The sequence below is a fragment of the Misgurnus anguillicaudatus genome, chromosome 15 (assembly GCF_027580225.2).
Source record: "Misgurnus anguillicaudatus chromosome 15, ASM2758022v2, whole genome shotgun sequence".
In the NCBI taxonomy this organism is placed as follows: domain Eukaryota; kingdom Metazoa; phylum Chordata; class Actinopteri; order Cypriniformes; family Cobitidae; genus Misgurnus; species Misgurnus anguillicaudatus.
Window position 1 is genome coordinate 19055679 of NC_073351.2, and position 1153433 is coordinate 20209111.

Sequence of the window (1153433 nt, forward strand, 5' to 3'; positions counted from 1 at the left end):
GGCATCATTCCATCCACAGGTAGCTGCTAACGTTTTGAAAGTGATGGCGTAGTCAGTAACAGACGATCCTCGTTGTAGTAATCGAACTAGTTCAGCGGCTGCCATGTCACCTTGGAGAGAACGGTCGAAAAGTCTCATCATCTCTACTTTGAGAGCCTCAAACGAAGTCGTGCACGGGGCCTTGACCTCCCATACAGCCATTCCCCAGTCTCTCGCTCTTCCGGTGAGCAGCGTGAGGACAAACGCTACTTGTGACATAGAAGCAAATCTCCGTGGCTGGAGAGCGAAGACCAAGGAACACTGCTGTAAGAAGGCCCGGCAGGTGTTGGGATCGCCGTCATAGGTGGGTGGTGTGGCAGTGTGTGGTTCTCGGTCGGTGCTCGGTGAAACATCGCTGGGCACAGGAAGCGGAGGCTCTCCACCGGGTTGCATAAGCTGCAGACGATCGCTTAGCTCAGAGAGCCGGTTGGAGAGAGCTAGAAAGTCCCGTGAAGCAGCAGCTAAAAGTGAAGAGTGTTGGTCGATAACAGCGCCCTGTTGATTCAACGTGGACTGCAAAACATCCATTCCGTCACTACTCGCAGACTCCATGTTGACGCGCTCGTACTGTTAGGAAATACCCAGAGTCAGAGTCTCAATGCAAGTATAGTTTTAATAGAGTAGAAGAAAACACTTGGATGTAGACAGGGAAATATAATCCACTATGAAAGTCACAGTTGTCTCAGCCGTCCGTGAAACACACCGAGCCACACAATAATCCTCCTCGCAGACACAGAGTCACAGTAAATGACTGGCGTAGGCTTGAAGGCAAAGCATCCAGTCCAAAAAGTAGGAGACAAACACAATCGGGAACCATATAGCAGAAACCCGAACACAGGATAAGGATCCCGAATATAGAGACCGTAATCCAACACAGGCAGGCTGAACCTATGGCGAGAGCAGAAAGGAGATGTTAACCTATGCGTGGCAGAAACACTTGGACGGGCGGCGAGACAGAGATCTAACAACGAGCGCGTGACGGAAAACAAAACAGAAAGGTATAAATAGACAAGAGGGAACAAGACACAGCTGGACACAAATCAGAGAAATAGAGGGAGGAGCCAGTGCGCACGTGAGGATCCTTCACCACAGAGGTAACACAAACAAACACAACACCCACACAACCGATCACCCAGAAGGCGTGACAGGACCCCCCCCCCCCCAGGACCGGCACCGGACGGTCCCGGAGGAGGCTCACCTTGTCGCCGACGAAGATCCTCAATCAGACCAGGGTCCAATATCCCTCGAGCCGGAACCCAACACCTCTCCTCCGGACCATAGCCCTCCCAGTCCACTAAATACTGATGACCTCTGCCCCTGCGACGCACATCTAACAATCTCCTAACCGTATAGGCAGGAGCACCATCCACTAGACGGGGAGCGGGGGGTTTAGGGGCAGATGCAGAGGGATTAAGGTGGGAAAAAAAACTGGTTTAACCCTGGATACATGAAAAACAGGGTGCACCCGACCAAGAATAGGTGGTAACTTAAGCTTAACCGTTACCGGACTAACGACCTTAACAATACTGTATGGCCCAATGAAACGGGGAGCCAGCTTGCGAGAGGGCTCCCGGAGAGACAAATCCTTGGTGGAAAGCCATACCTTCTGACCGCACACATAACGAGGGGCGGGTCGCCGGTATCGATCAGCCGCAGCCTTGGTTCGTCTGGCGTTCTGTAATAAAAGAGTTCTAGCTCGCTTCCAAGTGCGTCTGCACCTGCGGACGAAAGCTAGAGCAGACGGAACCGCTGCATCGGGTTCTTGTGATGGAAAAAGGGGAGGTTGAAACCCAATCGATAATTCAAAAGGGGATAAATTAGTAGATGCGATGGGGAGGGAATTATGTGAATACTCGACCCAGGGAAGCTGTTGGCACCATGAATTCGGATAACGTGACGACAGACAGCGGAGCGTTCGACCGAGATCCTGATTAGCCCGTTCACATTGTCCGTTGGTCTGTGGGTGATAGCCTGAAGACAAACTGGCAGTGGCGCCTATCTGTCTGCAGAACTCCTGCCAAAAACGAGAGATGAACTGAGGACCCCTATCTGAGACCACGTCAGTTGGAAGACCATGCAACCGAAAAACGTGTTTGATCAGAATCTGAGCCATCTCCTTGGCAGAAGGGAGTTTAGGTAAGGGAATAAAATGAACCGCTTTAGAGAAGCGATCCACCACAGTCAGAACAACAGTGTTACCTTCAGAAGCCGGTAAGCCAGTGACAAAATCAAGGGCTATATGAGACCAGGGGCGGGAGGGAATTGGTAAGGGCTTAAGTAGACCATGAGGGGGTTGATTAGCCGCCTTATTACAGGCGCAGACTGAACAGGCTAATACAAACTGTCTGACGTCCGTAGTCATCGACGACCACCAAAAACGCTGGCGGATGGCAGCCAGTGTTCTCCGAATACCCGGATGGCCGACAAACCTAGACTCATGACCCCACCAGATGACATCGGAACGTAACAGCTCAGGAACCCATAGACGACCCGTTGGGCACCCCTCCGGAACTTCCCCCCCTCGGCCGGCCTCTCTCACCCGCTGCTCGATTCCCCAAATGAGGGCACCGACCACTCACCCCTCTGGGAGAATGGTTTCGGTCCGCTCAACCTCAGAACCATCGAACAGACGGGAGAGAGCATCAGGTTTAACATTCTTGGAGCCAGGCCGGTACGAGAGGGTGAAGTTAAAACGGTCAAAGAAAAGAGCCCAACGAGCCTGTCTAGATGTTAACCTTCTGGCCGAACGGATGTACTCTAAATTCTTGTGATCCGTCCAGACCAGAAAGGGCTCCGAGGCTCCCTCCAACCAGTGACGCCACTCACCTAAAGCAAGTCTAACCGCCAACAGCTCCCGATTACCTATGTCGTTATTTCGTTCTGCTGGGTTCAACCGGTGAGAGAAAAAAGCGCACGGGTGCACCTTACCGTCAACAACAGATCGCTGAGACAAAACGGCGCCTATGCCGACATCAGAAGCATCCACTTCCACAATAAATTGGTTAGCCGGATCAGGAATAGCGAGGACCGGAGCAGAGATAAAACTGGTCTTTAAAGCATCAAAGGCTTCCTGAGCCTCGCTATTCCAACAGAAACAGATCTTAGGGGAAGTGAGAGCGGAAAGAGGTTTAGCGATCTGACCAAAATTTCTGATGAAACGCCGGTAAAAATTGGCGAATCCCAGAAATCGCTGAAGCTCTTTACGGGTGTCGGGCACTGGCCATTCGGCGACCGCTTTGACTTTGGCGGGATCGGAACGAATCTCTCCCTCGGCAATGACAAAACCCAGAAACGAAACCGACTCCTTGTGGAACTCGCACTTCTCCGCCTTAACATAAAGCTGATTCTCTAAAAGCCGTTGTAAAACCTGGCGAACATGCTGGGTGTGAATCTGCATGGAGGGAGAAAAGATGAGAATGTCATCGAGATACACAAAGACAAATCTGTTAATCATGTCTCCCAGCACTTCATTGACCATGGTTTGGAAGACAGCTGGGGCGTTACAAAGACCGAATGGTAAAACGCAATATTCCCAGTGACCAGTAGGGGTGTTAAAGGCTGTCTTCCACTCATCGCCCTCCTTAATACGAACCAAGTGATAAGCGTTGCGGAGATCTAACTTGGTAAATACACAAGCTCCCTGTAATAACTCGAAAGCTGAAGACATTAAAGGCAAGGGGTATTTATTCTTAACAGTAATGTCATTCAACCCTCTGTAATCAATGCATGGACGAAGAGACCCGTCTTTCTTTTTCACAAAGAAAAATCCAGCACCTGCTGGAGACGAGGAGCGGCGGATGAGCCCGGCACTAAGCGCATCATTAATGTATTTGTCCATAGCCTCTCTTTCTGGACAGGTAAGGGAAAAAATACGACCCTTAGGCGGAAAAGTACCTGAGAGGAGTTTGATCTCACAATCATACGACCGGTGAGGAGGTAGAGAGGTAGCCCGAGCTTTACTGAACACCTGGAACAGATCAGAATACTCCGTCGGGACCCCCGAGAGATCGGCAGCAGGGATCTGAAACGTAGAACAAACAGAAGACAAAGGAGCAGGACCGAGACATGACACATGACAAAAAGAACTCCAAGACAAGACAATACCATTCTGCCAATCAACGTGAGGATTGTGTTTTACCAACCAATCATGCCCTAAAATAATGGGCGATTGGGATGCATGAAGTAAAAAGAATTCGATTACCTCACAATGATTGCCAGAAACATAAAGACTCACAGGGGGTGTGCGATGAGAGATCACTGCCATATGCTGCCCTTTTAATGTCCAAGCGGATAAAGGAGAATCTAAAGGGATAGCAGGGATACCAAAAGATTCAGCCAGACCAGCATCTAGAAAACTTGCCTCCGCACCGGAATCCAATAATGCCTGTGAACGGAAATCGGACTGATTAAATTTTAACATAACAGGAAGAACTGTGCGGCTAGAGGGAGAATTAGAGGAGAAAACGCCCACCGATACTCCCGAATCTACCGGCGGGCGCTTCCTTTTACCGGACATGATGCGGCCAGATGCCCCGCTTTACCACAGTATAAACATAGTCCATTCGTCAGACGACGCTGTCTCTCGCTGTTGGTGAGGCGCAGCCTGCCTAGCTGCATAGGTTCCTCTGGCTCAGGTGCAGACACGGGTAAAAGGACCTCAGGTGAAGAAATAGCCTGACGAAACGACCGGCGGAGATTACGCTGACGATGGCGGGTCTCAATTCTCAACGCCAGGTCGATCGCGGCTTCCAATGACGCAGGGGGATCCCGTGCAGCGACTTCATCTTGGATGTTATGATCGAGACCCTCAAGAAACTGGACTCGAAGAGAGGCATCATTCCATCCACAGGTAGCTGCTAACGTTTTGAAAGTGATGGCGTAGTCAGTAACAGACGATCCTCGTTGTAGTAATCGAACTAGTTCAGCGGCTGCCATGTCACCTTGGAGAGAACGGTCGAAAAGTCTCATCATCTCTACTTTGAGAGCCTCAAACGAAGTCGTGCACGGGGCCTTGACCTCCCATACAGCCATTCCCCAGTCTCTCGCTCTTCCGGTGAGCAGCGTGAGGACAAACGCTACTTGTGACATAGAAGCAAATCTCCGTGGCTGGAGAGCGAAGACCAAGGAACACTGCTGTAAGAAGGCCCGGCAGGTGTTGGGATCGCCGTCATAGGTGGGTGGTGTGGCAGTGTGTGGTTCTCGGTCGGTGCTCGGTGAAACATCGCTGGGCACAGGAAGCGGAGGCTCTCCACCGGGTTGCATAAGCTGCAGACGATCGCTTAGCTCAGAGAGCCGGTTGGAGAGAGCTAGAAAGTCCCGTGAAGCAGCAGCTAAAAGTGAAGAGTGTCGGTCGATAACAGCGCCCTGTTGATTCAACGTGGACTGCAAAACATCCATTCCGTCACTACTCGCAGACTCCATGTTGACGCGCTCGTACTGTTAGGAAATACCCAGAGTCAGAGTCTCAATGCAAGTATAGTTTTAATAGAGTAGAAGAAAACACTTGGATGTAGACAGGGAAATATAATCCACTATGAAAGTCACAGTTGTCTCAGCCGTCCGTGAAACACACCGAGCCACACAATAATCCTCCTCGCAGACACAGAGTCACAGTAAATGACTGGCGTACGCTTGAAGGCAAAGCATCCAGTCCAAAAAGTAGGAGACAAACACAATCGGGAACCATATAGCAGAAACCCGAACACAGGATAAGGATCCCGAATATAGAGACCGTAATCCAACACAGGCAGGCTGAACCTATGGCGAGAGCAGAAAGGAGATGTTAACCTATGCGTGGCAGAAACACTTGGACGGGCGGCGAGACAGAGATCTAACAACGAGCGCGTGACGGAAAACAAAACAGAAAGGTATAAATAGACAAGAGGGAACAAGACACAGCTGGACACAAATCAGAGAAATAGAGGGAGGAGCCAGTGCGCACGTGAGGATCCTTCACCACAGAGGTAACACAAACAAACACAACACCCACACAACCGATCACCCAGAAGGCGTGACAATTCTAGTTTAATTTGTCCCACCGGATTCCCTGAAAGCTTTATAGACATAAGATGATGTAAATGCTGGCTTGCATCTCCAAATGACTGACAGAGAAGGTTTAAATAATGTGGCTCGTCTATTGCATTTTTATTTCTCGTAAAGTCCACAAACAAGGCCCGGCTTGACAAGTGCTGTCAGACAGTTGCGAACAGGTACGGTCACCTCATTTTCCCTGCTGTCTCACTAGTGCCCGCATATGTCAAAGTGCCACAATCAGTTTGGTTTATTTTGGACACCATTACTTGCTATGTGGAGACAAAGGGACACAGATGTGGCATTTCATGTAGCCTGTCCCAGATCTTATGGTTGATTTCCACATGACAGACTTTATATATGCAAAACATAGAGGGGAGAGAGGAAATGAGAGCTGATGAGATAGTTTTAGCAGGCGTATCTTCAATGAAAACATGCTTCTGTGAACAATTGCTGCACCGTTAAAGAAAACACAACAGCAATAAAACTGGCATTTCATTTAATGAGCGATTGCTTCTGCTGAGAATTAAAAGGGACTGGTCACAATCTGTCTTCTGCCAAGCCCACCTGTGTCACAAGACTTTTATAGCAGAGCAATGAATGTTATACTTAATCACATCCATAGGGACAGATTCATCGACTGGTGGCTCATACATGCATCATGCTGTCAGATGCAGTCAGACTCCACGCTTGCTCTCTCTTTCTCTCGCTCTCTCTCTCTCTCTCTCTCTCTCTCTCTCTCTCTCTCTCTCTCTCTCTCTCTCTCTCTCTCTCTCTCTCTCTCTGTCTCTCTCATGGACAATGGCAGCCCATTATGACCCCATACTGGAGGTGATTTAGTAACAGACCATTGCAAATATAATATTCTCACTCTATCCTTACTACATAAATTATAAGGTGAAATAATAAAGTATTAAAAATCAAGGGAATGTAATTTTTTATTCCGTTTTTATTTTGGATTTTGGATTGCATGTAAACACCTAAATAGCTTATTTACCTTAGAAATTATGTGTTTATTTTTTACACATTTTACACATAACATTATACACTCACCTAAAGGATTATTAGGAACACCACACTAATACTGTGTTTGACCCCCTTTTGCATTCAGAACTGCCTTAATTCTACATGGCATTAATTCAACAAGGTGCTGAAAGCATTCTTTAGAAATGTTGGCCCATATTGGGCACGAAGCTCCCATTCCACCACATCCCAAAGATGCTCTATTGGGTTGAGATCTGGTGACTGCGGGGGCCATTTTGTGAACTCATTGTCATGTTCAAGAAACCAATTTGAAATGATTCAAGCTTTGTGACATGGTGCATTATCCTGCTGAAAGTAGCCATCAGAGGATAGGTACATGGTGGTCATAAAAGGATGGAAATGGTCAGAAACAATGCTCAGGTAGGCCGTGGCATTTAAATGATGCCCAATTGGCACTAAGGGGCCTAAAGTGTGCCAAGAAAACATCCCCAATACAATTTCACCACCACCAACAGACTGCACAGTGGTAACAAGGCATGATGAATCCATGTTCTCATTCTGTTTACACCAAATTATGACTCTACCATCTGAATGTCTCAACAGAAATCGAGACTTTTCAGACCAGGCAACATTTTTCCAGTCTTCAACTGTCCAATTTTGGTGAGCTTGTGCAAATTGTAGCCTGTTTTTCCTATTTGGTGGGGTCTTCTGCTGTTGTAGTCCATCTGCCTCAAGGTTGTGCGCGTTGTGGCTTCACAAATGCTTTGCTGCATACCTCGGTTGTAACGAGTGCTTATTTCAGTCAAAGTTCTCTTCTATCAGCTTGAATCAGTCGGCCCATTCTCCTCTGACCTCTAGCATCAACAAGGCATTTTCGCCCACAGGACTGCCGCATACTGGATCTTTTTCCCTTTTCACACCATTCTTTGTAAAGCCTAGAAATTGTTGTGCGTGAAAATACCAGTAACTGACCAGATTGTGAAATACTCAGACCGGCCCATCTGGCACCAACAACCATGCCACGCTCAAAATTGCTTAAATCACCTTTCTTTCCCATTCTGACATTCAGTTTGGAGTTCAGGAGATTGTCTTGACCAGGACCACACCCCTAAATGCATTGAAGCAACTGCCATGTGATTGGTTGATTAGATAATTGCATTAATGAGAAATTGAAGAGGTGTTCCTAATAATCCTTTAGGTGAGTGTATGTTGATTTTGTGTTAAAATAAATAAAAGTGACAATACAAGTTGTGTTAAAAATAACACAAAATGTATTTTTCAATAATAACACAAAGATGTGTCTGTTTTAAGACAATGTGTGTCGTCCCAAAACTAACACTGATTGTGTTGTTTTTAACAAATCCATCTTACTAACATTTTGCAGATTCTGCAAGGGGTATGTAAACGTATAAGCTGTTGATATATAATAAAGACTGTTCAAAACCATTAATTTGTACACACATTTTCTACCATGCTGATTTTAACGGCACACACAGGATTTCTTGCTGGCCAGAAGGCCCTTGCCACATCCTCCTATTGTCAGACACCAGGTGCTTAAATCTCTTAAATATAAACAACTTTTTCGGACCTGCAGTTTTAATATGGTTGTAATGGAAAAGCAGATCTCATAAGTCCATAAAATAAGCCCCTCTCAGCTGTGTTGTTTTAAGCTTTGCTCATAAAAAATACCACAAGGGCTCTCATTCGATTGGCCATCACACTGACCTATCACTGGGAGGCTACATTTACCTGGTTGATGCTTGGGTGGCTTTAGTTTACAGTTTCAATAATCTGTCCGGTTATCTAACAAACAACAAATTTCAGAATGATCAGGAAAGCAATGTGGTGGTTATTTCGTTTATTAATGTAATTACACAGAGGTGTGCATAACAAACTAATAATTTGATTAACTTTTGATATTGGCAGCCTCTCAGTTATTCTCAATAAAGTAAAGTAAAATATTTAAGTATGTAATTTTCAAATCTTCCCAAATATTTGTTTTAGCTTCTATCTCGAAAGAGTTTGACACTTAAAGATGTATGAGAAAAGAAAACTGAAACTTCTGGAGTTTGGAATATCCAGTAAGACTCTTGATTCTTGTACTTACAATTTTCAGGTTTAACACTGCAACCCCAGCCAAAAAAGACACATGAGAAGTGACTTTGTGATTCAGGAGACATCTGTGTTTGGGAAAAGATTTAAAGAGCCACGTGAGTCTGCTGTTGTTAACATTATGTCAATGGAAAATAAATCAGACCTTTAAATTCCTGTGATTTTTAGGGCCTATGAAGGACATCCAAATATAGAAATAAACTTACAAGATTTCTTTTCTTGAATCACATTCACATTCCTTTCTTTCATTTAGTTTGATAGTGACCCACTTTGATTTATTTGAAAGTACGCTGTGCTGTTTAAAAAAAATACCATTATGATATTGCGTTTAGGTTATTTGCTGTTTATTTAATAATTTAGTAAAGCTCTTGTGTGCACTAAATGGAAGAATGAATTTAATTAGGTAAGAAAACAAATCTGAAGGTAGTTAGATTTGAAAAGGGTATATATCTTTGTTTCTACAGTATGTCCATAGAGGCATCTGTCCGGAGTTGCTTACTGAGCATTATATTTGGCTGACATAATTGGATCCACTCTTCCAACCTCATTGTACATAAAGTATGCCCTTGGGCCTTTTCCTGTTCTCCTTCCTCCAGCCTTTTGAGTTTGTTCAAGGAAATCATTAACACACACATCTATCTAGACACAGAAACCTGAACCTGTCCAACAGTAAGTCACACATTTACTTTAACTCAAATTAATTGACATCAGCCAGATGTACCCTAAAATGTAACTTATTACCTTGCGAATAATAGTTTAATAATATTTATGTGTTTAAAACAACATGATCTTACGGAAAGTCGTGTTTTAGACGGTTTCAGCAAGTAACAACATAAACAAGTGGCTGTCGTGGTCCGCTCGTAACTTCCGGTAAACTCTGCTAAGAATAAATAACAACAAAGTTCTTTAAACGTAGTTTATTTATATAACAAACAACACATAGATTACCTAGGAAACCAAAACATTTGTTAGGCATTTGTTCAAGAGATCAGTTTAGCAACTAGTCAGACCATTAAAAAAACTAAACCAGAAGTAAAGTTCGGATCCAGACGTGTATCGCGTCCGATGAAACCGTCTATAGTCACAAAACATTTGATTAATTTATTTGTGTCCATGGCACGAAATTCTACTTTTTTTGTGTCAGTGGCACGACTTTCTTTTTCATGTCATTTTATGTAGTTTTCTCTTTTTTTCCTATTTTGAAATCATTGTCGCTTGGGTTTGGGGTTAGATTTGGGGTTTGGGTGGATGTACTTTTATGTATTGGTTTCTACATGTTTTTCTTTCGCTTTTAAAACTATTCTCACCTGGAGTTGGGGTTAGAGTTTGGGTTTGGGTTAGGATGTCTAAAATGTAACAGAAAGTGATTCTAACCCCAACCCCAAGCCACAATGGTAAGAAAATAGGAAAAAAACAATGAGAAAACAATAAATAAAATTACACGAAAAGAAAGTCATGCCACGGACATGAAAAACTAGAAATTCGTGTGAGTGACACTAAAAAGACATTTGTGCTGAAGGCAGGAAAAAGCAGAATTTTGGGCAATGGACACGATTAAATTAATAAAAAAAATTGTGACTATAACATGACTTTCCGAGAGATCAGTCTGGTTTAAAAATGCATATTATGTTGTATAGTGCTTAAAGGAATTGAACGCAATTGTTAGTGGAGGCGTGTCAATGATAAAAACATTGAACTGCAGTAAAAAAGCACTTGAAATGATAAAAAAGAAGACCTCCACCTGTACTATAAAGTTTATAGATTGAAACACACAAAAATATAATTCATCTCTTTGTACATTTAGCAATTAATTCAATAATAACATATTTATTGTATGAATCATTGATCTGGGGGTCATCACTAAGCTCATCGATGAGCTAACCAATTAGCTAGTCACTGAGGTCATCAAAATTTACTGTTTAGGTCTTTAGTAAGATCACAGATGAGTTCAAAGGTTGAGGCCTATCAATGAGGTCACAGATAATTTTATCAAAGTGCAGTCTGTTACCACTGACCTCAACAATTACTTCACTGATGATGTCATTCATGTGCTTTCTTATGGTGCTTATACATTTCCAAAGTACACATGCTTTTTATACAAATTTACAGCCGAACCAGTTTTGCAGATGTGCTCTATTTTCTTTTTCCTTTCTTGACACATTTATAAAACCTTTTATATAAATCCGATAATTCTGCCAAATGCACAAATGTATGTAAATGTATATATTTGCATGCTATCCCCTATAACATATGCCCCTGGGCAACAATGACAAATAGTGTTGTTTAGTTTTGTTTTGCTTTTACACTACATAACTATCCAAAAGATAAAGCCTATTTCGTAAAGGCATAGTAATATATTACTTGTACTGCAGTATGCATGCTGCGCATTGTATGCAAATTCTCTGTATATGCATAGAATACCAAAAAGACAAACTACATGAATCAAGAATAATATTGGATTGTGTATCTTTCTTGACATTTCCTCCACCAGCTAGACCAACAATAACCAGTAAAATACCAGTGAAGACATTTATTAAGCAGATCTTTTCAACAGAGAATATAAGTAGCCAGACAAACTTGGCTTGCTGATGATTAATATCAATGACTTGTTTCCTTGCAGTAATGAGCATCGTCTAAGAACTGACACATCTGTAAGCACTAATACCCACAGAGGGATCTCAACAGTAGTGACACGTACATCACTTGACATACTGCAGCTGCTCCCTATACTGAAATCCCAGCGTGCCTTGCCTGCCTGTCTCCTGCTATGACAGGCAAGCAGTAAGAGGACACATATGTTTTCTTGGCATTGTTAAAAATATACAACAACAACACTGTTCCGAACAAGTGAATCCAGAAAGACATCTTCACATGAATAAGAGCATCTTCATTACAGAGCCACATCGTGAAGAGTGACTGGAAAGGAGTCAGATATGGGACAAGAAGAGACAGTGAACAGCAATGTGGAGACTGTGTTCCTCATTTCAGATCTATGCCAATGAATATCATTAGCAGACAGTGCTGCTCTAATCAGTCTCCAAGAATATCCTCCACAAGCCCTGCGCCAAGCATGCTCGGAGCATCGTGCCCCCTCCTCGCCCTCACCCATTCCCTGTCTTTCTTCATTTTCATTTAGACTCTGCCAGCACTAATGCATACATTTTGAATTCCTTTTATTAAGAGACTTGATTAAATCTCGCAGGGAAAGTGGATGTTTTGCATGCAGGATGTTGCTTTTGATACTGATGGTAGAGTCTTAACCTTTGTCTGGGTTTTTTCTTTTATGACGTCAGTATCGCAGGCACACTCGCAGATTAGTCACATTAATGCACGCTCATTTCAAAACTTACAATTATGCTAATTGTTGGCAAAACATTAGTGAGAGTCAAGAGAATTTTTTAAGCTAAATTTTATGGCAGCACATCTTTGTGCTGGCTCAAGGGCACAAAGGGGTGTAAATAATCACCTTTTGAAGAGTCGCGAAATTAACATCTTCAATAATTATCATTAGTCATCAAGACAAATGAGAAGATATAGCATGAATTAGGAGATGATGAAATGTCGAGGGGGAAAAGCGAAGCCCAACTGGCTTAAAAAATACGTGGCTGGAAATAATGGAATGGAAGCTATTGTTTGAATGATGAATGCTGTCTTCACATTTCAAAAGAAAGCAAAGTACCCCATTGACATTTAGCATTGGCACTGCTATTGTTGGCCATTCCAGCTAAAATAATAAGTGAAAGGCCACAGTGCCCTCAGACTGTTAATCATAAGAATGCCAAAAAGTGAAGAAAATGCTGTCATGGCAATAATCAGAGACAAATTATGACAGACAGCTGCAAATGCAAAAGCAGCTAAACACCACCTCTGTCAAAAATGAGAAAAATGACATCTTGTTTAAAGTGCACCTATTTCATTGCTAAAAAAAACGTATTTGGTATAATGCAATGTGTTTGCGTAGTTAATGGTTAAAAACACATTATTTTCCACAATTTTGTAGCTACAGATTTCCCTGTCTTCCTGAAATGCATGAATTACGTTGTGATTGGCCTGAATACCTCTGACATCAGCTGGAAATGTGACGCTTACCATGTTTGAAAGATTCGGTCACAATGCAATGCTAACAGAAGTTAACTTATAGGCTGTGAGTCCAAGCGGGAGAAATTATGATAATGTCAGTCTTGTCTACATCACCAATCCCAGGAAGTAAACTGTTGCCTATAATCCGTGTGTTTGTTGTAGTCCAAGAAAAGAGATTTACGTTGGAGACGATAACCCGTGTCATCATTTACTTTGGGGTATGTACCTTTTGCATACTGTTAACTTGTACTAATACGAACTTACACACCATAGAAAATGTACAAAAGTGAATCGGACCATTGGTGCTCTTTAAAGGAAAACACCACCGTTTTTCTATATATTACTACATTCTTACCTCAACTTAGATGAATTAATACATACCCATCTTTTTTCAATGCATGCACTTTTAATCTTTGTACAGAGCTTCTTGAATGTGTTAGCATTTAGCCTAGCCCCATTCTTTCCTATGGCTCCAAACACAAGTTTTATTTTGTGCCACCATACTTGTGTAACTACTCATGTAACATTTAAACAGGAAAAACATGTAAGTGTTCGGTGGCTTCCAAATTCATCCCTCTTTGGAGCCATAGGAATGAATGAGGCTAGGCTAAATGCTAACACATTCACGAGGCGTTGCACAAAGATTTAAAGTGCATGTATTAAAAAAGATAGGTATGTATTAAGTTGTCTAAGTTGAAGTAAGAACATAGTAAAATATTGAAAAACGGTTGTGTTTTTCTTTAAGAATAATAACATTTAAGATTGGTGAAGGTATTATAGAGCAGAAATACATCATTTATATCTATTTCTTTTTTATTTTATATTATTTCTGCCTAGTTTTTTTATTGTTTTACATTCCATCTCTTAAGTAGGCCAATGCATTACATTACAGACTTTGGATGGTGAAATATTATTGCATTGCTAGTGTGTACTGTGAACTAATGATAGCAAAACTGCCAAACGGGAGCATGCACAATAAGCATACATTAGATAGCAAATGAGCCTGCTGTGAATAAAGAATAAGATGGAATCTGCTTAGCAGCATAGGGAGATAAAAACATTTCAAATCACTTCCACGCAACCACCGAAATGATTTCATCACAACAAATACTTTCATAAAAAGCTTCGAATTTTGCTTATTTGGCCCCAAAACCAGAAAGTTATGAATGCCAAGTATGCCTAAAGTCATTTAATAATTCGCACTTCTGCATGAAAATTGATGAGAGCGAGAATCGGCATTGTATAATTAAATTATATTATTAAATGTTAAAACATTTCTCTGCATCCCCGATCAGATCCGATCATTATCATTAGATAATGAGCTTGGTTACAGGTTGAATAAGCATCTCAGTAGATTCCCAGCTCTCTCTCTCTCTCAGACACACAAACCAGCTTCTTTTCTCTCCCACACATCCATCAAAATGAGTCCAGCCAAAATGAGACAGGCAGAGGAAAGTCATAAAAACAAGTTAAAAGGAGTGAACACCTAAATAGGCAGAAGAAATTACCACAATCATATTTTGTTAAAAGGTGTAGTGCATTGGACAGATTACACACACAAGTGATAATGTGCAGGTATGGAAAAGTAATGCTAATCACGTTATCTGCTACATAGAGTATGAGCTGTCATGTTGTTGAACTGTGATAAATTAGCAGCAGAGACTCTGCATTCACATTCAAACCACAGAGGTACTGTAAAAACACCTGATTCAACATATTCTTTTCACCTATTTTACAGAAGAAATATACATGCTTTCAGACTAACCTGCAAAGTCAGCTCAAAATTGTGGAGGCACTAAAATCCCAGAGAGCTTTAGAGAAGATAAATACATTGTCTATCTTAATACAGCCTACAGTATACAAATATGCCTACAGTATGAAGTTTGAAGGGCCCTGGATAGTCAAATACTATCACTATTAAGATTATTGTGGTTACTTAGAGAGGACAGCAGCTCCTTCACGGGATGGAGGCCATCTCTCTTTAACAGGTCCACTGACCAACCAGAATCAAGTATTTTAGTGGTCTTTGTAATATGAACCCATTAAAACTGGTTGCATTATGCAATGCCTGTAAAGTAAGTGTCTCTTGAAATAAAGTAGGCAAATGTTTTTATAATACACTATAATATAATAAATGTTTTATATATAAATTCAAGTTCAAGGAGTTTAAGTTCAAGGATCTACAGAACATGTTATTGTTGGCCAACATACAAGGTCACTTGCACAGATTTGACCTTGTATCACTTTGTCGGCTCAGGCATAAACACTCCATAAAATCTCGACATGTGAGTCAGAATGACAGGGAGCGTTCGGCTAAAAACAGGAAGTCCAGCAAGGGCGTTTTAGCAGGATGAGGAAGAGGCCCTCAGGTGCAGGTGACTTCTGTGCTCTGGATGAGTAAAAATCTTTTCAGGAAGAGACTGAGGAAAACGGCACAGAATGAGGATGCAGCACATTACGCTTTGAAGAGCCATCGTTCATATTTTATCAAATTAATTATGGTGCTTCATGATGCCATAGAAAAATAATTTCTGACTAAATGGTTCCATAAACAACCTTTAACATCTAAGATTTGATTCAAAAAGGGGTCTTTATAGTTAAACAGATTCTTTAGATTATAAAAATGCATGAAAGAAATTGGTCTTTAATAAGTAAAAGAACTGTCATTGCTGTGAAGAACCTTTAGAGCACCTTTATTTTTAAGAGTGTATCTTTATTTGTCATGGCCTATACTGTACGTGTTTGGTAACCAATAACTGATGGTAAAAAGACTGAAATTTGAAATGCAATGCAAGCTTACAAAATGAACAGGCAAAAAATATTTGAAGAAAAAGCAAACAGCAGCATTTACATAATTTATTGGATATGTGTGAAGCTGAATTTGGGTCATGGATTTAGATCATGTGCAAAGCAAACCACCATCAGTTTGCATTGAGACTATTAATATAACTACAGACATAGATTTTCTGGCATTGGTTCTGAGGTCACATGTCCTCTGTGACAGACAGAAGAGCTGTTTCTTCTTGTCTTTCATCAGTACCACAGAGGTTCACAAGAAGCAGTGGAGAGATTTTGCTGGTTGTCCCAAACCTCATACCCTGCTATTAAATCAGTCCACTGAAATTCAAATGAGATTGAAGAGTGACCTCTTCTGGGGATCTAATAAAATATCACTAGCCACAGATAACGTTAATCATGTATAACTCTTTAATCATTAATATATCATAGATGCAATTATGTATTCTTTATATTGTTTGCAATTATTTGTATATTTTTGCGAACTAGAAGTGGGGCTGGAAGTCGGAGGTGACTCAAAAGTTTAAAATGTAAAGGATTTCTATCCTTTATCCACCAATAGACTAAAAAACCACTATGCAAATTCCATACATAAATATGGTGAGGTTTTTATTAATCTGTAGTTTAAAAATAGAACCCCCATTTTAATGAGTGGACAGAAAAATAATAAAAAGTAAAACTTGCTGTTGTATTTGATCTGAAAAAGCGTGTAAACCATCAGCAGGAACCACTGTGAGCCAATAGCGCCCCCTTCTGATTACAGCCTTTATCGGTACACTGGGATAAAAAACATTAAACAATATGAGTAAATTTATCTAATTTATTCATTTATAAATTATCTAGCCTCTTAAGTTCCTATTCGGATGTGTCATGTGCAAGTAATAGAGAGAAACATTCAAATATTAAATATATATAACTTACAGTGGCAAGAAAAAGTATGTGAACTCCTAGGAACATTGTGTTTGTCAATTGTTGTGACCTAGATGAGGATCAGATCACATTTTATGACAAATCACTGTAGAAACCCAGTTCATTTCTAGGGGTTCACATACTTTTTCTTGCCACTGTAGAATAGATGCTATTTCTAAACGGAGAATCCCTTACGAAAATTAACCATGGTTTTATTGTGGTAAAAGTGTAGTAACCATGTTTTTTTGGTGAATTGATTACTATCAGCAAAACCATGGTTTTACTACACTAACCATGGTTTAACTATGGTTTTTGAAAACCATGGTTGTCAAAACCTTGGTTATTTTGTGGTTACCATGGTTTTATTACAGTAACCATGTTTTTTTTTGTTTTAACTGTAGTAAAACCATGGTTAATTTTTGTAAGGGATGGCCCACTCCATTCGAAGGGCAGACTGAGATCCCTTGAAGTGAGCTCTTTCAAGGGTATAAAGAAAGGAGATTTATGGGCTTGGTCCAAATACATACCTTTGCGATCTTGGCCACTTGAGTGCGCGTGCACACGACAGAAAGTACTGTTAAGCCCAAGGTGGGCCGCCCACATGAAGTGCACACGACTTCCCCATGCCCACCCAAAAATGAAAATTCTGTTATCATTTACTCACTTTCATGTTGTTACAAACCTGTATAAATTTCTTTGTTCTGATGACCACAAAGGAAGATATTTTAAGGAGTGTTTGAAACCAAACGGATCATGATTGACATCCATGGAAAAAAGAATACTATGGAAGTAAATTACTAAAAGGAAGTAAAGGGGGCTCGTGATTGGTTTGTTTTTAAATAGGGATGCAACGATATGTGGCGATATACAATAATAATACCTGGGCGATAACTATTCTGAATCGCACAACCGATATTATGCACAGCGAACTTATTGTAACGGCTTTTAATCAGTAAGTTCTTATCGATCTGAAATCACTGTTAGTTTCAGTTGTTTATAACATGCATTTAAAAAAGCAACACTCGTCAAACAAAATCATTATACAGTTTTTATTATCTTGAAAATACCAATAAAAAGGTTTGAAGTAGTGATGGTCGTTTTCGAAGCACTGCTTCATGAGGCTTCGAAACATTTACGAATCTTTTGTTTCGAATCAGTGGTTCAGAGCTTGTTTCAAACTGGCCCAAGTCACGTGATTTTAGCAAACGAGGCTTCATTACGTCATAACTGTTTCGAAACGTTTCGAAAATCCGATGGTTCACCACTAGGGGGAGTTGATCACATGACCAGTGTCTAATATGTTTCGGTGAACTCGGGTCAGTTTTATTATAAAAGTTCATAAAACATTTATCCTTCTGACTATTAACACTGCCATTTTGTCTATTTATTGTTTATAGACAGATTTAATGACAAAAATGTGCATAATTAAAAGGGTAGTTAGATTTAATGATTTGTTTGCCCTAAATAAAACTAAAAACACATAATACACTTTTAACTATGTCTTAATTAAGTTAAATAATTTTTTTTAACATATTTTAATAAGAATCTTGCTATTATTTTGTAAAAAAAGTGTAAAATGTTTGGCCATATCTGCTTTACACTATTTTGACCAGCAGGGATCGCCAGCGTGTGTGGTGTTTCGAACTGCTTCGAAAAACTGAATCAATTTTCGAAGCAATTGGTTCAATTGATTCGAAGCTTCGAAAAGCTTCGTTTCTCCCATCACTAGTTTGAAGAACAGCAATATAAATATATCCTTTAACCATTTCCTGGAGCTGGTTCTTCTTCTGCAGCGCATGAGTTTCTGCAGGAGAGCGCCCCCTGGCTTTTGGATGTAGCGGCATTTTACCGTAATTCACTGTGAAGCATAGCAAGCATCATCGGCCGATTTATCTGTGCACCTCTAGTTTCAAATATTTATTTCGATTGACTTCAATAGTAGGAAATAAAGGATACTATGGAAGTGAATATATGATGATAGATTCAGAATAAAATGAATAAAGATGTAACCCATTCAGAGACAAAAAAAATACACTTTGAAAACTATAAAATGTGAAAGTTCGATTTAATCAAAAGCATAACTATTGCATAGACATGTGTTATAGTACTTGAGGAGCCACTGAAACCCACATGAACATGGCTTCTCTGTTAAAGCAACACTATGTAGTTTTTTACCTTTAAATAATGTCTCTAAAATTATTTCAGTGATTGATAGAACAACTTTTAACTGGACAAATTGTACTGTTGCTGCAACCTGAGCAGCCTCCTAGCTGCTACAAGCACACTCTGAAAGTGGCGGTGAAGGGTAGGAAACACAGCCCCGCCCCTCCCCCTGTCTGCAGAAGAGTGTCTGATACCAGGCACTGTTGCGCTTTTCAACCACATGGGGGAGCTGTAGGTAATTTTTACATGGAAACTACATAGTGTTGCTTTAAATAGAAAATATTGAAAATACAAAAGACCCTTCAATTTTCCAAAAATACACATTTATCCCAATGTTGGTATGTTGTTTGTCTAATGAAAACATCTGCTTTCTATTATATAAAGACAGTAAAGACCACCATATTTTTAAAACAGACAACCCTTTTAACCAAATTACTTCTAGTGTTTCTTCATACTCATACAGACAGTTGCCAACATCTGTTATTTGCTTCAACCTCGAAATAAAACTATTGATACAGCATTAATAATACAGCCAAAAATATTCATCAGAAATGCCAGAGAACAACTGACGGTTTACAAAATTAGGTTTACATCAAGCTTGGCATAAAATTTTCAAATCCTAAAAATATTTTTTTAAAGAATCAACAATAATGGGCCCAGCTTTGGTTTATGTTAAGTTAAAAAAAAACAGGATTTATAATCAGTGAGCTTTACATCTACTGCCTGTTATAACCATACAGTAATTTAACAGCTGTTGTACCCACACTAGCACATCACAAGAAATTGCGGGATATGGACCCAACCTAAATCCACAAGCGCACCCTGATCCACAGAGAGATGCTGGCCGACAAACACGTAAACCACAAGAAACACTACACCACGGTACAGTCTTCTGGTCTGCCCTTTTATTTCTCGACCGCAGCCGTCTTTAACCTCGCCACACCTGACTCCACCCTGAGTGACCCAACCCCTGCTAATAACATCAACCCAAACCCTTTAAAGAGAAAGAGCTTTAGTCTATACACAGAAAAGCCATCATCATCTTCATCATCAAGAAAGAACCAACCTCATTGAAACATACTTAACATAAACTTGAAAGTATAAAACTGTCATTTCCGTTAACATACAAATAAAAGATAAGTGAAAAAAGTGTTGATTTTCCGATGACCTTTACTTAATAAAAATGTCCATATGCATCAAACTCTACTTACTAAAGTGCTCACAAAGTAATAACTAATAAACACAACAGCATAGAAATCTAAAAACACAGTCAAGCTACCTGCATGTAGATCATTAAAGTACTGTACAAGATCTAAATATCTTTTCTTTGAAAAAAATGAACATATATTGTCACCATGAAACATTTCTCATAATTAAGGTGACATATTTATTTTAATATTTTAAAGGGTTAATAGATAATAAAGTAACGGTGTGTGTGTGTGTGTGTATACTGTAAATTACAGTACGGTACTACACACACATAAACAGGTGGTGAAATGTTTTCTGGTTTGTTCCAGTTGCTTTGCTGGTGTGGAGTGATTGTAACACTGGTGTGTTCTCATGTGTATGAGTGAGTCACTGTGGAGGGGTTGCTCTCAGTATTTAGGTACTTTGGAGTAATCCTCCTGTTGAACGGTCTTGCAAAGGCACATGGACAGGATCATCCCTAAAAGCTGAAGTAAGCAAAACAGAATATGATTATAATCTCTCTCTCGGTAGAAATGTGTTAACTAGTACTAGTACTGGTAAAAGGAGATGTTGATATACTGTTTATACTGTTAATTTTGTTGATACTGTGGTAGATATAATATACAAGGACTGATTCATGTTACTAACACTTTCACAAATAATAATTTAATGTATTTAGTAAGAGATAATGTATAGGCAGCAGGTTGTTATCAGAGAAATAAACCCTGACAGTGTGATTAATAGGACCCAACGCAAAGTAGATGGTCTTGTATACCTCTGAAGGGGCTTCTTTCATGACAACAACCGTCGTCCTGTACATCATTATCCTGCTTATTACAAGATAATGTCATATATGGTATTAAAAGACATATTTATACTTCCAGACATTGTTCCCACTAAATTATGATATATTTATTACTGACCATCTAAATCTCCTTATTCTGTGAAATTTTGGTCATACTGCCCACCCCTTCCAGCGTGTGAAAGAATGTATTTACATTGTAAAGTTTGTCGATTTACCTCAATCACTGCTATTCCAACACAGACTCCTAGAATAACTCCATAGTTCCTTAGGAGCCAGTCTTCCACATTGGATACACAGCCCTGGGTGCATGGAATAGGGAAAATTAATAAAGCTAAATTAAAAAGAAAAGTGAAAAATTATCTGTGACTGAAAATGATCCTGAACAGACAGAGCTCTCCAAAGATAATGTAATATGAGACAATCAGAACTAGCCAAACTTGGGGAAAGAAAATGAAAGTATGAAAAACAGTCAGTGGTCCCATTTACTGGAACTGTGATTGGGTTTACACTTACAGGAAATGTTTTAGAGTTTGAATACTTAAACAATGGGACACTATGAGTATAGCTACTGTATAAAGAGTACTGTGCAAAAGTCTTAGGGCACCATTCTACCATTAGATTTGTTGTTTTTGCAATTGTATAGTGATCATATATAAATTTTTCTCAGTCTCTTTATTAGAATACAACCAGAAAATACAGGAAATGTGTATGTAGTATTAAAAACAGTATAAAACTATAAGCTGAAGTGTCAAGTATTTAGGATAAACTCCCCTTTCACTTGAGCAATAGCAGGCAGCTGCAGGATCTATTAAACCTAAATGAAATTAAATCCTAATTTCTAATTCTAATCGAATGACTTCAGGACTTCAGTCTCCTTAAAAACCCTCAAGATGTGTTTCGTGACAAGAGAGGTCACACTAAATACTGACTGATGCCTAAAGAAGACATTTAGTTCTGAAAATATATATATTTTTTAATTTTGTATACATGAAGAGTTTCGTTGCAAAACGAGATAACCACCGTTTTTTTTAATTGTTCAGAAATAGTGTTTTTTGGTTGTGCATTCCAATTAATTTCAATTCAACTGCAGTTGGTTTGTTTTGATTTAAAGCTTCATAACTTAAAAAATACAGCTAAGTAGCACCATAAAACAAAATAATAACATGATAACATAATAATTAACATGTTTTGAAAAAAATGTTAAAAAATGGATTTATCTCGTTTTGCTACGAAACTCTTCACATATTTCCTGAATTTTCTGTTTGTATCTTACAAAAAAGAATGAAAAATAAATATGGATGGACATTAAAACTACGCTAAAACAACAAAGCTGGTAATGGTGGCCTAAGACTTTTGCACAGTACTGTACATTAAAAATAATGAGTAGTTAGTAATACAGCATTACTATAGACATCATAATTACTGCATATAAAAATATACAGACATCCTTTACTGTAATTTACTGTAGTATGGCTTTTGAGCAGAGGCACCAGGTGGTGCCAGAGTCGAATCATTCATTTATACATGTGCCAAATGCTAGCAAATGGCAAAGAATAAAAAACAAATAAGATACTTGTATTGTACAATACTACCTAAGGGACAAATCACCCAAAAATGTAAATTCTGTAATCTTTTACTTCCCCTCAAGTTGTTACAAACCTCTATTAAGTAATTTTTTCTGTTGAATACAAAGGAAGATATTTTGAGCAATCAACAGTTTTTGAGCACCACTGACTTCCATTGTATTTTCATTCCTACCATGGAAGTGAATGGTGCTCTTGTTTCCTGCTTGATTACAAATATCTTCTATTGTGTTCAGCTGAACAAAAAATATATGCAGGTTTGTCACAACTTCAGGGGGACTAACTGATGACAGAATTTTCATTTTTTGAAGAAGGGAAGTGCATAACGTCATTGTTAGTGGCAAAGAAGCATGTGTTGCTTACCTGAGTGTAGACAGGCCATTCTTTGACCAAACTCTCACACAGGCCATTTTCCTTAATCTCTATACCACTGATGGATTCATTTCTACATGAGCAGGGATACAGAGTCTGAGAATTGTTCTTTATCGACATGTTCTCTGTCCAGTTAGATGGTCCAGTCCAACCACAGCACTTCATCTGTCAGAGTGAGTGAGAGGAGAAACATATAAATAGAAAATAAAAATATAAATATACTGTATATAAAAAATCTTTCACTTGAATTAAAAGCTATATTATATTTTTATTTTTTTGTCATCCCTGAAAAGCTTTTTATCCAAGCAACAGATACAGTAAGACAAAAGGAATGATGGGAAATGTCATAGGAGAAAGGAAATCTTAGACAATAGCTGAAGGAAAACTTCACAGCACTTCATCGTTCTTTGGAGGTAATCCCAGGCATGCTCTGATGTTTTGTTATGGCCAGAGTAGTTCACCAGAATTTTGTTTACAATAGTGGACATCTCCTGTTTCAGCTAAAATTAGTCAGACAGAAACAAAAAAGAGTTTAGTTACGTACCATTTAAACTGAATAATACCCATTGTACCCATGTAGTATTTTAAAGGAACACTCCATTTTTAAAAAAATATGCTAATTTTTCAGCTCTTCTAGAGTGAAACATTTGATTTTTACTGTTTTGGAATCCATTCAGCTGATCTCCGGGTCTGTCGGTACCACTTTTAGCATAGCTTAGCATAATCCATTGAATCTGATTAGACCATTAGCATCACGCTAAAAAATAACCAACAAGTTTTTCAGATTTAAAACTTGACTCTTCTGTAGTTACATTGTGTACTAAGACCGACGGAAAATTAAAAGTTGCGATTTTCTTGGCAGATATGTTTAAAAACTATACTCTCATTTTGGCGTAATAATCAAGAACTTTGCTGCCGTAACATGGCTGCAGGAGGCGCATTTTATATATCACAGCGCCTGAAAATAGCCCCCTTGGTAACTTTCAATAGCAGGTACTATTTTCGGGCACTGCGTAATATCACTGCGCCTCCTGCAGCCATGTTACGGCAGCAAAGTCCTTGATTATAACGCCAGAATGAGAGTATCTATATCTGCCTAGAAAATCGCAACTTTTAATTTTTCGTCAGTCTTAGTACACAATGTTACTACAGAAGAGTCAAGTTTTAAATCTGAAAAACTTGTTGGTTATTTTTTAGCACAATGCTAATGGTCTAATCAGATTCAATGGATTATGCTAAACTATGCTAAAAGTGGTACCGACAGACCCGGAGATCAGCTGAATGGATTTCAAAATGGTAAAAATCAAATGTTTAACTCTAGGGGAGCTGGGAAATTAGCATATTGTGTCCATTTAATAAGTGAAGTGAAATTGACATCATTATCTGGTGTCGACTATGAAAGTATTTCCATACACAAAATGTGACTTCTGCATTTAATCAATTCCAGTGAATAGTGAACACACACACACACACAGGCGACTTTCGCGTTACATGCCCGTCTCTCTAACAATTAGGCCACAACTGTTAGGCCACGAGAGTGACAAATATCAACATTATAATATTTTTCTTAATACTCAAAGAAAACAAAACATTATGTTTAGATCCTGATATATAAGTGACTAAACTGGCACACAAATCTTTGCTAATCCTAATGTTATCAATTAAAACTTTGCAGATGTGTCTTAGCGTGTGTGTGCAAGAAGTATAGTGGAACAGAATGCTATGAGTGGGCTACAACTGTGATAAACCCACCAAAGAGACTGCCAATGTGCTTATACAGATATAGTGTTATGAACCTCGCCCTGTTCTAGGAAAAGCATTCACCATGCCCTCTGGTAAATTATAAGTAGAAAACCAAGCATGCCCTGGCATAGACTCCAATTACTTGTTCTCCACAACTGGTCCTACAGGTAGTATATTCACTGGATTAAGCATACATCTATACAAACACTACAAATAATACAGAGACAAAAAAGCCAAACACAGCAGGCTAAGATGAAAGCCAAGCGTGTGCACGTTAGGCTGAGGTCAGGCTCTGTGGTACTTATCTAAAAAAGATTTAAAGAAAGGCTGATGAAGCACAAGTTAGTTACACTCCTGCATTAGATGGCGTATACAGTATATCCTCCCTAACACAAAATAAAAACTTTATGGTTGTTTTACATCCTCAAATCAGTTTAGTGTAAAACATTTGTGCATTTCAAACCTTGTTTCTGAAGAGGGCTCTGTTTTTAAGCTCAATATGAGCAAAGGAGGAGCTAAAACCCCCACATCAAACATGCTACCTGTTTTTTTTCTTCTTTAAAATGGAAACATCCTGTCATGCTGCGCACTCAAAATTCCACCTATCGGGTGAACGTTATGCAACAGAAAGTGAAAAAGTCCCACTTCTCATTTAGATGAAATCATTCAGAAAGTCTACATTAGTGTTTCTGCCTTATGTAGTTGTGCAGGTTTAAATCCCTGTTTCTACAGCCCGTTGCCACCTGCTAACTTTAACACATTTCCTGTAGTATAATTTTATGTCAGGTCAAAGAAAAGAAGTACAGAGAAGAGTTCACACCTTTTTAAAAAGTGTTGTTTACTTGTTGCAGGCTGATGCACGCAACATCACGTATAGCTGAATTCAGAAACATCATAGCATCAAACAGCCAAAACATGCAACTATTTATATCTCTGCTGGGTCAAAAAAACTGTATATGTTGGCCTACTTAGTAATATGTGAAGTCATTTTCTGTTGTTTCTGTGAAAATATAACCTTGATATCTTTAATATTTACTGAGTAAGGTTGTGCAAAAATCAGAAATTATAGTGAAATTAATGGTTGAGATATAATTTTTATGCTCGTCTTAATATAACGCTTTACTATAATCTCTGTACACTTTCATCAAAGGTACGGTAACCTACCAGGTCTCGCTGGAAGTAGATGAGAACAGCAGCTGTCACCTGGGCGACGAGGATGAGGAGGAGGCAGGTAAAGTACTGAGAAAATGAGACAGAAACATCAAATGGTTCATAAGAATTGCAATGAAATACGAGATATAAATTTTAAGGTAAAACTTTAATCAAGAATTCAATAGTTCAATAACTGTTCATGCAATCTTTTGTCTTTTTGAGAAAAGACGACCAAGTGCATAACAAGAATGGCAGTTGTACTTAATTTTCAAAATGGGTCAAACTGGGTTTAACAAAGCCATTCGCTGACCATTAATCTTATCCAGTGATCTAATTGGGACTAATATCACCCCCAGTTCTTTCAAAGATGCCCCCCTAAATCTCCATGGCTTAACTCTGTCACTCCAGCTCAGTAAATCCAGCAGCGTTAACCTCAGAGAGCCGTTTTAAACAAACTCTTTATCATGCTAATGTGGAAGGGTTTTATGAACCTCTCTGTGCAGACGTTCAGTGCATAAATAACTCGAGTTGTGAAAGAAATCACTACAGTGTAGTGTGAACCTCTTTGTGTTTATGCTTTATAGAAATGTAAAATCAACTGTTAAAAAAAATAACACTAAAAGTTGACACAATACTACAGCGTAACAGTTTTTACGGTATGTTGTTTACACTGAAAATGTCAAATTTGCATATTACCTCAGAATGTTATTTACCACAGACTAATCGGCTGCGAGGATATTCAGCGATAGTAAAATGAATTATTCACTACTAGACCAGAAACACTTTAAGATGTAACAGTTAGTTAGAAATGATTTAAAGGTGCAGCGTGTACATTTTAGAGGCATCTAGTGGTGAGGTTGTGAATTGCAACCAACGGCTCAGTCCACTGCTCACCCCTCGCTTTTAAAACACATAGAGAAGCCACTGGACAAACGTATCATCATCGGAGACAACTTAGTAAAAAATAGTTTGTCCGTTAAGGGCTTCTGTAGAAACATTGTGGCCCAAAATGGCGACTTAGATGTAAGAGGACCCTCGGTGTATATAGATAAAAACGTCTCATTCTAAGGTAATAAACACATAACGATTCATCATGGAAGGTCTTTATACACCCTTGATAATATAGTTTTATATATTATTTTGCATTTCTGTCAAAAGATCCTTCTAGAAAATAACACACTGCACCTTTAAACAATATTATGAGCACAATAGCAGTGAATTCACACACACATATAATATCTAAATCATTTTATTTGATTATTTCACTCAGAGGAAGAAGATATGCTGCTATGCATCAGGTATTTCCTGTGTAGACAGCTGTTTTGTTTGCGTGTAGTGATTAAAGCTACCTCTTCTATGGTGATTTGAACTTTTGAATGGCTGCAACTACGTCACAACATCGAGCAGTTTTACGTAATTGAGGATAAACAAATTGCTTGTTACAGGAATTTTTTTTATAAATACATGATGTAACATTTGACGAAACCCTCCAAGATGACTCACCAGTCCAAGCAGACAGCGGATCTCATAAACGGCACCGATGCAGCCCAAAAATCCCATAAGCATTGAGAGTGAGCCAATGCCAATTAAGATGTAGGAGCCAACTTTTAGTGTGGTGGAGGATTCCTCTGCACAGAAAAAACAAACACAATGGTCACACTTAGTTCTGTAGAAAAAAACTTGCTAAGATTGAATCAAGGTGGTGATACAGTATTTCTCCAATGCAGATACTTGCATAGATTTATATTTATTCAATTAATAGATGCTTTTATGCAAAACACAATACAAATGAAGAATTATAGAGCATTTCGCATTAAGAACCAACAAAAGTATAGAAGCTAGGGAGGAAGTAAACAACATTTTAAATAATGTTAACAAAGTTTACTCAAGTTCCAGCTCTCTTATGCAATAAAAATGGGCGTGGCTACTGACAGCAGCAGGCACAAAAGAGAAGTGCATTTAGGGGTGTGTTAGAGCAGGAGTTCCCAAACTTTTAATTTTGCGACCCACTTAAATAGGTATAATCTATCCTAGAACCCACCAACATGTTTTTAAATAAAAATATGAGGAAAACGCAAGTTTTGTATATGTTTTAAGGTGGTCCTTATTTTTCAACTTTTGGTAGTTCATGCTCTTACCCCACGAATATGTTTGATTAATAATAAATTGGACCCATTTTTTTTATATTAATTAATATTTAGAGGTGGCTCAAGACCTTTGAAGTTTAACGCATTATGCTTATTATGTGCTAGCATGTATAATTGTTTAAAAATATATTTATGGCAGCAATGGACTTATTTGACCATGCTCCATGCAATTAAAACTCCTGTTTTAGTTGTGATATATCTTTCAAAGCAAGAAAGCTTCAATGTGAATGAAGCACATAGACAATATACACTGAGACAATGGCTGAAGCAACACGAAGCAAGTCCGCTATATGGTTACTCGGATCAGAAGAGACTGAAATAACTAAAACAAAGTTACCCTCCAAGAAGCAAGTTTTATGTGTGTTTTTAAATGGCAAATGTGATTTTGGAAATATTCAAAGGCTTTGAGCAACCTCTAGATATTGTAGGAACAATGCAAAATAGTTTTTTTGATATCCTAAAACATTTAGGGGGTGAGAGTTGAACATTAAAAAAAATGAATCCATTTTAAGGACCACCCTAATATGTAAGTTTAATTGCAATATCAAAACCTATGGTATGTCATATTAAAATCATTGCCAGTCATTCATTTGACTGAACTTTTTGTTTTTGTATCATTCACCGCAACAGCCAAACCACTTTGCGCGACCCACCTTATCCCACTGTGAAACTCATCCCACTCGACCCACAGTTGGAAAACCCCTGACGTAGAGGAAAGGGGTGGGCACATATCAGATTAATACTATTCTGTTCATTTATTTTTTTTCTTGCACCTATATGTGTCCATCCTGCTTTAGGGTATGAAACCTGCAGATGAGTGTACAGGAAACACCGTGTGAAACTCACAAACTGAAACTTGTAAAAAAACTCTCATTCTTTGGTATTGGTGGCAAAATAATCCAAATCTTATTCACTTCCTTCTTTCGAGACTGTATAGGTTTTAAAACAAAATTGAAAATACATTTGTTTTCTTTAGCTTTTAGTATGTGACACCAACTACTTTATTTGCTATTTTTGCTTTTAGGTTTTTTATTATTAGTTGCAATTCTTAGATAAGTATTTGTACTGTATGTTCTTTTAGTATGCATTTTTATTTTTTAGTATTATTGTGTATTTGTTTTTTAATTAAGTTTCAATGTTCACTTTGCTAAACCAATTCAATGGTTTAGCAAAGGTTGGATCTACCAAGGGTGGCCACGTGGCATTCAAAGATTCATTGGCATGGCAATTTTGAAGAAATGTATTTCACTTCAAGCGTTATGGAACAGAAAATTACAACTGTGAAACTAAAACCATAACGGTTTGATCAGGACTTTAACTACTGTACATACACATCAGTATTTAAAGACACAAACTAGTATTAAATAAAGTGACTTGAAGTAGGAATATAAACATATATAAACTCGCTCTGTATGTGCGCTATCTAAGGCCTGTTTCACACATACGCGATGCATATTTTTACATGCTCGTGTTAACAAGAGCAATCACCCTGCATATATGCAGTCTGTCCAGTCCATTGCAGGATGCGTTGCAGTCGTCTTACGATTTTTTCCACACCGAGTCAATTTTTGCAGTACTGAAAGCACACAGCATGAGCTGAATTAAAGTAATAGCGCATATTTCATGGTCAAAATGATCACGTATTGACATGAAATCAGTAAATTCCACTGTTTTCACAAAAATCCCAGGATAACACAAAAAAGCAGTAACAACATAAACGAAAGGCTTTCGTGGAACATGTGGAACTTCCGGTAAACTCTGCTAAGAATAAGTAACAACAAGTCCTTTTAGAGTAGTTTATTTCTGATAACAAGCTAAATAAACTACAAGTAGATTACCTTAGTTCATATTTCATAGCTAAAGCAAATAAAAAACATCACTGAGCTAACCTTGCTATGTAAATGTGTACTATAATGTATACAATGTTAACTACAAACCGGCTGCCAAACCTATTGGTGATTCATGATCGCCGTCTCCCCCTGTCTTTAGAAAACCAAAACATTTGTTATTTTTGACAAGGTATTTGTTCCAGAGTTCATTTTAGCCACTAGTCATTTTAGCCACTAGCCAATAAACAAACCAAAACCAGAAGTAAAGTTCCGACCAGAAGCGTAACCGCAACAACGCACGTGCGTCCAATGAAACCATCTGTAATAAAATCATGGTTAATATTCTTAAGGAAGAAACTATTTCAAATTATATCTAAAGTACACTACACAGTATGCTATAGTGTTTACAAAGAGGCAGAAAGTGTCAATCGGATGATCATCTTTTAATCTGATACACAGAAAACTGCACAACGGGTGCGTGACAGATCCGAAACAGGCGTAGAAAACTCAAGCTGCTCTTCATTGCTGTATTTTTGTACAACTTCTTACGATAAAAAAATGAAGCATAAGCACATTCAAAACCACAGGCCACAAGTCTTCTACAACCACGTGGCTTTCTATAACCACAATCTATAACACATTCATTTCACTAGAATATGCTCCAGCTCATAGATTTACCTTTTGTGAACTTTTAAGCTTCAAGTAACTTATAACTGGCTTTTGGATAAATCAAACATGTAGATATGTACACGCTCTGACTGTACAAAACATTTTGCAATAACAAATATAAAATGCTCAGCACATTTGTTCTGTATATGTCTATCTGTTCATTTAAGCGAGAATTCTTGTTCATTTTTTTCTAAACATACCCTTTCCGCCGTGTGCAAGACATCTGTGTGAGGTTTTACTGCCTCAGCATGAGTTTGCTTGCAGTTGCCGCAACATTCACTACACCCCTGTTCAGCTGCAGACATTCATGAGTCTCAACAACCCCCGGTTTCCACACACACACAAAAAAAACTCTTCAATGAACCAATCCCTTTACTAAACTATTGGCCAAAAGCATTTAAATAGCTTGCAACCTTTTCAGCACTGCTGTATTTAAGGCAAACATAAAAAAAAAATTCCCATTTGAAAGCTCGTATTATATAACCAAACACTGACTCATGCCACAACACGTATATCTGGCAACGCTACAAACTCCATCACACAAACCAACATATACAGAGGAAGTAAGCTCTTTACGTGAAAGAATAGGAGTGAGATCACAACAAGCAGGGCTATTACAAGATTCCCAAGACTCCTCGTCATAGTAACACAGTTGTGTGGAACTGTACGAAAATAGCAAAAACACGAAGGAATAAAAGACAACAGCGAACAGACCACAGAGTACTACAAACAGTATGGAGGAGACCTCCACAGGATCCTTACAGGACTACTGGAAGCTTAAAGTTTAGGGTCCCGAGTATGAGAAGGATATCCTAAAATATTCCCTGCTATCTACAGAGGAACAGTTGAATCAGAAAAAAACAATAAACCGCCCTGTTGAAGATAAAAGAGACTCCAGTGCTATGATAAGCACTGAAGACATTTTTTGAGCTGGTCAGCTTTACAGGGAGGACTACAGATGGAAAGTAGCTTTCTGCTAAATCTGGTGCAGCCATCTTTTTAATGTAACTGCAGCTGCACATTGTCCTGAATAAACAAACTCAAACTTAAACATAAAAGTTTCCGTGCAGCAATTTGTTTAACCAAGCTTGTGCTATGTATAGCCATTTCTAAACCCTCATGATTCTGGCTAAGGGAAATGACTTGGTCTTTTTACTGTCTATTTTTGAACACTGGATTTCAATTCTTAAAAAATGATTTGTTCAGTAAAATTGTCAAAAAAAGAACTGCGGAGGCTAGCAAACTCTTCCCGACAGCACGTTTACAAGAATGTTAGCTTAAAATGGAATTGATGCGTAACCATTCGGATGCATGCAAAATAAATCAGGATGATCTATGCTAGTTTTCCGTTCTCGCTTCCATGTTCCACTCTCATTCAGAGTTGACCTTCAACGTAAGACCAAATTTTTTGCTCTGCATGCAATTCCCCTAAAATGCCCCTGTCAGGCCACGAAAAGTTAAAACTTTGCTTATTTAATTTTTGTTCCATATTTTAAAGACCTTCTGTCTTTGTTTTAGGAAAGTTCCTGTCCGATAAATGATGGTTTGCTTACCATCTGTGTTAGTGCATACGTGTGCTTAAACACACAGAGTTCGGTGTAGGAGGGGTGGGTAGCGGAAAACTGGGTTAATGTCAAAAAACTCCCCATATATACCAAATTCACAAATAGCAGCTGGTTTTACTGCACATTCCCATGTAAACCAAATAAACAGACCAGCCTGAACGCAAGTCATAACCATTATAAAATACTGCTCTGTGATTGAACTAAATTATTTTAAAGAGACATACAGGCAGAATGCATTAAAAATGCAGTCCGTCAATGTGCTCACAGCGAGTATTTTGAGACCGACAGATCTATTTGTGTGACTCTTGAATTGTTCTGTTTAAATAAAAGCTTACAGGAGTGGCTTAAATACTGTCTGTATAAAAGTCAAGCCCCTGTGCGATTCTCAAGCCATGAATAACGTCTGCAACCATAGTGACAGGAACAAAATGAAAGTCAAAACAAGTCGTATAACAATTGACCCAGCGTTATTTAAAATTGAGGTAAGAGCTCATCTGTCTAATTGAACAAACCAATAGAAGCTTTTAATGTTTATTTGCAACAGTGCAGTATTTAAATTAAACACAGACTATAAAACCCAAGGGAGCATCCTTGTTAGAAACCAGTGATTAGCTCTTAAAACCTTTTTTACAGTATGACACAATTTATAAATCCGACTCTGGAGAACCCCACACGAGGTTCTTAAACCAATAAAGTCATGCCTTTCCTATGATCTTTCCCATCATTTTAAGTACTTGATGAGAAATGCATGTTGTGTAGCAACATGGTTTAATGAAAAAAAGATCACGGTCTCGATTCAAACACAATATAACGATTCGTCTATCTATTAAACTTTCAACAGAAATCAAACAGGAACATTAAAATATGCGTGGGTGCTGTCGCAGAGTCAGAGAAAGCCGTCATCATGTAAAGGGGGATTTTTAAACAGTGGGTTGCAAAGACAATTGTTTATTGGTTCACACATTTAAACAACGCCTTAAAAAGCGCGGATAAGGCTTGTGTTTATTGTGCTTTACTTTCACAGACGCGCAAGTGGCGTGTTTAAAGCATGGATGAAGCTCATGTTGACGCGTTCATTGTGCTTTTGCTTTCAGGGATGCACAAGTGGTGCGGATGAAGCCTGCGTTGAGGCATTCATTGTGCATTAATGCGCAAGAGGTGCATTCATACTGGACGCGTGTATCGCGGCTGTCTGTATACTGAAAATACAAGTAGTTCGCTTTATTTGCAAACTGCGTTAAAATTATCAACCAAGGAAGCTTCTTTAAAGGCACACCATGGAACTTTTTGGCCACTAGGGGGTGCTAGGCAGCGCCGCAGCACTGTCACAAAGGAAAAGAAGACAACTCTTTAGGTCACAAAGTGTGCCTTCCAGCATGTCATGTGTCATATAATATAATTTCATGGGTTTTATTTTCATCAAACGCCAAAAAAATCACGTAGCTCACGTTAACAAGCCAGTTGTAACGGTGGTCGCTTGGTTAAAGTTTATATAAAAAATATTGCCCTAAAGGGGAATCGAACCCGGTTTACCCGTGTCGTAGGTCCATGACGCTACCATGGCACCACAATGTCACGTGATATAAGTCTCTCTCTAAACTCTCCAAGTAGCCTCCAGTAAAATTCATGTAAAAAATAGTGTTCGGGCCCCAGACAGGACTTATATACAAGCATTATAACATTACTTACTAGTACAAAAGCTTAACGGCCAAGTCAGCATCGGTCAGAAACCCCTCTTCCTTCTTTAGTTCACGCCAGCGAGCAAACGTTGGCCCAATATAATTGATCCTCATCCTTCTTTTTATTATGTCACTCTCCCCTTTTCTCTTTCTGGTCTCCTCCGACAAAACCTTGGGTTTCTTTTTCTAAGTTGCTGCTTCGGCCATGACAAAAACAAATAGTTGTGCTCTCAAGTCCGAAATTGAGGAAGTGGAGAAAGTGACGTATGTCGTAAAGCAGATTTTTGTAGTTTTTTGTTTTATGCTTAGGTTACTACCCGAAACCCCAAGTTTAAAAGTACCAGTAAAAGCGATACAGACCCGTCAGGCTATGGTGGACATGTCATTCAACCTATTTTAAGTCGATGTACCATCACAAGCGTCTTGAAAATATATGAAGGTTGAAAAACTACAAAGTGTCACTTTAAAATGCTTTGTTTTAAGGAATTAAATGCAAATAAAAACTTGAGATAGGTTATACATGTCTAGGTGGGTCAGAACTTCTACTAAATTATGTTATTGTGTTAAGTTGGCATTCAGAATCGTGGGAGAATCGTAATCTTTACTTTTTCCCAGAATCGTGCAGCCCTAACAATCTTCTGAATTAATAGTTTTATACTGTAAAACTTATCAGTGTACACGCATCTTCAAAAAGTTTACTTATGTTGTCACTCTGATTTGGGAGCAAGTTCTACTCTATATATAACCTCTTACAATATGCACCTTAAAATAAATCACATGATATAAATGTGATTGAAATATTAATAAAGCAGAGCAGAATGACATGCAGTAAACAAAAGCTACACAGTGAAAATAAGTGGAAATCACAGCACTAGATAGATGACAGAGAGATAGATGACTCTGTTAACAATGACTGCAGTAGTGTAAAATACATTTACTATAACACAAACCATCCTAGAGACAGAAAACATGAACCAAGAGACAGGATATTATGTTACTGTTTCAGTACTTACGCAAAACCGTGATGAAACTCTGGTTATCCAGCAAGACCCATAGTCCAAAGCCCATGATTACCGCTCCAAAAATCTATACGACAAAAAACAGACATGTACAAACACAAGGTCATTTTGATTGTTTGTTTTGTCTCCTGCTTTCCTCTCCCTTATCTTTGTTTACCCCTGTGGTAACGCACGGCCAATCTTACTACGAAATGGATAAAGGATAACAACACTGGAGATATCAAACATACCATAGATAGTTGCTTAAGAGAGAGATAGACAAAGATAAGGAGAAGGAGAAAAATATCACAGAGAACTTTAAGAGTTATCAGGAAGTTCCTGGTCCAAAGTTCAGAACTAATGGGTCCAAGGTGTCCAGAAAGGGTTAGTTTCTCCGTATATTAGTCTGGCGTCCGTTAAGTGCACAAATGAGGATTGTTACCTTTGGCACTATAGAGAGAGCAGTAGTAAAACATCAGGCTACTGTGCAATTAAAGGGTGCAGACTTCAAAAGGAACAATATGGAGACCAGAGACACACATCATTTTCATTAACCTTTGACTTTTACAGGACAAGGGGAACTGATGTTTGACAGAAAGAGAGAGAGAGAGAGAGAGAGAGAGAGAGAGAGAGAGAGAGAGAGAGAGAGAGAGAGAGAGAGCAATAAAAGTAAAGCTTTTCTTTCGCAGTCATAACAACTTGGCTTTAGTTGTATTAGGGCATTTAAAGAGATTTTACAAACATACCTTACAAAAAACATAACTGGTGTGTATCTTGAGACATAATAATTGTACATAAATATTTTATTTATAAATATGTGAGCTGTTTTTAGTTAAGACAGCTTAAACTTGCAGTTGAGTCTGGGACTAGACTTAAGCCCTGTTTGGGAAACCAACCCATAATGTTTATGTTTGGTGGTCCCAGCGATATAAAAACTGAAATCGAAAATATATAAACAGTGGGATTTCATTTCTTGCATTGTCACATCAGCTGAGCTCTCACTAGCAAATCTCCCTTGAAAGTATATACTATCACAAAGTAGACATAAAGACCGGTTTTAGTGCAATAACAGGAAATCAGATTGGCTAATGAGTTTGATAGCAATAAACCCACAGAGTTGTGGAATAAAGGTGTATGAGTGTGAACACTTACAAAGAACAGGAGGTTGAACAAGAACAGGAAGTACTTGGTGGCTGTAACGCATCCTTTCCCCATGACTGCTCTGTAAAAAAAAAGTGAAATAAAACTATTAAAAGACTAAGGAAGGAGACAATTCAGACATTTGGACTTGATTTAAAGATAATTAGTTTTGCCTTAAATATATGCTGCTATATATATACACATTTAAAACTATTTTGTATATAAAATATATAAAATAGTTTTAAATTGTTCAATGCGATGAAAGATTGTATACATTTAAAAAATATTTTATTTTCTGTACATAACTTTTTGAGCCTACTAATTAGTTTCACTTTCCTTATTTCCTATAGAAGAGCTGGACAATCACTCTATTCCACCCACATATACTGTACCTAATGTGTAACATTTATTATATTAAAAATAAATAAAATTAGTTTGTGAATAAATTAGTTTCCAGATGTGTTTATAGTCTCAGATTACACCAATGCAACCACACATATTTTTAAGGCTTTTGAACAATCTGGCTAGCCTGGGTGCCAGCCGATCTTAGCCCCGCCCACAAGATTTTGAAAACGGGAAGATCGGTCTGGGGTTTCTGCGTTGAGGAGCTACTATGCTAGACCCAATGCTGGTCGAACCAATCAAATTGTCAGGGCGGGCTTTATACGATAATGGACAGATAATCAACAGTAACGTAATGAACCACATCACCAAAGAGCGCGTGTGTTGAATGGCTGCCGCTGTAGAGTTCAGATGTGTGGATTCTGACATTGAGTCTGTTCTAAAAGATATCGACAGAGCATTGATTTTAAAAGAGGAACAGAGAAACGCGAGCAGGGCATTTGTTGATGTTTTTGCCGTCCTTCCTAACGAATTCGGCAAAAGTTGGTCGCAACTGAAATGGGTAACGTTATCACGGCGATGCAACTCGGCGTGCACGACGAGATGGATATAATTAGCGGTCGTTGCCAGCTTCTTTTCGGAAGCCCGGAATCGTGGTTGCTGAATAAGTGGAGGGACATGTTAGGCTCCAATATTTTCAAGCCAACGTAATGGGTATCGTCGTGGATGAAGTTCACCTGACGTACAAATGGTAAGAGATAGTCTGACTGTATGACTTAGTAAACACTTCATGTTGTGATATAAACGAAATGTTGTAAACATAGTAGGTGTTAATGTACATTCGCAAACTCAGACTTGGTATAATCACAATGTTAGTGTCATTGTAGCGAAATAACTAGCAGTTCGGTCAGGCTGCAAAGACGTAATTTCAGCATACGTCACACACTCCGTTGCTCTGATTGGTCGTATGTCTATCCAATTGAGTGCAGAGGCATTTTTCGGTTGAGACACGCCTCATAATTATAGCTCAATGGAGCGGTATCAGACTCAAATTCTGACTAGAATTGAGTATGACAACGTCAGGCTACAATCTGGCCACAATTATGGTTAAAATATTTATGGCATCTTGTTTGCATCAATGCAGCTTCATCATAAAAATGTGCTGCTTAAAGCAAATGAAGAGCTCAGATGCAAAACCCTCTAAGTGCATCTGACATGTTTCCTTGGAAATGAGCATTTTTTATTATATACTCTTGATGGATTTTGCCAACAAAACGGGGATTACGCTGAGACGGGGATTACGCAGATTTGAAATCCAACATCCCCTTTGCAAAACACCACCTCCTGCCCGAAGCCCCATAGTACAATGATTGCATGTTGCCCTACTACATACAGTACAATAGACAAAAGCTGTTCTATCAGCATAATACAAAATGAGCATCTGAACACGTACTGTATAAGCAAGCTCTACATTGCTGATGTTGCATTGACTTTAACAAAAAAGATATCCAGCATTCACTGTATAAAAAATAAGTTCCTCCAATTAACATTCTTCATGAGGATAAAATGCCCTTTGAAAAGTACTAGTCACGCTCATTGATATGACACAACAGCTCAGCTTAGTAGGTAACGAACAAAGTTTTTTTTCCCAATATAAAACAGAGATAAAACACAATAACTAGTACAGTATGCAGAGTATAAACAAAGAACAAACTGCATACAGTGACCCACCCTAAAAGACATCACTGTAAAGGCAACATAAAACATGAAATAATATCTAAATGTCCCTGCATTAAATACCACAATATCAAACCAAGTAACATTAATTTATAGATTCATCTTTTGTGCATTTATTATTTCATCATGCTTTCAGTTTATACTATTTATAGCATATCTTCTGTCTCTTTATTTGGACATTTTTTATATTTTTGCAAATTTCTTTGAACATTCCTACATCAATCATAATGCCACTTGCACTGTATATCAGTGGCAGCTCGAGACTGCTTATCCGAGGGTACGCTAAATCAAAATAAGTGTTCGGAGTGTCATGTGTGTTCCTTGCGTTTTCAAAATATGTGTTTTTGCGTCATGTGAACCATGTGCATCACGTGTTTTGTCCAAACAAGTGCCTGCTGCACACGCATCAAAACCATTCATGATAAAAGAGACGCTCACGTTCACAAAACACACGTAAGACACTCACTTAACAGTAAACTTGGATTACGCATGAGATTATGCGAGTATCTGGCAACGCGAGCGTCTCTTTTACCATAAACCCTTTAGACGCGTCTGCGGCAGGCACTTATTTTGACAAGACGCGATGCATACAGAATCTCTCGACGCGCAGTACACACATTTTGAAAAAGGAACCACACACACAACGGACTACATACATGTTGTGACGAACTTCGCACCGACCGCCCTTGAAAAAAGAAGTCACCTGCTATATATGTATGCTGTATATTCTCTACTATACTGTCATACAGGTATCTGCAACTTGAACTGTATAGTAATTTGCAATAAACTAGACTAGCTTCTCTACCTTACAACCATTTACTCCACAAAATAGTCTTTGTTGTACACTACTACACACATACATGTATATTCAGATAATATTGCTATTTTGACCTCTGGTTAGAATGTAAACTGTATTCTAGTTCATATGATAAACTACACTAAACTAGGTTATTCTGCTGGGACGCATGTGTAAACATGAAAGGTATTCACTAAAATTACAAACTGGTTAAACTGTTAAAATGTTAAGTAAGCTTTGATAAAAGCAATGCAATGACAAACTTTTTAAAGACATGAGTGTGCAACTTTTAAAGCCTCTCTGCATACGGATGTACAGTTGTTCAGACACTTGGGCAGTAAAAAGAGGTGCTTTAAATGAGAGAGACAGGAAATTACAGGGAGAGAGGGGGAGGACTGGGATGTGTGCGCGACACAAGCCGGAACTGAACATCTACTGTATGTGGGAATCACTACTCCTTATGTCTGAACTAGCACGTGCATAAGGGAGGTTCAGGGAAATTATTAATGCTGTCCTCAGGGAAAGGAGGTGGAAGTAAATAGACTAGCACCCTTCATTAACTACTCATTAAATTAAATACATTAAATATATACTGTACTGTCCTGGGTGGGTTCCAAGAGTAAACCACTAAAAAGTTCAAGCATAGCCAAGTATAACTTCTCGAGTTCGTTCGCAATTTAGACTGATCCCAAAGCAAGTCCCAAATTACTAGTCATGCTAGTACTAATTCCCCACACTGGGTCACAGAAAATGCCATAACCTTATGATTTACCCCAGCCGACATCTTTTATACTCAAAGGGAGCTAAGGCCATTCCTATGGTAACCATAATTGAATGCTCTACTTAAGGGAGAAACAGTCTCACGCCCCAGTTACCCATGAGTATACCCCTTGCACCCCTCCACTGAGAAGAAGGTCAAGCCAAGTCTTCATCAACCGCATCACAAGTACTGCAATCATGGGGGGAGGGGGTGCAATTATCAACCATCAGACAAATCTTCTGAGCGTTATAATGCTATATTTGTCAACAAGGGGAAAGCCTGTATTAGGGAAAAAGTATATTTTTACAGTATTCAAGCCCACTTTGGCAATTTCTATTACGACACTTCTAATCTTACGGTGTGTTTAAGATGAATCACTTGATCAGGGAAAACACCACAAGCAACTTTTGCCTGACCTGAGATCATCTCCCTATGCATGTGATCTGCCTTTCGCTATGCTAATACTAGTTAGCTTTAGAATATACAATTTCACTTTATATGTTTACTGGTATGTAACAAGAGGTGTTATTCCTACACGGAAATCAGGAATAAAATCTTTTACAAACACCACCAAGCCTAAATCCCCTGATGAAAAGTCAAAAGTAAACTAAGTTCCTGCTCTGTCTTGGCAACATAGCTTTTAAAAACAGTGTTATCCCATTATTATCTGGTTTGTAGAGTTTTCCAGCTAGGAAAATCAAAGTGAAAGAGAGAGAGGACATCTGTATCCTGGCCCTCCAGTCAGAGACACGTCCTGGGAGGTCTGGCAGCCCTTAACCTTTTAGGGACCTGAAGAAGCACCCATCACCACTCAACCCAAACAAAATCTTGGAACCATTTCCGCATCTGTGCATTCGTTGCAAACTTCCACAGTACTCGCCTCAGAACAGTGAGAAATAAACAAAGTGAACATTTGCAAAAGCATAACAGGATTTCTTTACCAAGTAGGACACGCTGCCAGATCAACATTCTTTTACTGTTCCAGGAATAACATTCCTATTAACCAATAGCCCCAACCATACGTATAAAACCAGAGATCGATTACTGGTTGATAATAAATGTTCTTCTATGTCTAGGCTACCTCTAAAATGAAAAGATAAAATTATCTTGACCAACTCGTGGGTCACAGTGCGCTAAGGTGGTATTCACGAAGTCACATGGCTATTGTGGATAATGACACAAAATTAGCATATGTTGTGTTTTGGTGCTGGTATGCTGGTGTGACCACCAGCTAAACCAGCATAGACCAGCATAATTCCCATGCTGTTTTTTTCAGCAAGGAAATTGCCAACAGTTTTGATATTGGCCTACATTGCATTCATACAATATTTGGTTGGGTCTTATGTTGAATTATACCTGTCAGATGGGTCCATGAATAAAACCTCCATCTAAACAAGAAACAGTTAGTAGTTGGGAGTGAAGAATGCCTGTCATTTCCACACAACTGATTAACCTAAACTTTTGTCCTATTGATTTTCAGAATAATGACCTAGAAATCCATTTTTAAAAGTTCCCTGTTATTTACAGTGTTTATGAACGTAAGGGAACTGAAAAAGCAACGAACCTTGGTTCCACAACATGCGACCAGTAACTACTTAACACTTTTGTTTATATTATCCTGTTGCTTACCACAGGAGCCTTCTTGTTTTGTCTTTAAATATGCTTCCCCAGTCTAGTCTAAACATTAAACTCCATCAGTTCCAAGCGAGTCTCAACTTAAAACCGAAAGAGAATCTGAGGGTGAATTCATGAAATGACTTAAAGTGCGCGTGAATGATGATGTTCCGTGCGAGTATTCACGAGAACGCATTGAAAAGCATACAGTGCCACATCATCGAGCATTTATACAAAGAACAAAACAAAATATACACCGCAAAGCTTAAATACCACAAAATTAGTTTCATTTATGATGAAAACTCAGTTGTGGTAAGTTACAAAGTCCACTAAGGACCATAAATACATATTCAATTAGTCATTTTTCCACCACGTCAGGACGGTTCTAACTTAAAAGTCACTAACTTGTTGCCGTATTGTAAACTTGAATACAAGAAAAAGTTACCTCTTCTTTTGTGTAAAGTCGCAAAGAAATTCCGTTGAACAGCTGTCAGCAACGTTAGTTCATGTGACTACAGAGTACTCTGAACAAAAAGCAGTGAGGCTCACGACGATCGACAGCATGGGAAACCCCTCTGTTAACCCTTTCACCACCCTATTGAAATGAGCGGAGGGTTAATGGTTACCACAGTGCTTCCAAGTAAACATGCAAGAGCAACCTTTAGGTTGTGAGTTACTATATCATAATAATGTCCACAGACTTATACTGGAAAAACATTTATGTTTATTTATGTCAGATTGTTGTATTCACTTGTGTTGGATTTTGAATTCAAATCAACGTTGGATCCTGATGACGGATCAACGTTGGATTTTCTCGTCAAACCCAATGTTGGGCAGATGTCAAGGTGATTTAAGGTATTATTGTTATTATTGTAAACTAATGAAATGAATAGGGGCTAAAACACGTAAGAGGACCAGGATCTATAATTTTGCTATTTTTTATATGACTGAAGTGGCTACTGGACCACAGATTGTACTGCAGTGACAGTAGCTGAAGCAATTGTGTTTAATAATACGAATAAGGGGTTAATTAAAAGATGTGTTTAGTAAAGTAATTATAGGCAATAAAACAGAAAGGTTGAGTCAATTTGTCACGTGTGTTACTTCTGAGCCTGTTGACAACAACAGCATGACTCAAACAACAGGTTCAAACAACTGTGCCCAAACATGAAGACGGTTTATGTGTTAAGCAGTGAGTTCAGATTCAGTCAGAAAAACACCATATTAATATTACAATTCTGGATTTTACCTAGACGTTGGAAGCATTCATCAACCAATGTTAAAATTATGCTGTTCCAACGCAAAATAATAAGTAACGGTAATACTTAATTGACAGTGCTGCCCTCCTCAGGCCAACAGTCGAAAAAACAACTAGTAAGTTGGTTTTACTGAGAAATAACATCCAAAACGTGCTTTAGGAATACACATTAAACGAAAAAACAATAAAAATATTTGTACATTTGTTTAATAAACGTATACAATTTAGTATCAAGCAAAGTATAACAATTTGAAATGACACGACAGTTACACTGTCACTAATGTATGTTTAGTAACTTACACTCGTGCAATTGACCTCATTAATATAAATATGTTGTATATGTTTTATATGTTATTTGCCCAATCGGTGTTAAGGATTTCATTAATATGCAAATGAGAACGTTAAGGGTTAACAAATGTACACTGTGATATAACCTGAAATCCCAATATTATTATTTATTATTAACCCTGGGAAATACTAATTAAAATATATAATATATAATAATAATTAATTATGAACTATTACTAATGATTGTTAGTTTATCATAATTAGTTTTCTTTTCTTTAAGGTCCTGAACATTGTTAAGTTTCTATACAAAAAGCTAAAACAATTATTCAAACTATCTGAACCATAATGACATCTTATTTACACATCAACAATAAAAAACCATGAATGACCAGCTGTGATAAATCTTGTACATCATCTTTATTCCAAAAAGATAACAACGCAGGTCCATAACAATAACATATCTCCATAAAATATTTACAAAGACATTTAAAAAGTACAATAACATCCCTTCAGTAACTTTTTATACTGTGTATCATTTGCAGACAGCTGAAGACATTATCTAACCGGATTGTTATTTCTAATTGCATGGCATGATGGCAAGAATTCTCAGGAGGAGATGTGAATACTCGTTGAGTCATGTTTGGCATTTGCAATCAAGTTCATTAGCTGGGCATGAGTTTAGTTTTTAATAAGAGGTTCTGAAAAGATCAGTACACGAAGTTACAAACATACAAACAAAATGTATTTATTAACTACTACTTAGGATACATTTCTGATATAACATTTCCTATTTATAGATTGGAAAGATTTGCAAATATGGATGGTTGTTTGTGATGAAATTAGTACAAGCAAAGAATGAATGTGTTTACATAAAGACAGAAAATCAGTGGTTCACCAAGTGCTCTTGTAAAAGAAACGTCCCTAAGCCTTAAGAAGGTAAGTCCATTAAACTTTCCATTACCTATTTTTTTAACCCATTCGTTGCAGAGTTCTCAACAACAAAACTGACACTTCACAAGACCTACCAACAATGAATAACCAACAAGTATCATGGTAGCCTTTAAAAATAGACATGTGTTTTTGCTAAATGTATTGCTTTCATTTACCATGTCAAGATACAGTATGAGCGTCATGCTTGCAGTGAGAATAAAGCTAGAAAAAACTTGAGTCGTGTTATTTCAAATCCCATTTATGTTTGCGTGGAAGGTTATCAACTATTGTGCTAATGGAAACTTTTAAAAAGCATACCATAAACACAAAACAGCAGACATATACACTGTACACTTTCATTTGTGCCCATCATCAGACCGTACACAACTCTAGTAACAGGTAGACGAGATAATTTCATTATTCTGCTGCACAAATCTTTTCCTGACTACACACCTCGGACAATAAATGTGCAAGTCATACCACAAACCCAAGTTAAAAAAACAAAACGAATTTTACTTATGCCAAGACTTTGGACTGGCCAATAAATAAGCAACTGGAAAAACAGTTCTCTTGATTTATCCAGACAAAGTACAAACAACTGGCAGTGTGCTGACATGGAAAATGTGTGAAGTTTACAATATTAAGGCAATATTAGGGAACTGTGAGGGGAAATACTGCTACATTGCTTGTTAAAATTAGTATGACCATATGCTTTTGTGCTACACAACCATGTTTTGTGGCATTACTCAAAGAGAAAGGAGTTGTGGAGTTATAAAGTATTTACCTAAAATGTTAACTGTTTGATAAGTTTCTAAAATAGTGAACCTGGAGGGCATCTATATAAAAACTAACTAACTGTACAAACTAACCCTTTGTGTCTGTCATCAATAAAGTATACATATTTGAGATGTAACCACTGCTATACGGGAACTTGTATTAACTCAAAAGCAGCGAGACTGTAGCTATACAGCAGGTATTGTTTTTCGTTTCAGTGTTAAAGCAATCTACAATAATACAGATTTGCCCACAACTCTGTTTTGATACTGTAGTAAAGGCAGGAGGCAATGTATTAACTACTTAAATACTGAATGATTTTGTTTTTCAAACACATTCTAGTGTTTACTAGCCACACACGTCACATGTCTAGGAGCTAGACGTCATTGGCGTTATTAAAAAATAATGTTTTATTGATACCATAACTACAGACAATTACACCAACGTTCCAAGCTCGGCTACAGTGTGCAATACTTTATACAACAAACGCTGAATGAAGAGACCTACAGTACACTGTGACTGCACAATGCAGAACGAAAAATGAAATTCAATTGAGCATAAAAATAAAAAATGGGGTTTTGGCATTGTCCTTGTCGTAAGGCTCAACGCCAGGTCAACAGGTTGATGTCGTGTTAACTGTGTCACTGTTCAAAGCTTCTGATGAAAACTCCATCCCGGCCGTCCATCACTTCCATTCCCTAAGCACCAGGAGTCTCGTACTGGTGTGTGCGACACTCTCAGATTTTCTTCTGCCGGCGTCCCAGATGGTAATAATAGGACAGCGTGATAATGAGGAAGAATATGCGACTGAGGAGGAGGAGGATAGCAGCATTTGGCAGGGAGCCGAGTTCCACCAGAGTGATGGTGGTGACTGTAACATAGAGAAGTGTACACATGCATATATAAGACTAACATTTCATGCTATATTTATAAAAATAAAAAAATTAAGACTACATTCTAGAAAAAGCCGTTTTATTTTTAACACCGTTAAGTCAAAAAGGTACGAACCCAACCTGCTAGGTTGAAATGTAACCTATGCTGAGGTTTTTTCAACCCAAAATACTGGGTTGTTTTTGCCCATTGTTGGGTCAAAATGGTTTGTCCTCTTTTGACCCAAAGATAGGTTGAAAATTACCCAGCATTCGAGTAGTAGTTAGTTATTGGAATAAAATCCTGGTTGTTATGAGAGTAATTGCATATAGCATTGGTAGTAATATAGATACATGAAACAGAATATACATTAATATATCAGAATATATTGTTGTTGTAGTGAAAACTAAAAATGGTTTTACACATGAAAATAAAATATATTGAATTAAATTTAGATGAATTAAATTCAATTAAATTTTAGTAAATGGTATTTTTGTATTTTTATTTTTTTACTTGCTTGACATATTAATATTGTCAGTTGGCATCAGGAAAAAGTCATTATGTAACAGTTAAATGTATCACTGCCTGGTCACAACCACTGGGGGGCAGTATTGCCATGAGCATACGTAGAGCCATGAAGATTTAGGGTGCATCTCAATTCTTATTTATGCATCCTCGTTTCCTTTCCTTGCTTTCTCTCCGAGGACGGAGGAGACGAATTATAAAGTGACATCCTCTTTCTTTACTCTCTGTATTACGTTTATTGTCTAAAATAAAGTTAAATACATACTTGGAGTTCATATCCTTACTTACATTAAAATAAAGACATTCTTAAAAGTGCTGTAAAATAATATCTTTATCTATACCACTGATGATTTATAAAGATCGGTGGTTTAAACATAAATATTAAATATACCATCTGAAACGAGTCTACATTTAAAATAATTTAAAGGGGCCATGGCACAAGACTTTTTTAAGATGTCAAATAAATCTGTGGTGTCCCCAGAGCAAATATGTGAAGTTTTAGCTAAAAATACAATATAAATAATTTATTAGAGAATGTTAAAATTGCCACTTTGTTGGTGTTTGCAAAAATGTGCCGTTTTGGGTGTGTCCTTTAAAATGCAAATGAGCTGATGAAATTCAAACACTGATCACAATGATGGTGGTTTGCTGCAATTAAAACACAATTGTGCTTTTCTCTGCAGTAAATGGCAGTGCTGTGGTTGGATAGTGCAGATTAAGGGGTGGTATTTTTATAATAAGAGCTCCTTATGACATCATAAGGAGAGCCAAATTTCAACTACCTATTTTTTTCACATGCTTGCAAAGAATGGTTTACCAAAACTAAGTTATTGGGTTGATCTTTTTCACATTTTCTAGGTTGATAGAAGCACTGGGGACCCAATTATAGCACTTAAACATGCAAAAAGTTAGATTTTCATGCCATGGCCCCTTTTATGATTATAGCAAGATTTATTGGTGTTTAATGATGTGACAATGCTTATGACTCCTCAGAAAGCCTTCTAACTCCTCGTTCCTCACCTTCTCGTGGTGCAATTAAAGAATTGAGATGTCTTACAAGATGCAGAGCTCGATCAGTTTCTGGGTCGTAGGATGTAGGAGACGAGGAAGCATATTGAGAAGCACCCTTAGTATGCATAAGACAGATGCAGATTTACATCTCTTTAATACAAACCTAAAAACTGGATGGCAAAGTAGCAGGCCTCGCTGAGTAATGTCCACTGAATGATAACCTTCTCAACAGTATACAAGCCATTCCACATGATCAGAGACAGACCTGCCAAAACAGAGCAAATAAGAAAAAATAAAGAGTTTGTTAGAAGAAAGCAATGTAACTTTTAATGTCAAGCATAAATAAGGATACACACACACACAACCTATAAAGATGAAATTAGCATTACAAAGATGGGATGTGCTTGCACACGCCAATGCTCGTCTACAACAGCAGTGTCTCATGATTATTCATAAGACTGCTTGACCTTATCCTATGAGAAGGAGTTGTCTCATAATTATGAATTACCATGTGACCTTTTGCCAAGCAAACACTTCAAACAGTGAGATGACACCATGCTAAAATATACTGAGAGTTTCGTTCTACGTGTTTGCAAAATATGTTTAAAAACCAAGTGTAAAACCTACAGACGTCCCAACTCCGGTCCTCGGGCCCCCCCTTCCAGAATGTTTTAGATGTCAGCTTATATGAAACACCTAATTCGACTCATCAGGCTCCTTCCAGAAAGTGTCAGTTTCTCAACTGGAAGGCTGTATCCTGCATACGGCTTGCAGACGTCATCAAGCCTGGTTTATTTAAGTTAACTGAGCATTACATTCGCAATTCATGAGCATATTACAATGTACGAGTAACAAAAAACAGTTAACTTTATAATTGTTAATATTCTGAAATAAAACAGTCTTTAAGACAAATGCAAAATATAAATGCAACCTCTGGAGCCTTCCGATTAAGACACGACGTGTGTTAAACGTTTTCTTAATTAACACACTCAGGGCGACAAGACGAGGGCCCTCCATTCATAAAAAATTATTTTGTCATTGCACAAATCTCATCGACGCGATCAGCAGGCATTGCTCGCTGCATGCGCAGGGACCTTATTGATTAAAATGGGTATCGCAAAGACGGTAGGTGAAAAAACCCACAGGGATTTAATAACAGGATAAATTCCCCACACAACAATCTACAGAAAAATGAGAATAAATACAAAACACTAGTATGAATAAAGTCATAAAACATTACAAAATATGAACAGAGTGGGCTAATTTGCATAATGTTGCATAATATGTTGCACTTAATTAATACTTCTACACTTAAATATATACATTTTCATTTTTGTCTGTTTTAATTCAACTTGTCAAATTGCATTGCTATGATTTTTTTTTCACCAGTGTGGCCCATTTTCATGGTTTTACATAGGGCCCCATAACCCCAAGGGCCAGCCCGAACACACTAACAAGCTGATGAACTGAATCGGGTGTTTTAAAACGTTCTAGGAGAAGGGGCCTGAGGACTGGAGTTGGGAACCACAAAAATGTTTGAATTTTTAAATATGTGGAGCAATGCGGCGCTACGCTTGTCACCCATTGTGTGACCCCCTTAGTGCATTTACGTATATTTTCCAATTTATAGTAATGTATTGTAAGGTCCCGAAATAGTCAATAAATATCTGTCCAATTATCTGTGAGAAAAGAACTAACAGAATACAGGGTTCCCCACACTTTAACCTCAAATATAAGGACGTTTCAAGGACTTTCCAGGTCCAATACCCTCAAATTCAAGGACTAAATATGGGGACACATTTTAAGTGAGAGCAAGTTTACATCGTGTTACCTTTTAAGATATATTGTTACAGTTCCCTTTTAAGGGACCTCGCGCTGTGTCACTGCGGTGACACTTTGGGAACACCTCCAGGGGTAAGTGCGTCTGAATGTGTATATCAAATTCAACCAATGATGAGGCTTAACGACAAAGACAGGGTGATGCGGGAGCCAGGAAGTTTATTACTATCTAAAATATTGCCAAAGACGGCGTTACAGGGATGCAGGAAGTATGGCAAGGGAGACATATCCTTCTCAGGGAACAACAGTTACGTTTTCATGTGTCAAACACAACTATGCAAAAAGCATTTTGGTATGAATCAACATTCGCATACAGAAGAAATAAGCATTTAAAGCGAACAGTTTAGCACGTGTGCTTAAAAAGTCTAGAATTTTTATAATATTATCCTACACCACAAAGGGAATAATATGGATTTTTTCCCCAAAAAACTTCTTGCATAAAATAGATTCAAGCACTTTCAATGACCTGTATCTTTGTATGTATATTTTCAAAAACTTCCCAGGGCCTTGAATTTTTTCACCCAGATTCGCAAACTTTCAAGGATTCAGGGTCAATTTCACTGGGGGCCAGATATATAAAATCCTTCCAGTTTACAGTCACAGTAACTCACCTAAATGAAGTACCCAACACCTGTATGCTGACAGACAATGGGTATTAAATAAGCAATTATAGCAATATGTTTTGAATGCAGGTTGACCGAAATTTTATCAGGCGGGTAAAAAGCTAAATAATTGTCTAGCTCATTTGTGTAAATTCATTGTCTGCTGTTAACTGCAGCAGGCCAGAGGGAGTCAAATTTAATGTGCAATTAAATGAGCAGTGAAGAGCGTACAGTCCCTCAGGGATATTTCCTTTACACAACACAATGGCTGACTGACCATTTACTGTAGTTGCTTGACATACGCAAAAAAGCACATCCGAATGAGACTTTGTTGTGTGGAAGGGAATAAAACCATTCAGGGTGTGTTTTACAGCCCAACAACACAGAAGATGTGCTGACCACATGAGTACCGTTAACTTGCGATCATTAAAGGATTATTCCATTTTCTTCAAAAATAAATCCAGATAATTTACTCACCACCATGTCATCCAAAATGTTGATGTCTTTCTTTGTTCAGTCGAGAAGAAATTATGTTTTTTGAGGAAAACATTGCAGGATTTTTCTCATTTTAATGGACTTTAATAGAGCCCAACATTTAATACTTATCTCAACACTTAACAGTTTTTAGGACTATACAGTTTCAAAGGACTATAAACGATCCCAAACGAGGCATAAGGGTCTTATCTAGCGAAACTATTGTCATTTTTGACAAGAAAAATAAATAATAAACCACAACCTTATGGTCGTGATGGGCCAGCGTGACCCCACGCAATACGTCATGACGTCAAGAGGTCACAGAGGACGAACGCAAAACTTCGCCCCAGTGTTTACAAGTGTTGAGAAAGAGGACCGTTCCGACGTTGTTGTATGTCAACTGATACTAATTAATGTCTTTATGTCAGTTTATTGTTTACAATGGTCCGCAAATGTGCGTGTAACACGTGACCTCCCTACGTCACTACGCATTTATGTTAGGTCGCGCTGGACCGGACCTAGACGAAAAGTTGTGGTTTAAAAGAGCATATTTTTTATTTTCCTTGTCTAAAATGTCAATCGTTTCGCTAGATAAGAACCTAATGCCTCGTTTGGGATCGTTTATAGACCTTCGAAACTCCGTTGAAAAAAACTGTTAAGTGTTGAGTTAAGCACCAAATGTTGAGCTCCATCAAAGTCCATTAAAATGAGAAAAATCATCAAAAAACATAATTTCTTCTCGACTGAACAAAGAAATACATCAACATTTTGGATGACATGGTGGTGAGTAAATTATCAGGATTTTTCTTTTAAGAAAATGGAATATTCCTATAACTTTTGCCACACTGTTAAAAGTGAAGACGTACTGGAATAAAACATCATTATTTTTGATAAATTAATAATTTATAAGAACTTACTGAGAATGGCCCCTCCATACAGACGTATAGAAACACTGGTGTCTGTTTGCTCTTGATCGAATACAACTTCATACAGCTGGTTAGGAAAGATTAATGCCTTTAAAACACACACAAAACACATCATAGTTAATGATTAATAATCTAGTTATGATTTAGCTAATAAATACACTAAACAAGCCAATGTGGTGAAACGGGAGCTTCGTGCCCTGGAGGTGCATCCCACAAATCTCCATCAACTGCAAGATGCTATCCTAACAATATGGGCCAACATTTCTGAAAAAAAACTTTTAGCACCTTATTGAATCAATGCCACATAGAATTAAGGCAGTTTTGAAGGTGAAAGGGGGTCAGAGACAGTATTAGTATGGTGTTCCTAATAATCCTTTAGGTGAGTTTATTTTAATTATCTTTAATCATGCTAACTTTGTTTCGTTTTCTTATTGTTAATTCAGTCATAAATATGTCTAATGAGACATATTCAGACTGCTAGTGCCATACTTGCTCATTCTTATCTGATTCAGGATCAGACTTTGACTAAAACAGCTATATTCAATTGCCATTATTTGCCATACAGTTATTCAAGCATCTTCACATTACAATTGGGGACACTGACACTTATTTCTGATGCAAATATGTCAGCCAATAATAACAGTCAGTGGAACTAGGGTTGCCAAGTTTGCGGATTTTATTAAATTTGCTGTCAATCTTAAAGAGCACCAATTATCCGATTCACGAGTATACATTTCCTTTGGTGTGTATTAGTAGATGTAAAGATGATGCGAGTTATTGTCTCCAACGTAAATCTCTTTTCTTGGACTACAAAAAAAACACGGATTGTGGGCAAAAGTTTACTTCCTGGGATGATGTAGTAAAGACTGACATTATCATAATTTCTCACTTTGTCTCACAGCCTGTAAGTTAACACCTGTTAACATTGAATTATGACCGAATCTTACAAACATGGTAAGGAGTGTCACATTTCCAGCTGACGTCAGAGGTATTCAGACCAATCACAACGTACAGATTAGCTGGCCAATCAGGGCACTTTTCAAATAGATGAGTTTTGTACATAAATCAGTGGCTATGTTTACATGCACAAAATTTTGTCAACCCGACTGTATTGAATACGACTAAGGGTTACGACGATAGAGTTTACATGCACCCTATACACTGCAATCTGATTAAAATGTTTGTTTACATGTACATTATATAGAATTCGAACCGAACGTCTGCGCAAGCGCACAGCCAGGGTTGCCAGATTTGCGTATCATAAACATCCGAATGGACATTCAAAACGAGCCCAAACGCATCCCAATGACTATTCAAAGCCCAAATATCAATATTTAATGAACGGAATCCTTTCATTTTTAACCCGCAGAAAAAACAACTGGTGGAAACAGTTTAAACAGTAGACAAATGTAAACTCAAAAAAAGCAAAGGGCTTGGCAACCTTACGCTGCGCACAGCATCTCTCATCGCGTTCACGCTTTATCTGGAAAAATGTCAAAACTGAGTTGCAGAAAGTTGTTCTTATAAGTTTTCAGCTATAGGTAATGAAAACACACTTTTCAAAAAGCACAACGCTATTTTATTGCTTTAAGTAGTCTAATATTTTAAATGTGAAGAGTTTTGTTGCAAAACGAGATAAATACGTTTTTAATAATTTTGTCAAAACATGTTTATTATTATGTTATCATGTTATTATCTTGTTTTATGGTGCTACTTAGCTGTATTTTTTAAGTTATGAAGGTTTAAATCAAAACAAACCAACTGCAGTTGAATTGATATCAATTGTAATGCACAACCACAAAACAATATATCTGAACAATTAAAAAAATGGAATTATCTCGTTTTGCAACGAAACTCTTCATGTACACAAAAACGCTGCAGAATGTACATCACGTGTACAACGCGTGACCCCATAACGTTACCGTAATAATGCTTGTTGCTATTGCATGTTTCGGTGATGAGAATCATGTGATGTAAGCGGTAATTACAAGATGTGAACTTGAGCACAAATGTTCTGCGCATGTGCAAAAGGTATTTTTGCATCCGATTGAGAAAATACTACGATTCACGCGTTTACATGCATACTGATCGGATCAAAGATCGGAGTACACCCCCCCCCTTCAATACGATCCAAATTTTCATCCGATTGTCCCCAGTAGTATTGATTAAGGTGTTTACATGAAGGCTTTTCATTACGATTACAAACGGATTATTTGGTTGCATGTAAATGTACCTAAACGGTTTCAGGAAGAGAGAAAATCTGGAGCTACAAAAATGTACGGTATGTGGAAACATTGTAATTAACCAAATACACAAAATAACAGCAATAAAGTAGGTGCTCTTTAAGACATGATCACCATATTTAGGAAATCAGATCAGAAATCAGTTTTATAATTACTTACATACAGTGCTTTTTAAAAAACATACTAGTGTAATGCATAAAAGCGAATGTAAAATATGTATTTTAGGTATGGGAGTGGCATATTTTGAGTTTTGGCATTTGGCCTTCGGTCCTTGTGCTATTTTTGGGCCATTTATTTGGGCTGGTTTTCAAATGGCCATTGGGCTGGATTTTTTACGCAAACCTGGCAACTCTGTAGTCAACGTTTACATTGTAGCAAAATCAACACAAAACCTACAATTTTAAATCCAAGATCAAGATCTAAATCTAAGATATAGAACTCACCATAAGTGCCATGACTGTGAAAACCACAGCAGAAAACAAAATCCATAACCTTTAAAAGGAAAAAAAACATCACAGTGAATAGGACAGACAGCTTACTTTGACTGTACATTATCTATTCTAAAACACCAGTAGCACTTCAGCAAAAAAACTTACACATACTGTACTGTGCTACAGTTGAGTAGTGTAAAATACACACCATCATTTAAAGACTGTACACTTTACAACGTGCAACGAATGTAGGCATGCATGCCAAGAGATTTTTCTTGCATTAGCTTGTTTGCTTTGGTGTACATCAGATGTACAGGAACAAACAAAGCTAAAACTTGACTTTCAGAAGAGGCACACAACATCAGAGGCTGAATATATACTAGTATGTATTATCGAGCTGAATGGGATAAACTATGGCTTTAATTAAAGGACTGTTGTTTTCGTTCTTGGTGACTCAAGGCACAATCTACTGAAATAAATGAGGTGTGCTAAAGAAAACTCCCCGAGCACTACGGACGGTGCAGAAAACATATGAAACAGCACGGGGATTTGCTATTACCTCAGTCCAACAGGCTCCCGAACTGCAAACTTGATCTCATTCCCCAGCATCTGACTGATCTGAGAGCAGTAAAGAGGTCAAGTGAGGAGAGAAGGTAAAAGAGAGAAATAGAGGAATAAATAAAACAGCTACTTGTCAGAAAAATACAAATATGTTCACTTGATTCATGAACTGTCTTTTCCAACAGATACTAAGACTTGTATTCCTCATTCTGCATTGATTTCTGATCCATTATACACAACTGCATCAGTCTAAAAGCATGGTGAATTAACAGCACATGGCATGTTATTCACAGTTGTGTAGCATGAATCATAAAGACATCTTTAATTAAAGTGAAGAAACCTGCCATCAATCCTGACATCCAGGGGCCACAGGTAGATTGGTGGATTAATAACACACTATATTTAGCATGAAATCCAATTTCATAGCAAATTAACAAGCACAGGCACCCACACCGAATCTCTGATGATTTCCACAGATTTACAAATATTCAGGTTTATGGCTGTCATTCAATGTAGCAACCTACCCGCGCTTCATAGCTGAAAACACAAAAGCGGCTGCACTACAAGGAAATCAAAGTGTTGGCAGAAACCTTTATTGTTGAAGCACTTTATTTAGAAGGTGAGAACATTCTATCATTAGCAGCTTATCACAGATTCCCATATGGCGGCTTGAAACCATTTAAATAAATAACAAGAGCAGCAAATTGGTTTCTGGAGAAAGATGTACTGCTGCACAAAAAGTGTAAAAAGCTTGTGAGACAGTAGAAAAATCTATATGTGTATACATTAAAATAATACATGGATAAATGGAAAAACTGTAAAAGTGTTATTATTTTGTGCTGTAGCTGTACAATGTTGTTGTGTGATAGGGCTGCGTAATGTTTAATCGCAAGATCTTCCACTTAGAAATCATGGAGGGATCTGAAAGTGTCACCGTAGGTGCATGTCCACCGCGAAAGACACAATCCAAAAAAATCCAGAAATCACAATGCATAATTTTTAAACTATTTTTTGTATGATACAGCTGCCAATAAGTATTTGAACACCTGTCTATCAGCTAGAATTCTGACCCTCAAAGACCTGTTAGTCTGCCTTTAAAATGTCCACCTCCACTCCATTTATTATCCTAAATTAGATGCACCTGTTTGTGGTTGTTAGCTGCATAAAGACACCTGTCCACCCCATACAATCAGTAAGAATCCAACTACTAACATGGCCAAGACCAAAGAGCTGTCCAAAGACACTACAGACCAAATTGTACACCTCCACAAGGCTAGAAAGGGCTACAGGAAATTGCCAAACAGCTTGGTGAAAAAAGGTCCACTGTTGGAGCAATCATTAGAAAATGGAAGAAGCTAATGACTGTCAATATCCCTCGGACTGGGGCTCCATGCAAGATCTCACCTCGTGGGGTCTCAATGATCCTAAGATAGGTGAGAAATCAGCTCAGATCTACACGGGAGGCGCTGGTCAATGACCTGAAAAGAGCTGGGACCACCGTTTCCCCTGCTTAAACCAGCACATGTCCAGGCCCGTCTTAAGTTTGCTAATGACCATTTGGATGATCCAGATAAGTCATGGGAGAAAGTCATGTGGTCAAATGAGACCAAAATATAACTTTTTGGTCATAATTCTACTAAACGTGTTTGGAGGAAGAAGAATGATGAGTATCATCCCAAGAAAACTATCCCTACTGTGAAGCATGGGGGTGGTAGCATCATGCTTTTCTGCACATGGGACAGGGCGACTGCACTGTATTAAGGAGAGGATGACCGGGGCCATGTATTGCGAGATTTGGGGAACAACCTCCTTACCTCAGTTAGAGCATTGAAGATGAGTCAAGGCTGGTGCTGCGTCCGAAATCGCCTCCTACCATACTATACAGTATGCAAAAAGCACTACTTTGCCTACCATATAGTATGGAAGTAGGCGTTTTGGACGCAGCGTGGGTCTTCCAACATGACAATGACCCGAAGCACACAGCCAGGATAACCAAGGAGTGGCTCTGTAAGACGCATATCAAGGTTCTGCCGTGGCCTAGCCAGTCTCCAGACCTAAACCCAATAGAGAATGTTTGGAGGGAGCTCAAACTCTGAGTTTCTCAGCGAATGGGCAGAAACCTGACTGATCTAGAGAAGATATATGTGAAGGAGTGGGCCAAAATCCTTTCTGCAGTGTGTGCACACCTGGTGAAAAACTACAGGAAACGTTTGACCTCTGTAATTGCAAACAAAAGCTACTGTACCAAATATTAACATTGACTTTCTCAGGTGTTCAAGTACTTATATGCAGGTGCATCATACAAATAAATAGTTAAAAAATCATACATTGTGATTTCTGGATTTTTTTTAGATTATGTCTGTCACAGTGGACATGCACCTATGATGACACTTTCAGACCCCTCCATGATTTCTAAGTGATGGAACTTACAAAATTTTTATATATATATATATATATATATATTATACACAGTACACAAACATATATGATGTAATCAAAACTTTTATTCTGCAAACGATTAATCGCGATTAATCATTATGCAGCCCTACTGTGTGAGTACAGTTTTTCATGAAACAATAATTATAAGGATTGATTTTCACATTTAAATGATGTCTGCATGTGTTCTGAACGTTCCGATGCATGCTGGGATTAGAATTAGTAGATTAGCACTTGGGTGAAATTGCACAATCGATCGCTCTTCTGCAAACCTGTTCGAGGAAGAGCTTTTTCATTTAAGTCACATTGATTGATGACATCATGAAGCTCTTCAAGCAGTGACAGATATCAGGTGCTACTGTATAGCTTAGTGGTAGAGCATCGCATTAGTAGCACAAAAGGTCATGAGTTTGAATCCAGGGAACACACATACTGATTAAAAAGAAAAGAATATACTGCAAAGTCACTTTGTATAAAAGCGTCTACCAAATGCGTAAATGGATATGGGCAGGATTATGTGTCGTTTATTTTATTGGCTGCTCACTTAATGCCAAAATACTACTTATTGTGATGGACTAGCTCAATATAAAGACAGTAGTGTACTGTACCAGGCGATAAGTAAATTCATCTACATTATGTGTCTTTCTTTAAGACCGCAGGATACAAACGTGAGCGCTCAGTGGGTGAACAGAAAAATGAGCGACACAATGGAAGCGAGAGCTGGGAAATTTGCTTGGAGGGTTAAAGAAAGAACACACTATGAGGGTCCCTGTAGATCGCGGCACAGTGGATACAGCACGTACTCACATGCTAATGAGTCAAAAATTAAATTTAGAAACTGTCAGGATACAAAAATGCTTGGTAAAAACCAAACTCATGACACAGTATACACGCAGATCCTAACTTCCACCATGACCAATAAACAGCTTTTATATAGTAAACAAAAATAAGAGGGTTGTTTTTTGTTGTGTAATGCCTGATACAGTACTGCTGCCTTGAGCTGTCACCAAGCACACAGAAAATTACGAACAACAAAACCCTGATGCCAAAAGATGCCAAACCCTGAGAGACTGTTTTTTACGTTAAGGAAATGACACAAAATACAAAGATGTCACGGTGGGAAGACACACACAAAGAATAATTTTATGGTTGGGAGAGCGATGAGTGGTGAAGGTGGAGAAAATAGCATTTCTGAGGGAGACAAAAAGACTGTCAAAAATAGCAAGATGGGTACACAATGACACACAATAAAGCTTAAGCTTCTCTCTGTGAGGTGACAGTGCTGCCCAATGAGGCAGAGGACTCTGAGAGTTTTAGGATTTTGAACATTTTTAAAAAAGATCATAGACCCACATGAAGAAGAAATATTAAAGATACTGCATAATTTCTAGGACACCAATCAAATTTGAAATCATGTCATTCTTTAGCTTTAACTCTATTAAAGGTGCAATGTGTAACTTTTAGATGGATCTCTTAAAAGAGATGGAATATAATATAGGCTACATAACTATATTATCAGTGGTGTATCACATGGAAGTTACCATTTTGCACTATAGAACGCATTTCGTCCATACGCTGTCTCAGACGACGACATAGTTAGTCCTAAGTTAGCAAACGTAGCTTTTCATTGCATTTCGAAATTGAGGTCAGTTGCATTCTCACCGCAAGATGCCGCTAAAAACACACTTCTTCACTTCAATCATGCTTGGAAAACATGGATCATCGGTCAAAGCTATGTTAAAGGAATATTCCATTTTCTTAAAATAAAAATCCAGATAATTTACTCACCACCATGTTATCCAAAATGTTGATGTCTTTCTTTGTTCAGTCGAGAAGAGGTTGTGTTTTTTGGGGAAAACATCGCAGGATTTTTCTCATTTTAATGGACTTTAATAGACACCAGCAGTTAACGCTTAACTCAACACTTAACAGTTTTCTTCAACGGAGCTTCAAAGGAACACAAACAATCCCAAACAGGGCACAAGGGTCCTATCTAGCGAAAAGATTGTCACCTTTGACAAAAAAAACAAAAAATATGCTCTTTTAAACCACAACTTTTCGTCCAGGTCCGGTCCAGCGCGACCTAACGTAAATGCGTAGTGACGTAGAGAGGTCACGTGTCACATATATAAAATGCACATTTGCAGACCATTGTAAACAATAAACTGACACAAATACATTAATCAGTATCAGTTGACATACAACAACGTAGGAACGGTCCTCTTTCAACACACTTGTAAACACTGGGGCGGAGTTTCGCGTTCGTCCTCTGTGACCTCTTTACGTCATGACGTATTGCGTGGGGTCACGCTGGCGCATCACGACCGGATCTAGACGAGAAGTTGCTGTTTAAAATGCACACTTGTCATTTTTCCTGTCAAAAATGACAATCACCTCGCCAGAAAAGATCCCCATGCCTCGGTTGGGATCGTTTATAGTACTTTGAAACTCCGTTGAAAAAAACTTTTAAGTGTTGAGTTAAGTATTAAACGTTGGCCTCCACTAAAGTCCATCAAAATGAGAAAAATCCTGCAATGCTCCCCTCAAAAAACATAACTTCCTCTCGACCGAACAAAGAAAGACATCAACACCCCGGACGACATGGTGGTGAGTAAATTAAATTAAAATATTGAATATTCCTTTAAGAATGCATTATATTACTATTCGGAACCATTTCGGACCCCAAAAAGAATTCAGACAGGATAGTCTGTATGCATTTTATTATTTATTAAAATGCATGGTTTAAAATTGCCTTTAAAATAGGTCAATCCTACAGGTTAATAAAAATGGTAAGGTTAATTTAAAACTATTTGCAAGCTAGAAAATCCTTTTATTTTTATTTTTATAAATGCTTACATGATGTTAAGGGTCGTTCACATCATGGATAACGATAATTTTAGTTTTTAAAACCGTTTTTATTAAATTTGTATTATATTAAAGAGATAACAGAGTTAAAACCACAACTATAACAATAAAGACACAAGGAACAATATCGTTGGGATCACTTTGAGCAATTTTTATCTAAGTAATGAACAATAAACCATTAACAGTCAATCAAATCTATTGGAATTTAAATTGCTTGCATATTTAAAATGACAGACGACACTGCGGAGATGCTCTTTGCTGAGGTCCATAACATAAAATTATCTTGGGTATCCAGTGCTGTTGCAGTGAAATTGACTATGTAATGTTTTATTTTACTACATTGACTATGCCAATAGATTATAGATTACACAAGTGCACTATTTAGATACGCAAAACACAGTGTGCTGAGGATATCTGCTGGTTATAGCAGCTTTTAAATGCAACAAGAACAGAATTCTCAAACAATTGCATAATTTTTAATCAAAGGATATTTAAAATATTATTAATGCCATTTAAGGTAAATTATTTGCGCCAGTACTGCTGGATGCAAGCGAATTAAAGTTATCGTTATCTTCTGGTGGTGTGGATGCTTTTATTGCTATTTTTATAGTTAACGTTATGGTTATCGTTAAAGTGTGAACGGCCCTTTACGCTGAGCTCATGTACACTCACCTAAAGGATTATTTGGAACACCTGTTTAATTTCTCATTAATGAAAATATCTAATCAACCAATCACATGGCAGTTGCTTCAATGCATTTAGGGGTGTGGTCCTGGTCAAGACAATCTCCTGAACTCCAAACTGAATGTCAGAATGGGAAAGAAAGGTGATTTAAGCACTTTTGTGCATGGCATGGTTGTTGATGCCAGACGGTCTGGTCTGAGTATTTCACAATCTGCTCAGTTACTGGGATTTTCACACACAACCATTTCTAGGGTTTACAAAGAATGGGGTGAAAAGGGAAAAACATCCAGTATGTGGCAGTCCTGTGGGCGAAAATGCCTTGTTGATGCTAGATGTCAGAGGAGAATGGGCTGACTGATTCAAGCTGATAGAAGAGCAACTTTGACTGAAATAACCACTCGTTACAACCGAGGTATGCAGCAAAGCATTTATAAAGCCACAACACATACAACCTTGAGGCGCATGGGCTACAACAGCAGAAGACCTCACCGGGTACCACTCCTCTCCACTACAAATAGGAAAAAGGGGCTACAATTTGCACGAGCTCACCAAAATTGGACAGTTGAAGACTGGAAAAATGTTGCCTGGTCTGATGAGTCTCAATTTCTGTTGAGACATTCAGAGTAGAGTCAGAATTTGGCGTAAACAGAATGAGAACATGGATCCATCATGCCTTGTTTACACTGTGCAGGCTGGTGGTGATGGTGTAATGATGTGGGGGATGTTTTTTTGACACACTTTAGGCCCTTTAGTGCCAATTAGGCATCGTTTAAATGCCACGGCCTACCTGAGCATTGTTTCTAACCATGTCCATCCCTTTATGATCACCATGTACACATCCTCTGATGGCTACTTCCAGCAGGATAATGCACCATGTCACAAAGCTCGAATCATTTCAAATTGGTTTCTTGAACATGACAATGAGTTCACTGTACTAAAATGGCCCCCACAGTCATCAGATCTCAACCCAATAGAGCATCTTTGGGATGTGGTGGAACGGGAGCTTCGTGCCCTGGATGTGCATCCCACAAATCTCCATCCACTGCAAGATGCTATCCTATTAATATGGGCCAACATTTCTAAAGAATGCTTTCAGCATGTTGTTGAATTAATGCCACGTAGAATTAAGGCAGTTCTGAAGGCGAAAGGGGGTCAAACACAGTATTAGTATGGTGTTCCTAATAATCCTTTTGGTGAGTGTAATATGATACTTTAATTTACTGACTACTTTTAAAACAGAACAAAATTATTAATAAAAGCCAACTGCAGGTCAGAGCCTGAACTCGGGTGATAAAAGTCAGGCAGAGCAGAGAAAGATAATTTATAAGAGCTATTACCAAAGCCCAGTTTGATGTAAAGAAGATGATATGTAAACAAAAACTGTGCTTTTGAGAATATCTTACATTGAAATGATGAAATGAAATGGAAAGATCAACCGGGTAATGACCCCACCTTTTCATCTTATCCTCCATCTCTTTATACCACTGCCAAATAATTGCGGATGCAAATTACAACCAAGTCCCCTTGAGTCATGTTCACTAATGTAGATAACAGACATACAAGTAAAAAGTACAGACTAGATTCAAAGTGTTTTCAAGATGGTTTCAATAACTAGTTCAATTCAGAAATTAAACCCAAAAATGAGGATCATACATTTAGCTCCTTTAGCTAAAATTACACAAAGAAAAGTTTCAGATTGGTTACGGATAAAGGATAGTTCACAAAAGTTTTAATTTTAGTTTCTTTAAACCCATACAATCTTCCCTCTCGAAAACCAAAATTTCAAAGCTGAGGTGGAAGATACAGTATATTAAAAATTTTAATATAAAAAATAACAGTATAAAAATGTCACTTTTGTAAAAACAATTCTGTGTTTGTGTCATTTTTGTTACTACCATCTTTAAATATTTAACAATATTTTTTATTTTGGCCCAATAATGTTATTTTAATGCTTTGCCTAAAGCACCATAACCTTTTAAGTGCCACACTCAGATTTCTTATTAATATCTCTGTATGCAATTTTTGATGCGTCATATAGCTCTGGGAAATAAATGACATTCAAATCAATCACTCCGCTATGAGCTCAGTAAAATGTCCTGTATGATTGGTTAATAATCTGTTTAATGATTGGTTAAAGTCTACACGGCTGCCCCTGCCACTCACAAAGAGATAAAAATAAATTTTTTTAGTGGCACTGTGCCCGTGAAAGCGGCTGGAATTTAAATGCGCAAGCACCACGTGTGACCGCCTCCGCGCCGCCTGTGAAACCACCGTGTTTTGTCGCTTTCCGCATGTCTCCTATTGCAGATGAACTAGACACTCACGACTGCCACGTCCCGTGTGAAAGGCCCATAATTTTATGAATAAAATATGCAGCATTTACATTCTTTAAACTTGTCCTATCTCATTTCATAATTACAAATAACAGTTATGCGGGTAATAATACTGTATGCATGCGATCTGACATTTGCATCTGTGTGAACAAGCGGGTTTGTCCTCTGGCTGCTGTGACATTACTGAATCATGCATCTGTGTAATCATTCTGGCATTCATGTTTTTCACAGGAACAGACCCTTCTCCAGGAAGCAGACCTGAATCATAAGCATGAGACACATTTAGCAAGAATCATAATTCAGAAATATGCGACACAGGCCAGTGAACAGAAGCAGAGGAAGGCCAAGAACAGGAAGAAATAAACAATGCTGTTTTGGAGAGAATGATCCGGCCTGCGTGACCACACATCCCTTCATCCTATATCCAGGACTGGCATATGCGTAATAGCAATAAAGCTTGCAAAGCAGGAAAGCGAAATATTGGACAAAACCCTTAACCTGTCACGGTAATGTTGTGACTCATCCTGTCTGAGTTGCTAAAGAAACCCCTGAAAATGAATATTCATGTACTTCAATGTTTTTGTATTCAGGCTTGCATGTGAGGTCAAAACTTGTATGCTGTTCATTTTTTTGTGAAACACTTGGCACCAGAAACCTTAAAAGAACCATTTCATTTTTATAGTCTTTAAAACTGTTTGTGCAAAAGAAATTTACTGCTGATGTTTTAAGGTTCTTTATGGAACCGTCCAACAAAGAACTTTTTGGAATGTTTATTTAAACATTGTTTTTCTAAGGGCGTTTTCACATCTGTAATTCGGTTCATTTGGTCCGGACCAAAAGCAAAAAATTATACATTGTAACTTTTTTAGCAGATTTGGTTCCATTTCACACCACACTGATTGCTCTGATCCGCACCAATTGAAACAAACCAAAATTCTGTCATGTGATAAGATCAACATCACTCATTGGCCACATGTATTTAAATGTATTTCCTAAACGGCTTCACGATTGATCAGAATCAACGTGCGGTAAATTCCAACGGAACCCCCGGAAGTAAACAAAAGAAGGATAATACAGCAGACACCATGGACAGACGGCTGCGCACTGTAATTATGTATCCGTGGTTGTTATACATAGTTTGTATACAGCACTCTAGACAAACTGTACATTTTCAGAATGAATCGCGGATGCGGCTTGAAAACAACGGTTTAATGCACTACAAACGCCGAAGACAAAAAATTTCCGAGGCTCCGCCCGCACCTCCTCGCAACTCCAGGTATGTCCGCGATTTTTCATGGTGCTAATATTGCTAATAGAAACGGTCAACAAACACTTCCTCATCCGATAATGCACTGCGCAGTTGACTACGGCAGCTGGTTTAGTCCAAAATGCGCAGTACTTTTGCAGTTAGGTCGGTTCGATCTCGGATCGTGTTCTCACCACAAACGAACCGCTCTAGAGTTCGATTGAAAGCGTGCACTTGTTTGGTCCGCTCCAGAGTTCGATTGCTGCATTCTCACCTGCCCAAATGAACTGCACCAACTGAGCAATCGAACTCTGGTACAATTCAATCAAACTAAACAAGGCAGGTGTGAAAACCCCCTCACTTTGTCTTCTATAGAAAAATAACATCATACAAGTTTGGAACACCATGAGGGTAAGTAGGTCTATTTTTATAAAGAAATTTGCATAAATTGCTCTTATAAATCATGAAGCTCCATCAGTCAGCCAATTCACTGTGCTTATTTAGTGTAATTTGACAGAAATAAAACTGCTGAATAAAAGAATAATAGTGAATAGTGATTGCTACATAAACACTGTAAACAGTACTGTGCAGAAGACTTAGGGGCCAGTCACACCAAAAGCGCTTTACACGCTTGCAAACGCAAGGCGCGACGCACTGCCTTTTTTAAAAAAAGAGCAGTGCGGCGCGGCTTTTCATATTGCTAAGCAACCACCGAGTCAGCTGTCTTGTCAATCAAATATTGAAGTGTGAGCGCTCTTTTGCTGTTAACTGTCATATTAGCAGAAAGTTTAAAAAGAGAACGTTTGCTCTGACCTTGTTTGAGGGTGAGAGGTGCACAAACACGCAGGAGAGAGTGAGCGAGTGGAGTCCGGTTCTTCAAAGCAACTGTAAACTTCCCTCACCACAACGTAAGGCCCGCCTCTCCCCTCATTCGATTGGACAATGGAAGACGCGAATGACGTCAGGCGCTTCTCCGTTCTCAGCGCTCCTTCAAAAACGCGTGCGCGGCAGGCGGCAGAAAACCGCGCCCTGCCAATAGAATATCATTTAAAAAAGGCGCCTGCAACTGCCATAAACGCTTTTGGTGTGACTGGCCCCTTAGGCCACCATGCAAGAATTAGATTAGTTGTTTTTGCATAATCGTATACAAAATAAAAGTTATTTTTGCATAATATATGTGTGTACTGTGTGTAATTTTTGGGTATATTTAACCACACACACATACATATATATATATTCATGTCATAAAAATTATTTATATATTATATATAAAAATATAAATAAATAAATATACACATGTAAATGTTTCTTAAATACATACATGAATGTACTAATATACATAATAATTACACACAGCACACACTCAAATATTATGCCAAAAATCACTTTTCTTTTCTATGCGATTAATCGTGATTAATCTTTTCCCAGCCCTAGTATATTGTATTAAATACTGCATAAAAATGTAAACCGATGTGTCAAGTTTTTAGGGTAAACTCCCCTTCCACTTGAGCAATAGAGGAAACTGTAGGATCTCTTTTTACTTCATTCTGCTCAAAAATTTTCAAAATGTGTTTAGTGCCAAGACAGGCCACACTAAACACTGACAATGCCCAAAGAAGGCATTTAGTCCTGAAAATTATTATTTTTTTATTTTTGTTAATTATTTTATATTTCCTGTATTTTCTGTTTGTATCTTAATAAAATAGATTGAAAAATAAATATGGATGAACATTAAAAGTCTGGTGGTGTTGGCCTAAGACTTTTGCACAGTACTGTATATTTACAGCTTTTAAGATAGGAAAAAGAGGAAGTCTATGTCAAGGCCTCTAACATAGCTCTGTGTAACCCTAACATCTCCATCACAAATCAAGTCCCTTCAGTTACTAAACAGGAAACTCAAAACTTTTGGACACAACAACAGCCGTTTCACCAAGACACACTTGCTTTCCTGTGGGTGTGCAGCTGAAGAGTGAAAAGTGACATTAAAGGGATACTTCACCGATTTAGCATTCAGCTTTGTATCTGTAGAAACCCGGCAGTATTACTGAATGACCATGTTTCCCTCCCTCATTTCCCTCTGAGAGGAGAGATATCTGCATTTTGGTTCTGCAAAAAAGTCCTCCAATGATGTAATATGACGATTTTTGCATCATCGGAGGACTTTTTTGCAGAACCAAAATGCAGATATCTCTCCTCTCAGGGGGAAATGATGGAGGGAAACATGGTCATTCAGTAATACTGCCGGGTTTCTACAGATACAAAGCTGAATGCTAAATCGGTGAAGTATCCCTTTAAGTGCTTTCCTCATTTATTTCTGCTTGCATAAGACTCTGTCTTTGTCTCTAACAACCCAGAGCAGCAATTTTTAGTCACTTGTGGCAAGAACAAACAGCCTCAGATAAGCACAAATACATGTTTCACATATTTGATTTAATGCACTGTAAATATTAGAAACAAGAGAGACAAAAAAGCCTCTAAGGCATTGAAAGAAAAGACAGAAAACAGCATGAGGAGCTCAGACGCAGAGCCGCTAAACACAACATCCGTCCTAAATGAGATTATGATATTAACCAAATACTTTCTACATGTATTATGCGTTCATCAAAAGGCCTCAGGCCTTTTAGAAATGCCAGTTTGTTGGCAAAATCTGATAAAAATGCTAATTTACAAGAAAACATGTCAGACACACCAAGTAGGTTTTGCATCTGAGCTTTTCATATAGCAAGTAAACCTTATAAAACAGTGTTGCAAAAAATGTCATACAGGTGCAACATCAGTGGCGGCTCGTGACTGCTTTTCCGAGGATGCGCTAATTCAAAATAAGTGTTCGGATTGTCACGTGTGTGGTTCCCTTTTCCAAAATACGTGTCATGCATGTGGAGAGATCCTGCGTGCGCCACGTGTTCTGCCAAAACAAGTGCCCGCTGGAGACGAGTCAAAACCGTTTATGATAAAAGAGACACTCACGTCTCCCAAATACACGCAAGACACTCCCTTAACTGTAAACTCTGATTACGCATGAGATTGTGCGAGTATTTGGCACACGCGAGCGTCTCCTTTCAAGTTCAAGGCATCAGGCACCTACTTTGGCATGACACGCGACGCACACACAATCCCCCAAAGCGCAGAACACACACTTTGAAATGACAAACCACACACATGACAAGCTACATACATGTTGTGACGAACTTCGCATCATGCGCTTCAAAAAAAAGAAGATCTCTAACATCTCTAACTCAAAATTTTTTATTATCTCAGCCTTTTGCTCAAAATGTTTTTTTAAAAAGAAACCTACCCATATTTGAGAGGTAATAAAATGAGAACAAATTAATTTAGGATGAAACTTTTTTATTTGAAAGCAAATGGGCTGTTTTTATATTTGATATATTGTATGTTTCTATATTTAATGAAAAAAAATTCTGGAATGCATTATACCAGTGGGTCCCAAACTTTTTCAGCGTGCGGCCCCCCTTGTGTACGATGCATTCCTTCGCGGCCCCCCAAAGAAAAAGCTAAAGCTCAACATTTTAGTAATAAAAACATTAAATTATACAAAAAGTAAAGCTTTTGGTTATTAGCCTTAGTTTTTAGGTTTAATTACACGGAATTTATGATAAATTAATGTATTTTATATATGTCATAAAACTGGGGCCCCCCTGGCACCATCTCACGGCCCCCAGTTTGAAAACCACTGCATTATACTTTTGTAACTTTTTCCTCTGGCGGGGAAAGAGTTAACTCAAAATGACAACATGCATGAACTGCATGCGAATGCTGGCTAATGTGTGTAAATTACTATGCAAGTCAAAGAGAACTTTGAATTTACAATAAAGCACAACATAAAAACTGATCTTTGATCTGTGCACCTCTCCATCATCGTCCTCTCCACCAACGCCCAGGATCTTGCGTGTCTTGAGGCGACTTATAAGATCAGTCTGACTGTGTTTCTTCATCAGAGGTGGATGAGGTTTAGCAGCCATTCCAACTATCTAGAAAAGACAGGACTTTTGCCACTAGTAATGAGCATGTTGGTCATTTTGTTGTACATAGTGGATAAATAAGACATACAATATGAATATGCAAAAGTAAATTTTAAAATAGGCTCTATAACTAAAATATCAGGAGCACACAAAAGATAATATGGTTTTGTATGAGGTTTTGTGATTATGTAAAGACTCCCTGGTTAGCTCTTGTTAAAAAAGATTACCATGATTAGGCACCATTATTTTCATCACAGGTGGCTCTCTCAGCACTACAACACATTACTGCACCTTTGATGTTACATACTAGTTGTAATGCACTGATGTCTCTTTTGCCATGCATTGCATGGTGTTGTCATACTTGAGAGCTTTATATCTTGCAAATATGAGCTTATTTTTATATTTGTTATATAATTCCTCTCTCATTCCATCTTAAAAAGGGACCCTTCTAAAGAGGCTGGGTGATAATAAACCCTTGCTGGCTTTAAATCGTCGTCTTACTTGAAAGAGAACATTTTAATATTAGTCCCAGACAAGGCCAAGGACAGTATCTTCTGTCATGCCCTGCTTGGTCTGCATGAACATGAGACCCCAGTCTAATGAAAGTCCCAGTTACCTCTGAATACAAAAGGACATAGTTATTGTCTTACAGTGCATGTACCTGCTTTGATGTGCCAGACAGCAGAAGTACAAACAGCAGGTGCTCCCTCAGCAGAGGGAGAGAGGAGTTTGGTGTCAACAATCAATGAGGAAGAGGATGACGAGCGTCTGACGGTACAGCACGCCTTATTGTGGAGGAGCTGAAAGGGCAAAAACAGGTATGTGACTACAGTAGGCATTAATGTATTCAAAAGCAAAGATATAAAAAGTAACCACGTTATGAATAATGTCATTAGATGGTTAGATTTTTAAAAATGAAAGTTAAGGAAATTCGATTATGAATAAATGCATGAAATAATGAATAAATTCACAGACTTCATTTGGTGCCAGCTCATCTCATCATTAAAAAAATGATGAAATGGATCTACCAAAACCAAGAGATTAAACTTTATCTTTAGTACTTTTTAAGATTTTTTCGGGATTCGCTTCGCTCTGATCTGCTGCTACAAGTGAGCAGTTCTGTATTATACACTTATGTTCCCAAAGCAACACCAGCTTAATGATGGGCTCTTCATATCTGAATCACAGATTTACATACCAAGAAAGAGCAAGAAAATGATCACATGTGGTGACTTAACACTCAGAAAGCTTGTGACATCAAGTGTCACACAATTGAACTGGCGCCAATACTGGTAAACAATACGGGCTCACAACATACAGTCCATAGTCTGGGTGTGACTTTATCATTACATGTAAGTGGGAGGCAAAGGTCATCCTTTATTCAACATACTTTAAAATCACATAAAACCATCAAATCATCACCTTTCAATAGTGAGGTTTCAATTCGTTTTTGACATGAGACTGCTGCTGGTGTGATGCTGATGCAGTTGCCTAGCAACCCCACAGATTGCGCATTTGGTACCCTATCTCATTACTGAAAGCATATATTCTGTGATGAGGCTCTGTACAATTGACGGCTCACCTCATTGTTACCCTTCTGGTGGTCAAATCACATCTTTGATGCAAGTTAAAGATTTTGCAATCATGCCTCCCGAGCAGCCAGCTTTTTATGCAACTGCTCCTCTCCATGTGATGGCATTTTAAATGTGGTAATACAGAATTTTGGGGATCATGTTGTACGAAATAAATAAGCAAAGCATGAATACGACATCATTTTTTTATTATACAAATCTCAGCAGAGAGCAGACACCACAGCGTTACAAGCCTGCGCTTCCACGAAGACATCTAAAGACTTCAGATTTTAGCCTGAGGTGGTGTATCGAGGAGGAATTTTTAAAACAGCAAGACGTTATGCAGTAAAACCAGACCTGAATGCGCTTATGTGAAGGAATCATAGAAAGAAGCTAAAGGACCACAAACATTCCTATAAAAAAGTACAGTGGGGTAGGGATGTCAACCATGCACAAGCTCCTAATGCATTTTTAATGTGGCAAAATCAGAAATGATTCTGTAGTGGTAGCGTGTTTTTCATTAAATAATCTGTATTGCACATTTTCTCATTATAAATTAATGACAAATTGTATTAGAACTGTCAGTACGCCATTATTATCAGCATTAATAGGTGCACTGATGTTACATACAGTATAATTGCTTGCATGAGTCACACGGTCTTGCAATAACAGTACTGGCAATCATGTGTATAATGAATAAGTCTATTAAAATAAAAATTGTGCCTTCCTGCACACAGACAGACATGTAAACATCTTGGGTGGGAATCACAAAGCTGACATAATCATTTGGCTGGCGATTTATTGTCATAGAAATTATTTGGATTAACTTAATTGTCTATTTGGTACATATTGACAATGACTTGTCTAATAATACTTTAAATATTAGGTCTAACATATTTAGAAATAATGATATTAGACATTTTTATAGAGGAATCAATCCAAATGCCAAGTCAATATTCATTACACTGCATATACATTTTGCATTTGGCAGACAATTTTATCCAAAGAAAATTAAAGTGCATTCAATATTTTAAAAAATTTGTTTGGTTTGTGTGTTCCCTGAGAATCAAACCCAAGACACTTTGTGCTGCCAATGCCAACCAGTTGAGCTAAAATAACAGAATTAAACAGATTAAAGTGTTTACCTGTTGGAGAGCTTTCAAATGTCAACACAAGCTATTCTGTCTTTGGATTTGCATTGAATCATAATCCTTCTTAAGAGAATTCATTAAAACTTATCTGACTTTATAAGCACATAAACACACTAATGTTGAAGCTCAGTGGTCTGAAAAAAATACCAATGACATCATCGCCTTACCAAAGTGTGATCTAAATGTGTTTTGTATTTCTAAATGTGACAGATAAAACTGAAACAAAGCACAGAGTTTTTTTGCCCTAAAAGCATATGCCATGCTCGTGCCACTGATGTGTTCGGGTGATTCTCACGAAACCATTGAAACACCACGGCACTAATGATTTTAGCTTTAAAATGTGTAATATAGTAACATTAAAAAGCATCAGAATTAACACAATACTGTGTTCTACCTTGCACAATGTGTAATTTCAACATAAGAATTTATAATTGTAAATTTTATCTAATTTTCTGCTGAAATTCTCATTACCGCAATGTGTCCGGCTGTGTTTGAACATGCGTTATGTTGTAATTTAATCAAATTAACACAAAAAATTAAGAAAAAAAATAAATGGATGTTTTGCTAGACTACTTTAGATGACAGAAAAAATATTTACTGAATATTCATGTATAATAATAATGAAGAAAAATTAGGAAAATGATGTGTCCATGCCTGATGTTCTCATCCTCCGCAACACTTTTTGATAACAGTTTAAGCACACATACAGAATTTAATAAAGTTTGATTTTGAGTGACCAAGCACATGGACCAGTTACTTCAAGATGGCTACCAGGTAAGATCATTTTTTACAGTTAATTTGAAATATTGTCTTGTCAGAATGCTTACACGACATTTTGATTATCATTACCGGAACAGATGCTTATTAAATGTTAATTTAATTAATAGAAGCATAAATCTTTGATTTTAAATGCATGTGCAGAATCTCCAAATTATGTTCTTTCAGGTTTGTCATGTCATTTTGAAAATATGTCAGTGTTGATGTTTTCTGACTGTTGCGGTAATGAGATTTTTTAAGACTAATTCTTTAAATTATGTTACAAAAAGTGTTAAATGATAAGTAAAGGTTTTTAAATTAATGTTCCCATTTACTCCAAACTTTGTTTTTCAATGTCTGGTGGGAAAAAAATAAATTTAAGCAATTTTTACATTTTCATGCTTGACATTTTTAAAACCAAGTTTTCGTGAGAATCACCCGTTCAGTCTTGCAAATGCATCTCTCTCATGGCTTGATGAGCTTGTCTTCTCCATTAACTTTTATGTTAAAATTACAAGCCGACTGAGGAGATCTAAATATTTCTAACTATTATCAGTCAGGATGTCAGTCATGACAAGAAGACTTATGGTAATGCCATCAAAGTTTACTCTTTGTATAAAACTTTTTTGTTACCTTTGTTATCATGCTAGTCTTGTTGTGCTTGACAGAAAAATGAGCAGATGATTTCACCCAAGACTGGTTCACACAAGCTGCTTGAAATAAGCTCTCTGCCAGACTGATCTCACATAAAGTCGTGTTATAGTCACCCAAAATTTGATCAATTTATTTGTGTCCATGGCATGAAATTTAGCTTTTTTACGTGCCTTGAGCATGAATGTCTTTTTCGTGACACTCTATTTTTTCTATAAATACTTTATCGTAAGCATTGCATTTATATATTGTTGTTTTATAGTTTTTTTTCTATTTTCTTACCATTGTCGCTTGGGGTTGGGGTTAGAATCACTTTCTGCTACATTTTTAGACATCCTAACCCAAACCCCAAATTTAACCCCAAATCCAGGTGAGAATAGTATTAAAAGTGGAAGAAAAACATGTAGAAACCAAAACATCCGAAACCAAATCTAACCCCAACCCCAAGTGACAATGATTTAAAAATACGGGGAAAAAAAGGACAAAACAATACATAAAATGACACGGACACGAGAAACTATTTATAGAAATTTGTGCCACGAATGTGTCACAAAAAAGACATTTGTGCTCAAGGCACATAAAAAAGCTGATTAATAAATTGATCAAATTTTGGATATAACACAACTTTCCATGAGATCATGTTGTCTCTGCTTATATTCCCAAGCAGTACATAAAGTTTACCTTTTTTAAAAACTGTACAGTCACTTACAAGAGCAGCCCATTTTTACTTCAGATCTGTGTGAGTAGCGCTCTTCTTTAAGACAGAAATAAAGCTTTGCCAGGTTGTAAGTGCAACCACGAGCAGCATGTGCTGTTGATCCAGATTTTTATAATTAAGAACATAAATCATTGTCGCCATTTAACACCGCAACACTATTGTCACTGGTTTCAACCATAACCATTCTTACAACAATACCAACAGGAAAAGGTGGACAGATCACTATCAAATTACATCCTATCTACTCTCAGCTACTGCTGCCATAATTTTACTCTCTCCTCTAAGCACTCTTAGAAAAAGACAAAAGAGTGGCAGGGCTAAAACTAAGGAACCGACCTCTTATTAAAGGGATAGTTCAGCCAAAGATGGAATTAAATTACCCAATGATTTACTCACCCTTAAGCCATCCTCAATGTATAGTGTCTTTTTCAAGCCAAACACAATCTGAACTGTATTAGAAAATAGAGTTATACTGTATTAGAAAATGTCCTGGCTGTTCCAAGCTTTATAATGGTAGTAAATGGCACATCTGATTGAAGCCCAAAAAAGAAGGCCCTCAGAAGACCTTTATTAACCCACTGGAGCCGTCTGGATTACTTCTGTGAAGGATGGATGAACTTTTTCAGCCTTTAAATCAGAAGCACCATTTTCTACCATTATAAAGCTTGGAACAGCCAGGACATTTTCTTATTTAATTCCGACTGTGTTCGTCTGAAAAGATAATCATATGCATCAAGGATGGCTTATTTTAAACCAAAAGACAGAAACTCAAGGATTCTACTGATGCTTATTATTATTATGTTTGCCCTGTTTTAAATGTACTAGGGGTGGCACGGTTCATAAAAAAAATCCGAACCGTTCGGTTCGCTTGTCTCGGTTCGGAGCGCGTGTGTGTCGTACGGTTCAACGGTTCATGGCATGCGCAATGTATGTAGCCTCGTGCCTTGTATGTGACCTCAGATAGCGTGTTCCCCTTTCGCGAACAGCGCGAAAGAAGAGGTGACTGGTGTGGAGAGTGAGTGCTGCCGGTCATGTTACGTGTATAAATGGCAAGAGGGAGAGAAAAAAAAGTCTGCCCGCAGCTGGAGGATGCGCCAGCGTCGTATAAGTTTGGTGTGTGGAAACATTTTTTATTTCATGTTACCTATGATGACAGCGGAAATAAAACAATAGATAAAACTGCAGTCTATGGGTTGAATGTGTTCGAACAGCCACACGCGACAGCCTTCTCTCCGACCATTTATCTAATCTGAGGTAATGAACACTCTTTTACGTATTTTCATATTCAGCGCTATTTTTAGCCTTTCGTTGATAAAATGAAAGCGGCTGATTTCCGCGTAGTTTCATTTTGCTAGCGTGTGAAAGTTGCGCGATCTTATTTCATAAACTGCCCCTTAAAGTAATCAGGACAGAAGTGGTCAAAAGTGGACAAAAGAGACGGATTTAAATATTACAGGTGTAAACGTTATGTTTCTCTCTCGTCCACATATACTCTGCATTATTTAAGCAGCCTCTCAGTGATAAATCTTAAAGCTACACTGAAGTTGGCATTTTGATAAATGCAAGTTATCTTTGTGTGCTAAAAATGCACACAAAGTTCATGTAGATGGCAATACACATTCTCTTTTTTGCCAAATAAATGAAAAGCATGTTGAAATCATCAATGTCTTCCCTCTCGGTGTGTCAAAATCTCGGCTGGCTTTCCTCAGGGATGTTCCCAATAATGTGCTTAAAGTCAAATTCAGTTTGTGCATGATTACATGATATAACTTTTTTTAATACTGTATCCTAAATTATGGATAATTAATACATTAATAAGATAATACATTTCTGGAGTGTTAAAAAAAATAACAACAAGAACCGTACTGAACCGAGAACCGTGACCATAGAACCGTGATACGAACCGAACCGAGGGTTTTGTGAACCGTGCCACCCCTAAAATGTACAGCACTTTAGTACAACTTTGTTGCTTTTAGTGTGCTTTAGAAATAAAAATTACTTGACTTGACCTGATTATCAGTTTTATAAACACAAAGGCAACGTGAAAAATGTGTTTCTCATCAAATAACAGTACAGGAAGTTGTAATGTAGTGAACTGGGTAGGGTTGCACCAGTCGTTCGTAAGTTCTTACTTAAACTGGGTCGTAAAGTCCTAACTAGAGGCTTAGTAAATTCTAGATTGTTTATAACTAACTCTTTTCTTAATTCGTTTGCACCATTTGTTCTTTAGGCAGACTGAGGTAGTAGGTCGTAAGCTCTGCGTAAAGTATTGCGTTGTCGCATAAAATGACGTCTATTTTTTTTTATCCAATCACAAGCCTTTTAATGGGTAAACAGGAAATAGTCTGAACAGTACGTATATTCAAACTCATTCTTGTCTCGCCTAAACTGAAAGTTAAAAGCAAACTTTATCTAACTCAAAACATTACACTTTTAAGTGAAAATATCTATCCCACACATGGAGGAGAAAATAAACAGGAAGAAATTTTAAATCTTATTTTAATTGATGGATACACAGAAAATTAAACAGCTCTTGAAAACTCGTTGACGAGCTTGCGGCTCTTCATAATTTATACGAGCTCATCGATGTAATATAATCCGTCTGACATCTTATTCCAAGCGTTATTCTTGGACAGGGGCTTCCGTAAATATTTAGCTACAACCTATTGTTACGTTTAAACTAAGTTTAATGGTGCAACGCAAAAACATTTAGTAGTACGTAAGTTGTAATTTAGTGCCCATTTACGTTGTAACTAGGCTATGTTGTAACTTACGCACAGCTGGTGCAACCGGCCCCAGGTGCTTCACAGAATTTGATGTTGTACCTGAAGAGCTCCTTGTATGGCTACTACTACACAACCTAAATGTCTAAGCGAAGCAAGAAACTTTCCATACATTGCTCTACTAAATTCTGTTAGGAGGGCCACTTGATAAAATGTAAATAAACTTGGTTAAACATGTGGATTGAAATAAATAAGCTGCTGATCTTGCAAAATGACATGAAACATGCAAAGGGTGTTTTTTTTTATCTGCAACTGAGCAAGTGACATAACACAGCACTGCCTTAAAGGGATAGTTCGGCCAAAAATGGTATTAAACCCATGATTTACTCACCCCCAAGCTGTCCGAGTTGCATGTCATCGTTTTTCAGACAAACACATTTTCGGATATTTTAAAAAATGTTTTAGATCTTTCAGTTAATTAAATGTGAAGTTACGGGGTCCACGACCTTCAAGTCCAAAAAAAGTGCGTCCATCCTTCACAAAATAAATTCAAACTGCTCCATGATGATAAACAAAGGTCTTCTGAGGGTAATACGCGCCGTGTTGTTGTAGAAATATCCATATTTAAAACTTTATAAACGAAAATAAATACCTTCCGGTAGCGCCGCCATCTTAGTCGCATCCGCATTCAAGATCAGAGCTTTACGCAACTTACGGAGGTTACACTGTTGCTGCTCTGTGCTCCCGCCCTCCACATTTTATAATGCGTCACTAAGAAAAGTGCGTACCCTACGCTAATACTCTCTCCTGAATACAGGAGAGTCTAAGATGGCGGCGCTACCGGTGAGTAAATCATGTGTTTAATATAATTTTGGGCCGAACTATCCCTTTAATAAATCGATCTAGACTGCAAGAGTAAGCAATGCTGGAATGACACTCACATGTTTGGCTTTCGCTTACATTAGCTTGATTATACTGTATGCATTACTTTATAGATTACAACGTACCTCTATCACATACAATACTATAGCTGATTCAGGAGTGAGGTCACTTTAGGTCACTTTTTATGATTGTCTCTCACATAGTACCTACCCAACTTTATAAGAGTTCCTCTTAACTTATTTCTTGATGTACTTGTCAATTCTGTAGGAAACTATCTTCCACAACCAATGAATATGAACAGATTACTTATAGTTGACCCTGTCATTACTGCACATTAAGAAAAATTATTTAAACGTAAAAAAATGACCTCCTATAGACCTGCGCAATTATGGCTAAAATACGTACTTTTATCTTATGGCAGAATGTTCCTGCAGCTCAATTATTAGAGCATTGCATTAGCAGTACAAAGGACCCACTCATCCAAGTCGCTCTGGATAAAAGCATCTGCCACATGCATAAATGTAATGACAGATATTTTAAAGAGGTTTCAGTAAAATGCACAAATGTAAATTAAATAGAGCAGCACACATTTGCTACGTGGACATCCTTATTTTTCGTTACAGTCCATCTACCTGCACGGCATACTGCAGGATGGGCCTGATGGGATTTTCTGTTTGATGAAGTTTCCTGCACTTCTGTCTAATTACACCATTTCATGGTCCATCACAAGAGCTTACTGTGATTGACAAGCCAAAAAAGTGGAACGTGCCTGTTGATGTACCCAGATGAGATGCTTGCTCCCTCGCTTTACCAAAGCACCACATCTATTTACATAGAAACACAACTGAGAGACTAACAAGAATACAAAATTCAATACTGGAAACCGAATGCATAATATGAATTTTCTATTCTTGTTCCAAACAGGTCAGGTACTTTATTATTTAGTGCCTGTTTTTAAATTAAAATGAAACTTTGTTGCATCCAGGTGTCCAGTGAATGCTTTTAATAGTCCTTTCTTTAAAAAAGGCTTTGTTTTTCAGTGATGCTGATTGGCCTGTTGAATGTTTCTTGCGTCCTGTTTTTGCCTGGTTTTAACACAACTGCTCAGTTGGGACAGATTGCCATTTACAGCTGCTATTACAATGCATCTCAAGTGACTCCATCTACTGCCACTTGTGACTGGATTTTATTTAGGGCAGGACTTTAATGTTGTGTCTTTATTTAATACATCAGTTTATTACTGTAGAGTCAGAAAGCCATTTTGCAAAATAAACCCCATTCATTTTGGACTTTCGATTATGGATCATTTTTGGAAATGCCAGTCTCAACTTTACATATTTCTTATTCATAAGAAACCAAAACAATTTAAAATAAATCAGCTCACAGGCTTATGCAAGACCTGTTGACTGGCTGTCAGAGCTGCTAGATTTTTTAGGATAATTTTTTTATTCTTTATTTTACCAGGAAAAATCATATTGAGACTATAGTCTCTTTTTCAAATGATCCATGAACTGACATTACATTTCCACTTTGGCTGATGAAAAATAAGGAAAGCTTTGGTTTAATCGACAGGCCAGCGAATGTAGTACGAACCAGGGTACGTCCAGCCACAATCTGCACCCAGATGTAATAAAGTGACAGGCAATCAGCTTGTGCCTTAAAATGTGCAGCTTCACGGGAGATTTTTCCGATCTTCGTAAACATTATTCAGGTTGCTGCCAGAATAACACTGTGACATTTGAAATATTATCAGATAATTGATATATTGCAGTCAGAACATGCAATACAGCATTCAATTCAAGACACAAACTATGCCTGTCGCTCCACAGACAATAACACTCTACTCCTAGAACGGGAGGTTGGACATGAGGATGCATAACATATTGGGGAAAAGCATGAGACTGCGCAAACACAAAAGAAATCAGTTTGAATGGGTACAGTTTTTTAAAGATATCTTTACCTTTGAATGAAAAACATCACAGTGCTAATACTACACTTAATAGCAGACAATCAAAATCTAACAAAAACTGTTTGGGAGTTTATTGTGTGAAGTTTTGTGACAGGATCTATATGTGGCTATAGTGGCAGAGGATTGACGGGGAATAAATTTAAAAGGTTATCTGAACGTTTTAGCACGCTAAAGCACAGCTCGGCATGCTAAAAGCCTCTCAGAAGTTACAGCAATTAAAAAATAAATCAAAAACTTTGTTACACAATTTCTTTACATACAGCCACAGAAAAAATTAAGATACCATTACAAGATGTTTTCAGTTTTTCTAAATTTACTAGGTGTGTTTAAGTAAAATTAAACAAACAACTATCCGTTGTAAGACTTCCGTTTCAATAGCCAGCCGGTAGAAAACAGTGTAGTGGGAGCACGCATAAAACATTATTTAAACAGTTAATATTTACTACACTTGCCATGTATGAACCAGTTCGAGGATGAAATTAAAGGCGCTCTAAGCGAATTGAAGCGTTTTAGACCATAAAACATTTTTTGTTACATACCGGAAACATCTCCTCACTATCTGCTTGCTGCCTGTCTGCTGATCAAACTTTAAAAAAACGCGATCTCTGTAGACAGCCCAGGCATCACAAACGGCAATATCAACAAGTGGCCAAACCTAGCATCACAAAACAAAACAAAGTATTCCAGCCAATAAACGACAAAAAGGATTTTGGGTTGTGGGTGGGCGCGTTTATGAAAGCACGGAAGGTAGGGGGAGGGGGAGGAGTTAGCTCCGCTCCGTCTGTTTGAAAACAGTTTTAAACGTCAACAATAACTAACGTCTCGCAGATTCGCTTAGAGAGCCTTTATGAAGTGGCTTGATATATAAAGATATATTCAATCATTTCGTGTTGTTGATCAGAGGTGATGGGTCTTCAATGCGCAAATATAAAAGCACAGAGACATACCAGTATCTTTACAATGGGAAAGTCAGTCGAGTGTTTGTACATGGAATTTACCAAGACTTAAATGGCAATTTTTAATGGACTTGTTTATGGCGACACGCAGAGCTTCTCACAGTCCGACACAGTCAGCAGTATCATTCAACACATTGTAAGTTATTTGAACAAACCATAATAAACATATTAAACTACTCCATGTATTGGTTATTGTTTTCGTTTTATGAAAATATTATTACATTACTTCTTACGCAGGTGGAGACATGAGCTTATGAAATTATTTGCTTACTTTTTAAAGTATTTGCTTTTTCATTGAAAACACAAAAAGTACGCTCAAACACATTACGAACTATTAAACATTAAAGGTATAGCGGAAGATTTTCCCGAATTATTTAAAAGAACCGTTAAACGCGTGCAAAAAGTTGCTGTCGGCATGTTTACCGTGTCTGTGCGGTTCGTGACTCATGCCAGGGCTAGCATCGCTAATCATAGCTTACATCAACTTTTACTAGCAGTGATTTTAAATGGATTTCTCCAAATAGCATGACAAAATGTAACTTTCCAGTAGAAACTTCGCATGGGAAGCCCAACCTGTCCTTTTAGCTCACGCCAGTGTGTGAAATAGTCTCCCATAAACACTCTGGTCTTGTTTCTTTCTTTATAGTCCTTTCTCTACTCTGGTCTTGTTTCTTTCTTTATAGTCCTTTCTCTTCTTGTCATACAATTCGTAGACACTTTTTCTCTTGCGACCCTCAGACATTTTGAAAAAAAAGCACAGTGAGAACGCGAGCTTCAATGAATGGTTGAAACCGTAGCACAACACACATACACGTGAAAGTGCGCATGTGCAGCAAGCGAACCTAGAGGCGAGCACGTACGACGGTTATACGTCAACATATAATCAGAATGATTGACATCTGGGATGACCAATAGTCTTGATGATCCACCCGGAAAACGGAAATCTTCCGCTATACCTTTAACTAAGCAGATTATGTTGCATATATTCTGTACTGTAATCGCATTTCTGTAATAATATATAGTAGCAGAATAAATAAATCTGTTAAATCAGCATATTTTTACCAGCATAATATTAGCTGTTTTTAAACAATTATTGTATTTATTGTTTACTGGTAGTTTCTATGAAATGTTTTACTAAATGGATTTGTAAAAACAGATCATGAGTGCATGTGTGCCACATACACATTCAGCTCTTGTGCATGGGGTTAAAACAAATGTTTTGTAGAGATTTACAGCGTTTGTATTAGCTATTATGGCAACCCCTAACTGCAGAAATTATGTCGGTCTTCTTGGATTTCATAATAAACATTAAACAGCCAGTCAAAATGGCACACTTGTGTCCTTCGTAATAGACTACCATTAGCTTTAGTGGCTCACCAGAAGTCATAAACAATAAAGCTCAAAGATGGCGGTGCCCACATTTACGTCAAGAAACAACACTTTGCCACATTAAAAAATAATGTTTTTATTTGCGTTTATTTACGGATGACTAAAACCAGACAAACTAACAAAATATAACAAGTTCCCATAAATAAACAAGTTCAAATAAATTTTTCAACAACACAATGGCAGTGTATTTTTTACGTATTTTAGGAATAGTTCAAAAATAAATATTTGATGAAATAACCAGGGGCGGCCGGTGACTTCTTTTTTGAGGGCGCACAATGCGAAGCTCGTCACAACATGTATTTAAACCGCCATGTGTGTGGCTCATCATGTCAAAATATGTGAACCATGTGTTCATCTGTCTTGTCAAAATAAGTGCCTGCTGCACACCGGTCTAAACAGTTTATGATAAAAGTGATGCTCTCGTTTGCCAGATACTCGCTTTATCTCATGTGTAAATGGAGTTTACTGTTAAGTGAACATCATCTCTTTTACTTTTATCATTAACCATTTCGACGTATATGCAGCAGGCACGTATTTTGACAAGACACATGGTTCACACGATGCAACAAACACACATTTTGAAATTTTGAGCAATACACATGACAATGCAAACACATGGACCCTCCGTGGAAGAGAAGTCACCAGCCACCACTGGAAATAACCCTAATCTTTCATGTGTCCTACTGTATTGTGGTCTCAGTCTTTAATATTACAGTTGGGTGACTGTATTGCCACTCCTTAGTTTGCTTTTGTTGGAATTTGTTGCTTTTGGTTGGAACAGACACTGACTGAAAAAATCACAATACATGAAATAATGATTGAAGGCAAAACTGGAGTGGTCTCTTATTTTTTCCATGACTGTACAGTATAGTCAACTTAAAAAGGCCAAAACATTGGCCAAATAACCCAATACACATTTGTTCACATTTGCATTCGCCTGTACTTCGTACGTATTTGTTTACAGCTGCTCTCACCCATATTCTGTACATCCCTCCATTCATGTCTTTCATTTGTTTATATTTAAGTTTTTGCATGTATATGCTTGTGTGTGTATGTGTGTGTGTGTGTGTGTGTGTGTGTGTGTGTGTGTGTGTGTGTGTGTGTGTGTGTGTGTGTGTGTGTGTGTGTGTGTGTGTGTGTGTGTGTGTGTGTGTGTGTGTGTGTGTGTGTGTGTGTGTGTGTGTGTGTGCGTGCGTGCGTGTGAAACAGTAATACTTTCAATAATAGTAACCACATAATTTTACATGCTGCAATGCATTCTGGAATCTTAACTGGGAAATAATTGCTTAATTTACATTTTTTGACATACACAGCATGTTGCTAACAAAGAATATTTTGTTGACTGGACTGAGAACTATATTTCTACAATGTTGTTCAAGTTAACTTATTTGTTGGAGGAACTTTTTAAAGTTGTGTTTTAAGTTTTTTATGCTATTTGTGGTTACTTACTACGTTTTTGGTATAGTGACACCAATGTCAAATCTGTAGTAAAATCATGGTTAATTTTGACTTTTTAACTACCAAGACAAAAATGATATTAAAATAATAAACATCTAGGAGCCTTTGTTAAGTTTTTGGGGGGCCTCACACATCTAACGCTTGGGGCACTTTGATATAGTTAAACTGATGAACCTCACTAATTGCCTAATCACCTGGCAGACTAGTCAACCATTCTGACTCATCCCTTACATTGATGCAAACCAAAAAATGCATCCCTCCTACTTAATTGGCCTTTATACAACAAACACAGACACCAGTGTGATTCATACCACTGCGGGCAGGAAACAACCCTCTATCTTTACTGAAGAGAGCCATCAAGACATCTTTAACCAATGAACTCCCACGCGTCGGGCCACAGTTTAAACAAACAGGGATTCATGAGATTAAAGGATCACACTTATTGATGTTTTATATATATATGAGATGGTTCTGTTCTCCAAGTAAGCACAGTCAAGAGATGAATTTTGCACAGGAGCATTCATGTCTTTCGGCTCCAAGCATGCAGATACAGATGGTCTTGAAATCTAAACATTTGCAGAGAGATGATTCTGTTTAGTTTGGAAATGGATGTAGTGCCATAGTAAGAATAGCCTGTCGTAAACCATTTCACCCTTTGCCAAGCAAAGGATGGCATGCACATAGATACACATGCACGGAGGGATCGTCTCTTTAGAGTCGTATAGAAGAAGTTGGCCCCCTGAGTCGCAGCAGCTTGCTGACAGCTCATTAAGCCTCTGTTCATTCTAATGTGATGAAAGTGTGAAAAAAAGGCACTCGAAACATCTTGTCCATCTCAGCAGACGTCTGATCTTTCAAGCGTTGTAATTCTTCTGCTGAAGTTAACAACATATGACACCAGATGCTTGCACTGCTGAAAAACAGACATTCCTATCGCAATAGCAAGATGTTGATCATTGGCCACACATCTCGACATTGCCAACATGGCCATTACAATACATTAGACTTTTATGCTCTAGGGCACAACAGTCTGCAAGATCAACAGCAGTTCTCCAGGTAACTGCTCAGGTTTTGAGCAAAATCTTATTTTTGTCCTTGCACAGTAATAAGTGGTAAGAGGTAAGAGCATTTGGAGGCTTCAAAATTGAGTATATGGAAATGCTAGGTGGAAAATGCTGTAGGATATGCTGTAGCTACAAAGTGTATTAAATCTACACTGTAAGTTCGCAAATAAACAACTGTGTAAATATTGTATATGTATCTGTGTTTGTATATTTTAAGTAAGTATGTGCAGTGCACATCATAGATGCATGTTAGTTATGTTTTTTACTATAAATCTGTTGAATTATGTGTGTTTCATGTCTTAACTAGGTTGTCAAAAAAATGATAATTTCGCTGCACAAAAGGCTGTCAAGTGCATCTCGGAGAATAGCGCAGACGCGCTTCACGCCGCGAGCGGGCACGAGCACCACACGGCATAAATGAAAGACGTGCTCCGTCACTGTCTGTAGGATAGCAAGTTGATAAAACGCATGTCCGTGAGAACTGTAAGTGGACTTATGTTTTGGGTTTATTTAAGCTTGTTATTGTATTAGTCTATAGTTCTTGCAAATTTAAAGTAGGTTAGCTGATTTTGTTGTTTGAGCAACCTGCTAGCTAGGTTGCACGTGCCTGTTGATTCAATATAATTGAGCGCTCTTGCTCACGTTATTTATGTGCATTATTTACATGCTACAGTAGATACACTCCTTTAAGATAATGTAATTAACTTAATAGTGGGAAATAATCAGTTTTTACAATCTTCGCGCTATCTATCATCGTTCGCCAGACGTTCTACAACATCTGCTTCAGTTTGTGTTTATTAACCCTTTAGTTTCACTTCATCAGGCAGCTATTTTCGTTAGCGGTATCTGATAAAAACATTTAATTCATTAATAATCTGGTATGTGTTCATTTTCGTCATAGTTTCTTCAAAATTAAGTTTTATTTGTGTTTTTTATAAAAATATTATCTTTTCATCCCCGCCGCTTTGATTGCTACGGCCCCAACCTCCCGCCCTACCACCTTAATTAACACATTTTCTATGGGAAACCCTGTGTCTATTGTAAAAAAAAGTTTGCAACACTTTTGATATGTACTCTGTTCTGAAACTGACATTGATAAAAGTTGAAATTATATAGACATGGCATCTTAAAGCGCAGTGCTCATGTATGAGATGATGCAGAAGACCGTGAGTGCAACGGTCAAATACGTCCATCTAGTGCGTGTTTACATAAAACAATGTAAAGTAGCAGGAATTGTTTATACTTATAAAATGGTGGGAGGCATGTGATGACAGTGAAACAGCACAATGATTGACAGGATGATCAAAAAGAGCATAAGAATGTTTGTTAATAAAAGTTCGATTTAGTTTAGTATAACCGAGTCTGTCATTGTACCATTTTATTGCTGTTGTGTTTTAATTCAAAATAATAATGAACCACAATGTTTTCAAGTAAACATTTTCATTCATTTTAAAATAAGGGGAGTTTTTTGTTTTTTGATAAACTGTGAACCTGCCAGAATTTTTAATCAAACCACCCAGCAGTACCACCACCCAGCCAGAACCAACATTCCTGCCCCTTGCTGTCACTCCATCTGGATGCTAAGCACCTTTTGTAGTTGACAAAAGGATTCGATACAGCATTGTGTGTTTGTGCTGCTGGAGGATAACTGATAATCAGGGGGCTCAAACATCTATAGGTCCTAAAGCATGGCTACAAGTCATCTTCTTCAATGTTAGATAAGACTCAATGCCTCCACAATGCCCCTGTGTTAGCTGCTGCTGTTAGGGGGATATCTCAGCATGGTTATGGCACATGTCCAAGCTTTGGCCACAGTTGCCTTATTACAAGGCGGAGCCTCATTATTCTCCAAAATCAGCATCCATGTATTTTTAATGATGGGGTATTTCATGTTCCACTGTTCCTTGAAGCCTCTACTAAACATCAGGGGATGGATAATAGGTGCCAATCAAGGGCTCTTTCTAATGCCCTGTGTGAATTATAGAGTAAAGCCAGTGCATTTATCCATGTTTTTATCCTTTCCCTGTAAGAACTTTGAAAAACACAGAAGTCCACCTTTAAAATAATGTATTTTACAACTTGTGACATTAATGGAGCAGGAAGGCAGGAGACTAAAAATAGCATCGCACTTAGAGAATAGAGCTACTAAGAATGTTAAATCTGGTAAGTATGTCTTAGGAGTTGTTCACACTCAAAATCAGCTAGATGCAATGCGGCTTAAAAGAGCACAGGTCTTGAAAAAACATTCACTTACTGAAAAAAACACCAAAAAGATCAAAGACATCAGCAATAAACAAGACTATGACATCAAATTAGGTGTCTAGACAATAATGTATTTCAAGCTTTCAAACTTTCAAACATTTGATAAAAATGTTATGCAAAAAGTGGCTGATGGTTGCACAAAACATGGCAAAAAGAAGCGATACACTTCAGTGATCTCGTATGGTTCGCAGTTCAACCATCACTAATAGTGTTATTTCTAACAGCAGTATTCACCATCAATGACATTTGGTCTCCTGTAGCAGCTGTGAACAATTTCAGGCTACTTGAACACGGGGATATTAACAGAGCTGTACTTTTAGGGTAACAAACACTATTCATCCTAACTTCCTAAGTGTTACACAATTCACAGTATTTAGTTTCAGGTATTAATCACCTTGACTAATCCATCAATGTCACTGACAAACAAGAAGAAAACTAAAGAAAAGGTGCTAGGTTTTTAATTTTGAGTTGTAGATTTGATAACCATTATCTTACATCTTATTACTTTATCAAGCACTGCATTGCATTCACTGTGAAAAAGCTTTAATTTCCTTTTTCATGAGAAAGTAGTGTAGTGAAAGCTTAACTGTTGCAATAAGTGTTCCTGTAGTTCAACTGGTAAAGAATTGCATTAGCAGCACACAGATCATGAGTTCAACCACAGGAAAAACATGTTTATTGATTTTATTTTATTTTTAACACCACATTAGAACCAATGGCTATTTTCATGGCAAACACACAACACCATCATACAAACAAAAAACCCACAAAGAAAAATCATTAGATACAATTAATGAAAAATGTATAAGTTCTTTATCACTTAAAAGAGAGTCAAGATCCTGCCAGGAGAAGTACTTAAAAAAATTCTCGGAATAAAATGTTCCCTTAAGGCCAGTTCACACTGGTCAGACAACTACCAACTTCAACAGACACCCACATTCTAAAGTCTCATTTACTTTGATCCAACAACTTCCAACAGGGGTTTCACACTGGTCAGACAGACTCCAAAAGACGCGTCTGTTGGAGTCTGTCTGACCAGTGTGAAGTGGCCTTAATATCATATAAAGCAGGACATTCCAACATAATGTTTTATAGTCAATTAAATTTCACAAAACTCCTAAACTGGTGGTTCTTTACCTTTTAATAAATATATTGTATAAACACCAGAAAAAAACAAATAAGTTATGGACTAAAATAAATGCACTGTAAGTTGCTTTGAATAAAAGCATCTCCCTAATGCATGAAAGTAAAATGTAAATGTAATGAAACTGCCACACTGAAATCAATGCATTAACGACATTGGCCCTCTCATAGACCTTGCAAATGGCAATAATATCACTAACAGCCTCATCTTTGTTTGACCGATCATCACTACTAAATCCATCTTTTTAAATAAGAGAACCAACACTTCAGCTGTGATGTCACACCCCTGTAGCTTTTATGAGTCATGTCTTTAAATGTTATGGTGGGCAAAGCTTCACAGAGAACTTCACAGAAACATAAAGGCAATCATCAGCAGAAACTATTAAAAAAAAGATCTGGTGGTTTAAAGATCTGGTGGTGGTTTCATTTTTTACTCATTTATGACAAGTCACTTGATTGGTGAAGAGCAACAGGCAACACTATCATGACCACAACTTTCTAAACTGATGGCATTCATTCGAGCACGCGGTTTTAAACCCCTGCGCTCCTAACAACCTCTCTAGTGCAAGGAAATGTCAAGGCTGCTCATAATACAAGCACATGTGTAAGGAAGAGTCAGAATCATGCGCATTATAAGTTCAGGTGCTAGAAGGAGTCTATGCCGTGCACATTCAAGTACGAGCAAGAGTCTTAGGGCGCACTCACATTATCCAAACCAAACCAAACCATGCCCCAGCGAGATTGTCACCCCTCCCTTCTCCCCCATGGTGCATGCACTCACACTGTACTTTTTATCGATCCGAGTCCGGGCGCGCTCTCGTCATTAAGATGCGTTTGTTTTGATAAAAGCAGGAAGTAAAGCTCTCTCTTAACACTGGAAACCACCGTAATGATAAGTCTGTGTTTTTTATTCTGAGTCGTTTGGTGCGCGATTACAGACAGCCCTCTCACATGTCATCATATTGCTTAGTTGATCCGTCACGTGTGCAGCTCGGACATTCACGTAACCCCGCTGCATGCATCAAACGGTTTTTATGTAGGCAGATGCAGGTGAGTGGTCACGCAACTGACGTCTTCACCTTTTGAATCGCGCTCAGGCGAGAAGGAATCTGCGCGCGTTAAAAACTCTCTCTTGCGCAAAGTGAAGCCCACAAACCCTCTCATGCGAGGAAAAGCACGCAATGTGCATGTTAATGTGAAACTATAATGATAATAATAATAACCATTGCCAACTATAGTCATAAAGGCTTGCTATTGCCAATATGTCTGACTATCGTCGATACACGATACTATTGGCTATCGGCACAACCCTAGTTACAACTGTGTATACATTTTTTGTTTTGATGAACACAAAGGAAGATATTTTGAGGAATGTTTGTAACCAATCCAATCATGAGCCCAATTCACTTAGTAGGAAAAAATAATACTTTGGAAGTGAATGGGGCCCATGAACGTTTGTTTAAATTCTTCACAAAATATCTTCCTTCGTTTTTATCTATAAGAACAAAGAAATTTATACAGGTTTGTAACAACATGAGAGTAAGAATATAATAAGAGAATTTTTATTTTTGGGTGAACTATCCCTTTAAGGCTAGGGTTAGCAAGAAAGCATACCTCAACTAGTAAAGCATGGTGCTAGCTTGCCAAGGTCTTGTGTTTGATTTCCAGGAAACACACAAACTGATAAAATAGACAATGACCACACTGTAAGTTGTTTAAAAAAAGCATCTGGCAAATGCACAAATCTTGTAAATCTTACAGCAGCTTAGTGAAATAAAGAAATGATTAAGTACAAATGATTTTGAGAGTCATATTCTTTATTCTTATGACATAATCGACAACCTGCTGCATGTCTGGATTTAAAAAAGCTTAAATAAATGGAGATGGATGCTGGAAGTACAGTACACTGAACATGTTCCAGAAGTTGAAAACATTTCCCATAAAAATATTTCCCTTGACAATGTTTTTGCACCCCAACCCTGAGTTCTATACCAGTAGCAATCTTCTGTTGTTCAGTAATAAACAACATTTCAAAATCTATTTGTCTCTCTTTCTCTCTCTCTAACACACACACACACACACACACACACACACACACACACACACACAAACACAGCAAGAAGGTGAAAAGAAGTGTTTTCACAGTTGTTTGGAGAAGCAACCACAAAGGATTTGTTTGGTGTATAAACATGATAAAAGAATTGAAAAAAGAAAGAAAACTGTGTAAACCTGTATATATAATTTATCGGAAGAATTATTATTCCAGACTCACACAGTCTCTTGTGAATTAGCAACAAGACAGTCAAGGAAAAACAAAAAGGCTTTAAGTAAAAGCGCTCTTGTATAACCTCTCAGTATATCCTGCCATTCACTTTCCAAAAATGTCAATTGCCCCCATTATCTGTCATTGCATCATTTACCTAAACTGACCAGGGGTCTCATTTATAAAGCATGCACGCAAAGGTTGTAATCTATAAAAAACAAACTTGACGAGAGAATGGGCTTGCAGGGTGGGATCTAAGGATGATTCATGTACGCACACTTGCAGGTCATCTGTGATTAATAAAAGGTTTATAAAGATTTATATTAATTTAACACAAAAGAAACCACAGTCACTGACTGATAAACATGTTCAGCAATAAAAATGTTTATCAGTCAGTGAGTGCGGTTCCTTTCATCCTGTTCTTCTCTTCTGGTTTAGCTTTTGTCCTTTTGTTTCTATCATTGCAGAACGGCTTCAATTAAATCCAGATCTATAAATGAGAATTTCTCCTGTATCTGATTAAATCACTGCATCCTGCCACAGATATGCTTTTTATATTAAATTAAATTGAAAGAAGTGAACTTTGCCAAATAGCATTATGGTGCTGTAATTTGTTCAATAGAAAATCCATACAAAATATTTTCCTGCTAATGTCAGTAGGCACAAAATCTAACACTTAAGTACTTTCTTAAAATTCTTTAAGAAAAGAGCTTTTTGGTCACCTTGTGCTGAAAAAGGATTAAGCAGCAAAGAATAACATCTGAGAATAAACGTTTACCACCTTATGAAACAGCTTTATAAATAGGATTTTTTTTAGAAGATTTGCAGTCACTAATGTTACAAATTACAACTTTCTCACCTTTACATGTCAGTCTGTTGATAGAGTATATAATCAATCAAAGATCTAGTCTGAAGGGTTATTCAGCTGGATATAAATCTATATTATGTAACCAAGAAAAAATATTTTGCATAAATTTACATCCAAATATATGGTTTTATTTTGTTTCAAAAATATTTGGATATGTTACACCAAGAAGAAAAAATGCAAGGCTGTGCATTCGACCATGCACATACGGTCGCGTACACATAAAACAACTATACTCCAGGCTTAAGTGTGAAAGACAGGATCATTTAAGCGCATTATTCTGCACCCATTATGCACATAAGTGCTATGCCACTCTGCAATGATGCCTTTTTTGCAATAGTTTTGCGGAAAATTTATAAATATCAAGGAAAATATATTTCATCATACATGTGTTTGCAGTGACTGAATGTGATGCACCATTTTGTAAAATTGCACAAAAGATTTTATGGTGCTTTCTGGAAATTTGGTCATTAAGAACTATCAACTTGGAAAGAACTGCTAAACAATTTTTATGTTATTCTTAGTTAAAAATGTAAATTTTTGCATCCACTGAAAAACATGTATTGACATGAGAGTGACTAAAACAGTATTTTTAATTTTTTGGGTTACCTAAATTTACAAAATGTACTCAATTTAACTCTTTCCCCGCCCTTGACGAGTTATTTGGTCAATTAAGAGAAAGAAATCTGCATAAAAAAGTGTCTCTGAAGAATTTTCATGTTAATCTGCAATACCGCAATTTACCCAATTTATGAAAAAACTAAAGCCGAAACGTTATTTACTCATTTTAAACTCTGTTTATGTTTTGATAATCTTTCTGAATCTGATCTCTAACAAAATGACTTCACAAAAAGCAATTATTTCAGCTTTTTGTTAAAAAAAATATTTTTTTAAGACAAATACCCACATTTAAGAGTTTATAAGCAGTGAAAAAATATAGTTAGGATGAAATGTTTTTTTCCCGTTTTGTTTAAAAGCAGAGGGTCTGTTCTTTCATTTGATATATTTGTATGTTTATATATTTTTAGAAGAAAATTTTCCTGCAAGGCATTTTGTGAAACTTTTGTGAAAATCACAAAAAATGCTGGCGGGAAACTTTTCAAAAAATGGCTGGCGGCGAATGAGTTAACACACATTCGGCACATCTGCAAGCATTGGCACGTCAAACAACACGTAAAGGAGTCCGCCTCTATCTGGTTTGTGATGACATTGCTGCTAAATCTGTTATGTGCAACCGACTGAGAACACCTGATTAGTTGGAGTTAATGGACAATGTCTGGCCTTGAATTTAAATAAATAAGTAACTGAAAAATAAAAGACAGGAAACTCCACCCACCAATTCCAGGACACAATTTTAACCAAATTTGAAATAACGAGCTGCAAACGGTGAATTAAGGCAACTGAATCATGCAGAAAACAAACAAGCTGTGCAAGAGCAGGAAACTGCTTACATTCCTCACTACACATAGGGGAAGAAACAGGAAACTGCGGCACGCAGAACTGTCAACTACCTGAACGTGCAACAGACAGTAAGATATGACGACTGGACAAATTTGGAAATTTATGTATGAGTGAAGAGACGAACATTTCTGACCTACAATAATCATGCAAATCTATTCTCAAAGATTTATTGTTACAGATGTTGCAATTAAATTTCCATAATTTATACAATTTTTAAAAGTTTACTTTATCTGTTTGGTTACAAATGATGCTTTTCAGTACATGTTTCACATTAGCAGATGGGTTAAAATCCCATTCCCATCTCTCTTTACCCATAAGCTTATGAACAGATGAGTGGAGAGCACTGGAGTGACCAGAAGAGATGAAGAAAAATGCAACACCCATTACACATACCAGTACATCTAATTTTAAAGCTTTTTCTGTATTTCTATCTCTAACATAACCACATCCTCAAAACTGCCATGCATGTGAAATGCATTCATAAACCTCCATTGAAGCGCACAGAGCACCATACAACAAATCTGAAAGAGATCTGTGTTCACACTGCCAATGAAACGTGACAGCGGCGTTTCATACACACATACTGTACAATGTTCTACTGTGAACATACATTTGGTGCTTCGAAGCGTTAGTTGCATCAAAACACTGCATCCCTTTGAAACACCACTTTTCCTTCAGGCTTGGAAACCTCTCTTAATGCTTCTATTATACAATCTTGACTATAAATAGCAGCATTCATGAGGAAGACATATACCAAACCCTTATACCAAGTTATGAATTTTGGGGATATTTTAAAGTTTCGCTCAAAAGACCAAATAATGAAATTCTAAACTTCAAACTACTGCTCACACTAAACACAATATGCCTGATTGGTTCAGTCAGTATGGTACCGGCACCCGCAGAGTAAATAAAAAATCTCACTGGATTTCCACTGATTTTGAATGTCTCTTGTTAAAGAGCACCTATTTTCCGATTCACGTTTTTTACATTTCCTTTGGTGTGTAAGTTTGTATTAGTACATGTTAACAATTGCAAAAGGTAAAAACCCCAAAGTAAAGATGACGCTAATCTAGGACTACAACAAACACACGGATTGTAGGCAACAGTTTACTTCCTGGGATTGGTGATGTAGAAGACCGACATTATCATAATTCCTCCCGCTTGGACTCACAGCCTGTAAGTTAACTCCTGATAGCATTGCATTGTGACCAAATCTTTCAAACATGGTAAGGAGCGTCACATTTCCGGCTGATGTCAAAGGTATTCATGCAAATCACAACGTACAGATTAGCTGGCCAATCAGGTACACAGAGCTTTCAAATCCATGCGTTTCAGGAAAAGAGTGAAATCTGGAGCTATAAAAATGTAGGTTATGTGGAAAATAATGTGTTTTTAACCATAAACCACCAAACACATTGTATTAAATACACAAAATAACGTTGTTTTAGCAATGAAATAGGTGCACTTTAACATACTTCGATATGTCCACCAGCACCTTTTTGTTCATTAGTTTATCTCATTCAAATTGTATTGTATGAGTTGAGTGTGAGTTTGGTAGTCCCAACTATCTTGATCATAAACCACAGTTAAATCTATTTTGGAAATTTTGCTTATTTTTCTCCTTAATCAGTGCAGATTCTGCTTGGTCCCACTAACTGGCTCCCTTAAGCTAATCATTAACAGAAATTCTTGATCCCAATTATACTGTTCTCAATGGGTCCTATTTCAACTTGTGTAACATTACAAAGACCTGCTTTAGTTACAAAGCTTAAAGTCCATACCAAAATAAAAAAGATAACCTATTAAACAGAAAACAGTCAGATCTACAAAATGGCTTTTTGGAACTACAACATGCTTCTTATGTATGTTGTGACATCACAATTTTGCTCATTTAAATAATTCCCTTTGATACACAAAAAAAGAGTGTCCTGTTTAAGTTGTTTTAGTAATGTGAGGGTTTAATTCCACACTGATTATAAACACCCCTTGTTCAGCCTTCCTATTTTGCTTCTGTATAGGACCTGGACATTGTGAAGGTTGATTTATATATCTGCAGAGCACCTAACCCATAGCCTCTCTACGCTGTAGGCTACATGTCAGCTTTAATTTATACTTCTATGTCATTGTTCACGCAGACATGCAATTACTCATGCAAATCGTTACTAGACAGTGTCCACGGAGAGGCTACAGAATCAAGGCAAAGCCAAAAGGCAGCAGCTTGTTCTTGGCATAGGTTAGGGTCTATGTGTAGGCTATGGCATATACTCGACGCAGAAGTTTTTGGACTTAAGATGAGAGGATGTTTTTAGCTGTGGGCTCACTGTAAATCTCTGTTCTGTTCATCGACTGTAGTTCTGTTGATGTAGTTTCAGCCACATCTGCTCTTTAATGAGATAACTAACACTGCATTTCACCTAATAATCCCTAATTTTGCATGAAAATCAGCCCTTCTCTGATTTGTTAGTACAGAACGTTTCAATCAAAGAATCACAGTATCATCTTGCTAATTGGCCACTGTTTGTCATCTCAGATACCAACACTAAAAATTACCATATCTAAGGCAGAGTACCCTTAAAAACCTCCACTAATATGATTACTTCTACAAAATAAAGGGGCTTCTTTTTAATAAGGGTCATGTGTTGCATAAACATGTTCAGAATCATTACCTACTGCACAGTATTTTCTTTCTTTCTGTCTACAGTAGGATAACAAAAGTTACACGGTTAAGGATCTTAATGTAGTTAATAAATAACAGAGCAAGAGTTAGTTTTCTATAAAAACACCACCAGGCTTATTATGCATCTTAAAAAAATTGTTTACCAAAAAGGAAAATGTTCATATCTACTCATTCCAAACCTGTTGATGCTATTTGTTTTGGTGAATCACAAAACCAAAAAATAATTTTGTAGCTCATGCCATAAAATGACATCTTCATAGTGACTAGGGGTGTAGGCCTATTACAGAAAGTTTCTTAGGTCTTAACTTAAATATTAGGTAAAATTATGATTTTTCACAAATGTGTGCTACAGAAGTAAATCTGAAGTTCATTTAAAGGGGTGGTTCAATGGCATTTCATGCATTCTGACTTATAAACACAGTTTGTAGAGTTGTTTCCTTATGCTAAACGTAGGCAAAGTGTCAAAAAAGCAGTTGGACATGTTACAGAGTATTTCTGTGCTGAATGCACTTCGCCAGGATTCGTACAAGTTTCGAAAAGCTTTTTTTTCGATTACGGGTCCAGCTGACGTTTCAGGGGTTTCTATACGCATCACTTCTTTTTATGGGCACTTCCCCCGGAAAACCCCACCCACCCGTCAATCAGCGGGAGACGCTACAACTTGCACACATCACATCACGCGACACAGCTTTGTTTAATTTCAAAACTCAACAATGGCATGAATGAAGAACTGTGTTTTTGGATGTAAGGAGAAGTCAGCCTTATGGAAACAATGGATATAGTTTATTATCCGGGGTAGCAGCGGAGTTTTGCGTACGTGTTTGATGCGCTGGATTTCATTGTAAAGTCCCAACCGGGTCATGAGTTGCATGCGGTAAGTAAGACTTTTGTCTTATGTTTAAAATAGGCGCGTGCATATTATATAAATGATACAAACATGTAGTGAATCATAAGTTAAACAGTGTTGTATAAAGTGTTGCATGACATGTACTCGCTCCTCCCGCGGTAGTAACTCCTCCTTCTTCATTTTTTTTGTACGTTGTGGGAAAGATTCGGTAAAGCTAATCTTTCTTTTATGAATCTGATTAAACTAAAGACTTTTCGGAGATATAACGAATTTTATACTACTCTATAGGTACTCCAGATTAACATCAGAAATGCAGTAACAGCGTGTGTTATGTGAGCTTTAAGATTTTCATCATCTCTCACCAAATCTTAACTCATCTCATCATGTGCAGCTATTAACTTTCAGGTATGTTATCAAGCAACCAACATTGCAAGAGCTCCTGCTATGGATATATTTCAATGGAGCAGAAAAGGAATTTTAAATTCATTGTAATCTCATGGGAGTCCTTGTGTTTTTATTATTGTTTTATTGAATGCACTACACATCATCTGTGAGTTACATCACATAATTCTTCCTAATGCCGAGTTCAGACTGTATGATTTTCAAACTAGTCGGGTCACCTGTGGTTTCACACTGCGTGATTATCAGGGGAAGCGTTTAGTCGCTGCTGTTTCACACTGCATGATGGATTGGCGACAGGGGTTTTCATACTGCATGACTTTATCGTAAGAAGAATCGCCGATAACTTTTTCCCGGTCCGCAAACTACGTCTCACAACCAAACACACCGGAGAAGTGACGCGAAGGAAACAGCGCGAGGTCACGCGTGCAAGACCGGAGTTCTCACGTGAGACTGGGATTATTATTAAAAATAGTCACCCGCAAGAAGTTTACCATACACATTGCATGTGCGCTCATTTGCAGCAGAAAGAAGAAGAAATAAAAATTATGAATGAGGAAATGTTTGGAGAGACTCCTCCCCGAACTTCCAGCTGTCCTGTATGTTGCTCTCTCATTGGATGTAGGTCATCGCCGATGTTATTGTCAGTCAAAACACATTTCACACGGAATGATTTTGAATCGCCGACCGGTCCAGATATTTAGCATGCCAAATATCTCACGGGTGTCGGCGACTCGTCGGCGATCCTCTCAGAACGCGTCTTTTATAATTCACACTGTGTGATTGTCACTCGCGTGCACGAGCATCGATTTGCCTGTGATTTCGGCCATTTGTCGGCGATTTCTCAAAACCTGTCGGCGAGTCAAAATCAGGGCTAAAATCGTGCAGTCTGAACTCGGCATAAGGTGGCTAAGTGCCAGGATACTACAATTTAACATTTGAAAGAGAGACAAAATTGAAGTGGAGTCAAGTGTTTACTGTTTTCATCATGATCCCATCAAGTGTTTACGGATAAGGAAACTTTACTGTTTTTTAATAATGAGGGATGACAGAGATTAAAAGTTTGCTTGACTAGCGAGACACATTCAATTCAGAATTGAGTGATTTTGTGATGGTAAAAATATTTTAAATTGTCTTTAACCCCAAAACAAACTGTGCTGTTTTTCATTGCGTTGTTAAAAATATCATGCCATTCTCCAGCAGGGCTCTCATAATGTGACTGTAACAGTTGGCTTTTATTTAAGTTTTGAGTTAGGACTCCTGTGGGGTTATCCTATAAAAGTTAAGAAAGTTTTTGTGATTTTTTTGTCAAGTTGCTTCTGTAATATCCCTTTCCTATCTTTAGTTAAGATAAGACTGCCCTTAGAAAATGTTAGGTCCTAACTGAAATTACCATGCTTATCAGACAGATAAGATATTAAAGATGTAATCTTACTGTAATACAAAATTTGCGAATCAATAAAAAGATTCACAAATTTCTGCCTTAGCTTCCACAAAATATAACAACATAAGAACCATGTCATTTTGGCCACCCAAAAAATAATGTGTATTTTTATTTAATTAATTTCTATAACATTTATGACGTTGCGCATCATAAACATAACATTTCAACTATTTAAAATAATTTCTTGACTAACATCTGCATACCACAGATGATGCTGATAGAGTTTATCTTGTTTTTTTTACCTGCAATCTTCTCTTAACCTCAGATGTTGGATTTGTGTCATGACAAACAAATGCAGTGTGTGTAAAGAAAGTACAAGTCAGAACAACTCAAATCAAACCATGGTAATGAATTAACTCTCAGAGACGGCACCCAGTGTAATCTGATAAGGCCAAGCACAAGCCTCTAGGGTTTAGATGGGTTTGGCAGACACTTTTTGCCTATTTAGAAATATTTAGCTGTAAATGTGAGACACAATCTTGTCTTATCGGTTTAAACATTTCAGCACATGGACTAAAAATGAAAGCGATTGTTTTCTATCAGCCCTATAACAACGCAATCTCTAAAGGGGCTGGACTGCCTAGGCGTAGTAATCCAATCTGTGAGAAATCCAGGGGAGGACATCTGTTCATTTTGCGGCACAGCGGTGCCCTGCTGACATAACTGTACTGAAGGAAATGAAACTAAAACCTACCTCTGAAAGTCTAAATACTAAGAAAACTGCATCCTTCTCTCACAATCTCCTATTTAAGTGACAGATTCTGTCAAAAAATGGTGGCAATACAGCTGCTCTCAAGTATAAATAGACTCCAGTGTTTGGGCTTTATTTGTCAGCCTACAATATTTTCTCGCTATATAATACACCCAGTATTTACTCTCCCTGATGTCATTCAAAACCTGTATGACTTTTTTACAACAAGGTGTTTTTTTTTACAAACAGCATCAGCATCTATGCTTTATCATCATTTTAAGGCTTGACAGTCCTAGTTGTAATTCACTGTCATTTTATGAAAATAATATATTTTTAAAATATTTTTCTAAATTCACACCTGTGTCCTAAGACTAAATAAATGACAGAAATTTTAACACTTTCATTGAGATCACGGCCACCAAGACAAAATATGGGACACTGGAGTCCATGTGGGATTGGTTATTGTGTCCGAATGTAAAGTTAAATGTGGATCATGACCATTGAAGCTTTTTAAACATTTTTAATAACACGTTTAAAAAATCATGTACAGTAAAAAACATCAGAGCCTCATAGTATTGTGACTGCTTTTTCTTTACACATCTTAACCTGATAAAACAGGGAACATAAGTGATGCTGTCAACTAATCATGTGGTAGTGAGGTTGCATGTATCCTGTATGGCCTGTGTCACATTCATATGAGACTTTATCAACAAAAAAAACAAATGAAAACCATAAATGCCAAAGACATTAAAAAAATTAATTATGAATGAATGGATTCTTGGAGGGCAAGAGTGCAAAGTATTGTGCCAATAACAATGGCTCGTATCACATTTTAAAGCCCGTTCAGCACACAGAGATAAAGTATCTCGCCTGCACAATCTATAGCTGAAAGAAACATAAGGCATTTGAGACTAAACAACTCTTGAGAAGCTCAAGTATCCTGAGTGTTTTTCCAATCTAGAGCTGAACGCTGAGCTAAACTCAAGTGTTAAGAAATGCTGCACTTCTGTTAAGATACCATTTTAAACTTTAACCTAATTCTTGGGCTACATTATATAAAACATAAAAATGTAACATAAATATTTTTGTCAATTTCTATCCATCCATGGGATTTTTAACCCATGAACTTACTGTTTTCAGTGCTATGCTCTGCTAGTTGAGCTACTGAAAGCATCATGAAACAAATGCAACAAAGCGTAACTAAACCCCTGGTCAGAACCTGACTCCACCCACTGGCAATATTTGAAAAAATGCAAGAAAAGTGGGCAGATCCCAACGGAGATAGAGGGGACGAACTAAGTGTGTGGTGAGATCGTAACAAGGGCGTGGTGATCTTGAACCTGCTTACGTCACGAGTCATTTTTTGGACCCAACATCCAATAGGAAAATTCAATTGCAGTAGCCACCGTTCCACCTGAAGAGGGCAGCACTCAGACGTTTTTACACTATATATTGTAGTATTGAAACACTTTATATCCAAATGTCAAAAAACTTGCTAAAATCCATGAACAGCACTAATAAAGCCCCATTCTTACAGATCATTAATTTAAAAAAGTTGGTTTAGTTACGTTTAAAAGGGTCATGAAACTCTCCTCTTTTAGTTCCAGTGTACCTCACTATTGTATAAAAAAAGCAACCTAAATGGGTGTGGGTGCTGTGAAAAGAAGGGCGAGGAGTAGGTGTGGCATGTGAGAAATAGAGGGGACAAGCAACTTTCATACCGTCAGTCACCTCTATAAATATCATAGTGTTACAAATATTAAAATGTATTCAGAACAGTAACAGCTCTATTACAGAAAGAATTAAACTGGATATAATGAATATTTAATTAAAATAAGTCAAATATTACAGTTAAAATATGGCGGGGACCGAATTTGAATGAAAAATCCTCATGACGCATACTTGCAAAAAGCAAACTGCCTTCATGAGAAAGATCAAAGTCAACCTTGATGGCCAATCAACCGCCAGCAATCAGTTTCATAAATGGAACTCGCAACCCTGCATTTCACTTTTGCTTTGGAAGCTGACCTTCCAAATATGGTAATGCGCACCATATTTCTGTTTATACGTTTTCAGCCAATCACAACACAACCCAGACAACATTGCGGGCAAATCCTGCAACTTATACCACGAACACTGGTATACTATACATCTAATTTTGCCCTTCATGACAACTGTGAGGGGGTAATCCGTTTAAATTATATTAAGCCTTAAAGTTCAGCATAATTAAGGGCGTGGCCACTTGAGGGGCAAGTGAACTGCCACTGCTGTCACTAGAGTTGAGCTAGGTGGGCGTAGTTTCACAACCAGCCACCTCAGCGTTACCCACATCCCACTTCTTTTCCCATTTTCGGATATCCACAAGTGATGCAGGATGACGTGCGCCCAAATGGCAACAGCAGGCAACGCCTACTAGTGGCTTCAAAAAAGCTCTTCACAAACCTATGGGTGATGTCACAGACACTAAATCCATATTTTCTACAGTCTATGGTTGGGATCCACTAGTGGGTCGCACAGTGATACTGCCAAACCCCATAAAGCACATATCAGTGGATGGGTTAGACTTTTAATTGCCCATTTTTATTTTCAATCATGAACTTACAGAATTAGATAAGTTAGAATGCGCATCTCTTTATATATAAGGAGAACAGATAACTACATAGAGAGCGTAATGTGCGTCTTTTTACATGTTCAGCACCACACTAAAAGCATATCAAGACTGTTGCAGACTGTTGTCAAATTTTGCATCTACCTTGGGCAGACAACTTCTTGTGGAAGTTTTAATTTCATTCTGGAGGCTCCTCTGTCACACTGGAGTGTTTTCAACATCATGCAGTGCATGAAAATAACGCATTACATTAAAGTAACACGACACTGTTTCAAGACCAGTGCTCTTGCAGAACTTTCACATAATTTCCCGATTGGTCTCTGCTGCACCGCATAAAGTCAATCACTTATGCACAGTTTCCACCAATCCCCTGAATGCACACCTATTTTCTCCCTTTGATTTTTATTTCATGAGCGTAAACAGATTGAACAATCATTTAAAAATGACGTACGGCTGCAGGCGTCACTGTCTGGGATGTTTCTAGGCTAGTTTTGAATGTCCTTTGCGCTGGATTTGTTACGCTGATCTGGCAACCCTGCCAGACTCCACCTGTAGCCTGTGTGTGCTGTCATGAATAACTATGAGATATTACGTGCAAGCGGTACTCCAGTACAGCGCCAAGTCACTGTGACGTTGATATAAGGTAGATTTTAAAACTTCAGATGACGAAAATAGCGCAAACAATCTCAAAATTACCTAGTTATCTCCTACTGTTAAAATTAACGGATGCTAACATTGTCTTCTATTATGTGTAACAAAACCACCTCTTTTAACATCTCAGGAAATGTTGTTTAGTATTTTATGACCCTTTAAGTTTGTTCCGTGTGAACGTCTGAAAATATGGTGACATCACAGTTTTACAAAACAGTGCTTGACAAATTAACCCAGAGATAAAAAATAAGACAGGAGAGAAAACAGGTCACCATCTGCTGGGTTTACCCAGAGTGCCGTGATGCGTGCTTATTGGGACTACCACTAGAGCTGTTTGCCTCTTTACAGTAAATTCATCACTCACTGCTAATGTTATAAAACTAAAAGAAGCATATTGATAAGAATTACAATCGTTACAGGTCACCTTACTGCACTGAAACCCATGTCTTTTTTAAAGGAGAAAATTCATAAAACTATGCAATTACATGTCAGACTGAGCTTCCACATGTATTGTACACATACAGTAAGTGTCGCAAAAGTGCTTAAGATTATAGATCTTCACTGAGACAGGGTTATTCTGGTAAAACTGGTGGGACCAGCTTGAGATCAGTGCCTACATCAGCAGTTAACGAATCATAGCAGTCTACAGTGCGGGTTACTGAAGTGAAGCTGTTCTATGACAAATCACACAGAAACAAATGGGACTTTGGGAATTGCTCCGAAGAAGCAAACACAAACGTGGGCATATGACAGTATATTAAGACGCAAATTGTTCAGACATTAGCAAAATAATACCTCACACCTGCTCTTGGGTTTCATTGCATAATATAAGCAACAATTACTCTCTGACATTAAACAATACATAAACACACCAGACTGGGAGCAGATACTACCAGGAAGAGCATTACAGCAAAACCACAAATAGTTACATGAAAAATATAATTACAAGCAAAGCATCAAATGTTGCTTCCCTGAAAATAGGTTCATTTAATGCCTACAGGTTTATTCCAGAATGAAAATGCCATGAGTCACGAGTTTATAATTCAGCCCATGCTTTGATAAAAATCGGTTTGTGGAAGAAAGTGTTATAAAAACATCTCCAGAGGCATTTCAAACAAGTAACAGACTTTTAACACTCGGCTACAGATAACTTAGTAACGTTATCAATCTCAGCATTTTTGTCCAATATTCCTCAACAGATCTCCACGTATCATATACGAAGGGAAAAGAAAGAAATAATGACCATAACTTAAAATGATTAATCTGTAAAAAGGGTGGGGATCTGAATCAAACAATTTCGTAACCCAAGGCTGCAAAATAGTAGATAATCTGAGCTATACTTACAACAATAGAAAGCAAGCAGAAACTATAAAGTGACGGACTAGTTATTTTTTTTAAATACCCAGGAACTTGTGAAGCTCATAAGGCTGACAAACGGCACAAATGTGTCTCAGTTAGTGTTTATTACACAATACAAGTCTTGCTTATTATACATCGTACAAGGAAGTTGCCTTGAAACAAATATTATTACCTCAACACTGTCCGTTTTGTGAAGTAGTAAACTACTGCGCGGTCGAGCGCGTGCATACCTTCAGTATACTTTGATTAAAAAACCCGCTTACAGTACTTCATACAACACATGTTGAATATTGAGAATGGTCCGGTTTTATACTTATTGAAATTAAGTCATTCCTAAGAAACTAAACCAGTTTTTCCTACCAATGTTGCTCTGTCAAGCCTTGCATGAGAGTCAGTCAGTAACTGTTACTCGTGTGTATAACTATTTCACATGGAAAGGTGTATCGACTGCACAAACCAACATTTAACAAAAATGAAAAATGTCTTTCTTACCACTTTAGTAGAAAGAAGACTCTGTGTTTTTCCCTCTCTGGTGCGGGATTTGTGGTAAGCGGTCCGATTAATCTGCTGATAAATTTACATTGCAGTGCTCTTTGGATTTGCAAACAACCACACTCCGACGGATCTATAAATTTACCGTAATGTACGACATGCACAATATCTGCGCAACCCGCTCTACCGTAATCGCCTACGTAGAGAGGGGATATCCAATAATATACACTGAAATAATACAATATTCTCAGAGTTTGATGAAAAACATTATAATAGTCTAATGCTATGTGAATAAATTGTTTTACAAAGAGGAACTAAATCTTTAAACAGCTAGATTAATAGACACCTCCATAGTTAAAGGTGAAATTCAGGGTTTTCCAAACAAAAACATCTTTTTTGACTCATACAAAAAAATTATTCTTCTCAGTCATTAGTAGTACTGCCTATGAGAAAAAGTACTGTAGTATACTTTACTATTTACTTTAGTAAAAATTCCTGATTACAGTGTTTTTAACATAATCATGCAATGTTATGGTGTTTGTTATCACAGAAACATTATCCTCTGCCTGTATTTATTATTGTTTTGGAATGCATAACAATAATAAGATGTTTCTGTGTTGTAATCTTCAGCCAATAGGTGTGTAGCTAAAAATTGTGTTACTTTGTGCACTTGTGCGGGGTCAAGTTTGAAGGGTGTGTTGTCAGTATTGAAAATCCTACTGCACCTTTATGCTGTAAATGTATATTTGCCAATATTTGGCCAATCTGAGCGTTTTGCCTTTATCAATAACAGAACTAAAGATTGATAGTAAACAACTAAAAGTTAATTTAAAAAATCAAGGATGTTTGTGTACCCTTGAAGGGCACTAGGGGTAGAGGACACCACTAAATGGGTTGTCTCAGATAAAGAAAAAATGGCGAAAGTGTTTCAGATGGCTATATTATGGGACAGTTGCACATGTCATGGAAAAGGACAGTTTAGCTAAGGATATGGATTACTGGTGATAATGTTGTAAATAGGTTCCAGTTTCTTGCATAGAGTGGATGTTTCATAAATACAGATCAATGATTTTTATGACATCGTTCTACAATTTAGCTTCTTATCAGATCTTATCCCAGACTGCAAGGTAAACCAAACATCATTAGCTATTTTACGAAGAATTAACTACTCAGTATGTTTCACTTCATGAGGTATTTAAAACCCAGCAACCTAAACTACCCTAAATATATTTTTAATGATATAGTCCTTTGCATGTAAATTTAGGTAAGCTTTTTTGTATGGCAAGGAAGTAAATGTGTTTTTTCTGTATACATCTCTAAGCGAACTGATGGTTTGCCCTGGTTAGAGGTGATGACATTAATAATCTTCACCCACACACAGTTTATGTAAACAACCAGTTCTCGTCTAACCAAAAGAGCACAGGAGATATAACAAGCCAGGAAAACATCAAACCTTTGTGCACCTGATAATCTTAAAATAACTCACTCTGTCATTTGCTAAAGATGTGCATGCTATTTGTGATCAAACAAATATACACTTAGTAATCACTTCAGCTGCTGCGTCTGTAGTAAGAAATTCTTCTGCAAAAGAGTAAAAGCATGTTCATAATTGGATGTATAGTCTGGACATGAAACTAACCTACATAGAAAAATCTCTGGAGACGCCAACCCACACAGTCTTTTCAAACTGAAATGTCTTGCCAACATAATGTTTAATATTTCAACGTCGGTATACAAGGAAAAAAGAAACACCGCTTTTCTTGTCCTCATTTTCTCAGTAAGAGATATACTTGAACTAACATTGCTAAATAGTATATAAGCATGTCTATTTTTATTGCAAGAATTTGTTTAAAAAAAAAATGATATAAGAAAATACAAATATGTTTTGTTTTTTAAAAAGAATTTATTATAAGACATCATATTATGAAGTGACAGTACATTTAGTGACAGTAGCACATTTTTGAAAATCGGTTGACCTTTCATATTTGACTGTTGACCAGGCATAAAGGTTTTCTGCTCAGTATTGAAAAAAATGTAATCAAAATGCCAAAAGTCATGTTTGTCCTGTGAAAAACTGTTTTTCTGTATCAAACGGTTTAACTGCATGACAGAATCTGACACAATCTTTCTCTGGTCTGATCCATATGAACCATGGGAATAGGATTCCTTATCTGTATATCATCTTTATAGAAAGAGTGCTGTAAAAAATACATTTCTGAAACCAATGGAAGGCTCATGGCTATTATATTTACATAGGTAGCTATTGTTCAATATTGTGAAAATGTTTCACAATTTCATCAATCTGTGCATGATGGATCCATGTTCTCATTCTATTTACTCCAAATTCTGACTCTACCATCTGAATGTCTCAACAGAAATCGAGACTCATCAGACCAGGCAACATTTTTCCAGTCTTCAACTGTCTAATTTTGGTGAGCTCGTGCAAATTGTAGCCTCTTTTTCCTATTTGTAGTGGAGATGAGTGGTATCCGGTGGGTTCTTCTGCTGTTGTAGCCCATCCGCCTCAAGGTTGTGCGTGTTGTGGCTTCATAAATGCTTTGCTGCATACCTCGATTATAACAAGTGGCTATTTCAGTCAAACTTGCTCTCATATCAGCTTGAATCAGTCGGCCCATTCTCCTCTGACCTCTAGCATCAACAAGGCATTTTCGCCGACAGGACTGCCGCATACTGGATGTTTTTCCTTTTCACACCATTCTTTGTAAACCCTATGGTTGTGCGTGAAAATCCCAGTAACTGAGCAGATTGTGAAATACTCCGACTGGCCCGTCTGGCACCAACAACCATGCCACACTCATAATTGCTTAAATAACCTTGCTTTCTGACATTCAATTTGGAGTTTAGGAGATTGTCTTGACCAGGACCACACCCCTAAATGCACTGAAGCAACTGCCATGTGATTGGTTGATTAGATAATTGTATTAATAAGAAATTGAGCAGGTGTTCCTAATAATCCTTTAGGTGAGTGTATATTAATTAAATATGATTTAGTCTGATGTCTAATATCAATTTCAAAGCTATCGATTTCAGATTGTTTGAGTTGGGGCCTATATCAGATTGCCAGAATATCTTATTAGTAACTTACAGTACACTTGAAAAATAAAAAATGTCAAATCAACAAATATTTTTATGTTACTTTAAAGGGGACAAATCATGAAATCTGACTTTTTTCATGTTAAAGTGGTATAATTGGGTTCCCAGTGCTTCTGTCAACGTAGAAAATGTAAAACATATCAACACAGTAACTTAGCTTTGGTAAACCATTCTCTCCAAGCAAGTGAAAAAATAGGCCATTGAAATTTAGCTCCCCTTGTGATGTCAGAAGGGAATAATACCACCCCTTAATCTGCACTATCCAACCACGGCACTGCCATTTAAATCAGCTAATTTGCATTTTAAAGGACACACCCAAAAACAGCACATTTTTGCTCACACCTACAAATTGTCAATTTGAACATAGTATAATAAATTATCTATATAATATTTTGAGCTAGAACTTCACATTATGTACTCTGCGGACACCAAAGATTTATTTGACATCATAAAGAAGTCTTGTGAAATGTCCTTTGTAACTTAAAAAAAATTAAACAATTTCAACTTGATTTGATAAGTTATGTCAATTTTTTAAGTTAAGTTGTTTTAACTTCATGCTGCATTTCTTTTTTACAGTGCAGGAATGTATCATACATTTTTCAGAAAGCACATGTTTCAGGTTGTTTGCAAAAAAGGCATTTTTGGAAGGATATCTATCAATAGATTCACTGAATGAAATCTTTGAAAAGAGAACACATTTTAAATGAGTCGATACCAAGTGTTGATACTGCAGACATATGACAAATAAAGTCTCAGTGAAAATAAACAAGACTCATTACTCATGCAACACCCTCTAATCTCCGGCTCTGTATAAAGAGACTTTTATAAATGTCAGACGCGGGCTTTTGAGAACCAGAGCACATGAATATGAATGCATTCACGCAACCTTTTGTCACATCTGATCTGCTGTGTAGCTGTAGATTTTCTTTTCATGAGTTTTGCAATTGCACTGATAAAATCTGGTGCATCTTCTTGAAGAGTATTATTACTATTATTCACCCATGAACTGCCACAGTGTCACTGAAACATGATATATCAAATGAGAACTTGCATTATTTTCAACCTAACATTTGGGTCAAAAAGGAGGGAAATCAGCAATAGGGTTAAATTAACCCATCAAATATTTATATTTGATAAAACATAGCATTTTGGTTTGAAACAACCCAGTTAAATTAGAACCCAACTTGGGTTCGTCCCTTTTTGGGTTTCTCTCAGATTCAGTGTTATAGCTGAATTTTGCCATTGTAGGAAAGAGTTAAAGGGGCCATGGCACAAGACTTTTTTAAGATGTCAAATAAATCTTTGGTGTCCCCAGAGCACATATGTGAAGTTTTAGCTCAAAATACCATATAAATAATTTATTATAGCATGTTAAAATTGACACTTTGTAGGTGTGAGCAAAAATGCCGTTTTGGGTGTGTCCTTTAAAATGCAAATGAGCTGATGAAATTCAAACACTGATAACAATGATGCTGGTTTGTTGCAATTAAAACCCAATTGTGCTTTTCTCTGCACTAAATTGCAGTGCTGTGGTTGGATAGTGCAGATTAAGGGGCGGTATTATTATAATAAGAGCTCCTTATGACATCATAAGGAGAGCCACATTTCAACTACCTATTTTTTCATGTGCTTGTAGAGAATGGTTAACCAAAACTAAGTTACTGGGTTGATCTTTTTCACATTTTCTAGGTTGATAGAAGCACTGGGGACCCAATCATAGCACTAAAAAATGGAAAAAGTCAAATTTTCATGCCATGGCCCCTTTAAAATAAAAAGTTTAGTCATTTATTAATGAAGCTCAGTAGTTCAGTAATTCCTGGGTATGATTTAGGACAAAATAAGGTTACAGCTTCTTGAACAGATATTTGTACTATATACTGTATGTTTTATAAAAAAATGTACATTGCTGAGATAATTTAAGCCTTTAGCTCATACCAAGAAGGTTTGAGTGGCTACAGTACACTTTGGCATTGAGGTGTGCACAAAAGAAAGGTGTAAAGACTCAACAGTGCTAATAAAATGATTAAGAGAAGACAGCAAGGACATTTTACCTACACACGTATGGATTACCCATAGACCTGAGCACGGACATGCCAGTTAAATCTATCAGAACATGTCAAGACACTGCTCTGTTCATTTTGTTTCTCTGTTATCAAGCACAGAATTGATTAAAGTGGCGTAGGTGTTCCTTCATATTGACTTAGCCAGACAGGGCCAGTAAGTTCCCTGTGAAGCCCAGTGGCGAATTCATCTTTCCGGTCAAACGAAACCACTTATTTGTTATCATTAATTTAAGCATTTTTGACACTACTGCAGATTTAAAGGAGCCTTTACTGTGACAGAAATGATGATTGAATTGTGTAGAAAAAACTTCAAATAGACACTCTCAGAGCATTAGTAGTTCAAAGCTAAAAAAGAAAAAGCTCTCAGGCTTTTTGGACTAGATAAAATGAATCGACATCAAACGTTGCCAATGAAAATGATTGAACACAGGCATGTGGCAATAAATCAGTGCTTAAGCCATAAGAGTCCAGTTACTTTCACCTTCTTGAATATGTACAGGCATTTAAATACTAGATGCAAGAGCATCTTTTTGTTATGCAACAAAATAACAAATCAAGGGGTATTTATTTGAAAGAAATATATAAGCAAAACAAAAAGAAGTTTGAGATTTTGTTGATAAGGTGTTCATTATACTGAACAACATAGTTTTTCTATAACAAATGTAATAAGCTGCACCTATGGTGTGGACAAAACATACCTTGATACCAGCAGGCTTTAAGCTTTTGCCAAAAATGAAATATAAGCTTTGAGAAAATCTCTAGCATCATTTATTTGCATGTAATGTAATAAAATTCATCATTTAAATTAAACGCCATACCTTTTGGGACACTGTGTGTTTGCGCTAGTGTTTGGATGTTTATGGTTTAAGGTTAAATTAAAGGCCCCCGTAGGGTAAATATCCCGGACGAGCCCCCATTTGTCACAACTGTCACATAAGTTGTAACGATGAAAAAAACATGTGCTGCTTTTTAACTCAATTAAAAGATTTATTTCAACAGGTAAATGTTAGCCAACCAAAGGTAACAAAAAGAAAAATGGTCCATTAAAAAGAGAAGGAGAGAATGAACACTGAGTGAGACAGTCTTAAATGCTGTCTTAAAATCATTACTCCGCAACAGGTGCAACTTATCACCAACCACCATACGCATACCATCACTAATCATCTGAAGCATACATAAAACATACAACCTACACAAGGGTCATAACACTTATATGTAAGGAATAATTGACAGCAGGCCGCTGAATTATAAGAAAATAATGCACACCCAAGGTCGCTGAGTACCGTTACACCGCGGTTGTGCATTATTTTCAAATAATTCAATTATTCCTCTTATACCACGGTTACCATAAACTTGCTCTGGTACCTATTTTTAGAACATTTGACAGGTTAGGTGTGGGGGGTTTACAGAAAAAGAATCAACACCCTTGAAACATTTCTCAACCAATCAGAATACAGCATTCAACAGGTCCATTGTACCGAAGCGGAGGGTCTTGTATCACACTGAAGGGGCTTATTTACCTGATAACTACCGGCTGCCTCTACATTATCCCGCTTGTTACACGGCTACTTGCCACATAAGAAAAAAAATGGACATGAATATGAATTTGAAACATTTTATTGGCATATTTGTTTTAAATTAACATTTTTATCCTTCCGCGAAACTTTGCACAGATGCATAAAATGATCGTAATACCTTATTAAGATCCTCTGCTTCATACTTGTCTGTCTCCATTTTTTCTCTTTTAGCCAGTCTTTGAGAAGTTTTAATGCCCATTCTGTATTTTTGTGTGTGTTGGCTTCATAGCTGTCATGCTCTATTTTGTCAAGTTCAGTCTCAGTAAGCTCTCTGTGTCTTGTCGTTGTTCTTATCCACTGTTTAAATGTTTTGTTTTTTCCGTACATGTTAAAATGAATGTCAAAATTTTCCATTCTTAATTGTGGTTGTCCAGTGTTTGTCACAAGATGGCGCCAAACAGTAATCTTTGTTGGCACGGAGGGATTTAAAACATACAAGTAGCACCAGCTATGCGTTATTACTTTGGAGCGGTTATTATTTGAAAAGAACGAACCTGCAAACGTCTCAACTGGCCAATCAGAATCAAGCATTCCAGAGAGCCGTGTAATAAATATTGATAATGTAATTTCTTTTAAAAAAATTGAGGGTTTTACATCTGAGCTCTTCAATTCCCAAAGTGAGATTTTAACTCTTTCTGTATAGGCCTACTGCAGCAAACCTAGATATTATATACTCAACATCTGTGTTATTTAGAAATGAAGGTGTCTAATAAAAATGTAACGGGACCCCATGTTGTTACCTGTTTAAAGACATAAATAATAACACTCACATTACCCTTGGCTGCCTCTCTGAAACTGTTTTTACATCTTAACACCCAGGTCACAAACCTGTTCAGCCAAAGAAAGGCCAGGATTTTACTGAAAAACTTTAACACATGGCATTTTTATTGAAGGAAAAATCTTTTTTATCAAGATCTGAAGGTAAAAAAAACTGGTAAAAGGTAACGCAAAAGGTTGGACGTGTCAGTGCACAGCAGGGGTGAGTGAATGCCATTGTCCAGCATTACAGTCCTGTCCATCAAGTTCTCAGACAATGGGAGAACTAAAGAAACCCACATTCATTTCTACCAGATTCTCTTTATTGTCACAAAGGTGTTTTGCATATTACAAATGACTTGAGCTGAAAGATCAATTTATCCGTGGCTTTGCATTTAGATTAGTTCCTATTGACGTGTACACAAGTTCAGGCTTGAATATTGCAAACGATTGCCTGTTGAGATCAGTTCCTGGATTTTATACAGAGAAGGCAAAATTAATGACCACAAAAGAAGGCAAAACACTTTTATTTAAAGGGAAGATTCATGAAGATTCAGATATCAGACTATCTACAGTATAGGCTACATGTTTAACAGAAGAAAGTACTGTGGGTTTACTGTAAATCAATGTGAGGGTAAATAAATAATGTCTGTCAGAACTATCCCTTTGAAACCTCAAGAAAATAATTTACATTGAAGCATTCAGACTCAACCCCCAACCAAAAGATATTTTAGCATGACCCCGCTATCTCAGTCCCCGTTTCAAACGCTGTCAGTCTTCACACAATGGTGAAGTCTGGTTTAACTGTTCTCGTAAATTACGGCTGAGATTAAAGCTTCAATTACAGGGCAATTAAATCAGTAGGTAGTGTGATCTGTGGTGACAAATTGTGTTTAGCCTTTGGGTTTTTGTCTAGCAGGTGGCTTCAATGAGGAGAGTTGTCAGCTCTAATGAGAAACGTGAAATGGATGGGAGGTTTATAGGAAATCATCAGCCACAGTGATGCTGCACATGGCAGCAGGAGCGCAGGGGTTTGTAGTTAGCCCCAGGCTTTTTTGCAATGCACAAAGCATTGAGATGTGTGGGAGGAATGCGAGTGCGGCTTTAAACTTGAGACGAGAGAAAAAATGAGGACAGTTTTGAAAAAAAAGGAAGCATGGATGAATGAGAGAAATTTTTTAATGTTTTTTAATGTCTTGTCAATGATGCTAAAATTAAGGCAGCCTCTGATGCCAGTTACAGTCAATGAAAATGTGAATAAGAAAGATATGTTTGGAAGAAAACAGATAAGAGTTTTAAGGCTAACAAAGGGAGAAGATTAAGAGTTGGAGGCTAAAATGAAACAGATGGAGAGGTAAACACAGACGACAGTTTGATGTTTTTAGTGACATCACAGAGCAGCATTAAACCCTTACAACACAAGTATAAACAGAAAGATTATAATGAGGGAAGTTGGTTTTATTTCTATATAAACAAATGGGAGAAATTGAATATGGCACATATTGTTAGTTACAATTACAGAAATAACACAAATACAAATTATAAAACAAATATAAAACAAAAATACATTTTTATAGGTATTTTTATTTGAGCTAAAATAGATCAAGTAAACTTTGAAACCTGTTGTCTTAGTTGATGTTACTTATTTTATGAAAGGGGAGAACCGGGGCAAAGTACGCGGGGGGAACGAAAGTAACAAAGCAATTTTCTCAGAGCCCTGACTACATTTGCATTCGAAACTATGACAGCATCTTTAGCACGCAACCCTTGACAGAGCTGACAAATATCACGTTATTTCTTTTTTCGTTTTGTGCGTGTATGTCCAGAAAGCTGTTTCATTTTAAGTAAATTCCTAAAGCTATCATTTTTTTCTAGTAACGCATTTTGTTTCTCATTTCATGTGTTACAGTATCAATCTACAGGTTATTTAGTGCTCTAACACAGAGTTTTTCAAAATAAAAGTAAATTGTGTTTAAACGTCAGGATTTCCTGTCGGGACAAAAGTAACACTTGTCAATCTGCTCAGTTACTGGGATTTTCACGCACAACAATTTCTAGGGTTTACAAAGAATGGGGTGAAAAGGGAAAAACATTCAGTATGCGGCAGTCCTGTGGGCGAAAATGCCTTGTTGATGCTAGAGGTCAGAGGAGAATGGGCTGATAGAAGCTGATAGAAGAGCAACTTTGAAATAACCACTCGTTACAACCGAGGTATGCAGCAAAGCATTTGTGAAGCCACAACACGCACAACCTTGAGGCGGATTGGCTACAACAGCAGAAGACCCCACCGAGTACCACTCATCTCCACTACAAATAGGAAAAAGATGCTACAATTTGCACAAGCTCACCAAAATTGGACAGTTGAATACTGGAAAAATGTTGCCTGGTCTGATGAGTCTTGCTTTCTGTTGAGACATTCAGATGGTAGAGTCAGGATTTGGCATGAAGGGAATGAGAACATGGATCCATCATGCCTTGTTACCACTGTGCAGGCTGGTGGTGGTGGTGTTATGGTGTGGGGAATGTTTTCTTGGCACACTTTAGGCCCATTAGTGCCACTTGGGCATTGTTTAAATGCCACGGCCTACCTGAGCATTGTTTCTGACCATGTCCATCCCTTAATGACCACCATATCTGATGGCTACTTCCAGCAGGATAATGCACCATATCACAAAGCGAATCATTTCAAATTGGTTTCTTGAACATGACAATGAGTTCACTGTACTAAAATGGCCCCCACAGTCACCAGATCTCAACCCAATAGAGCTTCTTTGGGATGTGGTGGAACGGGAACTTTGTGCCCTGGATGTGCATCCCTCAAATCTCCATCAACTGCAAGATGCTATCCTATCAATATGGGCCAACATTTCTAAAGTATGCTTTCAGCACCTTGTTGAATCAATACCACATAGAATTAAAGCAGTTCTGAAGGTGAAAGGGGGTCAAACACAGTATTAGTATGGTGTTCCTAATAATCCTTTAGGTGAGTGTATGTTTGCAGTTACATATTAACAAGGTCATAGTCATGAATATTTACTAAAAACAAGTGTAACACAAAAATCTATATTGTTCTGTCATGTTACTTTCATCCTAGCTGACCTGACCGGGTCAAAAGATCATAGCAAAATATATCTCAGTCTAAAACATTATCTTTAAGAAATAAAAATTTTCTGCAAGGGCCCTCCCCTTAACAATGAAAGCGAATGGTGACTGAGACTGACAGGTCTTACATGGCAGCCCGACTTCTGCTTTTGATTTCCAGAAGTAAGAAAGTCATTACTGTGAACTTTTCCTTTCACTCAACAATAAACATAAATGCTATGCTTGTTTTTATTGTAATAATGTTGACAACTGATTATACTTATTAACTACTGACAGTGTCGTTCCTTTCATGTTTAGTAAACTTGAAAGAAGAAGTTCGAGGCAAGTAGTATTAACTCAACAGATCTTTTGTCACCAGCAATCAGAAATTCATTTTTGAATGCAAAAGTTCAGCCAGAACGATGTCAGACACTATGACTATCTGATTCATATTCAAGTCAGAATAGTAGAATGGATAAAATAAGTGTCACTTCAAAATAATTCCATTAACTTCAGAAATAAAACAAACTTTTGATAAGTTACGCTGATTAAAATCTGGAAAAAAAATCGTACAATTTGTCTAATTAGAATTTTTTTTGCAATTTGCAGAAGACCTCTGGTGCTGTTTACAAACAATTAAGAGTAAATTACCGTATAAAAGCACAGCTGTGTCGGATTGCAGAAAATCAGTCCCATGACCGGAGTAAATGAAGGGGAAAGTTAAACGAAGCAATACTGTGTGACACAGGCAGGTAAGAGCTTCATTCGAGTGGTCATTTGTGTCAGTCTGTTCTTTTATTTATAAGACAGGTGAGCTGTGGGGCAGCATGATCAAGATATGATTAAATTAATATATATATAAGCTACTGTACATTCTGGTGTCATATTATGTGACATCAATTACAAGAAATTTTATATCCTGCCTGGCCGAGCTGCATTGATTAAATCTCTTTAAGCGGTAAAAGTGTGACATGAGAAATGCACTGTTGTTGATGTTCAACTCAGATTAAAGGTCAAAACTTCTCTAAAACTGGAAGTGTACTAGTAATTCTGTCTTTATTGACTTCTTTATTTGTGCAGTTTCTCCTCCTAATGCCTAATGTGACTTTACAAATGTGATGGCGTCATTCATTGAAGATAAAGATGCCAAAGGAAACTAGCCAGAAGCAGAAAATCCTACAGAGAAGACAACATACAGTACAAGTCTTTGATAGAGTCAAATCCCCATTTGCCTCAGTAAAAGTTAAATGTCACTAATAAGCTACAAGCCCTCTCAATGCTCTTTTGTCTCTGGGGTGGATGATGACCATATGACCCACCACGACAGTCACGACTGCTGAATATTCTCCAATGACACAAGATATACGTAATCAAGCTAGATGGTCATGGATAACTTTTCAAGAGTCATTGATTTATATGGTGGCCTAGTAGATGAAACTTGTGATATGTTTATACAAGATCTATAAAGGCAGGTTTAGAACCAAGACAGATCGATAATGCAAACATTGCAGTAACATCATTAAAGTGACTGGTAATAGAGATGGACTCACAGGAGACACACACACATGTTTTGAGAAGTAATTTATAATAAACCTAATACACCATGTACAGAAGTATTTAAACAGTTTCAATATGTGTGTGCAAACATTTAAAAAAGCTTAACATTTAAAATGATTGCATTAATATTTAACAAAAAAATTACAAATTGTGTTAAGGGAAAGCTATACAAAATCTTTAATTTGGTCAGGTAGCCTCTTATGGAACGGCTGAAATTCCACAAGGGGGCGTATTTGTTCCTCAGACGTTGCACAATAAACGTGACATCCGAATACATTCATTATAAATCGTGAATGAAAAGTGAGATTCGAACGAATGTCCGTTAGTGAACTAAATGTATACACTATTTATATTGTAATTCGGTCAGAAACGTCAAGATTGTGAGATGAACAAATCGTTTTGGATTAAAAGGCTTAGATATTCCATTTCCTTGGACTTTTGGGGATTTATGAACAATTTGTTTTGGACAATTTCACCGAAGCGGATAAAGAGAAGATTTTGAAGGTAAGTAAATATCCTAAATCGGCGCCGCTCGGTTCAGGTAACTAACAACTAGATTACAGTTTTATGAATGCTAAAAATCATATTATGCTTTGTGTGCGCTTAATGGAATCCCGAAAGTCTAAGATTTACAACGATGTGCCGCATGACCGTATGTTTTGAAGATTTAATGCTTCAAAGTTACAATGACGTAATGCAGCCTCACGTGCCAGGGAGGGGGTGTACCGTGTACAGTGTTCCTTATCAGGTTAAAAGGGCCAAGCACTCTAAAAATCATGTTTTTTTAAATAGTTGGGTAAAATATTGAGAAGCCCAACTAAATTAACTAAACTGGGTTAAATTAACCTAAATGTCCATGTTCAACGCAACCGTCAAAACAGATTTGTTTATATTTAACACTGTCAGAAAAATATGTATCCCAGCTGCCATTGGGGCAGTACCATTCAAAAAGTAAAACTGGTACCAAAGAGAGGTTATTAGTACCTCAAAGATACATACTGCATTAGTATCTGAAAGGTACAAAATGTATATTTGTACCTAACGGTACATATTAGGACCTTTTTAACATATTTTGACCATTTTCTCTAACAGTGTACCCAACCATGAGTTGAAACAACCATAATTTTTTAAGATTGTACAATTCTGTGTGCCTCACATACTAATATTCTAAAAATGTCTTGGTTATTTTTGATCCATAATAGGTAAATATTGGACAGAACACACCGCTGGGTTAAAATTGACCCAATGCTGCGTTGTTTTAACCCAACTGCTGGGTTATTATTATACCCCATGGTTGCATAACAACAACCCAACATTGGGTAATTTTTAACACGGCATGTGTTCTGTCCAATATTTACCCATTATGGATAAAAAATAACCCAGACATTTAGAGTGAAGTAGCCAGTCCTGTATCTGATATGTATGGAAATTTCATTTGAGCAGCTAAATGATTTTGGGAAATATTGTAACTAAAGACAAATTTGTAGTCTTACAGAGAAATGTCTGAGATCTCACAGAATGACAGCTTAATTAAACAACTGACATAATCTGTCAAATCTGTTAATAAAGATCATCTGAATAGGAATAACAGTAGTTTAGCCAATTTTCTATGTCAACTGTGTGTGTGAATTCCCTCAAGTGAATAATATTTCTGCTTAAATGAATTTGCCTCCGAAGGGACCTGCGGTTATGTCATGCATTTTTCATATCAAAACCTCCCAAATGCCATTGGTGCAGCACTGTAGCTGAAATATATATACAATGTGTTCCAAGTGTCAGTCACATCAGGGACCGTGTCAAAAGTCTCTTCCTTTGAGACAGTGATATATGTACATTAGCCAGCTGGCCGTGTCCCCTGTCCCTGTCCATCTGCTGAAAAGGATGAAACTGACATTCTCATGAGAGAAATGTTAATAAGTGGAAAAAAATCTAACTCAAATCACAAGGCAGTGCTTCCAGTGTAATGGAGTGTCATATTCAGGAACGTGGAGCAACAGTCAAAGGCGCTGTTACCAGGGGAACCATCCATAGATAGTATGGAAATTAGACATTCGTACAACTAATGACTTTCTTGTGGTTCTTATTATAGAGTGAAAATCTAATTATAGACAGATTGTGTGAAGTGTATTATTATATCATTAACTGTATCATTAACATTATGTTCTCAGCCCTCACAAAAGGCAGTGAGTGGATTTATCGCATGTATTAGTTTCATCCAAGTCAGCTGTTTTGGACTATATAAACTCATACTGAGTCAGAGAAACGATGCGAGCGGTCAGTGTTTGGTAAGCAGCTGGAAAGCAGCTCAGATTATTCTGTCAGTGACAGTAAAGCGTCAAAGCGGCTTTGCACCTGTTCTTCAGGCTGTAGTGCACACGCAGCTGGGAGCAAAGTGACCCCTGATGAAACGGCTGCTCCGCTCAAGACAGAGCTTGGATCAGGAGTTAGGTTTGTTGCCATGGCAGTGCACCTAGTTTGCCGGTTTGGCTGAGACGATCTACCGAAAATGTGGAGGTGGGTAATATGGACATCTGTTGTATGGAAAGCAACTTCAGTGAAACGTGAAATAGGGTGTTGCACAAAATATGCTGTGAACATGCCTGGGTCACTTTTTTTTAGGATTAGCATCTTTTTACATTAAGATTTTTTTTGCATCTTGGTGATTATCGCTTGGTTGTTTCCTTATCTTTGTAAGTCGCTTTAGATAAAAGCGTCTGCTTAATGCCTAAATGTAAATGATCAGAATCACTATTGAGATTGATGTTTTTCTGATTGATGTCAGAAAAAAATGTACACATTTCAAACTGGTACCTTGGTATCCAAAGAGTGCATACTAGTACCTCAAAGGTAAATAAAGAGTTATTTTCAACCAGCGTTGGGTCAAAAATAGACATACCCCACCCTTGTCCTTTCAACCCAAAAGCTGGGTTATTTTAACCCATTGTTGGGTCAAATATAACATTATCTGGGCTTATTTACCTCATTGACTGGGTTTGTCCCTGTTTGACCCATCGCAGAGTTGCAGCATTTTCTCACAAAATACGTGAAATAGTCATGCATTATTTTGCTTAGTTTTTTGTGGCATTGTCACGTATTTCCACCATTTTACGTGCCCACGCATTTCTTTTCCATGTCAGTTTCACGTATTACAATTTTAAACAATTGTCGCTTCGGTTTGGTGTTAGAACAACTTTCTGTTACATCAAATGGCATCCTTACCCAAACCCAACTCTAACCCTAACGTCAGCTGACAATGGTTTAAAAAGCATACGAAAAATAGTTTAAACCAATACATAAAGTGACCTAACGCAGACAGCAAATCTAACCCCAAACCGAAGCAACAATTGTAAGATAATAGGAAATACAGTTGAGTAACCAATACGTGAAACTGACACGGAAAAGAAATGTGTGGCTTGGGCACGTAAAATGGTGGAAATACGTGACAATGCCACAAAAACTGAGCAAATAATGCGTGACTATTTCACAGAAATTTGTGAGATCAGGAAAAAATGCGTGGCATGGGCACATAAAATGGTGGAAATATGTGACAATGCCTCAAAAAACTGAGCAAAATAATGCGTGACTATTTTACAGAAATTTGTGAGATCAGGAAAGAAATGCGTGACATGGGCACGTAAAATGGTAGAAATACTTGAAAATGCCACGATAAACTGAGCAACTAATGCGTGACTATTTTACGGAAATTTGTGAGATCAGGAAAGAAATGTGCGGCATGGGCACAGAAAATGGTGGAAATACATGACAATGCCATGAAAAACTGAGCAAAATAATGCGTGACTATTTTAGGAAAATTTGTGAGATCAGGAAAGAAATGCGTGGCACGGCCACGTTAAATGGTGGAAATACATGACAATGCCACGAAAAACTGAGCAAAATAATGCGTGACTATTTTATGAAAATTTGTGAGATCAGGAAAGAAATGCATGGCACGGCCACGTAAAATGGTGGAAATACATGACAATGCCACGAAAAACTGATCAAAATAATGTGTGACTATTTCACGGAAATTTGTAAAATCAGGAAAGAAATGTGTGGCATGGGCACATAAAATGATGGAAATACATGACAATGCCACGAAAAACTGAGCAAAATAATGCGTGACTATTTCACGGAAATTTGTGAGATCAGGAAAGAAATGTGTGGCATGGGCACGTAAAATGGTAGAAATACTTGAAAATGCCACGATAAACTGAGCAACTAATGCGTGACTATTTTACGGAAATTTGTGAGATCAGGTTACATATCTGTACCTAACATTTTAGGACCTTTTCAAAGGTACTGGGCCAGAAATAAAATTTTGGATATTTTGTTTTCTGACAGTAAAAAGCCTCATATACCAAAATTGTTTTAAAAAAAGATTAATGGTCCTAAAATAGATTATATTTCTCTAATGTAAAATATAATTGCTGCTTTAGATTTTTAAAATGTGACCTGAGATTTTTACATTATAGTTTTTATTATAAGTTATTTACTAATATCGGTAATATCAGTACTCTGAAAATGTTATTATTTCAGTATCTCAACTGTGAGGTTTTATTTACTTAAATTGGTTTTCTTGTGTATACTGGTAAATCTGCATAGATCTGAAATGTAATTTAGTGTGTGATGGCACAGAAGCAGTTCTTGGAAGATGACTCATTATTATCTTACACCTGATCCTCCCACTAGTGTCTCTTATAGAATAAATAAAAATGAAAAGGCTTATTACTATTTACAAAACATAAAAAACTTTACGTAAAAACATCTCAATGTGACAAATGAATTAGATGGTTTGCTTTATGACAACAGTATTATGAAAAAATATAATCAGTTATGCATCATCTATGAACCAAAAAGGAAAAAAGAATAAAAATAATCATATAAGGCTAAAACATCTGAATTTAAAAACAAAAACAAATGATGGATTGATCATTTTATTATTTTTATTTTAAATTAAAAATCATCAAGAGCATTCAACAATGGACTATTTCATATTAAGCAACACTGCCATCTAGTGTTAAAATTAAATATTCTGTGCACAGAAATAAAAAAACTTGCACAGCTGGAAACCTAAAGCAGCTACAGTGAATGAATAAACATTTAATATTTCAAAAACACATTAAAAGGAATGCTGTATAATGGACAGAATGAAACACATTACTGGCATACAAAATGCTTGTTTAAAATTGAATCAAAAATTATCTTTAAAAATCTATGTATTGCTTTGCTTTATGTGTAGTCTGTTGTAACTTAATGAATTCCTAATGAATAATATTTATAATTGCCGCATTTTTATTTAATTGTAATTGCAAACTGTGCAATTGCATATATTTACTCAATATAAAAATACCAAAAAATAATTTAGCAAATTTTTAAATGAGTCTATAAAAAATTGGTCAGTTTTACCTAAAAAATATTGTTTAAATGCTGTGCAAGGTAGTTTTGACAACTTTAATCTTACAAATAAAAATAAAGTTTAAAAACACTTAGATATGTTCATTTTTTTATAGCAAATCATTCAGAAATACAGGCCAAAACATAACTGCTTGCTTGTAACACCTGAGTTCAGCAGTCACGATTATTGGAATGACGAGAAGGTTGTGTTAATTCTAAGCTTCTAGTTTGTAGTGGGCTTGATAAATACATCACAGATGCTAAGCTGAGTTTTAGAAACTGCCAGTGCCGGATACAGCGGCTCGGTGAACGTATGTTCGAAACTGTACAGTAAAGACAGAGTTCCTTCCTCTGCCACGCTATAAAAAGACAATCGACCTTCATTAAAATCCAGCAGCACGCCTACCTTCCAGAGTCCAGTGGCACACACAGGCGAAGCCACTTTATCATGCAAGGCTTCTACTTTCCCCTTCTCATAAATCAAACACCAGGAATTGGGGTAGAAGCCGATGCGACAGGCATCTTTTTGGCCCTTTCTGCCTATATTTGCATCACAGACTCCCACCTTCCAACGGCCATCATCCAGAGAAACCTCCACCTCCCAGTAGTAGCAGCCTGCGTCTAGAGCATGAGAAGCTAAAATCTGTGGGAAAATATTGAAGCGACTATCCAGCTCAGTGTAGTCCTGCTGGGTCTCTGTAAACTGCACCGTCCTGTTGTCATCAGAAAGCAGCAGCTTTGGATGGGCAGTGCCAGGATCCAGAGTTGGGCTTATGCCATACTGCAGACAATAAAATACAGATCTAAGGTTTACATAAAGTTTATGTTGGACAATCAAAGTTCAATTTAATGTTTTTCTCTTGTTGGGCAGCACATGTGACCTTATCTTTGAAAACCCAGCTAGAATCTGTTTTCTACAAATCAAATCTTCCTGCATAAGAAACTTTCTGTCAAAATATATTCTTGATATCTATAATATTGACTGATTATGATCATGCCAGAGACTAAAACAAAGTCCCTTTAGGGAAGTCGCGTCACTAAGAGGTCATGTATACAACACCTCCGGGCAGCTATTTCAGTCATGCAAGACTAAAGTCCTATCAACTTTTTTCTTATGCTCAAAGTGCACTATAAACCAATTTTTTCGAATCGTTCTGTCGTTTCAGCTACTGCACACAGGTTGACAAACATCTCACGGGTACTCCGTAGTTGCTTGGTTTTCAAAGCTTAACACGCCTAATTGCTACTCAAAACTAGTCCTATCACGTTTCGAGGGGGGTTCTCCGGTATAAATTGTGTTTCGTGAATAAAATGTACATTGTTGGTGGGGTTAATAGGTTAAAATGTGCATTACCGGGGCTAAATATTCCATTATTGTGGTCGCTTCAAACCGTGCACATCAAAAACAGCCTGCGGCAACAATATAAAATAGCTCAATTCAATGGGAAATCGCAGACTTGGCAACCCTGAAAGCCTCTTATTATTAGATGATGAGACAATAGCTTGAATTTTTCGCAGACAGGGTCACATATGAGCAATGACAATAAAAATGACAAAATCCTCTCATAGTCCCAACAATGTAATAAATCTTTAAAATATTTGAACGCTTTATAAATGTTTCTTTATCCAATATTAAACCAAGCAAATAACTCACACTGCAGTCTGTAAGGGTCTCGGTGAGGCATTGTAATGAGCACAGTATCTAGTCTCCGCTCAGTCCAGTCTTGAAGACAGTCCAGTCGATCTTGATTAAGCTCTTGAGGAGGCTCAAGGTTCTGCACGGGGTCAGACAATTCACTCAGTCTGGAAAGCAAATTATAATCAATCACATGAATAACGGACATTAATGAAATTACTGAGCATAATTATCCAATTGACTAAATAACTGAAGTGTTTTACTTACTTTCCTGCTATCTTGCTGTATTCCTAAAATAAACAAGAACAATTGCATTACATATACAATGGTACTAAAATAAATTAAAACCCAGCTAAATAATTGTTTTGTGATTTACTGTTTTCTACAGAAAATCATCCTACATAATGCTCATAACATTGTGAAAATATAACATTGATATGTTTAATATTGACTTAGTAGGGCCATGTGAAAAATTAAAATTAAGTGAAATCAGGGATTGAAATCTAACTTTATTTAGACTTTAACATGGATTTCACAGTAAGGATCTTATATAATATACAATGGGATCCAAAATCTGACCCTATTATAATTTGGTATAAAACTTGGATCTGGTATCATAATCCGGGAAAAACTGAAAAAAAAATGAAAACATTAACCAATCAGCCAATCAGATCGGCGATGCGAATGACGTGATATGGGCGGCGCGTTTGCCGCGAAAACATACGCTATTCGCCTCAAACGCGTCTTTGTCTTCGTCCAAGTTGAAAATATTCAACTCAAGCCAAAAATTCGTATGACACAAAGTTAAATCCTGCGAGTAATCTAGAGCGAGTAATGCTACGTACACACCAAACGCGGGGCATCGCGTTACTCGCTCTAGATTACTCGCGGGATTTAATTTTGTGTCATGCGAATTTTTCGCTCGGGTTGAATATTTTCAACTTGGGCAAAGACTCGTTTGAGGCTAATAGCGCATGTTTTCACGGCAAACGCGCCGCCCATATCGCATCATTCGCATCGCCCCACGCGAGGATGCGTCTGATCGCGTCTTTGCATTTGGTTTGTACGTTTGCGTTTGATGTGTACATAGCATAACGGAAAAGTTGCCTCTTGAAAAGTTGAGAAATGTTCAACTTCTGCCGCGAGCAACGGCAGTGGCGCGGAGCCAACGGATCCACAATTCAAGTGCTCTTCCACTATACAATATATGCTAACCTATGATGCTAACACATTTACGAGGCGCCGCACAAGGTTAAGTGCACACGTTGAAAAAAGATAGGTATGTATTAATTTGTCTAAGTTGAGGTAAAAACATAAAAAAATATTGAAAAGACAGTGTTTTCATTTAAGCAAATTTCAAAACAAAAGTATTTGAACATATAATACGTTCCAAGAGCATTTGGTCAATGTCATTATTATCTAATTTTTGCTGTCGTCTAGCGGCTTTTGCATCTGAGCTCTTCATGTTACACATTTACACACACGCAATTTCTCTGCTCTTTGTTTACCATGATAAAAGCCTGGTCTTGGTATTGTGACATCCCTTGTTCACCAGACATTGCATGTAGTGTTTTTAATATGCTTTGGCTAGACGTCAGGGCGCTCTGCAAAGAGTCCAGCTGCCTTTCAATGTTCCCCAGCACTCTGCTCTCCTCTTTGGACACACAGAGTAACGCCTGCTCCTCCTCATGCTTAAGTGCCTCCTGAATTGCCCCATACTGCTGCAATACAACTGCCCGTACTTCTTCAAGACCTGTCTACAAGAATCAAAAACAGGGATAAAAAACATCTATATACAGTATGAGACTGAAGATGAAGTGACAAAATGTGGACATTTTGTCAAACCAATTTTACTTCTGTAATCTTAAATGCATTTCTGATGTCCAACAAGAAAGAACATTTTTTTAAATGGCTTAACATAGTAACACCAGTGCATGTAAAATATATATATCTATATATATATTAGGGATGCACCGAATCCAGGATTCGGATTCGGATTCGGCCGAATACTGGGCTTTTTGACGGGGTTCGGATTCGGCCGAATCCTAGATTTTTTTTCCACCGAACCGAACCCTAGGCTTGCGCTACGCTGGTCGACGTCACGCGGCCGTTGATTACACACATCGGGTGCTGACGTGGAGATTAGCTTTTTCTTTCGGTGAGCCTTAGGAGCTGGACACACCAAAACCTTTAAACACGGCTGAAAACGCCTTGAGGACGCCAAATGCCAGCTGTTTTTCAGCCGAGCGCTTGGTAGGTGTGATGCTTCAGCTGTGAGCCGGTTGGTTTCTGTGGTAATGTCCCGCCCCTCCTCCACTGTAATTGGACGGCCCTGTGAAGACTGTGACATTGACGAGCGGAGCTTCTCACTCAAAGTTGAATATGGTTTTCAGCGCGGAGCTGCTTTCTTATTGGAAAAACGAGCGTGTCGCAACGCATCGCTTTCATTATGCATAGGCTTATGGTAATTGTCAAAATAGTTTTTCCAACTTGTCATCCTGGCATAATGTACAGTTAAAATTAAATAAAATGAAAAATACACTGCTGTGGACGTTGTTTACCTCATTAATGTGCCTTACTGTGTTAATGGAATAAAGATGCAAGTAGGATTCGGTATTCGGGTTCGGATTCGGCCGAATCTTAAACGGTGGATTCGGCCGAACCTAAAAAATCTGGATTCGGTGCATCCCTAATATATATATATATATATATATATATATATATATTCGGTAACACTTTACTTGAAGAGGTGTCATAAGACTGACATGACACCTTCATAATCATGACATGACACGTGTCATGAACATGAAGGAGATTTTATGACAAATGTTATTAAGTGTCATTCATTTAATTATGTCATTTTTAATGCAAAGATGACATTGCTTGAGATGTCTTTGTTATGACAACTTGACATTAACCAATACTGTCAGGATCCTGTCGGAATCATGTCTTATATTATATCTAGTCTTTGTGACAGGGTCCTGGCAGTACCTGTTTTAGAGCCCTGCACGGGCCGGAAATCTAGGCCCTGACCCGGCCCTGGCCCGAGACGCTTAGGCCCTAGCCCGGCCCTTGTCCGACAGCTTATCAGAATTCTCAGCCCGAGTCCGACCCGAGTCCGAACTTTTTAATTCTCCCCATTAGGAATCTGTGTCCGCATCACTGCATTGCGTGTGTTTGTGAGTAGACGTCTGTGCTGTCTGCTGTGAGGTTTTTATGAGAGAAACACAAACTTTTTAATAGCCTATTTAATATGTAAACTTGAATTTGAAATAAAACTTACTGCGGAGAAGTTAATGAGATCTCTCTTGCTACGTGACGCGACAATTATTTATTATTTAAAATCCGTTTACAAGATAAATATATAAACATTGTGTTGTTAAACTGATGAAATTATCTTGCTATACGCTACATTCATTATGAGAAGCTTTTTCTTTTTACTCTTACACTGTAGACAGTAATATATGTAATTTATATAAAACTCTATGGTCGTGACAGCACATTATCCATTATCTGTTGGTTCATGTTGGTCTAGTTTAATTTAGGGTAATCCTTTAATAAAATGTATAATATAGTTATAAAATATTTTATTGTTTTGTAATATTCACAGCGCACATTCTCTCGGATCGTTTTAAAACATTTTAAATCATTCTGCAAAATTCCGCATAGATTTTGCAAAAGAAATCCGCAGAAATAGCAAAAAATAACTCCTTACACAGATTGTACAGCTGTACTCTTGCAGCAATTAAAGCAGTTCAGTTTTGTTTTAAATGGCAAAATAGTTATATTTCTTTTTTTATTAACATTTTAGAGCATTTTTTGTTTGTTAAAGTTTTTTATTATAAGCGGTTAGCAGCCGACAGCAAGTTGACGACATGTTTGATGAATTGAGCCTCTCAAATCAACACTTCACTTGCCTATAATAACAACTATATAAAATATATATTTTCAGCATATCACAATGTTAGTTTAAACGTTTATTATAAACACACTATATTTTTAAAAAGCGAAGGCAGGTTGCTCTGCTGCGCGCAGTTGCAACGGGTGCAGAAATAAAAAAATAAAAAGGGCTATATAAAACGAAACGAAATAAACATGAAACAGAATAAACATGAATGTTGCCTTATCTAACAACTTCGCAATGCATATACATTTTTTTTTAAATGTAAGGACTTACCATCCAACAGTTAAACTAAGAAAAAAAGTCGATCCATACACAAACAAGAAATAAAGACACAGCCTTCTTACACGAAATGAAAACAGGGAGAAGTCTTTAATAGATTATGTCTTGGATGCTGTCTGCATAGATTATGTACAGTATCCAAGGTTTTAATCTAGTACTCCATTTATAATTTTTCCTGGTGCGCTGAAGGTCCTGCTGTTATACGCAACAGCTGCATTGTAAATGTGTGGCTGTGCGTAGCGGACTCATGCGATAGGTTAAACGTCTTCCTATGTTTGTTTTGCAATCATCAATGTTTGTCAAAAGTTTCTTTTAATTAAATTGAAAAATATAAAACAAAATTAAATGGAGAAGCCTAAATAAGCCTGAGGTCTGGCCCACGTATCAGCTGTGATGTTAAAATTGGTCCGAAACCCGACCAGAGGGGGGTAAAAAGGTCAGGCCCCGTCGGGCTTGGGCTGAAATGCAGGGCTCTGACCTGTTTTATGTGGGAAATGCGTGGTTTTAGTATTGATTTATTCTGACCACGCATTTCCTGGGTCTCGTCACTTTTTATCCGCTCCCTTACTTGTCATTGATTTCAGCTGTGTCCCTCATTAGTTGTCCCTATTTATTGTCCTTGTGTTTGATGTTCTGTGCACGTTCGTCTCGTCGTATTCCTGTGTCATTCATCTGTAAGTATTGAGAGTTATTTAGTCTAGTCTGTTATATGTTGTGAAAAGTTTATTTTAGGATATATGTTAAGTTTAGTGTCAGTTTAGTGTTGCGTTTACCCTGTCTTTTTTTGCCCCCTCGTGGGTTTTTGTTTTACCCTGTTTGTTAATAAATTCCTTATTTTTTGTCACGTCTGCATTTGGGTTCGTTCCTTGTTTATTCCTCACAAATACATCATAACTTGTCATGACAACTTGACATTACCAAGACAAAATTATCACTTTTTACCAGTGATACAAATTGAATTTGTCATTTAAATGTCATTAAGTGTTAATACTCTGTCATAAAGTTTTATAACGGCATTATGAATATTTTTCTTGACCTCAACTACAGTGGTACAAATATAATTTGTCATTGAAATGTCATTTAGTGTTAATACTATGTTTTAAACTTTTTTTAAGATACAATTATATTTTATTGTATTTGGAAACCAAATCACCTTAAATTAAAACAATAATGGATTAAGCCATGCAGCGGTGGGTCCAGATCACTGGAAAAACAGTTAATTACATTAAATTAATGAAATGTTTTGTTAGCTTTTTCTTTTATGTCAGAAAATTTCAGAAACCTTTGTGTGAGGAAAAACAAGTTCTGTTAGTTGTCAGTTTTTTATGTATTGTGCACATACATAAAGTTAAGTATAATATTTTGACGTGTCTGTTGCACTTTGTTAAGGTATTTAAAATTATTTGACGTAATATTAACACTTATTGACATTTTAATTACAAGTTCAATTTGTACCACTGTAGTTGAGGTCAAGAAAAATATTTATAATGCTGTTATAAAACTATTTGACAGAGTATTAACACTTTATGACATTTAAATGACAGTTTAATGTAATGTTAACCCACAAAGCTAGGTAGTATCCTAAGTTTGATAATTATTGTGCTATGTCATGTTTATGACAAATTTATGACAGTTATGATGTATTGGTTTATGTCAAGTTGTCATAACAAAGAAATGTCTAACAATGTCATCTTTGCATTAAAAATTACATTAACAAATGACACCGTCACTTAATTAAAGTTGTCATAAATGTGCATAAAATCTCCTTCATGTTCATGACACGAATCATGTCATGGTTATGAAGGTGTCATGGCAATCCCATGAACACCCCTTCAAGCAAAGTGTTACCATATAGGGTATATTCTTTTACAAAAAAAAAACAAATTTAGTAATTATAATAAAAGTTTTTGTACTTACCTGGACAGTGTGTTTCTTCTCATTGATCTCAGAGACTTTTTCCTGAATGGACTTTTCTGTTTCCTGTATTTTATTCATTTCTTCATTTAGTAAGCCCTAAAACAGGAAACAAAGCACACTATTCAAATAAGTAAAAATACTTCCCTACTTGACTAATGTTTACAAAATGTACACACAGAACAGAACAAACCACCAATTCAAAAGAGCTTTATGCCTTAATGTCTGTAACTCTCTTTAGTCCTCACTTACCCTAAGCTCTTGCTCTGCCTCTCGGATGCTGATGCACTCGTGTCCCTTGTGTCCTCCAACCAGTGAACACACAGTACACACACATACCCTACACGATCTACAGTAAATTCGGTTCATCTCCTGATGTTCTTGGCATCTCCAGAGAGATACGTCCTCCACAGCATTCACGAGCGGGTGGTTCTGGAACACCGGTTTTTCCAAGTGTGCGCGCAGATGCTCAGAGCACATGGAGGCTCCACACACCAGGCAGGTCTTTACTGCCACCTTCTGATCTGAACTAGGACAGTAATGACAGGGCACAGAGCCGCTCCTGGAGACTCTTTCTCTTGATCTATCTGACAGATTGATGGCCGGATTCTCATCACTTTTAGACGGTGCCTGCTCTCCAGAGACTTTAGTGGGGGTGTCTCTTACACTTGCCGGTTCTTGTGAAGTTTTGGTGCCCTTCTTGGGTGTCCTTTCATCATTACAGGAAGCCACAACAGGCTGGTCCGGCCTAACTGAAGTAGTGTTCCTCTCTGGAGATGATTCTACATGAGAAGGTGCGATCTCATTCGTTTCAGGAGGCGTGCACTGTGTCGATGTGTCACTCATAGAGGTTTTTCTATGAACCGCTGTTAAAGACTGGCTTCCACATGCACGCTCGTCTGCCGTGGCCTTTTTTTTACGTGGCGCTCTTGTGTCATCATCAGAGTCCACGACATTGATCACGTCACCAGAGGCAGTAGACTTAATGCTATTAGATGGTGCTGAACCCAGTCTGTATCCTTCATCATACTTCCCAGGAAAGGCTGAACTGGATTTCCTCTTCCCAAGCAATGTCTTAGGGGAGTATCGGGCAGATATGTTCCTTCCAACTGTCCAATCTACATAACAACATTGCATTCATTAATGCAACATCAACAGTTTAAGTGGTGTGTTCAGATCATGCAGAGCTGTACAAAACAATCAGTGTATGACTTTAAAGTACTCCCAGGTGAAAGCATAGCGCATTTAAATACACTGTAAGTACACTTAGTATTTTCATGCACTCATTTTGCACTTAATATACAAAAGTATATACAAATAGTAATTCTAAAGATAAACTACTTAATTGTGCTATTTTAAAAACAGCATTTATTTCGGTACACTAAAAATCAATTTAAAGGAAAACACCATTGTGTTTCAACACTTTACTATGTTCTTACCTCAACTTAGACGAATTAATACATACCTATCTTTTTTCAAAAGTGCATTTAGACTAGCCCCATTCATTCCTATGGCTCCAAGCAGGGATGAATTTAGAAGTCACCAAACACTTCCATGTTTTCCCTATTTAAAGACTGTTACATGAGTAGTTACACGAGTAAGTATGGTGGCACAAAATAAAACTTTTGTTTGGAGCCGTAAGAATGAATGGGGCTAGGCTAAATGCTAACACATTAAAAGTGCACGCATTGAAAAAAGATAGGTATGTATTAATTCATCTAAGTTGAGGTAAAAACATAGTAAAATATTAAAAAACTGTGGTGTTTTTCTTTAAGTATTATTGTTTTTAGTATGCTTTTTTCAAGTGCACTCAAGTACACTATAGTAGAACTATACTTTGAATAAGTATATTTGTAGTGTTTAACTTTTACACTTTTATATAGCACAAAAATAACAATGTACAACAAATGTACTTGCTGGTAGGTATGTTATTAGTGCTTTATTTTTACCTGGGCTGAAAATACAGAAAATACACTGTGACTGCACTGTAGCTTTAAGAGTGCAGACACTACAGCACACTGTAGTTTTAAGAGTAGGCTACAGAAAATATGTACTGTCGCTATTAGCCTACATTAAAAATACAACTGTAATTAATAATAACTGTAGTAAAATACCTACAAACTACAGTGTAACATACTTTAATATTTAAATTTGTAATATTTACTACATTTTATCAATTTACTACAGAATACTGTAGTATATACATTAAATGGGAATGGAATATACAAGTATACTACAATATTTTTCATGTGGGGGACTCTCGCGGTACTTTGATGTCATACACGCGCAGCGCCGCGTGTGGTCAAACACGCCTACTACATCATGAAGCTTTAGCTAACATATGAAATTTGATTTTATTCAGGAAACATACTTGTGTTGGGGTTTGCTGTAGAAGTCGAGGCTCCGTCCGTATAGTCGGGTAGCTGTTTGTATTCGTACCTACACTCAGGGCAATAATAAGGTCCAGCACGAGAAACGCTCCAAATCTCACTTATACAGCCCTGACAGAAACTGTGCTTGCAGGTCAGCGTTACCTGATTCCGACAGTCCTCATGACACAATGGACATTTCTGTGGTTTTTCATTACTCGCCCCCATCTTTAAACTTGAATTTATACTGTAAAGAGCGCGCGATCGAAGAAACGAAAGCAACCTTGGAGAGTAGGCGGGGCTTAAGCTTTTGAATCACGCAAACACAATATTTACTCCTCTCTTAAAGCGACAACGCACAATATTTTCCAAAGCTTCACTACATGACTATTTCTATCTGTAGGTTAAAAACCCGCCTTTGTTTTGTTTATATATGGCCAAGAACATAACGTGGAATAACTACACCTGCACAATTCATAGATGATATCTTCGTTCAAGTTATAGAAAAGACATTTAAATTTTTATTTTAACATATGTGCATTTAAATGTTTTGTAATATAATAAACACATGTTCATGTTTAGTAAAATGAATTATTCCAATTCTAAGTCATGCATAGGTTATTGAAAGTCTTTTTTTCTTGTTATGGGCAAATAAGGACAGGTTACGTCAAGGACGAGTTTGGTCATCATATTACGTTGACATTACGTAACTTGGCTAGCTGGGTCTCTCTCTCTCTCTCTCTCTCTCTCTCTCTCTCTCTCTCTCTCTCTCTCTCTCTCTCTCCCCAAATATTGTTTTCTATAATAATAATAATAATAATAAGCACAGCATAACCTTAGGCACCTTTGACTGAAACTCAGTGGGTAAAAAATTGTTTAATATATTTTTATTAGTTTCATGTGGGTTTAAATCACAAAGAAAACATGTTGCAATAACATCAATATTACAACTAAGCATAATTATTGTGCACCCAGGAAACAATGATCCCAAATTTACTTTGCTGCACAGATTCATGTAACGCATTTATTTGAAAACATTGTATTGATTTCCTCCACAAAACTATCACTTGCAACATTATGTCGTTTATTTTTTTGGTACAACTGTTGGTTCAAGGTAAAGGCAAGTGTTTAAAGGCACTTTTGCTACGACAAAGCAGCACATTATGGACACATTATGGTCATAAAAATGTAACTGAACTGATACTGAATCAGACAAAAAACTATTAAATAATCATAAAACAATACAGCATGAAAGCAAAATCAATCACATTGTGGTTAACCATTTCAATGGCTCCTCAAATCACCACAACAAAGATTTTGTTGCTCTAAAACACTGATTATCGCTCACTATTTGGACACCTGAACCAGAAAAGTAGGAGTGAGTCCAGAAGTAAAATGGTCTTTTGCCCATGGCAAAATCAGAGTAGCCCTCGTCACTTAGTATGCAGGAGCGTTGCGAATCGCACAGCAGAGCACCATGGTGAAAATCATCTCAAAAATCTGGACACAACAGAGAGGAATTGACAAAAATTACAAACACATTGAAAAGTTCAAAAGAGCGTTGGGTTGTTTATAGTACAAGTCTGTGTTCAGTGCATGTGCATGTCTTTCTCACCATAATGACAGCGATCACAAGGGCAGCCAAGCCAATCACATGCAGCTTCTCAGAAAACAGCTCCCTTAGCTTAATGTGGCAACTCTGTAGTGCACAACATCAACATATTAGTGCATACATCACACAATACTATCAAAATGATACCACCTATTTCACCATATAGATTTGTGAAAGATAAAATGAATGAATTGATAGCAGATAAAAATCTAGTTATAATTTTGAATTGTAACTTCAAATGTAGTGTACCAATGTCTACATTTAAACTAAACAGCAGATACCTGAGAGATGAGTGGATCAACTGGGGTGATCTTGGGACACAGAGAAGCTTTGACAGTTGTGAAAAGTTCATTATCATCTCCTTTACCACAGCACTCAAGCTAAGAGAGAAAAAGACAGAGAGAGATGAATAGGTTGAGTTATAGCCCACGCAGTTTTACTGAAAGAATTGATTTAGCCAACTCAAGTTGTTTGTGAAAGACCTCCAGAACTTGGCCAGCTGCCTGTCTGGATGTCGTATCCACTGGATCCACAGCTCTCATGTACGCAGCATCATAGAAGTTAATGAGCTCGGTAGAAATCTAGATGGAGAAAGAATATAGGCTACTTTATTCTTTGGTGACAACTATAATGAGCTTAAATATGACAACATTACTCATTTTTGTGACATTTGAAGGTCTAATAAAAAGAAACATATGAATTAAGCAAATAATGTTTTATTTGTTTTGTCCAAAAATGTTTTGTGTAGGTTAAGTTAATAATATACTTATACTGTAAACAACAGAAGCCTAATGTACTGTATGACTCTGTTTAGATAGCTAATGTAAATGTGAGCATAGACTTACCGTATCCTTGTTTATAAAGCCCCATATCCCCGCTGCCACCTCACAGGCAAAGAGCATTGCTAAACATGTGAAAAACTGATGAAGAATCAGAAAAAAAAGAAACAATTATGTGAAAGAGAAGGAATAGAGTAATAATTCATTCATTCATTAAATAATTCATTGGTGACAATTATTATATAAATTAGTGGTTTCAATTCTTTATTACTACATTTATAATAATATGTTAACTGGTCTTTAGGCCAGGTTTTTAGGTGATTCATACATTTCAGAAAATCATGTATAAAGCAGTAGCATGAATAGCTGAAGTTGATTGATACAAACCGTTCCTAAGAGACACTGAGATTCTTGAATAGCACCATAACAACCGAGGAACCCCACAAACATCATTACTGCTCCAATCGCTATGAGAACATACACACCTGGAAGTACAAATATATATTTAGTTTAATCAAAATCAGATATTTTTTACCAATTCATTATTTGTTTTTCCACAAGCCTGCTGCATCAGGTTACAGTGATTTGTGTTTCGTAAAAGGTTTATGCAACATAATGCCACTAGATGGCATAAATTTACTAATCTGTGGATTAAGCAGTACTCTTTTATATAAAACTGCAGTGAGATATAAATATATATGTTATATAAAAATTGGTAAACAATGAGTTAATGCATTAACAATGCAACAATGCTAACATGAAATAACAATGCACAATACTACAGCATTTATTAATCTAGTTCATGATAATTTATTTACTAATAAATTTATACTATAAAGCACAGGTCTTTAACATTTTCCAGGCTAGGGAACCCCTTAATGAATAGAGAAGAGGAGCAGGGACCCCCAGGACATGTATCAAATTAGGACTGTATTTATTATTATTTATAATCAGTGTTGGCGTTACTTAGTTACTTCTCATGAAAAGTAATGCTTACGTTACTTTTAAGTTACTTTTTGCGTTACTTTTTCTTATTGGCTGAGGCTTGATCTCTTTCAGGCTTTGCAGGTACACTCTAAAAATGTCTGGGCCACCTTTGACCCATAATGGGCAAATATCGGACAGAACACATGCTGGGTTAAAAATGACTCCGTGCTGGGTTAAAAATGCCCCAATGTTGGGTTGTTGTTATGCAACCATAGGGTATAATAACCCAGCAGTTGGGTTAAAATAACCCAGCATTGAGTCAATTTTTAACACAGCACATCTTCTGTCCAATATTTACCCATCATGGGTCAAAAATAACCCAGCCATTCCCAGAGTGTATTTTTTATGACAGAGAAGTTCTGCATTCAGAAATTGAATATTTCCGTCACAAAAATGTAATGAATAATTCACCACAGGCCGTTAAATTGTTAATAAAATAATGCACACCCAACACCGCGGGTGTGCATTATTTTCTTATAATTCAAAGGACCAGAGTCAATTATTCCTCTTATACCACAGTTACCACAAACATCGCTCTGGTGCCCATTTTTAAGACATTTACCCCTGGAACGTACGTTTCTAAGCCAATCAGAATTAAGCAGTTAACAGGCCCCTGGTATAAGTTCAGTTTAATTCAGTACATTACTTTTTTTAATCAAATTAATTAAACTGAAAAATAACCCGCATTACTTTTTTTAAAAAAGTAACTAAAATATTAATGTGCACATTTATAAAGAAATGCGTTACTTTACTCCTTACTTCAGAAAAGTAATATTATTATGTAATGCAGGTGCGTTTCCCCCAACACTGTTTATAATACATACTTTGTTATTATGGTGACGTTAGAGATTTTTAATAACATATTAATTTATCCAAAAACATTTTATTGTGCGTATGTTATGCTTTTCATTTAAAGTTTATTTTTTGTTATTAGCATATTAATCAATTTTTGTTTGATGCCTACTTTCATTTGTCCAAAAATGTTATTTTGCATTCAAACTTTATTTGGAGGACCCCTGTAATACCACCAAGGACCTCCAAAGGGTCCCCGGACCTCCTGTTGAAGACCCATGTTATAAAGCAGTGTAACTATTAAGCACTGTGAACTATCATGAATAACTGTATTGACATAAATTAATGCATGCTGAAAAATTATATTGTTCAATGTTTTTTAGTAATGCATTCACATGCAATAATGCACACCTGGGGTGTAACAGCACGACGCTGCACCTTGGGTGTGCATTATTTTCTTATAATTCAATGGCCTGTTGTCAACCATTCCTTACGTGTTACCTGGAAATCTAATACATAAATCTTATTATGTTCTACAAGCCCATAAATTCACAAAATAGAATAACCTTTACATGTACAAATGTTGTTGTTGTTGTTGTTGTTGACACTGACAGTAACTTTTGTTAGGCAATCAAAACTAATTTGCCTTATCATATCAGAATTTATGACAACAGCTTCAAACACTGCAAGAAAGAAAGATAGAAGGAAAGAGAGATAAATTCCCACATCCTGTAAGTTGTTAAGTGCTTCACGATCTAGACTGTAAATAGCAAAGAAGGAAGATCTTATATAAACAACACATTCCAAAGACTCCTATTGTGTTTCAAAAGAAACCACAGGATTTTTACAAATCCCTGTAGACATATTTAGTAATGATTTAGTGATCATAAATAAAACCTCATATACAACCATGCAAGAACACCCTATATAGCAAAAACATATTAAATTGTTAAAAAATACAATGATGTGGATTGTTGTAACAGTATCAACGCCCTTCAGAAAAATATTATTATGCTCTACCGTATGTAGCATCTATAGCCTACTTAGAAAAAAAAGTTTATGATGTATTTTCTAGGTGGTAAGATACATATGGTACTAACCTTTAAAATTATAACTTTTGTTTGAGATTAAAATAAAACCTCATGCTCAGAAGAAACATTTTAAGCAAGCATATGTGCTTGTAATCTCTAAATACTCTCCATCACTGCAGAACAAGCTCCACGTGCTACAGCAAACATATATTTACAGATTTTCTTATCCTACATTACTTGAAAACATTCTTGCTCTGTGACCTATAATGATTTACTCCACTGTTTTAAGAGGGCGGCAGGGCTTAAACATATTTTTAGGCTTGTTTAAAAGCACTTGAGCGAGGCCAGCCGCTGCTCATTCTAATTAGTGGTGCATCGGGCACATGGCAGGGTTTCTTCAATTACATGTTCAATAGAAGTCCAAAGACGCTGGAGGAATACTCAGCATCTCTCTACTTGTTCTGGGTGGGCCAGACCGACATCACAAACCCCTTTAATCAGAAAAAGAAGCTGCTGCTATAAAAAGGGCAGGCAGGGCTATAGTACAGTCTCTTATACGTATACTTAGGTGGAAAGGGGCCAATGGTCTCTGAAAAGATTAATGGGCGCTAACTGAATGCTGCTGCCCACAACATGCTTACCCGCTGTGCTGCTGAACTCTGTGTGTACATGTGGTCAGTGTGCATATGTGTGTGTGAAGCATGAATATGTTCAAACATGGGTGGAGTATGAACACACCCTGGGCCTGTGGTATAACTTAGTATTTTCCTAGTCCTTTTAAAACACGATGTGGGTGTGTGTCCAGAATCACAGAAAGCTGAGGGATGAAAAGTTATTATAGTAGAAATCACATGCATTTACAGTATACGATTGGTAACATAAATAATGACAAACAGGATTAAACCGCTCATGCAATGATATTGCTGTCGTCTTTTGTAAACGCACACACACACATGTTGACTATTGACCCTGTCATGGTCCAGCCTAGTCCCAGTTTCCTGTTTCTGTCTTTTGAGGAGTCTGTTTGTCCGTGATGCCCCTCTATTTCAGGAGTCATTGTTTCTCAAAGCTCATAGTGAATGCACAAGCTTCCCAGTCAGGCATTTTACTAAACTACTTTAGCAACAGTATAAATGAAGACATATTTTAGATACATTACAATTATTATTTGAAAAAAATATATTTTAAAGCCATACATTTTTGAACATTTATCAGGGACTCGAAGGGACTCAAAAATGACTTTTTTTTTTTACAAATACTATATTTGTCATTGTATTGCTCCAATGCTGTAATGGTTTATGATAATGATATTTTTTGGCAGCATAACCACATTGTAAAAAATGTCCGTAGAAATTACAGTATTACTGGGTATTACTGGCAACTTCCTGCCAGTAACTTACTGTAGATTTTACATTTATATTATTTACTGGCAACCGTTTGTTCAAAGTTAAATGAACATGAAACATGTCTTTATCTACTACAGTAAGTTACTGGCAACCAGCTGCATAATTACAGCTATTTTTTACAGTGATAAAGTTGTTTGTTCAACTTAAAAACGTAAGATACCTGGTTGCCTTACAATTTGGAGTTCATTTAGCTTAAAAACATTAGTTGACAAAAAAATTTATAAAAATTTGTGTCAACTAATATTTTGAAGTTAAATTACGTCAATATTTTAAGGCTACACTGTAAAAAAAATTCCGTATAAATTACAATGTTATTGCAGCTGGGTTGCCGGTAATTTACCGTAGATTTACATTTATGTTATTTACTGGCAAGAGTTTGTTCAAAGTTCAATAAATTTTAAATATTAACAAGTCTTTATCTTTACAGAATAAAACTATACAATAACAGCCTCATGCAAAGCATTCTGGGAACCAGAAATCATCATCAACCTTTTTCTTTTTTTGCTTTAGATTTTGTTTCCCAGAATGTTTTGCCTGATGCAGTTTTTTTAGTTTTACTCTGCAAAGACAAAGACCTGTAAATGTTTAATGTTCATTTAACTTTGAACAAAATGTTGCCAGTAAATAACATACATTCAAATCTACGGTAAGTTACCGGCAACCCAGCTGCAATTTCTACGGAATTTTTTTACAGTGACATGTATATTACTTTTTAAGTTGAAACAACTTTTTTACAGTGATATGCATGCTGTGTGTTTCAGTTTCACCGTATGTGTTATGATCTATGTGTTGTGAGCAAAAACAACCTACACTGTAAAAAAATTCCGTAGAAATTACAATGTTATTGCAGCTGGGTTGCCGGTAATTTACCGTAGATTTAAATTTATGTTATTTACTGGCAAGAGTTTGTTCAAAGTTGGATAAATTTTGAATATTGACGGGTCTTTGTCTTTACAGAATAGAACTATACAATGGCAGCCTCATGCAAAGCATTCTGGGAACCAGAAATCATCATCAACCTTGTTCGTTTTTTTGCTTCAGATTTTGTTTCCCAGAATGTTTTGCTTGATGCCGTCCTTTTACGTTTGACTCTGTAAAGACAAAGACCTGCAAATGTCCAATGTTCATTTAACCTTGAACAAAATGTTGCCAGCAAAAAACATAAATTCCAATCCACGGCAAGTTACCGGCAACCCAGCTGCAATTTCTACGGAATTTTTTTACAGTGAAAAAAGTTAAATTATTAAAAATTAAGTCCCGATAAATCTGAAACATGCCAGCCCAGACAAAATATGTTTCTGGTATCGAATTATGTGCAGCTAGTGTAAATGAAAAAGCTGCAAGCTGCTCATGATGTTGCCATAGGATATAATTTACAATGTCAGGCAAAAAATTACATTTAAGATGGGAATGAATGGGCACAGATCATTTTCCGAGGGTTATGATAGTAAAGTGGCTAGTTTAAATAACAAGGTTGGGCAATTAAACCTAGACATAGTAGTTAAGTTTTGAACCCATTTCAGTGCTAAAATCTGTTGGTGGCATTTTTAAAAGAAAGCCTAAATTTACAATTGAACTTAATTTTTAACTTTTCTGATTAAAGTCTTAGTGGTAGTCACTTACTGATATAAAAGGTCCCTGGAGCTTGTGTCCCTTCAAGCTGGAGAATCAGAAGGTTGCTGGTTTGACTGTCATGGCGAAGCCAAAGAGCTACACCCAGAATCACACCACCAGCCAACTTAAAAAAAACACAGTGAGAGAGAAAACATGTCTTTAATGTTTACACTATTTAACAAAAGGACTCACCATTAATAAATCCTTTAACAGTTTGAACTGAAAATCACATTTCTTAGTTTCAGATGTCTCTGCCAACAGTGTTTGTTTCAAGTCATCTCCGGCGGTCAGAGGTCATTTCTTCCTGCGTTCAGGAAACGCAGATTTCTGACAGGTTTAGCTATTCACGCACGAAAGTCTGTGATGACTACTTAACTACATTCTGAAACTCCAGTCATGGAACAGGACACAACAGATTCAGTCAGAAAAATGTGGAAGTCACACAAATATATATTTGTGTATTGGATTCAGCTTGTAAAGCACAATTACAGGAAACAATACATATCTCAGGAGACTTGGATTGGCCGCTTATGAAAACATAATTTTTAAGTTAAAGGTCTTGAATGAAAACAAGAAGAAGATAGAGAGATATTTCTTGAGATTAGGTTTCCAGTTGGGGTACATAAACATTATTTAAATCCCACAAATAATGTTGTTTCATGCTCTTTTAGCTGACAAATTCATCAAAATTCCTTCATGGTATTTTTTCTATTTGATGTCATTGTTTAGTTTTTATTAGGGCTGTTTTGCCCAGATACATTTTATACAATGACAGCAATATAACTATAGATATTCTAAGTAATATTTTTGTACTCTACTTAGTAAAGCATAAAAATAAGAAATATACATTTCATTGTGCCTTTAATCTAGAAAAGTCACAGCTCCCCTCCCTGTGAGTATAGGGCAGTTTTGGCCTCCTCTATATGCTGGACGTGTTGACGTATCACAACAATGGGCCAAAGATTATGACCTGTCCAAATATTCACATTTGCAGCCTTTGCCTTTTGTCTGATGAAAATCAGTTGCAAACAGTTTTCAACATATTACACAAAATCTCTGTACTCTGCAACAGTAAAATTAACAATCAAAATCTACTGGAAGGTTTTCTGTGACATCTCTTGTTGGATACCACTCAGATACAGTATTCTGTATATTTTATTGGCACTGAGCTTTGGCATTTTTAAGACTTGGGACATTCTTGCTGACTTGCCTCTTGTCATGTGCATGCACTCTCAAGTGGCTAACATGTGTGGATATTTAGACCAGCACTATGATGTGACTATATGGTGCAAAATGTAACAGGCAACTGTCATTGTCAGCAGTTGAGTAAAGAGTTGCTAAACTATATGTACTTAAATTAAATAAATTTACTTGAATACTTTACACCACAGGTTTGTTATTATCAGACTAAATGTCAAACAGACATTTAATAGAGTAACACTATTTTTGTTTGTAATTAACGGCAGAATTTGTTATGGTCTGAATCTGTTGTCGCAGCTGCAAGCAACAGAAGAACAGCTTTGTCCCCAGCAAGGTCTTTTGTGAGTATAAACACATTTTTTGATCATATATCAAAAACTATTTTTTTCTAAAAGAACATTTCAGTAATCCTTTCTTATTCTCACAAGTTATTTCCCTCTGTTCTTTTACAGTGTATGCATGTCCCTAAGACACATAATTATAGACAGTGTAAAAATAATGCAAAACCACAGCAAGTCATCACTCAGGAGGCTCTGGAGCCTGAGGCACACATTTTGTTCTGGAAATACATACATGAGAAAAACTATATGTAATAGAATATAATGTATTATATATGAAAACCAGTTTCTATATTGTTTGACAAGACATCTGTTTGTTTCAGTAAATAGCCTGTGTTTTAAGTATATTTACATTACATAAAACAGTGTGGAAAAAATCTTTGATAAAAGATGTGAAAGCATGTCTTAAGATGGGATGCATGCTTACACAATGTTAAAAGCCGTCAAGTAGGCCTATTACCAAGAGCTATTTTGACTTTATCTAACCCATACATATTTTTGTATAACCTGATGTATTCAGGTTGATTCAGTGATGTTAAATACTTTTTCATCAACCATTATTGTTGCCACAACAACTTCAGGTTTTAATCAGTGAAGAGTATAAAAATGACTCTAGGGACAGTATAAAAAAAGTATAAATGAATTAATGCGATATAACAGCGATAAGGATCAAATATATTCACCTTAGAAGAGAAAAATCTTGATCAGACTGATAAATATTTGAATTCAGTAAAACCAGTGACCCATATGCGTTTCATGCATTACATTTTATTCAGGCATAATTAGGCCTATTACTTATGTTATATAGTGTTGGTTTAACTTTCTTCAAATATACAGGAAAAAACAGTTTACAATATTTGAATGCAGTACGGTGTTATGCATAACACCATAAATAGTATTATTATTAAAAGTTGTATTAATAAGATAATCAACTGCAAGTAGGCTATTAATATAAATTAACGCTGTAGTACAATTAACAATTTAAATAAAATTGAAAAAACATCCATTATTTATTTTAAATTATTTTAACTTGATAACTCACCCAAAAAATGAAGTTCAAGAAAAAAAGCATATATTTAATGCACTGAGAGCAGCCGGTAATAGCCATGGCTTGATTTCCTGCTGTTTACAGACGTTAAATGTACCCTGAAAAAATGTAGATGTAGTATGAAGAGCGAGTCCCAGAAACAGAGAGACAGATATTAGGATATGCGCGTGCAGTCCGGATGTCTTCTGAATAGACCGTGAAACTGAGAGACTGCCCACAAGCTCCTATGTCTATTTAAACTCACTGGAACAGAGGGAATGTGTCATTCCAAGCTCTGCCCATTGCTCATGTACATTATAAAAACTTTGTTTTGATTAATTACACGACAAGACTTAATACTGGTTATTTCATGCGAAGCCTACGTATTTATTTTATTACATAATTATTTAAAACATAATTATTGATTACATTTACGAATTAAAATTATATATGACAAAAGTGGTTTGTAAATAAAATATTTTAAGTGGAAAGAAACAACGGTATCTTGACTATCATATCACAACAGGCGCATCCGACTTTCGATTGCTTATGACATCAAACTACCGTGAGAACGATACGAATCGACCAGCTTTCGAATTGCTCTCGCGATACTTCAATGCCACAGTCTGCTCGGTCTGCGCAGCGAACATTTCTTTTTGTCTTGACCTGCAGTTGGAACTACAACTCCCATGACGCGTGGAGCGGAACTGAGCGTCATGATAGTCAGTGAGTTAGCTGCCAGACAAACGCTTGTGCAGCCAGTTGCTAGCTATGTTTATTTGACCACGGTAGTTTAAAATCTTTAAAATGAGTTCTTCAAAAGAAACTTGTAAAGGGACAAAACGACCTGCATCTCCAGACGAAGTAAGTGGTTTCCATCTTTGTGCATATTTTAATAAATTAAAATGATCTCGGGTGCAACAACAGTGTTAGCATACTGTTAGCAACGTACTGTTTTTAACTGTTAGTGTGCTATTATAACATACTAATTTCATAGTTTACTCGGGTATAGTATGCTTTTACTCGGGCATTGACCCTAACTAAGGTAAATAACTTAGATAACGTAATATATAGTTTAAAACAATAGCGGTTTTTCACTGCATTGACAGATAAACATGAATTTATGAGAATGTATAAATGATCAATTAAATACATTCATGCAACACGGATGACTCTATTGAATCTGTTGTCGATGCAGACAGGATCATCACAATGGGAAACAGCAGATTTGGGGACAGATGAAAGAAAGCAAAAGTTTTTGAGGCTGATGGGAGCAGGAAAGGTAAATTATGAACTCCATTAGTTCATTACTTTTTGTTTTTTGGGGTTTCCTACAATAATGGAAACTTGGAAATATATATAATGTGAATTTTAAATTAGTGAATATATAAATATGTTTCTAGTTATGCTATAATAAAAAAAAAGTCAATGTAGATGTTTTATATACTGTATGCTTCTTCAGTAATCACAGGTCATTGAATCAGTTCATTTGCATTGGTATGTGAAAAATACCCTGGTATTAAATAATACACTGTAATTAAATGAAAATACAGATTGAACTTGAAATAGTCTTGCTTAAAAGTGTTTTCATATGTCAACAGAAAGAGCACACTGGACGCCTTGTTATTGGGGATCACAAATCAACATCCCATTTGCGTAGTGGTGAGTACACATAACAGTATGTAGCAGCAGTGATCTGTACAGCAGATGTAAAGGGCTGCTGCCAATTTTGAATGCTCTACAGGTCACCAAGCAATGGTGACTTCCCATTGTACTTAAAGGGACACTTAAAAATCTCTTGTTGCATAGGGAGTGCCGCAAGATGACATCCTGTAGTAGAATACACATCCTTTTCCCTAGAAACTGCTAAAAGAAAATATAGTTTCTAACTTTTTGTTAAAAAAACTATTCTTTTAAAGGGGAAGTTCACCCCAAAATGATAATTTTCTCATAAATCACTTACCCCTGTTTCGTTTTAAACCACCAAGTGCTCTGTTTTTCTTTAGAACACATTTTTTAATATTTTTTAATGAAAACTGGGAGGTTTTGTCTGTCCCATTAACTTCAGTTAGTTTCACAATTTTTTCCCCAGGAAAAAAATTAAAGACATCGCCAAAATGTCCATGTTCCATCAGTCATACAATAATATTTGTTCTCATTCTTGGTTGTTCAGTGCGTGTTCACGAGCAGACTACAACACATGCTGTGTTCACAAATTCACACTGATTTTTTTCATCAAAAATGTGTTCTGAAGACAAGAGGACTTGGTGGTTTAGAACGACACAAGGATAAGTGATTTATGATAAAATTATCATTTTAGGGTGAACTATCCCATTAATGCAGTTTATGTCTGTAAATGATAGAACAATTACTTTTAACACTTTATTTTGATATGCATTAACCCCTTAAACACTAAAGAAAATATTTCATTTCTATGCTAACATATACTTACTTTTTATTTAATGACTGGTTTTCTCTAGGGGTGGAGAATCGAGAGATTAGTGATGCACTTGAGCACCAATATCAGCAGGGTCTGGATGGAAAGCTATCAGGGAGGAACAGAAGACACTGTGGCCTTGGGTTCAGTGAGGTACATTGAGTGGGATTGCACTGATTTTTTATCTGATATCAAAAGCCCAAATGTGGCCCTTGGACCACAGAACAAGTCATAAGGGTATTTTTTTTAAATCTGAAGCTGAAAAATAAGCTTTTCATTGATGTATAATAGGATAGACCCTTTTACAGCCCACGTGATCAAATAGCCTGCGGGCGCATTTTGGCAACGGAAGGTTCTATAGGGCAGTATTTGACCGAGATAAAACTATTTGAAAATCTGGAATCTGAGTGTGCAAGAAATCAAAATATTGAGAAAAAAGAAATTTTTGATGTATTTACGGTAGGAAATTTACAAAATTTCTTCATGGAACTTGATCTTTACTTAATATCTTAATGATTTTTATCATTAAAAGATCGATCATTTTCCCTCATACAATGTATTTTTGGCTATTGCCACAAATATACCCTGGTGACTTATTTTGTGGTCCAGGGTCACATTTGGAGTTTGCATCGGGTCAGATTTGAAATTCTTGGAGACTTGCAATCAAAATTACTCTAAAGCAGCTTTGCCTACAACTATGAAATATAAAGCAGTGGCAGCAGGTGACGTCTCTTTTAGCCTGTCATGGGTGTGGCTCGTCAACGTCATTTTAAAATATTTGTTTGGCGCATCATGTAAACTTGTGTGCATCATGCATCATGTCAAAATACATGTCTGCTGCAGACACTTTCAAAGGGTTTGTGATTGAGGAGACTCATGTTTGCCAGATACTTGCATAATTTAGTGCGTAATCAGAGTTTACTGTTAAGGGAGTGTCTTGCGAGTATTTTGTGAACGTGAGCATCTATTTTATCACAAACTCGTTCGACCCGTGTGGAGCAGGCACATATTTTGACATGACGAGCAACATGCGTGACACTCCGAACACATATTTTGAATTTGCTCCCCTCGGAAGAGAAGTCACAGGCCGCCACTGATATGAAGTGAAAGGGACTTAATGGCCAATGTATGGTAACCCATATGGTACATTGGAGTAATTGGTAACTTAAAAACACACTAGTCATTTTCTGATGATCTTGGGAATCAAACTGTTACCTTTGGGTTATGAGCCCAGCTCTCTAAGCACTAGGGCTAGGCCATGACTGCCCCAATATAACTGATGATGAACACAATCTTAGAAATAAGAGCATATAAAAACTCCATATGTTTGCTTGTATCCGCTGTTGATTTGTTGTAAACAACTTCTATTCCAGCAGGACTCGGATGAAGATGTAATTGTGCATCGAAACGTTAGTCATTGTTGTGCACCTTTATTAAAATATTTTTATACAGACATCTGTGCTGCATCGGCGATTCTTTTTCGTCTAACTTCTATTCCTCTTGCAGCCTGACCCACCTGCTGAAAGACAGAGCAGTGCTGTGCCAGAAGGGACAGCCAGTTCAGAAAAAGCCCCTGAGCAACCATCAGAGGAACACAAGGATAAGAAAAGCCATTCACCTCAGACTGAGCCCAAAACACAGGAACAAGAGCAGGATCAGAAGAAAAACTCAGAGGAAGACAAGAAAAAGACTTTTAAAATGTCATTTGTAAAAGCCACATAAATGGGTTGGAGACATGTTTACAATGTTTATAATTTGCTGTATTCTCTTGACCTCCTAAAATTTTGAACTTCAGTTAGAGAGCTGCAATTCAATGTGAGTGACAGGGCATTTTTATTTGCTTTGATTTTTAAAAAAAATTGTCATCATTGTCTGTACCATTTTTTATGGCCTTATTGGGTCACACAGAAACTGTTTTCTACCCAAATCATAACACCTTATAATCTGTCTTGATCTACTTTGCCAGTATGATTTGAAATGCAGTACATGAGGGTGCGCAGATGACATCACGTTTGGGTGAGCGCTTCAGCAGTACAGATTAGGAATGATCAAAATGTCTGGCAAGAAATTTTTCACACTAAAAACGTCAACTGTGTGTATTAAAGTTCAGTGAAATATTTATCAATAAAGAGTAAAATGTTTGACATTATAAAACTTTTACTTTATTAATTTAAGTGCATAAAAAAACACAAGACAATATGATACAATACAGAGTAGCAAAAAACAGTGTACTTGAAAACCTTTATAATGTAAGTTACTTTTATTAAAGGACATTCGATGCTTTGATGAGTAATACCTCGTAATACAACAACAGTATCCCTGAATTTACACTTTTAAAGCTGTATGTACCTGCTGTATGTTATGGAGTAACACCAGGATGATGGAGTAAAGGTGCTTCATTTAAATAAGTTTATAATAGATGCAAACACTGCAAACGATTAAGTACCTTATATCAAGATTACATGATTAATAGAAATGTATAGAAAAAATATCATTGTGAAACTGATAACATAGTTGGTGCACCAGTTAATAAAAACATATTTTACAAAAAATATTTTATCTTAAATATAAAATGTTTTATTTAAAGAATAAATGTCAATTATAAATATTTGGTAGAAAAATCAATCTTCTCTTCTATCATATGATAGCATCTCAACTGTTTTGATTCTCAGACATGGCTTTGGCTGTAAAAAAAATAAAAAAATCACGTGAGAAATACATTTCACAGGACAACGCAAGAGATGTTAAAAGTGGAGGCTCGTGACTGCTCTTCCGAGGGGTGCAAATACAAAATTGCTCGTGTTTTCAACATATGTGGTTTTTTGAGTCATGTCCATCACATGTTTTGTCAAAATAAGTTTACACGCATCAAAACTGTTTATGATAAAAGAGATTCGCACGTTCACAAAATACATGCAAGACACTTCCTTAAAGGTGCAGCGTGTAGTTTTTAGAAAGATCTTTTGACAGAAATGCAAAATAATATACAAAACTATATCATCAGGGGTGTATAAAGACCTTTCATAATGAACTGTTATGTGTTTATTACCTTAAAATGAGATGTTTTTATCTACATACACGAGGGTCCCCTTACATGGAAGTCGCCATTTTGTGCCGCCATGTTTCTACCGAAGCCCAAACTTTTTTACTAAGTTGTCTCCAATGATGACACGTTTGTCCGGTGGCGCTACCGTAGCTTCTCTATGTGTTTCAAAAGCGAGAGGTCAGCAGTGGACTGAGTCGTTGGTTGCAATTCGCAACCTCACCACTAGATGCCACTAAAATGTACACACTGTACCTTTAAAGCAACACTAAAGAGTTTTTTTTAAAAGAACGTTTCCAAAAAAGTTTCAGTGGTTCATCCACTCACGTCACTTTCACATTCGCTTTGCAGCCCTCTATCGGCCAAAACCGCACTAAAGAAGTTTTCAACCGTCGGGTCGCGGTCCTGTTGTTCGAGTGAAAACTACAAAAACTTGCTTTACGGCAGACCTACAATCCAATCAGAGCCGGCTTTGCTGCAGTAGGTTAAATTATGTACGACAGTGGTAATGGACAATTCCGCTTCCAACCTGTAGGGGGAGCAAAGAGCAAAAACTCTTTAGTGTTGCTTTAACACTAAACTTTGATAACTCATGAGATTTTGCAAGTATCTGGCAAATGCGAGCGTCTCTTTTATCATAAACTCTTTAGATGCGTCTGCAGCAGGCACTTGTTTTGACAGGACACGTGATGCACACAGGATCTTTCGACGCGCAGAACACATATTTTGAAATTACGAACCACACGCATGACGGGCTACATACATGTTGTGACGAACTTCGCATCGTGCGCCCTCGGAAAAAAGAAGTCACTGGCCGCCACTGATGTTATATATTTTCATTCATTGTTTAATATCTTTGCTATGGTGTCTTATTTTCTCACCTGTGACTTGTTTCCTTTTAATTGAAGCCTCCAAGGCCAGAGCCCGAGGTACACTCATGATCCTCTTCTGCTGTTGAAGCACATCATCCAGATCACTGAAATCTACCTGCTCCACATCTGCAGACTGTGACATTGACTCACTTAAATGGGAAGAAAGAAACAGAAGTCTGACTATCTGTATAGTAAATCTACAGTATGTACATCTGATGATTTCTTATTACTACCTCGACCTAGCCAGAAGACTTTTAATCTTTGCTACGTTTCGAGAACGAGCCTCCTTCTCCTCCTGACTCAGGTCTTCATCTAACTCCATGTCCAGGAGTCGCTTTGGGATGGGTACCTTCTGTGGTGTAGAGAGCTAAATTGGGGTAGGGGTCAGAGTTCAGTCAATCAGGTAGTTTTTTAAAGGAGTTTAAAAGCATAAGCACTTAAAGGCAGGGTGTGTGATTTTTGAAAAACACTTTGGACTACCAAAAGACACTTTTAGCCAATCGGTTGCCGACATTGTTGCCTGGGTTGCATATGTGTGGGGCGGGTGTTATCAAAAGAAAGTCCAGATTCTATTGGGGTAGGGGCTTGTTTATTTAGGTGATATGCCTAAATGTAAAGGATTTCTGGAAGGTACCTCTCGGATAATGTCAAACTCGAGGTCCACAGACTGCATGTCTTGTTCTTCTAGTGGTCTGGCTTGAACCGTCAGCCATTCATCTGACACAGGCCGCTGTTTCTGTTCCCCCCGCACTGTATGTCTCGGTCGCTGAAAATAAATTTGTTTCTCCCAGCCCTACTAGGGCAAAAAGAAACAATATGCAAGAATTTAGTCAACACATTCCTCAAGATATGAGCCTGAATCTTGGATTTTTTTAGCATTTATGTTACAGATGTGTATATAAAGTGAAGCTAAATAAAAAAAGAACAATAATAATACAAAACGGTGAGCTGGTTTGAATATTTCCTTTGAAACAGTAAAAAAAATTACATTAAAAATTATTTTACTGTATTAGTAAAATATTATATATTATTTTAATATTAATTCGTTTCGCCTGCACTTTATGGACCAAACAAATGGTGGTGAAGAAAAAAGAAAGGTTACTCTAACAGGACAGATAATGTAATTACATACATTAGGTAAATGTACATTATTACAGATAACCAAACCCATCACCAAATCACAACATGCTGGCTTGCAGGAAATTTGTAGTTCAGAAGTATTCATGCATTAACAGCTTTCAAAAGTATTTGTGAAGCCTTCAACTTTTAACAAACAAAATCATGCAAAACCATTTATTCACTCCCCACTCACAGACACAAACTCATTGGAAACAGCATATAACCCACAGAGTCATTTTATTTGTGCCTTTAGTGCAAACTCAGCATTAGAAAACGAAGAGAGTATGAGGTGACTTCAAAATTTGTATTGATGTACAATATATTATTTTTATATTACAGTTGTTCCACTTTTATCACAGTTTCTAGTAAATAATTACTTTAAATGATTAATAAAGTTTCTTCTCGTCAATGTATACAAATCATTTGACTGTACTCTCACTGTAATGACAAAAGGTTAACAGTGATGAAGATGCCGGTGATGATGAAGAGCTCATGCATTGGCTTGATGTGGTGGAGTTAGTAACTGATAACTCTAGTACAAAACATTGCACACCACTCATCATTAGCAGCTATTAGACAAATAATAAAACTTGATCATGATTTATAAAGGTGATGAATGAGGAGTTAGTTTGATTTTTTAAATGAAAAAATGGTTCATAGTTGTCCCATGAATCAAATAATGGCGTGACTGTCCATCACATAAAGCTGTTCTAATACTTTCATCCAGCTGTGAACTATTGCATTTGTTTTCACTTTAACTAAGTGCTTGATTGGAAACAATTTACTTCCTGGAAAAATGTATCGGACTCCCAACATTGATATTATAAATAAATAGATATGAAATCTAGCAAGTGAATGAATGATTAGAGTTAGTGGGCATCATAAATCCTTTTAAAAGACAAAGATGATTTATGGTTGATGAAAGCTAAAATATCAGTAAGCTCACTGTAAAAAAAGTTGTTTAAACTTAAAAAGTATGTTGGTTGGCTTAAAATTTTAAGTTAATTCAACTTAAAAATATTGACAACAACTTTTTTGAGTTAACTTATATTTTTTCAAGCTGTAATAACTCAAAAAGGCAATGTGCCCATGTGAAAAAGTAGTACACTTCCATAGTGTACGTATAAAGTGCTCCACTTTCCAACACCAATTTTGTACTTAATATACAAAAAAATAATCCCTAGCACTTCTCAAGATGTTCCCGAGATCATCCAAATGTACTTCACTGTGCTATCCCGAGACACCATAAATATGAACCAAAATGTGCTAAAAATATATTTAAAAAATTTATTTAGGTACCACCTGTAGTAAACTTGAACTCATCTTTATATGAAAATATTAAAAGTGTTAACTAAATACATTTTTTAATACAGAGATAGTATGTTAAAAGTGCATTTTAGTTTGTATTCATGGTGTCCCACAATAGCACAGTGAAGTACACCTAGACAATCCCAAGAACATCCCAAAAAGCACCAAAGATGAACCCCTTGTATATTAAGTACAAAATCAGTGTGCAAAAACAAAGCACTTTAAGCACACTATAAAAGTGCACCACCCCTTCACCTGGGTGGTCAGTGATGCGGGGGTTGATCCAAAATGAGTGTGTGCCTCCGGTTACCCACAGTCATCCAAAAATATTTTTAATGATATTCGGGTCACGGTGGATCGGGTCGTTTGAAATAAAGATGCCAATTAACTATTTTAAACAATTACTTAAAAAACATGCAGGCCAGAAAGCAAATATTTTTTTATTTTATATAAAAAATTATATATATTTTTTTTTCGGTCCGAGATGCAGGCGGGTTAGTTGAAAACGTTGGTCGTGTGAAGGTTGTTTATACATTGACTGGTGCATCACTGAATGGGGCAACTTACTTTTTTTAAGTTGAACCAACAAATCTTTTTACAGTGTTTACCCTGATTTTTGTAAAATAAGTTGTGGTAATGCATTGTTACTTGGGCCAAATCCTTTAGTGTTCATATTTATTCTGACCACCTGATTAAACAGCAATAATAATTGCTAGTAAGTGATCCTTGAATGTTATTTCAACCATTAGCAAATCAAAACCTAAATAGCAATAACTACAAAAGCTGTTTTGAATAATTGCAGTTACATTTGATTGTATAAATGAGAGCAAGTTTTCACGGCCGGTCAAAAATACTTTACCACACTTTATATAATAGTTAAGATTTGAATGGTAATTGATTTCAGTCTCAGAGTATTTCAGGTATAGCAGATGGTCTGATATAGATACACGGGTTAAAATGAAGAGGCACTTTGATTTGATGTGACTATAGGACATGATGATTCAGAATAATTGCACACAAAATACCTTCATACCCAGTTAAAGGTGCTGTAAGCAATTTTATTTATTAAATGCCACATTGAAAATCTTCCTATTAACTTACAGATATCAGTGAAATATCACAGCTATCTGTGACAGCACTGTCTGTAAACAGCAAAAAAATGACTTATGACCTTTGCCTGTCAATCATTTTGCATGTTTACATTGCATCCCATATCCAGTGTATGGATAGCAGAGAGCATCTGCTTTATCGTTTATCTGTGGAGTGTGTGTGCATGTCTTTTGAGTGAGGCTAAGTCTCACTTACAGCACCTTTAATTACCAACAATAATTAATATATTGTTAATATAGAGGCAACAGGGTTATTTCTTCCCACCATATAATGTTCATACAAAATATAGCTTTACAAATGATTAGAAAATATATTCAGATTATTAAATAAATAATTTAGTAAATGAACATTTGAGAAAACGTAAAAACAATGTCTTTCGAGATCGGAAAGGCAGTCAGGGAAAGTATTATCCTTCTCTTTACGAACTTCAATGCATTCACAAATCTGCAGATGAAGCCACGAGTCCACCGCAGGAGACTGTAATCACACCACGTGTTTATTCACGGCTTCAAAGCAGACATACTGGCCAAACGCTGCACTTGCAGCGTAGCCCCGCCCACCCGTGGCCCATTACTGTAAAGCTGTGCTTTATTCGTAGGGTAAAGGGTGTGTTAGCAAGTTAGCGCTCTGTGTCTCGTGGCCTTACGGGGGAGGGGCATAGCGAGGGTCCCTGTGTTTATTGGTTAGGGAGTAACGTACTGATCCTGGGTCAGAGTTGACTGGGCGACCGGAGGTGCGGGAGCCAACGGATTGTCGCTCCCCCTGACTCAAGTTACGTTTGCGGTCGCGCACTAAAGCTCTCTGGTGCCTCTTCATCCTCTCCAGCTGCTCCTCCACACTCATCCTCGCTCTTATCTGTGGCAGGTGATCAGGCTGAGATTCTCCTGAACACAGACGCTCCAAGGCACTCTTTGGTCTTTCCTGGATAGCAAAGAAAAAGAGGGAAAGGGGAATAATGCTTTTTAGGATTGATGAATACATACTGTATGGTTAAAGGTATAGTTCACCTAAAGATGAAAATTCTGTCATCATTTACTTACTCTCATGTTGTTACATACCTGTATACATTTCTTTGTTCTGATTAACAGAAAGGAAGATATTTTGAGGAATGTTTGTAACCAAATCGATCAGAAGCCCCATTCACTTCCATAGTAAGAAAAAAGAATATTATGGAAGTGAATGGAGCTTCTGATCAGAGAAACAATTATCAGACAGGTATGCACAAATGTTTGATTGAATATTTTTAATTATATGTAAATGTTTGTGTAGTTAATTTTTGACCTGTGTATTCATTTGACTGTGGCATGATAAAGTAAGACTTATTTCTGGTGTCCTGATTCCTGTAGGATTGTGTCAATATAATTTTTTTTACATTGTGCTCACCATTGTGTGTAATGCTGAATCTCCTCTCCTTACTGAAGAGGTCAGGCCGCTATACTGATTTATCCTGGAGGAGGAGCCTGACAGACCTTAGTGATCACAAAAACTTTAGGATTAAAGGTGTTGTACGTTACACAGATTAAAAATGGCAACTTAAAAAACATAAAAGATTGTGACTCTGAGATAGGGATACACTGGCATATAGGCATATAATGGGTAATAATAATAATAATAGTTATTAAGTAAAAAGCTAAATTATTGGTATCTGTCAGTATCGCTAGATGTCATTAAAAGTAATTGAATATTGTATTTGCGCAAAAAATGATGATTAATCGTATACAAAATAAAAGTTTATGTTTGCATAATATATGTCTGTGTCCTGTGTGTATGTATATATAAAATCACACACACACGCATATATAAATGTAAGAATAATGTCAAATGATTAATCGCATACAAAATAAAAGTTTATGTTTGCATAATATATGTGTGTAATTATTATGTATTTACACATACACACAAATTCATGTATGTATTAAATAAACATTTACATCTGTATACATATTATTTTATATTTCTATATAATATATATTATATATAAATAAGAAAATGGATATATAAAAAAATTCTTACATTTATACATGCATGTGTGTGATTTTAAAAATTTGCTTTATTGTTTGCAGCTTATTATTGCATGGATCATACAAGACTTGTTTAACATAAATTACCTTCTCCGACATAATGATCATATTAATGATCAGTGTCTTCTCTACCTAGATTGACTAGAGACAGATTGTGGAACAGAAGATTATGTGTGTCACTAATTAAATTAAACAACCAATCACAGGTGCGAGGACACCAATCATGGTCCCGCCCCCACAGTCCCAAAGTCATCTTGATCGAGCAAGTGCGTGTTGTGCAGCTGTGAGCGCATAGAGAGAGTCGAGAGAGCGCTCATCCCAGCCTTTGCTCGCGTGACTGCGTTTGTGCGCTCTCGCAAGGACGTTTTTTTGCACGGAAATAGTGTTCTGCACCCTCGCGAAGATGCTTTTCCGCACGTGATTAGTGTTCTGCGCTCGGATTGCGCAAGTTTTGTGTCTGAATTAACGGCATATAAATCTCATTTTAATACCTCCGTGAAAAAACTCAAGACTTTGACGTGAAATTCAATTCCTTTTAAGGTCTTAATCTGGGAAAATGAATTTGAATACCTTTTTAATACTTTTAAGACTCAGCAGGTACCTTGACACAGGACACAGACATATATTATGCAAACACAAACTTGTATTTTGTATACGATGAATCGCGATTAATCGTTTGACAGCCCACATTTTTTATTTATTTCTATATAATATATTCAGGTCTTGAGTCTGCGCAGTAGCGATTTCGGGATCAGTCCTGCGCAGTAGTGAGCAGGAAGTAAAGCTGCGAAATCAAGACCCCGCCCTTGCAGAATGCGCTTATCACAGCTGTCAATCATGGCGTCACACCACCTTTTAATAGCATTAAATAACTAACTAAAAACAAACTTATTTTAAAAACGAACACTTGAATTTACATCAGCGTGATAAAAACTATAGTAAATGACAGAAAAAAGATAACTGAAGTGTAATTAACTTGTTTAGTTGGTCCCATTGAATAACATTTGGGAGGCGAGTTTATGACCTATACTAGGACCAGTCACTGGGGGCGATCAAGACGTTTGGCTTCACTTTTCAGGGCTTATGCGGCACGCTTGATTTGTATATACATAATAATTACACACAGGACACACACATATATTATGCAAACATCAACTTTTATTTTGTATGCGATTAATCGCAATTAATCGTTTGACAGCCCTAATTTTTATTGGTGCATCCCTACTTTGAGATAGCCTAAAGATCAAAAATGTGTAGCAATAAAGCTGTCACTTTTATTGGTTAAAATGATGGGTCTTACCTCTTCTTTGAAGAGTCAGGTAGCCTGGGTCCACCTGATCTGATCCGTGAACAATCCCAGGCAGCTCTGGTTCACTTAGGTAGGATCTCAGCTCCACCTTAAGTGTAAACATTTTAGTTAAATTTTAGCTAAATAAAACAACAACATTTACATCTTAAATAGAAAAACATCAAACATCCATAACCAGAAAACCAATCAGAGCAACATTTTGAAGGTGAAATAAATCGTCTAGCCTGTAATGCTATACTGCAGCTTAAATCTTATGCAAACTCCTTTGAAACTACATCCATTATACATGCACTATTATTTTGGAAGAACTGCATGCCAATCTTTTCTATACATAAAAATAAACTTAACCGCAGTAAAACCAGACTTGAGCTGTGCGAGGTAAAATTACCCTGCAATCTCCGTTCATGTAGTTGCTTTCTCTGTCACGTTTCCTCTCATCAGACTGACGCTTGAGACCACGTACAGAAGTGTGTCTGATGACTGATGTTTCTTTAGGAAGGGGAGGGACAACAGGGGGTGTGTCCTCATCATAGAGGAGGGGCAAAGGTGGTCTGGGTGGGGCATAGTCTTCTTCCTGAAATCCAATATTATGCACATATAGCTAATTAGTTACATTTATTTAAAGGGATACTCCATTTTGTTTTTAAATATGCTCATTTTCCAGCTCCCCTAGAGTTAAATATTTGATTCTTACTGTTTTAGAATTCATTCAGCTGATCTCCGGGTCTGGTGGTATCACTTTTAGCATAGCTTAGCATAATCCATTGAATCTGATTAGACCATTAGCATCGCGCCAAAAAAATATCCAAAGAGTTTCGATACTTTAGCATCGCGCCCAAAAAAATATCCAAAGAGTTTCGATACTTTTCCTATTTAAAACTTGACTCTTTTGTAGTTACATCGTGTACTTAAAATGGTCCCCTTAGTACCTTTCAATAGCAGGGGACTATTTTCTGGCGCTGCGTAATATCATTGCGCATCCTGCAGCAAAGTCCTTGATAATTACGCCAGAATGAGAGTATAGTTCCTAGCCATATCTGCCTAGAAAGTCTTAGTACACAATGTAACTACAGAAGAGTCAAGTTTTAAATACAAAAATATCGAAACTCTTTGGTTATTTTTTTAAACGCGATGCTAATGGTCTAATCAGATTCAATGGATTATGCTAAGCTATACTAAAAGTGGTAGCGCCAGACCCGGAGATCAGCTGAATGGATTCCAAAATGGTAAAAACTAATGTTTAACTCTAGGGGAGCTGGATAATGAGGCTATTTTCAAAAAAAAGTGGAGTGTCCCTTTCATTTTTTTTATTGATAAGAAACCACATACCCATTTTGGCACAGGATGCTGCAGGGTAGCTTCATGGTCTGGAGGCAGTGATAATGGACTGGAGGCAAGACTTCGTTGGGGTGACCGTACCTCAGCCGCTGCCGGGGTAATGCACCGAAAAGGCACTGTTGAATCTGTTACTGAAGGCACAAGTTTTCTCTCTGGACACACACAATATAAAGTATATTAAGTTCCCCAAGTGTGTTTACTGTATCTATCATGGATGTAAAAGGTGATGGAACCAAAATTACAAAAATTAAACAGTAGTATCATGTATAACTATAATATAGCTCACCATTACCTGGGTTTTTCACTGAGTCTATAGTGATTTTGAAGGTTTCTTTGGTGGAACTGAGTCCAGTCATCACATCCTCTATCCTCCAGAGCTCTCTCCTCAACTGATTCTTCTCCTGAGCAACAAACAAAGTCAGTCAGTCAGTCCAAAAGTCGGGGCCTGGGACCAGGGGGATGCAAGAGTTCACAGGGGTGGCGCGAGATTCAATAAGCTTTGAGCTCAAATAAAGATGCATAAAACCGTTTAGGACTGTTTAGGTTCCTTTCAAACCTACATTAAAAGTGTCCACATTAAAATATCATTACTGCAGTAAAAGAGTTTATTTTGATCATGGTGCCACGTTCCCTAGATCATTTTGAAGCCTGCAATTAATTTTCATTCGCGATATGATATCACAGAGTTGAACGTCTTCACGTATTGACATTATTTGCGAGGTACATTTGCAAATGATTCATAAAGTCATACATCTGCAATTCTTTGATTGATTGTGTTTTAAAAGTACTGTACGCTCAAACTCAAACGACAGCAATGTGATTGATCGCTGAAGCGCTGGTAGAGAGAGAGAGAGAAACAGAGAAAAAGAGCGAGCGCGGCCCTGTACAAAAGTGGAAATGATCAATGTTATTTGAAGTCGGCTCTTAAAGGACAAAATACCGGATTAAGTTATTACGTCGCTATTATATTATTATATTATTCTTGCCCGGTGGCAACTCGTCAACGACCCGGTACTGGGTCGCGACCCGGTGGTTGGGGACCTCTGGCTTACAATATATGCTTACAGTGCCATGCCAAGATTAAGTAATTAAATATTCTCTTATGTAAAATAATTATTTTAATTTTGCTCACTCAATCTCAACATGCTTGTCAACCTAACGTTAAAATCAAAAGAAAAGATGGATGTAGAGGGTTTTAGGGGGCTCAGTTTGTCATACATGTACACAGGAAAAAAGGTTGGGAACCACTGTTCTACAGTATGCACGCAATATTTCTATGTAGCTCTCTTATTGTATACACCACAGCTAAGCAAACAGATGTTGGGGGAACTGAAAGAAAAGCAAGGGGGTTTGTGAAGGTATTAAGAGAAAATAAAGTGAGACCTGAGGTGAAGGACAAACATTCATCTGAGACTGCAGAACGTTCCTCAGCTGTTCCACGGACTGCTCCAGTCTGCAGTACTCCTCCCATGATCTCTCCATCTCCTGCAACACACACAAATGAAAGCTTTTTACACCAGTAAAACACCCCCTGTCAATATATGTTACCTTATTAAAGCTGAAATTGATCAATTCTGCAACACATTTCCCCCCAAACTGACCTACAACTGCCAAATTGTCAGCAAACAGATAGTACTGTCCCTTACTCATGCTATTGGTTGAATGTTGTTGAAAAAAAATAAGCAAATTTTGATAAAGCCACGTGTTTGTAACTTTGTAGGGAATAAACTTATATTTGTGTCAGCTGAAATAGGAAAAAGTATTTTTATATTAAAAGGACATTCAACTTTTTTTTTTAAATATACAAATTTTTCAGCTCTCCTAGAGTTAAACATTTGATTTTTACTGTTTTGGAGTCCATTCAGCTGATCTCCGGGTCTGGCGGTACCACTTTTAGCATAGCTTAGCATAATCCATTGAATCTGATTAGACCATTAGCATCGTGCTAAAAAATAACCAACGAGTTTGGATATTTTTCCTATTTAAAACTTGACTCTTCTGTAGTTACATCGTGTACTAAGACCAATGAAAAATTAAAAGTTGTGATTTTCTAGGCAGATATGGCTAGGAACTATACTCTCATTCTGGCGTAATAATCAAGGACTTTGCTGCTGTAATAATGATATTACACAGCAGCCGAAAATAGTCCCCTTAGTAACTTTTAATGGCAGGGGACTATTTTCGGGCAGCGCATAATATCACTACGCCTGCTGCAGCCATGTTAATATTTTATCGGTCTTAATACACAATGTAACTAGAGAAGAGTCAAGTTTTATTTGGTTATTTATTAGTGTGATGCTAATGGTCTAATCAGATTCAATGGATTATGCTAAGCTATGCTAAAAGTGGTAGCACCAGACCCGGAGATCGACTGGATGGATTCCAAGATGGTGAAATCAAATGTTAAACTCTAAAGGAGCTGGAGAATGAGCATATTCTAAAAAAAAATGGAGTGTCCCTTTAACATACATGCTGAAATGTCTAATGCAGACACTTTAATATATTGTACAGTAACAATAGTACAATAAGATGCTACACAGCCTAAACCTTCATTAAAGTATACCACACAACTACACAACACTCACTGTGGCCACTCTGGACATGTCTGCTCGAATGTGGACCAGATCCTCCTGAAGAAGGCGCTGTTGGTAGGCAATCTTCTCAGCGTGAGCCGGTTGGTCCTGGTACTTCTCCATCTGCTGGTGAGACATATCCAGAACAGACTCCAGCTTATCCTGGCAGGACAAAATGAAAACCGTGATTGTTATACACTGCAACAAAACTTAAGCAAAAACTATACATCTACAGTAACCTCTACCTCACCTTATCTTCCTTCAATCCACTGAGTCTGATCTCAAGCTCTTGCAAAACTTTGTCCTGTTCACACAGTCGACTCAGTGTCACCTGCAGTGGGACACAAATCATTGTTTGATCCGATTTAGGTTCGCCTAAATAAAACTTGTAGTATATTATGTGGATTATAAGGATTTTCTCCTCCATACTTACGTCCACGTCACTTTCTGCCACCTTTACAGGTTTGGTCGGTCGCCCTTTCAGAGTTTCACTTCCACTCACCTGTGGACCGATTCACAGAAAGACCCTGTGAGTCAGTGCTTTACAGACACAAACACATTCATTCAATACCACTGAAGCAAGACCAACACTGTATAATGAAGACTGAAAGTCACAGCGAGAAGCTTTTGAGACGATATTCTTTATATAAGAGCTGAAGCTTTATGGTAAGATGGATTCTCACAATCTTCATGCCAACAAAACATGAATGCAATGTCTAAAATAAAGCTTTTACAGAAAATGCTGCATGGTGAACTCATAAAAGAAGCCCAAGCTCATATAATCTGATAATACATTCCACTTATATAACTATAAGTTTCAATGCTGGACTATAGTTAAAACTACTTTACAAAATAAGTAGTTTGGATCTTGGCAGGCTACAGGATAGGTTCACCAACCTTGGAAATGGACTCCTCAGCGGATCATTCAAAGGTAAATTCGACTACTACAACACGAGCATCATGCACTCTAAAAATGCTGGGTTGTTTTCAACCCAGTCTTGGGTCAAAAAGTGACAACCCTGCCCTTTGGGTTAAATTAACCTATATAACAACCCATTGGGCCGGGATTGTCCCTTTTTGGACCCAATGCTGTGTTGAAAATAACTCAGCCTCTCTCGAGAACATATACATTCATTTGCACACATATAAAGTACACTGATGACATAAAGGAAAAGATATGTATAGGACAGATTACGAGATGCTATATTAGCGAAAGAGAAATCATCTGCCTAAATGAGGCCTATTTTATGTCTGTCCAATCCTGAACTGGCAATTAATAACCTGACCCCACCTACCCATAGTACAACATATCACTCACAAAGGACAGGGGGGATAAACGTGCAGGTGCCAGGCTTGTGCCAACATAAAGCTACTGCATGTGCACCATGTTAAGCAATGGAAATGCAGACTCTGGATGCCGATAGTGCTTACGTTCCAGAGCGATCTCAACCCGCCCGCAGAGCAGGTTTGTAACACACCGTGAACCATGAGGATCAAAGGCTCTAAACTTTTCATCTGTGGCAAACGGAGATAGAAAATTTCAGGAAGAGCGCCTTCCCACAACCTCTGGCTATGGATTATTATCATTATAATAATAATAATTATCATTGATATCATTCTAGACTACACAGCTGCCCAAATTAAAAACTATTTTATATCACATACTAATTTTTTTATCACCCGAGTGAGGTTCCTGTGCTGATTTATTGTGTTAGTACAAGAGGTACAGAAGAAAGTAAAAGAGTACATATAGCGAAATAGAAAAGAGAGGTCCCACCTTCAGATCTAAATATTCAAGGTCCTTCTTCAAATGCATGTATGTATCATCTGCCTGTAAGAAAAAAGAGAATAATTACAATTACATGACAAAACTTTAGCTTGCATTTACATATGGCAGAACAACGACAGTGCTTTCTATACATTTTAAAAGTAACAAAATGTATAGAATCAAACCCTTTGCTGTTAAAGGATTAGTCAATTTTCGTAAAACAAATCCAGATAATTTCCTCACCACCATTTCATCCACAATGTTGATGTCTTTCTTTGTTCAGTCGAGAAGAAATTATGTTTTTTTAAGGAAAACATTCCAAGACTTTTCCCATTTTAATGGACTTTAATGGACCCCAACACTTAACATTTTAATGCAGTTTAATATTGCAGTTTCAAAGGACTCTAAATGATCCCAAACGAGGCATCTAGCAAAACGATTGTCATTTTTGGCAAGAAAAATAAAAAATATGCACTTTTTAATCCACAACTTCTCTTCTTCCTCCGGCTGTGTGATGAGGCAGCGCAAGTTACCTCACGTAATTGCGTAATTATGTCGAAAGGTCACGTGTTACATATATGAAACGCACATTTGCTGACCATTTTATAGAATTAACTGACACAAAGACATTAATTAGTATCATTTGACATTCAAAAATGTGAGAACGGTCCTCTTTCTCCACACTTGTAAACACTAGGGTGTAGTTTCGATACGTCATCCGTGACCTTTTGATGACGTATTACATGAGGTTGCGCTGGCGCATCACAGGACCAGAGGAAGACGAGAAGTGCATATTTTTTATTTTTCTTGCCAAAAATGACAATCGTTTTGCTAGATAAGACCCTTATGCCTCGTTTAAGATCGTTTAGAGTCCTTTAAAACTGCAATTTTAAACTGCATTAAAACTGTTAAGTATTGGGGTCCATTAAAGTCCATTAAAATGAGAAAAATCCCGGAACGTCCTCCTCAAAAAAACACAACCTCTTCTCGACTGAACAAAGAAAGACACCAACATCCCGGATGACATGGTGGTGAGCAAATTATCTGGATTTTTTTTTAAGAAAATGGGCTAACCCTTTAACGCAATGCTCGACTGAGCAACAAGAACACACACTTTTACAGTATACTGTACAACCAAAAAAGCAAATATTTTTGTGTGCGTAGTAGTGTCATTTGCAAATCTTTAACATTCACTGACTCTGTCGGTGTCATATATTTACACAGACTCCAAACTCACATCTATTTCACGCATGCACACTTTCAAACCTTTTAGCAATAGTGCATACACATGTAGTATGCAAAAAGGCTCAGACCATTTAGATAAAATACAAGCCAACGGTAAGACAGCCAGATAAAGCTCTTAGCATGACACGCCATGCTACAGTATGATACAGATAAGCATCATGTAAAAAGCCACAGAAGCCACAGAGAGCTTGGCAGCAGCAGAGCCAGACTACAGGTGCTAGCCGGGCAGGACGAGTCCTGACCTTCACCCGAGACAACTGCTGGAGGTGGGTCAGCGCATCATTGCGCACACCTGCCATCATGGCCTGGTGTCTCCGTAACCGGATGAGGAGAAGGGTGAGCTCCTCAGGCTGGAGCACAGGTTTGATCAGGATAGAGAAACAGTTATGGGATTATTTACTGTGTGAGAAGTATGATTGGCTCCACAAATAGAGGAGGATCATTCTGATTGATCAATGTGAACAAACAATATAACCAATAGATAAATATATACTGGAAGGTCATCGGTTTATAGTGTGTTATCCTTGTTATGGCGCTCATAAATATCCACATATACTTGTACAGTGATTTTTGCCTTTACTTTTTATTCAGGTAAAATATCTAAATATGAATTAAATAATATAAATATACTTAAGAAGAAAAAATGAATATAAGATATAATTTTAAGTTAATTTTCCCTGTCTTTTGGCATCATTTAACTTCCGTTCACTGTATTAAGTCATTTTTGTGTGGTGCCAAAAAATGACACAGTAAATAAACTAAATTAGGTAAAAGTTTTCTTGTTCATAAGACTGACATGACACCTTCATAACCATGACATGACACGTGTCACGAGATTTTATGCACATTTATGACAACTGTCATTAAGTGTCATTGGTTCAATTATGTCATTTTTAATGCAAAGATGACATTGTTTGAAATGTATTTGTTATGACAACTTGACATAAACCAATACAACATAACTTGTTATAAATCTGGCGCTCTAAGCGAATCTGTGTGACGTCACTTCTTGTTGACGTTCGAAATGCTGTCAAACAAAACGGAGTATAGCTAACTCCTCCCCCTACCTTCCATGCTTTCTGAACGAGTCATGAACTCGCCCAACCCCCACTCCCAAATCCTTCTTGTCGTTTATTGGCTGGAACACGTTGTTATGTTTCGTGGTGGTAGGTTTGACCACTGTGTTTTTTTTTCAGTTTGCGAAGCCTGGGCTGTCTACATAGACCGCGTTTTTTTAACAGTGTGTTCAGAGGACAGGCAGCTAGCAGATAGTGAGAAGATGTTTACTGTATGAAACAAAAAATGTTTTATGGTGAATTCGCTTAGAACACCTTTAATGCTACGTACACACCAAATGCGGGGCATCGCGTTACTGGCTCTATTACTCGCGGGATTTAACTTTGTGTCATGCAAATTTTTCGCTCGAGTTGAATATTTTCAACTTGGGCGGAGATGCGTTTGAGGCGAATAGCACGTTTCGTAGCAAACGGGCCACCCATATCACTGCTGATCCCATCTTTGCATTGACTTTGTATGTAATCTACTCGCGCAAATTGTTGAACTTGCGTCTGGTGTAAACCCACAGTAGAAAGAAACTACCTAGCTTTATGGGTTAACATTACATTAAACTGTCATTACGTGTTAATGCTCTGTCAAATAGTTTTTAACAGCATAATAAATACTTTTCTTGACCTCAACTACAGTAGTACAAATTGAACTTGTCATTTAAATATCATTAAGTGTTAATACTATGTCAAATATTTTTCAATACCTTAACAAAATGCAACAGACTATATAAGATTATACTTAACTTTATGTATGTGCACAATAAACTGCCAACTAACAGAACTTGTTCTTCCTCACACAGAGGGATCTGAAAATTTTAATAAATTTAAATTAATTAATTTAATCTATTTAACTGTTTTACAGCTATATTGACCCAACGATGCATGACTTAAAACCCATTATTGTCCTGTTTTCATTTAATTTTCGGTGAATCGGTCTACAAATGAAATAAAATATAATTTTATAAATTTTTATTATTATTATTATTATTGGATAATTGATTGTATATCATAAACACATGGAGGAAACATTAAAAAACATTATAAACTGAAGAATATTCATGACACTGTAACAAAACTATATGACAGAGTATTAACACTTAATGACATTTTAATGACAAATTCAATTTGCATCACTGGTAAAAACTGGTCAGTTATGTTGTCTTGGTAGTGTCAAGTTGTCATGACAAGTTATGATGTATGGGTTAATGTCAAGTTCTCATAACAAAGACATCTCAAACAATGTCATCTTTGCATAAAAAATGACATAATTGAACAAATGACACTTAATGACAGTTGTCATAAATGTGCATAAAATCTCGTTCATGTTCATGGCACGTGTCATGTCAAGATTATGAAGGTGTCATGTCAGTCTTATGAACACCCCTTCAAGTAAAGTGAAAGAAACCAATGAAAGAAAAAACATTTGACTTAACTTAAAATATTTTTAATTAACAACAAAAGAGCCAGTGTAAAATAAATGTCTTACTGTTTTTCCATGAAGGCTGGGCGCACTGACTGTGTGTGTGATGTAGCCAGATGGCGGCACGGTGCGTCTTTCGATTGTGGCTGACTACAGAATCATAAATGCAGAGAGTTAAATGCATATTTCACTACATAACTGGTAACTTCACTTTGTTTTCCACTTTGTTACACACTTACATTAAATTGTCTTTTACATTAAGAAATTTAAAATATACCAGCTAGACAAACCTTCACAGTATTACAAAACATCATTTTTGCAGCATTATGTAGAATGTCCCATTCAACAGGCTTTTGCTTGACACTGACAGTCTACCTAGTCTGTTGTTCAGGTGCAAATCTGTGAGGTGCTGGTGAATTATTATTATTTTTTGCTGTTTTGTCTCTTGCTGACTTATAAGATCGTGATCTGTGAGGCGGGTTTGATGGTGGCACTTCCACAGTGGGCCTGTCCTCCAGAGGTTTGACCGTAACGCGCTCCGCTGGTGTGTGAGGTCTGCGGGGAGACAGTAGCCTAGGCCCGGGTGGGCCAGGAGGAGGGATATCTGCCAGGGTGGGAGGCACAGAGACGGAGCGAGAGATGTCCGAACTGACCCTGTTGGAGGACACGGCGGTGGAGTAGTCTGGAGCCGGAGTGTATATGGGAGCGGTGGGGCTGCCGTGGCGAAACTGCTGCCGCTGTTGCCACTCATAGAGCTGCCACACCGTGTTTTCATTCGTCCTGGGCCGCTGCGAGTACCCGTGGGTCTGCTGGTAGTGGTTTAGCCGGTCGTGGGAATACTTGTATTCGCTGGGCACCTGCCGTTGGGTGACGGGGGGGCTTTGCAGTGGGTTCTTGGGTAAAGACTGGTACTTGTCTATTGTGCCATACTTTGGATGAATTGAAGGTGTTTGACGTGGGATTGTGCCGTCGGTAACGACCAACCTGTTATGAACACAAGTGATATGAATCATTATTAGAAAATGTTTATGATCTTTTTATGTTCAGCATGAAACCACAACCAAGCCAGTTTACTATTAAAAAAATATATATATATTTATAATATATTAATTTAAATAAAAAGTTGCCCTAATTAAATACCATAATTTATTTAAAAAATGTCATATTAGGGAATTTAAATGAATTGAAAATGTACAGAAGTTTTATTTTCATGCTTCAATTATTTAGATGTTTTCTGTGTTATGTAGGTATTTGACCACTAGGGGGATGTGTCCTACATCTGCTCACAATATCTCACATTTGTCTGATACTCTCTCTGGCATGTGTAAATACAGTAGATGTGTATTTTTATATTTTCGCCAGGATTCTGTACAAACTCACCCACGGCGCTCATCTTTCTGGACCTGGACCCAGTTTTCCACCTTCTCCAGAGCGCTCCTCCTCTGTACCTTGACTGGAGTTTGAGAAGGTGGCGTGGGTCCTCTCTGATACCCAGCCGTGCCGTTCTGTTCGAAGGGTGTGCCGTTTCTCATTACGACCGGTGGGGTTGAGACGGCCCTGGATGGTGCCCGAGAAGGAACCTGGGACGTTGGGGGTAAAATCTCCACTTCCACTACCCTGCTTACTGGAGACTTACCCCTCACCTGCTCCATCTCTCTTGGGCCAACCTGGCTCTCCACCTCTCCCACAAATGCCTCTGGCTTCCTCTCCGGTGGTCTGTCATTCTGGATGATCTCAGGTTCAGGGATCACGTAGCTGTTGATGTGATTGGTTTGAGGAACAGCCTGCTGCCTGAGTTTCTCGCCCACTCGGTCTGGATGATCCAACACCTCTCTGTGTGGCAAATGGATTGCAGGTTATTAGATGCCATTATCGCACCGTCACGTCTTTTAGATTAACATCATTCAGTCTGAACCATACAGTGAACCAAATTGTCTATACATAAAGCAGTCTAATAATAAATTGATCTGTTCAGAGCCTCACCCAATTTACATTTGGAGGAAATAACATCACTGGAGGCTTGGCTATCCCTTTACATTTGGACTAATAATAATGACAGCTGTCTGAACTAAAAGAAATTGAATGTGTATATTTAGACAGGCACAATTTCTTTTCCCCAGCCATAAAAAACAAATTAATTCGAGATATTTTCTCTGAAAATAAGGAAATGTGTGCTTTGTATTGGAATAGTTATGATCTTACTGACCTCTTCACTGTATTTGTCTTCATCAGAGCAGCCTGATTCATGGCCCTGACCCAGGTGTTCATGTCCTCCTGCGTGTCTGCGCTAAAGTAGTACGTCCTCATCCCAGTGTGCTCCGCCTGCGAGCCAATCACAGAGCTTTGTTTGTAAATGTACGAGCGCATCCCTGTGTGAGTAGCCTGCAAAAGAGAAACACGCCATTAAAGCTGAATCAGCGTGTTGGCCACGTGAGCATCTGAGACTGCTGCAGGATCATCAGAGGTGTAAAGAAACAGATGAACCAATCAGAGGTAGGGAATCAAGATGATCAAGAGGCAAATGCGGATCAAGCCAACAGACACGTGATGATTGTATGATTCATGCAATAATTACCAGAAACACATACTGACAGCACAACACTTATCATATAAAGCTATGGGGACAACATAATGAATCACCACAGAATAAAGATAATGGTGAAAGGTCAAAAGATTATTACAGTGAGTGCCACACACAAAAAAATAAAAACAAATCATGGGTTTGAATATGCTCACATACAGAGCACAACAAAAAAATACCTTACCAAGTGCATTTAGATATTTTCAAGTCTTAAAAAACATACAAGACCTCAGATGCAAAAGCCGCTAAACGTCATTTCCGTCAAAAACAAGATATTGACCGAATTCTCTTGGCACATATATGTTCACCAATTACCTTCGCTTGAAATCCGCTAAACCCTATGCTAAACCCTACGTAGATTTTTCAGCAAAGTCCTCTAAGTGCAGGAAAGGTAAATTGGATGAATGATGGTGCGCAAAATGACCGTGTTTCACATTTAAACTTGGGTCCCTTGTGAGTACTTGGACCTGAATACAACCCACAAGTGGCAGTCACATGAATCACAGCACCCCCTAATGTGTGGTTCAGTTTCTTTATTTTTATATTGCAATGTTTCTTGCATCTTTATGATTTTGCAACCGTTTACTGTCTTTGGCCAAAAAAGATTGCATGCACTTAGAGGGTTCTGCAACGAAAGACATAAAAGTGACATAAGTCGCACGGGTGTATTTGTAGAAAAAGCCAAAAATACATTACATGGGCTAAAATGATAAATTTTTCTTTTATGTTCCATGAAGATATTTTGTAAATTTTCTACCGTAAAAATATCCAAACGTCACGATCAAACTTGGCCAGAAACTCGCATGCAAACCTTTCTTTGTCCTATTCGTGTCGGGTTCATGTAAAAGTCATGCGATCGCATGTTATAATGCCTAATCAGCCAAAGTCCGCATATTTTTGCGGGGGCTGCATTTTTTCAAATAGGCCGCACTTTCGTTGCATAAATTGCAGATTTCCATGCACAAAATATGCAGGGCTTGCATGATTTCATAATCCTAGCACTTTCTGTGATGCCTGCATATCATAGGAAGTAATACGAAATTACTGTTTACATTAAGGTAGTAGCCTAGTGAGAACAAGGTTTTGGGAGAATCACTTTTTTCTCTTTTTCATCCAACCGCGATTTTTTCATCCAACCGCAATTTCATCGCACAAAATTGCATAAATATCCAGAATATTCCATTACATTTTTTAAGAAAACCTGCTGAAAGATCAAATATTTTTGCCCACATCACAAAAAAACTGAATTTTTCTGGAAGAACTGAAACGCTTACTGTGGGTTCACACCAGCCGCGTTTGAGGCGTCAAATTTGTGTCTACCGCGTCTAGTTTGCTGCTTGAACATTTTGAGGTCACTCGCTTCATTCACGCCTGAAAGCCGCGCGTGAAATTCTAGTCATTGAGACATTCACGCGGAAATTCGCCTCATGGGAGGGGCTTCTTCGACTCTGCTCGCTTCATGTAATCACGTCAATACTAGAGCAAGCTCCTGATTGGTTAACGCAGTGGGTTTTTCCACCGAAGTTCAAATTTTTCAAATTGCGCATTTTCTGTGGAAACGTACAACTTCTGCCATTCGCGCAAACTAGACACACGAATGAGGCGGAATAGCGTCTACCGCGCAGCACTAAACGGCTCATTTGCGCCTCGAAACCCCCAGACGTGCGTCAACGCGTCTTCACATTGACTTAACATTGAAATAACTCGCGCTTGACCCCTCTCCGTGGCTAGTGTGAACGCAGCATTACAACTTCACCTTTTCATCAGTCCACAAGGTCATTTCAGCGGTAAGCCAGTAGAGAGCGCTAGAACAAACCTTTTTGTTTATAATATGTGTTGCTAGGACTTCATTTGGATTATGATCTTTACATGCATTTTTCAAACTATTTTGATTTTTTTCACAATCAAACTCCAGATTTTTACATTGTTGTATCTCGGCCAAATATTGTCCTATCCTAACAAACCATATATTGAAAATGAGCTTATTTATTTTTTTATTTCCAAAAACTGACCCTTAAGACCGGTTTTGTGGTCCGGGTCACATTTGTGAAATAAGTCATTTCAATTACTGACTAATAACCTTTTCATTGCCAATAAAGTGAAACTACTGAACCTAAACATAAGCGCTTAAAAAATCCTCATTTACAAAAAAATTTCAGACAAACTTCTTGCATCTGATCCCCTCATATATTACATTCTTTGATATCTGTGCATTAAGTACTGCCTTGCAAACTAAATTTGGCAATTGTTTAGGGTAAAATCATCCTAAGGTCCTATTTTCCGTTTTTTATTCAGAAATCAACTTCAGTTTAATTAACAAGAAGAAAAATCACAGGCAGACTGCCATACAATGGAGGAGCACGAACGCTGTTGTAATTACCATTAAACTGAACCCCTAATTTCCTCATTAAAAATAGATCCAGAGGCAGCAACTACTGCTGTGTTCAATTCCACAAAACATCACAAATAGGCACTTAACAGTTCAGTAAAGACATCCTAACTCCCATTTTCACCGATACACTTCATCTCTGTGTTGATGTGAGCAAAAAGCAAGTAGACGTGTGCGTTTAGATGACTGGATCATTAAAGGGAAACGGCAAGGTGCTAAGCTGTGCCTGTGTTTTAATGGTCCACTGTGGGAAAGCTCTGCCGTAGAACCATAATACTCAAACAGATGGCTGATCGGTTTGAATCAGACAGGGGGCCTGGATCACTGCTGGTGACTATGTTATATACTGTATTTAGAAAAACAACCACTGAAGAAACCACTATTAATTCTTAATTTGTGTGAATTATAAATAAAAAACAAAGTGAGTAAATGTGTTAATATGTTTGTGGGTTGTTTTAACCCATGTTTGGGTAAAAAAAGACAAACACAACCATTGGGTTATAAATAAACATATGCGGAGTTGTTTCAACCCAAACGCTGGCTGGGGTATTTAAATCAATGGTTAAGTAACAACAAATAGCACAGGTTAATTTTTATACTGTCTAATATTTACCTAAACTTGGGCTAAACAACTCACATTTTTTTAGAGTGTAACAAAATATTCTTATAAGAAATACAATGAGATATTACCAAAACTTGCATCATCATAACCATCATAATTTGCCATTTAATACAAATTTACACAAAAATAATGTTAGTTTTAAACTAAAAAATAATTAATAGTAAGACTTAAATGATAAATGTGGAATTTAAATTCTCTATAATTTTAATACATAGTTAAGATCTTATCAGTATGATTCATAGAGAAAAAAACTTTATGAGTATGCACACAAAAACACAGCTGTGTATACACAAACACACATGTGAACACACACAAGAGGGAAAACAATAAAGAGTGCTAACAATAGCATGTGGTATACTTCCTCATCGGCAGCATGCTGAACTATTTAAGATGCTTTCAGATTAACCAACCCTTTTATTAATATGATGTCTTTCATGATCCATTATAAGTGTGCAGTGCCTGGTAAAGGGCTTTTATTTAAGAGGTTATGTGGGCTGAAATGAACAACCACAAAACCAAGGGCATCAAATCTCTATCCGCAAACTGTGCTCACTCAAATGTGCACTATAAATTATGATCATATTTGGAGTTTGTACTTTATTAAAGGGACAGTTCACCCAAAATGAAACCTCATCCTTATGGTGTTCCAAACCCATACTTTATAACTTTGGTCAATCACCACACAACACATCAACACAAAAAGACACAAAAAGAGCAAACACTGAGTGAAGTTACACACTTTCCAAATAGAGTTTTAAATACACATGCCAGAAGTTGTTGTAGAGAAACTATTTCAAAAAGTATACCTATTTAAGGGTGACGATGAATATGTGTCTCAGAGCCATTTTGGACATCTCAGTCACTCATCACAGGTGGGATGACCACAAATGGGAACAGAAGAAGGACATAGTTCAGCAATTATTGGACCCCTGAGTTAATACAAGCACTGGGAATATGTCAGTATAATTTAAGAACTGTCAGCACCATCAAGATAAGAGGGTGATGGAAACATATAGCAGATTCTGAGAAGCAGGAACAGCACAGATCAACACGCCAGACCGTTAAACAGACTGCAATACAAGACAAAGCATGAATGTCCACAGTTAAAAGCCAGAACAGAAAGATATAGAGCTGCTAGCTCAGTGGCATTTGGAAAACCAGTCTGAGTCTTTTTCCCCTCCGTAGCGATATCTAGCGGATCAGTAACAAAGTCTCTGGCTCTTGGCTGCATCTCCCAACCAGCATGTTGAGTGAGCTTGCTGGCCGAGCAGAATTTACTGCGGTAAGCCTTCTCTGTGATAGGGGATTAGTACAGATTACAAAGTCTTGGCTGCCCATCTGATTCCCTTAGACACAAAAAATCTACCTAAAATCTACATTACAAAGTTAACATTCCTTCATGTGCAAAACTTTACAGCAAACTACTAGTGTTAAGGAGGTTGCACGTGTAAAATTCGAACATTGAAATTGGTAGTCGCTCCTGAATGTCGCTCATAATTTGCATAAAGTTAAACATTTCTCAACTTTGTCATGCGACTAGACACGCCCATCCAGCCGTCAACGGTCACTGTCGCTCGTATTGCCGGATGTCGCCAAGCTTTCATTGAAATCAATGAGATTGCGTCGCTCTGCTACTGCTAGTCGCTTATAATGTGAATGTACCTTAAGCTCACGCTATTAACTCATTCCCCGCCAGCCCTTTTTAAAAAAGTTCCCAGCCAGCACTTTTTATGATTTTTACAACAGTTTAACAAAATGCCTTCCAGGAAAATTTTCTTTGATAAATATATAAACATACAAATATATCAAATGAAAGAACAGACCTTCTGCTTTCAAACAAACAAAACGGGGGAAAAGTTTCATCCTATCTTCATTCGTTCTCTTTTTATAACCTCTTAAATATAGGTAGGTTAATTTCTTCAAAAATACCTAATTTGAGCGAAAGGCTGACATTTTTGCATTTTTCTAAAGGAATTTTTTTGGAGATCAGATTCAGAATGATTATCAAAACAAATATGGAATTTAAAATTGAATAAATTCGTTTTTGCATCATTTTTTTTATACATTGAGTAAGAGCGCCATCTAGTGGATAATAGCGGAATTACAGATTACCATAAAAATTCATCAGGAAAGCATCATTGGCAGGGAAGCGTTTTCTCTAAACTCTTTCCCTGCCAGCGTTTTTAAAAAAAGTTGCCAGCCAGCACCAACATTTTTCATGATTTTCACAAAAGTTTAATACCTTCCAGAAAATGTTCTTCTTTAAATATATGAAAGAAAACATCCTCTGCTTTAAAAAAAAAAGTTTATCTCGTCAATGGCGGCGAAAGAGTTAATTGACGAAATAAGTCGTCAATGACGGGGAAAAAGTTAAATGTGCACATCCGGTGTGCGATACCTGCGAGCTCTCCTACAAGCGACGTAGTGCTTTTCATCCAGTGTGCGACCCCCTTTACTCTCTAAATTTTCAAAACAGCTACCCTGGGTAACATGTGACATCATGAGTCAATTAAGGCTATGCAAAAAAAGGAAAAAGTGCTACAAAGTGCTTAAATAATTGTACAAGTTTAATAACCATAAAAAAATCTAAACTAGACTTTTGTGGCTTTTAGTCTATTCCAGTTAAAAGCTTTCTCTATTTAGAAGATACTTGTATTTAAAATGTGCTTTTACTTCTGGAAGTTGCTGCAGTACAAATAAATTTGAATTGAAAATGTTTTTCTTTTTATACATCCAGTATTATTTTAGTATAGACAATTATATTTGTTATACTTGAAAATATATAAATGTGATACATATTTTAGGTAAGGGGTCCCTCTCAAAAGACTTGTCATATTTGGGGGTCCTTATCATAATAAAGTTTGAAACCCCCTGCTCTAAAGAATAGGAATGTCACTTCCTGTAACACCATATGCAACTCCATCCTGTCTCAAGATAAACATCATGGGTAAGTCAAAAACCATTAACATATTTTTGAACAACTAAAATAAATATCATCTTTCACTAAGAATAAAACAGACCGGGTATGTAATTTTGCTGGCCTTAGGCTTTGTACACAAAGACTCTGTGTCATGAACCTCATGAGGTGAACAATGCACTGCAAGCTGCAGGCAGTGAAGCCACATAAACTACTGCTTAGGTCATCCGCTACAAAAACTATATAGTTTGAGTTTTGTTTCTGTATAAATTCCTAGCCAAAGTAAATTGTAAACAGTATAAAAATAATGAGAGTCTATTTTAAATTCTCTAAATGATCTGGCCGGCCTGCAGCAAAAGCTTGAAGCCATGCAAGACAACATGCATGCATAATCAGGCATTACACAAAGGCCGAACAAAGAAAAACAAACATGAAAAAATAAATAGCACAGCAGACAAAAGAGTATAAGAGGCATAAGAACATGGATTGGAAAACTGCTAGGAAAGTCAGATGAATATTGCAGGCTATTGTTGTTAAATGAGAGCAAGCACTGTTGTTTAAAAAAATATTCAGTAAATTAGTTAATGATCAATGGAGGTTAACATGTAACCTGTATTAAAATTCTTTTAATGAGAACAGTGAGGATCTTTTTACAATGACGAAAAAGAAACACTATCATCCTGTTAAAGAATTAAATAACAATATATGTTTCTCAGATCTCAAATTGTCCTGGGGACAAATATAAATGTGCCTTTACAGAATATGGATACGTATTTATCCTAACTTATACATACTTATAGATACGTAAATAAAGTATGTACTTCCAACAAACATCATTAGAGATGATTAAATATTTTAAACGTGGTCTGGAATGGTTTCTTTCATTTTTTCAAAAGCATGCTGCCAGCGGTGATAAACTGAGGTCTTACCTTAAAGGCATATTTGCGGCTAATGTGATCTTCAGGTCCCACAGGAGAGATGGTGTAACTGGGCAGTGGGATGCTACCAAGCACCGACTCTTCACGGCTGTCTTTGTAGTAAAAAACACCCGATTGAGCTGTTAAGTCTGGTTTAAAAGCTTGCAATTCTCTTGTTGTCTTCCTCTCTCCTTTTCTTCCTTCCTGTCATGCAGTACTGTGTGACCCGTGTTTCTCACACCATTATAATAACATCCACACAATTCACACAATCAAGTTTAGACGTGCTTCATCCTGACCGTTTCTTTCTGGTAGACGCTGCTTGTGACTTAAGTGTCTGTGAAAGTGAGAGAGTGTTTATTTGCGGGTATGTCTCCAACACAGATTGTGTGTTGGGTTGATAAGTGATAAGGGTGGCTGAATTAGGACGTAATGGGTTAAAAATACTTTAAGGTCGTTTGAAGGTGAGATTCCAGAGGGTGGAGGGCATGTCAGAGGTACGGAAAAGCAGACTGGCTGAAGAATGAAGATAATATCCACATGGGCGAATAAGCAAAACACATTAACGCAAAGAGAGACAAAAGAACACATTTGCAAAAGAGACGACACCCTGGTTGACTGTTAAAGTCAGAAATATAGATGGAGACCGCCTGCAACAAAAGCCTGCCGAGTGTTAAATAATAGTTCATGAAAAAGTACCTAAAAATCTCATGTATTTACTGATCTTCTTTCCAACCTGTATATTTATCTACAGGACACAAACATTTTGGGCACTACAGTATGAAAAATCACGTCAAGTGCCATGCAATGACTCTTTAACAATATAAACTGCTGTGTTCCTATGAAAAAAATAATGGGTCGGTTCAACTGATGTGAATAATGACAGAATTTTGTTATTTTTAAAATTTTAATAACTTAAAATTTTTATACTGGTGTGAATGACTTAATTGATGCAACTCTTTCTTCATTTAATCTAAGGGGGCATGTACACCACAGCGTTTAAAGGACAAGTTCGGTATTTTACACTTAAAGCCCTGCTCTCAGATTGTTTATGATGAAATAGAACGGTTTTGACTGAAATTTCGACATATGCGGCTGGTCCGAGAATTTTCGGGTGTTTCTTGTATCACCTCCCACCTCTATAATGGCTGTATAGGTGCACTGGAACAATCCTTCCTAAAATGCATTAAACTTTCGTTGAAACTCACCGAGTGGTCAGGGGTGTTCACTGATATGCTCACACAAAATCGCTGCAAAAGACGCATTCCAACAGGTTTTATGGTAGTTTTTGTCCAACTCCATTGACTTGTATTAGATGTGCTGTGAGGTACGGTATTACTCTGCGCCGGGAACATTGTTTGTAGTCTTGCAATTGGCAAATGCGGATTATCGCCACCAACTGGGCTGGAGTGTCTATTATTCAAGCTCTCAACGGAAGAATATACGGGTGTGAGGCGTTTGGAAAAATAGGTCCACAAGTTTACAACGAATGCTAAAACAGCTGTTGCAAAGCATCTTTTGCAGCGATTTTTGTGTGAGCATATCAGTGACCACTCGGTGAGTTTCACATCTTTGTAAACGAAAGTTTAATGCATTTTAGGAAGGATTGTTCCAGTGCACCTATTCAGCCATTGCAGAGGTGGGAGGTGAAACAACAAACACCCGAAAATTCTCGGGCCAGCCTGATATGTAATTGGTATTTGTCCCACCCTTCCTCCACCATGATTGGACAGCTGTGTAAAAAGTGACATTGATGAGCGTTTCATCCAAAGATGAAGATTTTTCACCTATTTCAAAATACGTTAAGCGCAGAAAAAACCCGCCAGCTGCTGGCATTTTTAAATAGCACAGCACTTCCATTGAAAACTAGGGACGCTCCGATCGATAGGCCGATAATGGCATTAAATGACTCGATCGGTACTCGCTAAATTTGCCAATCTCATGAACCGATCTTTCTGTTTACTTTTGTCATCATAGAGATCCTGAATGCGGCTGCATTACAGATAATTTTTACGTAGTGCGAGCATTTTTATAACCCGTTGCTCATGTGTGACGTGCAGATTTGAACTTCTCTCTCTGCCTTTACAGAGATATGTGTATTTTCTCTGAGGATGCGCTCCGGTCAACAGCGCGACGTGTCTTCACATCCCCATTAAAAAGCATATACAACACATATCTATCGCGGTCAATTGCATCCTCATGCCGAAAGTTTATTATTTGCATGTGTTTTAAAGTTTTGACAGTTTAAACTTTTATTTTCCTCACAGCTGCTCTTGTCTGCGTACACCGGCTGTGCACATGAACAGAACGATCTTGCTCACGTCTTAAAGCTACAGTAACCCAATTCATCTCTTAATAAAATCACTCTCTGCTTTTGACTAAAGAACTGTTGTACTTTATACGAATGTGTGTATATTCATACAGTAAAGACTGTGAAGTGTTATATTTTCAGTACTTTTAAGAGACATAAACCTTTTTAAAGAGATATTAAATATCTCTTTGGAGAATAAATATTTGTTGTGCTTATTTATTTGATTCTCTATTAACACAATAATATACCTAATCATAAAGTAATATAACAAAGGCAACATATGTGCTATTACTTTATCTAGAAAAAATGTTACAGTCATCAAAGAGCTTGCATATCAGCTTTAAAAAAATCGGAATCGGTATCGTCCGATAACGAAGATAACAAATCGGTACTCGGTATCGACTGCAAAAATCCTGATCGGACCATCCCTATTGGAAACAATTGATAACATACACCAGCCTTAGACATAAACCTTCCTACTGTAAGTTTGGGAACCATGGCAGCTTTAAATATCCAAGGACCATCCAAGAGGTGGCCATGTGGCTGACACATAAAGCAACCAATCACGTTTCGCTTTGGAACGCATCATATTTAGGCTTAAAGATTTGGCCACAATAACAGACCAGTGTGCAACCATCATTCACAAACGTCTCTACAGTTTATAACTTTAAAAGTGTATACATTTTTTCAAAAAAGCATATTGTAACATTTCAATGTAAACATGAAAGCTTTCTTTTTCGATCAGATGGCTTTGTGCTTTTGTTTCTGGGTGGACCGTAAAAGGTCGTAACACACATCTCCCGGAAATCCTGAGTAATTCAACCAATCGACAACTTCGACATCTGCTGAAGTGTTTCCAAATAATTGCTCCATATGCATCAGACGTACAGCCAACGGTTCGTGGGCGTGACGTCTGAGCCTAAGGTTAAACTAGTCTCAACTCTCATTGTAAATGATTGATTTTCAGTCCCTTTATCACTTCACATAAATGTCAGCAAGAACACATTTTGCTGTGTTGAAAAGTAAAAGTCTGTGTATCTGTGATTCTGCTTTATATTCAGTACAAAATCTCACCTTTGTAGTAGAAGAGGCAATAATCTGCCAGAACGAACCATTTCCTCTTCCACAGCCGCATCCCTGAGCTGTCCTGAAAGTACAAAGCAACACATATACTTACACACAGCTGAATTCAACTGATGAGAAAACACACAGCACTTCAAAGAGACTTCAAACCGGCAATTCACAGCACCTCTTCCTGAGGCAACAGCTTCACTTCCAGATACACCAAAGACTTTGATCAAAGTTTATTTGAGTTTATCCATCACTCAAGTTTTTATTATGCTATGTATGTGTACATTTGTGCCTGTATAAGTGATCGGTGTGCCTTAAGACATTTTCTTAGTATTAGGTGTTTTGGGTGAAATTTTAAAAAATTTGGTTCCCTGTTGTCTTGGTGAAGGACGTCACCACTCCACATGAAAATACTATCTTCTTGTCCAATTAAATAAATTAAATATGAGCTCTATGAATCAATAAATAAAGTTTACTGAAATAGTTCCCTCACCTGCTTGTAGAGCCATCCACGTACCACCGCAGGAACACTGGGATTCCTTTTTATGGCATTGTCCCGTTTGCCAAAGCTATGGACCTTGCCACTGGACCTCGATCCCTGTCAGATAAAGACACAAACCTAAATTGACCAGGAGGAATTGAGAGCTCATTCATCACCTATTACTCCAGAGACCATCTGCCAGAAGTGCTCAGCTGATCTCACACACCATCGCTGGCATTCACTGGGCATAGCGACGTAAGCTACATGCTTCCTGCATCTCGCACATGCCACTACATTAATAAACCTCATAAATCATCACTGCACACCATAGCTGCCAGCTAAGAGATACAAGCACAACTGGCAAAAGTCTTTCATCTGGAATAGCCCAAATGCAAGCGGAGCCGACACAGGCATGGTTCCTACTGATGCATTTCTCTGTGTCTCTTCAATCAAACCATTGGCTGTCAGCTACGAGTTCTTGAGTTTATTTCACTCACGCAATGTTATCATGCAAAACACTGAAGTAAAGGTAGGTGTCCCGCTGGCGAGACAGTGACATTTAGCACAATATCATTTTTTGAGACACACTCTTTTCATAAATGAATCAGTTAGTCTCCCTACATAATTTATTTTATAAATCACTGTTGAAAAGTCTCTATTCTAGAGGCTTAGACCTTTCCACCGATATATAGTTTGTAGTGATAGATTAAAATTTACATCAACAATATTGAAGTAAACTCAGGTGTCTCTTATGCGGTACGGCGCGCGGTGCTTCACAGTTTAACCATTGACTTCCATAGTAGGAAAAGAAATATTATAAAATATTGTGATAAATGATGAAGAAGATATTTTAATATATCTTGATATTGATGGTACCCATTGAATTCTATCCTATTTGTTTTTCCTACTATGGAAGTCAATGGTTACAATCAGCTGTGTGCTTACCATCATTTATCAAAATATCTTCTTTTGTGTTCATCAGAAAAAAAGAAATTCATACAAATTTAACATGAGATTGAGAAAAAGATTTTTTTGTGAACTGTCCCTTTAAAAACTGTACATAAAATACTAAAGTCTCACTAGGTCTGTCACGGTTAAGATATTTGGCTGACGGTTGATGGTTTAATAAATTATGACAATTAATGGCCGAATTGACTTTGCCGATTATGACGATTAATTGTCTGTTTTATTGCTTTGACATTTAATTCTCATACATTTTTTGCTTGTTTTTCACACAAGTATATCTTTCAAAAACTGAAAATTTTTCATAAAAAATAAACACAAAGTCCAAAAAATAACTGAAAATAAAAAATAAACTGACTATACCAGAACAAGCCTTAAATAGTAGCCAATCATACTATTAGTACACATGTATTGAATGGCTTTGCAATGTATTACGTTGCACTGTCAGTTAGGGAGCGCCATCTGATACTGTCTTGTTTATACAGGCGCTGCAGCTCCCCCTTGTGCTTTTTAGAGAGATGTGCAATTATTGCGGTGATCTGAAATCATCGCGGTGAGGTCAAACAATCGTAATAAGACGATTATTTAATCATTGTGACAGCCCTAAGTCCAACACAAATATTCTCAAATGTTTTAAAATATCTTTGTTTTGTGAATTTTTTGTTTAAAAACTATCATGTAAGTACTGTCAGTGGTTCAGTGCTCAAAATAGACTATAAAGTGTTAAATACCTACTTCTGTCTATTTTGGATATGGGTTTGCACAGGCATGAGGCAGAGTAAATAACGATTAAAAACACAAATGCAATTTTTATGTGAGCTACTAAATAACTTTAAACGTCTCAAAAATGTGATGTGCATCACACCAAACAATACATCCTCACACATTATACACACACTGGCTGCACCCAATCACTCACAAGACAGTTCATCTGTGGCTGTTCACTCTGTGTTTATGTCACCAGCACAGGGGACTTGTCGCTTCAACCCACAAGAATAAACACTCTAATTAGCAGAACAAATGTTATCCATGCATGAGAAATATTCTGCGTCAAGAGTCTTTTCAAGCTAACTTGCCTGTCGCTTTCGGTATATAGAAACAGGTTCTGTCTTCTGCTTAGTCTCTTGTATGACTGCAGATAATACACATCTGACTGAAATCCAATTAATACAGATTGTGTGTCATATATAACTTCATGCTAGGAACTATTTTTACATTACATTTACATTTAGGCAGTTACATTTATGTTTTTGACAGATGCTTTTATCCAAAGCAACTTACAGTGCAAATTAAAGGAAGGTTTTACGAGGTACATTTTATCAGTATGTGTTTTCCAGTATGTGTATGGGAATCAAACCAATGCCCTGTAACACCACTAACACAATGATCTAACTATTGAGCTGCAAGAACATATTTTATTACTAATATATTTGATTATTATTGAGTAATGCTGGGTACACACCAAAAGATAATCGGGCTGATTTTGGGCCGATTTCCCCCCTTTTCGACAATCCTAGCTATGTCCCGATTATCTTGATGGTTCTACAGATGATCTTATAAGATTTTCCCTTGGTGTGAGGGGTGTTAAGAGTGTCCAAACCTGATCGGAAGAACATCGGCGGTTCCTGATGAGTGGGGGGGAACTCAGAGGACAAACGATACGAAAAAATATCCAATCAGAAAGCGAGATTATGTAAGATCCTGCTGTCTTCACAACTTCACCCAAACCCTTTTTTTCCCATTGAATTTTTTTGTAAAAATCATTCCAAACATTAACATAAAAATTTCTTCCTGCATATCGTCCGCCATGCTTATTCTGAAGTCTCGCAAGATTTCGCCTGTGTTCACAGTCGAGACTCTGATTGAAAATCTGTTAGTGTGTGGGAGGCTGTCTTTGACACATAATGGCACACCACACACTATAGGAGCAAAACAGATAAATCTAGGATTTTTATCCTCATGTTTGTGGTCACATTTTGAAAATCTTATAAGATATAAAAAATCTTTTGGTGTGTACCCAGCATAAGGAGAAGAAACAATGTGTCTGCTAAGGTCTGATCGCAGAAGTTGCGGTTGTTAAAACAATCTCTGGAGGAGAAACAGGTGCAAGAGGTCAGATGAACTTTCTTTATTTGCTGCATGGATTCCCCCCTTAAAATAAAAGTGCTTCACAATGTCATTTGTGGTATTATAAAATCTAAAAATGGCTTTACCAAAAACTTTTAACGGTTATTCCCAAAAACCCACCCATAAAGGCACTATGTGCTGATCTCAGAGCAGATTGTTTTCTATACACTGACCTTTGAACCTGAAGTGGTGTCAACAGTGGAGGAAGTGACATTGGTGGAGGCCTCACTGATGATGCTGGAGGGCCGCGTTGTTGTCTCCGGCTGCTTCAGCATGCGTCTATCTGTCCTGCAGAAAGCATGAGAAAAGTTCTGGTTATGTCTATTTGAAAAAGCACCTGTCCTGAAAATGGTTCTCAAAGTGAGACCTAAATGATCATATGATCATATTTTATAAATGTAACCAAAGAACTGGGCCATGACCATCATAGTCAGCGCACTGGAAAAACCCATACCTGCATTTTCAATAACAAAACTTTTTGTAAAAAAAAACATTACAATGATGTATCCATTTACAAGGTTATTCATAAACTGTTACTACATGAAGAGTTGGTGTCAGTCTCAATGGTTTATTCAGTAGCTTTTTTACTACAGAATCTCACATTAAAGGGGTAGTTCAATGGTATTTCATGCATTCTGACTTATTAACACGGTTATAGAGTTGTTTCCTCATGCTAAACGTAGGCAAAGTGTCAAAAAAGCAGTTGGGAGTGTTACAGAGTATTGCAGAGAATGCAGTTCGCCAAGGTTCGTACAAGTTTCGGAAAGGTTTTTCGATTACGATTATGTATCACATCTTTTTATGGGCACTTCCCCCAGAAAACCCCGCCCACACGTCAATCAGCGGGAGATGCTAGGACTTGCAAACATCACATCACGCAACAGCTTTGTTTAACTTCAAAACTCAACAAATGGCACGAAAGAAAAAGTGTGTTTTTGGATGTAAGGAGAAGAAAATCAGCCTTATGGAAACAATGGATATAGTTTATTATCCGGGGTAGCAGCAGAGTTTTGCGTGTGTGTTTGATGCGCTGGATTTCATTGAAAAGTCTCAACCGGGTCATGAGTTGCATGCGGTAAATAAGTTGTTGGAAAAGGAGTGTGCATAATATATAAATGACACGAACATGTAGTGAATCATAAGTTAAACAGTATTGTATAGTGTTGCATGACTCGTACTCACTCCTCCCAGGGTAGTAACTCCTCCTTCTTCATTTTTTCGTACGTTATCGGAAAGATTCAGTAAAGCTAAACTTTCTTTTATAAATCTGATTAAACTAAAGACTCTTCGAAGATATAAAGGATGTAATACTACTCTATAGGTACTCCAGATTAACATCAGAAATGCAGAAACAGCGTGTGTTATGTGAGCTTTAATATAAAAGTCTTTCTTTAGAGTTGAACACTAGCATATTGTACGTTATATTTTTATACTAAAATACTAAAAAATACGCATGTGACATCCATAAAACACATTCCTTCTGTGCTTTCATTTTAGAACTTTGACATGAAGTTGACATTTGCATTTGGCAGGCACTTTTATTCAAAGGAATTCAAGGTATACATTTTAATGAGTATGTTTGTCCCTTGGGTTCGAACCATTACCTTTGGCACTGCGAATGCTGAACCACTGAGCTATATAGGACATGTCACCCTTAGAAACATTTAACATGGTGTCCTACAATAAACTGTGGTAACTTGAAAAAAATCTATGGAGGTAACTAGAAAAGAGATTCTAATAACATTAGACATACCCCATATTATTTTAATTATCATGATGCCTTGCAGTGTATTAAGGACTGTTAAGAGGTTTTCAATGTGTTTATAATGTAGTTAATGTAAGTATGTTTAATGGCTATAGACAGTATATGAAATGAAGCCCCCGCAGCCGTGACATCCAATCAGATTTTCTAAAATTGCAACACACCAATAATGTGCTCTGTCCATCACTAATTCACAATAGAGATGCGCACCTGTTTCTAATCTCAAAGGCTCAATTCAAAAAGCTTTCAGTAAATTAGTTTTGCTATGGTGTGTCAAATACAATTTCCTATAACAAGACAGTTAATTATCTGTCTCTCAAGTGTTAACTGGTACAAATGTCAAAATAAATCCCTACAGCAGTTAATACAAGCATTAAAAAAACATACATCAACATTGTTTACATATTCTCATATTAATAATTAATAAACACACACACACACACACACACACACACACACACACCCACACACACACACACACACACACACACACACACACACACACACACACACACACATTCTGGTTTCCATGTTTTGTGGGGACATTCCATAGACGTAATGCATTTTATACCACACAAAATGTATATTCTATTCCCCTTACCTACCCCAATCCCTAATCCCAACCATCACAGAAACCCTTCTACTACTTCACATTCTCAATAAACATAATTCTGTTTGATTTATAAGCATGTTTCCTCATGGGGACATCAAAATGTCCCCACAACGTGATAATTACCAGGTACACACACACACACACACACACACACACACACACACACACACACACACACACACACACACATAAACAAACACGCATGCATGCATACATACATAAATGCATAAAATAAATAAATGCATAAATAAATACATTTGAAATATGATAATATATATACATATATAAAATAAATAAATAAATTATATATATATATATATATATATATATATATATATATATATATATATATATATATATATTAATAATGCAATAATAAATCAGTGTCTTAATCATCTTTAGTGTCTTAATACCTTTAAAACACATGTTTCCTCAACTGATGTAATGATAAAAGTCACTTCCCAGAAGAATCCATCTTTAATGCCTACAACTATTTTAAGTGAATGAGCAATACTTTTATATCCTAAAATGAGAAATTATTAAATATTCCCTGTGAAAGTGATATGTCCAAGCTATCAAAACTACAAAAAACATAAACTTTTGGCAAACTAGGACAGAACCACAGCAATAAAGTTTGGCCTCTTCAGTTTATGAGGAACCACAGAGATTTTCCCTTTCAAGTTTCATTAAAACCATCAGAGCCGATTGAATTTCCTCCAGTTCCTTTATCTTAGCCAGTGAAGTAAATCTGTACTTTTCTCCTATTTCCTTTAATGGGAAAAGACTGCAAACTAAAAACTGCTCATGCATTATTTTTGAAGCATCCGCATGACTTAAACCAATAAAACATCTCTTCTCAATTTCATCTGGCATAATTACAAAGGAAACTGGTTTCATGGACTGCAATCTTTGGTAATCACAATCTACTGGCCACAAAACAATGAAGGCCGGGCTCCAAAAGCACTGTTGGCCACCATCACACCCTGACCTTAAGCTCTCTGATGTACGTCAGAACACATGACAAAAGAATGATAACATTTCCTCTTGTGGCACAAAAGATTTACCATCTTTCCTGCCACCTAAATACGTTAAAGCCCTACACCATAAAAATGCTACTATAACCCAAACCGCTTTCATAAACCATTTATGACATACGATGTTCAAAGGTTCAGCAGATTTATCTTATGTAACAGTCCACAGGGAGATAGCAGAGGAAACCTCACAGCTAGCTAGTAATGAAACAGATGGCCAGACATACAAAAAAACAACATACAAACAAAAACTGACAGACAGTGTATTCAAAGTAACAAGCTATGTGTAGGCTATGCATATCATTACAGCCATGAAGAATCTGTAGGCAGTGAGTGCTGAAACCTCTCATTCATAGTTCATGGTGTGTATGAGAAAATTTAAGAAGTTAAGCAAAATTTCGGAAAGCACCAATTGTCATCACACTCTGTATAATGTACAGCAGTGTGGATATTATATAAAGACTACAGCTCATAGCTCTTTCCAGCAGATGCAGAGCTTTAGAAACATTAAGAGCCAGTGACACATCACCTGTGTCTCTCATACAGCTTCATTCACCCACACAGCTTTTAATCACATGCATCCATTAGGCCTCCTGCTCGCTGACTGATGCTAATAGAGGTTCAGCATTTGTGATATACGTGTTAATACAAGCTGCATTTATACAGATCAAAGTTAGATGAAAACAGCATGCAGCTGCTGAAATGGTGGTCTAATGTAAAAGAGACAGCATGGACAAGTACATATGTGTTTAAAGCTCACATATAACACACACCAATCTAATGTTAAAGGAATAGTCTACTCATTTTCAATATTAAAATATATTACCTTAACTAAGAATTGTTGATACGTCCCTCTATCATCTGTGTGCGTGCACGTAAGCGCTGGAGCGTGCTGCGACGCTTCGATAGCATTTAGCTTAGCCCCATTCATTCAATGTTACCAATCAGAGATAAAGTTAGAAGTGAACAAACACATCAACGTTTTTCCTATTTAAGATGAGTAGTTATACGAGCAAGTTTGGTGGAACAAAATAAAACGTAGCGCTTTTCTAAGCGGATTTAAAGAGGAACTATATTTTATGGCGTAATAGCACTTTTGGGAGTACTTCGACTCGGCGCAGTAACACCCTCCCTCTCCCATTATGAGAGTGAGAAGGGAACAGACTTTTCAGGCGAGTCAAAGTACTCCCAAAAGTGCTATTATTTACGCCATAAAATATAGTTCCTCTTTTAGATCCGCTTAGAAAAGCGCTACGTTTTATTTTGTACCACCAAACTTGCTCGTATAACTACTCGTCTTAAATAGGAAAAACGTTGATGTTTGGTCACTTCTAACTTTATCTCTAAATGGTACCATTGAATGAATGGGGCTAAGCTAAATGCTATCAAAGCGTCGCACCGCGCTCCAGCGCTTACGTGCACGCACACAGATGATAGAGGGATGTATCAACAATTCTTAATTAAGGTAATAACATATTTTAATATTGAAAATGAGTAGACTATTCCTTTAAGATAGAAGAATATGTGGCCGTAGTGTTATGTAACAATATTGCTATTCATTAACATGATAGATACCCAATATTATTACCCGTCTTTCTTAAATTAATGATAATTAGCGACAAAATTTTGTAAGAAATGCAAATAAAACTTTCGCTCTATTTCAACAACTTGCTTTAAAGTAACATGTTTTAGTTATAAACCAACCAGTTACTCAATTTAACTTTCTTCAGTCACATGAGTTAAAGTCTGAATATTAACTATTTCCCCGACGAGATAACTAGTCAATTAAGAGAAAACGCTTTCATGCCAATCACGAGAATTTCCAGCTTTCCGCAATACCGCTATTGTCCACCAGGATAATATACAACCCGCAACTTAAAAAAAACCCGGAAGTAACGCCTCACGTGAAAGAGAAAGAACTCCGTGTATGTTTTAAAGATCGCTCTGAATCTGATCTCTGTTTAAAAATGGAATTATCTTTTTGCTCAAAATTTGGTGTTTTTGAATGAAGTTAGGACTAATTAATTAATGAAGGTAGGATGAAAAATTTTTTTTGTTTGAAAGCAGAGGGTCTGTTCTTTCATTTGATATATTGTTTGTTTAAATATTAAAAGAAGAAAAATTTCTGGAAGGCATTAAACTTTTGTGAAAATCATGAAAAATGCTGTCGCTTGCTGGCAACTTTTTTTTTAAACGCAGGCGGGGAAAGAGTTAAAATAGTATTATTTTTGGTTTATGAAATACTAACATTCAGTTAATTACTATCAACACATCAACCTGTTGATGATGCTTGAAACTTTCTTTACACACAGCGCAATTTGACACATTTTCTACACCCTTTAAATGACAAGAATAATCAGCAGATTATTGGCCGATATATTAGCACATCTCTAATATATATAGATATAGATATATATATAACATAGATTCCTACGGTATGAAACGCTCCAGCAATACAACTCTGGTCTTGTAATCATCTAGCATGGCAATAACTTTCCAAAGCGTTGCAAATCATGTACTCTGTTCTGCTCACATGTTTGAAAAAACAGACAGCTGTGATATAAATTAAAACTTGACATGGCCATAAGGGAATCTGTTATAAGGGTAAGACTATTGAGAAATGCCAGTGGAGACATAGGATACTAAAGTCAGCTGGGCCCTTGCTGCTCTGCACCCGCCAATATATATATCAGTCAATGTCAGCAGTCTCAAACTACTGTACTGTATGAAGTCAGAGCTCTTTCTGCAAATAAACCTGGCAGCCTATACAATTCTATGTAAATATTAATGCTACTCTTATATTTAGTAAATACTGCTTACTAGTGGTAAACCAAGTGTGATCTAGAGCAAATAAGATCTTCACAAATTTAAATGAACAATTAATTTATACAATATTTACTTTATACAAAATTCAAAATAAAATATTTAGCTCTGCACCATCAATGGACCCAGCTTTTAATTGACTTTGAAACTGTAACTATACGGTAATAACATTTTCTTATAAGACAATATGCCAAAACAAAGAGATGTGGTCTGTGACAGACAATAATAAAGACATACAAGACAAACATTACTCCAAGAAAAGGAGAAAGAAAATACTTACTGGTCCTGAAGGCTGAATTCAGTGTTTTCAGAGGAGATCTGGCCTGTTACTGGATGCCTGAATGTAGTTGTCCTTTGATTATGGCTGCAGATTAGACAAAAAAGCATCACATTAGCTTCATGATTATGCTTGATATGATATTACGCTTACCCTGCAGCCACTGGCACAAACACATTTAATGCAGACACAAGCACGTCTTAATTTTTTAAGACTTAAATGGATTGTGCAGGGCTATATTAGATATGCCGAATCAATCACAGACATACATACTACAACCAGGTTGTTTTCACATTTAAAAGACAATGTCCCACAATTCATTAATTACTTCAATGCAAAGAGACATCTACCATTCAGTTCAATTTCACAGGATAGCACAGCGTATTCCCAACATGCCTATTTTTAAAAACTCTTAATCCAGTAACACTAGCATATCCTCTGATGAATATGTGGGGACACAAAATGAAGAAGTGCATCAGCTGACATCTAAAGCTACATTTCTTCTCAAAAAAGAGCTGTTTTTTACAACTTATATTGACCTCCAAGTAAAACACTCCCTATCTGAGCAGGAATGCTTTGAAGCCACACTGCACCATTTCAACAACAGAAGACACTGGTGTGCATCAACAGTGAAAACATGTGAACCCAACATGCTTTTATATCCTCCACTGAGACAGCGGGAGGTAGAGGTGAGGTCAGAGCACATTGTTTCCTACACTGCTAAAGACCGTAATTCACTGTCAAGATGCCACGCAGGTTGCAGCTGCTACATGGGATATGTGGTTGCTTGTGACAGAGCTCCTCCTTCAAAATATTAGATGACAGGCAGTTGTAAGTGAAGAATCTGTGTGAACAAACAAGGTGTGAATCCTTGACCGCCACTGCACCTGCTCAGTCATGTGATCAGTGTAGAAACATTGTTTTTATGTCAGTCAAACGGTCTCTCCTATCTGAAAGTGGGCGGTTTTTGGTTGCAATGAGGAACAGACTTTATGCGTGTTTCTGCTTATCTTGAGTACCTATAGGGTCGTATTACATTCTTCATATATCCAAAGAGTCTTCAGCTTTATCAGATTTATTAAAGATAGATCAGCTTTACCATTCTTCCGAATAAGGCCGAGCTCCTGGAGGTGCACGGCGGGTGGAGCAGGTCACAAGAAATCAACACACAAAACATTATGCCACTAACTCTGGATAACTTATGATTCACTACATGTTCATGTCGTTTACATTATATGCACTTAAGCACTGATTGCCAACACTTGATGCAGTTTTACTTACCGCATGTGCCTAATGATGACCCGGTTGGGTCGGCTCCATTTCAACAAAATCAGCATTAAACAAACACACTTGCACAACTCCGCTGCTACCCCGAATAAACAAAATATTTCCATTGTTTCCATAACGCTGGGTTCTTTGGGAAGCTGAAAAAGCTTAAATTTCACTCACAAACAACAAAACACTTCTGTGGTGACGTTGATTTCGTATCAGGTTGGTGTGTGTGCATGTTGATGTACCCATATAAGGACTTCCACTGTACTTCCTGCACTGAAATTGTCCATAAAAAATAAAGCAATTTGTTACGTGTGAATCTTTTATGTAAAAAAAAAATTTCCGAAACTTATACGAACCCTGGCGAAGTGCATTTGGCACAGAAACCTCAACTGCTTTTTTAAATGTTTGCCTATGTTTACTTAGCCAGGACGGCAGCCGGACTTAGCCCCGGCCACAACATTTCAGGTCGGGAAGTTCGGTCTGGTGTCGCTCCGTTGTGGCGCAACTATGCTCGACACAAAGCTGGTCGAACCAATCAAATTGTCAGGGAGGGCTTTATATGATGATGGACAGATGATCAACAGTAACGTAATCAACCACGTCACCAAAGAGCCGTTTACAACAAAGATGGCTGCCGCCGAAGAATTGGGATGTGAAGATTCTGCCATTGACTCTGTTCTAGAAGATATCGACTGCACACTGATTTTAAAAGAGGAACAGCGAAACACGGTCAAGGCATTTGTTGACCGGAAATATGTTTTGCCGTCCCTCTTACGGGATTCGGCGAAAGTTTAATTTGTCAGCTGGATCTGATGGTCGATAAGAAGATGGGACACAATGAAAACACAGTGGTCATTGTTTTTTCTCCTTTGGTCGCACTCATGGAGAACCAAGTGAAAAAACAACGTGGATATAACTAACAGTCATTGCCAGCTCCTTTACGGAAGCCCGTGGATCTAACTTACAAATGGTAAGAGATAGTTAATAACTCACAATGTCGTGACATGAATGAAATCTTGTAAACATAGTAGGTGTCGACGTACGTTCGCTAACTCAGACTTAGTACAATCATAATGTTAGTTTCATTGTAGCGAAATAACTAGCAGATCAAGTCAGGCTGCAAAAGGATAGATGCCATTTCAACATACGTCACATACTCGGTTGCTCTGATTGGTTGTAGGTCTATCCAATTGAGTGCAGAGGCATTTTGTGTACTAGTTCGGTTGAAACACACCCCATTATCACAGCCCAATGGAGCGGTATCAGGTATCAATTTTGAGTATGACAATGTCAGGCTAATGTTTAGCATGAGGAATCCAACTCTTAAACAGTGTTAATAAGTCAGAATGCATGAAATAGCTTGAAACCCCCAATTTAAAGAGAAAAAAACGAAATGTTTCACTTGTCTCTGTTCACTGATTCTCTTAATTGGAATTTAAGTGAAGTGGCCATAACAATCCACTTTTCATTAGTCTTCAGCAAACCTTGTACACGGTATAAGCGAAAGTCAAGAGAACAAACTATACATAGAAATGGATTTGTTGTTGAAGATTGTACGGCTCCAAAGTGAGGCTGTGGATGTCAGATAACTGCATAAATGTGTCTGGAGAAAGATTGTTTAAAAGCTCCAATCCCTCAATAGCTCAACCTACAAAGTGAAGCAATTTTCATCATACTGCCAGACACAAGACGTGTTTGGAAGCAATTAAATGAATAGCCTCAAAATATGTATTTGTTCAATGGGTGCGAGGGCCAAAGGTGACGTTTATTTAAAGATGCTGCGTTTAAACACCAGCAGCAATAAAGCTTTCTGTTTAAGAGCTCTCATTTGGGCAAGGTCATTGACATCACTCAAATTGAGCGGGAGAGAAATAGGGGGAGAGAGAGAGAGAGAAAGTGATGAAATTTACAGAACACAAATACAAAATTTTGCTACAAGTCCCCTGATTATACTGAGAACAATGAATCACTGGATAATCAGTTGAAAATCCCACACAATGCTGCAGGGTCAGCATAAAATTTACTCCCATACAGAGCCCAAATCCTTTCTTATGACAAGTTATGAGCCATTTCACATCTCAGCTTATCATGTTTCAGCCCATGAAATGACTGACTTATTTTGTAGGGTTTCACACGCTCTAAAAATGCTGCATTATTTTCAATCCAGCATTGGACCAAAAAGGACCGAACCCAACCTTAGTAGAGCTGCACGATTCTGTATAAAATGAGAATCACGATTCTTTTGCTTAAAATAAAGATCACGATTCTCTCACGATTCTCAAGAACTTTGTTAATTTCAAAGATGTACAAGTTACAACCCCTGAACATTAGGTTAACATTAGTTTTTACAGGTGCAAAGAATTCTGCGTCTGAAAGTTTCAGATAGGTGTAGATAATATTTAATGGTAATTGTAGAGTGATTATGTATTCATTTTATTTAAAGGAAAACAAAAAAATATACATTTTAAGTAGCCGTAATAAAAAACAAATAAGTTTTGGTGCAAATAGCTGCCCCATGGATTGACATTAACTTTATGGTAATGAGCTATGACGCGGTTCGGCAGCAACCAATCGGAAGGCGAAAACGTTCGGTGGCAACCAATTGGAAGGCGGGAAAAAAGCATATAATGCATTTGAGCGTCAGAGCATCCACTGAACTTTGCCTATAGCCGTCGTTTGCAGGGCAGCCAGCCAGAGCGTTTTTATGACGCTCTCGCCGGCGGCGTGAACGTCCATCGGGTGAATAAATCTACATCCCGCTTAATCTTCACGCCCACTAGAACACTTGGGCCAAATACAGGAAAACTTCATGTAAATAGTCCAGTGGTCAAGTACAAAGACAGCAAGTGTGGTTATTTGGATGCAGCCAATGCTTCCCCTTGCTAAATACCCTTTCGGAAGGGATAAGATCCGGAATAAGATCCTCTTTTTGGTACTAAAACAACGTCAAGGTTCTTGTCAGGCGTACCTGCGCATTGCTCTGCCTCACTCATTCTCTTTTGTTTCTGTTTCTTTCTGTCTATCTTCTTGGCCAAAGCATCCGCTGCACTGGTGGAGCAAACACGAGCACATCTGGCTTGCGCCAATAATAAATGAGACGTCATATCGGCCACTGTGATTGTATGTTGTCGCGAAAACAAAAAAGTGTGACCCCCCAGTGGTTCGCCAAAAGATTACCTAAACTAGGTGTTTATTCAATCATCACTTATTTAAGTAGATTTTTCATATTAAGCTGCAACTCATTTCACATTTACTTTTTCAAATGAAATTAAATTCATATAACAATTTCTGAACATAGCATTGCATTTCTGTTTAAAAAAATAGTTATTAGTGCATATTAAACTTAAATTTAGCTTACCCTTCCTATTTTGTTGTTTTTTGGGGGCGTGTTAGAGTGGGATTCTGTTAGGTGGTCCTCAGAAAAAAATTGGAAGATAAAGTGGTCCTAAGGCTGAAAAAGTTTGAGAAACACTGTTCTAGGGTAATATAACCCCAGGGCTGGTTTTGTCCATTTTTTGACCCAATGCTGGGTTGAAAATAAACCAAACAGAGTGTGTACAAAGCAAATACATATTAGGCATGGGTCGGTTACAGGTTTCAAGGTATACCAAGGTTTTAAAGAGTTAAGGTTTCAAGACCACTAAAATTTTCTGTAATACTGTTTCCAAGGTATGAGCTGTTTTTGTACAAAATTTATTAAACCATTAAGTCATTAAGTAACTTAATTGATGTTTACATGTAAAATAAATATATATTTTTGAAAGAATATTAAAAGTTTATTTTTATCTGGCAATCATGTAATATGTTGCCAAAAAATAAAATGTAATTGTGTCCATTTTGAAAATCACACATTTTAGTGTTGTAATAGCAATGCAGCAACACCGTGAAACCGTGTTATTTTTGCTTAAGCTTATCATACCGTCAAAATCTCATACCAGCCCATGCCTAATACATATTATCAAATATTATCTGATGCAGTTATGCTGAATTCATAAAACATGCCATGCAGACATTATACAACACAACATGAGTTAAACTTGCCATATTCAACAACTTTCCGATTTGTTTAACACACTAGTTTTGTTTGTATCCAATCTGCAGATTTTCAGCCAAAGTCAATACAATAAATATAGAGTACGTATATTTCATCCAAAATACATATATCTGCATGAATACATTGATGCAGGAGTCCTTTATGAAAGTTAAAAACCAAGCAATTTACTGCAAAATCCACAATTGTATCTAAACCTATAGCTTCATTTTTTCATATTGCACACCAAACAATACTATCTAGTGAAGTTACCCACACAAATAAGCTTTGTTAAAACTAAACCTACAATACTCAGAAACACATTACAGTCCGGATTAAAATTTAACTAAACCCACACGATGAACTTTAGACTACTTGAGCACTGTACAAAACAGGAAATCTCTCCTTCAGAAAACACTTCAGTAAGGCTTGTTTACAAGTAACAAAATAGCAGCCAGACCCCTATTACACCAATGAAATGCATTTCCACAATGATGAACATGACCTGGTGTCCACTTACAATTGATAAGAGTCTTTCTCATGCAATGCAGTGTTGTAGAGTAGCAGCAGGTCTCGTCACAGGTTAGGCTTTAAAGCCCTGCGATCTGCCTTTGCTGCTGGGCTCTGGACTGTCTGTCTGTCTCGTATGGTTGGGAGGGTGAATGCCAGCCGTGTAGCGGTGTCTTGTGTCAGTGTCCGGCCAGAGAGAGAGGAAGGAACGAGCGGGAGATCTTACATGATACTGTAAGTATTGCCTAGCAGGTCTCTAACAGTAAAAGTCTTAAGGCAATGACCGGCCCCTTTTGCATGTGTTAATAATCAATCAGCCATTCATGCCAGCATGCAACCAAATAACACACGCAGCACAAGTGCCATACAGGGTTTCTCTTTGTAATAAAAGAATAAAGATGTTGTCTTGTTATTCTACTCATATTTGTCTTCTAGGAATAGTCTGACCTTGACAGGCTTGTCAAAATGTTGAGGCTTTTAAGCTGTCAGAACAAACATGGCTGCATAAAAAACAGCAGCCTGTAAGCATACTGAAAGCTCATTGCAGCACTGCAGTCGTGTTGTAATGGCGTTTCATTTAGACAGAAATTCTGCATAAAATATAGAAATTACAGGGTTTTATGCATTAGGCCCCAGAACATTCATCAAAATTATTATATAAAGAGAGCTCAGATGCAAAAGCCACTAAACCTCACCTCCATCAAAAATGACATAATGATATTAACCGAATGCTCTCGGCACATATTATATACGTTTATCAAATACTTTCGCTTTATCCGTTTCAGACATACTGGTTTGTTGTCCTCAAACTGCACAGAAGTTTAATGTAACATCACATTTAAACTTGGTTCCCTTGTGAGTACTTGGACCTGAATACAACACAAATGTGGCAGCCACATGCATCACAGCTCCCCCTAAGTAGTTCAGTTTCTCCATTTTAACATTTTGAATTGTGACTTTCATCATTTGTAATGTTTATAGTTTTCTTTAGTGATTTTGTAACTGTTACTATGAATTGTGCAAAAAAAATTGGATTTTTATGTGCAAAGAAGTGGAGGTTTCACCCAAAAAGCTTGCATGCACTTAAGAGGGTTTTGCCATGAACGACTGTCAGATTTGTGACTCTACGCAATAGCCAATAAAACATTGTATGTGTCAAAATTATAGATTTTTTATGCCAAAAATCATTAGGATAAGTAAAGATTATGTTACATGAAGATATTTTGTAAGTTTCCTATCGTAATATATAAAAATGTATTTATCATTAGTAATATGTGATGCTAAGGACTTCTTTTGGAAACTTTAAAGGTGATTTTTTCAATATTTAGATTTTCCCCATTAGATTCCAGATTTTCAAATAGTTGTATCTCGGTCAAACATTGTCCTCAAGCCATGTAATGGACAGCTTATTTATTCACCTTTCAGATATTGTATACATATTGACCTTATATAAATAGAGCCTTAATACTGCTTTTGTGCTCCAGGGTCACATTTGTACCAATAAAATGACAAAGTGACATTTGTGAAAAAAGGCATGACCAATTCCTTTTTCATTGCCATTAAAGTAAAATTATTGAATTCGCCTTTCAAAGCCTACAGCAAACGGCTGGTTTGGACTACAGCCCTCTACTTCCTGCTTTAATGACGTCAGTAGAACAGTTTTAGCTAAGCTAACGTCAAGCTAAGCTCCTATCGAATAACAACACACTAAACAAGCTACACAATCAGAACTCATTACGTATTTCTAAAGGAGGCACTTCATTGAACAAGAAAGACATCAGCCTTTTTTAGGATAATGAAAACAGTGGCATACAGATAAGTAAATTGTGTGAAAAATGCCATGTTTTTTATACATGAAACATGAACCCATGTTATATTGCGCACTGTAAACACAATCAAAGCTTCAACAACACAGAAAGAACGGGACCTTTAAAATAAAATTTGTGGATGGCCACAAATAAATTCTAATAGAAATATTTGTCTAGGGGTATCAGATATTATTACAAATGAAAACAACACTAGATACAAGAGGCTGTGGAATGAATTGCTGAGATGCAGCCAAACTTTGTCCCTTGAGTCCTGGCAGCAATGTAATAAGAATAGATTGTGGATCCTAATGAAAATGTAGCCGAGCCCCAATTGCATCTCTAAAAATAAGTGGCTGTTCGGGTAGCTAAATTAAAGTATGCCAAGCTGTGCCATCTCTCTCTCTCTCTCTCTCTCTCTCTCTCTCTCACACACACAAATACACAAACTCTTTCCCCCTCCTAATATTAACTTATGCATAAGTAACATTTGTACATTTGATCAACAAAATTCAACATCTGAGGAATCTTTTTGCATTGTTGTGAAAAGAGAGTGTCTGTTAATAAAGTCTAAAACAGCAATCTGTACCTTGTTAGTTTGCCTAGACTGTTCATCACATCCATAAATCATCCAGTGCCTGCTGTTGTACAATCATGCCAAATGTTTAAGTCGCTCAAGAGAAAATATCCACTGACGGATTATTTATCAAATCCATCATCAGAGAGTTAATGAAAATTTTGCTGTCACCACAGCTCATACAATAACCACAGAGTTAGAAGAGCCTTTGTAAAATACAGCTATAACTGTCTTTGACGCAACCAGGCGACATGCGGCAGGTCATAATATACTAGAATATATTTTATATTCAGGAAAGGCGATGAAGAAGATGAAAATAGCTGCATTAAATCTGAAGTAGCTATTAGGCAAATCTGAAGATGTCCCTGCTGTTTAATTTTCCTCATCCATCTCAGGCTGTTTTGCTCCTTACCAAAACTCTTGGAGTTCAAAGTGTCTAAGCAGAACTTCGAGAACTAAAAATATAAAGCTAATTTCAGTTAATGCATGACATACTCTCAGAAAAAAAGCACTTTACTAGTGCCTGATGGTTTTACTTAAGAGTATGTTAGATGACTGACACAATCTCAAACTTTAAAATGGCTGCTTATCAGATAGACAACAACTCTTGAGAGACATGGAAAAGCCACTTCAACCATCATGCCAATAACCTGACTCTATCTCAATCTCTAAGATAACAGCCAATCTGTTAAGCACTCTTTGGCATCATATAAACTCAAGACCAAATATTAGCAAGCAACAACATCTCATAAAAATGACTGATTTTACATGACCGGAGATTCTGCATGGGCTGACCCAAAGCCCTTAATCTCAATTACAGGCTGTTTACTGTCCATCAGTTGAGATCAGGCCCAACAACAAGCCCTTGTCACAAAATGAGCTCACAGACAGATAAATATAGATGGCAACTTGATGTAATCCATCATGCAGCTAAGAGAATTTTGGCAGCCTGAGATGAGTCTTTGAGGGCTGCTTATCTCCAAAATGGATTGTGACAGCCAAGAGCCGAAGCAAAACGCAGGAGGGATTGGACAGAAGATGAAGCAGGCATGGAAAACACAGCTGGATTAAAATGTGACTTTCACATGCTGTTACTTATACCATCAGTACTGGTCTCATTTCATTAGTGTAAAATAACCACAGATACACAAATTTGGGATTAGAAAAGTACAACAAGCCATAGAAAATGCTTTGAATCTTATGCTACCCAAAGTGTGATATATTATAGCTATAACTAACAGTGAAGTGAGACATACTCACCGAAAGGATTATTAGGAACACCTGTTCAATTTCTCATTGATGCAATTATCTAATTAACCAATCACATGGCAGTTGCTTCAATGCATATAGGGGTGTGGTCCTGGTCAAGACAATCTCCTGAACTCCAAACTAAATGTCTGAATGGGAAATAAAGGTGATTTAAGCAATTTTAAGCGTAGCAGATGGGCCGGAGTGAGTAGTTCACAATCTGCTCAGTTACTGGGATTTTCACGCACAACCATTTCTAGGGTTTACAAAGAATGGTTTGAAAAGGGAAAAACATCCAGTCTGCGGCAGTCCTGTGGGCAAAAATGCCTTGTTGAGGTCAGAGGAGAATGAGCCAACTGATTCAAGCTGATAGAAGAGCAACTTTGACTGAAATAACCACTCGTTACAACCGAGGTATGCAGCAAAGCATTTGTGAAGCCACAACACGCACAACCTTAAGGCGGATGGGCTACAATAGCAGAAGACCCAACCGGGTACCACTCATCTCCACTACAAATAGGAAAAAGATGCTACAATTTGCACAAGCTCACCAAAATTGGACAGTTGAAGACTGAAAAAATGTTCCCTGGTCTAATGAGTCTCGATTTCTGTTGAAACATTCAGAGTAGAGTCAGAATTTGGCATGCCATTAACCGAATGAGAACATGGATCCATCATGCCTTGTTACCACTGTGCAGGCTGGTGGTGGTGGTGTAATGGTGTGGGGGATGTTTTCTTGGCACACTTTAGGCCCCTTAGTGCCAATTGGGCATCATTTAAATGCCACGGCCATTCCTGAGCATTGTTTCTGACCATGTCCATCCCTTTATGACCACCATGTACCCATCATCTGATGGCTACTTCCAGCATAATAATGCACCATGTTACAAAGCTTGAATCATTTCAAATTGGTTTCTTGAACATCACAATGAGTTAACTGTACTAAAATGGCCCCCACAGTCACCAGATCTCAACCCAATAGAGCATTATTGGGATGTGGTGGAACGGGAGCTTCATGCACTAGATGTGCATCCCACAAATCTCCATCAACTGCAAGATGCTTTCCTATCAATATGGCCCAACATTTCTAAAGAATGCTTTCAGCACCTTGTTGAAACAATGCCACGTAGAATTAAGGCAGTTCTGAAGGCGAAAGGGGGTCAAACACGGTATTAGTATGGTTTTTCTAATAATCCTTAAGCCCGGGATACACTGCACAATTTTTGGCTGTCCCAGACGAAAGATTGCCATTGTGAAACAATATATTATTTTAGTCTGAAGGGTTTTAGCACAATAACGATAGCAAAAAATAGAAGAATTAGGGTTTAAATGCCTTTTCAATTAACTTTCTATCCTGCAGATATGCATAACATCTGTGTTACTGTTGTGATTCACAAGCCTTCATTACCTCAGAAAACCATAAAAAATAAGGCAATTCAAAAGCTCAGACGTCTGGGGAAAACAGATTAACCAACAAGTCATCTCACTGAACTGAGCAACTTTGTCAGAACATTCAGGAGCTGAATATTGCATCTTTTGAGAAATCCTGTAATCTGAATAGAGGCTTAACAGACACATAGCATCTTTTCCAAGCTGTTCTGCATATTTGCAAAGGTTTTAATCATTAAAAGCTTGTTATACTGTACAGCAGATCTGTTTCTTTTTCTGAACATCCACAAAACAGATTGTTACCATTACCTTGTGCAAATATACATAATCTGCAATGTACTCCAGTACAAGTGTGAATATATTTGGCTTTGGGTGTAAGCAGAAACGATGAAGGAAAGCCTTGTCACATTTTTGGGTGGGAATATCCCTTTCTGCCTCTCACTGTAATCATTATCAAATTTCTACAAGTCTGACAGGTCATGGGAGCATTGAACTGTGAGAGAAGAGCGGTTGAGTGTAAACAGAACCGCTTTCATACTACTCAAATCACATGCAAAGCAACTTACAAATGCTGTACTAATGTTGTCCAACCGGATAAACCGCACAGACATGTTTCACCACAGTGGACGTTATCAAATAAAATAAAAACATTGGCCAGTCAAAACATGCCACATTTAAATATACGCAAACAAATGAAATTTGAAACGGAGCGCAAAGATTTTCTGTGAATATTAACTTATCAGCAATTTAAATCTATGCCTTCCTTACATACTATAAAGCTATTACTTGGATTCAGTCTAATTGTTGCCATTTTATGGTCATCATTCACTTTAACTGCATGGAAAAGCAGTGTAAAAATTATTTTGTTGTAGACATGTGTTCTACAATTAAAAAAAAATTATATGAGTTTAAAATAAAACTAGGATGAGAAAATATTGACCAAATTCAAATTTTTGGATGAATTGTAACTTTAATGTTGCTTATAAGATAGAGTCTAGTAATACTAGTAGTCCAAAAACAACAGGTGTATAGTGAGTGTGACTACATCAGTATATGTGGTTTCTATTTGTTCCTGTATTATTAAAGGGGCACTTTTTTGAAAATATGCTCATTTTCCAGTTCCCCTAAAATTAAACATTTGATTTTTACTGTTTTGGAATCTATTCAGCTGATCTCCGGGTCTGACGCTATCACTTTTAGCATAGCTTAGCACAATCCATTGAATCTGATTAGACTATTAGCATCGCGCTAAAAAATAACCAAAGAGTTTGGAAATTTTTCCTATTTAAAACTTGACTCTTCTCTAGTTACATCGTGTACTAAGACCGACAGAAAATTAAAAGTTGCGATTTTCTAGGCGATATGGCTAGGAACTATACACTCATTCAAGCGTAATAATCAAGGACTTTCCTGCCGTTACAGCAGGCGTAGTGATATTAAGCAGTGCCTGAAAATAGTCCCCTCCTATTGAAAGTAACCAAGGGGACTATTTTCGGACAGTGCATCATATCACTATGCTATTTTTTAACGCAATGCTTATGATCTAATCAGATTCAATGGATTATGCTAAGCTATGCTAGCATAATCCTGGAGATCGGCTGAATGGATTCCAAAACATAAAAAATCAAATGTTTAACTCTAGGGGAGCTGGAAATGAACATATTTTCAAAAAAGTGGAGTGTCCCTTGAAATTAAAATCACTGCTAACAATGTGAGATTAAATAACATTTTCAATGTACCTTTCAAAACCATCAAGCATGAATTATGTAAAACTAAACCATCCTAATGTTCGTTTTTATAATACTTTAGATGCCACAAATTGCATTTAAATTATCCATCACAGTAACATCTGTGACATTTCATCACATTTGCATTCAATCATTAAGCAGACTCTTTTATCCGTGACTTAAAAATGAAGAAAACATTCTGGAATATGACATTGTGCACCTGTTTGATTTTCCAGAGTTTACAGAAAAACAGAATCATCAAAGTCTTTATGTGTGTATTCCAATAACAAGCAAAACCAAGTTTAAAACCAATTAACATTTATCTCAGCCAAGCAGTTGCTAGTTGTGACTACACAATTGTTAAAAACCCAATAAGTAGAAGGCATGAACTGAGCAAAACATACCACATCCACATCAAGTTCTTTTGCTGTGTCTTTTCACATTCCTCAGGGCTTTATTGATGCTGCCAGTTGCAAAAACTGATATATGGTGTCTGAAGGAAAAGCAGAGGCGGAAGTCCATCGAGGCCAAACGTGGATCTTGGCTTAAAATAGCCTCCAGCTGCCTGATAGCCGGCAACGTGTCTTTTCCTCTCTGTTAGAGATGTTGTTTTGTCATAGAGAAGGACATGACATGGCTCGGTGTGCCTCTGTCATGGTGCACAGGAGGTAAAAGAAGCAGGAAACAGGTAATATGGCTCTTTGATCCAAACCTTCCATCTGACCATTTGTTCTGTCCATTGTTCGCTCTTCATTCAATATGATGCTTGTACAGTATGAGTCACCACACTTATGCCTACACACTGTACAGAAGCACACACACTGGCAGGCAAAGGAAAGGAAAGACAGGTATGTTAACCTAAAGAGGTAATGTAACTTTACAATAAGATGGGATTTGTTAAAGTTTGTGTAAAGTCATTATACTTGTTAGAAATGCATTGCTAAAACAAATTACAAAGACTGTGAACTTTGTAGTACTGAATTGTGAAGTTAGACTGTTAAACAGCTTTTCACTATTTTTGAGTTCAGGATTTATTGGGCGTGTCTAAAATCATGGCTTTGATGAGACACTGGAGCCACAGCCCATGGTCCCGTCCCTAACACAACTGGGTCCATTCAGGTTGTAGCAGTAATAAGGTTAACTTTAAGAAGGATCGTCTTATAATATAATATACATACATTATATATATATAACTATATTATCAGTGGTGTATAAAGACCTTACATAATAAACTGTATTGTTTTTATTACATTAGAATAAGCTGTTTGTATCTACATACACTGCAGATCCACTTACATGGAAGTCGCCATCATGTTTTACAGTAGCCCTAAACATACAAACTGCTCTACAGAGCACATTTCATCCCTATGTTGTCTTATGGGGCATATACATCAAACGCGAGTTCAACAATTTGCGCAAGTAGATTACATAAAAAGTCAATGCAAAGACGCGATCAGATGTGTCCTCGCGCGGGGCGATGCGAATGACGCAATATGGGTGGCGTGTTTGCCGCGAAAACATGCGCTATTCGCCTCAAACGCATCTTCACCCAAGTTAAAAATATTGAACTTAAGCAAAAAATTAACATGACACGAAGTTAAATCCACGAGTAATCTAGAGCGAGTAACGCGATGCCCCGCGTTTGGTGTGTACGTAGCATTAGACGATTACATGTTTGTCCTGTGGCAGCTACCATATGCGTTTTGAAATTGGGGGGTGAGCTGTTGGTTGCAATTCGCTATCTCACCACTAGATGCCACTACACCATCTTTAAGAGACTCTCGCAACGTCCTCGCATCATAGTTTGGTGGCTATTTGATTTCATATGCGATTTGACACCATTCACCCACCCAGGTTATATTAATCGTCTTGCATTTCCCCATAATGTCTCTTAAAGGCAGAGTGCACGATTTCTGAAAAACGCTTTTGGAGAAAAGAAGTCATGCCGACAACCAAAACACAGTTTTAGCAGTAAGGTGCGTGTCTACTAAACGACATTGTTGCCTGGGTTGCATATGTGTGGGCCAGGTCTATCATCCGAAAGTCCAGATTCTGTTGGGGTGGGGGCGTTTGTTTAGGTTATGTCAAATGTCAACATTGGCTTTCAGAGATCATGGACCCTGCCTTTAAATGACTGAAATAGAAGCAAACTGGCGAACAGGTATTACAGCAATCCAGTCGGTTACTCAGTTTGTTTCAACGCACATGCGAGCTAACACCACGTCACATGATATTGCTCAGGTCCTACTCACAACATATAAATAAATCCACACAAACTTTAGGAATTTTAAAATAAGGCCTGCACTTAACACAAATTGAAACTCATAGGTCTGGTTGAATGGGGGTTCGGAATTTAATACCTCGTCAGATGACATTTATTACTTTATTAAACTTTTTAATGCCTTTAATTTTGGCTAATTTAATTTACTACCTTTAAGACATTTTACAACCCCACGGACACCCTGGAAAGATGGCAGCTTTTCAGAGAGTGGGCGTGGTTACAGAGCAGATAGCGGACGCGCCCCCTGAGTTTAAGAGAAGAGAATCCTGCATGTTTTTCCTAATTCTGTTTTTATGATAACTTAAACTATTTACCTGGTTTTTTATTATTCATATTTGGCTAATTGGTTAATAACATGTTTTTTTTGTGGTGTGACAAACTAAGAACAAATTTAATATACACAGACCTTACATGAACTTTAACGGTAGTTATTGCATTAGCTAACATGAACTGACAATGAAAAACACGGCATTTATTACTCATGTTAATTTCATCATGCATTAATACATTTTTAAATCAAGTTGTAACTGTTAACTTTACCTAATGCACAATGAACTAACATGAACAATTGCCATTAACTACCAAAATTAATATATGCTGAAACTGAACTATATTGCTCATTGTTAGTTCATCATGTTAGCTAATGCATTTACTAATATAAACAAATACAACCTTATTGTAAGGTCGTTACTGAATGTTTTTGTGTACTTGGTGACTCACAAAAATAAAAGTTCAGGCTAAGCTGAGAACGAAGGTCATTTTTTAGCATTTGTTGGGAAAATAATGATGTCATAGGTCAAAATGAAAAGACAATCCGCAAGGTATAAATAAGTTGTGTATTTTAATAAGAGAAACACTATTCTTGTTATTTGTATGCAAAATAGCAGGTTGATTACATTACCAGTTCTGTTCATTTACATTTCAGTAAAAGCAAAATTGGACTGGACAGCTAACAAACAAGATCATCAGTTTATAATAATGACAATAATGAAATTATCCAAGCGCTGTGCAGTTGATTTAGACATGTATTGCTCTGATTTTCCATTTTCCAACCATAAAAGATATCTCATTATTACCTAAAAAAAAACAACTCAGTCAGATTTAAGGTATCTGCGCAGGTTTCAGTCCAAAACACGTTATTTAGCCTATACGTGCTTGTAAAATAAGAATTATTCAGCTAATTAAATCAAACCCTTCTGAAGTATTAAACTGAAATGTGTCAGACTCAACACCACAGGTAACAGAAAGCTTTTATAATTAAAAAATAGACGAAAAACAAGTACTATCAGACTGCCTGTTCCTGCCTACAAATCAGAAATGAAATCCCACACAAATCTAACCAGATCCAGTAAATCCCATGGGATTTTTGTGGCATTTAACTCAGAGTCATTTCCACTACAGTCTCCAATAACTAAATAATACTATCATATTGCATTTGCCATGGTATTTTTTACCTTCTGGAACCATGTAAATTATCATGAAAATGCAGAAAAATTGCAAAACATTGTGCCAAAAACAAAAGAAACAAACCACATAAAAACAAAAACATCTAAAAAATGTAGCTTCCCCAACGGATGCCTCAAGTCATTTTCCACCAACGTTTGTGAAGCGCCAGCACATAATATTTCAGAGATAGTTTGTTTGTTTGTATGGGGTTATGGAATCCACTATTAAAAATAAAGGTGCTTCACGATGCCATAGAAGAACCTTTACTGCCTAAATGGTTCTTTAAAGCAGCGGTTCTCAATCTTTTTGGGTGTGAAGACCCCCGTTTATGGTGTATCCCTTCATGCCCCCAACCAAAAAGATTTGCGGACCATTTTAAACAATAAACTGACACAAAGACATTAATTAGTATCATTCAACATACAACAATGTTGGAACGGTCCTCTTTCTTCACACTTGTAAACACTGGGGCATAGTTTTGCATACGTCATCCGTAACCTCGTGACGTGATGACGTATTACGTGAGGTTGCGTTGACGCGTCACAGGACCGGAGGAAGACGAGAAGTTGTGGTTTAAAATTGCAATTTTTTATTTTCTTGCCAAAAATGACAATCGATTCACTAGATAAGACCCTTATGCCTCATTTGAGATCATTTAGAGTCCTTTGAAACTGCAATTTTAAACTGCATTAAAACTGTTAAGTATTGGGGTCCATTAAAGTCCAATAAAATGAAAACAATCCTGGAATGTTTTGCTCAAAAAACATTATTTCTTCTCGACTGAACAAAGAAAGACGTCAACATTTTGAATAACATGGTGGTAAGTAAATTATCTGGATTTTTTTAAGAAAATTGACTAATCCTTTAAGGTGAAAAAGGGTTCTAAAATGTATGAAGAAAATGGTTCTTTAAAGAACCTTTGAATAAATGGTTCTTTGAGGAACCAAACAAGGCTCTTCTATGGCATCGCTGTGAACCTTTATTTTTAAAAGTGTATTTATCAAGATAAAGCAACATTATTCTCAAATATTCAAACTTTGGAATGTTTGCCACCCACCGTGACCACGACATCTGAAATTATTCAAGACACTTACAACAATGTCTCCCCCTCCCCTCATGTTTTCATGCAAATCCACTGCCCTTCTCACAGTAAGAATCACTTGTTTGCTACACAAGTAAACAGAGTCTGTTTATATCATCTGTTGGAAATCACATTTGTAGCTTTGCGATTAAAGTAGGTGTCTAGTATGTGGAAGAAATACAAATATATTGTATAAGCACACGAACCCAAACACTTGGTGCAGATTCACACAACACACATATTTTCACAGAAATGCAAAGCTCACAGTAGTGTTATTTTTAGACCTCTCTCATCCTACAAAGACAGATGATGCTAATTTCATTATTCTGCATAGCTTAATTCACATTAGTGTCAATCTTCAATCATTCAGAAACATTTAAAGAGGAAATGAACTGCTACTAGCCACGATTCATTTTGTATACTGTCATAGATTTGATCATAAAGCTAAGAAAGACAGTAACTATCCTAATCTCCTACTCAAAAAGCAAGATATTCCTCAGGAGCGATGAGAGACTTTCATAAAGGGCTGCTATGAATTAATAAAGGCCTCACAGACCAATGCACACACACGCTGTGTGACAGGCAGGGCATGTAAGCAAAAAGCAGACTGCAGCCCGAGTCCCTCGCTGAATGGCGACATTTAAATGTCAGACGGGCGGTTTAGAGAAAGGCGTGAGAGATTTAGAAAATGATGTCAGATGTTGTTGAAATTAGAGTCACAGACTTTAAGAGTTACAGAGAATTTTAAGATGTCACCTCTGTTGCTCGACACTATAAAACTAAAAAAACATCATCAATTTGGTCCATTTATGGCAAAACGTCCACCTCTTTGGCATGAATGGGTTCAGGGAGCATATACTTAACCACCACTGGAAGATGCCATAACTATGTTTATTAAAGACTATTCAAGGTTAGCCATGTACTTTACATACACTAACAGATATTTTTCTCTTGATAATATAAACACAAGAGGTATAGATACTTTTTGACATACTGTAGTAAATCAAACATACCTCGTGTGGTTCACTCCCAAGCAGCTCTCAAAACAGTAGCTCCACATTTTTTTAAACAGCTGTAATATGTATTGTCCTATCACAGATTTTTTTTCCTGTTTATTGGTTAAATATCCACTCATCATAGAGAGGGAGACAGGAATGAGGAAGCTTGAAGCTTGGACAAAAATCACACATCTGGATCATCTGTCTGATCCTCTCAATCTTCTGACATCACTGGATAAATCAAGTCGTGTCAGTACATAAATTAAAAGCCAGGATTCAGATCTCAGATGAGTGTAGGACTTTTTTTAGCCCTCTTTTGGGGTAGTGAACTGTCAGTGTGGCGTCTCTGGGACCCGTACTGGATCGTGATTGGTTAGTGCCAGCCACGAGTAGCAGATGGGCTTTTTTGTAAATGGCACAGATAATAAAATGCAGTAAGTCTGTCACAGAGCCAAAGGCTTTTATTATGAAAAGCTGCATTTATAATGTTAAACTGCATGTACTGAAGAGATTACCTCTGAGTACAGCTGCCTGATGAAAACCAAAGAGAAATTTCCAACTTCACTTAATTGATTATTGAGTGATTGATTGTCATTGATGATTTTTTTTCACATATCGTGCGAGCTGAGAAACAGATAATATTGATCTATGGGGTCTGGGTTTGTCTGGTTAGGCCCAGCTGGTCCCTACATGACAGCAAGGTCACAGCAATACCAAGTTTATCTATACTAGAAAAAATGCTTAAAGATTACTGGCTGTTAAGAACAGATGCAGGTTTGCTTGGTTTAAGTTGAAATTAACTCTGACCATTAGTTAAGTTTTGGTTTTTGCATGCAAGGGTTTCCCAATCATTATCATCATTAAATTTGTGTAAAAAACTACCAACTGTTAAAACATTGCTTTTCTTTTAGTCATGTCTAATCTTGCTAAGCCATTAAGACATGCTCGACAACTCACGTCCCTACATTTGTGCCTACTCATGAAAAAACATTATGGGGTGGTTTCCCGGACATTGTTTAGATTGATCCAGGACAAGGACCATATGGCGCTTTTCCATTGCATAGTACCCCACGGTGTGGTTTGGGTCAGGTCGAGTCAGCTCCCCTTACTTTGGCTCGGTTAGCTTTTCCATCGAGTTTCGTAACACTTCGGAGTGGGAGGGATTATAGGCGTGTCGTTATATTTGCGCTGCCTACTGCTGTGACATCATACAAGTGAGAGCATTGCTGTACATTCCCATACATTCATTTATTTCTCAGTCTGCCACAAAATCAAAATTGACCACCATAAATAGATGTTTGCACATTGTGTTTATCACTACCTCTGCATCACATGACAGTTTTTGTACAAACACCGGTGGTGTCGTCAGTCAACGCACTCCGCTGAGCCTCAAAGTTGCATACACATATACTGCGCATTGCGAATGTGCTGCAAGTCTGGAAAAAACTGGTATGTGTTCCTGGTCTCAACATGTGGATGCTTTTCATCACTAAAAGGGAGTTTGGGGACATATAGCAGAGCACAGATGACAACATGTTTGTTCGAGACAACCCAAGCTAGCATGAAGGTAAAGCAAATTTTAACATTATAGCGAAGACGCTGGTAGTGACGATTCTCTCAGACTAATCAGTGATCTTTTCGCATAACGTTTGGTACACCAAGGTGGTACTAAAAAAAGTATTGGGTACTACGTACTGCACCTAATGGAAAAGCTCCTAAAAGTAAGCTGACCCGACCCAAACTAAACCAAACCAAAACGTGGGGTACTATGCAATGGAAGCGCCATTAGTTATCTTAGGACATTTAAAGGAACAGTATGTAAGAAATTTTTATCAATTAATCATAAAATGGCCCTTATGTGTCATTAGACATTAAGAAATTATTTTCATTTCAATACTTATATAACTGACAACAGTGGTCCGGCAAGGATATTGTCATTTAAAAAGTGGAGTTGCAGCCCTCAACTGATGTTTATGTTGTCATCTTGTGTATTAGCCACCAGTTGTGTGATTGCAGTACCAGTTTTAGCCACAAGTTTTCTGATTGCAATATCAGTTTTGGCCACAATCCTACATACTGTTCCTTTAAGTAGTTTTTACAAACATACCTTAAAAAACACAATAAAGGTGTGTACAATGGCACTGATATATGATAATATATGTCATTGCAAGATGTTTTTAAATTAAAGGCTCTCTAAGCGAATCTGCGAGACGTTAGTTATTGTTGATGTTTGAAACTGTTTTCAAACAGACGGAGCGTAGCTAACTCCTCCCCCTCCCCCTCCCTTCCGTGCTTTCATGAACGTGCCCAACCCCCACCCCCAAATCCTTTTTGTTGTTTATTGGCTGGAATACTTTGTTTTGTGATGCTAGGTTTGGCCACTTGTTGATATTGCCGTTTGTGAAGCCTGGGCTGTCTACAGAGATCACGTTTTTTTTACAGTTTGATCAGCGGACAGGCAGCAAGCAGATAGTGAGGAGATGTTTCCGGTATGTAACAAAAAATGTTTTATGGTCTAAAACGCTTCAATTCGCTTAGAGCACCTTTAAAGCAGCTCAAACATGCATTTCAGTCTGGGACTAGGATAAGCCATTTCCAGGAAAACCACCCCATGCCAAAATACTGTAAACCCTGACAGTGTAATCAGGGTCTTACTGTGGGTTTACACCAAACGCGAAGCGTGCAATCGCATCGCGTTTCTCGCTTTAGATTACTTGCGGGATTTAACTTCGTGTCATGCAAATTTTTCGCTCGAGTTGAATATTTTCAACTTGGGCGAAGAAGCGTTTGAGGCGAATGGCGCATGTTTTCACGGCAAACGTGACGCCCATATCGCATCATTCACATCGGCCCACGCGAAGACGCATCTGATCGTGTCTTTGCACTGACTTTGTATGTAATCTACTCGCGCAAATCGTTGAACTCGCATCTGGTGTAAACCCACAGTTATGTCTCAGATACTTATCTGCAATAATGACCTGTTAACTATACATTGTCCATCTTACATCGCCACTTAAAAAATGCACTGTATAATAAATAATGCAAACTACAATTGTTCACATCACAGAGGCCTTCCTCCTAAGCTTAGCTGACCCTGACAAAAATCTACTTTAAAGATAATGTGGAAGAGCATTGCATTAGCAGAGCAAAAGGTAAAAGGTAATTGGTTCGATCCCAGGGAACAAACATGATGATAAAATGTATGCCTTGTAATGCACTGTAAGTTGCTTTAGGATAAAAGTGTCTGCCAAATGCGTAAATGATTGAAAATGAATGTTTCTAAGTGTTAAGTTTATTTGTGTTTTCCTGCATGGACCTGCAATACATAACTGTAACCTCAATAGTAGAACATCAGCCTAAACGCTAGCATACAGCATTTGCTAGCATATAGCGCTAACTCAGCAGTCACAATTTTGTTTTTAGCATTGTAACAACACTGCAATTTATTTAATATATAAATTAGGGCATACATCACGACTGTAATGTCACAGTCTGTGTTATGTTGAGATTGGCCTGTTTTACAGGGGTCTTTTGCATGCACAAAGTTTACATAAGAAAGAAGAAACAATAGTGTTTGAGGCTCACGATATGTCAAGTAAATGCAGTTTCTATACAGCACCTTTAAATAAACTTAATGCATGTGTGTTTGTTTAGCCACCATCTGTCACGAAACCAAAGTGATAACATGAAGAAAGGTTTTAAAAGCACCATCTCTTGCTTCATTGTCATTTGACAGTTAAACAGTAATTGTGAAACAGGCCTGCTTGTACATGCATTTGGAAGCTGAGTAAGAACCTAAAAACTAGTTATTTTCTACACCTAAATGTACTGTAATTACATCTAGGTGGGTAAGCAAAATGTAAACACACGGGCAGGTAGAAGCCACAGTTGTGTGTTATTAAGGGAGAAGCTCACAATCATGGGTTCGGTATAATTATCACATTGCAGCAATAAAACAAAATAGGTTGCACTAAAGCAACCCCTGCTCTCTCCCTCGAAGCACACTGAAATAAAAATGAACTTGTGGCAAAGACTAGCCTTTGAATCATTACAAATCTGAGCCAAAAGCATGCACGAGTATATAAATAGCCTAGTAATACAATAACAATCTGTTAAAAGACTTCTAAAGAAGAGTCAACGTATTAGCAAAAGCATTTGGCTCTAAGATTGGAATGTTGCTGCTGGTATTCAAAGAATACAAAACCTTCAATCCAGACGACTTTGAAATATGGGAGTTACACTGGAAGGTTGTAATGTATTATACACAGAGAGCAAAATGGGGTCAAAAATGTAGTAGTATTTATGACACCTATTTGGTGACATGTGTTAAGTTCCAGCGAACTCACTCATCTTGCCAGTTCAACAGGACCTGTTGGATTTCCACGCTGTCACAACACCCATCCTGTGGTTAATTCGCTCACGTCGCAAAATAATCCCTGTCACAGATGCACGTGGTCTAGTATTATACAACAAAACCCATGCCAAACTGTTTCAGTGTCAATGGCCAAACAGAACCCCCTGCCAGTAATCTGTGAACATTCAGTATTACAGGAAGATGAATTGCGAACATTAACATAATTAAAAAAACAGCATATTAATACTTTATCGTCCCCAAAACGCTCTAGCATGGTTTTATAACAGACCCACCCACCTGTAGGGTACATGATAAAAGGGGTGAGCAGGCTGAGACTGGTAGTAGTTTGAGTACCCAGATTGACTCCACATGGTTTCCTGTTTTATCCAGACAGCTCCAGGTAATGAACTTACAATTAAACAACTGGATGACTGACACTTAATGAAAGTCCCGTTCTGTTGCTTTCATTTTCTCAAAGAGACGAGGTAGTAACAAGTACTTGGAACGAAGCGAGGAGAAGAATCGCGCCTGAGACTAATGCAATAGTTCCTGTTTGCTAAATCTCGTCCATCACTCAGCACATAGTAAAGCAGTAGAGAGGTTTCAAGGCTTCGTGTCCATCAAACCGCAAAACAGGTACGACAGGACGGCTCGGACAACATGGTGATTTTAAGGTTGTCTGTATGAGTCTTCTATCTGCGATGCTCCTGTTTTCCCACCGGCTCACACAGTAACCAGCCTGCGCACATACACACCAGTCCTCTGCTGTGACGTATTACTGCATACACTTGCAGAGAGGAAGGGAGGGGTGGGGAGACTGAACCTGATTTTCTAAATCTCTGCATGCCTCTCTCACAGGCAGGATGTGCTGTGTTGATGGGTAAGGAAACAGACTGGGCACAGGATGGAAAATGTATATTGTGCGAGAGAGAGCGAGAGCGAGAGAGAGAGAGAGAGAGAGAGAGAGAAGAGAAAAGAAAGAATTTCAATAACTATTTAATAAAGGCTATAGGTGCTTGTGTATCTTCTCAGGAAAATCATAATCATCCCAATCCTAAAGGAAAGTCGCAAGCAGTTATGCTGGTTAAAATAATCTGTTTAGTCGTTCTTGTGGCTCAACTGGTACAGTATTGTGTTAGCAGCTCAAAAGATTGTTGGTTCAAATTCCAGGGAACACGAATACTGATTCACTGTGAGTCACTTCGGATAAAAGCATCTGAGAAATGCATAAATATAAATAAATGTTTGATGCAAACACTGATGTGTCTCTCAATGCTTATAATATCCCACAATTCTGTGTGTGTGTGTGTGTTTCGGCATTCGAGCAATTAATAAAAATGTTGTAAATCATAAGAAATTTGCATTGTTACTTATGGTCCTAATTTGACAGGACAATATGTGCCTGTTTAAAACCAGGATGTTTACAGGAGGTCCATGCAGAAACACTGTTTGTTAAACCATTAACTGAAGGAAATACTATACGGCAGCTTCCTTTGTTCAGAAGACACTGAATTAGTCTAGTAACAACATTAGAGAAGCATAAACATAGCAAGGCTCTTTATTATTATGTAATGTAATTTTGTTAATTCTGCCAGAAATCCTGAAGCATAGCTAACACATAACTTTGTAATGCTGCGTTCACACCAGCCGCGGTATAGGCGTCAAGCGCGAGTGATTTCAATGTTAAGTCAATGTGAAGACAATGTGTCTGGAGATCTCGCGGCGCAAATAAGGCGTTTAGCGCTGTGCGGTAGATGCGATGCCGCCTCATTCGCACGTCTAGTTCGAATTGAGCGTTGCAACTTCGGCAGAAAAAAGCACCGCGTTAACCAATCAGGAGCTTGCTCTAGTAGTGACGTGATTATGCAGAAGCCCCTACCATAACGCAAATTTTCGCATGAATGTCTCGCTGACTAGAATTTCACCCGTGACTTTCACGCGCAAATGAAGCGAGTAAACTCAAAATGTTCAAGCGGCAAACTAGACGCGGTAGAGGCGAATTTGATGCCTCAAACGCGGCTGGTGTGAACCCACGGTAATCGTCCTAAAACAAAGCCAACGTCAAAGGCCTTCACTAAAGCCTGGCAGTCAAGCTGTTTTTTAAAGAACACCTATTAGATTGCTAAAATCAACGTTAATGTATTTGGTATAGTACAATGTGTTTGCATGGTTTATGGTTCAGAAAACACATTATTTTCCACATACCGTACATTACTGTTGCTCCATTAATCCCTGCCTTACTGAAACGCATTGATTTTGTACAAAGCTCATCATCCTAAAAAAGTCCTCCAATTAACCAGACATTGTGATTTTGCATATACTAACACACAATTACACAACATAGGAAATGTAAAATCGTGAATCGGATAATTGGTGCTCTTTAAGATTTTACATTTAGAAAAAGAAAAGCATTCATCGATCAAAGACTGTTTCACTGCATCAGCGAACAACATACTATACGAGAGGCATTATAGATTTCTTTCAGTCATTTTAAATGTCCATGCTGGCATTATGAAAAGCTTTTATTTTAGTCTACTCTGGGGTTGAATTTATGTAAAAAAATGCTACGGCTACAGTTACTCACAATGTAGAGATTAAAACATGATGAATACTGCAAAAGGGTATTGCAGTCTGTCCCAGATACGCTTGAAATGTTTTCGGTCAGCACAAAGAAGCATTAACATAATGGTAATCATTTCTGTGTCTTTTATGGCCAAGTCATGGCCAAAGATTTCAGCTTAAAGGGATAGTTCACCTAAAAATGAAAAGTCTGGCATCATTTACGCGTTTTACGTTTTAAGTTGTTCCAAACCTGAATAAATTACTACTCTAATGAACAATGAAAAATGTAAGCAAAACTAATCAGGGGCACCATTCACTTCCACAGTGTTTTTTCCCTACTATGAAGCTCAATGGTGCCCCAGATCTTCCTTATTACACCCATTCTTCGTCTTTGTGTTCAGCAAAACAAATTTATACTTGAGTTAATGACAGTATTACATTTTTTTTGTAAAACATATTCCTTTAAATGGTTAAATCACCATCTCTGGAACACAAATTAAGATATTTTGCAGAATGTCTACCTTGCTCCTCTCTATAATGTTGACAGGCTGTCAATATAAACAGAAGTGAATTTGATTTCAATTTAAATCACACCAGTTTTTGACAAATGAGCAGTGACAAGACCTGCTGCATGTTTAACAATCTTTCCTCGTAGGTAGATTGACTCACCTCAATCAAATTTAGTCAATAGCCAAGTTATTACTTTAAGCTAAATGCTCACTGCATAATGCAATTTTAGCACATTAAATGCCTGCTTACACTGAATTGGAAAGTTTAAGTGAAAAGGTTACCGAAATGTTTAGTAAATGTGTCTATATCACAGCTATTATGAAAGCAGTGCACAGGTAAACCAAAGATGCAGCCCTGTGCATGCAGCCCTGCTTGAATTTGAATTGTGTGGTCTTGGCAATGTTATCAGCTGAAGTGTGTGATTAGTGACGTGAATGCAGCTTATCTGCAGCACACACACGCTCAAAGTCAGAGGGAAATCTCTCCTGATGTGTAAGGATTTGGCCTATAAATGTTACCACCTGCTTTCTTCTCTGGGTTTTAGGACAGAAAGCCACAGAACAACAGTGACCTTGTATTCACTATACTGGTAACAAGGCTTGCAAGAGATTATTACTTAAACACAGCTATAACAAGAAATCAAATGTAAAAGTTCTAATGTATTATTTATCACTGCCTCTGTTTGGAGAGAGTATCTACGATCCAGATATACAGTCGTACCTTGTTTCACATCTCAGCAGGTTCACAGATTTTACTATTTGTATACATCCCAATATAATATACAGCTTGCAGGTCTCAGCCACACTATTGCAAAATAATAACTTCCATAAATAATACAAGAGCTATAATGCAATTCAAGCTCTGCTGACAGAGCAGGGAAAGCTCTTACAATTGCTACTAATATACTGATGTTGAATAACCAATATATGTATAATTAATGACTCGTTTAAGCCAGATTTATTGCCCGATTATAATTAAACGCTAATGTACAGAGGCCATTAAATGACGGTGTATTTCTAAAAATTTGCAAAGTAAACTTTTTGAATAAAAATGCTTTGTCTCTTTTGGAAAATACAGATGACTCATCTTGCACTTATGGGAATACACCATCATTTTTCTTCAATTAAATTCCCTTTGGAATGACAGTGGCCTCATCCCAAAACCTTTAACATGTTAAAACTGTGCTTCGCTTGACTGCATGGCACATCTGGATACAGTATATGTGACCCTGTCTTTGAAATCCAGACTAAATTCTCATAATCCAATCAAAATGTCCTTTCAATCACTGATTTTACATCTATTTCAATCTTTGACATGACCTTACTCAGTCAATATTAAATATATCAAGGTTATATTTTCACAGAATGTTCTTTACATTACGTACAATGACTGTATGTAGAAAACCTTAAATCACAATTTAGTGATTTAAAGCAACACTATGTAGTTTTTTACCTTTAAATAATGTCTCTAAAATTATTTTAGTGACAGAACAACTTTTAACTGGACAAACTGTACTGTTGCTGCAACCTGAGCAGCCTCCTAGCTGCTACAAGCACACTCTGAAAGTGGCGGTGGAGGGTAGGAAACACAGCCCCGCCCCTCCCCCTTCCTGCAGAAGAATGTCTGATACCAGGCACTGTTGCGCTTTTCAACCACATGGGGAAGCTGTAAGTAATTTTTACATGGAAACTACATAGTGTTGCTTTAAGTGGTTTTCACAGTCTGGGGGCTCTACCTTACACCCGGCGCAACGCGCGACACAAGTGTCTTTTGCAAATTTCAACCTGGGGCAATGATCATTTACACATTTAGTGCCACGAAGTTTAAATAGCAAATGCATTTGCGCCTAATTTTGCGCCCATGGGCATTCTGGTCTGAAAAGGAGGTGTGTTCAGGCGCATTGTTGGCGTGTTGCTATTTTGAGGCAACTAAAATAAACTACGCCATTGACCAACTATAACCTGGTCTAAAGTCAATGTCACAATATTGTTTTTGTTATTTAAAGAGCGTGTTAGTAATATGCGCCTATAAACGGGACTACAACGCGGGTTTGCTTATCACACACATTGATGCGCAGCAGCACAAAAACACTTTTAAATATGAAAGATTAAAGGATTGAAATGTAAAATATTATTATTGGGTCTCTAAATGACGACCGATTATGAGACGTTAAAAGGCGTAAAGAGCTGCTTCACCTGTAGCCTGGAAATAAATGCTTTGCTTTAAACAAATGCATCTATTTTGAAATGTTTTTTAAAAGCTAGATTTATTGTATATGATGACTCTGTACCTGTAAATATGATGAGATGAGAAACATTTTAAGTAATGCTTTTTAGAAAACCCATGGCGCTGTCCGAGTGCTGAAATGGCTCTTCGCACGTTTGTAAACTCTTTATCTCTTGGTTTTTACAAATAAAGTATTTTTAGAGTACAAACCTTTGCTTGCATATTGTATTGTAAATAATTTTTTGCGATGATTATGTAGGATATCAATACATTTACAGCAATTAAAAGCCTGCTATTTTTACTTCTTTGACTGAAAGAAAACGGCTTTTAAAGGTTTTAATCTAAAAAATAACAATTTCAATAAAAATTAAAACATCAAAAAAATTTTACATTATTCTTAAACTGGTGGTCTTCCTCCGCTTAGTTTTTCAGTTTACAAATTCCGCTTTCTAAATAGGGATTAGGCATGGTGCAACTGGCTTTTAAAGGACATGAGAGCTGAAACTCCCATTGGTTTATTGCACATTACGCCCAAAACACACCCATTATTCATTAGGAGAATAGGAACAACCCTTTTAGGCCGTGTGCTAGGTGTAATGGCGTATAAACTAATTTTCCCGTCGTTAAATTAGCAAAAGTGGAATCGAACATGCCCGTTTAGACCGTGCGCTGTGCGCATTAGACAATGCACTTAGATCGTTAAGATAGGGCCCTAAGTTACTCATGTCTGATTGTTTTGCTCTTTTTCATATGATCAGTTACTGTACTTCTGCTATGATCACAAAATTCTGTAATAAAGCACCACGTTCACTACGCCAGACAAACACCACTGACTTTTGTGAATGATGGAATCATCTACAATAAACCTTTTCTACATTATTCACATCAAAACGAGTCATGTTTACATTGATGACAATGACTCAATTTAAATACACGTGCACTTTATCATCAGCACACAGGTTAAACTGGAATGCAGGTGGTTAGAGGATAAAATGCAAGGTTTTGTGCTAAAAAAGAAATGCTCTTTAGCAATCCACCACTGTATGATGAAAGATTAATCTAACAAAATGAAAGCTTGCTTGAAATAATACTTTCATTTACTTGAATACTTCCATGATTCCATCAGTGTGTATGCGTCTGCAAATGAGTTTTACATAATGACCATGAAAAATGCAAAGTGATAGACACCAAAAGTCTAGACTTTTTAAGCTGAAAGTATTAAACCAGTCAATAGCAATCCCTCATTCAACTTTTCTATTATCTTTAACACACAGTAATAGAGGGGTTAGGTCAAAACTTCAAAGGATCTATTTTAGCTAAATGTGGGTGGATCAAGCTTTTCATTTTGCAGGCTTGGGACGTCACTAGCAAGCATAAATTTTAAAGGTGTTTGTGGGAAAGTGTGCCTATACAGAGTTTGTAAATTTAAAGATTTTCTGCAGAGGGCACCGCACATCTGCTTCCTATTACTTTAACTAAATCATGTTAGGACACACTAGGCGTTTGAGCTGTTGATTAAAGTGACAAAAGTGCAAACAAAACAGAAAGCAGGTCTAGACATGATGAATTTTCCTGAAGTGTAGATTATACACAATTGCAAATGGTATGGTATGGGACATACTGCTATAACTGTAACAGTCAGAGACACATGAACAAATGAGACACTGTATCTTTAAATAATGAGCAGGGTGCCAAGCTGCAGCATAAAATATCCCTTCTAACAGCAGAATAAAGACACATGCATTATGCACAAGAATCCACCTGATAAACCAGCAGATCACACCAATAAGCAACAAAATAAAACCACCAAAAAACATGCCCTGAGTAAAGGTACCTGTCTATCCTGAAGATTGCCCTGTCCGTCCTCGGCCAGGCAAACTTGTGTCTAACCAGAATTGTTTCCTGACCCGAGTCCCGTTCACAAACACAGCAGTTCCCCATTCTGAGAGTCACAGAATTACCGACCTGGTGCCGTATCCTGTCTCACCTCCACACTAACTCTCCCCTTCTAAGCCTGCCAGGGGCAGGATACTCGATCTGATGCCGCACTCAGATGCCAATGCTAATGTTTGCTGTGAGGGCACCGGGGGTTCAGAGAGCCAACGCCTCCAGCATGCCTTTAGCTGGCCGCCTCATCTGCCTCTCAATTTGTCCTTTGTCCCTCCAGCAAATGCTGTCCTGCAGGACCCGCAGTGATATGTATCAGTATGAAATAGTGTGCATGCTGTGAGAGAGACTGCAACAAAGCACTGTCTTGTGATAGGGTAGTTTAGGCACTTCAGGTGTGCCATGTTTGCTGGGCGGTAGAGATGAGATTTTACAGTTTATGCTGGTAACCATGTCCATTTGGCTGATTAAGAAAGGTCTAAATTTCTGACAAATATGATTTGGATATGGATTTAGTTAACTTAAAGGATTAGTCTATTTTCTTTAAAAAATTCCAGATAATTTACTCACCACCATGTCATCCAAAATGTTGATGTCTTTCTTTGTCCAGTCGAGAAGAAATTATGTTTTTTGAGGAAAACATTCCAAGATTTTTCTCATTTTAATGGACTTTAATGGACCCCAACACTTAACAGTTTTAATGCAGTTTAAAATTGCAGTTTTAAAGGACTCTAAACAATCTCAAACGAGGCAAAACGATTGTCATTTTTGGCAAGAAAAATAAAAAATAGGCACTTTTAAACCACAACTTCTCGTCTTCCTCCGGTCCTGTAACGCGCCAGCGCGACCTCCTGTTATACGTCATGACGTCAAGAGGTCACGGATGACGTATCACAACTACGCCCCAGTGTTTACAATATTAGGATATATCAGGTAGACAGTTTATCAGGATATACAGTAGTAGTTTGAGGGTAAAGGATTTAACAAACATCAAATGTTGCAGGTTCACAAGGCCTAAAACTCAGACGTCATAGATGTAATAAAGAAGAAAAAACCTGAAGGCTCTTTTATATAACACACTTTGTCCTTACTGATGTAAACACAACTCAAGTGTAACAGTAAAGGCAGGGTCTGCGATTGTCCTTTGTGGATTTCTCCCACTCAAAGCCTGCAAGGCACATTAATATGTAATGGTGCTGAATAAAGCTCACTGCTATCTTTATCATAAAGAGATTCATTAATGTGAACCACACTGAGCTGCTTGGCTCATGCTGGCCTCTGGGCTGATGGTTTCCAAGCTCTCTTTATGACTGATTTATTTATTTGCTATAAACCCTGGAGTCAAAGCTCACAAACAATTTGGGAAAAAGTTACAAACCAGGCATATGTGGAGAGCATCATGTACTACATACATATGGGATATTATTATCCATTTACATCAAAGTTGTAGAAGTTGGTGACATTTGAGCAGTGATATCCATAACATAATTAAAATGACAGGACACCTTTTGAAATCCATGCTTGAAATGTAATTCCAATGTGTGTAAATCTAAAAAGCCAATTAAACTAGATTAAGAGCAAGTAAATTCAAAAAAGCAATATTCTCCCCCTGCTGTCTGCCAGTTGTAATCATTTTTTGCATAGAGAGATGACCAGACAGAGTGCAGATAATGATCAAAAAATAAAGGAGGCCTTTGTTTTTTTACAAAACATTTCCCACAGATAAACTTTTAAAAAGCATCAGCATAAAACGACACCAACTGGGTCAACCAAGAAAAAAGTATATAATGCAAGTTGAGCAGTTAACTTTGTTAAGGCTCAGAAATAATAATACTGTAAGATAACAATAAACAAATACAGCGAAAAATGCACTGTACACAAGGGGGCCGCATGCTGAAAAAGTTTGGGAACCACTGCACTATGCTTTCTAATACAATCTTTGTAAAGTGTTTAAATTATTGCAACTATATCTTTGACATTTACATTTATGCATTAGGCAGATCCTTTTTTCCAAAGTAACATACAGTGCATTACAAAATATAAATTTTTATCAGTATGCGTGTTTCCTGGTTCAAAACCATGACCTTTTGTGCTGCTAACACTTGTATTAGAAAAATATGTCTTTTCCTCTCTATGCTTCTGTATTTATATTTTTAAACTGTCTATTGTTATACTAAATTCGTTGGATTATAGTGTACATTTCAACTGACCGTCACATTCAGAGGAAGATGCTTTGTGAACTTGAACTGCTTACATTCCCACTTTGAAGCTGCCACTTGCCGATCATCTGATTCTGACTTGAGAGCTTTCAGTTGCTAAGTTACCAATGTTCAATAAAACTGTAAGAGTTTCATCCAAAACACTCATATACATTCCAATAAAGCTTGTCCTTTACAATGACTTTTATGTAAAGAACAAAAATTAAATGAAAAATGTGAGTCAGTCTCACATAATCATAAACATACAGTATAAACACCATCTCTTCAATAGCATAAGTAGCCCCTTCACTGCATTTCTAATTTCCCCCCACTCATTTTAGTTTAACATTCACATGTAATAAATTCAGTCACTGTAACATCCTGGTTTTTGTCCACATCCATAGCAAATTAAAGTCTGAACATCTAGCAAACACACATCAATCAGATTAGTAGAATTGGCAAGCAATTCAGTAAACACCACTGATCAAACTAATTCAATATGTTTTCAAGTCATTTGTGAGTCAGAAAATGCAATATTCTGACAGATCAGAAAGGCAATAATAAAAAGCATTCAACCGCAGACGCCTCTTTCAAAGACACCCTAAGCTATACACAAAATATACGCAGACTGTCAGTCGTTCTCTCTGTGCATTACAGTCACAGCAAATCTCACAATCTTTATTTAAAACTCAAGTGGTGATCTTGAAATGGTCATGTGAAATACCTCATCATGATCACTCACCCGAAAAAGGGACCTGTGTGCTTGCTGTGCAGGTACAGCAGTAAGTTAAGGGTCTTAATAGGGGATGTAAATCCAATGCTGTAGAGCAAGGCAGGTGGTCACAGGTTAAGTGTCAGTCACACAATATCACACTGTAACTAGATCTCTATACACATTTGGGAAACCGGTTCTCCCAAGGAGAAATACAATAATGGATTTATGACAAGGCAGAATACCCATCAGTTGTGCTCCATCAAGCCCTGCCAGCGTTCCTCTATTTTCATGGCCCATCTCTTGGCCACACACTCCTATTAGAGGCTAATTGGTGAGCAGGCGGATCTTTAATCACATCCCTTTTCCAGGGATCACTGCTCATCATTTTTTTGGCATCTCCTTTCTTTAGATCAGGGAATGAAAGGGACAGGGCACAATAATTGCAATGTAGGTGGATCATTAGTCACAACACACAAGCAAAGTCAGAGGCGGTATTGTTGTTTGAAGTGGGCGTTCCAGCTGCTGGATGCTTTAATGGTATTGGTGGGCTGCATAACTAGCCATAGATTTTGGGTATGGCATTTTGGGGACAGTGTGAATTTATGGTTAGAGAGGCTGCCGACCGGCAGGTAGTGACTAAGGTGCCTCTAAGCAGGCACCTTCGTCCAGTTGTTACCTGGGTGCCCAATGCCCCGGGTGGGTGTGTGTTCATGAGTCATCATGACTTCAGGTGCGTGTGTTCATTACACAGAAGTTATATTTTGAGTACCATACAGTACAGTACATGAGATATATGATACAGAACAGATAAATAGCTTACCATAACATTTCCTCTCTTTCTTGTCTACACTTCACTGCAGTAACTCACTGGAGAATATGTTTACTCAAACATTTTTACTCTCTCTGGTAGTTAACACATCCCATCGCGGCTCATTGCCTTGAAGTACTCAACTTTGTCACATTGCATACTGTCATTTGTGTAACAGACCTCTGACGTCATCCGGAAATTTGACGCTCCTTTCCATGTTTGAAAGATTTGCTCACAATGCAATGCTAACAGGAGTTAATTTACAGGTTGTAAGTCCGAAGCGGGAGGAATTATGATCATGTCGATCTTCTCTACATCACCAATCCCAGGAAGTAAACTGTTGCCTACAATCCGTGTGTTTGTTGTAGTCCAAGAAAAGATATTTACGTTGGAGACGATAATTCGCCCCATCGTTTACTTTGGGGTTTGTACCTTTTGCATATTGTTACAGTTTTTCTCAGTCGCTTTGGTGCATTTCTCACATCACTATTTACATTTGCACAACAATTAATGCAGTTTTCAAAACAATTAGTACAAACTGCAAAACCTAGTTGATAACCTGCAAAAGTGTGTCACTTGCTCAAAATAGATAATTCATTCCTCAAAAGCAAGTTTTCATGTCAATGAAAGTGTCAGTGTCTTCAAAATAAAAAGTACTGACACCATTGTTTTTGAACAAGATAGTCAAATGGCTTAGTCATGTTTTCATTATGACAGTTTACTTTATAAATGTTTTCCAATGCAAAAAAGTCACATCTTGGTGACACTACCTGAAAATGTTCAATGCAGCACTATATACTATTTGCACAGCTATTTGAAAAATACAGTAAAGTTACACATTACTGTATTTAGTGAGGTAACTGAGTACAAGACACTGAATACTGTATGTATGTTTGCCATTTTTACTGCATATGCTCTTTGCAATTCTAATTTGTTCATAGCATTGTGCAAAAAAAATACACCCTTATTTACAACAAACATAAACTCACTTTGGCTGTGCACAACTGTAAACAATATTGCAGTACAGATTGAAACTGAACATACAACATACATAGTACTTTTATCATTCTTGCACATCCAGACATTCCTCTCATTCTGCCCACACACAGTAATAAAAAAAATATTTTAGAAGACATTTTCGGGGGAAAAAAAGATTTAAAAAATGATTTTGACAACTAGTTCAACATATTTATATGTAATGACTCAAGCAATGAAATGAGGACTTTTAGTTTTATATGGAATGACTATTCAGCATTCACAAGTATAAGTTAATTTTGACTGAAATGACATGATAATGCAAATGATAATGTTATTAAACAGCAGAGAATTGAATGAGAAACTGCTACTATGATGTGAACAAATGACAGATTTTTAATCTCAATGGGTTTTTTTCTCCTGGTTAAATAAAGGATAATAAAATAATAATAATAAAAAATGACTAAATGTTGTGGAGGTTTGAACTAACTGTTGTGCAAACGTAAATAGTGATGTGAGAAATGCACCAAAGCGACTGAGAAAAACTGTAATATGTACTAATACACTTACACACCAAAGGAAATGTAAAACCGTGAATTGGACCATTGGTGCTCTTTAAACAAATATGTACACTAAACTTTTTTCCTCAAAAAATAATGAATGTGCCTTAGGAATAGCACTATATAAATAAACTGAATGTAGCTGAAATAGCTATTCTGTTCCTTAAATGTGCTGTTTTTTTTCTCTACAACAAATTCAAATGCTTATACGTTATACTTTCTATATGCTTAGGACAAATTTGTTTTTTTTAAACTACTGTATCGCATGCTGTACTCTAAAGTGCTCAAACTTGTATAAAATGCCACCGAATGGATGACAGCATTTGTGTCAATATTTTTGCCTTAAACTTAAAGCACTTGCATGAATCTATATTAGACTCGTTTCATTTTAACTAAATACATTTAGATGGTATAAAAAGCTTAAATATATGGGCACAACCATAATTCCCCTTACATTTAGTCAACAGGTGTTCCAGTAGGAAGTCACTGCATATCTTTATTTAAACAGGCTCCACCCATGCAGGATCCTCAGACATATTGTTACATGACACTGTATGATGTATTTTGGATTTGTCAGCAAATATATTACAGTCACACGGACAAAAGTGTAATCTTTCACTCTTTAAAAATCCACAAAAGACCCACGGTCAACATCACAGTACTGATTGCAAATACTGTAGCCTATATCGAAGCTATGCAATGATCCAATTATGATACAATCATGATCAATGATACAATAAAGAATCCATACAGTGTTTTTAACTAGGGGCTGAAACAGTCAATGTGATACAGTAAAGGCAAGTTCAACTCAGGTGTGTGCACCTGTTGTTCCATAGACTTTGTACTTCAATACTTCTCTCCCAAAGTATACAGGGAAATAAAACCTTTGATGTTCCTGAAAACAACTCTTAACACTTGTAAATCTTTCCTGAGCAGAGACTAACAGCAATATTAAGCTCTTGTAACAGCAATGTCGTACACCTGTAATTCACCTGCAGCACTAAGAGGTAAAGAGTTGCTATAAACCCCCGCACAAATAATTCATCTGACTGGTATGTATATGGTATAAAACACATTAACTTACTCAATAAAGAAACACATTCCTTCTTTTGTAAATCCTTCCTCCCATCCTTTGGGGAGATCTAGGAGACAGGAAAAATAGCAGGTTTACAAAACTTTAACTGTTCCGTTTTGCTTCATGCATAAGCAAACGAAAAACACTTTAATGCGGAAATAATGCTAGCTACATAAAGCACATAAGGTTATAGACTTACCCGACCGGATCATATGTCCAGAATTGACAGGTTCACCGGTTCGGGGATGAAGCCAAGTAGTGGTGCTCGTGTCATCGCTGGAAGGAAAACAAACCACCTGTTAGCGATGCAAACAGCTGGGAAAGCCTCAAACACATTCTTAACATTTCAATAATAAACACGTATCCTCACTCAATGAAAAACACCCTGCCGTCTTTGCAAATCCCATAAGACCAGTTCTCAGGTAAAGTGTCCCGCCGAAGCGGAGCCGCCATTATTCCCGTGTAAAGTCCCGTCTACCTCATGATCCTCCTCGCTGTCCTCTCCTTCTCTCTCACCGATCGGGCACAAGGCGATTAAAGGGGAGGGCTAACTTTCTATTATATTTGTCTTTTAGTAAGTAAGCTTAGCCGACAAAAATATATAAATTACATAAAAACTACCTAAAACGATTATTACGGGTAACACGCTTGAGATATTATTTAATCATGATTATTATTGTTAGAAATTAAGAAAGGCAAACTATAATACAATTCCTATATAACTTGTATTTTAAACCTTAAAATAATAAAATATAAAAGTAGGCACAGTATTTGCTACAATTTATCAATTCACTAGTGATAAATACAGACTAAACTTGAAAATTATGTAAAGTACAACAATGCCTTCATAAGTGAGATCTTTGAACTCTACTTGTGGTGTGACAGGCAGTGCATATTTTTAAATAATTTCAACTACACTACACTGTATTGAATATAATTTGTACTTTATATATTTATACCTAAAACGCTTGGTTGATTTAACAGTCGTCTTATACTGACATCTAGCGGCGTAAATTTAGCATCACTCAACAGCAAATGTTTCAAAACATACTGGCAAAAATTAAATAATACAAAACGTTTCCCGTGCATCCACACAGAAAAATGTTAGTCTTAATGTCAGGTCTAAACTCAAACAGTAAACTCACTTTCAAACTTACCTTGTACTGTACTGTCAGCTGTACTGTAAGCATAGTGCTCACTTTCTGCTTCTCTATGGACCAGTTTTGCCTGTAATTCTGAAGAAATCCTGAAGAGGCTGACTGACACCTTGGGTGTGCATAAAACCCTGATAAAACATAACAACCTTTCTAAACAGGTACATAAAACTGAAAAAATGCATGTTTGAGCTGCTTTAATTGAAGAATACATTGTCCTGTTTCATTTTAACATATTTCGTTGACATTGATGCACACTTGCACTTTTGTAACGTAGGTTTGTAAAAACTTCTTAAATGACCGAATATTAGGCTAATAAGGCCTATTCTTGGACCAATACCCTGTCCGCAAACCACCCCATAATCTAACAGAGCCCTGTGCTAATTTAACACCATCGTACTAAACCGTGGTCTGGCACACTATAAATTCTAGTTCATAAAATTATCTGTTCTCTTTCAATGGCTCACCGTGATCTTTCACGTGAACTGCCACGTAAAAGAGCCTAAGGTTAGTCTACGTGTGTGTTTTTACCTTCGCTCAGTATTTATCATATCTCCCATTGTCATTAAAGTATATCTGTTGGTTTTAATTGTTTAAAGTAATTAGCAATTTTTAAAAAAAAAATGAACGTCCCCTCAACTTCGACTTCTTGTGGCACTGCGCAGACAGTTCGATATTACATCAAAGTACCGCGAGAGTTCTCGGTCTCTCAACGTATACTCTCGCGGTATTTTATATCATACGCCGATCTGTCTGCACATCGCTGCATTAAGTCGAATGCCGACATTGTCGGGGTCGTGTGAATGCAGTGGCCCCATTTAAATCATATTTCATCGGTATTAATACAATTTAAAACATTTAAAGTAAACAGTATAGGGTACAAAATAGATTCAATAGCGTTGCTTCTGGTAACTGTTACACACATCTTACAAGTGTTGAAAGATGACTTGATTAAAATCAATGATTTCACGTGAATTCTGACGTGCAATGGTATGTGTGCAATGCTGGTAAAATTAATTTCTGAAGAATGCATGTTACTCATCACTAAAAAACAATTGCATGTTCATTCCCCAAACCTTTTCTAATTCTAGCAGCTTTTTATATTTAAACACAATCAACCACACGTGTAAAATGGTTATATGGTGATAATGACTATATTCCAAAGAGACAAAAGCATAGACGTTTCCCTCTGAAACATGAGGCGTGTCTGACTACCTGTTCTGCCTTTTCTGTCTCAGATACAGTGGCTGCTGACTGCTGTATTGCATCAGGCAGTGTGTGCTTTGTAATTGTGACTCCAGAGATCCTCCATCTCAAGCTTTGGACTCTCCAGGATGAGTAATAGAGGCTGGGGCCATGCTGCCTGCCCTCCCACAACACACCAACCGCTGCTGCAATCATATGCAATCCTCTCATTGCCAAATAGCGCTGTGCTTTGTTGCCTAGAGACCAGGGTCACCTGGGTGAAAGCACCTTAGGAGAGGAAGACACCTAGCAGCGCCACATGCGACTACCACCATGCATCCTGCTAACAACCTCACCCTCATACTGCTCTCAGATCTGTTGCTTTCTGACCCTGTAGGAACAGATGGAGAGGATAAAAGAGCATTGAGTTATCATGTTACTCTTTTGTGACTACCAGTGAAAGGACAGGTTTATCCAGCGTCACAAATGTCTACTATTACACCGTTTCTTAACATGAGCAGATAGGATGTTTGCATAGAAAAGCATCATTAAAGAAGCAAGACTTTGGAGTACATTGATGAAATATTGCGTAAACGATTGCTTGTCTTTGCACCATGCAAGTTTGTGTTGCCGCTGATGTGTCGAGGGGAGATGCTAATTGATTTCTTCTCATGGGGGAGAGTTTCATCACGCTTTGTTTTTAACCCCTCTCTTACAAGGGCTGCACATAGCAGTCTCACAGGAGTTCTCTTGCACTATGTGAGGCAAGAGTCAGTTTCACAGCCGAAGACACAATGAACTAATAAGACTACCAAAATAAACAAGCCAGGACACAGTGTTTAAGGGAAGAACTGTACATTCAACAAAGTGTGAAGTTCAGAGTTGAAAGTGACAATCTGAAGAACAACAACCAAGTGAACAGTTAGGACAAATTAAGCAAATATCTAAATAATAAATATCTATAAAAATGTAAACATTGCAGTAAATTGTAACCTGGGGTCTTGCTCTTGTGCATTTTCTTCAACTTATATAATTAATAAAATAAAATAAACTTTCTACTTCACACAACTTCAAGAAAATTAAAACAACAACACGCATGCCTACGATTTTAACATTGTGTTAAAAATAAATATTTGTCATCACATCAGTTACATTGCAAGGTCTGTAAGGCATAGCAAAAGCATGTTTAACTTTCAGTTGTCGGAACGAATGTGTCGGGACACAGCAATGAGGTAAAACTGTCATTATAAATCAATATAACAGTCTAAAGGCTGCCCTGGAAACTATAGTATCAACGCTTACAATCAAGAAGGTTAAGAGTTTGTAGTTTAGTTTATCTGTATACTGTCCTTACAGGCCCAAAGCTTTTCCCTGTGTGACGTACTAAAACAGTAGCCAATGGCCTTCTCAGTCTCATTGATTCTTTTTCTGAAGCGGTCTCTGTCCCGGGCAAGCTCCTCCCACCGTCCCTTTCGAGATGCCTGAAGAGCAAAGGTCCAAGCTCGCATCTTGTGAACTTGAACAATTGGAGAAAATTTCACCTGGAAAATTTAAAAGACAACATTAGCATCCAAACATATGACTAGGACATACTGAGATTATTTTGCCCAAATTGTTATTCACCTTCTTTAAAGTAGGACCTTTCTTCTGACCATCTGCCCGACCAACATTCCTTCTCCATGGCACCACAGATAATGTCTCACTAGATGATTTGTGGCAGCAATGGCGAGAAACTTTTCTTTGTAGTAAAGGCGGCTTTGAGTGTCTTGAAGGTTTTTTAAATGTCTTATTTTGTGTGTTGGTTGAATCACTGTGCTTAGAAAGTACTGATGAGCTCTGAAGAGGGGCTCTGAAATTCAACGGGTGATACGGGTCATCATTCTGAGAGAGGGACTTCCATAAGGCCTCTTCTTCATCTTCAGATGCCTGCTTGGAAGAGTCTGAGCCGGTGGACACGGTGGAATTTGAGGGAGTGGGACTTTCAACCTTTTGAACTTGTTTTGAAATCACTTCCGCTTTGCTTTTGTTAGTTACCACGCTGGACATGCATGCGGTAAAGTGCATCGGGTGATATGGATCTGTAGACTTGGTCAGAAGTTCCCAGAGTCTGTCGTTATCTTCTTTCTCCCCCTCCAAACAGGAACTGTCTGTGCTGCCCCAGCTGAACTCGCTGTCTGAGAGATGACTTACAGGCTGAGGTTGACACGGACCTTGAACGTCCTCTGCGGATGAACCACATGACTCCTTATCCACGGATGGCTTCTCGTGCTTTACAATCTCCTTTGAGGAAAATCCTGACACGCATGCAGTAAAAGTAAGAGGGCATGAGCTCTCTCCACATTTCCTTTCTGAACTTCCCAATACGCCCCAGTCATATCCATGTTTCCACACGGAGTGATCTCCAATATAGAGATCCTCATTGTCGGTGAGACACTCGGTTGCATGGGACACAAAGTCGTCCACCAAAGAGCAGCAGAGTTCCTCGTTGACCAGACTTGACAGAACGGCTCTGGAGTGGGAGCTCACGTCAAAGGGGTCCCCCCCAAATTTTGCACCTCCAACGATGTTTTTGTTGTTTTCAAACAAAGAAGAAAGCAGGAAACTGTCGGAGGGGTCTCCTGAGCCACTTGTCATGTGCTGAATGTGTTGCCCCGTCTCGTCTGTAATTCTCAGATGGACTTCAAATCTGAACATCTGGAAGACTGGGGAACATACAAAATTATTTTACTGGTGTACATTTACATTCGTGCATTTGGCAGATGCTTTTATTCAAACCGACTGACAGTGTATTGTTACATTGTGTTCCCTGTGAATGAAACCTAGCATTGGTAACGTAATGCTCTATTAATGATACTGGTATGATACATTTATCTTTATTTACATTTTATTTTATTCATTTGGATTATTTTCTTAATATTTAACACTTATATATGTTTTATAGTAAAACGTGTGCTTGTGTTATTCCTTGTTTGCTAAATTATCAGTATTAATACGCATACATAGTGCAATACACAAAATCGTTTACATTTAACGCAACTATTAAAAACAAATCTATATAATACTGCAACAATTAACCCTGGTTTTACTGTAGTAAAAGTATTTTATTTATTTTTTAATATCGTGGTTCCTGCAGTAAGTTAATAGTAAATTGATGGTTAATATGGTTTAATTTCAAATAATATAATTAAATCGTTCGTAAGAGAAAGTCTGCTCATTTAATAATACGAATCAAATATCTCGATAAAGCAGATGAAATACATTTCACTGATCTTCCCAATAGTATAAATAATGACTTAATAATTTACCGGCCATGAAACTACAGCAGATGATCTGGAGCAGCAGTCGTAGATTTTCCCACAGCACACACAGTATGTGTTTGGTCCAGGGAAGCAGCATCATCCCGCTGTCCCCGAACCTCCTCAGCGCGGTCCTCTCCATCTTCAACCAATAAACCGTCACCTGTTCTGATACTCGTCCCTCGGTCTGTTTTCTTTATAGTAATTTCTCAGCTGATGTTTGAAGTTTGGAAACCACATCTTTCCAAATTTGCGAGAGTTAACTCCGAGCGAAAGCTGTTAAGGTCCACATGATCACCCGTTAACTACACCCTCGAAATGAAAGTGTGACTGTGAGACACGGACTTAAACTTATAAACGCACTACTACAACAAACCTGCAGCGAATTGCGACCTTTCATTGGATTGCACATGTGTCACTCAGACTAACCCCGCCTCTTAAGTACACTAGCCACGCCTAGACGATGACGTTGCCGTGACGCATTGTTTATTTTCCCAAGTGAAATGTCATGATGAAGCAACAGGTTTAAATTACATCTGCTACCCCAAAATGAAAAATGAGCTTATTTTCTGGTGGAAAAATAGTAAACAAAACGCACTAAATCTTCATGTATTTGTAAGATGGTCTCGCAACCGTCTGCTACCAAAAACCAAAACGTATAATCTATTCGTGCAAAAATTTAAGACATGTTTACAAAACTCTAGTTTTAGTAAAGTTTGTTGTTTTTCTTCTATTTAAATTAAATATTAATTTATTATTATTGCCTAGTACAGCACCAGTTAAAGAATATTATTTTTTTAATTACAGTCTATGGGGCAGTTTCTCGGACAGGTCTTAAAGGATAGTTCACTTTAAAATGAAAATTCTGTCATCATTTACTCATCCTCATGTATGAATTTCTTTATTTCTGATGAACAAAGAAGATATTTTGAGAAATGATGGTAAACACACAGCAGATGACCACTGACTTCCATAGTAGGAAAAATATTATTTATTTTGGAAGTATTGTGATCAATGATGAGGAAAATATTTTGATAAATGCTGGTTAGCACACAGTTGACAGTACCCATTAAATTCCATCATATTTATTATTCCTACTATGGAAGTCAATGGTCACTATCTGCTGTGTGCTTACCATCATTTCTCAAAATATCTTCTTTTGTGTTCATCAGAAAAAAGAAATTCATACAGGTTTAAAAACACGAGGACGAGTAAATGATGACAGAATTTTAATTTCATATTCCCTTTAACCTATAGTCCCAAACTAAAATGCTTGTTTGAGCTGCCTTACTTTAATAACATCTTGCCCTGACATATTTCTTAACATATATAGCAGTGTCATTTTTGGTCTCAAGATGCACACCAGTAGTTTTTTGTAAGGAATGTTTGTAAAAACTACTTAAATGTCTTATAATAACAAAGGCCTTGTCCTGAATTAATCTAAACCCAGTCCTTCCTTTAAAGCTGAAGTAGTGGAAGATTTACTTGAAAATATGAAAATATTCATATTTGGAAATTGGAAAATATGATTAGTGAAAGTGCATGATAAAAAATAAAGCAAGGACAAAGAATATTATTTTTCAAAAGATAAAAGATTTGCAATCACTACCCCCAGCTGAGTGTAAAAGCCCTGTTGGGAGATAAATTAGCCTGTGAATTATGGTCTCTATCAAAGTAAGGATTTTTGTCTTGTGAAATACCAGATCATGCATCAGATTGCAATCGATTACATGTTAATTATTCATCATGTGCATCCATGTTACTCAAAATGTCACCTGTAACTAAGCTTATTGCATCATGCTACTGACACTCCTTTTTAATCTCACACTGCTTTACTACCAGAATAAACACAGACTACACAGAAGACAAATTTTAGCAGTAGCGTCACATGGAGTTTATACCATGGGTCTAAACGGGGGTCCACAGCCCATAAGGGTATACATAATATTGCTGTATGACAATATGTTTGTTTATATTTACATTTATAACAGTTCCACAACTTCCACTCATTAGTTCTGACTGGGCAATAGTTGTGCTTTACTCTGCTTTACATTGTGCCTTTACAATATAGCACCCTGTCGTACCTAACAGCTTACTTGAATATATTTGACCCTTGTGGGTTGTTCCAATTCACTACCCTTTCGGGTTGTTCGTGTACAAAAAAAGGCCACTAAATTAAACGGCTGTAAAATAAATCTGTTAATCAACCTCAGTACTGAACAAAATTACCAAATATTTACAAAAAACTTTCATGATTTTAACTCTTTAATTGCCAAGCTCATAAGTGGTGTCATTGATTTGGGGGGGACCCACAAATTGTCCGATTTTCAATATAAAAAGTGATTGTGGAATGGATTCTTTAAATCTTTTTCACAATCTTGGGCATGTCAAAGATTGGTAAAAAATCATGCATATAATCATGCATTATTGATTGTGGGTTGTTTTTCCTTTTGCTATGGTAAAATTTGTAATTTTTGCTGTTGATCACCATGTGGCACTATTCACCCTTAAGTAGACCTGTGCAAAAATCAGAACTTGATTTCTGGCTTGTACATTTTTACAGCTGTTTAATTAAGTAGCTTTTTTGTACACGAACAACCCGAAAGGGTAGTAAATTTGTGCACGGTATATTGTTGAGTATTTGAAAATTTTTCCCAAAATATGTGTAAATATAAGATTTGTCACTAAAAATCATTCCATTTGCTTAAACACAGAGAAAGTTGTGGCCAAATTAAGACACAAAAAAATCAAAAATGGCCTCAACATTTAGTATCAAGGGGGTCCCTGGTCCATGCCTCTCTCATCTAAGGTGTCCTTACCCCCAAAAACGTTGAAGACCCCTGGTGTTCACAATTTACAAGTCTCTAAACAAAACAAAAAAAGTAAAAAAAAAACAAGAAAAAAGTATAGCTTGAATCCACTGTAAATTGGTTTGTCTGAAAGCACCTGCTCTATGAATTACACCCAAAAAAAATTGCAAAAATATTGTGGGAATAGTAAAACAAAATCCAGTGCCGAATCAGATATATTTTTAGCAGGAATCTCCCCAGAGACAAGGCAAATGTGTGTACTGGCCACCTTTACTGCTTTCTCACAGCAACAGCCATTTTAAAGAGGTGGTGCAGATCCTATAATAGATCTGGGGTCAGGCCTTAAAACTTTAGGATGCACAGAATTGTACTGCTAGCTATGAAGTGCACATTATGAGTGTCCTCAAGTATCACAGTTACACCTCTGTAGTAATAAATTGATCACAACGAGGGTCAATGTGGTCACATGGTATTCAAATAAAAAATAGAGATAAAATTGTGACCATCAATTTGGTAGGGGGTCCGTACTTTTTGTCTGACACTGTTCCTTCACATATCAGGATGACAATTTAAGCCATTAGGAAGTTGGTAAATTATTAAAGATGAAACTATTATAGATAAATCGCACAAGGAAAACACTTATAACTTTTCACTTATTAAAATACATTTCAGGCTTCATAACCACTAGCATTAGTGTTTGTTTCTTGTTAGTTTTCTGCCCCCTACTGGTTGATGTGTGTCCAACTGACAAAACATGTTAATCTAATGTAAGAGATGTTAAAAAGAAACAGCAGATGGTCAAAAACATTTAATTTGCCTTAGGTGAGAGAGAGAAATCATTGATTTGGTCAAGTTAGAGGTAACCAATAATAAATAACTGGCCATGTTAATATTCATTCAATATGTATTTCTTAACAGTCATAAAGGCAAATCTCTATTTGCGGAGTGAGTGATGACAATCTGACATCATTTTAAAAATGCCTCCAGGTGAACTCATAGATTAACATGCAGCTGAGCTCTACCAGTAGATTTAGCCACAGGTGCAATCCCTTCTTAACAGGGTTCATTATACAAATCTCAAATTCAGAGTCCCCTGATGCTAAGACCGTCATTAGAAGTGACATCACAACATTTGACAATTTTGTACAAAGCATGTTTTTTTAGTCATTTACACCACAAACGTACAGACTAGCCAAAGTGAAAGTAGCATGTGAAGTGTGCCATTGTTTCCTACAGAGGAGTGGTCTCGTGTTGATTCAGTTCATTTGGCACATTATAAAAACCACAGTGAAATCTGCTGTGCTTACTAGATACCTCGAAATCTTACAGGCTATGTTTTATATATGCTTATGTAGAAAAGGAAGGTGTAAAAATCAGCCATTTTAAAAATACAGGTCGATCTCTCTATATATATTTATATAATAATATATAATCTCTTCTTTAAGTGAGCCGTTTTGGTCCTCTTATGTTCCAAATGTACATAACACAAATGCAGATTTCTTCTTCACATACAAAGTTAAGAAGATTGCTTCTTTCAGCAAACAGTAACCTTGTTTAGTGTCATAAGAGAGAAAGGAGCTTGGATCTGAGTGGTCCTGTAAGGGCACTTGTTCTAGTCACATCACCCTTCGTGGAAGACTGGTAGGGAATGGTGGTTGTTGGATCTAGAAGTAGGGCACCGTGGTGAGCTTATACCATTTGACAGTCTCTCTGCTCAGGTCAAAGTCCTTAATGCTAAGGGTGATGCCACCCAAAAAGCAGTTCTCTCGCAGAGACTCGGCACTGAGCACGCTCAGTTGAAGTTCTCTTTGTTTCAAGGTTTCCTTACTGTAGCCACTGTACACCAGCTGCAAAGAGTGATTTAGAGATTATTACAAGACATCACTTTAAATATAATATTAAGATAAATAAATCAAATCGGAATATTCAATTGGATTAACATTTTTAATCAATTATTAAAATTCATCATGTTTGGTTCAATTGGGTTTAGAGACCACACTTACCATTTCATTAAACGTGGGGTTTCTAGTCTTCCTAGCAATCTTTGTCTTGCGTTTGGAAGTTTTGTGAGGGTCTGGGAGGAGGTATGTTTTTACGTAAGGGTTTGGATCTGCTCCATCATTTGATATCTGTGGTTTTGAAATGACAGGTGAGATTTCAGAGTTAGTTGGATGTTTCTTCGTAATAAACCAACAATAGGATCACTTTAAACAGCTTATTTTTATATCGTATCAGGTCTTTAATGTGCATGACCATGATAAAGAGTGTGCTGTTTCTATAGGACACTGAGAGTTTCACTTCACCCTCCACTCGGCCATTGGTGGGACTCACTGGGGTCATCTCTGGAAAACAGACATACATTATTTACAAAGAAATAATGGGAATTATACAGTGTCCAATCCTCATGTCGCATAAAAAATAAATGTGACTACACACTTGTGGTGCAAAAGAAAGATGTAAAACTTTAAATGTAAAACTATATTTTAAGGGATAAGTTTACTCACCACCATGACATCCAAAATGTTGATGTCTCTTTTGTTCAGTCGAGAAGAAATTATGTTTTTTGAGGAAAACATTCCAGGATTTTTCTCATTTTAATGGACTTTAATGGACCCCAACACTTAACAGTTTTAATGCAGTTTAAAATTGCAGTTTCAAAGGACTCTAAACGATCTCAAACAAGGCATAAGTGTCTTATCTAGCCAAATGATTGTCATTTTTGACAATAAAAATATGCACCTTTAAACCACAACTTCTCGACCTCCTCCGGTCGTGTGACGCGCCAGCGCGACCCCACGCAATACGCCATCATGTCAAGAGGTCACGGATGACGTATGCGAAACTACGCCCCAGTGTTTACAAGTGTGGAGAACAGGACCGCTTAGACGTTGTATATGGAATGATACTAATTAATGTATTTGTGTCAGTTTATTGTTTAAAATGGTCCGCAAATTTGCATTTCATATATGTAACACGTGATCTTTCGACATCATTACGCAATTACGTGAGGTCGCGCTGGCTCGTCACACAGCCTGAGGAAGAGGGGAAGTGTGTGGTTTAAAAGTTGCATATTTTAATTTTTCTTGCCAAAAATGACAATTGTTTTGCTAGATAAGCCTCTTATGCCTCTTTTGGGATCATTTAGAGTCCTTTGAAACTGCAATTTTAAACTGCATTAAAACTTTTAGGTGTTGGGGTGCATTAAAATGAGAAAATCCTGGAATGTTTTCTTTCAAAAAACATAATTTCTTCTCGAGTGAACAAAGAAAGACATCAACATTTTGGATGACATGGTGGTGAGTAAATTATCTGGATTTTTTTTAAGAAAGTGGACTAATCCTTTAACATGTACAGTCTAAAGTCACACTGTACAATGTAACTAAAAGTACATTTAAATCCCCCAAAATTACACCCTTTACATAAAGGAAGTATGTAGAAACTATACACTAACAAATCATTTACACATTTGGTAGGCACTTTTATCAAAAGTGATTTCAATACAGGGACGATGCATAATACATACATTTATCAGTATATGTGTCATTTGGAATCAAACAAATGACCTTTGTGTTGCTAATGTAATGCCCTACATACTGAGCTACAGGAACACCACAAAAACTTTGCAAAAAGAATCAATCTGATGACATGCCTGGAATTTTGAATCCGTCAATCCCTTCCGACTTGTCATCTCTTGCAATAGGGTGGAAAAACGTGTAGATAAGATCACACTAAAAAAACAACAACAACAACATATCAACTCAATGACCTATGCCAAAGTCAAACTATTTTTGTCTTTCTTTTGATTGGCAAGTAACAATGACAGTTTATGTGTGCTGAAATAAATGTTAAATTCTCTCCATGTCCACCTGAGCGACCTCTGTTGAACTCCTCATCAGATTGTGTACATAGCTGCTTAATTCCACCTTCCTTTTGGATGCTACTTCCTTGATGTGTGTGCGACCCAAGACCATTTTACTGGGAAATCTATAAACAGGCATAAAAGTTATTAAGGAACAACTCTAAAGTAGAAACTGCAGTATTTTACACATCACATGTTAAAAGTAGACAGATGTACCCTGGTAGTTTCCACAGAGGGAAGAGAATGGACAGCTTGTTGTGCAGTTCCTGAAACTCATCAAAGGTGCGGAAGACAAACTGTGGTTCACTTTGACCTTCTCTTAGGAGCCGAATTACATACGTCTGTTCAAAAAAAGATGAAGTAATATCAAATTAAATTCTTTTTTTTATAAAAAGATGGTTAAAAATATTCACAAAACATACAGTACTTTCACAGATTATTTAAGAATCATGATGAATATTTTGGTCATTACACATCTACACAGTTAAAGCTGCAACCGTAACATTTTTGGTGAAAAAAACATAAAACAAAAATCAGTTATTAGGTGATTAGTTAACAAGTATATAAAAGCAGTCACCTCACCCTACAACAATGGTTAGCTTTAAAGACATATAATTTGAGTACATTGTTATGGGTAATGTCACTTTGACTTTATATAATAACTACAATTTACTTGCAATTTATGTTTCAAACTATGGCAACACTTTTTATAAAGGGGGCACTCCAGCTCCCCTAGAGTTAAACATTTGATTTTTACCGTTTAGGAATCCATCCAGCAGATCTCCGGGTCTGTCTGTACCACTTTTAGCAGAGCTTAGCATAATCCATTGAATCGGATTAGACCATTAGCATCGCGCTAAAAAATAACCATAGGGTTTCGATATTTTTCCTATTTAAAACTTGAAAACTTTTTTGCCATACCATGGCGGCGGCAGGCCCAATGATATTACGCAGTGCCCGAAAATAGTCCCCTGCTATTGAAAGTTACCAAGAGGACTATTTTCAGGTAATGCGACGGCTGCAGCCATGGTACGGCAGCAAAGTCCTTGATTATTACGCCGGAATGAGAGTATACAGTTCTTAACCATATCGGCCTAGAAAATAGCAAATTAAAATTTTCCATCAGTCTTAGTAGTACATGATGTAACTACAGAAGAGTAAAATTTGAAATAGGAAAAATATAGAATCTTTGGTTATTTTTTAGCGTGATGCTAATGGTCTAATCAGATTCAATGGATTATGCTAAGCTATGCTAAAAGTGGTACCGCCAGACCCGAAGATCAGCTGAATAGTTTCCAAAACGGTAAAAATCAAATGTTTAACTCTAGGGGAGCTGGAAAAAGAGCATATTTTCAAAAAAAGTGGAGTGTCCCTTTAGTTTCAGATTGCAGCTTTAATAGACGCTAATAAACTAATAAGTGCTTTGTGTCTTACATAATGCTTGTCAGGGTTGTATCTCTTTTGATATGAAAATATGGAGGCATCTTGGATTCGGCCGTCCTGCTTTAAGGTGTATGTGCGGGGTGCAAAGGACAAGATGGGCTCGTCATTGGAGGGAAGGCCAGAGAAACGCATCTGGGCCAAATTATGTATGAAGAAATTGAACTTTGTGGCCACACTGCCCAGGCTGGATTCAATCAACCTATATAACAAAACGTAAAAGAAACAGATAATAAAAAAAAATCAAACGAATCTGTATAGAATCTGTACTAGGAAAAAAACGTACCTGGTGAAGAAAATGGTTGCCTCTGCATCTGTGGTCTGAGGTTGAAGAGCATCATAAACATATTTAAGATCTTGTACTCCAGTCAACTCGGGTAAACCTGACTGTGTCATCTGTGTTAAAACACAGTTACAATAAACAGTAAGTCCATTAAATGCTGAGAAACAAATAAACATCTTTCAAGGAATTAGTTTGTAAGATAGCTTATCAGTAAACATTTACACAACAAGACTTGTGTGTTGACACAACCTTTTCATTATGTCTGCATTACCAGAGACAGCAGGTTGAGGAAAAGGTTGGAGTGTTTGCGAATCAGGTTGTAAGCTTGTGAGCAAAGGTCAACAAAGAGCTGGAAGCGGCTTGTGGGTCTCTCGCCTCCATTGATGACGTAAGCCATATCAGAGGTTAAGACAAATGGTGCGCGGTCCCTGTGGAGGGAAAAGCATTGAGATCTGATTAATATAACAAATTTTACTTATGATGCCACCTGGGCAACATGGAGTAATTCGTTACTTGCCTTTTGAAACTCCCGATCATTTGTGCGTGACCCAGGAACTTGCCAAAGTCTATGTGAAACATGTGGCCAGTGGAGCGCAACATGATGTTGTCATTGTGGCGGTCACAAATGCCCAGGATATAGGTGGCAACACAGCATCCTGCACAGGTATAGATGAAATTCTCTGAAGCCTAACAATATGGATAAAAAAAATAAAACGGTTAATAAATGATAAGGAGGTCTGGCTAAAAGCAACCATGGATCATTAAATGCACCTTCTCATATTCATCCTCTGCAGGGTTGTACTTGCGTAGCCACTCGGCCAAAGGTTTGTCTTTGAAGGAACCGGTCACTCCATACTCCACTTGAATCTTTCTAAGCGTTTCTGAAGACGGCACTAATTCCACCATTCCTGTAAAAGGAAACACAACTTTATTACTATGATGCTCACAATATAAGCAGAAAATAGGTTTAAAGGATTAGCCCATTTCTTAAAAAAAATCCAGATAATTTACTCACCATCATGTCATCCAAAATTTTGATGTCTTTCTTTGTATAGTCGAGAAGAAATGTTTTTTGAGGAAAACATTCCAAGATTTTTCTAATTTTAATGGACTTTAATGGACCCCAATACCTAACAGTTTTAATGCAGTTTAAAACTGCAGTTTTAAAGGACTCTAAATGATCTCAAACGAGGCATAAGGGTCTTATCTAGCGAAACGATTGTCATTTTTGTCAAGAAAAATAAAAAATATGCACTTTTAAACCACAACTTCTCGTCTTCCTCCGGTCTTGTGACGCACCAGCGCGACCTCACATAATACTTCACCACGTCAAGAGGTCACGGATGACGTATGCGAAACTACGCCCCAGTGTTTACAAGTGTGGAGAAAGAGGACGTTCCGATGTTGTAGAATGATACTAATGAATGTCTTTGTGTCAGTTTATATTTTAAAATGGTCTGCAAATGTGCGTTTCATATATGTAACACGTGACATTTCGGTGTCATTACGCAATTACGTGAGGTCGCGCCACACAACCGGAGGAAGTCGAGAAGTTGTGTTTTAAAAGTGCATATTTTTATTTTTCTTGGCAAAACTGACAATCGTTTTGCTAGATAAGACCCTTATGCCTCGTTTGGGATCATTTAGACTTCTTTGAAACTGCAATTTTAAACTGCATTAAAACCGTTAAGTGTTGGGGTCCATTAAAGTCCATTAAAATGAGAAAAATCCTGGAATGTTTTCCTAAAAAACATAATTTTTTCTCGACTGAACAAAGAAAGACATCAACATTTTGGATGACATGGTGGTGAGTAAATTGTCTGGATTTTTTTATAAAATTGACTAATCCTTTAATCTATATTTATGGCAAATTTTAAAGAAAGACAATTGTTAAAACAACAACTAAAAGTCAAAGTGAAGTACATTCCTAACCCATTTTACTTTTGTAATACGTTTTTCTGAGAATATTCAACCATAAATGTTCTTTGAAAAAAATTTTATGATCAGTTTTATTTTATGTTAACCTTAACTTAAATATAAGATGTTCATATATATATAATATATATATATATATATATATATAATTTATATATATAAATTTCATAAATTTTAACAAGAATGATATTAACCAAATGCTCTTGGCACGACACGTATTAAATATCATAATACTTTTGAATAAAATTTGCTTAATCCCTGCTTCAGGTCATTCAGAAATACTGGTTTGTTGGCATAATTCAATAAGAGTTCATAATTCAATAAATGCGCATTTACATGGAAACATGTCAGACGCACCTTGTATGTTTATATACTGTATAAGTGCACCATTCCTTTGTCTTTACCAGTGGAGATGCATTTGAAGTTCACAATGCGCAGGTCCAATCCCTCTTGCAGCCAGATCCGATCCATAATCCGGATCATCTGCAGAGCCAGCATGTCCTGTCTCAAGTCCTCTCCAACCTATAGGATACATAAGATATATTTAAAAAAATAACACAATATTTCTTAATACTGTGCCACAGCAAAGCAATATACTGTAAGTACTTTGACTGATTCGGCCACCAGAGGGCGTGCTCACGATGAAGTTCAAGTTAAAGTGCAGTTTTGTGTGGCCTACTTCTTGTAAAAACTTTATGTTCCTTTTGAAGGTATGATTCCACCATAGTAATTTGTATAACAGGACAGCTTAGGTGTAATTGATAGCCCCATAACTACTGAACTAAATATACTAAAATAATATAAAACGATAAACAAACCATGCTGGCCCTTACATTAGCACTTAAGTGGTTTTATACCTTAAACATGACATTAATCTCATCTCCCAGTGGGTCTGCATTCACCAGTGCGATCTTTAGAGGTACAGCGTTGGAATTGAAGAAGGAACAAGCCTGGTTTTAAAGGGAAAACAAAAGCAACAGCATGTTACGAAAACAGCATATCTTTAGCGTTTCTGCAAGGTTTTCTGTCTCGACATCGCAACAAAGAAGGGCTTTGAATGGAATAGCACCAACTAAAGGAGAAAGATGCTGCTTAGGTCGTGCTGACTGTGCACATCTCCACATCTCAAACAGGAAGAAGGGAAGCGAGCACCGGCGATAAGGAAGTAAACCACATGTGAAATGAATTGGAACCAAATCTGGCAGTCTTTACATGAGAGCCGAAGGAACATTTTTAATCTGAGGCCTCTAGAGAATTCCATTAAAACTGATTGGCATCATGAAAATCATTTAACAAGATCAACGTTAGAATTTAACAATATTATTAACTAGGAACTGCTACAGCAATGTAACATTTTAACTTGTGTCTTCATAAACGGGGTCACCTGACAAGTTTTGTGTTAGGATACATTGAACATTTTATTTATAGGGTAACATGCTTATATTCAATTTACTTTCATAAGGTGACATAATTGTGAAACATAGTATTGTAAGAGAACAAAAACGTAGGGCAGAACTTGATTTTATCTATGGGGAACTGAAAAGTAGATGTGGGTAAACACTCACCTTTATATTAAGTTCTTTTGCCACAAGGCTGGGACTAATAGGCAGTCGACAGTTGTTTTTCTGGAAGAATGACTGCACCCTCTCTAGACCCTCCAGCAGCACCACCTATAAACATTAAACGTTCAGATGATTCTCAAACCGAGAGAAACTATTCGAGGTCTTTCAGCATTCTTTGCACTGTTTAGTTAAGAAAGAAACAGATAACCTGATCAAACGTGCCAACCGTTTGTGCAGATGGGCGATATAATGAATTTGAGGGTTCATCCAAATATCATGAATACTCCGTCACAGGCTGCTTTATTTTTGGGGAAAATACTTTTTGTATTTTTGCAAGGATTAAATAAAAGCATTTGTCCTCAAAACCACTAAAAAAATATTCGTTGAAAACTGTTTTACTGTGTTTATTCATGCTATGAACACCATTATTAAATTAGATTTTTGGAACAATTGTGACCCTGTCTGTTAAATTCAGGCTAAAGTCTGCTAACCTATTTATGAGATTAGGAGCATCAAAGTTTGATTTTAGTCAGTTTTATTTATTTCACTTCAATCTTTGGCATGGCCTTACTCAGTCAATTTTAACCCTTAAACATGCAAGAGTGGAAAATGTTGAGCAAAAAATCATTTCATGACATTTTTTGTTTCATCTTGACTTATGTAAAAGATATTCATTGGAATTTTTAAAATATTTGATACAGGGTTCCCACTCTTTTCTTGAAAATATTTTCCAGGACGTTTCCAGGACATTTTCAGCTGCTACAGTGTGAGTCAAGTTATCACAACTAAGGCTGGGTAGTAGTGATAGTATCATATCATCATTGCTGATATCAGTTTAAAAATCCAAACTCTCACAGTCAAGCTGTATTCGCAATCAGTCACTAACGTTAGAAAATATGAACTATTATCGGACTTCTAAATTAATTGCATCTGCTCGCACCAAGGCACATTACGCATCTGGTATAGCATAAACTGATGAGTTATGTGTTTTTGACTCTAAATTATTTCGATTTATCCTATCTTTGTAACTGTTTTGTCAATTATATTGCTGAAATGGATAGACCTTTTGTAAAGCTAAATGTGTTTAAATGCAAAATCCATTTAGCCTACTGGTGTATGAAATGGATCTGAAGTATATCATATATCCCAAGCTTTGGAGAAGCTTTGCTATTTTCTACAATTGTACCTTTTATTTTGTACATTTAACCAGATTGCTTAAAATGTTTATTCATCTCAGTCTGTCTCTCTTGTACTTTCTCAACAAAATATTTTATGTTCAATAAATCACCAAAACAATTTCCTTTACTTTATCTGTTTACTGTTTACTTACAGTTGACTTAGTGCATCTGACACCTGCATTCTTCAAGTAAAAATGAAAATCACTGCAAAAATAAATCAAAACTATAACTATCAAACTCAAATCCTATACTGCGGTGCAAAAAGGTCAATATAAAACAAAGCAATGTCACTTTATTTTTAAGAAATTCTCAATGATAAAATAAATGAATGGGAAACTGAAATCACATTATTTTGAAATGTTTTAACTAATCTAGGACTGTCCCTAACAATTATTTTGCTAATTGATAATGAAGTAATTTGATATTTTTGGTAATAAAATAATAACCTTTAACATTACATAATAATGACAATGCAATAATAATTCGTCCAAATAAAGTATCAAAACTAGTAAACACATTTATATAGCCTAAAAAAACAGAATTATGTACTATAACAAATGCCTACAGGGGGCGGTAAATTACCCACTTCAGTTACTTTAATTTTAAATGGATGCTTTTAGCCAAACAACGTTTAAATCCATTTAAATCTTAAATATTAGTCCAATTCTTTACAGTAGAAATGATACAGTCACTGTTATTATTGAGCAAGATTTAAAAAGCAAACGCAGTAAAAGACAGAATATAATGCATTTAATTTATGACGTATGCAGTCTACAAATGCAACCTCTGGATGCAGCATTTTGTATAAGAAACGGCCAGCATTTGACCTCCCCGAGAAATCTTGTGACATAATTAATTTTGCGATACATATTTAATCGCACGAGATCTCGTCACACCCCTATATTTTATGTATTATACTTACTGTACACAACACATTATTTTTTCACTTAGACTTCGACTCGAATGCTTTCACAGTGAATCCTTACGTGTAACGGTTCACATTTACCAAAAGCTGGCAGGTACACACACACCTACACACACACACACACACACACACACACGTACACACACGTACACACACGTACACACACACACACGTACACACATGTACACACACACATTACCTTTTTAAGCCCAACTGCAGCAAATGGGGAACGGGGTACAGAGAGTGAGGCAGAGCAGTGCCATTGAGTGCTGAGGCAGAGGGGAGGAGGAGAGGGACGGGAATGTAACGTTGTAGGTTCAGTAGACTTGTTATTCTCTGCTTTTCTACAATGATTAGCTGAAACTGCTTCACCACGCTGCTGAATCGTGTTGTCAGACAGGAGTACCGCACGTGCATATTTGCCACAGAACTCACATGTCCGTAGTTTAGAGGGGCAAGTCCTACCAGCGTACTATGTCGTCAAATTGCGCACTTGCTACGCAAACGCGTACATTGGCAGGTTTGTGTCACGTGGGGCGGTGTGCTGGCTACATGCGGAAATGAAAGCAGACAAGCGCTCCAGCCCAATATTACACGTTAAAGGCAGGTCAAAACAGACATTCATGCATAACATTTTTAACCCGTTTGCATTCATCCTACCAGGAGGGAAAATAATTTTCCAGGACAACGCAAGCGTTTCCAGGACATTTGACGTTTCCCCCCATTTTTTATGTGTTTTCCAGTACTGGAAAATTGGTCTTTCATTTTCCAGGTTTTCCAGGTTTTCCAGGACGCGTGGGAACCCTGTTGATATATTCAGGATTTTATGAGTTGTATCTCCCAGGATACATTGCCCTATTAAGGTATAAAAAAAGGATTAAGTCATCAAAATTTATTTTTTATTTCCAGCAAAAATTGTGTGATTCTGACTTCCTCTCTTGCTCTAAAACATGCCATACATATTTTTTCATCCATTTTAAACAGTGTAAGCAACAGGTTTACTAGTAATATTGCATGTAAATAACACAACTAAATGTAAGTAGGTCTAACTAAGAATGAGCAGTTTTTGCATGTCTTCATTGGCTTCGTTGGTGCTTTTTCTGCTCCATCTGCAAAAAAATATATTTTTAGATAATAATAGTTTGGTAAATTATTCAAGAATTGATTAATTTTGCATACTACCTGAACTACCCCTCAATGTAAACTATATGTGTCTATATGTGTTTCATGCAGAGGCCTCTTATTGGCTGCAATTTAGAGGAATGCATGCCTGGCATTTGAAAAATTACCTAAATTTCTTGGTTCTAATACACCACTGGACTGTCACAAAAAATTTCATATTCATCACTTTTCTCAAAATCTATAACTCATATTCCCTATCATTCCTTATACCATAAAATTAGCTGTTGTGAAGCCGCGAAAGAAAATATCCAGTTAAAAATGCTAAGATGCAGTCACCTAAATATACGAATATCATTTTTACCTGCAAATTTGATCATTTTTTACACTTTTTTTTAACTCAAAATACAAAGATAGGCAATATTGTGGTTAATCCCTTTTTTATACCCTAATCAGGCAATGTATCTCAGGGGATACGTATATTTCAAAATGTGCTAAATAACAATATAAACAACATATAACCGAATTTTCTTCTTTAGCACCTTAAGACAATGTTCACAATTAATATTAGCAGTATTAATTTTTTTAAAGAAGAAAAGTAATATTAATATTCATTTGCTTACTACAAAATCTGACTGTCCTGCAAAACCGGTGGCCATGTTGGATTTAGGTCAGGCTGACCAATCGATAAAAAAAAACTTGAAGCAAATAATGTTACCCACATATTCAAGACAGACCAAGGTTTGATAAGTGATGTAAGGATTTGATTGAAAGATCTTTTTTATGCCCCAAACAAGACACTGAAGAGAGCGTATCCCGTGGTGCACATTGCCTGTTTAAGGGTTAAATATATCAAAGTTATTTATGTTCCTTACATTTCATAAATCATAAAAAATGATGGATTTTGACAGACTTGGCCACAATTTTGAAACTTTTCATTTTTTCCCTCTTAAAAGAATTAAAGTTTGGCTACATTTCACACAAAACCAGTTGAGGACGTTTATCTGTGTGATCCATAAGAAAATTAAGGTGAACATCCAGCATTTGGCACAGATCAAGACAATAGATAAGATGAGAACAATTTAAATTAATTTGATACAAATAATGTGTTATGATTTTTTATTTTCTCAAATCCAGTTCTCAAAACCCCACCTTCCATAACATTTTAATTATCATCCAATATAAAAACAGCAAATTCAATTGATCAGCCCTCTTCCATAAAAGGCTTGCTCCACATCATTCGGCGCAATGCAGAATAATCAGTGCGTGACATCGCAGTACCACAAAAGCTATTTGAAAACTTCCTCACTTTCTAATAGCTCTTGCACGACCGTAATGTCACACGCCATCTGCGCAGTGCCACTAAAGTCAAACAAACCTGTTTTCCTAACTAATACACTGCTGATGAGTTGAATATAGACCATTTCAAATGATGTAAACAACACTGGTCCAGAAGCACTTCCTGTTCAGTTTTTTAACACTAGATAAACGTTGGGATAAAATACAACCAGCAGAACATATAGAACTGAGCCAAAAAGTTAAAAAAACATCTTAAAGATAATGATATATGTGTGAAATCACAAACTGAAACAGGAAGTGTTTCTGGACCAGTGTTGTTTACATCTTTTGAAATGGTCTATAGGGAGATGAGGACTGGAGTTGAAAAAACTGTTTAGAAGAACCTCTATATGTCCCGCCTTCCAATTTATAACAAGGAGACTTTGACTGGATTTAATTAAAGTGGGAATGTGCTTTTCCTGTTTAAAACAGGAATAGGGTAAAAATGACTGAAATGGAGTGCTCTTATGCTGCGTTTACACCAACCACGTTTCGGGCGTCAAAATCGCGTCTACCGCGCCTAGTTTGCCGCTTGAACAGTTTGAATGCATTCGCACGTATAGAGCGAAGTAGACGTTCGGAAACAGCAAGCATTTGACGCGCGTCAGAGGCAAACTCCGCTTCTTGTGGGAGGGGCAAGTGCTATGCGGTTGTCTGTTTGCAAGATGGCTGATGTCGATTGTGCATTTATCGAGAAAGTTACCGGTTTGTATTTGGTCACCTTACTATAGGGGGAAAATAAATGGCACGTGACTCAAAAGTGAAATGTGTATTACAACTTACCAGGTTGCCCAATGTCCCCACTGACACTCTTCCAAGCGAGGTCCATTTTATTTCCATCTCCGCTATAGAAATAAGAACTTGTGTGGTATAGCTCCGGGTGACTGCTTACGGACAATATCAAGCGTTGGTTGAATGAGTGACTCCGGGCGGGGCTGCCACCACAGCAGCAAGCAGGCTCCTGATTGGTTAACGCGGTTCAAATGTTTCAAACTCGGGCGTCAGCCGCAAATTTGCGTGAACCGCAAAACTAGACGTGTGAATGAGGTGGAAACGTGTCTTCCTTGCAGCGCCAAACGCCTCATCCACGCCGCGGGACCTCCAGATGAGCGTTAACGCATCTTCACATTGACTTAACATTGAAATCACTCGCGCTTCACGCCTCTACCGCGGTTGGTGTAAACGCAGCATTATGGCAGCCAGGCTTACCTGTCGGGTAGAGCTGCTCGCCTGTCTCACTTTTTCAGCCAGGGCACCCAGAAGCTGCACAAGCTTGGTCTGCTTTTCAAGTTCAGCTCTCAGCCCAGCCCCGCAAAGACACAGCAGCACACCCAGGATACGGTCGTAACGCTGACCAAACGCTGGGTCCTGTACAGCATCCCTCAGCAGCCTGAATCCAAACACACCAAAAACATCTAAATATTACATTCACACAAACGCTTATGTTAAACAGAATATTAATATGAGTAATGTTTAATTAAAAGATACTAGAACATTACGTAAAACTTCCTTTAGGTTACTTTTAAATAATCCTTGCTCGTACTATTAAAGGTGCAGTGTGTAATATATAGAAGGATATCTTGACAGAAATGCAATATAATATACAAAACTACCTTATTATGGGTTTATAAAGACCTATTTATAATGAATCGTTATGTTTTTATTACCTTAGAATGTTTTATCTACATTCCCCTTACGTGGAAGTCGCCATTTTGTGCCACGACATTTCTACAGAAGCCCTGAACTGACAAACTTTTTTGTCTCTGACGATGGTGGCTTCTGGAGCTTCTCTATGCGTTTCAAAAGCGAGGGGTGAGCAGTGGGCTGAGCCATTGGTTGCAATTTGCAACCTCACCACTAGATGCCGCTACGATTTACACACTGCACCTTTAATCCTACTCTTAGATATTCCTAACACCAAAATGATGAATCATAAGAGGGAAACTCAAATTTAGTAGATTCTTGCTGTTTTCCAGGTCAAAAGCGGTTAAGAAACCTAAGGTTTTTGGAGCAATACATGTTTACATTAAAAGTGGACCACCTGGGAAATAACATATGCAATAAAAAATAAAATGGATAACTTTACCAGTAGAGATAATGTGCAATGTTAATATTTCCCAGAGCTCGTGACAACAGAAACATAACCAAGGCACTGTTGAGACGACTTTCGAACTTCACCGCCTACAGAAACAGAAATCGGTAATGCTACATGTTAAACAAACTTGGTGATCTACAGCTCAGCAGAAACAGCAACAGAAAACAAAGGCAACATGTTTACTGAATAAACAACAAGTGTATACAGGTGTATGTGCACACCTGCACCAGCTGAGGAAGATAGTCAGCCAACTCATCGTCACTGCTGCTCTCGATCCAGCTCACAGCGACCTTTCTCACTTCTGTGTCAGCAAACCTGAGGTTAAAAAGAGGGCTTTTTACACAACACTGTTTTCATCTAAAACTTACAACTTGTATGCATTTTGCTCATTCATTTACATGACAGCTGTCTTTCGGAGGCCTGCAAATGCAAACTTTTTAAAGGGGCAATAAGTAGGATTTACCCCCATCTAGTGGTGAAATTGTATTTTGCATTCAAACGAACAGTGCTTTCTAGCGCCTCCCCTTTCCAAATGAGTGTTGCAACTATGGAAGCCGTTATGTAATCGCTGATCTCCAGCTGGTTCACGTGTTCTGAATAAAAACTCCTTGTGGAAACGCGTTGCTAGGCAAGTGCTTTTTAACAATATTAATGCTATTATAGTTTATGGCGGAACGATATGGATGCCTCCTTGGACTTACCCGTTCAATGTAAGTAAAAAGGAGAAATTCTAAGCTTACAAAGAAAAGTCAGATCACTGGCAGAGATCATATGACACCGACAAGGACATATTTATGAATAAAGACATTGATTTTGATTAATAAAGCACTTAAAATCCTACTTATTGCCCCTTTAAAATGGATTTGCAAGTTTTTGAAAATGCTATCATCTGCATGCAAACTATAAAAAATGTGTTAATTTGTGAAAAGGGTGATGTCATGTGCATGCATATTATTTGTGTACACACATTGTGGGACATTGACAGCCTACCAGCCTGGCATGGATAATACAGTACTTTTAGTAATTTTCATGGATCTGGGTGAATGGGGATCATTTGGAAAACATTGTGGCCTTTATGCAAAACATTTTGAATATAAAGAGGAACCCTTTTTCATTTTAAGCACACTGTTGTTGTGTAAATCTCTTCTTAGGACCACTATTTCAGTGATACAGTTATGTTAGGGATAGAGCGAAAGACAGAAGATATATATATATATATATATATATATATATATATATATATATATATATATATATATATATATATAAAAATCAGATGAAAGACATAATCAAGATACATACTTTGATTCAAGGAGCTCCAGGGCTGAAACAGGAGACAGAGGGGGCCAGTTATGGAGAAGCGAGTGGATCTCTCCCATACTGCCCCAGTCCCAGCTGGGTGCACTGGCCAAGATTTTGGGTAGGCTATATTCATAGTCTCGGCAATGATACCTCTGGTCCCACAGCAGCTGCTTGTCTGCTCGTGTCAGCCTGGTGAAAAGCATGCTGGGTCATTTTAAAAGTAGACCTAAAAGTAGAGCTGCACACGCTCTAACAGGATAACCTACAACCTATAAAATAAAGAGTTATTTCTAATCCACAGGAAATAAGTCACACCTCTTAAACGTGTCTGCAAATGTGCAGTCACGCTGGGAGCTCTGCAGCTGTTGGCACTTGGTGGGCATTCAGAGATACTTGTATATACACACAGATGAATGTGGAAAGCTGCCCACAGTCCGAGCGTTGTTTGGCTGTCGTAAAGCTGACTGAGCTGTCTGTTAGAGATGCATCTTAAGCAAACATACTAAACAAGGCCCAACAACGGACTGCTTTTCAGCTCGAAATTCAATGGCGAGTTATTCTGTATCTACCATCAGGCATGCAGTTCAAGTCAGATTATACAGAAAGCGTCAGTTTGCTAGCTTTACAAACAGTCATCGGAAAAGAATTCATATCAGATTGAATAGCTCTCTATGGCTTCATGCACACAGTAAGTTTTTGACAACTGAAGATGTGACTAAAGTACAGGTGTCCACATTCAATTCTAAACTATTTCTGGCACCTTCCACTTTCATTTTATAGAGTATCCAATAAAAAAATCTTCTGGATCTGTCCAGTTTACTTTTTATTTACTTAAACCAAAGCCTGAAACCTAAGCTTACCTAAAACTTTAAAACTATTCTTTTGCAAGCACTGGTATTTCCTTCGGGAAGTACATGTCTAGATTAATCAATAAGCTTTTTAATCCAAACGTACCCGAAAGCAGATGCTATTCCACATAGCTTCTCTATCTCTCTCCGATCTCCTGGATCTAGTGACTCTAGAGACTGTGGATCTGGGCAGCCATTCTCCTGAGGACCAACATAAAGCACGTCCACTGCTGGACTCGGGAAGTCAACCTGTGGGTGGCAAGATAAACAGTTTAAAATCAATATATGGTAATGAGGTGCAATTGACTATGCGTTTGTACAGGTTACACAGCGGAGTAAAAGAAACCAAAGCTTTGTAAATGGACATGGATGGAGAGAATGAAAATAAGACAGCTAATGAAAAAACAAATGAAGAACCTGCAGTATGATCCTCTCTGTAAGATTCTTCACTTTGCCTGCAGCTCCGGGCTGAAGGTTTTGAGGTGATGTCCACAAACTCAGCAGCACTGTGCCTCTTGACAGAACCCTGAAAAACACCAATATCAGAAACTCTGTCATTACGCTAAACATATATTACACAAATATAAGTGAAATATATATATCGTCGCTGTCCGATGAAAATCACGTATGTTCATTTTGCCGATTTTGAGATTTTTCAACAGATTGAATGTCCAGGTTCATTTCCGTATACAGTATGCGTCACATACCTAAATGGCCAATGAAAACTTGTGAAATCATGTTATCTGATTTTCACGTATACCCATTTGGTGTCAAAGCTGTCAATCACGCCGCATATCTTCCGCCTGTGAAGCATCTCGCCGGTCTCGTAAAGTTTCATCGAAGCTCAGCACTGGATATAGCCGAATAAACATGACAATGACTTTCCTTCATTGAGGTAAACGTTTCCCCCATAAGCCAGACGATCATCTAGGAGTGACTTAATTACGGTAGGACTGTACAAACAAAGTATCTGTCTAGCATAGTGTGATTTATGCTGGGGATGTCCCCACCACTTTTTGAAAGCATTTGGTTAAAATGTTCTGAAAAATCAAGCGATGCTTAAGACTGGTTTTGTGGTCTATTGTCACATATGTTGCGTTGTATGCTTATGGTGTGTTTTCTTGTACATATGTAATGAAATTCATTGTAATCATTGACTAAAAGCGCTGCTGGTATGGTGCTTTGGCATTGTTCGGTTGAGCTGGTGTTGCAGGGACTGTTACATGTGTGCAGTCGACAATGTTGAGGGTTTTATGCTGAGTATTTTCTTGTTGTTGACTAGCCTACGCTATGCCCATTTTTGATGCGCCGTTATTCAATATTTTTCCTGTCCTGCAGTAATGTTTTTATCTGATCTTTTGTCCCCACCACTTTTCAACACAAACTGACGCCCCTGTTGTGTAGCATTACCATGTCAGTGTATTGATTCATTGTCCCTTCATAGTTTGCAAGATACATTTAGTAAATGTATAATTAATATTAAATAAAGTAAGCGTTTTTAACTAAGACGTGGGCTATTTAATGAACTGAGCGTATTCATCTGTCAATACGAAACGCGACTTGGCCATTCTAATTAATGATCGGAAGAACGCGTATCGATCAAAGTTACTGTAAAATATGCACGCATGTCCATTTAAACTCAATTTTGGTTAAATGTGGATTATATCATGACACTGGCAAGAATATGGTTACATGTAAATATGCCGTACCAAGTATGACAACGCTACATTCAACTGCTTTTGATATACAGTGTTTTTTTCACTTTCTGAAAAGTAACCGTTTTGGACATACGTGAGTTTCATCGGGCAGCGACGATATATATATATGAAAGTTACAACTTCTCCCAACTCTAACGTTGGGTTCACACCAGCCGCGTTTGAGGCGTCAAATTCGCGTCTACCGCGTCTAGTTTGCAGCTTGAACATTTTGCGTTTGCTTGCTTCATTCGTGCGTGAAATTCTAGTCATTGAGACATTCACGCAGAAACTTGTGTCATGGGAGGGACTTCTGCAACTTCGCTCGCTTCCTTTAATCACGTCACTACTAGAGCAAGCTCCGGATTGGTTAACGTGGCGCTTTTTTTCGCCAAAGTTCTAATTTTTCAACTCCTGGGGCATTTACCCTCTCATATGTTGTTACAAACCTGTATACATTTCTTTGTTTTGATGAAAACAAAGGAATATATTTTAAGAAGCCCCATTGACTTCTATAGTATTCTTTTCCTACTATAGAAGTTGTGGGGCCTCTGATCGGTTTAGTTACAAACATTCCTTAAAATGTCTTCCTTTGTTTTCATCATAAAGACATTTATACAGGTTTGTAACAACATGAGAATCAGTAAATGATTCATTTTTGGGAAAACTGTCTCTTTGTTTCTTTTCTTTTAAACACCATACCAGCTTCTAAGGCTTCTAAGATGTTTAAAATGTATTTCCTCTAAAAATCTTAAAACCATGTTTGGATTCACTTGATTAAAAACCTTTTTAAAAGTATCAACAGAGAAAAAAAGGTTTGAACTGTCCCTTTAAACAAAAAGGTAAATAAGCACAACAATTACTTGTCAACAATGACAAAGCCACACATTAATCTATTCTGCCATTATGGGCGTTGCACAGAAATAAAAAATGTGTGACTCAGAACTTTTGCATTAAACTTATCATATTTATGTGATGACAGCACATTGTTTTGAATATGCATTATACTGCCTAAGCAGGCATGATGTGAAAAGCAGTTTATTTTATATATTTTAAGAAAAATTTTTAGAGCTACTAAGAGCTACACAGCAGACGTTGATGATGGGCTAAGCCCGAAACGTTTGTCTGTATTTCTGCATCTTTGGCCATTGGATTATTTCGGCATAGAATAAATATTTGACATTATTTTGATGACCGTGTGCGGACTAATTTTTGGAGTTACGCACCGGTGTTACCACTTTATTGGACAAGAGGCGCGGACGCAATCACTTCACACGTGTTATTTTGTGACTGGTTGAGAAATGTTCCATGGGTGTTGATTATTTTTTGTAAACCACACACCTAACTTGTCAAATGTCCCAAAATAGGCACCAGAGCAATGCCCGCGGCAACCGCGGTATAAGGGGAACAATTGACTCCGGGTCCTTTGAATTATGTAAGGGATAATTGACGACGGGCCATTGAATTATAAGAAAATAATGCACACCCACGGTGCAATGCACCGCTTTACACCGCAGGTGTGCATTATTTTCAAATAATTCAAAGGACCGGAGTCAATTATTCCTCTTATACCACGGTTACCACAAACATTGCTCTGGTGCCTATTTTTAAGACATTTGACAAGTTAGGTGTGCGGTTATCAGAAGTTAATGCATACTCACGGAACATTTCTCAGCCAATGAGAATACAGCATTCAACAGACCCGTGGTATAATTGAAAATAATGCACACCCGCGGTGTAAAGGCAATTACCACTTTGGGTGTGCATTATTTTCGAACAATTCAACAGCCCGTCGTCAATTATTCCTTACTCAAAGGTTGGCAAATGTGAGGTAACGTTTTATGCCTTACCGCCTGAAATCAAACAGAGGCATGGACACTTTTCCCAAAAACTCCGGACCCTTTCGTTGCTTGTTGACATCTGGTGAGTTGTTGGCGTTCTGGTTGGGGACCCCATAGAGAGAAAGACTCAACATGGCTTCCAGTGGTAACAGAGCCACCGAAATAGGGAAGTTTATCCTACACAGACAAAGGAAGTTGTCACCATAAGAATAGCCTGAGTCTGCTGTAATTTCCCTTTAATTCTAAAAATTCCACACATTTAGGTGCTAGCGCACTTACAATTCGTCCCATTTGATGTGGTAGAAGAAACTCTTGTATGTTCCTACTTTTTTGGACTGGACAGGCTTGAAGAGGTTCTTGCCGTTGTGTGTCGGGGCACACATCAGGTAGTATTTTTCAAAACTGGAAAACAGGAAAGATCAATTACACTATGGCACGTACAGTACAGAAAGGAAACCCAGGCCTGTTAGGTTTACACTGATCTGATGCCTACAATGTAAATTAACCAAAACGGTGTGTACACTATTAATATTAAAAAGTGTTTAAAATTGATGGGTGCACGGTAACCGCAATTTTTTAATGTGGTTACTCAAGTACTTTGCACAAATGTTTAGCCTTCTTTTGGTTTCTGTACCCTCATTTGAAATGTCAACATAGATGTGGCTCTCATACAATGGTTCTGCAACAAGTCATAGGCAACCAAAGTTCAGATATTTTTAGATATTTGATTTCTTTTGTTGTGCTTTGTGCAAGTATATCATACAGTAATACTATAATGGCGCTTTTCCATTGCATAACCCCCCACGGTTTGGTTTGGGTCAGCTTAATTTTGGGGGGCTTTCCCACTAGGTGCAGTACGTAGTACCCAATACTTTTTTAGTACCACCTGGGTTGGGGTTCCAAGGGAGCCAAGTTGATACCAAAACGTGACGCGAAAACACTGTAGATCACTGATTGGTCTGAGAGATTGTCACTACCAGTCTCATTGCTATAATGTAAAAGATAAGCTTTACCTTCATGCTAGCTTGCCCTGTCACGAGTAAACCTGTTGTCATTTGTGCTCTGCTATAAGTTCCCGAACTCCCTTTTAGCAATAAAAAACATCCACAGGTTGAGAATCAGGAACACCATAACAGTTTTTTTCCAGACTTGCAGTTTGTGACCGTGGGGGTACTACTATGCAATAGAAAAGCGCCATAAATATGCCTTAAAGGTCCCATATTATGCAAAATCCACTTTGACAAGGTGTTTGGACATAAATGTGTGTTGGCAGTGTGTGTGAGCACGACCACCCTAAAATGAAAAAAAAAAAAATCCACCCACTCCTCCTTTTCAAATCGCCAATAAACCAAAGCAGTCTCATTAGACATGCTGTTTTGATTCTCTTGTTAATGTGATGTCACACTGATAAAGCCCTGCCTACAGCCATTGACTGACTAGTTAATTTTCCCCAAAAGCTTTTCTGTATTTGTAAAAGCATTAATGCAGCTAAAGATATTATTGTCCCAGACTGTATTCACAGGAATCTGATCTATTTTTTTAAACTGAAAGCCGTAGCTCATTTAGCACTTTTGTTGCCGCCCAAATAGGGGCATTTTGGACATGCTATAACAAATGGGGTATTCCGAGCGGAAACCTCACAGACACATTCTAGACACACCTAAAACCTATATAACATCTTGTAAAAATAGGCATAAAATATTTTCTCGCAACCCTGCTCTGTATACCTACTATATACAGCTCAGTAGGGAAGTCACAGTCAAGTCTAATTCAGTCACAGCACATAAGTGCTGCTGTTAAGTGGTGATAAATACAGGCAGAGATAAAGGGTGGAACACTGTTGTCCAATCAGCAAAAGCTTAAAAAGATTAGCTTCGACATCAACAATCTAGCATTCACCTAAGCTTGATAATGAATGTGCACATCAACATCATGATCCAACATCATCAACTTTAACAACAGATTTTATTTTTCTATCCAAGCAATGACTTATATGACTAACAGCACTGTGGCCATTCAGAGTGGGCTAAAACATCACATAACCACGCACAATAGAGCAGACGTGTTTATATAAGTAATTAAAGATATGTATGTTGATTGCTTAAAAAATTACTTTAATTATCAAGCAGAAAATACCAGCAAAACAAATAAAGCATTCTTGGCATTGAGCCATTATAGCCATTACAGTGCTTATTTAAAATGTAAGAATCCATTATTCCATAACAGGAAGGGTAAATGGATTTCATATAAACACAGAATCTCAAGGTATGTTGTTTGCATTATTTAAACTATAATAATAGTTAAGACTTGCTTCAGAAAGCTTATCTCACCTGCTGACCCAGGCTGCAGGAATGCCATGCACAGCAAACAGGGTGAACTGTAGGTGCTCTGTGGTGCCAGACGCCTCTCTGCTGTCCCTCTCACCCTCCATGTTCTCTTCCATAGTGCAAGTGGGGGTAATCGGGCAGAAAGAGCGCAGGTAGAGCTTAGCGAGGTCATATATAGCGTCTGTGAGCGCTGCTAAACTCTCCTCCACTGGGCTTGCATAACCTGAGGGGTCACAGGATGCAGAATAAAGCATATGTGAAGACACAGACAAAAGAGTTAAAGGACAAGTTCGGTATTTTACACATAAAGCCCTGTTTTCAGATTGTTTATGATGAAATAAAGACGGTTTTGACTGAAATTTGGACATATGATGCTGGCATTAGAATTTTCGGGTGTTTGTTGTATCAGCCCCCACCTCTACAATGGCTGTATAAGTGCACTGGAACAATGCTTCCTAAAATGCATTAAACTTTAGTTTACATAGACGTGAAACTCACCGAGTGGTCAGGGGTGTGATATGCTCACACAAAAATCGCTGCAAAAGACGCATTCCAAGAGGTTTTATCGTAGTTTTTGTCCAACTCCATTGACTTGTATTAGATGTGCTGTGAGGTACGGTATTACTCCGCGGCGGGAACTTTGTTTGTATTCTTGCAAATGGCAAAGGCGGATTATCGCCACCAACTGGGCTGGAGTGTCTATTATTCAAGCTCTCAACAGAAGAATATACGGGTGTGAGGCGTTTGGAGAAATAGGTCCACACGTTTACAACGAATGGTAGAAGCATCTTTTGCAGCGATTTTTGTGTGAGCATATCAGTGAACACCTCTGACCACTCGGTGAGTTTCACGTCTTTGTAAACGAAAGTTTAATGCATTTAGGAAGGATTGTTCCAGTGCACCCATACAGCCATTGTAGAGGTGTGGGCTGATACAACAGAAAATGAAAATTCTCGAGCCAGCATCATATGTCCAAATTTCAGTCAAAACCGTTCTATTTCATCATAAACAATCTGAAAACAGGGCTTTAAGTGTAAAATACCGAACTTGTCCTTTAAATACCATTTTAATTGTTATTTGTGTCAATTTATTTGATTGCTTTAGCAATTAAGCAATATTTACTTACCATTAGCTGAAGATGTAGAAGCAGATCCTGCGGCACCAGCCTGTCAGTATAAACAGGATTTTTGATCACATATGCAAACAGACATAAAAACGCAACTAGAAATTGCTTTGTTTTACACTGAAAGATCTCTGACCTCTGGAGAACGTGTTCGAGGGAGATTTACAGAGCGCTTGAGTCTCTTGATGGCATCAGTGATGGCCGGTGTCTCGATTTCACCCAAAGCACAGCATAGACTTTTAACAGACTGAACCACAAGGTCCACTGTTTTATACTGTGTGCTCTAACAAGACAGAAAAACAGTAAGTGAGACATTAAACATTGAAATTACTGCAGCAAAAATATATTTCTTCGTTTTCACACAGTACCTCACTCTGAAGGCAGATATTGACTTGCTTATGATAGGCCTCAATGTATTCAGCAAGTCCCTCTCTAAAGAACAAAAAACGTTCAAAGGAATGAGAAAAATCAACCAGCACAATCAGCTACAGGCTCGTGCCTTTCTTGGCCTTTAGTAAGACGGAAGATAAGCACATTCCTACCTCGTGATTGTCTCTTTAAACGGCCTCTCCACCAGGCCGAGATATTTCTCCACGTCTATAGGGGAGGCATCGTCTTCTCCCTGTTAGCGCACACACATACAGAGCATTTCTAATTACTATTCTTATAGACAAATACTACTTTTATAATTCCTTTACAATGTCAAGTTGTAATAAATGAAAGGTTATTTATTCATTTAGCTCTTTACTCTTACCGTTCTTGCTAAATCTCTTCTCATTGTACTAAGGAAAAGGAGCTGAAGTTTGATCTCCGTCTCCCACTTTCTGCAGTTCTGCACATACTCGTGGCTGCCCAAACTGTGTTTATTCTGTGGGATAATGTTAAAGATCATTATTTTAATTTTTTTGTCTCCAAATGACTCTGAATACATATAGAACAGGCATGTGATTGGCCAAGGACAAAAAAATAAGGAAGGAACCCGACACCAGAACCCCCCAATAAAATACAAATCAAGAAATTACAAGCATATAAAAACAAATAAAGTAAGGTCTAACAGTAGTGTTAAATATAATTAATCTTTTTAAAGTTACAGAAGTGATTTTCCTTTTTTTTCTTCCCTTAAGCATCTCTTATAAGAGGAATTGCCCCTTTAAGACCGGATAAGCACGGATCCATACAGAAAATTAAAAGTTGCGATTTTCTACCAAAATCAGATGTGCCACATCTGATTTTGGTAGAAAATCGCAACTTTTAATTTTCTGTCGCTCTTAGTACACGATGTAACTACAGAAGAGTCAAGTTTTAAATAGGAAAATTATTGAAACTCTTTGGTTATTTTTTAGCACGATGCTAATGGTCTAATCAGATTCAACGAATAATGCTAAGCTATTCTAAAAACGGTGCCGCCAGACCCGGAGATCAACTGAATGGATTCCAAAACGGTAAAAATCAAATGTTTAACTCTAGGGGAGCTGGAAAATGAGCATATTTTCAAAAAAAGTGAAGTGTCCCCTTAAAGGAATAGTCTTCTCATTTTCAATATTAAACTATGTTATTACCTTAACTTAGAATTGTTGATACATCCCTCTATCATCTGTGTGCGTGCACGTAAGTGCTGGAGCTTGGTGGTACAAAATAAAACGTAGCGCTTTTCTAAGCGGATTTAAAAGAGGAACTATATTGTATGGCGTAATAGCACTTTTGGGAGTACTTCGACTCGCCTGAAAAGTCCGCTCCCCTTCTCCCTCTCATAATGGGAGAGGGAGGGTGTTACTGCGCCGAGTCGAAGTACTCACAAAAGTGCTATTACGCCATAAAATGTAGCTCCTCTTTTAAATCCGCGTAGAAAAGCGCTACGTTTTATTTTGTACCACCAAACTTGCTCGTATAACTACTCGTCTTAAATAGGAAAAACGTTGATGTGTTTGGTCACTTCTAACTTTATCTCTGATTGGTACCATTGAATGAATGAGGCTAAGCTAAATGCTATCGAAGCGTCGCAGCGCGCTCCAGCGCTTACGTGCACGCACACAGATGATAGAGGGATGTATCAACTCTTCTTAGTTAAGGTAATAACATAGTTTAATATTGAAAATGAGTAGACTATTCCTTTAACTTCTCTTAATTTTATTTCAATAACAGCACTTCAAAGGTATGCAAATGTGTTGTGGCACTGAATATAAAAAATATTTTCAAAATCTTTTGTGGTTAGTGGAACTGTAGAAAATTATGTAAATGCACACAAAAACAAATTATTTATGCAAAAATCTAAACTTTAAGTTTCTAAAGTTTAAATGCGCTATCATGAGGATAAGAAAGATTCCTGTTTTTAAAAGATACGAACAAGACAAAAAATGTTCCAGAAAGCAAAACAAAAACAACCGAAAAATAATTTGACACTGTACTCTGCAACCCATTCCAGTGAATCCAGGAGAAGTGTTCTGGGTGACTATGTGTGTTGGACATCCAGAGGAGTCTCATTTATAATAATTTCTTGTATCAACTTGCCACGGTCAAACAAGGACAAGAGAGTCAGCAAAAAAACAGACACCAAGGAACAAAAACAACACAAAGAGAAATGAAAAGCTTTAAAGCTGTGGAACATTGCTGTAATACAGTGAACTCAGAATACAAAAAACCCCACAGTAACTAAGGGAGGATGCAATGCATTAAAGAAACTCAATTCTTCCTAAAGCTCAGGAGGAATTTTCTGTGCCCCATTCCCTCTGTTCCTTATTAGGACAAGCAATCCCTCCCTCGACAATGTTTGTTTTGCTCTTTCAATAGTGTGGGTGAAAAGAAAACTTTTTCAGACACTATTTAAGTAAAATGGTCCCCTTCAGAGGACCTGTTTATAAAATAATATTGCATGACGCACAAAACGTAAGACTTACTTCTGTAGAACCTCGTCCTGCCCGCAGACCTTGAGAACATAGCTGCTGATGTCCACCTGGTTCAGGTCATCATGGACCCAACACAAAGCCTGCATAATAAGCAGGTCTACTGGAGAACTCACTAGAAATACAGAGAAAATGTGAAGGATAAGAAATGTACCTTAACCTTGAAAATTCTCTTTATTAAAGATATCAAGGTTATAAATTTTTTACCAACGTTCTTTACGTTATGTGAGATGATTTTATGTAAAACACAGTAAATCACTTTAAAGTGACAAAATTAGGGTTTTCACAAGTAGGGTGATATATATTGATACTTTAAGTTGAAAAAAGTGTGGCATGTACATGAATCTAAGAAAATGACAGCAAGTACGTGTTTTGAGTTTTTCAACTTTAAAATATTTAACACAAATCAAAATCCAGTGCCTATGTGTAAACATACAAAACCAGGCCTCATTTAAGTTCATGTAAGGCATTTCCGGCAGACGGTAATTTATTCCATATTGCACAGTAAACGGCAACTTATAGTCCAGGGACACAACAGCCCAAAACATTTGGGAGAAATTAGAGGGCATTCAAGCAAGATGCATTTCAAACAGCTATACGCTGTAAGCATTTTAATGTAACATCCACAACACATCTAGCAAATATGTAGTGCACAACACACATAACCAACAGGTGACCAAATAATGCAAATGTGTACAAATTCACACTCCAAAGTTTGCATGTTAAGTGTCTGCTGTTCTCTTTCTAATTTGAATGATTAATTACTTTGAGCAATACTTACTTAACATTTTGTCTACACACTGGGTACTTCTTAATTTCTGTACTAAATAAATATTTTCCTCTGATTTAATTCAGTTCACTTAGGTGGAGAAAAACTATGTCAAAAGATGGCAAAATGGATTTGGCATGAGATGAGCAACTCTCTAGATCTGAGCAAAAATAAAACCTGACACCATATTGTTCATGCTCATGCCGTGCTGATGCAAAACAGGCCCTACACCCCTTCATGGAATGATCCTCTTTAAAGATCCAAGATGAGAGCTGAATTACAGCCAATCAGCAATGCCTGGGCTCTTCAGTAAAACTGGAGCTGAATTTAGGATGAGGACCATTGAGAGACCACACACGGATACGTTGAAGCGATACACATCTAGATCCGAACTTTACTTCCGGTTTTGTTTTTTTTAATGGTCTGACTAGTTGCTAAACTTGAACAAATGCCTAGTTGAAAATAACAAATGTTTTGGTTTCCCAGGTAATCTATGTGTTGTTTTTTTGCTTGTTATATAAATAAACTACGTTTAAAGAATTTTGTTGTTATTTATTCCTAGCGGAGTTTACCGGAAGTTACGTGCAGACCACGACACCCTCTTGTTTATGTTGTTACTGCTAAAACCGTCTATAGCGCGTCATGAATGTGTTAGCATTTAGCTTAGCCCCATTTATTCCTTAGGATCCAAACAGGGATGAATTTAGAACCCACCAAACACTTCCATGTTTTTCCTATTTAAAGACTGTTACATGAGTAGTTACACAAGTAAGCATGGTGGCACAAAATAAAATGTGGTGATTTTTAAGCGGATAAAAAATGAGAACTAAATTGTATTGTGGAAGAGCACATAGCTTGAAGCACTTTGACCTCGGTGCGTGCAGTTATAATCATTACTCCTGTTTACTCCCCCTCTCGCTCAAACTTCTGTCAATATTACTGTACCCGAGTCGAAGTGCTGCAAACTAAGTGATCTTCCGCCATACAATATAGTTCTCATTTCTTACGTTTCATTTTGTGCCACCATACTTACTTGTGTAATTACTCATGTAACAGTCTTTAAATAGGGAAAACATGGAAGTGTTTGGTGGCTTATAAATTCATCCCTGTTTAGATCCTAAGGAATTAATAGGGCTAGGCTAAATGCTAACACATTCACAACACGTTGTACAAAGCTTAAGTGCACACATTGAAAAAAGATAGGTATGTATGGATTCGTCTAAGTTGAGGTAAGAACATAGTAAAATATTTTAAAAAAGTGATGTTTTCCTTTAAATTTTTGTATGCACCCACATTTGGAGAGGAGAAATCCTGGGAGAAAAAGGAGAAGGCTGGGATCAGAAAACTTGAGACTTATTCTGAGTTTATCCTGGCAAAGCCATAAAACACAACACGTTCAAAACCCCAATCGCCTTTCAGCTTCATTTGCCTTCTCTTTCATCCCAAGTATGTCTGGAATTCCTAACATTACACAGCTAAGCATTTCTCTCCACTTAAACAAACCCCAAAAACCTCTTGTTTTCCTGTATGAAGTTCTCTTTTTCTATGATGTGTGCACACCAGAAGCGAATTTAATAATTTGTGTATATATTATAAAGCTTATTGTCATGTCTGGTCTGACACATCCGGCTGTATCAAAAAAAAAATAAAGAGACCATTATTGTAGCTGTGGGGACCATACAATTTATGACACAACTTCTTACACTATGTTTTTATTCACGCAAGTAAAGCAAAAAACAAGTAATCTATAGCGACTGTGACAACATTTTTGCTTTGCTTTTGGTACAACTGGCATGTACAGCCTAATCTGAAAGCAAACTGACAATCATTGTGGACTACTGAGTGTGCCATACAGAGGTAAGGGTAATAAAATTCAACCTTTTCTTTGCCCCCGTCTTTGCTTGGGAACTGGGTCAGCAGTTTTAAAAAAAAAAAATAAGCAAGAACAGAATGAACTTGAGGAAAAGCTAGAGGTTGCAACCACCCAGTTAGTTATAACTGAGCCATTCCTCAAACATACTGGTTGTCTGTGAGGCAAATTCAAGGCCCGATGGAAACAGTGTCTCTTTCTCCCTTTCAGACCAAAGTCTATGCTGGACTTATTCAGAACAAAAAGAGCTATGGGGCTTAGGCAACAAGAACACCGAAAAATTCTTCAACACAAAAGGCCAGTCTTGATTTCCTGCCAGGAATGAGGTAGCCAAAGTCTCTGCACACAAAAACAAAGCACTGAAGTCTTCAGAACACAGCCACTTTACGGGAAACTGAGCCAGGGTCACTACAACTCAATGAAAAGCCTTTAACATGCTGCACCACGGAGAGGTTACCCAGTTAAAAGCATGCAAGCGACATTCAGTCTAACGAATTAAAAACAACTGCGATGGGAGCATCAATCTGCAGTGCAGACACCACAACAGTTATGTATAGAGATAATGCATAACAGCGGCCAAAAAATCTGTCTGGTGTTTGGTCATGACTTCCTCATTTGTAAGGAGATGCTTCAGAGCTGCTTAAAAATACATGATTCAGAGTCGGAGATTAAAGTGGTCACCCTGAATGTACGATGACTTATACATGTTTTTTTATTTTAAACTAGTAGTTTGAAAGTAAAATTTGGTACAGCAAGCTCAGAAATGAACATTTCAGGATTATCATCTCGTGTCTCTGTGGCATAGCATCAGCAGTGCAAAGGTCATGGGTTCGGTTCCAAGGTTTTAAATAAAATTGACGAATACATAAATGTAAACGTATACAATTCATAATAAAGTTTAAAGGATTATTATGACCAAATTATCAAGAACTCACATCACAAGTGAAAGTTACAGGCTGTTGAGAATCAGAAGTCTCAATGGACACTTTCACACTGCCCCCATTGTCGCCTCCTGCATCTCTTTGACTGATCACAGGGCTGAGAACATAGCCAGGATTGGTAGAGAGGTCATCATGAGGAAACTTTGACTTTAGCCTGCAAACAGTAAGGAAAAAATGTGTGTGAATGCTCAACCTAACATAAAAATGTATGATGTACTACAAAACTGAATTGAAGATCTTTAATTTCTCTTTTATGTGCTCCCTGTGAGCGTTGATAAAAACATTGGATAAGCTTTCACTGTTTCCTTTTATATCATGCATTTTAAAATTTTAATCTAATTTTAGCTTTGTTGGACAGAAATCCACATCAGTCTTGCTCCCCTATAAAATCTTACATGATTTTGACTCAGGACTTTCTAATGCTGCGTTCACACCAAACGCGAATAAAGTGTCTACCGCGTCTAGTGTGCCGCTTGAACATTTTGAATGCATTCGCACGTCTAGAGCGAAGTAGACGCGGATAAAAAGCAAGCATTTGAAGCTAAATTGACATGCGTACGAGGCGAAATCTGCTTCTTGTGGGAGGAGTAAGGAGTGACTCTGGGCAGGGCTGCCGCCACAAGTTAAATTTTTTTTTAAACTGGACGTGCACATTTTTAGTGGGGTTAATTTTTACGCATTGTTACAACAAACCCCTCAGCACTTACGATATGAAAACCGCTAACGTTAGCGTAATTCTTGCCGTTTTTTTAAAAAGGCTACACACGAATGATTGCTGGCTGCCAACAAAATAAATGTGTCTGTCTTATCAAAAATTGTGTGTCAAACTTATTTTTGTTCATATCTTTAATATTGTTTGAATAAGGTCACGTCAAAGACTGAAATCATAATGAAATGAATGGCTAAAATCAGACTTTGATGCTCAGAATTTGATTTTAAAACTGTAGTATGGTTATTACAGACTCGGTCACATATAAAAAATGTTTTGTCATAATTGTGCTGCTTTTTCTAACATATTTAGACATTTGTATCCATTTATAATTGAACTATTGTTAGAAAGGGCTGGATGAATGAATACAGTGTGGATACCTGTCTATTATAGTCTATTATATCCACTTCAAGTATATAAACAAAATATTATTGAAATATCTGCATGCAAACTTAATTTTTAGCAAGTGCTACAACTAACCCCCTGCCTGCTACAATTAACCCCACCTATGGGGTAAGTTGTAACGTTTGCACTTCTGTCACGTTTGGTGTAATTGTCCAAGAATGGTAAGTACTAGAAACAAACTTCAAATGTTCATTTGTAGCAGAGATGTGTGTGTTGCTTGTGTAAAAAAAATATAATTAAATCAAACTCAAATATTTTTTGAATGATTGAGCCAAAACCAAAAAGCGTTAGGTTGTGTCCCGCTCTCCCCTATATATTGCTTTAAACAGTTAAAAATTCCTTCCAAACACAAGCACGACTTAAACATGAAAATTATAACTCACTTTGAAATGTCTTCACAAAACGCTACGACCTCCAGGTTCTGGGCTTCCTTTCCCTTTAAGACAGAGTACTTTGAGAGTACATTTGCACTTCCCTTATTGACCTGTAAAAGACAGACATGAAGCCGTGGTTATATTTATGAGCAATCCATAGGAAATCACTTGTTAGACCAGCTTCGTAAATAGCTAGTATTATGTAGTGATCTTAAATTTTAGTGACAGATGACAGCAACATCCCAATACAAATCTGGGACCAGACAATGTGTTTTTGATTGATTGAGTATATGTGCAGAATGCCTGGAATGCTAAAAAGACTTCCTGTAGGACAGAATTGGGTCAACAAGGCACATCAACATGGAAAATAACAAAAATATTAGTTGAGTAATGGATTTCATATGGTATGAACTGAATAGGAAATATCTGCTTTGTTCAAGTGCACACTTGCTGTAGCCTATAAAAACAATCCTAATAGTAACATAAGATAAGGGCGTATCTGTCATTGCCAAAGTGATATATTTTTCTCAGCATGGTCTGTGGTGAGACCATCTGCCTCCAACACATACTAAATTAAAATTATTTAATTATCAAAAACAGAGAACAGGATTTTGCAATTTAACTGCATGCTACAATTTTAAAGATAGCTGCACATAACAAAGCCAACCACAGTGTTAATGTGGACAAACATGGCAGATCACATGTTTTATTACAGGAAAGACATACAAGCATTGAATGAGATATTTATCTGTTTACTAGGCCAGAGCTGTAGGCCTAACTTCAAGAAAAATGAGATGCCTTGTTGTGACACGCATTCACAAATTATTCATCCCCTTTTGCTTAGAGCTACAATTTTACTGTTCTGGCTGCCCTATTTGCAAACTCTCCCAGTCTAAACAGACCTTTTCCTCAGGTTCAAAGTTTGAGGGAACTGCCAAGAAGTGAGAGGATGAAGGAAGTTGGCACACACAAAGCTCAGTATGAGCATGAACTGAAGTAAAATTCCACGGTCATAACATTTGCCTTCAATAGAAATGATGGTGAATGCAACTTCCTCTCTATTATCTTTGCTAAGAATGCTGATTTGACTTCACTATATATTTTTGACTTTGATTACCACTGAATAAATATGACTGAACTTCCGTCAGATGGTTGAACAATTACAGACACTACTGATGATGACAGACTGCTTGCCAGTAAACAGTGAGTCATCTGTTTACAAATAGAATGACTAATTGTTACATTAAATAAACAGTTAGCATAAAATAAAGTTAATGGTTCACAATTCACATGCAAAGGATGTAATGATAAATTGTTTGATTTGCTTGCTATGCTTCTCAATGAATTCTGGTGAAATGCAGCTACATCCAAAAGCCAGAGGGCGCTCTTATGCAGTAACTCAACATGTGCCAAAGAAGAAGTACCTTGTCGTGATTTATCGGCCAAAGCTCTAAAATGCTGCCTTTGGAGGTAGCATTCCAAGGCATGAAGTAGGGATGTCAATTTATGCAATTTCCCATATTCAATGATCGTTTAAATTAACGATCAATCAACAGAATAATCGTTAACTGTAATTGTGCAATAAGCCTTTACTGCAGTGGCATATACTGTATAGCCAATGACATAAAAGTGTGCGCCAGCTTCCTCGCGTGAATTAAAATATGTTTGGTCTAAATAACATGCTAGTGGGATTGTAAAATGAGTCAATGTAGTTGGTGTTTTGATAAAATCATCAATTTAAACTTATCTCGTCATGAAATATAATGACTAATGCTGCGTTTACACCAACCGCGTTTGAGGTGTCAAAATCGCGTCTTCCGCGCCTAGTTTGCCCGCTTGAACAGTTTGAATGCATTTGCAAAAAAGCAAGCATTTGACGCGCATCAGAGGCGAAATCCGCTTCTTGTGGGAGGGGCAAATGCTATGCAGTTGTCTGTTTGCAAGATGGCTAATGTTGTGCATTTATCAAGAGAGTTACCGGTTTGTATTTGGTCACCTTACTATAGGGGGAAAATAAACGGCGCGGGATGATAAACATCACGTGACTCAAAAGTTAAGTGTATTTACAACTTACCAGGTTGCCCAATGTTCTCAATGACGCTCTTCCAAGCAAGGTCCTTTTTTACTCCGGTCTCTATAGACATAAGAACTTGTGTCGTATAGCTCCGGGTGACTGCTCACGGACAATATTAAGCGTTCCTTCATGTTGAATGAGTGACTCCGGCGGGGCTCCTGATTGGTTAACGCGGTGCGTAAATCCGCCAAAGTTTAAATATTTCAACTCGGGCGTCACCGGCAAATTCGCTTCAAATGCAAAATGCACAAAAACACAAAAAGCAAATGCCTCATTCGTGCCGTGAGACCTCCAGATGTGCATCAACACGTCTTCACATTGACTTAACATTGGAATCACTCGTGCTTGACGCCTCTACCGCAGCTGGTGTAAACACAGCATAATAGACACAGTGTATACTCCGCCTCACTCTGCAACAGTCGCATGAAAGTCCATGCGTCCATGACAAAATAATAGTTTCATTATCATCAAGTGTTATTTTTCTAGTTATTCACCTTGCTTTCCGAGTCGTTGATATTTATATGCAAGAAGCACACAAAGGGCACTTTTCCCGTCATCACCTCAGCTTAGAACTGCACCATACTTTCAGCAAAGATTCTTATATTATGGAGATGTAGGGCTGGGCGATATATATCGGGGTATTCTCGTGCGTGTTTCATCAGTAAAGCCGGTTCATTGATTAGAAGTAAATCGCCCTAAACTGTTTTCAGATGGAGCGACATTTACTACACAGAGCCGTAGTTTGCTGAAAACACCCATGAGAATACCCCGATATATATCGCCCAGCCCTATGGAGATAGCAACCTTCCTTTAGAAAACACCCAACAGCCAACTTTGCTTGTGTGTAGCGCCTCAGCCACTCAATAATGATCAGTGATATATGTTGCGGCCGTTCAGAGTGTAACGACAGTTTACAGTTACAGTTTACATTTTACAGTTCCTTTTCAGAATTTAAAACTACATTTTAATCTGTTTATTAAAAACGGCTTCTGGTCTCCTTCCCTGTGTATAGCAGCGTTAACAGTGTTGCTATGCTAATCTTGCAAGCTTCACTAGAGAGGGTCTTTGCTTACCGTATTTGAATTTTCTGTATCGGACCCTATCAGATCCTCTGCGGATGCCATTTCGTTACGTTGGCTGCCAGCTTTGTCTCGCATGACGTCAAAAAGCCCAGGTGTGTGTTTGGTATAGAGTATCGTTGTGATCATGGCTAGTTTAACACACATGGCGGCGCACACACATGTGTGATCTTGCTTATTCGACAATCGTTAAGTTTTATCGATTTATTTCTTATCGACAATTAATCGAAGATTGATTAATTGGTAACATCCCTAGCATAAAGGCATCAAGGCATGTCCAAATCCAATGGTAGGTTCACTTCCTGTCTCCTGAAATACCTTCAATTATCCTGTCCCACAATTCCATGCGTGGGTGTGCACGGAGAATTTGATTGGTTGAGATCGGGAAAAAAAGGTGGCCAAGGAAGAGGGTGGAGGACAAATTTAGTGTAAATAAAGTTATATTTTCACTCTATACACCTTTTAATTGCATTTCTAGCGAGAAATAGTATTGTAGTTTTCTAATATGGGATTAGTTATCACAAAGGCGCTCTCTGTTTGTATTTTAAACAGAATTCCATTTTGCTGCCTTCTAAAGCTGCATTCAGACTAGCAGTGACTAGCAATAGCAGAGCGATGCGATCTCATTCATTTCAAAGGAAGCTCGGCGACATCCAGCGATACGTATGACAGTAACCATTGGTGACCGTAGGAGGCGTCAAAGTTGAGAAAAGTTTACTTTATGCAAATTACTTTCTGGAGCGACTACCAATTAGAGATCGACCGATACTCATTTTTTTAAACCGATGCCAATAACAAATATTTGGATGCTTATGTGCCCGATAACCGATATGCTGAACCGATTTTTATTTACTGTTATACTTCTGTTTTTGACATAATAATTACTACAACACTACTGAACTGAACAAACCCTTATAATAATAATCATCAGCACAATCACTCCCTCTTTGCATACAAAGTAATAAATAGAGGGGTCTGAAAGAGTGAAGAATAATATTAATTTAATGAATAATGTAGAAACTATATTCCCAATACATGGACCATTCCAAACACCCCTATCATTTCGTCAGAAATGGACTGATCCAAAGGTCGCGCTGCGGTTGGGAGCGGGAGAGAGAGAAAAGTATAGCGGAGTTGGCTGCTTGTTATACATAGTTTATAGAGTAAAACAGGTGGATTAAGTGCCTTTTTTGGAATAATATGGTTGTTTTGACCAGCAACATGTAGCCTTCAGCAGTAAAACAAGTAGTTAGCAAAGAGGTTTTACAAATAATATCACTGACTGGAATACTTCATTCAGGAAAGTAACAAACAAAACGGCTTATACATCACTGAATTTCTTAACTGGTAATGTTATTTGATGTCAGAATAATTAATATTTTGTTGTTATAGCTTATGAAATGTCTGTTGACAGCGCTGTTATCTATGCATTTACTCACGCATTAACTGTATCAAACTGTGACCGCTTGCGGAGGTAATAAATAATTAATTAATATCCACAGACATTTATATAGATATTTTAGCAAAATAATGTTTATCTGGTAAATTTTAATATAACTTAGGGTAAATCTTGTTAAAAGCTTCAGCCTTCAACCCCGGTAAGTGAATTGCACGTGATTTTGTGAGTTCGTCTCTATTCTTGGACAAACTGCATACATTGCTTTTAATAAATCAACTTATTTAACATAACATACATTAATGCACAAATAAGATGTGTTATAAATGCCTCAGATGCAAAGTAAGTATACTCGAAGTCCTTTTAATGAAGTCGCGTCACTCCGCCTTCATATTTGCAGTGCACGCTGCTGCTGCTGTGAGCTCCTCTCCTCAGATGCGTCCAGCGCGCAATTCTCAATTCTCTCGTTTATCGGTCAATCCGATATCACAAACCCGATGTCCGATCATCGGAAAATGCTCAAATATCGGGGAAAAAATCGGAAAACAGATATATCGGTCGATCTCTACTACCAATGAGAGCAAAGCAGTGAAGTTCACGTCACGGAAATATGGATTGCGGTAAAAACTTATCATTAGCTCTCTTCATTGATTCATTTTCTCTTCATTGATGAGATAACTCGTCAATTGTGGGGGCAGAGTTAAAATCGATCAGATGAAGGTATCTCAGGAGAAAGGAAGTAAAACAAACACTGGATTCGGACATACAGTCCCTTGATGTCTTCCTGCCTTGGAAGGCAGCCTCCGAAAGCAGCATTTTATAGCCTTTGGACAGAGGCATTATTTTGTTTTTATATTTGTTTATCATCAAGTTTTAGGGTTAGGAAAATGTAAATAATAATAATAGTAATAATAGCTACAATAATATTACACTACATTATTCTATTGCTTAAATTTATATGTATACTCGACCTATGTACACATCACTATATTGAAATATCTACAAAAATATTTTCTCCTTTATTCTTTACATGTATATGCATCTTACTCTGTCATGTTTGTATGTGCAGTGGTACATACTCTCAAAACCAAGCAAGCACCTTTCATGATGTGTTTGTAACTTGAACCAAAAGAATCGAGTAATGGCAACATTGAGCCTCTTACACTGAGCCTGTTAATGCACACAACAACAAACAGATCTTTTGGGTTGTGTGTGATGATAGGGCTAAAGTATGCAGTGATAACAGTATCTGATGCTGTCTGTGAGGTAAAGTAACTGTAACTGTACACCAAAGCCCAAGCTCAGATTAGTTTTCCTGCTCTTTCACACACTCTGTGCACTCCGAAAGAGGGTTGCTATGGAAACGGTGAGCTGTGGCCCTGCTCTAGGCATGTCAGGGGAGAACCCATGGGGAAAAGACAGCTAGCTGGGACTTGTCTCAGCTAATGGGACCAGCAGCAGTCTTCACTACACAAACCCACACAAAGAAAAGAGGCATGTAGTACAAAATACTACGCCAACTTGAACCAGAATTTTGCATGATGCAAAAATATTTTTTGCCAGTGAATATTTATATTATGAGACTTTAGCCTTGATTTTCACAGGTTCACATATGGCGATATTCCCTTTCCTTAAACGTGTACACAGTCCACATCCTAAAGGGAAATAACATTAGACTGAAACTTCTGACTCTTCTTTAGCGACAGCTTTCCCACTGTATGGTCATAAATAATTCAAAATCTATGGGAAATGTGTGACAACAGTCAATTGTCCTGGTCAGAAATGAGCATAATAAAACGGGAAGTGGGATTTCTGGGAAATAAAGCACGCATTACCCACACCCCCATAAGGAATCAAAGTCTCATGCAGTACTTTCAGGAAGTCATTCTTTATTTTGGCAATCAATGTGGTTACTCAGGAAAGACCAAAGATAAAACAAGGATCTAAATAAAAGATTGGTAAAGAAAGCAAGCGCCATTTGAGCTTGGCCAAAATTTTATAAGATCCAACTAAGAAAAATTCAAGATGGAATGACCACAATTTAAAATGGAGCAATGGAGTTCAACGCAGCGACTTGGTATTAGTTTCTAAAACCTTTTACAATACTGGCACAGATTTTTATAAGCTACCTTCTTTCATATTAAAACACTGCTGTATTCTTACTTAAGTGCTTAACAAATATATTAAAGTTAGCATGTTGGTATTTCTAGCACATAACATGAATATCCAGGTCTAAATGTTATATACTTTGAGCAAATTTGAAAAATAAATCTTTCATTTAGATTTTTTTATATCTAGAGCCTTTAAAGCAGGAGTGGGGAACCCTGGGTCCTGGAGGGCCACTGTCCTACAGAGTTTAGTTCCAACCTTAATCAAACACACCTGATTTCATTTCCAAGTAATCATGAAGACTTTAATTTGATTTTTCAGGTGTGTTTAATTAGGGTTGGAACTAAACTCTGCAGGACAGTGGCCCTCCAGGACCAGGGTTCCCCACCCCTGCTTTAAAGGAATAGTCTACTCATTTTCAATATTAAAATATGTTATTACCTTAACTAAGAATTGTTGATACATCCCTCTATCATCTGTGTGCGTGCACGTAAGCGCTGGAGCTGCAGTACTTCGACTCGCCTGAAAAGTCCGGTCCCCTTCTCCCTCTCATAATGGGAGAATGAGGGTGTTACTGCGCCGAGTCGAAGTACTCCCAAAAGTGCTATTACGCCATAAAATGTAGCTCCTCTTTTAAATCCGCTTAGAAAAGCACTACGTTTTATTTTGTACCACCAAACTTGCTCGTATAACTACTCGTCTTAAATAGGAAAAACGTTGATGTGTTTGGTCACTTCTAACTTTATCTCTAAATGGTACCATTGAATGAATGGGGCTAAGCTAAATGCTATCGAAGCGTCGCAGCGCGCTCCAGCGCTTACGTGCACGCACACAGATGATAGAGGGATGTATCAACAATTCTTAGTTAAGGTAATAACATATTTTAATATTGAAAATGAGTAGACTATTCCTTTAATATGCAGTTAAGTTTTGCAGTTACACATGCAGACCTATTAAGCTCGATTTATAGTCGTGCGTATGTTCTACGCCGTAGCTACGGCGTAAGCTATCCGTAGCTCTGCGTAGCCTGACGCGCACCTCGCAAAAATTTTAACAGCGCGTCAGATCAACGCGGACCGCAAGCGCTGTGATTGGTCCACCAGAACCGCTCCCATCAGGTAAAAAAACTCATCATAGGTAATTCCGTTTGTGACGGTGAAAACAAAGATAAGCCAAGTTGAGGAGTGATTTAACTAAAACTGCATCAAAAGTCGCTGTTTATTTACTTCCATCATTGCTGTCTTCTCAAATCATACACAACAAGTTGCTGTTTCTTCTTCGTTTGTGGGTTAACTTGCCAAGCTTCTTCTTCTTTGATGGTTGCCCTGCTACTGTGGTTACACGCGTGGTTACTGCCTACCAGCGGTCTGCGCATGTGTTTGCACGTCGACGCGGACGACGACGCAAAAGTATTAATGAAAACCGACGCCGTCGCGGCTACGCACATCTATAATGAGCCCTTTACATTGCTAAAAACAACGTTATTTTGTGGTTTTTGATAAATAAAAAACACATTATTTTCCACATACCATACATTATTGTTGCTCCATTAATCCCTAACTTCCTCAAACGCACTGATTTTATACAAAGCTCATCGTTTTGAAAAGCACTGTGTTCTCCTAGACGTTGTGATTGGCCTTAATACCTCTAACGTCAGCCGGAAATGTGACCCTCCTTACTATGTTTTGAAGATTAGCTCACAATGCAATGCTGGCAGGAGTTAATATGGTCTTTACTACCTTATCAATACGAGCCAAATCTGATTCAGTCGAATGCACAGCCTTGCAAAGCATAGTTATTTGACATTGCAACAAATGCATTGCGACAAATTGCAAATACATCTTGTTTAAAATATGGACTATACTTTGACCTTAACTGTCTTGTCAATTACTTTTAAATTTTTTAAATTTTTTGCAATGGTGCTGTTATCTGCATGCTGTGCTTTAATTGTCTGCACGGTTAAAGCCAATAACGTACTGTGGGCTTTCCCAACAATGCAGAAGAGAATCTGATAACCGCTTCTGCAATCAATACTGAAGTATATTAAACACACAGGGCTGCCAACATGTTATGGGTCAGCAGAAAGGAAGTTTCTCTCCTACCTGTTTGCCTGGGATGCGAGACGTTGAGGTTGCAGGTATGTTGACGGAATGGCTTCTAGTTACGGCCGACCCTATTGATGCTCTTCTGGGCTGAGATGCTAAATTATCCTTGCCCTTCACCTGCGCTGGAGGACTGCTACTATCCATAACCTCAGGTTCATCCTGAAGAACTGCATCCCATGGGTCCTTTGCTGTGCCAGACTCCTCCAAGACAGGACTGCCTGATGCATTGGGTGTCTCGTCTATCTCCACCTTGCGCTTGTTGAGAGGGTCCAAGTCCAACCAGTCAAATCGACTGAAGTTGGGAGTTTCTAAGGGCTGAGGCACAGGCTCCAGGGACTTGGCAGTTTCCGAGTCAACATCCATGCTGGAAGACCTGCCATTCTTCAAGTATTCAGAAGTGCTGGCAATCTTGTCAAACAGCTTGGCCATCTCTGGGGTGACGGCCGGCTGCGAGTAAACCAAAGCAGCAGGTGGCTGGATGGGTGTAAAGGAGAGGAAGGGGCTTGTATGGGCAGGGAGACTAATAAAGGGAGAAATAGCTGGACTAAAACCATTCTGGAAAGAGCATGGAGGCTTCGGGAAGGGAACAGAGGGAAAAATGGAAGTCTGTGCGTGTGTTGGGGTAGGTAGGGCAGAGTTAGGTGTCCAGTGGAATGGAGCAGAATTTAATGCATGTCCTCCAGGATACGATGCACTGAGATTGCAACCTAGCAGAGAAGAAGGTCTTGTCACTTTGTTTACGCCAAAACTGTCATCCAGAAGCAGCTTTTCCAGCTCCTCCTTGGTCATCTTCTCTAAATCGATGTCCCCAAACTTGTCTTTTTCTTTGTTTTTTTGTGTTTCGGATTCAGGGAAGAAAATTAGGTCTTTCTCTTGCCGGCTAGTGGATGTTTGCGCAGTGGGATTGGAAAGGGGATTAGCGGAAGGCGTTGAGGCTTGAAGTGTGTGCCTTTTCTCACGCTGAAGTTTAGCTAAGGCCTCAGCCTCCATTCGCAAAGCCTCCTCCTTTCCCACAATCCCTTTGGGCCGTACCATCCCCGGGGAGGCCGGCCTGTCAACCTTGAACCCATTGCCACTAGATATGTGGGCCATGGTGTCAGCTTTGCCTTGCAATGTACATGGGGAGATGGGTACAGCTAGGTTCCGACCAATTCTTTACAGGGTCCTGTGAAATGAAATTGAGAAAATATTACATTTGTGTTTCAGTGACTGGATGATGTCATATAGCATTTTTAAAGTGTTATGCATTCACAGGGAATTATAATGTACTTGTAGTTCGACTAAGCAAATAAAGACAAACTAAAGATAAACTGCACTAGGGCTGTCACGATTATGACATTTGGCTAACAATTAATAATTGCCTAATAAACTGTGCCGATTATGAAGATTAATTCCAAGTTTTAGGACTTTGACGATTAATTGACTGTTTATTGCTTTAACATGTCATTTTCATGCATTACATAACACATATTTAAAACTAATCATTTAATGAATATATCTTTCAAAAACTGAAAATTCTTTAAAAGAAATAAACACAATAAAGTGTCTGAAAAATAACTGAAAATAAAAATGCTATACCAGAACAGGCCTTAAATAATACTAGGGTCATATTAGTAGTACTGGACCATAGTGTTGGGCGATATGCCCTATTTTCAGATCGTCCTATCGTCAGCCTGTGAGATCGGCGATACACGATATTATCGGGGGGCGGGGCAGTAGTTTACTCATTTTTTTATATGTTAATTTTTTACTCATTATAACAAGTCACTTGATGGGTGGACAAAAAAAAACAAGAGCAACACCGTCATGACCGCAACCTTCTTAAACCTGATGCCATTAATGCGAGCGCATCATTAAAACCCTATCATGATTACTTAATAACTGTAAAAACATGCATCTGCGCACGCACACACACGTGCGCGCACATACAAACAATTCAATGCATTGGTTTAGTGCTGTTGCAGAAGACTGCACGTGTCAAGCAGTGGTGCTCTCATGTGGTGCCTTTTTAAACGCATCGGTCCAGCGGAACGCGATCATATTTTAAACACAATCATATATTAAACACGAGGGACGTGTTGCTACAACTCCTTGAAATGCATATCATAAACAGGATAAATACCTAGTGATCTGACTTCGGACAGAGCGCAGCTTTCTGCACGTACGCGAGAGTGAGAGAGAGGCGCTAATATGCAGAGGGTCATATTTTAAACAAAAAGTAAAGTTTGCCGCAGCTCGCATAAAAAGCATTAAACTGAATAAATACATAAGGATTACTACTTTAGTTTATGTTTAGACTTCGGACAGATGCGAGAGCGCGTGCAGGTGAGACAGAGAGAAGCGCAGCTGCTCATGACGCGGCGCGCTGGATTTAGTGGTAGAAGGAGACCAAGACGCGCGCATTAAAGGGATACTTCACCGATTTAGCATTCAGCTTTGTATCTGTAGAAACCCGGCAGTATTACTGAATGACCATGTTTCCCTCCCTCATTTCCCCCTGAGAGGAGAGATATTTGCATTTTGGTTCTGCAAAAAAGTCCTCCGATGATGTAATATGACGATTTTTGCATCATCGGAGGACTTTTTTGCAGAACCAAAATGCAGATATCTCTCCTCTCAGGGGGAAATGATGGAGGGAAACATGGTCATTCAGTAATACTGCCGGGTTTCTACAGATACAAAGCTGAATGCTAAATCGGTGAAGTATCCCTTTAAGTGCAGGTACGTGCAAGAAGGAATTCTCTCTTTACAAGCTCTCCGCGTAAAGTGAAGCCCACAAACCCTCATGTGAGGAAAAGCATGCATTGTGGGTGTTAATATAAAACTATGATGATGATAATAATAATAATAACCATTCGCCAACTATCGTCATGACCTATCGCCATGAAAGCCTGCCATTGGCGATATGTCTGAAGATCGTCGATACACGATAATATCGTCTATCGGCACAACCCTACTGGACCACATGTCTGTAGTGGCTGCAAAAAAATCAATTCCTTACAGTTTCTTAAGAATAGCATCCTTCACTTCCCTAAATTTGAAATTGCTGTTTTAGAAATGTATGTTTTCCTGTCAGTTCATACTGCTTATCAAAGTTTGGCAGCTGTTTTTTACTACTGTATTGAATGGCTTTGCAATGTATTGCATTACACTTTCAGTTAAATAGCGCCATCAGACACTGTCTCGTTTATACAGGCTCTGCAGCTCCCCCTTGTGTTTTTTAAAGAGATGTGCAATCATTGCAGTGATCTGAAATCATCGCGATGAGGTCAAACAATTGCGATAAGACAATTATTTAATCATTGTGACAGCCCTAAACTGCACAAGGCATCACATATGATATAACACCCGTTACAAGTTATATGTCAACTAGACTGATGTAGTGAATACAAGAAATCTTTATAGATTGTGAATCGAATAAATCAAACAAACACAGCAGAGATGAGCGGCCAGAGAGGGTGTGTCCAACTCCGAACTTAACGGGTGAATGGCAAGTGGTTACAAACACATACCAGACATTTCCCTCTTTCTTGCAGAGCAAAGACATGCCAGCTTGCAAATCAAACAGCACCAAACTGAACACAGAATTGACAGAATTGGGCTTGAGTTTCTCATTCAACACCTGAGTAACTACGTGCTAAAAATGCACAAATTAGACCTGGGCTGAGAGTTACGATGGTGAAATGTGTCAACTGTAGTAAGGCTCCCCAAAAACGGAACATCCCTCTCCAGGTCTCGCCAGTCTCTCTGCTATTTGCATCTACAGTACCCAAATCTTTTATTATATATAACTTTATATATATTTGCAAACCATAGCGATATGCATACTTCAATATGCACATTTGCGATATTTTGATACATCTTGTAGCCCTAATTGGTAGTGATGTCAACATGTATGCACCTCTGATTAGTACTTTACAACAGATTTAAAAGTGCCTGATAAGTACATAAGTTGGCAATGCGATTGTAGGTAATGCAATTTAATTTAGTAAGAAACGAATACCAGATTTTCCCAAGGGTAGTACCCTACACTGGCCATCAATACTTCACTGAGGCCACTGTGTACTGTACAGTGAGGAATTTAGCATGCAAGTCAGAGAGGCTGATCTCCTTATTGTTCAAAGAAGAGACTGTGTGCATCTCTTATCAGTAAGACAAACAGCCGAGCTATTGCAACCATTTCAAACTGTGCAAAGAAGAGATGAAGCTAGATGAAGCATTTACAAAGGTTTAGACAAAGTCAGAGAGATATGAAGGCTCTGCACTCTCTGGTTTACCAAATTTTTGCAGCAAAAACTCTCGTGAGAGTTCACTACCCACCCCTTAAGGTTAATGCATCACTGCACCGTTCTATCAAAGACAAAACATTAGATCTCTGTACTTGAAAACCCCCAAAATCAATGCTTTTTAAAACTACTCGCTTTCATAAAGGAAGTCAGCAAAAATGTTCATGTCCTCCTCACTGTAAAACAATTTATCAGGTTCCTCTACTGCGGTTCAAAGTACAGACATCAGTCTTAAGACAGAAATGACTAACTAGATCATGCACATGGTTTTAACGGTGCATTAGTTAAAAAAACGTTGAAGTAAATTTGAAAGTGTTTAAACATGACATAAAGCGTCTTATGCAAAAATATCTCTGGGGACCTGCATCTGAGGGCTCTTATCTGTAAACACACATACAGTACATCTCTAAAACCAGAAATGGACTTCAAAACAAGACTCTGAAAGACAACAAGTTTGGTGTTTGATGCTTTGCTAAGGCCCTGGGAAACAAGTCCAGAGATGATAAATATTTCCTAAGACAAGACAGTGAGAATATTTATAGATGAGGGAATGAATTATAGATGACACAATACAGGCACTTATAATGTGTGTAACTTGTCATTACACATGTCCTGTTTACATAACATAGCTTATTTAGATTGAAAACAATTGCAGGATAGAAAAAATAAGTTACACATGCTTTTCTAGACAAGCTAGCATACCCAAGCACATGATTCACACATATTACTATGGTGACATCACAAAACCATTACGTAAAACCAGGGTCTGACTTTTAAGAGGCAAAATGTACCGAATCAGCACATTTACACTATCCATTTTCTTGGCAAAAAAGACATGACAAAACCTGCTTTGTCAGTCAGTTAACACAATAACACTGGTAAAAAGTAGCACAGAAACATTAAAATACTATTAATGACTATTATACATTACTTATAAATGTATTTGCCTTGTCAAACCGTGTTTGAGCTGAAGGAACATTAAAACTGCCATGTCTATATGGCTATAGCTTCTTGCATAAACTCATCTTCTTTAGTGTTTAGAAAAACATATACATTATAATAACATTAAGTTAGTTACTTTTGCCTATAAGTTACAGTCTACAAAAACAGTCTATACTTTGCAGCATAACCCCTGAGATCAATCACTAAGCACTTATACGTATTTACACTAATAGGTTATGTAAATAATTCAACGTTTCTTTAAATCATGCTATCAAAAGGGAAAACGAAACGTTTGTAACTCAATAATCAAAGTACACCGAGTACGCAAAGTGTGCGACCTACATCTAAAAGATTCAAAGCAGCCTCGTAACTATAACAACAAACCGCTGGATTGCTATTAAATACAGCTAATAATATTAACCGCAATGTCAACACAGTAAATCATCTGTCATAAACATTATAAACAACCCTCAAACTTTGTATAAACGTATCAGGAGAATATATATGAATATCTCTGGTTGAAAGTTGTTTCCGAAACTTTTTCTCAATGTCTGTCCAGTGTTCCGGGAAATCGGCAGACTGAACGCGCCAACAAAAGTAAAAACACAAGCAAAAGAAAAACAAACAGGTAAGATATTCAGACAAACACGGCAGAGTAAAGTTCCGGCGGCTGACGAGTAAATATAACATGCAAACTAAGAGTTTGTGTGAATAAAGGACGATTCCCACCTTCAGACTCGCGGATCTCTGACGCTGCTGGACATTCTGCTCCAGGCAGCTGGAAAATTTGCTCGTGTAGTCGTAGACACAAACGTCAGTTCCTGCTGAAAATCAGAAAGCAAAGATCATAGAGAAACAGCGACATCTGCTGCCCAAAAACGGAGTTAATTGAAACGCAAATCATGCTGCGTATTTAACTTTTAATAATTCTATGTATATGATATCAACAATGAATTATGTATTCGTTAAAATTATCAATTCTTGATATCAGGAAACGTTTTTACGTGACAATGATGTCATCACTTGCACAAAATATGCAGTCTTGATTTAAATAATTGTGGTCGAAATGTAAAACCCACTTTATTTTCACTAGTTAAATGTCAAATGGATCTGCCATTCAAATTCAGTTACAGATATCATTAATTCATATATTGCTAGACGAAACATTTCAGTAATTCACTTTTCTTAATAGGGATTACTAGTGCAGATGTCTATTCGTGATAACAATTACTTCAAAATACTTGGTACATTTGAGATATTGACACTAAATTTATTGTGATGCCATTTACTATAGGAAAATGTATTTTGATTAATTAAAAATTATTATTTTTTACAAGACCGAATTTAAGATCCAATCAGAATTTTAATAAACCCTGCACCAGACCAGCAGGTGGCGCTAATTAAAGTCGCATGAAACGGCACAAGACAGCAGAGATGACTTTCTACGCAGAGTGCGCACCATGGCAACAAGCTCAGCTAAAAACTTTACTAAACAACCTTGTAAAAGTAAGTGACTTGCTTGTAAACATATATAACTTGTTGCACACACACAAGAAAGATAAGTTTGTTAGCTTTAACGTGAATTTGCATGTATTTACGTTTAAATTTCTCTTAAAACACATCGCATCGGAGTTAACAATGTATGTTCTTTCTGAAGGGTGCGATCCTTTAAATTCTGATGTGTTGTATTTTGTACATTTAAAGATATCTTGATATTGTGCATAGACTATCACAAGAGGACGTCACCAGCTATTGTCTTATTAATAATAATGGGGCTTGATCTGTGCTTGTGTTTTTCAGGTGTAATGAAACTCTCAATTCTGTTTTTGCTGTTGGCGTGTTGTACATCAGGAGCTATTGGGAACCAGTTTGTCCAAGAAGATCATTTAGTCAAACATAATCATCATGAGCATAATGCAAATGCCTTTCTTGGTTCAAAGGTATCTTCTTCTTTATGCATGATTAATCTTTAAAGTTATGCAGATTGCCAACAACCTGTCTGTGTTTAACAGGATAAAGATGAAATACAGAAACTCAGTCCATCTGAGCAGCGGAAGAGACTGTTGGAGATAGTGAAGAAAATTGACACAGACTCTGATAAATATCTTTCAGCAGGTCAGTTGTGGAAATAAAGACACATACTTCTGCGTGATCATGAATTTGTGTGCAAAGTTTACCAAACTTATCTGTTGCTTCTTCAGAGGAAATCACATTATGGATACAGAGGGTGTACAGAAGGTATGCGCTGGATGATGCCGAAGAACGTTTCTCTGAATTTGACTCCAACAATGATGGGCAGGTGTCGTGGGATGAATACAACATGGTTATGCACGGTCATACTGTGACGGTGGATGAAGATTCTGTTCTTGAAGACCCAGAGGAAGAATCACTCCGATTTGTACGTTGTCGAAGCATGCAGGATATACAATGACAGTTTGTATTGTGAAATGACCAAGTTGAGTCTTTTGTGACTGTTTGTAAATGTTATTTTGTCTATCCACAGCTCCATGGAAAGGAAAAAAGACGTTTTGACTTTGCTGATATGGATAGCTCAGCTGGCCTGAATTTAACAGAGTTCTTAGCATTTACTCATCCATCTGAGGTGGACCACATGGCTGTAAGTACCGTTTAAAACAAAATCAATAATCGTTATTATCAATGACTGTTTACTACTTAAAGATTATGTGCTTTGCGGTTGCATATTCTTTTTAGGATTTTGCCATTGAAGATGTGCTTAGTGAATATGACTTGGATAAAGATGGATTTATCAGCTTAAGGGAATTCATCGGAGATCTCAGAGCAAATGGTATGACTTGTGATTTATCTATGTTATACATATAATTCACTTTGCATCTTCTCCATTTAAATATTTAACTATTTTATGTATTAGAAATGTTGTCTGCACTTGTTTAAATTCAAAACTAGAGCCTAAACAAAACAGATTGTAAAATAAAAAATAAAATAATAATCAAAAAGTTATTTTCCATAACTTTTTAGTTTCTCTTGAGTAACTGGGTAAACAGGTTTAAATAGTTTAGACTGACAAATAAAATCAACCTAATTATATTTGGATAAATTGAAAAAATAGAATTGAAAAGATATTTACTTCTTGACTCGTGTGTATAAAAGAAAAAAATTGTAATATATTTGACATGTTTTATGATTGGGTGGGACATTTTCTGGTTCCAGGGTTTCATGCAAATATATATATATATTTATAGCATTTCTAACATTATTTTACGTTACAGAGACATACTGAACTTAATAATAAGCCTTTGAAATATAAATTAAGCGCTCAGCCGCCAGATTTAAATAATTTATGATTTAATTTATTATGTATTACATCAGTTACAATGTACAGCTTACGCTCTATTCAAATGGAATTTTACCTGGTGACCTCTAGTCATTTTAAGTCGCTTTAATTGCAGAGGTTGTCTGTGACCTTAATTTCATGCAAATCGGCCATTTCTGTAATTTTTAAAGTAAAGATTCCCCTGTGTGCCCAACCATATTTCGCCGAACGGCGAGGTCCTGTGATCATTTAAATACTGCGTGAAACGGCACTGCCATTTAGTGCAGAGAGAGAAAAAAATATTGCACAGTTAAGTTTCAATTTCAACAAACCACCATCATGGCAATCAGTGCCACTGTAAGCCCATACAGGTTGATTGAACTTAAAAAAATTATGGAAAAACGTTGCCCTAAAAAAGTTAATTTTGCCTGGTTGAAATAACAATTAATTTTAAATTTAATGTACTTAATGTTTTAATTTCTTTCAATATTCCTGCACTCTTTACCTGGATTAGTTGATATTGAAATTTGTGAGGAAACCCGTTGCATATAACTTTAGTTTTTTATAACTTTATATTACTTTTGATGTTATAAATGGTATTATAACACAAAATGAATGACTGACTTTAAGTCAATCATTGAATAAACGTGATTCTCCACAGAAACACGCGCAAAACTGTGTTTTTGACATACATTGTCAGTACTGTAGAGAGAAATACAATAGAATGTTCTGAAAAGGGTTCATGTATGGAAACACTGATCCCCTGAACGGTGACTTCACAAAATTATCATTTACAACAAAACAACATCAATAATATAAGAGCTTGAACCTTTATGACATTTTATTAAAAAATATTTGAGTAGAGAAAGTTCTTATCAGTTTTTATTCTGTGAAAAAGCAGAAAATAATCAAAATATTCAGGCGCAAAGGATTATGGGCACTCCTCACAACATGAACCAACAATCTTAAGTTCATTTTACTTGAATGTTTTAGTTTAATGGATTTGTAAGCTTAAAAGTTATATCAACTAAACTTTTTAAGCTTTGGCTTCAAAACAGAAAATATTAAGTGATGTTTACTTGATTGTTTAAGTTAAGACAATGTCTGGGTTAACAGATCAGCTCATTTGCATTTTAAGAGACACACCCAGTGCTTTAAGTTGCCCAAAAGAGGTGCCGGTACTTTGTTATTATTATTATTTTATTATTTATAAAGAACAACAACTATATTGAAGAGGTTTTATATACAGCAGTCAACAGACGACCTTGTAAAAAATAATAAATCATTTTATTAGTTTGTGGATTTGCTTAAGCTAGAAACAGCTACTAAACATAAATAAAATGTGCAAAAGGTAGGTATGTGAGTAAAATTTGCAACATGTTTAAATGCTAAAACTAGCTTGAAAAAAGCTTTAAAATGACACCAAGACCATGTCTATGGGTTCAAGAATAACAAAATACTGGCCATTTGAAACTCGAAAGTCATCACTTTATTTTGTCCCATTGTTTTCCATTTTGCGGGTGGTAATACTTCTGTGCGCGTCGTTCAAATTAATTGAAATTTCATTCACTTGTAGTTTAGCAATTAAACTAAATGGGGCGGTTTCCCGGACCAGGATTAGCTTAATCCAGGACTAGGCCTTAGTTTAATTAGGAAATATAACTAATATTTTAACATATGTAAGTGTAAGTTGTTTTCAGTTTGGAGAGCTCTTAAAAGTGTTTAAGTCTAGGACTAGTCTAATCCCTGTCCGAGAAACCACCCCAATGTGTATTACAATTTCGAGAATGTTTTTACTCCGCACATTGCCTGAGGAATATACATACGCACTCTACGGACACCAAAGACTTATTTTACATTTAAAAAAAAATCATAATATGACCCCTTTAAGATCAGGATGAGCCATCACAGTGGGAAGCTGAGGAAACGGTGCGCTTTAAAGATCTGTATGACCAGGATAGAGACGGCAAACTGAACAGGGATGAACAGCTCCGCTGGGTTGCTCCAAACAGCTACGGTTCTGCGCGCGAAGAGGTGAGTCAATGAATGCCGGCACAGAATTAGCATTAATAATTACTTTTAATTATATTTAACACTTGATAAACCTTGAAATCAAATCTAAATGTTTTATTTTCTTAAATGTTATACAGGCTATTCATCTTATCAAGGAAATGGACCAAGATGGTGATGATAGGCTCTCCGTGGCTGAGATATTGAAAAATCAAGACACTTTTATGCACAGTGAAGTCACGGATTATGGACGACAGCTCCATGTGCCACACGATGAACTCTAATACTTAATAATAACTAGAACATTTTACACCATTTCTACATCGGACATGTGCTGTGCAACAGTTGTCGCATCCAGTTTAGTGTTATACATGATCTAATCTTTACTTGAGTTTTTATATATTATTTTTTATTAGATATTGTTTCTGTTTTAGTTCAATAACATTGTAAAAAGACACTGATAGACTTCTGACCTTTCTGACCTTTTTATATTATTTCAACTAAGCTTTATAAGCTTTTCCTCTTTGCCCTGGTTATTAAAATCCCAGTAATCTTTATTGCTGATTAGAATCAAATATAGTGAAATTATTGTGTCTGTCTCTATCACAAATGATCTAATACTTGTTGCGTATTTAAAAAAACAACTAAACTTTACTTTAAGGCTGCTTAGATGTGTAGTACTTTGCAAGCTGAAAGTATCTTGAAAATAAAAAAAATGCCCACCGCGTCAGATGTGTCACCCTATCTAGTATTCAAATGGGAGCAAATGCGAGCCTATTATCTGTGAGGCAGTGCTGTCTGTGGTCACTGACATCATAGCTTCCTTATCTGAGTCAAACCTGAGCACCACAAGAGTGCCGTGCAATTTTCTTGCGTAAGCCATCGTCCTTTTTTCTTTCATTTATCTTAGTTCCTTTGTAGCTTGTTGTGCTCTCCGTGTGTCTATAACGAATCTTCCGCTGTAAATAGTTTTCGGAATGACACCATTACTGTTTAAAGATGCATTTTGGGTAAGTGAACAAACACATTTAGCTTCTTAGGGAGATAAGCACATTGCTTTTTTATTTGGGCTTGCATGATTGATGGTAAAAATATTGCTGATGATGATCGAGAAGTTCACTTATTTAAAGAGTTTATATCTTGTGCTTTTTGATTGCAAAAATAATGCAGATATCTTGGTTCATTTTTGTTACAAGTTGAATTGTTGAACTTAGAAGTTACAATCAAGTTGCAGTGTCCTAAACAACAGTCATACAAATAGATATATCTGCAATCATTGAATGTGTTTTTCGTTTAAATGTAGGTTTAGGTTTGTACTGACAATAGAGAATGAAAATGGACATGCTTATCTTGAAGATATCAACGTGATGAAATGTTAAAGGGTTTCTAAAACTAACTGTAATATTTGTCATTGGCTCTTTTTGAGTTCCTTACTCAAGAATGTTTAAAAAGTCTAGTGATATATATATGGGTGCATTTATGTATTGTATCACAAAGGACATTTATACAACTATCAATGGGCTTCCTGTTGAGTGGGTGGCCATGTACTCAATATGTAACTTACTTTTTTTGCTTTGATCTGGGTGTTCATGAATCTACAAAGAAACCTTGTAGTGTAAAAATGTCCTGCCTTCATTTTTTGTGTTTATTCAGCTCAGATTTACAAGTTATATCAACTTAGTATTATTTATCTTGACTAAAGATGTCAACTTTATTTTATAAGTTGCAACAACTCATCTCTTGTCAAGATAAATAATAGTAAGTTGATATGACTTGTAAAACAGATTTGATTAAACAAAAAATTAAAGGCAGCAAATTATTTTACCATCTTTGCTCTTTTTTGTTTATTTCTTAAAAACCTAATAGCATTAATGCTAAAAGTAAAGCCTAGAATTTCCCAGGCTTTTGGAATTAAGCTCATGCAAATGTGCATGGAAAAGCTAAGGTGTAAATTTCCTGCATGGGGTTAAAAATTATTCTGAATAAAGTAAACCACAGCATGTTTCCGTAAGGCCAGAACTAACTTCTGTTTTGGTTACACTGTAACCAAGCTCGACCAAACAGTGTGTTTTGTAAAATTAACAATGTGAAGATGCTTTTATTATATATATATATTTATATATACTACTCTTGCTTTCAGGGCCCAGATTTTACCAGTAACATCGGATATGAAGCTCTTATCCAGAGACTATGCGATGGGCGACGAGCGTGCAAAGACATGGAGGAGCTCCTAAAAATGAGGTATCAATAGAAAATCAGCTGTTTAGTAGTGCTATTTAACTAGACTTGTAATGATGTACTTTTTTTTCTCATAGAGCGATGGCAGAGGATCGATATGGCAAAGAATTAATAACTATAGCACGCAAGGCAGGGGGTCAAAGTGAAATTGGGTAAGCAGATATGTCAAAGTGCATTGTGTGTTTGTTGGCATTGTGCTTTTTAATATTTACATTCAAGTCATTTAGATTTACATGCATTTCTTTTGTTCTCCAGCACTTTGAGGGCATCTTTCGACCAACTAAAAACTCGTAGGTGACACCTCTAATAAATAAAACCTTGACTATGCATCCGCTACATTTTGTGACATCACTAATGTCTATGCTATTTTCTCACCTAGAAATGGAAAACGTCGGAAATTTGCACATTCAGCTCTCGGGGATGTTACGAGAGGAGGTGAAACGTATGGAGCAATTCAGAGAGCGACAAAAGGAGCAAAGAAAGAAGGTGGTGTTTTATGTGTTCCTTTACTAAACGTGTGTAGATCGATTAACTGACAGCATTTCACACCCACAAACATACACGTCTCTCATGTAGGCTACTGTAGCCTATGGTGCTTTTAATAATTCCTGCAGTATACGCTTGCGAGTTTGTGGTCAGCGAATGCTGACGCACACATACACTGAAAGCCATATAGACTGTTTTTTTATAACTCTCATTGTTATATAGCTTCACATGCGAAAGGAAACATTGTGATGATTTCTTTGAAATGTTGTCTCGCAACAGTTTGAGGCGGTCATGGAAAAGGTTCAGAAGATCAAGGTGTCTTTATATAAGAAAACCATGGAGGTGAGTGCTGCATTGTCATCTTCTGGTACTGTACAGTATGTATCCTGTATTTGCCTAACAGAGACTGAAAGTAAAATATCAGGAAGAGGAAGGGTGAAAGAAGTGATTTAAATCATGCATGCATTAATCTCATAGCAACTAACCTGCAGCGTGGGCTGGGTCTAAATTTTGTAACTGTCACCCTCAGGAAATATCACTTCTATACCCGTTGCCAAACTTTCTTTCTATCTTGCACTTGTGAACATTTACACATTTTCAAGTGTCTTTCAAACTTCGCTTTCTCTCTTCCTCATATATTTGCAATTTCCTGAAAACAATCCGTGCTAATTCGTCTAACAGAGAATGATTTCAGTTTTATTAAGTGCATTAACACAAACTGAAAATGCTTAGATAACAGTGCATCTTGACAATGTTTTTGTCCTTCAGGAGACAATGGACAAAGGATAAATCATAAATTTAGCAAGGATAGGAGTAAAATCAAGTAAGTTAGGGGAACGTGGCAAATTTAGATTTTACTGGGCAAATATGACACTATAGGTGGTGGTTTTACAAAGTGGTTAAAGAAGTGAATGTTTAAACCTCAAAAGACTGAACCTGAATGCTTTAAGTAGGGCATATTGCCGGAAATGTACCAGTTTTAGACTGTATGTGTGAGCTCAAACACATAAGTGCTGTGCTTCACCAGTTAAGACACTCTGCAGGAAGCTAGTTATGAAGTGCATCTGAATCTGAATAAGTATATTTTATGAAAGCAAAGTGGAGGGAGTGCTTCGTTCAAATTACAGGTGAATAAATTCGATCCTGATTTCATTTTAGTTGACTTCAGTTGGTGTGTTGTGCACATTCGGTGAATCATAAACAATGTTTTAATGACTTAATCCAGGAAGAGGAATTATAAGTAGGAAGGAGGAAATGACCACAAACATTACAAAAACCAAAAAAGTACCGAACTAAAGGAACTTCCGTCTGTCTTTATAATTCTTTAACTCTGTAAAGCCCATGATGTCTAAGCATTTAAACCATCTGGTCAGGTGTCCATAGATTGTGAGGAATTGGAGCATGGCTGTGAAGGGAACATTTGAATTCTGCAGTATAATCAATTAGGACTTTTGTTATTAAAGGGACACTCCACTTTTTTTTTGAAAATATGCTAATTTTTCAGCTCTCCTAGAGTTAAACATTTGATTTTTACCGTTTTGGAATCCATTCAGCTGATCTCCGGGTCTGGTGCTAGCACTTTTAGCAAAGCTAGGCACAATCTATTGAATCTGACCAGACCACTAGCACGCGCTAAAAAACAACCAATGAGTTTCAATTTTTTCCCTTTTTAAAACTTGACTATTCTGTAGTTACATCGTGTACTAAGACTGATTGAAAATCAGTCGTATAATCAGAGACTTTGCTGATGTAACATGGCTGCAGCAGGCGTAGTGATATTACGCACTGCCTGAAAATAGTCCCCTTGGTTCTTTCAATGGCAGGGACTAATGTCCCTTTAATAATTTGGTGATCAAAATGGGATTAGGCCTACTACACTCTCAGAAAAAAGGTACAAATGTTGTCACTGAGGTGGTACCTTTTCAAAAAGTACACTTTTGTAATTATAAGGTGCACACTGGTACATCATAGCAGGGTTTCCCGCAGCACTTTGCAGTTCGGGTGGCCCACCTAAGCTGTGAAACCTTACCGCCTTAACTAGGTAGTCCAAAAAAAAAATTTGCTGCACAAAAGGTCGTCAAGTGCATTTCGGAGAATAGCACGGACCCGCTTCACACCACAAGCCGGCACCCCCACACAGCCAAAATGACAGAAAGACGTGCGCCTCCGTCACGGTGTGGAGGATAGCCAGTTGATAAAATTGTGTCCGTGAGAACTGTAAGTGTATGTTTTGGGTTTATTTAAGCCTGTTATTGTATTAGTCTATAGTTCTTGCAAACTTAAAGTAAGTTAGCTGGAGATTTTTGTTGTTTGAGCAACCTGCTAGCTAGGTTTCACGTGCCTGTTGATTAGATATAATTGTTGAGCGCTCTTGCTCACGTTATTTATGTGCATTATTTACATGCTACAGTAGTTACACTCCTTTAAGATTATTTAATTAATAGTGGGAAATATCAGTTTTTACAATCTTCGTGCTATCTATCATCGTTCGCCAGACGTTCCACAACATCTGCTTTCGTTTGTGTTTATTAACCCTTTAGTTTCACTTCATCACGCAGCTATTCCTGTTAGAGCTATCTGTTAAAAACATTTAATTCATTCATAATCTAGTATGTGTTCATTTTCTGTCACAGTTTCTTCAAAATTAAATTTTATGAGTGTTTTTAATAAAAATATTTTCATTTTCATCATGACGCTTACGCCCACACCCCCGGACCTGAATCACCTTAACTAACAAATTTTCTGCGGGAAACCCTGCATAGGTACACATTGGTACCAGTACCTCATAGGTACCATCTGTACCAAAATGGTACATATTAGGACGTTTTTAAAAGGTACCGTCCCAGTGACAACCTTTGTACATTGTTTCTGAAAGTGTAGAAACTAAGTAATGTTTGTGTAGCTGAGGTCATGAAAAGAGAGGTGTCAATGTGTAATAAATAACCCATCACACAAGCACTGGTATAGGGGTGAGGTTTAGAGACCAAATGCTATTTATGACCTGTTTATAAAGTAGATGAGAGTAGTAAGGTGAATTTTGATATTTGTAGATATAACGGTTAACACCCAAATAAACAATACCAATATAATGACACTAAAAATAAAGATAATGTAATAATAATTGAAAAACCAATAAAATGCCACTAATGCAGCCAAACATTTTGACTTCTGTTTTAATAGCGTGCAGGAAAATGAAGTGTCAGCATATTCCTAAATGCCTTTTAAGGCATTTTCTGTGTGTACACTCTTAGAACGAATGTGTTAAAAACAACATATAAGTGTTGATTCTGGGACACTAAATGCGTTGTCCATAATGTGTTAAAAGCTCAACGCACAAAGATGTGTAAAAAATGAACACATCCTTTCTAAGAGTGTAAATGTATATACTGCATATATTGTCCAGTCTTAAAATGAAGTTCAACTTCAGGTCCTCTATAGCAGTGGTGGAAAGTTGATGTACTTATCTGATGAAAGAGTCCATCTAAAGGTGTTAGTTTTAAAATAGCTTAGTGTCAGATACAAAATCTGCAGGAAGTAACATTCAGCTGCTGCAGCTCGCTTTTCGTGTCCATTCCCCTTTCTAACCATACAGAAGCAGTTAAAACAGAAGTTATTGTTGCATTTAAGTGCTTCTGTTTCTAAGGATAAATAAAGAGTTCAGATGCAAAACCCTTTAAGTGCGTCTGACATGTTTTCTTGAGCATTTATTATCAGGCTCTTATTGTTTAGGTTCAGTATTTTCACTTTAATAGCAATGAAAAGCTTATTAATCAGTAGGCTAATTGAAATGCCTTATTTTCACAAATGTCACTTTAGTCATCATTACATTGGTGTTTAACAAATTTGACTCTTTGCTGCAAAACCACATGCAAGCTTTTTGGCAAAAGCCTCCACTTCCACTAAAAAGCCACTTCTTTAAACAAAGCGTAGGCTAGTAAACAGTTGCAAAATCACTAAAGATGCAACTAGAAACTAGAATTGTAATGAAAATAGGAATATGAACTCACATGGCGCTGTGATCCATGTGACTGCCACATTCGGGTTGTATTCAGGTCCAATAGACAGTCACAGAATAGACATATCATCATCTGAGACAATGTAGTGACAAACGCGCTCTGTAGAGCAGTTTGTCCGTTTAGGGCTACTGTAGAAACATGGCGGTGCAAAATGGCGGCTTACATGTAGGGCGACCCGCTGTGTTTGTAGACAAAAACGGCTCATTCTAAGGTAATTAAAACAATACAGTTAATTATATAAGGTCTCTTTATACACCCCTTCAAACTTAGTTATCTATATTATATTTTATTGCTGTCAAAAGATCCTTCTAAAATTTACACACTGCACCTTTAAACTCAACTACAGTATTGTTCAAAATAATAGCAGTACAATGTGACTAACCAGAATAATCAAGGTTTTTAGTATATTATTTATTGCTACGTGGCAAACAAGTTACCAGTAGGTTCAGTAGATTCTCAGAAAACAAATAAGACCCAGCATTCATGATATGCACGCTCTTGGGGCTGTGCAATTGGGCAATTGGTTGAATTAGTTGAGAGGGGTGTGTTCAAAAAAATAGCAGTGTGGCATTCAATCACTGAGGTCATCAATTTTGTGAAGAAACAGGTGTGAATCAGGTGGACCCTATTTAAGGATGAAGCCAACACTTGTTGAACATGCATTTGAAAGCTGAGGAAAATGGGTCGTTCAAGACATTGTTCAGAAGAACAGCGTACTTTGATTAAAAAGTTGATTGGAGAGGGGAAAACCTATAAAGAGGTGCAAAAAATGATAGGCTGTTCAGCTAAAAAGTCCCTCTGTTAAAAAAAGGCATGTGCAGAAGAGGTTACAATTTGCCAAAGAACACATCAACTGGCCTAAAGAGAAATGGAGGAACATTTTGTGGACTGATGAGAGTAAAATTGTTCTTTTTGGGTCCAAGGGCCACAGGCAGTTTGTGAGACGACCCCCAAACTCTGAATTCAAGCCACAGAACACAGTGAAGACAGTGAAGCATGGAGGTGCAAGCATCATGATATGGGCATGTTTCTCCTACTATGGTGTTGGGCCTATTTATCGCATACCAGGGATCATGGATCAGTTTGCATATGTTAAAATACTTGAAGAGGTCATGTTGCCCTATGCTGAAGAGGACATGCCCTTGAAATGGTTGTTTCAACAAGACAATGACCCAAAACACACTAGTAAACGGGCAAAGTCTACAACAAAATTAATGTTATGGAGTGGCCAGCCCAATCTCCAGACCTTAATCCAATTGAGAACTTGTGGGGTGATATCAAAAATGCTGTTTCTGAAGCAAAACCAAGAAATGTGAATGAATTGTGGAATGTTGTTAAAGAATCATGGAGTGGAATAACAGCTGAGAGGTGCCACAAGTTGGTTGACTCAATGCCACACAGATGTCAAGCAGTTTTAAAAAACTGTGGTCATACAACTAAATATTAGTTTAGTGATTCACAGGATTGCTAAATCCCAGAAAAAAAAATGTTTGTACAAAATAGTTTTGAGTTTGTACAGTCAAAGGTAGACACTGCTATTTTTTTAACACACCCCTTTCAACTAATTGCCCAATTGCACAGCCTTAAGAGCGTGCATATCATGAATGCTGGGTCTTGTTTGTTTTCTGAGAATCTACTGAACCTACTGGTAACTTGTTTGCCACGTAGCAATAAAAAATATACTAAAAACCTTGATTATTCTGGTTAGTCACATTGTACTGCTATTATTTTGAACAATACTGTACATGTCATGATTAGTCGCGACTAATGGTTTGCAGAATAAAAGTTTTTGTTTACATAATATATGTGTGTGTACTGTGTATAATAATTATGTTTATATAAATACACACACATACATGTACAATTTTAACAAAAAAATTTTTTATATATATAATATAGATTATATATAAATATAAACATACACATGCAAATGTTTCTTAATTAAATACATCCGTGTGTGTGTGTGTGCGTGCGTGCATGTGCGTGCGTGCGTGTGTGTGTGTGTGTGTGTGTGTGTGTATTTATACATAATTATTATACACAGTTCACTCACATATATCATGTAAACAAAAATTTTAATTCTCCAAATGATTTGTCTCAACTAATCGTGAGGCTGCACTAGTCTAGAACTAGGCCTAAGCCTTGTCTGTGAAACTGGGGAAGAATGCTTAAAGTAAGATTAAAATGGTTAGAAAGTCTGTATATTTATCATTATTAATCCATAAAGAACGTATTCATCGTTTTTGTGTCTTTGGGGAAAGAGTTGTGTATGAGTAAAATTTTTTTAATGTAGTAATGTAATATTTCTTTTTGTGGTAATCATATGATATCAGAGTTGAAAAATGAGTGAGTTTTACTGTTACATTGGTTAAATCTGAGCTATAGGTTTCCTGTAGTCAGGTCAACAGTATCGATTCGCACGTCTGAAAAACATTTTAGTTTCACAAAAGGGTTTTCTGTGGTGAAAAGGTTTTTCAGATTATAAAAAGGTTTTTTAAAGGGATAGTTCACTTTAAAATGAAAATTATGTCATCATTTACTCATCCTCATGTTGTTCTAAACCTGTATGAACTTCTTTTTTCTGATGAACACAGAAGAAGATATTTTGAGAAATGATGTTAAACACACAGCAGATATTGACCATTGACTTCCATAGTAGGAGTAAAAAATATGATAGAATTTAATGGGTACTGATAACTGTGTGCTTACCATCATTTATCAAAATATTTTCTTCAGCGTTTATCACAATACTTCCAAAATATTTTTTTCCTACTATGGAAGTCAATAATCAATATCTGCTGTGTGTTTACCATCATTTCTCTTTTGTATTCATCTTAAAAATAAATGCATACAGGTTTAGAACAACATGAGGATGAGTAAATGATGTCAAAATTATCATTTTAAAGTGAACTATCCCTTTAAAGAATCTTAGACTGAAAGTTTCTTTGAGGAACAAAAATGGTTCTTTATGGCATCGCTGTACAGCACCTTTTTTTTTTTTAAGCGCAGGTAAACAGTGTCTAACCTTGTACACATTCTCTTAGTCTAAAAGGACGTATGAACAGAGATGCAAAGAGGCTGATGAGGCTGAACTGACTGCTGAAAAGCTCAACAATACTTCAACCGTCACACCTAAACAATGTGAAAAGGTAAATTAGATTATATTCTCTATGTATATATTTTTTTAAACATTGATATAAAATTTGACAGCATGACTATTTGTCTAAGTAAAACATAGTTTGATCATGAAATAATGATCAAACTTGTTTTTTTTTTATTACTATGTTTTTATGAGTTTTTGTGTTTATATTTTTCATTAACTTTTGTTCCCTGTGCCTTAACAGACACAAAACAAAGCAAAACAGTGTAGAGAGGCAGCCACAGATGCGGGTGAGGGAATTTTTTTTTTAATTTCACACTATGCAGGCCCTGCTACAAGACTTGCGTGAATGAATTGTCACAACGGAAACTGCCAGTATACAGTAAAGCCTATTCAAGGTTTCCTGCAACATTTAAAAACTTTCACAGTTACAAAAAACATGATAAAAATTGAAAGTTGGGCTGCACGCTTATGAAAAAAAATCATTTATTTACCTTTATATTGTAATTGCGATTATTATTGATTATTAATAGTTTTGAAATGTTTTATAACTTTTTGTTAAGCCGCTGCATTGTAAATTCTAAACATTCAAAACTAAATAATATAGTGTAAATAACAAATAATTATGGGAGTTATGTTGTTAGTAAAAAATTCAAAACGAATGGCTGAAGAACACATCAGCTTTTCAATTTTACAATATCTGATTCACACTGTCTTTGGTGCCCAAACATACTGCCGAAACACACAGAAATGAGCACAAATGGACAGCTGTAATTGAGGCTTTTGACAATTCTCTAATTGTTTTACCCGTAACTGTAATACTGATTAGTTTTTCGATTGATTGTGCAGCCCTATATGAAAGTATAAAACTGGGGTAAAGTTATTTACAGAAAATTTTATTCTTATCCACCTGTTTCTTGACATAAATGTGGGCACCGACATCCTTGCGCTTTAAGGTTTATGACTTCCGGTGAGCCACTAAAACATATGGTAGGACACAAGTGTGCCGTTTTGACTGGCTGTTTAATGTTTATTATGAAATCCAGGAAGACCGACATAATTTGTGCAGTTAGGCGTTGCCATAATAGCTAATACAAATGCAGTAAATCTCTACAAAACATTTGTTTTAACCATAATCCATGCACCAGAACTGAATGTGTGGCGCACATGCACTCATGATCTGTATTTACAAATCCATCCAGTAAAACATTTAATAGAAACTGCCAGTGAACAATAAATACAATAATTGTTTAAAAACAACTAATATTATGCTGATAAAAATATGCTGATTTATTTATTCTGCTACTATATATTATTGCAAAAATGCGATTACAGTAAAGAATACATACGACATAATCTGCTTAGTTAATGTTTATTATAGTTTGTTTGTAATGTGTTTGCGCTTACTTTTGTTATGTTTTAAAGGAAAAGCAAATAGTGTAATGTAATAATATTTTCATAAAACAAAAACAATACTCAATACATGTAGTAGTTTAATATGTTTATTATGATTTGTTCAAAAACCTTACAATGTGTTAAATGAGAAAGATACTGCTGAATGTGTTGGACCGCGTGAAGTTCGCCATAAACAAGTCCATTAAAAATTGCAGTTTAAAAAAAAACTCACACCAGAGGGATAGTTGTGACATTTTAAACCATCGCCTGAAAAGGTTAAAAACACGAAGTCTTGGTAAATTCCATGTACAAACACTCGACTGACTTTCCCATTGTTAACATACTGTTATGACTTTGTGCTTTTATATTTGCGCATTGATGACCCGTCACCTCCGATCAACAACACGAAATGATTGAATATATCGTCATATATCAAGCTACTTCTTAATTTCATCCTCACACTGGTCCATACATGGCAGGTGTAGTAAATATTAACTGTTTTAATCATGTTTTATGCGTGCTCCCACTACACTGTTTTCTACCGGCTGGATATTGAAGCGGAAGTCTCGCACCGGAAAGGAAATAAATCATATCACTTACTTCCGCGTTCGAGAAAAAGGTGGATAGACGAGGTTTTTTTCAATTTCAAGGAAGGATCTTCCTCGGAAGCCAGTCGAAGGACTGTTCCAATGTCGAGGATCCTCGGAATTTCAACCAAGGACTGAGTCCTTCCTTCGAGAAATATCCCATATATAGGAAATGATGCAAATGTGTAGCCTTCGCGCTCTGAAATCACCCACAATCCTATGTGCGCAGCGCTGAAAGCACAACTTTTCAATGACGTAATGAAGCAATGACGTGCACTTGCTACCCTGCGTTCCAGTTCATTTTTTATGACCTTCCCTTGCTAACTTCCCTCAGTCTCGTTCACTCGGATGTACGTCATTGCTTAGGTTGTACGAGTGCCCACTACTCCTGAAACACTTGAAGTAGGTTCAAATGGATCGCCCTAAGCCCTTGATCACATGGAAAGTGGAGACCGCCCCCTCCATGTGCAAAGCGCGAGTTGCTGAAGTGACGTCACAATCGTGATGCATTGTGGGATATGGAGCTGCCTGAAGTGTACATATAAATCAGACTCGATGAACTATATGAACTATCCCTCAGTCAAAATCGAGGGAGCGAGGGTCTGTCCATACAAACTTCCCTCGTCCACTTGACAAAGTGGAACGCACTTTAAAATGGCGACAGGGATTCCCCGGAGGGGAAGTGTTTAGGGAAGTTTGCGAGTGCGTGTCTAAAACTGGAGTGGAACGCACCCCAAGCCTGTTCCATTTACGTGTTTTCCGAATGCTAAAGAGGAGCCTCGTCTAGCCTCTGAAGGAAGTGACTTGTAAGGACCAGTCCTGCCAAGGAAGTAGTGCTGTGTTCAAAATATCGATACGACGATACATCGTCATGGACGCCTGATGATGCGCGCATCGATACAGCATCTTCCGTATCGATTCAGATGCACTTTTTAAAGTAACGTGACCAATCGCTGCGGATGCGTGATCCATATGGAATGGACGCATGTGTCCCGCGGAGTATGTAGAGTTAAAGGTAGCGGGGTACCTTTCACTTTACGTGTCTGTCTCGCTGGCGCATGTGCCTGCGGGGCGCGTTCTCTCTCTCTCTCTCTCTCTCTCTCTCTCTCTCTCTCTCTCTCTCTCTCTCTCTCTCTCTCTTCCTCTCTCTCTCTCTCTCTCTCTTTCTCTCTCTCTCTCTCTCTCTCTCTCGCTCTCTCTCGCGCGTATTTAAAATCAATGAGTTCAGTATGAAAGCGCAGATATCTTAGCCTATACTTATTAGTCGCTCTCTTATAAAACAGTAGGTACTAACGCATTAGAGAAGAAACACGACAAAGATTTGCATGTGAAAAGTGTACATCTAGAGAAGAGATACAGAGCTACTTCAAACTACAGCTGACACAGTAATAATCTGATTTCTATTAAATAAAATTAAGTCTGACTGCATGTTTACACATATATTCATAGATATAGAATAATGAAATGAGAGACAAATATAATGCCTAGAGTAAGACACTTTTTCTTTGTAAAACTGTTTTAAAAAAAACATAAGTATTAACTCTGAGATTTTAAGAGTTTCTATGAGTTACCCCAAAAGCTAATAAATGAATGGCAAAAAGACAAGACTGCTTATTCAATGTACATTAAACAATAATAGTAATAATGTTACTCAATTCTGAACAAAAATGTAATTCAAAATAGTCTTGTATCGTGATGCGCATCGTATCGGGGCCCTTGTATCGGGATACGTATCGTATCGGGAAATTGTTGGCGATACACAGCCCTACAAGGAAGTATCCTTGACATTGAAAAACAGCGACGGTTTTATCGGACGCACGTGCACTCACGTGATTGCGGTCTGGTCAGAACTTTGCTTCCGGTTTTTGTATGTTTAATGGTCTGACTAGTTGCTAAATTGAACTCTTAAACACATACCTCATCGAAAATAACAAATGTTTTGGTTTCTTATGTAATCTACGTGTTGTTTATTTTGTTTGTTATATAAATAAACTACTTTAAAAGGACTTTGTTGTTATTTATTCTTAAAAAAGTTTACCGGAAGTTACGTGATGACCACAAAAGCCGCTTGTTCATGTTCGCTGCATCCGAAAACTACCCACATGAGGCAATGACTTCAGTGGCATAAAAGCAGGTCATAGAAACGCTTTCAGACAAACTTCAAAGGCAGCGTGTTTGAAATATAAACAGAGAGCGCCTTTGCGATAACTAATCACATATTTGAAAACTACAATACAAATTTTCGCATAGGATATACTTGTGTATCCTCGCTCATGACTCCTCAGAAAGCCTCCTAACTCCTCATTCCTTGCCTCCTCATGGTGCAATTAAAGAATTGATGTCCTACAAGATTGCGGAACTCGATCGGTTTTCGGGTCATAGGACGTAGGAGCGAGGAGACGATGAAGCATATTGAGAAGCACCCATGGTCTGACGACTAGTTGCTAAATTAAACTCACGAACAAATACCTCGTCGAAAATAACAAATGTTTTGGTTTCCTAGGTAATCTACGTGTTGTTTATTTTATTAAGAAAACTTAAAAATTACACACTGCACTTTCAATTAATATAAGGATCTTTTGACAGAAATGCAAAATAATATACAAAACTATTATCAGGAGTGTATAAAGACATTTTTATAATGACCCGTTATGTTTTTATTACCTTAGAATGAGACGTTTTTATCTACATACACCGATGGTCCCTTACGTGGAAGTCGCCATTTTGTGCCGCCATGTTTCTACAGAAGCCCTTAACGGACAAACTTTTTTCACTAAGTTGTCTCCGTTGATGACATGTTTTTCTGGTGGCGGCTACCGTAGCTTCTCTATGCGTTTCAAAAGCGAGGGGTGAGCAGTGGACTGAGCCGTTGGTTGCAATTCGCAGCCTCACCACTAGATGCCACTAAAATTTACACACTGTACCTTTAAATGTGACATCTTGCCGTAATTTAACATTTATAAATAATATATTCCTAAAAAGCTTCAATTAAAAACTGAAAAGTTTGAAAGCAGGTGTTTAAGCAATTATACAAAACCACCAGTAAAGAAATTAAAACTTTCTACATAAAACAATGTCAATTAACAATTTTTTCTTAGTTTAGGTTCATAATACCTGTTGTTTTATTAAAAATTTCCTATGCTGGAAAGCTATGACATTTGTGTTTATTCCTTCTTCACAGAGAGGCAGTACCTGTCAAACATAGAGCAGCTGGATAAGATTCGGCAGGAATGGGAAACGACACATGAGTGCACGTGTGAGGTAAACACACTCATACATATTAACTCGGTATACTGCATAACTGTTTGATATTTTCCATAAAGGCTGTTTTTGCTGAGTTCATATTCAAATGAACTTCCCCTTTCTTTTTTCTCTTTTACCCACAATGCACCACAAACCACAACTACTAAAATAAGCAGTCAAATGTGCTTTGTTTTGGCTTATACTGATAGTAAACAGATACACACAATATTAAAGGAATAGTTTACTCAAAAATGAAAATGTTGTATATTACTCAACCTGATGTTGTTGTAAACCTGTATGAGTTTCTTTATAAAGACAAAAATATTTTGATAGTTGATGGTAAGCACACAGCTGACGGTGGCCATTGACTTCTATAGTAGGAAACACAAATGCAATGGGTGTGCTTACCATCAATTATTAAAAATATTTTTTTGTGTTTAAAAAAACGCATTTATCATTTAAAGGCTTTATTTAAATGTACTTTACATTTATACATTTTATACACTTAGATTGCATTTAAACAATATATTTTTTTATCAGTATGTGTGTTTCTTGTGATCAAACCCAGGACTTTTGCATTGCTACAAAATGCTCTACCACTTTTTAGAGCAACACTATTGTTACAAGGTTCAAATCTACCTTATAGGTCTTCAATTTATAGTTTGCATGCTGTCCATAGGCATGAGGATTTTGAGATTTTTTGTGATTTCTTCAGGTCTTCCAGCAGCAGGAAGACGATCGCATAAACATTCTGAGAAATGCTATTTGGGTCCATTGTAATCACTTCTCCATGCAATGTGTCAAAGATGATGAGTGTTAGTGTGTTTCATTATGGTAATACTAAGAAGTTCTGTTTTTCAAGGATTACTACATTTATTAATTATTAGTCATGAACATATTAAGGGTAATGTCTGTAACAGGGTCTGTTAATGGGATAATGTCTGTATTAGAGTTTTAGTACCAGCTATTCAGAAATATGTTTTTCACTTAAAATACAATAAAAAAATAATTGCAGTAAAGGGCACATGTTATGCCCATCTTAAAATACAGATCATTTTTTTAGTATGTCCAAAAATCCCCTTGAATGCAAATGAGCTCACTTACCAACAGACAGTGAGCGCTTTCGGCTAAAAATAAATCTGATTCCTGTGTACACAGTCAATGGCATATTTAGTGCATTACAACATGCTTACAAACATAAAAATACAAAATAACCAGTCAGTCAGTGGCCGTGGGCGGCCTTTATTAGTGTGATGTCACATTAACAACAGAATAAAAAAGCATGTCTAAAGAGACTGCTTTGGTTTAATGGGGATTAAATAAGAAGATAATGGTTGATTTTTTTGTAATTGTAGTGTTGTTGTGTAAACACACGTCCAAACACCTTAAAAGTGCATAATTTTTGCATAATATGTGCTTTTAAGACCACAATTGTAGTGTCTTGTAGTCCAATTGCACTTTTTTTTAATAAACTAATACTTTCATGCAGTGTTATGAGGAAGTGAGGACAACTTTAGAATTGTGTGACATCCCAGCAGATATAAACAGTTTCGTCAACATGAAAAGCACAGGCACCACTCCTCCAGGTAAAGGTTTATCATTTTTTGTTCTTATATTATTTTTCATCTGTAAAAATACTCAATTTAGTATTCTTGCATGGTTAATTCAAACAGAACCTATCACAAACCATCGTACATATCACAATACCATTTTCCTCTTCTAGTGTACAATATTACTTATGTGTTGTGTAAGGCTAATTTTTTGTGCAATATATTTCTGCACTAACTGTACTATTATGCCACTTCTCGTGGATATGCTGTGATCAGTACTTAAGTGTTTTGTTGGCACAGTAATGGTGTTTTTGTTTTGTAACAATCATGTTGTGTAATAGCGCTGCTGTGTAGTGCATGTATGTGCAAATTTGCACTGTATAAATGTATGCAATAAAGCTTTCTATTCTATATGATATGATCAAAGTGATGTGGCCCTGTTCGCTTAGAAATCTCTTAACTGTGTCTGCAGCGCCCATTGCATTTCAGAACTACTATGATAAAGAATCATCAGGGGACAGCAATGGCACGGCACGCTTTGGAGGAGGCGTTATAAAGAGGTATGTTTCCATATGCAGGGTCTGTAGGTTAATGTGCAAGACTATGCTCTGCATTTTCCATACAGGCAGTAAACAATGGAGACATGTAGGAAGCAGAGTACTATATATAGAATATGGGTAAAATGGATGACAAATGGTGGTTCACCGCTAGCAGACGAGTCACACTTTAAAAGATTTTGTAATGTGATATACAGGTTTCTGTTGTTGTTATCTATTAAAACCCCTAGTGCGCCAACACAACCCTTGCAAGAACAAGAACACAGAATTTTATAAAATAAAAAAGAAGGTAAATTAAAATAGAGGAGGGATTGGGTGAGATGATTGACAGGACTGGTGGATTATGCTCATTTCATTGAAATGTAGGTATTGTGATTAATTAACACTGACAAAACTATTAAAAAGTGTAGATATCGAAGTTAGAAATAATAGTTTGCTGCATTTAGAGTTGATACATGTATCATCGTCTTTAATTATTCAAAAGAATCTGTTTAAATTTGTTTTTAACATGTTTTTTAATAGGTTTTCCCATCTCTTGCAATGCAACACTGCGATTGGTTTAAAGAATAATACAGTTGATGCTCCGCCACTGCCACCTACTGGTTCGTGTTACAATATCATATTGTCTTAACCTAAATTTCTCATAGGTAATACGTAAAAACATCACATATATATTTGATAATATAACCTGTATCTAAGTTTATTAAAATAAATGTCATTGCATGGTAGATTCCTCATAGTTTTTTATGGTAGATGGTTTATGTTACCGTATTTACCGGCAGATGGCACTGTAGCTCACTTTATAATTTAATTGTCTAGAATAGATCTAATATCACTCGTTTACTCTTCGTCATGTTTTATTTTTCAGCTGAAGGCTCAGATGGGGTGTATGCCTCAATTCCTGGATTTAAACCAGAAACTCCAAACAATGTTCCCTTTCAGAGTGAAAAATACCAGGCTCTGTATGACTATGTTGCTCAGGTAAGACGGTCTTATGGAAAATAGAGTAGGGATGACGTATTACCCGGAAGTTAGCGAGACACCCATTTATTTTCCCCATAGACTTTTGGAGTATCGCAAAAATAAGCTCTGTGTTTAACAAAAGATAAAGACACTTGCACGTTTTGTCCAACTAGTTAATATTCACAGATGAATACAAATTTTAGCAATTGTGAAGTGTAATGCGTTTACTAGAAATATAAAAAGCCAAATTTTTACTACAAAATTTATAAAAATTGTGTTTATTTGTGAAGACTAACTTGTTGAACAAAACGTGTAAGTTTCATAAACATTTGTTAAACACAGAGCTTATTTTTTGCAATAATCCAAAAGTCTATGGGAAAAATAAATGGCCTTTTTTAGTGAGGGTGCAGAGTCTCGCTGACTTCCGGATTAGCCTACAAAAATTACGTCATTCCTGTGTATATAATTGTGACATGACATGTTTTGTACTTTTTGTGGTGAACATACAGAAAAAAAATTAATTTGTTTTGGAGTCCTTATTAAAAAAATTGGTTAGATTTGTGCTCTTTTCTTCGAGTTCATATTTTGCTCAGCTTTTAAATTTGTTTTGAAAATATTTTATTAGTTTTTTTCTTACATGTCATTACACAAGGAATATTATCTGGGTAATTTGTTACTTTTGTTGGCAAAGTTTAGTATACATAAATGTAAATATGTTGATTATAAACCATTATTCCAAATTTTGCTATAAGTTAAGCAATACCTAAAATCTTTTGATAATCTGATAATCAAGAAAGCTGTTAAATGTATGTAAGCATTTCCATGTTTTTATTTATTTTCCCCTGGCTAATGTAAAAAAAAATTGAATATCGTCACCTTCCTAAAATAATTGTCTAAGTCATTTTTTCAGGTTTCTCAGAAAACACAAATAAATGGAACTAATTTCAGAGGTTGAGTAGATTTGTGTTCTTCTTGATTCAGCTGCCATTTAGAAAAGCTTGTAAAATTGCTTGTAAAAAAGTCTCAATTGCATAAGCAAAATAAAACAGCCTAAGTCATGCTCTTGATTTAGGCCATTATACAAAAAAATTAAAACATTATAATGACTTGGGCAATTATTTTAGAAAGGTGACTAATGATTGATTCCATAAAGAAGATATACATAAAGTACAGTATTTAGAAAAATTATAAAATATAAACCAATAACATTTGCAAGACAATTTGTCAAAGTCCATATCAGGATTCAGTTTCAGTTTGGAAGTGGCAGTACCCCAAAGCAGAAAAATGTTGGCATCCGGTTTGGACTGTCCTGTAAGTCATTAAGGGTTAACTCTTGTGTTTGCAGGGTGTTGATGAGTTCTCCATCTCTGTGGGTGAGGTGCTGCTTGTGGTGGAGCAGGGAGGAGACGGCTGGTGGACGGTGGAGAGGGACGGACAGACTGGACTGGTGCCAGGGTCCTATTTGGTAAAGATATGAATCCAGAGCTGGAGAGCACACTGGACAGTGTCTCGCTGTATTTAAATGCCAGTTAATAGCAAAGTAATTAAAGGAGCTGTGTGTAACATTGACCTCTAGAGGCTAAATGTTATATTGCAGTTTCGTGGAACTGGTGATGGAAGGCTCAAGTTTATTTGCTAAATATTACGTTTGCAATGTTCTTGTTGATTGCAAATTACAAAAGTGCTTGTGTGTATAGAGGTTGCGTCCACCGGTGGTTGCATTTATGGGCCATTGCGCTCTCATTTAAGTAATGTAATGGCAACCGAGCTGTCGAAATACAGTGGGTAAATTGGCAGTGGCAGGATCACACAAAACCAAAACCAAAATTTGATCAGTAAGTTTTATTTCAAAAAGACAATAACTGGTCACACTGATTTTCAGAGTAACATATCTTGCATGTTACCTTAAAGGTGTAGCGGAGGATTTTCTTGAATTTTAGAAAAGAACTGCCTTCTCCACATTTTTAAAAAATGCAATTGCGCAACACTCCTGATTGACAACTAGGAGGACCGATAGTCTTGATGATCCACCCGGAAAAGGAAAACCCTCCGCAATACCTTTAATATCTACAAATATATTATAGTAATTTTTTGATTTAGTAGAGTTTTATACACAGCTCCTTTAAGGATGCAAGTGGGGGATTTTTGTTTGCTGATCAGCATTTGCAGTACACTCTTAAAAATATATAAATAAAAGGTAAGAAATGGTTATTTTAAATGAATGGTTCCCCTATGGCACTGCTGTGAAGAGCCTTTCTGCTTCTTTATTTTTAAGAGTGTATTTTCTTTTTACGCCATTTTTGGTGTAATAATGGGATTAATTTATTGTTTTATTGAAATGTTATTTATTGTGAATAAAAACATGTATACTAGACAATGATCTAGCCATTAGAATTATGATTTTAGTTTCTACAAAAGAGGATTTATGCACATACTGTACATACTGTATACTTACAAAACTCAGGACTATGTCTCTATTTGATGACTTTATGGTCAGCTAGGATTTTATACTAGAATGTATCTAAGTTTATAATGTTGTAATTAATCAATATGGTGGCATAATTTGCACAATAAAGTGGTGCAATGATGGTTCTTTCATAGCCACGGCCACATGTTTATTACACAGATTTTCCCATTTATTGTAACATACAAAAGTTATGTTATTCACAGAAGACTCATGGGTTTGAATCAACATGAGCATTTTCACATGTGATGATGTTTGGATTGGTTTAAATGCTATGTACAGTACTTTCCATATTGCAAAGACACCGTGCGGCATTGAAAACCAGTTTGCTGAGTGTATCCATGTAACAAAAGTAATGAAGAGAGCCTGGCAAAAGCATTTTAAAATTTAAACAGTCTTACCTTCTTTGTTTTAGCCTCAAGTTTCGTAAGTGGCTAAGAATTGTTTTTTGTTTTTTTAGGTATTTGTTAAAGAGTTACAGCAAACTTTAAACACAATGTGTCATTGTACATATATTATTCTGTTATATATTTGAGACAATTTTACACAAAATTAATACGTCATCATTGTTGTCACAATAGAGTGGGGAATCTGTATATGCAAGAATATAAATACTGTGTTGACAGTTAAACACAATTTTCAATGTTTCAGTTGTGTGCAACACAAATAAAAACTCATTCATAGCGAACAATGCAGTGCTGTGCATATACCTCTACTAAGTTAACTATGCTGATTAACCAAATCCATTTGGAGGAATATTTTGTCAGTAAAATAAAATGAGTAAAAAAATGTATGTCCTCATAAGCCAATAGTGTATGAGCAGTACTCAGTAAACCAACACCATGTTTGTTCCTGTATCAGGTTAAAGAGTCACATTTCTCATGTTTCTAAGAGTTCGTGTTTCTGATCTGTCAGATTCGGGTTAGTTATAGTGAGTAAAGTATTGATAGATTGGAAACCCTTTGTGACAAATACAAAACATTTTCAACAGAACAATACTATAATAATACCCTGCTATTAAAGCACCAAAGTATTGTTTATCTACGTGCCATAAAGAGATGAAGGTATGTTATTTAGCATTACTAAAACGGCAAGCAGATGGGAAACATCCCCCCATCCTGGGAAAAGACTGAACTTTGACCCTTTTCGACAATATAAAGAAGGCATCTGACTCAAGAAAGGCCCCAGACAAAGTATCATTGAACACCCGTTACGTGTCTGAATGCTTTGTGCACTACGTAACCCGGTATGTGGGTATATCAATGCTCTGCTATGCCGTTATATTATCGAACAAACAATCTGATGGAAATGCAAGTTCAAAATGTGTATGTTAAAAACTACGAATGATACTGAATGAGTTTAATGAAACAATTCAACAGGTGTCAACTTATGAAACATTTATTTTAAGATCAAAACTTGCTTACATCATTGTTCGTCCCCCAACTATTTACAGTCATTTAAAATAATACATGGTTGACCCTGTTCTACATACTTGCGTATTTTCCAAACTAACTTCTACATGTAACTACAATAGTAATCGTCACACTGTAAGCTATGAAAAAAGGTGGAAATAAAGATAAGAAGTCAGTAAATGGTGGGTAGTGCATGTAGAGTTTCCCCCAGAGCATCTTTACATAAAGTCCACTTTAGCTGCGCAACTCATTGCAAAAGCAATATTCCAGATCTGTCTTTCAAAACCATTGCCATTGTCCCTGAGCAGCAGACTGGTGATGGGTGATCAGAGACAGCGGTACCACAATTCGTTTTTAAACACATCCATCAAACCCAACCATTTACCAGTCTTGGTATTTGTAACATAACTAAACCATACACATAGTGCAAACTAATAAATGAGGAAAGAAAATACATTCCACATATTATTCCATACAATAACGGCATTCGAGCCGAAACGTTCATTCTCGCAACTCCATATAACAGAGACAAAGAAGAGAATATGTAAAAAAAAAGTCTTAAAGTCTTCTCATTGGGATTAACAACTGGTCGGTGGCCATTTTGCAGTTATGCCCAACGCCTTTGAGAAAAAAAAAGGTTACATTTAAAAGCAATCGTTTTCAATAGAGTACATAAATAAACAGGATGCATTTCGCTTCACCCATCACCAGTGCATTGTGGGAGCAAACCCTGTGTATAAGATGTGAGAAATAGATTTGGGTGTATCCAGTGTGCCACCTCACACCGACAGAACCCTGAGCCCAATGTGTGTGTGTGCATGTGCGTGCATGTCTGTGTGTGCATGAAAAAGGTTTATCTTGTAAATTTATTCATGCATACATCCCTCCTGTGATGAGAAGCTCATACGCTGGGTCCCGGCTTCTACGGCACAACACCACGCAGGCGCACAACATCCCCAGCATCTAGAAAATAAAATACAAAGTTAAACATTTTATTTTCATGGTCTGCACCATAATTCCACTTTTATTCCTTAAAGGGACACTCCGCTTTTTTAAAAAATATGCCAATTTTCCAGCTCCCCTAGAGTTAAACATTTGATTCTTTTCGTTTTGGATTCTGATCTCCGGGTCTGGTGGTACCACATTTAGCATAGCTTAGCACAATCCATTGAATCTGATTAGACCATTAGCATTGTGCCTAATAATATAACCAAATTGTTTTGATATTTTTCCTATTTAAAACTCGACTCTTCTGTAGTTACATTGTGTGCTAGGACTGGGGAAAATTAAAAGTTGCGATTTTCTAGGCAGGTATGGCTAGGAACTATACTCTCATTCTGGTGTAATAATCAAGGACTTTGCTGCCGTAACATGGCTGCAGTAGGCGCAATGATATTATGTAGTGTCCGAAAATAGTCCCCTGCTATTAAAAAGATACTAAGGGGACTATTGGCGCAATTATATTATGTAGTGTCCGAAAATAGTCCCCTGCTATTAAAAAGATACTAAGGGGACTATTTTCGGCTGCTGCGTAATATCATTGCGCCTCCTGCAGCCATGTTACAGCAGCAAAGTCCTTGATTATTACGCCAGAATGAGAGTATAGTTCCTAACCATATCTGCCTAGAAAATCACAACTTTTAATTTTCTGTCTGTCTCAGTACACGATGTAACTACAGAAGGAAATAGGAAAAATATCAAAACTCTTTGGTTACTTTTTTTTAGGCGTGATGTTAATGGTCTAATCAGATTCAATGGATTATGCTAAGCTATGCTAAAAGTGGTACTGCCAGACCCGGAGATCAGCTGAATGGATTCCCAAACGGTAAGAATCAAATGTTTAACTCTAGGGGAGCTGGAAAATGAGCATATTTTTAAAAAAGTGGAATGTCACTTTAATAATTGATCAAGACCTCCATAAATGATAAGACAAAGGCATCACTGCCCTGCCATTAGCACAGAATAAGGCAGTGGTCACATGCATCTAGAATTACTGCAATTGATGTTACTAAAACTGCCAGGTTCTGCAGCTGTAACACTGACTCTTGTTTTAGTAGCTGTACTGTTGATTTACAGTCTGTCCATCTTCATGACTAACAATACTAAATATACAACATAGAATACAGTAAGCATCTGAATTGCAGCAAACGTAAGAGCGGCCCAGATGACGTACATCATGATCTCTTTAAGTTTCTTCACAACCAGAGCCTCGCATCCCTAAGTATTCAACACAAGATGTTGATGCTACACTAAAATCTGTTTAGTAAATATATGCAGGCTTTTGTTTTAGTGGCTTAAAGTCACTCACCTCAGGGTAGAGATCTCCAGGGCGGGAGAGAGAGCCGGTGCAGTTGCTCACGTTCGGTTTGCAGCAACTCTGTGGCACGCTGTTATTTCGTGACTCCTTAAACCAGCGTGTGTTCTTCCAGTCGGAGTAGTTGGCGATCCCACAGCAATGGAGCTTTAACGTAGAAAAAATTAAGGTGATTTTATTGGGTTTGGGAATGAACTCTATTTTGTATTTTAAAAACTGGAACTAAATTATTTTGTAGTAGTTTTCTGAAACATTGTTATCCAGATTCAGAGTGCTGTAACAAAACGGGGGTGGCATGCAAATGAACCAGTATAACTACTCCAGTCTCACCTGTCTCTGCACATAGTCAATCGCACGGCTGGGAGCATCTGTATTAGTGCCATTGTATTCGTTATACACTTTCTGGATGGACTGATTGACCTCATTTTCCACCTAGAAACAAAACCACTGTAAATCATTTGTCCCTTTTATATACTGCAGGAGGGGATTTGCATGACTGTAATACGCCATAGACAACACTGCTATACAAACAGTACAGTCTAATTCCAATACAAACCAGGTATTACATTACAAATTGGATGCTTTGTTCAAACTTTGGACATACAAAGTGATAGTGGCTTTCATATAAAACAACAGATGCAGGCACTCCTCATCCAGTAAATATTGACCTTCTTTAGACTCACCTTCGCTCTGTAAATATAGCCAAGTACCACCACAACCACCTCGGTGACGAACACCAACATAAGGATGGCGACAAACTTTATGGAGAGAAATACAGGAAACACAAGATTAGAAACAACTAGTGATAAATTATCATTAAAATTTAACTAGGAATGCACCGATATATCAGCCTATAATCAGTACTGGCAGATTACAGCAATTTTTCTTACAATGAAAACTCATGTTATTATTATTTTAAATGTATTTTTTATTATTATTTTTAAGAGAATTGCAATTTGAATGATCTGCACTACAAAGATTTTTGTATCGGTGCATCTCTACATTTACTATTGCCAAAGTTGTTCAATGATAGACCTAAACACTATGTTATAGTGCTGTGTATATGGCAATTGGGTAACTGAATGGTTTACTAACCGTGGCCAGACCGCAGCGGCTTTCTCGAATGGTGGCACAGCAACCAATTAGGCCAATGATAAACAAGAGCGCGCCAACAGCGATAATAACAACGGCTGGAATCAGTGTGTACACATCCTCGAAGAAATGATCATAGTCATCATACGTGATGAACACATAGGCTCCGACATAGCACAGGATACCAGCAGCCGCCTAAAAGTAGAAAACATACAGGGATTGTGATTCAAATAATTATATGTAGGGAGAAATTTTTGTTATATACATTGAATAGAGATATGATCCTAATTCAGTTATAGATCTTACAGGTACTCGATTATCTTAATGATTTACTGCAGTCTGGACAAGAAAATTTAGGCTTTTGAAAAAAGACATAAGGGTTGCAAAGGGGTGAAAAGGTAAATTTCTGGAAACTTTCCTTTGGGACATAATCTGGGGAATTTTGGAAAATTTCAAATTGGAACCTTAACAGGATTTTACGGCAATTATTTGGAAATTTTAGGAAATTTATATAAACTACATTATATATAAACATAATAAGGACTCCCTGGAAGAAGATAATTATTTTAATCTCAATAGGACCTTCCTGGAAAAATAAAGGTTAAATAAAAAAATAAAAAATAAATAAGTAAACATTTTGTTTGGTCAACAAAGCAGACATGGATGCAAGGTTATACAAATTTTAAAGAATCCTGATACTTGCGCTCATCAAGCCGTGGATTTATTTGATCAAAATACTTCAGAAATCATTGCAATATTAATGATTTCTGAAGGATTTTTGATCAAATAAATGCAGGCTTGATGACTATAAGAGATGTTTTCTTAGTCAGTGTATTTGTTTTTACAATGGTATAATGTTGTTGCACACTAGCTGACACACAGCACAAGGAAGTTTTAAAGGGGACATTTCACAAGACTTTTTTAAGATGTAAAATAAATCTTTGGTGTCCCCAGAGTACGTATGTGACGTTCTAGCTCAAAATATCATATTGATAATTTATTATAGCATGTTAAAATTGCCACTTTGTAGGTGTAAGCAAAAATGTGCTGTTTTTGGCTGTGTCCTTTAAAATGCAAATGAGCCGATCTCTGCACTAAATGGCAGTGCCATGGTTGGATAGTGCAGATTAAGGGGCGGTATTATCCCCTTCTAACATCACAAGCGGAGCAAATTTTCAAGGATCTATTTTTTCACATGCTTGCAGAGAATGGTTTACCAAAACTAAGTTACCGGGTTGTTATTTTTCACATTTTCTAGGTTGATAGAAGTACTGGGGACCCAAAGTCAAAGTTTCATGATAAGTCCCCTTTAAACAAATTTATATCATTTATGTGATTGTCAATACATGCAAAGATGGACATTTGACATTATTTTGTGTGCAGAATCAAGAAGTTATCTGTGCCGTGCATTTTATGGAAAAATGCAGGAGGTGTGGCATCAATGGCCCCTCAGTAAGCAGTGTGCATGTGGATGAGGAATGTGCAAGAAATTCAACTAGAAATTCAACTGAAATTGCATAAAATCTTGTTGTTTTAAACAAAATTATGCTCCAATATTTTTTAAACTACATTTAAGTGTATTACTCCCATTAATTCCCATATATTCCTGTTAATTCCCATATATTCCCGTTAAATCCCATGGAAAATTTCCGAAATGTTGCAACCCTAAAAATGCTCATTCTTAAAGTTTTCCAAAGATACTGGAATGTTGAATGACAAGAAAACCAACACTAAAGCAAAAAGAATTGCGTAGATAAGCATCAGACTATGCAACAAAAAAAAAACAATGTGTCTGTTTTGGTTCCCCCTTTACTTTGTGAATATAGTAAAGTTGTCAGGCTGTGACAGGAAGAGGGGATTTAATCAAGCAGTGTGATCTCTAAATAAAGAATAAGACAGAAGAGTCATACTATCTTTATTTGACACAAGACTTTAAACTTCACTCACACTCAGATTAAAGGGATTAAGACAAGCAATGCAAGCTGATAGGAGGGAGAGTGCTTCTAGAAATTCCAGGGCTCACATTTAAGTATTACAAATGCCCTATTCTGAATAAACGTATGTCAAACAAACATCACATACAATGATTTTTTAAAAGCAGTGGCTTATAATTGATCTAAATCACTTTATTAACTAAAAAAAAAGATTAAGAAAGAACATGTTCCCACATTAAACATACTGTAGTATACTTTAAAATGTATTGTAAACTACTGTAGACTGCAATACAATTCCTGGATCCTACAGTGTTTTTAAACGTTACCATAGTAAATAATTAATTATTTATATATTAACACACACACACACAAATAACTTTATTATATATGAATTAATAATAAAGTATACTGCAATATTTACTTCAGTTTTCATTTCACTATAAAAACACTACAGAACAGTATAGTTTACTTAAGTAAAATGTAGTAATTACTGTTATATACTAAAGTACACTACATTTACCAGTTTACAGTTTGCTATTGTAAATACTAAAAGTATACTACAATGTTATTGGGGTTCGCGCCCATAGGACAAAACAAGAAAGACGAAAGGCCACCTTACAAACAGCAAAAGATAAAGTTAAAGCAAATTTATATATTGAATGCTGTCACTGTTTTTATACGATCAACTTAATCTCACTAAGACTGGAATGTAAACAAACGTCGAGGCAAACCGGGTTTTCAATGCAGCAACATAAAAACAACAGCAAATAAAGCAAAGTCTGCACACATTTAACTATTTAAAAAATGCATAGCGATGTTTAAGGGTTGTGCAGCTGCTCGACACCTGACTGTGTCTATCCATATGACAACACTGACGCACTCTCAAATAAAGCATCGAGGACTTCAAACTTACCCAAAAAATCAGGTTGAGAAACACTAGGACGGTCTTGGATGATGTAATCCCACACTGACCCATTATTGAAAGATGGAATAAATCCGTTTTTGTTGTACAGAAAGGCTGCGGATTATAAAATGGCTGTCCGTTTCCTGACTGCCATATCACTGCTGCTGCTACTGCGTGTGTGTGTGCGCGAGTCCGCGAGAGTCTGATCCTGGAACAGCGCCACCACAGCGCTCAGCTGACTTTATACTCATTGGCTGTGACTCAAACTATGCAGAACTGCGCAGGCCGATCGATGTATGACACCAGAGTATCGCGAGATCGATTCGCAAATACTCCAGCGTTTAGTAGACTACTCATTTATTGTTACGTTCTTATTTACTAGTTAGAAACTATCTTGCTCCTTTAAAGGTGTGCTTTAATTCGTTTATAGGTTTGCTTTAAATTACCAACATTAATGCTTTATTTAATTTAATTTAATTTTCTTTCCACTTTTGTCATATACGCTCATATCTATATATTACATTTAATTTAAATTCAGTACAAGTTTTAATAAAACATCTATTAGTGTTTTTATTAGGGTCTTTATAGAGAACTGTGTAATCAGAATAGTTTCTTTACTGACATCTAGTGTCTAAAGAAATGGATTGCATCTACACTATTCAATATGATCAATAGTTTAATAATTTGGTTTAATAACATCAAGTGTCAATCTTCATCTGTCCCTTGAAATAAACAACGAGGTGAAATTATTGACACACTGATACACATACATGTGTAAATATTTAAATAGATGCATTTACAAAAAACATAAATCATTATTAAAGAAAAAAACTTGCACTTAACTGCAAATGCACACAACTGCTAAACCTCTTCCTGTTGCAGGTACCCTCTGTACAGGGTTGTGGTTTCATCACTTTTCACACTGGTTTACCATGCTTGGTTTGGTTTCGTTCTAACACAAAAAAGCAAAATGTACCCTGATTTAATTATTTTAAACTCCATACATACAGGAAAAATAAAACTCATGTTCATTACTTATGTTTAACAAAACTAAAATCCGTATGAAATCCAAACAGTTTGTCCCAGTGGCTAAAATGTGGAGCGAAGTTAGTATTAGGCTTTTGGTGGTGTACATCATGCTTGCTCGGACCTCCATAAACACCAAAAGGAATCAGGCGTGATGTGGACCAGGGAAAATCATATCCACAGTGGTCCTCCACAGATACATACACATGGACCACCATGAATGCCCAGGTGGTGAGAAGGTGACATCTCAGCAAAACAGGGTTGAGTGTGGTCCAAAAACCCACTGTAACCAGCTCCCACCCTCCAAGGCACTGTGTGGCCAAAGCAAAGGGAGCAGAGTAAATGTGGTGAATGGCATGGAAAGTGGCATACAGCCACTGTATCCTGTGATGCAAAATGTGCCATATAAAGTACTGAAAGTCAAAAAGGAGAAGGTTTCCGGCCACCCCAACTGCAAGTTCTAGTAATGTAGGTGCTTGTTCGGGCAGAGGTATGGGAGGTCTCCACAACCACTGAGCTACTGCTGCAGGAAACACCAGAAGTAAATGATTATAAAGGGTAACTCCACTGCAGTGTAGGAGCATTGCGGGTGTGGCCATCTTGCCAGGCTGGATCTTGTACTGGTAAATAGCTGGCCAATTATCTCCCATAACGTCGCATACTAGGTAGGGCAGACAAAGAACAAAGTATGATGCTACAGTCAGAATCACAGGAAAGAGAGGAGATCGAAGCGTGTCAAAGTGGTTGAGTCGCAGGTAATCCCACACAGGCTGTAAAAACGAATCACTTTTCTGGTAACTCTCCCAAAATGTCACAAACATTTGCATTAGAGTCATTATTAATATATTAGTCCACTATTTTACTTTCATGAAAACAAATGAGACCTTAAGAGAATCAGAATAGTTGAGCTCTCTGAATGTTCCTCTGTCCTGGATGATGTGACTCGGGTATCTGGTATATCTAATGACACACTGAAATATTTATACCTTCATCCTCTTGTAAATTGTCAATTATTTAAGTGTTTAAGAAATGTTGTGAACCATATATTTCTCTTTCATTCATATACTAGGCATTAAAATGTCTTTAAAAGACATGTCTTATATGAGTATGTGGCCTTTCAGTACTTGAACTTGAACTCTCTTATGTCATTCTACTCCATAACGCAAGAGGGCATCTACTCCAAAAGTATGAAGACGTGGCATTATACTTTTTTAAACTAATCAACGAATTTATTTTTAAATTCGATACTTATTATAAAAATCTCGCTGTGTATTTATTTAAGAATAACTAATACAAACATGTGCGTCTTAAGGAAGCGATTCCGAGCCTGCGTTGTGGCTAGAAGAGATACAGCTAGGGCCAAAATCTCGTGAAATCTCGCCGGATGAGCGCTTTTATTTATGCTAAACATCTCGCGAGATATTCCATAACTGTATGCCCTCTATCCAGAACCGAACTTGTGTGATCATGTGGTTCCTGTTACTTTCCTCCGCGCTTTAATTTTAAAAACCTCACTTTACAAAGGTTGCTGAAGTAAATCTCAATTTGTTTGTCATGTTTAAATCATTTAAATGGATACATTTAAAAGATTACATATTCTAACAGATTTTTGATCCAAATTTGATCAAAACATATTTTTTATTTTAGAGCCAGCCAAGCGCCCCCTGGAGGAAGCTTTTATTTAGAAAGCTCATATGTTTATGCTAACGTCAGGAATCGCAGTGACAATCAGCTATAACTATTTAGGCATTGGGTGGTTTTTATTGACAGCTCGTGTCCGATTTAATGGAGTCAGAAAGTGCAGGTGTGGTGCAGGTTAGTGGCGAACATCTAAATTTCATTGATATTAAAGAAAGACAACAAGCAAGTAATTTGTTAATAGCATACATAACATATCAATGCGATCTGTTGATCTCACTTGAAGAAAACACCAGTAATGTAAACCATACAGTTAGCATAATTTTTAAAATACGTAAGTTAATGAAGTTTTTTTTTACATTATACAGTAAAAAACACTTCCTGATCACAGTGTTTGGCACGCGTGTGTTCATTGACATTGAGTTCAACGTTCACTAGTGATGCTATGCAAATATAAAAGATTTAAGTTATCTGCGTGTTAACAAGCAAACTAGTGTCTCTTTAATAGACAGGTTCATGGACTTTTAAGTTGTCTTTTGGCTAAATTTGTTATACCCAATACCTATGTTTTCCTTTAAAGAAAACACAGCTTGCTTGTCATGCTTTTCAATATATATATATATATATATTTCATCACACATTAAAAACTACATGTTTCACCTAGATTTCGGGAACAACAGTGTCAAGTGCCAAACACTCCCATAATCTTTTTTTTTTTTTAAGTCTTCGGAGGTGAGCCATCCTGAAGATGAACCAGCCCCTTCATCCTTATCAACTGAAACCGAACCAGACAGCACAAGCCGTCATGAGGAGATCAACAATACAGACACTGTACAGAAGGCTGAACCGGTGCGAAAACTCTGCCGTTTTTACTCTCAAGGCAGACGGTGCTATTACGGTAAAAAGTGCCACTTTCTTCATCAGAGAGTTGCATCTGCCACCCCAGCTGTGAATAAAGCAGAGAGCAGCACAGATCCAAAGAAAGATCACAGAGAGAAGGTCGAAAATGCAGAAGGTCAGCCATCAGAATCAAGTGAAAGCAGTCAATCGGGTAAAGAGAAGCAGTCGAACCCAACCAGCCGCAAAACCGCTCCCGTGAAACGAGAAAGAGCCAGGAGACCCTGCAGCTACTTCATGTCTGGATTTTGTGCAATGGAAGACCGTTGTCGCTTTTGGCACCCGGAGCAGCTTCCACCCGTAGAGGACCAGCCTCCAGAGAAACCCAGAGAGAAGAGCAACTTCAGGCCCCCTGCTCCACGACCAGCTCAAGAACAAGCCAAACTGGCTGATCTCACCGAGGAGGTCTGCAAGCAGCTGAGAGCCACTGAGATCGCACAACTAATAAAGAGATTTCCAAAAGACAACCTTATAGTGCAGGAGCGAGAAGATGGAAAGCTGACCTACTACAGAGTGACGGTCCAAGCTACAGACCCTGACTGGGTAAGACTTATTGACTAGACTTTAGCCTAGAATAGGTTAAAGGAAAACACCACCGTTTTTTAATGTTTTACTATGTTCGTTCGTACCTAAACTTAGACAATACATTAATACATACCTTTTTTTTCCAATGCGTGGTGTCCTGGTCAGGACAACCTCATGAACTCCAAAATAAATGTCAGAATGGGAAAGAAAGGTGATTTAAGCAATTTTGAGTGTGGCATGGTTATTAGTGCCATACAGGTCTACAATCTGCTCAGTTACTGGGATTTTCACGCACAACCATTTCTAGGGTTTACAAAGAAGGATGTGAAAATGGAAAAACATCCAGTATGCGGCAGTCCTGCGGGCAATGTCTTGTTGATGCTAGAGGTCAGAGATTCAAGCTGATAGAAGAGCAACTTTGACTGAAATAACCACTCGTTACAACCAAGGTATGCAGCAAAGCATTTGTGAAGCCACAACACGCACAACCTTGAGGCGGATGGGCTACCTCAGCAGAAGACCCCACCGGGTACCACTCATCTCCTCCACAAATAGGAAAAAGAGGCTACAATTTGCACAAGCTCACCAAAATTGGACAGTTGAAGACTGGAAAAATGTTGCCTGGTCTGATGCGTCTCGATTTCTGAGAGATTCAGATGGTAGAGTCAGAATTTGGTGTTAAACAGAATGATGTTCCATCATGTCTTGTTACCACTGTGCAGGCTGGTGTTGGTGGTGTAATGGTGTGGGGGATGTTTTCTTGGCACACTTTAGGCCCCTTAGTGCCAATTGGGCATCGTTTAAATGGCATGGTCTACATGAGCATTGTTTCTGACCATGTCCATCCCTTTATGGCCACCATGTAACCATCCTCTGATGGCTAATTCCAGCAGGATAATGCACCATGTCACAAAGCTTGAATCATTTCAAATTGGTTTCTTGAACATGACAATGGGTTCACTGTACTAAAATAACCCCCACAGTCACCAGATCTCAACCCAATAGAGCATCTTTGGGATGTGGTGGAACGGGAGCTTCGTGCCCTGGATGTGCATCCCACAAATCTCCATCAACTGCAAGATGCTATTCTATCAATTTGGCCAACATTTCTAAAGAATGCTTTCAGCACCTTGTTGAATCAATGCCACGTAGAATTAAGGCAGGTCTGAAGGCGAAAGGGGGTCAAACACAGTATTAGTATGGTGTGTTCCTAATAATCCTTTAGGTGAGTGTATACCGTATGGCAGAAGAGCACTTATTTTGCAGCACTTTGACCTCGGTCACAGTATTATTTACAGAAGTTTGAACAAAAGGGGGAGTAGTCAGGAGTGATGATGTTACTGCGCCGAGGTCGAAGTGCTGCAAACGAAGTGCTCTTCTGCCATAGGGAAAACAGGGAAGTGTTTGGTGGCTTCTAAATTCATCCCTGTTTGGATCCTAAGGAATGAATGGGGCTAGGCTAAATGCTAACAAATTCATGACGTGCTGTACAAAGATTAAGTGCACGCATTGAAAAAAGATAGGTATGTATTAATTTGTCTAAGTTGAGGTAAGAACGTAGTAAAATATAAAAAAAGGTGGTGTTTTCCTTTAAGCAGTGTAGTAAGTACTATAAGCAGGTGTGCTGGATACACTTATGGTAGTATTATACACTGACAATGTCTGTTGTTTTGTAGCCTTTTGACCAAAATCAAATCGAAATCATGGTCAGCTTTCCCGAGGATTACCCTCAAGAGGTATGCATGCTTTAAACAATACTCAAGTTTAATGTTAATACATGCGTCACATGACTTAAAGATAATGAAATGTATAGGTGTTCACTCTGGATGTTCCAGTGGACCAGGACTTGCCAGAGCTCATGGGCAGGTCAGAAAAACCTGGTTTTTGGTTCTGTCAACTCGAATATAGCATACAGATATAAACTAGAGGGAATGACTATATTGTATGTTGTGTTTGCAGACATGTACAGAAGGTCTCAGAGGAATGGCTGAAGGCCAAACATGCCACTAACCAGCTGATGGGCAGAGTTGAGTTGCTCTTCAGGCCTTACCTGCGCTGGTTGGATCGTAGCATGGAGAAACTCTTCACTGATGGAGCCAGACAGGTGAGTCTCTCTTATAAGCACTATGTAAAAGTGCTTATCCAGTTAAACTCTTAATATAAATCCCTATCAAATCTCTGTTTGCAGTTAAAGAAAGACATTGACTTAGAGAGAGCCGGAATACAATTTGTTCCCTATGAGCAACTCAAGGTCACAGTTTTTAAGAACCAAGGTAAAAACTCAAACACTCCTGAGCGTATAGTATCACTTGGTGTGGCTTCGGAAGAAGAGGAGGTGGAGGAGCAGCAGCAGGATGAAGGTGTTGTAGAGGAGGAAGAGGAGGAGGAAGAGGAGACTGCTCCTGGTACTGAAGGGGAGGGAGGTGACCGGCAGGTGGAGAACATAAAAACAAGAGACCGACGGAGTGGCACTGAGATCAAACTGCTGGGCTTGAGATTGGGAGAACAGACAGCCACTGTGGCGGCCAAACAGATCTCAGTGACCCTACAGTGCAGTCGGTAAATTTTAGTCCTGTTTTCGAAGCAAACTGAAATAATTGTAGATGTTTCTTTAGATGGTACAGATGGTAACTTTTTGGTTCACCCCTGTTCACAGGCCTTTGATTTTTCAAGCATAGTGTACTTCATGTGTCCCTTCTTGTACTGTAGGTGTAAAGTAAGCTCTGACCTGACCCTGAATGGCCGTCTGCCCTGTACGGCTCATTGTGTGAAATGCGAAGCAGGGATCAGAGCTGCTTTCAGACCCAGTATGCTGCACCACTACAGTGATGTTTTGGGCTACCTGGACCTTAAAGCAGCTGTGGCTGTGGATCTGATACTGCAGGAGTCTGAGTTCAGTGTCGGTTGCCTTAACTGCGACAAAGAGGACACAATTAAGGTCTGAGATAATATTCACATGATACGTTAATTTTAAAGGTGCAGTGTGTAAATTTTAGTGGTATCTAGTGGTGAGGTTGCGAATTGCAACCAACGGCTTAGTCCACTGCTCTTATTCTCGCCATGAATATAGCTTTTGAAGCTGGTATGGATTTAAAAAAGAAAGAAAGAAAGAAACAAGTCCTCTGCTCACCCCTCGCTTTTGAAACACATGGAGAACCTACTGTAGCCGCCACCGGATAAACATGTAATTGTCGGAGACAACTTAGTAAAAAAATTTGTCCATTAAGGTATTCTGTAGGATAATGGCGGCACAAAATGGCGACTTCCATGTAAGGGGACCCTCGGTGTATGTAGATAAAAAGGTCTCGTTCTAAGGTAATAAACACATAACGGTTCATTATGAAAAGTCTTTATACACCCCTGATAATATAGTTTTGTATATTATTTTGCATTTCTGTCAAGAGATTCTTCTAAAAATTACACACTGCACCTTTAAGTCTGTGAATGTCTGTATTGTCTGTATCTACTCATAAAGAGTAAAATTACAATATGATTTTGTCAGAGCATATGTTTATTGAGTAATACTGTATGTGTTTTTAATATCAATTGAATATTGACACTACTTTAAATATTTTAAAAGAATAGTTCACCCGAAAATGAAATCTATCATCTACTTAAAAAGTTTGAGGTTTAACATCCCTGGTCTTTCATTTCCGTTATATCTGTTATTTTTTTCTGTGTAATCGAAAGCATTTAATAATATTGTAATTTACTTTCTCTTCTTCTTTTCCTGTTTTTCTCTAGAATCTGACCTATGGGCAAAACAGGGAACACAACTGTCAACATTGTCACACAAAACTCAGCCTTTTTGTGGATGCTGTACGCTTTCAGTTCATTCAGCCACAGCCCAGAAATCTGACAGGTCTGACTTTGGTGCTATACTCTCATATACCCTGTACCTTTAGTATTTACAGTACGGCTATTTTTTCCCTTGGATATACATTCTGGGCTACAAGTATTGTTACAATCATTTTTTTATTTGATTTAAAGGTGCAGATACTCAATACACACGCCGATTTAGAGACCCTGCGGTTCAGCAAGGGAAACCTTTACCTGATAAAGGTGCCTGCAAGCATTTCAAACAAAGTCACCGATGGCTAAGGTAACAGACAGTAACCTTTTCAATTCAATTTAATTTTATTTATCTAGCGCTTTTCACAAATATGTATATATTTATGGGATGTAAACAGATAAGGAGATTAAACGGGTTCCGTCGATGGTCATTGGTCAGACATCGGCTGGGCATCACGTTGAAGGACAGCCAGTAGATCAGTGGTGTGTTGACATCCATGGCAGTCGGAACTGGGTCTGTTTGTCTTCATGTCCTCGGGTTCGAGGACGAGATAGGGAGAGAAAACTAAATCCTATTAGTGTAGGGGCCGTTCGCATGTAATGCAAGTGTCATACAGTTTTGTATTTTAATATATACTTGGTTCCAGACAGGCTAGCTATTGCGGCATTAGTATATTACCCAGATGAGTTATGTGAATGCTTTGTTCCGTACAGGCTAATTATTGTGAGATAAGTACATTAACCAGACAAATTACGTGAATGCTTTGTTAAAGAAAAAAGTCTAAAGTTTAGATTTAAAGTGATCGAGTGAGAATTATCATAGACGTATAGCATCTGAGGCTTGAATTTGTGTCTTTAGTCTTAAAGGCTTTGTGTATGTAATAATGTATTTTTCCCGACAGATTCCCGTGCTGTGGTCGGGCTTACCCATGTGATGCATGCCATGATGAGGATCAGGACCATCTAATGGAGCTGGCCACTAGAATGATCTGTGGCTATTGTGCTAAAGAACAGGTCAACTGCTTAAACCTATTTGGAGTATTAATAGCATTTAAATTATCACAATTTAAATAGTGAAATAAGTTAATGTAGCTCAACTGTTAGAGCATTGTGTTTGCAACACAGAGGTCATGGGTTCACATCTCGGTGATCATACACACACATACTGATAAAATTTAGCTTGAATGAACCTTAAGGGGCTGTTTCCTAGAGAGGGGTTTAGATTAATCCAGGACTAGGCCTTAGTTAAATTAGTCGTTTTTACAAACGTACCAAACAAAAACAACAATATATAAAGAAATATTGCTGTGCATCGTGAAACAAAACAATGGCAGTGATATACATAAAATTTGTAAGGGCAACAAGTTTTTAAATTAAGCTAGCTCAAACATGCATTTTAGTCTTGGACTAGGATAAGCCCTGTCAGGGAAACCGCCCCTAAATTGCTTTAAATGTAAAGTATGTATAATGTGTTAATACCTAATTTTAACATACAAAACAAGATATATTTTTATGCATATAATTTACTGTACATAATACTGAAACATAACTTTTAAGTTCTTGCTTTGTTTTGTCTCTCCAGCCTTATGGCAACGGTAAGCCATGTGTTGGTTGTGGTGGTATGATGACCAGAACAACTTTTACAAGCCACTGGGAAGGTGGACAGGGCTGTAGGAGCAAGGTTAAGATGAGCAGGTATATTGCCTTTTTTTTCTTGTGTCACCACTAATTCAGCTGATTTGCCTTTATTTGACGGTTATAAACATCCCATTGGCTACTGACTTATGTTGCAACATCACCCTTGATTTACAAGTGGTGTAATTTGTGACACTGTCTGTAAAATCCAGACTAAAGTCTTAAACTAATTATGAAATTAGCAGCTTCAAAGTTGTCATGGCCATTAAAACAACAAAAATATATTATAATATATTTAATATATATTATATATTATATATTAAATAATATTATATATTATAGTGTGCTAATTGCTGTAAATGATAGTTTTTAAAATACAGTACTTATATTTTTCATTTATAATATTGAAATTAATGATTTCATATGGAAACATTTTAATTTTTTGACTTGGTCATACTCAGTAAATTATTATTTTTCATGTTCTTTATATTCTGTAGGATGATTTTATGTTAAAAAAACTCACAGACTGAGTCATATACAATCTTTCAACATAATCACATGTGCATTTAAACTTTGAACTGTTCTTTTCAACCCTCAATCCTAGAATATAGGATTTATTTTATTGCCATTTTTGCACTTAGAAACTAGTGACCTGTTGCCTATACAATGTGATTTTACTTGCACTTTGATCTCAACATGAATATTTTCTGTTCTCTTATTTTCTATACAGGAATGACAAGCACAAATACACCAACACGTGTAAAACGGTGTCGAAGAAGACAACTAATGAGAAAAAATAACCAAAGACAGAGAAAGCAGAAGATCTTATTTTTAACCAATCAGATTATTCATAAACAGGTCTCCAATCATGTTACATTACATCACAAAGATTGATGAAATTCAGAGATTTTGGGTTAGATGACTTTACCACAATCATTTAGTGTAAAAGGAATAATAAATAAAATATATTTACATAACATTTAAAACTGGTACTCATGTTTATACAGCTCTACAATCAGTTTTTTGTTTGATAGTAGAAATAAAAGTATATATCTACATGAGTTATATTATGAGTTTTGGATTGCTTACATAGAGGGTTTTTTTATGTTCTTAAAAACATTTCTGAACCTCCACTGTTTAGATTCATGTTATTTGTTACTAGAAATCTCTCCATCATAAGTTTGAATCTCTATAAAGTCTTTGTCAACCTTGGCCTACGTTATACAAATATTTTTTGTCGTTTTGTAAACTAAATCAGTTGTCAGAGTGTATTGTATTTTACAACAATAATTAACAGTTGTGAATAACACAAACTAACACTCAAAATACACTAGTGATATGGAAAACATACCTGACTACTTACTAGTCAACACATACTGTCTGGAAAGTTATACAATATATTATTGTACATTAACTGTAGGGGAGAGTGGGGTAAAGTGAGACATTTTTACATTTGATCCCCTGTAAGCGAACTAAATGATATATCAGTCAAATCTACACATTTCCCATTAATTCAGGATGTTTCCTAGCAATGAAAATTACCAGAATGTATTCAGGACGAAGGGCAGTGGAAATATGATTGTTTTTAAAAATGTGGTCTTGTGTCTCACTTTACCCCAGCTAAACTGAGACAGACCAGAAAAATCAAGGGGGTAAAGTGAACCAGCTCGGGGTAAACTGATCCACTTACTTTTTCCACTCTAAAACTACCATAACAACACATATTGTAACAGATAGAATCCTGACAGCTAGCTTGACAACCACACATTCTAGAACTAATGTTGGACTAGTAACAGAATCAAGGGGATTGGTCAATTAAGCACATTATTTTTCTAAACACTTGAAAGTACAGTAACTCTGAACGAAATCAAATACAACATAATTTAATTCATTTTTTTTATTAACATTCAAATGACAGATAAAACCAGTTAGATTAGAACGCAGTCTGAGGGTCAGAACAAAAGACAATTTTGGTCATTATCACAAGCCACTCAGTATCAGTCTGGTGCTGTCTAGTATATCATGTGTAGCTTAGGCTACCTGCTATGGCTTTTGTACTGTAAAGACGCCTGTTTCATCCACATTGTAAATCATGTGTGGAGGGAATCTATGCCTGTTAAAGATGAGAGGCAAGAGAAGAACCTTATCAGAATCAAAACCAAATCTTACCAGTAAAGCCTCCATAAAACATTAGCATCTAAAGAATTAATGCTGTGACCTGTCCATCAATACAGCCAGATTGTCAAAGAACCAAAGAACTCCCTGACTGTAGGGATGTTGCCTCTGGAGTTCGGACAGAGAGATGGCGACGTGCTAGGAAGCTGCCAAACCAATCTTCACCTAGAGTAGACAATTCATTATTAGCAATAAGATTTAGCTTTGTGGCAAGATCAGTTGGCCTTAGTTAACCTACAGAATCATGTGATCTCTTGCACACCCTATAGCCTACCTGCACATTGTGTCTTTGTCCAATTGGCAGGGACAGGGATATTATTTTTCTCTGCGTACTCAAATGCCAGTTGACGGCACTTAACTGGAGGAAGGCCATGGAACTGTTCAGCTAGTTGTTTCAAGTGTTTGGCAAGCTCCTCATCAATCTCATCTGTGAATATTCTATTTGCCTCAGCTACTGCACCCCAGGCTACTGATTTTACTTCCTCTTTCTGTTTTTTTCTTAATAAATCTTAGGAGGCTTGACTTATCTATATTTCTATCCCTTGCAGCTGCTCTTAGGGACTTCTTTCCTTCCTTGACCTCAGCAGCTGCCCTCTCCATCTCTTCAAGAGGTGTTTTCCCCCAGGTTGTCTTTCTGGTGTATTGCCTTGGCATGATGGTTTTTCTGCAATGTTTATGACATTAAAAATAAAACATATTTAATATTATTATTAAAACATGTTTTAGACTAAACTGAAATTGTGCCTCATGTCTCACTTTACCCCACCACCACATTTTAGAAAAAATATCTCTCCTAGGCATTCAGGCTAATCTTCAGCTAGCATCTTCACAAGGTTTTATATGTTGGTAATTCATCAACATGTGTGATATACATTTTCCTACCTGAATCAATTTGCTTTGGCACAACAGTTGATTAAGTTGACAGCAAGAAAATTTACTTTTACAAGCAAATAAAATGTTTTTGTGAACAAAAAACATGCTTACCATGGCAGCATATGGTCCTCTCCCTCATGGCAAAGAGGAATTTTGAGGGGCTTAAAAAATAATGGTCACGTGACCACAAATGTGTTCCGTTGCCTAGATACAGAGGGTGTCTCACATTACCCGATGTCTCACTTTACCCCACTCTCCCCTACTACTGCAAAGCATGTAAGATAGACCAGTGGTTCCCAAATTTTTTCAGTGTGCGGCCCCATTTGTGTATGGCAGGGGCGTAGCCACGAGGGGGCCTGGGTGGTTGCCCCCACATTTTAGGATAGGACCCCCCAAAAATAAAATTCTGGCTACGCCCCTACGGTGCATTCCTTCGCGGCCCCCCCAAAGAAAATTTATGACAAAAAATAGTTCTAAAACTTCACATTTTAATTAAACAAAACATTAAATTATACAAAGTAGTGCTGCCTTATTGTTTTTTAGGTTTAATTTCACAGAATTCATGATAAATGAATGTATTTTATAAAAATGTTATAAAACTGGGGGCCCCCCTGGCACCGTCTCGCCGCCCCCCTGGGGGCCCCGGACCCCAGTTTGAGAACCACTGAGATAGACAACTCAGTTGCCAAAGGTGATGGGTATTTATTTTGTTATTTACACAAAACTTGAATTAATTGAATAGCTTTTGGTTTAATAGGTTTAAGTACTCCCGTCTTTAAAGTAGTTAAAAATTGGGTACAAAAACTTTTGTTGGATATAATTCAACAAAACATAGGTTCAATTGTGGGTTTACACCAGATGCAAGTTCAACAATTTGCGATGCCAAGACGCGATCAGACGCGTCCTCGCGTGGGGCGATGCGAATGACGCGATATTCGCCTCAAACGCGTCTTCGCCCAAATTGAAAATATTCAATTCGAGCGAAAAATTTGCAGGACACGAAGTTAAATCGCGCGAGTAATCTAGAGCGAGTATGCGATTGCACGCTTTGCGTTTGGTGTAAACCGATTAGGGATAAAGTGTGGAAAAAGTACAATATTATATAGATATTACAGCAATCTAAAAGTACGGCTGTGTCAACCAGAATGTGGAACATCAGTAGTTTTTCTGGATCACATCAATAGGCTTGTTCGACTTCTTTCGGCACCGCAAGAACCGACAGCCGGATGACGTCAAAGTTCCGCGAGAGCAATTTGAAAGCAGACTTCTCCGTGTGATTTCGCGAATCCCTCTCGCGGTACTTTGACATCATCTGGCTGTCAATTCTTGCGGTTATTTTTAACATTTATAAGCCTGTGAAAACCACATCGGCTATAACAATTCAACATAACTTGCTCTGGATTTCTTGAACACAGACGTCATACTTTTGTAAAGTTGACATGTCTTCCATAAAATTACAATTTCATTTAATTCATCCATTGGTATCAAAGGTGTTTTGATGTAAATGAATATTGCTTTTTTGCCAGAAGGTGGCAGCACATAACAATCCATTAGTCACATTAGTTTCAGAAGTGGTATTTTGCAGCTTTTAAATATATAAGCTTCCTCTGTTCATGAATATTATAGTATTTAATAACTACTCACTTATAGGCTGGAACACGTTTGCCTATGTATCAAATACTAGGTATTTTGCTATACCCTTAAAACTTAATAAGACGTAAAAAAGCTGTATTTGTAAACTGTTTTTTCATAATAAAGTAGAACATTTTACTAAAAGTGTTTATTTTGTGACGATCATTAGTTTAGTGTGAATTAGGCTACATATAAGAAGAGACAAAAACCTAAACCTATTGAAATTGTGAGATATTTTACCTTGGATCACAACTCATACATACTTTAATTTCCCTGTACAGGAATGTACTTTAAAATCAGATAGGAAACATTTATTTAATATAAAAGTATTGTATATTTCAAGAACAAGAGTATTATGTGTGATGGTATGTGTGTACCATTATCACGTTGCGGCGACCAAATTTCCCTACAAAGATAGGAACATCAGTATTTTCCTGACCTTGTGGGGACATTGTGGGCCCCATGAGGAAACAAGCTTATAAATCAAACAGAATGTTTATTGAACATCTAAGGTAGCAGAAAGTTTTCTGTGATGGTTGGGGTAAGGGTTTAGGGAAGGGAAACCAGAATGTGTGTGTGTGTGTGTTTCTCATGGAAAACATGGATAAGAGGGATAAAAATCGACATGAGTTTGTAAAGCTGTTCCTGATTTCCCCATTCAGCAGAGCGTGAGAGGTCATTCAAGAAAAAGTACACAATCTTTACACACCATATTTACCACATTAAAATGTTGCACATAAACAGTTGGACCGATTTCCTGCAGTGATTCACTGAAAGAAGCGTCAATAAGACACTGAGATCATCCCTGAGGCATAAACAAGAAGCACTATAAAGTCAGTGTCTAAATGAGTTTAATGCATTATTTCATTCGCAGGCATGCATCTGGAGTGAGAAAACATCTGTAGGAATATGATGCAGCTTTATTCAAACCTTGCAGTCGGTTCGAATACCACAATTCATGTGGTCTACTAAAACATTTAATACGTTTTTGTTTTTATCTCTTTTTAAATAGGTTCTTAACAACTACCGTGTCCCAGTACGAATAAAGCATTTGGTATTTTTGAGCATAATAGGATTGGGCCAGTAAGTCAAGCAGTTAAACCTTTCAAAGCATGTTTGTATCTTTAGGAAAATGTGTTGTATTATGTATGGGCCTAGTGGTTAGCACATGTGAAATGATGCTTAAATGGATGACTGAGTTCAATTCTGACTTCAAGTCAATTCTGGACATCATGTCTCTTCAACTGCATGGGCTATACTGAATTGTATTTCGTGTATTTTGGATAATCCTTGGATATAAAATTCATACTACAGCACAATTATGAACTCACATGCATTGAAAGATTTCACATTTTATTGCACTTAAAACATAAACATTGTTAAAAAGCAACTTGAAAACAATAAATATGTCATTAACTACAATTAAAAAGTACATTTAGTGCATACTCTTATTGAGATATTGCACAAACATATTGGCAATCTGTCCAATGTTCTCCGTTGGATGCATCTTGGTGTAACTGATGAACTGACGTCTGAGTTTCCTTAGCTCCACCATGTTAAGACTTCTCGTGAGTTCGATGTATTAAAAAGGTTAAGGAAATTAAGCGGTTGCATATTGTGAATTGTATTACCACATCCAATAAACCAGTTTTCAAATGATCAGCAGGAGCACATTTCTAATACTGCAGTTTAAATTAATTCTAAGAATCTTCCCTTTGAATGCTATATTATTTCAAAAGGCCATCTGTACTGGCCCCTGGTTACCTTTACTGTCAACAAATTGCAAATGCATTAAAACGAAATAGCATTCTTTGATGTCTGTGTATTCATTGCATGCACATAGGTTCAATCAGTCTTCAATTAGCATTAAACAGATTCACTTTTTCTCAACTTACATTTCATCAGAGGTTATTAAAATTCAAGACTTGATCTAGCAATCTTTTTTTAAAGATCTGCTATACAGAGGAACGATTAGGAAATATATGAGAATATCAAAGTGCTCTGATGGTTGGTGGCTGAAAGCAAGACATGAATACTTTTTCACCCCAGGACCAAAGCTAAGAAATACTAAACAAACAAAAGTTCAGTGCACAAACTAAATTTGTTGAGTAAAGGATATCTTTTCTGTAGCTCCAGGAATAGATATAAGATCCCCAGGCACGCTGGTCTTTTGTGAGTCAAGAACAGCCTACAAAATAAAATAGCCCTTATATACAATTCATATTTACAAATATTACAATAACATGTTGTAAAATAAAGCTTATAAGTATAAATACATCTGCATACATTCAAATTTCATATGGAGATTTTCACATAAAAATTGTACCATTAAGACGTCTTGTGTAACTTTGTCCAGCTCATACAGAAAATTGGTGGATGAGAGTGGTTGCTGTATCACATAACAACAGAAAATCAAGGTTTTGCTAGAATGATCAAAACTAATGCATTACGCAAGTATGCAAGTAGTGTTCTTACACTCTGTGTCGACTGATTAGGCGGTGGTGCTTTTTTTCTGAAAAGCGCATCACAGATGGTTTCAAATGGAAGTGTGTCCTCTTTCTGAATAGTAAAGAGTGGACTATCCCATCTGTTCCTTGAATCAGGGGCTTCAAATCTCAGTATAAGTGCGTCAAGACTATTATTTAAAAAAACAGAAATTATAATTATTGATAGTAAATTAAGCAATAATAAAAGCTTGAAAAATGCTATTAATATTAATAAATAAATTAAATAATCATACGTACAGTTCCTGACTGTACTGAGCATCAGCATCTCTCTCTTTATTCCATTCTGAGCTCATTTCAGCTGATGTTAAACAGTAAACCTGTTGAAAATTGAAGAATTAACTATGAGTACTGTTTTATTAAACAATGGGCAGAAGTTTTAAAGGTGTACAAGAGGAGTTTTAAAAGTTTACATACCAAGCAATAAGGTGTCTGTGTATGTTTGATTAGACAAAAGAGCTCATATCTGTAACCTAGAAATGAAAGGCAATTATTCCTTAATGTTATGCGAGACTTAAATGTTAAAGTGCCTTATGTAACACCAGCTGTTCAGACCAAGATCTACTATTTTACTTGTCTTCATCAGTGCCAGCAAAGCTGCAATCTGCATGCCAGTCCATATAACACAGTAATGGGTTTAACTCTTCAGTTCAATGCATTGTTTCATAGGATCAAAATAAAAAAAATTTAATAATTTTTTAAAAATGCATTTAAAAACAAAGTCCTATACATGTTTATTCTAACACCGCATTCATCATTTCAATTTACCTTTAATGTAATTCAAGGAGTCAAGAATCACAATGTCATCTTTACTGACTTTCCTGTATTCAAAAACAAAAGTGCATAAGGAAATGATTTACATCTGCTCAAAGCAGATTTTGGATTCAAATGTAATTTTAGGTAACATCTTTCTGGCATAAGTCCACACAGAGAATGTATAAGTATGTCTATTTAAGAGATAAATAACATCTCACCTCTCAACTTCAGCTCGCAGTTCTCCTCTCAAATTCTTCTCTTTCTGTGAGTCTGCAGTTAAACAGTAAATGTGATTCAACAATATCACACAAGACAGAGTTCTGTTAGACTATTTTACGCATAGGGATAATATTACATAGCTATTTATATTTGGTTCTTTTTTAGTATAGCTTTTGATAGAGCATGTGTGCCATATTGTTTCAAACTTTGACAGTGTTTATTAGATGGCCCTGGGTCAGTGACAAAAACTTTGGCAAGATGAGAAATTCAAAAATCATTTGAAAAAACTTGTTTTAAAAGCATGCATCAGGTTTATTTGTATTTATGTTGATTTTATGCAATAAAAAATACATTTGCACAATTTTTGTGAAAGTTAAGACTGAATGGACATGAAAATTTCAAATGGTGTAACCACCAATTGCGTCAAAGAATGAGAAATATTAAATATTTAATCCACTTTGGTGGCATGTAATCATAATCATAAAAAAATTAAATATCATTTTATTAGTTAATTCTAAATGTACATTTTTATGCGTTTTTGTAATATTTGTCCTGACATATGCTGAAAACAGCTCTGTTTTCTAAATAATCTTTGACAAATGATGTACAAATGCATGTAGAAAAAAATCATATTACACTAAACTAGATGATTATAATTTATTCTACATTTTTAATGACTCTATTTATATTCTCATTTAAAAAATACTAGTTACACCAATTGACACAATGACATTTTCACCACATTGACATTTTTGCAATTATCCCTCAAATATTCTGTCAAAATGATATAAAATCAGAAATGTTAGAGTTGGTCCTCAAAAAAGAAAATGTATGCAAGTAATCTGCAAATTTATTTAGAAATTTAATTGAACCATATGGACACAAAATAATTAACGTCCCTAACATCTACACATATGGTAGCAAATGGTGAGCATTACTTTTAACATGAACTCCCATATTAAAAATACTGTACTATATTTCAGAATATTCATTATAGCAAACTGTAGTTATATTGCCTGGATACTATAGTGTTTTTGTACCTTAGCATATTAAATATTAAGTATACAGCAGTATTAACTAGTTTATGAATTTATTTTAGTAAACTGTATTGCTACAGTTTATTAATTTATTATTTAGCTGTAGTAAAATGCATAGATACTAACTATAGCGTATTTGTACATTAGCATATTAAATGTAAAGTATACTATAGTATTCGTTTATCAATTAGTAAACTACAGTCAAATTCCCAGTTACTTTATTGTTTTTTTAACCTTAGTAAGTAAATATAAAGATTTATCATAATATAAAACATATTCAGTTTATCATAATCACTGCTGTAGAGAATACTATAGTATTACCAAAGTGTAGCAATTACTATTACATAATACAGTACACTACAATTTACTATATTAAATATATATAATCGTATGTCATTTTACCTGCATATACAGAGTTCTTATCAATTCCTTGAGCTTCATCTCCGACAATATGAACCTTTCTCCCTGTGTTTTGCGTAAAGTAATCTTTCAGTTCATGTGCTCGTCGGGTTTTACCACTGCACGGATAACCACAAAACACAACTAAAGGCATTTTAAAGCAAACTTTTTGATAATTTGAAGAGACTCATGTTTTTCTAAACTTATCCATGTTTTTTCTTCTTCGTGTGGATGTTGTTTTCAGGCCTGTAGTGCATTGCTGCCCTCTACATGTCTGTGATAAAACACCACACAGCTGCATACAGTATACCTACTGGTCATATGTAATAAATTAATTTAGTTCAGTTTAATAACGAAATAAACTCATTACCGTCTAATGTTGCTTAACACAGAAGCTTGTGTGTTTAGCATCTTACTCATCACTCTGTCAAATATTAACCTCGGGTCTCTAAAACACCGCAATTACGCAATTTGGTAATTATTTGTTACCAATCCCGCCAAAGCCAAATGTGTATTTATATTAAAGCAAGTTTGTTTAAAAGCCTGGTGTTTTTAACCTTTTGCACTTAAACATGTACTTTTTGAATTTGATATATTATGGAAATTTGAATATTTACCAATGCAAGCATTTTTCTTATCTCAGTGTTCATACGACACATAAAAATACTGTAGTAAACTTAAGTATTTACTGTAGTGTAGTAGCCTATATTATTGTAACTAGCCTACACTGTATTAATGCATACTTTGTATTATTAACAATAGTGAATTGATCAACTGTAATAAGTACATTATGCCCATACTTTAATTTTTACTATGATAAAATTAAAAAACACAATAGTACCTAGTAATTTTACTAGCATTTATTATAGTAAATACTTTTACTACAGTATATTTCATGTAGGGAGCTAGGTTAAGCTATTTTAGTTAGATAACTTTGCATCTTTTGACATCAATACAAGAAATAATAATAAGACTTTTTTTGCTGTTTCAAATTTATTTTCTTAAAATACATTTTTAATAGTCTTCATCCATCCATCCATTCAGTTAATATGCAGTAGTCACAGCTGTTTATTAATTTAGTTTTCACTTTTACAAAATACATACATATTTATATACTTATCGGGCATAAATAAGAAACACAAACAATTGCCTTAAATAAGACTTGTGTATACAGATTTTGTAAACAATTGTCACATTCATATTTTATGTAGGCTAGCCAACATTTCTTTCTTTAGTGTAGTTTTTGAAAAGCTTCATCAAGAAGTCTGTGTCCTGAAATAAAAGATAAACATGTAAGAGTAAATTAAGATATATTTAAATCTCTTTCTTAGATATGTACATTTTGTTTACAGATTCTGTGCATAGTTTGAATCACCTGGCTATGAAGACCTTGTGTCCCTTTTGGATCCTGAAGTTCAGCCTGAAGAGCGACTTTCAGCACCTCCTGACTGATCAGTTCCCTCAAATCTTCCGTTTCTGAACTTACTGCCTGCTCAACATTAAACCTCTTAGATCCTAAGTTGTCTAGTAACTGGCTGTTTGAAATGCTCTTCTTGCCCATGAAATGACCTAAAACATAAAATAATTTGTTAAGTTTCAAAGAAAGTTTTTTTTTTTAATGAAAAAATACTGTAGTAAACAGTAGTACACTGTCGTATATCATAGTTTACTCTACTCTACTATTGTGTAATGTTAAATTAATAAACTGTATAAATAGGCTACTGTAGTAAACTTTAATATTTATGATAGCAAAAACAACTAGGAATGCTACAATTTACTACTACACATTTTTGTATGTCGGCCGAAAACACAAATTAATTGTTATTTGAAGGATACGTGCAAGTAGTTTATTTACTATAATAATATACAATCAAATATAAAGCACATACCTGTAGCCCAGAGATTCCCTCGTGGATGGACTTTAATTTTGGAAACTTTATTTCGCAACTCGGTTAAATCGAGACTAACTGATGTACTTATGGATATGTTGAAGAGCATTATGAAGACAAATAATAAACTATATTTGCACTGTCCATTTTCGCTTTTTAAAGCCATATTCTCCTCAGTTCAGATTCAGCTCGTGCCAGCTTTCTTTCACTGTATCTTTGCGGTCTGGTTTTATACGAGCCAAGGGGGCTGGGGTGGCACGCAGCTCTGAGCTCATAGATGTTGTCATTAAAAGCACGCAAGGACAGTAAATGGGTAGTCTTGATCTTTAAACGAGACAGTTTAATACACACTGACATAACCTCAAATTAAAGGTTCACACTGCACCATTTGGTTTATTTCCACATTTGCATTGCTTTTAACCCGGGGGAAAATAGGCTCACTTATTATGAAAAACACTAATGTGTTTGCTGTGGTTAAATGCATGTCGATAAAATAAATAAAATGGAAATGCAATGCAAGTGTAGTCGCTTTGTGAATGTACAAACCACTTACAAATTCTCTATGTAATGTGGATAAAACACATGGAAAGCAAAACAACAAGACTTAAGGCTTCATATCTTATACACCCCAAATAATGTGATTTGATATTTGGCTCAGCATTTTTATTTCATACAAAATATTGAGGTTTAAGAAAGTATTTATCATACAATGCAAATACATCTGTGGGTAAAGCCAGATCAAATTAAAACTGAATTTTGTAAGACATGGAAAATTAGCAAATATAAATGCTTTCAGTAGTTTTATGTACCTCATGTTTGCGTGTTTTATCAAGCAGAGAAAATAATTACTTTGACTTAGAGCAAGTGCATGATTTTTACACAAACAAATAACATCATAAAAACTGGTCATTAGAGAATGATATAGATGCTGTTGCATGATTTGACTGACACCATTGCTCTTGAGCATCTTCATTCTCGATGTACCAAAACAAACAGCCCAAGCAAACACAGTACAGCATACTGTCAGGGAAGAATAAAAACACATTAAAGTAACATACAACTTTTATCAGTTAAACATGAATTCATCTTGACATCAGTACATTGCATACCTTAAATTTGGGGTAGTCATTCATTAAAATTGTGACTATTCCGATGTAAGGCACGAACCTGCCACAGAGAAAGAGTGATCAGAAAGACATGCATATTTTCACACAGTTTAACTTATTTACTAATTTGGTTAACAGCTATTTTATTACTTACCCTCTTGCTCTACCCACTACATCTTTCTTCTCCAGCCAGTGCTGCCCTTGTTTGTAAAGCCCTCTATCATCCACAGCATTATTGTCACCTTTTGTCAAAAACTTGATGTCGCCATTTTCTCTGAAATCAGCATGCATTAAAGATATTGAGAATGAACAAAGGCATCAGTATGACTAGACAATCATAAGAAAGTACTACTTAACTTACTAATATAGCTTAGTACATGCTGCTCCTGCCCTGGCTCCTGACAAATTTAAAATTCTTAATGCCGGGAATTAGACTGGAATCATTATGTTTTTACAGAACAAAGTACAATAGATTTTTTTAACCAAAAACTTAATACCCTTATATTACTATTCGTCTATTCATCTGAATCCTTCTCGAAAATCCTTCTTGATGAAAATATTTCAAAAGCATGTCTCTCAAGTAGTCTTACTTACTTCTCATGAATTTTTAGGACTCTGTGTACGATGGGAATTTCTCTTCCTTCAATTCTAAACACAACAATTTCTCCCACTCTGATCGGATCTTCAACACGATTTGTGAGGAAGAGGAGATCACCTCTGTAAAATGCAGGTTCCATACTTCCACTAAAGAAATAAATGAATGACATTTAAAAATATTAATGGTTTCTAATTAAAACAGGCGATGGCTCTACAACAATCCAAAACAATGCATGCAAGAAAAATCCATACCAAGTCTTGGATCTGAAAGTGATAAGCAGACCTTACCTGAGAACAACAACAATTGGGCTCTCACTTCCAGTTACAACCATCAAGCCTTTCCAGATCATCAAGGCTGAAGATACAATCATCCCAAAATTCAGCACTTGATAGTAAAGCTGAAAAACAGAAAAATATTGGATAAGGTCAACAAGCTTTAGTTTGCAATATTTCTCTTAATCTCACTCATGAAAATATAGACTGCTTATTAAATAAATGACCGATGCAGATTTAAGATCTGCAATGCTGTATTGAATCATCAAAAAAAAAAAAAAAAAATTTAATATTAAATTTAACGGTAAAGCTGCTTTCTAAATTGAACTGTATGAAAATAGCGGCTGACTTGAAAAGCCTATTTTCGGGTTGCATCTTCAACTACAAAATATATAACGGCACCTTATGATAAGCAACTTAAACAACATTATGCATGTAAAACCATTAGTACAGAGCAGTAATAAATATGTAAGAACGTTAAACCAGCTGTCAGTCATTCAGGCTGACGTGTAGTAACAGAAAGCAATGGCAAAGAAGGAAGCATCAAGCTAGCTGAATAAATACATACCTGACGCTTATTCATTCGTCGAACATCATCGAGGAAATCTAATGATAACATATTGTGCAACAACAGCAAGTTATATATATAAGAATTTCAAAAAATGTATTTTTTGTGACGCTCCGCAACCACTTCTGCTGGTTAGCGGATACGCGGCAATTTTTTTCCGGTTATGTCACTTCCGGTTGAAAGAAGCAGTAGTGAAACGCGACATGAAAACTGTAGTTTCAAATAATTTCGTTGTTAATTTTAAGAAAATGTTTGAATCTCATAAACTAATAAAAAATGTTTTGGACATATGTCCACTTTTTGTTTACGTTAGCTGTGGTCGAATGCAGTTTTATATAAATACAAGTGTAAACACTTTGTGAATTAAATAAATGTGTCTACTTAGTTGTGTTAATATATATTTTTAATTAACTTATTTAATAATATATTATTTAATTTTCATATAAATTAAACAAACGAGCTGCTTAATTAAATGATTGTGTAAATATATACCTCTATGTAAGGTGTAAATAAAACAAATGAAAGCAAAAGAACTATAGCCTTAATTATGCTCCATAACTTACCCAAAATAATACAATTTAAAATTTGACACAACATTTTATTTCATACAAAATTTTGACGTTTAAGAAAGAGAACATCTGTCTGTAAAGTCACATCAAGCAAAACCTGCATTTTGTAAACATGGAAAATTAACAAATATAAAAAGTTGTGTGTACTTTCAAGTTTACACTGTTATCAGAGACAATTATCTTTTGACCTTCTTTTAAGAGCAAGTGCTCTTAACACTCCCATACACATAAACAAACAATGTAAAAACTAGATAAATGCATCCATGGTTTGACTGACACAATTGTTGTTGAGCGTCTTCTTCATTCTCTATGTACCAAAACAAACAGCCCAAGCATACACAGTACAGCATACTGTCAGGGAAAAAGAAAAAAAATACATTTTGTTTTAAAACTTATATAAAGTAAAAATAAGTACCAACACTGATTTCAGTACATTGCAAACCATTAATTGGGGGTAGTCATTCATCAAAATCGTGACAATTCCAATGTAAGGCACAAACCTGGAATAGAGGAAAAGCGATATGAGAAATCCCACAAATGACATGAAGTTCTCCATATCTGTTCACTTAACTGTTTTACTGATTAACTGATCATGTGATGCATTTTCTTACCCTCTTGTTCTGCCCACCACATCTTTCTTTTCCAGCCAGTGCTGCCCCTGCTTGTAAAGGCCTCTGTCATCCACTTGATTATTGTCACCTTTTGTCAAGAACTTGATGTCCCCATTTTCTCTATAAGAAACAACAGGGTCTAGGTTATTAGAATGAACATAGACATAAAAGAGTACAACCTGAATTTAGCAATAAAGCTTAGTACATGCTGCTCCTGTCCCAATAATTTAAATTCCTAATGCAGTATATTTTTGAATCTTTTTTAGGTACATGAGATTTTGCCTTGATAAAAATATTTGAAAAACATGTCTCACCAACACCGAACCTGTGATCTTATACTTTTAATCTTGTTTTTAAAGGCCAGCAAAGTAAGAATTTCATTGTGCAGAAAATTGTGCATAATATGACAATAAAAGCCTTCAATCTTATAAGTGTTCTTACTTCTCATGAATTTTTAGGACTCTGTGTACGATGGGAATTTCTCTTCCTTCAATCCTGAACACAACAATTTCACCCACTCTGATCGGATCTTCAACGCGATTTGTGAGGAAGAGGAGATCGCCTCTGTAAAATGCAGGTTCCATACTTCCACTAAAAAAGATATTGACATGAAAAGATTTTTGGTTAACACTTTCAATTGTGCATGATGGGGAATCAATGCAAAAAATATGTGCAAAGTCTCAAATCTGAAAGTGATGAACAGACTCTGTTACAGGTTGCCTTACCTGAGAACAACCACAATTGGGCTCTCACTTCCAGTTCCAACCATTAAACCTTTCCAGATCATCAAGGCTGAAGATACAATCATCCCAAAATTCAGCACTTGATAGTAAAGCTGAAAAACACGAGAATCTTGCTCAATTTCAACAAGCTTTTGTTTAATGTCTGCCCCATGTTTAATGTTTTCTATTATGCTTTCACGAAATGTATATAATAATGCTAATAAAAACAATGATTGATGTAACGGGTTCAGTTAAGGCACTGTACTTACAGCAATTCAAAAAGCATTATATTTTTTAAATAATAGTAATAAATGGGTAAAAACATCAACCATCTTACAACCATTCAAGCTGACGTGTAGTATCAGAAAGCAACGCAAATGAAGCATCTAGTTAAATAAATACATACCTGGCGCTTATTCATTCGCCGAACATCGTCGAGGAAATCTAATGATAACATCTTGAACCTACAGTAAATTATTCACAACAACAGCTTATCACAACATTGCAAAAATCGTGATTTTATTGCAAAGTTCTGCCACCACTACCGGTTTGCATACACGCGGCAAGACTTCCGGTACGCTACTTCCGGTTGGAAACGATTGTAGTTTCAAACCGAAAGAAATACTAGTTTTAAACAAACTTGCTATCAAGAACATTACACAAATATTGACATACAACGAAAACACAAAATATCACCCAGTTAAAAGAAATTTCTTAGACATTTGACATAAAAGTTTAATTTGAAACATTAACAAACATAATAGTGACAGAAACAATAGTAATCTTTGTATTTGACGTTTTTCGAAGGCCTCCAAAACATCAAACTTCTCATAATATACTGTAAGTTTGAGTTTCGGGTGTCTTTCTTTAATCTGAGAATATGTAAATATGTTATCAAGTTTTTTCTCCATATAAGCATTTACAAAAGTGCTAATTTTGATTGTAAGAATGGCTCATTGAGTATAAATGTAATTGAAACTAGTCCTCTAATGGAATGAATATGAAAATATATTTTCTCTGAGTGCAGATACCTGGGTTTATACCTTTAAGAATAAATGTAATCTCCATAGTAGCAATACTGTTACAGATGTTTAGCTTCATAATACAAGCACACTAGCTAACAAACAGTCAAATATTTATCATTAGGCATGCCCTTCCTTCAAGACAAGCATAACACAAGCACCACCAAAAACTGACCATCAAAAGTACTAAATTCATCAGCATTTTCCCCTGTTGACATATTTGGTAACCCTGAAAACAGCCAAAGTATTACAAAACTTTCCAACATATGGCTAGATTATGAAACATACATGTCATGATAGATTTGTTGACATACATTTGTTCTGTAGATAAACAATGTAACACCCTGACACGATGCTTTTGAAATTATATGAAAATAAATTATGATTAACCACATACATAAGATAGACATACACATCAAAGTAATACACAATAAAAAGTGACGATTAATTGCATGTATCCAACAGTTTTATGTTAATGCAATGAAATTCTGAATATAAGTCTGTTTATAATATTTTTATGAGATATAATATTTCACTGTAAGGCAACATGTTTGCTGTACCAAATTTATTAGCTGCATATTCAGCTAAAAGGCATGTTTGCCCATCATTGTTTGCAATCACGTTGATTAGCAGCTTTCCATGTAAAGTGTTCTGTTTTTCAGGTCTTTTCTTTCTTTGTTTCTGATGTCTGTGTGTTGCTGTAAGCACGGTCTATGGACTCAAGGGTCACAGACTTACTGTGGTCTCCCTCTGTGGACAGGAGAGTTAATTTTGGCAAAAGAGGTACAAGTTTTCTTCCACCTCTCAAGTCAGTTGAGTTTAGTCCTTTTCGATTTGCTACCTCATTTTTAGAGTCCTGCTGCTCCTCTTGTTCTTTGACCTTATGCACAATGAAGAGATGCCTGCTGAGCGCTTGCTGAGATGTGAAACAAAGGCCGCAATACCGGCACTGGGGCGTGTCACTGTCGGTTCTGTGTTGAGGTATGTGCTCCTGAAACTGCGCTTGGTCTTCTGAGGTAAAGCCACATTTGGCACAGCGATAAAGTGGCTTAAGACGCTTGGCAGGAGAACAATATGATGTTCCTTCTTTTGCTGTCTTTCCATTGGCTTCCTCTGCTCTTCTTTTCAGCCTCTGAAACAGGAACATGAAGCTCCATTTTGACATTCAAAAATATAGCTCTGTCAGGGAAATTCCTCATACCTCTTAAACATTACTTGATATGTAATAAAATCAGAACAGTGCTGAATAAGAAAAAAATCTTGTGCATGGAATATTTATAAGAAAATATTTTAACATAAAAGCTTTAAGAAGTTTCCAGTGTAGATTCACTCATTAAGCCAATCAGTATTTTGTAACCAAAAGTATTTTGTGATTACCTCGCTTGTAGTTTTTCCCACCTCCTGAGATGCCAACTTTGCCATCTGGCTGAAATCTGGATTCTTGATTCCATGCATCAAGCTGATGTGATTCTTCAGCATAGAGTGTTTAGTAAAGGTTATGTTCTCATTTGTGCAGTACCTTTAAGAAATGTACAAAACAAAGTCAGACAAAACAAAAAAAATGATAAAGAAGGCTAAGAAACGTTAAATCTGCCACATGTTTAGTGACGTCTTGGCTTTACCAGCATGTATAAACTTTCTTTTTTCCATCATGGTCACTGCGAACGTGTCGTCTAAGACTCAAGGGTGAATTGAAGGATCTTTCACACAGTCGACATGGATGTTTCTTTACAGACTGCACAACAAAGTCATTTTTTAGAAAATAAACTAGAGCAATACAAAAATATAGTAAACAAGAAAACCAGCCAAACCAGTGAAAAGGTTTAAACACATATTTAAGCCACATGAAACACAAGTCTAAGGATTACACTACAGCTGGAGCTCACCCTTCCATGGCTGGTCTTCATATGACTGATGTAGGCCTCTCTGTCAGCGACCCACAGTAGACATTGTGCACAGGTCCAACCAGCGTTCTTCACACTATGTCCACTATTTGACCTCCGTGCAGCAGAGCTGTCTCTTACTTTAATGCAGGCCTCATTAGCAGGTTTGGTGGACCTTGGTTGAAGGTTTTGTGATGACACTGTATCACAGAAAGATGTTGTCTCTGTTTGGCTTTTCTCTGCTTCACCTTTGAGAACTTTAACATGAACACCCTGTACATAAGAAAAACAACTTATTTATTTAATAGCAACACATGTGACAACATTAGCTAATGGCGCTTTTCCATTGCATAGTACCCCACGGTTTAGTTTAGTTTGGGTCGGGTCAGCTCACCTCACCTCACTTTGGCGTGGTTAGCTTTTCCATCGAGTTTGGTATTACTTCGCAGGGGGAGGGATTATAAGCGTGTCGTTATATTTGAGAGCGTCCTGTACATTCCCATTTATTTATTTATCAGTCCGCCATAAAATTAAAATTGGCCACCACAAATAGATGTTTGCACATCGTGTTTATCACTAACGTAACCTCTATCTCTCATGACAGTTTCGGTTTAAACACCCGTGGCGTCAGTGGTTGATGCACTCCGCTGAGCCTCACTGAAGTTGCATTTAAGCATATAATGCTGATGTGCTCGTCGCGAATGTTCCGCCACAAACTGCAACATCAACCTGTCCTGTGGATGTTTTTCATCGCTAAAACGGAGTTTGGGAACTTATAGCAGAGCACGGATGACAACATGTTTGCTCGAGAAGCTAGCACTAAAGGTAAAGCTAATATTTTACATTATAGCGATGACGCTGTAGAGACGATTCTCTCAGACCAATCAGTGATCTACGGTGTATTCGCGTCACGTTTGGTATCAGCTCAGATCGCTTGGAACCCCAACCGAGGTGATACTAAAAAAAGTATTGGGTACTACATACTGCACCCAATGGAAAAGCTCCCAAAAGTAAGTGGATTACTATGGAATGGAAAAGCGCCATAAGTGACTTAAAGGTGGGGTGCATGATCTCTGAAAGCCAATGTTGACATTTGAAATCACCTAAACAAACATGCCCCTACCCCAATAAATTGGGATCCTTCTTTTGATAGACCTGCCCCACACATACGCAATCCAGGCAACGATGTCGGTTAGTAGACATCCCCCTTACTGCTGATTGGTTACAAGTATGTTTTGGTACTCGGCCCGGCTCCCTCTTCCAAAGCGTTTTTCAAAAATTGTGCACCCCCCTTTAAAGGGATAGTTCACCCAAAAATGAACATTTTCTTATTATTTTATCATCCTCATGTTGATGAAGATTAAACAGAATAACAGAATTAAAACACAACAGAAGATACACAATACAAAAAACTATCTTTAAGCAGGTTTGCACTACCGTATTTTTCTGACAATAAGCCGTGTTATTTTCATAACTTGGCTGGTGCTGTGTCTTATAGTCAGGTGTGCCTTGTAAGTCAGTATGAATAAATTTTGACATATATGAACCAAGAGACAACATTACCGTCTACAGCCGCAAGAGTCCGCTATATGCTGCTCCTGTATTTATGTAATTCAATGGATTCAGTGATGTGGAATGACGAAAAATGCGAACTTCAAGCTAGTTGGCTTGTTCGGTTAATTTAGCCTATTCAACCTTCCAGGTAAGTTCTGTATGCTATGGTTTATCGTTTAAATAACTGATATTATTACTTTAACGTACACGCATCTATTCAGCCTGCTGTTCTGTGCTATTGTTTAGTTGAATAACTTGCCTTTCCAGATTAAATGTCTGTTCTTTGGCTTGGATTTTGTGAAATAATTTTCTAAATAAACGCGACGTATACTCCACTGCGACTTATATATGTTATGACGTCTTAATGACGCATTTTTGAAGGATGCGGCTTATACTCCGTTGCGGCTTATAGTCGGGAAAATACGGTACAAAATCATATTTTTCAGAACACATCATATTTAGGCAATTTTGTGTTCCTTGCTTATTTATTGTATTTACCTGGCTGTGCACCACCTTTAAAGTTTTTACATTTTGGCTCATTGGAAATTATTATTACTGAGTGGATTACTTTGGTCAGGATTACTTTATCATTAAAATTCTTTCAATAACTTCTGTGAACTGACTAAACAAACTACCTAATTATCATAACCTATCTATTGTCTAGCAAAACTTTGTTAGGGTTGAATTTTTTTGCCAAGACTTGCCGAACAACCTGTCATTTGCACACCACCCCAACTGACAAATCGAAAAACTGACAGATGAATTTCAACTATGCCTAACTGTCCCCCTCAGCAATGTGCAATCAAAGCAGGTGTTCCATATAACTGCACAGAACACGATGAACTACAAATTTCGGGAGCGACTACCAATGAGAGCGAAGCAGTGAAGTTCACATCACCTGTCTCTCGTCAGTTACTGCAGTGGATGGTACTCATTTGTTTAAGACAACCTGAATTAGAAACGCCTCCTAATTAAAGAGATGAGCAACACACAGCGAGAAAGCCGCTGGTGGTTTGAAAGGAGCATAATGGCAATAAAAAAAAGATACAAACCTTGAAATGTTGCGCCAGAAGTATCTTCTCTGGGAAAAATGATGTGCACTTTGGACACTTGAACACAGAAATACGATGATGGCAATGTTGATACAACAGCTGTTTTCTCTTAAAGACTGTTTCACAGGAACACTTGCAGATCACCCTGCACAGGAAACACCAGGAACAACTTTTTAAGACAGGTCTAAGATCACCTACACTGACTGAATTTAAAGAGAGAAAAAGAGAGGCACTTACTGATGGTCAGGTTCACTGCCACCATGCTTGCTTTTCACGTGTGCCAGACAGCCATCAGAAGATTTGAAGGCTACAGGACAGATGGTACATTTATAGAAGACCTGACAATGTTTGTCCTCAATGTGACTCTTCAAGAGGGACAGTGACATGAAAAGCATTTCACAATGCAGACACCTGCAAGAAATTGCATTTAGGTGATAAACAACACAAAAGATATTTTTATAAGTTTATTCTGGGCTTGACACTAAGCATTGTTATGTGGTTGTCCTTCAGACAAGTAAATTTGTCATTTACTTAAAGGCGGAGTGCATGATTTTTAAAAAGCACTTTGGAAAACGGAGTTGGGTCGACTACCAAACTTGTAGCCAACCTGCAGTAAGGAGCATGTCTATTACAGTGGCGGCCGATGACTTCTTTTATCGAGGACGCTCGATGCGAAGTTCGTCACAACATGTATGTAGCCCATCATGTGTGTGGTTCGTAATTTCAAAATATGTGCATCACGTGTCTTGTCAAAATAAGTGCCTGCTGCAGACGCATCTAAAGGGTTTATGAAAAAAAAGATGCTTGTGTTTGCCATATACTCGGATAATCTCATGCATAATCAGGGTTTACTGTTAAGGGAGTGTCTTGCGTGTATTTTGTGAACGTTAGCGTCTCTTTTGTCATAAATGGTTTTGACGTGTGTGCAGCGGGCACTTGTTTTGGCAGGACACGTGATGCACATGGTTCACATGATACAACAAACACATATTTTGAAAACACGAGCAACACACTTGACACTCCGAACACATATTTTTAATTTGCGTACCTCGGAAGAGCAGTCATCAGCCGCCACTGGTCTACTAACCGACATTGTTGCCTTGGTTGCATATGTGTGGGGTGGGTCTATCAAAAGAAGGTCCAGATTCTATTGGGCTAGGGGCATGTTTGTTATGTGATTTCAAATGTCAACATTGGCTTTCAGAGATCATGCACCCCGTCTTTAGGTATAATCAGGCTTAAATGAAGGGTCGGAGGCGAAGCGACTGAAGCCATGGGGGTTTGTGGTGGTCAGTTTTTGGGCATTTTTAAGTTACTTTTATATTCGTGCAAGTAAAATTCTTTCTCACTTGCCTATCTTAAACATGTCCTTGTCTCTGACAAGCGTTAATGTCAAGCCATGTTATTGCTATGGAGGTCAAAGTTGAAGTTACTTACGAGTACCCGATTTTGCGGGCATAGTGAAGACAATTCTCCTTTACATGCTTTTGGATATCCACAGAACGACTGAGTGCCCCACACTCAGGGCAGCAATAAGGGGATTTATGTGTGTGAATGCGCTGATGAGCCATGTAGCTGCATTTGTTTGGTAGCAGCATTGAGCAAACCTTGCACATCTGCATTAGAAGTGAAAAAAGAAGTGAAAAGCACAAAACAAACTGTTGTAAAGAATTTATAAATAAATAAAACACAAAATAATAGTTTACTCACCAGACCTTCAGAATCCACTGATATTCTTTGATAGTGTCCTGCAAGTGAAGTCGTGTCTGACATTTGTTTATTGCAATCCAGGCATTTGAACCCATGTCTAATAACTCTGTCAGAATAAAGAGGCAAGACCACTTGGTTTTTGGATGATTCTGTTCTCTTGTTCTCACAAGGTATCTGATTCTTCGACTGCATAGGCTTGGTGGGCGCCAACATCTGCTCAACATCAATGGGCTTCATAAACAACTGAGTGCACTGCATCACCATGCCTTTGTTCTTGTGATCTCGAGCATGTGCCAGAAGAGCACATTTGTTAAAAAACACCAATGTTTTAGAGCAGTGGGTACATGCTACTTCAATATGCACGCTCCTCCGACTATAATGGTAAGCGAGACTCTTTTCCAGCCCAAAGGCGTCTCCACATTCTAGGCAGCAATAGCCTTGTGGTGGAAGCTTGATATTGCTGCCCGGTGGTGGACTCAGGTCAGGAACGTATGTTGGCACGGGGTTCGAATAATTCAATAGTCTGTTTAAAGTTCCAGCTGCAGTATTCGGGGTAACAGCCCGTGCGTTTGGGGAGACTTTTTTGACTTGGTGCACTAAGGGTACAGAACTGCAAACCGCTGAAGATGATAACCGAGAGCGGTCTTGTCTGTTGCTGGAAGATCTTGCTGTAACTGAAGCAGCCACACTGTGAGGGACTAGATTTAGGTTAGCTAAGTGTAATGCTTTTGGAAGGTAATTTGTATTAGCCAAAGAACCCATCTGAGCAGCATTGGCCTTCCTCTGCTTATTCCCTCCTTGTGTTGTTTTTAATACATGATCATTATTTTGGGATTGAGGTTTCTTTGCGCTCCTTACCGGTTTGCTACCCAATAAAGCCGTCTTTGAGGCCTCCTGCTTTCCATCTTCAAAAATGACCTCAGAAATGATTTCATTTGAACGATACACAGGCAATGTTTTAGAGAAGGCATCTTCAACTGAGGACTGAGATATTGGAGATGATCCAAAAGGTGACTGGAAATCTTCAGTTTCAGAGTCCGGTAATATGCTTGTGACAGTACGTTTGATTTCTCCAGATGAGGTTTTGATTGTCTTTATTCTGACTCTTGGTATTGCCGGAGGTGAGCCGGTAGCAACAGCTGGAGACGCTTTACCGCTGCTATCACTGCATATGCTCATGGGGCTGTCAGGCTGTCTTGCGAAACGTTTCACCACCTCGAGAGGACTCCTGGGGCTCCTTGGTGATATGGGTATTTTTGGACTAAATTTTATTGGATCTTTTGAGGTTACTGAATTACTTTGCTCACTTGGATCCCTTTTAGCATTTAGGGATGCTAATGCATCTAAACAAGAAGACAACCTAGAGGTATAAGCTTTGACACACGTGCGAGAAGAAGAAATGTTTGTCTCGGGGGTTGGACACGCATTTGTTCCAAAATCTTCAGTGTTGTCTTTCTTAGGGACTGAATCAAAACATGTTTCTATTTTATCTTTATCATCTTTAAAACTCTCTCTGAAAGAGGAGTCATCATTATTCTTGACATCATCCATATTTTTAGAACCAAGATGTCTTTCATGGGACTTGTACGTCTGAATGCAAGCTTGTAATTTTCCATGACTGTCTAACATAGGAAAAGCTGAAGATGTAAACAGTGAATCATTTGGGAAGTATGGAGATTTTGGATGGTCAGCAATTCCATTGCTCTGAACATCTTCAGACTCTGGACTAGATATGGGGCTAAACTGAGGAACTGCCCTTAACATAGTGGGATTTTTTTCAGGGCTCTTTTCCGAGAAACGTTCTGGACAGTTTCCATTGACAGAAGCTGTATCCAGCTTTGGATAACTGATGGGATGAGTCTCAATATGATGCGCCTCTAGTGAGCCTGCAGAAGATTTGAACCCATTTTGCAAAAGGTGTCCCAAATGTGAGCCCTCTTTCTCCACAAGATGTTCATAAGAGTCTTGGCGGCTGGTGTTTTTTACTATAACACTGACAGCAGGGGCATCTGTTGTGGGGTGAGGGATCAAAGCTGTGGCATCCATACACATGTCCGAGTGCTTTAGATGTCCCTCTCCCTCATCATGATGCTCCTGTATGGCCTCTTTGACACCCAAACTGGTCGCATCAGGGATGTCAAAGGCGGCCAAAAGATCATCAAAATCAGGGGTCTTCATATCACCCATGTTTGAGGACTTTAAAAACCTATAAAATACAAAATATATAATTATATACAGATAAGGTACATGCCTTTTTTATTAATGCATGCAATAACAGCTGAATGCAAAACAAAGACTTATATTTACCATTTGATTCCTGGTTAATTCATCTCCGCAGTTGTTGGGTGTTAAGAGTCTCCATCAGTATCTTTACCTGTACCATACTGACACTTGTAGGACCTTCCATATTAAGTTACCAGTCCACCAACTCAAACACTTTGTGGTATGTTTAAGAAAACTTTAGCACCTTTCCTTTTAGCATTTTACCATAACTGTCTCTGACACAATTTCAAATTACTTTTAGCAAGTCAAGTCTAGTTAGCTAGCTTGTCAATCACATACAATGATTTTATAAACCTGTACAGAGAATAGTATTTAAACCATAGCATATATGTTACTGTCATTACTTAAATAAGTCATGCAATTGCAGAGAAGTTAGCCTTTCGAGCGAGGTTGTACGAAGCTAGCATTAGCTTATATGCTAACTAAGAAAACAAACCTTCGACAAGCTAATAATCCCTTTGAAACATTCTTCACAGTTAAATTCGTCCCGTTTCACTCCGTAACACATAATATGACATTTCTGTCATGTGTTCAGTTATAAAAATGGGCGCGAGAGTTTTCATGAAACAAGCAAAGCAGCCCGTACTGACAGAAGCTTTAGCTGTGCTGTCGGGTGCGCGCTTGACTAGCAGCTTGCATGCCAGTTTTGTAAATAACGCAAGCCTGTCCTATTCGTACAACAGTACAGACATCAACAGCCAAACACGCTTTTTAAAACAACTTTTAAAAGGCATGCAAATGGTTGCTCAAGTAAGCGTCCAGTCTTTTTTGAGTTGTGAGGTTTATAAAGTGAGTTGTTTACAGTTGTCCGATGTCTGTGCTAGCTAACAGCTCTCTCTCCTTCCTGTGTGTGAACGAACGAGGACCCCGCTCAAAGCCTCAAGGAGGATGTGTCAAATTCTACCGAGCTGCCTAACTAGACAGCAGTTTTGGAGACTTCGACTCGAACGTTGTTCTATTTACAAAGGCGAATTTGATAGGCTATTAAAAAATTGAGAATCTAAACCTTTATATAAAACGAATAGAATTACAAAAAATGATACACTTTGTTCAAAGGATGACTGCAGGCCAGGGATGAAATGTTGCACTCTAAATACAACTCAAATTTCAAAGAAGTGTGTACTTTAAAGTAATTTTTTTTTTTACGATCAAGTGATTCTCTTCGCGATTAATTTTAAAATATATTTTAGTCTGGTCATTTTTTGTTTTTATACCTTAAACCAGTGGTTCTCAATCTTTGTCCGCGTGCGGCCCCTCTTGTGTATGGTGCATTCCTTTGCGGCCCCCAAAGAAAATTTATGACAAAAAACTGTTCTAAAATGTAACATTTTAATTAAAGAAAACATATTAAATTATACAAAGTAGTGCTGTTGGTTAGTAGCTTTATTATTATTTTTTTTTAATTACACAGAATTCATGATAAATTAATGTATTTTATCAAATGTCACAAAACTGGGGCCCCCCTGGCACCATTCTTCAGCCCCCAGTTTGAGAACCACTGCCTTAAACAAGCAGAAAACATAAATTATGTTTACACTAATAGTGTAATTTATGTTGTTATATGCAAAGTGGTTGAATGCTTCATTCTGATTGGTTGACAGACAGACATTCGTGTGCGTATTTTTCAGTAGGCTAAAAGAAAAAATCACTATGCCAAGTTTTTAAACATCAATTGTAGGCCTATTCTTTATTCGCTGACAGTGTCTTTTAAAAACAGAACTAACATTGTTATTCTAATCATACTAGTTCATGTAATACCATGTACAGTAGTATAATTACGTTTTTCATTTTCTTTACATTTTGCAAATGGGGGGAAGCATAAATGAGTAAACTTGCAGTATGGTGCACACATTTATTCTAACAGGGAAATTATTTAATAGATTTTGAGGAATTTTATATGGTATTTATAAATACTTGAATATGAATCCAGTATTCAGGATTACCAGGGTTGGGAAGTCACGGGATTACGTATTCAGGAGTCAAAAAACTAGTAACTGTAATCCGTTACAGTTACGTTAAAAAACATAGTAATCAGATTACAGTTACATTTTGTAAAAAATGGGAATACTTTCAGGATTACAAAGATTTACACTGATTTTTACTACAGTAATGTGACCAGATTTTTTAAATAAAAAAATCTTCAAAAAGTCTTTTTGACCTTGAAGGAATCCAAAAGTAGATTACACTACTTTTATATTTTGGTGCTTGGATTAAGTTATTGAATGCTATTTTTACAAAGTAATATGTAACTGTAATCGAATACATTTAAAAACTAACCCTCCCAAATCTGCGGATTACTTTATTAGATATAAAACTGAACTGAGCCATAGACTTTGAGAGGGTGGAAATCTTTGTATCTAGAAAACAGATAGCTGTCTGAAGAAACAGCCCAGATAAAGTCCCGAGGGTTAATGTCCTGATAATATGAAGAGTTTCGTTGCAAAACGAGATAAATTCATTTTTTAAACATTTTTGACAAAACATGTTTATTAATAATAATAATAATAAAAATAATAATAATCTTTTATTAAGGACACTCTCTCTTGGTCCATAAAAACAACAACAACAACAAATATACACACATAGACACATACAGTTACACTTACTCATGTACATATAAACTAAAACGCCAATTATTTAAATTAGTAAATTAAATTATTATTATGTTATCATGTTATTATTTTGTTTTATGGTGCTACTTAGCTGTATTTTTTAAGTTATGAAGGTTTAAATCAATACAAACCAACTGCAGTTGCATTGAAATTAATTGGAATGCACAACCAAAAAACGAGATTTCTCAACAATTAAAAAAACGGTGGTTATCTCGTTTTGCAACGAAACTCTACATATGTAAATGTGTATTTATGATGTCATTACTAGAATTGTCATGCCTCATTCCTGTTATGAAATTCAATACTACAGCTAAATATATAGGGTTAAATTAACAACCAGTCTCTACATACTTATTGCACAATTAGTTTCAGGTTCAAGGAATGACAGTGATCATATGTTTGTTTGTTTTTTTACTATATTTGTGTTTTGTATATGAAAGACGTAGACGCTTCTTCCAAAGTTTTCTTTATTATTTATTCTTTATTGATATTAATAAGTAAACTCTTGGGGTAGTCAGAATTATTGGACAGAATAGTCATTCAATCCATGGTTCAGCATTTGTTTTCCTTGACAATTCCATGTGTAATCTTCTCTCTAAGCATTCTTGCATTCATGTGAAATAAAAGCCTTAAATTAAAGTGAAGCAGCACTGTTCTGCTGCATTAATTCTAATTTTCTCCTTTCTGTTTTTCTGTGTTTCTGATCTTGTGACACATGAAATGTAAATGGACACTGTGTCTACATGTGTTATTTTTATACTCGCCTTATATAATCTGCTAAATGTGTTTATCAGTTTTATTCTCTAATATCAGTCTGCAAATCCTTTCAATTTATGTTAATATTGATTATTATTCATTTAAATTTATTTAAATTATACTGTTTCTCTTTGCACAAGGTTAATGCAATCATTAATATTACCATTTATAGAAATAGTTTTGAAGTGACAATTGAATGAATGCATTCTGACCTGCGTTCTCATGTCTCCAGGGCTCCAAGATGTTGGGAGTATATCAGTCAGATATTTGAGCTGTAGATGGCAGGAGCGGAAAACATTAGGGGTCAAAGGTGGAAACTTTTGACATTTTTTTAAATCACATTTTCTCACCACGAGAGGTAATCTGGAAGAATCATAAAGCACAGAGGAACAGAAATGGTTTTACAAATCAATTATAATCTCTCTAATTTATGCTGAGGACCGACAAGACTTGGATGATGTCACTGAATCACGAGCATGGCCACTTGCTTCAACAAAGCACATAAAATGCCTTCATCATATTTTTTTTACGTTTTTTTGTACACATCAGAACTGAAATAAAATGCAGTGATGCACACTGAAGTCTATTTAGATGCCAGAATGTGTCATCTTCTTTTACCTAAAAGGAATTAAGTCCCATTTAATTTTACGAGGAGAGGCAGTCATTAATTCAACAGATTGCAATGCCTAATGATTGTATTAAGTTTTGTCATTTGTGTTCTGTAAACGTCACAAGCCTTCTGTGAAACCACATGAATGCATTATTATTGTGAGAAAAAAAAATCTCTGCAATAGCAACAAAATCTCCATTTTCAAAATTAATATCCTATAATAATTTTCTTAATGAAATTTCTCTTCTGCTATAAGCAGTGATGCCTGAAAATACCCTATAGCATCAAAACACTGTTTTATAAGCCACATCTTTACCAGTAAGAAACATGCTGTACGTACTCCATTTTTTTTATTACTAGGCTATAGGCCTTCTCTAAAGTGTGCAACACTGACATCTTGTGCCCAAATTGTGTGAAAGTTAAAGTTTCATAAGAGAGCAATACCAACAGCTCATTTTTTCATCTTATAAACTCACATATTACAGAAGGCTATGCATGCATCACAACAGTGTTTTTTCTACTTTGTGTCTTTCTATCTCTGCTCTTCTGCAAATTGGGAGGAGCTTTATTGTAATAAATGATAAAAAGATGCTGTTTCATGACAACTATGTGTAGTCAGCAGTGACTAGTGATCTGAAAGCAACGTGGAGGTGCCTTATAAACACTTTAGTGTGTAGTTAATTAATGATAAGATTTCCAACTGGGCAGAGTAGGTTATATATCCCAAGCTCAAGGTTCAAGAGCCAACAGTTGTGACGGAGAAATCAGAATGAGTGAGTCTTTTGTTTATCTCTCCATTCTTTCTAGATTTATTTAACAGGTGTATGAACAGGTGATTTATTGCAAGGTTTGCGTAAGAGCTGTGTTAGTTTTGTTTTTATATTTAATGAATAATGTTTGCTTGCACGAAATGTGAATTTGGACGTGAATAGAATTCTTATGCATGTATTGAGGTATTGTTAAATCAAGGTCCATTGAAGCTGCATGGGGAAAATATTTAAACTGATACTCTGCTTACAGCGAACAAAGAGGATTTACAGTTGACAACTGTCTCATGTGCGAATGAAGAAGGATTAGATAATCCAGCATTTGTGAAGGTAGACTTACTGGTTATTTGTTCTTTCAAGAAACTATTGTGCAAGTTCAATATCTACATTTCTTTGATCCTCAGGACGATAAATCATCAAATGACAGTGACAGTGATAAAGAAGAGTCAGAAAAGGATTCAAAATCATGCTTAAGGTGTGGTTATAAATTGAATCTTTCAGTGTTAGCTCACACATATGATTCATTGTCACAATATTGGGGGTTGCCTAAACATTATTTTAAAGGAGACATTTCACAAAACCTTTTTTAGATGTCAAATAAATTTTTTAAGAAGTTTTAACTGAAAATACCACACAGATAATTTATTATAGCATGTTAAAATTGCCATTTTGTAGATGTGAGCAAAAATCTTGGTTTTGGGTGTGTCCTTTTAAATGCAAATGAGTTGATCTCTGCACTATGGCAGTGTGGTGGTTGGATAGTGCAGATTAATGGGAGGTATTATCCCCTTCTGACATCACAGGGGGAGCCAAATTTCAATTACCTGAATTTTTACTGGGTTGTACATTTTCTAAGTTGATAGAATCACTGGGGACCCAATTTTAGATTTTTTGAGACCCAAAAAAGATTTTTCTTGTTTAAATTTCATATGTGTGGTGAGGTTGCAGTGAATAAGACACACGCCTTTGGTGTGAGAGACCTGGGTTCGAATCCACTGTGACACATTATTGTGACCCTGAGCAAGAGACTTAACCCCTAGTTGCTCCAGAGGCGTGCGACCTCTGACATATATAGCAATTGTAAGTCGCTTTGGATAAAAGTGTCAGCTAAATGAATAAATGTAAATGTAAAAAGTCAGATATGTCCCATTTAAACTTACATAATATCATGTCATTTCAAAATAATTGTCATTACACACCCTCAGGGGAAAAAAGGTACAAAAGTTGTCACTGGGGTGGTACCTTTCAAAAGGTGCATCTTGGTACCTAAATATCTGTATCAAAATGGTACCTATTTGGAGCTTTTTTGAAGATACTGTCCCAGTGACGAGTTTTGTACCTTTTTTCTGAGATCTAAAATAGGCAGTTGAGTTAAATTCACCCAGAAAACATGTTTATAATTACATGTTTATACAGTAAAACCCAGCATTTTGAGTTGAAACAACCCAGCACAGGTTAAGTTACAACCCAACAGGTTGTGTTGTCCTTTTTGGTTCAGCCAGCACTCGGTTGAAAGACCCCCAGCATTTTTTGGAGTGCAGTGCCAGATATGATAATCTTTATAAGTAAATACAGACTAAGAAAAATCTAGATTATATCCACCTCATTCTGTTTACATGTGCAAGATAAGCAGTCAGAATGATAAAAGCTAAATAGCAAAGCAAAGAAATATGCAGGACTTGAAATTCACTACAATTAAGTAAGTAGTGCACACAGATTGTTTTGATTTAAATGAGCAATAAAAAAAACCTTCTCAAAAAAGCATTTTGCACTACATATGTACTTTCCTTGTTCACCACAGAAAAGCTTGCATACCCATCACAGCCACAGAGACCTTCTTCAAGGCTCACTCCAAAATAATCAAATACATCGCTCTGGCAATATTTGCTGCAGGTAACACAGTTTCATCTACAATTTCCATGTTATAATTGTTTTGGAATATAAAATGCTAATGTATTACCACTCAATGTTTTTGTGTTTCATATTGCAGGTTATGTGGCATACTTCATTGCTGCCTGTATTTTGAATTTCCAGAGGGCAATTGCTTTGGTTGTCCTCACTTGTTTTGGGGTGCTCGTCATTGTGTCCGAAGTAGTGCATAAGTATAAGGGTGACAGCATAAGGAGATTCTTTAAGCCGGCTCAAAGGTGGTTTAAATCTAACATGAGATGGATAAAATGGTAAGTCTACTTTGTAGTTTTGAGTACACATATGCAATATGTGCAGGTCATTTTAAAGGTGATTGCAAGAACTGTCTCTGTGTGTTGTAGGGTGTTTGTAGTAATTGTGCTGGGATTGCTGGTGGCGTGGTTGGTGGTCGACACACGAAAGCGTCCAGAACAGCTCATCTCTTTTGGAGGTGTCTGCCTCTTTGTTATTGTCATATTTCTGTTCTCTGCACACAGAACTGCGGTGAGTGATAAACACGTTCACACGCGTAGTTGAATATGGATTACTTTACTCACACTCTCCAACTTGCTTTATTGAACTTGCTTATCATGGAATGCCTTTTTTTAGACTTTGGATTTCCTGCAAACCTTATCTGAGTGTTGAGATTACACCTATAATTTCCCACCAATATAACAAAAACAATTTTGATCTTTTGACAATGTACAATGTTTTTGTATCTAATGTGTTGTTTGTGTTGAATTATGATAGGTGCGATGGAGGACGGTCTTTTGGGGACTTGGTTTACAGTTTGCCATCGGCCTGTTTGTCATAAGAACAGAACCAGGTCTCATAGCCTTCGAATGGCTCGGACAGCAAGTTCAGGTATCAATGTTTGTTATACTGTCTTGCACAAACATAATTAATGGCTTTAATATACTTTTAATGAAGTTAATAAGTTATAGGCTGCAGTAACGTATTTAGACAAAACAACAATGGATGATTTACAGTATTTGAAGAGAAGCCAGGGTTACTGTGCTTCATTTATAAGAACTCATAAAGCAGTATCAAATGGGAGTTTTTAATATTAAGTCAGAATGATAAAAATGCATTTAACCCTATGTGCCAACTAATGCATGTTCTCTTCATCTTTGTTTTCCAGACATTTTTGAACTACACAAAAGCAGGCTCATCATTTGTGTTTGGAAACCTGATTGAAAACATCTTTGCGTTCCAGGTCAGTAATGACGAGCATTTGACATGAAATGCATCAATGGGAATATTTTGAAATGTTATTATATAATTATGCTATTGTTATAATTAGGTATTTATATTATTATTGTTGATCATTATACCCACAGGCTCTTCCTATAGTTGTGTTCTTCAGCAGTGTAATGTCTGTTCTGTACTACTTGGGTGTGATGCAGTGGGTTATTATGAAGGTAAGTGTATTACTCCCGTCTTATGCTCACTGAACCTATAGATTTAAAGGAACAGTATGTAGGATTGTGGCCAAAACTGGTATTGCAATCACAAAAATTGTGGCTAAAACTGGTACTGCAATCACACAACTGGTGGCCAATACACAAAATGACAACATAAACATCAGTTGAGGGCTGCAACTCCACTTTTTAAATGACAATATCCTGGCCAGACCACTGTTGTCAGTGATATAAGTATTTGAAATGAAAATGATTTCTTAATGTCTAGTGACATATCAGCGCCATTTTATGATTGATTAATATAAATTTCTTACACACTGTTCCTTTAAACTTTGTTCTTCGTTTGATATTAACAATGTATCATTGTAAAAATAGATATCCTGGGTTATGCAAGTCACGATGGGAACGTCCCCTACAGAGACTCTCAGTGTGGCAGGAAATATATTTGTTGGACAGGTAATATCCTTTGTTTTTGTCATTTAAATGACATGTAAGAAAAACACATTTTTATTAGCTAACTGTATAAGGGAAGTATTCTAACCTTAGTCATAAATAAAATTTCCAAAAACTTTACTTGATGGAACATATTATCTGCCAATTACACAATTTTGGAAAATGCATTGTTGACTAATATTTTATAAGTAGCTGTTCAGTCGTAATATAATTTATACAACCCAGATGACTCAGTTATCATTTGGTTAAACTTAAAAAAAAGTAAATTACCAGATTGCCTTAAAATTTTTAGGTTAATTCAGTTGACTTTTTTGTTCAAATCTTATATTTTTTACAGTGTAGAGAGTTTTGGAATTTTGAGTAAAATAAGGTCTGTGCTTAACATTGCTTTCCTGTTCTGTTTTATAACAAAATACAACTTTGAAGTGTTTATGGTTGTGTCAAATATGGACATTTTCTAAGTTAATTTAAACCAGCAGCTGGGTTTGTACATGTTTGAAACCATCCAGCATTGTGTAGCAAGTTGCTACATAAGAACTAATGTGTTAACTGACAGACATGAAGTGAATGGACCTTATTTCATCTTTTAAGCAAACACCTCTATTCAAAACACCCTTTAAAGGGACACTCCATTTTTTTTAAAAATATGCTCATTTTCCAGCTCCCCTGGAGGTAAACATTTGATTTTTACCTTTTTGGAATCCATTCAGCTGATCTCCGGGTCTGGTGCTAGCACTTTTAGCATAGCTTAGCACAATCCATTGAATCACACTAGACCACCAGCATAGCGCTAAAAATAACCAAAGAGTTTCAATATTTTTCCTATTTAAAACTCTTCTGTAGTTACATTGTGTACTAAGACCGACGGAAAATTAAAAATTGTGATTTTCTAGGCAGATATGGCTAAGAACTATACTCTCATTCTGGCGTAATAATCAAGGACTTTGCTGCTGTAATACAGCTGCAGGAGGCGCAATGATATTACGCAGCAGCTGAAAATAGTCCCCTTAGTAACTTTCAATGGCAGGGGACTATTTTCGGGCACTGCGTATCACTACGCCTGCTGCAGCGATGTTACAGCAGCAAAGTCCTTGATTATTACACCAGAATGAGAGTATAGTTCCTAGCCATATCTACCTAGAAAATCGCAACTTTTAATTTTCTGTCAGCCTCAGTACACGATGAAACTACAGAAGAGTCAAGTTTTAAATAGGAAATTTTTTAAGCGGATAAAAAATGAGAACTATATTGTATGTCGGAAGAGCACTTGGTTTGCAGCACTTCGACCTCAGCGCAGTAACATAATCACTCCTGACTACTCCCCCTCTCGATCAAACTTCTATCAATATTACTGCGCCTGAGGTGGAAGTGCTGCAAACTTCTGCCATACAATATAGTTCTCATTTTTTATTCGCTTAAAAATTCACTACATTTTATTTTGTGCCACCATACTTACTCATGTAACTACTCATGTAACAGTCTTTAAATAGGGAAAACATGGAAGTGTTTGGTGTTTGGCTTTATCCCTGTTTGGATCCTTAGGAATAAATGGAGCTAGGCTAATTGCTAACACATTCACGACACGTAGGGTGGCCATTCGTGCCGAACATGTTTTCGGGTTCGTTCTCCGGAAGTCGCGTTGGTCGACCGCATACGTCATCAAGGTTTAATATTTCGGGTTTAATTTCAGAAAAGCAACCGTTACATTTCAAGGTAAGAATGAAACTACAATGATTGTATGTCTTAAACAAAATAAATCGAACCCGAGAATCGGAGAACGAACACGAAAACATGTTCGGGACGTGTAAGGCGGAACTGGCACGAATGGCCACCCTAACGACATGCTGTACAAAGGTTAAGTGCAGGCATTGTAAAAAGAGGTATTCATTTGTCTAAGTAAGATGAAGAACATAGTAAGATATTGAAAAACGGTGGTGTTTTCCTTTAAGCAGGGAACCATGGCTGGTTAAATATGCTCTTTATATCTAATATGATTGATTTTGCTGTGTTCCAGACAGAGGCACCCCTCCTAATTCGTCCTTATTTGAAAGACATGACTAAATCAGAGATTCATGCTGTCATGACTGGAGGATTTGCCACCATCGCTGGGAGCGTTATGGGTGCTTTCATCTCATTTGGGGTAGAAGAACTTTTCTCCACATCCAATGAATGTCTGTGTTTACAGTAAGTCACTGATCTTCTCTACACAGATTGATGCCTCAGCTTTGATCTCAGCATCTGTAATGGCGGCCCCATGTGCCTTATCCATCTCCAAACTGTCTTACCCTGAAACTGAGAAGAGCAAGTTCACTTCTAAGAGTCAGATTAAAGTTGATGGCGGGTGGGTCCTCTCTCAAATAAGAACATAAACACATTTAGGTTTGTTAATACCGCATGTAACTGTTTGTCACATGGTGTTTGTTTGTGCTCAGTGGTGAGCAGAACGTCTTAGAAGCTGTCAGTGGTGGAGCATCTGCATCTATAGGACTTGTGGCCAACATCGCTGCTAACCTGATTGCTTTCCTCGCTATTTTGGACTTTATCAATGCAGCTCTCAGCTGGTTAGGAGGAATGGTTGGATACCCTGAAGTTACTTTTCAGGTGTGTAAAAATAGATTGAATACATTGCATATTGAAAAGTGAAGCATTTTAAGAGAATTATTTCTGATCCCTCAGTTGATCTGCTCTTACGTCTTTATGCCTGTGGCCTTTATGATGGGGATTCCATACGATGAATCATTTATTGTGGCTGAACTTATTGGTATCAAACTCTTCCTCAATGAGTTCGTAGCCTATGAGAAGCTGTCAGAGCTCAAAATGAACAGACTTAATGGCAGTTTGCTAAATGGTCCAGACAGAAATTGGATTTCAGTAAGTATTTTGTAATATCAGTGTATTTTTATGAAATTATATGCAGACTGTTCTAATCAGTCAAATGCATGAACTAAAGTTAGCTTTTTTGTCACCAAAACTCCTTGCAGGTTCGATCAGAAATCATCTCCACTTATGCTTTGTGTGGCTTTGCTAACTTTAGTTCTCTTGGCATTGTTATTGGAGGCTTGTGTGAGTATCTAAACTAGTAACTGTTTAATGAATATTACATCTGCCTTCCCTGTCCAAGGCGTGCCAAATGATTTTCGTGCTAGGAATGCCTAACTTATGACTCTTCTTATCTCATTTCTTTAGTAATATACTGTTATCACACATAATTTATTGATACGATTTTCAATTATTTTAATTCCACAGCCTCTATTTGTCCACCAAGAAAGGGTGATATATCTGCTATAGTGCTTAGGGCCCTGTTTACAGGCACATGTGTTTCACTGATCAATGCCTGTATTGCTGGTAAGCAGTTTTTATTTTTACAAACCACAAAAATAATGACTTAAATCAACTCAGATTTACAAATAATTTCAACTTATTATTATTTATCTTGACCAGAGATGAGTTGTTATAACTATATTGTTGAAATATGTCAACTTAAAGGAACAGTATGTAAGAAATGTATATCAATTAATCATAAAATGGCCCTGATATGTCACCAGACATTTAGAAATCATTTTCATTTCAAATACTTATATCACTGACAACAGTGGTCTGGCCAGGATATTGTCATTTAAAAAGTGGAGTTGCAGCCCTCAACTGATGTTTATGTTGTCATTTTGTGTATTGGCCACCAGTTGTGTGATTGCAGTACCAGTTTTAGCCACAAGTTTTGTGATTGCAATACCAGTTTTGGCCACAATCCTACATACTGTTCCTTTAATTTTTATAAAAGTTGTAGCAACTCATCTCTTATCAAAATAAATAATAGTAAGTTAAAATGACTTGTAAATCTGAATTGATTAAAAAAATTATAATTAAGGCAGACAAGATTTTTTACAGTTTATACTGAAAAAAACAACAACGTCTGGACATCGGTTGCACATGATTTAATACGTTTTTTTTAAATGAAGTTAACATTAATTAAAATTTATTTCATTTTAAGAAAACTTGATTTAATCATGTTGAACTGGTGTACATAATTAAATTACATATATCCAAAAAATTTTTAAGAAAAATTCAATCATTTGCCCCCAGATATTTTTTACAGTGATATATAAATACATTCTTAAGTAGAATTAATGTTTCTGGATTGCTGTAAATACATTTGCAATTAAACAGTTTCATGACTTTGGTTATCACCTGTAGGTATACTTTTTGTCCCTCCATTGGACTGTGTGGGTGTGTTTCAGAATTCAGTCTTCAATAGCACTGTCCCCGACATTAAAACTTGTTGTTATGATCTTTTTAAAAGGTACGTACAAGGAATATTGTTGCATTGCAGTAATTGACAATCTAACCACTTAAAATGGCAAAAAATAAATATGTACATATAATCTGAATGCATCTTTGTTTTTCAGTGCTGAAAACATCACTGGATCAATTTCCTTTGAAGGCTCCTGGGTTCAAATAAAAAACGCTACGATGTACTTCACCAACTGTTGTGGTCTCTTCAGTGAACCTGTTTGCATGTAGGTTGACTTAAAGGTATCACTGCAACAGTGGCAAACTTTATGTAATATTATTTATTAAGTTGGGACTGTTTTTGAGTGGATATATGTATGTATATACTGTACTTGATTTTTTTTGATCATTTATCTATTCATGTGCAATTTCATAATATAAATAACATGTATTATAGAACGAAAGCCTGTGCAAGTAAAATGTGTATTTTATTTAATGTACTTTTTGTGACACTCAATTTTGTTGTTTTTAAATGATAATTTATATAATTATCATCTAATTACACAATTGTAAGATTTAATGATGGTTATCTTGACAAAATGCCAGCATTTTAGAAGGCTGTAAATGTTGGCATCTTTTACATTTTATTTTATTTGACTTTAATGAGACATAAATAAATTGTCCTAATGTGTTTAAAACAGATTCATTTTTTCGAGTTAGAATAGATATGAAACAATAAATGTAACCCTCATAAGTCTCATAATATCTAATTGTGAGATAAGTGAGCATCAAAATTAGATTTCAATCACTGATTTTACTTTAATTTCAATCTTTGACATTACCTTACTCAGTCAATATTAAAGATATCAAGGTTATATTTTCACAGAATGTCCTTTACATTATCCAGGATTATTTTATATAGAAAACAGTAAAACACAAAAATGACTTTAGCTGGGTTTCACAAGCAGTTTCACAAATTAATCAGTGGTTTTCAAACTGGGGGCCGCGAGATTGTGCCAGCCCCCCCCCCCAATTTTATGAAATACATTAATTTATCATGAATTCTGTGTAATTAAACCTAAAAAAATAAGGCTACTAACCAAAAGCACTACCTTTTTGTATAATTTAATGTTTTTTTTTTTATTATTAAAATGTTGAGTTTTAGAACAGTTTTTTGTCACAAATTTTCTTTGGGGGGCCGTGAAGGAATGCACCGTACACAAGGGGGGCCGCACACTGAAAAAGTTTGGGAACCACTGAATTAAATTATTAAAATGTCAAAGAAGGTTCTACTGCTTTTGCTATTTACATGTTTATTTTACAAAACCAAAAGCCACAACACAACAAAAATAGCTAAAACAGTACTTACAAGTACTTTAAAAATATCACAGTGTGCCCCAACCTTATCAATATGAGCCACTATCATTATTGACCATTATCTGTGCTAACCCTTCACATGAAATACATCTAATAAACTACATTCAGACATTTTATCATCATTTTTTGCAATCACCATAAGCAATAGCCACTAAAATTATCATTTCGTGTTGAAATGGGGTAAAGGTTTAGGCAGTCAGCATTTATTGACTTTTGCGATATTTCGTCAAAACCAAAAAGAAAGACTTCTTTGTCATTTTCCTCGGTAAACACTGTAAGCATTAAAAGTTTACAAATATATATAAGTTTTAAATATATGTGAGCCTATATGTAAATGTGCAGGATTATAAAGATTGATGACACGTGAGGTCTGTGGGGTCAGTAAATGACTTTACTGTGACCATAAAGCTCAATTATCCTTCAAAACAAATCTGTATTGCTCATAGGTTAGTCTGTGTATAAATAACCAAGTGTGGTGAAGCCGGTGTTACAGACTGTAAAGCATGGACTGTCACACAGCAAATGTATAGCCCAACCCATAAAAGCAGAAAATAAAAGTGTATCAGTGATAGCTACTAAAAAAGCAGCATTTCAGCACAGCCGAGACATCACGGATGTTTGAGGAATCCTTAAAGAGTCCATCCTCCTCAGTCATATAAATCTGACATTGAAGCATTGAAATAAACCATAACAAAGTTCCAGAGTCTTTCTGAAATCACTCATCTATTCGTCCATCTGTAGACACAGTCCTGGTTTTAAGTTGTTTCCCCAGCGATGGTCTTGAAGGGGATCATCTCAATTCAGCTCTTAAAAGTAAAATGATGGTCTCTAGAGGTATTTGTGGTGAATATTCACAGTAATTTCCAAACACCTCTATTCACCTCTTTACTCTCCATATATAGTCTTTCCTTCTTCTAGCCTTCAGCTGTTGCATTTTATAGTCACTATGTGCAAAGACTATGATCATAATTCTCAGTCATAGCTTTTCAAGCCAGTCTGAATCACAAGGGATCTCTTTTGTTCTGTACAACATTAGCTACCGATAATAGTATAGTATAGGCTCCACACTAAAAATATGCCCTAGCTTGCTTCCCTCCCTCTCTCTACCTCATCTTGACAGGTTTTGGGACCTCTACTGCTTTGTGTTTGACAGCGGGTGAGCTCTCCCCTGATTCACCTGTCTTTTTAGCCACTTTCGGGCTAGAGTTGCCTTTCCTGGTGGACTGCGGGCTATTATTTCCTTTCTTCTGTAGCTGGGGACTAGATGAGCCTGACCCGCCTCTTCGGGCCAGTAGAGGGCTCCTGGAGGTCTTTATTTTAGGTTGCTGTAAAGAGTCTGTGGGCTTCAGGGGTCTAAGACCCAGCAAACCACAGTAGTAGTTACACTGATGCTGAGTAATGAACTGCTCCATTATCTTTGGAGATGCCTTATCTGTGAGTCCTTGATACCTGCAGCATAGATGGCAATGTTAGTATCCACAAAACAAATGATGGGGAGATAAAAATGAGCATCTTATTATGTATACCAACCCTTTAGACTTTGTAGCAATTGCGATACTTGTGATCTTCGCATCGACACCTAAAATATATATAAGAGTTTATTATTTATTTCATTATACTTACATTACCAAAGTGATTTATTAGTTAATAAGCATATATTTATTTACCTTCAAGTCGGGTAACAAGGAGGTTTCCATTGGTCCATTGATGGATCCAGTGCTGGAAAGTGCAGCACTTCTGCTCCACCTCAGAGGTGCCTCTAGTGATCAATCTATCAGTGCCGTCCATTAAACAGTATTTCAAATATTCGCCTTTCAAATCAGCCTCCACTGTAGCGTATGGGATTGTGTTGGCTGGCCGATACATTAGATGAAGGGGGATCACTCTGTGTTGAGTCAGGGAGCAAAGATGACTGGAATTAGTCACATCATTATGACACGGTCTCATATTTGGAATAATAATCAAGCATAATATCAGACCACTGATCTATATGACTGGATTGCGCATAGAATGCTAATGTAAAAGTGAGAAGTGAAGAGTTGAAGAGAGGGCGTCAAATGTTAGTTTATTTATTGTATATACACTCATCTAAAGGATTATTAGGAAAACCTGTTCAATTTCTCATTAATGCAATTATCTAATCAACCAATCACATTGCAGTTGCTTCAATGCATTTAGGGGTGTGGTCCTGGTCAAGACAATCTCCTGAACTCCAAACTGAATGTCAGAATGGGAAAGAAAGTTGATTTAAGCAATTTTGAGAGTGGCATGGTTGTTGGTGCCAGACGGCCCGGTCTGAGTATTTCACAATCTGGGATTTTGACGCACAAACATTTCTAGGGTTTACAAAGAATGGTGTGAAAAGGAAAAAACAGCCAGTATGCGGCAGTCCTGTGGGAGAAAATGCCTTGTTGATGCTAGAGGTCAGAGGAAAATGGGCAGACTGATTCAAGCTGATAGAAGAGCAACTTTGACTGAAATAACCACTCGTTACAACCGAGGTATGCAGCAAAGCATTTGTGAAGCCACAACACGCACAACCTTGTGGCGGATGGGCTACAACAGCAGAAGACCCCACCGGGTACCACTCATCTCCACTACAAATAGGAAAGAGAGGCTACAATTTGCATGAGCTCACCAAAATTGGACAGTTGAAGACTGGAAAAATGTTGCCTGGTCTAATGAGTCTCAATTTCTGTTGAGACATTCAGTAGAGTCAGAATTTGGCGTAAACAGAATGAGAACATGGATCCATCATGCCTTGTTACCACTGTGCAGGCTGGTGGTGGTGGTCCCCTAGTTGCCAATTGGGCATTGTTTAAATGCCACGGCCTATCTAATCATTGTTTCTGACCATGTCCATCCCTTTATGACCACCATGTACCCATCCTCTGATGGCTACTTCCAGCAGGATAATTCACCATGTCCCAAAGCTTGAATCATTTCAAATTGGTTTCTTGAACATGACAATGAGTTCACTGTACTAAAATTGCCCCCAGTCACCAGATCTCGCACGTTTGTCATAATAATACATTTGCTACGTTCTGTCCGCTGATTTGATATGTTTGTTATTGTAATGAAATTGAATGTATAGTAACTCACTGTTAAAAATGTAAAATGCATCACTTTAAATAAATAACTATGTACATGCTTAGAACAACTGTGTTGTAATAATGTACAGGGACACATTTAAAGTACTGTTTTATCGTTAAAATCTGATAACGTCATGCACAATCCAGTCATTCATGTAGATCATCGTATCTGACCTATAATAACATCTATATGTAAAAGACGATACTCATGATTTAAGTTTATTTCGTGACTTACTCTAATGCGAAACCAAAGTTCTCGATCACTCGGGCCTCTGCAGCAAAGATTTTGCAGTATTCCCGAACAGTATTCTGGATTTTACATTCCTGGGGATTAAGAAAACAATGATTTGAAATCAATGTTATCATTTATGCAGACCAGGTTATATGGATTCTTTTCTATGTGGCAAAAATTGATAATTTACACTGCCAAGCAAAAAAGGAACAAAAAACACTATATAAGTATTGTAAGGTAGTCAATATGAGCTGTATAATGATGTATCCATACAGTACAGTATTACAGTATAAATCACTATTCATTTAACTTGCATGAAAAACTGAAGTTTAGACATTCTGCTTAACTTTTTTTCACTTGTTTCATGAAAGAAAGAAAATAATATTAATTGAGAAGATTACAGTATTACATTTTTTTGTGGTGAAAACATTCAGTTCTATTGTTAATAGAGATGCTTGCGTATAATGTACAATGTAATGCGGTGAGACTCCAACCTGTTTTGTGATCTCTAGATTTTTCTCAGCCAGGTTGCTCTCTTCCTTCGCCCCATATGCAATTGGATTTTTTACTTTAGTGATGCATGTGCTGCCTGATTCAAAGACAGGGTTCAAACCATAGATGGCCTTAACCCTGCAGGTCTTGTGTACACATCCCTCTCCAATTTGGACCTCCTCTGTCATAATGCGTCCGAAAAGTTTCTCGCCCCAGTAACCTGAGTCTGCAAGGCCTTTGGTGAACATCATTGGTGTCATCTCAATCTCTTCTCCCACTGATAATATAGCACATAGAAAAATCAACTTAAGGCAAATAAGACTTGATGTGTAATTTGAAGGAATAACCGCACTTGTTTTACCTTCTAAATCATCCCTTAAGAAAAATTCTGCCAGTACTGCCAAAGGAAAAACAGTAAATGTAAAGTCAATAAAAACTCAGCTGAACAAATTTTAATTTATTTTAATTTACAGATTTTTTGGGTTAATCAACAGATTGATTTTGATTTACTGTCAGCACTGAGCAGGTAATCAGTGACGTCTGTCCCGTATTCATTCTTGATTGAGCAGCCATACACTCCACAGTCTCTGCTGGACACCTGGACTAAAGCCAATGCCACTGGACTCTCATCTCCAGCACTACAGAAATATTAACATAAGCATGCTTAAGGAACAGTTCACCTTAAAATGAATGCACGAGAAAGAAAAAGGGCCAGTTCATCTATACTTGGATGTTTAAAAAGAGAACTTCTGTTAAAGGTACCTTGACTATGAAGACATGCTTTAATACTTTATATTTGCCTTCTACTACTAAAATCCATTGACAGAAACTGATAAAATATTTTTATTACTTAAAAAAACCCAACATGTAATACTTGTTTTAACCTATGGAGGCCGCCATTATGTTTCGTGCATAGCGCATTCTGGGTTGATGCTGTGTAGTCGTCAAATATTATTTAGGGTGACCATACATGCCATTCTTAAAGGACAAGTTCTGTATTTTACACTTAAAGCCCCGCTCTCAGACCGTTTATGATGAAATAGAACGGCCCCTACCGAAATTTCAACATATGCAGCTGCCCTGAGAATGTTCGGGTGTTTGTTGTTTCACCTTCCACCTCTACAATGGATGTATAGGTGCACAGGAGCAATCCTTCCTAAAATGCATTAAACTTTTGTTTACAAAGACGTGAAACCCACAGAGTGGCCAGGGGTGTCCACTGACATGCTGACACAAAAATCGCTGCAAAAGATGCTCTCCAACAGGTGTTTTAGCATTCGTTGTAAACTTGTGGACCTATTTTTCCAAACGCCTCACACCCGTATATTCTTCCGCTAAGAGCTTGAATAATAGACACTCCAGCCCAGTTGGTGGCGCTAATCTGCCTTTGCCAACTGCAAGAATACAAGCAAGGTTCCCGGCGCACAGCACATCTAATACAAGTCAATGGAGTTGGACAAAAACTACGATAAAACCTGTTGGAAAGCATCTTTTGCAGCGATCTTTGTGTGAGCATACCAGTGAACACCCCCGACCACTCGGTGAGTTCCACGTCCTGCAAACGAAAGTTCAATGCATTCTAGGAAGGACCGTTTCAGTGCACACACGCAGCATTGTAGAGGTGGGAGGTGACACAACAAACACCCGAAAACTCCCGGGCCAGCATCATATGTCCAAATTTCAGTCAAAACCGTTCTATTTCATCTTAAACAATCTGAAAACAGGGCTTTACGTGTAAAATACTGAACTTGTCCTTTAAAGTGCACCTATTTCATTGCAAACAACGTCATTTTGTGTATTTGGTACTACAATGTGTTTGCATGGGCTATGGTTAAAAATACATTATTTTCCACAAACAGTACATTTTTGTAGCTCCAGATTTAACCCTCTTCCTAAACGCACCAATTTGAAAAGCACTGTGTCCCTCATTGGCCAGCTAATCTGTACGTTGTGATTGGCCTGAATACCTATGACGTCAGCGAAAATCTGACGCTCCTTAACATGTTTGAAAGATTTGCGGACAATGCAATGCTAACAGGAATTAACTTACAGGCTGTGAGTCCGAAGCGGGAGGAATTATGATAATGTCGGTCTTGTCTAGTCACCAATTCCAGGAAGTAAACTGTTGCCTACAATATGTGTGTTCGGTGAAGTCCAAGAAAAGAGATTTACGTTGGAGACGATAACTCGCGTCATAGTTTACTTTGGGGTTTGTACCTTTTATATATCGTTAACATGTACTAATACACACTCACACACAAAAGGAAATTTAAAATCGTGAATCGGACAATAGGTGTTCTTTAATGTTCTTGTATTTTAATGACACGCAGATGACAAGATCACATAACGCCACCTACTGTATGTGAGCATATAACTCTTCACATAATTTGGTGGCCTCCGAGTGAAAAGATTTTTTCAAAGTTTATTAAAATGACATTTGTACTGTTTTATAGCCAATCCCAGCGGCAATCTATTACCCCACAGCTTTGTGAGAGTCCTAAATGTAGTGGTATTAAAAATTTGTTGAGTTTTCGCAAGTGGGCGTGGTTTCAGAAACGAAAGCGGACACGCCCCCTGCGTTTCAAAGCAGTTAATACTGGTTATTTTTTCCAGATTTTGATAACTTATTTTATTTACTTTGCGGATTTGTTATCATTCATTTAGCTGGGTGGTTAATAACAAACTCAGAACATATTTAATATCACGTTAATTTAAATGTACTTGTATACCACCACATGAGGGCAGTGTTTTATAGAAACTGGCACAGATGACGCATCTGGGGGTGTATGTGTGTGTGAGTACAGCATCACTGTGCTGATACAGCACTGTGAGAAACAAATTTAGATTTTAATATGCCGTGATGGCGAAATGGAGCAGTGTTGGGTTACTGAGTCTGTGTCTGGTTAGGTTAGAAGCCCCACACCACAGTCACAGCTGTGGAGTTCATGGTCAAATGAGAATTGTGAATGACAAGACTGCATGATGCAGCTTACAATATAGCTTTTCAATGTTTACTGCATTTAACTTTTTCATAGATAGCTTATCTGCTGGTTATCTTAGTAACATCTTAGTTTTTTGTATTCTATTCAGTGTGTACATGTAGATGAAGTTGGTGCTAAGTAACTTACCGCCTTTCCACCTCCACAATCTCCTCTTCATCTCTGTACCACTTGATGGTGGAGTCGCTGAGAACGTTAAAAAACTGGCACCACAGCTTCAAGTGGCCCGAGGCATCTGAGAAGGTCTCTCCCCTAATCTTTCGGATAACCTGAGGAGCTAAATGGAAAAGAGGTCGGGACAACTTGACAGGGACAACAAGGTACAGTAAAAATTGTTCTCTAATGTTTACTATTCCTTCAACAAACATTCCTTACAGCTGATATCAGAACAGTGGGGATGTCTAGAAGATAACTTGTTGGAGAAGAATAAAAATGCTTAAAAAATGAGAGAAACAGCCAACAATATATCCCAATGAACTGTATGATGCATTGGTATAGTGGCTGATGGGATGCAACCGAGAGGCAACCACCCGATCTCTCTTATGAAGTCAATACAGACGTGATTTAAACTGCAATTCATCGACTGGCCGCTAGAGGCTGGCTCCAAAAGGGAGTCAATTCCCATAGACCTCCATGTTAAAATGGTCGACTTTACAGTAGAAAATAATATGTTTACAGCCTGGTACAAAGATAGTTTTTTGGTCTGTATAGCTAAGTTTGCTAAGTTTTTTTGTAACTCATCTGTTTAAATTATATTAAGCCTTAAAGTTCTCCATAATTAAGGGCCTTTGCCCTTTGGCCATTTGAGTGATGGTTGAACAGCCACTGCTGTCACTAGAGTCGAGTGAGGCGGGCGTGGTTTCAGCAACCAGTCACCTCAGCTTCACCCACGTCCCTCCTTTTTACCCATTTTCGGATATCCACGAGTGATGCGCGGTGACGCGCGACCAAGATGGCGACGGCAGGTACCGCGTACTTTAAGCTTCAAAAACAATCTTCAGAAACCTATGTATGACGGCAAGTCCAAATCCAATGTTGGGTTTACTTCCTGACTGCTGAGATACCTCCATCGTCCTGTCCCACAATTCTATGCGTGTGTGCATGGGGAATGTTATTGGTCGAGCCTGGTCGAGTTCGATAAAATAAAATGGCGGCCGAGAAAGCGTCTGGAGCACAAATTTAGTGTAAATAAATGTATATTTTCACTTTTTACACCATTTAATTGCATTTCGAGCGAGAAATTAGTATTGTAGTTTTCAAATATGTGATTAGTTATCACAAAGGCGCTCTATGTTAACATTTCAAACACGCTGCCTATGAAGTGTGTCCGAAAGCGTTTCTCTGAGCTGCTTTCATGTAGTCATTGCCTCATGAGGCGTCAAGGCAACAAGTCAGCTGCCTAAGTTTTTGAACACAGCCATTGAATTATGGTTAAATGCTGCTACATCCGAAAGCCAGAGGGCACTCTTGTGCAGAAACTCAATATGCGCCGCAGAAGAAGTACCATTTACACACGCATCTCCAGGAAATGCCTATTAGCATATTTATATGGCTGTTCTTCAAATCTTTTCAGGTATTTTTATGATAATAAAGAATATATAATAAGTATATTTAACATGCATTTAAATGCATGTTATAAATGACTCAAACTCACAGTGATTTTAGAATGATAAGGACTTCCTACTGATCAAAGAGTCGTAGAACATGAAAGAGCTGTGCATAATATCGCCTTTATGATTCAGAATCGATATCAGACACATGCAATCGTGCTCAAAACTATTCATACCCCTTGTAAATATGACCAAAGAAGGCTGCGAAAACAAATCTGCATCGTTAACACGCCCGATCCTTTATTAAAAAAATCTACAAAAATCGAACCTTTCATTGGAGAATAATACTTCCAAATGTGGGAAAATCTCATCATGAGAGAAAAAATTTTCTCCAATACACACTGCTCACAACCAATCAAACCCTTCCATTCAACACCCCTGTGCAACCTCCCTCTCCCAAGAGAACAGCCCCGAGTCCCCACCCACAATGCCCGATGAGCCCGGAGAACACCCGACAGGAGATCAGAGACCATTCCCCCATGCAGAACCCCTCCAGATCCCCCAGACTCCAGCCCCATGTTGGTGCTGCTTCTTGTGCTCAGTGACTCACCCCTGTGTTAGTTTTGATGTTTGTTTTGGATCATTGCCCTGAAGGAAGATCCAACCATGGCCCACCACACGATTTCCAACAGGGACAGTCAGGCCCCGATTCCCCATCTGTTGGTACTTCACAGAATCCACGATGTCATGCATCCGACCAAGATGTCCAGGACCTCCAACAGAAAAACAGGCCCACAACACCAAAGACACAGCGGCACGTTTCATTGTACACATGGGGTACTTTTTACCCCTGTGTGCATCAAACTAATGTTGAGTGTTTTTTTATGTTTTATTGTCAGTGCACACAGGGTTAAAATGTACCCCATGTGTTCAATGAAATATACTGCTGTATCTTTAATGTCGTTTTTTTCCTATTTTTCTGCTGGAGGTCCTGGACATCCCGACCAGACACATGAAATCATGGACTCCACGAAACACCAACAGACAAAAAATCAAATCCTGACCGTCCCTGTCAGAAACCACACAATGGGGCACGGCTGGATCCTCCCTCAGGGCAACGATCCAAAACTAACACAAAAATGAGTCACCGAGCACAAAACTAAGCTTCTGCCATGACCATCCCAGTCCCCTGACCTGAACCCTAAAGAAAATGAGTGGGATGAACTGAAGAGAAGAAGCACCAACATGTAGCTGGAATCCGAAGGATCCGGAGAGGCCCCGCACGAAGAAATGGTCTCCAAACTCCCGCCAGGTGCTCTCCAAACCCATCAGGCACCACAGGCGAAGACCCAGAGCTGCCCCCCCGGGAAAAGGAGGCCGCAAAAAGCACTGAATCAAAGGGCATGATCAATTGTGATCAGTGTGCACAAGAGAAAAACATTTCATAATGAGATTTCCCCCCACTTTCAAAATGATTATTCTCCAAATAAAGGTCGGATTTCTGTAGATCTTTAAAATAAAAGATCAAAAGCATCAACAATGCAGATTTATTTTCACAGCCGCCTTTGGTCATATTTACAAAGGGTATGAATAATTTTGAGCACGACCGCATATTAGCGTGTTGCGATTTATCATTACATAAATCCTAGATGCTGACTGAGTAACTAGCTGATATTACAGAGTTCAAGATGATCTACTGGTTATCTGCATTAGGTCCTTGTTTTGAAAAAAATCTTTTGAAAATCTTCGGACAACCTTTCCAGACAGCAGATGACTCCAGGCCGAATCTGCAACGGAGCTGCTGACTTCGGCGTGGATCCAGTGCAGATTCGGCCCGGAGTCGTGAATAATGGTCAACAGACACGAGGGCTACTATCAATGCATGAAAACCGTCAACTAATTCATTCAAACCAAAAATGTGTTACCTTTGAAAGGGTCCAGCTTCTCCTTTTCTGCTGGTTTGCTCTCTGTCTTTGCACTGTCTGCCACCTCTGTGCTCTCCTCCTTTGGTTTTGGCACCTCCAGCGTGGCCTTGCGCCGGGCCGTCAATGGTGAGCGTTTTTCTGGCGGTGTTTGCTGTCCACTCTGAAGTTGCAGGAAAGCTGCCCTACGTGCCTGACTGGGTGACATATACGAGCTGTCTTTCTTACCCTGTGTGTCAGATCCTTCATCCTCAGACTTGGTTTTGGCGAGGTAGATTTTGCGGCGAGCACCAGACGCGAGCTCCTCTGGCGTGGCAGAAGGGATTAGGGTAAGACTGTCACGTCGTTTCATTTTGGGGCTGCTCTCACAGGAAAGAGTGGACGTGGGTGTGCTCCCCCCACTCTCCTCCCCTTTTTTCTCACTTCCATCCACCGATGCAGCTGACACGGACCCCTGATTCTCCAAATTTGGGTTATTCTTTGCCATAAGTCTACGCAAACTGGCGGGACTAAGTGGAGGGAGAGTAGGTCCCACGGGGGTTGGAACTCCAAGTTTCTCAACTGAAGATTTGTCTCTCTGAAGCCTGTCAGCTTCAGGTTCTACTCTTGTCTCTTTTGGTAAAGGAATTTTGTCAGTGTCTTGACTAGTAATACTATTTTTTGTAGATATGTCAAGACTCAGTTGAGTCCTAAGCTGCTCTTTTGGCTTCTCAGAAGCAGCGACAGTGACCTGATCAGTTTCACTCTTTGAATCTTCTTTCCTTTTTAAACTGTTATCAGTGTTTGTGACAGAAATGGGAGGAATTGCATGTGGTTGATCTTTTGAGATTACTATGCCAGGAAGTGAGGGCTGGCTGAACGTTTGCACTTGTTGAGTAGTGGTTGCATTATCATCAGCACATGCTATGTTAATAATAGGGATACTGTTGTCATCCTCTCTGCCCCTCCCATTGCTGATACTTCCTTGTGTTTCTCCACTTCTCGCTCTTGTATCTAGATTATGTGGTTTAACTTCCTGTGCTCGCTCCCCTGAAGGTGCTGACAGAATGTGCCTAGTCACGCCTGAAGTCTCTGGAATAACTAAAGCATTGTTTGGGGCCGATTCGCTTGATGTCCTTGTTGCTTCATCTGCTGGTCTCTCAATTTCTCGAAATATCTGTGCAACCTCCTGTGTTATTGGTTGCATGACTCGCTCAGGCTCCAATTTCAAAATATCATGTCTAGGTATATGAGTAGGTTCTTCCCGTTTGACCCTCTCTGGCAGTGTGACCTTGATTTCTGGGATGAGGGGCGTGGCTCTTTTCTTTGCCACATTTTTGATAACGGTTTCCCTCGTATCAGGGAGTATTATTATTGGTTGGGTAGCCGATTGGTCCTTCTCTGCCAAACGTCTCTCGGCTTGCGCTTTAGTGAGGATTTTTGGAGATCTGTTTACTTGATATGGCCTTGGTTGAATTTCCATGACCTCAATCGCAGCCCGTCTTACATTTTTGGAAATCTCAACCTCTGGAATCACAATGGATGCTGCTGGTTCTGAAACAACATTTTTACTGATCTTGACCTTATCCATTTTTCGTTTGCTGGAATCATCTCTCTGTTCTTCGGAGCTAACATTCACTTTCTTATCATTCCTGGTATCATTCCTCACCTTCTCACTGGTTTTGTCCAACTTATCTTCATCCCTTTTATTTTGTTTTTCTCCAACACTTGTATCCTGACCTGGCATATTTTTATCCTTCTTATCTTCCTCTCTATTATAGTCATTCGCTGAAGCAGAATCAACTCCAACTTCTTTATTCTCAGTGAGACTAACATCTGGTGCTGCTACAGATTTTTCATCAGGTTTTAAATCAATTTTTATTGCACTCTCAGATGAAAAAGAGACAGAATCACCCTTTTGATCTTGTAGCAATGCTGTATTTTGAACCTTCTTATCATTTTTTATATCACTCACTACATCTACAGTAGAGATTGGTGTGTTTATTACAGAAGAAATATTCACTTCATTTTCTTTTGCAGTAAAAGATTTCCCTACTGTTGCACCATCAATCTCTTTATTTATTTCTGTCAGTACACTTCCCTCTTGCGCTTTAACAACACGTTCTTCTTCCATATGGGGAATCTCTTTCTCATTAAATTTTAAGTCACACTTTTTGCTCTCTTCGGCCATTGGTTCAGCAGACTGGGACTCGTTGTGCATTGTAAGGGGGACAGAATCGACAACACGTTCTTCTTCAATATGGGGAATTTCTTTTTCATTTAATTTTAAGTCACACTTTTTGCTCTCTTCGGCCATTGGTTCAGCAGACTGGGACTCGTTGTGCATTGTAAGGGGGACAGAATCGACAACACGTTCTTCATCAATATGGGGAATCTCTTTCTCATTTAATTTTAAGTCACACTTTTTGCTCTCTTCTGCCATTGGTTCAGCAGACTGGGACTCAGTGTGCACTGTAAGGGGGGCAGAATCGACAAGCTGTGAAAGCTGAGACTCTGGCTGGCTCTCACAACACTGCATGCTTTCCAGGTCTGCCATGTTGAGGTCTGTCAAGGGGGCAGCTGTGCCTCCCTGATCCCCTAAAATATGCATTTCCTCAGCACCCTGCATGACCTCATCAACAGGATACGTAGATTTCAACTCTTTAGTCTCACACATAGGATTTGCCAAGTTTAATGAGCCAGGAACTTCATAGCTGATGGGTTTGGTAAGGTCATCTGTAGCCTTGAGACATAAACAAATGCTTGTTAAAATAGGTTACATAATGTATGGGCCTTAAAATAATACAGTACCATACAGTAAAATGCAAATGTATAGGCTCTGCGCCATGTGAAATAAATTAGACTCATCAGCTGCAGTGTTGGGGGTAACGCATTACAAGTAACGTGCATTATGTAATAATATTACTTTTCTGAAGTAACGAGTAAAGTAACGCATTACTTTTTAAATGTACACATTAATATTTGAGCTACTTTTTCAAAAAAGTAATGCAAGTTACTTTTTAAGTTTAATTAATTCGATAAAAAGATATATGTACTGAATTAAACTAAACGTAGTCACATTATGCACTCTATGCGTACTGTGTGGGAACAGTTTGAGTCAGAAACTGAGATGGCAGGCCAGAGCTCAACATTTTTGTGATGAAATATGCAATTTCTGAATGCAGAACTTTTCAGTCATAAAAACCCTGCAAGGACTGAAAGAGATCAAGCCTCAGCCAAGAAAAAGTAACGCAAAAGTAACGCAAAAGTAACTAAAAAGTAAAGTAAGCATTACTTTCCATGAAAAGTAACTAAGTAACACAATTAGTTACTTTTTTTGGGAGTAACTTAATATTGTAATGCATTACTTTTAAAAGAAACTTTCCCCAACACTGATCACCTGTACATTAAGGTACATCATAATTTTTAATTTTTTTAAAAGTACTAATACATTTTTTATGACTAAAACTTGTTAAAGGTATAGTTCAATGAAAAAGGAATTTCTGTCATTTATTTAAGGGGTAAAAATGTTTTGCCCTTACTTGAAGTCATTTCAACTTTAATGTTTTTGTTTTGACTAGTGATGAGTTGCTGTTAATTATAAAATGAAGTTTAGGGCTGTAACGATTAATCGTGCAAATGTGTGTTTTCTCAATTAATGAATTTGAATGAATTACGGTGAAATCCCGGCATATCCGAACGCCAGGGGGCGCTCTCATGCAGAAACTCCCTTTGTGCCACAGAAGAAGTAGAATTACAAACGCTATTCCAGGAAATGTCTGCAGGAATATTTATATTGCTGTTCTTCAAATTGTTTCAGGTATTTTCATGATAATGAAGAATATTTTGAATGATTTTGTTTTACGAATGTTGCTTTTTTAAATGCACGTTATAAACGACTCCGACTCATATGATTTTAGATTGATAAGGACTTCCTACTGACCAAATGCCATAGTACACGCACAAGCTGCGCACGAAACAAAAAATCGCAGCCTTGCGATTCAGAATCGATTTCAGACAGGCATTTTAATGGGACATGCGATTTAATCGTTACATCCCTAATGAAGTTGAATTAGTTGTACTTTCAAGCTTTTATAAACCTGTATAAATATCTTTGTTCTGCTGAACACAAATTAAAGGGGCCACGGCATGAAAATCTGACTTTTTTCATGTTTTAGTGCTATAATTGGGTTCCCAGTGCTTCTATCAACCTAGAAAATGTGAAAAAGATCAACCCAGTAACTTAGTTTTGGTAAACCTTTCTCTGCAAGCATGTGAAAAATTAGGTCATTGAAATTTGGCTCCCCTTGTGATGTCATGAGGAGATCTTATTATAATACCACCCCTTTTTCTGCACTATCCAACCATAGCACAGCCATTTATTGCAGAGAGAAATTTAAAAAAATGGTTCACAGCACAATTGAGTTTGAATTGCGATCAGTGTTTGCACTTCATCTGCTCATTTGCATAAAGGACACGCCCAAAACGCCACATTTTTGCTCACACCTACAAAGTGTCAATTTTAACATGTTATAATAAATTATCTATATGGTATTTTGAGCTAAAACTTCACATGTGTACTCTGGGAACACCGAAGATTTATTTGACATCTTAAAAAAGTCTTGTGACATGGCCCCTTTAAGATATTTTCAAACAGATCTGGGGCACCATTCACTTTCTTATTTTTCCTACTACTGTCATTGGTGACATAATGATGATTTTAATTACCTGCAAACTAAAAAAGAAAGTGTATATGCTTTTAGAACGGCTGTTTATAAAACAACATACTGTAAAGAGTACAACCTTGTGTAACTTTCTAAGTAAGAGGAAAAACAACGTTATATTTATGACCTGTCACAACACGTCTGCATGACTAGTGTTATTTGATACGACCAATACCATAAAACCACAATAATAATCTGTCAAAAAATGCATTTCATTTTGATACACATTCATCATATTGATAATCATTTTTAAAATCTCACTGACATTTATTACAGTGCATTCAAGGTACACATTTCATAAGTATGTGTGTTCTCTGCGAATCAAACTCACAACCTTTGCACTGCTAAAGTTGTGTAGCTACAGGAACTTTTAATATAAAGCAATACAATTCCAGCATTGAACAATTTTTTACTGCACTCACTGTAAATTAAATCACATATTCAATTGTGACATACAGTAAAGTGTCTTGCCATTTATGCAAGTTAAATGAGAAGTTCCTCTGTTGTGATTCAACACAGAGTTCAGATGAAATGAGGGTTCCTCTAACAGAAATACCACAACACACAGTTAACATTAACTTCCCACGAGACGTTAAGTTGCACTTCCACTTTACATTGAAAAAACAGCTGAATGTGTGGTGTTCCACGCGTCACCTGCATGCAACCGCACTGTATAGACACATGAATGAATTAAAGGGGAATACCATAAATACAAAGCTTCATCATGCTGACTAAAAATCAGGATTTCATAATTAGCAGTTAGCCGTGTCAGGTTCAAAAGGGTGATGAAATCGCAACATGCCTTCCTGACCACCTCATTTCTGTCTAATCTTGAGCTGCGGCAAAACCATGTGAGAGCTAACAGAAGTCCTGCCAAGTGCACATTCGTACCAAGACACAAACTTAACCGCTATAGTTTTAGCACAGGTTGACCTTAAGAATAATCGGAGAGTTTAGGAGTGTTAATGGTTTATAATTTAAACAAAACCTAAGAAAGCTTATGCCAAAATGAACAACTACACTGGAAAAACGTACAAAAAAACCTATAAGCACTTGAGTCAACTCGACAAACAGGAACTGAAGTTCACCCAACGTGAAAGATTACATTAAAAGCACAAGTCTGAATAAATGTTTACCTAATGAATAACAGAACAAAATGTTTTTGTTGGCGGAACAAAAATAGGCCTATTATATTATATATACACACATACTTAAAGGAGACCAAAACACTCAAGTAACTGCAAGTAACAAGCATTTTCTTGTGTAGTGATGCTAATTTTCTTTTTCTCATGGTGACAATGTCATTCATTAAAAAAATAACAGATAACTAACAAAGACAGCAACAGCAACAACATCATCATCATCTTTTTTAATAATATTAACCACCTAGTTAAACATGAGGCAATGCATGCTGCAAACTTTCAAACTCTTGTTTAATTTTGAATTGTTTAGATTACTCAATTGAGCAAACTTTTTTGAGACATTTTGGATGAAAAATTAAGTATCAAAGTCCAGTCAACAAAATAAAACATGTTGAGGCAGGCCAATTTTATTTAGTATAAATTGACTACTAAAAACGTTATTATTCTTGTTCCGGAGAACATTTGTAATTTGAATTTTTTTACAGTTTAGATACTGTATCTTGGTAAATTATTAGGTATATTAAGCACACAAAGATAAGTTTCATGTGCTCTGGCATAATGCATACGAGTTGGCCAGCGAGCTCTCTTTGTATGGTATGGCTTCCCTGAGCACAGATTAGAAACAGGTTATTTTAAGATTCAGAGAACCAAAGAATCCAGATAATGTAAAGAGGTTTTGTCTCAGTGTATAAACATTAGATATGTTTACCTATTGACCAATGAATACTTCTTACATATATAACATTTAAAAAATGTGAAATGTGTTGTAAATGCAATATCATCTTGATAATAAAAATACAAAGGTAGATAAACCTAACCAACTTCACGTCTTAAAAACTTAAACTACACTTTTGAAACTACACTGGCATGATCATTTTTTGGTTTAAATTTATGTGTCATAGTCCATTAATATACATTTGAGAAATAGAGGACTAAAAAACAACTTAACGTTTTTTATGCTGTGCTGTTTGTAAATCGTCCTCCGTCTGTGTGCGCACTCGCTTAAGTGCACTCAGTAGTGCACACATGTGGAGACGCGTTTCAGCAAAACAAAAAAAGCAAGCGAGCATAAAATCTTTCTGTTCTTGACAGGGCACATACAAACAAAATGATCTCTACAGTACTCTTTTTCCAAAAAAACATTTATTTATGTCTTAGGTTTATGTATAGATTAGGCAGAAACCAGGTCTGTGCTTCTCTTAAAGAGACAGTAACCCAATTAACCTACTTAAGTCTTTGTCATTAATGTTAATGAAACAATCCCTTTTGTAGCTCTAAAAAATAATAATTGTATTTAATTCATACAATAAAGACAGTGTTATGATTCATTTGATTTGATTTCTGAACCTAATGCTAATTTTAGACCTTACTTGTGCAACTTTGTTATTTTTATAAATGTTTGTAATTTCTTTATTTTTTTTATTAAAAAATGTGGTGGGAGGGGGGCCCCCAAACAAATTCTGCTTAGGGCCCCTAAGAGGCTCGGGCCGGCACTGTTCACATCAACCTATTGCTGTTGTTTTTGAGTATTGCTGACGCACTGAAACCCATTCTCTCTTTTCTAGATAAGCAAAAATCCAGACTGTGTGACCCACATGTTTGATGATTTAGATAAGGCAGAGCACAAATTTACTTTTTAGAATGAGCTGTGATGGTTTAACTCAAGCAGTGTGGGGCAAAAAAACTTTATAATTGAAAAGTTTAGGCTATTTTACACATCAAATTGTGAATTTAACTAAATATATGTATTAATCTGCATCGTAAAAAATTATTTGCTGCCTTCAAATTTTTAGTTGAATCAACTCAGAACAGGCTTGTGCACAATTCAGAATTGAATTGAGAATGACTCCTGAATTCCAGGAAATTCTTGAATTTGAACTGAATTTGAATTAATGTCAAAAAAGGGATCTAGAATAACAATTCGAATTTGAATTAAAGGAAGCAGAATTGCAATTCAATAGAAATTCAAAGAAATTCATATACATATTATACAGTAAATGAAGTGTTAAAAAGAAGCTTTCAGTATATGTCAGATATGATTGCATTACATATTCTATAAAACATATTAGTTTGAACTACTTGTGCAGATTAAATAAACAGGAAATGTTTTCCCCAATTAATGTTAAAAACTCTAGTCACATAACAAATAATTAAGTTTGATTTTTTTGTAATTGTAATTTTGCGGCACACGATGGAACATGACTTCATTTCCCAGAATGCTTTACTTAAGTATTTAAAAGTAACTTTCCTAACACTGAATGTATGTGAGATTCTTTCTGTTGTGTGACTGTGGAATTCCACTTCCTGTCATTCCAATTCAAATTCAGCTTCCTGTCGGAGTCAATTCAATTAAAATTCCAATTCATGAACTGAATTATGAGAGGGAGAAGGGGAGCTGACTTTTCAGGCGAGTCGAAGTACTCCCAAAAGTGCTATTACGCCATAAAATATAGTTCCTCTTTTAAATCCACTTAGAAAAGCGCTACGTTCTATTTTGTACCACCAAACTTGCTTGTATAACTACTCGTCTTAAAAAGGAAAAACGTTGATGTGTTTGGTCACTTCTAACTTTATCTCTGATTGGTACCATTGAATGAATGGGGCTAAGCTAAATGCTATCGAAGCGTCGCAGTGCGCTCCAGCGCTTACGTGCACGCACACAGATGATAGAGGGATGTATCAACTCTTCTTAGTTAAGGTAATAACATAGTTTAATATTGAAAATGAGTAGACTATTCCTTTAAATCTGATTTATTTCAACTAAAAAATTTAAGACAGCAAATACTGTTTTACAGTGCAGGTAATCACTAATTGAATAAAGCATTTGTGACATTGAACGTGTTAACTCGTCTGTACATAATAAATTGCTCTTTGGAATTGTTTGTTTGCTTTAATGCCATGCCAACTTCACTGACTTTTCTAGCAAAAAAATCCATGTAAAAAACTAAAACACCTAAAAACCTAAATATAACGCTTAGCTAAAAAACATTTTATACACTCTAAGAAAGGATGTGTTAATTTTAACACATTGTTTTGTGTTAAACTATTTAACACATTATGTGTTATTCTAACACATTGTGTGTCATTTCGTGTAGAATGTGAGCTTAAATAAATGAAATGGACAACACAAGATGTGTTAAAACAACACAAAGTGTGTTATTCCAAAATTAACACAGAGATGTGTTAAGTTAAGGACAACACACTAGATGTGTTGTCCTTAACTAGACACAAGATGTGTTAATTTAACACATTCATTTTAAGAGTGTAGGTATAAGCAAAATATAAAACTGACTAGAAATTATAAAATTCTAGTCATTTTATCAACTTGTAAAAAAACTAAGAAATAAAAAATTCATTTTAACTTGCTTACTCAAATTGCAAATATATTTTGTAATAAAAAGTAAAATCATACTTCAAAACAATGTGGTCTATGATCTCAATGACGCAACCCTTTAATGCTAACAATGAAGGACATGAAACATGATTATCTCAAAGCTGCCCACTGTGTTCTCTTAAGTATAGTTCGTTTCATCATCTTGGTTACAGACTGGTGTCATTAAACCCAAGTCTTGTCACACAAATGTACTCTCTATAAATAGCTCCCACATGCTGTGTTACTAGTAAGAAGAGGAAGTTCTGCTTTACAGACAGCTAAAAATCAACAGGTCGTGAAGTGCCATGAACTCACCCCGATCACTGGCGAATGGGAAATCTGGGGGACTTCCTTTAGATTTTTTTTCTCCTCAGTTTTCCTTGGCATCTCTTGTTTCTCCAAAGAAAGCGTAGTATCAATGCTCTCGAGATGTCTTTCATGGCTCTGAGATGTATTTTCAGGTTTGTGTGCATTGGATTCAGAAGTATGTTTAAATGAACTAGAGTTTATGGTCTTTTTTGAGGTTGCTGGATCTTGTGTTTGCTGTGGAGGTTTTAAATTGACACGGTGAGATGGTTCCTTCACCAGCTTTGGTACATCCTGCTCAGAGGCCACACTGGGTACCAAAGTTTTAGTCTCTGGTTCTTGTGTAGTGATGCTAATTTCTTTTTCCACACTCGCTCCACTAGTTTTTCGTGTGGCTTCGGCTGTTTCAGTAGACTTCTTACTTTTGCCAAAGAATATGTCCTTTAAGGAGTGCAAGACCGAGGTTATTGCTGACTTGTGTTGATGATCTGGCTCTTTATTCAGTGCTGCCTTGGCTGCGGATATGGACACAGCTTTTTGTTCCTGCTCAATTTGCTTAATTCGCTCTCTTTCTCTCTCGCGCTCCTTACGGGACTCTACTTCTTTCGATCGCTCTCTTTCCTCTTCTTTTAATCTTTCTCGTTTTTTCTCCAACTCTCTCTCTTGTTCCTTTTGAAGAGCACTGACGTCCACCTCCATGATCTCCTCCGGCTGATGTTGCTCATCAGACTGCGACTGCACAGACTCGGCTAAGTATTTCGCTAAACTCTTTCCTTCATAACCATCTTGTTTTCTGATGTTCTCAGCATTCTGAATGATATCAGGCTCATTAAATCCATTGGCAATTCTCATTTTCTTTTCCCCTAGCTTTTCTTTGGCAGACTGCTGTACGGTGATGACTTCTTCTGCATCACATATATGGTTACGTTTCTCATCACCATTCTCCGTTGACAGCTCTGTGGTTCCTACAGAAGCTTGGACTGTTATATCTTCAGACTTATCATCTATGATTGAAGGTTGCTCTTCAGCGTTTATCTCTTGCGAGGGTACGTTCTCCTCTCCGTGGGTTACAGAAGCGCTCAAGGGTTCATTTTCAGCAGGGGACCTACGCTTCCTCATTAAGCGTTCCTGGTTGCTCACATTCAGCTGCTCCTTCTGGATGTTCTCCTTTCCCCGGAGTCGACTCTCTTCCAGCTCGCGCCGCTTTTTCTCCGCCTTCTGTTTCAGCTTGGCAAAGAACCTTTGGTGGATCATGTACTCGCTCATGGTGCCCACCTCCAGCACCCCAGAACAGGAGACGATGCCTTTGCTGTTCCTCGCTGAGGCCTGATAAATAGCTGCATCTTCCTCTGTACAACTAAGAAAGGAGACAAAAGTACAGTAGATAACTGCTAAAACTGTTTATTGTAATTTAAATGTATGCAGTAAGCACAGATACATTTCGGATTTTAGAAAGAAACTTGTAAATGTACAATTGTAGATGTGGAGTGTGTGATTTTTTCCATTGCGAAATATTTCATATTTGGGAAGACCACAGTATCGATCTAATTCCATGTCATCTTTGTACCAGGTCAGCTCAGGAGCCGGATAACCTGTACGGGAAGCGCATGGTTTAAAAAAATACTGAAATATGATTCGAAAAGTTGGTCTTCATTATAAACAGCTACGGTTGTACATCACCATTAGATTTTATACACCATACACAAAACTATTAAACAAATGTTTAGTAACAATAAAATGAATATTTATCTGCTTTTGCTGCGTGTCTGGTTACTCCACACATAATCATAAGAAAAAATAATATTTTAGTAACTTACCTGTGACCACACAACTAAATTTGACATTGCAGGTTTCTGACACTGCCTTGGATTTTATGGTGGTCTCAAAACATGGCTGTGTCTCCTCAGTCAACTGGGCCATGACGGTACATAATGTACTCCTAGGAAGGGAAATAGAAAAGTGTGAACTTCAGTGCAGAACATAAATCAATAAAAGCAATCAAGTTTATTAGAGGAAAAGATTAATAAATCAGTCAAGAGAGATACAGTATGTAAATATACACTACAGATAAGACTGGAAGGAAGGGCTGCAAAGTTAATTAAAGGATATTATTTCTCAGGTTGATATCATATAAAGGTTTGCTTTCCAAAATTTCTAGGGTAAAATATCTGGTGGTTATTTGGGAGGGTGCAGGGGGATGGGTTGATGAGAGAGAGTAAACACAACATTCTTATCAAACTGCAGTCAAATGCAAGTGGATAGGATTTTTTCTGAGGAAAAAACAGGAAAAAGGGAAATAGAAATTGTTATTTAAAGTTTAGTTAGTTTAGGATTGACCTTTTGGGAAGCTTTTATTACCTCGACGGCCTGTAGTTTGAATACCTGTAAGTTGAAAAGCTATTTAGAAAGAGGCAAATAAATGAAGACTCAGAAAATCAGAACATAATTTGGGGACAAGAGCCAAGAAAGTTTTGGAGCATATCGAGTAATAAGCTATATGTTATTGACCAATGGTGAGGATGGTGTGGTTTCTTTTGGCATAAAAGTAATTGCACAAACACAACATGACCAATGTGATAACCACAGTTTCGGTGCATATTTCAGTGAAAACCATACAAAAGTATAAAAATAAGCCTTCAAGGTGTTATGTGATTTATACTGATCATGAAGTCATGCTAAGTTTCCTTAATAACATGTACAAGCAAATACTGCATGTGACCCTGTGTGTGAAATCCAGGCTCAAGTCTCAATGTAATTTTGAGATTTGGACCATTAAAGTTTCATTTCAACAATTTATTTCATTTATCGTAAGATAGATTTCGTAGGATTGTTAGAAAACAGTAAATCACAAAAAATGACTTTCGCAGACTGGTTCACATATGAGATAAATCATAGTATAAGTTCATTACTTTCTAAGGACTTCAATCAATGTATTTATTTTATGGGTATTACTTTTTTATTTATTTATTTCTATTGAATTTGTGCATAAAACAAGCAAAAAATCTGCCAATAGGGTAAGATTTTTTTTAATTAAGCACTTGAAAAAAAATTTTCTTACGCCATTAGCAGATTTTTTTTATTATACATTTTTATTTTTGCTGAAAGTTGTAACAAATTCAAGAGAACATACTACAACTTTGAATGGTGTATCGAAAACAACAATCATTTGAAATAACTAGAAATAGTTTAAGATTTCAAAAATATGATACTTTTTTATTTATAAACAGAATTACCAGGTTTTCTAAAGATCGAAAGACAGTATAGATATTAGGCAATATCCAAATTGAGAACATAAACGATTATTAATCAAAACTAAAGCTTAATCAAACTACACAAATGGTTTATACCTGTTTTCAGGCCTGACATTGGAAAGGTAATTGCGACCGTCAGACCACCCGCTTGATGCTGGCACATCCTCCCCATTTTGGCTGCCCAATCTCCCATTTGCTGAGAAAGAGCGAGTCATTGGCCTTCTGGATGTCATTGTCCAAAAAAAGTAAGTTCAACAGTCCAAAAAACCCCCAAACTCTCTAAGTGGGGTTTCTGTAGAATAAAATAAGGGTCTGGCTCTGAACTTTTAGAACCAAAATGAAGAGCTCCACTTCGATACTGACTGGGGAGCTACCGAAAGGAAAAAGACAAATTAATTCAATTCCAAAGAAAAAATGCAAACATTTGAAAATATGAATAACTAGTATAGCTAACTAGTAAAATGTGAAATCGTATTTGCAAAAATGACAAAACATTTAGAGAGATCTGTTTTGGAAATACTAGTCTCAACAAGCAGACCATTTGAACAGGGAGGTTATAAATAGGATCTGCTGTTTGTTACTTTAACTTGGGTCACACACAGTTACTTCTCTTCGATTTCCAACCAATAGATATTTGAATTTTAACACTGAATTACTTGACAAAAATATATTACAGAAAAACAATGAGCAAACTCACCATTCGTATGCCTTTTGCCTGTTCTTTTGAGCCTGCTGTCCCACTACCACTAGATCTGTCAATCACAGCAGAGCATGTGTTGCCAGCAGGGCCCTATTTATAGCAGGCCCACAAATAGGCGCAAGAGCACATCACATTTTCCGAAACTAGCCATTGCTCTGAAGCCACTTGTAAGCAGTGTCCGAGAAAAAAAACAGGATTAACTTTCAATCACTGATCACACGGCTAATTAGTCCTTATCTGTTGTAATTATCTGATCATACTCCCTAGAGATATGTAAACACACAGAATATGAAGTCAAATAGTTCCAGTCTAGTGCAAAAACAGTGATGGCCCTTGTTGACAGATCTCTAGCCAAACTTAAAGCATGGCCCAGGTTTGTTTAGGACAGCCCACTCTGTGTCAGTGGTGGTTGAACCATATGGCCTGAACAGCCTCCCCACAAGTCAACATTTTTTCCCACCACCAGTCACATGTCATTGCATCATTTTCCAATCATAAAAGGGCTCAGATTTCATGATGTGAAGACACCACAACATGTCATTCAAACAGAGCATGTTCACAAATAATAACAACAATAATTTATGCATTATTTATTACGCTCTTATCTTATTGTTTATATAGAACACTATTTTAAAGTTAACCATTTAAAAATAACATGAAATCACAGTTTAATTATTTATATTCTTAATTTTATTACTAAAAAAGTAAGATGATTAGCTATAAGTCAAACCAATGCTAGTGGTTGCCCCTAAACCAAAGAAATACTTCATATAGCATTAACCAAATAAAACCAATATTGCTATATGGTGCAGTTAAGGTAAGGTCCAATCTTCACCTCCCCTACTGTGTCCAAAAGCTGAAAATGCTGCTTTTTGAGGATGCATTCCAAGGTGAGATGTACCCTTTATTGCTTTTGATATCCCACAATCCACCACCCCTTAACAAAATTAACCATGGTTTTATTGTGGTAAAAGTGTAGTAACCATGGGTTTTTTTTTGTGTAATCATTACTATCAGCAAAACCATGGTTTTACTACACTAATGGTTTTTGAAAACCATGGTTGTCAAAACAATGGTTATTTTGTGGTTAAATGTAGTAAAACCATGGTTAATTTTCGTAAGGGACGGCATGTTAAATGGATAGTTCACCCAAAACTTTGTTTTTATTTACTCACACTGTCGTTTGATACCCCAATGTCTTTCTTTGTTCTTTAGAACCCAAACACAGATTTTTTTAAGTTTACTGGTTATTATGGGAGTGGATGGTGACCGACTCTTTAAGCATCAAAGGGACCCAAAAGTGTTAACCAAATAACTCTGCTCAACTCGTGCTGTATGGCTACTGTACTTTTTTAAGCGTACTGAAACAGCAGGGTTTGGTAAAAAAACAAACTAACATAATCCATTATTTGAAAGCCTTGATCTGTGCCTGAAAAATTGTTTAGATGATACTATTAAATAACGTGCAACAACTGAAACAACAGCGACGTCCACAACATGAATGTATGGAGTACATGTCTTCAGGACACTTAAAGTTATTTAGTAGTTATTTATTTAAAGGATTAGTCCATTTTCTTAAAAAAATCCAGATAATTTACTCACCACCATGTCATCCAAAATGTTGATGTCTTTCTTTGTTCATTTGAGAAGAAATTATGTTTTATGAGGAAAACATTCCAGGATTTTTCTCATTTTAATGGACTTTAATGGACCCCAACACGTAACAATTTCCATGCTGTTTAAAATTGCAGTTTCAACGCAGCTTCAAAGGACTCTAAACGATCCCAAACGAGACATAATAGTCTTCTTATCTAGCAAAATGATTGTCATTTTTGGCAAAAAAATAAAAAATATGCACTTTACCACAACTTCTCTTCTTCCTCCGGCGGTGTGACGAGCCAGCGCGACCTCACGTAATTGCGTAATGACGTCGTAAGGTCACGTGTAACATATATGAAACGCACATTTGCGGACCATTTTAAACAATAAACTGACACAAAGACATTAATTAGTATCATTCCACATACTACAACGTCGTCGGAATGGTCCTCTTTCTCCACACTTGTAAACACTGGGGCGTAGTTTCGCATAGATCATCTGTGACCTCTTGACGTGATGACGTATTACGTGAGGTCGCACTGGGGCGTCACAGGACCGGAGGAAGACGAGAAGTTGTGGTTTAAAAGTTCATATTTTTTATTTTTCTTGCAAAAAATTACAATCGTTTTGTTAGATAACACCCTTTTGCCTCGTTTGGGATCGTTAAGAGTCCTTTTAAACTACAATTTCAAACTGCATTAAAACTGTTAAAAGTATTGGGGTCCATTAAAGTCCATTAAAATTACAAGAGTCCTTAAAAGCATAATTTCTTCTGGACTGAACAAAGAAAGACATCAACATTTTGGATGACACGGTGGTCAGTAAATTATCTGGATTGGTTAAGAAAATGGAATAATCCTTTAACACTACTGAGTTGATTTGAAGCTTGAAGGGTATTCTGGTTAGGCTGCTATGGGAGTGGATGGTGACCTCAGTCACAATCCACTCCTATAGTGACCAGAAAACCCAAAATGCATTTTGGTTCTGAAGAACAAAGAAAGACATTAGAGTTCGACATGATATGAGAATTTTTTTTGTGAACTATCCCTTTAAGAGTTCGTGAGTTGTTTACATGGGATTTTGACAAAAAGTGTTTGGCAACATTAAAAATTTAGGCGGCCATTAATTAAATGGCTACAAAAGTATGAATATAGATTTAGTTATTTGACACAAAGGATATCAGAAGAAAATGTCAGTAAATAGTCATTAGTCAGTAAACAGAAATCTGGTCTACGAATCTGTTTTACGTTGTTTAAAAGTTTGAAGCATAAACCTAAGCACAAATTTGATCTCTTGGCGGCGCTATATGTTTACAACTGTTGCGTGACGTGGGTTAAAGTTTGTTTCCTTCAGTGGATTATATTATGGGCTGCGCTGGCTGGACTTCCAGTCTGAAAAATAATAGAAAGAGGAACAAGACTCACAGAGACGATAACAAGTGCATACGCACCTTCTTTCAGCTTTGTTTTGTTAATTATTATCTAGGATACCTGCTGCTGCCAAGCAAGCAGATGTACAGGGCGCCGATACACAGAGCACAGTGGTAGTGGGAGGGTCAGACTGTTATTCTTACGGGAAACATTCATTTTTTTGCCTCGCTAAATCGCTGCACGCTGAATTTCTAAACGACGGCACAGTTGACGTTCATTGCTTGTTGGCAGAAGAGGTTCTGAGAGGAAATGTGACACTTTTTCGTCAGCTGGCATACATCTAACAACCACAATGAGAGGACAGGTGAGTGTAAACATCTACTGTAGGCTATATTACATACATTGCGAAAGAACGACGCGTCAAACTTTTGAAGAAAATGCCGTCTTTGCGTCAAGATGGATTTAAAGTTTCAAGGTGAATGACAATAACAGAAGAAACAGTGTATGGAAATTAATATTTTGCGCATAGATTTGTTAACTTATTAAAGCTTGAACTTTGAAGTAAAACTTTGTTAAAAAATAAATGGTATGTTGTTAAACATTGTAAACGTAGTGTCAGTGCTGTATTCAATTATATTACATGAAATTACAATTACTGTGATACTTTTACATTAAAAACCATAAAGATAGTTGTCTACAAATGTTTAAAGGGATAGTTCGCCAAAAATGAAAATTCTCTCATCCTTTACTCACTCTCATGTTGTTACAAATCTGTATAAATGTCTGTGTTCTGATGAGCAGAAAGGAAGATATTTTGAGAAATGTTTGTAACCAAACCGATCATGAGCCCCATTCACTTCCATGGTAGGAAAAAATAATTCCATGGAAGTGAGTGGTTTGGTTAAAAAAATTCACAAAATATCTTCCTTTGTGTTCATCCGTCAACTATACCTTTAAGGATGTTTAATTGATGGGAAAAGTCTAGTTGGTTTGTGAATGTCAGGCCACAGGTCACACTTCTGTTTTCTTTCATATACAGGTGTTAAGATTTTGAAATGACTGCCTTAAAAAGCAGCACTATTGTGGTCTACGTCCTACTACACTAAAAAGTGGCAACAGTGATGAAATCTGGTATGTGCTATGCTTTTAAACATTTCTTTTCAACCACCTTAAACCAATTTTGAAAACTATATCCTCCAAACTGAAATTCTAAAATCATATTTTTGCTGTAATAGTTATGCTAAGCCAGTGAATACAATAAAACAACAATGGCATACACAACGTGATGCATATATATATATATATATATATATATATATATATATATATATATATATATATATATATATATATATATATATATATATATATATTTAAGCAATATTGCTCGAGTAGGAGTGTGATATAGCTACGGCCTCGTGCCTCTGGCCTAATCACAGCCGTGATGATATAGAGCTATATCACACGACTCCGAGAGCGATATTGCTTTTATACAACAGTTCGACGGCACACGTTTGAAAAAACTAAAACTAGAAAACAACAACGGAGTAATTTTAAAAGCCTCTTTGTTTGAGAACTACTTCTTCCGCCACCGATTTGAGGGCGGCCAGAATGACAGGTAACACTTTCGGCTGCTTTGAATCTCATATTAACTCAATGGACGGATTCGCTGTTTTTAAATATTACAATTTCTTGGTCACAAAGTGTAGTTTTAAGATTAGTTCAGTCGAGAATATATATGTATTATATTTAAATCTACAGTCGATTAGTAAAGATTGCGCCTGTTTGAATGTTTGCTTAGTGAGATTCGGTACGTATGAGAACCAAAGCATGAGCAGACGTCAGTGTTCACTCGCCCCGCTGACCACCGCCCTCTCTGGGCTACATCTCTGACAGGGATTCCCTGGCTCTCATGTTGGCCTTGTTTGTTTATGATCGTCAAAAATGAGATCAAATCCCCAGTATTTGGTGTCATGATGAAACTATTACTTGTTTTCTTATTCATATTTAGTGTCTTTTGTGTTGTTATTGTTTTGGCGCGAGGTAAAAGTTAATAAAACTATGCTTCTATAATGTTACTATCGGTTTACCATTTCATCTTAACGCGATACGAGCACTCGGTTATTATTAGACTTCATTCTTGTCAGTACTATATAAAACTGTTTTTTATAAGTGTCAGAGAGATGTTTTTGCATGCTGCTTATAAATATACCAGTGGCGATATCTCATAACATGTTTTAATAGTCACGTCGCGATTAAATAAATGATCAATGTCCACATTTAAAAGCTGCGGTGCTTACCTGCAGTTCCACAGTGTTTTCGCGTTCTGATAAGAGATATAGCTCCAGAAAAAAAAAAGAGTGTTTATATTCCTCTTTCCAAGTGTTAATCGTCCACACGATGTGACAAGACATTACTCCCATTAACTTTAACGTAACATCCAAGAGCGCTGATCTTTGACGGAATAATAACTTCCGATTGGGGATTCACAGACTGATTTATGAGCTAGTGAACTAATGAGACACATGGAGAGTGTTTAAAAACAGGGCGTCTGTGTTTTTCCATTCAGAGATGAGCCTGTTTAGGACCTCCATTCACTAGGTGGCGGAATGATACGAAAGGTGAAGCGGTTACTGTGCCGTTGGCAGTACAATATCGCATAGCTCTTAGCCAATCACATTCGAGAACCAGAAATAACTGTTGTATAAATATGTGTATATATAATATATATATACACATATTTATATATATATATAAAATTTTAGAATATTTCATACATTATTTAATTTTTTTTTATAAAAGGGAGTGTTATTTAGAACTCTTTCAACTTTTTTACCCATTATAGGCTATAGGCTACTGTATAAAGTTATGATTTCTTGTCTTTTTGGGCAGAAGACATTATTATTCTGAAGCAGCCAACGTCTGTGTGTGTACCACCAAACCATGAGGTGACTTTAAGTGTTAAAGCAAAAGGCAAAGGTCCTTTGAATTATCAGTGGTTTGATGAAAAACAGAGAGAGGTGTGTACAGTTCATCTCTTTATATTGCAAAAATAGATACCACAACGTTATACCGACAATCTGCTTTATTTCTTCAGATGATGGGTGGTACAGGACCCGAGCTTACCGTCTCTCTCCAAAGTCGTGGGCAATTTGTTTGCAGAGTAAATGACCTGAACTGCAATTGTCAGTTTACAGAATGGGTAATCGTGGACATCCAGGCTGTACCAGGTACTTTCCAAAAATAAGCGTCTTAACCACAAATGGTGCCAAGTGTACAGCCACAACAAGCAAGCTGACTTTTTAACACCACTCAATCTCAGCAAGTCAAAAGATACAGTATAGAGGGTATGCACGTGACGTCACCTTCGGCGAAAGTGACTGCGGTTACGCCCACTGAGTGGCAAAAGACACAGGGGCAGAATTAGTGTACAGTGTGAAATCAGTGGAAACACAGTGAAAACGCGTCTAAATTGAAAAAAGCTGTTGTGAGAGAGACTGTAGTAACAGATTAACAAGAATTCGGAGCTATCGTTTTACAGACTGCCAAAAAACAACGAAAGGAGAAGTAAATAGATCGTTCATGCCAACGTCCACAGATAGGGTGGCCATTCGTGCCAGTTCCGCCGGACACGTCCTGAACATGTTTTCGGGTTCGTTCTTCGGAAGTCGTGTTGCTCGGCCGCATACGTCATCACATTTCAGTTAAAATACATTAGAAAATTAAGATTTATTTCTTTTAAGACATACAATCATTGTAGTTTCATTCTTACCTTGAAATGTAACGGTTGCTTTTCTGAAATTAAACCCGAAATATTAAACCTTGATGACGTTATGCAGTCGACCAACGCGACTTCCGGAGAACGAACCCGAAAACATGTTCGGGATGTGTCCGGCGGAAATGGCATGAATGGCCACCCTATCCACAGACCACGGGTGGGTTGACAAGTTGCTAGTGTCACTATCAAGCAGAGGTTTTACTTTCTACTTAAAAGTACTTTTTCAAGTATTTGTATCTTATTCGTGTTTTTCTTTGGAAAACATACATTTCAAAGCATATTATCAAGATTTTTACTCTATTACATTTCATAAATACAAGTTTTTTTTTTATTTAAGTACATTAACATACTTTTACTCAAGTCAAATTTCACAATTTTAATGTAATTAGGTATTAAATAAATTTTAATATGCAATATTAAAAAATAAACAGTATGATTCTATGCTTTAGAATGTAGTAAAGTAAAATTTTTCCCAATACAAACTAGGGATGCTCCGATCGATCGGCTGCAAATCGGTATCGGCCGATAACGGCATTAAATGACTCGATCGGTCCCCGTTAAATTTGCCGATCTCGTGAACCGATCTTTCTGTTTACTTTTCTCATCATATGGCTCCTCAATGCCATATTAGATAGTGGCATTTCCTCGCTACGATAGTCAGACATATAGGTCTACAGCCGATCGCGCTAGCCTTCATAACTATAGATGGCATGTTTGCCATTATAGTTTTAAATAATTATGCTATTCTTATCATTACCAACGCGCATTTCATTCTGCCCGGACACCTTCTTGCACCTGAATAATGTAATGCGCGTGGCTGTGAGATGCACTTGAGATTTAGTTATTCGCGCAGTGAGTGAGTTGGAAGGACCGTTCCATGGCATGCTAGAAATATCAGAGCACCTGGGCATGACGCGCTTAAAGTAATGGGTTCATGTTTAAGAAGGTTGCAGCTGTGACAGTATTTGTGTGCATTTAATTGAAAATTTTCGGTAGACACCAAGTACTGAACCTTAGTAATTAAATAATTTTCTGACACGCGCACATAATAAACCCCTATATATGTTTAATCCCTCCCCCTTGCGCGGAAAGCTGTTTTTTCTCTAGAAGCCCTGAACACAGGATTGAAGACAGTAAATTATGATTAACAATGACTTTTGTGTATAGTTCATATCATACAGAATATGACTTCTGTAACTTTCACCAGCAAAATAAATAAATAATGAAAAAATAAAAAAGTGCGGTGATGACGATGATGACCTCAGCACCGCGGTAGTCATCTAATTACTGCGGTGATGCGGTGACGCGGTTATCGTCACAGCCCTAGTCAAAAGTTTATTATTTGCATGCGTTTTAAAGTTTTGAGCGTTTAAACTTTAATTTTCCTCACATCTGCTCTCGTCTGCATACACCCGCCGCGCGCACACACAGCAGCCTGTCATCAGTGCACGTGATCTCTGTCAAGTCTTAAAGCTGCAGTAACCTAATTCATCTCTCAATAAAATCACTCTCTGCTTTTCACTAAAGAACTGTTGTACTTCATAGGAATGCGTGTATATTTAATTCATACAGTAAAGACTGTGAAGTGTTTTATTTTCATTAGTTTTTACAGACATACGCCTTTTTAAAGCCATATTAAATTTCTCTTTGCAGAAGAAATATTTGTTGTGCTAATTCATTTGATTCTCTATTAAAACAATAATATACCTAATTACTGCAAGTAATATAACAAAGGCAACATCTGTGGTATTACTTTATCTAGAAAAAATGTTAAAAGTTACAGTCATCAAAGAGCTTGCATATCAGCTTGAAAAATCGGTATCGGCATTGTTATCGGCCGATCACGAAGACAACAAATCGATGATCGGTATCGGCCTGCAAAAATCCTGATCGGAGCATCCCTAATACAAACACCCTAATAAAGCACGGATGCTTGGAAAATTTAACAAATGTAACTAAGTATTGTGAACCTCTGCTATCAAGTCCAACTAAATTCAATTTAAGCTGATAATAGTCCGTTTTACTAGCATTTTCGCAGCAGTCGTAAACCAGCCATTTTGTTGAACGTTTGCTTGGTCACGTGGAAAAGTGACGTCAATGCATACCCTCTATAGATACTGTACTGTACATAGGATTTTGGACCAATGAGGGTTCTCCATGGGTGTGGTTTAAAATACAATAATGCATCATACTAACACTGACATTATGTGATTGATGAAATATTTTGTGAGCTTTGGCTAAGATGTGACTCTTGTGCATATTAGGTGTTTCACACATGTGGAGGGGGGAACCCCATATAGGCATTCACCCCGAAAGTCAGACAGTAAAAGAAGGGGAGGCATTCATTCTTAAATGCAGAGCTATAGGCAAGCCTATGCCTACCTACCAGTGGTACAGGAACGGACTACTTCTGCCTAAACAGACCACACAAAAACTCAGGGTATGCCTACAATATACAATGAGCATGTATATTTGTTGTTGTGTCATCATTCTTTGGCTTCAGGTTGTGCATATATTGCTGATTAATGATACCACGGGGCTGCTGAATGCTTTATTCTGAGAAATGTTCCACGAGTATGCATTATTTTTCTATAAGAGCACACCTGACCTGTCAAATGTTTAAAAATAATCACCAGAGCAATGTTTTTGGTAACCGTGCTATAAGCTGAATAATTGACTCCGGTCCTTTGAATTATTTTAAAATAATGCACACCCGTGTTACCACCTTAAGTTTGCTTTATTTGCTAATAGTTCAACAGCCCGTCGTCAATTATTCCTTACATATTAAACTTTTGGAATTTACATAAGTAAACTTACTATAATCATAATCTGATAAATCTTACTTTTATAGATAAAAAATGCCAGTGCAGATAATGCTGGTTCATATCTCTGTGCCGTGTCAAATAGTTTGGATGAGAGATGGTCTGAGGCAGCTGAAATTGAAATTGGTAAGACCATAATTGCATCATGTTGTAAGATTTCTGTTAAAAATATAAAAGAAGTAGTAGAAAACATAAGAAATGCAAACTTTAATCTTTGGATCTATGCAGTGAATACTTACCGTACATACACTCTCAGAAATAAAGATTGTCACAGGGATGGTACCTTTTACGAATGTCCTAATACGTACCATTTACAGTGAGGAAAATAAGTATTTGAACACCCTGCTACTTTGCAAGTTCCCCCACCTAGAAATCATGGAGGGGTCTGAAATTGTCATCGTAGGTACATGTCCACTGTGAGAAACATAATCTACAGTAACAAAAAAATCCAGAAATCACAATATATGATCCCTTTAAACCATTAATCTGCATGATACAGCTGCAAAAAAAGTACCCGAACACCTGTCTATCAGCTAGAATTCTGACCCTCAAAGACCTGTTAGTCTGCCTTTAAAATGTCCACCTCCACTCCATTTATTATCCTAAATTAGATGCACCTGTTTAAAGTCGTTAGCTGCATAAAGACACCTGTCCACCACATACAATCAGTAAGAATCCTACTACTAACATGGCCAAGACCAAAGAGCTGTCCAAAGGCACTAGAGACAAAATTGTACACCTCCACAAGGCTGGAAAGGGCTACAGGGAAACTGCCAAGAAGCTTGGTGCAAAAAGGTCCACTCTTGGAGCAATCATTAGAAAATGGAAGAAGCTAAACATGCCTGTCAATCTCCCTCGGACTGGGGCTCCATGCAAGATCTCACCTCGTGGGGTCTCAATGATCCTAAGAAAGGTGAGAAATCAGCCCAGAACTACATGGGAGGAGCTGGTCAATGACCTGAAAAGAGCTGCGACCACTGTTTCCAAGGCTTCCAAGGTAACCTCATGGTCATGGTTTGAAATCATGCATGGCACGGAAGGTTTCCCTGCTAAAACCAGCACATGTCCAGGCCCGTCTTAAGTTTGCCAATGACCATTTGGATGATCCACAGGAGTCATGGAAGAAAGTCATGTAGTCAGATGAGACCAAAATAGAACTTTTTAGTCATAATTCCACTAAAAGTGTTTGGAGGAAGAAGAATGATGAGTATCATCCCAAAAACACCAACCCTAGTGTGAAGCATGGGGGTGGTAGCATCATGCTTTGGGGGTGTTTTTCTGCACATGGGACAGAGCGACTGCACTGTATCAAGGAGAGGATGACCGGGGCCATGTATTGTGAGATTTTGGGGAACAACCTCCTTCCCTCAGTTAGAGGATTGAAGATGGGTCAAGGCTGAGTCTTCCAACATGACAATGACCCGAAACACACAGCCAGATAATCAAGGAGTGGCTCCGTAAGAAGTGTATCAAGGTTCTGGCGTGGCCTAGCCAGTCTCCAGTTCTAAACCCAATAGAGAATCTATGGAGGGAGCTCAAACTCTGAGTTTCTCAGCGAATGGGCAGAAACCTGACTGATCTAGAGAAGATCTGTGTGGAAGAGTGGGCCAAAATCCCTCCTGCAGTGTGTGCAAACCGGGTGAAAAACTACAGGAAACGTTTGACCTCTGTAATTGCAAACAAAGGCTACTGTACAAAATATTAACATTGATTTTCTCAGATGTTCAAATACTTATTTGCAGCTATATAAATAGTTAAAAAAAGCATACATTGTGATTTCTGGATTTTTTTTAGATTATGTCTCTCACAGTGGACATGCACCTACGATGACAATTTCAGACCCCTCCATGATTTCTAAGTGGAAGAACTTGCAAAATAGCAGGGTGTTCAAATACTTATTTTCCTCACTGTAGGTACAAATATGTACCTTTGAGGTACCAGTATGCACCTTTTAAAAAGTGTAATAAACCACTCCAGTGACAACTTTTGTACCTTCTTGTACTTTTTGTCTGAGAGTGTATGAGTTCTACTTCAGCTTAAATTTGTAGGTGCTTTCCCCAAATGAGTTCAGAACAATCAGGAACTGAATTTAGAGTATCCGAGAGCCTTAGTTACATGAGAGCAAAACTTAAGTTGCACTGAAACTATTCGTTTCCATGAGTTTCCTTTTTTCACATGGAACACAGAGTTTTTATCTATTGTGAAATCAATAATTTATGGATTAATGCCATAAGAAAAAAGAAGTAGTTGTGCTCTAATTATTTACCTTTCACACACTAAATTGTTTTTTTGTTTTCCCCACAGCACCTCCAGATGAACCATCAACACCCACACTAATTGGTAGGATTTTTTCAGGGTTTTCTTATCAGATGCTAAAATAGCTTCTGTACTTACCTAGGTTTTACAAAATACACCCACCTTCTTTCCTTACAAAGCATCTTTCACACACCGTTATGGAAAACTTGGAAGTTGTATCAAGTATCATGACATAGACTAGCAATGGAATTTCATTACTTAAAATATGTGCCAGCTTTTTCACAGTATAACAGTGCATCTTTGTTATTAATCTTCTTTTACTCAGCGACTGACAAAGTGGCACTATTGATCGGCAACCTTAACTACAACCACCATCCTGGTCTGATGGCCCCCACTATGGACGTCCATAAACTAGCCAATCTTCTACAACAGTTAGGCTTCAGAGTGGTTTCTCTGCTAGATCTCACCCTTCAGGAAATGCAGGTTGCTATTGAGAAGTTCTTGCAGCTCTTGGGTCGAGGCGTTTATGGTGAGTCACGTGCTGTGAGTTGGTGGGGAGCCTTTAGGAAATGCGTGCTGTTTTTCACATGACTGTTTCAAGTTTTAAACTATTTAATGTAATAGAGGAAGTAAGTTTTACACTCAGTTTCAGATCGTTGGAATGTGTCGTGAGGGCTTTGCTTTAAGTTTTTCTGTTAGTGGGTAGTACGCACATGAACTCTGTATACTGTCAAAAACGGACTTATCAGTGTTGCTCTGTAAATATAACTGGACCTAAGTGTCAGTGTCACGTCGGAGGAACTTCCGTCTGAGTAGGAAAAAGGCTTTTTCCGGTGATACAGTATAAATGTATATCATGCGTCAAAAAACCACAGTGCTTAAAACCAAAAGACTTTCTTCAGAATTGCAGTGTGCGCAGATGCTATTTTTAGCTACAGAAACGTGCTGTTTTAACCATTTAGATTTAAACAGGATGCTTCTGAGTTGGACTGTTGTACAGTACTATTTGTAAAGAATAAATGTTGTAAGCTGTCTCACAATGACTGAGTTGTTGTGACATACATTAGAAAATGTGAAATTGAAAGTGTTTAGCCATTAGTCAGCTCTGCATGTCTTTATATTACTACGTGTCCCTTCGCAATTAAGCCACTTTTTGATTTTTTATGTGAAACGCATATAAAGTAATATAACAAAGATACAAAAAGTATTTTTTTTAACAGTGGTTAATCACTACATCAAAATATTAAACATAATACATACGTTGCATTGTCCTGTGGTGTTGACCTGCCTCCTTTAGTAAACAATAAGCTTAATGGATTGGTTCACTTTCATAACAACATTTACTGATAATTTACTTGTCATCCAAAATGTGAGGAACAAAAAAAATTCTGTATACTGTGGACTTCAATGGACTCCAATGGTTTGACGGTCCATATTGCAGTTTGAGGTTAATAGGCCCAAAAATGAGGTTTTTGTAAGACTAGTGCCTTTTCTAAGTGCCAGTCAGCCCCAAAATAAAAGTATTTTGTTTACATGCATACACGTTCGTTCTTATTATTATTAATCCTTATGTTAGCTTATAAAATGCAGTTTCTACACCAGGAAATAAAACGTCACACAAAGATCATTGGATTCGTTATCTAATTGGCTACACGTTCTGTCTATCATTATTTTCCATGAAGTCATTGGAGGAACGAGCGAGTCAGATGACGTCACAATATTTGACAGCGCTGTTTGGATATTATGTATTTTACTCCCGCCTACTTTTAGAAACAAAGTTTGATCGCGGGTTTATGTGTTTAGTGGAACCTAAAGTGTAATCTCATATACAGTGTTACGACACAAATAGACCACAGATTGTATATTACATTCTATTACAAGATGTTCATACGAAATCTGATGTAAACAACAGACTATATATCTATATTTCATGGATTATACGCATTTGTGGACAAAAATGGTCATTGGATGTATTCTTTTAGACGGTTCATTAGACAATGGGTTATTCACACATCTGAAACAGACTGGATTCGACTTGCGATCGTTATATCAACACAGAAGTAAGAAGTCCCGTTTATATTTTGCATGTTGTCATCTGGACTTCTGTCACAAATTACTACATTTATGGTGCTAGAGCATCTGTATCTCAAAACAGAGACCATACACTGATGCTAAACCCGTAGACCTTTTAAACGATGTAAAGTAATGTTAATATTATTAATGTTTGTAGACAGTAGGCTATATAGATATTGTTAGCAGCGTTAAAAAAACTGCCGTCATCCCACACACGAAGGTTAAGCAACTGAAAAATTTGCATGTCAAAACCTCTGCCAGTGTCCCAAATGGGTCCAACCCATTTTTTATTTTATTTTTTTGGTGAAAATGATGATCGTTTAGCTATATAATACTCTTATGCCTTGGCTGGGATGGGATCGTTTACAGACCCTTAATGTTTAATGTATTGAGGCAGCAATTTGGACCTTTAAATCATTGGGGTCCATTAAATTGCATCAAATCACTTTAATGGGCCCCAACAATTTAAAGGTCCAAATTGCAGTTTCAATATGGAGATAAACCTGGTTTACCTAAAACCTAAAAAAAACCTAATTTCTTTTCAACGGAACAAAGAAAGACATAGGCCTATACATCTTGGATGACATGGGGCTGAGTAAATTTTCAGAAAATTTTGTTATGAAAGTGACCTAGTCCTTTAACTCTAAAAAACGCTGTATTATTAACAAACCCAACCCACTGGGTTGTTATTTAACCTATGCTGGGTTGTTTTAACTCAAAATACTGGATTGTTTTTACCTTTGGTTGGGTCAAATATAAACATTTTCTAGGTTAATAAAACCCAGTGTCTGGATTTGTCCCTTAAATTACATATATAATATTTATATAATTACAAAAACTATATAAAAGTATATAATTACAAACAAAATTCTGCTAGCTCAGTTGTAGTTGTAAGGGTTGTAGCTGTAAATTTCTTTGTATTATATTAATGGCAGTGATGCACAAGAAGATAAGGAACTGTAAGAGTTAACCAACACTCATAATAGAAGAGAGACAAAGTATAGAGGAGCATAACTGTGTTACTCTTAATGTAAACTTAAAATACTTACTCTTTCAGCTGTTTTTTACTATGCTGGCCATGGTTACGAGCACTCGGGCAGAAATTACCTGGTGGCGATTGATGCTCCTCGACCCTACAAAGCAGAAAACTGTGTGTGCGTACAGAGAGTGATGCACAGTATGCAGGAGAGACAAGCCCAGCTGAATGTTATTCTTCTGGACACCTGTAGGAAATGGTAGGTCTGAAGCAACACAATAAAACCTCATTCACACAACACTTTGATCCCACAAAAATTTGGCATAGAGCCAATTTTAACACAAACACATCCCGGAAATGTTCTGGGATTGCTCCCGTAAAGGGGGCCTAGTAACATTGCCGTAACATTTACGGAAAGCGTTGTTTGTGCACAAAAACAGAAACAATGCCGTAAGGGGCGTTCTGTAATGTGGACACGCGTCATTGCAACAAGAAATATCATTCAGCTCTTTAAAATGGGGGTTTTAAATGCACATTAACAATCACAATGAGAAATGTCTGCAAACTGCAACAAAAAGGCTTGCATATGGTTTCTCGGGAGAGTATCATTGTCAGTAGAAAATCATTGGCAGTGTAAAAGAACTAAAAATCAAACGATCCCGGACAAATCCCAGACCATTTTCTGCGTATTTTCCATAATGTCTGCAATTTTTTTGCAAAAAAATTACAAAGTCTTAAATGCTAGATTGCATTTAAGATTGCTAAGGTCATAGGCTTGATCATCATCAAAAGCACGTACTGATAAATTGGAAGCTTGGATGCACTGTAACTTGCTTTGTGAAAAAGTGTGTCCCAAATACATAAATGTTAATAGATTTAAGATGATTTCCAGGAGAATAATCTAAATGATTTTGTCTCTGTTAGGTATGAACAGAAAGGCCCTGCATCTCAAATAAAGCCATCGGCTCCTCTGGGCAACACAGTGTATGGATATGCCACGTGAGTAATGAGATATACTGTAGATAACACCTCTTTGAAATCCTAATTGAAACATCTAAAGAAAATGGCTTTTAACAGGAGTGAAGATGCAGAAGCGTTTGAAGTCCAGGATGGTGGCAAGAGCACGGGAATCTTCACCAAGTATCTGAACAAACATATTTTGGAGCCACAGAGGGTGACCCATGTCTTGGAGCTGGTCTCTGAGGGTAAGCACTACAACCGTCTTTTAACACTGCTTTATTGGTACTCTGTCAAAGTGGTGCACATCCAAGGTTAGTAGACCTGTGGGACATTTGTATTTGTAGTTGTAACGGAAAATCCTTTGATATAATTCAGGTATGTGAGATGCTGCAAATAAATAGTTTTACTTTCCTTTCAAAATCCATGCCCAATGTGGATCAAGTGGACTTCTTTAGTCCAATGGGGATTACACTCTGTCTAAAAACAATCATGTTATGGACCTTCTGTTTAAGTAAACTCTTTTTGAGAAGTTAAAAATATCAGAAAATAATTTATTGCATCATTGAGTTCTGCAAGTACAGCAAATGTCCATGGTTCTTTCCCAAAGATTCCTCGATCACAAAAGTGCATTCCATTTTGTTTTTCAATCAGAAATTTGGTACTTTATATAAGGCAATAGTGTCTGTTTCTTTGGCATTTCTAAACTTTCATTTAATGTTGTTTACAGAACAGATTCACAGAACAGTCACAATTTAACCCGTTGACTGGTGTTCCGTGAGCAGGAAACCTACGTTTACTTCAATATTTTCATGTAAATGTTAGTCTTTCACGACAAACTATATATTGTTGGAAAGGTCTAAGAATGTAGTTTTCATATTTCAAAAGCTTTTAGCAGTAATAATAATGCAGTAACTGTAATTTATTCATTTGTGACAAGAGTATGCACCAAACCTCACAGCAAACCAACAGAAACCTCAGTTTTATTTTTTATTTAATGTATTAAAAATTATAATATATTGCATTTTTATTGCAAAGAAATGTAAACTGCTATAAAAATATTTTCACCTGCAGACACTTCTGTAAAAAACATTAAAGTGTCTTCTTTAAAACAAGACCAAAATTAGGCTTCTACACCAGTGTGCATTACCTTATTGACAAAAGGCAAAACTACTTTATTACTGTTTCATAATCCTACATTGCATTAAAGGAATATTCCATTTTCTGAAAAGAAAAATCCAGATAATTTACTCACCACCATGTCATCCAAAATGTTGATGTCTTTCTTTGTTCAGTCGAGAGGAAGTTGTGTTTTTTGGGGAGGGCATTGCGGGATTTTTCTCATTTTGGTGGACTTTGATGGACACCAGCAATTGACGCTTGACTCGGCACGTGGCAGTTTTTTTCAGCGGAGTTTCAGAGGACTATAAACGATCCCAAACGAGGCATAAGGGTCTTATCTAGCGAAATGATTGGCATTTTTGACAATAAAAAAAAATATGCTCTTTTAGATCACAACTTTTCGTCTAGGTCCGGTCTAGCGCGACCTAACGTAAATGCGTAGTGACGTAGGGAGGTCACGTGTTACATATATAAAACACACATTTGCGGACCATTTTAAACAATAAACTGACACAAAGACATTAATTAGTATCAGTTGACATACAACAACGTAGGAACTGTCCTCTTTCAACACACTTGTAAACACTGGGGCGGAGTTTCGCGTTCATCTTCTTGACGTCATGACGTATTGCATGGTGGCACCTGGCGCATCACGACCAGATCTAGACGAGAAGTTGTGCTTTAAAAGTGTATATTTGTTATTTTTCTTGTCAAAAATGACAATCGTTTTGCTAGATAAGACACTTATGCCTCGTTTGGGATCGTTTGTGGTCCTTTGAAGCTCCGTTGAAAAAAACTGTTACATGTTGAGTTAAGTGTTAATTGTTGGTGTCTATTAAAGTCCATTAAAATGAGAAAAATCCTGCAATGTTTTCCTCAAAAAACATAATTTCTTCTCGACTGAACAAAGAAAGACATCAACATTTTGGATGACATGGTGGTGAGTAAATTATCTGGATTTTTCTTTTAAGAAAATTGAATATTCCTTTAAAGTACAACCTACATGTATATATCTAAGATATAACAAGATATTCGCATGTTTTATCATCTGTCAAAGCATGTAGTGAGATGTAGTAAACAAGGTCATAGTGTCCTTCAATGCTTTTAAATATTAACTGGTTTATACTTGTAGCACTTGTTAGAGCAACTACTGTTCCCAGCGACTATCTTCTTTCCTCGATCCATAAACTCCTCCATGGCACGATGTGAACATGGATTTTATATTTTAATGGTTGATATAATCCCTACATTTCTTCCAGCAGATCTGTTGTCTGTTTGGTAACAGCATTTAGCTTTTTATATCGTAGCTACTAAAGCATTTGACCTCATTCTCTGGCTAATTTAAGAGCCTTTGACCCAAAGATGCACATTCTCACTTATATAACTTCCCACTTTTATGATGAATTTGCTGAGAGATGTTGCTCAACTCATTTGTTTTTTGTCTAAAATACAGATCTGGGAAAGGATCCATTGGTTCGTGGCAGGCAGGTTGTTGAAATCAAGCACACTCTGACAGAGCCACGGGCGTTGACCGATCCCGTTCAAACATCGGGACATACAATGGAGCTCCGCCAGAGAGACGCTTGTTGGAAACAGGCTAATGGTAAACATACTTTAACTAATTATATATGTCATAAGTATGTCTTTTCTATTGTCCGACTATATTTATTGTGTAAATTGTGTCACTCTTGCTTTGTGCAAAAATTAAGGGCTTGTAAAGGGCCAGTTTACTTTTTCATAATCATTTACTACCCTCATGGTGACCCCTATAATTACACAGCCAGGTTTTGCACAGTACATTAACTGTCTCTATTAGCATAATCATTTGACATTTATTTGTTTACAAAGTACAAAGTAGTTTTTATCATGAAGTGACTTAGTCTTTTAGATTCTATATTTGAGCTCAATACTGATGGAGCTGATGTTTGAAAGCATTTAAGGAAGTAAAAGATAAACTCACTAAAGCTTTTATAGTCAGTATTGGCACTTAAAAGTCATCCATTACCAGCAACTTACTCACAGTTTTAAATTGTAACATACATTTTTTGCTTATATGGGTTAAACTGTGATTCATGACTAATGGAAAAAGCAGTGCTAAAGGATCATTCATAAACCACATCTCTGTATTTAAAGGAAGTAGACATCCTTCCAAAAAGGGTGTAGGGGGAATAACCACCAGTGAGCTGACTAATTTTATTTTTAATTTTAAACCGTGACATTTTCCTTTTTCATATTACAACTACTAGAATCTGTCATTTAAGTGTGAAAATCCCATTAACATGATTTGAGCAAGTAAATATCCACCTTATTTATGACGTAAATGTGGGTGCAGTCATCTTTGAGCTCTTTCATGTCAAATTTCCCGTGAGCCACTAAAGCTAATGGTAGTCATAGTGCGAGTGACACGAGTTTATGCTCATAAAGAAATCTAGAAAGACCAGAATAATTTAGGGGTTGCCATAACTGCTGGTACAAATGCAGTAAATCTCTATAAAACACTTCATCCATGTACCAGAGCTGAATGTGGATGTGGTGCACGCGCACCCATGATCTGTATTCACATATCCATCTAGTAAAACTTTTCATAGAAACCGCCAGTAAACAATAAATACAATAATTGTCCAGAAACAACTAATATTATGCTGATAAAATATGCTGATTTAGCCGGCTTATTTATTCTGCTACTAAGTATTATTACAAAAAAAATTCATTTAAAAAAACAACACTGAATATGTAATTGTTTAAAGCAACACCAAAGAGGTTTTTTTACCTTAAAATAACGTTTCCAAAAAAGTTTCAGTCGTTTATCCCCTTGAAACAGGGTGAACGGCATTTTCACATTCGCTTTGCAGCCCTCTATCGGCCAAAACCGCACTAAAGAAGTTTCCAACCGTTGGGTCGCGGTCCTGTAGTTCGAGTGAAAACTACAAAAACTTGCTTTAAACCAGACGTACAATCCAATCAGAGCCAGCTATGCTGCAGTATTTACGATAGTGGTAATGGACAATTCTGCTTCTAACCTGAAGGGGGAGCAAAGAGCAAAAACTCTTTAGTGTTGCTTTAATATGTTTATTATGGTTTGTTCAAATAACTTACAATGTGTTAAATAAGAAAGATGCTTCTGACTGTCGGACTGCGTGATAAGCTTAACGTGCCCCCACAGAAACTGATATAATTATATAATTGAATATATAATTAAATATTGAATATATCTACTTATATCAGGCCACTTTTTCATTTCATCCTTCCACTGGGTTATACATGGCAGGTGTAGTAAATAACTGTTTTAATCATGTTTTGTGCATGCTTTCACAACGACATTGATTTCTAATGGCCGTCTATTAAAATGGAAGTCTCGCACAAAAAAAGTAAATACGTCACTTCTGCGTTCGGAAAATAAGGTGGATAGGACTATCTGGGAAAAAGAAATGCAGGAAACATCTATAAATTTCTTCACCTATAAACTTAAGTGCATAGATTATATAGTAACACTTTAAATTATGGTTGTATTAGTTAAAATTAGTAAATGCATTAACTAACATAAACATACATTTTCAGCATGTATTAATTCTGGTTAATGTTAGTTAATGTCAATACAGTTATTCATGTTAGTTCATGGTGCATTAATTGATGCTAATAGTTACAATTCTTGATATTATAAATGTATTAGTAAATGCTGAAATTAACACTAACTAAGATTAATATATGCAGTAGAAGTATTGTTTATTTTTAGTGCTGAGCAGAGATTAATCGCGATTATTCGCTTGCAAATTAAAAGTAAATTTTTGCATAAAATATGTGTGTGTGCTGTGTCTAATTATTATGTATATTTAAACACTCACACATACATATAGTAATTTCAGAATTTTTTTATTTATATATAATTTTTTTAAAATGAATATGTAATATAGAATATATAAATAAATAAACAAACAAATAAATAAATATATATATATATATATATATATATATATATATATATATATATATATATATATATATATATATATATATATATATATATATATATATATATATATATATATATATATATATATACAATGATGTATGTGTATTTATACATACATAATAATTACACACAGCACACGCATGTATATTATGCTAAAAATCACTTTTATTTTGTATGCGATTAATCGCGATTAATCTTTGCCCAGCACTATTTATTTTTAGTTCATTCTTTTTCTAAATGGACACTTACTGTAATTTTTAATTCGTAACAATGTCTTAACCTAGCAGCACTATGTCAGTTATCTTCCGCAACATTAGATTGCATGTTATCAAGCTTGTACTAATACTTAATTAGTGCCCAATCTCCATACCCGTAAGATCAGTTAAGTGTGTTAAACCAGAAATTGCGCTATTTAACAATGTCACAACAAGAATTAAAAGCTTTTACATTGCTCTGTTTTTTACCGTACTTATGTGTTTGGTTATATATTTTTTCAGTTCTTCCTGCCCGGAAGTTTCTGAACTTTCAGGAAGGTGGTGTTCAAGTGGAGCTCAGTTTCTGTGCCTTGTTCTCAAACGTACTCGTTGTGTTCGGCACAGTGAGAAACACCGGTGCCGTGGCCCAGCCGTGCACTCTTCAACTTGAAAGTGAACCAGTAAGTCAATGCTCCTCTTTGATGACATACTTGCACAAAGTAGATATAAGAGTCTAAGTATCAAAGCCAAATAAGAGAAGATTGTTTTTTTTATAGTGTTTATGTAGGTATTAGGATTATGATTAAGATAGTGGTAGGTTTAGACACACAACAATTCAGTGTACTAAAAATTTGCATGGGCATGTAATCTCAGTGTAATGTGATAACATGCACATGATTTCTTAATATTCTATGTATTTTCTTCCCAATCATTTATTTCTTTTTTACTTAATACCTAAAACACTAAAGATCATTAGATTTTTGTTTAACTGCATTTTTATTACAAGAAGAACAAGAAGTATAGAAAAAGTGAAGGAAAACTATGACTGTACTGACCTCTAGGGGTAAAAAAGTTTTATGTTCAATTTCCATAGGTTTCATTACAGGGATAGCTCACCCAAAAATGAAAATTCTGTCATCATTTACTCACTCTCAATTACTCAATTGAAAGCTAGATATTTTGAGGAATGTTTATAACCAAAGTGATCAGAAGCCCAGTTCCTCAAAATTCTTCCTCTGTGTTTATCAGAACAAAGAAATGTATACAACATGAGAGTGAGTAAATGATGACAGAATTTTCATTTTTGGGTGAACTGTCCCTTTAACTGGAAGTTATTACAGTATTATACCTCTGTGTTTAGGTGATGCAGGACATTTTGTCATCTTGTGGCAGATTAGATGAAATGGATTCTCTGCTTATGTGCAGTGGAAAAACTCCTGACTGCACCCTCAGGTTATGTTGCCTTCAGAGGCTTCAGGTAGGCCTACATCTATAGTTTCTCCTCATTGAAATGTGAAACGCATTTAAAAGCATGATGTGAATATTTATGCAAGTCAAGTAGCAAGATGAAAGTGCACAATTTCTGATTGTCAGAAATGATGTTTGGGGACTTATAAACAAAACTGCATTACAAAAACTTCTGAAACTTTCCAGGGATCACTGGTGATCAAGGTGCGCCTGCAATACAGCAATAAAGAAACTAAACAACAGCTGACTGAAATCAAAGAGTTAGACATAGGCAGGCCACTCATTGCCTCCTGCAAGCTTAACCAGATGGGGCTAGCCGACAGGAGACAAGAAGGTCGTGTCCATACTTTGGGCCACATGTCTAACATCAGAAGGATGCATCATCCAAACCATCCTCGACCCTACACACGCAAGGCAGAGAATAAGTTATCAAGCAATGAACCAGAGGAGAATGATGAAAATGACTCTAGCGACTTCACTATGTGATGTACCGGTACCTTGCCTTTATAAACATGTAATACAGTACGGCATTGTGTTGATGCAACAATGGATTTTTTCTGACATTAACTGTTTTCTTTTTGCTTATTAATTACAAATTTGTGTGTGTGTGTGTGTGTGTGTGTGTGTGTGTGTGTGTGTGTGTGTGAGAGAGCATTGAAAGGAAGAAGTTCTCATGAAAATATATATTTATATTAATTAATTGTAAATCAAATCAAGTTTAAAATTCATACAGATATAACCAATAAAGCGCTACTACTGGATTTTGCCTGTGTGGGTTATTAATTTAATTCTCTGTCCCGGGTCCAAAATGTCTTATTTTGACTTAATATAAAATATTCTTTTAATTTTTAATGGTCTGTCATGGACCCAGTACCACATATGAGATACTGTTTGAAAGCTTAGAGTACTCTACTTTCTGCAGATTTTTTGATTTAATATTCACATATTTCATATTTTTCAAGTATGACAAACATGGGTAAGTCTTATAGCAAATGAAAGCTCTCATTCTCAGGAATAAGTATTTTTGTTCTATTATCATCACATGTCCAACAATCGTCGAATGAATAATGAGGTAAAAAATTGTCTTTTGTAAACATATGTGAAATATGAGTGTGAACTGCCTCAGATAGCCACAAATGTTACACCATCTTTTATTTTAGGTCCTACTCTGAAAAATGAGTCCATTCACAGCATTTTCTTTGGTTGTGTGCATGAATAATCCTTTGCTATTTATTATATGTGCATAACAAAAAATTAATATTTATATGAAAAATGTATTTTCACACCCTTCAGTAAAATGAGAATAACTTTTGAATGCGACATGCTAAAGAGTTCATTCTTTTTTTGGGTGTTTACTGTCTGCTGCTGCTAACAACCAGAACTGCTAGAACCAGAGTTATTCACTTTCAAAGACAGTGTTTACAACAAAAAGAAAATTTGGTGTTTCATCATATGAAAAACAACATAAATAACAAAATTTGTCACAAACAGCAGCTGTTTATGTAACTTCAAAGGGTTTTTCTGCAAAATGATATAAAGATAATGCATTTATTCCACTGTATGTGGTTATGAGGACACTTCAAATGTTTTTAGGCAGAAATTGTATACAAAAAGGGTATTATTCCTCCCTTCAGTTGGAGTAAAATAACTTTTCCATACATTATGATAGAGAAAAAATTCCTTTTTCCTCTGTAAGCTGGAATCAAACAAAACTGTTTGCAGGTAGCTGGAGCACCCAGGTCCAGAGTTATACACTTTCAAATAAAATGTTTAGGAAAAAAACATCAAAAAGCACCTTTTTATTTTTTTGTTTATTAGAGGACTGACAACACATACAACCATGTTTAGCACTTTTTCAACAGTGTTTAATGTAATTTCAAAGAGTTTCCTGTAAAATTATACTTTTGTATGTAAACCTCTGCATGTGGGTATGGGAAGCTTTTGAAATTGGGTAGGCCAAATCCTGGCGAAAATCCCCAAAATAGCTTCAGGGTGTTAGAAGTTAAAAATAAAGTTAAAGAAGCACCGAAAAGTATTTTGCAAACAACCTACATTGCAAATATACAGTTATACAGTTGTTATTTTAATAGTTATACAATAATTATATTCTGGCAACACTGTCCCTTAAAGCCAATACATTGTCTAAAATGTAATTATTAATTTAAGTAGCACGAAACTATATAAAGCAATAATGTAGAATCATTTTAAATGAGCTGTAGTTAACTATAGTAAATTGTAGTATAGTATTTACTACATTTTGTTATAATATATCTTTTGTATTTTGTAGCATTAACTATACTGAATTTATAAGCTGTAGTAAATGTAGTATTATTTTATTACCATGTTAAGGTTTAAAAACAGAAAAGTATCAGGAATTTTACTACAGTTTACTATAACATATACTATAGTGTACTGCATTATTTTATGTGGGTTGGTATCTAAGTTCTGATTTCTTTTAATAATATCCCATATTATTTCCGAACAAAAATCCTTTGTCCACTGGCAGCATCCTTGTCTTTCATTGTCCATTTCAAACGCGTCCCTATTTGGAAAGCGTTACCATTGGTTGGCGAGCGTGTCAATCAGCTACAGTGAGCCCGCCCACTTGCTCAAATATCAAACGGTGAATGGTCAACAGTCGGTCTGCAACTGTCTACTCGTAACCACAGCGACTTCATCTGGACCTGGATGCTTGCTGGAGAAACCTGTTCTTAATCTAAAATACTTAAAGCGCGGGATAAAAATGTCCTCGGCTGGGGTTGACATGTTTCAGCTGGGCGACCGGAGAGTTTGGTCGATGTGACATTGCTTGAGTTGTTTTTGTTCTGGTCCCGGACGCAGACCGGCGGTCGCGCGCTGAGAAGATGTTGAGTCGGCTGATGAGTGCCAGCGTCAGAAACCTGGAGAGAGAGTACTTGTGTACCGTCAGACTGCTGGATGATACCGAGTACACCTGCACCATTCAGGTCAGTTTCACCTGATGAGAAGCATCGATCAGCCACACGCGTGCCGCAGACCTTTTGTTGCGGGCTCGTGTGTGCGTGCGCGCGCAGTGGGTTTAATAGCAGGTGCCGAGAGCATCCCCCAAAACCAAATGCATCTGTGGTGCAATTGTCGTGCGATTATGTCTGTTATAGAATGGAGTAGGATTAAATTGAGTGTTTTTGCGTACGGTGTGCTTGTTTTGTGCTCGTGACTATTGTTGATGTGTTGCGTGCCTTGAGGTGTAAGGTGTAAGCAACGCAACGTTAACCCAGAAGTGCCATATATAAATATTGTGAGCACCTTACCATGCTAATTTATGTGCAAAATCAAGTATTGTACAAGTTATAGTTTCATAATCCGTGTTTGATTTGGACATTTTTTGGAGTTCCAGCCATGTCTGACAACAACAGGATCAGAGTGGGAAAGGAAATTGTAACTTTTTGCGTATGTGATCACTCAGAATATGGACTGGGTAAATACTAGACATCAGAAAAGCTCAATCAAGATTACAGGACCGACTTTAAAGAATCAATTTGTTTCAAGCACATGTTCCATTTACAGTTAATTGTAATATTATTGGAAATGCTCCAGATCCATGAAAGTGTTATATGGATTTTGGCATGATGTCAACATAACTCATCCATTAATAATGCACAGTTTACTCTCCAAAGCTGCCCCTCGGGCCCTTGTATATCAAGCAGTTTAGTTGGTAGAGTAGCATAGACCACTGGGTTTAGCAGCACACAGTCTGTACAGAAGAGCATGAAATCCTGTCTGTTGTTCACTGATGAACAGTGGGTTACATCATAAAGACTGAGGCGAGTGCAACTTTTTTCACAAAAAAGTTTTGCTAGATTTTTCCTTGCTGACATTTATTTAATTTACCTGACCTATTGTGCTCTTAAGAAACTGGTTGTTGTCAAAGCTGTCTTTACTAATCTTGTAGACATTACTTTTATCACCACACAGCAATAGGATACAAAAAGAAGATATAGGCATAATTAACAGAAACACATAATTTGTTATAATAGGAGAAATTGGTTACACCTGTGTGCAGGTTGCAGTGTTTTTCATTTGTCTTTGTTTCATGTCTAGCATGAAATAAAATGGGAGACCGCAGATCGCTTTCCATTACAGTCAGTTTGAGAGCATCCCGTTTCTCAGCCTTCAGAAGTCTGTGAGGACGTCGGCTCTTGGATGACACATGCACACTCCCTCAGGGCTTTTACAGTGTTTCAACACATCAAAACAATCATTGTGTGTTAGAGAGGAAAACCCAAGGCATTTTCAAGAGCCATTCGAGGGAACTTAAAACAGCCTTTATGACAAATGCATGCTTGTTTTATTGCCGCAGTTCCGCTTCGTGTTGACTTGTCGATGTTTAAAGCCTTGATAGGATAGTTTGTGCTTTATTTTTTTGTAAAAAGGAAAAAGTAAGGAAATACACTGGACAGTCCTGGAGCAAAAATGTGGAGTAAACTCCTGAGTCCTGGCCAAAATGTTTTTTATTTGTGCCTCAAGACATCTACTTTGCCTGTATTAAAATATCTTAAAACATCCCTATAAGACGTTGAAAAAATGATTAATTTTCCCTTATTTTAAGGGAGTCACTTTGGATAAAAGCATTTGCTAAGCTAATATTGCATTATGAAAGATACAGCACATTTTGGGGTACAGCACAATTGAATAATTTTTGCTCTCTGGAAGAAGGTAAAAAATGAAAACCACATTTTAACTGTTAAAGGGATAGTTCACCCAAAAATGAAAATAATGTCATTAATGACTCACCCTCATTTCGTTCCAAACTCGGAGGACCTCCGTTCGTCTTAGGAACACAGTTTTTAAGATGTTTTATATTAAGTCCGAGAGCTTGTTGACCCTTCATTGAAAATCTACATACGGTATACTGTCCATGTCCAGAAAGGTAATAAAAACATCATCAAAGTAGTCCATGTGACATCAGTGGGTCAGTTAGAATGTGTTGAAGCATTGAAAATACATTTCGCGTCTGTTGTGAGGTGCATGTGCGGGACTGGAGTCACGTGACTGCAGTGATGCGGATGACGTACAATACAGCTGACGTGTTATCAGGTGCACCCCAGCTGTTTTTTTTTTGTGCGCACAGGCTTCGTTTACAGTCTGAGGGAGACGCATGCTGTAAGTTTGAAAAAAAACTTTGCAAACATGTTTAAGGATAACACATCATCCGCGTCACTGCAGTCATGTGACTTTAGTCTCGCGCATGCGCTTCACAACAGACGCGGAAGAGAAGACAATGCTAAATAAAGTCGTAATGTTTGATATTTTCGGACCAAAAATGATTTTTGATGCTTCAACACATTCTAACTGACCCACTGATGTCACATGGACTACTCTGAAAATGTTTTATTACCTTTCTGGACATGGACAGTATACCGTACATAGATTTTCAATGATATGTCAACAAGCACTCTGACTAAATTAAAAACATTTTAAACTGTGTTGCCAAAGATGAACAGAGGTCTTAAGTGTTTGGAAGGACATGAGGGTGAATTATTAAGGACATTATTTTCTATCCCTTTAACAGTACTAAAATAATTTTTATATAGTTTTTTATTATTACTTTATATTATTACAAACATTTTTAAAGTGTTTACTTTTATCACTTGACTGCTTTTTTTGGCCATTTTTGCCTTTAATTAACACTGTGTTGAGGAGGGGACAGGAGGGGACAGGAAAGAACAGGGAGGAGAGAGAGGGGTATGGGATCGTCAAATGACCACGAGCGGGGAATCAAACTCGGGTCGCCGAAAGTGCGAAAGCCGCCCATTTGCTTCGACTTATCATTTGACTGGTTAATAAACCCTACAAAAGTACTTTAAATTACAAAAATAATTAATAGTAAAAATAACCATTATCCTGTGGTATCTTTGAGATGAATTTGAGAATGCTAGATGTACTTTTACACAGGCTGTGCATGCCTTTAGAGCGTGCCAGGCAGGGAGGTGAGCAGCAGGGTTGATATGGAGCTGGAGTCAGTCCAGTGTAACCAGCAGCAGGTGTGCCGTGTGCAGCAGCGCCGTGTTGTTTGGCACACAGTGACGTAATGGAGGAGAGGCTGTGACAGAGCACCTTGCCAGCTTTTCTTTCTTTCCGTGCTAGGATGTGGCCAGGGGAACAATCCACCCTCACTAGCTCGATGAGGAGGGGGTTGAGAGTGCACAGTCATTGTTTAACGTCTTTTTTGTCCTCCGCTGGTCCATGCTGGTTGCAGGCCTGCCAACTTACCTTCTGGGTTCCAGGACGCCTAGTCTGGGGACGGAACTGATGAAAAGAGGAACTAGGTCACCCTTTTATTCTCTTCCACATTCTTTCCTGCTTTACCCCAAATATCTCGTTCCCACTATGCTGAGATTCAGTGCCTACAGGAAGTGCTTTCATCTCCGGCAGATAGTTTGCTTGAAAGCTCTCCAGTGCGGATCTGGTTGGAAGTAGTGCATCAGCTTTGTATTTTTCTTTTGAGGATGGATGGAAATGCACAGTTTGTGTATTAGGCAGGGTTGTAATAATCTCAATACGATTTGGATACATTGGTCACCATATGACTGTGTTGTAATTATATTTTTGTATATTTTCAATCAAATCTCTGATGATGCAATCCTTAAACAATTTCTTATTATTTTCATTGGACTACAGTAAGTGCTAAACATCATTGTAAAGCCATATTGTATGATTTTATTAAATATATGAAGCCTAGATAGTTGTGAAATTACAAATTTGCTGACTAGAGACTTTGTAGTTGTAAGTGGTTTATTTATATCACACCTTCTGTTTTATTGGAGTGGAGTCATTAAACATTGAATTAAACAGCGATAGCACATCTTTTATTATTTGTATTTGAAACTTTTTACCTGAAAAGTTTGCAGTGGCAACTAGTTTTCTAGAGGTTGTGCTTCCATGAATTATGTATCATCTCTATATCAGCGAGAAAAGAGTAAGCGCTCATCATAAGACACTCTTGCGGAGGCAGTACGAATTTTACTGAGCCCACAGCACTTTGCATCCATCGCTGTTGTTCTTGGTGATTGCAAGCAATTTGCAATCCTCTCACATCTCCAGGTCACAGATAAAAAACGCACAGACAAGCACGGCTAGTCTCCTATTAGCAGTGGGATCATGAGCAGCAAGTTTGCGTGTATGTGTGAGGTATGTGTACCTCAGGGGTACATATTGGTGCCAACGAGTGCATATTAGTACCTTAGTGGTACATATTAGTGCCAACAAGCGCATATTAGTACCTCAGAGGAGGTACATATTGGTGCCAACGAGTGCATATTAGTCCCTCAGAGGTACAGATTTGTGTCAATGAGCGCATATTAGTACCTCAGAGGTATTGGTGCCAATGAGTGCATATTAGTACCTCAAAGGTACATATTGGTGCTAACGAGTGGATGTTAGTACCTCAGAGGTACATATTGGTTCCAACGAGTGTGTATTAGTACCTCAGAGGTACAGATTGCTGTCAACGAGTGCATATTAGTACTTCAGAGATATTGGTGCCAACCACTGCATATTAGTACCTCAGAGGTACATATTGCTGTCAACGAGTGCATATTAGTACTTCAGAGATATTGGTGCCAACCACTGCATATTAGTACCTCAGAGGTACATATTGGTGCCAACGAGTGCATATTAGTACCTCAAAGGTACATATTGGTGCCAACGAGTGCATATTAGTACCTCAGAGGTATTGGTGCCAACGAGTGCATATTAGTACCTTAGAGGTACATAATGGTGACAACGAGTGCATATTAGTACCTCAGAGCAGAGGTATTGGTGCCAACGAGTGCATATTAGTACCTCAGAGGTACATACTGGTGCCAACGAGTGCATATTAGTACCTCAGAGGTACATACTGGTGCCAACGAGTGCATATTAGTACCTCAGAGGTATTGGTGCCAACCACTGCATATTAGTACCTCAGAGGCATTGGTGCCAACGAGTGCATATTAGTACCTCCGAGGTACATATTTGTGCCAACGAGTGCATATTAGTACCTCAGAGGTATTGGTGCCTGCCAACCACTGCATATTAGTACCTCAGAGGTATTGGTGCCAACGAGTGCATATTAGTACCTCAGAGGTACATACTGGTGCCAATGAGTGCATATTAGTACCTCAGAGGTACAGATTGCTGTCAACAAGTGCATATTAGTACTTCAGAGGTATTGGTGCCAACCACTGCATATTAGTACCTCAGAGGTACATATTGGTGCCAACGAGTGCATATTAGTACCTCAGAGGTACATATTGGTGCCAACGAGTGCATATTAGTACCTCCGAGGTACATATTTGTGCCAACGAGTGCATATTAATACCTCTGAGGTACATATTGGTGCCAACGAGTGCATATTAGTACCTCAGAGGTACATATTGGTGCCAACGAGTGCATATTAGTACCTCAGAGGTACATATTGGTGCCAATGAGTGCATATTAGTACCTCAGAGGTACAGATTGCTGTCAACAAGTGCATATTAGTACCTCAGAGGTATTGGTGCCAACGAGTGCATATTAGTACCTCAGAGGTACATATTGGTGCCAACGAGTGCATATTAGTACCTCAGAGGTACAGATTGCTGTCAACGAGTGCATATTAGTACCTCAGAGGTATTGGTGCCAACCACTGCATATTAGTACCTCAGAGGTACATATTGGTGCCAACGAGTGCATATTAGTACCTCAGAGGTACATATTGGTGCCAACGAGTGCATATTAGTACCTCAGAGGTACATATTGGTGCCAACGAGTGCATATTAGTACCTCAGAGGTACATATTGGTGCCAACGAGCGCATATTAGTACCTCAGAGGTATTGGTGCCTGCCAACCACTGCATATTAGTACCTCAGAGGTATTGGTGCCAACGACTGCATATTAGTACCTCAGAGGTATTGGTGCCAACGAGTGCATATTAGTACCTCCGAGGTATTGGTGCCAACGACTGCATATTAGTACCTCAGAGGTATTGGTGCCAACGACTGCATATTAGTACCTCCGAGGTACATATTGGTGCCAACGAGTGCATATTAGTACCTCAGAGGTATTGGTGCCAACGAGTGCATATTAGTACCTCCGAGGTATTGGTGCCAACAACTGCATATTAGTACCTCAGAGGTATTGGTGCCAACGACTGCATATTAGTACCTCCGAGGTACATATTGGTGCCAACGAGCGCATATTAGTTCCTCAGAGGTATTGGTGCCAACCACTGCATATTAGTACCTCAGAGGTATTGGTGCCAATGAGTGCATATTAGTACCTCAGAGGTATTGGTGCCAACGAGCGCATATTAGTACCTCAATGGTACATACTGGTGCCAACGAGTGCATATTCATACCTCAGAGGTATTGGTGCCAACGAGTGCATATTAGTACCCCAGAGGTACATATTGGTGCCAACAAGTGCATATTATTACCTTAGTGGTACATATTAGAGAAAGAATCGGTACACACACCACATACATGCAATTGTGTTGTCTAGTCACGAACACAAAATTTGTTATAAAGCATGTGCTTTCCTTGTTATTTGATTAGACTTTGTTAAATATGGTACCCAAGTTCTTTCAAGCAATGGTCTTGTTTTAATTAAATTATTTAATTGATTTAAATAGTTAATATAAAATGTAAATGCATAATTGAAACTAAATTCCCTTTATGAATTCTGTTAGGAACCAATAACTGCAAACAGCCTCTAGTAAAAAAAATCTCTTTGTATTTTTTTCACGAAACGTTGCATTTCATCATAATGCTGTAGTCACAGTTTTATAAAAAGAGTCGTTTTAGTGCATTGCAGTGATTTTATCATAGTTAGGGGCTGTTCAAATAAGCCTCTCATGGCTTATTGGTTTAACAGACACTCAGCAAGGGCAACCCATCAACTGTAACAGGCAATTTCATAGAGGTAAAACATGATCGTAAAAACAAATCTGCGGCCTTGGATTGGTCCCTTGTGTACTTTAGATGATTCGTAATCGTAAGACCTGATGTGATGTCTGATAACAAAGCTTTCTGATGTTATGTTTTTATGAGGACATGTTGGCACCTCTGCTTATTGTTTCTTCTGTAGTAAAGCCCAGAACTCTAATTAGCCCTAATTGCAAATGCACTCAACCATGATGCAATGTCGTGTGGTGAGAAAAATGCTCTTGAGATGCATTTCTGCATTCAAGATGAATTGTGCGCTGGAAAGCTTGCTGTGCTCTTCTATGCATTTTACTCAAGCGCCATTAGAAAGGCACCATATCTGATATCAAAATTTGAATAGAATTGTACAGTAATTCATTCAGTTTACATATTATTAAACCCACAAATTGTATCTGCCTCTTGCAATATAAGCACAGGCGTCTTTATCAGAAATCTGTGCTTCTCTTTTGCTTCCAAGCAGCAACTGCTGATGATTGCGTTTCTAAAATAGGTTCGAGCCCTGATTTACTGTGACTGGTTTTCTCTCTGGCTTGCTCCTTCATGTCAGAAATCATCTTATGAGGGGATGATGAATGAAATTAATGGCTCTATAATCTCTTGGTGGCTTAAAAAAAAACAGCACTTGTGAGTATGTGTGCGTTGGGTGGTTTAATGATTTGAGCCTGATGTGTCTAAAGCATGTATATATTTTCGTGCGTGTAGGAGTTTGAAGAGGGCTTGAGTCAAGAAATCTTACTTGTTAATAATCCCTGGCCCTTTAAGGAGCTTTATTTTCAACGACTTTTCAAGTGGGATGTGTCTTTCTCTTTATGACTTTCTGCTTATCAGGCACAGCAGCTAAACTCTTATGTTAAATATTGGAACGATGCCTCCTTATAATAACATTGGTACTTGCAGAAAAAAGCTGAACTTGATAATCCTTAAAGATGTCCAAACCCTCTGAACCCTCAAACAGCTGTCGTGGGTAAAGTGGAGATTGAAAAGCTTGCTGTCGTATTCATTTTTATAAGGTCTATATAATATTATTTTTCACAGGCCTCACACATGACTAAGAAATTAAGTTTAGTTGCAAATATTTAACAGGACTTTTTTCAATGTCATAAATGTATGCAAATGTTTGGCATTAAAGGTTTATATTTTATCAAAAACATCTGTGTAAAACCTAATGATCCATGTTATCCCAGCTAACTTGCACAGTTTATATCAGCTTGTTCATTCAATTTGTTAATCGGTGGTGGTGATATACAATTCTTCATAAAAAATGTATTAATATTGAAATGCAAGAATTTTTACCATTTGTCTCAGACTTTTACATTTTCTGTTGTGATAGCCTGCAGTAAGCGTTGCACTGAAGTTGATTCGACAGCAAAGGGATGAATGCTCTTAAGCCTCTTATACACGATATTAGGGTTCCTAACGGTTACTAATGTGACTCCCCAGCAATGGGGCTGAAGCGTTAGCTAATAGTGTGGACATCCCTCTGCACACACTGGAACAATAGACAAATGGTCCGGCTTACACCGCAAATAGATGAAATTTTCTTGTTCTCACATTGACCTTTCTCAACAGTGGCTTGAAATGGAAACCTCCCAGTATAATGTGGATGAAAGTGGCAGTTCGTCTTATAGAAGCCTTCTCCCTAAAGCACCTGACCTCATTCTAATTTTCCCACGCTAGCGTGTTTTTGTGTTTAAGCTCTTATCAAGGCAGTATTGAATGCTTCTGATGTCCTTTTCCAATTCTTTATTTTCATGTTGTTCCTGTTTAAAAGGAATGCGTCTAGGTTACACTCTACTGGAATTTCTGTAATTTAATGCTGGTGATTTCATTGGTCGTCGTTTTCTTTTGGCGAATACTCGACTTGTTTCATTGGCTGGTCCTGAGAGCAGACCATGTGGTCTTTTATTGTATTGGCTAAAGTCTTCCTTTGGGTGCTTCTTTGGAAACTCTGATTTCATGTCAGGTCTTTGTGAAGTGGCTCTCTTTTTCAGCATGCGGGTCTAATGCTTCAGTCTGAACTTCATTAGCCACCAACCATCAATGTTTGTGTACTGGCTAACACTAGAGTATTTTGTGATAGTGTATACTAATCTCTGCTGAAATGCGGTGTAGCTTCTTAATAAATTGATTTGGTTTCTGGTAGGGATGGGACGGTATGAAAATTTCACATCATGATTATAGTGACCAAAGTTATTACGGTTATCAATATTATCATGGTTTTGTTAAAATGAGATGGAAATTTTCAAAAAGAAATGTTAGCTTAGCGTAAGCGTAGCGTACGTTCTACCAGGAAACTCGAATGGCACGTCATTCATTCACAAGGCGCAATCAATCACCCCTGATACTGAGAGCCTTGTATTCACCTGTCTTTGCATTCGCATATACTGATGCCAGCATTTACAACCCACCCTCCCTACCACCATCACCAGGTCGGTTCTGTCCATACTCGAGGGAGATTAGATTCTGGCCTGTCTTCATCTTCAGACAGGAACCGCAAGAATCTGCGACCCCCAGATTCGAACTATGGTCGGGGCCTACGCCAAAGAACTATACTGTGTTACATTCCAGCCTTGGTTGCTAACTACTGTTAAATAAACTCATATCAATTCTTAACCTATCTTCAAGTCTTTCTGGTAGAACTGATACACACACTGAAATAATTTTTTAAAGTTTTATTTTTGAAAATCAGTTTTTAATATTTCATGTTTCTGAAATTATTTCTGTGGTAAAAAATAAATAAGTCCGTCTTATAAGTCTAATACAATACATTATCTCTTAAATGCCTTTTTGTGCAAAAAACTATGTTGCACGTGCTGCATTAAACTGATTCTGGCTGGACAGGATTTACCGCAAGTTTTCAAAATCACGATAATCAAACACTGTTGTAATGATAATTACATTTTAAACGATGATACTAACCATCAGGACATTTTATCGTGGTTAATCGTAAAACCGGTAATCGTCCCATCCCTAGTTTCTGGTAGCCATCACATGATTATGGCATAAAAGCGTAAATAAAATGTTACCAATCTTTTGTATTACATTATTGATAATAAAAATAGTTCCAAATGAAAGCTGTCATATTCACACCATCCCAAATGTAGGCAATATGACTTATTTTCTCTAGAAAGGAAATTCTTCAAAAAATGTGATATTAATCCACTAAAATAATTTTGATTTTTTTTTTGATGGATGTGTCTGGCTATTTATTCATGCTTGCTTTATATAAGAAAGTAACATGACAGCATTTTAATATAAATGTGTCATAAATTCAAAACCTTTATATTTGGGTGAACTATTCTTCTGTTAGAGGAAGTGTTTAGCCCAAAATGAAAAATTATTTGTTTCATGTTGTTGTGGAAAACACCACTGTTTTTCAATGTTTTACCTCAACTTAGAGGAATAAATACATACCTATCTTTTTTCAATGCGTGCATTTTAATCTTTGTACAGCGCCCCCTGAATGTTTTAGCATTCAGCCAAGCCCCATTCATTCCTATGGCTCCAAACAGATGAAATTAGAAACCACCAAACACTTTCATGTTTTCCCTTTTAAAGACTGTTACATGAGTACTTACATGAATAAGTATGGTGGCACAAAATAAAACTTTTGTTTGGAGCCATAGGAATGAATGGGGCTATGCTAAATGCCATCACATCCAAGAAGCTCTGTACAAAGATTAAAAGTGCACACATTGGAAAAAAATAGGTATAGTTCATCTAAGTTAAGGTAAGAAGAAAAACTGTGGTTTTCCTTTAAAAGCCTGAATTTTATTTTTTTTACAGAAACACAGCTTTTTTTTATTCAGTTTATAGTGAAGTGTTTGCCCAAAATGTAAAGTTTTCCCACATTTAAAATAAATAAAAGTTTTTAAGTTTTAAAATGTAAAAATAAAACTTATTGAAATAGTGTTTATTTTTGGACGAACTGTTCCTTTAGGAGACAGATTAGAGAGACAGTCTGTTCTAGCACTGTAGCCCTGCTGCATTTGCTGCTTTCCAGGTACAGCATTGCGTTGTCATCATTGTACATCATTGTCTGGGATGAACACGCACTGCATATGTTTTAAGGACTGGGATTTTCTTTTCAAGTCCCTCAGTTAACTACACTGCATGATGTTCGTACATTTGTGTGTTTGCGTGTGGCGTTTGTTTGCGAGAACGGTTGATGTCACAGTGTGTGCTCCGGATCATTCCACACTGTTGCTGTGTTGAAGGTATTAAAGATTAAAATGTGTGCTAGGCATTAATGTTTCATTGAAGAGCGATCTGACTGCTGCATGGCTGATGTTTACCCTTGTCGTATTGCAGCGGTGATGCTATTGGCTGGCGTAGAGAACATGTTGGATTAAATCGGAGAGAGTGAGCGAGAGAGCGAGAAATAGTGTGCGGGAGGACAGAACACAGATATATTAATGTTCATTTGTGTAACGTGTGTATACTGATATTTGTCACAGTGTCACCTTCACTAATAATTGATCACAATGCTGTATACTGTAAATCTAGTTTGTACTTATAAACAAAGAGGTTACGTTTAGTGATCATAGATGGTCATAGATGGATCTGAAATGTTTAACACAATTACAAAATAAAAGCACACTTTTTATTATAGCCCATTTATTATTCCCATAGACTTTTGTTTAACAAAAGTTAAAGACACATATTTTGTCCAACAAGTTAGTCTTCACAAATGTTTTGAATTTTGAAGTGTAAATGCGTTTACTAGAAATATAAAAAGCTACATTTTGTCTTCAAAAGTCATAAATGTATTATTCATTCGTGAAACGTGTAAGTGTCATAAACTTTTGTTAAACTCAGAGCTTATTATTTACGATAATCTAAAAGTTTATAGGAAAAATTAATTGGCTTTTTACGAGGGAACCAGTATCCCACTAACTTCCGGGTTAGCCTACAAAAACATGTCATACCTGTGGCACTCAAACTTTTTCAGCGTGCGGCCCCCTTTGTGTATGGTGCATTCCTTCGCTGCCCCCCCAAAGAAAATTTATGACAAAAAACAGTTCTAAAACTTCACATTTTAATTAAACAAAACATTAAATTATACAAAGTAGTGCTGCCCTATTTTTTTTAGGTTTAATTTCACAGAATTCATGATAAATTAATGTATCTTATAAAATGTTATAAAACTGGGGCCCCCCTGGCACCATCTCGCGGCCCCCCTGGGGTCCCGGACCCCAGTTTGAGAACCACTGCTATAGGGAAGGGTGTGTTTTAGGGTTGTTAAATGTAACCTAGCACTGTTAAAGTATTGATAACGTTTGCATTGAGCTTGCATTGTGTTGTGCAAGCAGTGTGTGTGTGTGTGTGAGAGAAATCTGTATGAATACTTGATACGTTTCTATTTGCATTATATACTGAAAAGGAATAGGATTAATTTAAAAAATTTTGTTTTTATTAAATGTGTAAATTAAACAAGGATCACATTCTTTAGGAATCAGCATTTTATGATTCTTAAATGAATGAATATTGAATAAGGTGATGTTCAAATATAAAACATGGAGTGTAAAGAGCATAAATACACAACTACACCATGTTGCTCACTAGAAGAAAATGCTCGTCTTTTTAATAAAGCTGGTTGACCACAGAGGCTGGTTAAGTTGTAGCTATGAAGCCTGTTAGGGACCAGCATCCAAAAAACAACATATGCTGTGAGGGTGAATTTTCTCAACAGGGTACATCAAGAAAATCCATAAGAGCTAATATTAAGTGCATTATAGAAAACTTGAGGTGGCATTTATAGCACATATATAGAGATGATAGACTAATAACAGGGAAGAATAGAAGAACATTTCTCTCAGTGATCATTTTTTCAGCTCAGCTATAGCTGAAATGGAAATAGCCTCTTAAAATGCAAGTTAAACAATTTGACACGGTTTGTTGGCCATATTCATGCACCTCAAATGTCTTAACAAGGTGCTTGGAGACCCGGAGGGGCATTTCAAAGGGGACGTGAGGGGAAAATTAGCTGGAGCAGATTGGGCGTGCAAAAAGCAGGGTGAGCAGAACTGGCCTTTTAAGTCTTGAAAGGTAGATGATTATCTGCAGTCGCTCTGCTGAAGTAGCACACACACCGTCAGATACTCATCTTTGAGATGCCTGCTTCAGATGTTGACTGGAGGCTGTTGTGACGCAGTAAGACCTAAATAAAACTGAGGCTAGTGCCTGACTACTAATGCCAGCAGATTTGAAATCGGTCAAGATTTAACTTTATAATGAGGGGCCTAATAACTGCCTTATTGAAGGGCATGGGAACATCCCCTAATTCTAAAGATGAGTAGATGATATTGAGCAGTGGTTCTGATACGGCAGGAAAAACCTTTTTCAGTAGTTTTGTGGGAAAACGACAGAGAAGTACTTGTCTCTCTTTTTGTCTTCTCTACTACTCCTCTAATTTCAGTGTATTTCCTCCCTGTGCCCGTCTTTTTGTCTCTGTCTTAGATGTCCGTGTCCGTCTCTGCAGACATTCCTCATAGTGATTTGCCCTCTGTTGCAGTGGCTCTCTCATTTATCTCATTTTCTTTGCCTTTGCCTCTAACAATCCTTTTACTCTCCAGCTTTTTTAAAGAACTATCTCAGCAGTATAGAAGAGAAAACCCATTAAACATAAAAGCTTTTTAGGGCTGGTTGAAGCCTCTTTTTTCTTGGTGTGCAAAAGGCTGGGTATTGGCAAGGGCCTCAGGCGGAGGAGGTCATTTGACGCACACAGAGAAATTTGATGTAAAAAAAATATATATAGTTTGGAGCCATAGGATGGGGCTAGGCTAAATGCTAAGACATTCACAACGCGCTGTACAAAGATTAAAAGTGCATGCATTGGAAAAAGATAGGTATGTATTAATTCATCTAAGTTGAGGTAAGAACATAGTAAAATATTGAAAAACGCTGGTGTTTTCCTTTAAATGATTCACACAATGCTATTTATTAATGTTTGCGTGTTTAATATGTCTGATATTTGCACCGTTTTTTAACGCGTTAAATTATTTTGCGCTTGAAATGGCTGCAGTTTTTGCTAAAAGAAGAGGCATCACATCAGAGAGCGCGTGATACAATGCAAATATTTTTTTAAACAAAGAGTGAGTTTACATGCACAGAAAAAGCGGATAACTATCAAAAATCTGGTTATTATAAAAAATGTTTTCATGCGTTTACATGCAAATCAATAAACCGGCTATGCAGACAACTGCGTTTACATGGGACTTGGACATTTGGCAGGTTTCTCGCAGTTAGTGACGTCATCGCCTATAGTACATAATAGTCGATCAAAAAGTTGACGGCATATCTGTCTTAAGCTATATTGTTTTATCTCTTTTCGTGTCTCCAGAACCTGTAAATGAAGAGTTTGGTTCCAAAACGCGATAAACACCATTTTTGAAAAAAATGAGTTACTGCCCAAATCAGTATTATATCAGGTCAGTAGTTAAAAGTAAATTCTTAATTTTACGCAAAATCCAATACCCGCCGTGATGTTCTGTCATCTTTTCTCCCTTTTTTCCCAAAATGCGACAAACGCCACTCCTCCTTTTTTACAGAACGCAATAAATCCATTCCTGAAATTACAGCCCACCAGTCACGCAATGTAAACAAACATGGCGGCGCGCTGAGTACACGGAGTCCTAGTTTTCCTCATCTACTTTGTACTGCGTGATCAACAAACAAAACAAAATAATACTTTAATTGCATTGCTAAACCTGTGATGGTTTTCTGTGACGGGAAAGAAACGTAAGCCATCAACATCTAATAATATCCGCGAGAGGCACTCGGTTGCTTGTTCTCCCGACAGCATCAAGCTTCTCATGCTAAAACATTGACCCCAGAGGATCTTATGAAAACTTTACATTATTTTACTCAAAGTCAACGAAAATCGAGCAGGACCAAAACATTTTACAGCTGATCGCTGTGAAAATGTAAAGAGACGACGTCAACTATAACCGCAGCAATGTGTTCTTAATATAACAAAGTAAGTGTTTTGGTTAATGCCATTAATGTTTATTTTTTAATCATTGTATACCACTAGTCAACTAAATAAATATAAAATGGTAAAGATGAATGCACATTTATACATTGATTTAATAGATTTATAGCATTTTGAAATAAAAAACTGTCATGGATTTATTGCATTTTGTGGAAAAAATAATTCGTTTTTATAATAAATCTTTGAAAGTCAAGTTATGGATTTGAATTTTTTATGTTTTAATAAGCTAAAGATGCTATGTGAAAGTTTGTAACAGAAAATAGTGGTTTTCATCTTGTCACTTTCTTGGTATAGAAAACACGTTTTTACCGAAATTTGTCAAAATGGATTTATTGCGTTTTGGAACCAAACTCTTCAAATATAACATCAGTTTTTATTTTTGCAGTTTCTCTGCCAACTGCTTTAGTAGAGCAGAGACTTTTATGCGTTACTTTGCACTTACTTCCGGGTCTGACGTTTATCTTTCACACGTGGAGACATGCGCACATGGACAAAACCGTGAGAAAGCCGGTTAAGGTGTTTACATGCCACGCGATTTTACACGTTTACATGACCCCATGTGTTATCAGTTTATTAAGCGTAATCGGCGTAAGAAGTAACATTGTAACATTTTATTTGGAATGCCAGAGGAACATATAATTCAAAAATATTGTTTGCCAAGCCATGTTATTTTTTATTTGCTGAAGTAAATAAAAAAGGAATCACTAGGAGAAGTCACACAATACCAGGTGTTTCAAAACTTCTTGTAAGCTTTAATTTTTTTCCTCCAGTTCTTTTCAGTGTACTATGGCTTCGTTCGCTGGGTACACACCCTGAATTTTCCTCTGCGATATCTGTGGTACTGAACTCAAGTGCGGATCACCCACCCTAGCTCTGCTTATTTATGACCCTGAACTAATTTGCGCTGCTTTTAATAAATTGCATTGGTGATAATGGAAATCAGCTGTTGTGCCTGATTTAATTTGCGGCTTTTTAGTAAATTATCTGCAAATATTTACACTCCCATCTGAGTTATTTTGGAATTGCGCTGTCACGCTAATTTCCCCTATTTAGTATATCTGGACCTAGATCTCTAACAATGTCTGTCTGTCTTGTTTTTTTCAGTAATATACATATAGATGTATTTTGTATTTTTTAATGTATTTTTTATTTTATTCTATAAAAGACCCAAATTTTTATTTTTATACATTTAAAAATTCTTTAAATTAATTTTTTATTGTTAGTACTGTAGCATTTGCTGTCTTGCCAAAATTTATGTTAAAAAAGATCTCTTGCTAAATATTGGGCATTGCTGACAGACTACACTTTTGCAGAGTTGGCCAATTCTATTTATTATTTTAAAGAGTAAAGATTTTTGCTTAAATATTCTTGATCATGCTGACACTTGTTTGTGTTTAGAGGTGATGTGTCCTTAGGTGTTCTTCTGTACTCTTGTGAAATATGGTGTTTCAGGTGAGGGGAAATACGCTGAGACATCAAGGTGAATAGACAGTCATAAATATCCATTTTGTTCTCATTTATAGTGTGGGTCAGCGGATGTACCCAGCCTTTGTGATTAGTCTAGCTAAATTTCATCCATGGGGAATTTTGTATACGTATCTGCTGTCAGGAACAATACATGACATTTTTTTTAATATTCTTTTCTTTTCCTGTCTCCCTCCCTCTCTCTCCATCTTCCATTACGGATGTTTACCAATGCATCATTGTGGTAAGGGTGCTGTGTCCCCTGCAGGGTTTAGAGAAAAAGTGCAGTAAAAAGCCCATTCTCGAAATGAGAGAGAAAGAGTAATTGCAGATGCAGAATGGAGGGCTTCTCCTGTCTGAGTGAGGATATCACATTTGTTCTCTCGGCAAAGGATGTTTTTCTATACTTTCATCTTTTATTATTCGAAAGGATTGAGAAAGGTCTGTTTCTCAGGTGTATCTGAACAGAGTTACAGTATAGTAGGAATGATAAGAGGGATTTACATTAAAATATTTTATGAGCCAACTGCATGACGTATACCAAATAATTTCAGGAATTACTGGTGAATTAATTAAAAGCAAACTGTTATTTGAATTTTGATTAAATTAAAATGCAACAAGGGTAGAGAAGAAAAAATGTAGAATATACAGAAAATATATAATTTTGATGCATTAGGAGTAGACATAAATGGACATTTTACAGTTAGTTACTTGCAGCAGCTGTAATTATAGTTATGCATTTGATAGTTTATTAGATTTATATGCTGCACTAATGAGAGGTTATGTGTTTATCCCTCCAGACTCGAAATAACAGAGTTGAGAAAAATACATATGTACGCAATGCATGTTGTTGTGGGTGTTTATATGTGGGAGAGAGCAAAATTAGTGTTTTTTTTAATATAATATTATGCATAAATTGTTCTACTACCTCGCTTATATCACAAAAAATTGGAGCCCTGTGAAATCTCACCTTTCACTGACACCCTAAGTCATTTGTCAGGCGAGCATGTAGTCTCTGGACCAAGTGGCTCATGCTGGTTCTCAATAACATACCTTGCTTATTGGAGTCAAGAACCCAAGTTCGAACAGCCTTGCCATTTAAAACAGGGTTTGGGAGAACTGATCTATTGTTAATGTAATTTAGATGGCTCCTCCTGTCTAAGTTGGTGGTACTTGAGCAGCTAAACCCACCATACAGTATCCTTTTGCTGCAGTTTATGGTCTGGCTTTATGAACCATTAAGCCCTGTTGAACCTTTATCCACTTTCCTTTTCTTTCAGTTCCTCTGTTTTTTGTTAAAGGACAAGTTGGGTATTTTACACTTAAAGCCCTTTTTTCAGATTGTTTATGATGAAATAGAACAGTTTTGACTGAAATTTGGACATATGATGCTGGCCCGGGAGTTTTCGAGTGTTTGTTGTGTCAGCCCCCACCTCTACAATAGCTGCATAGGTGCACTGGAACAATCCTTCCTAAAATGCATTAAACTTTCGTTTACAAAGACGTTTTGATTGGCAAAGGTGGATTATCGCCACCAACTGGGCTGGATTGTCTATTATTCAAGCTCTCAACGGAAGAATGTACGGGTGTGAGGCGTTTGTAAAAATAGGTCCACAAGTTTACAACAAATGCTAAAACACCTGTTGGAGGGCATCTTTTGCAGCGATTTTTGTGTGAGCATATCAGTGAACACCCCTGACCACTCAGTGAGTTTCACGTCTTTGTAAACGAAAGTTTAATGCATTTTAGGAAGGATTGTTCCAGTGCACCTATGCAGCCATTGTAGAGGTGGGAGGTGATACAACAAACACCCGAAAATTCTCGGGCCAGCATCATATGTGTAAATTTCAGTCAAAATCGTTCTATTTCATCATAAACAATCTGAAAACAGGGCTTTAAGTGCAAAATACCGAACTTATCCTTTAATAGTGAAATAGAAGTGGATCACAAGCGGCTGCATGGTTGTCCTGAACAGCACAGAGAAAGGAATTAAAGTGCTTCTGTAATAAAGCAAAATGGCCTTATTGCATTTTTTCGTAGTTAATTTCATCCGCTGCACTGCCTTTTCTAATGATGATGAGATAATGTGAGAACGCACACTAAGCTCTCACTGTGGGCACTGTTTGTACAAAAGACCCTAAACAAATAAACTGCTTTAACATACAGCAAGAAGATTTGCATGCTAAGCAGTGCTTTAGAGAAATTTAAATGAAGTTTCAAATAAACCGAGCAGAATGAAAAGCAGAGTTGTGATAAATAGAAAAAATACAGCTCACTCAGTTTTTTTCCAGTTTTGCTGTGTATAATGTTATATACTGCATACTTTATATACTAAGATGGAGAGGTTTGTATTGCAGTGGATTTGTTGTGAAAATGTCAGATGTGTAATGCTATTTATTTATGGGTCCCTTGTGTGGGGTCCAGGGTCTATGATGCTGTAAAATTCCGCCAAAAAAGAATTTATTTTTTCTAAAAAATTCATAAGCTCATCATTTTGTTGTCTCATGTTTAGCCATTTTTGGCTGACATATACTTTATTATAGAGCTTGGAATATTAGGTAATGTCATCATCTGTTTTCAGAGGAAATTAAAGACCGTGTTATATTAATTTAGGCTCTGTTTCAATCACATATAGTGCAGTGGGGTGCAAAACATCCAAGAGCACATTTAAAATCTGGAAGTTTTTCATGTAAACCTACATTTTAAAAACAACCGGGTTATTTTCAACCCAGCGATGGGTGAAGAAGGGACAAACACAGGCGTTGGGTTTAATTAACCCCAAAATGTTTAGGTTTGACCCAAGAATAGGTTAAAACAACCCATCATTTTGGGTTTTAGCCCAGCATAGGTTAAATTACAATTATACTTTTTTATAGTGTAGAAACAAATCAAAGTTTAGGATTTAATAAAGATATAATGTAATGGACTCTAAAAAAATTCAGGGTTGTTTTTAACCCAGCATGTTTGCATTGGGTTTACTTTGCAGCACAAAAGATTGTGGATTAAATTCCCAGGACACAAACATAATAAAATGGATGCCTTGTAATGCAGTGTAAGTGGCTTTGGATAAAAGCATCTGCATTTAAATTTAAATGTAATGTAAATGTAACCCATCATTGAATCAAAGTGGGAGAAACCCAACCATTGAGTTAAAGGCGGCCCTTACTGCTTGGCTACAAGTGTATTTTGGTACTCGGCCTGACTCCCTTTTCCAAAGCGTTTCGCAAAAATTGTGCAAGCCGCCTTTAAACTATCTTTAAAAGATGTTCATATTTGACCCAACTATGGGTAGAAAATAACCCAGCATTTTTTACAATGTATTTTAGGTCAGTAATCACATGTAAGCAGGCAGTGACCATGTTAAATAATTTGTCACTGTCATTTCTTTGCATCCATTGAAGCATAGAAGATGATCTCTGGAACATGTTCAAATCACACTGGGATAACATGGATCATCGAGTTTGTGTGGAGTTCATGCCAGACTGAGTGCGTGATGTTACTCAAGCCATGGGAGACATACTGTACCAAATATGTAGATGTTCATCATCTACATTTTTACTCAAATTGTAATGTTGAATATATCATTTAAAAAGAAAATGCGTTACACAAATTTGACGCTGGGAGAACGAAAGGGACATGTTTTTATATTGAACAATTTAATTGTGTTAATGTATCTTTTGGGCTCTATGGCAGGCAGGGTGGACAGATAATTACTCGACATGTTTAATCTGAGTGATTTCTTAAGTTATTTACGCCTGCCGGCTGTGTACGAACATTGCTTTGTTCCGCTATTTTGTATGGAAGTCTATGAGAAGTCTAGTTTGTTTCCCCCAAAAAGGGGCGGTGAAGAAACTTACAGTCAAGTTCCCGGATGTGCCGCTAGTCCGTATAACTTGTGTGAACAAATCGGATTACAACAAATACACAAAATATCATTCTTTTGAAGGTCCCATTTAGGGATGCACGATATATCGGCCGACATATCGTTATCGGCCGATAACTGCTTATTTTTAATATTATCGGTTATCGGTCTGATAGCAAAATTAGGCAGATAAATGAAAGCCGATAAATGATGGAATATTTTGGTTTGTTGAACCACTTCACTTGCTCATTGCTGGCCCTGTGGAATTTTTATTGGTGCTTTCGGTGACATAGCACGAAGATGACACGTGTTGCAGGCTTAAGAAGAGTATGCTAGGCTAGCGCAAAGACAAGATGTCCGTGGTCTGGGAGTTTTTTATTGTGAAAATAATATAATATGAATATTTATCGGCCTATATATATATATCGGTTATCGGCCCCCAAATATAAAGAGTTATCGGTTATCGTTATCGGCCAAAATGTCCATATCGGTGCATCCCTAGTCCCGTTCTTTCTCTGATTTTAAAGCTTTGATTGTGTTTACACTGCGCAATATAACGTGTTCATTTTTCATGTGTAAAAAAACATGGTATTTTTCACATAATTTACTTATCTGTATACCTCTGGCAGTGAACGTTGAGCATTATCATTTTACAGCTATTATTTATGCTATTATAACAACATTACACACTTACTAGGGTTTAAAAACTGGGATCAGGAAGAACGTGACCTCTATAGGAACGTTCACCGGTTGTCTCAGATTTTGGACCTTACTTTCCTCTATACAGTTTAAAGTCAGTGTCTTGGTGGTAGTAAGATAAAACTTAAAGATACTGTATCCTGTGATCCTTAGATGACAGGCTGTTGTCAAGCACAGCTGCTTAGTTAGACATACAGTAGTTTCACATACACTGTACATCTATTGTGCGATCTCATAAAATGCTCATTCTGGCATCTATCCGGTTGTTTTAAAAAATCCTTGTGCATCTCCCTGCTTTATTTTGCCTGAAAGCCTTCTGTGCTTCCCTTGAAACCCGCAGCAGGTTTTCATTAAAGTGGCGTCCTGTTGAGAGAGCTATGATGCTTCATCTCTCTTATTACTCCCAGGCTTGCTGATATACAGTACGGTGAATGAATCCACTAAAGCATCTGTTTTAAAATAGCAGTGCATGTAAGATGTGCATTAAACGTGCACTAATTTTCCTACTAATGATAAATTATTTGCTTTTCAGAAAAGATATTAAGCGTTACCTAAACATTGTATTGAACGAATATATCCAGGATAATTTTATATAAAAATCAATAAATTACAAAAATAACTTTTTTTGCTGCGTTTTCATTGAATGGGTCACATTTAGGGATGGCCCGGTATAAGATTCTGGCGCTATGATAACCTTTAACAAAAATATCATTGTTGCCATTGCAACACTTAAATGTGTCATTTTCAGATGCCGGGTAAAAATAAAGCCTTTAAATTGTAATATGCTTTAAAAATATATTAGGGATGCACGATATATCGGCCGACATATCGTTATCGGCCGATAACTGCTTATTTTTAATATTATCGGTTATCCGTCTGATAGCAAAATTAGGCTGATAAATGAAAGCCGATAAATGATGGATTATTTTGGTTTGTTGAACCACTTCACTTGCTCATTGCTGGCCATGTGGAGTATTGATTGGTGCTTTCTGTGACATAGCACGAAGATGACACGTGTTGCGGGCTTAAGAAGAGTATGCTAGTCTAGCGCAAAGACAAGATGTCCGCGGCCTGGGAGTTTTTCATTGTGAAAACAATATGAATATTTATCGGCCTATATATATCGTTATCGGCCCCCAAATATAAAGAGTTATCGGTTATCGGTCAAAATTTCCATATCGGTGCATCCCTAAAAAATATATAATATTTTAATAATGCATATTAAATGTAAACATCAAATCAATTACATCACTTTATGATGTATTGAATTTTGTATAAACACAGCTCATACCTTGGATACGATTTCACAAAACATTTTAGTGGTTTTGTAACCTTTACTTTTTAAAACCTCGGTATACCCTAAAACCGGTAACTGGGCCATGCCTAGTCACATTCTGTCTAGTTGGAAAACCTAAACACAAAGAAACAATGTTTTTGCTTTGTGTGTGTGTGTGTGCGCGTGTGTGTTTAGCAGCCATATGGCTGTAGAATGGCAGTCTGCAGGGGATTCTTTCAACAATGGCTAAAATGCTCTCACCCTGGCATGGCACTCTCAATATTGTTCACTTGGGCTGTAGCAGAGAACCGCTGGGAAGAATAAAAGTCTGCTTTCACAGCCAGCCAGACCTCCGAACTCTCCTGCCCTTCATTTAGTTAAAAAAAGATGGACAACCTCAGGCGTTTTGTTCAAGCTTCATAAGAGTTGTAGACCCATTTAGGGGGATGAGAAGTTCTGATAGCAGAAACTAAATTGTCAAGATTGGTTAACAAAGCACCGTTACCTCTTGCAATGACTATCATAAACATGTTTACACATTGAAAACAATGGACTTTTCAAACGGCTAGTAATTTATTATTATATAGTATATTTTTTACCAATGTTTTTATGTTTGATTAAACAGATCATGATGGTTTACCAGGGCTTGTGAGTTTTTTTTGTTCCACCAGCCATTCACCCGTCTTATGATCATTTTGTCAGATCAAAATAGTTATGTGGTTCAATAGGTAAAGATGGCAGATTCAAATAATTCTAGGCTTGCTATTAGCTTGTATACTGCAGTACTCAGCAAAAACCCAGAGGAAAAACTTAATACGCTTAAAAAGCAGTGGCCATCTTGTTTCTGTACCTCTTACAAAATATTTCATTTAGAAAATAATTCAACCTTTATTTTACTTCAAATTGCCCGCTGGGCATGAGTCACAGACTGCAGGTATTTCATTTCAGCCGGTTAGACGATAACATCTCTGTGTGGTTTTCAGCAATCACCAGTCTTCCTATTCCTAACGTGGAGGCGAGCGATACGGAGCACATTAAGTTTCCCACATGGGGAGCAGCATGCCAGACAAGCTCTTTCCCTTCCAGATAGCGTTAAACAGCGTTCCACAAGGTGGTGCTAAATTGAAATTCAATAACCGTAGATCATTCTTTTCAGTACTGGGGTCGATACCTATTGTTAATTTGATTTCAGGCCCTAATACCGGTTGTGACTGCCGTGGTCTATTTTTAGGCTGCTGCTGCAAATGTTTCCCACAATGCAGGTGTAGAGCGTGAAGGTGCATCAGCATTTTTTCAGACTTCTCTTTCTTATCTCTATGTGTTTCCACTCACTGGCTTATTTGAAAAGTTTATTCCCCTACGTTTAAATTATTACAACATCCGCTGTAATCATTTTAAACTTCATACGGTCGCTTCCAATTGTTAATATTTTTAATCTTAAAAATGCCAAGAGTGGCTTATGTCACAGTATTTTACCTCTCACATATGATTGTCATATTTCTCTTGTCACCCTCCAGTACATTGCTCTGAGCAACTGCTCTTTTGGTCTATTTTTGGAGGCTACGCTCTTGTTTTTGGTCTGGATGCCTGAGGGCAAGACAGACAGGTGAGGTGGAGCCCGCCTATTGTTTTTTGACAAATTCTGCAAGAGAGTGTGGCAGGGATCCAGTTAAAACTAGAGAAAGAGGGAACAAAAAGAGTTGGAGTCACCTTTCTCTCTCTCTTATCACTGAATCAATCGCTTAATTGATGGAAGACTAACACAGACTGATCTGTACTTTTCCACTGTTTTTATTAACCATCTCAAAGAACCTTATCAAATAATGGGTGAGATTGGTAAAAACCCAGCTAAAGTATTTTTTATTTATATACTGTTTTCTATATGAAAAATCATCCTACATAATGTAAATTACATTCTGTGAAAATTAGGGGTGTCAAAAGATTAATCGCGATCAGGGTTTCCCACAGAAAATGTGTTAGTTAAGGTGGTAGGGTTCCGGGGGCGTGGCAATCAAAGGGGTGGGGCGTATGCGCCATGATGAAAATTAAAATATTTTTATTTAAACAGTCAAATAAAACTTAATTTTGAAAAAACTATGACAGAAATTATTATTAACGAATTAAATGTTTTTACCTCTAACGGGAATAGCTGCGTGATGAAAGTAAAACTAAAGGGGTTAATAAACACAAACGTCTGGCGAATGATGATAGATAGCGCAAACATGGTAAAAACTGATTATTTTCCACTATTAATTAACTACTGTAGCATGTAAATAATGCACATAAATAATGTGTATTGACGTCATTAAAGCAGGAAGTAAAGGGCTGTAGTCCAAACCGGTCGTTCGCTGTAGGCTTTGAAAGGGTAATTCTTTTAAAGAAAATATATCGCCTGGCAGTGAACTTGAGCTTTATCATTTTGCAGGTATTATTTATGATCTAACAGCAACATTACACACTAACTAAAGTTTGAAAAACGGGATCAGGAAGAACATGAACTTTAATACGGCACGACATGAAGCAGAGTGCTGTTACACAGCGGGTGTGCATTATTTTCAAATAATTCAAAGGACCGGAGTCACTTACTTACTTATATTGCAGTGCAAAAACCATCTAGATCACTGCTGTACACTCAGCTTCTCGATATATCACAACACTTTACTCAGAAAATATAAGCCATGCATGTCTTACTGGGTTGTGCTGTTCCACTTCATTGTACTACACTTTTCTCCTTGACCACCGTTTACCTCACTGGCTCCCGGGGGCTTTACCCATAGAGTGCTCTTTTACTCTAGGCATTAGATGTCTTTTATTATTAATGAGCATATCGTACAGTGGAGTTTATACGCTGATCCACATGGCACTGAAAACGGTCCACATGGCCACTGTCAACAGATTATTAAGCATGTCCTTCTCCACCTTCAGCTGACCAGGGGTCAGGTAAAATAACCATTTTACGACTTCTTAATGATGCCATACCCATCTTGGGGATTGATGAACCAGTTTTATTAAGGACTTTTGTAAAGGTTGTTAGTCAGCGCAATAGATTATGTAATATAAGCTTTGGAATATAAGAAAATCAATCAAAAAAATCAGTATGCAATTATTGTGTAGGTCTCAAATTCAATTTCTGGATGGCCACAATTTTGCTCCAACCCTAATGACCTTCTGAAGGGTTTGCTAAAGCGACACAGACCTATGTGTCAAATGCACATATCAACAACAATATCATATATGTCATAACAGAAAATATTTGCGTTCTAGATTTATCTCTACAATAACCCCTAAAGCTGTAATTGCCCACTGAATAATGTAAAGGAGCGTTCCAAGTCGATTAGGAGCTACCCAGCAGCAATACCTGTCTGTTAACCTGCAAACGTGAGTGATGGTGAAGTGGTGTAATATGATTTCCTGGGCTGTTTGTGGCTGAGGACTGTTGATATGGACTGTTTTTTCACAGAAAGAGAGCAAGAGAGAAGTGCCTTAAAGTAGAAATGTGGTAATGTGGATGGGGGTGCAATGCATTAGATAGAACATTAACTTTCTTTTTTGCAGTCAGCCATATTTTGATGTAAATGTGGCATTAATTGACTCTTTAACAGCCACATGAATACATATCCATTATTCATCTAGTGTTTTCCTTTGGTAATGAATCCAACTGATGCATTTGAACAAACATGCGTCTTTTTTGAAAGTACAGATCCTGTATTATACAGTATCATTGGTCTTGTCTTCCCAACATATACTGAACTCTATCAGGTTACAATGTTTTATACTGTGCTGCTTTGATTTTTAATTCTGTGCTGCATGCTCAAATCATGATAATACTGCAAAACGGTTCAGATGCCACATTTTGTTCCCCCAAGGCCTGCGACATAAGCTTACCTAAATCTTTAAAGGATTAGTCAATTTTCTAAAAAAAATCCAGATAATTTACTCACCACCATGTCATTCAAAATGTTGACGTCTTTCTTTGTCCAGTCGAGAAGAAATTATGTTTTTTGAGGAAAACATTTCAGGATTTTTCTCATTTTAATGGACTTTAATGGACCCCAATACTTAACAGTTTTAATGCAGTTTAAAATTGCATTTTGGATGACATGGTGGTGAGTAAATTATCTGGATTTTTTTTAAGAAAATGGACTAATCCTTTAATATTAAAATATCAGAAGATGCAGATCCCACGCTTCTGAATGTTTTACACTGGCCACAATGCAACACAAACATTTGCAGGATAAAAAAGCAAACGGTCTAAATAAAAATAAATAAGTAATTTTTGAATAGTTCAATGTTATAAGCAACATAAATGAACATATAACAAAATAGCTCCTGCTTTCAATGCATTACAGTGATGAGAACCAATACAGTAGCAAATTGGGTTTATAATACCAATTTAGACTTGAAATATCGATCGTCCTTGGACTTTAGCATCAATACCAGTTATTATTTAGCTCAGTGGTTCCCAAACTATTTCAGCGTGCGGCCCCCCTGTGTACAGTGCATTTTTTCGCGGCCCCCCGAAAGAAGATTTATGACAAAAACTGTTTTAAAATGTAATATTTTAATTAAACAAAACATGTAAAATTATACCTATAGTAGTGCTGTTGGTTAGTTGGCTTATTGTTTTTTAGGTTTAATTACACAGAATTCATGATAAATGAATGTATTTTATAAAATGTCATAAAACTGGGGCCCCACTGGCACCATCTCGCGGCCCCCCTGGGGGCCCCGGCCCCCAGTTTGAAAACCACTGATTTAGCTAACAGAATGAATGATCAAGTATCTAATAAATCTACTGCAAGTGAACAAAAGCTTTGTTAAACTCTTTAATTCAACAAGGTCACGGCAGGTTACTGCTTTTGCTGCCTATGGGAGTGAGCTGAAAAGAAATAAACAAAACTGAGCTGAAGGCTGTTGTGAGCATTACCGGGATGCTGATAGCCGCAGAACGTAGACTTGCAGTTACCTGCAGATCCTTGTACACGTATTTGTGAAGCTAGTCTTTCATTTTGTCTCTACAGCATAGTGTTAGTTTATCTGTGTTTGTCAATGTCACCTCTGACCCAGCTCTGTTTTGTATCTTCTTCATGATGACTAAACCCTGTTATATCGGCTGTTAAGGTGTGATGTAAATAAAGCAGAGGAGGAGGATTTTTGTGTGGATCTCTCGTCTCTTATTTGCTTTCTAATTTCACAGCTGTGCCTGCAGACTTAAAATCCATTTATCGTTTTTTTGTATATGGGTCAGGTCAATGACGTAATGTTAATAATTTTGTGTCTGTATGGATAATTTAAATGTAAAATGGTTAAAATTTCAAAATAAATTTGCAGATTACTTGCAAACATTCTCTTTTTTGAGGACCAAGTCTAAAATTTCTGGTTTATTTCATTTTGGAAGAATATTTGGGGGATAATTGCAAAAATGTCAGTGTGGTGTAACCGGTCTGTGTCAATTGGTGTAACTAGTAGGGGAGAGCGGGGTAAGCTGTCACACGGGTAAGTTGTCACACTGTTAATCACTCCAACACTAGAGGCTCTATCTCAAAAATCAAATAGCCACTTTATGTGACTTCTTCTTCTATAGTCAACTTCCTGTTCACATGTGGTCAAGATCACTGTAATCTGAGGTAGCACAATTTTCTTATTTTTCTGCTTAAAAAGTAAAAAAAAATCACTTTACATTTTATGCAATACAACTGTGTTAGGTGTGAATGTTTAAAATGATTATTTTGCACAAAATAGAGGAGACCGTAAAGTGTCTTTTGATACTTTAGCTAAAGTGATATGATGAGCTAAACTTGAGATTTAGACAACATTAGCACACAAGTAAGTATGGGGCAAGTTGTCTCAATGACTTTGGGGCAAGTCGTCACATCTGACAACTTGCCCCTGTACAAACAAACACATCGAACATGCTCAGAAAACATGATATAGAAAAGAATAAGCCTCAATCTAGCAAAAAGCTGTTTCAAAAGAAAGGGAAGCAGAAATCTGGACCTATGAAAAACAAGGCAGCTAAAAGAAGAAAAATCATGCAAGAGTCATCATCAGATGATGAAGAGTGCTTCTGCCTCGTCTGTGTAGAGCCATTTTCAAAGAGTCGTCCAAAGGAGACCTGGGTAAAATGTGTAAAATGCAACAATTGGGCCCATGATGCTTGCACCTCAGGCCAGGCAATTTATGTGTGTCAGAATTGTGATTCTGGAGATGAGTCCTATTAGTCATACAGGGCATCTGTTTTGTTCAGAGGTTAAACATGTTAAGTTAAGCAAGTTATCTGCAGCGTTCCATTCAGTTATCTGGTTTTATGTGAAAGCCATAGAACATTTGAACCAAAGTTCAAAGTAAAGTGGTCTTGCCACTTAATTGAAATGTGCATTATTTGGATTGAAATAATTGTTTTTCCAGATTCTCCAGGCACGGATGTTTATATTTCCAGTTTGGTTTGAGTTTAAAAATTAAAATCAATATTCATAAAAAATATGGATTAAAATATAATCATCTAGTTTAGTGTAATATGATTTTTTTCATAATCATTTGTCAAAGATTATTTAGAAAAAGAGCTGTTTTAAGCATATGTCAGGACAAATATTACAAAACACATTAAAATTTACTTTTAGAAATAGCTATTTTTTTCTTTTTTGATGATTGTGCTTACATGCCATCAAGGTGGATCAAATATTTAATATTTCTCATTCTTTGGTGCAATTGGCGGTTACAACATTTGACATTTTCAGGTCCATTCAGTCTTAACATTTATAAAAATGGTGCAAATGTAATTTTTTATTGCATAAAATTAACATAAATACTGTGCATTGAAATAAACCTGATGCATGCTTTTAAAACAAGTAAAAAATGAATTTCTCATCTTGCTAAACCGTTTTTGTCACTGACCCATATGTCATTGTCCTCTGAAAAACTAGCTTTTCTGTTCTTCTCCATGCATTTTCTGCATATTATTTCATTCTGACTTAGTCTCGCCCAGCACAGATTTTATGCTTAATAGTTTGGTACATGAATCAGACAGTAAGACTGGAAAAGATGCAAATCCAGTGTTTCTTAATGTTGATTTTCTTAGTAAATGTTCTTTCTGTATTTGACAGTCAGTTAACTAAATGATATGGGGATATAAGTTAGTTGGCCATAATGTTTGTTTGTGTGTGTTCCTGCAGCTCAGTGTTCCTGTACTGTCCCTGTATTACCAGATCATAGGTTTGAATCTCAGGAAACACACATACTGGTAAAAGCTTGAATGCACTTTAAGTTGCATCGTAAATGTAGATTTTTTGGAAAGATTATTAAACATTGCTATTGAGGAATTGGATTTTACTGGTGTATGCGTCATTGTGTACTCCGTTTTACTGCATCCTACACACATACTAAACATACCAACCTGAAATTGATTTAGATTGACCTGACATTATTTTTTTCTGTCTTGGTATTTCTATGATTCTGGCTACACAGTCTCCATGGCAACACAGCTCATCATCATCATCACCCAGCTGTGCAGCGTCATGCAAACTCTCAACCCCTCGCTGTTTCACTGGTGCTCCAATGCGGTGTGATGTTCCTCTTCATTTCATCTGACTCTGCCTTATTCAATAAGGGCAAAGACATACATAGAAACCGCTTTCGTTGTAAAATGACTAAATGGTTCATAGATTTGTTGGGTTCCTGCTGTACTAACTGTGAATTTCATGAAAGCCGCTCTCATAATGAGACATTTATCAGATTACAGTGTGGTGTGGGCAGGTGTGAAGTAATCAAAGCGTTCAGGCTCCCAAATAGTCAGTACTTTTGTCAGCTCCCACAGCGCCATGTGAAATAAAATAGACGTTTTCACTTTTTGAATCTCTAAACTAACATATGTTTCGCCGACGCATATTAATTTTTATTCTATTTGTTTATGAGGGACTCTTATGACCTTCTGTCATATACTGTAAGTACAAAAAACATATTGAGTCCCTGAGCGTTGCTCTTTTAATAATTTATATGAATTAAAGGTCTTCAACATCATCATTCAGTGTCTTTGGTCTTAATGAGTCACATGCAGAGAGGAGAGATTACACTGTAGATTACAGTTATGGTATATGCTCTCTTAAGAATATCTAAGTGGTCATTAGTCATATACTGTATATAGGCTTACATCCAGACATTTCTTACATGCTGAAAAAGCTACATTTTCTCTCTGTTAAGGTCTGTGAGCGTTATCACTTATTCATGGCCAGTAGCTATGGCCACAGGGTTGCACATTTGTCTGCATTTGTCACAATTTTATTAGTGTGACTTTATAGAGACACTCTACATTTTTTAACTCTTTCCCCACCAGCGTTTTTTAATAAAGTTGTCAGCCAGCTCCAGTATTTTTCATGATTTTCACAAAAGTTTAATGCCTTCCAGAAAATGTTCTTCTTAAAATATATAAACATAAAATATGAAAGAACAGACCCTCTGCTTTCAAACAAATAAAAACATTTTATCCTATCTTCATTACATGGAAGAGGCTGCAAAAACGCGCTATTTGTGCATAGTGGGACACTTGAAAATTTTGGGGTGGTTTCCCAGACAGGGATTAGCTTAAACCAGGACTAGGCCTTAGTTTAATTAGGAAATATAACTAGTTTTAACAGACATGCCTTACTAAATACATTACCTGTGTGAATTTTAAGGCAAAACAAAGGGCAATGATGTATTTTAAGAAATGTCAGTGCAACTTGTTTTCAGTTTGGACAGCTCTTACATTTATTTTAGTCTAGGACTAGTCTAATCCCTGTCCGGGAAACCACCCCTTTGCGTTTACTCGCTTCACGTGAAATTCTAGTCATTCAAGACATTCAAGTGTAAATTAGCGTCATGGGAGGGGCTTATATAGGTTAAATTGAGTAAACTTACCAGATTATCCGACCTCCTCACTTTTCCAAATAAGATCCTTTTAATTCCTCTAGTATGAAGATGTCTCGTGTAGTGATGATGATTGTCCTTCATTGTTGTTTTGTTTTGCTCACTTCCTGTAATCACGTCACTGCTAGAGCAAGCTCCTTATAATGCGATTAACGCGGCACGAAAATCCGCCAAAGTTCAAAATTTTCAACTCAACGCACAATTCATGCAAAACGCGTCATCCGTGTCATGCCTTCCGTGCCATCCGAGCATTCTGCGCAACGTCATTCACGTGTACCGCGCCGCAGGATGCCTATTCGCGTCTTTGCATTTGCATGAGAGTATAGTTCCTAGCCATAGCGGCCTAGAACAGTGGTTTTCCAGAGGGGCCGCGAGATGGTGCCAGGGGGGCCCCAGTTTTATGACATTTTATAAAATACATTCATTTATGATGAATTCTGGTGTAATTAAACCTAAAAAATAATAAGCCAACTAACCATCAGCACCACTAGGTATAATTTTATATGTTTTGTTTAATTAAAATATTACATTTTAAACAGCTTTTGTCATAAATTTTCTTTCGGGGGCCGCAAAAAATGCACTGTACACAATGGGGGCCGCACACTGAAAAAGTTTGGGAACCACTGGCCTAGAAAATTGCAACTTTTCATTTAACGTCGGTCTTAGTACACGATGTGACTACAGAAGAGTCAAATTTTCTATAGGAAAAATATCAAAACGCTTTGGCCATCCCTAGCGCAATGCCAATGGTCCAATTCAATGGATTATGCCAAGCCACGCCAAAAGTGGTAGCGCCAGACCCCGAGATCAGCTGAATGGATTCCAAAACAGTAAAAATCAAATGTTTAACTTTTGTTTAACAAATGAATGGGAGCTGGAAAATAAGCCTATTTTCAAAAAAAGTGGAGTGTCCCGTTAATATAACTGTTCTTGTCCAATAAAAAAAGTTCCAGTAATTCTGTGATCAGTTAGTTCAGACCTCTTTCTTTTCCATCTGTAACTAAATGTCAACAAAAGCTGTACTATCCATTGTGTTTCCGTACACTGTTTGGTTTAAAATAAACAGTGCACAACTCAACATTTAGATATAAACCATAGATGCATTTAACCTAGTTTGACTCATACCCTGGGAGAAAGCTTTGTCTTGATCAGATGTTTTATCACTGTCACCAAGCTGGTACCAGGTTCTCCTTCTTGTAGACTGCTATGCCATGGTCTTTGTGCATGTGTGAGAGTTGTGTTTATATATGATTGTGTGCGTTTGAACATTTAATATGTTAACTGGAATATTCCTTTTGATTGTGTTGGGCCCTTTGGCTTTCCCCAGAACTCATTTGACATCATGACATGTTTGGTTCCACTGCGTTGGTTGATGTCTTTATTTTCAACATGTACTGTATTGCACTGACACATCATTGCCTGGGAAATGGCATTGTTGTTTTTTTTGTTTCATTTAGTTTCTCTAAGAACAGAAATAATCGTCTGTCTCGGTTTATGATGGTACCCACCGGCAAAAATTATTCATAAAACCCCTGATCTTTATCCACCCTAGAGCAGAGATTACGATGCAAGTGTTTATCAATTAAGGTCCTAATAGGAATGTTAAATGGAAGCATAATTTGGTTGAATATAATCAGATTTTTTAGCTGTAAGTATTTTTGCTTTATCTGCAAGGCACATAAAGGCCCCACAGGCTCTGATTGGCTAAAAGGAGGCAGCGTCAAGCTCTCATTGAATGACCTGCCTGTCATTTTTTTCTTGTTGCTATGCTTTCTTAGGGAATGCGGGCAGTGCAGAGGACCAGTGTGGTCACTTCTTTATCACCTTGAGGTGGCCTTGCTGCTTGATTTGGCTTCTTACGTTGATGTCATCTGTCATTTGCCATTTATGCTTGTGTCATGATGACTTTACACTAGACTGCAGGAGGACATTGGGGAGACTAAAGGAAATGAAAAGGAGACTGGAGAACTTATAGGGACTGAATGACAGAGTCCCAAAGCCCGGGAGAGACCGACCCACCCTCCTAAATCTGTTTCCTGCACAGAAGCTAAAACAGCATCAGTCGTGTCAGCACGCAAGGCTGCTTGCGGCAGGGAAAGGTATGAAGATTAAATATTTAGAAATTGACAGAGTAATCAGGCTGACTTGGGTTTTATGTCTCACCTCATCCGATCTTGATTTCCTGACTTTTTATTATTCCTCACTTTACGTCTTTCCATCTGTGATGGAGATTTGCAGGATACGCTTCACAGGTCTGACAGGAAGAGTTGTTGTTGTTTGGATTGTGACAGCTGTTCCTTACATTCCCTACTGATTTATTACTGTCCAGTCAAGCGGAGGAAATTATGACAAATACGTTATCTCACGAAAAAAAGTTATCTCAATATGTTGTAGCCGACAGTACTTTCCGGGCCTCTAGCGATATATAAAATGAATGATTGCTTTCACACAGATTTCCCACAGAGACGATTTGAAGTTCTTTTAAGGGACACAATTTGTATAACATCTTTTCATTGCATCTTATATTTTAGCGTTTATTCACTACAAAGACTGTCTGTTCTTGTCATAAACGCTTGTACACAAACCATCGTTTTATAGCGCTCACACCACAACGTGGATATCATCCAGATATTGTATCCTTAACATGACAGAAAGACCCTAGAGTTGTCATTTACGCCTCAGCGTAAACACTCTTCCTCTCCAGTGCTGCTCCGACTGGACTGAGCTTGTTTAACAGGAACCAAAAACTGTGACAGGAATGAGAAAGAGTCGGGAACAGTCCAGGGATTTACAGAGTGTCAGCCAGACCATTCAAATGGTCTTGTTTCCACGGCACTCAAAGGCATCAGTCACTTTCTGTACCTTTCGCAGGCCTGGCTATTAATAGAATGGATTGTGGAAGAGGGTCTCAGGGCTCCACAGAAGCCCATGTTGGCCTGTGGTGTGCAGCGATAAGGGCTTTTGAATGAATGTTTTCACCATAAATAATTGCTTTTTATTGTAAGCTTGTATCTGATGTGGTGTAAGGAAATTAATCATTGCTCTTTTTCTTTAAACCGGATAATTTACATGTAGATCATGTAGAAGGAACTCTGCAGCAGGTACCTTGCATGCTAATGGGATTCAGATGAATTCAAACTAGACATTTCCTGGATAAGTGCTTGCAAGGCAGAAGAAAACTAGTTTTACATTTTAGGAAGTCTTATGTTTTAGTTTTGTCGATGCCAGAGCTGCTTTGCTGTTATTATGACACTACAACTGACAACTGCGATTTTGCATTTAAAAGATATATAATAGCCGTCCATACACATCCCAGATGAGACTAAAACAAAAACTTGGTCAGACAGTGACAATTTAAAGGGATAGTTCACCCAGAAATGAAAATAATGTCATTAATGACTAACCCTTATTTCGTTCCAAACTCGGAAGACCTCCACTCCCTGGAGACTGAAGTCACGGGACTGCAGTGACGCGGCTGACGTATGATGCGGCTGACGTGTTATCTTGTGCCCCCCCTGAGCTTCGTTTACAGTCTGATGGAGATGCATGCTATACGTTTGAGAAAAAAAAACTTCGCAAACATGTCTGAGGATAACACATCAGCTTGCGTCAATGCAACTTCAGTCTGTTCACAACAGAACCGGAAGAGAAGACAATGCTGAATAAAGTCATAATTTTTGTTATTTTTGGACCAAAATGTATTTTCGATGCTTCAACACATTCTAACTGACCCACTGACGTCACAGATGACTACTTCGATGTTGTTGTTATTAGGGAGGAACCGGGGCAAAAGTAACACGGGACGAAAGTAACAAAGCATTTTTCTCCAAGCCGATTTGCATCCCAAACTATGACGGCATCTTAGGCACACAACCCCTGACAGAGCTGACAAATATTGCGTTATTTACTCACAGTTTTCCGCGTTTAGATCCAGAAAGGTGTTTTCAACCATGATAAGTAAATTCCTCAAGCGGTCATTTTGTTCTTATATCGTGTTGTGTTTCTGGTTTTATGTGTTAAAGCACTGATCAATCTACAGGTTATTTAGTGACCTAACACATCCTGAAGTTTGACCTCTCTGAGTTTTTCAAAATAAAAGTCAATCGGGTTTAAATGTGAGGAGATCCTCTCGGGTCGAAATGTGGGGTCAAAAGTAACAATTCACTACTTATGTTTAAAGTGAAATTATACTGAAGTCGTTTTACATTTTTACAAAATTCCACCTGGTATTGATAGGGCATCAACTTGTGAGTTATTGACCACAGCAAAAATATATCTCTGTCTAAAATATTATCTTTTAAAATTAAGTTTTTCTGAAAAATGGTACTTTCGCTCATGCTCTCCCCATCTAATGTTTTTTTAGTGCTATTAAGCACAATTTTTTAAGATTGTGCTGGAAACGTTTGAATATTTGGCGTTGACTGAGTTTGAATATTTGGCGTTGTGTATTGTATGCATTTGTGAGGCTGCCCCACAGCACGCTGTCTTGCAGTGTTGCCAGGTCCTTGTCTTTTTTGTACTTGCATACCGTTTGGTGCTTAACTGTTTATGGCTTTTGGATCATGAAGTGATAAAGTTTTTGGTGTTATTAAAGTGTGAAAGTGCCGGTCCCAATATTTTGATCTTTGATGTAAAGCTTTTGGATTTATTTCGTTTTATTGTTGGATTTTTCTTGTTTGTTGTTTTTTCTGTGCAAGATCTGTCAACACTTATAAGCAAACGCTTGTGCCTCTGTCATTTTCTGCACTGCACATACAAAAGACTTTCTCCCCTCTCTAGCCATTTTTTTTTCAGAAGAGAGACCTGTTGTGTCCATCATACACATTTAAACACTTTATTAACTGCTAGTTGTTCATTTTGGTTATGTACACACTATGCAGAGTTTCTGTAAATTCGGTTGTCACTACCTGCATTTTGCGGGAGTTAATTTGCGGTCCTGTAAATTACTGAAGTGTACAGAACAGGATTAAGCATTAAAAGGTGAAGTGACATCCAAATTAATATGCAGTGTGTACGGGACATATATCCCATTACAGGCATTGCCATGTCTGAGAAAATAAAAATAGGTTGCACATCATCAAATACAAGTACATTTAACAAATACATACATATCCTGTGTAAGACATTTTATGCATGCATAAAACATCTCTCATAATGAAGAAAAATATATAATCTATATAATAGTTGTATATACACATAACTGTTAATTCCAGTTATATGTTAGCTATATAAAAAGGTTTTCATTCTGTTCATGCACTAGTCACATTTCAGCCATTTCTGATGCATGCTGCTATAAAATGTAATAAATTAGTACAACATAAAATATTTGTCCCTACTGTACCTTCTAGAATGATATTTTAAAGATGGCACGCTATGACTCAATCTTAGATTTAATTAATAATGTGCACTCAAAAACAAACAAGCGGATTGAATGGGGATTTTTGAGTGCAGTGATTGATGTTATACGGTTAGTTGCAAGGACGTAGAGATTTTGCAGGTGTGTGTGGAATGCTAAACAATGCGTGAGCTAATGAAATGATTGTATTTAAGTGTGTGCACGTGTTAGGGGTGGGATTCAGCAGGGACCTGAAGTGCTATTTTTATATTAAATCAATATCTGGGTCACAATACAAAAATATTGTGTTTTTTATGTTTAGTGTGTAGTTGAATATTTAAAACTATGTTTTCCTCATAACAACTGTGAATGGAGTCTGTGTTAATGTAATGCTATAAATTGATTTTAACATAATTAAACTTCTTGCAATAACTCATTATTCACCTCTCTAGTCACTTAGAGAAACAAAAAGAAAATCTAAAAGTTGGACTGGATCAAAGAAAAAGAAACATGTAAATAAGTTGCTTCAAGCACCATAAGAAATTTCGGTAGCACTTTATTTTACAGTACGTGTACTTACCTTGTACATATATAATAAATAAGTTGTACTTACCGACAAATGTGTGGTATTTACTTTTAGGTATCTACATGGTAATTAACTGGTATCATTACTGTACTTACCAGTTGTACATACTTGGTAGTTATTATGTAACTCTAGATAAGTACTGGATAATAACAGATACATACTTATAGTGTAGGTATACTGTAACTAACGAGAAACATTACTGTACTTACAAATACATTTACAATTTAAGTATTTAGTATTTACAGGCAAGTTAAGGTTAATGACAGGTATTTATAGTGTACATATATGATAACTAATATCAAACACTTCTGTACTGTGTGTACTAGTGAATGTACCCAATAGTTAATGCGTTTGACAGTCAATGGTTGGGTTTGCCTCACAGTGACATGTATATGATGCTACATTTTAGGTGGTAGGTCCTATGCAATAACTGTGTAAAAAGCAACACTTTATTTTACAGTCCTGTTTCCATGCAGTTGCCATGGACGTACTAGTGAATGTACCGAGTAGTTAATGCGTATGACAGTCAATGGTTGGGTTTGCCTCACAGTGACATGTATATGTTGCTACATCTTAGGTGGTAGGTCATATGTAATAACAGTGTAAAAAGCAACACTTTATTTTACAGTCCTGTTTCCATGCAGTTACCATGGACGTACTAGTGAATGTACCCACTAGTTAATGCATACGGTTATTTAATGCTTGGTTTAAACGACAAAGATACTGAGTCTGAGTACCTAAATGGCACATCAGTAATGTTTGTTCTTAGTTATCATTTACGTATGGTATAAGTATAACTTACACTTGCCTGCAGGTACCACACACTTATCGTGTATATACAATTTGTAAGTACAGTAGTGTTTGATATTAGTTATCATATATGCACACTATAAATACCTGTCATTTACCCTAACTTGCCTGTAAATACTAAATACTTATATTGTACATTTATATAAGTACAGTAATGTTTCTCATTAGTTACAGTATACCTACACTATAGGTATGTATATGTTATTATTACCCAGTACTTACCTAGAGTTACATAATAACTACCAAGTATGTACTACTGGTAGTACAGTAATGATACCAATTAATTACCATGTAGATACCTAAAAGTAAGTACCACACATTTGTCGGTAAGTACAACTTATTTACCATATATGTACAAGGTAAGTACACATACTGTAAAATAAAGTGCAACCGAAATTTCTTAGGCTAAGACGAAATGGATGAGTGTAAGTGCTGATTTGCCAGATTTTGAGCTATAAATAAAGGATGAAAGTTCTTAAAGGAAGCCAGAGGTGATGAATCAATGCATTACGTAAGTGGGGGGGTGTAGATTTAAGTATGTACTGAACGCAGGATTATTTAGCATTTTACTTCTTTATACAATATTGAGCGAGAAATAATGTGGATAGGATTTGATATTATCTATTTATTTAAAGTTACACAGTAACAAGTTAGAATTATTTTGTTCTACCTGCAAGGCTTTTATTATACTAGCAAGTTGTTTCAGAGATGGAGAAAGTTATTATTTTAGATGACAAATGCTTTTTCATTAAAATAATGTGTGCACTGATGAATCATGCACAATAAAACCAAAGAATATTTATTGAGAAAGAAAATAAGGTCAATTTTGTGCGCATTTGATTTTGTTGTAGAATAAATGCTGCTTTATTCGTTTTGAAAAAGGTTTAAAGAGTATCAGTGGTGAATAAATGATTATGGGGTTATGAAAATACTTTTCTGAAAGGATTCAGAGATTCAGGCTAGATAGATCAGGACCTGACGGTGAACCTGAGTACATTGAGTCAGCAGTATCTGTCCTCCTCCGTGCCCCTGCATCAATTCTCACACATTTTCACTGCATCCTATGTAAAGAGTAGTCTCACTACCACTACCATAGATAAAGTCATTATGTTATATCAGTATTTTTAAAACACCATCTGCTGTCAGTCACATTGATCTTTATTGTTTGACCTCACTTATCTGCAATCAGTATATTTCGTCATCTGCTCTGTACTGTATATAAACCTCTTCTGCTCATTTTCCCCATAAGGGTGGATTAGGCCAATTTAAGTTTGAGGTCAAACATGTTGTTGTCACCCAGATTATGCTTTAGTCTTGCTTATGCCCTTGCCACAGAAGCAAACCATTTTAATGATGGGAAATTTCTTTCTCATGGGAACTGGTTTCATCATCTTTGCTCTCCTGAGGAGACTGTTGTTCCAGAAATAAATTAAAAAGCTCAGAGATTCATTTTCAGAAAGAAAGACCTTAACAAAGACCTATTTTACTGACCTTTCAGTTCTATTTTAAGGGTTTTAATAAGTTATTAGGTTTTATATCAGATATCATTTTGAATTACAGGCAGGAGTTAAGCAGCAGTTTCTAGAAGCTGATTATTCCTCATGACAGGATCAGAGCTAAAATCCTTCAGTCATCATTACAACCCTTATCAGGCATTTCACTGTCCATAATGGGTCTAATCCAGCTCTGTTAAACTTATTAAACCAAGCTTTTGTCTTCCGTCCTCTGATTACTTGCATAAGCTGTAGCCTATTTACTGTATGTGTGAATATCTGTATTACAGTGCAGTGGTGGCCGGTGACTTCTTTTCTCGAGGGCGCTCGATGCGACGTTCGTCACAACATGTATGTAGCCAATCATGTGTGTGTTTCGTCATTTCAAAATAAGTGTTCTGCGCGTCGAGTGATCCTGTCTTGTCAAAATTAGTGCCTGCTGCAGACGCGTCTAAAGGGTTTATGATTAAAAAGGCAATTTAAAATCAGTTATTTGTGTTTCAGTTGGAACTGAATACTGCAAAATACTGAGTGTAGATTTCTGTAAAAAATACTTTATATTTTTGAATAATTGGGTTGCAATCGCGATGAGATGATTATTTAATCATTGAGACAGTAGGGCTGTCACAATGATTAAATAATCATCTTATCGCGATAGTTTGACCTCATCGCAATGATTTCAGATCACTGCAATGATTGCACATCTCTTTAAAAAGCATAAGGGGGAGCTGCAGCGCCTGTATTAACAAGACGTTGGCCCTCCCAAATCGCGCACTTCATGTGGACTTCCGGTTTCATGGGCTTAAAGGGGTGGTTCAATGGTATTTCAAACATTCTGACTTATTAACACAGTTATAGAGTTGTTTCCTCGTGCTAAACGTAGGCAAAGTGTCAAAAAAAGCAGTTGAGCGTGTTATAGAGTATTTCTGTGCCGAATGCACTTCGACAGAGTTCGTACAAGTTTCAGAAAGTTTTTTTCGAATACAGTTCCAGCTGACGTTTCAGGGGTTTTCTATACGTATCACTTCTTTATATGGGAACTTCCCCTGGAAAACCCCGCCCACCCGCCAATCAGCGGGAGATGCTAGAACTTGCAAACATCATATCACGCGACACAGCTTTGTTTTATTTCAAAACTCAACAGTGGCATGGAAGAAGTGTGTTTTTGGATGTAAAGAGAAGAAAGCCAGCTTATGGAAACAATGGATATAGTTTATTATCCGGGGTAGCAGCGGAGTTCTGCGTGTGTGTTTGATGCGCTGGATTTTCCCAAAACGGTCATGAGTTGCATGCGGTATTATGTTTAAAATAGGCGCGTGTATATTATATAAATGACAGGAACATGTAGTGAATCATAAGTTAAACAGTGTTGTATAGTGTTGCATGACATGTACTCGCTCCTCCCGTGATAGTAACTCCTCCTTCTTCATTTTTTTTTACGTTATCGGAAAGATTCAGTAAAGCTAATCTTTCTTTTATAAATCTGATTAAGCTAAAGACTCTTCGGAGATATGAAGGATGTAATACTGCTCTATAGGTACTCCAGATTAACATCAGAAATGCAGAAACAGCGTGTGTTACATGAGCTTTAAATTTAGTGGCGCACTTTATCATCCCAGAAGTCCTTGCGAAAGAGCAATCAAGACCAATCAGATGATGGAAGGGAGGAGTTCTCACTGATGGGCAACTTCTCTTCCTATTTCCGTCGTGATGCTTAAGTCTGTCCCAAAATACGACTTCGGTGTGCCCTCTTGGACTAGCGTCATGGGTCCCTAAGGTCAGATTCTGAGGAGGTCCACAAGTCCAGAGTGTGCCATTTGGGACAGGACCAGTATAAGATGGTGCTCCTTAACTGATACATTGCAAAGCCATTCAATACAGTGGAAAAACAGCATTTAAAGAAATGCTGCAAAACTTTCATAAGCGGTATAAACTGCCAGGTAAAACATACATTTCCAAAACAGCAATTCCAAATTTAGGGAAGTGAAGGATGTTATTTTTAAGGATCTGTAAGGAATTGATTTTTTTGCAGCCACATATATGTTTGGCTACAATTTAAGGCCTGTTCTTGTATAGTCCATTTATTTTGATTGCATTCTTATTTTTAGTTATTTTTCAGTCACTTTATTGTGTTGTTATTGTTTTTTCATAATCGTGACAGCCCTACATGCAGGAAGCTTAATTGAGAACAGCATATAATATATCTCACAGCATATAATACTGTATATAGTAAACACTGTAAATAATGCCCTTGAGATACAGTATCTAACTTTAACTGGCACTAAAAATAGCCACTAATAAAATCTGAAGCAAATTTCTTGCTGATATAGAGTTTCAGAAAAAAACTGTAATGTTATTCTCAGTGTATTGTGAAGAAAAGTAACTATAAAGGAAATGCAGTCATGCTGTAAAGAAGAATCGGCATCCCAGGCAGGTTACCAATTCCTACAAGAAATCATTAAAATAGCCTGTCACTGATTTAACAAATAGATCAGTGGTGGGCATCCCTATCACGGACGATTTTTAAAGTTCTATCTTAACTTAATGGGTTTTCCAAAGACACATTTTAGTAAGTGACCTATTAAACAGAGATAGACATGAGAATGTTATTCATGGATTAGATTAAATAAAGAAAAAACGAAAGAAAGAAAGAAAGAAAGAAAGAAAGAAAGAAAGAAAGAAAGAAAGAAAGAAAGAAAGAAAGAAAGATTAAGGTTATGTAGGATCAAATAATTTTTTTTTACAAGTGAGGTTTAAATTGCAGGGATAACTGCTGTCTAAGCATGTCATGCCACATGGGGGAAAGTATGAAATGATTTTGTTGACAATGTCATCTTTTGGCAACCCGTATTAGCTTACCGTTTTTGTTGGGTATTGCAGAAATTCATTTTATGTCAATTTCTAACATGACTCTCGACGCTAAGGCATTAAAAAGAATAATTTGTTTCAAAAAAGGAATCAAGTTTTTATGAAAACCTTCCAGGTTTTTCAGTAGCTGTAAGCACTACTGTACTGTAACTCTGGCAGGCCTGTGATCAGACTCAGGCTGATATCTTCACTTCTGACATTGTATGCTAAACTGATCAGACTAGTGATTCGGGGAGAACTAATGTTATATAACAGATGACAAATCATGTTGCGTTTTCACTGGGCCACCCTGTCACTTATAATTTAATGACTCTATACACTGTCACATGACTGTTTATGAAGATAGGCTACTATTATAGAGGACACTGGAGGAGAGAGGAACAAAAGAAGCTTAATCTTTTCGTATGTGACAAATAAGATTAAATCCTAAAGACATTTTTAAGCTCGCTAATGCATGTGAAGCTTCTCTCAAAGGAAATACTTTGCACCAAAAGGGCACCTCTATTTAAAATCCTCTAAAAGCTTTATTGTTGCTTTGATACCATGACCAATAAGACCTATAAGCTTTATATGTTAGTATGACCACATTCCAATGCATGATATTACGTTCGGATTGTTGCTTACCTGTAAATCACACTGTTATTGTATTTTCATTTTTCTACTGCCTGGGCACTGTAGCTCTCTCACTGTGTTTCATCTAATTAGACTGGGAGGCGGTTTGTTGTGTGGTTGTGTGTTGACAGACACAGCTCTAATATCCTTTACACACATGCTTCTCTGCCCCTATGAGTGGAAACAGCCCACTAATCAAATGCTTGGCCAAATTAACCACATAGAAACTGTGTTTGCTCCCTCTTTTAGACTTGCCTCTTCCTCAGACGTTCTTGAAATCGTTTTGGAGTCTTCCACTTATTCCTTTATTAGCGCACTAGAAAAAATTGTGAAATAATGGAACATAGCTGTCGCTGGGGCAGTACTCTTTAAAAAAATCCATTTACGTACAGATATGTATACATTTGGTTCCAATATGTAATTTTGAGGTACTAATATGTACTCTTCGGTATCAATATTCAATCAAAATTTATTTATTTAGTGCTTTTTACAATTGTTTAATTGTTCAAAGCAGCTTTACATTAAAGGGGGTCGCACGCCGTTCTAAAAAAAACAAACACATTGCTTTCTATGAGTATATGCACACCGGCGTTGACAGGTGGCGCCTGTCCGTGCCGCCCAGCTACGACTCAAGAAGTTGCTCAAATCCCTGTCGCGCCAAATAGCACCACTCACATAGTTTACCATAAAATAACATCATATTTGTCCCAAATCATTAACGATTAACATTGGCTGCTAACGTATATTTTGCTTTTTGAAGTAGAAGCTATCTGACGAAGCTCGCCCTATTTAATGTGCACTTCCCGTTTACGATACCTCCGAGTTGTCCTAGACGCAACTCGACGCGGCGCTGAGCTGCGATTCGGTGTCCGACCCCCTTTGCTCTTTCCCCGCCATTGAAGAGTTATCTCAACAATTAACAGAAAACATTTCCCTGCCAATGACGCTTCCCTGACGAGTTTTTATGGTAATCTTTAATTCCGCTCTTTAATTCCAAAAAGCTGAAATACTTACATTTTGTGAAGAACTTTTGTTAAAGATCAAATTCAGAACGATGATCAAAACAACGTAGTTTACAATGTTGTAGAATAAGCTGATGCATCAGTTTTTTATAAATTTGGTAAGAGCGCCACCTAGTGGATAATAGAGGAATTAAAGTAATTGTAAAAAACTCGTCAGGGAAGCGTCATTGCCAGGGAAATGTTTTCTCTTAATTGTCGAGATAACTCGTCAATGGCGCGGAAAGAGTTAATATTATATCTGCGATTGATGCCCAGTGGCGCTTGTGACTGTTCATCCGAGGGGCGCACATTAAAAATAAGTGTTTGGAGTGTCATGTGTGTTGTTTGTGTTTTCAAAATATATGTTTGTTGCGTGATGTGAACCATGTGCATCATGTGTTTTGTTAAAATAAGTAGGGCCCTATAAAATCCGTTTTATTATTTCCCAAATTCCGTTTTATTTTTTCCCAAATTCCGTTTTCTCCGTTTTAATTTTTGCAAATTCCGTTTTATCCGTTTTAATTTTTGGCAATTATATTTTTTACCCTTTACTTTTATTTTAGTCATAAAAAGAGTGTGCCTTTAATGTTAATGATTAAAATGTAAATGATTTGGGGGAAAAACTGGATAACAGGATTACTTAATGACTATAAAAGATGCATTTACACACGCACATACACACGCACGCGCGCGCGCACACACAACTCAATTCAATGCATTGTTTTTTAGTGTTGTTGCAGGAGGCTACAACAAGGTGTCAACGCAGTGGTGCCTTCAAAAGTGCCTTAAACACATCAATCCAGCAGAACGCGATCCATATTTTATACACAATCGCTTGAAATGCATATTACAAACATACACAGGATAGTGATCTGACTTAGGACAACATGAGCACGCAGCTCATTGCACGTGTGAGCGAAAGAGAGACAGAGAGCGGCGCCATCATGCAGATGATTATATTTTAAATGCGAGGGATAGTTAGTTTGCCTCAGCTCGCTTGAAATGCATAAAACTGAACAAATACATGAGGATTTGTGTTCGCACTTCGGACAGATGCGTGAGCGCATGACCGTGAGAGGTACGAGTGAGACAGACATGGATGAGAGAGTGCATGCATCTTTGCGCTCACCGTGAACAGAGTGTTGACTAAACTTCCAAAATAACAGTTGTCCGGTCACATAAAAGTCATGTTAGACCTGCTCGGAACTAAGTGCTTAGCATCGAATTTCTTATTTTTTTCGCTGACGAAAGCAGAGTCGTGGAGAGCCGCTTCGCCATGGTTTCAGTGTTTTGGAGGAGGTCTGTATGGGGAGCCAATTCTGCCATGTTCATAAATAAATAAATACATAAATAAATATACAAGGAAATGTAAAAAAACAAAAATACAGAAATAAATAAAGAAATATATATACATTGAAATGTAAAAACACAAAAATAATTGAGTATTTATACCTGTATTTCTTTATTTATGTATAATTGTATTTTTTCACACTATTATTTATTTATTTATTCATTTATTTATACATTTATTTATTTTTACTTTTGTTTATTTTCGCATTTATTTATGTATGGATGTGTTTATGTCTGCACGTATTTGTTTATGCATTTGTGTGTTTCTATATATATTTATTTCCACATTTATTTGTTTGTACATTTGTTTGTTTCTTCTTTTCTTCGTCTGTATGCTAATGAGGGGGGCGTGTTTTACCTCAGACTTAGCAATCGATCTCTGAGTGCCAGTGCTGAAGCTTTGAGGCCACAGTGACACCTGGTGGTGTGAAAAGCGAACAAAGTTGCACATGGAGTGAATGACTTGGAGATGTGCAATATCCAAAACCTTATTTCAAGTTTTAAATCATTTTGTGTCACCATAACTGTGTATATATAGGGTCACTATACATAGCATACGTACTGTACTCAGGACATGGCCGTAAATCGCCATCCGGTCGTGATTTCTAAAATGTCTTGGCACACATAATATCAAAATGCACGTTTTCAACATATCTGATGACAGACCCTTGTAAGTGGACACTTTAATATGGAAACGCGTGAAATTATGCACTATTAATAACATTTAATGTAAATGCCCTGGAGCATACTGTCCACTTACAAGGGTCTGTCATCAGATATGTTGATAACGTGCATTTTGATATTTATGTGTGCCAAGACATTTTAGAAATCACAACCGGATGGCGATTTACGGCCATGTACTGAGTACAGTATGTATGCTATGTATAGTGACCCTATATATACACACAGTTATGGTGACACAAAATGATTTAAAACTTGAAATAAGGTTTTGGATATTGCACATCTCCAAGTCATTCACTCCATGTGCAACTTTGTTCGCTTTTCACACCACCAGGTGTCACTGTGGCCTCAAAGCTTCAGCACTGGCACTCAGAGATCGATTGCTAAGTCTGAGGTAAAACACGCCCCCCTCATTAGCATACAGACGAAGAAAAGAAGAAATAAATAAATGTATAAATAAATAAATGTGGAAATAAATATATATAGAAATATATAAATGTATAAATAAATACGTGTAGACATAAATACATTTATACATAAATAAATGTGAAAATAAATAAAAGTAAAAATAAATAAATGTATAAATAAATGAATAAATAAATAAATAATAGTGTGAAAAAATACAATTATACATAAATAAAGAAATACAGGTATAAATGCTCATTTATTTTTGTTTTTTTACATTTCCATGTATATATATTTCTTTATTTATTTCTGTGTTTTTGTTTTTTTACATTTCCTTGTATATTTATTTATGTATTTATTTATTTATGAATATGGCAGAATTGGCTCCCCATAGTCTGAAACGACGGGAGGGGGCGTGTCGCCCAGATTTACTTCCCCCGGTCTGCATTTCCCTCAAACATACGTTCGTCTCCCACACAAAAACATAATTTTATTCAAAATATGTAAAATTCCGCAAAATTCCGCGTTAATACTAGATTCCGTGTTAATTAGCCAATTCCGCGATTCCGTCCGCGATTCCGTGATCGCGGAAATTATAGGGCCCTAAATAAGTGCCTGCTGCACACGCGTCAAAACAGTTTATGATAAAAGAGACGTTTACAAAATACACGCAAGACACTCCCTTAACAGTAAACTCTGATTACGCATGAGATTACGCGAGTATCTGGCAAACACAAGCGTCTCTTTTATCATAAACCCTTTAGACGGATCTACATTAGGCACTTATTTTGACAAGACACGTGATGCACACAGGATCACTCGACATGCAGAACACATATTTTGAAATTACGAACCACACACATGATGGGATACATACATGTTGTGACGATCTTCGCATCGTGCACCCTCGAAAAAAGAAGTCATCGGCCGCCACTGTTGGTGCCTGTTATGTTAACATGTTGAACAAAAGATATGTGAACGTAGTTTTACAGTACATACTTTAAGACAATATTTATATCTATGTCATTTATGTTAAGACCTTTAAGAATTTTATTAGACCTTTTTAAACTGAGACGTTATGCATCAAACGCACAATCATCATCTCTGTCTTCATTCTTTGCCTGTTAGTGGAAGAAAGATAAAGTGGATGTTGCATTAATGCCCTCTTTAGACTTGATAGGCACATCCTATTAATGTTCTGTCAGGATAGATGGCTTTTTCTGGATGAGCTCTGCGCTGTAGAGATGTGCTTATCCTCAGAGCGGATAAACAGCGGTGGATGGGATGTGTGCCTCTAGCAAGGCCTTAATCCAAGACACAGTGTGCAGTATCTGACCCACACAAAATGCTGTTTCTCTCCCTCTTTTTCGTTAAATGGGTTGAAACTTCAATTTTAAACTGCATTTAAACTGTAAACTGTTGAGGTCCAATAAAGTCTATTAAATTGAGAAAAATCCTGGAATGTTTTCCTCAAGAAACTTAATTTCTTCTCGACTGAACAAAGAAGGACATCGACATTTTGGATGACATGGGGGTGAGTAAATTATCAGGATGTCTTTCTTTGTCCAATCAAAAAGAAATTAAATTTTTGAGGAAAACATTCCAGGATTTTTCTCAAAATAATGGACTTTATTTAACCTTAACAGTTCACAGTTTTAATGCAGTTTAAAATTGCAGTTTCAACACAGCTATTCTGTTTGTTGGATGACTAGTCAACGTAACCATTGTGATTAGAGGTCAACCGTTTAATCGGATATGCAGATTAATTGGCACGATAACTAACTATCGTTTATCGTTCGAAATTCAGACCGATAGTTTTTTTTCCGATTGCGTTTGTTGCATAGCAACAGGGAAGACAGCGGAGAAGCGCTGCTACTGCTCTGCATTATAAAGTAGTAGAGCGGCATCTACTGGTGAAATTAAAATTAACACCGTTAACGCCTCATGCTGATTGTTTTGACACGTGATATGATCCTACGTACTGCAGGGATCAGGAATACATCACACGTGGATGTAAAACCAAGTAAAATGGTACAGTATGTCATATGATATTTTACAAATTATATACCTGTATAAGTAAGAAATAGATTAGGCTGCGCTTACACTTGGCATTAACATGCAACCTGTATCCGGATGTTGTCCAGTCATCACAATCATGACTGGAGGCACCATCTATTGTTTTGGTGCAGTGCCCCCTAGTGGTCAAGTCATTTGAAGCTATATCTCAACATTGCTTAATCATATGTATATCAAATGTGGTGGGTGTCATCATAATCATGACCAGAGGCACCATCTATTGTTTTGATGCAGTGCCCCTAGTGGTTAAGTCATTTGAGGCTATATCTCAACATTGCTTAATCATATGTATATCAAATTTGGTGGGTGTCTTCACAATCATGACCCGAGGCACCATCTATTGTTTCGGTGCAGCGCCACCTAGTGGTCTCAAGATTTGAAAAATTGCTATTTTAGCCTTAATCTACTGAAAACTTAGATCTAAAATCATGACAGTCATTACTAATACTTCATTCCTTTTTGGCTTGACCCCGGCATCGCTGCTTTGCAGCTACATTTTTATTATAAACTTTTTAAGGTTGCATGGTAGCATAATTTTTTTTACTATATTTTAGAGTAACTAAACCCTAAACCAACTTTTTTTTAGTTAATGATCTGTAAGAATTGGGCTTTATTAGTTCATTAGTACATTAGTTCATTTAGTAACTTTTTTGACATTTGGGTATAAAGTGTACTACAATATATGGTGTAAAAACGTCTGAGTGCTGCCCTCTTCAGGTTGAAGGGTGGCTACTGCAGTTGAATTTTCCTGTTGGATATTGCGGTACCGCTTAATGTAAGTGGTACGATCCTACGTAAGCAGGTTCAAGCTCACCACACCCTTGTTACGATCTCACCACACACTTGGTACGAGCTCAGTTCGTACCCTCTATCTCCGTTGGGGTCTGCCAACTTTTCTTGCATTTTTCAAATATTGCCAGTGGGTGGAGTCAGGCTCTGACCAGGGGTTTAGTTACACTTTTTTTGTTATGATTGTTGTGTTTGAATTTAGTAAATGGGCAAAACAATCTGTTAATTTATCGGCTATCGACAGTTAGTGCCCACCTTAGTTAACGTTATCAGCAAAAGCCAATATCGCTCGACCTCTATTTGCGACCCATCGATAAAACAAAAAAAGAGCCACAGTCTAATTTCAATTAACCAACCATATTAATAAATTGCACAACCAGGCTTGTTTTGATCACATAAAAAAAAAAATAATAATGACACTTGTCATACTTGTCATAGTGACAGCATGGCAAGCTGTTTTTATACAGCGTTCATTTGCTTGCAGCGCTAAGCACAGTCAGTTTGATTCAAATCCTTGCAGGCTTATCTTTCACTGCTTGTCAAACCAGTTCTATTCTTACACCATTGGCAGTGAAGTGAACACCAGTATGCATGCTGGGCTACATTGATATTTGATTTTTGCATTTAAGAAAAGAGAACTAATCTTTTTTTGTGAAATTTATCCACAGTTGTCAAATAAAAAAATTCCAAGGATATAAGTGTTTAGGGGTCAAAAAAAGAAAAAAAAAACATGTATATGTTAGTTTTGAACATTAATCTTGATTACTTAGGATGTCTTTTTATGTTATTATTGTTTTGTTTGACCAATACATTTCTAAATGCTTTATTCTCGTCCAATGAACCAAATTCAAATGTGATGCATTAAGGAATCGTCCCTCCCTTAGGCCAGTCCATTCTGAATGTTTTGTGTTAAATGAGATGCGTGGATATCGCAGGCTGGCAAATGAACCATCTGTATTATAAATAATTGGAAGTATTCTTTCGTGAGCATTTATGCATGCTGCTCTAATGCTCGATTGTGTCTTCAACAGAGATGATATACTTGCATAATAAAGCAACTCAAGTTGCCACTGCAGTCGTGTTCGATTGCATTGCATGCCATTGGTGTTGTGAGACTTAGTATTTGGATTGTCTAGTTGACATTTTCACAGAATGTGAAAACATTTGATCACAAAATAAAGACTTGAGCTGGGTTTTTGCACATATTATAAATTAAATAAGCATTTGTTGTTGAAATTTATCACCTCGGTCTATTTGGCATAAAGATTCATCCCACATGAGACTTACATGCTCCTCTGTGTCTATAGAAGCTGTTGGGCAGCTGATGTCTGTGAGGGTATATTTTGCGTTTTTGTCTCACTTACTATGCAGTGCATTTGTTTGAGTCTTAGTTACGCTGTGGCTTTGTAAGTACATTTTTGCTCCATAATAAAGTGTAACCAAATGCCCTCAGAGCAAAATGCAGGACACACAATGGCAGAATAATGAAGATTAGCATACTGACAATGTGTAATGCGAGGTGTCTGCTTGCAGCCGATGCGTCAGTGCAAGCTCACACTGTCAAACTCTCGGGCGATGATTCAGTGAAAGGATCACCCTCGAAAGCTAATGTTTATTATAACAGCGGATTATGTCAGTCATTTTTCTTCAGTTATCTTTATACATTTCCAACTCCTACCAGAGAGACGGTTGTTCTCAGGCTTACTTATTGATTCAATTTAAAGAAATATACCCCATGCAGTTGATTTAATAGCTATTGACTTCAGTTACGGTCAACATCATATTTGGTTTCATAGCTTAAATGAAACAAGGCCGTGAAGGATGGACATAGCCTGCTTAATGGATTGTGTTGTTATGGTGTTGAATGTTCAGACAATTGAATACCTCAAGTTTACCAATAAATTGGAAATCGGTGCAAACCATTCAATTTCCCAGACAGGGTTTAAGCCTAGTCCCAGACTAAAGTATTTGTTTAAAGGATTAGTCCATTCCTTTAAAAAAAATCCAGATAATTTACTCACTACCATGTCATCCAAACTGTTGATGTCTTTCTTTTTCCAGTCGAGAAGAAATTATGTTTTTTGAGGAAAACATTCCGGGATTTTTCTCATTTTAATGGACTTTAATGGACCCCAACACTTAACAGTTTTAATGCAGTTTAAAATTGCAGTTTCAACGGAGTTTCAAAGAACTCTAAATGATCCCAAATGAGGCATAAGGGTCTTATCTAACTAAACGATTGTCATTTTTGGCAAGAAAAATAAAAAATATGCACTTTTAAACCACAACTTTTCGTCTTCCTCTGGTCCTGTGACGCGCCAGCGCGACCTCACGTAATTGCGTAATGATGTGGAAAGGTCACGTGTTACATATATGAAACACACATTTGCGGACCATTTTAAACAATAACTGACACAAAGACATAAATTAGTTTCATTCCACATACAACAACATCGAAACAGTCTTCTTTTTCCACACTTGTAAACACTGTGGCATGGTTTCGCATACGTCATCCGTGATCCTTTTGACGTGATGACGTATTACGTGAGGTCGCGCTAGCACGTCACAGGACCGGAGGAAGACAAGAAGTTGTGTTTTTTTTATTTCTATTGCCTAAAATGACAATAGTTTTGCTAGATAAGACCCTTATGCCTCGTTTGGGATCGTTTAGAGTCCTTCGAAACTGCAATTTTAAACTGCATTAAAACTGTTTAGTATTGGGGTCCATTAAAGTCCAAAAAATTGACTAATCCTGTAAGGTGTCTTAACTCAAAACAGCTTGCACAGACATATCTTAAAATATATCAGTGCCATAGTTGCACCAGCAATGTTTTTGTAAGGTATGTTTATAAAAAAAATACTTAAATATCCTAATATAACTAAGGCCTAATAGTCCTGGCTTAATCTAATCCTGGGAAACCGCCCCTGTTTGTTTGTTAAAAACCGTTGGGTTAAAATGAATTTAAAAGTATGCAGTTGCGCCCCTTCACTGGAGAGACCCTTTCTCTTTTCTGCCCCCTTGACTGTGGCCTCATTGATTTGTAATATATGCAGACATCCACTGTGCCTGATTGTCCTTGTTTCATCCCAGCTTGTATTTGCATAATTGCCACTCACGAGGAGCAGATAACATGATAACCTTCTCGTGTGAGTGCATGCTCACATCCAGCCTCTTTCTCCTGCGCTCTTCCCCTCTGTCATGTATTGTGCACTTAGACCGCATTGCTGTGTTTATCTGTACAGTCATACTGGCTTTTGCACATTACAATTCCTTACTCAGTTTGTTCAAAAAAATCTATTTTGGTGACACTTATTCAAACATGTTGCAAATGGTGATGCTGAAAGGCAACCAAAGGCCATTTCAATAAAACACAAAAATAGATGCGATTTCAGACTTATAGTAGCGAATAGTTTTCACTCAAAGAGAAAAAAAGTACTCAAATCACCACAAATGTTGAAGGTCATTTTTTTTTGCATATATAGAGGAATCAAGGTTTTTGTCTTAAAAAAAAATTTCTTAAAAAAAAAACATCTGGATAATTTACTCACCACCATGTCATCCAAAATGTTGATGTCTTTCTTTCTTCAGTCAAGAAGAAATTATGTTTTTTGAGGAAAACGTACCAGGATTTTTCTAATTTTAATGGACTTTAATGGACCCCAATACTTAACAGTGCTGTTTAATATTGCAGTTTCAATACAGCTTCAAAGGACTAAATGATCCCAAATGAGGCATAAGGGTCTTATCTAGTGAAATGATTGTCATTTTTGGAAAGAAAAATAAAAAATATGCACTTTTGGACCGCGGCTTCTCTTCTTCCTCCGGCTGTGTGGCGCGTCGGCGCGACCTCACGTGATTGTGTAGTGATGTCGAAAGGCCACGTGTTACATAAATGAAACACACATTTGTGGACCATTTTAAACAATAAACTGACACAAAGACATTAATTAGTAACATTCAACATACAGCAACGTCGTAACGGTCCTTTTTCTCCACACTTGTAAACACTGGGGCGTAGTTTCGATACACCATCCGTGACCTCTTGACGTGATGATGTATTACGTGAGGTCGCGCTAACGCGTCGCAAGACCAGAGGAAGACGAGAAGTTGTGGGTTAAAATTGCATACTTTAATTGCCAAAAATGACAATCGTTTCGCTAGATAAGACCCTTATGCCTCATTTGAGATTGTTTAGAGTCCTTTGAAACTGCAATTTTAAACTGCATTAAGTATTGGGGTCCATTAAAATCCATTAAAATTAGAAAAATCCTGGAACGTTTTCCTCAAAAACATAATTTCTTCTCGACTGAACCAAGAAAGACATTAACATTTTGAATGACATGGTGGTGAGTAAAATATCTGGATTTTTTTTTTAAAGAAAATTGACTAATCCTTTAAGAATTATTCATAAGTGGTCACTTCATTGAAAATGTTATTTTCTTTATTACAGCAGCCAGGTTTTATTGTAGCTATGAGATTGTATTTTCTCAGATGTAGCTTAAATGTATTCAGTCTTTATTGTGTTTTAATATGGAGTGAAAAAACGTAAGAGGAAAAGATAATAGAGCCTGCACACTAAGCAATTGAGTTGGCGGAGTCAATTCAATCTGACAGTTCAGTCGGAGTAGTGATTACCACAGGCTAACATAACCACATCTTAAAATGTTCTTTTTTAAAGAAAATGTGACTGATGTAAAACTAAGCACCACATTTCTCTGTTGTTCTTGGTTGATATGGTACTGCAATAGATGGTTGCTAAGGTATTTTAAGTAGTTACTAAGAGGTTACATAGAAGCTTAAGTTATGTATTAAGCAAAGTCTATGATATTCTGATCCCTGGATATGGCTCAGGATTATGGAATGATTTCACCTGTTTCATTATTTTGTAATTGTAGATTACAGTATGCAATAAAACTGTATCCATACAAACAGTACAGGATAAGTTATGTGCTAATTCAAAGCCCTGTGCTGAAGTATGAGAAATTATATTATGAAAGTTTACCAAGCACTACTAATGAGGTTTGACTGACATTTGGCTTTAAACATTGATCATCTTTGCATCTTATTGCCTTCTTATTTGCATGACGGCAGATTTATAAGGAAGATCAAGGAGTAATTTTCTGCATTCTGGCATCTATGGATTTATTTTCTTGCTGCAGAGACAACATCATGATTTTTCATTTTTAAAATGTAGAACAAAGTGGTGTTGGAATCACTGTCATTTAAAATCTCTCACAGCTTTGATCAGACTTCACTGCTTTTTCAATATGATGTATATGTAAGACAGTGTGATAGAATATGAATGTGATGGACATAAAATCAACTACATAGAAAAGATACAAAGACTGCATGTTTTTGTTTGCATGCAGAGCTACATTTGTAAGGGGGGTAAATGAAACCGTCATTCAGAGTTACTTAACAAAGTCTTAATGTGGTCTCCTTATGAACTGAGGGCAAAGCCAGAGGCTAGAAGTGATGACACAATCTCATTTTCTGTGCATTTTGATGAACAGCTTCAGCCAAGCATGATGGACTTGAGATAGAACCGTGTGTATTACCAGCCTGGTCTCACTGTTAATAGTTTACTTTTTTGTATGTTTAAATAGAAGCGTACAATATAGATTTATTTGCAACATTTAATCATAGCATTATTACGTTTTTACAGCTACAAAATGTAAAACATTTACAAATGGTTTATACTATTGATTGCTGTATAATTTCCCTTTAACCATTTTATCGATAATGTTACCACCATACCACAAACCTAATCCTAAACCCAAACCCATTTTAGACAAAAACAATTTACAAAAAAAATTCTAGTAACAATATAACATTTAAAAGATATTTTAAGCAGCTAATACAGTTTAGGGATACTAAACCTACCCAGTCCCCTGCTATTAAAAGTAACCAAGGGGACTATTTTCGGGCAGTGGGTGGTGTCACTGCGCCTGCTGCAGCCATGTTACATCAGCAAAGTCACTGATTATTACACCTGAATGAGAGTATAGTTCCTAGCCATATCTGCCTAGAAAATCACAACTTTTAGTTTTCTGTCAGTCTTAGTACACGATGTAACTACATAAGAGTCAAGTTTTAAATAGGAAAAAATATTGAAACTCTTTGGTTATTTTTAAACGCGCGATGCTAATGGTCTAATCAGAGTCAATGGATTGTGCTAAGCTATGCTAAAAGTGCTACCGCCAGACCCAGAGATCAGCTGAATGGATTCCAAAACTGTAAGAATCAAATGTTTAAATCTAGGTGAGCTGGAAAATAAGCATATTTGTCCCTTTAAAATGTATGAGTAGGAACTTGTTATTATGTAAATAATTAACATATTATTCCTGCCAGTGTATGTCAATATTACACAATTGTGTATAAAAAACTTAACCGGTACAAATCAATGTACCTGTGGTACAACTACACTTTACGTTAAAATACACACGTGTTTTATGAGATCACGTTGGTATTACTGTATCGCTTTGGTGTTAGTCTGTTTAATAAAAGAGGAAAGGTGGCTTATGCACAGGTTGCTTTTCCACATACCAGCTGAGAATGTCTTGTATTCACTAACGCTTATACAAACTGTATTATGGCTGTACGCACTGTGAGTTACATGAGCATCGGTGTGGAGGGAGGGGTCCGATGGGGCCGTACATACAGAGAAATCGTCTTTATTGTAGTTTTATCATAAACTCTCAACTGTTGTTTTTTTGCATGCTCTATAGACTTGTGTTAGCCTCTGGCTGTGTGTGTGTGTGTGTGTATGTGTTAGATCAATCCAGTAAGCGTGGGCACTCATAATGGAAGCTGTCGCTGTGTGATGGATGGCAAGTCATGTCACCAGTCTCTGTTGCCTGCTGTGGCCCAAGCAGGAGACTCACTCTTCCTTCTGCATAATTAAGAGCAATTGAGCAGCTATGGCTATTTTAATACCCTTTTCCTGCCATGCAGACCCAGCCATGATGAATTGCAATATTTCACAAGAATCTCATATTCATTCTTATGCCTTGGGTAAGAAAGACATAAAATATAAGATGTAGAAATATAAAAGCAATACATGCCTAGCTGTTGCTGCATCACTTATAATCATGCAGTATTTAATCATGCTGTGTACTCGGACGACCATTATGTATTATATAGTTTATTCTCATGTATGAATGCAATTCTGATACTTTTTGTGTCTGTTTGTTTGTCTGTCTGTATTTGTCTGTCTGATCCTCCGTATCTTTGCAAATGTGCGTACAATAAGGTGCACTCTTCCCACACATCATAACCTTCCCAAGGCTTTATAACACCCACTGAAACATCCTCATTTACTTTCTGCATGAACACTCTTGAGGAATTTTCTGCTTTTGTGTTCAACGCAAGAAAGAAACTCAAGCTGGTTTGTAACCTTTAAATAAAATATGTAGTATATTTAGTGGGGTGATGCACGGTGGATAAAGATTTGGGCTTGTGACTGAATGATTACCAGGGTCAACCCACCAGCCATTAACATTGTGCCCTTGAGCAAGGCATTTAACCCTAAGATCATTCCTGCAGTGAGTGCACAATATGAGGTTTACTACTGTATGAGAGAAATCAAATGGAGAGGCTTTAAAACTGAGGTACCTAAAAAGAAGTCAACCATAAATACATAAGTAGCACCACATCATTATAAATGTCTAATGAAGGTCAGTGTGTGTTGGCGATGGCAGTATTTTTTTAAGCGAGTGGGCAGGGTGGTCTGATTTCTGTGTGCACTGTGAAGTCTCTTCACCTCAACATTTCTCCTCACCTTCTGGGCTTTACTCGATGTTAATGAACAAATAAAAACCCTTATTTAACCCTTAGCACTTTGCTAAGGGGTGGTGCTGGGTGTCACTTAGACTTTGTTGTATGTTATCACTTAAAATGATGTTATGGGGAATGCAGACTGACTGCGATTGCTGACAAAGCTCGGGGGTAATTGTCCTTAAAGCTACAGTATGTAATTTCTGTAATGCTAGCATCACCAAACAGTACTAAAATGTGCTCAAAAAACATGATGTTTTTGAGCACATTTTAGTTCTGTTTGGTGACATAAGGGTGTAAAATACCACTGTGCTGCTCTACCGTACCCCTGCCATTGTGTTTCCCAGCCATTGGGGAGATCACTTACCACTAGTGAATTCAGCCATAAAAAAGCTGAGAGTTATCTGGCCCTTGAGACTTGCTCCCTGTGCCGTCAGGCTTAAGAGGAGTTGTACCATACTGTGTGTCAGAGCTATAATGGCGGTCCACAATCTACCCCATAAATGATTTACAGAGTCATGGAAAACAGGCTTTCATAGGCCTTAATTCCATTTCACTGGACTTGTTTGCTGAAATTTGTCTTGAATGAAGACAAATATGCGGCATCTGTTTTAAAGAAATATCTGGTGACAAGAATGCAACATGTGTCTGGCTTGTAATATACTTTAACAGGTTTGGAGACATTCATTGTTTTAGAATTGATGCCATACATTACAGTATTATATGTATCAGGTGCATCAATAAAGCCATACAGAGTTCACCTTTCAATGTCACAAATATCATCTAATATCACATTGCATCGAAATACACCAAACAGGTGTCTAGTTAATCACTGTTTAAAGCTTGTGATATAACAGTTAAGGGTTTATTACAGTTAAGTCTGCTCTATTAAGAGTGACAAAATGATATTTTGTTATCAGTCAACTCTGGAAATTGTGCAGTACTTGTACTTTTGGACTTAAGTGCAGCCTTTGATATGGTGGACCATCATATTTTGTTAAAAAGATTACACTATGAGGTTGGTATCTGTGGTGCGGCCTTAGACTGAGTCCAAATAGGACCATATCTGTACAAATTGGAGAATTTTCATCATCCTCAGCACCAATTACTTGTGGGGTGCCTCAGGGTTCGATTCTGGGTCCAGTTTTATTTTCACTTAATATGCTTCCACTGCATCTACTCTATGAACGTTATAAGATCTCTAATCACATCTATGCAGATGATACTCAGCTCTATTTACCACTAGACTTGGGTGGTGATTCTGTTTGTTCCCTGTTAGCATGTTTAAAGGACATAAAAGGATGGATGGATGAAAATTTTCTTCATTTAAATGAAAACAAGACAGAGGTTTTCTTGTTTGGCTTTAAGTTACAGATTGAAAATCACAGTAAAACTTTGAGTCCCCTTCAGTCAAAACATCACTCATATGTTAAAAATCTAGGGGTCATTTTTGACTCTGATTTGAAGTTTGTCAAACAAATAAACTCTTCTATATTGTAGGTAATTTTTAAATGCTATAAGCTGTGGTGTTATGATGTATACATGACTGCGATTTGTTCTGTTTTTACCTTATTTTAATTGCTTGTTTTGCTTGTGAAGCACTTTGGTCAACGTTCGTGTTGTGTAAAGATGCTATATAAATAAACCTTGACCTTGACCTTTATTTAATATCTCTGATATTTCAGTTCTGGCCCTGGATCCACCTGTCTTGTTATTGGTGCTGTATATCTAAATCTTACTTTCTTGCATTTCTAGATTTGTCCATTTTCCCTTCCTTTCTTCTCTCATCCCGTGTGTTTTACTGGCCTAGCTTGAGTACGCTTAGTCTTACCTGCTGTGTTATGCTTTTGCACCATGACACAGTCTTCTCTGCTTTAAGGAGTTGTAGCACTTTGTGAAATGAGAGTCCTCTGTCAATGCTGTTTAGCACATCTTGAATAGTTACCAGCTTTTGACATTACATTCAGCTACCATCAGAATCAAGAGTTTAAACCAGTCCCAGTTGTAAGCCTTATAGAGCAGTGACAAATCAAAGTTAGTGTATTGGACTCTACATTTCTAATGTTTGTGTAACTTCATTTGCATGGAGTCTGTTTTTTCTGATGGTGCGGTGCTGTGTGGACACTCGGATGTGAACAGATGGCTTTCTGGCGGTCTATTACAGAGCTGTGATCAATGCATTTGAGGAACTGGAGTGTTGCTGAACAGAAGCTTGAGATCTCACCAGAGCTTTGGCTTTGCCACTCAAGTCACTTTGTGCTTTTCTCAGCACTAATGAAGGAGGTGCATTCCTTATCACAAACTATTACTGTGTAAGAGCAACAACATCAGCTCTGGAGATTTGGAATTAACTGCTTTTTGCTCTGTCAAAAAGCAGAATTGTACCTTTTCACTCACCGGGGTAGTACCCTCAAAGGTTTGTTTTTGTACCTTTATGGGTATACAACACATTGAAATGTTGTTGCTTTTGGGGTACAGTAGGCTAACTTTGGATGCAAAACTGGGAATATGACCTTCTTTCAATCTCTCTCAACGTACAACATAGGACCATCGATGAAGAGCCACGATCACAGAAATCACGACGGTTGTTTCACGATGGCAATCTTTTGTCTGAGACAAATAATAATTGTGCAGTGTATCCTGGGCTTAAGATATATCATCTTTAAAAAAATGGTTCATCTTTTTACAAAGATCTACAGGTTTGCATTGATGCTATGACATATGTCATACATTATACAACAGTTCTTTCTGGTTCTCGAATCTGATTGGCTAAGAGCTATGCGATATTGTGCTAATATCGGCACTGTAACCGCTTCACCTTTCGTATTATTCCGCCACCTAGTGAATGGAGGTCCTAAGCAGGCTCATCTCTGAATGGAAAAACACAGACGCGCTGTTTTGAATCACTCTCCGTGTATCTCATTAGTTTACTAGCTCATAAATCAGTCTGTGAATCCCCAATCGGAAGTTATTATTGGATGTTACGTTAAAGTTAATGGGAGAAATGTCTTGTCACATCGTGTGGAAGATTAACACTTGGAAAGAGGAATATAAACACTCGTTTTTTTCTGGAGCTATATCTCATCAGAACGCGAAAACACCGTGGAACTGCAGGTAAGCACCGCAGCTTTTAAATGTGGACATTGATCATTTACTTTATCGTGACGTGACCATTAAAACATGTTATGAGATATCGCCACTGGTATAACGTTATTTATAAGCAGCATGCAAAAACATCTCTCTGACACTTATAAAAACCCGTTTTATATAGTACTGACAAGAACAAAGTTTAATAATAATAATCGAGTGCTCGTATCACGTTAAGAATAAATGAGAAAGCAATAGTAGCGTTATACAAGTATAGTTTTATTAACTTTTACCTCGCGCCAAAACAATAACAACACAAAAGACACTAAATATGAATTAAAAAACAAGTAATAGTTTGATCACGACACCAAATACTGCTGATTTGATATCATTTTGACGATCATAAACAAACAAGGCCAACATGAGAGCCAGGGTATCTCTTCAGAGATGTAGCCCAGAGAGGGCGGTGGTCAGCGGGGGAGTGAACACTGACGTCCGCTCATGCTTTGGTTCTCATTCGTACCGAATCTCACTAAGCAAACGTTCAAACAGGCGCTATCTTTACTAATCGACTGCAGATTTAAATATAATACATATACATTCTCGACTGAACTAATCTTAAAACTACACTTTGTGACCAAGAAACGGTAATATAAAGTAACGGCTTTTCCGTCCATTGAGTTGTTATGAGCTTCAAAGCAGCCGAAAGTGTTACCTGTCATTCTGGCCGCCCTCAAATCCGTGGCGGAAGAAGTAGTTCTCAAACAAAGAGGCTTTTAAAATAACTCCGTTGTTGTTTTCTAGTTTTCGTTTTTCAAACGTGTGCCGTCGAACTGTTGTATAAAAGCAATATCGCTCTCGGAGTCGTGTGATATAGCTCTATATCATCACGGCTGTGATTGCCTCCGGCACTCGGCCTGCGGCCTCGTGCCTCTGGCCTAATCACAGCCGTGATGATATAGAGCTATATCACACTCCTACTCGAGCGATATTGCTTAAATATTCTGATATGAGGTACTCTTGCCCTTTTACCTGCCTCTTCTGAAATGCAGCAGTGTTTCCTTATCGATTTATTAGTAAAACCAGTACACTCCTTGTGAGTTACCTTAATTTTATTAGTTTTAGATACTTTTGGGGCCAATGTAGATAACACACATGCATGCGGACTGTTTTCTCTGCATTTGTGCACTTAAGTACATTTTGGGCCTTAGTTACTGTGCCTGTATGAGCTTAAATTAGCATGTATCATGCTGGTATAGTACCCTAGAGAGCTTAAGATCAATACATGCTGGCTGGTTGATATATTTGCTGAACTACAGATAATCCTTTTTCATGCACTGTACATTTTTATTAGGTAACTACCTAAGCAGATATACTGTCTGTCTGTCTGTCTGTTTTTCTTTCTGTCTATCTGTCAGTTTTTTCTTTCTTTCTGTCTGTCTGTTTTTCCTTCTTTCTTAATTTTTTCTGTATATCTGTCTGTTTTCTTTCTTTCTTTGTTTCTGTCTGTCTGTCTGTCTGTCAGTTTTTTCTTTCTTTCTGTCTGTCTGTTTTTCTTTCTTTCTTCATTTTGTCTGTCTAACTGTCTGTTTTTTTTTCTTTCTTTCTTTCTTTCTTTCTTTCTTTCTTTCTTTCTTTCTTTCTTTCTTTCCGTCTGTCTGTCTGTCTGTCTGTCTGTTTTCCTTCTTTCTTTCTTTCTGTCTGTTTTTCTTTCTTTCTTTCTGTCCATCTGTTTTTCTTTTTTCGGTCTGTCTGTTTTTCTTTCTTTCTTTCTTTCTTTTTGTCTGTCTGTCTGTCTGTCTGTTTTTCTTTCTTTCTATCTTTCTAACTGTTTGTTTTTCTTTCTTTCTGTCTGTTTGTCTTTTCTGTCAGTCTGTCTGTCTTTTTTTTCTTTTTTCGTTCATGTATCTTCTAAAGTTTTGCTCAAGGCTGTGAGACTAGACATTGTTCTTAAAGGGCACCTATTGTCCGATTCACGTTTTTACAGTTTTTCTGAATTGCTAAAACACATTTTTTGAAACCATCACTCATTTTCTCAAAACCATAAACACAAATCCCAATTTTAAACAAAATTCACAGAACCCCTGACTCTTCTAGCAAAATCAAGCAATTCCTTCAAAACCATTTCACTTGTATTCAAAATCAAACTATGCTTTCAAATCATACACACATAAGTCTATAATATAAAACACTACAAGCATCCATTAGACACTACCTTAAAAAATGGAAAACACAGCATCCAGGAGATCTGCTTGCGGAGAAGTGCATGTTTGTTGTGCATGGCAACACACTTGACAAATGCTGTTAAAGATCTGTATTGCTGTAGTCACAAGTTTAGTTCAGTGAATATAGTAAATACTTTACTGTAAGTACTGCAAGTAATAGTACGTTTTCAATATTACTGTAAGCAGCACTTGTATTCTGTAAAAAGTCAGCAATTCAACTGCAAATTTTGTCAATTGCATCGTCTCTGGTGTCCTGTTCTTCATCATACTCTTCATCTGCGTCTCAGACTGTTTCCAATCCACACAATTAGTAAAAATACCATTAGATAAAAGTGTGTAGAATTTTGAGTTGTTGTGTTCACTCGATGATAACGGTGTTGTAGTTGTGTTCAACTTTTGCCTGCCTGTGTTTAGCATTTATAAAACAAGTTCATTGCAGCGTGAAATGTGTGTTTTAGTGAGAAGTTTGTGTTTAGTGTTTTGCGAAAAGAGTGCATGATTTGACAAATGGGTTTAGGCCACTATGAATTTGGTTCAGAGATTGGGGTTTAGTGTTTTAGCAATTCATAAAAACTGTAAATGTCCTTTGGTGTGTAAGTGTGTATTAGTACAAAAGGTACAAACCCCAAAGTAAACGATGACACGAGTTATCGTCTCCAACGTAAATCTCTTTTCTAAGACTACAACAAACACACAGATGGTAGGCAACAGTTTACTTCCTGGGATTGGTGATGTAGACAAGACCGACATTATCATAATTCCCCCCGCTTCTGACTCGCAGCCTGTAAGTTTACTCCTGTTAGCATTGCATTGTGACCGAATCTTTTAAACATGGTAAGGAGTGTCATATTTCCAGCTGACGTCAGAGGTATTCAAACCAATCACAATGTACAATTTAGCTGGCCAATCAGAGACACAGAGCTTTTCAAATCCGTGCGTTTCAGGAAGAGAGTGAAATCTAGAGCTACAAAAATGTACAGTATGTGGAAAATAATGTGTTTTTAGTCATAAACCATGTGAACACATTGTATTATACCAAATACACAAAATAACCTTGATTTTTAGCAATGAAATAGGGGCTCTTTAAGTCTTATACATTAAACACTGTTATTATTTGCTTCCAAAACAGCTCGTAAACTAATGGGACTCCAAATAACAAAAATCCTTTGGACCAGAGCCATGGCTTTTTCTAGAATTTACAGGCACATATATACAGATTTTCTATTAGTACTTTTGCAGAAGCACAGAAACTATTTAAAAGATTAATCTGGCCTGCTGACCAATGAAAAGAAATAGACAAACTGAAATGCAGTGATATATATCTTGCTAGACTGCTAGTGACCCACATTTACTTTTTTATGTTGTAAAAACATTAATCAATGTGTAACTTTTATTTAGTATAGTTTACAGTAGTTGTTTTAACTATAATTGAATATGCTTAACAGTGACAGCTCGTGACTGCTCTTCCGAAGGGCGCAAATTCAAAATAAGTGTCATGTGTGTTGCTCGCGTTTTCAAAATATGTGTTTGTTGCGTCATGTGAACCATGTGCATCACGTGCTGCACACGCGTCAAAACTGTTTATGATAAAAGAGACGCCCACGTTCACAAAATACACGCAAGACACTCCCTTAACAGTAAACTCTGATTATGCATGAGATTGAATGAATATCTTTCAAACGCGAGCAACTTTTTTTATACGCGTCTGCCGCAGGCACTTATTTTACAAACATAGGCACATATGCACATAGGTTCACTTGTCGGGCCGAACACATATTTTGAAATTATATATTAATATTATTCATTAGTTAAACTTAAAGATATTAAACGAATACACATGATATTTCCAAACTGTTCCATGGTGAATACTTGCTACATGCTGTAATATCAACTAAAGCGTACTGTTCAATACAGTCTTCTCATTATATAAGATTAATGATTTTACTTTTCTGTTATCTCTGGCTAAGTGGCTGTTCACCCTTGTAAAAAATGAGCATTGTCCAGCAGTCTCAGTTAAATGATGAATAGATGTGTACCTCCATCTCCACTGTGTATAAAGATGCGCTTGAATAGATGTCTCTGTGTATCCTCTGTTAAATGCATGTGGGGGAAAGTGTCATTATTTGAAAATCGTTTTTATGTAGCTTTGGTATCTTACTCCAGAGATGCTATAAGTAAAAGTGAAGCATAAATCTATCAAAAGCATGGAGAATGACTAATGTGTATACTCCGCACATTCAGTTTAAAAACTATAGTATGTTACAGGACTGAGTGAAGTGATGTGGTGTGCTAGTTTGTGTTTTTGCCTGTTTTAGCCCTGCTCTAGTAAGCAAGCATGTCATCATAAATTACAGCCTTCGGTTTGGAACCTGCTTGGAAGTGACAGGGGTTCGTGCTCTCCCATAATCCCCTGGGCCTTTGTCTGACTACTGACAAGCATTTCCCCCTGAGCTGTGTGAATATTACAGCCCACATTTTGCCTCAGACTCAACCCCAGAGTCTTCTGTCATGACCACCTATATAGCTGCTGTAATGGCAGAGATAGGCTGACCATAGCCTGACATATATAGAAGCAAATGGTGTAGGTTGCAACTTTTCTGGTCTATAAACGTTTCTTTAAAAGGTCTTACGGTGACCTGACCTTCTCGCAAATAGGGGCAACCTATTTCTTTTGTTTCAGCCCCTTTGGCAGCTTTACTGGCAAAGTCACCCGTGTGAAGGTTGTGTGTTATACAGTACAACTATCAGCCGTCTCTAAACGCCCACAGAATGTTCTGTTTGGCATCAGCCAGACGCATGCGCTCATGGTCCACTGCCCTCCATCTGCTTGGCAACCCAAATTAGACTGCTAAAAGTTTTGACGCTGAATGATATTCTTGATTGTTATGCAGAGAACTTGAGATGATTGGTTTTTATAAGTACAGAATACAATATCAGTCTCTCTGAGTGTTTTTCATTCTAGTAGGTCTATGTGTAAATGTGTGTGAGAGCAGGGGAGAATTTAGTGATTTGGGGGCCCAAGGCGAATCCATTTAATGGGGCCCCAACTTATGCCTCCTTTACATAAAGTTACCGTTTCAGCCCCCAATGAGGTTGATATATACTGTATATATATATATATATATATATATATATATATATATATATATATAATATATATATATATATATAGATGGATGGATGGATGGATGGATGGATTAACCTTACTGCAGTACCCCATTGTAAAAAAAATGGGTATAACATTCGCAATATTTTAAATAAAAAACACATACTATTCAAATGAACATAATATGACGAGACGAACATACCAGAATCCAAAATAAAAAGAAAATTCCCACAAAGAAACACCATTATTACTGTTAGTTCAAATGGAGGGATTTTTTAATTTAGACAGATGAAACTGTTGGATTTTGTGCTTGACCTTTGTGACTTTTCTGCACGTAATGGCCTGGAAAGCTCAATTTGGCAGCATGTGTTGTCTGTCTGCTGGATGACCTCATTAAGTGAACACTTTTATGAATGAGAAGTATAGTATGACTGATTGAGATGTACAGTATGCATCCTCCTGACTGGTGCAGAAGTTACAGAGAAAGAAAAGGTTCACCTTTCTTTTTGATTTATTGAACAAAATATACATTTAGTCAAGCTTCCGTATGTAATATGTGTGCTTAAGCTTTATTATTAAAGCGTGAGACGGTTGAAAGACTTAAAATCTCTGAAACAAAAATACAAACTTAAAGAATTGTGATGATATTGTTTCTCTTTTTGTGGAGGGAAATGGATTATAAATGCAAATGAATGTGATAAAAGAGGTGGGCTGAGAGAGAAAAGTGACTTTTGCAGGTTTATAGAATCTCATTTCTTCTTCTCAGTCATTTTTTTCTTATTACAAAGAAGTGTATTAAACTGTTGAAGAACAGTTTGGATTAGTAAGCTTGTACCTGCAGCTTGGTCTTGGCAAATACATGTTAAAGGGGACATCACAAGACTGTTTAAGATGTCAAATAAATCTTTGGTGTCCGCAGAGTACGTAGGTCAAGTTTTAGCTCAAAATTTCATATAGATAATTTATTATAGCATGTTTAAATTGCCACTTTGTAGGTGTGAGCAAAAACGTGCCATTATGGTGTGTTCTTTAACATGCAAATGAGCTGATCTCTGCACTTAATGGCAGTGCCGTGGTTGGATAGTGCAGATTAAGGGGTGGTATTATCCCCTTCTGACATCACAACAGGAGCCAAATTTCAATGACCTATTTTTTACATGCTTGCAGAGAATGGTTTAACAAAACTAAGTTACTGGGTTGATCTTATTCACATTTTCTAGGTTGTATAGAAGCACTGGGTACCCAATTATAGCATTTAAACATGGAAAAAGTCAGATTTTCATGATACGTCCCATTTAAATCAACCATAAAGTATATACTCCAGGTCATGGGTGATGCTAATATGATTTCTGATCTGTCACATTGAGATTCTGTTTCCTGATTCCTCTCATCTTAACATGCATGATTCCTTTGAGATAAAAAAATCTTCACCTATATTAATTTTTTTATTATTTCTTTCAGAGGGATGCCAAAGGCCAGTATCTGTTTGACCTTATATGCCACCATCTAAACCTGCTGGAGAAGGACTATTTTGGCATTAGATACGTGGATCCAGATAAGCAACGGGTGAGTGTCAAACCATCCAAGAACACCAATTCATCATCTTTATTGTATATCCACAGCTGTTTTTATTAGGAAAATATATCCCACATCTGTAAGCACACTGACTTTCATTTCTTAAAGTGCATTGATTGTTATGCTTAATATACAGGTATAAAGAATTCACACATGTTGTAGGTGGGCTGTACTTGTACTAGATGGCCAGGGTCAATCTGAAGTAATCACAGATTGTCAAAAAGAAAGACAGAGGGTTTGAAAAATGAAATGAACCTTCTAGAAGGACAGCTCTGTAAATCATATGAGTAAATCATGTAAGGGCAGAGATGTTTGACCTTGGCTGTGACATGCTGTGAACCAGTAAAATGGGAGCCAAACGTTGTGCTTACGTGGATCTTTTTTTTAAGAAAAATAAAATATTGTCATTGTAATTCAGCTACTTATTGTTACAATTGCTCTATACTGTGAGGAAATTATAAATCAGGAAAATAAATGTAAAGATTGCAATATCACCACTATGCATGCAATATTTGTGAATTGTACCCTACTGTTTAATGGGACATTTATTGTATTTTTTGGTTGATAGCAGGTCACAAAATATGGTTATAAATGGTCACTGTCTTTGTTTATAGAAATAGGTCACCCAAAAATGAAATGTTTTTTTAAGACTCACCATATGTGGCCGATAATTTTATCACTTAAATCTAATCTTTGATCATCATAATAGCACACAGTAGCCTATGTAAAAGTTTTCCTGTGAAAGTATTTTTACATGCATGCTTTAAAACTGCGTGAATTTAATTCCCTCATTTAGTTTACATGGATCTATAAATATGCAAATTAGCCCCCAACCTCTACTCAACCACACAGCTTGGACCATATAATTGAATATGCAAATTAGCCCCCGCCTCCATTCATTCGTACGCATAAATAGATGCTAATTTCCGTTGTTTCAGACACAAAATGGCCAAGTTTCACAATGCAGAGGTGATCTGCGTGTTTGCAGCACTCACTGTTTTTAGTGCTGATGTTAGCAGGTTAGACTATTACACATTGCACGTGAGTTCAGCACTTGTGAGTTCAAATGTGATGGGTTATGTGTGTGTGTGTGTGACGTAGCAAATCAGGGTGATTTTAAACAGTGGGAATGAGATGTCTATGAAAAACTCAAATGCGCATAGTAATGCGCATCTTGTCAGTAAAGCATGTTCCTTGATTAGTAGTAAATCACCATCACATGCTTTCAGATGGAGCGGCATTTACTACACAAAGCGTACGTAGTTCACTGACAAGCTTGGCCATACCGCAGTCGATACGTCCACAATAATTATTACAAAATTTGCTCATGGTTTGTCCAAAAGCATGATAAAAACACCACATAGACCTTTAAACAACAATAAAAACTTGATTTTTACCACAGTGGGACTTTAAACATGTATCCCTTTTAAATACTGGAAAATACAGATTCTTTCTAGAATTGTACATCTGTGCTGGTCTATGTCAGTTAACTGCTAAGCTGACAGAACAGAGGCTTTTACACACATACTTCTGACTTACGTCATGTCTGTCTTTTTCATTGACCTCCTTTGGGAGCCTCTCGCGTTGAGTGACATAAATAATAATGAGGGCATCTAAAGATGCTAGCCTGTGTTGACGACATCCTGGGACAAACCAGCCCACAATTCCCTTCAGATTATTCTTAGTTGGCAAAATATACCACGGATTAGGGTGGATAGGGAAATATTGACCAAAAACTTTCAGATCAATACAGTGTGAAACTGAATCCAATTTAAGAGTTCTCCAGACATTAGCATCATGACCAAATATTTATCTTTCACAAATTCAATTGTTTAGCTTGGCTTATTTGTCTGATCTGTGATCACACACAAAAGAGGTGATAAAATCTTGCTGTGCCGCTGATGATGCTAGCGTTTAGCTCCTGAGATACTGTATGAAATGATTAATACATCCATCCTTCCCCCATCTCACACAGATATTGAAATCTCTGTATCTACCCACACTAGCCACCTGCTTCGGTTTAATTATGTGTTAGATGAAAAATAGATGTAATATGTGTGTGTACATGTGCTTAGTCAATGTGAATGTGCTTGTGTGTATGAATGTGGTCTTAGCACTGAAAATATCTCACTTCTTGTTTTAGCACTGGCTGGAGTTCACCAAATCAATTGCTAAGCAAATGAAATGTAAGTATCAGATCTTATTTTATAGTATGCTGATTGCCATAATGGAGTAATTACATACATCATCACTATGAGAACTGTTGTGAAGCAGAATCATCATTTGATATAAACATAGGGCTCTATTTTAACGATCTAAGCGCATTGTCTAAAGCGCACAGCGCAACGTCTAAATGGCCGTGTCTGATGCCACTTTTGCTAATTTATCGACAGGAAAAATGGTTTGTGCGCCGAGCACACGGTCGAAAAGGGTTGGTGCTATTTTTTTAATGATTAATGGGAGTATTTTGGGGCGTAACGTGCAATAAACCAATGAGAGTCTCAGCTCTCATCCCCTTTAAAAGCCTGTTGCGCTGGCGCTATGTCTAATCCCTATTTAGATGACAGACTTTGTAAACTGAAAAACTAAGCGGAGGAAGAAGATCATCAGTTTAAGATTAATGTTAAATAATTGTGTTGTTTTTCATTTGTATTGAAATTGTAATTTTTTCATTAAAACCTTTAAAACCGTTTTCTTTCAGTCATGGAAGTAAAAAGCAGGCTTTTAATTGCTTTAAATGTATGGCTATCCAATATCATCAAAAAATATTTTACAAGTATGTAAAAAAAGGTTTGCACTCTAAAATACTTTATTTGTTACAAACAGGAGATAAATAATTTACAAATGGCTCTCCGCACGTTTCAGCACTTGGACAGCGTCACACGTTTTTTTTTTAAGCATACTTAATGTTTCTCATCTCACAATATCCACAGGTACAGAGTCATCATATACAATAAATCCGTTAGGTAGCATTTAAAAACATTTAAAAATAGATGCATTTGTTTAAAGCAAAGCATTTATTTACTTACCAGGCTACAGGTGAAGCAGCTCTTTGCGCCTTCTAACGTCTCATAATTAGTCCTCATTTATGTCCAAGAGACTTAATAATAATCTTTTACATTCAATGCTTTAATCTTTCATATTAAAAAAGTTTTTGTGCTGCTGCGCAGTCATGTGTGTGATAAGCAACCCTGCGTTGTCGTCCCGTTTATAGGCGCATATTACTAATGCGCTCTTTAAATAACAAAAAAAACATATTGCGCCATTGATTTTAAACTTTAGACCAGGTTTTTGTTGGTCAATGGAGTAGTCTATGTTAGTTGCCTCAAAATAGCAACGCGCCAACAATGCACCTGAACACACCTCGTTTTCAGACCAGAATGCCCATGGTCGCCAAAGGGGGCGCAAATGCATTTGCTATTTAAACAATGCGGCGCTAAACGTGAAAATTAAAATTGGCAAAGTGTAAACTAGCAAAAAACACTTGCGTCGCGCATTGCGCTGCATTGCGCCAGGTGTAAGATAGAGCCCATAGGGTTCCTATAGCTCATAGCGCAAATGTCACGGGTTCGATCATTTCTGCATTTGGCATATTCATCAATATGTGTGTTCCCTGCGAATCGAACCGATGACTTTTTGAACTGCTAATGCCATGCGTTTCCCATGCAGGGACGATTCCCAGGGAACACAAACTTGAAAGTGTCTGACAAATACAGTAAAGTGAATTGTAAAGTTGTATTTGACATACAGTGTAGTAAATATCTTGCTTTAAAAGTTAAATGTTGATCTCATCTCACAGCACAGCCTCCATTCACAATGTGTCTACGGGTGAAGTTTTATCCACCAGACCCTGCTGCTCTTAAAGAGGAGATCACCAGGTATGAACTGACACTGTGAAGGGACTTTAGTCACATCATAACATCTTGATAAAACGGCGCTGGCTCAGAAATATTTAATGTGCAAAAGAGAAACTCTGTCATTATTTCTTCACCCTCATGTCATTCAAACCCCATATCATAGCATAACTTATATTTCAAATGTTATTTTATAGGACATACAGTACAGGAGAAGGAATTTTGCCCTATGTTGAGTCTAATATATCAGTCACTATGAACTGCCATTGATATATAAAACATTGCCACACAACACATAAGTATTGAAAAATTGTCTGAGTAAACCTTACACTTGATAAAGTGTTGTAAACAAAGTGGCAACAGGTCATTAGCAGCATTTGATAAATAGCCAAGTTTGCACTTGCTGTTGGCTCTTTGAGAAACTGCACTGCTTACATAGACCAAAATCTGACATAAATAAAGCAGTTCACCATTATTGTAAAAATCTTGTGCTTTAAACAACAACAGACTTTCTCCCCAAAGGCAATAAAATGTCCACTAGACTGCGTCTTTATAATTAAACAAACTGAGTGCTCTTACATGAGTATGCAGCACTGAAAGCAGTACGCTGTTTGTTTGATTTTCCAGCACTTCGAAGTTACGTGCATGCAAGTCTTCCCGAGTTAGCTCACCAAAGTTAAAAGGATCACTTTAAATATATGCAAGTGCCTTATCCATTCTCTCCTGTTCTTTTGGTGTACGATTAAAAAAAAACATCCCTCTCTATGCTTTTGTGCTGAGGGAAGATATATGGTCAATGACTTCTAACAGATTCCTGTAAATGATAGATGATTAGCCCCTAGCTACCAAAGTCTTGGCTGGCAAAGTAGTGCTTTTCTTTCATCCGCTTTGATGCAGACTGCAACGAGGTCACCCAGAAACTCGCAATCTCTGGGTTTTGAAAACCGATCTTAAATGCCCTTATAATATGATCGGCTTTAATAACCTGATGAAGGGCCAACTTCAGTGATGTCGTGTGCATGTGTTTGTTGTGTTTGAGCATGATGCACGAGTGGTTTGCAAGTCTGGTTTTTCAGCTGTAGATTGATGTGTGTTTACTGTACTGAGAAATGAAACGCTTGTGGGCAACACAAAGTAATAAATAATGGTGAGAGGAGTGAGATTATAAGGAGAGGAGAAGGGGGGGAGAGAAACAAGTATGAACACAGAAGAGAGAGTGAGAGAGAGAGAGAGAGAGAGAGAGAGAGAGAATTGGCAGAAAGGAAGACTAATGAGGGATTTACAGGAAGATGTTACTGTAAGTAAAGGAATTATTAGAAAGAAGTGAACATCATTGAGCAGATACGGAATATGCCTCTCATCTCATTTATTGCTGTACGATTTTAAAAGATTTTCTTTTAAAATCCATTTTGACAAATTTTGGTAAAAACGTGTTTTCTATACCAAGAAAGTGACAAGATGAAAACCATTGTTTTCTGTTACAAACTTCCACATAGCATCTTTAGGTTATAAAAACTTAAAAAATTCAAATCCATAACTTGATTTTCAAAGATTTATTATAAAAACTGATTATTTTTTCCACAAAATGCAATAAATCCATGACAAGTTTTTATTCAAAATGCTATAAATCTATTGAATCAATAGCCTATATAAATGTGCATTCCTCTTTGCCATGTTATATTCATTTAGTTGACTAGTTGTACACACTAATTAATAATATATAAACATTAATGTCATTAATCAAAACACTTACTTTGTCATAGTAAGAACACTGTCATTAGTGCGGTTATACTTGACGTCGTCGCATAACGTTTTTCACAGCGATCAGCTGTAAAATGTTTTGGTCCGGCTCGATTTTCGTTGACTTTTGGTAAAATTATGGAAAGTTTTTCATAAGATCCCCTGGGGTCAATGTGTTATCATGACATAAACTTGATGCTGTCGGCTCGGGCAAACAAGCACCCGTCTCCCGAGTGCCTCTTGCGTAAATTATTAGATATTGATGGCTTACGTTTCTTTCCCATCACAGAAAACCATCACAGGTGTAACATTGCTATTAAAGTATTATTTTGTTTTTGTTTATTTGTTGATCACGAAGTACAAAGTAGATGAGAAAAACTAGGATTCCGTGTACTCAACGCGCCACCATTGTTTGTTTACATTGCGTGAATGGTGCGCTGTAATCAGTGGAGTGGATTTATTGCGTTCTGTGGAAAAGGGGGAGTGGCGTTTATTGCATTTTGGGAAAAAAGGGAGAAAAGATTTTGCGCAAAGGATTTTGCGTAAAATTAAGAATTTACTTTTTAATACTGACCTGATATAATACTGATTCTGGCAGTAACTCATTTTTTTCAAAAATGGCGTTTATTGTGTTTTGGAACCAAACTCTTATATATATATATAACGGTTAGTTCCAATCCTAGATTCTGATTGGTCAATAGGGGTGCTTTAATTCACGATAAAACACGGCTATGACCGCTTCACCCAACGGTTCTGTTCATCACTGCGCCCACGTCACAACTGTGAAGCCACCGCACCGCCATGTTGGTATACCCAAACAATCTATTAAATCAATGGACGCGATCAGATTTTAATGATAAAACATCACTTTACTAGTCTTCGTTTTTATATCTGAAGTATCCCTGTACATTATTACAACACAAACGTCCTAAGCATGAACATAGTTATTTACTGAAAGTTGTACATTTTAGATTTTAATCAGTTATTATAGACCAGTTCAAATGATGTAAACAACACTGGTCCAGAAACACTTCCTGTTACAGTTTGTGACAGTTATATTTTATTTCACATATATTATTATCTTTAAGCTGTTTGTTTAACTTCAGTTAATTCAGGTTTATATGGTCTGTTGGTTTATTTTATTCCAACGTTTATCTAGTGTTAAAAAACGGAAACAGGAAGTGCTTCTGGACCAGTGTTGTTTACATCTTTTGAAATGGTCTATACATTCATCTTCATTACAGTATCAGATCAGCAGACAGACCGCAGCATATTTAGTATTAATGACAAATGTGCTCATTCTGAAATCTAAATTAATAATCATACTTTGTACCGTATTTGCATGCAATAATTTGCTGGTTTTATGTTATTTAAACTTACAAGTTACCTAAACTTATTTAGAGAAATAACGCTGACCGTGTAGCTGAATGTCAAAAAAACTTTATTTATACCCGTGTCATTAACAGAACCCAGCAGACACACTCACCTTAACGGTTTTTTATAAATCCATTTTCCTGCCCGATTAAAGCATAAACATTGCAAATAACACCAGAATTAACAGTTAATTTACGTACACATATCCTAAAAATAATCTTGCGTGACTGATACGCTGTAAAGCGGGTGAATTTAAAACATGATTTTGAATGGAAGTCAATGACGCGGTCTGCCGGTTGGGTATACCAAGATGGCGGCACGAACTCTGCGCTGTTACGTTAAGTGTTCTACGCGCAATCCAATCATTTATATAGATCAGTGATTCGAACACATTCTTGTTCATGGTCAGGGACTATTTTTTCTAGCGGAAGGAATGCTTTTTATTGATTTAACTTCATGAAAGTTGCAATATTATTATTTTTTACTTTAATATTGTGTGGTAATCGTTTTATAAAAGCAAAAAGGTACTTGAGGCAAGTGCTGTATCGTGAATAAGTAACGGCTGAAGGCCTTCAGCCGTTACTTATTCAAGATACAGCACAGCCTCTCGTACCTTATTGCTTATATATATATATATATATATATATATATATATATATATATATATATATATATATATATATATATATATATATATATATACTGTATATACACACATAAAAAACATGTTTTTAAAATTTGTTAAATGTATGTGTGTGTTTATTTATACATAAACATTGCACACAATACACACTCAAATATATTATGCAATCACAAACTTTTATTTTGAATGCGATTAATCACGATTAATCTTTTGACAGCCCTAATTTAAACTCAATGTTTCCATTAGCTGCTCCTGCACTGATATATATATATATATATATATATATATATATATATATATATATATATATATATATATATATATATATATATATATATATATATAATGTGTTTCCATAAATGGCAAGTACAAGGAAACTGATATCTAGGCCAGAAATTGACTGGTGGCTCCAAATATAGCCATTTTGGTACTGTCACCCAGAGAATTCATGGAACATAATTGCATTTTTAGCTTTTATGACCTCTTAAGTGAAACGCTATTAGCTGTAGCTGAGCTGGCCTACTTTGAAAAGTTAAAAAGACAAGCGTGTCATTCTTTACACCTGAGACATCTGTTGCGCTGAAGGTGAGAGGAACCAACTAGATGAGTACCAGATGAGACACATTGCTCAGGGACCAGATTTATGATTTTTGAATAAATGTGAGATTGTTGATGGTGTAGATCTTTTTAAATGTCAGCAATCATGTGAGTAAATTCATATATGAATCACTTAATAAGTAATAGGACATAGTAAATAAGGCTTTTTTGCTTTATGTTCTGGTTGCAGGTATCTTGTCTTCCTGCAGATCAAGAGAGATCTGTACCACGGTCGTCTCCTCTGTAAAACATCTGATGCAGCCATGTTGGCGGCGTACATCTTACAAGGTAAAGCAGAAGGCCAGGTGCACTCTGGATCTCCACACACCTGGTTAAGATCAAAGCCATGGCTACCTATTGCAAATGTGTTTGTTTCTGTGACGTATGTACAAGCAGATCATACATACAGTATGTATACTATCACATACTGTAGTGTATACCACATAATGAACTGTATATTAAACCGTTTTAATTCAATTTAATTAAGCAACCGATTATTTAGCTAAATTAGTTACTGCTTGTGTCACAAAGCAGTGTCCAGATGAAGGGAAAATGCAGGCTAAAATACACTGTAATGTTTTTGACAGGTTAATCAGGGAAATTTTCATGTGGACACTTTTGAAATCAAGTTTCATCATATCACTACACTAAGAAAAGTAAAATAGCCCTGTGGGTACCACAAGCAAAAACAGAAGCAAATGGCATAATGCATAATACACATTCTGTACATCCATGTCTATAAGATCCACAGCGACAACACTACCAATTAGGACCCTGCCTCATTGCTTCATCTCAGAAAGGTGCATTTAAACATCTTAGCATAGCCATACATGATTAAAACCACCTTTTTAACTCAACATGAGGGTGAGATGATTAATATTAATATATCTGCTATTTTGTTAAGATTGGAGACTTTGTATGGTTGCATGATGATGATTTCTAATTGCTTCATAGCTGAGATTGGAGACTATGACCCAGGAAAGCATCCAGAAGGTTACAGCTCCAAGTTCCAGTTCTTCCCAAAGCACTCCGAGAAGCTGGAGAGAAGGATTGCTGAGATTCACAAAACTGAGTTAATGTACGTGGACTCTTCTTTATGTGTGTCTTGAGAATCATGAAAATCATGCCGCATCACACACTACAGGGTATTATTAAGGTTATTGTGTCAGAGCAAATGGTTCACGTCACCTCATGGGTATTTTTGATGTTTATATCACTAGTTAGTACACTACCGGGATAATTATTTCTCCTCAGCTCTCCTCAGCAACGATTATGATGTTTTCACCGAGGGGCAACCTTCCAATCTATCTGATGAAGCCAATACGGAAGTGATTTAAACTGCAATTTATCGACTGACCGCTAGAGACTGGCTCCAAAAGGGAGTAAATTCCCATAGACCTCCATGTTAAAATAGCCAACTTTACAGTAGAAAATAGTATGTTTACAGCCTGATACAAAAAGTGTTTTATAGCTAATTTTACCCTTCATGACAACTGTGAGGAGTGAATTTTTTTGTAACTCATCTGTTCTGCATAATTAAGGGCGTGGCCACTTGAGTAACGGTTGAACAGCCACTGCTGTCACTAGAGTCGAGCTAGGTGGGCATGGTTTCAGCAACCAGCCACCTCAGCTTCACCCACGTCTCACCTCTTTACCCATTTTCGGATATCCACGAGTGATGCACTGTGACGCGCGGCCAAGATGGCGACGGCAGACACCGCCTAGTTTAAAGGATAATTCCGGTATTTAACACTTACAGTCTCATCTCTGGTCTGCCTTGGATGAACTACAGTGATGGACACCGAAATCTCGACAATTGGTCGTGTCCTGAGTCCTTGACTCGTCTAGAAGCGTCTCCCGACTGCTCCAGAATGGAAGTCAAGGGTCATGCACAAACATGTCATTAAAACAACACTTAACGTTCATTTTCAAAACTGTGCTACTCACCGAGTGGTTTGTGGTGTTCGTTGATGTTTAAAAACAAGTAGTGTAGCGAAATACAGTTTCTGTCGTGTTTTATTTGGCATTATGCAAAATTCCATTGACTTCTCTTGGAAGACTCATTGCTCGCTAATATATCACTCCGCCGCCGGGAAACGGAAAAGGGTCTGTTTACATGTGGTTGTAGTTTTTTCGCTCGTTTCTCTCAGAAGAAATTTTTCCCATATTTGATGGTTCAGTGACCAGCCTTAGGTTTGAAGTTGAGCTCGATTATGACTGTCTATACGCTAGACACCGAGTTCCGTTCAGCGTCCTTGTACGGCAAAGTGATTGTCGCCATCAAGTGGTCGGGAGTGTGCTAACGCTTCAGACTCAAATATAGAGCGGAAGTATATACGCGGTTGTGAGGTATCTGAAAAAATTGTTCCACTATATCAAATAATACGGATTGAAATCATACATTATATTTTTGTTTTTAAGCATCAACGAACACCACAAACCACTTGATGAGTAGCACAGTTTTAAAAATAAACGTTAAGTGTTGTTTTAATGACATGTTTGTGCATGGCCCTTGACTTCCATTCTGAAGCAGTCAAGAGACGCTTCTAAATAATTCACAAAGTCAAGACACGACCCATCGTCAAAATTTCAGTGTCCATCACTGTAGTTCATCCAAAACAAACCAGAAATGAGACTCAAAGTGTTAAATACCGGAATTATCCTATAAGCTTCAAAAACGTTCTTTAGAAACCTATGGGTGACGTCACGGACACTTCGTCCATCTTTTTTTACAGTCTATGGTTTTCACCGACGTGTTATTCAGGTAGTTGTGTTGTTTCCACATTTCCACAAGCATTTTCTCCATCTCCACTGTCTGCCGAACCCGTACAGCAGCTTGTTTCGCAGTTGCAATTCAAAGGGTCTGTCATTCACCTCCATCTCTTATTGCAGTGGCTATTTTAAAAATACTGTTGTTATCATCCCGATTAAATGTCTTAAGTATAAAACATGTTTGATATGATCAGGGTATCCCCGATTTGCTTGCAAGCACATCGTGTGGTGTAAGATTTGATCTGAAATTTCACACATTACATTAAAATCTGAGCCAAACATCGGAACCGATTAAGGTCCAGGACCCATTTCTCGGGAGGAAAAAATTGGTGTAAATTTGGGCCCATAGTCTCGTAGTGCGAGCCCGGCTTAAGCAGGTAGCTTCTTTAAGAAACATTAAAACTTTCTAAGCTTAAAGTAAGTTTGTGTAGCACTTCTCATATTATTGTCTCCCTAAAATGAATCGTTTTTTTTTTTACTTTAAGTCATAGTACAGTAGCATGTACCATAAAACTACTGTACCTTCAAAGCTAGCATACATAACCTAACAAAATGGACATGAACAATGGTCGATGGACTGCTGCATTTGTCAGTTGACTACACATTTAGACTTGTTGTTAAGTTGACCTTCTGGTAGGCCCGTTCTTTGAGGTGGTAAAAAGCTGCTATTGTTCTTGTCCTTTTTTTAATACACACGCCTCAATGCACATTTGCACTTTGCAAGGTTATTACTGTAAATAATGGCTTTCTGCACCATAGGTTCTGCCACTTTACTACGGCACAGTCTAAGGTCAGCAGTGTGCCAGCCGTTCACTCTGCATCCATACGCAAGCATGACCAATTAACTCTCTGGACTTAGTAATGGATTCACTGAACAGTCTGTTGGACATAAGCTTGAATTATTTGCTTGTAGTTATTGGATCTGTAGACCATTCACATATAGGCTGTATTGCACACTGACTGCATCCTGCGAAGTAAGCTGGTTGACTGTTGTGTTTTACTGGTACACATTGAGTGACACTTTCACTCAAGATCCCAAAAACCTTGATCCACCATACAAGAAGAGTATGACGGCTGCTGCCCTCTGGTGGTTTTATCTTTTCAATGGCAAGAGCTGCGACCCATCCAGTTTATTATGGGAAGTATTTTTGGAATGTAGGCTGCCAGTTTTGATCTTTTAAAATGTTCCTGTAAGTCAATGCTGTAATCTGAGAGCCATCACTTTCTCTTGGCTTTTCTTCTGTGATTTGTGTTGAAATACGAGACGGGCAGTCGTGTTTCATCAAAGTCCTGAATGTTGAATAGTCAGATTTGAATAAAACATGAATGAGGAAGAGGTTTCCCGGTGACAGTACTTGAACTGTCTGGCCAGTTTGCCTTTATATTTTTGCTTAGTTACCACTAATTATTGCGGCCTAAGTGAGGAGTGTTAAAAGTAGATTTGTACAAAATCATTATTACCGTTCACAATCTTTTTTTGGGCAGATGCTTTCTACAAAAGGTTTTTACTTTTCCTACTGTAGATACATGCTCAAAGTACAAAACCTGAAGAATGCACTTTTTTATAAGTATCTGGGTCAATGACGTGACATTAATTATTTTGTGTCCATATGGATAAATTAAATGTAAAAGGGTTAACATTTCAAAATAAATTAGCAGATTACTTGCATACATTCTTTTTTTTTGAGGACCAAGTTAAACATTTCTGATTTTATTTAATTTTGAAAGAATATTTGGGGGATAATTGCAAAAATGTCAATGTGGTGTAACCGGTCTGTGTCAATTGGTGTGACTAGTATTTTTTTCAAATTAAAATATAAATATAGATATAAAAAAATTTGGAATAAAATAATCTAGTTATATGTAATGTTTTTTTTTACATACATTTTTACATCATTTGTCAAAGTTTATTTAGAAAACAGAGCTGTTTTCAGCACAGGTCAGGACAAATATTACAAAAGCGCATTAAAATTGACATGTAGAAATAACTAATAAAATGTTTTAAAAATATCTAGATATTAAATTTTTTTATGATTACGCTTACATGCCATCAAGGTGGATAAAAGATTTAATATTTCTCATTCTTTGGCGGAATTGGCGGTTACACCATGTGACATTTTCAGGTCCATTCAGTCTTAACTTTCATAAAAAAATGTATTGCATAAAATTAACATGCACCGAATTATGCATTGAATTATGCATGCTTTTAAAACAAGAAAAAAATAGAATTTTTCATCTTGCAAAATCGTTTTTGTCACTAACCCATCTATTATAAATGGTAGAAATAATTCATCACTACAGAGAGTTTGTGTTTTTTAGTGTGTAAAATTGGTTGTTGTTCAGCCTGTGATTTTGTTTGTTTTTATTATTTTGCAGAGGTCAAACGCCAGAAACAGCTGAACTGAAGTTTCTGCAAAAAGCGCAAATGCTTGAAACATATGGCGTGGATCCTCATCCGTGCAAGGTTAGACAGCTCGATCCAAAACATTTACAGCTCCCATCCAGACACTAGTCTACTCTGTACTGCATTTCTTTTTTAAACAGATTACCCTTTCCATAACCCCAAACTGTTCACAACACACCACCAAACAAAATATTACTGTACTACTTTACTGTCAATTTAAAATATCATCTCCACAGTAAAAGATTTCAATTCACTCCCTCTCTGTTTGTGAAAATAAACCTAACAATAAAACTGAAAGCTGTACTGTTGTGTTCAATAGATAATAGCCATACTCGAAATAAAGGTGACGTGGCGCTTCTTTCATTATTTTTCACAGGATGTGTCTGGGAATCCGGCTTTTCTTGCATTTACTCCGTTCGGTTTTGTCGTGCTTCAGGGGAACAAGAGAGTTCATTTTCTCAAATGGAATGAGTGAGTGTTACTCACCTCTTACCATATTTATAGTTCACTTCTTGACGTCTTAGTGGTCAGACTTAACCACAGAGACGTGTATGCACGCATGCTTTGAGAAACTAAAAATAATGAGTCATTCGTGCCTAGAGACGAGCACTAAGTACACAAGTCACAGCTGGTTTTTTATATTGTTTGATATGTTCTCGGCCAAAAGGTCCTGGCCATCTGCTGCTGTTGGAGCAGACAGGTGTCCAATTATTCCTCAGTAGCTCTCTATCCAGTGGGTATCTTTAAAGTAATCTGGCCGCAACAAGTCTGTGAAGGCTGTACATGGAAAGAGAATAGCGAGAATAGCGTAAAATATACAACAATGCTGTCTATTCTGTCGTCTCAGAGAGGCTTGGGTTTTCTTGTATGTTTGAGTATATATACAGTAGAGCATATTGGGATAGTTGGGTAAGATGTGCCACTTTCCATTTATAATAAGTAGTCAAGGAGCTGGATAAAACTAATAAAGCAAATACAATTTGAGCAATGTAGATTTCAGGGAAAAATATGAGATATGAAAATATGATAAATGGGATAAAATCTGCGTATTTATTTATTTATTTAGAAAAGGGACAGTGTACATTAATTAACATTCGTATATGTAAATGTACCCACATTTATAAGAGAAAGTAGTGCAGAGTCTCTAATGGTTTTCCTAAATATTTAATTAGCTAAAATATGCGATGTTGTGTGAATCTTTCTCTTTATACAGGAATGAGGTGACCAAACTGAAGTTTGAAGGAAAGACATTTCATGTATATGCAAATCAGAAGGAGGTGAGCTCATTAATTATGCAGTCACTGATCAAGCAGAATTACCGTATTTTCTGGACTATAAGTTGCTCAAGTCAAAAATGCGTTTTGAAGAGGAAAAAACATATATAAGTTACACTGGACTATACGTCGCGTTTATTTAGAAAATTATTTCATAAAATCCAAGGCCAACAACAGACTATAAGGGCCCTTTTTTAACGATCTAAGCGCATTGTCTAAAGCGCACGGTCTAAACGGGCATGTAGAATTCCGCTTTTGCTAATTTAACGACGGAAAAAATGGTTTCTGCGCCGAGTGCATGGTCGAAAATGGTTGTTCCTTTTCTCATAATGAGTAATGGGTGTGTTTTGGGCGTACCGTGCAATAAACCAATGAGAATCTTATCTCTCATCCCCTCTAAAAGCCAGTTGCACTGGTGCTATGTCTAATCCCTATTTAGATGACGGAATTTGTAAACTGAAAAACTAAGCGGAGGAAGAAGAGCACCAGTTTAAGAATAATATTAAAAAAATTGCGTCGTTTTCATTTTTATTTAAATGTTTATTTTTGGATTAAAACCTTTAAAAGACGTTTTCTTTCAGTCATAGAAGTAAAAATAGCAGGCTTTTAATTGCTGTAAATGCATTGATATCCTACATAATCCTTGTAATCTCATTAAATAATTAGCAAATATGCAAAAAAAAGGTTTGTACTCTAAAAATACTTTATTTGTAACAAACAAGAGATAAAGAATTTACAAACGTGCGGAGAGCCGTTTCAGCACTTGGACAGCACTGTGAGTGTTTTAAAAAGCATTACTTAACAACGTTTCTCATCTCATCATAATCACAGGTACAGAGTCATCATATACAATAAATCCGTGGGGTGGCATTTAAAAAAAACATTTAAAAAATAAATGCATTTGTTTAAAGCAAAGCATTTATTTACTTACCAGGCTACAGGTGAAGAAGCAGCTCTTTACGCATTCTAACGTCTCATAATCGGTCCTCGTTTATGTCCAGGAGACTCAATAATAATCTTTTACATTTTAATCCTTTAATTTGTCATATTTAAATGTTTTTGTGCTGCTGCGCATCCACGTGTGTTAAGCAAACCCGTGTTGTCATCCCGTTTATAGGTGCATATTACTAACGTGCTCATTAAATAACAAAAAACATTATTGCGGCATTGACTTTAGATTTTAGATCAGGTTTTAGTTGGTCAATGGCGTAGTCTATTTAAGTTGCCTCAAAATAGCAACGCGCCAACAATGCGCCTAAACACACCTCGTTTTCAGACCAGAGCTCCTATGGGCGCAAAATTGGGCGCAAAAGCATTTGCTATTTTAACAACATGGCGCTAAACGTGAAAATGATAATTGTGTCAGGTTAAACTAGCAAAAGACACTTGCATCACGCATTGCGCTACATTGCGCCGGGTGTATGATAGAGCCCTGAATCTGCAAAGGCAAGTTATTAAACTAAACAATAGCACAGAACAGCAGGCTGAATAGGTGTCCGTACATGTTAACGTAACATTACCATTTATTCACCGAACACTATAGCATACAGAAAATACCCGAGAGGCTGAATAGGCTAAATTAACACTACACAAGTCAAATCAAGTTCAAAAAGGTCCCGAAGTCATTCCACATCACTGAATCCATTGAATTACATCAATACACGAGCAGCATAGAGCGGACTCTTGCGGCTGTAGACGGTAATGGTTTCTCTTGGTTCATATAAAATAATTTTGACTATAAGTCGCACCTGACTTAAAGTCGCAGAACCAGCCAAACTATGAAAAAAGTGTGACTTATAGTCCGGAAAATACGGTACAATATACAACTTATGATAACCCACAAACTTTAATAATTCCTTGCAAAGCCTTTAATGATTAATGCCGTGTCATGACTTTTGTATTGAAATCGCATGCATAGGACAAAAAGATTATTTTGACATACTTCGCACCGACCCCAGAGGCCTGCAAGCACCTTTGGAAATGCGGAGTGGAAAATCAAGCCTTTTACAAGTGAGTGCTAATACACGCACCCTTTCTTCACAATAATGCCTGCAGACTACAGAAAGATTTTCTTGCACGGACAACTACTGAAAGGTCAATTGCACAATTTGCCTTTTTGGCACTTTCTGTGATTTTCTTTCCCCAAACATGATATTTGAGACTGATAGGAAAGAGTCTTCCAATAGTAGAGCCTTGTGTCAGAGATGACCTTTACTGCGTGAGCAATGACAGGAGGGAGCGCTCCAGAGGGATGCCCATGGCCGTTTCAGTCATGTGCGTGTCCTTGTCCGCTCGAGTGTTTAAAAACCTGCAGCCCAATGCAAACTGTAATGTCACAGATGAGCAGGACTGCTTTCTAAAAAGATCGGCGAGTTTCACAGCACTGTGCAGCCTCTTTTGTTTTGTGATAAATGACTTTGGCTGATCAAGGTGACGTCTTTGGAAGTCAACGTAAAGTGTGGGAAAGCTCTATTGATGTGAACAGGATGATGTAATCACGGATTTGGCAAGGCCTTCGCAGACTAAATCTACGTTGTATTCCAAGTCTGATTTCATTTCTCTGGGGAAATGAGTAATATGTAGCTGTAGTTAAAGTCCTCCAGCTAGTGGAGTTAGTGGTGGGTAAGAGAGATGATAATTGAAAAGTGGGTTTTGTGTTTCACATAAAAGCGGTGTATAAAAGGACATCACACCCAGAGATGAAAAGCCTAAATAAAATGATCTCCAGAGGCCACCAAGCTGTGCCTGTCTTTAGTAGGGTTTGATAGAAAGAGTATATCAGCTTTAGAAACAAAACATATAATATCTTTAAATAGTATTTTACAGCATGAGAACACAATATGGTTCAACCAAATGTGGTTTATGCGTCAAATAGCTATGTGAATATTCTCATTTTTAGATTATCCAGTAAGTAATACTTTAGAAAAGAAAGTTATCTCATATTACTCATACTGCCTGTACTAATTTGTATTTAAAAGGATAGTTCATCAAAAAAAAAAAAAAGTGTCAATATGTACTCACCCTCATGTTGAGTTTCTTTATTCGGTTGAACGCAAAGATATTTTACAAAATGATAGTAAGCACACAGTTGACAGTATCCATTTACTTCCTTAATATTTGTTTTATCTACTATGGAAGTGCTAGATGGATGCAAAATTCAATGCCCTGGGAAGATTTTGAAAATATAAATACATAGATACAGGTCATTGAAAGTGCTTGAATCTTTTTTATGCAAGAAGTTTTCGGAAAAAAAAAATCCAGATTATTCCCTGTGTAGTGTAGGATAATAGCATAAAAATTCTGAAAAGACTGTTTAGGCACACGTGCTAAACTTTAAATGCTTATATCTTCTGTATGCGAATGTTGATTCATACCAAAATGCTTTTTTGCATAGTTGTGTTTGACAGACGAAAACATCTCGGGTTACGTATGTAACTGTTGTTCACTGAGAAGGGAACGAGGCGCTGTAACGCCGTCTTTGGCAATATTTCAGATAGTGATATACTTTCTGGCTCCTGCGTCACCCTGTCTTTGTCGTTAAGCCTCACCATTGGTTGAATTTGATATACACATTCAGACGCATTTACCCCTGGAGGCGTCCCCAAAGTGTCACCGCAGTGACGCAGCGCGAGTTCCCTCGAAAGGGAACTGTAACAATGTATCTTAAAAGGTAACACAATGTAAGTTGCTCTCACTTGAAATTTGTCCCCACATTTAGTCCTTGAATTTGAGGGTATTGGACCTGGAAAGTCCTTGAAAAGTCCTTGAATTTGAAGTTAACTAAGGTGTGGGAACCCTGTGTAAGCGTTTATCAAATGCATAAATGTAAATGGTATATACATTTAACCTTAACATGAAATGTAGATTTATTGTTTGGATACAGTAAAATAACCTTGAAACGTTTTATATGTTTAAAAGCAGACGTGTCATCCAGCATCCATACCATAGATATTAAGATTAGTGAGTTTCATTTGCCTACAAATGTATGTCACATTCTGAAGTTCTTGAGGACTAAATTGTTTGTTTTTTGCTCTCCTTAGGCTGGAGAAGTCAAGCCAGGTCCGTACGGTATCCAGCAGCAACCTGTTTTTCAAGGGGAGTCGTTTCCGCTACAGGTAAGTTAGACGGACAGTTATTGCGCAGGTTACAGCAGATGGACTTTTACAGCCTCAGGGCTCTCAGACCCCCTGCTCCAAAGCAACCTACTTACTTCACGGTCACACAAGAGGTGACCGCTTTAGAGCCAATGCACCAAAACCTGTTGTACAGTGTCTGTTTATGTAGCTCTTCTCACAGGCAAGCATTTACTTAATAATGGCAATTGTAACAGATGAATGGAGCCATCAGGGCAATTAAACAAACAGCGTGATCATTTATTATAGTGGGCTCACACACTTAAACCCTTAATTAGGAAATTGATAACAGTTATTTTCTCACCGCTGCACATGAGACAGACAGGACTCCACGGAGTCCGTTAGGGGAGAGCTTAATTTGGTTTAAAGGGAAGTGGTTTAGTCACAGACTAAGAGACATTGATTGAGTTAAGAGAAGGACCTCAAGAAGGTTAATCTAATTCTTCAGCTCATGGACTCTTAACAGCAGTGGTCAACATCAGTCATTGTTTCAGTGACGGCAAAACAGAAATGCCAGAGGATTTAGGCACTTGTTATAGAGGGTATGCACATGACATCACCGTCGGCGAGAGGGACTGCAGTTACGCCCACTGAGTGGCAAAAGACAGAGCGGCAGCATTTAAGTACAGCGTGACATCGGCGAAAACGCAGCTAAATGAGAAACAGCTGTTGTGCGATAGACTGTACTAACAGATTAACAAGAATTCAAAGCTATTGTCTTAAACAGACTGCCAAAAAACACTGAAAGGAGAAGTAAATAGATCGTTCATGCCAACGTCCACAGACCACAGGTGGGTTGATAAGTTGCTCGGGTCACTATCAAGCAGATGTTTTACTTTCTACTTAAAAGTATTTTTTCAAGTATTTGTATTTTATCCATGTTTTTCTTAGGAAAAAAATATACAATCCAAAGCATATTATCATAATTTTTACTCTATTACATTTCATAAATGCAAGTTTTTGTTTTACATTGAATATTTACTCAAGTAAAAGTACACAATTTTAATGTAATTAGGTATTAAATACATTTTATTATGCAATATAAAAGAATACAGTATGATTCTATGCTTTAAATGTAGTGAAGTAAAAGTTTCCCCAATACAAACACCCAAATAAAGCACAGATGCTTGGAAAATGTAACTAAGTATTGTCCACCTCTGCTATCAAGTCCAACTAAATTCAATTTAAGCTGATAATAATCATTTTGTTGCACGTTTTGCCCCTCAACCGAGCGAGCTCTGTTCACGTGGGAAACTGACGTCAATGCATACCCTCTATTACACTGGAATGCTTGATTCTGATTGGCCAGTTGCCACATTTGCAAGCTTGTTATTTCCAATTATTACACAGCTCTCTAAAGTGCTAGAGTCTGATTGGCATTCCAATGGTTGTTCTTTTCAGATAACTATGCTTCAAACTAATAACACATGGTATGCTGCAAATCATTTTGATAGGTTCAGTTTAACATTACACAAAAATTTAATATAAATATACATTTTAATAACATATATGACATTATATATAAATCAAATAGCGTGTTCGTGACATTTCAACATCTTACAGTATCTTTAAGGGGACATATCATGAAAATCTGACTTTTAAGTGTTATAATTGGTTCCCCAGTGCTTGTATCACCTTAGAAAATGTGAAAAAAACAACCCAGTAACCTAGTTTTGGTAAACCATTCTCTGCAAGCATGTGAAAAAATAGGTCATTGAAATGTTGCTCCCCTTGTGATGTCAGAAGGGGATAATACCGCCCCCTAATCTGCACTATCCAACCACGGCACTGCCATTTAGTGCAGAGATCAGCTCATTTGTATTTTAAAGGACACACCGACAAACAGCCAAATTTGCTTGCACCTACAAAGTGGCAATTTTAACATGCTATAATAAATGATCTATATGATATTTTAAGATAAAACTTTACATATCTACTCTGGGGACACCAAAGATTTATTTGACATCTTAAAAAAGTTTTGTGAAATGTCCACTTTAAAACGTAAATTAACGTGTTTTCCCCGCAGAAGGTCTGCATTCGTTAAAAGTGAGCTAATAAAATATTTTAAATCAATATTTAATGTTCCTTTTCATACTTATGAGGTAAATAGCCGTGTAATAAGCAGGATAATGTCACACCTTCAGTGTAATACACTGACCTGAGCACACCGTCGGGGTTTATTTCTGCGGCTGACTATATAAAAGCAAATCAACCAAACTTTGTTTTTGTAGATTGTAAATTTTTCCCTTTTCATTTCAGTGGAAGAGTTGCCAAAGAGGTAATGGAGCAGAGTGCAAAAATCAAACGGGAACCTCCAGAAATACACAGGTACACGAGTAAAGTATAATTGCTTAATTGCTTATAGTCACGTGTCTCTGTTTTGTATGCCTGCTTGCGGTACTTTTAGGACGTACTGTAACGTGATCAGTCGGGGTGCTGTTACAGTTATGTATGTGTATGTGGTCACAGGGCCGGCATGGTGCCCAGCAGAAGCTGTCCATCCATCACTCACGGGCCGCGGCTGAGCAGTGTACCGCGCACTCGCCGGAGAGCCGTGCACATATCCATCATGGAAGGTGAGAGTCCGGTTCAACCCATTAAGCAGAGTTCAGCTCTACACACTGACACCAATGAAATACAGCAACCTTAAAACCATAACAATGTCAAAGCACTAAACAGTTTAAACTGTAATGTCATCAAAAATATTGTGGCAAATACCCAACCTTTAATATTTTTTGCTGACTTTTGTTTTGTACACACGCACATACTGATCGTAGGCAGTCGTTTGATTTTGGTCTGGTCGTCAGTTAGGGAAATGGGGGTACAGGTGTCCCTGTCAGTCAGACAGACCACTCTATTTCTGTGCCAGCTCTGTACAGTCAGTAATCTATACTGTCCTGTGCCAAGAGGTTGTGCCACCTTGTGCCCACCCATTCTGGGTAACTGTTGTCCCTTTCTTTTTTACTTTATTTTTCTTCTGCTGTGGTTAGCTTTAAGAGTAGCATCATAATGGTCACTATTAAAGTGATAGTTTACATTTCTGTTGAAGTCTTGACGTGTATGAAGTTACAATAATTGAGAATTGCTTTAAAGGATGCATAAAAATATCATAAAAGGCTAATTTCCATGTGACTTGTATGCTGTACTATTGAAGCCATATGGTAGCTTTGTGGCATAAATGTATTCACTGTGACCTTTAGGATCTCTCCTGTTGTGTTTGAGTAGATAAAACCTCTATAACTTATAATCTCTAGATGAGCACACTGGACCATCCATGTTAAACTCAACCATCCTACATGTGCTGACTGTGTTTCTTGAAGGAGTATTAATACCCTCCTCTGAAAATAGACAAGGCCTTCTTCTCCATTTAAGTCATTGGCTGAGGGAGGGGGAAGGACCACACCAGCCTGGCTGAGGCTTAGGCGAAGGGTTTGTCACCGCTTTGCCTACCTATTCTTCGGGGTGTGCTTGCAGTTACCTTTGCTAGCACAGCCAAGCCTTTACCCAGCAGCCCATGGTGGAAATAGGGCACGGGTAACAGGGACTGTTATTGCTATTTGTTTTTCTTAAGAGCTACACCAAACGTTTGCTTGTCGGATTCAAGAATGGTGAAGTGTCTAATTCGCATCAGCACGCGGGTGAACGTTCACCTGCGCATGATCAACCACTGTTATCGGGATGTAAAGATTCGGGTGCTGAGTTTGGGGCCTCGAATGCTGGGTAAGGCCCTTGGGGTGTTGCCCCTCTACCCGGCCCTGACCGGGCAGCAGGAACAGCTACGGGCATCACCAATGCCCATGACTTCATCTCATTATCCCCGGGCCAGCACACCTTTAGGTAAAGTCTAATGTATGTTTGTCTGGTTTGTTTGTGTGTTACATACTTGATAGAGCTCAAGCAGTTTATATATATATCACAGACGATTGATGTTGATAAAATGATGAACAGTGGCATGAATGTACATGTGGGAGGTTTTAAAGAGCTGTAAAGTTTGTCTTATATGGTGGGTTTGAATAGAAAGAGATGATGAAATCACTTCTGTTACTGTTGTTTATTCTCATACAAAGTTGGGTTACTATAATAGAATTTATTTATAGTTGATTTATTACAGGGAATTGCGACGTTTGTACATTATTGGAAGTTTTCTCCAGTGCAGTGATGTGCATTATATGTAGTCTGCTTCTATCAGTTACACATACAATTGTAAATGTCAATATTGTTAACTATTTAAAGTCTCGGTTGTAATATGAACCTTCAGGCTGATGGCTTCTTAAAGGCTTTCTAAAGTCAGGGCTTCAAATCAATGTGATGACTTCAGAGATGCTCTGCATATATGTCTATATTAAAAGAATCTCAGGAAAGTCTTTTCATTTGCACTTATCACAAATAAATGCACATTATTAAATTGAAGGCTACAGAAGGGTTTCTAAAGATCTTACTTACATAGTTTTATTAAAAAAAATGCTAAATTTCTGACCAGAAATTTGTCTGACCAGCTGCTATACAAATATCTGATGGTCTTTGAGTAAGGTATGGGCACCCAAATCTTTGAGAATCCTTCTGTAACCTTCAATTTTATGATGTCCTCTAATATTTATATGAAATGCCTGATACACTAAATATAGTGTTCACATCAGTGGCAGCTTGTGACTGCTCATCCGAGGGGCACAAATTCAAAATATGTGTTTGAAGTGTCATGTGTGTTGCTTATGTGTTTTCAAAATATGTGTTGGTTGCGTCATGTTAACCAGCGAGCGTCTCTTATATCATAAACCCTTTAGATGCGTCTGCAGTAGGCACTTATTTTGACAAGACACATGATGCACACAGGTTCAATCGACGCACAGAACACATATTTTGAAATTACGAACCACACACATGACGGGCTACATACATGTTGTGACGAACTTCACGTCATGTGCCCTCGAAAAAGTCACCGGCCGCCACTGGTTCACATTAGGGCTCACATACTTTAACCTGATTCTACTCCAATAATTTAAAATCATCATAAAATTAAAATTAATCACTTTTTTCAAGGAATATTCTGGTATTTTTTATAAATTATTTATCTGTGAGCTTCATTATTTTTAAAAAATCCATCTGTCCTCATAATCTTTAATCAAAAATGCTAATATCCACTCCTAATCTTTACTTACTGTCACAAGGAATGGCGCGAGGGCGGGGCCTGTGAAAAGATCGTAGTGATAGCAATTAGCAACATGACCCAATTTACAACAATCCAATCAGTTCTCGTTGGACAAAATCAAGTCCAATACCCTTTTTTGATTTCCTAAGCCTTTTTACTCATATATACGGGAAAATAAGACTACTTATCGCTATTTCAGTTGCATGACGACTTTAAACTGTGCTTTCAGTTTTGTCAATTACAAGTACTTTGTGTGTTCCGGAAACCGATTGTGCATATCTATTAATTAGGGCTGTCAAAATAACGCGTTAATTTCGATTAATTAATCTGAGAAAAAAATAAAGTGTAAAAAAACGCTGATTAATCCATTACGTATTGACCTTTGAACCTGGAAACGTTCTTGCCACCATTCGAATGTAAAATTAAGACGAGAATGCGCTGGCTGTGACTGGATCATTGATTGGAACATTTACTTATAAAACCGGCCTGATGGAAGTGATGATAAAAATAAAGTTGTCTGCAATGTCTGCAGCAAGGAATTTGCATATCACCGGAGTTCATCCACTCTAAAGTACCACATCAATGCAAAGCATCCAAGAGTTAACGTTAATAGACCTAGAACGTCCCGTAATACCAAAGGTAAAGGGGATGATTTTTTAATTTAAGGTTTATGTTCCATTGCACAAAAAGCCCTGCAATTGATATTGCACTGTTAAACTTTTGGTAAATAATCTTTTTCTGAAGCACTTTTGAATGTATTTCCTTAACATATTACTGTAGTACAGTGAAAATACTGTAATAATAAAAGAGTTTTTGAACTTGTCACTAATGTTGATTATTCATTAATTCATTTAAATGGAATTTTTAATACTTTAACAGCAAAAAGTATGTATGTAATTAATTAGATTAAAAATTTTAATCGATTGACAGCCCTACTATTAAAGGAATAGTCTACTCATTTTCAATATTAAAATATGTTATTACCTTAACTAAGAAGTGTTGATACATCCCTCTATCATCTGTGTGCGTGCACGTAAGCGCTGGAGCGCGCTGCGACGCTTCGATAGCATTTAGCTTAGCACCATTCATTCAATGGTACCATTTAGAGATAAAGTTAAAAGTGACCAAACACATCAACGTTTTTCTTATTTAAGACGAGTAGTTATACGAGCAAGTTTGGTGGTACAAAATAAAATGTAGTGCTTTTCTAAGCGGATTTAAAAGAGGAACTACATTGTATGGCATAATAGCACTTATGGGAGTACTTCGACTCGGCGCAGTAACACCCTCCCTCTCCCATTATGAAAGGAAGAAGGGGAGCGGACTTTTCAGGCGAGTCGAAGTACTCCCAAAAGTGCTATTACGCCATAAAATATAGTTCCTCTTTTAAATCCACTTAGAAAAGCGCTACGTTTTATTTTGTACCACCAAACTTGCTCGTATAACTACTCGTCTTAAATAGGAAAAACGTTGATGTGTTTGGTCACTTCTAACTTTATCTCTAAATGGTACCATTGAATGAATGGGGCTAAGCTAAATGCTATCGAAGCGTCGCAGCGCGCTCCAGCGCTTACGTGCACGCACACAGATGATAGAGGGATGTATCAACAATTCTTAGTTAAGGTAATAACATATTTTAATATTGAAAATGAGTAGACTATTCCTTTAATATAAGTTTTTTGAAAAACAACAGATTTTTATGCATTATTAGTGATGAGATAAAATGTACAAAGTGTTTGTGATCTTTTTCAATCACAACTTGGGTTGCATAATTTCTTTATTCCCACATAAATGCTTCTGCTTTCCATACTAGGGTGGGTGGTACCTTTTTCAAAACATACACTATTGTACCTATAGGGTATACTATAATGCCAAAAGTTTTGGGACACCCCTCCAAAATTGAAAAAATCTGTCCAAATCATTGAATGCAGGTTTTCCAATCACTTCCAGTGAAAGGAACTCTTAATGCTTCATCATACCAAGACATTTTGGACAATTTCATGCTTTTAACTTTGTAGGAACAGTTTGGGATGGCCCCTTCCTGTTCCAACATGACTGTGCACCAGTGCACAAAGCAAGGATGAGCGAGTTTGGTGTGAAGGAACTTGACTGGCCTGCACAATAGAGTCCAATAGAAGATCTTTGGGATGAATTAGGGCGGAGACTACAAGCGAGGCCTTCTCATCCAACATCGGTGCCGGACCTTACAAATGTGCTTTTAGAAGAATGATCAAAACTTCTCCTAAACCTTGTAGAAAGTCTTCCAAGAAGAGTTGAAGCTGTTATGGCTGCAAATGGTGGGCCAACTCCATATTAAACCCTGTCGATTAAGACTAGGATGTCATTCAGGTTCATGTGCATATAAAGGCAGGTGTCCCAAAACTTTTGGCAATATACAGTAGTGTACATACTGTATTAGTACCTTGAAAGTACACGCTGGTACCTTAGAGGTGCATACTGATATCTCAAAGGTACATATCTATACCGAAATGGTAAATTTTTGTACCTTTTTAAAAGGTACCATAGCAGTGACAGAACGAGGTATAACTTTTGTACCCTTTTTCTGAAAGTATAGTTTTGTGCATCTAGGCAGAATTGCTTTCATGTCATCTTTTGATATTTTTTCTTCAGAAGGGTGTTTAAGATTGTGAATGAAAAGCCTTTGGTTAAGCAGAAAAATGTCACACTGTGGAAAAATGTTCTTCACTTTAGAAAAGAGATGTAACATGTCTACAATGACATGCTCAAGAATCTAATACTCAGCAAAAGCTCATTCATTTCTCTGCTGAGCTGACTTTGGCAAGAATTGTACACCTGTTTTATTTCCAGCTTTTACTGTACATTGTGGCCTCATACTGTGGTGATAATCTTAACATGATGATTTATCAGCTGTTGGCACCTATAGATTAATCAAAGTATGCCTATAGATGGTTTCATTAGAGACACGCACACTGTCACGGTTACCCGCCTGATTGTGTTTACAATGTGCAATATAACATGTGTTCATGTTTCACGTGTAAAAAACACATTATCACACAATTTACTTATCTCTATGCCGCTGTTTTGACTGTCCTAAAAACAGGCAGATGTCTTCCTTGTTCTATGAAGTCCCTCCTTCAGAAATACATATCGAGTTCTGATTGTGTAGTTTGTTTAGTGTGTTGTGATTCGACAGAAGCTTAGTTTAGCAGAGCCGTTTGAGCTTAGCTGGCAACTGACAAATTACTGTGGGTGAAGTTTAGTCAAAAACTTTTATATTGACATCATTAAACCAGGAAGTAGAGGGTTGTAGTCCAAACCGGCCATTCACTGTAGGCTTTGAAAGGAGAATTCTGTTAAGAAAATATATCGCCTGACAGTGAACTTTGAGCTTTATCATTTCACAGGTATTATTTATGCTTTAACTTTCTGTTTGTGTTTGTTTATCCGAATTGACTTTGGAAACAAATACCTTGTTGAAAATAAAATGGTTTTGAATACCTAAAGAGGAGGGGAGAGGCGAGCATCGATGGCCGCTGTGCGAAGGGAGGTTTGGCAGACAGGCAATAATTCAAGGATCTTTTAGCTAACATTGTATACATTAAATATCATATTATATACATAAATTATCAGTAACATTACCTCTGTGTAGTAGTTGACACGCTTCAGATATGATTTGATTTTGTTATTGATTTTTGCGGAAGTCTAAATTGAAACTTTTGAACTGAAGTTATTAGAATTTAGGTATTATTGTTAGGATTAAATCTAACAATTCAAAGAATTCCTTGGTTACCTTTGATATTTCTTTTATAGATTTTCTTGTTATAAACTTTGCAAGATTTTTTTGTTGTGTACAGGATAATGGTTTCTACAAAATAAAAGTGTGTAATTATTATGTATATATAAATACACATTTATGTATGTATTTAAAAACAATTACTTGTGAACATATATTTATTTATTTATATATCATTTAAAAAATATATATATTTTAAATATATATTTTTTTTTCTCTTAAATTTATACCAGTATATATGTGTATTTATTTATATACATAAAAATTACACATAGTACACACACACATTACCGAGCCCGTAAACACATATACTATGCAAATACAAACTTTAATTTATTTTATTGTGATTATTGTTTGACAGCTGCATGTGTACAACTAATGTATCGTGTGCTAATTGTTAAAACACCTCAGCAAGTTGTCTCTGCCTGTTAATGTGTGTGATTCCCATTGCTTAAGTGAGGAGATCTGGAGAGGCTTTCTATCACAATATACAGTAAAGTGTTTATCAGAGCAAATAAGCAGCTGGGGTTGTGTGTGTGTGTATAACTAATATATTTTCACCAATTCAGGCACATTAGAACATCAGTAAGTGTCCGCAGTGTGTGCTAACAACCAGCCTATAATAGTAAAAATGTGCTTACTCCTTTTTTAGTTATTTACATAATTGCGAATAATAGTGTGGTAATTGCAATGTGAAACTTCCAAATGATAAAAACATACTAAAATGAACTTTTCTGTATTGCTTAAATTGCTCTTATTTTACTCTAGCTTATTCTCTTCCCAACGTCTAGGTTTGGAATCGCTGCGGGACAGTGCCCACTCCACTCCCGTGCGCTCTGTGTCTCACGGCGACTCCTTCATGCCACGTTCTCGTAGCCAGATGACGGACGATAGGACGGCAGTCATCTCCGATGACACCTACAGTCCCTCCCACAGCGTCCTGCCCACACCGGTGGCGGAGCACAGCCTGGAGCTGTCCGGCTCGCGGCAGATCAACGGCGCCCCTTGCAGCATAGAGGAGGAGAAAGAGTCTGAGGCGGGAACGCCCAGTGTGGGCGACGTGGCCGAGTTTGGCGCGGACAGTAGGGCGACGGGCCCGACGCAGAGCACGGGTGGGGAGGCCGTGCTCAGCGAGGCGGAACAGGTGAATAAGTTTGTATTAAGTGTACTCCGTCTGCTCCTTGTGACTATTGGACTCCTCTTTGTCTTGCTCCTCCTCCTCATCATCCTCACAGAGTCTGACCTTGATATTGCATTTTTACGTGATATCCGTCAGACCCCCGAGTTCGAGCAGTTCCATTATGAATACTTTTGTCCCCTCAGACGGTGGTTTGCCTGCAAGCTCCGCTGGGTGGGTGGGCTGCTCGTTAACAAGTGAAAGTGAGGCACTTATGCTCGTAAAGCCTCCCTTGTTGGGGTGGAGACGACACTAAACACGTGGAGAGAGAAAGACGGAGGGCATCAACCTGTCGCATGAATCCAGCTTTATTCATGATACTACTGCGGATGTGGAGCACCAGGCCACAACATCTGTTCTTCTCCACTTGAGGTTTATTCTGCCCTGCCCTCATCCTTTTTACGTTTTTTTTACAAAGACAGAATTTTTAGTTTTTTCTTTTTTTTTGAATTTCAGGTCATTTAAGGTATTTATTTTTACAAAAAAAAATTAAAAACAAAACATTAAATTTAATTGAACTGACTGAATTATATGGTTCCTTAAATAGGGAATTGTTACTTTTTATTTATTAAAAAAAAATGCATTAAGATTAATAACATTTAAAAGAATGTGGTGCATAAGTTTGGCGTGTTGGCACAGTATGGTAGGGTTGGAAATGTGGTAATCCAAATGGTTTTCTGAGAGATTATGCATAATTCATATCTTTCAGTCATTTAACTCATAGAGATTTTCTAAAGGCTGCTATAATTTACCACGATGATGATCAGATGCAGATGGTTAAAAGTCATGTAAGATTTGCGAGTATTGAGGAAAGACTGGAAAAAGGTCAAATAAAATTTCTGATTTCTGTATCGGTGACTCGATTTTTAGGGTGTCACACATTTTAGGATTATAATTGTGTTTAGGTGGTAGAATTGTAAAGTAGAAATTGTTTCTTCTATTGGGTACCAAACGATTAATTGGTATAAAGTGTTTTGTTATGTGATCCACTATATTGTCAGTATCTGTTAAAGCATCTAGCACCCTTAGATCCAGTCTAGCTAGATGTGCAATACTGTAAGGTTAGACTTTTTGAAGAATGCTGTAAGTACATCACTTTCTTATTTTCCTCCCAGAGGACGTGCATTTGCTTTATTTTTGTCTTTCTAAAAAGAAAGATGTCCCATTGTATAAAAGAAATATTTTTTTTATTCCACATCAGCCTTGTTCTTAAGTTTGTACTTTGTGGATATCATGCTACAGTATGATTATTCTTAATAACAATAACAATGCTGTACTTTTTGTACAAAGTAGTTAGTTTCCTAATATATCGACAGTTTTTCCATGTATATTTTAACAGAACTGAAATGTTATTTTGTTATTGAAAATTAAATTATACCTTTTTTAGCTCTGTGTTTCAGATGAGGTCTAGAATTTATGGTGTTTCTGATAAGAGAGAGAGACACACAAGAAAGATTTCTTATCCAGATCCACAAACCATTTCCAGTTGTCAATGTAACCAGCAACAAGATAAACCATACTGACTTAAAATGTTCCTGTATATTGGTAAAGGCCCTGCATACAATATTAATTGATTCATACACAGTTCAACTAAAAGACTGTGTTTGTGTGTGTATGGTCATATGTCTACAATTGATGTTCATGGCAATATGTAATAAAGGCTAAAATAAGTCTTTAGCACACTATGGGGAGGTGTCCCAGACAGGGCTTAAGTTAGTCCCAGACTTAAATGCCAGTCTTAACTGAAAACAGCTTGCACTGACATATACATGATTACCATTGTTTTGTCTTAAGATGCACACCAGTGCTGCTTTTTGTAAGGTATGTTTGTAAAACAACCTCAATGGTTAAAAATAACTAACTAGACCTAATCCTGGGGCCTCATTTATAAAAAGCTGTGTAGAAACCATCCTACATTTGATCTTTACGATCAAAATGCATATGTGTGATTCATAAACCGAACTTACGCACAGAAAATGCGCGTACCCCTTTCTTTCAAGTGTGAAATGTATAAATCGCAAATGATCCTGCAGCTGAGCAGTTTCAGACCTTCACCTTGAAACAATATCTAATTAATGTCATAGACATATAAAGGAGCGCTGGTCAATGTTTAAACTCAATTTCGAGCAGCAAGAATGGCTTATTTGCCAAAAACCTGCACCAATCGGACAAGCAAAAGTGCATACGTCTGCTCAGACCCTGACGTGGCGCTAAGCACTCTTCCATGTCAAATACAGTTTTAGGGTTCCCACACCTTAGTTAACTTCAAATTCAAGGACTTTCAAGGTCCAATACCCTCAAATTCAAGGAGTAAATGTGGGGACACATTTCAAGTTAGAGCAAGGTTAAATCGTGTTACCTTTTAAGATACATTGTTACAGTTCCCTTTCGAGGGAACTCACGCTGCGTCACTGCGGTGACACTTTGGGGACGCTTCCAGGGGTAATTGTGTCTGAATGTGTATATCAAATTCAACCAATGGTGAGGCTTAACGACAACGACAGGGTGACGCGGGAGCCAGGAAGTATATCGTTATCTGAAATATTGCCAAAGACGGCGTAACAGGGACGCAGGAAGTATGGCAATGGAGACGCAGCGCCTCGTTCCCTTCTCAGGGAACAACAGTTAACATATATAACCCGAGACGTTTTCATGTGTCAAACAAAACATGCGTATGCACACTTTACGATCAATTCTGTGCATATGCATGCTTTATAAACGAGGCCCCTGGATTAATCTTACCCTACCCTGGAAACTAACCCTGCCCCATGTCCTAATAAATCTAAGTAATAAGTCTTTTTATTTGAAGACAGACATGTTTTTTTTTTCATTGGCATGTCAGGTACACAGGGAACTTATTTTTATTTTTAATACGAATCTGACATCTGAAATGCTATTGATGCAGTTTTGTGTATGGAAATGATGAAGTGAAAGCAAAATTTATAGTCTTAATTTTGTGTGCATTGATAAATAAGAGCAGGACAAGAAACACTGCAGATTTTGAAAGAATAATGTTATTGATCTTTCATTGGTTCTCGCACAAAATAAACTACAATAACCACTCCTGACTGGTTGTGGCATCTCACACAGCTTAGTTATTTTAAATATACAATACATGCCTCTGTTCACCAGTCGCAGTATGCTGTCGTGTAAGCATGAAGCGGCAGTCACTTCAGCACAGTCTCTATGGTGCTATAGTGCCTAAAAGATTAACCAGATTAAGAGATGTGATTTAACAAAAGGTTGTGTTTAGCCCCAATAACACTATTAACCGTCCAGGTAGGCTAATGTGTTTGATCAGAAGAAGTTTGCAGTCGGTCATGCTCCTTTATAACAATTTCATACAGTATAACTGCTGTCTTCCACCAACTAGAGGAGCTGAGGGGAAACCTGTTTCAGTTACAACAAACAGGAGATGCATGAAACACATGGAAAACCTGGGTCAAGTGTAGTGCAAAAGACAGCCATTTGAGTTATGCATGTCTCTCACCATGAGAAATATCCATGCATGCTTAACATCTCTGATGTGCCAAATTATTAAAGCATTTGGATGACACAAGTTCATTATCGGCTGTGTTGCTCTGATGGCCACTTGCATGGCATTCAGGATGGACATCATTGATTCAAAGAATAAAAAAACAGACTTAATAGGAATGAAAACTTGCTTTAATAAGCAATGCCAGTAAAGGTTTTGCATATGTAAGATGAGATTAGATTTTACTCATTGACAGCATTATGTAGCCTCAGTGGTCAGTCCTGCATGGCAGCACCATTCTTAAAGCAATAACCTGTTAAATGATTTAATCATGTGAATTAATGTTTTTATTTATTTATTTATTCTTCATGGTTTTTGTGCTGTTGTGTAAGAAGTCAAATGACTTAATGAGCTAGGAATGAATACTTTCATTCAAGTTAAATGTTTGTTACATTTCATGTCGTTCGATTCCTTGCACACAGTTTCCAAGTGAGGATCTGCAGGCAAGTCCATGCTTTTACATTAAGGGTGATCAGTGCTACATCTGTCCTTGTGTTTCACTTTCTACACTTGACAGTTTACTTGTACTAAACGCAGTGGTTTGGTTTGATGCACCGGCCCTTTAAAGGACAATTGTCAGCTGTAATGGGTTGTGCTATTTAACAAGGTCTCTGTGACCTTTGTACAAAAGTATTTATGTTTCATTAGTGCTAAAGAGACATTTAGCGTAACAGGACCTGCAACACCTGCCACCTTTCAGTTGCCAAGCAGACTATCAGGAGGAATAAACAGCATATTGGCTTAAACAGTAATACCACCATCAGGTGATCCAGCTTAAATATGGACCGGTTAAAGATGATGGTTTTAATGTTTAATATTTGGTTAACAGCTGTTAGGTGATGTTCTTCACGATTTATAGCTGTATCATGACAAATTGTATTGCCTACAGATGGTAGACACAGGTTGAAATGCAGGCTGTGATAGCATTTCAAAATTTTTTTTTTACATTTTTAGTGACTTATCATTGGAATAAATTGCTTTTCAATTCTTTAGTTATTTGGTGGTTTATCTAATAATGCACCCATATTCACTATGGCACTGAGACCGAAAGTCAATACAGATCAGTGGTGGCAACATGCTTTATTTACTGTACTGTGCTGCTGTAACTTGCTAGCTCTCACAGTTCCTTTAACAGCTATGCATATCTGTTTATGTATAGATATGTCCGTTAGCGTGTTTTCCTTGTAATCTCAATCTTTTCTGTTTTATATATTAATCATTAATATATAAATATTCAGTTATATCAAGTATATGTGCCAAATGCAGTTTTTGTTAAATCAGATTCATTCCAAAAATTTGTACTGTAGGAAACCTTCCATGCAAAGTGGTTTAAGAAATTGTTTCACTGATAGTCCCTTGTAACCGGTGCCATGGAAATATTCAAACTTGAAATAAACTTTCAAAAACGTTTACGATATCTTGTGATTTATAGCAGCATGAGTGCAACATTGTGTTTTTCAAGATCAGTGTTAAACTGACAATTTCATTTTTTTTCCCAGTAAAATAGGGCATCTCGGTTTTACTGTAGAATGGATTTTTTTATACGCTTATACATAAATCCTACAAATCCACATAAAATAAAGAGATTGCAAAAAGGACTTATTTGTATAGTTGAATGCAACAGTTGTTTTGAAATATGATTCACCCACTCTCTTTATGTTGTATATATCAAATAAACTCAAGGTCAGTCTGTTACAAATATAAACCATACAACAGTATATTTATTTAAAAAAAAACCTGTTTAAAATGTACAAGTAGTAGTACATATTTACAAAATCAAAATATTGTGACACTTCATATAGCTTACTATAAATGAGAGAATGTTGGTTTTAGGAATGGGCGCGCAGCACTTTGTGGGGTGGGCAAAGCCATGAAACCAGGCCTCTTTCCTGCTTGAGCCGACGGAGGTGGCCTGCTGGAGCCCCTGCCTGCACTGCGACTCCCACCTCTGTATCCGCCTCGCGATGAAGACCAGTTATTGCCGTATCCACTACATCAAGGGTAAAAAACAAAATTATCTGTCAGTCACACTGCTAACACTAAAATTTCAGCAAAGACAAATCCACTGACCCTTTAGAGGAGGAATTCTGGTTAGTAGCTTTCCTCCTTTTAGGTTTTCTGGAGTAAGACCCTTGCTTTCTTTTCTGTCCTCGTCCAGAGGACTTTCTGAAGTACGATGATGTGCTGTCGCCCGTTGCGTCATCATCATCATCTTCATCATCGTTCTGATGGCCTCGGGTTGTGTCGATCCATCCAGAGCTCTCAGACTTTTCCTCAGCTGCATAGAAATGTGAGAACATTATGTTCCTTCCTTCAAATCCTTCAATCAGGGTTCCCACATCTTAGTTAACTTCAAATACAAGGACCTTTCAAGGACTTTCCAGGCAGGGCTCAACATAAAGGACTGCCTGGTGGCCCGGGGGAAGCGTGAGAGACGTTCGGGCCAGTAAAAAGTATTTTCACTTGCCCGATCGGGCCAGTGCATCACCCTCAGTCACTAAAATATGTTTAAAATAAAATACTGCTGCGTCACTGCGGTGACACTTTGGGGACGCTCCCAGGGGTAATTGCGTCTGAATGTGTATATCAAATTCAACCAATGGTGAGGCCTAACGACAACGACAGGGTGACGCGAGAGCCAGGAAGTATATCGCTATCTGAAATATTGCCAAAGACGGCGTTACAGGGACGCAGGAAGTATGGCAAGGGAGACGCAGTGTCTCATTCCCTTCTAAGGGAACAACAGTTACATACGTAACCAGAGACGTTTCCGTGTGTCAAACACAATTATGAAAAAATGCATTTTGGTATGAATCAACATTCGCATACAGAAGATATAAGCATTTAAAGCGAACAGTTTAGCACGTGTGCTTAAAAAGTCTAGAATTTTTATGATATTATCCTACACTACACAGGGAATAATATGGATTTTTTCCAGAAAACTTCTTGCATAAAATACATTCCAGCACTTTCCTGTATCTATGTATGAATATTTTCAAAAACTTCCCAGGGCCTTGAATTTTTCCCCCCAGATTCACAAACTTTCAAGGATTTCAAGGACTTGTGGCAACTCTGTTCATTTCAATATCTTACGAGGCTGCTGTTGTTAGCTATAGTTGATAAATTATCTATTCTTTTGCACGAAGTTTACAGTATTTTTACAGGCAGAGCTAGCCAAATCAAACAAAAAGTGTCCCATGTTTGGTCAGTTGTAACATCAGATTAAGTTCTTTGTATTTGTACCTTATATACGATTATAATTACATCACATACTTCAAAGACATTTGTAAGCCTAAAGTTTGTATATGTGTTGCTTTTGCATGTATGATTAAATTAAATCACATTTAATTTCTGTGCCCAAGTGCCTAGTGTTGTTTAAACCAGGTTTAGGAAGTTCCTTGATTCAACAAAACCATCCATAGCAACATATTATGCGCCATCTTAAGTACTACATTCATACAAAGATAATGGATAAACCCTTACCAGGCAGTTGCCACTCCGAGTATTTCTGTAGCAGTTCAATAAACTCAGCTCCATATTTCTCCAGTTTATCTTCAGTCACGCCATCGATCTGCAGAAGAACCTCTGGATCAGCTGAGAGCGTCTCTGCACACAAACACATCACAATTTACTCAACACCGAGCACACAGGGCTCTGCTGAAGAAAAGCAATTAAATGCTTGAGCCTAATGAAGTGTTTCTTCCAAGTAATGCATTATGTAAACTGCTCGGGGGATATAAATGATAGATTGGTAACTGCTGTTAAATCGGTTTGTTTGGGAAACTAACTAACAACTAACTGCTTAAAAGCACTGCTTGAAAAAAATTTAGAAAACATAAAAATCTAATGCAGCCTAACAAAAAGTGAATCTGCTCGTTCACATCCAATTTAGCTAAGTAGCATCATGAAAAAGTAATTAAAAAGTGATATACCTGTTCATTTATATCAAATAAAATGACAATCAGAATTGTTTTATGACTAACCTGCAATCTTTTTCAGCGTGGCTGTGGAGAAAATGTTGTAGTAATGGATGCCGAAGACTTTGCCGAGTCTCTTGCACAGATCATTGAGTTCCTCCAGACACTTCTTCACCATCTCTTCTCTCTTAGAGACGCTCTCAATCACAGAAGCTTTGTGCTTTCTGATGCTGGAAGCACTCTCCGTCTCAATGAATTCAACCTGTAAAGGGGAATGCGTATTAATACTGACAAACATTTACTTACAAAGCAAATAGTAAAGATAGTATTACTGATAGACCCTAATATTGCAGTGGCCGATCTTTTTCAATCAGCCAGGAAACTTAAATTTGTTGTCTGTAATGAAAAGACACTCCGATATAAAGCCAAAGTTTGACAGACAGTAAATGACCAATCTTTATTTACTTTTTATCATGAAGTTATATCGTTACACAACACTACTCTTGTGTGCAGCAAAGTCTTATTCGAACAGTATCGCAAGATGGGGATAATTGTGTCTTGTAAATCTAAAGTACTTTAAAAGTGTATATTTATTAATATTATGCATAAATGTGTATTTAGTTTAATAAATGTTTTGTTTGTCTCTCATTTACTGTAATTACATTCGTGTTATATCAGGCCTCATATTGGCATCGGCCATAAAAAAGTCACCCACTAGATAGTATTTCAAAATCATACAACAGTTCAACATGAAATCAAACTTAAAGTCAATACTTGCATATCAGGAGCAATATTTAACAACCATGTTAGACTTTAACCTTTATATCAGGGAGCAATATTTGGAAATTTCTGTGGCTTTTTGAATTATTTCCAGATACACTCACCTAAAGGATTATTAGGAACACTATACTAATACTGTGTTTGACCCCCTTTCGCCTTCAGAACTGCCTTAATTCTGCATGGTATTGATTCAACAAGGTGCTGAAAGCATTCTTTAGAAATGTTGGCCCATATTGATAGGATAGCATCTTGCAGTTCATGGAGATTTGTGGGATGCACATCCAGGGCACAAAGCTCCCGTTCCACCACATCCCAAAGATGCTCTATTGGGTTGAGATCTGGTGACTGTGAGGGGCATTTTAGTACAGTGAACTCATTGTCATGTTCAAGAAACCAATTTAAAATGATTCGAGCTTTGTGACATGGTGCATTATCCTGCTGGAAGTAACCGTCAGAGGATGGGTACATGGTGGTCATAAAGGGATGGACATGGTCAGAAACAATGCTCAGGTAGGCCGTGGCATTTAAACGATGCCCAATTGGCAATAAGGGGCCTAAAGTGTGCCAAGAAAACATCCCCCACCCCATTACACCACCACCACCACCAGCCTGCACAGTGGTAACAAGGCATGATGGATCCATGTTCTCATTCTGTTTACACCAAATTCTGACTCTAGCATCTGAATGTCTCAACAGAAATCAAGACTCATCAGACCAGGCAACATTTTTCCTGTCTTCAACGGTCCAATTTTGGTGAGCTCGTGCAAATTGTAGCCTCTTTTTCCTATTTGTAGTGGAGATGAGTGGTACCCGTGGGGGCTTCTGCTGTTGTAGCCCATCCGTCTCAAGGTTGTGCGTGTTGTGGCTTCACAAATGCTTTGCTGCATACCTCAGTTGTAACGAGTGGTTATTTCAGTCAAAGTTGCTCTTCTATCAGCTTGAATCAGTCGGCCCATTCTCATCTGACCTCTAGCATCAACAAGGCTTTTTCGCCCACAGGACTGCCGCATAGTGGATGTTTTTCCCTTTTCCCTTCTTTGTAAACCCTAGAAATGTTTGCGTGAAAATCCCAGTAACTGAGCAGATTGTGAAATACTCAGACCAGCCCGTGTGGCACCAACGACCATTCCACGCTCAAAATGGCTTAAATTACCTTTCTTTTCCATTCTGACATTCAGTGTGGAGTCCAGGACCACACCCCTTAATGCATTGAAGCAACTGCCATGTGATTGGTTGATTAGATAATTGCATTAATGAGAAATTGAACCGGTGTTCCTAAAAAAACCTTTAGGTGAGTGTATATTAAGGTATTATGAAATATAGGCCTAATAAATGTTAAATAAATTGTATAATAACATAAAAAAATGACTTTCAAACTGTTAACTGAAATTGTTACCCCACACTCTAAATATTCAATATTATGCTGTGTTCTAAAAATCACTGTTCTCACCTGCATACTGCCACTCAGCACATTCATGGCTTTTTGCCCTGCCGATATATAGGCCACTGCTTGGCCGTTCTTGGTGATGTACAAGTCTTCCACCAGAATGCTATCAAGCACCAGTTTCTTAAAGAGTCTCTCAGCATTGTGTTTGGTATACGCTGCTCCCACCCGGAACATCCCGGATTGGATCCGAGCCGCTTTAGAGCCTGCCACACAGAGATAATCTTAAACAGTCATTCTGATAAGCATTAAATCTGAAGCTGTGGATGAAGTGAAGCACATTTACAGTAATATTAACACTATCATTCATGACTGCGAGATCCCGCTGAGGCTTCTTACCCAGAAATATGTCAACCAGCATGTTCAGGGTGAGTCGGTTCTGCTGTGCGGTTTTGCCGTATCGGTTTCCAACCTTCTCACAGTTCTCCTGCACAAACCTCACAATCTTCTTCACATCTTCTGTGACATTTCTTGATTTGTATTTCTGAATAAAAAAAGAATATTAGTATATTTATTATGAACGCAAGAATTATATTATGTAGAACATGATGTGTTAATCTTACGTCTGGTCTGGCACAATTGTCGCAGATAACCTCAGGGTGCTCTTTACAGAAGTTTGTATTAAACGTGTGCTCGCCAAAGTACGCCAGCAGCTGGATTCGTCTGCACTCGGCCACATTCTCACAGAAATGCACCATACTGTGCAGGTTGCTGATGTGGGTTGCTTTAGATTGATGGTTGCCATCTTTATCCACTGCAATTATATAACGTATTATGTAGGCCATGCACACACAGACAGGTTAATCATGACTGTATAACAACAAAGTATTATTGTTAACAACAATAACAACACACCACGCCTTTAAAAAGCCTTTTGATTCTGATCATTTCACTGAAATACAAGCATTATATATATAAAAAAGTTCTTTATGATATTTCTACACCTACTGCAACTCAGCTATTATTTTGTGGTTACTTTATGATGGCTAACACAAATAAGAGATCTTACTAGCAATGAGTCTTTTGATCCGGATAACATCAGTGTATGAGTAGAAGAGCACGCAGTGGGACATCTCTCCATCTCGACCAGCTCTGCCTGACTCCTGGTAGTAACCCTCCACTGATTTAGGCAGACTGGCATGAATTACATAACGCACATCTGGCTTGTCAATTCCCATGCCGAATGCAATGGTGGCACACATAACCTAAAAATACAAGAGCAATGGTAGAGTCGGCGACAAATAAGAATGCCCAAGCTGATATAAAGGAACAACTAAAATTTGTTTTTTAATGTTTTGGTTTGAACTAACCTGACAACCATCCTGGTTGATCCATTTGTTCTGGACATATTCCCTATCACTGTCGCTTAGTCCAGCGTGATAAGCAAGCGCTGCAATCCCGGCCCTCTGAAGACTGTCAGCCAGAGTGTCGCAATCATTTCGAGACAAGCAGTACACAATTCCCGAGCCACCTACACACACAGCAAATACAATCTGTTGTCAACATGCATGCTGTTATTATAGACAACATGGATAGAGCAGATGACCTCATCATCACATACTTAATGGACAGCACTCACGTGGATAGTTTTTCTTGATCCACTGAATGCAGTCCTCATCTACCTTCTTAGGCTTTTTGGGCAAAACAGAGTATTTGAGGTTGTTCCTGTTAAAGCTCATAGTGAATCTGTTGGAAAATGATCAGATAACTATAACACATAAATGATTAAGATATGTATAGACGACATAATTGAACATAAACACAAAAAAACAGAAAATCCATCCTTCTTTTAGAAAGACTATAGTTAGGACTTTAATTTAAAATGAAATGAGTGAGTTAGAAATTGCATGGCATAAAGACTTACACCTGAGGACGAGTCATTGTCAGCTGGTTAAGGATGTCCTTCTGAACTCTAGGAGTGGCAGTGGCTGTCAGGGCCATTATAGGAACATTGGGAAACTTTCGCCTGAGCTCATGTAAACGCTTGTAGTCTGGCCTGAAGTCATGACCCCACTAAGGAAGACAGGGACATTTGATTTCAAAACTAACTACCATTACTACAGCTTTTATTTTGAAGTTATTATACTAACACTGACAAATTGGTTATTACATTATACGACAGATATTTTTCACAATTTCTGCAGAGAAACCCTGTTAACCCCGTTTTAAACAGAATGACACTTATTTAACACAAAAATATTAAGTTTGTGCAAAAATATATATATATTTTGTAGTTATCGTTAAAAATGTTTACAGCCATTTAAATCTCCCACTGTAAAAAAAGATTTGATGGTTCAACTTACCGTAGTATGTTACCGGGTTGCATTAAAATTTTTAGCTATATCAACTTAAAAATATTAGTTAACTCAAAAATTGTTGTGTCAATTTATATTTTTAAGTTGAATTAACTCAAAATTGAAAGTTGAAACAACTCTTTTACAATGCATATTAGTGATGCTCAGGTCAGCTCATAACCCGCGGGCCAGGTTGGGACGGGTAAAGAAACTTTTATTGCGAGGCAGGTTGGGGCAGGTCATTAAAAACCAATAAAAAAACATGTATGTTCCGTGCAATTCTATAGCCTATATTGAATACTTGGAAATATATATTTTCATATTTTATTAGGTTCTTTGATAAGGTTCAATTAAGTAGCAGCGTAACTTCCGAACGTAACTTGATATCCCCGAACCTTTGGCATCACGTCACAAAAGCGTCAAGCAGCTCGCACTGCCAGTGCCAGCCACAACAGCAAAACAAATGGAGAAACAAAAGTAAAGATGAAAGACAAGATGCGGAAGAAATTAAGGTCTGGGATTTGTGATTAGATAATCCAAGCTTTGTAAATGTTAAAAATGTTTATCATATCCTATCTCTATATTAATATAACCATGCTGTTTTTTATGGTACATAATCTAATGGCTGTTTCCAAGCACTTTTAGGCTAAAATAAAGCAGCTTTTCATTTACATTACAAATGCCTAGTATGTCTATTGTAATGGTCGCTCGTGCAGTGTGGGTTGTAAAAATACAGTGCTGCGGGGCGGGCCAAATTTTCATAAAATGGGGACCTGCGGATTTGAAAAACCCCTTACCCGTGCATCACTAGTGCATTTGTGACTGCTCTTATAGCACTGTATAGATTCAAATCAAGTTTACCTGACTGACACAATGGGCCTCATCAATGACAAAGCGAGCCAGCAGACCTCTTTCATACAGATTCTGAAGGGCACTGATCATCCTTCCACTTGCAGATATCTAAAAGACAAAATAAGCATGTTAACACGACACGACATGTTATGTGACATGAAGTTAAAACAACTTAACATGCAAGTCAATTCATCCAACAATTTTAAGTTTTGAAACTTAAGTGGTAACTTGAAATACCTTGACATAAAATTTATGTTGATATGACATCATTTTTTACACTGAGGATGTACATCCAGACTCCAAAAAAACTTTTAATTTGAAAACCTACCTTCTCAGGAGTGGCATAAAGCAGTTTGATGGTAGGATCCTTTCTAGACAGCTGCATATAGATTCTTGCAGCCTCACTATCACTTTTGTCCCCTGATAAACTAGTTGCACAGATCTGAAACATTAAAGTGGACAATAAGCAGATGTTATGTTTAAGCAGAGATAATTATCAAGTAGAAGGAGAAAGGAAGAGGCACTTACATCTAGTGTGGTGAGTTTCTGGACCTGGTCAACTATGAGAGACTTTAGAGGTGATATAACTATGGTCACTCCTGCAGATATACAAGCAGGAAGCTGATAGCAGAGACTTTTACCGCCACCTGTAGAGAGATTTTGTAAGCTAGTCGTTTAAGCAGCCAGACATACAGTGCATGAACTGTAGTGTAGTCAAGACAAATGTGAATTTAAAATAATATCAGCTGGCAATGGCAAACCTGTAGGCATGAGTACAAATGTGTCTTCTCCTAACAAAGTGGCATTAATGGCCTCCAGCTGATTAAATCTGAACTGATGAAGACCAAACTTCTTATGAAAGATCTTCATCATCTCTGGGCTATGAGGGAAGTTGAAACCTCTGAAGCGATCATGAGCTGGGTTTCTATATGTGGGTTCTGCAAAACAAAATATGCACTTTACCAACTTAAGAAGACGACGACGACAACACATCATGCTGGAAATTAAAAATTTAATTGCTTTAGTATGTGTTAGTTTGGGGCAATCTACATACTTGTGTACTCCTAAAATGTCTCCATTTTTGTGTGGAAAAAAATGTGTGCAAGCACATCATGGGCTCTTATACCTTGAAGAATAAGGCTTTACTTAAAGCAACACTAAAGAACTCTGGCTCTTTGCTCCCCCTACAGGTTAGACGCGTAATTGTTCATTACCACTGTCGTAAATACTGCAGCATAGCTGGCTCTGATTGGATTGTAGGTCTGCTGTAAAGCAAGTTTTTGTAGTTTTCACTTGAACTACAGGACCGCTACCCGACGGTTGGAAACTTCTTTAGTGCGGTTTTGGCCGATAGAGGGCTGCAAAGCGAATGTGAAAGTGCCATTCACCCTGTTTTGTGTGGATGAACCACTGAAACTTTTTTGGAAACGTTATTTTAAGGTAAAAAAAACTCTTTGATTTTGCTTTAATACTTACCAGGTTGTTTAGTTCTGGTAGGTTGTGGTGCTGGTGTGGGAACTATTTTTCTCTCCAAAGGTTTTAAAGCCCCTCCTTCCCGCACTGATGACGACATCATAGCACCAGAGTTGCCCTTTGATGTCAGGACACTATGAGATTCCTCAAAATAATCTGGGATATCGGTCTCATCAAAGTCATCAATATCAAAATCATCGATTGGGAAGTCGTCTGGCTCGGTGTCTGCTCGAGAATTTGTGCCATTAGCTATTGCCGTGCTGGTTTTAGATTTGTAATGGTCCGTTGGTTTTTTGGGAGAAAAGAACAGGTCGACATTTTCTTCATCCACAATCTGAACGTTTGATTCATTGAATGACAACCCCGAGTAGCATTTTTCCGACTTTGATTCAAACTTCCTCAAAGTGGGAGTTGACCTGTTGCTTAAGGTGTCCCCAGCAGCTTCTGTTTTTGAGCTGTCAGGCTTCCAGGTACCTCCAGGCGTTTCAACTCCGTTAATAATGCAGTCAGAGTCTTCAAATACACTGTTATTATCCAAAGACATGACAGAGGCGATGGACTTACGAAACTGAAAGCCAGTTCTGACATTTTGTCCTTTTTCTGATGTCAGTGAAGTCATCGATGATGTCAGACTAGATGGTGTGAGAACCAAACTTTGCCTGTTTACACTACAATATGGAGTCGGTGGTCTGTCTGATTGAGATGTTCTCGATGATGCAGCATTAGCAAGAATCTTTTTCCTGAAGTAAGACAAAAGACACGGATCAATGGATGCTGCAAAAAGCAGTGCTGACATCTCACATTTCTAAAGTCTAAATTAAAACCAATATTTCCAGGAATACTTCCCTTGCACAACTTCTCCACTATTGAGTGATAACTAATCTATTTTAATGCATTACCTGTGGGCTCTCTGCAGTAATAACTCTGAACCACAGGTCAAATCTATAAGTTCATGTTCTGGAATGGTGTCCACCAGACGGCAAATAGATTCCATAATACTGAAGAGAGCATCATCTGTTCCTAAATCACAAATATATACATCACGTGAATGGTTGAAAAGAAAATGAAAGTAATGCTTTAAAGGTCACGTTCTTTCTGATCTCATTTTTAAAACCCTAGTTAGTGTGTAACGTTGCTAAAATAGCATAAATAATAACTGTAAAATGAAAAAACTCAAAAGTTTACTGGCAGGTGACATATTTTCTTTAACAGAATTCGCCTTTCAAAGCATACAGGGAACGACCGGTTTGGACTACAGACCTCTACTTCCTGCTTTAATGACGTCAGTAGAACAGTTTTTTGACTAACCTCCGCTCACGGCAAGCTAAGCTAACGGCAAGCTAAGCTGCTATCGAATCGCACTAAAATTCGATACGTATTTCTGAAGGAGGGACTTCATAAAACGAGGACATCAGCCCGTTTTTAGGAAAGTGAAAACAGCGCTATACAGATAAGTAAATTGATTAAAAAATACTGCGTTTTTTCACAAATGCAACAAGATCGCAAGTTATATTGCGCACTGTAAACACAATCAAAGTTTCAAAAACACAGAAAGAACGGGACCTTTAAACTTCGCAAAGCAACACATGTGATACCTTTTGATTCTTTGACAGGTATATCCAAGGATGCTGACAAGCGTGGAGCAGGTCCGTGTGGTGAATCCTTTATGTCGGCACTAGTAACAGGATGGGATAAACTAAAATAACACAAAGGGACATTGGAAGATAAAACAATCAATTGTGCACTTTTAGGTTAACACTACAGATTCATAAATTACCGAAATTGCGTTACCTTTTGTCTTTATTTGAGAAGGATGGACTCGGATCCTCAGGAACAGGTGACGGTGGGATGAAATTATCATAGTCATCATATAAGTAATCTGTCTCACAGTCATCAATGTCTATGATGTCATCTCTATCAGCCCATTTTCCTTCTTCAGCAGCAGCAGCCATCTGATCTGTTGTTTATTCAAAACCACTTATTAAAGGGAAGGTTCACCCAAAAATTACAGTTATGTCATGTCTGTTAAAGGTGCAGTGTGTAAATTTTAGCGGCATGCGAATTGCGACCAACCGCTTAGTCCACTGCTCACCCCTCACTTTTTAAAAAGCATAGAGAAGCTATGGTAGCCGCCACCAAAAAACCTGTAATTGATGGAGACAACTTAGTAAAAAAAGTTTGTCCGTTAAGGGCTTCTGTAGAAACATGGCGGCACAAAATGGCTCTGTGTATGTAGATAAAAACGTCTCATTCTAAGGTAATAAAAACATAATGGTTCATTATCAAAAGGTCTTTATACACCCCTGATAATAAAGTTTTGTATATTATTTTGCATTTCTGTCAAGAGGTCCTTCTTAAATTTACACACTGCACCTTTAAGGCTAATTCACACAAATATGACAAACGCTAACAAACCTGTACAAATCCAACACCCAACTAGAATGTCTGTGTTTGTTGCCCTTTGAAAGGTGACAATAAACATTTCCTTTTGCACTTTTTATTTAACCAAACACACCATGTTAGCATATTAAAAATAGACAAAATTATTACATTATTTACTTATAAAAGCGAAGGACACTAACTTGTTTCAGTCTTCTCTTCCTCTTTTGCAGAAGGTGGAATACAGTCAATAATCTCTTCATCCTCTGTGTCACTCATTAATGACTTTTGCTGGGCTGAAGTCTTGCGTTTTTTGGTCTTTTTAATGGGCGAGTCTTCTGGCTCTCTCTCAGGAGCTTCTGTGCTAATTTTATCAGCTGCTGGCAGGACGTCCTTTGGGTCAGTTGTGGCCTCTGAACTGCCATTTAAACTAGTGTCAACTTTCTTAGTACAAGAGGAATTTGGGGACGTGTTCTGGGCCAATACACCTAGCTTTTTAGTAGAGGTCCCAGCACTAGGCGATACTACTCTTTCCTTAACCGGGGTTTCAAAATCATCAAAGTCGTCCCATTCATTAATGGAAGTGGAAAGAGAGGTGTCAGTCTTGAGTTCACCCACAGTTTGGTCTTTAGTGGAGTCCATTGGCAAGATGGTAGATTTCGGCAAAACCTTAAGGGTAGACTGGACAAGAGGTGGTTTGCTCATAGCAAACGGGTTGGCTAATGGGTTAACAGTCATTGTTTTCCGTCTGCTGGGAGCTGTGAAGAAGTTGACTTTGGGTGCTGCTTTCTCGGGCTTCTTCAGAAATGTCACAGGAGTTTTTGTTACTTCAAAGTTGTGTGGAACATTGACGCTCCTGTTTGTTAAGACATTTGCACCAGTTACCTTTTGATGAATGTCCTGTTTGGTGATACCAGATGGTGACTTCTTTTTAAAACAAAACCCCCTGAATAGAGATATTAGAGAGGTTAGACAAAGTCGTCAGACACATTTGGGATATTTTGCTTGCATCTAGTGCTAAGGTACACAATGTCCAAAGCAGCTATACAAAGGATACAAAGGTTTTACAAGTACAATTTACATAGCATCACGTTAATGTTTATAAAGTGGTTTATATGTTCTTACCCAGGCTTTGGTTTAAGCAATGACAGTTTGTTGTGTGCAGCATTGCTGTGTCGCTCCAGTTGCTCCTTTAGGTTATTTTTTAAACTCGCCATCGTGTATATAATATGAAAACGAAACTCTCAACAGTTTATCGCCATAGAATTTAATCAATCCCATAAGTTAATACTCACGTAAATAAAGCAAAGCATATTCCGTCAGAATAAAGACATTACATTACATCATTCAACTGATGTCAACCGAGTAATAACACTCAAAACGCAAAGGTTCCTTCGCTTTCTGCCATCGTGTGAACCGTAAAAACACAAAAAAGCCAAACATTACAAAATTCCCTTATAATTATCCGCACCTGAAATGAAATTTGGACATTATAATACAGCACAACAACATATTCAACATGAAGGATCCCGCATAATGTTGTTGAAAACTCGCGCTTACCGCGTATCCACAGCTTGCCTTCTGATTGGTGAGCTGCCAAAAACGTCACTTCCCCTGTGGTGACTAGTTCCTGTCATTGGACAATAAAGACTTTTACGGGCTCTAGTTTTTCTTTTCATTGAGTTCATGTTGATCAATTTATCCTAATATTTTCAAATAAATAAGAATAAATAACCAAATTAATAAACGCTCATGCGCTCACTCTTTGGTGCAGTATGCAGCTCAAACAATAAATGTAGATTTAGGTCGCCATACACTGGTTTGCCGTGGAACTGCATGTGCTTAGAGTTATAACACCCTCTTATAACTCCAAAATTAAATAATACCTTTAATATACTACATTTAACAAGATGTCTGTACTTAGCTTGGGATTAAATAAGAGTGTAAATATAAATTTTTGCTAAATATTTTTATACTGCCCAGACTACTTTTTGAAACAATTGATTTGAAAATTTTCTGAAAGCGTATTGCTAAAATAGGTACAAGGCACAAACATATTTCCCTGAGAAAATATTTATTTCAGAATAATACAGTCAACTTTGGTAAACATGGATATTAAAAATACACAGTGAATTTCTTACATTTCTTCAGCTTATCAAGCTGCGAAGTGTAAATGTTTAAAATGATTGTGTATTTAAGGTTAAATCACTGATTTATTGTAAATAGGTATAGACTATTATTGTTCATCAAAATGATTTCATGTGAAACAAAATGTAATGCCTTTTCCTGATGTGACAATATATATTGTAGTTAATCACACCAATGGTATGGGATAAGATGAGCAAGCAGCAAGTCCACACATGTTCTTTCCCCTCTCAATGTAGAAATACCTGTAAATGGAAAATTAAATATAATTAAAAACTATTAATTCAAATGAAAACATATTTATAAAAATATAAAACCCAAATGAAAAACCCTAATATTCTTTAAAGTAGTGCACTCTATGAACTATGCCACACTAACATGCCTTACAGAAAGTAGTTGGTTTTCATATCTAATCTTACTTTCATTTGACAATTTTACTACATCATTAAGAAAAACGTATTTATTTGATGTAATTTATGCAAACAGACCCATTAATTCCCCAGCTGGTTCCCCAGGAGTTCTTTACTATCCAGTATGGAGTTCCATTCTCTTGAGCGTAGCCTACAGCAAGTACTGCATGGTTCACCATGTCAGTTGTGTTGTGACACTTGGTGCTTAAAAAAACAGAATTGTAATGATGACATTGCCACAAATAAATCTAGTACAAAAACAACTAATTATTGACACTGTGTTACTGTAAATATTAAACACTCTTAAAGACTTTTATCTAATTACTGATTTTTTTAATAACAGGAAGTGTCATGATTTTCACCCAGGTTTAGTCTCACTACTATACAGTATAATCTATATTTTATTACAGTACATATAGTTTAAACTAACCTGGTATATATTCCATCTTTGTAGTGCATGAAATCAGCCACAACTTCATAGGCAAAGCTGACAGGGTTGTACTTGGCCAAAGCATCTACCATGCCCATTTCATCATACTTTAATAACAGAAGTTTGTTGTTAGTGTAATGAAATTGATACTGTATAGACATGGATATACTGTACAAATCACATACCCGTGTAATGTTTACAACATCCTTCACAAAAGCAGCAGCCTGCTGTGGTTTGAATTTACAAGGACCTTCCTACAAGCAAACACACTGTAAAACAATGCCTGATTTATTGCTTTAAAAATGAGATAAAACAGCACTTCCATAGCCGTATAGGGGTAGTCCTCTTCTGTCATAAGACCTTTATTGTACATGATGTACTCAAAGGCTTGACTTGGGAGACCACTAAAAACATAAAAAATATTACAAAAGTTGTTCAGAGCATTTTACAGTCCTTTTAAATTCTCAATCAAAATGATGATTTTTATAAATCATTCATCTAAAACTCACCCCTTGCATCCATGATTGTTAAAAGCGTCAGCACAATCTACAAGCTGCTGCTCTGCCTGTAAAAAATTTGTAATAACAAATACGGATTATTTTATCAACCAAATTAATTGTTAATAATTGTTCGACAATAAATAATTGTTTATTCTAATATAATACATAAAAATTTATAAAGTGGAAAGTTGTGTTGATATATGTTTTGCTTTAAATTTTGTAATGCATTGTTACAGTTATAAAAACAACACTCTAAAAAATATTGGGTTGTTTTTAACCCAGGTACCAATAGGACAGAACACATTTCTGGGTTAAAATTATGCAAATAATGGGTTGTTTTAACCCAACTGCTGGGTTGTTTTAATATGGTTGATTAACAACAACCCAGCAGTTGGGTCAAAACAACCCACCGCCTGGGCAACCTTCAACCCAAAAATGAGTTCTGTCCTACCCAGCCCTGGGTTAAATATTTTTGTGTTTGGGTACTTGGTTAGGATTCATTAGTAATACATTGTTGTTGTGTTTGCTGCTTAAAAATGAGTAGTATATCTGAAATGTTAATTTTAATATATGATCACTGGATAGCAATGTTTACGTAATAATTAATTATTACTCTAAATGATAACTACATTAATAGGATTGTTGACTTACCAGTTGTAAGAGTTTTCCAGTGGCAATAGCAGTGACAGACTCTAAACAGCCTGTAGTGGAAAAAGTCCAGCAGCTACCACAAGGCCCCTTAAATACAAATGACCAATTCAGCACCAGCATTATCTTTTATACTTTATGAAGTGAAAACAATATTGCAAGTTCAATTTTAGTCTGTGTTAATAGAGGACTTTCAAAAAAAAAAAATTTTTACCTGATTCTTCACATCTGTCACAAAGTTTCCCTTTGTCCTCCAGTCAATCATATCTGGATAGGGTCCATTACTGCTCACATGATTTCCTCTAGTGGCTGAGCAGTTCTGTCAGGTTATAAATGTTTATAGGGGAATTATTTTTTTTACTTCCTGTTTAGCATGCCAATAGACATTTAAAACAGAATACCTGAGGCTCTGTCAGGAGGTAGTGTTTCCTAAATTCAGCAAAGGTCATGTCTGAGAATTGATTCAATCCCACTGTATAGTAAAAAGCAACAGCTTTCTGTAAACAACACTGTTACACTATTTAAACAACAGTATTTTGTAAGTAAGATGAGTTATACTTGTAAACGTGTGCTTCCCAGCATTATGGTGGTCAATCTTCTGTTTGTTTTCAAGAAATATTTGCAGCCGCTGGTAATATTCACTCATCTCGTATTTTTTATTATACTGAGATTTCAAAAGAATAAAACTTTCAGTTTCAGTCACCATGATTTTTCAACTCAACAGCTACAGTATTTTCACTTCCTTCTTTGTTAGCAAGCTAAAAATAAATTAAGTTGTCACATGCACTTAAAAAGCATTTGAGCTAATGCAGCTATAGCCAAAGTCTTACCTGAGACATCCAGGATTTGAAATTATACTCATCTGTAATAAATCATATATTTATTTTGTAAGTTTTATGATGCACAGTGCAGGCCGGGAGAATGGTTATAATGTTTGCATTTTTACAACAGTAATCATTTAAAATACTGCTCTAATGTAAAAGTCAAAGAGCTGATAAACAAAGCCCTGTATCAATGACCGTAACAATGGCCCAAACTGCGGTCAAAAGTGAAAGTAAATCTTACGCATAAAGAGAACTCAAAGTCAGCAGCTAAAAATCTTACTGTACCTTGCTCGGTGTATACGGGCACGGAGTGTACCGTATAAAGCACAGCAAACAGCACCGGTAACATCATCATCCCGTTCATCTTTACCCCGCGAGGCAAGAGAGCAGCTTTTACCCCAGTCTGATCACATGAGTATCATCATCACTCCTCCTACAAGTGGGAGGGTTGTGTGCTCTTTCTGTTTTTGTAAGTGTACACTTTCGGTTTCAAAACCGCCATTTACTGTATATTGTTGCATATAAGTGGGTCGTTCTTCAATTGGAGTGGCAAATGAGGGGCAGATATTGTAAAAATGCTTGTTTTCTTTTAATAAAATGTATTGTTATGCATTTAAAGGATAAAGTGCATTTGAGACTGCAAAATGTCCCCCCCAAATCTCAGAGATTTTCTATTTAACTTCATATGTTTTGTATTAAGGAGACCTTAAGCTGTTAAAAATGCATATTGGTCAAGTTTTATGATAATTAATATTTTACAATGACAGGGTGAACATTTTAAACTTGACAACAGACAACTACTAACATATGTTGAAAATAAGGAAAAAGAAGTGTAGATACTTACCGAATGTATTATATGTTTTAACCTCCACTGAAGAACGACGAAATGGAGGACTCGATCACTGACTACATCAGTTGGTTAGGTTTCTTAACAAAATGACAGGGTGGACAGTAATTTCAGGGACACGTGCAAAAAGCTTAATATTATTATGAACATTTTATAGAAATTATAAAAATTATTTGATTTATCAAATAAGAAAGATAAGAAAAATCTAAATTTTTGCATTTTATGTCAGTTATTCACTGTTTACACTCACTTAAGTTAGCTGAGCAGTGTATGGGACATGCCAAAATTGCATACATCCAAAGAAAATGGTATAAAATGAGAAAAACATATTTTAAGAGATTTATCATTAAACTTGTATATGTGAAAATGTTTGGCCATGTATAATAAAACCTTAGAATTTCATTATTTTGGAATATATTCATGATGACTGGGGGATTCTGATATTGACTCTTAATATTCTATAAAACTGAAGCTTAATAACATTTTTAATTTTAAATAATTTTTTCAAATAAAAAAACAATGGTGAAACATCCACTAATGTCTGTGGTGTTACCAATATTTAAAGTAAAAAGACATTACCACCACAGACAAATTAGCCTAAATCCAGTCTTTTCTAAAAAAAAAAAAAGGGGGCTGCCATCAGGATGATTTCAAGATTAAGGGACATTTAGTAAATATCTGTATTTGTATATATTGTATGAATCCAATCAAAATATATTTTTTATTGAAATATGTAAAATTTGCAAGTTATTAACATAACACCACAGACAATTATAAAGTGTTACTCATGAAATTGACAGAAATTTTGCCAACTTTAAAAAAATCAATAAGAAACAATGCACCTTCATGCATTTTCTTAAAGGGTGAAATCCATTGTTGTAACACATGAATTTGGGGTACATTCTTAAATATGACTTTATATATATATGTATATATATATATATATATATATATATATATGTATATATATATATATATATATATATATATATATATATATATATATATATATATATATATATATATATATGTATATATATATATATATATATATATATATATATGTATATATATATATATATATATATATATATATATGTATATATATATATATATATATATGTATATATATATATATATATATATGTATATATATATATATATATATATATGTATATATATATATATATATATATATATATGTATATATATATATATATATGTATATATATATATATATATATATATATATATATATATATATATATATATATATATATATATATATATATATATATATATATATATATATATATATATATATATATTTAACATTCTTTAGCACAAATGAAGTGATTATATTGTGAATATTTCATTTAACATGTACATTTAACATTAATCCACATTAAATTGTTAAAAAAAAAATATATATATATATATATATATATATATATATATATATATATATATATATATATATTTTAACAATTTAATAAAATTAATGTTAAATGTACATGTTAAATGAAATATTCACAATATAATCACTTCATTTGTGCTAAAGAATGTTAAATTGTTGCAATTACAATCCATGATACCTTTCTGAGGTATGGTGGTGACATGCATATTTTTTTGTTACGAATGCAATCTGTCAAATTCGATTAAATATGTATTTAAAACAAAAAAATGTGTTTATTATAGTGCACAAATTGTGTTTATCCAACAGAATACAAATATGGTAAAATTTTATAATTTATTGGTATTTACAGTTTTTTACAATCACTTTGCTACTATTTTCAGAACCTTGATGTCATTTTTCACAACTCTAGATACAAAACTCAAAACGGTAATCACTTGTAACACAGGCTGTCTAGTGTTCAAAACATTGCATTGTGCATTCACATCTTTAAAGACATCTTGCACTTGCACAATCATTGTTTCAAAACACAAATTTACTGTGAAATACCATGGAAACATAACTATAGATCACCCACACACAAGCAACTGATAGTTTCACTAAGTCATTGTTTGTACAATCATTAAGTATTGTAGAACAAAATTGGTGATACAAATTTCATTATGGTACATGTAGAGCAAATACATATCTGTAAAAGTTCTGCAGTAGTAGAGAGAATACGACAGACACATTGGAATCATTGAACAAAGTTTGTAATGTATTGATGAAAACACTACAGTACAATCACAACATAGGTCACATCATTTCACAATCTGCACTCAATCATCAGTAACAAGTTGGCAGAATTGGACAAGCAATTACAAGGGCCTGCATCTATACAGTACAGTGATAATTGGTTCATGCTCCATGCTTATTGGTTACAATGAACCTCATTATCTTGAAACTTTCATGATTTTCAGTAAACATGGAAGATTCTTTGTCTGTTTCCATACAACTATTACGAATAATGCAACAGTTACTTATCATTTTGGGCAGTTGTATTGATTGATAGTTAGATCATTGTAAGAAAATGAATAGACACTTATTTGAAATGTGATGTGTGAATAGCCTTTTGAAACAGTAGTACTTTGATGTTAAGTTGTGTCATATTGAACATGTGATTTTGGTTGAATGAACAAATGATCCAAGTTTTATGTGTATTGTATCCAAGCAATTGAGAAAAGAGTTAAGAGTTTTGAAAAATGTGCATTTTGATCTTTGGTTGTGAGTTTTGTGTCTAGAGTTGTGAAAAATGACATCAATGTTCTGAAAATAGTAGCAAAGTGATTGTAAAAAACTGTAAAGTTTATTTTTGTTGTAAACAAGAGATACCACTTACCAACTAAAGACTGACCCAAATGGGATAAATGACTGTTTATTAAGAACCGTTCAATAGTTTAGGGACACTTACTCATCATTTGGCTTTTATTCCTTTATTATTTTGTCATAATTTTTTATTTGTTAAAAATAACAGTTAAATTTAATTAAATAAATTAATATGTTGGCACAATTATATTTTGCTTACAAAATAATTAGAAAAAATATCATACACCTAAGGATTAAAAGATTTTTTATGACAAACATTTTTGAGTGGTTGTGTATGTGTGACATACGTTTTTGTAACGTATGTTTGTACTACAACAAACTATGTCCTAATATAACTAAGGCCTAGTACTGGATTAAAGTATAGTCTGTCTTGCAAATGTTACCTTTATCTTCAGAAACAAAAGAACAGGCTAATCACTGTCTGTTACATTTGTAGTAATCCTGTTTATTGAAAAAACATATGGTTAAAAAACATCTTGCATTAACATTACAATATATCAGTGGCATTGTATTTGTCTTTAGATATACTCCAGTATTGTTTTTGTAATGTATGTTTGTACTACAACAAACTATGTTCTAATATAACTAAGGCCTAGTACTTATAGTATATTTTTTCTTGTAAATGATACCTTTATGCTTACAAACAAAATAACAAGGCTAATCACTGTCTGTCACATTAGCATATTGTTGTGTTTATAATAATGATTAAGGCTAGTAAGTGTAAATCAACAAACATATTTAGGTAGCATACAATACTAATGAAGTACTTCAGAAGGTATGAATAAGCTGCAGTACCAAAAAATAAATGATTTTAAAACGTAAAAGTATAGCATTGCAACACAAAAAAGGCTATTTAAAAAAACAATAGAATACCAAGTGGATATTATGTGTTATAAATTTCAGGCATCTCCGTCCCTTAGTGCATCCGCCAGAATCTTATTAATCTGTGATTTCACCTCAAGCTTTTTGTTTGTGTCCAGTTTTGCCAGCAGGTCTGCCATAGCAACAGCAAATCGGTAGTCCTCTGTCTCTTGTTGCCGACTTTGACTGTCCCTTTCCAGCTGTTCAATGATTGGTGAAATGGGAAGTTGTTTTGAGTTTCCTGGTAAAGAGCTGTTTGAGGTGGTCTCTGGTGTTCCAAAGTTTGTAGCAGGTGGTTGCAGGTTGTAGCATGGTCCAGGTGTCTTTCGTGGTCTCTATAAACACACATACATACACACATACACATACACAATAACATCAACAAAGTTTCAATTTAATGCAACAAAGCTACGCAGCACAAGCTTCCACTTTTAAGACGTCTGGTGTTCACTCTAATCACCTCTTTTTTGCCATTTCCTTCCCTTCTCTTCGGTTTCCTCCGGCGCATCTTCTGACTCCCGCTCATTTTCTTTGTCTATTCCAGGGGCGTCAGTTTGTGTTGAAAAGTGGCGGGGAAAAAAGATCAGATTAAAAAACATTAGGCCTACAGCAGAACGGGAAAAATATTGAATAACGGCGCATCTAAAATGTGTGGCTGTTTGTCATGTTCACAGAGAGAGAATGTATAACTTGGACAAGAAGAAACTGTGTCAAAAATTTGTTCAAGTTACTGATCGCCGCATGCATTTTTTGGGTTGTTTTAGAATCATTATTAGTTTATTTTGTTTAAGTTACTTTTTTGTACATTGTTTTTTTCTGTATCTAAACTGCATTGTATGTTTTATTTTGTGCAAATAATCCTTTAACATTTCTTGGTTCTCTTGATTTTTCATTTTAACCAAATGCTTTCAAAAAGTGGTGGGGACAAAATCAGCCATTTTCAAAAGTGGTGGGGACATGTCCCCAGTGTAAATGACACCTATGCTCTATTCTCTCTGTCTCTGTTGCCTCCAAATCATCACTCGCTCTTGGTCCCTCTCCTCCCTCATGACTAACAACTTTATCATAAGACGTCCCACTTGACAGTTTCCCTGATTTCAACCAGTTAAGCATATAATATATAATTTAGCCTATATATCTATAAAATATTTAAAAAATAGTCATTAGGAGAAGCCTGGCTATATGTTGTGAGTACTTGACATGTAACAATTAATGAAAGTAAACAGTTATAAACAAAATATGTTTAGGAGTGTTGATCTCTTACACTTTTACTATTAACATTTGGCTCTTACATGTTAAACTGCAATTGTTTTTAAATATTAATAAAGAAAATATGAGTTTTCAGTAATTAAAAGGCTTTTAAATTTCTATGTTTTTAATATGTTTTTTTGAAATATACTACAACAAAAGTAACAAAAACGACAACAACACACAAAGTAAAAAATATATCAAAAGTAAAAATTGGGGTAAAAGTTTGGCCCGCGTCATATTTACAATTTTAAAATCTGGCCCCCGAAGAAAAGTAGCTGAAGTTTTATGCAATAACATCCCTATCGTAAAACTGTCATTAAGGCAAAAAATTGCTTACTTTAGCTTACATATTTGAATCAGTTTTACGGTGTTTTACTAAATGGGACAATCATCTCAGTTAACTTAAAATTGCTACATTGATCTTGTATCTACCAGGGTCACCGTTTCTTCCACTAACTTTTTTCTTTGCTTTAACAAACCGGTCTCTCAGATATTTCCATACTTTTTTGCAAACAATTTCTTTCTTTCCCAAAATGGTTGCAATCTCATTCCACGAATTCTGTGCCATCTGGTTATCTGTGGTCCCGCATAGACCCTTTTACAGTACAATGCACGTGATCGTGCGCATCTTGGCAATGGAATTGGTGTTGTTCCCCAGCGGTTCTAACCTGTTAGCAACTCAGAAAGTTTATCAAAACGGTTTCCCAGCATCAAAATGTCTGGTTGTTGCGTTTGGTTGCACTATTATTAGGTATGTTGCTAACTCTGCTGTCGCGGCAGACTTTTTGGTTCCGCTCAACGAAACACTAGATTTCCTCAGATGGCGCGCGGTGTTGTTGAAAATAATGCTTCTGTTGGTTTGTTGATGGCAAAATTTCTGAGTTTTTATTGTTAACACCTTCTCGTTTTCAGTCACCACCTTTCATGTTTAACTACTGGCCGCACAAGCTCGCCAAAGTCTGGTGTTTGTAAAATTGTCGTTGTTTTTGCTGAAGTTGAGTAAAGACGTTCTTGAAATTGTAATAGACATTTAGTTTAATTGCTAAACTTCAATTTTCATGATTCTGTCACACATTTTCTTGAATTTTAATGGAAAACATGGGACAAAATAAAGTGACGATTTTCGAGTTTCAAATGGCCAGTATTTTGTTATTCTTGAACCCAAAAACATGATCTTGGTCTCATTTAAAAGCTTTTTCAAGCTCTTTCTATCTGAACAACTAGTTTTAGCATTTAACCATATTGAAAATTTTAGCAACATACCTACTAATATATGTATATATGTATCTGCCTCTTTATATTAAGACTTACTGCTTTGCTACTGTTCGGACGCTTTTACTTGCGCTCTGTGCTTTGCGCTTTTGCTTTTTCGCTTTTATCTTTTGATTCAACTACCAGCAGTTCAGCACAGTGCTCAAACTAAACAATTGGGCTCTCAAACTAAAACTACAAATTCCTGGAACTATATTGATATTTGGAATATTCAACAACTTGGGGTTTCTATCATAGCAGTCTACCAGTCTGCAATTGCTGGCAGCTGACAATCCTAAAACAGGACAACACAGCTGCCCACACTCAAACAGAAGAAAAGAAGAAAAAATGCCTTCTTTTGGATCTCAATCCACCTGCTGCTCAAACTGCCACAGACTTTTACAAAAGATTGCGGTTCTCGAAACAAAGTTACTTGTGGCGCTCCCGACCCTGCCAGAACATACAGCGGAGCTTCATCGTGGTCCTTCTCAACATAAAGCTGGTGAGTCCTGTGAACCTAATGCTTATAAACAGGTCATAGTGAGCTCAGAGAAACCTAAAGTAATTGAAGACACAAACCGATGGCATAAACAGGGTGCGAGACCCAAAAGTGCTCAAGACATTAGACTGTCACGAGTGTCACAAATTGCTGCATTAGCATCATCTACCCCAGATATGGGTACAACTCGAGTAGCCAATATTGGTATTCTACCACCCCCTGTACGGCTTGAAAATAGATTTGAAGCACTAATGAGTTTGGGTGAAGAATCCCCAAATGTTAATGGACACAGATCACATCAGTCAGTAGCTTACAGAGCTAACAGACGCTCAATATCATACAGGCAGCGGCGCTCCGCTCAGACAGCAGCCGAGCCAAACACGCTGATAGTGGGTGACAATATTATTAGAAACTTTGAAAGCAAGGCTACCCGTACATACTGTTTTCCTCGTGCAACGGTTTCTGATGTTAACAAGGAACTTTGCAACATTCTGATGAAACATAAGTCTGTCAGTCGGATTGTCATACATGTGGGAAAGAATGATATTCGGAAAGAGCAGTCTGAGCTCCTTAAGGTGGATTTCAATGAACTTTTTGAAACACTTGCAAGACTGAAAGTTAAATCTTTCATCAGTGGACCTCTCCCAGCCCGGGGAACAAATATGTTTTCTCGGCTACTAAGTTTAAATTCATGGCTGCAAAAAACCTGCACCATGAGAGGACTGAATTACATTGACAATTTCAATATCTTCTGGAGCCAAAGGCAACTTTTTAACACAGATGGTATCCACCCAAACAAACTGGGTGCTAGGTTGCTTAAAGACAATATCTTTTTCTCCATGCATCATCCATCAGCTGAGTGTGCCAGTCCACTACTGAACAGCGGAAATGACCACAGGATTTTACACCAGCACCTGGATGGACATTCAGAAGACAAGGATAAAACTCTGCAGTCACAACTACTGTTCACAGACACAGCTCAGGCTGAGCCCTGCCCACAGACCTCGCTACAGCTGGATTGTGAATCAACACCCAAGGACGTTTCTGTTGATAATGACCCGAGGAATGATAACACTCCCTCCCAGCCTTCAGGAACACCAGAATCACAGCTGATGTCGTCACACTCTCTCTCCCTCTCTCCAACATCACCACTTCTGGGCTTTTCAGAGAAAATGGAGAAACTGGTATCTGCTGGAACAAAGCTCTCCCACTCTATTGCTGCGAGTCCCCAAATATCAACCAAGAAACGGCGGGCTCCTCAACCACCAAAGCCTTCGGGCCCAGCCTGCCCTCCCCCTCCATCTGAAAGAGCACTCCGACCTCTGCCTCAACGTCAGGGACCACACCAGCCCTCATCTGCAACCAGCACTGGTAACTGATGTGTGTTGGGTTCCCGCTACATCAGCAGTAACAATCATAAATATTTTAAGAACAAGCGGGTGCCCGATGTCCCTTTAGCTTTCCCTATCTCTGTCCTGACATGTGATAGAAAGATGAAGGCCGTCTCCAGCCGCACAGCAATTCTATCTAATCTACTGCCTATTATACGTCATTCTGAGATTGATACAGTGCCAAAACCAGTTACTGTTAAGTTAGCACTTCTGAACATCCGTTCACTAAAGAACAAATCCTTTTTAGTTAATGATCTTATCACCACCAACAACCTGGACTTTATGTTTCTAAATGAAACTTGGTTAGATGACAGCTGCAGTGCTACAGTCCTCAATGAATCAGCCCCACCCAACTTTACCTTTATAAATGTCTGTAGAGCTCTTAGAAGGGGCGGAGGAATAGCTGCTTTATTCAAAGATGCCTTTCAATGCAAGCAAGTGTTACATGGTGATTACCAGTCTTTTGAATATTTGTGTATTGCTTTAAAAGGTACACCACGCATTCTGTTTACAATTATTTATAGACCTCCCAAATACACCTCAGCATTTGTTGATGAATTCACAGAACTTTTATCAACAATTTCCTCTGAATTTGATTATTTTGTTATTGCTGGAGATTTTAATATTCATATAGACAATGCAGAAAACAATGCTGCAATTGAACTGTTAAATGTTTTAAACACCTTTGATCTGACCCAGCACGTGCAAGGTCCTACACACAATCGGGGACACACTCTTGATCTGCTCATTAGCAAGGGTCTAAACATTTCATCCACTGTAATCAAGGATAAAGCGCTATCTGACCATTTCTGTGTTTACTTTGATTTATTGATCTGTCCTGCCACTGATGCTAGATCTGTCTATGTTAAAAAAAGGTTCATAAATGAGAACACCAGTGAGGTATTTATGAATGCTATATCAATGTTGCCAAACATATCGGCAGACTCTGTTGATGTTCTCCTTGAAAACTTTAACATAAAAGTTAAAGATGCCATTGATGGTATAGCTCCAGTAAAGGTCAAGGTGATCCCTGGCAGACGTAAAGCACCCTGGAGAAACACAACAGCAGTACAGCACATGAAAAGAACATGCAGAAAAGCTGAACGTATGTGGCGGAAAACAAAACTTGAAGTACATTATAGCATCTATAAAGACAGTCTTCGTGCTTTCAATGTAGAACTAGGCACAGCTAGACAGACCTTCTTTTCAAACATTATAAACAAAAACATAACCAACACTCGCACTCTTTTTGCTACTGTAGAGAGACTAACAAACCCCCCAAATCAAGTTCCTAGTGAAATGCTCTCTGACAACAAATGCAATGAGTTTGCAACCTTTTTCTCTGAGAAGATCAGTAATATCAGAATGGCGATCAATACGGCCTCATATTGTACTGTGATCAGTCAGATATCATTGCAACAACCTCAGAAATTAGCCATTCTCCCAGAATTTGACATAATTGATATAAAAACCTTGGAAGAAACAGTACAACATCTTAAAGCATCAACTAGCAGCCTTGACACACTCCCCACATCTTTTCTCAAAAAGGTACTTAACTGCTTAGAAACTGACCTCTTAAAAATAGTAAATACCTCTCTGATCACAGGCACCTTTCCAGAGTCATTAAAAACAGCAGTTATTAAGCCTCTCCTAAAAAAGAGTAACCTAGACAAAACCATACTTAGCAACTACAGACCAATCTCAAATCTTCCGTTTATAGGCAAGATCATTGAAAAGGTGGTTTTTAATCAGCTGAACAAATTCTTAAACTCAAATGGCTATCTGGACAATTTTCAATCTGGTTTCCGTCAGCATCACAGCACAGAGACAGTGCTCCTAAAGATAATAAATGATATTCGCTTAAACTCTGATTCAGGTAAAATATCAGTGCTGGTGCTACTAGATCTTAGTGCTGCCTTTGACACAGTAGATCACACCATACTCTTACATAGACTGGAAAACTGGGTAGGGCTCTCTGGGATGGTCCTCAAATGGTTTAAAACATACCTACAAGGAAGAGGTTACTATGTGAACATAGGTAACCATAAATCTGAGTGGACATCCATAACATGTGGAGTCCCACAGGGTTCAATTCTTGCACCGCTTCTGTTTAATTTGTATATGCTCCCACTTGGTCAAATAATGAAAAAGAACCAAATTGCTTACCACAGCTATGCAGATGACACCCAGATATACTTAGCCCTGTCACCTAATGACTACAGCCCCATTGACTCTCTATGTAAATGCATTGATGAAATTAACTGTTGGATGCGTCAAAACTTCCTCCAGTTAAACAAAGACAAAACTGAAGTCATTATATTTGGAAATAAAGATGAAACTCTCAAAGTTAACACATACCTTGACTCTAGGGGTCTAAAGACACAAAATAAAGTCAGAAATCTTGGTGTAATTTTAGAGTCTGACCTTAATTTCAGTAGTCATGTGAAAGCAATAAGCAAATCAGCTTACTACCATCTCAGAAATATTGCCAGAATTAGCTGTTTTGTCTCAAGACAGGACTTAGAGAAACTTGTTCATGCTTTCATCACCAGCAGGGTGGATTACTGCAATGGACTTCTTACTGGGATCCCCAAAAAGACCATTAGACAGCTGCAGCTCATACAGAACGCTGCTGCCAGAATTCTGACCAGAACCAAAAAATCTGAGCACATTACTCCAGTCCTCAGGTCCTTACACTGGCTTCCTGTTACATTTAGAATAGATTTTAAAGTATTGTTACTCGTTTATAAATCACTTCATGGCTTAGGACCCAAATACATGACAGATATGCTAACTGTATATAAACCTAAAAGATTACTCAGATCATTAGGATCAGGTCAGTTAGAAATCCCAAGGGTTCACTCAAAACAAGGTGCGTCAGCATTTAGTTATTATGCCACCTCTAGCTGGAATCAGCTTCCAGAAGAGATCAGATGTGCTTCAACAGTAAACACTTTTAAATCTAGATTAAAAACACATCTGTTTAACTTTGCATTTACTGAATGAGCACTGTGCTGCTTCACACTGACTGCACCTTTAACTCAAGTCACTTTTACTTCTGTTTTATTCTTTTTAACATTTTAAAGTGTTTTTATTAAAATCACATTTATTTTCTTTCTAAATTCTCATGTATCTTTGTTTTTATTGTGATTTTATTGTGTATCTATTATTTTTACATTTTCTTTCTTCTCTTTTATATATTGTTTTCTCATTTCTATGTAAAGCACTTTGAATGACCTCTGTGTATGAAATGTGCTATACAAATAAACTTGCCTTGCCTTGCCTTGCCTATATTTGGCGATCTGCTAACGTCTTCTATCCACTGTAGTACATGATGGATCTGGTATCTGTGTTCAAAATGGTGATAAAGTCAACTTCTGTGTTGCTTCACTTTTGATTCTTACCATACTTCCATGGCCAAAATGACCCCAGGGGAAATGGGGTCTTGCGCTCCCAACGTGCACGATTGCCCACTCCACGTTGACGTCATTTTTGCCGCGTGAACATATGTACTGTCTAGCGCTCATTAAGTAGGTACTCAGTGAAATTCAGTACCCACTCAGAAAAATTTTGGATTCAGACAATTACACAAAGGCAATAGACAGCATTTGTGCACACAACATCGTCTTTTCTTCTTTTTTTTCATTTTTTCCAAATAGAGAAAGCTGTGGAGCACTTTTGTCACCATAATGTTTGATTTCTGTTCTTTTTTCTTGTTGTTTGTTTAAACTTTGTTTGCAGTAGTGGATCCGCTTTTCTTCATCTATGTCAGTGCTTCTCAATTATTTTCTGTCACGCCCCCCCTAGGAAGAAGTAAACATTTCGCAGGGATGGGCAGTATTTCAAATACATGTATTTAAAATACGTATTTGAAATACAAAATAGTATTTTGTATTTTGTATTTTAAAGCCTTTGAAAAAAATGAAATGTAATTTGTATTTAAATACATCTAAGATGAGTATTTTTGTATTTTTAAAATACTCAAAATACTTTGAGCCAGTCAACCAGTCAGAGTGCTGTTTTCATGCATCAACTAGTTCAGACAAGACACCAGAGTTCAGGTAAGCAAATATATCTGTGCAGCTTTTAGTGGGCAATAATTAAAATGTTGGAATGGGGAAAAAAGCAAGGGCGATTGAATTATTGGGTGTGATGTGATTTGTGTTATTATAACTGTCGCGAAAGGAAATTCAAATTCACACTTGCACGTTGGCAGGTAGTTTAATGCACGACTGAGAGAGTGTGAAACGCTGACAAATAGGTCTACACTTTTGACTTAAAGGAAAACCACCATTTTTCAATATTTTACTATTTTCTTACCTCAACTTAGACAAATGAATACATAACTATCTATTTTCAATGCATGGCGGAGGAGCGCTTGGTTTGCAGCATTTCGACCTCAGCGTGCACTGCAGTAACATCTTCACAGGAGTGATGATGTTACTGCGCCCGAGGTCGAAGTGCTGCAAACTAGGTGCTCTTTCCGCCATACAATATAGTTCTCATTTTTTATCCACTTAAAAATCACCACGTTTTATTTTGTGCCACCATACTTACTCGTGTAACTACTCATGTAACAGTCTTTAAAAAGGGAAAACATGGAAGTGTTTGGTGGCTTCTAAATTCATCCCTGTTTAGATCCTAAGGAATAAATGGAACTAGGCTAAATGCTAACACATTCATGACACGCTGTGCAAAGATGAAGTGCACGTATCGAAAAAAGATAGGTATGTATTCATTCATCTAAGTTGAGGTAAGAACATAGTAAAATATTGAAAAACTGTGGTGTTTTACTATAAAGGCCCTTTCACACGTGACGCGGCAAGTGGTGGAATCAGCACACAGTTGCTGATTTCTTTTTAGCTTTGTGCAGTTGAAGCCTTGTTTACACTTTTGCAATTTGCATGGCTCTACTCTATGGCGTGAACCTGCAGGCTCCTCAGTAAACCTACAAGACTTTTATGTTTGACGTGCTCTCCGTTGTATAATTCTGTAAATGACAGAGGGCGACTCATGAGTAATTGTTCTCAATACCATCAAAAAGCAGCGATGAGAGGAATAGTTTGCCGAAATAATTTGTCAAACACTCGTCTCGTGAGAAGTTTGTAAATACGTGGATTTCTTCAAATATAAACTGATTAGGTTGTGGGTCATTTTGACGACACATGAAAACATTTTTATGATGTTTTTATAAAACATCACTTTACTTGAATGGGTGTTCATATACATGACACCTTCCTAACCATGACATGACACGTTTCATGAATATGAAGGAGATTTTATTGACGTTTATGACTACTGTCATTAAGTGTCATTTGTTCAATTATGTCATTTTTATAGCCAAGATGACATTGTTTGAGATGTCTTTGTTATGACAACTTGACCTTAACCAAGACAACATAACTGACCTCTTTTTACCAGTGATACAAACTGAATTTGTCATTAAAATGTCATTAAGTGTTAATACTCTGTAAAATAGCTTTATAACAGCATCATGAATATTTTTCATGACCTCAACTACAGTCGTACAAATATAATTTGTCATTAAGTGTTAATACTCTGTTAAATAGTTTTATAACAGCATCATGAATATTCTTCAGTTCATAATGTTTATTTGACCGAGTATTAATAATATTTGACATAGTATTAACACTCAATGACATTTAAATCACAGTTTAATGTAATGTTAACCCACAAAGTTCGTAGTTTCTTAAGTTTGATCATTATTGTTTATGATTTATAACAAGTTGTGTTGTATTGGTTTATGTCAAGTTGTCATAACAAAGATATCTCAAACAATGAGGTATGTAAAATAAAATGAAAGTTTTAAGCAGTTGCACACATCTAAATGCTTTTTGGCATTCAGAAATAGACCCAGATAGATTTCAGCCTAATAGGGATACTTGCACTGAATCACCAATTTCACATGTATTTTGTGTATTTTCAAAATACAAAATACTGTATTTGTATTTAAATACATTTTTCGACACAGTATTTTGTATTTGTATTTAAATACATTTTTTGACACAGTATTTTGTATTTGTATTTGAAATACATTTCCATGTATTTATGCCCATCTCTGACATTTCGCGCCCCCCCAACTCTCCGCCGTGACTGTAAATAGTTTAATTTAACTATAAAATGACACATCTGCAAAACATTGTATCCTTATTAACATTAAAGAAAACACAAAAAAAGAAATATCGATCAACTTACAGCAAAGAATAACTTTATTAAAATTTTTTTATAGTCTGTAAAAGAATAGACTTAAAATGCATATAAATCTAAAATTTGAATCTAAATTTGCCTGAAAAAAATCAACCCTTGTTCAAAGTATCATATTTTTTGAACATTTGATACTGAAAAATTAAATTAAATATAATCAATAAATAATAATAAAAACTCAAGCGGCTTATCAGTGTGATTGGGGTGTAATGTCTTTAAGTGACAGTGCAAAAAAATAACTTCCTGAAAAAGTATTTTTCCCCAGGGTCTCGCGCGCCCCCCCTGGTGTCGCTTCGAGCCCCCCCTGGTGTCGCTTGGTGAGCTGTGATTGACAGCTGATATAACCTATCAGGCAGCAGTGGCGGATGCAGAACGTGACATATGGGTGGGCATGGATTAAGTCCGGGTGGGCCTGAATCTATGGGTGTCACTTTTGAATAAGAAACTATAACAAGTCTATAAAATTCGTCAAAACTTCAGAACACTAATTTAAACAGCATACACACACACCCGAACTGCACGTCACATTTTTGACATTATTGATACTTTAAATTGTAATGCAACGTGACATTTATTAAGCCTTTTTGGTAAAAAAAAAATATTGGGCTCTCATAGCTTACAAAAAAGAACCTGCACACAGTGACAGGAAATATAAATGAACCCCCAAAAACCTTATACTTTTTTAAATAACCTATTAAAATGTTTAAATAAATACGGCTACTAAATGCTTAAAATGAAGCTTCTAACATCATATTCTCTTCATGCAAATCACTAAAAATATATTTTCGTTCTCACATATTTAAGTTAACTTACTAAATAAAGAAAGAAAAAGGGAATTGCTAGAATAATGTTAGACTCTGGGGTTAAACGAAATGACAAATAAATAAACATTTAATATACTTTTTGATGAGCACAAGAGCAAGCCTACTCGTGAAGAGCGGAGCCGAGGAGCGGGCATATCAGACGTGAACAAAAGGAATAATGGATTTAATGCTTTCACTTCATTTCCTGACAGTTTCACTTGTTAGTGAGGATAGTAATGCTAACAAGATGACGCCGAATTACATACAACATAATTACCTAACTAAATCTGAGAGAATGCAAACACATTACAATATTTTGTCCTCCGCCCGACGGCCAAGGCGCATCATTTTTTTTTAGCCCGACAGGAATTCGCCATAGCCCGTAATGGACGTCGGGCAAGCGATTTTGCGAGGTTTGTTTTGTAGAAAGACTTTCTTTAAAGTGAATTTCGTTTTGTATAAATTGTATCTTAATATTAATCAATGTTTGATCAAACAATTGCCTCGATTTAATAAATAAGAAGCAAACCAAGAACGTCTGTGGTGTGGATTGAAGTGAACCCACTATATTTCCGCAGCCTACGTCTTTCTGCTTTAATGCATTTCTTAAATTAATGTCTCAATTACACAGTAGGCTTATAGGTTGTTATGATAGGCTATTTGTTGCTTAAAAGCAATAGGCTATATTGTATAAAGTGTAGCAATAAACGTGGCGTGACTTATAGTGCTGCTATATCGCTATATCAAACAACATCACTATGATCAGATGTTTTCTATCTATTTTTTACCCCGCTGTCATATTTGTTGTGTGTTTATGTTATTGAGAGGAAAGCGCGCAGCACATATTTATAACGTGTTGTTATTCAAAATACGTTTTTTACTTGCTTGCAAAAAAAGTTCTCAAAGTGATCATGGCTGAAAGCTGCTCGGGAATATTTCATTATAACGCAACATTCAACTGCTTTAATAGTTTTTAAATGGCTTACTTATAATTTTACTGTTTTTAACATAACATGCAATAGATAAATTACACCACATAAAGTAGTATACATGTCTAACTATACAGAGTAGTATTTTTTACATTTCTGATTGGGCGGGCGGGCCAGCTGTCAATCTGGGCGGGCCCAGGCCCGCCCATAGCTCCGCGCCTGTCAGGCAGTCCCTTTTTAAGCGCTGATTGGCTGCTCCCTGGAATGCGTCATGTCCTGTGTTTCCCCGGGGTGTTTGTAACGATAGCGACAGGTGAGCTTTGTTAATGTGCTGCTGTTCATAGTTTTAATCTGTTTATGTTATGTAAACTAGTTTGTGTTGGATTTAGTGTGCCGTTTGTCCAGCGTGCTGGTGCCCTTCTATGTGTAGTGGTACATGACTGTGTAACCTCAGTTGGCTGCTGGTTGATCTGCTGTGGGTTAAACTATGCCGTAAAACTGTAATTTGTCTGGGGTGATACCACTATTCGGTAAGTGTCCAGCATGAAGTCAATGTTTGTGCATGATGTTGCAATTAGTTTTTAATATCGTATTTGTTTACTTTAGGGTTCTCCCTTTTGTTCTACGTCCTGTTCCTCGTGAGTGTTTGATTCTTGTGCTGCTGAGTTGCATCGCTGTAACACCGACTTTATCCTCCCCGCTGTATGCTGGACTGTACACTGTCTGGTTCTTAAGTTTCAGGGTTGATTTTAAGATTCGAGTGAAGGATTGTCCGGTGCATTGGCAAATGGACTGTGGCGTTCGCGCAGTGTAGCTTCCCTTGCCGTTTACCCCTTTTGTTTCTTTTCTTTATTTGTATATCATTTTTGTCTGAATATTTGTATATTGTTTATACTTTTAGGAGCTGAGGTTCCCACGGGTGGATGGATCTTGTGGTGGTGGTGGTGGTGGTAACGCTTCAACGTTTACCGTGTTATGCAGGGTTTACACCAAACGCGTTTTTGGCGTCAAAATCGCGTCTACCGCGCCTAGTTTGCAGCTTGAACACTTTGAATGCATTCGCGCGTGTAGAGCGGAGTAGACGCGCGGAAAAAGCAAGCATTTGACGCGCGTCCGAGGCAAACTCCGCTTCTTGTGGGAGGGGCAACTGCTGTGCGAGTGTCTGTTTGCAAGATGACTGATGTTGATTGTGCATGATGTTGAGTTACCAGTTTGTATTGGGTAACCTTACTATAGGGGAAAAAAAAAACGGCGCGCGGGTCGATAAACGTAACCTAACTCAAAAGTAAAGTGTGTATTACAACTTACCAGGTTGCCCAAAGTCCTTACTGACACTCTTCAAAGCGAGGTCCTTTTTATTCCTGTATCCTATAGAAATAAGAACTTGTGTCATATAGCTCCGAGTGACTGCTTGAATGAGTGACTCTGGGCGGGGCTGCCACCACAGCAGCAGGCAGGCTCCTAATTGGTTAACGCGGCGCGAAATTCCGCCAAAGTTCAAATTTTTCAACTCGGGCGTCAGCCGCAAATTCGCGTGAACCGCAAAATGCACAAAAGCACCATTCGCGCGTACCGCGCACGACGCTCAATTCGTATGGCAAGCCAGAAAGTCCACATTTACGCAATAAACGAATCGCGTTTGCATGCAAACGCCGTATTTAACGGCGTTTAAAACAGAATTTGCGGCGCTAAATACGCCGGCGGGATTACAAACGCCGTAAAAAACGCGCGAAAATCGCCAACAACGCCGTTATTTACGGCGTTTTATAATCCGATCAATGACGCCGTTTTGTGACGCCGTTTGTCTTGCCATATGACGCCGTAAATAACGGCGTTATCTCCTCTGAAAGACGGCGTAAAAAGCGGCGTTTGCTAGTGGTATAATGAGCCCCTCCCATCAATTTCCACAGCCAGTAGGTTTGAACCGTTCTCACCCAATCAATGATGAACTGAGTCAGGCAAGAGCAATTAATTACTGATCATTCATGATGAAATAAGTGTTTAAAGATTACATGCATGCGCAGCAAATCATAAATGGGCAGTAAATTATAGTTTTTCTCTAACGTTGTTACTAAGATTAAATATATGACTACAGTAGCTTAAGGAAAATACTGCATCTCTGTATCATGTTAAAATAGCAGCGGTAATAACACACTAACCCCATTGTACGTTAGGTGTCCCAATTATTAAGTAAATACCTCGACAATAAGTAAGGGGTTGAAATATTTCACAGCTTTGAGTAGACATGAAGTCCCACGTGGTGTGACGGAGGCCAGATAAACTGTATAAGTCGAATTGTCATGAACTGACACAGTAAGCCTGGTGGTTAGAGCGTTCGGTTCAAAAGCCGAAGCTGCTGCGGTTCAAGTCCAGTGTGGAGCGGATTTACATTTTTATAATTTTGTTTTGTTTATCAACATCGCTTATTTTTTAATGGCTGTCAATAAAAATGAACGCATAGAATAACAGATTTTTAATGTTCATGCAATTTAACACATTTCGTATATAGTCTATAAGTGATATTTCAAAAATATTTTATGCAAAAGTGAAAAAGTGACAACAGTGCAAAGTGTATAAAAAACAGACTAGAGAGCAGACGTTTCAATCCATGCTTTCTTAAGTGCTCATCATGAAGTGTGCGGACAATTCCTACTGGACTTAACTAACTTTTTGTTCTATCCGAGTCATTTTTGTTCATTTTGAGCGCATTGTACTTGAAAAGTAATTTAGGCAAATTCACTAGGCAAAGCATATTTGATGTGTTTATATTTATGTTATATTTATGCATATTTAAAACCACCGAAATTACGGGAATACCCACACCTGCGCTGACTTTCTTGGACGAACGGCCAGCGGGTGTGCATGTTTCTAATAATTTGATCGACTGCTTTTCCGTTTAGGCTATCCACCGCCATATGCTGGTTCAAGACAATTGTAAGATTTTTGGAATTACATGCTTTTGTTGGTATTGCTTTTTATGCATCTCAAACACCATAGGAAGCCATTTTTTTACTGTAGCCAGATGAATTATAGCAGAAATTGGTTGGAACAATTATCAATTTGCTAGTACCAACTTTTACCAAAATTGTACCAAATACGTTTTCCTTCTTTGTTAATTTATGTTTAGTCATTTAAATTGTATTTTCCATTTGAATTTTAAATATATTATATTAAAGTAATTTAAACAAATAAGCATAGAAAACGACAATAAATAAATATAGCCTACATTTAAAACATTAAATTATCGTCATTGCAGGAGTGTAATTTGCTAGTTGTCCTGCAGGTGACCTTGTAACACTGTTGTCTTACGATGCACTTATGAATTAACGATTACTCCAGACCACTCGTAGATTGACAGCTGGCCCGCCCAATCAGAAATGTAAAAAATACTACTCTGTATAGTTAGACATGTATACTACTTTATGTGGTGTATTTTATCTATTGCATGTTATGTTGAAAACAGTAAAATTATAAGTAAGCCTGATAACTAAAAACTATTATAAAGCAGTTGAATGTTGCGTTACATTATGGTTAATGAGAAAAATATTCCCGAGCAGCTTTCAGCCATGATCACTTTGAGAACTTTTTTGCAAGCAAGTGGAAAACACGTTATAAATATGTGCTGCGCGCTTTCCTCTCAATAACATAAACACACAACAAATATGACAGCGGGGTAAAAAATAGAAAGAAAACATCTGATCACAGTGATGTTGTTTGATAGCCTATACCGAGAGCCATACCAGCTCTCTAACTCAGCACTAATAAGTCACGCCACGTTTTTTGCTACACTTTATACAATATAGCCTATTGCTTTTAAGCAACAAATAGCCTATCATAACAACCTATAAGCCTACTGTGTAATTGAGACATTAATTTAAGAAATGCATTAAAAGAAAGACGTGTAGGCTGCGGAATTATAGTGGGTTCACTTCAATCCACACCACAGACGTTCTTGGTTTGCTTCTTATTTATTAAATCGAGGCAATTGTTTGATCAAACATTGATTAATATTAAGATACAATTTATACAAAACGAAATTCACTTTAAAGAAAGTCTTTCTGCAAAACAAACCTATGCAGGACTCGCAAATTTGCTACCCCGAAGTCCCGGGGGTATGGCGAATTCCTGTCGGGCTAAAAAAAATTTATGCGCCCTGCCCGTCGGGCGGAGGAAAAAATATTGTAATGTGTTTGCATTCTCTCAGATTTAGGTAATTATATTGTATGTAATTCGGCGTCATCTGGTTAGTCATTAATATTCTCACTAACAAGTGAAACTGTCAGGAAATGAAGTGAACTGGATAGAATTAAACCCATTATTCCTTTCGTTCACGTCTGATATGCGCGCTCCTCGGCTCCGCTCTTCACGAGTAGGCTTGCTCTTGTGCTCATCAAAAAGTATATTAAATGTTTCTTTATTTGTCATTTCGTTTAACCTCAGAGTCATTAATGTAGCCATTCCCTTTTTCTTTCTTTATTTAGTAAGTTAACTTAAATATGTGAGAACGAAAATATATTTTTAGTGATTTGCATGAAGAGAATATGATGTTAGAAGCTTCATTTTAAGCATTTAGTAGCCGTTTTTATTTAAACACTTTAATAGGCTATTTAAAAAAGTATAAGGTTTTTTGGGGTTCATTTATATTTCTTGTCACTGTGTGCAGGTTCTTTTTTGTAGGCTTTTTACCAAAAAGGCTTAATTAATGTCACGTTGCATTACAATTTAAAATATCAATAATGTCAAAAATGTGACGTGGAGTTCGGGTCTGTGTGTATGCTGTTTAAATTAGTGTTCTGAAGTCTTGACGAATTTTATAGACTTGTTATAATTTCTTATTCAAAAGTGACACCCATAGATTCAGGCCCACCCGGACTTAATCAATGCCCACCCATATGTCACGTTTTGCATCCGCCACTGCGTAGATCTACGATGATTTTCAAGTGCAACTTAAGTTATGAAGCCTTTGGGAAACGGCCCGTAATTCTAAGATGATTCGTACGATAGTTTTTACGATCTAGCCTTACGATGCTTTTGGGAAACCCGGCCCAGGTTTTTATGAATGTCAGTTCTTCAAGTTCACAGACTCGATCAATCATTTTTTTAAATCTTGGTTGTATAATAGAACCTTCCGTGTTAGAATAGAAAAGGGCCATATATTGTTGTTATAAAATAAGCAGCACATACGGTGTGTGAAATATCATGTTGTAGCAATAATTTGTACTTACAGAAACGATTAAAGTAACCTGTTCAAGTTGCGTCCCATCACAAATGCTGATTGTCAGATTATGCATGGGTTTAACAAATACACTTAATAATTAAAATATTAGCCTACATGAACTAAATTATTTAGTTTTTTGCTGGACCGCATATTTCCATCAAGTTTAACTGACATGATAGAAATACTGCGAGTCCGCCCGTTCCATTATAATGGCAAACTTTACAATCAATAAAAACATGCAGATTAATTTGATAAAATACAGCATTTCCAAAACAAATATAGAAATAAATACAGTGAATTAATAAAATAATTTAATAGAAAAAGAGACCGAATTAACCACTGATAACCCACTAGTTCATTTACTTATTGCAGTTCAGTGTTAGGCTTTCGCTTAGTGCTGATCCAGCAAATGAATAAATAAATCTTGATATATTTCAAATGGATTCTTTATTGCCGCAGATAAATATTATAAATATTCTCATTATATTATAATATAAAGTGTAAATGACTTACCACCAAAGTCAGAGGCGAATCGTCTCCGGGGAGTGATTAATTGACTCGTGTCAATAAAGGCAAATGTTCTTTATATGCTGAAATTGCGTGTATTTTATTGGAACAAGCATAGGCTACAGTCACCATATTTCCATTGTTCATTCATTCACAATTTATAGTCCACGCCAATCCTGGACATAATATACAAGTGTAGCTAAACAAAAATCCAAAACGGTGAAAGTATATGCTCACACAATAAATCTCACATATTTGTGGTAAAGATCAAGTCCTGTTTCACGGTCAAAAAACTGTAAGCTTCCCCCGTACACACAAACACCTGTCCCTCTATCCCTGGTGCACTCCTTTATTGATTAAAAGAGATTGCCCCCTACTGGTTCAACATAGAATTTATATTAGGCTCCTACACAAAGTTTGTAGCCTCTTACAAACACATGTAAACACAGCTTGCGCTTCATCTTCACCGATGTTGATAAACAAAACAAAATTATAAGAGTTTAAATCCGCTCCATACTGGACTTGAACCGCTGCAGCTTTGACATTGGAACCGAACGCTCTAACCACCAGGCTAACTGAGACGTTGAATGACAAGTCGACTTATACAGTTTATCTAGCCTCTGTTACACCAGGTGGGATTTCAATTTCATGTTTACTCAAAGCTGTGAAATATTTCAACCCCTTACTTATTGTCGAGGTATTTACTTAATAATTGGGACACCTAACGTACAATGTGGTTAGTGTGCTATTACCGCTCCTATTTTAACATGATACAGAGATGCAGTATTTTCATTAAGCTACTATAGTCATATATTTAATCTTAGTAAAGTTAGAGAAAAACTATAATTTACTGCCCATTTATGATTTGCTGCGCATGCACGTAATCTTTAAACACTTATTTCATCATGAATGATCAGTAATTAATTGCTCTGGCCTGACTCAGTTCATCATTGATTGGATGAGAACGGTTCAAACCTACTGGCTGTGGAAATTGATGGGAGGGGCTCATTATACCACTAGCAAACGCCGCTTTTTACGCCGTCTTTGGGAGAAGATAACGCCGTTATTTACGGCGTCATATGGCAAGACAAACGGCGTCACAAAACGGCGTCATTGATCGGATTATAAAACGCCGTAAATAACGGCGTTATTGCCGATTTTCGCGCGTTTTTTACGGCGTTTGGAATCCCGACGGCGTATTTAGCGGCGCAAATTCTGTATTAAACGCCGTTAAATACGGCGTTTGGATGCAAAACGCGATTCATTTATAGCGTAATTGTGACCCTTTTCGCTTGCCATAAATTCGCGCCTTTCGCGCGAGCTTCACGCGCGAATGAGGCGGAAACGCGTCTTCCGCTCCGCGCCGAACGCCTATTCCGCGCCGCGGGACCTCCTGACGCGCGTCAACGCGTCTTCACATTGACTTAACATTGAAATCACTCGCGCTTCACGCCTCTAGCGTGGTTGGTGTAAATGCACCATAATGTTTGAAGTGTATAAGTGTGTGCCTTGAGTTCACGGTGTGGTGTGAAAGTGTGCTTGTGGATTTCTTGCGCCAGAGATCACTCCGGTGGCCTCAGCCCTGTAGGTTGGTACTGTAGGTGTTTATTTGTTTGTGTATTTGATTTGTTGCCGGTGTTATGGATCAACTGGGGATCGTGCTATCCGACATGCGCGTGCACGCACGTAAATTTACCTGACATACAAGCGACCGCGTCAGTTTCGTCAAATTCGATTTTCAAAAGCCCTTATTAAAAACTTATATCAAATTATTAATAATTGTTGTTATCAATGTTCGACCACTTTGTTTCCTCTGCTTGTGTTTCCTTTTTATTTGACGCAGTTTAAATTAAGTTTTATCCTATTTTCCTTGAACGAATTGCACCACGCCCACGTTAAAATGGGACAGCTGTTACCTTTTCGATGCGATGTTATCATTAAACTTGCCAGCGGATTTAAGTACATTTGTAAGTATTTTCACAGATGTATCGTGGGAAAATATGCATCTGTGGTGTAATGAAAACATTTTGGATATTTATTAAATAAACCAGTAGTTAAAGCAAACATGTATTGAAACATCATTTACTTTTTTAGTGCAATGTAATTGCTTTTCTAAGCATTTTCTATGGTTCATTCTTCTTTTGATAAACAAGTAATTAAATGCATTCAACACGTCTAATTGTATAAAGTTCATTTTATATAAATTTGAGTTGAAGGCAGCATAGATGCATTTGTTTTGTTTTAGTGTTTTATTATTTGAAATTACTTGCTTGAAAAGTATATTAGCCTGACTTAAATGGACTAATGTTTTAATTGTAGGACTTGGCTGAAGTTAGGAGAGGCAAATGACAGTCAAACATCAATCTGTTTTTATTTTTCAAGCAGATCAGAATTTGTGACAAATGTGGAATTATCTAAGGTAAATGACTGATCTTTGAAATTACATCCATACTCGTTAAATATGCTTACAAAATGATATTGTTTTGTAACTCAGTGTAAAACTGAAAGTAAACTCTTTAAAATTGTGTCTTGTTTCTGTGATTGGATATATATGGAGAATACATTGTTTTCTGTAAACTTTATCAATAAATAACTGGTCTCTATTTTTTCTGTGACAAACTTAGTCTTTATAGTCTTTACAATTCAAAACTCATCATGCTGTATATTGAGGTGACAATGGGACTTGCAGTTTTCTCCATCAATGCTACTAAAGATGATACAGTGATGATGATTTTATTTCTTTGTTACCATCCTAAGTTTCAAAAAATATTTTTCTCAGCTTCAACAGGCCTACCGCCCTTCTGTTTATGGAAGCTTTATGACAAGTGCTCAATGTAACCACATAAGCATAACATATCAATAATTCATCATAAATTCTGATTTAATAATAATTTTTAATATTTTTTTCTTACATGTATGCTTTAAGACATTCTTAAATACAGAACACATCATTACTCATTTGGCACCTCAATCTAAAGCATCAACTAGTATTTGGGACTTTGCTGTAACTTACTATTTGCAAACAAGTTGTCTTTAACACTGGCGGCTGGTGCTAATTTTTTTTTGGGGGGGGGGGGGGGTTATAAAACAATATGGTTTACATTCAGATAACTCAACATATAAAGAACACTTTTGCCAGATGTTCAGTGTCCTTAGGCAAATCAGCCTGAGGTTGATTGGCAGGCTCTACAATCCTCTCTTATACACATAATGTGGTAGTATTGTATTTGAAAATGAATTTTAAATGTTACAGGTTGTAACTGAGTGCATAGGGAACTGGTAATTCAGCAAAAGAAAAATATAGAAATATTTTTATATTTATCGAATTGGTTGTTCTTCTTTTGCAGTTGTTTCTGATTATGAAATTAGTATTTTGTATATTCCCATTTATTTACAAGTTATCACAAGGACATATGGTTTGTGCTTTTAATTATAAGAATATGTTTAGGTGTTGTTTCATATAAGAACTTCTTTTGAATACTAATTTGTTAAATCAGTTATGATCACTTAAAAATATATAAACGCTGGGTTTTCACTTGTGAGAAAATAAAAATAAACATAAACGAATGAAGAAGGACTAGCAAGTCAGCATGCCCAGAAGTGAGGTTCGAACTCTAGTGGTTTGAATTGAAGCGATGAGCACTGTCCACGAGGCTATGGCTCCACAACGATGACTTAGTATAATATTGCATGACAGACTGCAGACTTCATGCGCTCACACGTCTAACCAATTTAAATTGATTAGTCTCAAAATAATATGGGCGGGGCTAACATTAAAACTTTTTAAAACCCGCTTATGAACGGCATTTAATACATGAAAACAGACAACGAGAAAAAGACAGTCCCAAATAATAATAACAACATTTATAGGTGCTCTAATAAAGGTTTTCATAAGGGCTCCTTTGGATAATCAAAGGGACGAATCTGTCGCCGTCTAACATCTGCTGGTATATCAGGTAAATCTACGCGCGGGCACGCGCATGTCCCCAGATAACACGATCCCCAGTTGATCCATAACACCGGTCATTGCATTTTAGCAGTGAGGGCATTTTATATAATGTTGTACGTGTTGTTTTTGTATAATTCTGTTTTGTGATTAATGTGATATGTAATGTTTTGTGTCTTTATTGTTAAAGTGTGACAGCTGGAGACCAGGGGCACGTTCAATCTCACACCGGTGCGCAACGTTTTGCTACGGTTTCCGGGTTGAACGACATGTTTCCTGGAAACGGTGTGCAACGGAATGCAACAGGTTTTAGAAGCGTTTTCTCTTGTTTGGTGGGTGTGTCAGAAATGTCGGCCCAATCAGCGGCAAGATGTATAAAACCACGCGGTAGTAAAGAGACAGCTCGCTCAATGGGTTCAAGTTAATGTTGTCTTTCATTCTGGACGGCAAGGTCAGTGACTGTAACATCGAGGGTATTTTACAGTATTAAACACACATTTATAATGATTTCATCAGGCTTCAGGAACATTTAAAAAAGAACACAAAGAATGGCCTCTCAGCTACCGTAGTTGCAACTCTTGCGTCATCACAACAGGGTGTTCAATGCATCACCGTTTAAGTTTAATAAACGTTGTGCAACGTTTTGTCGGGGCTGAACGCAGCCCTGTTTTGAGCAACCTCATCACGTCTGTTTAAACCATCCTTTTACCTGATTAAAGTAAATCATGAATATTGTACAATAATGAATATTTTTGTAATATACCCACGTCTCCTGCTCACTTTTACTGAGGAACGAACTTGTGCGCCGTACTACGGAGCCCTTCTGGTCACCCCCTGGAAAAAAGAAAACAATCCGTGATCACGGTTTTGTAATTCGTCCCCTCAGTTTATAAACCGTACTCACGGATTATTAAACTGTTCCCTCAGTTTTACAAACCGTGCGCTCGGATTAATAAACCGTACGCACGAGTTAACAATCCGTGCTCTTAGATTTGTAAACCGTACCATCAGTTTTTGCAATCCGTACCCACGAATTTATAAACCGTGCGCACGCTTTTGCAATCTGTTCTCACAGTTTTGCTAACTGGATTTGTAGCCCCTCCCTCATTTTAGAAATCGCTATTCATTCTTATTCATTCTTTCCAAGTTTCCTATTAATGTTTGATATTTTCGGAAATTGGTGAAGTTTGGACCGTGTTGGGCTGTTTTATACGTTCCTGGCTGGAGACGTGCTTTAATATTTACGAAATATTTTAATCGGATGCTACAGTAAACAGATATCTTTGTGTAAAATTAACATGTTATTTAGATTTATTCATCAAATAAAATGAGTATTTAACTAACAAATGATTTCTACATATCCTATATATTTTAATCAATAGGCTTGCTATATATTTTCGTTTTTAATTGCTCATTTCAAATTCATATTTTATGTATTTAACATCAACTTATTAGGTAAAATTAAAAGATTATTAAGAGCTGCACAATTATAAACATATAAGTTTTATATACCTATAATTCTTAATTATTGTAAATCAATATTATTTGCATTTAACATCAACTTCATGCCAAACTTTTATTATGATTTACTTAATTTTTTGGTGAAACATTTTTACATTATGTTTATTATCTGAGCTAATGTAAGCAAAAAAGTAGTTAGAAATTAAGTAGATCACATGTTAATTTAAGGATCAATGAGAAAATAATCATCAAAGGAAACTTCTGGGATGACAAACATGAGAGAAACTCTTTAAAAAACCCAGATAAGTTTGGAGTTTATTAATATTTAAACTTAAAATTTGTACTTTGTTAATTAAATATTGTCTTTGTCCTTGCGTAAAGTTTTTTTATCTGAATACTTGAAGTTATACTGTTATATTAACTGGGTAACAGCTTTCTGTGCAAATACTGCTAGAATAATCGTGACTATTTGTATTGTACGTATTTATTTAGGTCACAAAGTGTTAAAATAGCTGTGCTCTTTGAAATGTGTGTAAAAGAATCAATTTCTGGTCATATTTTTAATGCACAATGAGCGGGTATATGAGCCACACTCTGTAAAACATTTACTATGATTTATTCAATTTTTGGTAAAACATTTTATACTTACAAATACTGAGTAAATTTGAAAGCTTTAAATCTGGTATTAACAATAATTAAATTGATTTCCTATTAAAAATAAAATTGAGTAAAAATAAGTAATTGCAAATGTTAAGTATATGTAGCTGTTTTTTATGAATTTTATTTAAATAAAAAATGAGTTGAATTTACTTAATGTAAAGTGAATTTATTTCATACCATCCTTTATGAACGATGAACAAAGCAATTGTACACAATTATTTTATTGAACATTTATTTACACATGACATAACTCTACAGTCATCATGAAACTCCAAAAATGCCAAACAGTACATGTTACAAATACAATGAGCTGAATAAACTCTGAGAGGTTGCAGAATCACTTCTTAATTCCAGACAGGTGGATCAGCAGAATCCTGCACCTATATTTTAAAGGTAATTACTCATACTCCACACTTACCAGGATTTTTGAGGAGATTCGGAGATGTTTATTGTCTGCAAAAGACGCAATTTCATCTGCTGCTGAATAAAACCCGTTTGCTTTGTTGATTTTTAAATTAACACCTTATCTACTTTGTTTGCCTATATTTACTCAAATAATAGGCTACAATGTAAAAATGTTTGATTGTCGATGTTATGTTGATGTTAAATACATAAAATATTAATTTTAAATGAGCAATTATTATTATAAGTTTTAAAACGTGTAAATATTTAAGTGTGAAATTCTTAAATATATTGATAATCAGATATAATAATATTGATTTACAATAATTAAGAATTATATGTATATAAAACTTATATGTATATAATTGTGCAGCTCTTAATAATCTTTTAATCTTACCTAATAAGCTGATGTTAAATACATAAAATATGAATTTGAAATGAGCAATTAAAAACGAAAATATATAGCAAGCCTAAGTGTGGCATTCTCAAATATATTGATTAAAATATTAAGGATATGTAGAAATCATTTGTTAGTTAAATATTTATTTTATTTGATGAATAAATCTAAATAACATGTTAATTTTACACAAAGATATCTGTTTACTACGGCGCCCTTCTGGTCACCCCCTGGAAAAAAGAAAACAATCCGTGATCACGGTTTTGTAATTCGTCCCCTCAGTTTATAAACCGTACTCACGGATTATTAAACTGTTCCCTCAGTTTTACAAACCGTGCGCTCGGATTAATAAACCGTACACACGAGTTAACAATCCGTGCTCTTAGATTTGTAAACCGTACCCTTAGTTTTTGCAATCCGTACCCACGAATTTATAAACCGTGCGCACGCTTTTGCAATCTGTTCTCACAGTTTTGCTAACTGGATTTGTAGCCCCTCCCTCATTTTAGAAATCGCTATTCATTCTTATTCATTCTTTCCAAGTTTCCTATTAATGTTTGATATTTTCGGAAATTAATAAAGTTTAAACCGTGTTAAGCTGTTTTATACGTTCCTAACTGGAAACGTGCTTTAATATTTACGAAATATTTTAATCGGATGCTACAGTAAGATATCTTTGTGTAAAATTAACATATGTTATTTAGATTTCTTCATCAAATAAAATAAATATTTAACTAACAAATGATTTCTACATATCCTTCATATTTTAATCAATATATTTGGGGTATGCCACACTTAGGCTTGCTATATATTTTCGTTTTTAATTGCTCATTTCAAATTCATATTTTATGTATTTAACATCAGCGTATTAGGTAAGATTAAAAGATTATTAAGAGCTGCACAATTATATACATATAAGTTTTATATACATATAATTCTTAATTATTGTAAATCAATATTATTATATCTGATTATCAATATATTTGAGAATTTCACACTTAAATATTTACACGTTTTAAAACTTATAATAATAATTGCTCATTTAAAATTAATATTTTATGTATTTAACATCAACATAACATCGACAATCAAACATTTTTACATTGTAGCCTATTATTTGAGTAAATATAGGCAAACAAAGTAGATCACGTGTTAATTTAAAAATCAACAAAGCAAACGGGTTTTATTCAGCAGCAGATGAAATTGTGTCTTTTGCAGACAATAAACATCTCCGAATCTCCTCAAAAATCCTGGTAAGTGTGGAGTATGAGTAATTGCATTTACAATATAGGTGCAGGATTCTGCTGATCCACCTGTCTGGAATTAAGAAGTGATTCTGCAACCTCTCAGAGTTTATTCAGCTCATTGTATTTGTAACATGTACTGTTTGGCATTTTTGGAGTTTCATGATGACTGTAGAGTTATGTCATGTGTAAATAAATGTTCAATAAAATATTTGTGTACAATTGCTTTGTTCATCGTTCATAAAGGATGGTATGAAATAAATTCACTTTACATTAAGTAAATTCAACTCATTTTTTATTTAAATAAAATTCATAAAAAACAGCTACATCTACTTAACATTTGCAATTACTTATTTTTACTCAATTGTTAATACCAGATTTAAAGCTTTCAAATTTACTCAGTATTTGTAAGTATAAAATGTTTTACCAAAAATTGAATAAATCATAGTAAATGTTTTACAGAGTGTGGCTCATATACCCGCTCATTGTGCATTAAAAATATGACCAGAAATTGATTCTTTTACACACATTTCAAAGAGCACAGCTATTTTAACACTTTGGTGACCTAAATAAATACGTACAATACAAATAGTCACGATTATTCTAGCAGTATTTGCACAGAAAGCTGTTACCCAGTTAATATAACAGTATAACTTCAAGTATTCAGATAAAAAAACTTTACGCAAGGACAAAGACAATATTTAATTAAAAGTACAAATTTTAAGTTTAAATATTAATAAACTCCAAACTTATCTGGATTTTTTAAAGAGTTTCTCTCATGTTTGTCATCCCAGAAGTTTCCTTTGATGATTATTTTCTCATTGATCCTTAAATTAACATGTGATCTACTTAATTTCTAACTACTTTTTTGCTTACATTAGCTCAGATAATAAACATAATGTAAAAATGTTTCACCAAAAAATTAAGTAAATCATAATAAAAGTTTGGCATGAAGTTGATGTTAAATGCAAATAATATTGATTTACAATAATTAAGAATTATAGGTATATAAAACTTATATGTTTATAATTGTGCAGCTCTTAATAATCTTTTAATCTTACCTAATAAGTTGATGTTAAATACATAAAATATGAATTTGAAATGAGCAATTAAAAACGAAAATATATAGCAAGCCTAAGTATATTGATTAAAATATATAGGATATGTAGAAATCATTTGTTAGTTAAATATTTATTTTATTTGATGAATAAATCTAAATAACATGTTAATTTTACACAAAGATATCTGTTTACTGTAGCATCCGATTAAAATATTTCGTAAATATTAAAGCACGTTTCCAGTTAGGAACGTATAAAACTACGGAGCCCTTCTGGTCACCCCCTGGAAAAAAGAAAACAATTCGTGATCACGGTTTTGTAATTCGTCCCCTCAGTTTATAAACCGTACTCACGGATTATTAAACTGTTCCCTCCGTTTTACAAACCGTGCGCTCGGATTAATAAACCGTACGCACGAGTTAACAATCCGTGCTCTTAGATTTGTAAACCGTACCATCAGTTTTTGCAATCCGTACCCACGAATTTATAAACCGTGCGCACGCTTTTGCAATCTGTTCTCACAGTTTTGCTAACTGGATTTGTAGCCCCTCCCTCATTTTAGAAATCGCTATTCATTCTTAATCATTCTTTCCAAGTTTCCTATTAATGTTTGATATTTTCGGAAATTAATAAAGTTTAAACCGTGTTAAGCTGTTTTATACGTTCCTAACTGGAAACGTGCTTTAATATTTACGAAATATTTTAATCGGATGCTACAGTAAACAGATATCTTTGTGTAAAATTAACATGTTATTTAGATTTATTCATCAAATAAAATAAGTATTTAACTAACAAATGATTTCTACATATCCTATATATTTTAATCAATATACTTAGGCTTGCTATACATTTTCGTTTTTAATTGCTCATTTCAAATTCATATTTTATGTATTTAACATCAACTTATTAGGTAAGATTAAAAGATTACTAAGAGCTGCACAATTACAAACATATAAGTTTTATATACCTATAATTCTTAATTATTGTAAATCAATATTATTTGCATTTAACATCAACTTCATGCCAAACTTTTATTATGATTTACTTAATTTTTTGGTGAAACATTTTTACATTATGTTTATTATCTGAGCTAATGTAAGCAAAAAAGTAGTTAGAAGTAGATCACATGTTAATTTAAGGATCAATGAGAAAATATTAATCAAAGGAAACTTCTGGGATGACAAACATGAGAGAAACTCTTTAAAAAATCCAGATAAGTTTGGAGTTTATTAATATTTAAACTTAAAATTTGTTCTTTGTTAATTAAATATTGTCTTTGTCCTTGCGTAAAGTTTTTTTTATCTGAATACTTGAAGTTACTGTTATATTAACTGGGTAACAGCTTTCTGTGCAAATACTGCTAGAATAATCGTGACTATTTGTATTGTACGTATTTATTTAGGTCACCAAAGTGTTAAAATAGCTGTGCTCTCTGAAATGTGTGTAAAAGAATCAATTTCTGGTCATATTTTTAATGCACAATGAGCGGGTATATGAGCCACACTCTGTAAAACATTTACTATGATTTATTCAAGTTTTGGTAAAACATTTTATACTTACAAATACTGAGTAAATTTGAAAGCTTTAAATCTGGTATTAACAATAATTAAATTGATTTCCTATTAAAAATAAAATTGAGTAAAAATAAGTAATTGCAAATGTTAAGTAGATGTAGCTGTTTTTTATGAATTTTATTTAAATAAAAAATGAGTTGAATTTACTTAATGTAAAGTGAATTTATTTCATACCATCCTTTATGAACGATGAACAAAGCAATTGTACACAATTATTTTATTGAACATTTATTTACACATGACATAACTCTACAGTCATCATGAAACTCCAAAAATGCCAAACAGTACATGTTACAAATACAATGAGCTGAATAAACTCTGAGAGGTTGCAGAATCACTTCTTAATTCCAGACAGGTGGATCAGCAGAATCCTGCACCTATATTGTAAATGTAATTACTTATACTCCACACTTACCAGGATTTTTGAGGAGATTCGGAGATGTTTATTGTCTGCAAAAGACGCAATTTCATCTGCTGCTGAATAAAACCCGTTTGCTTTGTTGATTTTTAAATTAACACGTGATCTACTTTGTTTGCCTATATTTACTCAAATAATAGGCTACAATGTAAAAATGTTTGATTGTCGATGTTATGTTGATGTTAAATACATAAAATATGAATTTTAAATGAGCAATTATTATTATAAGTTTTAAAACGTGTAAATATTTAAGTGTGAAATTCTCAAATATATTGATAATCAGATATAATAATATTGATTTACAATAATTAAGAATTAAAGGGAAAATAAAACTTATATGTATATAATTGTGCAGCTCTTAATAATTTTTTAATCTTACCTAATAAGCTGATGTTAAATACATAAAATATGAATTTGAAATGAGCAATTAAAAACGAAAATATATAGCAAGCCTAAGTGTGGCATTCTCAAATATATTGATTAAAATATTAAGGATATGTAGAAATCATTTGTTAGTTAAATATTTATTTTATTTGATGAATAAATCTAAATAACATATGTTAATTTTACACAAAGATATCTGTTTACTGTAGCATCCGATTAAAATATTTCGTAAATATTAAAGCACGTTTCCAGTTAGGAACGTATAAAACAGCTTAACACGGTTTAAACTTTATAAATTTCCGACAATATCAAACATTAATAGCAAACTTGGAAAGAATGAATAAGAATGAATAGCGATTTCTAAAATGAGGGAGGGGCTACAAATTCAGTTAGCAAAACTGTGAGAACAGATTGCGAAAGCGTGCGCATGGTTTATAAATTCGTGGGTACGGATTGCAAAAACTGAGGGTACGGTTTACAAATCTAAGAGCACGGATTGTTAACTCGTGCGTACGGTTTATTAATCCGAGTGCACGGTTTGTAAAACTGAGGGAACAGTTTAATAATCCGTGAGTACGGTTTATAAACTGAGGGGACGAATTACAAAACCGTGATCACGGATTGTTTTCTTTTTTCCAGGGGGTGACCAGAGGGTCTCCGTATAAAACAGCTTAACACGGTTTAAACGTTATTAATTTCCGAAAATATCAAACATTAATAGGAAACTTGGAAAGAATGAATAAGAATGAATAGCGATTTCTAAAATGATGGAGGGGCTACAAATCCAGTTAGCAAAACTGTGAGAACAGATTGCAAAAGCGTGCGCACGGTTTATAAATTCGTGGGTACGGATTGCAAAAACTGAGGGTACGGTTTACAAATCTAAGAGCACGGATTGTTAACTCGTGCGTACGGTTTATTAATCCGAGCGCACGGTTTGTAAAACTGAGGGAACAGTTTAATAATCCGTGAGTACGGTTTATAAACTGAGGGGACGAATTACAAAACCGTGATCACGGATTGTTTTCTTTTTTCCAGGGGGTGACCAGAAGGGCTCCGTACCTTACCGCCTTTTGGGTGTAAGGATTATTTCCCCGGGTGTAAGTCCCGGGGTGGCGTAGTCGGAGTTTTATGAAAAATCTTTGCTTTCGTCATAAAGCTATCCCCCAACCCCCTCGTCATGCCACATTTGCTATTTTTTTTTAATGAACTGTAATTGTTGCAAATCAGTGCTGCCCCGAAGGCCTGGTAAACTAATAACTTTAATAAGTTTAATAAATGTTTATAGAACAGGGGAATTTATTTTTTTTACTTCCTGTTAAGCATGAGAATAGACATTTAAAACAGAATACCTGAGGCTCTGACATGATGTAGTAGTTGCTAAATTCAGCAGAGGTCAGGTCTGCGAAATCATTCAATCCCATTGTATAGTGAAAAGCAACATTAGCTTTCTGTAAACATCACTGTTGCACAATTTAAATAACATTATTTTGTAAGTGAGATGAGTTACATGTAAACGAGTGGTTCCCAGCATTATGGTCGTCAATCATTTTTTTGTTTTCAAGAAATATTTGCAGCCGTTTGTAATATTCATCCTTCTCGTATTTTCTATTAAACTGTTGATTTCAAAAAAAAAAAAAAAAAACTTTCAGTCACCATGATTTTTCTATCCCCCTCCCCCTTTTTTTTCAAAAGCTACTATATTTTCACTTCCCTTTTTGTTACTTAGCTAAAAATTAAGTTACCACATGCACTTACAGGGCTGCTGTTCTTACCTGAGACATCCATGATTTGAAATCACGCTCATCTGCAAAAAAGTAATTGTATGTTTGCATTTTTACAACAGTCCTAATAATAATAATAAAAAAAAAAAACGGTTACTACTACTCTAATGTATGAAGAGAAAGCCAGCAGCTAAAAAACTTACTGTACCTTGCTCTGTGTATACTGGCACTGAGTGTACCGTATAAACCACGGCAAACAGCACCGATAACAGCAACCCGTTCATCTTTACCCCGCGAGGCAAGAGCAGCTCTTTACATCAGCCTGAGGGTATGCATTGACGTCACTTTTCCACATAACCACGCCGGAGCTCGCCCTTTTGAGTGGCAAACGTTCAACAAAATGGCTGGTTTTCAGTGGCTGCTGCGAAAATGCCAGTAAAACTGACTATTATCAGCTTAAATTGCATTTAATTGGACTTGATAGCAGAGGAGGACAATACTTAGTAACATTAGTTACATTTTACAAGCATCTGTGCTTTATTAGGGTGTTTGTATTGGGAAAAATTTCACTTCACTACATTCTAAAGCATAGAATCATATTGTGTATTCTTGTGTACTTTTACTTAAGTAAAAATACGTTAATCTGTACTTAAATATTACATGTAAAAAGTAAATGTTATAATCTTATGTTATAAAGTAAAAATTATGATAATATACTTTGGAATTTATGTTTTTTCCCCAAATAAAAACACGGTTAAAATACAAATACTTGAAAAAATACTTTTAAGTAGAAAGTTAAACCTCTGCTTGACAGTGACCCTAGCAATTTGTCAACACACGTGGTCTGTGGATGTTGGCATGAACAATCTATTTACTTCTCCTTTCGGTCTTTTTTTGGGAGTCTGTAAAACGATAGCTCCGAATTCTTGTTAAATCTGTTAGTATAGTCTATCGCACAACAGCTTTTTCCCATTTAGACGCGTTTTTCCCGTGTTTCCGCTAATTTCACCGTGTACACTCATTCTGCCGCTCTGTCTTTTGCCACTCAGTGGGCGTAACCGCAGTCACTTCGCCGAAGGTGACGTCACGTGCATACCCTCTAGGGTCTGTGCACAATATGGCGACCGCTGACGTGTCATGCTTGGAATCGCCTGATCACATGAGTAGTCTAAAAAAATAAAAAAAGACTTGGATATCAGCTTTACTTTCTGTGAAGAGCTGAAACACTGGTATTGCATTTATTTTGGTCTTACCAAGAAACTTTGGGGAAAGTGGCTCAATTTATTGTTGTCCATATTTAGCCTACCCTCAATTTGCTTTGCGGTGGGATTCATGTTTTGTTTGGTTTCACTCAATATGATAAAAATTTATGTGATAAATTTGCTTATTATGTTAACCAAAATTCCTAAAAAAGAAACCAAGTTTTCTGGAGCTTGCTGCTAATATTAAAAACTATGTTCTCCCAATATCTGAGTGTACAAACGAAAAGCTGTTAGATCATACGACCTCTGTAAGCTTTACAGGATATTTATTTAATCTTTTTCTTTACTTTTTATGTTTTTTTTAATATAACCCCTGACCTCCCTGGCTTATTTGTGATTTTTTTCCTTGGACTGTATTGATGTACAGATAATTCTTGCTGTATATTCTATTTTTGAATCAATAAAAAAAGAGTAGCACTCCTCCTACAAGTAGAAGGGTTGTGTGCTGTCTTTCTCTATTTTTGTAGGCCTAAGTGTAACGTTAGACTTTCGGTTTCAAACCGCCATTTCTGTAGGCTATTTGTATAAATGCAATTAAAGCGTAACTAAACCCCTGGTCAGAGCCTGACTCCACCCACTGGCAATAATTGTGGTGAGCTTGAACCTGCTTACGTCACGAGGTATTTTTTGGACCCAACATCCAATAGGAAAATTCAACTGCAGTAGCCACACTTCAACCTGAAGAGGGCAGCACTCAGACGTTTTTACACCATATAATGTAGTATTGAAACACTTTATATCCAAATGTCAAAAAACTTACTAAAATCAATGAACAGCACTAATAAACCATCATTCTTACAGATCAGTATAACTAAAAAAAGTTGGATTAGGGTTTTGTATAACTCTTTAACGATTATTTATTAGTATATAGATTACAATTCTGTTCAAAAGTTTAGGGACACTTACTCATTATTTTCTTCCATATTTAAGAATAAAAGCAAAATCATCTAAATAAAAAAAACACAAATATAAGAAATAGGTTTTGACTTTGATATGCTATTATTAAGAAGCTTCGATCTTTGAAATGCTTGAGTTCCATTCTATTCTGGGGTTTGCTTATTCTTTATTATTTTGTCCAAGAAGTCATTATTTTTTTATTTAAAAAAAGGTAAATTAATGGAAGAAATTAATATATTGGCACAATTATATTTTGCTTACAATATAATTTAAAAATAATTAATTATACACCTTAAGATGAAAAGATTTTTAAGATCATGACAAACATTTCAGCCAAGTGACCTTAAACTTTTGAGTGGTCGTGTAGGTGTTTATAAAGTAAGATTATAAGTAGCTCTTAAATCAATTATATGACCAGTTGACCAATAAAGTTGTTTTGAAACCCTATTTAAAGGAAATAATCCTGTTGCCTACATGCAAAGAATTATTAACACTGTACTATGTAAACAATATGCATAATATGCTTATTACCATATGCTGATTAAAATCGCTATAAGAGCTTATGTATTTAAATAAATGTGAGGTAATCATTATAGGACATGCTCATGATCCTTGATTCTCAGAGAGAGCAAAGTGAAGCATGCATAAGTGAAGTGACAAAAACACATACAAGGACGCAATATCCCCCTGAGATAGAATAGATTTATTAGCAAGAGGTAATCAGGAAACATACAGTTTATTTAGTTAATTTTCTCTCTTTTTCTTTTCTGTTTCATTTCTTTTTTGTACAAAACTGGAAATATTTCCCAAGCTGTGGAAATAAACTTAAGGGTTGAAAGATAATTCTCATACCACTGGGTATTGCTAACAGCAAAATGTTTGTATGTTTATATATCATTTATAAGAGTATGTGCACATAGATGTGTATACAGTTTGTATATATAGATCTATATATATCTATCTATATATATATATATACATCTATATATATCTTATATAGTATATGTCCTTTTTGAAGTTTCTGGCTGATACAGTGTTGCATGCCTGCCACGTGAGTGTTAAATGTGTTTCCAGACTGTACATAGTAAAAATACATACAAATATTCACAGAATAAGCACTACATTACTATATTCCTGCTAAGAGAATGATTATAGACAGGATTACAGTATATGCAAAAACACTTTAAAGTCCTCTACCTCTAGGTCATGGTTTCAAAATCACAAATCATATAGCATCGAGTGTGTGAGCATAGGATACACGCTTTAAAGAGGTGTGCTTTAAACTAGTACATGATAAGAAATACATAGGGCTGCATGTACAAAATATACAGAATCCTTTATCTGTGTGGTGAGTCGACAATGTTGGTACAAAAAATGTTTCAAGTTTTCCATTTTTAGGCAAAAAATGGAAAACTAATGAAAAACTGCATCTTTATTCTATGACTACAAAAATACCCTTTGTATGTTGCAAGCGGGAAGGTCATTCACTTTTTGATCATTCTTATACGACAATGTATTTTACAAAGTGATATTTAGTCACGTTCCACAATCACTGGAACAGCAAAAAGGACATAGATTGTCTGTAAATGTACAATAGCTGGATAATCTGGTGTAGAATGAGAGAGTGATAAAACTTTTACCCATACTGTATGCTAAAAAAATGAGGCTGTGAGCAACAGAAACCTTGCAGTATATGTGTAAATAAGCACAACTAGTTTTGAAAAATATAATCATATTTAATGCAGATCACATAGTCCTTGCTTCTTTTGGTAAAGACAGTCTTTCTACTAATTTTGGTCTGAGCAAATTAAAAAAATTGATGTCTTTAACTAAAGTTACAATGTTACACGCATTAACAGAGGATGATATAACACATGCAAGAACGCATCCCTACTGACCTGTAGTAGAGGTGCCATGTGATCTAATGCGATTGACACGTCAGCAAACTATACACTGTCTGCTTTAACTCGTGCCAAAATGTTTAAAAAATATCACGGCAATCTGGGCATGTCCATTGCACCCGTTGTGATGCTCACAACAAATAGATATAAAGATACTGGAATTGATTTAACTAAGTACAGTGACATGTGAATAATATATTATTTTAACAATATAAGGAATATATCTACTTTCCACATTGCTACATGGTATGCATATACTGTAAATTAGTTACATGCATCTATTAAATTTCAAAATGCTCCTGTCGGCTTTTAATATTTCATTATAGAGGTGATATGGATGAGCCTGAAAGATGCCCACACCTAAAACAAAAAGTTGAGCTAGCCGTCACTGTTTGCTTACAGTAGATCCTGCTGTAAGTACTGTTAAAAACATACCTTTTCTTTATAGTGGTGAATTGTTGCAATGGGAAAAACATGACTTCCCTAAACAACGAAACAGGTAACTCATCAGTGAAAGATCGGAAACAATTAGGTGACATTTTATAATGACTAAAAACAAAGAAACACATCCAGGAGTAATAATAATGGAGTGGGGAAGGTAACACATGTCTGTATAGAAAGCGTGTTGTCTGTACAGTATGTAGACCTCAGGCAGAGCATTTCTCTCAGTTGGGCACTTTGGGCTCGATTCTGAGCGAGGCTTCATACAGGCTTTCTTCGTCCATCACAGAGCTTCTGTCCAGTAAATACAGTGCTGCCTGAAACATAGAGACACAGTATTCATTTCAGGCTGTGTGGATGGTTTTGATATTTTGAAAATTTAATTTAGAAATAAACTGATAGCAACTGATGCTAGCAATTCCAAAGTTATGGGTTTGATTCCAAAATATTCCAAGAAATGCATACTGTACATGTGAATCTTTAATCATCTATTGTGCATCTATGGTGTAACTAATGAGTTATATTTATTCCACTTAAGGTCAAAAGGACAAAAATAGTAAGATTTCATGTTTTAATGACTTTAAAACCCCTCTATTCAGGTTTAATGGGATAGTTCACCCAAAAATGAAAATAATGTCATTAATGACTCACCCTCATGTCGTTCCAAACTTGTAAGACCTCCGTTATCTTTGGAAACAAAGTTCAAGATGTTTTAGATTTAGACCGAGAGCTTTCTGACCCTCCATTGAAAATCTATGTACAGTTTACTGTCCATGTTCAGAATTTGTTGACGCATTGAAAATACATTTTGGTCTAAAAATAACAAAACTACGACTTTATTCAGTATTATCTTCTCTTGTGCATCTGTTGCGAATGTGCGTGCACAGTGATACTGCTGACGTACGACGCTGCTAACGGACGACGCCGCTGACGTCTTATCCTCAGACATGTTTTCGTACGTCAGCTGTGCCACTGCAGTCTCGTGCATGCGGTTCACAACAGACCTGGAAGAGAAGACAATGCTGAATAAAGTCGTATTTTTTTGTTATTTTCGATGCTTCAACTAATTCTAACTGACCCACTGATGTCACATGGACTACTTTGATGATGTTTTTATTACCAGAAAGCTCACAGACTAAATATAAAACATCTTAAACATCTTTTACAAGTTTGGAACCACATGAGGGTGAGTCATTAATGACATTATTTTCATTTTTGGGTGAACTAACCCTTTAAGTTAAAGGATTAGTCCATTTTCTTGGAAGAAAAATCCGGATGGTTTGCTCGCCACCATGTCATCCGGAATGTTGGTGTCTTTCTTTGTTCAGTCGAGAAGAGATTGTGTTTTTTGAGGAAAACATTGCAGGATTTTTCTCATTTTAATGGACTTTGATGGACACCAACACTTAACACTTAACTAAACACGTAACAGTTTTTATCAACGGAGGTTCAAAGGACTATAAAAGATCTCAAGCGAGGCATAAGGGTCTTATCTAGCGAAATGATTGTCCTTTTTGACAAGAAAAATAAAAAGTGTGCACTTTTGAACCACAACTTTTCGTCTAGGTCCGGTCCAGCGCGACCTAACGTAAATGCGTTGTGACGTAGGGAGGTCACGTGTTACATATATAAAACGCACATTTGCGGACCATTGTAAACAATAAACTGACACAAAGACATTAATTAGTATCATTCGACATACAACAACGTCGGAACGGTCCTCTTTCAACACACTTGTAAACACTGGGGCGGAGTTTCACGTTCGTCCTCTGTGACCTCTTGACGTCATGACGTATTGTGTAAGGTCACGCTGACGCTTTGAGGACCGGATCTAGACGAGAAATTGTGGTTTAAAAGTGTATATTTGTTATTTTTCTTGTCAAAAATGACAATGGTTTCATTAGATAAGACCCTAATGCCTCGTTTGGGATCGTTTGTAGTCGTTTGAGGCTCTGTTGAGAAATACTGTTACGTGTTGAGTTAAGTGTTAAGTGTTGGTGTACATTGGGGTCCATTAAAATGAGAAAAATCCTGCAATGTTTTCCTCAAAAAACATAATTTCTTCTGGACTGAACAAGGAAGGACATCAACATTTTGGATGACATGATGGTGAGTAAATTATCTGGATTTTTCTTTTAAGACTAATCCTTTAAGGACCACCATGTGCGGTCTGTTTTTTGCATTCAGGCCTTCTCACACTTTTTTATTCTGGTGCAGTCTCACACTTTATATTTCTTTCCCTTCAATTCATACATATGCAACCATGATAGAGATGAAACAACATTTTATGTATCACTGCTTACCAAAGTTCAAGTTTAATGATCTCTAATTTTACATGACAAAGAGATGTCTGACCAATAGTATCTGAATGTCACAGATTGACCTATTGGCCAGGTGTAAAAAAAATAAAAATCTCAAAGTAGCATGGGCTACAACACAAACCAACAACAGTTCAATACCTTTGGCTGGTAATCAATCTTGTATGCTGTTTGCTGAAATTGTCTGATTTCTCTGATGATATGGGAGATCTATAAAATGAAGAAAAAAATAAATATGATAAAAAATGAACTCTATGGCTCTCTTCCGGTTGCAATAATGAAACAATCTTGAAACAGTTACCATTCTCATCTTGGAAAAATTGACCAGGTTATCTTCTGTGTAGTTGGGGGTCCCTTCTTCAATGAAGGCCAAGTCCGTAAGGTACATTCCCAAATATGGCACACAGGGTGGGTCACAACTACGAACACCAGAAAAATATTAGCTAGCAGATTTTGCCAAGCTATCAGAATTAATTAATCCGCGTTAAATACAGCAACCAAACTACTTCAACACAATAGTGGTTCCAAAAATGGTTCCAAGCTGAGTGGTACCCTTTAAAAATGCCTTAATATGTACCCTTTAGGTACATATACAGTATGTATACAATAAGTACCTTTGACATACTAATATGAACTCTTTAGGTGCAAAGAGTATTGCAAATGGACAACAATTTTTGATTTTTTTTCTGACAGTGTGTGAAGAGTGCTCTTGATATTTTCACTTACTTCTTCAAGGCCTCTCTGAGGTTCTTGAACCTTCCTTCAGATGAGACTAACTTCTGCAATTTGTCAATGACAGTTTTGGTCTAAAAATATAAAAACGTTCTCACTTTAAGAAAAGGAACAAACATCTCTCAAGACATTTCCTGACTACATGCAATGCCCTTCAGTGTCAGGTGCTAAAAGCCATGAACGGCAGGACATTTTAAAGTTTTTTTGCAGAGTTAGGGCCGAATGTAAAACCTTAGGAGCATCAAAGTTTGATTTCAACCATTAATTTAACTATAATTCCAATCTTTGACATGACATTACTCTGTCAATATTAAAGATATAAAGGTTATATTTTCACAGAATGTTCTTTACAGTATTTAGAATAATTTTATATAAAAAACAGTAAACACTCAAAAATGACTTTAGCTGGGTTTCTTCAGATAGGGTCACAAAATGATTTAAATCCTCATTTAGCGTTTTCACATTTAGCAGTGTACGAAAAACACAATAGTCATTCATACTATCATATTATCAAATATAATTATATTTTTTAGTTGAATTTTAGTATAATTTTGTTGAAAGTTCACTTTTCCAACCTGTTTGGAAACTTTGAGCCAGGTCTTCTTCAGCCGGAAGATGGAGCTGCGATTGAGGGATGATGTGATTTCTAGCACTGCATTGTAGTTATGGAGACAGCGGCAGATGTCAGCTACAGCCACCCACTTCTCTATCATTGCCACCCGTACATTAACATCCTCACTGCGCAGGATCTCTGTGGCGATCAGGTCACTAATCTTTTAGGAGACACAAGAGTTACATTGTCATCGGGTTAATTATGCTTTCATCATTTTTTATTTTATGCTTCACCACATTTAGAGAAATGCATCAGCACTAAAGACAACTTACATCATTGAAGTGTTTTGTGGTTTTCATGATGTAAGGTGTCTTCTCGTTTTTGTCGTTCTTCATCCATCCTTGACCAAAGAATTCCCTGTATATGATGAAAGCAACATTTGTGTTTGATTCATCACATCAAGACTTGGGAAATGGCACATTTATTTAATTGAAGGGCACCTATTATGCAAAATTCACTTTTACAAGGTGTTCAGACATAAATGTGCGTTAGCAGTGTGTGAACACAACCACAAAACAATGAAAAAAAATCTATCCACTCCTTTATAAATCTTCATTAAACCAAAGCAGTCTCATTAGACATGTTGTTTTGATTCTCTGGTTAATGTGATGCCACACTGATAAAGCCCTGCCCTCAGCCACTGACTGACATTTCTGACCACAGTGAGTTGTATACTACTGTCTCAGACTGTATTTACAGGAATCACATCTATTTTAACTGAAAACGCTCACTGTTTCTTTTGGTAAGGAAGTGAGGAGCTGTAGCTCATTTGCATTTAAAGGTACAGACACGAAAACGACACGCTTTTGCTCCCACTCAAATAGGGGCATTTTGGACATGCTGTAATAAATGATCTGTGGAGTATTTTGAGCTGAAATTTCACAGACAAATTCTGGGCACACATGATACTTAAAATGGCTATAACAGGTGTCCATTAATAAAATAAAAAGAGATTCTGTTCAACATTATGTAAAAATGACATAATTTAGACTGTGAACTGTTTCTTAGACCTTCATTGCTGTCTGATCAACAGCTGAAATAAAGGTGAAATATAACAGCACTCACTCATATGGTATGACTTTGAAAACAAGATGGTCCAACAGGGTGAGCTGCTCTGCTATCTCCAAAGCTGAATGATTCTCAAAAGGTTCGGCCTTTCCTCCTTCCACCTGCACGTAACACAGCACATCAGTTTCAGACTTTTACACCATTCCAAACAAAACTACTATAAAAAACTGACACACCAAAGGCCTCATACACACTGCAAACTTTTGGGATTGACAACCGCATTTAAATGCAGGAGTGAATCCCCTAAATGTTCGTTTCATGTCTGTACGGAACAAGACTCACTTCCGAAAATGTGATGATTGACACAGAGATAACCAGAGCGACGTTCTGCCGTCTCGCGTGCTTATCACTCACAGCTTTGACCAAAATGATTTAACAGCATTGTGTTTTGCAATAAACCTCCTTCTTGGCATTGTGTATTGTACGCTTTTGTGAGGCTGCTTCACAACGCGCTGTCTTGCAGTGTTGCCAGGTCCTCTTTTTTTGTATGTACATAACGTTTTGCCGTTTACCCGTTTATTGCTTTTGGTTAATGAAGCTGTTATTAAAGTGTGAAGGTGCCGGTCCCAATATTTTGATCTTTGAGGTAAAGCATTTGGATTTATTTTGGGTTATTATTGGATTTTTCTTGTTCGCTGTTTTTTATTGCAAGATCTGGCAACACTGGGCAGCGAATGCTCGTGCTTCTGTCATTTCCTGCACTGCACAAACAGAGACTTTTATTCCCTTCTAGGAATTTATTTTTTCAGAAGAGAGACCTGTCATGTCAATGATGCACGTTAAACACTTTATTAACTATAGTTGTTCAGTTGGGTTATTTACACACTAAGCAGAGTTTCTGTAAATGCGGTTGTCACTACCTCCATTTTGCAGGAGTTTATTCGGTTGTAGAATGCGGTTGTCAGGCCCGTAAATTACTAAACTGTGTGTGTACAGAACAGGGATAAGCATTAAAAGGTGAAGTGACAACCAAATTAATATGCAGTGTGTACGGTACCAAAGATGTGTTTCAGCATTTAAAAACATGCATTTGGAAAGTTTTAACAGCTTTGGTGATAATGCCGCATCATGGCACTGACCATCTGCAGAACCTCCTCCAGACTGATCTGATTGTCACCAGGATCCTCCTGTGTCAGAGTTCTGTCACAAAAACATCCAATGTGATCTCATTAGTATTTACAGATTTACATACCTAAAGTGTGATTGTAGCAAATACACCTACACATTTCTAGATAGACAACAACTCACATAAAACATACGGTAGGTCTTTTGAGCGACTTTACCAAATCAGTCGTGGTTCATACTAAATTCATGGAATTCATAGCTATCAAGATTTCTTTAACACATTTAACACTTCCACCTCATTTGAAATTAAAATACTTTCATTCTGTGCTGTGTTATTTCTACAGAGAAGTCCACTGTGACAACACACACACATCCATGCACATGATAAATGACTATTGATACTCAACAATATTTAATGATAATAAGTCAAATCACTTTTAGCAGCCCCATCTAAAATTTTTGGTTAGATTTGGTCTATCTTTTGTAAAAACTATCAATACTTTGAGGATATACAGCTTGTTTTAGTGTCAAAACAAAAGTATGTGCACACTTTTGAATATGGTATATGTCGAACGTCACATGACCAAACCGGAAAACTGGGTCGATCGCTTCCGGTTGCCAGTATGTGCTGTCATAGCTTGTTATTCGTAGTATTATTATTTGTGTTATGTTTATTTTTATTCTAATATCTGAATGTATGTGTGAAATCCCTTTGTCAAAAGCTATAGACGGTTTCAGCAGTAACAACATAAACAAGCGGCTGTCGCGGTCCGCACGTAACTTCCGGTAAACTCCGCTACGAATAAATAACAACAAAGTTCTTTAAACGTAGTTTATTTACATAACAAGCTAAAAAACAACACATAGATTACATAGGAAACCAAAACATTTGTTATTTTCGACGAGTAATTTGTTCAAGAGATCAGTTTAGCAACTAGACAGACCATTAAAAAAACGAAACCGGAAGTAAGGTTCGGATCCAGACGTCCGATGAAACCATCAATAAAGTATAAAAAAAGTTAGTAAATTTTCTTTTACTTAGGTTTAAGATGTTAATGAGCATATTCACTGGACAACAGTTATTTCGTTTTTGATAGCTCCTAAAGGCTTCATGTATGAAAACAGCACCATGTCAACATACAGCATACAGAACCGGAAGCGATTTACTCTTTTTTAATAGGAATGCGGAAGTAAGTTGCGCATATACCCTATTTAGGGTGGCCAGTTCCGCCAGACACGTCCCGAACATGTTTTCGGGTTCGTTCTCCGGAAGTCGCGTTGGTCGACCGCATACGTCATCAAGGGTTAATATTTCGGGTTTGATTTTAAGACATACAATCATTGTAGTTTCATTCTTACCTTGAAATGTAACGGTTGCTTTTTTGAAATTAAACCCGAAATATTAAACCTTGATGACGTATGCGGTCGAGCAACGCGACTTCCGGAGAACGAACCCGAAAACATGTTCGGGACGTGTCCGGCGGAACTGGCACGAATGGCCACCCTAACCCTATTGCTACAAAATAAATGGGATGAAACATCCTCCAGGCTTAGACTCCTCCTACCTGATGATATTGGCTGCTGCTTTCCTCTCTTGGGTCAGGAGTTCAGGGTCATGCATCACCTCCTCCAGGAAACTAATCACCTTCATTTTTAGCTCAGTGTTGGTTTCAAAGTCCTGCACATATACACACATAATAGTGAAGTATGCAAACACAAATGCAAGGCAGGTAGATCCACATCTCTCATTTCTTGAGTGTTTGTTTATTAAACATCTTACAATGATTTTGCCACCAGTACACATTTGTGTCCAGCATAAAATCATCACACGTAATATAAAGAACATTCTGTGAAAATATAACAATTATTTATTTAATACTGACTGAGTTTTGTCATGACAAAGATGACATTAAAGTGAAATCAATGATTCAAATCAAACTTTTATGCTCCTGATCTCATAATTAGACTATGAGACTTTAGCCTTCATTTCATTTGGAGTCTGTCTATGTCGCACTGTTTTCAAAAGTGCTTATGCATGAAGAAACCTACCTGCGAGTGTTTGGACACCCAGTGCCGGAGGACGTTGAGAACTCGATTAGTCGCTGCTCGACGAATCACAAACTCCTTATCGCCATTCCTCTGATCTGTGGGGAACCCTAATAGCCAATCAAAATTCACATTAATTTCTTTTCTGCCAGGCAACAGATATCCACAACCAATGAGAGTCTGATTCCTACAGTACCTGTGCTTGCCAGAGACATGCGGCGGTACTTCTCCTTGGTTGGTGTGCCCTCGTTGGCACCCGCAGTGGCTATGGCAAAGGCAGAAGCAGCAGACAAGGCGCTACGGTTGTTATCCAGCTCCCGACAGGAGGACATCACCATGCCATTATTGTAAGAGAACAGAGAGAATTCTGCACAGAGACACACAGCATACACACACACTCATGTTAAACGCATGATCGAAGGCCGAAATAACTTCAATTTCAGAAAATATCTGAATTAGTTAATTACTTTGAGTTAATAACTGAAACCCATATGATGTAAACAAATAAACAAGTTCAGATGCAAAACCGACATTTTTTCTTGTAAATGAGCATTTTTATCAGGTTTAGGTTCAGTAAATTCACTTTAAAGGCAACTGAAATGTTATTTGTCAGTACCCGAAATGTCATATTTTCATAAATATAATTTTAGTAATTTCATTGGTATTTAACAAATTTGACCATCTTTCACCGCAAGCTTTTTTTGGCAAAAAACTCAACTTTGGACCAGACATAGTAAACAGTTGTAAAATCACTGAAAAGAAGCAACTAGGAACATTGTAAATGATCCAAGTCAGAATTTAAAATGTTAAACTGAACCACACATTACACAAGTACGCATTAGTATGCAAATATTGGTATATTATCGCAGTAGGGCATATTTAAAATTGTAAACATTCTCTCAGTGTAAGATGTTTAAACTGGAACATATACCGAACAGCCATAACATTATGATCACCTGCCTAATATTGTGTATAAGTCCCCCTTTTGCCACTAAAACAGCCCTGACGCGTTGAGGCATGGAATCCAATAGACTGTCTATCAGAACCAGCATTCACTTTCTCAGCAATTTCGGCTACAGTAGCTCATCTGTTGGATCAGACCACACGGGCCAGCCTTCGTACCCACGTGCATCAATAAGCTTTGGCCACACATGATGACCCTGTCCCGGTTCAGCACTGGAACACTTTTGATAAGTACTGACGACTGCAGACCGGGAACATCCCACAAGAGCTGCAGTTTAAGAGATGCTCTGCCCCATCACAATTTGGCCCTTGTCAAAGTCGCTCAGATCCTTACGCTTGCCCATTTTTCCTGCTTTTTAAACATCAACTTTGAGGACAAACACTTGGAAAAATGTGAAAGCAGGAAAAATGTCATGCCTCGACGGGTCAGGACTGTTTTGGTGGCAAAAGGGGGACCTCCACAATATTAGGCAGGTGGTCATAATGTTATGGCTGATCGTTGTATATTTCTTAGAGAGTATGAAATCAACAAAAGCGAAATCAACTAGCATTTTTTAAATTTTTTAAAAATTAATATGCATATTGTGCATTTTAGGTTGAATTAAATGCAGAAGTTTTATCCATTGCATTTAGGGCACATTTTTAACAGATTGTTCCCTGGGATTGAACACATGACCTTTGCACTGCTAACACAATGATCCACACAATGATCTACAGGATCCCTTAGATCTAGGGTTTAAAAAACGTAACCAATATTAATGGTGCTTGCACTATAATTAAAACTTGAAATATAGAAATATAGTCAGAAATATGAAATATGTCTGGTCTGCCATTAGCCAAAGACTGAAATCTGAACTGTGAACCGTGTTCAATAGCACTTCCCACGAGTCTAGCAGGTATAAAATAAAACAACACGGACTCATGCAGAAAAAATAGAGGCAGTGACATATCTCCACAATGGACAACCCTCCAGTGATGACAGATGTAAATGTCACAAATAGCACCAGACGTTACGCCAAATCAGTCTTGACTAGCAATGAAACCAAAATCAAAAACATACAGTCTATTACATTTTCTTATTGCATTTTGTGATCATACGAACAAGGTTTTTGAGTTTTTTTTATGATGCTGGAACTGGGATTTTTCTGTATGCAATCCAATGAAACATCCAGAAGGTGGCAGCGCCGAACATGAAATATCTGACTGTGTTTTACCAAGACAATAGGCAGGGCTATGATTCTCAAGATAAGATGGTAGAGACTAAAAATAGCTCAGCATTTCCCTAGGATGTTAGACCAAATACATTCTTTGAAAATTACAAGAGCAGTATTGTGAGGAAAACAAGTTTGTTGTTGAAGGTTTCAAGAAGGGTTTATGTACAATATATAAGAAGTATAAGCAAAAAGCACTTCATTCTATTCTGCAACAAAGCCAAACAAAAATACTGCATCACACATATGAAACAGTGGGGTCATCGTTGACCTTTGACCTCCATTAATTCTGTTTGAATGGAAGAAGACAGCATTGTTACAGCGCATCGACCGCACTCATACAAACCCGGTAACCGGGGTGGCAGAGAGAATACATGCTAATGGTTGCTATGGCACAAGTTTTCCAAACACCTACTCACGCCTCCTTTGGCGTTTCCCTGAACATTTTTTTTAAAAACCCACAGAATTAATGAGATTTCGCATGAATCGTGTCTGCCGAGGCCTCCATCTCCGTTCTAAGAATTACTTCAGAGCTTTAAAGATACAGGGTGTACTTTAAAACACACGTAGCAAACAAACAAAAAGACATTTCAAGTGTGCATTGACGTTTTTGCATATATATGGGCCTAAGTCAAGCAAGTCTTACAATCAATCTCACAAAAAATAAATCACATTTTACTGAGCCGTTGCATTAAGCACTTATTTTCTCAAGACAGCCATTTTGAGCCACTGATAAATGCAACATTTGGCTGGTATGAAGGGTGCAGGTGGCTTGTCAGCATGATATGCAGGTGCTCCGGTTTTCATGTCAGTGAGCGATAACAACACAGAAGGGAAGTCTAGGACACAGTGTCTTTTACCTGAGGAGTTTTTGCATTTGATGTTCTTAGGAGTCGTGGGCGACTTTGTGGGCGATACTTCAGCCTCGGCCTCATCGCTCTGGATCTGGTCGTTGTCGCTTTCCTCTCTCACCGAAATATCTAGATACAGTATACAGTCATACAGATTTAAATGAAGTCATACAGATAGATACACATTTCAGTCATAGATAGAAAACGAAAACACTGTGTATAGTCATACATATATTTTTTTATAATAAATGAATATAATCTTTCATGATAAATTCCTCTTTGGAGCACTTGATTCTGATAGGCCAATCACTGACTGAAGCTGTTAGACTGATGCGGTTTTGTATTGTAATGCATATTTTCCTAGCGAAAACTTTAAGGGGGAGTTTCCCGGACAGGGTTTAGATTAATCCAGGACTAGGTATTTTATATTAGGACATTTAAGTAGTTTTTTGCAAAGATGACTTACAAAAAACAATACCGGTGTTCATCTTGAAACAAAACAATGGCACATTGGCACTGATATATGTTAAAGGGGACATTTCATGAAAATCTGACTCTTTCCATGTTTAAGTGCTATAATTGCTTCTATCAACCTATAAAATGTGAAAAAGAACAACCCAATAACTTAGTTTTGGTAAATCATTCATTGCAAGCATGTGAAAAAATAGGTTATTGAAATATGTCTCCCCTTGTGATGTCAGAAGGGGATAATACCGCCCCTTAATCTCCACTATCCACAACCATTTAGTGCAGAGATCAGCTCATTTGCATTTAAAGCAACACTATGTAGTTTCCATGTAAAAATGACTTACAGCTCCCCCATGTGTTTGAAAAGCGCAAAAGTGCCTGTTTGAAAAGCGCAACAGTGCACTTTCAGAGTGTGCTTGTAGCAGCTAGGAGGCTGCTCGGGTTGCAGCAACAGTACAATTTGTCCAGTTAAAAGTTGTTCTATCACTGAAATAATTTTAGAGACATTATTTAAAGGTAAAAAAACTACATAGTGTTGCTTTAAAGGGGTATACCCAAAAACGGCACATTTTTGCTCACACCTACAAAGTGGCAATTTAAACATGCTATAAATCAGTGGTTCTCAAACTGGGGGCCGGGGGGATGATGCCAGGGGAGCCCAAGTTTGGTGGTACAAAATGAAACGTAGCGCTTTTCTAAGCGGATTTAAAAGAGGAACTATATTTTATGGCGTAATAGCACTTTTGGGAGTACTTTGACTCGGCGCAGTAACACCCTCCCTCTCCCATTATGAGAGTGAGAAGGGGAGCGGACTTTTCAGGCGAGTCGAAGTACTCCCAAAAGTGCTATTACGCCATAAAATATAGTTCCTCTTTTAAATCCGCTTAGAAAAGCGCCACGTTTCACTCTGTACCACCAAACTTGCTCGTATAACTACTCGTCTTAAATAGGAAAAACGTTGATGTGTTTGGTCACTTCTAACTTTATCTCTAAATGGTACAATTGAATGAATGGGGCTAAGCTAAATGCTATCGAAGCGTCGCAGCGCGCTCCAGCGCTTACGTGCACGCACACAGATGATAGAGGGATGTATCAACAATTCTTAGTTAAGGTAATAACATATTTTAATATTGAAAATGAGTAGACTATTCCTTTAAAGACAGAATGAACTTGTGAATATTTGGTTTGTAACAGATAACACACACACGCAAACCACATTTTGATAGTCTGAAAATCAATTCTCACCCTGTTTGGGCAGCGAAGGCTCATCAGCCTTGTCCGTCTTGCTCTCCCCCTCATCGGGAATCTTGCTGGCGATTGGGCTGGACACATAAAGCTTGTTAATGTCCAGCGTGGTTTTGCTGAAAGGGGACATGGTGGAGTACATGCTTGCATAGCCATTAGAGGAACAGCTGAGGGCGGCCAAGTCTAGAGCTTTTCCTCCCGTGATGATGGGAATGTTGAGGGAGAGTTTCCGACGACGGTTAGGGGACGAGGTCTTGTTGATGGCCAGCGGGGGTGGAGAGGAAAACTTGCGGCTGGCGCGAGGTGACTTGGGAGGCTCTCCGTATAGGAGCTTGTTGTTCTGGCTGCTGGCAAAAAACAGCTCTAGGGATCTGTGTGTCGGAAAGAGCAGGAACGAGGGCTTGTTTAATCACTATGGGTGTTAGTGGACATAATGACATTTATTTGCCACACATAAACACATTGGTAGCTAACCTATTGGTATTGTGAATAGTGTAAACACTGGTGCTATCAAGTCATTTACAGTGATGTATACGAGCATTAACCTTGAACAGATAACATTAAAGCAGTCAGTTTTCTCAACAGCCATATTAGTGACACTATCGACAGTTATGCAAATCATTTTTATGGCATAAAACATGTGCATGCAACAGTATGCAAACAGACAATTGGTTCTTTTAATGGTAAGGTGGGACTTAATGAGGGATTTCTCAATGACAAACCAATTAGCTCCTTTAAATGCAAGGTGGAAGTACATACGATATATACTGTATATATATATATATACCCACAAGCCTTTCGAGTTACGTATCAGGCTCTCAATGCAGCTTACTATATAGTTTCTAATTGCTTTATGTACTGACAGAGAAAAGCATCTCTGCGGAGCACAAACAGCCTACTCTTCACAGCTCTCTATAAGGTTGGAGAGCGTTGCGGAGAAGCTTTTCCCACACATCTAGCCACCCCCTACACGTCATGCCTGCACAGAAATAGACCCTCTTATGACAGTCTGGGTGACCGTTGATGCTGAGGCAGGGCAGCTGAGCGGGGGAGGTCTGGGGAGGCATCACAGCCGTGCGGTCTGCCCAAGGGAGAGAGGGAGCTACAGGCTGTGGGTGTGTGGGAGGTCCCCGGCTCTTACTGATTCGCCTGGATCTCCGTCTCCGGAGCCAACAGAACGGGGGAGAGCGCCGAGGAGAGAAGAGAGAGATGGCGAAAGCAAGATGAAAATAAAAGAGCAAGAGACAGGGAGATGGAGATACTGAGCTGCAAAACGTGCACGCTAAATATTTCATCTAGCAGATGCGGCACGGGTGGAGGGTGGGGTCCTGCAGCAGAGTGGCCGGTTGCTAAGGTGATGGCGACAGAGCCCCGCTGAGATGCTTCAGTCAGGCAGGAACGCAGGCGAGGATGTAGAGCCCAATTACTGCTGTTTCCAGCAGAACACACACACACACGCATGCGGTACATAGACGAGGCCAGCACACATTAGCGTGACCTCTTGCAAGCCTTCGGTAACTGTGGCATATCTCATTCCCTTCCCCTTTGGCTTTCTCTCCATCTATTTCCCCTCCTTTAATTATTTTCATACACTGACTACATCTATAGACTGACAAACACTAGTGTGACCTCCCTTCTGTCTCACCAAATCATTTTCTATCTCACACATGAACGCAGTACACAACAAAGCTAAGCCGTGCTGCTGAACTAATGGCTTGATGAATATGCATTTGCATTTGTGCCAACATACTGTACAAGTTTATACAATAGCCAGTGCAGATGGTGACATCCAAAAACAAAAACGTCCAATGTAGATTTTGTCTTAGTTCAGATGCAAAACTGAATCAAGTGTGGGCCCACTGAATGGGCCGACTGATTCAAGCTGATAGAAGAGCAACTTTGACTGAAATAATCATTTGTTACAACCGAGGGATGCAGCAAAGCATTTGTGAAGCCACAACACGCACAACCTTGAGGCAGATGGTCTACAACAGCAGAAGACCCCACCGGGTACCACTCATCTCCACTACAAATAGGAAAAAAAGGCTACAATTTGCACAAGCTCACCAAAATTGGACAGTAGAAGACATTTGGAAAAATGTTGCCTGGTCTGATGAGACCATCTACACTAGACTATTTTGTTTTTAGATGTCACCATCTACACTGACTATTGTATAAACTTGTACAGTATGTTGGCACAAATGCCCCCACAGTCACCAGATCTCAACCCAATAGAGCATATTTGGGATGTGGTGGAACTGGAGCTTCGTGCCCTGGATGTGCATCCCACAAATCTCCATCAACTGCAAGATGCTATCCTATCAATATAGGCAACATTTCTTAAGAATGCTTTCAGAACCTTTTTGAATTAATGCAGTTCTGAAGGCGAAAGGGGGTAAAACACAGTATTAGTATGGTGCTCCTAATAATCCTTTAGGTTAGTGTATTTACAAGCAGAACCCACAAAGTTAACATATAATCATGTATTTGCAAAAGATCAAATAGGAAGAGAAGACAGTTGTTGTTAGCCTGCAGTGAGTAGTACAGATCAGTAATCGTTCCCTTGCTACACCTAACTTAATCTGTATTTTACACCCCAAACTGAACTGTAAGTAAACACTTTTTCCATGCGCTGCTATGTACATGAGAGCCACCAGCTGGTTACATCTTCTTCAAAATTTCCAAAAAGTGACCAAGTGGCTTACCGGGCTGGAATGGCACTGATAGGCCTCTTGTATATGGTGATGAGTTTGTCGAGGACGACATCCGCGCTGGTAAAGACACGGTAGGAGTGCAGAAAGGTGTTAAGGAAGTCGATGGAGAGGAAACGCAGGTCGGTTAACCTCTCCAGCAGTCGCTCCACGCTGGCGTAACGAATCTGCAACACCTTGCACGAGTTCATCATCTTGCTGAACCGGATGTCCACGTCATCACAGTAAAGACTGGCATCAGACCTAAACATCAGATTAACATAAAAATGTACTTATAAAAACGACTGTTTGTAATAATTAATGATTTACTGATATAATTTAATTTCGAAACACCAGTATTACTGTTATGAAAATTGCATGAAATCTTGGTGTCCAGTCCAGGCCTAAGGCTTCTTTGATCAACCAGCTTTCCCAGAAAAGCCGTGATTGACCAAACTCACCACCTAGACATTGCTGGTCCACCAAGCTGACTAGCAACAAACCAGTAAGGGAATTCATGCTGGTCTATTCTGGTGTGATAGCGTGCTTACTTGATCATCTGGGGCACAGTGACTTTAGAGTTCTCCTCAAAGGCGTTCATCATCAGGCCATTACAACGAATATTATCTATGCACTGTAGTAAAGAGAGAGAGAGAGCATGTAAACCACAAGAAGTGACTAAAAGGCAAAGGTCTTGCCCTGAAGCTTTGCGGATCACTCTGTGCTATCTGATGCGAGTAGACATGCCTGGCTGATGTCACTGGTCCACGCTGACTTTTCTTGCCGTGAGGAGGCCACTAGGATGAAGGTAAAGGACTGGCTGTCTTTGGGCTCCACCACAATCTTAAAATCCAGGTGCTCCATGTCTTGGCCGCTCTTGTCTGACTTGGCTGAGTAGGAAAGCACAATATATGATCTTCAGGTGTAAATCTATAGATCTGAAGTGAAATCTTTTCAAGGTAAGCACTGTAACAACACATTCTCATTACAGGGATGTCAGATATTGACGCTTGTGACTACTACGGCAGTACAGGTATGTAGTAGACAGAGCATACACATGCATACAAAGCAACCTTGTGGATTAAATTCCATAACATGTCGATAGAGATATAATGAATAATGTTTAAAATGAAATAAAGTGTTTTGATACATACACTCATCGTCTGTACCCTCAGGCTCCTCTATCATTGTGCAATCGATGAGTGACACCACACCATTCTGCCATCCAGAAACAAGCAACAGTGAGACAGTGAGAATCAGACACTATCAGATAATCAATACCAGCTGTACTAAAACAGTGATTACTGTGCGGATCTCCTTTTTGAATTTCCCCAAAGACCAGGAGCAATACTGGCTTATTGAACGTGGCAAAATTACGGTCGGCTGATAGGTAATGGCCACTTCATGAGCACAATGTAACATTTTGAGGGTCGAGTCGCGTCTAGGACAATTCTGAGGTATCGTACACCGGAAGTGCACATTAAACAGCGCAAGCTTAGTCAGATAGCATCTACTTTAAAATGCAAAATATGTGTTAGCATCGCTAACGATCTGGGACAATTATGTTATTATTGTGTATTATTAAAATATGATGTTATTTAATGTTAAGTTATGTGAGTGGTGCGACAGGGATTTGAGCAGTGTCCTGAGTCACAGTGGACAAAACAATGTGTTCTGTTTTTTTAGCGCGGCGCAGAGCTGCGTGTCCGGTGTGCGACCCCCTTTAGCGTAATGGTCACATGATGGGCTTAACGTATCAGGGAACGATATGCAATAATCCAGAACACCCAATCAGGGAGCGGTTTAGGTCTGTCTATTCCTTACAGAAAAAACATTATATTTTGTTTCATATGAAGGGCCAATATATTGAAGTATTTTCAGTATTTTGGTAAGTATATAGAATAATACGTAACGAATAATTGACGACGGGCTGTTGAACTATAACAGTGGTCTTCACTATTTTTCTCATGAGGGCCACACTGATGGCTAAGGCTTAATAGGAGAGCCGCCTTTACCGCAAAGTATCAAAATTTACATCCAGTCATAAATAGCAAGTCTGCTTATCAACCTGTTGCAATGCAATAAATACAAAAGCAAATCATTCTTTATCATTTACCAGTCACATTTGTAACTAAGGTTGTTTTCACATATGTTGGTGCGCACCGTGGTGCGGCCTCGGAGCGCACCAAAATACATTGTATCATTTTTCAGTTAGTGCGGTCCGTGTTCACATATACATATTTTTTACTTTACTTGAAATGCCGCACTGTACACCACGTGACAACGGTCAGCGCTGTCATTGGTCTCTGACAGCTCTTACCGTCTCATGACCACCCCCACGTTTCCACGACAACCAGCCTGACAGAGAGAGCGCAGCTATCAAGATGTGGAGATAAACGATGCACGTCTTTGTGAAGTTTCTTTGCTTTAACGCGAAATTGCGCAGCTGTTCTATTAAAGCCTTTCTCACGGAGCCGTTTGCTAAAAAGCCTGTTATGTCACTATTTGTGTGTGGAGGACAGCTATGCATTTATAAAATCATCAGCTCAAACGTAAAGGAGACAGCGAATCTCTCTGCAACGGACCAGATTGGCTTGTTTGTTGTTAACCCACAATATAACACCCGGCTCACGTCACAACGGAAGCCCAGTGGCTCAAACATGTGGAGAACTTCCTGTATTTGGTTCGGTCCGAGGTCCGGCAGTGTTCACACCACAGGTGGGTCGCCCCAGAGTTCGGCAACAGCCGCTCCGAGACCACCTGTTTAGAGCGGTCTCGGAGCGGCCGTTTAGTGCGCACCCGAGTGCGGCTGTTGTGTTCACACTGACCCAAACGCACCGTACTCGGAGCGACACGTCATTTGGGCCGACCTAAACAGTGTATATGTGAAAACACCCTAAGACAATATGGGTGATTCTCACGAAACCATTGAAACACCACGGCACTAATGATTTTAGCTTTAAAATGTGTAATATAGTAACATTAAAAAGCATCAGAATTAACACAATACTGTGTTCTACCTTGCACAATGTGTGATTTCAACATAAGAATTTATAATTGGAAATTTTATCTCATTTTCTGCTGAAATTCTCATTACCGCAATGTGTCCGGCTGTGTTTGAACATGCGTTATGTTGTAATTTAATCAAATTAACACAAAAATATTAAGAAAAAAAATAAATGGATGTTTTGCTAGACTACTTTAGATGACAGAAAAAATATTTACTGAATATTCATGTATAATAATAATGAAGAAAAATTAGGAAAATGATGTGTCCATGCCTGATGTTCTCATCCTCCGCAACACTTTTTGAGAACAGTTTAAGCACACATACAGAATTTTAATAAAGTTTGATTTTGAGTGACCAAGCACATGGACCAGTTACTTCAAGATGGCTACCAGGTAAGATCATTTTTTTACAGTTAATTTGAAATATTGTCTTGTCAGAATGCTTACACGACATTTTGATTATCATTACCGCAACAGATGCTTATTAAATGTTAATTTAATTAATAGAAGCATAATACTTTGATTTTAAATGCATGTGCAGAATCTCCAAATTATGTTCTTTCAGGTTTGTCATGTCATTTTGAAAATATGTCAGTGTTGATGTTTTCTGATTGTTGCGGTAATGAGATTTTTTAGGACAAATTTTTTAAATTATGTTACAAAAAGTGTTAAATGATAAGTAAAAGTTTTTAAATTAATGTTCCCATTTACTCCAGACTTTGTTTTTCAATGTCTGGTGGGAAAAAAAGTAAATTTAAGCAATTTTTACATTTTCATGCTTGACATTTTTAAAACCAAGTTTTCATGAGAATCACCCATATGATTTTCCTTAATGACAAAAACAGGATTTTAATGCTAAGCATTCTTATAATATGCTTATGCAGTGCCCCCCAAACCACAAGGGGGCCACCTTTCTCGTAATGCGGCGTTCATGATCTAATACGTATGGTTTTCTAACAAAGTTGGCCTCCGGAGCAGAAAAGACAGAAATGTCTGCATGATCATATCACTGTATTATTTACTGCCATGCGAGCCACAAATTAAAGCTTGCCGAGCCGCGCAAGCTCGTGAGCCGCGCAATGAAGAACACTGAACTATAAGAAAATAATGCACACCCAAGGTGGTAATGCGGCACAATGCGAAGCGGAGTATCGCTACACCACGGTAATAAGCACTAGTTAACACACGTTATTCGCAAAAATCTTGCAACTCTAGTGTATGACGCAAAGTTAAATCCCACAAGTAATCTAGAGTGAGGAGTGTGATGGTTCGGGTTTGGTATGTATGCAGCATTAGGAATAAAAATTTTCACCATAAAGTGAAAAATATACCCAAAGCATATAAAAACTTAAGGTCACTAAAAAGCGATGTATAAAGAACACTTAACCTTAGTGAGGTGCAGTTTTCCTCCCGAACCTCTAGTGCAGATGATCAGATGTTTGGAGAACAGGAAACACTGCCTCTCACCCTCTTTCTTCAGAGACAAAGAGCCCAGGCGGCCACGGGTGATCTTACCCTTCTCACTCATGGGCACTTGGATCAAAGATCCTGACAAACATACACAACAGAGAGAAAGAGATATAGTATGGAAGCAGGATGCATTACAATTGCAGGTACAGCTGAGAAAAGGTATTACTGTATTAGATTTATATATGTTCTTATCAGATGTTTCGTATGCCAACGTGTGTCTGTAACATTTCCAATCCAGGTCTCCAGGTTGGATGGTAAGAATGTGATTACACTTGGAAATGAAAGAGTTGGTCTGTTGTTTGAACACACAGTGCTCTTCAGAGACTAACGGGATCAGGACGCCCAATCCTTTGAGTTAACACACTGCTTTGTGGTGGCAGGGCAGCCCAGAAAAACCACGGAGGGGGTGGGTTTGACAATAAGAGGTGACAACAGTGACAGTTTGCAGAAAAGAACAGAGGAGAATCCAACCTTCTTATCAGGGATCTCCCTCTTATCAGGGATCCCCTTTCTGCAAAGTGTTTGTGTTTTGGGATGGTGTGGGGAGTTTACCTTGTCTGACAAAGGTCTGGCTGGTGTCTAGGAGAATCTCACAGCCCTCCACGATCATGCGCTCGATGGCGAGGTTTTTTCTAATGTTCTCCGTCTCGCTTACTTCATCATGCATGATTCTGCAGAGTTATGGAGTTTGTTAAAACTTGTAATACATGTTTCTGTGTCATCCACAAGTAATATTTTAATAAAAAAAAATTTTATGTGCAATGGATTTTGTATTTTGATGTACCTAGAAAGCTCTTCCAGTTTGGACTTGGCATAATCCAAGCTGTTTCTCTCCACATGCTCGTGTGGTGTATGTGCTAACAGCTCATGGAGGGTCAGTATGTATCGAGGAATCTGCCAGACAAGAGAGACACAGAGTCATAATGTCGGACAGGAGGTTACTTTCCTATTTTTTGCTTTCTGCTCACTCATAGCCACACTTAGTCATAGGCATGCATGGAAATCCAAACTATCTGCGCTGTAGTTTCACAGGGCAGCACAATTACTTAGCACATTTCTTACCGAAGATCACATAGGAAATTCATACTGTGACATTATAAAATTTTATAAATCTCCCATGCTGGAGCCCCAAATGAAACAAGACATGGGCCACCTGCAAACTCTGCATGTGTTAGAAAGTTAAAGAGCATGAGTTTGTAAGTAAGCACCTGGAACATAGGGTAGGTCAGGAAGGTCTCCAAGGTGCGCTCCTCACAGTCAGGCTTGGCTTCGTACTGCTTAAGCAGTTTGTCGAAGTCTCGGTTCTGCTTGCAGTGGGCCAAGATCTGCAAACTGTATTGGTGGTTACGCACAAACTCCTGGTAGATGTTTAGCATGGGTAGTAGGATGTCAAAGAGGTCAGCTGGAGGTCAGGAAGGAAGATCAAAGTCAATGCAAGTACAGATTTGTGAAAATGCTAGTCTGCAATTAGCAGAGTCTGGAGAATGTTCTCCGCTGTTGGTTGCCAAGTGCTCTGGCAGTGCACTCACCCAAAACTAATGTTGGCCAACTTGCTATTCGAGCTTTCAAGCCCTGGTAGAAGATCTGATGTAGAAACATTATGGTTTCACTGCAGAAAAATATGATGTGTAAACAACAACAATGTAAGCATTACATCATTACATCAGTTTGTAGGGCAGTCTTCATGCTAAATCTATTGTGAAGATTAGAATTAAAGGGCACCTATTTCATTGCTAAAAAACTATGTTATTTTGTGTGTTTGCTATACAATGTGCTCCAGATTTACTCTCTTCCTGAAACGCATTTTGTACAAAACTCATTGATTTGAAAAGCGCTGTCCCTGGTTGGCCAGCTTATCTGTATATTGTTATTGGCCTGAATACCTCTGACATCAGCCCCTTACCATGTTTGAAGGATTCGGTCACAATGCAATGCTAACAGGAGTTAATTTACAAGCTGTGAGACAAAGCGGGAGGAATTATGATAATGTCTTGTCTACATCACCAATCCCAGGAAGTAAACTGCTGCCTACAATCCGTGTGTTTGTTGTAGTCCAAGAAAAGAGATTTACGTTGGAGACGATGACTAGCGTCATCCTTTACTTTGGGGTTTTTGCATATCGTTAACATGTACTAATACACACTTACACACAAAAGGACCATAGATGCCCTTAAAAACCCCAGTTTCATGTATTTAATTGTTGACATACAGTACAAAAAAAATACATAACTATAGATTTAATGTGGATTGCATATCTTTGATAATCTTGGAGAAATGTGTTTTTCAGAAAATTTTCATAAAATATTTTAGAAAAATTAGTATAGAAATTTCTGACTTTTGATTGTAAACTTGATTTATAGATTTAAGGATTTATACAATTTGGAGATTAATACAAGATCTGTTTTGGAATTCTACAGGAGACGCTTGATCACTGTCAAGTCACCATTATTTATACACTATAGCACTTTTATACACTATATTGTTTCAAAGTAGCTTCACAGTAATAAACAGTAAGGTAATGAGACATAATGCAAACGTCAAAGCATAGCAGTGTATAATACAGATACAGTACATCAGTTTTGATTAAGTATTAGGGTCTTTCTCTCAGGAGAAACCTTCGAGAAGCATTTCATCTTATTTCCATTTTATAAAAACAATTAAAAAATGATTTGGTCATCCGGAGTTACTTTTAAAGTGCCTGAAACTAATCCTCACCTGTTCAGGAATATGCTGCTGACATCATCATGAGTTATGGGTGGTTTCTTGGAGCTGGCAGCCATGCGAAGTGGTCTCAAGAAGTTGTTGACAAGGATATGAAGCTGTTGGACGTACTCTGCTTCAGCCTCCAGCATGCTGAAGACGACCTGGTTTCTCTTCCTCATGCTCTCCGCGTGTGGAGAACGGATATAGTCCTGAATGATGGTCTTCCACTTTCTCCGGCACATCCAGCCCCTCAGGAAGCTCTGCACCTGAGACAGCAACATGAAAATGTAGTCATATTCCTCAGGATTTAATAGATATAATAAACTATATAAGATATTTGACAATATCATGCAGGGTCAAATTATATTTTAGAGCTTAACAATAAACTCTTAAACATTTAAACTCGGCTTTTATTAAAAATAGGAGAAAGTAAGATTTATTAAATTCTGGCACATTTAAAAAATACAAAGCTAAAAAAAATTCAGTGTATACATTTTTTTCTCTCTGGCTTAATATAGATGGCAGGGCAAGTGGATCCTGAATGAGATGGAACAGCTTAGTGAAACTGAGGACAGACTCCGAAAACATGAAACACAGGCCTTACTTTTTTGATTTTCTTGATCTCAGAGTCATCATCACTGGGGGCAGTGGTGGGATTTGACTGAATCTTCTCATTGTCTTTGAGCCTTGAAGCGATCTGCCAGTAAACAGTGACAAACATGGCAGAGTTAACACTTCCTTTGCAAAAATAAAACAACTTCTTTCCCTCACTGCTGCTCAGCATGCCGTGAAAGTGATTGAGTCAGGCCAAATCAGTGCCAGTTGAGACATGTGGTGCAATCTCTCGCCCGATCAAATCTCTCTAATGACACTTTAGTGATTTCTAATGCTTAGCGTGCGCAAAATTTTGAATTATTACACGACCCTGTGAATTAAGGACGCGGCTTGGATACAAAAGAGGTGGGAGCTGGCCACCGTCGTCTAAAGGTGAGTGCTCCATTTACTGGATGCAGGCTGAATGAGTTTATTATGCAGCGGACCAAGGATGCGACGCGCACAATACATCTGGGGTCATGCATATTCAGCGCACCATTTCATGCAGCCGGCTCCATTTGCACTTTAAAGTGAAACGAGTATTTGATCCGGCTGATGAAGAATACAGCAGGGATCACAGTTCTTGTGGAGAGCCGTTTTTTGTGAAAAGAGATGCAAAGTGAAGTGTAAAGTAGTCTGGAGGAAGCTCTTGAAAACTAAATGCTTCTTGCACTAATTTTCAGTCTCTCCGCTATTCTCCTTTTCAGAAAGAAGAAATGAACACGACAACTTTGTTAGCCTCTGGAAGATATGATACACTTTATTCCATCTACGAGCTTCAATCTTTTTATTTCACTGTGTTTATGTTAAACAATCCTTACCGCACTTAGAGTTACAAGTTTTACCTCTGATTTTAGACGTTCAATCTCTATCTCTCCATCTTCTATCTGTTGTCGAAGTTGCTTAGCAACTGTTTTCTCGGTCTCCACAATTTGGAGTAGATGGAGGTACTTCTGCATGAGGGTTTCATGCTCGGTAGCCAGGTTTCTGTAGCTGCGCACAAAACACACAGGCATTAATATAAACAAACGCGCATACTTGCACACAGAAACATAACACAAACATGAGTGCAAACCTTTTACGCAACGTCTGTTATACTAACAGAAATGAACTTCATCAGCACAGTATTAACTCTATGAGCACACACTTCAGAGTATCAAACTGTGAATAGACTTCAACAACTGAACAAAATTTGTGGAGCAGCACTTATCTCAAGCGTTTATCTTATAACAGTGAGAAAATCCAGATGCCTTCATGTTTATGCACACTGAACTGCTCCGGGCCAAAATAGTCTTTCATAGTACAGACTAGAGACCAAAAGCGAGCACCAGCCGTCCTCACCTCAAGAAAAACACTTGTTCTTAAGAATAAAGCACTGAAAACTGTGCTACTTGACATAAAATCCCCTTTATTTGACTCTATTTAAAATGTATAAATAAATAAGTGACTTGTGAGTTGTTAGGCCAATTCTGGGACAGTTTTCTTATTATTCAATGAACGTTGTTCATTTCCAACAACAAATGACACAAAAAGTTTTAAAGCAAGTTTTAAAGTCAATATCAACAAGTGACAAATTAACTTTGCATTTTAAGATTGTAATCCGTAACTTCTGTTTTTCTATTGTCATCTCTGTTTGAAAAATAAAATTGCAGGTTGCTTGCAGAATAATTTTCTTTATATGTGTAAAATACAATATTTTTAACCTAAAAAAGTCAAAGAGGCATGTGTGTTTTGCCGGTAGCAAGTCTTCAAAATGCTCTACAACAGCTATAGCTCCACCAGAACCAAATACATTAACATGTCATGACCAATGGAGGAATAGTTCACCCAATTATATAAAAATTATATAAAAATTAACTCATAATACACTCAAAAAAATGATTCAAGCCCTTCTTAGAAATGACACATTAAAATTGTGTTCAATGAATTAAAAATACCTCATTAAGAGCAAAAAGTATATATATTTAATTAGTCTAACACAAAAAGAATATGTACTATAATTTATTGATTTCTTTTTAATTGCGTTAACACAATTAGTTTGAGTTTGGGTTCTGGAAAAAGAATTTCCCAGCATGCTTTGCATGCAACTGCTTTTGGAGAGTAATTTTGTTAATTTAGTGTTATTTTACGCATTTTTAGGTAAAGAGAAAGACTTAATAATGTTTAATGTCTGTTTATCTTATTGATTTAGAAGCATTTGTGTTATATATTTTTAAATTGTTTGGTTACCATCGTGCAGAAGAGTGGCGCTTGTGGTTAGGTTGTGGATGTGACGTATATCTCTCAATGAACACTAACTGTGTTAATGCCTGTTTGGAGATCAGTCTCTTCTAACATGCTCATCCAAAGTATCATATGCTATTATTATTAGCATGCTAACATGTGTTTATGCTAATTAGTATGATATAAAAACGTTTTATATAAAATAAAATAATTGAGTTATTCAGACTACACTACATTGTGTTACTCAGACTATGCTAAATTGAGTTATTCAGACTACACTAAATTGAGTTGAGGCAACTAATTTAGTATTGCCATTTACTTTAAATTGAGTTGGACTAACTCAATATATTTTTGTTGTGTGAAGCAGTTTTTTATGAGTTAGGGGTACACATTCATATTGGATGGAAATCCTGCCCACAATTTTATGGAGTTAATCCAATGAATAATTTTTTTGAGTGTATACTCAACCTCATTTTTTTCAGTCAAGCACATAGTAATAATTTTATATTATAATGCCATCATGTTATCGCATTAATACAGTATATAGAGGTCAACACACTGAAGCTTCAAAAACCACATACAGTACATCAATCATTAACTCTTTACCCACAGTTATCTCCTCAATTAAGAGAAAACATTTGCATAAAAAAGTGTTCCTGATGAGGTTTTATGTTAATCTATAATACCGCGATTATCCACTAGACCCTTACCCCATTTATAAAAAAACTGAAGCAAAAAAGTGATTTACTCATTTTAAACTCTGTGTATGTTTTGATAATCATTCTTAATCTGATCTCTTCCTTCACAAAAATGCAATTATTTTAGATTTTTGCTAAAGAATTTGTATTTTTTAAGAAAAATACCCATATTTAAGAGTTTATAAGCAGAGAAAAAAGTATAGATTGGATGATTCCCCGTTTTGTTTATTTGTTTATTGTTGGTTTGAAAGCAGATGGTCTGTTCTTTCATTTTATATATTTGTATGTTTATATATTTTTAGAAGAAAATTTTCCTGGAAGACATTTTGTGAAACTTTTGTGAAAATCACAAAAAATGCGGGCAAGGAATGAGTTAAAGTGATGAAACACGCATATGGCAACTAATCACAAGACACAGAAAAAAGAGATTCAATGTTAACGTCGTACTGTACCGCTATATTTGACCATACTGCACTTATCTGTATGTTTCCATGGATACTATGATACAATGTATCACTAGATAAGCTCAAAATCAAGGCTTTGAACCGCTTAATGGAACGAAAACGAAAACCAGAAACTTTTGATGTTTTGCAAGGAACAGAAACGAAACCAGAAACTTTCAAACACAACCTTATCTCACAAAATACGTGAAATAGTCACGCATTATTTTGCTCAGTTTTGCATGACATTGTCACGTATTTCCACCATATTACGTGCCCCTGACACGACCTTCTTTTTACGTGACAGTTTCACGTATTGGTTACTCAACTGTTTTTCCTATTTTCTTACAATCATCGTTTCGGTTTGGGGTTAGAACAACTTTCTGTTACATAAAATTACATCCTTACCCAAACCCAACTCTAACCCTAAGGTCAGGCGACGATAGTTTAAAAAGCATACGATTTTTTTTTTATAAACCAATACATTAAGTGACATCGTAACGCAAACAGCAAATCTAACCCCAAACCGCGACAATTGTTTAAAAATAGGAAAAACAGTTGAGTAACCAATACGTGAAACTGTCACGGAAAAGAAAGTCGTGTCAGGGGCACGTAATATGGTGGAAATACGTGACAATGTCACGCAAAACTGAGCAAAATAATGCGTGACTATTTCACCGAAATTTGTGAGATCAGGTAGTTCAAACAATATATGTTCTGGAACAGAAACGTTTATTTAAAATAATGGTAACCGGTTAATACCGTTATTTTTTCGTTCTTTGACAAGATTTCTGTGCAATACTCGAGGAAGTTCACTTCCGGTCGTCGTTGACTCATCGGATAAATGAGAAGCTTATCACCAGCAAGTAGCCTACTTAAGCCCAAGTCTCTAATGCTCAATCATAAGAGGTAATTAAAACTGCAAGCAGTGATGGAAGGGCCCTCGCACACCTGACACCGCCACGCCGTGGCATGAGAAGAATTAAAGGGAACAGTAGTAAATAGGCATTTAAGCATGTAAACATAGGTGAACCATTTAAAAGTGTAGTATAATGTGCCACATTTCCTGTTGCTAATTACAAATGACAGCGAGGTAGCATCGTGTAAGATAGCATGAGAGAGAGAGAGAGAGGGTGTGTGTGTGTGTGTGTGTGTGTGTGTGTGTGTGTGTGTGTGTGTATGAGTGACTACATGTAAATATTGGCACGTAGATGTGTTCTGTCCAGGACTCTTATCAATCATGTGAAGTTTGGGACAAATCTGACATTGCATTATCATTGTAAACATGTTACTTCCTGTTACCAGCTGGTGGCGCTATGACCGTAACTGACTATTGGCATCATAAGTGACTATCAGTGATGGGAGTAACGCGTTACTGTAACTCCACTATTTTTTTTAATCAAGTAACGCAATTACAATTACTGAAATTTAAATGAGTTCGTTACGCGCGTTACTCTATTTTGTAAAAAATAGACAAGACATATCTGACGTCGCAGGACTGTAGTTGGCGGCGCAATGATTCATTACACTTCATCATAGCTGACAGTGCATATAGAATGAACATGAAAAATCTAAACGGGACAACATACCTTTGTTTAAAAATTGTGCGCAAGTCATAATCCATCCGGTCTCATGTTTGTAAATTATCTTCACCAAGCAATCGCAGTATGACATCAACTTGCATTTGTAGTCCACAAAGGTAATAAATCTAAGAAATGATCATATATTCTTAGATGTTTACATCGGCTTCATGGAAGAGAACGATCCGCGATTGTTGTTTCCACTAAAATATTCACACTGCGGTGTACACCCGTGTTAAAACTCCATAGTATGTGTGAGCTCGCTTTTAGTTTTAGTTTCAGTCTCTCCGTATCCGAACAAAAAATCCACTCGCTCTGTGTCCATCTGACAAAACAATCCACTCGCTCTGTGTCCATCTGACAAAACAATCCACTCGCTCTGTGTCCGTCCGACAAAACAATCCACGTAGCCTACTCCGTTTTCTGAGTAAATATCTTCCTTTAATCCTGTGTATCATTTAAATCCAACAGAAAACAAACAATATATGACCAAAGAGCGCAGTCCCTGTGGCAAGCTTCACAAGCTGTGTTCCAATTCAAGTGCTGCACCCTACTAAGCATGCAATAAAAGGTGAGCACTTGCCCATTCAAGGCGCTCAGAAGTTCGCGAAGAGAACTGAAATGAGACGGTCTAACCTTCGGAGGACCCATAATTTGCCTCATCTGCTGCACATGCATCGTGCCTGTCAGCAGGACACAGCGGAGACGTTTCTAACTTATTAAAATAAATATGAAATCAGAAAAATTATAATTTATTTTAGAAAATTTGACATGTTGACACAATTGTCTCCAAATTTTTAAAGAGACACTACACAATTTTAACACATTTTATATTTTTGTAAACATGCAGAATATTTGTCTAAATGGTCTAAATGATATACATAAATAAACTAAGTTTAAATATTAAGATAATTTCTAACAAAAATATTCAAAGGTTGAATCTAAAGCAAAATAGGCTCCTACAGTATGTGATATATTAGAGTCTTACGTGTAAAATAGCCCATCCATATCATTTTACTGTTTGACTGTTCAGTACTGTTCATATTTACATTTAAAAAGCAGACATAAAAGTAACTTAAAAGTTACTTTTCTAAGTAACTAATTACTTTTGATATACAGTAACCGGTAGAGTAATTCAGTTACTTTTAAAAGAAGTAATTAGTAACTGTAACTAATTACTAATTTTTTAGTAACTTTCCCAACACTGGTGACTATTGACATGTAGATGTGTTCAGTCCAGGACTCTTATTAATCATGTGAAGTTAGGGAAAGATCGGACATTGCATAATCAGTGTAAACATGTCACTTCCTGTTGTCAGCTGGTGGCGCTATAACCATAAGTGACTAATGACATGTAGATGTGTTCACTCCAGGACTCTTATTAATCATGTGAAGTTTGGGACAGATCAGACATTGGATAATCATTGTAAACATGTCACTTCCTGTTGCCAGCTGGTGGCGCTATAACCATAAGTGACTATTGACATGTAGATGTGTTCAGTCCAGGACTCTTATTAATCATGTGAAGTTTGGGACAGATCAGACATTGGATAATCATTGTAAACATGTCACTTCCTGTTGCCAGCTGGTGGCGCTATAACCATAAGTGACTATTGACATGTAGATGTGTTCAGTCCAGGACTCTTATTAATCATGTGAAGTTTGGGACAGATCAGACATTGGATAATCATTGTAAACATGTCACTTCCTGTTGCCAGCTGGTGGCGCTATAACCATAAGTGACTATTGACATGTAGATGTGTTCACTCCAGGACTCTTATTAATCATGTGAAGTTTGGGACAGATCAGACATTGGATAATCATTGTAAACATGTCACTTCCTGTTGCCAGCTGGTGGCGCTATAACCATAAGTGACTAATGACATGTAGATGTGTTCACTCCAGGACTCTTATTAATCATGTGAAGTTTGGGACAGATCAGACATTGGATAATCATTGTAAACATGTCACTTCCTGTTGCCAGCTGGTGGCGCTATAACCATAAGTGACTATTGACATGTAGATGTGTTCACTCCAGGACTCTTATTAATCATGTGAAGTTTGGGACAGATCAGACATTGGATAATCATTGTAAACATGTCACTTCCTGTTGCCAGCTGGTGGCGCTATAACCATAAGTGACTATTGACATGTAGATGTGTTCACTCCAGGACTCTTATTAATCATGTGAAGTTTGGGACAGATCAGACATTGGATAATCATTGTAAACATGTCACTTCCTGTTGCCAGCTGGTGGCGCTATAACCATAAGTGACTAATGACATGTAGATGTGTTCACTCCAGGACTCTTATTAATCATGTGAAGTTTGGGACAGATCAGACATTGGATAATCATTGTAAACATGTCACTTCCTGTTGCCAGCTGGTGGCGCTATAACCATAAGTGACTATTGACATGTAGATGTGTTCAGTCCAGGACTCTTATTAATCATGTGAAGTTTGGGACAGATCAGACATTGGATAATCATTGTAAACATGTCACTTCCTGTTGCCAGCTGGTGGCGCTATAACCATAAGTGACTATTGACATGTAGATGTGTTCACTCCAGGACTCTTATTAATCATGTGAAGTTTGGGACAGATCAGACATTGGATAATCATTGTAAACATGTCACTTCCTGTTGCCAGCTGGTGGCGCTATAACCATAAGTGACTAATGACATGTAGATGTGTTCACTCCAGGACTCTTATTAATCATGTGAAGTTTGGGACAGATCAGACATTGGATAATCATTGTAAACATGTCACTTCCTGTTGCCAGCTGGTGGCGCTATAACCATAAGTGACTATTGACATGTAGATGTGTTCACTCCAGGACTCTTATTAATCATGTGAAGTTTGGGACAGATCAGACATTGGATAATCATTGTAAACATGTCACTTCCTGTTGCCAGCTGGTGGCGCTATAACCATAAGTGACTATTGACATGTAGATGTGTTCACTCCAGGACTCTTATTAATCATGTGAAGTTTGGGACAGATCAGACATTGGATAATCATTGTAAACATGTCACTTCCTGTTGCCAGCTGGTGGCGCTATAACCATAAGTGACTAATGACATGTAGATGTGTTCACTCCAGGACTCTTATTAATCATGTGAAGTTTGGGACAGATCAGACATTGGATAATCATTGTAAACATGTCACTTCCTGTTGCCAGCTGGTGGCGCTATAACCATAAGTGACTATTGACATGTAGATGTGTTCAGTCCAGGACTCTTATTAATCATGTGAAGTTTGGGACAGATCAGACATTGGATAATCATTGTAAACATGTCACTTCCTGTTGCCAGCTGGTGGCGCTATAACCATAAGTGACTATTGACATGTAGATGTGTTCAGTCCAGGACTCTTATTAATCATGTGAAGTTTGGGACAGATCAGACATTGGATAATCATTGTAAACATGTCACTTCCTGTTGCCAGCTGGTGGCGCTATAACCATAAGTGACTATTGACATGTAGATGTGTTCAGGTCATGACTCTTAGCAATCATGTGAAGTTTGGGACAGATCGGACACTGTATGCCTGAGTTCCAGCAACCTGTTTCATAGCGAAACATCAAACTTTGGCTGGCCGAAATAGACACAAATTTTAATATAGAATCAAATCCTTCGCAATTTAGCATCACAAAGGCCTTAAGATGACACTCGCCAAATATGATGATGATCCGACGAAAACTGTAGGAGGAGTTAGTTAAAGTATGACTGCTGGAAATGAGAAAAACTGAGCCAAAATCTGAGAAATAATTCAAAATAGCTGACTTCCTGTTTGGTTTAGGGCGTTGCTCCAAGAGACTTTTTTGTAGGGCTTGTAATAATACATGAGCATACCGAAATTCGTACATGTAAGTTAAACACAGTCCAAGGGCTGCTTCATTCAATATTTGAAAGTGGCGCTAAAACATGTTCCGTCAGGTTGCCAGCTGGTGGCGCTATGGCTATAAATGAAAATTGTTATGTAGATGTGTTCAGGTCAGGACTCTTAGCAATCATGTGAAATTTGGGACAGATCGGACACTGTATGCATGAGTTCCAGCAACTTCCTGTTTCTTTGGAAAACATCAAACTTTGTCGGGCCAGAACCGACACAAATTTTTACGTAGAGTCAAATCCTTCGCAATTTAGCATCACAAAGGCCTTAAGATGACACTCACCAAATATGAAGATGATCCGACGAAAACTGTAGGAGGAGTTAGTTAAAGTATGACGCCTGGAAATGACAAAAACTGCGCCCAAATCACAAAAATAACTCCGAATAGCTGACTTCCTGTTTGGTTTACGGCTTCGATCCAAGAGACTTTTTTGTAGGTCTTGTCATGCTACAGACGCGTACCGAATTTCGTAATTGTACGTCAAACACAGTCCGAGGGCTGCTTCGTTGAAAATTTGTAGGTGGCGCTATAGAGCCATTTTCTCACGCCTAATTCTAAAGCATACACCACATGTAAATTTTCATCACTCTTGACATCTGTGCAAAATTTCATGAGTTTTCGAGTATGTTTAGGCCCTCTAAAGTCCCGCTGAAGTCGGAGAAAAAGAAAAAAAAAAAATAACTCCTTGAAGAACAATAGGGTCCTCACACCCCGGTGTGCTCGGGCCCTAAATACTGTAGGCTACCAAATACCTCAAGATGTTTGTTTTTTACTAATTAGTGGTGTAACAGATCACAGTTGATCCGTGATCCATACAGATCACGACACAGGGTTCGGCTCCCATGCGATTCGCGGATGAATACGCAAATATAAATAGGGTGAAAGTTGATCATCTGCAAGTGTTTCAAAGGCTTGCAAATGTTAACACTTAAGTGATTTTAAACAATTTAACCTCTAAAAGACGCTGAAGTGAGCAATTTTCTATACGCACATGCGGTTAAATGTGTCAGGTCCAACTCCAATCAAACGTGATTATCCCTATGCCCTTCAAAGATCAAATCTCTTGATGTATAAACTTGAAAGAGTTGCGCTACTGTGTCTCATACTGTAGTCCATTAAAATACATTTGGCGAATAAAGCACTGAAAAACAACATAATTTTCACTTTATGTGGAGTGACTGTTTATGCTGCATCTTCTTCCCAAAGCGCCGTTTGGCATTCATCCTCCGTATATGTCTGTGTGCGTGTGTGTAAGTGCACTCAACAAATGTAGGCATTTCAGAATTACAGTTATGCCGTTTACATAATGTAGCCTTTTTTAATGTTTGATGACAAGAAAATTAAGTAAAATTATGTAGACTAATAATTTAAGTTTAATGTCCTAATAATCAGCCTACTAATTTGTATATCCCACAGCTGACATGGAATGTTATTAACCGGTTTGGGAACTTTATTTTTTGTTCTAACCGGTTCAGGAACGTCCATTTTAGGGTTGAACCGAAAACTGGAAACGTTAAAATACTGTTTATGTTTGGAACGAACCAATTGGGAAAATATTCTGGTTCAAAGCCCTGCTCAAAATATTAAACATTTGCTTGTTGAATCTTCACCAAGTTGACCTCCATATAGGGTGACCCTACATGCCATTTCTCTGGGAAATGTCCTGGCCAGAATTTCGAGTGCGTCTTCCAGAAGTCATATTTGTCTACCGCATACGTCAACGAGGTTCTCACATTTCAATTAAAAACATATACAATCATTGTAGTTCTATTCTTACGTTATAATTTAACGTTTGCTCTTCTGAAATAGAACCTGAAATAATAAACCTTGATGAAGTATGCGGTCGACAAATACGACTTCCGGAAGATACTGTACCCCAGAAATCCTGGCCAGTATGCGTCCCGGGAAAATGGCATGTATGGTCACCCTTTCCACAAGACGATTTTTTTGTTTAACTGAAGAATGGAGGTCATATAGAGATGGGGTTGCATAAGGGTAAGTTAATGAGGAAAGAATCGTCATATTTGAATGAATGGCTGCGTTTGTTCCTTAACAAAGAACAAGAATACTGAGTGCACTTTTAACACACTATTGCAACCCATTCTCACTCCCCAAGGCATCAAAATCTGAAGCATGTTCAAACGCCTTCAGCGTCAGTATGAAGACGTGAAAGGTGCCCCTATGCGTCACTATATCGACGAAATGGGAACTTTCATGCTAATCCCTCAGTGTCGGATATAGACGAAAGGGAATCCCGGAAGGTGATGCCGTCATGTTATGCGACGATTGGCAGGATCATGCCGCTTCTGGACGGTAACTACTCAATTTTTGTTCCAATTTTTTTACCATTGTTGCTTGGGGTTGGGATAGAACGACTTTCTGTTACATAAAATTACATCCTAACCCAAACCCAACTCTAACCCCAAAGCGACAATGGTTTAAAAATCAGAATACAAAAAGTATAAACCAATACAGACATCCTAACCCAAACCTGAACTCTAACCCCAAGCAACAGTGGCTTAAAAATCAGAAGACAAAAAGTATAAACAAACTGACATCCAAACCCCAAGTCTAACCCCAACCCCAAGCGACAATGGTTTAAAAATTGGAATAAAATTGAGTAGTTACCGTCCAGAAGCGGCATGATCCTGCTGATCGTCGCATAACGTGACGGCATCACCTTCCGAGATTCCCTTTCGTCTATATCCGACGCTGAGGGATTAGCATGAAAGCAACGGAGTTCCCATTTCGTCGATATAGTGACGCTGAAGGCGTTTGAACATGTTTCAGATTTTGACGTCTTGGGAAGTGAGAATATGTTGACTATTGTTATGTCATATTTATCTAACATAAAAACAAAACCCCCACTAAACTTCCAATATAAAAATAGTTAACTAAACAAATAAGCTCTTGTGATTTTATGATCAATGCTTATGAGTTTATAATTTGTTGATTCTTAGCTTACACAAAAATATTTCAGAAAAATATGAGCAATTTTTCACCAAACAAATATCTATCAACAAATATATTTTTTTACATAATCTGTCATACAGTTCTTCCTTTTATACAGGGTTAATAACTATCACAAACCAAACTACAAGCATTTGACATTGCACATGTCCATAAATACATTGAAACCCATATGCTATTAAAAACACAAATCTGTTAGTTCCCAACAGAGAGCTTGAATGCAACAATAAACAATACTCCCAGCAGAACCTCTGCAACATCCAAGATTGCTTAAACAAGCTTGAGGCTAATTATAGATAATGAGACATGGAATCTGTCCACTTGGCAAAAAATACCCCTCTGTACTCATTTTACCCATTAACAATAAACCTTTGTATATAGAGCTGTATGTGTACTGTAGTACAGACTAAACCAAAGGATCCAGGTGTTATGAGAACACAGTCTTGTTCAAGCACTCAACTTTTAAATCCCAAAACACATCCCTACAAACCAGCAAGTTTCCTAATAAGCAAATTAGAAGATAATAAGTAAATCTCAAACAGTTAGTTAAAATGCACATTCACCGTCAGTTTCTGATGCTACAGGGAAAACAAACATGGTAAATTTGAGTTCTGATCATTTTTTCATCTTTTACTGAAGTGGTATTGGATGGACTAAAATCATTTGCTTACCTGGCATGTGATATTGCTGCCACCCATTCATCGCAGTCCTTAACATCTTCAGTACGAAGCTCTAGGGCCTTCTGATTCTCATGGTTAAAGTTGATTGTGAAATAATACTGCAATACAAAAAGTAAACCTTTTAACTACAACATCATGTTTTTCAGTGCTGAGTCCTGAATCATATACATGCTAAAAAATGGTGCTAAAAAGTAGGGGAGAGCGGGGCACAACAACAGTTTTTGGTTTTGGCTCAATCATTCAAAAAATATTTAAGTTTGATTCTTTATATTTTTACACAAGCAACACACACATCTCTGCTAAAAATGACAATTTGAAGTTTGTTTCTATTACTTACCATTCTTGGACAATTACACCAAACATGGCAGACGTGCAAACGTTACATCTTACCCCATAGGTGGGGTTAATTGTAACAGGCAGGGGGCTAGTTGTAACACTTGCTAAAAAATCAAAGGGACACTTCACCCATCTGCATTAAGTTTTGTATAGTTAGAACCCCAGTCATGTTTTTGAATGGTCGTGCATCATTTCCTCAGTTGCCGCTGAGACAGAAGAAATACAGATTTCAGTGTTGCACTTCCTTCTTTAAATGATGTAAAAATCATCATTTTGCATCATTGAAAGCAGGAAGTCCAATATCTTCGTTGAGGGGGTGAGACTACAAACACCTAGCCTGGGTGCCAGCCGATCTTAGCCCCGCCCACCACGATTTGAAAAACGGGGAAGATCGGTCTGGGGTTTCACCGTTGAGGAGCTACTATGCGAGTCCCAAAACTGGCCGACGAATCAAATTGTGAGGGCGGGCTTTATACGATGATGGACAGATGATCAACAGTAACGTATCAACCACGTCACCAAAGAGCGCGTGTGTTCAATCTGTTTACAATGAAAGGGCTGCCGCTGGAGAATTCAGATGTATGGAATCTGGCATTGAGTCTGTTCTAAAAGATATCGACAGAGCATTGATTTAAAAAGAGGAACAGAGAAACGCGATCAAGGCATTTGTTTATGTTTTCGCCGTCCTTCCTATGGAGGACAAAGTTAAAGAAGCAACTGAAATGGGTATCATGGCGATGCAACTCGGCGTTCACGACGAGATGGATATAATTAGCGGTCGTTGCCAGTTTCTTTTCGGAAACCCGGAATCGTGACTGCTGAATAAGTGGAGGGACATGCTAGGCTCCGATATTTTTCAAGCCAACGTAATGGGTAGCTATCGTCGTGAATGAAGTTCACCTAACGTACAAATGGTAAGAGATAGTCTTACTGTATGACTTAGTAAATACTTAATGTTGTGATATAAATGAAATGTTGTAAACATAGTAGTTGTTGATGTACCTTCGCTAACTCAGACTTAGTATAATTACAATGATGTTAGTATCATTGTAGTGAAATTACTAGCAGTTCGGTCAGGCTGCTAAAGACGCCATTTCAACATCACACACTCCGTTGCTCTGATTGGTCGTATGTCTATCCAATTGAGTGCAGAGGCATTTTTCGGTTGAGACACGCCTCATAATTTTAGCTCAATGGAGCGGTATCAGACTCAAATTCTGACTAGAATTGAGTATGACAACGTCAGGCTAACAAACACCCCTTTTCTCGGTCAAATAGGCACCAAACACTGAATGTAAGTTAGATTTCGACTACAAATATGACGCACTTTTAATAAAGATTAATGTTTCTACGAGTGAAATGCTCCTAGAAGTTTGCAGGCAAATATTCCAATACTATTTTGTCTATATACTTGAAGTGGATATTGTTTATATATTTGTCTATAACAGACAGGTATCCACACTGTATTCATTCATCCACCCTTTTCTTACAATAGTTCAATTGGATACAAATGTCTAAATATGTGAGAAAACGCAGCACAATTATGACAAAAAAAATTATATGTGACCCAGTCTGTAAAAACCATACTAAAGTCTCAAAATCTAATTCTGAGATAATGAAAATCAAAGTCTGATTTCACCTATTAATTTCATTATGATTTCAATCTTTGACATGACCTTATTCAATCAATATTAAAGATATAAACAAAAATACATTTTGACTCACAACTTTTGATAAGACAGGCACATTTATTTTGTTGGCAGCCAGCAATCATTCGTATGTAGCCTATTTAAAACAACGGCAAGAATTCGCTAACGTTAGCTGTTTTTATACCGTTAGTGCTGCTGAGGGGTTAGTTGTAACACAGCGTTACAACTAACCCCGCTGGGTGATTTTTATTTTATTTTTCATTCTACCAAAAAAGTAGCTAAGAGCTGAAGACATATTTCAAAATTATGCTATGTTTTAGTCAACAAGACATTGACACATTTTTAGTGCTAAACCTGTGTAGAACCATATTGTGCTATGTTGAACCATAAGTGGTGTTATAATCACGTTTTAGCACCACTCATGGTTCGAAGTGCTACTTTATATAGATGCTTTATAGCGCTACAAATGGTTCCCCTATAATTACGAGTTTTTATTTAGCAGCATTTTTTAGAGTGTATGATTTACTGACTAAAGGTAACTAATGTAACAATTCACTGTAAAAATAATACAGCATGAAGTAAAATGGTTTTGCAAGTCACTTCAACAAACTATTTTAAATGTGGACTTCTGATAAGTTGAGATAACTTCATTCTGCATATTGTACATTCAGCTTACTGTACAAAGCTATGCTAGTTGCAGCCTCTTTAATTTTTAAAATCAGTTTGTTGTATTTATTTTTTATTATGTAAATGTTCATGTAGCCTTATATGCAAGAAAATGCGCAGTCAGCCAATTACAACTTCAGTGGGATGCAAGATTCCTCTTTATATCAGGATTTACAGTATTTTATAACCAGTAGACTACTTTAAAAAAATAAATGGTGCTAAATAATACTATAACCTCGCAATCATAGGGCAACTTTAAATTTTCTGTTGGTCTAAGTAAGTACACGATGTAACTACAGAAGAGTAAAGTTTTAAAAAGGAAAAATATCGAAACTCTTTGGTGCGATGCTAATGGTCTAATCAAATTCAATGGATTATGCTAAGCTATGCTAAAAATGGTACAGCCAGACCCGGAGAGCAGCTAAATGGATTCCAAAATGGTAAAAATCAAATGTTGGGGAGCTGGAAAATTAGCATATTTTTTATGAGATAAAATTAAAGTGTCCCTTTAAATGGGAAGGATTGGACTGATGTGGCTGTAAGTAAACAGAGACAAAGTGAGTGGGTACAATATCTTTGGTCTTAAAAAGTGTGTTATATATGTATTATATGTCCCACTCACATATAATAGTTCTAGTGAATGAAGTTTGTCACCAGTTTGAATGTGGCTACGCATTTCAATTCATTGCTTAGTACAAAGGTCAGCACCTTAGGTGTGTACAACATGAAAATACAAACACAAACTCCTTTGCATATTCAAATATGCACAGCATGTCCTGCATAAAACAATGCAATTCAACAAGAACGACAGAATGTATTGTGCAGTTACACCTGTCCGATATTTGCTGGCTGATAAATAAAAGGCCATTGAAAGTTCAGAGAACATAGGATCGGAAGTGCCATGGAAAACTTTCCCATGCCTGAGATAGCACAATCTCTCAGGAGGAATACCATAAAACATGTAAACTGGGAGCATCGCATCATTACATAACTGTATGCTACCTGTTACCTAGCAACTCCTCCTTGCGCTAGTGGCTATGGCTCTGTATGTGTTACCCTTCTCTCTCCATTTCAGAAAGCCAGGCCTTACCACTGAATCCCCAACAACCTCCATTTCTGCTGCACAGTGGACGGTTAAGGCACCTTGGTCATGCTAAAGTGATTATATAACCATCTTTACTGTAAATGATACTAAGTTAACACAAAGAAAACTGTTGAACTCTAGAATATACATACATAGTTTACAGTTAACACAAAAACATTCACAAAGAGGTACATAAGGTTGTGAACATTGGATTATCCTGACAGTTAAAGTAAGTTATTTCTTCTACTATTTCCTTTCTTTGAGCACAGTAAAGAAAATCTGCAACAATACCAATGGCGGCTGGTGACTGCTCATCCGAGGGGCGCAAATTCCGAATAAGTGTTCTGTGCGTCGAGTGCGTGTATCATCACGTGTTTTGTCAAAAATCGTTTATGATAAAAGAGACGTTCACGTTCACAAAATACATGCAAGATACTCCCTTAACACTAAACTCTGATTACGCATGATATTATGCGAGTATCTGGCAAACACGAGCATCTCTTTTATCATAAACCCTTTAGACGCGTTTGCAGCAGGCACTTATTTTGACAAGACAAGCGATACTTTGAAATTACGAACCACACACATGATGGGCTACATACATGTTGTGACGAACTTCGCATCGAGCGCCCACGAAAAAAGAAGTCACCGACGCCACTGAACAATACACACAAAGCTGGTCAGGTGTGTTTGTATGTTTTTGATAGTGTACACTCACATGCACCCATTAAATGTCCCTTTTCTGATTGTTTAAAACAAAAAAATGTGTTTCTTATTCACTTATGAAATATCATTGGTGCAAAACCCATCTGCAACCAAACCAATGAAAGTAAACTGGCAATAACAGTCCAAATGTGCCGCAAGCCTTCAAACAGTGACTATAACAAAGTCATCTAAAAGGAAAACGTATCGCTGATGAACATATGGTGCTTTCAATAAAGGATATGACATTCAACAATAACCACTCTGAAAGGAGGTTGTTATCTAAGTGAATACTTTTCAATAATACATTCAATTTGCTTCATGAATTATGAGTTGGATAGCTCCATTCAGTTCAGCTCTTTCCACAGTCATCTACTGTAAATAAAATATCCTTTTGTGTTTAAACAACCTGTTACCTTTTACATAACCTTTAGCAATTTAATAATGATGAATGATCTTACATAAAAAACGGCCTTTCAGAGAATAAACGTGTACCAGTAGGTGCTTTCTATTACAGTAAATGCAAAAAAAAGAGCACCTTGACTCTATTCCCAGTCAAAATCCATAACACACAGCCTCAGGAATGCATATGCTCTTTCCTTTTCTGCATTTTTGCCACTACTCTTTAAAGGACACATTTTATTATCTCTGTCTTCAGCTCCTATTCAAGTGCATTCCTCAAAGAGACCAAAATAGCAAGCATCAATAAGTCTCCGCTCTCATTCTGTTGAGCTGCAAAAATGCAGCTGTTCCCAAAAGAGAGATGAGTGTTTTTCTATAAATGGGCCCTGACCCCTCAGAGGTACCGAACAGAACAAATTTAGCCCAAACAGCGTTAGCATTAATGAAGGAGGCGCAACGCTACACACACAAGATCCCTTCCAACCATTCTTTTTCTCATGCAAATAGGAGTTGCCATAGGAACCATGGGCTCAAATGCAGATATATTTAAAAAGGGCCAATGAATGAATGATAAAGCAGAGTGATTGGTATGTAAATACAATGAGAATACAAAGGTAGCAGAATGAGTTTCAATAGACCGCAAATTTGTGATGAATACACAAAATGCCGTTTTCTGAAAAGCGTTATGCTGAGTAAGTGTTTTTATGGATACAAAAACATCTCTTGTGCAGAGGAGCAATGAATGCTTTAAAAACAATAAAAGTGAAATATAAATAGTATTTCCAAGTGATACACTTATCTACTCTAAATATCCTTCCTGTCGCTATTTAATTGATAAAAAACGTTATTTTGCGTATTTGGTATAATACAATGTGTTTGCGTGGTTTATGGTTAAAAAACACGTTATTTTCCACATACCGTACATTTTTGTGGCTCCAGATTTTACTCGCTTCCTGAAATGCACGGATTTGAAAAAGTCTTTGTCCCTGATTGGCCAGCTAATCTGTACGTTGCGAGTGACCTGAATACCTTTGACGTCAGCCAGAAATGTGACGCTCCTTACCATGTGTGAAAGATTCAGTCACAATGCAATGCTAACAGGAGATAACTTACAGGCTGTGAGTCAAAGCGGGAGGAATTATGATAATGTCGGTCTTGTCTACATCACCAATCCCAGGAAGTAAACTGTTGCCTACAATCCATGTGTTTGTTGTAGTCCAAGAAAAGAGATTTGCATTGGAAACGATAACTCGCGTCATTGTTTACTTTGGGGTTTGTACCTTTTGCATATCGCTAACATGTACTAATACACACTTACACACCAAAGGAAATGTAAAAACGTGAATCGGACCATAGGTGCCCTTTAATGGTAGAGCATGTGCATTAGCAGCACAAAGGTGCTGATAAAATGTATAGCTTGAATTCTCTGTAAGTCACTTTGGATAAATCCAAATGCATAAATGTAATGTTACAAGAACAAAACAGTGGTAGTCTAAATTATAAAACGAACATTTATGTGCACATATAAATACTTTGCCATGTGGCATTAGACTGCCCTAGTTAAAAGATGCTTCTCTGTGTGAGTTGACAAACCTGGAAAAAGGTCCAGTACAAAGCCTGTTTAAAGCTTCACATGAATATGTAACAAACGCTTTGTAACATGTTATAAGATGTACAATGCTACATAAAAATTGATTAGTCTATAGACTTTCCCATAGACTCAAGCTGTCTTGCAGGAACAAGTGGAGCATCTGAGCAGGAATTTAGCATGCTTTGATATACGATCTGATAAGTTCCATCTAACTTTTCTGTTTCAATACAAATGAGAATAAGAGCATGATGAAATGTGCATGAAACTGCCAAACACTAGGCCTCTGATAGCAAGGTATCGCTGCACTAACTGCGTTCTGTTCTTTCGAGTATGAAAGACATGCACAGCATCAAACTCCGCATCCTGCTTTGTCAGCACAGGGACAGCTGTTCACAGAAAGGTCTTAGATTCATGTTGAATTGCAGTCCTTACACATACAAACAAACACTGCAGGCTGAACAGATATCCAGGGACAACGTAGAGCTATCTACTAGACAAGACATCTCAGCATCCACCACTGGGCAGTAGTCAAAAGTTGTGCTCGAAAAATAACCATGTGTTTTGTGCTTCAGAATGCTATTTGGCTGCAAAAGTGATTAAGTGGTTGGAAGATATTGTTGCGTCTGGTTGGTGATCATATATTGTTGCGTCTGGTTGGTGATCATAAAAGGAGCACTCAGTTGGTTTTTGTTTACATTTTGCTGTGGCTCTCCTTTGGCAGATTTAAACTGCTGTTACATCTAATTTTTGTTTTACAATTTGTAATATAATATAATATATATAGTATTATTACAGTTACTAATATTATTGGTAGTAGTACAACCCAGTATCACGAAATTACATAGTCACTTAAATTTTTTATTCTTTTCCATGACACGGTCACATTTTTCAGTGTTTATACGTGACCGCATTTTTGTTTACGTGTCCCTTTCACGTATTGGTTACTCAACTGTTTTGTCCTATTACCTTTGTCGCTTCGGTTTAGGGTTAGATTTACATAAAATGACGTCCTTACCCAAACCCAAATATAACCCTAACGCCAGGGGACAATGTTTTAAAATTTAAAAAATATAAAAAAATAAATCAGAAAAAATAGTTTAAACAAATACTTTAAGTGACATCCTAACGCAAACACCAAATCTAACCCTAAACCGAATCGACAATGGTTTGACAATAGGAAAAAGCAGTTGAGTAACCAATACTTGACAGGGACACGTAAACAGAAATGCGTGATACGGTCATGTATAAACACGGAGAAAAGAATAAAAAATTACGTGATACAGGGTTGAGTAGTAACTTGCCATAAACTTGTTGGAAACGTCATCTAATCTCAACATATCATATAGAATAAAAACAGCTTTTTTAACCTCCTAAGACCTGGTGTCCACATAATTCTGTGTAACTGGAATCTGTTGTACACAAATGTGGACAATTACAATTATTTCTTCAGGTTCAAAGAAAAATATTTGGTTAAGGGATGCATAACGAATAACGATTAATCGCGATTAATCTATAGCAGAATAAAAGTTTTTGCTTACATCATATACGTGTGTGAACTGTATACCTTTGTATATAAATGCACACACATGCATGTATATATTTAAGAAATGTTTACATATGTATATACATTTATATATAATTTATATATAATATAAATACTTATATATAAATATATATTTTTCTTAAATTAAACATGCATGTGTGCATATTTATATATACATAATTATTATACACAGTTCACACACATATAAAACAAACAAATATATGATGTTTATTCTGCTACCACAATTAATCGTTATGCATCCCTAATTTGGTTATTATATTTATTGGTTCTTCCTAACCCCAAATAGCTGGATGAAATCCAAAATGCAAGCCAAACCAAAGCTCGGGTCTTAGGAGGTTAAATCTCTAATGACTGTAGTCTTCATCTTATGTGTACTTCATTAACTGTATGTTCTTTATGTGAAACTTATTTCGCTTCTTTAAAAGATAAATGTTTCAAATTAGGAAAAATACATTAGTTAGGTCAACTACGTACATTTAAAGAACATGCAGCTTTTTATAAGCACTCTTGATCTAAAATAAGCTTGACACAGAAACCCTTGAGTAGGGGAAATCAGGATTGTAACCTTTTTCCTATGTTTAAATTAAATAATACATCATCAAATGCTTTAAAAGATCTGAGAAGACACAATGTATTGACATCTATCAAGTAGGCACTTGTCTCTGAAATGTTTGAAAACTATGATCAGCAGCATCTTTATCATTGCTGGATCACAATATTATAAACAAAGCAGGTTAAACCGTACACAAACTCTTATTAGACGCCTAAGCAATGTCTTTGAACATAAAGTTCAGTTTTGGAAACGATTTGTTGTTAAACACGTTGGGAAGACGCAGTTGCCAAGGTAGGATGCTATTAATATCAGCGCGGGAATTAAATCAATACGTCAAACAGACTGCGATTCTCCGCTAGTTTTCCGCATGATGGCGACTCTGAGGTTTATAAAGCGCTTTCCTCAGCGTCATTTTCTCTCTTGTGTGGCAGACAGCGGAACAGTCTCTTAAAACTTATATATAGTGAGGAGAAATGGTGAAAATAATACACATTTATCATTGCAGTGATGGAAACACCACCGAAAGACAATGAACTTAAATCGTTCAACAAGTCACTACTGTTTGTTATTTGAAATAAACTCTTAAGCTATTTTAAATGTTTAATGTAAAAGAATATAAACATAATATTTCAAAATAATCAATCAATGTAAGCAAACATTAAAAAATATAGTTATATTATGTAACATAATATACAAGCTTTAAACTGATTTCTACACAGACTTGACATGGCAATAAATAAAATACTAAACACATGATGTAAATAATGTGGAAAAATCTCCGAAAATGAAGCAAGCCAGCAGATGCTGTTGGTAAAAGTGTCTATAGCGCATGCTCATCATATCTTTACGCATAAAACAAACCCCCACTCGCTGCTGGCTGCAAGCAGAATTGCAATTTTTAGCACCTTACCCCCAAATTGACAAGCCAACTAAGCTATTCACATATTCCCCATACAGAAGTACACACAAAGAGATGAGAAAGTTGAAAGATACCTGTTTTTCTAAGCACTCCTTGGCTGACAGTGAAGGTTTGGGTGAGGGCGACCTGTCACACACACATCCCTCCAACAGGTATAATCCCGAGGGTCGAGAGCTGGACTCGCTCTCAAAATAAAACAGCATATTTTGCAACAGAGCAAACCACTTCGTGTGCCATTTTGTGTTGTCGGAGCTCTTTTTGCTTAAGCAGCCTCGCCTCGTAGCATCTTTCTTTGCCAAAAGACCCAGGTAGGTGACATGACCATCATTAAGTCGCATTCCCTTCTGCATTTTTGTGAAGAAGATGCTGGTTTGAGGGAAAAGGCTGGTGAGGCTTGTTTGGTCCTTACATCTTCTTAGCACGAGATCCCCGAGTACACGGGCACTTTCGGGATTAGAAACCAAGCATGGCACGTTCTGCCCATCCACTGCAATCAACGCATTGGCACGAAGTATGGAAGAAGCGCAGAGAAAAACGATAAATGCCAAAGTCTACCATCGTAATGTTCTCGGATGCGTTTAGGCTTTGCAAAGGATAAAAATGCCTTTAGTAACCTCTTCCGTGACGCAACGAGCAGGGAGAATTAGGCTACAGCGCGTGCGAGTGATGGTTTGTCGCGTTCTCACGTGCAATTCTCTATAAACCAGTGCGCGCGCTCGCTGCTGAATGAGGCAGTGTCGTCACGTGACCCGATTTTCGTCGAGTGCATTTCAGCACCTCGGACAGAGAGACGCAAACAACATTTTGCAATAATTTACACAGCTGATTGGTCAATGGTTCTCCTATAGCTTCACTGCAAATAACATTTTAACAACCTTTATTTTTAAGAGTGTAGTCAGGTAACTTTCTAAGTGAAGAATCAGTACGTTACTATAGTTAGACTAATTATGTTATCAATTTGTTATAATAACAGTCGACTTTAAGGAAAGTCAGGCTATTACATTTCTAGTTTCGACATATTTTATAGCCATTGACATTATGTACATTCACTAAACATGCTCACTACACCTTTGTAGGCTTTAGGCTATTATTGGTCTTTTAGGTAGATATCGATTTTTCATGGCTTGTCCAACCAATACATTTATCTGTAATCAATAGTGTGAATGATCCTCAACAGTCAATCAGTAGTAATTCGCGAGGAGCTTCGCATTTGCTTATAGTTAAGTAAAGGATTCACAATGACCTGCTGTTCCTGTAAGTATCAGTTGTGTTACCTCAGATGACTTTGCTTTGAGCATTTCGTGAAAGCAAATGCCCCTTTCCCTGAATATTCCTTTCACAATTGAGATCATGTGTTTTAATGAACCCTGGAGAACCCAAGGACCCTTTTCTTAGCAGCAATTAACATTGGCCAATTTTGACCCATGGGTTCTCCAGGGTTCAGATATCAGATGTTCATATTTAAACAAATTTCTTCTTCTTCTTCAAAAAAGTTATGTTATGAAATGTAAGAAACGTAATGCAGATTTACATGATAGATATGGAGAGTGTAATAAAAATGTTTTCCTCACGTCTATCCTGTGCTATCTCTCTGTGCATTTCTTTCTGTTCTGTACACAGCTATACTCAGGCTGACACACTTTTAAAAACACTCACATTGCATAATCAGGTACTGTATAGAAGCATGTAAAAACCCAGAAACACATACATTTTACTAGTGTAATTTGTCCATGTCTCTGAATCATACACGAGTAAAGCCTTTTTTGTGAGGGGCTTGCATTTAGTAACCACATTCAAAACCTCAAGTTAAACTGTGGTTCAAACCAACCTATACTCAGGCCCACTACAGTAGCTCCTTGAACGTCTGTGTCATTTCCTCTTCTTTATCTTCTGTGATTGTTGAAAACATGTCTGTGATTCACCATAGCAAGGTAAAAAATATATAACAAGGACATACTGTGAAAGTCTCCATTCAGTAATTTCTTGAAAAATGTAAAGACTCCTGACTTTTCCTTACATAGCAGGTACTGTATAAAATTTTTAAAACATTATGGGGCGGTTTCCCGGACAGGGATTAGACTAGTCCTAGACTTAAACACTTTTAAGAGCTCTCCAAACTGAAAACAACTTTCACTTACAGATCTCAAAATACATCAGGGCCCTTTGTTTTACTTCAAGATGCACACAGGTAATGTTTTTAGTAAGGCATGTTGTTTAAAACTAGTTATATTTCCTAATTAAACTAAGGCCTAGTCCTGGATTAAGCTAATCCTGGTCCGGGAAACCGCCCCTATATCTAGATAAATGCCCATTTTCCATCCAATCTTTGCAAAAAATTTACCTATGAACATGAACATCGCCCCTAAGTTTATGCTTAGATTGTTGTATTAACCCTTGACAGTCCGACGGACTCTTATTGCCTTCTACATTTTATGGCCTAAAACGCGTGAACTCGCTTAGAGCACCTTTAAAATGCGTGAGGAATAACGATTTCTCCGCCATTGACGAGTTATTTTATTGACGAGTTATCTCGTCAATTAAGAGAAAACATTTGCATAAAAAAGTGTCCCTGAATTTTTATGTTAATCTGCAATACCGCGATTATCCACTAGACTTACTTTATGCAAAAACTGAAGCGAAAATGTTATTTACTAATTGTAAACTCTGTGTATGTTTTGATAATCGTTCTGATTCTGATCTCTAAAAAGTTCCTTTCAGCTTTTTGCCCAAAAAAATATTTTTAAAGAAAAATACCCATATTTAAGAGTTTTTAAGCAGAGGAAAAAAATTATATATATATTATATATACTGTATCAGTGGTTCTCAAACTTTTTCCGCGTGCGGCCCCCCTTGGTTTCGGTGCATTCCTTCGCGCCCCCCCCCCAAAGAAAATGTATGACAAAAACTTCTAAAATGTATTTTTTAATTAAACAAAACATATTAAGTTATACAAAGTAGTGCTGTTGGTTGGTAGCCTTATTTTTATTAGGTTTAATTACACAGAATTCATGATAAATGAAGGTATTTTATAAAACGTCATAAAACTGGGGCCCCCCTGGCACCATCTCGCGGCCTCGGACCCCAGTTTGAGAACCACTCATATATATATTTATAGAAGAAAATTTTCCTGGAAGGCATTGTGTGACACTTTTGTGAAAATCACAAAAAATGCTAGCGGGCAACTTTTCAAAAAATGGCTGGCAGGGAATGAGTTAATTACCAAGAAACATCAATAAATAACCTCACGTTTCAAAATGAATCAAAAGGACGCACCACCCAGAATCACATGATCATTCACAAGAAAAGTTACTTCATGTGACCATTGCATGGCCTCTTCCCACAGTGCTCCTGAAGGATGCAAAATACACTTTGAAAATTACGCATGACATCCTCAAACAATCATACTACTGAAAAACATGAGTATTGAGCAAACTAATGCCTAGCGTACACCAAAGGATTTTCACAGTCCCAGACTAAAGACCGGCAGTCTTGAGGAATCTAACTGGAGTCTCGGCGCGCTCCCGTCGTCTCGATCGTTAACTGTGAGGTGATAATCTGCAGTCAGCGACCCGATTTATGCCAGTCTTTCTTTAGTCTTTCATATCAAAATGTTTGATATTATCGCAAGTCCCAGCGTAGTCTCATGACGTAAAACAATCAACAACCAATAAATTCGTTCTCCGGAAACAGGAAGCCATCAGTCACAACAAAGAAACATGTCGATGGACGTGGAAACACAACGAGCGCGAAGTAGGCGAAAATGGACCGTGGATAAAGAGGAGCGCATTGATGAGCGGTGGGCAGAGCAGCCGTGTCTTTTTGATGTAACCTGCCATTCATACCACGACAGAGTGGAAAAAGAAAAGAAGTGGAGCGATATTGCCTGTATGTGTTAACATGCTAACTCTACCACTCTATTGAATGGCATAACGTGCTAATGTTTTCTGGTATGTGCTTACATTCTTCACACCGCAAGCGCCCTTGCGGCGCGTGTTTTTTTCGGCGCCCATGTTAACAAGTTAAAGCACAAGCACGTACACCGCACGCGTGCGGTCATACACGTGACGCCATAAATGTCATAAATGTGTGTTTCAAACAGTCATGACTTTGAGCAATGTAAAAGAAAGCAATGAAATATTTAAAAACACCAGAAGACTGCGCTGTCATTCATTCTCTGCCCAGCAAATGAGTCCTCATATAGCTTAATACTGTTCAGAGAAACAGATAACGTACATCAATACATCTAAATCTTATGCTTAAACTGTTGACGGGAAACACGATCGACTGCTTCATGCTGTCAATCACTGAGTGATTTTTTTTTATTTTATCTTAAAACCTAAGAGAAACAGATTTAATAATGTGCCAATGGCTTTTTATGTCTATAATTGTGTATTGTGTCTATATCTGTCATTACACGAACCAGAACATCACGAAAACAATGTTGGTTAAACAAATCACAGTTATATAAATTACACTGACCGTCAAAAACCGTCTTGAAGAGGTTTTGCTCATTAATGCATATAAAATAAAGTAATGTGAACTTGAGATTTTTATACTGTTATTACAGTTTTTCTCAGTCGCTTTGGTACATTTCTCGAATCATACTCACAATTTGCAAAACAGTAAGTGCATTTCTCAAAACAATACGGACAAGTAGCAAATAACCTGCAAAAGCCACTCTCTTAATCAAAATCAAAATCTCTCAAATATCTGTGTCAATGAACATGTCATTGCCATCAGAATGACAAGTCAATGTGTCATTGTGTATGGATAAGACAGTCAAATTGTTTAGTCACGTTGTCAATATAACTAATATCTAATAATATTAGACTTTCACTGGCAGCCCAAATTTAGCCTTGTTAGCCAAACACGCTTGCTGGGTCAGGAGGTATAGGAAGACTTCAGTGTAACTTGTTCAAAGAAATAAGAAACTGCTTTTTTGATGTGCACAAGTGACACAATGATGTGAGAAATGAACAAGTAGTTTTGAGAATTTCAATTCTGATCTGAGAAATGTACCAAAGCGACTGAGAAAAACTGTAAACTGCACAGTATGCGCTGCAAACGCAGCTGGTGTGAAAGCACAATGGACACGCGCATACATTTTTGTTAAATCACTCCTGAGCATGATGATAAAAAGCTAAAATAATCTTGTTGTAGTCTTGTAAATAGTGTCACTACAAGATTCAGTGTTTGTAAAATCTTTAGTCTGAGACTAAAAACTGTGAACCCAAGTCTTTAGATGTGAGCTGATAATCCTATAAAGTCTTTTCTAAATCTTTTCAAAGTCTTTAGGTGTACACAAAGCATAATACGTAACAAGCAGATCATAGACCTTGTGTGCTTTTGAACAAATCAATTGAGTAATTCGATGACTCACAATTCACAAAAATCTAGGCGCCTACCAAAGTAATGATGTAACCTGCAGACTGGGACACCAAAAATTGTTAGGTGTATGTTTAAAAATACTGTACTAAACTTTAGTATTGACTATAGTAAACTGTAGTACATTGAAATTTATGTAGTATATTATAGTAGGTACTACACTTTGTTAATGTGAACTGTAGTATTCTGTAGTTTTAACTGTATTGAATTAATAAACTGTAGTAAATAAAGTGGCATACATTAATACATACTATGGTGATGCTCAAAACACTACAGTATCTAGGAACCTTACTACATACTACAGTAAATAATAAGTTAACAGTTTTTTCATGTGGACCCCCCACACATGATTATTGAATCCTAGGTAGGTAGATAATAAGAATTATTTCCCGCTGTTGACCTCGATCACTGGAGGACAGTTCTGTTTATATGATTATACTGTAAAAAGGTCTGTAAATGTTTTAAATATAAGATCTGAAAAATAATTTTAATTCATTACAAAGTTGCTAATTGTATCTATCAATTACAGTTAAGCATTTTCTCGTCATTTGTTTGTTGAAAAAACTGCGCTGTATACAGACGTTAAAGGTCAATGTACTGTACACTTGACCCGATTGGCACAAAACGGCTCCTTTGCCAATAATTTCTACCGTTGACCTCCTCTCATCCCACCATGCCTCACCGAATGAAACAGCTCAAGGTTTCAATTGGGGAACCAATTATCTGGTTTCATCAGAATGTGTGACGTGTGTCATGTGACGCAACTCTTTGTCTCGTCACTAATGTGTCTGAACAATAAACCATGTTCTAGCGCAGAACACAGCAGCATGCTTTAAGCACCCAATTTGTTTAAAAGGCACAGGCTTTAATCTGCCTCTGTCAGTCTGCTGGCTACTTCACAGAGCAGATTCATTTACGACTTTATCCGCGTTGTTATCTGCTCTCCCTCAGATCTACACTCACATAAATCCTCTACACCTACAGTGACATCTATTTGAATACATAAAGATTTTTTAGTTGTTGGATAAACTACTTAATGTAGAATTAACATTAGCGTTTGTCCATTATTTACACAAACTAACAAAAGAACTGAAACAGAGAGCTGATGATAGGAGAATCCTATCTTTTTATGATTTCAAATAGATTGTGCTGTCATTGATGATTGTCTCCTGCTTACGTCATCTTTTAAATAGATTTGCATAGGCAAGGAAAGAGATAACACAAAGCCCATTCTTTATCTGCTTGGTCAGTCTCAGATGGTGTGTATGTCTATGTGTACATATTGGACTGAGGAGTCTCTGAGTGTCCTATCCTGCACACAGTTATGTGAATGTTATTTTTCAGGCTGTTTTATTTTCACAGATTGATGAAGGGATTAAAAGCAACAGTTTTGTCTGCAGTAATCTGAATCAGCAGTCCTTTGGTAGCTATACAGAAGCCGTACTGAAGCTCCAGCTGGGCTGACTGTGACTGTTTACTGATAGAAAAATAAGAAGACCTCCAGGTATCCTTGTCTGCTCTGCTTATCTGTTTTCCAGAATTTTTCTCTGTTCCAACCACAGCAAACATCTTATGGATGAGGGATGGTATTTATGTGAGAGTTAAACCTTCAGGCTCAGTAATCCAAGCTGGATTCAACGTCAGTAACAGTAACGTCAGGTTTCTGCTCTGTGAATCGTAAAGTGTGTAATTTCTGTTGCACTAAGGCAATTAAAAAACGAATAAAAAAATGACACCCACTAAAAAAAGAAAAATCATTTATGAGCTTTTATTAATATCTCAATTATTTCTACACGAAATCTCATAAAATATCTCCATCAGAGTTTCAGAAGAGATCCCAGCAATGTAACAAACTGAGCTCAGATCTGCAATCAAAAGTTAACTATATTGAAGAATAATTTTACTTTTATCTACACTCATTTGATAAATTATTAATGTCTTTTCTCATGTGCTTTTATTTTTATTTCTCTTAAACAATTTTAGGAGAAACGTCAGAGACTAAGTTAATATGAAAAGAGCCACCGTTAAAGAGCAATAATATTTTTCTCTGGTTTACTCTCAATATCATCATGGTGTTTCAGTGGCGGCCGGTGACTTCTTTTTTTGAGGGCGCTCGATGCGAAGTTCGTCACAACATGTATGTAGCCCGTCATGGATTGTGGTTTTTAATTTCAAATATGTGTTCTGCACGTCAAGTGATCATATGTGCATCACGTGTCTTGTCAGAATAAGTGCCTGCTGCAGACGCGTCTAATGCTGCGTTAACACCAGCGTTAACAACGTGCTATTCTCGCGTAGTTGGACACTTGAAAATTTGAGTTTACCTGCTTCATTCGCGCTTGAAAGCCGCGTGTAAAATTCTAGTCATTCGAGACATTCCGCGTCATGGGATTGGTTAACGCGGCACGGAAATCCGCCGAAGTTCAGATTTTTCAATTTGTGCGTCTCCCGCGGCAACGATCAATTTGCGTGCCATTCGCGCTGCGCCTACCATGCGTACCGCGCCGCAGGATGCCTAATCGCGTCTTTGCATTGACTTGACATGTAAATCACCCGTGCTGGCTGCCTCTACCGCGGTTGGTGTAAACGCAGCATAAAAGGTTTATAATAAAAGAGATGCTTGCGTTTGCCAGATAGTCTCATAATCTCATGCGTAATCAGAGTTTACTGTTAAGGGAGTGTCTTGCGTGTATTTTGTGAACCTGAGCATCTCTTTTTATCATAAACGGTTTTGACGCATGTGCAGCAGGCACTTATTTTGACAAAACACTTAATGCACGTGGTTCACATGATGCAACAAACACATATTTTGAAAATACAAGCAACACACATGACACTCCGAACACTTATTTTGAATTTGCGCCCCTCAGGTGAGCAGTCACGATCCGCCACTGGTATGTTACATCCCATTTGAAAATTAACCATGATTTTACCACAGTTGAAACATGATTACTATACACTCTAAAAAGGTACAGAAGCTGTCACTGGGGCAGTACCCTTATATACCCTTATAGAGGGCATAGTACCTCAGAGCTATATATTATGATCTCACAGAAAGTTGTGTTATAGTCACGAAAAATTTGATCAATTTATTTGTATCCAAGGCACAAAATTCTGCTTTTTTCGTGTCACTCATTATAAATACTTTTTTATGTCCGTGGCATGACTTTATTTTTCATGTCATTTTATTTATTGTTTTCCCAATTTTCCCCCTTTTTTTCAATCATTGTCGCTTTGGGTTGGGGTTAGATTTGGGGTTTGGGTTAGGATGTACTTTTATGTATGGGTTTCTACATGTTTTTCTTCCGCTTTTAAAACTATTCTTGCCTGGAGTTGGTGTTAGAGTTGGGGTTTGGATGTCTAAAAATGTAACAGAAAGTGATCCTAACCCAACCCCAAGCGACAATAAAAAGAAACAATGAGAAAATAATACAGTACATACAATTAAACAAAAAAGAAGTTCGTGCAATGGACACAAAAAACTATTTATAAAAAAATTGTGTGAGTGACACAAAAAAGTACGGAGCCCCTAAGGGGACATGGAGAAAAAATTAAATAAATTGTATTCTTTATCTTTACAGAATAAAACTATCGTCTGTGCACGTGAAAGTATCCCACGCGAAACTATTGCGTGCGCACGTGAAACTATCGTGTGCGCACGTGAAAGCGAAAGTTTCACGTGCGCACGAGAAAGTTTCACTTGCGCACGCGAAACTAAACTTTTTACAAAAATTCTGCACATGAAGGTTTCGTGTGAGCACATGAAAGTTTCACATGAGCACATGAAACTAAACTTTAGATTTTTTTACTCATCTGTGCTCAAGGCAAAAAAATCTAAATTTTCTTGCCATGGACATGAATAAATTAATCAAATTATGCATGACTATAACACGACTTTCCGTGAGATCAGACTGATTAGTACCTCAAAATTAGCTAATGGTACATATTAGGATTTTCAAGGGTACCACAATGACACAGGGTCACAGTGACAGCTTTTCTATACCTTTGGAGATGGTTTTGTCTGTGGTAATCAATAAACCATACAATTTTTTTTAAAGGGTATCTTAGAAGAATCAATACTGTAGGCTATAGGTAGAAATGCCTTTAGCTAACTTTTTACACATCAATCTTTTGCATCTATGACCTAAGTTTCATTGACATTTCTAATGCAGGTGTCAATGCATTAACTCTTAGTAAAATTCTTAATGATGGTTAGAAAGGACATGGCTGAAGACATTGTGCTGTGTGTTTGAGAACGGTCTACCCCTAATTACATGATCCACTAGGCCTCTAATTCAGCGTGCTCCTCTTAGACGACATTTACTAATTACTCCTTCCTTTTTTTAGAAGCAGCTCCCTTGGTCTTATCAAGCCTTCCCTTGTTTCTCATTGTCTGCTGCCTGTGCATGCTCACGGGGACTGAAGACGCTACCATGGGCTCCACCTATCAGAGACGATTCGAGGAGCATGTGGGTTGCTCCATCAAAGCCATTAGAAATACGTCACACATGTACCTCAGCTTGATCGGTTTGTACTAGCGAACAAAATGTTTTCATGATGTGTTATGGTGAATAGGGGCTATCCTGCAGTCAAATGGGATTTATTCGGTCTTAAATTTTTTGGGAAAGGTGAGGTGGGGTAATCTTAAATAAAATAAATAATTAAATACTTTGGGTATTCAAACAAATGGCTACGCATATTTTAATATGAGCTCTAATTGGTATTTTGTGGAAAGGAGATATTGGCTACAATTGAAAAATGTTGGATTGTTTTAACCCATGGTGGGCTAATATCTCAACCAATGGTTTACATTAACCTAAAAAATGTCCATATGAAAAAATCTATCATCTTGGGTTAAAAAAACGCAGCATAGGTTAATGTTAAAGTTTTGTTCATTTTTACCCAACCATGAGTTGAAACCCAGCATTATAAAAATGTAAGTACTATACGTTATGATCTGCATTGCTCCAAATTCTCTACAATGACTCAATAGGCCACTAAAACATAACAAAAATGATTGATATCTGTTGTCAGGGATTTATGAAAAACACAACAAAAGACTTTTTGGCGACATGAATAGAAACCAAAATTTAATCAATGCTGACATTAAACCAAAAACAAATCTTGGTAGTATGTGTGGAACATAAGGTAGCATTTTTGCTTAAAAATGTGCAAGAGGAAAATGTGAATGTGTTTTGTCAAAGAAAAGATTAAGTGATATGACTCATCTACAGTACAGTACAGTATGTGGATAATTTCATTATGTAGCAAAAAAATTACACAGAGATCAACTACCAGATGTATAAGGACCAAAGGGGTATATAGGGAACAGAGCTATAGAGCATCTGCATGACCAAAATGAGCTCACATTTTCACAGACACAACAAAATTATATAAAGATGTTAATTTTTTACCATGGTTGCATCAGCCAGCTTGAGAACTGGAGCTTTGAGTGGGTTTACAGACTGAATGAGGAAGCTTTTCAGGTTATTAGAAGTTTAACCTGAAAAGCTGATATTTAATCTCAGTAGTGTCCTATCATTTAATGCTTTGTAGGTTTTTCTATCAGCAGTCATTTAAAATCCCGTGGACACAGATGAAGTAATACAGAGGAAAATACACATCACTTTAAATAGCTTGACGAGAGGGAATCATTATAACATACAAGTGATGTTACTGATGAAGTTTGTATGATAAAAATAAATTATTATTTGTGATAGTATGACAAACCCAGAGGAATGATTAAAAGCTGTGATTCTAAACACCACATATCAATGAATTTGTTGAATGTGTATGTGCTGGCCAAGATGAGCTTTGAAATCTTGGTTGAATCCAGGTCTTCGTGTAGCTGCTTCCTCTAAACAGAGCCTGATTCTCCTCAGTCAGGACCCATTAAATGGCATGCCAGTCAAAGGGGTTTGGAGGGGGGGGGGGGTTATGGATCCCAGAGAGACTGGCCTGATGTCCCCTACATGCCTGTTCATTGGGCTCTGCACTAACCTCTGTATTTCCCCCACACTGTCAACATCATTACAGGCTTTTTCAGGACAGTTTGACTGACGCATCAGTCGTGTCCAATAGATGACTTGTGACATGGGTGTGACATCAAGCTTTGCTCCTTTCGAAGATTACACCTCTTTATAAAGGCACAATGTGTAATTTTCAACGCTAGAGGTAGCTAAACAACAATGAACGCAGCTTAATGATGCTGTCTAGGAGTGGGGAACATTGAGAGATGTAGTCTTAACTTTTAAAGGGACACTCATTTTTTTTTTTTGAAAATATGCTCATTTTCCAGCTCCCCTACAGTTAAACAATTGATTTTTACAGTTTTGGAATCCATTTAGCCGATCTCCGGGTCTGGCGCTACCACTTTTAGCATAGCTTAGCATAATCGATTGAATCTGATTAGACCATTAGCATCGCACAAAAAATGACCAAAGAGTTTTGATATTTTTCCTATTTAAAACTTGACTCTTCTATAGTTACAGTACATCGTGTACTAAGACCGACGGAAAATTAAAAGTTGTGATTTTCTAGGCAGATATGGCTAGGAACTATACTCTTATTCTGGCGCAATAATCAAGGACTTTGCTGCTGTAACATGGCTGCTGGAGGCGCAATGATATTACGCACTGCCCGAAAATAGTCCTTTGCTATTGAAAATGGCCAAGGGGACTATTTTCAGGCGCTGCGTAATATCATTGCCATGTTACGACAGCAAAGTCCTTGATTATTATGCTTTTGAATCGCTCTTGTACTTTGATGTCACTGACATTGTGTGACATCGCCTTTTGATCGTTTTGATGTTGTCCGTACGCAATAAGCGCAAATGACTTGTTTACTTATTCTACAACTTCATTGGGCAGTTTCCCTGACATGGTTAAGATTAATTCAGCACTAGGTCTCAGTTGTATTAGCATATTTAAAACAAACCTTACAAAAAACAATACTGGTGTGCATCTTGAGACAAAATGATGGTACTGATATACAGTGAGGAAAATAAGTATTTGAACACCTGTCTATCAGCTAGAATTCTGACCCTCAAAGATCTGTTAGTCTGCCTTTAAAATGTCCACCTCTACTCCATTTATTATCCTAAATTAGATGCACCTGTTTGAGGTTGTTAGCTGCATAAAGACACCTGTCCACCCCATACAATCAGTAAGAATCCGACTACTAACGTGGCCAAGACCAAAGAGCTGTCCAAAGACACTAGAGACAAAATTGTACACCTCCACAAGGCTGGAAAGGGCTACGGGGAAATTGCCAAGCAGCTTGGTGAAAAAAGCTCCACTGTTGGAGCAATCATTAGAAAAATGGAAGAAGCTAAACATGACTGTCAATCTCCCTCGGACTGGGACTGCATGCAAGATCTCACCTCGTGGGGTCTCAATGATCCTAAGATAGGTGAGAAACCAGCCCAGAACTACACGGGAGGAGCTGGTCAATGACCTGAAAAGGTTACTGTTGGTAATACACTAAGATGTAATGGTTTGAAATTAGGCATGGCACGAAAGGTTCCCCTACTTAAACCAGCACATGTCCAGGACCTTCTTAAGTTTGCCAATGGCCATTTGGATGATCCAGAGGAGTCATGGGAGAAACTCATGTGGTCAGATGAGACCAAAATAGAACTTTTTGGTCATAATTCCATTAAACGTGGTTAGAGGAAGAAGAATGATTAGTAACATCCCAAGAACACCATCCCTACTGTAAAGCATGGGGGTGGTAGCATCATGCTTTGTTTATTTTTTCTGAGCATAGGACAGGACGACTGCACTGTATTAAGGAGAGGATGACCGGGGCCATGTATTGCGAGATTTTCTAGCGACAGGCCAGAAACCTGACTGATCTGGGGAAGATCTGTGTGGAGGAGTGGGCCAAAATCCCTTCTGCAGTGTGTGCAAACCTGGTGAAAAACTACAGGAAACGTTTGACCTCTGTAATTTAAACAAAGGCTACTGTACCAAATATTAACATTGACTTTCTCAGGTGTTCAAATACTTATTTGCAGCTGTATCATACAAATAAAAAGTACAAAAATCATACATTGTGATTTCTGGATTTTTTTTATTTAGATTATGTCTCTGACAGTGGACATGCACCTACGCTGACATTTTCAGACCCTTCCGTGATTTCTAAGTTCAAGAACTTGCAAAATAGCAGGGTCTTCAAATACTTATTTTCCTCACTGTATGTTAAGATACATCAGTGCAAATAGTTTTTAAGTTAAGGCAGCTCAAACATGCATTTTAGTCTGGGACTAGGATAAGCCCTGTCCGTGAAACCGCCCCCATATGATAAATATGCCAGGGATTTGTAGTGAGATCTATTGACCTCTTGGTACATCATATTGTGTGACACAGTCAAAAACTCATGGCACATACCTTGGGTCTGTATTTGTAGGTTTCAGCTAAAGCCCAAGCACGATTTCATATGATGCATTTAATTCATCCAGTGTTCAGGATCTGAATGCATTGATTCTATTTCAGTGAGTTTGTGGAACACTGAGTACCGTGGAAGGTGCTATTTTAGGAACCTAGTACAGTATGAATTATGGAGCAAAATGCTGTGCAATGTGCATCTCTGTGGCTATGACCCTGAGAGTCCAGGCGTCTGTGGAAATGGGGATGGTCGTGAGCGTTGACCATGCCCTGTTCCTAGTGTGTCTGGATCATAGACGTGGGTTGAGTGTTGTGTTGGTGGAAGATGGCAATGGTCCATCTTATGGCCTTGGCTCATGGTTGTGTGCTCTGTGCTGGGTACTGCCTGCAGGGTCACCACCTGGCCGGTGCTTCCTCCAGTTAGGCGGAGTAGCTCAGAAATACCGGACAGCATGGCCGTAATTGAATTTCAAACATGCCACTGTGTGTCGGACTGAAAACAAGAACTGTGTGTGTTTAACGCAGACTCTGTTACATTTTACCTGCATGTCTGATTTTAGGACATCGAAATGCAAACTTTTCTGTGCTAAATTACTTCACATACTGTATAAAGCCTATAAAGTCTGGGTCACACTAAATGATTTTTAAAATCGCATCAGACAATGACATGACAATAAAAAAAATGACGATTTAACAGTTTTGTTCCTATAGTGTGTGGAGTGTCAGTATGTGATCATGACAGTATACCACACTTCAACAGATTCCCTTCACAAACAACCCAATTCTCGACTGAGAACAGAAAAAATCTTACAAAGTCTGTCACGGTCAAATGTGACTTTACAGTAAACAAACACGGCAGACAATGGGCACAAAGAAAGCATTAATACTATGTTGACTGCTTTTTACATCTCCGAAGGCCATCTCACTTTGGACTGTGTTGTTATGTTTTCTTCTTTCATTAGCTTGTTTTCTGATTGAGTATCATTTCATGACACATACTGTAACAGCACGTTTGTCCCCACACAACAGTATTTCTGGTTGTAAATATTCAACAAATATTTCGGATTTGGGATCAGTGCAGCTCTTACCTGTGCGTGCTTCCGAGCAGAATCTAACACACCACGCACCACAGAAAAAACAAATATAAGATAATCGGATAACGTACAACCATGAAGATGATCAGGACTTAACATAGTTTTGTTGTAAGGGGGGAAATCGGTCCAAATTCGGTCCGATTATCTTTTAGTGTACAATAGCATTTTCCATGCATTTCAAACCTTTAGATTTAGCCATTTAGGTGATAAGCACCGGAATTTAATTTAATCAGGAACATGTTTGCTTGAAAGACTGACATGTCCCTTGGCTGACATCTCATTTTGTCTGAATTGCTTTATGAATAAGCGAGAGCGTGTTTGGCAGCAAGAAATAGAGAGAAAGAACAGGAAGGAGTTCATTTGAAAGGAAAGCGTACAATTTTTCTGAGTAGTCTATTACATGAGTGTAAGATATGAACGACATTTCAAATGAAAGATACTACATTGATCATGAAATTTTTTCAGCAGCGAAGTTGGCAAAAAATGTATGGGTCAAAACTTTTATTAGAAATCACAAAAAAGTATTTTTTTTTATTTATGAATATGTACACGGACATAAGTTTTTGATCTGAATCCATAAAAATATTTTGAAAGGAGTATTTTATGCCAGTTAAACAATTACAGACAGATAAACAAAAATCCTATGAACGCTGCTACCCAGTCTCACAAAATTATGTACCTATAGTCATGTAATTTTCTGATTATTTTTCGTGATACTGTCACGAATTTCCGCGTTTTATTGGAATTGTATGACGAATTTCTGTTTCTGTGTCATTGTCACGTATTGGTTACTCAACTGCTTTTTCCTATTTTCAAACAATTTTTGGTTCGGTTTGGGATGTCACTTTAAAGCAACACTATGTAGTTTCCATGTAAAAATGACTCACAGCTCCCCATGTGGTTGAAAAGCGCAACAGTGCCTGATATCAGACACTCTTCTGCAGGCAGTGGGAGGGGAGGGGCTGTGTTTCCTACCCTCCACCGCCACTTTTTAGAATGTGCTTGTAGCAGCTAGGCGGCTGCTCAGGTTGCAGCAACAGTACAATTTGCCAGTTAAAAGTTGTTCTATCACTGAAATAATTTTAGAGACATTATTTAAAGGTAACAAAACTACATAGTTTAAGTATTGGTTTATACTATTTTTTTCAGATAATGTTTTTTATATTTTCTACATTTTAAACCATTGTCGCCTGGCGTCAGGGTTAGAGTTGGGTTTGGGTAAGAATGTCATTTTATGTAAATCTAACCATAAACCGAACCGAAAATGGTAGGAAAATAGGACAAAACAGTTGAGTAACCAATACGTGACAATGACACATAAACAGAAATTCGTGATATGATCACGAAAAAAATGCGGAAATTCGTGACAGTATTACGAAAAAAGAATCAAACAGTCAGAGAGATTTGCAAAAATTTAAGCTACTGTACGTGACACAGTCATGTATTCCATTTAACCCAAAACATTTGAGATGGTGGCCCATGGTGCCTACTTTCCACTTTGATTTTATTGTGAAATTTGTAATACACTCCTGATAAATATAACAAGATAAGATGTAAATAAAATCAGAAATCAGTAATGATAGCATACATTTTTAGCAATACAGAACAATAGATTATTTATAGATTGTACAGTTATGTCTTTGGTGTAAGCTATATGAAAACAACTTGATGCATGAAATAAATTTGCTTCAAGCATGAGTTAAAATCAGCCTTTTCGCTACTCTTTATTGTGAGTATAAATGAGAGACCTTCAGTATTGTTGGGCTAGATGTCTTTTCCAAGCTTTGCAATGATCACAGCATTGCATTGTGTTTATACGCGGTTGCCACAAAGCCCAATGTCAGTGAGAAAAGGACGACCATAAAAACACAAACTAGGCCAATTATCAGTGACTATGAAATCAAACGCTAATGCAAAGTGGCAGAGCCTAGGCAGAGATACGCAGGGTGTCTTGAAGCTCTGCTCTCTCCGTCAGGCCTGTAAATGTGAACCCAGAGAGGACACACACAAGGTCTCCAGTTACATAACCAAGTCCATCTTCCTGTCGCTCTGCTGCTACTGAGAAGAGGAGGTGGCTGTCCCTCTTCATCGTTTGCCCAAGGAAAAATTCGCTATATGACCATGTTGACCATTATCATGTTTCACATGTTGAAATTCACAATGTAAACTTCCTGGCAGTGTGTTGAACAATTAAATCAGTTTAGGGGCAAAAGTATACATTAAACTGGTAAACAGGCATTTCCATTACATCCAGCAGGCATACTTAGCCTATCATTACAAACACATACAAGGGTACCAAGCAAGTTTTCTGATTGTATTTGCCATTGTTATTGTTCAAAGCCTGAGAGTGGGTAGACTATAACAGGAGTTTTAAAACTGGGGTTTGATGACCCCCAGGGGGGTCCAAGGGGGTCCCCAGAAAATTTCAGAGAAAAAAGTAATTAAATTGTAAAAGTCGACTATGTCGCCAATTATTTATGTTTAGAAACAATATTTTTAAATGTTCCTTCTTGCAAAAAATATATCATTATATACAGTATCATTTATATATAAACAGATACAATATATACATATTTGTGACCCTTTAAAAGCTATACATCTGAATAAATAAGCTTTCCATTGATGTGTGGTTTCTTAGGATAGGATAATATTTGCCCGAAAAATCTGGAATCTAAGGGTGCAAAAAATATATAAATATTGAGAAAACTGCCTTTAAAGTAATCCAAATGAAGTCCTTAGCAACTGCATCCACTCAAAAAAAAAAAAAAACACTTTGGTAACACTTTACTTGAAGGGGTGTTGATAAGACTAACATGACACCTTCATAATCATGACATGACACATGAACATGAAGAACATTTTATGCACATTTATGACAATTGTTATTAAGTGTCATTTGTTCAGTTGTGTCATTTTTAATGCAAAGATGACATTGTTTAAATTGTCTTTGTTATGACAACTTGACATAAACCAATACATCATAACTTGTCATAAATCTGTCATAAACATGACATAGCAAAATAATGATCAAACTTAAGAAACTACCTAGCTTTATGGGTTAACATTATATTAAACTGTCATTTTAATGTCATTAAATGTTAATACTAAAATAATAATACAATTTATTTTGTAGACTTTTAATTTGTAGTTTATTAATTAATATAATATCATGCGTAATCAGAGTTTACTGTTAAGGGAGTGTCTTGTGTGTATTTTGTGAACGTGAGCGTCTCTTTTATCATAACCGGTTTTGATGCGTGTGCAGCAGGCACTTATTTTGACAAAACATGTGATGCACATAGGATCACTCAACACGCAGAACACACATTTAAAAAAAAGGAACCACATGACACTCCGAACACTTATTTTGAACTAGCGCCCCTCGTATGAGCAGTCATGGAGATATTTAGGTCACAAATATTGTATTGATATTTAAAATATAATTATATTATACTATTATAGCTATATCGATATGTAGGTATGCAAATCTGTAATACTGACCATAAAGTATTCACTCCTTTGTATAAAAGGTCACATTTCTTTGCATTCATTGAAGCACACAAGATGCTCTTTGGAACATGTTCAAATCACGCTGTGGATCATCAGGTTTTGCTAGTGCCCGCTGTCATAAAGACAAACAGGGACATGCCAAATACAAAGAAATTCTTACATTTACATTAATGTTTAAATTGAATTCATTTAAATTAAGTACTTTAAAGCAGATATTCCCAGTCCGTGTTTATTTACAATAAAATGATCTTTTAGTGGTCTTCAACATTTGGACAATATTGTATATTATAATGATACAAATTATTTAAGAACAAGATGCACCATGAGAAACGATCAAAACTGCTATTTTGCTGGCAGGATATTTTCCTAGTTCTCTCTGAGAAGGCTTTAGAAAGTCACAGAGTCATTCATGGTGCCCTGGGGAAAAGAACAGAATCTGTTTGTAGAATGTCAATCTCGACCTGATGTCTCTATCTTCTACTTTCCTTTGCACATACAGTATCTAATTCTGTATGCAAAAGAACAAAACGCATATGGTGGAAACTGGATAAAATATGCCTCCGAGTAGATTTCAAAGGGTGGGGGAAACTCCTCAAGGGTTCAACTGTTTCTATATTGGGATACTGTGTAGCTGCCAAAATGTTTGATGCGTTTTGTTGCATATGGTTCTTGAATACAGCTGCTTTTTTCCTGAGGAATAAGGATCAATTGACTGATGTATACATCTGCAGCTTGCTGTACATGTAATTTAAAACTTAACCAGCATCAGACTTCATATGTCATGAGTTTTTACTCGGCCCCATTCAAGTTCACAAAACCATAATATGTCAGCAGCAGTATATGATTATTGCTTTATACATGAGCTGAATACTCCACCTTAATGTCAACAAAAACACATAAACAGTAACAGCTTGACTACAAAGCCTCGCATGAGACCGACACAACGACATGAAACACATGCAGTCTGTAGAAGATCATCATTGTATGCTTTGCTTGCCTATCAATGTAAAAGAGAACATAAACAGCATTGGCACTCTTTTATTTGACATATTGTATATTTACTAATTAGTATATAATTATTATATTAGTATAATTAGTATAAGATATTTATCAAAATATGTGTTTTAAATGTGTTTAGTAAGGAGCCCCTAAGGGGACATGGAGGAAAAATTAAATAAAGTTTAGTTTTGCGTGCGCATGTGAAACTATCGCGTTTAGTTTCGCGTGCGCACATGAAACTATCGCACGCGAAAAAATCTAAAGTTTAGTTTCATGTGCTCACGTGAAACTTTCATGTGCTCATGCGAAACCTTCATGTGCAGATGTGCAGAATTTTTTTAAAGTTCAGTTCCGCATGCTCACGTAAAACTTTCTCGTGCGCACATGAAACGCAATAGTTTCACGTGCACACACAAAAGTTTTACGTGATCACTAAACTTTAGATTTTTTTACTCCAATGTCACCTTAGGGGCTCGGTAGTGGTTTCACAAATTATGTAATTGGTAAAAAAAAACTAAATGTGAGTAAATGACTGGTGACAGGTTGGTTGGATAGAGTTAAAAATAGAAGGTTATTAAACATTGATAAAATACGCAAACAAACAAAATTAAATTCACGTTATTGTAGTGGCGGCGCCAGTGACTTCTCTTTCGAGGGGGGTGAATTCAAAATATGTGTGTTGCTTGACATGTCAAAATGTGTGTTCGTCGCATCATGCGAACCATGTGCATCATGCATCCCGTCAAAATACGTGCCTGCTGCACACGCGTCGAAAGGGTCCATGACAAAAGAGACGCTCACGTTCACAAAATACTCGTAAGACATTCACTTAACAGTAAACTCTGATTACGCATGAGATTATGCGAGTATCTGGAAAATGTAAGCATCTCTTTTATCATAAACCCTTTATTGGCTGTTTACACTTGGCATTAACATGCATTTTCGTCGATCGGATCACAAGTGGACGACGTTAATGCCAGGTGTAAACGGTGTTCAAAACGTTTTGAGCTCGTTCACTTTCTACCACTTTCAACCACATCCAGAGGTAGTCGAAACCACTTTCGATCTGATCGCTTTGGAGTTGCGGAACGCACATGTGGTTGAATGCGTTCGAACAGCCACACGTGACCGCTTTCTCTCTGCCCATTTATCTAATCTGAGGTATTAAACACAAGTTTTACGTCTTTTTTGACTTCTGGCATGAACATACGTGAACAGCGCTATTTTTAGCCTTTCATTGATAAAACTAAAGCGGCTGATCTTTGTAGTTTCGTTTTGAAAGCGTGTGAAAGTTGCACGATCCTATTTCATCAATTGCGCTGAAAATTCAGAGAAAGCTCTTACATACACACGTACAAAACTCTGTGCAGCATGTTTACTTGCTAAACAAGCAGTGAACTCCAACATAATATTAGTTTGCGTCCATATAAACTCATAATTACTCCCGCTCGGGTTTGAATGACAGCAGAGAGACTCGCCCACAGTCTCACAGACCACCCCCTCACGGTATTCAGGACAGAAGCGGTCGAAAGTGGACAAAAGAGACGGATTTAAATACCAGGTGTAAACGTAATGTGTCTCTCTCGTCCACTTGTGATCCGATCGATGAAAACACATCTTAATACCAAGTGTAAACAGCCCCTTAGACGCGTCTGCAGCAGGCTTGTATTTTGACATGATGCAAGTTTACATGACGCACCAAACACATATTTTGACATGACGAGCCACACACATGACGGGATAAACACATGTTGAGTTTGGCATCATGCGCCCTCGAAAAAGAAGTCACCGGCCGCCACTGCGTCATTGTTTGGTAGACGTACAGTCAATTGCAGAAGTGTATTTCCGGGAGGTCTCTTTTAAACAAGTTCATCTTGCGGTGGGGAAAAATTACTCTTAACCAACCTCTCTAAATAACAGTATGGGTAATTAGGAGTTCAGTTTAATTTTATTGAGTCATGCAAAGCAGTGTGATTAATATTCCAAAGGCAGTTCACACACTCGCACACACAAATATCCAAATCGTATCATGTTACACAAGAACGAGGGAACATTCCAGTGGTATCTCATAAACACTTTCATAGAATATTATAAATTAGATCCCTGACACAGAGTCAGTTTTTGCTGTTGGCCACAGGCTCAGGCTGTTTGGTTCAAAAAACAGTTAGGGTGGGGTCAAATCAGTGGCGGCTGGTGACTGCTCATCCGAGGGGCGCAAATTCAAAATAAGTGTTCGGAGTGTCATGTGGGTTGCTCGCATTTTCAAAATATGTGTTTGTCGCGTCATGTGAACCGTATGCATCATGTGTTTTGTCAAAATACGTGCCTGCTGCACACGCTTCAAAACCGTTTATGATAAAAGAGACGCTCACGTTCACAAAATAACAGTAAACTCTGATTGCAAATGAGACTATCTGGCAAACGCAAGCATCTTTTTAGACGCGTCTGCAGCAGGCACTTATTTTGACAAGACACGTGATGCACATATGATCACTCGATGCGCAGAACACATGTTTTGAATTACGAACCACACACATGATGGGCTACATACATGTTGTGATGAACTTCACATCGAGCGCCTTCGAAAAAATAAGTCACTGGGCCGCCACTGGATCAAAGATACACCAACAGTATTCATGATGCACATAAAACAGACCACAGAAACAATGAAGCAATGCAAAAAGAGAATGTTAGTGAGAGAAAAGGGTGGTTATTATGTCCTTGTCCTCTGTACAACCCTATCTCGGTTAAATTAAATGTAAGTATGACAGATGCTGCCCATCGGAAGCAGGTTGGAGAGGTCAAATCAAGATCCATATGCTGACCTTTCCCTCCATCACTTCCTTCTGCACTGCCCATCAGCTCTATCAGAGGAAACTAATGAGTGGTAATAGACCCACTTCAAGCCAGCGGCATCATTTTCAGGCACTGTGTGTCTGATTCGGACCAGGTTACAGCGCCGATGATGAGCGCTACTGAAGGCATTTGAACATCAGCATTAAGATGTCTCCTCTAGTGTCATTTACACTCACCTAAAGGATTATTAGGAACACGTGTTCAATTTCTCATTAATGCAATTATCTAATCAACCAATCACATGGCAGTTGCTTCAATGCATTCAGGAGTGTGTTCCTGGTCAAGACAATCTCCTGAACTCCAAACTGAATGTCAGAATGGGAAAGAAAGGTGATCTAAGCAATTTTGAGCGTGGCATGGTTGTTGGAGCCAGACGGCCGGTCTGAGTATTTTAAAATCTGCTCAGTTACTGGGATTTTCACGCACAACCAGTTCTAGGGTTTACAAAGAATGGTGTGAAAAGGGAAAAACATCCAGTAAGCTTTAGTCCTGTGGGTGAAAATGCCTTGTTGATGCTAGAGGTCAGAGGAGAATGAGCCGACTGATTCAAGCTGATAGAACAGCAACTTTGACTGAAATAACCACTCGTTACAACTGAGGTATGCAGCAAAGCATTTGTGAAGCCACAACACGCACAACCTTATGGTGGATGGGCTTCAACACCAGAATACCCCACCGGGTACCACTCATCTCCACTACAAATAGGAAAAAGAGGCTACAATATGCACAAGCTCACAAAAATTGGACAGTTGATGATAGGAAAAATGTTGCCTGGTCTGATGAGTCTTGATTTCTGTTGAGACATTCAGATGGTAGAGTCAGAATTTGGCGTAAACAGAATGAGAACATGGATCCATCATGCCTTTTTACCACTGTGCAGGCTGGTGGTGTAAAGGTGTGGAGGATGTTTTCTTGGCACCCTTATTGCCAATTGGGCATCATTTAAATGCCACGGCTCACCTGAGCATTGTTTCTGACCATGTCCATCCCTTAATGACCACCATGTACCCATCCTCTGATGGATATTTCTAGCAGGATAATGCACCATGTCACTAAGCTCGAATCATTTCAAATTGGTTTCTTGAACATGACAATGAGTTCACTGTACTAAAATGGCCCCCACAGATCTCAACCCAATAGAGCATCTTTGAGATGTGGTGGAATGGGAGCTTCGTGCACTGGATGTGCATCCCACAAATCTCCATCAACTGCAAGATGTTATCCTATCAATATAGGCCAACATTTCTAAAGAATGCTTTCAGCACCTTGTTGAATCAATGCCACGTAGAATTAAGGCAGTTCTGAAGACGAAAGGGGGTCAAACACAGTATTAGTATGGTGTTCCTAATAATCCTTTAGGTGAGTGTATGTCTACAATGACCCATTTGTTTCAGCTTCTTGTAGTCTTGTAAGATGTTTGAAACCTGCACATGCTTATCCACAGGAACAGCGTAACAATAGATGTTATGCATTGTAATCAAAGTGTTTAAAATACCTTAAAAACTTAACATTTCATTGTCATCATGTTTTAGTGGCTCTGTAGTCACACGGAACCCATTATAAATTTCACACTAAAAATACTGTGTCAGCACTGCAGAATGACACAAAAGATCAAAGTGTGGTTTCAAGAAAATAATCGTCTCTATACATTATTCTCTGTAACTCCCATACTGTAGATTACTGTATGCATCCACACAATTTATTTTATGTATTCTTTTCTTGCAATTCTTTTCAATTTAAAGAGACATTTGCAGAAGTTATAAATGAAAATCACAAAGCAAATAATTCTAATGGACAACAAGTCCCAGACATGTTCTTTTTCACTCATGAGCCGAAGTGAATACAAGAGACATGCACAGCAACTGACCGCATCCGCACAGACATTATCTCAGGTGGAAGCCTGCACTCATCTTCCCTCTGCTTTACACACACTGACTGCATCTGCACAAATGTCACTCCCTGTTAGCACTGGATTCCTTCATTGCAGGACTTTGTACAGGATGAATCCCCTCACGGTGTGCTCTTCGTATATTTGGATAATCTACAATTGGGGATCTATTTGTGGCTGGATGTCTGTGTAACACTGTGCCATGGCCCGAAGAGAGCATGTGCAGTGTTAGGATTAATAAGCCTCTTTCAGTCTGCATCAGTTAGGCTCAACTCCACAGGAGAGCTCGACAGTGGCCGCCCGCAGTGCACAACACCGCGCTCCAAAACTGATAGACTTAGACAGTCAGTGCTAGAGAGCAAGTTTTGCAGAGGAGGGGCAGGAAAAGGGATTTCGGATTTATTCAGTATACAATAGAGGTTTCTTGTTTCTTTGGGAAACTTTGTTTTATGACTAATATGATCTGGGTTATTCAATTTGTTTCTTTGTCACATATACAGTTATAGACAGTTTTCAATAATGCAGTTTTTTTTAATAATTAATACGCACAATACCACACTTCAACACAAACAACCAAAGTTTACCAAAGTGCTTAACAGAATCAAGTACTACACATATTCACAGCAACTCACATCAGCTAACACATAACAACACTGTCAAAATATCTCAACACTCAAATAAATAAATAAATTAAAATAAAATAAAATAAAATAAAATAAAAATATAAATGCTCAATTAACCAAAAAGAGTCACTTTTTAATAAAGAGCCAAATATTAAACAATATGTGACCGTGGACCACAAAACCAGTAAAAGTAGCATGTGTATATAGTATTTGTAGCAAAAGCCAACAATTCCAAAAATGTGTATGCCAAAAATGTATTAGCAATATGTTGCTAAAGGCTTCATTTGGATAAATTTAATGGTGATTTTCTGCATATTTAGATTTTTTTGCAAAATCAAATCAGATTCCAGATTTTCAAATATTGTATCTTTGTCAAATATTTTTCCCTTATTTTTTTCTCTTATTTTTCTTTTCAAATATTTATCCTATATGGAATGCTTATTTATTAAGCTATAAATGTATAATGATCTATAAATATCCATTTCCAAAAATTGCTCCGTTTTATGGAACAGGGTCACTTCTATAATAATAATAATAATTTAATCATTGCGCTTAATTTAAAGATGTCGATTATTCCCCTTTTCATACAGACTTGATGTTTATTTTACACTGTCAGAAAAAAAATGTCAAAATATTTTCCCAAGCTGTCACTAAGGCAGTACCCTTTAAAAAGGTCCTAATATGTACAATTTAGGTAAAAATGTATGCAATTGGTACCAATATGGTACTAATATGTAAATTCTGTTGGGTTATTTTTAACCTAATGCTGGGTAAATATTGGAAAGAACACCTGTTGGGTTATTATATAAACCTATAATGTGTTGTTTCAACGCAATTCAATATTTACCCAGCATTTGGTTAAAAATAAACCATCAGAATTTAGAGTGTTAATATAAATTCTTTAAGTGCAAAGGTGTACTTTTTGAAAGGGTACCACCCCAGTAACAACTTGGCACCAGTAAATGTCTGTCATGAAATGCAAAACATATTTGCATATTCAACTGTTTATAAGTAATTTACAGTAAATATAAATGATATACATTTGTAGACTAATTAATTTTTTTAATTCATTTTGTTGCTTAAAAGTCACTTTTTTATTTTTAAATATAATTTATATAAAAAATAAAACATAATTAAGAACAACAATAAAGATAAAGAAAGTTTATCTTCAATGTAAGCTAATACCATAATAATGCTGTTTACCACGATAAAGGTCTTAGCAATTACAGTAACATGAAAAACTGACACATATCATCACATACACATTCAAACAAGGAATACAACATCTTAATGGATTGAAAATTGATTATTAAACAATAATTCTGTAAATGTTGCGCTTTAGTGTGTAATGAAAAATAAATGCATGTTTTCATGAACATTGGGGTAATAAACAATAACAGAATTTTCATTTTCCTTTAAAATATTACTTTAGCATTATACCATCATCATGTCCTTTTTAAATAATATTGTGAATGCTCTATGCATTATATACATGATTGTACCACATACAGTGTATGCTTTGTGGTAATTGATCATAGTCCACCACACCATAAAGCGTAATTGATTTTTGAAGCCTCATCTGAGGGGTCCAGACAGTTGCTGAATGTTCATTTATCACACCACACACATGCACAAAAAATGCAAGAAAGCAAAAAGAACATGTGGCTATGCATCATCTAAGATGTAAGAGACTGGATGAAAGGCAAGATATAAATGCAACACTAATGCCTATCGCCGGCTCTGATCTGGATCTGGGTCGGATGACATGGTTAAAGGCTTCTCGCTCCAGAGCTGATTTATTTCAGTGCTGGTCTGTGTGCATTTTACACACTGCCTGTGGGCTCATTCTGTTGCACAGCCCAATGTGTCTAACATCAATGAGAAATCAGACATTAGCTAAAGGTTGTCTGGCCGGCAAGACAGCTCATAGCAATCATTTAACATAACACCAGTTACACAACTGACTCATTTCACCACAGATGTAAAAGCGTTTATGCACAGTACTGATGTTATGACCGGTAACTTGGAGGCATTTTGTGACGTATTGTACGTTATCGACTTCGGTCTCTGCATTTCTGCAGATAAAATCCAATTTTATATCTAAAATTAGACAGTGAGAGTCTAAGAAAGAAAGAAATCAGGAGATCAGAAGAGGACAAGCAAAGAGGGAGATTAAAAAATAGAGATGCATAGTGTAAGGAGAGGAAAGGAGAAAGCACAGTTGACTTCCTCTATCGTTACTTACACCTGCAGTAGGATGCGATCTCCATAGCAACAAGACTTGCCAACAGCGTGCAGAGCTGATTTTGAGGTGGTGATCTTAAACACCCCCTTTCTCTCCTTTTTACTGCAGTGTTACCGTACAAGGCAACGGATGCATTCCCTCCACATTGTTGCTGTGTCATTACTAAATGCTCATTTTTATATACGCAACAAATACAAAGTGATTCTAACTGAAGCTGTATATTATCTAAAAGATAAATACCTCAATGACATTACGAAGGAAACATGCATACATATACAATCCATGCACCACAACAACACCAAGTTCTGGCGGTCAAACTTAAATCTAATATACAATCATTATATTTAACAATCGAACAAAGTAAAAGTTTTGTGTTTAGCAAACTTGCTTGAAATGAAAGATTTAAAGATAAACTCTCTAAAGCATGAAACTCAGCTTTCTGTTTATGTAAGTGTGTTTTATATGCATGATGAAACCATTGAAACTGTCATATAATATAACAGTGATCATTCCTATACTGTGACAACCAGTGCAAATAGATTTAATGAAGTGATGGGCATGCTTAAATTTGATTCAAGTGATGCGAAACTTATATTGGCTCTGGCCTCTAATAAACCTGGACCTTATTCCTAGTTTACTCAGCCGCCTAGCTTTGCAAGTAAAGTGCAGTCTCATCATGCTTTTAATGAGCCTGATGACCATGCTAGATACTCAATTACCTGCATGTGAGCGCCATCTGGTGGATGGAAGACAAAATCAAGGTGCCAAAGTTCTTTATGCATGTTGGTGTTTGAATGTGGGACATATTAGTCTGAAAAGGGTATGCTACATGTGGGATGCAATCTTGATGAATGTTTGAAACCAGATTAGATTTATTTAGGACTAAAATTATGCTCTGAATGTGCCTTTATTACCTTTATGCGAACGTGCCACATGCTGCAAATACAAAGTATACAATTTAGGCATTTAGATTTTAGATATCAAAACACCTGAGCTGCTCATTTGGTCAGGACACCAGATTTAAATCTGGATTTGTAAGTTATTTATCTTAGGGGCATTTTCCCGGAGGGGTTTAGATCAATCCAATATAGGCATTAGTTATATTAGGACATTTAGAGAAATAGTTCACCCAAAAATGAAAATGCTGTCATCATTTACTGACTCTCATGTTGTTACACACCTGTATAAATTTCTTTGTTTTGATGAACACAAAGGAAGATATTTTGAGTAATATATTTGTACCAAACTGATGATGAGCTCCATACACTTCCATAGTAGGAAAAATTATACTATAGAAGTGAATGGGGGTCATAAACAGTTTTGTTACAAATATTCCTCAAAATATCTTCTTTTGTGTCCATCAGAACAAAGAAATGTATACAGGTTTGTAACAACATGAGAGTGAGTAAATGATGAGAGCATTTTATTTTTGGGTGAACAACCCCTTTAAAGGAACAGTATGTAGGATTGTGGCCAAAACTGGTATTGCAATCACAAAACTTGTGGCTAAAACTGGTACTGCAATCACACAACTGGTGGCCAATACACAACATGACAACATAAACATAAGTTGAGGGCTGCAACTCCACTTTTTAAATGACAATATCCTGGCCAGACCACTGTTGTCAGTGATATAAGTATTTGAAATAAAAATGATTTCTTAATGTCTAGTGACATATAAGGACCATTTTTATGATTAATTGGTATAATTTTTTACATACTGTTCCTTTAAGTAGTTTTACAAACAAACCTTACAAAAAAATGTAAAATAAAACAATGGCACCGATAAGATACTGTTAAGATACGTCAGTCCAAGTTGTTTTAAAATTAAGGCTCGGACATGCATTTTTGTCTGGGACATATGCCCTGTCCATGAAACCGACTCTTAATGTGCTATCATTGTACCAACAATGAGGTAATATATTTCCATCCATTGTTTTGAAATATACAATCACAAAAATTGTATCATGAATTTCACATTTCATTTTTGAGACTGTTAAAAATGTTTCTATGGCATCGCTGTGAGGAACCCATTTTACACTGACAAAAAAATGGTCCTATATATGGCTGCCGCTGGAGCAGTACCCTTTAAAAAGATGCTAATGTACCATTTAGATATGAATACATTTGGTACCAGTATGTCCCTTTGAGGTACTATTATGTTTGAGGTATGCTACTAATATGCACTCTTTGGTAGCAGGATGTACCTCTGAGGTACTAATATTATGTGCAAATGAGTACTACTTGAAAGGGCACTACCCTAGTGACAGCTAGGGATCATTTTTGGCAATTTTTTTGAACAGTGTAAAGCCCTTTTCACACAGACATTCCGGAAAATACACGGAAAATGCTCCGGGATCGTTTGATGTTTTGTTCATTCACACTGCCAATGATTTTCCGGAATCTGCAAGGTCCCGGAAAGACACGTGATCTCTTTAAAGTCCTGCACTTTCTTCTACGCAGCATCTGAAGTTTGCATATTATTCCCTCATTTTAAAGAGTTGAACCAACTTCATGTTGCCATGACACGCGCGTCCTACGGCACGCTCAGCATTGTTTATGCATCTCATTTATCATTTCCTGATAACTGCTTCAGTCTAGTTGCGACATTTCTCGTCATGAATGTTGATCTGAATGTAAATCTCTCGTTTTAAAGAGCTGAACCATAACTTTTGTTGTGATGAAGCTCGCGTCCCACTACGACACGCCCATTACGGAATTTTTTCGGCTTCTTGTTCACACAGAGGCTTTTCCGGGTATCTTACTGGGTCCTATTTCCGGCACAATCCCAGAAGATTTACGGGACGTGTTTGCGTTCACACAGAAGTTTGTCTGGCAAAGGTCTGTGTGAATGGGGTTTAAGACTCTTCTGATCTCAAGAGAAAACATACATATTTTATGAGTTGGCTTATGCGTATGATTTTTTACCAAGTTAATCGTGCAAAAACATATGATTATTATAAAAAACAATAACAAAACCCCACCCCTAACCCCAACGTCACAGAGGCAAAGACAAATGTATGAATGTACGAATTAAAGTGCACCTATTTCATTGCTAAAAAACAATGTTATTTTTTGTTTTTGGTATACAATGTGTTTGCGTAATTTAGGGTAAAAAAACACTTTATTTTCCACATATCATACATTTTTGTGATTCCAGATTTCACTCTCTTCCTGATAGTTCTGTGTCCCTGATTGGCCAGCTAATCTGTACGTTGTGATTGGCCTGAATACCTCTGACGTCAGCCGGAAATGTGACGCTCCTTACCATGTTTGAAAGATTCACGCCAATGCAATGCTAACAGGAGTTAACTTACAGGCTGTCAGTCGGAAGCGGGAGGAATTATGATAATGTTGTTCTTGTCTACATCACCAATCCCAGGAAGTAAACTGTTGCCTACAATCCATGTGTTTGTTGTAGTCCAAGAAAGATATTTACGTTGGAGACGATAACTCACGTCATCATTTACATTGGGGTTTGTACCTTTTGCATACTGTTAACATGTACTAATACACACTTAAACACCAAAGGAAATGTAAAAACTTAAATCGGACCATAGGTGCTCTTTAATGGAATACGAATTAGCCACCTTGTGGAATACGGACGAATTGCCATAAGATAGCGTTCGTAGGACCTTTGGTTTTTAAGAATGTACTTAATATATTTGTTTTAAAGGGGCCATGGCACAAGACTTTTTTAAGATGTCAAATAAATATTTGGTGTCCCCAGAGGACATATGTGAAGCTTAAAATACCATATAAATAATTTATTATAGCATGTTAAAATTGCCACTTTGTAGGTGTGTGCAAAAATGTGCCGTTTTGGGCGTGTCCTTTAAAATGCAAATGAGCTGACGAAATTCAAACACTGATCACAATGATGGTGGTTTGTTGCAATTGAAACTCAATTGTGCTTTGAATTATTTTCTCTCTCTCTTTTTCTCTGCACTAAATGGCAGTGCTGTGGTTGGATAGTGCAGATTAAGAGGTGGTATTATTATAATAAGAGCTCCTTATGACATCATAAGGAGAGCCAAATTTCAACAACCTGTTTTTTTATGTGCTTGTAGAGAATAGTTTACCAAAACTAAGTTACTGGGTTGATCTTTTTATCATTTTCTAGGTTGATAGAAGCACTGGGGACCCAATCATAGCACTTAAACATGGAAAAAGTCAGATTTTTATGCCATGGCCCCTTTAAATGTCTCTGTGAGTGATTTTATGCCATAATTCTACATGCTGTGCTTGCCACATGCAAATAAATATTATGAAGAATCAGAAAAATATCACATTTCATGATCTTACATATTGGATTAAAATATGTTCACGGAAAATAATAAATAAATACTATCAAAATGCAAAAATCAACTCATTATTCCTTTAATTTTCCAAAATGAGCTTTAAAAGCTTCCCATCTTAGTACTGAGAAGGAGAACTAACGAATATTAATTTCATGACATTCAGTATGTTTCTCGTCATCTGCACCCTTGGAGTCCACCACCATTTCCACTTCTCACTGAATGGTGAATAATAGCTATTGAAATGCATCTGAACTCAGCCTCTCCATGCCATTCATCATTAGTATACAGCCTCTTCATTTTATACCCACATGCAGGCCACAATTAGTGTCAGCATGGAAAACACTGAAGCGGTATTGTACATGCACCGCTGCACCATTAGCACACTGTTTGAACAAACAAACTCGCATGCATTCATACAGGATGTTTGAAGTACTGTAATACCAAAGCTTGTGCATTATCACTTCTGTTACATAGAATGATACAGCACACCACAACATCAAACTATACTTTTATATTATGTGAAGTTGTTTTATTACCTTTTAACACATTTGTTAAAGCCTTAATGCATTAAATATAGTGACAGACACAACTAATATACTGGAGTGCTTTGTATGCAAATGAGATGGTTCCCATAATATAGTCTAAATGCTTTAATGTGTCAGGATTTTGTTTGCACGTGCAGTCTAAAGTGAATTACGTTGTAGGCCTTTCCTGTAATAGTCAGTTTGTTGTCATGGACACAGATAAAAAAACTATGATCTGTGTCCATAGCAACTGAGTGAATTTCAGTACAGCCAAAAATGGTTTGGGGGAAAAAGTCTTTCAGGCAGATATGTAGGGTTGATCCTTCACATCTCAAAAGCCACCGCAAACAGAGCTAAACAGCATGTTATGAAACATCATCATCACCATCACAACCAAATGCACAGCTCCAGATTTACTCTCCACACAAAGCAGGGATTGATTTCATCTTCTGAATGTAACAGTGAATACAATGTGCATAAGACCGAGGTATAATATAGCAAAACAATACAAATATTTACACAAAAACTTCATGTAAATATGTGCTTTTGAAATACAATGCACACAAAATAAAGGTGCACTGTCAAGTATAATCTATACAGTGTGTATTTTTCTGTTGCAGGAATGCTTTGTTTAGAAATAGAAGACGACGTTCTAGAAAAGGCTGTGTATCCCTTGAGAAATAAAGTTGTTGCCTATTTTTAGAAACTTGTTGTGCCGCCGCTTGCTGGTGAAAGAGCTGTGGTGCACTGCTTTGCTATCAAAGAGGAAAATGTGTTGTTGAGCGAGTAACAGGATTATATCACCACATTATGAGCGCCAGATCAGCCAATAAACTGCTGTTTGTGGGAACACATACAAGAATTGCACATGTACACATAGAAATGGGCAAAAATAGACGTGATGTGTGTGTTAGCAACACATTGGATGTGGGTTCAAGTCACTGTGTGTTCATAAAAACAATGCAAATTACTAAATTGCAAATATCATACATGAACTCTAAATTGATATTTAATTTATATTTCTGAATATTTATATAAATTACTTAAAAATATTAAGTTATATATATATCATGTATAATACATTGTATGATTCTATATTGACATTAGGAATTGATTATTGCAATCTATAGTACTACAAGTAGGACTAAAGAGGAAAAACAATTATGTTGTCAAGCAGTTTGTAGTCTGTCCTATTTGTGTTCGTACAGCGCAGCCTATTAGTGCAAAATTTCACTTGCCATCCCCAAAACCATTCAAGCCTGTACTCTGCCATCAGGAAGTCCCCTAAAGGCATCATTACAGAGAATTACCAATGTCAGTAAGAAGACCTAGTCAAACCCCCTCTATATTGACCAACTCTTGTCTTTAAAAGACAATAGAGTGTGTAAATCTCCCCCTACCCATTGTACAATCATCCCTCATCATGACACTATTAGCCCATAGACCTTAGTGGCTATTTCAAGCGGTTTTTTAATTAGAGCTGGCTCTCAGGAGATTGTAATGTGTCTGTTTGTGCTTGTGTGTGTGTATACGTCTAGTTCATAATGTACACATAAGTGTGTCTTATCTGTAAATACTATAGAAACTTTTACTTTTTTTTAATTGCACATGAAACGAAAGCAATCACACTGACTTTTGAACAAACTCATAAACATTGCTTAAACAAAAAAAATGAAGTTTTTTTAAAAATGTAAATATTATATTTTGTATTTTTGCTGCATAAATTATACCTCAAGGAGTGGTGTGCACTTTAAAACTTGTTTTTGCCTGTTGAAGAATGGTCAGACATACAGAGGCCAAGATTATCAATAGAATATGATAGTCAACAGAGACTATTCTGACACGTTTTCTTGTAAATTAGCTTTTTTATCAACTTTTAATGGATTCTGCCAACAAACTGAAATTCTTGAATGCCCTGACAGCAGGGCCGGGTTTCCCAAAAGCATCGTAAGGCTAAGTAGATAAAACGATCGTACGAATCATCTTAGAATTACGGGCCGTTTCCCAAAAGCTTCGTAGCTTAAGTTGCACTTAAAAATCATCGTAGATCTACGAGTGGTCTGGAGTAATCGTTAATTCATAAGTGCATCGTAAGACAACAGAGTTACAAGGTCACCTGCAGGACAACCAGCAAATTACACTCCTGCAATGACGATAATGTAATGTTTTAAATGTAGGCTATATTTATTTATTGGGGGTTCTTTGCTTATTTGTTTAAATTACTTTAATATAATATATTTAAAATTCAAATGGAAAATAAAATTTAAATTAATAAACATAAATTAACAAAGAAGGAAAACGTATTTGGTACAATTTTGGTAAAAGGTGGTACTAGCAAATTGATAATTGTTCCAACCAATTTCTGCTATAATTCATCTGGCTACAGTAAAAAAAAAAATTTGAAGGGTTTGGCATCTGATTAAAGAAACCAAATAAATATTTACGGTACAATGCAATACTCCATAATAATAAATAAACATAGATAATAAACAACAAATAATAATATTAATCTAAACTATAATATAAAATCCAGAAAGCATTTTGCAGTGGGACAAGTCCTAACTAAATACGGAAAAGAATATTTCATTATGAACAATTTTAAAACATTTAAAAAGTCATTGAACAATAATAAAAAATATAAAAAATATTAGTGCACATCGGCTAAAGATCATTAGCCTAAACAAGCTTCTGCTACAATTTCAAGTCATTCCATATAGGTGACATTTCAGCACTTGACAAACAGATAGCGACTCGTAAGTAGCACTTAAAACCCAGCTGCGAGCGATCGTTTCACGTGCATCTTTGGGAAACGCACGTAAATGAAAAACGAATGTTCGTTAAGTAGCTTGTAGAAAGCGCTCTTAAGTGCTAAGTTCAATCGTTATCGGGAAACCCAGCCCAGGTTGAACAGATTTGAAGTGAAAATATTTCATTTAATGCTGAAAGCATTCTGTTAAATCATTATTTCATTTTGGATGCAGGTGGCATTTAGGGGCTTTTGCATCTGAGCTCAACTAAAGGTTACCAAATAAGGTGTTACCTAAATAAAAAAATAAATATTAGAAAATATTTTTTAAATGACTTAAACAAACACAAACTATTTTAATATCAAAGTCCTCAATTTATTTTTATATTACATTTGATTTACCACTGTAGACCCCACAACACAAAATATTATTGCATTTTATAAAAAAATACAATTATCGTTCATATATGCTGATGTAGCCATCTGTGGACAATACAGAGTTGTGCCAAAAATATAGTAGCCTAGTTAAGCTTGACGCATATGGGGTCATGTTGATCTGTTTTGTTATATTAGAGTAAATATCAAACACCATTTTATATTTAAAGAGAAAAGTATAAAAAAGCAGTAAGTTAATCTTACAATGTACACATTCGCTATTTATAACCTCTTAACGTTTATTTACACTTTTTAAACAAACTACCTGATACATACCGACACTGTCAGAAAAAAATATGTACCCCATCTGTTACTGGGGCTGTACCCTTTCAAAAAGTACAGCTTTGCACCTAAAGGGGTGGTTTTCCGGACAGAGATTAGCTTAAGCCAGAACTAGGCCTTAGTTTAATTAGGAAATATAACTAGTTTTAACAAACATGCTTTACTAAAAACATTACCTGTGTGCATTTTGAGGCAAAACAAGGGTACTGGTGTATTTTAAGATATGTTACATTTATTGTAGTCTAGGACTAGTCTAATCTCTGTCTGGGAAACCGCCCCAAAGAGTTCAAAATAATATCTTAAAGATACATATTATTATCCCAAAGGTACATATATAGATATTTTTACCCTTTTTAAAGGGTACTGCATCAGCTTGTGTTTCACAAAATGGCTACGACATGTCAGAATTTTTGGCTGGAAAGGCATTATGGGAAATTTGCATATCACGTGGCTCTACACTCTAAGGCTATGTCCACACGAAGCCGGTGCATTCCCTATCCGATCATTTTTTCCTTGCTCTAAAAAAATAATCCGTAAACACGAACCCACTGAAACCGACTGAAAGCGGTGTAGTATATATGCCAGACCAGTATGGGGCGCTGTAATTCTGCCACAGATATACACTATACACGAAGAAGAAGACTTTGAGCATGCGCATAACCAACGTATGGTGTTGTCCATTATCGCTTGTTGCTCACCACAATTGCATAGAAGCAATAGATTTTGCTGTAATAAAGCTAGTAGGCTTTAGTAGCTTCTGTAGCACGGACACAATCACGTAGTCCGCCGTTATTGTTGTTGCTGTTACGTGTGACGCTTCCGACACGTGATGTGATGACATTTTATATACGGATTGGCTGTACAGACGAAACCGCAAGGGTGTCGGTTTCAGATTTATCCACTTTAGGACCCGGTTTCAAAAAATTGCAGATTCAGTCTCCCAAAACGCCGGATCCGTGTGGATGAAATGCCAATACGATAACAAATTTATACGTATACAGTGATACGCGTCTCCATGTGGACAGCCCCTAAAAACAAACGGTGCTATATAGCACCAAAAGTGGTTCTTTGCTCGTAATCATAGAAGAACCATTTTTAGTGCCATATAGCACCGGTGAAGCACCAGTGAAGCACCTGTGTAGAACCATATAGTTTTTTGTTTTTAATCTAATTACTTGAATAAGTAATGGTTGTCCAGCCAACAAATAATTTTTAAGGTGTACATACTTTGACCATTTTTTCTAAGTCTGTCATATAAAACATCCAGCAGCCATATCACCCTGTAGCCCAAGCCAGCTTGCCCACTGAAGCTAAGCAGGGCTGAGCCTGGTCAGTACTTGGATGGGAGACCACCTGGGAAAACCAGGTTGCTGCTGGTAGAGGTGTTAGTGAGACCAGCAGGGGGTGCTCACCCTGTGGTCTGTGTGGGTCCTAATGCCCCAGTATAGTGATGGGGACACTATACTGTCAAAAAAAAAAGCACCGTCCTTCGGATGAGACGTTAAACCGAGGTCCTGACTCTCTGTGGTCATTAAAAATCCCAGGATGTCCTTCGAAAAAGAGTAGGGGTGTGCCCCGGCATCCTGGCCAAACTTGCCCATAGGCCTACTAATCATCCCCTCATACTAATTGGCTATATTACTCTGTCTCCTCTCCACTAATAAGCTGGTGTGTGGTGAGCGTTCTGGCGCAATATGGCTGCCGTCGCATCATCCAGGTGGATGCTGCACATTGGTGGTGGTTGAGGAGATTCCCCCATTCATATGTAAAGCGCTTTGAGCACTGGAAAAGCGCTATATAAATGTAACGAATTATTATAAAACTGAAACCTTAATGACCTTAAAAAATGCATATTTGATCCAAGCACCTGCTTTTATAAAGGAACATATAGAGAAACACTGAGATCCAGCTGATAATATTGCCCGGTGTACCCAAACCGCACATCTCACACCTCATACTCTCACTGCTATGTCCCACACCACCCCCGCCTTCTGTTGGCAAGCGCTGGTTGTGCACTGAAGATTCCAGCATTATGAAACTGGGAATGCAGAGCCCAGCTAATCCCAGGAGAGAGCGCCGCAATGCAGTGGAGATGCTTTCGCAGATCTCCCCTCATCCGTGTGAGTGCCACTGGCAGCTGGTGTGGAGAAGAAAGCCGGAACTGTATCGAGAGAACGCAGCCTGTGTTTTCTTTAGCACCACACTTTCACACCCGGCTCAGAGGAACTGGACTAAGATAAGCAGGGTGTGCAATGCAAACAGAGACAGAAGCAGGGGACGCCCGCCCTCGCCTAGGCGTCATTATGGATCAAGATCCTGAGGGTAGACCGTGCAGAAACGCACACAGAGCTGGTCTGTAGAGTGTTCATGGTAAAAATCTTTCAAATGTATGCAACACCAATCCCACCCTCTCTTTTAAAACGTCTCTTCGTCTTTATACGAGTTAAGCTCAATTGTAGAGCGGATGTGTTAAAAACAACACATTACAACATATACAACACAAAAACAACACATTAAACAACGCATTTAACTAAATGTGTTGTCCCAGAATCCACACATCTCTGTGTTATTATTGAAACAACACATTTTGTGTTCATTTTAACAACTTGTTTGTATTTTAACACAAAATCAACACAAAATGAAATGTAATGTGTCAAAATTACACATAATGTGTTAAAAACACAAAAGATGTGTAAAAAATTAACACATGCTTTCTTAGAGTATACAAGCATTGAGCCCAAACTATCACTGGAGCAGTATCCTTTAAAAAGGTCCTATTATGTACTATTTAGGTACAGATATACATTTGGTAGCAATATGTACCTCTCCGACTGCTAATATGAACTCTAGGAATCTAGCTAACATCCCAGTGACAACTAGGGACCGTTTTTTTTCTGCCAATAGAACAAGGGTGTAACCATTATGAAGTATCATATTATAATTTTTTATATTATACAGTCTCAGAAAAAAAGGTACAAAAGTTATCACTGGGGAGGTACCTTTTAAAAAAGTAAAATTTTGTACCTAAAAGGTGCGTACCTCAACTTTACATATCTGTAACAAAATGGTACATATTGGGGCCTTTTTAAAAGATACCATCACAAGGACAGCTTTTTGTAAAAATTTTCTGAGAGTGTATAATATATATACTCTATATATATATATATATATATATATATATATATATATATATATATATATATATATATAAATTGGTACTGAACAATGGTAACACCCTTGTTCTATTGCCCCCCCTCCAAAAAAAACGGTCCCTGGCTGTCACTGGGATGACTGTTAGACTTAACTGTAATTTCTACAGTTACTTACCACAAAATGCCCAGTAAAATACCATAATTTTCTTTTCCAGTTCATTACTGTAATCTGCATTGCATTATGGGTATTAACATTTCATTTACAGTGATTTACTGTATGTTTTGAATTTGCGGTAGACTGCTGTAAAACAACAGCAGTAGTGCTACTGTAGTTGAATAAAACTTATAAAAGCATACAAAATGGAAAAATAAAATATATCTATGAAATGAAATACATTTTATTTGTTATGCTTTTAGCAGTGAAGCAAATTTCAAAATGTGAATTGTTTTTCAGCAGTGTAAATAATTTATTGAGAATTGTAGATGGAAACAAGAAAGGGATTATGGATAAATGCTTGACCGTCAGATTTAAATTTGACCTCAAGACTTCAAAACACTAGTGATGCCAAGATTTCGCTCCTCGGAGTGTCGGGAGAGTGACAGAAGAGGCTACTTGGGGAGTATAGCGAGTAACTTTTATTAAGTGACTCTTGGGCACTGTGATGGACCTATGACACAGGCGACCAGGGTTCGATTCCCCTTCAAGGCAATATGTTTTTTAAACTAGGTTACAGTAAGGGTATTATACTGTAAAATGGAACTGCGATAAAGGCATCATACTGTAAAAAACATGTACAGTTATGGTACTGTAATGGGGCAGTTACAACACGTTGCCAGTGCGTTACCGCATATATACAATAAAAAGTCTAACAGTGATTGTAGCTTTTTAAAAAGTACACTTTGCACTTATAAAGTTCATTTTAGTATCTCAGCAAACTGATCTTACAGAAAGTCGTGTTATGGTCACAAAAAATTTGATTAATTTATATGTGTCCATGGCACAAAATTCAGATTTTTTTCATGCCTCGAGCACGAATGTCTTTTCCGTGTCACTCGCACGAATTTCTATAAAAAGTTTTTCGTGTCCGTTGCACGACTTTCTTTTTCGTGGCATTTTATGTATTGTTTTCTCATTGTTTTTTCCTGGTTTCGTACCATTGTCGCTTGGGGTTACACTGTAAAAAAAACTTTGCTGCCTTAAAATTTTTTGTTAAATCAACTCAGATTTACAAGTCATGTAAACAGAGATTAGATGTCACAATTTATAAAATATAGTTGAGAAAAGTCAACTTAAATTTATAAGTTATAACAACTCACCTCTAGTTATAACAACTCATAGTCAAGATAAATAATAGTAAGTTGAAATGACCTGTAAATCTGAGTTGATTCAACAAAAAATGTTAAGGCAGCAAAGTATTTTTTACAGTGTAGAATCACTATCTGTTACATTTTTAGACATCCTAACCCAACTCTAACCCTAACTCCAGGCGAGGATAAGTTTTAAAAGCGAAAGAAAAACATGTAGAAACCAGTACATAAAAGTAAATCCTAACCCAAACCCAAATCTAACCCCAACCCCAAGCGACAATGATTTAAAAATAGGGGGAAAATGAGAAAACAATACATAAAATGACACGAAAAAGAAAGTCGTGCAACAAACATGAAAGACTATTTTAAAGACTAAATTTTTCACGACTATAACACGCCTTGTCGTGAGATCATATTGATATAAGAGGTACATATTGGTACCAAATGTATAACATATCTGTACCTAAATGGAACATAATAGGACCTTTTCAAAGGGTACTGCCCCAGTGACATGGGCTTATTTTTGACAGTGTTAGACAGTTTCATGATACTTAGCACAAGACTTGTAATGTCAAATAAAAACTGTATTCAACAGTTAAGAAACTGCTCTACAAAACCTAATTTTAAAATGATTATGTTGATAATTTTAAAAATATGCATTGTACACAAATGTTTTCTTTATTCTAGGATTTAAATATTCTATTCAATCCCAAAAAAATCAGTCAGACTTTTCTTCTTTTAAGTGAAAGCGCAAACAAACAAGCAAACAAATGTTTTTGGACGGAACTGGAGAGAAAGTTGTTTTGCATGGGAATGCAAGTGAAAAGTAATTAGAGTGAAAAGTAATTAGAGAGATGAATGTGGTGTGAGTGATTGTAAACTAAACAGGCTGTCTCTGCAGGGCATGGACATGAAGTCTTAATCTGACAGGTATGTTTGAGCTGGAATGTGCAAATGAACCACACCTGTGTGAACAGCACCTTTTTCTCATCCTTACTGCCTGGCCACTCCTCTCTTTCCCTATTGGCCATGAGTGACTAAATTCCAAATCTCAGATGGGGACCAATAGAAGTTTAGGAAAAGTGAAGTAGGGCCGGGCTAAGGTGAGATAAAGCTCATCAATGAGGTGTGTCTAACTTCTCAGTGAATACCGAGTAGCACCTTGGATACTGCATTGGAGCGAATCCACGATACCCACAATACAGTCAACAGATTGAAGCACATTTTTTGTGTTGACGCCACTCTACTGCTTGTTTGTGAATACACCGGACTGGACATACTGAACCATCTGTAATAATGACAACAACCCAAGAATGACATATAGCGTGAACTCTGCTCTAACAGATGACAAAGGGTGAGATATGTAGAACTTGCTTAGATTTTGATCGACCACATGTCCTTATCACTTTTTCAGCCCAGCTATCCATTTATTATCCGTTGGACGGAGAACTGATAAGGGCATGTGCCCGATACTTTCTGCCTGTCCATTGAGACAGCTGATCTGTCATAGCTGCACATTGCTTAACTCAATGCCAAGCTTAACTGTACTTGTAACACGTCCATTTGCCTCATTGTAAATGTTTTTCTTATATTGCTGAATTTAAATATGTAACTGTTTATTAATTTGTGCATAAGTCTGTAGGCAGACAACAATACAAAACTGGCTCTATAAAGTGTGTCTTTGTGTGAAACAAGCTTTTTGTGCAAGATACCCTGCATGCTGAAAATGTATTGCATTTAATCACTACATGAGATGAACTTTCATAAGAAATGTTGATTTATTCTCACTGTTGATTTGAAAAAATTCACACAACAAAAAGCTGTTTGGTGAGTTTTCCTGAAAGCGAGTAACATGTACTTTACAGTGTTATGGCAGAAAAACTAAGCTGCTGGAATATCAGGTTTAGTATCTTTTGAAGCTTTAGGCCATGTATAAGAGTTTCTTTGGTTTAGGATTTTTCTTTGTTTTTACATAAATAAACTTCAAATAATGTCTGAAACCTCTTAATGCAGATGTTTGTGTTATTTATGAGACTGTGTTAAATACAAAGGTTTGGTGGTTTATTGTTAATAACACACAATATGAAATGCAATGTGCTAGTTTCCACATACAGTAATAGTGGTGTTCACGGTGTTCCTTAACAGCTTTTATCTCAGATCACATCTTTACATTGTTCCATATCCTTTAAATATGAATTGATAATTTAGTGACCTTTATATAGTAAAGTATTGCAGTGATACTGTAGTAAAACAATGGTTTTGCCAATGGTAATCAGTACAACAAAAAATATTAGGACAAAAAAATTTCATGAGGGCTTTTTCAAGCGACATTTCACTTTTTTGAAAATATCCTCATTTTCCAGCTCCCCTAGAGTTAAACATTTGATTCTTACCGTTTTGAAATCCATTCAGCTGATCTCCTGGTCTGGCGCTAACACTTTTAGCATAGCTTAGCATAATCCATTGAATCCGATTAGACCATTAGCATTGGGCTAAAAAGTAACCAAAGAGTTTCAATATTTTTCCTATTTAAAACTTGACTCTTCTGTAGTTACGTCGTGTACTAAGACCAACAGAAAATTAAAAGCTGTGATTTTCTAGGCAGATATGGCTAGGAACTATACTCTCAAACTGGCATAATAATCAGTAAGTTTTAATTTTCTGTCAGTCTTAGTACACAATGTAACTACAGAAAAGTCAAGTTTTAAAAAGGAAAAATATTAAAACTCTTTGGATATTTTTTGGCGCGATGCTGGTGGTCTGGTCGGATTCGGTGGATTGTGCCGGGCTGTGCTGGAGGTGGTAGCGCCAGACCCGGAGACCAGCTGAGTGGATTTCAGAAGGGTGGGAATCTGATGTTTAACTCTAGGGGAGCTGGAAAATGAGCATATTTTCCAAAAAATTGGAATGTCCCTTTAAAGATTTCCCTCTTTCCCTCTTTTCCCTGTTTTCATTACAACGACAAAAAAGGGGATGAGGCTGGGTGATGACATAAAAACACATGAAAGAAGTATAGGTAGAGGAGCTGGAAAGATGTCCATTTGTATTTGCAGTTAAACTAAATGGTTGCCTGTTATTGACATTGTAAGGTGTAGAGTACAGAAATGTTAGGAGTTCAAAAAGTAAATATTCTTTTTAACCTTGAATTTTTCTCAACCTCTTCACACAGACCTCTTCAATGTGTGGGGGCTTTTATAACTGTATTTTTGTGAATTGTAAATAAAATAAATTGTAAAATTGGGATTAACTTGTGTGGATCAACTTGTGTATCGATTAACAGTGCAGTTCTCGACCATGAATATAGCCAAAGAAAGAACGAAAGAAAGAACGAAAGAAAAATTGTAAAAACCTCTAGTGCATAATATTTATGTGCTCATATGTATAGCTTAGTGGTAGAGCATTGCATTAACAGTGCCAAAGTTCATGGGTTCGAACCCAGGAAACACACATTGGTACAATGTTTGCCTTGTTGTAATGCATTGTATGTCGCTTTGGATAAAGCATCTGCCAAATGCATATATATATATATATATATTAATTGTTCAGAAATCTTGTTTTTTTGGTTGTGCATTCCAATTAATTTCAATTCAACTGCAGTTGGTTTGTTTTGATTTAAACCTTCATAACTTAAAAAATACTGCTAAGTAGCACCATTAAACAAAATAATAACATGATAACATAATAAACATGTTTTGACAAAAATGTAAAAAAATGGATTTATCTCGTTTTGCAACGAAACTCTTCATATATATATGTATATATATATATATATATCACCATGTGGTATCACAATATGATCACTTTACATACAATTGCATGAGTAATTTTACGAGCAATTTTCAAACCATACAATGAATTTGCATGGTTTGATTTGTTTAAAAACATGAATACAGTAAAAAAGGTCATATATATACTCAACATTAAAACTACTGTACTGTAGCCTACTCTGCCATTACACAAAAAAAGTTATGCAAGGCATATTTAGCTGGAATAAATCCCAAGATATTCAACATTAAACAACTTTTTGCCTGTTCTTCATTGTAACCATAGAAACAATATTACTCATGGCGCTCTCATCATTTTAAGTTTGTTTGGCAAAACTCGCTTCACATTGCCCACCCTGTAAACAAATGCTGTTCAAGATTGTACTTCTCAGCAATGAGAAAAGATAGCAATCACCCACGATAAATAAAACTGTAATCAAAATAAAAACATTTGAGATCTTGGGTAAAGAGATTAAGACCCTATAAGGCACTTCATTCTAGAGAGCATACTGGACAAATTTTTTATATATAGTGCAATCTGAGTCATATGTACTGTATGTTAATTTTAAATGTGTATGCATGCTAAAACATTTTTGTTAACTTTTTTTCATGTTCATATTTATATATGACCTAAGAATGTATAGACGTGGACTAACTTTCAATGTCAAAATACGATCTATTTTGCTCTTTAAGGCATATATAGGCATTGTGATGGATGTACATGATCACTTACATCTTTTCCCCAAAAAGATGGAATGCTTTCTCTTAATTAACCCTGGTTTGGAGTCATAGGGAGGTGGTGTGGCGCCCTCTTGTGTTAAGATCACAACAATGCCCTGCTGATCAAAACAGTAATTCACTGTCTTAATTATAGATGCAAGCATAGAGACTGTCACCATGACGACAAAAAGCTAAGAAAAAATCTTAAAGCGCCAGAATATGGTAATCATCTCTCGAAAAATGAGTTGAGGGGTGGGGGGTAACATTATTATATAGCCTACATGGGTTGCCAGAGATGAGTACGTAATGAATTAATTAAGAAAGGCTGAGTGTCATTTAAAGGAATGAATGTGTCAGATGTGCCTGTTCATTTCAAAACACAGGGGTAATACAAATTGTGCACTTAATGCAAATCAGCTTTGAATTACACAATAATTTAAGTAAACCCTACTAAAAAACAGCATAAGCTGGTGGGCTGGTTTTAGCTGGTCTCCCAGCTTGGCATTTGCTGGTGTAGCAAGCTGGTCTTTACTGTAAAAAAATGCAGCATCTTTGTCAAATCAACATATATTTTTATGTTACTTTAACTTAAAAAAATTAATTTCAACTGGTTTTTATAAGTTATGCCAACTTATCACAGGTAAAAACTTAAAAAAGTAGGTTGAATTGACTTGCAAAACTAAGTCGTTTTAACTTCATGCTTCATTTTTTTTACAGTTTTGCTGTGTTTTGGTCACTTTTTAAGATCTAGCTGGACTTAGCAGGACTGACCCACCAGATTAAGCAGCTTTGCCAGGCTGGGAGGATCATCTAAAACCAGCTACTGCCACCTTAAACCAGCTACCAGCTTATGCTGGTCTTAGCTGGATTTTTCAGTAGGGAACCAATGAGATGGACTGGGTCCTGTTGTAAACACTAGTCGATTTGTAAAATCACTGCTTTACAATTTACAGACACATATTATTTTTCTACACAATATTAATGTAACTTTTTTATATTAACTTATACAATAAATGCACATGAGAGACACTATCCCAGTCAAAATACAGCCTTTGGGGTGACAATATACAGCCCACCTTATTGCCAGGTGCCCTAAAAAAAGAGAGATCACAGGTTAAACAAGGTTGCTTACTCCTTAAACAGTAATTTTCTCTCCCATTCCCATTTAGCAGCAAAGGCACTATACCCAAAAACAGTTAGAGATAACCACTGTCAGAAAAAAGCATACATAATGGTCCAATGTACCACTTAGGTACAGATATTTTGTACCAATATATACCTTTGAGGTACTAATGTGTATTCATTGGTACCAAAAAGTACATCTGAGGTACTATGAACTATTTGAGTGCAAAGGTGTGCTTTTTAAAAATGCACCGTCCCAGTCACAGCTCTTTTTTTTTTAACCATTTTTCTGACAGTGTACATTTTGTACAGAGTCAAACAGTCCTGGCACCCATAGCCATGCCAGTGAGTCATGCTATTTTTCATACGAAACTTCCTCCTGCTGTCCCGAATCAGATCCGCAAAACAGAGAAGGAGGGTGAGGTTGATCTGAACCACAGGATGTGACACGGCCCACTTTTTCTCTCTCTGCCCCCTTCCCATTTGCTCAATGAATGTTAAGAAGCGGGAGTGCAGAGCTTCACTAATGACTGTTATTAGCTTGTTTAGCGGATTGATTGGTGGTGAGTGCATGAGTGGCTGCTCGACCCAAGACCCACCGAGGAGTGTTTTGTAGCAAAAAAAATGAAAACATCGCTGTGACTTCGGAGTGAAGTTGGAAGTTGATGGGGAATGAAAAGTGCTCAAGCGTCGGTTCGATCTCCAATCAATCACGCCAGCCTAAATCCTAACCACGGCCATTAAGCGTAAGGCAACGCTGAAAACGAGAGGCGGCTCTGGGCTTCTACCACCAGCACACCCCTGAGAGAGACCACAGACCGAGATACACAAGAGTATTTCCTCTTTCCAGCAGACACAAAGACACAACCATTTCTGACCTTTTAGAAACCCCAAGCACCAATCAATTGACCTTTAGCAGCGTGCTAGACATTCACAAGATGAATGCAAAGCGCTAAAAAGTCCTATTGATAGCAAAAGAATAGAGTTATCAGTTTTCTATTAGGTCTATGTTGTGCATACTGTATTACACATGGTAATAAGAAAACTGACCTATCAGGGCAAAGCATCAGATAATATGCACTTAAAGATAGTGAGGGTCATTTCGCTCACAGGTGGAAAAGCATATCATGTGAATGTCAGAGTGCATTTCATCCCCTGTTCAAGATCAGTGTGGGCAACAGAAAGCAAAGATCAATATGTGTATTGAGAGGGTTCATCATTTTATGGCATCCAGACATGAAAAAATCAATGGCCAAGTTGTTTCAGATATGTTGTCGCAATTGTTGAGAATGATCACAAATAGCTCTTGATTCTCTCTTCAATATGCAATATGTCTGTGCGGCGACAGGATCAAAACAAAAATAAGTTTACACATAACTTTAACTCTGAGAAAATGGAGTCATTTAGATTGTAGTCATTTATATAACACTTAATATGCTGCATTGCATAAGGAAACATCAAAATTATTGGCTTTTAGTGGCAAGTGGCAAAACATCTAATAAGCCATTTTTGGGTTTCAGACAAAAAGTACATTTGCACACTTGCTGGATTTTAAACATACACTGTAAAAAAATCTGTAGAAATTACAGTGTTACTTGCAGCTGGTTGCCGGTAATTTACCGTAAATTAAAATTTATGTTATTTACTGGCAACATTTTTTTCAAAGTTAAATGAACATTATACATTTACAAGTGTTTGTCTTTACAGAGTAAAACTACACTGTAAACAAATCTGTAGAAATTACAGTATTAATGGGTATTACTAGCTGCCAATAACTTACTGTAGATTTTACATGTATGTTATTTACTTGCAACAGTTTGTTTAAAGTTAAATGAACATTACACATTTTTTTCAAAGTTAAATGAACATTATACATTTACAAGTCTTTGTCTTTACAGAGTAAAACTACACTGTAAACAAATCTGTAGAAATTACAGTATTAATGGGTATTACTAGCTGCCAGTAACTTACTGTAGATGTTACACTTATGTTATTTACTTGCAAAAGTTTGTTTAAAGTTAAATGAACATTACACATTTTCAGTCTTTATCTTCTACAGTAAGTTACTGGCAACCAGCTGCATAATTACAGCAATTTTTTACAGTGAAAAATAACAGCAACAAGCAAAGCATTCTGGGAAACAAAATCTGAAGCAAAAAACTGAAAAAGGTTGATGATGATTTCTGGTTCCCAGAATGCTTTGCATGAGGCTGTTATTGTATAGTTTTATTCTATAAAGATAAAGACTTGTTAATATTTTGAAATTTATGTAACTTTGAAAAACTCTGGGCTGTAAATAACATAAATTTGAATCTACGGTAAGTTACCGGCTGCAAGTAACACTGTAATTTCTCAGGAATTTTTGTACAGTGTAGATAACAGTTGAATGAAACCAGCTGACTAATAATAATAGGAAAAATATCTGCGAACCCGAAAAGGTGTTACGTTATTTGTTTGAGATGCTATTTCAATTATTGGTTGACCAATATGTTTTTTTTTTATGGCCGATGCCGATATTAAGAAAGCTGTATGGCCGATATAACACAAATGTAATTACAGGAAATATTATTGAAGCTACATAAACATTTGTTTTGCATAACATTTATAAATATACCCTTTTAAAGTACTCAAAACATATTTACATAATTAATAATTTACATAATAAGACATAATTAATGTGGATCTGACATCTCACAGTACTGTTTGAATAGGTGTGTTGAACCAGTGTTGTTTGTGACACAACATAAAGTCATGTTAAAAAGTGAATAATGATTGGTAATTTTACTGTCTGTCAGATGAAGACTTTGATTTGACTTTAAGTGACACTGAGTGTCTTTTCATTGCAAATAACTAATTTAAGTAATAGAGAAATTTATTGGCTGATTAAAAAGATTTATCGGCCGATGCCTATAAAAAAATCTAAATATCTTCCGATATACCGGCCACTGCAATATATCTGTACTGATATACAGACTGAAACACAAGGAGGTAAGTATAATATTTATTGAAGCAGTTGATCAAACAGGTGAAATGGAAGACGATGACTGGAGACAGGGTGTTAATGATTATCCTTATCTTCGTAGATGAACTTGGAGAAATGGAGGACGAACTGGAGAGGATGATGAAGAGGAGGAAAAAGATTGCTGAAAGATGAATACGGGAGTCTGGTGAGTATAACACATGTAAGTTAATACAAGACCAGACAGTGGCTGAGTGAATGCGAGTGACTTACATAGTGTGCGGTGATGAGTAAATGAGGAACAGGTGCACTGTAAAAAAAATCTGTAAAAAACGATAAAATTCCGGTAGCTGAGGTGCCGGGAAAATACCGTAAAATAACGAGCACAATAAATTACAGAAATTGGGCCCTATTTTAACGATCTAAGCGCATTGTCTAAAGCGCACAGCGCAACGTGTAAATGGGCGTGTCCGAATCCACTTTTGCTAATTTAACGATGGGAGAGATGGTTTGTGTGCCGAGCGCATGGTCGAAAAGGGTTGGTCCTATTGTAGTGGGAGTATTTTGGGCGTAACGTGCAGTAAACCAATGAGAGTCTCAGCTCTCATCCCCTTTAAAAGCCTGTTGCGCTGGCGCTATGTCTAATCCCTATTTAGATGACGAACTTTGTAAACTGAAAAACTAAGCGGAGAAAGAAGATCCCCAGTTTAAGATTAATGTTAAATAATTGTGTTGTTTTTAACTTGTATTAAATTTTTTATTTTTTTATTAAAACCTTTAAAACCCGTTTTCTTTTAGTCATGGAAGTAAAAAAGCAGGCTTGTAATTGCTCTAAATGTATGGCTATCCAATATCATCAAAAAATAATTTACAAGTATGTAAGATAAGGTTTGTACTCTAAAAATACTTTATTTTGTAACAAACAGGAGATAAAGAATTTACAAACGGCTCTCTGCGCGTTTCAGCACTTTGGACAGCAGTTTTTTTAGCAAAGAGTTTTTTTTAAGCATTACTTACAAATGTTTCTCATCTCGCCATATCCACAGGTACATCATATACAATAAATCCGTGAGGTAGCATTTAAAAAAACATTTAAAAACAGACGCATTTGTTTAAAGCAAAGCATTTATTTACTTACCAGGCTGCAGGTGAAGCAGCTCTTTGCGCCTTCTAACGTCTCATAATTAGTCCTCATTTATGTCCAAGAGACTCAATAATAATCTTTTACATTCAATCCTTTAATCTTTCATATTTAAAAGCATTTTTGTTTATAGGCGCATATTACTAATGCGCTCTTTAAATAACATAAAACACATTGCACCATTGACTTTAGACTTTAGACCAGGTTTTTGTTGGTCAATGGCGTAGTCTATTTTAGTTGCCTCAAAATAGCAACGCGCCAACAATGCGCCTGAACACACCTCGTTTTCAGACCAGAACGCCCATGGGCGCAAAAGGGGGCGCAAATGCATTTGCTATTTAAACAACGCGGCACTAAACGTGAAAATTAGGGTGGAAACTAGCGAAAGACCCTTGCGCCGCGCGTTGCGCTGCATTGCGCCGGCTGTAAGATAGAGCCCATAGTCTGTAATGCAAAAATACGTTTTTTTCTGTAATTTTGCATTAATTGATTAGAAATCCGGTGATCACTGGTTAATAAGGGAAGGACCTGGGAATCCGTGACAATATCGTTCTATCACCAATTTCAATGCAATGCAAAGAAATGTGTGTTAAATGCAAGGCTTTGAACTGGTTCATGGAACGAAAACGAAAACCAGAAACTTTTGATACTTTGCAAGGAACAGAAACAAAACCAGAATTTAAAAAAATATATATGTGTGTGCGTGTGTTTAAGTGCACTCAAAAGTGCATACACGGAGAGATGCATTTCAAAAAGCAAGTGAACAATCTTTCTATTCTTGACAGGACACAATGATCTTAAAATACCATATTCTTTTTCTAAAAAAACAACAACATTTAAGTTGTTGCCAATAAATGACAGCAGAAATAGTCCTTGTCTTAATTCATGTATAATGCTAAAACAAATGTAGGCATGTCAGAATTACAGTTATGCTGCTTACATAATGTAGTCTTTTTTAATGTTTGATGCGTCTCTATATCATCAAAGATAGAGACTTAAGGACAATTATGTAGACTAATAATTTAAGTTTAATGTCCTGATGATCAGCCTACTTATTTGTATGTCCCACAGCTGACATGGAACGGTATTAACCAGTTCGGGAACTTTATATTTTTGCTCTAACCGGTTCAGGAACGTCAATTTTAGGGTTGAACCGAAAACCGGAAACGTTAAAATACTGTTTCTGTTCGGAACGAACCAATTGGGGAAAAATCTGGTTCAAAGCCCTGGTTAAATGTTCAAAAGTATTTAAAAAAAAATTGTCATTTGCAAATCTGCACAATGGCAGTGAAAATCCTTTACTTTCATATTTGATTAAGTGAGTTTCAATGCTCTACAATGACACATTCCTCAAAAATGATTTTATATGTGTCATATCTCAAGTGGTACTATTGTTGGTCCATTCATTTATATGATAAAATGAGATATGGATCATGCATCTCTGTAGTTCACCAAAGTCAGAAAAGGAATGATCACACAAACAACCTAGGCCTGCTTCTGCTCAGAAAGCCGATAATCTACTAAAAGACTGATGGAGGCTCAGGTCGAAATCATCAACTTTTCAGAAGGAAGGCATTAAAATGATGGGTTGATAATAGATTTTGATCTGTAACTAAACAAGTCTCTTCACGACTGATATGAATGTTCTGCTGGGATACCACTGCTGACTGGAGCGGATGCATGCTGTTTGGAGCACAATAGATTTGATTAGAAAATTGATGAGAAAAAATATCAGCGAATACTGGAGATTAGCTGGGAAATAAATGCGAAAATATTCTGGGATATGTGATTGGATGTGAGTGCATAAAGCGTTCATGTTTCTAAAGTAACAAGGTCCTTTAGTGACGCCAGGGAAGTTTTAGAGAGAGAGGCACCATCTTTGCCTCTCTTGGTTTATTGCATTCTCACTGACAATGAAGCAAAATGGAAAAGATTACATCTGTGATAAACTCAACCGTTAGATGCATGAACTAATATCAATGGATAGAAATAATAAAAAATAAGGCGTTAAAAGGAGCGTGTCTTAAACAGATGAAAGCTGAGCTCTACTGGATAAAAGATTCAATGATCTAAATGACACTAGAATATGAAAAAATCTTTATCAGACAGTAATATCTACTGAATTGGTATTTTTGTGATATAATACCAATGTCAGCCACTTTATTAGTCTGGTCATTGTGTTTATCATGTTCTTGACAAGGCAAGTCTGGTTAATCAATCCAGTTATCCAGTTGATCTAAATGTTCAGGGTTTGGCATGGTTTAGGAACAGCCTGTTCCTTCTTGAAACAAGGTCTTGATAGGTTTATTTATGTTTCCCTCACAAACACCTTCTTTCAAGATGCAACATATTCAATGTATAGTGTAAATGATGTAAAAAAGAATGATTACAAGTAATACATATTGACATGGACACAGAGTAAACAAAAACAATAAATATCATATTCACTGAGTTTAGGTGATAAATGTTTACTTACCAAACCCCTATTCAAAAAAATCTACAAAAAGTATTTAAAGAACAGAAAATACTGTATATAAGAGTATGTGTTAAAATGATAAAAATCAACGTTTAGTTAATGTTTTCTCTAGAGAAGTTATTTCTGTGCTTTGGTAACATAAAGACCCCTTATCCCATGTCAGTAAAATGATTTAAATAGCCACAATGGTCTAATTCATGATTTTACATTTCCTTTGGTGTGTAAGTGTGTATAAGTACATGTTAAAGGAATATTCCATTTTCTTAAAAGAAAAATCCAGACAATTCACTCACCACCATGTCATCCAAAATGTTGATGTCTTTCTTTGTTCAGTCGAGAAGAAATTATGTTTTTTGAGAAAAACATTGCAGGATTTTTCTCATTTTAATGGACTTTAATAGAGCCCAACATTTAATACTTAACTCAACACTTAACAGTTTTTTTCAACAGAGTTTCAAAGGACTATAAACAATCCCAAACGAGGCACAAGGGTCCTATCTAGCAAAACGATTGTCATTTTTGACAATAAAAATAACAAATATACACTTTTAAACAACAACTTCTCGTCTAGATCCGATCCAGCGCGACCTCACGTAAATGCGTAGTGACGTAGGGAGGTCACGTGTTACATATATAAAACGCACATTTCCGGACCATTGTAAACAATAAACTGACACAAAGACATTAATTAGTATCAGTTGACATACAACAACGTCGGAACGGTCCTCTTTCAAGACACTTGTAAACACTGGGGAGGAGTTTCGCGTTCGTCTTCTGTGACCTCTTGACGTATTGTGTGGGGTCACCTGGCGCATCACGACCAGATCTAGACGAGATGTTGTGCTTTAAAAGTGTATATTTGTTATTTTTCTTGTCAAAAATGACAATCGTTTTGCTAGATAAGACACTTATGCCTCGTTTGGGATTGTTTATAGTCCTTTGAAACTCCGTTGAAAAAAACTGTTAAGTGTTGAGTGAAGTATTATAATGTTGGGCTCTATTAAAGTCCATTAAAATTAGAAAAATCCTGCAATGTTTTCCTCAAAAAACATAATTTCTTCTCGACTGAACAAAGAAAGACATCAACATTTTGGATGACATGGTGGTGAGTAAATTATCTGGATTTTTCTTTTAAGAAAATGGACTAATCCTTTAATGATATGCAAAAGGTACAAACCCTAAAGTAAACAATGACTTGAGTTATCGTCTCCAACGTAAATCTCTTTTCCTGGACTACAACAAACACATGGATTGTAGGCAACAGTTTACTTCCTAGGATTGGTGATGTAGTAACAACCGACATTATCATAATTGCTCCCGCTTTGTCTCACAGACTGTAGGTTAACTCATTAGCAACTGTATCTTTCAAACATGTTAAGGAGCGTCACATTTCCGGCTGACATCAGAGGTATTCAGACCAATCACAACGTACAGATTAGCTGGCCAATCAGGGACACAGAGCATTTCAAATGCGTTTCAGGACGAGAGTGAAATCTGAAGCTACAAAAATGTACGGTATGTGGAAAACAATGTGTATAAACCACGCAAACACATTGTATTATACCAAATACACAAAATAACATTGTTTATAGCAACGAAATAAGTGCTTTAAATCTTAAGAACATAAAAAATGCTAACATCGTCATAAATGCTTCACTGTCAGATGAAAGTACAAAACTGTACCTTTTCTGTCGCCTCATAGTGTCATTTTTGTACCTTTTTGGGTACAGTATTATATGCTAAGTACCTATTGTGTACCTTAAGGCACAGTTTTGTACCAGTTCAATTTTAGGGGTACAAAACTGTACCTTTAAAACTACACAATAGATCCTTAAGGTAAAGTAATGTACCCCAAAAGGTACAACATTGTATTATGTTTGTTTAGTGTAAAGGTACAAAACTGAACAGGGTAGCACTCCACCGACAGAAAATGTATAGTTTTATACACAGTGTTGTATACATAAAGACTCCTAAATAGTCATTATTTTAAAATTGTACTAAACAACATCATCTGTAAAATATGAAATTCTTTTTCAGCTTAACATGAGTCTGGCTTTCATATGCCCTCAGATAAACTCATCAAAAGGAATGAAACATCTCTCCCCCATGCATTAAAATATTGAGTCGAACCATCGCGGTTCAAGAGGAATCCACTCAAATTTAATTGAGGAACTGAGTGACATTTACCTGCACGTCATGCAGTGTTCAAATGAGACATGAAAAGCTAAAGAATGTGCTATTATTGCAGCCGAGGCGGTGTAGGAAGACAGAACAATAATTAAAGTTCTTCCAACAGGTATGAAGCAGATTTAACTGCTCGTTTTACTACGTCTATAGTCATTTACTCCCATGTTACTCATCTACATCAGGAACTTAAACACGGCGTTTAAGCCATGACTTGCTGTTTTCTCCATCCCTGTTCACTCACATTAGCTGGCAGTAAATACTTTGGCTGGTGCTTATCTGTCAGCCTTTCATGTTGCGTTATTGAACAGACGCTCCCTGCTCAAAGCAATCTGATGTGTCTTATCAGATTGGCTGAAAAATGATGTCCGTGTAAATCAAACGGTCGTCATTCGCAATCGTCACATTCTCTTACATAGCACATTTACCAGACCGCAAAAGATGTCTGTTCGTGAGTGGTTACATGATGATGATCTCTAATTACAGCAACCTCAGCGATGCAGGCCAATTAAAGCAAAATATGCTGCACAAATCACGAATTATTAAAGCACAGGAATTATTCTTTTGTCTTTGCAGCTTCGCATTGTTTCAGACTCACAGTTCATCGTTGACTATTAAAAATGCAGGCATCTCTGAGACGCTTGGTAAAAAGACGGGCTCTATTAGTGACGATTGAGGAACATACAGTCATTATCACCATGGCAATGAAGTTATAAACCAGGCTGGCTTGTTCTGTGTTCATCACTATTTATAAACTGGCATCTTCCTTTACCTCACATAGTCCCTTAGGGCATTCGCACATCAAACTTTGCTTTATGGGAAAATTGAAGGAATTCTGTTTCATGGCTGCAAGATCTAAGTTTTGATAGCAACAGGGAGAGAGTATTAATGCATTTTAACACAAAACAACAAATGGCCAAAGGTCTTGATTCAGATGGAGACAATACATTGTCTAGGCAAAGCAGATTAAAGCAAAACTCCTCTACGTTAATCAGATGTGTGCCTGTACATTCAGCTCAGAACTGCAACATGGTTAAACTCGAGGTTAGTGATTCAGAAACATGACTGACATCATCACATAAACAATGTTTATCTGATAGGACAAGCTGTATATCAAAGTCTCTGAATAGGAGTGGCAATCAGACGCAAGGTTAATGAGTTTGGTGACAATGAGAGAATAGATGATGAAAAAATTCACTTATTCTGACATCTGCATGTTTTACTTGCAATCTCAATTTATGATACTTGACAGCAAATCATAAGATAAATCCTTGTTTGAAAGATCTGAATCTGAGACAAGACACTAAAAGGAAAACAAGGAAAAGGATGTTATTTGCAACATATCTACGCAGTTAAATGTGCATGCAACTTTTTACCATTTGAGTGTTATACACTCACCTAAAGGATTATTAGGAACACCTGTTCAATTTCTCATTAATGCAATTATCTAATCAATCAATCACATGGACAGTTGCTTCAATTCATTTAGGGGTGTGGTCCTGGTCAAGACAATCTCCTGAACTCCAAACTGAATGTCAGAATGGGAAAGAAAAATGATTTAAGCAATTTTGAGCGTGGCATGATTGTTGGTGCCAGACGGGCCGGTCTGAGTATTTCATAATCTGCTCCGTTACTGGGATTTCACGCACAACCAATTCTAGGCTTTACAAAGAATGGTGTGAAAAGGGAAAAACAGCCAGTATGCGGTAGTCCTGTGGGCGAAAATGCCTTGTTGATGCTAGAGGTCAGAGGAGAATGGACCGACTGATTCAAGCTGATAGAAGAACAACTTTGACTGAAATAACCACTCGTTACAACCGAGGTATGCAGCAAAGCATTTGTGAAGCCACAACACGCACAACCTTGAGGCGGATGGGCTACAACAGCAGAAGACCCCACCGGGTACCACTCATCTCCACTACAAATAGGAAAAAGAGGCTACAATTTGCAAGAGCTCACCAAAATTGGACAGTTGAAGACTGGAAAAATGTTGCCTGGTCTGATGAGTCTTGATTTCTGTTGAGACATTCAGATGGTAGAGTCAGAATTTGGCGTAAACTGAATGAGAACATGGATCCATCATGCTTTATTACCACTGTGCAGGCTGGTGGTGGTGATGATGTAATGGTGTGGGGGATGTTTTCTTGGGACACTTTTGGGCCCTTAGTGCCAATCGGGCATCGTTTAAATGCCACGGCCTACCTGAGCATTGTTTCTGACCATGTCCATCACTTTATGACCACCATGTACCCATCCTCTGATGGCTACTTCCAGCAGGATAATGCACCATGTCACAAAGCTCGAATTATTTCAAATTGGTTTCTTGAACATGACAATGAGTTCACTGTACTAAAATGGCCCCCACAGTCACCAGATCTCAACCCAATAGACCATCTTTGGGATGTGGTGGAACGGGAGCTGCGTGCCCTGGATGTGCATCCCACAAATCTCCATAAACTGCAAGATGCTATCCTATCAATATAGGCCAACATTTCTAAAGAATGCTTTCAGCACCTTGTTGAATCAATGCTATGTAGAATTAGGGGGGTCTGAAGGTGAAAGGGGGTCAAACAAAGTATTATTATGGTGTTCCTAATAATCCTTTAGGTGAGTGTATGTGCTGTACAATAAATTTTTTATGTCTCTCTCCGATTTTACATGTTTTTTTTATTTTTTTGTTTCTTAATTATGTAATTAAACTAACTAATCTTTTGGTGATCAAAATGCAGGACCAGAGCTATTTCTGAAAGTTACAAAGAAAGTGCGGTAACACTTGACTTGAAGGGGTGTTCATAATCATGACATGACACGTGTTATGAACATGAAGGAGATTTTATGCACGTTTATGACAAATGTCATTAGGTGTCATTCATTCAATTATGTCACTTTTAATGCAAAGATGACATTGTTTTAGATTTTGTTGTTATGACAAATGACATTAACCAGTACATCATAACTTGTCATGACATCTTAACATTACCAAGACAACATAACTGGCCACTTTTTACCAGTGATACAAATTGAATTTGTCATTAAGTGTTAATACTCTGCCATATAGTTTTATAACAGCTTCGTGAATATTTTTCTTGACCTCAACTACAGTGGTACAAATATAATTTGTCATTAAAATGTCATTAAGTGTTAATACTCTGTCAAATATTTTTATAAAAACATAAATATTCTTAAGTTTATTACGTTTTCTCCATGTGTTTAACAAATAAAATCAATCTTTCAATAATAATTAACATAATTAAAATTGCTAAAATTATATTTTATTGCATTTGGAGACCGATTCACATAAAATTTAATGAAAACAGTACAATAGTTTCTGTTAATTGTCATTTTTTTATGTATTGTGCACATATAAAGTATAATCTTTTGACGTGTCTTTTGCATTTTGTTAAGGTATTTAAAATTATTTGACAGTATTAACACTTAATTGACTTAACTGACATTTAAATGACAGTTTTTTCGGCATAGAATAAAAACTTTTCTTCTCTTTATTGTTCTAATTTTTGGAGTCACGCACACCACATTGGACCAGAGGCGCGGACGCCATCCCTCTACACATGATTATAAAGGTGTCATGTCAGTCTTATGAACACCCCTTCAAGTAAAGTGTTACCGAAAGTGCAAACTGCACAATAAAATAGTGCTTCCTTTGTATGGGTGACCATGTCGCCTTTGCGCCTATTTCTAAATGAGATGGCCGGTTCACTAGGACAACAGGGCTTATAGAGTGCAGCCAAACTCACAGCATCAGGGAAAGCAGCAGGAGTCACTATGGGACCCAGCATGGAGACTTTATTTATTTAGGCCACTCTTCCTCCATCTGGAGCTCCAGCTAAAGGTGTTACAGACACAGCATATCTGCCTAGCACCACAACACCAATTTCACCGGTGGATGCACAGTGTGAGGAAAAGCACACCCTAAACAAAAGCTCTGCATGAAAGAAGATAATAATACATTTTTAAGGGTGTTCTGCTGATGATAGGTTATGTACGAAAACATATAAAGATTATATTATAAAATCGGTGACATTTTCCTTTTGTCTTGTAATAGAGCAGGCATATTCATGAAGCTATTAGTGTTATTCTTCAGACCATTTTCATTAATCTACAAACATATTACTAAAGGTAACCATTAAAGAAATAACTTAAAATGCAAAATGAAAATCCAGTCATTATTTTCTCACCCTGCACATATTATTTCATATTACATCCTTATTATGCTGTTTATTTTTTGGAAAACATAAAAAGATACAGTTTTGAAGAACTGTTGCACAGCTCTTGGCATACAATAACATGGGGATATTGAGCTTTCAAGAAGTACACAAAACACTGTGCTATTTTCTAAAGTCTACTGAAGCCATACATGTGTGAAAATGTGTTTTGTGTGTGAATTGAACCCGAGTAACAATTTTTCGAATTACAGCATACATGACTGAAATGACTCGTGGTTGGGAAAATAATGATCCGAGTGTCATTTGGGTGATTTTTTTTTGTTCATACACTGCTGATTTTCCAGGTATATTACTTTAACAGAAGCAATATTTCCAGGTACACTTTGTACACCGTTGCCGTGCCAAAAAGATTATGATTATTCTTGGAACAAATTGTTTGTTTGTATTGTGTTTATACCCTCCAAGCAGCTTTTATAGAACTGGTGCAAGAACGGGAAGAGTTTTTCAAAACAAAATCACCACACTGAGGGATTCAGAGGCACACAAAACACAATAACCTGCCATGACCTCTTCCAGCATTAACCTGGTTTTCCCAAAAGGCTTCCTATCCATCCACAAACCAGGCCTATACTTGCTTAGTTTCAGCTCACCGCACTACTCATTATGTTCTATTATACTAATTGTCATTACAGAGATGACACGCAAATCCCTCTGCTTGGGTGTAAAACTCACGCTATTGCTTGTGGCCAAACTCATAAGGATGTGGCATTTGCAGAATGGATTTGCGTAAATACCTTTATTGTGGATCTTGTTTAGATATCACAGATTTGGCTTTACACTTTAGACTTTTGGAGCATGAGTGCTTACAAGCCATCACTCAAATCAGGCACTGAAAAGGCCAACATTTTATTTTTTTTAAGTTATTTTTGCCTTTATTTGATAGTACTTAAGGAGAGAACAGGAAAAGTACAGGGTGGAGAGAGGTATACGGGATCGGCAAAGGACCTTGAGCCGGGATTCAAACTCGGATCGCAGAAAATGCGTCTGGACCATACAATGTAAAAATAACACGCTGGATTACTTTAAAATACAGTGCATCATTTTTGCATCCACTTTTTTAAGTAAGTTTTTCTTGAAATTTTAAGCAATTGCATAAATTGCTTAAAGGGACACTCCACTTTTTTTGAAAATATGCAGATTTTTCAGCGTTCCTAGAGTTAAACATTTGAAATTTTTTTAGTTTTGGAATCCATTCAGCTGATCTTTAGGTCTGGCGTACCACTTTTAGCATAGCTTAGCATAATCCATTGAATCTGATTAGACCATTAGCATTGCGCTAAAAAATAACCAAAGAGTTTGGATATTTTTCCTTTTTAAAATTGTGTATATTATGCACTGCCCGAAAGATACTAAGGGGACTGTTTTCGGCTGCTGCGTGGTGTCATTGCGCCCCCTGCAGCCATGTTATAGCAGCAAAGTCCTTGATTATTACGCCAGAATGCAAGTATAGATCCTATCCATATCTGCCTATAAAATCGCAACTTTTAATTTTCCATCGGTCTTAGTACATGATGTAACTACAGAAGAATCAAGTTTTAAATATCGAAACTCTTTGGTTATTTTTTAGCCCAATGCTAATGGTCTAATCAGATTCAATGGATTATGCTAAGCTATGCTAAAGTGGTACCGCCAGACCCGGAGATCAGCTGAATGTTTAACGCTAGGGGAGCTGGAAAATGAGTATATTTTTAAAATAAGTGGAGTGTCCCTTTAAAATTCCATGTAATACTTAAAAAATGGACGCAAAAATTATGCACTATATTTATAAATAAATCCAGCCCTTATTTTTTCAGTGTACTGTATTTCGGAGCACTGCCCACTACACCATTGGCTCCGACGGTCTGCATCTTTTTTTATGTTTTAGCAATTGCAGAGGCAAAATATATATAAAATCCTGAACATCCGAGGCAATAAAACATAAATGGAGACGTTTATTTAAATTGTGACCACGTCCATACTGCCTGTTCAGTTGTACACCTTGTAAAGCGTCTGAATAATCATGAATTAATTTCTTCAGCATTAATATTCATAGAGTTCATCCTTTAGTTAAGAGTTGAGAGGTAGTTGATGAGGTCACTGCAATGCGTGTGTGTGCAAGTGTGACGTCCCCGCCTGTCAGGTGCAGTCATTCTATGTAATTAGATCTCAGGTAGACTTGGAGACAGACGCATAACTCCAAGGAAAAGCCTGATGACATGCCAGAAATAGCACCCTTCACTTATGACAAAGGTTGAATAGACATCCACTGTCCATAGGCTCCAACCATTCACTCTTTAATATTTCACATCTCTTTCTTCACTCTAAAACATGCTGGGTTATTTTCAACCCAGCGTTCGGTCAAGAAGGAACAATCATAGAAAGAAAACTGTTATATTCGACCCAGCTTGTGGGTTGAAACAACACAGCATACCGGTAAGTGAAATTACATCCCAATCGGTTGAGTTTGTGGCTTTTTGAACCAACACTGAGTTGAAAACAACCCAGCATTTTTTTTGGAGTGCATTGGACTCTCTTCTGCTCCCGGCTTTAAAGGGGACATTTCACAAGACTTTTCTAAGATGTCGAATAAATCTTTGGTGTCCCCAGAGTACGTATGTGAAGTTTTAGTTTTAATTTATTATAGCATGTTATATAAATTGCCACTTTGTAGGTGTGAGCAAAAATGTGCCATTTTTGGGTGTGTCTTTTTAAATGCAAATGAGCTGATCTCTGCACTTAATGGCAGTGCTGTGGTTGAATAGTGCACATTAAGGGGCGGTATTATCCCCTTCTGACATCACAAGGGGAGCTAAATTTCAATGACCTATTTTTACATACATAGAATGGTTTACCAAATATAAGTTACTGGGATCTTCTTTTTCATATTTTCTAGGTTGATACAAGCACTGGGGACCCAATTATAGCACTTAAACATGGAAAAGTCAGATTTTCATGATATGTCCCCTTTAAAGTTGGAAATATTTGCAGACCAGAGCTCTTGAAAGTAAAGAAGCTTTAGAATAAAGGATGTATATTGGCCCCAAAACCTCATCTTTTGATTCAAATAATCAACATTTTTCAATCTCATGGGAATACAGCTGATCTTATGTAAGATTTAACCAATGCTGAGTGAACACACAGCTGGGTTAAAATTGACCCGCTCTGTAAAAAACATGTTTTGGTTCAACTTAAAGGTGCAGTGTGTAAATTTTAGTGGCATCTATTGGTGAGGTTGCGAATTACAACCAACGGCATAGTCAACTGCTCACCCCTTGCTTTTGAAACACATAGAGAAGCTACGGTATAGCCGCCACCGGACAACCGTGTCATCATCGGAGACAACTTAGTAAAAAAGTTTGGGCTTCTGTAGAAGCATGGTGGCACAAAATGGCGACTTCCATGTAAGGGGACCGTGATGTATGTAGATAAAAACGTCTCATTCTAAGTTAATAAACACATAACGGTTCATTATAAATAGGTCTTTATACACCTCTGATAATATCGTTTTGTATATTATATATACAAGAGATCCTTCTTAAAATTACACACTGCACCTTTAAAAAAAGTAAGTGTTCATGCTGCCTTAAAATTTTGAGTTAATTTAACTTTTTTAAGTTAACTAATATTTATAGTTGAATTAGCTTAAAATGTTAAGGCAGCACAAACACTTACTTTTGAACCAACAAATTTTTTACAGTGCAATGCTGGGTTGTTTTAACCCAACTGCTGGGTTATTATAAATCATGGTTGCATAAAAACAACCCAACATTGAGTCATTTTTAACACAGCATAGGGTAATTTTTTCCTCAGCATGTGTTCTGTCCAATATTTACCCAGCATGGGTTAAAAATAACCCAGCCATATTTAGAGCGAGGCCTCAATGCAAACAAAGCTGCATATCTTCAGAAGAGTCCTTACATGAAACATATCACCGTATGAGCCATTAACCATGTACTCGTAATGATACGGTCTTCTTCAGAAAGGTGTATTTAACCTACTTGTATGAGGTTGAGTGGAAATGTCCATTTTCGTACTGCCTCTCCAGTGCCCCTTGCAAGTTCTTAAGGGTGCACGAGAGTGAAAATCAGAATCTTGAAATCTAATTACTGCGTTCGTCTTGTATCTTATTGTGTCGGATGTGTTTACACGCTCCTTTCAGCTTAACAATGTACCATCTGTATTATTAGCACTGAAATCGCGCTCTTGGAACGAATCCACATCCATCTGTTGTACTCGCACTGGAACACAAATGACTGCAAATGTAAAAATGTTTCTGTGTCAGGTGCCAGGCATAAAATAACATGATGCATTTTAGAGAAATGTGTCGCTTACGAGCCCGCTTCTGCAGTTCATGTTGACATTGCATGTGTTTTGTAATGGCCACAGCATGGTTGCTTTGCACAATATGCTTAAATTATGCAGGTCTGTTTTTGTATCACACAAAACAAAGTTTGTAAGGGCACAGATAAAAGAAAGGGAAGCATGTCATTATACTTCTTCGTTATGTTTGTTTGTGTGTCTGCGTATGGATCAAGCTTGTATTGAGATGGATATTATAATACAGATGACTCATCCTTTTGTGATATTGGGATTGCTGTATGCACAGTGTTGCGTAGTTGTGTTTGTAACATACACACATGGTTTTTCTTCTAACAATATGTTTCTTTCTCTATAAGTACACACTTGAAGGAGAATGTGTGATATCATGTTGGTGCTGCCACTGTTTGCCTTTTTTCAACCTATTAAAAGCAAAAGTCTGGGTGGAGCATATCAACAGGTTCAATCCCTTCATTAGTAGCCAAAAAAATGTTAAAGGAATAGTCTACTCATTTTCAATATTAAAATATGTTATTACCTTAACTAAGAACTGTTGATACATCCCTCTATCATCTGTGTGCGTGCACGTAAGCACTGGAGCGCGCTGCGACGCTTCAATAGCATTTAGCTTAGCCCCATTCATTCAATTGTATCATTTAGAGATAAAGTTAGAAGTGACCAAACACATCAACGTTTTTCCTATTTAAGACGAGTAGTTATACGAGCAAGTTTGGTGGTACAAAATAAAACGTAGCGCTTTTCTAAGCGGATTTAAAAGAGGAACTATATTTTATGGCGTAATAGCACTTTTGGGAGTACTTCGACTCGGTGCAGTAACACCCTCCCTCTCCCATTATGAGAGTGAGAAGGGGAGCGTACTTTTCAGGCGAGTCGAAGTACTCCCAAAAGTGCTATTACGGCATAAAATATAGTTCCTCTTTTAAATCCGCTTAGAAAAGCGCTACGTTTTATTTTGTACCACCAAACTTGCTCGTATAACTACTCGTCTTAAATAGGAAAAACGTTGATGTGTTTGGTCACTTCTAACTTTATCTCTAAATGGTACCATTGAATGAATGGGGCCAAGCCACATGCCATCGAAGTGTCGCAGCGCGCTCCAGCGCTTACGTGCACGCACACAGATGATAGAGGGATGTATCAACAGTTCTTAGTTAAGGTAATAACATATTTTAATATTAAAAATGAGTAGAATATTCCGTTAAAGTCATAAACTATGATATAGATCCCATAAAGCTAGCACACCATGACTTAAAACAACAATACTCTCATTTTTATTGCATTGCCGCTTATTTAAAATGAATGACAATAGTCATTAAAAATGCATGCAACACCATTTACGTTCCAAATAGACAGACATTTATTGCATGAGAAGGACAAAACCGGCGACATCTATATAAGATGGTGTTGAGTTATTTGACCTGATCGGATGAAAATCGGACGCGAGTAGAGCTGAATGCGTCAAACCCCTGTCAGCGCTCTCATGCTGCTATCTCTGATAGCAGACCTGCTTATTCCTGCTGGGCATGTCGGCAGGTGAGAATACAGCCAAATCGAATGGTGGTCCTGAGCCTTGTGGATTAACAAAAGAGAAAATCGTGCTTATATAGGCAACATTTCTGCTTCAATAAAATAGTCCTTTAGATATCTACGTTGGACGGATTCATAAGCAGGTAAAAAGCTTTTGAAAACAAACATCCACGCTAGCACCGAACTCTCTTTGTAAGCATATCAGGGGGTCTTTTAAAGCCTAGACGCATTCATCGTTACACACACGTACGCAAATGCACCTCTGACACAGAACAAAACGTAGTCTAAAAGGAGCGTGGGCACCAGGAGAAGTGAACGGGCTTCTTTATGGAGTTTGGGTCTAATGGCTCATATTGTGTGGCCTACACAGCACCTCGCAGCACAGGGCAACAATTACTGACTTTTATTTGACTCTCAGATGAACAAGGTATACCTGTCAGATCTTTCCACCCCTCCACCGATGCGTTGCCTCCTATGTTTCTATCCACAACACACCTTTTATCTCCTCAATGTGAAGCATTATGCTTCAGATTCGTATTATCTAACAATGGCACTATTCAACTCTTTGGGGATTAAACTAAGATTTCAAAAAGTTTGAAATCTTACCTGTTCCACAGGAACGTATTTACAGTATGTGTTCATACCTTACAAGGGCTAAGACTGTCGGGAAGATGCAAATAAGCTCTCTGACATCATCAAAGCTATGTACAGACTGTCTGCTGCAACATCAAACATGAGAAACCGAAAAAATCCAACACTACTCACTTTCTCGCTCTTATCAGCAGCAGAAGTGCGTTTTAGTCAGCGAGCACTTGCGCTGCCTAAGACGTCATAGCAACAGCTAAGGGTGCAAACGAAAGGCAGTGTGATGCTCTCTAACAAGCTGTCACACACACACATGTGGAACACACACAACACACACACACGCACAAACACATTTAACAACATCATCTTTCCTTTACCAAGAAAATATGTAACCATAGATAGCACCTGGTCTTACAGCATTTAAAAACTATGAGTTTGTGATCTTATTGAGGTGGAATTTGAAGAAATTTGACTGACTGTAATATTTACAGTTAGGTCTACAGCTTTGGGCATTTTGGGTAGATGCAGAACGCTTTACAATAAGTTTTTTTTAAAGGGGTGGTTCAACGGTATTTCATGCATTCTGATTTATTACTGTAACACAGTTATAGAGTTGTTTCCTCATGCTAAACGTAGGCAAAGTGTCAAAAGAGCAGTTGGGCATGTTACAGAGTATTTCTGTGCCGAATGCACTTTGCTAGGATTCGTACAAGTTTTGGAAAGTTTTATTCGATTACGGGTCCAGCTGATGTTTCAGTGGTTTCTATACGTATTACTTCTTTTTATGGGCACTTCCCCCGAAAAACCCCGCCTACCCATCAATCAGCGAGAGACGCTAGAACTTACAAACATCACATCACGCGACACAGCTTTGTTTAATTTCAAAACTCAACAATGGCACAAAAGAAGAAGTGTGTTTTGGATGTAAGAAGAAGAAAGCCAGCCTTATGGAAACAATGGATATCATTTATTATCCGAGGTAGCAGCGGAGTTTTGCGTGTGTGTTTGATGCGCTGGATTTCATTGAAAGTCCCAACCGGTTCATGAGTTGCATGCGGTAAGTAATACTTCTGTCTTATGTTGGAATAGACACGTGCATATTATATAAATGACACAAACATGTAGTGAATCATAAGTTAAACAGTGTTGTATAAAGTGTTGCATGACTCGTACTCGCTCCTCCCGCGGTAGTAACTCCCCCTTCTTCATTTTTTTGTACGTTATCGAAAAATAATCGGTAAAGCTAATCTTTCTTTTAAATCTGATTAAACTAAAGACTCTTCAGAGGTATAAAATATGTAATACTACTCTGTACTCCAAATTAACATCAGAAATGCAGAAACAGCTTGTGTTATGTGAGCTTTAACATTAAATCCTTGGATGCATTAGCTGACATGAACTAACAATAAGCAATACATACTTACAAAATACATTAATATTTGTGTTAGCATTTACTAATACATTTTTACTTTTAAAATTTAAACTGTTCACATAAGTAAATGCACAATGAACTAACATGAACAAAGGCTAAGAAATGATGATAAATTAATTTGTTTGTGGTAGCTAATGCATTTACTAATGTTAACAAATACAATCTTATTGTAAAGTGTTACTGGTTTTTATTTTAAGAAGTAAGTCAACAATAATCTATTCATCAGCAAGCAAAACTGTGAGATGAAAAGGAGGTAAAGTGAAATAAAATGGTATGATCCTAACATTTCAGTCCACATGAGATGATCCAATAATTTAAGTTTTGTTATATCTTTTCAGTTCATGTGAGCATACATAATTTTAAAAATGTTTTCACAAACTATTACTACTATTTGTACTATTATTACAGTATTAGTACTTTTTGTTTCTTTATGTGTAAACTTATTAATGAAAAAGAAATTATTCTTAACAAATGTAATGAGTACAAAATGATAACGTAATAAATGGGTGAGACATTTCTCAAGCACTTAAAATGTCAGATCATTTATAATAACAGATTAAAGTCACAAATATTAGTGTTTTAGTTGGACACAAAAGAGGAACTTGTCCTCAGGTTGTAGCATCATATTGTACGTTTCCAATCAAAAGACATGCTTGATGTTTTTCAATGGCCGGAAATATCTCATAATCTACACCCCTCAGGCGTCCGGCTTCATTAGTTAGGAAATTGACGTGAATCTGAAAATGCAACTGAAAGACATCAAAGCACCCACTCTACAAAATAAGCAGCGAACTGCTCATTAGATATTCACAAATCTCCTAGGATACGGCCCACCACACAATAACCACCAAGCAAGATTGTTGCCTGTACAGTAACGCATGGAACAGTGGCCACTGGTCTGCAAGCTTTAGGAAATAATTAATATCTGATAATATCACCTGAAGAGGACCTGTCTGTATTTCAAATGCATGTGGTAATATTTCATGTATATCTTGATAGTAACCAATGGGTTAATGATAAAACAGTCTTCAATTCTTTTTAAAATAGATGTAATGCATATTTTTGAGTCAGGAAAAATGTGTTTTGAAAAGTTGTATTAATTAAATAACATTTGAATGCATTTTTACAGTAGTTTTGATAGAATGTCAGATGCTACAACCAATCATTGTCTATTTGGCAGATTTTAATGCGCTATATTGTGTTGATTGTTTGTTTAATACACAGTGGCATTTAAAATTAAATGTTTGAAAGTGTAACACAATGTTAACATAAAAGTAACACAAAATTACGTGCTTATTATTATTATTTTTTTCATAAGGACATTCATTGCAGTGGCACCCTTTCACTTCTTGGTTGCACCTCCTGACTTTTGCAACTATTTACATTGAACAAAAACAGGCTTCTGCTTGGATTCCAGTATTAAGTTAATAAATATAATTTTTAATTACAATCAATAGAAGATTAAAATAGCATTCTCCTAGTTTTATATTGGTTTTGCAACCTGACACAAAAAGTGTACTAGTCTACCCATTACATTAAAGCAACACAATGGTCCTGTCCCAAATGGCACACTCCGGACTTGTGGTCCTCCTCAGAGTCCACACTTTGATGACATCACGTAGTCCAGACTTTAGGGACCCTTAAAGGTAGGGTAACACATTTTGAAAAATGCTAACGGTAGCCGCCTAGCAATGAAATCCCGATCCCACCCTCAAGTCAAATCGCCATCCAAAGTCACGCCTCTTTCAAAACACATGAACACGCACAGATCAGACGGTCACATCTCATGTCTCATTCACCCGTGAGAAAACTTTGCAGTACAAAGTCGAATAACACTTCCAAAATAACCAAACAACTGGTTTACATCAGAATTAGTTTAAGCACACGTTCGGTTGTGTAGACGTAGTAACTATATCGTTACGCTAATCCGTAAACGAACACAAATTTCATGAGCAACACAATGTTTCATCAAAGTAGAATATCTGAATCCATCTCAATACAAACATATCGTGTACCTACCTTACCAAAATAAACAGTGCAACGACTCTTTCAGACCCTTTGCAGCTCCTGCAGCTGTTTCATCTCGTGGTAAAGCAGTAAAGTTACAGATGTTAATTTCGGTTTTTGCTCTTGCTGATCCAGGCAGTTTTTGCTGTTGTTGTTATAAAAGATGCCTTTAGTTTTGTGCCTCCTGTGTAGGTTGTCAATTTAGCAGAAAAGTTTGCTGTTCTCACTGTTTACAGGCAGGAGGTGAGCGCACGTGAACGCGCCGATGACGTATGGTGTCTGCTTGGACTCGCTGCGCGGTTGGAATTCAAATTACGCTTACGTATGAGGGACAAAAATGGAAACGTCCGTTCGGACCGAAATCTATGATTTGTTGAACTTTTTTTGGTCCTACGCCTTTCACAGATAACATAAATTTCTACAAATACATTTAAACAACTTAACACAGTGATTGCTATCAGAATGTAAGGAGACTTTTAACCAGCATAACAAAAAATGTTTCAGGATCAAATCTGTTACCCTACCTTTAATGCGAGTCCACGTGGGTGCAACGGAGTCGTATTTTGGGACAGAGTCGAGCGTCACACCGGAAATAGGTAGAGAAGTTGCCCGTCAGTGTGAGCTCCTCCCTTCCGTCGTCTGATTGGTCTGATTGCTCTTTCGCAAGGACTTCTGGGTTGGTAAAGTGCGCGAAGCCTGCTGCAGTGGGGCTTCGCTGAAGACCGCATCAAGGGGGCAAAGGAGGCGCTGATGAGCACACTTCAAAGCGTAAAAATGACAGATGCGACACCCTACGGACTCGTGGACTAAGCGAGCACGCACAATTTAAGGCCACGAGACCGAAAGTTCACATGAAGTGCGCCATTTGGGACAGGGCCTATGTAGTTTCCATGTAAAAATGACTTACAGCTCCCCCATGTGGTTGAAAAGCTCAACAGTGCCTGGTATCAGACACTCTTCTGCAGGCAGGGGGAGGGGACGGGGCTGTGTGCTCTATCCTCCACCGCCACTTTCAGAGTGTGCTTGTAGCAGCTAGGAGGCTGCTCAGGTTGCAGCAACAGTACAATTTGTCCAGTTAAAAGTTGTTCTATCCCTGAAATAATTTTAGAGACATTATTTAAAGGTAAAAAAACTACATAGTGTTGCTTTAATAGCTATTTTTCAGTATTTTAGAGAAATCGGAAATCCTTTCATTCTGCCATAAGGATCACTTGGGGTCCTCTGGATGATGGCATGTTTACTGTTTATACTTGTTAAAGGGACACTCCACTTTTTTTATATGCTCATTTTCCAGCTCACCTAGTGTTAAACATTTGATTTTTACCGTTTTGGAATCTATTCAGCCGATCCCCGGGTCTGGCATTCCCACTTTTAGAATAGCTTAGCATAATCTATTGAGTCTGATTAGACCATTAGTATCGCGCTTAAAAATAACCAATAGTTTCGATAGTTTTCCTATTTAAAACTTGAATCTTCTGTAGTTACATTGTGTACTCAGACCGACAGAAAATGTAAAGTTGCGATTTTCTAGGCAGATATGGCTTGGAACTAATCAAGGACTTTGCTGCTGTACCATGGTTGCAGGAGGCACAATGATATTACGCAGCGCACCTGAAAATAGTCCCCTGCTATTGAAAGTAACCAAGGGGACTCTTTTCGGGCACTGCGTAATATCATTGCACCTCCTGCAATCATGGTACAGCAGCAAAGTCCTTGATACTTATGCCAGAATGAGAGTATAGTTCCTAGCCATATTGGCCTAGAAAATCCAACTTTTAATTTTCTGTCGGTCTTAGTACACGATGTAACTACAGAAGAGTCAAGTTTTAAATAGGACAAATATTGAAATTTTTTGGTTATTTTTAGCATGATGCTAATGGTCTAATCAGATTCAATGGATTATGCTAAGCTGTGTTAAAAGTGGTACTGCCAGACCCGGAGATCAGTTGAATGGATTCCAAAACGGTAAAAATCAAATGTTTAACTCTAGGGGAGCTGGAAAATAAGCATATTTTCAAAAAAAGTGGAGTGTCCCTTTAATGTCTTAATAAAAGGCATTAATAAACAATGCCAAAGTAATTTCATTTAAAAATTTTATAATATAGATACAATTTTTAATAGTTGTCTTAAACTGTTAATTTGTACGAACAGTTGCCCCTGTCTGCCGTTTGAGATACCAAATTACAGTTTTTTTCAGTCAATTTGGAACATTTCTCCAATTAATTTTTGTTCAACCTCCACATCATCAAGTGTGTTGGACAAATAGCAAATGCTTGATACAATCATGCAGTTGATAATGTACAATTGTCTGCTGTTTGCTACATTTTCAATTGCTTATGTAATTTTCATCAAAATACATTATTCTGGTTTCTGTCTTACACCTTAAAACATTTAGAAATTAGTTCAATGAATAAGTTATGACATGCAAAATGGTTAATCGTTTTCTTATAATCTTTTTCTTTTTTTTGTAGAATTTTGTAAATGTGAACTGAATTGATATGACTGAAGAGGAATGAATAAGTGTTAGATGACTGTATAAGACATTTTGAGTGATTGTTTGCTACATTGCGTGGAAAGATATCTGTCGTGATGTGGATGAGAATCTGCCTGACTGGGACATCAGAATGTCCATCAGGAGAACATTTTGAATTGAGATTTGATTTTTTTTACATTAAGCAGTGAATCTTACTAGCTTTGTTATTTTGTATTTTTACTGTAAAATATGATTTATTTAATACCACAATGTGTGTAATGTTTTTACAGAAAAAAGTTAAGGTATAATTATTAATATTCTGTCCACTCTCCTGCAATCAATATTTCACATACACAAATGAGTTTCATACTGTTAAAATTGAAAACGTGCAGCCATGTGCATTTGCAATCATCATTATCAAAACTGTAGCCATAAAGACACCTATAATTGTTTATTTTTGTTACATTAACAACATGGCTAAACATTTTGACTGTCTTGTTCACGAACAATGACTTGCCGTTGATTTTTATGAAAGTTACACACTTTGCAGGAATTCTATGATGTACTATTTTGCAAATGTTAAAAGTGATTTGAGAAATGCTCCAAAGCAACTGAGAAAAACTGTAATATTTATTATAATAAATACAGAAAATGTGTTTAAACTATATAGGTTTTATAGAATAAACTGTCATGTTACATAAACGTATCAAGTGATTTTTAAAGTAAACAATGCATCTGGAACCCAAATCTGCATGTCATGTCATTGACCCAGATACATTAGCATGATCTCAGTAAATGGTCTACATGTGGGAGAAGGGACACGAGAGAAGGGCGAGAGAAGGCGACACAGCGCTGTTGCGAGGTTTGTGCCAGTTCATTGCTGTCACAGCCCACACATTCGGCTGATACAATCGTTGAGACACCAAATGCCATGAGAATGTCAGGCTCGCTTTTTAAAGAGACGCTAAGCTCAGAAGCACGCAATCAAAAGCAACAACCAATATTCTGCACAACACCAAGAAGGAAAAGAACGGCATGCTTCAAGCGCAAGCATGTTTATTTGATTATTTTGATCTGAAGATGAGTAAAAATTAGTCACGGTGAGTGAGCCAAGGGTAAAGATGATTAAAAAGAAATTTGCAATGATACCACGAACAGCTGTAACAGAATAAAGACATTTTATCGAAACCTCTTTAAATGCATCCCAGCACCACACACCTAAAAAATTGAAACAGCTGGACCATTAAAATGAATATATATTATAATATAATTTATAATAACAGAATACATAAAACGCTAAGCTAAGCTGATGTCAGTAGTCTCTCAGTAAGCAAGCCATCGGGCGACAGCGACAACCGATACTCCACCTTGAAAAAGCCATGCAGGCTTAACCAGGAGAGCCAGTTCCTCTGTGGCATCACTGCAAACGCTTTTTAGCACCTTATTTTTTGAATGCTATAGAAGTTTACACTAACCTTGTACAATAAGTAGAAGTGCATAACTACTACACTCACCTAAAAGATTATTAGTAACACAGTTCAATTTCTCATTAATGCAATTATCTAATCAACCAATCACATGAAAGTTGCTTCAATGCATTTAGAGGTGTGGTCCTTGTCAAGTCAATCTCCTGAACTCCAAACTGAATGTCAGAATGGGAAAGAAAGGTGATTTAAGCAGTTTTACTGGGATTTTCATGCACCACCATTTCTAGGGTTTACAAAGAATGGTGTGAAAAGGGAAAAACATCCAGTTTGCGGCAGTCCTGTGGGCAAAAATGCCTTGTTGATGCTAGAGGTCAGAGAGAATGGACCGACTGATTCAAGCTGATAGAAGAGCAACTTTGACTGAAATAACCACTCGTTACAACCGAGGTATGCAGCAAAGCATTTGTGAAGCCACAACACGCACAACCTTGAGGCGGATGGTCTACAACAGCAGAAGACCCCACCGCAGTGGCGGAGAGGCCATCGGGAGAGTCGGGACATTTCCCGGTGGGCCGGTAGTGTTTTGAGGCTGCAAGGGTCGGTCTGATAATAGTTATACATTGCGAGTTATATAGCAACCCCGTCTGGCGGCTTGATGTGCGGCCGCTTCCCGCTGGTCAAACTGTGCAGCCTCTTTGCTCAACATAAAAGTGCTTAACCTGTTCGGCAGGTCCAACCATGTTTAGGATTATTAAAAATATAGGGGGATCATTGAACGGCTCTCCCCAAATGGCATAGCCTGTCGGCCTTTGATGTAAAAAGCTGCGCCGCCGAATGCCTTTTTATTGTAGTACATATGCGGTCGAATTGATCCATCAAGCAGAGACTATTGACTATTTGATAGTAAGTGTGGATTAGGGATGTTTAAAATATCTAGCTTGGTGGTCAGTACATGAATGGATCAAATCAGCACATTTGCAAAGGTTTGTCTCCATATGGCTATATAATAAATAAAAATAAGAAGGGTAACCTTGCAATATCACTTTATATATTTCCTACTATGTGATTTTCATATTATAAACGAGAGTATTCAACTGCAATATGGCAATAAATATCCTAAATATAAAAATTATTTTTAAGGATTAACTGTATTCTTACAGTTATTCAAAGATGCACACATTATTCCGCATATGATTTTAATATTAGTCGAGAGTATATAACGGCAATGAATATCCACATAACTTAATATAACAGCATAATGAAATGAATAAAAAGACAAGGAAGTAGGCATGTAAATTGTATTATTATTACCGGAAAAACAGCAAAATAACTGAAATAAACTGTGAGGTAAATGCGCCAAACACGTTAAAATAAATGAGCAATAACAGTGGATAAAAAACATTATTATCTATCAAAACTATATATGACAAAAATGATATTTAAAGGAAAATTTTTTACAGTTTTTCAAAGATGTAAAGAAAGTATTCCATTTTACTCCCATTTATGAGCACGTTCATCTCTGGCCTCGCTCTGTTATGTAATAGCTGATTGAGGTGCGCATCTCCATCTTTCAACAGGTATCATTTTGTATAGTTACTCATTTAGGAAAATTATCCACGATTTAATGATTTTATTATTATTAAAATTTTTTTTTTTTTTTCATATTGATTACGATTTGTATTACCCTAGTTTTACTACAAATACAAGACCTTTTTTTTTTACCACGGAGGGCAGGTGGTATACGAAATTTCCCGGTTTATTTTTTGGTCCCACTCCGCCCCTGCCCACCGGGTACCACTCATCTCCACTACAAAAAGGAAAAAGAGGCTACAATTTGCACAAGCTCAACAAAATTGAACAGTTGAAGACTGGAAAAATGTTGCCTGGTCTGATGAGTCTCGATTTCTGATTCAGATGGTAGAGTCAGAATTTGGCGTAAACTGAATGAGAACGTGGATCCATCATGCCTTGTTACCACTGTGCAGGCTGGTGGTGGTGGTGATGTAATGGTATGGGAGATGTTTTCTTGGCACACTTTAGGCCCCTTAGTGCCAAGTGGGCATCGTTTAAATGCCACTCCCTACCTGAGCATTGTTTCTGACAATGTACATCCCTTCATGACCACCATGTACCCATCCTCTGATGGCTACTTCCAGCAAGATAATGCACCACGTCACAAAGCTCGAAGCATTTCAAATTGGTTTCTTGAACATGACAATGAGTTCACTGTACTAAAATGGCCCCCACAGTCACCAGATCTCAACCCAATAGAGCATCTTTGGGATGTGATGGAACGGGAGCTTCATGGCCAGGATGTGCATCCCACAAATCTCCATCAACTGCAAGATGCTATCCTATCAATATAGGCGAACATTTCTAAAGAATGCTTTCAGCACCTTGTTGAATCAATGCCACGTAGTATTAAGGCAGTTCTAAAGGACGAAAGGGGGTCAAACACAGTATTAGTATGGTGTTCCTAATAATCCTTTAGGTGAGTGTATGTTACGTGTCTTAAACTGTTATCTACTACAATTATAAAAGGATACACTATAATAGATTTTAAATATAAATCAAAGGAATACCACTGTACTTGTTGCAAAAAGGGTCTAAAACAAACACTTTGGCAAAACCAATTAAAGAACAAAGGTTGTGCAAAGCACCATCACATATTCATAGGGACACCAAGCACCGTAGTCTACCTGATGTTAGACTAAAATGTATTGTATATCGAGACTGATTCATAGATCAAACATTCTCCGGATAACGTATCACTGAATACCTTATTTAATCTTTGTGATATTTGTCTTTTTTCTCTATTCACGCTAGATTTACATGTTGCCACTGGAGACCAAAATGATCTTTGATTTCCATAATTATATCTGTGGGTCCCTTTGATCATGTTCCACCCATTGCCATTGTTCACATCACTGTGGTGAAATCAAAAGCGACAGAATAGGCCAACATCTGCTATCTACACTATTCTACCAGAATGATGTCTGGGAAAAATCTAACCAGGATCATTTAGTTATTAAAAATCTGATAATTCATTCATTAGCTAAATGCTTTTCAGTTTCCATATAGGATTAACCATCATATCTGCATAACAATGCAGGTGCGTTTGTATACATTTTCAGAAAAATAATGATCATAAAATGGTCTCTATAGCTGTGATTGGGGCATACTATTTATAAAAAGTAAAGAGTTGACATACTGGTACCAAATAGTTGCATATTAGTTCCTTAAAGGTACATATTGGACAGTGTATTTTACAAACCAACTGAACTTGATCCTTTTTTCGTCTTCAGATAAGAGCATGTTAAGTGCACAAACCTTTAGTGCATTTCTTAAACTTTACAATAAACTGTGAAGCACGACAATCAAGTTGCTGCTTTAAAATCAAGATCTATTTTAGGCACTAGACATGCTTTTTCTCCACTCCTCTAGTTGCTCTCTGCCATTGAGTGGTCGCCAATCAATGTTTGTTTCTTTTATATTTGTTCTAGGCTCCATATATATAGGGCCATGTTTTCTTAATCGCTAAGATTTTTGCCACTCAGGAATATGTGAATGCAGCAAGGAACTGAAAATTGGCAGAGACTAATTGGGCTTAGCCTCAGAAAGGTCATTCAGTGAGCAGACACTCCAGCTGAAACCAGAATCATGGAATGATTAATTACCTTCAGTGACAAAACATTTCAATAGTGACAGAAATGTTGAAACTGAAGAATCAGACAAGTAGCCTACACAGAAACTAATGAAACCTAGATCTAGATCGGCAGGGTGTGTGTACCTACAGTAAGTCGTTTTTTTCATTTATTATTTTCTACATAAAATCATCCTACATGATGTTTAGAACATTCTTAAAAAATATAAACTTGTTATCTTTAATATTGACTGAATTTGATTGATCTATCAAAATTAGATTATGAGACTTTAGCCTGAATTTCACGGACAGGGTCACATATTATCAGATAAACAGTTAGGATATAAATTATGAATTATTTTTTATGTTCAAAATAAATTTTCTAGGCCTTATCTTGCAGGCAATAATGTCTAAAAATCTTATTAAATTAAATGGATAAAAACCTTGAATGTATATCATGTACCACCCATATATAAATTTAAAAAGCATTGTTACACACTTTGATGGCTATTGTAAAACTTCACTGTGTCTGAGACAAATCCAGATTTAGAAACTGCAATGCTTTTTCCCGAGAAGCAAAATCACACCATGTTAAGGAACAAGTGAAAGTGAGAAAGAGTTGGAGAGAGAGAGAGAGAAAAAAGAGAAAGAGAGAGAGGTTATATTTAGATAGAGGCAGTGCATCAGGTGCAATGTAAGATTTCTGAAAATGGAAACAGCTCCCAGGGGTGAGTTGAATCTCGAGTTAAATCTCGGGCGCCTTCATTATTTATTTTGTATCTACAATGTTGCGCTGGGAAAAATCAGAGGATGAGTGCTGGCATCTCTGTAGTTCCCATGTTAGCAGATTAACAAAATATAATACACTCCCGAAGATTTTACTTTTTTTGTGTTATGCTTATTTGCTAACAGAAACGACATGTCCGTGGACTGCCATTGCCCAGCTGCACTGAAAGCATGTTTGATATAGCGATTGAAAGAGTAACAGAACAACAGTGGGGATTCTGTTGCACTTTTCCTCCACACCACCACCCACCATTAGTTTGGTTGCTTAACAACCCACATCACATGAGAGCTGCTATATGTAAAATACTTATATTTTTTCTGTTTTCTTCATTATTTAGTGAGACATCAAAAAGTGACCCCCACAGTAGACACAGAACCATTACGCTCTACCTTTCCTCACTATGGAAACTTTTATTAGGATAAGTGAAGCGTGATCAGACTGTGCGGCTGGAGAGCTTTCAAATAACAGCATTAGCCACCAGAATGCACATAAACATGGCTCTGCGGATCCAGACAGGATTGTTGGGTAAATAATAATATTCTCCCGAGTGATCAGACGTGCCATCAACAGCTGATAAAAGTAGGGACGGTGTGGGAAAAGTAATTCAAGAACCATTGCATCCATTCGCTTCAGTGGAATAAACATTGCAATGGTTCATGTAAGCAGTTTATCAAACATGACATTTAAAACTTGACTTAAGAAAGGTTACAAGCAATTCAAAAATAATCACATTATTTAGCATCAGATTATGTATTTTTATATATATTTTATTATTTATTCATATTCCGGGTTCATGTACGCAAGAGCACCTCAAATTCTATTGGTCTCAGTCGGAATATGATTCTGTGCTGTCTCATAGCAACCTAAAAATAGATGTGTCCCTATTATGTTATATGGCTGAAATGGCTGGAACAAGTTATGGATGTTTAATTGCAGTGTTAACTTCACTCTAAACAGTGGCATAGATAGATAGATAGATAGATAGATAGATAGATAGATAGATAGATAGATAGATAGATAGATAGATAGATAGATAGATAGATAGATAGATAGATAGATAGATAGATAGATAGATAGATAGATAGATAGATAGATAGATGCAAGTGCAATTTACAAATTAAAAACAGAGTAAACTAAATAAAAGCATTCTTTTCACTGTTCAAAACACAATATTTGTGAACTAAACAGAACAGTTTCAGTCTATAATTTAAATTCAATTTTAGATTAATTTAATGTGCTTTAAATTTACTACTTAAATACTCATTTAATATAACTTTAAATGGCTAGATGGTGATAATATAACACTATTTAATCTCTTTTCTGTTTATCAGTTTGCTTTACTATTTAAATAAGAATTTTACAATAAGATTCTTTAAACTAAACATGCACTTTTCTGTCTAACAAAAACTGGGTTTATAATGTAGGAAAAAAATGTTTGTTTGTGCTCATCATGACAACATATGACAGGTTCACACCAGACCAGATTTATTTTTGTAGACTTCTGACGTCAATCAGATTCACGTTTCATTCACGAAGTGAAAAATAGGGGGGAAGTAATTTATAACCTCAACGTCTTAGAGTGATTCTTGGTTGCGCAAATAGGACTATAGCTATTGGACTGGTCTCTTGCGTTTCACTAACAAAAGCGCTGGAGCGTCGTTGCGCCTGCACGGTAGACCTGAACCTAAAATAGGACAGTTGTGTTGGGTCTGAACTGAATATCCACGCGCACTGTGCTGAAAAACCATGGCTCTCAATAGCTTATAGAGAATACAGGAGAGCGTTACCGCGGACTTATTCTACAATGATAAACATGTGCGTCAACCAGGTAAGAACATTTTATAACTTAACCCATTTAGGTGCCTGAATTACGTTTGAGTTATTTGTTAAAAATGTATTTAGGCATTAATAATGCTGCGTTAATGTTTACCAATAATTATAGCCATGTTATTAGCAACGTTTGCAACGAAATTGTTTTGGTGACAATATACACAGAAGACTTTAAAGAAACAGAAAATGCATGTAGATAAGGACAACTAAGTTATGATTTACATAGTATTAAATGTAACTGGTGTTGAATTATTACTTTAACGTGAAATCCACATCTTAAGTGAGGAGTATGTACAGAGATTATTTTTACAAGGCTATCAGGACCATGGACAGTGCAATTTCGCGCGCCCGCAAAACGCAAGCGAATGCAAACATGTGGATTAAAACTATATAATAGATTTTTAACAAACAATAATCTAAAACGGCAATATGCTATTAAACCTTTCCATTTAGCCAGTCTACACATTCGTATCGCACTGGAGCTATTAACCCCTATTAAAATCCTTACATAAATCAATCTTTATCAAACGTCTACCAAGTTGTTACAAGTAACTGATCTAAATATATATATTGTGTTGGTCGAAAACTAGTACAAGAAAACGACGGCGACAATTCAGTCGTAAATATTGCGTGCACAAAAGAGACACTTTATATAGCCTAATGCGTTATTAGCTAATATAAACTCTTTTAATCAAAAACGTATTACCGGCTAACTGTGATCATCTTACACTGAATAAAATGTATAGGTAGATAAAACGCAGATTTTCTCCAGAACGATTTCTATCAATACCCATTCTGCTATTCAGTTTCATACAAGGATATATTAGACATTTGGAGACGCCACACGTGCGCTTAACATTTCTGTCACATTCAAACAAACCGAAGCGCGTGAATTAAGTTTCATTCGCACCTGATCCACCTGTCAGTTCAGTGTCTCGTCTCATAACTCAATCCTGCGCTTTTAGGCTGCCATCTGGTGGCTCTTCAAAATGACAGTTTAGCTATTTGCCACGTGAGAGCATCATTGTTGACCCATGGACAAAATTCCAATCAACCAATCACATTTGATTTAAATGTGACGTTTAGGCTTGCAACCAGGATTATACAGGTAGGTGCTTCTATACCATTGTTACAGTATTCACCTATTATTTCCCACTGATTTTATGGACAAGTTTTACATTTAGGCATTTAGCAGACGCTTTACAAAGATGAGGAAAAACAAGTTGTAGTTAAAGAGTTTTTTCTACAGAAATGTTGTTTCAGGAACATACTTGTAGTGTCATATTGAGTCATATAAAGGGTTTAAATTAAAACATAAATAGGCTATCACTTTTCCCTACAACATTTTTGTTTGTTTATAAAATGGATGTCCCTGGGATATGCATGATTACTTTAGCATCTGTATTGTATTACCTTGCAGGACTGAGGCTGGTTAAGGGTCAGTCTGGGTGATGGCTAACATGCTGGAAATCAGGACAAATGGAAACTCTCTGCTAAAGGCCGTGTGGCTTCGGCGATTGCGCCTTACGAGGCTTCTGCTGGAGGGTGGAGCCTACATCAACGAAAGCAATGACCGCGGAGAGACGCCACTCATGGTGGCATGCATGTCCAAACACTCTGACCAGCAGAGTGTCAGCAAGGCTAAGTTGGTCAAGTACCTACTGGACAACAAAGCTGACCCTAATATTCAAGACAAAGCTGGAAGGACGGCCCTCATGCATGCTTGCAGCCAGAGGGCGGGGCATGAAGTGGTGTCTCTTCTACTTTCCAATGGGGCTGATCCAAGCCTGGAAGATCGTCATGGATCGTCTGCTCTAGTCTACGCTGTCAATGGTGATGATAAAGAAACACTAAAAGTTCTCCTTGATGCTTGCAAAGCTAAAGGCAAGGAGGTCATTATCATTACCACTGACAAATCTCCATCTGGAACCAAAACCACCAAACAGTACCTGAATGTTCCTCCCTCGCCCGAGCTGGACGAGAGAAACTCCCCAGCGCCGTGTGCCTCACCTTCAGAGATAGATCTCCATGCGTCACCGTCTCCCAGCAAAGAGGAAGAGAAAGATACTGTATTCAATTTTCAAACAAAGTTCAAGTCGACCTCAAACACAGCTGCAAAACTTTCCAATGGACTTACGTCCCCCAGTAAAAAGCCAGTAAACCCCAAGCGGGCTCGTCTACCCCAGTTGAAGCGATTGCAGTCGGAGCCCTGGGGTCTGATCGCCCCGTCTGTGTTGGCAGCAGCGAATGAAGAGAACAAGAGAGCAAACTCTGACGAAAATGTTGTTGCGGGTGTCAACGGCTTGAGTCTGTCCAAAAGAGGCTTTTTGTATAGGCATAATAGCGTAGATGGAAAAGATATCCTGTTTCCAATGATGGGGGATCAGGCGACGAAAATCTCTCCGTCTTCATCCCTTCCCTCAACATCATCCAAAGCTTCATACGAGAGATCTTTAGCACAGCACCAGCCTCTGGCACGACGTAGCACTCTCCCCACGGAGCAGGACGTCTCCGGAGCAAACTTTGGGCCAGCTAGCCTTAGAGATACAGTGCACCGGAGAAGACTGGGTAATGAGCACTACGACTCAGACTCCCAGCTATACACCGATTCCAGCTTGCTAGACTCTCCCAAGGCACCTATGGAGAGAAGAAAGCTCAATACATCCCCTCTTGCAATGCTTACAGGTTCGCGAGAGTCCTTGGACAGCAATCCTAGTACCTCCTCTCCTGGCACAGGCAGATGCAGAGCACCTGGTCTGTTGGAGCGGCGTGGCTCCGGAACGCTCTTGCTGGACTACATATCGCACACGCGTCCGGGTCACCTGCCTCCACTGAATGTCAACCCTAACCCTCCTATTCCTGATATAGGAGCCAGCAGCAAGCCCTCTTCCCCACTTGCAGCAGGAATCCGACCGATAGCTCCAGTAGCACCAAACTCACCAAAGAGAGGCAACCTCAGGACGAAGAAAAAGCTTGTAAGAAGACACTCTATGCAAGTGGAACAGATGAAGCAGCTTTCAAGTTTCGAAGAGCTCAACCACCAATCATGAAACTCAATCTATGTAGATGTAGCAAATTGCATAGACAGGTGAAAACAAATACCTAGTATTTAACTACCCAGTCTCACGGGGTTTCATGATATAGTCACATATTTTTTCATTCTTTTCTTGTGAATTTTCACGTTTTTTCGTGATCATATAACAAATTCCTGTTTTCGTGTGATTATCACGTATTGGTTACTCAACTGCTTTTTCCTATTTTTAAACCATTGTCGCTTCGGTTTAGGGTTAGATTTGGTGCTTGCATTAGACTGTCACTTCTATAGTTATAGGTTTATACTATTTTTTCTGATTTATTTTTTTATGTGTCGCTTGGCGTTAGGGTTAGAGTTGGGTTAGGGATGTCATTTTATGTAAATCTAACTCTAAACCGAAGCGACAATGGTAAGAAAGTGGGACAGAAAGGTTGAGTGGCCAGTGTGTGATAATCACGCGAAGGCAGGAATTCGTTGTATGATCACGAAAAAATGCGGAAATTCGTGATAATATCACGAAAAAAAGAATGAAAAAATATGTGAATATATAAACGAAATTTCGTGAGATTGGGCTGTATTTAAAGGTAGTTAGCACTGAATGTAGCCATTTAGGGCAAAGGGATATTCTCTCAATTAATGTGGTAGTTTGGAAAAACACCAATGCCTACACTTTAAAAATGTATTGTTGCACTTACGTTTTTTAAGTTTTTTTTATTTTCTTGACTAGTGATGAGTTGTTATACTATATAATTTTTTAGATTACAGCAAGAAAAGAACTTTAAGTGAAAATAAATAGTAAATTCAAGTAAATTAACCTTATAAATTTAAGTGCAACAAAGATTTTTTACAGTGTAACAGATGCATAAATAGAAATGTGATTTACAACACAGTCGCAAAAACACAACAAAAGGATGTGCAATTTTCCGTTCCACAACAAATGCAGGGTTTGTCATGTTAAAGAGCAGGTGAGAGAGCGTGCTTTTATTCTCTTGTGTACAAAGATTGGATTTGACAGCTCCTGTACAGCTAGTTCCAGGAGCAGATCTTCTGTTGCAAACAAATACAGAGATAGAAATAACTGTAACGTCTTCAAAGTCTAGACATCTCTCTATGAGATTCATTAAGGCGGACAGGAGAGTGAACGTAAAACCAGACTGTCAAAATGGAGCACAGAGGTCAGCAGATCATAGCCATTAAAAGAGTAAATTTCATTGGCTCCTGATTAAAAAACCTGGAGAAGTGTTGCTGGTAAAATTTCGGATTAATAACATTTAAAAGCTAACATCTATGTATAACGTTAATAATGGCTATGTGCTAATGATAGAAAAATCTGTCTCTAGTAATTGATTATACAGTGGTTGCAATAACACATGCAACGTTGCAAATGTAATTATGACTTACTCTTTAATGCAAAGATGATTCAGTACTCCTCATATAGAGCCTTTAGTTAACCTTGCTAGGGTGGTTGTCTTCAGAGATTTAAATTGTCAGTTTTTCCATGATGCGATTAAGAGATTAAATGTTTGTAGCTAATTATATATATATATATATATATAAATATATAGTATATGTATAGTGCCTTTGCAGGATAATAAAGGGTGTTCTGCATCACAGATTACATTTCATACTACTACAGTGCACAGCATTTGAATTACAATATTAGAACTGGTTTGCAAGTGAAAAATCACATAACATAATGTACACAAAAATCGTCAAAAACGACAAAAGGTTAAGTCTGTAGCGGAACATGCCTTGTAATAAACCAATGACTATTGTACAGAATAATGTGAAAGTAGGTTTATCCCTTTGTCAGCCAATGTTATGTGGTAGAACAAATGTACACGTGCAAATGCAAAGTGCTTCAGATTCATTGCTGCTATAATGTTAATAGCCACTTGACTGAATAAGGCTGTCAAATAATAAATGTTCTGTAGTAGTAGAGTTAGCTGGCTAACTCCTCACTAATTTCCCTTGGATTAAGACATTAACAAAAGCAATCAGCAGATGGATTTAGGCTTTTGGTTTGTAATTATGAAATACACATGGAATGTGTCAAAACTAATATTAAGTAATTACTTTATAATTTATTATTGCAGGCATTGCTATTCATTAAGGAGTGGCAAACATAATTATTAATGAACCCCAGCTGAATCAGATATTGTATCACAACTGTCTTATATCAAAACTGTGAGACATACGATAGGTTGTGCTCATGTTTACATTGTTTATTGCATAGTATTTTTGTATGTAGTATCTTGTATATTTTGAATAAATGTCTGTAAAATTATAGTGTTTTTAATCTTTCAGTTGAATGTAAGTGCATGGGTGTCCTCTTAATATGCATGTTGCGGTGAAATCAGTACTTTTTATCTACCAGGTTCAGTGTGAGCAGAGGCACCAATGCAGCATCCAAGTCCCATATCTGTGTTATTTTCTTCCCAGCCACTGGTTTGGGTTTAGCAGACACTGTGGACATAAAAGAAGAGATACTGTAGGTATAGGTTGAATTTATTATACATTTCAAAGGAGTAACAACACAAATATCTCCTGAGGTTAGAACCTGACCTTTATAGGCCAGTGTATTACATTAACAGATTACAAAGGATCTTCTTATAAAGGTGTAGTGTAAATGGATGATTTCAAGATGAAAACTGCCCACGGTAATGATAGTGCCTAAGAATAGAATTAAAATTAAAACCTGTGGGATGGTGATGAATCTAAAAACCAAAGCATTTTTTTTCCAGCAGAGGGTAGGATCGTATTATACATCTATGAATCAGAGTTTTATGGGTTGACTGCAATAATTAAAGATAAGTAATTTTTTTTTTGTTAAAAATTACACAATTATTATAGATTTAAAGGATTAGTCAATTTTCTTAAAAGAAAAATCCAGATAATTTACTCACCACCATGCCATCCAAAATGCCGATGTCCCTCTCTGTTCAGTCAAGAAGAAATTATGTTTTTTGAGGAAAACATTACAGGATTTTTCTCATTCTAATGGACTTTAATAGAGCCCAACATTTAATACTTAACTCAACACAGTTTTTTTCAACGGAGTTTCAAAGGACTATAAACGATCCCAAACGAGGCATAAGGGTCTTATCTAGCGAAACGACCGTCATTTCCGACAAGAAAAAAAAAAACATGCACCTTCAAACCACAACTTCTCGTCTAGATCTGTTTGTGATGCGCCAGCGTGACCCCACGCAATACGTCATGACGTCAAGAGGTCACAGAGGACGAAGGCGAAACTCCGCCCCAGTGTTTACAAATGTGTTGAAAGAGGACCGTACCGACGTTGTTGTATGTCAACTAATACTAATTAATGGTCTTTGTGTCAGTTTATTGTTTACAATGGTCCACAAATTCGCGTTTTATATATGTAACACGTGACCTCCCTACGTCACTACGCATTTACGTCAGGTCGTGCTGGACCGGACCTAGACGAAAAGTTGTGGTTTAAAAGAGCATATTTTTTATTTTTCTTGTCAAAAATGACAATAGATAAGACTCTTATGCCTCCTTTGGGATCATTTATAGTCCTTTGAAACTCTGTTGAAAAAAACTGTTACGTGTTGAGTTAAGTATTAAATGTTGGGCTCTATTAAAGTCCATTAAAATGAGAAAAATCCTGCAATGTTTTCCTCAAAAACAAAATTTCTTCTCGACTGAACAAAGAAAGACATCAACATTTTGGATGACATGGTGGTGAGTAAATTATCTGGATTTTTCTTTTGAAAATGGAATATTCCTTTAACAAAATACATGAAACATATAAAGAAGATTCCAGTCCACCAATGTAATATGAAGTCACATTTAGCAATTTACAGTAAAGGCTATTCACCAGATGAATACAGTGAGATGTATAATCATTAACTAGAAACTATTGCGGGTTCTTGTGTTAAAAATATTCAGAGAAACAGTATTCGTACTTTACTAAATGAGAGTTGTAAATAATGATTTATTGCTGACCCCTGGTGGACATAATAATACTCAACGATGAAGATAACATCCTATATTTTTATAAGAGGATTAATAAATATATTTTGGATATAAAATATAATAATATACAAAATATTATGATACATATAATAATAATATTAATATATTATAATATATACAAACATTAAGATCTAATGGGACACACTATTCACATAACTTAAGTCATTTTATAGGAGTCTTAAACCTTTGAAACTTTTTAGTCAAGTGTTATTTTTGGCCAGCTATGTGGGTTGGTACATTGGTATGTTAAACAAACACAAGGTTAAACGTGTTACTTCAATGAATGCAAGGTGCAATACCACTTCACCTTCAGTCTACTCTTTATGTCCTATGATATTTTAAAGGGGTGGTTCAATGGTATTTCATGCATTCTGACTTATTAACACAGTTATAGAGTTGTTTCCTCATGCTAAACGTAGGCAACGTGTCAAAAAGCAGTTGGGCGCGTTACAGAGTATTTCTGTGCCGAATGCACTTCGCCAGGGTTCGTACAAGTTTCTGAAAGTTTTTTTTCGATTACGAGTCCAGCTGACGTTTCAGGGGTTTCTATATGTATCACTTCTTTTTATGGGCAGTTCCCCTGGAAAACCCCGCCCACCCATCAATCAGCGGGAGACGCTAGAACTTACAAACATCACATCACGCGACAGCTTTGTTTAATTTCAAAACTCAACAATGGCACGAAAGAAGAAGTGTGTTTTTGGATGTAGGAGAAGAAAGCCAGCCTTATGGAAACAATGGATATAGTTTATTATCCGGGGTAGCAGCAGAGTTTTGTGTGTGTGTTTGATGCGCTAGATTTCATTGAAAAGTCCCAACTGGGTCATGAGTTGCATGCGGTAAGTAAGACTTCTGTCTTATGTTGGAAATAGGCGCGTGCATATTATAAATGACAGTTAAACAGTGTTGTATTGTTGCATCATTACTCGTACTCGCTCCTAGTAACTCCTCCTTCTTTATTTGTTCATACGTTATCGGAAAGAATCGGTAAAGCTAATCTTTCTTTTATAAATCTAATTAAACTAAAGACTCTTCTGAGATATAAAGCACTCTAGGTACTCCAGATTAACATCAGAAATGCAGAAACTGCGTGTTATGTGAGCTTTAAGCATTATTACATTTATTACTACTATTAATTTTTTACTTTAATCATTTCATCCCTAAATTGCATTTAAAACTGATAAAAGTATTACTAAGATCATACACTAAATAAAATAATGACTATTATTGCCGTCTGTGTTATTGTTGTCTATGAAAAACTATATCCTGACATCCTTTTATTCTTAAACTAAACTGTATCGAAGTACATGACCAAATGTTTTCAATAGTAACCTTGTTAATAACTGTATGTGCTGTGAAATGTATAGGATTTTTTTTGTATTACTTTGACCAGTGCTGAGTAACTACAGTAAGCAGATCTATACTGTAGAGTAAACAGCTTGCTTTGAATTACACACATTTCAGACCTGTGACCGATAACAGAGGTCATATTGACATACAGTGTGGTGGAGCAATGTTTACATGTTGAATTTCACACGGGCATCATGATAATGGCTTAGACTTAAATGACAACAATGCAGTCATAAAACAGAAGATTTTGGGGGTTTATGACTGTGCTCTTTACAGTTTTTGGTTATAAATAAATGTAAACAGCCATTTATCCATCTATACTGGATTTGGGGAGTTTAAACAGTTGTCACACTGTTAAGAAAAATATGTCATTTTACCGTGCATATTTTCTGTTTTATTGTATGATTTCCAGTGTAATATTTTAATTACCTAAAACACAATTGTATGCTGTGAACTGTGAGACACAACATGAAGTGGTCATGAAATGTGTATTGGTGTTTGTCAGCATCAACATAGGTCATTTTAGAAATCGTTTTTTTATAGATACAAGCCAAGTGGATGTCCTCGACATGATCTCCACCCAACCTTCAAATGGCCCAGAGAGACACTTCACCTATTTGGCACCTTGACGTGACCTGCAGCAAATCTGCGCATGTTCAGTATGCTGGCGCCTCCCATTCCTTCTCCAAGTATGGAAACCCACCCCGGTTAAAATTAGCGGGGCTGCACAGCAACCAGGCAACGGAATGTTAAGAGGTTATTTGCCTGCCCTGCGTCACTTAGACCATATTACTAACGGTTCATGTCCAAAATAAAAACTTGACTGATTTGTACATACAACTAATATTTACTAAAAAACATTTTAAATGTAAGCAAATTATATTTAAACAATTTAACACATGGGACAATCCGAAACACTTCACTGAAAGTTTCGTGAAGGGTTAACTGAAAACGAAAGGAAACGTGCAAACTGACACATGTAGCTCCGCCCCACACTAGTTGTGACGTCTGCATTGAGAAGGAGGCGGAGAAAGTTGAGCTTATTGCTGTACGCACCGATTCATTCGATCCTTCCTTCGATCGGAGAGAAGTCGGGAGCAACATCCAGTAAATTCGGCAACAAAAAACATGGCTGGCTACTTGAAAGTCCTCAGCTCTCTCTCTAGGTCCGCCGCCACTCTATCAAAAAACCCCGCCGTTCTTGCTCCAGCTTCTTGCCAGAGTTTGCAACAAAGGAACTATGAGTTTTACACCTCCGTTTATTTTTTCATTTGACCTGTCAATAAAGCCTCACCGGCACTGTAACGTTAAATGCTGAGGTGATAGATCTTTATCTTTTAAATGCCACATACCTCAAGCTTTGTGTAAAAGACGCCGGTTGCGGTCTATCGTGTCTTTTTAAAAAGCCGGCTCGCACATTTCCGCTCTTGTTTCATTTTGTCTCAGCAGTTTTGTTTTCTCGTCGCGCTTTTCGGTAACGTTATTTTCTCGATGACGTCGCACATGAAGCGGGAGCCGCACGGCCGCGGTGGAAGAGATCGCGCGCTGTGAGATGGGGGTTTACGGGCTCGCGCTTCTTTGTTCCCATGCAGAAAGCCATTTAAACCGCAGGCAATGCACGATATTAATTTCGTCTAATCCATTGTGTTTAATACAACGCATATGAAAGGCAAATGCAGCTTTAATCACATCATTACTAGTTGAACGCTGTGTAGATGTTGTAAGGAAGAGCGCTGAGTGTATTTTTAGCGTGTGAATTGCACAAATGGACGATGGGCTCCATCGAGACCGCTGAATGATGACTTGTGCAGCGTTTTGCGCTTTAAAACGCTTGTTATTTGATGTAACGGATCTTACCTAATGGGTTATCCAGACAAAGTGATTTAGTAAACGGTTATCATGTGTGTTCAGGCATGGTTTTATTTGTGTTTTGATTTTGTAGCGTTGTAAATATTTCAAGGTCAGCCGGCCCGATCAGGACGCACTGATCATAACAGAATTATAATTAATTTAATGGTAAATGGCCATATGCATATTACCTTACATATTTAGATAAGATACATAACTACAAAACAAGACTAATAGCGCATCTTTTCAGCAGTTTGATATGTGGCCAATTTGATGTGGAGGCTGGTCATAAAGGTGATATAAACGTTTTGTTAATGAAGAAGCAAATGACAGCACTTACATTATGTCTTGCATGATAGCGTTTGGTAATGTCATTAACCATTTAAACTGACTTTGTAACCACAGATAGGACAGCTGAAGGGCAGACCTTTTGACTTCACCCACAGCTGTGAATGAATTATTGTTAGGCCCAGTTACGTTGTCCTCTACTGTTTGGCTGTCATGGGTAACTTGTTGAAATGAAGGTGGTTTACTTGGCTTACAACAATGGCCATTATGTCCTCCAGGTCACCTTTACACTAAAGTGGTTGATTTTAAGGAGCACCCGTGCTTGTACAGTAATAAAGTAATTATACAATATCAGTATAACATCTTATGACATGTCACATTTTAACTTTTGTAATGCCAGGTTTTTTGTGATTAAACATGACACAGTGTTACTAAATGGTTATTTGGGATTGTTCAAACTTTAAAGCATATCCCATGCACTGTTTTAGCTTAATAAACATAACCGCTGGTTGAAAGCCTAACCCACATACACCTTGTCATTAAAGTCACAAGGTTTGCCAAGTTATTTTATGGGACGTGATGAAAGCTTGAAATATGCTTAATAAAAAGCACCCAGTAGTTTTTATAGTTAAATCTATACTTTAAAATGTATTATCTTGTTTTATATACCTGTACTGTAGTTTAAAATGACTAATACTAGGTAAAATAATCTTTCCCTATTTAAAGAAGCATTCGTACCACTGTTGTTAAAACCCAGATGGCTTCTAGTTTATTTTTGGTATAGTGCAGCATGTTGGTGAAATATATAATTCAGACTTCCTCTCGGGGTCACCCTTCAACTGTTTTCATAGGTTGTCAGCAAAGAAGTTTGTTAAAGACTGAAATCAATGATTGAAATTCCACTTTGATGCTCCTATCTTAAAATTAGGTTATAAGATAATGAGTCCTTAGCCTGGATTTCACAGGCAGTCACAAATGATCTTTAAAGATTTAGCTTTAACCACTGACCTTCAAGTATGAAGCACAAATGTACACTTCTGTTTGTGAATGTCCTTGACGACTGAAAATCAGAGGGTCGCATGTGATTACTTGTTATTTGATATGCTGACCACACACTCCATGTACACATGGTGTGACTTGGCCTTTTCCTCTGGAGGTATGAAGTAATAGTTCACCCAGAAATGAAAATACTAAACTCATACTTTGGAAATGAGGTGCATTCTTAAAACAGTACATAAATAGTTCATATTGAGCAATGCAAAGCTGTCATTTTCAGCAGCAATTTCGTTTATTATTCAAAATCAATTCTAGCTAGTATAGGGGCATATTTGGATTACCATAGTGCAGTAATGTGTGCTACTTCAAGTACACACATGGTTTATGCACATTACATGACCTATAAAAAGTAAAATGATCAAATTCTGAGAAAATCTGAAGTTTGATGGGCATGTTAGTTCATGTCTTTATACTTGGCATGAATATGCCCTTAATTAAACGATTAATTCCCTCTGCGGATTATGGGATGGACTTCACTGTTGTTAGGGTATTGAAGCATGCGTACATAATCTACCACCTCCCCCTTTAGCCTGCTGTCCCAAGCGCTTATAAGCACTGAGAGCATTCCTTTCCCCGGGAATCCTTATGTTTATGTCATTTGTATTCATGATCCCACTGCTAAGTTTTGTGCGAAAGGCCCTTACCCAGCATTTAGCTTTGTTGAAACAGCTGCTAAGATTTTTTGTGGGAGTGCTTGTGATGGTGATGCCTTGGATGTTACCGTAAAACAGACAGTTAAATAGTCTGCATTTATATCATCAATATGAGGCATTTTACCTTTTATACTTTCAAAGGGTTCTTGAAGACCCCAAACTGTAAAAAGGATATTGAAGTGTTCGCATCATCTAAATGTCAGTTTTATGTATCTGCCATAGACTTTGATCAATGTACTACACTTTTAAAGGTTGTTATATCAGCTTTATTAACAGCATTTTGATTTTATAAAGTATATTATTGTTCTGACTGCAGTTTTTCCGACATTGCGGAGTGACTATAGATGGAGCAGTTCTTTAGAAAGAGGAACTTGGCAAGTGCAACAGAAAGTCACCTGATTCTCCTCAATGGCTCCCCCTCCTTTCTATATTTCGTCCCTGCTAAGAAAATGTGGTGATCTTGCACTGATTGCTGGTGGAGTTGAATTAATTTGCTTAAATATGAAATACAACAAATCAATCCATATAACAGGAAGTACAGAAACTCAAGCATCAGCAGTATGGCTTACTGGCAGAGATTCTGTTGCAAAGAACGAGGGCCATATCAGACCATACAGTAGATGGTTTTGTCTCATCCCATCTCCTCATGGAGAAAAATACAGATATATTACCTAAACTCGATATACCGCTCAGCCCTCCTATTAGTAAATAGTATCTTGGTGTCTCATAAGTTGGTTCAATGATATTCGAAGAAGCAATTTCTTACTCTGGTCCAAACCTGAATGGCTTGTGCAATGATACATTCATATGCAGTAAGTTAACCAATTATTTTTATGTTTTAATTGACAGATGCCGATAAGCGCATCAAGGTGGCGCAGCCGGTGGTGGAGATGGACGGCGATGAAATGACCAGGATCATCTGGGAGTTTATCAAAGAAAAGGTGCTTAAACAGAGTGTGTTAGGGGAAAGCTAATTATGTCTGGTCTATTTTTAAGTCTGACACACACACACACACACTCACCAAGAGACAAACTGAATACAGGAGGACGGTGTGTAGAGGGGATAAATAGACTCAGAAAATCCAGACAGGCATAGACAGAATGAAAATTGGGTTGGACAAGAGTAGAGTGACAGGATCTCTTAGGAGAATTAAATAGACAAGGAGAGACTGGCATGTTATGCAGATCTCCTAAAAGAGCAGACAAATAAGCTTACAGGAAGAGCGTGTACATGCAATGACTGGGATTACGTCTGCATCACACAGGGGGTGGGGCAAAGTCCGAGATCACTCTCACTGACTGGCCTAAAAGACAACAGATGCTAGTGGTGACGTTTCATGAGCTAAAATCAAAATGGACTCATTTGTAGCCAACTAAATGATGCCATAATCCAGTGATTATTATAACAGTACTACCATTTAAATCCTAACTGAACCTAAATGCAGTTAGTTAAAGATCATCTAAGTTAAGCTATTTCTTCTGTATTTCTTCAAAACTTTTCTGCACAGCTCATTCTGAACAATGTGGATGTGGAGCTGAAGTACTTTGACCTGGGTCTTCCTTACCGTGACCAGACAAGTGACCAAGTCACAATTGACTCTGCATTAGCTACCCAGAAATACAATGTTGCTGTGAAATGCGCCACCATTACACCTGACGAAGCTAGGGTCGAAGGTAAGGCTCCTCCGCTTTCTTAAAGGACAAGTTCGGTATTTTACACTTAAAGCCCTGTTTTCAGAGTGTTTATGATGAAATAGAACAGGTTTGACTGAAATTTGGACATAAGATGCTGGCCCGAGAATTTTCAGTTTTTGTTGTATCAACCCCCACCTCTACAATGGCTGCATAGATGCACTGCAACCAATCCTTCCTAAAATGCATTAAACTTTGGTTTACAAAGACGTGAAACTCACCGAGTGGTCAGGGGTGTTCACTGATATGCTCACACAAAAATTGCTGCAAAAGATGCTTTCCAACAGCTATTTTAGCATTTGTTGTAAACTTGTGGACCTATTTTTCCAAACGCCTCACACTGTATATTCTTCCGTTGAGAGCTTGAATAATAGACACTCCAGCCCAGTTGGTGACGATAATCCACCTTTGCCAATTGCAAGAATACAAACAACTCCATTTCCGTTCCCGGCGCGGAATAATACCGTACCTCACAGCACATCTATAACAAGTCAATGGAGTTGGACAAAAACGACAATAAAACCTGTTGGAAAGCATCTTTTGCAGCGATTTTTGTGTGAGCATATTAGTGAACAGATGCAACACACATATAATGGATAGGTTCACTCAAAAGTGAAAATTAAGCCATCCTAGGTGTATACGACTCGGTGGGAGTTATATTATATAATATCCTAAATATCCAAAAATGTGCATTCATCTATCACAAATGAATCCACACAGTTTTTGAATATCTTCTGAGGTGAAGTGATGGGTTTTCCTAACGTTTAATTATTGTATGGATTAGTTTTTAAAGAATTTATGCACTTTTTGAAGATTAAAAAAATGGGGCACTATCCAATACCATTATAAAGCTGAAAAAGCCAGGATATTATTTAAGATAACTCTGACAGTGTTTGGCTGAAAGAAGAAAGTAAAATAAAATATTGGCTAATATTGGGATGAACTGTTCCTTTAAAGTCCCACTGTGATGATGGTTTTTATTGTTGTTAATATGTCTATGTGGTGTTTTAACATGCTTTAAGCCATGTGCAACTTCATCATTCAACACCATTGGTCCATTTTCTCCATAATATTATCTCATTATGACAGCTTGTCTGATTTACAGAAGTTGTAGTTTTCTATTGTGTCCGTTTAAAAACAACCAGCAGTCTTGTCAACAAACCAAGTATTTTATTTAATTTCCTGGTGCAGCCATTAAAATGTTACAAATGAAGTTGTTCTAGTTGCTAGAGCCATTTATTATGTGTGCATGATTTAAATCTTTAACATTTACAATTCTCAGAATTCAACTTGAAGAAAATGTGGAAGAGTCCCAACGGCACTATCAGGAACATCCTGGGTGGCACTGTCTTCCGTGAGCCAATCATATGCAAAAACATTCCCAGACTTGTTCCTGGCTGGACACAGCCCATCACCATTGGCAGACATGCTTTTGGTGACCAGGTCTGTTTTTCATTGTTTTCATTGATGGGTTTTCAAGAGGAATTGAATTCTTGCTGATCGCAGTCCTCCTATTTTACAGTACAAAGCAACAGACTTCGTTGTGAACCAACCAGGCAAATTCACGATGGTCTTCACTCCAACTGATGGAAGCAAAAGCAAGGAGTGGGAGGTGTTTGATTTCCCTGGTGGCGGCTGTGGAATGGGCATGTACAACACCGATGAGGTCAGTAGTAGACACATACATCTGATGCATTAATGCACTTCAGTCTCTGGGTGAGAGAATACTTGCTTCTCAAGTGTACTTGTTACTTTGAATATCTTGCCATGGTTATGGAAATATCAAGAAATTGTTAAAAGAAATCTCTATCATGTAAATTGATATAGTTTATATAAATGTTTTTGAGTTAAGCTCAGAAGTAAACAATTTCATCAGCTAGAAATTATTCATTGTAAATTAATTAAAATTATTTTTATAAAACAAAAAGTTAATAACCACTGGAAATTCCTTTTATCAAAAATAAAAGTTTGACCTTCAGCATCGAAGCAGTATAGTGTTAACACATAATTGAAATACATCTCTAGCCCAGTCAGAATATTTTCAAAACCTCGGTCACCTACATTTCACATAAATGGGCAAACAGATGTGAGGGTTATAATATATTGAATGGATTTTGTTGTTAATGAGATTATTCTCTCTTAGAAAGTCTTGAATATTCGAGTTTTTAGAAAATGTAGGCCTTTCATCTTAAAAATCACCTGCCATGATCTTGACTTCATTTAAAACACCTCTAGATTGATGAGATTTTAAATGATTATTGGTGACTTCCACCTGCTGTTGTACCCTGGTGACCCAGTTTTTGCAGTCTTAGGAGTAGCGTATTTAAGATAAACAGTGGATGTGCCTGCCTCCAGGCATCTCAAGAGATACTGTGCTGGTGGTGGGCTATTTTTCTTTTAGAGATTGACTGAATGAAGTGTCTGTTCATTTTAGGCTGCCAATTGACGATGCAGAATTTCATTTTTTACACCATTTCCACTTCACATTTGAAGTGAGTGATTTTTCGGTCACCTTTTAGAACTAAACAGCCAGTTTTTGAATCACAGCTCAATTCCCCATTGTGAAAGTGGAACATGTATTTTTCCTGTTTATTTGACAGTGTGTCTGTCTTTGTTCAATAGTCCATCACTGGCTTCGCTCACAGCTGCTTCCAGTACGCTATCCAGAAGAAATGGCCCCTCTACATGAGCACCAAGAATACCATCCTGAAAGCTTATGATGGCAGATTCAAGGATATTTTCCAGGACATTTTCGAGAAGTGAGTATTATCATTGTCTTTGTGTTTTTAATAAGATGGATTATGTTTCCATGTGCATGTATATTGCTGTGTAATTGTGTAACACTGTTGCTTTGTAAAGTGAGTCCTATGTATTTCTTAAAAGGAAGGTTCAATACAGGATACTAAACTGTTCAAATGTTTTTCACGGATAGAAACTACAAGCCACAGTTCGACAAGCTGAAGATCTGGTATGAGCACAGGCTTATTGATGACATGGTAGCTCAGGTCCTGAAATCATCGGGTGCCTTTGTTTGGGCCTGCAAGAACTACGATGGAGATGTGCAGTCTGACATCCTTGCTCAGGGTAAAAAACTACTTTTTTCTATCATAGTAGACACCATATGCATCCAATAACTAAATGCTATATCATTTGGAATAAATGACAAGTACTATGGCTGTACAATAATGTACATGAATATAGTAATGTACAGTTTATTATGATTGGAATTCTCTGAAATAAAGGATGTTAAATGATGTCTGTAGGTTTCGGTTCCCTGGGCCTGATGACATCAGTGTTGGTGTGTCCTGATGGAAAGACCATTGAAGCTGAGGCTGCTCACGGCACAGTAACCAGGCATTACCGCGAGCACCAGAAGGTGTGCATGTTAATATATTTTCTCTTGATACAAACTGGAGACTTTTTAATACAATCAATCAAAAAAGAAATATCATCAATTATTTACCCCCAAGTTGTTCCAAACCTGTATACATTTCTTTGTTCTGCTTAACACACAGGAAGAAATGAGGAGCTCAGATGCAAATGCTGCTAAACACCACCTCCATCAAAAATTTGATGATTATATTAACCGAAAGCTCTTGACACATTATGTGTCGAGACACATCATGTGTCGGTTATCACTTCAAAATCCCCTTTATGGCCTCAGGCCATTCAGGAAAAACTGGTTTGTTGGCAGAATCCATTAAAGGGACACTCCACTTTTTTTTTTTTTGAAGGAATACTTATTTTCCAGCTCCCTTAGAGTTGGACAACAGATTTTTGCCTTTTTGGAATCCATTCAGCCGATCTCCGGGTCTGGTGGTGCCACTTTTAGCATAGCTTAGCATTGAATCTGATTAGACCATTAGCATTGCGCTCAAAAATGACCAAAGAGTTTCGGTGTTTTTCCTGTTTGGAGCTTGGCTCTTCTGTAGTTACATCGTGTACTAAGCACCCGAAAAATAGTCCCCTTGGTAACTTTCAATAGCAGGGGATAATTTTCAGGCACTGCGTAATATAATATCATAAATATCATAAGTCTGTGGTTATTACACTGGAAAGAGAGTATAGTTCCTAGCCATATGGGCCTAGAAAATCGCAACTTTTAATTTTCCGGTTGTTTTAGTGCACGGTGTAACTACAGAGGAGTCAAGTTTTAAATAGGAAAAATGTCGAAATTCTTTGGTCATTTTTGATCGCGGTGCTAATGGTCTAATCAGATTCAATAGATTATGCCAAGCTATGCTAAAGAGTGGTGCCGCCGGACACGGAGATCGGCTGAATGGATTGCAAAATGGTAAAAATCAAATGTTTAACTCTATAGGGGAGCTGGAAAATTGGCATATTTTCAAAAAAAAAAAGTGGTGTGTCCCTTTAAGAGTCTGATCAAAAATGCTCATTTACATTAAAACATGACAGATGCACTTGGAGGGGGGTTTGCATTTGAGCTCATCATTAGCAATGTTTTGAACAATGTTTGTAACTAAACCATTTTTGAGCACTTTTGACTTGCATTGCATTTTTTCCTACTATGGAAGTCAATGGTGCTCCTGCTTCCTGCTTGATTATAAATATCCTCCTTAGTGTTCAGCAAAAATATGCATGAAACAACTTAAAGGTGTGTAAAAATTACTATTTTCATTTTTGGGTGAACTATTCCTTTAAGTATGATACTGGATATTTGGACAGTGTCGCCATCTTGTGTTGATACAAACAAATGACAGCTTTTGTTATAAACTGTATCATGTGGTCACTTTCAAAGAAGATTCATCTACTTTCAATTCATCTAATTGTGGATTCTGCCTCAAACCATTTTGTGGGGAGTCTGATAAAAAAATGCTCATTTCATTTTTTTTTTAGGTGCATATCAAATTGTATTAATAATGATTTCTGTTTGTTGTACAGGGAAGGCCAACTAGCACTAACCCCATTGCCAGCATCTTCGCTTGGACCAGGGGTCTGGAGCACCGTGGCAAACTCGATGGAAATCCAGATTTGATTAAGTAAGCTACTTCATTACAGACTTTGCTGTCATCTGTACGGCAGTATTTTCATAGGATCGTGAAAAAAAGAAAAATCTAGATTAAAGCAACATTTCTGTCATACTGGTGGTGTTTATAGTAGTTTGTTAATCATTATCCCCCATTGCTTTGCAGGTTCTCTCAGACTCTAGAACGGGTGTGTGTGGAGACGGTGGAGAGCGGAGTGATGACCAAGGATCTGGCTGGCTGCATTCATGGTCTCCCCAAGTAAGACAGCTAATTATTTTGAAAATAAAAACAATGATTCAGGCATAACGTCTTTGACCTCCATTAAGGGACTAGTCATAAAGATAAATCCGCTGACGTGCACTGTTATGTTTTCTTTATCTAATGTTTCTGATGTCATTAACCTTTGTCTTCCTGTGACCACAGCTGCAAGCTGAACGAGCATTACGTCAACACCACAGACTTCTTAGATGCCATTAAAACCAATCTGGACAAAGCTCTGGGCAAATGAAGGACGCCTGGCATGGACGCCACCATGAGTGTGTCTTTTTGTACCTCATTTTTAACTTAAAAAAGGTCATGACTGCAAATGTTATGAGTTCTAAAAACATAATAATGTTCATAGCTGTGCTGTTAGCTAATCCTGCTAATGGGGTCCTCCATCTCTCCCCACCTTCAGGGTTCTATTTTTGTAAGATGAAGTACTGTATGTCCGAAACTGTACAATACCACAGGAAGAAAAGAACATTCAAGGGCCATTTGAGAAACCCTCTAATAAATCTCTCTTGTCACCCGAATACCTGGTCATGTGCTTGTTTATCAATGAAAAAAAAATCCACCATTTTAAAGGTAAATAAATGTATTAATTTATATGTCCATAGCACAACATTCAACATTTATCAGCATTATATTCACATCTCTGTGCAACAAAAAAAATCAAAGCTCATACAAAACTAAAACTCCTCCCCATCTCAGCCCAAAATGGGCAAAAAGGACAAAACCACTCAGAAACAGCAAATTCACCAAATCTTCTGTGTTACACATTAACATTTTGCGTTGTCTAGATAGTCGGTACTGTCAGCGTGAAGCTAAGCAGAGAGAGAGAAATGGAGAATACACGGTGAATTTCCCCAATCATTCTCTGCTGGGTCTCGAGCCCTGTCACATGTCGGCAGTGTGTCGTTCATCACTTCTAAGCTCTCTGCTGGAATGATGGATGAGACGCTCTCTTGCACACATAAGGGCAGTTAATATTTTTGGCCAGTGTCTTTTCGCACATTCTCTTCAAAATTCAGCTAGTACTAGTGACTTTGGGAAAGATACAGTAGATGTTACAAGGGTTTTATGTCCGTGGGATTAAAACGGATGTCACACCTAGAGAAACCGAGGTACCCACATTGTGAAATTTAAATGGATTTTGCACACATAGTTAGCTAGCAAGTATAATAGAACAAGAACATGGTTAAAGGGGCCATGGCATAAAACTTTTTTTAAAATGTCAAATAAATCTTTGGTGTCCCCAGAGCACATATGTGAAGTTTTAGCTCAAAATACCATATAAATAATTTATTATAGCGTTTTAAAATTGCCAGTTTATAGGTGTTAGCAAAAATGTGCTGTTTTGGGTGTGTCCTTTAAAATGCAAATGAGCTGATGAAATTCCAACACTGATCACGATGGTGGTTGTTGCAATTAAAACTCAATTCTTGTGCTTTTCTCTGCAGTAAATGGCAGTGCTGTGGTTGAAGAGTGCAGATTAAGGGGCGGTATTATTATAATAAGAGCTCCTTATGACATCATAAGGAAAGCCAAATTTCAATGACCTATTTTTTATGTGCTTGTAGAGAATGGTTTACCAAAACTAAGTTACTGGGTTGATCTTTTTCACATTTTCTAGTTTGATAGAATCACTGAAGCACTTAAACATGGAAAAAGTCAGATGCCATTGCCCCTTTAAAAACTGTAAAATACGGACTACAAACTAATGCGATGTCTGAAATAACCAGATCATATTTTAATTCAATATATAACATGGTTTTGGTGATGCATGTCTCTGAAATAGCGAATTCTTAAACGGAAATGTCTTGAGTTTATATTATTACATTAAATGAACTAAAGATGCAAACGAAATATAATTTAAAGATTTTAGCATTTTAAAGAATGACCAAATAATGCGCTTAGGAAAATAATGCGGTTATGCCCAAATAACACCCTGCAGTAATTTTTCACATCTGCCCACCTGGAACACTGGGTCTTCAATGTATTTACATTTGTGAATGCCATTGAACAATAAATACTATTTGTAAAAATAATTATAAAAAAAACTGATGTCACAGACTGGCCCATGTTTAACTTAAAAAAATAAAAGTAACCCCAGGCACTGAAAAATAAACTCACTGTGAGTTACTACCAACACATACATTGAAAACCACAATTGCAGAGGAGGAACATAAAGTCACAGTGTGTTTTAAAAATAAATGTTGTTAAAATGTAATGCGAACTACTGTATTTGCACTTTGTCAGCTTTGGTTAAACCCTATACGATGGTTTCTAACTGGCTGGACAGTAAAATCACCAACAAGATCAATGTCCTAAAACGGCAAACGTCACGTCATCATGTATAAAGCAGTGGATTGTCTGTATGGATTAAGTGCCTATATCATTTCACCTTTGCACTGGTTCAGAAATGATATTCATCTGCACTCTGTGACAGCATTAAAATATTCACTGTCCTCTATTCTTCACGATGAGCCTTGGCAAATGTCAAATTACACCTGTTAAAGTCACGCTTCAGTCCATCACTTTTGTTTCCGAGCCAAAATGGCTTCCAGTGCACGTCCACATGATGGCTATTTCCCCATGACTCATGAACCAGAAATGACTATCAGGGTTTTAAAACACAGCCCCTTAAGTCGTATTGTAGCGAGCAGCAACCTTTGTGTAGTTGTAGTAACTCATTTTGGCGAGTTTGGCCATGTCTTGTGTCGTTGTGCTGTTGTTGCTGGCTAGATTTTCCCTTTCGCTGTAATCGAAGCTCTCCTCTTCATAATCTTCGTGACCCTCTGCGTCAGGAAGAGTATCTGAGAAACAAAATGCAGGAATGAAGATGAGTCGACCAGACCATTGACATCGAATTTTACACACTACGGGACAGTTTCCCAGACAGGGTTTAGATTAATCCAGTTATATTGGGGCATTAAAGTAGGTTTTACCAACACACCTTAAACAAAACAATACTGGTGTGCATCTTGAGACAAAACAACGGCACTGATATATGTTAAGAATTTTTTTTAAATGAAGGCAGCTCAAACATGCATTTTAGTCTGGGACCAGGATAAGCCCTGTCCGGGAAACAGCCCCAATATGTTTTTCTCAAATAGTATGGCTTAAACAGTCCTCCTGTATAGCTGAGCGGTAGAGCATTGCATTCGCCATGCATTCATGATGGGTTGGAACACATCTGACTAAAGGGACACTCAATTTTTTTTTTTTTTTGAAAATATGCTAATTTTCCAGCTCCGCTAGAGTTAAACATTTGATTTTAACTGTTTTTTTTTTTTAATCCATTCAGCCGATCTCCGGGTCTGGCGGTACCACTTTTAGCATAGCTTAGCATAATCCATAGAATCTGATTAGACTATTAGCATCGTGCTAAAAATAACCAAGGAGTTTCGATATTTTTCATATTTAAAACTTGACTCTTCTGTAGTTACATCGTGTACTAAGACCGACAGAAAATTAAAAATTGCGATTTTCTAGGCCCATATGGCTAGGAACTATACTCGTTTTCCAGCGTAATAATCACAGAATTATGATATTTATGATATTATGATATTACGCAGTGCCTGAAAATTGTCCCCTGCTATTAAAAGTTACCAAGGGGACTATTTTCGGGTGCTTGGTACATGATGTAACTACAGAAGAGTCAAGTTTTAAATAGGAAAATATCTAAACTCTGGTCATTTATGAGCGCGATGCTAATGGTCTAATCAGATTCAATGGATTATGCTAACCTATGCTAAAAGTGGTACAGCCAGAGCTGAAGATTGGCTGAATGGATTCCAAAATGGTAAAATTCAAATGTTTAACTCTCAAAGAGCTGGAAAATGAGCCTATTTGCCAAAAAAGTGGAGTGTCTCTTTAAAAAAAATGTATACCTTGTAATGCACTATGGGGTGGTTTCACAGACAGGGCTTATCCAAGTCCCAGGATAAAAAAAATGCATTAACATATATCAATGCCATTGTTTTATCCCAAAATGCACACCAGTATTGTTTTTTGTAAGGTATGTTTGTAAAAACTACATAAATGTGCTAATATAACTAAAGTCTAGTCCTGGATTAATCTAAACCCTGTCTGGGAAACTGCCCCATTAAGTCGCTCTGGAAAAAAACCGTCTGCCAAATTCATAAAAGTAAACATATCAGAGCTGTCAATATAGTAAAATGATCTAAAGCATGAATAAAACAAGTTTGTTTCAATATGGATAGATTAAAAAAATTTCTTTAATGATCACCATAATAATGATACTTTATCTAAAAAAAACAAGCATTACTGACCGCTATAGATGTCTTATAATCTGATCAATCACTGATAGTATTCTGACTTAAAGTTTAATATTCCTAATGTTTTATTTTTCTCTAGACGTCCATGTGGTGGCACATATGTGAAAAATTGGAGGAAAAATCACAATGTGTCTTCGCATTTTTGTGCCAGGTTCAGTTTCCCTGACAGATGGATGCTCGCTCATCACTGTCACAAATATAGAAGGAAAATAAAAATGCAAGGCCAAAAATCCCATAACAACAGGGTCAAAATATTTGCAAATATGTGACAAAACGTTAATGTAGGACTATTCCTATAGGCTACACCTGACCTGTCTTTTTATACCAGGATGAAATGGACAAACTACTGAACCAATTTTCCACAACACCAAGAATTGAAATAGCTAAAAGTGATTCTGTTAGCGTCTCACCTTGTCCTTCAGACGAGGTGTCCAGGATTCCATGTTTCACCTTCATGTGTCGACTGAGGTTGCCCTTCAAATTGAACTTGCTGGTGCAGTAAGGACACTTGAAGGGTTTGCTGCCGGCGTGAAGGTGCATGTGTCCCAGCAGGTTATACATTCTGTTGAAGGACTTCCCACACACCTATGAAACCGGTAATTTTTATGTTTAATGCGCATCCATTTCAAAGCCAACACCAAGAAGAATTCTAGACTCTCACACACCTTGCACTTAAACGGTTTGACGGGCAGGTGTACGATCATGTGAGTTTTGAGCGTCTGTTTCTGGACGAAGGTTTTGAAGCAGACGTGGCACTGGAAGGGCCGCACGCTGGTGTGGATCAGCATGTGCCGCTTCAGGTTGGCGGATAGGGTGAATTCACGGGAACACACGTCGCATTTGTATTCCTTCATACCCTGAGAGATAGAAAGAGAGACAAAGAGAAAGAGATAATGTTAATATATTTAAAGACGATTCTATTTGGGCCATCAGTTAGGAAAATGACAGAAAATAACTTTTGTAATTAGCGGTAGACTTTTGTATGCTTTTCTGTAAGCGGGAGGAAAATGATTTATCACTGGCATCAGCTGAATGAGAAAAAGTGGTTAGTTGTCATAAGCGCAGCTGAATCCATCAGTAGGGTGCCTGTCTTGCCTGCTCACTAGAATTCATAATACAGAGCAAGAAATTCACAAACGCACTTACTCACTGTTGTTGTCGCAATGCTGCAGGGTGAATAGAGATGCATATATATACTGCAATAAGATCAACTGGCATAAAAACATTCCCAATAGATTATTTCGCTTTAACAGTTTAATGTACACTTTCAGTGTATCCAGGGATTATTTTCCATCCTTAAATACATGGGAACAATTTTTGATCATTTTCAAAATGTGCTACATCTCATTTACCGTAATTCACTTGAATCATCGACTGCTTCATTTGATAAAAATTCTGTAGTTTAATTAAATTAATGAAATCACATTTAAATCACAATCACGGTTACAGTTTTGAAGGCCACCTCTGAAAAACCTAAAAATTGTAGTACTATACACTCTAAATCAGTGGTCTCCAACATGGTGCCCGCGGGCACCAGGTTGCCCGCACAGAGTCTTTGAGGTGCCCGCCAAAGCACATTCTATTAATAGTCTTAAATGAATATTCCATTTTCTTAAAAGAAAAATCCACACAATTTACTCACCACCATGTCATCCAAAATGTTGATGTCTTATTTGTTCAGTCGAGAAGAAACCATGCCCCTTGAGGAAAACACTGCAGGATCTTTCTCATCCCAATGAACCCCAATAGACACCAACAATCAACACTCAACTCAACACTCCACAGTTTTTTTCAACGGAGTTTCAAAGGACCACAAACGATCCCAAACGAGGCACAAGGGTCCCATCTAGCAAAACGATTGTCATTTTTGACAAGAAAAACCACAAATATACACCTCCAAAGCACAACTTCTCGTCTAGATCCAGTTGTGATGCGCCAGCGTGACCCCACGCAATACGTCATGACGTCAAGAGGTCACAGAGGACGAACGCGAAACTCTGCCCCAGTGTTTACAAGTGTGTTGAAAGAGGACCGTTCCGACGTTGTTGTATGTCAACCGATACTAATTAATGTCTTTGTGTCAGTTTATTGTTTACAATGGTCCGCAAATGTGCGTTTTATATATGTAACACGTGACCTCCCTACGTCACTACACATTACGTTAGGTCGCGCTGGACGAGAAGTTGTGGTTTAAAAGTGTATATTTGTTATTTTTCTTGTCAAAAATGACAATCGTTTTGCTAGATAAGACCCTTATGCCTCGTTTGGGATCGTTTATAGTCCTTTGAAACTCCGTTGAAAAAAACTGTTACGTGTTGAGTTAAGTGTTAAGTGTTGGTGTCTATTAAAGTCCATTAAAATGCGAAAAATCCAGCAATGTTTTCCTCAGAAAACATAATTTCTTCTCGACTGAACAAAGAAAGACATCAACATTTTGGATGACATGGTGGTGAGTAAATTATCTGGATTTTTCTTTTAAGAAAATGGAATATTCCTTTAATTGTAATATGTATTTATTGCATATTTTTTATATTTAGCTTGGCTTCTTTTATGTATGTTAACATTTTAAACAATGATAAAACATATCAACAAGTAAAATTAAATAAAATCAACAAATAAAACAAAAATGTTTTGAGTAGATAAATATCAAAAAGTAGCCCTATTGTTTTATCCATTGTGGTAGCCCTTTCTCACAAAAAGGTTGGAGACCCCTGCTCTAAATACTAATTTACACATTGTTTGCGTCATGCTATTTAAACACATTATGTGTCATTTTGTGTTCATCTTGAGGTAAAATAAATACAAACACAAGTGTTTAAAAATAACAACACAAAATGTGTTGCCTCAATAATAAAAAACACAGAGCTGTGTCTAGTTAAAGGGGCCATGTCACAAGACTTTTTAAGATGTCAAATAAATCTTTGGTGTCCCCAGAGTACATATGCGAAGTTTTAGCTCAAAATTACATATAGATTATTTATGATAGCATGTTAAAATGGCCACTTGGGTGTGTCCTTTAAAATGCAAATGAGCGGATGAAGTGCAAACATTGATCACAATGATAGTGGTTTGTTGAAATTGAAACTCAGTTTAGTGCTGCGAATTATTTTCTCTCTCTCTGCACTAAATGGCAGCGCTGTGGTTGGATAGTGCAGATTAAGGGGTGTTATTATAATAAGAGCTCCTTATGACATCATAAGGAGAGCCAAATTTCAACAACCTATTTTTTCATGTGCTTGTTGAAAATGGTTTACTAAATCAAAGTTACTGGGTTGATCTTTTCACATTTTCTAGGTTGATAGAAGCACTGGGGACCCAATCAAAGCACTTAAACATGGATAAAGGTCAGAAATTAATGCCATGGCCCCTTTAAATACAACACATTAAGTGCATTGTCCCTAAATAAATAACACAGATTGTGCTGTATTTAACACAAAATGTAAAAATGATTGCCCTTAAAGAGTTAATTTCTTTAAATGAATGATGCCACTATGACTTTTTATGAAATGTATTTACTTCCTTTGATTGAAAAATATGATTGTATCAGGGTTGTATTATAACCAGTGCCGGCTCATGATTGCTCATCCGAGGGGCGCAAATTCAAAATAAGTGTTTGGAGTGTCATGTGTGTTGCTTGCGTTTTCAAAATATGTGTTTGTTGCGTCATGTGAACCATGTGCATCACGTGTTAAGTCAAAATAAGTGCCTGTTGCACACGCGTCAAAACCATTTATGATAAAAGAGACACGCTCACGTTCACAAAATACTCACTTAACAGTAAACTCTGATTACACATGAGATTAACCGAGTATCTGGCAAACACAAGCGTCTCTTTTATCATGAACCCTTTAGAGACGTCTGCAGCAGGCACTTAATTTGACAAGACACATGATGCACATATAATCACTCGACGCGCAGAACACATATTTTAAAATAAGGAAGCACACACATGACGGGCTACATACATGTTGTGACAAACTTCGCATCGAGCGCCCACGAAAAAAGAAGTCATTGGCCGCCACTGATTATAACGTAGTGATAAGCTGAATTTGAACACAAGTGAACCGCGTTTTTGGAATGAGCAGGGTGTTTTCATACAAGAATGGAAATCATTATCTCTATAAATAATAAATAGATAACTGGAATCGGTGAAGTTAAAGAAATGACTAATGTATTTTTTGTTTATACCCTGCTGACCTGTAACACATTCTGTTGACGGACACTGCAGTCATGGTGAGATGAATCATAGTCATGGAGAGTGAGAAATGAAAGGAGGAAGTATTAGCTTGTAAGACACACTTCACTGCACAAAGCACACACAAAACAGACGCACTCTCAACCAGTGCAAGAAACGGAGAGGTGGGCGGGTCAACGGCAGATTAGGAGGCTGATTGGATTGCTGGGGGAGTTGGGAGGGGCTGATTTGTTTACACTGAAAGTTGTTATGGAAAACATGAGATGCGTATTTAATGAAAATGGGAATTTTTTTACTAGGGAAATTAATTTAAACACATTAATCTTTTATGCAAGTGATTTTTTTTTAATATAAAAAGCACAAAAATTAACCATAATGCGTTTTCGCGTACATTCCAGAAAATAGGTAAAAGATGGCAAATGTGGATGGAGTCTGGACCCGATCACTGGGATGTAATCTATAACACGATGACTACAGGGTGATTACGAACCTTGTGTTCGAGGGCCTGCGGTGTCAGTACCTTGTGTGTAAGCATGTGCTGCTTCAGGTGGTGGATCTGCACGAACTCCATGCCACACTCGGAGCAGACGTATGGCCTGACGTTCTGGTGCTTCATCAGGTGGTTCTGAAGTTGGCTACGGTAGGCGAAGGACTTGTGGCATTCACTGCACTGGAAGGTGGTCGGGCCCTGATGGCTGACCTGGTGCCGTTTGAGGTGTGCATGAGTGGGAAACTCCAAACCGCACTGCGTACAGACGTGACAGTGACCGCTCTCGTGCTTGGTCTCGTGGGTTCGCAGTTCACTGGGGTAGGCGAAGCCCCGGCCACAGAAGCGGCAACTGTAGGGCTTGACGTCGCTGTGCTGAAGCATGTGCCGCTTGAGATGGCTGGTCTGGGTAAAGGCCTTTTTGCAGACTGTGCACTTGTGTGGCCGCGTGCCCTGATGCGTCAGCAGGTGCGTCTGCAGGTGGCTGGGCTGCTTGAAGAGCTTTCCACAGTGCACGCACTCGTGGGGTTTGATGCCGTTGTGGCCGAGGATGTGCGTGACCAGGTTGTATTTAGAGGTGTAGGACTTCTCGCACATGCGGCACTTCCAGCGCTTCAGGCCTTCTCCCACATCCACGCAGTACGACTCGTCGATCTGCACGTTGATATCCAGCCGATCGATTTGCATTCGTCTACCCAAAGAGTTCTCGCCATCCGCCCATGCCATGGGCTGGCTCCCCTCTTCATACTCCCCTGCCAGACTCATCTCAGCAGCATCGTATCCGATAACACTGGACTCGTAGTAGCGTCTCATTACGGGTGTCACATCTTCTTCTGAGGTTTTTAGATTTAGCGCTTGTTCTTCCACATCGTCATGTTCCTCCTCTTTTCCTCGCTCTTCCTCAGAGGACACCGCCGGTGACTTTGCAGGCCCAACAGCACTTGGCTGGGCCTTAGTGTTAGCTTCAGAGTTGGCGTCAACATTTTGGCTGCTTGATTCCCTTGAGGAATCCGGGTAGCCTTTGGTGCAGTTCTCCTCTTTCATCGGCCCTCGGTTAGGTGCTAGGTCCAATACCTCTGGCTCGTCTGTTTGCTGTGAATTTGAGAGATAACAGGGGCTTGAAAACTCAAGTCTCTCTCCTTTCACCTGATTCAGTGTGTCCAGAGACCTCTCTGTGGACTCTTCTGGTTCTCTCTCATTCAGTGGCCTCTTGGTTCTCCCACGGGGACCCGGGCGCCTACGTTCTGCCCCGCGAAGTCCTTCTGACCTCCTGTGCTCTCCGTGAGAGTCTGACAAATAGTCTCCGTTGGCTCCAATTAGCTGATCTGCATATTCATACTCCATGGCTTCCCCAGGGGGAGGGGGGCCATCACGCCCTTCTCCCGAGTAGAAACCGTTCGGGGCGATGGTGGCTCCAAAGATTTCATTCTGAGATATGAGACCAAGCACAGCAGCCTGGGCCAAAGACAGGACCACCACGGGGTCGGTCTGTGTGCCGGCATTCACTGCATGCTCCATCACTTTAGAATAGCAGCGGACCAGAGGAACCTCCTGCTCTTCCTGTAAATAGAAGGAACAACAGGTCAGAGCAATACTTTGTGAAATCTAAATCAGTGAAGAAGTCTGCCACTGCAGTCAATACAATACAGTCTTGGCAACAAAGTCTGGCTAAGGGTGTCATGGCAACAGTGTCACTACAGTACAACTAGCAAGTGTGTCAGTGCAACAGCATCATAGCAACAACACAGCATCAAGCTAGAGTGTCAAAACAACTAAGGTGACGAAGAAGTGCCATTTTGATGGACTGAGCATTTACTTTAAAACTATAATCGGGGCTGCCCATCCAAATTCTGCAGACATTTTATTCCTTCCTAAATTGCGAACAAGCTAATAAAAAAACTCATTATAGACTTCATAGTAGCTTCTAGTTTTAATAGCAGTGAGTGAAAGATAGATGACACTACCAGAGAGACTCAGACAACGCCTTGTCTTGAGAATGAATTAGATAGAGGAGATAAGACAGATCTTTGTGAGCGCCATGCTTCCTTCCTTCAGTCTTTAAAAGAACAAAACGCACAAAGAGTGTCTGGATTCGAGTGGGAAGTCTACATCCGACTATCCACAGTTTTTTCCTGCAAGGTCAAGCTTCCACTGCTGCTGACTGTGAAACACAAGTCAGTGAAGTTTTAGCAGTACCAGCAAGATAGTGAGGAGCGAAAGTGTGTTCAGACTTTAGGGATCGACTAAATGCAATGTAATCACCCCAATAAGTGATCCACATGAGAAACATCCTCTACTTAAGGCAAACTTAGTTGAACTCTGGTCACTATACCACACGTCTCCGGTTCACCTCCGTTCGAACCAATGGCGATAGAGATTTGCCAAAACAGCAAGCCATGTTGTTTAGCACAGTAGGAAATGGTTAACTTATGATTTGTGCAAAAAAGCCACCAAATATGGATTTTAGCAGAACTAAAGACTAATAAGCAAACCTAAGGGGGTGAGAGAGAGAAAGAGAAAGAGAGAGAGAGAGAGAGAGAGAGAGAGACATGAAAACTGACAGCTGTAAAACAGAGGAAGAGGGACAGACTGAGAAAGTGTGGGGAGGGCGAGAGAGGGAAAGAAATGAGAAGGGAAACCTGGATGGCCTGATAACCATGTCATTTATAATTACTGCTTTTAAAGCAGTCAGATGGAGTCTGGGAGAAACAGACTGAAAAAGACAGAGAGACAGAGAGAGAGAGAGAAAATGAGTGAGGGTGCGAGGGACATTGAAGGAAGGAAAAGAGGAAAAGGAGGGAGGGGAAGTGGATGGGAGAGAAGGAGGGGAGTGAGGAAAGAAATATAAAGAGAGATAAAGAGAAAGAGGGGAGGAAAAGAAGAGGGAGGGGAGCAGGGGATGAGAGACACTGAAAAACAAAGAGAGAGAGAGAGAGAGAGAGAGAAGAACAGAGAGATAAATAGAAAAGGAGGGGTTGTGGTGAGTGAGAGACTGAAACTAGAAGACAGAAAGAGACTGAAAAAGAAATAGAGAAAGAGAGAGAGAGAGAGAGAGAGAGAGGAAAGGGAGGGAGAGAAATAAAGAGGGTGAGAAATGAAAAACAGAAAGACAGAGTAAAGGGAGGGAGGGAACAGGAAAGAAGAGTATAAAAAAGAGAGATGACATAAAAGACAGAAAGACAAATGAAAGAGCCAGTCAGGCAAGATAGCAGCCGTGGCTCTGTGTGGTGAAGGTAAAAATAGATTTAAAAACAAAGCGATAGTGAAAAGATAAAAAAAAGAATAGCATTGAATAAATGTGTGTGTGCGTGTGTGTGTGTGTGTGTGTGTGTGTGTGTGTGTGTGAGAGAGAGAGAGAGAGAAAGAGAGAGAGACCAATTTGTAAGGCTTAAATATAAGAGAGAAAGTAAGAGTACAGTTAAAGTATAAATTACAATCGTGCGGCAATCTGTGTGAGGAAAAAAGTTAATTTCCACGATTGACAAACTTTAAAACAACAATTAACAAACAGTACAACCGAAACAACCGCACAAACATGTGACCCGCGCTTTGGCCGACGTGTATGTTTGGGTTGAGCACTCACCACATTACTCCTGGTGTGATGTTTCAGATGTTTCAGGGATCTCATCCTTCAAGAGAAGTGAGAGGAGCAAAAAACACCAGCTCCTATTTATAACTGAGAGAGGGGAGGGGGCGGAGCCAAGCTCATCCTCCTCCTACTGTTGCTGTTATCAGAACTGACTGTGCCTGCCTCTCTCTCACACATCCACACACACACACGCACAAACCTATTTCTTCCATTCTCTTTCTTTTTCTTTCTTTCTTTCTGTGTCTCTCCCCTCCCTTCCTCGCACTCCCCCATCTCTCTTTCTTTCTCTTTCGCTCTCGCAAACACACACACACACACACACAAACACGCGTTTCATCTCTCGTTCTCACGCACACACTCCATACGCCGTGACCCTTCAACAAACATATTGCTTTAAAAAAAGCGCACACATACAACATTCACTTCCTTTCAAAGATGCACTCTACACAAACATGTTGCGTAGACACACACACACACACAAACGCATACATAAAGTAATCACCGGCACACTGAGTGGCTGTGGAGGTGTGTCTGGCGTTGTCATTGAGTGAGATATGCCGAAATGTTCTCATAACGCCGCGGACTTCTACAAGTCTGTTTATTTGTGCATCTGAAATAATTAAGCAGCAAGACGCCGTACAATGAGAGGCAGCGCACACATACACAAAAAAAAATGAGTGACAAAGAAAGAGAAGCAGTTTGGAAAGAGAAAAAGGGAGGGAGTGAGACAGACACACGGGGGGAGAGAGAGAATAAGAGGAAGAGGGAGGGGGAGTAAGACAGAGAGGTATAGAGAAGGAGAAAAGAGGAGGAGGAGGAGGGGGGAACGGGAGAGAAATAGAAAGAGAGAGAGAGAGAGAAGAGAGAGAAGAGAAAAAGGTGGGGGAGGGCAAGAGAAGAAAAGAATGCAGCAAAAAGGAGGAAGAGAAACTGGGGGAGGTAGAGTGAGAGAGAGAAAGAGAGAGAGGATAAGAAAAGATGAGGTCAAAGAAAAAGAGACAGAAAGAATGAAAGAGAAAGAGAGAGAGAGCGAATAGAGAGGGGGTGGGGATTGAAAGACAGATAGAAAGACGGGAATGCAGTGAAAGAGAGAGTTTGAGCAGAGTAAGGGAGATAGAAAAAAGGGGATGGTGTGGTGTGAAAATAAAAAAAAGAAGAGTCCATCAGCAAGAGAAAAAAGGGGAGCGAGGAGTGGAGGGGGGGGGTGCACGCAAAGAGAAAAAGAGAGAGGAAAGATATTAACTATTGAAGTTCCAGTTTTCCTCAGAGTCTCCTTTAGGAGCTGCCGTGATAGGCTACCTGCCGGGTTGCTGGGTGTGTGCTGAGGTGCTCTGCTTGATCCTAATTATGGAAAAGGTATTGGATTAGTCTGGCACTTCCTGCGAGCCTATTAACGGTGGGATATAGACTGGCCGTCCCACAAAAAGACCCTCTATTACGGAGAGGAGCACACCTTGAGTGAAGGACTGTGCTGTATAGCATCAGCGTGTGAGAAACCTGGAGGACATTTTTCATCACTGAGCAGGAAAGGGCAATCCATGAAAAAGAGAGAGAGAGAGAAAATCAAGCATTATAGGAGAGTGTTTGGTGTGTGTGAGAGAGAAAGAGAACGAGAGGATAGAGAGTCTGTATATGTGTGTGTCAGAGAGAGAGAGAGATTGTGAGAGGGAGGGAGGGAAAAGAGAGAGAGAGAGAGATAGGGAAGCAGACAGAGATAAAGAGAGATTGAGAGAGGGTGTGAGTGAGTGAGTGAGGGAGAGATAGCAGGAAGTTGAGAGAGAGAATAGAATGAGTGCATGGCAAGAAACAAAGAGATAAGAAAGCAGAAAAGACAAAGAATCCACATGGAAAAAGAAACGGCCGGGGACACGTACATAAAACAACACACAGAGCTGTCCGCCTGTGGGGAAAATAAAGAAAAAAGATAAAAAAAAGTTTGGGGAGAGAAAGAATACACTGGCTATAATACTCATGCAGGCCTGTGTTCCTTTTTTTTTAAATAGCTCGAAACCTGTCCTCTCCCTATTTCGCCAAGAAGTATTAGACTTGTGCAAACTGGCCCTAACATACACACACAAAGGGAAGAATACATGAATTATGAACGTCTCCCAGTGTCTTACCTTCTGCTATTGTGTGCACATTTCTCTCTCTACAGGTTGTGTAGATGTAGAGTTGTGTGTGGTTTGAGAATCCATCTACTACAGGATTTAACAGACAGGTACACTCTCAAATGCATTCTTGTGTATGTGCGCGCAGACATTGGGTCTCTTACCCGAGTGGATCTAGTATAGTATGGATATAGTCTGGGAATTTCTCCACTGAAACAAAAGCAATAGGAGAAAGTGATTGAAAGACAGCGGTTCATGTGGGATTTTGTGGCAGCTTGTGTGTGATACAAGAGGAAGCGGGCATTAACCTGTTGGGTTAGTGGAAGGGACTTCATTTTCACTTCTGTGCAAAACTGAAAGCTTTCAGCACTAGCATGACCCGAGCATAGAAGATAGACATGTGACCAAAATCATTCACTCTTTCACTATGACATATTGTATTCACTATATGAGGAAAAGTGAAGGAAAATTAGTGATTTCCAAAACTGAAGCAAAAAAGTTTTGTCACATTTTAGGGCTTTTCACACTGCACTTAACCCTGGGTTATCTTCGTTGTAAACCCTGCTTTTAACCCTGGGTTAAGGATCGTTTCACACTTGTATTTAGAAGCAGGGTTATCCCTGAAATTAACCCAGGGTTATGAAACCCTGCTTGAAAGCAGGTTTAGCACCGCTTTTGTGGGGTTAACCCCACTATTAGGCTTTTCACACCTGAAATTGTTAACCCTGGGTTATCCTAAAACCAGGGTTAACGGAATCCTGGGTTATTTTTTTCATGTTTCACACTGTTCAAACTTAACCAGGGGTTAAGAGATAGCCCTGGTTATTCATAATTTGACGTTTCACACTGTGCATTCCTAAACCCTGGGTCAGGAGTCTCCAGCCCAGCTCCAACACACCTGTCTGTAATTATCAAGCAACCCTGAACACCTTGATTAGCTACTTCAGCTGTGTTTAATTAGGGTCATAACATTCTAACCCTGCTTCGTTTCACACTGCATGCGTTTGGCACTGCAATGCGGGGTTAACACCACAAATGCGGTGCTAACCCTGCTCCGGAGCAGGGTTTCATAACCCTGCTAACACCGCTTTCAAATTACAGGTGTGAAACGCTCCTTAACCCAGGGTTAAAAGTGGGGTTTAGAATGAAGATAACCCAGGGTTAAGCGCAGTGTAAAACCCATATTGTGGTGCCAAACGCATGCAGTGTGAAACGAAGCAGGGTTAGAATGTTATGACCACTGATCTATATAAATGACTGGATTGCGCATAGAACGCTTGACGTTACTGCGTGAGGTGAAGCCACAGCACAGAGTTTGAGCCGCCATCTTGGTATACCCAACCGGCAGAGAGCGTCATTGACTTCCATTCAAAATCATGATCAAAATTTACCCCCTTTACAGTGTATCAGTTACACAAGGTTAATTTTTAGGACATGTGTACGTTAATTATTTGTTAATTCTGGTGTTATTTGCAATGTTTATGTTTTAATCGGGCAGGATAATGGATTTACAAAAAAACGTTAAGGTGAGTGTGTCTGTTGCATTTGTTAATGACACGGGTATAAATAAAGTTTTTTTTGACATTCAGCTACACTGTGACGGTCAGCGTTATTTCTCTAAATAAGTTTAGGTAACTTGTAAGTTTAGATAACATAATTACAAAACTAGCTAATTATTGCATGCACAAATAAGCATGATTATTTATTTAGAATTCAGAATGAGCACGTTTATTGTCATTAATACTAAATATGCTGCGGTCTGTCTGCTGATCTGATACTGTAATGAAGATGAATGTATAATAACTGTTTAAAACGCAAAATGTACAACTTTCAGTAAATAACTATTTACATGCTTTGGACGTTTGTGTTGTAATAATGTACAGGGTAATTTCACATATACAAACGAAGACGAGTAAAGTGATGTTTTATCATTAAAATCTGACAACGTCCATTGATTTAATAGAACGTTTGGGTATTCCAACATGGCGGCGCGGTGGCTTCACAAGTGTGACGTCATGCGCAATCCAGTCATTTATATAGATCAGTGGTTATGACCCTAATTAAACACAGCTGAAGTAGCTGTGAAAAGCCCTTTTGTTTATTTATAAAATAATTGTCAACAAGAACCAACACAACGAGTGTATGTGTGCTGTTTACTGTCACGCATTTGTCTTGCGTTGTATCATGGTAAAAAAGTGAAACTCTTCAGAGTGCATTGTGGCTAAAAAGTAGTGAACGAATGTAGGGACCAGTTTTAGTCAAGTCCAACTCGAGTCTAACTCGCTGGGTTCCCACACCTTAGTTAACTTCAAATTCAAGGACCCTTCAAGGACGTTCCAAGTCCAATACCCTCGAAATTCAAGGACTTAATGTGGGGACATATTTCAAGTGAGAGCAAGATTACATCATGTTACTTTTTAAGATACATTGTTACAGTTCCTTTTTGAGGGAACTCGTGCTGCGTCACTGCGGTGACTCATTGGGAATGCCTCCAGAAGTGCGTCTTAATGTGTATATCAAATTCAACCAATGGTGAGGCTTAGCAACAAAGACAGGGTGACGCGGGATCCAGGAAGTTTATCGCTATCTGAAATATTGCCAAAGACGGCGTTACAGGGACGCAGGAAGTATGGCAAGGGAGACGCAACGTCTCGTTCCCTTCTCAGGGAACAACAGTTACGTACGTAACCCGAGACGTTTTCATGTGTCAAACACAACTATGCAAAAAAGCATTTTAGTATGAATCAACATTCGCATACAGAAAATATAAGCATTTAAAGCGAACAGTTTAGCACGTGGACTTAAAAGGCTAGAATTTTTATGATATTATCCTACACTACACAAGGAATAATGGAATAATTTCCAGAAAATTTCTTGCATAAAATAGATTCAAGCACTTTCAGTGACCTGTATCTATGTATGTATATATTTAAAAACTTCCCAAGGCCTTGAATTTTTCACAAACTTTCAAGGATTTCAAGAACCCGTGGGAACCCTGAATTCGGGACCTAGTCCAGAGAAAGCTGGATTTGGACTCGGTCTAGACACATTTGATCTTTGGTCTTGACTCATTCGAGTTGGACTCGACTGCAACACTGGTAGGGAATGAAGTTGTTCACTCGGGTTTCGGACAATACTACAAAATGGTGGACGCCCAATAAAAGCTTAGTGCACAATATAGGCGATAGAAAGTGGTTTCGGACACATAAAAAGATTACTGTATCTAGCACGCTGCAGGTGATATTTCAGGATACTTGAACCATTTCAACGTTATATGACACTGCCTCACGCCATTTTGACACAAGGGATACAAAGGGATGTAACATAAACACAGAGGTTAACTTTATCTCAACTAAAAGAAAGATGTACTCCATACAACACTTAGCCTAAAGGTGCTTTAAAAGACCACATATACAATGTCCATATTACTTATGGCTGAAACAAGTGTTGTGAGAAAAAGAGAGATCAGATGTGTTATAATTTTAAAGAGCACCTATTTCATTGCTAAAAAACAATATTTTGTGTATTTGGTATGATACAATGTGTTTGCGTGCTTTATGGTTAAAAAAAGATTATTTTTCACAGATATACTGCTTTCCTCAAAGCTCTGATTTTGTATAAAGCTCACTGATCTGTAAAGCGCTGTGTCCCTGATTGGCCAGCTAATCTGTATGTTGTGATTGGCTTGATGTCACCCGGAAATGTGATGCTCCTTACCATGTTTGAAAGATTTGGTCAATGCAATGCTAACAGGAGTTAACATACAGGCTATGAGTCAAAGCGGGAGGAATTATGATAATGTCGGTCTTGTCTACATCACCAATTCCAGGAAGCACACCAAAACCTAAACCTAACCTACTGCACCTGCGCGCTGCCATGTTATGATTCCTCCTGGAAGCATCTGGAGGTTGAAGAGAGGTTGTTTTGAAGTTGACCAAATAGTAGAAGTTAAAACTTCAATCCTCCCCCCAAAAAACCCATAAAGAACATAATAAGGTTCCTATAATTAGTAACAAAACTTTTCGCCAGACAGACAGCATGACCAATTTGAATTGAACAAAATTTTAACTGAATTGATCTACATTTGGTGCTCTGATATCTAAAAATTAAGTTCTGGTTCATTAACCTGACTGGTAAAGTGCTGTTATGAATGTAATGATACTAGGGATCTAGTATCTTGCATGATAGCTGATGCATTGCACGTCTAAATTTGAGTCAGTGATCTGAATTGCCAAAACAGAAATACATACAAATTAATTTTAATGTATATTTTATATTAAAGTCTGTAAAAGACACAGAACTACAGGTAAAGAGTGATAAAGCAATGAGCAGTAGCCTTTACCCCGTAGTGGCACATTAAAAATAAACAAACATTTAAATAGAGATCAAATATTCGACCATTCGTGCACATCCCTAGATGATACATTGCTTAACATCACTGGAACGCTTCACTGTTTGTATCACTGCATGTGTCTCAGTTTATTACATAGAATTCCACTTTTGTGGTTTGCAACATTGTAACCAAACTGTGTTCATTGGACAAAACTAAACAAGCAGATTTAAATAACAAAACACGCTGCAACACAACCCTGCATTCAACTTTTTATTAAAGGGCACGATTCACGTTTTTACATTACCTTTGGTGTATAAGTGTGTATTAGTACATGTTTACTGTCACGACTGGAATAAGGGAGAACCCAAACGCAGATGATGTACAAAAATAAACTATAGATTTATTAAACAGAACATAAAAACCCACGTGGGGGTAAAACAGACGATGAATAAACACAGTGATGGAACACTAAACACTGGAACAAATGAACACTAGTACAGGAACAGATCTCAGGACCACGGAAAACATGAACACTGAAATTCGACAACGAACGTGCACACGACAGAGAACGAGAGGGCATTATAAAGACACCACATCAATGGGGAACAGGTGAACATAATTAATTACGTAAGACACGAGTACATAAGGGAGTAGGGTAAAAGTGAAAAGACACTGGGAACACGTGACACACATACATGATGTGAAAAACACGTGTCCCCACACAAACCACAATGCTGCCATGACCTTGCCCTCAGAAATCAGACCTGAACCTTACACTAAGGTCTGACAAGATCATGACAGCGACAAGACACTGGGAACATGAGGAAGCCACACACACAATATGACTCCACATGTCCCCACACAGAACATAGTACTGTCATGGTCTTGCCAGATGTACTCAGACATGGATCTAGCACAAAATATCTGGCAAGCCCATGACATTAACGATATGCAAAAGTTACAAACCGCAAAGTAAGCGATGACACGAGTTATACTTTCCAACGTAAATCTCTTTTCTTGGACTACAACAAACACACAGATTGTAGGCAACAGTTTACTTCCTGGGATTGGTGATATAGACAAGACCGACATTATCATAATTCCTCCCACTTTGGACTCACAGCCTTTAAGTTAACTCCTGTCAGCATTGTGACCGAATCTTTCAAACATGGTAAGGAGGAGCGTCACATTTCCGTCTGTCGTCAGAGATATTCAGGCCAATCACATCGTACAGATTAGCTGGCCAATCAGGGACACAGAGCTTTTCAAATCCGTGCTTTTCAGGGAGAGAGGAAAATCTGGAGCTACAAAAATGTACATTAAAGGCTCTCTAAGCGAATCTGCGAGACGTTAGTTATTGTTGACGTTTGAAACTGTTTTCAAACAGACGGAGCGTAGCTAACTCCTCCCCCTCCCTTTCGTGCTTTCATGAACGCGCCCAACCCCCACCCCCAAATCCTTTTTGTCATTTATTGGCTGGAATACTTTGTTTTGTTATGTGATGCTAGGTTTGGCCACTTGTTGATATTGCCGTTTGTGAAGCCTGGGCTGTCTACAGAGATCGCGTTTTTTTACAGTTTGATCAGCGGACAGGCAGCAAGCAGATAGTGAGGAGATGTTTCCGGTATGTAACAAAAAATGTTTTATGGTCTAAAACGCTTCAATTCGCTTAGAGCCCCTTTAAGTGAAAAATAATGTGTTTTTTAACCATAAACCACACAAACACATTGTATTATACCAAATACACAAAATAACATTGTTTTAAGCAATGAAATAGGTGCCCTTTAACTAGTTTTATAGTTCTCAAAACCGGTCTCGGTCTCAAGACCGGTCTCAAGACCACTTTTTAAAGGTCTTGGTCTCGTCTTGGAATCAACCGCATTTTTACTCGGTCTCGTCTCGTCTCAGACAAAGAGGACTCGGAATTTTATTTCAAGACCTGTCAAGACCACAACTGATGGCACACTGCAAAAAATGATTTTCAAGAAAACAAATTCTTAGTATTTTTGTCTTGTTTTCAGTAAAAATATCTAAAAATTCTTAAATTAAGATGCCTTTTCTTGATAAACAAAACAACCCAACAAATAAGCAAAAATATCAAACTTAAGGGATTTTGTGCATAAAACAAGCAAAAATCTGCTAATGGGGTAAGCTAATTTTTCTTGAATTTTTCTTGAATTTAGTGTTTAAGAAAAAGGTTCAAAAAAATTTTGCTTACCCCATTGGCAGATTTTTTAGCTTGTTTTATTCACAAAATCACTTAAATTAGATTTTTTTGGTCTAAAAACTAGACTTATTTTCTTGGGTCGATGTGCTCATCAAGAAAAAGCATCTTAATTTAAGAATTTTAGATATTTTTAATGAAAACAAGACAAAAATACTAAGAACATTTATTTCTTGAAAATAATTTTTTGCAGTGCATATCACAAATTTATTTTTTAGCATTAATTTTATGTAATTTATTCAGATTTGGCATATGATGTTGGCATTGTTTAAGTTTCTCCAATGACAGTTTTTCTAATTTTATTACTAAAAACACCTGCATTGTGTTAAGTGGATGGCAAGCCATGGAAAGACAATTCAGAATTAAGTTGATTTCAGCTCTTTGGTGTTTGTTCACTTTTATTTGCTTATAGACAAAGATAAATTCCCACATATCTGCAATGCCTTCGATTTTTTTATCAACTTCTCTGATGGCACAGACACACACACACACACACACATGCACGCACGCACACACACACGCACACGCACACACACACAGACAAGTGCCTAATCATATGCATATTCTACATTTTATCATAAGTGTTTTAATGCAGTGACTTGCAATGGTCTTGGTCTTGACTTGGTCTCGGCCTGTCTTGGTCTTGACTCGGTCTCGACCCTTTAAAGTCTTGGTTTTGTCTCGGTCTGTCTTGGTCTTGGTCATGACTTGGTCTCAGTTTAGGTGGTCTTGACTACAACACTGCCTTTAACCTTCAGAAATGATCCAGTTGTTAAGAAATTAAAGCAGTATTGGAAAGTACGATGTTGTCATATCTACACAAACGTCAACTTTTCAAAAGCCACATGTGTGAACACACATACAGACAGATCATAACTCTGCGCTGCTGTAATTGTGCCTCCAAAGGTGCTGCTTTGAGATTGCGACCCATTAGTGTTGCTCATGTGAAGCGCTGAAGCCCGTACAGCACGGATCCCAGCCCCCTCTTCCAGAACACACACAGCAACACTGCCACTTATTAACCACTAAAACTCAGTGGACATAACCTTTGACCCAAACGCTGACATTACTGCCAGCAGTTAGTTCCTTTCTAAATTAACTTCTAAATCATTTGTCCACAATCATTTGTACTATGAGGACTAAGGGAGGCGGTTTTCTTCAAGCTCAACTGCAGTGTCAACTCCGTATTCACCCCAAACCGCTACTGTTCAAATTTAGTGGACTTACACAAGACAACAAAAAACATGCTGCACACATGGCCCAGAAGATTCTATGTACAGTGTATGCAGGATCTCTGTATCCCAAATCCTTATTTTGGGTAGTAGTACACAATAAATGCTAGATGATTGAATACTGTGCAAGAAATGATACTGCAGAGTGAACCAAGACTGAAAACGAATGAATAGTAAAATAGAAGACAGTGGAGGAAAGAGAAGAGAAGTGCATTCAGCAAGGAGGATATAAAAGGAACGGAGAGTGAGAGAGAGAGAGCAAGAAAAAGAGAGAAAAGAAAGGAGAGTGCATGAGAGAGAGTGGGGGAAGCAGATGAGAGAGTCAGAGAGAAGAAGAGCAAGAGAAGGAGAAAGAGGAGAGAGATCAAGAGAAAAAAGGGGGCTGGGTGGGTGAGCGAGAGAGAGAGAGAAACAGAAAGGGTGAGAGAGAAAAAGACAGGAGAAAAACAGAAGGGGGAAGGGAGAGAGACAGAAAGAAAAAGAGACGCACAAGAGACTCCAAAACCACAGAATAAAAACCCAATGTCTGTTTCTGACTCCACGAAGAAAGACAAATATGAATGTAAATAGGAGGCTATATTGTATGCATTTGAATGAGGCAGAAGTCCACACCCTGCAAACTCAAGTTCATTATGTCAACTTATGCAGCCAGTGTGGCCTAAAAGCATACAGGAGCGCCACTCCTATCGCCTGCAGTCTGAGATTGGGAGGTCATAGCCTCGACTTACTCCCACCGCTAACTTTAGGAGAACAGTTGCCTCCTGCCTCCTTGTGTCGTTTCATCTCATAATCCTGCTAATGGCGGTTAAATGGACTAATGGGTTCCCGGCTATACCGTTATTGGTACGGCTTTCACATTTAATTTTGACAACCTAACACACACAACATCAATGTGGTACCGTATACACCCACCTGTGCACCCGTAATATAACTTCAGCTCTTGTCGTGGTACGGGGCCGTACGCACAAATGAAAAGGCCTGATGCCTGACCATACGTACAAGTCTCATTTACAGGCACCCATAAATAGTCTGGAAGAAGCCGGCGTCTTTTCTTATAGTCTTGCTCTTTTGTATTTCTCCCTCACCTCACGGTAACAAATTTCAACCTGAATTACTTTTTCTTTCTCACAAGTTTCATTCTTTTAAATCAAAACCCCTTTGTCTCTCTCTTCTTTTGTACCTTCTTCTTGTTTCCATGGTTACCCTTCTCTCTGCGCTGTACACTATCTATCTCTCCCTCCGTTTGCCTTCTCTGTCTCTCTCACTCTGTTCTTATCTTTCTCATTTTGCTTTCATCTCTGCCTCCCTTCCTCCTGCTTTATCCAACACCCTCCTCGCTCAGGCTTTTATCTCTTTTCACTTTCATCTGTCTTTCACCTTTCTCTCCCCTTCAAGCCTGCCATTCCATCATGCTGTTTTTTTTCACTTTCTTACTTACGGTGAGAGAATAAAGTTTCGTCTGTTGGCCTCTCAATTCTGCATTTTTAATCATTATCATTTCATCCAGTCCCGTACTGCCTCTTACCGACAGACACAATTTCTCATTTACATGTGTGCTAGACAGAGTGGTCAGTTCTTAAGTGAACGCTCATCCCTTGGCTGTTCCTCTGTTCTTCAAGCATTTTGAAGAAAGTCTGGAGTGAAAAAAATTGAATGAAAAATATGATTTTAATAATTACCGTGTTCTCGCTGAATAGTAAGGTTAACAGTAAGGTTATAGTAACATTATCATGGCACCAGTGTCTTGTGATTTGTTTATAATTAATAATTGTATAATTAAAAAAAATCTTATGCTTTCCCATGTCCGAGTTTTCTTTACAAAAAAAATCATAATTTTTGAATTTTGAAATATTTGTTGTTTCAACTTAAGTAGTGTTCATTCTGCCAAAAAAAAAATATATTTAGTACCTATAAAGAAAAATTGTTTCTAAACACATTATAAATGTTAGAAATGTATTGCTGAAACACGCCACAAAGACGGTAAACTGTAGTACTGAATGGCAGAGTTAGATTGGCTGAATCCAAAACCGCATATTTTCCATATACCATATAGTAGTCAAAAAGCAGTAGGCGAACAAATAGTATCGAAACCTCAGTATACGTAAAAGGGTAGGCGATAATTACCGGGATAATTTCTCGTGAGATTCAGAGGCACGTGTACTTAAAGCAACACTATGTAGTTTCCATGTAAAAATGACTTACAGCTCCCCCATGTGGTTGAAAAGCGCAACAGTGCCTGGTATCAGACACTCTTCTGCAGGCAGGGGGAGGGGCGGGGCTGTGTTTCCTACCCTCCACCACCACTTTCAGAGTGTGTTTGTAGCAGCTAGGAGGCTGCTCAGGTTGCAGCAACAGTACAATTTGTCCAGTTAAAAGTTGTTCTATCAGTGAAAAATTTTAGAGACATTATTTAACTCTTTCCCCGCCATTGACAAGATATCTCGTCAATTAAGAGAAAACGCTTCCCCGCCAATGACGAGATTTTCCGTCTTTCCGCAATACTGTTATTATCCACCAGGTGGCGCACTTCCGCAACTTTTTAAACCCGGAAGTATTGCCCTAAGGCAACCAGCTGCATGTCTGTGTCTGTTTTAAAGATCGCTCTGAATGGGATCTCTATGAAAAGTCCGTCACAAAAATGGAATTATCTCTGCTTTTTGCTCAAAATGTGGTGTTTTTGCAGAAACCTACTCATATTAGGCCGAGCTTTCGATGTTGTCATGGAAAGGTTGGTTGTTTTTAGTCACATGACCTGCAATCGCTTGCGGCTTCCAGCACTCTGTCTGTAAATAATGCCGGACAAAAATCCAACACAGCAGCACGTATTGGCCGATGTCGATACACATAAAACTCGGAAAAATCGGCCCGATATATCGGTCTATCACTAATTGTGAGCATCCAATCGGGTTGTTGCGGTATTTGAAAGTTAAGTGAGACGGCAGCTGCCTGTTTTTACAAGAGTTTGATAAATTATTTTATTTATTTGGTGTTTTGTTTTTTAAATCATTCAAATTTTTCTGGGGAGGTTAAAAGCAAATTTTTCTGTGGTGTGACAAACACACTTAATATCTGACTTTACAAGTACTTTAAGTTATATTAACTCAAAATTTAAAGGCAGCCCCAACACTTCCAAAGTCGAAGCAACAAATCTTTTTTACAGAGTACTTGAAAATATTATAGCTGTCAAAAGTTTAAAACAATAAATCAAAAGGAATCTCATCAGTTGTGTTGCAAATGTTGTTGCGCATTAAATTCTTTGAAGAAATCCAGCATATGAGCTTCCCCTTAGGTCTCAAAGCAGCACTTAAACCTAACTGATGGGATGTTGGTGGTACAAAATGCAAAAAGCTAAGAAAAATGGTTGCCTATGGTTCCACATGAAAACGTGTTACATGTCAGGACATAATATTGTTTGTCAGATGAAGATGTCCCTGTGAGACATAAAACACCTACTATGAGGAGATAACAATCTTCACAACCACTGCAGCAGTGTAACACAATACGCCAATGTATGTGCGACTTCAAACCACACGACAAAAAGAATCAGCGAGACACAAGACTGTTGTACTTTCTATAGGATCATTTAAAATGTTATATAGGGTGTTTCATTCGGGCAAAAACTTTCCGTAAGTCAACACGCAAAATGTGCGAAAACTCCCCAGCACTGATACTACTGACTGCAGGAAGTGTTGAGCCTGAGATCTGACTGAAACTAACCTCCCCAGCCCCTTCCCTTTTCCCTTTAAGTACCGCAACTATTCAGAAAAGAGAATAAAGAAAACCTGAAAAGAGGAAGAGAAGAAATAAAGGTCCCAAAGAGCTAAAGAAAAGCGAGTGAACAAACAATGAAAAGAGAAACAGGAATGAAAAGCAGCCAGAAAGAAAGAAAGAGACAGTGAGGGAGGGGAATATATAGAAAAAGAAGCAGAGAGAGAGATAGTGAGAGAGCGAGAGAGAAAGCAAGAGAGAGAGAGAGAGACGGCTTTCAAAATGATGGATTTAATGGCGCAATAGTAAAAGCACAAGACATTTTCAACCAGCCTACAGTACTGATGAGAGCAAATAAAAACCTATTCATCTGGTTAAAATGCACTGAGGTGTAAAGTCCATCTCAACTACACAGCTTGTCACAAGATTTCATCATACTCTCGACAGATAAGTTTGTGGTAAGTAGCAAGGAGGAAGCTTCTAAATTAAAACTTCATGCCCTTTCTGAGGGCCTTCAAGTCTAATTGAATCAAAATGATGGTTGAATCATTTACCTCATGAGCAAGGTCTGCCACTTACCTCCTGATCATGCCCTTCATTAACACAAAATCTCTTTAAACATAGTTTTGAACTGTAACACAACAAGCCAACCCATTATACAGTACATTATTACACTGATCTAAGCGAGCTACTGCAGCCATCCTGAAGAGCTGAGAAATACAATATTATATCATTCAGAGCTCATGGTATGCCAATGTGTGGTAATGTCATATGTTTTTCACAATTTGACAACATAAAGCTTGCAAATAATGCTTGTCAACCACATGGTTCCTCCCTTTCTGCTGGCAGACATGACATCACGATCAACAATCTGATACAGCATATCAAGATGCTATCTGTAATTGATAAAACAATGACCTTTTATCTAAACTCTGGCTATACTGCAGGAAACAAGCAATAATAATAACAGATACAGCAAGATAAAATGAGGTAATGGGGTATGGCAGTGTGCACGGTGTGCAAAGCAATAAAGTGCCGTAGGGATGACGTATTTTTGTCGGCTAACCCAGAAGTTAGCGAGACACTGATTCCCTCGTAAAAAAGCCAATTTTTCCTATAGATTTTGGATTATTGCAAAAAAATAAGCTCTGTGTTTAGGTTTATGACACTTACAAGTTTTGTCTAGTTTGAAAAAAATGAGTTACTGACAAAATCAGTATTATATCAGGTCAGTAGTTAAAAGTAAGTTCTTAATTTTACGCAAAATCCAATATCCGCCGTGTTATTCTGTCATCTTTTTTCCCTTGTTTCCCAAAATGCGATAAATGCCACTCCTCCTTTTTTACAGAACGCAATAAATCCATTCCTGAATTTACAGCCCACCAGTCACGCAATGTAAACAAACATGGTGGCGCGCTGAGTACACATGAGTCCTAGTTTTCCTCATCTACTTTGTACTTCGTTATCAACAAACAAAACAAAATAATACTTTTGATGGCATTGATAAAACTGTGATGGTTTTCTGTGATGGGAAAGAAACGTAAGCCATCAACATCTAATAATTTCCGTGAGAGGCACTCGGGTGCTTGTTCTCTCTACAGCATCAAGCTTCTCATGCTAAAACATGGACCCCAGAGGATCTTTTGAAAAACTTTACATTATTTATCATTATTTAATCGAGCAGGACCAAAACATTTTACAGCTGATCCCTGTGAAAAATGTAAAGAGACGACGTCAAGTATAACCGCTGCAATGACAGTGTTCTTAATAAAACAAAGTAAGTGTTTTGATTAATGCCATTAATGTTTATTTTTTAATCATTGTATACCACTATACTAAATAAATATAAATGGTAAAGATGAATGCACATTTATACATTGATTTAATAGATTTATAGCATTTTGAAATAAAAAACTGTCATGGATTTATTGCATTTTGTGGAAAAAAATTCGTTTTTATAATAAATCTTTGAAAATCAAGTTATGGATTTAAATGTTTTATGTTTTTATAACCTAAAGATGCTATGTGAAAGTTTGTAACAGAAAATAGTGGTTTTCATCTTGTCACTTTCTTGGTATAGAAAACAAGTTTTTACCGAAATTTGTCAAAATGGATTTAATGCGTTTTGGAACCAAACTCTTTATTTGTAGTAAAAGCATTTTTAACACTTTAAAATTTACAAAAATTTGTAGAAAAAAACATATAAAATCCGTGAAGATTATCTTGTTGGACAAAACGTAGTGTCATAGACTTTTGTTAAACACAGAGATTATTTATTGCAATAATTCATATGGAAAAATGTATGTGCTTTTTTGAGAGAACCAGTGTCCCACTAACTTGAGGTTACACAGAAAAAATGCATTTAATATTTAATATCATTCAGTGGAGGCTCGTGACTGCTCATCTGAGGGGCGCCAATTCAAAATAAGTGTTCAGAGTGTCAAGTGTGTTGCTTGCATTTTCAAAATATGTGTTTGTTGCATCATGTGAACCATGTGCATTATGTGATTTGTCAAAATAAGTGCCTGCTGCACACACGTCAAATCGTTTGTGATAAAAGAGACGTTCACAAAATACATGGAAGACACTCCCTTAACAGTAAACTTTCATTACGCATGAGATTATATGAGTATCTGGCAAACGCGAGCGTCTCTTTTATCATAAACGATTTGATGCATGTGCAGCAGGCACTTATTTTGACAACACACGTGATGCACACAGGATCTTTCGATGTGCAAAAAGGAACCACACACATGACGGGCTACATACATGTTGTGACGAACTTCGCATCAAGCTCCCTCGAAAAAAGAAGTCACTGGCCGCCACTAATATCATTGCATAAAATGTATTTTATTTATCTGCTATTTCTTTTAACAGTAGCTAGGTATCACTAGTAGGGAGCAATGCTGAATGAAGCTTCGGGTAATGACTCTTTGGGTAAAGCAATGGGCTGCGAAGTGTCAGTGGGTCAGTAAGCCTTGTTTTGCCATCACTACTAACTTTCGGGTTGGCCTACAAACATATATGTCATGTCTGCGGCGCTCTATACCTGATGAATACAACAGGTCAAAGTTATTTCTGTACTTTCATTTATAAAACTGGTTAGTTCCAGTTCTTGATTGTGTATCACTGTGGAGCGCCCTTAGCCAGAGTCGGTGGGTGCAGCGATCATAGCTGTGTTTTATCCATAGACTGTAAAAATATGGATGTAGTGTCTATCCCCCATAGTTTTGTGAAGAGCTTTTTTTGAAGCCAATAGTAGGCCACCTTGGCCGCATGTCACTGTGAATAACTTGTGGATAACCGAAAATGGGTAGAGGCGGGGGGTGGGTGAAGCTGAGGTGGCTTGTTGTTGAAACCACACTAGCCTGGCTCAACTGTAGTGACGCAGTGGCAGTTCACCTGTCACTTATGTGGACACGCCCTTAATTATGCAGAAACTTGGGCATTCTGGGAATTGACTCCCTTTTGGAGCCAGCTTCTAGCGGACGGTCAATGCATTGCAGTTTAAGTCACTTCCGTATTGGCTTCATCAGAGAGATCGGAAGTTTGTCCCTTGGTTTTATCACAAATAAAACACAGCTATGAACGCTGCACCCAGCTACTCGCTGCGCCCTTGGCAATGTAAACGTGAAATATTCTGCTGCTGCTCACAGTCGGTCAGGCAGGGACTATTTTTTTTCCAGTGGAAGGAAGGCTTATAGTGACTTTACTTCATGAAAGTTGCATTGCTACATATTTTTTAGCTTTAATTTTAAAGCCATTTTTTTACCATTCTATAAAAGCAATAATGTACTGGAGGCTAGTGCTGTATTGTAAATAAGTCACAGCTGAAAGGGTTGCAGCAGGCACTCTGCTTCGTGTTGTGCCTAAAACGCTCCTCAGCCGTGACTTATTTACGATACAGCAGTCTCTGGAACTTTATTGCTTACATAAAACACAACAAAATGTCAATCATTCAACTTAAGCAGAAGTGTGCTAACTGATAACATAAAAAAATGACACTGAATAAATTAATAAATGTGTATAAAAGAAGAAACCCAGGCCATGTATGAGCAAAACTGTGTTGCTTTGCTAATTGGTAGAGAAAATAGCGTTAGCAACGCAAAGATCATCGATTCAATTTCCAGAAACATACTCATAAAATATACATTGAATGAACTGTAAGATAAAAGCATTTAATCAAGGAGTCGGTGGCCACTAGGGCCTTAAAGAGCACTTATTGTCCGATTCACTGTTTTTAAATTTCCATTGGTGTGCAAGTGTGTAGTAGTACATGTTAACGATATGCAAAAGGTACAAACCCCGAAGTAAACAATGATGCGAGTTATCGTCTCCAACTCTTTTCTTGGACTACAACAAACACACGGATTGTAGGGAACAGTTTACTTCCAGGGATTGGTGATGTAGAAGACCGACATTATCATAATTCCTCCTGCTTCGGACTCACAGCCTATAAGTTAACTCCTGTTAGCATTGCATTGTGAGCAAACATTTCAAACATGGTAAGGAGTGTCACATTTCCTGGTGACGTCAGAGGTTTTCAGGCCAATCACAACATACAGATTAGCTGGCCAATCAGAGACACAGAGCATTTCAAATACGTGCATTTCAGGAAGAAAGTGAAATCTGGAGCTACAAAAATTTACGGTATGTGGAAAATAATGTGTTTTTTAACCATAAACCACACAACCACATTGCATTATAACAAATAACGTTGTTTTTAGCAATTAAATGCAAACGTCCAAGCGGCCTATTCAAAACATGATATTTCTTAGCGTTTGGCAGAGGTATAACAATTATACGTTCTTATGCCAAACTCTAGAATATGTCATTTGATAGAAAGTGTAGGGGGTATAAATGACTCCAAAACACTCTAGTGTATAGTGAGCGACAATGCATTGCCCTAGCAACCAGCCAAAACACCTTAACAACCGCAAAGCAATGCCCCACAACCGCCGGTGCACCAGAAATCAGCCTACGCACTCCAAATCAAGTGATCATGTGAGTAAATGCCACAAAACTGTGTGTGCAGACACAGTACAGAGAAACGATAATAACAGTCAGTGAAGCAGTATTTCATCATTTAAGTGAGCAGCACTATAACGTTAGTAGGTATGTAGTAAGTTTAGATTTAGGTTTAAGTTAGAGTTAAGTTGTTGACTTGTGGCAACTGAAACCATTCATATCATGAGTGCTATATGTTCACCTGCTTTCAAAACATAAATCTCAAAGTAAAAGACCTCATATGTAAGAATGTTAAAAGAAAGATTTACCGTTTTGTTGATATGTAGAGACTGTAATGAACGTGATATACAACGTAAAGTTGACTGAATTGTTGATTGGTATTGATTTGTTTGATTTGTTCACCACTGCCATCCACAGGACAGTTTCGCTACTGCAAGGCAAATCTTACGCTATTGTATTTTTAAGGCCAAGTTCTTTATATTTTAATAAAAAAAACATTCAGTTTGCATAATTTTTTTTCTAAATAAAAAAAGTATTTTTCACATTGCAACATAAAATTTGCTTGTCAATCACTCTATCATATGATCTGTTTATCCAGTTAAGTTTACAAGGCTATAATTTTAGGGCTGCAACGTCCGTTGTATACACAAGATGGCACCATTGAAAGGTGTGAGATTCTACAGAGACAAAAATAATGTATAGGTTCATTGGTTTGTTTAGGTTAATGGTAAAATGTATACACTGTATTGCAGTTAAGTCGCTTTGGGTAAATGCCAAATATAAAATGTATATGGTATAATAAATAAAGCTGTACGTGGCCGAATTATTAATAAATATAAACCTTTCAGTTTAGTAAAAGGTGATACTCCTGGTATCAACAACATTGAGTGTTTTCATTTTTTAGTTTTTAAAATTATTATATATTTTTTTTATTGTTGAATGAGATGTAAACGATTTAACCAACCATAAATAAAACAAAAATGATATAATATAAAAAAAATTAATTTGCTGGGGGAATTAGCAATATTAGTAAAAAACATGAACAGAACAGACAAAACATGAACAGAAATACATGTCTGTAGAGTCTAAAACGATTTTTTTCTTAGTGCTTTACAGTTTCTCGACACTACTGCAATAACACGTAACCACAGTAACCGTGACTAAAGAGAAAAAAATGAAAGATGATGACACACATCACGTCGCTGTGGGTCAGTGGAAGACACACATCTCTGTAAGTTTCTAAAAATCTATATGACGGGTTGTTCTTCAATTGTGTGACTTGACAGTCAATTGTTCTTGACTACTCGAAGTGTGTATCATCCATCCATCTGTATTTAGCATTGGTAAACTGCCGGGTTCATGAACGTGGCCTTTATGTAAGCATTAAAGGGGACATTCCATGAAAATCATACTTTTTCCATGTTTAAGTGCTATAATCAGGTCCCCAGTGCTTCTACCAACCCAGAAAACATGAAAAATAGCAACCCTGTAACTTTGTTTTGGTAAGGCTCTCTCTGCAAGCATGTAAATAAATAGGTCATGCGGATTTCGCTCCCCGCATGACGTAGCTAAGGGATCCTATTATAATGATACCGCCCCTTCAACTGCGCTATCCAACCATGAACGGCCTCACGAGTGCGATAGACAGAGAGAAAGAATGACTGACAGCACGACGCGTTTGTATTCCATCAAACACAAACAGGAGCCTACAATCTTATAACTTGTAGTTTTAATAATCTTTCTAAAGATTGAATTAACGTTCTAAAGGATTAACGTTACCTTAGTGCAAGAGAGAGAGAGAGAGAGAGAGAGAGAGAGAGAGAGTGAGCGAACGAACGAGAGAGAGAGAGCGACGCGACGGTTCGCTTTCAAGTAAGTTATGTTGTTTAATATGTTTCTCTGAAGTTTATATGAATGAAGACGAGGATTAATGCACTGCACGAGACAGAGTGAGTGAAAAACGCGTATTCACTATCATACACAATAAGTAAATATGTTGTTTAATGTTTCTCTGAAGTTTCAAATGAATGAGGAGTTACAAAATAGATGAGAGACTGACAGAAACGCGAATGTGTTCAATATGTGTACACACTAATCTTAAACATGTCATTTGATCTGTTTCTCTAAAGTTTAAGCATTAAACGTGTTGTTTTATTACAGATCATTTAAATGTGCTCGTGTGGTTTGGTCAAAAAGTAAACTTCTGAGTGTTTGTGGACGTGTAATTTATTGTAACATGCTGAAAATCATTGTGCCTGTTTAAAAGCAGCATGAGAGCTAAAAGTCTTTATTTTTATTCTACAATGTTTCCCATCTGCTGATAAACATGTATTTAGTATGCACAAAACAGATAATTGACTTTTTAAACATGTTCAAATATATAATGCTTAATATCGCTCACTAACTTCTTTCGTGAGAGAATCTCCCTCGATGTAATAAACAAATCTAATCTAATCTAAAAATGCTCTGTCTGACTACAGCGCCAGCGCTTGAGACTCCGCCCACCTGAGCAGCTCGTTTGGATTTAAAGGGATACACACAAAAACGGTGCATTTTTGCTCAGCCCCATAAAGTGCCTATTTTAACATGCCACAATAAATTACCTATATCATATTTTGAGCTAAAACTTCACATATGTACTCAAGGGACATCAAAGATTTATTTAATATCTTAAAAACGTCTTCTGGAATGTCCCCTTTAAGCAAGGTGTGCCTCATTTTAATAGACAACTCTGTGTCTGATAATCTGTAGGCTACTACAGCAAGTCTACACTGACAAATCAGAAGAACGTGAACACCCAAATAAAACCCATATTTGCTTGTCGAAAGTTTAATTTTACCCTATCAGCATTAATAGGGAGATGAGCCAGTTAATCCTAATGGTCTTTAGATCTGGGCACTCTAAAAATAATTGTAAATATCACAAAAATATAAAACAAATGTACTTAATAAAATCTCTAAATGTCAATTAGGTGATTTTTTTTGAGTTGGGTAAACCAAAATAAATGCCTAAAATTCTAAAAGATATTTTTGTGCAAAATGTACATCTATTATTTAATTTTATACACCAACAGAAATAAGTATTTATCTAACAGATAAGTTTTTAAAGATATCCTTAATATTTTTGGTAAATTTCAATCAAGATATTTTAGAATGCCACATTTATATTTTAAAGTTTTCAATACAATACTGTGAAATCCAGTAAAGGCCAGTTTTAGTTTCTGTAGTGCAAAGTTAAAGGGAACAATACAGTTTTAAATTTTTTACTATGTTCTTCTCTTAACTTAGACAAATTAATACATACATCTCTTTTCTCAATGCGTGCACTTAAAGTCGCAATGAAAAGTCAAATAAAAAACTGTAATTTGTTTTGTAATATTGTGGGGGTTTTTTTACAAATGATTTATCTGTGAGCTTCATCTGTGAGCTTCATTGTAAAAAATTAATGTCCCCTCATAATCTTTAATCAAAAATGCAAATCTCCTCCCCTCCTAAAAACGATCTATTTACTTTCGGTCATAATGTATGGCATGTGGGCGGGGTCCGGGAGAATATCGCTGCGATTAGCAATTAGCAACACGACCTAACTTCAAATGATCCAATCAGATCTCGATGGACAAATTCAAATCCAGCCCTGCCTTATTTCATTTCAGAGGCCGGGGGCACGTTCAATCTCACACCGGGGGACCTCCAGGGCACACGACCCACACTCCCATGCCCGAAGGGGTGACTCAGGAGCGGACACCGGGTGGGGACAGGGCCGCCCTCCCTCCTGGAAGTCGGGGACCTCCAGGGCACACGACCCACACTCCCATGCCCAGTGCAACGTTTTGCTACGGTTTCCGGGTTGAACGACATGTTTCCTGGAAACAGTGTGTAACGGCATGCAACAGGTTAAAGGCCCTGTCCCAAATGGCGCACTTCATGTGGACTTTCAGTCTTGTGGCCTTAAATTGCACGTTCTCGCTTAGTCTACGAGTCCGTAGGGTGTCCCATCTATCATTTTTACGCTTTGAAGTGTGCTCATCAGCGCCTCCTTTGCGTAACATATAGCATTAGCATTTAGCGCTAACTGGTCTTCAGCGAAGCCCGCACTGCAGCAGGCTTCGCGCACTTTGCCAACCCAGAAGTCCTTGCGAAAGGGCAATCAGACCAATCAGGCGACGGAAGGGAGGAGTTCACACTGACGGGCAACTTCTCTACCTATTTCCGGTGTGATGCTCGAGTCTGTCCCAAAATACAACTCCGGTGCACCCACGTGGACTCGCATCAAGGGTCCCTAAAGTCTGGACTAGGTGATGTCATCAAAGTCTGGACTCTGAGGAGGACCACAAGTCCCGGAGTGTGCCATTTGGGACAGGGCCTTAGAAGCGTTTTCTCTTGTTTGGTGGGTGTGTCAGAAATGTCGCCCAATCAGCGGCAAGATGAATAAAACCACGCGGTAGTAAAGAGACAGCTCGCTCAATGGGTTGAATGTTGTCTTTCATTCTGGACGGCAAGGTCAGTGACTGTAACATCGAGGGTATTTTACAGTATTAAACACACATTTATAATGATTTCATCAGGCTTTAGAAACATTTAAAAAGAACACAAAGAATGGCCTCTCAGCTACCGTAGTTGCAACTCTTGCGTCATCACAACAGGGTGTTCAATGCATCACCGTTTCTGTTTAAGAAACGTTGTGCAACGTTTTGTCAGGGCTGAATGCAGCCCGGTTTTACTCGGATACACATCACCACGGGGAAAATTAGGCAATTGATACTTCCGTTTCGTGGCGACTTTAATCGTTGAACAGCGGTTCCATTTAGCCTAGCACCATTCATTTTATTAGGATCCAAACCGGTATGAATTTAGAAGCCACAAAACACTTCCATGTTTTTTCCTATTTTAGGACTATTTCATGAGTAGTTAACTTACACGAGTATGTGGTGGCACAAAATAAAATGCACTGTACAAAGATTAAGTGCACGCATTGAGAAAATAGAGGTATGTATTAATTTAAAAGCATCACAAGATATTGTGCAGTATCAATATCAAGGGGATCATTTAGGCTGGGGACACACCTAAAAACTTGCTGAAACATTCCAAGATTGGACTCAACACATATAAAGCGTGTTTTTTCTTGCGTAAATAATTTTATCTGTGATTGTAAACGAAGACTGAGCACATACGCATGATCAGTGGTTATGATCAAATGACATTCATAATTCAAAATCATCAGATGTGTCCCCAACACTGGTTGAGTATAAGTTATTTTCTCTTACGCCAATAGATGGCACTAGAATATCACTTAAACAAGTGAATCTCAACCTATTTTACTTCAAGGCCCCATCATTGTCCACAACAATATTTTCTACTCAATAAAATATTCTATAGCTTGGCAATACTAGAAATATGTATATTCATTATAAAATAACCACACTAAGAAAAATCTTTTTTTGTTGTTGTTTTAGTATGTAGTATCTTATGTTAATGCTTGATTTATCATTTTAAATCATTTGAGTCATCTCAAGGCTCCTATGAACAGTTGTTAAGGTCTCCCCCCCTCTTTTAGAAACACTCTCTTAAACTAGCTCTTTCTTTCATTCTTTCTTTTTCTGATAACTAGAAACATGTTAGTTTCTCACTTTTAATAAGGTGATGAGGTAAAGTCTCTAGATGCAATGAAATGGCATTCACACTACTATTAGTCCAATGTTTTTGTCATTTTATTGGAAGATAATTTCCTATGCAGAGTTTTCCATACTGACAGTGAAAGAGTCAAGGCCTCTGATACTGTCTGCTTAAGGAAAGGACTGCTTAAAAGTTGGATAATAATGGATACCATACTTTTCCAGCTGCAGATGGATCAGCTGTTTACGTGTGTGGAGTCACTTTGTTCGTCATTTGCTGTAACTCCCTCCCTATTTCACAAGCTGTTTTGGGATCTTAAAAGTTATTCCTCCAGTAGGAATTTCTGGAATTCTGCACTCATGCTGCTTATGTAACAGCCGCTCCCTACTGAATATACAAATAGGGTACTACCAAAGGTCCTGATGGAGAGTGTTAGGGTTGTAGACTGATGTCTTGCATGTGAAGGAGAGGAAATTAAAGAGCTTCCAGATGGAATTGAACGTCATGAGTTGTCCAGATGTGTGTGTCGCAATTTGTGGTTTTCTGATTGTGGTGTTGTGATTTTCCAAAGTTTCATTATTAAAGGTGCCAAAGAATGCATTGAAATACTATGTAAAATTGTTCTCTGATATCTACATAGAAGGTATGTGGCTTTATAAAGACCCAAAATTATTCAACCCTAGGATTTGCCTTTAGAATATTATTACCTTATTTGAAACGTCATGAACAATAATGTTCAGCTGTGTTCTGATTGGCTGTTTCTCAGAGTAGTTGACTTCGGTAGCTCTTTGTGTATGTGTAAACAGATGTTGTGTTTGAGCCAGTATCAGACGATGATACTGTATTTTAAGAATAATCAATTGTTTGGAGATGTTTCTGAGTGGTAAGTTTGTGTGTTTTTTTTTCAGTATGGACCTGCAATACGGAACTGTAATGTCAATAGTAGAACTTTAGTAGCCTAAACGTTAACACATAGCATTAGCATTTAGCGCTAACTCAGCAGTCACAACTTGGTTTTTAGCATTGTAACAACATTGCTCTTAAATTATTGTCTAATTTAATGTTGGGGCGTACATCTCGACTGTAACATCAAAGTTGGTGTTACAGGTAGGTATGTTGAGATTGGCCTGTTTTCCAGCAGTCTTTTGCATGCACAAGGTTTACATAAGGAGGAAACAATAGTGTTTGAGGCTCACGATATGTCATTACCATGTGCAGAACTCTTATTATACAGGTTTACATTTTTTACATTTTTTTTCTTTTAGTCTTTCCCACGTGTGTGTATCAATCATAAGTCTAATTTTTGATGGCATCTCCTCAATAATTTATCTTAGCTTAGATCCCTTTGTGTAGTAGGAAATCCATAAAATTGCATCTGATATTTACACAATTCCGGAGAACAGGGTTCCCACCGGTCCTTGAAATTGAAAGTTTTTGAATCTTGGGAAAAAATTCAATGCCCTGGGAAGTTTTGAAAATATACATACTGTAGTAGATTCAGGTCATTGAAAGTGCTTGAATCTATTTTATGCAAGAAGATTTCTAGGAAAAAATCCATATTATTCTCTGTGTAGTTTAGGATAATATCATAGAAATTCTAGACTTTTTAAGCACACGTGCTAAATTGTTCGCTTTAAATGCCTATTTCGTTATGGAAGCGAATGTTGATTTATACCAAAATGCTTTTTTGCATAGTTGTGTTTGACGCATGAAAACGTCTCGGGTTACGTAAGTAACTGTTGCTCCCTGGGAATGGAACGAGACGCTGCGTCTTCTTAACATACTTTCTGCGTCCCTGTAAAGCCGTCTTTGACAATATTAGCGATAAACTTCCTGGCTCCCAAGTCAAGCCTCACCATTGGTTGAATTTAATATACACATTCAGACGCACTTACCCCTGGAAGCGTCCCCAAAGTGTCACCGCAGTGACGCACCGCGAGTTCCCTCGAAAGGGAACTGTAACAATGTATCTTAAAAGGTAACACAATGTAACCTTGCTCTCACTTGAAATGTGTCCCCACATTTAGCCCTTGAATTTGAGAGTATTGAACCTGGAAAATCCTTGAAAGGTCCTTGAATTTAAAGTTAACTAAGGTGTGGGGAACCTTGGGAAAAGAACATCTCAGGATTTTTTTGTTGTTGTCCTAGTTCTTCCACCACATTAAGCTAAATTAGAAAGCGATGTTAAGTAAAATATTATTTTATTTTTAATCACAAAAAATAAACATGGCCCACTACGGATGAATTTTTCATTTTCAAGATTTTTATATTTAAAAAAATAATTATTGACATGATAAAGATAAGCCTAGCTGTGTAATAATATTAAAGAAATAATAAATGTTGACCCACGTATGAAATCTTTTAAACAGAGTAGACATTATGTTTTAGATAAGTTTATTGAGAGATTCTGTATGAGCAAGATAGGTTTCGGTAGTTCAGTCCAACAAATCTATGCCAGGCTCTGATTTCTCAGTGTGTCAGTCAAAACCCGCAGCAGGTCTACCCATAAGGCTGTTCCGGCTGTTTCTATCTCACTCACTGTATGTTGTAAGAAAAGGCCTCTGTGCTAACTTGCATTTCTGGTGTTTACGCCCACTTGTTATTTTGAATGTTATGTTAGTTCCCAAACCTTGATCTCAATGAGTGACATGAGCATAATTTGTAACATTGACATTTTAACAGGAAAAAATAATACATCCCTAATTTGTGATATTTTTTGAGTCTGTTTGATTATTTTTCAGTCTGTATCTTCCAGTAGACTATAAAGTAGATCTGTACTTTATAGTTTTAATAAGCCTCTGGCCTCTAGTGTACCTTGTCAGAACTGAACACCTTAAAGTGACAGGTCACATGTTACACAATAAGATGACTAATGTTATAACAGCTTTGGTAGGGTAACATCTGTTATGAACATACAGTATGCAGCAAAGTCATGCTATTAAAAAAGGGGTGCAGCTTGTATACAAAACTTATTCACTTTTATATCTATTAATTAACTTTGGTAAGATGACACGGATTGTAGAATAACTTTTACAGTGCAGGCTCAGTATCTTTGTGTACAGAAAATATTATCAAATATTAATAATAAAATGCGTTTGAAATCACACTCTAAAAAGGCTGGATCTCTAGTCTTTACTCTTTAGTGGTCTCCACTTTTTAAAGGTCTTGGTCTCGTCTTGGAATCGACCGCATTTTTACTCGGTCTCGTCTCGGTCTCAGACAAAGAGGACTTGGAATTTTATTTCAAGACCGGTCAAGACCACAACTGATGGCACATCACAAATTAATTTTTTATCATTAATTTTATGCAGTTTATTCAGATTTGGCATATGATGTTGGCATTGTTTAAGCATTGTTTAAGTTTCTCCCAATGACAGTTTTTCTAATTTTATTACTGAAAACGCCTGCATTGTGTTAAGTGAATGGCAAGCCATGGAGAGACAGTTCAGAATAAATGGTTAAGTTGATTTCAGCTCTTTAGTGTTTGTTCACTTTTTATTTGCCTTATAGACAAAGATAAATTCCCACATATCTACAATGTCTTTGATTATTTTATCAACTTCTCTGATGGCGCACGCACGCACGCACGCACGCACACACACACACACACACACATACACACAAGGACAAGAAGTGCCTAATCATATGCATATTCCACATTTTATCATAAGTGTTTTAATGCAGCACTGGTCTTGGTCTTGACTTGGTCTCGGCCTGTCTTGGCCTTGGTCTTGACTCGACCCTTTAAAGTCTTGGTCTTGTCTCGGTCTCGGCCTGTCTTGGTCTTGGTCATGACTTGGTCTTGGTTTAGGTGGTCTTGACTACAACACTAATCTAGGCGCATTGTCTAAAGCGCACAGCGCACTGTCTAAATGGGCGTGTCCGATGCCACTTTTGCTAATTTAACGACGGGAAAAATGGTATGTGTGCCGAGCGTGGTCGAAAAGGGTTGTTCATATTTTCCTAATGAGTAATGGGTGTGTGTTGGGCGTAACGTGCAATAAACCAATGAGAGTCTCAGCTCTCATCCCCTTTAAAAGCCAGTTGCGCTGGCGCTATGTCTAATCCCTTTTTAGATGACGGACTTTATAAACTGAAAAACTAAGCGGAGGTTTAAACCCAGTTTAAGAGTAATGTTAAATTTTTATTGAAATTTACATTTTTTTGATTAAAACCTTTAAAAGACGTTTTCTTTCAGTCATAGAAGTACAAATAGCAGGCTTTTAATTGTTGTAAATGTATTGATGTCCTATATAATCATTGTAATCTCATAAAATAATTTGCAAATATGCAAGAAAAGGTTTGTACTCTAAAAATACAAACAAGAGATAAAGAATGTACAAACAGCGCCATGGGATTTTTACAAAGCATTACTTAAAATGTTTCTCATCTCTCCATATCCACAGGTACAGAGTCAACATATGCAATAAATCAGTAAGGTGGTATTTAAAAAAAAACATTTAAAAATAAATGCATTTGTTTAAAGCAAAGCATTTATTTACTTACCATGTAGGCTACAAGTGAAGCAGCTCTTTGCGCCTTCTAACATCTCATAATCGGTCCTCATTTATGTCCAAGAGACTCAATAATAATATTTTTCATTCAATCCTTTAATCTTTCATATTTAAAAGTGTTTTTGTGCTGCTGCGCAGTTATGTATGTCATAAGCAAACCCGCATTGTCTTCCCGTTTATAGGCGCATATTACTGCACTCTATAAATAACAAAAAATATAGTGTGCCATTGACTTTAGACTTTAGAGCAGGTTTTTGTTGGTCAATGGCGTAGTCTATTTTAGTTGCCTCTAAATAGCAATGTGCCAACAATGCACCTTAACACACCTTGTTTTCAGACCAGAACGCGCAAAAGTGGGCGCAAATGCATTTGCTATTTAAACAACGTGGCGCTAAATGTGAAAATGATAATTGCGCAGGGTTGAAACTAGCAAAAGACACTTGCGTAGCACATTGCGCTGCATTGCGCCAGGTGTATGATAGAGCCCATAAAGTAATTCGTACAATCTCATTTTAAGAAAAAAAAAATGGGTAGATAATCTTAAAGTCTTATTGTTTTATTCTAGGTTTCCATTTTATTAGCACAAGTTAATTTGTTGAAAATTTTGCTGGGATTTTGGCCAACAGGTTCAGAGTGCATGTATAGAGGGGAATATAAACAACATTCATACGATAAGAATGTAGATGGTTGTGGTCTCCAAACCTGCAGCTGGTTTTCTGTGGTGTCAGGTAAATCTCTCTATCTTGCTCTTTTTGTTGTTGTTGTGCCAATCGTCCTTTAGTCAAAGTCTGCACATGCACTCAGTCTCTTCATGCATATTATATCTGTCTTTAATTTGGATGTCTTTTGAAAATTTCCCTGTGGTTAAAGTTATTTTTCCTTGGTTAAACTATAATCATTCCAAGAGCTAGCATTTCTAGTGGTTATATTATGACAGCAAAGCAGACATTGTTTGTTTTAATGACTCACAAATAACCCTGCCAAGAGGAAGAACAGATTTGATAACAGTGCTTCCCAACTGATTGTAGACATCCTCAGAGTTTGCCTGGGTTAGCCATTATTTAGGGGACACTTGTCTTCCCAAGCAAAGCTTTGTAAATCTAAAAAAAATACAGAAAGTCTCCAGTTAACTGCAGGAATCTTTTAAATTGAAAACAAAAAATTATTGCAAATGCAATTACATTTGGTGATGCTAGAAGTAGAGAAATGACACACTGCAGCTGTGAGTCCAGTAATAAATTGATGGTCATTGAATCAACTCATAGCAGTACATGTGGTGAATGTAGTCTGTGTTAAAAAGATTCTTAGAAAGGCAGTGGAGTGCGGTCAAACCACTTTTTTACTGTGTCATGTTTGCATAGTGATTTTGCCCACATCAGGAAGTGGGTTATCCAAACAGCACCGCACTCTAACATTGGCATGGACATTCACTTTGAAGTCCTCCTAAAATAGTTTGACTAGATCATTTTTCTGCCTGTATTGTTATATTGTCTTGGTTAGGTGGGATATATTCAAAGCTTATACTAGAGAGCATCTGATTGGGCAACAAATTGTGTAGCGCATGATGAGTCATCAATGTCATTTAAAATTGATAAAAACTAATTTGTCAACTCTTAAAGGAAAACTTTTACTATGTTTTTACCTCAACTTAGATGAATTAATACATACATCCCTATCTTTTTTCAATGCGTGCACTTTTAATCTTTGTACAGCGCATCCTGAATGTGTTAGCATTAGGGATGCTCATATCAGTTAATTTTCCCGACCGACAACCGTAGCTTCTAAACCAAACATTAACCGTTAACTTATAAGATTTTAATATGAAATTGTCATTGAGTAAAAATACAGTTGACGGTTGTCTGAACTAGTAAAAACAAAACATTTAATTTGAACGTGCAAACAGCAGTGACAGATCAACAACAGAACCAGGATTCATACATTATCAGATATTCACGCAACATTACCTTATTAAAAAGCACGCGATCAGTCCAGAGGATTAATATCCAAAGAGGGCAGATTGTCTCTGTTTCATCTACCACAGTGGTCATAAAGCAGGACGCTTTTCAGAAAGTTTTGCTTTTGCGCCGTGTTTCTCCATTTGTGCAAAAAGAGAGATGTTTATGGTCAGGGTCAGAGGCCATCAGCGAACGTCTGTTCGGATGTGCGCGAGACCGTGACGGACCGCGTCATCTTGCGCGGACATGCACGCTTCTCCGTTCAGCTTCCAAACACGCATACAAATGATTTCTCATACAAATGATTACTTTATCAGACCATCAGGGCAGCAATAATTTGTGTCATTTACAGGACATTCACAAATTAAAGTAGCCTGGGTGCCAGCCGATCTTAGCCCCGCCCACAAGAATGTGAAAACGGGAAGATCGGTCTGGCGTTTCTCCGTTGAGGAGCTACTATGCTTGGACAAATGCTGGTCGAACCAATCAAATTGTGAGGGCGGGCTTTGTACGACGATGGACAGATAATCAACAGTAACGTAATGAATCACGTCACCAAAGAGCGCGTGTGTTGAATGGCTGCTGCTGTAGAGTTCAGATGTGTGGATTCTGACATTGAGTCTGTTCTAAAAGATATCGACAGAGCATTGATTTTAAAAGAGGAACAGAGAAACGCGAGCAGGGCATTTGTTGATGTTTTTGCCGTCCTTCCTATTCGGCAAAAGTTGGTCGCAACTGAAATGGCTAACGTTATCACAGCGATGCAGCTCAGCGTGCACGACGAGATGGATATAATTAGCGGTCGTTGCCAGCTTCTTTTCGGAAGCCCGGAATCGTGGTTGCTGAATAAGTGAGGGACATGCTAGGCTCCAATATTTTCAAGCTAACGTAATGGGTATTGTCGTGGATGAAGTTCACCTAACGTACAAATGGTAAGAGATAGTCTTACTCTATGACTTAGTAAATACTTCATGTTGTGATATAAACGAAATGTTGTAAACATAATAGGTGTTGATGTACATTCGCTAACTCAGTATAATCACAATGTTAGTGTCATTGTTGCGAAATAACTAGCAGTTCGGTCAGGCTGTAAAAGACGTAACGTACGTCACACACTCGGTTGCTCTGATTGGTCGTAGGTCTATCCAATTGAGTGCAGAGGCATTTTTCGGTTGAGACACGCCTCATAATTATAGCTCAATGGAGCGGTATCAGACTCAAATTCTGACTAGAATTGAGTATGACAACGTCCGGCTAAAATTAAAGATAGAAAAGTGGCGAAATGTCTGTCGGCTCATGATGACATGCACCATGCATTAACAAATATTTTTTTTCTTTTAACTGATAACGTTAATCGGTCATAACTTCTTACCTTCGGTTAACGGTTAAACGGTCAATGTGAACATCCCTAGTTAGCATTTAGCCTAGCCCCATTCATTCCTATGGCTCCAAACAAAAGTTTTATGTTGTGCAACCATACTTACTCGTGTAACTACTCATGTAACAGTCTTTAAATAGAGAAAACATGGAAGTGTTTGGTGGCTTCTAAATTCATCCCTGTTTGGATCCTAAGGAATGAATGGGGCTAGGCTAAATGCTAACACATTCACAAGGTGCTGTACAAATATTAAAAGTGCACGCATTGAATAAAGATAGGTATGTGTTCATTCGTGTAGGTTGAGGTGGGAACATAGTGAAATATTGAAAAGGGTGGTGTTTTCCTTTAAGAGTACACTTGCCTGTAGATGGCTTCTTAGCTAGAAAATCCAAACAAAATTCCTATAAGCGAAACAATATACATTTTCTTTAAATTTAGTTGTTTAGTTACTTACATATACTTGTTTAATTTTGTAAGCATACCACATCTTTACTTGACAGGGCAAAATCCTTTATAAAATAAATAAATATTTAAAAACCAGGGGATGACATCTACTTATCTATTCTTGCAAGTAGCTATAAAAAAAAAATGCAGCATGAAGTTTAAACAACTTAATCATGCAAGTTTTGACTTGTGATAAGTTGACATAGAAAAACAGGTTAAATTTGTTTAACTTATTTGTTAAGTTAAAGTAACATAAAAATATATGTTGATATTATATGATATCATTTTTGACGGTGTAAACATCATTCGAAACCAGTCCTGATTTTGCAAGTTACCTGGAAGACGAGAGATTTTTTTCTATGTTTCAATATTTATTTACATCATCACAGTATTTTATTTGATTGCATAGCCCAAGGCTGGATATATTATGTTCATGGATTTCATGCGCCATAAATCAAAAACAAGGATGCCATCCTGAGGAGATGCTGGCTAACATTCAAGATATGGTACTCGATGTCAATATAAACCGGAATGCATCGTTCTGCATGCGAGTGCCTACTCCTGTATGGATTGAACAATTTCTGCTTCAGCCAAAACTTAATTTAGAAAGTAACCCTGCACAATTCAAATGTCTTTAAATTCTGCCCTAGCCCACATCTCCTTGGTATGCCTGCCTAGACACGTGTGGACTCACACCTGCTTCTTTATCAAGATTCAAGGGATGATTCATAGACTGTGTCACAAAGCCGAAACATTCAGCCTTCGTAGGAAGCACACGGAGGAAGGCGGCAATGTACATCTAATTCCAGTGTTTGCATAACTTTCTGCCTTATTTTCATAGATGATAGGCCTGATGTGAAAATCCTGTGCATGCAGTTCAGAGTTAAAAGAAGTAAATGTATTTATTTCTCTGTTCAAAAAGAAGCACTAGGAATGATGTTATTGTGCTATGGAAGACTTTCTTGGCCTTTATACACAAAACACTGCTTGTAATGATCGACTGGGTAGGAGGGCAGCTGCTGTTTTGGGCATTTAAGATCCCACAAGACAGAGCTCAAACATTGTAGCATTCTTTATTGGGGTAAATTACTGAAAATTATATAGACATTTTCATCTATTCTGTAAGATGCACAGCATGACTGTGTTTTGTTCCAATAAAAGACTTTAGTATTATGGGGTCCTGGCAACTAAATCAAAGCTCGGCCAATTAAAGCTTGGCATCTCTGACTTTTCCCTGCAGCTGTGAGCTTGTCCTGTCTGTGTAATAAGGTCAGTTTGCAGTGGGCCAGCTGGCCCGTGTGTCGGCTTGCGTCGTGAAAACCTTCTTTGTAGCGAGTGTTGGAGACAGTGGGGCTTCAGAGGCCACAGCACTACCTGCACCTCTGTGTTAGACTGGAGGCGTGTCATTACACCCAGATGGCTACTTCCTCCGCTCCACTAAAACAGCCCTGTGTTTCGCTGCCTATTTGTCCATGTCGGTCGATCTGTGTATCTCGCTATCTGCCTCTCTCCCTCAATTTACCCTCTTGCACAGATTCAGACATGCAAACACTTTGGGATATCTGTTACAGCTTCACATTGCATGACAAACACAGCATATATATATTTAATTTCCTTGTGGTTTTCTGCATTAGCCAAAATTAAGCGCTTTGTTTAACTGCTGCCTTTTTGTTTGCATATTAAATTCTTGAATGCATTTTTGCTGGTTTTTCCAATTTTTTTATAGGGAATGCATGTGTTTGTGATTTACAGTATGCATTAGTTTCATTATACATTTAAGTCAGTGTAACTGGATAAGCTTACGGATATACTTACACACATGACAGTGTAGAAAATGGCAGTGTATGCATGGTGATTCTCAAGCATGAAAATGTAAAAATTGCTTAAATTTACTTTTTTTCCCACCAGACATTGAAAAACAAAGTCTGGAGTAAATGGGAACATTAATTTAAAAACTTTTACTTATCATTTAACCCTTTTTGTAACATAATTTAAAAAATTAGTCCTAAAAAATTTCATTACCGCAACAGTCAGAAAACATCAACACTGACATATTTTCAAAATGACATGACAAACCTGAAAGAACATAATTTGGAGATTCTGCACATGCATTTAAAATCAAAGTATTATGCTTCTATTAATTAAATAAACATTTAATAAGCATCTGTTGCGGTAATGATAATCAAAATGTCGTGTAAGCATTCTGACAAGACAATATTTCAAATTAACTGTAAAAAATGATCTTACCTGGTAGCCATCTTGAAGTAACTGGTCCATGTGCTTGGTCACTCAAAATCAAACTTTATTAAAATTCTGTATGTGTGCTTAAACTGTTCTCAAAAAGTGTTGCGGAGGATGAGAACATTAGGCATGGACACATCATTTTCCTAATTTTTCTTCATTATTATTATACATGAATATTCAGTAATATTTTTTTTGTCATCTAAAGTAGTCTAGCAAAACATCCATTTATTTTTTTTCATAATATTTTTGTGTTAATTTGATTAAATTACAACATAACGCATGTTCAAACACAGCCGGACACATTGCGGTAATGAGAATTTCAGCAGAAAATGAGATAAAATTTCCAATTATAAATTCTTATGTTGAAATCACACATTGTGCAAGGTAGAACACAGTATTGTGTTAATTCTGATGCTTTTTAATGTTACTATATTACACATTTTAAAGCTAAAATCATTAGTGCCGTGGTGTTTCAATGGTTTCGTGAGAATCACCCGTATTTATATGTGTGCCATATGTGCTTTGGTCAGAAAATATTGTTAAGTTTAGGTGTTCAGTTTAGTTTTAAAGGTGCAGTGTGTAAATCCGTGTATCTAGTGGTGAGGTTGCGAAATGCAACCAATGGCTCCATTCACTGCTCACCCCTCGCTTTTGAAACGCATAGAGAAGCTATGGTAGCCACCACTGGACAAACATGTTATCTTCGGAGACAACTAAGAATTTTGTCCTTTAAGAGCTTCTGTAGAAACATGGTGGCACAAAATGGCGACTTCCATGTAAGGGGACCCTCTGCATGTATATAAAAACGTCTCATTCTGTGGTAATAAAAACATAACGGTTCATTATTAAAGGACTTTATACACTCCTGATAATATAGTTTTGTATATTATTTTGCATTTCTGTCAAGAGATCCTTCTAAACTAGATCCTTCTATTACACACTGCACCTTTAAGGCTCTTCTGCGTCAATATGCAGTTTAACATTGACCGCTCTTCCAACACAGCTTCTGAATTGTGCACCCATCTCTATAATACGCATGCTAAGAATGGTTGTGCAATAATCTTCTGTTCAAATAATTGCAGATGTGATGTTTTCTTGTGTTCTTAAGTGTCAGGCTGTTACGACATAATGTTATGAGTTACAAGTCTTGTCTTGTGCTTTCTGGTTACTCTTATATTCTGAGCATTAGATCATTGTGTTGTAAGGCATTTATGTGGCATGCTGCAGCTTGGCTTTACCCTGGATTAAGAAGGTGATTACAGTGTGTGAGAAAGGCTAGATGAAGCCCTGTCAACTAGAGGGCAAATATTTGTCTAAAAGTTCATCATTACTGTGAAATTGTCAAATTGGACCTGAGTGTGTGCACAAACACTGTGTTAAACTCTAGAAATGTGGAGATTGTTATTGATTAAAAACAGACACATAGTTATATACTATACACTCACCTAAAGGATTATTAGGAACACCTGTTTAATTTTTCATTAATGCAATGGTGTAATGGTGTGGGGGATGTTTTCTTGGCACACTTTAGGCCCCTTAGTGCCGTTTGGGCATCGGTTAAATGCCACGCCCTACCTGAGCATTGTTTCTGACCATGTCCATCCCTTTATGACCACCATGTACCCATCCTGATGGCTACTTCTAGCAGGATAATACACCATGTCACAAAGCTTGAATCATTTCAAATCGGTTTCTTGAACATGACAATGAGTTCACTGTACTAAAATGGCCCCCACAGTCACCAGATCTCAACCCAATAGAGCATCTTTGGGATGAAGTGAAACGGGAGCTTAGTGCCCTGGATGTGCATCCCACAAATCTCCATCAACTGCAAGATGCTATCCTATCAATATGGGCCAACATTTCTAAAGAATGCTTTCAGCACCTTGTTGAATCAATGCCACGTAGAATTAAGGCAGTTTTGAAGACGAAAGGATGTCAAACACTGTATTAGTAAGGTGTTCCTAATAATCCTTTAGGTGAGTGTATGCTCTACAACATTACACAATCAGATTTAAAACTTTTTAAACTTGAACTGTTGCACATTGATCTATAGTCCTTGCACAAGATATGATCCTAAACGTAAAGGTATACGCTTCTATGAAGGAAGCATTGAGACAGATGACTGTTCATTTAAATGTTTGCCATCAAGTCCCTGCAGAGGTTTCCATGGTAATCTAATGGCCATTCCATCTCTAAAACGTCACCTGACCGAATAGGAAAAAATCAACATGCACAGTGCAGCAAAGTCCATCCATCATGTCAGCCACACATAGAATTTAAGCTATGATTATTCATCTCTAGGATAAAATAAGAATCCGGCCTGTCTGTGGAAAATGCCAAATGCACCAGTGTATGCATTTGATGAATGACGCGATATATTACAGATCTGACCTGTTTCTTTTTTCATTGACTGTTAATGGCTAGAGGAGCTTGATGACATGATTTGTTAAGTTACAGGATGGCACAGTGTATCAGCTGGCATCTGTAGCAAATCCTGTCAGCTGCTACCAGATCCATGTAGAATATTGATGCCTATCCTCATAGCAAACTCTGGCCTGGGGGATGGAGAGAGAGAGAGAGAGGTGTTTCTTTTGTTGTTTTCTTTGAAGGATGCAATAATTTCCTGTCCCATTTAACAAAATTCCTTAACTGACACATCTAGACTTCATATTCTTATCAGATTTTAATATCCAGTTGCACATTTATGTTGTGCAAAAATATAAATAAAGAAGCTCAGATCCAAAAGTCGCTAAATGCCACCTTCCTCATAAATAAGATTATATTAACTGAATGCTTTCAGCACATATTATGTGTTCATCAAAAACCTTCGCTTCGAATCCACTTAATCCTGCCACAGGCCATTCAAAAATACAGCTTTGTTGGCAGAATCTGCTAAACAGCACATTGATTTTTCAGCAAAGTCCTCTAAGTGCGCAAACGATGAGTTGGATGAACGACCGTGGATTACATTCAAACATGGGTCCCTTGTGATTACTTGCACCTGAAAACAACCCAAATGTGACAGTGACATGCATCACAGTGCCCCCTAATGTGTGGTTAACTATTAAAGAGGTGTGTGAAATTGCAAAAACAATGTCAGACAATGTAATTTGCTCTGGTCCCCTCCCCGCCTACCGGGGGGATGAAACTTACAGTAGATTAGTGTCTCTTCATGGCTGGATGTCAAAGTGGTGCCCTCAGCATAACGTAGGGTTTATAGACAATTGGAAGCATTTCCGGGGAAGACCTGACCTGCTAAAGAGAGATGGCCTCCATCCGTCTCCGGAAGGAAGTGCTATACTCTCTAGAAATCTGACCAATAGTCTTACTTTTGATATTGTCTGACTATCCAGGGCCCAGGTCAGGAAACAGACAGATCGGCTTACCCATCAGTCTGTTAGCTGCCTTGACATGTCAAGATCACATATATCCCAGCACATAGAGCCTTTTTTAACAGAGTACCAACACATCTCGACTGTGTCTGTTCCTAGAACAAATAAATACAGAGCACCGTTTACCTCGTCTCGCACAAATCTTATTAACATAAAACTAGAACATAATACATTAACAGATGAAACTCAAATGTTAAAATTCGGCCTTCTTAACATTAGATCACTTACCAACAAAGAACCAATTATCAATGAAATAATTACTGACCAAAACTTAGATGCACTCTGTTTAACAGAAACCTGGCTTAAAGCAGACGATTACACCAGTTTAAACGAATCCACCCCACAAGACTATTATTATAAACATGTTCCTCGTCTAATAGGGAGAGGGGGTGGTGTAGCTACAATATACAATAAAATATTCAAAGTAAACCATAAATCCAACCTAAAATTTAATTCGTTTGAAATAATACTGTTAAATATGGAAATAACTGATCGCAACAACAAACGACTTTCGTTCATTTTAGCTACCATATATAGGCCTCCAGGCCACCACACAGATTTTCTTAAAGAAATAGCAGACTTCCTATCTGAGCTTACAGTCACTGTAGATAAAGCTATTATCATTGGTGATTTTAATATCCATGTGGATAATCCAAAAGATGCATTAGGACTTGCGTTTATGGATGTTCTAAATTCTCTCGGCATTAAACAAAATGTGTCAGGGCCCACGCATACTCGTAATCACACACTAGACTTAATTCTGTCACTCGGACTCAATATTAATGACATCGAAATATCACCCCAGAGCGATGCCGTTTCAGACCATTGCCTTGTGTCATGCACAATACTTCTAGATAGGACCGCTCAGTCTACAACATGCTACAGATTAGCCAGAACAATAATTTCCACCACTAAAGATAGCTTTATTAGCACTCTTCCAGACCTGTCCCAAATGATACATGTAGAAAATAATCGTGAAGATCTAGATATTATAATAGAAAACCTGAACAACGTCTGCTCTAGCACGTTGGATGCCGTTGCTCCCATTCGAAAAAAGAGAATCAAAGAAAAACCGCCAGCTCCATGGTATGACCATCATACTGCAGCCCTTAAAAAAGTAGCTAGAAAAATGGAAAGAAACTACCGAAGCACAAAGTTAGAGGTATGGCGTTCAGCATGGAAAGAGAGTGTTCAACACTACAGACAGGCTATTAAAACTGCCAGATCTACCTATCTCAGTACGCTTATTAAAGAAAATCATAACAACCCTCGTTTTCTATTTAGCACAGTTGCGAAACTGACTAGAAACAAAGAACAAACAGAAACCAATAGTAAACTCCAACACAATAGTGACGACTTCATGAACTTCTTTACTAACAAAATTATGTTTATTGGGGAAAACATAGAAACTATGCAAGCAGCCATCACTCTACCCAATAGTACATTTTCCACTAGATTACCAAACGAACATCTTGAGTCATTTAATCCTACTACAATAGAAGAGCTCTCTAAACTAGTAACGTCATCCAAATCATCGTCCTGTATACTAGACCCCGTTCCCACAAAATTACTAAAAGAGGTATTTCATGTAGTGGCAGACACTGTACTTAATATCTTTAACTCATCTCTAGAATTAGGATACGTTCCAACAGCTTTCAAACTAGCAGTTATTAGACCGCTCATTAAAAAGCAAAACCTTGACCAGGGAGATCTTAATAACTTTAGACCAATCTCAAATCTACCTTTTCTTTCTAAAATATTAGAAAAAGTAGTGGCAAGCCAGCTACGCACATTCGTAGAAAATAATAATACATATGAAAAGTTCCAATCAGGATTCAGGCCCCACCATAGCACAGAGACAGCGCTGCTTAGAGTTACAAATGACCTCCTATTAACATCCGATCGTGGTGAAATCTCAATCCTTATATTACTAGACCTTAGTGCAGCCTTTGACACAATAGATCACACAATCTTACTCAATAGACTAGAAAACTATGTTGGCATCAGTGGTCAGGCGTTAGCCTGGTTCAGATCGTATCTAACCAATCGATATCACTTTGTTTATGTAAATGAGGAAGAGTCATATCACTCCCCCGTTAAATACGGCATACCTCAGGGATCAGTTTTAGGCCCTATCCTATTCTCGTTATATATGTTACCTCTAGGAGACATTATCAGGAAACATAACATAAGTTTTCACTGCTATGCGGATGATACCCAGCTTTACATCTCGTCGCATCCTACTTTCTTATGCTAAACTCCAATAAAACAGAGATACTTATTATTGAACCGAATCGCTACAAACATAATATGTCAGATTACAAGTTGCCCATAGATGGCTGCACGGTGGTGCCATCTTCCACGGTTAAGAATTTAGGCGTAATGTTCGACAGCAATCTATCTTTTGATAGTCATATCGCCAACATCTGCCGCACAGCATTCTTCCATCTTAGAAATATCTCAAAAATACGCCATATGCTGTCTGCATCAGACGCAGAAAAGCTTATACATGCTTTTATGACCTCTAGAATAGACTATTGTAACTCGTTACTCGGGGGATGCCATGCAAATCAGGTAAACAAGCTACAGCTGGTTCAAAACGCCGCCGCAAGAGTGCTTACTCGATCTAAAAAGTATGACCACATCAGTCCAATTCTGGCATCTTTACACTGGCTACCAGTTAAATATCGTATACAATTTAAAATATTACTAATCACCTACAAAGCCTTAAATGACCTAGCGCCTTCGTATATTAAAGAACTACTATCAGAATACAATCCATCACGTAAACTGCGCTCACAAAATTCTGGTCACTTAATTATCCCTAGAATATCAAAAGTGTCTAAAGGTGGTAGATCCTTTTTCCTACTTAGCCCCTAAGCTCTGGAATGATTTACCAAACAATGTTCGAGTATCAGACACAGTCGATCAATTTAAATCTAAACTTAAGACATTCTTCTTTAACAAAGCATTCACATAAAATGTCCAGTAAATGTACATTTCCCGCAGTAGTTAGTTTGTCCAGAACAAAGCACTCACATACCTCATATGGGTAATATACTTATGCCGCAATAGTTAGCCTGTCTGGAACCGAGCCGACTTGAACCACTATAATGTTTGACACTTGCATTGCATGCGAACGGCCCCTACGCTAATAGAATTCTGTTTTTCTCTCCCTGTCTCGTCCTCAACCACGAGGACCATGAGACAAACAGACCCAGTTCCGGTTGCTGTGAAGATCATTGCATCACTGATCCACTGGCTGTCCTTCAACGTGATGACCAGCCGATGCCCGACCAACGACCACCGGCTTAACCAGTTTAATTCGCTTACCCGCCTCCTCTCCCTACCGTGTCTATATATAGATATATATATATATATATATATAAATATATATTAATTCCTCCCAAGGGTTTTTGTCCTTCTAGGACTTTTTCCCATTGGGTTTTTTTTCCTAGAGGGTTTTTAATCCCAGGGAGAGTCAACCAACTTTGGCTTAATTTAGCACTTTACAGTATACGTTACTTTATTTATATGCTCGCTTGTACGGTTTAACCGCTTTCTCTACTTCTTATATTATCTATTGATTTTCTGTGTTCTCCTCTACATCTTCTCATGTAAAGCTGCTTTGCAACAATTAACACTTGTGAAAAGCGCTATATAAATAAAATTGAATTGAATTGAATTGAATTGGTTCAGTTTCTTAATTTTTACATTCTAACATAATTTGCTTTGTTTCTTGATTGATGTTATAACTTATAAAATATAGTTGGAAAAAGTCAACTTCATTTTATAAGTTGTAAAAACTCATCTCTTGTCAAGATAAATAATAGTAAGTTAACGTGACTTGTAAATCTGAGTTGCTTTAATAAAAACATTTTAGGCAGCAAAGATTTTTTACTGGTAAATTGCACTTAACAGATCATGTGTGAACAGAACCTTTCTAGTAAATCAGTGCTGCCAATTTACCATTAAGAGAGATTGTAGCTAAGATTCAGTGTTGTGCCTGAACGAGTTAATTGAACGAAAGTTCATGAACTCGTTCATATTTTGGGCGAACGTGAACTGAACGTACTGTATTATAGAACGTACTGTCATCAAAACAAAGAGCAGCATGGAGGTGACGCACTGACCCTGGACGCTGCTGAAATCCCTCTCACATATTTTAACATTAAATAACATCATATTTGTCCCAAATCGTTAACGATTGACATAGGCTGCTAAGGCATATTCTGGATCTTGAAATAGACTCTGAATAAGCTAGCGCTATTTAACGTGCCTGTGCGATACCTGCCAGTTGTCCTACACGTGAAGCCGTGCAGCGCTTCTCGCCCGGTGTGCGACCCCCTTGAAGCACCCGGCTAGCCTTTCAAGGTATGTGCAAGCAAATACAAAAATTAAAAGACAGTCAATGCTAATGTAAACCCTGGTTGGATAAGGATCTGACACATTTAGCTTCAGTGTTAAAACTGATCAAAAACTAATTGCTGTCTGTGGTTCTATATGGGCTACAATGGCAATAATTAAAAAAATAATATGGGAAAAAAGAACAATAAATTAGTTCAACATGTTGAAATAGGAACTATGAACTGAACTAGTTCATTTTAAAATTTGTGAACTGAACTTTGAAGTAGTTCATGTAGAAAGTGAACTTTCCCAACACTGGTAAGATTACTAGTAATTTACTGGTTAACGCTATGGTGTGGTTTTCCGGACAGGGATTAATTTAAGGCAGGACTAGGCCTTAGTTAAATTAGAATATTAAAGTAATTTTTAAAAGCATAATTAATAAATAAACACTACTGGTGTCTATCTTGAGACACAACACTCGCACTGATATATTTTAACCCTGGAGAACCCACGGGTTCTTGGGTTCAGGGTTAAGATATGTCAGAGCAAGTGTTTTCCGATCAAGACAACACTAACATTTAAGTTAGTCTATGACTAGGCTTAAGCCCTGTCTGGAAAACCGGCCTTAAATGAATTGTCTACCCTTTGCCATATTAAACTATGTTATTACCTCAACCTAGACGAATTAATACATGCCTATCTTTTTTCGGTGCGTGAACTGTGCAGCGCATGGTGAATGTGTTAGCATTTAGCCTAGACCCATTCATTCCTATGGTACCAAACAAAAGTTTTATTTTGTGGCACCATACTTACTGGTATAACTCCTCATGTAAATAGGGAAAACACGGAAGTGTTTGGTGGCTTCCCTGTTTGTACCTTAGGAATGGTGTGAACGGAGAATAAGGATTACCGGCATTAGAACGGATGATGTTAGAACGCACTTCACGCCAATCATAACGTTTTGATACAGATAACACATTTACCCCTGCACCGTTTACGGACATACTGTATCTCACCACACGCATCGCGTGCTGCTTAAAGTCGAGCACACCTGAAGTTAACGTCCACATCTCTTCACAGTTGTTTAAAACAGCTTGTCATCTATTTGCCGAATTGCCCACGTCCTCCACACATTCTCTGTGAAGCTTATATTTAAACATTACTGCTGTTCAAGACGCAGGTTGCAACTCTTTCCCAGTTCAGTTCCGTTTTAAGCAACTACGCGACCAAAGTGTTTGCCACAGAAGTGAAAACAACAAAATACGGACCATGGATATAAAGTCATAAACCACCATTGTTTACAAATACAACACTGAGGTAACTTCCGGTACTGATGTAAAAAGACTGAATGTCACTGTGTGTGTGAACCGCACATTTTTGTATTTACTTGTAAAGTCATTCTGGTAAATTCATGGTAATTTACCGAAATTACTGTGTGAAAAAGGCTAATGTATAGATGTGGGTGGGAGGGGCATATACTGTATGCATATGTACATTGCTATGTTTTTCATGTCTTGACTGGTAACTATTTATTTATATAGGGGATTGGTAGCTGTGTTATGTCTTTACTCGCAATTTTTTAATAGTCGCATTTACCTATGGGTGCTGATGGTGTTTATTTGTGTCTGTTTTTGTGGTGGTCCTATGTAACGTAATTTCGTTCTGAATTACACTTCTTGAAGTGTTTTTTTTTAAATGACAATAAAAACATTCTTAAATCTTGAATCTCATCCAAAGATTTTTTTGAAGTGAGGGTTTATTTTTTTGGGATTCCATACGCCGGCCATTCTTCCTAAACCAAACTGTGAAGAGTCTGTCATAAAGGGGGACGTTATATCTCCAAGACCTAAACTAACTCTTTCTTTGCTCTCAAACAGGTATTGTTTAGAAGTAGTTAAAACTTGTATCTTTTTCCTTTTGTACTATTGCCTCCCAACGCACAACGCATTTATGACTTCCTAATCTTTGTAAGTCACTTTGGACAAAAGCGTCTCCTAATTGCCTTAATGTAATGCAAATAAAAGCTTGCATGCACTTAAATTTGTTACTGTAAATACCAATGAAATTTCTTAAGTGGCATTTGTGAATATAAGGCATTTCAGTTGCTGACTAATAACCTTATCATTAACATTTAATGGAAATTACTGAACCTAAACATAAAACGCCTGATAAGAAAAGCTTATTCACAAGAAAACGTCAGACGTACTTAGAGGGTTTTGCATCTGAAACCTTAATTGTTCACTGAAAACTTGGATTAGTAGTAGAAAAGATCAAAAGCAGAATGGACCTGAAAGTCATCATATTATAAATTCTAAAGACCTTCACCTAATACACCAACAATTAAAACATGACCTGTTTAATGAATAAAAATGAAAGTGTACTCCCGTTCTGGGTCATAGTTAATTAGTGGGCTTGCTAAGGTGAAATTACATAAGGCTTTAAGCAGAATATACTTAGTAGACAACAGGATATGCTGTATGGCTTCTGTAACATTTAAATAACAAATATTAAAACCTACACATGTTTGCATGCAAATTAATTGTACAGTCGACATCAGTAGGCATCAGTATTGCTTATGGCTAACCTAAGTTATTAATAAGTATTAAACTACAGAGTGTAACATGTCCTGCGCAAACAGTTTGTCCTATAAACATACACAACCAATATTGTGCAACTTAATGATGTGGGCGTATACTTTTCCAAGCAAAATTGAAGTGTACCAATAGAATATACATTCATTTTTTCAATAATGAACACTTGGATTAAACATATCACATAGAATGTGTTTTGCATAGCACTTGTAACACAGCTAGCAGGACATGGCTTCTGACCAGCCCCACTTGTTGGAAGAGTGTGCTTGTATTTATAGCAGGGATATATCCGGGCCTGTTATTTCTTTCGGGTCCAGTTGGTGACGTGCAATGTGAAATATAGTCAGTCTGGTGTGTGAAATGCAATGGAACGGCTGCACCACAATTAAGTCTCAGCAGAGCCTCACACCAGGGGTCTGGAATGTGCCTTGCTGTTCGGTGGTACAGCGTGTTCTGAGTGTGTATATGGCAGCAGGACAGACATGCGTCTTTGCTCCTTCTTGCGTCTCAAGTGAGTTGTGCCCAGTGACAGCTGTTGCTTTGATGACAGGCGTGGCCGAGTGCTACAGAGACATCCAAGATCTCCAAGCCCACTGCAGACAGAGATGTAAGCTCAGTCATGGAACATTATATGGATTACATGCCAATGAGGATAACAACACTGGAGTTACAGTATCATAGAAAGTATTGAAATTGTGATTGATGTACATATAGGGCATTTGTAAAAGCTGCTTTTTAGGCGACAAGAATGCAACCAAAGGAGGGCTTTTAAAAGACCCTGCTGGTTGCAGCTCCTAAAGGAGGATCTATTGACAGGATCTTTTGACAGATATGCAATATAATATACATAACTAACATACTTATTACCTTAGAATGAGACATTTTTATCTACATAAATGTTGCCATTTTTTGCCGCCATGTTTTTACATTATCCCTAAATGGACAAACTGCACTGCAAAAAATGACTTTCTAACTTAGTTTTTTTTTGTCTTGTTTATCTAAAAATTCGTAAATTAGGATGTATTTTCCTGATGAGCAAAATGACCTAGGAAAATAAGTTTAGTTTTTAGACAAAAAATATAAACTTTAAGTAAATTACAGGGTTCCCACCCCTTAGTTAACTTCAAATTCAAGGACCTTTCAAGGACTTTCAAGGTCCAATACCCTCAAATTCAAGGACTAAATGTGGGGACACATTTCAAGTGAGAGCAAGGTTACATCGTGTTACCTTTAAATATACATTGTTACAGTTCCCTTTTGAGGGAACTCGCGCTGCGTCACTGCGTGACACTTTAGGGGTAAGTGCATCTGAATGTGTATATCAAATTCAATGGTGAGGTTTAACGACAAAGACAGGGTGACGCGGGAGCCAGGAAGTATATTGCTATCTGAAATATTGCCAAAGACAGCTTTACAGGGACGCAAGAAGTATGGCAAGGGAGACGCAGCGTCTCGTTCCCTTCTCATGGAACAAGTGTTACATATGTAATCCGAGATGTTTTCAGGTGTCAAACACAACTATGCAAAAAAGCTTTTTGGTATGATTCAACATTCGCATACAGAAGATAAAAGCATTTAAAGCGAACAGTTTAGCATGTGTGCTTAAAAAGTCTAGAATTTTTATGATATTATCCTACACTACACAGGGAATAATATGGATTTTTTTCCAGAAAACTTCTTGGATAAATAGATTCAAGCACTTTCAATGCCCTGTGTCTATGTTTGTATATTTTCCAAAACTTCCCAGGGCCTTGAATTTTTTCCCCCAGATTCACAACCTTTCAAGGATTTCAAGGACTCGTGGGAAGCCTGAAATTAGTGTTTTTAAAGAAATCTGCCAATGGAATAAGAAAAATTATTTTTTTTATAAACGCTTAATTCAAGAATTTTTTTCTTGTTCCATTGGCAGATTTTTTTTGCTTGTTTTAAGCACATATTCACTTAAATTATATATGTTTTGTCTAAAACTATATTTAATCTATAAATCTATATATTATCTATAGAAAATATATCTTGATTAAGAATTGTTAGATAGTTGTACTGAAAACAGGACAAGAAAGTAATTTTTTTGCAGTTTAGTTTAGTTTTAGTTTAGTTTCTTTATTTGTCTCCCTTGGGAGAAATTTGTCTTGGACAGAGAGTCTGCCGCACAGGACGTACAAAAAAGACACTTACATTTACATATGTGACCAGTCACGGAAAGTAGGGACACAAGTCGGATCTGGGGCATTTTGAGTTATTCGTAGATTCTGAAAGTGCAGAATCTCAGCTTTCCAACGATGTGTAACACAGGGAAATCTGATAAGATTTGGAGAAGTTGTGGCCATTTGAATGTAACACATTCAAGAAAGAGAATGCTGAGAAATTTGAGAAAGAAAAAAGTTAACACTTTCCCTTTTCCCTGGCTGGAGAGACAATAGGGCTCATTTACATCTCATTTAGCTAAGCCATACCCCCTGTAAAGCCGTTTTGAGATACAGAGGTTCTACAATCATATGTAGTATTTTATTACAGAAGTCCGAATGACAAAATGCTAAAATAAACAGGACTTTTAACGTTACCTTTGCGGGGATCACAAGTCGAATCCAGTCTGTTTCAGATGTGTGAATCATCCAATGATTTTTGTCCACAAATGCGTATAATCCGTGAAATATAGATATATAGTCTATTTCGCATGAACTTCTGGAAATACAATATAATATACAATCTGAGGACTATTTACATCGTAACATGTAAGGATATATCAGATTACACTCCGGTATTAAACACATGAACCCGCCTTCAAAGTTTGTATTTAAAATAATAGATAATCCAAAAACACCACCGTCAAAAACGTGAAGTCCTTAAGAGATGTTACCAATCGCTCGCTCGTTCCTCCATCAGCCAATGACTTCATGGAAAATATTGATAGACAAAACATGTAGCCAATTATATAAAGAATACAACTCTCTCTCTCTCTCTCTCTCTCTCTGTGTAACTTCTGTGTGTTTGGACAAATAACAGTCAGCCGCATCACTGACTCCACGGGGCGCCGCAGCCGGATGACGCCAGAGCACCGCGAGAGCGAGTCGAAATTAAACTACTCCGTAAGATTTCTTAAAGAGCTCTCGCGGTACTCCGACGCCACCAGACCGCGGCGCCCCACAAAGCCAGCGACGCGACTGACGTATATGCGGTTGACTGTTATTTGTTCCGCCCCAGCTTCTTTCATATTTCTTTTGTTTTGTGCGCCCGAGCTTCATTTACAGTCTGGGGAGACGCACGCTATAAGTTTGAAAAAAAAAAAATAAAACTCAGCAAACATGTCTAAGGGACAGAGCAGCCGCGTCACCACAGTCACGTGACTTCACGCTCGAGCCGGAAGAGAAGACAATGCTGAATAAAGTCGTACTTGCTATTTTTGGACCAAACTGTATTTTCGATGCATCAACACAATTTTACTGACCCACTGATGTCACATGGACTACTTTGATAATGTTTTTATTACCTTTCTGGACATGGAAACCGTACATAGATTTTCAATGGAGGAGACAGAAAGCTCTCGGACTAAATCTAATGTTAAAACATCTTAAACTGTGTTCCGAAGATGAATGGAGGTCTTCCGAGTTTAGAACGACATAATGGTAAGTCATTAATGACATTATTTTCAGTTTTGGGCAAACTATCCTTATTCAGTAGTCACGCTGTTCCCTTTGGGGGCGGAGGCGAAAACACAAGCTTATACAGTATGTAAATATACACACAGACAATGACGCCCCCCGCTGCACGCTAGAATCTCCGGAAAACAAGCCTATTTTAACCGCAAAATGTACGCTTTTAAATATACATAAACTGCTATCTCAAACATGGAGAGGCTTCTTCGTGATCTCAACTAACAGATTCTGCAATAAAACGAAAATCACAAATTTTGAAAAAAAAAACTTTGTTTCTCATTTTCTCGAAACTTGTGCTGCCGACTTGTGTCCCTGGTTTCCGTGACGGGTCACATATATGTGTAAAGCAATACTTTGAGGTGCAATACAATTTATACAGATAAACCTGTACAAACACAAATCCCCCCCCTCGACCCACTCACCACCCACACACACACATTCATTTTGTACTGTTTAAATGTTTAACTGACAATGGGATAAAGGAGAATTTGTACCTGTTGTACCTACACAAAGGAACCCTAAATCTCCTTCCTGAGTTCATCAAACTATATTCAGAGTAAAGCACATGTGTGGTGTCCGATATAATACATTTTGCTTGTCTCTTTATGGCTTGGTCAAACAGCTCCTGTGGAGTAAGGGGATGGGTACCCATAATTTTTCCCGCCGTTTTAACCAAGCTCGAAATCTGTGCTTTAGATTTGACTGTAACATTTGCAAACCAACTACATATACCATACCTCAGGATTGATTCAATCATTGCTCTGTAAAAAATCACCATAATACTTTTACACACACCAAAAAGTCTTAGTCTCCGCAAGAAATGAAGACGCTGGTGAATTCTGGTGCAGACACTTGTCACATGAGTATGCCAACTTAGATCTCTATCAATGTTGACCCCCAGATATTTAAAGGAGCTCACCTGTTTGATCTCATGGCCATGGATGGCCACAGGTTCATAATTTCCCACTGAACCAGGATCCACCAGCATCTCCACAGTCTTTTTTGTATTAATCTCCAGTTTATTTGCGTCACACCAAGCCACCAGACTTTCTACCGCTGCACAGTAGGTGTTCAGATTGGATCCTTTTGTTTGCAGACTAAGTAGGACGGTATCATCAGAAAATTTCACAATATATTGATTTGGCTCAGTACTAACACAGTCATTTGTATAGAATGTAAACAAGAAAGGTGAAGATACACATCCCTGAGGGGCACCAGTACTACATACTGCCATTTCAGATAAAGCAGAGTTAAATCTTACCTGCTGTTGCCTTTTTAGCAGAAAAGAGCAATACCATTTTACTAAAAAAGGATTTACCCCTGCTATGCTCAGTTTACGTAAGAGAATGTGTGGCTGTATTAAGTTAAAAGCCGAGCTGAAATCCATAAAGAGTAATCTAGCATATGCAGTTGGACATTCAAGATGCTTCAACATAAGATGTGTTATTGTTACAATAGCATCACTTGTGCTGCGATTTTTTGTATAAGCAAACTGATATCTGTCCATCATTGGCTCTACCTCTGTACGTAGCTTTTCCAACATAATCCTCTCGAACGCTTTAAATACGTTTGAGGTAAGTGTCACCGGTCTGTAGTCATTATCCTCGACAGGGCAACCTGTTTTGGGTACTGGGATGACAGATTTTCTCCACAGTATCGGCACAGTACGCGTATCAATAGAAAACTGAAATAGTTTATACCAGGCAAAAGACAGCTCCTCAGCAAAGGTCTTTAACACAAAAGCGGACATATTATCTGGGCCTGTGGCTTTGTTTATATCCATTGTTTTAAATACCTTAGTAACAGCTTGTGGTTCAATTAAGATTCTGTCTAAGTTCAAATCACAAGTAACATTTTCCAGCACTTTCATACATTTCTTAACATTGTCATTTTCCTTATCAAAACGCAAATAAAAGTTGTTCAGCTCATTTGCCCTACTAGTGTCATTTAAGGCAAATAGCGGCTTCCTTTTTCTGTCCATATTTGTCATCTGCCTCATTGAATTCCACAGTCTCCTCGTATTAGATGTGGACAATTCCAGTTCAGCCTTCTCCCTAAATCGACTTCGAGCCTCTCTCATTTGGACATTAAGAACCTTTTGGGCATTTCGAACACCTGCCACGTCACCAGATGTGAAGGCAGCCCTCTTCCTCCTAATAGATTCCCGGCTACCTTCCATTATATACAGTTTATTATTTGGGTATCGCTTAACCGTTTTCTGGGGAATAATAGAGTCAACACAGAACGAGATGTAATCTGTAATTAATTCCGCTGCCCTGTCAATGCTGGCATCCTCAAAGAAGATATCCCAGTCCGTACAGAGGAAACAGCCCTTCAGCTCCTCTGTTTTTTCCATTGACCAAATCTTCATTTTTTGTATTTTAGGTTTGGAGGTCTTAAAAACTGACCGATAGATTGGAAGCAGATGGATGACATTATGGTCAGAGTTACAGAGGGGTGGTCTGATTTTTGCTGTATAGGCATCCCTAATATTCCCGTAACACTTATCGAGGATGTTGTTATTCCTAGTGTTACCTTTTACATACTGGTAAAAGCCAGGCAGTGTTTTTGTCAAACTGCAGTGATTGAAGTCCCCAAGTATTAGCATAGGTGCGTCTGGTTTACTCTGGAGGAGGTGGTGAACGCAGTCTGTGATCTGCTTCGCTGCTCTGTTTGCATTTCCACTCGGTGGAATATATACAAGGCACACAAAGATGTTTGAGAATTCTCTGGGCAGGTAATGCGGTCGCAGAGTAACGCAAAGCAGTTCGAGGTCGGGATTACATATTTTCTTTCTGGTTGCAATATTTCGACACCAGCTATCCCTTACGTATAAACACACACCCCCTCCTTTGGTTTTACCTGAATTTTCGTCTCTGTCCAGTCGTACATGGGAAAACCCCTCGATTTGTACAAGATTGTCCGGTACGTCCTCTCCAAACCAGGTTTCCGTAAAGGCCATTAACCCGGAATCACGAAATTCATAGCAGGCTCCCACCTGCTGCCGCAGGTCATCCATCTTATTTTTTAAAGAACGAGAGTTGCAAAGAATCATAGGTGGCAACGGCAATCTGCCCGCTCTCCGCACCCGTTGTCTGATGCCGCCCCTCCGCCCTCTCTTCCTGGGTTTTTCCCGACGATGGCCGCCTGGTGCGTCGGTGCTCCGAAGCAGCTCTCGTGGAACGTTGTTCAGAAAACCGGGCAGCGACGGTAATCCACTGTGCTGTAGTTCTAACAGCTCACTCGCACTGTATGTTAATTGTCCGCTGTTCGTAGGCCCTCCGGCACAGCCCCGGATGACCCAGTCCGACAAGACTAGCCATGCTAGTCCTAGCAAAAGGCCTCGTTTTCCTTTCCTTAGCCTCTCGTGTCTCTCATAGTTCGCAGAGCGTGTCCCGTCCCGCAGATACACTGTGCGAAAAGTTCCCCCGAAATAAACAAGGCATTGCAGGCTCCCAAACACCATTAACAAACAAGACACACAGTGCAGACACAACCAGTGCAGCAGGGACTCTCCTCCATGTCGCCAGCAGAGCAGCGCCATCTTGGATGATCTCTACAGAGCATGTTTCGTCACCATGTTGTCTCAGACAACAACATCTTTGTCGTGTGGAAGCTACAGTAGCTTCTCTATGTGCTTCGAAAGTGAGTGGTGAGCTGTGACTAAGCGGTTGGTTGCCCCTTTAAAGTCCCCATGAAATCAAAATGGTCAAAACCTTTTTTTTTTTATGGAATATTGCCATGTTCAACATAAAAAATGTTTATCTGTGTGGGTGATTTAAAAAAAAGTTTAATCAAAAGATAAAAGGGCAAAACACTTGTTGTGTTCCCTCTCTGATTATGGCAGCTTTATGGATTGGGCGGAGCATCCGTTAACTCCGCCCCATCAAGCTGTCAGTCTGCTGCGAGTTTCATTTAATTTAGAATGAAATGCCTACTTTTCTATATCCAATCAATTCACAGTGGAAAACATAGGCCACAGCTGCTATTTTCCTTGTGTGATTTTCTGTTTCACTCGAAAATATGTCACAATGCATCTGAAGTTAATCACGACTTTCTGCTCAGAGGGACTTCAAAGTCGCTATAAAATTAAATTTGTTTTTATGATGTTTGTATGAATATGTAAGGCTCAAGGATGTCTACAGTATAAACAAGTGTGCTTAAAAACAGACAAAATTTGCAATTGGAAGACATGCATACAGTCTCTCACTTCTGTTAGTACAGATCAATGATTTTTATGACATCATTTTGCAGTTTCTCATCAGTTGTGAGATAAAAAGGGGATGAGCCCCTAATTATGCCCCACATTTACTTTACATTAAAATCAAATCCGTTGACCATCATCACTATACTTGCCCAACAGACCACTTTAAGTGCATTAATCCATAGACGTTTGTATATGTACACGCACATACAAACACATTGTATTTACAGTATACTTTTGCACTCTAGTTCTGTAAATTTTGTTTCTTATTGTGATAACTTTGACGTTTTTCTGTTATTTTTAAAAAAAGAAACAAGAGCAGTGAAGCAAGCTAAATCACTCCCAGAGTTCTTGAAGTCGAGCAGTGATTCGGTTCCATTAAGATCTTCCTTAATGGCAACATAAAGAAAATAGCCCGATGAAGCGTCAATTACAAGGCCATGATTACTTTCCTTCCATCCTTCAGTGGTCATGGCTCTAATCCAAACAGACAGAAAGAATCCGGTGTGGTTTTTGTTTGGGTGTCCAGCAATCAACAATGCTGACCGAGACTAATAGCCAGCTAATAAAATAAGAGCTGATTCAGACTCCTCTATATAAGGTTCAAGAATAGGGCAGAGTGGGGACTTATTTATGTGCTGTGTTTGTATAAGTGAAACACTGAGCAAACAGTGAACAAAGCTTTAGAGCTAACTTGTTAATGCAATGGGGTGAAAATAGTTTTTAACACTGTAAAAATGTAAAAATGAGAATGCAAACCTGCTGGGGGCAGATCGCGAGGCGTCTGCATGCTACGCAGTCTTGTTTAACTCTTGTTAAACATTTTACATTTGTTATTCAACCTGATCTTACGGGAATTTTTATGAGTTGGCTAATTCGTATTCAAGCAAAATGTATGATTATTATGGGAAAAACAATAATGAAACCCCAACGTCACAGGAGTGCAAGCAAATCGTATAAAAAACATACAAATGTGGTGGTACTTATTAATACAAATTAGCCACCTCGTAAAATACGTCATGCACTGTAAAAAAAATCCGTAGAAATTACAATGTTATTGCAGCTGGGTTGCCGGTAATTTACCGTAGATTTAAATTTGTTATTTACTGGCAAGAGTTTGTTCAAAGTTAAATAAATTTTTAAAATGAACAAGTCTTTATCTTTACAGAATAAAACTATACAATAACAGCCTCATGCAAAGCATTCTGGGAGCCAGAAATCCTCATCAACCTTTTTCTGATTTTTGCTTCAAATTTTGTTTCCCAGAATGTTTTGCGTGATGCTGTTTTTTAGTTGTACTCTGTAAAGACAAAGACTTGTAAATGTTTAATGTTCATTTAACTTTGAACAAAATGTTGCCAGTAAAAAACATAAATTTAAATCTACGGTAAGTTACCGGCAACCCAGCTGCAATTTCTACAGAATTTTTTTACACTGTGGGATTGCATTGGATTATTACACCCAGATTAAAATATAATGCTTGTTTAACCTTGTTGTAAATATTAAACTAATTAATTCTTGCCACTGCTTACGTTCTACATTTTATTGCTGAATGTTTCCATCAGGTCCATGGAGGGTGAAGTGTGAAAGTCCTCGCTCAGCGATGTGACCGCAGTGATAATATAGGAAATAATAACCGTGTCCCAGCTGTCACGTCCAATCTGAGTCGAGCAAAGTGCCGAAGCTTTCAAAGTCTGCCCTGCACATATGTGTGTTAATGCATGCTATCGGGGAGATTTGACCACCTGCATAAGCGATAGCTCCCAAGTGTCTATTTTTACTCTCTTCAGAGCTGATCCACCGTGAAGTAGAGATGAATGCTGTTCATGCAGTGTGCCTGTACCAGCCAGTCTGTTCATGAGGTGTGTAGGAGGAAAGTACTGCTTCTACACTTATAAGCTATTTGAGTGTGCTGTCATTTAGGAGGTTTAGGTTTTCACCCTGATTTGAGTTTCGATTCATGTGCTTTCAAGGAGCTGGTTTGTTTTTTTAATAGTTTGTACTGAAATATCAACAATTAATTGTGGTAATAATAATGTTTCGGTTATAAAAAGTGTCTGATTAACCAGCAGAGTAGGTGAGGATGTGATTTGTCCAGCCTGATCTCATGGGAATTTGTATGTCTATTACTAGTTGGCTTATTCGTATGAATTCGTACTGTACAAAGTGAATCATACAAAAACATACTCTTTTAGAGGATTAGTCCATTTTCTTAAAAAAATATCCAGATAATTTGCTCACCACCATGTCATCCAAAATGTTGTCTTTGTTTGTTCAGTCGAGAAGAAATTATGTTTTTTTTTTTTTTTGAGGAAAACATTCCAGGATTTTTTACATTTTGATGGACTTTAATGGACACCAACACTTAACACTTAACTCAACACTTAACAGTTTTTTCAACGGAGTTTCAAATGACTCTAAACAATCTCAAACGAGGCATAAGGGTCTTGTCTAGCGAAAGGATTGTCATTTTTGACACGAAAAATAAAAATGCACTTTGAAACCACAACTTCTTGTCTATCTCCGGTCCTGTGATGCGCCAGCGCGACCTCATGCAAAACGTTATCAAGTCAAGAGGTCACGGATGATGTATGCGAAACTCCGCCCCAGTGTTTACAAGTGTGGAGAAAGAGGACCGTTCCAACTTTGTTGTATATCGAATGATACTAATTAATGTCTTTGTGTTAGTTTATTGTTTAAAATAGTCTGCAAATGTGCGTTTCATATATGTAACACGTGACCTTTCTACATCACTACGCAATTACGCGAGGTCGCGCTGGCCCCTCACACAGCCGGAGGAAGAAGAGAAGTTGTGGTTTAAAAGTGCATATTTTTTATTTTTTTTTGTCAAAAATGACAATCGTTTCGGTAGATAAGACCCTTATGCCTCGTTTGGGATCGTTTAGTAAAATATCCAAAAACCACTAGTCCGGTGTTATATATTTTGTCCAGCTGATTACTAACAATATCTTTAATGTTTTCAACTAATTGTAAATTATGAGAAAATTGCTGCTCTAAACAGTGACACGGGGCAGTGCAGTCGCCTGTTAATGACGTTAATATCTACGTTACCCTTTGTTACCGCCTTTACTGACGTAAAAACCACATGACAACAGTGTCGTGGACAAATGCGGAAGTAATAGCGTCTGTCGGGCCACTCGCTTTTTTATGGTAAGTTTGTTCATCTGAACACTTAATCCTATAGAGTGCCGAAGTCATGACGTCACTTTGTAGGCCAACCCGGAAGTTAGCGGCGCATGGGTTCCCTCGATCGAAAAGCCATTCATTTTTCCCATAGACTTTTGGAAAATCGCAAAAAATAAGATCTGTGTTCAACAAAGAGTTATGAACCTTACACGTTTTGTCTATCAAGATAATCTTTATAAGTTAAACGAAAATGTATACATTTTGAAGCCTAATTAAAGCCGTCAGATATAAAATGCTAACGGTATGCTATAAACGGACTACAGCGCACCGGTCGCGGATCAACGTCATCATCAAGCTTCCTCAAACTTTATTTAAAAAACACGCTTGCTCATTGTGATCTGCGCTGTTTATGGACACTTATCCACTTTTTCATGAGAAATATTGCACATTCGTTATTTCCAAAAATGTTAGAAATTTTGTTTACGCGTGATTTTTTGTTAATGTTTTATTTATTTATTCGTTTAATTATTTCGTTAGTTTATATAAACCTTAATATTATCATTGTGCCCCAAATAAACTTTAAAAATTATATTTCACTGTATTATGTTTGATTGTATGTTTGCATACCATTTGCTAATTCGCCAGAAAAAAAAACATCTCAGAAGCACTAGCTATTGCCGTATCAATTTCCAATCTTATGTACTTTTTCTTACTTAGACGATAGAAAACCATAGATCGAGGAGAGAGAACCACTATAAATCTTGACATAACAGTGCAGCTTAGATGCTGGTTTACTTACCGGTATTGTAAGGGCCAGCATGAGGGACAAGGTTTATCAAGTCTCATTAAGTAAAACTATGGAGAGATAGAGGAGTTATAATAGTGTTCTATGTATTTTTAAGATAACTATACAATCTCTGAACAAACAGAACACAGTTAAATTCCAAACATTTAATATAATAGTTATATATAATTATATATGTTAAATTTAAAGAGAATTGTCCAATAGCATCAATGCTTAAATACAATATATTATAATTAAACCATGTTCTCTAAATAAACCATATATACTAATTTTGTTCACATTTTCTATATATTTTTACCTGGTAATCCACAAGCCCCAATGTGAGAGCCTGTGTAGTAAATTGTATCTCACATTACTGTGAGCTGACTGGTGTATAGTTACAATAGTATAAAATTTAATTTTTGGTATTTGTTAGACAAGGGACTTACAGTGCATTCAAGCTATAGATATCAGCGCGTTCTCTGGGAATTAAACAAAAGTTAACAAAATGCTCCAATCACTGATCCACAGAAACATTGCAGCACGTTTTGTAGTAAACATCTTTATTTTCATAAAATAAGTAAACTTTGTCTCCGGACAATACAAAACATGTCAAACTACAGTCTCTCCACAGTACAACAATATTTGAAAAAACTACAATTTGAAAAGACTAAATATATAACGCTATGTATATTAACTGAAAGGTAAACTTATGAGAACGTGAGGCTGAAAGGCTAGTGACAGATTTCCTGTCATGATGACGTCTAAACTCCCCGCCAAGGATGTAGTCCCTATTAGCAACTTGTTAGCAACCACCGTTTTTAAGGCACAATAAAGTTTAAAAAAATCACAAGCAGATTATAACTGGTGTATTTTATGTCATAGAACAAAACGTGAAAATATTTAGAGGTTTTGTTAACCACAGACCTTATTTTAGGCGATTTAGCAAAAACCCATTCAAAAAACCCATAGACTTCAGGGCGAGGGAACCCGTAGTGCTAAAATGCTACCTCACTTCCGCGTTTCAGCCTACAAAGTGACGCCATTACTTCGGCACTCTATACTGTGTTAACAAACCATCGTATTAGACTAATACTGTAACATCTATGACTAACAATTGCGTTTTGAACATTACATGAAACCTAACATAATAAAAAAAACCAATGTCATCAAACAAAACATTTATAAAACTTGATTACCTCATGTGTAACATGATTTCTCGTTCCCATCTGATTGATGGCCATCAGCATTTGAGTTAAAGACAACAAATCCCATCAGTCCACGCTGCTTCAGAGCATCATTAATCTACGTCATTGTTATTGATTTGATCTGGCGCCATCTAGCGGCGCGGATTATACATATTGCATCTTTAAGTGTTGGGGTCCATTAAAGTCCATTAAAATTAGAAAAATCCGGGAATGTTTTCCTTAAAAATCATAATTTCTTCTCGACTGAAGAAAGAAAGACATAAACATTTTGGATGACATGGTGGTGACATTTTGTGTTGTCCCTTTTATTTATTTGAACACAAAATCAACACAAAATACATAATGTGTAACACAAAACAATGTGTAAAAAATGACCACATCCTTTCTTAGAGCGTACGATTATTAGGGGAAAAAACAATAATAATTCCTTACGTTTATATAGCGCTTTTCTCAGTACTCAAAGCGCTTTACATATGAACGGGGGAATCTCCTCAACCACCACCAATGTGCAGCATCCACCTGGATGATGCAACGGCAGCCATATTCCGCCAGAACGCCCACCACACACCAGCTTATTAGTGGAGAGGAGATAGAGTGATATAGCCAATTAGTATGAGGGATGATTAGTAGGTCAATGGGCAAGTTTGGCCAGGATGCCGGGGCACACCCCTACTCTTTTCAAAGGACATCCTGGGATTTTTAATGACCACAGAGAGTCAGGACCTCGGTTTAACGTCTCATTCGAAGGACGGTGCTTTTTTTCGTCACTATACTGGGATGTTAGGACCCACACAGACCACAGGGTGAGCACCCCCTGCTGGTCTCACTAACACCACTACCAGCAGCAACCTGGTTTTCCCAGGTGGTCTCCCATCCAAGTACTGACCAGGCTCAGCCCTGCTTAGCTTCAGTGGGCAAGCTGTCTTGGGCTACAGGGTGAAATGGCCGCTGACCAAACAATATTGATACTTACCCCTAACCCCAATGTCAAGTGATATAAAACGTACAAATGTGGTTGTGCAAATTAATACGAAATAGCCGCTTCATAAAATACTTGAAGAGGTCAGGTAAAAAAGCTCCTATATGTCAAAAATTAGATAATGATTGTAACCAAATGCTCTCGACACCCACGTTCGTCAAATATTTTTGCTTCAAATCCGCTTAATCCCTGCCTCAGGCCATTCAGAAATACCGGTTTGTTGGCAGACTCCCCGCAATTGATGAGTTATCTCGTCAATTAAGAGAAAATGCTTCCCTGCCAATAACGAGTTTTTACGGCAGTCCATATTTCCACTATTATCCACTAGGTGGCGCTCTTACCCAACTTATAAAACACTTATGCATCCACTGATCCAAAAACAGTAAAAACTCTGTGTATGTTTTGATCATCGTTCTAAATCTAATTTCTAACAAAGGTCATTAAAAATGCAATTATCTCAGCATTTTACTGAAAATTTGATATTTTTTAGGAAACCTACCCATATTTGAGAGGTGTTAAAAAGAGAACAAATGAGGATATGATTTTTTTTTTTCATTTTATATATTGTATGTTTATATATTTAAAGAAGACAATTTTCTGGAAGGAATTAAACTTTTGTGAAAATCATTAAAAATGCTGAAGTACTCCCAAAAGTGCTATTACCCCATAAAATATAGTTCCTCTTTTAAATCCGCTTAGAAAAGCGCTACGTTTTATTTTGTACCACCAAACTTGCTCGTATAACTACTCGTCTTAAATAGGAAAAACGTTGATGTGTTTGGTCACTTCTAACTTTATCTCTGAATGGAATGGTAGCATTGAATGAATGGGGCTAAGCTAAATGCTATCGAAGTGTCGCAGCGCGCTCCAGCGCTTACGTGCACGCACACAGATGATAGAGGGATGTATCAACAATTCTTAGTTAAGGTAATAACATATTTTAATATTGAAAATGAGTAGACTATTCCTTTAACATATTAAATAATTCAGGGGAGTACAATTCTTTGCAGCACTTGTTTGTGCAGTTTACAGCAAAGCTCAATGAGTGAACTGGCAAACTGAGATTAGATGCACAGGATACTTCCTAATCTGTATACAAACATTGCTTAAGTCAAATAGTGGGATTTCGATTTCTTACTGCTGTAAAGCGACCAGTGTCATGCTATGGCTCAATCACACTTTTGCAGAGCCTTTACAGTTGCACTGAAATATCAGTGATTCAACAGAAGTGGCCTAGGAATTAGTATAATAACTCAATATAAATATAGAATCAATTTTCTATATAACACCTTGTAAAGTTTAAGGGTCAGTGACAAAAACAGTATGGCAAGATGAGAAATTCAATAAAAAAAAAAACTTGTTTTAAAAGCATGCATCAGGTTTATTTCGATGCACAGTGTATTTATGTACATTTTTTGCAATAAAAATGACTTTTGCACCATTTCTATGAAAGTTAAGACTGAATGGACCTGAAAATGTCAAATGGTGTAACCACCAATTGCGCCAAAGAATGAGAAATATAAAATATTTTATCCACCTTGATGGCATGTAAGCGTAATAATCAAAAAAAATTATTTTTAAAATATAATTGAATAGTTATTTCTAACTTTAAATATGAATGTGTTTTTGTAATATTTGTCCTGACATGTTCTGAAAACAGCTGTTTTAAATAACCTTTGACAAATTATGTAAAAATGTATGTAAAAAAAATCATACACTAAACTAGATGATTATATTTTATTCCACATTTTTTATGAATATATTTATATTTTAATTAAAAAAAAATAGTTACACCTCACTGACATTTTTGCAATTATATCCTAAATATTCTTTCAAAATGAAATAAAACCAGAAATTTTAGACTTGGTCCTTAAAAAAGAGAATGTATGCAAGTAATCTGCAAATTTATTAAACCCTTTTTAATTTATCCATACGGACACAAAATAATTAACGTCACATCATTGACCTTTAAACAGAATATTGTTTCGATTTTAGAGAATTATTGAATGAATGCATTAGCCATGTCTAATCCTTTGCAGAATGACAGGTTCTTGGAAAGAACTATTGCTCACACACTTCTCATGAGAGGGGGAGGATTGCTCAAGTTTATAAGATAAAACCAGCGCTCAGGTAGAGACCTGCCCTTAATCCTTTACTAGGGGCTTGCGTGACAAAACGGCCATAGATTACTCACAACAACCATGGTAGAACTGAGTTAAAGGACACTTTTGTTCGACATAAACATGCCTCGTTATTTTCAGTGAGTCACTTTATGTTGCCAGACCCAAAAAACTTGCTGTGCCGCTGTTGTGATTGAATACATATGCTTTATCTTATGAACGCTCTCTTGCTCGGGGTGAATCTTTGATTTTTCTCCAGCTTTTAAGTTCGCATAAACAGTAAGGCCCCAGCGTTTGGCTTCACTGTCTCTGTTCACACATTGGGACAAAGAAACACTGTCCCCTGCATTATGCCCGGTTAGTTAACTGGACTGAGACGCTTTTGAGTAGCTAAGTGACCCAATGACTCCGCAAATGACCCGGCAGTCACTTACTCCGGCCTTTGCTTTGTTGTGGGCGCCATTGATCTTTGGCTTCAGATGGAGAGGGTGAGCAAACCTTTCTTTTTCCACCTCCTTCAGAGTGTCTATAGGGAACACAAAGTGTCAGTCCAATAGGACCGTTTGGGGACTGCCAGCGGAAGCTAATCATCTAGTTAAACAATGGTTACTGGAGGTCAATGTGCTTAGTCATAGGAAAACGTCATTCAAGTGACTTACACCACCATTGAAACATCACCACTTGTTACTTTACATAAGGCTAAACTTTTGGGTTAAAATGAGATGTTTTATCCTCTGGGGAACCAAACAGAAGTTATTGAGTAGCGGTTAAGCATACTGTAGTATTTATAGTTTAATTCAGTTCTACATTTTATTATAGCCTTTAAGTGATGCATCAAAATCCCTTTGAGACCTTAATATTATTAATTCGAGTTCATACCACAGCTTAGGTGTAACTAAAATGAATAACTGAGTGTGAAGGTAAGGTTTAGATGAGGGTGATTCATTTTATCACCAAAGCATTTAAGCATTCAATAGTAGTAATACAATACTGACATTAGGCCACTTACTCATGTCTAAGTGTTATTCCTTTGAAATGTCTTTGATCATGAAAGGAAGGTCCCTCATACCCTTTTGATGAAACTAGGTAAAAAAGCCCTGTGAAATCTAATCTGAGCTTGAACTTGGTTATTGGGTTACACATTTTGGTCTGTGGGCTTTTGTCACACGTTTGCCCCGTCATTCATGCACTTTGATTGTAATCTGGCTTGACCTGATACCATTTCTGGTAAGCAAAGTGAAAGGAGGCAAGCAAATTCAACCTTTTTCTCACCTGTTGCATGGTTCTAAATAGAAAAGTAGAATCAAATGCTTTTAGTTTAATAACAACTTTGCATTAAGCCCTATGGGGTATATTTAGTTTCCAGAGATTTCTGTCAGGCCTTTAAGGTACGTGTTAATCATTGCATGGTCATGTCAGTGTAAATCCTGACTTAATGCTTGATGTGGTGTCATCAAAGCATAGTAAACCACTATCTATTTCTTTTCTAAAGATTAGTCAGAAATGACACCTGATACAGTTTAAAGGGACACTAGGCTCATTTTCCAGCTCCCCTAGAGTTAAACATTTGATTTTTACCGTTTTGAAATCCATTTAGCCGATCTCTGGGTCTGGCGGTACCACTTTTAGCATAGCTTAGCATAATCCATTGAATCTGATTAGACCATTAGCATCGCGCTCAGAAAGGACTAGGGCTGGGCAAAAAATAGATTTTTCGATTAATCGTTTTTTTTTACGTGGTCGATTCAGAATGGATTCTCCAAGAGCAGAATTTTTTTTCTTTTTTTCTGCAAACATTGAACGTAAGATTAACATTAATCAAATTACTTGTCTTGACTAGATGTCACCCTCTTTTTTTGCCTTGCGGGATGTTACCAAGGAGCCTGTCATTCTTTCATTCAGTGCTTAAAATGGCGGTTTTACTGTAGGTGCTACATCGACATTGATGCCGCCTTCACATAAAAAGTCAGAGGTATGGAATAGGGTTGGGTACCGAAACGCGAAGCCATTATGGCACCGAAGCCTATATGGGCGGTACCTACCGGACCGAATCAGAACACAGATTTCGGTGCCTCATTTCGGTGCTTCTTAATGCATGAACGGTTGACTGAAGTTTTTGTTCTCTGTAGCGCAAAAAGCATAATCACACAAGCACAGCACAATCGCTAGTTAAATTATACTGCACTCATATGGTGTAAATAATTTCCTCACTTACAAAATTCACGTGAATGTGAAAGTCGGAAAGATTTGATAATACAGAGAATTCAGGTTTGATTTCTTCGCTTAACTTAGGTGAGTTTGGTCATATTTTACATTATTGTAGTTTTATATTGATAAAAAAACGGAAACCAATCATTTGTTTTGAAATATCTAAGGATCTTGAATTTATTTATAGGGCGGGTAAAATGTTTTCCGTCTATTCGTTTTTGTTAAACGTTTGGTTTAATATAAGCGAGTCATTTTACATTTTTATTGTTGTTCTGTTTTAATAAAAAAATAATAATGAACAAATAAGCATTCGTAGTAATGAAAATTATGTCAATTAAATCTTTCATTTATTTGTGTTTTAACGCAGATACCATGCGTCGAATTCGTTTTATTAATAAACAAGCAATATAAGCAAGTTTGTCATTGGAGCTACTATTTTATTGGAGTTGAGTTTTTCGTTAAGAGTAATAATGAACAAACATTTTTAAAATTAATTTTATTAATCAATGGAAATATTAAATAATCTAATGTTAAAGATTAAATAGCCAACTTTTAAACTTCTTTGCCAAATATATTTTCATTTAAAATATGCGCTATGTTTAATGTTTAAAATGTGAAAAAATCCTCATCTGCACATCCCTAATAATACAAATCGAACAAATTTTGTAAGAATATATGTCCAGGTTATTTTTATATTCTGACTTAAAAGAACAATTTCGAAAATGAGATCCTCAGAGGAGCGCGTGAATGCCGCAATTGATCTGATGGCAGCTTATTTTATATTTTATATGGTAACATTCCTTCAGAGAATTTGCTAAAACGTATTACCTCACTAATGTAAAATAATCACAAGCAGAAAGCATCAAAACGTGAATGGTTTTGCAAGCCGATAAGAAAATATTTTGGGTGAATTCCAAATGCCGTTTTGGGCCCTTGAAGGGCACTTCAGGATGTCGCATGAACAGTCGATCCAAATAAAGAGAAAAAGACGCTGTATTTTATTGCTCTATTTGCCAAGTGTGTTTAATTAGCCACACTATGAGAAACAATTGCGCAACTTTCTCTAGAGTTCAAGAGATCTGATCTTCGAAGGGAATAGGACATAGAAAGGATCACTTTCGATTAGAACTCGCCCTTTATCTTTTTGTGAGCGGCAGCCGCGTAGGCTTTAACCAATCATTAGACAGATTATTAACAACCAATCATAGAACATTTTTCTGAGCTCAAAGTGGAGTGTTGAGAAGATTTTATTTAATACACAAATCAAAAATTTCATAAAGAAATCAAGAATGCAGGTCTTAAAAGATGATGGTGCTTTAGGCAAATCATTATTAAACAAATGACAAACAGGGAAGAATTTTCATTGTGTTTTATGCTGTACTTTCATCTACCATCTTTCTGTGACTCTTTTTTTCAAAGTACCGCTTTAGGCACCGTTTAGGCACCGAAACCGTTTTAAAAGTATCGATTTGGCACCGGTATCGAAAAAACCCAAACAATACCCATCCCTAGTATGGAAGCATTTTAGATTTCGCAAGCAAGACGACAACAAAAGTGTTGTGGCTTTTAATTTCTTTTTATTGATTACCCATTAATGTAATATTTGTACTAAATCTATATTCATTGAGTTGAATTGAGAATCGAGTATAAAAACCGACCCGAGAACCGGAATCGAAAATTGAATCGAGAATCGAAACCGAATCGATTTGATAGCTTGTGAATTGAAATTGAATCGATCTGGAACATTTGAATCGATACCCAGCCCTAGAAAGGATCATAGACTTTTGATATTTTTCCTATTTAAAATTTGACTCATCTGTATTTACATTGTGTACTTAGACTGACGGAAAATTAAAAGTTGTGAAATACTCAAGCCCTTGGTAACTTTCAATAGCAGGGGACTATTTTCGGGTATGGTCAATACAGTATCTCTTGGGCAGTACCATTTAAATAGGCCCTAATATGTACAATTTAGGTACATGTATGTATACATTTACCAATATGTATCTTTGAGGTACTATTATGAACTCTTTACAAAGGTGTACTTTTTTGTATACCCCAGTGACAGCTAGGGACCATTTTTGACCATTTTTATGAGGGTCCTGACTTTACTAGATGTAAAAACTTTGACTTTGCCAGCTGTAGTTTGGGGTAGGGTCATCTGTTTGTCCAAATATGAAAGATAAAAAATGTTTAATAGCATTTTCGAGTCTGTTTTGTGAAGTCTTAGTGCATTATTTTTAATATTTTGGCTATTGGGTTCATATCAGTTCTTTTCAATTATGGAGGCATTAAAGAAATTACAGATATCGATTTGTAGTATAATCTTCCATTTCTGCCTTTGACTTCACCTCTCATAAGTCTTAAAAACACAATGATCATGTTGAACTTGACATGAAACACCTCACTGTTAATTCTTCTTCATAAAGCGAACCATATGTGAATAAATGTGTTGGTTGTATTCCTCTGAATCATACCCATTGACTTGGATTGGGTGGGGAAGAGGGAGAGACTCTCCCGCCCAGATGGGTTTGGTCGGTTCATCGTATGTTGTTTTGTATTGTACAACAAGAGCAATAGATCCACACACCCAGTGCTGTGGGACTTGCTCCTCTGTATACCCATGAGAAACCAATGCACATTTGTATACCCAGTTTCATTGGCACACGCTCCTTGCCATTTGCATAAACAGTTAGCAATGCAAATACAATTTGGATATAACATGTGACTTAACACGAGGTTGCAAATGCATAATCACAAGGCACATATGCAATCAATCACTAAACAAAACAAAACAAAACAAACAGGAAAACTATACAGGGGTTTGTATACTTTAGAATGAAAGGGTGTTGTTGTATGTGTTAAAAATGGTCATAATTTACTTGCCTTCATGTGGTTCCAATAGTGTATGATTTTTAACACGACGGAGACTTTAGCAGAATGCCTATAAGCTCCTGTCATTTGCACATTGAAAGTAAATGGAGACGGAGGCTGCTAAGCTGTAAAGACAGAAAAACATCATTAAAGTTTCCTAAAACTGATTTATATAACTTGTTTTGTATGTCAAATTCTTTGTGTGAGGAACAGACGGAAATGAAAGTGGTTATTTACTGGAAATGTTTGAAAACCATCCAGATTCATTGTAATGTATATAAAACTAGCAGCTTGGGCTTTCAGCTGAAATAAACTTCTTTTGTGTTCCACAGAAGAAAGTCATATAGGTATGAAACAAGGTGTGTAACCCAAGTTTATTTTTGGTTGAACTGTTCCTTTAAGATTGTAATTTCTAGAGAGGTAAAGCCGATTTGCTGCTGTATTTAGAGCACAATAGGCATTTAGTTTTGTTCATTGAAAGCAGTCGTGCATTAATGTGGAACCTGTGTGAAGGCAATGATGGACCTGTGGTGTGCATAGTCGTTTTATTCCTCTTAAAATCAACTTTGCAGGTCTTCTAGTGAAAGACTTTATCCCTAATCCAAGCAGGTTAAATCTTGTCTATTGAAAATGAATTTGTTCTGATATCTCCTCAACGAGTGATTGCTGTAAACAGTAAATCATGGATTTAATGGAGCCCTAACCCTGCATGCTTACATATGACGGCTCAGTTGGGACATATCTCTGTATGTTTTTGCTTTTCTTTGGATAATTTACCTTGAACTTCAACGCTCTAGAGCTGATGCTTCACACTTTTGTTTTAGTTTTATATGAATTGAAAATATTGTGGTTTGGCAGTGTTGGATTGTAATTTATAGTAATAACCGCTTTGCTTATTGTATTTTAAAATGATACGTATTTATACTTTTTTCTTCAACATTGTTTTAGATCTTTAATTTCACTACTCATTCAAACTTATTTTAGAACATATATGTATACATACATGCATACATACATGAAAGTATATGAGACATATATAAAGCTTTTTAAGAGACAAACAAAAGATTTGTTTACATAAGAAAGGACTACTATCGTAGTATACTTTGTCTAAATCTTGTCTGTTCTATTTAACTTCAGCTCTGTGTTTTTTTGTAGGACACATTTCACATCTTTAAAACAATGTCTGCTGTTGTCTGTCTATACAAAACAATGTTATTGTTATAGGATCGTTCCTCTAATGAGCTTTGTCTTCCTCTTCCTAACCTACTGTACAAACCCCCATCCATCTTTCTCATCAGACTGATTTGTTAGATACTCAAAACCAATGGCTGTATTTTGTTACCACAGAAAGAGGTCATTGTACTTTTCATGGAATTGTTTTTTAGACAGGGAAATGAAAGGTAAGATGCGGGACAGTTTTGCAAATTTTGTTTAAGTGGTTTACAAAACAATGAGAAAACGCTGTACTATCTGTCCTCTGAACTGCTGAACTCTCTGAACACAAAAGGTAGTTTCAGTTTGTAACAGAAGAGTTTTAAAGCAACACTATGTAGTTTTTTTACCTTTAAATAATGTCTCTAAAATTATTTCAGTGATAGAACAACTTTTAGCTGGACAAATTGTACTGTTGCTGCAACCTGAGCAGCCTCCTAGCTGCTACAAGCACACTCTGAAAGTGGCGGTGGAGGGTAGAGCACACAGCCCCGCCCCTCCCCTCCCCCTGCCTGCAGAAGAGTGTCTGATACCAGGCACTGTTGCACATTTCAACCACATGGGGAGCTGTAAGTCATTTTTACATGGAAACTACATAGTGTTGCTTTAAAGTGCACCTATTTCATTTTTTGTATTTGGTATAATACAATGTGTTCGCGTGGTTTTATTAACTAACATTAATTTATAAAAATAAAAAATAGTCCCCTAAATAACTTTCAATAGCAGGGGACTATTTTTGGGCACTGCATAATATCATTGCGCCTCCAGCAGCCATGTTACAACAGCAAAGTCCTTGATTATTACACCAGAATGAGCGTATAGTATAGCCATATCGGCCTAGAAAATCGCAACTTTTAATTTTTTGTCGGTCTTAGTACACAATGTAACTACAGAAGAGTCAAGTTTTAAACAGGAAAATATCGAAACTCTTTGTTATTTTTTTGCGCGATGCTAATGGTCTAATCAAATTCAATGGATTGTGCAAAGCTATGCTAAAAGTGCTAGCGCCAGACCTGGAGATCAGCTGAAGGGATTCCAAAACAGTAAAAATCAAATGTTTAACTCCTGTGGAGCTGGAAAATTATATTGGCTGTGTCCCAATTCAAAGGCTGCGACCTTCTAAGGACGTATTTTAAGACCGATTGCGTCACAGCAGTGCGACTTGAGGCTGGTAAGGACGTCCCAATTCAAAGGATGCTTAGAATGAAGCCTCAAAATGCGTCCTCATTTCTCCGCGATGTTAAGGATAGAACGAATGGATCCTTAACAGCCGAGGATATCCCAAGATTAATTGCGCGCCTGCAACGGCTGCATATAACGGCTGGATATTCTAAAATAAACAATTAAAACCTTCATTAAATAAAAGTGTGTATTTATAAAAAAAAAAGTTTGTCACTGTTTTGGTATTATAAGTTATGTTTTGTGTTAATATTATTATTTTTATGATGCATATATTTCTAAGGTTGATTAATTTAATATACTGTTGAATAGTTTAATCTACATCAACGTGTCATATTTTCTAAACTAAATTAATATTTTTCTGATTTCATATTTATTTTAATAAGTAAGAAACGTTTCCGCTATGGCCTGTTAACAGGCGCGTGCAGCAGGTGACGCCAATTATGGGTCGTCCGAAGGTTGAATTGAATTGGGACACAGCTATTGAGTATATTTTCAAAAAAGTGAAAGACTACATTGTTTATTGTTAGTTCGTGTTAGCTAATGCATTTACTAATGCAACCAAATTGTAAAGTATTACTTATATAACAGTTGTTGACAAAGGGGACAAACTGGCAGGTCAAAAAAAGGCTGAATCACACATGCATGTACTCAGCTTGTAGCAGTGAATGGTATGCTTATAATTTTCTCATTAGGAATTGTGGTCAAAAACATCTCTTTGCCGGGACTGGAGAAGTAGGCTTATATTTCCTTTGCAAACTCATTTCGATTTTAAGTATCTAAATGGAAGTGACAGTCACAAATTACACTGAAGCTTCAGTAAAATAGAATTTAATTTATTATTGTTTAGTTTCATATGGATGACCTTGATCAACCTCTGCTTCTGAAGTATTCCTGTGTTACTAATGTCGGTCATAATTGTGTATTTTATATCACATAAACAATTGAGTATGAGTATTTATATTGGCTATTTTCCTTTACGCATGATAACAGATACTAAATATTCTCCACAAATATTAATTGCCCAATTACTGCTAATAATGCTGATTCTTCAGGTTAACTCCATAACTCTGGTGCGAATCAGCTTTTAATTCTGGCACAGGAATCTGTGGCGTAAGCTCACACCAGCAGACGCTCCGGGATTAGAGCCGTTGTCACAGTGCCATTCTGTCCGCACTCTGATCCTGGAATGTGAGCAGTTGTCTCAGATCCTTTTGTCTTACAAGGGAGTCCATGTGGCAGGCTAGACATCACTCTGATTTTCTTTGCATTTCATACTGAGCTAAGTTTAGCGGTTCAGAGAGAGGAAATCGCAGAGATGTCTTACACGCCTGCCGTGTTCAGTCTCCAGCAGTGTATTATTAGGTCCTGGCACGAGTTTGTGTGCCAATGCGAAGTGCCGTGCTTTTAGGTTGCCAAGCAGTCCTCAACTAAGACAGAACCACAGAATGTCTTTCTCATGGGAATCCTGCCCGGTTAATAAATACAAGCCCATGCTGTTTTATTTAGTTTTAGAAAATAGAATAAAAAACAGTATCAGGTGTCTGTTTTTAATGAAATGTGACATCTAATTAAAGGAGTGATGAATCCACAGATATTATATAAACACAGATGTCACATTAGCGTCTAATACTAATTGCCATTATGCATGTCTGCAATGTTCACAAGGTCAAGATTTGTGCGTAAGCATATGAAAGTTAAGTCGTTGTTGGAACTGATGTAAAGTTTATTGGTTAGATATTAGTTTATTCACATTGCAATGATATTTGCCATAATATGATGTAATGCATGCTGGGAACTTAAATCAAAGCCTTCCTTAATGAACAGTAAAACTTTCGACAAACACTTAAGTATAGAAGTTCAGTCAACAAAATAATCTTTCTTAAGTCTGATCTTATATATTATCCACAATATAACAAAAATACTCTTTTGTTTTTCTCTACAGTAGAATATATGAGCTATATTAACTGCAGATGTATTATATAAACCATAAACCAGAATGATGATCTAATAAGAAGCCATTGATGCACTGCCTTTAATAACTATGAATGAAGCTTTGAGTGATGTCATATCCTCAGTTACAACAGAGACAACCATTACAGTATGGGACTGTGGACCCTCCTTACAGCTGTGCTCCTTAGTGGGAAGGTCAGATGCTCGCCCATACTGCTTGAGATACATGTGAATGTCAAAGTTAATCAGTCGCTAGTGTGTGCGAGTGTTCCACGTGTCCGATTTTTTTTTTACTGGATCATTGCGGACCCTTCTGGCTGCACCCACGCCCCTGCGATTAGACCCAGGGGGTTGCCGACAACATTGTGTGACTTCTGGATGACAGAAAGAGATGGAAGGTAGTCTCCTTTACATATGGCCGGTGTGCTCAGTTAGGATGCTGATCAAATGTTCGTAAGTCATTGTGACACACATTCAATCAGCCATAGTGGTCCGGCCAAGTCTCATCGAAGCACATCCTGTGCAAACGTTAATGAATGCTCTTGTGACACGCCATTAAATCAACATCCGCATCTGGTCTGTGGTCTCAGTCGGAAGCATGAGATCAGCAAATGAGCTTGCTCTTATGACACTGAACAATGGTGAAATATTAGTCCTAGATTGCTAATGATAGGCGTCTTTGTATGCGATAGATCATTTTATTAGTGATTTATTGTTTACTACATAAAATCATACTACATAAAGAACAATCTGTGAAAATATAACCTCAATATGCTTTAAAACTTAGGGCCCTATTTAAACGAGCTAAGCGCATGGTCTTAATTGCACGGCGCACAGTCTAAAAGGGTATGTTCGAATCCACTTTTGCCAATTTAACGACAGGAAAAATGGTTTGTGCGCCCAGTGTACAGTCTGAAAGGGTTGTTCCTATTCTCGTAATGAGTAATGGGTGTGTTTTGGGCGTAACGTGCAATAAATCAATGAGAGTCTTATCTCTCATCCCCTTTAAAAGCCAGTTGTGCTCGTGCCATGCTGATTCCAGATGGCGAAATTTGTAAACTGAAAAACTAAGTGGAGGAAGAAGACCACCAGTTTAAGATTGATGTTAAAAAATGCTTTGTTTTTGTTGAAATTGTTATTTTTGTATTAAAACCTTTGATTCTTTATAAAAGTCATTTTCTTTCAGTCATGGAAGTAAAATTAGCAGGCTTTTCATTGCTGTAAATGTATGGATAGCCTGCATGATCTGCGTAATCTCAAAGAATAATTTACAAATATGCAAGAAAAGGTTTGTACTCTAAAAATACTTTATTTGTAACAAACAGGAGATTTACCAACGTGTGAAGAGCCGAAACAGTTCAGCACTCAGACAGCGCCGTGTTTTTAAAAGCATTTATGTCCAAGAGACTCAATAATAATCTTTTACATTTTAATCCTTTAATTTTTCATATTTAAAAGCGTTTGTGTGCTGCTGAGCATGATATGTGTGATAAGCAAACGCACGTTGTCATCCCGTTTGTAGGCGCATAACACACTCATTAAACAACAAAACAATACTGCGCCATTGACTTTAGACTTTAGACCAGGTTTTAGGTGGTGAATGGCATAGTCTACTTTAAGTGCCTTAAAATAGCAATGCGCCACCAATGCGCCTGAACACACCTCGTTTTCAGACCAGAACGCCCATGGGCACAAAATGGGTGCAAAAGTATTTGCTATTTCAACAATGTGGCACTGAATGTGAAAAACACTTGCATCGCGCTTTGCGCAGCATTGCACCAGGTGTATGATAGGGCCCTTAAAATTAGATTAAATTACTTTAGCCTGGATTTAGTATGGGTCACATATTAAGATGCAGGATATTCTTAAAAAAATAAATAAATATCAGATGCAATTTTATGAATTTCCTACTACACAAAGGGATCTAAGCCAAGATAAATTATTGAGGAGATGCCATCAAATATATATCATATATATACACTCACCTAAAGGATTTTTCACCATACTAATACTGTGTTTGACCCCCTTTCGCTTTCAGAACTGCCTTAATTCTACGTGGCATTGATTCAACAAGGTGCTGAAAACATTCTTTAGAAATGTTGGCCCATATTGATAGGATAGCATCTTGCAGTTGAGATTTGTGGGATGCACATCCAGAGCACGAAGGTCCCGTTCCACCACATTTCAAAGATGCTCTATTGGGTTGAGATCTGGTGACTGTGGGGGCCATTTTAGTACAGTGAACTCATTGTCATGTTCAAGAAACCAATTTGAAATGATTTGAGCTTTGTGACATGGTGCATTATCCTGCTGGAAGGAGCCATCAGAGGATGGATACATGGTGGTCATAAAGGGGTGGACATGGTCAGAAACAATGCTTAGGTAGGCCGTGGCATTTAAACAATGCCCAATTGGCACTAAGGGGCCTAAAGTGTGCCAAGAAAACATCCCCACACCTTTACACCACCACCACCAGCCTGCACAGTGGTAACAAGGCATGATGGATCCATGTTCTCATTCTGTTTACGCCAAATTCTGACTCTACCATCTAAATGTCTCAACAGAAATCAAGACTCATCATACCAGGCAACATTTCTCCAGTCTTCAACTGTCCAATTTTGGTGAGCTTGTGCATCTGCCTCAAGGTTGTGCGTGTTGTGTCTTCACAAATGTTTTGCTGCATACTTCGGTTGTAACGAGTGGTTATTTCAGTCAAAGTTGCTCTTCTATCAGCTTGAATCAGTCGGCCCATTCTCTCTGACCTCTAGCATCAACAAGGCATTTTCGCCCACAGGACTGCCGCATACTGGATGTTTTTACCTTTTTACACCATTCTTTGTAAACCCTAGAAATGATTGTGCATAAAAATCCCAGCAATTGAGCAAATTGTGAAATACTCAGAATGGCCTGTCTGGCACCAACAACCATGCCATGCTCAAAATTGCTTAAATCACCTTTCTTTCCCATTCTGACATTCAGTTTGGGTTCAGGAGATTGACTCTACCAGGACCACACCCCTAAATGCATTGAAGCAACTGCCATGTGATTGGTTGATTAGATAATTGCATTAATGAGAAATTGAACAGGTGTTCCTAACAATCCTTTAGGTGAGTGTATACACACATTCTATATAAAAACTGTAATATACTGTAGTATTTACTGTAGTATATTTCATGACACCTGTTGTGTCTAATAACTCAGTGTAAACATTATAGGGTATTTTCTTCACTAGGGACTAACAAAGCTACCTTATAAAGCTATAGGCTTAACAGATTACAAAAATAGACACAGCTGAAAAATCCAGCAGTGAGTGTAGAAGGTGTGAAGATCAAAGTGATGCACGCTTGTGCTGAGAGCTGTGAAACACTTATTCTGTTGAGAAAGAAGAGTCACACCCACAGTTAAGGATTCCCCTCTGTAGTATATGAATAATGGGAAGAGATGGTTGACATTTTTGGTTTAGCTGTGGGTATGTATTGTCATTTTAATTCCTCATACTCAAGATTGTTTATACTATAATTCAAGTTTAGTCTTGCATTACAGTATTGTAGCCTATCTCATTTTATTGTTGTAATTAGCCTGACAATGTTATGTAAATTTTTTAATAACAGTGCACAAGCATGTGGACAAACTATTATCCCCAGGGCATTTGTTCTTTTGTAACTATTTCCGCCTGTTAGTTTAACATAGAATGCGTGTAAATGGTTTAGTCAGTACATTGGCTCCATCCAGGAGCTTTTAATGGAGGTCTGCGTCTGCTCTCCACCCCACCTCTGCTCTCCAGTCAAGGGATGCAATGATATGGATCACTGCTTTTCTATGGGGGAATTCGGGAGTATTTAGGCTCATATACAAACACTATTAGTCTCTGTCTTTGAAGTGGGCAAATGGAACAAGCACAGCGTTTATCGGAGATCCTTGTATGTACATTTGAAGGTTGTACTGCATCTCAGATGGTTCAGTTTTGACTGATATGTAACTGTGTTTGACCTTTGTGAGATAGACAAGGCGTGCGTGCAAAATAAACATTGCGGTCGTGTTAGTTATTCATACCAGCATACCTGTTCTGTCAACACTCCAATAAATAACACTTAAAAGAGGGAAGATAAACATAGTTACGTCTGGTTTTAAGGAAATGTTGAGGCTTTTAGCTTCATTGTAGGGATTTCAATCGTCATTTGTTTTTCTTTCTAAAAGCACAATTTTTGATGACGGACTACACTGTAAAAAAATCTGTAGAAATTACAATGTAATTGCAGCTGGGTTGCCGGTAATTTACCGTAGATTTTAATTTGTTATTTACTGGCAAGAGTTTGTTCATAGTTAAATAAATTTTAGATATTAACAAGTCTTCATCTTTACAGAATGAAACTATACAATAACAGCCTCATGCAAAGCATTCTGGGAACCAGAAATCATCATCAACCTTTTTCTGTTTTTTGCTTCAGATTTTGTTTCGCTGTTTTTTTGCTTTTACTCTGTAAAGACAAAGACTTTTAAATGTAAAATGTTCATTTAACTTTGAACAAAATGTTGCAAGTAAATAACATAAATTTAAATCTACGGTAAGTTACCGGCAACTCAGCTGCAATTTCTACAGATTTTTTTACAGTGTACCTCTTGTAAAATTTTGAGATTCTGGATTAAAGTGGTTTGAAATGTCTGGATATATACTAGAGGTTCAGACATGGTTGGATGCAGGGACGTGCACAGACATTTTGAGGGGCAGGGGCTCAAGTGAAATAAAGGGCACCTTTCATAATTATGTATATTTTTTTTTCTTTCTTTTTTTTAAACAAAAAGTATATATATTAACACAATTCTGACTTCCTTTTTAAAAAAATTATTAAAAAAGTTAATTAATTTTATCTTCCTCAAACTCCTGCAATTGTTTAATTTTCAAAAGATGTCTACAAAATAATCAGTTCACACAGACACCATGGTCTCCTTAGGGCTCAGTCACACCAAAAGCGTTTATGGCAGTTGCAGGCGCCTTTTTTGAATGATATTCTATGGGCAGGGCGCGTTTGCGCGCTGTTTATGCGCGCCGAGCGCCTTGCGGTTTTCTGCCGCCTGCCGCGCACGCGTATTTGAAGGAGCGCTGAGAGCGGAGGAGCGCCTGACGTCATTCGCGTCTTCCATTGTCCAATCGAATGAGGGGAGAGGCGGGCCTTACGTTGTGGCGAGGGAAGTTTACAGTTGCTTTGAAGAACCGGACTCCACTCGCTCACTCTCTCCTGCGTGTTTGTGCTCCTCTTATCCTCAAACAAGGTCAGAGCAAGCGCCCTCTTTCTGCTAATATGACAGTTAACAGCAAAAGAGCGCTCACGCTTCAATATTTGATTGACAAGACAGCTGACTCGGTGGTTGCTTAGCAATATGAAAAGCCGCGCTGCACTGCTCTTTTTTAAAAAAGGCAGTGCGTCGCGCCTTGCGTTTGCAAGCGTTTAAAGCGCTTTTGGTGTGACTGAGCCCTTAGTAGTCTAGGTTTATAGAGCAGCAAAGAAAGCCATTACACAATGTGCATGTTTTGAAAACATTAAATTACACATTAATTACAAATTTGTTAAAATGCTAAAAACAAAGTTGTGACTGCTGAGTTAGCACTACATGCCAATAAATGCTATATCATATGCTAGCGTTTAGCTGATTAGTTGTTAGTTGTTACTCAAAATGTATTTTTGTCTGATAAGGGCTCAAAATATAAGGTCTGTTTACTAATGTGAGCTTCTGGCATGAGCCTCAGAGCAGAGCAATCAGAGCAGAGCTCAACATTATTATTCATGACCCTTTTAAATAGGGCAAAAATAGACCATTTAATTAAAATGACAAATTCTAGCGTTGTAAATAGACATGTAAAAAACGTTTCTGGATATTTTTGCACTTAATAAAGCAACATACATTCTATGTAATTGTCAAAGAACAATTTAACATATTATGACAACACATCCTATGGCACCTTTAATCTTAGGTTTCATATTTATTAGGGTTACACATGTCAGAAACAACAAATATAGATTAGGCCTATTTTATTTGTATTTTATATTTTACTTTTTTGTGATGTCAGTGAAAAGTCAGACTGGGCAAGTAAAATACTGAACCATCAGATTTCTTCCAAATCTACTCCAGCACTCCAGTATAACACATTATACTTATTTAACAGCCATTACAAAAAACGCAAACAAAAAGCTTACTACTGCAGTTAGCAATTATTTTATTGTTTCTGCTTTATTCTTCTTTAATGAGCAGTCTGTTTATACACTACACTGTTACACGTTTGCAACTCTTCAGGTTAATATGGGATTGCCATGGAAAACAATGTCCCTGAATCGTTATGTGTAACAACGTGTCTCATATTTTGTGCGTAAAACTGTTAATATAAGAATGCTTTCTTGCTCACACACTTACCGGTAGCTGCCTGCATAATCATGCACATCGCTTCTCCTTGAGCTTTGGCGCTTGAAGCGCGAATGATGCAGCACGAGTGTAGACAAGCCAATCATAAAGCGAAGTAAGTTAGAGAGGCGGGACCAAGGAAAGGTAAAGCCAATCATATTAGCGATGTGAATTTTGGAGGCGGGAATCATCTGTTAACCGTTTGTGTGCCACAAATAGCGCTATTTTTCTTTATATAAGAGTTTAAATCTAATTTAAATGATTCCTGAATAAATTCATATTAAATTAAATAAGCAACAAGTAAAAAAACACAAGAAACAGACAGACATCAGTTGTTATATGAATAAAGATCATATTATTATTATTTTTTTAAAAGCACCCCAGAAAAAAAGGGCACTTTCTCTCCAGGAATAAAAAGGGCAGGTGCTCAAGCCCCCTTTGATGTCTATGTGTGCACGTGCCTGGTTGGATGTCATCTCGGCTTGGTGCAACCAAGCAGCAGTAAGGTGTCTTTATACCTTATGTAGCAGTTCAATATGTTGCCATAGTAACCTGGCTCTTCAATTAGAGAAATGTCCACATCCCCCACTGAATGCAAGGTTTTGTTGACTTTGCACTGAAATTTAAGGTTTATAAAGAAGGACAATTACATTCCTGTAAGGCAATGAAAAGGAAGCAATTGTTTAGAGATATTTAATATCTATTCTTGAATTTTGCTCTTTCTGCAGCCGATTTAGATATCAAAGGGGCGGTTTCCCGGACAGGAGCTGTCCAAACTGAAAACAACTTACACTGACATATCTTAAAATACAAATGCACACAAGTATTTTTTTTTTAGTAAGGCATGTTTGTTAAAACCAGTTATATTTCCTAATTAAACCAAGGTCTAGTTCTGGTTTAAGCTAATTCCTGTCCTGTAAACCACCCCATAAAGTTTAAACAGGGCTTTGATGGAGCCGCCCAAATGTGAGTTTTTGGTGTGGATGACAGGAGGGCAAGCAGAGGGCTTTTGCCTTCCAGGACAAGAGAACGCTGGCTGAATGGAGAGCAGAACATAACTGCGTTGCCAAGGTAACATGGAACAGTACACCACCACGGTGCATGAAAGAGAACAAGGGATGGGGGGATGGCAGGACAGGTAGTGAAACATGAGATCGGTGGTCACCCTCTGCATTGCTCAGCATACTGTAAGAGAATTTAAGGGGAACCCCTCAAGGACACAAAAGCGAATGATATTCAAGGTGAAGATCACAGCACTACGTAGTTTGTCAAAATGTGCGCTGCTCTTTTATAAGGAACTAGATATGTCATTGTTGAGTAAGAGCTTAGGTTGGAAGGCTTTGTCCTTGAAGTATGTTTTGAGTTCATCCTTTATGTAGTACACTGTTTATTGGTTGAACCCCAAAATAATTTTCTATTCGCATACTTATTACAGCTTTTTTAAATGTAGAATGGCCGTCGTAGTTATTCAACAATTTTTTTGTAAAATTGGTTCAACATAAAGAAAAAAAGTCTGTCTCAACATTGAGATGTTAATATCAACATGAAATGGTGTTTACAACCCATTTCATCTCTGTAATCTGATGTATATCAGAGTGAAACAGGATATAAAGATGAAAGCAAGGGCCAGAATGGATTTTATCCGTAGGATATTGATTGGACTCAAAAGTGGGCGTAACATACCAGATAGGGAGGAGATTTCAAAGACAAACCTTTTATAAAATTTGATATAAATTATATGATAATGTGTGGTTCAGTTTCTTTAGATGTAAATTCTAACTTTCATCATTTGCAATGTTTCTATTCTAGTTGCATCTTTAATAATTTTTTTCCAAATGTTTACTATGTCTTGTCCAGAGAAGTGGATTATTTGTAGCTTGCATGCACTTACAGGGTTCTGTTCAATACTAATGAAATGACTAAAGTGAAATTTGTGAAAATATGGATATTCACTCACCTAAAGGATTATTAGGAACACCATACTAAAACTGTGTTTCCCCTTCAGAACTGCATTTATTGTACGTGGCATTGATTTAACAAGGTGCTGAAAGCTTTCTTTAGAAATGTTGGCCCATATTGATAGGATAGCATCTTGCAGTTGATGGAGATTTGTGGGATGCAGATCCAGTGCACGAAGCTCCCGTTCCACCACATCCCAAAGATGCTCTATTGGATTGAGATCTGGTGACTGTGGGGGCCATTTTAGTACAGTGAACACATTGTCATGTTCAAGAAACCAATTTGAAATGATTCGAGCTTTGTGACATGGTGCATTATCCTGCTGGAAGTAGCCATCAGAGGATGGGTACATGGTGGTCACAAAGGGATGGACATGGTCAGAAACAATGTTTAGGTAGGCCGTGGCATTTAAACAATGCCCAATTGGCACTAAGGGGCCTAAAGTGTGCCAAGAAAACATCCCCCACATCATTACATCCCCACCACCAGCCTGCACAGTGGTAACAAGGCATGATGGATCCATGTTCTCATTTTGTTTACTCCAAATTCTGACTCTACCATCTGCATGTCTCAACAGAAATCGACACTCATCCGACCAGGCAACATTTTTCAGTCTTCAACTGTCCATATTTTGGTGAGCTTGTGCAAATTGTAGCCTCTTTTTCCTATTTGTAGTGGAGATGAGTGGTACCCGGTGGGGTCTTTTGCTGTTGTAGCCCATCTGCCTCAAGGTTGTGTGTGTTGTGGCTTTTCAAATGCTTTGCTGCATACCTCGGTTGTAACGAGTGGTTATTTCCGTCAAAGTTGCTCTTCTATCAGCTTGAATCAGTCGGCCCATTCTCATCTGACCTCTAGCATCAACAAGGCATTTTCGCCCACAGGACTGCTGCATACTGGATGTTTTTGCCTTTTCACACCATTCTTTGTAAACCCTAGAAACGGTTGTGTGTGAAAATCCCAGTAACTGAGCAGATTGTTAAAAATACTCAGACCGCCCCGTCTGGCCCCAACAACAATGCCACGCTCAAAATTCCTTAAATCACATTTCTTTCCCATTCTGACATTCAGTTTGGAGTTCAGGAGATTGTCTTGACCAGGACAACACCCCTAAATGCATTGAAGCAACTGCCATGTGATTGGTTGATTAGATAATTGCATTAATGAGAAATTGAAAAGGTGTACCTAATAATCCTTTAGGTGAGTTTATAATATCCTTTCCATTGCCATTAAAGTGAAATTACTGAACCAAAACATAAGATAATCATACATATGATATGAAATGCACCATATGGCAAAAAAAATTGTTGAAAGAGTAAAAAATGTAAAGTGTTTTTGAGAAAAGATGATGAAAGTTTTCTTTCTAAATGCATTGAAATTCGAAAATGTGTGTTGCTGCAGACTAGCAGGCATCGATGACCCATCCCTTCTTCATGGCACAGCAATCAAAGACAAATGGCTCTCGTGGTACAGAGTGAAACTTGATTATTTGTAATTTAATCTACTTCTTAAGTCATTAAGGTCCAACCCCTGTCATTTCATTGGATAGCTGAAAATCTTACAATCAAGTGATATGGCTCCACTCCTCCATATAGCACTCACGCTGGCCTTGCTTTGCATGCTAATTACATAACCTTCAAGCAAAGTTGGACTTTTAGCAGTGCCTTTCTGGAAAACATTACAAAATCTTGCATCACAAAATTTCACCAGCGACATAGACTGAATTAATCTTAATAACAGTGTCTATGACGTATAACTCTATATGACAACATCTTCTGTATTTACGTAATGTTGAATGTCAAATAGTTTTGGATCAACAGTTATCCCTGCTGTTTAGGTCCTGGGAACATAACCCCAATGTTGATATGGTGCTACCTGCTGTGAGAGCCATAACTTTTGACTAAAAAATAGCTACTGTAACATCTAAGAGAGTATGTTAAATAATTTAAGACGACGAGTTTCAGATGAATTTCTCTCATTGCTCTTAAATGGCATCTTGCAGCGGTTTTGACAAGAACACTTAGTTTATCTTGATTTAAGTAATGTGTTGAAATTATTGAATAATTTAGGGTCACATTTGTTCAGTCAGTCGGATTGGATAAACAAGTAAAGCAGCTTTACATAACAGCTGTGTGATATAATATCTGATAGAAGTAATGTATAATACAGTACATGTTTACAAAGCCAAGCTGTTTCTTTAACTGCAGTAAGTGATGGTTAATAACTCAGCTAGAAAACTATAGCTTTATTTCCCATAGTGCCTGCAAATAGTTTCTAAATGTAATATGTTTTTTATTAGAATTGTCTTAAAGTTTTCTGTGGGGCACCACCAACAGCTCTCTTGAGGAAACAATTAACTGGAAAAAAAATACAGTGCTCCTTATTCTCAGTAATTCATAACCTCAGACTAATTGATTTATATGTATTTTTAATTCCTTATTTTTGAATCACACAAACCATAAGAGATGATGCTAATGAAGCTAAGAGACATTAAATGTATGATAAAAACAAAGATGGTTAAAGTCCCACTGTGGTGAAAATTAAGTTTTTATTGTTGTTTATATGTCTATGTGGTGTTTTTTATTATGATTTAAAACAAACCATATGCAAATTCATCATTCAACACAATTGCTACAGTAAGTATTTAACCCATAATATTTGAGTTTTCCAAAGACATCTCATTCACGTGGTTTGAAATCGCCCAGGTTTGCTACATCACACACACATAACCAATCACATCATCACATTTGAACTTACACGTGCTGAACCTACATGCAGTGTGTAATAAGGGCCTTTCTCACCGCGAGAGCTTTCTTATATACTAGAGATGCACGATATATCGGCCGACATATCGTTATCGGCCGATAACTGCTTATTTTTAATATTATTGGTTATCGGTCTGATAGCAAAATTAGGCTGATAAATGAAAGCCGATAAATGATGGATTATGTTGGTTTGTTGAACCACTTCACGTGCTCATTGCTGGCCATGTGGAGTTTTGATTGGTGCTTTTTGTGACATAGCACGAAGATGACACGTGTTGCGGGCTTAAGAAGAGTATGCCAGTCTAACGCAAAGACAAGAAGTCCGCAGACTGGGAGTTTTTCATTGTGAAAATAATACGAATATTTATCGGCCTATATATATATATATATATATATATATATATATATATATATATATATATATATATATATATATATATATATATATATATATATATATATATGTGTATATATGTTATCGGCCCCCAAATATGAAGAGTTATCGGTATCGGCCAAAATTTCCATATCGGTGCATCCCTATTATATACAGTATGAACACGCTAAAAAGCGGGTAGTCCCACAAATAGTTCCGGTACTACAGTATAGTACCAGAACTATTTGTGAGAATATCGGCTTTTTAGCGTGTTCGCATCTCAGGAACTTTTTTAGACGATTTTAGTACAGGACCGCACTTTTCTAGGAACAAATCCGGAGTAGGGTCTAGCCAGCACAATGCAAACTATTGGTGATGTAAGTGTATGTTTATTGGTCAGATTTTTTTTTAAAGCTTGCTTCTCGAACATGTTACAAAACATAAACGTACACAATACATAAATGTGTTCTTTTCTTAGCTTCGATTTGCACCTGTTGTCATCGAAGATTTGCTCTTTTTTGCTGTTTACATCGGATAACATGCATGTACACAACAACAACACAGCTCCGATCATGACACTTATCATACAGAATCTGATATCTGAGCACTTCTTGAAGTTATTCCACTATGAACAGTAATACTGACCTTTCTAATAGCACATACCTGTATTATTAATCAGAAGTCAACTGCTCGTCCAGGCGTTTAAAGGGGTGGTGAATTTGTCGATTTTATTGTTTTATACTGTTGTCTGATGTCTACTTATGATGTTCGCGTGGTTTTTACATACCAAAACATCAAAAGCAATAAGTAATACGCTAGTTTGTAACATGGATTAGTGGCTGTCTGGAGAAATGGTTCGTTTGAAGGGGCGGGCTGCATTGAAGACCTAGACGTAAACGCCCAGTGCTATGATTGGACAGCTTCATTCCTCGTCATTACATGTGGGGAAATGTTTAAAAAACATTAATGTGTAAAAATAGCAGCCGAACACATATATGTTTGAGCCATAAAAGATTCTGGGTGCTAAAGATGATACACATAAATGACAATACGTATAGTAAAGTAGAAACAAAGCATTAAAATCGATGTGACTAAAGTACCGTATACAACACAGTAAGCGCGCATCAGAATCTAAACTGCGGCTGATAAATCCTTATCAATAACTTTGTATATTTCTATTGTGCTTGTGAGGTTGCTCTTACATACATGTAACGTTACATACCACAGTTATATGATAACAAAGCTTTGTTGAGGGTTGACCTTTCAAACACAACTTGTCTAAATTACCGTATACAACATAGTAAACTGGCATCATAATCTAAATTGCAGCTGATTAGTCCTTCTTTATCACTAACTTTGTATATTTCTATCGTTATATTACAGTCGTATTGTTAAGTGTTGTACCTTTATTAATCGTTTAATGTTTTAAGTAAATTAAAACAGTCAAACATACGTGTTTAGACACGGATGTTACCACAGGACATATCAAGCGATCTCTTCTAACAGAGCAATAGTGAAACGCAGTAACTTAAATAAAGTAAAATGTCTTACTTACTGTGTATACCGCTGTGTCATTTTTGTCAGATCCAATATTAGTGGTGCTTTTAATCACAGTCTCTCTGCAAATCCAGCCTTGACTTTACAAATGAATTCGCGGTACACAAAATAAACAAACACTCCCTACGTGAGCTGGAACTTTTTCAAAAACAACCTTTAACCACGCATTCCTAATGTTATGTTCTGATCCTCCGTTATCCAGCGTTTGTGTTCTTCCCATAGACGGTTCTTCCACAACCAAAAACTGAAACTCCGTTTCCATGGTTAATCTATCATAACAGATTACCGCGTCAAAATAAAAGTCTCTCAGAAAAAAAAAATATTTAAAAGTCATTTTGTTTACATTTGGCAATCTTTAAAGACATGTTTACTGTTGGTTGAGACACACGTGTGTCACGCGAAGCTCTGGGCGGGGCTACAAAAGTGGTCATTGTATTTGACTTTGGGGAGGTGCTTCAATTCTACTTTGACGTCATATTTCTCTGAATTCCTCACTCGGTTGTAATACTGGCTTGGTGCCAAAAACTGTTATATTTCAGTAACACTGACGTTTTCAGTTCTGAAACTTGCAGGATGTTCATTTAAGTATGATGACCTCTTATATAACAAATTATCAAGTTAAAATTGAGTACTTGATTCACCCTTCCTTTAACATCTATGCGCACTTTTTAGTTATAGAAAAAATATTGATATATCCTCCATTGTTTACATGTAATAATTATCCGTCATAATTTTTCAACAAAGTACAGAGGTATTCATGCAGTGGTATATTTCATGCCTTTACTATGCCATAGTAAATGATCCATTAGAGTCTTGCTGGTAAAAAAAAGACAAACAACTGATAAGTTTAGTCTTTAACAACTTTATTTTGCATCAATCCTCCTCGAGCACATTTCAGCCACTAATCCAGTACTCTCTGTGTGTATCATATTTCTGTTTTGCCATTTACATGACGATGTGGTGACAGTATGAATTTATTTACAAATGTGCATTATAGGGATAAAATCTTATTGTTTGGGCCAGATTACTGTCTGTATGTTTTTTGTATCGCCCATAACTACCGCCGCCATTTGCCTTGATTTCAGATCAGCCGTCAGTATGAATGGTACGTCACTGAGCCATCACTTCAGAGTCAAGGCAACCATGGAAATGATACTGGCGACTATTAGTACTCGAGAAATTGCCTCAGTACTTGATTTTCGGTAACTAAGTGGTGCGAAAGGGGCTATAGTCTAACCAGCTAACATCATCATTGCTGTTCATGTATGCATTGTGAAACCGGACTTAGCAGTTATGTGTTTGAAACAACCGAAATTAACATCTATTTATGCAAACAAAAAGATAAAGGCGGGGACTATTTTGCATATATCTGCGTATACTAATGAGGTAATTACATTCAAGCAGTTCAAAGCATGTAGAAATTACTGTCACAGGAAAAAACTTTTGCATATGCTATTACGATGCTGAAAGATTAGTTTTAAGTGATAAAATGATTGGTTACAGGGAGACTTTAAATGAGTCGAAAGAAGGCTGCTTAAAGGTTGCAAAGATTCTTTGAAAGGGTGTGTTTGGTCTTTGTTATTATTTTGTGGTGATTATTTGGGATAATTAGAGCATTACAACTGGAACACTGTGAACCTTTCAGATCTCAAAAGGTGCTTGTTCAAAATGTTGTACTTTTGATTGTAAGGAATAATTTATTATGGCATGGTATATACAGTATAAATGGTTTCTCTATATGGCATTGCTGTGAAAAACCTTTTGAGCACCTTTATTTTTAAGAGTGTTGGTGTCCACCACAATATTTTAGGAAACTAACAATCAGTCAAGCTACCCGTTCTCATGACGTGTGCATAAATAGCACGCCGTGTGAAAAGTCGTGCAATACATATACCAAACTCCAATTTTGCGTACATATGATACGTCAGTCCTAACCATTCATTTAATACAATGCATCTTTTCGTGTCGTTTTACGTATTCGTTTCTGAATTTTTTTAAATGGTCACTTAGGGTTGGGGTAAGATTTGAGATTTGGGTTAGGAAGGATGTCATTTAATATAGGTTTCTCCATGTTTTTGTCTTTTTTAAACCATGGTCGCTTAGGGTTGGGGTTAGAATTGGGGTAGTATGTCATTTTATGTAACAGAAAGTTGTCCTAACCCCAACCCTATAAGGGACAATGGTAAACAGAAAAACCAATACATAATATGACACAAAAAGAACAGGAAGGACTGGCGTATCATTTGCAGGCAAAATTGAAGTTTGGCGTATATGTATTGCACAATTTTTCAAGGCATCCTTTTTATATGCATGTCATGAGAATGGGTTGAGTCAAGATATGACCATACATCATTTTCTAACCAAAATGAACATTCTTTGAGAGTTTGCTTATTTAATATGACATTTTAAATAGATTTAAATTCATATTATCCTCCACATCACATTTTTCTCATTCCTGTCTCATGCAGGACAATAGCGCGTCTTTGACCTCATGACCCTTGGTCCCTTTTCAAGTGGGCATCTAAATCAAGCAAAGTGCTTCCAACTCATGCACGCAAGGTTAGATGCTGTTCCTGCATGACGAATATCCAGAGATCTGATATTATCATCTCAGATCAGAACTTTAACCCGCATCCTCTTTCCTAGATTAAAGAGCGCATCGAACACAAAGTGAGATTGTCAGCCTATCTGATTTGTCCTGGCAGTGTTGAATGGACACGAAAGGGTCCAGCGCTTTGACCTCTGACCGTGTAATTGGTGAAATGCTTTGGGAAGAGGGTAGTCACACAGTCCCCGCTAAAAATAATCAATCAGCACCATACCTCATGTCTGAGAACACTAGGCTTGCTTTGTGCGAGTGCATTTTTGTAATTACTTCACAATTAACCGACATTTACGGCCCACTTAAGTTGTTTAAAATGTTGTGTAGGCATCATTAACGCACATTCAAGTTTGAGTGACATTTCATTCGAGGGGTAAAAGGAATTTGACAGTTCGGATTTAAATTCGACCCACCAAATCCCACGTCATGGTTGAGAGAAGAAGAAGAAAAGTCACAGGTTTTAGGATTTGTTGTTTAGAGAGGTTACAATCACATGCCAGTAGGCCTTCATGAATGCAAGCATGAATGTTGGTTTGCTTTACCTTTGCAATGGCAGAGAGCCAAGATTAAAAGTAAAAGATAAAGGCAATGTCACCTACTGCGTGCCTTCACCACTGACAATGTCTTCACCATCATTATAAAGGGTTTAAAGTTGGGATAATATCCAGTGGAGATTTTTTGTTATTCAACAGATGTAATGTCTATCTGGTTTACAGTTTCAGTTATTTGTTGATTTAAATACTATATGCATATTAGGTTTTCCAAGAAAATACTGACACGTGAGTATTGTGATCAAAGTACCATATAGATAATTTTTTATAGCATGCTACAATTGCCACTTTTTTGGTGTGAGCAAAAATGTGCCATTTTGGGGTGTGTCCTTTTAAATGCAAATGAGCTGATGAAATGCAAACACTGATCACCATAATGGCGGTTTGTTGAATTGAAACTCAATTTTACTGTCAATTATTCTGTTACACCGTGGGTATGCATAATTCAAAGGACAAGAGTAAATTATTCCGCATATACCACGGTTACCACAGACATTGCTAAGACCTCCTCTGATGGTTATTTGACAGGTTATGTGTGCATTTAAAAAAAAGTTATACTAGTGTATAAAAAATACCCGTGGAATGCATTCAACAGCCCTGTGGCATAAGTCGCAATCGCGGAAAAGTTAAATTATGCGGATTTAGATGGTCTGTATATGCATATTATTCTGCTATTACAATAAAGGTATTCAAAATCATCGTCGTATATATATATATATATATATATATATATATATTTTATATATTAAAAAAATCTATATGGCACTTTGATCACAATATATGTGTATATGTATATGTATGTATGTATATATATATATACACAACATGTTGTTTGGTCCGCACCAGAGTTCGATTGCTGTATTCACACCTGGGGGGAAGGGGGGAAACAAACTTGAGTTCGATTCAATCCCACCAAACAAGGCAAGTGTAAATACACCCTAAAACAGACTTCATGATCATCACATCATAGCACCTGTCATATTTATAATATCTAGAGCTTCATCTCTCATATAGGCTATAGCAGTAATTCTCAAAGTGTGGTCCGCGGACCACTAGTGGTCTGCCAAACCCCCCCCCCCCCATTGGTCCGTCAAAAGATGACCTAAACTAGGCAAGTGTTTATACAATCGTCACTTATTTAAGTAGGTTTTTAATGCACTTGCGAAACTGTGATATCAGTTCTTGCCTTTCTGTTTTAATAACATAAAAATTGATCGGTTGGCTAAACCAAAGAGGAGTCAAAATAAAAGATCAAGCGTCAACTGAAAGCAGCTAAAATCCACAGATCTATTAGCTTTGTAAAGTACTAGTTTTTGTTCATGTGTAAAATCCCTGTAATTTCATTGATTTTGGACATTAAGGGGAATTTTTTTTCAGTATTTTATTGTTACCATAGTTACAACCATAGACTTCATATACCCACCACCTCAGTTTTGAACTAATGGCTCTTTGGAATGACATTAAGTGTGCAGTTTGTTGTTCATATTAAGCTGTAACTCATTTCACATTTACTTTTTCAAATGAAATAAAATTCATATAATAATTTCTGAACATAGCATTGCATTTGTTTTAAAAAAAAAATAGTTTTTGACTTGAAACAGTTACATAATAAACTTAAATTTAGCTTATCCTTCCTATTTTGTTGTTTTTTGGGGGGATTGTTAGAGTGGGATTCTGTTGGGTGGTCCTCAGAAAAAAATTGGAAGATAAAGTGGTCCTTGGGCTGAAAAAGTTTGAGAAACACTGGTCTATAAAATTAATAACTCAATTATAAACAAGATTCTGTATTATCAAGACTTAATCTGTTATCTTCTGGGCATTTTAACTTTAACATTATAAACTTTTAATTGCTCATAATTTAAAACTGCGGTGAGCATTTTGTTAAAAGCTAGAGTGAGTAGCAAATTTCTGTACATTTTTATAATCAAAAAACAATATAAACTGAAAAACATTTATACCGTGAATATACCGTTCCGTGAAATAAAATGACTCATTCCGTGAAATAGATTTTTGGTCATTCCGCCCACCCCTAGTTGTAACTCATTATAACCCCCTATCATATCCTCTGTCAGTTACTGAACATCTGTGGGATTTTCTATTCTTTAGCAACTTTTTTCCTAGAATCTGTGTGTCACCATTGAAACCACATAAAACATGTTGTGTCTTATCCTCACAGGTCAACCAGAAAGCGGATGTGTTTCCTTTTTGAGTTTTGGTTCTTACCAAGATTTCTTAGGGAATTTCCTTGCCACAGTCACCTTGTGCTCGGTCACGAAAGTGCTGTGAACTCCTGAACTGAATTAAAAAACTGGCAGAAATCAGCATTTCCATAACACTGGAAAAACACTCGGCTCTTTGTTTCACAGTAATATCTCACGGATTTTAGGCAGGACAAACCTACACAGCTAGAGGTCGACTCTGTGTTGTTTGTATTCTCGAAACGTCTATCTTGCCTGAGGTATTTTGTACATGGTAGAAAACAGTAGAGTATTCTGAATTCCAGTCAACCTACAAAACATAGCATATCAGGAATGTCATTCATGGACTCTGAAAGACACGAAAGGACTCACAAAAGATTAATTCGGTCCCATCTTTGTCAAACGTGTATAAAGTCCAATAACGGACAATGTTCCTTTATTGTTCTGGTGTGTTTGGGCGTACATTGAACAATGTGGTTTTATGTAGCGGTTTGATGTTTTGAAAGGCACATCAGCTTGTAATTGCTGACCCGTCTTCGCAAAAAGACAATTAGGCTATCAAAAAGCCCACATCAACTGACTTTTGCACTCTTAGAGGTACAATTATATCTCAATTATACAGTATGTCAATAATTGCACAACAGCTAAACAAACAAGAGCTGTGATGAATTTATCAGACCGCAAGCCAAAACTGACCATGGAGTGGTTGTTTTGTAGCCTGCTGGAAGCTGATAGGACTGTACTACAAATGCATAACATCCCACATTCCATAAAGGACACTTAATATCAATATCGTCCTCTATCTCGGAGAGTTTGAGCAATAACATCTGCTGCTTACCCAGTCAAGAGTGCACTGCAGCAAAAGGCCATGATTTCTTCTTCAGACCCTCCATCGATTGACCAACAGCTGCCGCTATTGAGAAAAATCGTTTCTATGAAATCAAGTGCCAGTAAAGACAGCGGAGGCCATTCATCAGAAACAGGGCTGCTCTATTTGCCCGCAATGAATCAATGGCTTTTTTGATAAGTGTGGAATTAGCGTAAATAAATCAGGATCGCTCGGCTCTGTCTGCTCCAAAACAAAACAGAATGTGTTCGGATTTAGACAGCAGCATGTCTTATGATTGTTTTCCTGAAAGCCATTAGTCACCATCTAACCACAAAGCAGCGTGGAATGAGGGGAACACCACATTTTGGGAAGGTGCTCCAGTCCTATTGAGAAATCTGTGTGGAGTAAAGAGATGGACATAATGGAATAATAACGGAGGACTTGGCTTTGTTTGGTAGGTCATTCTTTAAAATGTCCTTAACTTTAGGGTTGCTTTGTTCGAAGATTGGTGGGAGGCTAAAAGCACGACTCCAGTCTGCAGGTAATGGCCGGGGTCTGCTGTGCGCTCTGCAATGTCTGGCTTTTCCAGCTGAGAGAGAAAATTGTATTTTCTTTTTATTTCATTTTAGTTTTTTTGCTGCCTGGCAAAAGGTATTATGTCAGGCTGTTCCTCAAACCCCAGTCTCTCTGTATGTGAGGATATAACACATGCATACATATAGTCAGTGTCAGTGGGCTTATGCTTGGGATGAAACTGTCTTATTATGTATTAATGCAAGTATACAAGATATATGTAACATTTAAACCAATACTTTTAAGCTGTTTCAGGCAGGGATTTGTCAAGCCGACATTTAAAATTCTTCCTGAACTGTCTTGAACTAGTCTTTGCTTTTGGTTTTCTTTTTACTTCATGTGCTATTTGCAGACAGTGTGCTAAACAGTACACAAATGCTTTCTTACAGTAAGTATTGCACAAACATAAGGTTCCCTCGATTTCCTTTGAAAAAGAGTTGAAAAAGAGTTCAAGTCCCAGTAAACTCTGTTGTGATGTGGGTGTTGGTTTACAGGCATAAGTGGTGTGGTAGTGGGTGGAGATGGAAAGACTATGTGCTGGGAAGGCACCCTGTCTGTCTCTCGAAATGTGGCCACAGTACCCCACGTCGGCCCCTCAGTGGCCTTTAGCTGCCCTATATCATTGGAGCCTCTTTGGCATAAAGACTTTACAACTGAGCCTTTATTTAAGAGAAACTGCATTTTCAGCTTTTGAAGACAGAATATTGTTTTGTATTCCAATCCAAAACTTGCTGCTTATGGTTGCCAAGCCATTGCTTTGCAGTTACTAACATGTTGTGGATGGTTTTTAGCAGCCTAGCCTATGTAGGTGCTGTTGGTGGTTGCTAGGGTGTTGCTTGGTGGCTCAAGTGACATTTTTGGAGTTCGCTTACTGTCAAAATAGTATAGTCTGGGTGTTTCCCTTAAGGGGAAATCCCACTTTTTTTTGAAAATATGCTCCAGCTCCCCTAGAGTTAAACATTTGATTCTTACCGTTTTGGAATCCATTCAACTAGGAGTGTAACGGTACGTGTATTCGTACCGGACCGTTTCGGTACAGGGCTTTCAACACGGTGCACATGTGCGCCGAATGCAATCTTTTGTGTGTGGAACATAGGTGGAACATAATATATTGTGTACGTTTTCACATGAACATATTAAGTCTCCGCGTTCAGTGCAAGTCTTCTGTCAAACATATAACATAATTCGGCCCGCAGAAAGATTTTTATTTACTTTAATAGTTGTATATTAATTTAATTATTGATGTAAACGTTTACGGGGCCACTTATGTGTCGCATGTCAGCACGCTGTTTTGTTCTTTCAAAAGGGCGTGAGAGGTTGCGCGTCTTTCATTGCTACGCAATCATGAGACGCGCTTTCTGTGACAGCGAGAATAAGGAATGCGTGATCAGATTTTTCATCTGCACCTCACGTCAATCATATCATTGTCACAATGCGATCAGCTGGTCGGGATAGAGAAGAGCTGTAACCCGGGCTTACTCAGCTGTTACTCAGCTGCGGAGGGGTTCGTTAGTTTAAGTCACAGCTTACATTGGCAACAAAAGCAAAGATAAGGAGAAACGTGCAAAAGATAAAAGATGGCTATGTATGTAACTCACTCATCTTAATATGAGTGTATAATAAGTATATGATCATGTTGCTTGCTATGCAGTTACACATAGAGCAGTAATATATTTTTTTTATACAGAGATGGTACATAACCAATTCAATACTGTAAAATCCAAAATAAATCAAAACAGAAAAAAATTTTGGTGTCAAAAATGTAGGATAATAGAGACAGAGCGCAGCGCGTCATAACCTGAAAACCACGCCCGCCTGGGGGGAAAGCAATCCAACCGTCTCCATTGACTTTGTATTGCGAGAGGCCGCCTCCTTGTAATTTCTGGCTTATAACAAAAAAACTGAATAATGCCTAAAAGCTGCTGTGTGACAATATATACAGCTAACAAGCCAAAGAACCCAGAAATAAGTTTTTATAAGCTGTCGAGCCGTAAAACCCAGCCTTTAAGGAGAATAAAGTGGATCGCCGATTACGTTTCCTCCTATTGGACGCAGTTTTACTAATAGGAGTACTATGTAAAGTTGCCTGTTTCTGTGTCTTTAAACGCTTGTTTTTGAAGTCGACAGCTTATAAAAACGTATTTGTTTTTTTTTGCGTGTTAGATGTACACCTTGTCACACAGCAGCTTTTAGGTATTATTCTGTTTTTAAGTTTAATCTGTAAATAAGTTTTTATAAGCTGTCGATCCCAAAAAACAAGCGCTTAAAGACACAAAAACTGATACAGGCAAATTTTCATAGTACTTCTATTAGTAGAACTGCGTCCACTAGGGGGAAACGTAGTAGGCGATCCACTTTATTCTCCTTAAAGACTGGGTTTTACGGCTCGACAGCTTATAAAAACTTATTTCTGGGTTCTTTGGCTTGTTAGCTGTATATATTGTCACACAGCAGCTTTTAGGCATTATTCAGTTTTTTGTTATAAGCCAGAAATGACAAGGAGGCAGCTTCTCGCAATACAAAGTCAATGGAGACGGTTGGATTGCGTTCCCCCCGGTGGGTGTGGTTTTCAAATTTGCATAACTGCGCTCTGTCTCTAAATGTATTCAGCAATTGAATTTGTTAGTTTAAAAAAGAGTTACCTACTGTTATAAAATAATGTAAAAAAGTATGTTGTTAAGTGGAGAACTTTGCAGTAGTATTTTATTTATTCTTTTTTATTTTATATATATTTTATATATTATATTTTAATAAAAAGTGTTTAAAAAAAGTGTAAACAAATGTACCGGAAATGAACCGAAACTGATTTTTGCGTACCGTTACACCCCTACATTCAGCTGATCTCTGGGTCTGGTGGTACCACTTTTAGCATAGCTTAGCACAATCCATTAAATCTGATGGATTAGTCTAAATTAGACCATTAGCACCGCGCTAAAAAATAACCAAAGAGTTTCGATATTTTTCCTATTTAAAACTTGACACTTCTGTAGTTACATTGTGTACTAAGACCAACATAAAATAAAAAAATTGCGATTTTCTAGGCAGATATGGCTAGGAACTATACTCTCAATCTGGCAAAACTCTTTGGTTATTTTTTGCGCAATGCTAACGGTCTAATCAGATTCAATAGATTGTGCTAAGCTATGCTAAAAGTGCTAGCGCCAGACCAGGGGATCAGCTGAATGGATTCCAAAACGGTAAAAATCTAATGGTTAACTCTAGGGGAGCTGGAAAATGAGCATATTTTTAAAAAAGTTGAATGTCCCTTTAATGTATTCAGCATCTAATCATTGGCATATAAGTGAAATGTATAAGCTGCATTGCATAAGCAATCAAAAAGTCTAAAAACAAAATGTTAATTGTTTGTAATGCATACAATAAAAAATATTTTTACAAATTTTCCTAGTATACAAGGGTCAGATTGCATGAAAACGATATGACATAATTGCTTAAAATATTATACTTGTCATTTTAATTCTCTTTATTATTGATAACACAAAGTCTGAATAGATCCATGTAAAATCTGTTTGAATCCGAGGATAATCCGTTTAAGAATAATGCTTAGTGTGTTTTATCCTCTGCAGGTTCTCTCCTAACAGACTTACGTTATCAGACAGAAGGTGTGAAGGGGAGCGCCTCCTCTCCCCTCTCCCCAGCACTGCCTCTTCAGGAGTGGAAAGCAATGATGTAATGTGCCTGGCTGCCTCAGAATGAGCTGCTTTTCATCCCCCTTCTCTCTCTCTCTCTCCTTTCTCTTTGCCTCTCTCACTCTTTCTCTCACCCACCCTCCCATCCTCTGCTGCTGGTGGCTGGCGTTTGTATGCGCTGTGCCGTGTTAGCCGCAGCCCTGGGCATCTCTGGGGATCCCTGCACAGCTACTGTTCCTCTTCTGCCCGTGATGGCTGGGACTCGCCCGCACGCAGAAACGATCCTCTCCCTCGTCAGCCAAGGTAATTTCTTTCGAACCTGACGAATGGCATGTGTTGCAGATTTTTTAAGCCGGAGGTGAGAACCAGCCGGGACAGGGGCTTGGGCATTGGGTCTAGCGCACAGCTGAATGGGGTCTGATTGCAGAAACCCTGCTGTCACTGTAGTACCGGTGCCATGGCGATAGATTGAATTTTGTTTCCCGTGGCTGCCGCTGTCAGTTCTGCTCTCTCACCCGTGCACACACATGCACGCACGGTGCCTCTCAGTAAGGTGTTGGTTACCATGGTTAGGAAAGGATCAAATCCTGTGCTGGCTCATAGCTGGGTCAGCACATCACCGGGACTGCAGCCTTTTGCTTTGAATTTTGATCTTCATTGTGGCTTTGATGTAAGAATGTCTATTTTATTTCGTAAGTGAACAGGTGCAACTTGCAACTGAAATGGTTGTGGAGTTATTGATTTTCTTTTTATCATTTACAGCATGCCTAGTTAGTGTGCATATGTGGGTTTTACAAACAGCATGAATGTGACATAATTGTAAATTAATTTTCCTTCATGTATATGCATGAGTAGGGGATGGGTGTGTACATGGACAATGCTTCGCACCAAGGACAGGGTAAGCCCCTGATGCAGCTCATGCAGTTATTTTCTCTTTATGATAATCTCTTAAAAGATTATGGTCAGAAGCCAGTCCTACATAATATCAGCATTGCTTGTTAGTCTCCAACTGTGTTAAATATAAAAAAATTGGTAGCTTGTTGTAAAAACCTGCACTTTGTCTGTTGATTTTTTTTAATATTTCATATGTCTGCTCCAACATGCATGCATGGTCATGACTAATTTATCCAGAGGATTTTAATAAGAAACAGAAAATAGCAGAAGCCTGCATCATGTCAATTTTGCATAAATAATTGATTTGCTAAGTTTGAGTAATTACTAAACAGTGCATATAAATATCTTTGCTTATTATGCATTCATTTTGCTTATTATGTAGTCTTGAAATGAGACACATTATAAAATTTATGCAGATTACAAGTATATGGGTTAAGCATCCTCTGGGTTTTATACAACAGTAGGCTAGTCTCAGTGTCAGAATCAAACAGTGTAAAGATTTCCTATTGTGACGAGGATCTGTAAAATCTGCAGACCTGTGGAAAATGGCCCGCTGTGATTGGTGGAACGAGACCATGTGGGCTTGTCGGGGGTCAATTTATGATTTCCCAGCGGGGAGAAGGTTATGTTTACTCGGGATGTGGTTGGCTCCTGCAGCCGGCATGCTTTATCTGCGAGGCTGGAATACGTGAGCGTTGCTCGCCGTCACATATTCCACGGGTCAATAAATTGATCAAATGTGTCGGATGGAAGCGAACTGAAGTGAGACCTCTCTTTTTAAATTAGGATAAAGCTTGAATTTGGTCATTCCGAACTTCATCCGCTTCGTCCAACAAGCGAGACGTGAAATGACTATGAAGCCAATGTTGCCTGAATGATTAGCCCTGTGTATCATGCGGTGCCCAAAAAAAAACTGTTTTCTCAGTGAGTGCTTTTATTGATTCCCCCCGCCAGACACTGAGCTAGGATTAAAAAAAGAGAAGCCGTTGCCTCCTTTTTTTGACACTCTGTCATGTTTCCTCAGGAAACACATCTAAATTTCACATAGTTGTAATGTTGCACTTGAAGGATTTCAATAGACACTTTGAGTCCAAGACAACATCGCCTTCCCAGCAAAGATGTAAATGGCAGGGTTTGCTTGATGCACTGTAGGTGATTTTAAGACAGATCCTCTATTGGCTTCTGTTCAATAATGCACTATACACTCTAAAAATGCAGAGTTTTTTTAACCCAGCGTTGGATCAGAAAGGGACACACCTAGCCATTGGGTAAAATTAACTCAGAAAATGTTTATATTTGACCCATCAATTACTTAAACCAACCCAGCATAGGTTAAATTACAACCCAAAACTGTGTTGAAAATAACCAAGCATTTTATTTTGAGTGTGATGGGATTCTGTGTCCCCCAACGCTAAGCAAGGTCAGAGAGTCTCTGGTGGAGTACTGATGTGTCTGTACTGCTTGTAAGAGTCCATATGTACCATTATAAGTCTATGTTGTCCTGTTGCAATACGCACTGCAAAATCTTACGACAGACATGCAAAATCTTATAGTAGAAACCAGGACAGAGGCCACTGAAAAGACAAATGTACTGTGTATTATAGATTGTGTTTCAAATATGTGCGTCAGCACTGCCCTGATCAGCAGTTTGTGTGTCTTTTTAATGATGCTGAGCAGATGTACAGTAAGTACGGCACTCAGTTGCTTAAAGTTTATGTATTGTTATTTTAAAATTGTTTAAAGTTTCAAATTCATGTGTCACAAGGAGGATGTGTCTTAAAGAAATAGTTCTCCCTAAAAATAAAATGTATTTCATTCTGAGCCAGTGCTGTTTTTTATTCAACACAAATGGCTCTTTACACAGATTTTAGTTTTTCCAGTTCGACACCGTCTGGGTTCCCACACGGGTCCTTGAAATCCTTGAAAGTTTGTAAATCTGGGGAAAAAAATTCAAGGCCCTGAAAATATACATACATAGATATAGGTCATTGAAAGTGCTTGAATCTATTTTATGCAAGAAGTTTTTTGGAAAAAAAAATCCATATTATTCCCTGTGTAGTGTAGGATAATATCATAAAAATTCAAGACTTTGTAAGCACACGTGCTAAACTGTTCACTTTAAATGCTTATATCTTCTGTATGCGAATGTTGATTCATACCAAAATGTTTTTTTTGCATAGTTGTGTTTGACACATGAAAACGTCTCGGTTTACATATGTACACAGCAAAATCACTGGTGTTAAAATAACACCCACGGTGTCAAATTTAACACTGGCAAAGTGTGTATATGTGTCCACACTACACTGTGTTAATTTAGTCAAAAGTGTAGTGTTAATTTGCCAACACCCATTAAATGTTAATTCAACACTCAATATTGTTAAATTTTACACTTTGTTCAACACTATTCATTGTTGTTTCCACACTACACTGGTGTTGGCACAGAAATACAGTGTTAAAAATTAACACTCCTAATTTAAGGTCAACACCAGTGCAATGTGAATTCAACAATGTTAAGTGTTAAAATACTGATTAATAGCCACTTTTTTTGCTAATGGGTTGTTTCTATAAAAGACAAATGACAAGAAATATTGCAAAACCTCTTTTTATTAAAGTACATCACATTTAATATTTACATTGATACACACACACAACACTTTGCATTTAACACTGCTTATTTAAATATCTCAGCTACAATTAGAAACAGAATACACAGTATGGAATAATGAAAGTTATCTTATACCACAGCGCAGTGACATGAAAACCAATTATTATAAGGTCTTTAATAAATCAAATGAGAGTTAAAAAAAATATGCCACCCTACTCAAAACTTGAACATTAAAATACATCGCAATTACCTTACTGGCAAGCAGAAATGCTTATCCTTCACAATACTAAAGATGTTTCCATAACAAAACAGACATTTCAATTCAAAAGACGTTTCATTTTTCTTAAATACTTTCCAACCTGGTATTTAGTTCTGTAGTTGTTTTACTCATGATGTAGTGGAAGGCTGCATCAGTGGTCTTCATCATGCAGGGAATGGCTTTTTGGTCCAGAATGATGCAAAAACTCTGGATGCAACTTCTGTTCCCAACGCAGAGCAGGCAGGGCTGTGCTGATCCATCCACCTCAAAGCATGGATTGATGCTCATCACCTAAGAGTGTTTTAAAAGAGTGTATTTGATGAATGTATTTGATGTGTATTTATGAACTTGTATGCATTTACATGGGGTGAACAATGCAAGCAAACTAACTGCTGAATAAACAACTAGAACAAAATACCAAAAAAAACTTACACAGCACAATCAGTAGCTTCAGTTGCACATTGACCCTCTCCAGTCTTTCTTCCTTTCACAAATGAAGGCAAGAAGTGAATGAGCTAGGGAAGAGCTGCCACATCACTGTCCCATCCTAGCAAAACAGAATTTAAACACCATGAGTATACAGTTAAACTTTAAAACCGTAAAAGTAGCAAACCCATGTACACTTACCATTTAAACTATTGTTGACCAGACAGAGGGTCATCCATATCTTCATCAGGATGTAGTCTGCAACTATCCTTTAATTGTTGTATGTTGGCTATTTTGCAATACATCACCTCAGCATATTTCTGCAGATTTTCAAAGACAAAAAGAGTCAAGAAAATACCAAAAAGGGTGCAGTTTTAACCGTTATTTGAATCAAAATCATCTCAGTATAACAAATCATGTTAGAGACAGTGTACAGTACTAATGTACTGTGTGTACTCACATAACTAGTTGGTAAGCTCTTATCCTCCAAACTGGGTTAAGGAATAACAGTTCAGAATTCATGGGTATGCCGTATTCAAATATAGTCTGGTAGGGTCCTATCACAAAAAAAATGACAATAAAGACTCTGAAAACTCAACATTCTTTTTATATTAAAAACAGCACTCAAGACAATATGAATCTTCATTTATACATTTCCAAATTATTAATCAATTTGATTGCTATTTAATAAGATATCAATAGCAAAACGATGTATGAGAAGATAATATATTTTTATTAAAGTTGGCAGCAGGTCATGTGACTTTCTTGCCAGATTAATAACCATAATATGTACAAAACTATACTAAAAAGATTGGTTAACTGTTCAGTTATGTTAAATAAAATGATTTATATGTATAAATATATAAACTTACCTTCTGTAATGAATTTATATAAGTATTAGCAGTCGTTTCTCATTGGAAGTCATCCATGTCAGGTCTTCTTTAATAAACTGCCCTTAAAAACAGCATCTCTTCTGAATGATTTGAAGCACTCAGTGTGTACTTTCACCAAACTAGCATCTATAACGTTAATGACAGAAAAACAAATGTTCGCCATACACGTTTTACACTTTCGTATGTAAGTTATTTGCCATTTGCATCTGTCTGACATCTAGCGCCACGAAAAGCTTACAACACACAATGCATCCAATCCAGCAATCTGTGCATACAAATGATGATATATATGGCGCTTTTCCATTGCATAGCACCCCACGGTTTAGTCCAGTTTGGGTCGGGTCAGCTCACCTCACTTTGGCGTGGTTAGCTTTTCCATTGAGTTTAGTATCACTTCGCAGTGGGAGGAATTATAGGCGTGTCGTTATATTTGCGCTGCATACGGCTGTGACATCATACAAGAGAGAGCGTCCTGTACATTCCCATACATTTATTTATTAGTCCGCCACAAAATTAAAATTGGCCACCACAAATAGATGTTTACTTTGCACATCGCGTTTAATACTACCTCTGTCTCACATGACAGTTTCTGTTCAAACACCCGTGGCGTCAGTCGACGGCTCCGCTGAGCCTAGTTGCATTAAAGCATAAATAATACTGACGTGCACGTCGCGAATGTGCCGCCACAAAATTAAAATTGGCCACCACAAATAGAAGTTTACTTTGCACATCGCGTTTATAACTAACTCTGTCTCACATAACAGTTTCTGTTCAAACACCCGTGGCGTCTGTCGACGGCGCTCAGGCTGAGCCTCAATGAAGTTGCATTAAAGCATAAATAATACTGACGTGCACGTCGCGAATGTGCCGCCACAAACTGCAAGTCTGGAAAAAACTTTTATGTGTTCCTGATTCACAACATGTGGATGTTTTTAATCGCTAAAAGGGTGTTTGGAAACTTAAAACAGAGCACAGATGACAACATGTTTGCTCGAGACAGCGCAAGCTAGCAGCAAGCTAAAGCTAATATTTTACATAATAGGATGACGGCGCCGATGACGATTCTCTCAGACCAATCAGTGAACTACAGTGTTTACGCGTCACGTTTGGTATCAGCTCGGGTCGCTTGGAACCCCAACCGAGGTGGTACGAAAAAAAGTATCGGGTACTACGAAGTGATCCCAATGGAAAAGCTCCCAAAAGTAAGCTGACCCGACCCAAACCAAACCAAACCGTGGGGTGCTATGCGATGGAAAAGCGCCAATAGTGAGGTTTTGGTAAAATGAATTGTTGGTTTGGTGATATTTCCCCTGTTTGCATACATCTTGGAAAAACACATGACGATGCGGTTGCGGTTTTCTCCGTGTTTTTCAGTAATTTGAATAATTAACCGATATCCGTGCACTCACGTGCATGTAAACGACCTCGTTAACTCACGGTATCTAGCCTATATGATTACCTCATAACGAGCATCATATGGTGAATAAACGAGCTTTCATTTAACTTAATTTCATACCTTCAATTTGTAGTGCATGTCGCGTTTTATCATGGTTCAATTCTTTCATTCATATCTCCTGTTAATATTATCCTTCTTGGTTAAAACTTTTAGCTAGCAGTTTAACTTTATACTAAACTAACAAGGGAACAACGTAACACAAGGTAGCTCTGATTAAACTGAACCAAATAACGAACAAAGGGGAAATAAAATGGGAAAAATATCTTATTTAGGTTTTTTGGCATATGGCTGCGTAGAGTCAGACAGAGAAATAACAGTTTAATTTAGCAAAACCAAGTGAATATGAGATTTACCTGCTCTCTTCAGTCCTCCTTTGAAAGAAAATGGCGGTAAAATCCCTGACAGGAAATGTTTAGTGGAGGCGTGGCTTGATTTACACCGCTCAGAGTGAAATCTGATAACACCCTTGTTTAACACTGACACTGTCGTGGATATAACACTGGCCTAGCAATGGCAGTGTTATTTTATTACCAGATAGTGTTAAAACAGCATCAACACTGTGTATTTAACACCATCCCTGAAAATTTAACACTGGTGATTTTGCTGTGTATCTGTTGTTCCCTGAGAAGGGAACGAGACTCTGCGTCTCCCTTGCCATACTTCCTGCGTCCCTGTAACGCCGTCTTTGGCAATCTTTGTACTTCCTGGCTCCCGCGTCACCCTGTCTTTGTCGTTTGATACACATATTCAGACGCACTTACCACTGGAGGCGTCCCCAAAGTGTCACCGCAGTGACGCAGCGCGAGTTCCATCAAAGGGGCCAGTAACAATGTATCTTAAAAGGTAACATGACTTGCTCTCACTTGAAATATGTCCCCACATTTAGTCCTTGAATATGAGGGTATTGGACCTGGAAAGTCCTTGAAAGGTCCTTGAATTTGAAGTTAACTAAGGTTTGGGAACCCTGCACCGTAAAGTGACCACATGCTGTCAAGCTCCAAAAAAGATAAAAAATGAACAACAAAAAATGTAAAGGTTGTACTACTATATAAGTCAAATAATATCTGTGTGTGGTGAACAGACTGAAATATCATTATTCATTCTCAATTATTTATGTAAATAGTATTGCTGTTCTCGGATCAAATACGTTGCCTGTGGCATACAGTATTCAGCAGTTTTGACATCATGAAAATGATCACAGGACATGAGAGAGCCAATATGATGTGTGATGTAATTGATGTCCAGCTTACTGTAGCTCGTGGGCACAGAGCAATCTGTGTGTTTGTGAAGTGTCTGTCTCACACAGTTTTTAATGATAATGTATGATCTTAGAAGAAAAACATTATAGTTGACAGTTCAACCTGGAAGGAAAGAAGGAAAGTTTATGTCAATTCTTCGTTGTATAAGTGTGGTGTGTGTGTGTCCTTAAGGGTGGTATAAAGAACTACTATTGACTTTCCTAAGATTTTTTTAGTCGTGGCTCATTGCATACACAGGTTCATTACTCTCAGCTGGGCTGAAACAAAACAGATGCCCCTTTTACAAGCTCAGCAGCGCTATGGCAAAAAACGCCTGGCTGCACTTTTTCCAAGACGTTCTGACTATTGAAGCCCATTTTGCTGGGGTGGACCGTCCACTTGCCTCATGCATGAATCAGTGTGGCTGAACAGAAAAGTCTTTTAATTTGTTAATTAGTGTTTTATTTGAAGCTCCCCTGTGGCCTGGCTTGAATACAAGACTTCTGTCTGCTCTTGGCCTTGTTGAATAGATTGAATGATGGCCCTCATCCTCCCTTAGCCTATATGTATATGTACTTAGCCTATGTAGGGATGTGTACAGCACAGTCTGTTTAGTAAAGAACCTATAACCAGATTTAAACATTTGTTTTAATAAGCACTTATTGCTGAATAAGTGCTTGGCATGCATATAAATTAGGTCATGTGTTATTGCTGGACGTGAACAGGGAAGAACTTTACTTACAGAGCTTTCCTGTTTAATTATTTTTACTGACTAGAAGGAGGGACGTCGGGGTCTGGCGAATGATCTGTTACGTGCTGCCGGGGGAATTGAAATAGCGGGCACATGAAAGCGAGTTATAACTCCTTTGATATGGACAGCCACCTGAGGAAACGTTTCTGCTCTTTATTTCAAAGTCAGCAGCCAAAATCTTTTTCTGTGCCTTTAAATTTCTCAACAAGGAAACATTGGAATCACCATATTTTTCATAATAATGTTTTGCAACATAGGTTTAGTAAAGCATTTTTATAGGTCATAATGCAATGATGTAATGAATAAATGTATAATTTATAGAATTATGTTAATTTAAAGGAATAGTCAATTTTCTTAAAAGAAAAATCCAGATTATTTACTCACCACCATGTCATCCAAAATGTTGATGTCTTTCTTTGTTCAGTCGAGAAGAAATTATGTTTTTTGAGGAAAACATTGCAGGATTTTTCTCATTTTAATGGACTTTAATAGAGCCCAACACTTAATACCTAAACACTTAACAGTTTTTTCAACGGAGTTTCAAAGGACTATAAACGATCCCAAACGAGGCATAAGGGTCTTGTCTAGCGAAACGATTGTCATTTTTGACAATAAAAATGAAAAATGTGCAGTTTTGGACCACAGCTTTTCGTCTAGGTCCGGTCCAGCGCGACCTCACGTAAATGCGTAGTGATGTAGGGAGGTCACGTGTTACATATATGAAACGCACATTTGCGGACCATTTTAAACAATAAACTGACACAAAGACATTAATTAGTATCATTTGACATACAACAACGTCGGAACGGTCCTCTTTCAACACACTTGTAAACACTGGAGCGGAGTTTCGCGTTCGTCCTCTGTGACCTCTTGACGTCATGGCGTATTGCGTGAGGTCACACTGTGCTTTGAAGACCGGATCTAGACGAGAAATTGTGGTTTAAAAGTGTATATTTTTTATTTTTATTGTCAAAAATGACAATCATCCCTTAAAATGTGAAAAATCCTGCAATGTTTTCCTCAAAAAACAACATTTCTTCTCGACTGAACAGAGAAAGATATCAACATTTTGGATGACATGGTGGTGAGTAAGTTGTCTGGATTTTTCTTTTAAGAAAATGGACTAATCCTTTAATAGATTTTAAAAAACGATACTTTCCACTTCTTCCAACAGGTGATTGGTCTCTTAAATTTGCTCAAACTTTGTATAGCACTTTTCATTTTATTGCCTTCCTAAGATGAATAGCTTTATTGTTTTCCTCACTGTAAGTCATTTTGGATTACTAAATGTAAATTAAAAATTAATTAAAAACACTTAATTTTAAAATAATTTAGCTGGGATTAATTTATCCAAATAAAGTAAGCCCAAGTGTTTGTTTTAACCTTTAGCTAATCCCAAAGTTCACAAGAAGATAACACTCTGAATTTAAAGGCCTCTTGGTGAGGAACGATGTCTACAAAGGCTGATGGCAAAGCTTATAAAGTTTTATAAGGGTGAGACGTTAGTCATCCAGATGAAAGTAAATTTAAGAAGTCTTTTTTGATCTTTCACCAGTCGAAATATAATCTGGACCCCTGGAGACATCCCCTTCAAAGGTGCTGAAAAACAGATTAATGCCACTATTTATGGAATACATTTACCAAATTAACATATTGCCTGTCACAGTTGAGAGAAAGTAAACAGACATTTTATATCTTAGTTTTGCAGTAAGCAATGTGGTATACCAGGTATACTTTTTAAGTTAACCTGTATATTCAGACTCGGTGTACAAACTGGACCCTGGAGTATATGTAGCATACATTTAGTTAGTGAAGTTATCGTTTATCTATCTGAAAGGTTTATTACACCTAAATGAAAATGGATTGGATTGTACACTTACAGTAATTAAAAGCCCTTATTACACGGCTCTCTGGAATGCTTGATTCTGATTGGTCAGTTGAGACATTTGCAGGTTCGTTCTTTTCGAATAATAACCGCTCCAAAATAATAACGCATAGCCGGGCTACTTGCACGAGTAATATCGCTCTGCGCCAATAAAGATCAATAATGATTACTGTCTGTGTGGCGCCATCTTGTGACAAACACTCGACAACCACGACAAGAGACAGACAGCTTACTGAGACTGAACTTGACAAAATAGAGCATGACAGCTACGAAGCCAACACACAAAAAAATACAGAATGGGGATTAAAACTTCTTAAAGAGAAAAAACGGAGACAAGTATGAAGCAGAGGATCTTTATAAGGTATTACGATCATTTTATGCATCTGTGCAAAGTTTCGCGGAAGGATAAAAATGTTAATTTAAAACAAATATGCCAATAAAATGTTTCAAATTCATATTCATGTCCAGTTTTTTTTCTTATGTGGCAAGTAGCCGTGTAATAAGCGGGATAATGTAGAGGCAGCCGGTAGTTATTGGGAAATAAGCCCCTTCAGTGTGATACAAGACCCTCCGCTTCGCGTCGGGTCCTGATCACACTGTCGGGGCTTATTTCCCAATAACTACCGGCTGCCTCTACATTATCCCTTACTTAAAACTCCCTCGTGTTCACAGTCAGAGATTGACATCATGGCCTGATTTTGAATTTTTCTGCTGTTTATTTGGTATGCTAATACAGCACATTTTAGTGCTTTTATCAACGTATGTCATGGTACTTTATTTGTCTAACTCTGTTCAGTGAGAGCTTTGCTAATTCTCATGTCTGTCAGTCTCTCTGCATCAGGGGCATGTCTAGAGGGGGAGGGGACCCGGGGTGGCACCGCCCCCCCTCCAATCTCATTGGGCTAGCTAGATTTACTGTCAACCTGAAATGCCCACTGCACCATTGGACCAGAGCGCTGTCAATCACTGTTAGATGTGAGACTCGCACGAACGCGTAGAAGCGCGCACAGTAGTTTAAAACAATTGCAGAGTCTGCATAACAAAATTCGACAGAGTCAGCAGAGTCAAATTAAAGTCAGTCAAGGCAAGTAAGATGTGTTATATTGCTCTTAATAAACTATTTTAACATCAGTCAGATCCTGCATTTATTTTCTCATTTTTGCATGTTTTAAGTGCTTTGCTTATGATGGACATGCATCCTTTGTTGGAAATATTTAGGAAGGTACACCTTTTAGAAAACGTACAAATAAAGATCATTTTACAATTTGGAGCATGACAGACAAGGACTTATTTTTATGAAACACTGAAATTCTACCAAAATCTACTTTTTTCACTTCTTTTTCCTGTAGTTCAAGTGAAGGCACTTGACTAGAATGCAGACTGACTGTAATACCCATTATAATCTATAGAGGTCAGAATAGCGTTTAGTCTCTAAAATGAATATTGAAAGGGCTTGGGTTCTTTCAGTGTGTTTTGGATTTTTTTGTTTGTTCCTAATTTATTATTTAAATTAAAAATTAGTTTATCAAGGATTTGGTCATATATTATATTTTGAAAAAATGAACAAATGCCTTCTAACCTAGCAAGACATGCATGATGTAAGATTTAAAACTCTAATCTGCCTTCAAATTTAGGGGATTACGCACCTCCTATAGAGAGATTAACAGGCAAAAACTTGAGCCATTGCTTCTCTTTACTGGGTAAACACGAGACCCCGGGAGTTTAACTTCGGATGACAAATGAGAGAGAGAGGGGGGTCCACAGCAAAGCTGTCTGTAAAATGTTCACGGCGCATCAGTCAAGCCTGCGTTTTGGGAGAAAAAAGACGCTTGTTGCAGCTGAGAAAAGATGCAGTTGTTTGTATTTTTAGTTGCTTGGGGGTCGAATGTCAAAATCTTAACATATCTAAACAAAGTAGATTTCTGATTTGGATTGCATGTCGAATATTATGCAACAGTTCCTGGCAACAGTTTTATGATCTAATTGTGAGTTTAGGAGCATCAAAGTTTGATTTCAGCTTACTCAGTCAATATTAAAGATATCAAGGTTGTATTTTTCAAATGTCCTTTACTTTATATAGGATGATTTTATGTAGTAAAAATGATTTTTACAGTCTGTTGTTAAAGGAAAACACAACCGTTTTCAATATTTTACTATGTTCTTACCTCAACTAAGATGACTTAATACATCCCTATCTTTTTTCAATGCGTGCACTTTGTACAGCGCTTGTGTTAGCGTTTAGCATACACTCAAAAAAATTGTTTGTTCATTCCTATGGCTCCAAACAAAAGTTTTATTTTGTGCCACCATACTTACTCGTGTAACTACTCATGTAAGAATCTTTAAATAGGGAAAACATGGAAGTGTTTGGTGGCTTCTATTCCTCCCTGTTTGGAGCCATAGGAATGAATGGGGCTAGGCTAAATGCTAACACATTCACAACGCGCTGTACAAAGATTAAGTGCACGCATTGAAAAAAGATAGGTGTGTATTATTTCATCTAAGTTGAGGTAAGAACATAGTAAAATATTAAAAAACTGTGGTGTTTTCCTTTAAATTACGTGTATATGTTCAGATGGTATAAAGTCAGGATAAAGGGGGCGGAGATCCCCTCAGCATCTGGTGTCTGTAAGTAAAGAGGCTGATAAGTGACTGGGCTCTGCTTCCCGTCTCTCATGACACGCTGGTTCTGAATTTGGCTCATCCATGTTTCCTAATGATGGCATCCCGAAGTCTGACACCCCAAACCTACCATTCCATCTGCCTGCTTAGCATTTCCCCTCAATACATAATTAGCAGCACTATTTTGGTCACAGGGATTCCCAACTGTGACTGCTCCTCTATTCCACTCAGTAGTTTACTTCCCTTGTTAACTAGGGGCATAATTGGAAGATTTGTCACTCCAGTTTTTTACTTGAATGAGCACCAAACAATTTAAAACATTTTAGGACCGTTTAGGACTTCTAATCTTTAGGTTCAAGTGTGATTTGAACTCCTCTAGTCAAATCATCAATAACTTTTTTGTCCATTTAATTTCTTGATTGTTTTTCTCTCTCTAAGAAAAAATGCAGGGTTATTTTCAACCCAGCGTTGGGTCAAAAAGGAAATAACCCAGCCTGTTGGATTGCAATTTAACCTGTACTGGGCTGTTTCAACTCAAAATGCTGTCCGTTGGATAAAAGCTGAGATTCAAGATGAAGGAAGCACGGGTACACCACCTAAACCTAAAACTAAAGTTAAGAAACCTTGTGATTTCTATTAAGCTTTTGTGATGATGATCAAGTACAGTGCTGTGTTTTCTCTCTCTCTCTCTCTCTCTCTCTCTCTCTCTCTCTCTCTCTCTTCTGAGCGTAGCGTAAAAGGGGAGGAGCATTGCTTAAGTCAGAGGCAGCTAGGCATTACTACACCAGCGTGTTAGATACACACTCAGTCACAGCAGCAGACAGAGCATGAACGTTGTACTACCGACCCTTATATCCAGACCCCGTAAACAACTGAACCCGGCAACCTAAAGTCGGATTTACTCTCAAACACTACTTTCATAAAGGATTCTGACTTTCCTTGATTTCCCAAAAGGATTTTTCCCTCTGAAGAACTGAGCTGGAAATCTGTGTCTTGAAGAGTAAGTACTCAGCACTTCTACATATGTCTCTAACTGGTTGCCGTTAATGATTGATTGGTGTCTGTGGGGGTGTTTGGTTAGTGTGCAAATGAAAGGGGTGTTTTATTGCGTCTCTCTCCTGTTATACGCTGCAGGCGGGTGGCGTGTCCGCATGGGGGTTTGTTATTGCAAGGGGCTCTTTAAGTGGCGCTGGTTTGGGAGGGTTCGAGGGGGAGGGTGTGGGTTGACACAAGACAATCCCATCACTGTAAGACGTTATCAGGGAGGTGATAGCGGGTCATGATGGATCACAGGACAGCAAGCTCGGTCTGCTTCTGTTTGTGTACGTGTCTCGAGATCCTGTGTTTGTTTGGGTTCGCTTTCAAATGATCGGTTCTTCGGGGTGTTGTAGTTTAGGTTGGCCGGTGTGTGTGAGCCCTTGGACAAAGGTTCTCTCTTGATCTTCAGAGTTATACACGCACACATATGCACACACAGACGTGCTCACTGCTCTCTTTCCAGTCGGGGTCTCTGCCAGCAGACTGGAGTGTATGTGACATCCAGCGCACTCCTTTCCAGCAGCAGCACGTTGAAACTTTCCATGAACTCGGGAGCGTACGGCTTTGCGAGTCAAGGGAAAAACTGAAAAGCGAGAAGCATGAGGTTCTTTAATAAAAGCTGTTGGCTCCTTTGAGCTTTCTTTGCTCATGTGGTTTTGGCATCTTGAGATATCTGTGATTAGGTCATGGTCATGTTGGGGGCGGAGACTACAGGTGTTATTAAGAAATCAGACACCTCTATCCAAGTTATTCATCAACAGATTGGTGACTATTAATGTTTCATCACTTAAAAAGCTAAACCACATCAGCGAGATAAGCTTTCTTTTGTTGACGTGTAGGTTTGCTTTCTTTGTGAACAGGATGGAAGAGTAATTTGTAATACATGTAAAATACATGTTTTTTCTGTTGTTGCTTGTTGGACATCTGCATAAAGGAGATAACCACTGTAGTCAAGGAATTAAAGGGAACGCTATCAAAAACAGCAATTTTAGTCCTCTTCAAAGAGCTGAATTTGTACACAGTTTACAGTATGGATTGTGTAGTAAGCTGCCTACATAGACAACATCTGTAAGGTACCATAGACATACTCCTGATAATGCCTTGACTTATTTTAGACAAATTCTGAGGCAATTTTAAATTTAGATTTGACCAAATATGTGAAATTTTGAGTCGTGTGATGTACACTGTCAGAAAAAATGGTAAAATATGTACCACAGCTGTCACTCAGGCGGTACCTTTTCAACAAGTACACCATTGCACCTGAAGAACTAATATTAGTATCTCATATACAGTAGTATCCTTTGGTACAAATTATGGCATTTGTAATGGGTAGTGCCCAAGTTGACAGCTGGGGTACATATTTTGACCATTTCTCTCACAGTGTATGCAGATTATGTGCTCTTTGTAAAGGGCTATTAGTTTAATGCAAAAAAGTTATCGTGTAATCGTGCGTAAGGTCTATGCCGTAACTACGCCATATCCGTACGCTGTGCACATCTTAGCGTAGACTGATGCACACCTTGACAAAATTTTAACACCGCGTCTGTTCTACGTGGACCACAAGATTGGTCTACTGGAACCCCTCTCATCAGGTAAAAAAACTGCGTCGCATTTCCATTTGCGACTGTGAGAACGAAGATGGGCCAAGTTGAGGAGTGATTTAACTGAACTGCAACAAGAGTTGCTGTCTATTTACCTCCATCACTTATCGACGCGGACACAGAAGTATATATGAAAACCGACGTGAAAAACCATTTGTGTGTGAAAGCCGCACGTGAAATTCTAGTCATCGAGACATTCTCGTGGAAATTCGTGTCATGGGAGGGCCTTCCATAGGTTTCTGCGACTCCGCTCGCTTCCTGTAATCATGTCACTACTAGAGCAAGCTCCTGATTGGTTAACGTGGCGTGTTTTTCCACCAAAGTTCAAAATTTTCAACTTGCAAGTTTCCCGCAGCAACGCTCAATTCACGCCATTCGCGCGAACTAGCCTCGCGAAAGAGGCGGAATCCCGTCTACCACGCTAAACGCCTCATTCGCGCTGTGAGACCTCTAGACGCGCGCCAACGCGTCTTTTCATTGACTTAATATTGAAATCACTGGCGCTTGACGCCTCTACCACGGCTGGTCTGAACGCAGCATTAGAATTAAGCCGCCCATGTAAGCAGAAGACACCAAGGTAACCAACTTTTGGATGAGAGCCACCTTCTGTGAAAACTTTAATAAATCGACGCATGCTCATAAAAAGTTTTAGAAAAGTTTAAAGAGTACAACAAAAAGAGCGGGAGAAGGTGAAACAGATGAAATGAAATAGGCTGATTGTGCTGGTAGTCTGCTCTCTGTGTATTTCTTTAGTCTGATCCACAAAGACAGCAGCTGGCAACAGAATTATGGGTACAGGAGTCTTGACAATGGTCGGCCTGTGTGAGGCTGTCAGAAAGTGTTTGGCTGGTTGGTAAAAGACGGTGGCTGTTATACTAATAGTCCACAGCTTGTGTGTAGCTCCTTGCTTCTGTTCAACTAAATACCACACCATAAACTATACCAGACAAGAGAGTTTTAAAACCAAGGAATGCATTTGAATGGACGTTTGGAGAAGTTACATCCCCCCAACAAGAACCAGTAGCTTTTAGAAAGCGTATCATAATGGTGAGATCTCTGATTTTATCTGAGGTTAAATAATGTTGAAAGAAATATTTTTTTTAAGAAAAAAAGGCAAGAAGGGCTTTACTAAATTTGTGGCAGCCTGTTGCATATTAGGTCAAGAGTAAAAGCGGAGCAGATGCAGACCGTATCTCTTTGTAGTATCTTTGCGGAGCACAAAGCTCTCCATTCTCTCCGGTCTCTCCAGGTCTCTCCGGTCCACCTGTTTCTCATCACAGTCATCAGATCCCAGGGCTATTTTTCCAGCTTTTCCTTTGATTTCTCCTGATCCTAACTACTGTATACCTGCCTCTGCATGTGCACGTGTGTGTGCACTTTTTAACTTGGATTAAAAACTGGGTCAGGTATGTGCTCTAGTAGAAGCGTGGAATGTAAATAAGCACAAGACTTAGTTTGTGAGTGTTGTGAGACTTGCACGCAAGCACGGTCCCTTTCTTTCCACACCAATAACTGCTGACAGTTATAACGCCTCTGTTCGTTTGACACTCCCCAACAACCTCCTCCCTAAAAAAACACCTTGTGTACTTTGAATTAACCTTTCAGTTTCAGTCATAAGTAATGTTTTGTATTATTACATTTCTGGATAAACTAGTGATACAGCACATAAATAACAATGCACTGTATAACCACTTTGTACAGTATATTTACAAGAAATGTATCTGTATTAAAATGATTACTTGTTTTAGCAATAGTGGGAAAAAAGGGAAAAAAAATCCCTTTTACCCATATAGCATATACATGTCTGAACATAAATAACACCTGCCTTATCTGACGTGAATTTAACAGAAACAGGAGTTTGTCGTTACTTGTCAGTTCAACTTGTGTTGTTTTGAGGATACATTGAGAATTTCCATGTTATAGCCTACCAATGTTTTTTTTTTTTTGTCAATGAACATTTGTCATGCACCGTTCCTTGCACAGTCAGAAAAAATGTCATAAATGGTCCCTAGCTGTCACTGGGGCAGTAGCCTTTTGAAAAGTTCATCTAGTTCATATTAGTACTTTTGATGTACACATTGGTACCAAAAATTTCATTTTAGTATCTCTGAGGTACATATTGATAGATTAATGGAGACCCAAAGAGTGCATATTAGTTCCTCAGAAGTGCATATTGGTACCAAATAGTTCATATTAGTTCCTCAGAAGTGCATATTGGTACCAAATAGTTCATATTAGTTCCTCAGAGGTACATACAGTATTGGTACCAAAAAGTTCATATTAGTTCCTCAGAGGTACATATTGGTACCAAAGAGTGCATATTAGTATCTCTGAGGTACATATTGGTACCAAAGAGTTCATATTAGTTCCTCGGAGGTACATATTGGTACCAACGAGTGCATATTAGTATCTCTGAGGTACATATTGGTACCAAAGAGTGCATATTAGTACCTCGGAGGTACATATTGGTACCAACGAGTGCATATTAGTATCTCTGAGGTACATATTGGTACCAAAGAGTGCATATTAGTATCTCTGAGGTACATATTGGTACCAAAGAGTTCACATTGGTACCAAAGAGTGCATCTTAGTTCCTTAGAGGTACATATTGGTACCAAAGAGTTCATATTAGTTCCTCAGAGGCACATATTGGTACCAAAAAGTGTATAATAGTATCTCTGAGGTACATATTGGTACCAAAGAGTGCATATTAGTTCCTCAGAGGTACATATTGGTACCAAAAAGTTCATATTAGTATCTCTGAAGTACAAAGTGGTACCAAAGAGTTCACACTGGCACCAAAGAGTGTATATTGGTACAAAAGAGTTCATATTGGTACCAAAGAGTGCTTATTAGTTCCTCAGAGGTACATATTGGTAACAAAGAGTTCATATTAGTATCTCTGAAGTACATATTAGTACCAAAGAGTGCATATTAGTTCCTCAGAGGTACATATTGGTACAAAAAAGTTCATATGTGTATCTCTAAGGTACATATTGGTACCAAAAAGTTCACATTTGTATCTCTGAGGTACATATTGTTCCAAAGAGTGCATATTAGTTCCTTAGAGGTACATATTGGTACCAAAGAGTTCATATTAGTTCCTCAGGGGTACATATTGGTACCAAAGAGTTCATATTAGTATATCTGAGGTACATATTGGTACCAAAAAGTACATATTGGTACCAAAAAGTTCATATAGTTCCTCTGAGGTACATATTGGTACCAAAGAGTGCATCTTAGTTTTTCAGAGGTACATATTGGTACCAAAGAGTGCATATTAGTTCCTCAGAGGTACATACTGGTACCAAAGAGTGCATATTAGTTCTTCAGAGGTACATAGTTACCAAAAAGCTCATATTAGTATCTCTGAGGTACATATTGGTACCAAAAAGTTCATATTAGTATCTCTGAGGTACATATTGGTACCAAATAGTGCATCTTAGTTACTCAGAGGTACATATTGGTACCAAAGAGTTCATATTAGTATCTCTGAGGTACATATTGGTACCAAAGAGTGCATCTTAGTTCATCAGAGGTACATATTGGTACCAAAGAGTTAACATTGGTACCAAAGAGTGCATATTAGATCCTCAGAGGTGCATATTGGTACTCCTCAGAGGTACATATTGGTACCAAAGAGTTCATATTAGTATCTCTGAGGTACATATTGGTACCAAAGAGTGCATCTTAGTTCATCAGAGGTACATATTGGTACCAAAGAGTTAACATTGGTACCAAAGAGTGCATATTAGATCCTCAGAGGTGCATATTGGTACTCCTCAGAGGTACATATTGGTACCAAAGAGTTCATATTAGTATCTCTGAGGTACATATTGGTACCAAAGAGTGCATATTAGTTCCTCAGAGGTACATATTGGTACCAAAAAGTTCATATTTGTATCTCTGAGGTACATATTGGTACCAAAGAGTTCAAATTAGTATCTCTGAGGTACATATTGGTGCCAAACAGTTCATATTAGTTCCTCAGAGGTTCCTATTGGTACCAAATGCATACACATCTATACATACATGATACATATTAGGACCTTTTAGGGGGTGCTGTCCCAGTGACAGCTTGGGACCATTTTGGGCATTGAAGCCTGCATCACTGGCGCCATTGCTCACGCTACTGATGTAACCTCAGATGCTGCAATAAGTGACAAACAGTGGGAACAACAGTTTAGTAGCTCTGACAGGGTTTATGTAGCTTTGTAAACCTAACTCGAGGCCTGGGGAAGATTAGGCGCTGTGGTTTTACTCACTGCTGGGAAGTCTTTAAGGGACGTCAGAGACCCCCCCTCTGGTTTTCCCAGTGAAAATCCCAGGGGCATTGTGTGGGAACTGGCTCTGGAGTTGGAAATGGACCAAAACTTAGTGTTTGCTTGCTTGTTCCTGAGACCTTTAGTGGCTTCTGACCAAAGGGAGAGAGGGAAGAGAGGAGAAATGTAGACCCCAAAGTGGGCTATTTTGATTTGACACTTTATGCAAATGTCTTGCGAACAACCTACTGATCATTTAGAGGCACTTATGAAAAGGGCAAGTATGTCTGTTGTTTAGTGTGTTGCCTGCTGATCACACACACACACACACACACACACACACACACACACACACACACACACACACACACACACACACACACACACACACTTCTTTCCTTCCCACCTGTTCCTGTTTTATGCTGGTCTATTTTAAACAGGCTAGGTGACTAAAGCGTGTCCATAACCACCGAGAATGTGGTATAGTTCTGTGTATATATAGTAATGTGTGTGCGTCATCGTGTATTAACAGTATGTATTACCTTGCATGTGTAGTTTAAGGCATTAATTAATTATGCATGCATATTAATAGACATGAGTGTAGCTCCAGTATTCACACACTCACCACACATACACACCTCGTGATCTGATATCTTCTTAAAGCATTCCTGGTTATGCCCTCTACTCCACTAATGGCTTTTCCGACCTTCTCAAACATACCTCACCATGACCACGCAGAGATTCACACCACACAACTGCTCCTCTTGAGCAGAACCCTTTTCACGCCACGCTACTTTTGGTTTTCTCTGATACCTGATCTGGGCTGACAGATTAATTTATCGGATATTTGATGATTTAAACCCATCGCGAGTCTCCGGATTAAAGCGGCTGCAGTTGTAGTTTCTGGAACTGATTTTAAACCCACCCCGCTCTGCTGCTCCACATTTAAGCATTCCTATCTGTCACATGCTCCGTCAGATATTCCTCTAATGCGTGCTCCTGCTCACACACTTGAACCTTTCTGACATGTCCATCTCTGACCCAGATGGCCACAAGAGAGTCCAAAGCACCTTTATCCACCTGCGCACAAACTTGTGTAACTGTACAGTATGTGAAGTGCAGCCAGCTGGAACAGTGTACTTTAAGCGGACGGCAGGCTGAAAGCTTCGTGCTTGAGAAGAGCAGTACAGTCTAAACAGCCCTAACTTGTGTTTGTATAAAAGAGTGGAGATGTATGGGAGAAAGTGGGAGAGATGCTGTACGCTACCTTTTGAATGATTTATTAAAGTGGACCAAAGATGGCAAGTTTATAGAAATGGAGAACTTGTGTTTTAGATTAACCTCATCATTCATTACATGCACTAACAACAGTGACAGCATTCAACTCATAAGAGAAAAGGCTTGGTTTGGTTTCAGGTATACAATAGGAAGTATCATATTGTTTGATAGTTTCATCATGCACTACCCTCTTTACATTTGGCTTTATTGGCATTTAAATACACTTTCATGTGTACTCTTATTTGTTTAATGGAAACAGTATTGACATTGGCTAATAGTGTTTTTAAAATGTATTTTAATAGCTTTATATGTGTTCGAATTAGTGGTCGTAAACGATTAATCGCGATTAATTGCATACAAAATTAAAGTGAGTGTTTGCATAATATATATATGTGTGTGTACTGTGTGTAATTATTATGTATACATTAAAAAAATTATAAATATTTTTTCTCTGTGTGAGTGTTATGCAAATACTCACTATTATTTAGTATGCGATTAATCGTGATTAATTGTGACCAATTTGTGACGATTTGAGTCTGTGAAAACCCAGTTAAAAATTGTATTTACTGTTTTTACATTAAATCATCCTACATAATGTAAAGAACATTCTGTGAAAACATAACCTTGATATATTTAATATTGACTGTTTAAGGCCATTATTGAAATCAAACGTTGATGCTCCTACAGATAATTGTTTAATAAGATTATGAAACTTTAGCCCTGAATTGTACAGACAGGGTCACATTTTTTTCTGCATCATTCACTGCTTAGACTTTGTCTTAGAGAGCGCAGACTTAACTTGTTATGGGTCAGATCAAAGCTGCATATTTTTGTTACATCCTAAAATCTTGTGTATAAAAATCAGCATGTTTTGCTGAAAGTAAAAAGGGTTTGTTATGCTGTATCCCATTTAATTTAGGCTTTATTGACAGAATAATGTGCAACTGTGAGTGATAAGAACATGCTGTGGCTGGCTTTTTCAATGCAATATCAACCACTCGTGTTTATTATTGCTTGCATCATGGCTCTATCCAAAGTGTTAAGCAATCTGCTAAGGATCTTGAAAATAATCAGCTATGAATCTGGTCACGTCTCCAATTGGCACGAAAACATCAGATTCACATGCCAGAAACTCAAAATTTCATTTTCATCTTCTGTACCATCAGCTCTGACCTGCATAACCTGAGCTGGGTGGTGCAATTACTATAGGATTACAAACTGAGTTACGCCTCCAGGTGAAACTACACCGTGTACTGCAATACTTCCTTTCTAAAAAAACAAATCAATGTTTAGCTCACAATACTCAAGATAAAACCCTAAAATAAAAGGAAGTTAATGAAAAGGTTTTTTTTAAGCAACGTTTGAAAGAGGTGGCGTGTTGGAATGTGTTAAGCTTTAGTTTCGTCTTGTCTCAACATGACCTGTGGTGTCATTATAAACAACTGTACGCACTGATTAGAGATCAGTTTATAGGCAAACAGTCTACTTACTGCTGACTTTTCTGTAAAACTGACAATAACAGGTAGCAAAGCCAAATGCTATGAGCTGCCACTTTGATTGACATGACCATTTTGGCCCCCTATTAATTCTGGGTCATCTCATCCTCCGCGGTCACAGCCCGTTGTCAAGGACTCAAACGTGCGTGGAGTGGAATTTACTCGAAATATCTGGGTTGCAAGGAATTGTTTGGATCACAGACATGATTGAGATGCCAATGCCTGAGTGACATTGCGCTCTTTGGCCCTGAAATGAGCAGCGCTTTATTGAGCCGCCCGCAGTGAAATCTCCCACCCGTTAGTGTTTGCACGCAGCAGGCTGAGTGGTTTAGTTACAGCAGCGTAACAGCCCCAGATGACCCTCAGGTTTTCTTTTTAAACAGCACGAGCGGCGCATAAGTAAATTCCCAGCATCAGCGAATCAGAAGATGCTGATTGTATTCACAGCGCTGATTCAATTGCATACTGTTTCTAAAAGATTTTACACGCATGGGCTTGATGAAAAAATAAAATGATGAAAGATTGAATCTTTTCCTTGTAGTTTGCTGTCTAAAAGGTTGGGCTTGCCACTTGAGCTCTTTTCAGGCAGACATTGAAGCGGCTGTCGCAGTCACCCTACTGCAGTAAGGGATTATGTGATTGCTTCACCATCACGTTTTGAAATATTTTCTTGCTTTTGGTTGCTTTCAAATGCATTTTGACTGGTCGTCTTTTTTTGTTTTTCAATATCATGATATTTATAAATTTCATCTCTGAATATAATTTTAAAATACATTCTCTATGGTTTTAATAAATTGTGCAGTTTTTATTTGACGTAAGGATTTAGGATTTTTAGATGTTAAACAAGTCAAAAGTATACTGATGACAAAAATCATTTCTTCTGGGTCCGGTTTATCTGGTTGTATGCAAAAAGGTGACATAAGATTTAATAGAATAGGAGAATGGAGATGATAGTGTGCTGGATGCTCGGAGAAGACAAGGTGCAGATCATCACCTTGACAGATAAAGGTCAGGATTCCCATGTTAAATGCAGTTTTTCCTGCCAGCAAACAGTTATCACCTCAGCAGTGTTTTACAGAATCAAGTAGTGTGATCATTTTCTATATTCAGGATTGTATATTAGGATACATTAATAATGCAGTCTGGAAATTAAAGCTCTTATACATCTCAGCATGCATTATTATTTTTGTTTCGTTCTGTCGATATTGATCGAATCGAGCTGTGCATTTGTGCAGTTTGTTAAATTGAGTATGTAGAGAGATACACACTTCAGAAAATAAGATATAAAAGCTGTCACAGGTGCTGCATCCTTACACCTTTGTATGTAAAGGGTGCATATTAGTACTAACTCAAAGGTACATATCTGTACCTAAATGCAGTGGCGTCCGGTGCCTTCTTTTTTTTAAGGGCGCACGATGCGAAGTTCATCACAACATGTATGTAGCCCATCATGTGTGTGGTTCATAATTTCAAAATATGTTTTCTGCGCGTCGAGTGATCCTATGTGCATTATGTGTCTTGTCAAAATAAGTGCCTGCTGCAGGTGCATCTAAAGGGTTTATGATATAAGAGACGCTCGTGTTTGCCAGATTTTGGCATAATCTCATGCCTAATCAAAGTTTACTGTTATAAGGGAGTGTCTTGCATGTATTTTGTGAACGTGAGCGTCTCTTTTATCATAAACGGTTTTGACGCGTGTGCAGCAGGCACTTATTTTGACAAAGCACGTGATGCATATAGGTTCACTTAACGCGCAGAACACATATTTTGAAAATACAAGCAACACAAATGACATTCTGAACATGAATTTGCGCCCCTCGGAAGAGCCGTCACGAGCCGCCACTGCCTAAATGTTACAAAGTAGAACCTTTTAAGGGTATCTTTCCAGTGACAGACATTTTATTCACATTTAAAAGCCTACATATTGCAAAAGCAATAGCAAGATGTTGTTTAAAGTAGTTAATAAAATACAACACGTCTTACTAGTCAGGGACTAATGCTATATCAATGCTATTACTGGTAAGAGTGATAAGATTTATTAATAGCTTTTACTGGTAGCTATGATAACTTAGCAGCCCATCTGTTTGGAGGATTTAGGAGGCACTGGTATAGGAACCTGTCTGTCTGTGAAAGGCAGTTTGACTGATGGGAGAGATATTGATGGCCATTAGGAAGGTCAAGCCCCTCACACGCATCATGTTATTGGCCCTTTGATGTGATTGATGGGTGTAGCACATTTACCAACCTTAGCATCTGTCTTAAGCATGTTAAGAACCAGGAATGCAGGCATTTTCTACTCGCTGTGTGCATCTATGGCCAAAAACATGCAGGAAAACAAAACCACCATCTAACTTTGTTTATGCCTTTGTAGATAGAAATCTAGATTTGATTATTGTAAACCACTGTAAGAAAAAAGAACGAAATATGTTTCAAATACTGCTTATATGGCTTATATTTTGGTGTTTTATATTGGGAATGAGATCCATTGATAAAATCACAAGAATAAACACACTGGAATAGAAAAATCTGATTAAATTTTTTCTTCAGAAAATGATGAATGTTTATAAAAAGTTTGGTCTTGATGTAATTAAATATATATTTTAAGCCTTTTCCTATTTATTTTAACATTTATGTGAACTATGAGAAAAATATGTCTTGCATTGCTGCTAAGAAATAAAAGATTTCTTGTTGGTGACAAAAAATTCAACTATTAAAGTGCTGCCAAGAGCTCAGACATAACAGGAAGCAGAAGTAAAGTATAGCAGAGAAGTTTGGAGAGCTTATCAGCACCAAAACTGTCAGTTCAATAACACCTCTGAATAATGTATTAAATCAGATGGTGAGATAATATTAAACAATTGGAAACATTTAAGAATGTGAGCAAAGAGGTAAAGCAGACTGTGACCTAGTTTTAAAAGCAGACTTTTGCAGTTCTCCACACCTGTATTGCACAAACGTCAGCGCATTTGGATGTACGCTTAACTTTTAAAACAGCTGGCCGCAAGTGTAAATCCATGGATATCACATGCTGTAGCCCTATTTTTTTCATTTTGACAAATGTTTTTTTCTGCTTTATGATAATGCTTTAATAACATCTGAGAATTTCAGGAAAACGTGGCAGATGTGTTCAGAAAAGATTGCTTCGGCAAATCTGCTTGGGTTACAGGTGGTGAAATTACACACTGCACCTTTAAATTTGATCCTTTTAAAAACAAACACTACTATGTTGTCAGATTACATATAATTTATAAGAGCTAGCCTGTATTTTTCACTATGGTCCACCTGCTGTCTTGATGATGTGACCCATTTGTCCCAAATTATTAGTATTATTTAAAACTCAACACAGAGAGGGGAATTGCTGTACAGTAAGTGGGTACTAAATAAAGTTTGTAAATGAATAATAGTACACTCATATAAGGCTGTAGGGCACTGGCATTCTTCCAGACCGGCTTATATACAATTATATGCTGGATCCTGAAGGATCTATAGCAGTTGCTTTCTCAAGTCCCCTGACGACTATAGTATGTATCCCGCAAGGCATTTCTGTACTGTATGTTATAGCACAGCACAGGCTGACAGCTCCATGCCCCGACTGTCAGAGCTTCATTAGTAAATCTCTCTGTAATTGCTGAGTGCACTTTGACTACTGTTGATGTTAGGCGAAAAGAAAATAAACTGCTTTGGTCGAACCACGAGGTTCAGTCTGAGCTTGAAGTATGAGCCCTCTGAGCGTTTCACTTCTGCTTTTAAAATACTGTACTGACACTGTAATTGTTCAAATGCATTGTAAGTGAATTTGTGCTGAGATTCACTGCAGGGACAGGTGTTCGACTTCAGAAACAGCCATTCTTTGTGATTTAGAGATTAAAGGCGGGGTGCATGATTTTTGAAAAACGCTTTGGGCCGAGTACCAAAACACACTTGTAGCCAATCAGCAGTAAGGGGTGGGTCTATCCAAAGAAGGGCCAGATTCTATTGGGGTAGGGGTGTGTTTGTTTAGGTGATTTCAAATGTCAATATTGGCTTTTAGAGATCATGCACCCCACCTTTAAAAGAGAGACTTAGATACTGTTTAAAACTCTGAAATACACTGTTAGACTTTTTATTGTATATATGCGGTAAGTTACTGTAACTGCCCCATTACAGTACATGTTTTTTACAGTATGATGCCCTTACCGCAGTTCCATTTTACAGTATAATACCCGTACTGTAACCTAGTATTAAAATATATATTGCCTTGAAGGGTAATCGAACCCGGTGTCGTAAATCCGTAACACTACCACAGAGTCACTTGATAAAAGTTACTCGCTATACTCCCCAAAGTAGCCTCTTCTGTCACTCTCCTGACACTCCGAGGAGCAAAATCTTGCCGTCACTAGTGTTTTAAAGTCTTGAGGTAAAATTCAAATGTGACGGTCAAGCATTTATCCATAATCCCTTTCTTGTTTCTATCTACTATTCTCGAAAATTATTTACACTGCTGAAAAACATTTCACATTTTGAAATTTGCTTTATTGCTAAAAGCATAACAAATAAAATGTATTTCATTTCATAGATATATTTTATTTTTCCATTTTATATGCTTTTATAACACTATTTTATTCAACTACAGTAGCACTACTGCTGTTGTTTTACAGCAGTCTACCGCAAATTGAAAACATACAGTAAATCACTGTAAATTAAATGTTAATATCCATAATGCAATGCAGATTACAGTAATGAACTGGAAAAGAAAATGATGGTAATTTACTGGGCATTTTGTGGTAAGTAACTGTATAAATTACGGTTAAGTCTAACAGTGTATCAAGACAGAGAGATAAAGGGCCCATCTGGCGTAAGCAAAGTCTATAGAGTTTGTTTCACCAGAATCACTTTGGACCTTCAATTGTCCTGTTAGCAGATGGCAGCTTGCATCTTCTGAGTAGATATCATCACTGAGGTCTTCTAGATTCCCTCTGCACAGACATATTGCAGCTGCACATTTGTAAACAAACACAATTTAATCCTGCACACTGTCGATATCAAAGCAAACGCCGGCATGCATTATTTACTTGAGTAATTACAGAGTATCACTTATGCCAGCTGAGAGAATAAACAGTCATTGTTCATAATATCTAAATTATGAGATTTTTCAAAAATTACATAATACGCCTTGCAAGGAAAATCTATATTGCGTCCTTTTTTCCCTTTCATGTATAAAACAACCGGCTCCCAGGAGGCCTTGTATGTACCATTACTTGTAGCTTAAGGCATCAGCAGATTAGATTACATCTACTCTGGCATCAAAGGAAACATGTGACCCAGGTCTTGACTTAAGCTTGTCCCACTTACTTTTAAGGAAACTTTCAAGGAAACTCTTTTGACACCATGGATAATATCTCATAGGACCAGTGCTGAATAGATACACTGAAGATGAGGCATAAATACCACATGAGAGTGAGAAATAAAGCCCCGTAAGGATGAAGACCACTTCCAAAAAATCATCAAGGTTATTTCCCCCGAGGATGATCCGTTTACAACAGTACTTGCAAATGATGATCAACAAACAGGCAGCTGTCCCCTTTGGACCTTTTAGGATTTTTAATATACACTAGGGTCTAAAAGTGGACCCCAGTGTATATTAAAATACTGAGATTAGTTGTAAAAATGCAGGGTTCTGAGTAAATACAATGCAATTTGACGATTTGTAGTAACGAGAAACAGAAAGGAGGATATTTTGAGGAATGTTTGTAACTAAACCAATCAGAGGCCCCATTGACTTCCATAGTATTATTTTTTCCTACTATGAAAGACATTTGGGCCTCTAATTGGTTTAATTACAAACATTCCTCAAAATATCTTTTTTTTTCAGTTTATCACAACAAAAATATACAGGTTTGTAACAACATTAGTAAATGATGCCAGAATTTTAATTTTTGGGTGAACTATCCCTTTAATATCAAACTACACTCACCTAAAGGATTATTAGAAACACCATACTAATACTGTGATTGACCCCCTTTCACCTTCAAAACTGCTTTAATTCTACGTGGCATTGATTCAACAAGGTGCTGAAAGCATTCTTTAGAAATGTTGGCCCATATTGATAGGATAGCATCTTGCAGTTGATGGAGATTTGTGGGATGCACATCCAGGGCACGAAGCTCCCATTCCACCACATCTAAAAGATGCTCTATTGGGTTGAGATCTGGTGACTGTGGGGGCCATTTTAGTACAGTGAACTCATTGTCATGTTCAAGAAACCAATTTGAAATGTTTCGAGTTTTGTGACATCAGAGGATGGGTACATGGTGGTCATAAAGAGATGGACATGGTCAGAAACAATGCTCAGGTAGGCCGTGGCATTTAAATGATGCCCAATTGACACTAAGGGGCCGAAAGTTTGCCAAGAAAACATCCCCCACACCATTACACCATTGCATTAATGAGAAATTGAAGAGGTGTACCTAATAATCCTTTAGGTGAGTGTATATATTTAGTGCAGTCTTAACTTGATGTATAATAACACACAAAATGTCTGAATGTGAATTGTAGACTATAGTGAAAAAGAAGAATTGGGAAACGTATGAAGAGAGGCCTGTTGAGATGCATTCAGTGCCAACTTGCCCCACACTGTCTTTCTTTATAGGTCACTATCATTTTATGTAAGAAGTTTAGTATGATCATTCAGTTATTTTACACTAAGTTGAAACTATATTAAATATACCATTTTATATGACAAAGCTCTAACTGTGCTCATTTGTGATTCTAGCTTTCCCATCTGGGAGCTGTTTTATATATCCCTCCTTTTCTGAGAATTGAATTACTTTGTAATAAATGACCAAAGTTCATTTTTTTGAAACCCCAACAGTACTTTCATTTTCTTAAAACAGCTTAGTTTTGTTTTACTCCAAGTAAAGTCAAAAGATGAGTCAATGCTGTGACTTTTTCATTATTGCAAGTGCAATGAAGTTGAGGTTACTCGAATTACACTTTGGCTTTTAAGAATGAATATTTAATCTGTCCAGTGGTTATTAACTTTTAGAAAGTTAATCTAGAATCAGGCATCATGTTACTATAACCAGAGGGACAAAAACCTAGTGAAAATTGAATATGATTTCGCCTGACAGAGATGATGGCATTAGTAGGTCTTTTCTTCGACTCTTTTGAGCCATACCACATTCCACAGACCCCACATCTGTTATGGAAATTTCTATGCAGGAGTGAATATCTCTTCGCAATATTTGCAAATCTGACTCTGTCCCTGTTAGACGCATTTCAATTGAGAGGGATAGTAATGATGATATTCCGGTCATATTTTACATTTATCTACATTTATCTAGTCAGCTCACCCGTTGAATTAAACTAAAATGTAATGCTTTTCATCTCAAAAGTCTTCCCTATGAAATTAGCCTGATCATTTGTCAAATCTCTTTTTATAAAACAATTTTAAACTCCAACTGAGCCTGACATTTTTCCATTTTGCTTTGGCTATTTAATAAGATTTTAATTAGGCTATTAAAGATCTTTGACGGAGCATATGGATGTAATTAGGACTGGTCAGATCATCCAGGGAGGATTGGACCATTAATTACTCTAAGCTGGGTCTGGGGTTCAGAACAGAGTCGAGGATAAGAGAAAACTTCACTGTATTCTGTACTTTATGATTCACTTTTTAAGTAGAGCAAAGGCAGTCAAAGTTTTTCCAACAAACACTGATGCGTACTCTGGTGACACAATACATATGGTGTCAGCATCACTTCCTGTGATGGTGAGGATGTTGCAATACCTGTGCTGCTGAATCACATCATGCTGGTATTGACTGGAATCTGATTCATGGCTGTTCATCTGATTGTTGTGTTTGCAAAACTTGACCGTTTCAACACAAGCACTTTAAGAGCAATGAATCACAGTTCTGTCACACACATATGCTGGTTATTATTTAAACTCCCACTGACTCATGACATGCACGTCAAAGTCATACTGTACATCTGCTTGTGCACTCAAAAACAACACTGTTATTCATCACACAACCTTATCCCATCCATTAAATCACAGGTGTCACAAATAAGCCTGTATTTACTATAAGAGCATCTTGCTAAAACCGGTCTACCCAGTTTTAAGATTATCCTATTTCATTTGACAAACCTGATAATCCGGGCTGTTGTTTTTGTAAAAATACTTTTATGACACAAACAAAAATTTCATGGCAGAATGTTGTTTAAAAGTGACTCACAGTGATTTAACTTTTGCAAAACATCCTGGTCCACGTGGACATTTTCACAATTTGTGCATTATTAACATCATCTCAGATTAATAGCAGGATATGTAAATATGGTGATGCTCCTTATCTTGTAAAAAACTTTTTGCACTTACAGTTTTAAGTTTAATCAGGATTTACAAGTCATTTCAACTATCTTGACTAGTGATGAAGTTGCTGTAACTTACAGTATTAAATCAAGTTGAATTTGCTTTAGTTATGTCAACTTTATTTTTTTAAGTAACAGCAACTTATCACTAGTCAAAATGACTTATAAATCCTGATTAAACTTAAACATTTAAGTGCAAAAATATTTTTTTCAGTGTAGATTAATCCATAATTAGATTAATTTAGGACTAGGCCTTATAAACATACTTTACATAAAAAACATTACTGATGTGCATTTTGAGACAAAACAATGGCACTGATATACACTTACCTATAGGATTATTAGGAACATCTGTTTAATTTCTTATTATTGAAATTATCTAATCAACCAATCACATAGCAGTTGCTTCAATGCATTCAGGAGTGTGTTCCTGGTCAAGACAATCTCCTGAACTCCAAACTGAATGTCAGAATGGGAAAGAAAGGTGATTTTAAGCAATTTTGAGCATGGCATGGTTGTTGGTGCCAGACAGAGTATTTCACAATCTGCTCAATTACTGGGATTTTCACGCACAACCATTTCTAGGGTTTACAAAGAATGATGTGAAAAGGGAAAACATCCAATATGCGTCAGTCCTGTGGGCGAAAATGCCTTGTTGATGCTAGAGGTCAGAGGAAAATGGGCCAACTAATTCAAGCTGATAGAAGAGCAACTTTGAATGAAATTAAAACCGAGGTATGCAGCAAAGCATTTGTGAAGCCACAACATGCACAACCTTGAGGCGGATGGGCTACAACAGCAGAAGACCCCACCAAATAGGAAAAAGAGGCTACAATTTGCACTAGTTCAACAAAATTGGACAGTGAAGACTGGAAAAATGTTGCCTGGTCGGATGAGTCTCGATTTCTGTTGAGACATTCAGAAGGTAGAGTCAGAATTTGGCGTAAACAGAATAAGAACATGGATCCATCATGTCTTGTTACCACTGTGCAGGCTGGTGGTGTAATGGTGTGGGGGATGTTTTCTTGGCACACTTTAGGCCCCTTAAATGCCACTGCCTACCTGAGCATTGTTTCTGACAATGTCCATCCCTTTATGACCACCACGTACCCATCCTCTGATGGATATTTCTAGCAGGATAATGCACCATGTCACAAAGCTCGAATCATTTCAAATTGGTTTCTTGAACATCACAATGAGTTAACTGTACTAAAATGGCCCCCACAGTCACCAGATCTCAACCCAATAGAGCATCTTTGGGATGTGGTGGAACGGGAGCTTTGTGCCCTGGATTTGCATCCCACAAATCTCCATCAACTGAAAGATGCTTTCCTATAAATATGGGCCAACATTTCTAAAGAATGCTTTCAGCACCTCGTTGAATCAATGCCACGTAGAATTAAGGCAGTTCTGAAGGCGAAAGGGGGTCAAACACAGTATTAGTATGGTGTTCCCAATAATCTGTTAGGTGAGTGTATGTTAAGATATGTAAGTGAAGGCAGCTCAAACATTCACTAAAGTCTGGGACTAGGATAAACTTTAGCCAGGATTTCATAGACACGGTCAAATATGAATATGCAACGATTAAGTTTTAGACAGAACTGTTTCCAAATCCACCAACATGGAAGTCTCCAAATCTCTAAACTTTGTTTATTTTCATAATACAAAACATTTCACATCAGTATCATTTGTAAATCTTGTAAGTCTTGTAAACTGAATCCTTAAATCAACAAACAAGTCAATTCAGTCTAAAATAATTAGGCACATAAGAAAAATAAAAGACACAGTGTTTTGTCAGTAGTTACAGCAAAATGATTAATGTTTAAACATCTTGCTTGCTTACTGGGGTCATTTGTGTTAGGATTTTGGGGATTGTACACAGAGTTTGGTCGTTCATCACAGTTGAAAGCCATTGAGAACTTGTATTGAGATGATTCATTGCTCCTGAAATAATCTGACCGTATAGTGTAGGGAAATGTGTGTGTGTGTGTGTGTGTATAATCTGTGCTGACAGAGGGACCTTCATTGTCCTCCTGCAGCTCCTAATGTGGCTCAGCTGTCCTGTCAAAACTTGAAATTAATGGGATCACACTGTCACTGGTCAGCTGGGATGCCACTCCAGCATTCCCAACACCAGGTACTTAATGGTGCTTGATAACCGAGCCACCCATACCAGTTTGGCTGAACGCATGGCCTTGACCAATACAGGACTCATTTCATCCCAAGCATATGGGCAGTGGCAGGAGGTGCTTGACCTTGTAAACATAACTCCTGTCTGGCCTGAGATTTCAGGAGGATGAAGAATCGTGGACAACACAAGTGTATTTGAGGTTTACAAAGTTTATTTTGTAATGGTAGTGGTGATTATTAATATATTAGTCTAATAGTGAGGACTTGATTTTAGTCATTGATTTCAATCTTTGACATGACCTTGTCAATATTAAAGATATCAAGGTTGTATTTTCACAGAATGTTCTTTACATTATGTAGGATGATTTTATGTAGAAAACCGTAAATCACAAATGACTAGCTGGGTTTCTGTAGCTCAATTGGTAGAGTTTTGTGTTTGCTACGCAAAGGTTGTGAGTTCGATTCTGAGATCTAACACACTAAAGTCGCTTTTCCATTGCATAGTACCCCACAAAAATGCTATACGTTCCAATACATTCATTTATTTCTCAGCCTGCCACAAAATCAAAATTGACCACCACAATTTAATGTTTGCACATCGCGTTTATAAGTTTTTGTACAAACGCCCATGCCGTCAGTTGATGTGCTCCACTGAGCCTCATTTAAGTTGCAAAAACGGCAGTGGAAAAGCTCCCAAAATTAAGCTGACTCAACCCAAACCGTGGGGTACTATGCAATGGAATACACTGTAAAAAGTTAAAGTTGGAACAGCTGAAAAAAGATATATTTTTTAGGTTTTTTTACCTACATTTTCTCACTTTGAATAATGTAAATGGTAGTTGAAATGTTTAAATATTTAAGGCGTTACCAATTGAAGTCATTTTTTAAGTTGATTCAACTTTTTACAGTGTACAGATCAAAAATGCACTGTAAAATATTATATTAACACACATTTTTTATGTTACTTTATACAATTTCAACTTGTTTTTCTAAGGTATGTAAACTTATCACAAGTCAAAACTTTAAAGCTCCCGTTCTGTCTGTGATTTTGAAGCTTTGATTGTGTTAATAGTGGGCAATATAACATGTGTTCATGTTTCACGTGTAAAAAAAAGTGGTATTTTCACACAATTGACTTATCTGTATAGCGCTGTTTTCACTGTCCTCAAAACAGGCTGATGTCTTCCTTGTTATGTGAAGTCCCTCCTTCAGAAATACGTATCGAGTTGTGGTTGTAGTTTGTTTAGTGTGCTGTGATTCGATAGCAGCTTAGCTTAGCAGAGCGCCGTTTGAGCCAAAGCTGGTGACTGACGTATTCATGTGGGTGGAGTTTAGTCAACAAACTGTTTTACTCACGTCATTAAAGCAGGAAACAGAGGGCTGTAGTCCAAACCGGCCGTTCGTTGTAGGCTTTTAAGGAGGAATTCTATTGAAGAAAATATATCGCCTGGCAGTGAACTTTTGAGCTTTATCATTTTACAGGTATTATTTATGCTATTATAGCAACATTACACACTAACTAGGGTTTAAAAATGGTATCAGGAAGAACGTGACCTTTAAAAAAGTAGCTTAAATTTACTTGCATAATTAACTTGGTTAAACTTCATGCTGCACTTGCTTTGGATAAAATCTTCTACCAAATGCATATGCAGTATGTAAATGTAAAAAATATTATCATGATCATGACAGAATATCCTTCAAGGCTTCATATTTACAATGTGGGGTTTCAATTGCTGTCCTTTCCATTCAGATGAGCATTATCTGATGAAACTTTGTTTAATAGTGTACTACATGTGCCATATGTTGCTATTCTGCGTCACACTTTCTTACGTGTGTGTATTAACTCTCACATAAATTTGTCATTAACTAAACAACAGGTAATCAATACATCTTTCTATACCTTTTGAGCTAAAGTCCATAATAATCATTAATAATTCAGCGGTTTTGCAGAAAACTAATCGTAAAACAGCAAAAAGTAATTTAACAAATAATGTACAATACCTAATATTTCATTTATTAAATACATCATTTTTTTATTATGTCAATATGTGAATATTTCCTCCGGAGAGTCTTATGTCTGCCGTCTCCCAGATGGAAAAGTATCCTCGTTTTTATCTTCTCTTTATTTAGAGGCGACTGTCTACCGGAGTGCTGTATTCTCTCATGTTGTTTATATTAGAGCAAAGCATTCTTGCTGTTTTGGCAGTTGTACATTAAATTGGCCTGCAGAATCTCTCTTAGAGCTTGGTGCCAAATTACAATGTTGATTTAATTCTAAGCAACTTTGAAGCCTTTCTAAATCATAAACACAAATGAGATTTTTGTGTTGTATATTGCATTACTTGGTATCTGGTATGGTCAGCTGGTGCAGTATAGAGACTAACACGATATAGTACAAGTAGATGTGCTGCTAAAATGTAATTAAGGTAATAACCTCATAGTAAAGGATTGTGGGTAACATCAAAGTTGGCAGTTACACCCATCTAAACTAATTTCAGTTTTTTTCCAAGTAGCATACTTGTGGCATGTATATGTTTTAAACACATGTTACATGCTGATCTCCAGTGAAACCGCGATTTCTTCATCCTCCAAAAACAAACTCATACCGCACCCCATTTGTTAGCTCTTTAGTGTTGACAGTTCATAAACATAAAGCATTTGCACTTATCATTGATATTAAATCTTAAATCCGAATGGTTGCGATTGGATTAGCTTTGTGGCTGTGCTTTAAAGGCTGGCCTGTACAGTCAGAGTAATTGATGAAACCACTTAAGTGTTATTGCACTGGTATATATGATGACAGGGTTGGGTTCTGCGCCATAGCTGTAGATCACATATCAAGAGCAAAGCTATTCATATTACTTACAATCCATTTCATTTCCCTTGCACGCCAACTCCGTGTATTGTATTTCTTTATGCTGCTTATCTAAATGGGAACGAATGGGTAGATCTTAGCAGGAGGTCGGAAATTATAACGTGTGTGACGTTACCTGGAATAGCTGTTCTCGGTACAGTGCTTTATGTAATGAATGATGCTGTGTAGATCATATACAGTGGCAGTGGATAGTTATGGAAGAGTGGGGACAACTATTCCTTTAAAAAGTTTTTTTTATGGTCTCCCAAGCTAAATCAGCAATTCCAGGAAAATCTCATTTATTTCATTGACCATCCTTAACATATTTACACCCCATAAACACACAAGCAAACTCTCTGATTTTAATGATTAGCGTTAAGATTACACACGGACATAGTGCTTTGCAGAGCAGAGAGAAAATATTTAGCAAATTTGCATTCCTTAGGGCTACATATTTTTGCTCATGCGGAGATTCTCGGTACTAACTTTTCTGATTATTTTCAGCAATAATACCCCACACAAAGTTTACCATACAACTCCCATTTCTCCTAATGCTATTAAGTGCGACCTAATGAGTCTCAGCCCAGACCTGTTATTGGTTTTTGTTTAACAAGAAGAGGAAGTCTGCTTCATTTAGAAACAGATAAATGCCTGAAACAAAGATCTGTATATGCTTGAGTTTAATTAAATCCACATTTTAATCGCAAGTCTCTCCTTAATTGGCGGCACTGGGTTGGCATTGGATCGCATTGCATTTTGAGATAAGACAATCCATATAGTTCGAAACTGAATTAATAAATACCAGTATTAAAGGGACGTTCCACTTTTTTTGAAAATATGCTAATTTTCCAGCTCCCCTAGAGTTAAACACCCGATTCTTACCGTTCTGAAATCCATTCAGCTGATCTCCGGGTCCGGCGCTACCACTTTTAGCATAGCTTAGCCCATTGAATCTGATTAGACCATTAGCATTGTGCTAAAAAATAACCAAAGAGTTTTGATATTTTTCCTATTTAAAACTTGACTGTTACATGGCTGCAGCAGGCGTAGTGATATTACGCACTGCCCGAAAATAGTCCCCTGCCCTTGAAAGTAACAACGGGGACTATTTTTGGGTGCTGCATAATATCACTACTCCTGCTGCAGCCATGTTACATCAGCAAAGTCCTTGATTATTACGCCAGAATGAGAGTAAAGTCCCAACCATATCTGCATAGAAAATCACAACTTTAAATTTTCTGTCGATCTTCGTACACGATGTAACTACAGCAGAGTCAAGTTTTAAATATTGAATATTGAAACTCTTTGTTATTTTTTAGCGCGATGCTAAGGGTCTAATCAGATTCAATGGATTGTGCTAAGCTATGCTAAAAGTGCTAGCGCCAGACCCAGAGATCAGCTGAATGGATTAGAATCAAATGTTTAACTCTAGGGGAGCTGGAAAATGAGCATATTTTCAAAAAAAGTGGAAGGTCCCTTTAGGTCTCATCTTATTTAATCTTGCGAAATCTTAAATAATTTTGTCTTCTTCATTACAGATTGGTGAGGAACCTGCTTGATATTCTACACAAGCACATGGAGACTGTCTTGAGCCGTTCCACTGTCCTTGAGGACCTGTTTTTTGGTGAAAGTCCACCACTGTGAGGCCGTGCTTAGGGAAAGATCACTGGTCGTCACATCAGCGCATACCTCTCCTGCTCAGGGAATCAGATCCCTGCTGGAAGAGCCGGAGAAAAATAAACAAGGAAAGAAAAAGAGCTTCATGAATTCCAGAAGATCCTGAGAGAGAACACATTGAGACCCGAGGAACACAATGTGGACACTGAGCATGATTCGATTCTGTGTCCCAACGCTCTCCATGTTCCTCTTTATTCTCGTCTTGGTTAGATGGGGTGAAGCAACCGAAGATGATGTCACGCCACGCCTCAGTTTCTCTTACAGTAAGCACATACAGTAGATTCATGCACATAATGATTACTGTTACCTTGATAAAATGGCTTTTACCTTGTTTTGTAAATGTTGCCGTATATAGTAAGCCTCACTAGCATTGAAAAATTAAATCTAAATGCGGCATAATGTTATTTAGACACTATTTGAATACATTAATTGCCTGCTTCAGCTGCACTGAGGGTGGTTAGCGAATTAAGTTTGCACTTAAATACACCATGTAAAGTATTGTTATTCTACCCCCTAAAAACATTATCATCCTTTCGGCCATATAATCTGGGTTGAGAGATGTTGCTCAACCGTGTTCGTTGTCTCTGCATCAGCTGTCCCGCTCACATTCCAGTCTCTGATAGAGTAACTCATAACTGGTGGACAGCCGCGTGCCTGACTCCTCCTTCGTTGACCCGCGTGTGTAGATCATCCGTTTACTTAAAAGTGCGTAAGAGATCGGGCTGAAAGGGAACTATAAATAAGCCAGTGAGGAGCCGACCTTTCAGGTCAGGGTGCAAAACAATCCAAAAAGGGGGTACTGGCTGTTGGGACCCTGATGTCTCTTACGGGTAGTAACAGTTGCTAAAGTGTTGATGAATAGAAAACAGATATCACAAGCTGATTGGTTCCTGTGTTTACATAACTCCTGCAATGCTGTGATGTAATATATACACATACCTGCACCTGTCAATCACCAAAGAGCAACAAAAAGCATCTATTTCAGGTTTGATAGAAATCAGTCTCTAGTACTTCCCCCTTTATTCATAATAATTCAATCGCTGGATCTTTAACATAACATCTGTCATGTTTCAGACTGCCCACATCCTTTCCCATCAATGGCCGCACGATTAGGGTGGGTCTATTCAAGTTTTTGCAGGCTGGGGTGAATTGAGGGAAGACGTACAATATAAAACAAATGTGTCTGTAAACACTGCACACACCACAGTGTATTTAATAGTTAATAGTTTTCATCACCAAGGCAAATATGTCTTTTGTAACAGAGAGCATTAAGAGCAAAACATGGCTTTACGCATGCAGTGACATGCGACATGCATGCGGCGGTCTCTCATTGTGTAAAATATTCAGGTATGTGCTCTTTTATTAAGTACAATGTTACGCAGTCAGAAGCATAGACGTGTGAGACGATGTGTTTGTCCACAAATCCTTCTGACTGATAGAAGAGAAAAGGGGAATAATTGTGGGTTTGCTACGCTTGCCCTGTAGTTCATCATGTTGGACAAAGACACTAGGTTCATGTCAACATGTTTACTGTACACCCACCTGCGATACCTTTCTACATTTATTCCTCACCTAATATTGGCTCGGGAAATAATGGGGGTTAAAGCATACCTGCCTAAACCTGCCTACTGTCTCATCTGAGGGTCTACCTGCATGAAGGCAATCTCGCTTACCTGTCTGCCTACATTAAAAGGGTCCTGTATAGCATTTCACAACTACACGCATTCTTAAAAATAAAGGCGTTTGAAAGGTTCATTGACCATTCAGTCAAAGGGAAGAACTAATTATTTCACTACAAAGACCTGTTTTTGAAACTGAAAGGTATGTTAAAGGTCCATTATGTAACCATTCAGCCATTAATGGTTCGTCTATAGCATTGTGAAGCACCTTTATTCTTTAAAATGTGGCAAAAATATCATCTACTCATTTCATTTGTTTTCCTCTCAGTTCTTTTTAATCACATCAAGTACTTTGTCCTGTTAGTCCTTTGCTATTTGTTCTTGTGTGATCCTCAGGATTGTGTTGCATTGTAAGAAATAATGCATCTGTGTGCGTGTGTGTCACGGGTTTTTCTTAAGAAATCTTTTATACTCGACCAAGAGATTTCTTTCTTTCTGTCTGACCGTGTTCCGGTGTGTCTGAATCTTCACACACATTAATGTCAAATGTCATACAGGTAAACCTGAACCAACAAGTGTTCAGTGCTTTGCACACACGTGGCTCATTTTCAAAACGGACAACAGCTTCTATATAAAATTTTCTTTTAGTAAATGACTGACAATTGCTCACTCTTCACAGCCCTAATTCAGTTCAGTTCAGGAAACTGCCACACATTGGGTCTCTTTAGTAATTGCATATAATTGTTTACTTATGTCTGTAAAAAAGTTCTCACCAAATTGTTTTCCTGTATTTCCTGATCTTAAACTCTGCAGACCCGCCGGCAGGTCCAAAACGGCATCAACAAAATTTAAAATATATATTAATAGTAGTTGTGGAGAACATCGTTTTCGCTAAAATTTGACAATTTTTATCAATTTACTCCAAATTATGTGGGTAGATGACTCTTTTTAGCACTGAAAAAAATATTCATTCAATTTACTAAATTTTTTTAAGGTAAGTGGTTGTAATCAATTAAGTTAAGCTACATTTAAACAAAAGGTTTTTTTGTTTTTCTAATTATTTTTGTTTAAATGTAGCTTAAACAAATTGATTGCGACCACTTACCTTAAAAAAATTGAGTAAACTGAATTCATCTTTTTTTTCAGTGAGGCATGCCCAATTCTGCAAAAATTCTACCGTATTTTCTGGACTATGTCATGTTTTTTTCATAATTTTGGTCAGTGCTGCGTCTTATAGTCAGGTGGGCCTTGTAAGTTAGTATGAATTAATTTTGAACCAAAAGACAACATTACCATCTATAGCTGCGAGACTCCGCAATATGCTGCTCCTGTATTTATGTAATTCAATGAATTCAGTGATGTGGAATGACGAGCCTGCGAACTCGATGCTCATTGGCTTGTTCGGTTAATTTAGACTATTCAGACTTCCAGGTACAGTATGTTCTGTATGCTATTGTGTATCGTTTAAATAACTGATAATATTACTTTAACGTACAGACATCTATTCAACCTGCTGTTCTGTCTGCTATTGTTTAGTTGAATAACTTGCCTTTCCAGATTAAATGTCTGTTCTTCGGCTTAGATTTTGTGAAATAATTTTCTAAATAAATGCGACGTATAGTCCACTGCGACTTATATATGTTATTTTGTCTTAATGACGCATTTTTGAATGATGCAACTTATACTCCGGAGCGACTTATAGTCCAGAAAATACTGCAGTTAAAATTTGTATATACTTTGTATATTCTAATTTTACATTCTAGCACATATCAATTTTCATTTTTTAAATTTATATAGAGCTTTTCACCATTGTTTAATTGTTTAAAAGCAGCTTTACATTAAAAAAGCAGGAGAGAACATAGGAAAATCGGTGGACAACATAAGAAGTAGAGTAAGGCGGCTAAGAATAACTAGTGAACATAGATAAAACCATATAAAAACTAGATCTGTAGATTTTTCTGTGATTTTAGAAAAAAATATAAGTGTGGTCCTCTATGATCAGTTATTTTCCCAAGTACAAATACTTGTGTGTGCTCAGTTAGTGAATCAGACCTGATTTTAGCCTGCTGTTATAAGTAAAAGCAACACACATTTTACGAAAGAGTAGTGGCCGGAGTTGTCCCACCTTCCCATTGGCACAAACATTCTGCTGGGTGCACCTCCCTTTCCTGGTTTCCATCTTCCATCCATGCTAATAAAGAAGTTAATCTGGCATGAATAATGAATGGGGATTTGTGTGTGTGTGTGTGTGTGTGTGTGTGTTATGTTGTGTACACTGGTCTGGTTTTCATTATGTGCCTATCAGGAAGGATCAAGAGTCAAGGAAAGAAAGTCTACATCTGCGCAGCCTCTCTTCTTTTGTTCCTCTCTATAGCACACACTATGTCACAATCCTTAAATCGTATTATAAAGCTATTTAAACCGACACCTATAAGCGGTTTATACTACAGCTTTGTGCTTATCCAGCCAGTTTTCCTTCCTTGTAAACCTGGAATATGCTTTTACGAAATAAAGGCACAGGAAGATTCTCATGGTTGCTCGCTGACTGCTATTTATATGAATGAAGGTTACAAACATTTCATACCTAACCTATACTGTTCTTCTTGATTTATATCTGCAAGCTAAAATTAAATGACAGCATTGTGAAATGCACTTGCATCATGTGCTGCACGGTCCACAGTGTAATATATAGCGTGCACATGTTATGGAGATCAAGGCTGTGCCGTGGTGGATTCTTTAAAGGGTTTTGGCTGGAGCTGATCAGACATGCTTAACAATCAACAAGGCCTGCTGCGGCAGAGATCTGCGGTACGTGTTGCCCATGGAAGGCTTCCAAAGCATAATGCATGTGGAAAACTCTATAACTCTATATCATAATGATCAGCCACATGTATCTTCTTGAAACATGAGAGGGAGGAATGTGTCTTGTTTAGAAGTGTTGTTTTATTATAACTCTGCAACAAAAGTCACAAATTAAAGCTATTACACTAAGTTTTGAACTTATCAAAGTGTTGTGCCACCCAAGTTACGAATGTGTTAGGATGACTGTCTAGTTTCTTATTTCTGTATTTTAGAGGGTAATCTATAGACCCAATTTCTTGAAGATGGTTTTAACATCTCTATAGAATCATCATTTGTGGGGCAGCGGTGGCCTAATGTTTAGAGAGTCTGGCTTGTAACCCATAAGGTTGCCGACTGAGGTGTCCTTGAGCAATGCACGTTTCCCCCCCAGTTGCTCGCCGGGTGCTGGTGTGATAGCTGCCCACTGGTCCAGGTGTGTGTGTCTGTTCATGACTTGCAGTGTGTGTTCACTACTCACTGGGATGGGTTAAATGCAGAGGTCATATTTCGAGTATGGGCTATCATACTTGAAAATCACGTCACTTTTATCATCTTTAAGATAACACTTCTGTAATCCACAAATATTTTTTTTCACCAAATTCATCTTCGATTCTTCATCCCGCAGTTTTTGAGCCTGCAAAACGTGTCTGAATTAAGCGCGACCTAATAAGCCTGGTTAAGACTACATTGTTAAAATTCCTTGTTGCACTTACATTTTTCGATTACAATTAATTTCAACTTTCTTAGTGAGAAGTTAAAGGATTAGTCCATTTTCTTTAAAAAATCCAGATAATTTGCACACCACCATGTCATCCAAAATGTTGATGTCTTTCTTTGTTCAGTCGAGAAGAATTTGTGTTTTTTGAGGGGAACATTCCAGGATTTTTCTCATTTTAATGGACTTTAATTGACCCCAATACTTAACAGTTTTAATGCAGTTTAAAATTGCAGTTTCAAAGGACTCTAAACAATCCCAAATGAGGCATTATGGTCTTATCTAGTGAAACGATTGTCATTTTTGGCAAGAGGAAGAAAGAATCTGCACTTTTAAACCAGAACTTCTCATCTTTCTCCGGTCCTGTGACGCACCAGCGCGACCTCACGTAATTGCATAATGACGTCGAAAGGTCATGTTACATGTATGAAACGCACATTTGCAGATGATTTTAAACAATAAACTGACACAAAGACATTAATTAGTATTATTCGACATACAACAACATCGGAACGGTCCTCTTTCTCCACACTTGTAAACACCTCTTGACCTGATGACGTATTACGTGAGGTCGCGCTGGAGCGTCACAGGACCGGAGGAAGACAAGAAGTTGTAGTTTAAAAAGTGCATATTTTTGTATTTTTCCTGCCAAAAATGACAATTCTTTCGCTAGATAAGACCCTTATGCCTCGTTTGAGATCGTTTAGAGTCCTTTGAAATGGCAATTTTAAACTGCATTAAAACTGTTAATTGTTGGGGTCCATTAAAATGAGAAAAATCCTGGAATGTTTTCCTCAAAAACATAATTTCTTCTCGACTAAACAAAAAAAGACATCAACATTTTGGATGACATGGTGGTGAGTAAATTATCTGGATTTTTTTCAAGAAAATTGACTAATCCTTCAAATTATAAAAAAATTGAACTAACTTATGAAGCTAATATGCTATCATTTAAAGCAACTTACTAGTTAAAAAAAACATAAAATGTAATTGGGACTCTGGGATCCCACCAACTTGTTTACGTTTAACCCTGTGCTATGCTAACTAGACAAATGCATTCTCAGTTACATCAGGAGGAAATATCACAGACTACTGTCCATGCACTAATATATTCATGAGCTTCAAAACAGAACCCAGTCATTTTTATTGCGTTTCCTTCGTGATTAAATTGATCCTGGCAAAGCTGAAGTATATTAGAGCCACATCGTAAAATGCAGAGTCTTGGAAATAAATCTAACCCGTCAGACCTGTTGGGCAAATCCACCCATACAAACTCCTTCACCCATTTCATTTCCACCATGTGTTTGTGTGCATGCTACGTCGATTGTTGGACCTGCATCCTGTATCTACAGTATTTACTTGTTGTTGGCACCTGTTACCATGGAGTTCCAACATCCACCCTGAAACAGGACCATCCTGTCTGGTTTATTTATAATTATTTCACACTATGTTTGTATGTTGCAGGTTTGTGCAAGTGCAAAAGTTGTTTTATTGGGAAGTTTAATTAGCTTCTCTTCACTAGTAAATGTTATCACACTTCTCTTGAAAACCATAATTGCACCTTCCTTTGCAATTTCTGAAACAGTTTCTGTTGTAAATTCATTTAACACATCATTTTGATCACTTCATTAATTGAAGAACACCATCTTCCTCTTCTTGCATTTATTTTTAACTTGGCTTTGTCCGAACTGGGGGCATTTATGTGGATTTTGCCAGCGTCTCTTAAAGGGATAGTTCACTTTAAAATAAAAATTCTGTCATTATTTACTCATCCTCATGTTGTTTTAAACCTGTATAAATTTATTTTTTCTGATGAACACAAAAGAAGATATTTTGAGAAATGATTGTAAACACACAGCATATAGTGTCCATTGACTTCCATAGTAGGAAAAAAATATTTTGGAAGTATTGTGATAAACGATGAAGAAAATATTTTGATAAATGATGGAAAGCACACAGTTGACGGTACCCATTAAATTCCATCATATTTTTTTATTCCTACTATGGAAGTCAATGGACACTATATGCTTTGTGTTTACCATAATTTCTCAAAATATCTTCTTTTGTGTTCATCAGAAAAAAAAAGAAATTCATACAGGTTTAAAACAACATAAGGATGAGTAAATCATGACAGAATTTTCATTTTAAAGTGAACTATCCCTATCCAAATCAGTTGCCGTCTTGGTAATGCTCACGGGCAGATTTTTCCGTATAGGTAATGTGCATGCAAGTATAGCTTTGTTAAAATTTTGTTTAAATAATAAAAGCAACAATAAAATCTGATAAGATGAGTGTTATACATTTTTCTTCTTGACTTAAGTCATATCCGAGTAGACAAACACATATCCAAAAGATGATTAAGACTTCCATTCTTAAGACATGTTGAGCATGCTCTGTCCTCCTTATTCCTTACAATGTCTCAGGACTCATCAAGCTCTTGTTTGGCCTACCCAGAATTCCAGCGGTCACCATGGTGCTACTCCAAGCTGCCACTTCTGTACCTCTCGTGCTAACAAGAAACCCCTGTGCCAACTCACTAAACAATCACTAACCCCTCTGCTGAATGTCTCAATGGATCAAGAGCCTTTTTACTTGATGTCTTAATGTTTTCTGCCTCTTCTCTCTTATACTTCCCGTGACTTCAAATAGCTTTCTTATTATATCATCTGTTCAATATTTCATGTGAGGATTCTAACCTTGGAACATGGAGACCCGGCCCAAACAAGCAGGTTAAAAAGTACAGAACGTTTTATACATGCAAACCCAGTCTTGCGTCATTCCTTTTTTTCTCCGACAGTCATTTCTCATCAACGTGGGGCATTAATGAAAACAGAGCAGTGTGAGAAGGGATTGTGCAGTTCTCCTAACCCCCACCCTGTTGGGAATGTAGTTTTTCCTTAAAGGGGAATCGCACTAGGAATATGCTTTGTAAGAGGTCACTGTTTCCCAGGAGCACTATGCTAACAACTTAAAAGTAATTAAAGTAAGGAAGCATTCGAGAACAACATGAAATTTGTGTAGTTTGACATGAATGTGTTTTATGATACATAGATTTACAGTATAGCAATCATCCAGGGAAAGAAGACAGATGGAAAAATGGAAAGACACTTTTACAGGCACCATTACACTTAATGTTCCAAATGTACACAGGGTATAAATCCCCCCAGACATTAATTGTGAATATGGCTTCAGTTGCTATAACAGATACGCTCACCTTGACCCACGAACGACCGTCCCTTTCTGCCATCGCCATAAAGCACAAGATGCATAATTTATAGCTTGTTCATAGCCTTCTTAGAAGGAATGTACAGTATCTGAATAAGTCGTCATCATAATTCTTAAGTACTGTTTACAACAAAATAACTGAACGTAGCTTTTTCCAGATTGTTTGCTGTACATACAGACCCAACATCAATAGCCGCCTGAGAATGCAGCGCATTGTCATTAAGGCAACAGGGGGCTTGTCGTTCTCTTGACACCTGTAGTAGATGACATCATTTCTTTTCTCTTCACCACATGAATTGTTTACTCGCCACTTGGAAAGGTGAGAAATAACAAGCACAACTGGTATGTAGTTGTTTTCCATGCCACATTCGAGCATTGAGTATTACGAATGGTGCTATGCAAATAAAAATGACTTAGTTGCAATTTACCAAATGCCTTTTGCAACTGTTCTCGAATGGTGTTACCAGCTGTACAATGTGACTTGACGCGATCTGTTTATTCTGTCTGAAGGCATTTTTTCTGACATCATTTTTCCTCAAATCATCAGATGTAGCATCTACTGTACTTAAATCAACCGTCTGTTGAGGCCTTTGATCATACTGACGGCCAGATTGCACACACGCTCTTTCTTTTTTGTGTCTCTAATTTTCTTTGGGCTGTTGGAGGAGTCTTTGGGAATTCCACTCCGAAATCCGAACATGGAAGGGTTCCCTAAAAGCCTGCATAATTAATTTCGCTCTAAATGGATTAGAAAGCAAAGCGCTACGGATGTGGCAATCCATTTAGTAGTGGCTTTCACCAAAAAAAAGACATGTAATTGCATAATGGCAATAATAATCTAGTATTGCTCAAAGCAACACAATGGATCTAATGTGGCTATCGTGTGATTTATTGTCTTGAGGGATGATGTTTAATGTTTCCTCTTTAAGGATGGTGCAGTAAATCTGTCAGCAAACTGTAAGGATTCATAGGATGAAATGGACATTACTGTGTAGTGAATGAGATGTTTACATATATGCATTTGATTACAGGGTTCTCACAGGTCCTAGAAATCCTTGAAGGTTTGTGAATCTTGGGGAAAAAATTCAAGGCCCTGGAATGGTTTCGAAAATATACATACATAGATACAGGTCATTGAAAGTGCTTGAATATATATATTTTATGCAAGAAGTTTTCTGGAAAAAATCCAAATTATTCCCTGTGTAGTGCGGCATAATATTATAAAATTTCTAGCCTTATAAGCACACGCGCTAAACTGTTCGCTTTAAATGCTTATATTTTCTGTATGCGAATGTTGATTCATACCAAAATGCTTTTTTGCATAGTTGTGTTTGACACATGAAAACATCTCTGGTTACGCATGTAACTGTTGTTCCCTGAGAAGGGAACGAGACTCTGGGTCTCCCTTGTCAAACTTCTTGCGTCCGTTACGCCGTCTTTGGCAATATTTCAGATAGCGATATACTTTTAGGCTCTCGCGTCACCCTGTCTTGATTAAGCCTTATCATTGGTTGAATTTGATATACACATTCAGATGCACTTACCCCTGGAGGTGTCCCCAAAGTGTCACTGCAGTGACGCAGCGTGAGTTCCCTCGAAAGGGAACTGTAACAATGTATCTTAAAACGTAACACAATGTAACCTTGCTCTATCTTGAAATGTGTCCCAACATTTAGTCCTTGAATTTGAGGGTATTGGACCTGGAGAAATGCTTGAAAGGTCCTTGAATTTAAAGTTAACTAAGGTGTGGAAACCCTGTGATTGAAGCCGTGCATTACAAAGTATACATTTGTGTTCCTATGCTCTACCACTGAGCTATAGAAACTCTAGAGACAGCAAAACCTCTATAAATGCCAAACAACACAAGAAAGTCATTCTGAATAAGAAAAGACAACTGGTTATTTGCCTTTTGGTACTATTGGATAACTAATATTTCTCACATGTGGCCTATAGGATATTCTGGTTTTAAAAAGAAGAATAAATCAAGTAATATATTAAGCACAGAAATGAGACAAGGGTATATACAGTTAGTTTTGATTTGTTGTACTGCTTCAGTACAGAGACAGTATGTCTCTTACATCTTACTCTTGTTGACACTCTTAGCCCTCTTTCCCCATGAGTGACAAAAGGATAAGCCTTTTCCCAGCATGAATCCGTGTAGTTTTGAGAAAGCGAATGGCAGATGTTGTCGTCATGGAATTGCCCTAGGGGAACTGATCTCAGTCAATTCAATAATACCACAGAATCATTGAGAGAGACACAGAGAGACTGTATTGTCTTTGGAGGAGAATCGTACTGCTGCATGACTTAAGAATCAATGACAAGGGCATCAGAAATGTGGGGTTAGCTTGGGTTTCCATGGGCTCAGATAAGCACTGCAACACTATTATACGCATAAAAATATTAAAAAGTTTCTTCCATAAATCTTGCCTGGGTTATTTTCAACCCAACATTGGGTCTAAAAGGGACGAACCCTGGGTTTCTTCTGGGTAGGGTGACCACTTGCTAATAAGAACAAGGGGGGACAAGGGGTATGTTTCTGAGGGACAATGTGGGACACTCCCTGATGCGGCGGTGCACCCAACCCACGGGCAGACCTATTGATAGTGGTTTACCCATTTCTAGCACATACCACCTACACCGCAAAAATGTATTCTCAAGAAAAAAAATCTTAGTATTTTTGTCTTGTTTTCAGTAAAAATATCTAAACATTCTAAAATTAAGATACTTTTTCTTGATGAGCAAAACGACCCAAGAAAATAAGTCTAGTTTGTAGACCAAAAATATCAAATTTAAGTGATTTTGTGCATAAAACAACAAAAAAAATCTGCCAATGGGGTAAGCAAAAAAATCTTGAACATTTTACTTAAACACTAAATTCAAGAAAATTTGCTTACCCCATTGGCAGATTTTTTTGCTTGTTTTATGCACAAAATGCATTGATTATGCGTGACACGGTCTCAATTTGCCGGACGCATGAATTGGGCTTTAAACACTGTGCGCGCACACGCTACGCTGGACGGGTGGTCACCCTACTTCTGGGTTACCTAACCCAACAACTGGATTTGTCTGTTATTGACCCAACGCTATTTTAAAAATAACCCAGTTTTGTAATAATCATATATAATAATCAGAGTGTAATAATCATACTTTATAATAATAATAATTATTATTATTATTATTATACTTTTTCAAAACAGTATGCACCCCTAGCAAGCACATATACCATCAAACCATCAAGTTTTTCCACAGGCACCATTTAAAATTCATTTTTGTAGTATAAAAGTCTATTTTGTATTGACACAATCACATGCATTTCCCATTTGGTATTTACACTTAATAGCTAAATGCAGCCCACGGCGATCATTTACATTTCTAGCGAAAACATTCATATTTGTGATTTTTCCCTAATGGGAAACAATTATTTGCCTCATTGTGTCAGCCACAGGGAGAAAGCCACAGCACCGACCCCTAGGAGAATAATTGGGGGAACAATTATTCTACTATCAGTGCAAAGCCTTTGGTATTGGCCTTTATCCTTGTCTCACTAAATAACCATTCGATTTCTCCCCCAACTCTCTGAAATGAATGGTGCCAGTGTCGAGTGGTGCCCTGTTTCGTCCTGTAATCAGAGAGAGGGGAAATATGAGAAGCAGAGACCCCAGCAGCCTGGTACTAATGTGCCGTGTTGATCCCCCCCTGTGGTTTAGCAGACTGGATTGGGTTGTAATAAGCCCTCCTGGTTGAAGACTCATGCACTATTATTATCGTATTGTCTCCCCTGTGGCTCAGGAAGCGAGCGTGCAGACCCTCCGCCGCTGCGATCCCAGAGAAACAGGCGTTTTTAGAGTCTTACCTCAGCTCAAAGTCAACCGCAGGAGAATAATCACGATAATGATTACGTGTTTTCTAAGTAAGAGCAACCAGGAGAGGATCACATTGACTTAGGCTGTAAATCAATGGCACAATTTGTATGCCTTGCAGGCTTTTGGTTGTAGTAGAGTATACTCATTGACTTTGAAGTTGATGTTGAGGAGTTTGCTTTGTCTTTATTGACTTGTCTTTGAATATTAACACTTTATCACCTGCCCGGACGTTTGACCATACTGTACAGCCCGAAACATTGACTCAATGTGCGTTTTGAGACAAGATGTTGCTGTAGCATGAGATTTTGCCACCCTATGTAGAAACAAAAATTGGAAACTGCTGACACGTTTCGTTTCTCATTAACTGAATCAGCACCAAATTCTCAGTCTGAATACATAAAAAGCAACGCAAATGTATGTTTTATAATTCCATAGGGAAATAAAGCACACAGCAGGAGCCAATCACATCATCCATAACTGTCTAAGTAAACGCCCCCACTGGTAAAAAAGATGCTGGTGCTTGATGCTGGCGGTTGTCATGGAAACAGAGAAACAGCCTGCAGGAGCTGTCGTGATAATGACACAGTGCAGTATCTTTGATTAAGAGATGAACATCTGTCTGTGAGCTACGTGTGGCCACACACATACTTATTCATCGCAGATTTACGCACTTTGTGGTTGCAACAGGTTTGGCTTTTCCTGGGCACCTATTAGATCCAGTGATGTAATACTGTTGTCTCATACACTATGAAGCATGTGTCACATGTCTGACTTTTGGACATTTATCATCCTTGCAGTAGTAAATCCCTTTGGCTCGGTTTTACTCACTTCCTCTCTTCTTTTTTCATATCTGCTCATAGATGCAAACGAGAGGTCGGCCAAGAGATTTTCACCCGACGGAGTTTTCAATTACACCTCTCTGCTCCTCAGTAAAGAGGATAACATGCTATATGTCGGCGCTCGAGAGAGTCTCTTCGCGCTCAATATCACCAGCATCAGCAGAACGCAGCTGCAGCGCAATGTGAGTTTGCCCAGACCTTTCTTTTGATTTAAATGTTATCTAAAGTGGGGTACAAAAGTCAGAGTACTGTGAAAATGCTGTTCTATTATATGTGTCACGGCTGGCCCAGAGCCGCGACAAATAAGAGGAGGACTAGTTGGTTGGTAAGGGTAATTAAATGTTTTATTTAAAATAGATAGAAAAGTAAGATTAAAACAGGAAATAATCAACAAAATTACTTTCTGATAAAAGATGTTAAAAATATCAGAAAGAACCAAATCAAAGTTATATAATAAAGAAAAACAAACACAACTTAACCCAGGAGCACCAAACTCAGGACATCCTCGCAAAGGTAAACCTCAAACTTTTTCCACTCACAAACTTCCTTAAAATAAATACACAGGTGGAATTCATTATTATCCGAACAGGTGCACAGCCGACTCAATGAGTCTCCTAGCCACTCTCACCGGTCGACCAAAGCAGGAATACCTGGAGGCTCATCGCAGAGGCTCATCACATATATGTTTTTCTTATTTAATGTATCCTTTTTTTCAAATTATAATATTAACATATTAACAATGTGAGTGAAAAGTTAAAAAGTTTGAAAAATAAGCAAAATACGATATTTTGTTTAAATAAAGTTATAGCCCTCCCCGAAACTTGTGAAACACATTAACAGTGAAGATTTGTGATGTATAGTAATAATAGAAACAGAATGGCAGCTTTTTGCCAGTAAATTTCTGTAGATTTAAATTTATGTAATTTACTGGCAACAGTTTGTTCAAGTTAAATGAACATTAAACATTAACAAGTCTAAATCTTTAAAGAATAAAACGATAAAATAAGAGCCTCATGCAAAGCATTCTGGGAACCAAAATCTAAAGGAAATAGACAGAAAAAGGTTGATGAGGATTTCTGTTCCCAGAATGCTTTGCATGAGTTTTATTCTGTAAATAAAAGACTTGTTAATGTTTGATGTCCATTTAACTTTGAACAATATGTTGCTCATAAATAACATTAATATTAAAGGGGCCATGGCATGAAAATCTGACTATTTCCATGTTTAAGTGCTATGATTGGGTCCCCAGTGCTTCTATCAACATAGAAAATGTGAAAAAGATCAACCCAGTAACTTAGTTTTGGTAAACCATTCTCTACAAGCACATGAGAAAAGGTCGTTGAAATATGGCTCTCCTTATGATGCTATAAGGAACTCTTATTATAATAATACCGCCCCTTAATCTACACTATCCAATCACAGCACTGCCATTTAGTGCAGAGAAAAGGAAAGAGAGAAAATAATTCACAGCACAATTAAGTTTCAATTGCAACGAACCGTTCATTTGCATTTTAAATGACACACCCAAAACGGCACATTTTTGCACACAACTACAAAGTGGCAATTTTAACATGCTATAATAAATTATCTGTGGGGTATTTTGTGATAAAACTTCACATATGTGCTCTGGGGACACCAAAGATTTATTTGACATCTTAAAAAAGTATTGTGCCATGGCCCCTTTAAATCTACATTAAGTTACTGGCAAAAAGCTGCATAACTACAGCAAAAAAAAATTTGTGTGACTTTAAAACATAACATTTCCTTAATATTGATTTATCATTTTTTTTTAACTTTCTGTTTATTTTCTGCTTTTAATTAGATTTTCAATATTCTCTGTGGTCCTTTAGGACCCCACTGTGCCATACCGTATGTATAAGCCATAGTCAAAGGCACTCCAAGTTTGACTTTCACAGAAACACATTCAGATAACCCAGAGTGCAAAGTATATAAACAACCTCAGTTAAATTGCTAAGATAGATGATCCACCAACATTATCTTTCCATATATATATCCACAAGCAGAACTTGACTCTCAAACCCCTTCAATACCAGACAGCAAGCCAGCTATGTTAACACTCACATCTCCGCAATTACATTATCTTTAAGTTGGATCCATCTTTTACTGAAGCACACCCGTAACCAGTGTTTTTATTACTCTTTTATGCTTTATAACCATAACTTTTAAAGTCATATTGTAAATGCACTTTTACACTTCATTGCAAATTTTCCATAATGCATAAGTCATTTTGAACATTACAGGAATGTTATGTGCTACAATATCGCCAAGGTGACTTACTGTACCTATTGAACACAAATGATGCATATGTGAGCGTTAATGCATCATCATGTTACTGTAAATGCACTGTAGCTGCTGAGAATGCTCCATTTGTCCGTGCCTGCGTAACATAAGCTTATAATTTTCACTTTTGTAGTTGACGTGGAGCACACCGCAGAAAAAAAGAGATGAGTGCAGTTTCAAAGGCAAAGACTTACAGGTGAGTGAGTGAAATGTTCAACAGATCTATAAAAACCCAAATAGGCTCAGTGTCAATTCACTTTATCACTTCACTTGTTTTAGTTGCAGGTCTCATTGTAATTTTTTACCATTTTGGAGCCACTATAGCTTAAACAAACTCAAGTAGGAAGAGTTTCCAAAATACCCATTTGCACCACAGATGTGGTACAGAGATCGTGACCTCTGCACCTCTTTTGGGTTATTGCTTTGACACGTCCACACTGTAATTTCCCTGAAAGCTTGCCACTGAAGGCTGTTATTAGATTAATAATCCGCATGCCTAATTTGCTGCCAGATTGATTTGTTCAGGGAACGTTTTTGGATGGTTGAGGCACTGATGAAGACACTAAAATTACTGCTGTTTTCTAAGACAGATGACACTCAGCTGCCAAAAACCTCTCCCAGACTATTACAGAGAAATTAGATCAGTATTACTGATGTGAAAACAAATTTTGAAGCCCGGCCAAGTAACACTTATGCACGCAACATTGTGCTAACAAACATTTGTATTTATAGTAGTTGTATTATTATAGCAGGAGCATCTTACAAGCGTATTCAAACTTAAACACATGCATGGCCCCCATTTCAGATAAGCACCACCTTATCTGGGAACATCTTACATTTTCTCTTAGTTTCTCATGCGCTTCTTTCTTTACCCTTTCTCAATCCAGACTGACTGCTTCAATTACATCAAGATTTTACTGCGTGTGAACAGCACTCATCTGTACGTGTGTGGGACGTACGCTTTCAGCCCCATCTGCGCGTACATCGTAAGTACCTCGCATCATTTTTTTTTTGTCTATTTCACCACTTCCCTCCCTGCATTTAACAGGCTGCAGGGGAGGAATTAATTATCCATGTAATTTACTCAGTCAATCAAAATCTCCTCGCTGAAATACATTCCTTCACTTTCCCTGAAGGCAAATGCCATTTGAATGAGAAATTATTATTGCCCAGCACTTTACTTAGACATCTCACTGGAGACTGCGTCTGAATCAGTATGCGCACTTAAAGGGTCAGCAGTGACCATTAACATTGAAGCTTCATGGGGAATCAGAGCTTGAGCTCACAGATCCATAAGAGGAAAAATTAACTTGAGATTGCTTGTCTTGATTGTTTCTTCTAGAAAGCGGTGAGATTAAAGGAACTGAAAATGAAAATTAGCCAATATTTTACTCACCTACATCTTCGGTGTATATGACTTAATTCTTACAGCCAAACACAGTTAGAGTTAAATAATATCCTGTGTATCCATTAAATGTCATTTTAAATGAGGTAAAGTGATGGGTTCAGCCTTCCACCTGACCTCAACTCTCTTGTGAACATGTGCATACAGCCATTTAAAGTTGATCCTTAAAAAACCCCATCGCTTTACCTCAGAGGACATTTAATAACTGTATGGATTAGTTTTTGCCAAGATGCCAAATTTCTGTATGAAGCATTTCTCAAGTTTAAACATGTGAACTTCTAAAGAAGCAACTGAGAGAAAAAGGTATATACATACCGTATACTGTAAGACACAAGTGGGATCTCGATTAAAGGTGCAATGTGGGACTTTTAGAAGGATAGACAGAAATATAACAATAATTTAGATAAGTATATTATCAGTGGGATATAAAGACCTTACAAAATATACTGTATTGTTTTTATTACCTTAGAATAAGGCGTTTTTATCTACATACACCGCGGGTCCCCAAAGTCGCCATTTTGCGCTGTCTACAGTAGCCCTAAACAGACAAACTGCTCTATAGATCGTGTTTTGTTACTCAGACATGACATTTTTGTTTTGTGGCGGCTACATAGCTTCACTATGCATTTCCCAGGTGAAAAAGAAGTACACTTTTATAGTGTACTTAAAGTGCTCTATTTTCACACACCAATTTTGTACTTAATGTACCAAAAACTAATCTTTAGTACTTCTTAAGATGTTCTTAAGATTATCTAAGTGTACTTATTTGTGCTAATTTGAGACACCATGAATATGAACTAATCTGCACTTTTAACATACTCTCTTTGTATTAAAAATGTGCTCTAAGCGAATTCACACGTTTTAGACCATAAACATTTTTTGTTACATACAGCAAACATCTCCGCACTATCTGCTTGCTGCTTGACCGCTAATCAAACTGTGATCTTTGTAGACAGCCCAGGCTCCAAAAACTGCAATAAAAGCACAGTGGCCAAACCTAGCATCACGAAACAAAACAAAGTGTTCCAGCCAATAAACGACAAGAAGGATTTGGGGGTGGGGGTTGGGCGCGTTCATGAAAGCACGGAAGGGAGGGGGAGGAGTTAGCTATGCTCCATTTGTTTGAAAACAGTTCAAACATCAACAAAAAGTAACATCGCTTAGAGCGCCTTTAAGTTAACACTTGAATTAAACTTGAAATCAACCTTCATACAAATATGGGTTAAAGTTTACTACAAGTGGTACCTAAATAAATTTTTTAAATACATTTTTAGCACATTTCAGTTCATATTTATGGTGTCTCAAAATAGCACAGTGAAGGTCACTTAAATGTTATATGTAGTATATTAAGTACAACATTAGTACGCAAAGAGCACTTTAAGTACACTTTTGAAGTGTACTTCTATATCACCTGGGTTCAAAAAAGATGGACTAATGTGGCGTTAACACTTAACATGGTAGAGGCGGCAAGCGCGAATGATTTACATGTTAAGTCAATGCAAAGACACAAATAGGCATCCTGCGGCGCTAATAGCGCAGAACGCATGGAAGGTGCAGCGCGAATGGTGCGGAAGGCACGCCGCAGAATGCGCGGCGCAAATTGAGCATTGTCACGGGAAAGATTCGAGTTGAAAAATCTGAACTTTGGCGAATTTTTGCACCACGTTAACCAATCAGGACATTGCTGTAGTAGTGATGAGATTACAGGAAGCGTGCTGAGTCTTAGTGGAGTAGCAGAAGCCCCTCCCATGACACGAACTTCTGCGTGAATATATCGCATGATTTCACACGTTGCAGAATGTTCAAAATGTTCAAGCATCCAACTACGCGCGAATAGTGCATTTTTGCTGCCTCTACCACGGCTGGTGTTAACGCACCATTAGCCGTTGATCACCACTAGATGCCGCTAAAAGGTAATAAAAACATAACGTTCATTATGAAATGTATTTATTCACCCCTGATAATATAGGTTTGTACATTATTTTGCATTTCTGTCAAGAGATCCTTCTAAAAATTACACACTGCACCTTTAAGGTACCAATATGCACTCTTTGGTACCAATCTGAGGTACTTTACTTATATGAACTCTTTTAGGGTGCAGCCCTTTGGGTTGACAGCTGGGGTACATATTTTGATCATTTTTCTGACAGTGAATGAATGTTTGAGCAATGAAACCATCCCCTGTAAAGCACTTCAGTATACTGTGCTTTATTTCACAAAACGTTTGTTTCCACAGACAGCTGAAAATGGTTTGCAGATGTACATTTTACCTTTATGCCCCTATAAAGACATAAACGATCAAACTGTGAATAAATTAGAGTGGGTCCACTTCTTTTTCCTCCTTTGTCAGTGTCCTTGGCCCACACACAGTCAATAGTACATCTTCTTGCTTTGCAAACTTTCCCCCTGTTCTTGAAATCTGCCCTCGGTTATCTCGGTAACATAAAGTTCTGTTCAGCCACATAAGGTCCTTGTTTAGATCTGCACAGCCGGCAAGCGGTCAGGACAGCCAGCGGATGACACAGTACATGCTGTCTTCACGAGAACATCTCTGTTTCGTTTTCTCTTCCAGAATACGTCCGATTTTTCCCTGGTGCGCGGTGAAAAGGGTGAGATAGTCACGGAAGATGGTCGAAGCAGGTGCCCTTTTAACCCTGAATACAAGTCCACCGCCATCATGGCTGGTACGTGCTAAAACAGTATGTTCATGGCATGTTTTCTTTTCTTTTCAATGTTATTGCTAATGTTGATTGATTTACAGATGGAGAGCTGTACACTGGTACTGTCAGTAACTTTCAAGGGAATGAACCCATCATTTACAAAAGCCTTGGGCAGGCCACAGCCCTAAAGACGGAAAACTCACTGAACTGGCTTCAAGGTAAAATCCAAAGGCTTTTGGTGCTATCAGCAAACTCGATTCATTCTTTAATTCATTCACTTTATGGATTTGACTCAGTCACAGCGGAGATTTATCCCAGTGAAGCAAGACAAGAGAGCTAAGCAAATCAATTTAGTGTCCATTTACAGTCTTATACTCTCTGCTAACTTAACTACATAACAAGAGTATAAGTTTAATATTCAATAAAGAGCATTAACACGATGATCAATCGTGTTATTGTCCCAAAAGATCTACTAATAATGACAAATATTGATATTATATATCAAAATCGTACCAGTGTCTGTATTCAAGCATGTTTGTTTAGTATACTTAGTGTTATGGTGTGAGTTTTGGATTGACGCTTGTTTTTATTATTCCCGCAGACCCAGCCTTTGTGGGCTCAGCTTACATTCAGGAGAGTTTGCCCGAAGGCAATGCAGTGGGCGACGATGATAAGATTTACTTCTTCTTCAGTGAAGCGGGAAAGGAGTTTGATTTCTTTGACAACACCATTGTGTCACGCATCGCTCGCGTGTGTAAGGTGAGGGCCGCTTCGATGGAAACAGCATGTGTATGTTGAAAGGGGCTGGATGAGGGCCAATCCCCCTGCGGCAATAAAACATTCACACATGCATGTACATGTACATACACGATTTATACGCACCCCTAAATCAGTGAATACTGTAGCATGTGTGCATGTTTACTAAAGTTAGACGACATGCCAATACATTTGCACATTTATATACTGCACATGACCTTGCCTGTGAAAGCCCAACTAAAGTCATATTATTTGTGATTTACTGTTGTATGCATAAAATCATGTAAAGAGCATTCAATGAAAAAATGTCATTAATATATGTCAAATACTGACTTAGTAAGGTCATGCCAAAGATTGAAAAATTAAAGCGAAATCAAGTTTAACTTGGATTTTACATGTTTGCGTGACACAGGGAGTAGTGTGTACATGTGCTTACATGTCGATGTGGTGGTTTCATGCGTCACACTGCTAACATAGGTGAGAGATTAGATGGTTTGTATTACGAGGACGCATTCCTCAATGCAAAGCTCTGCCGTTCCTTAGTCCACCTTTAAATCTTATCACTGCTCAGCAAATATTAGCATTCACCTTCAGTTAAGTGCAGCTGAAAATGCACACCACACAGACATAAACGCACAAATTCCTCTCTCTCTCTCTATTTTTGAACTCATTTAAGAGATGAGATGAATACATGTATTGATTGCAATGTAGCTCATTCATTTCTGTCCTTATTACCAGCTTTACCAAGATGTTTATCGTCTTTATCACCTCAGCTGATTTTGTGCTTATTTTTAATACAGTTTTGTGCTTAAACTATGGCATAAAATACTAATAGGAACCATTGGCTTTTACCATTAAAACCACTACAAAATTCCATGTTTTGGGACATATTCCATTAGGATTTAATGGCCCCACCAATAGAACCCAACACATACAAGTAGAGACCATTATAGTTTCCAATACAACCAATAAAAATCCCAATAAATCCAATAGAATTTCTGTGATGGTGTCTATTGTTTTTTTTAGCAGAGTGGCCTGCTTATAGTATCCAGTACTTTAACAATAAACCAGGTTATTATTTTTTTAAATGGCCTATATTCCAGTTTTATTGAAAACCAGCCATGAGAATGGTAATGCAAGGATTATTTCCGTGAGACAATTTTCTCTGTATTGTAATTGTACCTTATATTTTTTTATATACATATCATAAACAAAGTGATTGATAATGCAAAGCCCATTCATGGATTTAATCATCGCAAATTCTGGGGTGTGACAGAACAAAGCTTTGCTCACGGGTCCTTTTTTTATCACATCTCTGACTTCTGAAATTGAATAAACATCGCCCGTTCTCCTCAAACCCAGTTTAAGCAGTGGAGCGTTTGTGCATGAGAAGTGATCTGAATCTTAAGAGAGTTTCTACTCGGCCAGCTGGATTTAAAACATGACCCTGTCTGTTTCGAACGGTGCATGAGTAGTGCGCAATGTCTGCAAGATTCATTTTGCATTCTTGTCTACATTTCAAAGTAAGAAAAGATGATTTAAATTTCACTGCTCTCTAAATTTTGTTTCTCCCCCTTTCGTTGCTATAACTTAACTCCAACACAACGTTAAAATGTGGATATTGGTCTGCTTTTGCAAGGACAATTAGATTCTAGTGGAAAATGTTTCATTCTTTGTCAGAATAGGCCCGGGGTTTGGTCACACATCACAAGCACCACCATAATATAGATTTAATTTGCTGTAATCCTTTGATTTCCTATCGTAAACTAAACAAGATATGTGGACGCTGATGCCCTTTTGTAGCAAATCAATATTTTCTTAAAGGAGGCGGAGATCACAAAACGTAATGTTTTTTTGTAAAACGATGATTGAATCGTAACTATTCAAGTAAATGCAACTTTATATAGACTAGTTTATGTGACACTGACACGCTGAAATTACTAGTCAGTGTTAGTTTAACATGTCTATAAGTGGCCGTGTTTGTTTTAAAGGTGTCTGAGTTATAGTGTAATTCAACCTTTAGCTATAGGTTCACAGTGCTTAAACTCTTTTACACTGCTGTTCAATGATGTGTGGTCGTACTCTTTAGAGATTTTATTGGAATGTGTTGTTGCTGTCCTGCTGTTAGTCAAAGGCGTTGTTCAGAGAGCTGAATTACAATAATATTATAATGACAGGAAAGCTCATTTTCTTTGGAGAGCAGCTGAGATAGATGAATAAATACAGTGCTTTTGGGATCTGGGCTTTACGTAACAGTGATAGTCAGTCCAATCCATTTATACTTCACATTTATCAGTTTCACTGCCTAAATATCTCTTTCTTGAGTTTGGTTTGATCTTTCTGTTTATTTGTTTGTGAAGGTTCTGCTTAACTTTTTCCTTTCACCTCGCTTATTCTTAATGTTTCACTAAGCTTTTTTCATTCTTTTAATAGAAATTACCTTTTTCATTAGACCACTTTTGGTTTTTAAAAACACAGTATTTTTCACACAATTTATTTATCTGTATAGCGCTGTTTTCACTGTCCTCAAAAAATGGCTGATGTCTTCCTTGTTTTCTGAAGTCCCTCCTTCTGAGTTCTGATTGTGTAGTTTGTTTAGTGTGTTGTAATTTGATAGCAGCTTCGCTTGCCATTAGCTTAGCTGGCGACTGACGTAGTCCTGTGGGCGGAGTTTAGTAAAAAAAAACTGTTCTACTGACGTCATTAATGCAGGAAGTAGAGGGCTGTAGTCCAAACCAGCCATTCGCTGTAGGCTTTGAAAAGCGAATTCTGTTTAAAGGTGCAGTGTGTAATTTTTAAAAGGATCTCTTGACAGAAATGCAAAACAATATACAAAACTATATTATCAGGGGTGTATAAAGACCTTTTTATAATGAACCGTTTATTACCTTAGAATGAGACGTTTATATCTACATACACCAAGGGTCCCCTTATGTGGAAGTCGCCATTTTGTGCCGTCATGTTTCTACAGAAGCCCTTAATGGACAAAGTTTTTTACTAAGTTGTCTCCGACGATGACATGTTCTTACGTTACCGTAGCTTCTCTATGCATTTCAAAAGCAAGGGTGAGCAATGGACTCAGCCGTTGGTTGCAATTCACAACCTCACCACTAGATGCTGCTAAAATGTACACACTGCACCTTTAAGAAAATATATCGCCTGGCAGTGAACTTTGAGCTTTATCATTTTACAGGTATTATTTACGCTATTATAGCAACATTACACACTAACTAGGGTTTAAAAAATGGGATCAAAAAGAATGTGACCTTTAATAGTTTTATTTTTCTGAGAATGAATTACATTAATTTATGATAAATTAATGTATTTTATAAAATACATCATAAAACTGGGGCCCCTGGCACCATCTCATGCCTTCCAAGAGGGGTGCCCTCCCATTGGAGAACCACTGTCATAAACTGAAGACTTGTGAAAGAGCTAGTGAAATATTTGTAGTTGGTTGATGCATATTCAGTCATTTATTGTGATAAATATTGGCTTCATTTTTAGTAGACAGACACAGGAGCAACCAATTTGTACCATGAGGTTAACGGTAATAGTTATAGATATAACAAATCTTACAAACTTGTATAAACAAAATATTACATTATAGGTTATAGTAATGAAGTCAGATTTTCCCTTTTGCATTTTCCTCCCATTCATATTGTTATGTTTTTGTGTTAAAATGGATAACAGATGCACAGCATAGCCCACTAATGGGTTTGTGCTTATAACTGGCCGTGTTTTCTCTTTTGATAGACATTAAGGCCCTTGAATGATTCTGTCAGGTTTTTTTTAAGAAGCTTGGAACTAAAGTCTTTATAGCCTCAGGGCCCCAATCAGAATAAATACTGTTGAACTGCATCATAATGCACAACATGTGATAGAAAATAGAGGCCTTGTCCAGTTTAAGATCTCAGTGTCTCTCATAAACAATGTTACTTTACCAGATGTTATGTAACAAGAAACTGCCTGTTAGATTAGACATTCTGCTGTCACTGATTATTCAATATTTACTCGATTTATTTTGACAATATGTTACATATTTCACAGAATGCTGCTATTGTATTAGTCATATGTGATTTTCTATTGGGTTGGCTGATGTGAAAGTTTGTTGATTTTGGCTAAGGCTTCCCCTTGTAGTCAAAAGATGAGTGCACATTTCCACACAATAACCGTTTGTATTTATACATATGTGACCCTAGACCACAAAACCAGTGATAAGGGTCCATTTTATTTAAATTGAGATTTATACATCATTTGAATAAATAAGATTTCCATTGATGCATGGTTTGTTAGGATTTGACAATATTTGGCCAGGATACAACTATTTGGAAATTCGAGTGTGTAAAAAAATCTAAATATTTAGAAAGTTGCCTTTAAAGTTGTCCAAATGAAGTCCTTAGCAAGTCCTTAGTAATGATAAAAAAAATCATATATTTGCGGTAGGAAATTTACAAAATCTTCAATATCCAAATGTTTATTGGCAATAATTTTGACCAATACAATGTATTTTTGGCTATTGCTACAAATGAAGAATTTGGTTCCAAAACGCAATAAATGAATAAAAATGTGTTTTTTATACCAAGAAAGTGACAAGATGAAAACAAATATTTTCTGTTACAAACTTTCACATAGCATCTTTAGGTTATATAACATTAAAAATTCAAATCCATAATTAGATTTTCAAAGATTTATTATAAAAACGTATTATTTTTCCACAAAATGATATAAATCTATTGAATCAATATATAAATGTGCATTCATCTTTGCCATGTTATATTCATTTAGTTGACTAGTGGTATACACTGATTAAAAAATAAACATTATGGCATTAATCAAAACATTTACTTTGTCATATTAAGAACACTGTCATTGCTGCTGTTATACTTGGGACGTCGTCGCTGAACTTTTTTGACAGCGATCAGCTGTAAAATGTTTTGATTTTTCTCGATTTTCGTTGGCTTCGCGTAAAATAATGGAAAGTTTTTCATAAGATCCCCTGGGATTAATGTGTTAGCATGACAGAAGTTTGATGCTGTAGGGAGAACAAGCAACAGCCGGCATTTTACCTTCGACCGAGTACCTCTCGTAAATTTTTTGATTTTGATGGCTTACGTTTCTTTCCCACCACAGGTTTATCAATGCCATCAAAAGTATTATTTTGTTTTTGTTTGTTTGTTGAACACGAAGTACAAAGTAGATGAGAATAATCTAGGATTCCGTGTGCATTCAAAGCGCCAGCATTTTTGTTTACAATGCGTAGAATGGTGCGCTGTGATTGGTTAAGCGGATTTATTGCATTCTGCAGAGAAGGAGGACTGGCGATTGTCGCGGTTTGGAAAAAAAGGAGAAAAGATGACAGAATAACACAACAGATATCGGATTTTGCGTAAAATGAAGAATAGACTTTTTAATACTGACTTTTTACAATACTGATTTTGGTGATATTTTTTTTAAAATGCCATTTATCTCGTTTTGGAACTAAAACTGTTTAAATATAGCCATGCTACTTATGACTGGTTTTGTGGTCCAGGGTCAGATACGGCATGTATGTGTTTACCCTGGGTGTTGAAGCCATGACCTTGGTGATGACATCGCAATGTTTCACAAGTTGAACAACGGGATCGAAACTCATTTGTTTGTGTTTCTTCTGTCACAGGGTGATAAAGGTGGAGAGAGGGTTCTTCAGAAGAAATGGACAACGTTTCTGAAAGCCCAGCTCTTGTGTTCGCTGCCTGATGATGGATTTCCCTTCAACATCATCCAGGATATGTTTGTACTGACCCCCAGTGAAGAGTCTTGGAAAAGTACTGTGTTTTATGGAGTCTTCACCTCCCAATGGTAATGTTTTTACAGTGTACCACTACAAACAAAAAAAATTACAGTGGTTCTCAGCAGGCTTTAATTAATGACCTAGTTTGGCTAATCTGACTCCAACTGACAGATGAAGTACTTTGTAAAACACAAATATATTGGAAGCTTTACTTTGAAATAACTTTGTAATTATAATTGTTTTTGGCTGCTATTCGCGCACCTTGCTAGAACAGACCTGTGACCCATTTTTCAAGCAGTTGATAACCTCTGATGTAGTTAAGTCTTTTGTGCTTTTGTAAACTTAAACCTTTTTTAAAAAAATGAGACAAATTAAGTTTGCTCTCATGCCTGTCACTCATCCAAACTCTTTTTTTTTTTGCTGTACCTTATGGGTATCGATTGAATGCATTAACATGGGTTAAAATAGAAGCAAAAATTACCGGACAGGCAAGAGACAGCGAGACTGCATCGTCTCAGAATAGCCCATTTCTTGTGTGCTCCCACACATCTGTTATGGCTCAGGTTAAATCCAAAGAAGCCAGGTTTTGCATCTTGTGTGCAGATTTTATAGAGCTGCTGTTTGTTTCTTTAGGGCACGAGTCACGTAAGCTGTTATTATACGTTGTGGTAATTGTGCGTATGGGAACACATAAACTAAACACATTTTGGTAATGTGTGCAGGTACAAAGGCGCTTCTGGGAGCTCGGCTGTATGCGCATTCACCATGGACCAGGTTGAAGAGGCGTTTAATGGCCGGTACCGAGAGGTTAATCGGGAGACGCAGCAGTGGTACACATACAACCACCCAGTACCAGAACCAAGACCCGGGGCGGTACGTTTCATAAAACATGTTGAGCCTACAGTAATAGACTCATTTGCCACTCTAAATATAAATTTTCAATTGTACCCCAGCAATTTTATAATACATTGATTGAATAAAAATGGTAATAGGCCTTTTTGCTGAGGGCTAGAACATCATGTTTATTAAACCACGTCTTGTTTATTAGTGATCGGTTGACTTGTAATGAGAATTTGCGAATGTGAGTTCCAGCAGGCAGATTTTACTCTCAGACGATGATGTCTAGACCAAAGCTTGTTTGTGTTCAGGTCACCTGAGAGGTACAATGCCTCTCCATTTCCAATCTGAACTGAACATCCAGCGTTTGTGCTAAAAGTTGCATTAGTTTCAGCACAGTGCATGCAGTCTGCCTTTACATTACATGGCTGGATAGTCATCCAATGATACGTTTGTTTAGATTTTTCCCTTTTTGTTTCCTGTAGTGCATCACCAACGCTGCTCGGTCGCAGGGCATCTCCTCTTCGCTGCACATGCCTGATAAAGTGCTGAACTTCGTGAAGGACCATTTCCTCATGGATAGCGTGATTCGCAGCCAGCCACTGCTGCTCAAACGAAACGTGCGTTATACGCAGCTAGCCGTGCACCGCGTGCGGGCTCTCCACCAGACGTATGACGTGCTCTTCATTGGCACAGGTGAGTCACATAGACTATTGAAGTAAATCTAAATGTGCTTATTTACTCACCCTGATCCAATATGTTAGTGACATTTTTTCCTCAGTAGAACAATAAAGAAGATATTTTGGAAAAAGCCCAGTGCTCTGTGATCCATATAATGCAAATCAATGGTTTCCACCTCTTTGAGAGTTCAAAAACAGATCCAATACAAAAGTCACCCCCATGACTCTGCAATTGCACAAGATAGGGATTTAAATCCTGTCCTCATTGCAAACAATTTTCATGCGGAGTAAGACAGGACTGCCATTTATGTAAAAACATGGGTGTGTGATGCCCCCTAATGGAGAAGTGGTGTAATTGCACTTTAAATTATCCTTTTTCAAACCTGGGCCGTAATTTAATCATCAGATTTGGGCCATGGTGAAAAGAAATCTGCCAAATATCTCTGATTCTGATAATCTATTTGAAAAAATTGTTACAAGCTGCTAATTCAAGGCCATTGTCATAGTGAATGGATGGTTTATGCAATCCTGATCGTCACTCCTTGTCACAATTGCTTGCAAGACACTTGACAGATCAGTGCAGACATTGATATCATGCTATCAGACCCTTGACTACAGCGTCTCATGTCACTCATGTCACATTTCAGACGACGGCAGAATTCACAAAGCCATCAACGTTAAGGGCAAGATGTACATCATAGAGGAGCTGACGATTTTCCCTGAGCCCCAGCCTGTCCAACACATAGAAATGCATGATGAAAAGGTACTTCTTCGCATACACTTACCGTATTGTCTCTGTTTTGCCCACTGGAGAATTGAATGCATTGCAAAAACAAAGCATGGCCAGCTAAAAGCCCTCTTTAGGTGTAGAAAGCTTGAGGTCTGAAAAACCGTATCCTTACTTTGATAATTGCTTCCTTATTTCCTCCCTGGGGAACTGTGAGCAGATGGGAAACAAACAGCGTCTGTACATAAACCGCTATGAGTCTATGTGCGCAGTGTATAACTCAGACATAGCATAGATGTGTAGTGGACACCATAAGAGCTAATGTGTTATTACATCTGTCAGTGTAATTATCATCTATTAATATTTATGTGAATGTACAATAACAGTATGTTTCTGTAGTTAGCAGCTATACTAAGGAGTAGTCTGAGGAGGTGTCTCATTTCTCTTGTGTTTTCTTTTCCAACAGGGACTGTTGTTTGTTTCCAGCTATTCTGGGTTGGTTGAAATCCCTTTCGCCAATTGCTCCAACTACCAAGGCTGTGGGGAGTGTGTACTGTCTAGAGATCCTTACTGTGCCTGGACAGGAAAGCAGTGTGCGAATATCAGAAATGCTCCAGCCAAGAGGTTAGTGGGATTGTGTTGCTGAAGAACCCATCATAGTTATTTACAAGCCAGTCAGCATACAAACAACTTGAAATGTGTGTCTAGTAGGGGTGCGAGATATTATCTTATCACATGTTGTATTGCATTATTTAACAAGTTATATGATTATTATTGCATGTTACATTTTTCTTTAGTATTATGCATTCCTACACTTTTATATTTTTTTACAAAAGGTAACATACACATTTGTACCTAAATACTAGTACCTCAAAGGTACATACTTGTACCTAAATGGTAAATGCATTAGGAGGTTTTTAAAAGCTACTGCCTTATTGATAGCATTTGTACTTTTTTTTGACAGATTAGCTGAGTGATATACATATACAGATCTGTTTTACAAACATACATGCACATTGTTTTTGAGCATACATTTTAGGGCTAGTTTTCATAGATATACAAATGGCATTATAATAATGCAATTATAAGTGTACTTTTTGAAGGGGTACCTCCCCAGTGACAGCTAGGGACTGTTTTTGACCAATTTTTCTGACAATGTATCCAAAGCAACTTAAAGTGCATTAAATGTATACATTTTAGTACCACACGAGTTCCCTGGGAATAGAACCCATGACCTTTGCATTGCTAATGCAATGCTCTATTAACTAAGCCACAGTTAGTATTTAGATTATAAGTCTGATCTTTGCTCTTTTCTCTTTCTAGTCAATGGCAACAGGATGTAGATAATGCTAACACTGCCATGTGCAAAACGACCGTGATTAACCCTCGTGCTGGAAGACCACGTGAGTAGAAGTTACGCATTTCAATATATAAACTTAATATGACACAATAACCTCTCTATATATATATATATACAGTACTTCGCAAAAGTCTTATGCTGCGTTTACACCAACCGCGTTTGAGGCGTCAAAATCGTGTCTACCGCGCCTAGTTTGCAGCTTGAACAGTGAAAAAGCAAGCATTTGATGCGCATCAGAGGCAAAATCTGCTTCTTGTGGGAGGGGCAAGTGCTATGTGGTTGTCTGTTTGCAAGATGGCTGATGTTGTTTGTTCTTTTATCGAGAGAGTTAGCGATTTGTATTTGGTCACCTTACTATGGGGGAAAATAAACGGCGCGGTTCGATAAACGTCATATGACTCAAAAGTGAAATGTGTATTTACAACGTACCAGGTTGCCCAATGTCCTCACTGACACTCTTCCAAGCAAGGTCCTTTTTATTCCTGTCTCTATAGAAATAAGAACTTGTGTCGCATAGCTCCGGGTGACTGCTTACGGACAACATCAAGCTTTCCTTCAGGTTGAATGAGTGACTCCAGGCTCCTAATTGGTTAACGCGACGTGAAAATCCGCCAAAGTTCACATTTTTTTACTCGGGCGTCAGCCGAAAATTCGCGTCAAACGCAAAATGCACAAAAAGCACCATTTGGGCGTATCGCGCAAGACACTCAATTCGTGCCATTCACACGAACTACACGCGCGAATGAGGCGGAATTGCGTTTACCGCCTTAATAAAAATTAATTGAAAAAAAAAATGGATTCAAAATCGCATCTACGCGCCTAGTTTGCCGCTCGAACAGTGTAAATGCAGTCGCGCGTCTAGAGAGAAGTAGAGGCGCGGAAAAAGCAAGCATTTGACGCGCGTCAGAGGCGAAATCCGCTTCTTGTGGGAGGGGCAAGTGCTATGCGGTTGTCTGTTTGCAAGAAGGCTGATGTTGATTGTGCATTTATCGAGAGAGTTACCGGTTTGTATTTGGTCACCTTACTATAGGGGGAAAATAAACGACGCGGGTTGATAAACGGCGTGGGTCGATAAACGTCATGTGACTCAGAAGTGAAATGTGTATTTACAGTACAACTTACCAGGTTGCCCAATGTCCTTACTGACACTCTTCCAAGCGAGGTCCTTTTTATTCCTGTCTCTATAGAAATAAGAACTTGTGTCGTATAGCTCCGGGTATCAAACATTACTTCATGTTGAATGAGTGACTCTGGGCAGGGCTACCGCCACAGCAGCAAGCAGGCTCCTGATTGGTTAACGCGGCGCAAAAATCCGCCAAAAATGTACAAATTTTCAACTCGGGCGTCAGCCACAAATTCGCGTCACACGCAAAATGCACAAAAAGCAAAATTCTAAACAAGCGAATGAGTCGGAATTGCGTCTACGGCGCCGTGACGCCTCTACCGTGGCTGGTGTAAACGCAGCATTAGGCCACCATGCCACAACTAGATTTGTTGTTTTTGCAATGTTATAGTGCTAAGAGAGGTCACACGAAACACAGACTATGCCTAAAGAAGACAATTTTTTTAATATTTTGTACATATTTCCTGTATTTTTGGTTTGTATCTTTTTTGAAAAAAAAAATGGATGGACACTATAACTTCTAAAACAACAAGTCTGATGGTGGTGGCCTTAGACTTTTGCACAGTACTGTATATCAGGCTGTGAGAAATACAAGTACTGAGACACATGTATCCAGAATTTACATGTATCCAGAAATGATCTCTGAGTTTAAATAATTGAAGTGATTGATAAACACTTGACGTGTTAGTAACTAAAATTTATCCCACGGGTGCAATCATGTAGCCTGATTCAACTTCCAGCCAACACATTTATGGTTCTGCCCTGTAACCTACGTTCCAACTTGGCCAAAAGCCAGTGGAAGCACAGTGAAACCGCCAATCGGTTTGTCTACCCCAGCCCTGATGGAGGTCTAGTGGTGGTCGCCCAGGTGGACAGAGAGGAGACTTATGAATGTTGGTCTGACGAAGGCGGCTATAGACAACTTCTGGCCAATTACTGTGTCAAAGCAGAGCCTGAAAGCACCACCCAAATAGGACGTTCGCGGACACAGTTGGTGCCCCAAGAGGGGGCTATCATAATGCCTGGAGAAACGTGGAAAACCAAAACTTATTGGAATGAGCTGATAGTGGTGTGTGGCTTACTTGTGTTCTCCTTGGTGGTCCTGTCTTTGTTCGTGGTTTACAGGAACCGCGACAGAATGAAGCCCTTCCTCAAGGAAGGTGAGTGCCCAAACATGCAACAGAAGAAACCGCGGATACCAGGTAAGCACACGGAGAGCCTTCCGTTAAACGGCAACAATATCCCACCTTCCGTGTCCGACCACAAGGGCTACCAGACCCTCAATGATAACTACATGTGTTGTACACCCACCCACGAATGCTCATCGCCCGAGAACAGCAAAAGCTTCTCGGAATCGGACAAAAGACCGCTGAACTTAAAGGAGAGCCACGTGGAGATATCGCCGACGTCCCCGCGGCCTCGGGTGCGACTGGGCTCGGAGATCAAAGACTCCATCGTTTAGGTCTAAAGAAATGGTGATGGTGATGCCTGTGGTTCAGAATGACTGTTTAAAAAAGTGGCCTGTGATTGAACAGCACCAAGGGAGGAACAGACTGAAATGACTGGATTTCATAACATCACTGGGATTTATTTTGCACTTTGTCCTCTAATTATGTCTTGGTGATCTGTTCTCATTTACCAGTCACTGCCTGTGAAGCTCTCAGAGCCTTGTTGAGTGGGACGCAAGGCCTTTGTATGCTTTGAAATCACAGTGGGCGTGCAAGACACCGATCAGGTGGTCTAGCGTACCTGCCCGGTCCGTCCTAAATGTCTGGCGAAGTCTTTGTGAAAGCAATACGATGCCGTCAGGGCTCACTGACCTGTCGTGCTCCCATCTCATCCCCACGGAGCTGGTTTACGTCCAAATCGAACCAGCAGTAGGTGAACAATAGGAAGATTCAAACTTTAGTCTATAATAGAGTCTCTACTGAATATAGTGCCTGACATTAGATACATTTGGTACATCAAAAGCCTGATGATATATGCAAAAAACTTTAGGTGGTATATCATCACAACCTCAGCACATAGCAGGCATACTATGCAAATCACATAGAGAATATACGGTGAATGGAGAAGCGTTATGTGAAGAGCTAACAAACAGTACAATAAGTAATGCCACGTCTTCAGTATTTTACACTGCTTCTCAGAGATACACACGTTAAAGTATGCAAGTGAGATTGAGGTACAATCGAGGCCAGACCACATGGTGGGGTTTGTATGTAGATGACTCCAAAGAAGACACATTAGCAATATTAGAAGTACATAATAAGACAAACTAAATTCGGAAATGGGGACATGAAAAGGTGTCTCTGTACCCAACCAAAATCTGTTCATATTTGATAGGTGATCCTCATTTAATAATAAATTATACAGGCAACCAAAGTGACCAAAAGTCTCTTGATTGTTTACTGATCGAAATTGGTAGTCTGTTGTGCCAAAAGATTTTAATTAAACATTTCAGATCTGTCAAGAGCGCCGTTGTCTTGACTCTAAAGTGTACTTGTCTCAGATTGTCATGATTTTAACTTTTTACTGATGTATTTGCATGTGGACAGAATGAAAAAGGTTCTTGTGTTATGCAAACACACATGTGGTTAAGGCTTTATATGGCACATTTAAGATATAAAGCTATGAGATCTCAAGAAAAGTGTAATGTGACCAGCAGATTTTTTCCATGAAAAAGTGCCATGTTCACTGTATCACCTTAAGGGTCACCAAAGGCAGGCTAACAGATGTTTTTGGGTGGGAGCATTGACGTATTGGTCCATTAAATAAATAAATAGTCATCTGCCAAGAGCGTTATTGTAGTAGTGGTTGAATTTCAAATTCAAGCAGTGCTATACTTGGGTGCTACGAAGCAATGGAAACCACAAAACAAGACACGCAAATATGTACGTCGTTTATATATAATAGCATAGCATCAACATAAGGATCCATGTAAAAAAAAATGTACAGAACACAAATGAGATTTTGTAAAAAATTCCACTATTATCCATGACGACTTTCATGTAAAAATTCCCAAAGATAAGCAGCTCTGTATATTGCACCACCCGCGTGTGTAATATATACAGTATGATTTCATTGCCATTGATCTTTTAAGATCATGCATTTGTATTGTGAATGTAGTTACGTATTATTGAAAGTGTTTCAACATTACATTGTGAAAAACATTGTGTCTTATTTAAATTTATCGCTTAAAAAGGAGATATTTACTTTCACACCATCATCAAAGTAGCTTGGGGATGCTACTGGTGAACAATGATCACAGAGTTGTATAATTGTAATGTATTTGTAAAAGGAGGCAGTGAAAGTAATGTGGTAAATAATCAGCATATTGCTGATTTCACGCAGAATTCATTACTTTTTTGATTTTGCACAAATGTGGAAAAGGTTTATTCTCCAGGCAATTCTGTAGCCAGCACCAGTAGATGAGTTTATGAATGCCTCCAAGAAAGATGTAAATTCAAAATGTAATCTTGTAGCCTTTTTGTGACTCCAATGTGAACAGAAAGCAAACCTCACATGCATGTCTGCTCTGGTGGACTACACAGTAAATTAACCTAGTACCTTGTAAAGTCGCAAACCACTGTATATTGAATGGTTGTCTGTGCAACAGTCCACTGCAAGGGTATCTCCACTGTGCTAAAACCTCCAGAGATCTGCTAATATATACATCACACACACTTAGTGAATATGTTAAAAGCACAAAAAGAAAAAAATGTGTTTGTACAATAATATCAGTATGATTTACATATATTCTAAAATCACTTTTATGCTCAATTAATTTAAGTGGTAAGTAAATTTGCTCATGTTTTTCAGTAAATCATCAAGATTTTGATCACTAGCGTGGTGTTTTACAGAGTCGACAATGTGAAAAATTCACTGTACATCAAGCTGCTACCTGCAAGTGGTAGATGTATTCATGTTTAGATACATAATAGTCACATATTTCTCTCTGACATAAGAGTTACTGGACTGTAGTCTGCTTTACTCTTAATCACACAGATACATTCTTATAAAGACACACCAAGATGCTCTAAACTATTGTAAGTTAATGTCTTGTAAACTTTATTGTAAAGGTGTATTTGTACATTTTGCTGCCAATGTAAAGAAAAAATACTGTTGTTAAATGTATTTTTTGTATTATACATCACTACTGTTTTTGTTGTTTTTATTATATTGTACATAAAAGCACTTTAATTTTAATTTTCTAAATAAAAGAAATAATCCCAAAATATGTTTCAACATTCTTTTGGGTGGTCACGGTTCACCTGTTGTCTATTATTAAATGTTGGTCTACTGACGAACAACTAATCAACTGAAAACCAGAGGTGCAAAGTACTCAAGTATTTTACTTTATTAAAGTAAAATAAACATTTTTAAGTATCTGCACTTTATCAGGGTGTTTTTCTTTTACTTTAATAAATTTTAAAGCCTAATATCACACTTTTTATTCCACTACATTTCACAATAAATATCTTTTAATACTAAATTACAAAAAAATCTATTACTTAAGTATTTTACTCAAGTAAATATAAAATTATACATAATAGTACCAGTGTTGGGGAAAGTTACTTTTAAAAGTAATGCATTACAATATTAAGTTACTCCCAAAAAAGTAACTAATTGCGTTACTTAGTTACTTTTCATGGAAAGTAATGCTTTCGTTACTTTTTAGTTATTTTTGCCTTACTTTTTCTTGGCTGATGCTTGATCTCTTTCAGGCCTTGCAGGTGTTTTTTATGACTGAAAAGTTCTGCATTCAGAAATGTCAAGCTCTGGCCTGCCATCTCAGTTTCTGACTCAAACTGTTCCCACACAGGCGTGTACACATAGAGGGCATAATGTGACTACGTTTAGTTTAATTCAGTACATAATTTTTTTAAGCAAATTAATTAAACTAATAAAGTAACAAAAGTAGTCAAAAGTATGAAGTTATGCACCAGAATGTAGTGAAGTAAAAGACAAGAAAAACACAGATAAAGTACACATACTTGAAAAAACACTTCCTTGAGTAAAGTAAAAATACTTGGGTACTTTACACCTCTCATGAAAACTTGTAATTTCTTATTCACTGTGTTGTCTATATATTGTCTGTTAAGGTCTGCAGGCTTTCTATTACACTTATCCTCAGAATATCTTACTTTATCAATACAAAACTATAACAGAGCTCTGAAAAATAATCTTGACAATACTGCCATCATGTGCCAGTTGATAGTAATTGATATTGCGCCTACTTTTAGGCTGTTGTGTGACAACACTAGTTTTATTTGAGAGTTAAATAAAGCAACAACTAATATACAACATATGTCAACTTAAACCTCTTTCCAGTTATGATCAAATGGATATTTAGCTTCCTTACTGTGTATTCCTATTGATATCTATACGTGAATGGGTGTGACAGGAGTTAAAAGTTAAACCACTGGTAAACACTTCAGTTTCATTTAGACTTTTAGGCGGGGTACACTCTTTACACAATGACTCAAGTTAGCAAGCAAGAGGTAGAAAAAAATGTTGAGGAGTTTATTTAAGATATTGCAACTTAACTTCCATAATGTCAATTGCTAACTTGTACGGTAATACAGCTGAAGGGTCAGTCTGAATTACACTGAAGTCATGCGTTTAACATATTTAAAACCCACTGTTCGTGGACATCACCAAACAAACTCTACTGAAATATCCAGCTGAGACAAGCATAAGCTGGTTTAAGCTGGTCTCCCAGCTTGGTTTTAGTTGGTATTGCTGGTGTAGCAAGCTGATCTAGTTTTGGTCACTCTTTAAGCTGGTCTAGCTGGAAGACCAGCTTTGCCAGGCTGTGATGAACAGCTTTATCCAGCTGCCACCTTAAACCAGCTAAAACCAGCTTCCAGCTTATGCTGGTCTTTGCTGGATTCTTCAGTAGGGAAAGCAGACAAATGTCATTTAAAGGTGCAGTGTGTAGATTTTAGCGGCAGCTAGCATTGAGATTGTGAATTGCAACCAACGGCTCAGTCCACCGTTTACCGAAACGGTAAGAGAAGAAACGGTAGCCACCACAGGACAAACATGTCGATGTCTAAGACAAAATACAATATTGACAAAGTGCGCTCTGTAGAGCAGTTTGTCTGTTTAGGGCTACTGTAGAAACATGGCGGCACAAAATGGCGACTTCCATGTAAGGGGACCCGCAGTGTATGTAGATAACAATTTCTCATTCTAAGGTAATAAAAACAATACAGTTCATTATGTAAGGTCTTTGTAAGGTCACCATTGATAATATAGTTATGTAGATTATATTTCATTTCTGTCATTTTTTCATTCTAAAGTTTACACACTGCACCTTTAAGACCGGACAGCTGATATCATCTTCATCAAGTGACTGACGTCACAATTTTAAAGATGTTATTTTTTATTTATTTAAGTCTGTAATAAAAGTTAAAATAAAAGTCTTTCTTTACGCAATGTACGTATTTATTTACTTTTTGCATCGTTGTTGTTTCATATATGAATGTGTTCCTTGTTTATGTTGCCCTGAGGACATCAACTACTTGGCAAAATCAGGAGAGCCAAAAAGCGTATATTTAAGATGTTATTAAATTGTTACATTTCTGTTCATTCTTAACCATGCTTAAAAGTTACATTCTTAAACGCAAAAAATTTCTCCACATTAATAAGCTACAACTCTTCTTCTTTTCCTGTTCTTAATTTTTTAATCTTTCCTCCTTTCTGTATTACATAGTGTACCTAAAATAACATAACGGCACTGGCATCAAAATCCGCTCCGAAACGAGTGTGAAACTAATAAACAACCAACATAAAAGCATTGCTAAGATATTTTACAAATTCACACGAGTTTGCTGTAACTCACGCTATGTGTGATGGACTGCTCTGACTCAACTCCACATAATATCCAATGTCAAACAAACTGAGCTCAACCTTTTAAACAGCAAGATCATATGCGTGTTCGACTTTAGGTGGCGCTGCGCAGAGCGATCGACCAATGGCGTCAAAGTACCGCGAGAGCAGTATGAACCAATCGCTGTCGCGGTACGTTGACGTCATACGCCAATCGATCTGCGCAGCGCCGCATAAAGTCGAACACTTCTAATTACAGATCTCATCCAATCGCTCGTGGCTTTCTGTCTTTAGTTCACAGCGAGTTTTCAGCGCACCTGTTGCCGATGTGTGCGCTACAGCACTAATATCTAGCGTTCTTTCATCTTCACTCTTTTTATTTCACTTACACTTTTTTCGTTTTCGGTGTTTTCAGGTGAGTTTTGAAGTGAAACAATGAACCGCACTGACCTACGGAGGCTTTTTTCGGCATGTGATGGGAACAAGTCGGGAAGGATTGAGTACGAGGACTTCACTAACGTTTGTACAGAGCTCAGTGTCCCTGGTGACCACATCAGCAATTTATTTAACAAGTTTGACCTGGATGGAGACGGATACATCAATTTCAATGACTTCTCGTCCAGTTTTAATGAAGTTTCGGAAGCACTGAATCTGGCTTTGTTGGGCGACAGTGTGCAGGCTCAGAGAAGTGCTTGGGATCAATTTGAAAACACATTAGATGGAGATCTGGCCTGTTATTTGGGAAGGTATGGAAATTTCTGGGAAATATTCACAAGTAACAGTTATAATATATATTTATTGACCAAAAGGAAGCTATAATATCTGGCGTTGTGTTTGCAGGCAGTTGGACTCATTGAGCGAGTTGTATGAACAGATTCACTCCACATCAGATGAGGTGTTACTGCAGCAATATGAAGATCTCATAAAGAGTTTTGTGGCTGAGAGTAAAGAGCACAGGCTGGAGAATCAACAACTGGAAACCAGTCTGAGAAGGTGAGAGCAATTTGGGAATGGGCTGGTGTTTCTACAGCTGCTCTGGCTCAAATTCTTACATAATGAGTGATATCAAGGTCAAGGTGTTGTCACTGCACCCAAGATATTAAAGAGACGAAAAAAATTAAGGTTTGATGCTGACAGAAGACTTAGAAAAGTCTGTATGTATGTCTAAATATCAGGGTCTATTCCTGTTTAATGTAAAAAAAAAAAGACTGAAATCATAGTACAGCTTTGTAAAAAAAAACTGTGACATGATTTTTATGTTTTGTTTGATCAAATTGCACAATATTATAACTTTGCATAAGCATTTATGTACTTAGGAAAGTACCTTGCAGTACCACATTATTATTACTATTTTCTATTGGACTAGAATGCACTTTACAGTTTTTATTAAATTTTTGGTTTATTTTATGTATCATATATCTACATCAATATCATTACAAACTTCCTTATCAACTACATTGTATGTTTTGTTCTTTAAGCTTTTACCAACTTAAGTATTCATTGTAATATTTAGAAATGCCCTTAAAGGAGGAAATTGAAAATCAGTGTAGGGTTACTAAGCTTGCATTTCTCTTCACTTTCCTAAGAACTAATTTTTTGTTTCGTAGTTTTTTGGTTGAGTGGTTCTCTAGGCGTGGACGCATTTCGTGTTGTCCTAGTGAAGGCTTTTCTGTGTGTTTAGCGTGAGGTTGTTTGCTTCAGCTCACGTAGTTGCAGCTTATGTTCGCAGGAGCCTTGCCTTCTGAGGTTTGCTCAGCTGCACCCTCTTGATGATTTTGGTAAGACTGTGTAGCTTTATTGAAGGAGTAGTTCACCCAAAAATGGTCCCCATTGACTTGACCATTTTCCATGGTCATTTATTCCTATTATAAAAAGTCAATGGGCCCCATTTTGTTGGGTGGACTACTCCTTTAAGGAATTTGTATTGAAGAGTTTGGTTCCAAAACGCAATAAATCCATTTTGACAAATTTCGGTAAAAACGTGTTTTCTATACCAAGAAAGTGACAAGATGAAAACCACTATTTTCTGTTACAAACTTTCACATAGCATCTTTAGGTTATAAAAACATAAAAAATTCAAATCCATAACTTGATTTTCAAAGATTTATTATAAAAACGGATTATTTTTTCCACAAAATGCAATAAAACCATGACATGATGCTATTAATCTATAGAATCAATAAATAAATGTGCATTCATCTTTGCCATCTTATATTCATTTAGTTGAACAGTAATACACTGATTAAAAAATAAATATTAATGGCATTAACCAAAACACTTACTTTGTCATATAGTCATTGCTGCGGTTATACTTGGGATGTCGTCACTTAACATTTTTCACAGCGATCAGCTGTAAAATGTATGGTCCTGCTCGATTTTCGTTGACTTGAGTAAAACTATGGAACGTTTTTCATAAGATCCTCTGGGGTCAATGTGTTGGCATGAAAGAAGCTTGATGCTGTCAGGAGAATAAGCAACCGGCTCCCGAGTGCCTCTGGCGTAAATTATTAGATGTTGATGGTTTTCGTTTTTTTCCCGTCACAGAAAATCCCCACAGGTTTATCAATGCCATTAAAATATTATTTTGTTTTTGTTTGTTTGTTGATCACGAAGTAGGTGAGGAAAACTAGGATTCCGTGTACTCAACGCGCCGCCATTGTTTGTTTACAGTGCGTGTAATGGTGCGCTGTGATTTGTGGAGCGGATTTATTGCATTCTGTTGAAAAGGAGGAGTGGCGTTTATTGTGTTTTGGGGGGAAAAGGGAGAAAAGATGACAAAAATTACACGGCGGATATTGTATTTTGCGTAAAATTAAGAATTTACTTTTAAATACTGACCTGATATAATACTGATTTTGGCAGTAACTCATTTAAAAAAGAAGGCATTTATCGCGTTTTGGAACCCAACTCTTCATATATTTTTACATGTGGCTCTAGAGAGAACACAATTTTTTAGAGATCTTGATGTAAGTGCACCTGGATGTATCAAAGTGTGTAGCAGGTCCTAGACTGGCTCTTTCAAACCACTTTTGGTTAAAAGGCTGTAAAGCTAGTATTTGATATCTAAAGTGTGTTCATGACAACAGGACAGAAGAACTGACCAGCAGTCAGTTTGCAGAATTGGAGGATGACTTGCAGCAACAGCTGGCACGGACAGAAGCGAGAATCAGAGAAGAGGTGAGATGTCCATTAAGTCTTGGTTGCAGTATGATGCTATTTAAGTTATGATATAAAATGGACGTTGTTGTGTTTCGGAAAATGGAAAAGCTTTGAGGTTTGGGTTTAGGACCACCTTTATTATTGTAGTCCAGTGAGTGGTGCCAGCCAGACTCCTGCGTGCACAAAGGCATCTCTATGAGAGCTTGTAAATGCCTCTTTATCAGGCCTGTGCGTAAAACGAAAACACTCTTCTTGGGTTTCATGTACACAGGAGCGAAAGAAATTGGACGAATCTATAGCAGTGCTCCAAATCAAGCATGAGAATGAGCTGGCTGACCTGCAAGCAGCTATAGACCGACTCACAAAGGTGGGAGAATTATTGGCATGCTTTTATATTTGCTTGTTAAAATGTGCAAGTAATGTTCACATTGCCTTTATTATTAGCAATATCAAGAGGAGTCAAAATTAACCAGCCCCAGAGAAGATGCCGTCAAACTGAGATCACAGATTAGAGATCTGATGCAGGTAGGAATCAGAAATCCTATTCTTTTATGCCAGGGGTTTTTAAACTGATTTTTCCTAATAAATTAACTTTTTTCTCTTAAATTTTCTGGGGACCCCATAGAACCCCCTGGAGGCCCCCAGAAAATTTATAAGAAAGAGTTAATTTGTTAGGAATTTCTTGCTACATACATTGCAGAGTAATTTATATTTGCTTTGTATCCGAGTTCCCTTTCTCTTAAAGGATTAGTCCATTCTCTTAAAAAAATCCTGATAATTTACTCACCATCATGTCATCCAAAATGTTGATGTCTTTCTTTGTTCAGTCAAGAAGAAATTATGTTTTTTGAGGAAAACATTCTGCGTTTTTTCTAATTTTAATGGACTTTAATGGACACCAACACTTAACAGTTTTAATGCAGTTTAAAATTGCAGTTTCAAAGGACTCTAAACGATCTCAAACGAGGCATAAGGGTCTTATCTAGTGAAGCGATTGTCATTTTTGGCAAGAAGAAAAAGTATGCACTTTTAAACAACAACTTCTCGTCTTTCTCCGGTCGTGTGAAGCACCAGCGCAACCTCACGTATTGCATCATCACGTCAACAGGTCACGGATTATGCATGCAAAACTACGCCCCAGTGTGGAGAAAGTGGACCGTTCCAACGTTGTTATATGTCAAATGATGCTAATTAATGTCTTTGTGTTAGTTTATTGTTTAAAATGGTCCGCAAATGTGCGTTTCATATATGTAACACGTGACCTTTCCACGGCATTAAGCAATTACGTGAGGTTGCGCTGGGGCGTCACAGGACCGGAGGAAGAAGAGAAGCTGTGGTTTAAAAGTGCATATTTTTTATTTTTCTTGCCAAAAATGACAATCGTTTCACTAGATAAGACCCTTATGCCTCGTTTAAGATCGTTTAGAGTCCTTTGAAACTACAATTTTAAACTGCATTAAAAAGTGTTGGTGTCTATTAAAGTCCATTAAAATGAGAAAAATCCTGGAATGTTTTCCTTAAAAAACCAAATTTCTTCTCGACTGAACAAAGAAAGACATAATTTTTGGATGACATGGTGGTGAGTAAATTATCTGGATTTATTTTTTAAGAAAATAGACTAATCCTTTAAGGGGTCCAAAAGGAAACATTTATTGTAAAGCTGCTATGAATCAAGATTAAATTTGTCAAAGTAGCTGCAGTACAAAAAATTTGAATTAAATGTTTGTGTTCAGGTTTTTACATCCAGCTTTACTTTGTTTTTTTAAGTGTAGGCAGTTCTATTCGTTGTTAATTAAATATGTTAATTGTTTATACAGTACAAAAATATTTGAATAGTACATTGTCTGGTTGCTTTCCCTTGGTTATTACCCACTGCCAGAACAAGCCTCAGGATATTACAAAGAAGTGTTATGCATATATTGACTTTTGTCAGTTGTAATTCCTGTTGTTGTTGTTGTTGTTGTTTTTTTTAGGAGAATGAAGACCTGAGAAACTCGCTCATGAAAGCTCAGATGAATGTCTCCATTCTCCAGGTGGAGTTGGACAGATTGAAGAATGCATTTACTGATCAGAAACTTCAACATGAGAGGTGAGAATATTGATGCTTGACTAACCAGTTGGTAAAACAAGTTGATAAGCTGCCTTAGGTAAAAGCATTTGCCAAATCTAAAATGTACCGTACTTTCCGGACTATAAGCCGCACCGGAGTATAAGCCGCATCATTAAGACGAAATAACATATATAAGTCACAGTGAATTATACATTGTGTTTATTTAGAAAATTATTTCACAAAATCCAAGCCAAAGAACAGACATTTAATCTGAAAAGGCAAGATATTCAACTAAACAATAGCAGACAGAACAGCAGGCTGAATAGATATCTGTACATTAAAGTAATATTATCAGTTATTTAAACGATAAACCAGAACTTACAGAACTTATGAATAGGCTAAATTAACCGAACAAACCAACTAGCGTGAAGTTCGCATACTCGTCATTCCACATTACAGAATCCATTGAATTACATAAATACAGAAGCAGCATATAGCGGACCCTCACGGCTGTAGGCGATAATGTTGTCTCTTACCTCATAAATATCCAAATGAATTCATACTGACTTACAAGGCGCACCTGACTATAAGACGCAGCATCAGCCAAGTTATGAAATAAAAACGCGGCTTATAAACCGAAAAATACGATAATTTTTAAAGATGTTAAAGTTGAAATACTTTTGGTATTGGTGTTTTATCATACAGAGAAAGTGAAGACCTGAAAAAGATGGTTATTGAATACCAGGCTTACTCAAGCCAAATAGAAATCCTTCAGTAAGTTTGTTGGTTATAACATCATTTGCTTAGTTTTGATGCTATATTGTCACACTAAATGTCATTCTTTTTCTCCACATCAGGGAAGTGAACAAAAAGTTGTATGACAGCAATGATGGGTTACGCTCTGCTCTGACCCAAGATAATGCTACTACAAAAAGACGGGTAGTGTTTTAATTGCTTTTGAATTGGCATCGGTACCACGTTCATTTTAAACGTGATCAAGCATTTGAATTTCCAGCATGCATACATTAAATGCATTATTTTCTGTAACTTAATTTGTTAGTGATAACTATCATCCAATATTTACTCTTCTGTAGCTCTCTCCCAAAAATGAAGTTCCTCCGAGGAAGATGAAACCGCTTCGACAGAGCACAATGAATCAGGGCAGGTGAATATACTCCCTTCTGTTTACCCAATATATGTTGCCAGTGTACCTTGTCGGAAACAAATGCTGAATAAATGTTGAAGATGCTTTCTTGTTTACTCCTGAGTTTGTTTTCCTTGTGACTGACGTTTCTGTATGGCATTGTTAGTTTTGTTAATGAAGAGGACACCATGGCCCTGGTAAAGAGTTGGGCTGATAGATATTTGGATAGTGGAGTTTCCATTCAGACTGACACGGAGCCAATGTCAGGCAGTGATTATGACAGCGATGACAGCCATGAGACAGCGCATCATAACGACTCTTATAATCCATCTGAGCTTGAAGTAAGCAAGTTACCACCTGCTGTTAAAAAGAGATTGGATTCTGTTGCATGTTATATTATTACAAATATTTAGTTTTTGTTTTCATCCAATTTTGGTGTTACTTTATTTTTTTATGGATTGTAGTCCTTACTCTTATTAAATTAGCTAAACCAAAATGTAACTTTCAGTTTTTGGCCAAGGTGCATCCTGAATTTTTGGTATCGGCCCAGAATTTTAATTTCGGTGCATCAATGGTTTCACACTTATGTACTCCACTGTATATAATAGCATACATGTATGTGCATGTCTTGTAGGTTTCTGACCTAAAGTCTGAAGGTATGGGATCTGTAGCTCGTAGCACAGTTGGCTCAATAACCTCTTCGCTTCGGCGCCGGCTGTCTGTTTTTCCTGTCAAGGTAGCTCATGCAACCGTAGCTCATGTTAGTCTGTCCAGCTATGTTCGGGTATGAACAATGTGCTTATCCTTTTTGTACTCAGCAAACTGAAGCAGAGGTTCATGAAACTGATGATCTTGCTCCTGTGTATCGTCTGGTGTTAGCTGGGGATGCTGGGTCAGGAAAGTCCAGCTTCTTACTACGACTAAGTCTTAATGAATTCAGGGGAGATATACAAACCACTCTTGGTATGAAGATGGATATGTCAAATATGCTAATAAAATGTTTATCCCTACTATATTATTTAACGTTACCATTTAAAGAGTATTAGGATTAAATATAGTATTAGCACTAAGCAGAGTTTATTCTTGCAGGTGTTGACTTTCAAATGAAGAAGATGCTGGTAGATGGTGAGAAAACAAACCTTCAGATCTGGGACACTGCTGGACAGGAAAGGTACAGTGTATATACTTATTTTTAAGATATGTTTAAAATTATTAATTACGGTGGGCATCTAAAAAGATTACACAATTAAATTTTTGTTAGTGGAATCTTAATACAACACACTTTTTAATAAATTTAAGCCTTTTCAATGTGTTTATATATGGTAAAAGTCAGTGGGGAGTGGCCATCGGGAGAGTCAGGACATTTCCCGGTGGGCTGGTAGTGTTTTGAGGCTGCAAGGGTCGGTCTGATAATATACATTGCGAGTTATATAGCAACCCCGTCTGGCGGCTTGATGTGCGGCCGCTTCCCGCTGGTCAAACTGTGCAGCCTCTTTGCTCAACATAAAAGTGCTCAACCTGTTCGACAGGTCCAACCATGTTTAGGATTATTTAAAATATAGGGGGGTCATTGAACGGCTCTCCCCAAATGACATAGCCTGTCGGCCTTTGATGTAAAAAGCTGCGCCGCCGAATGCCTGTTTATTGGAGTACATATGCGGTCGGATTGATCCATCAAGCAGATAGACTATTTGATAGTAAGTGTGGATTAGGGATGTTTAAAATCTCTAGCTTTTTGGTCAGTACATGAATGGATCAAATCAGCACATTTGCAAAGGTTTGTCTCCATTTGGATAATAAATAAAAGTAAGAAGGGTAACTTTGCAGTATCACATTATATATTTCCTGCTATGTGATTTTCATATTATAAAGAGAGTATTCAACTGCAATATATATCCTCACAATATTATTATTTCTCAGAACTTTGACAAAAATTATTTTTAAGGATTACCTGTATTCTTACAGTTATTCAAAGATACACACATTATTCCGCATATGATTTGAATATTAGTTGAGAGTATATAACGGCAATGAAAGTTTTATAGGGCAATAAATATCCACATAACTTACTATAACAGCATAATGAAATGAATAAAAAGACAAGGAAGTAGGATTGGCATGTAAATTGTATTATTATTACCGGAAAAACAGCAAAATAATTGAAATAAACTCTGAGGTAAATGCACCAAACACGTTAAAATAAATGAGCAATAACAGTGGAAAAACATTATTATCTCTCAAAACTTTATATGACAAAAATGATATTTAAAGGAAAAATTCTTACAGTTTTTCAAAGATGTAAAGAAAGTATTCCATATTACTCCCATTTATGAGCACGTTCATCTCTGGCCTCGCTCTGTTATGTAATAGCTGATTGACAGGTGCGCATCTTCGTCTTTCAAACAGGTATCATTTTGTATAGTTACTCATTTAGGATAATAATCCATGATTTAATGATTTTATTATTATTATGAAAATGTTTTTTTTTTTGCAGATTGATTACGATTTGTATTACCCTAGTTTTACTACAAATACAAGACCTTTTTTTTTACCACGGAGGGCCGGTGGAATACGAAATTTCCCGGTAGATTTTTTGGTCCCACTCCTGGTAAAAGTTGACCTACACTATGGGGTGGTTTCCCGAACAGGGATTAGCTTAAGCCAGAACTACGCCTTAGTTTAATTAGGAAATATAACTAGTTTTAACAAACATGCCTTACTTAAAAACATTACTTTTGTGCATTTTGAGGCAAAACAAAGGGCACTGATGTATTTTAAGATGTGTCCGTGCAAATTGTTTTCAGTTTGGACAGCTCTTAAATTAATTATGTTGGCTTTGAAAAAGCCAATATATTGTTATTGCTATTAAACTTATTATTATGTTGGCTTTGAAAAAGCCAACATATTGTTATTGCTCTTAAACTTATTATTAGTGGTGCTTGCATTTATGCAAAGCATCACTATTACTATTCCTCAGGGATATTATTATTAGTGGTGCTTGCATTTATGCAAGGCATCACTATTACTATCTTGCATACTTATTATTAGTGGTGCTTGCATTTATGCAAGGCATCACTATTACTATTCCTCAGGGATATTATTATTATTATATTTTATTCTTACATCCGGACACTTTTTCGGCGCGTAACTCGTCCCGCACGCTTTGTCGTAGAGCCATGAAAGAGGGCTCAAATTGACCGGATTATTGAGGAGAGGTGTGCTATGACTTTTATAAGGGATCGGGTGCAGGATTTCCGAAAGGGGGGCGTAAAACCACCCGAAAAATCCCATTGACTTAACATTGGGCCCAACTTTGACGGGTCATAGCTCCGCTCGTGGATTTTGTAGAAACATGTGGGTTACAACATTTACAGAGGGTGGTAGGCTCTGTAAGAACATACATCACATTGGGGTGTAAGCTGTACCCCTGGGGTGTAAGAGGCTCCCAAAAGTGCCCTAATGAAAAGTCAATGGGGCAAGGAACACGCCCATATAAGGGAATACAAATTTTCCTGATGGGATATCTTCGCATTGCAGCTTCGTAGGGACAAGGGGGTGGGCTCATTTTACTCGGGCATCCAATCAGTCCCTCAGGATCATCTCAGATCTATTAAGCCACGCCCCTAGCAACAATTTTGGGTACCCTAGCAACATCTCCCATAGACTGCCATTATAAAATGCCCAGATGGATATCTTTGCACCACAGTGTCATAGAGACATGGGGGTGGGCTCATTTTACTCAGGCATCCAATCAGTCTCTCAGGATCCTTAAAGACTTACTAAGCCACGCCCCTAGCAACCACTTTTGAGCACCCTAGCAACATAAAATTCAAACAGTTATATCTCGGCATCAGAACATCGTAGAGACACGGGGGTTGGACCGTTTTACTTGTGACTAGGGGTGTAACAATTGGGCACATAATTGGCCACTCCCAAGCCACGCCCCTAGCAACCAAATTTGAGCACCCTAGCAACCGAATAAACTAAGCCTTATATCTCCGCATCAGAACATCGTAGAGACACGGGGGTTGGACCGTTTGACTCGTGACTCAGAGTGTAATCACTATGGGATGCCAATTTTTTCCCTAGCAACCAAATACAGTACCCTAGCAACAGAGTAAACAAAGCCTTATATCTCCGCATCAGAACATCGTAGAGACACGGGGGTTGGACCGTTTGACTCGTGACTCGGAGGGTAATCACTAGTGGATGGCATTTTTTCCCTAGCAACCAAATACAGTACCCTAGCAACAGAGTAAACAAAGCCTTATATCTCCGCATGAGAACATCGTAGAGACACGGGGGTTGGACCGTTTGACTTGTGACTCGGCGCGTAATCACTAGTGGATGCCATTTTTTTCCCTAGCAACCAAATACAGTACCCTAGCAACAGAGTAAACAAAGCCTTATATCTTCGCATCAGAACATCGTAGAGACACAGGGTTTGGACCGTTTGACTCATGACTCGGAGGGTAATCACTAGTGGATGCCAATTTTTTCCCTAGCAACCAAATACAGTACCCTAGCAACAGAGTAAACAAAGCCTTATATCTCCGCATCAGAACATCGTAGAGACACGGGGGTTGGACCGTTTGACTCGTGACTCAGAGTGTAATCATTATGGGATGCCAATTTTTTCCCTAGCAACCAAATACAATACCCTAGCAACAGAGTAAACAAAGCCTTATATCTCCGCATCAGAACATCGTAGAGACACGGGGGTTGGACCGTTTGACTCGTGACTCAGAGTGTAATCATTATGGGATGCCAATTTTTTCCCTAGCAACCAAATACAGTACCCTAGCAACAGAGTAAACAAAGCCTTATATCTCCACATCAGAACATCGTAGAGACACAGGGGTTGGACCGTTTGACACGTGACTCGGAGTGTAATCATTATGGGATGCCAATTTTTCCCTAGCAACCAAATACAGTACCCTAGCAACAGAGTAAACAAAGCCTTATATCTCCGCATCAGAACATCGTAGAGACACGGGGGTTGGACCGTTTGACTTGTGACTCGGAGGGTAATCACTAGTGGATGCCAATTTTTCCCCCTAGCAACCAAATACAGTACCCTAGCAACAGAGTAAACAAAGCCTTATATCTCCGCATCAGAACATCGTAGAGACACAGGAGTTGGATCGTTTTACTTTTGGCTTGGAGTATAATCATATATGTTCCCCAGAATTTTTCCACGGCAAGCACCACTCACATTTTCTTCAGGAAATGTACCTATCTAGTTATAATTATTATTCTTATGTCTGCACGTTTTTTCGGCACCTAACTCGTCCCGCACGGTTTGTCGTAGACCCATGAAAGAGGGCTCAAATCGACCGGCTTATTGAGGAGAGGTGTGCTATGACTTTTATGAGCGATTGGGTGCAGGATTTCCGAAAGGGGGACGAAAAACCACCCGAAAAATCCCATTGACTTAACATTGCGCCCAACTTTGACGAGTCATAGCTCCGCTCGAGGATTTTATAGAAACATGTGGGTTACAACATTTGAAGAGGGTGGTAGACTCTGTAAGAACATGGATCACAATGGGGTGTAAGTTGTACCCCTGGGGTGTAAGAGGCACCCGAATTTTCCCATTGACTTATAATGGGGCAGGAAACATGCCCATATAAGGGAATAAAAAAGTTCCAGATGGGATATCTTTGCTTTACAGTGTCATAGAGATAAGTGGGTGGGCTCATTTCACTCGGGCATCCAATCAGTCCCTCAGGATCATCCCAGAGCTATTAAGCCACGCCCCTAGCAACAATTTTGGGCACCCTAGCAACATCTCCCATAGACTGCCATTATAAAATGCCCAGATGGATATCTTTGCACCACAGTGTCATAGAGACATGGGGGTGGGCTCATTTTACTCAGGCATCCAATCAGTCTCTCAGGATCCTTACATAGGTATTAAGCCACGCCCCTAGCAACCACTTTTGAGCACCCTAGCAACATAAAATTCAAACAGTTATATCTCGGCATCCGAACATCGTAGAGACACGGGGGTTGGACCGTTTGATACGTGACTCAGAGTGTAATCATTATGGGATGCCATTTTTTTCCCTAGCAACCAAATACAGTACCCTAGCAACAGAGTAAACAAAGCCTTATATCTCCGCATCAGAACATCGTAGAGACACGGGGGTTGGACCGTTTGACTCGTGACTCGGAGTGTAATCATTATGGGATGCCAATTTTTTCCCTAGCAACCAAATACAGTACCCTAGCAACAGAGTAAACAAAGCCTTATCTCTCCGCATCAGAACATCATAGAGACACGGTTGTTGGACCGTTTGACTCGTGACTCAGAGTGTAATCATTATGGGATGCCAATTTTTTCCCTAGCAACCAAATACAGTACCCTAGCAACAGAGTAAACAAAGCCTTATATCTCCGCATCAGAACATCGTAGAGACACGGGGGTTGGACCGTTTGACTCGTGACTCAGAGTGTAATCATTATGGGATGCCAATTTTTTCCCTAGCAACCAAATACAGTACCCTAGCAACAGAGTAAACAAAGCTTTATATCTCCGCATCAGAACATCGTAGAGACACGGGGGTGGGACCGTTTGACTTGTGACTCAGAGTGTAATCATTATGGGATGCCAATTTTTTCCCTAGCAACCAAATACAGTACCCTAGCAACAGAGTAAACAAAGCCTTATATCTCCGCATCAGAACATCGTAGAGACACGGGGGTTGGACCGTTTGACTCGTGACTCAGAGTGTAATCATTATGGGATGCCAATTTTTTCCCTAGCAACCAAATACAGTACCCTAGCAACATAGTAAACAAAGCCTTATATCTCGGCATCCGAACATCGTAGAGACACGGGGGTTGGACCGTTTGACTCGTGACTCAGAGTGTAATCATTATGGGATGCCAATTATTTCCCTAGCAACCAAATACAGTACCCTAGCAACAGAGTAAACAAAGCTTTATATCTCCGCATCAGAACATCGTAGAGACACGGGGGTGGGACCGTTTGACTTGTGACTCGGCGGGTAATCACTATGGGATGCCAATATTTTCCCTAGCAACCAAATACAGTACCCTAGCAATAGAGTAAACAAAGCCTTATATCTCAGCATCAGAACATCGTAGAGACACGGGGGTTGGACCGTTTGACTCGTGACTCGGAGGGTAATCACAAGTGGATGCCAATTTTTTTCCTAGCAACCAAATACAGTACCCTAGCAACCGGATAAACACAGCCTTATATCTCCGCATCAGAACATCGTAGAGACACGGGAGTTGGATCTTTTTACTTTTGGCTTGGAGTATAATCATATACTGTCCCCAGAATTTTGCCACGGCAAGCACCACTCACATTTTCTTCTGGAAATGTACCTATCTAGTTATTATTATTATTCTTATGTCTGCACGTTTTTTCGGCGCGTAACTCGTCCCGCACGGTTTGCCGTAGTCCCATGAAAGAGGGCTCAAATCGACCGGTTTATTGAAGAGATGGTGGCTATGACTTTTATAAGCGGTCGGGTGCAGAATTTCCGAAAGGGGGGCGAAAAACCACCCGAAAAATCCCATTGACTTAACATTGCGCCCAACTTTGACGAGTCATAGCTCTGCTCGAGGATTTTGTAGAAACATGTGGGTTACAACATTTGAAGAGGGTGGTAGGCTCTGTAAGAACATGGATCACAATGGGGTGTAAGTTGTACCCCTGGGGTGTAAGAGGTGCCCAAAAATGCCCAATGAAAAGTCAATGGGGCAAAATCCCATAGACTTACCATTGCAAAAATTTTGACGGGTCATAGGTCCGAGTGAGGATTTCATAGAAACATGTGGGTTACTAAATTAGAAGAGGGTGCTAGACTCTGTCAGGACGTCCCCCACAAGGGGGTGTAAGGTTACCCTAGCAACCATTTTGGGCACCCTAGCAACCTATCCCATAGACTGCCATTATAAAATGCCTAGATGGATATCTTTGCATCACAGTGTCACAGAGACATGGGGGTGGGCTCATTTTACTCAGGCATCCAATCAGTCTCTCAGGATCCTTAAAGACTTACTAAGCCACGCCCCTAGCAACCACTTTTGAGCACCCTAGCAACATAAAATTCAAACAGTTATATCTCGGCATCAGAACGTCGTAGAGACACGGGGGTTGGACCGTTTTACTTGTGACTAGGGGTGTAACAATTGGGCACATCAATGGCCACTCCCAAGCCACGCCCCTAGCAACCAAATTTGAGAACCCTAGCAACCAAATAAACAAAGCCTTATATCTCCGCATCAGAACATCGTAGAGACACGGGGGTTGGACCGTTTGACACATGACTCGGAGGGTAAACACTAGTGGATGGCAATTTTTTTCCCTAGCAACCAAATACAGTACCCTAGCAACAGAGTAAACAAAGCCTTATATCTCCGCATCAGAACATCGTAGAGACACGGGGGTTGGACCGTTTGACTCGTGACTTGGAGGGTAATCACTAATGGATGCCATTTTTTTCCCTAGCAACCAAATACAGTACCCTAGCAACAGAGTAAACAAAGCCTTATATCTCCGCATCAGAACATCGTAGAGACACGGGGGTTGGACCGTTTGACTCGTGACTCGGAGGGTAATCACTAGTGGATGCCAAATTTTTCCTAGCAACCAAATACAGTACCCTAGCAACAGAGTAAACAAAGCCTTATATCTCCGCATCAGAACATGGTAGAGACACGGGGTTGGACCGTTTGACTCGTGACTCGGCATGTAATCACTAGTGGATGCCAATTTTTTCCCTAGCAACCAAATATAGTACCCTAGCAACCGGATAAACACAGCCTTATATCTCCGCATCAGAACATCGTAGAGACACGGGAGTTGGATAGTTTTACTTTTGGCTTGGAGTATAATCATATATGGTCCCCAGAATTTTGCCACGGCAAGCACCACTCACATTTTCTTCAGGAAATGTACCTTTCTAGTTATTATTATTATTCTTTCTTATCCCCCAAAATTTCTGACACTAACTCGTCCTAGAGCTTTCAAGCTACATGCACCAAATTTTCCACAGACCTTCAGACTGGTCTGACTTAGTGTGCTATATCTTTTCTAACTGATGGGACCTTCCGAATTCCTAAACGGGGGGCTTGAACACCCCAAAATTTCCATTGACTTAACATTGAGACAAACTTTGACGGGTCATAGCTGTGAGTGAGAAACTTGTAGAAACTTGTGGCTTACCACATTTAAGGAGGCTGACAGGCTGTGTAAGAACATACATCACAATGGGGTGTAAGCTGTACCCCTGGGGTGTAAGAGACCCCCAAACTTTCCCATTGACTTATAATGGGGCAGGAAACATGCCCATATAAGGGAATAAAAGCGTCCCAGATGGAATATCTTTACTTTGGAGTGTCGTAGAGACATGGGGGTGGGCTCATTTTACTCAGTCATCCAATCAGTCTCTTAGGATTGCCCCAAAGCTATTTAGCCACGCCCCTAGCAACAATTTTGGGTACCCTAGCAACATCTCCCATAGACTACCATTATAAAAAGCACAGATGCATATCTTTGCACCAGAGTGTCATAGAGACATAGGGGTGGGCTCATATTACTCAGGCATCCAATTAGTCTCAATGGGATTCTTATTGAGGTATTAAGCCACGCCCCTAGCAACCAAATATGAGCACCCTAGCAACATAATAAACAAAGCCTTATATCTCTTGGTCTGAACATCATAGAGACATGGGGGTTGGGTCTTTGGGTCATGTTAGCTTCATGCTAGCTCCATGCTAAGTCATACTAGCTTCATGCTAGTTTCATGCTCGCTTTATGCTAATTTCATAATAAATCTTGCTAACTTCATGCTAAATCATGTTAGCTTCATGTTAAATCTTGTTAGCTGCACGCCAAATAGTCCTACCGTCATGCTAATCATGTTAGCATCATGCTAATCATGCTAGCTTCACGTTAAATCATGCTAGCTTCATGCTAATCATGCTAACCTTATGCTTACTTCATGCTAATCATGCTAGCATCATGCTAGCTTCATGCTAATCATGCTAGAATCATGCTAGCTTCATGCTAATCATGCTAGAATCATGCTAGCTTCATGCTAATCATGCTAGAATCATGCTAGTTTCATGCTAACATCATGCTAGCTTCATGTTAATCATATTACCATCATGCTAGCTTCATGCTAATCATGTTAGCATCATGCTAGCTTCATGCTAATCATGCTAGCATCATGCTAGCTTCATGCTAATCTTGTTAGCATCATGTTAGCTTCAAGCTAATCATGCTAGCTTCATGCTAGCTTCATGCTAATCATGCTAGCTTCATGCTAATCATGCTAGCTTCATGCTAATCATGCTAGCTTCATGCTAATCATGCTAGCTTCATGCTAATCATGCTAGCATCATGCTTGCTTCATGCTAATCATGCTAACATCATGCTAGCTTCATGCTTATCATGCTAACATCATGTTAGCTTCATGTTAATCATGCTAGCATCATGCTAGCTTCATGCTAACATCATGCTAGCTTCATGCTAATCATGCTAGCATCATGCTAGCTTCATGCTAATCATGCTAACATCATGCTAATCATGCAAACATCATGTTAGCTTCATGTTAATCATGCTAACATCATGCTAGCTTCATGCTAATCATGCTAGCATCATGGTAGCTTCATGCTAATCATGTTAGCATCATGCTAGCTTCATGCTAATCATGCTAGCATCATGCTAGCTTCATGCTAACATCATGCTAATCATGCTACGATCATGCTAGCTTCATGCTAATCATGCTAACATCATGCTAGCTTCATGCTAATCATGCTAGCATCATGCTAGCTTCATGCTAATCATGCTAGCATCATGCTAGCTTCATGCTAATCATGCTCTCATCATGCTAGCTTCATGCTAATCATGTTATCATCATGCTAGCTTCATGCTAACATCAGGCTAACTTCATGCTAATCATGCTACCTTCATACTTAAACATTCTAACAGTCAGATAGCCTACTAAACTAAACTTCTGTCAAACCGTTTTAAACGTTCAAGCTACGCTTTTTCAAGCCAACATAAAGTTTGTCTTCAAACTTTAATATCTAGTTATTATTATTATTATTCTTTTTCTCCCCCCAAAATTTCTGACACTAACTCGTCCTAGGGCTTTCAAGCTACATGCACCAAATTTTCCACAGACCTTCAGACTGGTCTGACTTAGTGTGCTATATCTTTTCTAACTGATGGGACCTTCCGAAGTCCTAAACGGGGGTCTCAAACACCCCAAAATTTCCATTGACTTAACATTGAGACAAACTTTGACGCGTCATAGCTGCGAGTGAGAAACTTGTAGAAACTTGTGGCTTACCACATTTAAGGTGGCTGACAGGCTCTGTAAGAACATACATCACAATGGGGTGTAAGCTGTACCCCTGGGGTGTAAGAGGCCCCCAAAATTTCCCATTGACTTATAATGGGGCAGGAAGCATGCCCATATAAGGGAATAAACGCGTCCCAGATGGAATATCTTTACTTTAGAGTGTCGTAGAGACATGGGGGTGGGCTCATTTTACTCAGTCATCCAATCAGTCTCTTAGGATCGCCCCAAAGCTATTTAGCCACGCCCCTAGCAACAATTTTGGGTACCCTAGCAACATCTCCCATAGACTACCATTATAAAAAGCCCAGATGGATATCTTTACACCAGAGTGTCATAGAGACATAGGGGTGGGCTCATTTTACTCAGGCATCCAATCAGTCTTAATAGGATTCTTATTGAGGCATTAAGCCACGCCCCTAGCAACCAAATTTGAGCACCCTAGCAACATAATAAACAAAGCCTTATATCTCTTGGTCTGAACATCATAGAGACATGGGGGTTGGGTCTTTGGGTCATGCTAGGTTCATGCTAGCTCCATGCTAAGTCATACTAGCTTCATGCTAGTTTCATGCTAGCTTTATGCTAATTTCATAATAAATCTTGCTAACTTCATGCTAAATCATGCTAACTTCATGTTAAATCTTGTTAGCTGCACGCTAAATAGTGCTAGCGTCATGCTAATCATGTTAGCATCATGCTAATCATGCTAGCTTCACGTTAAATCATGCTAGCTTCATGCTAATCATGCTAACCTCATGCTTACTTCATGCTAATCATGCTAGCCTCATGCTACCTTCATGCTAATCATGCTAACATCATGCTAGCTTCATGCTAATCATGCTAGAATCATGCTAGCTTCATGCTAATCATGCTAGAATCATGCTAGCTTCATGCTAATCATGCTAGAATCATGCTAGTTTCATGCTAACATCATGATAGCTTCATGCTAATCATATTAACATCATGCTAACTTCATGCTAATCATGCTAGCATCATGCTAGCTTCATGCTAATCATGCTAGCATCATGCTAGCTTCATGCTAATCATGCTAGCATCATGCTAGCTTCATGCTAATCATGCTAGCATCATGCTAGCTTCATGCTAATCATGCTAGCATCATGCTAGCTTCATGCTAATCATGCTAGCATCATGCTAATCATGCTAGCATCATGCTAGCTTCATGCTAATCATGCTAGCATCATGCTAGCTTCATGCTAATCATGCTAGCATCATGCTAGCATCATGCTAGCTTCATGCTAATCATGCTAGCATCATGCTAGCTTTATGCTAATCATGCTAGCATCATGCTAGCTTCATGCTAATCATGCTAGCATCATGCTAATCATGCTAGCATCATGCTAGCTTCATGCTAATCATGCTAGCATCATGTTAGCTTCATGCTAACATCATGCTAGCTTCATGCTAATCATGCTAGCATCATGCTAGCTTCATGCTAATCATGCCAGCTTCATGCTAATCATGTTAACATCATGCTAGCTTCATGCTAATCATGCTAGCTTCATGCTAATCATGCTAGCATCATGCTAGCTTCATGCTAATCATGCTAGCATCATGCTAGCTTCATGCTAATCATGCTAGCATCATGCTAGCTTCATGTTAATCATGCTAACATCATGTTAGCTTAATGCTAATCATGCTAGCATCATGCTAATCATGCTAGCATCATGCTAGCTTCATGCTAATCATGCTAGCATCATGTTAGCTTCATGCTAATCATGCTAGCATCATGCTAGCTTCATGCTAATCATGCTAACATCATGTTAGCTTAATGCTAATCATGCTAGCTTCATGCTAATCATGCTAACATCATGCTAGCTTCATGCTAATCATGCTAGCATCATGCTAGCTTCATGCTAATCATGCTATCATCATGCTAGCTTCATGCTAATCATGCTAGCATCATGCTAGCTTCATGTTAATCATGCTAGCATCATGTTAGCTTCATGCTAATCATGCTAACATCAGGCTAACTTCATGCTAATCATGCTACCTTCATACTTAAACATTCTAACAGCCAGATAGCCTACTAAACTAAACTTCTGTCAAACCGTTTTAAACGTTCAAGCTACGCTTTTTCAAGCCAACATAAAGTTTGTCTTCAAACTTTAATATCTAGTTTTATTTTAGTCTAGCACTAATCCCTGTCTGGGAAACCGCCCCTAAATGTCTGCTCACTATAGCTATAGTACACTAAATGGGTTTTATTGGTTAAACCCAGATGGGGACTACTTTAAATAGATACATTTCTGGTTTTGTGTTGTCTTAAGTCAGGGGTCTCAAACTCAAACTGGCTTGGGGCCATTTCTAAGACAGAAATTTCATCGGGGGGCCGCAGTGCTATTTTAACGTTCAAAGTACAATATTTCTGTAAATGTCATGTTTAATTTCTATTATTTAATGTATAATAATACTTGAAAATATATAAGCAGTTGTTTTATCTTTTTAATATACATTACTTTATAAAAGTAAGTAAATCTTTTCTTGACCTTATCTTAACTAAGACCTATTATAACCTTGCACTAAACTAACAAATTAAATGTCTGTATACATTTATAAACTATTATAAAAAATTACCACCAGTTAGTGTTTCTGTTTTGATTTATTTTGGATTGTTTTCAGTCATAGTATTGACTTCATTATGTTCTTTGTTATTTCAGTTTTAATTCATTTTCTATTATATGTGGGAAAATATTAATAAGTGAAAGTGATCCCATAACTTTTGAATGGGTAGTCCATGTTATATAAGGTAGTTGGACAGAAAAAAATAATAATACTGCTCTATGTGTAATTTAATAGTAAGCTTCATAATAATATATTTATACTTCATTATATATGTCAGTTTACATTCTTTTATCTTCTGTACATTTCTGTTCATCTTTTCTCTTTTCTTAACCATGGCTCTTTTCTTATCTGTAGTTTAAAATGTGTTGCATTACATCTACCGCTCTGCCTCTCTATGCGGTGTCTCCATTAGATGCTGTGACTTGTTGATGTGAACTAAGCCCACCGCAGCTCGATCTTCTCTGAGTAACAGCTGAGTATCCACCCGGAAGTAACAAATCTTCTCTGGACAAACACTACAAAGTCCCGACCAGATTAACTGATCGCATGGTGACAATGATATGATTGACGCGAGGTTCAGTTGAGGAATTAAAATTCGATCACGCATTCCGTTAACCTCGACATCACGGAGCGCGTGGTTCACGGCTGCGCAGCAACGGGTGACGCGACCCACGCCACGGAGCGCAACTTCCGCTCCCGAGCACTTTGAAAAGTAATGCTTTGACTCGTTTTAACGCGTTGTTAGACGCGCCATGTGAACGAACACTAGAACGTTTAAATCAAAAATCAAACGAATATAAAAAAGTGAATTAAATTTTTTCTGCGGGCCAGATTATGTTATATTTTTGAAAGGTGACGCGGGCCGCAGAGAGGGGGAGGGCGGGCCGGGAGTTTGAGACCACTGTCTTAAGTTTTCATTTGATATTTTAAATATTGATTTTCACAAGTCTTTTATTAAAATCATAAACTCAACACTCTTACTAGGGCTGTCACAATGATTAAATAATCGTCTCATTGCGATTTGTTTGACCTCATTGCGATGATTTCAAATCACCACAATGATTGCATATCTCTCTAAAAAACACAAGGGGGAGCTGCAGCGCCTGTATAAACAAGACAGTATCTAAAGGCGCCTCTTGAGTGACAATGTAACGCGAGTTAAATGTGTGTTATATGTATTAATATTTACTGTCAGGTAAACCTTGCAAAAGATTTAATTTAAATAATGAATTCATGAACGAACAAAAAATCTATGAGAATAAAAACGTCAAAGCCCTAAAACAGGCAATTAGTTGTCGTAATCATCACAATTTATTAGACAATTAACCGTCAGCAAAATTGTATAATTGTGACAGCCCTAACTCTTACTGTATTTCCGTTTCAAACACAGGTTTCGCAGCATTGCTAGGTCATATTTTCGCAAGGCAAATGGAGTGCTTTTGCTGTATGACGTCACATCTGAAAGCAGTTTCCTAAACGTTCGTGAATGGGTGGAACAGATTCGGGTACAGCGACACATTTTATGCATCATTTGTTGTCAGAATGTTTTATATTATATTGCTTTATCAAACTAGCATGTTTCCCTCTTGTAGGAGTCAACAAATGAGGATATCCCAATGTGTGTGATAGGGAACAAGGTGGATTTGAGGGCTGAGAGGCCAGAGGGAAGCTGTGTGACTGCTTTCCATGGTGAAAAGCTTGCTATGGTTAGTCGTGTTTTTTTATTAAATATAATGAAAGGGCAATAAGTTGATTCTAATGGCTGCTGTCTATTACATTAGACTTACAATGCCCTGTTCTGTGAGGCAAGTGCCAAAGAGGGAACAAATGTCATAGAGGCAGTTTTACATTTAGCAAGGTAAGCTCTTTTCTACCTCTTTCCAAGAGGTTTTACAAATCCAAAGATGTTAAAGTATTTTGAGGCTTTTATTAATCACTGTCACAGAGAAGTAAAGAAACATTCAAAACTGAGCCGGAGATCAGAATCACAGGTTAAGCTGAATCTTCACAATCGGAGGAAGACGCTGAGCAACTGCTGTGGAGTTTAGGTCTTGCTGGTTGTTACTCAGAAATTCCCCAGAAAAATTCAGCTCAAGTGTCTTGCATTTGTTTTAAAGTCAGTGCTTTCAAGTTGAAGGTAATGTTTTAAATAATGTTGGTGTTAATTCTACCTTATAAATTTGTGTAATTTTAGAAAAATATTGGGAGAATAAATCTTTTTTAAAATGCATTGTCACTTTTAAGCAATTTTAGATAAGGTCATTTTCATGAACTGTTTAAGCACATTGATCAAATGTATACCAGTACATTTGCCTACAAATGATCAAATCACTTCAGGGTTCAGTGTTTATTTAAATGTTAAATGTTTGTGTGTTATTTGAATTTATGTTGAAGGATATGTCCATTTACATGTTTCTAACATTATTGTATTAAATAAATGTTTTTAGATTTGGAATACTTGAGTCATTTGATGTGTTATAATGGGTGACATTTGTAAATGCTTTAAAACAAGCTGTTCTTGCATAGAAACAGTTACATTTATTTTGTCTGTCGACAGACAAAGGAATTCTCCATAGGAATGTTTAGAGGTCTTAAATGACTGGATGGTAGTTTAATCGGTGTAGTTGACATAAGACAACACAAACCATTTCTTAAATTGATATTCTTGAAACAAAAATTACAATGCGATTTGAGCTACACTTTTATTTGGTGAATAAGCAAAAGAAATGGAATGGGATATAAAAATACAAGAAACTGGTGTTTTCTTGTAAATACTGATCAAGAAGATGGGGCAGTAAATGCTATGAAAAAGTGCAGTAGGCTATTAAATGTTCTTAAAATAAAAAATAAAAATTGCATCCAAACACAAGGAATACCAAAGGCTGTCTCGTACAGGGTTTTTCTGTCGTCTTTTGACTACCGGTATTTGGCTTAAGATTCCAATTTCTCGTTTGCTTTTGACTTTGTTGCATTATTTCTGCATCAATAAAAACGGGAGGTTTAAACATCTGCTAAGAGTCACGAAACTCAAAATTTACCAATATAGCCTACTGCTTTAGCACTTCTCAGCTCCTCTGTACTAAGGCAGTCTCTGGGAGCATACCAATTCAAAGGCTGCTTCCTCTGCAGGCCGTATTTTAAGGCCAGTGACGTTGCCGCAACGAAAGCCCATAGGTGTTACAATTTGAAGGCTCATACAAAGGCCTTCATATGTGGCCTCCAAATGCGACCTTTGATGGATCAGCCTTGGCTATCCCAAGATTCAATGCTCGCTATTTTGCAAATGTAAGGTGCTTGTTACTGTTTTACTATTATAAATGATGTTTCATAGACGTGAATTAATATAATTGCTGCAAATACTGCGTCAACGCATCATATTATTTACAAGAAAATAAAAAATATCTGGCACCATTTATTTTTAAAAGTCTAAAACGTCTCTGCTGTCGTGTCTCGGTGACAGGCGTGGTAGGCAGTCTCCGCCTACTGGACGCATGAGGAACAACAGGGGCGCAAAACTGCCAGGGGCGTAGATCTACCGGCTCCAGGTCTGCAGCCTCCCCCTACTCTGGTGGGCGGGAACATCAGGAGACGCAGCTTAACTTCGTAGGCTTTAGAGGCTGCATCTGTGGTGGTTACAAAAATGTTGAAATATATGTGGTGTTATACATTTTTTTTTTGGAGATCAAAATTATAAATTTTATGCAACAATGTCTGAATATTGAATGAAAAATAAGAACATTAATAATAATTAATTACTTTGTGGTAACAATTATTATCTTGTCTTGTTCTGCCTTGATCGATGATTGCAGTGTTTGATTGCTTTTCCTTGCAAGTGTTGACCTGTAGGGGGAGACGGGCGCGCTGCTCAGAAATACACAGACTCCTTGTGAAGCAGCAGCTCCGTGCCTTGTGTGTGTTTTCTCTTACATTATTATCTCCCCTCATCAGGTATGGACTATGACTGTTACAAAAATGTGTGTCTAAGATGTTCAAACATCACAGAGAAAAGTGTTATTGCTCAAATTGTTAAAGTTATTGTGTTTAGCACTTTAAAAGTTTGCTCCGTTTAACTTGTATATTACTCAGACTGAACACGTGCGCCATTTTAATGTGTTCACGTGGTCTTTGAGATAACGTGTTAAAAATAATATGTTATATGTTGATATATATGAAGTTTTACATTATATAATTACAGATGATAAAGTTTTAAAGAGAGATTGAAGTTGCAAATGGATTGTTGCAAATGTATTATAATAGTAAAACACACTTAAATCAGATAACTATATACAGTTACGTTCATCTACAGTGTTAATTATTTTGTATAAACAGTGTGATGAAACAATATGATGAAAAGAGGTGTTTAAATATAGAGTAAAAGAAATATGATTCTCTTGTTAGAGAAATTGTTTGATGTAAGTTTATATTTTCTTCCAATGCATACCATGTGATGATGCTAAAGAAATACTGTCATTTTCAGATTACCTTTAGTGAATTTATTCATGTTTATTTGAATTGATTACATTAACCTATGTGCCATATGTAACAAAATGTGAACTGTTATATTTCATTCATGTTTATTTGTATTGTGTGAAATAATTCATGAGACACATGTTACATTATTTGAATAGTTTTATTGATTTGTCAGAAATACACAGACTCCTTGTGAAGCAGCAGCTCCGTGCCTTGTGTGTGTTTTCTCTTACATTACTATCTCCCCTCATCAGGTGTGAGGGTGCTACATTTTGGAGGCCCCAGCGAGGATATATGCAGTGAAGGTCGGCGTCCATAGATGATGGTCTACCTACGGTGCTATTCACTCTAAAATTTGGCTTGGGAGAACAGCAGAGTGAGAACGGCTTGCGTCAGCGTTGGGTTTGGAAGAAAATAGCGTGTCATCTGAGGTTTATCGTTAATTCCCAGTGCATCGTCATCTTCAGACCAGCTAAGGACGCTTTTGCACATCACTTTGCACTCACCTAAAGTCTAAATGAACAATGGAACCATTGGAGGACTTAAAGCTTGAAGTGATTGGAGCATTGTATTCACTGTCAAAAGAAAAACTTGTTAAATTATGTGAGTTTGTAAATATTGATGAGTGTGAGAATGTTGTTAGCCAAACACGTTCAGTTGTTATTTCTACCCTGGTGAAACACTTTGAGAGGGAGGGGCTAAGTGAACTAGAAGATGAGGGTATGTCTGAATTTTTGTGTTTAAGGGACAAAATTTCTGAACTTCAGCAGAATACTGAAAACATTTCAGGGTCACAAATAACACAGCAGGGGGTGGCTGTAGACTCAGTAGAGCAGGTCACAGAGCAGGAATTACTGCAAAAAGAAATTGACAACTTGCAGTTAGCTTTGCAGAAGTTGATTGAACGAAAACAGAATATTGTTGCAGACACGCATCACATTAGTGTTTCAACTCACTGTAGCACACAATTAGACCATGATACACAAAGAAACATCATCCCAAATATGCCCCAACCATCAGTGCGGCCAGTTGTGGCGACCTGGAGCAGAGAGTTTAAGATATCAGGTCAGATAGGTGAACCTGGACAAAAGGACGAACTCACCTTCTCAAGTCTTGCTCACCAAATTGAACATGGACTGAGTAGGGGTTTCTCTGAACTCGAAATTGTTGATGCAGTAATAAGAGCAATTGCACCGGGAATGCAGCTTCGTAGCTACCTGGAGGGAAAGACAAATCTTACTCTGCCCACACTGAGACGCATACTCAGAGCTCATTTCCAAGAAAAGGGTGCAACGGAATTGTATAAACAACTTACCTCAGAGGTACAAAGCAACAAAGAGACCCCACAGAGCTTTCTTGTTCGCTGTTTAGATTTAAGACAGAAAATTCTATTCGCCTCACAAGAAGCCGACTCCAGTTTGAAGTACGATCCACAGTTAGTTCAGAGTATGTTTCTCCATACCGTTCTGACCGGCCTGCAGAATGATAGTATCAGAGGTGATCTAAGGCCTTACCTGACTCAAGCTGATGTAAGTGATGAGCTGTTTTTTGACAAGGTCAATTTAGCATGTGCCCATGAGACAGAACGCCAAAGTAAAAAGAGGCTTGCACAACCAAGTGTCACCAAAGTGCATACTGTACAATCAAACGACACTAGTGTCGAAAGGAAGGGAAAAGGACAGTGTCAGAAGGACACAGAGAAGGCTGAACTCAATATCTTAAGTGAGCTGAGAGAAATGCGCTCTGGGATGGCCTTGTTGAAAGACCTCAGTGTAGAAGTTTCGCAGATTAAAGAGTCAATCAAACAGCCCCAGGTCACGTCACCCCAGTGTTCCTCTCTGGTAGGAGATATAGCTAGTGGGCCACCGCCGCAGCATCAATACTATCAGCAGCCTTACTTCCAGAGGAGAGAGACAATTCAGCATCCACGATGGGTTCCAGCACAGCGTTATTACCCGCCTGCAACTCGAGTAAGGAAGTGTTTTGCCTGTCAGCAAAGTGGGTTAGATGTCTACTGTACCCATTGCTACAAGTGTGGTGGCGGCGACCATTTTGCAGCTGGCTGTCGGGCGAGGATTCCCGTCATGCAGAGGGATGGGCCGTTAAACGGGACTGGGTCACGACCGCGGGACAGGGAGTGACCGGTTCTATACAAAAGTCCCCTCAGTGCTGTACATACTGTGGCGTTAGAAATAATGGCATGGTATTAAGACAATGCTCAAATTGTAAACAGACGTTGTACTGCTCAAAAGCATGCCAAGTGGATCATTGGGCCAACCATAAGAAACAGTGTAACGGATATTCAAAGTTAAATGTGAACCCTGTCTCAAGTGCAAAAGTTGTGAAGACAAACAAACCTACTTGTGCTTCTCTGGTAGGAAAACAATGTCTTGTAAAATGCTACCTTCAAGGTCTACTAGTGGAGGCATTATGGGACACTGGTTCTCAAGTCTGCATTGTCGATGAATGGTGGAAAAATAGCTACTTGCCAAGTGTGAGAGTAAGAGATGTATCAGAAGCAATCGATGCACCTGAAGAACTTCGTCTCGTAGCTGCAAATGGTCAAAATATACCCTATATAGGATGGATGGAAATCTCCTTTGGACTAGAGCTGGATAAAAGAAAAGAGAATGAACTCACCATACCTGTGTTAGTGATGAGGGGTAGACACTTATGCCATCCTATCATTGGGTATAATGTGATTGAACAAATAGCAAACAAGAGCACGTTACTCCAGCCCCACAATAGTGACACAGAGATGTCAGCCATACCTAATACTGAAGAGAAGAAGATTCAAGCATTCATCAAACAAGTGCATGCAGAAACACCACGTGATTACATCATTAAAACAACAAGAGAACAAGTCAATGTGGCTAAACATACCTCAGTTCAAATTGAATGTAGAGTGCAGACATCTACACCAAAGGAGGACACAGTGCTAATGTTCGAGCCTGCCTTAAACCCTACGTGGACCGAGGGCTTGGAGTTCTGTGAAACCCTTGTGAAACTCCGGAAACAGACCTCACCACATGTCATCGTCTCTGTCCAAAATCCTACTGACCATGATATAATATTAGGTGGCAAGACAGTTATCGGTACAGTGCACCCAGTCCAGGCCGTATATCCATCTCCTGTCCTCGAGGAACCTCATATGGAATCTGTGAAGATAAATCAAGTCACAAACCAAACTGAACCACATTCTGACCCAACATGGGACCCACCATTGGACTTAAGTCACCTCAGTGAATCAAGGAGAGAAATTGTACAACAGATGTTAAGAGAAGAGGCAGCTTCATTCTCAAAGTCTGATGATGACATCGGTTGCATAGATGGATTGCAGTTGACTATTTCACTAAAAGACACCACCCCAGTCACACGCACTTACCAGTCAGTACCTAGACCTCTGTATAAGGAAATGAAGGATTACCTACACAACCTTATTGCACAAGGATGGGTACAAAAGTCTAACTCACCATACTCCTCGCCTGTTGTTTGTGTTCGCAAAAAAGATGGCAGCCTACGGTTGTGCATAGATTATAGGGAATTGAATAGAAAGACAAATCCGGATCGACAGCCCATCCCACGTGTTCAAGATATATTGGACAGTCTAGGAGGAAACACCTGGTTCTCATTACTCGACCAAGGGAAGGCATATCATCAGGGCTTTATGGCCAAAGAGAGTCAACCTTTGACAGCATTTGTGACACCATGGGGGCTCTATGAGTGGATCCGCGTCCCATTTGGATTGATGAATGCCCCCGCAGCCTTCCAACGCTGCATGGAAGAGTGCCTGGAAGATCTCCGAGATGACTGCTGTGTCCCCTACCTCGACGACACACTGGTGTTCAGTAAATCCTTCGAAGACCATGTGAATGATGTGAGAAAGGTTCTGCAGCATTTGAGACGATATGGGATCAAGCTCAAACCTGGAAAGTGTGAAATATTTAAGAGAGAAGTCCGGTACTTGGGAAGGATCGTGTCCGCAGAAGGGAGTAAAATAGACCCTGCTGACACTGTGGCGGTAAGAGCGCTGAAGGAAAAAAGACCGAGCACGGTGGGGCAGTTGCGAGCAGTACTTGGCCTGTTGAGTTATTATCGGCAGTACATCCAAAATTTTTCCAAGATTGCTGGACCATTGTATGACCTGCTAAAAGGAGCAACTGACACCGAGGAAAAAGGAAGTAATGGGATTACCACCAATGTTAAGACAAACAGAAAAAAAGGAGTACCTTCTCAAAAGCCCATTGTATGGACAGAACAACACCAGCAGATATTAGAGAGACTAATAGACTGCCTGGCGAAACCTCCAGTGCTGGGATTCCCTGATTTTTCACAGCCGTTTATACTTCACACAGACGCCTCAAACCAAGGGCTTGGTGCTGTTCTGTACCAAAGGCAGAGTGGAAAACTTAGAGTGATTGCCTACGGATCTCGCACACTGACAGCCTCTGAACGAAATTACCATTTGCACTCAGGGAAATTGGAATTTTTAGCCTTAAAGTGGTCAATCACAGAAAAGTTCCGAGATTACCTGTATTATGCACCCACCTTCACAGTATACAGCGACAACAATCCGCTTACTTATGTAATGACAAGTGCAAAGCTCAATGCAACGGGGTGTAGATGGGTAGCAGAACTTGCAGACTTTCATTTCACCATTAAATATCGCCCAGGCAAAGAAAACATTGACGCAGATAGCTTGTCCAGAATGCCACTGGATGCTGAAAGAATGTTAGAACAATGTACAGAAGAACTATCATCTGATTGTGTCAAAGCAACCATCCAGGCCATTGAAGCTCAAGATCTGACCACAGCATGGACTGCCACATCTTTGTTTTCTGATTCTGAGAGTACAGTAGACCAGATTGAAACTTATTCTGCTGACCAAATCCGACAAGCACAGAGTGATGATATTCACATTGGACCAGTAGTACAATGTAAGGTAGCTGGCCAAAAACCAACCAAGCAATTATTAAAGACATTCAGTGCAACAAGTAAAAGTCTGCTGCGCCACTGGGACAAGCTTTGCATAGAGGAGGATGGAATCCTTCGCAGAAAGACAGCTACTCGAACACAGCTTGTGCTACCAGAGAAATATAAACTACGTGTCCTGGAAGAACTACATAATAAAATGGGACATCAAGGAGTGGAAAGAACAGCGTCCTTGATTGGAGACCGATTCTTCTGGCCAAAAATGCACTGTGAAATTGAACATTTTGTGACAAAGAGATGTAACTGTTTAAGGCAAAAGAAACCAAGTAAAGAGACCAGAGCACCTCTTGTGAATATTGTAACCACTCACCCATTTGAACTTGTTTCTATTGACTTTTTGCATCTTGATAAAAGTAAAGGAGGATACGAGTATATACTCGTAATAGTTGATCACTTTACAAGATTTGCCCAGGTCTATGCAACAACATCTAAATCTGCTAAAACTGCCGCTGATCGAATTTTCAATGACTACGCACTGAAATTCGGATTTCCCCAAAGGATCCATCACGATCAGGGAGCAGAATTTGAAAATCAGCTGTTCTCCCAGTTGAAAAAGAACTGCGGGATCGCAGGGTCACGAACCACCCCGTACCACCCCCAAGGAAACGGGCAGGTGGAACGTTTCAATCGGACATTGCTCCAAATGTTAAAGACATTGACGGAGACACAAAAGGCCAACTGGAAGGAATCACTCAATAAACTGACCTTTGCCTACAACAGTACACGATGTGAGGTAACAGGATTTTCCCCATTTTATCTCCTCTTTGGGAGATCGCCAAGACTGCCTGTTGATTTTCTCTTTGGCTTAGCACCAGAAGGAGGGACTGACGACCATAAGGAGTATGTAAGGAGATGGAGGAAAGGAATGCAGGAGGCATATGAAATCGTCAAGGAAAATGCAAAAAAATCAGCAGAAAGAAATAAAAGGAACTTTGAAGGAAAAGTGAGGAGTTCAGTGCTGCACTCAGGCGACCGTGTTCTAATACGAAATCTCACACCCAGAGGAGGCACAGGAAAACTGCGCAATCATTGGGAAGATGCTATACACACTGTTGTCCAAAGAATCGGAGAAGGTCCTGTTTACGAAGTGAAACCCGAACGTGGAAAAGGGAGGTCAAGAGTCCTTCATCGCAATCTCTTGTTGCCGTGTGATTACTTACCGCTGGAAATAGAGTTAAGCACACAGTCGAAGACCAAGAGAAAGATGGATAAACCAGCTGATGCAGTCAAGGAGAATTCTGGCTCAGAAGATGAGGATGAGGGATGTGCCTACTATTATGACTTACCTGAGATCCAGCCCCATCAACCTGTGGAAGGAAACCGTGAGTTAAGAGATGCACAATTACCTGAGGTCCAGCTCCGTCAACCTGTGGAAGGAAACCGTGAGTTAAGAGATACTCACTTACCTGAGGTCCAGCTCCATCAACCTGAGGAAGGAAACAATCAACCTGTGGAAGAAAACATCGAGTTAGAGAATGCAAACTTACCTGCTGTCCAGCCTGATGAATCTGAAAAAGAAAGAGACAGAGTTAGTAAAGAGACAAAAGAAAATGCAAGAATGCAAACAGAAAATGAGAGAGTAAATCAGCAGCAAACAGGCATTGCCGAGAATGAACATGATGAACTGGATAGTATGAGAGACATGGATGACTTGCAAAGTATAAGTAGCCATGGAGAAAGACAGAATGCTCGGTGGCCTAGAAGAGAAAGGAGACCACCAAAGACATTTACTTATGATTATTTGGGTACTCCCATATGTTACAATATAGAGCAAGTAACGCCAGTAACACCTCAGTCAGTGCCATATGGAACGTGGAACTTAAACCAGTGGACTAATCCAATGCCGCCATATGCACCAGTTTATTTATATGTCCACTAGAGAGAATGACTGTGCATTAGAGAAGCTGTAAAGGCATGAAATAATTATACGAGCTGTAAAGCAAGGACCATACACTATACACCCCCCCAACACACTAACAAAAATATGATTAGGCATCATGCAGCCCATACACTAGTTGTAGCACTAACGCAAGCAAATTCCTATTTGAATCAACTATGTGTTTTTAGTAATGTCGGGACGACATTTGTTTTGAAGGGGAGAGTGTGGTGGTTACAAAAATGTTGAAATATATGTGGTGTTATACATTTTTTTTTGGAGATCAAAATTATAAATTTTATGCAACAATGTCTGAATATTGAATGAAAAATAAGAACATTAATAATAATTAATTACTTTGTGGTAACAATTATTATCTTGTCTTGTTCTGCCTTGATCGATGATTGCAGTGTTTGATTGCTTTTCCTTGCAAGTGTTGACCTGTAGGGGGAGACGGGCGCGCTGCTCAGAAATACACAGACTCCTTGTGAAGCAGCAGCTCCGTGCCTTGTGTGTGTTTTCTCTTACATTATTATCTCCCCTCATCAGGTATGGACTATGACTGTTACAAAAATGTGTGTCTAAGATGTTCAAACATCACAGAGAAAAGTGTTATTGCTCAAATTGTTAAAGTTATTGTGTTTAGCACTTTAAAAGTTTGCTCCGTTTAACTTGTATATTACTCAGACTGAACACGTGCGCCATTTTAATGTGTTCACGTGGTCTTTGAGATAACAAGTTAAAAATAAAATGTTATATGTTGATATATATGAAGTTTTACATTATATAATTACAGATGATAAAGTTTTAAAGAGAGATTGAAGTTGCAAATGGATTGTTGCAAATGTATTATAATAGTAAAACACACTTAAATCAGATAACTATATACAGTTACGTTCATCTACAGTGTTAATTATTTTGTATAAACAGTGTGATGAAACAATATGATGAAAAGATGTGTTTAAATGTAGAGTAAAGGAAATATGATTCTCTTGTTAGAGAGATTGTTTGATGTAAGTTTATATTTTCTTCCGGTGCATACCATGTGGTGATGCTAAAGAAATACTGTCATTTTCAGATTACCTTTAGTGAATTTATTCATGTTTATTTGAATTGATTACATTAACCTATGTGCCATATGTAACAAAATGTGAACTGTTATATTTCATTCATGTTTATTTGTATTGTGTGAAATAATTCATGAGACACATGTTACATTATTTGAATAGTTTTATTGATTTGTCAGAAATACACAGACTCCTTGTGAAGCAGCAGCTCCGTGCCTTGTGTGTGTTTTCTCTTACATTATTATCTCCCCTCATCAGGTGTGAGGGTGCTACACATCCTTCGGAGACCGAGTCCCGCCTTTAAAGTCCGAGTAGGGGGAGGCTGCCGCTGCAGACAGGCATGAAAATCCCTCACCTTTAGGCGAAATTCACCGTTTTGAAGCCAAAAAAGGTGACCCACGTGAATCGTTTAGATGAGAAAACATTTTTTGGGGGGAGGGGGGTATGCGCGCGTTGTTTGTAGACGCGCCCTTCACCGTCATCCAACATGTATCCGAGACATTAGGTTTGTTTGAGTTCGTGCTACGCTGCAAAAACCAACAGGCAGGCAGCTGACATCAAAGTATCACGAGAGTGAATCGAAAAGTCATGAGGGAGTCTGCTTTCGAACGGCTCTCGCGCTACTGTGATGTCATCCGCATTTCTGTGTTCTTCGTCATACAAGCTTGTTGAAGATGCGTAGAGCGACTGCCTTCGGGACGTAAAGTCAACACAAAACGCTGTAAAACTTTCAATGTAGAAAACTAAGGCATCAATCAATTAAAACAACATATATAAACAGACTGACATTGCAAGTGACCTAAAAGATTTTTTGTTGGAATGGATTGGAACGAATTATGGACGTACTCCTCGCTTGTAAGTCACATTGGTCTACGGCTGTAAGTACTTAACGTAAATGTAATATTGAATGAAATGCTGTAATAAGAACATGAGAGGGGGTTCAATCTTCAGCTGGCCGGCAGGGGCAGCCACCGGCGGGTCACGTGACCCGCCAGTTGCTGCTTGGAAGCTGCCTATAGCGGGGATGGTTGGTCACGTGACGGGTCAGATCACGTCACCTGCCATCCCCGCCACTGGCAGGTCACGTCACCTGCCATCCCTGCCAGTGGCAGCGATCTCCCAAAAGTGATCGTTCAACGTATTTGGCAGTGATATGCTTTGTTTTTTATTCATTCAGTATGTTTAATGTCTATGCGTGTTAGTTATTTGAATATGTACTTGGATTAAAATGTATTTTCATGCATTCACATTCAGTAGGACGAGCAGTACAGCCAGCAGCAGAGTGACAAAGCTCCTAATGTAGCACCTTTCTTTTCTGTTCAAAACCGGATTTATTTGCTTTGTCTAATGTATCTGTTTTATGTGTCAGTCAAATGGCTATTAAGGCTTGAATTGGAAGCTCAGCGCATATAGATGCTACCCGCCTGCTCCCGCTTACATAGTAGGCTTGTTCGACTTCATGCGGCGCCGTAAAAACCTTCAGCCGGATGACGTCAAAGTACCGCGAGAGCGATTTGCGAACTCATACGGAGGAATCTCCTTTAAGTCGCTCTCGCGGTGCTTTGGCGTCGTCCGGCTGAGGGTTCTTGCGGCGCCGCATGAAGTCGAACAAGCTTAATATCAAATTAAATATTTCCAACAGGCAGCTGACCAGCCACTATTGTGGGCGGACTTTTGACGGGCACACTCCTGCCTTCCGCAAAAGGAATTATATAATTATATAAAATTATATGTATGCATTCACAACCAGTGAACTTTGACGCGCACCCTCCTGCTCTCAACAAAAGGATTTATATTATTTTTTACTCTGCATTTGTGCGTATGGATGTCTTCCGATCAACAATCATCACTTTGTAAACATGTATCACGTCTAAAGTGCTTAAAATCAAATGCTCTGTCATGGATGCATTCACAGCCAGCCAGTGAGAGAAATGATCTGTACTGGATGCATTCAGCCGCCACCATCCTGCGCAAACTTTTGACTGCTCTTCACAAAAGCAACTACACTACTTTTATTCTTCATTTGTGCTTATGGATGTCTTCCGACAAAACATCATCACTTTGTAAACATTTATCATGTTTAAGGTGCCCAAAATCAAATGCTCTGTAATGGATGCATTCACAGCCAGCCAGTGAGAGAAATGATCTGTACGGGAGGCAGTCAGCCGCCACCATCCTGCGCAAACTTTTGACTGCTCTTCACACAAGGAACTACACTATCTCTACTCTGATTTTGTGGTCATGGATGTCTTCCAACAAAACATCATCATTTTGTAAACATCCATCACGCTCAAGGTGCCCAAAATCAAATGCTCTGTAATGGATGCATTCACAGCCAGCCAGTGAGAGAAATGATCTGTACTGGATGCATTCACAGCCACCACCGTTCTGTGCAAACTTTTGACTGCTCTTCACAAAAGCAACCATACTATTCTCATTCCTCATTTGTGCCCATGGATGTCTTCCAACAAAACATCATCATTTTGTAAACATTAATCACGATTAAGATGCTGTCTGTATGATTCTCGATGTGCCAGTGGGGATTGTGATAGCTGAAGATTGGACGACTCTTCAACCCCTTAACTCTGTGCAGGGATAATTAGAATAGAAATTGAGATTGTGATTACATATGTACAATTTGGATATATGTTTCGATATTGCTGCAAGTATTGCATTTTTACACTTATTATTTATATTGGAGTAGCACTTAAATGTGTTACTGCGAAAAAAATATACTTCTGTTATCTTTCAGTAATTATTTTTATTATTAAGAGTTTACAGTGCATATGGATTACACCCATTCAAAGCATATGTTGAACATTTTAGAAACTTAATATCTTTAAGAAAATGTCTTTATTCTATGTGGGTTTGTAAACATTTACAAAATACAATCGTTGTTGAAAACCAATACATTATGTGGTCTGTGATTTTATTAATGCACTATATAATTTTGAATCTATACTGTCATCTAAAATATGTTCAGAATTGTTACAGCAGAGTTAAAGATATATATCGGAGCAAGAAAGTGGCTGGTTGAGCTGTGCATCCAGTTGAGATCATTTGCTTTTAAGCATCTTAATCGTGATAAATGTTTACAAAACGATGATTGATTAATGACATCCATAAGGACAAATGCAGAGTAAAAAACAATATAATTCCTTTTGTGAAGAGCAGGAGGTCGTGTGTTAAAGTTCGCGCAAAATAGTTGCTGACTGAGGTGGCTGTAAATCCAACCAGTTCAGATCATTTCTATTTTAAGCACCATAAACACGATAAATGTTTACAAAACGATTATTGATTATTGGAAGACATCCATAACGACAATTGAATTGTAAAAAATTAATTTAACTACTATATTGATTAGGAGGAGGTTGTGCTTTAAAGTTCGTGCAATATAGTGGCTGACTGAGGTGGCTGTAAATCCAACCAGTTCAGATCATTTCGTTTTTAAGCACCATAAACACGATAAATGTTTACAAAACGATGATTGATTATTGGAAGACATTCATAAGGACAAATGCAGAGTAAAAAAATTATATAATTCCTTTTGTGAAGAGCAGGAGTTTGTGCTTTAAAGTTCGCGCAATATAGTGGCTGACTGAGGTGGCTGTAAATCCAACCAGTTCAGATCATTTCGTTTTTAAGCACCATAAACACGATAAATGTTTACAAAACGATGATTGATTATTGGAAGACCTCCATAAGGACAAATGCAGAATAAAAAGGTCATGTAGTTCCTTTTGTGAAGAGCAGGAGGCCGTGCGTTAAAGTTCGCGCAAAATAGTAGCTGACTGAGGTGTGGTCCATCCAGTTTAGATCATTTGTTTTTAAGCGCATTTAACGTGATAAATGTTTACAAAACCATGATTGATTTTTAGAAGACATCAAGAAGCACAAATGAAGATCAAAAAAAATGATACATTCCTTTTGTGGATAGCAAAACAGTGACTGAGCTGGCTGTAATGCATACAGTTCAGATCATTTGTATTTAAGCACCTCAAATGCGGAAAATCTTTACAAAATGATGATTGATTACTGGAAGACATCCACAAGCACAGATGCAGAGTAAAAATAATATAATTCCTTTTGTTTGGGTGTGCATTAAAGTTTGCACAAAACAGTGGTGAGCTGCATGTTGAAAACATTTTGCCCGATATAATAATGTAAGTGGGAGCTTCAACTCCAAGCCTTAATAGCCATCTTAAAGGACACACACAAAAAAATCCATATTACAAAGCAAATAAATCCGGTTTTGAACAGAAAAGAAAAGCAACAAACTAGGTGCTTCATCACTCTGCCGCTGGCTGCAGGTTACTGCTCCTCCCACCGGTTGTGAAAGCATGAAAAATAGTTAGACATTAAACACACTGAACGAAAGCATATCACCTCCAAATACGCCAAACTACCCTCAAGCAATCGCTGCCAGTGGCAGGGATAGCGGCTGCCAGTGACAGGGATGGCGGCTGCCAGTGGCAACCACCAGTGGTTGAGTGGCAGGTCACGTGACCCGCCAGTGGTTGAGTGGCAGGTCACGTGACCTGCCAGTGGCTGCTCCTGCCAGCCAGCTGAAGATTGAACCCCTACAGGAGAGCATACTGTTACTAATACAGTTAATAAGAAAGTTTACCGTTTACAGTAACATTTAAGCGATTTTAGACTATTTGAGCGACAAAGATGCTAAAGTGAACTGTTTTCAGTGCGCATACGCGCACAAACTCAAAAGCCCACACGCATTTCAAAAATCACGCAAACGCATAATTTTTTGGGCTTGACAGGAGATATACGCACAAACTTTATTGGAATACCACTGCAAGTATTCTCATAAAAACAGTCGTTTAATATAAGTGAGAAGTCAAGCCCGTAGGCAGGGGGGGGTTCGGGTGGTTCGAACGAACCCCCCCTCACTGCCAAAAGGTCCAGAATTTAAGTCGTTTTTTCGCGTGATTATTGTCATCATTGTTTTAATCAATGCTTCTGACAAATATTCTGTGTTCCTGACACATTATTGAAGCTGGACGCATGACCGTACTCACCATTGAGGTCCACGAGGTCCGGATTTCGGTCATTTTCTGACGCTCGTTTTATTTGACTCAATGCTCAGTGCTCGTTTGACTTCTGGCTGCAGATCGGCATGTGACGTCTTAGCACAGCGAGACCGATTCAATAGTAAATGACTCAGTATGCTTTTAAATAGATCTCGCAGTAGTGTGATGTCACATGCCAACAGGTCTGAGCTGCACCCCATTAAGTAAGATAAAGTCAAAATTATTCCGAGATGACCAATCAACCCAGGCAGACAAAGGTGCAACACAGGGGTCAGATGCGCTTTTAGTGGAAGCGCAAGAAAGATGTAAGTAATCAAACGCTGACTATTATACAGCCGTTTAATGACGAGAAATATGAAACGCAGTGATTGTCAAGGTGACAAGACAAGAAACATCACTGCAGCTGAGCCACATGAATGTCCAAATTTAATGTTCAACAAAATTCAACGCCACTATTTAATTCTTTAAGATATCTTTTTTACTGTATGATTAGATTCACTGTTGAACTTTTTTTTTATTTTTTATTTTTTTATTTTTTATTTTTCATTTTTTATTTTTGTGTTGAACTTGAAAACGGAAAACGCGACGCATCACGTGCGCAGTACAACACTTCGTCCACCGGTAATGCGCGTGCACGGAGTTTAAATGGGCGCACGTTCATCTTTTGGCTTAAACATTTTATTGCATTCGGTCTTAAAGCCCAATAAATAACTTACTTGTAACTTCTTCCTGTAGTGTTGAGCCGTTGAGCTCTATTAAAAGTAAGTTTAAGGTTTATCATGGAATTTTAATTTTCTGAACAACTTTTACTAAAGTTACTGCAGTTAACAAGAAGCCTTTTGCTTCATTAACAGATAGTAAATTATATGTGAGAAGTTTAAAATGAAGGCTTGCATTATGTTTACATCTTACACAGTTAGTAAAATGCATGCAGGGCAAGAAGAATTTTTATCTAATGTGTGGTAATGTGAAGTAATCGTAGATTCATGTATGCTTTTTAATAATCACAGTTTTCTTTCATGGGATATGGACCCCCTAAAGTAGCCTCGGCCGACCCATTTATAAAATTCAAGTTCCCTGCATTACTGATGTTGTATTTAAGCATATAAAGTGTATAATAATAGGGTGTGTAAATTTTGAATTAATTTAATAAACTAATTATTGATAGCCTTTAGTTAATTCACTAAAATGATCCTATATTCAGTAAGCCTATGTTTACTTTACTGACATAACCCAGTGTGCCCAGGATGGTAAAATAGTTATTACAATGCATTCCTAATGACCAACACAAATCTTCTGCATACTGACATGGTTTGAAATCTATAGTTCCCTTTCAGTCGGTCACTACGACGTCACGTCGTGACCGACGAATTGGGAACCGCTCCGCGGTGGCAAATCTACTTCGAGAAGCTATTAAAAAGGCCAATGAAATTGGCATGCAGATTATTTGCACCTGCTGCGCTGCCCAGCCGCGCGGGTATATAATGAGAGGCAGGTGCAGTAATCAAATCAGCTTTTCGCTTCGAAGCCGGCAGCATTCTGCTCTTGAGAAGCAATCCTTTCTGGGACCTCTGTGTGTGTCAAAGTTGGTAGGACAGACAGCACCTCAGCGGAGACTCGCATTTTGTTCCACCTCTTTAATTTCTATCTTTTAATTTTATTGAGTGTGTCGTTGCCTCTCCCCTGCGTGCTTCATCAACTCACGCATTACATCTAAAGAGTGAATTCCCTAAAAGAGCAACACGAGCTTGAACTTGTGCCTTTGTAAAGGCAGCCGTTCTCTCGTGTCACAGGTCGGGTGGCGTCCTTTTCAGGATGACATTCCGACCGTGTGCATCGTCCGGATGCGGACTGAACATGACTGTGGTGGATCTGCGAAGGACGACTTGCGCATCACGGTGCTGAATAAGTCCACCGACGGTGGCAGTGAAGTTCAGCACCCTGATCCACAGCCGGAGGTGCCAATGGAAACCGGGAGCGCGTGTTCTACGTTGCCCTCGGGGACCGCTGGCACCACACGGGATTCTGTCTCGTCCGCAGCATCGGAGGGGGGGCCGTCTCTCTCGGACGTTGAGTCTGACCCTCTGCCTCCTTCGGGACGGTTAGGGGGCACTGCGCTCGACCCCGAGATGGCGGCCATGCTCGCTCGGGCGGCGGGTACGGTCGGAGTGGAGTGGCGTCAACCATCTCCACCCGAGCCATCCCGCCTAGATGATTGGTACTTCGGGTCTGCTAGAACAGAGCAGACCCAGCCACCAGTGCCTTTCTTTCCCGAGGTTCATGAGGAACTGACACGGTCGTGGAAAAATCCTTTTTCCTCCCGGAAGCGGCCATATCAGCCCTCACCCCTCACCACCCTCGATGGCGGGGCCGCTAGAGGGTACACCGATCTCCCCCCGGTTGAGCGTCCCGTCGCGATGCAACTGTGTCCGGCCGGGTCCTCTTCCCATTGGCGAGATCGGCCGACCCTCCCCTCGCGGGCATGTAGGTACTCCTCTGCACTAACAGGATGTGCCTACCGGGCTTGTGGGGAAGCGGCCTCTGCCATCCATGCCATGGCATTACTTCAGGTACACCAGGCTAAGGCACTGCGTGACCTGGACGAGGGTGGTCACGATTCGGCCGCATTTAAAGAGCTCCGTGCGGCTACTGACTTGGCGCTTAGAGCCACTAAGGTCACCGCACGGGCGGTCGGACGTGCGATGTCCACTTTGGTGGTCCAGGACCGCCATCTCTGGCTGTGCCTGGCCGACATGCGGGAGCAGGACCGTATTAAGCTCCTAGATGCTCCGGTGTCCCAGGCCGGCCTGTTCGGCGAGAGGGTGGAAAACTTTGCACAGGCGGTTTCCACCGCTCAGAAACAGACTGAGGCCATTGCAAAGATCCTGCCGCGTCGGAAACGTCCATCTGCCCCTTCGACGTCGGCACCTCAGTCTGCCTCTCGCCGAGGGCGTCCTGCGGCGGCCGCCCCCGTTCCTCCTCGGGGCACTTCTTCTAGGAAGCGAGGAACCGGCCGCCAGCAGCCCGCCCCGCCCGCTCAGCAGCCTGCCAAGAGAGGTGGTAAACGTAAGGCTAAACGACCCTGAGACGGGCGACCTGGAGATGGGGGGGATCGCTCTACGGGAGATGGTGAAGGCACCACTCCCCCCACCGGAGGAGGGCCGGGTGGGGAATCCTTGGTTTCAGTTTTTTTTCTGTTCCGCCGGCTTTTCAGCCGGCACCCACAAAACCACAAAAAGAGCGAATTCCTCTTCCTTCTCCAGGTCTTCAGAGGAGCGTGAGAGCTACGGACGGGCACAAAGCCCTATGTCCTCCTCCTCCTCTTTCGCCACCGGGTGTGTCACGACGGGTGAGTCTTCTACATCGAGATCTCCCCAGCTCTGCCCCCCATCAGGGGAAAAAGGTGAGTGGCACACCTCACAACACCTCCGTTGCTGTTATCACAGAGAGCGCAGCAACCGTTACATCCGCTCCCCTCGCCGCGGGTACTCCGATCGTGCCGTTAATTCCCCTCGCTCGGTATCTGGGGGCGTGGGAAGCGCTTCCCAGCCCGTCGAGATGGCTTTTACGCACGATTCGTCTCGGCTACGCGATTCAATTCGCCCGGCGCCCTCCCAAATTTGCGGGCATTCGGTTTACTACGGTGAAATACGCCGACGCGCATGTTCTCCGTGCCGAGATCGCTGTTCTTTTGGCGAAAGATGCGATCGAACCGATCCCTCCAGCCGAGATGAAATCTGGGTATTACAGCCCTTATTTCATTGTACCCAAGAAAAGCGGCGGGTTGCGACCGATTCTGGACCTGCGTTTACTGAATCGAGCGCTTCACAAGTTGCCATTCAAAATGCTGACGCACAAGAGCATATTTCAATGCATTCGTCCAAACGATTGGTTCGCAGCCATCGATCTGAAGGACGCGTACTTTCATGTCTCGATACTTCCTCGACACAGGCCGTTTCTCCGCTTCGCGTTCGAGGGGCGGGCATATCAGTACAAAGTCTTACCGTTCGGGCTTTCTCTCTCTCCCCGTGTTTTCACGAAAGTAGTCGAGGGGGCATTAAAACCCCTGAGAGAGAACGGTGTGCGCATTCTAGCGTATCTCGACGATTGGTTAATAATAGCCCAGTCCCGTCAGATGCTTTGCGATCACACGGACCGTGTGTTAAAACACCTCGCCCGTCTCGGTCTTCAGGTCAACTGGGAAAAGAGCAAACTTTGCCCCACGCAGAGGATCTCTTTTCTCGGTATGGAACTGGATTCGGTCAATTTAACCGCACGTCTAACAGAAGCGCGTGTGCAATCCATTCTGACTTGTCTGAATTCATTCAATGGCAAGAGCGCGGTCCCTCTGAAACAATTTCAGAAGCTCCTGGGTCATATGGCGGCAGCAGCGGCCGTGACACCGCTCGGGCTGCTCCATATGAGACCGCTTCAGCGTTGGCTTCACGACCAAATCTCGAGGAGAGCGTGGCTCACCGGCGCGCACCGCGTAACGATCACACCGACGTACCGTCTCCATTTCACTCCGTGGTTAGACCCGTCATTCCTCAGAGCAGGGGTATCATTAAAACAGGTCTCCAGGCATGCCATTGTGTACACGGATGCCTCCAACACGGGATGGGGAGCCACGTACGACGGGCATGCAGTTTCGGGTGTCTGGACGACATTCCAGAGACGCTGGCATATAAATTGCCTCGAGTTGTTGGCTGTGCATCTCGCTCTCATTCGTTTCAGCAACGAGCTTCGAGACAAGGATGTATTAATTCGCACCGACAACATTGCGACTGTTGCGTATATCAATCGCCAAGGCGGTTTGCGCTCTCGTCACCTGTCGCATCTCGCCCGTCATCTCCTCCTTTGGAGTCAGAAGAATCTGAGGTCTCTTCGTGCCATTCACATCCCAGGGTCGCTCAATACAGCGGCAGATGCGCTCTCACGAGCGGCGCGTCCTGGCGAATGGCGGCTCCACCCCCAGACGGTTCAGCTAATTTGGAAACGTTTCGGCAAAGCACAGGTAGATCTGTTTGCCTCCCCAGAAACGACACATTGTCGCCTGTTCTATTCACTGAACGAGGGAACTCTCGGGGTGGATGCACTGGCACACAGCTGGCCGCAGGGTTTACGCAAATACGCCTTCCCCCCAGTGAGCCTCATTGCGCAAACACTGTGCAAAGTCAGGGAGGACGAGGAGCGCATTCTCTTAGTCGCATTATGGCACCCGCGTCCCGATCTATGGAACCTTCATGTGTGGTCGCTGGACGGGACGCGGAGGTTCTAAATGATTTACCGCAAGCGGTATCTAACACGATTTTTGCGGCGCGAGCGCAGTCTACTAGACAGGCTTATAAGCTTAAATGGAACCTGTTCGTTGTTTGGTGTGCTTCACAGTCAGAGGACCCCCGAGAATGCTCTATTAGAGTCGTGCTTTCGTATCTTCAGCATCGTCTGGAGAAGAGGCTGTCACCTTCTACCATTAAAGTAGATATCGCGGCAATATCCGCGCACCACTCGCCGATAAACGGTAAATCTGTGGGTCAGCACGATCTAGTTATTAAATTCCTAAGAGGTGCACGAAGGCTGAATCCTTCTCGCCCACCCTCTATTCCTCCGTGGGACTTGTCCATGGTGCTGAAAACACTCCAGCTTGCCCCATTCGAGCCTCTGCATTCTGTGAGTATCAAATTTCTCACAATGAAAACTTTAACCCTTCTTGCACTGGCTTCGGTTAAACGGATAGGGGATCTTCATGCATTCTCGGTCAACGATTCGTGCCTTCAGTTCGGGCCCGCTAATATCAGTGTAACATTGAGACCCAGGCCCGGCTACGTGCCCAAAGTTCCCACCACTCCTTTTAAGGATCAAGTGGTGAACTTACAAGCTCTGCCCCAGGAGGAAGCAGACCCAGCCATGGCTTTGTTATGCCCTGTGCGCGCTTTGCGTGTATATGTGGACCGAACTCAAAGCTTTAGAACCTCAGAGCAGCTCTTTGTCTGTTACGGTGGTCAGCAGAAAGGGAAGGCTGTCACTAAGCAGAGGATGTCTCATTGGATTGTAGACACTATCGCCCTCGCGTATGAAAAGCAGGGTGTCCCTTGCCCCTTTAATTTGAGAGCCCACTCTACTAGAAGTGTGGCATCATCTTGGGCATTTGCTCGTGGTTCCTCGCTAGCAGACATTTGTAGAGCGGCTGGCTGGGCGACACCTAACACGTTCCCCAGATTTTACAGTGTTCGTATTGAGCCGGTATCCTCTCGTGTTCTCTCCTCAAACCGGTAGAAACACTCAGAGTCGGCTCCTGTGTCGGCTTGCAGCCTCCGTTTTGGTGCTGAACGACTGCGCCAATATGGAAGGCCATAAGGTCAAAACGTCACAAAATAAGGTTTTGCCTTTCCTCCATCGCCTTTTCAGTCGATGTTGCGGAGCATCGGCTGTCAGCCTCTCATTAGCTGTATTCCTGAAAACCTGTGTTTGGCTAGGCCCCCGTATAGCGCCCCCGTGAGGTGTCCTATGCGCGTATTTCCATGGAGCTAATCTGCCACGTTTCCCTTGCAGAGCCCGCTCTGCTCTCTCTCTAGTATAAATATAGTTATGAGAGTCACGTCATAGACCTATGGGCTATTTTCGCCACCCATTCGTACAATCTCCTCTGGGTTGGCTCCGCAGCGTCTCCTAGTTCCGCCCAGGCTGGATTCGCTTCCCAGTTTGCCTAGTTCACTATCGTGGGTTTAGGAACAAGTAGTGACCGGCCTTCTGCTGTAAGCCCAGGTTCCGCCTCTCGTAAAGTGAAGACGGAAGGTTTTACGCAGGCACTGGAAGGGTCAGCTCCAGTGGCGCTTTGGTAGGGATTCCCAATTCGTCGGTCACGACGTGACGTCGTAGTGACCGACTGAAAGGGAACGTCTCGGTTACGTATGTAACCCTCGTTCCCTGAAGGAAGGGAACGGAGACGTCACGTCCCGTCGCCACAGTTGCTGTTCCACTGCTGAGTCGGCCGGCCCCTTTATTTTGCCGGCTTCTCAGCGAAAAAAGCTGATTTGATTACTGCACCTGCCTCTCATTATATACCCGCGCGGCTGGGCAGCGCAGCAGGTGCAAATAATCTGCATGCCAATTTCATTGGCCTTTTTAATAGCTTCTCGAAGTAGATTTGCCACCGCGGAGCGGTTCCCAATTCGTCGGTCACGACGTGACGTCTCCGTTCCCTTCCTTCAGGGAACGAGGGTTACATACGTAACCGAGACGTTATTTGATTCTTTGGTTTTCAGATTTTTTTTTTTAAATTCATATATGTAGAGCAGAGAAATAATATTTTTTCCTGTGGTGCATGACCTAGAAAAATACATATATGGACCTCGGTATTTATAAAATCGTGCGTACGGCCCTGCTCATAATTAAATACAAATGGAGGAAGAAAAACTGCAAAAAAGGTCCACTTTTGAAAAAAAGAACCCCCCCTTTCAATAGGCTGGCTACGGACCTGGAAGTTGGTCATGTGTCAGTCAGTGTAGATCAGCGCTTCTCCGTTGTTAAAGGGACAGTTCGTCTTATAAGAAATGCTTATGTTTGAGTCATTATGTTAATCAAACTACAACAGACAAAAGGAAAATCACTTTTATAGCTTTAAAAAGATAAATTATATTTAATTTATAGAATGAAAACAGTGTTATATTAATTTGATATTGTTTCTCTACCCAATCAATACTGTTAGATCTTACTTTATTTGTAACTTTGTTCTTTTCTATTGTAATGTCTTGATTTGTTCTTATTTTATTTTCCCACATCACTTTTTTGCTTATCTGAAAATTATTCAACCCATGACTCAAAAACCATAATGTACATTATTACGGAATTGATTTAACCAGTGCTATATTGTAAAATTAATTCATTTTAAATTAGATGTAGGCCTTCAGGTCCAACCTATTGCAAGGCCAACTTTAAATTGTATGACCTTGCGACTGATGGTCAGATTATGGCAAAATAAAATTATTGCAGATGTAAAATAGTAAGGGAATGCTACTTGTTACAGCTTTCCACATTTTGCGAAGCTAAATTGCGAAGAGGTGTGTTCTTGGCGGCCTGCCAAATTTTTGCTTTTCGCCATAAAACAGGAAGTTGTTCTAACTCAGGCTTACAATGTCTAATCTGACCCACGCTTCACATGTTTGATAATTGTCCTGGTCTGAACACGGCAATATTCAGAGACAGTCATAGCGCCACCTGCTGGCAGCAGGAAATGTCAGGTTTTAAACTGTGATTTACTGCTCATAGAAATTTAATTAGATCATCATCTTATTTGGTCAGACAGATCTTAAGGACTTTACGATGATAAATTGCAAAGACATATCCACATATATTTACACACTAAAATTCATATCCCCACTTTTCATTGTTTTCCTATGGCCATCGGGTGGCGGTGCACATGCGTGCGAGGGCCCTTACATTGCTGCTTGCAGCTGTAATTAGAAGTTGTGTTTAGCAAATAATGCAACACTTTTGAAAATGTATAAAGTGACGAGTTGGTGCAGGTTAGTGTTAGCGATGTCTCTGAATTATTTTTCAAAGACAAAGCTTGAACTTATTTTTTATGTACGCTAATGTTGATTGGCAGGCTTTACAGTCGAAATCAAAATTAGAGAACAATTTATAAACACTTATGTTAATCACCCAGCCAAATGTATAACAATAAGCCTTTTTTGAATGATATTCTATGGACAGGGAGCGTTTGCACGCTGTTTAAACTATGTTTATGCGCGCCGGCCGCAGCACGCGCCTTTGAAGGAACGCTAAGAGCGGAGAAGCGCCCGACGTCATTTGCGTCTTTCCATTGTCCAATCGAATGAGGGGAGAGGCGGGCCTTACGTTGTGGTAAGTGAAGTTTACAGTTGCTTTGAAGAACCGGACTCCACTCGCTCACTCTCTCATGTGTTTGTGCACCTCTCATCCTCAAAGGTCAGAGCAAGCGCCCTCTTTTAAAAAATTCTGCTAATATGACAGTTAACAGCAAAAGAGCGCTCACGCTTCAATTCTTGATCGACAAGACAGCTGACTCGGTGGTTGCCTAGCATAAGAAAGTTAAATAAGGAAACATCTAAAACTTTCTGGGAGGGGGTGCCCGAGGACCAGGGTTGGGAAACACTGCACTAGGCTATACAACTGCCCCATGAAGAGGACAATGGGAGGTGGAGGGACCTTTCAGTAATGACTTGTTTGTCTATTATACTTTGTACCTTGCATAATTAATGTAAAGATTTGAATGTTTTAATTGATACATTTAAAGGAAAAATAGAAAAGTTGCTGAACAATAAACTTTTTTCCATACAGATTTATTGCCAGCCAGAACTTTAAAAACCGTGCAGAACGAGCTGTTGGACTGTATGTTGTCCGTTGTGAGGGAAAACATGTGCTTGTGCTGCGCCATTGAAGCAAAAGAAACGTATTGGCCTGTGATTAGACAACTTGATTGTGAACTGTTCTCTTCTTCACAAATAAATAAACACAGTTTAACTTGTATGCTCGTCTTGTAAGTTCATGATTAGTATTATTATCATTAAAACATGAAATGATGGTTAATAGCTGTACCCTGAGCTACCCTGTCACCAGTTCACCCCTTTACCTTCCTTGGACCAGTTTTAATAGGTACTGACTACTGCAGACCGGGAACACCCCACAAGAGCTGCGTTTTTTTATGCTCTGACTAAGTCGTCTAGTCATCACAACTTGGCCTTTGTCAAAGTCACTCAGATCCTTACACTTGCCCATTTTTTCTGCTTCTATAACACATGAACTTTGAGGACAAGTAAATAGAGCCTGACCGATAAAGGATTTTGAAGGCCGATACCGATACAAATGTTTATTGTTTTAAAATCTGATATTCCGATATATCGGCCGATATTTCAGAAACGCGCAACAAAACAGATTTCCCTAATATTAGTTATTTGTAGTTATTTATGAGTTTTAACTAAAATAATATGATAATGCATTTTAAAAAGAAACTTGTTTATTTTATTGTCTTGTGACCAACTCACCATGAACTCACTTAACCGTTGTTCTCTCTGCCCAACTCTGGCTGGATCAGCCGGTTGCAGGATGTGTGACACGTTATACACAAGTGTTGCCAACAGGGAGGTTGTAGAGTGCCCTCTGTTGGACAAACTATACAACGGCAACACTCATGACATGGTTGAAGGCTGATTCGTCCTTTTTTTCGACCTTTATATATATATATATTCATTTATTGGCCATTATGAATGCCGATACCGATAGTTCGGTCGGGCTCTAATATATATTAACAGGTGAAAATTTGATACAAGTGCAGTGCAACATGAGAAAGATCTCCAAAACTTAACAGTTAACTTAACTCAAACCATTTAAGAAAATCGGTTGCTCCAAACCAATTAAGTTTCAAAACACACACACTATTGTGAACTTGTGCAATTATGCACTTATATTTAAGTGTGAACACAGGATACAGTGTGAACTTAAATATAAGTGCATAACTGCACATGACTCAATTTGTTTGAGTTCACAGTACTCAAATGTATGTGTTTTAAAACTTAAATGGTTTAATGCAACTGGTTTCCTTAAATAGTTTGAGTTGAGTTAATTTTTAGGTTTTACAGTGTAGCATGAACATCAATCAAGTGAACAAAGATAAAGGTACAAAAGATGACTACATAAACTTGCTGAAGATTTTCTGTTTAGTCGTGCTTTCCATTTAAACATCTTCAACTTTTAAACACCCCTACTTAAATGACCTGTTGAACTTTGAAAAACAAAGCCTCTGTTGAATCATCCACAGTAAACTCTGCCTACAGTAAGTGGAAAGTTGGTATACTTTTGACAGAGATTGGGTCTATGTATGTCTGATCTGGTCTGATAAGAGAAACTCCTGCAAGGTTAATTTGTAAGATATAATACCTGCATCAGTGATAAAGCAGTGTGTGCCAAATAACATATGAAAGAGTTCTATAATATGTCAACACTAACTGGGTTGGGTAAGAGAGAGGCAGCAATAGATTCATCAGCAGTCATCATTAGTACAGATGAGTCATTAGTCTGTTTACAGGAGTGTCAAGGAGTTAGAGAAGAGAGATAATGCTCACACGTAGTAAACTAAACCCCGGAGTGGATCAGGAGTATTTGTATAGGTTAGCACTGAGGATACAGTACACACAGGATGCGGTTCCACTTCACTGATGGCAGGTTTAACTGCAATAGGAAATGTGGGCTCATTTATACAAGATGAAGTGTCATCACGCCCACTGTTTACCAGCAGTAGGGAACTCACACATAAAGACTGACAGATAAAAACTGAACCGTACACCTCTAAAATTACTCAACTGTAATGTTTTGTGATGCCTGTTTGTTTACTGAGTTTTGGTGGATACTGATTGATCAGAACTTATTTTGTATTGAAGATATTTGTAATAGACTTGCTTTCCCTTCTTTGTGCACACATTCTGATTTTTTTTAGTTGGGGTGCCAAGAGTTAAGGATTTCTTGCAGATGCCCTTTAAAAAGTGGATTTTTTTCTCCTCATCTCTTGGCATTTTGTGGAATGTGTGTTTGTGAGACTCTTAGTTCATTTGCATGTAGGTCAAAAGAGTTAGTTCTGTGCGGTCAGGACCACAGATATGACTAAACTGCCCAAGGCCACCACCAGAGCTCCAAGCAGAAACTTCCAAGAAATTCCCTGAAAAAGTAGAAAACAAGATTAAAAGACCGAGGGACTCAGTGGGATCCAACTCTGGCACATTTTGAAAGGAATTTTCCACCGCTATTCTCTTGACTGTTGTGCCAGTCACTTACCGTCAGCTTCTTTTTGGGGGTAGGTGTTAAAAAGGGTGCTATGTTTTCCCCGAGCAGTTGAGCTGGTTTAGCTTCCCAGTTTTGAATCTCGTTTTCTCCTGCCTGTCTTTTTACCAACTTTGACAGCTCAGCGTGTATGGCCTATGAAAATACAGAATTAGAAAAAGGTTTAAATCCTTCTTTAAAGGACAAGTTCAGTATTTTACACTTAAAGCCCTGTTTTCAGATTGTTTATGATGAAATAGAACGGTTTTGACTGAAATTTCAACATATGATGCTGGCCCGAGAATTTTCGGGTGTTTGTTGTATCAACTCCCACCTCTACAATGGGTGTATAGGTGCACTGGAACAATCCTTCCTAAAATGCATTAAACTTTCGTTTACAAAGACGTGAAGCTTACCGAGTGGTCAGGGGTGTTCACTGATATGCTCACGAGAATCGCTGCAAGGGGTGCTTTCCAACAGGTGTTTTAGCATTCGTTGTAAACTTGTGGATCTATTTTTCCAAACGCCTCACACCCGTACATTCTTCTGTTGAGAGCTTGAATAATAGACACTCCAGCCCAGTTGGTGGCGATAATCCGCCTTTGCCAATTGCAAGAATACAAACAACGTTCCCGGCACGGAGTAATACCGTAACCTCACAGCACATCTAATACAAGTCAATGGAGTTGGACAAAAACTATGATAAAACCTGTTGGAGGGTATCTTTTGCGGCGATTTTTGTGTGAGCGTGTCGGTGACCGCCCCTGACCACTCGGTGAGTTTCACGTCTTTGCAAACGAAAGTTTAATGCATTTTGGGAATGATTGTTCCAGTGCACCTGTGCAGCCGTTGTAGAGGTGGGAGTCGAAAATTCTCGGGCCAGCATCATGTGTCCGGGTTTCAGTCGGAACCGTTCTATTTCATCATAAACAATCTGAAAACAGGGCCCCAAGTGCAAAATACCAAACTTGTTCTTCAAAGTGCTTGATTCTGTCAATATTGTATACAATGTTTACACTGCCCAGCAGATGGCGACATTTGACTGCATGCACATGCTGCATTACAGAAGAGGTGATAAGGCATATGAAACAACAAGCAAGCAACACTCATTTGAGGTTTTAGTCATTCTCAGACAGAGCGTAACCTAGTAAAATGTTAATTTGTTAATTAAGCAAGTGAGCTGTTTTCTGTGCAAGCTCACATTGCATATTTAACACTTATATATTAATAGACACCTGCTTATTGTATCCTTGACAATATTACAATGACATGACCTTGATTTTACTGCTTGATATCAAATTCTATACCGCTTTTGTGACTGAAATCTTTTAATTCAACTTTTTACAGTGTTTTTAGCTTACTTCAACCTAACTGATGAGACAGTATATACATACGTTGCTTATATTTTGCTAAAATATACTACAGGTGGTTCTATAAGTGTACATTCAATGTTGTAACCCATAACATAATAACAAAGAAAGAATCCTAAATATATAAAAGCACATATATGCATGTTTACCATTCGTGCCATTCTTCGCTCTATGATTCTAATTAGAATTTTGCAACGAGTCCTTTCTTAAGGGAATGTTTTCTGTCTGCCCTGTCGTCCAGACGGGGGTGTCATTATAGCAACAGCAGATATTTTAGTTTTGTCTAGACATGGCTCACTCTTAACCATGAGCATTATAGGTCAAAACAGTGTGTGAGGAAAGCAGAGACCACTCATAAACACAGATCCAGCATTAAAAGAAGCATTTCAATTATATAATGCTTTATAGACTTTCTGTGAGGAAATGCTGGTGCGGAGTGTTGCGCAACTTTGCAATAAAACAAATCAGATTTGTTACTTTGCAAAGCAGAATAGGCTATTATTCTCCAGTTTTATGAATGAGGTGTATTGTTCTGTTTGGTACTTCTTGTTTGTCATACACAATCTCAGTGTATATATTGAGTACAGTGATGATTTACTGTATTAGAGGAAGATGTGGCCATGCTATGGCTCCAGACAGCTGTAATCTTACTGGCTGCTGCTGAGGATTTGGCAGACTGACTATTCACTAAGGCATGACCGAACAGGTTTTGTCAATTGGAGCACAGAACGCTCTGTTATTGCCCAAAGGTATAACAATAGAAACAAAAATTGTTTTTATAACTTACTCTAGCATTGTAAACAAACCATATTGAGTGTCTAAACTGATCCTGGAACAGTACATTAGTGCCTTCTGTTGATTTTCTCAGCCAGCACAGAATTCTTACTTACTTATGGTAACTTTATGCTGTAAACTAACCTCAAACATACCTGTTGCTGACTTTTGCACAACTATTTACTATACACCAAAACATTAAAGAGAGCATTGCAAGAGTACAGGTAATGTTAAGATTACATGGGTGATTCTCACGAAAACTTGGTTTTAAAAATTTCAAGCATGAAAATGTAAAAATTGCTTAAATTTACTTTTTTCCCACCAGACATTGAAAAACAAAGTCTGGAGTAAATGGGAACATTAATTTAAAAACTTTTACTTATCATTTAACACTTTTTGTAACATAATTTAAAAAATGTGTCCTAAAAAATCTCATTACCGCAACAGTCAGAAAACATCAACACTAACATATTTTCAAAATGACATGACAAACCTAAAAGAAAGTAATTTGGAGATTCTGCACATGCATTTAAAATCAAAGTATTATGCTTCTATTAATTAAATGAACATTTAATAAGCATCTGTTGCGGTAATGATAATCAAAATGTCGTGTAAGCATTCTGACAAGACAATATTTCAAATTAACTGTAAAAAAAATGATCTTACCTGGTAGCCATCTTGAAGTAACTGGTCCATGTGCTTGGTCACTCAAAATCAAATTTTATTAAAATTCTGTATGTGTGCTTAAACTGTTCTCAAAAAGTGTTGCGGAGGATGAGAACATCAGGCATGGACACATCATTTTCCTAATTTTTCTTCATTATTATTATACATTACTATTCAGTAAATATTTTTTCTGTCATCTAAAGTAGTCTAGCAAAACATCCATTTATTTTTTTCTTAATATTTTTGTGTTAGTTTGATTAAATTACAACATAACGCATGTTCAAACACAGCTGGACACTTTGCGGTAATGAGAATTTCAGCAGAAAATGAGATAAAATTTCCAATTATAAATTCTTATGTTGAAATCACACATTGTGCAAGGTAGAACACAGTATTGTGTTAATTCTGATGCTTTTTAATGTTACTATATTACACATTTTAAAGCTAAAATCATTAGTGCCGTGGTGTTTCAATGGTTTCGTGAGAATCACCCATATACAGTAATGAAAAGTTTTGAAATGGCCGGTGATTCAACTAGGCCAAATGGATCCACAAACCTGAAGTGAATTCTCATTTAAAAGCATTTTGGAAAGTGCTTGAACTAATGAATGCTGAAAGCGGAATCAATACAGTCATAAACCTTATGTTCTCTGCATTAATACAAACACTTGACCCACGGTGACTTTCAGCTGGCATTGAATTTGACAATGGCAATGTTGAAATTTTAAATAAATAGCTCGGTACCAGTTAGGTCAGGTACTTTCACATTGATGAGACCTTGGGTTGATCTGCAACAGGCTCCAGAAGGGATTTTTTCTATTGCTGGTTCACGTTAAATGTACCGATACGGTTACATGCCTCACCTTAGTGGACGGCTCCAGTTTCAGAGCTTTTTTCAGGGTCTCCATGGCCTCCTCATACTCGCCCTTATCTGATAAAAGCTGTGAAAAGTTAGATCGTCAGGGAGGAACATCTCCAACTGACAATTGATAAGCTTTTGTTTAAGGCAAAACAGTAGGAAAAAGTATAATCTTGATGTATATATACACAGACATAAAAATATTGTGATAAAGAAAACCAGTTTGCTTAATCAACACAAAATTGATGGGAGCTGTATGAGATGGTCTCAATGTTTATAAATCAATCAAAACTGATCAAATAAATAAAAAACGAACCAAAGTATGTATACTGCACTCAGAAAAAAGGTACAAAATGTGTCACTTGGACAGTAGGTCCTAATACTGTATGTACCATTTAGGTATAGATATGTAGGGGTGAGCGGGGCTCAAACTATCACAGGATTAATTATAACACGGGTACTTTATATATTTATTAAGGGCTGAGCAATCTGTGCTTTTGGTCTTTTTCTCTTATTGTGAGAAGATGATCTCCTGTGAATTTGTGAAAAGTTTTGATGTGTTTTGGTTAGGATATTGAACAAAGAGCATAAAAGTAAATTTCTTCATCTTATGGTTTTTTTTTTCAATTTCTGTAAGTCACCAAATCCAACCTTATATTATTTTTAATCACTGTCTTGTTACCTAAAACAGAACAGCATTTTGAAACATCCTAGTAACTGATAGCTGGTATTGAAAACATTTTTACACAGTGGGGTTAGTTGTAACACAGTGTTACAATTAAGCCTCAGGTATACAATGATATAAAAAGAAAACAATGTAAATACTATTATTCAAAATGATAACTGTTAATACAATATCAGGGGAAATAACTCACAATTATAATTTTTTATCTTAATTGTGCAGCCCTTTCAAAAAAATCTAATTATATGCGTTGATGCATAACAAGGATGGTTAGATGAAGGATTATGAATAGATGAATGTGTGGATATCTATCTATTATAGGCAGATATATAAACAATATCCACTTTTATAGACATCATTTTATTTAATTATTATCAGGTGTTACAACAAACCCTCTGTTTGTTACAATAAACCCCACCTACAGTATGGAGTAAGTAACATTTGCACACTGTCACTTTCAGTTTATTGTACGATAACGGTAGGTCCCACAAACAAACTGTTAATTTGTAACAGAGATGTGTGTGTTGATTGTGTTAAAAATGATTAATGTAACTTAAATATTTTTTTTAATGATGGAGCCAAAGCCAAAAAGCGTTAGTTTGTGCCCCGCTCTCTCCAAGCTCTAAGGTACCACGGTGTACCATATGAGGTACAATATGCACCTTTTAGGTACAAAAGTATACTTTTATGTATACCCGTGACAACTTTTGTATCTTTTGTACTTTTATCTGAGAGTGTGTACTATGTTGAGCATTCCTACCTTTCCTTTCCTGAATAGTGCTTTGACATTGTTGGGATCGAGGAAGAGAACATCTTGACTGGTGTGTAGGGCCTCCTCGAACTGTCCAAGTTTCAGCTGTGCTGCTGCCAAGTTATTCAGACATTTCACTCGGTATTCACTGACCTCCTCTTCATCTGCTATGCTGTTTTCACCTTCTGTAGGAGGGGACAGAGTACAACTCCTCATAACCACTCTTTAGTAAGTCATAACACTTGAGCTTTGAAACCTTCTACAGCAGGTGTCTCCAAACCTTTTTGTGACCATTATTTTATTTTACTTCTTGATATGTTTATCATTGATAAAATGTTAACATACGTAAAAGAAGCCAAGCTAATATAAAAAATATGTACCGGTAATAAAAATTTAGGCTATTAATAGAATGTGCTTTGGCGGGCAACTCACAGAACGGCACCATGTTGGAGACCACCGCTCTACAGTTTATGTTTTTGTGCTCCTAAAATGCTGGCAGAATTATCCTTTAGCAGATGCAAACAATTGACTGTCTCTTGAATGTAAACTGCAAGAATGCCTCTTTATATTCCCTATAGATATCTGGTTTATTTTCCCGTTAGATATGTTGTTTTAGCCAAATTCAGCCTTTCATGTATCTTTAGGATAGGCAATCTTGCTGTGAAACCTATGATGGTAAATGATGCTAGGAAAATTTTAATTATACATGCACTTACATTTATTTAATATCAAGGACAGATAAATAGTTCATTATAAAGAAATATAATCTTTTACTTAATATTTCTGTGTGCATGCTGTATTCAAATGAATAGTGTGTGTAGATCTCTCATGGTGTGACACCTAAAATTGCTTCCTATGCAGAGCATTCCAGATTGTTTTCTGATCCCAGATAAAAATGTGCAGTAAAATACATTTTAAGTACACTTATTATTAAATGTACTTTTGTCACACACTATACTAAATATACAAAAAAATAGTCTTTGGTACTTCTGAAGACAAATGTAAGACAATTTAAATCCATGGGTATAATCTGTTTTTTGCTTTTCTGTCAAACGCACAGCCTTGCAAAGCATAGTTCATTTGACTAATTAACATAATTTACATGACTAATGACATAGTTCATAGTTCATCACCGAGCTGATACGAAAACATGATGCAAAAACACTGTAGATCACTGATTGGTCTGAGAGAATTACCAGCGTCATCGCCATAATGGCCCTGTCCCAAATGGCACACTCCGGACTTGTGGTCCTCCTCGGAGTCCACACTTTGATGACATCATAGAGTGCAGACTTTAGGGACCCTTGATGCGAGTCCACGTGGGTGCACCGGAGTCGTATTTTGGGACAGACTCAAGCATCACGGCGTATAGGAGGAGAAGTTGCCCATCAGTGTGAACTCCTCCCTTCCGTCGTCTGATTGCTCTTTCGCAAGGACTTCTGGGTTGGTAAAGTGTGCGAAGCCTGCTGCAGTGCGGGCTTCGCCGAAGACCGCATCAAGGGGGCGCTGATGAGCAGACTTCAAAGCGTAAAAATGACAGATAGGACACCCTACAGACTCGTAGCCTAAGCGAGCACGCGTAATTTAAGGCCACGAGACCGAAAGTCCACATGAAGTGCGCCATTTGGGACAGGGCCAATGTAAAAGATTACCTTACCTTCATGCTAATAATACACGTGCGCTGACATTCAACACATGCGCATTTTGTCAATTTAGGCCCTGTCCCAAATGGCACACTTCATGTGGACCTTCGGTCTCGAGTCCGTAGGGTGTTCCATATGTAATTTTTAACGCTCCGAAGTGTGCTCATCAGCGCCCCCTTTGCACCCTTGATGCGGCCTTCGGCGAAGCCTACACTGCAGCAGGCTTTGCACACTTTCCCAACCCAGAACTCCTTGCGAAAGAGCAGTCAGAGCAATCAGGGACGGAAGGGAGGAGTTCACACTGATGGGCAACTTCTCTTCCTATTTCCGACGTGACGCTCGAGTCTGTCCCAAAATACGACTCTGGTGCACCCTCTTGGACTCTCGTCAAGGGTCCCTAAGGTCTGCACTACATAATGTCATCAAAGTGTGGACTCTGAGGAGGTCCACAAGTCCGGAGTGTGCCATTAGGGACAGGGCCTTTCAATACCTTTTGTGACCTACATACTCCTGTATGCGCATGCAAAAATCCTGTGGTGTGTGTACAGTACGCCCGCATTCCTGAAATGATGAAAATTTTGCATGTGCACTGTTACGCAGACCCTCACATAAAAATAGATCATACTTCGGCCTTAAGTGAACTCAACTGTGCTATTTTGGGACACTGTGTATTTATTTCAAAATGTATTTAATTATTTCTGGTATTTAATTAGAATATTTGTAGTGTATAACTTCTACACTTTTATTTATAAACAATCAAAAATGATACTTGACGGTATGTAAGTATATTTTAGTACATTTAAGTATAATATTTTTTTACTTTGAATGCCCCATGATATTTAGGCAACTGGCTGTGTAGGCAGCAAGGGAGCTCTATAGGTTTCTGTATAGACCCCTTCAAGGTTTGTAAACATTGAATGACTATCGGGGGCGCGCGCAGCATGGGGTCAAACTGTTCATACCATTTAGGCTTTCTTGTTTAATCTAACAGGGCTGAAAAATGATGACTTACCTGAAATGAAGTGAGCACTACAAACACAAGCCTCTTTGATCGTTGCATTGTCCCAGTCTGCACGTTTAATTGCTTGCATCCACAGATGTTGTATTTTTTTGTTTTTAAGATTCTGCAGGGAATCCCGAAAAACTTAACGGCAGACCTGGTGCGATTTTCAAAGCCCACGACGCAAGTAGGCATTTTTGACGATATCGAATAATACGCAACTCAATCTGCTGTAATGACTTTTCTGACCCAGACATGCGCAGTGGGAACCGCCTGTGACGTAAACTGTGAAGGGGTCTATAGAGCTTTAGAATTACTTTTTATATATTTATCAAGAAAGGACTGTTGAATGTGGTCTTTCTGTAAATATTGAGATTTTAGAGGGGGCAAAATCATGTTTTTGTCTGCTTGCGCAAAATCACAATCAGAAAATGACCACTTAGTGACTAATAGAATATTTATGTACGAATATTGAATGTCGAAAAATATTCAGAGGAAAATGAAGAACAGTCTAATATGTGATGCTTGAGTGGTCAGTGGAGACTGTGGAGATGTAGAGATCACTTCTGTGTACTGTATGTGGACATTATCAGCGTCTAATCCAAACCGGCGCTATGCACTTCTCTGTCTCATTACTGTCAAATGTGCCTCTCAAGATGGGCCAGACTTTCCAGCAATTACCATGATTAAGGAGGTGGAAATAACATGTAGATTTATTACCTTTGATTAGCTTAGGGTTTATAAAGAGGTGGTCACCGCTTGCAGACATGACTGGGCATCTCGATGACATGATTATTGATCAAAGGAATGAGCTGAGCTGTTAGCAGTGGCTAGGATGGGTTGAGGTCTATGAAGGGTGTCAGAGTTTGACTCATTTACCATTGAATTATATTATAAGGCTATTAAAAGCGTGTGGGTATTTTATTTATACACTTTATATAAAAAGCAATAGGTCTCTATACAGCAGGTCCTCATTTAGATAGCTACATAAATGTGTGTACACTGAAAGTCGTGTTACAGTCACGCAAAATTTGATTAATTTATTTGTGTCTTTTTCACGAATGTCAGAAATTTCTATAAAAAGTCTCTTCAACTTTTTTCTGTTCATTTTATGTATCGTTTTCTCATTTTTTTTTTTTTCTATTTTCTTACTCTTGTCACTGTTAGACATCCTAACCCAAACGCCAACTCTAACCCCAACTCCAGGCGAGAATAGTTTTAAAAGCGGAAGAAAAACATGTAGAAACCAATACATAAAATTACATCCTAACCCAAACCCCAAATCTCACCCCAACCCCAAGCGACAATGATTTAAAAATAGGGAAAAAAACAGAAAACAATACATAAAATGACACAAAAAAGAAAGTTGTGCCACGGACACCAAAAACTATTTATAGAAATTCATGTGAGTAACACGAAAAAGAAAATCTGAATTTCGTGCCTGGGACACAAATAAATTAATAACATTTTTTGGGACTATAACACAGTGGTTCTCAAACTTTTTCAGCGTGCGGCCCCCCTTGTGTACGGTGCATTCCTTTGCTGCCCCCCAAAGAAAATGTATGACAATTTTGTTCTAAAACGTAACATTTTAATTAGACAAAACATATTAAAGTATACAAAGTAGTGCTGTTGGTTAGTAGCCTTATTTTTTTAGGTTTTAATTACACAGAATTCATGATAAATTAATGTATTTTATAAAATGTCATATAAATGGGGGCCCCCTGGCACCATCTCGCGGCCCCCCTGGGGCCATGGCCCCCATTTTGAGAACCACTGCTATAACATGACTTTCCGTGAAATTATGTTGGCCATGTTTTATGTGTTATTTTAAGGGATTACCATAATATGTCATTAGCACATCCAGAGCCATACAGTACGCCTGTGCTGCCATACTGTATTCTTCCCTCTGGAAGTAAAAATTTCCTCGCTCTCGTTTCTGGTTGGCGATGCGAATCCGGTCGGGGATTGGCAGTGAAAGCGGGTCTTGTTTGTCTCTGAAGTCCAGAAGTTGCAACTGATAGAGGAGAGGAGCCCATGCTGGTATATCAGGATCTCTGCCAATGAAAAACACACATACACAGCAATGAAGCTTTATTACTTCACTATGCCTGTCAGTCTGTCATCCTGTACTACAGTACTGAAGTGTTAAGCAACCGTAGATATGTTGGCATTATGTGACTCTTGTTTTTCCCTTCATTTATTTTAAGTATAGCCCATTTTAAATAAGTCTCTGCTATTTTTGTGCTTGTGGTATTGTGGTTGTTATTGTTCGAGAGAAGGGGTTGAGCTGCTGTTTTAAAACACCGACCGCCTGCTTTCTTGAGAGGGTGTGTGTGCTGGCTGCCCTCACTTGGCTAGAAATGCTTTCGAAGAAGACCGTGCGCTTTGATAGGATATGGCTCATGTCAAAATAGTAAAAGGGACTAGACTCAAGGGTCTTTGGACAGGTAGAAATTGTTTCTTTTCTTTAGAGAAATGTGAAATTGTTGTTTTCTAAAAGTAAGACTCTGTACAAATGCCCACACACACACATACACAGAAACAAAAATCCACTCTTATCCTGTAGACACACTCGTACATGTAATTTTCCAAAACACTCAGGAAGCCATTTCTTTAACCCATGAGACCATTTTTATGGCCATAATATTAAAGCAACACCAAAGAGATTTTTTTACCTTAAAATAACGTTTCTAAAAAAGTTTCAGTGGTTCATCCACTCAAAACAGGGTGAACGGCACTTTCACATGCGCTTTGCAGCCCTCTATCGGCCAAAACCGCACTAAAGAAGTTTCCAACAGTCAGGTAGTGGTCCTGTAGTTCGAGTGAAAACTACAAAAACTTGCTTCACGGCAGACCTACAATCCAATCAGAGCCAGCTATGCTGCCGTATTTACGACAGTGGTAATGAACAATTACGTTTCTAACCTGAAGGGGGAGCAAAGAGCAATAAGTCTTTAGTGTTACTTTAATAACAACAGCAAATACCACCCCAATTCTCCCCATAAGAAATGGCAACCATTTCTACTTTTCTTGTGATTGACTGCATTTTCAACATCTCAGAGCAGTGGTGGCTCGTGACTGCTTTTCTGAGGGGCGTAAATTCAAAATATGTGTTTGGAGTGTCATGTGAACCATGTGCATCACGTGTCTTGTCCAAATAAGTGCCTGCTGCACACGCATCAAAACCGTTTATGATAAAAGAGACGCTCACGTTCACAAAATACACGCAAGACACTCCCTTAACAGTAAACTTTGATTATCTGGTATCTGGCAAATGCGTCTCTTTTATCATAAACCCTTAGATGCGTCTGCAGCAGGCACTTATTTTGACAAGACACGTGATGCACATAGGTTCACTTGACGTGCCAAACACATTTTGAAATTACGAACCACACACATGACGGGCTACATACATTTTGTGACGAACTTCACATCGTGCACCCTCGAAAAAAGAAGTGCCGCCACCGGCCGCCACTGTCTCAGAGGATCAATACATCCATCAACTTTTATCATCAGAAGCCTTCGCAAAATTTGTTTACATTACTTAAAATTGATGCCTTACTTGATGTCTTATTTTTATAAGAAATTCTTAAATCAAGATGCATCTATTGAGAAGTTTGACCCAAGAACTAAAAATATAGTGATTTTCTTTGTTAAAACAAGAGAAAAATCTGCCAATTTGTTTTTCTTACAATATAGTTTCACCATTTTTCTTGTTTTAAGCATAAACTCACTTATTCTTTCAGAAAACAAGACTTGTTATCTTTGGTCATTTTGCTTCTCAAGTAAATAGATGTTGACAGAAAACAAGAGCAAAATTGCTAAGTAAGAAATCTATTATTGCAGTGTAATGTTTACAACCTGATCTCACAAATTTCCATGGTATAGTCACGGAATATTTAGCTTATTTGTCCGTGTCATTTATACGGATATCCGCATTTTTCCATGTCCTTACCACAGACTTTCTTTTCCGTATCAGTTTCACGTATTGGTTACTCAATTGTTTTACCTATTTTTAAACCATTGTCGCTTGGGTTTGGAGTTAGATTTGGGGTTTAGGTTAGGATGTCACTTTAACTATTGGTTTATACTATTTTTTTCCGAATTTTTAAACAAGGTTCAGGTTAGAGTTGTGTTTGGGTTAGGATGTCATTTTATGTAACAGAAAGTCATTCTAATCTCAAACCCAAGCGACAATGGTAAGAAAATAAGAAAAACAATTGAGTAACCAATACGGGAAACTGAAACGGAAAAGAAAGTCCGTGGTACGGACACGGAAAAATGTGGAAATCCGTGACAATGACACAGATAAATTGGCAAAATATTCTGTGACTATAATACTATTTTTTCCCGAATTTTTAAACAATTGTCGCCTGACGTTCAGGTTAGAGTTGTGTTTGGGTTAGGATGTCATTTTATGTAACAGAAAGTCATTCTAATCTCAAACCCAAGCGACAATGGTAAGAAAATAAGAAAAACAATTGAGTAACCAATACGTGAAACTGACACGGAAAAGAAAGTCCGTGGTACGGACACGGAAAAATGTGGAAATCTGTGACAATGACACGGATAAATTGGCAAAATATTCTGTGACTATAATACTATTTTTTCCTGAATTTTCAAACATTTGTCACCTGACATTCAGGTTAGAGTTGTGTTTGGGTTAGGATGTCATTTTATGTAACAGAAAGTCATTCTAATCTCAAACCAAAGTGACAATGGTAAGAAAATAAGAAAAACAATTGAGTAACCAATACGTGAAACTGACACGGAAAGAAAGTCTGTGGTACGGACACGGAAAAATGTGGAAATCCGTGACAATGACACGGATAAATTGACAAAATATTCTGTGACTATAATACTATTTTTTCCTGAATTTTTAAACATTTGTCACCTGACGTTCAGGTTAGAGTTGTGTTTGGGTTAGGATGTCATTTTATGTAACAGAAAGTCATTCTAATCTCAAACCAAAGTGACAATGGTAAGAAGATAGGAAAAACAATTGAGTAACCAATACGTGAAACTGACACGGAAAAGAAAGTCCGTGGTACGGACACGGAAAAATGTGGAAATCCGTGACAATGACACGGATAAATTGGCAAAATATTCTGTGACTAAAATACTATTTTTTCCCGAATTTTCAAACATTTGTCGCCTGACGTTCAGGTTAGAGTTGTGTTTGGGTTAGGATGTCATTTTATGTAACAGAAAGTCGTTCTAATCTCAAACCCAAGTGACAATGGTAAGAAGATAGGAAAAACAATTGAGTAACCAATACGTGAAACTGACACGGAAAAGAAAGTCCGTGGTACGGACACGGAAAAATGTGGAAATCCGTGACAATGACACGGATAAATTGGCAAAATATTCTGTGACTAAAATACTATTTTTTCCCGAATTTTCAAACATTTGTCGCCTGACGTTCAGGTTAGAGTTGTGTTTGGGTTAGGATGTCATTTTATGTAACAGAAAGTCGTTCTAATCTCAAACCCAAGTGACAATGGTAAGAAAATAAGAAAAACAATTGAGTAACCAATACGTGAAACTGACACGGAAAAGAAAGTCCGTGGTACGGACACGGAAAAATGTGGAAATCTGTGACAATGACACGGATAAATTGGCAAAATATTCTGTGACTATAATACTATTTTTTCCTGAATTTTCAAACATTTGTCACCTGACATTCAGGTTAGAGTTGTGTTTGGGTTAGGATGTCATTTTATGTAACAGAAAGTCATTCTAATCTCAAACCAAAGTGACAATGGTAAGAAAATAAGAAAAACAATTGAGTAACCAATACGTGAAACTGACACGGAAAGAAAGTCTGTGGTACGGACACGGAAAAATGTGGAAATCCGTGACAATGACACGGATAAATTGACAAAATATTCTGTGACTATAATACTATTTTTTCCTGAATTTTTAAACATTTGTCACCTGACGTTCAGGTTAGAGTTGTGTTTGGGTTAGGATGTCATTTTATGTAACAGAAAGTCATTCTAATCTCAAACCAAAGTGACAATGGTAAGAAGATAGGAAAAACAATTGAGTAACCAATACGTGAAACTGACACGGAAAAGAAAGTCCGTGGTACGGACACGGAAAAATGTGGAAATCCGTGACAATGACACGGATAAATTGGCAAAATATTCTGTGACTAAAATACTATTTTTTCCCGAATTTTCAAACATTTGTCGCCTGACGTTCAGGTTAGAGTTGTGTTTGGGTTAGGATGTCATTTTATGTAACAGAAAGTCGTTCTAATCTCAAACCCAAGTGACAATGGTAAGAAGATAGGAAAAACAATTGAGTAACCAATACGTGAAACTGACACGGAAAAGAAAGTCCGTGGTACGGACACGGAAAAATGTGGAAATCCGTGACAATGACACGGATAAATTGGCAAAATATTCTGTGACTAAAATACTATTTTTTCCCGAATTTTCAAACATTTGTCGCCTGACGTTCAGGTTAGAGTTGTGTTTGGGTTAGGATGTCATTTTATGCAACAGAAAGTCGGTCTTATCTCAAACCCAAGTGACAATGGTAAGAAAATAAGAAAAACAATTGAGTAACCAATACGTGAAACTGACACGGAAAAGAAAGTCTGTGGTACGGACACGGAAAAATTTGGAAATCCGTGACAATGACACGGATAAATTGGCAAAATATTCTGTGACTATAATACTATTTTTTCCCGAATTTTTAAACAATTGTCGCCTGACGTTCAGGTTAGAGTTGTGTTTGGGTTAGGATGTCATTTTATGTAACAGAAAGTCATTCTAATCTTAAACCCAAGCGACAATGGTAAGAAAATAAGAAAAACAATTGAGTAACCAATACGGGAAACTGAAACGAAAAAGAAAGTCCGTGGTACGGACACGGAAAAATGTGGAAATCCGTGACAATGACACGGATAAATTGGCAAAATATTCTGTGACTATAATACTATTTTTTCCCGAATTTTTAAACAATTGTCGCCTGACGTTCAGGTTAGAGTTGTGTTTGGGTTAGGATGTCATTTTATGTAACAGAAAGTCATTCTAATCTCAAACCCAAGCGACAATGGTAAGAAAATAAGAAAAACAATTGAGTAACCAATACGTGAAACTGACACGGAAAGAAAGTCTGTGGTACGGACACGGAAAAATGTGGAAATCCGTGACAATGACACGGATAAATTGACAAAATATTCTGTGACTATAATACTATTTTTTCCCGAATTTTCAAACATTTGTCGCCCGACGTTTAGGTTAGAGTTGTGTTTGGGTTAGGATGTCATTTTATGTAACAGAAAGTCGTTCTAATCTCAAACCCAAGTGACAATGGTAAGAAAATAAGAAAAACAATTGAGTAACCAATACGTGAAACTGACACGGAAAAGAAAGTCTGTGGTACGGACACGGAAAAATGTGGAAATCCGTGACAATGACACGGATTAATTAGCAAAATATTCTGTGACTATTACATGGAAATTCATGAGATCAGGGTGAATTTTTAAGGATAGATTTCTACCAAACATTTTCCAATCACGTCGTATGGGAATAATAATGACACCACATCGGTTTTATCCTCTACTGTCCTCTGTGGGCACAGCAGCAGAAATTAGAGTTACTGCTATATGGGCCGTCTTGAGATTGTTGGGGTTGACAGAGATGTTTTAGGAGCTAGTGACACTGCAATGAATCCACAAGTAAATCCCAGAGGAATGGGCCACTTTTCCCACACAAGCTTGTCTGGCCTTATTACTGTCTATACACAATCACGTAACCACACATAAATCAATACACTGACAAATTAAACGCTTGAAATCGAGTCAATTGCACTGGGCACATTTATTAAATGTGTTCCCATGAGCTATAAACAGTCCACTGAGTAAGAGTCAGACGACCCGGTATATTGTCACAGTAGGATGTTCTTCAACCCAAACCTGTATGTTTGTACAGCTGGAGTTTTCCCAGAACTGTTCAATGTATTCCAGTAAACCGGGGTTTTAATATCAGTCAGCTGGTGAGCTGAAGTCTTAGAGGTAATCCAAGATCTCTCAATGAAACTAGAGCATAATAACATTGTTAGTTTATTATCCATTGCTTCATATCACCCACAATGCAAAACTAAACTATTAGCAGTATGAATACTTTCAAACTGCCGTAGGGGCAGCTGTGTGTGTGCATGGTTATTTGTTCATTCAGTCTGTGTTTGTTTGTCTTTGATTTCTTGCCAATATGCTCTTCAGGGTCAATTTAAACAATTAATGAATAACTTCATCAGTTTTTAGTTGAAAAAGAGGGAGAGAGGTACAGTATATGTAAGGTATCACAATTCTTGAAAGCTGTCTCATAACATATGCTATGACTGTTGTAGAAATCTGTTCAAACGTGCATTATTTCGACTTGATATTTAACCAGATTAGAACAATAACACTTTTATCAGCCCACTTCCTTTCTCTCTGTGTGAAATTAGATCCAGTTACTGTACTTACATTGTCATTGGCGTGAGAAGCTGAGTGTAAAGTGATAGCTCTGTTCTATGGCACCTCATGTATATTTCAACTGTGTAAGTGTATTGACACATTTGTCTGTCACTGTTCCTGTTGTTCAGATGGGGGAAAATGGCACACGCCGCAGTGCCAGGGTTGTGGGTTCAATTCCCACTGAACACACATAAGCTAATGAAAAAAATGTATACTGTAAATCACTTTGGATAAAATTATCTGACAGATGTAATGTTTGTCTGAGTTTGTCAATCCTTGAGGGCAAGGGAGACAGTTGGCTATATAATAAACTAAATAACTTTAAAAGGACTTTATTGTTATTTATTCTAAGCGGAGTTTACCGGAAGTTACGTGTGTTGACCACGAAAGCCGCTTGTTAATGCTGTTACTGCTGAAACCGTCTATAGAGTAATATTGCATCCTTCATATCTCCAGAGATTTATAAAATACAGATCAGCTGTACGGCTACTTTTCGAAAAAAGCTTAGCTCCTGGAATACCCGAGTCCATGTGGACTAGGCCTCAGTACGCCAAAAACCTTTCCGAAACGTGTACAATGTTTGCCCATGTTTAGCATGAGGAATCCAACAACTCTTTAACTGTGTTAATAATGCATGAAATACCATTAGACCCCCCCCCCCTAATAAAAATTTTTATTCCTGATTTTGCATACTAAATTAAAAGCATGTAATGTTTTGATATTTATAGCAGAATTTGGTATACAGTGCTTAAATTATGGCTCTGAAATGGTATACTACCAGTGAAATTGTTTGATGTGGAAAAACGGGACTGGCCAGCACAAAGCTCAAGATCCCCACTGAACGTTTTGGGGATTAATTGGAACATAGACTGCCAGCCAAACTCCATCAACCATGCCTGACCTCAGTGATGCTTATGTGTGTAAATGTGAGTTAATCCGCACAGTCATGTTTTCAACATCTAGTGGAAAGCCTTTCTGAAGGAGTGGAGGCTGTTAGTAGTGATCAACTTTTTATTCATGCAAAATGAATCAAACTATGCTTTTAGCATCACAAAAGTACAGAGTTCAAAGTTTCAACCCATAATTGGGTCATGACAACCCAGCATAGGGTTATTTAAATTTTCATATTTGACTCAGCTATGGGATGAAACTAAAATTCCAGCATTTTTAGAGTGTATGGGTGTGGGAATCAGTCACACATAAACATTTGGCCACATATATTAATGCTTTTTAAACCTTATTAAGATTTCTGTTATGTTGCAATCTACAGTAACGCAGCCATTGTGATACAAATTTTTTTTATAAAGGCACAATCCATTACACTCTCTAAATACAGGTATTGTTCAGCTGGTGTTCCTTTTGATTTGTTTTAGTTCAGCACCTTTCATAATTCCTTTGTAATGCTCTTGTGTTTGATTTCATTTTTCCCACTGAATATAAAAGAAAGTTCATCTGAGGTACATCGTGTGAGTAATTGATCTGTTGGCTTAGCGCAACACTTTAGGCTATGGTTAGCTTTCATTTGAACTCTCTCCGTACAGTACCTAATACAGAGGAACAATGCCTGCATTCAAATGAATGACAGTACTCCACACAGACAGAATAGCTTGTATGACAATAGACAACAGACATAAGCCACTGTAAATATACCTTTCTGATAGGTCAAAGGTAAATAAATGCTGAGCCAAAATAGAGCAGTGCGTACAGTATAGTAACGTGTTGACTAATCAGATCTGGCCAAAGTTGTCACCTCCCCTCATTTCTCAAGAGGTCAAAGTAGAGATGTTATGTAACATGGCACCAGACTGGATGGGATCGCACACAGACAGCGCATGGTCATTAAGTGAGAAAGAGCTGCAGTGTATTTGATTTCAGCAGTAGTTTAACACAGAGAATGACTTCCTGTAACTATGAGACACAGTCAAGCACTTCTGCTCATCCTGAGCCACTCTGTCATTGCCGTCTTTGTAGGGTTTAAAAAAACAAATGGTTGAATGTTTGTGACAAATAAAACAGTACTGAAAAGATAATTGACAAAAATATAAGACACTGTTTTGGCCAATAGATATTGAAACTCACATGGCATGGTACTTTACCCCCATCCGTACACTATATAAAAAATACTAAAATAAAGATGCTAGAAAGGGTTCCCAAACATTTTTGCTTCCATTAAGACCCATTTCTTTCTCCATTTTTATAGTCTGAAGAAACTTTCTTGTTTGGTTGACATTAAAGTTCCAATGAAATCAAAACGGAAAATTCTTATTTTTTTATGTAATATTGCAGTGTTTATTATAAGCAATATATATCTGTGTAAGTCATAATTTTTTTTAAATTCATGTGCCCTTAAACTTCAATCAAAATCTGAAAATGTAGTTCTGGCCCATAGACTGTAAAAAAGATGGATGTCGCCCGTTTGCTCTCTTCCATTGGTGAAAAGTGAAGCCGTCAGTGTCAAGATACGGTGCTGACAGGGTCTTGAGTCTGCGTAGTAGCGATTTTGGGACCAGTCCTGCGCAGTAGTGAGAAGGAAATAAAGCCCCGAAAGCAAGGCCCCGCCCTCGCTCCAGCACAGCGGTTTTCAAACTGGGGGCCGTGGCCCCGGATGGTGCCAGTGGGGCCCCAGTTTTATGACATTTTATGAAATACATTAATTTATCATGAATTCTGTGTAATAAAACCTAAAAATATGAGGCTACTAACCAAAAGCACTACTTTTTGTATAATTTAATGTTTGTTTTTTTATTAAAATGTTAACACAGTTTTTTGTCACAAATTTTCTTTGGGGGGCTGCGAAGGAATGCACCGTACACAAGAGGGGCCGCACGCTGAAAAAGTTTGGGAACCACTGCTCTAGCAGAATGCGCATATCTCAGCTGTCAATCAATGCCACCGTTTTATAGCATTAAATAACTAACTAAAAACAAACTTATTTTAAAAACAAACACTTGAATTCACATCAGCGTGATAAAAACTACAGTAAATGACAGAAAGCAGCTTCGGAAAAAAGATAATTGAAGTGTAATTACATTTTTTAGTTGGACTCAAGTCCCATTGAATAACATGGGGAGGCGGGGTTTATGACCTATACTGGGACCAGTCACTGGGGGGTGATCGAGACGTTTTGGCGTTACTTTTCAGGGCTTGTGCGGCATGCTTGTTCTGGCCTTTTGTGATGAACATTCTCTGATGACCTCAGTTAGACGAGTTGGGGCGGGAGCATATTTTAACTCCGCCCCCTCCAACTGTCAGTCTGCTGCCAGTTACATTTCTGAATGAAAGGCATACTTTTCTTTATCCAATCAAAACACAGTGGAAGACACAAACCACACCTTTTACTTTCATTACATGATATTCTGTCTTTAGCTTGGAAATACATCACAAAGTCGATTGCAGCTTCTGGTTTACGGGCACTTTACAGAGCACCAATTATCTTATTCACGATTTTACATTTCCTTCGGTGTGTAAGTGTGTATTAGTACATGTTAACGATATGCAAAAGGTACATACCCCAAAATAAACAATGTATCTTGGAATACAACAAACACACGGATTGTAGGCAACAGTTTACTTCCTTGGATTGGTGATGTAGACAAGACCGACATTATCATAGTTCCTCCCACTTGGACTCACAGTCTGCAAGTTAACTCCTGTTAGCAACAGAATTTTTCAAACATGGTAAGGAGCATCACATGACGTCAGAGATATTCAGGCCAATTACAAATTACAGCTGGCCAATCAAGGACAGTATTGGACAAAATCCATGCATTTCAGGAGAAAAGTGAAATCTGGAGCTACAAAACTGTAAGGTATGTGGAAAATAATGTGTTTTTTGAACCATAAACCACGCAAACACATTGTATTATAGCAAATACACAAAATAAATTTTTTTTTAGCAATGAACAACATACTTCCTGACAAAGAACCTTCTAGGCACCCTTGCCCTGCCCTTTAGGATAAATACAGGCCACATCTAGAGACGACACATTTATATCACTGGACACTGAGTCGTTATTAGTCACAACTTCCTAGTGTGACAACTATCCCCGTCTCCTCTGTTATGCAATAAGGAAAACAGTCTACGCAATGAATGCCGAAAACTGTGCTTCCCATTGACATGCAGCCATTATGACATATTTTATTCCTCTTTGTCAGTGTCTATTTCGGTTCCTTTGTGTAGAAGTTAGTGTGTACGTTTATCATCGTCTAAAAAGAGTCCATCACCTGAATCTACCATCATTGTTGTTGTGTGACTGATCCATTATACAGTAGGTATAACAAAACAACTCAGTCTTTTTATTTGCTGTAGAAAGATTGATATATAATAGCACATCATGATAAAATGAAAGTAAAAAAGTTTCATTAGCACAAATGCAAATGTATTAATTAAATAAAACATAGTAATATTGAAATATAAGTAAACATTTACATTTAATAAGTCGAACACTTAGTTCTGTGTTGTGAATTCAAAACAAAACACTGCTGTTCAACAGAAAATTTATATTCTGACTAACATTAACCAAATTACTAAGTAATGCTATTAAGTCTCATACTGTACGGTTACAAAGCTTATTAAGAAATACTTGCGCAAATAGAAAAAATGTACTTATAACTCCCACTGGATTTTCAAAAGCATGTGAAAGGTTTAATGCTAGAAAAAAGTCTATGCACTTTTATTGGGTATTTTTTCGTCATCAAAGTCGCCTACGCATGTTTGTCTCTAGAGATCACTATTTGACGTGACATGTAATCTTTTCCCAAAGTGCTCCCCTGGTGTATTTAAAAGCATGTCTTAGTCGTAGACGAAAAAAGCCTTTTATATGGCAGATAATAAGCTTGCATTATATACTCACAGCATCCCCATCAGAAACATGGCAGGAACTGGACTTCCCATGGGTTTGACCAATTAAGGTTTGGAGGTCTGGGTGATGTCACTTTTATCAAGTCAACAGTTGGATTAATAAAGGTATTGTGATAATGCTAATTTGTTTCCCAGTGTAGGTGTTTCATGTCTGAATTTGATCGGCTTGATAAACCAAATTAGGTGACGGACCCCCAACTCACCGGTGAGTCATTTGCTGGCCGAAATATGCTTTGTGGAGCCTTGAGTCATTTTTTCAAATTAATTAGATTGCTGCTTCCACCTGCGAGCTGTATTTTCTGACAGATGAAGCTTTCCAGAAGGCAGGGCTTTCACATGTGTTGACACGTTTTTTACACACCATTAATATATGGATTTGTGCATGTGATCTAATGCACGTTTTTGCTAACATCTTTACAATTGATTTCTGTTCTTCTTTTTAGATTCACTTTACTTATATTAATGCAAACAGGATACATGTACATTTATAAAGGTCAGACAAGTTTACAGTTTCAGAAAAGAGAACATTAAACCACATACACTCACCTAAAGGATTATTAGGAACACCATACTAATACTGCGTTTGACCCCCTTTCGCCTTCAGAACTGCCTTAATTCTACGTGGCATTAATTCAACAAGGTGCTGAAAGCATTCTTTAGAAATGTTGGCCCATACTGATAGGATAGCATCTTGCAGTTGATGGAGATTTGTGGGATGCACAACCAGGGCACGAAGTTCCCATTCCACCACGTCCCAAAGATACTCTATTGGGTTGAGATCTGGTGACTGTGGGGGCCATTTTAGTACAGTGAACTCATTTTCATGTTCAAGAAACCAATGAAATGATTCAAGCTTTGTGACATGGTGCATTATCCTGCTGGAAGTAGCCATTAGAGGATGTGTACATGGTGGACATGGTCAGAAACAATGTTCAGGTAGGCCGTGGCATTTAAACGATACCCAATTGGCACTAAGGGGCCAAAAGTGTGCCAAGAAAACATTCCCCACAGCCTGCAGAGTGGTAACAAGGCATGATGGATACATGTTCTCATTCTGTTTACGCCAAATTCTGACTCTACCATTTGAATGTCTCAACAGAAATCGAGACTCATCAGACCAGGCAACATTTTTCCAGTCTTCAACTGTCCAATTTTGGTGAGCTCGTGCAAATTGTAGACTCTTTTTCCTATTTGTAGTGGAGATGAGTGGTACCCGGTGGGGTCTTCTACTGTTGTAGCCCATCCGCCTCAAGGTTGTGTGTGTTGTGGCTTCACAAATGCTTTGCTGCATACCTCGGTTGTAACGAGTGGTTATTTCAGTCAAAGTTGCTCTTCTATCAGGTTGAATCAGTCGGCTCATTCTCCTCTGACCTCTAGCATCAACAAGGCATTTTCGCCCACAGGACTGCTGCATAGTGGATGTTTTTCCCTTTTTACACCATTCTTTGTAAACACTAGAAATGGTTGTGCGTGAAAATCCCAGTAACTGAGCAGATTGTGAAATACTCAGACCGGCCCGTCCGTCACCAACAACCATGCCATGCTCAAAATTGCTTAAATCACCTTTCTTTCCCATTCTGACATTCAGTTTGGAGTTCAGGAGATTGTCTTGACCAGGACCACACCCCTAAATGCATTGAAGCAACTGCCATGTGATTGGTTGATTAGATAATTGCATTCATGAGAAATTAAACAGGTGTTCCTAATAATCCTTTAGGTGAGTGTAGAGTGTAGGTCATGAAAAGCATTATTTTTGAAACTTACCCAGGTCTAAATGTTTTAAAACTGTGATTGAACAATTAAGTCCCAGTTTGTATTGTTCTCAAATCAGAGTTAATCTGTTAAAAGCTCCCAGCTGGTAAATCAGATATTTCATAATTCCCATGGTCCATTGCACATATCTGTTTTTCAGCTAGGATTTAATAGGAAATACGAGTTTTTGATGAAGCCCTAAGGACTTGAAACAAGAGAAGTTTCAGTGGCAGGAAGGAAGGGTGTTGTAAAGGGCCCATGTATTAACCCCCAGGGCTGATGGTCCTAAGAGGCAGATTTTAGCACGGAGAAACCTAAATTGAGGAGGTCTTGGAACTCACAATTGACAACCAAGCCCACCAATAAAACTTTAGTCTCGTCTCTGAGGCTCATTGTCAATGTAGGCTACTAGTGGTTTTCAATTGATTTAGTTTTTAAAGACGCAGATTTTACATTGGACAACCCAACATAGCACTACAATTGTTTAGCATACAAAAGTATGTAACATTGCTTTCTCTTTGTGTTCTGCAACTCCAGAAACTAAAGTAAATATTTGTATCAGGTCTATTTGAACTCAAGATCTAAAATACAGTATTTGATAAAACCTTCATGAGCATTTTACAAGAACAAAATGTGCATGTACAAGCCCAACCACCATTTGCAAAACCAGTTAGACGATGTGTCGCTGTGTCACTGCACTTGATTAAAAAATGCCTGAACTTTCACAAGTTGGGACTTCAGTAAGGCGTCATGCCTGCCTGCTTCCAGTTGAGGCATTTACTGGTACTCGTTTTAGATGATGTAGGCCAGCCTGTTTAAAAACAGCCATTGTGGTTTTGTGATGGCAGCACAGCGGATGGTGTGGAGTTTTCAGAGGCTGCTTTGGTTAGACACTGTGATAGTTACTCAAACAAGGAGGGGTCGGAGCATTAGCAGTTGCTATAGAAACGAGACAGGGGAGCAGTGTGGGAGAACAGATGAGCGTTTCAGGTGACGCGTGCTAACATCAGGAGGGCTATTAAAGGTGGCAGGACTTGGGTCATATTCATACTTTTATGCATTGTTTCGCAATGTCACGTCATGAATGCATCTAGGCATGAAACTATATTTAGAAATTTTAAAGGTTTCTCTTTAAAGAAATCATTACTTTTCAAAACAATTCATATTCTGTCCTCGTGCTCCGTCTTATGTCCTTCAAAACTGACTGACTTTATTATGTGAAATACAGACAGAGTACTTAATAGCAGAATGTTCAATTACAAAGCAGCGTTAAATTTTAAAATAAATAAATTATTTTTAAAGGAAAAGAAAGATACTTCCTAAATGACCGACCTGGTACCCAAGACCTACACTTTTCAGTACTGCAGTATGGGTTTGCTTATAGGCACATTCACAAATAATTAAACAGAACTACGACATAACTATTTATTTCTTTGACCTGTGTATAATTGCTGCCAAAAATAGTTGTGCATTCAGTCAGGGTAAAAATCAATGTCTCGTTGTCATCTCGCTGGGATATATCCGCTCCGTTTGGTGGTTAAGGCACTGAGCGCTTGCTGACTCATGGTGCTCATCTGTCAGCCAGTCACCTTGTCAGTCGAAATGAGCAGAGCAAAAACTAATAGAGGAAGGAGGAAGAACAAAAAAAGGATAAACAGTCGGGTCTCTGACGTCATAGGGGCCGTTTTATCATGCAAGTCGGTTTAAATGATGGAAATGCCCTCAAGTGGTTACCATGGCAATAACCTATCGCTGTACATGCTGCTTTCTACTACAACATATGTTTGCCAGCACCGAGAGGGAGGACACAGGGTTTTCTTAAAGCTTTGTATAGCACATAACTCACTACAGCTCATAGTTTGGCTGTAAACTTCCACTGTGAAGATTAAGTGGGTACATCACACAAGCCACACTGTAAAAATCCAACTTACTTTTGTTGAATAAACTCTGTTTTTTAATTTCACTATTTAGGACAAGAAAATCTAAAATAATAATAATAATAATAATAAGTAAAGATAATAATAAATATAAAAGTAAATATTAGGACGTATGGCTAAATTAAAGGGACATTCCACTTTTTTTGAAAATATGCAAATTTTTCAGCTCCCCTAAAGTTGAACATTTGTTTTTTCCATTCTGGAATCCATTCAGCCGATCTCCGGGTCTGGCGCCAGCACCTCCAGCATAGCTCAGCACAATCCCCCGAATCTGATTAGACCATTAGCATCGCGCTAAATATGACCAAAGAGTTTTAATATTTTTCCTATTCAAAACTTGACTCTTTTGTAGTTACATCGTGTACTAAGACCGACAGAAAATTAAAAGTTGTGATTTTTTTTGGCAGGTATGGCGTAGCAGGCGTAGTGATATTACGCAGTGCCCGAAAATAGTCCCCTGCTATTGAAAGTTACAAAGGGGACTATTTTCGGGTGCTGTGTAATATCATTGCGCCTCCTGCAGCCATGTTACATCAGCAAAGTCTTTGATTATTACGCCAGAATGAGAGTCATATCTGCCTAGAAAATCGCAACTTTTAATTATCTGTTGTTCTTAGTACACCATGTAACTACAGAAGAGTCAAGTTTTAAATATCAAAACTCTTTGGTTATTTTTGAGCGTGATGTTAATGGTCTAATCAGATTCAATGGATTATGCTAAACTATGCTAAAAGTGCTAGCACCAGACCCGGAGATCAGCTGAATGGATTCCAAAACAGTTAGAATCAAATGTAGGGGTGGGCCGATCCAGTACTTTGGATCGGATATTGGGTCGATCCGCCCCTTTTTTGCTGGATCAGGTATCGGAATAGTGGGGCAGATCCAAATCCGATACAGTGCGTTATTCTTGGTTGTTACTGTCATGTTATAGAAAATATTATAAAGCACCATAAACGTTTTTATACACTATATTCAAAGTCTTCCTAATATATTCGACAACTTTATGCGAAAAACAAATGCATATATGAAGATATTTAAGGTCACAAAAACAGAACGGGGTGGTGCTTGTGGAGTTAATGCTCTGGATTATCGGTGAATTAAACATGTCATACACACACAAGACACACACACACAATACTAATTAAAAAATGAATTTGAACTATTTCCCCACCATTGACGAGTTATCTCGTCAATTAAGAGAAAACATTTCTCTGCCAAATGATGCTTTTCTGACGATTTCTTACGGTAATCTGTAATTCCACTATTATCTACAAAATTCGTACCCAAATTTATAAAAAAAAAACTGAAGCAAAAACTGATTTAATTAATTTTAAACTCCGTGTATGTTTTGATAATCGTTCTAAATCTGATCTTTTAAAAAATTCCTTCACAAAAATGCAATTATTTTAGCCTTTTTGCTCAAAATTTTGTATTTTTGAAGAAATCTACCCATATTTATAAAAAGAGAACAAGGATGAAACTATTTTCCCGTTTTGTTTGTTTCTTTGTTTGAAAACAGAGTGTCTGTTCTTTCAATTGATATATTTGTATTTTTAGAAGAAGGCATTTTGTGAAACTTTTTTAAAAAAAGGCTGGCGGGGAATGAGGTAAACATCTGATTAAAAAGTCTCAGTACACCTCAGTAAAAACCTCAGTAAAAGTAAAGTTTAACTTCAGCTGGCTTAGACCAGCATAATCTTTTATTTAGAGCTGGTTTACCAATCATGACATTGTAGGTTAGGCTAGTTAAGAGGTTTAGCTGGGCCACCAGCACATCAAGATCTGAAAACAACAACCCGCATCAAAAACAAAACATTGCTGACCTTTTGAGGAGGGATCGCACAAGTGTTTTCTCTCTAACTGTAGTACTATTAAATATTTACTACAAAGTCACAGACGGTTATCAAGTCCACCTATTAAACGACAATGAATGTGTCCTTGTCAGACGCTTACAGTATTGTTTGTTTTTATTTCCTGCTTCTGTCAAGGCAGTAAGGGTGTAAACAGCAGGGATCAAGGCGGCAAAGTGCGCAGTGCCTCAGGGAGAGGACTTCTGATGTGCTCATATAATGTGGAGCAGTCTTCTTCAGCCCTTTAAAATGAACCCAATCTCAGCCCTGCGGCCACCGGCGCCAGCTCCACTGCCTGTTTTATGAGCCTTTACTGCTGGATTGGTGTGTGTGTTTGCACTGCCAGTCGTAAAGGTTTCCTCAAGGGCTGATTACATAGTAATCATAGATCAGGGACATAGATGGATGATGGAGGCTTTGAATACAGTATACATCTGTCAAATTTCATGGTGACATGTGACCAAATGGAGCAAACCACAACAGATGAAAAACAAACCGGACCGGCTTTGACTTGACTGTTGTGCTTTGCAAAAGCAACTTTTTTCCACTGCTGTAAATCTGCAGTGTGACTTACTTTGTTTAGACAGTAATGTCATGTAGTTATTAGTTGACAGTGCAACAATAGACTGACATAGTGTATATTGCCTTTAAGTACAGACCTTAAACATACACACAGTCAGTTTCTGGTGTGCATTTAAAAGTGAGATATGTACAGTATGTAGTTCGCAGTATGTTATAATACTTGTGTCTCAGCCTAAAGTATACAGACAGTTATAAGCAAGCCAGTAGGTTGACTCTGCTTTAAATGTAAACATTGTATTGCGGCTCTATCAAAATAACACTCGTAGACTGTGTTCACATGGTATCAGAACTGGCTTAACCAATGGTGCGAGTTTGGGGCAGGGCTATCTCTATAAATAAATACAATAAATAGCAGAGTATTACCAATGACTAATAGTGTTGGGGAAAGTTACTTTTATAAGTATTGCATTACAATATTAAGTTACTCCTCAAAAAAGTAGCTAAATGCATTACTTAGTTACTTTTCATGGAAAGTAATACATGTGTTACTTTTACGTTACTTTTTCTTATTTGGCTGAGGCTTGATCTCTTTCAGTTTTATGACTGAGAAGTACTGCATTCATATATTGCATATTTCCATCGCAAAAATGTCAAGCTCTGGCATGCCATCTCGGTATTCTGACTCAAACTGTTCTTCAAACGTGACTACATTCAGTTTAATTGTATTAATTATTTTTTCTAATTAATTAAACTGAAAAGTAACTCGCATTACTTAAAAAAAAAAACTCAAATATTAATGTGTACATTTATAAAGTAATGCGTTACTTTACTCATTACTTTAGAAAAGTAATATTATTACGTAATGCATGTTACTTGTAATGTGTACCCCAAACACTGATGACTGTTTGAAAGCATATAATATTTTTGTAATACCTTTTGCCGTTTGACAGAGAAATTACACTTTTTCCTATAATACAGACAACACCACATTTGCTTGCCCTGTAAGCAATGTTTTGGTTTCATTACATGTTATTATTCTGCTTTATATATCCTTTTATTACATGACACAATAAAGCAAACATTTGCAAATTTGCAAATGTGAATTGACACAGTGGGCTCATTTTTAAAGTACCAAGATAAGTCAATTCTCATGATCCTTTGCTTAGTCAAATGATGTCACCTCAATAACAAACAAAAGATAGTACTCATGTCATGATAAAAGTTTTTTAGTTAGGATTGATACTTGAGTTTCTTACTACTGTAAAAGATAGACACCTTTTAATTTGTTTGCGTAAACTAAAGTTTAATATAAGTTAAGTTCTAGTTTAAATAAATAAACAATGTGCTATTACTCTGAAGCCTTTTATGCAATAGGCTACTGACAGACTTCCAATTTGTTCCCACTATTGTATTCAATTCTTGAAGAGGACGTACTGTGAAATAATGTTCAAATAGAAAGAATAAGAGAAAAACATACAAATGTGTGTTATGTCACTAAATTAAATGAATCATCTCTTCCTCACAAGGTTGGACATAGTCTGTCTCAGGCAGGGTAATACTACAACCTGTTTCTATAACTCAGTATCTAGAGAAAAGACCTTTTAGTATTCAGCAAGAGTGAAAATAAAGGACACCTTGCATTTACTGGCATATTTAATGCCAATATGAAGGAGATGCATGCCATTAAATCACAAAAAATAGGGTTTGCTCACAAAAACATACCTAAAAAATAAGTATTCACATAAAAAAATCTGTATGAAAAATGAAAGCTATTGGGAACACTTCTGCTTCTGAATTTAACATTTCGACAAATCTGACTTTTCCATGTTTAAGTGCTATAATTGGGTCCCTATTGCTTGTATCAACCTAGAAAATGTGAAAAAGATCAACCCAATAACTTAGTTTTGGTGAACTAAGCATGTGAAAAAATAGGCCATTGAAATTTGTGTCACCCTGTGTTGTCAGAAGGGGATAATACTGCCCCTTAAACTGTACTATCCAACCACAACACTGCCATTTAGTGCAGAGATCAGCTCATTTGCATGTTAAAGGACACACCCAAAACAGCACATTTTGCTCACACCTACAAAGTGGCAATTCTAACATGCTATAATAAATTATCTAGAGTATATGGTATTTTGAGCTAAAACTTCACATGCGTACTCTGAAGATACCAAAGATTTATTTTACATCTTAAAATGTCCTCTTTAAGGGTTAATGTTAAACATAGCTTTAGAGTTTCTGGCACATTTGCTATAACTCAAGTTAATTTGCACCGTGCAGGATGCATGCACTTCAAATAAAAAACTGAATTCTCTGCACCCAACCATTAAATAGCTCATAAATGGCTTTTATACGAGGCTGAGCCTCTTCTCTGTCCCATCCATGTGGTCTGGACTGACTGTTGTCTGCACATCCAGATCTTTACACAGACATTAAGAGTGTGGATGTGTCAGGAGTAACTGTAACATCTGGGAGGTTAATTGTAGTTGTCTTATTAGTCTGACCCTTTGGTTTCTTCTTTAAGTATTGGACCTGCAGGTCAACTTTTAAGAGCTTAGGGACTTGGGTCCAATATACAAGATTCGACCAAACCTGATAGCTGGTCAATCAAAGTTGGCAGCTTGCATTTATTGCCAAGGCCTCTAGAGACCAACTTTCACCGGAGGCTTTTGAGATCATTACTGTAATTTAGGTTTACCAGGTTGAAGAGATGGACACCAGAATGCTTCTTAACTAGAATGACTTAAAGGTCCCATTCTTTCTGTGTTTTTGAAGCTTTGATTGTATTTACAGTGCGCAATATAACATGTGTTAATGTTTCACGTGTAAAAATCGCGGTATTTTTCAAACAATTTACATATCTCTATAGGCTGATGATTTCCTTGTTCTATGAAGTCCCTACTTCAGAAATACGTATCGAGTTCTGATTGTGTAGCTTGTTTAATGTGTTGTGATTAGCTTAGCTAGCGACTGACGTATTCCTGTGGGCGGAGTTTAGTCAAAAAACTGTTCTAGTGACGCCATTAAAGCAGGAAGTAGAGGTCTATAGTCCAAACCGGCCGTTCGCTGTAGGCTTTGAAAGGTGAATAAAGCAAATACTTGCTGGGAGCTTTGAGTTTTATCATTTTACAGGTATTTTTATGCTCTAACAGCAACATTACACACTAACTAAAGTTTGAAAAATGGGATCAGGAAGAACGTGACCTTTAAGCAACAGAAAGATATCTTTGATGCGACCAGGAATATCCATTCGAAAATATTTCTATTGCTTCAAGATTCCATTAGTGTGTGTGTGTATATATATATATCAAAGGTTAGCTTGTGATGGATTTGGTGATGCCAAGGACCAGTGACGGTGATCTGACGTCTCAGTCTGACTCACTGCTTTAGAGTGTGTGCCTGTGCATGTGAGCATGGATGCATCGTGCGGCATTATGTATTCTGCTGCGAGTCTGTCCTCTCAGCTCTGTTCCTTCAGACGATCCACCCGGCTACGCTTTCAGAGAGGACAATCTCGTGACGCACTCACCAGACCGGCCGTCACATTCACGCAACAGCACTGGCTCTCCTGTTTCAATTTCTGTGTTTTCTCACAGATCAATGAATGTATTCACGTGTGAGTGTTTGTGTATTAATATGATAGTATCTGGTTAAACAGGTCGCCTACTTCCCGCATTTGGTTTGGTGCCATGCATAATTACGCATATGAAGTAGTAAGCTGGGTGGCCTTGAGATGGTGAGAAGTCAAACACGGCCTTCGCATGGAAAACACGTGAAAGTATTGAAACCAGCTATAAAAACACAGTCCAGGATTTTCTTTGTTTTCTGCTGCAGGAGATTTTTCTCAATTGGAAGCGTGAGAAAAACATGAAACAGCACAAAATGTTGATGATCTGTGATGTATCTGTCAGTTTAAATGTGCCCTTTTCCCAGACTGCCGACGACTCCGGGACAGATCTGCACTAGATCTGGCCCGAAGTCGGCAGGTCCGTAATGAATCCGGTGCGGATCTAGTCCTGAGTCGTCTGCTGTCTGGGAAGCCAAAAATAACAAAGTACACTAGGTCGTACTTCTAAACATAATTGAAACAATTGATTGAAATATCAATAATAATATCAAACACTATTTCAATAGTACAACAGTTATATTTTAACTTAATTGTTATTAGTGACCCAGCTAAAGTCATTCTTGATGAGTTGTTTTCCACATAAAATCACTCTGCATAATGTAAAGTACATATAGACGGTTTCAGCAGTAACAACATAAACAATCGGCTGTCGTGGTCCGCACGTAACTTCCGGTAAACTCCGCTGAGATTAAATAACAACAAAGTTCTTTAAATGTAGTTTATTTATATAACAAGCAAAAAAATCAACACATACATTACTTAGGAAACCAAAACATTTGTTATTTTCGACGAGGCTTTTGTTCAAGAGATCAGTTTAGCAACTAGTCAGACCATTAAAAAAAACAAAACCCGAAGTAAAGTTCGGATTCAGACGTGTATCGCGTCCGATGAAACCGTCTATAGAACCTTGATATCTTAAAGGAATAGTCTCGGCGCAGTAACACCCTCCCTCTCCCATTATGAGAGGGAGAAGGGGAGCAGACTTTTCAGGCGAGTCGAAAAACTCCCAAAAGTGCTATTACGCCATAAAATATAGTTCCTCTTTTAAATACGCTTAGAAAAGCACTACGTTTTATTTTGTACCACCAAACTTGCTCGTATAACTACTCGTCTTAAATAGGAAAAACGTTGATGTGTTTGGTCACTTTATCTCTGATTGGTACCATTGAATGTATGGGGCTAAGCTAAATGCTATCGAAGTGTCGCAGCGCGCTCCAGCGCTTACGTGCACGCACACAGATGATAGAGGGATGTATCAACAATTCTTAGTTAAGGTAATAACATAGTTTAATATTGAAAATGAGTAGACTATTCCTTTAAAGGTCCCATTTTTCCTGTGTTTTTGAAGCTTTGATTGTGTTTACGGTGCGCAACATGTGTTCATGTTTCACGTGTAAAAACATTTGTTATTTTTCACACAATTTACAGCAATTTGTGTACCGCTGTTCTCACTGTCATAAAAACGGGCTGATGTCTTCCTTGTTATGAAGTCCCTCCTTCAGAAATGCGTAACGAGTTCTGATTGTGTAGCTTGTTTAGTGTGTTGTGATTCGATAGCAGCTTAGCTTGCCATTAGCTTAGCTGGCGACTGACGTATTCCTGTGGGGGGAGTTTAGCCAAAAAACTGTTCTATTGACGTCATTAAAGCAGGAAGTAGGGGGCTGTAGTCCAAACCGGCCGTTCGCTGTACGCTTTGAAAGGGGAATTCTGTTAAAAAATATATATCGCCTGGCAGTGAACTTTGAGCTTTATCATTTTACAGGTATATTGATGCTATTACAGCAAAATTACACACTAACTAGGGTTTAAAAAAATGGGATCAGAAAGAACGTGACCTTTAAGGTCATGCCGATCATTGCGCATCGAACTTTGATGCTTTTAATCTTAAGTTTGGACAGACTCACATTTGTCTAAGATTACAATTGAAATTTTTTTTCTTCTGTAAGGTTTTATATTACAAACAAAATAATCAGTTTTACAATGCATTGAAACGTTTAGACATGAATTTTAAAAATGTCATAATACTTCATAAGCACTCAAGCAAATCACAAATTTGCTTATTTGATTTGTCATTTAGCCAGCAGTTTTGGAGGCTTGCTATGATTTCTGGTCATGTACAGTATCAAACCTTTTCATCTGAAGCTTCATGTAACATAATAACTGCAGAGCCAATCTGTGTGCAGCAACCTGCTCAAGGGCATAATGGTTATATAAGAGGTCTAAATTGTCCATTTCATGGGTCAGTCCTATCTGCAATCAACTGAATTCAATGTTTACATTCCCAGCCCTAGGCTATCATCAGTTATAAAAGCTTTAGTATATAAAAGCTTCTTTTGGTTATAGTTTTTCCTTTAAATGTCACTTCACTTGTGTCTGTGGTTGTGTGCATATGCAAAGAAAATCTATTTACTAGCCAAAATCTTTAACCTATAATCTGTACATTCTGGCTCTCAGATGTCCCATTTAGCCCTGAGAGAGACCACAGCTCAGCTGGGGAGTGATGACTGTCTCTGTTACCTTGGCATAGTTAATTCCAGGGCCACCACATGTGCCTCAATTGGCCGTTCCATTATCTTTATCTTTTGTAAGCAGGACTGGGAAGTGGCGAGGGGTCAGGGGCTCTGACGTGTATTCTGACGTGTATCATGCTATAGTGAAGATAATTAATGTCATCTCACAAAGACGATCCTGTCCTGAGCATTGCGATAACACGCTTTACATCCGTTTGACCAAGGCAAATTAAACCAGCTATACTTCCGCATAGCCAGACATTTCATAATCAACTTCTTTTTGACCTATAACATCTCAAGATTATGTTTCATGATTGAGAATCCCCCTTTGGCAAAATATTTTAAAATACCACTGATTGTTTTTACTTTTTTCAAACCTGTTTTTTATGTATAACTCTGAACAGAGAAGGTTGTCCTTTCTTACACATGAATAACATTGTTGTTCTAAAGAAGAATTTGGTTCCTGGAATGAGTTCTTCATCAACATGCTAAATGAACTTTACAAATGGAAGTTGTCTTGAATAACTGAGAAAAACAGAAGAAACATTCAATAGGGCTCCGTTACCAATCAGTTTCACTTATTACTTTCTGTCTCCTCCTTCCTGTCATCACACAATGAAGCATGCAAATGATGTTAAGCACGCAGAAAATACTGTGACTTAGATTAGGGAACGGCAAAGTTCAGCCAAAAGTCAATTTATCCAGATTATAACTGGTTTCAAAGGCCAAATACACAGTGGAGCCGTGGTTTGACACCTGTATACTTTAATTGATACACTGCAGAACTTTGAAGGTATAATCAAATTGGCTGTACAAGTCATTTCAACTTTATATTTTACATTTTGACTGGTTGCTGGAACTTACAAGAAGTTGAAATTGCTTAACTCAAATTGATGACTGAAAGGAATGTAAAAACACAAGTTGTCATGACTTATTTACTATGTGCTGTATACATTACACATGTTTTTAGCTGCGAGACGGCAGGAGGTAACCGTAGTTATCAATATGCTACATCAACACGCTATATTTCATGAATGACTCATTTATTCTGTACACATAATTTAAGGGACTCAAACCTGCATTTAAATGCAGCTGACACTCCCTAAATCTTTGCAGGCCATAATTCTTCTAATGCAATTATTAGTTACTCTTATTAAATGGGTGTGTTGGTCTCACACCTGTGTCATGGGTTAATATACTTATTATAATTATTTGACGGCTTCTTTTGTGGTAGAAAATAACTACAGTATTTGATACTTTTGTGTTTTAGAGGATTCAAAAACAGCAAAAGGGTCAATGACAAAACAAGCTCCTTAAAACTTATTTTGTTTTTAAATCTTTTTAAAAATGGATGTAATGCATATTTCTGAGTTAGGAACAATGTCTTTAAAAAGTTTTGTTTATTGAACAGCATTTTTCATTATATTTTCATATTTTCCAATCAAAAAACAAACAAACAAAAAGTGTCAGGTGGTCCACCAATCATTGACTATTTGTCAAATAAGTTTTAATCTGTTGCTGCATCCGCCTACTTCCATACTATATAGTACACGAAAAGCAGTAGACGTGGCGAGTAGTATGTTCGAATACATAGTATTCGGAAAAACAGTGTGCGAAAAGTACTCTGATGACCTACTACTTCCGGTTAGATTTTGCAGTGTGCATACGATGGACACTTCACTATCCCATGATGCCCCGGGAGAGGAGTTATCCAACTAAGAAGAAGAGGCATACAGGCTGGTTTCGCTCTGGAATGACATGACATGATGACGACGTATGTCACATGATGTAGCAGCATGGTGGATGTAGTACGTCCGAATCTCATTTATACTACCAGGATTCATACTATACAGTACCTACTTTTTTAAAGACAAGTAAGTAGGTACTTCATCTCATTCAGTACCTACTGTACAGTATGCGGTTTCTGACGCTGCCTGTGTCTGTAATGCTGATTGTTTGTTTATTTGATAATCCTGAAAATAGTTTGAAAGTGTAAAAAAACTTTACCATAAAACTAACATTTGAGAACTATAATTTTAAGAACAATAATATTTTTTATAAAGTAAGCCTAAAATAACATGAATAGACAACCTAATTTATTAAAACGACAATTATTAGCTGAATTATTAGCTTATTAAAATCATTTAACAATGTTTTTTTTTTACTTCTTAAGTCCAATTTATAGTCGTGCATAACGTCTACGTAGCTCTGCGTAGCCTGCAAGCGCTGTGATTGGTCCACTAAAACCCCTCGCGTCAGGTAAAAAACTGTGTCATAGGTATTTCCATTTGCGACGGTGAGAACAATGATGGACCAAGTTGAGGAGTGATTTAACTCAAACTGCAACATTGGTCACTGTTTATTTACTTCCATCACTGCTGGTCATCTCAAAACATACACAACAAGTTGCTGTTCCTCCTTTGTTTCTGGGTTAAACTTGCCAAGCTGCTTCTTCATTTACAGTCGCGCTGCTACTGTGGTTACACGTGTGGATACTGCCTACCAGAAGTCTGCATGTGTGTTTGCACGTCGACGAGGACGACGACGCAAAAGTATAAATGAAAACTGACAACTATACTATGCAACCTACGCACAACTATAATAAGCCCTTTAGGGCCAAAGTTGCACCATTCGACTTTCTGGTTGCACCACCTGACCTCTGCAATGAATTTACATTTAACAAACTTTTACTTGGATGCTGGTAATAGCGTTTGCCTTTAATATCAAATTCATCAATATACTTTTTAAATACAATTAAAATGTGTTTTATAAATTAGAATGTTTTTCTAGTTTAACATTGGTTGTACCACCTGACACAGAAAGTGTAATTTAATCAAAGTAGCTGTTTTTTCAGTATTTGAGAGAAATCTACAAAACTTTCAATCAACAATAAAGACCACCTGGGGTTCACTGGATGATGTGTTTCATGTTTTGAATCATGTTTTCTGTTTATACTTGTTAATTTCTCAATAAAAAGCCCATGGTTGCAGTTGTACCGCTTTGACATTTGAAAACATCCAAATTGTTGGCCAAAAGTTTTTCAATTATGCTAACATCCCAACAACTACTAATATTTGTGAAATTTGTTTATATAAAAGGGTTTGACCATAAAATTGTAAAAATTTGGTAACACATTACAATAAGGTTCATTAGTTAACATTAGTCAACTACATTAGTTAACATGAACTAATAATGAACTGCACTTATACAGCATTTATTAATCTTTGTTAATGTTAAATGAACAAACAATGAATAGCTTTATTTCTATTAACTAACATTAACAAAGATTAATAAATATTGTAACAAATGTATTGCTCAAGGTTTGATCATGTCAGTTAATACATTAACTAATGTTAACTAATGAACCTTATTGTAAAGTGTTACCAAACATTTTAAGCATTTGTCTTAAACTTCTAAGTTGTTCGGACAGTTGTCCTGCCTGCCATGTGACACACGTCATGAATGTACTGTATCATGTTATTTTTAAAGTACATAATGCCCCGGACACAAAAATATGCATGTCATGTCATTGACCTAAAAAACAGTTGTGGAGTTGGAGCTGTGTTATGTTATGGTGAATGTTGAGTTGGGCGCTGAGTTTGCCAGGAACAAGTCAAGTACAAGCAGCAGTAAACAGAAGTGAGATGGAACATTATGCACATGCAGTTTCAGACAGAAGGAAAACTGCTCAACATCGCTTTAAACAAATATTAAATCTTGTGTGGTGCATAAAGTGTTATGGAAAATACATTTTCTGTCAAACATCAGGTCCCAAGTCGCTTTTTGAGAGTCATACTTCAGTGAGTTTTCACTCAGATGTTGTCAGAACACAATGACACACCTGAGTCATGAACAGGTTTCTGTTATCATTGTGTCTGTTATTATCTTTGTACTGTACGCATATACGTGCACTTTAGTTCACGTGTGTTTTGTATCGAAAAGTTTTTCTGAGGTCCGTCTAAAAATAAAAAATAAAAAATTAGGTTGAAGAACAAATAAACTCATTCCCTAAATGGCTGAAGAATTAAATTGAACTGAAAATTATCTTTTTTATGTCATTCAGATCTTGTCACAATCAGCGGTTCTTAGGAACAACATGAAGTGATTTATTACAAATCACATTATACTGCATGCAAAACAGCCATATAAGGTATAGCTGGGAGTTCCAGCTAAATGTTTGACAACTCTTAAATCATGTGACTTCACAGTGATCGTCATGAACCTGCTGTGGGCATGTTTCCAGAAGTACAGATAAAGCAGAGTGACAATATTTCCTCAGATTTTGCAAAGTAATTGCTGTGTTGCGGATCCTGGGAATGTTGACCGGATAAAACACTGTAGTAGCTTTCGGATGCAAATTGGCTAATCAATGGAAACATATGGAAGAGTGGGCTAATATAACAGCTGACAGAACTGCTTGTCAGAATACAGTGTAACTATCGTCAGCAGTGATTGGTCATTCACTGTGAGTCATGCATACACACACATTCTTTGAGACACGTGCATACATTACAGTGATGCATGAGTAACACACCCACAGTACTTTAAGCTGTCCACTTATTAACTGCTTTATAAACATCCACATCATACAAACGGACGAGAGCTCACGTACACAACATTATTATTGCACTCTTTTAATGAAGTCGTTTATCCAGACACAGACTGTAATTTGGGTTCACCTGTGAAGGCTAAAACTGGTTGTTTGTATGACTGAGAACAAGTTGGGATCTGCTGAAATTGTTTGTATATTTGAGCAATATCACAATGTGATAGACTGTAGCTACATTTCAGTCATGCTAATATTAAGTTCATCAATGATTGATATATAATAATGATTGTTGATGTTATATTGATTTTATTGGATATTTGCCAATATACAATGTGCTGATATTTTTTGTCTCATTTTAACCAATGCCAAAAATAACTTTATTAGACAGCAAAAACTGTTTATTGTTTTGTTTTCAGACTTCCATTTTTGACTTACAGCCAAATAGAGTCAGTGATATTTTCATTGTCTTTTTTCAATAAAGTCTTTTTTCATCGTCAAATTTCAATGACCTATTTTTTTCATATGCTTGAGAATGGTTTACATAGTTACTGGGTTGATATTATTTACATTTTCTAGATTGATAAAAGCACTGGGGACCAAATTATAACATGGAAAAAGTCACATTTTCATGGTATTTCACCTATAGATGTGCAGATTGGTGTCGTGATCTCTAAATATCGCCAAAATGATCAATATACCGCTAAATCTATTCAAATGTTTGTTACTGAATTGTTTGCAGTTATCGGCAAACATCGTATTGCTGGCTGAGATAATCAATATTATATCCAGATGAGATGTCGATTTACATGCCTAATAATTAGCAGTATACACTCACCTAAAGGATTATTAGAAACATCTGTTCAATTTCTCATTAATGCAATTATCTTATCTACCAATCACATGGCAGATGCTTCAATGAATTTAGGGGTGTGGTCCTGGTCAAGACAATCTCCTGAACTCCAAACTGAATGTCAGAATGGGAAAGAAAGGTGATTTAAGCAATTTTGAGCGTGGCATGGTTGTTGATGCCAGACGTTTACAAAGAATGGTCTGAAAATGGAAAATCATCCAGTATCCGGCAGTCCTGTGGGCGAAAATGCCTTGTTGATGCTAGAGGTCAGAGGAGAATGGACCGACTGATTCAAGCTGATAGAAGAGCAACTTTGACTGAAATAACCACTCGTTACAACCGAGGTATGCAGCAAAGCATTTGTGAAGCCACAACACGCACAACCTTGAGGCGGATGGGCTATAACAGCAGAAGACCCCACCTGATACCACTCATCTCCACTACAAACAGGAAAAAGAGGCTACAATTTGCATGAGCTCACCAAAATTGGACAGTTAAAGACTGAAAAAATGTTGCCTGGTCTGATGAGTCTCGATTTCTGTTGAGACATTCAGATGCTAGAGTCAGAATTTGGAATGAGAACATGGATCCATCATGCCTTGTTACCACTGTGAAGGCTGGTGGTGGTGGTGTAATGGCGTAGGGAATGTTTTCTTGGCACACTTTAGGCCCTTTAGTGCCAATTGGGCATCGTTTAAATGCCACGGCCTACCTGAGTATTGTTTCTGACCATGTCCATCCCTTTATGACCACCATGTACCAATCCTCTGATGGCTACTTCCAGCAGGATAATGCACCATGTCACAAAGCTCGAATCATTTCAAATTGGTTTCTTGAACATGACAGTGAGTTCACTGTACTAAAATGGCCCCCACAGGCACTAGATCTCAACCCAATAGAGCATCTTTGGGATGTGGTGGAACGGGAGCTTCGTGCCCTGGATGTGCATCCCACAATTCTCCATCAACTGCAAGACGCTATCCTATCAATATGGGCCAACATTTCTAAAGATTGCTCCAGTCTCACAGGGTGTTCCTCAAGGTTCAGTTTTAGGTCCACTTTTGTTTATCATTTATATCTCTCCACTTGGTGACATCATATGCATGCATGGACTCCAGTTTCATTGCTATGCTGATGACATCCAAATCTATCTTACCACCAGCTCTGATATGCTTTGCCTGCCTGACTCACTCACAGCATGTATCAGGGACATAAAGCACTGGATGTCCTTGAATTTTATAAAAATCAATAACAACAAAACTGAAATATTGGTGATTGGCACTACTACCTCAGTCAAAAGGATGGACCTGTCCTTTGAAATTGATGGGGTTCATGTTAAGCCTTCTTCAACCGTCCGTAATCTTGGTATTTTATTTGACTCCACTCTATCTTTTGCCTCTCATATTTCTTCTGTTGTTCAAAACTCATTTTTTCATCTCCATAACATTGCCCATCTTCGACCTTCTCTCACTTTAGGTGACGCTGAAATTTTAACCCATGCATTGATCACATCACGTCTTGACTATTGTTTCTTGGTCTGCCTAAAAAACTCATAGCAAGGTTACAGTATGTCCAAAACTCTGCAGCAAGCGTTCTCACCTCCACCAGGCGTTCTGCTCACATTACACCACTACTGCATGATCTTCACTGGCTATCTGTGGCTTCACACATTCACTTTAAGATATTGCTTCTCACATTTAAGGCATTACATAGTCTTGCACCTCCATACCTGTCTGTGTTTCTCTGCCCCTATTCTCCTGCCCGGTCCCTCAGATCATCTAAGCTCGGTCTATTGTCCATTCCTCGTTTTCGTCTGTCCACCGTAGGTGGTAGGTCCTTTAGTGTTAATGCTCCCAAACTATGGAATTCCCTACCCCTTTCACTTCGTACAATACCAACTTTGTCTACCTTTAAGGCCCAACTTAAAACGTATCTCTTCAATAGTTATTATGGATAATGTTAAATCTGCTCTAATGTGTTTGTATTCTGTTTATGGTCTTATGTGTTGTATTGTATAGGTGGAGGTGTTAATGTACTGTATTATACTATGTGAAGCAGCCTTGAGCCATGGAAAGGCGCTATATAAATAAAACTTCTTCTTCTTCTTTAAAGAATGCTTTCCGCACATTGTTGAATCAATGCCATGTAGAATTAAAGCAATTCTGAAGGCGAAAGGGGGTCAAATACAGTATTAGTATGGTGCTCCTAATAATCCTTTAGGTGAGTGTATATGACAAATATGACAAGTTTGAAAACTTTGTTCTTCGCTTTAACTCTACTCTCCAACTCTTAAATACTTTATTCTGGAAGTGTAGTAAAACACACATTTCAGCACTTTTGAAACGGCCAGTGAAAAACTTGTTTTCATAGTATTAAAAACACTTAGCCAGAGTACTACAAACAAAGGCTGTTTTACTAAACACATGTTTTATAATTTTGCAGATTTTGTACCATTCAAACTCATCTGATTTGCAAAGTAATATTTTTTTAATCAGTTGTACTGCACTGCCAGTTCTTTTCCTCTGTTCATGCTGCTCTTTTCCAAGACTTTGCACACAAAACGTCACCAGAACACAGATCTGTGTGTGTGTGTTGATTTAAAGCCATGCTGTGAACAGACACATCACTTGGCAGCGTGTGAGATTGTGCGCCTGTGTGAGAATGTGTCATATGTCCTTGCAGCCGGAAGATTTTATCAATGGCGCGTACTCGTATACGAAATCCTCATCGGGCAATTTGACATTCAGAGGAGCGGAGATACATCTCATGATTTCGCACACCTACACAACTCACAGCACATTTGCTTGAAGGCTCAATCTGTTTCCACCTCTCTGGATGTGCCTTGCTTTCTGTGCCTCAAAGGTAACAACGGTCTCTTGAAATTAGAAGGTATGAACTAAATACTTCATAGGAATTTCATGGAAATCACAGGTTTCACAAATTGTGTGGTTGTATGAGCTTAGCAAGTTAAACTAGTAAGCAGATGCTAAACGTCAACTGAACATACTGTATTAAAGGGGACATTTCACAAGACTTTTTTAAGATGTCAAATAAGTCTTTGGTGTCCCCAGAGTACATATGTGAAGTTTTAGCTCAAAATACCAAATAGGTAATTTATTATAGCATGTTAAAACTGCCACTTGTAGGTGTGAGCAAAAATATGCCATTTTAATCATTTAAATGCAAATGAGCTGATCTCTGCACTAAATGGCAGTGCAGTGGTTGAAAAGTGCAGATTAAGGGGCCGTATTTTCCCTTTCTGACATCACAAGGGGAGCCAAATTTCAATGACCTATTTTTTCATATGCTTGCAGAGAATGGTTTACCAAAACTAAGTTACTGGGTTGATCTTTTTCACATATTCTAGGTTGATAGAAGCACTGGGGATAACAGATTTCATTACTTTCCATCAGGTTTGTTCAGGACAATTTATCACCCGATGACATATGGTGAAGATTTGTTTTAAGCTTTATCTGTGGTTACCTAGAGCTTAAAAACATTATGAATGGTCCTTACTGAAATGAGATTGGCTAATAAGAGGCATGCTGTCTATAAAACCTCAGTGACCTTTGATACGTCTTCTGTTGTAATCCATCCCTCCACTATGGCTGCATGTTTGCTTTGATTAGCGCAGCTAGCAGCCTTGCTAGAGGTCAACTGGGGATTTGAGTTTTGCTTTACGCACAGAAGAATACAACCTTTAGGTTGCTTGTCTTGGAGGCAATTTTAGTTTTAACAAAGTATATTGATGTTCTTGTTATTAGTCCACTCCAGTTTATCCAAAGCCATCTGGGGTTGGTTATTAAATCTTACAACATGTCTCAATGTCCAAGTAAATACACACTTTTCTCTCTCATTAAGTCCAGTGTGACTCAGCCAAGACCAATAGGGAGGCAGGCCTCGTCTCAGTGCATGCTGGTAACAACAGCATCGTATTCCTGCCATAACACTTGCAGTGTTTCACTTGAGCACTTTTGTGCTCGGCTTACACCCTAATTTATTATTTGTTCCTGTCCACTGTGTTTATCTGTGGGGGATGCTGGATTCCGGCAAGTACATAAAAGCTAGAGAAAGAGAAAAGAGGTAAATGAGGGTATGGATGTGCGTCTTTTAGTGTGTGATAGTGAGAATTGAGAAGCGTGTGTTTATGTGATAGGGTGTGAGTGGGTGACCTGCTATCGTGATTTCCAGCAAAATGGGTGAGTCATTCATATTGGGAGCATTTTTAAAAGCTGTCTGGGATTTCTGTATCGTCATTTAGTTCTGCCTGTTCAATACAAATGCCAAACACAAATCAGGCTTCTATTAAATTGCTTGGCATGAGTCAAAACAAGCTGACTGTAATTGGTGGACTGGTTGACAAACACTAAAAGCTTTAAGGGCTAAACATATAATATTTTCCCCTGTGTAATCTAGGATGACATCACGCACAATTTTCCTGTGAAATCTTAAAATAAAATTCAATCAAATGTCACGTTTTATCTGGGGCACCAGAATCACTGATTTGGGAGGTCACACTTTTCAATCCATTGACTTCCATTCATACGCTTGCGAAAGCGTCAGGCTGGAAATGTGCACTTGTGCAAAGATATTTCGCTGAACTCTGACCTGAAAATTTGTATCATGTGAAGACAGTAACCAGCAGAACATCGTTATGTCATGGCATGAACAAAATATGGATGAAGTGTTTGTGATGTCACCCATAGGTTTGTGAAGAGCTTTTTTGAAGCCAAATCTTGTCAGCGCATCACCGTGGGTAAAGAGGTGGGACGTGGCACCACAAGAGTGATTGGAAAGTTGCCCCTTGGGCATGACCTTTCTCTACTGAAAAGCAAAAATGGACGAGCGCTTTCCGCCCATATTCGCAGGAACGTCCCAAAAATATTTTTATGATCAGTCTAGTGTGACCGCACCATTTGTACGTAGTGTATTGTGTTGTTGTTACACTGTCTTTTGTCTAGCATCGTCTTTGCACAAGGTTGCAAACATGCACTGTTTTGTTTTTTTGTATATCAGTGTATGTATTTAGCACCATGGTCCTGGAGAAACATCTCATTTCACTATGTACTGCACTGCACTGCTATAAATGGCTAAAATGACAGTAAAGCTTCTTGATTAAGTGCCGGACAAGGTGCACCTCACCCAAAAATTCCAAAATTAAACCCCTGCAAGTTGTCACTGCCACATACAACACTAAAGCTGTATCAAACTGTTGGATAGGCTGTCTGACTCTTTTGTTGGTCTTGGCTGTCTCTACAACTTTCGATATTGCTTATTTGTATGTCTCAAGCATTGTTCAGCTGACATCTTCTCAAAACCTTTCAGAGACCACAATGTTTTGCTATATTGAGCAACTCGGGTGCATTTTAACCTTGCTTTACCTCTGTTAACGCAAAAAAGGTTCTCTTGCTGTTCTGTAAGCTTCAAACTAATATGCCTTCTCTGATGCACGCATTACATGCAAAGAGAGAGCGATGACACCCACCCCACACTCTAACTCCTATCACAGTCTGTTGAAACAGTCTGTCTGCAGATGGCTCGAACATAAAGCTGTGAAGTGCCTTTGGTGGAGACAGGGCTGTCTGTAAGAGACTACCAACAGGGCGCAATCAATGCATGTCACAACCACTGGAGAGAAACTAAATGAGATTTTCTCTCTCCTTTTAACTCTTTTTCTTTTCCTCCCTCCCTTCTTCCTTGGTAGCTTCCTCTCTCCCTTTCCCCACCCCTCCATCTGCCATATCGCAACTTTGACAAGCCATCACAGCTGTCAGATAAGCAAAACATGCTGGAGGTGATGTACTTGGATACGAGTGTTACTTGTCAAACGAAACCTTCATCACGCTTACCTCTCAAACTCAAAGAGACCTGTTTATTTACCTTAGATGTTCAATTTATTGGAATGCTGAAACGTTTTTTAGTTCTTTTTCTTGTTCTGCTCATAGATTTAGAGATGTGCTGTATATTATCAGCAATCTGTACAGGTATGTCATTAAAAAGTGATATAGTACAAGGAATATCAATTTCTTTTGCTGCAAAACCCTTTAAGTGCATGCAAGCTTTTATGGCAAAAACATCCACTTCAAAAGAACTACTTTGGACAATACATAGTTTCAGAATCACTAAAGATGCAACTAGAAACATTGCAAATGATGAAAGTCAGGATTTAAAGAGCCAGTAGGATGCAAATTTTAAGCGTCCTATCACTGTTTATAAGTCCCGGACAACAGGTTTAAATGCATGCAAAGTCAAAAAACACTGTAATTTTCTCAAAATATAAATTTAAAATTACCCCATTTCTCAGAGATTCCAACTGATTTGTGTGAAGCCGTTCAACAACTCAGTCTCCCTAAACCCCACCTTTCAGTAGCCTACTCTGCTCTGACCACAGACCACAGATCAGTGTCATAGACCAACAATAGTGCAACATGTATTGACCGAGTGCTAAGATGATTTACTGAGAAGACATTATCGACATCAATACACATAATTTATAATTTATCCAAGCAATAAAAATGATGACAGAAACTAACGTTTTTACACTCATTTAAGCATTTATGTAACTGTGCCATAGCAAAACCCTAAGTGCAACATGCGTTAGCCGCTTGCTAGCGTGACTCCCTGGAAGTATATTAAGAGTTTAAACACCGACATCAATACACATCATTCATCATTAGTCCAAGTTGTAAAAACGATGACAGACATTAAGATTTTTACACTCATTTAAGCAAGTGTAACTTGAGCTAACTGGGCCACAGTTTAACTGCAACATGCTTTGCTAACGCAGCTTACTGATAAGACATTACAGTAAACTAAACATTTTAGAACACTCAGGGGAAAATAAACACAATGTTATAATCATACTTACAGGTTCTGGTTAGAAGACGCATGTTGTTCCAAATAAAGTGGTTACTGAACCATCTTTCATTGCCAAACGTTTAGTAAATTCTTCCGTGTAAAAGTAATTTTAACCGCTGATTCTTTACAGCCAAACATTTAGTAAATCCCTCCTTGAAAAAGTAATTTTAACCACTGATTCTTCATATCGTCATCCTTTGGTAGTGAAAACAACACAAACTGAAAACACAGCGTGATATGATGTTTACACACTAACTAGCTGTGGGCAGGTCATAGTTTTCGGTTCTCCTGGGAAAGGCTGTAGGTGGAAATTATTAAAGTGTTCGTATTACATGGACAAAGAAAGGCAGTAGATTCAATCCATATAACGACTCGTTTCAGCGATTCAGAGTCGACTCCCTACTTTAGAAGCCAATAACTTTATTAATCATGCACTTTTTGGTTCAACACTTTGTTTACATTGATGGACAGCTACATGACACACTGCAATACAGGTCATTTTTTATTTTGGATCTGTGTGGCCCTTTAAAAGGTAAGAAGAAAGTAGAACAACACATTAGGGGGTGCTGTTGTGCATGTGACTGCCACATTCGGGTTGTATTCGGGTCCAAGTAGTCACAACGGCCAACAAACCAGTATTTCTGAATGTCCTGAGGCTGGGTTTAAACAGATTTGAAGCGAAAGTATTTGATGAACATATAATACGTGGTGAGAGTATTCGGTTAATATCATTATCTCATTTCTGACGGAGGTGGCATTTAGCAGCTTTTCCTAGCTTTTTCCTGAGCTCTTAATATGTTCCACAAAATCCTTTTAGGTTTGCACATTCCTAGTTCTTTATATTTTGTTTTTGTATTGCATCTCTGGTATGTCATGAGCCATGAAGCTGCCCACTGTTCTTGACATAAATTCTTCTGGTACTGTAAGTTCTTTGGATTCCTTGCATATTCTGCACATGTGGGTTTTTCCTCACAGTGACGGTATGTTCAGATTCAGCTTTGCCACTTAGGTCAGTCGAAAAACTCGTATTATCACAGACGGCTTTAAACTGACATTGATGCTCAATGAGGTAACAGATGATATTAGGAAACAAGGTGAAATAATAATTATATGTATATTTATGAAAGGTAAATATATGTTAGTGTACTTTTATCACCTCTATCAAAAAGTAGCTGCTTTTTAAGGAAGCATTGTCTGTGTCTAAGTGCATAGGTGTGTGTGTGTGTGTTGTACCCATTCAATGTCAAGGGAGGAGATGTTGTCACAGTGGCTTTGCTGTCACCCTTTTAACCGCTGGCTAGAAGCCTGTGAGGTCTACCTTTGGGCCAGGCTAAATTTAAGTTTGCCGCTCACAGTCCTAATCAGTGGTATCAAAACAACCATTAACCGTGCATCTGTCTGCCTCTCACGACGGCCCGCTCCCAGTGGAGGACACTCATAATAGGGCCAAAGAGAGAGAATCACACAGGAGAATATCCCATCAGCCCCTGTGTCTGCACCGCTACAAGACAAACCTAACGATCACTCCAGAGCCTTCACCCAATGAGATACACACTCATACATGCACACACATGCATACATGTGTAGTTAACATGCAAACACACCGAAGCTCAAGCACATCACAATCATGCGAACAACATGATCTCAGCTTGTGTCCCCCAGGGATCTCAGACTAATCTCTGGTCACTTTGTGCTATATGTAAATTTCTAATACGTAATTGTAAGGCTAAAATACCATGAATAACAGGCATAGATCATGTTAACATGGTTAACATGGATTTGCAAAGTCACATTGCATGGGAACTAATTGGACTTTCATCTGGAAACTGCACATGGTTACCCGTGCAATTGATTTTAAGACAGTTCACAATGGAAAATCACAAACTTCTCAAAAACACATGACCACAGTTCACTGCTTATCTCCATGCACAGATTTGTTATGCGAACATATGAATGCAGTGCAAACAACTGCAAGTAAATGAAACTACTAATATTACTGATCTATTTTATTTACTATTAATGAAGCTTTATTAACTACATTAAAAAGTTATTAGTTTTGTAAGTAATTGGATCCCAGGTGAAAAAGTAGTACACTTCCATAGTGCACCCAAAGCGCTCCACCTTCACACACCAACCCTGCACCCAATACACTAAAAATTCATCTCTAGGACTTCCCAAGATGTTCCCAAGATCATCCAAGTGCACTTCACTGTGCTTTTTGAGACACCATATGAACTAAAATGTGCTAAAAATGTATTTAAAAATGTATTTAGGCATTATCTAATTGAATATATTATCTTTGTATGAAAGTTGAGTTCAAGTTTAATACAAGTGTTAACTAAACACATTTTTTAATACAGAGATAGTATGTTAAAAGTGCATTTTAGTTTATATTCATGGTGTCTCAAAATAGCACAGTGAAGTACACTTAGATAATGTTAAGAACATCTTAAGAAGTACTAAAGATGAATGTTTAGTATATAAGGTACAAAATTAGTGTGTGAAAATAAAGCACTTTAAGTACACTATTGAAATGTACTACTTTTTCACCTGGGATACCCTGTTTAACAATTTTACTTAAATAAAGCATTTATACATTTTGTAATCTTTGATGTATTTTATTTTTGCACAATTTATTATGTATAATTATAATTATATTATATTATAAAGAAAATAGCGCTTACATGCATTAACCTGATGCATTATTTACATGTGTATGTGTGGTCTTCATTTTGTTTGTTTTCCACTGGCTCATACATAGCTGGTCTTCACAGATTTTGCTTTGGTTTGCTTAAAAAGCATCCCTACTTTGTGTATATAAAGGATTTAGGGTCATAAAGTAAAGTTTTGTTTTTTGTATCAACACACATGTGGTCATATTAGCCAGCAAACGAAACGTATCAGCCCGGTTGAAACTAAACTTTTGACCGCATTTGCACCCACATAGTGTACATTCGTGAGTGAAGTGAGTTGTTAAACAAAATGATTGCCTATAGTTAAAGAATGAAGGGTATTGGGCAGGAGGGGAGGGGCTTCTGGTCATTCCTGAATGGGAAGGCCATCTGCTCCTGTTCATGGTTCATTTAGCAAGCTACCAAGCACAGGCCTTTTGCCCTAAGAGCAACAGGTATAACAGGACTTTATCTCCACCCTGTGAGGATAGAAACCACTTGACTTTTTCAACCTGATGTCAGAGAGCTGTTCAGTTGGGCTCTCCACCCTCCCCACCTTTTTGAGTTTCTAACTTATAACTTAATGTGAAAGCACCTAAACTGACCACAAAGCAAACCCACGTGTCATGTATAGCCAATCGTTGCAAAGTATCTGTGAACCTTATTGGGAATCCCCAAAAATAGATTCTTAAAGATATTATATTTACCTTCCTAGCAGTCCGTAGGTGTACTGTGAATCTGCAAGCATTAAAGCAATCTCCCCCCACTTCATTGAAATGGCGCACTCTTCCAGAGCCTAAGCATGCAGAAAAATCATATTTTCAACACTTTTATCTAATTCATCTTTTATCATTTATCTCACAGTCACAACATTGTCTTGTAAGTATCATCCTCCGAGACAACTATGCTTATTTCTAAACCTTAAATCTTAACCACACCCAGAAACGCTGACTAAACTAAATTAATCTAACTTTAGCTTACAGGTTCCTTTACCAGCCTTGGGTAAACACATACCGAACTCAACATGTGAAAACACAGGTTAATCCCAGAAGAAAACCTAGCAGATAGCAGGTGCAAGGTGACAGAGGCAGGTGTTTTAGTAGTGTAGTGTTTGCCCCTCCTCTGTCTGTCAGTCTCTCTCACCTGGTTGACATCTCCTTCTCCGATAACGAAGACCAGCTTGCAGTCTTTTTCAACCACAGTCCTATCCTCTAGCACAGCCTGCATTTTCAGTGTGACCTCTTGACCCCAAGCAGGGGTCAGGGCGTTGTCAGGGTTGGGTTGTAACACCTTCTTCCTCAGCAGACGGTCATCTATGTGCGGTCAGGGTAGTGAAGTGGAAAGGGGGAGGGAAAATAAATAATCAAGATCGAAAGACCCTAAAACAACAGTTTTGGACTTGGAAACTAGTTTAGTGGAGTTTGTGCTTTTGGGATGTAAAGAAGACAACAAAGTTGAGTTTTTCTTGAAAAATGTGACTCACTATCGAAAAGACCAGCATTGCTTATCACCAGCATACGGTGTTACTGTATAGACAGTTTCATCGGACCCACGTTAACAAATGTTTTGGTTTTCTAGGTAATCTATGTGTTGTTTATTTTGCTTGTTATATAAATAAACTACGTTTAAAGTACTTTGTTGTTATTTATTCTTAGCGGAGTTTACCGGAAATTACGTGTTGACCACAAAAGCCGCTTGTTTATGTTCTTACTGCTAAAAACCGTCTATATGGAATGCTGGTGTCACCACAAAATTTCTTACTTAGCTTAATCAACTTTATCACAAAGACCATCCTGGTTGACCAGCATTTTTTGTTGAACAGTATACAGCTACTATACCACCAATCCAACTTTAACCAGCACAAAGCAGTCTAAGCCAGTATGGAAATTCATGCTTCTCCAGCTGGTCTTTTCAGCAGGGATGGACTTGAGCAAACAAATACACAGTAAGGTAAGCTTGAAGTCTTACCTGTAATGTCCACCCAATCCTTTGCCAGAAACAGTTCTTCAAAGCTTGTGGTGGTCCACTCTTCCACCTCATATTCTGGGAAAAGACTGTTCCATGAGTCATGCTTTTCCTCCACTTCCTCAATTTCCGCAAAGCGAACTGTTTTCCCAAAGCTGGGAGTCTTTGTCAGTTTTCGATTCCCCTCTATGTCTGATTCTTTGGTCTCAGGTGTAATGAAGTTTGTGTTTGAGGTGATGGGTTCATCTGTGACTCCTGTGCTGTCGTCACTGCTTACATTTTCAGTATAATTCATCTCTTTTATTTCTTTTGTCTCATTCTTATCTTTCTTCTCAATGCCATCATCATCCTCTTCGTCTTCCATTGTTGTCTTCTCAACCTCCTTTCCTGTGACTTTCATTCTCTGCAGCTTTATGATTGGCTCCTCAAGCATCTGGCAGGGCTGCTGACTAGTTTCTTCACACCTCAGATCCTCTTTCTCCTCAATCTCTGGAACAGCATGTCTAACTGATTCTTCAAATGACTTCAAAGCTTTCTCCTGTGGTTCTCCAGCCTCTGGTTCCATGTCTTCTTGCAGTGATAGAGATGCCATATATCTCTTCCTAAAAGCGTTGAGCGTATTCGTAGCATGCACAAAAGACCAATTTATGTTTGTTCTCCTCGACAGCCAAGTTCATAAACACCTGCATCTATTATCGCCAAAGTGAAGTATTTACTAAAGAACAGTGTTCCCATAGACTCAAATAGAACGATTATAGAAATGCACTGCTGCAAGATAAATAATCCATCTGTGGCTCATCCATTTCTTGCAGCTTTTCAAAATGGGTTCTTCTTTTAATATCTTTGCAGTAAATTTTGCTATTTCTCTCTTGATTATCAAAGAAAACAAGAAATGGTCAATACACATGAATTGTACACATGAAAGCTAGTGGTCAGTGGAGCTGTGCAGTGATAATCTGTCAGATTAGAAGAGCAAAACCTAATCTGGCCCTACGTTTGTAAGCTTCTTAATGACTTCATCACGTCGCCCAATAATGTTGGTTCCATTAATGTGTCCACCAATAAGAGAGCTTCAGTTACATTCTGGTTATTTCAGCGTAATAATGTGACAAATATAAAAAATGTAATCTAATTTATTATTGATATTGACAGCTATACTCCAAATTATTCAAACTATACAGATTTTTAATCTGAGACAAGGTATAAAAGAAACCTTTTGCCATATTCTCAGGGTGAGAACAGGCACTGACCGAGGATAGCATGCTCAGAAGACATAAACAGGTTTTTCAGGGATTGCGACATGCCAGCTGTGGAAAAGACATCAGTGAGTAAGGAATATTTACAAGACGAGACAAGCTCTCACACTCTTTTATACTTAACAAATGCACAGTACATAAACATACATAATTAAATAAAAAGCAGTTGCTTGTGCCTGACTGTAAATGAAATACTTATGCTTCTTGTCTTCTAACTTAAAACATATAATATATGGTATAATTGGTATAATTATTTGGAGGTGTGGTAAAATCTTTAGTAAAAAAGAGAAAAAGTACAACCCTGTAATCATATATGATCCTTGAAATGGTTTGCCAAGACTAAATAAATTGATTTAGGGTTATGCTAGGCAAGAACCGTATCCATGAATGCATTGTAAACACAGTTTAAATACAGATGAAACATACAAGAGTTGTTGGCACTGCGTATAGCATGGTTAAGATTTACTGAATGGGGGACAGAGAACTGGGTTTTGTTTGACCTGGGCCTTGTAGTGAACTGCTGTGGTGCAGTGTTTGTTATTGTGTGAATAGATTTAAGCACTGTGGTTCACCAAACAGTAGCACTTTAAATAAAATAAATTAAAATGGCGTAATAAATCTTGTAAAAGACTAATTTTGAGGTTTATTAGCTTGGCGAGCTCACATATTTCGACCACAAACACAAATTTTGTGTAAATTGTGCCAGCTTTCTATGATTCTCAGCAAATCTTGCCAATTGTAAAATCCCCAAACAATTTTAAAACAGTAGGTCGAAAGCAACTTGCTACTTAATGATTGCTGGATAACATATACGATATTAAGATTTGAATGTACATCACATTACATACAGTAATATTGTATTGAGTACCCTTACCATGTTTTCTCCAATGTTTCTAATTGAAGTTTATTTGAAGTTCAGCCTTGTATGAGTGAATCTGATATACTTTCATCTTTATTTTCATTGATTTCTTCCCTAGACTCTGACACTTCAGTAATGGATCAGTATTCCTAATGATGCTTGTGTTCTTGAACTCATCTGATTTTAATGTTAAATCAGACATTACACTTCGTCTCATGATTTAATATACTAAAGCAAATTGGATAGTCTACGGCAAGTTTTTTTATAAACCACAGTCTGACGTAACATATATTGTCTGTCCAGTTGGCTTCAGATATCCCTGTATCTCAGACAGCCATATGGCATGTAGAGACTATGAGAAAGCATCTTAATCCAAAGGCCCAAGCACCTTGTCTGTTGGGGATTATGTCTTTCCAATTAACCTAAATTCTCTGTTTTTATTACTGGGCCATTTCACGTCATCTCTCTGTTTGTTAAAAGGGGCAATGATTGAGTGATTTCGGTGTGTGTGCACATGTAATGTAGTGTAAAATGCATTTTTCTAAGTTTTTTCACATCGCATTTTTAAGACTATCTTCAAAACCTTTGCATTTGCTGCTCTGATTTTTTCTTAAACATCAAATATTGTACTTAATCTTAAAAGGTATCATGGAACGCTACTTGCTGAATGCACCGTGTACTAATCCCAGAATGTGCTCCTTGATTTCAATCTACAAAATTGGTCAAAAGCACTTTTTTTTGGTACAAATAGTTAAAAGCATTTATTCATGTGAATGAAGGCTTATTAACCTTCTGTACCAGAAGTGACATTTTTTTTTAAGTATGTTGTACTAAATCTGTTTTATCTTAAAGGAATATTCCATTTTCTTAAAAGAAAAATCCAGATAATTTACTCATCACCATGTCATCCAAAATGTTGATGTCTTTCTTTGTTTTTTGAGGAAAACATTGCAGGATTTTTCTCATTTTAATGGACTTTAATAGAGCCCAACATTTAATACTTAACTCAACACTTAACAGTTTTTTCAACGGAGTATCAAAGGACTATAAACGACCCCAAACGAGGCACAAGGGTCCCATCTAGCGAAACGACCGTCATCCTTGAAAACAAAAACAAAAAATATCCACCTCTAAACCACAACTTCTCGTCTAGATCCGGTCCTAACGTAAATGCGTAGTGACGTAGGGAGGTCACGTGTTACATATATAAAACGCAAATTTGCGGACCATTATAAACAATAAACTGACACAAAGACATTAATTAGTATCAGTTGACATACAACAACGTAGGAACGGTCCTCTTTCAACACATTTGTAAACATTGGGGTGGAGTTTTGCGTTCGTCTTCTGTGACCTCTTGACGTCATGACGTATTGCGTGGGGTCACGCTGACGCATCACGACTGGATCTGGACGAGAAGTTGTGGTTTAAAAGTGGATATCTTTTATTTTTCATGTCAAAAATGACAATCGTTCAGCTAGACAAGACCCCCACGCCCCGCCCGGGATCGTCCACAGTCCTTCGAAACTCCGTTGAAAAAAACTGTTAAGTGTTGAGTTAAGTATTAAATGTTGGGTCCTGTTAAAGTCCATTAAAATGAGAAAAATCCTGCAGTGTTTTCCTCAAAAAACATAATTTCTTCTCGACTGAACAAAGAAAGACATCAACATTTTGGATGACATGGTGGTGGGTAGATTGTCTGGATTTTTCTTTTAAGAAAATGGAATATTCCTTTAAGCTGATAGTTGGTGCTGGTTTTAAAGTGATATTTCAGCCAAAAATGAAATTTCTGTCATCATTTACTCACTCTCGTGTTGTTACAAACCTGTAAACATTTTTTTGTTATGATGAACACAAATGAAGATATTTTGAGGAATTTTCGTAATCAAACGTGAGCCCCATTCAGTTCCATAGTATTCTTTTTATCCTACTATGAAAGTGAATGGGGCCCATAAACAGTTTGGTTACAAACATTCCTCAAAATATCTTCCTTCGTGTCCAGCAGAACAAAGAAATTAAGACAGGTTTGTAACTACATGAGAATGAGTAAATGATGACAGAATTTTCATTTTTGGGTGAACTATCCCTTTAAGAGAATAATTTGATTTGCAGTCTAAGAAGCAGATTAAACGCATCAAAGCTGTTTTGTTCATACATGAGATTGCTTTGCACAGGTGTAATTCAATGCTGATTTTTTCCTTTCTTTTTTAAAGCTGAAATATATTATGCGATATTATTGTGTGTGTGTCCATGACGTCGGTAAGTCGCTATCTCATAGCTCCGCCCACTAGAGAGTGACGTTTGGACCAGAATGTCGCCAGTTCACCTCAGTTCTAGACATGGCAGCGTTGAGACAGGAGCATCGGTATGGACTCTCCTGTGGAAAGATTAATAAAAGCGTTCCAAACAAAACCATCTTTCACGTCAAGCTAACCGACACTGCCATCCGGACGCTAGAAGCCTATCAGAATCTCAAGGTAACGCGCATTATTTCATTTCGTCAATGTTAATTTCTTTACAATGATCCACGGTGATCTCAATGGGACAGAAAGTTCTCACAACTTCAGTAGAGTTGTTTCTGTTACAACGTTAAATATACCGTTTAATATGTGTAAATTGTTGATTTATTTGGCCAAAGTGCGTCGCGTTTAGTGACAAAAGCTGTTTTAAAAGGGACAGATATGAAGAAAGAGGAGAAAATAAACCACATTCATTAGTCATTGCTGCGTTAAAGTTTACAGGTTATGTTAAACAAAACAAACACAATTTTACCGCATAATTTTTCCGTTATAGCAGTTAGAAATTACGTGACAGTTTTATTTATTTATCTATTTAGATAAGATTAAACGGAGTTTGAGGCTTACTGAAATCACACGAAATGCAAATAATGACAGTGTCGTAACAGTTAATGTTGAAAATAATTTGATTTATTCTTGATAGCATTTTAAATTGAAAATGGTAATGGTTTCTTTTACTTAACACTAGTCTCAGGGATCATACGGTCTGTGAGGGGCTCAGGGCTCAAACACGAGCTGATCAAGTAGCCTACTATATAGACGAGTAGCCTTAAACAGCTAACTGTTAGTCAGTTCTTTTATTTCGTTATTAAGAGTTTCATTGCCTCGTATTTATATGTAACCTTTTTATTTAACGTTAGTTGTACATGTATTGGTGAGGTATATTTAAAGCGATTTAAACCTAGTAACTTATCTCTTTGTATACATTCGTTTATAAGTTAATTGCATATGCGTAACGTTACTTTAATGCTGTACAGCGATTGCATGACAACCATAGTCGTTGCAACCTAAATATAATACGCTGTTTATCAGTTAGTTAAGATGATATTCAAGCTGAAAAATCTTTCTTAATGCGCCGTTAACTGTAAAGTCCTCGCAAGCCGTCGTTTCGCCAAATACCCGCCGTTGATCAATCAATACTGTACATTTCTCATTGTCACCGTCGGCACAGATTCCAGTAATGTCAATACTGCAGCGGTAAGGGTGGACGCCAGCTGGACGGGGCGTTTAGTCGGTGTAACCTCAACCCCAATGCTTCTTCTTGTTCATTGGACGATAAAGGTATATTTTTGTTGGCGTGCTCTTATCGTATTGTTTTTACTCCTTTAAACCCTTGGATGCCGTCCCGATTTTGTCTCTCATTGGCCAGTGAAGCGTGGTAGAGTGTCGTTTGACCCAATCAGGACACGGGAAGTCTTGCAACAGGAGCTTTACAATAAATGTTGTGACGTTAATCATGTATGACCTAGTAAAAAAGTACAAATAAATCTATTGGTCTGATAATCCTTTTTTGTTAATGTCATTTTTTTATATGTTTATGTTAGTAAAAGTTTATAAAGGCATATCTGTCTTATTTCTTAAGCAACCGAGGTTCAATTTGTATAGAAAACTAAGTTAAAGTAAAAAATAACCTTATAATATATATATTGAAATAGAACAAGTGTGAATGTTGTCCTTAAGGATATCTATAAACCAGTGTGCTCCAAAACATTGATAAAATTCACATTGAGACAATGCAAACATTAAAATTTACAGTATCTCATATCAACCAATATGTTTTAACAATTTTTATGATTTTTATCATTCATAACTTGTGCATTTTATAAATTGTGATGTAAACTCAACATTACTGGCAATTTTAATGAGACACTGACTCTATACGTCCAGTCAAACTTCCTGTTTCAGTGGAAATTGCGTCAACAAACTGAAACTGATGTGCATTTCATGACACTTCAGAGGGTCTTTAAGAACAATATTTAAGTTGCCAGATCTGGTCAAGTCAGGTCACTGGCTCCCACTGTACTGTGATATAAGCTTTCATTTTTAACAGAATAAAAAATGACAGCAAAGTTCATGTTAGCCACAGCACTGCTATCCAGCTTAGCCTCTGATCCGACCCCATGACAACAAACACATGACCAATAAGCTGCATTTTTTTAATAAGCAACTTGATCTTCGTTGTATGCATAGAGTGACATGACAGCCTCTCCCTTTAACATCCATAATAGATAAACATGCTTGTTGACCAAAGCTCCAGCTGTACCTTGAAGATAATATGTGCTATCTTTTGACCTTGCTTAATGGTTTCGTGTTATGCTAGGGAAAGCCTAATATTTTTCTCTACTGAATAAAGTCAACAATATGTACTAGTTTATGTTGGTGGACTTACAGTGTGCTGGAGGTGGTATTTGGAAAGACTTGTTTTGTGCTGGGCGAACACCTTGTGGTTGATAATGTCTTAAAAACCCCTGTATCTGATGCTTACCTTTAGCTCTAATGAAAAGAACTCTGCTTGGAAAAAGGAAGAGAAAACAAGATTATACATTTGGTTGGTTAAAAGCTTTTTTGAGTGATGAGGCATTTCCCATGATGTTTGTCTTGTCTCACCCCCACTTCACATGTACACATACTCAGCATCCTCTCATTCACACAACAACTCATTTGATTGGCTCATGTAAGGTCTTTCAAGTCAAGATTTATTAATCAGATGCATTCCAGTGCAGATTAGCAAAGCCCAGCCTTGATCTTTAGGCTTGCACAAACACAACCATGACGTTGCCGAGAGGCCAGTGACAGCCAGCCTTTCATTCTTTCAGAACCCCCCCCCCCCCATTCCCAGTCTGCATGAATTAATACAGGAGAGATCTGTGCCTCTGTCAATGGGGGCAGACCAGTAACGTGAGAATGTAATTACAGTAAAGGGAGGCTAATAGGTAGGCATGATATTTCACTGAAGTTACTATGTAAACACAGCTTGTGGAAATGCTGGCATGATGGGCAAACAGTTAAAGTTTCAAAAGACAATGGGATTATATTTACCAAGCTATGGTTTGCAATGGAGAATCTGATAGTCTGAGGAGTGCTAACCAGGGGGGAGATGATGCATTTCCAGAATCAGTTCCTTTTTGCAGTGTAACCCTTTATCTAATAATAGTGGATGCTAACCAACCTCTTTTTACCTCTTTCTTCTGTCCCCAGGGGTCCTTACCAAACCAGCCGGCAATTTGCTTCAAGGGGAACCAGGGGGTAAGATGAATGTGTTTTTTCTCACCCCTCCAGATGCCTAAAAAATGGAATGCTTTAATTAGACCTGATTGTGGAGTCGTGCAGTAAAAACTCATGGCACCTCTCAGCTGCTTGCATGCTCTCAATTTTTCATGAGCCTCCAATCGGAGAGGGAGCTGTAGCTCGCGGTGATACCACCCTCTTAGGGTCTGCTTAACCAGATTGGGAACATTTATATAATTATCGCTGCACGCATTTGTAGGCTCAATTATGTGTATCGTATTGCTGCTTTAAATTAGGACGGTGTCACCACTCGAATGCAATTTTTGGGTGTCGTAACATTTGCGAGCTTCACAAAGCCATTGGTTTTGCATATACAGGACAAGAATATTGTTATTTATGGCTTGCGAAATTGGCAGTGCGGTCCGCGGTCACACTGTACAGCCTAGGTGGATTTTCGGAAGGGGGTGCATTCCAGTGAAATGGCTGTAAAGAAAGATGCCTGTGTCTAACTGGATTAGCACATTCAGCCATAGCACCTCCCCACTGCTGCCTGCAAGCCTCACATATGTTAAACACACAATCGGGCTCGTCTAAAACAAACCCATCTAATCCAAAATCAGTAGCCGAATGCGCTACAAGGAACGCTAACGGGCTCTGTACACAAACGGTGGACTGTGCGACTAACTTGTGGTTGGAAGCTCCGGAGAAGCTACTCAACACCCTCAAGCTGCCTGCCAGGTTACTGGGTCAGACTGGTGACTGGGAAAGCTTTGTCGTGAGCTATGGGAGGAGGTGGGGTGACGGTAAACCCAAGGGAGCCTCTTGTGTCTCTATGCCTGTTGTCTCAGTGTAGACATGAAAGACCTGCGACAAGGAGGGGGATAACTGCGGCCGCCGTGTCTCCTAAATACGGCATAGCTCGACCCCCACTAATTTCACAATTATAATATGCAAAATACTGTCAAGTGATATCTGATCGAATGAAGGTTCGGTTAGTTTTGAAACTGAAGTAGTGTGGTTGTGTCAAGTGAGTGAAACCAAAATACATTCTAATAGTCAAATTATATTTAGTGATAATATCTTTAGCCCGCTACATATTCAAATTGGCTGCACTGAATTTTAAATGTTCATACGCCCCTCCCCAGATAATAGGCTGCCGGGCATTAATGAGGTATTTGAGCCTTGGGTCTATGTGCTTGTGTGTGTTTGTATGTGTGTCAGGGTGACAAATTAAGCTATTACTACTGGGGGTAGGGAGTGATGTTAAGTCCACAGCATAGAAACCATGTTATCAGTCATTTTGTTATCTAAAACCTTGGGAAGCGTTTACTTCTGTCAAGCTTGATGTAAAGTGGACTTTCTTGGTCCAGCATGGACAGATATCTCTATACAACACTTGTTCGTGCCATAAGAGATAGCCATTTCCATTTCTGACCGGGATCAGGCAAGTCATTTTCCTTCACATGCAGGTGGGCCCCCCATACCAGGGAATTCCCATAAACATTATACTGGCTAATCTCCAGACCTCTGAGGGGCAATCTGGAAAAGTCAGGAAGTTCACTGCTGAGAATTGTCAGCTAGCTTTCGTTTTGCACTACCTTGAAAATGCTTTAATAATGGCCACTTAAGAAATCATTTGGATGTAAAAACAAAACATCATTGGTTTATACAGATGGACAAGCTTTAATTAGCTCAATTGTCTCCAGCTGTGGAATGGGATGATGCAACTACCAAGAAATAGCGTAAGATGTTTAGTGTTGGTAAAATTCCTTTCATATTAGAAGCAATGATCTCCATTCCTAAAGCATTTAAGGAATCTGACCATGTTTGATGGCCTCGGAAGGGATAGTGATTCACAAAGCATGAGGTTTTCACATAATGCAGCTTTTTGGTAGACAATATTGGTTCAAATGTTCTCAACTGTTCTCAGGAAAAGTTACAGCACCTAGAATTTATTTTACTTTCAGCTTCGTAAGAATATCAAAATTTATTGTAATTGATAATTTGAAAGCATATCCATCATATGAGAATTCATTGTCTAAATTGCATTTTTAATAGGATTTTAGACCCCCCTCAAAATCAATGTCATGTCTTACACAGCTTAACGCACCTGTTTATGACTCTGAACAGAAGGTATATGAATTTTTCCCTAAAGGATTCTTTTGTGTGTGTGTGTACTGTCGCATTAACTTGCAGTGGGATGTGGGGTGTAAAGCATTCCTCTATTAGATGCTCTCATGGTGTGTGTGCGAGAGAGGTTTAGCTTCCCCCATCCATTTGTCCCTGCTGTCATCAGTGTGATTGTCTCAACCTGATCTCTTCTCTCTATGGGATTCACCAGGTCTTCGTCTTGCACCTGCATCGATTGTGTGTATATGACGGGATGTATTTGAGTATGTTAGTATTAATGTATGTCTGCATGTATGGCCAACATTTGTGATCAGGAGAATAGGAGTGTGTCTGTTAGTTACTCTGCTTGTCCGAGTCAGTGACTGTGTGTGTGTGCGTGCGCCTGGCCTTTTTTCTTCTGTTGAAAGCTAATTAGAATGACAATAAGAGGAATGAGCGCCGAACGCAGAGTCCCTGGCAGCAAAAGCTGTGTGGAGGGGGAGCCGTCCCACGTGTGAGAGAAAGGGCACGCGTCGCTTCTTTCATCCAGATGTGATGTGCTCGGTGATGTGCACACGGGGCCCCGAGTGACCGTCTTGTCTGGGGTCCAGTGTTTTGACTGGCAAATGCTTTTCACTACATTCCCAGGCCATCTCTGAAAAAGTCATTGAGTTAATTTATATTCTTTTTTTCCATAATAGTTTGATTTCAGCTTGGGTCTTGATGATAGTTTAAATCGAATTATCAGAACAATAGACTAACTCTTGCTAATGCGATTGACATGAATGCTGAAACCGTATGCTGAAGACCACATCTGTCTTGATTTGTGTGTCTCTTTTACCTCAGTGGAAAATGTATGAAAATCTACGAGTTTACCTGGAATAACTAAAAGTTTTGTAGAATATTCCCAGCCAGACGAATGAAAATGGGAATGAGATCACAAAGCTTCTTAATGTTTTTGTGACAGGAGAAAGACATTTATGAAAGCTATATAACCAGCATTAGCCAATGTAGCTTAGCAGTAATCCCATTTAGTGCTAGATGTTTATTTATTTTTGTGCATACCAAGATCCCGAAACGAGACGTTTTTGGTGTCTTGCATAAATATGAACTTCATAACTGTTATGCTCACAGCTTTTAAATGGAGCCAAGCTGAGCCAAGTACTTTAAGGGGAGATCAGACACTTCAGGCCTTTCATGCGGGGACACACACAGGGAACGCTCACAGTTTTGACACGCCTGGATCGACTTCAGAAAAAGTGCTGGCCACGTGTATATTGCGCCTAACAGGCCACAGCTCTCAACCATTGCCTGTCTAGCATCTTTCTTTGAACCCATTTGATGCTTAAAACCGTTTTTTTGTCATGTTGTTGGTTCAGTTGAGTTCATTCTCTGTTTGTTTAAAGCTTTGCATGCTGTTGCCACTGACATGGATGAGATCTGGCAGTCTTCGGTCACATGAGTAGAACCATTGATCCTGTGCCTGCAGCGGGGTGCATTGGCTTGGCCCAGCAGGATGCATTTCTCTTAATAGTTTATAGTAGTTTTTCATCACATGGGTTGTTTAAATCTTGTCTGAAGACCATTCATGTCCACGTCTCGCCGTCATGTGGCATTTAGAAAAGGAAACCTCTTCCTGGTTTGTTTTTGTTCGTGCAGCTTGTCTGTCATGACCATCCGGCAGTCTAGAAGTGTGGCCGCTCAGGAAGTGTGCAATGCTCTTACAAACAAGCGTTGGCTTGAAAACATTCACCGTTTCAGGAGCGACTTGTTCTTGTAACTTTTTTTTATTCTTTGTGGTAGTGCTAGAAAATAACTACTTAATTATTTAAACATTAACAACATTATTTGACCAGGTGACTTCGCCAGCACGTTTTTGCGCTTATGTGTTGCTTAATATATTTGTTAATTGTTCCTAAAAAGTTTGATTTTTTTATCTAGCAAGTGTGTAAAATAATAAAATCCATAAAAATACGACACACGCTAAGCGAAAAGATTGTCTTTATCATGTAACTGCTAACTCTATATATTCATTTTTCAAAATGTGCAGCGCTAACCAATCAGAACGAAGATAATTGTTTCACTATTGTAATCGCACAGGCCAGCGCGGATGTGGACGCCCCCATAGACCTGCCTCTACCTAACTGGCGCAGACTCGTCGTCACTATAGTAACTGATAGGCGAGTGGAGGATGGCTCCTAGCCGCTCTCTGAATGGGCTGCATATGAAAGCAGCATGTGGGGTGCTTTCCTCCCCCAACACACACACAAACACTTTAATAGTTATGGAGTCAGGTCGCCCAGCGCTTACTAAGCTTGACAGATTAGCCCTCAGGTGGTAGAGAAGAGAGAGAGAGACAGATTTTGCTTGGCATCCAAGGCAGTTCCTGAGGGGATGAACCAACCTCCACAACCCACTCCACCCTACCTCTTCTTCAGCTCCACAGTTTCTCATCACCATCTCCCCCTATCCTGCAAACCTCAAACCAACCCCCCATGCATCAACAGACGTCCTCATCCACCCCCCTCTGATTTCGCCCCATTTAAATGTAACGGACTTCAACTCGTTGCCACAACGCTGGCTCATTTAATGCAATAGACGGAGGCAAGCTCATGCGCCACATTCACGATACGTGACTCATGGCACAATCATCGATTATATGGTAAACGGTGTGCTTGAGGAACATGACAGGATTTCCCATTAGGTATCTGTGTTATGTTCTGTTGACAATGTTTGCAAAGGTCACAGCATCTTTTTGATACCACTTGTTAGCAATATCGCTTCAATCGTTTGCTCGGATACAGAGATGAAACTTTGTTTTACATCACCAACAAAAAGCTCTGGATCCAGATGTGAATGGAACTGATTTGATATTTGGCTAACCCTTTGTCAATGTGTGCTCTGTCCCGACTAGCAGCAATGAGCATACATGAATAAATCGGCAAAAGAGTGCATTTATGTGTGAACTTGTAAAGTTTGCATCAACACAATAAAAAACTTTAAATATCTTTAAATGTGCAGGACAAAATCCTTCAGCCTTAAGCCTTTGGTATAGTCTGTTTTCTATGCATATTCGAGCGTGCGTGCACAGTCGAATGCACAGCCTTGCAAAGCATAGTTCCTTTGACGCTGACATTTGACGCGTGATGTGCATTGTGACAATTTGCAATAACTCGCGTGACCGACATACTACATTCTTCTGTACGTGCATATGCGACATATGCATACAATGTACGCAGGATTTAAAATTCTTGTGCGCGTATAGTAGGTGTGCGCACTTCTGATGAGAAAAATTATGTCACTTAAAGCTATCAGCTTGTAGTAGCTCCTAAACTGTGTGTATTAAATTTTTTTCATTTTCTTTATTGTGTGCAGCACTTTGGGAAAGAAAGTTGCGTTTAAATGTGCTATATAAATAAATTAACAGATTAGCCCAAAGTTGTAGACCGTTCTTTAACATGCTTCGAAATGGACTTCTCACAGCTTGTAGTTCCCAGTTTCCATAATTCGTCCATTTTGCCCCTTATGTAGTGGATTATCTTAGACTTCAGCAGTAACAGCTTTATAATCCCAAGCCTCTTCTTGTGTACTCTCTCTCCTCCCCCATCTAGCTTTCTCTCTATGCCTCATCTGTCCCCCTTTTTTTGAGTGAGCGATTCTGTCCGTTTTGGATCAGGGGGTCATGTAGTCCTGTTTGTCGGTCCTGGGCATGGATGCCCAAACCCTACCCTTCCCCCACTGCCTTCAACAGGCCACACGCTTCTGCTGGTTATGAATAACGCTGGCTGAACTCCGTGCCATCGCATGTGGCGAGAACAAAAGACGAGCGCCTCGCAGGAGCCTCAGACGAGCACACGGCGCGTCGAGAACAATGGTGATGATGGCGATAAGGACTGATTGTAGAGTTGACCGAGGCCTTATGAGGATGCATAGTAGATATAAGTTGGCTGGGGTTGTGGATGTATGGAAGGAAGTGTATTCAACCCCTCTCGTGCTGTTTTTTTATTGATGTTGCATTTATTGTTACATGCTGGTAAATGACGGCAACAGTTTCTGAGAAGTCAAGCAGGTGATGTTAATCTTTTAAAGATGGTTACTAAAGAGTCGGAAGCTTCAATTATTAATCATAATATACATGAAATTAATAACTTTGTCAAAAAATGTTACCTTTATAGTATACTAAATACAAATGAGTAACTAGCCACAGTACCACATTGACAGGCAGTCCAAATCCGTTAAAATTTAAAGGGCTTTTGCATTTGAAATGTGAAAGTGCAAGCATGAGAGTATATAAACAATGTTATCATCTGTTGTTGTGGACCCTAATGTAATTATAGTTATCATTATAGTTGCTGTTATTGTTATCTTAATAGTTATCGTTACTTGGTGCAAATGTGTATGAAGACCTGCTAGAGTTATATATCTGAATTAGGGATACATAACGATTAATCGCGATTAATCTACAGCAAAATAAAACTTTTTGCTTACATCATATATGTGTGTGAACTGTATATAATAATTATGTATATATAAATATGCACGCATGCATGTATAATTTTAAGGAAAAAAATATATTTATATATTATGTATTCATATTTATATATAATATAAATTATACATAAATATACAAATGTATATATACACATGTTAACATTTCTTAAATATACTATACATGCATGTGTGTGCATTTATTTATACAAAGTTATTATAAACAGTTCACACACACATATATGATGTAAACAAAAACTTTTATTCTGCTATAGATTAATCGCGATTAATCGTTATGCATCCCTTATGTAAATGAAAGTTTAAATCCTGTCAAGAGATAAGGAGTTAGCCAGTATGTCCGCTGGCATTGGTAATTGTTTACTGGGTGTGTGTTGGCTTCAGTGCCCTTGCTAGAAATAATAATGGCAAGAGTAAGGACAAGATGTTCTGTCTTTTTTCTTACACTGACCTGACATGGCTTAAGACAGAGAAAAACCTCCACACCTGAATCAACATGCCAGCTTCTCTTCTTTCCAAACAGATGTGTGCCTCATAGAAACAAAACACGTTTCAAATCATAAAATATTGTGAGCTGAGAATGTCTTGAGTACATTAAAGATGGGCTGCGGTGCATTGTACCACCTCGTAAAAACGTAAACATTTTAATGCCCTTTGAAACAGGGAGGGTTGATTTTCCAGGATTTTTACAGAGAACTGCCTCGGTTCCATCAGTAATAGTCACGGCCCCCGCTAAGATTTCTGTTCCAGCCCAGTTCACACCTTACAACAGACTGAAAGTATTTGACATCTCCAAACACACATGGCAGGGAGCGGCAGATGTGGCTTAAAATGGGACACTACTGAAGACATTTCTATTGTAATTTGCTCCCTTGTGGATTTCTTGGGAGTCTGTCAACATGTTAGATTGTCAGTCTGATGCTTGTCACACAGAGTGGATGTGAAACACACCTGTCTTGTGTGTTGCTGTTATTGACAGTGGAAAAAATGGAATGTACTCTACTTTACTGCTGTTCGGCAAAGTGACATTTACTGATCCATTGGTGATTTATTAAACTAGATAGAACAAGTTGCACAATATTTTGGCTGGATTCAGAAGTGTGCAGGCACATTTGTGTGTATGGATCCAACAAGTGCTGCAACGACACATCAACTTCATTGATAACGTCGACTACGGAAAAAACATTGAATGGTTAAATTGTTGATTAACTGGTAACATTTGCAGGCAATAATGCATATTTGCATAAATGTGGTTAGTTTTATGAACAGATGTTGACACTAAATGCGTAATTGGATGTAGATGCTTAAAGGAACACTTCACTTTTTTTTGAAAATATTCAAATTTTCCAACTCCCCTAGAGTTTAATTTTTGATTTTTACCGTTTTGGAATCTATTCAGCCGCTCTTCGGGTCTGGCTGTATTACTTTATCCATTGAATCTGATTAGACCATTTAGCATTGCGCTCAAAAATAACCAAAGAGTTTTGATATTTAAAACTTGACTCTTCTGTAGTTACATCCTGTACTAAGACCGACGGAAAATTAAAAGTTGGGATTTTCTAGGCAGATATGTCTAGGAACTATACTCTCATTCTGGTGTAATAATCAAGGACTTTGCTGCTGTAACACGGCTGCAGGAGGTGCAATGATATTACGCAGCAACCGAAAATAGTCCCCTCAGTAACTTTCAACAGCAGGGGACCATTTTCAGGCACTGTGTAATGTCACTGCGCCTCCTGCAGCCATGTTACGGCAGCAAAGTCCTTGATTATTACGCCAGAATGAGATTATAGTTCATAGACATATCTGCCTAGAAAATCTCATTTTTAATTTTCAGTCAGTCTAAGTGCATGATGTAGCTACAGAGGAGTCAAGTTTTAGATGGGAAAAATATCGAAGCTCTTTGGTTATTTTTGAGGACGATGCTAAATGGTCTAATCCGATTCAATGGATTGTGCTAATTTATGCTAAAAGTGATAGAGCCAGACCCGGAGAATGGCTAAATTGATTCCAAAACTGTAAAAATCAAATGTTTAACTCTAGGAGAGCTGGAAAATTAGTATATTTTCAAAAAAAGTGGAGTGTCCCTTTAAAAAACCCAATGATTGTATTTTCAAAATATGTCACATCCCACAATGTAGCCACTACTATTTTTTGGTCTCATAAGTGTTGGACAGTATTTATTTTGTTTTGCATGGCTCCTTTAAAGTACATAATGCCTTCATTATGTATTTTTGCACAGTGTTAGGCCGAACTGATGTGGCAATAATTGTGCATGATGCCCTAAACTGTTGTTTGCGTTTTAATTTTGGTTCTTTATTTATAAATAAACAAATAAATACGGGGAAAATTCAACTTAGTTGAGGTATTTATTCTAAAAAAATGAATGAAAGTTTAATATACTGGTAATTGTTGTACCTTTTATTTTATTGACAAGTTAGCCAAAGGATTCATTGGCTAGTCAAAAAATTGATTAATAAATTAATTAATAAACAAAATTATAATCATTAGCTGCATCCCTACATCCAATAGTTATTTTGTTATTATACGTCATTTAATTTTTTTTTAATGCAAATGTTATGTACATTTATGTGCTTTTAATTTCACAGTTATTTCCATACACATGGTATCAGTACTATAGTTTTGTTATAAATGTTATCCCACATTTAAGCTTAATTATCCTAAGTACACACAGTCTGAGTGATAATGTTTCAATAACCCTTCAAGCGGCCTTCGTTTGCATTTTAGCCTTGTTTGATGAACTACCCTATGTACTGATCTCAAAGCTGATTAAGTCTCACCTGCCAATGCCAAGAGGTGGGCGTTGGCTCTCAGTGAAAGAATAAACATAGTAGTAGTGAAAAGGGAAGGCAGTACATTTTATTTTGCTTATTTTAGCAAAGCCAGTGGTGTTTATCCACATTCTCTGAACAACTTGCTCTTTTCAGTCTTGCTCTTTAGTTAAAATGACATTGGATATTATCATCTAGCTGAGATGAGGACACCAACAACTACAGAGTTTCCCACAGTGTGGAAAGTCTTTCCGCCTTAGTCTGGGCAATGAGGAGCCCTTGTTTAATGGCCCTTAAATCCCCCTTACCCATAAGACGTAAGTGCCCTAGTGTGAAGCTGCAGCCATGAAAACCGCATTCTCCCTGGAGATAGAAGCTGGGAACCAAGGGGGTAAATGCCATATGCTTATGAAGATTGAGAAGGAAACTGGGAATGGGAAAAGAAGGATGCCTCTAAAATGGAGCGACCTGTATGACATTGATTAGAATTAGAATTAGAATATGAAGTGTGCATGGTGGTTGGGCCAGGGGTCGACGAATGAATGTACCACGTGGAAAGGAAGGGGACTGGGGCAGGGGGAGAGCTTGTCTCCTGGAGGGTAGCGTTTGGGGGATGCTTTGGGAACTTAGAGGGGTTGAAGGGAGTCAAGACTGTAAATCCACATGGCTGTGCGTTTCTTGCCTCGGGGGGGCTATTAGCTTTTGTTCATCTGTGTGGTCAATCGAAACAAATAATTCTTGCAATGCATTGCTGTGACCTACTTCTGGGTCCTCCTTGAAATGACTTGTTGCTTGTTATTTGGGTGAAGACAGCTATCACGTTTGGCAGTGGCTTCTAGCAGCTGTATTTCCAAAACAAGCCACTGGCCGGCCGTCAGCCGTGATGCATTTCCTGGTTTGTTGTATTTGAGGAAAGGGCACATTAGTCCGATCATGCCGTACCGGCCTTGTTTTGAAGCCATGGACATAACTGGGTCATTACCAGGGTTTCCTCATCAACCCCCATGTCCATCGTGGCGGTGGGCTACTGTTTGTAGTATGTTGTGACTGCTTATGTGTGCGTGTCTTGTAGCACGAAAACTAACAGATAAGGATGGGGGCAGGGATCGTGCTGTGGGGGTTGCGGGGCTGAATGTGTGTTGGGAAACAGAGAGCTTTTATTGGCTCCATGTGGCATGCTTACTGTTGTGCTGCCTGACCGGGCATTTGTGACAGGCAAAACCCTGTTCTGCGTTGCCCATACATGCTGTTTTTGGGTATGTAGGATGTATAATTGCTCACTGGAGTATTTTATGCACTTCATTAAACATAGCTAAAATAAGTCTAGCGTGTTTCTAAAAATGAAGAGGTTAGTATTTGTTTATTCCAAAAATGTTTATGCAATTAGATGGCTTAAATTATACTTCGTGAACCTGTATGGTTATATGGTAGAATATATTTTTATTCTAGTCTCACTAGTAAATGGGAAATAAGTTCAGTCCTCTCAGGACAAAGGTTGTACTGTTTTTTTTTTTGACAGCTTTAAAGCCTTAGGACATAAATGCATACTTTAAAGCAGTCTTTAACCAAACTTGCTTGCACAGCATAACCCTGCATATTTTAAAAACACCCTGTGGCTCATTTTGACAGTGAGAATTAAAGGTGCTGAGATATTCCCTGTCATTTCGTTTATGGGTGTTTGCACACCTAAAAGAGAGCATATTATTTGTTAAGTCACTTTCTGTGTCCTTTGCGACCAAATTTCTGGACACAAATGATCCCACCGCCTCTTAAATGTAAATTATGTCGTTGTAAATGATGTAGACCTTAACTGTTAATTTTTCTCAGCCGTTTGTCCTCAAATCTAGGGCACTGCTTCCACTAAAACATTCATTATTTTTTACTCGAGGCTGTATAAAAAGAATTGCACCGCAATACCTGTTGCTTAATGAGTTTGTGTTTTGACTTGCTATTCTGTATTAGTGAAAGTAGGTTTCTAGGCCTCCCCTGAAGAACGTATAGCTTGTCTGTTCAAAGTCGTGAATAGAGTCTTTAGTTTCATAGCAGCCACTGTATGCTAACAGGAGGCAGCTGTGCTCATATGAGTCGAGAGTGCTGCCAGGTTGCATGTATGTGCAGCATTCACGCTGACTCACAACGTAGCGCTGCACTTTCTCACCATGTGTTTGCCAGTCTTAAATCACTGCGTATTTGGCTTCGTGCATGTAGAGCAGAACAAAGATTGGCTGGGTACTTTATTGATTCCTTTTCACAGGACTTTGAACGAGTGCTAGATGGGTGGTAGATGGTACCGGTCCTGGGCTGCGTTTGTTTTGATTGCCCTTAGATAACTGCTAGCATTACGTAACTGCGTCTAAGCCGTGACCCTCGTGTTGCCTCAGTACACAAACTCGGAGTTGCTGTCGAGCAGGCATGACTCAGTCAGCTGCCATCAAAGCATTTTTTTTTGTGGTTCATAAGTTAAAAATTAAATGTGCCTTGCTGTTTATAACTGAAAAGGAAAATATAGGCCAAACAAGACCAGTATGAACTTGTCAAATTGGATTAATAATGCAACACAGCTAAACAAACAAGCATGTTGATGCAGTGTTTTATTGTATTAATTGCTTTTGTTAAACTGGCAGTTTTTGTTTTGTTTGGAAGGCATGACACACATTAAAACTGTGTAGCATGTACTTTTTGGCTGTCTTGCTGCTCCAAAAAGGCAGTGCATTTAGGGATCACAAATGGTACAAAACAAAAACACATGAACAACGTCCTTGTATTAGATTGCAGTTTGGGCTCATATCTTCTCGATCAACAGTAGGGATTTTCTGCTGGCCCCGTTAGCCCAATGGCTAACACAGATTTCCACTCACACTGCCAATTTTCACTCCTGACACACATATGACAAATACAAATATGCTACTATAAATAGCTATGAGTGACAGGAAAAAGTATGCAACATTTCCACTAATAATATTAGGGTTAGGGTTGGAAAAGCAGTGATGTAACTCTATGACAACCTTTAATGGGACATTCCACTTTTTTGAAAATATGCTAATTTTCCAGCTCTCCTAGAGTTAAACATTTGATTTTTACCATTTTGGAATCCATTCAGCTGATCTTCGGGTCTGGCGCTAGCACTTTTAGCATAGCTTAGCACAATCCATTGAATCTGATTAGACCATTAGCATTGCGCTAAAATATCTAAAGAGTTTCTATATTTTTCCTATTTACATCTTTACTCTTCTGTAGTTATATCGGGTAGGAAGGCCGACAGAAATTAAAAGTTGCGATTTTCTAGGCAAATGGCTAGGACTAAACTCTCATTCTGGTGTAATAATCAATGACTTTGCTAATGTAACATGGCTGCAGCAGGTGTAGTGATATTACGCACTGCCTGAAAATAGTCCCCTTGGTTACTTTCAACAGCAGGGGACTATTTTCGGGCAGTGCATAATATCACTACGCCTGCTGCAGTCCTTGATTATTACGCCAGAATGAGAGGATAATCCTAGCCATATCTGCCTAGAAAATCAAATAAAAAAGGTTTAATTTCCGTCAGGCTTAGTACACAATGTAACTTCTTAAGAGTCAAGTTTCAAATAGGAAAAATATCAAAACTCTTTGGTTATTTTTTAGCGCGATGCCAATGGTCTAATCAGATTCAATGGAATGTGCTATGCTAAAAGTGCTAGCGCCAGACCCGGAGATCAGTTTGAATGGATTCCAAAATGGTAAAAATTAAATGTTTAACTCAAGGGGAACTGGAAAATGAGCATATTTTCAAAAAAAGTGGAATGTCCCTTTAAAGCATAACAGAATTTGTGTTAATTGCTTATGCTGATTATGTTTGTTTTAAAAAAGATCAACATCAAGCTTATACAATTAACAAATATGAGTACAAATTAAGTACAAAAACATCCTGTACTGTATGTTTTGGTACTGCAAGTGTTCTTCCGAGTGAGTAATGAACATAATTTCCCTTACAAGGACATGGCACTTAACATTTTGCATATATTTTAAGCAGAACAATTTGTTGTAGTGAGATAGGCCTCTGGGTTTCAAGAAATGGTTCACCCCAAAATGAAAAGTATTTACTCACCCTTATGTTGTTCTAAACCTGTATGAGTTTCTTTACTTTGTAAAACACAAGAGATATGTTGATAAATGATGGCAAGCACACACAGTTGATGGGAAAACCATTGACTTCCATAGAAGTTGTTTTTTCTACTGTGTTTATCAGATGTGTGCTTACCATCATTTATCAAAATAACTTTGTTTATGTTCTACAGAATTAAAAACTCATACAGATTTAGAAAAACATAAGGGTGAGTAAATAATTTCCAAACTATTCCTTTAAAGGTATTTATACATTATGGAATTTAGATAATAGGTGCTATGCACCGAAATCTATTTGATCAACAAAAGCCTGTGTGTCCAAACATTGAGTGAAAACAAGCTTTCTTTGTCCTTTTATACAATAGTCTAATGAAAGTACTGATTGTAATTTAAGTATCCCGGCTGCTGTGTGCTTTGTTTGTTACACAGGTGTATTTTCATCAAGCTTTCTTGAAATAGCCGTTTAATAGAACTGGAGCAGAGAGGCACAAACGAACATCTGTTTGTCATTACAGTGTTGGTGTATGGATAGTGTAGGAAAATGAGCAAGATGTATATATTAATTATATATATATGTAATGATTTGATACAAATCTAAAACTTCTTTGTGTTTCTTGTTCTTTTAACAGTACGTCAAGATTCCTGTTCCTTCAACGGATTCCCCAGACTCATTCCGTGTCTTCTCATTCTACCTGTCCAGTGATAGTAAAGACAAACCTCAGGCCAGCTTTGATTGTATTCACCAGTTTCTCTCTGGGTAAGAACATAGAAATTCTTTCAACTATCAAACTGTTACGACATTGTGTACATTGGGGTTTTTCAAATGTAATTATTTTTTAGGGCTGTCAAACGATAATGTTGATTAATTGCATACAAAATAAAAGTTTGTGTTTAATTTTTGTATATGTACTGTGTGTAATTATTATGTATATATAAACATGCATACATGTATAAATTTGGGTAATATTATATATAAATTATAATATTACAAAATTTAGTTTAAAGGGGACATATCATGAAAATCTGACTTTTTCCATTTTAAGTGCTATAATTGGGTCCCCGGTGCTTCTATCATCCTAGAAAATGTAAAAAAACAACAGTAACTTAGTTTTGATAAACCATTCTCTGCCATCATGTGAAAAAATAGGTAATTAAAATTTGGCTCCCCTTGTGTTGTCAGAAGGGGATAATACCGCCCCTTAATCTGCACTATCAAACCACGGCATTGCCATTTAATGCAGAGATCAGCTCATTTGCATTTAAAAGGACACCGCAAAAATGGCACACCTCACAAAGTGGCATCACACCTACAAAGTAGCAATTTTAACATGCTATAATAAATTATCTATATGGAAGTTGTATATATATATATATATATATATATATGTGTATATATGTATATATGTGTATATATGTATGTATATATATATATGTATATGTGTATGTATATATATATATGTATATATGTATATGTATATATATACGTATATGTATATATATACGTATATATATATATATACGTATATATATATATATATACGTATATATATATATATATATATACGTATATATATATATATACGTGTATATATATATATATATATATATACGTATATATATATATATATATATATATATACGTATATATATGTATATATATATATATGTATATATATGTATATATGTATATATATATATATATATATATATATATATATACATGTGTATATATATATATATATATATATATATATATATATATATATATATATATATATATATATATATATATATATATATATATATATATATATATATATATATATATATATATATATATATATATATAAATATATACTAGGGCTGTCAATAGATTAAAAAAATTAATCTAGATTAATCGCATGATTTCATGAGTTAACTGCGATTAATCGCAAATTAATCGCACATTTGTATCCATTCTAAATTTACCCTAATTTAACACTTTTCAGGTTTTTAATATTCTAATCATATATACATATATAGATGCTTTATGGAAATGTATGTTAACAACAGCCTGTTTACATTTTAACAGAATCACCAGCCATTGTTTTGTATATGAATTTTCCTTTCAGAAGATTTTTCTTTCTCCATTTTTGTTTGCTGCTGCATCATTTGTGACCTGTGCTGGCAAGTTGAGTCGGAATTAGCAAATTTAAAAAAAAGTTGTTCATATTTTGACATTCTCTATTAAAACGGAACAATGCATGATTTGTTGAAATATAACAAAATATTGACAGAACTACACTTGTTTGAAGTTGAAAGAGTCAAATTACCACAAACATTTCCACATCCATACATTATATTACCACATCAATACCTTAAAATCACTGGTAAAACTAATAGATTTATTTGACAGCCCTAATATATATATATATATACATATATATATTACTTGAATATATTTAGTATTACTTAAGCATTCATTCATGTATATATTTGTGTATTTATATATTATTCACGATTAATCTTTTGACAGCCCTTACATTTATTAAGCATTTTTCTTTTAAATGTGTGATATTTTGTAAATAAGCATACATTTATTGTTTTAGTTTAGTTTTTGTTCTTTTCTAAATTAGCGTTTTAATTTAAATGTTTGTGATTTTGTTATTTTATTAATGTTTTTTCCTAATGTTTCTTTGCTAGTTTTTAACATTATAATAGTTTTCTTTAATGATAGCAACCTTAAACTTGTTAAATTATATAGTACCAGTCTGTATTGATTGGTTGGTTGATTATGCAATGATTGATTAGTTAATGCAGTAATAAAACAGCATGACTCCTATTAAAATGGTATTACTCTTAGTATTAAATGCTACATGTTGTTTATTGTTTCTCTTGAATGTGTAAAGCGTAGGTTTTTAGTTTGTTTAGATCAACATTTACTTTGACCCTTGAACCCAATTTCCATGACAGTATTGGACGTCAAGCACAGTCGTGAAGTTGCTGCCTCTTGATCGGGCTAGCGCTGATCTGGTCGCTCTGCAACTCAAAAGAGACTTGTAGTCTCACAATACTCCACTTGTCTTACAGAAGAATAGCATTACATAGGTTTGTGGGAAAGAGGATGCAAAGCAATTCCACAAAAACGGTTAAGGCCATTAGTCATAAATTAGTCACTGACTTTCCGGCTGCTTTGTGGACAAAGGCCCAGCTGTAACACAGATGACGCTGAGCAATGTGGAGAATGGTGTTAAACATGTCAATCTTCACGCAGCAAGAGAATTCATCTGTGTTGTGATCTCGATTCATTTTGATTGCACAAAATTCCCAAAGCAAAGTGTGCTTGCAAACCATGTGCAATTCAAGTTTATCCATTATAAAACTAAAATTATTCTAATTAAAAAAAAAATTTTGGTTTTGATGATCATTAAAAACATAAATTCAGTGCAGCTTTTGACTTACACTGTATATTGAAGTCGTTCTTTTAATGACATGAGCTCAGTAAATATTACAGAGTATTTGAATCTATTGTTCCTTCACTAATTGTACGCTATTCCCTTCATTTGCTTAGAGATGGCAGGGAACATCTGGAAAGTCAGGGCAGTATTCAGGACAAAATCACGGTGTGCGCCACCGACGATTCCTACCAGATGACCCGCGAGCGCATGTCTCAAGTGGAAAAGGACATCTGGAGTCGCTCAGCCATCGAGATCAAACCCGGGTCTACGCATCCAAGTAAGAATCACGCTCGATCTGCTCATGCACACGCTCCACATGCGTAGATCTCTAATCGTCTCTCATCAAAATGCGCATTAACTTTTCTTATATCACATGCAGCTGCCCCAAAAGAAAGTAACGTGCTAATATCTTGTCCTGTTCACCGGTTTATAAACCAGGGTATTGTTCATCAAAATCACCTGTGTGTCAGAGTCGTGTAAATCATATGACATATGTTTCCTACCCCCACTCCATCCTGATGTGTTTTATCGGCAGACGTGAAGCCACAGACCTATTCCATTAATCTGATTGAGACTGCCAGAAGTATGCTAACAAGTCTCATGCTGTGTGGATGAAGTTTAGCCCAGGATTTTAATTACTGTGGCTGGGGATCAATTAGGTTTTCATCTGCAGAAATACTGAATTATACATGGGGCTTCTCTCTGAAGTCTGCAATTCCCCAAACTGTGGGTAGAGAGGACACAAGTCGCTCTGGACTTAGAGTTGTGTGTAAGGTCTATGCCATAGGTTATCCGTAGCCAGTGCGGAGCCTGACGTCCACCTCGCCAAAATTTTTACAGCGTGTCAGTTCTACGTGGACCGCAAGTGCTGTGATTGGTCCACTAGAACCCCTCCCATCAGGTAAAATAAACTGCGTCATAGGTGTTTCAGTTCGCGATGGGCCAAGTTGAGGAGTGATTTAACTGAAACTGCAAGAAAATTCGCTGGCTATTTACTTCTATCAATGCTGGTCTTCTTAAAACATACACAACAAGCTGCTGCTTCTTCTTCGTTTGTGGGTTAACTGGCCAAGCTGCTGCTTCTTTGGCGATTGCGCTGCTACTGTGGTTACACGCGTGGATACTGACTACCAGCAGTGTGCGCATGTGTTTGCACGATGACACGGACGCAGAAGTATATATGAAAACTGACGTGTAGGCTACACCGTCGTGGCTATGTCGTAGGATGTACGTTCAACTATAATAATCCCTTAAGTTGTAGCCTATTTTTGTTGGAGTGACACTTCATTGGTATGAGGAAATACATCGGTTTGCTTCTGGCAAATTAAAGTGCTGAATTGCTTTTGTTATGCCTGGCAAAGAGCTACACGTCATACTTTATATCTCAGTTTGTCTTGTGATGTCAACACATTTGTTATATACACTAACCTAAAGGATTATTAGGAACACCTGCTCAATTTCTTATTAATGCAATTATCTAATCAACCAATCACATGACAGTTGCTTCAATTCATTTAGGGGTTTGGAGCCGGGTCAAGACAATCTCCTGAACTCCAAACTGAATGTCAGAATGGGAAAGAAAGGTGATTATAGGTATTTTAAGCGAGACATAGTTGTTGGTGCCAGACGGGCCGGTCTGAGTATTTCATAATCTGCTCAGTTACTGGGATTTTGATGCACAAACATTTCTAGGGTTTACAAAGAATGGTGTGAAAATGGAAAAACATCTAGTATGCGGCAGTCCTTGTTGATGCTAGAGGTCAGAGGAAAATGGGCCGACTGATTCAAGCTGATAAAACAGCAACTTTGACTGAAATAACCACTCGTTACAACCAAGGTATGCAGCAAAGCATTTGTGAAGTCACAACATGCACAACCTTGAGGCGGATGTTCTACAACAGCAGAAGACCCCACCGGGTACCACTCATCTCCACTACAAATAGGAAAAAGAGGCTACAATTTGCACAAGCTCGCCAAAATTGGACAGTTGCAGACTGGAAAAATGTTGCCTGGTCTGATGAGTCTTGATATCTGTTGAGACATTCAGAATTTGGAGTAAACAGGATGAGAACATGGATCCATCATGCCTTGTTACAACTGTGCAGGTTGGTGGTGGTGGTGTAATGGTGTGGGGGATGTTTTCTTGGCACACTTTAGGCCCCTTAGTGCCAATTGGGCATTGTTTAAATGCCACGGCCTACCTGAGCATTGTTTCTGACCATGTCCATCCCTGTATGACCACCATGTATCCATCTTCTGATGGTTACTTCCAGCAGGATAATGCACCATGTCACAAAGTTTGAATCATTTCAATTTGGTTTCTTGAACATGACAATGAGTTCACTGTACTAAAATGGCCCCCACAGTCACCAGATCTCAACCCAATAGAGCATCTTTGGGATGTGGTGGAACGGGAGCTTCGTGCCCTAGATGTGCATCCCACAAATCTCCATCAACTGCAAGATGCTATCCTATCAATATGGGTCAACATTTCTAAAGAATGCTTTCAGCACCTTGAATCAATGCCAGGTAGAATTAAGGCAGTTCTGAAGGTGAAAGAGGGTCAAACACAGTATTAGTATGGTTTTCCTAATAATCCTTTAGGTGAGTGTATAAGGGATATAATTTGACAGATACAGAAAGGAAAAATATTGAAGGACCTTTCAGTTGGTTAGGTCGTGCATATAATAATGTGACATAGGGTAAAATATTTTGTCTGGCTTTTATTTTTACATTTAATGCTTTTTACAGACTTATAGTGCATTCATTCTATATTTTTATGAATATGTGAGTTGCCTGGGAACTTGACCCATCATGGACCAAAGTAATAAGAGTGTTGTTGTGGATATATTTAACAAGCTCTCTATGCCATATGCGTATGGCGACAGAAGCATAACCACATCATTGCAGAATGTTGTGGCGGGCAGATATGTTTGTTTGACTTAAACGAAAATAAAATCTCCAACTTTGTTCCCATCTCTGTAGTCAAGCTGGGAAACGTCTTGCGACTGGATGCTATATTTTTGTGGTAAAGTAATAGCACATTTATCTTTTTGACTCTTTTAAATACTGCTCTGCCATCATTGCTCTCATAGTTGGCAGAGACTTTTAAATGTATGGCAGGTATTTCAGTGGGTGTTTAATTATAAAGAAAAAAGGGGTATTTTAAGGTCAGTCTAATTTTGCACACTGTTATGGGGCTTGTGGACAAGCGTCATCAACCGTTTACTATGTACTTACAGTTTGATGAGGTTGGTTCTCAATCGTATGGCACCGAACTGGCTGTGTACAGTTGCCAAACTGTGCCGTATTTTTGTGAATGCATAAAATACAGTGTAGCATTTAAGGTCAGCGCTGTCATCTTAGATCAGCTATTGCGGCATGTTTGAGCTTGAGGAAATTATAAAAAATAAAACGTTACTTGGCACAGTCCAATAAAAACAAGTTGATTTTGGGAATTGGATTTGGTGAGATTGCCTTTAAGGCCTGATTTGATTACATCTTGTGACATCTGTCTACAGTTTGTACAGTATTACACCTCCCAAACGGATGGTACAGTGAATCAAATACTTTTGCGGACAAAGTGTTTGATTCAGAAATGTTTTGCAAAGCTCAACATGTTTAGGCGTCAAAAGGAATTTGGTTTACAATACAGTTTTTTTTATTCTCATTCTCTGCAGCATGTTGAGATCTAATAGTCAAACTTCCTGTAAATCGAGTCATTGTTCTCAGTTATCACAATATGTTGTGATATTAGTTAAGAGGGCTGTTATGTGAGACTTTTGTGGCAGACGAATTATTAAATGGACATTGCCAACAGTACGAAAATAATATAAAATGCACAAGTGGCACAGATGCGTATCACTTAATGTATAGACAGCTTGCGCTTCACTTTGTCCTATCGCAACCTTCAAAGTGCAGCTTAAAGTTGTAATGAGATTAGGCATGCTTGATATCTATTAGCACTCCTGTGTCCTGCTGGCTCTAGGTGAATTAGCACACTGATTGGAAAACGAAAAGCAGAAATAAAGCCCCTGTTTAAGTTGCTTCAGCTTCCCAGCTTTCCTGTTTGTGCAAGTGAGGGCAACGTTTACAGTCAACTCTTTAAAACTCGACAGCCTGCTGGTACACGCCAAACTCACAGTTCACATTCGGAGAACGGGTCAACCGAGTGTTACGGGGCTGTGATGTTTACTTAAAGCCAAGTCGTGGAGCGTTTGCTGTTTACAGTACTGTATGTGTGACTGTCATTTGTCACGGCCACGGCACTAACCTGTCTGTCCCCGTTACGCATGTGTCCAATTTCACCTTGAGGTGGCTTGGTTTTTGTTTTGCGTAACAAGAGCTCTGGGATTTCAGCGGTCCCCGTTCTGTGCTATTTGCAGGGAGCTTGGCTTATTTTCAGTGCTGAAGAGGCAGTCGGGTTAAACAATTATCTCTCATCCTGTTTTATTTCACTCTTTTATAGTTTTTGTAGGTTCTGAGCTTGTAGTGATCTTTTAAAGGTGCATTGTGTAACTTTTAAAATGATCTCTTGACAGAAAGGCAATATGATATGCTAAATATGATGTAACTATATTATCAGTGATGTATAAAGACCTTACAAAATAACCTGTATTGATTTTATTACCTAAGAATGAGCCGTTTTTATCTACATACACTGCTGATCCCCTTACATGGAAGTCGCCATTTCTACAGTATCCCTAAATGGACAAACTGCTCTATAGAGCGCGTTTATAACTTCATTGTCTCAGACGATGACATGTTTGTTCTGTAGCGACCAGTGTTGGGGAAAGTTACTTTTAAAAGTAATGCATTACAATAACAAGTTACTCCCAAAAAAAGTAACTAATTGCATGGAAAGTAATGCTTAAGTTACTTTTACATTACTTTTTCTTGACTGAGGTTTGATCTCTTTCAGGCCTTGCAGGTGTTTTTTATGACTGAAAAGTTCTGCATTCAGAAATTGCACATTTCATCACAAAAATGTCGAGCTCTGGCCTGCCATCTCAGATTCTGAGTTTTCCACTGTTCCCACACAGGCATGTACGCATAGAGTGCGTAATGTGACTACGTTCAGTTTAATTCAGTACATCATTTTTTTTATAATCAAATTAATTAAACTAAAAAAGTAACTTGCGTTACTTTTTTAAAAAAGTAACTCAAATATTAATGTGTACATTTAAAAAGTACTGCTCTACTTTACTCGTTACTTCAGAAAACTAATATTATTACGTAATGCACGTTCTTTGTAATGTGTTACCCCCAACACTGGTGGCGACTACCATAGCTTCACTATGCATTTCGAAAAGGAGGGGTGAGCTGTTGAAAGAACCATTGGTGGCAATTACAATCTCACCACTAGATGCCACTAAAATCTACACAGTGGACATTTAAAGCCTTTTCTCTGCATATTTTGATAGATGTTTTATAAATTTTTGTGTAGATTTTATATTATTGTGGCAAGCATTGATATATGGACATCGCAAAATGTAGTCAACATCTTGTTTATTGCAGACTTTGAATTGGTCTGATAGTAGTAAAGAGCAAGATTACCCTTCTTGGGGCGCACTCGCACTATCCAAACCTAACCGCACCGGGCGCGTTTGACCCCCAAAACCTGGTTTGTTTGACTAGTGTAAGCATTCTGTACTGCACTCGAGCCCACCTCTGCAAGCTGGCTCGGGCGCGGTACAGAACGATTACACTAGTCAAACAAACCAGGTTTTGGGGGTCACTTGGGCGCGCCAGAGCACGATTTAAAAGGAGAGACATCAATTGCGTGAACACTTACCTTCATCTGACTTTATGAGAAACCTTCTGATGCGCGGAGCAGGGTTACGTGAATGTCTGAGCACGTGGCAGATCAACTAAGCAATATGTATGAAGGTAAATTAGCGCCTAAAAGATTTGCATGCGCAGAATATCATTTATAAGAATGTACATTGCAACTGTAAAATAAATTTGCATGCGAAAAACTGTTTTGTAAAGGTGTAAATCAAGTTGCAAGTGTAAGAAAACAAGTTTTGCATCACTGTACTGTTAATCGTAAGTGTAATTCATGTCTGAAACTTCATATTTATGCTAAATAAGTATGAACTGTATGCATCTGACCTCAGTTTTTCCACGCTTACACTTTTGGCACGGTTTTGCACTGAAATACTGCCAAAAGCATTGCAAGTCGGCAAACAGTGGTGTGCAATCAAAAACACAGTTTCATGAACGGCAAATATGAATTAATAGCGCTGAATCTGTCTCTGTGTGTAAACTAAACCAGTTGTAAATTACTATTTCCTGAAATAACCCGACATCTACTGGTCCCTCTGTGCTTGCAGTTTTGTCATGATTCTCTCACTGATTTGAGTAGAAAGGCGGGGCTATGAAATGAGGCTTCTGATGATTCATTGTTTTCTCTTTTCTGATTGGTTCAATAACGGCAGGAGTTTTCTCAACCCCTTAACCGTAGCCTGCCTGTAGGCTTGCTTACTAGGAGATTGCTGCTAGTTTTTATGTAGAACTTTCGTTTATACATTACGCGCCCAGGCTTGGATCGCTCAAAATACAGTGCGAGTACATGCTTTTTGGGGGAGTAGGGAGGGGGGACAATCGCGCTGGGCCATGGTTTGGTTGGGTTAGCCCTAGTGTGAGTGCGCCCTTATAAGTTGCACTCTCTTTTTTTTCCTTCAGGTAAATGTGTGAAGATTAAGAAGAAACAGGGCCTGCCAACAAGTTTTGACAACACTAATAGACATTCACCCAGCAACAAGAGAAACGGTGCACCTAGCTTGGTGGTCAACAGGCCCTTGAAAGAACGCGTCATTCATGTTTTGGCCCTAAAGCCTTACAGCAAACCAGAACTACTGCTCTGGCTGGAGAGAGAGAAAGCCAGTCCAAAGGACAAGGTTGACTTGAGTACTGTGCTCGAGGAGGTAAAGTGAACTCGCACATAAAGCACGCTACAGTTCAAATGCTCAACAAAGTGTTGATATTTCAGATATCAAATGTCCAAATCTCAATAAGAAGCCATTTTCCATATGTTGTTGATCAGCAGTCAATGCATTCTACCTTCCAATCTGCACTAGATGCAAATTATGATGCCAAAAGTTATTTATATCTCACATTAAACTTCATAGCGTATCTCGACCCCAAGCTTACAGTTTAAATAATGTTTTGGGCTGCTTATCCCTGCCTCTGGAGATCAATTACAGTTCCAAGACTGTGTTCAGGTGTAGCTCTTTCAGATGTGCATTGGGGATAGTTCACCCAAAAATTAAAATACATTTATTCACCCTGTATGTTGTAACCAACATGAACTAACCTGTATTAATTTCATTGTTCTGCTGAAGATATTTTGAGCTGTGTTTGTAACCAAACCCATTTTGAGTATTTTGGGAGTCAATATTGCTTCATTACAAATATATTCCTTTGTGTTCAGCAGAACAAAGACATTTATACAGGTTTATAATGACATGAATCATGAGTAAATGATAAAAGAACTATCCTTTTAAAAGTTAAAGCTACAGTACACTAAACAGTAAGCGAGATCTCCTGAAGCAGATTAAGCATCTATGCAATAAAGCATGGCTGATTTCCTCAGTAGGTTTATTTTGTGAAATGTTTCCTGTAGCGTTTACATTTGGGAGTTTCAGTGCATTCAACAAGGGGGAGATTGCAGCACTGTTTTAATAATATTTGATTAATGGATTGTATTTTGACAGAGGGAGGATTCTGGTGTTCCTTTCATATTTAAAGAACAGACCGTTTCATAATACATTTCTGCTTTCTGTTTGACATTTATGAGGCCTGAATTGAATTATTTTCCTTTGGATATATATTTAGTATGTCCTTAAAAGGCCCATCATATATTATTCTATCTCATAAGATTGTCAAACGCAATAATTCTTAAAAAAAAAGAAAAAAAGAAACGCTGACTATGGTAATGCTTGATGGTTCAATTTCTTTCGTACAGCCAGTCGCTCTCTTGAAATATTTCCACTTAAGTGCATTTGTAATGACTCGTAAGGAGAAATCTAATAATTCTATTGTCCATTTCCTTTCAGGTGGCTAAAATCAATCCCAAAGATCACAGCTTTACTCTGAAGGATGATTTCTACAGACATGTACGGAGAGACTGGCCAGGCTATGTGGAGGAAGAGCGACAGCTCATTCAAAGAGTTTTGGCTAGGTGCATGTTTTTTTATTTAACACTGTTTTATTGATAATTTAGTTTCTTTGCATTTTTTTAAAACTGGAACATATAGATTTGGCATGCTCTGTTCTGATTGGCTAACGTTACAAGTTCAAGTAAGTGCATGCAGTTTTTCTTAAGCTGTCTCAAAGGTCATGTTGAAAAATTACTGTGATGATACAGTGTTGGTTTATTCTGTGCGTGATTTAAATGTCACAAAATAAAAATGTGATAAGTATGTTGATCTTCGTCAAAATAAGCTGTAATGTGGCAAAACCTTTTTAGAGACTAGTTAGACCATACTTTACTTCACTTTGCTTTGCCCTATTCTGCCATACCCAAACCTCTATGTTAGTGTTGTTTAGTAATATCTTAAAGGATTAGTCAATTTTCTTGAAGAGAAAGGTCCAGATTATTTACTCGCCACGTCATCCGAAGTGTTGATGTCTTTCTTTGTTTAGTCGAGAAGAAATTGTGTTTTTTTGGGGAAAACATTCCAGGATTTTTCTCATTTTAATGGACTTTAATGGCCCCAATACTTAACAGTTTTAATGCAGTTTAAAATTGCAGTTTCAAAGGACTCCAAATGATGTCAAACGAGGCATAAGGGTCTTATCTAGCAAAACGATTGTCATTTTTGGCAAGAAAAATAAAAATATGCACTTTCAAACCACAAGCGTGACCTCATGCAATATGTCATCACGTCAAGAGATCACGGATGACATATGCGATACTACGCCCCAGTGTTTACAAGTGTGTTGAAAGAGGACCGTTCCAACGTTGTTGTATGTCAAATGATACTAATTAATGTCTTTGTGTCAGTTTATTGTTTAAAATGGTCCGCAAATTTCATATATGTAACACGTGACCTTTTGACGTCAATTATGTGAGGTCGCGGTGGCTCGTCTCACAGCCGGAGGAAGAAGAGAAGTGTTTTAAAAGTGCATATTTTTTATTTTTCTTGCCAAAAATTACAATCGTTTCGCTAGATAAGACCCTTATGCCGTTTGGGATCATTTAGAGTCCTTTGAAACTGCATTAAAACTGTTAAGTGTTGGGGTCCATTAAAGTCCATTAAAATGAGAAAAATCCTGGAATGTTTTCCTCAAAAAACATAATTTCTTCTCGACTGAACAAAGAAAGACATCAACAGTTTGGATGACATGGTAGTGAGTAAATTATCTGGATTTTTTTAAAGAAAATTGACTAATCCTTTAAGCTTTCACAACAGTATTATTTTAATAAACAGTCCTTGTCCCTCTTTACTTATAGTCTTGTCCCCCAGTCTTAATATCATGCCTTGCCCTGCCAGTCTGCCTCAGCGATGCCTTTGAGCCCTATTAAATACGTGTTTCAGTGCAGATGATATGATTTTTAGGCCTGTCTGAGCAGGAAGCCATGCGATTCACCATGCGGTGGCGTTGAGTGGAATTATTCTTCCGAGCAGCATTCGCTCCGGGACAATAGAGGAATAAACTGCAAACGTCCTGCCAAATCTAAGTTTGGCAGCCGTGTTTTTGGGAGGTTTGCCACACTGCTCGTCAACTCTGCCATCAACGTCGATCTTTCATTTTTAATGTGCGCTGCCAATCAGAGTCTAAAGTCTTTTAATGGGACAGCTCAAGTTGCTCTTGCAATACACGGGGAATTTTAAACCCCAGAACGGGACTTGCACAACATAGCTCATTGCTGAATCTTACATGTTCGGGTCATTGTATCAGCCTATGGCTGTCAGAAATATTTATTTAACTAAACACCCCAGATTGTTCAGTATGGTTGGTTTTGTAGGCACTGTTAGGTTTTCGAGCAGGGCACGTATAAGGAACGATCTTTTTGTATGACGAAAAGGCATCTCTATGAGAGGAAAGAGCTGAAGGAAGCAGATTGCCAGAGGAAAGCTCTAGGAGAGCGAGAATGTATCTGGCACTATTGTTCTCATCGCTGGACATTAGCGAGGCCTGTGCCAGTCCTACTGCAGATGTTATCAGATGCCCGGAATTGCTAAGCTAGACTAACAAGCCCTTGCGCTTCGACCAGCCAATGTTGCATATTAGCGCAGGTGTGAGTTTGGTTGTTTTTGCATTGCGTTTGTGAACAGCCCAGCCGGCAGCCGTGCAAATCCTAGCCCTTGATCCTGAGATTTAAATTTCTTCCTGTTTGCTTCATTCATTTCCTGTAAGCGCAGCTTTTTATAGCTTTCTGGTTTCTGGAACTGGAAAGTTTATCTTAACTTGGCCTGGTTCAAATGTTTTTTTTTACGTTTAATTAGTAAAGGCTTCCTGATGGCAAGTATTCATGGAATGACATTTTGACAACGTTTCATTCTCTGATATTCCAGAAAACTCCAGCCTCTCAGCAGCAGCGGTAGCCAGTTGAAAACTTTCCAGTCCAACCATTCATTCCACAAAACCTCAGGGGATTCTCCATCCCAGCTCAGCCCTGTCAAGAATCTCTCCATGGTAAATATACACCTATTAAAAGATGTGATACTTTTTCCCATTCTGGCTTATGTTAAAGGAATCAAAATTCGCATTTTGTCATAATTTACAATTGAATTGCCTTGAATGTAGCCAATATGACTTTTTGACTAATTATTATTATTCTAACAAATAGTCTAGCTTTTTGTGAGGAACAAAGCCAAAGTTAAAGATGGATTGATTACATTAAGCTTTGTGTCATGGGGTTGGGTCACAAGACAATCATTAACTAATAGTTTTTGGCATTAGTGAAACTGCTAAGCTATTTTTGTAGGTGTTTTTTTACTTTTGCAGAAGGTTTGGTTTATAATGCTGCACAATTAATTATCAGTCATTCTATCACATATTTCATTTTGCATTTTAAAGTTTTAGGTTAACCGTTCCTGTAATATTGCAAAAGCTTTGCTGTGCTGTTGTGCATGCTGTATTGCCTTTGCAGTAGTTTAGTAGTCAGACTGCCAGGTTCTTGCAGCACTTAAATAGGTTTGTCATTGAGCTTTGATTGATTACCTGAGATGAGAGTGAAAGGAGTCCACCCTTTCCTTTTCTGTCCTCATGGAGATGATTGTTTTGGCGCCGTCTGTTTTTTATTTATGGAGATGCTGGAGGCTTTTCGGTTGCTGCTGTTTGCAACAGCCAATTAAACTGCTGGTCCTAGCTGTCACTCATCTTGTTCAGATGTTCGACACGCTGCAAAGTTTGTAAAAATCTTTTTCTTTACTCCATGAAACGCCCAGTGCCTTCCGACCATCCAGAAATCCAGACGCCGAAAAAGCAACGATTATTAGACCCGAGCATGCCCTTGCAGTCTCATTCCGATGGACACCTTAGCTCCTCGATGGGCCGTAGTTCCTCCGCACACGGAAACGCTAGTTTGCAAAACAAAATGGAGTTCGGGAGAAGTACCAACAACAATGCCCAGCAGAACCTGGATGGCCTTTACCAGCGGCACAAACTCGGCGAGTCCAACAATGTTCCCAAACAAGAGCGGTCGGACCCAGCACAGCAGTCGCCCTCCAGCCCAAAACACCCAAAAATCAGAACTGAAACCGAAATCTGCACTGACCAGCAGCTTGCGAACGGCCAGCACAAAAAGAAAAAGTCCAAGAAGCATAAAGAAAAGGAGAGAGAGCGCTTAAAACCTGATTGGGCTGAGACCAGCCCAGATCTCAAGCAGAACCAGGAAGTTATTAATGGTGAGGTTTGAAAATTATTTTCATGTACATGGCTTATTTTAGTGTGGTCTGACTTGATTTGACCACAGGTGTGCATTGCATTTGTAATGGCAAGGTCATGGGTTCAATTCCTAAGAAATGCACAAATTCAAAATGTTTTGCTTGAATGCATATATATATATATATATGCATTCAAGCAAAACACTAAAATATATAAAAAGAAAATAAATAAATAAATAAAAATATATATATATATATATATATATATATAATAAATAAAAAATAAATAAATAAATAAATAAATAAATAAATATATATAAAATATTTATTAATTTATTTTCTTTTTATATATTGTATATACACACACATACATATATATAATATTTATTTATTTATTTATAATATTTATTTTTATACACACACATGTAAATATATATTTTTATTTATTTATTTATTTTCTTTTTATATGTTTTATATACATACACACACATGTAACTGATAATATTTACTGGTAACTTTTATTATCATTGATTATTACAGGTCATAATTTCATATGATTTTCCTATACATCACGTAAGTGTGACAGGTGGACCAGCTGTTAATTATCAGTTAGCAAAGTCCATATAAGTGCATTTCTAGACTTGATTGTTGAAGTGTTGTGCAATAAAACATAAATATTATATAACAGCATGATGCCTACATTAATCTGTAGTATGATAATGCTTGTTAAGCAGTTCAGTGTCAGGGCATTTGGCCAGATTGTGGACATGATTTATAAATGGCATTTATCTGGTTAATCCCATGTAGATGGCTCACTAATAATAATAATAATGTCACAAAAGATAATCATTACAAGGACATAGCATTCTGTCTAACTCGTAAAAGAACTTATTGGAAAGAAACGCCCTGTCTCTGCTCTGTCACCGCGTTTGCGATAGTCATCATCTTGCAAAAAACAGAAGCGGCTCTCCGAGAGACACTTTCATTACAAGTGAAATGATGGCAGAACAGGTTAGGGCTTGCCAAGCAATTCAGGAAATGTTCCCGTGTACACAGATGCATGCGTGTGAGGTGACTGCCTGTCTGAGCCCTTCCCTAGCGCAGTGGATGATTAACTCGCTAACAGCTGGGTGACCCTCTGTAAGACGCATGGTGCCCGATTTAACCGCCCACTTGATGTCAGATCTGTGTCCCTTATCTTACAATTTGATAAATGACTCCATCAACCAAGGCAGCATGGCTCTTTGATAGGTTTGCATAGCAAGATTGAAAAATGAACCCTTTTTGTCTTGTTTGTTTATGTGTAGATCATGAGAGCGCCAACACACCTGTCACCCGTGCCTCACCCGAGGAGCTGCCTGACTATTTATTGTGAGTAAAATCAGATTTCGGTTCATTTTACTGATTTAGGCTCAAACATAATGTCGTATTAGATACTTTTACATAAGATGACATCAGCATGTTTTATATGCTATGCAGTTTAAGTAAAAAAAATTCCAGAATTGGGTATGCCTGCATTTAATAGACCCACATACTTTGGAGTAAATTGATGGTCTTATTTTACAGAAACACTTTTGTTCCACAACTTGTATATTTTTTTTTAAATAAATTTGATGATGCAGTAGTGTAACACACCTAAAAGTTTTAGAAATGAACATGTGGAAAGCACAAAGACTAAACTTTCAGTTTTGTTTCTCATTTCAAAGGATGGTTCACCCAAAAATAAAAGTTGATACCTGTATAAATTGATTCTGTTGAACACAAAAGAAGACATTTTGATAAATAATGGAAAGCACACAGTTGACAGTACCCATTGACTTCCATACATTGTATTTGTTTTTCCTACTATGGAAGTCAACAAGTAGTGTAAACTGTGTAGTTACCATATTTTGTGTTCAGCAGGAAAAAAACGGGTTTAGAACAACATGAGGGTGAGTAAATGATGACAACTTCCATTTTTGGGTGTACCATCCCTTTAAATTCACAAACAGTCACACAGCAACGATGCTAAAGAAACGCATCAAGAGTAGACAACACTAACAAGTACAGGACATTGCAAGATGTAATGGCTATAACGCACATTTATTTTGATATGTAGTGCCACCTACTGGTTAAATAAATTCAGTTCTCTAAAGAAAACCTTTATTTTTTTCAGAATATACAACACTATTATGGACTCAGAGCAAAGACAGCGGTACTCTGAGGATTTCTGTGCAGAATATGCAGAGTACATTGAACTTCATGAGCGCATAGGCAAAGTTACTGATATTTTTGTTCAGCTGGGATCTAAGATAAAAACGCTTTCACCCGGGACAAAGGAGTATAAGGTATGTTAAAGAACATGTTTTTGTGTGAAAAAGTTTGTGTAAACGTTATTTATGGAATGAGTGAGGATAATGGCTTAGCAAATGTTATGTAACACTTATGTAATGCATGGTGTTAAAGGAAAACACCACTGTTTTTTAATATTTTACTATTTTTACCTCAACTTAGATGAATTAATGCATACATGTATTTATTCAGTGCGTGCACTTAATCTTTGTACAGCGCGTTCTGAATGTGTTAGCATTTAGCCTAGCCCTATTCATTCCTTGGGATCCAAACGGGGATGAATTTGGAAGCCACCAAACACTTCCATGTTTTCCCTATATAAAGACTGTTACATGAGTAAGTATGGTGGCACAGAACAAAACGTGGCGATTTTCTAAGCGCCCTAGGTCAAAGAGCTGCAAACTAAGTGCTCTTCCGCCATACAATATAGTTCTCATTTTTTATCCGCTTAAAAATCGCCACGTTTTACGTTGTGCCACCATACTTACTCGTGTAACTACTCATGTAGCAGTCTTTGAACGGGGAAAACATGGCAGTGTTTGGTGGCTTCTAAATTCATCCCTGTTTGGATCCTAAGGAATGAATGGGGCTAGGCTTAATGCTAACACATTCACGACGTGCTGTACAAAGATTAAGTGCACAAATTGGAAAATTATGGGTATGTATTAATTAATCTAAGTTGAATTAAGAACATAGTGAAATATTGAAAAACAGTGGTGTTTTCCTTTAATAATAATATTTTTGTGTGTGACTTTGTTTAATGTGTTTAAATTTGATTTTGTTTATGTTAGGTAATGGAAGAACAAATAATGGAGAAGTATAGGAAGTATAAGAAGGTAGGAACATTTTTTATTTTTGTAATCTTATTGATCTGTGTGTAAATATGTGTATATGTAACCTTTTTTTTATGTGAATTAATAAAATTACACTATCTTTTAATTTATCTCCTTATTTGTGGATGTGTTTCATGAAACCTAAGCTGTAATGTGTTTCCTGTCCAGCAGATGTCACTTGAGTTTACTATGTACTATACAGTTCAGTGCGTTAGTTCATAGAAACATACGGTTGGATTCCCGGACAGGGATTAGACTAGTCCTAGACTAAAAGAACTGTCCAAACTGACATGCAACATGCACTGACATATCTTAAAATACATCAGTGCCATTTATTTTTTCTCAAAATGCACACCAGTAATGTTTTTAATAAGGCGTGTATGTTAAAACTAGTTATATTTTGTAATAAACTAAGGCCTAGTCCTGGTTTAAGCTAATCCCTGTCCCCTACATATATTAACTAACATTTAAGTCTGAATGAGAATCAGGATAAGTATTTTTAATGATCCTGTGCACAATTTGTAATTTATGCTATATATATTTTTTGTCCATGCAGAGGTTCCCAGGTTACCGGGAAGAGAAGAAGCGGTGCGAGTATCTACATCAGAAACTGTCCCACATCAAAGGTCTGATTCTGGACTATGACCATACGCAAGCTCCTTCATAGTGCCAGGCATTCCTCTGACCTTCTGCCCTGTCTGGTCATACGGACCAAAAGAGCCCTCAGTGGAAATAAACCAGGCCCAGGTGTGGTTCCCTGAGCATGAAACGGCAATTTCCACTTCTCTGCACAAACTGTGAGTGACGGTGTGGAGACTGAGGACCCAAACTATCTAACAAAGGCCAAGACCTCCAACTAGTGACTTAAGCCCTTTAAAGTTATTTTTACTTTGTTCTTTGTCTTTTTTATTTTGTGTGTGTACAAAAGTGTTGCATTGACAAGGAATCTGGTTCGACATGAGACGCAACTTAAGCCAAAATAGTTTTGTTTTCCCCGTCATCTAACTCTGGTGCCCTTGATCATCTTACTTTGGCTCTGAACCCTGACCTTCGGGGTTTCTTATATGGTACAATCATAAAGGCCGGACGCTGAGAAATGATTATCTTGACTGTGTTTGCTGTCCGTCAGCAAGTTATTTGAGAACTTAAGCACAGTTTCTATTTTGATATTTTACTGAATGTATATTTGTAAGATCTTGACTTCTATAATAGAGGGTTTAATCACTGGATAAAATAAGGGAAGCCTGGAATCGTCTAGACTCTGGGATAATCCCACCAAACTCTGAAGAGTACAAGGGTGCAATTTGTCTTTTGAACGACGTCCATGTGAATAATGGTTTAAATGTCCAACCTAAACGGCACCAGTCAGTCTGTCAGCCTTTCTCTATTCTGTGTAGCTGCCTGATGGGCGCTGGCATCCAAATTTAATGTAGAAATTCTCAAGCCACTTTTGAAATGAAAGTGAAGGTGAAAGCTTGAAGCATTAAAATGAATAAAAGCCCTAATGTATTGCAGCAAATGAATATTGAAGCAATGATATTTTAATCCAGAGTCCAGTGCTCAAACCACTACAGCACACTGTGTCCTTAAAGTAATGATGGTGATATAATTTATTATTGTTATTATTATTATTATTATTATTAATGTTGTTGTTGTTGTTATTTGGACACTAAACAGCAGAAACAATCATGTTTTAAAGCACATTTAGTTTCATTATTTCTTTTTTGTTTTGTTTTAAAATAAAAATCTGTATTAATTGATGAAAGAACATATTCATTGTTTTACCTGTTGATGTCACAGGAAATTGTACATGTATGTTTTAATGGCGCTAAGTTACATTTCTAATGAGCTCTGCATTTTTTCCCTTTAAAGCATGAAGGCAACTTCATAAAGTGTAGCAGGCTTTCTTCAAACCTTAATATTTGTTTGGGTCATATTTTATGTGAATGAAAGTATACAGTATGTCTGATTTCCCAGAATGTAGTGCTTGTTAAACACACACATGGAGGACGTTGGTGGTCTTACGTTGAACTGGACCTAATGACCCAACATGAAAACGAAACCTTTTTAAATTCCAAGTCTTTCCAAAGTCCCCCCGTGTCCATCGGCTAACTATGCCATTTGCCTCATGTACATTATGGAAGTATTTTTGTGTCACTTTTGCGCTTTGACATTTCTCTTGTGGAGACTGCTGATCTGTTATTTATGTCACTACAGTGTTAGTTCCTCTAATCCTTGATCCTGATTTGTTATATGGCTGGAAAACTGATAGATTTGCCAAAATAGCATTGCTCTTTATATTGTTAACAGTTTGTTTTATTCTTTCATGGGGCAACTTCATGTATTGATGTAGATGCCTTAAATAAACTGGACCGAGTTAACTTAATATAATGGATGTGTCTCCTGCTCTTTTTCTTCGCCTACTGACTGCTTGTGTGTTTAGCATATTGTGTACTGTACCTGCTCTCAGAGTCATTTCCATAAAGACCGTTTTACATTTATGGTAATAGCATGATGTGTCGCTTTCATTTTGCAGCTCGTTTTTGAATATTGCTGTTATAAGGATTGACCCATAATGTCTAGCATGTCTAGCTAATACTGCTCATTTACTAAATCCACCCATCAGGCGATTTTTGTTTTCAGTTCTGAATATGGATGGGTTTAAAAGCCTTAATTCTACCAGGCTCAGGTTTAATGACAAATTGCAGTCACAGTTATAAGTAGATATTACAAATGCATCTGGCTGTTTAATTATTCTCTATCAATAAATACTTAATTTTTCACAACTTTAAGTGAAAAATTTTAGTTGAAAACACTTTTAAAAATACTTCAATTGTTAACACCTAAAATTATAAACTTTTTCAATTAAAATTTTCACTTAAAGGTGCAGTGTGTAAATTTTAGCGGCATCTAGTGGTGAGGTTGTGAATTGCAACCAACGCCTCAGTCCACTGCTCACCTCTTGCTTTTGTAACACAGAGAAGGTACGGTAGCCACCACCGGACAAACATGTCATCGTTGGAGACAACTTAGTAAAAAGTTTGTCTGTTAAGAGCTTCTGTAGAAACATGGCTGCACAAAATGGCGGCTTCGATGTAAGGGGACCCTCTGTGTATGTAGATAAAATGTCTCAGTCTAAGGCAATGAACACATAACGGTTCGTTATGAAAAAGGTCTTTATATACACCCCTGGTAATATAGTTTTGTATATTATTTTGCATTTCTGTCAAGAGATTCTTCTAAAAATTACACACTGCACCTTTAATGTTGAAAAAATGTACTTTTCGTATTTTACAGTGAGCTTTGATGTGGGATAAAACTGCTGAAACTGTACTGATAAGGCAAGTGGTGGTAAACATTTGCAAAAGCTGCTTTATTAAGTTCACAGTTTGTACTTAAAAACAGTTTGTGCTTAAAACAGTATGTGCTCACAACCACAACATACAGAAAAACAGCTTTCAGTAATGATAAACCAAAGCAGAAAACCACTGAATGACAAACTCCTACGGTAGCTAAGGTACATTAAATACAGCCTGTTCATTTTCTGCAATACATTTCAGTAAAATACTCTAGAATTGAGGTAGGATATTCCACAGATGGTTCTACACCTAATGGACCATAAACGTTAAACAAATATTTCAGAAAGTTTACTATCTGCTCCCAGTGCATATGGCCCCATAAAGAGCACCTGCTACAAAGAAAGTCAATACAATAGAAGAGACGCTGTCAAAAATACGTTAATTTACCATGATGATCATTAATTTTAATCTTATTCCAGTCTGTACCAAAGTGATATCTTTATTAAAATATTTAAAAAGTGCATAATATACACATGCATTACCTCTGCTATGATACATATTCATTAGCAGATGCATTAAGGCACTCTATTTCATAAAATTGTGCAAAGCGTGAGCTCATCTACACATTGAAAAATAAATCAAACATCACTGTTGTTAAGTTCAACATATTGTCTAGTTTGTTATCCATAAAAAAAATGCTGGGTAATTTTCAACTCAAAAGTTGGGTAAAAAGTACAACTTGTTGTTGTAATATAACCTATGATGGGTTGTTTTAATCTATTGTTGGGTCAAATATAAGCATTTTCTGGGTTATTTAACCCAATGCCTGGGTTTGTCCCTGTTTGACCCAACGCTGGGTTGAAAATAACATCTCAGTTGGTCCTTTCACAGTTTGTGTCTGTTAACAGTATGTGCAAAACTTAAAGGGAAACTCCACTTTTTTGTCCAGCTCCCCTAGAGTTAAACACCCGATCTCCACAGTTTTGGAAACCATTCAGCCGATCTCCGCGTCTGGCGTTATCACTTTTAGCATAAAAATGCCCAAAGAGTTTCGATATTTTTCCTATTTAAAACTTGACTCTTCCGTAGTCACATCATTCACAAAGAACAACGTAAAATTAAAAGTTAAGAATGAGAGTATAGGTCCTAGCCATATCGGCCTAGAAAATCGTAACTTTTAATTTTCTGTCGGTTTTAGTACACAATGTAGCTACGGAAGAGTCAAGTTTTAAATAGGAAAAATATTGAAACTTTTCGGTTATTTTTGGGCGCGATGCTAATGGTCTAATCAGTTTCAATGAATTATGCTAAGCTATGCTAAAGTCGCACCAACAGACCCGGAGATCAGCTGAATGGATTCCAAAATGGCAAAAATCAAATGTTTAACTCCAGGGGAGCTGGACAATGAGCCTATTTTTTTTTTAAAGTGGAGTGTCCCTTTAAATCTATATATCAGCAATTATCCTCCTTATGCATGTTGTACCAGTGTTAGAATGAGTTATCATCATTGATCAAATTTGTGTATAAACCATCAATTATGAAGCATTTTTTTACTTCACGGCTTGATTTTAAGGTTAGGCTTCAGAACTGTCAGTATGCCTAAAAGAGAAGAGACAAGACCACAGAAACCAACCACCCCTGCATTCGTTTTGAAAACACCAAGTGTGTCAAGAGGAATGAAAAGATCACAAACATTTTTAAGAGTATCAAGAACCACAGACGGGTGACTCCTGAGGCTCTCGAAAAGCAAGAAGAGAAAAGCATCAAGCTGAGGCACGATGACACAAGCCACATCCGGGCTTTCATTAAGGTGCTGGTGGACTTTCTGCTGGTAGTTTCTATCCCGAGACCTCTGCATCATAAGCTGGCTGATGCCATACACATCTCTGGTAAGATTCATGATCAAGGAGAGAAAATAAAACCGTGTGGCATTCAGGCTCCAGCGGTCTTTGTCGATGTCTTGTATGAGTCCAATACTTCTGGCCCACATTACGTTGTCACAAATAAAGTAGAGGGCACGGTTGAGGTTTGCCACAGTAAGGCAAAAACGGAGCACAGGGTCAGAAACTTGAAGAGTGCTTTTGGCCGCATGGATGGAGTTCACAGTGTTCCCGAGCCTGAATACTGGACAAGAAAAAGTTTATTTTTTTTGTGAAAATAGACACATTTAAAATTTATTAAAATATTTCACCATTAGGAAAAAAGTATTTTTAAAGCAAAATATATATATATTGGCAAACTGATTACATTTACCACTGTTCAATTTAAAATAAACTATGGTCGTGATAACTCTGATATGGACACCCTTTTAGGTTACTATAGTAAAATCGTGGCTCATTTTCGTATTAAATAATGCAATTACAAATAGTTTTGTTTTATATATCATAGTCTTCATTCATACGTTTTCGTCCAGAGCTCATATTGGACTCCAGATACTGCAGCTTTGTCACCAGCGCTTTTCTTTTCGCTTCATTTCTCAGTAGGTATTTTGCCAGTGCACATGCATACTGGGTTGCCCTATAAAAAAAACAAGGCTCAAACATTAATTTAAGTATAATTATTTAAATCAGACGTTATTTAAAGCATGACATTTTATTATAAAGACAGACTAACCTGAATAGGCGATCCCTGCCTTGACTTTGGTTAGTGAAGCTGACGAAAGTTTCCATCTGACAGCAACAGTAGTGCTCCACAAAACCGTGATATACGTGAATATTGTTAATAATGAATTAATAACTTTTTAAAAGTAATGCATACTGATAAATTAAATATCCGTTTTAGTAAATAAACGTGGAGATCCTCACGGAGCTGCGTGGCTACGTGAACTGGGTAAAGTCCGTGTATGCAACATACAAAACACACTTGCCGGAAACAAGGAACAAACTTTACAATGTTTGCGTTAATAATTCGGTTTGAATAAAAAAAAACATTCGTAACAAAAAAACTATGGGTAATTTAAACAGCATTTAAACGTTTAAATAATATATTTATGACGGGTTAATTCAATGGAAAATATGTTGCTTTTAACCTGTATTCGCTCTCTGTGCATTTTATGTAAATTGTACATTATTAAATTGTAATCACAGTCATAATGAAAATCATTAAAGGTTTTTCTACATTTTCAAAAGGATTTATTATTATATAACTACTAAAATGCCGTGCAAAAGTATTAAATCGGATGCTTTTCGGTGACGGACAAGCACAAGGTGTACTTCCTGAGTCAACCGACCAATCAGATTCCAGCTGAAGGAGTAGTGACAGCTATGGTGACAGCCGCATGGTGCTGGCTAGATGGGATGCAGCTACGGCTTAAATCCCGTGAAATTTAGTGTTTAGGGTTAGGTTTGTGGTAGATTTAGGATGTACTGGGATTTCACGAGATTTTTGCCGTAGCTGTATCCCTTTTAGCCACAACCTGCCTGCGTCCCAATGCGCCTACTATATCATAAAAGTCTGTACTGTTTTTGTTATGGGAAAATATGGACGTATGAGTACTTTCACTTGGACATACTAAATCTAAATTTGACTACTATTTAGTACTGACAGTATTCGAATTTGGACTAATTTTTTCTTTAAACGTATTATTGTTAATTATAAATTAAAACGTGTACTTTGGAGAAACAGGTAGGGTTTCCAATAAGTGTATAAACTTACACCGGCAGGGGGCAGTATATCATCATGAGTAAAATTTAGTGTCAATCTCATTCAACTTTTAGTAAATCCTAAAACAAAACCCTGCCTTTACACACACTATCCAAGCATATAACAATCATTATATTCAACTTAGTGTAAAAGGGTCTTTTGAGGTAAAATGTGCCAATATTAAATATGCTTCTGCTTTAACATTTATGCATTTTGCACATGCTTGTTCATTTTTATCAGTACCTCAATTCCCTGAGATACGAACCCATGACCTTGAAAGATCCGTGCTGTACCAGTTGAGCTGTAGGAAAGCAAAGGTTGTTATATTTATATGAATTATTTATTAAGAAAAAATTAAATTTTAATCCTAAGAAAGCTATTACATAACTAAAAGTTTATTCTAAGCTTTTAAATGTGGTCTATTGATATACAATACATTTTACCCAGTTCAATTTAAGCTGTGACTGTGTGGAAAATAACACTAATTCTCGGTTATTGACTAACAGGTTGCCATGTCGTATGATCGATTAGTGTTAATGCATCTAAGACTGTCACAGATGTTCAGTGCTTCACAATGTAAGTGAGTTTGGATGGAGATGTTTACTCTTGAGCTTGCACACCTAATGGAAGTATGGAGCATAAAGGAATATGAGCATATTATGAGATATAAGAATCATAGGAAAAAATAAGGCAAATAATTGTGTTACATTATATTTCCCACATATTTTCCCTTTTTGAAAAGCTTTGTTTGCCATCATTGTTTGATATTCATGAGAGCAGACCATTGTTAATATTTTAAACAAAATTTTAAAAGGTTAATCAATAAAGACCTTTTGATAGCCCGCTTTGCTTATATTTATCAAGGGTGCCAATATTAAGGGAGGGCTTGGCTGACTCCGCTGTTATGTAAGTTGTAAACAGTTATCACTATGTACTGATTTTCTTTGCCTATATTTTTAAATTCAATATGTATAGGGGGTCAAAATATAGGAATTTCAAGAAATCAAACAAGAATATGCCATTGTTATTGGAATTATCGATTAAAGCGTGGGTTATTTTAAACATGCTTGGAGGCAAATAAAAGTAAATTATTTCTGTATTTTCTCTTGCAGTCAACTCTTGCATGTGTTACGTGTACTGATATATATATAAGGGTTGTCCAAATTTAGTACATCATGTTCTGTTATGCAAGCATGAAAATTTCCTTTTAGACTGGAGCTAATGCAGTATCTGTGTGTGATGTAAATGCTCTCAAAGCTCAAGCATGTAAGGTTTTATAAGAATAAGAGACGATATTTGTGCCTTCTCTTAAAATAACATTACTGTGTTGTATGTGTATTTTTGTCACTGGCTGTATTTTTAGATCTAATTTGAACATTTAGTTCTTGCTTTTTTGGTCACAAGGGAAGATTTGAAGGAAAGAGAAGAATCCAGGCTTTATTTGTTTGTGCAGGTCATTATAAATTCCAAGAATAGTTTGGGCTTATCAAACATAGTAATGCAAGTGTATAAATGTTTTATTCTGAAGCCTTGTGGAGGTTAATGTAGAGTATCAAGACACACCACTGCCATGGGAACAATATCAACCAGTTCAACTGGGTTTACTCATCGTTGTCTCATAAGCTCTGATACAGTGAAATTCAAATAAAAATTATTAGTGTAAGATTTAGGATGCATTGAAATATTGTATGTACATTACAATAATAAAGAATTACAGTGATCTTAAAGTTTCATCACCCCCTAATGCCTTACAGTATAGGTGCATGAGGAACCAAGATGGCTTGTAAGCTTCAAACACACCAAGCGGTTTGGTGTATCATGGCTAATGTGTTATGTTGCTGTCTGCATAGTAGGTTTGATTTCTTGTCTTATCCTGTTTTGTTTATTTTTTTCACATGGAATCTCATATTGATATCACATGTGGTCATTATTCCAACCTCAAAATATGTATGATTTAGAAAGAGATCCTTTCATGTTTATATATTGAGCTGCCCAAAGCGCTCTGAAGAAACGACTGTTGAACGAGTTGTATCAAATAGAAATGCATTCAAGCTGTGTGTTCAAACGAAAGAGACAAAAGCCATTTCATGGAGCAAAGGATTTCAATTTTACTACATCATCTTTTGCTTGATTTTCCCCAGCCAGAATAGCTTTTATGATTTCCATTGCGGTTTTATCTGATTTAAAATGATGTCGCCTAACAAATTTGTTTGGATTTCCTTCTTTGATGTAATCTGGTTAGGAGCAACACTTTAGCATATATATTATGCTCTGATATTAATGACATTGATACTAATTCTTGGGCTGCTTATGTTGTTAAATTGAAAAGCCATAGCATTCATTTTAGTTTGAAGTTCACAAAGATGAATAATGTATTTTGCCCCTTTTTATAGGAAGCAACAGTAGATGTCATTAACGTATAAGACTGCTATAAACAAACCCAACTGCTTTTCATTGTAAGGATATATTATTTCAATAGAGGATGACAATGTGATGAAGAAATTATGATATTTTTACTTCATTTGCACGTCCGTTTGCATGTATTGGCGTATTGTGAATGTAAATGTCCAGATTAGATTATACACTAGACAACATTTAAAGTGGATCAAAACCTTTCTTAAAGTTGTCTTAAAACCAATTCCCAATACCCCATGACTAGTATAAATAACATAAACCTAAAAAAAAACATTTCAATTATGCAAAAAGAGGCATCTGCAAATAACCACCAGTAACTTTTTGGATTTTATTTCTTTCTGGTTATGCCAGGTGTCAGTTATTCAGAAAGCATACTTGCTAGTGGCTAGTGGTTTTAGGCAACCACATTAAATGATAGCCATTGATTTCTAGTCGTCTCATAAAATTGGTGTTGTTCATCCAATGCTTTGTACTTACTATGTAATACAAATAAATAAACATTGTACATGCTAAAAAATACCCAGCATTTTTTTAGAATGTAAAATGAGTATGTTGCATAGTAAGTAAAGTACATAAAACACAAGTAAAAGCACCTTTTACCTATAAGCAAAGAGGGCACTTTTTAAAAAGAAGTTAGACATTTGGGATTTTAGCATTAGACCGTCTTTCTTCGTCCATGCATTTCAGAAGTCATGTATATGTATAAAATGCACTCAGTGGCATTTTAAATGTGCAAGTCCTGAATATTCATGCCACTTCACAAAATTGGATGATATGCATCAAGGTTATTCTTAAAGCTATTAGGGTCTAAATTGATAAAACAACAAAGAAATATGACATTTTAAACGACTGCATTAGATAAAAAAATAAGTTGATTTGAATAAAGCTACAGTCCTGCTGTTTTCCAGTTCAGTTCTGGTACAAACTGTTCAAGGAAGTTAAAGCAGCAGGCAGATGATTTGTTCATTGTTAGTTTTTTTAAATACAGAGATAATGCTCCATAACAGTGAACAACTTCATGACTTCACTTATTTCTATTATATATGCATTGTTATTACTTTAAATGCACACTTTTATTTATTTTCATAGACTCATCTTTGATGATGTTTAGAATATGTATTGGCATGCAAAGCAAGTGACAGGAACACTCAGACAAAGCTTTTTTGGTGAATGAACAGAAGACTTTAGATTGACAGAAAACAATGACAACCTACCACAGCAATAAATAAATAAATTATATGAACTAACAAGCAAAGAAAATGATTACTGAATAGCTAAGCAGTTTTCAGAAAAATGTTTAAGTTTTGTTCATGAACGCATTAAAGCACTTTATACCTCTTTAGGTATATGTTTGAATCAATCGAAGCTGTTCGTGTTAGCTACTGGGTGTGTGGTTGGGTGGGTGTGCTTTAAAATGAGAATAAGGGAATTGTACTGTTGCAAGTTCAATTGCAGAGTAAAAGCGTCAGCTCCAGCTTTATACTCTTAAAAAAATGGGGGCTTTACAATGCCATTAAAGAATCTTTTGTGTCTAAATGGTTTCATAAAACTTTCAGTTTCAAGAAAGGTTCTTTGAAGTGAAAAAAGGTTCTTTAGATTATAAAAATGTATGAAAGAAATGGTTCTTTAAAGCAGTGGTTTTCAAATTGGGGCGTGGCCTCCTGGGGGTCCACAAGATTGTGCTAGGGGTGCCCCAGTGTTATGGTATTTTATAAAATACACTCATTTATCATAAATTCTGTGTAATTAAACCTCAGAAAAAGAAGGCTACTAACCAAAAAACTACATTGTATAATTCAATAAGTTTTGTTTAATTCTAATGTTATGTTTGAGAATATTTTATGTCATCAATTTTCTTTGACAATGGAGGGGCAGATGGAGGGACCACCATACACAAGGAGGGCCACGCACCAAAAAAGTTTGGGAACCAAACTAAATCTTTGGAACCAAAATGAGTTCTTATGGCAGCGCCGTGAAGATCCTTTCAAGCACCAAGAGTGTGACCGGAAAGTCTCATAGCACTTGAGCAGGACACTGAAATCTCTGGATGCTTGAGAGTGACCCATTCTGAGTGTCTGTAAGCCTTTTAGGATGAAAGCTTCTGCTGAATGGGACCTCATATAATTGGATAGTAACTGAAATGGTGCACAGTGGTATTAAAGCATCTACCCTAGATGAAGCAAGGCCTTATCCATTTGCTGGAAGATAGAACAAACATGTTTACTACTTATTTCTTCACAGATAATTAACATTGGGAGGGCAAATCAAAAATTAGGTAACTAAACTAAATTGACTGAATATCTTCAAATCAAATATGATACATGTTCAAAGATTGAATTTATTTGATGATTTTTGATATTTACGTTATATTAAGCATGGTATACTGCTTCAACATTTTTTGAAACATTAATACATTATTAGCCAACAAAGAAAGTATTATGTTTCTTTGTACTTTAGGACATGGTTCTTTTTGGGTGATGCTTTTTATTGGTGCAGTCTCGCCTTTTAGGTGAGTATACACACAGGGCCATGTGTGTTTGGATTTTGTTTTCCTTTCATAATAAAAACCTCCATTCAAAAACTGCATGTTGTGTTTACTTGTGTTATTAATATTTAAATTTGTTTCATGATCTGAAACATTAAAGTGTGATAAACACCCAAAGGGGGCCATTCTGTAACTTCTCTGTCTAATGTCCTTTTCAAGAAAACTTTCTGAAAACTAAACCAGCAACTTGGTCATCCAAACACTAAATAATGTTTATTTTCTTTAGTTAATTTTCTTATGTTTAGTTTTCTTTGCTTTATGCTTAGTTGTTCATTGTTTCTAGAAACTAGAATAATTATATAATAATTATTCCATTGTATTTATATGTTCCATTCTGTTGTAGTATGTGTGGTTGCAAGGTCAATAATGAGTCACAGGTAAGTGAAATTGTGAGGCAATTATTCCTTTGTTAGGGCAATTGCATAGGGCAATCTGTGAAAATGTTATTATTATGTAGGATGCTTTCCCTATTAAAGCAAAGAACATTACAATAAGAACCTTTGAAGATTTAAGAATCGCAGACAAAGATTAAGGTTTATTCATTGACTGCTGCTCTTTGCTCCCTGATTAATGATGAATGAAGAAAAACCCTCCAGCTGCTTATACTAACTTTATTCTAAAACCTTCTGATCCTTTACAATATAAACTAAAAGCACTTAGACCTGTAATGTCTATTACTGGACATTCATAATCCTCTCTTATTCTGCATTTATTGAATGTTATTTTAAGGATAAATATATATAATGAGCCAACACATTTTCACACCTTTTTAAAGATGCATTTGTTTGCATAAGTTTCTGAGGAATATGCTGTGCAATTCCTGAAAGGAAAAATAGGTATACTCTTTGCTCTTTGATGTACAAATATGTAAGGGACATGCCAGTTACAACCCACCCGTCTGTAATGTGTCATATTTCCAATAGGAATTGTTGGCTTGCTCAAAGTAGGTGTTACAGGAAAAAAGTTGAAAGCATGGGTTCAGGGTTCATGCAGTTAGTTTCAGCAGTCAATTACAGTAATTTCAACTTTATGTAGGCGGAAAGCCCGTTTCTCCATTATGTTTTATTTTGAAAAACATATTTTTACATATTTTATATAGGCTACTGTAAGCCATAAATATTTAATTATATTGTAATATATGCGCAGAGTGCTCTTAAATGTGTGCTAAATGGACTTACATTTTCCCAGGCAGCTATAAACATCATAAGATCATTGGTGATTCATGCTAATAAAGTGCATAGAACCGTGCATGTTCTTGTGGTACCATCAGCCAATCAGTATTGTCAGGACTCAATTTTTTGTATCTATAGAGTTATTATTTACATGACAGATGTTTCTGGAGCCGATTCCCAGACTGCCAGCAGATACAGTTGCTTTCTATTAGAATGCAATAATGAAGGAGAAGACTTGACAACGTAACCGATTGGTGATGTCATCCAAAAAGTTGTTTAAAAGGCAGGGCAGGTTATACATTTAAACAAAAGAATACGAAAACAGAGTTTTCTTTGTGGAAGTAATGTACACATTTACTGTAAATCAGTGTGTATAAAGAGAGTAAATATAGGGTCGATATAGGGACCTTTATGGGTTGTTGAGGCCATTATTTTGTCTTAATTTGGCCACAACTTTCTCTGTTTCAGCAAATTAAACTATTTTTTGTGACAAATCTTATATTGACACATATTTTGAGAAAATGCATTGAAATTTTTAAAAACTCAACAATATACCACGGGCAAATTTACCCTTTTGGGTTGTTTGTGGCCAAAAAATGCACTAAATTGGCTGTAAAAATGTATCAGATGAATTATTTCACATTTATTTGGATAAATCTGTTAATCATTCTCAGTACTGATCAAAACTACCAAATGTTTACAAAAATTACAATTATTAACTAATTGCCAAGTTACTATACGTTACGTCACAGATTTGGGAAAAACACACAAAATGACAGATTTCAATATAAAAAGTGATTGTGGACTGGAGTTTTAAAAACCTTTTAGCCTTTGGCATGTCAAAGATTAGTAAAAACATTGGCTTTGATGCATTTTTAGTTTATGTGCAGCATCAGATTTTAAGTTGTTTGGGCTTTTTTGCCCCATTAACTTACATTATGATGGCACTTTTTTGATTGCAAAGCCATGACACCATATAATCATGCATTCTTGATTGTTTGAGGTTTTTTCTTTTGCTAAGAGGTAAAATTTGTCATTTTTACTGTAGATCACCATGTGGCACCATTAACCCTTTAGTAGGCCTATGCAAAAACAGAGCTTATTTCTGTTTTGTACAGTGAGATATATGAAGTAGGCTATAACAGAGTGTGTGTGTGTGTGTGGGGGGGGGGGGTTTGATTAGTACTGAGGTTGATTAACTACGAAGCCCCTAAGGGGACATGGAGCAAAAATGAAATAAATTATTGGTTTAATAAAGTTTAGTTTCACATGCACACACGATAGTTTCACGTGCACACGCAAAACTAAACTTTATTTAATTTAAACTATTGCGTTTAAGTTCACGTGCGCACGTGAAATATTCGTGAAAAACTGCATATGAAAGTTTCACGGGAGCACATGAAACTAAACGTTTGATTTTTTTTACTCCAATGTCACCTTAGGGGCTCGGTAATTAACAGATTTATGCAAAAAAAATCTGATAAATCTTTACAGCCGTTTAATTTAATTTTTTTGGCCACTAACAACCCGAAAGAGTAAATTTGAACAACCCACAAGGGTTAAGATAATTAAATCCAATTGGACATATGACAGATTATTTCCTGTTCTTGTTTCAGACTGATTGAGTTTTCTAATGTACAGCTGTAAATGATGCATGACATTTACGCATTTATCAGATGTTTTTATTTAAAGTGAATTAGCCTTTCTTTCTTTTATCAGTGTTTCCCTGGAATCAAAACCATGACCTTTGTGATGCTAACATAATTACAACTTTTACAACTTTAGCTTGCAATATGTGGAAAAAGAATTACTCATGACTGTATCTAAATGACCAGATATTACTGGTTTATTCATTCCAAGTTCACATTTCATTCTAAATGCATGTGTAGGCTTTTACAAAGTTTAGCCAGAATAGAACTAACAACAAAAGCAAATGCCGTTTTATAAAGACATATTATCACAGAAATCCCGAGGGTCATGACATGGTGATGCAGTCATAACTGAATATGTTTCCCAAGGCTATCTGAAATATCCTATAGACCTAAAAGCAGGCATTTACTGGAGTGAATAGTCTCTCTGAATAACATACATGGCTAGAACAGGATTTCATATTCTACTTGACTATATATTCATTTGAAATGGGAAGGCAAAAGGTCAGCGGAAAAAATATTGCTTCCGCTTTGCATACAGAGGGGTTTCTTTTACCAATAATCTGAGAAGAAACTTAACAAGTATGAACCTTGCATGCATCAGATCTTCAGCCTTACTGCAGACAAATATTTGTTTAGACAGTAGTTGCTCTCGTAGCTTTTGTTTTGTTGCTATGTTGTTATGCAGGACTGACTCCCAACTTGTTACTCCAGAATAAAATATAATCACAGAGCAATGAATGAAAAGCGCTGTGTTCCAGGGCCAATTAACCAGGGCATGCGGCAAATATGCATTGCAAATGTGAGGGCAAAATTTTAATTTACCATAACAAACACACCGTTTCTTAATATCTAATATATTTCCTTATATTCTGTTCTAAGTTTGGATATATATATATATATATATTAAAGCAGAACATGGGTTGATGTTTCAAGGAAAAACTGGCTCTGAAAAATTGCCAGTATTAAAAAGGTCCTAATATGTATCATTTAGGTACAAATTATGTACCTTTGAGTTACCAATATGTATCTTTGACATACCAATAATATGTCCCTTTGGGGTACTTATATACACCCTTTAGGTACAAGGTGCACTTGTTGAAACAATATGTCCCAGTGACAGTGTTTGTGCCTTTATTTCTGAGAGTGTATTTGGCCAAGTTGTTTAATAAAGAACACTAAAAGGCAGATTATTGGATGTAGCATCAAAATGACTTTAATAAATAAAAAGGGCATTATTAAACAAGCACAAATCTTTCTTCTGCTCGGTGCAAAGACCTTGAGACAACAAGAATAACTTATTAGAGGTCACAGTAAGTGTACAGCTTGTGAGCAATTGCTTTTCATTTGTTTTGAGCTATAAAATTGTCTCTCAGTGTTTGAGTGTGTACTTGAAACATGGGCAGACTGATTAATCCCTATACTGTAGATGTCAACATTCCTAAAGGAGTGATTTACTCATTAAAAGCTTTTTAATTTTTTATCATACATCCCTAAAAGTGCAATGTACAAGATTTTAGAAGTGAATGTCATAATGTAAAATGAATCTTCCGATCTTGGATCTAGTTTCGCAGATAACCCTAAGGCTTTGCTTTCATCTCTGCTAAATGACTTTAGGCTACCGAAAGCAGATCAATTGGAATAGCTGAACCAACTGTGCTGTAAGTGATAACTATGTCTAGCCTTGATACGTGCTGACAATTTGATCATTTATGTCAATTTAAATTGTATTCAGCAAGGTTAATGTGATTATTCTGGAGATTTATCTCTTTGCTCAGAAGGGTGATTTTCACAAAATTGAAGCTAATAGCATCTACAGTACTTGTTTTGGGTAATGGTTTTCTACGAATATCCTTAGTTTACTGCTCAAGTTAGCTTTAGTTTAGAGTTATTAGAGAAATATATTTTTTTGTAGTCATTATGCCAAAGCAATTGGTAAATGAATATTGTATGGTTTCAGTGGATATCTAAAAAGTCTAAGCTGCATGCACACCGTCAGTGACTAGCTTGAGAGAGCTTGGCTACTTCTGGAGACATGAGTGACAGCAATGTCCTCTTGGCCTATTTACTTGAATGGGAAAAGACAGGGATCTCTAAAATCGTGTGGCAGAATGACAATTAAACAACATATTTCTGATAAAAAAAGCTTATTTACAATAAAACATCTAAGCTCGTTATATGCTCTTTAAGGCATGACACAAGTAAACCATGAACTTTTAAACAAAATGATTCAGAAATATACTGAATCGTGTGCAATGTTGTTTATGTAAATTCATCTAATAAATAAGCAACACCAGACAGTTCAATGAACTGGATAATATGCTGTCACTACTGCACAACCGCAACAACATTATTTGAATAAAATCAGATTGACTCATCAGTGAAACACACATGAAAAATAATGACATTTATGTTAATGAATTTACTGACATGGTCTGGCTGTCTGCTAATCTTTATTTGAAGAAAGAGCAATAATGTTAAATCTCTGTTGACCCATGACATTTCATTTTACAGTTCTATAATTTCTCTGCCATGTTAACCTGCACATGAATATTATGCATATGAATGCGCTCATGTTTGGTCAGTGTCGTGCTCACATCCTCGAGCAGATTTGTTCTTTTAAAAACATTAGAAAATTTACATAAATAAATGCACAGGCAGTTGACACCTTTAGAGCGGTCTCATTTATAAAGGTTACTCTCCTACATCAAGACGATCATCTGTGAACAGGGAAAACACTAGTAATGGTAAAGGGGTCATTCTACAGAAAAGGTGGAATTCGGGTGATGGATATCTGCTTAAATAAACTTCTTTCAACATACCCAAAACTTCTTTAATAGCATTAATTAACTTGACAAATCTATGAATCCGCAAAACGGGGAGCTTTATGTTTAACTTTTTAATACATTTTAATTAAGAATCCATGACGTAATATCTTCAATACCTGACAAAATGAGAAATAGATAATGAATATGATATAACTTATAAACTTAAACATTTTTCCATCTTGTTTTGTTTTTATGCTTTTATGTTGGTCAGTTAAAGGAATAGTGCTTAGGAAATAGTCATTAGATAAGTAACACCAGTGACGGTAACACCAATGACAATTTACTGAATTTTTTTTTTTTACAAAATGGCTGCCATTAGCCATGTGCTATTTCATCAGAGATGTAACAATCACATACTTATTCAGTATAATGTATTTTTATATAAAGATCTTAACACTCCCAGTTATAAAAAAAGAGTAACACCAATGACATCCAAAAATCTTATTTCAAAATTCTTAGATATATCATGATATTTTAGTCAAATAAGGTAAGACATCTCACAAACCTTTTGCCTTCCTCCACTGCACTTCTTCCACTGACCTCTTGTCCCAAGAAAAACTTCAAAGAACTGATGCAGTGTTTCAAAATAAAGGTGCTTTGGTTAGGGTTACATCAATGACATCAATTTGGTGGACAAATATTTATTTGATATTATTCATATTAATAGTGTATTTTTTACCATTTCAGTGTTGTAGTAAATTCATACAGGGTTAAAGGTAAATGTAAATTAGATTTGTTTTACAAAAACATGCATGTATGATCAAAGGGACAGAACAATTTTCAGGACCAGACATTAAAAAAAAAGTTTAAAAAAAGGAAAAAAAGAAAATTAAATAAATAAACTCTCTCATAATTTTAAGGACAGCCTATATTTATTAAATATATATCATTATGGGATTATTGGGTCAAATGATTAAGGGGTCTGCAAAAGCAAGGGACAAGCATTTCAACCTTTTTTGTAGAATGACCCAAACAATAATATTATATTGTTTCATTAAAATAACGATTGTGATTAATAATGATTTTGCAAAGGTTTTTAAGGCAGAAAAGCATCTGTTAGGGCTTTTTAAGAAACAAAATTACTGGACCTTGCGTTTCACTGTTTCAAATGAAGGAAGATGCATGGCTTGCTTTCAGAAATAGATCAAAGCCAGAACATTGAGTATATACAGTAAGTGTGTCACCTGATCAGCAGCAGTGTCACAGCCTGTACTGTCTGACACCTCTCCAATCTCATTCAGAACACAGGTAGAAACTTTTTTTATGTGAAGAGCAGCTGTCGGCCCCCATAGTTTTATGCTTAACTTTTTTCTTTAAAACATTTCACTTAGGGGTTAGGCTGCATTTTTTTTTTTGTGGATCTGTTTCAGTGGCGGCAGGTGATTTTTGTCAAGGGCGCTCGATGCAAAGTTCGTCACATAAACTCATGCTCTGCTAACATATACACTTTTTACAAAACCTTGTGATTTGTTTTGTATTTTTGCTGCCCTACAATTCTTAACCATTACAGCAAAATACAAAATGTCAATTCTCCACACTCTCAGAAATAAAGTTATAAAAGCCAACATTGGGACTGTACCCATTAAAAAGGTCCTAATATGTACCATTTAGGTACAGATATGTATACATTGGGACCTTTGAGATACTAATATGCACTCTTTAGGTAAATGTGCACTTTTTGAAAATATATAATGATCTTAAAGGACAAGTTCGGTATTTTACACTTAAAGCCCTGTTTTCAGATTGTTTATGATGAAATAGAACGGTCTTGACTGAAATTTCGACATATGCAGCTGCCCCGAGAATTTTCGGGTGTTTGTTGTTTCACCTCCCACCTCTACAATGGGTGTATAGGTGCACTGGAACAATCCTTTCTAAAATGCATTAAACTTTTGTTTAAAAAGACGTGAAACTCACCGAGTGGTCAGGGTTGTTCATTGAAATGCTCACACAAAAATCACTGCAAAAGATGCTTGTTTTACCATTCGTTGTAAACTTGTGGACCTATTTTTCCAAACGCCTCACACCCGTATATTCTTCCGCTGAGCGCTTGAATAACAGACACTCCAGCCCAGTTGGTGGCGATAATCCACCTTTTTGCCAAATGCAAGAATACAAACAAGGTTTCCGGCGCGGAGTAATACCGTACCTCACAGCACATCTAATACAAGTCAATGGAGTTGGACAAAACTACGATAAAATCTGTTGGAATGCGTCTTTTGCAGCAATTTTTGTGTGACCATATCAGTGAACACACCTGACCACTCGCTGAGTTTCACGTCTTTGTAAACGAAAGTTTAATGCATTTTAGAAAAGATTGTTCCAGTGGACCTATATACCCATTGTAGAGGTGGGAGGTGAAACAACACACACCCGAAAATTCTCGGGGCAGCCGCATATGTCGAAATTTCAGTCAAAACCGTTTCATCATAAACAATCTGAAAACAGGGTTTTAAGTGTAAAATACCCAACTTGTCCTTTAAAATGTGGAAGGGGAAATGAGAAAATAATGTAAACATAAAAAGAAGTGTCCAAATCACTCTTATACAGTAAAGTTACTTTGATGTACTAGAGTGGCAAGCCAGCACTAGCATAAAGTGCTTTCAATATAAATATTCAGTCATAACAAATAACATTATCAGTAAAAGTAGCAGTTGTAGTTTTAAAATTATCCAATTAGGATTTCTGTTTTCAAGGCAATTTTCTGTTTTCAGCAGCATCAATTTAAAGCACAAAACCCATTAGAACTGCAGAAGAGGAATGTAAACTGTGTTTTGCATTTTATTGCAGTTGGGATATAAGATTTGTCAGACTCGACCTTTGAAACATTTTCTTTGAAAGTATGATCATCAGTCAGAGACAGCTTTGTGACATCCTTAGTGTAGAATCTTTATCAGAGTCATCTTGAAGAAAACATGACGCGTGTGCATGAAGAGATGTCACTGACTTCAACAACCACTTTTTACAATTTAATGACAAAATCAAGTCAGGCCCCTGCATTATGTTTTCAATTCGATTAGATGTTATGATATGGAAGTCGAGCGCAATAAAAAATAACATTTCAGCTACTGGAAGTTATTTCAATATGAAATTTGACCAGTTTTTTTTTATTCTTGTTAAGTTGTTTAACAAGCTGTTCTCACAATGAGATCTTTCATTTGGAATTTGATCAATAATACCCAAGCTAGTGAATTACTCAGAAAAATATTGATATATTTTTAGGAAATTGCCCTTTGTTTTCTGACAAGCACGTTGATGGCAGACACATACATTTAATAAATGCAGTCACCAGACTGACACTGACAAGTACAGAAGAGCTCAAAGAGATTATCAATAGCATCTCACCCATTTCATATTTATGACCTGCTAGAGCTGAACTGGTCAACAAAAGTGCTGTTATTGTGAAATTGAAGTGACTTGGGGCAGTTGAGGTCACACATGCTCACTGAGCAAAGCCCTTTGTAAGGTATAAACAATGTTTCTCTGCACTCCTTCTGGAACAATGCTGGACTAAGAACTATACATTAGAATCAGAGACACTGTATGCCTAAAATCACAAAGCCAAGCAGACCATGATTTTGCCTCAGGCCCTGAGAATTTAAGTGGTGGATCATTAAATCACACAGAGGAGCTATTTTGGTTCCCTAAAGAACCTTTGAATAAATATTTCTTTACTACCTTTGAAACCTTTACAGTATCTACCATAAGCTTTTGTACAATAGAGCACTTTGGATGTTAAAGGTTCCTATATAGCTTGATAGAGGTCCTGAAGTGTAGGCTACTGAAAAAAGATCTGGATCAGTGGGCATGCATACTGGATAACATCTAGGGTGTTTGGTAGAGAAAGAATTATGTTCTGGGACTCTGATCATTAATCTCTACAATGCCCCAAGATAAGTTTTTTCTTGTTTTGACACGAAACTGGCCTTCAGGCTAAAATTGCTTTTAAGATGGGTGTTGAAGAACTTCACACCCCTGCACAGAGCCCAATTAAAACAAATTGTCTCAACCAAATGATCCAATATTTACCACAACGTTATACCATTAGATTCAGTGTAAGTGCCTCTTGATGTTGTTTTATAACCAGTTTGACTTATGATAATCGCAGCTGTTTAAAACACAGTCTAGCAACTTGTCTAGAGTGTTAATAAGCCTAGGGCTGTTGAAAAACAGCCAAATTCACATCATTTACAGTCATTCACTATTTAATCTGTTGAGTGTTGCCGTCCCGAAAACGGGACACCTAAGTTTGCATCAATATTGTTGATGTAAATTTTATTCTATCACTACAAACTATATAGCGTTGGAAAGGTCTAAGCCTCCAGAATAGACATTTCAGCAATGTTTTATAAAATAAATTATGTAGGGAGAGTAATTGATTCATTTAAGAAGAGAGTGTGCCTCAAAAAACATTTATTTTCTGTTAAATGTCACTGTCCCACCAGCAGGATGCCTACATTTACTTCAATGTTTGCATATGAACTCTTATCTAATCATGACAAACTGTATATTGTTTGAAAGCTCCAAGAGTGTATATTTAACTCAATAGGGTGGGGTGATGCTTAAGAGGTTACACAGTATGGCTTGCAGACTTCACAGTGGATGGTTCAAGTTTATTTTGATATTATGCTAATATACAATACACTATGTGGCACACTTTCTATATAGTGAGTTTTTCTTTAGTGTTACCATTCATGGCACTTACAGCCTCATGTGCTCTAGTTAAAAGGCTAACAATGCATATTTTCGCATGTGATATCATCCTACAGGTGTCACGGTTAATCCGTGTCATGTCTTGTCTTTGAACTTTCCGAAACTTAGAAAAACACATTTAAATAGTTTAATTTATTTTCTTAAGTTAAAATAGGGGAGAGCGGGGTATGTTGTCACACTTTTCACACTGTCTAACATTTACTGAGCACCATACATCAAAATGGTATAAATCTCATACCAAATGAAAGAAGGAAGTCTTGGGCACATATGTTGTATTCATAACATCTTTATATCTTATCTCATTACAGAGTTGTAGACTGTTGAATAGTCCCCCCTAGAAATTTTACGTTCCCATAACGTTCTCAGAACGACCCCGCTGGTGTTAAGGACGTTGCCCAGTAAAGTTCCCAGAACGTTATGAGACGGACGTGTTGTGGAGTTCCCTAAAGGGTTGGAGGACGTTATTTGGCAGACCTCCACGGAACATTCAGGATGTTCTGGAAATGTTAAGGGGACCATATTTTATGTACACTTTACGTTCCCATAATGTTCTTAGAACGACCCCGCTGGTGTTAAGGACGTTGCCCAGTAAAGTTCCCAGAACGTTATGAGACGGACATGTTGTGGAGTTCCCTACAGGGACGGAGGACGTTATTTGGCAGACCTCCACGGAACATTCAGGACGTTCTGGAAATGTTAAGGGAACCATATTTTATGTAGAAATTTTACGTTCCCATATTGTTCTTAGAACGACCCCGCTGGTGTTAAGGACGTTGCCCAGGAAAGTTCCCAGAACGTTATGAGACGGACGTGTTGTGGAGTTCCCTAAAGGGTTGGAGGACGTTATTTGGCAGACCTCCACGGACCATTCAGGACGGTCTGGAAATGTTAAGGGAACCATATTTTATGTACACTTTACGTTCCCATAATGTTCTTAGAACGACCCCACTGGTGTTAAGGACGTTGCCCAGTAAAGTTCCCAGAACATTCCAAGACTGACGTGATGTGGAGTTCTTTAAAAGGTTGAAGGACGTTATTTGGCAGACCTTCACGGAACATTCAGGACGTTCTGGAAATGTTAAGGGAACCATATTTTATGTAGAAATTTTATGTTCCTAGAACGACCCCGCTGGTGTTAAGGACATTGCCTAGTAAAGTTCCCAGAACATTTGAGACTCACCCACAACTTATCCAGAAACCCCAGAACATAGCCATAACTCAAACAATATATAATTATACTGTGAAATTGATACGGTTGGTGTGGTGGAGGATAAAGGAGGAGATGGAGATCATGATGAATCCAAAATGATAATCTTTAATTAATATAAAACAAGGAACATGGAAACTGGTAAACAGCAAAACACACAACACATCACTATAAACAAGAACTGACCTAGACAAAGGGAAAAGCAGGGTATTTAGACAATGGAGTGATGAGGGGGATGACTGTCAGGTGAGGATAATAACAAACACAGTTCAGGTGAGAGAGTGAAAAGGATTATGTGAAATGAAGTCCAAATGGATGATGAACGGTCCCACTGTGTTTGTTATTATCCTCACCTGACAGTGGAGAAACAAGCAGGAACAAATTGGGACTGTGACAAAAATGCATCATTGAGAAACACAGAAAATAATTGAAGTGAGATTACAAGAAAAACAAATAGAAGGTCAAAATCTGGCAAATTAACAGAAGGATAATAAAAAACAAAAACAAATAAATAGCCATAAAATACAAGAATAACATAAAAGCTAACAAAAACCCACATTAATTAAATTGTTTTAAACAATAAAGATGCAATTAAAACAAAACATTTACATTTGGAGTGCATAAAATACAGATTTCAATATACAACAACTGGTTAAATAAAATAAAAAATAGCCCACAAAATATTAAATTTATGTTTACAGATGTGTAAATGTGTATTAGATATATAAATGTAAAAAAATAACACCATGCAATAAGGTCACAAGCTTCATAAACATCAACCTTTAGGAACTTCAATCTCCAGGTCTGGAGCCTGCAGAATAAGAGCATACAAATACAAATCCAGTTAAAAATATATTTACATAAAATGCATAAGTAAGGGCAAAAACACATATTACAAAACATCACAAATCCAAGAACTAAGATTTTTAACATTCAAATCGAGATGTGAAAAAAATATGTTGGAAGATTTCAGACTTCCAGAAAGATTTTCAAATTACCAACTTAAAGAAAAAAGCAATTACAAACTACAAAAATGTTAAGCTCCAAAACTTCTTGGTCAAGTATTTTTTATTGCCTGCTTCATTATTTGCCATTATTCTTTACTACTTCAAACAATCCAAGCCCCAGTACCTGAAACATTTTTAAAACATGCTGTCACTTTTAAGCCAAAACACTTGTGCTTTTGTATCTAATACTAATATTAGGCAAATTAACCCATACAAGAAATTACCTCATACAAAATTTTACAAATTCAATACATTCAATATTGTAATTTAAATCAAATTACACAAAGATAAATAATAAACATGACTCTTATGTTTTTAAATAATGTGTATTAAAGTTACACCTTCTTTACCCAGATTGCAGGAAGATACACTTCTTCAGGTTTGACAATGTGTGGTACATGACTTCTGCAAACAAAGCACAATAATGATTACATTTTTTTTGTAAGACAAACGCTAATTTATGATTCTTAGGTATTTAATTCCTTTACAAAAGTATTTCCAAAAAGTGTCGATTTTTTGTTTTGTACACAAATCATTTGATCTTTGGTTGGCTTCTCTGTAGGCTGAGCATTAATTTATTTTGTAAAGATCGAACATCTTAAAGATTTTTTTAACATCCTCTTTATGAAAATTGTTTAGCTCACTGTAAGCCTGCATGTTTATCATTATACTTTAAATGGCAAATAAGAATATATAGCCTAACATAGAAATAAAAAACATCACAGAAAAGAATAGCAAATAAACAGAAAAAACATTTATGTAACTCGCTGTAGAACAACGAGTGAAATCTATTTAAAAAGAAAAGTATCTTAACTTACCATACAGTATTATATAAAGACAAAACAAAGATCACGCGTCGTCAAGTGTGGCAGTTTGAATTTCATGTGACTTCCGGGTCCTCTTGTAAGCTGTTGCATTATGGGAAAGGTAGTTCTTTTCATAAAGCGGATTGAACGCTGTTGCTGTTAACTGACTACTGATTCCAAGATGCATTGCAATCTACATCATTATATTCAGAGAGTACAACATAATACATATTAGTATAATATTATTTACTAGTATTTTTTGTGCTTGTTAACACAATGTAATGTAAAGTGTTATTTAATTACTATTTGTCTTTGTCTGATGTACGATAGTGCAGACTGAATCACTCATTTATTTTTCTTCATTCTGAAATCATTTATTTATTACTTTGTTTGTATGGTCCACTGCACATTGACACATCCTTTGTATTAACTGCCTATAAAAATAAAATGCTCTAACTGTAATTTCATATTTTGTCCTCCTAGTGATATCAGGAACATTATTAAATGACCAACAGAGGACCATGTGAGAACATTCTATTAATGTTCCAAATGTCCTCTTTGTAATGTTGCCATGTGACCACAGGATAACCAATATGGGACGTCCCCCTAAAGTCATATCAGGAACAATATTATATGACCAACAGAGGACCATGTAGGATGGTTCTGTAAATGTTCCAAAAGTCCTTTCTGTAACGTTCTTATGTGACCACAGGATAACCAATATGGAACGTCATCCTACAGTCATATCAGGAACGTTATGATACGACCAAAATAGTACCATGTCGGAATGTTCTGTTAATGTTCCAAATGTCCTTTCTGTAACGTTCTTATGTGACCACAGGATAACCAATATGGAACGTCATCATACAGTCATATCAGGAACGTTATGATACGACCAAAATAGTACCATGTCGGAATGTTCTGTTAATGTTCCAAATGTCTTTTCTGTAACGTTCTTATGTGACCACAGGATAACCAATATGGAACGTCTTCCTACAGTCATATCAGGAACGTTATGATATAACCAAAATAGTACCATATGGGAATGTTCTGTTAATGTCTCAGGTGTCCTATCTGTAACGTTCTTATGTGACCACAGGATAACCAATATGGAACGTCATCCTTCAGTCATATCAGGAACGTTATGATATAACCAAAATAGTACCATATGGGAATGTTCTGTTAATGTCTCAGGTGTCCTATCTGTAACGTTCTTATGTGACCACAGGATAACCAATATGGAACGTCATCCTACAGTCATATCAGGAACGTTATGATATGACCAAAATAGTACCATGTGGGAATGTTCTGTTAATGTTCCAAATGTCCTCTCTGTAACGTTCTTATATGACCACTGGATAACCAATATGGAACGTCATCCTACAGTCATATCAGGAACGTTATGATATGACCAAAATAGTACCATGTGGGAATGTTCTGTTAATGTTCCAAATGTCCTCTCTGTAACGTTCTTATGTGACCACAGGATAACCAATATGGAACGTCTTCCTACAGTCATATCAGGGACGTTATGATATGACCAAAATAGTACCATGTGGGAATGTTCTGTAAATGTTCCAAATGTTCTCTCTGTAACGTTCTTTTGTGACCACAGGATAACCAATATGGAACGTCTTCCTACAGTCATATCGGGAACGTTTTTATCTGACCAAAATAGTACCATGTGGGAATGTTCTGTAAATGTCTCAGGCGTCCCCCTAAAGTCACATGAGGAACCTTGAACTGCAAGACTTTTATAACCAACAAAGGACGTTTTAGGAATGTACCTAATGTTCTCTAAAGGTTCAGGTCTTTTCATCCTCTTTAGAGAACTTTTAGGGAACGTTGCGAAAGGTCCCGAGAACGTCACCTTCTACGTGGGGTGACTGTGCACTTGTGACAATTTGCCCCATCGGAGGGTAAGTTGTCACACTAGGGCGGGTAAGTTGTCACACTAGATTATCTAAAAATAAGAACACAACTACTTAATTGTGAATATTGATTTTAATTTTTAAACTCAAACCAAACTGGAAATATAAACATCCGTGCCTGGAGAATCTGGAAAAACAATTATTTCAATCCAAATAATGCACATTTCAATTAAGTGGCAAGACCACTTTACTTTGAACTTTGGTTCAAATGTTCCCTTTCAGTCGGTCACTACGACGTCACGTCGTGACCGACGAATTGGGAACCGCTTCGCGGGTGACCTATCTACTTCGAGAACTATCAAAAACGCCAATGAACTTGGCATGCAGGTATTTGCATAATGCCGGCGCCGCCCCGCCAGGTGCGTATATAAGGCGCAGGTGCATAATACCAAATCAGCTTTATTGCTTCGAAGCCGGCAGACATCTGCTCTCGAGAAGCTGTTACTGATCTTCGTAGATCCTGTTCTGTGTGGGAAGAAAATATCTCAGCTTGCTGAAGTTGGTTGGGCAAAGACACCTCAGTGGAGGCTCGCAGTGTTTTTTCCACCCTTTCTCTCTCTCTCTGTCTCTTTAATTTAGGACTTGAGTTCGAGTGAGTGCGTTTGCCTCTCCCTGTGTGTTTCACCAGCTCGCACAAAAGAGTGATTTCCCTAAAAGAGCAGCACGTTTGAGCTTTGTGTCTTTTTAAAGACAGTCACTCATTCGTGTCACGGTCGGGGTCGTCTTTTTAAAGATGGATTTCCGTCCGTGCTCCGTTTCTGGATGCGGTGTGTTTATCGCCCCCCAGGATGGCCACAAGCGTTGTCTCTCGTGTCTGGGGCTCCAGCACGCAGAGGCAGCGTTGCGTGATAGTTCATGCCCCGTCTGCGAGGGCATGACTATAGCGGATTTGCGGAGACGGGTGTCGTTCCTCCGGCAACGGCCCCCGCCTTCCCAGTCTGGTGCTGCTAAGGGCGCAGCTACCAGATTGGCGAAGGATGACCTCCGTATAACGGTGCTGGGTCGGTCTGCTGGTTCGTCCAGTAGCTCCCAGCGCCCTGATCCGTTGCCAGCGGAGGTCCCGATGGAGACGAGCGGCCCGTGTTCTACGGTGTCCTCGCGCTCTGTCGAGCCTCCACCTGACGCGTTATCCACCGTAACGTCGGAGGGGGGGTTGTCAGCCTCGGACGTCGATCCGGATCCGCTCCCGCCTTCGGGCCAGGTTGCGGCTTCTGCGTTCGACCCTGAGATGGCAGCCATGCTCGCTCGGGCGGCGGAGGCGGTCGGCTTGGAGTGGACTAAACCTCCCCCACCTGAACCGTCCCGCCTCGATGATTGGTTCTTCGGGGGTGCCAGGGCTTCTCAGTCCTCGCCCCCGGTGCCTTTCTTCCCCAAGGTGCATGAAGAGCTGACGCGGTCGTGGAAAACCCCGTTTTCTGCCCGGAACCGGCCGTATCAGCCTTCACCTCTCACCTCTCTCGAGGGTGGAGATGCCAAGGGGTACACTGGTATCCCGTCAGTGGAGCGCCCGGTCGCGATGCAGTTGTGTCCGGCCGGTGTCGCTTCCTCCTGGCGGGACCAGCCTACTCTCCCCTCACGGGCCTGTAAGCAGTCTTCGGCGCTGTCCGGTGCTGCTTACAAGGCTTGTGGGGAGGCAGCCTCTGCCCTGCATGCCATGGCATTGCTGCAGGTTCATCAGGCTAAGGCTCTGAGGGATCTGCACGCGGGAGGTCACGACTCGGCGGAGTTCTCTGAACTACGTGCGGCTACTGATCTGGCGCTTCGTGCGACCAAGGTCACCGCACGCGCCGTCGGGCGTGCGATGTCTACCCTGGTAGTCCAGGAACGCCATCTCTGGCTGTGTCTGGCGGACATGAAGGACGCTGATAAAACCCGGCTCCTGAATGCTCCGGTTTCCCAGACCGGCCTGTTCGGCGAGACGGTCGAGGAGTTTGCCCAGCAATTCTCCGCGGCCAAGAAGCAGACTGAGGCCATCGCTCAGATCATGCCACGTCGGAAGCGTCCTGCGCCTGCCCCATCCACGTCGGCGCCTCAGCCTGCTCCTCGCCGAGGGCGTCCTGCGGGGGCGGCCTCGGTTGCTCCCGGGGGCTTTTATATGATGCGAGGAACCGGTGGTCAGCAGCCCGCCCCGCCCGCTCAGCCCGCTGAAATGGGTTGTAAAATAAGATCAAAGCGGCCCTGAGACGGGCGACCTAGAGATGGAGGGGATCGCTCTTCGGGAGATGGTGAAGGCACCACTCCCCCCACCGGAGGAGGGACGGTTGGGGAATCTTTTGTTTCATTTTTCTGTTCCGCCGACTTTTCAGTCGGCACCCACAAATCCACAAAAAGAGCGAATTCCACTTCCATCTCTAGGTCTTCAGATGAGCTTCGGAGATACGAGAGGGCTCATAACCCCCCCTCGTTCTCCGACTCATCAGAGGAGAACGAGAGCGACGCACGGGCTCATAACCCCTCCGCGCTCTCATCCGGTAGGAGACAGTTACGGGCTCATAACCCATCGTCTCCCTCCTCCTTCGCCAGAGGGTGCATCGAGTGGTGTGAGGTGTCTTCAGCAGAGCCTCCCTTACTCAACCACCCAGCAACGGACTCAGGTGAGTGTTATCACGCACAACACTGCTGTCGGTGCGGCCGTTACGCACACACCGGCGATCACCTCCGTTGCGCCCGCCGCGGGTACACCGATCGTGCCTTTAGTCCCTCTCGCACGGTATCTGGGGGCGTGGGAACAGCTTCCCAGCCCGTCGCGTTGGCTTTTACGCACGATTCGTCTCGGCTATGCGATCCAATTTGCCCGGCGTCCCCCCAAATTCTCCGGCGTTCGTTTCACTACGGTGAGAGCTGCCGATGCGCACGTCCTCCGTGCGGAGATCGCTGTCTTATTGGCGAAAGACGCGATCCAGCCGGTCCCTCCAGCCGAGATGAGGTCGGGGTTTTACAGCCCTTACTTTATTGTACCCAAGAAAAGCGGCGGCTTGCGACCGATCTTGGACCTGCGTTCGCTGAACCGTGCACTTCACAGAATGCCGTTCAAAATGCTGACGCCCAAACGCATATTTCCATGCATTCGTCCAAACGATTGGTTCGCATCTATCGACCTGAAGGACGCGTACTTTCACGTATCGATTCTCCCCCGACACAGGCCGTTTCTCCGCTTTGCGTTCGAGGGGCGAGCATACCAGTACAAAGTCCTCCCATTCGGGCTCTCTCTGTCGCCCCGTGTATTCACCAAAGTAGTGGAGGGGGCTTTGAAACCCCTGAGAGAGAGAGGTGTGCGCATTCTCGCGTATCTGGACGATTGGCTAATAATAGCTCAAACACGTCAGACGCTGTGCGATCACAGAGATTTAACTTTAAAACACCTCGCTCGTTTGGGTCTTCGGGTCAACTGGGAAAAGAGCAAGCTTTGCCCCGTGCAGAGAATCTCTTTTCTCGGTATGGAACTGGACTCGATCGATTTGACAGCTCGTCTAACAGAAGCGCGTGTACAGTCGATTCTGACTTGCCTGAATACATTCAAGAGCAAGAGCGCGGTCCCGCTGAAACAATTTCAGAAGCTTTTGGGGCATATGGCAGCAGCCGCAGCTGTAACTCCGCTCGGACTGCTTCATATGCGACCGCTTCAGCATTGGCTTCACGATCGAGTCCCGAGGAGAGCGTGGCTGCGCGGCATTCACCGTGTTACCATTACACCTGCGTGTCGTCGCACTTTCACTCCGTGGTCAGACCGTGCGTTTCTCCGAGCCGGTGTGCCTCTGAGACAGGTCTCCAGGCATGCGATAGTATGCACAGATGCGTCAGACACGGGGTGGGGGGCCACGTACGATGGGCTTGCGGCTTCGGGGGTCTGGACGACACCCCAGCTGCATTGGCACATAAACTGCCGGGAAATGTGGGCTGTATATCTTGCGCTCGTCCGTTTCAGCAACGAGTTACGCGGCAAAGATGTATTAGTTCGTACAGACAACACTGCGACCGTGGCGTACATCAATCGTCAAGGCGGTTTACGCTCGCGTCACCTGTCGCATCTCGCCCGTCACCTCCTCACTTGGAGTCAGAAGAATTTGAGGTCTCTTCGTGCCATTTACATCCCGGGCACGCTCAATGTAGAGGCGGATGCGCTCTCTCGGGCTGCGCGTCCCGGCGAATGGCGACTCCACCCCATTGCGGTTCAGCAAATTTGGAGACGTTTCGGCAAAGCGCAGATAGATCTGTTTGCTTCCCCAGAGACGACCCATTGTCGCCTGTTCTATTCACTAGCCGACGACTCGCTCGGCGTGGATGCATTGGCACACAGCTGGCCGCGAAACATGCGCAAATACGCGTTCCCTCCGGTGAGCCTCATTGCGCAAACCTTATGCAAAATCCGGGAGGACGAGGAGAGCGTGCTGTTGGTGGCACCGTATTGGACAACCAGGAGTTGGTTTCCAGAACTCTCTCTCCTCGCGACAGCCCCTCCGTGGAAGATTCCCCTGAGGAAGGACCTTCTTTCTCAACAAGAGGGCACATTATGGCACCCGCGCCCCGACCTGTGGAACCTCCATGTGTGGTCTCTGGACGGGGCACGGAGGATATGAGTGATTTACCGCAAGAGGTATCTAACACTATTGCTGCTGCGCGAGCGCCGTCTACGAGACAGGCTTACGCGCTTAAATGGAACCTGTTTGTCGACTGGTGTTCTTCCCGAAGTGAAAACCCCCGAGAATGCCCGATTAGTGTTGTGCTTTTATATCTCCAGCGTCGTTTGGAGAATAGGCTGTCACCATCCACTATTAAGGTCGATATCGCTGCGATATCAGCTCACCATTCACCCATAAACGGTAGAACAGTGGGTCAGCACGACCTAGTCATTAGATTTCTCAGAGGCGCTCGAAGACTGAATCCTTCGCGTCCCCCCTCTATTCCTCCTTGGGACCTGTCCTTGGTGCTGAAATCACTACAGGAAGCCCCATTCGAGCCTCTGCATAGTGTGAGTGTTAAATTTCTTACAATGAAAACATTAACACTCCTTGCTTTGGCTTCTGTTAAGAGGATAGGGGATATTCATGCATTTTCGGTCGATGAATCGTGCCTTCAGTTCGGGCCGGCTGCATCCAGCGTAACACTGAGACCCCGGCCCGGCTTTGTGCCCAAAGTTCCCACCACTCCTTTTAGAGATCAAGTGGTGAATCTCCAAGCACTGCCTTTGGAGGAGGCAGAACCAGCCATGGCTTTGTTATGCCCTGTTCGTGCACTACGTGTGTATATAGACAGGACGCAAAGTTTTAGGACCTCAGATCAGCTCTTTGTTTGTTACGGTGGTCAGCAGAAAGGAAAAGCTGTCACCAAGCAGAGGATGTCCCATTGGATTGTGGATACTATAGCCCTTGCATATCAAAAGCAGAATGTGCCTTGTCCATTTAATTTACGTGCCCACTCTACACGCAGTGTGGCATCATCTTGGGCACTGGCTCGCGGTTCCTCGCTAACAGATATTTGTAGAGCTGCAGGCTGGGCGACACCTAATACGTTCACAAGATTCTATAGTGTTCGTGTCGAACCGGTTTCCACTCGGGTTCTTTCTACTAACTAGTTAAGAATGCCGAGGGTCGGCTCGTGTGTCGGCTTGGAGCCTCTATTTTGGTGCTGCACATTTGCACCATTATGGAAGGCCATCGGGGCAAAAACGTCTAAAAAACTGTTTTTGCCTCTCCTCCACCGCCCTGATAGCTGGTGTTGCGGAGCATCCGCTGTCAACCTATCACTGATGTATTCTCTGTAAACCTGTGTAGGCTAGGCGTCCACATTTGTCCCCTACGTGGGGTTCATTTGTGTGTAAAGTCCGTGGGGTTCTAATCCTCCACGTTTTTCCTTAGCAGAGCCTGCTCTGCATCTCTCAACATACCAGGTATTGTTCAGAGACTTTATTTGAGCAACCTGTCGGGTGTTTCATATATTTTTATGTCATCCATTTACCTTCTTAGGGGATGGCTTCCGCAGTGTTCTAGCTCCGCTCAGTTTAGACGCTTCTCCCAGTTCGCTGCTTCACTGTCGTGGGTTAAGGAACAGGTAGTGACCGGCCTTCTGCATTTCGCTTTAGGTTCCGCCCCTTTATGTGGAGGGCGGAGGGCTTTTGCAGGCACTGGAAGGGTTCAGCTGCAGTGGCGTTTTGGTAGGGATTCCCAATTCGTCGGTCACGACGTGACGTCGTAGTGACCGACTGAAAGGGAACGTCTCGGTTACGTATGTAACCCTCGTTCCCTGAAGGAAGGGAACGGAGACGTCACGTCCCGTCGCCACAGTTTGCTGTTCCGTTGCTGTTCAGGCCGGGCACTGTTGCTCGGCTTCTCAGCAATAATATAGCTGATTTGGTATTATGCACCTGCGCCTTATATACGCACCTGGCGGGGCGGCGCCGGCATTATGCAAATACCTGCATGCCAAGTTCATTGGCGTTTTTGATAGTTCTCGAAGTAGATAGGTCACCCGCGAAGCGGTTCCCAATTCGTCGGTCACGACGTGACGTCTCCGTTCCCTTCCTTCAGGGAACGAGGGTTACATACGTAACCGAGACGTTCTATGGCTTTCACATAAAACCAGATAACTGAATGGAACGCTGCAGATAACTTGCTTAACTTAACATGTTTAACCTCTGAACAAAACAGATGCCCTGTATGACTAATAGGACTCATCTCCAGAATCACAATTCTGACACACATAAATTGCCTGGCCTGAGGTGCAAGCATCATGGGCCCAATTGTTGCATTTTACACATTTTACCCAGGTCTCCTTTGGACGACTCTTTGAAAATGGCTCTACACAGACGAGGCAGAAGCACTCTTCATCATCTGATGATGACTCTTGCATGATTTTTCTTCTTTTAGCTGCCTTGTTTTTCATAGGTCCAGATTTCTGCTTCCCTTTCTTTTGAAACAGCTTTTTGCTAGATTGAGGCTTATTCTTTTCTATATCATGTTTTCTGAGCATGTTCGATGTGTTTGTTTGTACAGGGGCAAGTTGTCAGATGTGACGACTTGCCCCAAAGTCATGGAGACAACTTGCCCCATACTTACTTGTGTGCTAATGTTGTCTAAATCTCAAGTTTAGCTCATCATATCACTTTAGCTAAAGTATCAAAAGACACTTTACGGTCTCCTCTATTTTGTGCAAAATAATCATTTTAAACATTCACACCTAACAAAGTTGTATTGCATAAAATGTAAAGTGATTTTTTTTTACTTTTTAAGCAGAAAAATAAGAAAATTGTGCTAACCTCAGATTACAGTGATCTTGACCACATGTGAACAGGAAGTTCATTATAGAAGAAGAAGTCACATAAAGTGGCTATTTGATTTTTGAGATAGAGCCTCTAGTGTTGGAGTTATTAACAGTGTGACAACTTACCCGTGTGACAACTTACCCCGCTCTCCCCTAACATAAAAATATATGTTGCTACTTTTAAAACAGTTGTGTTAAAGCAACACATTTTGTGTCTAGTTAAGGACAACACAATTAATAAAGAACACACAGATTCTGGCAGATTATTAGCAGTGTAAATTAACTAAAAATCAAACAATCCCGGACAAATCCAAGATGCATTTTCTGTGTATTTTCCGTAATTTCTGTGTGAAAAGGGCTTAAGGGGAATTACCAAGTTGCCCCTCTCCCAACATGTGTATGGATTAACTTGTGTGGATCAACTTGTTTCATTGATTAACCGGTTCTCACAATGAATATGGCCATAGATGCTAGAATGGCACTAAGAATAAATAAAGAAGAAGGTTTGAATTACAGCACATTAAATAGGAATTTTCAATGCCCATTTTGAAAAAAACTGCTATTGCAGGTCAACAGCATATGTTGTGTACTGGCCTCAAACATGCTGTTGTTAGGCAGTCTTTGTATTCGTATTTTTAGCTATTTATAATTAGGAAGCATGTATCCCTTTGTTTTAAATCATAACTTAAGTACTCAGTGATCCACACAAGGTTTCTGTAAATTTGCAGATGCAAAGTTACTATTTAATGCAGCCTTAGATAGTGTTCTAAGTAGTTTTGAACGCAAGGTTATTTTAAAAAAGAGCAACTTTTGGCATTAAACAATTTCATATCCAATAAGGATGCTAGCTACAGAGTTTTATAGGACCAACCTGCTAGGCATCATCGTTGACAAAGTACAATTAACTTATAGGTAAGTGGTATTTATTTATATCATATTGTCATTATGCCTGTAGTGTGGTTGTCACAGTGCCACTAAATTGTGTTATCAATATACAGCTACTGGTTAAGTTGCACAGCTTTCAGCTGTGTGCACACGTACCGATAAAAGTTGTTTACGTTTGAATTTATGTCGCTCTACATACGTCATCTGGTATAATTGAAACGATTGCCTATGGTTCGAAAACTCTTTCAGGACTTCCAGCTGGTAAATTTGCTTCAGGAGTTCAAATGCCCTCTTCCAAAAGTTACAGGGCATCAACTGGACATACTGTGTGTACTCTGGATCACTGCACCTGCCAAAATGTGTTGTATGTAGGTGAAGGAATGCAACACAGCCCTGTGCTGCAAATGCAGCTGATCTAACCATTGCCTTCTGCCACACATTTCAGCCTACGTGACTGGCCTACACATTCTAGTCTTCATATCAGCTCCAAACCATCAACAAGACCTTTAGGTCATTGGACAGTCCAGAATTCCTCCTGTATGAGTCACTCTTATAAATTAAAAAAAAAAAAAACATCAGGTGGATAGCTATATGCCAGCTTTAAGAATAATAGTTTGCCCTTTGATATGCCTTCATTCATAACAAATAATCCAAATTTAGCTCTAAATATACAGTAAAGCAGCAAAGGTGTAATATTAAACAATGCATGTATAAGTATATGAAACAACAAAAACAAAATGTGTCCCAAAATGAGATACTGTATGTGCCATAATCAGAACTCTGAAAAGGATCAACAAACAATTTACATGATAATCGTCAAAAGCCATAAAAGTACAGTTTGTAAAAACTTTTTACAGAATTCAACCATCACCTTGGTCTCCACGTTATTGTTAAAAAACAAAAAAGCAGTTGAACACAGTTGAGCAGTTTTTTTTTTTTTTTTTGATTATGCAGCTGTTTTGGTTATAGTTCACTCTAAATTCTGCGGGGTTATTTTTAACCGAATGCTGGGGATAGTAAATATTGGCCCAACCTGCCCAAATGGGGCTAAAGTGGGCTTGCACCCGGAATCTAACCATGGCTACCCAGATGGGCTTTAAATGGGCTCTGTCAGAGTCTTATGGGGGTCTTTGGCAAATCTTAACTTGGTAATTCATGTCAGACTCATTTGGGCTCCACCTGCCTAAAGGGTTTTTAAGTGGGCTTACACCAGGATTCAACCGTGAATGCCCCTATGGGCTTAAAGCCGCTCTATGCATTTTCTGCGTTTTTGTCAAACAGCGACCCCTAGAGTCGCTGGAGAATACTTGCAACTGTCGTAATTTCCCACTCTAGTACACCTCCGAGGATATTGACAAGGTAATGTTTCACAATTTCATACAAATATTAAGCTACTGCATAGTCTACTAAACTACAGATGATGGTAATAGGATAATAAGAAGTTTATTCCAAGTGTAGAGTGCATATAATAATAAAGTAGCCTACCGTGTTTGCTGGCTTATAACGTTTTTACATGATTGCAGCTAAATCACAAGTAAACATTACAAAATGTCATGACAAAGTTAATGGTGTACGTTGCATTATTTCATAACATTGTTCGTTATAATGTCACTATACATGATTATTGCTATTTATCATAATAGTTTGCAAATTGTGCATGTTTACACTATTTACAACCTCTAGGCTTATTTATGTCCTGATAATTATGTGAGATATTGACAACTGTTGTCTTGATAATCGCATGACATACTACAAGCAAGCGCAACAACATACAACATAGACCGCAAACAAGTTTACAAATAGGAGATTTACTTACTAGTCCAACAACAAGATTGCCAGATCAGCATCCCCGTTGCATCCAGTGCTGTCTTTTAGCTCACGCCAACTCGTAAAAACCTGACCAAGTGGGACTCTTGTCCGATTCCTAACGAGGACAGATTCTCTTTTCCTTTTCCTACTCTCTTCCGAACGCGTTTTCTTAACTTTTAAATTGTTTAGCCTCATGTCTTAAATTTGCGCGTGCAGTTGTTATTATAGGCTTGATCGACTTCATGCGGCGCTGCAAGAACCGACAGCCGGATGACGTCAAAGTGCCGTCTCGGATCATTCTCGTGGTACTTTGACGTCATCTGGCGGTCGGTTCTTGCAGCGCCGCACGTAGTCGAACAAGCCTAACGTGTGTGATGTCCTTGCCGTAAAGCAAGTCGTGATTCTCGCGAGATTTGTCAGGGGTGGTTCTCTCAAGCTTGCATTGCTGGTTTTGCTAGCGGCGTCCTCCCCGAGCTTCGACAGGCGGAGGATTCGCCCTACTATGACTTTGTTTACCACCGAAATAACTCTGAAGCTGTTATATTAAAGCTCACGTAACACACGCTGTTTCTGCATTTCTGAAATTAATCTGGAGTACCTATAGAGTAGTATGACATCCTTTATATCTCTGAAGAGTCTTTAGTTTAATCAGATTTATAAAAGAAATATTAGCTTTAACGAATCTTTCCAATAACGTACGAAAAATGAAGAAGGAGGAGTTATAACACGGGAGGAGCGAGTACGAGTCATGCAACACTATACAACACTTATAACGTATGATTCACTACATGTTCGTGTCATTTATATAATATACACGCGCCTATTTCCAACATAAGACAGAAGTCTTACTTACCACGTGTAACTCGTCATGACCCGGTTCTGAAAATACACCGCATCAAACACACACGCAAAACTCCGCTGCTACCCCGGATAATAAACTATATCCATTGTTTCCATGAGGCTGGATGTCTTCTCCTTACATCCAAAAACACACTTCTTGTTGTGCCATTGTTGACTTTTGAAATTAAACAAAGCTGAGTGCCGTGATAAGCTGTTAGCAAGCTCTAGCGTCTCCCGCTGACTGACGGCTGGGCGGGGTTTTCCGGGGGAAGTTTTCCGGCGGAAGCCCATATAAAGAAGTGATACGTATCGAAAACCCCTGAAACGTCAGTTAGAACCGTAATCGAAAAAAATTAGCCGAAACTTGTACGAACCCTGGCGAAGTGCATTCGGCACAGAAATACTCTGAAACACGCCCAACTGCATTTTTGACACTTTGCCTACATTTAGCATGAGGAAACAACTCTATAACTGTGTTAATAAGTCAGAATGCTTGAAATACCATTAAACCCCCCCTTTAGGGTAAAATAACTGCATAGTGTGTCTTTAAACTGGGCTCTGTAAGGATCTTATGTGGCTCCTAACTGGGCAATTCATGCAAGGCCTATCTAAGCCCAACCATGCCAAATGGTTTAAGGAAACAATCTAACAAAAACGAAGCATGAATATAAGTCCAAGATAAATACAAGACCTTGACGCTTTGAACTGCAAGAAATATATTGTTAAATTGAACAAAAAAATGATCTTTAAAAAATAATTTAAATGTCACAACATTCCGGTAAATAAATCAAAAATATATTTTATATTATAATTATAATTATATGTTTAAAAAAATCTCTGAAAAAAACCAACTCTCCAAAAAATACATTAAAGAGATGGTTCAGAGTAATTTCACCCTAGGGTCCTTTGCACCATGACCTCGAGCCAAACACCACCCCCAGAAGTTTTTTTCTCCTGGGTCGAACATTGGGAGAGTTAGCGTAGAGTAGCGTTATCAGTTGAATAGCTCAGTGCAGTGGCTAATGGACCCACATTTGTATTTTGTAAGTTTCCCCACTAATAATGCCCAAAATCATACCAAACTTCTACAGTAGTACAAATATGCACTCATAAAACGATGGATTGGAAAGTTTAGCCATATATGTGTTCCCATATATGTTCTTAGTTCAAACCGATGCCCAATTGGCCCATGCTTGTCCCTTATGGGGCCCATGTAATCAGCTCATATGGGCTTCCTATGTGGGACTAATACTACAAAACCTTCATGGGACCCGCTGATTTCCAGAGGTGTCAAGTAACGAAGTACAAATACTTCGTTACCTTACTTAAGTAGATATTTTGGGTATCTATACTTTACTTGAGTAATTATTTTTCAGACGACTTTTTACTTCTACTCCTTACATTTTCACGCAATTATCTGTACTTTCTACTCCTTACATTTTAAAAATCGCCTCGTTACTTCTATTAATTTCAACTTGTTTTCTTATTTACATTCCGGCTTGTCATAGTTAAAAAAACCTATCTTGATAAATTGCATCATCCAGATGAATGCGATTGTGGTTGGTTGAGAAGTATAAACATACACCATTCCGACTCCCTATTGGTTTATACGCAATCCCCCCCCCCAGCTGACTGCAGATGATCAATAGTTTGTTCGATAGCGCTGCACAGAGAAACATAAAAGAACCGCGAGAGCGATTAGAAAGCATGCGGAGCAGTTTGCTCTCGCGATGCTTTGATATCATCCGCCATCTGTTTGTACAGTAACAGAATGCGGCATTCTGTCTTCAAATGGAAAAGTACGAAATAAAACTCGCGCATCACTTTCAGGTCAGTTCACATTCACAAGCCTGTGTAAATGTATAGCTGGCTGCTGACACCAACTCATCTGTGTGATTTAAATAGTGTAACAATACCAATTTATATCATGTAACTTCAGTTGTTCAACTTAAATGAAATTGTGCTGCGTTGCGTTTTGAAGCATGGCAAAGATATCTATGCTAAAGACATTGTTGTTTTGTATATGCTAATAACTGCCGTCAATTTTATTTGCATTAACAAAACCTACTTAGCTGAATGCTTGAGTGTTAAATCAATGAAACACATAACCATACATACCAACTTTTGCTTTTGTTAATAGACATCAGGTGTTTCCTTAAACCTGACTTTTAATTTACTTACAATAAAGACATTTAGTAATTCTCCAAAATTGCTTGGATTTATACTGACTAAAGTAAAGTATACAAAAGTCCATTAGCTACACAAGTACAGATGCAGAAATAGGCTATTATATATAATTGCATATTTGTAGTTTGTGTTGCTGTCAAAATACAATTATAAATGATAACAATAGCATATTTGTATTCTCACACATACTATAGTTGTGTGTGATTTTGTTGTTTTTTAACTAAAGAGGGCACCACTGTAAAAGTTTGGCCACCAGCGGCACTGCTCTGAAGATTGACTTTTTGCACCATTACAATATTTATAGGCAACTAGTCATTATATCTTCCTCTCTATAGAACACATGTTAATGCTCAGTAGTACACATATATGGTTCTTTAATGCAGTTGTTATCAAACATTATTTGCGGCCTCCCTTGTTTACAGTGGATTGACATAAACATTCTAAAACTTAAAATTTGAATTAAACAAAACATTTTAAATTATACAATTTATTGCTTTTGTTTAGTAGCCTTATTTTTCTGAGGTTTAATTACACAGAATTTATAATAAAGTAATGTATTTCATAAAATATTATAAAACTGGGGCCCCTGGCACCATCTGGCGACATCCAGTTTGAGAACCACAGCTTTAATGTATTTGTTTGCATTGTATTAAAAAGCGTTCATTTTTAATGGGTATATACCGTATGTGGTTGAAACAGAAAGCCTAGTGCAGGGGTAGGCAACATGGAGTGCCGATGTCCTGCAGTGTTAAGCTCCAGGTCTAATCAAGCAGACCTGAACAAACTAATAAAGGTTAAAGTCACCTGAAACTACAGGTAACCAAGGTTTTATAAGGGTTGGAGCTAATCTGCAGGACATCGACACTCCAGGACTGACGTTGCCTACCCCTGGCCCTAGTGCATCCCAAATTTTTTAACATTAACATTTTAATATAACACTATAGTTATTATGGCCTTTAGAAACATTTTTTAGAGGAGATAGGGTAGTGCCCAAAAGGCCCCTGTGGTGCAGCCTAGGCTTTTTTCTCTAATGACATTTTTTTCCTTACATTTACTTTTACTTTTATACTTTAAGTAGTTTTGAAACCAGTACTTTTTCACTTTTACTTGAGTAAAAAGCTTGAGTTGATACTTCAACTTCTACAAAAGTCTTTTTAAACCCTAGTATCTATACTTCTACTTGAGTAATGAATATGAATACTTTTGACACCACTGCTGATTTCACCCAGCCAAAGCCCATACCCACACAGTAACCATGGAACCCGTACTTAACCCATCTGTGTCACACATGTCATTGCTGGCTGGGCATGAAAGAAAAAACAACAAAACCGAACCCTAACCCTCACAGCGGTCAAGGCATATCGTACCAAAATTTACGAATGTGGTTGTATGAATTAATACGAATTAGCCAACTCGTAAAATATGTACGAATTCTCATGAGATAGCATTGCAAGCATTGCTATAGACATTGTAATCAGGTCCTAGAAATATACATTGGCTGGAAAAACAACTGCTAGGCAACACTAGAGTCAATAAGTTCTGTTTACAAGGTATATTGTATGCCACTACTGTACATCAGGTCTTGATATATAAGCCATACTGTATAAGGTATACGAAAGATTTTTGATGAAAACTCAAGGTTACAGAGAATGAGACAACTACGTTCGAGTGGTTTTAAGTTATTGGAAAAATAGAAAAATAGAATTACTTTTCTTCAATATATTGTACTTTATTGAAAGGAAAAGGTTGATAAAATTTTTCTTTTGAACATGCAATAGTATTCATAGTATTCTTGGGGCAATAACCTTTTGTACCCAATAGAAACGTGAAGAAAAGTGATATTCATTTCAATTAATGCTCAGTTTTTTTTTTTTTTTTGCTTTAAGGATATCTTACTTTTATAAGATTTCTAACAATGTACCTTTACCACATTCTTTGAATCAGGGCAAGATAAGCCTTATATCAATAGGACATAGGAGTGAGAGAACAAAGTATACTATAGTTCTAATTTACAAGATCTTTTCAAGTTCTTTCTCAATATGAAACTCTTAATAATCTGTCACCCAAATGGTATCTGGTTGCAAGTGTTTAATAAATTCTCCAGTTCTACCTGATGACAAGATGTCTATACCCAAGTCTATTTGGAGAGGGGAGGGCTGTTTGTTTATACATGCTGATGTTCCAGACAGCTCAGTTCCCTCAAGCGGTGAAATGGGAACTCAGGCTGGAGCACAGATGTGTTGACACCCAAAGCTGAATCGATCTTGACTTCTGCGCACGGCACTCACTCCTGTCACGTGGTTTGGGTGGGTAGTAGAGACCTTGAGGTCACTATGAAATTAATTTGCCTTGCAGCAGCAATGCCAACATCTTCTTTTTGATACAAAGCCTAGATCTTTAAATTCAATTACTGTCATGGTAGAGCTTAGGAGATATATTTAAATCAGAGGATCATGCTGTGCTCATTGCATAATCAAATGCTGATTATTCTGTATGGTAATGTTGAGACCTTCTTGGCGCTTCATCACAATAGCGGTATGCAAAGCTAAGCACACATGGCTCAGTGAGTACATTACAATTGAAATATGAGTTATACAATTAATTAGTGGATTATAATTGTGAGAAAGAGCAGTAATACTAGGGTTACAGAGACGAATAGAAGAAAGATGAAATTATTACCCATATAGCCATTCTGGTACGTGGTAAAACGTGTATTCTTTCAGTGTTTGTAACAGTCAAATAATGTCAAGATGAAATGTAAGTGGGTGATTCTCACGAAACCATTGAAACACCACGGCACGTATGATTTTAGCTTTAAAATGTGTAATATAGTAACATTAAAAAGCATCAGAATTAACACAATACTGTGTTCTACCTTGCACAATGTGTGATTTCAACATAAGAATTTATCATTGGAAATTTTATCTCATTTTCTGCTGAAATTCTCATTACCGCAATGTGTCCAGCTGTGTTTGAACATGCGTTATGTTGTAATTTAATCAAATTAACACAAAAATATTAAGAAAAAAAATAAATGGATGTTTTGCGAGACTACTTTAGATGACAGAAAAAATATTTACTGAATATTCATGTATAATAATAATGAAGAAAAATTGAGAAAATGATGTGTCCATGCCTGATGTTCTCATCCTCCGCAACACTTTTTGAGAACAGTTTAAGCACACATACAGAATTTGGTAACACTTTATTTCGATAGTCCACTTTAGACATTTTACTAACTATAAGTAACTTTGCAACTACTTATCACCAATCTTTAGAGAATTAGTAGAACGTCTGCTTAATATCTACAAACACTTTATTGTGATGATATCTCAACAGACATTCAACTGTCTATATGTATCTTTGCAGGTGCATGTCAACTTATTCCACTAACCCAAACCTCTTCCCTAACCCCAACCCCCTACAGTCTACTAATACACTAATGACAGTTAGTTGACGTATAGTTGCAAATTATTGAAAGTTAGTTGACATGTAGTTGCAAAGTTATTTATAGCTAGTAGAATGTCTAAAGTGGACTATCAAAATAAAGTGTAACCCAGAATTTTAATAAAGTTTGATTTTGAGTGACCAAGCACATGGACCAGTTACTTCAAGATGGCTACCAGGTAAGATAATTTTTTTACAGTTAATTTGAAATATTGTCTTGTCAGACTGCTTACACGGCATTTTGATTATCATTACCGCAACAGATGCTTATTAAATGTTAATTTAATTAATAGAAGCATAATACTTTGATTTTAAATGCATGTGCAGAATCTCCAAATTATGTTCTTTCAGGTTTGTCATGTCATTTTGAAAGTATGTCAGTGTTGATGTTTTCTGACCGTTGCGGTAATGAGATTTTTTAGGACAAATTTTTTTAATTATGTTACAAAAAGTGTTAAATGATAAGTAACAGTTTTTAAATTAATGTTCCCATTTACTCCAGACTTTGTTTTTCAATGTCTGGTGGGAAAAAAAGTAAATTTAAGCAATTTTTACATTTTCATGCTTGACATTTTTAAAACCAAGTTTTCGTGAGAATCACCCAAGTAGGCTACATATTTTTTTGGGAAATGCTCAGTGAACTGGTGGAAAGATTATCCTGCAACAACAAATCATCCCTTTTGAAAAATAACAATGGGTTTTATTAAAGAAAAGTGTAGTAACTATGGTTTTTTGTGTATGCATTGCCATTTTTATTACCATGGTTTTATGATTAATGTAAACATTAATTTATCTTAATATGGTTTAGTGAACATGTTTTTGTTTTATTTGTAGTACGATGCTTAATTTATTAAGCAAATTCTCGTTGGCAACAGGTAGTTCATCTTAACATTTAAGTGGCCACACAAATACAGAAAGAGTAAACTGATCGTTTAGGAAGTAAATAGCAAAAACAAAGATCACAGAAGTGACCTCTGAAATAAGTTCATACACGCGCTCCGCGACCGCGCCTGTGTTGTCAGGTGACGCGCGAGGGAATGAAAGAGCTGCTGGAGAGCTGGAGACTCCGCTAATGCGCTCGCAGCAGTGGAGCGCGCAGACGCGCACAAACACTTCATTCTTCAACCGAGGATGCTATCGGAGACATACACATACCATTACTTATTTTCCTTGATTTAAACAGTTTATATTCCTGAGCCGGAAAGCAGACTACACCATTTTTGCAAGTAGGTGTTTATGCAGTTTCTCACCAAGATGAATGTTTGCAAACAGGTGTCTTTCTGAACGACAAACTATTCACCTGTTTGGAAATGTTTGACGAGTCACACGGAAGATCGGATTTAAATAAATGGATTACGATCTTTAGGGCAAAGCTTTCTACTATTTTTTAGCCCTTAAGATTTTAATTCAAATACAAGGATTTAAAACAAGTATTGTGATCATTCTCGTTTAAGTATATCAGGTAAGTATTTTAAATTAAATAGCTTTGACTTTTAATGCATGTTCTTACATTACTGTACATCCACAGACGAGCTATCCATCAACTGAATCGCTTTAACGTGTACATTTATGAATTTGTGACCCTGCCTGTGAATGCCCAGCTAAAGTCATTTTTGTAATTGACTGTTTCCTAAATAAAATCGTAATGTAATGCACATTGTGTGAAAATGAGAGTAAAATCAATGAGTGAAATCAAACATTGATGCTCCTAAACTAATAATTTCACTGGCAAGATCACATTTGGCAGACGCTTTGATCCAAATTGACATAGGCTACATTCTGTTTATCAGTACACACTTTGTGGTTCCATAAATAACCTTAAACATCTATAGAAGGTTTCTGTTGCACGGAAGGTTATTTGCAGGGGAAAAAAATGTCTACAGGTGATAGAAGTTGATGTAAAAGGCTTTTAAAAAAAAAAAATAATAATAATAGTTCTGTGGCATTGCTGTGAAGAACGCCTTTAACACCTTTATTTTTAGGAGTGTGTGTTCCCTGGAAACTAACGCAACGCACTGTACATGACTGTTACATGCATTGATTTGTTCTACAAACATTTGATGGATGTTTTTTAAGTCAGTACTCTATTTATAAAAAACACTATAGCACTGCTAAATATAAAGGGTCTTTCCAGGTACTCCTTCATAAATCTTCATGAATCATCTGTGAAGCTCATTGTGCAGGAGGTAGCTGAGTGAATGAAGCAAACACACTTTCATCAGTGATGAATGACAGCTCTCCAACATCTGAAAACATCATGTTTCACCAGCTGGCAGCAGATGATCTCAATGGCACCTGCGACTCTTCTTTGGCCACATGTATCAATGGCACAGGTGAGGCAGCGTTGCAGCTGCCCACTTTCTCCATGGCAGCAAAAGTAAGGGTGATAATTACTTTCACACTTTGCGCGGTTTCTGCAGTGTGCAACCTCGCCGTGCTGTGGGCAGCCAGCACCAACAACAAGCGAAAATCCCACGTGAGGATTTTAATTATGAACCTTACCGTGGCCGACCTCCTCGTGACTTTCATCGTGATGCCCGTGGATGCGGCATGGAACATCACGGTTCAGTGGCTGGCAGGGGATCTGGCTTGCAGATTGTTAATGTTTCTTAAGCTTGTGGCTATGTACTCGTGCGCTTTTGTGACTGTGGTCATAAGCTTGGACAGGCAGTCGGCCATTCTCAACCCTTTGGCCATCAATAAGGCTAAGACGAAGAATAAACTCATGCTGAGCGTGGCCTGGGTGATGAGTGTTGTCCTTTCTGTCCCCCAGGTGAGCAGCTGCTTGAGTGATTTTTGATGTTTGTCTTTGTGTTTCTCTCTGCGTTTCTCTCTTTGTGCTGCGTTAGTTCAATTCAACAAAACCTCAGGGTCTGACTAAAGGTTCTTTTCATATTTCTTTCTTATTCAATGTGACTTTGAAGCACACTTAGACATCATTTAATTTCTTCAAGTACTTGAAGACAGTTTAAACACTTACAGTATATAGCTATCATTTTTAACATATGTATACTGTAGAAGGTCAGAGGAAGATACTGTAAGGCTGAAACAATACTAGCCTATTTCTTGTCTCCGTTATTACAGTCAAAAGTTTTTAAAGTTCCCATTTTTCCTGATCTAATTTTTCAAACTTTAGTTAGTGTGTATTGTTGCTGTTAGGGCATAAATAATACCTGCAAAATGGTAAAGCTCAAAGTTCACTGCCAGGTGATATATTTTCTTTAACAGAATTCCCCTTTACAGCAAATGTCCGGTTTGGACTACAGCCCTCTACTTCCTGGTTAAATTATGTCAATATAAGTATTTTTGACTAAACTCCGCCCACAGGAATACGCCAGTCGCCAGCTAAGCTCAAACGTCTCTGGCTAAGCTAATCTGCTGTCGAATCACAACAAACTAAACAAACTACACAATCAGAACTTGTTACGTATTTCTGAAGGAGGGACTTCATAGACCAGGAAAGACATCAGCTCATTTTTTGGACAGTGAAAACAGCGCTATAGAGTAAATTGTGCGAAAAATACTGCACTGTAAACACAATCAAAGCTTCAAAAACACAGGAAAAATGGGACCTTTGATACAATTTTGAATGTAAAATCACCTAAATATGCATAATTAATTTACAAAGTATACAGGACTGAGTACTCCAAATTGAATAGCTTATTTTTAGTATTTTGATTGAGATGGTCTTTCTGATGTAGCTACAACATATTGCGCAATTCGCTGTTTCAAATCCATAGATAATTTTGGATTCTGGGATCTACTACAAAATTAGAACAGAACTAAAAAGTGTTGCAAAATTCATGGATTTAGTTTGGTAATGACAGCACGTTCTCTTATCAGCCTTTAATTTAACCTCACATTTAACATAATGACTGATAATTGATAGGGCACATTACTCAACACTTAAAACATTTCAGTTAAATCACAGTTTTCCGTTATTCATGTTTTCTACATTTACTTGTCTCAAATGAGTTAATAAATGACCTTTGAATTGAAATACAGAAGAAAACAGATGTTCTCTATAGCCTTTAATCACCATACACTTGTTTGGGGTATAAGGATTAAAACTGCGACTGCACAGCAATATGTCAGAAAAATACAGAATGATTATAATCAGTCTGTATTCGAGGTAGTCGAGAAACTGGAGCTGATGAAATGTCAAGGCCTCCCTATTGGTCCTCCTAATATCTAAACAGTAGAGTGTTTAAAATCAGTGTGCCTGTTTAGAGGTTCGGCTGATGAATTAATGTACAGACAGGCGTCATTAAATTTATGGAATATTCTGCAAGTTACTGATTTTAGGAATATAAACTCAACCCATTAGCATCTTGCTACAGGGGATGTTTCACATACAATTTGCAACAGTCAAGGCAAAAAGGCTAATTTGCAAAAAAAAAAAAAAAATGTCGAGTTGATTTATAAAAGCTTCCATATCAAGCTAACCAACCCCTTAAGTGGCGCAAATAGACAGTTTCAGCAGTAACAACAGAAACACACGCCTTTCGTGGTCATCACGCAACTTCCAATAAACTCTGCGAAGAATAAAAAACAACAAAGTCCTTTTAAAGTAGTTTATTTATATAACAAGCGAAATAAACAACACGTAGACTGTAAAACAAATCCGTAGAAATTGCAGCTGGGTTGCCGGTAATTTACTGTAGATTTAAATTTATGTTATCTACTAGCAACATTTTGTTCAAAGTTAAATTAATATTTAACATTTACAAGTCTTTGTCTTTACAGAGTAAAACTAAAAAAAAACAGCATCAAGCAAAACATTCTGGGAAACAAAATCTGAAGCAAAAAACAGAAAAAAGGTTGATGATGATTTCTGGTTCCCAGAATGCTTTGCATGAGGCTGTTATTGTATAGTTTTATTCTGTAAATTTAAAATTTATTTAACTTTGAACAAACTCTTACCATTAAACAACATAAATTTAAATTTACGGTAAATTACCGGCAACCCAGCTGCAACAACATTGTAATTTCTACTAAATTTTTTTACAGTGTAGGAACCCAAAACATTTGTTATTTTCGACGAGGTATTTGTTTAAGAGTTCAGTTTCAACAACTAGTCAGACCATTAAACAAACAGAAACCGGATGTAAAGTTCGGACCAGAGGCTTATTGCGTCACTGCAGGGGTGAAAATGTGATATACACCTTCAAATGAATATAACTCTGGCATTTTTTGTTCTAGAAGCCTAATCTTGTTTTAAAGAAGACACTTTCACAGATATCAGTTAACATTTATTTTAATAAATAAAAATAATTCCATAACATATTAATTTTATAAATAAAACTATAAAATTAAAAATAAATTTACAAAAGTAATAATGCAAACATTAAGCCATGAGTCTCAAGTAGTTATGATCCAAATTTCAAAATAAAATCACAAAAAGGTTTGTCACACTTTTAGTGGTTTTACCAACAACAGCACTAGGTGTCAGCGGTTTGCTGCATATTTTGTCACAAATTAATAAATTACTGTCACTGCATTATTATTACTGCAAAAATGTTTTAAAATATGAAAACTACATGCTTAGACCATTCCAACAATGTATAGTTTGTTGTAATAGACATATAATTTACATGGAAAATATTGAAGTAAACTTAGGTGTCTCTCTCACAGGACAGCGCCACTTAATGATAAAAAAAAATTGACTTTGCAAGCACTGAAAAAATGATTAATTGAATTAAATAATGTTTTTTAAGGTAAGTGGTTGCAATCAATTTATTTAAGCTACATTTAAACAAAAGTTTTATATTTTATGTTACTTTACTAATCTTTTGTGTTTAAATGTAGCTTAAATAAATTGATTGCAACCACTTACCTTAAAAAAATTTATTTAATTCAATGAATCATTTTTTTTCAGTGAGTTCGCCTTTCAGAGGTTTAGACCATCATTTTAAATGTAATTTTCATACATATTTATATTCTAAGCATGTTCTTTTTTAGGCTATTTGGATCCATCAAGTACCTTTAACATCCACAAAACCTTTCAACTGAATAAAGGATTCTTTGTAGTGGAAAAAGTTTCTTTAGTCATCAAGATAAGAAAGGTTCCTGAAATTTTTATTTTATTTTGTAGGGTGATCCAAAAATAGTTCTTCTATGGCATTGCTTCAAAATAAAAAACTTTCTTATATTTTTAAGAGTGTGTAGTAAAATGAAGTACACTTTAAAAAATGCTGGGCTATTGTCAACCCAGCATTGGCTTAAAAAGAACAAATGAACCCAGAAAATATTAACATTTGACTGAGCAACAACCCAACATTGGTTAAATGACAACCCACTGGGTTGGGTTCCTCCATTTTTGACCCAAAATAACCCAACAATGTATTTTTGCTCATGTGCCCTGCTAAAATTCTCCACAGATGTTCCTGTTTCACAATGTGACCATTACAGTGCCTGCCAACTTCACCCAGTGCACCACTCGTGGTAGTTTCGTCAAGCACTGGCAGGAGACCCTCTACAATATGTTTACCTTTATTTGCCTGTTCCTCATACCACTGGCCATCATGATCTTCTGCTACACGAGGATCTTGGTGGAGATCTCTAGAAGAATGACCAAAAAGAACAGTAGGTGGAGACAAATGAAAAAAAATTGTGTTGAATAGCAGCATGGAAGTGTATACAGTACATAACTTATTTCATATAAAATCAAATAACATATTTAATGCAAGCCTAGAATAATCTTCTTGCCTTTGCAGTATCTTCAAAGGAAGTCCACCTACGGCGTTCAAACAGCAACATCCCAAAGGCACGTATGAGGACTTTGAAGATGAGCATAGTCATCGTGACATCTTTTATTGTTTGTTGGACCCCCTACTACTTGCTGGGTCTCTGGTACTGGTTTCTTCCTGATGATTTAGAAGAAACCGTTTCTCACTCTTTAACTCATATTCTGTTTATTTTTGGCCTCTTGAACGCCATTCTGGATCCCATCACTTACGGCCTGTATACCATCCATTTCCGCAAAGGATTGAAACACTACTGTCGCAACGCCATCGTACTAACAGAGTCAGAGAATAACTCCATCATGACCGGCTCATTGAAATTCTCCCCGTCCCCTTTTCGCATGAAGAGAGTGACCCAGACCGGTCCAGGAACTTACCCAGAGGAGAATTTGGTTGGTGGAGGAGATAAAAAGCCACAAGACAGTCAAAAGAAGGAATGTACGCCATGAATGTACGATTTGATTATTGAGATACGGATGTGACAAGGCAGGCCATGTACAGGCTGTCTAGGTGTCGTAAGAATAATGAGACGACAACCATACCTGCCTGTTCTTCTCAACAGCATGTGACAGATTCAAATTGAACTCATCCAAGTGCATCCCGTTTCTTTGTTCATTAACTGATGAGCTGCTTCAATTGCTCGCGGCTATATTTAATACCTATCAATTTTCATGATACAGGTGATTAATTTTGCCAATCATTATTTCAATCACATGTTTATTTCCGCAGATTAATTAGACGGTCGCTACTTCTAGCTTTTGTTGAAAATGTCATTTACATCAAGGTATGTTTTCATTTAATAAAAATCCAAACAGCTCAGCTTCTTCATCTGCTTTTGCAAAGGGCATAGCTCTGGAATTGATTGTATGTAAGAAATAAGTTTTTACAAATGCTACTACAAATGCAAATGAATGTACAGTTGTTCTTGGATAATTTTCAGGTGTTAATTGGCACCTTACCAGGCATCTTCATCCAGCCTCTTGAGAAAGCATTGTTTGATGTATAGAGTTATTATTTGATGGATACTGAAACACTAACAAGCCTCGAGAGAGCCTGCGGAGAGATCCTGAGCTGCTATTACTGGGGCCAAGTAGTACGCACTTACAATGATGTCCGTTTAGTTTCAATTCAGGCTTATCAAACACAATGAGGACTATTTACCTTGGCTCTATAGCTTTAAAAATATACTTAGTTGATGCATTAGTAGAAGATAAGGAATGAGTGTTATATACAGTACATCATATTTCTCAGGGACGGTGCTTCTTTTGTCACAGGGTATTGAAGTCCAACTGGAGACTGACAAACTGTAAAGCTTCCTTTTTATTTCAATGCCAAGTAAATACTGTGTTGTGTCTTGTCGATATGTTTGATGTATGCTGAGTGACAGTGGTTGAACGTGCTTATAATCAGATCCATTATTATCATTGTATGTTTGAGAAAATGTTTGTGAGACAGCCGAACCATGTGACATTCAGTGGTGCTTTTTGTGTTTATCATGTTAAAAAAATGCAAGAAAATGCAAAGTGGTGTGTCTCATTTTGTCAAAGTGAGTAAAGGAACATGTAAGTATGTGTTTACATCTGTCCATACATACATACATATATGGTGATCGCTAAGTGAACCACACATGCAATTTTATTTTCTAAGATGGATTTAAATGCATACAAATGGATATATTTCATGTAGGATTAATGTTGAGGCAGAACGGCCTGATGTTTCGGCAGGGGATTTAAAATGTATTGTTCAAAAAATAGATATCTTTAAAAGAAGAAATAAGGGATGAAATACGTTATTGCATTATGATGTGAATATGTATAATATGAACTGTTCAATGTAAAAAACTTACAATGTAAAGCTTTTATTTAAATGCATGAAACCAACCAAGTGATTATGAGAAAAGAAAGAAAGAACAAGATGTTATGGTCTCCTGTTTTGCATGATTTTTTGGTGATATTTTTATATCTGTTGTTTACATTGTTGTGTATGTTTCGGGTAATGTGTTGCAGTAATAAACAATTTGCTTAATATTTGAGTCTTTCCATTTAAAATGTCTTCAAAACCACGAAAAAGAAATAGGAAATGCATAACCAACATGACCACAGAACTTCAGATGACGACCTCTGGTGTGTTCAACCATTTACTCACACAAAATTATCCACCAAAGTAATAAAAGAGGTACTTCCTGTTTTCTAAATCTCCATTGAATTTCACAACCCCTGTGAACTATGACATGAATTAAGCACTGTACAGAAATAATAAAAATCCTTCTGGTGAACAGGTTCATTCATCCGTGTTCATGCAGAAAATGGTACTTTAGAAAAGTCTCTTGACCTTATAACAATATACACTAGTCAAGATTTGAAGTGGATCAAAACCTTTCTTGTCTTTCATGAACGTTTTTGATCCACTTCAAATGTTGACTAGTATAGATATTATCAATTATACATACTTCTTATAGTGTGTGCGTGCCCATCGTAATTCCTACAGTGTGTCTCCAAAAAGAGAGTAATAGGCCAACCAGTCATTTTTTTGAATTGTGGGAACATTTTGCAATGTTTTTGCATGGTTTATGGTTCAAAAAGCACATTATTTTCCACATACCGTACATTATTGCTGCTCCATGCCCCGCCTTTTGAAACGCGCGATTTCTACAAACATCATCGTTTAAGCGCCGTGTGCCAGTGGTGGCTGGTGACTTCTTTTTTTGAGGGTGCTCAATGCAAAGCTCATCACAAAATGTATGTAGCACGTCATGTGTGTGGTTCCTTTTTCAAAATATGTGTTCTAGAGATCCTATGTGTCTTGCATGTATTTTGTGAGCGTGAGCGTCTCTTTTATCATAAAAGGTTTAGACGTGTGTGCAGCAGGCACTTATTTTGACAAAACACGTGATGCACATGGTTCACATGACGGAACAAACACATATTTTGAAAACACAAGCAACACACATGAGACTCCAGTGCTCTGATTGGCCATCTATCCAGTGCGTTGTGACTGGTCGAATACCTCAAGAATTCGACGGAAATGTGGCGCTCCTTACCATATATGGAACACCACAAAGGAGATAATTTCGTCTTTACTATTAATACAAGCCCAAATCTGATCCAGAAAATGCAGATGACCAAGCTGAACGATCAACTTTGCCAGCATGGCTTGAGCAGAACATAACAGATTGGTAATGTTAAGATACTAAAACATAAAACCATGTTTGTATTTGTGCAGGTTTGATAAAGCAAATAATTTATGCATCACATGTATTGCAGATTTTTTTAAATTGGTAGACCATTATTACATGCAGGACTTTCTCATTACCGCTGTTCCCTCGGGATGTTCTGTGACCAGCAGACAGCGCATAATATTGTGGAAGCATACAGTAGGTGTATTAGGGCTCCAGATTGTTGTAAGCTGGGCTACCATCCCCACTTCTTACAAAAATGATTGTACAGTACAGATAATAGGTGCAGACTCTGTAAACCCATTGTGGATTTTAAGAGAGACCCAAGATTGACACGGCCAATAGCTTCATTGTCACAAGCATTAAATCATTCAATTACAGGGGAACTCCGCTGTAATTTACCAGAATTTGAACTGTATACGAAAAGCTCAACATAAGATGTAGCTTCTGTGACCGCTTGAAAAAATTCAATCTGCTGTAGGATTTAGGGGCTTAGAGTGGCTCATCCTATCAAAGAAAATAATGCTTTTTCGTTGTCTTCTCATCATCTAAAACCTCTTTGAGAAAGAGGGCAGGCATGAATGCAAGCAATCCTCACAAACTGGTAAGGAATTCAAACAGGACACAAATCAGAAGACCGCAACAACACTATCCTTGTATTAACAACACACAAACTATGTACAGCAGGGGTCTTCAACGTTTTTTGGGTCGGGGACCCCTTAGATGAGGGAGGCATGGAGCAGGGACCCCCTGATACTAAATGTGTAAAACTGATATTTAAGTAAACAGTAAGGTACGAGAGGCTGCCTTTTCGTATTAGGCACAACGCAAAGTGGAGTAAAGTACAACTATTGACCATTCAGTATCAAGGACTTGATGTGTTTTATGAATAGATAACAAACCATATTGTCACACAGCCATACTATATTAAGACAGTACATTGGCACTATTATGCTGTTGTTGTACATGCATAATTTTTTTGTTAAAGTAGATTTAGTTTTTATATGAATATAATAATAATAAAAATAATATGAATAATATGAATATAATAATAATAATATAATATTATTTTAATGTATTTGCAGTGTAATAGATTTTCATTTTATTGTGAATTCACCTGAACCTGGGCTTTCAGTTTATAAAGATGACTGATCATGGTGAATGGCACAAAGACTCTATATTCTGGTGGGGATAGAGGTTACTTTATAATTCAGAGGTTTGTTGCCTTTCTCGCATATCGTCATATTGTAACGAGTTTGAGTAACGCAGGTTTATTTTCTGCATAGCTTCATATCAGAGTCAGACTCAGGAGAAATCATGCATTGAGTCCACGCGCATCTCTTTGGGGCAACTTTTTGAGAGGCGGATTTCAACCTGACTATGAATCTCGCACAAAGCACCATCACGGTGCGCGATTCATACATTTTTAAATGCGAGCGATGGTTTTGTCACAAAATATTTATAATGCAGACGAGGTGTGGTGTCATTTGCCTGTTGAGTTAGCGCTTTAAATCTGAACCGCGTGAAACAGCCGCCCAAGTTCAGAAATATAACTTAGATGAGACAATGTCGCACTGATTCTAAAATAATTTTCTGAAAGAAAGACACACATGCCTATAAGATTTACCTGTTTTATGATGCCTTTTCTGTCGCTACTGCTGCTTCCTGAGTGTACATTAATAATCTTCAGATATTTTATTTTGGTCCGCTTGCTAAACTGAACGCGCGCCTTCGTGGCCACGCACGTGCACAACTTAAAGGGGACATGTAACATTTTTTTGTACATATATTTTACGTTTTAGCAAAAAATAGCTTGTGGTCAAACATCATTTGGCGGACCCCCTGCAGTTCCGCCACGGACCCCCTGGGGGCCGCGGACCCCCGGTTGAAGACCCATGATGTACAGTATTAAATCTCAATCCTATTCTGCATTCTTTTGCCGTTTAATGTTTTGAATATATTCAGTGTGACGGTTTACATTGGTTTATACATTTCTAATTGTTACAAATTATATATACATAATATATAAAAAGTCTGTTAAATGTCCAAGCATCACTATGTTCTTCTAAGTATTATCTTTCCAAATACCTCCACAAAAAACAAATATTATATCCAATCACTTTTTTTTCTTTTAAATTATTTCTGCCTATCAACCAGAAAAGAACGCAGATTTATCCTCCCTATCATATTTCCCATCACTTCAGGCTTAAGGGATAAGAAAGCTAACCAATGCAGTAGTGTTGTGACAAGGGCACTTGTAACAAGAAGGACAACTCCCGGTGAAATAGTACATACTGTACATGCCAACAAAGCCATCAATTGGATGTCAAACTACATATCAGGCTTAACAAACTCGTCATTAACAACTATAACTTGAAGCATTTAAGGTACATCATTTAGGTAAGGTAACATCAAAGTGATTTCCTGTTTTATAGAAAATTTATTTTGTTGTAAGTTACCACCCCTTATTCCTGATTCCTGATTCATGAACATTTAGGAATAGATCCTGCTATTTAATTCTTTTTACAGCAGGGACCTGTCATCACCCAGCAGCCAAACAAGGTTGCCAGATTGTATTTTATTAAGAGTATACATTTTATTAAGAGTATATGAAGAGTTTGGTTCCAAAACGCAATAAACATAAAAAAGTAAATTCTTAATTTTACGCAAAATCCAATATCTGCCGTGTTATTCTGTCATCTTTTCTTCCTTTTTTCCCAAAACGCGATAAACGCAACTCCTCCTTTTCTGCAGAATGCAATAAATCCACTCCACAAATTACAGCGCACCATTCCACGCAATAAAAACAAACAATGGTGGCGCGTTGAGTACACGGAATCTTAGTTTTCCTCATCTACGTTGTACTTCGTGATCAACAAACAAAACCAAAATAATACTTAAATGGCATTGATAAACCTGTGGTCATTTTCTGTGACGGGAGAGAAACGTAAGCAATCAACATCTAATAATTTACACGAGAGGCATGGGAAACGGTTGCTTGTTTTCCTGACAGCATCAAGCTCATGCTAACACATTGACCCCAGGGGATCTTATGAAAAACTTTCCATAAACTCAAAAATCAACAAAAATCGAGCAGGACCAAAACATTTTACAGCTGATCGCTGTGAAAAAGGTTAAGCGACGATGTCCCAAGTATAACTGCAGCAATGACAGTGTTCCTAATATGACAAAGTAAGTGTTTTGATTAATGCCATTAATGTTTATTTTTTAATCAGTGTGTACAGCTGTTCAACTAAATGAAGATAAAATGAAAGATGAATGCACATTTATACATTGATTGAATAGATTTATAGCCTTTAAAAAAAACTTGTCATGGATTTATTGCATTTTGTGGAAAAAATAATTTGTTTTTATAATAAATCTTTGAAAAGCAAGTTATGGATTTGAATTTTTTATGTTTTTATAACCTAAAGATGCTAAGATAAAAGTTTGTAACCGAAAATAGTGGTTTTCATCTTGTCACTTTCTTGGTATAGAAAACACTTTTTTTTCCAAAATTTGTCAAAAATGGATTTATTGCGTTTAAAAGTGTATATTTGTTATTTTTATTGTCAAAAATGACAATCTTTTCGCTTGATAAGACCCTTATGCCTCGTTTGGGATCGTTAGTCCTTTAAAACTCTGTTGAAAAAACTGTTACTTGTTAAGTGTTGAGGTCCATTAAAGTCAATTAAAATGAGAAAAATCCTGCAATGTTTTTTTTTCATCAAAAAACATAATTTCTTCTGGACTGAACAAAGAAAGACATCAACATTTTGGATGACATGCATGTTGGTGAGTAAATTATCTGGATTTTACTTTTAAGAAAATGGACTATTCCTTTAATAGGCTGCATTTGTTGAGTTCTCGGTGGCAGTTTGAGTTACCGTGGAACAGCACTTTTGGGAGTACTTCGACTCGGCGCAGTAACACCTTCCCTCTCCCATTATGAGAGGGAGAAGGGGAGCGGATTTTCAGGCGAGTTGAAGTACTCCCAAAAGTGCTATTACGCCATAAAATATAGTTCCTCTTTTAAATCCGCTTAGAAATGCGCTACATTTTATTTTGTACCACCAAACTTTTTCGTATAACTACTCATCTTAAATAGGAAAAACGTTGATGTGTTTGGTCACTTCTAACTTTATCTCTGAGTGGTACCATTGAATAGGGTGACCATACGCGCCATTCTTCCCGGACGCATCCCGGACGCATCCTGACCAGGATTTCGGGTTCGTCTTCTGGTAGTCGTATTTGTCGACCGCATACGTCATAGTGGATTATTATTATTATTACAGAAAAGCAACCGTTATCTTTTAAGTTAAGAATGAAACTACGATTGTATGTCTTATGCTTTTAACTGAATGGCGTATGCAGTCAACATATACGACTTCCGGAAGACGCTCCAAAATCCGGGCCAGGACGCGTCCGGGAAGAATGGCATGTATGGTCAGCCTAACCATTGAATGAATGGGGCTAAGCTAAATGCTATCGAAGTGTAGCAGCGCGCTCCAGCGCTTACGTGCACGCACTAAGGTGATGATAGAGGGATGTATCAACTCTTCTTAGTTAAGGTAATAACATATTTTAATATTGAAAATGAGTAGACTATTCCTTTAAGAGACTGGAAGTTATGTTCCATCCAGACACAATAAATTACCTTAGTTCAAATTATAGCTAAAGCGCATCAACTAGGCCTATTACACTGAGCTGACGTTACTGTGTAAAATGAATGCGTCAGTCAAAGTATTTATAGACGTATACAATGTAAATAGTGTTATGTAGGATAATCATTATTATTATTATTATTATTATTATTATTATTTAGGGCTATTTTTACCCAATCTGTGTTTACTTCACTCAAATAACACGCTTTACCAGCTACACAGAGAAACTTGTAGCCAGGCAACAGACGTATGACCAGTCCTAAGTGGCGACATTACTACACGCATTTTATCAGCACAATTCAGCGCGGTTAGATAATGGTTTTAATCATGCCTTACTAAACCAGGCTCAAGCCATAACTGTAACATCCTTACTGTTTTCTTATGAGTTTGGCACAACAATGGAAAAGAGTTACATGTATTGGTTACAAGAGTCAGTTGAGGTCAACTTAATCAATCAATCAAGTATTGACATTTTGTCGGGTTTGCCATTTTGAAAACACACAGCATCATCCAAACAACGACTAAGCCGCTTAACCATTGAGTGCCATTAAAAAACTGATGCCTGAGGCTCCTTGATGACAAAAATACAGTCATTTCATTCAGAACTAATGAGTCTGTTTTTCTGCAACAAAGCTACAAAGAATAGACGCTCTCTTGACACAATCAAAGCCACTACTAGCATGATTAGGTGAATCATTGCAATTACATGGAAGACATTTTAAGGAACTGAAGAGCCGGGACATGAGAGGCTTTTGGGAGGTCTACATCATTACATCTGCTATGTATCCCACATCAGAAAATTAAAAAAAGATTAAAGAGCTAAACTTGAAAACCTTACAGAACCCTCAGAGAGTACTCCATTGCATACTGCTGAGGAGCGAGCAATTCTCTTCAGTGTCTTTAAAATTCAATGCAGTGCATGAGACATAAGGCAAAGCTGCACTCTTTTATGGTGAAAGCTTGAAAAAAATAGCCCTTTTAAAATCTTTTCTCAGAATGATAGACAGAAACATCATGATTTACAACATAGCTGAGGAACTGAAATGGTGCACCGGAGATGTCGGATGCAATTTCCAAATGCAAATGAGACAATATTCGCAATTGAACAGGAATGGGATAATGATAAGCCCAATCAATGAACACTCTTGTCAACGCTTAGGATTTATGTGTGTTTTGAACATGCAATATTTGTGTAACCAGTTCTATAATTGATCTTTTCAAAAAGGATTTTAGAGCCTATTTGTCTGGAGATGAGAAAAATCGAAAACATATTGATTGACGAGATACATTCAATAAATTGAAAACTTACACTTGTTTCTAGAATATAGCCTATGTTTACTCCTGCATAATTTTCAAGAAACTAGTGAGCTTTTTCTGTAGAAAGCATTTCTTTACATTTAAGGTACTTTGTTACAATCCCAGAGTACACAGCAATGAAGTTCCATCTTAGATGGCATCTCATTTTGAAGGCTGCATCCATCGGAGGTCGCATTTGTCAGCCGGATACGTCATCAAGTTTGTCGCGTTTCAGGAAAAACACTATAAACTAACATCTATTCCTGATGAGGCGTAAGTGCTGTAATTTCTTTTTTCCTTGTAATAGGTTGCTTTTCAGAAATAACTCAGTGTCGTATATGGCTGACAAATGCAACCCCTGGAGAACACAGCCATTCAAATGAGACACAGGGTGTTCCCTTAAAAGACTTAATAGGCAGCAGGTTGCCAAGCAAAATTAATGCTTTTGTTTGAAACCTTTGTAACTGATGCAACAAAACACTAAAATCAAAATTACATGCCTTTATGCTTTTAAATTATCTTTTGAATTCAATTTTTGTATCCACATCAAACACAGAACTGGTCAAGTCTGCCTTGCCTGGTAATAAGCACTATTGGGGATTATTATTTTCTTAACCTATTAAACCCCATAGGACCTAGCCTGGCTGTGCAGTCTTTTGCACTTTCATTCAATTAAAACTTCTTTCAGTACTACGTCTGGGATTTCGGTTTATTCTAGCGTTTTCGAGAAATCCATTTTTTGTAGGACCAATCAGCGAACAGAGGGGGTGGCTGAGAGCAATGGCGTTTATGTTGTGTGTCGTTGTGCTTCAACCACCAGAGCGGCGTTTTGTTAATGATTAGACCCAGCTTCGACAGTTGACTGAATACATCATTGTCCTTGGCAAATATACATTTAGAATTTAAATTCAAGGAACAAAACCTGCATCTCTCGTTGACAGACATCTTTTTCTAAACAATCCTCTGATCATTCGGACTTGTTGTTTCCGTCCGGTTTCGGCGCATGATATACGTAACAACCATACGTTAGTGATTGTCTATGGCAGATACTAAGTGACTCTGGGCAGATCCAATAGGGTTGAACTTTAACAGAGAACCCGCCTACAAGGAAATAAACGTTTCTCAATGGAGAGAGGCCAGACTCTCTGTACAAATGAAATGTACAAAAGTCTGGTAGAACCAGGCTACCTAGGACCCTGTCCCGGGTCCAAAGTTACTTATGAGTTAACATAAAATATTCTTTTAATGGTCTGTCATTGTCACGGTGCGTAAGACAGAACCCAAACGCAAGACACAGGTGTACCAAAAATAGTACTTTAATATAACAACCCACGAGGGGGCAAAACAATATAACCAAGATAATAAATATGAATGATAACACTAAACAAGGTAACACTGAAACATGAACTAGAAAGAACACTAAACACTGAATAAACTAAACTAAACAGAGCAAGTACTCACACGGATCAAACAAGGTATGGAACAAGGCATGGAATCAAACATGAAACAATGAACAGGCATCGACTAACAAACACAAGGACCTTAGGGAGCGAGGTAAAAGTGACAAGACACCGGGAACACGTGGGCTGAATCCCAAACCGCCTACTTCCATACTATATAGTACGCAAATTAGCGCTTTTTACATACTATATAGTATGGAAGTAGGCGGTTTGGGATTCAGCCGTGGTCTAGTAAAACCAATACTCAGACCACGTGATCCCACACAGAACATGGGCATGTCATGATTTTGCCACAAGACTAGATTAAACACAGGATAAACTGGCAGAACCATGATATAACCCCCCCTTAAGGAGCGTATACCAGACGCTCCCCAGGGGAACACTAAACACGGGACAACACTGACAGCATACAAGACATGACTAGAGTGAAGATAACAAATAACAACAAAGGCAAACAATGCAAGATAACAAGAGGGTTAGGGTGGCACAATAAAAACAACAAACAAGGGAGGGGGGGCGGAGGAACGAAAAAGTTCACAGGAGAATGTCCAGACGAGGTGAGACTGGGAGTGTACGTGGTCTTGGGTGAGGTCTGTGGATGAAAAGTACCAGCGGGCTTGTTGAGGAGGGCAGACTTGGTAGAGGGCCAGGCAGACGAACCAGACGACAGTGCGGGGAAGTAACCGGCTGATGCATCCGGTGAGACGGGGCGCTGCGACCAGCAGCGGAGACGAGACAGGGAACGCTGCATCCGGCAGCGGAGACAAGACAGGGAACGCTGCATCCAGCAGCGGAGACGAGACAGGGAATGCTGCATCCGGCAGCGGAGACGAGACAGGGAATGCTGCATCCGGCAGCGGAGACGAGACAGGGAACGCTGCATCCGGCAGCGGAGACAAGACAGGGAACGCTGCATCCGGCAGCGGAGACGAGACATGAGGTGTAGCAGCGGGCTGGGAAGCCGAGGCGAGACTCTGCAGCAGGCTGTGGCAGAGGCTGCGCCGGCTGTGGCAACAACCCCCTCCTCTTCTTCTTCCTCCTCGGCCGAGGCGCAGAAGCTGCGGCAGGAGAGGAGAGTACTTGGGCAGGAGCAGCAAACTCTGACGAGGACCCCTCGGACGGTGACTCCCACGAAACCCTCCTCTCTCGTTTTCCCGTGAATAATGAGGTAAAAAATCGTCTTTTGTAAACATATGTGAAACTTGAGTGTGAACTACCTCAGATAGCACAGATAGCCACAAATGCTACACCATCTTTTATCTTAGGTCCTACTCTAAAAAATGAGTCCATTCACAGGATTTTCTTTGGTTGTGTGCATGAATAATCCCTTACTATTTATTATATGTGCAAAACAAAAAAAGCATTTTTATATGAAAAATGTTTTTTCACACCCTTCAGTAATATAAGAATAACTTTTGAATGCGACATGCTAAAGAGATCATTCTTTTTTTGGGTGTTTACACACACACAGAACCAGAGTTATTCACTTTTAAAGGCAGTGTTTACAACACAAAAAAAGAAAATTTGGTGTTTCATCATATGAAAAACAACCTAAATAACAATATTTGTCACAAACAGCAGTTTTTTATGTAACTTCAAAGGGTTTTCTGTAAAATGATATAAAGATATTGCATTTATTCCACTGTATGTGGTTATGGGGACACTTCAAATGTTTTTAGGCAGAAATTGTATACAAAAAGGGTATAATTCCTCCCTTCAGTTGGAGTAAAATAACTTTTGCATAGATTATGATTGAGACAAAATTCCTTTTTCCTCTGTAAACTGAATCAAACAAAACTGTCTGCAGGTCGCTGGAGCACCCAGGGCCAGAGTTATACACTTTCAAATAAAGACTTTAGAAAAAAAAACATCAAAAAGTGCCTATTTATTTTTGTGTTTATTAGAGAACTAACAACACATACAACCACGTTTAGCACTTTCAACAGTGTTTTATGTAATTTCAAAGAGTTTCCTGTAAAATGATACAAAACTTTTGTATGTAAACCTCTGCATGTGGGTATGGGAAGCTTTTGAAATTGGGTAGGCCAAATCCAGGCGGAAATCCCCAAAATAGCCTCAGGGTGTAAGAAGTTAAGCACTGACAACACTATTACAACTGACATTAAAGACTGACATTTAAAAAAAAAATACATCCATTTTCAAATATGTCAAATTAACCAAAAAACTAAAGACATAAATAAGATCTGTTTATAAATTATTTGTAGTTACAATACAAAAGCAGTCAGATGTCAACTTCAAAAGTTAATCTGTTATTTCACAAACACCTATATTTGTAACAGATCAGTCAAAGCTGTTTTTACAGAATTTATGGTTATTACATTAAAGTTTCTTGAATCATGGGTTTATTCTAATATTATCTGAGGATCATTTAACAGCACAAATGGAATGAGTTATGAAAGGGATAATGTATAGGCAGCCACTTGTTATCACAGAAATAAGCTTTATTTAATGCTAAAAACCGTCTGCCTGTACGTCTGTATTATCTGGTTTATTACACAGCTAAGAAGCAATAAATATGGGGTTGAAATATTTTGTTAGCTCATTTTTAACAAATACAGACCTTTTGCAAGGAAAACACATTTTTTTCGGTATAAAGATAAGACGGAAGTCACAAACATGCTATTTAGTTTAAAGGGGACATATCAGGAAAATCTGCCTTTTTCCATGTTTAAGTGTTAGAATTGTGTCCCTAGTGCTTCTACCTAGAAAATGTAAAAAAATACAGTAACTTAGTTTTGGTAATTCACTCTCTGCAAGCATGTTAAAAAAATAGGTAATTGAAATTGGGCTCCCCTTGTGATGTCAAAAGGGGATCATCTTGACATTTAGTGCAGAAAGAGAGAGCGAGAAAAAATTATTGACAACACATTAGAGTTTTAATTTCAACTAACTAATAACACAGTAAACAGGATGCTGGAAATCCTTTTGACAGATACAAGCCTTTTTAAAATGTAAAATAAATCCCTTGATGTCCCTTGGTGTCCCCTGAGAACATTATGTGAAATTTTAGCTTAAAATACCGTATAAAAAATGTATTATAGCATATTAAAATTGACACTTTGTAGGTGTGAGCAAAAATGTGCCGTGTGTCATTTTAAATGCCAAAGAGCTGATAATCAACACTGATCGTCATGATGGTGGTTTTGAGCATGTTTTATTATATACATGATTATTCATCTTCACAATAATCAATCTATAGCTACAGTGCATGAAAAAGCTAAATGGCAAAGAGAGTTTAAAATGCAGTACATAGTCTTGTTTATGAAATAGAAACAGCAAGTGAGGAAACTGCTACAGTAACAGCTGCGACAAAAGAAGCATAGACAAAATAAAATGTTTTCCTCTGATGTCAAAGCTCTTGGTGTTTGAAGTGACCTTTAGAGACCTTTGTAGTTACGGTAGATTTAGATCCAAATAAAAGGAAAAACCTTCAGATATTTATTAGAACTATGGTTAAGTACCTTACACTCCCATGACATGTTAGAGGTGCAGGGCATGCGTGGGCGATGCACATTTTAGTGCGTGTCTAGAAATAGTCTGTGCTTTCCCATCTGTCAACATTTTAGAACTTGAAAAATCCTTTTCTTTATGTGTCTGTTTGTCAACTTGTTCATGTAGGTTACTAGCAAATTTCACTGCCTGTGTGCATATAATTTGTGTTTCCATGAATGAAATTAAATTTCTTAAAGCTTTTTTAAACCAGAGGGCAAACAGGTTTACAAGCTAAACTATTCAGTGGTTTTCTTGTTGGTGTGCACATACACTTTTTAAAATAAAATACTGTATTATAAGATTTTTAAAGCCGTAGAATAAAAACTGTAAACATAGATGAATAATAAGAGCTTTGTACATGTTAATGACATATCTTGAGCCTCAAACACAATTGTTTCCTCATTTTTATGTTAACTGACTGTGATGTTACAGTTGTTATGTATGCCCCAACATTAAATTAATTACAAAGTTATTAAAATGCTACAAACAAGTTGTGACTGCTGAGTTAGCGATATATGCTAGTTAATGCTATGCTAGCAATTAGGTTGAAGTTCTTGTACTCACACCCGTCGCTATGGGCGGGCCTTAGGGGGCCGGGCCCGCCCTCAAGGACGCTTGTGCCCCCCCAGTATTTAAAAAAATACTGTCATTTTAAATTATTAATGTTGCTAATTTTGTGTTGCATTAATGTTGTATTCTTTATAATTAAAACATTAAAAATATAAAAAACAATGGTGTGATTTTGTTTGATTGATGGGAATCTAGCTACACTGCAACAGCCTATCACGAGGCTACGTACGACACGTACGTGACGTAGCCTACGTCAGTGTAGCCGCTCAATAGTTACCGCACTTTTTTTAAACTGGATGAGTTTTCGCTTAGCTACTGCTTCAAGATGGATATTATCCGCAAATGGTTAAAAGCCCAACAACAGTCTCCAAAAGAAGCGCAGCAGTCAGACAGAAAGAAACTTGCAACCAATTTGGCGAGCTGCTCCATTGGTTTGTACTTTGTTATCTGACGAAGACACCAACGTAACCGCTAAAATGTACATTTATAATTGACTGACATGTTTGTTCAACGAAAATGAACCTTCTGACAACCATGTCGCAAGCGCTCTTGGCAAACAGATGAGAGGTTTGAAAAGGACATTGACGCACACAGGCGAGAGAGTTCGGGTCTTCTCGGGTCCGTTCAGAAAAAACACATTCATTTTTAAATTACCCGAGACCCGATGCCGCTATTGTTGTACCCGACCCGTGTCCGAGGCACATGTGAAACTTTTAGACCCGAACCCGATCGGGTCTCGGGTCGGACCTCGGGTTTTCAGATCTAAGTGGACCCGTGAAGACCTATACCGTGGAGCCCGACCCCGGGCCTAACAGACTACTACATTCAGAAGATATGGACTTGTTCACTGCGGTGATTCAGCTTGCTTCTGAAAAGGACCTCACTCACAAGTTTAATTCCGAGTGGACACTTTATTAATGAGGAGCTTCTGCTCGGGGAAACCCCGCCTGCCGCTGTACTGACAGGAGGGAAGGGAGAGACGACAGTGCTGCCTCCACAGTACCGTAGGTTCGAAGTCTGCGTGCGTGAATGTGTGTGTGTGCGCACGTGTCTCATGGCAATGCATATCCCTCTGTTGACTGCTTTAAAATGCAATGTTTGAGAGATGTCTCTGGTGTTACGTGTAATATGTTGTATAGATTTATGGATATTCATAAAATTGTTTCTATATGTAATGTGGTGTGTAGGCTATAGGCTATCTGGTCATATTGCTGATGGTTGTTTAACGTGATGATTACGTGCTGCGCGAATAGAGTATATATTATTATAAGTATACGTACTGTAGGCTAATAATAAGTGTGCCCTCCCATGCATTTCATATGCCCCCCTTAAGACTGACGTCTGGCGACGGGTCTGCTTGTACTGAGGGTGACCATACGTGCCATTCTTCCGGAAGACGCACCGAAATCCAGGAAGAATAGCACGTATGGTCACCCTATTGATGTTACAGTTCGTTTTGCAGGTCCATACTAAAAAACACATAAACTTACTAAATGTCCATTAACAATCTGAAAACAATTAGTTGTTCTTCAAAATCTGTATTTTCATCTGATACAGGCTCAAATGTTAAGGGCTCTATCTTACTCCCGGCGCAATGCGCAACGCAAGTGTCTTTTGCTAGTTTTCAACCTGCACAATTATCATTTTCACATTTAGCGCCACGCTGTTTAAATAGCAAATGCATTTGCGCCCCCTTTTGCGGCCATGGGCGTTCTGGTCTAAAAACGAGGTGTGATCAGGCGCATTGTTGGCGCGTTGCTATTTTGAGGCAACTGAAATAGACTACGCCATTGACCAACAAATACCTGGTCTAAAGTCTAAAGTCAATGCCGCAATATGTTTTTGTTATTTAAAGAGCGCATTAGTAATCAGGGTTTATACAGAAATCCTTGAGTTAAATTTACTACTTTTTACTACCTTTTTTACTACCTTCAGAATGTTTTTTAAAACCATCACGACACTGAATTGCAAGTGTTAATCAGCGATCTTTCTATTATTTACACAGATTTTGACATATATAACATACAAAAAAGAATTAAAGTGAAAAAATTCTTTTGACTGAAATATTTTTCAGGCCAAGTCATATTCCTTTACCTAACACTTTATGTAGGCGAGACCAATAGCATTTTAAGGGGAGATTTTTTTGCCATAAATTCTATATTGAAGTCTCATGTGGCATATAGCTAGCTGTAGTTTGCAGGGCATTTCAGATTAAGGCGAAACAGCTAAATAACTCACTGTACTGTATAAAAAGAAAACATGAATATCACCACCTTTAATGAATCTTTTATTAATTATTTATTAATTGTAAATGTATTTATTTTAGCATTTACTAATAATTTTTTAATCAAAGTTGAAACTGTTAACATTAGTGAATGCACCATGAACCACCGTCAATTACTGTAATGACATAAACAAGAATTAATTAATGATTATATACTCTATATTTTTCATTGTTTGTTTATGTTATATAATGCATTTACTAATGTGAACAAATACAACTTTTTCATATCATATTATTCAGTACACATAAACAAATAATTCAGGGTCTGTTCTGTTCACACAACAGCTTACAGTCACAGCTATAATACAGTAAGGTTATGTGTATGAATATAAACCCTGAACGAGTAACTCGAGTCAAACTCGTGTAGAATTCGCACAGGATGCCTGTAACCATAGTGAGTGACAGTTGTAAATTGAATGACTGTACTTTATCAACAAATTATTATGTTACAATAGAGGCAGCGCTGATGTGCTAGTTTGTGCGCAATGTTTCTGCTGTTTACTTTCTCTTAAGACCTAAATGGTCGTGTTTATATGAGGATATTTGCAAAGACGGGATTTTTGAGGCATATGTGTTATTTAAGGCCAATAAAGCGGCAAAAATCAGAGATGGGACCAAGTCACACATGTGCAAGTCTCAAGTAAGTCTCAAGTCTGAACCTTCAAGTCTCAAGTAAGTCCCAAGTATTTTTTGTCTTGGGCAAGTCAAGTCAAGTCAAGTCACAGGCTATATCAAGTCAAGTCAAGTCAAGTCCTGTAGTAGGTCAAGTCAAGTCCAAGTCAAGTCACCTTATTATTGTAATTTTACCTGCAGAATCTGATCTTAATAAAGTGAAAAGACAAGATATACAGTAAGTAACTAACAGTTAATTACAATAATTTGGATTTGCATTGTAAATACTCATGTTCAGTAAAATACATCATGGAATCAAACAAAATTGTAACTTCATAAATTATTTATTTTTCATTTCTGCCAACCTTGTTTGAAATGTTTGAAATTTTCAACAAATCAATTGAAAAAAACAAATAACAGCTTAACATCCAACAGACTCCTCTCTGAACACCTCCCTCTCTCTCTCTCTTTCTCTCTCTCTCTCTCTCTCTCAAACATAACACACACACACACACACACACACACACTCTCTCTCTCTCTCTCTCTCTCTCTCTCTCTCTCTCTCTCTCTCTCTCTCTCTCTCTCTCTCTCTCTCTCTCTCTCTCTCTCTCTCTCTCTTTGTGATGTTGATGTTGATGAAAAATTGGTTTTATTTTTTTAATTATTTCTGGAGTGTGTAAATGTGATGTAGAAATTTTAATATTCTGAAATGTTGAATTGTTAATAAATGAACTTTTTCAATCAATCTCTCTCTCTCTCACACACACACACACACAGACTCTCTCTCTCACTCACACACTCTCTCTCTCTCTCTCTCTCACACGCACACACACTTGTGTAATGCTCTGAATGCCCAAGGCTGTGCCCAGAAAAACGAGCACGTGGCACCGCGTGCGCGTCTCTTCCGTTCATGCGCCTACATTTGAAATAACGAACTTGAGCGCGCAAAAGACGCTTACAAACTTAGAAAAAGTAGCCAAGCCTCATACCGCTCAGCTCAAGGGAAGTATTTATACAAGTCAACATTTGAAGTGGATCAAAAACATTCATCAAATTTGTCCCAAAACAAGAACGGTATTGGATATTGGTTTTAAGAAAACTTTTAGGAAAGGTTTTGATCCACTTCAAATGTTGACCAGTGTAGCTATTATTACATTAGCTATCTACCAACTAACCAGACATAAAAAAAATGACAAGCACTTACTATGGCTCTTCAAATGACGGACAAAATTGGAGGTTGTCACGTGGCTGCCCGTGATTTTAATGTTGCATGTCTTGCAATGCACTGTTCGTTTTTGACATCTTGTTGAAGCCGAAAGCGATGACCCTGTAATATGCGCCTATAAACGGGACAACAACGCGGGTTTGCTTATCACAAAGTACGTGAATGCGCAGCAGCACAAAAATGCTTTTAAATATGAAAGATTAAAGGATTGAATGTAAAAGATTATTATTGAGTCTCTTGGACATAAATGAGGACTAATTATGAGACGTTAGAAGGCACAAAGAGCTGCTTCACCTGTAGCCTGGTAAGTAAATAAATGCTTTGCTTTAAACAAATGCATCTGTTTTTAAATGTTTTTTAAATGCTACCTCACAGATTTATTATATATGATGACTCTGTACCTGTGGATATGGTGGGATGAGAAACATTTTGAAGTAATGCTTAAATAAAACTGACTCTGTCCAAGTGCTGAAACGTGCGGAGAGCCGTTTGTAAATTCTTTATCTCCTGTTTGTTACAAATGAAGTATTTTTAGAGTACAAACCTTTTCTTACATACTTGTAAATTATTTTTTGATGATATTGGATAGCAATGCATTTAAAGCAATTAAAGGTTTGCTTTTTTACTTCCATGACAAAAAAAACATGTTTTAAAGGTTTTAATAAAAAAATAACAATTTCAATACAAGTGAAAAACAACACAATTATTTAACATTAATCTTAAACTGGGGATCTTCTTCCTCCGCTTAGTTTTTCAGTTTACAAAGTCTGTCATCTAAATAGGGATTAGACATAGATATTTTTGCACTTAATAAAGTTACATACCTTCTATACAGGAACAATTTAACATATTTTTCAATGCATTCTTTGGCACCATTAAAGAGTTCTTCACAGTGATGCCATTAAAGAGCTATTTTTGCTTCCACAAAGATCTTTAAAAACTGTTTCTTTCTAACAGTATACATTTTATTCTGTATCCTTTCTCCACTACCAGAAGCTGGACAACTGGAAGGTGCTGTGGATGTTAAAGGTTTTTTATGAAGTCACGCATTCAGAACCTTTCCAGCAGAAATCCTTTCAGAGACCTTTAACCTTGTAGCCTACACACATTTGCTTTGTTGTCACTCCCAACACTTGAAATAATTAGATATATCTGACGTCCTCATTATTTCATTGTCAATGACTCAGAACAGGTGTCAAGAATTCAGGAACAGATATATAAAGAGTAATGCCTTACTGACAGGTTCAGTGACGTTCATCACACAGAGTGTACTGTATAGTGAAAATGAGTTAGAGGTGAAGAGATGATCTTCTGAAATGAAATGTGACTCATCAACCATACCTATATGCTCATTATTACTGACCATTACACCCATTCCTAAATAAAAACAGCAACAATGATCAACTGCAGACGATATTGTCAATTTGGTTTAAAAGAAAATCTCATTTTATTTGATTATGATCAACTGTTTCAAACTTCACTATTAGATTATATTCATCAGGACCGCGTGACGTCACTGTGTGTCATTGCTGAGTCAACATTTTGACTTAATTATGATCGTACGTGATCGTCGCCTGAAAGATCACAGCTCTGCATATGCACGCTTGTTCCCGTTGAGATGTTATGAACAGCATTCTTTCTTTTGTGTCCCAGCAACTTATTTTAAGGACTACAAAACAATAAATTGTAATATATTATGATATTGCTTTACCAGATCCTTGCATATGAGACAGCAGGTGTGCCAAGCAGGTTTCACCACGAGGACTTTTCATGTGTGTATTGTCATATATGCAATAATGCATTATAACTTACCATGAAACTTAGAAATAAAGTAGAGATAATGTTTTTATGTGTACTCAAAAGATGTGATTCATTGTTAACTGTGGAGTTAATGAGAGGTGCTATGAGAGGGATTCTTTCTTTCGCATTAGTAAATTAAAGAAACGCCAAAGAGGTTTTTTTACCTTCAAATAACGTTTCCAAAAAAGTTTCAGTCGTTCATCCACTCCAAACAGGGTGAACGACACTTTCACCTACGCTTTGCAGCCCTCTATTGGCCAAAACCGCACTAAAAAAGTTTCCAACCATCGGGTCGCGGTCCTGTAGTTTGAGTGAAAACTACAAAAACTTGCTTTACGGCAGACCTACAATCCAATCAAGGCCAGCTTTGCTGCAGTAGGCTAAATTATTTACGACAGTGGTAATGGACAATTCCGCTTCCAACCTGTAGGGGGAGCAAAGAGCAAAAACTCTTTAGTGTTGCTTTAAAGCCAAAAATATTCACCAAGTTGTCTACTCTATTTATAATGACAGAGATACAACATTTAATTTATTTTATGAGACATTTTTAATTTCTGGAAATATTTAATACAGAATATGACAAATAATGCAGGATCCCAAAAATTCAACATTTTGTTGATTGTGCGCTCTTCCGCGATTGCGAACAACTGGAGGGACAGACTGGCAGCCGACATCTAACTCCAAATTGTGAAATCAGTCATTTGTCTCTGGTAAACCCTCAATTACACAAATAAATGTGACTATTTAGTGCATTAGATATGGCGTGTTCGCTGCCGAGACGGACATAAATATGGCGGCGGGCATGGCGGAAGTGACGTCTTTGGTACCCATAAATATGTTTCAGACGAAATTATAAAAAACAAAAAAAAAACATATCTTTCTATTATATAAAAATCACATTTATACTTGAAATAAGGATTTCCTTTTTAATATTTAATATGTATGATTTCTCAATTGATGCTTCAACCCATGTCATGAAGGTCATTATATAGAATTGAAGGTCATTAGGATTGCAAAAATCATTAGCACAAATTAAGACAAGGTGGTGAGAAGACAGAGCATGAAATTCAGGCCTTTGTTATATATGAGGAGCTCAGATGCAAAAGCAAATGCCATCTCCATCAAAAATAAGATAATGATATTAAGGGGAATGCTCTCGACACATACTATACGATCATCAAATACTTCACTTCTGCTTAATCCCGGCCTCAGGCCATTTAGAAATACCAGTTTGTTGGCACAATCCATTAAAAGTCTGATAAAAAAAATGTTAATTTACAAGAAAACATGTCAGACAACTCTTCATATGTTAAAGGAGAGGATAACTACATTATATACCTTTGCTTTACTGACCTTTGCTTTAACACCTTTGCCATCACTTATCATTATAAGAGTTTGTAAGGGAAGTGATGAAAATGAATAACTTCCAATTAAATTCAATAAGATTTAAATTATGCCAGGAAGAGAAAAAATTAAGTAATTAAAGCTCTAGGACTCTGCAAGGTCTGTAATGTTAAATCACTGGAGACTCACAGCTTAGTTATGCAAAGATTATCGAATAACATTAACCAGATGTATTTTTATTTTTGTTTCATTAGTATTGAAGATTTTTCCACCCTTACATTTCTCACTGGATTCTCAGATGAACAAAAACAGATATAATTCTCAGAATTTGGTAAAAAAAAGTTGTCTTAAATTTATGACTATTTAGACATATACCAACTGCTTGATGGCATCTGATCCTCTCAAAATCTCATCATTTTGCAGCTCATTTCATTTCTCTACTTCTGCTGTCGGTAAATCAGGATGAAAAGTTTTATTATATATTTATATATTTTTTTACAAAAATCTGCAACACTATTGCCATTAATTAATCCTGATTATCCCTATCATTTTTTTACCTATTTGAAGATTAAAATTATCCATAAATCCTTGGAATGAGGGTTAATTAATGTCACAAATTTAATATGTGAGACTGTGATGAGCACGTGCTTGGTGTTAACATAAATCAAAAGATAAAAAATGCCTAATGATTATTGACAGGTAGAAATTCTCTTCACCCCCATTTTTAAATAACTAAATCACAAAACTCTTTGATTCTAAAAGAACCCTCACTGAAAAAAATGATTCATTCAATTTACTTTTTTCTTTAAGGTAAGTGGTTGCAATCAATTTACTTAAGCTACATTTAAACAAAAAAAGATTAGTAAAGTAAAATAAAATAAAAAACTTTTGTTTAAATGTAGCTTAAATAAATTGATTGCAACCACTTACCAAAAAAAATTGACATTTTACTATTTGCACACCAACTGTATCCCTTAATTTTTCCAGCGAACAGATCAGTGGCGGCTTGTGACTGCTCATCCGAGGGGCGCAAATTCAAAATAAGTGTTCGGAGTGTCATGTGTATTGCTCGTGTTTTGAAAATATGTGTTTGTTGCGTCATGTGAACCATGTGCATCACGTGTTTTGTCAAAATAAGTGCCTGCTGCAAACGCGTCAAAACCGTTTATGATAAAACGCGAGTGTCTCTTTTATCATGAACCCTTTAGATGCATTTGCAGCAGGCACTTATTTTGACAAGACACGTGATGAACATAGTTCACTCAACGCGCAGAACACATATTTTGAAATTACAAACCAAACACATGACAGGGTACATACATGTTTATAGTAAGTTATGCCATTGAAAGTTTAGCAAAAGTTGTATAATGTGTTTCTGGATAGCAGGGTTGGAGGACTTCCACTGTTTCAGACTGCAGTGAAACATTTTAATAGTAACAGCTTGTCTTGGGATATTAGATCACAAACTTGATGCATAAAATTGCTGAGGTAGAAGCTACATTATTTGTTTCACCTAATAAGGTATCAATGCAAAAGCCTGTAAAAACCATAAGGTCTGTTTAAATATGAGGATTTATACCGAGTGCTTGACAAGTTAGCCAGCATGAAGTAGCGGGCAGTAAAAACATCTGTCAGGAGATTTGGTTAAAATTCTCAAGCACAGCATTGCTGTTTATATTTAATGTAAGTTACTCAGACAGTAACATACCTGTCTTGTTTCTGGATGAAGATGTTAAAAAGTGCATGCACTGCGAGAAAATAATATTATTAAATGTCATTCAAGTTAATTTCAAAGTACGACCCTTTACTTCAGGCAAGAAATTATTCTATCGCAGTTTTTTAATCACTTGAACAATAAATATCATGAGTATTTCATTATAAAATTAAAGGCGGGGTGCATGATCTCTGAAGCCAATGAAGATATATGAAATCACCTAAACAAACATGCCCCTACCACAATAGAATCTGGACCTTCAACAGTTTGAGTCAGAAACTGAAATGGCAGGCCAGAGCTTGACGTTTTTGTGATGAAATATGCAATTTCTAAATGCAGAACTTTTTAGTCATGAAAGAGATCAAGCCTCAGCCAAGAAAAAGTAACACAAAAGTAACTAAAAAGTAACGTAAGCATTACTTTCCATGAAAAATAACTAAGTAACATAATTAGTTACTTTTTTTGGGAGTAACTTAATATTGTAATGCATTACTTTTAAACGTAACTCCCAACACTGATAATCTATGTAATAAATCAAAATGACATTTGATCAGCAACAGCTACAATAACGGCGCATTCACACGGGGCGTAAGCGGTAACGCTTAACGGAAGGCTTGTCTGAAGCGTGGCCAACAGCCAATCACAGTGGCGCCTACACATGCTCCATTCTTCCATAAACGTAATTTGCTGGCTCTGTCCAGGTAATTTGCATAAGGCGATCTGATTGGCTGACGCACGCGTTGCCGCTTGAAAAGTTGAGAAATGTTCAACTTCTGCCGCGAGCAACGGCACTGACGCGGTGCCGACGGATCCACAATTCAGTTCGGCAGCGCATGACGTCACCCATTAAAAGTGAATGGGAATCGTAAACCCTGACGCCCCGTGTGAATGCGCCGTGAAGTAGAACACAATGTTCTGCTTACAGTACATAAAACATCTCAAAACTGCCTTTTTCTGCAATGTACAATGCTAAAAGTAAGCCTGTGCTAGAATTGCAATGTGTTCGAAAGAAACATGGGGTTTGTCAGAAACAAAGGTCATTCATATTTTAAAGTGGAAACTGACTCAAGATTAAGTGTGTTCCACGAAAGCCACTTGCTTATGATGTTAGGCTACTGCCGAAACCGTCTGATACAATGCCCTCTTTATCTGCATCTATAATTGCTATCATCAGATCTGTCTCAATCTCTCTTTCTCTGACAATACATTACATTATGTTTTTCAGTACTGCTGGATCTCAAAGCTCACAGTTTACAGGTTCACTTCTTGACATTTTTTATTCTCTAATTAACTTCACCCAATTGCTCAAGAACAAAGGGAAGGCAGGTTATTATTATTAGTGTGTGGGAGTGAGAGATGCCTTATACATTAGACATATTTGCCTCTTTTTGACTGCATCTATTCATGTACAATGCATCTTTGATTTTGTGCAGAAATAAAAAAATTTTAACAGTATTTTAACTATGTACTATCTATTTTTTAGTATTCGCCGGAGGTAAATTGTCTTTGTGTTTAAATCAGTGGCAAATTATTGATTTGTAAAAAAAGAATCAACAGCGTTACCAACATTTTTTAATCAAACAGGTTGTTGCTGCATATTGATAAATTCATATTTCATAAAAAGTATAATTTTTTTCCAAAATACACTCACCTAAAGGATTATTAGGAACACCATACTAATACTGTTTTTGACCCCCTTTCGCCTTCAGAACTGGTTTAATTCTACGTGGCATTGATTCAACAAGGTGCTGAAAGCATTCTTTAGAAATGTTGGCCCATATTGATAGGATAGCATCTTGCAGTTGATGGAGATTTGTGGAATGCACATCCAGGGCACGAAGCTCCCGTTCCACCACATCCCAAAGATGCTCTATTGGGTTGAGATCTGGTGACTGTGGGGACCATTTTAGTACAGTGAACTCATTGTCATGTTCAAGAAACCAATTTGAAATGATTCAAGCTTTGTGACATGGTGCATTATCAGAGGATGGGTACATGGTGGTCATAAAGGGATGGACATGGTCAGAAACAATGCTCAGGTAGGTCATGGCATTTAAACAATGCCCAATTGGCACTAAGGGGTGTGCCAAGAAAACATCCCCCACACCATTACACCACCACCACCAGCCTGCACAGTGGTAATAAGGCATGATGGATCCATGTTCTTATTCTGTTTACGCCAAATTCTGACTCTACCATCTGAATGTCTTAACAGAAATCGAGACTCATCAGACCAGGCAACATTTTTCCAGTCTTCAACTGTCCAATTTTGGTGAGCTCATGCAAATTGTAGCCTCTTTTTTGTAGTGGAGATGAGTGGTACCCGGTGGGGTCTTCTGCTGTTGTAGACCATCCGCCTCAAGGTTGTGTGTGTGTTGGGGCTTCACAAATGCTTTGCTGCATACCTCGGTTGTAACGAGTGGTATTTCAGTCAAAGTTGCTCTTCTATTCAGCTTGAATCAGTCGGCCCATTCTCCTCTGACTTCTAGCATCAACAAGGCATTTTCACCCACAGGACTGCCACATACTGGATGTTTTTCACTTTTCACACCATTCTTGTAAACTCTAGAAATGGTTGTGCGTGAAAATCCCAGTAACTGAGCAGATTGTGAAATACTCAGACCGGCCCGTCTGGCACCAACAACCATGCCACCCTCAAAATTGCTTGAATCACCTTTCTTTCCTATTCTGACATTCAGTTTGGAGTTCAGGAGATTGTCTTGACCAGGACCACACCCCTAAATGTATTGAAGCACCTGTCATGTGAATGGTTGATTAGATAATTGCACTAATGAGAAATTGAACATGTGTTCCTAATCATTTAGGTGAGTGTCTATGTTAGATATTATGCATTATAAAGTTTAAAAGACTGTAATTCTCTATTCAATATTAAGCACCTGAGCGTTTAACATTCATTAGTATAGTTTTGCAGTGTTCAACTTGGATCATCTGTGACTCACACTCTCTCACATAATAGAGTAAAAACATGATGGGTCTTTCAATCAATCTGTTTGTTTGGCAAGTTCAAAGGAATAATTATGGCATCATCCGTCAGCTGTCATTCAAGGTTTTGGTAGTTAATTTGTGAGAGACAAAGTGGCACCTACTGTATAGGTAACAAAAGCCTTCCTCTCATTTCCAGCACCTGTCTCCTTTATGAATAAAATTGCTGAGTTGATACAAGGAGTTCAAGCAATTATCGGCTAAAATTAGCTTTGAATGCTGAACCTTCCGACGCCTTATTATTTTTGTAAACATTTAGTTCTCAATACTGTACTTTTACTCATATTTGCAATAACTGATTTCTTGCATTAAAAAAGTTCAAAAATAACTGATGCTTTTTATGACAGCAGTATTAGATCACCCAATGCTGAAACAAATAACAAAGAACAGCATTTGCTAGGTGCACCAAGGCTCCAACCATGCACTGCACATGTATAATCCTGACAATAGAAAAGACATTGATTACGAATTCAAAGATTGATGTCAAGTACACAATAGAGAGGTACACCATCAACTTCTGTGTTCCTGTATCACCTCCAAGAGAAAAAATATGTTCTAAATATGAAATTAGAAATAACTTTTTTATTGAAGAAAAATTTCCCAAAACCCCAAAATGAAAATTCTGTCATTATTTATTCACGCTCAAGTTGATTTAAATTTCCAACAGTTTTTGAGCACCATTGACCATCACTAATATGAAATTCAATGGTGCTCCGGCTTACTGCTTGATTACAAATTTAGAGCTCAGATGCAAAATCCACTTACACCTCCATCAAACATGAGATAATGATACTGACTGAATGCTCTCAGCATGTATTATTACTTGTGTCAATTTTTCCGTTGAATTTTTTAAAGGGCACAGAACAGCCTTTTTGCATTTAAACTCGGGTCCCTTGTGAGAACTTGAGCCGAACGTGGCAGCTACAACCTCCTAATGTGTGGTTCAATTTCTTCATTTTTACATTTTATGATTTGCCTTTCATCATTTGCAATTTTTTTTAATTGCATATTTTTTTATTGCAGATGTTTAGGTCTTGTCCAAAGAAGTGTAGAAGTGTTTTGCAAAAAGCTTGCAATAGTAGTCTGGTTAAAACCGGACCAAACCAGAGTCATGGTCTGTCAAAGCTTCATAGACAAATCATTTCCAAAGGGGCGTCACCAACGGACGTCTCTCAAATGCCTCTGTGTCCAATTTGATTGGTTTTAGGTCTATCACAGCGATGAAGGAGATGACGTATGCAGAGCTATATCAGACTTTTGCCAGATCCAGTCGGTAAGACAGCGATAACATATTTTTTTAGATATGAAGGCTTTGACTGTTGTTCTTTGCTCGGGTATTAACGAAAAGGAAAAGTTTAAATCGCTCAAAACAGACGCAATAGCTGTTTCGAACGAGTGATTATCCACGACGACCTCCATCTTTTATAATGTGCAAAATCTGCTTCACCGTCGCTGCACTGTCGTCATCGTGTAAAGCCCGCCCCAACGTTTCTGATTGGTGCCACGATTTCTCGGCAATAGAAATGGGATTAAATGGCCTCTTTGCCACACCTAAGTTGTCTGGGTTTTCCCAGGCTATTGCAATAGGGTTTGCAAAGAAAGAATTTGTTGAATACTAATGGAGTAACTAAAATGATATTTGAAAAAAAATAAAAAAAAATAAAGCATTTCAATTACTGAGTAATAACCTTTTCACTGCCATTAAAGCAAACTAAACCTAAACATAAGAGCCTGAGAATAAATGTTAATTTACAAGAAAACCACTTAGTGTCAGATGCACTTAGAGGGATTTGCATCTGAACTTTTTAAATATCTTCCTGTTCGGAAAGACCTTAAAGCTAAGTAAATGATGTCAGACTGTGTATTTTTGGATGAATTATCCCAAACTTAATGAACTTGAGGCAATTAATCGAGGTGCATGATATAAATATTACTGTACTTGTCATAGCAACTTTACTTGTTAGTTTAATATATTAGAGTTATTTTTATGTGCAGCGTGACTGGATGACTTTTGGGTGAAAATGTGTGTTTGTTAATTAAGCAGAATAATGACATGTAAAACAACTGTTACGGAACTTTACATAACAATGTTATGTTTGCATTTAAAAACAGCAACATGCCGTGCAAACTAAATTATGCACATCAATTCTACATTTCCCACATAAATCTAATCAACTTAGTAGTAATGTAATATTGGTGGTGCAGAAAGATTAATATTTGCCATGAATACACAAAACAGCAATAAACAAAAATTATATGCTAAAAGAAATGGCAAAGGTTGTATCTTGTCAATCGTGAATTTGGCCAAATTTTTCATCCGTGTCACATCCTATTAATTCCCTGCCCAAACACCAGCGGATGTTATAACCAGAATGACAGACACAATCTTCATACACAGTACTCTGCCTACATGCCTCAATAACACTTCTGATAAGAGAAATGATCCTAAGCTCTCCATCACCGAGGAGAAAAATATTCCTCAGCCAGACTGAGGAAGGGCAAACATGATGGAAAGAATATAAGTGGGTGGGTGGTGACCCTCGCTGATAGCTGCAAGGTGAGGGCAGACATTATCCCATATAACAGCAGGGGTAGTGTGGTCTGGAATCTTGTGTTTTCTCTCTATATTGGTGAGTCAAAGGTCATGCAATGCCTTCAAGAATTCCAGAATGAGTTCTGTGTCATATGTGTTTTTAGTGATATGACGATGACTGACCCCCCAGCTGACACATATAAAGTGTTTTTCCACTCTGATGTTGTCGAAACGTGTTATTTTTCACCAGTCTCTTGACAATTTCACATTCCCATTTTAGCTGAAGATGTTTCTTCTGAATGTTGTATGTAAATGACAATTTTAGCAAACATTGGCCTGATTAGATGGGGGGCATTCAGAAAATACTTTTTATGTGTTATGTATTGTGTACGCAAGCAAGTGTGGGCAGAGTACTGTATGTTTAAGTGTGGTGACATCACATGAACACAGTAGACTTTTGCAAGAAAATAATGTGCAAATGATCTATTTATTTAATCAGTTGACAAAAATAACTCACTTTCTAGGTAAGGTACATTTACTTTCATGAGATGTATTATTTTCTAGGAAATCCGAGGGCGTATTTAAAATTCTGGATTCCAGTGCTCTGAACCTTCTCACCCCCTATTCCTCCAAAATTTCTGTGTAAATGTAAAATTTGTTTCTGGGTAAATGAAATGTTCAATCAGAGCCACCTTCGCTGTTGTCATGGCAATCAGAACGTGTGCTGTTTTTTCTGTTTTCCATGCACAAGAATCAATGCATCAATTGTAATGTGATACATTGTTTCCTGGAATTGTGATTTATGCTAACATGATGACTTTTTATGCGTCACATTTCCCCTGTACTGTATGCAGCAGTGGTCAAAAAAGATAACCCGGGGGAGAAATCTGAACACAGATTGCTTGTAATGGCCCCTCAGGTTAAATGAAACCATCAAAACACTACACTTTTAAGGTATTATTACACAGTATTGGGAAAAGGCAAATCATAGCGAAATAGCCAAACTGGGTTTTATCTAAATATACTGTATGAAAAAATGCGTATTCAGAAGTTTAAATTTACTTATAAAGGTCACAAAAAATTTTTTATTCGTTGATTCTCTTTTGTGGTAATATTCTATAGTCATTGTCCTAGGCTTTATAAACTTTGCGGTAACACTTTAGTATAGGGACCAATTCTCAATTTTAACTAGTGTCTTATTAGCATACATATTGGTTGTTTATTAGTGCATATAAAGGACATATTAACGCCTTGTCCTGCATGACATGAGATGACTCGAGATCTGACTTGGACTTGAGCCCTGTAATTTGGAAAAACGTAATAATCAGACCAGAGTCCTTGTCAGTCTAGACAGGTCCCTGCAGCATGCACTTGACCCATTGTGCTTGACATCTCTGACAGCTCTGCCCTGTCCGTTTGATCCCAACCAGCAGAGACGCAGGCATGAGAAACGAGAGGCTTGGTTGCGATCACTGTTACTGGCCTCATCATCACCGTTACTGCTGTTGTTAAGTGTTAAACATATTCCTCACTTCTTTTGTTTGTCAAACATCCGCATCCCGGAAATCATCTGCAACCTTTGCACTTTGACAGCATGATGTGCTTAAATTTTTATTTTTAAACACCTCACTGAGGCCTGTTTTTGTCAGACCTCTACTGTATTGGTCACTTAGTCACATATTTTAATTGCATCTGCATTTCATTTTATTTAAAAGTCTATTCAATTAATCTATAATCGTGATTTAAATGTGATCCTTGAAAATAATTTCAATTTAATTATTTATTTCACCATTTTACTATTAATACATTTTTCTCACTTTTCACTTTCATGTCACTTTCATTTCTTTCAGGATAAATGAATGAATTCAAGTAAATCCAGTCTGCAGCTTCACATTATAAACTGAACATTTAACATACAACATTCAACACTTTAATATTTATCTACATTGGAGAATCTGAATATTGAATATTTTAATAATTTTTTTGCAGCAATCATATTCTGTCAGTGTCACGTCACTTGACATGTTGTCATGGATAAAGTTGATGACTTGGACTTGCCTGTCTTGGCTTGGGACTTGACTTGGGACTTGTCTGTTTTGACTCGGGACTTGACTCAAGACTTGAATGCAAAGACTCAAGACGGATGCACTAATTCAAAATAAGTGTTCGAATTGTCATGTGTGTGGTTCCCTTTTCCAAAATATTTGTCCTGCATGTCAAGGGATCCTTTGTGCATCACATGCCTTGTCAAAATAAGTGCCTGCTGCACACGCGTCAAAACCGTTTATGATAACAATAACACTTAACACTAAACTCTGATTATGCATGAGATTATGCGAGTATCTGGCAAATGCGAGTGTCATAAACCCTTTAGACGCGTCTGCAGCAGGCACTTATTTTGACAAGACACGTGACGCACACACAATCTCTCAAAGCGCAGAACACTGAAATTACGAACCCCACACATGACATGATGGGCTAGATACATGTTGTGACAAACTTCGCATCGTGCGCCCTCAAAAAAAGATGTCACCAGCCACCACTGCTCAAGACTTACTTGTGACTTGATTAAATGACTTGGTCCCACCTCTGATCTTTATTCAAATATTTGTGTATAGGAAAGATGCCAAAAAAGCTGTCATCGGAAACGATCAGTTGCATTTATGTACAGTAATAATTCGAAAAATAAATGGGTGTACTCTTCCTAAACTTTCATTTAATATCTTCTTTAAGTGTGGCTGCTTATAGTTGTATGCATTCATTCATGTGAAAAGTAGCACTGCGGATGATGTGTGTTTGTCCAATGTGCAGTGACTTCTGAGAGCATGCGTCAATCACACCTCAAAACCTGTGCTCGATTAATTTAAATTTGAGAGAGCAGGTTGGCACCCCTTAGCTCTTGCTGTGTTCACGTCACACTATCTTCAGAAGAGAGTTTACAGAAGTTTAATGAGTCACATAATCTCTCTATGCCTGTGAGAAGCAGGCTCAGAGGGGAGTTGGCTCTATAAGGACACCACTGTATTAGCTTCATTATTATTCAATCAACGAACACAGTGCTTATTTATAAGAGTCTCCTTGCATACAGTATATGATCATCCTATTATCTCTCTTTGACTGAAGCTGTATATATTTTAGGCAAGAACTGTACTCTCATATATTCACTATAACATAGAAAAGAATGCAAATTGCATTGACAAGCAGTGTTTCCCAACCAGGGGGTCCGGGCCCACAGGGGAGCCTCAGCAGATTTCCAAGGGGGCCTCAAGAAATTATACAAAATTGGACAAAACAAGCCTTAAAATGAGCTAAAACAATTAAAAATCAAGATGTTTCTTTTTTGGTAGCGAATATATATCTGCCTAGTCATTCCAAGTTCAAATGTTGTTATGGGCAACAAGGGGGTCTTAAAGTGAAAAAGGTTGGGAACCGCTGATCTACAGCACTAATGTATCACTACATTTTGTGGAAACATTCATCAACAGCCATATGCTGGATAAAGAAGCATTGTTTGTGTAGAGCAATTTACAATATGAATTACAATGCTAGTTTTCATAAAAAAATATTGTATCATAATATTGCTCCTCTTGTATGGCTAATTGAATATATATTGAATATATTGAATCTATTTAATTGTTTCTATGTACATTTTCATTAGACAAGCGATTTCAATTAATTATAAAAGACATCTACATAATTCAGATACAGCTCATGGTTGGAAAAACAAATATCATTAAATTACTTCACTAGAAGCAAACAGAGTCGGACACATTTGGACTAATGGATGTGGCACTCAACGCCACTTAGATAACTGAAGTAAAGATTTCTGCTTGATATAATAGTCCATAATGAGCAGCTTTTAGGAGTGATTTAATGACAGAAAAGTCTGTATACGTAAGCATGTGTGAAAAGGAAGATTTTGGTATGTGTATTGCAATAAAAAAAACTTTCATTCTAAATTATTGATTTTTTTATTGATTTTCTCATTTAATGCCACTCAACAGATTCATTATTTTCTATGCTTACCACTATCAAAGAATAGAAATTGTCATTAGAAATGTGTGATACTTTCAATGTCCATTATTTATTTATTTATTTATTTTAGATGAAAATGATTTTTTTTGTGTCATATTAATTAGATATTACTGCAATATGAAGAGCTCAGATGCAAACGCAGCTAAATGCACCTCCGTCAAAAATGAGATGAGTGATAATGACAGATATTGAGAAAATAAGGCATTTCAATTACTGACTAATAACCGTAATTAAAGTAAAATTACTGAATCTAAACATAATCCTGATAAGAAGGTTTTGCATCTGAACTCTTCATGTTTTTCAGTGATTTTTATGACATTGTGAAAAGTAATGGGTTTGGGACAGATTGTAACAGATCAAACTGTGACACTCTTACTTAAAGCAACACTATGTCGTTTTTTGACCTTTAAATAATGTCTCTAAAAATATTTCAGTGATAGAACAACTTTAAACTGGACAAATTGTACTGTTGCTGCAACCTGAGCAGCCTCCTAGCTCCTACAAGCACACTCTGAAAGTGGCGGTGGAGGGTAGAGCACACAGCCCCGCCCCTCCCCCTGCCTGCAGAAGAGTGTCTGATACCAGGCACTGTTTCGCTTTTCAACCACATGGGGGAGCTGTAAGTAATTTTTACATGGAAACTACATAGTGTTGCTTTAATCCTCTTCGTCCCGTTTGAGACATAAGACGGCTACTAGCTTCTACATCTAAGCCGAAGTGTGATCGGCTTCTCCCCATGAGAGCCCCTTATCATCCAGCTCTGCCTTTACTGTCTGTCACCATCTTCACCTGCTGAGATATGTTCTTGGAGCTTGTCTTTTTGTACAGGTTGACAGAAATGGTACTGGGCCAATAAACTGTGTTTAAAAATGTAAAAATTGGAGAGCAATATGTCCTTGTTGTGAGAGCTTTTAAAATACTTGTGAACATACTAAACTTGATTTGCTTGAGAGATTAACACTGGACATTTCCAGATGTAATCCAGTCAACACACCAGTAACCAACCATTTCATCTTACTGCCATAGAAATAAATTTAAGGTGGACTTCTCTCTGGCTAAGCCTCTATGTGGTGCAATTTCTGTTTCTGTCTTTTTTAGGCAAAAGCTGTTTTTCACTATCACTCCTTAGTTCTTACTGTAATAACATTTCAGGTGTTATTACAAACATGCACACCTGGATCCACATCATTGAAAGAGACACACGTGCAGTTTATTATTAGCTGCTGCAGTCCTGTTCGTTTGTGTTACAATGTGTCAGTGAAATGTAAATTGCAATTATTTGGTTGGCATGTTGGTGAATGTCAAAGTTTGGTCTTTTTCACACCTGTCTGGCTCCATCTTGCAGAATAGACATGAATTCATTACACACAATCTATCCCAGTCTTAACTAATACACGTATTCTCCAGTGTCCAGAAAAGCTTTTATTTAGCCTGTCTCATGCACTTAGCCTAAAACAGATAATTTCCGGTAATTTCAGTTTGTACTGTGTTATTAATTGCACGTGTTTAAATATATTGCCCGTTTCCACTCCAAAAAATTGATTTATAGATTATTTTATTGATAACTTGCACTCACAACATGCAAAACATTATATGTACCGATATTTGAAATACATGAACCCCATTATTCAACACTTTTACCAATTTGCTTTAGCTACTGCAGATGCACAGAGGTTGGCAAGTCCTTAACAACACTAAGAGCTCCTTTCTTCTGAGAATTAGCATTCTTTAAAGATTGAAGGTTGGCTCTTTTATTGAAAGACAGGATCCTTAGCTAGAGTGGCCATATTGAGCTCTGCACTTTTCCCATTCATAGTAATAAAAGGCACTCTATTCAGACTAAGGGCTCTATCTTACACCTGGCGCAATGCGCGACGCAAGTGTCTTTTGCTAGTTTGAACCCTGCGCAATTATAATTTTCACGTTTAGCGCCGCGTTGTTTAAATAGCAAATGCATTTGCGCCCCCTTTTGCGCCCATGCCAAAGCTGGCAAGTGACGTATTCCTGTGGGCGGAGTTTAGTCAAAAACTGTTTTATTGACGTCATTTAATCACGAAGTAGAGGGCTATAGTCCAATCGGCTATTCGCTGGGGAATGGGGAATAGGCTTTATGCCCAGCTGCACTACTTCCTGAACTTCAGCCAGCTCCTTGTTTCCTGTCTGCCATTATTGGACAAACTGATTAATCCAGGTGTGTCTGACCTCAGTAGTCACAAACAAACTGATTAATCCAGGTGTGCCTAACCTCAGTAGTCACAACAACAATAATCAGAAACAGCTGGATTAATCAGTTTGTCCAATAATTGCAGCCAGGAAACAAGAGCCGTTTCTCAATACCAAGTACGCCAAACTCGGACTTGTGTCCTTCGTAGTTCGAACTTGCAAGTTCAGACTCAGAAGAACGAACTCCTGACGCGAAATGCATTCTGGGAAACTTCGCTGTCATAAGTCCACACAAGTCTCCTCTGATGCATCCTCGATAAAATGGGCGGATCAAGAACACATCCAGGGATTTTATGGCTGTTTCTCAATTCCAAGAACGCAAAGAACAGACTTGCGTCCTCGTGGAGATCGGTCTTGCCAGGCGACCTTGGAAGAACGAACTCGGAAGTTTTGCCGCAATGACTTCTGGGGCGTAAAGCGATTTCAGCAAGTCTGCACTCGATGCATCCTCAAAATCAAGAACACATCCGGGTATTTTCATGCGTCCTCTGTCCTTGCGTTCTTGAGAATTGGAATGAACTTCGACCGTTAATGATGACGTAGAGCGAGGACACGAGTACGCAAGATCGCTGAAGAACGCATATTGAGAAACAGCCTATGTGAACTTGGGCTTGATGCGAACTTTGAATTGGAACAGTACTTGGGCCGCGACTGATGACGTTTCACAAGTCCACAAGAACGCAAGTACAGACAAGGAGCTGGCTGAAGTTCAGGAAGTAGTGCAGCTGGGCATAAAGCCTATTCAATTAAAGAAAATATATCGCGTGGCAGTGAACTTTGAGCTTTATCATTTTGCAGGTATTATTTATGCTCTAACAGCAACTTTACACTTTTACACCTAAAGTTTGAAAAATGGGATCAGGAAGAAATGTATCTAGTGTTCATGCTGCATAGATAGCTGTGGAAAAGTAACAGATACTAGTGAAACACTTACATCTAGTGTTAATAAAATGTTATGACATCACAGTACCTAGTACAAGGAGTATTTGGAAAATAATGTTAAAAGTATGTTGCATTACACAATTGCATATAATCAATCTTTTTAAAAGCATGGTGAGAAATGGACATGTGAATAAAAACAATTATTATCAATAAAACATGAAATGATAGATAATAACTGAGTGTGACGGACTCTTTACAATGCTGTTCATCAATAAAATGACGGAGATTGAAAAAGTCTATCACAAACTTTGCTGTGTGTGTGAATGATTACATTGGTTAGTTCATTATAGATTTGTAGTAGCCTACATTTATTTTGTGCTTTAACAGTTGAATTCAACAGTAACATTTTCAGCATTTTAGCTATTTACAGCCCTGCATTACTACAGTAAAAGTTTGATTTTGAGTTTTTTGCGCAAACAAGTGGGGCTAGAAGTGAGAAGCAGCCTTGGTCAGATGCTAGAAGCGAGTGATTTGTGATTCCGCTATAGTCTCTAATGTAACCTATAGCAGCTCTTTTGATAGTTTTGTCAGTGTGGGGTCTAGTAAACATGATGTAGATTTAGATGTGGTAATAAGTTTATTTAACTCTTCCTGTTTTATGGGTGAGAAGCACTGCAAGCTATAGTTGTTGCTAGTGCATAACAAAGTGGAAAATTACTTATTTTTTAACAGTGCATGTCTTTGAATCCTCAATCTTCTATCTGTCAGTGCTGCTTCGGCACCTAGTATTGAGTAGACATACATCAATATAAGACAGTCTCACCCCATTATAAAAATCTATGTTTGATGTGTATGAATAGGCTGTAAGTACAGCTGTGCTGCATGGAGCATACAGCCTGTCCACCGTCTACTTTACGCCAGAGTGTGAGTCTTGCCATCCTTAATGGACATACAGTACTTCATTTCATAAGATTATTTATATAACCCGCAGTTTCTTTACAATTTGATTACTGAACTACTGTTTGAGTACACTAGTAAAGACATTTTTAGATTTTATTCGTCATCAAAATTGAACAATGATTCAACCTGAGTGCATGGTCAACAGACAACAGGTTGCTACGTCTGTTGTTTTCCACAAAAATGGGCTACATTAAAATAGTTTGCCGTTAATCTTTTCATGGGTTAAAGATTTAATAATATTGTTCATCAGCTGTTCATCTTAAGGCATGATGATTAAATTTTTATACAAAAAAACAGACAGTGTTTGAGATAGTGACTGTTAGTGACTGTAAAACGTGTATTTTTGATAGGAGTAGCAAATCTTAAGATTTTGTTGTTTGGGATTACAAATTTAAATTTAGAAATGTGTGTGCAAAATGATTTTTTATAGTGACATAAGTAATTACAGGTGACCTCTTTTTAAAGTGTTACCATATTTGTAGTGGATTGCATTGACAATCAATGACTTAGTGAGACCCCTAAACTATACAGGCTAATGAGCTGTGTTTGGTCTTTATATTGATGCTGTTGTGGGAGCTAAACTTTGTCTAAACATATGACTCATGAATAAAATCTGACATAGTCACAGTGGGATGTTGTGCTTTCAGGCCAATAGTAAATCTCAAGCATCAGTTTGCGTTAAAAGTATTGAGTCCTTTATGTCAAAATAAATTGACATTTTAAAACAATACAAAAAAGCTGAGTCAGCACAAGGTCAGCAGAGCTGAAATATAAAAGCTATTAAATATTTGAATAGTTTTAATAAAGTGCTCCCTTGAGAATTACAAAAGTGACATAATTATGTTATAAGTGACTCATCTGTGCAGATTTTCTGTACACTTATTATTTGTAATAAGCTAATAGTTGTGTGTTCTGTATGTTTATATGGTGTAGTAGTCCATGGTCCAGTATACTGTATGTAAGTTAAATGTGCCATATAATGTAAAACTGTATTAAGCTAGGCATAGATAAATAATAATAAGAGTTCTGTACATGGAAAATATATATTGTGAGCCTCAAACACGCTTTCTTCCTTCTTATGTAAACCTTGTGCATGCCAAAGATTGCTGGAAAAGAGGCCAATCTCAGCATGACACCAACTGTAAAGATACACTTGACATGTATCCCCCAACATTAAATTATACATTAAATTAATTACAAAGTTGTTACAATGTTAAAACAAAGTTATGACTGCTGAGTTAGCGCAATATGCTAATGCTATATTCTAGCGTTTATCCTGAAGTTCTACTATTGACATTACAGTTATGTTTTGCAGGTTCATACTGAAAAACCACAAACTTCCCACATTTATTAACAATCTCCAAACAATTGGTTGTTCCTCAAAATATATGTATTTTCGTCTGATACAGGCTCAAACATATATGGTATGTTTACTAATGTGAGCTACTGACACGAGGCTCATCCTCGCTGTGAAACAGCCAATTAGAGCAGATCTCAACATTATTATTCATGACTCTTCCAAATAAGGAAATAACAGCCAATTTCATTCTGGGGACAAATCCTAGGGTTGTTTGTAAAACCGTTTCTGGATCATTTTTGCACTTAACAAAGTTACATACTTTCTATGTAGATATCAGAGAACAATTTAACATATTGCATCAATGCATTCTCTGGCACCTTTAATAAAAAGTATGCATTGTATATAAATAAATACTAAATTACATCAACATGTTTTGCATTCTTTTCTTTTAACTGTATCATCCCTCAAATCAGTTAACCTGACTAAATAAGCCAAATATTTCAGGAATGTTAGTCTTATGAGATCTGAGATTATGAGGGGTAGAAAGGCTTAGCATTAGCTAGCATTAGCACTAGACTAGAGAAACATTGCAACAGAGACCATGTTTAAATCAATATAAATTCATTAAAATGTTCAATATGCTATGTTCATACTGCTCAAGTTATCCAATTATATAACAATTATAAAACAAAGATAGGATGGCTCCAAATGCATGTGTTGTCAAAGCTAGACACTAGATGTCACTGTATATTCATTGTTCAAGTGATGAAGTTTAAGTCTAACTTAATAATAACATTTGGTCAGCTTTACCTTTTCTCCTCCTATCTGCTGTTGAACTCTGGTTAGTTGTTACGTTAAACACCCATCCAATCAACAACTATATCCATGCTTTTAATAGTTACAAACATCTGGACTTAATAAATGTTGAATTTAATATTTAAATTTGTTTACAGTGTTTAACATTTGTGACTTCCAATCAGGGCCGGAGTGGGACTCATTTTCAGCCCTGGAGTTTCATGCCTTAGACCGGCCCACTTGCAATTCACTGTATTTTTCAAATATATAATTTCATATTCCGTGCAAATGCAGTAAACAATTATAATTTTTGCCATAATCATGCAGCCCTACCATAAGACCATAATATTACTAAAGTAAACTTATTTAAAAACTAAAGGAAACAAATGTGTTTGTGTTTTCCACTATATTTCTATTTCTAAAAAAAATGGTGAGTCTTGAGATTAACTGTTGGGTTGATAACGTTTGGAAACCCCTGATATACAATACACAAGCAAGATTTATCAAGTATGCATTGGAAACAAATGGAAAAAATCTGTCTCTTTTTTAGTACTTAGATCATGTCTATTGCTAAATAACGTAGGCCTACATTGTGTTAAAAAAAAGAAAACATCATGGATATACTTTTGAAACTACTTTTTTCAAATAAACTAATGAGTTTTGCATCAAATAGATTTTTGTTACTCTTGCAATAAACGATGAATAATGACTATTCATAGAGAATTCATCTATGACTTGGATAAAAAAATACGTTTTGTAAATTCTTTTCCTTTTAGAGGCCAGCTCGTTTGTATTAAGACGCGCTCAAGTTTATTTAAAATATAATAGACGCGCGGCCGGCAAGCGCACTCAAAAGACGCGCTCAAGTTTATTTAAAATATAATAGACGCGCGGCCGGCAAGCGCACTCAAAAGACGTGCTCAAGTTTATTTAAAATATTGACGCGCGGCCGGCAAGCGCACTCAAAAGACGCGCTCAAGTTTATTTAAGATATAATAGGCGCGCGGCCGGCAAGCGCACCCAAAAGACGCGCTCAAGTTTATTTTAAATAGACGCGCGGCCGGCAAGCGCACTCAATATAGACGCGTCTGAAACAAAACTCGTGTTCAAGTAAGCGCTTTGAAAACCAGTAGACAGCGGCACGTCCTGCGTTTCCCATGCGTTTTAGATGTTAATGAACCCTAATGCAAGAATTCTTCCAATAAGTGGTCGGGACTCGGGACACAATCAACTTGTGCATAAAGCGGCGGGGACATCTCTCACCCGCAAATACGCGTCATCCCGGTGGCATGACAACACCGGCCCTCGTGGCCAAAAAAAACAGACCGGCCCACCGGGAATCCTCCCGGTTCTCCCTATGGCCAATCCGGGCCTGCTTCCAATCCAAATTAAATTATTTGAACTTTGATGCTTATGACTTTAGCCTGTTTTTTACAAGCAGTGGCACATTTTTTATTAAAGACCTTATTTACTTCCTTAGTAGTGATGATTCCTAAACAGGCTCTCTATATTGTAGGCTCCCAGAGCTTTTCTGAAGTTCCGGTGCACAGCTTTGTTTTTCTAGAAATCTTAACGTGTATTGAGGTACAGTTATTCCTTTCTCACGTGGCCCTTATGAGGCAGCATGCTGCTGGTTATTTCTTTCTTAAAACAGTTAGAACCGTTTTTCATGCTCGTGTCTTTCTATTGCCATGTTTAATGGTGCATTAAGTGGAGAGAATCTATTTAGTGTATGTTTTGTTTGGCTTTGTAAATTGAATTGAATTGTGTTTAACACTGGATATTGAGCTGAAGACCTGAATGCTTCCTTAGCCCTAAGCTTTGTGGTCCTTGTCTTTCATTATTACATTAAGTGTGTATTCTGTGTGTATATATTGAGGAAAATAGGAAGTGCTTCTCTGCCTGAGGAACTTTTCCTTTTTGACCTCTGTACATTAAACTTGTATAAAACTACCCTGAAGATACAGCACTGAGAAATTCTTGAACATCTTTTTGTTTATTGGGTGTAGGAATTTATTTACCCACTATAAAGACAAATAAGGAATTGTGAATTGTTATAATAACTTGTTCACTTAAAGGTATAGCGGAAGATTTTTTTTCCGAATTTTAGAAAAGAACCCCCCTCTCCGCTTTTTAAAAAAAAAATGCACATGCGCAACACTCAACCTGCTTCCGAGAGGGAACGCCTATAAACGTGCGCATGAGAGAGAGCATGCACGAGTCTAGTGCTGCGTTCCAGGCAACCTGTAACCCGTAAATCACGACTTCAAAATCACGACTCACGACTCTGAACTGGGAGTACATCGATCTAGTACGAGTTCATGGGTGGGAAATCACGGGTTTGACTGCCGTTCCAGTGCACTTTCACAGGTAGAAGGTTGTAAAAACAGGGGTTACAGACTGCCTGGAACGCATACTCCCAGTTCAAAGTCGTAAATCGTGGTTTTGAAGTCGTATTTCACATGCTGAAAAACCTGTCTGGAACGCAGCATAGTTCTTATAGTTCATGCATGTTCTGTTTACAAGTTGCGATCGGCATGGCTCATACATTGAGAGGTTAACCATGTCTGCGCGGTTCGTGACTTGTGCCAGGGCTAGCATCGCTAATCATAGCTTACATCAACTTTTACTAGCAGTGACCTTAAATTGATTTCTCCAAATAGCATGCCAAACTTTACCTGTCGAGTAGAAACTTCATGACTGAGACATCAGTGGGAAGCCCAACCTGTGTGAAATATTCTCCCAAAAACACTCTGGTCTTGTTTCTTTCTTCAGAGGCCTTTCTCTTCTTGTCATGCAATTCGTAGACACTTTTTCTCTTGGGACCCTCAGACATTTTGAAAAAACATGGTGAGAGAACGCGAGATTCAATGAATGGCTGAAACCGTAGCTCACCACACATATACACCTGAGGGTGCGCATGTGCAGTAAGCGAACCTAGGGACGAGCACGTACGACGGCCTTACAGAAACATATCACTAGGATGATTGACAACTATGACCAATAGTCTTGATGATCCACCCGGAAAAAGACAATCCTCCGCTATACCTTTAAAAATGAAAATGTATATCATCATCAGCGCTGTCTCATATAATTTCAAACCTGTATGACTTTTTTAGATTTCGATTTTTTGCATCCTCCTCCGATTCAATATTATCAAATATCTCTGCTAAATATTGGCTAACAAACCATATATTAAGCTTACTTATTCAGATAATGTATAATATATATTATTTAAATGTAAAAAATTGACCCTTATGACCCTTATGGTTGTTTGGTCCAGGGTCACATTTGGTCTCAAGACTTCACCAGTGCCAAGTCAACTGCTAAATGCACCATTTGTGAAATCTTTTGTGTAAAGCTTTCAGTGGCAGCTCGTGACTGCTCTTAAGGGGCGCAAATTCAAAATATATGTTTGGAGTGTCATGTGTGTTTTCAAAATATGTGTTTGTTTGCGTCATGTGAACCATGTTCATTACGTGTTTTGTCAAAATAAGTCCCTGCTGCACACGCGTCAAAACCGTTTATGATAAAAGAGACACTCACGTTCACAAAATACACGCAAGACACTCCCTTAACAGTAAACTCTGATTCACATGAGATTATGCAAGTTTCTGGCAATCGTGAGCGTCTCTTTTATCATAAACCCTGCAGCAGGCACTTATTTTGACAAGACACGTGATGCACATAGGTTCACTGGACTAACCGAACACATATTTTGAAATTACGAACCACACACATGATGGGCTACATACATGTTATGACGAACTTAGCATCATGCGCCCTCAAAAAAAGAAGTCACCATCCGCCACTGAAAGCTTTGCAGTCCATTTCAGACTGGTAGTAAAAAAAAATTTCAATATCTGTTCAAATAAATTTTCATCTTCAAAAATTAATTTAACCACTCGGTGACCCTTACTTATTCATCCGTCATCACAGAGCGTGAGAAAATGAAGGTGTGTGTGTGTTTGGACAGCTCTAAGGGAGCACTAAAACACCTCCCTTTCACTCCCTTGTCTCCACATAAGCTGCAAAAGATCATTTTTTGCAGAAGATGATGTGAGAGTAGAAGAGCAGACGTTTGATGCAGGAGTCTTTGGCCCAAAGCCCAGCTTCAGCAGGCTACAAACTCTGGCCGGCACCACAGACGTGCCTTTGAGAGGACAGCAGCACACGCTGCAAGTCAAGGTCACAGACTCGTCATCACACACATCCCGGGAATAAATATGTAATTTATTGATTTACATTTTGAACAGAAATGCATCTGTTTACTACTTCCCTCTTTTGTTAGTTACAGAACAAAATGGTTGAATATAGCGCCTAGCTGTCACTGGGGCAGTACCCTTTACAAAGATCCTAATATGTACTATTTAGGAACAGATATGTATATGTAACAGATATGTATGTATATGTATATTTGGTAACAATATGTACCTCTGGTATGAAATCTGGATCTGTGCATTCTCCAGATGCAGAAGCTGAATAGACTTACGTGGACTTACTGTGCATGTGATTACTGTATGCGGCTTTAGTGTATTAACCCTACAGTATATAAATGCATATTAGTAAATGATTTTCTTGTCATCCCTTGAGGTTGGCAGGTCTCTGAAGTTTTGATCACTAGTAGGGGTTTAACAAAAATCAAATGACATGAAATGCATTGTTCGTCACTTGATGTCTTCTCTGGCGGAGAAATAGCGTACAGAAGCTGATCATCAAATTAGGGCAGCAGTTCCTAACGGTTTATGTGTTTGTTTTGGCTAATCTAAAGAAAGGACCGGATACAGAAGAAGTCAGTATTATGGTAAGGTCCTCTGGCACTGCCAGGAAGAAGTTGCTCCACAACCTGGTGAGTGAGTCAATCATCCTTGTGGCTGATTTGATTTGGCCTATCACGTGCTTAGAAACGTCTGGATTCCAATTCACGTGGACTCATCACATGTGCATAGACTCCTCTAATGCATACACTCACGTACACACGCATCACCCATTACTGCTGTGTTTACTCACCCTGCTCTGCATAACACAGGGTGAATGTTTCCAGATTCAGTCTGGATTGAATTACATTTGTGCATTGTGACCTTTTCTAACACCTGTTTAAGATCACCTTAAAGTTCACCATATCATCTCAGTATGCAAGACTTTAAAAAAGTTCAGTTCATCCTTGATTGTTTATATTACAATTTCTAAAGAATGTTTGTAAGGAGGGACAAAGAACATGTGGTTCAAATTAACACAATAGACAAATCTCTGATGTGTTTTCAAAGAAATATTCCCTTAAGCAACTTAAGTGCACCTAAAGCTCTTGCAAAATAACCTGTTTTCACAGGAGGTTTATTGCTCTGACAAAGTTTCACTTGAGTCTTGAGAACTTCCTGTGTTATCTAAAAAATTACACCTATTCCTCTAACACACTTAATGTGAATATGATTTTGCTTCCAAAGACCATTTTGGTTTTCTTTATGGAAGCATGAAATTCCTGCCATATTTTTCAGTCAGTACAAATATGCTACCAGCAATGTAGAAAAGACTTTCCATTTAAAGCAGTGTAAAATGTTTTGACTGCTAGAAATGCCTGCAAATTTCAGAAATTATTTCAGCATTATTTATTTAAAGTTATTAGCATACTGTTATTTATTAGTTTTTCCCAAAAAATTACAATACATTTTTATTGTGGCATCCTTTACCACAAAGAAGATATCTATATACTTCAATATGAAGTTGATACATTTTCTCTTATACCATGCGTTGATACAATATGTTACACTGTTCTCTGCCTACATAAAACATTTGTCTTCAATGTTTTTTGGGGCAATGCCCCCTTAAATGAGAGAAGTATGGAGCAGGAACCCCCTGATACTAAATGTGTAAAACAGAAATATTTAAGTAAGCAGTAAGGTACGAGAGGCTGCTTTATTAGCACAATGCAAAGTAGAGTCATGGACACAAATAACTTAATCAAATTTTGCGTGACTATAACACAACTTTATGTGAGATCAGTCTGGTTTTCATGTCCATTTACAATCCTATGATTTGTCCCCATTAAATAGTCTATTATTACCTTATTTGAAAGGGACATAATAATGTTGAGCTCTTCTCTGATTGGCTGTTTCTTAGAGCGGCTCATTTCAGTAGCTTTGTGTGTGTGCAAACAGACCTTTTGTTTGAGTTTATTTCAGACTTGGATACAGATTTTGAGGAATAATCAATTATTTGGAGATTTGAAAAGGATGTTTTTCAGTATGGACATGACATGGCAAAACGTAACTGTAACGCCAATAGTAGAACTTAAGCCTAAATGTAATGCTAACTCAGCATTTAAAACTTTGTATTTAGCATTATAACAACATTGTAATTCATTTAATGTGTAATTTAATGTTGGGGCGTACATCACGACTGTAACATCACAGTCAGTGTTATTGGCCTGTTTTTCAGCACAAGGTTTACATAAGAATGAGGAAACAATAGTGTTTGAGGCTCATGATTCTGTATGTCATTATCATTTACAGAACTTTTATTATTATTAATAATTGATTATTATCTTATTATTCATCTAATACGATGAATACATTTAGATTCTACTGCACCTTTAAGGCATAATTTTGCTAAAAAATGTTGAGCTTTTTTATAGGTATAAATAATTGGCTATGATAGCATCACTTTTACAGTTGGTTGACTCTGCTTTATTCTTTAATTAGACAGTGTTAGGGAAATAATAGAAATGTGCCCATCAGATAACTCTAACCTGTTGATTTAACCTGGCATGACACGTCGGCTGATATAAGTGTGGTGATGGAGAACAGCAGCTCTCAATCTGTGCCGGTCTCTCTGTTGCTAGGCAATGTGTTGATCTAACTCTCATCTCTGGCCTTTGAAAGATCTCATTACCTTACTTCACACAGCAGACACCTCAACAACCTGTTGCAGCACCAGTCTTACAGTACTGCCTATGAAAAGGCCTCCTTGGGATAGTGCTCATTATTTACTTAATCTCAAATGTTCAAATATGAATTTATTTTCAGTTAAAGGAACAGTATGTAAGAAATTGATATCAATTAATCATAAAATGGCCCTGATATGTCACTAGACATTAGGAAATCATTTTCATTTCAAGTACCTACATCACCGACAACAGTGGTCTGGCCAGGATACCGCCACTCAAAAAGTGGAGTTGCAGCCCTCAACTGATGTTTATGTTGTCATGTTGTGTATTGGCCACCAGTTTTGTGATTGCAGTACCAGTTTTAGCCACAAGTTTTGTGATTGCAGTATCAGTATTGACCACAATCCTACATACTGTTCCTTTAAGACACCTCAAGCATTCATTATAGTCTGGCTCTGTGAAACTGAGCACATATGCTTTGGTCTCAATTTATTTTTAGTATGTGAAATAAACAAACATCAAATTTGTACATTTTTTTTTTTTGGGGGGGGTCCTTTAAGGTATTGTTTCAATAAAAATAAGTGGATGCATTTTAGTTGAAATATGTCTTAATTCAAATGTATTTTTGACATGTATTGTTAAGTCCAGCAGGTAAAGTTTCACTTTAGGAAGATATCAGGCACTGCACAAGCACAGGTGCAGACGTGTCTCCCTGCATTTGTGAAGTGTTGTGTGAAAATGAGATACCCACATGAGGATTTCATCAAAGACAGATGAGACAGAGTTTGTCTATATTATAGATATGACCATCATTGCTGGTAAACAGGTGTCAGGTGCTCACTGGAAATAGATACTGCCTGAGTTTAATCAGACTTGATCATATATGTATCCTCATGATTGTACTCAGCTTTGGATAGCTTTGTGCTCCTATGCAGGTCAGTATGGAATTGAGCGCATTGTTCATCTTTACCTGATCTCAATGACCCATACAATGACTTCTATCATTCATTTTCTGTGGAAAAGAATAAACACATACTGTACAAGATGTGCTCTTACAGTATATAACTCAGTAAAAGATCATTGCGTTAGCAGCCCCAAAGGTCATGGGTTTGAAACCAGGAAACACACTTGGATAAAAATGAATACCTTGTAATGCATTGAAAGTCACTTTGGATAAAAGCATTTGTCAAATAAATGTGTAAGTGTAATAAATGCAAATACTCATGACACCTATATAAAGATTGTTTTGCAATGTTTGGTAATGTTTATACTGGCTCACCAGTATTAAAGACTGGACAGCACTATAGTTGCTCATGCTGAATATCTATTCCCAGGTGCAGTGGATTCTTTCACCCAGCTTAGTCATCTAGATGTAATAAAAGATGTTTTGGATTTCTGTCCATGATTAATTGTATTGAGATGTGTATACCAGATAAGATCAGAGAGAAGAGTAATGAATCAATCCAAGTTTTTCTTCTTTGGCGATACTTGCCTAAAATTCCTTAAAAACAGCAGACTATCAATCTTGCTGGAAGATATCCATAAACCCTACTGGTTTCTTCTGGGAAACATGGCTTAATATTGTTATTAATCACAAACTGTTTGCACCGACAATGCTTGTGTAGAGCGACAAGACTGGACACACAGAGATGTTGTCTTTCGCATCACCAGGAAACCATCCAAAAGATGTCCCTATAATGAATCGTTATTTATATTTGTGCAAGGAAATTACACCAATCATCAGTCATTTGACCACATCAATGCTTTTTTTTCAATAATGCACCTGCAAATTGAAATTTGCTTAAAAGCGCTTAAAAAAAAGTAAAGTGTTTCGAAAATGTGCCTTTATGGATTTTGACTGGGCTAGACTGGGTCAAACCCAGTCACGTTTAACAGACAATCTTATCATTCTATGAATATCCGGGTTGTTTTGTCTGAAAGTCCTTTTGTTTTCAGTCATGAGCTTATCTGTAAGTGAGAAGGAGAGCTATGCTGATGCTTGTGTGTGCGTGTTTCTTAAGGATCTGGGTGAGTTTAACCAAGTGGAAAACCAGGGGAGGGACCATCTCTGATAGTGCCATAGTGTTGCGAGCTGAAGCTACACGTTTTTTTTACATTCTTAATAGTAGATAAGGTCTTTTGTTCTTGTAAGTTACAGAAAATTACCACTAACCTTCTTCATCCATTCTTTCCTTTAGGAGTTTTCGATTTCTGTCCTGTTCAACTAAAACCATGTCATTTAGACCTTGTGCAATAATAAGGTGGCAGATCCTTTTCCTACTTAGCCCCTAAGCTCTGGAATGATTTACCAACCGATGTCCGAGAATCAGACACAGTCTGATTTTGGCATTTTCCCATGGTCTTGAGAATAGTATGTCATACAGAACCGTTTGCCACTGTACGTTAGTATCAACGAAGACAGTGGGGCTTCTGGCCTTAGTCAAACGAGTTTCTGTTACTGTTTTAAAGATCAGATGTTGGGCCCCATACATGGATTCACCCTGGGCCCACAAATTTGCTAAATCCCCAACTGTGGGTAATATACTTATGCCGCAATAGTTAGCCTGTCTGGAACCAAGCTGACTTAAACCACATCACTGTGTGACACTTGCATTACAGGTGAACGGCCCCTACGCTAATAGGATTTTGTTTCTCTCTCCCTGTCTCGTCCTCGATCCCGAGGACAATAATAATAATTAATAATAATAATAACAGACAAACAGACCCAGTTCCGGTAAATGTGAAGGTCAGAACATCCCTGATTTACTAGCCATCCTCAACATGATGCCCAGCTGATGCCTGACCAATGACCACCAGCAGAACCTGTTTAATTTCCTTACTCGTTTACATATATACAGTATATATATATATATATAATCTCCCAAGGGTTTTTTCCTCCTAGGACTTTTTTCTCCTGGCTAAAAAGTCCGGGGGGTTTTCTTCTAGGGGGTTTTTCAACCCGGGGAGTCAGCCTTCATTGGCTTAACTTAGCACCCTCTTCTATACGTTATTAGTAATACGCTCGCTTATAATGTTGATTCATAGCCGCAGCAAATTCTGCTGCTTATGCAATCTGTATTATGTTGTGCTATCTGTCAATTTTTCTGTGTTTTTCACTGCTTCTATTAATGTAAAGCTGCTTTGAAACAATTACCAATTGTGAAAAGCGCTATATAAATAAAATTGAATTGAATTAAATACAGACAACAACGTCAAAACAATCACTGTTTACACATCTGGGAAAAACAATAAAACACTGCATAATGCATGGCAGGCCAGTATTTGGCGATTTTATGCTACGTTTGATCACATAATAGGCATGCGCATGATGCCACATTTTTTAAGAATTTGCAGTTTTGTATATTTACACTCTTAAAATAAAGGTGCTTCCAATGCCATAAAAGAAGCTAGGTAAAAAAAAGTTCTTCAAATTATTAAAACATATCAAGAAATGGTTCTTTAACCTTTGACTAAATGGATCTTTGCGAAACCAAAACAGGTTCTATGGCCTTTACTGTAGCTCAGACCGAAGTCACTTAGATCTAGGAGGTAACAGAGGTCAGGGAATGTGACAGAGAGCTGTTACTGGCAACAGACAGAGCCATCTCTCCCTAATTAACCCCAGGCCCAGGACTGTTTAAGATCCCATAAAATATCTAGACAAAAGGAGGAGACTCCAACAGGTCTGGCACCAGAGTAACTCTGCCCTCTAGCAGCTATCCATCTGCTTAAAAGCAGAGAGCTCCAGTGAGACATGTGACTTTTCTCTCTTGTCTGCATTGTAGAATGTTTAGGGACACAGACAGATTCATTATTCATTAACTAATGGGTTTGAAATGTATAAAATGATCTTTGAAAGAGTAATGAAGAAACAGCCCAGCAGTCCTGTCTGAGTGGAATACTATTGGCTGGATTTTGAAAATAAAGCTAGACTGAATCTTAACTCGGTATCAAAGTTTGTAATACACACTGTCAGAAAAACAGTCAATATATGGTCCCTAGCTGTCAGTGGTACCATTTAAAAAGTACACATTTGCACCAATAGAGTTTATATTAGTACATTAGAGTTATATATTGGTATGAAATGTATAAATATATGTATATTATATATATATATATATATATATTTATATATATTTCTGACAGTATTAACCCCAAAAGGCACAATGTGCAGTCCACACACTCTGACTCTATTTATTGTCAGTGTCCCACAAAGTATACTTGATAGTGTTCATCTTCAGCTGGATCGCCCCAGGACATTCTGCCTTGTTTTCATGCTGTTATGAGTCTTTTGAATAAACTGAAAGCAGTATGTGATCATCTAATTCCATCATCTCTGCAACCTTTAATAACATACTGTATGGAGAACCAAACATTGTCTTTGATTTCTTCCATTGTAGCTGCACAGGCGATCAAATAACCTTGAATAAGGCTCTCAACCCACTGAGAGACATGAGAAAGATGGAGCAGAAGAATGTCTGGGTACCTCCAGTGACAACTTTTGTACATTCGTATTTTCTGAGAGTGGAAAAGGTCAGGCAGTTTGTGGTCAGATGTCCTTTATGGCTGTCACTGCAAACTTTCTGTTCATTGTGCAGGCTTTCATTATAGAGAATTGCAGGGTAACCACTGCTAAAATGCTGACAGGACTGTATAGAAATCTCTTTATTGGGCAAAACTCATTTACATGCATATTTTATTCATATGGAGGCTCTGGTGTTTTTCAAAATCAAGTGTTTATGTGATATATAGTTTTACAAAACTGATAGTTATGCAAAAAGAAACTAGTTTGTGTTCCTCTATAGCTCAGTGAAGAGCATTGCGATTGCAGCGTAAAAGGTGATGGAATCGAAGCCAGGGAACACAAGTTCTGACAAAAATGTATAGCTTGTAATGCACTGTAAGTTGCTTTGGATAAAAGCGTCTGCCAAGTGCATTGTAATATATAAATATAGGTTTAAAGTGAGATGTGACTTACAATACTGTACATATCTTGAATATGAAAATGTAAATGTAAATTTATTGCAAAAATTGTTTGTGCACAAATTTATCAATGCAACAGTTTTATAATTTTTAAAGTTGTATTTTACCCTAGCAATAGGACGAAGTTCCTTTTCTGTCTAACCTAGACGTCCTTTGGGACAACCAATAAATTTTCTTTTATCGGGGCAGTGAACAATCCTCATAAATTGAAAGTAATATTTATAAAAAAAATAAAGCACAAGCAATTCTGTTAAAGGGGACATTTCACAAGACTTTTTTTAAGATGTGAAATAAATCTTTAGTGTCCCTAGAGTACATATGTGAATTTTTAGCTCAAAATACCATATAGTTAATTTATTATAGCATGTTAAAATCGCCGCTTTGTAAGTGTGAGCAAAAATCTGCCGGTTTGTGTGTGTCCTTTAAAATGCAAATGAGCTGATTTCTGCACTAGGAATGGCAGTGCCGTGGTTGGCAACAGTACAATTTGTCCAGTTTAAGGGGCGGTATCTATCCCCTTCTGAAATCACATTTTAGAGAGCCATTATTTAATGGCCTATGTTTTTCACATGCTTGTAGGAGAATGGTTGCAGCAAAGTACTAAGTTACTGGGTTGATCTTTTATCACAATTTTTAGATTGATTTAAAGGTCAAAAAGACACTAGTGTTGCTTTAAACAATCTTGTAGGAGCTATGAGGCTGCTCTGGTTGCAGCAACAGTACAATTTGTCCAGTTTAAAGTTGTTCTTTCACTGAAATAATTTTAGAGACATTATTTAAGGTCAAAAAACGACATAGTGTTGCTTTACACATTGAAAAAGTCAGATTTTCATGATGTCCCCTTAAGATCATAATATTTCATTTATAAATTATAGCATGAAATATTACAGTAATAGTTTACTTAGCAGAAAGTATACTCTTAATTGCAGGGGAAAACATCACACAAACTTCTGAAAGTGAACAGCCATGTTGTACTTTCGCATAAAACAAGTAATAAAACAGACATTTTAACACTGCATGTAACAAACAAACACAAATAAATTAAATCAATATCATGCACAGTTGCACATGCACGCATATCCTGCATAATAATAAATTGATAACATTGTGATGTGCACTTTTGTGGGGGGGTCCATTTTCAATGATTTTATTATATATAATGATTTTATTAGATATATTGCTTCGATATATTGCTTAAGTTTGCATATAACTTCATGCTGTAGTTTGGAATCTTTAACTAACCCTCAAGGGAACAAATGATGGCAAATTTTGGTGATAACAAAGTATTTAATTTATTTGTATCTGTTACAAATACAGAATATTAATTTACTAGTGATTATAACATCTTACTGTACAGTGACACTCATGGGAACTCTTCATTAGGTTTAGTTCATTGTATCATTTTTGGTTTATTGAAGATTTAAACATTACCTGGTCAAGAAATCAATACACGTGAACATTCTGCTTTATACAGCACTTGCACAGCCTCGGAGCAGAAGCTGTACAGTAATATGATGTCATGTAAATCGAGGTGCATGTAGAGGGTTAATACAGTACTGTATCTTTAAACAGTCCATTGTTATTTAACTGCAACATGACCTTGAACTAATGACAGCTGGATGATGATACAATATTTCTAGTGTGGCAGACTTGCTGTGTTTGATAAATGTTGCAAAAGACAATGTTGCATTGCTTCTGCTTCTTACATTTTTAGACCACAGCACGTCAGCAGAGTAACACTGATTCACAAAATAAACATGCACCAGTGTTTACCAGCTTTTGCATTGCCATCTTTTCTGTTTAAAGCAAAAATACAGTGCTACTCCACTTTTGCATGAAATAATTTGCAGATTTAGCATTTTCTTAAGAACTGCTGTCACGTTCTCAACAGAAGCCATCACTTTAGAAGACACACTAGGTCTTAAATTCCCTGAACAACACTCCTCTGGTAGCTGCCCACTTGTAAGGCCCAGCTGTAGTCATACGAGATATTCTGGACCGTCGTGCGAGCTTGTGCCAACAATGGCTTAAGCCCAACCTGTGAGTCCCTCTAATTGGCATCTTAAACAGGTCACATCAGACCACATAAGCTTCATCCCCAGTCTCCCATCACCTTCAGAGCGAATCTGTTCGCCTGCGGGCGAACACAGCAGACATGCTCTTCACAATGCCCTTAATGCCTGCTAACTTCTTCACAGACATTCTTGACTCCCTGATACGATCCACCAGCCCATGAAAAACCACGAGGACGCTGTGGTAATTCTCAGCAGCTGAAACCTCATAGAACTGACAGTCTGCAGAGAGCGCCAGCAGCCTCCCCTCCTCGCTGAGGACCGTACGACGATGATGCAGATCCCTTTTGTTTCCTACAATAACAATGGGTATCTTCTCATAGCCAAGAATGTCTTTATTGCTTTTAATGGTTTGAATAAGTCTTGGGACAGCATTGAAACTGGCTCGGTCACAGATACTGTAGACCAGCACAAAGCCATCTGCCCACTGGACTCTTTTCTCACACGTGAGGGACACAGGTGACAGATCCTGCTGGGAAAACAAACTTTTCCGTAATACTTACTTTCGAATCGGATTATCACATAGTATGTCACAAAAATACATATATTTATATACAATATCTTACAGTAATAATTGAATTTTAAAAGCAGGTGTATCTATAAAACATGTTGTGAGATGGTGAATAACCTGGGAATATGGTGCATCCCAAATATTCAGAGTTTGCTCTCGTCCTTCCACAACAACATTGTGAGTGTAAAGGGACTCTGGACAAGACAAAGAAACATTTTGTTTACAAAAATTTAACAAAGAAGTTTTACATGAAACTGATAAATTGGACCAATACCTGTATCTCCATATTCCCCGATGAATCTACGAGTCAGAAATCGAAAAATAAGAGCTGCAAAATAAAAAAATAAGATTTTTAAATGGCTTTAAAAAAAAGTTTAAAAAAAGTTTTTAAATGGCTCGTTCCATCTGAATAAATAAACTTACCAGATTTTCCAACATTATCTGTGCCAAGTACGACGACGTTTGCGTCCACTCTTTGATTGTACAGTCCAGTCATGTCTGCGTCTGCGATGCTCGCGATTGATCTGATCTGACTGGCGCGTGCACTCCTGCGCGCTTAACAAGTTTTAAGGAGAGGAGGCGGGGTTTAGGCATGCTCGCTCCTGCTACTTGATGAGTTACACTAACTGCAAAAAAAAAACATGTATTAAAATATTGAGGACCAGGTGGTCGAAGCCTAAATTGTGTTTTTGGAACATCGAGATTTAATTTATTTGAATTGTGACCGTAAACGCCAACAGTCTTTTAGTTTTTTTATTGAACGTAGTTGTGTTATTACAACCTAAACATCAACACATAACAACAATCAGGAATAACATCGTAAGAAAAAAAAGGAAAAAGAACAAAAAAAGAATTATTATGGCTCAAATCAGACAAATCAAAAAGTAGTACATTTAAAAGAATGTGAGTTATACAAATTAAGAGAAATTACAAATTAAAAACATTGAAAAGATTATAAGTCGTGCAAATTGTGCATGTTCTAAGTGCTTTCTTGTTGAGAGAAAATAAAATTGTTTTTAAATACTGTTTCAACTCTTTGATTTAAAAAATGTGTTTACAGTTAAAAAAATGCATTTATGTACATAAATCATATTTATGATAAAACAAGCTTTTGAATCTCCTTCAAATAATCCAAAAATAACCATTTTAGGACTCATAAAAGTCTATTACGTGCATTGTTAGGCAAATGACGTCGTGTATAGCCACAAGATGGCCACAAGATGGTGCTGATACGTCAATGATATTTATAGATGCCTTTTTGGGTGTGTCTATTTAGGGGTAGTTGACATGAAACTTTTATCTGTGTACAATTTCCTGCTGTTACTGTAGCTGTATTAAATCCAACGCTCGTTTTAACAGTGTTAATTAAAAATGTTTGTTGTATTCGTGCAGTTGTATGGAGAACTACTTTGAATGTGTGCCTTATACAGTTTGTCACACAGCATCACAATTTAAGTGAATAGCAAAAACTGAGATAAACCGAAAAAAAGAATGTGAAGCAGAAATAAAAATGGTGAACGGTTGCAGCACCTAAAATATAAGCATATAAGTATGTAACATTAAAATTTTTAAATTAGAGGGATTTAAAATGGCGGCGTGCATATACATATATTTTTTAGTTTCATGGTGACTATGAATCTGAGTCTTATGGAGCTAATATTGAAAACATCAATGTGTATTTCCTTTAAATCAAATAAATTGTATTTCACAAATTTGTCCACTAGGGTTTACTATAAGCACAATAATGGGACTGTGCCCTTGACAGAAGGGACATATAAAGTAACCACGTTTGTTTTTTCAGTATTTGATTGTCAATTTAAAATAAATGAAACCATTTTCAGAAGTTAAATATTGGATTAAAATTAAGGTAATTTTTTGTTTTGTTTTAAAGTATTTATATGCTATTATATGTGTCTGTAAATTTGTCTGTTAATAATACAACTAAAAGAAACACAAAAAATATGAATAACGTTACATATAAAATAATATAAAATACATAAAATTGATACTCTAAATAATATGTAAAATAAAATCCTTCATTTAAAATTGACCATGTGCCTATAGTACAAGTTATCATTTTCCTGTATGAATTATCCATTCAATGAAAGAATAATACACTCACTGTATGTACCCTATGCAGACTACTGATTTCCTACAGAGTTTTTTGTTATGTTTCCTATGTGACTATATTATTACATTGTATTGTTGTCATTGTGTAGTGTGCAAGTCTCTGGCATTGTAAGGAAAGCAGCGTCAAAATTAGATTTACCGTTCATATCGGCCCAAAGGCTGTGGTTGCATTTCTCTGACTGCAAGCTATTGTTTGGGTATCTGGGATTCTCAGAGATGTGGGTTTCTTTGACTTGAGTACTTGTCAGGCTGGGTACAGCTTTACCACTTTATGGTCTTGAGTGGTGCTGCTCTCATACCAGGCGGTAATTCTGCCTGCGGGATGCTTTAAATAGTGCCTGTTTTGAAGGTTCTCAGTATCTGAAGGGGGTTATCATTAACATCCCTAGGCTCCAGGGCAGACCAACTGTTGTTGTGAGTGATAAATGGTCATTTCTTCTGTGAATGTTTTTCCTTGCAAGCTTTAGTTCCTCAGTGGAATTGGAGCTGTGCAAGGCCATAAAGTCAGATGTATGCAAAAAGCAATGGAAAAAATGTCCTTATGGTTAGACCCATACAGGTATTGAACTGTATTAAGATGCCACATTTAATCTGAAAAAAAATGAAATCACAAAATTTTTTTGCACTATGCTTAACTCAACACTATAGAGAGGGAGTTATAGGTCTGGCTGAAAAGGTCAAGCTTGCAATAAAACTTGCTTTCTATGAAAATGTCATGTCAATTTTTTAAACCAGCTATGGTAGACCTGGATTGTGGTTTAAGGGATTAAGACTAGAAAATAGAATTAGTCAAAACACATAAGTTGTATATACATTTTTTCTTACTGTAGCTATCCAGGGCAAACCCACAGCTTTTATTTCCATCTTCATAAAAAGTAAGGTGCGCTATTTGATTGATTGATGTTTTTGCATTGACTATTATATTGCATCAATAGGCATTTCATGCAATGTCAAAATTGTAAAGTGTTAAACAGAAGGAAAACATCTTTTAAATAGTGAAGTGTTGTAGTCAATAAATTACCGTCATTACAGTGTGAATCGAATCTAAATTACCCATGCATAGCTGAGTCTCACCTGAATTGTCAAGGTTTCCATTTTCAGCAATCTATTAAATACAAAAATCTGGGAAAGTCAAAGCAATGACAAGAAATAGGTCATACGAGCACATTGTACATGAGACATGTAGCTCATTACATGCTTGACTGACAGTTAAATGAGGTGTTATGCCTTGCTGCAGGGTTAGAAGTTCATGAGAGGTCATTATGATTATCTCAGGGAGTACAGTAAATTATATTATATAACGCAGCAATATACTGATTATATACTAGTGTGTATATACGAAGATCTCAAAACCCTCTAAGCATGTCTCTATCCCTTATCCATGCTATTAAAGGGCCATTTCACCAGTAGAAACATTCATCTTTATTGAAAGTGGGTCATATTTGTAGTCGAAATGTAACATAAATTTAGAATTTTGTCCCTATTTGACCGAGAAAAGACAGAACGTGACTTTAGAGCACATTTGTATGGAAAACTACAACTCCCACAATGCACCACAATGCACAGCTCTGCAAGCCACTCCCATTAATCGTAACACTGCTCAGATATGCTATTGTGTACATAAAATCCCACGTTAGTATAACAAAGAAAGTAGAAACACTCACTTTATAGTCAGACGTCCGTTTATCCCTGCGTGCACAACGCGCACAAAGTACCTCTCTTGCCCGGGACCATTCACCAAACAAACATTCATATCCTGATCTGACACAGAAATGTTATACAGAAAGCACACAGCGAGAGTACAGTCACTACTAGTCTGTCCAAGCTCATATACTCCACAGACACTCTGGCACAGCGCTTGTGCTCGTAAGCGAAACACGTCTGTAAAATAAACACGCACAAACACGCGCAAAGAACCTCTCTTGCCCGTGACCATTCACTAAACAAACATCCATACCCTGATTTGACGCAGAAATGTTATACAGAAAGCACACTACTAGTCCGTCCCAGCTCTAGCCAGTCTGGACTTCTCTACGCAGCAGGCTCCGGCCTACTCCTTGGGCTTCTGTTCCTCCATCCGCCTCAGCTCTTTGCTGTATTCCGGCTCATAAAGGTGCCACGAACAGTGGATTAGAGTATCACGCATGCAAAATCACCCTCTTTCATATGATATCGATTACCTCTCGCTATTATTGTGACATGAAGTCTGGCTCGCTCCACAACGTCTGTTAGCTTAGCTTAGCATAAAGTTGGCGGCTGATCGTTTTTTTTTTCTGTCTGTGTTCGTATATTTTCGTAAGTCCCACCCACTGATCTGTGATAGGTCTGTAGCATGAGTGGGTCCCACCCATAGCCCCCACCTTGGAAAAATGAGGAATTAGTGTTTATAGTCTTAAACCCTCGACAAATATACAGCAGATACTTCTTTCAATGACACGATTTTTAAATCATTGAAAGAAGGAAGTGCAACACTGAAATCTGTATTTCTCCCATCTCAGGGGAAACTGAGGGAATGATGCACGACCATTTAAAAACATGACTGGGTTCCAACGATACAAAGCTTAATGCAAATCAGTGAAGTGTCCCTTTAAAGTCGTAGTGTGGGTATTTATTGGCATCTAGCCATGAGATTGTGAATTACAACCAACCTCAATTTCGAAACACAACGAGAATCTACGGTAGCTGCCACAGGACAAACATAGTGCCGTCTGAGACAATGTAAGTAAAACACATGCGCTCTCTATAAAACAGTTTGTCCATTAAGGGCTTCTGTATAAACATGGTGGTGACTTCCATGTAAGGAGACACTTCAATTCAATTTTATTTATTTTTTATTTATATAGCGCTTTTCACAAGTGTTAATTGTTGCAAAGCAGCTTTACATGAGAAGATGTAGAGGAGAACACAGAAAATCAATAGATAATATAAGAAGTAGAGAAAGCGGTTAAACCGTACAAGCGAGCATATTAATAAAGTAACGTATACTGTAAAGTGCTAAATTAAGCCAAAGTTGGCTGACTCTCCCTGGGATTAAAAACCCTCTAGGAAAAAAAACCCAATGGGAAAAATTACTAGAAGGACAAAAACACTTGGGAGGAATTAATATATATTTATATATATATATATATAGAAACGGTAGGGATAGGAGGCGGGTAGGCGAATTAAACTGGTTTAGCCGGTGGTCGTTGGTCGGGCATCGGCTGGTCATCACGTTGAAGGACAGCCAGTGGATCAGTGATGCAATGATCTTCACAGCAACCGGAACTGGGTCTGTTTGTCTCATGGTCCTCGTGGTTGAGGACGAGACAGGGAGAGAAAAACAGAATTCTATTAGCGTAGGGGCCGTTCGCATGCAATGCAGGTGTCAAACATTATAGTGGTTCAAGTCGGCTCGGTTCCAGACAGGCTAACTATTGCGGCATAAGTATATTACCCATATGAGGTATGTGAGTGCTTTGTTCTGGACAAACTAACTACTGCGGGAAATGTACATTTACTGGACATTTTATGTGAATGCTTTGTTAAAGAAGAATGTCTTAAGTTTAGATTTAAATTGATCGACTGTGTCTGATTCTCAAACATTGTTGGGTAAATCATTCCAGAGCTTAGAGGCTAAGTAGGAAAAGGACTACCACCTTTAGACACTTTTGATATTCTAGGGATAATTAAGTGACCAGAATTTTGCAACCGCAGTGTACGTGATGGATTATATTCTGATAGTAGTTCTCGAAGATATGAAGGTGCTAGGCCATTTAAGGCTTTGCAGGTGATTAGTAATATTTTAAATTGTATACGATATTTAACTGGTAGCCAGTGTAAAGATGCCAGAATTGGACACGCTGTTTATGTAGATAAAAACGTCTCTTTCTAAGGAAAAAAACATACACCACTGATAATATAGCTTTGTACATTATATTGCATTTCTGTTAAGAGATCCTTCTAAAAGTTCCACATTGCACCTTTAGCATCTTTGAACTTATGTTCAATTTTGAAACAGTCTGAAGATGTTAAAGGGTTATCAGTTTTAGCTCAGAGTATAAGCCAGCTGTGGTCTGTTGATTTATCTTTCACGGAATTGCATCGGTGGTTTGAGGGTGTATGATGTCATAAAATGTTAATTAAAGAGAAAGTATTGCGCTCTATAATTATGACAAACACCAAAGTAATGATATACAGTTGGATTTTGCATAACCTCTAGGAACAAACCCAATGCTCATAAACTTTCACTCATAGCAGCCATTTTTTATGCAAAGCCATTTCATGTAATTCCATCAGCATGTTCTTATGCAAATGAATATCCCAATGGACTAAGCTAAACCCCCCTCAATGTCTGATAAATCCACTCTTTCCTGATTCAAGCGTATGATGTAGTATACTGGGAGAGTAAAGGCGTGGGATTAAACAGTTCTGGTAGAAGGTTGTTCAAAAATTGCTGGATATTCCCTATATTTAGTACAATAGTCCAAATGATAGAGACTTAGAAAGGTAGTTGTTTTGAAGAATGTTTGTAACCAAGCAGATCGGGGGCAACACTGACTTCAATAGGAAAAATAATACTATGGAAATGAATGGTGCCCCAAATCTGTGTAGTTATTAACATTTATTAAAATATATTTATTTGTGTACATCATTACAAAGAAATGTATACAGATTTAAAGTTTCTGCACTGCAAATAAGTGCCTTTTCTATACATTTTTTTTGTATCTAATACAAGAAGTGATATAAGCGACACACATATGGTAGTTATTGCTGTCATCTCATTAACATATAATGTCATTTTGTCTCATACCATTTCATGGATGTAATTACCCTCATGCTGAGGCAGAAGTCTTTGTTGCAGTATGATGAGTAGTCCTCTCAATAGCCCAGATGTGCTGTTGATTCCCAAAAGAGGAACATTGAACACTGAGACTAAGACACTTTGATTCCTTGCATATGTAACCCAGGTTAATTTCTATATACACATTGGTTCATTATCTACGTTTCTTCATATATTTATTTATTTGTTTAATTATGTATTTATTTTGGGGAAACATGACAATATGGTGCTTTAAAATGTAAGAGTATATTTAAATGGAAATGTACATGTTCAGACATGTTTCTGTGAGAAAGTGTGTTGAGTGTTACAGGATTGGTTAAAACACGGGTTAAACCCGCCTTCTGTGTGATGTGAGTTCGGTGATTGGTTTGGAGGGGTGTCAGTAAAGGGAGATGGAGAGAGAAAGAGGGAAGGATGATGTGATGTTATCCACACGATAATATGTAATGTTTAGTCGAACGAAACTTGTGTAATTTAAGTGTTAAACACCGATTTTTTTTCCGTGGTGAAGTCAGTGTGACAATCCAACGTAGTCAGCACGACACGGTTTGGAAAAATAACTGTTAATTTAACACTGAATTGCTATTATACGGTCGGCGGGGACTTTGATCAAGTTCATCATTTGCACCGACGCAGTAACGGACATCCTTTGTAATTTAGCGATTCTTATGAACTATCACTATATGGGGTGAGAGCCGGACAGGACCGCCGCTGTGGAGTTCAAACAACGCACATAATTGCAAAGTGTTGAAGTTTCTCGGACGCTGTGGGAAGATCGTAAAGTTCGCCGGTTGAGCAAAGATTTCCATACCAATCTAACGGGTGACGCAAAACGCCGACTCCTACCGGATACCATCAGGTACATTTCTTTCTTTTATTTGTGCTCTTATAGAGTGAAGCGGCCAGTGTTGTGTTTTGATCGGCCTCTACGCACACAAGCGACGCTCAGGCCTGCAACGGGGGGTTTGTGTGTTAGGTGTGAGTGTGTGTGTATGGTGGGCCCACAATAAGTTTTCTTTATTAAGTAGCATTGTGGTTTATTTATGGTGTTTTAGTGCTTAAACACCGGGGTACAGTTTGTATTGGAGCTCGAAGTTTCGTTCTAGATTTTATGTTGGCTTGACAAAGCCTTTCCTGTTATTTCCATACTGTTTATGTAAATATATCAATGCTATTGGTATAGTTTGTTAATGACCACCGTGTATTTCATGTGTACCTAAAGTAATGTGAAGAAAAGAGAGAGTTATTGCATAGCTGTTGATTTGAATTAACCCTTGAGGTGCCTGTAATTATAAACAAAAGAGACTGATACATTGCATAGTAAAGTAACTGTTTATTTGCATTTTGTACGCAGTTCCACTTACATTCACTGTGTTTAGTTTTTGTTCATTTATTTTTGGGGTTTAAAATAAACCTGTTGTATATATACATATTTCATTTTGTAAATTGTTATTACTTACCTGATATACTGAAGTAGTCATTTAAAAAAAAAGGTGCTTTGTGAATAACAGAGTAAAATTTGATAAACAGTTTAGACAGCAAGGGGTCAAAGATCAGAAGTTCACGTCGAGAGACATCAATAACAGAATCCGGGTATTAGCGTCTATAACTGGGAGGGTGAATTTAACTCAATACCTGAAGGGGGCGCTACATAAGTGGGGGCTCGTCCGGGATTCTTGTTTTCTTGCTGGTAAACTGCTGGAACATATGCAATGTACTAGAGAAAGATTTTCATAGTTTATACTCACCTAGGGCAAACAATCATGGAAACTGGTGATTCAGTTTGGCAAGCTGAGCTTGATGGTTGGTGTCAGCAGGCAGTAATTGATCGAAAACATGCAGTGCTGTTATTGGGAGTGCCTTCAGACATTGAGGTGGCAAGAATTGAAGAGACTGTTCAAACAGTCAAAGCATTAGGAAGGGTGAGAGTTCGAGATCGTAAAGCAGGGACAGAACCAGGGTTTGTACTTGTGTTATGTGAGTGCAAAGAAGTGATTGATCCTTCCCGCATCCCTGCAGAAGTCATACCTGAAGGAGGCGGGAGACCATGGAAAATGACAGTAGCAGACAGTGATGAATCACCAACTTCTGGGTTTGCTGCGAAGCTATCACAGCTGCTAAAGCAAGAAGGGAAGTCCTTTTCTGATCTTCAAGCTATGTTTACTCCATCCAACCCGAATGCAGGGTCCCCAGAATCGATAATTCGTGCAGTTGGGGAACTGCTGGAAAAGACTGCCAAACCTGTCAGTGATGGAAGTGCATACCGACGATTAAGGATATTTTCAGGGACTATCCCTGTTCCGGCGAGTGAAGAGGGGTTGGAGAGCTGGATGGATCAAGCTAGAATGATGGTTGTGGAGTGTGAATGCTCGGAGAAAGAGAAACGCCGACGCGTCATTGAAAGCTTAAAGGGTTCAGCTCTAGATGTAGTGAAGGCTGTCAGATTTTCCAACCCAGAGGCAACGTCCCTACAGTATCTTGAAGCTCTGGAGGGTGCTTTTGGAACACCTGAAACAGGCGAGGACTTATATTTCGCTTTCAGGTTGTTAAGGCAGAATGTTGGAGAAGCTCTCTCTGATTTTTTGAAGAGGCAGGAAAAGTCTTTGACTAAAGTGGTGCAAAAAGGTGGACTGCTCGGGAGGAATGTGGACCAAGCAAGAGTCGAGCAGCTAATTCGAGGAGCTGTTGAGTCTGATTTGATGTTGCTTCAGCTAAGGTTGAGAGAAAGGCGTGAAAACCCACCTACTTTTCTAGCTCTCCTTAATGAGATAAGGGAGGCTGAAGAAAGCGAAGCAGCCAGGCAAACTCTGGGTTTCACTACCAAGTCTTCTGCCAAGTTGCGAGAGAAATCATCCAGTTTGGCTGGGGTGAGAGAATTAAAAGCTGAAATTCAAGAGCTCCGTACAAAAGTAATGGAAAGACCTACTACAGTACCTGAGTCAGAGGTGGTGTTGGAGTCAAAGCGTTTACCAGGTAGGAGAGGGGGTGACACAGTGGGAGATTCAGAGCTTCAATCATTGAAGAAACAGGTGCAAAGACTGGAAGAGCAGTTGTCTTCGCTGAGTGTCAGACAATCTTCACAAGTGACAAGAGATGCACAACCTCTAAAGCAGGCTGAAGTTTCTGTTAAAGCTAGATCTGAGAAGACTAAGGAAGATTACTTTTGTTACAAATGTGGGGAGGATGGTCACATTGCCCCGAAGTGCCCAGGTCCTGAGAATTATGCTCGTGTGATACAGAAGCTGGTGCGGTCATTACGGCAAGCCAAAAGTACCAAAATGGACCAAAGTAGCAGTAAGGATGATAAAACCAGTTTTTCACGGAAAAGTCAGACCGTTGTGGTTGAGGAAAATAGTCTTCCTGTAGGGTTAGTAGGTCCAATCCTAACAATCAATATGAAGGTTAATGGGCAGCCCTGTGAAGCCTTACTAGATAGTGGATCTCAAGTCACTATCATCTTTGAGTCGTGGTACGCTAAATATCTGTCCTCTGCACCCATTCAGCCTCTCTCTGGTTTGTCCATTTGGGGTCTTAGCACAGCCAGCTATCCCTACAAAGGATACGTTTTGGTAGACGTTAAATTTCCTGCTTCTGTCACGGGCGTTGAAGAGAATGTTTCTGTCCTTGCACTGATTTGTCCTGATCCTGAAGGTCCCGAACAAGTACCTGTCATCATTGGCACCAATGCAAGTTTTTTCAAACGTCTGATAGGGGTCTGCACAGAAGATCATGAAACAGATGTAGCACACATGTTAAGAATTCAACTACACAATCTGGAAGTGACATCACCTATAAAAAGTGTAGGTGAGAAGCCTGTTGATCTACCTGCTGGGAGAGTGAAATGGGCTGGCCCAGGTGCTTGTGTCATTCCCTCTAAGGGAGAAATGTGTGCTGTTTGTACAGTGGAATCGCAAACTCCATTGGAGAAGGACATTTTCCTTGTAGAAACTCCATCGGGGGATGTGTTGCCTGCTGGACTTTTCATTGTTCCAGTCGTACTACATTCTTCTGCTGTGGAGGAGAACAAGTGCAAAGTGTTAATCAAAAATGAGACATGCAAAGATGTAACTATCCCAATCGGGACAGTTGTGGCTCATGTATTCCCTACAGATACAGTGACCGTAGCGTCTGACATACAAACAAAGTCTAAATGCATTGATCCAAAGCTGTTTGATTTCAGTAAATCCACCATTCCAAAAGAGTGGGAAGATCGACTTCGGCAGAAATTGTCTGAAAAAGGGAATGTATTTTCTCTTGAAGAATGGGACGTGGGATTAGCAAGGGATGTCAAACATCGGATCCGGCTAAGTGACCCTAGACCATTTAGAGAACGATCCCGACGTATTGCTCCAGCTGACATTGACGATGTCCGACGACACCTCAAGGACCTGTTGGCGGCGGGGATTATTAAAGAATCCCGAAGCCCTTACGCTTCCCCAATCGTGATTGTCCGTAAAAAGAGTGGAGCAATACGTATGTGTGTGGATTATCGCACATTGAATAGCAGAACTCTGCCAGACCAGTACACTACTCCACGCATTGATGATGCTTTGGACTGTCTCGCTGGAAGCAAGTGGTTCTCCGTCTTAGATCTTCGGAGCGGCTATTATCAAATAGCCATGGCTGACGAGGATAAGGAGAAAACTGCCTTCATATGTCCCTTGGGATTCTATGAGTTTGAACGAATGCCACAGGGTGTTAGTGGGGCCCCTGCGACATTCCAGAGGCTCATGGAGCGTGCAGTCGGAGACATGCATCTGTTGGAGGTTATAGTGTATCTTGATGATATTATTGTCTTCGGGTCCACCCTAGAAGAACATGAGGAGAGGCTGCTTAAAGTCTTAACACGGTTGGAGGAGTATGGTTTGAAAATCTCACTTGATAAATGCCAACTCTGCATGTCCCAGGTTAAGTATGTGGGCCATATTGTCTCCGCTAATGGTGTTGCTCCTGATCCGGAGAAGATAGAAGCCGTTTCTAAATGGAAGATGCCCACAGATCTGAAGACTTTAAGATCCTTCTTGGGATTTTGTGGGTTTTATCGAAGGTTTGTCAAGAATTACTCCGCAATCGTGCGACCCCTTACTGAACTCACCAAAGGGTATCCTTCAGCTAGAGGAGATGGAAAACGGACAACAGAGGGGAGGTACTTTAAAGAGTCAGAGCCATTTGGTGAGCGGTGGAATGAAGACTGTACTGAGGCCTTCAAAAACATAATATATTGTCTCACTCATGCACCTGTCCTGGCCTTTGCTGACCCTACGAGGGCTTATGTCCTACATGTGGATGCAAGTTTGAATGGCTTAGGGGCAGTACTGAACCAAGAGTATCCTGAAGGGCTCCGCCCAGTTGCATATGCCAGCAGGAAACTTAGTGCAACAGAACAGAGATATCCAACTCATCAGCTTGAGTTTTTGGCACTGAAGTGGGCGGTAGTCGACAAATTTCATGATTATCTTTATGGAGTGAAATTTGTAGTAAGAACAGACAATAACCCGCTCACTTATGTGCTCACTACAGCAAAGTTGAATGCCACAGGACATCGCTGGCTGGCTGCTTTATCCACATATGACTTTAGTGTTCAGTATAAGCCAGGACGTCATAATATAGACGCTGATGTGCTGTCTCGCTATCCTTTGTCAGAGGAGTCACCTGTTGAATGGATGGAAATACCCCAATCAGGAGTAAAAGCAATCTGCCAAAGAGTAGCGAGCGACAAAGATGGGGAACATGTCGCCGGATTGGTCGATCAATTGGGTGTTGATGCAAGTATGGTTCCGCCCATTTATGCTTGCCTTGCACAGTTAGAATCAGGGAATTTGAAACAGCTGACTTGTGGTGAACTTCAGATTGCTCAAGACAATGATCCAGTCATTGGGCCAGTGACGCTAGCTGTGGAAAAAGGACAAGTACTTACCTCTGTCACAAGTTCCAACCCACAGGTGACTTTATTGCAGAGACAGGGCTCTAAGTTGGTTATCCAAGATAAGCTACTGTACAGAGTGTCCAGCAATTCCTGTAGTGAAGAGAAAAAACAACTTGTGTTACCTCAACAGTTCCATCGACAAGTAATGTACTCTTTACATGATGATGCAGGACACTTAGGCATCGAACGAACTACAGAGCTTGTTAAGGATAGGTTTTACTGGCCTCACATGACTTCTGAGATTGAGACATATATCAAGAACTGTGGAAGATGCATAGCCAGAAAGTCTTTGCCAGGGAAACGCGCTCCTTTGAATAACATCACAAGTAATGGGCCTATGGAATTGATTTGTATTGATTTTTTGTCAATAGAGCCAGATTCCAAAGGAGTAGCTAATGTCCTGGTCATCACTGACCATTTCACGCGCTATGCTCAAGCTTACCCGGCAAAAGATCAGAAAGCAGCAACGGTTGCAAAAATCCTCTGGGAGAAGTTCTTTGTGTATTACGGGTTGCCAGCCCGTATACATTCGGACCAAGGGAGAGATTTTGAAAGTAGGCTGATAAAAGAACTCTTGGGAATGCTAGGGATAAAAAAATCAAGAACGACACCCTACCACCCTCAGGGAGACCCACAGCCAGAGCGATTTAATAGAACGTTGCTTTCCATGCTGGGCACTTTGGATTCTACTAAAAAACACAACTGGAGTCAGTATATCAGCAAACTAGTGCATGCATACAATTGCACTAAAAACGATGCTACAGGGTACTCACCCTACTTCCTTTTATTTGGGAGAGAAGCCCGTTTGCCAATTGATGTGTGTTTTGGCACTACTCCTGTCAGGGGACGAGGACAGACATACCAGAAATATGTAGAGGATTTGAAAACAGATCTTCAGAAAGCCTATAACCTTGCTTCTGAAACTGCACTGAAGAGTCATCAGAGGAATAAACGCCTCTATGATCAAAAGGTGAGATTTCAAGATATAAGGCCTGGTGACCGTGTGCTAATTCGAAATCTGAGTTTCACTGGAAAACACAAATTGGAGGATAAGTGGAATTCAGCTCCTTATATTGTTCTTGAAAAGCTTAACAATTTGCCAGTGTACAAACTCAAACCTGAAGAAGGGATAGGTGGACTCAGGACAATGCACAGGGATCACCTTTTACCAGTTGGAGAATTAGTAAGGATGTCAAAACCTGTAGGTAGTCCAGAAGTTTCTCAAGGACCAAAGACCAGGTCTAGAGCTGCAAAAGAGCACAAAGGACTATCGGAGAAGAAAAGAGTACTGGACAGTCTTGAAGCAGTGGATGATTCTTCGGAGAGTGATGAGGAAAGACATGAGTACTACTCTTCAAACTGGTCTGGACAGTGAATCTCAACCTTCAGGAAAAGATGAAGTTGTGGAGGAAACCTGTGAAAACGGTGATTCTAGATCAGGAGAAGAGGAAAGTTTTGAAATGGAAGATCACAGCTCAGGAAGTGCTTCAGACTTGGATCCTGAACCCATGGAACAACGTCCTAAAAGAGAGCGGAAACCTGTGTCTAAGTTAAGCTATGATGAACTAGGCAAGCCCAGTGACCGAACTGTAACAGTTGTGCACAGAGGAATAGTTATCTATCTGACAGATTCCTCCGAAATTGAACTTTGCTCCTCAGAACGAGATCAACATTTATCTAAGTGTGTAAGATGTTCTAGAATAAGTTCAAGTTCTAAGAATAGCCTAATCATTCATATGTAAAAGTAGTATACTCATGGGGACATGAGAATTTCAGAAGGGGGAGAATGTAACCCAGGTTAATTTCTATATACACATTGGTTCATTATCTACGTTTCTTCATATATTTATTTATTTGTTTAATTATGTATTTATTTTGGGGAAACATGACAATATGGTGCTTTAAAATGTAAGAGTATATTTAAATGGAAATGTACATGTTCAGACATGTTTCTGTGAGAAAGTGTGTTGAGTGTTACAGGATTGGTTAAAACACGGGTTAAACCCGCCTTCTGTGTGATGTGAGTTCGGTGATTGGTTTGGAGGGGTGTCAGTAAAGGGAGATGGAGAGAGAAAGAGGGAAGGATGATGTGATGTTATCAACACGATAATATGTAATGTTTAGTCGAACGAAACTTGTGTAATTTAAGTGTTAAACACTGTTTTTTTCCGTGGTGAAGTCAGTGTGACAATCCAACGTAGTCAGCACGACACGGTTTGGAAAAATAACTGTTAATTTAACACTGAATTGCTATTATACGGTCGGCGGGGACTTTGATCAAGTTCATCATTTGCACCGACGCAGTAACGGACATCCTTTGTAATTTAGCGATTCTTATGAACTATCACTATATGGGGTGAGAGCCAGACAGGACCGCCGCTGTGGAGTTCAAACAACGCACATAATTGCAAAGTGTTGAAGTTTCTTGGACGCTGTGGGAAGATCGTAAAGTTCGCCGGTTGAGCAAAGATTTCCATACCAATCTAACGGGTGACGCAAAACGCCGACCCCTACCGGATACCATCAGGTACATTTCTTTCTTTTATTTGTGCTCTTATAGAGTGAAGCGGCCAGTGTTGTGTTTTGATCGGCCTCTACGCACACAAGCGACGCTCAGGCCTGCAACGGGGGGTTTGTGTGTTAGGTGTGAGTGTGTGTGTATGGTGGGCCCACAATAAGTTTTCTTTATTAAGTAGCATTGTGGTTTATTTATGGTGTTTTAGTGCTTAAACACCGGGGTACAGTTTGTATTGGAGCTCGAAGTTTCGTTCTAGATTTTATGTTGGCTTGACAAAGCCTTTCCTGTTATTTCCATACTGTTTATGTAAATATATCAATGCTATTGGTATAGTTTGTTAATGACCACCGTGTATTTCACGTGTACCTAAAGTAATGTGAAGAAAAGAGAGAGTTATTGCATAGCTGTTGATTTGAATTAACCCTTGAGGTGCCTGTAATTATAAACAAAAGAGACTGATACATTGCATAGTAAAGTAACTGTTTATTTGCATTTTGTACGCAGTTCCACTTACATTCACTGTGTTTAGTTTTTGTTCATTTATTTTTGGGGTTTAAAATAAACCTGTTGTATATATACATATTTCATTTTGTAAATTGTTATTACTTACCTGATATACTGAAGTAGTCATTTAAAAAAAAAGGTGCTTTGTGAATAACAGAGTAAAATTTGATAAACAGTTTAGACAGCAAGGGGTCAAAGATCAGAAGTTCACGTCGAGAGACATCAATAACAGAATCCGGGTATTAGCGTCTATAACTGGGAGGGTGAATTTAACTCAATACCTGAAGGGGGCGCTACACATATTCGTTGAAGCATTTCAGACACTTCAATTATTCAGCTGAAAGGATTTTGTAAAGGTGAACTGTCCGTTTTCAAATCTGAGTGACATTATTTAATTCAATTGTAGTTGCAGATAGAAAAATCTTGGGTTTGAAGCCTTATATAATAACTTTATAGGGTGCAGGTCATCATAACTCATCTGTTTGCTTTACTTAGCTTAATCTTTGAACTGTCATCTTTTTTAACAGGTGGTTCATGGTCTAAATCTCCCCCACTTGACAGGCAGAGAATGATAAAAATGACCTTTTTTGCATTGCCATATGATCAGTCAACCTTAAAATGATTGTCTAGCCTTGATAAACTGTTTTGTAAATAGAGTGAAATAGCTTTTGTATATAAAATAACATAAATAAATTAAATTACATACAGTATACCAAAACATTTGAATATTAATAATGATTCATTATTTTAATAACTTAAACAGGTTTCCACCAACCCCTTATTTCTCATTAGACACACAAATAGATAAAAGTCAAATATACATTGTATCGGGCGGGATGCTTAAACAAAGCAATAGTTGTGTTCTGCTGTATTGAAAGCCGTCAAGTTGAGCACTTCCTTACTCGAACACACCTACTGTTCACAGTAGTCACAGATCTTTTATTTTGTTTTTTTTTCTGACGGGAATCAACAAATGAATGCCCTTGTAGACCTATTTTATCTTAATAATTATATAACTATTGAATTTTAAATCAATTAACTATATCTGCTTGACCCCAACTTGTCTAAAGTCTGTTACATCTGAGATAATGAAACCAATGTCCTTTTGAAACCCAGCTGATGCTTACTGGCTCATTAGACATCTGTGGAGGAACCGCTACGAAAAGGGAAAGATGAGACCATTTCGTTTTCATATCCCCCTTAGGAAGGAAATGCTTGAACTGTTTCGCTGTAGAGCTGCAAGCTGTGCAACAAGATCACACCACTCAAGCTTTTCACCAACAGCTGCTTGTAGTGCCACCACATATTTGATGGGAAGGGGTGGAAACCAGTTTGCTCTACAGTATGTCTGCTTTCTGCATTTCTCAATTTCCCCAATTTCTGTGTAGTGCAGTATAATTTTCAAGTACCCCATATAAATGTCCTTGTCATTGTGCATATAATGAGAAACTGTCCACCAACCTGAAAGTGCCTTATACTGAATAACACAGAAATCTAATGAAATGATAATTTGTGCTTTTTATCCCTTAAATAGAAAATGTCTCGTTTATGGATGTAACCCTCGTTCCCTGAAGGAGGGAACGGAGACGTCACGTCGTGACCGACGAATTGGAAACCAATCTGCTTCGATAACTACTAAAACGCCAATGAACTTGGCATTGAGATATTTGCATAATGCTGGCACTGCCCCGCCAGGTGCGTATATACAGTGGGGCAAAAAAGTATTTAGTCAACCACCAATTGTGCAAGTTCTCACACTTAAAAAGATGAGAGAGGCCTGTAATTTTCATCATAGGTACACTTCAACTATGAGAGACAAAATGAGGAAAAAAATCCAGAAAATCACATTGTCTGATTTTTTAAGAATTTATTTGCAATTTATGGTGGAAAATAAGTATTTGGTCAATAACAAAAAAGCAAGATTTCTTTCTCTCACAGACCTGTAACTTCTTCTTTAATAAGCAGCAGGTGCAAATATGGAAATTAGCTTCTTTTTGCTGAGAAAGCCGGGAGAATGTGACCGGCCGACAGCAGGGAGCAGCACCTGTGGCGACGGGACGTGACGTCTCCGTTCCCTCCTTCAGGGAACGAGGGTTACATCCGTAACCGAGACGTTCCCTTTCAGTCGGTCACTACGACGTCACGTCGTGACAGACGAATTGGGAATCCCTACCAAAACGCCACTAGGGGCTGACCTCTTCCAGTGTCTGCAAAAAAGACCTCCAATTCCACTTAAGGAATGGAGAATAGGATAAGGCAGAAGGCCGGGCACTAGATGTTCCTTTAACCCCACAGAAGTGCCAGCGACTGGGAAGCGCCCTACCTGAGCGGGATAGGAACGCTGCGGAAGCCACCGCCCCTCTTAAGGGCTAATGGTGGACGAAATAAATTTTTAGTTGATAAAAGACAGCCGTGGCTGTGTAAGCAAAGCAGTGCTCTGCTAAGGGAAACGTGGGCTGGTAGGATTAACCCCACGGAAAAATACTCACAAAAGAACCCCGCTTAGGGGACGCAATGTGGAGCCCGAGCCAGACACTTAGGTTCGCGAGGATACAGCTATTGAGAGGCTGACAGCCAATGCTCCGCAAAATAGGCTGCCAAGGCAGCGGAGGAAGAACAATTCAAACCATTACGCATTTTTGTTCTGATGGCCTTCCATA

General features: G+C 37.6%; 36 protein-coding genes, 3 long non-coding RNA genes, 1 other non-coding gene and 1 pseudogene across 74 annotated transcripts; 16 read left to right on the plus strand and 25 right to left on the minus strand.

The window, feature by feature from the left end:
- Positions 1–18998: 18998 nt before the first annotated feature.
- cd82b (CD82 molecule b) lies at positions 18999–41834 on the minus strand. The gene is made up of 9 exons (XM_073853539.1): positions 41678–41834; positions 35996–36065; positions 34859–34931; positions 27460–27584; positions 25969–26043; positions 23450–23561; positions 23053–23213; positions 21322–21405; positions 18999–20786 (listed from the first exon to the last, which is right to left on the minus strand). The coding sequence occupies exons 2-9, from the start codon at positions 36056–36058 to the stop codon at positions 20709–20711; spliced, it is 771 nt and encodes a 256-aa protein (XP_073709640.1). The 5' UTR covers positions 36059–36065; positions 41678–41834; the 3' UTR covers positions 18999–20708.
- A 2144-nt stretch (positions 41835–43978) lies between these two features.
- On the minus strand, positions 43979–102134 carry tp53i11b (tumor protein p53 inducible protein 11b). Of its 2 annotated transcripts, none has more exons than XM_073853541.1 (8): positions 101959–102134; positions 68170–68308; positions 67374–67532; positions 53963–54015; positions 53416–53464; positions 50721–50817; positions 47052–47153; positions 43979–45353 (listed from the first exon to the last, which is right to left on the minus strand). In XM_073853541.1, the coding sequence occupies exons 3-8, from the start codon at positions 67506–67508 to the stop codon at positions 45220–45222; spliced, it is 570 nt and encodes a 189-aa protein (XP_073709642.1). In that variant the 5' UTR covers positions 67509–67532; positions 68170–68308; positions 101959–102134; the 3' UTR covers positions 43979–45219. The 2 variants fall into 2 exon arrangements, with proteins under 2 accessions (XP_073709642.1, XP_073709641.1); XM_073853540.1 differs by having other exon boundaries at positions 67374–67517; positions 101959–102132.
- A 16892-nt stretch (positions 102135–119026) lies between these two features.
- On the minus strand, positions 119027–129916 carry LOC129419597 (tripartite motif-containing protein 14). The gene is made up of 7 exons (XM_055174758.2): positions 129605–129916; positions 127486–128351; positions 127237–127332; positions 122645–122893; positions 121404–121426; positions 121155–121303; positions 119027–120280 (listed from the first exon to the last, which is right to left on the minus strand). The coding sequence occupies exons 1-7, from the start codon at positions 129828–129830 to the stop codon at positions 119724–119726; spliced, it is 2166 nt and encodes a 721-aa protein (XP_055030733.2). The 5' UTR covers positions 129831–129916; the 3' UTR covers positions 119027–119723.
- Positions 129917–130474: 558 nt separating this feature from the next.
- On the minus strand, positions 130475–140628 carry cd81b (CD81 molecule b). The gene is made up of 8 exons (XM_073853542.1): positions 140404–140628; positions 137833–137947; positions 132381–132478; positions 132060–132134; positions 131675–131795; positions 131496–131587; positions 131218–131301; positions 130475–131102 (listed from the first exon to the last, which is right to left on the minus strand). The coding sequence occupies exons 1-8, from the start codon at positions 140467–140469 to the stop codon at positions 131040–131042; spliced, it is 714 nt and encodes a 237-aa protein (XP_073709643.1). The 5' UTR covers positions 140470–140628; the 3' UTR covers positions 130475–131039.
- Positions 140629–141081: 453 nt separating this feature from the next.
- c15h11orf58 (chromosome 15 C11orf58 homolog) lies at positions 141082–144979 on the plus strand. Of its 3 annotated transcripts, none has more exons than XM_073853562.1 (6): positions 141082–141252; positions 141587–141670; positions 141990–142050; positions 142869–142978; positions 144199–144234; positions 144332–144979. In XM_073853562.1, exons 1-6 carry the CDS (start codon positions 141196–141198, stop codon positions 144545–144547), a joined length of 564 nt encoding a protein of 187 aa, XP_073709663.1. In that variant the 5' UTR covers positions 141082–141195; the 3' UTR covers positions 144548–144979. The 3 variants fall into 3 exon arrangements, with proteins under 3 accessions (XP_073709663.1, XP_073709664.1, XP_055029437.2); XM_073853563.1 differs by having other exon boundaries at positions 144202–144234; XM_055173462.2 differs by lacking the exon at positions 144199–144234 and having other exon boundaries at positions 141087–141252.
- On the minus strand, positions 144965–224648 carry plekha7a (pleckstrin homology domain containing, family A member 7a). Of its 18 annotated transcripts, none has more exons than XM_073853545.1 (31): positions 224510–224648; positions 223298–223425; positions 222511–222695; positions 222340–222416; positions 222150–222207; positions 185907–185990; positions 179571–179685; positions 176320–176424; positions 175830–175902; positions 172457–172557; positions 165225–165340; positions 164399–164851; positions 163466–164002; positions 163085–163163; positions 160774–160881; positions 159296–159349; positions 158950–159033; positions 157952–158020; positions 157769–157849; positions 157531–157680; positions 156329–156430; positions 155232–155346; positions 154937–155097; positions 153996–154181; positions 153599–153695; positions 151661–151746; positions 150977–151198; positions 147375–147533; positions 146974–147107; positions 146750–146889; positions 144965–145509 (listed from the first exon to the last, which is right to left on the minus strand). In XM_073853545.1, exons 3-31 carry the CDS (start codon positions 222591–222593, stop codon positions 145478–145480), a joined length of 3861 nt encoding a protein of 1286 aa, XP_073709646.1. In that variant the 5' UTR covers positions 222594–222695; positions 223298–223425; positions 224510–224648; the 3' UTR covers positions 144965–145477. The 18 variants fall into 18 exon arrangements, with proteins under 18 accessions (XP_073709646.1, XP_073709645.1, XP_073709644.1 ...); XM_073853544.1 differs by having other exon boundaries at positions 155238–155346; positions 165225–165400; XM_073853543.1 differs by having other exon boundaries at positions 165225–165400.
- Positions 223322–225506, plus strand: LOC141349724 (uncharacterized). Its single transcript, XR_012357701.1, has 2 exons — positions 223322–223455; positions 224533–225506. It is a non-coding gene; the product is annotated as an uncharacterized lncRNA (long non-coding RNA).
- Positions 224730–228163, minus strand: LOC129418656 (protein phosphatase 1 regulatory subunit 15B). 2 transcript variants are annotated; one of them, XM_055173459.2, is made up of 4 exons: positions 227785–228163; positions 226103–227181; positions 225834–226020; positions 224730–224870 (listed from the first exon to the last, which is right to left on the minus strand). In XM_055173459.2, exons 1-4 carry the CDS (start codon positions 227915–227917, stop codon positions 224737–224739), a joined length of 1533 nt encoding a protein of 510 aa, XP_055029434.2. In that variant the 5' UTR covers positions 227918–228163; the 3' UTR covers positions 224730–224736. The 2 variants fall into 2 exon arrangements, with proteins under 2 accessions (XP_055029434.2, XP_055029435.1); XM_055173460.2 differs by lacking the exon at positions 224730–224870 and having other exon boundaries at positions 225318–226020; positions 227785–228160.
- A 3215-nt stretch (positions 228164–231378) lies between these two features.
- Positions 231379–278294, minus strand: pik3c2a (phosphatidylinositol-4-phosphate 3-kinase, catalytic subunit type 2 alpha). The gene is made up of 33 exons (XM_073853564.1): positions 278143–278294; positions 272183–273350; positions 263432–263532; positions 261920–262088; positions 258349–258461; positions 256209–256320; positions 255997–256076; positions 255823–255886; positions 255591–255737; positions 255458–255497; positions 254335–254554; positions 252284–252406; positions 252014–252181; positions 248887–248995; positions 248576–248718; positions 247622–247810; positions 246541–246634; positions 246311–246405; positions 245434–245614; positions 239668–239772; positions 238960–239052; positions 238487–238624; positions 236939–237067; positions 236685–236854; positions 236439–236595; positions 236171–236280; positions 235879–236086; positions 234661–234785; positions 234452–234569; positions 234235–234313; positions 232815–232927; positions 232589–232711; positions 231379–232432 (listed from the first exon to the last, which is right to left on the minus strand). The coding sequence occupies exons 2-33, from the start codon at positions 273275–273277 to the stop codon at positions 232250–232252; spliced, it is 5094 nt and encodes a 1697-aa protein (XP_073709665.1). The 5' UTR covers positions 273278–273350; positions 278143–278294; the 3' UTR covers positions 231379–232249.
- A 479-nt stretch (positions 278295–278773) lies between these two features.
- Positions 278774–283272, plus strand: rcn2 (reticulocalbin 2). Its single transcript, XM_073853565.1, has 8 exons — positions 278774–278919; positions 279214–279353; positions 279426–279528; positions 279615–279811; positions 279917–280030; positions 280126–280219; positions 282597–282739; positions 282856–283272. Exons 1-8 carry the CDS (start codon positions 278874–278876, stop codon positions 282997–282999), a joined length of 981 nt encoding a protein of 326 aa, XP_073709666.1. The 5' UTR covers positions 278774–278873; the 3' UTR covers positions 283000–283272.
- A 312-nt stretch (positions 283273–283584) lies between these two features.
- pstpip1a (proline-serine-threonine phosphatase interacting protein 1a) lies at positions 283585–303450 on the plus strand. Its single transcript, XM_073853567.1, is given in 15 exon segments — positions 283585–283725; positions 284856–284956; positions 285031–285105; positions 285209–285243; positions 285333–285439; positions 285719–285781; positions 292500–292604; positions 292800–292845; positions 297719–297798; positions 298496–298603; positions 299270–299366; positions 299803–299890; positions 300410–300489; positions 300756–300868; positions 302196–303450. Coding segments are annotated over 15 exon segments (1263 nt in total). The 5' UTR covers positions 283585–283692; the 3' UTR covers positions 302328–303450.
- Positions 303451–304696: 1246 nt separating this feature from the next.
- tspan3a (tetraspanin 3a) lies at positions 304697–311169 on the minus strand. Its single transcript, XM_073853566.1, has 7 exons — positions 310980–311169; positions 308136–308327; positions 307724–307798; positions 307371–307472; positions 307035–307187; positions 306855–306943; positions 304697–305684 (listed from the first exon to the last, which is right to left on the minus strand). Exons 1-7 carry the CDS (start codon positions 311040–311042, stop codon positions 305597–305599), a joined length of 762 nt encoding a protein of 253 aa, XP_073709667.1. The 5' UTR covers positions 311043–311169; the 3' UTR covers positions 304697–305596.
- A 372-nt stretch (positions 311170–311541) lies between these two features.
- On the minus strand, positions 311542–313009 carry ch25hl1.2 (cholesterol 25-hydroxylase like 1, tandem duplicate 2). The gene has a single exon (XM_055174895.2). It carries the CDS (start codon positions 312830–312832, stop codon positions 312002–312004), a length of 831 nt encoding a protein of 276 aa, XP_055030870.2. The 5' UTR covers positions 312833–313009; the 3' UTR covers positions 311542–312001.
- A 619-nt stretch (positions 313010–313628) lies between these two features.
- LOC129419517 (uncharacterized) lies at positions 313629–321544 on the plus strand. The gene is made up of 12 exons (XM_055174644.2): positions 313629–313811; positions 314358–315074; positions 316733–316792; positions 316870–316922; positions 317016–317160; positions 317245–317615; positions 317766–317994; positions 318801–318918; positions 319047–319158; positions 319751–319862; positions 320431–320543; positions 321214–321544. The coding sequence occupies exons 1-12, from the start codon at positions 313782–313784 to the stop codon at positions 321281–321283; spliced, it is 2130 nt and encodes a 709-aa protein (XP_055030619.2). The 5' UTR covers positions 313629–313781; the 3' UTR covers positions 321284–321544.
- Positions 321545–321679: 135 nt separating this feature from the next.
- On the minus strand, positions 321680–324124 carry LOC129419518 (uncharacterized). The gene is made up of 3 exons (XR_012357702.1): positions 323643–324124; positions 322933–323322; positions 321680–322823 (listed from the first exon to the last, which is right to left on the minus strand). It is a non-coding gene; the product is annotated as an uncharacterized protein (transcript).
- Positions 324125–326495: 2371 nt separating this feature from the next.
- On the minus strand, positions 326496–330358 carry kti12 (KTI12 chromatin associated homolog). The gene is made up of 9 exons (XM_055174768.2): positions 330082–330358; positions 328642–328693; positions 328436–328488; positions 328085–328140; positions 327908–327987; positions 327639–327798; positions 327490–327552; positions 327283–327351; positions 326496–326742 (listed from the first exon to the last, which is right to left on the minus strand). The coding sequence occupies exons 1-9, from the start codon at positions 330230–330232 to the stop codon at positions 326599–326601; spliced, it is 828 nt and encodes a 275-aa protein (XP_055030743.1). The 5' UTR covers positions 330233–330358; the 3' UTR covers positions 326496–326598.
- Positions 330359–331076: 718 nt separating this feature from the next.
- nmba (neuromedin Ba) lies at positions 331077–332286 on the minus strand. 2 transcript variants are annotated; one of them, XM_055174767.2, is made up of 3 exons: positions 331968–332286; positions 331468–331647; positions 331077–331350 (listed from the first exon to the last, which is right to left on the minus strand). In XM_055174767.2, the coding sequence occupies exons 1-3, from the start codon at positions 332131–332133 to the stop codon at positions 331310–331312; spliced, it is 387 nt and encodes a 128-aa protein (XP_055030742.2). In that variant the 5' UTR covers positions 332134–332286; the 3' UTR covers positions 331077–331309. The 2 variants fall into 2 exon arrangements, with proteins under 2 accessions (XP_055030742.2, XP_055030741.2); XM_055174766.2 differs by having other exon boundaries at positions 331079–331350; positions 331454–331647.
- Positions 332287–332582: 296 nt separating this feature from the next.
- sec11a (SEC11 homolog A, signal peptidase complex subunit) lies at positions 332583–334688 on the minus strand. Of its 2 annotated transcripts, XR_012357703.1 has the most exons (7): positions 334512–334688; positions 333959–334068; positions 333668–333817; positions 333228–333347; positions 333077–333134; positions 332883–332987; positions 332583–332848 (listed from the first exon to the last, which is right to left on the minus strand). XR_012357703.1 is itself a non-coding variant. In XM_055174765.2 (6 exons), exons 1-6 carry the CDS (start codon positions 334560–334562, stop codon positions 332937–332939), a joined length of 540 nt encoding a protein of 179 aa, XP_055030740.1. In that variant the 5' UTR covers positions 334563–334687; the 3' UTR covers positions 332583–332936. The 2 variants fall into 2 exon arrangements, 1 of the variants encoding a protein (XP_055030740.1); XM_055174765.2 differs by having other exon boundaries at positions 332583–332987; positions 334512–334687.
- Positions 334689–335094: 406 nt separating this feature from the next.
- LOC129419603 (signal peptidase complex catalytic subunit SEC11A) lies at positions 335095–337003 on the minus strand. Its single transcript, XM_055174764.2, has 6 exons — positions 336820–337003; positions 336417–336526; positions 336133–336282; positions 335692–335811; positions 335523–335580; positions 335095–335431 (listed from the first exon to the last, which is right to left on the minus strand). Exons 1-6 carry the CDS (start codon positions 336868–336870, stop codon positions 335381–335383), a joined length of 540 nt encoding a protein of 179 aa, XP_055030739.2. The 5' UTR covers positions 336871–337003; the 3' UTR covers positions 335095–335380.
- A 120-nt stretch (positions 337004–337123) lies between these two features.
- On the minus strand, positions 337124–346861 carry znf592 (zinc finger protein 592). Its single transcript, XM_055174763.2, has 9 exons — positions 345942–346861; positions 343635–345840; positions 343362–343540; positions 342162–342335; positions 341925–342069; positions 339322–339591; positions 339058–339170; positions 338813–338954; positions 337124–338567 (listed from the first exon to the last, which is right to left on the minus strand). The coding sequence occupies exons 2-9, from the start codon at positions 345819–345821 to the stop codon at positions 338094–338096; spliced, it is 3684 nt and encodes a 1227-aa protein (XP_055030738.2). The 5' UTR covers positions 345822–345840; positions 345942–346861; the 3' UTR covers positions 337124–338093.
- A 3646-nt stretch (positions 346862–350507) lies between these two features.
- slc28a1 (solute carrier family 28 member 1) lies at positions 350508–359811 on the plus strand. Its single transcript, XM_055174762.2, has 18 exons — positions 350508–350668; positions 350916–350992; positions 351067–351137; positions 352464–352555; positions 352653–352842; positions 352933–353074; positions 353321–353434; positions 353712–353786; positions 353911–353991; positions 354367–354447; positions 356459–356584; positions 356655–356785; positions 356877–357045; positions 357121–357315; positions 357426–357507; positions 357691–357789; positions 358636–358741; positions 358848–359811. Exons 1-18 carry the CDS (start codon positions 350665–350667, stop codon positions 358960–358962), a joined length of 1950 nt encoding a protein of 649 aa, XP_055030737.2. The 5' UTR covers positions 350508–350664; the 3' UTR covers positions 358963–359811.
- A 501-nt stretch (positions 359812–360312) lies between these two features.
- On the minus strand, positions 360313–384151 carry alpk3a (alpha-kinase 3a). The gene is made up of 15 exons (XM_073853568.1): positions 383808–384151; positions 383207–383480; positions 382218–382241; positions 381677–381798; positions 381327–381451; positions 379869–381209; positions 370339–373057; positions 366993–367140; positions 364375–364502; positions 364226–364261; positions 363867–364141; positions 363376–363464; positions 361716–361933; positions 361579–361627; positions 360313–361497 (listed from the first exon to the last, which is right to left on the minus strand). The coding sequence occupies exons 2-15, from the start codon at positions 383341–383343 to the stop codon at positions 361152–361154; spliced, it is 5757 nt and encodes a 1918-aa protein (XP_073709669.1). The 5' UTR covers positions 383344–383480; positions 383808–384151; the 3' UTR covers positions 360313–361151.
- Positions 384152–386744: 2593 nt separating this feature from the next.
- Positions 386745–406936, plus strand: malt3 (MALT paracaspase 3). 2 transcript variants are annotated; one of them, XM_073853569.1, is made up of 15 exons: positions 386745–387143; positions 387819–387910; positions 389675–389799; positions 389877–390009; positions 392822–392997; positions 393409–393505; positions 395684–395719; positions 395961–396164; positions 398766–398943; positions 399609–399683; positions 399762–399889; positions 402217–402366; positions 405231–405388; positions 406069–406185; positions 406362–406936. In XM_073853569.1, exons 2-15 carry the CDS (start codon positions 387901–387903, stop codon positions 406659–406661), a joined length of 1887 nt encoding a protein of 628 aa, XP_073709670.1. In that variant the 5' UTR covers positions 386745–387143; positions 387819–387900; the 3' UTR covers positions 406662–406936. The 2 variants fall into 2 exon arrangements, with proteins under 2 accessions (XP_073709670.1, XP_055030734.2); XM_055174759.2 differs by having other exon boundaries at positions 386746–387143; positions 389672–389799.
- A 1858-nt stretch (positions 406937–408794) lies between these two features.
- frmd5a (FERM domain containing 5a) lies at positions 408795–509925 on the plus strand. Of its 4 annotated transcripts, XM_073853571.1 has the most exons (15): positions 408795–409141; positions 475978–476082; positions 478235–478277; positions 479891–479969; positions 484490–484587; positions 485254–485377; positions 489448–489535; positions 489852–489939; positions 490688–490752; positions 492668–492759; positions 494790–494864; positions 497142–497210; positions 497352–497458; positions 504595–504947; positions 505127–509925. In XM_073853571.1, exons 1-15 carry the CDS (start codon positions 409040–409042, stop codon positions 505172–505174), a joined length of 1536 nt encoding a protein of 511 aa, XP_073709672.1. In that variant the 5' UTR covers positions 408795–409039; the 3' UTR covers positions 505175–509925. The 4 variants fall into 4 exon arrangements, with proteins under 4 accessions (XP_073709672.1, XP_073709671.1, XP_073709673.1 ...); XM_073853570.1 differs by having other exon boundaries at positions 504595–509925; XM_073853572.1 differs by lacking the exon at positions 408795–409141 and adding an exon at positions 442125–442414 and having other exon boundaries at positions 504595–509925.
- Positions 509926–510207: 282 nt separating this feature from the next.
- Positions 510208–523417, minus strand: blm (BLM RecQ like helicase). 2 transcript variants are annotated; one of them, XM_055173713.2, is made up of 22 exons: positions 523215–523417; positions 522780–523055; positions 521858–522600; positions 521067–521235; positions 520871–520971; positions 520175–520295; positions 519279–520015; positions 518564–518740; positions 518331–518449; positions 518131–518244; positions 517812–517910; positions 516521–516669; positions 516236–516342; positions 515967–516127; positions 515666–515861; positions 515220–515410; positions 514996–515140; positions 514663–514862; positions 512499–512694; positions 511999–512121; positions 510586–510793; positions 510208–510505 (listed from the first exon to the last, which is right to left on the minus strand). In XM_055173713.2, the coding sequence occupies exons 2-22, from the start codon at positions 522869–522871 to the stop codon at positions 510322–510324; spliced, it is 4332 nt and encodes a 1443-aa protein (XP_055029688.2). In that variant the 5' UTR covers positions 522872–523055; positions 523215–523417; the 3' UTR covers positions 510208–510321. The 2 variants fall into 2 exon arrangements, with proteins under 2 accessions (XP_055029688.2, XP_055029689.2); XM_055173714.2 differs by having other exon boundaries at positions 521858–522452; positions 522540–522600; positions 522780–523416.
- A 294-nt stretch (positions 523418–523711) lies between these two features.
- ctsh (cathepsin H) lies at positions 523712–527049 on the minus strand. Its single transcript, XM_073853574.1, has 12 exons — positions 526897–527049; positions 526618–526649; positions 526346–526451; positions 526189–526259; positions 526002–526106; positions 525791–525877; positions 525149–525204; positions 524958–525043; positions 524825–524889; positions 524640–524746; positions 524288–524413; positions 523712–524044 (listed from the first exon to the last, which is right to left on the minus strand). Exons 1-12 carry the CDS (start codon positions 526973–526975, stop codon positions 523969–523971), a joined length of 996 nt encoding a protein of 331 aa, XP_073709675.1. The 5' UTR covers positions 526976–527049; the 3' UTR covers positions 523712–523968.
- Positions 527050–530866: 3817 nt separating this feature from the next.
- On the minus strand, positions 530867–562803 carry LOC141349726 (uncharacterized). Of its 2 annotated transcripts, none has more exons than XM_073853575.1 (6): positions 562649–562803; positions 562492–562523; positions 562233–562332; positions 562069–562145; positions 531559–531633; positions 530867–531433 (listed from the first exon to the last, which is right to left on the minus strand). In XM_073853575.1, the coding sequence occupies exons 1-6, from the start codon at positions 562722–562724 to the stop codon at positions 531137–531139; spliced, it is 657 nt and encodes a 218-aa protein (XP_073709676.1). In that variant the 5' UTR covers positions 562725–562803; the 3' UTR covers positions 530867–531136. The 2 variants fall into 2 exon arrangements, with proteins under 2 accessions (XP_073709676.1, XP_073709677.1); XM_073853576.1 differs by having other exon boundaries at positions 562069–562139; positions 562227–562332.
- A 2478-nt stretch (positions 562804–565281) lies between these two features.
- rasgrf1 (Ras protein specific guanine nucleotide releasing factor 1) lies at positions 565282–612566 on the minus strand. 2 transcript variants are annotated; one of them, XM_055173993.2, is made up of 28 exons: positions 612014–612566; positions 602465–602571; positions 590833–590980; positions 589998–590090; positions 589406–589659; positions 588220–588299; positions 587899–588092; positions 587475–587584; positions 587243–587361; positions 586608–586768; positions 583366–583429; positions 582959–583101; positions 582763–582845; positions 582227–582475; positions 579522–579892; positions 577818–577937; positions 574980–575150; positions 574787–574893; positions 574303–574415; positions 572752–572812; positions 571670–571773; positions 570877–570961; positions 570567–570764; positions 569986–570065; positions 569561–569678; positions 569401–569469; positions 567593–567628; positions 565282–567258 (listed from the first exon to the last, which is right to left on the minus strand). In XM_055173993.2, the coding sequence occupies exons 1-28, from the start codon at positions 612287–612289 to the stop codon at positions 567166–567168; spliced, it is 3807 nt and encodes a 1268-aa protein (XP_055029968.1). In that variant the 5' UTR covers positions 612290–612566; the 3' UTR covers positions 565282–567165. The 2 variants fall into 2 exon arrangements, with proteins under 2 accessions (XP_055029968.1, XP_055029969.1); XM_055173994.2 differs by lacking the exon at positions 567593–567628.
- A 35910-nt stretch (positions 612567–648476) lies between these two features.
- LOC141349809 (5S ribosomal RNA) lies at positions 648477–648593 on the plus strand (annotated as a pseudogene).
- A 43170-nt stretch (positions 648594–691763) lies between these two features.
- ankrd34c (ankyrin repeat domain 34C) lies at positions 691764–693467 on the plus strand. Its single transcript, XM_055173990.2, has one exon. It carries the CDS (start codon positions 691764–691766, stop codon positions 693360–693362), a length of 1599 nt encoding a protein of 532 aa, XP_055029965.2. The 3' UTR covers positions 693363–693467.
- A 6337-nt stretch (positions 693468–699804) lies between these two features.
- Positions 699805–710020, plus strand: idh2 (isocitrate dehydrogenase (NADP(+)) 2). Its single transcript, XM_055173992.2, has 11 exons — positions 699805–699941; positions 703396–703487; positions 704055–704220; positions 705521–705681; positions 705761–705904; positions 706861–706997; positions 707171–707322; positions 707502–707614; positions 709141–709238; positions 709392–709484; positions 709650–710020. Exons 1-11 carry the CDS (start codon positions 699830–699832, stop codon positions 709732–709734), a joined length of 1353 nt encoding a protein of 450 aa, XP_055029967.2. The 5' UTR covers positions 699805–699829; the 3' UTR covers positions 709735–710020.
- A 2094-nt stretch (positions 710021–712114) lies between these two features.
- On the minus strand, positions 712115–741047 carry znf710a (zinc finger protein 710a). 3 transcript variants are annotated; one of them, XM_055173988.2, is made up of 5 exons: positions 740941–741047; positions 718474–720030; positions 714454–714645; positions 714199–714373; positions 712115–712303 (listed from the first exon to the last, which is right to left on the minus strand). In XM_055173988.2, exons 2-5 carry the CDS (start codon positions 719986–719988, stop codon positions 712131–712133), a joined length of 2055 nt encoding a protein of 684 aa, XP_055029963.2. In that variant the 5' UTR covers positions 719989–720030; positions 740941–741047; the 3' UTR covers positions 712115–712130. The 3 variants fall into 3 exon arrangements, with proteins under 3 accessions (XP_055029963.2, XP_055029961.2, XP_055029962.2); XM_055173986.2 differs by lacking the exon at positions 740941–741047 and adding an exon at positions 722054–722324; XM_055173987.2 differs by lacking the exon at positions 740941–741047 and adding an exon at positions 722054–722314 and having other exon boundaries at positions 718504–720030.
- A 74973-nt stretch (positions 741048–816020) lies between these two features.
- sema4ba (sema domain, immunoglobulin domain (Ig), transmembrane domain (TM) and short cytoplasmic domain, (semaphorin) 4Ba) lies at positions 816021–888758 on the plus strand. 2 transcript variants are annotated; one of them, XM_073853578.1, is made up of 15 exons: positions 816021–816386; positions 853658–854059; positions 866923–867083; positions 869336–869398; positions 870090–870188; positions 873180–873291; positions 873369–873485; positions 873869–874026; positions 879683–879864; positions 880519–880669; positions 881119–881329; positions 881961–882076; positions 882507–882664; positions 883364–883439; positions 885227–888758. In XM_073853578.1, the coding sequence occupies exons 2-15, from the start codon at positions 853933–853935 to the stop codon at positions 885983–885985; spliced, it is 2490 nt and encodes an 829-aa protein (XP_073709679.1). In that variant the 5' UTR covers positions 816021–816386; positions 853658–853932; the 3' UTR covers positions 885986–888758. The 2 variants fall into 2 exon arrangements, with proteins under 2 accessions (XP_073709679.1, XP_073709678.1); XM_073853577.1 differs by lacking the exon at positions 816021–816386 and adding an exon at positions 829897–830112.
- Positions 820465–823225, minus strand: LOC129452001 (uncharacterized). The gene is made up of 4 exons (XR_012357704.1): positions 822970–823225; positions 821140–821286; positions 820728–820824; positions 820465–820587 (listed from the first exon to the last, which is right to left on the minus strand). It is a non-coding gene; the product is annotated as an uncharacterized lncRNA (long non-coding RNA).
- Positions 888759–891620: 2862 nt separating the features above from the next.
- On the plus strand, positions 891621–914099 carry rasef2 (RAS and EF-hand domain containing 2). The gene is made up of 17 exons (XM_055173989.2): positions 891621–892103; positions 892198–892350; positions 894444–894534; positions 894788–894883; positions 894961–895041; positions 896490–896605; positions 897272–897340; positions 897424–897505; positions 897661–897731; positions 897877–898051; positions 898345–898446; positions 898529–898673; positions 898800–898881; positions 913035–913149; positions 913237–913350; positions 913426–913502; positions 913590–914099. The coding sequence occupies exons 1-17, from the start codon at positions 891793–891795 to the stop codon at positions 913690–913692; spliced, it is 1983 nt and encodes a 660-aa protein (XP_055029964.2). The 5' UTR covers positions 891621–891792; the 3' UTR covers positions 913693–914099.
- Positions 914100–938202: 24103 nt separating this feature from the next.
- LOC141349786 (uncharacterized) lies at positions 938203–938602 on the plus strand. Its single transcript, XR_012357817.1, has 2 exons — positions 938203–938289; positions 938416–938602. It is a non-coding gene; the product is annotated as an uncharacterized lncRNA (long non-coding RNA).
- Positions 938603–939681: 1079 nt separating this feature from the next.
- Positions 939682–992405, minus strand: fkbp16 (FKBP prolyl isomerase 16). Its single transcript, XM_055173991.2, has 8 exons — positions 991069–992405; positions 990244–990413; positions 989808–989896; positions 950475–950689; positions 945999–946174; positions 944561–944638; positions 940903–941043; positions 939682–940786 (listed from the first exon to the last, which is right to left on the minus strand). Exons 1-8 carry the CDS (start codon positions 991655–991657, stop codon positions 940700–940702), a joined length of 1545 nt encoding a protein of 514 aa, XP_055029966.2. The 5' UTR covers positions 991658–992405; the 3' UTR covers positions 939682–940699.
- Positions 992406–995486: 3081 nt separating this feature from the next.
- LOC129418912 (RNA polymerase II elongation factor ELL) lies at positions 995487–1033048 on the plus strand. The gene is made up of 12 exons (XM_073853579.1): positions 995487–995657; positions 998676–998723; positions 1012846–1012973; positions 1015767–1015930; positions 1022341–1022582; positions 1023714–1023838; positions 1026180–1026293; positions 1027039–1027514; positions 1028801–1028864; positions 1029649–1029820; positions 1030616–1030660; positions 1031214–1033048. The coding sequence occupies exons 1-12, from the start codon at positions 995520–995522 to the stop codon at positions 1031322–1031324; spliced, it is 1827 nt and encodes a 608-aa protein (XP_073709680.1). The 5' UTR covers positions 995487–995519; the 3' UTR covers positions 1031325–1033048.
- A 1345-nt stretch (positions 1033049–1034393) lies between these two features.
- On the minus strand, positions 1034394–1036879 carry pex11a (peroxisomal biogenesis factor 11 alpha). The gene is made up of 3 exons (XM_055174862.2): positions 1036570–1036879; positions 1036358–1036473; positions 1034394–1036080 (listed from the first exon to the last, which is right to left on the minus strand). The coding sequence occupies exons 1-3, from the start codon at positions 1036623–1036625 to the stop codon at positions 1035512–1035514; spliced, it is 741 nt and encodes a 246-aa protein (XP_055030837.2). The 5' UTR covers positions 1036626–1036879; the 3' UTR covers positions 1034394–1035511.
- A 38463-nt stretch (positions 1036880–1075342) lies between these two features.
- On the plus strand, positions 1075343–1083044 carry gnrhr4 (gonadotropin releasing hormone receptor 4). The gene is made up of 4 exons (XM_055175039.2): positions 1075343–1075522; positions 1076431–1077069; positions 1080677–1080881; positions 1081013–1083044. Exons 2-4 carry the CDS (start codon positions 1076521–1076523, stop codon positions 1081486–1081488), a joined length of 1230 nt encoding a protein of 409 aa, XP_055031014.2. The 5' UTR covers positions 1075343–1075522; positions 1076431–1076520; the 3' UTR covers positions 1081489–1083044.
- Positions 1083045–1133560: 50516 nt separating this feature from the next.
- Positions 1133561–1135469, minus strand: LOC129419264 (ras-related and estrogen-regulated growth inhibitor-like protein). Of its 2 annotated transcripts, none has more exons than XM_055174351.2 (4): positions 1135300–1135469; positions 1135151–1135204; positions 1134994–1135070; positions 1133561–1134837 (listed from the first exon to the last, which is right to left on the minus strand). In XM_055174351.2, the coding sequence occupies exons 1-4, from the start codon at positions 1135370–1135372 to the stop codon at positions 1134409–1134411; spliced, it is 633 nt and encodes a 210-aa protein (XP_055030326.2). In that variant the 5' UTR covers positions 1135373–1135469; the 3' UTR covers positions 1133561–1134408. The 2 variants fall into 2 exon arrangements, with proteins under 2 accessions (XP_055030326.2, XP_055030327.2); XM_055174352.2 differs by having other exon boundaries at positions 1133561–1134834; positions 1135300–1135466.
- Positions 1135470–1153433: the final 17964 nt, after the last annotated feature.

What these genes read in the sequence shown, in the direction of transcription:
- cd82b (XM_073853539.1), bottom strand. Translation starts at nt 36,058, where the DNA reads ATGGGGAAAGGATGCGTTACAGCCACCAAGTACTTCCTGTTCTTGTTC. An exon ending in GAGTTTCATCACGGTTTTGC is followed by an intron (nt 27,585 to 34,858) that starts GTAAGTACTGAA and finishes TTTTCTGTGCAG; the next exon opens with AGGAATCCTCCACCACACTA. An exon ending in AATGGCCTGTCTACACTCAG is followed by an intron (nt 21,406 to 23,052) that starts GTAAGCAACACA and finishes CCATGCACCCAG; the next exon opens with GGCTGTGTATCCAATGTGGA.
- tp53i11b (XM_073853541.1), bottom strand. Translation starts at nt 67,508, where the DNA reads ATGGCTGCTAAACCTCATCCACCTCTGATGAAGAAACACAGTCAGACT. An exon ending in CGGGAGCCTGTTGGACTGAG is followed by an intron (nt 53,465 to 53,962) that starts GTAATAGCAAAT and finishes TTCCTTTTAAAG; the next exon opens with GTTATGGATTTTGTTTTCTG. An exon ending in CTTTGCCATCCAGTTTTTAG is followed by an intron (nt 45,354 to 47,051) that starts GTTTGTATTAAA and finishes TCTATGTTACAG; the next exon opens with TCACCACCATCACTCTGGTG.
- LOC129419597 (XM_055174758.2), bottom strand. Translation starts at nt 129,830, where the DNA reads ATGGGGGCGAGTAATGAAAAACCACAGAAATGTCCATTGTGTCATGAG. An exon ending in TACAGCAAACCCCAACACAA is followed by an intron (nt 128,352 to 129,604) that starts GTATGTTTCCTG and finishes GTTGTTATGTAG; the next exon opens with ATTGGACAGTTGGAAGGAAC. An exon ending in AAGACCAGGCTTTTATCATG is followed by an intron (nt 121,427 to 122,644) that starts GTAAACAAAGAG and finishes TGTTTATTTTAG; the next exon opens with GAATACAGCAAGATAGCAGG.
- cd81b (XM_073853542.1), bottom strand. Translation starts at nt 140,469, where the DNA reads ATGGCTATTACCGGCTGCTCTCAGTGCATTAAATATATGCTTTTTTTC. An exon ending in CTCAGTGTCTCTTAGGAACG is followed by an intron (nt 132,135 to 132,380) that starts GTTTGTATCAAT and finishes ATTCTTCATCAG; the next exon opens with TTTTTCACATGTTTAGCAAT. An exon ending in TTGATCCACTCATCTCTCAG is followed by an intron (nt 131,302 to 131,495) that starts GTATCTGCTGTT and finishes TGTGCACTACAG; the next exon opens with AGTTGCCACATTAAGCTAAG.
- c15h11orf58 (XM_073853562.1), top strand. Translation starts at nt 141,196, where the DNA reads ATGAGTTCTTCAAAAGAAACTTGTAAAGGGACAAAACGACCTGCATCT. An exon ending in GTGGCCTTGGGTTCAGTGAG is followed by an intron (nt 142,979 to 144,198) that starts GTACATTGAGTG and finishes CTTCTATTCCAG; the next exon opens with CAGGACTCGGATGAAGATGT. An exon ending in ATGTAATTGTGCATCGAAAC is followed by an intron (nt 144,235 to 144,331) that starts GTTAGTCATTGT and finishes TTCCTCTTGCAG; the next exon opens with CCTGACCCACCTGCTGAAAG.
- plekha7a (XM_073853543.1), bottom strand. Translation starts at nt 222,593, where the DNA reads ATGGCGGCTCCGCTTCGGCGGGACACTTTACCTGAGAACTGGTCTTAT. An exon ending in GGTTGAGATCGCTCTGGAAC is followed by an intron (nt 158,021 to 158,949) that starts GTAAGCACTATC and finishes ATCGGTCCACAG; the next exon opens with GTGAGTGGAAGTGAAACTCT. An exon ending in GTGGATTGAAGGAAGATAAG is followed by an intron (nt 157,681 to 157,768) that starts GTGAGGTAGAGG and finishes TTGTCCTGCCAG; the next exon opens with GATAAGCTGGAGTCTGTTCT.
- LOC129418656 (XM_055173459.2), bottom strand. Translation starts at nt 227,917, where the DNA reads ATGGAGAGGACCGCGCTGAGGAGGTTCGGGGACAGCGGGATGATGCTG. An exon ending in CTGCTGTAGTTTCATGGCCG is followed by an intron (nt 227,182 to 227,784) that starts GTAAATTATTAA and finishes TATGTTCCCCAG; the next exon opens with TCTTCCAGATGTTCAGATTT. An exon ending in CAGGGAAAAGCTTTGGGCCT is followed by an intron (nt 224,871 to 225,833) that starts GTAAGGACAGTA and finishes CTGTTCCTACAG; the next exon opens with GGTCAGAAAGCAACAGATCT.
- pik3c2a (XM_073853564.1), bottom strand. Translation starts at nt 273,277, where the DNA reads ATGGCCCACATATCTAGTGGCAATGGGTTCAAGGTTGACAGGCCGGCC. An exon ending in ATCTTCCTCAGCTGGTGCAG is followed by an intron (nt 246,406 to 246,540) that starts GTGTGCACATAC and finishes CTGTTTCTGTAG; the next exon opens with GCGGTGAAGTTCGAAAGTCG. An exon ending in CAGAGGATGAATATGAGAAG is followed by an intron (nt 236,855 to 236,938) that starts GTGCATTTAATG and finishes CCATATTGTTAG; the next exon opens with GCTTCAGAGAATTTCATCTA.
- rcn2 (XM_073853565.1), top strand. Translation starts at nt 278,874, where the DNA reads ATGGCAACAAGCTCAGCTAAAAACTTTACTAAACAACCTTGTAAAA. An exon ending in TACTAAACAACCTTGTAAAA is followed by an intron (nt 278,920 to 279,213) that starts GTAAGTGACTTG and finishes TGTGTTTTTCAG; the next exon opens with GTGTAATGAAACTCTCAATT. An exon ending in ACGGTTCTGCGCGCGAAGAG is followed by an intron (nt 282,740 to 282,855) that starts GTGAGTCAATGA and finishes AATGTTATACAG; the next exon opens with GCTATTCATCTTATCAAGGA.
- tspan3a (XM_073853566.1), bottom strand. Translation starts at nt 311,042, where the DNA reads ATGGGTCAGTGTGGGATTACATCATCCAAGACCGTCCTAGTGTTTCTC. An exon ending in GCTATATTTACAGAGCGAAG is followed by an intron (nt 307,473 to 307,723) that starts GTGAGTCTAAAG and finishes TTTTGTTTCTAG; the next exon opens with GTGGAAAATGAGGTCAATCA. An exon ending in TTGACTATGTGCAGAGACAG is followed by an intron (nt 307,188 to 307,370) that starts GTGAGACTGGAG and finishes TCTACGTTAAAG; the next exon opens with CTCCATTGCTGTGGGATCGC.
- ch25hl1.2 (XM_055174895.2), bottom strand. Translation starts at nt 312,832, where the DNA reads ATGACTCTAATGCAAATGTTTGTGACATTTTGGGAGAGTTACCAGAAA.
- LOC129419517 (XM_055174644.2), top strand. Translation starts at nt 313,782, where the DNA reads ATGGAGTCAGAAAGTGCAGGTGTGGTGCAG. An exon ending in AAAGTGCAGGTGTGGTGCAG is followed by an intron (nt 313,812 to 314,357) that starts GTTAGTGGCGAA and finishes TTTTTTTTTAAG; the next exon opens with TCTTCGGAGGTGAGCCATCC. An exon ending in ACAGCCCAGAAATCTGACAG is followed by an intron (nt 318,919 to 319,046) that starts GTCTGACTTTGG and finishes TTTGATTTAAAG; the next exon opens with GTGCAGATACTCAATACACA.
- kti12 (XM_055174768.2), bottom strand. Translation starts at nt 330,232, where the DNA reads ATGCCTTTAGTTGTGTTTTGTGGTTATCCGTGCAGTGGTAAAACCCGA. An exon ending in GCTCAGTACAGTCAGGAACT is followed by an intron (nt 327,799 to 327,907) that starts GTACGTATGATT and finishes TTTAAATAATAG; the next exon opens with TCTTGACGCACTTATACTGA. An exon ending in TTCCTGGAGCTACAGAAAAG is followed by an intron (nt 326,743 to 327,282) that starts ATATCCTTTACT and finishes CCTTTTTAATAC; the next exon opens with ATCGAACTCACGAGAAGTCT.
- nmba (XM_055174766.2), bottom strand. Translation starts at nt 332,133, where the DNA reads ATGGCTTTAAAAAGCGAAAATGGACAGTGCAAATATAGTTTATTATTT. An exon ending in AGGGAATCTCTGGGCTACAG is followed by an intron (nt 331,648 to 331,967) that starts GTATGTGCTTTA and finishes TTTATGTTTTAG; the next exon opens with GTCATTTCATGGGCAAGAAG. An exon ending in CACAAGGTCTTCATAGCCAG is followed by an intron (nt 331,351 to 331,453) that starts GTGATTCAAACT and finishes CTTTTATTTCAG; the next exon opens with GACACAGACTTCTTGATGAA.
- sec11a (XM_055174765.2), bottom strand. Translation starts at nt 334,562, where the DNA reads ATGTTATCATTAGATTTCCTCGATGATGTTCGACGAATGAATAAGCGT. An exon ending in GACGAATGAATAAGCGTCAG is followed by an intron (nt 334,069 to 334,511) that starts GTATGTATTTAT and finishes TCTGTTTTTCAG; the next exon opens with CTTTACTATCAAGTGCTGAA. An exon ending in CCAATTGTTGTTGTTCTCAG is followed by an intron (nt 333,818 to 333,958) that starts GTAAGGTCTGCT and finishes TTATTTCTTTAG; the next exon opens with TGGAAGTATGGAACCTGCAT.
- LOC129419603 (XM_055174764.2), bottom strand. Translation starts at nt 336,870, where the DNA reads ATGTTATCATTAGATTTCCTCGACGATGTTCGGCGAATGAATAAGCGC. An exon ending in GGCGAATGAATAAGCGCCAG is followed by an intron (nt 336,527 to 336,819) that starts GTATGTATTTAT and finishes CGTGTTTTTCAG; the next exon opens with CTTTACTATCAAGTGCTGAA. An exon ending in GTGGTGGGCAGAACAAGAGG is followed by an intron (nt 335,581 to 335,691) that starts GTAAGAAAATGC and finishes CCTCTATTCCAG; the next exon opens with GTTTGTGCCTTACATTGGAA.
- znf592 (XM_055174763.2), bottom strand. Translation starts at nt 345,821, where the DNA reads ATGGGTGATATGAAGACCCCTGATTTTGATGATCTTTTGGCCGCCTTT. An exon ending in GCCCGCAAAATCGGGTACTC is followed by an intron (nt 342,336 to 343,361) that starts GTAAGTAACTTC and finishes AATTTCTTGCAG; the next exon opens with GTGTCTGCATTGTGAAATGC. An exon ending in TGGGAAAAACTACAAGCGAG is followed by an intron (nt 338,568 to 338,812) that starts GTAATCACAAAA and finishes TTCCTGTTTCAG; the next exon opens with AGGCTGAAAAGAAGAGCAGA.
- slc28a1 (XM_055174762.2), top strand. An exon ending in TCTCTGCACACAGAACTGCG is followed by an intron (nt 353,075 to 353,320) that starts GTGAGTGATAAA and finishes GAATTATGATAG; the next exon opens with GTGCGATGGAGGACGGTCTT. An exon ending in AAAACATCTTTGCGTTCCAG is followed by an intron (nt 353,787 to 353,910) that starts GTCAGTAATGAC and finishes TTATACCCACAG; the next exon opens with GCTCTTCCTATAGTTGTGTT.
- alpk3a (XM_073853568.1), bottom strand. Translation starts at nt 383,343, where the DNA reads ATGACATCCAGAAGGCCAATGACTCGCTCTTTCTCAGCAAATGGGAGA. An exon ending in GAAGCTGGACCCTTTCAAAG is followed by an intron (nt 367,141 to 370,338) that starts GTAACACATTTT and finishes TTTTCCATTTAG; the next exon opens with CTCCTCAGGTTATCCGAAAG. An exon ending in ATTGCTACAAAGTCTAAAGG is followed by an intron (nt 361,498 to 361,578) that starts GTTGGTATACAT and finishes TCTATGCTGCAG; the next exon opens with GTATCAAGGACTCACAGATA.
- malt3 (XM_055174759.2), top strand. An exon ending in TTGATGAAAAACAGAGAGAG is followed by an intron (nt 389,800 to 389,876) that starts GTGTGTACAGTT and finishes TTATTTCTTCAG; the next exon opens with ATGATGGGTGGTACAGGACC. An exon ending in CTGGACACCTGTAGGAAATG is followed by an intron (nt 398,944 to 399,608) that starts GTAGGTCTGAAG and finishes TGTCTCTGTTAG; the next exon opens with GTATGAACAGAAAGGCCCTG.
- frmd5a (XM_073853570.1), top strand. Translation starts at nt 409,040, where the DNA reads ATGTTGAGTCGGCTGATGAGTGCCAGCGTCAGAAACCTGGAGAGAGAG. An exon ending in AGTACACCTGCACCATTCAG is followed by an intron (nt 409,142 to 475,977) that starts GTCAGTTTCACC and finishes TATTTCTTTCAG; the next exon opens with AGGGATGCCAAAGGCCAGTA. An exon ending in GCACATATCCATCATGGAAG is followed by an intron (nt 497,459 to 504,594) that starts GTGAGAGTCCGG and finishes CCCAACGTCTAG; the next exon opens with GTTTGGAATCGCTGCGGGAC.
- blm (XM_055173713.2), bottom strand. Translation starts at nt 522,871, where the DNA reads ATGGCGAGTTTAAAAAATAACCTAAAGGAGCAACTGGAGCGACACAGC. An exon ending in TTACTGCAGAGAGCCCACAG is followed by an intron (nt 520,016 to 520,174) that starts GTAATGCATTAA and finishes GTCTTACTTCAG; the next exon opens with GAAAAAGATTCTTGCTAATG. An exon ending in ATTTGTACTCATGCCTACAG is followed by an intron (nt 518,450 to 518,563) that starts GTTTGCCATTGC and finishes ATCTCTCTACAG; the next exon opens with GTGGCGGTAAAAGTCTCTGC.
- ctsh (XM_073853574.1), bottom strand. Translation starts at nt 526,975, where the DNA reads ATGAACGGGATGATGATGTTACCGGTGCTGTTTGCTGTGCTTTATACG. An exon ending in CTGGAAAACTCTTACAACTG is followed by an intron (nt 525,205 to 525,790) that starts GTAAGTCAACAA and finishes AATTTTTTACAG; the next exon opens with GCAGAGCAGCAGCTTGTAGA. An exon ending in AAAGATGGAATATATACCAG is followed by an intron (nt 524,414 to 524,639) that starts GTTAGTTTAAAC and finishes TGTTTTTTTAAG; the next exon opens with CACCAAGTGTCACAACACAA.
- LOC141349726 (XM_073853575.1), bottom strand. Translation starts at nt 562,724, where the DNA reads ATGAACGGGTTGCTGTTATCGGTGCTGTTTGCCGTGGTTTATACGGTA. An exon ending in TCAAATCATGGATGTCTCAG is followed by an intron (nt 562,333 to 562,491) that starts GTAAGAACAGCA and finishes TGAAATCAACAG; the next exon opens with TTTAATAGAAAATACGAGAA. An exon ending in TAATGCTGGGAACCACTCGT is followed by an intron (nt 562,146 to 562,232) that starts TTACATGTAACT and finishes TTGCTTTTCACT; the next exon opens with ATACAATGGGATTGAATGAT.
- rasgrf1 (XM_055173993.2), bottom strand. Translation starts at nt 612,289, where the DNA reads ATGCAGAAGGGAATGCGACTTAATGATGGTCATGTCACCTACCTGGGT. An exon ending in AGATCAAGAAAATCAAAAAA is followed by an intron (nt 589,660 to 589,997) that starts GTAAGGCCTGTG and finishes TTGCTGTCTCAG; the next exon opens with GTGCAGAGCTTCCTGAGGGG. An exon ending in ATTTTTCCAAGATGAGAATG is followed by an intron (nt 569,470 to 569,560) that starts GTAACTGTTTCA and finishes TTCATTTTATAG; the next exon opens with ATCTCCCATATCATCAGAGA.
- ankrd34c (XM_055173990.2), top strand. Translation starts at nt 691,764, where the DNA reads ATGGCTAACATGCTGGAAATCAGGACAAATGGAAACTCTCTGCTAAAG.
- idh2 (XM_055173992.2), top strand. Translation starts at nt 699,830, where the DNA reads ATGGCTGGCTACTTGAAAGTCCTCAGCTCTCTCTCTAGGTCCGCCGCC. An exon ending in TGACGAAGCTAGGGTCGAAG is followed by an intron (nt 704,221 to 705,520) that starts GTAAGGCTCCTC and finishes TACAATTCTCAG; the next exon opens with AATTCAACTTGAAGAAAATG. An exon ending in TTCCAGGACATTTTCGAGAA is followed by an intron (nt 706,998 to 707,170) that starts GTGAGTATTATC and finishes TTTCACGGATAG; the next exon opens with AAACTACAAGCCACAGTTCG.
- znf710a (XM_055173986.2), bottom strand. Translation starts at nt 722,098, where the DNA reads ATGAGATCCCTGAAACATCTGAAACATCACACCAGGAGTAATGTG. An exon ending in ATCACACCAGGAGTAATGTG is followed by an intron (nt 720,031 to 722,053) that starts GTGAGTGCTCAA and finishes TTCTATTTACAG; the next exon opens with GAAGAGCAGGAGGTTCCTCT. An exon ending in TCAAACCGTTTAAGTGCAAG is followed by an intron (nt 714,374 to 714,453) that starts GTGTGTGAGAGT and finishes CCGGTTTCATAG; the next exon opens with GTGTGTGGGAAGTCCTTCAA.
- sema4ba (XM_073853578.1), top strand. Translation starts at nt 853,933, where the DNA reads ATGTGGACACTGAGCATGATTCGATTCTGTGTCCCAACGCTCTCCATG. An exon ending in ACGCCTCAGTTTCTCTTACA is followed by an intron (nt 854,060 to 866,922) that starts GTAAGCACATAC and finishes ATCTGCTCATAG; the next exon opens with ATGCAAACGAGAGGTCGGCC. An exon ending in GTCCACCGCCATCATGGCTG is followed by an intron (nt 873,292 to 873,368) that starts GTACGTGCTAAA and finishes ATTGATTTACAG; the next exon opens with ATGGAGAGCTGTACACTGGT.
- rasef2 (XM_055173989.2), top strand. Translation starts at nt 891,793, where the DNA reads ATGAACCGCACTGACCTACGGAGGCTTTTTTCGGCATGTGATGGGAAC. An exon ending in AAGCGAGAATCAGAGAAGAG is followed by an intron (nt 894,535 to 894,787) that starts GTGAGATGTCCA and finishes TCATGTACACAG; the next exon opens with GAGCGAAAGAAATTGGACGA. An exon ending in ATGGTGAAAAGCTTGCTATG is followed by an intron (nt 913,351 to 913,425) that starts GTTAGTCGTGTT and finishes CTATTACATTAG; the next exon opens with ACTTACAATGCCCTGTTCTG.
- fkbp16 (XM_055173991.2), bottom strand. Translation starts at nt 991,657, where the DNA reads ATGGCATCTCTATCACTGCAAGAAGACATGGAACCAGAGGCTGGAGAA. An exon ending in GAGAAGGAGATGTCAACCAG is followed by an intron (nt 989,897 to 990,243) that starts GTGAGAGAGACT and finishes CTGCATGCTTAG; the next exon opens with GCTCTGGAAGAGTGCGCCAT. An exon ending in CCCCCAAAAAGAAGCTGACG is followed by an intron (nt 940,787 to 940,902) that starts GTAAGTGACTGG and finishes CTACTTTTTCAG; the next exon opens with GGAATTTCTTGGAAGTTTCT.
- LOC129418912 (XM_073853579.1), top strand. Translation starts at nt 995,520, where the DNA reads ATGGCAGCGTTGAGACAGGAGCATCGGTATGGACTCTCCTGTGGAAAG. An exon ending in ATTCACCAGTTTCTCTCTGG is followed by an intron (nt 1,012,974 to 1,015,766) that starts GTAAGAACATAG and finishes TCATTTGCTTAG; the next exon opens with AGATGGCAGGGAACATCTGG. An exon ending in CCGGGACAAAGGAGTATAAG is followed by an intron (nt 1,029,821 to 1,030,615) that starts GTATGTTAAAGA and finishes TGTTTATGTTAG; the next exon opens with GTAATGGAAGAACAAATAAT.
- pex11a (XM_055174862.2), bottom strand. Translation starts at nt 1,036,625, where the DNA reads ATGGAAACTTTCGTCAGCTTCACTAACCAAAGTCAAGGCAGGGATCGC. An exon ending in GGCAGGGATCGCCTATTCAG is followed by an intron (nt 1,036,474 to 1,036,569) that starts GTTAGTCTGTCT and finishes TTTTTTTTATAG; the next exon opens with GGCAACCCAGTATGCATGTG. An exon ending in TATGAGCTCTGGACGAAAAC is followed by an intron (nt 1,036,081 to 1,036,357) that starts GTATGAATGAAG and finishes TTTCTTGTCCAG; the next exon opens with TATTCAGGCTCGGGAACACT.
- gnrhr4 (XM_055175039.2), top strand. Translation starts at nt 1,076,521, where the DNA reads ATGAATGACAGCTCTCCAACATCTGAAAACATCATGTTTCACCAGCTG. An exon ending in TTGTCCTTTCTGTCCCCCAG is followed by an intron (nt 1,077,070 to 1,080,676) that starts GTGAGCAGCTGC and finishes AATTCTCCACAG; the next exon opens with ATGTTCCTGTTTCACAATGT. An exon ending in AAGAATGACCAAAAAGAACA is followed by an intron (nt 1,080,882 to 1,081,012) that starts GTAGGTGGAGAC and finishes TTGCCTTTGCAG; the next exon opens with TATCTTCAAAGGAAGTCCAC.
- LOC129419264 (XM_055174351.2), bottom strand. Translation starts at nt 1,135,372, where the DNA reads ATGACTGGACTGTACAATCAAAGAGTGGACGCAAACGTCGTCGTACTT. An exon ending in AGATAATGTTGGAAAATCTG is followed by an intron (nt 1,135,205 to 1,135,299) that starts GTAAGTTTATTT and finishes TTTATTTTGCAG; the next exon opens with CTCTTATTTTTCGATTTCTG. An exon ending in CGGGGAATATGGAGATACAG is followed by an intron (nt 1,135,071 to 1,135,150) that starts GTATTGGTCCAA and finishes TGTCTTGTCCAG; the next exon opens with AGTCCCTTTACACTCACAAT.